Source organism: Triturus cristatus, chromosome 5_1 (genome assembly GCF_964204655.1).
Source record: "Triturus cristatus chromosome 5_1, aTriCri1.1, whole genome shotgun sequence".
Taxonomy (NCBI): domain Eukaryota; kingdom Metazoa; phylum Chordata; class Amphibia; order Caudata; family Salamandridae; genus Triturus; species Triturus cristatus.
The window spans coordinates 188,604,212-189,757,644 of record NC_140587.1 but is presented as its reverse complement, the minus strand read 5'-3'; positions in this window follow the sequence as shown (position 1 = coordinate 189,757,644).

Here is a 1,153,433-nt window from a genome sequence, read left to right as displayed (position 1 = left end):
TTCTTACATACTCTGCAGTGATGAAAACTTTTAATCACTGCAGAGTACGAGCGCCGATTGATATGCAGTGATTTCTAAACTTTAGAAACCACTGCAGAATTTTCTTTTCTGCTGGTGGAGCAGTGAGATTTTAATTGATCAGTAATTTAGAATTACAAACGTAATGCAGAGTTACCAAAATTCCTCTGATTCTGCTTGCGGAAGTCAACATTCCACCCAAGCCTAGTAAACAAGCATAGGGCTGAGACTGCAGCCTGCAGAATGCAGTGATTGAGAAATACAGGATAGGAGTCCTCCGGATTAGTCTTTTCCAAAATGTACCCTAATCCAACATGATACACCTCCAACATTAACCACAGTATGAACTAATGGGAAACTTTTGACCCTGGCAGATAGTCTGCCAGTGGGGTGGAAGCCATGACCTCTGCCACCCTAAGGAAGTACTATACACTGTGGGGCAGATTTATGTTTCCTGGCGCATCCCTGCAATTCAGCAAGGATGCGCCAGGAATGATGCGTCACGCAAGTTTACCCTTGCGCCACACATGATGCGCCGCATTTACAATGCGGCGCATCATGGCGCAGGAATAAACAGATGCGTGACGCATCCGATGGCGTAAGGTTGGCGCAGTGCTTCAGTTGCGTCGCAAGCGCGACGCAACTCCAGCACTGTTCCAACCTACCCTATCCCTAACATGCTGCGTCAAGCCTTACGCCTGCTTCAAGCAGGCGCAGGGTTTTGGCGCATCAGCGTTGGGAAGTGACTCAGTCAAATCTTATATTTTTGACTGAGTCACTTTTCAGGGGCGTTCCTGCGACGGAACGCCCCCCCCTCTGTCGACACGCCCACGTGAAACCTGACGCAGGTTTTACGTGGCGCAAGGCTTTACATCGTGACGCATCTCCATAGATGCGTCACGATGTAAATATGGCGCAACGTGGCGCAGGGTTAACACCGCCGCTGCGTCACAAAAGTGACGCAACGGCGGCGTAAAAGTGGCGCATCTCCAATATAGATCAGCCCCCGTATATGTAGATATTCTTGGTGGGGTTCTCAGGGCTATGATGACTGCTGCTGCTGTGGCAGCTAATTTCAAAGCCGTGAAAGTTTACTGAGCAGGCACCATGTGTAAAGTGCTCACTCAGTGACTATTTTTGCTAAGAGAAAACAGACTCCCAAAGCCAAAGACTGTTGAATGAATGAATGGCGTTTTCTAAAGCGCACAGCTACCTCTGCGTTGGTGTCCCGGCGCTAGCAGAGAAATTACATGTGGGTTGTGTAGGCCATTAAGTCTGCCTGAATAGCCAGGTTTTTAATGCTCTCTGAAATTCTGTTTCTGGTTCCAGCAGGCGCAGGTGGGTTGAGAGGGAATTCCAGAGTGTTGTAGTATGTACCGCAAACAGTTTTTTTCTTAAATAAAAATAAAACTGCCTTAATGTGCAGGTAGTTTACTCTTTGCGAATCAAAGTCATTCCATATTCTCCCTGCCTGTTTTGACTGGCTGCCAGGTCAGTGCTTTACATGGGTGGAGCCAGAAGACACTCTGTCAGTGTAGGCTTTGCCCTTCCCTTGACTCAGTATAGACCAGGAAACAGAGAGCCTGGTGGGACAGGTGCATGCTGATTTACCATGGTTTTCCCACTATGCCAAACTCTAAGTAAGGCTATAAAATCCCTAAAACAGGGCAAACATTGCATACTTGTATTAGAAGGTGAACAGATTGTATCATCAACAAACCTGGCCCATAGTAACCCTCTGACATACTGTACGTTTCCTTGCAGTAGTTTTATGCACAAATGTGGTTTGTAGTGGCTGCAAGTCAACATACTTGTAAAGAAATGCATACTCTGATCAGTAATTTAAAAGCTACATGTTGTGATAAATGTTCTGGCGAACTCATTCTTTGTTTATTAGGATTAATAAACACAATTATGACTCAAATAACTGTTCAGGTTTTCCTCTTTCATTTGTGTTGTGTTTCACTAGTTTATGTGGTGGGATTTGTGAGTGTTGAATATGTTTAAAGTTTATTTGGTGCTCTTTGCAGACTTGCATCCACTTCCATCCTGTAGATTGCCATATTTCAGTTAACCTTTTAGGATATATAAGGCATGCCTGCCCAGGCATTTATACTCTAAAGTAGTTGCCCCCATTGTAAACAAACATAGAAATGCAAATATTTCTAAAAGTCTAAGGGCGTCATGTGTCATTTAGAGTTTGGTGGGACAGGAGCACTGCTATAAATTACTGGAGATCCCACTCCACAGATTCTTGGCTCCCCTGACCATTTATAGGTAAGGTAACCAAATAATGTATTTCCATTGGTGGAGTCTCAACAGTATCTGCCAGCAGAAACCCTTAACATTACAACCCGCCAGCCACCATCAAAGGTTGCTCTTGCTAGACACAGAGGCTAAATTAAAGGTTAAGTGGGAAGAGGTAAGTCTGTCAGTATAGCAGAGTGCTTTACTCCCGCCATACTAAGGGCCTTCTGCCTGCCAAATTTAGAGTCCTGCAGATAACTCCGAATGCTGGCAGGAACTGCTGAAACAAAATGAGAGCTTTAGGATTCCCCAGCCTAGGGTTTTGCATATCCAGAAATGTTCAACTTCTATGAGTATTCTGTAGTATGTTTCTTTATCCTTTTCCTCGCAGAGGACCTTCAACTTGATTCTTGCCAGGGACGTGCTTTATGTGCAGGTACTGTGTGGCCTTGATTACTACGGCCCAGACATATTCTGAATACTTGTTTTTTAGCCTTTGTAACATGTAAGTAACCCCAGGCCGAGTTTGCGTTTGTGCTACGCGAGCCTATGCGAAGCAGCAAAAAACTCCACAACACTATGCGGAGATATGCGAGCATGCGGAGTTGCTTGTTCCGCATGCTCGCGCATGCTCGCGAGATGTTTTTGACGTTCAGCAGCGCAGATTGCATGTTTGGGGGTAAATATTGTGCGAACTTCACCACACAGTCGCCAATGGGCGCGGTCATCTTGTTTTCCTAGTCTTTGCATGGTTCTGGGGCCTGTTTTTCATCCCTCTCTAATCTTTTCAATCCTTTGTTTTTTACACTGTTTTTCTGATCTTTTTTATTTATTATCTATCCCTCTCTCTCCCTAAGTGTATATTTTGTGTTTTATTTCTAATTTTACTGTGTTTTTAACTTTTTTCTACTGGTTTATATTATTTGCTTTTTTGCTTTCTACTTCTTCTCCTGACTTAATTTTTTACTCCTACATTTTCTTTTCTGCCCCCACCCAAACCATGGCAAAGGCTACCTCTAGTAGTAAGGGGAAGGCACCTGCACCCAAGAGCTGCCTTCCTTTCAGCAGACGGCGCCTGGAAGAGGTGCAGCCCCGGCCCTTTTCACTGATGTGGCCACCCTTGTTTTTTTGTACAGCGCCACCTTCCCCGCTCCAGCTACGCTACCCAGGAGCGTCCAGCGCTCCCATAACCAGCTGACTCAGCAGTGGACAGACATCTTGTACCGGGAGCAGGACCGTCTGGGCCTGCTAGGTGTTGAGGTCGTGGGGCTTGGTGAGTAGCTAATTAGAGTAGTATTGTGTGTTCTTTTCTGTGTTAATGTTATTGCCAATATTGTTTTTTCCCAAACATCACAAATGCTGCTGCTTACATGCAGGTAAGTTACGGTTGAAACTCTTATGTGATTGTTATTCTTCTAGATACTAGACAGGTGCTCGCTGCTACTAATCTTACTTGTTTCCAACTTTGCGTTTGCTTGGGCTGATTATACAAGAGAGTTTAGAGAACTTAATTTAGGTACGTTTCGTTTGTCCTCCTGTCACTAAGATAGTGGTGGATTGATAGGTAGTTTAGTTACTTAGTATTGGTTGGTAATTTTGTAGCGGTCCGCATGACGCGTCCTCCATCACGTCATGTGCTGCTGAGTGCTGAATCCAGTCTTTAGTAGAACCTTTTGTAGTTTGTTAATGAGTGAGTAAAATTGCAACTAATTTATCAGCACATCAGCTGCAACCAACCAACAATTTGGTGCATGCAAATTTATGCATGCGTCCATCTATGAATTTTTGAGGACTAAAATAAATGGAAATGCAGACTTAGTGAACAATTGGCCGGTCAAAGGGGGTTGATTCATTGATGATTTCGATTGAGATTGAAACTTAGAAGAAGCACATATATTTTGGGCAATTCATTACTAATGTCTTTGGAATGGGTGGGCTAAGTCAGAAGGTACTGGAATCAGAATGGAAAACTGGATTAATAAATAGACTAGACTGTCCACGATACTACTAGTCGATCAGATTAGATTCGTCAATTTTATTGCAATTCGTGTTTCCAAAAATGTTTTTAGAGCGTTTTAAAAAATATTTTGTTTCACATCAATCATCAGTGTTTGTCTCTCTCTTTATTATATCTTACATTATCAGCACCCAGGGGCAAGAAGACGACGGGGTCTGAGGCGGGAGCTGGAGATGCCTCCCAGTGCCAGGACCGAGGGCTCTGCTGCTGGCCCCAGTATGTCCTTTTGTTGTTAATATTAATAATTATATTTCCCTAACTTTTACTGCACCTTATTTTTCCGAACAATTATTTCCGTTTCTTAATTCTATTTTTTACCAAATATTCTTCGATCTGTTTCTAAATTCTTGTTATCCCTGCCTCTAACTGCCTCTGACTCTGCAGTACTAATGTGAAATTCTTTATTGTATTGTTAGTTAAAACCATCACAATATATGAAGTGTAAACAGCTGATGCACCACGTCTTTGTTCAATTAATTAAAATTTGATTCATTGTTTCTATTTACAACGTTATAGCTCTTAAAAGACAGGGAGGGGCGACTAAATGATGTTATGACCTGTATCACTGTTTCATTAAGTTCTCGAAACAGGTTAAAATATTTATAACTTTGCAGATTAATTGCGGGTCCTTTGAGCCCAGACGTTTTAGTATTGTGGATCTGCAGGTGCGGATGCCTCTTTCATTAAACTATCTCCTCAACAGGTGGCAGCGGTAGGGCCCTAAGGCTGGGCAAATACATATTAAATGTAAAAAATCCTGTAATGGTGACCCACATAGGCTGCATGCTTTTGAGCCCTGGAACTTCCAGCTGGGAAGGTCGGCATTGGAGGGCAATTTCCCCAAGAACTTGGTTTTTAGATGAGGGGAAAAGGCAATGCCCAGGAATGCCGCTGGCTCGGGCTTGGTGTAGGAATGTATACCATCCATGCGTGAGCTCGTCGACTTAACATTACTTTGTCATCCAGGAGTGTGTGCATTTTTGCTGCCTTTTTCATGATTAGCTGGAATGATGTCAAAGGTAATTTCCGGTGCCAGAGGTCTGCCGTCCTGGTTATTTGCAATGAGGAGTCTAAATACTTTGCTTAGTGTGACTTTGGGTCTTTTTGCAAGGCATTCCAGAGTGCATTATTGATTTCAAGAGCACGATTGAGCCAAATTTTATACCAGATTTTGATTGCCTCATACCTTCTATGCAGTTGTTGTTGCTGTAGGCCAAACTCTAGACGTACCTTAGCTGGTGAGGCGTCACGTGGCAGACAAAATACTCTTTTGTACACTCGCGTTTGGATGTTGTCCAGAATTGCTGCGTTGTTTCCATGATGGACGACGCTTCCGTAAGCGATGGTTGGAAGTAATTTTGCTTTGATGACTGCCAGTAATGGAGTGAACAGTGGGCCTTTTTACGATTTAGATAAACTGTAAAAAGTAGAGCGTTACCCTTTTTTTGTATGGTCTCATACTGCGGGGAAAACTAAAACTTTTGATCCAGATATATTCCAAGATATTTGTAGCTGTTAACCACTTCTAACTCTGCGTGTTAATTGTGAATGTCATTTGTTTAAGTGGTCTGTGAGTTATGATCATAACCTTTGTTTTTATTGTATTTATTACCATCAAGTTTGTTTTAGCGAAGTTGGCTAATTCGTGAATTGATCTTTGCAAACCGACTCTCATGTGGCTTAGGAGAACAACATCGTCTGCGTAGGACAGGTGTGTTAATGGCAATGTGCCCAAACGTGGTGGATGTGAGTTGACCCCGTTTAGCCTTGGTGTTAAATCGGCCATAAATAGGACACATCCTTGCTTTTGACCCTCGTTGGTGTAAATATTCCTGGTGAGCCTCTGGCCCTCGGCGATTTTGACCTGCATCCAAGTGTCAGTATAGAGATCCATCATTGGGTTCAGGATTGAATCTGGTATGCCCTGCTGCTTCAATTTGTCCCACAGTGTACATCTGCTGACACGGCCAAATGCCGCCTTTAAATCTACTAAGCATAGATGAAGTACTTGTCGCTGTCGTAGACTTTTGTTGGCAATTAGCCCTAAGGCTAGTGCATTTGAGATTGTGCCAGTGCCCCGCCGAAAGCCCGACTGATTGAGAGGGATTTTTTTGTTCTCGTCGGACCAACTTATCAGGTCTGTTAGGATCAAGGATGCATAATATTTGGCCTCTGCGTCTATTAACGCAATCAGACGATAATTTGCGGGGTCTGTGCACTCTCCTCCCTTATATATTGGATTAATTATTGCACCTCTCCAGCTCTCTGGGATGTGACTGGATGTGCCAATCAGCTTGAACAGATTATGCATCTTGCTCGCCCAATAGTTGGGATCTTGTTTGTAAATTGCCTGTGGTACAACGTTCGGGCCCGGTGCCACATCGAGCTGACTTTTTATTTTAATTTGTAAAATTTCTACTTCAGAGTGGTGAGAGTTTGACTGTGGTTTGTCCTCAGTGTGCTGTGTGCCGTTTCCTGCTACTTTGGTGATTATAGAGGACTTGTCTTTCCTTATACTGTGGTTTTTTGGGGGCATTACTGCTTTTTGCTCTTCCTTTGTAGTGTCAAAGTTAGACCAGCCCACGTTTTTTATTGAAAATGTGGAGATTAGGTTTTGTAGCCAGACTGGCTCGGTGACACAGGTCGTGTTTATGACTTTTGAAGTTCTGTTAATGGAATTCACCTTGTTCCCAAAAAGCTCTAGCGTCTGGTTTCTTTACATTGTGTAGTAACTTTGTCCAAAAGTTATTGCGTAGAGTTTTTTTTTGATCCAGATTTGTTTTTTATATTTGTTCTTTAATAGACGTACTTGCTCCCATGCTATTGATGATGGACTTTGATGATGAGCCATCCTAAGTGCCTTTCTCAGTTGTTTCCTTGAGATTCGTGCAGTTTGACTGAGATGACTGTTGTAATCTGTCCACTTTTTATTTGACTGTTCAGTGGATGCCCCTGCTAGTGGTAGAATTGCCAGGAAGGTAGTCCATGTTCCAATCGTCATGTTGTTTTGTGAGTCGAGGGTCACCATTAGATTTTTTGCCTTTGAGGCTATGTGCAATGGTGTGGTGCTTGTCCACCGCAGACGTTTCAGGTTGATTGTCGACATATACCCCTCCACTACTGGGGCTTCTATGTGTTTGTAAAGTGTCGTTTTAAGTTCAATATGCTGAGCCGAGTGATCACTGTCGGTGGAACATTTGATCTGAAATAATTTTTTATATGCCCTTAGAGCGGGAAGGTTACTATTGTGTAATTCTTTTCTACTTACAAGGAGAGCTTTTCCCTCACTTCCGGTGGCATAAAGCTAGGCGCCATTTTATTTGGTTGGCGCTCTAGTCTCCTGGACCACCGACAGTACTTAAATGCACGCTGCGCCGAAGGCGCGCCTAAGGCAAGCCCGTCTGCGCCCGTCAGCAGCCCGTCGGGAGCCGGGGCCAGTTATGCTGCCCTATTTGGGGTCGCTGATCCTCGCTTCCGGTCTTACCCCAGTGAGTATCTTAAACAGCTGCGCGGGTCGCGCTGTAACTCTCGTTCCTCCCCTAATTTGGGTGGGGCTTTGAATTTTGTGTGTGGGGCATGTGGTTTTCAACTAGATTTGGGTCCTACCACTAGCACTAAATCGCTAACTGCCTCCACTATCTCGGCAGCGCTGCTTAACGTACGCTCTCTGAAAAAGCATCATGCGGAGGTATTCGAGCTTCTTGAGGACAACTCTTTGGACATTTTCTTTGTCACGGAAACTTGGCTCGACGACACCTCCGATCCTATTATACCTCTGGCTATTCCTTTGGGGTATAAAATCTACAGGTCAGATCGGACTACAGGGAGAGGAGGAGGGCTGGCGGTCATCTTTAAAGAGATGTGGGAGGTGGTCGAGTGCTCTCTCAGTAAGTGGGACGGCTGCGAAGTTTTGGATTTTAGCATCCGCTGCTCTGCCCATTTTTCTCTGGGGGGCTCTCTGGTTTACCGCCCGCCAGGTGTGGCTCATACATTCCTTCAGGCCTGTGTGGAGGTGGTTTCTATGAGAGCACTGCATTTTTCCCACTATATGATCCTAGGTGATCTTAACATCCACCTTGACCTTATGAACTCAAGGGACACATGCGAGTTTCTTGATATCTGCCAATCCGCACATCTCTCACAATGGATCAATCAGGCTACCCATCTTGGGGGCCATATTCTTGATCCTATCCTTTCTAATTTTCCTATTTCAATCAAAGCCCCGCTTCCGGTCTCGTGGTCCGACCATTATTTAATTGTTTTTTCATGGGCAGTGTCCTCACCCAGTAATAGACCGAGCATTGGTTTAAAACCAGCGTTTAAGAAGACTGACCCTTTCCTCTATGCCAGGGCGTTGGAGGACAACAGGCCAGTCCTGCCTCAAGACCTAGATCGGTGTCTAGTTGCTTTTTCCAACTGGCTTCTGGGCTCTTTGGCGGCAATTGCCATACCGACCTCGGCCAGACAGTCTCGGGAATCAACCTCCAAACCGTGGTTCTCGGAGGATCTGCGCCATCTTAAGCAGGATTGCAAGAAATTGGAGCGCTCTTGGCGTCTCAGTAACTACTGCTCGGAAGGCGCAGCTCAGGCAGGCTCAGAAGATTTACTATAAAGCTATCTCTTCTGCTAAAAGGGCGTTCTTTGCTACCCGGATTGATCAGGCTCAGAACAATTCCAAGGAAATTTTCTCTATAGTCCAAAGTTTTATGTCCCCGGTTGCGCAGAGCACCATCTTGCCAGCTACGGTGGATTGGTGTGAGACGCTCTCTGCATTCTTTCAGGATAAGATTCTTAAGATACAAAGCTGCTTTTCCCGCTCGGTTGGTGCGGATGGGCCCACCATCTCCCTGGACTCATCGGTTATGGGTCCGGTAGCTCTGCCCCTTAATCACTACCTGTCTAAATTCTCCCCGGTGGATTTGTCCTGCACCCTGAGAATCCTTCAAGGTCTTAAATCCGGTTCCCCGGACGACCCGTGTCCAGCAAGACTTCTGGCCTCTGTGGCTGAGACGGTGAATGGGGAGGTTAATTACATTATTAACCTGTCCTTGCAGGATGCCAGGGTTCCCAGCTGTTGGAAGCAGGCTAAAATTCTTCCTCTATTGAAGAAACCTACTCTTGACCCTTCCACTCCAGGCAATTACAGACCCATTTCTCTCCTACCTGGCTTGTCTAAGGTTTGTGAGAAAATAGTGAATAGACAGCTGTCGGAGTTTGTTGAGAGTGGGGGTCTTCTTCACCCTGCCCAATCTGGCTTCCGCCCCTCCTTTAGCATGGAAGGAGCTCTTGTGGAGGTCTCAGAATCTATCCGAGAGTGTCTTGACGCCGGCAGGAAGGCAGCCTTAGTGCTGCTTGACCTGTCGGCGGCCTTTGAGACTGTCCCCCACTCACTGCTGCTTGACAGACTGACGGAGATCGGGGTGTCTGGCCTGGCCTGGGGCTGGATTAAATCCTTTTTGGATGGCTGGCTCCAGCAAGTCTGGATACCACCGGTGGCCTCATCATCCAGTCAAGTAGGCACGGGGGTCCCTCAGGGTTCCTCCCTTAGCCCCCTCCTGTTTAACATCTATCTCACTCCTCTGTTCTATCTAGCGGAGGGGTTGGGGGCTAAGGTCATTGCTTATGCCGATGACACTCAATGTCTGTTCACTTGGGATAAGCAGGGGTCCTCGGTGGCCCTTGTGCAGAGATGCCTCTCCTCGGTTTTTGCGTGGATGGCTTCGGCTCATCTAAAATGCAACGAGGACAAATCTGAGGTTCTGATGTTCGGCAATTTCCCCTCAGGGTTTAGAGAGTCAATTTGGCCTTCCGAGTTTCCACCACCTGCTTCTAACAGCCAGACCGTGAAGAATCTGGGAGTCTATTTCGATTGTAATCTCTCTTTCTCCAGTCAGGTCAAGCGTCTGTCAGGTTGCTGTTTTGGCCTTCTCAGAGCTCTGAGAAGATTTCTGCCGCTTCTCCCTCAAGCGGCTAGGGAATCGGTGGTTCGGGCGCTTATTTTGTCCCGTTTGGACTACGCAAATGCCCTCTATGCTGGGATCCCAGCTTATGCTCTCAAAAAGCGTCAAGTTACCCAGAATGCGGCTGTTCACTTGCTGGGTGGGCTGGGTCCTAGGCAGAACGTTCATGGCTATCGTCGCTCCCTTCATTGGCTGCCGGTTAAGGCTCGTGTGGCCTTCAAATCCCTCATTGTAGCCCATCGTGCTCTGCATGGGCAAGGTCCCGGTTACCTCCAGAAACGCTTCTCGTTTTACGTGCCGGGCCGATCCTTGAGGTCCTCTTCTCTTAGGCTAATGAAGATTCCTGGTTTTCAGCGTCACCGGTTAGGTGGCGCCTCTCTGGTCGTGGCTGCTGGCCGCGCTTGGAATGCGCTCCCCCTTTCATTACGTTCTGTTGAAGATCTGGAGGCCTTTAAAAAACTTTTAAAAACGCACCTCTTTTCTTAAACTCCACTTTTAATTTGGTTCTCCCTCGACCGCGCCGGGACACTCTTTGAGTATCTGCGCGCGTAATAAATGTACTTAACATAATCCAAAACTGAGCTCGAGCGAGGGCCGTTGTACGTACATGTAGTGGGTCTGTCCTGTTTTATTCTACCATTTAATATATATATACCTAGGTGTTTGAGGTCCGTTACGAGTTGCTGTACTACTTTGTCCTTACGTTTTAGGTTGGGATTGAATTGCGTTTCTACTGCCCAAATTGTGTTTGCTGCAGTGATGTTATCTTCCTCTTCTTGGGTGTACAATAGGTTTGAGTTGAAGTCTCCCGTAAGAATAATTTCCCAAGTTGGCTGTTCAAAGAAAAATTCCACAATAGTGGCAGTGAGTTTTTTAAATAGATCTTTTTTTGTCTTTGATTTTGGTTGTGCGTAGATATTGATTAAGATGATGGTGATTACCCCTGAATGTGGGCCCAGCTCCATTTTTATTATTTGCATAGCAGGTGTGGTTATTGACAGCTGAGTTGCGGAGATTTTTAATGCTGTTGAAATGTAGACGGCGAGGCCACCTTTAGGTCTTCCATATTGTCGCATTCGTATTGCGTTCACGTGGTGAACGATCCTGCCTAGAACCTCTACTGGGGCTGTTAACCATGTTTCTTGGAGCGTGATTATTTCGTAACTGTCCCAGTTCTCCGTAGCCCCTTTTTCCTGTAGGCTTCCCTTCGCTCCTGTGATGTTCCAAGACAGAATTTTAATTGGGGGGGCTCTAATGTGCGTGATGTGCTAGCACGCCATTCTCATACTATTAGTCTGTCTGTAGCTTGCCCAGTTGGCCACTCTTTGGGGCATATTATCAAGACAGGCGATAAAATTATCGTCGCTTTAGCGGCAGAAAACTGCTGCTAAAACGGCGATAATGGGCTTGATAATATGCTCTATGGAATTCTAATTGAAGCCCATGTTATATGTGAAGGACATCTAACCTGAGCTTCAATTGGAATTCCATAGAGCATATTATCAAGCCCGTTATCGCCGTTTTAGCGGCTGTTTTCTGCCGCTAAAGCGGCGATAATTTTATCGCCCGTCTTGATAATATGCCCCCTTATTTTTAAAAAGTTTTAAATCTCAGATTCACCAATAGCTCTAGCCACTGAGTCCAGTCCGTTGGGTTGTCCTCTTCTTAATCTTGAAAGGCTTTTCGACAATTGCCACCAACAAAATGCCAAAACAGATATTTTACTATTTTTGATAGGATAGGACATACTACTACTGTCTACTCTACTCTAGTACCCGATTTGTATTAGTGATGTATGTGGTGTATGTATATATTGTATTAACTATTTTCAATCTTGCTTGTGAAAAAGAATATATGGGGGAGGCGTATATGGCATCTAAAAAATGTGTTATATTTTTTCTAGGCATACTGACCACCAGTGCCGGGGCTAGCGGCGGGGCAGGCGATGCCAGCCAGGAGGGAGCAGCGGATGCGGCAGCTACCACAGGGGTGGGTGAGCCAGCAGCAGTGGTGGGCAGTGGTAAGTTATACTTATATTATTTACTTATTGACAATAGTTACACACTCACTGTAAGGGTCTACACTGTACTGTTGAGAGTGATTAAGTTGTTTTGAACAACGTTTGAAGAAGAAGACACCCTTTACTTAGCATTAGCAGCAGCATTAGCCGCAGGAGTTGAGTAACTAATGGCCTCCTCTGTCTGACTTCAACTCAGCTGGGAAAGTTTTATGGCGAAGACTCAGACGGTCTTGATGGATGGGTTGAACGAAGAGGGAAAGAAGGATGGAAGGAGGTAGAACGGTCGAGATGTAATATATGACTGGCAGAGAAGGATGCGTGGAAGGCATAGGTGGCTGATAGGAATCAGATGCATGGGTGGTTGAAGGATGGGTGGAAGGTGAAAGAAAAGATGCCAGCCTCGGTGGGTGAAACTGTATGGGTGATAGGAAGAATGGTTTCATAAGTCAAACTCAAAGGCAAGCACGGAAGTATGCATGGGTGGTGGTTTAAAAAACAAAACAAATGTATCTTGTTGGTGAAACTAAGGTTTGTTGAGAGATTGGAATAATGATAGACATGTTTACTTTGAATGGATGGATGCCTGGATTATCATTCAATCATCATAGCATAGGTGGAGACTGTCACTGGATGAAGAGTCTTTGAAGAGAATATAAAAGAAAAATAAACCGCGCCAGAGTAGCAAAGCCAAGGAGAATAGCAGATTAGAATGAAAAACAAATAATGCTAGAAGAGCAATGCAATGATTGATAAATGGAAAAATTGTTGGGAAGAGAAACAACAGGACTGTTTTTTTGCAAGGTTTTTGATTCAAGGTTGTATTTTCAGAATGCTCCCTTGACTCACAGTAGTTTGCAAGAACAGCACATATATTGTGTATGTATGTTATCAAGAGCCTCCCTCCGACTCTGAGGCCCACTCCCTGTCGTTTATTTTCGACTGTGTCAGCCTGCCATTGGTGGCCTATTGGCTGCATGGTTACACAATCAATCAAAAGTACCTCATGTCGTCCCATATATAATCAATGATCATTTGGATCAGAAATCATCTGCCTTGTTGTAGTAGTCAGGGTTAAAGTGAAATTGAGCAGTTGCTATTGATGTAACAGAGTATGGCCATAACAGAAAAATAAGATAATTGTGTAGACTACAGCTTCCCCACCTGCAGAGAGGAGTAAATAAAAATAACTTAAGTCTGTGACACAAGTATGTTTGTGTAGGGAGCAAGCTGACTGACCTGGCATGCCTACAACAAGGTTAATTTAGATCAACAAGAGAGAGAAGAAGAAGACTTGTCTACTCCATAGTGCCTAGTAATAGTAATTCCTGAAACTCCCATAAATGTTAGCGGCAGAGGAAGTGGGAGGATACCACAAATGTTATGTACTGTGCTTGCTAGGGCTACTATGCCACTATGTGTTTAATTAATTTTGGGCTACTGTTTTGCTAAGAGTATTGGTTACAATTGTCTTTTTTCTTTCATGATATAGCTACTCCTTCCCAACCTTTAGCACAACCAAACAGGAAGGAGTTGGCAGCCATGGCCCGGCGCCGGAAGCTGGAGGCCATCTGCAAAGAATATCGGTGGCTGCTGGTTCTGGCGGTGGAGGAGACGGCAGCAGCTGCAGCCCACTTCAATGACCCGGGCCCAAGCCAGGCCCCCCAGTGGTACGGTGCCGCTGTCTGGCAGCCGCCCGCAGTGCTTCATTCAACACTGCTGCCCCCCTGTGGATGCAACTGTAAAGCATTCAAGTGCCTCATGCTCCTCTGGGTGGTGTGCCTAAAGGAGCGGATATAGGTCCTGGAGGGTAACAAGCGAGTCCGCCGCTAGAACTCTGTCGCCTTGCCCCTTTTTTAATCTGTTTTTTTGGTGGGTGGGAATTGTGCGATGTGGAAAAGTTGGGGTTTATATTAATTATGGACAATAGAGCAGACATTGGACTCTTTCTTTATCTTTGGACATTGGTTGGGGTTAGGGAGAGGGGTGGGTCAGGTCTTGTGAGATTTTTAATTTAGTTTATTTTGTTAGAAGAATAAATGTATTATATTAAAGTTTAGATATAATGTAAATATTTTGTGGGGGGTACTCTTTTACTTCACACAGTTTCCATTGTTGCTGCAGGGCCGCAGCCAGTTTTTGATTTAAATAATCTGCCGATAGTGTAACACACAAATAGACAGATGTGGTCCCCTCACTTGTGAGTGACTTGACCTACTAGTACTGTCAGTCTCTCTTCCTAGTCTATGCAGTCTGAAACTGGACTTGGAAGGGTGTGAGTGTGTGAATTAATGAATTAATTTCCATATTATTAATTATGCCTCCCCCAAACTTCATCTCTTACCTGCGATTGATGTTTGTTGAAACTTAGGCAAAGCGATGGCTGCATGGTGATGATGGTTTGGGTTCCCAAGATGCCATGGTGGTGGTGGTAGTAGTAGTAGACACTGGCAGTAGCATTTGCAAAAAAGGAAATGAGACAGTAAGTTGCCTGAGGGAGCCTCGGGAAGGAGTAGTAGAACTACAGTACACAAGATGACTGCCAAACAAGAAACTGTGATGATGATAAGCAATGCTAAAGTAAATATAAAATAATGATGGCGGGGATAGCCTAGTACAAGAAACAAACTGTAGTTGACTCGACCTATGAAGTGGATAAGCGTAACCTTTAGTGCTGTAAGGATGATTACTTGATGCAGGCAATTAATGATGATGGATTATGTTCCTCTCGAAAACAAATTGACTAGCAAATACTGAGCATGGGTGGACAAGCAGAAGAAGATCCTCGCCCTGCCTTGAGTTAGTGTTGCTTTCAGCACATCCGCCCCAGCAAGTGTGTAATCAATTATTGGTGTTAATTAATTTAATTTAGTCACACCTCAATACAAATCACACAGCCCGGGGGATGAGGGTTAGGGTTTGATGAATAGTTGAGAAGGGGTATTTGAGGGAAAGGTTTGACAAAGACAAACACTACACATGGATAACACACAATCTTGGCAGATGACCATCATAAATCTGTTAACGGAGAAAAAATAAATGCAAGCATGATGATGACTTTATGGTTCATGATGAGTAGTACTAGACTAGTAGTACAGGGCAGCAGTATATTATTAATTATTATTATTATGCAATTGCCTTGCCTGTCTGCCCCCAGAGAGACCCAAATTACATACATGTTATGTTCTGTTGTACCAGGCTTCTTTTTAAAGCTCCCAAAGAAAACAAAAATAGCTGTAGGGATCAAATATATAAGCAAACATAATAAACAACAACACACATAGTCGTAAAATGATTGAAGAGAAAAAATGAATCAAATGAAATAAAAGAAGACAATACTATAAGTTACAATGTTATGGTCAAATTGGGAGTTGCGTCTCGGCATTCCTCTTGGTTCTCCCTTCCATGAACGCTCCGTCCGTCAACATTGGGTGCCCCTGCCTGCCTGGCAGATGCGGATTGGTAAGGTAAGTATGAGTTGTTTTTCCCAGTATAGCACAGGGTAAAGGCCGGCCTGTAAGTGTAGATGGAAAAACAAACGGGATATTGAAAAATCAAGGAGAAAAGTAAAGGTAAAATGCGTAAATTAAGGAGGAGTGCAACAAGAACACTTTCAGAGGCAGCATGGCTAAATCATGTCTACTCTGTTTCCAGCATTAACCTACAACAACAACAACAACAGGTGCCCACCCAACCTCCACTTAGCTTAGATTTTGAGCCAGACAGCACTGAGCGCTGCACATATATACAGCAACATATCATTTTCCAAATTAAGTAACTAAATCAATGCAAGGCTGTCAGTCATACCACTACACTTGCCTCCACCACTACACAGACATGTAGGTCTGGTGTGGTTGTTGTTGAGTTGTTTACCTTTTAGGCCACTTCATGAAATGCCCGAGTTATTCCATCAATCATCTCTGTTCCTACTGACTGACCGAGTATAGTATGGTCATCATGGTGTCCAACTCTGTAGTGTACCAAGTGAGTCCAGATTCCAGAATCAAAAATGCAATGAATAGGCCTGCAGTAGTACAATTTGGTTATTAAACAACAAGATGGGAAACATTGACTTGAGTCACTTTTTGTGTGTAAATTATAGTAGTACACTTCATGCACAACAACAACACAAACACCAATCACTCAGGGTCAGCGTCCAATGCATGCCATCATTTACCTGTTCTTAAGGGGAAGTCCCGCTTGGCTTAAAGGAGGATAGATATAATTACTAGTCAGGTTCTTTGGAGGGACTCGAGTCTGGACGAGGCAGGCACACATTTCTTGTACTATTCACCATCTAATGTCTGCCTTGAGGGATTTAGGGTGAGTCAGGAGTGGACTGGAGCAGGACTTGGAGGAGTGGACTTACTTCTTTACTGACTGCACATAGTTGCAACTCCAATCCGACAATAAAAGAGTAAGACAGTGGTAATGGATTTTTTGTGATTCGAACCAGAAAGATAGAAACACACACAAATAATATAAGTAAATAAGCAAGAAATAAAGTAACAGGTCAAAAGCCTAGTGCTCAGGGAAGTAGATCTCATCCTCAAACTCTGGTGGTTCACCCAGAAGTATAACATCTAACATACTTCCGTGACCTAAGTCACCCTCATCATCTTCCTGCTTTTCGACTTCAGGCATGGTGTAATCCGGTGGTACAAAGTGCTGATTCATTTTGATCATGGTTAAGCTCTCCACATTTTGGGGTGGGAGACTGGTCCTTCTCAGTGTCAGAACAGCACTAGCAGCCCTGAAAACACGTTCAGAAGAGACACTTGCGACAGGGCAAGCCAGATAGTTTATTACCAGCCTGCTGAGCACTGACCATTGGCGCCTTTTCCCATATCAATACACCAATGGGTTTTAATCAATATAGACCTCTGTTGGGTCATCCAGATAGGCCTGGACCATCTGCTCAATGCTCAGGGCTGCTCCGCTTTGCTCTGCCTTTTTTGCGGTTGCCTCAGCACTGGACCGAACAAGCCCTTGCTGTAGGAACCATTCCTGTGCAGATTTTGGTGGGGCTGATGCTCCTGTTCTTGTTGGTGTTGTTCTTGGTTTTGACTGCTGTGAGCCAACCACACTGCCCTCAGGCTCTGTTGTTGAACTTGACGATGGCTGCCCTGCACAACTTGTAGTGGGCTGCAGTAGCGGGCCTCTAATTCCCAGCACTTCTTTTTCTAAGTGACTGGCTTCCGAAACTATCCAAGTTTTGAACTTGGCTACATCCACTTCCGAAAAAGGAATCAATGTGTGAGTGTTCAGTACTGCTTTGTATTGTGGATCCAGAATTGTGGTAGAAATGTAATGGTTGGATGACACACTGCGTCTTTGCACCCTTGTATTTTCAGATAAGCAAAGGGTTAAGCTCTCCACCAACTCATATGCTTCTTTTTTTTCCTCCACACCTGCGTACATTGCAGACACCCCCTTCAGCTGTTCCTGTAGCATGCGGAACAATGGGATAGCTTGGCCCATAGTACAGTCCTCCTTACTGACTTCATGTGTGAAGAGCTCGAAAGAAAGTAGCATCTCTGTCAGGCATTTAACTAGGCCTCACTCGTCCATATCAATGGTCATGCCTTTCACAGTAGCATCCCCTCTTTGCATGAAATATTAATTGATTGGTCTGTACTGCTAAAACAGATGTTCAAGCATGTAATAATTTGAGTTCCAACATGTTGGCACCTCCTGGATGAGTGCTCTAACTGGCACTCTATGTTCACTTTGAATGATCCTTAGCAGCTTCCAGACTTTAAAAGAATGGCTGAAATGTGTGCAGATTCTTCTGCAGGTGGTCAGTAAGTTGCTGACTTGGTCTTCTATTTTCAGAAAGTCTTGTACAATGATGTTAATGCAGTGTGCCAAACACTGGACCCTGAAATAGTCACCATCGTACATGGCCCTAACTATATTACTGCAATTGTCAGTGGCAACAAAACCAATGTTAAGCCCTCTTGGGCACAGCCATTCAAAGACCTTGCTGTCAAAGTCTTCTAAAATGTTTGCAGCAGTATGAGATTTCTCCATGGCGAACATGGCTACAGTTTTATGTTTCCAAGTGGCATTAAAAATCTCAGGAGTGTCAACAACACCTGCTGCAGATATCTTTTCTCTAACCCCCACAAACGAGATCCAGTGTGCAGTGATGCACATGTAATCAGTGGCTTGGCAACTGGTCCACATGTCTGTTGTCAGATGGATAGTGTGAACAGTACTCTGCTGCAAAGCTTGTCCAAGCAGGTCCAGCACATCGTGATGTAGCACTGGAACAGCAACTCTGGGGAAATAGGATCGGCAGGGAACCTTCCATTTTGGGCAGATGGCTGTCACCAATTCAAAAAAACTCACCCCTTCCACAAAAGAAAACAGGGATGAAGTCCAGCGCTAATATTTTAGCCAACTTCGCATTGTACAAATGTGCCATTGGGTGGTTTGGTTCGTACTGCCCCTCCGACCTAAGCATGCTGAGAATGGTAGCCTGGATTTTTTTCTTTTCTGGTGCCACTGATGCAGGTGACTTATTGACAGATGTTGTTAGCCTTTTCGTTGCGGTACTCTCTTTCCTGGGTCCCCTTGGTCTGACTCTTACTTTTGTGCCACTGAGATGTTGCTGATGAGGATGTGGGCGGTACCACCGCACTGCTTGAGACAAGGCTACTTTGTGTACCCGAAAAAATGTCTTCCTCTTGTTCACCTTTCACCTCTGTCGTATCTTCTTCTAGTTGTTCTTCATCCGCACCAACAGCTATGTGTGCGTTTTTTTGGCTGCTAAAGTGAGCCTCCCACTGGATCGAGTGGTGTTCTTTCAGATGGGTTGTTTGCCCTCAGTACCATAGTTTGCACCAAGTTTAGCCCGACTAACAGCTTATCCACAAACCGAGCATATATCAATGTTCACCTCCTTCGTGCTAACCGAAAAGAAGTCCCAAACTGGCGGGGTCAACTTTCTGGTGCTGCTGCTGGTGCCACTTGCAATACTGGATGAACTGGTAGGTGGGCGTGAGGTTTGACTCTCTGCAGTACCTACTACTGAGGTGGTTCTTGTGGTGGATGTGCGTGGCTGTCGGTGAAATATGGAAGCTGGAGGTGGTGTTGGTGGTATGATCTGTGTTGGTGTCATCCGTGCCACATCCCTCACCACAATTTGGGATGGGGTAATGTCAGTCTTCACTGGGGCGGAAGTAATGGCCATGATGACTGCTTCATCATAATCATCCTCCTCTTCTACATCTACCTCCATAACTCTAAGGTTTTCTGGAACCTTATTTTTACCTAGCCTTGTCTTGTGGCATGTCTCACTCTCAGACTGAGGTGGTGAGATCCAAGTGGCGTCTAGATCATCAGAAGGGGGGGCTTTCAGAAGAAGTTGATGGTCTAGCCCTCTTTTTCCTTGCTGGGGATCTGGAAAACAATGGATCTTCTGAAAGAGTGGCTTGCTCTTCTTCTTACTCTGCAGGAAGCTCGATCTCCTGAACTGCCCCTACTTCGGGAGGAACAACTACTATTGGGGGTGGTTTCGGCTGATGTTGCCCTCTTATCTCAGTTCCCTGCATTGATTGGGTACTACTTTGCGATAACGATAAGTCAATTTCAGCATCACTGCTCGTCGGCGTTGTCGTGATTAGACTGGCTGCCTCTGTGACAGACATGGGTTTGGGCCTAGGTTGGTGGGGTGTATCCACTGATGCGGGGGTGCTGCTCCCAGCTTGCTCCCCGGACACTGCTGCTGCAGGCGCAAGTTTTTGGTTTCCCAAAAAAGTTCTTGGGTGACATATCGTTTTTGGTAAGTGGCAGTGCCTTCTTCCCACTGACAACTTTCTTGGTACTGGACCTGATACCTTTCTTTGGGTCCATCTTGAAGATGTCAGCAGCATGCAGTGGCACAAGTTGAAGAGATGTCTGTGGTTACACATCACGTGATGTCGTGTGCAGCAGGACTTCTGTCTGGCAGCAGAATTGGTGATGTTGTCTCCTCCTCTTTTGTGCACCTAAGACGTGGCGTGCAGTGAGACGTGGCATTCATTGTTGTGGTTCAATTACAGAAACAAATATAAATTTAACTTAGTGTGTGGTTGGTTACACTTGTTAGTGTTATTAATATTATTCAATTTATTACCTCAGTTATTAAAAAAACATAGCCATACAGTGTAGCCATTTGTGAGACTTTGACAACAACAAGGGCTTTCATGGCTGGTGTACTGTAGTGTGCAGTACACTCAGGAAGGATTGGAAAGAAGAAGAAACAAAAATACAAATGTATCGCACCCGGTTTGTCATTGTGCATCACTTGGGATGCAGCATTAAGGGACAATGGATGAAAGCATTAAGCCAAGAGGAACAAAGGAAAGACATGCAGGCCTATGGCAAAACCACCCTAACTACCACCAAAAAATGGCCACCAGCCACATGGTCACTCACAACAACCATAAGCAGGAGGCCTTGAAAACAATGATCTCAAGCAGGCCTATATGTACACAGACTTTATAAAATGGCCCCTGACCACATGGGAAGGCTCAGCCAAGGCAAATGCTGGCCCATGCACTATTACAAAAACACTCCCACACTGGCCAGGTAAAGGAGGCACACTAAACAACACAGTCCAGTCCAGTCCTTTCACTGCCCAAGGCAGAAGGAACCACTGCAGGCCAACACAGCAAAGCAACAAAACAGCAGTACTCCTTCTAGCTCTTCTCCTTGGCAGGTGCCTTGATCCCAGCGAGTTCTAAAGGTCTAGGGTCTGGGCCCCAATATTTATTCCCAGTTTCTCTTTGTTATCTCAGGCAGAGAGTGCCTGTGATCAGTCCAAACCAGTTTGGTCGTCTCTGGCCCAGCTTCCCAGCAGGAGGTAGACACAGCATTGTCCAAGGCAGACCAGGCCCATTTAGGTGCAAGGAAAGTTTCGTCCCACTAATCTAAATGCAGCCCAGGTCTATTCAGCCCAGCCCTGACTCATGCAGGAAAGGCAGGACACACCTTGACCCCCCTAGTGGCTGTCTGAAGAGAATGCACATCCCCAGCCCCTGTCACTCCAAAGACAGACAATCAATCCACAACTCAGCAGAGGAACACAGGATGGCTAAGTAAGAAAATACCTACTTTTCAAAACTGGTATTTTCAAACACAGAACATATAAATCATCTTTACTAACAGACGCATTTCTACATTCTGAGTTCAGGCACACTCAACTCCATTTCTCCATCTTGTCCCAATGGGAAGATATACTCGTAAAATGTTACCAATTATTCCCCATTCTATCCTATGGGACAGATATCCTTTCTCAGTGAAAAATGAGATAGACTGTATTTCGCTATCAGGACACGTCACACACACACCAGTACATGTCCTACCTTTCAAATACACTGCACCCTGCCCAAAGGGATACCTTGGGCCTACCTTAGAGGTGCCTCATATGTAATAATAGTGAAGGTTAGGGCTTGCAAAGTGGGTGGACTTGCCAAGTGGACATGGCAGAAAAACTGCGCACAGACACTGCAGTGGCAGGTCTGAGAACCCTTTGAAGGGCTGCTCGTCTGGGTGGCACAATCAGTGCTGCAGGCCCACTAGCAGCATTTGATCTACAGGCCCTGGCACTCTCAGTGCACTTTATTAGGGAGTTATCAGTAAATCAAATATGCCAATCATGGAAACACCAATCCATATACAATTTACAATAGGAGCACTTGCACTTTAACACTGAAAAGCAGTGAGAAAATGCGTAGATACACTAAACCAGCAAAAACAGAGTTAAAACCACGAGGTCAGAAAGCAAAAAGGCAGGCGTACCACCCTAAACGATGTCTAACACTTATTCACGGGCTGGGGATTCCTAGTGCACATTGATTAGGGTAGGCCAGAACCGGATGATTGCAGAAGGAAGCAGAATAGGTGGGTAAATGCTCCCAACGAAAAGTTATCACTTGTGAAGGGCCTGATTTAGATCTTGGTGGTACTACTTTCGTCCCGCAACGGTGGGGGTTCCATGTACCCCGTCGAGCTGATTACGGTCGGCTCACTGTATATAGATGTTGCGGCAATAGACAGGCCTCCGCCGTGACTGCGGTCTTCTCAGCTGGCTAGCAGTACTTCATCGCCGTCAGGCCAGAGGGTTTGTGTCAAGCCGATTTAGATGTTCCCATTGGGCTGGCGGTGTCCTCACGGAGTGAAGCCATGGTGGTGTGGGGACAGGTTCGTACTTCTCATCATAATCTTACTACAAATATATGTTGTGATTCTGTCAATATGTATCAGTAGGTAATGTGTACTGCCATTTATGTTACATATAGCATTGCACACCAACAACATACATGCACTATTGTATGAACACCCACAGTCACCACAAGCACAACACCCACAACCCCACCACACCAAAAATATTTTTAGGTGTCAATGCAGGTGTGTTCATTTTACCATGATATGTTGTAAGATGAACACTTATGCATGGCATATAAATAATTGCATGTGAGAGCAATATAAAAAGACATGCGGCAATAGCAAATGTTAAAGGCCGATTGATAGGGAGACAAGTAACACAGAAGCCTACCTTAGAATCCTGCAACAACGGGGTTGCTGAGCATAATGGTTAGGTAGCAGCAGCGCAGGAAGGACCTGGCCAATGGGGTTCAAGACAGAATCGGATGTAGGAACCCCAAAAAAGGTACCTTTTCACCACTTTTTTTTACTTTGTTTCTGCCAACCCAAGTTTGGAGGATTTCCCTCCACAGCTGCCTCGACAGACAGGCAAATCATAATCAGTATTCTTAATTTGGACTTCCTCTGACAGCTGTCTATGCCTCTGATGCGGTCGACGCTGGAGCAAGATCCTGGTGGAGGCAGTGGGACACTGACAGTCTTCCCTCAATATACCCGAAAACATCTAAATAGAGCAGGCGGACCGCCAAGTCGGTGGGCAGAATCACAAGCAGGTTAGCACTGGTTAGCAGTGGTAAAGTTCACAGAGTCCTAAAGCCAACAAAAACGAGTTCAGAAAACAAAACAGGAGGGTGAAGGCAAAAAGTTTGGGGTTGACCCTGCAGAAAGGGCAAAGTTTGCATACCTCTTAGGGAAATCTAAACATTTCCATGCTTAAAATTGGGTAGACATCAGCCTCATTAAGAAAACTTCAAAGGTTAAAAAATTGTCTGTGATAAATTAACCACAGTGCAAACTCTGCATGTATATGTTGGGTCAATATTGACGTGAAAACATCTAACTGTTTATTAGAAATGGGGGTCTCTAGTAGTCAATGGTTTGAACCTTTGTCCAAATAGGGACCCTTCCTTCTAGTCAGGGTAAGGGGGAATCCCTTCTAAAATAACCCCTGCTCACTCCCTTGGTATCTTAGCATGAGCAGTCAGGCTTATCTCAGAGGCAATGTGTAAGCATTTGCACATAACACACAGTAATACAGTGAAAACACTACAAAAGAACACCACACCAGCTTTAGAAAAATAACCAATATTTATCTGTGCAAAACAAGACCAAAATGATAAATGTCCAACATACAATGCTCAGCATCTATACTCTTCAAGAATAACCTTAAAAATGCAGTTTCTTAAAGGCGGTAGCTGTGACCAGTGCTACCCCAGTGCTGAAAACAACCAAATCCACCAAGGTCGGTCGACTGCGTAGGTGCGGACCGGTGTCGGTGTCAGAAAACTTGTAAACAGTACCGTTTTGTTCCGGCCGACTGCAGCGGTATGCTCTGGCGGCATCGGTCGTCATGGCTGAGGTGTGAAGTGGAGCAGTGCAAAGTACGGTGACCACAGGTCATGGTGCAAGCAGCGGCTTTGTGGTGGCAGTCATTTTATTGGTGAGACCAAGGTTGTAGTGCGAAATGTGGCGGTGCCCTCTGTGGTGCTGACGGTCATGGTGCAAGCTTCAGTAGCCAACCCGGATCGTTGGTCGATGGGGCTGGCATTGGGCTGCGGTGTGGGACGGGGCTGTACTGCGTGTAGCTTACGAGCGGTACCCCTAGACCACGGTGCAGACCACAGAGGCGATGTCAGCTGGCAAATAATGTTGTCAGTGAGACCAGGGTGGCAGAGTGAAGTGAGACGGCATAGAGTGCGGCACCCACAGGTCACAGTGCAAGCGGCGGCTCGGTGGCGGCAGTGGTCGTTGTCATTGGTGAGACCAGGTTTGCGGTACAAAGTGTGGCAGTGCCCTCTGAGGTGCCTTCAGGTCACGGAACCGCCGGCGCTCTTGTTGGCTGCGTCCGGTTGCGGTTTCCCTCTGTGGCAACTAAGACATGCAGTCCCAGAGGCAGTACCCAGAGGAAAGTGAAGTCTTTGCTGTCCCCGAGACTTCGTGAACAGGAGGCAAGCTCTATATTAAGCCCTTGGAGATGCTCAGCAACAAGTGAAGAAAGTTCAGTCCAGTCCTTTCACTGCCCAAGGCAGAAGGAGCCACTGCAGGCCAACACAGCAAAGCAACAAAACAGCTGTACTCCTTCTAGCTGTTCTCCTTGGCAGGTGCCTTTATCCCAGCGAGTTTTAAAGGTCTAGGGTCTGGACCCCAATATTTATTCCCAGTTTCTCTTTGTTCTCTCAGGCAGAGAGTGCCTGTGATCAGTCCAAACCAGTTTGGTCATCTCTGACCCAGCTTCCCAACAGGAGGTAGAGACAGCATTATCCAAGGCAGACCAGGCCCATTTAGGTGCAAGGAAAATCTCGTCCCACTACTCTAAATGCAGCCCAGATCTATTCAGCCCAACCCTGACTCATCCAGGAAAGGCAGGACACTCCCTGACCCCCCTAGTGGCTGTAGGAAGAGAATGCACATCCCCAGCCCCTGTCACTCCAAAGACAGACAATCAATCCACAACTCAGCAGAGGCACACAGGATGGCTAAGTAAGAAAATACCTACTTTCTAAAAGTGGTATTTTCAAACATAGACCATATAAATCATCTTTACTAACAGACGCATTTCTACATTCTGAGTTCAGGCACACTCAACTCCATTTCTCCATCTTGTCCCAATGGGAAGATATGCTCATAAAATGTTACCAAGTATTCCCCATTCTATCCTATGGGACAGATAGCCTTTCACAGTGAAGAATGAGATCGACTGTATTTCACTATCAGGACACGTCACACACACACACCAGAACATGTCCTACCTTTCAAATACACTACACCCTGCCCAAAGGGATGCCTTGGGCCTACCTTAGATGTGCCTCATATGTAATAATAGGGAAGGTTAGGGCTTGGCAAGTGGGTGGATTTGCCAAGTCGACATGGCAGTAAAAACTGCGCACAGACACTGCAGTGGCAGGTCTGAGAACCCTTTGAAGGGCTGCTTGTCTGGGTGGCACAATCAGTGCTGCAGGCTCACTGGCAGCATTTGATCTACAGGCCCTGGCACTCTCAGTGCACTTTATTAGGGACTGATCAGTAAATCAAATATGCCAATCATGGAAACACCAATCCATATACAATTTACAATAGGAGCACTTGCACTTTAACACTGAAAAGTAGTAAGTGCGCAGAGACACCAAACCAGCAAAAACAGAGTCAAAACCACGAGGTCAGAAAGCAAAAAGGCAGGCAAACCACCCCAAAAGATGTCTAACACTGATTAGGGCAGGCCAAAACCGGATGCTTGCAGAAGGAAGCAGGATAGGTGGGTAAATGTCTATGCTTGTCATCCCACAAAACAAGGTGCATGAAACAGAGACTGTAGCAGATGTGGAGTGATAGCTTCTGGATGGATAGAAATGTGCTGAATTCGAGCATCACATGCATTCATCCAGACTTTCCATAACACAGCCTTTTTTGTATTCACTTACACTAGGCTATTTCACGTTGTAGAAGTTGTTCATGATCACTACACTATAAGAGCTTTAAGTGATACCCTCCAGTGGATGTTAACATAATGTTCAGTGTTAGAACTGTTTATGGCAATTGCACATGTATAGATACAAGGCAATGTGTACTTGCTCCCACGTCTTTAGTCCAAGAACGTGAGTTGAGACATTGACTGTGGATATTGTCTGTTTCTGTTAGCCTTTGTGAAAGTCTTAACATCAAACACTTGTACAGTCATTTTGCTTTGCTCCCTTTTTTGCTGTTAGAGAATAGAAGAAGTATGACCTTAGGAAGCTGTAGGATAAAGTTCCCTAAATTGAGGGCCTAGCACAACATTTTACAATACTTTATTGAGACACTAGAATCCCATCAGAGATGTGCCAAGCACCTTTTAGTCACAGCGCATAGTTACTTATTATCTTTAATGACTGCTATTATCCTTTTAATATCAGTTTCTCTCTTAAGCTGTATGTCAAAGAAGACGATCAGCAAAATGTTAGAGCGTCCCATTGTCATCCACTGTGGGTTGACTCACGTCTGTGTCCCGTCAGCCAGTGACAGGCAATCCTGCTGTTTTGTTCTTTAAAGGTGAAAACAATGACACACTCTTTCTTCCTTGTATTCGTCTCTTGTTATTATTATTATCATTCTTAATAATAGTAATGTGAATATTATCAGCGGTGTTGCTGTTATTGGTACTATTGTGGTTATTTTCATTATTATTAGGGACAGTAGCTTTAGTACTCATTGTAATGCTAGCCGTAGTAGCAGTATTGTGAATATTCTTCTTAGTAGCATTAATATTATTTTTGTTGTTGTTGTTTTAAGTAGTAGCAGTAGTCATAGTAATAGTAGTAGTTGTTGTAGTAATAGTAAGGGTAGTTGTAGTAGTAGTAATTGTAGTAGTAGTAGTAGTTGTAATAGTAGTAGTATTGTGATGAATCGACCATCAAGTCACCTGAAGCTTTCAATTAAAGAGGCTAAAAGTTCCCAATAGAATACTTATAATCCATAGACTTTTCCAAGATCCCCTTAGGACTCTCAAATCCCTTTGACTTTGAAATGGCGCTTGTCTCTTGCTCATCAGCAGATGTTTTCACCTCCCTTATTGCCTTATTCCCCATAAAATCATTGAGGAATTCTGCTGATTGGTACACAGCTTACCATGTACAGCCCCTAGCTGTGTTTTGGCTAGGTTTGTATTAGAGAAATACCTCATACATACATGCATACATACATCATACAATCATTAGCCGTAGTAACCTGTGCAAGTCATTGGAAATGTTCCATTTAATTTTGCCAGTAAGGCAAGGTCTATAGGGGCAAATAGGGGCATGCACATTTTATTAAAGTTTGGTTAAGTTCAGCTGCTGCACCCCCGTTTTATGTGCTATTAAGCACCAAGATCTTGTAAGCCGGTATATTTAGTGATAGCAAACCATACATGCTTCTGTTTTCGGTGGCATCTCACTTTGTGCTTCCTTGAGATGATTTTGTTTAGCATTAGTGAGTGATGATACAATAAGCTGTAAAGTACTAAGGGGCTGATTAGGTGGTGCCGCAACTGCTGGAGATCATGGATCCCACAGTGGTGGCGCGACGATGAGAGGCCCTAATATGCTGGGGGTGCCACTGCAGCACCGTAGAGCATATTAGGAGTTTCCTCACTGCCACAGTTTTCATGGTGGTGAGCTCGCCATGAAAACTGTGGCGGTGAGTAAACAAAGAGGGCCCTACAGAGCCCCCTGTATCCTCAGGGCCATGGAGTGCCTGCAGGGGGGCCCATGTTCAATCAATCAATCAGGTGTCTTGTAAAGCGTGAGTACTCAATTGTAAGGGTCTGAAGGCACTGGGGAAGGGACTGCTGAGTGGTCAAAGGCACTGTGGTTCAGTCGAAGAGCCAGGTCTTGAGGTTCTTCCTGAATTGAGGCAGTGATGGTGATTGCCTGCGGTGGAGAGGTAGGGTTTTCCAGTTATTTGCTGTAAGGTAGGAGAAGGATCTTCCTCCAGCTGTGGTCATGTAGATACGTGGTATGGTGACCAAGGTCAGTTGGGCGGAGGGGAGGTCTCTGGTGGGTGAATGGAATGCGAGGCAGGGTTTGAGGTATGCAGGTCCCATGTCATGAAGGGCTTTGTATGCATGCGTGAGGAGCTTGAAGGTGATTCTTTTGTTGACTAGGAGCCAGTGGAGGGCTCTCAGGTGGCCAGTGATGTAGTTTTGGCGGGGGATGTTGAGGATGAGTCTGGATGTTGTGCTTCCCAGTGTGCATTCATCCCCTTTCCTGTACAGCATGAACTGCACAGATTATCCCCTACAGGAGCGGCCTTTGGCGTTCCCATTGTGGTGCCTTTTTAATGGCCACCGCTGTGGAACCGCCAAAGCACTGCCCGCAAGACACAAGGAAACTCATAATCTGGCGGGTGGTGTCAAGACAGATTTGGTGGTGTGGGAGTGGGGCGCTGGCATGGCAGCCCACTCCCACACCGCCAAAGTCGTAATTAGGCCCTAAATGAGTTAACGTCACCAGAGTATGCCAGTGACTTGCTTTGAAACCAATCATTTTCAAATGAAACCAGCATGAAACCAATCATTCCTCAGTAAGCAGTGCCTGCACATAAGAATATGTTTTTTCATCCTGTGAGATGTGTGTAGTGCTCCAAAGAGTTGGGTCATTTGATCTCTACTGCCATCTACAACATATGCATCGTCTTATTAACTGCACACCTCCATCTGTTTGATGAAAAAGGGAGTCAAGACGCCATGGTTATTCCTACATAAGATTATATGAGGGAAATGACCCAAGACGTCCCAAGACGTTTCCGGGGCTGCGCTCTAGTTGGAAAGAGCACCGCCTGTCACACGCTATTTAAAGGCCATTATGGTCGCGCGCAGCGTACGCGCGCAGCGTCGCGCCGGAGGAGCGCCAGAGGAAAGCCCGTCTGTGCCCGTCCGGGCCAGGACGGGCCAAAGGGCCACCCCCCCTGGCCGTCCACGGGTCTTTTCACCTGCTACCCTTAGATCTCTCCGACCAGGTATAGCCACGCTGGATGGGATAACGTATGCCAGTCTTCGGTCGGAAGCTGTGCTACAGGGAGAGGACATACCTAACTACACTAGCACACAAGGTCTGATAATTGCTACGCTTAACAGACGCTCTTTGCATAAACACCATCTGGAGGTATTTACACTTCTGGGTGAGGGCGAGATAGACATCCTTGCACTCTCAGAAACATGGCTAGGTACCTCATCAACACCGGACATTTTAGCAGCCCTACCTCCAAACTTTGATGTTCTGTGGTATAACCGCCCCAAGGACAGCAGAGGGGGAGGGGTAGCAATTGTGTTCAAGAAGAATCTTAAGGTGACACAGATTATTGCAGAAAACTGTGATTGCGCAGAATTATTAGGGATAAAAATATAATTAAAATCCTCATGCATCCTGCTACTGCTAGTATATCGTCCACCGCAGAGTTCACCAGAATTCAATGATTCTTTTTTTGAACTACTGACAGATCTGGCCTCCAGATATAAGTCCCTTATAGTGGTTGGGGATTTTAACGATCACTGGGACAAGGTCCCTAGGGGGCCCATTGCGGCTGAGTCCGAAACTAACCTCTCCGCTCTCCATCTAAACCAACTTGTAAAGGGCCCCACCCATGTGAAGGGCCACACTCTTGACCTTGTTTGGTGCTCTCTGTCACTGATGAAAATTCTGGAAGTTAGCCCTTGCATCTGGTCAGATCATTATCTGATCAAGTGCTGGGTTTCGGGAGACCCCTTATTAGCGGCCCCTCTACAAATAAGGAGGAAAGTCCGCTCTTGGAAGAAGATTGAGGCTGATTCCTTAGTGTTGACTCTACTCTCCTCCCCCCCTCCTAAGATGAAGCAGGTGAATCTGGACTCATATACTACGACCCTTACGACCTGGATCTGATCTGCTTTAGATAAGCTTGTCCCAGAACGACTGGAGCTCACTCGGAAAAAAAGGAAAGGGTGCTCTCTGGTTTGATGCATCACTTAGAGAAAAGAAGCAAGCTCTCCGTAAGGCGGAGCGAAGGTGGAGACTGAATTATGGGCCAGCAGAGTCACTAACGTATAAATCACTTCTGGCCAGCTATAAACTGGCTATCCTGGCAAGGAAATCCGCCTTCTATGAGAGTCGTATCAGGGAGGCCACAAACAAACAAAGAGAAACCTTTGTGATTCTAAGGGAACTCACGCAGCTAAGTGATAAAAGTCTCGGGTCGGACCAACCCGATTGTGACACCTTTCAAGGCTTCTTCCTTCAGAAGGTACAGGATATCCTGATGGACATTGCCACGCTTTCAGATAGTCCGCCACTGCCACCGTGCCTAGACACCCAGCAGCCAGCTGGGGCTTTGAATAGCTTCCCTGATATTGATGGTAAGCATCTGACAGAACTTGTCAGTTATATCAAATCGGGATCCACTATAGATCCTTGTCCCCCGAAAATCTTTAAACTGGCTCTGCCAGGTATTCAGCCCCAACTGCTGCACCTACTGAATGCCTCTTTAGAAGCGGGCTACCTTCCAGTATCTCTGAAGGAAGCCAGAGTTTCCCCACTTCTGAAGAAAGCGGGTACTGACACTAAGGCATTGAAAAATTATAGGCCCATCTCCCAACTGCCTTTTCTAAGTAAGATCTTGGAAAAACATGTCTTGAACGCCTTGGCCAGCTATCTGGAAGAACACCATCTACTTCATGCCAGGCAGGCGGGCTTCCGGCCACAGCACAGTACAGAACTGGTTATGGCTACGGTCACCGATGAGTTACGAATCAGAGCAGACAACAAACAACCATGTGCTCTGATTCTGCTAGACCTGTCGGCAGCCTTCGATACGGCCAGCCATAACATCTTGCTGGTCCCTTTCGCAAAGCTGGGGATAGCTGGCCAGGCGTTCAAGTGGTTAGAATCCTTCCTATCAGGCGGCACTCAGAGGGTTCAGATGGGGGATCAGTTGTCCGGGATTAAGGATGTGACATGGGGGGTGCCTCAGGGGTCCGCACTATCTCCCTTACTATTCAACATCTACCTGCAACCTCTGATGGAAGAACTCACGCGCAGAAATTGCGAGATCTTTAACTACGCTGATGACACGCAGCTACTGGTGCAGCTGGAAGAAACACAAGAAGCCCAGGAATCAGTAAGGAACTTGCTTAGATTTACGGTCAACTGGATGACCAATAATTTCCTCAAGGTGAACGCTGAGAAAACGGAAGTGTTGGTGCTTACCAACAAGGCCAACCCTTGGGATGATCTGTACTGGCCCCCAGAACTCGGTAAAACTCCCATTCCCGGCACAGTAGTGAAGAGTCTCGGCCTAAAGATCGATGCAGATCTTACCATGGCCCCTCACGTGTCGGCTGTGGTGGGTTCCTGCACGGCCGTGATGCGGCAGTTACGTAAGCTTACCACCATTCTTTCAGCTTCTAAGCTGCAAACTATCGTCTCAGCGACTGTTATCTCGAGGCTTGATTATGGTAATGCTTTGTATCTGGGCTTATCACAGAAGCTGCTGAGGAAACTGCAGGTTGTGCAGAATGACGCAGCCAGGCTGATCTTCTCTCTCCCGAGAAGCTCACATGCAACCATACTTCTTCGTAAGCTGCATTGGCTGCCCGTGAAGTTTAGGGTCCAATTTAAATGTCTCTGCATGGCCCACAAGGTTCTCTTTGGCAACGCCCCAGAGTATATCAAGCAACGCCTGAGGAAGTATGTTCCCAGCAGATCCTTACGATCTGGTTTTGTCTCCAATCTGGCTCAAACCAGATTTATTCTAAAAACCAAAGGAGGCTGTGCTTTCTCAGTACTCATTCCCCAACTTTGGAATGACCTTCCGGCCAGTCTGAAGGAAGACTCACAGTTACTCTCCTTCAGGAAAAAACTGAAGACACACCTTTTTGGAAAGGTAATATCTTCAGTTTAATTGGAGCAGGCAGCGGGCACTGAGGCGTCAGTATGTTTGTGGTTTTTCTGTTGAGCGCTTAGAGACCGGTGGTGATAGGCGCTATATAAGAACCCTATAACATAACATAACATAACATAACATAACATAACATAACATATCTGAATTGCACACAGACCACATTATGTTGCTGCAATATGCAGCTGATTGCAAAACGGCCTTCAAACTTGTAGACAGCCCTAATGAACAATTTCTGAAATCTTAGTGCATTCTTTGGAGTTATGAACAAATAATGGCAGCTAGGGACCCTATTACAACACCAACTGTAGTAATCACAAGGTGGGCAAAGCATATTGTCTACCTCCATAGGCCAGATAACAGATGGCCCAACATTAGAGACATTGATTTATATTAGAGAGGCAACATTAAATGATTACTCGAAGAGAAAGTCAGTCAGTAAGCAAAGCAAAACAGGCAAATCCATTGTCTTTTATTCTTGTACTTCTTCAGGGTACATATAAGCACAGTCAATGCATTTCACCACGTCACGGGCTTACTCAGGGCTACAATATGCAAAGAATGCAGCGATAAGACATATAAAACATGTCTCTAGATACAAATTTACAAAGTAGTGGACTTGATACATTCAATGAAACCAGCAGAAGGTGCACAGTCCGTGGCAGAACAGAATAGCAAAACAATAGTTAATGTAGAGAAATGCAAGAGATCCTACAAATAATTGGGGCAACCCCTCACAGGAGGTAGGAGTCCATCAGCCCACCCTTATTGGCGGAGCATCGTCATCTGGTACTCCTGGGAATCACTGTCTAGGCCCATATACGCAGATCCCCAGGGACTCTGCCCAGGTGCACCGACCAGTGATACCCAGAAAAGGAATAAACTCCTGCCAGGGTGTGTACCCAAGTAGTTGAGGGCTCCAGTGGTGTGCAGTGCAAGAAAGTGAAGTGAAGTTAAAAATGAATACTTGGTCAAAAAATATGTTTAATGTGGATCAACCAAGTTTCATGTCTAAAAGAACCTATAGGCTGTTATATATTTTTTACAGGCTAGTCTTTGGTTCATGTGAGAGTGTGGTCGACATGTTTCAGCCGTTACGGTGACTTAACCCGGCTTTCATCAGGACCGAAAGAAAGAGCTACTGCAAAACTAATTATAGAGTGATAAAACTAACCCCATACACCAAATGTGAGTGTGGGATACCGGTGTGGCGATTGCCACCCTACCACAAAAGGCTCAAACTAGAGCGTAAGAACGATGTCTTCATTCCTAAAAAAGAAAAATATATATGAACCTCATGCATATCAAAACACAACTACTGATTGCCACAAGGCAAAGCTGATTCAGCATCACCCAGGTTAACAACTAAACTCCGAAATGATGTTTTTAAATACTAAATTTGTATAGAAAGTTGAAAAAGACTCACCCAGCTTTGTGTGGGAGAACAGCCTCACCTCACCCGGCTGACTGCTCGGAGAAGGAGGCACCGCTCTGTTTAGATGTGGAGAAAGAAACCAGACAGATTGCCAATGGATACCCATCTGCTCAAAGCTCAACACACATATTTTAAACAAGTTAAAAAGGAACCAAAATTGTTTAAAAAAAGTCCGAGACCTCGTGACCGCCCATATAAGTCTAGTAGTGTTAAGGTGATGTCTCTTTAGAACAACCTATCAGACATCCAGTATGACCAGGGTCAAACATAACTATGGATGATTGTTATTAAGTTGTTGAAAAAGCTGTCAACAGAATTCCAACAACCAATTCTGTATTGGAAAACATAGAACAAGCTGTCTTCCACCTTGCCTATCTGTCGACATCTCTGACTAACTCGCAGGCTGTCTGAGAGGCGTTTGGCAGGACAGAGAGGGTGCTACTTAGTAGCGATCGTGTTAGACGTGCGCGTTCTGAAATTACAATCAGCTGTATGTGCGCGCTTTAAAGAGACAAGTCCAAGACCTCATGACTAGGTCTGTGTAGTTAAGTTGATGTCTCTTAAAAAGAACCTGTCAGGCATCCAGTATGACCAGGGGCAGATATAACCATAAAAGATTGTTGATGGATAAAAGAGAAACCAACCCTGGAATCTGTCACCAGAAATCAACCAACCAGTTCTATGTTAAGGAGTATATCTAACAATGGAATGAGCACAGAGCACACGCAGCCTGCCTCCTCACCTGTCCGTCGATACCTCTGACTGACTCGCAAGCTGTCTAGGAGGTATCGGCAGGAAGGCGAGGCTGCTATTAATAGCGCTCGTGTGAGACGCGTGCGTCTTAAATTGAAATCAGCTGTGTGTTCACTAGCACGGAAGCAGCGTCTATGCACAGTAGAGCGCATGCGCCTAGGGCAAATGCTGATTAAAACGCGCATGCGTTAGTGCCCGACATTACGCCGATGTACCTAGTCAGTCCGAATTAGAGTGTGTTACGAAATAATCAAAACGAGGCGAATCACCACAGGATAAGACCGCCTGCGTTTAAGGTGCGGTGTGGGGTATAAATCGCGCCACTAGTGGGGACCTCGTGTGTCTAACGCGCATGCGTCGGGGAGTAATGGAGTCGGCCCGCGCATGCGCGAGACATCGTAACACCCCGGGGAGATGGAAAGCCCAGTCTTTAGTGCCAAGCAATAGGAGCACTCAAGTATACCTGATCAGTAGTGTTGGACAAGAATAAAGTGATCATGTCGACTGGCGATTTGGTTAGGTGTAAGTTATTCGTTCTTTTGACAATAATAAGTACAAGGAGTGGTTTACCCACCATGACTGTGGGACAGTTGGTAATATATAATCCCCACGAGTTCGAGTGTGTTACGAAATAATCAAAATGAGGCGAGTCACCACAAGAAAAGACCGCCTGCGTTTAAGGTGCGGTGTGGGGTATAAATCGCGCCACTAGTGGGGACCGCGTGTGTCTATCGCGCATGCGTCGGGGAGTAATTGAGTCTTCCCGCGCATGCGTGAGACATCGTAATACTCCGGGAAGATGGGAAGCCCAGTCTTTAGTGCCAATCAATAGGAGCACTTAAGTATAACTGATCAGTGGTGTTGGACAAGAGTAAAGTGATCATGTCAACTGGCAATTTGGTCAGGTGTAGGTTATTCATTCTTTAGACATGAATAAGTTAAGTCCTAGAAAAGGCACAAGGGGTGGTTTACCCACCATGACTGTGGGACAGTTGGTAATGTATAATCCCTACTGAATTACATGTAGTGTCAATGTGCACTAGGCTACAGAACAAAATCTCGTGAAGCTAAACATATCTGCACGCTGTGGGATGTTGTAATGGCATCGGTTCAGTGGACAGATAGCGATGTCTCTAGGGAAAGGTATATCGACTGAATCCTTGGGTGCCCACAATGCTATAAAGGAGCTTATTCCTCCCGCTGAGAGAGGCTACTCGTGATAATAGAGTAACTGAACTAGATCAAACATCAGTGTTTACTAGAATGATTAATACTGAGACAGTCTAACTGATTCAAGTATAGACCGAAGCCCATGGTATGTTGTCGTTCAGTCCTTTGGTGTCAGTCTTCAACTTAAAAATCCATTTTTGTTCTTTGGAAAATAAGAACTGGGAGACGTCCGTTATGTGTTGAGGAATAAACGGGCGTTCGAGTACTAGCCACCTTAAATCCTCAGCCTTGTGTTTTTTGGCTAGGAAATGCTCCGTCATCCGAGTGGATTGTCTCATGCAGCGGATGGTACTTTTGTGCTCGCTAATGCGGAGCTTCACTTTACGTGTGGTGTACCCTATGTAGTGTAGGGTACACGGACACGTGATTCTGTAAATTACGCATTCTGAATTACAGTTCGTGTGGTTGCGTAATATCCAGGGACGTTCTGTGCCTATGTCCACTGAGGTGGTCTTAGTGGTTTGTGGACAGACACTACAAGTTCCGCAGGGAAAGTGGCCACGAACTGGGGGTAGTGACCACAAAGTATTGGTCTCACCTGTGGGATGTGACAGCGGTCTGGTATGGACCAGACTATTGCGCAAACTAGGACCCCTCTTAAAGGCAAATAAGGGAGGCAAAATCTTGCCATCCGCTATGTTCAATATTTGCCAATGTCTCCGTACTGTTTTCTGTATTTGGCTGGACATAGTACAGAAAGTGGTGACAAATGTGAGTCTCTCATTAGTAGTCTTAGGCGCGTCAGTGTCCAGTAGGGCATCACGATTGTTATTTGACGCCCGTTTCCAGGCTTTACGCACCAGACGTTTCGGATATTGCCGTGATTCTAGTTGTCTGGCAAGTGCCTCAGCATGTTTGTCGAACAGTTGTCTGGTCGAGCAGTTCCTGCGAACCCGCAGAAACTGGCCAACTGGAAGGTTCTCTCGGAGTGCCCTCGGATGATGGCTGTTAAAGGACAACAACGAGTTTCTGGACATGGGTTTCTTATATAGTTCAGAACTCAGTGAGTTATCGTGAACAAAGATAGAGATGTCCAGGAAGGCCAAACGATGTTTGTTGTACTCGATGGTGAAGCGCAAATACGCATTCTGTTGGTTTAACCATGAGTGAAAAGCATGAATTTCGTCACCTGTGCCCCGCCAAACCACAAGGATGTCATCTATGTATCTCTTCCACAGCAACAGATGATGACGATACGGGTTGCTGTGGTTGAGTACAAAGTCCTGTTCGAATAGATGGACATAGAGGTTGGCGAGGCTAGGCGCGAAAACACTGCCCATCGAAGTCCCAGATGTCTGGAGGAAGATCTGATCCTCAAACTTGAAGTAGTTCTCCATCATGGCTAGTCTGGCACAATCCATGATGAAAGGCACAGGGGTGATACTGTCCAGAGAACGTGCTTCCAAAAGGCCTCTGATGGCATCGAGGGTCTCTAGCTGGGGAATACACGTATAAAGTGACTCTACGTCCAAACTAGCCAAGAGATCGGTGTCAGAGTTGAACTCTATCTCAGGTAAGAGTCGTAGAACGTCTGCCGTGTCTTTAAGGTAAGTTGGCATCTCACTGACCATAGGTCGTAAAAACACGTCTACGAATTTGGACAGAGGTTCTAGTAATGAACCGATCCCAGAGATAATGGGACGGCCAGGAGGCGGTCGTTGCTGTTTGTGAATTTTGGGGAGGCAGTAAAAGTAGGGCATCACTGGGTTGTTGGTCACCAGGAATTTAGCCTCATGTGAAGTTATCCATCCCTCTGCCTCCCCCTCCTCGACCAGCTGTTTGATCTCTCGGGAGAGTCTAGATGTGGGATCTGACTCTAGGGCCCGGTAGGATTTAGAATCCGATAAGTGTCTAAGGCATTCTGCCCGATAGACGACAGTGTCCTGTAGGACTATCGCCCCGCCTTTGTCTGCCGGTTTGATAGTAATCGACGTGTCTTTGGTAAAGTTCTTGAGGGCAGTCTTTTCTTTCTTAGAGAAGTTACAAAAGGCATGGGGACGGGTGTCGTGCAAAGTCATCAGATCATGAACAACCGCTTTTTCAAAGGTAGAGACTTGTGTGGGGACCTGATGGGGTAGAGGCGTGAAAGTACTTTTAGGACGAAGTCCAGTGTTCACAATATTGGTCTCGTTGTCTAGGGTTGGTGCTATAGGATCTTTTTCTTTAAAAAAGAAATGCAACCGAATCTTCCTAAAAAATTTCTCCATTTCACATCTCAGAGTGAAAGGATCACCTGAGTGTGTGGGAACGAAACCCAAACCCCTGTTTAGGACATTTTGTTCATCGATGGTGAGGATTTTAGAACTGAGATTGACTACAAGGTCATCTACTCGCTGGTCGAGTTCGTTGGTGGTTGTTGATTGCCCCGCCTGCTCCGAGTGTTGGGAAATGTCTGGTCTGGTTGCCAGTGGACCGTTGGGGTTCCTCTCCGTTTGCCTCTGCTGCGTCCCTGTCCCTGTTCTAAAAAAGACTGATTTGGGAAGAATTGCTGCTGAGGTGGATAGGTGTGCATATGTTGTGGAAAGGGGGGTGGTTGGTAACCCCAAGGTGCGGGTGGCCACCATTGACCTTGATTAGGGTAAAAGTTCTGATTACCCCTCCTTCTATTGTATCTCCGGGACTGACCTCTCCCTCTACCTTGTGGGGCTCCTGTAGCACCTGAGTCAGAATCATCAGATCCCCCTTCGGACCCAGACGAAGAATAATTAGATCCGTAGCGTCTCCCCTTGTTGTTAAATGTGGGGGCTACATAGGTATCACTTGTGTTTGTGTATATCTTTTCCCATGAAAACCGGGCCAGATCTTTCTTAAATTTGTCGATCTTATTGATCAAGATGTTATCCCTGTACTCTTTATTTGTTTTGTTTGTCTCATCCATTTGTTTTTTGAAAAGGGCTGCTGTGATGGTGGTTTTAATCTGCCCTTCCAAAGTTTGAATTTCTACGAGAATCGCATCAGCCTGACGTTTCGCCGTGCTAATAATAAGAATTAGCCAGTCACGGGTACAGCGCCAGGCTATAAGTGACCAATCTCGTACAAACTGTTTGTCTGTGAGGAACAATCTTGGAGCGTTCGTCACGATCAGTCCAGTAGGGGCACATTTCCCACGTAGATATTCCGCCATGACAAGGCCATGAACTGCGGTCCGTGATTGACTCTTCCTGAGGTTGAGTAAAGTAGCCCAGTCATCCTTGGGGTTCCCTGTGATCTCCGGCAAGGAGTCTAGGATGCTGGGATTATCAGATAGGATGTTACTTAAGGTCTCATCATCAAAGGCTAGGCCTGCAAAATCAGCCATTATAGAGCAGGAACACGAGGTCAAGAACAAAAGGCGAGCGGTATCAGACTGCTAGAGATTCCTAGAGTCTAAAATTAATAATGACCCGCAGCCGTGGCTGCTCTCAGAACCAAACAACAAATTTAAACGAGGGTCAAAATAAGGGACTTGGTTTAAGGACTGAAACACCTCCAATCCCAAATAGACACAATGAAACCAGCAGAAGGTGCACAGTCCGTGGCAGAACAGAATAGCAAAACAATAGTTAATGTAGAGAAATGCAAGAGATCCTACAAATAATTGGGGCAACCCCTCACAGGAGGTAGGAGTCCATCAGCCCACCCTTATTGGCGGAGCATCGTCATCTGGTACTCCTGGGAATCACTGTCTAGGCCCATATACGCAGATCCCCAGGGACTCTGCCCAGGTGCACCGACCAGTGATACCCAGAAAAGGAATAAACTCCTGCCAGGGTGTGTACCCAAGTAGTTGAGGGCTCCAGTGGTGTGCAGTGCAAGAAAGTGAAGTGAAGTTAAAAATGAATACTTGGTCAAAAAATATGTTTAATGTGGATCAACCAAGTTTCATGTCTAAAAGAACCTATAGTCTGTTATATATTTTTTACAGGCTAGTCTTTGGTTCATGTGAGAGTGTGGTCGACATGTTTCAGCCATTACGGTGACTTAACCCGGCTTTCATCAGGACCGAAAGAAAGAGCTACTGCAAAACTAATTATAGAGTGATAAAACTAACCCCATACACCAAATGTGAGTGTGGGATACCGGTGTGGCGATTGCCACCCTACCACAAAAGGCTCAAACTAGAGCGTAAGAACGATGTCTTCATTCCTAAAAAAGAAAAATATATATGAACCTCATGCATATCAAAACACAACTACTGATTGCCACAAGGCAAAGCTGATTCAGCATCACCCAGGTTAACAACTAAACTCCGAAATGATGTTTTTAAATACTAAATTTGTATAGAAAGTTGAAAAAGACTCACCCAGCTTTGTGTGGGAGAACAGCCTCACCTCACCCGGCTGACTGCTCGGAGAAGGAGGCACCGCTCTGTTTAGATGTGGAGAAAGAAACCAGACAGATTGCCAATGGATACCCATCTGCTCAAAGCTCAACACACATATTTTAAACAAGTTAAAAAGGAACCAAAATTGTTTAAAAAAAGTCCGAGACCTCGTGACCGCCCATATAAGTCTAGTAGTGTTAAGGTGATGTCTCTTTAGAACAACCTATCAGACATCCAGTATGACCAGGGTCAAACATAACTATGGATGATTGTTATTAAGTTGTTGAAAAAGCTGTCAACAGAATTCCAACAACCAATTCTGTATTGGAAAACATAGAACAAGCTGTCTTCCACCTTGCCTATCTGTCGACATCTCTGACTAACTCGCAGGCTGTCTGAGAGGCGTTTGGCAGGACAGAGAGGGTGCTACTTAGTAGCGATCGTGTTAGACGTGCGCGTTCTGAAATTACAATCAGCTGTATGTGCGCGCTTTAAAGAGACAAGTCCAAGACCTCATGACTAGGTCTGTGTAGTTAAGTTGATGTCTCTTAAAAAGAACCTGTCAGGCATCCAGTATGACCAGGGGCAGATATAACCATAAAAGATTGTTGATGGATAAAAGAGAAACCAACCCTGGAATCTGTCACCAGAAATCAACCAACCAGTTCTATGTTAAGGAGTATATCTAACAATGGAATGAGCACAGAGCACACGCAGCCTGCCTCCTCACCTGTCCGTCGATACCTCTGACTGACTCGCAAGCTGTCTAGGAGGTATCGGCAGGAAGGCGAGGCTGCTATTAATAGCGCTCGTGTGAGACGCGTGCGTCTTAAATTGAAATCAGCTGTGTGTTCACTAGCACGGAAGCAGCGTCTATGCACAGGTGAGGAGGCAGGCTGCGTGTGCTCTGTGCTCATTATATCTGCCCCTGGTCATACTGGATGCCTGACAGGTTCTTTTTAAGAGACATCAACTTAACTACACAGACCTAGTCATGAGGTCTTGGACTTGTCTCTTTAAAGCGCGCACATACAGCTGATTGTAATTTCAGAACGCGCACGTCTAACACGATCGCTACTAAGTAGCACCCTCTCTGTCCTGCCAAACGCCTCTCAGACAGCCTGCGAGTTAGTCAGAGATGTCGACAGATAGGCAAGGTGGAAGACAGCTTGTTCTATGTTTTCCAATACAGAATTGGTTGTTGGAATTCTGTTGACAGCTTTTTCAACAACTTAATAACAATCATCCATAGTTATGTTTGACCCTGGTCATACTGGATGTCTGATAGGTTGTTCTAAAGAGACATCACCTTAACACTACTAGACTTATATGGGCGGTCACGAGGTCTCGGACTTTTTTTAAACAATTTTGGTTCCTTTTTAACTTGTTTAAAATATGTGTGTTGAGCTTTGAGCAGATGGGTATCCATTGGCAATCTGTCTGGTTTCTTTCTCCACATCTAAACAGAGCGGTGCCTCCTTCTCCGAGCAGTCAGCCGGGTGAGGTGAGGCTGTTCTCCCACACAAAGCTGGGTGAGTCTTTTTCAACTTTCTATACAAATTTAGTATTTAAAAACATCATTTCGGAGTTTAGTTGTTAACCTGGGTGATGCTGAATCAGCTTTGCCTTGTGGCAATCAGTAGTTGTGTTTTGATATGCATGAGGTTCATATATATTTTTCTTTTTTAGGAATGAAGACATCGTTCTTACGCTCTAGTTTGAGCCTTTTGTGGTAGGGTGGCAATCGCCACACCGGTATCCCACACTCACATTTGGTGTATGGGGTTAGTTTTATCACTCTATAATTAGTTTTGCAGTAGCTCTTTCTTTCGGTCCTGATGAAAGCCGGGTTAAGTCACCGTAACGGCTGAAACATGTCGACCACACTCTCACATGAACCAAAGACTAGCCTGTAAAAAATATATAACAGACTATAGGTTCTTTTAGACATGAAACTTGGTTGATCCACATTAAACATATTTTTTGACCAAGTATTCATTTTTAACTTCACTTCACTTTCTTGCACTGCACACCACTGGAGCCCTCAACTACTTGGGTACACACCCTGGCAGGAGTTTATTCCTTTTCTGGGTATCACTGGTCGGTGCACCTGGGCAGAGTCCCTGGGGATCTGCGTATATGGGCCTAGACAGTGATTCCCAGGAGTACCAGATGACGATGCTCCGCCAATAAGGGTGGGCTGATGGACTCCTACCTCCTGTGAGGGGTTGCCCCAATTATTTGTAGGATCTCTTGCATTTCTCTACATTAACTATTGTTTTGCTATTCTGTTCTGCCACGGACTGTGCACCTTCTGCTGGTTTCATTGTGTCTATTTGGGATTGGAGGTGTTTCAGTCCTTAAACCAAGTCCCTTATTTTGACCCTCGTTTAAATTTGTTGTTTGGTTCTGAGAGCAGCCACGGCTGCGGGTCATTATTAATTTTAGACTCTAGGAATCTCTAGCAGTCTGATACCGCTCGCCTTTTGTTCTTGACCTCGTGTTCCTGCTCTATAATGGCTGATTTTGCAGGCCTAGCCTTTGATGATGAGACCTTAAGTAACATCCTATCTGATAATCCCAGCATCCTAGACTCCTTGCCGGAGATCACAGGGAACCCCAAGGATGACTGGGCTACTTTACTCAACCTCAGGAAGAGTCAATCACGGACCGCAGTTCATGGCCTTGTCATGGCGGAATATCTACGTGGGAAATGTGCCCCTACTGGACTGATCGTGACGAACGCTCCAAGATTGTTCCTCACAGACAAACAGTTTGTACGAGATTGGTCACTTATAGCCTGGCGCTGTACCCGTGACTGGCTAATTCTTATTATTAGCACGGCGAAACGTCAGGCTGATGCGATTCTCGTAGAAATTCAAACTTTGGAAGGGCAGATTAAAACCACCATCACAGCAGCCCTTTTCAAAAAACAAATGGATGAGACAAACAAAACAAATAAAGAGTACAGGGATAACATCTTGATCAATAAGATCGACAAATTTAAGAAAGATCTGGCCCGGTTTTCATGGGAAAAGATATACACATACACAAGTGATACCTATGTAGCCCCCACATTTAACAACAAGGGGAGACGCTACGGATCTAATTATTCTTCGTCTGGGTCCGAAGGGGGATCTGATGATTCTGACTCAGGTGCTACAGGAGCCCCACAAGGTAGAGGGAGAGGTCAGTCCCGGAGATACAATAGAAGGAGGGGTAATCAGAACTTTTACCCTAATCAAGGTCAATGGTGGCCACCCGCACCTTGGGGTTACCAACCACCCCCCTTTCCACAACATATGCACACCTATCCACCTCAGCAGCAATTCTTCCCAAATCAGTCTTTTTTAGAACAGGGACAGGGACGCAGCAGAGGCAAACGGAGAGGAACCCCAACGGTCCACTGGCAACCAGACCAGACATTTCCCAACACTCGGAGCAGGCGGGGCAATCAACAACCACCAACGAACTCGACCAGCGAGTAGATGACCTTGTAGTCAATCTCAGTTCTAAAATCCTCACCATCGATGAACAAAATGTCCTAAACAGGGGTTTGGGTTTCGTTCCCACACACTCAGGTGATCCTTTCACTCTGAGATGTGAAATGGAGAAATTTTTTAGGAAGATTCGGTTGCATTTCTTTTTTAAAGAAAAAGATCCTATAGCACCAACCCTAGACAACGAGACCAATATTGTGAACACTGGACTTCGTCCTAAAAGTACTTTCACGCCTCTACCCCATCAGGTCCCCACACAAGTCTCTACCTTTGAAAAAGCGGTTGTTCATGATCTGATGACTTTGCACGACACCCGTCCCCATGCCTTTTGTAACTTCTCTAAGAAAGAAAAGACTGCCCTCAAGAACTTTACCAAAGACACGTCGATTACTATCAAACCGGCAGACAAAGGCGGGGCGATAGTCCTACAGGACACTGTCGTCTATCGGGCAGAATGCCTTAGACACCTATCGGATTCTAAATCCTACCGGGCCCTAGAGTCAGATCCCACATCTAGACTCTCCCGAGAGATCAAACAGCTGGTCGAGGAGGGGGAGGCAGAGGGATGGATAACTTCACATGAGGCTAAATTCCTGGTGACCAACAACCCAGTGATGCCCTACTTTTACTGCCTCCCCAAAATTCACAAACAGCAACGACCGCCTCCTGGCCGTCCCATTATCTCTGGGATCGGTTCATTACTAGAACCTCTGTCCAAATTCGTAGACGTGTTTTTACGACCTATGGTCAGTGAGATGCCAACTTACCTTAAAGACACGGCAGACGTTCTACGACTCTTACCTGAGATAGAGTTCAACTCTGACACCGATCTCTTGGCTAGTTTGGACGTAGAGTCACTTTATACGTGTATTCCCCAGCTAGAGACCCTCGATGCCATCAGAGGCCTTTTGGAAGCACGTTCTCTGGACAGTATCACCCCTGTGCCTTTCATCATGGATTGTGCCAGACTAGCCATGATGGAGAACTACTTCAAGTTTGAGGATCAGATCTTCCTCCAGACATCTGGGACTTCGATGGGCAGTGTTTTCGCGCCTAGCCTCGCCAACCTCTATGTCCATCTATTCGAACAGGACTTTGTACTCAACCACAGCAACCCGTATCGTCATCATCTGTTGCTGTGGAAGAGATACATAGATGACATCCTTGTGGTTTGGCGGGGCACAGGTGACGAAATTCATGCTTTTCACTCATGGTTAAACCAACAGAATGCGTATTTGCGCTTCACCATCGAGTACAACAAACATCGTTTGGCCTTCCTGGACATCTCTATCTTTGTTCACGATAACTCACTGAGTTCTGAACTATATAAGAAACCCATGTCCAGAAACTCGTTGTTGTCCTTTAACAGCCATCATCCGAGGGCACTCCGAGAGAACCTTCCAGTTGGCCAGTTTCTGCGGGTTCGCAGGAACTGCTCGACCAGACAACTGTTCGACAAACATGCTGAGGCACTTGCCAGACAACTAGAATCACGGCAATATCCGAAACGTCTGGTGCGTAAAGCCTGGAAACGGGCGTCAAATAACAATCGTGATGCCCTACTGGACACTGACGCGCCTAAGACTACTAATGAGAGACTCACATTTGTCACCACTTTCTGTACTATGTCCAGCCAAATACAGAAAACAGTACGGAGACATTGGCAAATATTGAACATAGCGGATGGCAAGATTTTGCCTCCCTTATTTGCCTTTAAGAGGGGTCCTAGTTTGCGCGATAGTCTGGTCCATACCAGACCGCTGTCACATCCCACAGGTGAGACCAATACTTTGTGGTCACTACCCCCAGTTCGTGGCCACTTTCCCTGCGGAACTTGTAGTGTCTGTCCACAAACCACTAAGACCACCTCAGTGGACATAGGCACAGAACGTCCCTGGATATTACGCAACCACACGAACTGTAATTCAGAATGCGTAATTTACAGAATCACGTGTCCGTGTACCCTACACTACATAGGGTACACCACACGTAAAGTGAAGCTCCGCATTAGCGAGCACAAAAGTACCATCCGCTGCATGAGACAATCCACTCGGATGACGGAGCATTTCCTAGCCAAAAAACACAAGGCTGAGGATTTAAGGTGGCTAGTACTCGAACGCCCGTTTATTCCTCAACACATAACGGACGTCTCCCAGTTCTTATTTTCCAAAGAACAAAAATGGATTTTTAAGTTGAAGACTGACACCAAAGGACTGAACGACAACATACCATGGGCTTCGGTCTATACTTGAATCAGTTAGACTGTCTCAGTATTAATCATTCTAGTAAACACTGATGTTTGATCTAGTTCAGTTACTCTATTATCACGAGTAGCCTCTCTCAGCGGGAGGAATAAGCTCCTTTATAGCATTGTGGGCACCCAAGGATTCAGTCGATATACCTTTCCCTAGAGACATCGCTATCTGTCCACTGAACCAATGCCATTACAACATCCCACAGCGTGCAGATATGTTTAGCTTCACGAGATTTTGTTCTGTAGCCTAGTGCACATTGACACTACATGTAATTCAGTAGGGATTATACATTACCAACTGTCCCACAGTCATGGTGGGTAAACCACCCCTTGTGCCTTTTCTAGGACTTAACTTATTCATGTCTAAAGAATGAATAACCTACACCTGACCAAATTGCCAGTTGACATGATCACTTTACTCTTGTCCAACACCACTGATCAGTTATACTTAAGTGCTCCTATTGATTGGCACTAAAGACTGGGCTTCCCATCTTCCCGGAGTATTACGATGTCTCACGCATGCGCGGGAAGACTCCATTACTCCCCGACGCATGCGCGATAGACACACGCGGTCCCCACTAGTGGCGCGATTTATACCCCACACCGCACCTTAAACGCAGGCGGTCTTTTCTTGTGGTGACTCGCCTCGTTTTGATTATTTCGTAACACACTCGAACTCGTGGGGATTATATATTACCAACTGTCCCACAGTCATGGTGGGTAAACCACTCCTTGTACTTATTATTGTCAAAAGAACGAATAACTTACACCTAACCAAATCGCCAGTCGACATGATCACTTTATTCTTGTCCAACACTACTGATCAGGTATACTTGAGTGCTCCTATTGCTTGGCACTAAAGACTGGGCTTTCCATCTCCCCGGGGTGTTACGATGTCTCGCGCATGCGCGGGCCGACTCCATTACTCCCCGACGCATGCGCGTTAGACACACGAGGTCCCCACTAGTGGCGCGATTTATACCCCACACCGCACCTTAAACGCAGGCGGTCTTATCCTGTGGTGATTCGCCTTGTTTTGATTATTTCGTAACACACTCTAATTTGGACTGACTAGGTACATCGGCGTAATGTCGGGCACTAACGCATGCGCGTTTTAATCAGCATTTGCCCTAGGCGCATGCGCTCTACTGTGCATAGACGCTGCTTCCGTGCTAGTGAACACACAGCTGATTTCAATTTAAGACGCACGCGTCTCACACGAGCGCTATTAATAGCAGCCTCGCCTTCCTGCCGATACCTCCTAGACAGCTTGCGAGTCAGTCAGAGGTATCGACGGACAGGTGAGGAGGCAGGCTGCGTGTGCTCTGTGCTCATTCCATTGTTAGATATACTCCTTAACATAGAACTGGTTGGTTGATTTCTGGTGACAGATTCCAGGGTTGGTTTCTCTTTTATCCATCAACAATCTTTTATGGTTATATCTGCCCCTGGTCATACTGGATGCCTGACAGGTTCTTTTTAAGAGACATCAACTTAACTACACAGACCTAGTCATGAGGTCTTGGACTTGTCTCTTTAAAGCGCGCACATACAGCTGATTGTAATTTCAGAACGCGCACATCTAACACGATCGCTACTAAGTAGCACCCTCTCTGTCCTGCCAAACGCCTCTCAGACAGCCTGCGAGTTAGTCAGAGATGTCGACAGATAGGCAAGGTGGAAGACAGCTTGTTCTATGTTTTCCAATACAGAATTGGTTGTTGGAATTCTGTTGACAGCTTTTTCAACAACTTAATAACAATCATCCATAGTTATGTTTGACCCTGGTCATACTGGATGTCTGATAGGTTGTTCTAAAGAGACATCACCTTAACACTACTAGACTTATATGGGCGGTCACGAGGTCTCGGACTTTTTTTAAACAATTTTGGTTCCTTTTTAACTTGTTTAAAATATGTGTGTTGAGCTTTGAGCAGATGGGTATCCATTGGCAATCTGTCTGGTTTCTTTCTCCACATCTAAACAGAGCGGTGCCTCCTTCTCCGAGCAGTCAGCCGGGTGAGGTGAGGCTGTTCTCCCACACAAAGCTGGGTGAGTCTTTTTCAACTTTCTATACAAATTTAGTATTTAAAAACATCATTTCGGAGTTTAGTTGTTAACCTGGGTGATGCTGAATCAGCTTTGCCTTGTGGCAATCAGTAGTTGTGTTTTGATATGCATGAGGTTCATATATATTTTTCTTTTTTAGGAATGAAGACATCGTTCTTACGCTCTAGTTTGAGCCTTTTGTGGTAGGGTGGCAATCGCCACACCGGTATCCCACACTCACATTTGGTGTATGGGGTTAGTTTTATCACTCTATAATTAGTTTTGCAGTAGCTCTTTCTTTCGGTCCTGATGAAAGCCGGGTTAAGTCACCGTAACGGCTGAAACATGTCGACCACACTCTCACATGAACCAAAGACTAGCCTGTAAAAAATATATAACAGACTATAGGTTCTTTTAGACATGAAACTTGGTTGATCCACATTAAACATATTTTTTGACCAAGTATTCATTTTTAACTTCACTTCACTTTCTTGCACTGCACACCACTGGAGCCCTCAACTACTTGGGTACACACCCTGGCAGGAGTTTATTCCTTTTCTGGGTATCACTGGTCGGTGCACCTGGGCAGAGTCCCTGGGGATCTGCGTATATGGGCCTAGACAGTGATTCCCAGGAGTACCAGATGACGATGCTCCGCCAATAAGGGTGGGCTGATGGACTCCTACCTCCTGTGAGGGGTTGCCCCAATTATTTGTAGGATCTCTTGCATTTCTCTACATTAACTATTGTTTTGCTATTCTGTTCTGCCACGGACTGTGCACCTTCTGCTGGTTTCATTGTGTCTATTTGGGATTGGAGGTGTTTCAGTCCTTAAACCAAGTCCCTTATTTTGACCCTCGTTTAAATTTGTTGTTTGACTTGATACATTCACCATTTACACAAAGAGCAACTACAAGACAACATACATTTAAAAAGAAGTACAAACATGTAAAAGGCACATAATCCACAAGGAGCCACTGGATCATAGGTTTTCACTGTGCTAGCTAAGGGAGTCACAATTCACATACATGCATGTACACCATATTGTAAACATTACCAACATTAAGAGACACCTCTTGCGACTATATACAATAAAAAAAAATTGTATGTGCTGAAGACACAAATATATTTTCAAGAGACAAGGGAACCTAATGGATCTGAGAGGGACCTTGGGTAAGACTAATTATAAAGGAACAGTGGTCCATTTCAACACAAGTAAGAAAAACAAATCAACACAGAGATATAATGCTTGCGGGAAAATAACCATTTTATTTTTCATTACAAAGAACATCAAACAACACATAAAAAAGAAAGTGGGGTACTGACAAGCAATGGGGTTTGAGGAACTCAACCAATCAAACATGGCCGAAATACAAGTAATAATGAGGCCAAGGACATAGGGCCAGATGTCCGATGGATTTTTGAATGTGCAAATGGATTTTAGACCAGTTTGCGCATGCAAAAATCCTGTGGGCCATGTACTAACCCTATTTTGCAAGTCGCAAATAATTTGTGACTCGCAAAATAGTGTATAGCAGCTCGCTATTAGGAAGGGGCGTTCCCTTCCTAATAGCGACCCCAACAGCTATGTAAGAATGTTTTGCGACAGCAATTGTGGTTGCAAAACACTTGCAGTTTACTACCCTTCTCAGAAGCACTCGCAAACCGCAAGGGGTCCCCATAGGACCCCTTCCCCTTTGGGAATGCATGCACACATTTTTTTTAAGGGCAGGCAGTGGTCCCAAGGACCAGTACCTGCCCCTAAAAAATGAAAATGAAAAGTTAATTTTCTTTTTAAATGCATCCCGTTTTCCGTTAAGGAAAACAGGATGCATTGGGAAAAAAATGCTTTATTTAAAAGCAGCCCCATACATGGAGGTCTGCTGACCGTAGCAGGCCACCATGCCTGGGAGTGCCCGCCATTCCCAATGGGGTCGCAAATTGCGACAGCCTAATTAATATTCATGAGGCGCTCAATTTGGGGCCCCATTGGGAATCGCCAACAGTGTCTCAGACACTGTTGTACATTGGAAATTGTAAGTCGCAATTTCCAATGGTCATACATCTGGCTCATAGTGAAAGCACCGTTGCACCAACAAACAATGATTATGTTGAACATTTTTGGTGTCAAGGTGCTAGAGTTGACGGTGTTTCGATCCAATAGAAAAAGGTGACGACTTTACTTTCTGTCATCACGGGCTACATACCCATTGCTGCCCCTTGATGATAAGGCATTTTCCTCAGGCCACACATTCATATTTCCTGATGATGATCCCACCACCTTATTCTATGGTATTGAAATGCCATCAACTCTGGTCTGGGGGATGGGAGATTGGAGTCACTACATCTACCATGAGGCCCTGTTGCTTGAACAACAAACAATATGCACTAGTGCTGTTTGCCCATAGTCACTTGTCAGCCATCTTCCAGCTGAAGCTCAGCTCACATGCAGGTAGCCAGTGCTCAAGTCTGGGGGATGGGAGACTGAACATCATATAATATAAACGCATGATGGTGGCCCTTATGATATGATTAGCCTGGTTACTCAATGATAATGTACAGCACACATGTGTGCCAATGCTAAACAAACAACAAAGTTGTGTGTATGCCTCTATTGAACACAACTAGAAATTGGATTTAACATATACACATGCTGCGCCTAAACGCTGTTCTTTGAAAGTCATTTGGAGAAGGCTTGTTGATCCTTCATTACTACAAGAAGCACATTTGCAAAGCAAAATATCTGTCCAGTACACCTTCATGTAAAGGATGTCTCCCAATGTCTAGAAATGAGCCAGACACAAATGGGAGTGCTCTCAATGTAAACCTACACACCTAATGTTCTTCACAGGCCTAAAGTCACTGTGTTAATAATGATGTGAATATATATAACAAACTTACAACAATAACAATTGACTTTTCCTCTGAACAGGTGATCTGGCACAACATCTACCTAGAGTCAAGACACCGCCCAGACTCCATCTCCACCCCATGATCATGCATTCAGTGATGCTGGCTCTCCTGGAAATGTTGATGCTGGTGACTGACCTGGCCTATCCGGTGGACCTAGGCAGACAGTAACATTGAGTCTCCCCTTGCCCACAACCACATCTCGCACCTCAGCTGCAACATCTGTGCTGAACTTTACCACAACAACCAGTGCTCCTAACACAGCTGGCAACATCTCCTGCCTCCTAATCCCACCTCAGGATTTGGAGAATAAGAACCCTGTCACTGAGGACGTTGGAGGCAGTGGGAGGGTGCAGGCTGTGTCAAGAACACAGGCCCGTGGGGGCAGATATGGTGGGAGGGTAACAGTGGTCTGCCTAAGTAAAGCCACTAGTGCTAATGACGCAACGGCCAACCTTGACAGACTCCTGGGTGCTTTTGAGGACAACAAAGCAGTGATGGGCCGGAAAGTAGAGGACCTCTGGGAGATGAAGCAGCTACAGAGGTCCATAGATCAGTGGCTCAACACACACAATGACAGCATTGTTGAGCTATATGAGGTGCTGAGGGAGAACAACAGCACTAAGTCTGTAGGGATTTTCCCCCAACTATGCCTTCCTGTGGTACAATGAAATCTCGCCCTTCAACATCTACGGCAGCCACAGGAAGGGAGGCCCTGATATCCAAGGAAAACTCCAGGAGATTCGGATGGCAAGGAACCAACTACTGTCAGGAAGAGGCGTCGCTCCTGATGTCCCTCTTTGAGTGTCACACCTTCACTTTGTTGACTCTTCAAGTACACATTCCTATTTCTGATGGGAAGGCTCTGGTGGACTTTGGACAAGAGACAATTGGCTACTACTATAATGGTTTCATCCACCAACACTGACTACTACACTTTCTACCTGCACTAATTCTATGTTAAATCCTTTTTTTGTTGCATCACTATGTGCACTGCAATACATTCAAAGTTCACAATTTCACAGGCTCCTGTGGTATCATTGACATCTAGCAAGGTATCGAGTAATTCCCATGTGAAAAACCAAATATAACTATGATCAACGTATGTGAGCATCAACATGTGGATTGTCTACAATGTGCACGAGTATCACAAACATTTCACACAAACACAGACATACAAGTGTATAGTCTCATCCCAAGTTTATTCCTGAGTTCTAGCCTCAGGCTGGCATAATGTGAGAAACAGAACAACAATGATACAACAGTGAAATGGTGAGTCTCAGTCACCACAAAGGTCATGTCCAGACCGGAAATAAATGCTAGGAGGGGATACATCTCACAATGCCAAAGACTTTGGGCACATGCCAATTTTGTCATGTCATCAGCTAGTGACATATTGACTAACTCACAATTGGAATCCCACACCAGAGAGAATACAAACGCCAATATATATTAGAACAGTGTCTCTGCACAGGTCCCTTTCAATCCTGTGTAGCTGCCTCTGGTGAACTGTCACACACAAATGTCAGTGGTCGGACACATGCACTGTGGCTCACAATGATGAGACACATCAACAGCTACATCAAGTACACATACATTGAGGACTTAGTCAGTGTGAAGAGAGACTAGCATGATTTGGCACAATAACAACATTGTATTGGAGCACATGATGGCACACATTTGGCAATAGGACCACCCCGCGATAGGGAAAAGGCAAATAGAGTATCACCAACTTCTATCCTATCACACTGCAAGCAGGTTTGGTAGTGCTTTTGTACACACAAAGAACATGAGTTGGCGAATATCACTAGTGGCATATATTTGGTTGCCCAGTGGGAGACTTTCTGAACTGAGGGACAGTAGGCACTTGATCTCAGAAGTCTACCTGATGGGTGAGCCTTGAAGATAGATAGCTGGGTCCTCTCCCAATCAAAGAATCATGGGTTAGGCAATACATGTGAAAATCAATTATTTTCTGAATTAGTAGCCAATGTAAGGAGTGTAGAAGGGGGCAGAAGCCTCCTGGATGGAAGGTTGCAAATGCGATTGGCTGCGATGTTTTGGACAATTTGTAACTTAGATTACATTTTATTTGCAGAGGCTAATAAGGCAGTGTCATAATTCAGACGGGAGATGACAAGGGCCTGTACCAATGTTTTCCTCATGGAAAGAGGGAGGAAAGGGAAGGCTTTCCTCAGCAGTCATATGGTATGAAGGCAGGTGCCTGTAATGGACAGAACCTGCCAGTGGCATACCGAAAATTGAGGGGGCCTCCCTGTAAAGTATATGGAGGGGCCCCTCTCCAGACTCACTTGGGCCAGGGTACTGTGCTAAGGGGGCCCTTTGGACTTCGGGGGCTGCGGGGGCTGTAGGGGCCTGTGTTACAGCAATGGAAACTGCTCTTTCATAGTGATGGATTGATCGATTCGTACACCTAAGTTTTTAAGCACCTATTGAGGGTTTGGATGGTGCCTAATTTAGAAGGCTACAAAAAGTGGCCAACAAACACAGATGCCTCGACAAAGTACTGTTCAACTGGAAGTTGGCTCTCTGGCCGAACGAAAAGATGTAACCAGTAATGGATCCAAAAGGACAGTGACATTTAGGAACAACAAAATCTTCATATTTCCTGATGTTAGCTGGGCAAAGTAAGACTTGATTACTGAAGGTTAAAAAAGAGTTAGTTATCCCTGAAGTGTACAGCTCTTCTCTGATTTCCTGTGCAGTTTAGAGTAACAACTGACAGTAAGTCAGGCACCTTTACTCAATCTCTGTTGAGTAATCTTTAAAAGATTCTTTGTGGGAGAAGTATGGGGCTTCAGGACTTGGTGTGCATTTCATTTGTTTTGCACTGGCACAATGTCTCACCATACCACAGGCAGAGTTCCATAGCAGCTGCTATGATGCAACTGGTGAAAGCAATTCTGAGATTCTATCAATTCTCATTTCTCTCCAACACCTAGCACCATGCCCAAAGTGAACATTATTTCGAGTTAATTGTCAATTACATTCCTGTCATTATTAGATCAGATTTGAATTTTGTGATGCTGCTTATGGTTATAATCGGCACTCTAAATGATTAAGTCCGTTAACGAATTGGGATTTTTTTTGTATTTGATATTTGTGACGCAATAAAATGACTAGAAATAAGGCATTTCCCCTTCATGCTGGGAGTTGTTTCCAAGTGCTTGAAGGAGGGATGGGCATTTAATAGACTTTCTGCCCAGGACCACCAGGCCAGCTGCCCCCATTTGATGACCCATCAATAACTGACTCCCCTAGAAACACGCAATGTTCACACACATGATATTTTGATATTTCCAAATTTAAAGCTGATGGCGGATCTGCAACAAAGCTGATCTAGCGCGACCCCTAATCAGGAATCAATACTCGATAACATACAAATGACCCATACACATTCACCCAAATCCCTGATGCGCTGGGGGTCAACTTTCAATGACATCAAATGTGTTCCCTTCACGGGTTCATGTTTAACATCTCTAAATACTTAACGAAGCCTTTATATCTCCTCTCTTCCTCTTGGTCAATGGACCGATTAGTTGAGTAGTTGATGGTAATGATAGAAACTAACTAACTATCTAGTTAGCTAAATAATCACAGTTGATCTCAAATTGATGTAAAATATTAATGCTCATTGCATATGGTCACAAAATGCAAACAATAAAATTCACAAAAGGGAGAGAAATCAGCAAATGCAAACAGTGTCATTCTCACCATCAATATACGATATGCACATGAAGGAATGGATAGATTTGAGAGACATAAGTTTCAGCAAAATTATGCAAAACGATATATATATATGACGGAGTGGATAGATGAAGAGACATAAGTTTCAGAGACAAAAAATACATTTGAAAATAATTATGCAAAGTACAAGTTAGGAAACTAATACAAACCCAAAGGATTTGTGAAATACCACCCCCCTGGCCAAGGAGATGGTGGGGGTCCCCTGAAATATAGTCAGAGAACAAAGACTTCAGAACCCAGGAGTGGGACAGGGACAGGAACAGGAACAGGAACAGCTAGGCCTCTCTGCAAACTGATAGACAGTGACCCATCACCCCTCTCTCCTCTGCACTTGATCAGAGCAGAGCCAAGGCTAAATTACACCCCCAAAAGCACCCCATTTATACCCTAAATCCTACATGCCCAACCCACATTAGTTGAAACAATTCACAGGATCTGACTTTCTATTGGAAAGTTTGGGAGGTGGTGTATCACACCATCAGGTTCCTAGTCAAAATTCTGCTTACTCAATGTTCTACATACTTTCTTATTACATCACGTTCAACCTGTACATACAATTTAGTATTCGTTATATTTAATCATTTTCACACTAATTTCTCAGTTACGTTCCCGGTAGAAGTCCTGAGTCCCACGGCCAGTCTCTACTTTTGGCAGGCGAACAATGCACTCTTTGCTGAGCATCCTTGAACTTCTGTCCCTCCTTTGCCGCACTCAGCGCTTCTGTCTGTTTTTGTTAGGCCGCTTTTGCTCACAACTCCAACCCCATATCTATTCGGTCAATTTAAAAGAACTTTCAGGCCCATTCAGTTCAATATGAAATATAAACTTTCATTAATTACATGATAATGCACTTTTCACTGTTTACCACCCACCTTTGCACTATGCCGTTACATGTTTTCCTAGCAGAAGCTGAAAGCAAAAATTGCATTATTTATTATTTTAAAGCAAAATGCAAGATGCGAATAAATGTAAAATGCGGCCTAGTCATGCATTATTTCTTGTTTCTTTTGGAGCGCAATGTAAATATCACTTAGTTCCTTCATGCATTAGTTCATATTAGTGCACACATGCGCAAAGCGGTTTCTCTCGTGTTCGTGTGATTTGTATATTAGTTTTACTGCACACTGTTAGTACGTATTATGGGGTGTTAATCTGAGCAGGTTTCAGTTTTTCGAAAACCCTGCTCCATCAATCCCCCCTCTGATGGCTTACTGGAGCCATCATAAAATACCCACCATACCAAGTGCCATCTTCATCTATCTAAAAGTCAGTGTTCTTTTCTTTTTTTATTATACTTTCGTCTAATTCTTTCATCATGTTTTAGTAGTCTCTTTTCATCTCTTCTAGTTCTATCTCATCTCTTTTTCTCTTTCTTGCTCTTTGTTTGTTCTCTGATTCTGTCGCTTCTTTTCTTCCACATCTACACATACAGCATTTATATATTGTTATTATTACTAAGCCTAAATCCCTAAAAAGCTACTTGCAAAGGTAGAAAACCATCTACTTACAGAAGATAAACTCTTAACAAATATCTCCCAGACACCGTCAGCCTCCAGTGGGGTCAAATCTTCATGTAGTTTCATAATATTCTTAATATATCCCTCAATACTTTTACTTTTGTCAGAGATATAAGTACAGCAGTGTTGGATTTTCAACATGCCACAGACTCCACCCTCTTTTGCCAATAAGGTATCAAGGGCAAGTTGATTTTGCAAAACCATTGATCTGATTGCAACAATTTTGGTATCAATCATCAAGAACCCACCAGCAGTATCTGTTGATAATCTATCAACCACTGTGGACAATTTTCGAATTTTATGTGAATATCAGAACAACTCCAACTAAGGGTATCAGTGCACCAAAAATATCACCTACTATTTTCTGTGAAACTCACTCTCTTGTTACGTGTTAGTCCTTGTATTATTTAATTTAGTCTGTTATTTTCTCTGTCTATGTGGTAGACCTTCGGGGAAACAATTGCAAAATAACAACTGCCATATCAATGTGTAGGCAACCTGTAATTGGCTGTCTTGCCACACACATTATAGACTCCTGGGAAAACAGGTTCAGTTCCACACTTCAATCTCCAACCTCCAGTAATTTGGAAAGTATGCTCACATTCACCAGTACCAATGAAATCATTGTTATAGTTAGTTTTTATTCTAAGCAACCAGATTTTCTCTTTCTGATACCAATCCAGGGACATTGCAATGTATGTCTTGCCTTTCTCATAATTTCCTTCTCTAAATGCCCACAGTAGGACCTGTGACTTCTGTTCAGCAGCTTTTCTTTGGAAACTTTCTCTTCTATGTTAAATAGTTTTTATAAGCATATTCTATATGTAAAGTCTTTGGAATTTTTACTACTTAAAACCTTGTTTAGCTCCTTTATAACAGGTATTTCTGAAAATACTAAATCTATATTAGAATAATGATACTCTAGCTTCCCTGTCACGTAGAAGAGGCTGGTTATGACACTGCATGACACAGCATATGTTAAAGGAAGGTGAAGGTAGGTCACCCCCTCTGAGACAGACGAACGTAATTGCATGCACACATAACAATCACTCACATTCATTGTATTAACATAGTCATACAACAATTTAGCAAAAACATTTAACGAGAAATCACTAATTTTGGAGTCATTCAAAAGAAATTCTTTCTACTAACAAGGTTGCACCTTCATTTTTCACAGTTCTTTTAAGGTGGTTTCAATTTGCTTTCATCAACTTGCTCAGTGTCAAAACTGTCTTTTTCTATACTCGGATCTGAGCTTTCAATTTCCAAGATAACGTAAGTCATTCCGGTGCTGTGTATTTCTTGCTTGGAATTTTTACTCTCCTTGTTTTTTGTACTAATTCCTCTCCTGACTCTTCTTGTTCCGCTTGACTTTAGACCACATTGATTTGCTCCGGTCTTCTCTTTGACTTTCTCCTCACCAGAGTGTATTTCAGTTAGAGAAGTCAACAAATGGTCCAGAGATCCTGGATCCAGCCATAAATCCCTAAAATGCTGGAGAAACAGGGGTCAAGGCTCTGGACTTTTCCAGCCTCATATTGACAGGTTTTTTTTATTTTTTTTATTTCTTTATTGTTCAGTTCATAGCGAATAGCATTTATACATCAATCAATCAAATCATAGATATAAGAATATTACACAGTTGCATGTAATGATACCAAGTATAAATCACATTAAAAAAAAAATGAAAGAAAAAAAACAGGGATAATTGAAAAACAGCTACGTTTCAAGTTGACATCTCCATATATTGTAACATAGGCTGCCAAATTTTAATTCCTAGTTGTTTCTTCCTCAGAGATTTTATGTGATAGAGACTAAATTCAAGATTAAACACATTATAAAACTTAGCACGCCACATTTCATATGATGGTGCCTCTGGTTGCAGCCACATAGAAGCGACCCATAATCGGGCAACAGCCATAGCTATAAATATAAAATATCGAAAAGGATAACAAATCTGCGTGGGTTCAATATCCTCACCCACACCTACTAACATTATCTCTCTAGAAATACAGACGTCGACCCCTGTGGTTTGCGATAGAAATTCTGAGATGCCAGCTAAGAACTGTTTTAAAACTCTACAGTCAAAGAATATATGTACAATATCAGCTTTCTCTGCGTGACATCTAAAACATTTCCCGTCGTGCATCCCACCCCACTTCATCATCTTAACCGGTGTATGGTATAAATTAAACAGAGTTTTATAGTGTTGGGTGCGTAGATTTGCCGTCAATATAACTTTACTTGCCATATCAATTGATGATTGCACATATGAACCAGTATTGCCAAATCTATCCCTCCCCTTTGCATCATGTATCTCATTATCATGCCGCTGATTCGCCAATAGTATGTCATACAGTGCCCCAATCTTGGCTTTTTTAAACAATGCCTCTAATAAGTCATTAGTTGTTATAGACATATATCTGCAATGTTTATTATTAAAGTTGCGAATTTGCAAATATTTGAAAAAGTCATATTTAGATATTTTATATCGTTCCACTAAATCAGAAAAAGGAATCATTATCCCAGCCCTGTAAATATCCCCTAGACGTCGTATCCCCTTGCTCTTCCAAGTAACCATCTTAGTGTCCCAAAACACCAAAGGAAATATTTCAATAGAATTAAAAGGCGTATAGTAGCCTATCTGATTTCTAGATACAATTTTGCGTATCGACTTCCACGCCTTATATGCAGCAGAGACAATTTTAAATCGAGTTCTTTTGAAATAGCTTGGTTCGTAGAACCGAAACAGGGCCTCGCTTGCCTGAGTCCCCAACAACATCTGATATATGTTAGGAGCTTCGAATGGCCTTGCTTCAGCCCCAACCACCAGATACTGCATATTCTGCAAAAAGCAAACTAGATAATAAAAAGCAAAATTCGCCACCCCCCATCCACCACGTGTCAATGGAAGCGTCATATATATTGAAGCACGCCGATTTTTCTTCCATCCCTATATAAACCTATCTGCAATAGACTGAAGCTGAATTAATTGTACTTGTGTCAGCTCTAGCGGTACCGTCCTGAAATAGTACATTACCCGGGGGAGTATACACATTTTTAAAACACTGCATCGCCCTACCATTGATAAATGGAGACACTCTACCTTTTCCAGTTGACTTTTCACAGAAGCAAGTATGTCTGCCCAGTTCACTTCAACTATCTCTTGGAGTGACGTCCTGATCTTTATGCCCAAATATCTTGCTTCGGGTGTGACACGGACACGGCCTACAGTATCCAACCATTCCCAAAAACATTCAGACTTCTTTCTGTATTTTAGGCGGGCTAATTTGTTTAATCACATGAATTCTTTATGGTGTCCCTTTTCTGACTTCAACACGGAAAAGTGTTGGGAATGATCCAGACACCTAGAGGGTATGAGAGGTGGTTATGACCAGAGTATATCCTCCCTACAAATAATTATATTCACAAAAAATACTCCAATTGACCACTCAGTGGTTGGTGGTGCTAGTGAACCCGTAAATGGGGGCCAAAGGAAATGAGGGGAAAGGGAAGTTATGGAGACTCTCTAGTGAAAGGTTGTACCTAACCCAACCATGATTGTGGGAAAAAACTGTTTTTCTTTAAATTACCCTCACACACCCTAGTGGTGTCATGCTTCATCATCGGGTCACCCCGACCCCTAAAAGTCAGGGTGGGCTCAACCACAGTATTGGGAGCTCTTTTAATATACCAAAGGCAGAGGGGGCTTTAAATAAAATACCTCAGGCAGATCCCCGGTTTCCCTTTATTCTTGGGTCTGACTTGGTAATTAAAATATTTAAAATGGGTCTTTGTTGGAGTGTTATGGTCCTAAGACCCTAGTGCCGGCATGTTTCAGTCCGAAGTGGCCGTAAAGGTCCAGGACTTTCTTCAGGGCAAAAATGACCTCCCTATGTGAGTGAGATTACTGGAATGGGAAGCCCCTATCCTGTCAGTAAGGTGGGGGCAGAGTAGCTGAAAGGTGTGTGTCAACTGTCAGGCTCCATCTGAAAAGAGAAATAGGGACAAACACCATGTAAAATATCACGGGCAGAACTACTGCCGTGCTCACTGTCCCTGTGGGGTGTGGTGAAATCCGCAAGGTGAACATGCCTAAATTCATATGCATGCTTCTGTTTAGAGGATTTTCCCCTCAATGTGCCACTCAGATCCAAATCACTGTAACATATTGGTTTGTATGTGACAGGCATTCTGTGGTAGTGGCGAATTTAATCGCATCCTAGCGTTATCAGCGTGAAAGTCTGATCTCTAAAATAGCGTGCACCATGTCTATTCAATCTCAATTGCACCATGTAGCGTAAAAACATCAAATAGATATCAAGTCTTATTGGGAAAATAAACCTGAGTATGAATAAAAATAATAAATATAAAAATAAATATAAAGACAGGCATACATAACAAACACGCACACAAACTCTATAGTCATACTTTACCCAATTCGGGGAGGTTGACCGTTTCACACAGGACCAGAATAACAATGAGGGTGGTCCTGGGGGTGGTTTTGAAAAGAGATAGTGTGTCTGCTTAAAATGCGTAAAGTACTGGTCTGCTATTAGGTCTTAGAGGGATCCCGCATAGTGGGATCAAAAAGAGTGCCAAGGGTCACACATGTGTGTCCAAAAATCATTACAGAAACGAAGAAATATTTAAACGAGAGGGCCCTGCTCGTACGCGCCAGCATTAAGCACTTACCACAATAAGATCAGTCACCCGGCATGCTACCTATTCTGGTTCTGGTCCTCGGCTTTAGCAAACAGAGATGCTGGTGTTGCGTTTAAGTATGGTATAAGCGTGGTAAATTTCGAGCTAGTTGAGACACCGCCCCCGGGCTAAGGGGGAAATGACGTATAGCGTCCTGACGTATTCGGCTTGAGCCGGTATTCTTTGATGGGGATTGTAGTTTACAGAAAGGTTTCAACGGTAGTTCAAAGGTATGGAGTGCTCGTGGTTTGGTACTTGATTCCTTGGGTGCTGGCGGACGTGGTGTTCCTACCGGTGTGCACTCATGATTATAAAATTTGAATATGTAAGGAAAAATGAAAAAACTCAAGTTATCTGTACCTCGACTCCGGGCTCCGGAGCATGTGATGTTTTACGTACCGACATACTCGACATTTTTGAGAACATGATTATGATGGAAGTTGTAGTTTATGAAAATTTGGGTAGTAGTTCACGGGGTGTTTTGTTCATGTAGTGATACTCGAATCGGGTGGGTGCCTGCGGAAATGGAATTTGTTCCTACCGTTCAAACCTTTCTGTAAACTACAATCCCCATCAAAGAATACCGGCTCACGACGCATACATCAGGACGCTATACGTCATTTCCCCCTTAGCCCGGGGGAGGTGTCTCAACTAGCTCGAAATTTACCACGCTTATACCATACTTAAACGCAACACCAGCATCTCTGTTTGCTAAAGCCGAGGACCAGAACCAGAATAGGTAGCATGCCGGGTAACTGATCTTATTGTAGTAAGTGCTTAATGCTGGCGCGTACGCGCAGCGCCCTCTCGTTTAAATATTTCTTCGTTTCTGTAATGATTTTTGGACACACATGGGTGACCATTGGCGCTCTTTTTGATCCCACTATGCGGGATGCCTCTAAGACATAATAGCAGATCAGTACTTTCCGCATTTTAAGCAGACACACTATCTCTTTTCAAAACCACCCCCAGGACCACCCTCATTGTTATTCTGGTCCTGTGTGAAACGGTCAGCCTTCCCGAATTGGGTAAAGTATGACTATAGAGTTTGTGTGCCTGTTTGTTATGTATGCCTGTCTTTATATTTATTTTTATATTTATTATTTTTATTCATACTCACGTTTATTTTCCCAATAAGACTTGATATCTATTTGATGTTTTTACGCTACATGGTGCAATTGAGATTAAATACACATGGTGCACGCTATTTTAGAGATCAGACTTTCACGCTGATAATGCTAGGATGTGATTAAATTCGCCACTTGCACAGAATGCCTGTCACATACAAACCAATATGTTACAGTGATTTGGATCTGAGTGGCACATTGAGGGGAAAATCTTCTAAACAGAAGCATGCATATGAATTTAGGCATGTTCACCTTGCGGATTTCACCACACCACATAGGGGCAGTGAGCACAGCAGTAGTTCTGCCTGTGATATTTTACATGGTGTTTGTCCCTATTTCTCCTTTCAGATGGAGCCTGGCAGTTGACACTAGGCCTGGGCTAAAATTTCGTTCGGTTCGCGGAAATTGCGATAATTTGACATATTCGCGTTCCGGGCGAAGCGCGAAAATGTCAACATTTCCGCATTCCGCAGCTTGGCGATAATTTGTTTCTTGCTCGCGCTGTAAAATAATACATTCTCTTGCGCGCGCGATCGCCTTACCTGAATCCCTGCGTTCGCCGACAAGTTTTCTTGATCCGGTCGCGTTCTCCATGAGATGTTGTATTGTTTTTAGCCATTTGCGCTGTCTCGCAACAGTTCGCGCCCGCAGTGACGTCATGCGTCGCGTGATCACGTCTTTCTTCTCGCGATCATGCACCGCGAGACAACTGAAAACAAGATGGCCGCGCCCGCGAGCAACCACATGGGTAAGTTGGCGAGCCGCAACCATGCAGAAAATCTCGCGAACATGCGGGAAAAAAACTTCCGCATCTTCGCGATATTTCCGCGTGTTTGCGATAATTTTTAACATTTTCGCGATAATTTCCGAAAGCGGATTTCGCAAATTCCGCCCACCCCTAGTTGACACACACCTTTCTTTACACATTTCACGAAGAGCAGCTACTCTACCCCCACCTTACTGACAGGAAAGGGACTTCCCATTCCAGTTATCTCACTCACATAGGGGGGTCATTTTTGCCCTGAATAAAGTCCTGGACCTTTACGGCCCCTTCGGACTGAAACATGTCGGAACTAGGGTCTTAGGACCATAACACTCCAACAAAGACCCATTTTAAATATTTTAATTACCCAGACAGACCCAAGAATAAAGGGAAACCGGGGATCTGCCTGAGGTATTTTATTTAAAACCCCCTCTGCCTTTGGTATATTAAAAGAGCTCCCAAAACTGTGGTTGAGCCCACCCGGTCCCTTTTCTGACTCCTTTTTCTGTTTTGTGTCCTAGGTACTGGACTTCTTGTGTGCAAAATTGTATTTTCTCTGGTGACACTTTGTGTCCTCCTTCTGCCAAATGGTTCAATAAGGTAATTGTGTCTTTCACACATGCCTCTCGTGTCGTTGATGCCACTAACAGGTCATCAATGTATTGAACCAAAACTGAATTTCCTGGCATGACCAAAAGTCTCCAAATATCTTTTCAGAATCAGATTAAAGATTGAAGGACTCTCTGTGTACCCTTGAGGAACTCTGCACCATGCCAAAACACGATCTCCGAACCGGAACACAAAAAGATATTGGTTTTCCGGATGTAAAGGAAACGAGAAAAATGCTTGCCACAAATCAATCACTGTGTACCATTCAGCATCACGGGGAATCTGATAAAGGATTACTGGTGGATTTGGCAGTACTGGATGACAGGGCACTACAATTGTATTTATTTTTCTTAAATCCTGCACTATTCTGTATTTTCCACTGAGCTTCTTAATTCCTATAATAGGCTAATTACAAGGACTGCTCATTATTTCTTTTAGAATTCCCTGGTCAATCATTTGATCAATGACTGGAGTGACTCCTGCAATTACCTCTGGACTCATTTTGTACTGAGGTGTGTTTGGATATATGGCACTCTCTTTCACCATAATCTGAATCGGATATACATTTGTCATTAGGCTAATTTATTTTCCTGTTATATCCCACACATCCGACCTTACTGCACTTTTTAATTCTTCCGGCAAATTCTCTTCTGAGAGAAGTGAAAATAACTCTTCCACTTCTGTCCCTTGCTTCGCTAGCATCATTTTAAATGCAACATCCTCATCAGGTGTTTGCAACACAATACCATCTGGTTTACAGTAGATGGAGCAATTCATTTTGCACAATAAATTTCCACCGAAGAGATTTACTGGACTCGAGTCACTTACCATAAAAGGATGCATGTCTCTGAAATTTCCAATACAAACTTGTATTGGATTTGTGACTGGTGTTCTAATATGCTTATTCAAGACTCCTACAACTCGGATAGTTTCTCCAGAGATGGGTAGGTTTGGAATTTCTGCTGCTCTCATAGTAGAACGGGTAGCACCAGTGTCCGCTAAGAATGTAATATCGTTTCCTTCAACCTTTCTGTCAACAAATGCACCTGACTGATCTTCCGGCAAAGATGCACCAAGTACGCACTCTTCCCCCCCCTCAGGCACCGTCATTGAGATGAGTCTGAATTATTTATTTTATTTATTTATTGCGGATTTATAACGCGCATGGCTGCCATAGCAACAAGGCGTCCCAGCGCAGTACAGGGACCAGAAACGAGAGCCTAAGAAAATCGAGGTAATTAGATGGTAGGAGTGGGAAATAGCCATGTGCTCAAGGCCTTACGAAAAGCCAGGTGGTTAGAAATAGTTCTAAAAGGGGTCGAAAGTGAATTCCACAATTTTGCCGCAAGACAGCGGAACGGGCGCCCCCCTGACCTAGCCCTCCACACTCGAGGAGAACAGACCATAGCTTGATCCGCAGATCGCAACAGGCGCTTGGGTACATAGGCCTCCAACAAATGGAGAAGGCCCGGCGGAGCCTGTCTTGCTAGGATCTTGTGTGAAATGCACAATGCTTTAAATTGTATCCGTTTGTCCACCGGCAACCAATGGAGTTTGGGGAGAACCTGCGCTACTGAGCAGTGCTTGGGTAATGAGACCAGAATCCGTGCTGCCGCATTCTGGACCCTCTGGTGGCACTTCACGCTGGCCCTTGTTGCTTCCAGATATAGGCAGTTGCCATAGTCCAGTCTGGATAAAACAGATGCCTGGACAATAGGCTGGCGCACCGAAGGGGGGAAGAACCCAAGCAAAGGCTTTAAACCCCGCAGGAGTCCGAAACAGACCCCCGCGACAGCTTTTGTTTGTTTCTCAAAGGTCAATCCCCGGTCAAACCATACCCCAAGGTTTTTTACGGTATCCTTAGGGAGTGAATTACTCTCATTGCACTGCAACCAGTTTTGCAGAACGATTTGCACACTTTGATTCCTACCAACTTGATCCCCTCCATGAAATCCAGTGTTCACACTGCACCTCTGCACTTGAGCATTCACATTATTTGGCATGGGAGGTGTGGCTCCTGTAACTGTGGAGTACCTACCTGCTACTGCTGTTTATTCATACCCAGCTCGTTCTGCATCTGTGGATTTAAATTTTGATCTACCCCATTATTCTTTTGTGCAGATCTACACTCGTTCTTCCAATGTCCATACTTTCCGCATGTATGACAAGGAAATTTCTTCCTAGCCTCCTCTTCACTCATTTCACCTCTACCCCCCCTGGGTACTTGACCATTTTGATTCTGACCATTCATCTGATAACCTGTTTGAGAACTATTGTTTGTTTCCTGCTACTCTGCTACCTTTAATTGTGCCCACATCATTTTCTCCTTTAAATATCTCAATTCAATATCGTCACTACAATACTTTGCCTACCTTAAAATTGTGTCAATTGTTTTATTTTGCCAACAAATCAAACGCTGCTGAATCATATTACTAATCTCCGGTTTCAATTCAAACACAAATCGATACACAAAATGTCCCCTATCATTGTCACCAATATTCTCAAACCAGCTGTACTGTTTAAATACCTGCAACAACCTTTGATAGTAAGCATGTACTGACTCTTTTGGTTCTTGGGTTGTTCTGTCAAACTTAACCCAATCTGTTTCCTTAGGGGACATTTTTCCTTTAAAAAATGTGATTACCTGATTATACTTTTTCATCACCTCTTCAGATGGTGCATCTGTTTTAGGATCTCAAGGATATTCTTCTTTTGGCCACTCGACAGTGATCTTACACTCTGTCCACAAATCTGTTGGAACGACCATCTCAAACAAACCATCTAGATTCTTTAGCAAACCCTTTGAAACTTTCACAAACCTTTCTACCTGTTTGTACCACTCAACTGGTTTCTCCCTTAGCATGGGAAAATCATTCATGAAAGATAAGATATCCTGACTTGTCGAAGAAACATGAACGTATCCACCACCTGGAACTTCTCTCATCGGACACACCCTTTCAACTTGTTCTGTCTCTTTTAATGGAAACATAGACTCTCCTTTACCAGTTGCTTCTCCTTTCTTTCTTGTCCATCTACCTTTCCATCGTTCTACATCTCCCAATTTCTTCAAAATGTTCATCAACTCCTTTATCTGCAACCTTATTCCAGATGCATTCAAACTCTCTAAATCTTTATCAGCAATAGCCAATCTGTACGACTTCTGCAACACCTTTGACTTTACTATGTCTATTTCATACTCACTAGCAAACTCTGATATTTTCTCATGAAGGATCCTCGCTCTCCAAGTAATACTTTTACACAAAAACAACAGTTCTTCATCTCAGTAAGTTCCTACTCTGTCTAGACTTATTGTACCAATAATCATCTCTTCCAAATCTACTTTAAATTGGCTTACAGTTATACTGTGTGGTTGAGGTTCTGCTTTACCATTTCCTTTATCCAATAATTTCATTCCTCTGGTGAAGGACCTGCTGAACTCCCTGCCATTGGAGTGACGCGCGACCCTGTTCACCTTGGGTCTATTTGTATACTTCTTTTAGCGGTTTCAGTTATCATCTCACAAACCGGAAGATCTAACAATGTAGTATTCAGAACAGCCTGTCCATCCTTATTCGCTAACGTCACCATTCCACTCCTGACATTACTTCTCGGAACTGCCAACAAATGTACTTTTGATAGATTCTGTTTTTCTCCATACAATGGAACTATGGGACCAATGGTTACCAGTACCGTCAATGCTTCCGCATTCAGACTTGACTGATTTATTTTCTGGACCTGCTCTATTCTTGCTTTATTCAACAAGTTCATTTCATTTTCTCATATCACTCTAGCTATTTCTGTGACTTGTGGAGTTAATGGGATTCCCATTTGTGGTGCACTTGCAGTCACCTCCCCTGAATTTTCATCATATGGCGGAGGTCTTTTGGTCATAATGTCTGCTAACAACTCATCTTAAGAATCGTTCGGATAATCTCTTAAACTTGCAGTCGCTATGTTTTTCTTTTTCTCCTTACATTTACCTGCTGTCTGATCTTCTGCAACTAAAACTGGGTACAAACCTTCTGTTTTCACAGATCTCCTCCATCTTATCCTCCCTTTTCTCAAAAGGATATCCAAATATCATCTTTCTGTATCTTCCGTTACCTCTAAATGTCTCTCTTTCGAATGCCTCAACTTCCCATTCCTCTAATGCCTTGATCCAGCGCAAAGGACAAATTTACATATTCTCCTTAAGTGACAGATTCTTATTCACAAAGGTTCATTCATACATTCATTGGTGGGACCCATAACACCAACACACTATCCATTCACACAAACTTACCCAAATCTGTACACAGGAGAAGGGCTGCTGGACATGTGGGTACCTTAAAATCTATCAGGATACATTTTCTTACTACTTTATATATACATTCTGTTGGAAACGGGTAGCGTGGTGCGGAGCGGGTGGGCCAAACTCTGGAGGAAATGTGCAAAGCATCCACGCAATACACACAGGCTACACACAAGGCACACTACAAAAAGAGACGCTACACAAGTTTGTGTGAAAATAACTTTTGTATTGTCAAAACACAGTATGTTCGGTAATCTCTACACGGCGCCAACTGGCGCTGGGTCAAAAGGTACAGGGGAGAATTATATACAGGGCAGGGCCAATCGGGCCCCTGCCAGAACTATTGCGACCTCCAAATATAACAAAGGTATGTGAGGAATAAAGACACAGTCCCTCAGCCTCAATCCTGCAATAAAGTCAACTCAGGGCATAACCTTAGGCGTTAGTCCGGAGCACCTGTAATAAAAACATCAGGACCTGACCATATCCCTTAACAACTTGAAGGTCCCCTGAGGCAGGAATCAAAGTAGGCAGTTCATTAACACATTACAACCTGGCATGGAATCAAAGCGCAGCACCTGGTGATCCTGGAAAGCGTCAAACACAGCATTTACACAGAACGTGGCACAGGGCAATTCATTAGCGCTTCAAAACATGGCAGTTAACATAGCGCCGCACATAATAACTCATTAGCAGTAAATCTGGCATCTAATTACAGCCCTAGACATGGCATATCATGGCCCGCTAGACAGGGTATTCAAGCACCGCCTTCCACTGGGGCATTAAACAGTCAAGCCGGGATATCACCTCCTGTCAGGTAGGGTCACCCAGTGTCTTCCAACAGAATAGCTTTGGTGTACCTTCTGCCCCCAAAATATCCTGTTGAGGAGGCAAGCACTTAGCCCTTCACAGGGCGCGAGTCAATGGGGCCTGGCTGGTGCAATTTCCCCCCCTCTGGGGTCAATGAGGCCCACCGTCTTGCACACGAGTCGTCCCTGGGACACCGGGGCCTGGTCTACGGTGGAGCCCTCACTCCGGGGGGGGGGCTTCCGAACAATTACGCTGGCTCGTTGCAGCTGCCCGCTGTTAACTGGGGCAGCTGGGAAACACCCACGCTGTTCCGGACACTCCCGGGGTCTCTGGGGGAAGGCCCCACGGGGGCGAGCACCGACACTGTGCCCCGCTACCCCCCTCCTCCTTCTTCAGCAGTCCCCCCACTGAGGCCCTCACTCACCGGCTCCCAGGGCAGGCTTAGGGTGTCTCTTGGGGCAGGCGCAGCACTCGGGGCTCCCCTCTTCTCACGGGGAGTCCCGCCACCATCAGCGCCTCTCTAGACTTCACCCGGGCCACCTCCTGGGAACCGGGACTTCGTATGGAGCCTGCGAGGCTCCGGGCGATGCAGGCTTCACGTGGGGGTCTCCTTCGCTCCCTGAAGCCCCGCTCGACCAGGCAACCCCTTCCTGCTTCGGCTCCGCCCCTGCCCGGCGATCAGCAGACCTTCCGGGTCGCCGCAGGCAGCGCGGCGGCCCTCAACGGCACCTTGGGTCGCGGCGGTGATTTTCGTCAGTTTCTCTTCCTGGCGGGGGCAATACGGGGTAGGCTCCCGTTTTCAGGTGGAGCGCCAATACGGGGTAGGCTCCCGTGGAATCAGCATAATAACCACGGGGTGGGCTCCCGCTGGTATAAATAAAAACACCGCGTTGCGGCACACACACGGGGTGGGCTCCCGATGTTGTAAATATGCGGCGGCGCCACAAAATGCGGGGTAGGCACCCGCTCAGTTACAGGAGCATGCAAAACGCCGCCATTACGCGGGGTGGGCACCCGCTGTCAGGACACAGTACCCAGGCGGCAGAAACACGGGGTGGGCTCCCACTGTTTCAAGACAGCAAAAGGACCGCGATAAACCAGTTCTCCTCTCCTCCCAATGCTATGGGGGCCGTGGATATAGCGCTTCCCAGGCGCTAGGTAGCAGGCAGCTGGGATTCCCACACTCACCAGCAGGGCACAGTCAATTAGAAATGTAGCGCTCACCGGATATAGCGCTCTCCTTCCACAGGCAGCTTGTAAATAGCGCTCTCTCTCCGCAGGGCCGGCAGTCCGGGTTCCACGAGGCGCTTGCTGGCTCCTGTGCCCTTGGTTGAGGGTTTCTCAAGGGGGGGCAAGTTGAGTTGGTGGCTGAAGGCGGACTAATTAGTCTCTGCCCGTCGTCCCTGGGTTCTCCCCTCGCTGGGCCAGATCAGTGGGTTAGTTCAGGATCCCTCACTCACTTAAAAGGCAGCACCTAAGCCCTGTCCCTTTCAGAGGCATAGGTCCCTGACTAAACCCTACCGCCTAAAACTCCTGCGTAGGCTTCTCCAGGTCTGCATTGCCCCAACTATAGCTTTCCCTTGCCCTGGGGACAGTAGAGGGGGGTAGATAGGCTCAGGGCCCAGCACACAGGCCCATGTGGCGGTAACCCCAGGCAGCAGGTCCCCTCTCTCTCACGTCCACCCTCTGACTGAGCACATGGCAGCCCAGCTCCGCCCTTTATACGCCCCTCACCCCACCTTCCAGACAGTGCCAGAAGCTTCTAGAAGCGTCTGGGGAAACTGGTTCTAACTGGCCTAGGGGGAGGGGTAGAGCACCCTGGGTGCCAGGCTTCCCTCCAAAAGCTGGGATTGCTGGGAAATAACCACTAGACTGTTAACCCAGCTCAGTCAAACGGCGCAACCACACAGCTTTGGCATCCATTTTAAGTTACATGTTTAAAATGGGGAAACTCAGTCTGCGTACATTATCGTACAGCATTCAATCTTTGCATTTACACATCATGCGATTTCCCAGAAAAGCGAAAAATTTCGGGGGAAAAGGGCCAAGTCCAACACATTCTATATACACTTTTCACAATCCTGACTTAATCATCAAGGCACTCCACTGTTTGGTCGATGGACTGGTTGATGGTGAATTAGAACCAGCTAACACACAATAAATGTCTAGGAAACATTAATCTCTTCAGTGATTAATTTTAAGAACCACAAACTCTTTCCTCGTTATTTCAATATTATTTATCTAAGATTTAAAACATTTCTTTTAAACATGCATTTATTTACAACAGTTCATTGAATATCAAGCATTTAGAAACTTAATATAAACATACATTTTAGGAAACATTTAGTAAATCATTTAACAAGGAATATGCGACGATAGCTTTAGATCAAATAGGGAGTTATCCGCATTCTCAGGTAAAACTTCCCTAGACAGGCTGTCTGACCCACACCAAGGGATCAAACCGTCAAGCAAAATACAGGATTCAATGCTACAGCTCGGCAAAGTCCATATATCAATCCGCAGTATGGATTAACTCCACACCCAGACTGGTAGCATTGAAATCAAAGAAATTTTAGAAAGTCGGAAATTTTAAAAGATCCATTTTTCCCTCAAGAACTCCTTTTAAAAAATAACCCAAAGACTATCATGACCGCAACTCCCAACACAAACTCTCATACTCCTCCTGAACCAACCCTCAATTCCCGCTCAATTCAGCAAAATCCACACCCGTAATGACAGATGAGGGTTATTATACCCTTTTCGTGTATTACTTCATACAAAATATGGACACTTTAGGGGAAGACCAAATGTTGGTCGCATCTGGTCCAACCTGATGAAACACAGAATGTACCATACCAGCCAGTCCTTTACAATAATCCAAGACGAAGTCATAAAATATAGGCAGCAGTTTGTTGACAGGAATGAAAACATTTCTCATTACTCTGCCCATTATGATCTCCTGGGGGCTCAGACCAGTTTTCCTGTCAGGAATTGATCTAATGCTCATTAAGACAAGAGGCAAGACATCTGGCCATTTGAGACCTGTGGCTAAACACATCGGGCCCGATTCACAGAATTAACTTAAGACAAAATCCTAAACTTACTACTTTTGGTATTCACAGAATGCACTTACTACTTTTGGTATTCACAGAATGGATTTACGACTACTAACTTTACGTCCGCACTCGGGACGGAATTTCTGACCCGGAGGCGGAGCTTCCGGCCCGGAGGCGGAGCTTACGGCCCAGAGGCGGGGCTTCCGGCCCGGAGGTGGGGATTCCGGCCAGTGGCGGAGATTTAGCCATGGCCAAAATCTCCACCTCTGGGCCGGAAGCTCCGCCTCCGGGCCGGAATTTACGGCCCGAGTGCGGTCGTAAAGTTAGTAGTCGTAAATCCATTCTGTGAATACCAAAAGTAGTAAGTGCATTCTGTGAATACCAAAAGCAGTAAGTGCATTCTGTGAATACCAAAATGGTAGTAAGTTTAGGATTTTGTTTTAAGTTAGTTCTGTGAATCGGGCCCATCCTTCCCAATCTGTTATTTATGGTGCCATTCATTTGTTCCACTACGCCAGAAGCCTCTGGTCGGTAGGCACAATGCAATTTTTGTAGTACTTTTAATGCTTCACTAATCAGTTTTATAATTTCATTCTGAAAATGTTTTTTTCTATCTGTTTCAATCGTTACTGGGAAACCAAACCAAGGAATGAACTCTCTCAGTAGGAGTTTTGCTACAGTAACTCCATCATTCCTTCTGGTCGGGTAAGCCTCAACCCAACGAGAAAACAGACAATCACGAGTTCATATCTTAACCTGCTGCATGCGGGCATTTCAATGAAATCAAGCTGCATAAGAGTGAAAGGACCTCTCGCCCGTCCTATGGTTCCCAAGCTCACCACAGTTTTTCTTCCTGGATTAAATTGCTGACATATGAGACATCTCTGGCAAAGGCTCTCAGCTATAAGCCGGAATTTTGCATTATACCAAGTTTGTTTGAAGAGTCTAATCATGGCATCTATTCCAATGTGTGCTTGGCCATGATACATCTGTGGCATGGTAGAGATCATGCTATCAGGCATCACTGGTCTTCCATCTCTGTAAACCCAAACTCTGTGTACCTCCCGTTGTGTACATCCTGATTTTATCCATTGTTTTTTCTCCTTTTCCTCTGCTGATTCCTGTAACTGTCTCACCTCATCCCATGTACTTACTGTGTTAGTAAAAGCAAGGGACATAAATCCATTTCCTTTTCCCTGTTACGATTTAATGAGATCTGATTTCGAGCACAGTATTGGGCTATGTCATTTGCAAATTCATTACCATTACAATCTGTTCCTTTCTTGTGTGCTGCACATTTTATGACAGCTATCTGTTTAGGCAGCTGTATCGCCTCAAGTAACTTGCCAACTATTTCTGCATTTCTAATTGGCGTTCCACTCGACGCCAAGAAACCTCTTTGGGACCAAATCTGCCCAAAGTCATGCACCACACCAAACCCATATTCACTGTCAGTAGTCACAGTGACTCGCAAATTCTTTCTCAACTTGCATGCTCTAATCAGTGCAAACAATTCAGCAACTTGAACAGATGGTACTCCTTTCAAACAAGATGCTTCCAAGACGGTTGCAACAGTGCACACAGCATATGCTGCACTCAAAATTCCTTCTACAGTTCTCAGGCATGACCCGTCTACAAACATCACATAGTCAGACTCTTTCAAAGGCATGTCCTTTATATCAGGACGTGGTTTAGTGCAAAATCAAGCACTTCCAGATAATCATGATCAACGTCATCCTTCACTTCTGCTTTCACACCATTGGGCAGTAACGTTGATTGGTTCACATTAGTGCATCTTACACGATTTACATTTGTAGCACCCAAAATCACCTTTTCATATTTTGTCAGATGACTGTGCATCATGAACTGTGTTTTACTTCTCGTCAAAAGGATTGCCACATCATGTGGGACAAACACCCTCACAGGATATCCCATTACAATTCCTTCTCTTTGCTCTAAGCTCTTACATGTGGCAGCTACTTCTTTCAAACATCCAGGCAATGTTACAGCTACTGGATCTAGTACAGCTGAAAAATAGGCAATTGGTCTTCTCAATCTTCCATGTCTATGCACTAACACAGAAAGAGCACATCCATCTCTCTCACTTCAATAAAGCTCAAATTCTTTTTCATAATCAGGCATTCCAAGGGCCGGTGCTTCACACAGGTTGTCTCTCAATTGTTTAAAAGATTTCATCTCTTCTTTATTCAGCTCAATTGGATCTCTCACATCACCCTTTGTCAAACGCACCAATGGTTTTGCAATCAATGAAAAATTACTAATCCACTGGCGACAGTATCCCACCATTCCAAGAGACATTCTGATTTCTATCTGTGTCATTGGGGCTCTCATTCCTTAAATGATTTTAATTCTATCCAATGTTACTTTTCTCAGGCCTTTTTCAATCTTATTACCTAAGTATTGTACTTCTTTCTGACAAAACTGCAATTTTGATGGTGATACTTTAAGTCCTTCATCTGCCAAATCATTTAACAGTGCAATTGTGTCAACAACACAGGCTTCTCGCGTCTTCGATGCCACTAATCGGTCATCGATATATTGGACTAGCCCTGAACTTTCTGGCATCTTCAAATCTTCCAGTGATTTCTTTAAGATATGACTAAATATTGAAGGGCTTTCTGTATACCCCTGAGGGATACAGCACCATGCCAAAATACGCTCGCCAAACCGGAACGCAAAAATTGGTTGGCTGTCAGGGTGCAATGGAATAGAAAAGAAAGCATGACACAAATCAATGACTGTGTACCATTCTGCATCATGGGGAATTTGATATAGAATTACTGAAGGGTTTGGCACAATGAAACAGCAAGGAACAACATTCTTGTTCACCTTTCTCAAATCCTGCACTGTTCTAAAAGTCACATTTATTTTTTTCAAACCTATGATCTGTCAATTACAGGCACTGCTCAATATTTCTCTTACAATTCCTTGTTCAATCATTCTGTCTATTACAGGTGTTACTCCTGTAATTATCTCTGGTGTCAACTTGTACTGAGGAGCATTCATGTAATTTACTCCTTCTTTTATAGTTATTTTCACAGGATCTACCCTTTTCATTAATCCGACATCTTCTCCTGTGAAATCCCGCGCTTCAGCTTTAACTGTCTCTTTTAATTCCTGAGGTATTCCCTCTGGATCAAATGCAACAAATGCATCAGTAATTTCTGGTTCTAGGTTAGCCATTGTCATTCTATAAAGAAACTTAATTATCTGGAGATTCTAAAGCTATACCATCAGGTGTACAAAAGATGGTGCAATTCATTTTACAAAGTAAGTCCCTTCGTAACAGATTTACAGGACTAGTGTCACTTACTACAAAGCAATGCATGTCAGCAAATTTCCCTATTCTATCCTTTACAGGATCGGTAAGATGGGCTTTTATCTGTTTATTAGAAACTCCAACCCCTTGGATTGTCTCACCAGAAAGAGGATTTTTTTTTACTTCAGCTGACCTAACAGTTGAACGAGTAGTACCAGTATCCACTAGGAAAGTAACATTTACTTCATTCACCTTTCCATCCACAAAGGGTCCCGTTTGGTCTACTTCTAGAGTTGCGCCTAGTACGCACTCCTCTTCCTCTCCTAGGCACCATCAAAAACTCTCCTCTGACTCACTTTCATCGCGTTGCAGCCAATTCTGCGAAATGGCACCAGCGCGCGGTAGCTTTGTTACCTGTTCTTCGTTGTAGAATCCTGTCTCATTACTGTATCTTTAAGGATTTAGGTTCTGTGGAAAAGGTGGCTTTGGCACCTGACACTGTTGGGTAACAACCTGCTGCTGTCGTGGCGGTTGGCAACTCACCTCATTCTGCACCTGTTGATTCAATGATGAATTATCACCATTAGCTTTCGGTGGCAATTTACACTCGGATTTCCAATGCCCTAATTTTCCGCAATTATGACATGGCCACTTCTTTTTAGCTTCATCTATGCTAATCTGCCCTTTTCCCTTTCCAATATTAGGTTTTTGTCTTACTCGCCCTATTCCACTGGTTTGGTCAATTAACTGGGCTTCTTGTCGCTCCGCTACTTTAACCTGTGCCCACATTGCCTTTTAATTCAACTTTCGTTGTTTGGCTTCAACTTCATCACTAAAATATTTTGCATGTCGCAACACTTCATCTATTTTTTTATTTTGCCAATCTACCGTAAGTTGCTTAATCATTTCACTAACTTCAGGCCTTAAACCATAAACAAATCTGTAAACAAAATGACTCAAATCCTTGTCACTTAGGTGCCGATTCTGATCAGTTAAAAAAATTTCCCGTACGACTCATATCCGTATATTTTTACGTACGAATTGTACAAGGCCCGTCCCACCGGTGAAGTACGATTTGTACGTGAAAAAAACATACGAATCGCATCGGGAAAAGGACTACAAGACGTACCCGGACAGTTGTACGTACAAATCGTAAAACTGAAGTCCGAGCGCACAAGTACGATCCGTACCGCCCTACCGAATACACAAGCGTATGTAAAACGTCCCGTACGGAGCAAACTCTGTACCACTCGTATTCCGGGTAAACTTGTGCCCGGGATATGAGTCGTATAGCCCCCCTCCCCCCGCGTATGTCCGCACGTCCCCCCGTATGTCAGCACCGTACCCCCCGTATGTCAGCACCGTACCCCCCCATGTCCGCACTGTACCCCAGCCCCATACTTGTACGCACCGTACCCCAGCACCGTACCCCAGCCCCGTACTTGGGCGCACCGTAACCCAGCACCGTACCCCAGCCCCGTACTCGGACGCACTGTACCCAAGCCCCGTACTTGTACGCACCGTACCCCAGCACCGTACCCCAGCCCCGTACTTGGACGCACCGTACCCCAGCACTGTACCCCAGCCCCGTACTTGGACGCACCGTACCCCAGCTCCGTATTTGGGCGCACCATACCCCAGCACCGTACCCCAGCCCTGTACTTGGACGCACTGTACCCAAGCCCCGTACTGGTACATACTGTACCCCAGCACCGTACCCCAGCCCCGTACTTGTACGCACCGTACCCCAGCACTGCACCCCAGCACCGTACTTGGACGCACCGTACCCAAGCCCCGCACTTGTACGCACCGTACCCCAGCACCGTACCCCAGCCCCGTACTTGGACGCACCGTACCCCAGCACCGTACTTGTACGTACCGTACCCCAGCACCATCCCCCAGCCCTGTACTTGGACACACTGTACTCCAGCACCGTACTTGTACACACCGTACCCCTGAACTGTCCCCTAGCATCGCGTATGTACGGACCTTACAACAACATTGCGTATGCGAGCACGGTACAACAACATCGCGTATGGACGCACCTTACATACGCGAAAATGACTCGTACTGAACCAGGACACTGTAAAACAGCACAAGGAGGGTCAATTCGACTCGCACAACACCACAAAACACGTCTACAGTAGCAAAAACATCAAAATGACTGACCTGGGACATCCAAACAGGTAAACAGAGGCCCCAACTCACAACCACCTCTTATAACATACCCACCAAAATTTCAAACTCAGGCCCACCCACAAATGGACCAATAAAAAGGGCCCACACACACAAACCATGAGCCTTTGCAACAGACTCACTGCTGCTACAGAGCACACCCCAACAACTTCACCCATACACCTTAGCATATACACCTTCACACACACTCCTTCACACAAACCCCCTCTCCACATTCCCACACACACCTTCACATTCACACTCACACACCCACAACCATCCACACCCTCACCCCACACCATGCCCACAGACTAGAATCCAAAGTTCACAAGGGAGGAGCTGGACATCCTTGTCAACGAAGTCATCAGAGTCGAGCCACAGCTGTTTGGAACATTGGTCAGACAGACCAGCATAGCCGAAAAATCACGCCTGTGGCAGTGGATCGTCGATAGGGTGAATGCTGTTGCGCCCATCAGAAGGACCAGGAATGAATGCCTAGCCAGGTGGTACGATCTGCGGAGGGCGGTCAAGAGAAAAATTAATGAAGAGCATGTCCAGACCAACATCACTGGAGGTGGCGCGCCGTACCCCACCACCGTACCCCACCACCATACCCAGCCCCGTACATGTACGCACCGTACCCCACAACCCTACCCCAGCCCCTTACTTGTACGCACCGTACCCCACCACCGGACCCCAGCCATGTACTTGGATGCCCCGTACCCCACCACCATACCCCACCACCGTACCCCAGCCGCGTACTTGGACGCACCGTACCCCACCACCGTACCCCAGCATCCTGTATGTACTAACCGTACAACAACATTGCATATGTGAGCACTGTACAACAACATCGCGTATGTACGCACGTTACATACGCTAAAACGACTCGTACAGAACCAGGAAACAGCAAAACAGCACAAGTAGGGTCAATTCGAATCGCACAACACCACAAAACACATCTACAGTACTAAAAACATCTAAAAGACTGACCTGGCACATCCAAACAGGCTAACAGAGGCCCAAACTCACAACCACCTCTTATAACACACCCACCAAAATGTCAAACCCAGCCACACCCACAAATGGACCAATAAAAAGGGCCCTCACTCACAAACCATGAGCCTTTGCAACAGACCCACTGCTGACAGACACCACACACAAACAACAGCACCCATACACCTTTACTTACACACCATCACACAACCTCCTTCACACATACCCCTTCTACACATTCACACACACACCTACACATTCACACCCACACACCCACAACCATCCACACCCACACCCCACACCATGCCCACAGACAAGAATCCAAAGTTCACAAGGGAGGAGCTGGACATCCTTGTCAACGAAGTCATCAGAGTCAAGCCACAGCTCTTTGGAACATTGGTCAGACAGACCAGCATAGCTGAAAAATCACACCTGTGGCAGAGGATCGTCGATCAGATGAATGCTGTTGCGCCCATCAGAAGGACCAGGAATGAATGCCAAGCCAGGTGGTACGATCTGCGGAGGGCAGTCAAGCGCAAAATGAACGAGGACTACGCCCAGAGCAACATCACTGGAGGTGGGCTGCCCCGCAGACCGGTACATTACCATCCCCGGGAGGAGTAGGTGATGGCCCTGCTTCCGCCAGTGGGAGTACACGGCGTCGAAGGAGTTGCAGATCCCGGTGAGTACACTAACAACTTACGTAACATGGGGGTAATGGCATACACACCCCAACTACACAAAATGCACGCAACTACCCCCAAGCCCCCACCGGACACCACCACACTCAAAAACATTGCTCATACCACTAACATGTGTATGCCCCATCCACAAAGCAAGGCCATGCCATGTCCCAGGCTACACGAAGCACAAACCCAAGACTGGATGTCTGGGATGATGGGAGGGTGGAGCTCACAAAACACATTGTTCAACTCTGAATCAGACACCATTGCCCTCAGCCCATATGGCCCAGGTACATACCCATGCACCATGCTCAATGCACAGGGACTGGCAAAGTACTGACAAGGTAGCTGACACTTGGCCCTGCTGTAGCCAGCACAAGGCCCTCATGTGACCACTGTAAACTCAAACACCAACACCACAAGCTCAGATATCTAGGACAGGAACTCACACTCACTGTCATGCCAGCATGCACCACGAGGGGACAAATACCTCACCTGGGAGACCCACAGCCAAATCACACTACACCCACCAGCAGGCCCTGTCACACACACCCCTTACACAAGCACACACCCCCGGGGCAGCCAATGTATTTACCCACTCTCACAATGGACATGTGACACAACAAGATCAATCCATAGCCAAAGAAGCATCCAAGCCACAAATCTACATGTCAAACACTCAGGAGAACATATCAATCTGTCTCTCGCAACATACCCATCCACAAGTGAACAGTGAGGGGAATGCTAAGCACATACAACTACCTGGAGGAACTGGGCCAACTTGAATATGTATAAAACATGGATGTCGCATGAAACAGCATTAACATTGTCTCTCTCTCACACACAGGGCAACGTCATGGATCTCCCCCCAACAATGGGGGGGAAGAATCACAGTCCCAGGCTCGGGAGGAACCTGATCCCACTGGCAGCGACGTCTCTCAACACTCCGCGGATGACCCCAACCCACCTGGACCCTCTGGTGTCCAAGCCCCTGCAGCACCTGCCTCAGGTACATCTGTGCCAACCACCACCCCCATTCCTGCCACATCCCAGGAGACACCCAGGAGCCCTGCCCGCAGTGAACAACTGAGCCAGTCTGACCTGGAGGGACAAGGTTCGCGGGGCACCCAGGAGGAGGCAGACAACCCCACAACTGGCATCCCTCAGGGGTCCCGTAGACCCAATGTGCCCACAACGGCAGGCCAGGCTCGTGTGGGCAGGGGTGGTGGGAGTGGAGGCAGGCGGAGGCGAGAACCTGACCAGCCAGCTGAATGGACTGGTATGTCACACATACGCAACATCATGGACGCACACCGGCGTGACACCAGGGCCATCAGCCAGGTAGTGGAGACCCTCACAGAGATGAAGAACCAGCAGGCCGAGCAACACGCCAGTCAACAACAACACCAAGGACGGATGGAGGCAAGACTGGCTGAGCTCCTGGCGGTGCAAATGGACATAAGCTGTTCACTCCGTCGGATCGCCGACAACATGGCCAACCCTCCCTGTGCCACCAGGCGAAGACCAACACAAGCCACAGGGAGGGAGGAGGAGGATTCGTCCGAAGGAGCGTCCCAAACATCATCAAGGCCTGCATCTGAGGGTCCCGCGAGGAAGGTGGGTCGTCCACGGAAAAGACTGTGAGAGGCAGCAGACCATCCACATCTCCCAGGTCACCTGGCCTGGCACCTGGCCTTCATGCGCAACAGCAGCACCTCATCCACTGACATTCTCTGCCACATGGACTTGCTGGTCACAGTCTGACCAATGATGACAAACTCTGTGTTCTGGACTCTGATGACTTCAAATGCCAAGGATCCCATCTCCCCCTGTGAACTTTGGATTCTAGGCACACTGTATAGCACCTATTTTTTCCCACAAAACACGCCCCCACCGAGAATAAAACTAAATTTCTTTAATTAGATGTTGCAGTCATTTTGCATGAGTCCGCAACATACGTGTGGGGAAATGTCAAACTATGCCTGAGTGTTGAACTAACTCCAGCCATCCATACCCTGGGATCTGAGTCCGGTACAGGACACAAATGGGTCACAATGTATCATCCAATACAGACATGGAGCACAATACTCACCCGTGATGGCCTCAAGCTGCTGAGGGGGGCTTGCAATACTGTGCGGACAGACCAATTTGGAAGAGTATCATTAAGGCGTAGAGGTCATGGCTCATGTGGAGGTTCCCGGGAGGGAGTCCCAGGTATGTTTGGCCAGGTGGGAGAACTATGTCCTGCATGCCGGAGTTTGGTGGATGTGAAGAATGGTGGCCAGGGCAAGGTTGGATCCATAGTGTTGGCCCAACGGGGTCTTGGATGACAGACGTCCAAGGTTGGTTTTGGGTCTGGGGTTGTGGACTGCCTCCTGAGTGTGGGTGAGGAGTGGGAAGGTCATCCTGCAGCAGACAGTGATCCATTGCAGCTATCTCAGGTGGACGGTGATGTGGCTGGGGCGCGGGATGTTGAAGCTGAGGTGTGCAGATGCACCCTGGATGTGGACAAGTTTTCCGGGAGTTTGGCTGTACTTGCTCCGTGGAGGGCGGGGCTGTAGTTGACACGGCTGGTGTCGTGGACCTGGGGGACGGTCTGTCTTGCCTTGGAGTGGATCTATCTGTGGATCATGTGCATCATGCGGAGGGTGTTGCACCATGAGGTACAGATGCTAATGAGTTGCATGGCAATTGTGAGCGACGAGTCCATGATGCACACCATCTTGTGTGCGTGGCCACTGGGTGCTGGTGCAGTGCCCTGGCGGGTGTGACACAAGGAGTTGACCCAGCTGTAAGGGGACAATCCTCAGATGATTAGCTCAGTCCTGGCCAAGTCCAGCCTCAGGTGGCTGATGTTCAGCCATTCATCAACTGACCTCATGCCTTCTTGAAGGTTGGAACTGGCAATGGCTGTGTCTTTGGTGAGGGTGAGGAGCAGCTGGCTGTCAATGGCATACGAGATGATGATGAGGTTCTGTGCGCATGTGATGGTGGAGAGGGGGGTCATGGACACATTGAATATTGACACGCTGACAGATGAGCCCTGGGCCATGTGCCAGATGACGCCACTGTGCTACATGCTTAAGGCTTGAGTCCCACTCCCATGACCTTGCTGGTGAGCTACTTGGTGATTTCATCCTGGTCCATCCCCTGGATACCAGTGTTGGAGATGTGTGAGCTGACAGTGTGTGAGCACATCGTGTATAATGCTGTGGAGAGGTCAAGGGGGGTGGCCTCACCATTGTTGAGCAGGGCAAAGTTGTCGGTGTTGGTGGCAATGATGACGGTTGCAGTGGGGTGATTACTGTGGAAGATGGTCTTGTGCAGGTTGGCTGGAGCTCTTTGCATGGAGGAAGTTTGTCAGTTGCTCGTTGACTGTCTTCGAGATGACATTTGCTGGCTAGGGAAGCACGGTGATGTTCCTTGAGAGCCTGCGTTCCTGCCGTCCATTGTCTAAGAAGGGCCTGGGTCACTGCATGCCTCTATCTACCATGGAATGTGGTTAACTCCAATGATACATACATGACATGCTGGACGGGGGCTACAAGGATGGGGAATGATGTGGTTGAGATGTTGTGTGGGAAGGGGCCTGATGGAGATCCCCAGGGGATGTTGCACATGAGCTGGGTGTTGTATCTCCTGATGATGGAAGTCCAAAACCTGAGGTGGGTTGGTCCCGCGTATAATAGTGCGTTCTGCCTCTATGTGCCAAGGCTTGCGTGTATGTCCATGAGCTTGCAGTGGTAGAAAGTTGCAAGGGATTGGCTCAGCCTTGCAAGGGTGGGGTGTCTTTTGGATGGAGAGCTGATGTCATTGCACTCACAATGCTGATGAGCTCCTTGATGTTGTGCGTTTTTTTGGCCTCGGCCCCATCTGAAGGATCTCCAATTGTCCTTGCTGATGAAATGGTGATGGCTGTGTGTGCCGTTTTCCCGGGTTGTAAGGCCACTGATGGTTATTTGTGTTGCAAGCTGTGCACAAGAGTCCTGCTAGACGTGTATGAGACCAGTAGGTCTGCCTTGTCCCAGGTGGCTTAATTGTTGATGTGCGTCACAGGAAAGTCAGTCAACGTGGCTAGATTGTTGGATCAGTTGCTGATCCAGTGTGTGAGGTTGCAGGGTGTGGTGGTGGTGTTGGTTCCAGTGTCCCACACAGCATGTCTGTGTTGACTTACATCAAGCATCTTTGGGGGATTGGTAGCGGGGTGTGTGGCAGTGAGTTGCTCGTCGGAGACGTGGATGCTAATGTGGATGGACCAATGATGGATGCTGGTGTGGTTCTTATCCATAGTAGAAAATCAAAAGGAACTAGCCCCACGGTTGAGGGGGTTCTCATCCAGCCAGAAGTTCCTGGCCCACAGCCACATGTATCCTGTGGATGTGAGGGCGTGCGTGAAGATGGACGTGTTGATGGCTTTGCGGAATTGTGGATGTAGGCCTGGAGATCTGTAGATGAGTGTTACTCTGAGGGTTTGCAGGGGGTTTGTCCCAAACCAGATTTGTGACCCTGAGTGCGTACTTGGGAATATCAATTCATCCTCCGGGATTGTTAGTGCCATCCCTGCGGATGCTCTTGTATCCATCTGAGATGGCAATGAAGAAGTTGTGTGCTGAGGATGCTTTTATCCAGGTCACTGTCATGAAGGTGATGTGTGGGCCTGTTGTGTTGAGGAGGTAACAGAGTCCAATGGCGTGCTGTTGGACGGAGCCGGTGTGGAGTAGGAGGGACATGACCTGGTTGGTGTGACAGGGCCTGGAAGGCGGGGCAGCGCTGTGTAGGCAGTTGGACATTGCTTGGAGGGTGGCTGCAACATGAGACTGTTGTGTGATGTGGGTCATGCAAGGACATGAGGGTCGTGCAATGTGCAAATTGCATGCACTGATGTTCCTGCCTTTGGCACCGCGTGGCCGCAACAGTGGCACAGACAAGCTGATGACAGCCTAATGAATGGGTGGAGGGAGGAAGGGAGGAGCATCTTGGAGGCGTGAGGGTTGCAGAATCTGGGAACTTGGTGGGCCCTTGCCGCAGGGGCCGCAGCAGCAGGCGGCATGTACTGGAAACTAGGCTGAAAGTAGCACACAAAGACAAGGATGTCAGAAAGGACAACTGCAATAGGCGTTTGTAAAGGAAGGAGTGTCAGGTTACTCATGGCTCACCCAGAGAAAATGGATGAACAATCACCAAAGATGACTGACACAGGATCAGGAAACAGAAGGCCGAGCTGCGCACAGGAGACATACCCTCAGCAGGCGTTGACGGCCCGTTGGGGGGAGCAACCTTCCCAAATACATACACAACCATGGACTTCATGCACAATAGAGAGTATTAGCCATGAAGAACTGCATGCATGTTGCCGAACTACACATACACTCATATGCACAATGTTTGACAACTATGCCAGAGATGACGCATGGAAAGTGGCAAGAGACCTGCATTGACAGAGATGAGGCTCTTTGGAGGGTGAGGAACACCTTTATTACTCAAACTCACTCTAAGGGAAATGCATCAATATGAACAGACTCACAGGTAATTTGACTGAACATTTGGGACCTACGCTGGACACCCCCTTCACAACACGGATGTTGTAAATCCAAATGAACTGGCACACAAGTTAAGGGGATGAGCCAAACACCTCCTGCTGCACACGGAGAGGCTGCAATTCCCCATTGAGCCTGTTATGGGGATGTCCCACACTATGTCCACCCGTAGCATCCCATATGTTTCAGAGGGAAGTTTTACACACATTGATGCCTTCATCAGAATCCAAAATCATCACAGATGACTGTCACGAAGGGTGACTATCAATTCATGGCAGTCATGCTACATGTTATGTGCCCCATGGTGAGTAGACATGTATGCATGGTAACACAACATGCACAGAAGCAGTCCCCACACATTCCAAACACGTACCACCCCCAAAATGCCTTGCTGCAATCCATACACAAAATGACATTTCCCCATGTCCGTGCATGGAACGCTGATTCAGCACAAGTTGCAATACTCATGAGGAATAGCAGGAGGACAACGATGACACAAGCAGACAACATGCGCAAGAACCTGGGAACCACAGTCAGCTAAAAGATTTTTCTCCGCATACATGGTCATATACTAAACATGAACAATGTTGTTCCCATGCTAATTTAAAAGAAAGTGTCTCTGCATGTGAAATGTGTGGAATGACATCATCACTCGAGTGACACATCAGAACACACATCTAAGTCACTTAGCATACAGTCAGCTGGACACACACATTGCAACACATGCCACCCAAGGCTACAAGCGTGCACACTCAGACTCCGTGACTCACCATTATGAGAAGAAGTTGCGTATGAGCTGACTCTGGATATCCTCCTCCTCCTCCTCACTTGCCTCGTGACCAAGCCCTTCATCCTCTACGGGTGGATGTTCCTGCTCATCCTGCTCCATGAGTGGCACTGCCTTCTCCACTGCCATGTTGTGCAGCATGCAGCACACGAGGAAGATTTTGCAGACCTTCGCCGGTGCATATGGGAGGGTCCCGCATGTCTTGTGAAGGCACCGGAATCGGCTCTTCAGGAGGCCAAACGTCCTCTCAATCACTCGCCCGGTCTGCCCGTGTGCATTATTGTACCGGTGATCTGCAGCTGATCTTGGGTTGCGGAGAGGTGTCATCAGCCATCAGCCATGGCATGTTGGGATAGCCAGAGTCCCCTACATGGAAACATCATGTAAATAAGTGGGTCAGGAGATGCCGTAAGAGCCAAAGATACCGCAACACACAGGACAAACAGGGTATACCCACCAACAAGACATGCTCACTCGTTGTGCAGCCGCAGCATCATTTGTGGCACCCTGCTACGCCTCATGATGTAGGCATCGTGTGCTGACCCTGGAAAACGTACACAGACATGGGAAATCAGCATGTTAGCAAGACACACCACAAGGGCCTTTATAGAGTGGTAATGTTTACGGTTGCGATAGACTACCTCCCGTGCCTGTGGTGGTACCAAAGCCACATGTGTCCCATCAATGACATGGGGCATCCCTCCCAGGGCATAGAAATCACTCTTGACACCTGTCAACTCCTCAGGAGTAGGAAAATGGATGAATTCATCAAGGTGCTCCAACATGGCTGCCAAAACATCACGCAGGACACGGCTGAACATTGTCTGTGACATGCAACCAACATCAGCTATGGTGAATTGAAACGTACCTGTGGCAAAAAAATGTAGGGCTGCCATCACCTTCATCTTGCGGGTCAGCGCAGTAGGATACCTGTGTCGCGGTTGAAGGTGTGGTGGCAGCTTTTCGGTCAATTCCTCAATCAACTGTTAGGTGAATCTGTAACGTCGGATGCAGGCACGTTCCCTCATGGCACCCAAGTCTGGCATTGGTCGGGGGACAGGCGGTGCCCTGCAGAAAATTGTATTGAATAACGAAGATTGAGAGCATAACAACACCAATGTCAATGAACAGAGCACATGCTCAACTGCTACTACACATCTGCTAAATGCAGAGTCTGATGTGTGCAATACATCCAGGACATGTATGCTAGCTTGGTGATACTCCTACGAAAAACCACCTACACCCGTTGATTGGCAAGTCTACATGACATGCCTTGAAACGAGCTGGGGGCCAGTCTGAGTGAACAGCCAGAGACATCACAGGAGTGACATACAGCCACATAGCTGCATTTAAAGGATGTCATCTCATACAGACAGCTGACGGCAAGCTAGACGCACAGGTCACTTGGAATGTCAAATGTACAGATCACACACATTGCGATGAAGGGGTACACTTGAAAACAGAAAACACAGACATTGAGACGACGCAGATATGTCCTGATGTGTAAATATCATGTCCGATGCAAACAGACCCTGCTTACGTGGGAATCCACATGTGGCATGGTGTGCGTAGATGTGTGCCATGCCCATCTCCACACAGACACATGTTGGATGCAGCAACAGCAGATGTAGTTGACGGAACAGTAACACTAAGCTCATGGGAACACATGACACACACATGACATAGTCACATCGGGGCACGCTGATTGTGAAATGTCAGTTGTTAGAGTCCCTGTCCCTGGCATCAGGGGACAGTTGCGGGTGGTGGTGACTGTGCCATACCAGTGATGCTGTGCTTGACACGTTTGTACTACAGGCACACATGTGCAAAGTGTGAAGGGGAAGTGTGCCACGTATTGACCCATCACACATGACATGTGTACACAGGTCATCACACATCAATAGTGCAACTACATGAGGGGACATGTGCAAGATCACTGCCTGACACACCTAGGCCCTGCACATGAAAGTCTGCAATGACTATGACTTGATGTGCAGCCTTGTGCGAGTCGGAGACCTCCATTCCTTTCGTGTGTGCCTCCTATCACCAGTGTAAGCGTGTGAAACGCACCATACACACGCTCTGACACCGACGCCTGACCACCCACATGATGCGTGTCCTGGCGGTGGTGTTCCCTGACCTGGATAGGCAGTTACAGGAGGGACAGCAGCAAGGAGGGGGTAGGTACCTGTCTGTTGTGTTGTGTGTCCCCAGCTTTTGGAAGTGCTCTGTAGCCTGGATACACTGCCAGGGTTTATATGTGCAGTGCATATTCTGTTCCCCAAAGTCAACCGGTACTCTTATTCGTCCCTTCCCCTGCTTGACATGTGTCCCCTGGTCTGTGTGTAATCAGAATTGCACATGGTCATCTAGCCTGCCAGTTGATCCAAGTGCACATTGCTTTCAGCATAATGTCGGAGGGTGGTCTGTGACATGTGTTGTTACCTTGCCTGTGCCCTGTCCTGTTCACTCTGTAGGCCGGGGGTCCATATTTGTTGGCACTGATGATGAGTCTCAACATGGGACTGTGAGGTTTCAAATGAACAACCTTGCAGCATGCATGACCAATGCTGTGGCCTCAGACATGATGTGCATGAGTGGGAGATATGCATAGTGTCAGGACGGTTGCTCATGTTACAGTCAGATCATTCCAGGAACAAGGAGCAGTGTGCCCACTACAGTCCCCTGAGACACCCTTGCCTCGCAATCATGTGTGTCATCCAACACTGTGTCCATTCTCAGTGTGTTCAGCATATGTTTGCCTCTGTGGCATTGTTCCCTGGCCTCATTTGTATTTATCCAAAGTGTGCTACATGTGTCCACTGGACAGGGAGACCCCATTTGGCTTGTGCATATCTCACACTGGGCAGTGCCTGTGTGTCTATTCACAACTATCTGTCGATGGTTGTTTGTCACGAATATGTGTTGGCAGCCTCACAAGGTGATGTGGAGTACATTTGGGAAGTCTTGCTGCACATTTTAGTAAAGCCTGATTAAGAGGTGTCACTTCTTGATCTGTCTCAATCACAATGTCTTAGGTATGGGGGATTTGTGTGGGCGAGGCCTACATGGCCAGACCTTATGTCTCCTTGCCAGGTCTGACCTGTGTGTGATAATTGGCTGGACAGACACTCAACGTGCAGTGTCCCAGTGATGATGTGCAGGGTTTAATGTTTGTGCTTTGCAGCATGTGTCAATTGTTTAGATACATGATTCCTGCTCATTCATGTTTTGCACCAGTGTGTAGTCAAGATGCTACGTAGTTTGGTCTTCGTGTGCTGACATCTGTGTGGACATTCAGGCTTGCCATGGGGGTGTCTCCTCAGTGCAGGTATGCCTTTTTACAACACAATAGCAGGCCCATTAGCTCATGCATTGTCCTGGGTTTGGACATGTCTGCCACTCCACATGATAGGCAGTGGGTCAGATGTGTTGGCAACTGTGTCATCAGGTAACGGATGGCCATGTGACAGCTGACATAATTCAAGTTGTTAGTCACAAGGTATTGTACCTTGGCACTCACAACACTTGTCAACAGGTCTTCATGTTTTTTATGGTTTAGTTTGATGTTTTGTTGTTGAGAACAATAATGTGCCTGCATGACAGATGTCTCCAAAGGAAGTGCACACCAAACCACCTTTACACTTTCAGGGAACACACTGGCACAATTTTAAATAAGGCACTGTTCTAATGAGACTGTTTTTCTGATTATACATATACATGTTCCCCCAGTGTTGTTGAAATTGGGTAGGTCCTTGGTTGTTGGTGATACCAACTTACGAGTGTCAAGTCATCAAGCCCTCCGTGGGCCCATGTATATGTACTTTCTGTAACTACATTTCTTTCTAACAGTGGCTTCTTTAAAGAAGGCTGCCAGATTCTTCAATGACTGGGTAAATGTAGTTTTGTGTGCACCTCCTTGGGAGCCATCTGTTATGAAGGCACGTGTGTTTTCTGTTCACAAAATGGCACATTCCCACATTCTGACCATGTCGATTGTGTCAAGTATTGTGATTCCCAAGGGACAAACTTTTTTTCGTTTTGTGTTCCAAAGTACTTACAGGTCTCAGAGTGTGGGGACACCTTTGGTATTGAGGTGTGTTACTTTGCCTTGGGGGCACCACTACTGTTTCTTTCAGGGTAAACAAGAGGTGGCATGACTTCATTGTATTGCTGTGCTCACCTGTTCCCAGACACTAGCTCCTCAGTGTTTTCTCATTCAAGTTTTGGGCTGGTGTATCCTATTGTTCCTTGTGTCCAAGTGGCATGGTGGGTCTGGTGCAGATCGGGGTGTACAAAATCTCCCTACTTCCACGGATAGAGTAATTTCACAGTTACACGCACATACACTCATCATACACTTGGGCCCATTTTACTAACATACGCTCAAATACTCTACCAGCACTGAACCTGTGGAAAGAAAACTCCTAAACACCCTGCATCTACACTGAGGTCGATAAGACCTAATTGTAACTGTCCTGAGTCATGATCTAAACAATCTATACAACAATAATCAAAATAGAGTACTCAATAATTGACAAGAAATAACCACCGACACTGTATTTAAAATTATGATGCTTTATCTAAAATTAGTCAAAGAAAATCAATCAGAGTAAATCATTTTTCTCATAATTACCTATTCTAGCTAAATGTCAGAATGGGTCAGGACAGGTCTCTCAATAGAAGTCTCCCGAGTCGCCGTCCTCACAGCATAGATCCTCACCAACGCAGGTTTGGGAAGAAGTGGCCTTAGACCCTCTCTAGGCTAACAATATTTATAATAAATTTAACAAAAGAAAGCAACATGAAATGTTTTAGATATCCGCTGAACCGCTGAGCAGAGCGAGCAGGAAAGGATGTAGCATCGCTACATTTGGAAAATCTCCGCTCAGAAAAATCACAAAAATAAAAAGACGGAAGACGGAACTAAAAATTCTAAATGTATCTTTTTCATGTTCATATTTCCTCGGAACCAGCATTATGATCACAAAGTCTATTAGGCTCCTTTGTCCTCCAAGGTTACTCAGATGTATCTGGATGTTCGCCCAGAACTGCTGTCCTCACGGAAAATTTTCAAACCAGGCGAAGACTGTGGTCAGATGACTCTCGACCATGTTCAGCAAGGCCTTCTCATCACAAATCATTCACTCGAGCCCAGGCTGCAAACGGCAGCCATTTTATACTAGGCCAAAACGTACCATCTTAATTAAAAGAGACAAAAACAACGTTACCACAGCATAGTGATTAAACAGTGTTAACCCCACTAATACCCTTATGTGTATGTAATTATCTAGCCTTTGCAACACAGAAAAGCATTAATACATGACAATTCAAAAGCGTTTTGTGCTTTAAAATAAACAGCACACAGCAACGTTTATTTAATAAAACATGCACATTATTAATTTGCCACATGAACGCTTCCCCACGTGTAGTTTTCTCTTATTAGTACGTATTGGTTAGTCAAAACATTTACACAAAACAAATAATTAGTAATTATGAATTAATATTTTTATTATCGACAAATGGACAAACCAGAGCTTAAAAACCCAATAGATTTTCAACAGAAAACTCTGCTCCAGCAGGTCTACCAACTGGAGAGTACAGGGCTTACATACGTGCAGAGTAATCTAGCTGTTACTCATGATGCATTGCCTGATATGCACTGTGACCTATTGTTTTGGTACTCATGTGTCAGAAGTATACAGGTGACTGATGTTTTTCTGTATCTTCACCTTGCCCACAGCATCATCATTGGAAACCGAGGGAGACACCGGCACGGACCTGGAGGAGGGACCCAGCACCAGTGCCACCAGTGCTGGCGAGTCTGCGGGAGCCAGTGGCACGGAGGGCGAGGGGAGTCAGTCAGAGGACCTGTCTGGTGGCGAATCCAACTAGGACGCAGACGGGTCCGAGGCTGACCTCATCGAGGGGGCGGATGCTGCTACAACACCTGGCAGCAGCCCAACATCTGTCCCCACCTCCTCCATTCCCAGCACCGCCCTCCCAGTTGCTCTGGTCCCTTCTGTCGGTGCAGGGCCCCACCATGTCTCCTTCAGGACAGGCACCGCACCCCCTGCCCCTGTCACTCCTGCTGCCCTCAGTGCAGAGTCTGTGGACATACTGCGGCAGTTGCAGGTTGGGCAGGCATCGGTGCTGACTGTCCTCCATGGGCACACCACACTGCTAACACAGATGGTGTCGTTCATGGAGGGCATGTCAGCATCGATGTCTGAACAACGCAGGTTTCTGCGGTCCATGGACTCTTCACTGACGGCAGCAGTGAGTCCCCTGCAGCGCTTCGTCCCCCCCTACCCTAGCCCCATCCACACTTCGCTCTCCCATACCTGTCCCATGCACACCCAGACATTCCCATGCACGTACCTTACCAGACACAGGCAGCACACCACCAAGTAAGGGCAAGCGCACACCTCCTGTCACGCACACTCAGGGGGATGTAGGCACACCCAATGGGTCTGGGGCATAAAGACATGCACGCAGCCACAGTCTGAGTCCGCAGGCCTCACAACCCAGTCCCTCCAAAAGCACTCCCCTTGGCTCCCCTGCCAAACTGACACCCGAAGAGCTGGCCATCACCCACACTGTGACACCACCCCGCAAGCGGGCAAGGAAGTCCCCGGCCAGGGTAGTCAAGTCCCCTCCTGTCTACCCCCTCCCCCACAGGCGCTGCACCCCATCCCTCGCCCACCCCCCCTCAGCCATCCCCCCCTCCGTTGGCCCTGGGGTTTCTTCCAGTGCAGGGCTTACCCTGGACGCCCTGGCAGCAGTGTGAAGCGACGTGCTAACATCCACCTTTGCCGCTGCCCCACCCCCTGTGTTGGAGACTTCCACCCCTGCACCCACCACACCTGCGCTTCCCCCTCCTGTCCCTGCAGTGCCTGGTCCTTCCCCACATGATGCCCCCCCCCCGGTCACCGAACCTGAGGGTTCCAATGTGCAGGCAAGCTAGGGGAGACGCGTGCCGATGTGTCCCCCAAGGACTTCTATTGTGGACTGGCCATTGTATATAGTGTCATTTCATGTTTTTTATTTTATGCTGAATAAAGCATTTACTTTTACTTTGCACACTATTGCATTTCAGGTATTGATGTTGGTGCTGAGGCTCCTTGAGTTGGTGTAGTGGTTCTGAGAAATGTTCTACTCTGATGGTCATGAGGTGGACCATGGTTTCTGCGTGCCATCACAAGGTCTCTGCAAATGATCATTGTTAGTGTGTGTTATTTTGGTTTTGAGACATTGTCCCAAGGAGTGTACCTTCCTCTGTGGCACCTGACATCTTCCCTGCAAAGAGTTGCACAATTGTTGTGCTAACCTGTGTCTACATTTCCTTTGTTGGTGAAGGATCTCTTCAACTATGGTCATGCCTACTCAGCGATGTGTCTGGCTGCATCGTCTGTGCCATCCTTGCTAGTCACTGTACTTGTGTATTGAGTATGTCGAAATGCCTTCATGGAGAAATTCTCCCTTTTCAGCACTATGCATGTGTGTACTCCCGGCCTAGCACACATATGGTACTTTTTCTGCAGGGTATTTGGGCACATGACTCACAATTGTGGGCATTGTATCTGTGGGAACTCCACCCTAGTCCTTCCATGAGAGACAAAATCTTGGTGGCTGGCCCAGCACCTGAACATTCCTATCAGTCCTGGGATGTGCGTGACAGTGTGTGTTCCCTTTGGCTCTCTTAGTTTAGTAGGCAGTGACATGACTATACAGTCTTGTGGCATGATCTCAGTGTGTGTATTGTGCTGCATTCACCAGGGGTGGGTATGCATGTGTTATTTGTCCTCACACCCACATGTGGTGTGTCATGCAGTGGGGGAGTGACATCCATCCTCCTGGGAGTGGGAAACTGCTGTCAGTGATGTGTTGTTATGGCACTATCATCATTGTCCACAGTTAGGAATGCGTGCATACACCCATGGAGTTGTGGTCATCTGATAATTATGTACACCCCCCATGTCTCTGTCCACTGCTGGGAGTCCTCTGCACCCACCCCTCACATGTCTGTCCACTGCTGGGAGTGATATGCACCCACCCCTCATGTTGCAGGCCACTGCTGGGAGTCCTCTGCACCCACCCCACACATATCTATCCACTGCTGGGAGTCCTCTGCACCCACCCCTCACATGTCTGTCCACTGCTGGGACTCCTCTGCACCCACCCCTCACATGTCTGTCCACTGCTGGGAGTGATATGCACCCACCCCTCATGTTGCAGGCCACTGCTGGGGGTCCTCTGCACCCACCCCTCACATGTCTGTCCATTGCTGGGAGTCCTCTGCACCCACCCCTCACATGTCTGTCCACTGCTGGGAGTGATATGCACCCACCCCTCATGTTGCAGGGCACTGCTGGGGGTCCTCTGCACCCACCCCTCACATGTCTGTCCACTGCTGGGAGTGATATGCACCCACCCCTCATGTTGCAGGCCACTGCTGGGGGTCCTCTGCACCCACCCCTCACATGTCTGTCCACTGCTGGGAGTGATATGCACCCACCCCACATATGTCTGTCCACTGCTGGGAGTGCTCTGCACCCACCCCTCACATGTCTGTCCACTGCTGGGAGTGATATGCACCCACCCCTCACATGTCTGTCCACTGCTGGGAGTCCTCTGCACCCACCCCTCACATGTCTGTCCACTGCTGGGAGTGATATGCACCCACCCCTCATGTTGCAAGCCACTGCTGGGGGTCCTCTGCACCCACCCCTCACATGTCTGTCCACTGCTGGGAGTCCTCTGCACCCACCCCTCACATGTCTGTCCACCGCTGGAAGTGATATGCACCCCCCCCTCATGTTGCAGGCCACTGCTGAGGGTCCTCTGCACCCACCCCTCACATGTCTGTACACTGCTGGGAGTGATATCCACCCACCCCTCATATGTCTGTCCACTGCTGGGAGTCCTCTGCACCCACCCCTCACATGTCTGTCCACTGCTGGGAGTGATATGCACCCACCCCTCATGTTGCAGGTCACTGCTGGGGGTCCTCTGCACCCACCCCTCACATGTCTGTCCACTGCTGGGAGTCCTCTGCACCCACCCCTCACATGTCTGTCTACTGCTGGGAGTCCTCTGCACCCACCCCTCACATGTCTGTCCACTGCTGGGAGTCCTCTGCACCCACCCCTCACATGTCTGTCCACTGCTGGGAGTGATATGCACCCACCCCTCATGTTGCAGGGCACTGCTGGGGGTCCTCTGCACCCACCCCTCACCTGTCTGTCCACTGCAGGGAGTGATATGCACCCACCCCTCACATGTCTGTCCACTGCTGGGAGTCCTCTGCACCCACCCCTCACATGTCTGTCCACTGCTGGGAGTGATATGCACCCACCCCTCATGTTGCAGGTCACTGCTGGGGGTCCTCTGCACCCACCCCTCACATGTCTGTCCACTGCTGGGAGTGATATGCACCCACCCCTCATATGTCTGTCCACTGCTGGGAGTCCACTGCACCCACCCCTCACATGTCTGTCCACTGCTGGGAGTGATATGCACCCACCCCTCATATGTCTGTCCACTGCTGGGAGTCCTCTGCACCCACCCCTCACATGCCTGTCCACTGCTGGGAATCCTATGCAGCCACCCACCCACCCACCCCCTTGGTGCAGTACACTGCTGTCCTGGGCCTACACACACACCAATATAGTGGTAAGATGCTGCCCCAGGCCGTAGGCCAACATTCGTGGCGTGTGTACGCCTTGTATCCAAAATGTACTGGTGCCGTAGGGGTACGTGTGATACGGACCGTACCCCCGCATTCATGGGGTGTGTACGGTCCGTACCACCCATACCCCTACGGCACAAATACAATGGTGATAGGGCCCGTACCCACGCTATGTATGCGTGGGTGCGGTCCGTATCACTATAGTAGTGGTGCCGTGGAGGTACACGTGGTACAGCCCGTACACACGCCCTCAGAGCGTGTGTACGGTCCGTACCACACGTACCCCTACTGCACCACTACAATGGTGATACGGACCGTACACACGCTCTGAAGGCGTGTGTACGGTCCGTACCGCGCGTACCCCTACGGCACCACTACAATGGTGATACGGACCGTACACACGCTCTGAGGGTGTGTGTACGGTCCGTACCACGCGTACCCCTACGGCACCAGTACAATGGTGATACGGACCGTACACACGCTCTGAGGGCGTGTGTTCGGTCCGTACCGCGCGTACCCCTATGGCACCAGTACAATGGTGATACGGACCATACACACGCTCTGAGGGTGTGTGTACGGTCCGTACCGCGCGTACCCCTACAGCACCATTACAATGGTGATACGGACCGTACACACGCTCTGGGGGCGTGCGTACGGTCCGTACCACGCATACCCCCACAACACCACTAATATGGTGCTACAGACCGTACCCACGCTATGTATGTGTGTGTACGGTGCGTATCACTATTGTAGTGTTGCCGTAGGGGTAGGCGTACACGTCCACTTCCGTTGTTGCGTGACGCAGGGATTGGTGGACACGCCCCCTGGAGTGACCAGACCCTTGAGGTAATGTATGTCCTCATTATTGTAGGTTTTAATTTGGATAGGGGGTATGTTTCCTGGCCCTCACCCCCCCTTGGCCCCTGGGTGTTGTTCTCACCTTCTGCGGTGTGTGCGTCGGGTTCGGTGCACCAGGTCGTAGGCTAAGAGGGCCGGGATGACACGTAGGATGGGGTCCATGGCTGTCTGTCGCGTACCGGGGCTCCGTTTTCGCGTCGGACTCAGTTTTCCGGCATTTTTTGGCTGCCGTAAAAAAATAGCTGTGCAGAGTGACGTTGGGACTAATCGTACTTGCTGGTCCGTAAAACGCTGCCTGACTCCATGCGGACGTGGCGTACGCGCTGTCCAGGATCAGACTTGTAGGCCTTTTTTAGCCGTACGGTGTTTTGTACGTTTCGTACGGAAATATTATTTCTGTTTGAATCGTACTTGCTGGATTGTACGGTGGATTTCCTGGGTATGAGTCGTATGGAGAATACGCTCCGTACGACTAATCGTACCCGGGTTTTACAGGATCGGAATCGGCACCAAAGTTTTAAACATAAATCAATAATCACCAAACCAATACAATAGAAACCATCACCTCTGCTACAATGAAATACTGATCCAGCTCAAAGGACATATTTACATATTCTCCTTAAGTCACAGATTCTTATTCACAAAAGTTCATTCATACATTCATTGGTGGGGCCCATAACACCAACACACTTCACATTCACACAAACTTACCCAAATCTGTACGCAGGAGAAGTGCTGCTGGACATGTGGGTACCTTAATATCTATCAGGATACATTTTCTTACTACTTTATATATACATTCTATATACACTTTTCAGAATCCTGACTCCACTGTTTGGTCGATGGACCAACTAGTTGGGCTGGTTGATGGTGAATTCGAACCAGCTAACACACAATACAAGTCTAGGAAAAATTAATCTCTTCAGTGATTAAGTTTTAAAACATTTCTTTTAAACATGCATTTATTTACTACAGTTCATAATTTGAAATTTAGATTTATTAATGAATATCAAGCATTTAGAAATTTCATATACACGTACAGTTTAGGAAAAATGTAGTAAATCATTTACCAAGGAATATGCGACGATAGCTTCAGATCAAATAGGGAGTTATCTGCATTCTCAGGTAAAACTTCCCTAGACAGGCTGTCTGACCCACACCAAGGGATCAAACCGTCAAGCAAAATACAGGATACAATGCAACAGCTCGGCAAATCCATATATCAATCCGCAGTATGGATAACTCCACACCCAGACTGGTAGCATTGAAATCAAAGAAATTTTAGAAAGTCGGAAATTTCAAAGACTATCATGACCGCAACTCCCAACACAAACTCTCGAACTCCTCCTGGACCAGCCCTCAATTCCCGCTCAATTCCACAAAATCCACACCCGTAATAACAGATGAAGGGTAATTATACACTTTTTGTGTATTACTTCATCCAAAATATGGCAACTTTAGGGGCAGACCAAAGGTTGTGATTGGACAGTTCGGGGTTATCAATAGTTCATTACACTCTTCCCAGTGCAAACTGGTAAATATATCTTTTCAAGGCAAAAGGGTCCTATTGACAGGTTCATTCTTTGTCACATCCTTGGTTCCTGTCCATTCATCTTCTGGCTTGCGGTCAAGTTCCCAACGTATCGACCTTGGCAGGGAACACGATGTCAGGAGTTAATTTCACCTTGTGATCGCCAGAGCTATCTGGGCATGCTCAGAAATCATTGTCCGCACATGGTGGCATCTGCTTCAGAGAACGCCATCTTGAGTACTGCGGCCTAGTAGGCCCGAATGTTAACTAAGCGAAAATAGACATAACAGCAATAGAAATGAAGGTTCTAATGTTTAAACCCACACTAATCCCACTTCATATTAGTATTGTCCTAGCTGCAGCAACATTTAAAGCGATAATACTTACCATACGATAATGTTAGGCCACAATACAATCACAAAGCAATATAAACCATGCAATTTCACTATTTTAACACAATCTAATGTTAGTTTGCGTACCATTGTTAATTATTTAACTTTGCCTTGCAATTAGCAATTTAGTCCCACGTGTATTTATGTTTATCAAGGTGTAAAGGTTGATTAGTAACACTTCCACTTCAAACATGTTATTTAAATTAATTTTTGAATGATTACTTAATTAATCTCATACAAATTAGAGGAGGTAAACAAAATTTTATTTTACCTGCTTCATCAATAATGCCTCATACTGTCTAAGTCTGGGATTCGGCTCTAGTGAATTCATTCGATTTCTTAAATTTTGCAATATCCTTACATTGAACTAACCATAAAGTGGGAAAGCTATAACACCATCATCCTTTGTATACTCCACCAAATTCTCTAACCAAGTACATGTATGGTATCCTTGCTCCAACATCATAAAAGAAGAAGGGGTTCTTGGAGGTAGAATAAGAATTCCCTCTCTAGTCACAATTGGTTTATCCTTTTTGAAGAAATTCTTTATTTTCCTAAGCAACTTGATTTCTGACTCTTTACGCTAATGTATCACGACAAAACAAGCAAGGAAACCTTTCCGCAATTCTACTTATTCTATTTCTCAGTTCTAGTCCAATACCAGCATGATTCACAACAACCGTCCAATCACGGCTCACTACGTATCTGTTATTTCAACCAATACCAACGCGGCTCACCCCAATCGACCAATCAAAGCTCAGTGCACGCCCGCTGCCTAACCAATCCCAGTGCGGCTTTTTCTGACATTTGTATTACTCCTGCTACTGACCCTCCCTTTACAAAATAATACGGCAATGTTTTTCTAAGTTTTTCTTAAATAAAATTTCTGTAGTTACAACACAAAACAATGCTACATTTTCTGTTCCACTAAATACAGAGATAGATTTCCACTTTCCAAAGAGAAATTCTTTCACTTCAAGTAAAACAACGGCCAGCGCTATTTCATCTATTCAAACAAGCTATAGGTGGACTTAGTACTTCCCTGGGGATGAGGCCAGAGTTTCGGAAGTGGACCCTTTTCTATTTCAGACACTCAACTCTCATACAAAATTGTCCCTAAATATAACAACTACAGCCCTCCACAGCTTCGGTATTATAATAAGAGACAAAGTACTTCCGCAGTGTGATCTCTTTATCTACACTCTTCTTCTGCTTACTTCAGGCTAAATGTTCCATTTTTGGGATTCCTCAGGTAATTCCGTACCTGTCATTCTAAACAACGTAGGACAGAACACTAACCTTTCATGTTAGGAACATATAATTAATAATGAATAATCATTACCAAACTAATCAATAATTAAACTGTCCTCTGCTACCAGAAAACTGATCCAGCGCGATACCTAATCAGGGATCAATACTCGATAACATACAAATGGCCCATACACATTCACCCAAATCCCTGATGCGCTGGGGGTCATGTTTTAATGACATCACATTTGTTCCCTTTACAGGTTCATGTTTAACATCTCTAAATACTTAACTAAGCCTTTATATCAACTCCCTTCTATGTAACTAACTATCTAGCTAGCTAAATAATCACGGACTCTCTGTAAGGTTAATTAAGTTTATCTCAAATTAATGTAAAATATTAATGCTCATTGCATATGGTCACAAAATGCAAACAATGAAATTCACAAAAGGAGGAGAAAACAATCAGCAAATGCAAACAGTGTAATTCTCATCATCAATATACGATATGCACATGAAGGAGCGGATAGATTTAAGAGACATAAGTTTCAGCAAAAATAGGCGAAACAATATATATATGACGGAGTGGATAGGTGAAGACACATATGTTTCACAGACAAAAAATACATTTGCAAATAATTATGCAAAGTACAAGTCAGGAAACTAATACAAACCCCAAGGATCTGTGAAATACTACCCCCCTGGCCAAGGAGATGGTGGGGGTCCCCTGAAATAGTGTCTGGGAACAAAGACTTCGGAACCCAGGAGTGGAACAGGGACAAGAACAGCTAGGCCTCTCTGCAAACCAACGGATAGCGGCGCATCACCCCTCTCTCCTCTGCACTCGATCAGAGCAAAGCCAAGGCTAAACTACACCCCAAAAGGCACCTCAGTTATACTCTAAAACATACATGACCAACCCACATTAGTTGAAACAATTCACAGGATCTGACTTCTATTGGTCAGTTTGGGAGGTGGTGTATCACACCATCAAGTCCCCATTCAAAATTCTGCTCACTCAGTGTTCTACATCCTTTCTCATTACATCACATTCGACCAGCACATACAATTTAGTATTCGTTACATTTCATCATTTTCACACTAATTTCTCAGTCACATCCCCAGTAGAAGTCCCGAGTCACACGGCCAGTCTCTTTTTTTGGCAGGCGAACAATGCTGAGCATCCTTGAACTTCTGTCCCTCCTTTGCAGCACTCAGCGCTTCTGTCTGTCTTTGTTAGGCCACTCTTGCTCACATCTCCAACCCCTCATCTTTTCGGTCAACTTAACAGAACTTTCAGGCCCATTTGGCTCACTATTGCAAATGAAATATAAGCATTCATTAATTACATGATAATGCACTTTTCACTGTTTACCACCCATGTTTGCACTATCCCCTCTTACATGTTTTCCTAGCAGAAGCTTACAGCAAAAACAGCATTATTTATTATTTTAAAGCAAAATGCAAGATGCGAATAAATGTAAAATGCGGCCTAGTCATGCATTATTTCTTGTTTCTTTCAGAGCGCAATGTAAATACGACTTAGTTTTATTATTTGTTGGGGAAGGGGTGTGGGGGGAATTTGCCTGGTTACATATGGAAGCACTCTCCGACTGAATAGGAGACTGATAAACTCAGAACTTGGGACTACCAGATCAGGTCAAGGCTTCAATGTGATGCACTACACTGATCCTGTCACTCATCTGTTGACGCCGTGGAGAGCGGCCCTGTTGTATAACATGTAAAAAGCAATAAAATGTGTTTAAAACAAAAAATGAGGAGAAGGGCTGTACTTCCATCACCTGGTAACGCAATGCACAGAATGATGCCCATAATGACTTGTTGAGTTTATTTTTGATAGCAAGAGATACAATATGTGTGTATAGGAAAATACAAATTAAGTATGGCTGATAGCAGTTCATAGGTGCGGTTCCAGTAGCACTTCGAACCACATGCAAGCATTTGGATTTGCTTATTTCCAAACGTGAATCACCATCATTTTTTATGCCAATAAACACCTCAAAGTCACATATTTATCTCTCTGTCTGCATAACAGCAGCGCTTGTCTGGCACTCAGTTCCTCCCACCTCCTTTTCTCTGTCTCGCCTTTTTCATCACATGCTGTGCTGTCTCAGAAATCAACACTTATCCCATTTTTCGGCTGGCACCTGGGCCACCCTGGAGATGCATGAACAGCATATAGCCCATAAGCCATCTGCCTTTCTTGTCACCTATTGACTCTCTGGTTGCCTTTGAACCCTGTACGGAGCCCCTCTGCCTTTTGGCTAGGTTGTGCAATAGAAATACCACATACACACATACACACAATGGCAAACCCTGTAGCAATGTCGAGGCAGTTATGCTACTATTAGATAGAGGTGGGGAGTCAGGATAGGGGCACACGTTATTTTTATCTATGTGGCATATTGCTTACATTTTCAGCTGCTTTTCTTTTGTGTTGATTTCATCACATATAAATCAGACATGACTCAGTGGATCCTGGAGCTCATTGTTTTCCTTACCGCTGCTTGGCGTTTCAACGCTCTTGAGTATTCCCGGGTCTTGTGAGAGTAGAAACTCTCAGCGGCCATCTTGGAGGAAGCGATATTTAAACCACGCCCCTCCAGTTCTGGAGCCTTCTCTCTGAGGATTCTGGAAGAAGTAATCATTGCAGCCCTCTGCTTCTCCTGGTGAGCTACCAGTGTGTTTGACTTCTAGTTGACGTGTGACTTCAGTCATGGACCAGGCAGTATCCGATAAGTGGATTCCTTGCATAGTGTGCACTGGTCTACTTTAGATTCTTGGATAGTGAGTGAAGCCTTGATTTGGAGAGAACATAATGTAGAACTAATACATATGTTGAATAAGCCATGATGCTTTTATGACTTGTTTCTGTCTAGTGTGTGGGTATTAGAGGTGGGTGAGCCAACAAATTAACAGGAAGGGCCGGGCCAGAGCAGAGCCTTGAAAATGTTTGCTATTTAAATCGAACAACAAACATCATGTAAAATATGAGTCTCTTCTGAATTCAAAAAGTGTGTTTCTTTAACATGTTGATACTTTGACATTAAAATGTTATAATAAAGCCCTGAATTGAGAAGTACTTATTAAAAGTAATAGTTTTTAAACATGAATCATTAGTGGACTACGAGGTAAGTCAATTCTCATGTATACCCTGTAAATTCCCCAGATCCTTATAGAACAACATTATAGTCTATTAAATCAAATACTGTCTCCATGGGGCAGAGTAACGCAAGGCAGCAATTTGGGCTGCCTTCGTTATTCCAGATTTATCAAGCCATGCAGGGCTTGATTTTCGTGTTGCATCTCCCTTGCGCCCCCTTGCATGGTGCAAGGGCGATGCAACACTATGGGCTGTGGTGTTTTTGTCTATTCCTCTCTTTTTAAGAGATGTTTCTCTCCTGACCAGCACAAACCATCATAGGTGTAGTCGGTATCGTTGGAGCAGGCTTCCGATGTGAAGATACACCTTGCAAGCTGGAACAGAGTACACACATAGGGTTGATAACAAACTGATGTTGTTAAAAGTTTCTGTTTCTTACAACATCATTAGAGGGCAGGGTCGAACCGGGACAAAAAACAGCACGGGGCACCAAAATAAAAGTGACCCCCTTTAGCAGACAAAATAGCTTAAAAAGTGGGCCATTTTGGAATTCAGGTCAGTTTTAAACCTGTAAAGACACGCTGCATGGTTATTTTGCAAGGTTTGGGAGACTGAAGCATTTGTGTTTGCCGCAGGCAATGTTTGTGGCACTATCAGGAAAATCCATAGTAAAAAATGGCCAAATTGGCCATAAACCAGGCCCATAAACTGGTAATAACCGGCCCAAACACCGATCTGTCAAACGAGCCCATTGGGCACTGCTGACTGCCCTGTAGGTGCCAGTCTAGACCCCCAGAACTCCAGTAACTACAGGCTCTTTCTAGCTAGACACTGGCACATTCTTTGCTGTTAATGCTAGGTACAGATTTTTGGGAGTGTAAAAAGACCAGGAAGGAATTTTATACTAATATGAGGTTTTTTCTCTGCAGGTGAACTTGCAACCAGTTTCCTTTGAGATTTTTAAATGTTTTTTTATCTGAATTTGTTGTTTGGTCCTCACTCCCTTTCCCAGGAGTCACTCCGGTAGCAGCTGCTACCCAACCGGGGGTGGTGGAGGCTGGGGGTAATTTAAAAAAAAACACTTACCTTAATAACACCGGCTACCCCCTCTCCTCCGTCTTCTCTGCAGCAGGCAGCAGGAACCAGGAAGCAAAGCACACAGCCTCTCAGAGTCCCCTGACTTACCAAAACGCTGCCATACAGCAGTTTTGTGATTGGTCTGAGCGCTGTGGCTTGGCACTCAGACAGGGGCTGGCAGGCTGTGTATGTTCTCCGCCCAGGCTGTAATGCAGCCTGGGTGGTGAACATGTAAAGTGTGCATGACGGTTTGGCCGGCCCAAGATGGCTGACCTAACCATCATGTGCACTTAAGGTGCTGCCACCACTCCTCCCCCTGTGATGAGGCGAGTCCAGCCACGCCCGGCGTCTTCAACTGCAAGCTGATTTAAAAAAAACAAAATGATAATAACAGAATGTTAAGCTGAATACAAAAAACAAAATGATAATAACAGAATGTTAAGCTGAATACAAAAAACAAAATGATAATAACAGAATGTGATCATTTTGTTTTTTTTATTCAGCTTGCAGTTGAAGCAGTGGGGCGACGCTCTGCCGCCTAAGCGGAGGAGCCGCCTCTGCAGCCTTCTGCTGTGCAATCTGACTGCAGTGATGTTTTGATGACCACGGGGGATTGTGAGTCCATGCGGCCCCTGCAACATTCCTACATGTATACCTGAGACACTGTCTGACACTCTTCCCTGGTTGAGACATTATGTGCTACATTCATCATTATATTTCAAACCAAAAGCTAAAATGAGCTATAACACAATATTATCGGTCTTGCAGGCTGCAGCAGGGTTACACTTACAAACCTGATTGCCAGCAGCCTACCAACCACTCACGTGGAACAGCTTTTGTTTTTAGCATTGGCTGCAAATGAGTCATGAAGCAATCATTACTCGTGCTAAACATGTCCATTTCATCTGAAACCTGGAAATGAAATGATGACAGCAAACACATATACTGGTGTAAATGTATAGAATTCTGCCTATTCCTCAATGTCCCTGTGTCAGGGAAAATGTGTTTTTAATATTTTGAAATATATTTTTTGCACCATTATTCCTCACCTTACACTAATTTGAATTACACATGTACATTAGCCAAACGTGACTTACTACAGAGCAAAGTAATAGGTTTCCAATACATAGCTACACTGTATGTGGTCCACCAGATGGGTCCGCCCCTCGAAGTTATGACTGAGGCCCCTATTTACTCCCGCCCGTACAGGTGTCCCTCATCTCAAGAAATGAAGGGCACACACACGCACCCAGCCCATGGTATCTTTAAGGACAGGACTACGATATGGGAGGTGAGCAATCAATTATGGAATAGGCTAGATGAAAGAGTTGGCACAGTGTGAAAGGGTCAATATTCAGACAGTAAAGGATGTAAGACATAGAGTGGAAGTACCCTTCGACACTGGTAAGAGAGTGTGGACTCGCGCAGCGAGAGAGCCAAGGAGCAAACGTTGTGAGAAGAGATTGGGATAAAGTGTCCCTCAGCAAATGAAGGGTCAGGCCACCGAGCAGTTTCAGCTTCAGAGAGGAATTATAAGGGCTTGCATCTCATGCCCAGGTGCACAGGGTGTGAAGGAAAGTTAAGGATCAGTGATACCACAATCACAACATACAGATCCAAAGAGCAACCTTAAGCCGATGTATTCAAGCAGTGCTGCACTGTGCATTCAATGACATCAAGTAATGTACCTCCAAACAGTGCCCGTAGAGACCACAGAGTAGCAGCATGGGCCGCACAGGCACTTCCAGGAATCCTCTCGATCACACCATTTCAGATCCTGTGAGCACGAGTAGCAGGAAGGACTAGATCCTCAATAGCTTCAGGCATTAGAATAGTTTGCATTACTGTCACAGTGACTTTATGGAAATGTTTTGCAACTGGCTCTTATTGATCATCTGAAACATTAGTTTAGCATAATATCTTCTGGCTGGTCAAGAAATCCATAATGTGTGGTGGAATCCTGCATCCTCATCTGGAGAATGGATCTTCAATGTATTCCATGTATGACATTCATGTTCCCATCTTATGTCTCTGCTTGAAGTGTTTCTTTAAAGAAGGTTCCATGCGAGGGTGTTGCTCCTGGGACTGTGGCGTAGGTGCTTCATTAAAGGAAAGCTGAACCTGATAACTTGTTTGTCTCCTATAAGAGCAGGATCCCACACTGGCAACGATTGGAACATCTATGCAAAGCACCTCAATGCTTTTGGCATGGCATCGGATTGATCTGCTAGAGTTGCAAGATACCAACGAGTGACCTGCCCAAACCGATGGAGATTGTACCTGATAAGCTGCCACTCCTCCTCATTTTCAGAGGCGAAGTCCAGGAGAATTCATTACACAGCAGAAAAGCTACATTGATGATGATGCCATCACCCGATGTGCTTGCCATTTGCTGAGTGTTTATTGCCTGGAAGTTACAAATGGCCTAGCACTGCCACCTGTGAGTACATCGCTGATTGCATGCCAGTTGCCTGGTTTGGAGATATCGGGTTGTTGGTTGACTGGGGTGTGACTCCTGGTCAAAAAGCAACTACAATCTTGTCAGGGTAAGGCACAAGCAAACCCAAAATTGGCCTGCGCTCAACCCCCTGGTAGCTTAGTACAGAGCAACACTTCAGACAGTAAAACAGTGAAAACACCACAAAAAGGATCGCACACCATATTAGAACAAGCATTTGCAATGCAATAGGTCTCGCATTTGCGAGAGTTTGAGCTGTTGGCATTGTAAATGACAATGCCTTTTATTTACGTGTTGGTTTTTAAAACATAAATAAAAGCCATTGCCATTTCCAATGCCAATAGCTTAAACTCTCGCAAATGCGATACCTATTGCATTGCAAATGCTTGTTTTAAACGGCAATGACTCCTATTCTTTACCAACCAGTAACAGTCTTAGAAGGGGAGCAGGACGTATCACTTTCTGCTTCTCTAAAGGTTACCGGGCGCTCGTGAGCCCTTCTTAGGAAAGACCTCAGAGAAACTTAACAAGCATTTGCAATGCAATAGGTCTCGCATGTATACGAGTTTGAGCTATTGGCATTGTAAATGACAATGCTTTTTTATTTAAGTTTGGTTTTTTTAAAACATAAATAAAAGGCACTGTCATTTACAATGCCAATAGCTCAAACTCGTATAAATGCGAGACCTATTGCATTGCAAATGCTTTTTTTTGTTTTGATATAGCGCCGTGTAGACCTCAGGTATGTGCTAAAGCACTTTTAAAAAACAGTCAAAACTTTGTGTATCATACATTGAAGCAAATCAAAGCAAAACATACTAAACAGGGAGAACAATGTTTGTAATTATTAAAAACAGCTAATTAACATTTCAATACGGGTCCATTCTTGTACTTGGGGATGTCAAGGAGTGAAACTGTTTGTCCTCTCAAAAGTATGTTTTCTCCTGAGATGCCAGGTTTGTGTGCGAGGTTATTGGGGGGGTGCCCATATGTAAATAACTATGTAGTGCGTAGTGTCTGATCCAGGCTTTCTAGGCACTGTGTGCCTAATAGGGTTAGCCAGTTCAATGAGGTCATGGCCGGTTTGAATAGCCAATGTGCTGGGAAATAAGCGCAACAATCCCCCTACTTGGGCATTATAGTGGGCAGCAGATGTTAAGATCACAGTGGCCGTAACATTCAAAGGCTGGCCCGGAGGAATCTTTTAGCAGCTAGAGTGCTTTGGCAATAACAATTATAGGGCGGCCACGTTCCTCCTCTCAGGATGCTGCGTTCATTGTGGGCCTCATTGTGTGGGAAGAAAGGTGGCCTGGTGTGAACTCCATCCTGTGGGGGGGGGGGGAGGTTACAGTTTACAGTGCCGGCCACACAATGGCCCCAAACATCCGAGGGCCGTGCAGGCCGCGAGCCCTCCTTTGCTCAGCAAGGAGCTGGTAAAAATTAGTACCTGAAAGGTCGGTAGAAAAGGGGAAGATCTGAGGGGTGTGACCTTTCAGTAACTCTGATAAACATGCAGTTGCTAATGTAAGTGATATGCATCGGTATGCATGCGTATGGAAAACAATACATGGCATTCAAGGGGGCATGGGCCACCCGAAACGTGAAGTCTCGAAGGGTTGAATGGCTGGCGCGCCCTCTCGACCAGCAGGTTTCATGATTCTTAATTAAAGACGGACAGTGAAGGGAGACACACTCAACCCCGATGACTCGCTTTCAAAAGCTGCTCACTAGAACAAGCAGGAAGTAGGATAAGGGAGGGGGTGGCAAATGGTGTGCACTTTCGCGGGCGCTTTGATGTTCGCAGTGGCCGCGCGGCTCACTGAGAACATCAAAGCGCCTGTGAAATGTACACGCAGGCTGCCAAATGGTGCGCGCGCCCCCCGGCCCGTAAGCTACTGTGGATAGTGAAGTTTCCAAACATGAAAGAGGGCTTCCCTTGATATGTGGATGTCATGGCTCCGAGAAGCATTGTAGCGCTGCGCAGAAAACGTAAGTTATGTAGCAAAAGCATCTAACGCATAAGAGCTGCAAACATAATTTCTTAGGGGAGGGGGCGAGGCAAAACCACACGACAAGTTAACGAATTGGTAAATTACATGACTCGTCCAGAATCGTCATGGGTCGGTCCGTTGTCAAAGTCGGGATTAGAACCCACGTCTTTAAATTCACAGGTCAGACAGGACATTAGCATTCAAAACCTCTCCGCTTTGTGCGCTGTCTTCATTAAAACACAAACAGGAGACACAACACGTTCTTCAGTCTGTCACGTTTGGGCTGTATAGGAACGCCCCCCGGCCCGTAAGCTACTGTGGATAGTGAAGTTTCCAAACATGAAAGAGGGCTTCCCTTGATACGTGGATGTCATGGCTCCGAGAAGCATTGTAGCGCTGCGCAGAAAACGTAAGTTATGTAGCAAAAGCATCTAACGCATAAGAGCTGCAAACATAATTTCTTAAGGGAGGGAACGAGGCAAAACCACACGACAAGTTGACGAATTGGTAAATTACATGACTCGTCCAGAATCGTCATGGGTCGGTCCGTTGTCAAAGTCGGGATTAGAACCCACGTCTTTAAATTCACAGGTCAGGCAGGATATTAGCATTCAAAACCTCTCCGCTTTGTGCGCTGTCTTCATTAAAACACAAACAGGAGACACAACACGTTCTTCAATCTGTCACGTTTGGGCTGTATAGGAACGTTTATTATTTATTTTACTACAGCCTCGATGCTATGACAAATAAAAAAATAACAACATGCTAACGGCTTTTACTTTCATACCGGAAGGTGAGGAGTGTTTACCCGGGCGGTGGATGCAGAAGTCTAGAAAGCCGCCTAGCAGAAGACGTATTACTATATAACTTTGAGACACAAATGTGTGTGAACGAATGGCTTTGTAAAAGATCTGGTGACATTAATGGGGGGGTGCGGGAGGGGGGCGGAGTGCCGAGGTAGGCTGCCGGGACGGGACACAAGACGGGACTGAGTTAAAAAAACAAGCCGAGGTGACAAGAAGGGCTGGGCGAGAAGGGAGGGGGGAATGCCACCATCAGAGGAGCCTGATTAAAGCTGATGAAAAGGGAGGGGGAGGAGGGAGTGTGAGCAGCAGCTGTGCACGTGCACGCCATCGTGCACTCAAGCTTTAGGCCTGCCAAATCATGTGGGTAGCACTTTTGAAAACCCACTTACAAAATGTCTCAAAGAGACAGCTTGCGCTGTCTCAGCGAGACCTAAAAAGCAGGTTAGGTTTCGGCGGTACAGACAACAGGACAGCCGCCAGGAGTGCAGCAAGGCAGCCTTTATACAGCGACCACAAACACAACAGTGGCAAACATCGGGATTAAGCGCCCAGAGGGAGGTCCAACGTCCTGTCAGCACACAGGACGAAGCTAACTAATTCTGCAGTGATACAGAGAATATCATATGGCATATGAAGAGATATATTATTTATATGCAAGCTCTTCGGGCCGACCTTTACCTCAAGTGCCTGAGTAAAGCGCAGCCAGCACAGGGCTACGGTACACCGCCATATTGGGCTGACGGAGCTCGGGATGTCTAAACCTGCCTTTGTACACACGCGCGCGTGTGAACGCACAAGGACGCATTGCAATCTCTCTCTTCAACGACACGCTTTCTTCCTCTAGAGAGCTTCCGTTCCTGTGTTGAGCAACACCCCTGGCTTTCAGTTTTGTTTATAATCTGTCAAATATTATTTATCGACTGATTTGTGCCCTTAGAGGGTTGCTACTGAAAAAGCACAACCCATGTTATGTTTGCACAATTACATGATGGGTAATGTGAAATTGTTTACAAAACCCTCAATATTTTCATTTTGAAGACGGCTGCATGTCCTTGTCAACACAACAGTAGCTTTATTTTGAAGACAAATGGATTTAATCAAGTGACATCTTCTTGTGAAAGGTAAAATCAACTATGGTGCGTTTTCAGCACTGCGCTTTAGAAATGAAAGGAAGCTATCAAACAATAGATTCATTAACTTATAAATAACAGCACTTTAATTACAAAAAGATCTTGCATACTAGGAAACAAATTAAGTCAACAATGTTACCCAATGCCTACCTCAAACTAGTGACAAAATACGTTTTTTAATACAAACATAGGGGACACTCAGAACAGGTCTTTTGTCTATCACACCTTTTTAGTTCGCTATTATCTTGCATGGGTACCCTAAAAATCTGGCTCTGTTCCCGCCCTACTTTGAACACCTCTCATCTACAAACAAGCGGCACTGAAAGCAATCGCGAAAGTGATCGCTATTGTAAAAAAAAAAACACGCCCGTGAGAGGTGCGCGCGTGCCACAGCGAAACATGTGTTTTCAATTATCGCGCCCGCGTCTGGGCACGATAATTGAAACCACATGGCCTTTTGTGTGCGTAATAGACACCAATAGGCCATGGGCGGAGCAATGCGCCCGCCTTTGGCCTATTGCGTGCCGTCTTTGTGAAAAACACGCACGCAAAGGCCAATCGCGGAAGCCAAAAGGAAAAGCACATGCACAAGTGTGTGCGATTCCAGGCTCTGTTTTGAAACCCCATACAAAAAGGCTCTCGCTGCACGAGCCCTAAACATATTGTAAAATGTAATAAATAAAAAATGACAGAAGCGTCAAAAATCCAATCAGTAGAACCAGAGATATGAATTTTTAAATTATTTAGTAAACATAGTGCCAAAAAGCACAAAGCGCCAACCCGGTATATCTGGTCGCTCTGGGCCGAGTCAAAGTTACACTTTGTGGTCAACCACAACGGATCGCACAATGGATACTAGGGGTGACATATGTATTTAAAAGTGAGGTTTAGCCCTGGCTAAAAACATTACTTGGCCAGGTTGAAATGGCAGTTTCAAAACTGCACACACATGTTCTGCAATGACATGATTAAAGTGCTACTTAAGTGAGTGCTGCAGGCCCACTGATAGCATTTAATATACAGGACCTAGGCACATGTAGTGTCTTTTTTCAAGGGACTTACAAGTAAATAAAATATGCCAGTTAGGTATAAGCCAATATTACTGTGTTTTATGAAAAGAGCAAAATCACTTTAGCACTGGTTTGCAGTGATAAAGTTTGCAGAGTCCTAAGGCCAGCAAAAACAAAGTCAGCAAAATCAGGAGGTTAGGGGAAAATCACACTAAGAATGCCAGGTCTAACACATGCTAGATGAAAGTGGGGAGAATTACCCAACCCCATGGAAATTCTCTTCACTAAGGATGTAGAACCTGGAGAGACCATTAGCAATTACATGGTCTGTTCCAGGACTGTGTTCCACTGTAAAGTCTATTCTCTGTTAGGAGATGGACCACCTCAACCGTCTATGGGAATCTCACCCCTCATCTGCTTTAACCATCAGAGGGGTCTGTGGTCTGTCTGAACGTAAAAGTGAGCACCAAACAGGTATGGTTTCAGCTTTTTCAGTGCCCAGACCACTGCAAAGGTTCCCCTCTCTATTGCACTCCGCCTTTGTTCCCCAGGATCACCTGCACCTCCTACTAAAAGGGGGTACAGGTGATCCAGGCCCTCTTCATTTAGCTATGAGAGCACAAGCCCTATGTCATGCTCTGAGGCATCTGTCCATACAATGAATTCTTTGGAGAAGTCAAGGGCCTTAAGCACAGGTGTTGTGCACTGGGCCTCCTTCAGGGTGTCAAAAGTGCCTCAGTCCAGATTACCTGATGTGGATGCTTCATAGAATTCAGCTCTTTCAAGGGTGCAACAATGGTGCCATAACCCTTGACTAACCTCCTGTAATAACCAGTGAGGCCTAAGAAGGCTTTTACTTCTGTTTGAGTCGTAGTGGGTTCCCAAGCCAAAATGGAAGGGATGCATCTTGCCTCCTCTCACTTGGTGACCCAAGTAGACCAATGAACCCTGCCCTGTCTGGCACGTATTAGCGATAATTGTCAGCAGAGCCGGAAACACTTCTCTGAGGTGGCACAAGTGGTCCTCACAGCTAGAACTGATAACCGCAATGCCGTCTAGAAAGATGAAACTGAGTTTCTCCAACCCAGCCAGAACCTGATTGACCAACCTCTGGAAGGTTGAAGGGGAGTTCTTTAAACCAAAGGACATTACCCGAAACAGGAAGTGCCCTTCTCGGGTTAGAAAATGGAGACCTCTCTTTGGCCTTTTCAGTTAAGGCAATCTGCCAGTACCCAGATGTTAAGTCAAATGTGCTGAGGAAATTGGCAGCTCCCAAACAATCTACGAGCTCATCAGCTCTAGGGATGGGGTGTGCGGCAGTCTTGTTGACTGTGTTAAGCCCCAGCTAATCCACCCAGAACCTAAGTTCTGGGCTGGCACTTGGAGGGGTAGCATTGGGGACTAACACCACTGGACTGCACCAAAGGCTGTTTGAGGGCGCAATAACCCCTAGTTTCAGAATTTTAGAAGGCTCCTCCTTAATGCTGACTCCCGGTAGATTTTACTCTTCACCGGTGTGCTGTCCCTAGGGTTAATATCATGGGTGCACAATGTAGTAGCCCTGGGTTAAGGGAGCATAAAGAGGAAAACTGCCTCAACAACTGGTGGCGGTTTCTGTTGTTTTAGGCTGAGCCTAAGGGAGAGACTGACACCCTCCACTGACCCATCCTGATCCTTGGAAGAAACAAGATCAGGCAGAGGTTCACACTTCTCTTCCACACCATCATCCGTGACCAGGAGCATGGTTAAATCAGACCTCTCAAAGTGGGATTTGATGTGATTGATGTATAAACCCTTGAAGGGTTCCTGGGATTCTTGAGGTCCACAAGGTAGATGACCTCACTCTTGTGCTCTTTCACCTTATATGACCCATACCAATGGTCATGTAGGGCCCTGGGCTTCCGGGCTTCATCACCCACACTTTTTGGCAAGGCTGAACCTCGACCAGAGTGGCCTTCTGGTCAAATCACTGTTTCATGACCTCCTGGCTGGCTTCAAGATTCACCTTAGCTTGCTTCCAGAAGCTCTTTATCTTGGTCTGGAGTGCCAGCCTGTAGCTGACTACATCCAGGGGGGCTATCCTGGGAGTTTGCATCCCACCCCTCCTTGACCAGACTGAGAATTCCTCACACCAGGTGCTCATACAGGAGCTCAAAGTGGCTCAAGCCAACCCACTTCTGAGGCACCTCCCAATACAAAAGCAACAGGCATGGCAAGAGGATGTCTAATTCCACCTCTACGGCTCTAACAGGCCTATGATCATGCCTTTAAGGTTCTTGTTGAACCTTTCAACAGGTCCATTAGCTTGAGGGTGGTAAGTAGAGGAGAATGTGTTGGTTATCATATACTCCTTACACATGACCCTCGTATAGACCAACATGAGGTTGGTGCTACGGTCTGACACCACCTCCTTGGGGAACCCCACACAGGTAAAGATCTTCATCAGTGCCCTGAGCACTGCTGGGGCAGGCAATGTCCTTAAAGGGATAGACCCTAGATAGCGGGTGGCATGGGTCCACCAAGACCAGGATGAACCTGTTGCACATGGCTGTCTGGTGTTCCAGAGACACAACAATGTTGATGCTCACCCTTTCAAAGGGTGTGCCAATGTCAGGGAATGGTTGCAGAGGAGCTTTGCACTTCCCTCCGGGCCTGGCAGGTAAGACCAGACCTGAGGAAAGCATTTGAGGCCAATAAAAGTAGGTGGAAAGGCTATCAAAGTTCTTGTCCTGCCCCAATGACCTGTCAGGAGTACATAATGAGCCAGCTCCAGTAGGAATTCCCTATAGCACTGGGGGACAACCTACACATGTGTCGCCCCAGGCTCAGGACCCTGAAGCTCACTATGCAAGAGTCGATTCTCCCAGTAAAAGCAGGAGATCATCAGAGGTGTCGCCAGCTGCCTGGGATTTATCCTGCTGCCTTAATTCCACGAGAGTAGGGCACTCAATCTGTACCTCGCAGAACTCCTGCTTGGTAGGACCCCCTTCCTAATGCCAGTTGTCCAGCACAGGTATGTTCCCCAGGGCGGCAACATCCCCTCCAGTAGGCTCTGGGGCTTCCCCTCAGGTTCAGCCTCCTCCTGGACTGTGGGAATTTCAGGAGCGGGTTTCTAGCTCTCCATGTCCTTCTTCTTTTTGGAAGGCACCTGGGCCATTCTTCCTGGCACAAGGTCCCCCTGACTACCTACTCAGGTTACCATGGACAATGTGGTCAGGCCTACCCACTCAGGCAACCCTAACATCATGCAAACTGAGATCCACCTCCTTCCAAAATGGTGTTCTTCAGCTCCTTGTCTAGCAGTCAGTCTGCAGGCATGGACAGACTCACATCAGCCCTCAAGGAACCTGAGACCCCCCCGCCCAAATAAAGGGAACCAGAGCCACTGGTTAGTGACTCTCGTGGTTGTCAGCTGGAATATATTAGGGACTGCTGCTTTGAGGTTACTAGATGACATCTGATGGTTCTCATGCTGGCTCCAGTGTCTCTCAGAGTCTCCACGCTTTGCCCATTAATGGTAACCCACTGCCGGTATTTCCTTGTGTTAATAGGCATGTGGATTCTATGCACCATCTCTCCTCACCCAGGGACACTAGGGTAACCGCTAAACTGTACCCCCCCAATAACTGGGACAATTTTCTCCCCACCCCCTACACTAGCCCGCCCCAGTGACTGTCCTCCAGTGGGGTGCTGTTACCACTTGGGACACTTGGCATCCCCGTGAAGTGACCTTCCTGCTGGCACTCATAGCACTTAGGGGGTGCCTTCCCTGATGACTTACTATCAGGGAACACTTTCTTATTCTGCTGTTCAGGTGGGGATTGGGAATCCTGACCCCTAGAGCTTGTTTGAGGACCATTAGAGAACTCCTCATTTCTATGTTTGTCTCCCCATTCCTTCTCCTGGTTGGGACCCTATCCTCCCTTGTGGTGATCTCCCCCAGATACCTTCTTTTGGACCCTGGTGCTGACCTAGCTGTCTGCCACTTTAGCAAGTTTGTTGTGGTCAATGAGCTTACTGTCAATTAAGTGTTGGCACAGATCTGAAAAAACTAAGACTGAACATTTATTCCTTTGCAATCAAATTGTACTGCCCCTGATAATATTTTAGTTCACTGTCCTTCACCCAACCATCCAGTGCCTTGCGAAAGAAATCCACACAATCCACCCAGGTCTGTTGGGCCTGGCTGTCCCTAAGCATTTGCTTGTACTTCTCATGGGTAAGGCTATGCTTTCTGACAAGGGCTTTCTTCATGGAGGGATAGCTCATCCTGTCCCCATTTTCTAGGGCCAGTAGGGTACCCCTCCCTTCGCTAGGAACATGCTTCCAAAGACTATCCTTCCAGCCCTCCTCAGGGATCTTGTGGCCTCAAACCCCTTATCAATGTCATCCCCCACAGGAAAGTCAGGCACCAGATCTTTGGGAATATGGTCCCTCTTGTCTTCAGAGGGCACTGTAAAAATGCTATCAAGAAGGAGGGACTTGTGCGCATAAAGGTCCAGCATACATGCTCCGATTAGCTGATCAAGATCACAGGGGTATGAAGTTCCTAGTAAATACGTTTTGTCTGCTAAGGTCAGTTAAGTTCCACAGAGTCTGTAGGGAGCATTACTCTGTAGGAACCATTGCGCTCACACACCTGGATAGGTGTCATGCTTCATCATTGGGCTTTTGCTCCACATCGGGCAGGCGCTGCAATGCCCGACGGGCACCTTCAATGGGGTTTCTGTGACAAGGTGGACAACTTTTTTCAAGAAAAGGTTGTAAACATCTTCAGAAAATCAATGTAGGTAGGACTGCCACCCAATTGGACGGGAAGCCTCCAACTACCACATCAGTTCAAGCCAGTTTATTGGCTTTTGAGCCCCATTCGATAGAACAACTTACTAAGCTAATTCCATTAATCAAATCCGGTGCACCGCAAGACCCCAGTCCCCCTAAAATAATTCACTAGATCACTGTTCAAATGGCACAAAACATGGGGCAAATCTTTAACAAGATGTTTGCCGAGGTAATCTTCCCATCACAGTGGAAACTGGCCTCTGTCAGCTTCTGCTAAAAAAGGACAACCTGAATGCACCGCACCCAAAAAATATTTCCCTATATCAAGACTACTTTTTGCTGCCAAAGTGGCAGAGAAGGTGATGAACGTACAACTCTCTGAGTACATAGAAGAAAATACTCTTCTGGACGATACACAGCACAGGTTCAGGAAAAACTGGAGTACAGAATCTGCCTTGTTAATAGCCAGGGAAGAAATCTGAAAAACTTTGGACAATGGGGGGACGGTGGGCCTAATCTTGCTGGACCTCTCCGCAGCATTCGATACAGTCAACCATGAGATTCTGGTTGCCCATATGCAGAGCCTAGGTATCAGGGATACTGCCCTAGATCTCCTTCAATCCTTTCTCGCCAACAGACAACAAAGTGTGGTGATGGGTAACATCTCATCAAGGTCTTTCTCCCTGCCATGTGGAGTCCCTAAGGCCTGGGCCCTGAGCCCTACACTCTTCAATCTTTATGTGACAACGCTGGCGACACTCATCAAAAATTCTGGTTTCTCCCTTGCATCATACACTGACGACACTCAAATTGTGGTGTCACTAACAAAATCAGAAACACACTCAAGCTCTCCATTCAAGACCTGCATGAGTAAAGTTAGCAATTGGATGCACAATAATTGTTTGAAACTGAAAGCCACAAAGACTGAGGTGCCATTTTTGGAAATAACCCTACATTCTGGGTGCCCCCCTGGTGGCTGCCTGAGTTGGGTCCACTCCCGGAGCCCATAAACAAACAAACTGAAGTTTAAAGATCAGGTAAACAGAATTACATCTGCCTCTTTTAGCTCTCTGAGGCTGGTAAAAAAGATTTTAAAATCCAACCCTCAGAACTTTTAAAAACTGTGATCACCGCCTTGATACTTTTAAGGATTGACTATTGCAATAGTCTCTACCTTAACCTTGCAATAGATCTCCTGAAAAGGCTCCCAACTCTGCAAAATGCAGGTGCCAGCTCCTCTTAAAAATTCCACAATATGAATTTGCTAGAGGAGCCATCAGGAAACTCCACTGGCTACCAGCTAGACAAAGTTGCAGGTTTAAAGCCTTAGCCTGGCCTGTAAAGCACTGCATGACCAGGGACCATTACGCTTCAAGGAGAAGCTCAGTTTGTACATTCTAGGGAGGACTCTTCACTCTGGCTCTGCCATGAACTTGATGGTCCCCTCATTCAAGAGGAGCACTTGGAGTGGCAAGAGCTTTTTCAGAACCGCTGCAGTGCTCTGGAACAACCTACCATTCACACTAAAAGCCACTCCCTCCCTACTCGCCTTTAGAAAGGCTTTAAAGACTTGGCTCTTCTCGCAAGACTAGCATATACCGAAGTCCAGCAAGTAGCTTCATTTCCAGGTGATCTACACCCATACCCGCCTCTGACTGTGCCAAGATGCCCTCGGAGATGATTTCGCACTCTATAAATCACATTTACATTACATTACATCCATGAAGCAAAAAACAACTCTAATCCACTGCTTGGTGGGTGCAGAGGGAAAGGAAACTCTTGACTTTGAGTTCAGTGAGGAAGATGCAGAAAACTTGAATAACTTTAATATTTGCATAAAATATATTGGTCCTCCAGTACATCCTTAAATTGGTACTGTATTAGAGCACTATTATTGTAGTATGAGGGTTCAACAAAAGCGTGAATGCAAATTTCCTATGCTGTGTTGTGCAAGGGGGGAAACAGTGCAGTAGCTATATTTATTAAAAATGCCTGCTGCAATCCCCTGCACTGGTGCCCTAAAAAGGTTGCCTTTCACAACTAACAGCCTCATACCAAGGTACAGAGGTGAGTGCAGGCTGTCTAGCGTTTGTAGTGAAGTCATACACTTCCAAAATAAAATTGCTATGCCTACATACATTTTTAAACATCCCACACCTCAAATGTGTGCTGTAGTACAGATGCAATCTGTGGGATATAGGGAGAAATTAAAGCAGTTCCCCTTGTCTAACACCTACTTCAAGGAGGCATTATTTTATGACATTAAGTCCGGTCTGCCTAGCTTAGATCATGCCTTGAGTGCAAAACATAAGGGGGCAGATTTATGTTTCCTGGCGCATCCCTGCAAATCAGCAAGGATGCGCCAGGAATGATGCGTCACTCAAGTTTATCCTTGCGCCACACATGATGCGCCGCATTTACAATGCGGCGCATCATGGCGCAGGAATAAACAGATGCGTGACGCATCCGATGGCGTAAGGTTGGCGCAGTGCTTCAGTTGCGTCGCAAGCGCGACGCAACTCCAGCACTGTTCCAACCTACCCTATCCCTAACATGGTGCGTCAAGCCTTACGCCTGCTTCAAGCAGGCGCAGGGTTTTGGCGCATCAGCGTTGGGAAAGTGACTCAGTCAAATCTTATAGATTTGACTGAGTCACTTTTCAGGGGCGTTCCTGCGACGGAACGCCCCCCCCTCTGTCGACACGCCCACGTGAAACCTGACGCAGGTTTTACGTGGCGCAGGGCTTTACATCGTGACGCATCTCCATAGATGCGTCACGATGTAAATATGGCGCAACGTGGCGCAGGGTTAACACCGCCGCTGCGTCACAAAAGTGACGCAACGGCGGCGTAAAAGTGGCGCATCTCCAATATAGATCTGCCCCAAGGTGTTTGCACCGATGTACCCAATGTACACCCTAGGGGGCAGATTTATGTTTCCTGGCGCATCCCTGCAAATCAGCAAGGATGCGCCAGGAATGATGCGTCACGCAAGTTTACCCTTGCGCCACACATGATGCGCCGCATTTACAATGCGGCGCATCATGGCGCAGGAATAAACAGATGCGTGACGCATCCGATGGCGTAAGGTTGGCGCAGTGCTTCAGTTGCGTCGCAAGCGCGACGCAACTCCAGCACTGTTCCAACCTACCCTATCCCTAACATGGTGCGTCAAGCCTTACGCCTGCTTCAAGCAGGCGCAGGGTTTTGGCGCATCAGCGTTGGGAAAGTGACTCAGTCAAATCTTATAGATTTGACTGAGTCACTTTTCAGGGGCGTTCCTGCGACGGAACGCCCCCCCCTCTGTCGACACGCCCACGTGAAACCTGACGCAGGTTTTACGTGGCGCAGGGCTTTACATCGTGACGCATCTCCATAGATGCGTCACGATGTAAATATGGCGCAACGTGGCGCAGGGTTTACACCGCCGCTGCGTCACAAAAGTGACGCAACGGCGGCGTAAAAGTGGCGCATCTCCAATATAGATCTGCCCCTAGGTGACTAGTACTGCAAAGTAGTGCAAAGCACCATTTGCGCTGAGAAAAGTGCACTTTGCCAGTGAAAAATAACTTTTGCACTGGAAAGTAAATACCCCTTGCAAGACTTTGCATTGCTTTACGCCACTTTGCACCAGTGCAAATCTTTAATTAATCTGGGCCGTAGTCTCAATTAACGTGTCTCAGTTAAATACCATGTTGCATGGAACTTGAGAAGAAGCGGCATTAGGCACAAAAAGTGTGCCTCATATCATACCAAAGGAGAATGGTCTTGTAGAAAGGTTTAACCTATGGGACAGGAAAAAGTTAGAAAGAGGAAGTTCAGAAACTGGTGTCAGATTAGAGGTTATTTCCCCATTCCATTCCATAAAATGTTGCCTTTGAATTATTGAGAGGGTGGAAAGCTAACATTCCATGGTTGCCAGAGTGGGTGAAGTTGCAAACAGGCGAGTGGAGGCAGTGGCATATTGAGAGTTCGGAAGAACATCAGCTCAGGAAAATGTCCAAGAGGAAAATGAGATGTGACGTTCCAAAGGCAGTCTGTGAAAGTAAATAACTTGGTTGTGGTGAATACGAATATAAGTAAAGGTGGATGAAAATATTTAAAACCAATGAGAGTAGTGAAACATTTAAAAAGTGCTATCAAGACAGATGAAGGAGAGTCTTGAACATGAACCGGGTCTCCCACTGCTGGTAGTGGATCTTTACATTGCTCAATTTGTGGAAGTCGGGGGTTCCCATTTTTAAATCTCTGTTTGAAGTCCTGCTTTCAACATGGTTCCGAATCGGGCAGTTGCTCCCGCGACTATGTTTACGGAGCTTCGTTAAAGGAAAGCTGAACCTGATAACTTGTATGTCTAAAATTATAGCAGTTCATTAACACACATTGCATCTTCCTTCCTTCTGTGGATCCACCCAAAAAACCGATGACCACTGTTTGGAATGTTTTTAAACAGAATAGTCCATATAATTGTGTTATAATCTACTTGGTTTTACCCTACTCCACCCTCCCCCCCTCCCACGTTCTTCCCTTGGAATGTTCTGACAGTTGGTGAGTCAAGATTCCACAGCTACCTCCAGCTAACTGGAACCTGTTGGTGGTGTGAGACGCATTAAAGATTCCTCTTCACTTACTCAGTGTTACGTCTTTTTAACAAATTACTTATCTTCCACCACAGAAACAGCTATTGTCCCTTTTCTCGTTTTACTACTTTTCAGATTTTGCACATTGAATACCAGTGTAGGAATGTTCCTGTTCTGCTCCAGTGTTGCAGTAGTAATATTGACCTATGCATTGCACTAGCGCTTTACTGCTTGATCTATGCTATGAATCCTTCTATTGAAAGACAACCCAGGGTAGGACAGGCTTTTGTTGTCTCAAGATGGAGTCAAGGCATATGTAGAGCCCACAAGCCCAATACTTGTGCCTCCTCCTGAAAATAATGAGGCATTTTGAATGGAAATGAAGCAGCATAAATTGTTATCAATGGCCCCATCTTACATTTGTGCCATTGTGCCACGCAATTACCAAGGTATTGACAATCGCTTAATGCCCAGCAGTGGAACCAGCGGTGATTTCTATATGCAACAAATATATGATCATGGCATCTCGCTGAAGCCGTTTCTACCCTTATTGCATCAGACAAAGAGAGGCTGATTATGCACAAATGAGTCTTCTGTTGGCGAGCATTGTTCGCTCTACTGAAGGTAAACACTGCGAATGTTTAAATAACCTAGAGCTACCCAATAATGGCGGTCAGCCTGTTATTACTGCTTGATATCATTACTACCACAGCATATGTACTTCAACGCTTCACAAAAGAATCCTCTTAAATGATCCTGAATTTTCAGGGAGCATTTGAATCAGTGGACTGCTGATGAACATCTGAGATGTTGATTCCAAACTCCGACAAACTAAACTTTATAAAGTAAATCTAAATATAAACCTACTGTCAGAGGATATCTCAATAAACAGTATCAAATCTGAAGGTGGGACAGTAATAAAATGCTCTAACTCAAACAAAAGAAATACAAGAAATATCCCAAATAAGCATGCCATAGAGAAAGGAATATTTTTCCTCAGACAAACGATCCGATTGTGGTAGTCTGTTTTGAGTAAACCATGAGCTGAGCCAGAAACTGAGACAGGAGAAGACCGAATGGAACAAGGTAAGTGTGCACAACCAGGACCAAGAACCAAGAAAAAGGTAGGAAGATATGGGCAAGGCAGTTGCAAGTTGGCACTGCTCCTGGACAACACTAATGTAGTTGCAAGTTGGCATTGCTCCTTGACAACCCTAATGTAGTTGCAAGTTGGCATGCTCCTGGACACCGTTGATGCAGTTGCAGGTTAGAATGCTCATGGACAACACTGATGCAGTGGCAGGTTGGCATGCTCGTTGACATCCTTGATGCAGTTGCAGGTTAGAATGCTCATGGACAACACCAGTGCATTTGCAGGTTGGCATGCTGCTGCACATCCCTGATGCAGTTGCAGGTTGGCATACTCTTGGACAACACTGATGCAGTTGCAGGTTGGCATGCTCTTGGACAACACTGATGCAGTTGAAAGTTAGCATCCTCTTGGACAACCCTGATGCAGTTGCAGGTTGGCATGCTCTTGGACAACACTGATGCAGTTGCAGGTTGGCATGCTCTTGGACAACACTGATGCAGTTGAACGTTAGCATGCTCGTTGACACCCTTGATGAAGTTGCAGGTTGGCTTGCTGCTGCACAACACTGATGCAGCTGCAAGTTGCGTGCTCATGGACAACACTGATGCAGGTGCAGGTTGGCATGCTCTTGGCCAACACCGATGCAGTTGCAGTTCGGCATGCTCTTGGACAACACTGATGCATTTGCAGGTTGGCATGCTGCTGCACAGCCCTGATGCATTTGCAGGTTGGCATGCTCTAGGATAACACTGATGCAGTTGCAGTTTGGCATGCTCCTGGACAGCCTTGATGCAGTTACAGGTTAGTATGTTCTTGGACAACACTGATGCAGTTGAAGGTTAGCATGCTGCAGCACAACCCTGATGCAGTTGCAGTTTGGCATGCTCCTGAGCAACACTGATGCAGTTGCAGTTTGGCATGCTCCTGAGCAACACTGATGCAGTTGCAGTTAGGCATGCTCCTGAACAACACTGATGCAGTTGCAGGTTGGTATGCTCCTGGACAGCCTTGATGCAGTTGCAGGTTAGCATGCTCTTGGACAACACTGATGCAGTTGAAGGTTAACATGCTCGTTGACACCCATAATGCAGTTGCAGGTTAGGATGCTGCTGCACAACCCTGATGCAGTTGCAGTTTGGCATGCTCTTAGACAACACTGATGCAGTTTGGCATGCTCTTGGACAACACTGATGCAGTTGCAGGTTAGCATGCTCTCGGACAATCCTGATGCAGTTGCAGTTTGGCATGCTCTTGGACAACACTGATGTAGTTGCAGTTTGGCATGCTCTTGGACAACACTGATGCAGTTGCAGTTTGGCATGCTCATGGACAACACTGATGCAGTTACAGGTTACCACGCTCTTGGACAACCCTGATGCAGCTGCAAGTTGGCATGCTCTTGGACAACACTGATGCAGCTGCAGTTTGGCATGCTCTTGGACAACACTGATGCAGCTGCAAGTTGGCATGCTCATGGACAACACTGATGCAGTTACAGGTTAGCACGCTCTTGGACAACCCTGATGCAGCTGCAAGTTGTCATGCTCATGGACAACACTGAAGCAGTTACAGGTTAGCATGCTCTTGGACAACACTGATGCAGTTACAGGTTAGCACGCTCTTGGACAACACTGATGCAGCTGTAGTTTGGCATGCTCTTGGACAACACTGATGCAGCTGCAAGTTGGAATGCTCATGGACAACACTGGTGCAGTTACAGGTTAGAATGCTCTTGGACAACACTGATGCAGTTGCAGCTTGGCATGTTCCTGGACAGCCTTGATGCAGTTGCAGGTTGGCATGCTCTTGGACAACACTGATGCAGTTGCAGGTTAGCATGCTCTTGGACAACACTGATGCAGTTACAGGTTATCATGCTCTTGGACAACACTGATGCAGTTACAGGTTATCATGCTCTTGGACAACACCGATGCAGATGCAGGTTAGCATACTCTTGGACAACACTGATGCAGTTACAGGTTATCATGCTCTTGGACAACACCGATGCAGATGCAGGTTAGCATGCTCTTGGACAACACTGATGCAGTTACAGGTTATCATGCTCTTGGACAACACTGATGCAGTTGCAGGTTAACATGCTCTTGGACAACACTGATGTAGTTGCAGTTTGGCATGCTCTTGGATAACACTGATGCAGTTGCAGTTTGGCATGCTCTTGGACAACACTGATGCAGCTGCAAGTTGGCATGCTCATGGACAACAGTGATGCAGTTACAGGTTAGCACGCTCTTGGACAACCCTGATGCAGCTGCAAGTTGGCATGCTCATGGACAACACTGAAGCAGTTACAGGTTAGCATGCTCTTGGACAACACTGATGCAGTTACAGCTTAGCACGCTCTTGGACAACCCTGATGCAGCTGCAAGTTGGCATGCTCTTGGACAACCCTGATGCAGCTGCAAGTTGGCATGCTCTTGGACAACACTGATGCAGCTGCAAGTTGGAATGCTCATGGACAACACTGGTGCAGTTACAGGTTAGAATGCTCTTGGACAACACTGATGCAGTTGCAGCTTGGCATGTTCCTGGACAGCCTTGATGCAGTTGCAGGTTGGCATGCTCTTGGACAACACTGATGCAGTTGCAGGTTAGCATGCTCTTGGACAACACTGATGTAGTTACAGGTTATCATGCTCTTGGACAACACTGATGCAGCTGCAGTTTGGCATGCTCTTGAACAACACTGATGCAGTTACAGGTTAGCACGCTCTTGGACAACACTGATGCAGTTACAGGTTATCATGCTCTTGGACAACACTGATGCAGTTACAGGTTATCATGCTCTTGGACAACACTGATGCAGTTGCAGGTTAGCATGCTCTTGGACAACACTGATGCAGTTACATGTTATCATGCTCTTGGACAACACTGATGCAGTTGCAGGTTAGCATGCTCTTGGACAACACTGATGCAGTTGCAGGTTATCATGCTCTTGGACAACACTGATGCAGCTGCAGTTTGGCATGCTCTTGAACAACACTGATGCAGTTACAGGTTAGCACGCTCTTGGACAACACTGATGCAGTTACAGGTTATCATGCTCTTGGACAACACTGATGCAGTTACAGGTTATCATGCTTTTGGACAGCACTGATGCAGCTGCAGTTTGGCATGCTCTTAGACAACACTGATGCAGTTGCACGTTGCCATGCTCCTGGACAGCCTTGATGCAGTTGCAGGTTGGCATGCTCTTGGACAACACTGATGCAGTTGCAGGTTAACATGCTCTTGGACAACACTGATGCAGTTGCAGTTTGGCAGGCCCTTGGACAACACTGATGCAGTTACAGGTTAGCATGCTCTTAGACAACACTGATGCAGTTGCATGTTGGCATGCTCTTTGACAACATTAATGCAGCTGCAAGTTAGCATGCTCTTAGACAACACTGATGCAGTTGCAGGTTGGCATGCTCGTTCAAACCCTTGATGTAGTTACAGGTTGGCATGCTCTTGGACAACACTGATGCAGCTGCAAGTAGGCATGCTCCAGGACAGCCCTAATGCAGGTGCAGGTTAGCATGCTCCTGGACAGCCCTGATGCAGTTGCAGGTTAGCATGCTCATGGACAGCCTTTATGCAGTTCGAATTTTGTAGCAGGTTTGCTAAGCAAGAGTTCATATTTTGTTTACAGGTCATAATTTGGAAACTAGTTCTGCTTAAAACACTTCCCCAATGTTCATACTTTGGAATACAACGCTGAGATCACAAAAATTGAATCAAAAAAGTTGGAACTGTTAGATTACAAAGGCAAACTCTTCATTGTCAAAATTACACTCGGAGGTGTTATAATAGCAGTCAATGCTTCATGCCGTTGCACAGCATGAACTTTCCCATGCAATTTTCGGAATGGACAAGTGCCTACAAAAGGGGGCGCCCAGCACGCTGGCATTAAATGACACAACACACAGATTGTCTATCCTGTAAATCGTAATAATCAGTGATAAATGTAACTTGGTTTTGGCCCCCTTCCAATGAAATATTTATTTTGCATTGCTATAGCTAATAGTGCTTTTAGAGACTTGTGTCATTATGTTCTGCAAATAACATTTCTTAGAAAATGATGCTAAAGCATGAAAGGCTTTTGTATTGGAATCTCACTTAAACACAGCTGGTCTGAGGCCAAAAACCAGAAGCTTGTTTTCCCACAATGGAACTAGGAAAGTATTTGCCAAATGAATGGGTGAAGTATGTGTCTTTAATGTCACTTTAAAAATTTTAAAACCTGCATGATATGGGGTACATTTTCAAATGCATTACTTTTTCACCAACTTGCCTTAGAAACAGCATCTTTCTTTTGGAAAAATCTTTTTTTTAAAGCAGTGCTGAACTGGAGAATTGTGAGGCCCAGTTTAAGATGTGATCATATATCGTTAATACTGATTTCCTGTCATTGATTCGGCCTGCATGATTTCAGATGTTGTGCATATTTTTGGGGAAATTCCTAGTTTTTTGTAACATTTTCTTAATTTTGTGAGTGTTTTGATAAATGACAGTTTCAACCATGAACATCACAACACATTTGGCAGTATTTTCTCCATCCTGTGTGTTGTAAACGTGCCTTTCTTTAGAGTCTTCTGGCATTTTTTGCATTTTTTTACTAATCCCTATTTTGCTGGCTATAGAACTCTGTGCACTTTACCCTTGCTAACCAGTGGTTAAGTGCTTGGCTTTCCTTTCTAAACATGGTAAAATTGGTATACACAAATGACACATTTTATTTACTTATGGAAAGTCCCTAGTATATGGTGCTAATTATACTTTACAAGGCTTGTAAATTAAATCCTACTAGTGGACTGCAGCACTAACTGTACCACTCACTAAAGTAGCACTGCAAAACATTTCAGGTCTGCCTCCACAGCCTGTAGTGCAGTTGTGAACTGCCATTTGGATCTGGCAAAAAAACTCTTTTTCAGGCTTAATTCTTCCTTTTTATTATCTATAGCCCCTAAGGTAGGCCTTGTTGCCCAATATAGCAGGGGCCTGATATTTAAAAGTGGGACATGCAATGCGAATGCATTGAAAAAATCCCATTGTCATTTTTCACTGTGGCAAAGCTGGCTCTCCAGTAGGAAAATACTGAGTCACATAACAAGAACTTATAATTTATGTTTGGGAACATCTACCAAAGTGATTCAAGGGCTCATTGCAATGGATATTTAAAATTCAACCTAATGGTAAAGCTAGATTTTATGTTACTAATAAGAAGAAGACACTTTAGAAATATGTCTCCTTTCTGCCTAAAACCAATAGGTCTTTCTGCCAGTGTCCAATTGTCACTTGACTATTCATGGTTTCCTTGTGTTGAGACGTGTATTGCTCACAGACAGTGGACATAGGGTTCTAGGTTTGGTGAGAGGGTCTCTTCCCTTGAAAGGATGGCCTAGAGGCTGTGCCCAGCTCTTTCCTGAGCTTCAAAGGAGGCCTACTCTGTCACTGGCAGGTGAGGCTCACTCCTCTAGTTCTACCTTCCTTCCGCCTCTCTAATCAGGCTGGTGCCAAACCCAGTGGGATTAGAAGAACTGACAAGAACTGGTTTAGGGGTGGACAAACGATGGCCGTCTACCCACAGGCTGGCACTGGAAATTAACGTAGACCCCACAGTTCTCTCCTCAGAACATTCCTGGACCTATGAAGAAACAGAAGCACTGTCCTGATGAGAACTGAAGGAAGACTGGACCCACTTGCCTTAAACCCAAGACCCCAAACGTGACTCGAGTGGTCAATTGGTGACCTGTTTGAGCTACAGAGACTCAACAAGGTTCCAGAGGCCTTTTTCAGCTGACTGGTCCCAACTGGGCCTGAGCTGGTCAGCTCTGCTGGTCTCTTTGGGAGCGAGTCGTGAGCCCAAGGTCCTTGACCCTTGGTTGTGGTCAGAGTGTACTCCTCCCTGCATAACTGCAAGCTTTACCATATTCGACACCTAGCAGCGCCGCTAACAATCTTCCTTGACAGCTTCACAGGATTTGATGCCGAGCAGCACCCAATTGATCACCCTGTTGTTTGATTGTTAGGTCTCCTCTCTCTTTTTTGCTCATCTGTAAACCACTCTGATACCCTCATGGGTCTTGTTCGCGTTATATAAACCTTTTTAAATAAATACATTGATGGCTTCACTGGACTTGACGCTGAGCAAAACCCGGTTAGCGCGGGTGTAGGAGAGTAGGGTCTGCTTTCTATGTTCACCCCCACTTTTTGCTGTTGCTTTACTGGTTTTCGACTTAGATGTGGCTGTGGGCCTGCTAATCAGACCCACAGCCCTGCTGTTCTCTCTCTAAATTGATACTATGTACTTTAGGTGCATAACCCATTTGGATAGGATCACCTTATTGGCCCCTGTACAGTGTACCTTAGGTACCCAGGGCATAGGTGTACCCTAGGCCTACCAGGGGCTGCAGCATGTATTATGCCACCCCTGGCCTGGCCTTCCATTATGACACAACTGGCTGATCACTCAGCTGGGGCAAGGTCGTGTAATCACTCCTTGCTTAGGTGTAGTATTCCTATACCTAACTTACATATAGACACATGTGTACCTATCAGCCACTCCTATGGCAGGCCTTAACAATCCTGGAGGCAGAGTGCTTGGTAACATGTGAGATGGTGCTCTAGCATGAGCTGAGCCTGTCTGCAGCTTTCGGAACCATGTCCTAATAGCTGTTCTATGATATAGCCTACCATATACTCTTAAAGTGCCTTATAATCTTAAACGGTTATGGTAACTATGGTTTGGCTTTATCAAAACATGTCGTGTAAGGTGTCTAACACTTTGGAATAATACCCCCATCCCATTTCTGGGGATGAGGATATTATCCCTCCCTTCTAGAGGGAGAAGACATGTTGTAACCTACTTACCCGGTTAAAGTTAACCAGAGCCCCAGCATCACAAAATGGATGCTGCTGCCACAGACACGAGTCTGACCTCCTGCTGCTGGGAGTGATCCCGGCAAGGGAGGCTTGGACAATAGGTTTCCTGCCTTGGGAGGTGCGAGCACCACCCCAGACAGGCCTTAGTGTATTGGGGCAGGGAGGGATGAAAAGAATGAGACATGCCTGGGGCACACAAGGTGTCCCGTGCATAGTCCAGTTCAAACCGGTGCTGGGACACTCCAGCCCCAGTCCTGGCGCGAAACTGGACAAAGGGAAGGGGGTGTAACCACCCCCCTCCCAGGTCCCACCCATAAGGCGTGACCTAGCAGGTAACCCAGTCCCCAAGATTAGTATAAGAGTGGTAGCTGGGCCCCAGGAGATTAGATTATCCTGAACCTGCAACTTGAACAGAAACTCTGGACCTTCGACATTCGACGAAAGAAGAAGACTGAAGAATCTCCCTTGTGGCCAAGGAGTGGCTACCCTGTGCAAACAGGCACCATCAAGAGACTACCCTTTGCTTTGCTGAAGTTCTACGAGGGACCGACTGCAGAGCCCGACCAGAGCCTTGACTTCCAGACTTCTCCGACCCTGATCCACATCCACAGCCGAGCTGAGATCCGTGGAGGCGACGAGAGACGTGGGACCGGCTACCTGGGAAAAGTGGCTAGTATCTTCCAGCGCAGCTTCTGAGGCACCCTCGAAGTTGTGCACCGGGGATTGAGAAGCCCCAATCCCAAGCACCATTTGCACCGAAGATCAGCCCCCCACACTCCACGAGTCCTGCGTGGGGCCCTTCTGCATTTTCCTGCTTGCCGCGTCTGTCCGGTTGCTTGCCCGTTGGCTAGTGGCCTTTGTGACGACGCATCCAGAAATCTTCACTGCTGGTTTGGCTCCTCCAGACTGGCTCCCGCTTCCTTGCAAAAGAGAAGCACCCCAGACCTTCCTGGTCTGCACCAGAAGCAAGTCCTCCGTTCTTCGTGGGTTCCGCTTGCCAAGGCTTGGTGAGCCCTAGTCCAACTTCAATGCCGCCGACAGCAAGAGCCTTTGTGGGACAGCTCGCCTCCTGGTCCTGGTCATCCTCGACGTTCCCTGGTCCTCGTGGCTGCAGCGACAAGCTTCACCTTCACCTGCAATCTTCACGACATCGCCTGGTTCCTTCCTGGTTCCACGTGGTCACTGGCTAGTGACCTTGACTCTGTCCCTTCTGCTTGCAGGTCTCCTCTCTTCTTGATCCCAGCCTTGGGATCCACCGGACACTCTTCACTGACTGCCTGTCAGCATCTTTCCTTCAGGCATCCATAGAAGTCCACGACGAAACCCGACGCAAGTTCACACCTATGCACCCGCAGCCTGTGGGCTAGGTAACTTGGGTACTTCGGTGCTCACAAGGGTAGTGTCTATCCTAGGGTCTAGTTTCCGAGTCTCGACTGTCTAGCTGCTTCAGAAGTGTCCTTAAACTGTTAATTTCTAACAACTACTATTTTCTATCGACTTTTACGCATTACGCGTGAGTGTTTCCACTCTGCACCTGAATCCCGTGGGCCTCCCACTTCCTAACTGTTGCTAGTGTAGTGTAGCCCCAGCGATTCCCTAGGCCTAGGCCTATCCTATTTCCGTGACAGTGGTCCTTATACCACTTACTTAGTATATGGTTTGCGTGGCCCCTAGGGCCTAACTGTATTACTTACCTGTGTGACTTAATGTATGCTTAAATAAGACTGTGTTGTACTTACCTCTAATCTCATAAAGAGTGCTGAGGGTTTGACTAGAATAAATACACTTTATTTTATATATATATATCTGTTGTGGTGTCCTTTCATTTGGTATTCAAGGGATTATATATGGTATCACAGCTGGCTTCACATGCCATTCAGAGTTTAGCCTAAGACTGCTCTTGTCCATGCTACCACTAGGATAGCTGGTCTATAAGGTTGACTTTACAACCAATCACCATAAGGGTTGTTTGGACTGATATAAGGTGTACACTAGAACTAGTGACATCATACATCAGGCCAACTTCTCACATTGGTGAGCAGCGGTTGGGATCTGAGCTTGCTGTTGTAATACCATTGTAATCTTGAGATACTAAATTGAAAGATCACACAGATATTGTCTAGGTACATATAACATAGATTATAATACTTAAGTCCAACTGGACTTAGTGGTTGTAGGTTGAAGGGAGTAACACACCCTGACTACAACCACCAGAGAGGTTTAGTAGAAACAACTAGTGTAGGTAGGTGCACACACCACACCCTCACTAGATCATGTCTCTGGGAGGAGATCAAGTAGATGCTCTCTCAGGAGGGGCAGGTCTGAAGAAGACCCCCTCTAGATATGATACCCTAACTTTTCAGGAGATGAGACAATTGTGTACCTCCAGAAAGTTAAAACAGGGTGCAAACCCTACCCTCCTTCAGCTAGTACAACTCCTAGAGGAGTATGATGCTCTTAGAGCCTCACAGGCCAGTACCTTAGGTGCAAAGGAGGGTCTACCCACCACAGATGAGTCAGATGGGACTTCAGATGAAGAGGTAGACAGCCAGGGCCAAGTAGGAAGACTTAGCCAGGCTAACCTAAGCTTACATGGGAGTTTGCATGGGGTCCCCCCATACAGACCCCCAAGTGGGCTTACACAGAGAAGCAGGAGGGACAGATCCCCTTCAAGGGAATCCATCCACTCCCATGTCTCTAGCATCTCTAATGCTTCCTCTCACAGGGGAATGACCTCCCCTGAGAGAAAGGAGCATGAAGCCAGAATGAGGGAAGCTAATCTGAGGATTCAGAGGGAAGAACTTGCCCTTGCCAAGGAGAAGCTTGCTCTGGCTAGAGAACAAAAGTTAAGTGGGTCAGAACCCACTGGTGGCAGCAATATCCCTAAGGATAGAGACAGGCACTATGATAATAGAAACCTGAGCAAGATTGTCCCTCCCTACAAGTGTGGGGATGACATCCACAAATGGATAACTGCTTTGGAGAGAGCTTGCAAAGTACAGCAGGTACCCCAAAGTCAGTGGGCAGCTATATTGGGAAAGAAGGCAGATAGATGGGTCAGGACTAGAGTTAAGCAGAAAAACCAGAACCAGGGCGGTGATCAGAAAAAGGCAGACCAGAAGGGTAATGATCAGAAACAAAAAGACCAGAAGTCTTCACCAGGCCCCCAAAAGGCTCAGGGTGAGGGTGGTCCCAAAAAGGATAAAAAGAAAGATGGCCAAAAGAAACCATGGTGCAACTACTGTAAGTCCAACTCACATTGGTTTAGTGAGTGCACCAAAAAGGATAAGCCCCCAGCCACCATTGCCCCTAAGGCAACTGTACCCCCTAGTCCAGCTGTAAGTGGTGGTTCCCAGCAAAAGGGTGTAGTAGGGTTAACCCTGGGAACAGAGGAGGATTCTGGCCTAGTCAGAATACCTACTCAGGCTGTTCTGATCTGTGATGGGGACTTACCTTTGTCCTCTACTGTAGGCCCCAGTAACCTGGGCAAGTACAGACAGACTCCTTTTATCAACCAAAGAATGGCTCAGGCCTACAGGGACACTGGGGCTAGTGTCACAATGGTGACACCTGCCTTTGTGGACCCTGGACAGATCATACTAGGTGAGAATTACCTAGTGACCAACGCTAGCAATGCCACTACTTCCCATAGTGTGGCTATTGTTAACTTCTCCTGGGGAGGGGTAACTGGCCTCAAGAAAGTTGTTGTTAGTTCAGACCTTCCTGTAGAGTGTTTACTGGGCAATGATCTTGAAACTTCAGTTTGGTCTGAAGTGGAGTATAGGACCCATGCAGAAATGCTGGGGATAGATACACATGTCCTTGCTGTGACCAGGTCACAGGCCAAAAAGTGCACCACTGAACAAGTGCTGGATCCTGAAACTATGGACCAGTCACAACCCAAGAGAAAGAGCAGTAGGGTTAAGGCTGTGCCTTCCCCCCTGCCTCAGGTGGTGGATCAGCCCTCCCAGGAGGATGATTCTGAGAGCCCTGAAGAAACTGTCCTAGAAGAACTTGAACCTGATCAGGTTGAGTCTATTGGGACAGGGGGACCTTCAAGGGCAGATCTGAGGCAGGCTCAATTAGACTGCCCCTCTCTTGAACCCCTCAGACAGCTGGCTGCTGCGGAGGCTGCAGGGAATGCTCAAGGTACCCATAGAGTGTATTGGGATGAAGGGCTACTGTATTCAGAGGCTAGAGACCCCAAGCCTGGTGCATCCAGGAGGTTGGTCATACCACTGAAGTTCAGAGGCTTCCTTCTTACCTTGGCCCATGATATTCCCCTTGCAGGACACTTAGGCCAGAACAAGACTTGGAACAGGCTTGTCCCTCACTTTCACTGGCCCCATATGTCAGAAGATACCAAGGAGTTTTGTCGCTCCTGTGTCACCTGCCAAGACAGTGGCAAATCAGGTGGCACCACAAAGGCCCCCCTCATACCACTACCTGTGGTGGGGGTTCCCTTTGAAAGAGTGGGCATAGATATTGTAGGACCAATGGACCCACAAACAGCATCTGGGCACAGATTCATACTGGTGATAGTGGGCCATGCCACCAGGTATCCAGAAGCTATTCCCCTGAGGACCACAACAGCTCCTGTTGTGGCAAGGGCCCTGCTTGGAGTATTCTCCAGAGTGGGCTTTCCAAAGGAGGTCATTTCTGACAGAGGTGCCAACTTCATGTCAGGATACTTGACTGCAATGTGGAAGGAGTGTGGTGTGAACTACAAGTTCACCACACCCTATCACCCACAGTGCAATGGGCTTGTTGAGAGATTCAACAAGACCCTAAAGGGAATGATAAAAGGTTTACAGCACAAGCTTAGGCGAAGATGGGACATCCTTTTACCCTGCCTTCTGTTTGCTTACAGAGAGGTCCCACAAAAGGGGGTTGGCTACAGCCCTTTTGAGCTTTTGTTTGGGCATCCTGTAAGAGGACCCCTATGTTTAGTGAGGGAAGGATGGGAGAGACCTCTCAGACAACCCAAACTTGACATAGTGGATTATGTACTTGGTCTCCGCTCCAGGATGGCAGAGTATATGAAGAAGGCTTCTAAAAACCTTGAGGCAAGCCAAGAACTCCAAAAAGCTTGGCAGGACCAAAAGGCTGTGCTGACTGTTTACCAGCCAGGGCAGAAAGTGTGGGTGTTGGAGCCAGTGGCCCCAGCAGCACTCCAAGACAAATGGTCTGGACCCCACACTATTGTTGAGAAAAAGGGAGAAGTCACCTACTTGGTGGACCTTGGGACTCCCAGAAGCCCCCACAGGGTGCTTCATGTCAACAGATTGAAGGCATATGTTGACAGGGCAGACATGGGCTTACTCATGGCTACAGATGAGGGGCAGGAGGAAGAGAGTGACCCTCTCCCAGACCTGTTGACTCAGAACCCTGATGATGGCTCAGTTGATGGTGTGGTCTTTTCTGACAGCCTCACTGTCCATCAGCAACAGGACTGCAGACAGGTTCTGCAATCCTACAGACATATGTTCTCTCTGACCCCAAGTCAGACAAACTGGTGCACCCATGAGGTGGACACTGGTGACAGTCTGCCTGTGAAGAGTAAAATCTACAGGCAACCTGACCATGTCAGGGACTGCATAAAAGTTGAGGTACAAAAGATGTTGGAGCTGGGAGTCATTGAACCTTCAAAGAACCCTTGAGCTAGTCCTGTAGTCCTTGTGCCAAAGCCTCACACCCAAGATGGTAAGAGAGAGATGAGGTTTTGCGTGGATTACAGAGGTCTCAATGCTGTCACTAGGACAGATGCCCACCCAATACCTAGGGCAGATGAGCTCATTGACAGACTGGCAGCTGCTAAGTTTTTGAGCACATTTGACCTGACAGCAGGCTACTGGCAAATCAGACTAGCTGAGAATGCAAAGGCCAAAACTGATTTCTCGACCCCAGGAGGACATTATCAATTTGTGGTAATGCCCTTTGGTTTGAAGAATGCACCTGCCACTTTCCAAAGGTTGGTGAATCAAGTCCTTACTGGGTTGGATGATTATTGTGCAGCTTATCTCGATGATATTGCTGTCTTTAGCTCCACCTGGGAGGATCACCTGGTCCACCTGAAGAATGTTTTAGAGGCCCTGCAAAAGGCAGGCCTCACTATCAAGGCCACTAAGTGCCAGATAGGGCAGAGCAAGGTTGTATACCTGGGCCACCTAGTTGGTGGGGGTCAGGTTCAACCACTGGAGAGCAAGATCCAGACCATAAAGGACTGGACTCCTCCAACTACCCAGACTCAGGTCAGAGCTTTCTTGGGCCTGACTGGGTACTACAGAAAGTTTGTTAAGAACTATGGGTCCATTGTGACACCACTTAATGACTTGACCTCCAAGAAGATGCCAAAGAAAGTTCAGTGGACAGTAAGCTGTCAAAAAGCATTTGATGACCTGAAGCAGGCCATGTGCAGTGCACCTATTCTGAAAAGTCCAGACTACTCCAAAGAGTTCATTGTCCAGACAGATGCTTCTGAGTTAGGTGTGGGAGCTGTTCTTTCACAACTGAATGTAGATGGTCAAGACCAGCCCATTGCTTTTATAAGTAGAAGGCTGACCCCTAGAGAGAAACGTTGGTCAGCTATTGAGAGGGAGGCCTTTGCTGTGGTTTGGGCCCTGAAGAAGCTGAGGCCATACTTGTTTGGCACTCACTTCAAGATTCAGACAGACCATAAGCCCCTCTTGTGGCTAAATCAGATGAAGGGTGAAAATCCCAAACTTCTTAGGTGGTCCATTTCCCTACAGGGGATGGACTTCACAGTGGAACATAGACCTGGGACTGACCATGCCAATGCAGATGGACTCTCCAGATATTTCCACTTAGAACATGAAGACTCAACTGGTCAAGGTTAGTTTAATGTCCCTAAGTTTGGGGGGGGGTTGTGTAGGAGAGTAGGGTCTGCTTTCTATGTTCACCCCCACTTTTTGCTTTTGCTTTACTGGTTTTCGACTTAGATGTGGCTGTGGGCCTGCTAATCAGACCCACAGCCCTGCTGTTCTCTCTCTAAATTGATACTATGTACTTTAGGTGCATAACCCATTTGGATAGGATCACCTTATTGGCCCCTGTACAGTGTACCTTAGGTACCCAGGGCATAGGTGTACCCTAGGCCTACCAGGGGCTGCAGCATGTATTATGCCACCCCTAGCCTGGCCTTCCATTATGACACAACTGGCTGATCACTCAGCTGGGGCAAGGTCGTGTAATCACTCCTTGCTTAGGTGTAGTATTCCTATACCTAATTTACATATAGACACATGTGTACCTATCAGCCACTCCTATGGCAGGCCTTAACAATCCTGGAGGCAGAGTGCTTGGTAACATGTGAGATGGTGCTCTAGCATGAGCTGAGCCTGTCTGCAGCTTTCGGAACCATGTCCTTATAGCTTGTCTATGATATAGCCTACCATATACTCTTAAAGTGCCTTATAATCTTAAACGGTTATGGTAACTATGGTTTGGCTTTATCAAAACATGTCGTGTAAGGTGTCTAACACTTTGGAATAATACCCCCATCCCATTTCTGGGGATGAGGATATTATCCCTCCCTTCTAGAGGGAGAAGACATGTTGTAACCTACTTACCCGGTTAAAGTTAACCAGAGCCCCAGCATCACAAAATGGATGCTGCTGCCACAGACACGAGTCTGACCTCCTGCTGCTGGGAGTGATCCCGGCAAGGGAGGCTTGGACAATAGGTTTCCTGCCTTGGGAGGTGATAGCACCACCCCAGACAGGCCTTAGTGTATTGGGGCAGGGAGGGATGAAAAGAATGAGACATGCCTGGGGCACACAAGGTGTCCCGTGCATAGTCCAGTTCAAACCGGTGCTGGGGCACTCCAGCCCCAGTCCTGGCGCGAAACTGGACAAAGGGAAGGGGGTGTAACCACCCCCCTCCCAGGTCCCACCCATTAGGCGTGACCTAGCAGGTAACCCAGCCCCCCAGATTAGTATAAGAGTGGTAGCTGGGCCCCAGGAGATTAGATTATCCTAAACCTGCAACTTGAACAGAAACTCTGGACCTTCGAAATTCAACGAAAGAAGAAGACTGAAGAATCTCCCTTGTGGCCAAGGAGTGGCTACCCTGTGCAAACAGGCACCATCAAGAGACTACCCTTTGCTTTGCTGAAGTTCTACGAGGGACCGACTGTAGAGCCCGACCAGAGCCTTGACTTCCAGACTTCTCCGACCCTGATCCACATCCACAGCCGAGCTGAGATCCGTGGAGGCGACGAGAGATGTGGGACCGGCTACCTGGGAAAAGTGGCTAGTATCTTCCAGCGCAGCTTCTGAGGCACCCTCGAAGTTGTGCACCGGGGATTGAGAAGCCCCAACCCCAAGCACCATCTTCACTGAAGATCAGCCCCCCACACTCCACGAGTCCTGCGTGGGGCCCTTCTGCATTTTCCTGCTTGCCGCGTCTGTCCGGTTGCTTGCCCGTTGGCTAGTGGCCTTTGTGACGACGCATCCAGAAATCTTCACTGCTGGTTTGGCTCCTCCAGACTGGCTCCCGCTTCCTTGCAAAAGAGAAGCACCCCAGACCTTCCTGGTCTGCACCAGAAGCAAGTCCTCCGTTCTTCGTGGGTTCCGCTTGCCAAGGCTTGGTGAGCCCTAGTCCAACTTCGACGCCGCCGACAGCAAGAGCCTTCGTGGGACAGCTCGCCTCCTGGTCCTGGTCATCCTCGACGTTCCCTGGTCCTCGTGGCTGCAGCGACAAGCTTCACCTTCACCTGCAATCTTCACGACATCGCCTGGTTCCTTCCTGGTTCCACGTGGTCACTGGCTAGTGACCTTGACTCTGTCCCTTCTGCTTGCAGGTCTCCTCTCTTCTTGATCCCAGCCTTGGGATCCACCGGACACTCTTCACTGACTGCCTGTCAGCATCTTTCCTTCAGGCATCCATAGAAGTCCACGAAGAAACCCGACGCAAGTTCACACCTATGCACCCGCAGCCTGTGGGCTAGGTAACTTGGGTACTTCGGTGCTCACAAGGGTAGTGACTATCCTAGGGTCTAGTTTCCGAGTCTCGACTCTCTAGCTGCTTCAGAAGTGTCCTTAAACTGTTAATTTCTAACAACTACTATTTTCTATCGACTTTTACACATTACGCGTGAGTGTTTCCACTCTGCACCTGAATCCCGTGGGGCTCCCACTTCCTAACTGTTGCTAGTGTAGTGTAGCCCCAGCGATTCCCTAGGCCTAGGCCTATCCTATTTCCGTGACAGTGGTCCTTATACCACTTACTTAGTATATGGTTTGCGGGGCCCCTAGGGCCTAATTGTATTACTTACCTGTGTGACTTAATGTATGCTTAAATAAGACTGTGTTGTACTTACCTCTAATCTCATAAAGAGTGCTGAGGGTTTGACTAGAATAAATACACTTTATTTTATATATATATATCTGTTGTGGTGTCCTTTCATTTGGTATTCAAGGGATTATATATGGTATCACAGCTGGCTTCACAAGCCATTCAGAGTTTAGCCTAAGACTGCTCTTGTCCATGCTACCACTAGGATAGCTGGTCTATAAGGTTGACTTTACAACCAATCACCATAAGGGTTGTTTGGACTGATATAAGGTGTACACTAGAACTAGTGACATCATACATCAGGCCAACTTCTCACAGCGGGCAAACTTTTTCAACAACTTCGCCTGGCCTAACAATGAGCAGCCACCGATTGACTCTGAGACCTCACACAGTGGCTCCCCATTGTCGTCATGCCATTCTTCGATCTTAGATGCAGCTTTCTCCACAAACGACTCATTAATCACTACTTATCCTCCAGAAACTGTTTTAAAATAGTACCGATATGTTGGAAACCGGCAATAGTGACTCCACTTTTGAAAAAAGCTAATTTGGACCCTTTGTGCCCTAAAAACTATAAACCTATCTCCCTTCTACCCTATCCCGTGAAGATCTTAGAACGTCTGGTCAGCAAAACGCTTTCGTTGTTTCTGGAGAACAACAATAAGCTAGAGGAGGTACAATTTAGCTTCCGGCCAGGACATGGAACCGAGACTGCCCTGGTGACAGCCTTAGATGAACTTCGAATGCGAGCGGATAAGGATCAGTCAGTATCTATTAGGCCTATCCGCCGCATTCGATACAGTGAACCATATAATTCTCCTGGCAAGGTTTAAGTTGGGGTAATGGGATCAGCCTTAAAATGGTTTCAATCTTATCTGTCAAATAGACAACAGGCAGTAGCATTACCCCCATATCAATTAGACTTCACTAACATTCAGCATGGAGTACCTCAGGGATCGACGATTAGTCCAGTATTGTTTAATATCTACATGAGCCCCTTGATTTCGGTCATCAAGTCCCATATTGTCAGCCTGGTGAACTATGTGGATGACACTCAGCTCATCTTGTCACTGGAAGGAGACCAATCATTGTCACTGGAAAATTTCCATAAATGTATGCAGGAGACTGTACGTTTACTTAAAAATAATTCTTTACAATTTAACAGTGATAAGACAGAGATCTTATACTGTGTGACCCAGGAAACCCCACATAAGCTTCCGGCCAATTTTTGGCCAATCCCAGTAGATAAGCCAATGATACCTTCTGAAGCTGTACGTAATTTGGGAGTAATATTTGATGAGAGGTTGAGATTAGAAACTCAGGTTAATAAAACAGTGGCGATGTGTTTATCCCTTATAAGGGTGCTAAGGAAGATCCTTCCAATGCTACCAATCCCAACCAGGGCACAGATAGTGAGAAGTGTTGTTCTGAGCCAACTGGATTATTGCAATGCCCTTCCACTAGAGGCCCCAAAATATCTGATTGAAAGACTTCAGAGATGTCAGACAATTGCAGCCAAATTGGCACTTATGAGACCACGCCGATCCTCAGCCTCCCAGGCCCTCAGTGAGCTTCACTGGCTTCCAGTGTCTCAGAGGATCCAATTTAAATCTCTCTATATTTTTTTTAAAGCCCTACATGGTCTAGTGCCGAAACCATTGCAGAGTAAATTTAAATGATATGTCCCCACCTGAAGCTTGCGATCATCCTTAGCAAAACTTGTAAAGGTGCCCAGGTTTAAGAGAATAAAACTAGGAGGAAGAGCATTCAGTTCTTCAGCCGCTCGAATGTGGAATGCACTACCGCCCAGTCTTAGACAGGTAGAAGATCTGCTGCAGTTTAGAAAGAAACTGAAGACCTGGCTCTATCCTAATGGTGCTGTCTAGGACCCTTGGGTATGATTTCTTCATTGCAACATTTGTGAGTGATTTGAGTTAATGTTCTTCAGCGCCAGAATGCCTGTGTGGGTGCTAATGCGCTTTATATGTTTGTTTAACATTTAACAAGTCAGAAACTAAACATTCCAATAGGATGCACCGGTTCCCTGTATCCGGCCAACGATCCATTGAGAACAGCCTTAACTTTTGACTTTAAATCGGTCTAGCATGGCCAAATACCTGCAGTTGGCGCTTTGTGCTTTTTGGTGCCATTTTTATTTCAAACTTTGGATGTATGTAATTTTATTTTCATTTTATTTATTTAAATTCTTCTCTATTTTTCTAAATTGGTTTAAGATTATTCGTGTGTTGTGTTTTCACTTTAATACTGTTTGAGTACTACATAAATACTTCACACATTACCTCTAAGCTAAGCCTGACTGCTCAGTAACACAGGTTTTGTTTGTGACTTTAGCAGTTGATCCTGTCAAGGACTGTGATGATTAATTGGGGTGGGTTCTCACCCCATTAGCTGAGACTCCAATTGTTTGTACTGTGTTAGAATGATATTTGCACTGCTATTTAGACACCACCTTTTCTTGTTAAAAAACGTTCACTCCAGAAAAGCACTATGAAATGCTCTCTGCACAAAAGCTGAGTGGAAGGCAGCCATTGAACTTAAGACTTAAAAAGAGAAGAATGTCAGTTTGATGAATTCCTAAGGTATGCGCCAACCTACAGGTGGCATTCCAAGGCATCTTGGAATTTTCCAAACAAAATGAAAAAAAAGAAAACAAATGACACTTTAAAGGCAGCTGCCTCTTTAATGCAGGTGCTTAAGGCATGCAGGAGGAGCCTAGGATGGAAGAGACTGGGCCACTGTTTCTGTGGAGAGATACTGAGGGGCAGATGGAGGGTGAGGCAGATACATTGAACTGATGTGCTGCTCGCTTGCAGATGAACTATCTCCAGCTCCATGACGGGGGAGACTTACCAGGAAAGGATACTGTGAAACTATTGTCTTTATCTGCAAAGGGTTGGCAAGCTCCACCTTAAGGCTGCAGGAAAAAGAACATGCAACCCCTCAATAGAATTGCATCTATCTCCAACCTTTATCCTCTACAAGGCCTGCTAAGGGGGCAGTGGATATCCCATAATATGAGTGGCGACATATCTGGTGCTCCAACCTCCATTCTTGCAAACCCTTCTACTCTGCTGCTGAGCAGCACAACACCATGTGGAGCCTGTCCAGAAGGCTAATAGATATATATTCTATTAGGGTAAAAACAAAGGGGCAGAGAACATGTCAAAAGAAGGTTCAGGGTGTTACAGACATCAAAACAATGCAAGCACTTTAATCTCTACTTACACCATAACCAGGTTTCTCTATAGATTCATGCTATAGTGGGTATGTACAAGAGTTTGATTATTTTGCTGCATTGGAGATTAAAATTAATGACCTTTGGATGTATTGTTTGGGGGGAGGAGGGTATGGGAGCTATTACAGTTCTCTTTTCGGATTCTCGATAATAATGCACTGACGGTATCACATAACAGTGCTTCCCACTTTATGTTCCCAAAATTATGTGCCGTGTCCAGGTGTGTAAACAGAAGCATCAACGATTAAAGCTATCTACATTTAAGATGAGGCAGATGCATAATGTATAGAATTTTCACTACGATTGCTTGAGTAACGTTAATGATAGATAATAGGGCTTTTGGGGGCGGCCGACCGCAGGGGTTTTTTGGGCCTTAGTGCCGCCCAGGACCCAATTGGGCTCGTTGGGCTACATTTGGGCTAGGTAAAATAAAACCGGCCATTTTCGGGTGCATTGGGTGTCGCTTGAAGCAGGTGCTGGCGTTTTTCCTGGTAACTAGTTGTTTATATTGTTTACAGGTTAAGTTTAGGTTTGGAAAACGTTACTCCGGGAGCAGGCGGGAAGGGGAAGGTAGCATAGGAAATGTTTCGTTAGATAGTTATCTTAGGAAGTAGGAAGAGGTTACAGGTTTAATGTGGCAGCATGGAAAGATCGAGTTGGGGGTTAAAAATTGTTGCAAAGGAAGGGAAAAGGGGAAACGTTAGGGGTGGGGGTGGGAGGCAAGGTAGGTAGACAAATATTTTGTGAGGTTTCGTTTTGTACAAAGGCCAAGGGAAATGTTTGTTGTAAGGTGCATCTGTCTTCCTTTTCCACACATATAGAGCTTTTTGTGGTCTGGGCTGCGCCCCCCCCCTCCTCCTTTGGCCCAAAACAAGGAATCAGGAGAACTTCACAACATAAATCAAAACAAGTTAGAATATATTAAATGAGGAAGAGCTCAAGGTGAGCCATTAAAGCTGATATTGCATGCCCCATTTCCTGTGTGTCTTTGCGGGCAAATATCATTAACATTGCATTTTCCTTTGTAGCTGATCTCTCAGTCCCAGTCTAGCGCCGGGACACCTCCGTTGGAGGTAGCTGCGCGCTCTATAAATGACAGTAATAAATAATAATAATACAGACCAACATCTTTGCGGTGGTTGTTCTGGTTCCTCTTTACAATACTTCAGTAATTCTGAGCGGAAAAAAAATCAACAAAGTGCCCTAGTGCCCTAGTTAAGGATTGTTAATTATCATCCGGTGGATGAATGAATGCCTCTTGTCTACTTGATTGACAGGGAAACAGGGAAACCAGTACCACGTTGTTCAGTTTGCATCATTAGCTTTAATGAAGATGTGGGACCAAAATCATGCTGATTGTCCGGGGGATAATAGTTCCATCCAGGTCAGCTCACAGCTACAGAAAAAGCAAACAAGCCAACACAATCATAAACCATTTTACAGTATCTTCAATCAGAAGGCATCATCCCTGGAGATTCGGTCTGAGTGTAATAACAGAGATGTAATTGATCCGGCAGCTGCCAATCCGCTCAGAGAGTAAACAGTCTAGTCTTTAGGATGGCGGCCAGCGCTGATCAGCTCCCCGGAGAGGCACGCACCAGGCAGCTAATAAAATGGGCGACAGCGGGAAGAGAGTGTGGAAGCCTGGGCTGGGAAGTGAGCATTTTCAACGGTAAATTAAAAACTTTGCAGAGTCCATCTTTCAATAGTCAGTGAGTGTTAAATACTGGCTGATGGCAAATGAGGCAAAGGGAGTTTGCAATGATTTGGTACAAAAAGAACAGGGTTTTCGTATTAAGGAAGAATTGGCGCTCAGCCTCTTGACGTCAGTGTGTTTCTGATTCAAACAAATTAGTATGGTGCTAACTGGGAAGGGGAACCCCTAATAACCCCTTAATTTGTGCAGGAAACCCTACCACATGACATAGATCGACAATCCCATGCACACATACCGTATTAAAACAAGCAATGCAAATGTATATAAAAAGCAAATTGAGCAAAATCCAACGGAGATATCTTGGTATTCTTTAATTGGTTGTTAACAAAGCAGCCAGCCGACACGTGTTTCATCAGAGAGATAGTGGTCTCTGACTCTTCAGGGAGTACACTGAGCTTGGATCAGACCATACAGCCCTGAAGAGTCAGAGACTACTGTCTCTTTGATGAAACACGTGTCGGCTGGCTGTTTTGTTAACAACCAATTAAAGAATATGAAGATATCTCCGTTGGATTTTGCTCAATTTGCTTTTTATATACATTTGAATTGCTTGTTTTAATACTGTATGTGTGCACGGGATTGTTGATCAGTGTTTGCAATGATGATGGCAGCCAAGCGTGTAGAGCATTCGCCGGAAATGTTTCAGATGACAAGCAACAAGAGACAAATTAGAAAATGATTACCAAGGATTCAACGGAAGTTTTAGAATTGAAATTTGGTTTGTTAACAAGCCTGCATGAAGTTTACAGAAGATGAAAAAAATGGGCAGTATCCTCACACCTATCGAATGCGGTATTAATGGACCGAAAACACAGTGGAAGCAAAATCATGTCAAATGTCTCCAGAGGGAACTATCTGCTAAATAGCCAGGGAGCAAATCTCTTTATAGATGTATTTATCACATAGCTCTTCAAGATAAGTAGGCAATTACTGAGTTTAAATCAAAAACATCAAAAATGTTGGCCAGGAAGTCAAAGAGTTCTCTATATTTCATTGTGTTTAATTTATGAATTACAGATTTGTAGGCTAAGACAAATATTTCAACTGACAGATCTTCATTTTTCTTCCATTCCATAGTCTATTCCGAACCCCCACCCGTGTATGTACGGACCGTACCCCCACCCCACCAGTGCATATACGTGGTTCTTCTTTTTTCCCCTTTGACTTAGAAATAATTTTGTTTTTTAAATCGGAGGATTCTAAGTGGCACATCACATCATCCAAATTTTGGCTTCCGGATCACTGACAGAATATCGAAGGTCAGAATGCCGACCTACAACAATATCGCAGCAAGAATATCGAAGTCAAGAATATCGACATTCTATCTACATTATGGTAAGTACAAAAATATGGAGAAAAAAAATTGTTGTCAACAATATCGTTGTTAAAAATATCGGGTTTTTTTAATGTAAAAAAAAATGAAAATAAAGTAAATTATACATATAATAAAAATAAACATAGTTAAAAATATTTTAAAATGTTTAAAAATTATAAATAAAAAATATATAGGTGCCGATTCCGATCCTGGAAAAATTTTCCCCGTACGAATCGTATCCGGTATTTTTACCGTACGAATCGTACAAGTAGCGTACAAACTGCCAAGTACGATTCGTATGGGAAAATGGGAAATGCGATTCGTATGGGAAAAAGTCCATACGAATCGCATTGGGAAAATTTCCCCACACGGGTCGGAAGATGTGTCCGACACATCCCCGGACGATTTACCCTACGAATCGGAAAAATGAAGTCCGACCGCGCAAGTACGATCACTCCCGTCCTTTCGATTTCACAACTGTATGGAAATAACACCGTACGGACCGAACTCCCATAGCAAGCATGGGGACACGTGCCCGCACACGCGCCGAACACCCCACCACAGACCCCGCATGTACGCGCTAAACGCCCCCCGGCTGCGGATGTACGCGCCGAACCCCCACCCGTGTATGTACGGACCGTACCCCCACCCCACCAGTGTATGTGCGGACCGTACCCCCACCCCACCCCACCCGTGTATGTATGGACCGTACCCCCACCCCACCAGTGCATGTACGTGCCGAACCCCCACCCGTGTATGAACGGCGCGTACCAACACCCCACCAGTGCATGTACGCGCCGAACCCCCACCCGTGTATGTACGACGCGTACCAACACCCCACCAGTGCATGTACGCGCCAAACCTCCACCCGTGTATGTACGGACCGTACCCCCACCCCACCAGTGTATGTACAGACCGTACCCCCACCCCACCAGTGTATGTACAGACCGAACCCCCACCCGTGTATGTACGGACCGTACCCCCACCCCAGCAGTGTATGTACGGACCGTACCCCCACCCAACCAGTGCATGTACGCGCCGAACCCCCACCCGTGTATGTACGGCGCGTACCAACACCCCACCAGTGCATGTATGTGCCCAACCCCCACCCATGTATGTACGGACCGTACCCCCACCCCACCAGTGTATGTACGGACCGAACCCCCACCCGTGTATGTACGGACCATACCCCCACCCCAGCAGTGTATGTACGGCGTGTACCCCCACCCCACCAGTGCATGTATGTGCTGCACCCACCCGTGTATGTACGGCGCATACCAACACCCCACCAGTGCATGTACGCGCCGAACCCCCAACCGTGTATGTACGGACCATACCCCCACCCCATCAGTGTATGTACAGGCCGTACCCCCACCCCACCAGTGCATGTACACGCCGAACCCCCACCCGTGTATGTACGGCGCGTACCAACACCCCACCAGTGTATGTACGGACCGTACCCCCACCCCACCAGTGTATGTACGGACCGTACCCCCACCCCACCCCACCCGTGTATGTACGGACTGTACCCCCACCCCACCAGTGCATGTACGCGCCGAACCCCCACCCGTGTATGTAAGGCGCGTACCAACACCCCACCAGTGCATGTACGCGCCGAACCCCCACCCGTGTATGTACGGCGCGTACCAACACCCCACCAGTGCATGTACACGCCGAACCCCCACCCGTGTATGTACGGCGCGTACCAACACCCCACCAGTGCATGTACACGCCGAACCCCCACCCGTGTATGTACGGACCGTACCCCCACCCCACCAGTGCATGTACGCGCCGAACCCCCACCCGTGTATGTACGGACCATACCCCCACCCCACCCATGTATGTACGGACCCTACACCCAGCCCCCCCTGTATGTACGGTGCGAAACACCACCACCGATGGACGGTGTGGACCAACACCCTGCCCGTGTTCGTACGCACCCTACCCCAGGCCCACACACCAGCACCCTCACCCAACATCAGCCATGTACGAGTCTTACTAAGCCATAGCAAAGGACAGCACTGCACAACAACATGGCCCATGTACGCACCGTACAGACGCTAAAAACACTCCCATTGAACCAGGACAAACCAAAAAAACACAAGGAGAGTCAATTCGAGGCACACAAGACCACAAAACATATCCAACAAGGCCAAATACATCCTATACACTGACCTGCAACTGACAAACAGATAAACAGAGGCCCAAACCACTACCACTCCTTATAACACACCCACCCAAAGTTCAAACACAGCCACACCCACAAATGGACCAATAAAAAGGACCAATACACACAAACCATGATCCTTTGCAACAGATCCACTGCTGTCAGACCCCAGAGACAACGCACTGCACCATACTTCAACCATCAATACACCTTACACTTGCACTCCTTCACACAACCACCATCACAAACACACTCTCATCACATTCACACACACACACCTGCACACCCACAACCATCCACACCCACACCCATCCACACCCCCACCCCCACAACCATCCACACCCACACCCCACACCATGCCCACCAACAAGAATCCAAAGTTCACAAAGGACGAGCTGGAGGTCCTTGTCGACGAAATCATCAGAGTCGAGCCACAGCTCTTTGGAACATTGGTCAGACGGACCAGCATATCAGAAAAAACTGCCATGTGGGAGAGGATAGTCAATTCCGTGAATGCTGTTGGGGCCACCAGAAGGACCAGGCATGAGTGCCAAGCCAGGTGGTACGATCTGCGGAGGACGGTCCGCCGCAAAATGACGTACGAGCACAACCAGGCCAACATCACTGGAAGAGGGCCACCCCGCAGACCGGTACAGTACCATCCCTGGGTGATGGCCACGCTGCCGCCGTTGGTAGTAGATGGACTAGAAGGAGTCCGAGAGCCTGGTGAGTACACAAACAACTCACCTCACATGGGGGGAACGCCATATACAACCCAAATACCAAGCATGCATGGAACCCCCCCAAAGGCAGCACCTGACACAACCACGCTCCAAAAACACACATGCCACTAGCGCCTCCATGCCCCATGCCCCAAGCAAGGCCATGCCAGGTCACAGGCCACACAAAACACCAACACAAGACAGGATGTCCCTGATGCCGGGAGGGTGGGCCTCAAAACTAACATAGAACTCTGAAGCACACAACAATGCCCTCAGCCCATATGGCATAGGGCACAGCCATACAAACAGTGTGTCCCCACACAGTACTGTTTTGCCTGCTAATGGTGGCCGCGTTGCAGGACGACATGGGTATGAAGGCACAATTTGCACATAACAGCAGCGCAGACTCAGACACTCCGCCCAATGGGTGCCGGCAGAGAAGAAACAAACCCACATGAACAAGCCAATGGCCTTTGCAATACCTGCAAACTGTGTGTGCCCAGGAAGCTGTGCTGAGGTGACAGAGGGTGACACACAGAGGGAGGGAGAGGGGCACAGAGAAGGACAGAGACAGAGGTGGACACAGGGAGACAGACAGAGGGAGGGAGGAGGCTGATAGAGGGAGGGAGAAAGGGAGATAGAGGGAGACGGACGGAGGGAGGAGGCTGACAGAGGGAGGGAGAAAGGGAGACGGACAGAGGGAGGAGGCTGATAGAGGGAGGGAGATAGAGGGAGACGGACAGAGGGAGGAGGCTGACAGAGGGAGGGAGAAAGGGAGACGGACAGAGGGAGGAGGCTGACAGAGGGAGGGAGAAAGGGAGACAGAGGGAGCCCAACCACCTGCAGCACCTGCGGCAGGTACAACTGTGCCAAACCCCATTCCTGCCACATCCCAGGAGACACCCAGGAGCCCTGCCCGCACACAACAACACAGCCAGTCTGTCCAGGAGGGACAAGGTTCTCCGGGCACCCAGGAGGAGGCAGGCGACACCGCAAATGCCATCCCTCAGGGGTCCCGGAGACCCGATGTGCCCACAACGGCAGGCCAGGCGCAAGTGGGCAGGGGTGGTGGGAGTGGAGGATGGCAGAGGCGCGAACCTGCCCAGTTGGCTCAGGACCCGGCTATGGGACACGTCAGAAACATCCTGGACGCATACCAGCGTGACTCCAGAGGCATCGCCCAGGTAGTGGGGACCCTCAATGAGATGAAGACCCTGCAGTTGGAGCATCATGCCAGGATGGAGGCAAGACCGGAAGTGCTCCTGGCGGTGCACAGGGACGTGAGCCAATCCCTCCATCAGATCGCCCAAAGCCTGGCAAACCCTCCCTGTGCCACCAGGCGTAGAGCAGCACCAGAAACAGGGAGGGAGGAGGAGGAGGAGTCATCTGATGGAGCGTCCCTTGCATCGTCAAGGCCTGCCTCTGAGGGTCCCCGCAGGAAGGTGGGTCGTCCACGAAAAAGACCGTGAGAGTCAGCGGAACATCACCATCTCCCAGGTCTCCTGGCCTGGCACCTGGCCCTCTGGCCCAACAGCAGCACAGCTCCAAAGGACATTCTCTGCCACATGGCCTTGCTGGTCACTGTCTGACCAATGTTGACAAAGACTGTGGCACAGACTCTGATGACTTTCAATGGCAAGGACACCAACTCCCCCTGTGAACTTTGGATTCTACACTCCCGCCAAGCACCTCTTGTCACCCCCCAAACACGTACCCCAGCACTAATTAAAGTCTTCACGATCACAAGATGATGCCGTCATTTTGCATTATTCCACTACATGTGTGGGTTGTAAAGTCAAACCATGCCTGATTTCTGAAGTAACTCCAAACATCCATACCCTGGGGTCTGAGTCTGGCACAGGACACACATGGGTCACAATGTACCATCCAAGACAGACATGGAGCACCATACTCACCCGTGATGGGCCCAACCAGCTGAGGGGGTGCCCGCACAACTTTGCCTACAGACCTATTTAGAAGAGCAACAGTCATGCACAGAGGTCAGGGATCATGTGGAGTGTCCTGGGGTGGGAGTCCCAGGTATGTGTAGACACGTGGCAGAACCATGCCCTGCATGCTTGAGTCAGGTGGATGTGGAGAATGGTGGGCCAGCCAAGGTTGAATGCATGGAGATGGCACAATTGGGTGTTGGATCACAGTGCCACAAGGTTGTGTTGTGCTTGTGGGCTGCATCCTGAGTGTGTACGTGGATTTAGAAGGTCATCCTGCAGCTGGTAGTGATCCACTCCCCCCATCTCTGTTTGACGCTGATGTGGCCTGGTCGCCGGATGTAGTTGCAGAGCTGTGCAGATGCACCCTGGATGTGGACAAGTATCATGGGATTTCTAACGCACATGAACGTCGAGTGCAGGGTAGGATTAGACACGGATGTCGTAGTTGACCTGGGGGATGGTCTCCCTCTTGCCTTGAAGTGGATGGAACTGGGGATCTAGTGCATAATTCAGAGTGTGCTGCCGCATGAGGCACAGATGCTGCTGATCAGCATAGCACATGTCAGCAAGCAATCCATGATGAACACCAGCTCGTTTGCGTGGACACTGGGTGCCCTTGCTGCAGGGCCTGCAGCAGCATGCGCCATGTCAAGGAAACAATGCCACAAGTAGCACACAAAGACAAGGATCTCAGGAAGGAACTATGCAAAAGGTGTATGTCAAGGAAGGAATGTCTGGTTCAACATGGCACACACACACACAATGGATTCACATGCAGCACAGTGGCCGTCGTGGAGACTGACATGCCACAATACCTACACAGCCATGGACATCATGCACAATACAGAATCTAATCCCTGACAAACAGCTTGCATCTTGCTACTCTACACATAGACTCATATGCACCATCCCTGACAACAATGCCAGACATGCCGCATGCTCAGTGGCAACAGACCACCATTGACAGAGATGAGGCACCTTGGAGGCAGAGGGACACCTTTATTAGTCATGTGTGTCGGAATGCTAATGCAACTCTGTCAACACATACACAGGTCATGTGGATGAACACGTGGGACCAACACTGGCACCCCCCTTACCACCACAGATGCTGGAAATCCATGGCACTGGCACACAAGTGACGGGTTACAGCTAAACAGCCCCTGCTGCTCACGGAGAGCCTGCTATACACCATTGAGCCCCTAATGGGGAATTCACACACCATGTCAACCCGGTGCAACCCGTATGTTTCCGAGGCCAGTGTTACACACATTGATGGATCCATCACAATCCCATTACAGATGACTGTCACCAAGTCTGACCATCAATTCAGGTGAATTCTGCTCCAGGTCATGTGCCCCATGGTGAATCTACATGTATGTAAAGTATCCAAACATGAACAGGAGCAGTGCACACACATTCAAAACAAATACCACTCCCAAAAAGCCATGCAGCATCCCTTACCCGAAGTAGATTTGCGAACTTGTCCGTGCATGTAACGCTGATTCACCACATGTTGCTGTGTTCATGAGGAATAGCAGGAGCACAACAATGCCACCAGCAGACAGCATGCGCAAGTACCTGTGGATGGGAGAGACACCAGAAGTCAGCCAAAAGAAGCAAATCCGCATGCATGTGCATGTACTTGACACGTATTAGGTTGTCAACATGCTAGGTGACAATGATGACTCTGGAAAAACATTCTTCTATTGCACCATCACTCGAGTGACACATCCAAACACACCTCTGACTCACTTGGAAGACATGCAGATGGACACACACATTGCAACACTTGCCACACACAGCCCAATGCATGCACACTCAGACACTGGAACTCACCACTAAGCAAAGAAGTCGCGTATGAGCCGACTCCGCATGTCCTCTACCGCCTCCTCCTCCTCCACATCACTTGCCTCGTGGCCAAGCCCTTCATCCTCCACGGGTGGATGGTCCTGCTCATCTGGATCCAGGATGAGTGGCACAGCTTTCTCCACTGCCATGTCGTGCAGCATGCAGCACACGAGGAATATCTTGCAGATCTTCACCGGTGCATATGGGAGTGCGCCACCGGTCTTGTGGAGGCAGCGGAATCGGCTCTTCAGGAGGCCAAACATCCTCTCTATCACTCGCCTGGTCCGCCCATGGGCGTTGTAGCGGTGATGGGCAGCCGTGCTGAGGTTGGGGAGAGGCGTGATCAGCCATGGCATGTTGGGATAGCCAGCGTCCCCTACATGGAAACATCATGGACAAGAGTGGGTCAGGAGGAGCAGTAAGACAGGAAGATGACGTTAAATACAGGACTGCCAGAGTATACCCACCAACAATACATGCTCGTTCGTTGCGCAGCTGCAGCATCATTTCAGGCACCCTGCTACGCCTCATGATGTACGCATCATGTGCTGATCCTGGAAAACGAGCACAGACATGTGAAATCAGCATGTTGGCAAGACACACCGCAAGGGCATTAATGGAGTGGTAATGCTTGCGGCTACGGAAGGCTACCTCCTGTGCCTGTGGTGGTACCAAAGCCACATGTGTTCCATCTATGGACCCAATGACATGGGGCATCCCTCGCAGGGCATAGAACTCACGCTTGACACCTGTCAACTGCTCAGGAGTTGGGAATTTAATGAACTCATCCAGGTGAACCAACATGGCCTCTAAAAAATCATGCAGCACATGGCTGAACATGGTTTGGGACATGCCACCGACATGGGCAATGGTATGTTGAAAGGTACCCGTGGCCAAGAAATGTAGGGCTGCCATCACCTTCATCTTGGGTGTCAGTGCACCAGGATACCTGTGTAGCGGTTGGAGGAGTGGTGCCAGCCGTGTCGTCAGGTCCTCAATCAAGCGTTGGGGAAGCGGTAGCGGCGTATACAGTCATTTTCCCGCATGTCAGCCAAGTCCGGAATTGGTCGAAGGAGAGGCGGAGCCCTGCAGTGAATTAGAAGGGACAACGAAGAGTGAGTACAGTACACCACCAATGTCAATGTACAGAGCACATGCTCAACTGGCAATACACATATGCCACATACAGAGTCAGGTCTGTATGCCAGGCATGTGACACTCCTACCAAGAGCCAGCTACAAAAACGTTGATTCTCAACCTCAATATGCCATGCCATGAAACTAGCTGTGGGCCAGTGTAAGTGAGCAGGCAGACGCATTACGGGAGTTACAGACATCCAAATATGTGCAGAAGAAGGATGTTTATTGCACAGACAGGTTGCGGAACACTAGAGGCACAGGTCAAATGTTATGGAATAAGGACAGACCACACACATTGCCATGAAGGATTACATGTCAAGACTGATCACACATACATTGAGAGTATGCAGATATGTCCTTGTTTTGGAACTCCGTGTCGATGCATACATACACACCTAACGTCGGATTACACATGTGTACTGGTGTGCATAACAGTGTGCCATGCCCATCTACACACAGACACATGTTGGTTGCAGCTACAGCAGATGCATTTGACCAAACACCTACAGCAAACCTATGGGAACACATGACACACACATGACATAGCTACAGCGTGCAACGCGGGCATTCACTTGTCAGGGGTAACATTCCGTGTACCTGGCATCAGGGGACATTTGCGGGTGTCGGTGACTGTGCCATGCCAGTGACGCATGGCCCACCAAGTCAGTACTCCATGCACACATGTCAAAGGAGTGAGGGGGATGTGTGGCACATGGGGCACCATCACACGTGACATGTGTACACAGCTCATCATATTGTAATTAGCTTCACACCTCAGGAGTATGTTGCCACATCACAGCCTGACCCACCTGTGCCCGACACATGTAGTACTGCACAGACAATGCCTTGATGTCCAGCCTTGGCCATGTATGACAGCTCAATTCATTCCTGTGTGCCGCCTGTCACCACTGTCAGGTGTGAATCCCACCGTACATACGCTCCGAGTGCGTGTGTAGGGTCCCTATCACTATGGTGGTGCTTGCGTATGCGTACGCCATAGTAATACGGACCGTACACGCGTATGTATGGTCCGTATTACTATGGCGTACGCATACGCCAGCATACCCATAGTAATACATGCCGTACACTCGTGTGTAGGGTCCCTATCACTGTGGGTGTGCTGGCGTATGCGTACGTCATAGTAATACGGACCGTACACGCGTATGTATGGTCCGTATTACAAAGACACGCAGCCACAGTGGGAGTCCACATTCATCCAAACCCCCTGCCTCCAAATCCACTCCCCTCAGCTCTCCTGGCCATGATTCAACCAAACAATCCTTCCTGGCCACTCTGTCCCTGAGCCCTAGTGTGACACCACCCCGCAAGTGGTCAAAGGAGTCCACGGTCAGGGTGGTTGAGTCCCCCCCCCCTGTCCACACCCTCCCCCAGTAGCGCTGCGACCCATCCCTCCGCCCCCCCCTCCTTGGGGCCTGTGGTTCTTTCGGGTGCAGGGGGGACGCTGGAGGACCTTGCAAACGTGTGCAGCGCCCTTCTCACATCCACCTTTGGCGCTGCCCCACCCTCTGTGGTGGAGTCCTCCATCCCTGCACCCACAACACCTACCCTTGCCCCTCCTGTCCCTGCGGTGCCTGGTCCTCCCCCCCACATGATGCCCCCCCTTCTGTGGATGAAATGGACATGTGAACTGTGCAGGCAAGCTAGGAGACACACGTCCCGATGTGTACCCCCCCAGGACTTTGATGCTGGCCTGGCCCATGGCCCTTGTCACCAATGGACATTCCGAAAAATTGACTATTTTAATGCTGAATAAAGCTTTTGGTTTATGTTTTGCACACTTATGCTTTCCTGGACTTGCTGTTGGTGGTGCTGCTCCATGGTTTGGGGTGGGGATAATGTGTTCGGTGTCTGGGAAATGTAGTAGTGTGCTGCTCATGGGGTGGACCCTGGTATCTGTGTGCAATCACAAGGTATTTGCAAAATTACTTGGTTCATTTCCAGCTCTTACTGCATGGTGACATTGTCCCAAGGTGTGTTCCTTCCTCTGTGGACCCTGACATCTTCCCTGCAGGGTGTTTCCTAATTGTTGTGCTGAGCTGTGTCTACATTTCCTTGGTGTGTGACAGATCCGTTCAACTTTGCCCATGCATGCTGGGTGAGGTTTCCACCTGCATCATTAGGGCATCCTTGGTGGTCACTGTACTTGAGTATCGAGTATGTTGACGTGACTTCATGTGGACATGTTCCCTTTCACACACTCTGCATGTCTGTACTCCCATCCTCGCACACATGTGTTTCGTGTTCTGCAGGGTCTTGGAGCACCTGACTGACAATTGTGGGTATTGTATCTGTGGGTACTGCACCCTTTGCTTTCCATGGGCACTGCTGGGAGGACTCTGCACCCACCCCTCCTGCGTCTGGGCACTGCTGGGAGTGATAGGCACCCACCCCTCCTATGTCTGGGCACTGCTGGGAGGACTCTGCACCCACCCCTCCTGCGTCTGGGCACTGCTGGGAGGACTCTGCACCCACCCTTCCCATGTCTGGGCACTGCTGGGAGGACTCTGCACCCACCCCTCCTGTGTCTGGGCACTGCTGGGAGGACTCTGCATCCACCCCTCCTGTGTCTGGGCACTGCTGGGAGGACTCTGCACCCACCCTTCCCATGTCTGGGCACTGCTGGGAGTGATAGGCACACACCCCTCCTATGTCTGGGCACTGCTGGGAGGACTCTGCACCCACCCCTCCTGCGTCTGGGCACTGCTGGGAGGACTCTGCACCCACCCTTCCCATGTCTGGGCACTGCTGGGAGGACTCTGCACCCACCCCTCCTGTGTCTGGGCACTGCTGGGAGGACTCTGCACCCACCCCTCCTGTGTCTGTGGGCACTGCTGGGAGGACTCTGCACCCCCCCTCCTGTGTCTGGGCACTGCTGGGAGGACTCTGCACCCACCCCTCCCATGTCTGGGCACTGCTGGGAGTGATAGGCACACACCCCTCCTATGCCTGGGCACTGCCGGGAGGACTCTGCACCCACCCCTCCTGCGTCTGGGCACTGCTGGGAGGACTCTGCACCCACCCCTCCTGTGTCTGGGCACTGCTGGGAGGACTCTGCACCCACCCCTCCTGTGTCTGGGCACTGCTGGGAGGACTCTGCACCCACCCTTCCCATGTCTGGGCACTGCTGGGAGTGATAGGCACACACCCCTCCTATGTCTGGGCACTGCCGGGAGGACTCTGCACCCACCCCCCCTGCGTCTGGGCACTGCTGGGAGGACTCTGCACCCACCCCTCCTGTGTCTGGGCACTGCTGGGAGGACTCTGCACCCACCCCTCCTGTGTCTGGGCACTGCTGGGAGGACTCTGCACCCACCCCTCATGTGTCTGGGCACTGCTGGGAGGACTCTGCACCCACCCCTCCTGTGTCTGGGCACTGCTGGGAGGACTCTGCACCCACCCCTCCCATGTCTGGGCACTGCTGGGAGTGATAGGCACACACCCCTCCTATGATTGGGCACTGCTGGGAGGACTCTGCACCCACCCCTCCTGCGTCTGGGCACTGCTGGGAGGACTCTACACCCACCCTTCCAATGTCTGGGCACTGCTGGGAGGACTCTGCACCCACCCCTCCTGTGTCTGGGCACTGCTGGGAGGACTCTGCACCCACCCCTCCTGTGTCTGAGCACTGCTGGGAGGACTCTGCACCCACCCTTCCCATGTCTGGGCACTGCTGGGAGGACTCTGCACCCACCCCTCCTGTGTCTGGGCACTGCTGGGAGGACTCTGCACCCACCCCTCCTGTGTCTGGGCACTGCTGGGAGGACTCTGCACCCACCCCTCTTGTGTCTGGGCCCAGCTGGGAGGACTCTGCACCCGCCCCTCCTGTGTCTGGGCACTGCTGGGAGGACTCTGCACCCACCCTTCCCATGTCTGGGCACTGCTGGGAGTGATAGGCACCCACCCCTCCTGCGTCTGGGCACTGCTGGGAGGACTCAGCACCCACCCCTCCTGCGTCTGGGCACTGCTGGGAGTGATAGGCACCCACCCCTCCTGTGTCTGGCCATGTACGCTGGGGACATACGCGGGTGGGGGTATGCGCCGTACATATGGGGGTGGGGGTACGCGCCGTACATACACTGGTGGGGTGTGGGTATGCTCCATGCATACACGGGTGGGGTGTTGGTACGCGCCGTACATACGCGGGTGAGGGTACGCGCCGTACATACGGGGGTGGTGGTACGCGCCATGCATACACTGGTGGGGTGTGGGTACGCTCCATGCATACACGGGTGGGGTGTTGGTACGCGCCAGACATACGCGGGTGGGCGTACGCGTCGTACATACGGGGGTGGTGGTACGCGCCGTACATACACTGGTGGGGTGTGGGTACGCTCCATGCATACACGGGTGGGGTGTTGGTACGCACCGTACATACGGGGGTGGGGGTATGCGCCGTACATACACTGGTGGGGTGTGGGTACGCTCCATGCATACACGGGTGGGGTGTTGGTATGCGCCGTACATACGGGGGTGGGGGTACGCGCCGTACATACACTGGTGGGGTGTGGGTACGCTCCATGCATACATGGGTGGGGTGTTGGTACGCGCCATACATACGGGGGTGGGGGTACGCGACGTACATACGGGGGTGGTGGTACGCGCCGTACATACACTGGTGGGGTGTGGGTACGCTCCATGCATACACGGGTGGTGTGTTGGTACGCGCCGTACATACGGGGGTGGGGGTACGCGCCGTACATACACTGGTGGGGTGTGGGTACGCTCCATGCATACACAGGTGGGGTGTTGGTACGTGCCGTACATACACGGGTGGGGGTCCGCACCGTACACAGGCCTTCAGAGCGTGGGTACGAGTCGTACCACGCGTACCCCTACGTCACCCCAACAATGCTGGTACGGCCCGTACCCAGGCCTTTAGTACGTGGGTACGGGCCGTACCGCCATTGTTGGGGTGACGTAGGGAAGGGCGTGGTACGACCCGTACCCATGCTCTTAAGGCGTGGGTACGGTACGTACCGGACTTGTTGTGTTGCTGGTTCGCGTCATCACCCACTTCCGTTGTGGCGGACGCATGCGTTGCTGGACACGCCCCCACCCCCTCGGAGTGACCAGGCCCTGAAGGTCAGGTATGTCCAGGGCATGTGTGATTTGTGACTTGGGAGGGGGTCGTGTGTCCTGCCCCTGCCCCCCCCTTTGCCCCTGGGTGTTGTTCTGACCTTCTGCGGCGTCTGCGTCGGTTCCTGTAGAGCAGGTGGACTGCTATGAGGGCTGGGATGACACGTAGGTTCGGGTCCATGGATGTCCGTCGCGTATAGGTGCTCCTTGTGCGCGTCGTCCTGATTTCCCGGCACTTTTTGGCAGTCGGAAAATATTGTCCGTGCGGGGTGACGTTGGTTCGGATCGTACTTCCTGGTTCGTGGAACGCTGCCTGAAAGCGTCCCGACGTCACGTCGGCGCTTTCCCGGATCACATTTGTATGGATATTTTCGGCGGTCGGTGTTTTGTACGATTCGTACGGAAATACTTTTTCCATACGAATCGTACTTGCTATTTTGTAATGTTTTTTGACCGGGTACGCGTCGGACGGGGAAAATGCTCCGCCCGACGGTTCGTACCCGGTTTCTCCAGGATCGGAATCGGCACCATAATGTATAAATACATTTAATATATAATATATAATATATTCACTTACTTATTAATATGTTTTGTTAAATATTTTAATAACATTATATATTTATTTAAAAAAAAAATTATAAATACATCTATACACATAGACCAATAATATAAATAAAAATAAATAAATATATGTAACAAATTTAAAAAAAATAAGAAATGTCATCTTTTTAAAATTAATTATATACTACATTAGCTAAAATAATACAACAAATATTAGATAGTGGAGGGAATAAAATTACTATTCCAACTCCAAACACTGCAACAGTAGGGTAAATGTTGGATGGCGTAGGAGTTAAAATTACTATTTCCACTCCAATGCATGTGTTAGACCCGGCCCTCGTAACATAGTCAGACCTGACCCCTGCACCTCACACCAGCCCCGAGCCCCTGGCCTGGCCGATCCTTCCCACCAGAACACACACACCCGACCCGGACTTCCCCCGTCCGTAGGCCTTCCTCCTTCGGCCACCCCGGGCCCGCATGCCCACTTCATGCACCAAGATGGCCGCCCGGCCCCAGCGTGACCCTAGCATACAGGCGCCACTCCGGCTGGAGGACATCGCGCTCCCCTTGGGATGAGAAAGGAAGGAGCAGTTTCCATCACACCTCTGCGCTTCCCTGGGAAGGTGGGTTTCGATCGACCCGCCGGCCTCCCTGAGGGCTGGCTCCACGCCTGCTGGGTGTCTGGGGCTCCTCCCGACCCGGCCCTGAAAGGATCAAAGGACAATGGCAGGAAACCCCCAACAAGCGACCCCCAGGTGACAAGACCCCTGCCTGCACAGACTCCGGACATCAAAGAGGAGTCGCCCTATAACAAGGGGTGCCCTGGGACTGTCCGGCAGATTCGCCTTGGGAACACCTGAGCCCTGCTGAGTGACTCGCGGCTCCCTGAAAGATCGTAAGACCTCCGAACTTGTGCTTGAGCCCTGCTGAGTGACTCGCGGCTCCCTGAAGATCGTAAGACCTCCGAACTTGTGCTTGAGCCCTGCTGAGTGACTCGCGGCTCCCTGAAGATCGTAAGACCTCCGAACTTGTGCTTGAGCCCTGCTGAGTGACTCGCGGCTCCCTGAAGATCGTAAGACCTCCGAACTTGTACTCGAGCCTGCTGAGTATCTCGCAGCGCCCCCAGACTCCCTTGGTCCCGCCGGACCCCACGACAACAAGCGTATCCCCCAGCTCGAGGATTGTGAGCTGTGCGCCGGATACGCTCCTGCATTTGATCCATTCCCCCAAAGACTGTCCCGCTACCTCCTAACCCCCCTCCAAGACTTTGTGAGCCCGCGCTCTACTTGTATATATATTGCCTTGCTGATCATAAAGATCTTACCACTCCGATCTGATAAAGATTTGCTCTTAAGAACTCTCGGTGTGGTGTCTCTTTGTCGTGTGGTGCCGAGTGTACGATCCTAGATACGAGATTCCTCCCCTGAGGAGTCTCCCGCCAGTGCCCGGCTACGATACCTCGAGGGTTGGTCTCAGGACAGTCAGGGCCCCCTCCGGGCCCCTCTGAGGTCGCCTTCTAACATTGGTGGCAAGCGACGGGATTCGGGCCCATAATCTAGAGATCGTACCGTGAATGGCTGACGCACTACCGACAAAGATGGCAGAAGGAAACGCCGTGGTTCTCGTAGAAGACGACGCCAGTACCGTGTTCCAGGTGGAACAGCTGGAAGAGTACACTCACAGGGAACTAAAGCAATTCTGTAAGGAACTCAGAATCGCTACCACTGGTCTCAACACCAAAGAAGATATGCAAAAGGCACTGAAAGCTTGGGTGGATTCGGGAGCCCCCCGCCCAGAAGGAGCGGTGGAGCCCCACGACGAAGCAGGACCCTCCCAAGGAGAACGCAGCAGCAACCAGGTGCGAGGCTTCGTACCAGACGGGGGCCTATCCCCGGAGGAACTCGCAGACAGAGAAAAAAGTCGCCATCACGAGCTCGAATTAGCCAAACTCAAAATTGAGGGCGAGTTGAAATTAGCCGAGAAAAAGCTAGCAGTAGAACAGTTGCGAGTGCAAGGAGAACTGGAAGAGAAGAAACTCCAACGAGAACACGAGGGAAGGAGACTTCAACTAGAACATGAACGCAGTTTGAAGGAAATAGAACTGAAAGCAAGAAGCGAAGAAGCGCGGCTCCCGGGGAACCGGGAGGCGGCCGCCCCGACGGAACAGAAGGTCCACATCCCCAAGGATGTGGTCAAGGAATATTACAAGAATGATGACATTCAGCAGTGGTTTCGGGCCTACGAGGTCGCCATGACCTCCTATCGGGTCCCGCAGAAGGATTGGGGGGCTGGGTTATGGGGACGGTTCCTGAGCGAAGGAAGAGACACCCTGCTCGACCTACCCACCTCCATGCAGACCTCATATGAACACATGAAAGCGGCCCTCCTCACAAGGTACGGCCTCACCCCGGAGATGTACCGCCAGCGGTTCCGGGACTGCCGGAAGATCCCGGGTACCACCTGGGTGGAATATGTGAATTTCTTCAGCCGTGCCTTCGATGGGTGGATCAAGGGAAGCAAGGTAACCACCCTGGAAGAACTAACTGACCTTATGTTATGGGAACACCTGGCTGCCAACTGCTTTGTGGAACTACGCCAGCATCTGCTCGACAGCAAGCTCACGGACCCGAGAAAGCTGGCTGTCGAGGCGGATCGCTGGACCAACACCCGGGTACCCCCGAGCCAGTCAGGGACCACCCCGCCAGAGAGGGGGGGGAAACCAGGGAGGGCAGAGAGAGCCCCAGACTAGTCCCCCGAAGTCCCAACCTCCGCCTTTCCCGGCACCCCCACCAGCTGTATCCGGCCCCCCCTGAGACGGGGGCACCGGGTAACCATCACTTGTTTCCGTTGCCAGAAGCCCGGGCATTACGCCAACGACCCTGAATGCCCCATGGCCCCACGCACCAACCAGGCAGCACCACCCGCTCGACAGATAGCCAATGTAGCCCTGGGGGAGGAGGTTGAGGAGGCCGAGGAGTGGGAACCCGCCGCTATGGCCCTAGTGTCCTTAGGAGATAGAGAGATGGTCCCTGGGAGCCTCCTGCCCTCTAACACAAAGAAATATGGGCAGCTCGTCACGATCAATGGCCACCAAGTAGAAGCCCTCCGTGACACCGGGGCCAGCATCACCGGTGTCCTCAGCCATTTAGTCCACGAGGACCAGGTCCTCCCCAACGTATTTTGCCCTGTCATTTCAGCCGACAACACCGAAAGCCTATGTAAGGTAGCCCTGGTGCCTTTCGAGTGGGGAGGGGTGGTCGGTAAACTGAAGGTCGCAGTGAGAACATCCCAGCCCGTCGACTGTCTCCTGGGGAACGACCTGGAAAGTTCCCCCTGGGGGCAAGTTGAGCGCAAGACCCACCTAGGGATGATGGGCCTCCCTGAGTGGGTGTGCGCCACCACTCGATCCATGGCGGCTCGACTGACCCCCCTGAGGGACGTCGATGACGCCCCGACCCCTGAAGATGGGATGGTCCCGGCCGAGGGCCCCCACCGGAAGAGTCACTCGCCAGTGACGAACCGCCGCCTTCCGACTCCACCCCAGACACCGAGTTAGGCGATCTGCCCGAATTAGCACAGTGGCGCCACGAAGGGGGCCCCTCCCGAGAGGAGTTCTGCCGAGAGCAGGCTACCTGTCCCTCCCTTGTCGGGCCCCGGTAACAGGCAGAGGCCCAGGCCGCAGGCGACCAGACGGGGACGCACTGGGTCTATTGGGAGAATGACCTTCTGTACAGCGAACAGAAGTCGGTGGAGCTAGGGTCCGGCCGAGTGCTGGTGGTACCACTACGCTTCCGAGACCTCCTCCTGGGCTTGGCCCACGACGTCCCCCTCGCAGGCCACTTGGGTCAGGACAAAACATACAGTCGCCTCGTGACTCACTTCTACTGGCCCAGAATGAAAGCGGATGTAGAAGCCCACTGCAAGTCCTGTCCCACGTGCCAGGCCAGTGGGAAGAGTGGAGGGAAGCGCAAGGCTCCCCTCCAGCCCTTCCCTGTCGTCAGTACCCCTTTTGAGCGGGTCGGGATCGACATTGTAGGACCTCTGGACCCCCCAACTTCCCAGGGGCACCGGTTCATCCTCGTCCTGGTGGACCATGCCACTCGTTACCCTGAGGCCATCCCCCTGCGCACCGTCACGGCCCCCGTGGTGGGCCGGGCGCTGATGGGGATCTTCTCCCGCATGGGTTTTCCCCGCGAGGTCGTGAGCGATCGCGGTACCAACTTTATCTCCCGATACATGAGGTCCTTATGGCAACAGTGCAGGGTGTCCTACAAGTTCACCACCCCGTACCACCCCCAAGGAAACGGCCTGGTAGAGCGGTTTAACCGGACTCTGAAGGGGATGATCGCGGGCCTGGAAGAGCCCCTCCGGCGTAAGTGGGACCTCCTGCTCCCCTGCCTCCTATTCGCATACCGAGAAGTTCCCCAGAAATCCTTGGGTTTCAGCCCCTTTGAGCTACTCTACGGGCACCCCATCAGGGGGCCCCTCAGCCTGGTCAAAGAAGAGTGGGAGGCGGCGCCCCGAGGCACCCCCCGAGACGTGTTCCGTTACGTCCTGACCCTCCGCAATCAGACTAGGAGGTTCCGGGAAATGGCAGAGGCCAATCTGGAGGCGAGTCAGGAGGAGATGAAGCGCTGGTACGACCAGAATGCCGCGCTAGTCGAGTTTCAGCCAGGCCAGCTGGTGTGGGTCATGGCCCCCGTGAAACCCTGCGCTCTCCAGGATAAATGGACCGGGCCCTTCAAAGTAGTTGAGCGAAAGAGCCCGGTCACGTACTTGGTAGACGTCCAGTCACCCCAGGACCCCCTCCCGGTCCTCCACGTGAACCGCCTCAAGCCCCACTTTGTGCGGACAGAGCTGAGCCTCCTACTGGCCACTGACGACGGGTCCGAAGAAGAGTCGGATCCTCTCCCGGATCTTCTATGCACCAAGGAGAAGGACGGCTCCGTAGAAGGAGTGAACCTCTCCCCGTCTCTCACTCTCCAGCAACGTGAGGATTGCCGCCAGCTCCTAGGGCAGTTTCTGGACCTTTTCTCCCTGGTCCCCAAGGTCACCGACTGGTGTGTCCATGATGTGGATACCGGGGACAGCCCACCAGTGAGACACCGAGCCTACTGAGTCCCCGATCGGGTCCGGTCCTGTATCCAAGCCGAAGTCTCGAAAATGTTGACCCTAGGCGTGATCGAACCCTCAGACAGCCCCTGGGCCAGCCCCGTGGTCCTGGTCCCAAAAGCAGCCGCCCCCGGGGTCGCCCCGGAACTCCGCTTTTGCGTGGACTACCGGGGACTCAATGAGGTCACCCGAGCCGATGCCCACCCCATTCCCCGAGCCGACGAGCTCATTGACCGGCTCGGAGCTGCACGGTTCCTCAGCACCTTCGATCTCACCTGCGGCTACTGGCAAATTGCGCTCACAGAGGGAGCCAAGGAGCGGTCCGCCTTCTCCACCCCGGATGGGCACTATCGCTTTCGCGTAATGCCCTTCGGGATGAAAAATGCCCCGGCCACCTTCCAGCGACTGGTAAATAGAGTCCTGGCCGGGCTGGAAAAATTCAGCGCTGCATATCTCGACGATATCGCAGTTTTTAGTTCCGAATGGAGCGAGCACCTCCAACACCTCCGGAGGGTGCTAACCGGCCTACGCCAGGCGGGCCTCACCGTGAAAGCCAGCAAATGCCAGATTGGGCAAGGTTCGGTAACCTACCTGGGGCACCAGGTCGGAAGCGGGCAGGTCGCCCCTCTACAGCCCAAAATCGACGCCATCTTAGCCTGGGAACCTCCCACTACCCAAACAGAGGTCCGAGCCTTTCTGGGCCTCACGGGCTACTATCGGAGATTCATCCGGAATTACGGCAGCCTGGTCGGTCCCCTCACGGGGCTCACGTCCAAGAAGCAGCCCAAGAAGGTACAGTGGTCCCCTGCCTGCCAAGAGGCGTTCAATGCCCTGAAAACGGCCATGTGTACGGCCCCCGTCCTCCAGGCCCCCGACTACTCCAAAGAGTTTGTGGTACAAACTGATGCCTCCGAGCATGGCATCGGGGCCGTCCTCTCCCAAGTAAATGACCAGGGTCTGGACCAGCCCGTGGCCTTCCTCAGCCGAAGGCTGTTGCCCCGGGAACAGAGATGGAGTACCATCGAGCGCGAGGCGTTCGCAGTAGTCTGGGCCCTCAAGAAACTACGCCCTTACCTGTTCGGCACCCATTTCAGAGTCCAGACCGACCATCGCCCCTTGCGATGGCTCATGCAGATGCGAGGAGAAAACCCCAAGCTTCTGCGGTGGTCAATCTCCCTCCAGGGGATGGATTTCACCGTGGAACATTGCCCTGGTACGGACCACGCCAACGCCGATGGCCTCTCCCGATTCTTCCGCCTCAGCGAAGAGAACCCCCAAGAAGATGGGTAGTTCTCTCCGGCTTTCAGCTGGGGGGGACGCGTGTTAGATCCGGCCCTCGTAACATAGTCAGACCTGACCCCTGCACCTCACACCAGCCCGAGCCCCTGGCCTGGCCGATCCTTCCCACCAGAACACACACACCCGACCCGGACTTCCCCCGTCCGTAGGCCTTCCTCCTTCGGCCACCCCGGGCCCGCGTATCCACTTCATGCACCAAGATGGCCGCCCGGCCCCAGCGCGACCCTAGCCTACAGGCGCCACTCCGGCTGGAGGACATCGCGCTCCCCTTGGGATGAGAAAGGAAGAAGCAGTTTCCATCACACCTCTGCGCTTCCCTGGGAAGGTGGGTTTCGATCGACCCGCCGGCCTCCCCGAGGGCTGGCTCCACGCCTGCTGGGTGTCTGGGGCTCCTCCTGACCCGGCCCTGAAAGGATCAAAGGACAATGGCAGGAAACCCCCAACAAGCGACCCCCAGGTGACAAGACCCCTGCCTGCACAGACTCCGGACATCAAAGAGGAGTCGCCCTATAACAAGGGGTGCCCTGGGACTGTCCGGCAGATTCGCCTTGGAAACACCTGAGCCCTGCTGAGTGACTCGCGGCTCCCTGAAAGATCGTAAGACCTCCGAACTTGTGCTTGAGCCCTGCTGAGTGACTCGCGGCTCCCTGAAGATCGTAAGACCTCCGAACTTGTGCTTGAGCCCTGCTGAGTGACTCGCGGCTCCCTGAAGATCGTAAGACCTCCGAACTTGTGCTTGAGCCCTGCTGAGTGACTCGGGGCTCCCTGAAGATCGTAAGACCTCCGAACTTGTACTCGAGCCTGCTGAGTATCTCGCAGCGCCCCCAGACTCCCTTGGTCCCGCCGGACCCCACGACAACAAGCGTATCTCCCAGCTCGAGGATTGTGAGCTGTGCGCCGGATACGCTCCTGCATTTGATCCATTCCCCCAAAGACTGTCCCGCTACCTCCTAACCCCCCTCCAAGACTTTGTGAGACCGCGCTCTACTTGTATATATATTGCCTTGCTGATCATAAAGATCTTACCACTCCGATCTGACAAAGATTTGCTCTGAAGAACTCTCGGTGTGGTGTCTCTTTGTCGTGTGGTGCCGAGTGTACGATCCTAGATACGAGATTCCTCCCCTGAGGAGTCTCCCGCCAGTGCCCGGCTACGATACCTCGAGGGTTGGTCTCAGGACAGTCAGGGCCCCCTCCGGGCCCCTCTGAGGTCGCCTTCTAACAGCATGCAACAGTAGAGAAGGTGTTGGATAGCATAAGGGCAAAAATCACTATTCCCACTCCAGAGTGTGTAACAGTAGGGAAAGTGTTGGATAGCGTAGGGGTAAAAATTACCATCCCGGCTCCAATGAGTGCAACAGTAGGGAAAGTGTGGGATAGCGTAGATGTAAAAATTACTATTCCCCTTTCGAGAGAGTGCAACAGTAGGGAAAGTGTTGGATACGTAGGGGTAATAATTACTATTCCCACTCCAGAGAGTGCAACAGTAGGGAAAGTGTTGGATAGCGTAGGGTTAAATGTAAATTTTAAATGTAAAAATGTAAATTGATACTTGTATAGCGCACTACTCACCCGCAAGGGTCTCAAGGCGCTTGTACGAATACCGCTGTGGAACCCTTCCTGGCTTTCCCTGTGAGGCGTCCACTCCTGGGCACCCCCAAGGTGGAGGCCAGGCATCCTTAGCGTTGTGGGGGCCGTTGTGGAGATTAAGCAAGCTATTGCCCAGAGTTGCAGAGTGGGACTCCATGATTGGAATGGCACCGAGGCGAGAATTATCAGGTCCGTGGAATTTTGAGCCCAAGACCCGCCAAGGCGGGGAATTGAACCCTGGTCCCGGGCTAGACCTCTGCATCAGGGTCTACCGCTCTAATCATTGAACCACACTTCTCCAAAAATTACTATTCCCACTCCAGTGAGTGCAACAGTAGGGAAAGTGTTGGATAGCACTGGGGTTAAATGAATAATGATTTTATTATTAAATAACAATATATTAATTATCAATACCAATACATAATTTATAAAAATTAATTATCAATTAATAATGGATGAACAATAAATTAATGATAAACACCAATAAATATTAATTAATAAAAATGTATTACCAAATAAAACTTAACAACAAATTAATTTCAATATAAAAAATAATAATTAATAAAAAGTAAATACCAATTAATAATTAATTAGCAATGAACTAATGTTAAATACCAATAAATAATAATTAATAAAAACGAATTACCAATTAATAATTATTGAACAATAAAATATTTTTCAATACCAAAATATCATTATTATTAAAAATCAATTACCAATTAATAATTAATTAACAATAAATTAATTATCAATATCCAACAATAACATTAATAATTACTTAATTAGAATTAAATTACTTCCCACTCTTTTCCACCATAAATGCACAACCCGCTCCAATAATATATGAATACACTTAATATAATTACAAATAAATCAATTGATAAAAAATAATTACCAACTAATGAATAATTATTAACAATTAATAATTATTTAACAATAAATTAATTATCAATACCAATAAATAAAAATACATAATTACAATTAAATTATTTCCCACCCTATTCCCCTATAAACCCACAACTAACTACAGAACTAAAATACAAAATTTAATTAAAAATAATTAATAATTCCTAAAAATTATTAATTAATTTACTATAATTAAATGACTTCCCACCCTATTCCCCTATAACCCCACAACCCGCTACGGTACTAAAACACATAGTTTACTTAAAAAAACATTACTAGCTTCTAAAAATGTTATATATATATTTAAAATCCAGTACTATACCTAACTAAAAAGATATAACACATACATATAAAATCCATAATAAAACACAAACACTAATATAAATATCTATATTAGTAACATTGATATGTTTGCTATCGATATTACTAACTTCGATATTAACAAAAACAATATTTCTTACCTTCAGGTCGATATTCTGGTCGTCGCCATATTCTTGATTTCGATATTCTATCCCTACGATATTTAAAACTCGATATTACTGTAGGTCGATATTTAAAACTCGATATTTAGACTGTGCACCACTTCCAATATTTTCAGCATGACAGTCACTTTGTCTTCTCTCCACTATTTCTGATTCTGAAGATGTACATTGGTATATTTGTCTCCCCTCCCTGCTCCCGTCTCCTACGCACAGTTGAGAAAGACATTAATAATATGATCACCACTTCTGATCCTTCTTGGAGTCTGCTGCTCTTGCCTCTTAAGCACCCTATAAACTCCTATTGCTCCCCAGGTGCCTCTTGAAGAAATAGCTGTGGAGGAAAAGAGACTGGCCTTGAAGGAGGAGAGGGTCAGAACACCTGAAGTCCGATGAAGATGGTGGCAACCAATGGGGAGAAGTCAACAGGAGTCACACACCCCTCACATGGCCAAAAGTATTCTTCCTAGTTTTGTGGTGGCCAACATAAAAATAAATCACATTTTGTGGTTGATTCTATCTTTTGCTGTTGGACAAGGTTCAATCTTCGTGGGTCATGGTCCCCTAAGAATATTTGCCAGAGATGGAATGCACAGTAGCTTGCAGTTCTGCAAGCTAGCTGACTCACATCAATTATTTGGACAGCATATGTCTTTATCTCTGTAAAGTTTATTACAACAATGATTCCTGCGCAGTCATGGTGGGCCACCAACGTAGAGCAACTACGATGGGAGAAATATAGTTGAATAACTTTAGTCATTTTTTATGAGACATTTATCAGCATGTTGGATATTCATCAGTGGGTTTCGCCTGGAGTCAGGAAATCTGGGCATAGCCACAATCCAAGTGTGTTCGAGAGACAGAGCTGGGGAAGCAATTCTGGGGCCTTTGTGAAGGTAAGTTGTGAGTTTCAATAGGTGTTAATACAACAATGTCAGTTTTTTTCTGGGCATTAAAGGAGAGTTTGAAGGCAATAGTAAAAACAAATGATTTTGCATTTGTGGTGAGTTGCAGCATAAATACTTCTATGTTCTTATAGGAGAATCACTCCTGGATTTAGGCTTGTTTTATGCGAGAGGCAAAAAGTGTAATTTCCATCTTGGCAGGGTTTACTTTCAGGTCAGCAGATGAAGCCCATGCATATATGTGGAGAGGCATTCTTGGAAGCATTCAAGGTCCATTTAACACTGTTCACTTTTAGATGCAGTACTGTAGGAAATTGTGTTCCTGGTTGAGAGGGGTGAAACCCTACTCAAGCACCAACCACAATTCTCTGACAGAGTAAAACACAACCAAATCCCAAATAAACTTGTGATTAACCCGTTGGTAGCTTGGCTCAAGAGCAGTCAGGCTTAACTTAGAGGCAATGTGTAAATTATTAATACAGCGCTTCAAACAGTAATAAGGTGAATATGCAGCAAAATAAAAATTCCACACCAATTTAGAAATATGGAGGAAAATGTAATAAATTATTTTCATTCCATTTGCACACAGTCACACATTTATTTTGTTTTCTCTGAGGTGGGCATCACACCTATACCTCATGTACTTGAATGTGTTGTGTCCAATCTTCCAAAAGGTGTTATTTACACCTTTAAAATCCTGCTCTTTGTATCACTCCGAGTGTGAGTTCCACACTTGTTGAGCCGCAATGCGCTCTTCTCGGTGCGCATTGGTGACCAGGAACAGCTGTGTCCTGGAGCTAGGTCTCATCTCCCAACACTCTTACTTTTTCTCCATTTCTCAAGTTGGGAAGTACATCTTGATGACAGGATGGGGTCTAAATAAAGTGAAAGTTCAAGATGACCACCACTGGAGATTCCCTTCCGATGTTACAAGATCTCGGAGGAAGATGTGCTGTTTGTGTGTTCTGTGCTGCGGTTAGTGTTGGGAAGCAGTATGTTAGCAGAGGCCACCCCCACAGGGGGGCCTCGAGGGCCGGCGCCATAATGGTCGCCAGAGCCTGACAAAGAACAAGACTGGTTTGCGCTGCCAGGAAGCGCCGCGCGGAACACCACGCATATACACATGGTGGGCAATGCAAATAATGACAGCTCAGCTTTTCACAAGCCAACAAGCTCAGCTCTGTTTAAAATGGGAGCAAGAAAATCAAGTGACGTGTTAGTAGCGCTCAGTAAACACAAATGGCTGCATTTGTCACGATGATATATAAACATTAGTTTGTAGAACAAAAATAAAGCTCCCCTTTTCCTTCAAAGTCTTTGAAGTACACAGATCACCACAAATTACATTGACAACAGCAGTGGAGGATTGTTTCTGCTGAAGAGCGCTATTACAAGTCCAGGGATGCAAAAAAAAAGGAAATAATAAAAAATTGCTCTTTTTCTGGTCTCAAGGGCATGATGGATACAAAAATCGGGGACTTAGCCCACTTGTTTTTATTTGGCTCGCAAACCACCAAGTCAGAGGCAGCCCTGTATAAGATCAATATGCGGCCAGAAGCACGCGGACTCGCCATGGCAGTAAAGGTGGAACTAGAGGGAGTGACGCGCCCGTGACATACTTAGGTCGCGGGCCAACGAGGGCTGCACACCCTGCCACACTTGAATAAAGGTTATGCGTGACAAATTAACGATACCACAAGTCCATTATAGTTTGCATATTCCTAGAGTAAACGTAGCAACAGACCTGCGCCGGTGGCTTAGTGGACTAATGCGTCTGCTGCTTGGGCCTGAGCTTGATCACAGGTCCAAACCCGGCGGGCCCCCCCTTTCAGCTGCTCACATTGGTGGAGGTCAAAATCAGTACCATTGAGGTGGTAACAATAAACAACTGTTATTCAGCGCCAGGATACCCTTGGGTATTACGTGCACTTTACAAATATATATGCTATTTTTCCTGCGATCCCTGCAGGGCCAACTCGTGATTTTCATCCCTCCAAAGTAGAAAATAAGTCCTGTTGAGTTGCGGGGGGACAAAGTATAACTGTACAAGTTAAAAAAAAAAATTAAATGTTGTAACCACGCCTAAGCTGTGCATGATACATGTTGATGTTGTTTGGTACTGCATGCATTATCACACCTCGATAAGCGGTATCTGACTGTCTCCCAATTTTGATTTCATGTATGACTCTATGGTGAGCGGGGACAGTGCTGGAAGAGGCGGAGAAGGACACAAGCGTGCCATTACATAACGGCAAGGATGGAGCAGAACGCACCATGTAGTTGGGGGAAGGATGCCCCCTTTGGAGCCTACCAGACGTCGGCCTCCCGGAGCCACAGCTAGGATTGGTAATCTAGCACAACAACAACAAACAAAAAAACAATGGCATTGGCGAGCTGCACATAAGGAGCAGCAGGTGGAAACGGAAGACACAGGGAGGAGGAGCCGCAGGAAGACGGAAGTCTTCCTGGCAGTGTGGCGGAAACAAAAGGTGTATTGGTTTGGTTATGGAAACACACCGACAGGTGAGTAGAAGGAGGGCCACTCACTTTGGGATGCCTTACGGCAGGGTGAGTAGGCCTGAAAAGAAGGGGGTAGCAAACAGGGACGGCACTGGCAGCCCAGCCCCCGCCAGATGGCAGGGCACAATGAGACGAGTAGGGTAGCGAGTTGGGGCCTAACTGCGGGGGAATGGCTACCCCTCACACGCAACGGGCGTGGAAAATAACAAAGAACAATCTACGAACTGTCAGGGTGATTTCCGACCCTAGTAAATGCAAATGAGCAAAAGTCAAACAAGTGATTTATGACCAGCCAATGATTTATGGCTGATGATTTATGATGATCATGCTGAATGATTTACTATGACAAAAATAATAACTGTTTGTGACAGAATGATATATGATACCTTGAGGATTTATGACCCATGATTTATGGCTGCTGATTTATGGTGATCAGGCAGGATGATTTATGACAACAAATAAATGATGGCTGATTGTGGCAGAATGATTTATGATACCCCGATGATTTATGACCCGGGGGGTAATGGTGTTCCACGGACAACTGTGTGATACCCAATGTGCAATAACATATGAGGATGATTTGTGACCCCGACCCCAAGAAGGTGTCTGCTGGAGTTGCACATGTATGACTTATGTAATGAGTAATAAAACTGCGGCCAACAATGACCACCAAATACAACGACTATTGGCTGTGTTTAGTAATAAAAATGCACAATTAGGGTACCTTACCTGGAATGGGCACAGTGCAGGCGTTATGGTGGCAGTGCTTAATTTGAGCCGGTATTTTCTGGTGGTCAGCACCAGCGCTTTTCATGAGCACCAGTTATGGACATATTCATTTACGGTGGGAGGGGGGTGGGGGGGCGGGGGGGGGTAATTGATTTGTTCAGAATCACTGGATGTTGAGCTGACCCAGAGACTCAAACATGGTTGCTCAGCTCTGAAGTCGGCAGCTCTGGCCATTACTCCACATCCTCTCCCAACTTTTATGCTTTGTAGTTGGTTATGTTTTAGGTGGTGCTATCAGGAAAAATGGGCTGATGCAAACTGCCTACTGATGAGAACCCCAGCACTTATGTTTTTTATTTACAAATTACCCACTGGTTGGTGGTAAGAGTTCCTTTTTACTCCGTGCTCCACCAGTTTCCTGTTTTTCAGTGCCAGTCGGGACTCTTTCAACCTGCTGCAAAGTCCACAGCCAAACATGGTAAATGTCCGCCACACAGTGCCCTCTGTACCTTTATAACACCCAGGCACCTGCCAATGTTGGACCAACTGACCAGACCTATGTAGTCATGCTTAATGTGGTACCTGCCATGCCTTGCAGCAGATGTGGGCTTCAGAGCCCTGCTCTTTGTCTCCTTCATGTCTTGTTTTCGAGGTTCATTTTCTCAATTGCGACAGGGTTGCCAAACAGGATTAAGCACCATTTGAAGGGTGTCGCTGTAGTAGCATTTTGTAATTTCCTGAATTGCTTGCAGCACATATAGCTATTACACCAACTTCATTGGACAATGTGTTAAAAAACCACTGTTTGCCACCATTTTTCAAAGTTTTCTTGGGCACGGCGAGTGCATATAGCCAAGGCAAAATAAAACTTTCCGAACAAATAAGAAAAATATTGGGATATTTTACTAGTTCCCCTTCAGAACCTTTGGATTTTTTAGCCAATTTATGTAAAAAAAGTGTGCTGTAAAATGCACCATTTGTCCCTATCGTTTCAGCATTTTCTCTACGGGAAACCTCCCCTTTACCTTTCTACAACCAGTAGAGCATTCTCACTTTAGTCGCTGCCTCAAAGAAGGTATTTACTCTCCACCCCTTCAAAAGTTACTAACCACCACTTCTTAATAGAGCGCTTATAAAGGTCAAAAGTGCAGTCTTAAGTGCTATATAAAACAATGTGGTGTGCACTATACTTGAAGAATAGTACATACCCAATTTCATAATGTAATGAAGTACTTCTCGCTCCACAGTCACGTCGTTTTACTGCACTTACAAATGTTTCCCGCGCACCTAAGGTAATATTTATTTGAAATCACAAGCACAACAATCATATTTTTCCATAATTTTAATGCTCGCTAGTAAAACGCTGCCTGAACATAAACAGGCTGTATCCGGGGAAAACAGGTAATGTCAGTTTTACAGGCACGCGGCTCTGGGGGTGCTGTAATTGGTGATAAGATGAACCAGTTTCACATAGAGGCTGTCTTTAGGGCATCATAACATCTTTCTAGCAGTTTCAGCGCAATTGCTCCTCTGCCCGTGTTAAATTTTGCTTACATTTTTATTGTCAAATAAAAAAAATGCTTGAGTGGCAGGTTATGCAAGGTAGATAATGATTTAACCACTGCCTCCAGTACTTTAAGGGATACAGTATATTTTGGAGATTATTAACGGAATTAAGAAAGACATAGGGGCAGATTTATGAGTTCTGGCTCATCTCTGCAAATCAGCAGGGATGTGCCAGAAAAGATGCGACATGCAATTCCCTCCCTGCGCCACCACAAGTGGGTCGCATTTACAATGCGGTGCACCGTGGCGCAAGGATAGGCTGATGCGTGTAGCATCTGATGTCATAAGGGCGGCGCAGTGCCGGAGTCATGTCGCAAGCACGAGGCAACTCCAGCAATGCTCGGGGGCACCCTATGCCTAACATGCTGCGTCACTCCTTACGCCTACTTCAAGCAGGCGCAGGGTTTTGACGCAGCATGGACGAAAAAGTGACTCAGTTAAATCTTGTAGATTTCACTGAGTCACTTTTACGAGGCGTTCCCGCGACAGAACGCTCACCCTGCACAGGAACGCCCACATGAAACCTAACGCAGGTTTCATGTGGCGCGGGGCTCTACAACGTGACACATCTCCCTAGATGCGTCACATTGTAAATAAGGCGCAACGTGGTGCATGGTTTACGCCGCTGCTGCGTCACAGAAGTTCACTTTATATTTCTAAGGATTCCTCAAAGAAATGTCAGAAATGTCAGCAAACATTTTCGGTAAAATTCAAAATAAAACGACCAATTATTTTTCATATATCACAGGTGCTTATTTATCTATAAATCTCACTTTCGACGAGAGAAAAGGTGAACTTAAATCTGTGGATCGCTCTACATAAATTGCACTGGGTGGAACTAGTTTTTGAGTCTGTGATAATTTTCTGCAGAGTTGATATGTGCCCTGTTCACAAGCCATGCATAATTTATTTTACTAATTTGCACCAGCACATTCTGTGCACGTAATACTTTCACAGGTAGTTGAAAATGCCAAATTCTGATTATGCTCAAATACAGTGAACTCGATGAGTTTTCCCACTCAATTTTCACATGCTAGTTGTGAGCATGAGGTGGGAAGTAATGCACAGAACATCTTCACATGTTCATGAGGTGGTGTCAATCAGTTATGAGGGCCACGTTGGGCGGGTGCACTGTTGCTGATGCTCTGTTTTTTCGTGGCCACTACTTCCATTAGTTGTAAAATAGGTTGAAAATGAGGGACCGTGGCACAGCACAATGGCCGCCTAGACGCTCTTTGGAACACTCCCAGCAGCAAGCTAATTATTCAGCGGGATCCTGCTTTTGAGAGGCAGACCTGTTAGAAATTGGATTTCTGGTTGACTAGGGCATGCGCCTAAGCCAGACAGAAACCACCACTCTAGTCAGGACAAGAGAGTTACACACTGACGATTACCCCTGCTCACCCGCTTGGTAGCTTGGCACAGCAGTCAGGCATATCCCAGAGGCAATGTGTAAAGCGTTTGTGCAACACACACACAGCAGCGATAACACTAGGCACACCACAAGAGAAACTCCACACAAGGTTATATAAAAATAGCCTTTGTATTACTCATAAACACATTAGAGCATCAGCACAAATATACACTGTGCCACCTGGCACTAGGTATCACTTTACAGGGGATTATGTACATTACAGGGCCAATTGAGCCACTGTCATCATCATTAAAATACACAAGTAGTGAAACTGAAGAAACAACCAGTCACTACTTGTAAAGGCACTTAGCATAAACACGTTATGCATACATCAGATTAGGCATATATCCTAAATCAGCAGTGCACCATAGTAACACTGGTAAGGTGCACACATCACCTTAGGGCCTTGCGCCCCTCCAGAACACAAGGTGATCTCCAGGCCAACCGGCCCTCCTAGTGGGCCTGTCTTGGGCTGTCCCATAATGCCCTCTGTCCAAAAGTCAGGGTTCTCTGAGCACGTGGCTTTTGTCTGCAACCAGGCTGCCAGTGCAGCAGGCTATAGGCCCCAATGGGCTGGTAGACAAATGGGGGCAAGGGTGCGACTCACCCTTGTCTCTCGGGGACACTAAACAAAGTGCTCCCCTCGTTGCAGCTGTTGGTGCAGCTGTGGAAAGTGCAACAGGCACCAAGTGCCTTGGGAGCCCCCCTCAACGGGACTCCTCCTTGCAGGCACGGTAAGCGGTCATCTGGACTTCTCAGGTGCGACCGGTACCAGCAGGCACCAACAGGGTGCCTTGGGAACCCCCACTCACCGGGGCTCCTCCTTGTGGTAGAATCAGTACCCACAGGACTTTCTCTCTCCTCCTTGGCAACGCGGAGGTCGTCCAGACCGGAGCGAAGTCTCCACCGACCCTGTCTTCAGTTGCGGGTTCTCCGCCTCGGCATGGGGAGTCCCGCCCCCAACCAGGCAATCTTTGCCTGTCTTCCAGTTCTTGCATGGCTTCCTCTTCCGGGGGCTTGATGCCCAGCCCACAACCAGGCTACATACACCTGGCATCCGGCGGCGGCACAAATTTCTCAGGCACCAAGAAAAATGCCCCCTCCTCTTTACAGCCACAATGGGAAGTAACCTGGAGCCCTGCCCCAAACCAGGCAGCAGCCGCCTGGCTTCCTGGACTGTGGCTGTTTTGCCACGGCGCAACAGCACCCACCAGCTACTAAGTCGGAGCCCCCTCCTCGGGCTCCAGGGGACAATGGAGAATGAAGCGCTAGGTCTCTAGGTTAGAGAGGCAGAGCATGTAGGGGCCCCCAGGAGACAGCAGCTGGGTCACACGGCGGTTCCTCCTCGCCCAGCAGTCATTCTGCAACCAAGTAAGTACCAAGCAGGTACTTTACATGTGATCACAGCCTCAATACAGATACCAGTTAGGTACTTTGTTCTGCCCTGGCACAGGGCTTGGAGACCCAGTTTAAACCAGTTCTGGGGGCGGGCACTTAACAAGTGCACAACAGTCCCTTTTGACAGTGTAGGTCCTCGCTCCAGATACCACAGGGGGGCAGAGTCAGCATTGTACAAGGCAGGCACAGATCTATTCAGGGTCAGAGGCTACTCCTCCCACTACTCCAAATGCAGATCAGGCCCATTCAGCCTAGAGCTGACTCACCCAGCCCCTCTGGGGCCACTGCATCTCCCCAGCCCCTGTCACTCCAGAACCAGATATGCAATACACAACAGGCAGACACAAAGACACATAGCACACAGAAATGCCAACTTCTAAAAGTGGCATTTCTAAAATAGTGATAATAAATCTGCGCCCACCATTACGCAGCATTTATTACCACTATTCCAAACATACCAAACTTGATCAAGCTACTCCTCTCAGATCAGGAATTGCCACTGAACCTCTTATCAGGGAATCTCCAATGCATTCCTATGAGAGGGCAGCCTCACAGTAGTGAGAAACCAAATGGCTGTTTGTCACTACCAGGACATGCCACACAGTTAAGGACATGTCCTACCTTTTATTTATTTATTTTATTTATTTATTTACGCAACTTTTATAGCGCGACAAATACCCGAGGGTGTCTCGGCGCTGTGGAGCAACTAAAGTTCATCATCCTACCGTCTTCTCACTGGTTAAACAACCATGTTTTCAAAAGCCTACGGAAACTAATCAGATTCGGAGCGACTTTAATGGCAATTGTCAAGAGGTTCCAAAGTTTTGGAGTGGCCACGAGAAAGCGCCTGTCGCCCCAGGTGACTGATCTCGTACGTACCTACAGCACTCCCTGCCCATAGGGCTAGCTAGGGCCTACCTTTGGGGTGGTGACTGATATGCAGAAAAGGGGAGTCACAGATGTGGCACCCACTCTATGTGCTATGTCACAGTGGTAGTAACCTGCGTGCGCAGGCCTTGCAATGGCAGAGGCCTGAGACAGGTTTGAAAGGCTACTTTAGTGGGTGGCGCAATCAGCGCTGCAAGCCTACCAGTAGCATTTAATTTACTGGCCCCGGGTATGTGAGATACCACTTTACTGGGGACTGATAAGTAAATTAAATACGCCAAACAGGTGTAGACCAGTCTTACCATGTTTATCATAGAGAGCGCATGCACTTTACAATGGTCAGCAGGGATAAAGTGCCCAGAGTCCTAAAACCACCAACACCTGGTCAGAAAAAATACCAGGAGGAAGGCAAAAAGTTCAGGGATGACCCTGCAAAAAGGGCCAAGTCCAACAAGACCCAACCCCTCTCAGCACCCATATTGTGGTACGGCATCCCGAGCTCCATCGGGGGCCAGGATTGAGCTGGATGCTGGGCACTGGGTTGGCTGTCTCTGATTACGGCCTGTGTCTCGCTGTCGGAGTGGCGTACCTGGAAACATGGTGCATGGAAAGCTGTGGGCCAGAGGCCTTTCTGATTGCGGGCAACTGGTGCAGTGCAGGGACCTTGTGGTGAGGAGGGGGTGCACTGGTCAATGGGGTGGGGGGCACTATGCAGACAGCCCGATTGGAGGACCCCGGAGTGCAATCTGGCTTATCACGGAAGGGGCTGCGGACTGTGCCTGCCAGTCTGCCGTGGCATCAGGGGCACGAGCCCACCTCTGATTGAAGCCCCAGGAGGGGTAGGCAATCTATGCTGGACGCTGTGGTGGCCTAGTGAAGTGGTGGGTTCTGCTGCTTTGCTGAGGTACCAGAGGCACAAGTGAAGGGAGAATACCACCTAAGGCGGTAGACCTGTCCATTAGACACTATTGGCCTGGCTGGAGAGGGCTGCTGGTGCTGTGATGGTTCCTGGCCCAATGGGTCCAGCTTGAGAGAGTGGCTAGTTTTTTTGGGCACTACGGGCCCGATTCACAGAACTAACTTAAGACAAAATCCTAAAGTTACTACTTTTGGTATTCACAGAAGTTAGGATTTTGTATTAAGTTTGTCTTAAGTCTGTCTTAAGTCTGTCTTAAGTCTGTCTTAAGTTTGTCTTAAGTTTGTCTTAAGTTTGTCTTAAGTCTGTCTTAAGTCTGTCTTAAGACAAACTTAAGACAAAATCCTAACTTCTGTGAATACCAAAAGTAGTAAGTTTAGGATTTTGTCTTAAGTTAGTTCTGTGAATCGGCCCCTACATTTTGGGGAGTGGCAGCCGGGGTGCTGCAGTGACAATCTGAATCTGAGAGCAGGGCCTGAACTGTGTGTGGTACCTGAGTGCCAATGTTCTTAAGCCTCAGAAGGTGATTAGAATTGGGACCGGGATCCAGGAGCCTGCTGCTGGTGCTGGATGGGGAAGGACAAATGGATCAAGGCGGCGCAGGCAAACAAAATAGACAACTACACACTCCCCCTGCAAACCTGAGTGACCGGGGGGGTAGAGCTGACAACGATAAGAACAGGAAGAGGTGGTGGTGGCCCGACAATGGCAGATCTCCTGGTGGAAATAAAGGGTTCCATGGAGGACATGCTACTCAAAATGATACGGAGGCCATTGAAGTCAACCTACCCCGTGCAGACCTTCGCAACATGCCAGGGAGTGTTGCAGGCACCAAGGAGAATGTCAAGGAGCTACAGCAGGAAGTGGAGGTCCTTAAGAAAATGGTCGATACTCTCCACTCTCAATAGGAAAGAATGGAGAAGCAGGTGGAAAAAACAGAAGGGTGCTCCCCTGAACAATTTGAGGTTTATGGGGTTTCAAGAGTACGCAGGAGGAGGAGGTCCTTAAAAAACACGGTTGATACTCTCCACTCTCAATAGGAAAGAATGGAGGAGCAGATGGGAAAACACAGAAGGGTGCTCCCCTGAACAATTTAAGGTTTGTGGGTTTTCAGAGTTAGCAGGGAGGCAATCCATGGAGGACTGGCTCACAAACACTTTATGACCTCAAAAGCTTTCAAACTCATCCACCATTGAAATATCTGACCGCGCTATGGCTGGGGGCACTTTGTGGGCCACTATTGCTCGCCTCTTCAATTACTGGGATAGTGACGCCATCTTTCAGCATGTCAGAGTACATGGTCCACTTCAATATGACGGGCAGAACATCATGGTTTTTCCTGATTATACTCAGGAAAGATTACATGCTGATAAAAAGAGGCTACGAGACTTGAACCATCACTACAGCTTGATGTTCACGGAAAAATTGCACGTCCAGTACAATGGAAAAGCCTTCTTCTTCACCACTCTGGGAGAAGCTGGTGACTGGGTGGCCATGCTTGGTGGTGTGCCGACCATCCACACCTCAGGTAATAGTCGACCTGGAAGGGGACCTAGCCAGAAATCTGCATGTTTGCAGAAACATTCCATGAGTTCATACACCACGAGCAGAGTTCAACAAGTGGTCAGGATGGTGGTCTGTCCAGATGGAATGCCAGAAGACTCCAACTGTGTACCTGACACCCGGTAATCCTTTCTGCAAAGAAGAGGGGAGCGTGACTCTCTACGTGATAGTACGGACTTAGGGTAACAAAAACAGTCAGAGGGGCATACAGATCTGGGGCAGCGGTTCAACTCCTGTTGCCCTGATCTGGAGAGTTGCTCTCTAGGTACACTGTACTCTGGAGATGCGATGGCTTGCCTGGTTGACCCTGGTTGCAGCACAATTTCCTTAGTGTTGGACCCACTCATTTGCTAACGTATTGACTATTAAAGGACGTGAAGTTTTGTGCCTATGGTAGGAAGGCAAGGTAAAGCATTCTGGAATGAAAAAAAGAAGGGAGAAATGAGGGTCATTTGCTTGAAATGGAGTGCTACTTGAACATATGGCCGGTGGATTTCCGTTGAGGGCTGTGATCCACTGGAGGAGATTTAAGTGCCCATTGGACCTTGCCACTCCTGTGGGATGGTATTTATTTTCTCTGCACGATACACATGGGGAGATTGAGTCTGCGGCATCTATGGGGTGGATGGGGAGGTGGATGCTGCCTAGTGACCTGTTGGTTGTGGGCCCTAGTTGTTTGGGTTTACTGCCCATGGGTGGGGGGAGATGTTGGGGGATTTGTTGCAGTTTGTGGTTGAGTTATGGGGAATGGGATAGCTCTACTGTTTGAAGCCTGGGTACTTCAAGCCTGGATATATGTGGATGCTGGATAAGCAGAAGGTATAACAGGGAATAGGGGTAAGGAGGGTTATGATGCATGATACAGGATGGAACCCAAGAGGAAGTTAATAACGTAGAACATTCTGGCCTGGGTCAGATGACCAAGCACCCTAGAGTGTATTCAAACCTTAGACGATATGGGGCTCTATGGCCTTTCTTCAGGAGACGTATGTGTGGAGGATTGTATTGGACAATTGAGACAGATAAGGAGAGGAAAATTGTTTGCGACCTCTTATTCTGGCAATGCGTGGGGGTACTGATTTGGGTTGCACCAGGGATACTGTTTTGCTCAAAAGGGACAAAAGTGGATATTGAGGGAAGATATGTGGTTCTATTTGGTCCACAGGATGCAAAGGAAGTTTGTTTCTAAATGGCTACGATCCCAATGTGGATGATGCCAGATTTTTCTGGGCTGTAACAGGTGCAGTTGGAGATTACTTGGCGTCTGAGAGCCTGCTTGCTGGAGACCTTAATTGTATGTTAGACGGCAAGATGGATCGTCCTCCACCCTGAACAGATACTAAATTGTCCATGACTGTGGTGGTGCTGCAGGAGGTTATGGGCAGACATGGATTGCATGATGTTTGAAGGGTGCGTCACCTTGGGGACCGGCCCTATTTGTGTTATACCCCAGCTACTGGAACACATAGGATGGATTACTGTTTAATATCTGGTGGTATGGTCCATGATGTGACTGATGTTACGCACCTATCACAATACTTGTTGGACCATTTCCCACTGTTGGTCGCCTACAGTGGGGGTAGGAAACCCCCTAAGGTCCAGCAGTGGAGACTGAGGGTGCAGGCATTGTCAAATCAGGTTTTCGCTCACATGGTTTCCTAGGTGCCGGACCATTATTTTGAGGAAAACTGGAATAGTATGGACTGCAGAGCCAATGTGTGGGACGCCATAAAAGTTGTTTTGCAAGGTGAGTGCATGAAGGCGATGTATGGAGTTAGGCAGCAACTCTTGTGAACTGTATAGGTGCCGGAGAACTTATTGCGTGAATTGGAACGTGCCCTAGTTGAGCACCTGGAACACTTGCAAGAGTGGAAGGAATGCAACAGTGCATTATTGGAGACTTGTGACCAATTAGATACATTTGTTTATGGTACCCACTGGCAAAAGCTCCATGCGGAGAGGGCCAAGCAGGAGAAAAAGGGGCTGATTCACAGAACCAGTCTGAGACAAAACCCTAAACTTACTACTTTTGGTATTCACAGAAGACATTTAGTAGTAGTAAAGTTAGGATTTTGTCTTAAGTTTGACTTAAGTTTGACTTAAGACAGAGTTAAGACAAACTTAAGACAGAATTAAGACAGACTTAAGACAAACTTAAGACAGACTTAGGAAAGACTTAAGACAGACTTAAGACAGACGTGAGACAAAATCCTAACTTTACTACTACTAAATGACTTCTGTGAATACCAAAAGTAGTACGTTTAGGATTTTGTCTCATATTACTTCTGTGAATCGGGCCCGATGTTTTTCACTCTCCTAAAAAATTAGGCTCAGCGTGGTCCCATTATGGGGATAAGAGACGTGCAGGGGAAAGAGGTGCACATGACAGCATGACATCATGGAGGCATTTGCAATGCACTTGAAGGAGGTTTATGCTGCCCCCACCGTGGGTCCTGTGGGGAGGCTGCAGCTTACCTGTCTGCTTTGCCTTTGGCCTGGCTTTCAGAGGAGGGCGAGAAGGAGTTGGATGTCCTTCTCACCAAGGAGAAGGTTATAGCAGCAAAAAGAGCATTGAATACTGTCAAGGTGCCAGGTGGGGATGGCTTTCTGGCTGAGCTTTATTCCTCAAGGGTGGGACCATTTGCAGAACACTTATCACAGGTTTATAATGAAGCCTATACACGCAGGAAGTTGTCTGAGTCTATGAGAGAAGCACTTTTAATAATTGTTGGACCTGGCCCTTTTTGCAGGTTCACCCCTAAACTTTTTGCATTTATCCTAGCCTTTTTCCCTATGTAGTGTTAGTGGATTTAGGCCTCTAGGCACTTTAGCACTGTGTCCCAATGTAAAGTGCGTGCGCTCTAGGTTACCTTTAGTGAGACTGGCCTGCCCTCCCATAGGAATGCATGGGAGATATGTGTGTCCATGGTAATTCCTGGTGTGAGAGGAGTGCAGGGTCAAGTTTAGTATGTTCAAACTTGTGAGAATAAATGCTAAGCAATGGTGTGCGCAGATTTATTGTGACTGGTGGAGAAGTGCAATTTTTAGAAGTTGGCATTTCTGTGTGCTGTGTGTCTGCCTGCCTGATGTGGAGTGCATGTCTGGCTTGTGATTGGCAGGTGCTGGATGGTGTGGGGAATTACAGAAGCCAGGGTGAGTCAGCCCCGTGGTGAATAGAGAGATCTGCATCTAGATGGGAGGGAGGAGTTGCACCTGGGACCTGAATAGGACTGTGCCTTCCCTCCACAATGCTGGCTCCACCCCCTGTGGTGCGTCTGAGCACCTAGCCCCCACCTGACAATGAAGAGAGAGGAGCTGAGCACAACAAAGTGCTCCAAAGCTCCCCCAAACCAGTTGCATCTGGTTTTCCCCCTGGCCCTGCACCTTTGTGACAAAGGAAATCGGTGTATAAGAGAACGGGCTGTGACCCCATGAATGGGGTGCTCTGCTGTGCTGGTCCTGACGCTGGGGGCTGCTGCTGCTGGGCTCCAGGATGAACCGCCACAAGGGACTGCCTCCCTGCTGGAGGGCCCGGTGTGCTGGCCTGCCTGAGCCCAGCCTTGTGCCCCCTGAACTCTGCCTTACTTTGAGAGAGCGCTGGGCAGAGTGCTCCATTCAGGGAAGTCCTGGCTGTGGGCGGGGCTTGGTAACACGCCCCTGGAAGTAGCCAGGCCTCCCGTCAGCTGGGGGAGACCCAGGTCACTGTTGAAGACCGGCAGGAGCCCACCCCGCACTAGCGACCAAAGAAGAATCCAGGCGGGGCTCCTGTGAGGAAGACGGAGCCCCGCGTGGTGAAGTGCCGCATCGCTGCATCAGAAGAGAACGGGAGCCCACCCGCCTCCCGCAGTAGAAAGGAAAAAGTCCCGGGTCCCAGGAGGGGGGCCGGGTGAACAGACGTACTGGCCGGAGTCGGGAAGCAGCCTGTCTCGAGGCGGGGCTCCCGTGACCACAGTGAGAGACCCGTATGCTGCCAATGCTGCCAAGCCTGCCACGGAAACTTCTCTCGGTGAACCGAAGGAGACCGTCTGAAGAGGAGACGGCCCTGGTACAGGAACACTCGAGACAGTCCCGGTGAGTGGGGCTGTAGTGATGTTGTCAGGGAGTGGTTTGAGGCCTATTTTCGGTGCTTGCCCCCCCTCCATTGTGCCGTGATCATTGTTCCCAGAGGAGGGGGGCTTCTCAGGGCACAGTGGTGCCAGCTGCAACGTCTTGGCAGTTCCTTTGGTTATTTCTGAGTCCCGGAGGGGACTCCAACGTGTCAGTACTTTGCTGTCTTCAGTTGCGCCGCCGTAGTGGGCAACTGCAACTTGGGGGCGCATTTTGTTTTCAAGAGTCCCAGTGGGGGACTCACGGCCAGGTGGTGCCAGCACCATTCCCTGTGGAGGCAATATGATTTCCGAGAAGCCCCAGTGAGACCCAGAGCAGGGCCCCCGAGCCCAGCGCCATTCTTACAGTGAGTGCCCACATTTCTGCCTGCACAGCTGCCCAGCAATTAGTGGGCAGCTGCCACATTTAGGCCTGATCTTTTGTGCCTTCTGCTTTTGCTGCGTGCACAGCGAGCCCTGACACTGTTGGACATAGGGCGTTGGAGCCCTGTGAGAGGCCAATTGGCCTGGGGACAGTTTTTCATGTGTTGTGCCCCTGCTTGGGGCACACTGTGTTTGTGATGGTACTTACATGAGGTTTTATACTTAACATGATGCCTAATGTGATTTATGTGTAATGTAGTTATGCCCCTGAGGTTTGGGCAGGATATATTTGATTCCTAATGTGTAGTGTATTTATGCTTAGGATGTTAGGCATAATGGGAGTTATACTACGCTGAGGGTGCCAAGTTCATTTCTTCTACCAGTAGAGACTGGTTGTCATTACTGATTGACTACATTTATTATTTTGTGCTACAGTTAGTATATGTTCTGCATTTGCTAATTTCCCTGTTTTTGACAGTGGCCCAATTGACCCTGTCATGTGTCTATGATCCCCTGTAGATACTGCCCAGTGCAAGTTGGCACAATATATATTATGTGATTATGATCTAATGTGTTTATTATAATACAAAGGCTATTTTTATATATAACCTTGTGTGGAGTTCCTTCTGTGGTGTGCCTGGGGTGTTGTTGCTGTGTGCGTGCGCAAACGTTTTACACATTGCCTCCGGGATAAGCCTGACTGCTCGTGCCAAGCTACCAAGGGGGTGAGCAGGGGTTATCTTTGGCGTGTAATTCCCTTGCCCTGACTAGAGGTGGTGGTTTCTGCCTGGCTTTGGCACAAGCAAGCCTTAGCCAACCAGAAATCCCATTTCTAACAGTAATGCTGCTTAAACCCGATAAAGACAATAAGCAGGTTACAACCTATAGTTGGGCCCAAAGATCCTCCAAGATAGAGTCAAATTCTATGCACCCGCGAGTACCTTAAGATCACGATTCCAGGTACTGGAACAGACTCAACAAGTCAGAAAGTCCAGAGTAGGGGGTCGCTCCTTTTTCCCATCTTGCGGCGACACTCTGGAATGAACTTCCGCTTGATCTTCGGCTCACTGATAACTTTAGGAAAAAAATGAAAATGCATTTGTTCCCCAAAGCTTGATCCGATGCTAGCTCCCCCCTGATGAACTCCTCATTTATGTTTTGCTCTTCTTTAGCGCAGCAATATACTCTGGATGAATGCTCGCGCTCCATAGATAAAAAGTTTTTTTTAAATATATATAGTGCAGTTTCAATGCTAAATGTCAATGTCAAGATCCTTAGCAAGGTCCCGGCATCCAGGTTGCTGGTCTATCTGCCAACAGTGGTGTATTGGGACCAGTGTGGGTTTATACTCTTCGCAACACATTGTGTAACCTTTGTCGTTTATGGTTTGTCTTGCACGCTCCAATCCTGGCAGAGGATATGTATGCTTTGGTACTTCCAGATATTGATCAGGCCTTTGATTCTGTAGCATGAGCGTATCTGTGGCAAGTGCTGAGGACATTGGGTTTCAGGAATTTCTATCTCTGATGGATAAAACTCCTATACGGCGGCCCAATGGCAAGGGAGCGTGTTGGGGGACAGTGACAAGGTGTTTCTTATTATGTAGGGGACCAGGCAGGGCTGCCCCCTATCGCCACTGCTTTTTGCTCTGTCAATGGAACCAATAGCATGCAGGTTGAAGGAGGTGCTGGGGGGTGGTAGTGGGTTTGAACACATATGTGATGTCCTTATTTGCACCAACCTGAATACTCTCTCCCTATTTTATTGGCTGCCCTGTTAGAATTCAGAGAGTTTTCCAGGCTCTGCGTGAACCAAGCAAAGTCTAAGCTCTTCCTGGTGGGTGCTTGGCGGAAGTACCGCTACTGAGACTCCCATGGGAGACAACCATGGAAAGTACCTTGGAATCCGGGTGATGAGGGATACCGTTCTTGTTTCATAGGCAGAATGTGGGTAGGGTGATGGAGGGATTGAAATGTTGGAACACTCTCAGACTATCTCTGATGGGTAAAATAGCCTTGGTCAAGATGATTCTTTTACCTCAGTATTTAAATACTTTCCGGGGAGCACTGTATGATACTCCGAGGCAGACCTTTCTGGAGCTAGACACAATTGTTGTTGAGTTGCTTTGGGACACTAGGAGGAAGGAGGCTGGCCTGGCTACACTCAAGAGTTCGGGGGTCAGGGGAATGGAGATGCCCTGTATGGAGCTTTATTATTTGGCTGCTCAATGCAGTGCATTGGCTGAATGAGAAAGGCAATAGGGAAAAGTGTCTATTGGTACCAACAGAGACAATCTCCCCGCCGCAACTCCTGATGTTGGAAGCGAGTGTTCCTAGCATCGTAGATAGTTGGAGAGGTTTGCCGGGTATTGGAACAAGTAGTTTGGCGGGTGCTGTAGCAGGCTCCCTATGCACGAGACCTGTGCATACGGACTCTGAACCCCTTTGTAAAGATTGCACAGCTGAAGGCTGTGACAATCTGCGGAATTGATATCCCAATGGGGGGTTTGTTGCATTGGCAGATGCAAGGGCCACTTTCCACTTGGGATCGGGCAGTTACTACAATTCACTAAAATAGCGGCCACAGCGAGGGGAATTTGAGCATCCTTTCCGGAGGTTCCCAGGAGTCCATACGCTGGCAGCTTTACTGAATTTGGCGGGTGCAAGATGACCGGTTTCACACATATAGAGGGCCTCGCAGGAGTACTCGCTGACACCCTCCCAAGCGGTGCAGAGTAGTTGGCATGCTACTTTGGGAGAACCCTTAGGAGACTCTGAATGGGCATGAACGGGCTAGGGGGGCCTCTACTACCATTTCAAGCTAATTCAGCATCACTTTGTGCACGAGGTGGATTTATCACCAAAACTGCTTCATAATATTTTCCCTGGGCTGACACTCACCTGCCCTTGCTGTTCCACAAATGGTGAGGGTTTTTGCACATGGTGGGGAGTTGCCCTGTAGTGGAGGGTTATTGGCAAGCAGTGGTACCTAACCTAGAGCGGGCCACGGGTTGGACAATTACCACGGACATCAGACAGTGGCTACTGGGCCTGGTCCGGATTTGCAAAAAGAAGACGCTTTGGTGCAGATTTATAAGCCCCTTGCGCCACTTTCGCAACACTTTTAACATGGGACAAGCGACGCAAAAGTGGCGCAAGGGGCTTGTAAATACGCCCTTTAGTCTGATTTTCTTGTAGCTGGGAATGGTGCTTGCTGAGCTCAGGATTGCCATTAGGTGGGTCTCGCCGAGTCCACGGAGCCTGGCGGACTGGCTCAGGGACATGGCAGAGTGGGCATGGTGAAAGAACAACACATGCGGAAGACACGTGGGGACAATAAACTGGCGGATGATATTAAGCCTGGGCAAAGCACTACGCTATGCTCGCGTAGTTTGCGAAGTTCGCACTACTTCGCACTACGCGAATTGCATGTAGCACAGTGCGAACACGCGTAGCGTAGTGTTGCATAGTGCTGCGGTCATTTTTTGCTTGCTCGCGGTCCTCAACGTCAAGTTGGCGACCGCGAGCAAGCAAAATGACATCCCGGCGAGACTTTTTCCTTGTTCGCGATCAGCAACATCAAGTTGGCGATCGCGAGCATGGAAAATAAACCTCCCGGCGAGATTCCCAATGCGAGGAGGTCAGGTTTCTCATTGCGAGTAGTCGCGTATGCTCGCGACCGCTCGCGATGAGAAACTACCAGTTCGCGTTGAGAAAGCTGCGGCTCGAGTAAAAATCTACTCGAGCAGCAGAAAACTACAGCTCGCACTGTGCAAGATGCCATTTTCAATGATTGCACAGTGCCGGTTGCGTGTCCGCACTGTGCAATCATTGAAAACGACATCTGGCACAGTGCGAACAAGGTACTACGCAGTTCGCGAAGTGCTACGCGTAGCACGCGTAGTGCGAACTGCACTTTGCGTAGCTTCGCGAAGTGCTACTTCGCGAACTACGCCCAGGGTTAGATGATATGCACGCGTAGGCGTTGATGCTGTTAGAGTTGCTTGTGCCACCAGATGCAAAGCCTACGTCAGGGGTACATGGGCAGGGAAATGAATGTATGAGAGGTTTATCTCCACGGGAGTTCAGTGGAATAAGAATGTGGAGTGTGGAGTCGGACGACTTGAAGGTTTGGACGGGATTGCCCATACATAAGTGCCTCTTAATGCAAGGATGATGTTACTAATGTAAGATATACTGTCCTTATTGCTGGTACATTAAGGCAAGGGGCATGGTGGTGGTGGGGGGTGGGATTCATGGGTTGTTCAGCCTGTAATTTATCACGATGTGATTTATGATGGAAATTGGACTTCAAGACTGTGCTAAGTGCCAATAAAACCGTATGCAAAAAAGTGCCGGAAATGAGGGCCTTCATCCCCTTCACCAGGAACCATTGATTCAGGAGCGGAGGGTCGGGAGTGCAGAAGGAGCTGAGTACGACCATTGCATTGTGACAAAGATGGAAACCGAGATTACAAACATCATCCACGCGATTCTTGAAGAGAATTTTAAATAAGAAAAAGTAGACAGCCATATGCACTTTATGGACTAACCGTACAGTCAGTGCCTAAATATAATATATAATATATAATTTACATGATCTTTTAATATTACATATTGTAAATGTTCTCTTTAGAGGTTGTGAAAAGTTCAAGCGTACTCTGGTTCAAATCTATAATTAAAGATCTTATCAGATGTTGATAAATACCATGATAAAGATATTGCTGTTTGTGGACACAATATGGCATAAATGTATTAAATTAATTTGAAAAATGTTACTACTCTTGGATTTTGGAAAGAATACATGTAATCTTTTAATCAGAATATAATGACTTCAGATAGATAGATAGACTGCCAGACAGAGATAGATAGATAGATAGATAGATAGATAGATAAATAGATAGATAGATAGATAGATAGATAGATAGATAGATAGATAGATAGATAGATAGATAGATAGATAGATAGATAGATAGATAGATAGATAGATAGATAGATAGATAGATAGATAGATAGATAGATAGATAGATAGATAGATAGATAGATAGATAGATAGATAGATAGATAGATAGATAGATAGATAGATTACAATACATAACCAAGAAAAACTGTGACATTTGCAAGGTGTGGTAAGAAACACAATCGATACTGGCACAACAGCCATGCAAACCTTACCTCACAATGCAATGCTCATGAAGACACCCTTAGTAAAACAGAAGTAATTACATATGTAGGAAATCATTTTATAGATGAGATTATATATCCGATACCCCTTTGACAGAGATGACTATCAATATAGTATTAATTGGTTTGATCATTTCTATTTATGTGATTACTTACCATTTTAGAATTTGTTTTTTATTGGTATAAATGTAGTGTGGTCATAAGCTTTGCATTTGGTGCTAAGTATGGTTTGCATGGCTTCTTCTATCCATACCATGTGGATTTCATTACTGAATCACCCTTCTTTCGTGTCTACGTCCTTTATCTTGAAGGGATCTAGCCCTCACAATAGTTCCTTTTAAAAGCATTTGCATGTTTAAATAGTTTTCTCTTACTTTAGAAACGTTCAGTTACATAGGTATAACAACATCTGACAAGAACAGGAAGTACTGTATTATTTCCTGTCACCATACTATGTTCCTGGTAAGTGTGTAACTGTAGGCAAGTGTATGATGTATGCAATGTTTGGTAGGAAACTGCTGTGCAAGCCTCTCCTCAGAAAGATGAACTTTTAAACGTATTACTGTGGAGGAAGTCCTTCTGCATGGTGTGGGCTTCCAGCAGTGATAGTAACTTTATTTGAATTGTCTTGCCAGTGTTTGGGCAGACTTGTTAATGCTCTAAGACAATCAAGAGGGTCGAGGCATAGGATGGGGCAGTCTCTATTTTCATAAGACTAAGCCTTATGCTATTAAATGAAGCTTCCACTAGACTAGAATTCAAGTCAAAACTATAAAGGTTTATTCAAAATCAGGATGATTACAGAAGGCTCAAAGTCATTACATAAAGTCTGGCACATCTCCAAAGAACAGCATCTTTTATAGTGGGTTTAGAAACTGAAACTACACACTCATGGACAGATTTATGAAAAGGTCATGCAGTGCAGCACAGCAAGTCACCTTGTTGCACTGTGTTAAAAGAGCAGGAAAATGCAGTATTTTAAGCAATACGGTGCATTTCCGCCTTTTGCACTGCACTAGTGCCCTTTTGGCTGCCTAGTGCCAAAGCAGGAACCTTTATACCATGGTGTGCGGGTGCCTGTGTTGCATGCTGGATTGTTTTGTGCAGGAAGTTACCCCTTCCTGCACAAAACAATCCTGCAAGTAATGCTCATTGAATGCCTCTGTAGCGCAGAGCAATGCAACACAGCATTTTGTGCTGAGTTGCTTTACTTCTGATTTATGGAGCCGTTCGGGGCCACACAAAGTGACCTTGTGAGGCTTCATAAATATAATGTAGGACTTGCCGCGCTCTTGCATCACCTTGCGTGGTGCAAGAGCGATGCAACTCCGCTCGTAAAATGGCTCCCAGTATGGTCGGACAAGACATAATAGAGCTGGATTAACAGCAATACATTCATGGAAATTAATCTTTTTTCAAATACACAATACATCAAATGAGAAACATCTAGTAAATATCTACTTTGCTGAATAATATTAAAGAGGTGCGCAAAGGAAATGAAGGAAATTACATGACATGTATATAATACAGAAATACAGTAGACAGTTCAGCTTATAAATGGTCCCTAGGAAAGACTTGAGCAGAGAATCTTGAATATTACAAAGGCAGGAACATCCTTAGCAGGGCTTCCTGCAGAGGCACCCAAATTGATGCCATTATTTTCTGTACAGTAAACAACACCACAAATGAGCTTCTATTTTTGCTGATTTTTTGGAAATGGAAAAGCTCACAGAGAAACACAGGCACGTGGAGAATGCTCGTTCACATAAAAGAAGAGCCTGATTCACAAAGGGAAACTTGCACTTTTGTGTACATTTACGATTGTTTGCTATTCACAAAGGTATTTTTGAGTTGAATCTTTACAAGTGCCGAGTCTCGGCACATAAAAAGACCTATCTTTTTATGTTCAGAGACTCTGCACTCATAAAGCTACTACTTGTAAATTATTTTGTAAATACCAAACAATCATAAATTTACAAACCGGTTATGGCGTAGTCATGCCGGCTACAGACTACTTATTTTAACATAAGCACATCTAAAAGAGGGGCCGTGGCTACGAAGCCGAAGATGGCGGACGTGCTCTGTTAGAGCTCCGCCACACATCCCCTGAAATCCTGCATAAATCCTGTCCTGCACACCCCTGGGTCTACCGGGCGACTTTGTCATTGTACTGCCGCGATCGGGTCCGGAGGCCTGTGATCTCCAGCCCACTGCTTGATTCGCGCAATAATCACTCCACGCAAGGTAACTTAGCGTAAAAGGCCATTTATTAGGACAGGGTTGGACAACCATACCCAAACATCACACAAACCCCCCAACAATCCCCAACAACATAACTTCTCATTTTCCCATACTCTCCCATACTCCAACGACTCCATCCCACTTCACACAGCAACCTCCTCACTTATCCCATTCGCTTCCTCACTTCTCTTCCAACCTCCTCCATCATCTCCATTCGTCGTAAACTGGTATGACGCACCCCCACCTTTCACCAGTATCCCCCTCCCCGGAAGGGTGAGTATGCCCGTCATGGACTCCTCCCCCCTCCCAAATCCGCTCCAAGCACTCACAACCCGTCCTAAACTGGCACGCTTATAGAACAAAACTTATTATCCCGCAATCAATTCCATCGACTGTAGGGTGGGCGGGTGGCCAAAGCACAACTAACTAACCCACCCTGAGGCACTGGGGAAAGGAAGAGGAAGGACTTCCTCTCCCAGCCCCCTTTAACCTCTCCTAACGACCCCAACCCTTATCCCACCCCTTCCTTCCCTGTCCCTCCCTTGCGCAAAATCCCCGTGGGAAGACTAGTCTGCTGACCTTTCTTACCCCGGGGGCTGCATCGCGCAATAATCACTCCACGCAAGGTAACTTAGCGTAAAAGGCCATTTATTAGGACAGGGTTGGACAACCATACCCAAACATCACACAAACCCCCCAACAATCCCCAACAACATAACTTCTCATTTTCCCATGATCTCCCATACTCCAACTACTCCATCCCACTTCACACAGCAACCTCCTCACTTATCCCATTCGCTTCCTCACTTCTCTTCCAACCTCCTCTATCATCTCCATTCGTCGTAAACTGGTATGACGCACCCTCACCTTTCACCAGTATCCCCCTCCCCGGAAGGGTGAGTATGCCCGTCATGGACTCCTCCCCCCTCCCAAATCCGCCAACCAGGGAACCCACGGAGGGCGGTTACCTGCCCCATCCCTCTCCAGTACACCTTTCGCCCTCACTCTCTCCGACACCAGATAGACTCATTCCACAAACCGCTGATGACATCCCTCAACTCCATCATATAGTACGCATTGCCCATGTGCGAAAGGTGCACTCCATTGTCTCTAAAAAGCAGGGGCTCCTCGAGCCGCAGTCCGTTGTGCGCCAGCACTTTGATCCCAATGTTCTCACAAAACACCCGCATTGCCCTATTCAATTTCCTTCGGGCTCGTTCCACCGCTGCGGGCTTCAATGCCCCCCTCCAGATCCGACGAGGAATGAACTCAGTCCACACAATACAGGCGCCAGCCAGATTGCGCTTCATAGCCTCCAAGTCCCGTTGCATCAAATAAAGCAATGACACCCCCGATTGTCTCACCAGATCATTCTCCCCAAGATGGATGACGAGCAAATCCAGACAGCCTCTCTGCGAAACTTTCTTGGTCAGCCAGGGCAATAGCTCACCCCAGCGCATCCCACTCTTGCCCCACCAATGTACCTCGTGACGGCTGCTTCTCAGGCCCAGGCTACGACCGTACACCTGCCTGTTGGAATATTTGGAGGCCCAATGCACAAACAAATGTCCAACGATCCAGGTAACCGTCTTGGCTCCCGGACCCCCAACACAACCTACGAAGAAAAAATAAATTAGAACACGAAAAGGAAACAGAACGCTCCAACAGCTGTCGCGCCCCCACGCGCCTTGCTGCCCTACTTCCTCCCGTACCGCTCGCAACAGCGCGACTTCCACCTACCAATCCGCCTGATCTTGTCCCAGGACCAACCCAGACGCGCTGCCGCCGTCGCCACGCCGATCCGGAAAGAGTGCGTCCCATACCCCGCTGGTTCCCTACCGAGGCGCCTCAATGCCATGGGCAACACCGCCAGCAGCTGAAACGCCGTGACCCTCTTCCCGGAAGCATGACAAAAAATCTCACCTACACTCCTGTTCACCTGCCCACAAAAACTTCTCCATTCTCGCACCGGACACGCTCCCACCCCTCCCGACTCGCACAACCATACCCATTTTCCTCTTCCAGCCTGGTCTGTTTTGGATCGTCCCAGCCAGATCCCCAGACGCGTCCCATCCAATTGAACGTCCTCAAACCCCCTCCCCGGAGCCCCCCTAGCCCCCAACAACTCCGAAACCCGGAAGGCCCCAAAGAACAGCCACGTCATGCACAACCGAAACAACGCCAACTCAACCACGTCATAACAACAGATACTTATTTTCCGCCTATATGTCCAACAGCAATTCAAAGGTAATAGCCTCACGCACAGCTGCCCCTCAAGCCCCCCCCTCACCCTACCCCAGCCCATCAACATCCTACTCAGCAACTCACTCCTGGCTGGATCAAATCCCAAATAAACCATCCCATAGAAGGAAATCCCCGCCAACTTCCCTGCAATTGTAACCGGTGACATACCCTTGTCCATGCAGTGCAAAACATACCTCATCACACCCTCCTCACAATCCCCTTGAGACATTCGCCAAGCATCCTTCGACCAGCCCAGAAAAGCACCCAACTCCGCCCAAGCCAAACGGTACGCCCGCCTTGTGGACTCTGCAACAGACTTCTCAACCAACTCCACCACTCTCACTCCCCCCAGCTCCAGATACCCTCCGGCACCTTGGTCTTGACAACCTCTGCTCCGGGCGCCAACCTTCTGAAACGCTGCCACTGCGAACGAGACAATGCATCCGCAATGTCATTGTTAGCGCCCGGCACACGCTTTGCGCGAAACAGCACATTGAAACGCAGGCACAGCAGCATGAAACTTCGCAGCAAGCGCAGCACCCGCAGGTCCCTCGCCCTCTGATGATTCACCAGGTCAACCACCGTCCGGTTATCCACATGGAACAGCACCGATCTGTTTTGGAATTCCTGCCCCCACACCTGCAGCGCAACCACGAGCGGAAAGAACTCCAAAAACGCAATACTCCTGCCCTGCGTCAACCAGTGCTCCGGCCACTGCTCCGCACACCACCTCCCGTCCCAGAAAATGCCAAAACCGCGTGCCCCAGCCGCATCCGAAAAGATCTACACCTGCCACACCATGTTGTCATCCGCAAAATCCAATGAGACCCCGTTGAAGTCGCTCAAGAACACTTGCCAGATCCGCAGATCCACCCGCACGCCCATGGAAATCCGCACCCTGTGGTGGGGCAGCACCGACCCCGACATGGCCAGCCCCAGTCGCCTGCAAAACGTCCTGCCAGCCCGCACCACGCGACACGCGAAGTTCAGCAAACCCAACAACCGCTGTACGGACCTCAAATCAATCTTCCACTGCAGCACCACCTGCAACAAAAAGTCCTGCATTTCCTCCGCCTTTTGCCGGGGCAAGCGTGCCACCCACGCGACCGAGTCCAATTCAATCCCCAAAAACGCCAGACAACAGCTAGGCCCAGCCGTCTTCACCGGCGCCAAAGGAACCCCAAAGTCACCCGCCAGCCGCTGAAAATCCCGCAAAGCCTCCCCGCTCTCGCCCGACTGCCCGCGCCCGACGAACAAGAAGTCATCCAAATAGTGGGACACCAGCCGGTGCCCCGAGCCGTCAGTGAAGGCCCATTGCAGGAAGGTACTGAAAATCTCGAACAAAGCCTTGTCCACAAAGATCGCCCCCCCAAACTGCATCCCCAGCAATGAAAAATCCGCCGGGTGAATGGGCAGGAGGCGAAACGCAGACTTGATGTCACACTTAGCTAACTCCGCCCCCCGGCCACACACCCTCACCAGCTCAATCGCATCATCCACCAACGCATACAGTACCCTAAAATCCTCCTCCGCGATGAAATCATTCACCGACAACCCCTCTGGCCACGACAAGTGGTGAATCAAGCAAAACTCCCCCTGGTTCCTTTTTTGGCACCACCCCCAAAGGGGATATGATAAGCTCAGGCATCGGCCACGTGTCAAACGGGCCGGCAATCCTCCCCTCAAGAACCTCCTTCTGCAACTTCGCCTCCACCACCCCCGGCAAATCCTTCGCTGACCTCAAATTCTCTGCCCATCTGCGGTCCCGCGGTCCCTGCTACCCCACCCGAAACCGTTCAGTGAACCCCCAGTAAAGCTTCAACGCCGCTTCCCTATCAGGATAGCGGGAGAGCCAAGGAGCCATGGCCTCCACACTTACCGGCGTAGGAGCCCTTTGGCCCAGCCTGACCCCTGCCTTTGGTAACCCGCCACTGTTCGGAGGGAGTGGCCAGTGTAAAACATTGTGTGACCGGGTGCCGCCCTCCACACTTAGAACACTCGTGCTTGAACTTACACGGGTGGCAGGTGCAGAAACCCTTGTTAAAGTTCCAACAGGCCCCTGTGGTGGCTCCCCCGCTCTTGGCCGACTGTCCTGCTGCGCCTGCAGCAGAAGCCTGTCCTCCTGCACCCCCGATGCCACTTTGTCCTCCCCCCACCCCCGTCGGGGCGGGATGTGACTGAAAAGGCCGATACGACACCGGACGCCCACTAGCCGTATGCGTGGACGCGGTTGATTGCGTCGAAGACATCCACTGTACCCACAACTCCTGTTCTACCTCTCCCCAGGGCTTGTCAGGATTAACACTGATCCGGGCCCTAAACTCCTCATCATAACTGAGCCAGGCGAAACCCCCAAAGTGCATCTGCGCTTTGCGGATGATATCCATGTATTTGAATAACGCAATAGCCCGGTCCTGATGCTTCTCACAATAGATGCTCGCTTAAATCAAAAAGGCCGACGTCCAATTTTCCATATTCACCGGCACCTGCGGCCATCTCGTCAATTCCCACTCCTCCTCCTTAGACCCCTCCTTAGCCTGTATTTCCCTGTGCAACAGCTTGAACACATCCACATACTCATGCTTCCAAATCCGCGCCCTCTTCTTTTCGGACAAATGCGACCCCAAAGGCATCGCCAGGCCCATGTAAGGCAACTTCTTCTTGTGCTTCTCCCCCCCTTCATCTTTCCCATCTTTCTCCCCCTCCTTGTCCGTCTGAACGCCTGCCCCCACGGGCCGCATCCCTCCCCCCCCAGGGCCGCCGCCTTAGCCGGGTCCGTCTGTTTTGCAGACTCTCCCGCCTCCCGCACCGATCCATAACCTACCCCCACAGACCTGCATGACTTCTGTCGCCCCACCTTGTCCCCCTCGTCCCACACCCCCACCATGCGCCCTCACCTGCAATATTGAGTGGCACCTCCTGCGCCAGTCCGCCGAGACCCGGGGCTTTCGTCTTCACCACTGGCGTCTTGCTGCAGCTGGCTTTTTGCGCCTGTAAAACACCAAACTTCCGGGTTGCCGCCTGCCCCTTCACCTCATGCACCTCACGCAGTTCACCTTCCTCCAACTCCTCACTCTCCGACTCATAATCCAGCTCCTCTTCAAAGTCATCCGCACCGAGCCCCATCCGCACCTCACGCACCACTCGTTTCACACCCTTGCCTTCCGCGCCCTGCGCAAACTCATACTCCGGTGCCAACGATGCCCGCTCCCGCGATGGAGGGCAGGCCACCGCGGACCCCCTTGCTGCTTTGCCCCGCCAGCGCCCTGTCCTCTGCCCGTGTCCCCCCCGGCGACACCCCCTCCCTGGCCGCGCACATCTCACCCCACTTGCGCTCCGTCTCCTCGATCAATCTACGCTGTTCCCGGATGCGCTCCTCCAATAACATCCCCTCGCACCTGTCTTGCCACCTGACCTCACCCCTGCCCGCTCCCCTCGACCCGCGGCCACGCCCTGCACCCCAGGAGGGGCCGGGGGCCTCAAGCCCCCCCTCAGACCCCCTCTCAACCTTCGCCGGGCCCTTGCCCTTGCCCCCCCGCCCCCCAACCTTCCCCTTGCCCCCACCCAGGACGTCCGGGGGCTGGTCCCCCCCACCCCCTCCCCCCTGCCGACTCACTGCCAGATAGGTACAGTGTGAAATCCTCCCCCACCGGCTCCTCACTCTCCCCCTCCTGCTCGCTGTCCTCACTGTACTCCACCAGGCCCAAGCCCCTCCCCTGCCCTGGCGCCACTACCCCCCCAGCTCCGCCCGCACCCCTACCGTAGACACCCCCGGGGGACCCCCTGCCCCTGCCTCGCCAGTGCTCCTGCCCCCCCACTCCCCTCCACCCCCACCTCACGAACGACTGTGGCCCCCAGCGCAGGGAAGCTCATACGCCGATCCCCACACTTCCCCCCAGAGCCTGCCCTCTTGGCCCCCCCCCGCGTCGCCACCGCGTGCTTCTTAGGAGGCGGTTTCTCCAGACATGCTGCCACTGCCGCTGCCACCCCCGCGGAAGCCGAGCGTGGCGTCCGGGTCATTCCGACCCACGCCTGTTCCAAAACCCCCGGCCGCAGGAGATCAGCTCTCTCCGCGCGGCCGAGGAGCTGCAGCGCTGCGCGCACCGCAGCGTCGCCCGGTGCCGCCCCGCTCCTACCTCCATCGCCGCTCAACCGCCTCCGCCGAAATGAGCTCCGCCTCCTCCAAAACCCCGACGCTCCCAGGCCGCCACCTGTCACCAGACCAGGCCGCCTCCCGTCCGCCGCTCCGCCGCCCGAAAGGCCCTGACCAATGATCCCAAAGCCCACCTCCCAAAGCACAACTAACTAACCCACCCTGAGGCGCTGGGGAAGAGGAAGAACTTCCTCTCCCAGCCCCCTTTAACCTCTCCTAATGACCCCACCCCTTATCCCACCCCTTCCTTTCCTGTCCCTCCCTTGCACGAAATCCCCGGGGGAAGACTAGTCTGCTGACCTTTCTTCCCCCGGGGGCCGCATTTGACGCTGCGGACAATGTTGGTGTGGCCTTGACCCGTGGGCAGCGGGGAGCCTGTGATCCTACTGGGCCCCAGCGGAATTGCCTCGGTGGACTCCAAGGGCGAAGACTCCGAAGCTCTCCTTACCCCTCCCGGGGCACGGGCGATGTTGCTGATAGACCCTTGCCGCAGCTAGACGGACCCGGGTCCTGGGAGTGATCGCTTGATCTTCTAGGGAGTGCTGGTGGTTTACCCGGGGGCAGACGCTAGCGGCCGGACTCCAGGAGGCAGCAGCGGACGCCGGTTCCGACACCCCATGGACCCCGCAACGTCTTTGTGCCGAGGTAGGAGCCACAATGGGGGAACGGCCCGACGCCCGCGCCCTTGACCGCAGTGCAAAGCACTGACGGCCGTCAATGCCATGCCGAGCGCACTGGAAAGACACTCCTGCGGTGAATAGTGACAGAGGCATGGCCGTGATGCAGATAGACTCTTGAGCCCATTGTACAGTGGAGCAACTTGCCTTTCCCCCCTACCCTCAACAGGTGTGCGAACTCGGTTCCGCATATTGGAACAGGTGGCTCCCCTCGGCTACAGAGGAATAGGCGACCTGGGGAGAGTCACTGGCAGAAAAACAATCGGATGTTGTGATCACACCCTGAGCACTGTTTTAACTGAGGTCCGTCCGCTGTGGACACCCACGGGACTGCTCATTGGGACCTTGGGTGAAGTGATGGTTTGCTGAAAGAGGAGCAGAATCAACAGCTGTAATATATGCAGCAAGACAGAATTAGGTAGCACAGTCGATTACACCCAATATTGCCACCTGACTGCAGTCTTGTGTATTCCTGGGCTAGGGGACGACAGCGGATGCCAGCTACAAACATACGCTTGTCTGGAGAGGAACAAAATGCCTGGTCCACTATACAGTTAACCACAGATCCGCTGTCCTAAAAATGATCAGAATCGTTATATCTTGGAGCCCGACACTTGTACATCACATATATCAGTGAGCTTATAAGCACTAGGTGACCACAATCCACGTGTCATCTTTCCATAAATGTTTCACATGGGCCGCCTCAGATCTGGCACTGGAGGACTGTCAGGCCCGCTACCTCCTGGCGCGTCGTCCACAGACAGTATGTCAAATAAAATAGATGCAGTGTTAGCCGCAGTTGAGAGACTGAGCACCACAATGGAGTAGACGTGAGCCTCACTTGTAAGCAAAATAGACAAAGTAGCATTGGACCTTTTTTTATTTTTGCAGAGATTTTATATAGCGCAAACTTGACCTGAACCCAATCAGGTATCAGAGCGCTTTACATAGCACCAGTTACGTTACATGAGGACACACATTAATTTTTGTTAGGCACGGGGAGATTAAGTGATTTTCCCAGAAGCACAGGATGTTCAGCGTCATTACCGAGACTCGAACCCAGTTCCCCAGGTCCGAGGTCGAACGCCCTAGCCGCTAGGCCAACTCCACTCCTCTTCACCTTAATCTTCTACATGCAGATCACCGGAAAATTACGGATAGAACTTGCACGCTTGAAGCAACAATTGCAGATCTCTCCCCGCAGGCTTTAAATACAGAAAAGAGACTCAAAGACCTCGGGGCATAAGTGAAGAACCTTGAAAGCAGCGCAGCAGACTCAGAAGGCACCTCGAGGCACAATAATATACGTGTTATAGGCCTGCCAGATGGTGAAGAAGGGCGAGACACGATCTTACAGGAGACCAGGAAAATGCAAGGGATCCAAGATGCTAACAGTACAATAATGTTCTTCCTGGACTATACTTCATCGGTCCAGAAACAAAGACACTCTTTCTTGAAGGTGAAGCGCAGGCTCTGTCAACTGGACTTCAAGTACTCTCTGCTATTCCCTGCTCGACTGCGGATCATTGTGAAAAGTAAATCCTATTTTTTGACACTCCTACTGCAGAATGGGAATGGCTGGATACTTTCAATCCTGCTGCAAACACCCTCCCCAACATGACAACAGTGAACCCACACCGAAGTGAGAAAGCAGGATGGTCTAGAGGAGAGAAGAGATGTAGAAATCACTCTTCATCCCAGAAACCTGGCCCCAACTTAGAACAAATGAAGAAGGACCAACGTAATGTACTACAAGCGGCAGCTGGCATTGGTATCTCGCAACCAGACTCCCTTTCGGAATCCAGCCTACCAGGCTGAACTAGTGATGCAGAATCTGCAGACGGAAACATTAATTCCCAGAACTTAGAGCCATTGCCAGAAATTACACCCCAGACAGCGAACAATATAATTTAGTGCATTTTTCATTGTTCAATGGACCTAATTTATTCTGCACCAGTGTCGAATACGCAAGTACGATGGGAAGGTCCATTGATTGTTACATATATCTCCTTCGCTATTATGTCATGCATATTGTGATATATGTACTATAGGCAATGTATAATTAAATAGAATGATTGCAAGCTGTTAATCCACAGATGCATGTCCCTCGGGGTCCCAGGGGTCACTTTTCAACATCAAAAAGGGGGATTGCAACATTAACCTACACACCCACTGAGGCACATCGGCAGGGTAGCTCCACCCCCTCTTGATCGCTTAAGACATGTTTTCCTATTGTAAGATTTGTACGACTGCCTGTTGCATTTTTGCCCTACTTGTATTTGGTATTTTGGTTTTAGTTTGGTTCATTATTCAACTCACATCTGACTGACACATCACTCTAGCCATCTCAATGGGATCTGCCACTTGCTGTACCCCCGGGCCTCCACCCGCCTGATACCAATGATCCCTAAGAAGCTCCCCTTTTCAAGTGTTGGTCAACCTCCATCTGTAACATGACAACCACAAAGATATGTACTTGGAACATGCGACAACCTGATTTACTCCTACCTTAAACGTCACCATGTCCAAATCTCCCTTTTACAAGAAACACACCTAACAAGACGCGAGGTGATAAATTTACAGAGAAGATGGAGGGGTCAAATTTATGCTACTGACTATTCTGCTTTTGCAAGAGGCAGACTAGTTTGGGTGAGACCGGGAACTCCATTTAAAGTGGAGGAGTCCCTCACTGACGCAGACGGACGATATGTTCAGGTAAAGGTTAATCTTAACGGTAACCCTGTCATAATAGCCTCAATTTATGCACCCAACACTGATCAAGCACCATTTTTAGATCACCTATCAGGCAAGCTATCGACCTGGCACGGGACACCGAAGATGTTTGCAGGAGATTATAACTGTCTGCTAGATACATCCCTGGAACATTAATTTCCCCCCTACCTGGGTCACCAACAGTCACGGCTATGAAAGCCCTCAATAGCTGGTCTGCACAATGGCATTTAGCAGACGCCTGGCAGGATAGATACCCCGCCGATCGAGTATACTACTTTTACTCAGGAGCCCACAATTTACACGTCAGACTTGACAGAATAGTGGTGTCAAGGGACCTACTGTCAATCATAACATGGGCATTATATCTTGGAAGAACACACTCTGACCATAATCCACACACCATATCACTGGAATGGGGCAACACCACCCCACCAATCCCTAGTTGGTGTTTACAGCCTGACACATTGGAAGACAGTCCATTCCGAGATTCCTTGGGGGAAGCCGTGTTGAATTATTTTGCTGAAAATTTCGACTCGGCGTCATCAGTTCTGATAGAATGGGACACTTTTAAGACTGTAGTCAAGGGTCATTGTCTAGGTACCCAGCCAGCATCCGCAAGACTCTTGAGTGGGAACTCACTAAAACAGAAAATGATTTAACACGCCTCAAAAACCGACCTGTTGCTGACCCATGGACTGACGCTAGATTACATGAGGCAAGGGCGAAACACGCTCACTTACTGGAGAGACTCCGTTGCCTGAATTACACAGCACACTCAGCTCATACTCACAATTCTGGGGACAAGGCAGGCAGGCTCCTTTCATGGCTTATCAAACACAAAGACGCTACGTCCTCTATCACATGGATTCGCTCCTCACAAATTCAAATTCAAATTTATTTATTTGATTTAGTTCTCTTCTGAGAACAACAAATAGGATGGTTAAAAACGATAAAATAACATTTATAATTAGAAGAATTGTGAACGCTCATCCTAATACAAGTTTATAAAAAGTTTTAAACTTTTAAACAGATTATAACATACATATTCATTGGGAGGTGATTTAAGTATAGAAATCAAACTCTGTACAGTTGTAGAATTACACTTTGTTTGAATTGGTTTTAAAAACCGCTTTCTAGCAACAACTACTGTGTTGTTAGGGCAAACAAACAAAATATGCATCAGATCTTTAACTCCTCCTTTACAGAGGTCACATAAGCTACTGGCATTATTGTTATTTGTCCATTTACAGGTAAAAGATTTGAGAGGGAGGATCCCAAACCGAAGTAAAATCATGCAACACTGGGCGCCGTGTCTTTAAGTAAAAGTAAGATATTGTTGCCTTTGTTTGAATTCAATTGACTCTGCATATACCTTATAACTTTGCAATTTTGTACAATGCTGGAAATCAAGATCATAGCTTATCCTTGGAGTCAAGTGTTTTGAGGGTCCAGGTTTTCAGCAGGTCAACTGTACATTCTGACAACTTTAGTGCAAACACTAAGTTTCGATAAAAATCGTATTTTGAGGATCCTTCATCAAAGATTTCCAATTTTAGTAGAGCTCTTAGAGAACCTTGATCAGCATGTAAGATGTTATACGCCCATCGAATGATGCTAGTGATTCCTCTAGCGTATGTACTAGTTAGAGAAAACTCGAGGCGCAGGGCTTGCACGGGTACAGCTTGAGACATTTTGGTTAATTTCCGAAGAATCTGGCTTTCTTTGAGTTGTATTGGTTGCCAGTGACTTATAGGAATATGCTCAAGAGCGTATGAAAGAACAGGTGGAATCTTGGTACTAAAAACCTGTAAAAGGGATGAAAAGTGTCTATGCCCGGTAGAACAGTATAGTCTTTGAAGCGCCCCAGCATGAACATCAGCTTTGTAGGCCAGGTGCTGCAGATGGGAATCTTTTTTTAATTTTGAGAAAAAATACGACCTAAATAGATGTATTCCTTCACTATTTCTAACGGTCCAGTTATAGTTTACGTTTCTTTGTCTTACTCGAAAAGGAACTATTTTTGTTTTTGTTATGTTGGGGACTAAAAAATTGTGTTCTGCATATAACGTAAGTGCATGCAAGTTCCTTTGGAGGCCGAACGGAGTAAGATCAAGGATAATCACATCATCTGCATACATCAAGGTATGAATTTTATGTAATGATATTTTCGGAGGGAAATTAATTATCTTCATAAAACAATCTGGGAGATCACTAAGGTAGAGGGAAAAAAGTAGGGGAGCTAAAAGACACCCTTAACTTAGGCCATTCGATGTTTTAATTGGGGGTGTGAGTTTTGGAGTGGAGTGACACAATTATATGTAACAGGTTGTCCGGGATCCCCAGTTTTTGTAGCTTACACCATAGTGTTGATCTGTCCACTCTTTCAAATGCTGTTGAAAAATCGACAAAGACAAAGACAGAGTAGACGACCTGTGATTTCGAGACCACATATTTATCAATTATTGTTTGTAACATCGCGATATTATCAGCTACAAAATGTTTTTTGCGAAACCCGGCTTGGTTAAATGGGATTGATCCAGTTGAAAAGGCCCATTCTTTAAGATGGTCTAATACACTAGCCGCGAAGATCTTTCCTGTTGCGTCGAGCAGGGCGATCTGTCGGTAGTTGCCAGGTGAAAATCGGGAGCCCTTCTTATGGATAGGGATAATTATACTTCCTTTCCAAGATTTGGGAATTTCGCCAGTAGCGAAGCTATGGGAAAAGAGGGAGGCTAAAAACAAGCTCCACTCCTTTGGATTCTTTTGGAGCACCTTTATTGGAATTTGATCTGGGCCCATTGCTGCAGATGTTCTTGCATTTCTTATATGAAGTTCAATTTGAAATGGTGAAGGGGCAGCATCATCAAGAGTAATGACTCGTGTCTTGCCTGATGGTCGTGTCCTGATTTCTTTCCTCACGTTTATCTTGTATACATTTGTTAAATACACTTCCCATTCCCTTGGGGGGACTGGTGAGGCTTGTAAATGTTTTTTTGTGCCTGTTTCTTTCGCAATAAGAGTCCAATATTCACGTATGTTTTTTGTTTAGCCGCAATCTGAATGTCCATCCATTTTTTATCCTGTTGCGCTTTTCTTTGCTTTTCTTTCGCCCTCCGTTTGAGATTTATAAGTATTTTAATTTCCTGTTGTCTACTGTAGCAAAAACGTAGGTATTGTGCCCGAATTAATTTCTTAAGTATTATTACATTTTTGTCGAGATTTTTCCTTTTATGATTTCTTAATTCTGAGCTTCGCAGATTAAGGGAATCCTGCAGGAATTTCACGAGTTTCTTTAAAGCGACTTCAAAATTTATTATTGGATCTGTGAGATGTATACTCTCGAGTTTTTGCATAAATGCCTTTGCTATGTTGATGTTGTCGAGTGCTCTCGTATTCCAGGTGAGTCGTCGTCGTACGTGATTCACGAGTAAAAGAGTTTGTGAATACATGTTATAACCCGCAGAGCCGGATTTCACTATTAGGCCAGTTGTAAGATTAAGAATTGCATGGTCGCTTCCCTGATTGAATTTGTTGTTTAAGTGTACTATCTTTCTGAACAAGTGCTGGCTGCATATCATGTAGTCTAATATTGAGGAATTAAATATACCTGTCCTTGTACTTGTTGCCGGTATGTCTCCTTCTGTGTTACAGTTTAAGATAACACCATTGAAAGCTGGTAGCGAGGAGAGTATTAATTTCCCCCGTTTATCTGCTTTGATCCCTGGAGAAAAAATTGGTGTTGAAGTTAACAGGGCCTCATCGTGTAATCCGTATTCCCATTTCTCCAGTAAATCATTGGAAATGTTCCCGTTAAAGTCTCCCATTAGGAAGACTGACGGGAATCCAAAGCTTTCTACCACTTCTTCCAATTCCTCAAATATTTCACACATAAGGAAATCCGACTTGGAGCCAGGTGGAATATATAAATTGAAGATAAGTAAGTCATTTGGGTTATCTGCTAGCTCCTTCCGGCACATAACCTTTATACATTGGCTGTTTGTTGATTTCATGGGGATGATTTCCTGATCCCATGAGAAATCTTCACTTAGAAGTACTGCTAATCCGCCCTTAGGGTGTCCCCGGCTGACTGGTTCCGCTGGGATGTCGTATACAATATATTTGTCTAGATAAAAAGTTGTAGTTGACCATGTTTCCTGGAGTGCCACAATCCCTGGGTCATCTTCATGATCTATGCAAGTTTCTCCTGGGTTTTCCCTGCAATATTCCAGGAGGTAATGTTCAGGCCTTGGTTAAAAAGGGATTATTTTTGCCCTTTGCACCTGTTTTTACCTCCTCCTTAGGGATAGGTTTGTTCCAAATCCTTCTTTCACCATTCCTGATTGATATGGTTAAATTTTCATTTGTAATGTTAATCAAGTCAGTATGACCACTGTGGCCTTGTGGGAGTGAGTGGTTTTTCATATCGTTAATCTCTTTGGGATTGTTCCGATTGTAGAATCCCTTATCATCAACTGCTACGACATCATATCCATTTTTAAATAAAGTTTTTCTTTCCTTTAAAATAATTCCCGGAATCACCGGAGACCACAACTCCACAACGGCCACCGTAATTTTGGACTTTAACGGAAAGACTACTAATTTCATCTCTGCACTTGAAAAGGAGTGTAACACGTGTATCTTTTGAATAAGATTTGTAATTCTCTCCCGATTGAGTGGACCATTCCCCGGTGGGAATAAATCAGTGAACTCCAAAAGATGTGAGTGAGTCTGTTCTTCGTAAGGGGTCCGAGGTTGTTTTGTCGATTGGATGGGTGCTGGATGGGGAAGCTTATTGCAATTTAAGGCATTTGAAAAGCTAACTGCCAGGGGTTTTATAACTTTATTGATCTCTATTGATTGTATATCAATGTGCTCCGCAATGTCCTGATCTGGATTATTTTCCAAAGGTTTTTGCTGTTCTGGTGATTGCAGGTCGGGAGATGAAGATTTTGGAAACTTTAACATTCGTGGTTTTTGTTTCGCAAATCTCCTTATTATTCTTTTCTTCTGCCTTTTCTTTATGTTCTTATTAGTTCTCCTTTCTTTTTTAGATAAAAAGGTATCCGAGGGGAGTGGGGCTGGAGATTCGGACAATTTTCTTCTTTCTTTGATTTCAGATGTCAAAGATGTATTAGTTTGATCGGCTGCGACTTTGGAAATGTTCTGATTAAATATTGGATATTATGAATTGACCTGGTTTGAGACTTTATCGTTATCTGGTTCCTTGAAGAGTTTGTTAAGCGAAAACGTTTGAGTGATCTCCGACTTTTTCTGTGGTAGTTTACGTTTGTTCCTCCCCATTTGAGTTGATGTATGCTTTGTCTTTGGTAATACTTCTTCATTTAAAGGGGTATCTTTGTGATTGGGAAGATTGGCCCCAGTTTTTGCCATTCCTTTTCGAGGTGGTGACTGGCAGATGCATTGCTGTTTCCTTTTTTTATCTACGAGATATTGCAACATACCTATTTGTGTGTCCAACATCTGATCTGAGTTATCCATCATGTTCCCCAAAAGGTTAAGAATTGATTCTAAAAAATTTTGTAGGGAATATAAAGAATTTGATAGTGGTGTATGACCATTTGTAGATTGTAAGTGCATTGTAGAAAGAAATTCTGGTGATAGAGAGAGATTGCCCAGTGAAGTTGATATTTTTTGGGGTGTACTATTAGCAATTGTCAAGTGATCCTTCATCTCTCTAGGCACTTGGTTAAAGAGAGAAACGTTAATGTCAGGTAAAGTAAAATCTGTAGCAGGAATTTGTTGTAAGTTGTGTTCTAAGGAAAATGATGATGTTATTCCCTGCTCCTGCGATACTTCTGTATTTATCAGATCTTGAGCAGTGGAGCTACTGACTTTATTACCCTTGAGGTTTTTTTGATTTTCACTTAAATCAGTCAGGGTCACTTCATTAGTGTTTCCAACGTTCTGTGCACTTCCTTGGTCGTTAGGGTCGTTCCTTTGTTCATTATGAGTTATTTTTGGAAAGAATTCTGTTATTTTTGGGAAGAATTCTGGTATTTCAATAGTCCCCGCCACATATCCTACATGGACCTTCTTGCATGCAATTTTGCGTATGGCTTGCTGTGTTCCGAGTCTTTTCATAAAGATCGTACGAGATCTTAATTTTTTATAAGCCATTGTAGGTTGAGTGATTGAGTGATTGCAATAATTACTTGTGGGGGACCTCAGATACTTAGCAGTCTTTTATAAGCGATCTTTTTACTGATAAAGAGTACAGTGGTTAGAGTAATGATTAAACTTGGTCGAGAAAACCCGGGGGAAGGTAATTGGTGGGTTATAATGACGAGGTGTATTGAGGTGGTAAATACCTTCACCGCTTGCTCACCTGGTTCTTAAGCAGTGCTTTGTACTCAATTGCCACGGGCCTGTCTGGCCGTCCAAAACCTTCCAAAATCAAGTTACCTCAGCAGTCCTCGCTCGGCGTCCTCGCCAACCAAGCCTGCGGCCAGCACGGATAACACCACGGAAACAGCAGCAGCCGGGCTCCAATCAGCACTCTCTCACTGGAGCCCTCCCTGCTGTGCAGTCAATCAGGAAGCTTCACCGAATTTGCTGTGTTGGCCGCCTTCAGCCCTCTGTACCCTACACACCGTCCTCTCTTTCTCCGCCTCCACCGGCGCCTCCTCCGATGCCCTCTGGAACCGACTATCCCAGTCCCAGGGCTGCCTCAACTGCCCCGGCTGCCTCACGAAGCACCAATCACCAGCCAGCCAGCCAGCAAACGGCGACAGCTGTGGCAACCGGCAACCAATAAACAGTTTTGGCCGCAACAAGTGGCCCCGGGCGATTCCAGATATCCTTCGGTAAGTTTTTCTGCGGGTTGGCGGGCTGGGTAGACGGGTTGGGTGGGCGGGCGGGTTCTCGCCGCAGGACACGAAAAACAGCAAAGCACAGCACAAGCTCTCCACACAGCACGAGCTCCTCACAAGGTATAATGTTTTATACGCAATCTATTAATTAAAGAAGTGTTTGCGATTGCAATTACCACCCCACATAGATTGGTGGAAATTGGTGCTCTTTTATGCTCAGAAACCTACCTTTACTTTCTTCCTACGTGTCTTGCTTTATGTCCTTTGCCTACTTTTCTGCTTATCACTTTCATCTAAATCAATAGATATTTATTTTCTATTACTACTCTTCTCCGTTAGCTAAAGAAGAACGATCTTTGCACACCTTGAAGGGCATCAGATTATGGGGCAGATTTACAAGCCCCTTGCGCCACTTTTGCGTAACATTTCCCATGTTAAAAATGACGCAAAAGTGGCGCAAGGGCCTTGTAAATCTGCCCCTTTATCTGCAGAAGGCAACTTGACTTTGCAAATGTGGCTCTCTTTTTGTCTCTTTCAGCTCTATTCATCAGGCCCTTAAACCATCTGAAGCCACTCTTAGCTGGCAGGCACGCTTAGCTATCTCCAAGGCTGATGAAGCATCAGGCAAACCTATACTGCCTTCTATTAAAGGCCATTCAACATGAGGAATCTCTACCTCATGGATGGTAGCTGGTGGAGTATCTTTTTTAGATGTGTGTAAAGCAGCAACTTGAGCTACTAATAATATTTTTTAGAAACATTATTGTCTACAGGTTACCAGCATGGGTAACAAAAATGTGTTTTACAGCTCTGAATACTGTGACAAGTTAATTACAAGATAACTTAACTTAAACCTAAATAAAGAGATATCATCTTTCCGAATCAATCCTATTAAAATTACTTACTGTATCCTCAAGATGTAATGACGGGGACATGGAAGAAGGTAGGGGTGGGCGGAATTTGCGAAATCCGCAAATTATCGCAAAAATGTAAAAAATTATCGCAAACACACGGAAATATCGCGAAGATGCGGAAGTTTTTTCCCCGCATGGTCGCGAGATTTTCTGCATGGTTGCGGCTCGCCAACTTACCCATGTGGTTGCTCGCGGGCGCGGCCATCTTGTTTTCAGTTGTCTCGCGGTGCATGATCGCGAGAAGAAAGACGTGATCGCGTGACGCATGACGTCATTGTGGGCGCGAACTGTCGCGAGACATCGCAAATGGCTAAAAACAATACAACATCTCATGGAGAACGCGACCGGATCAGGAAAACTTGTCGGCAAACGCAGGGATTCAGGTAAGGCGATCGCGCGCGCGCGAGAATGTATTATTTTACAGCGCGAGCAAGAAACAAATTATTGCCAAGCTGCGGAATGTGGAAATTTTGACATTTTCGCGCTTTCCGCGGAAAACGAAAATGTCAAATTATCTCAATTTCCGCGAACGGAAGGAAATTTTAGCCCAGGCCTAGAAGAAGGACAATGAGGATGAGGTAATGTTCTGACTAGTTACCCGTAATCTTCATTACGGTAAATCATATTTTTCTCCATTCTAGGGACCCTTATCTCCCAATTTATTTGGTAATTACTTGCTATTCTAGCAGGGAATCCTGTTCCAGTTAAATGTCATTATACTTATGAAATACGAAGTTTCTATAGAAAAAAATGAAATGTTTCAATATGCAAATGCTTTTAAAGGGACCTGTCATGATGGCTGGAACCCTTCAACTGGTAAGGACTGAAATGGGGATGAGTAGGACTCAGCATATTAAAGATTACCAGTAGGTAATCTGAGCAGTAACTTCTCTTTAACTGTCACTGTTTGTTTTCCTAGTGAATTTTTGAGGTTTTTGACCATTCACCTTATTCAAGAGTTCCCTCCACACAACCCTGAAACTGGCAGTTGACCCCCACTGCTTACCGTCTTGTTCGTGCATAGCAGGGCGTTGGCCAAAGGGACTAGATAGCAGCTAGGCCCTGCTCCCTGTTCGCGGCATGTAAGCCAAGTGCAGCAGTAGTTCACTCAATTTTAAGCTTTCCTTCTTTTCTGGATTCAAGCCAGCAGCCAGACCCTGCGCCTAACCGTCCACAAGAAGCCAACACCATCTGCAAACAGCCTTTGACCATGCACAGAGTACATTGCCATGTGTTCAGGCCCTGCTCTGAACCCACAGCATGCGGGCCACACATGTCCTGTACTCCACATTCAGAAGGTGGCTAACCCTAGATTCGCACATTGTTCACTTGCTGCGTGCAACTGCTTTTTAATGAGAATAATATTTTATTTTCATTTGAATTTTTAATTTAGGGAAAACCTGCAATGTTATTGCAAATTGCGTTGAGATTTTCTGTTTACAAAATGACTGTTTCTAATTGCAATTTTTGTTTTAATTGTAATTTTCACATTTTTAACCAGTAAAGATAAAGATGAAGTTCTATATAGGTCATTTAATACTGTATAACTTTACTTTAAAACCCCCTATGAATTCACTGAAAAAAAACAAAGGTTATAGCGACGTTATAGTGAGTTGTTAAAGTATAATAAAAACTTACATTTAAAAACTTGAAATAACGTCAAAATGTACCAGTTATAGTTTGCTGCGATAACTCGCGATAAGTGGGGGAGTTGCTACTGAGAAGCGCTGGCCCAGGAGGGAGGGGTGGCAGCTGCTTTTGTTACAGGGGGCCGATATTGCAGCAATGCTGCAAAACCGGCCCCCAGTAACAAAATCGGTCTCTACAGGTCAAAAAATAGCCCCCATCCTTCTGGCCCACTAGGAAAATTCCCGGTGCCCACTATGTCGAGTCCTGCCCTGGATGTGGGTGGCAGAGACATGTTTCAAAGGAGGTTGTGGTTTAAAGCCATTGCTTGTTGTAAAAGATCTGTGCGAAAACTCAAAGACTCTGTTGACAATGTACCTTGTGGGATTGACTTCTAACTATTTTCATCATTATGACGGGGACATGGAAGAAGGTAGGGGTGGGCGGAATTTGCGAAATCCGCAAATTATCGCAAAAATGTAAAAAATTATTGCAAACACGCGGAAATATCGCGAAGATGCGGAAGTTTTTTTCCCGCATGTTTATTATTATTATTGACAATACTAATGTGGTTCTTGTTAGTTGTGAGGTTTTGCCTACCAGACAGCACAAGTTATCTGTTTGAAAAAAGGCCTTTTGAGGTCTTACCAAGAACTTGCAGAGGCTTACAACTCACCCATTGTGTACTATTGGATGGATTTATCGTCTCTCTCATTTGCTTGCTTTTTTTAAATGGCTTTCTTTGTCCCAGCATGTCCATCATGTGTTTAAGCATAGGGTCTTTACCATTTCTTTTGTTGGCTGACTTAATTGTTTCACTGCTCACTTTAAAGAACTTTATTTTTCTTTTTGGTTAATCACTCCATGACAGTGCATGTGTTTTCCTGCACTCTTCCTCATGAGCTCCCTCCCAAATTACTGCCCCCATGCTCCAAATTGCTCTCATACATATGTTGTTCACATTCAGATACTTCACTACACTCCCTGTTGCTCTCTTTCTCATGTGCATCTCTCACTGCGTTGCTCACCCTTTTTTCATCTCCCCTCACCCCTGTGTTGCTCTTACTCTCTCTGGCTTGTATGCCTCCCCTGACGATTCATGTTCTTTCCATTATGTGCTGGTGCTGGTACTCTCTTAGTATGGCTTGCATGAATCCAATTAGGCAAGCCTGCACATATCACTGCTGTTGTCGTAACCAATATAACCTGATGTGGTTTTTCCCACCTTGGTGCTAGGCACGACTCTCGAGTGTGATTCTTCACCAACAACCAATCACCGGGATTTAGATCATGTGCGTGATCCGGCTGCCCGGCAACTGCGCCCTCTCCAACCTGATGAGAGATAGAACGCACTAGGTCAGCCAGTTCTTTGCAATAGTCCAATACCAAACCATCAGTTATATTCAACAGTTTGTGTCCTGGTATACATGCCTGCTTCATTGCTCTTCCCATGAGTATTTCATGTGGATTCAATTCTGTATTCTTGTCAGGAATGCTTCTGAGTCCCATCAGAACAAGAGGTAAAGCAACAGGCCACTCCAGTGGAGTGGATCCACATACCTTTGCAAGTCTTGTTTTTATAGTGCCATTTATTTGTTCTACCACTCCAGAAGCCTCTGGGCGATATGCACAGTGCGGTTTTTGTTCAATTTTAAATGCTTCACAGATTAGTTCAAATATTTCATTATCAAAATGAGACCCTCTATCTGATTCCAAAGTTACTGGAAAACCGATCCGTGGTATCAGTTCTCTCAACAATAGTTTGGCAACCGTTCTACTGTCATTTTTTTTCTAGTAGGGTATGCCTCCACCCACCGTTAGAACATACAAACTATAACTAGTATGTACTTCAAACCTCTTCAAGGTGGTAATTGGATAAAATCTATTTGTAGCCTTATAAGTGGGCCTTCTCCCTTTCCAATTTTTCCCATACAGACCACTGTTTGCCTGCCTGGTTTCATTTGTTGACATGTTAATCATCTCTGGCATAGACTCTCTGCTACGTGCCTGAACTTCGGATTGAACCAATCCTGTCTGATCATGGCATCCTTGCCTAAAGGGTGCCTCAGTGATACATCCTAGCCAATTGTGAAAGCATACAGTCTGGCATTACTGGCCTGGTAAATCCATACATCATCTTCTGACCTCTTTTGGCACCTTACTTTCACCCATTCTTCCTTTTCTTTCATTTCCTACCTCATCTTGCAGTTGTCTTACTTCCTCCCATGTTTATGATCCTGAGAGTAACATAAGTTGGCAGCTAATTCTGCTTGTTTTGATTTTCTTGATTTTCTTGTTTACCGCCAATTTATTTCTGGCATAGTATTGGGCATCCTGGTCAGCATACCTATTACCAGCCGACACATAGCCATCTCCTGACTGATGTGACACTTGACCAGGGTCACTTCTTTTGGCAATTGTATTGCTTCAAGCAGTTCTTTTACGAAATGTCCATTTTTAATTGGGGATCATGAAGAAGTCAAGAAATCCCTCTGCATCCAGAGTTGGCCAAAATCATGCACAGCCCCGTGACCATACTGGCTATCAGTAAAAATGGTTACTTTCCAGTTTTCCCCAATTTTGAAAGCTTTATCAATTTGGCTACTTTTGCAGATTTTACTCCTGGCAAATAGGATGCTTCAACTGTTCCAGCCAATGTACAGACAGTGTAAGCAGCACTTAGTCCTCCCTCCTCATGGCGCATACACAAGCCGTCTACCAACAGCTCATGTTCAGCATTCTTCAAAGGCTCTTCCTGTATGTCTGGACGGGGCTTGGTGCAAAGTTCAGTCACATCCAAACAGTCGTGCTCAACTTCATCCCTCACTTCTTCTCCATATACATCTGGTGATAAGGTGGCGGGGCTTAGTACTGTACACCTGACTATTGTCACATTTTCAGCACCTAATATGATACTTAGTCATCCGACTAGGAGTGAGATACTGAGTTTGAGTTCTCGTTAAAAGAATCTCAACTGAATGTGGAACATGCACTTTTACCGGATGTCCCATCACAATTGATTCGCTTTGTTCCAGACTCATTCAGGTTGCAGCTACTGCTTTTACACAGCCAGGGAAAGCTGAGGCTACAGGGTCCAAAGTGGCAGAGAAGTATGCCACTGGACGCCGCATCAAACCATGTCTCTGGGTTTAGACTGAAAGTGCACAACTATTTCTTTCACAACAAAACAGTCCGAATTCTTTCGAGTAATCTGGCATTCCTAAAGCTGGGGCTTCACACAAACACATTCGTGAATTCACAAACGCTCCCATGCTTTCGTCATCCCAATCTATAGGATCTTTTGCTTGCTTCTTGGTCATTTGTATTAGGGGTTTGGCTAGCAGGGAAAACCCTACAATCCACTGCCTACAGTATCCTACAACTCCAAGGAACATTATTATTTCTCTCTGAGTTTGTGGCAATTTCATTTGACTTATTATTTCTATTCTTTCTGGGGTTACTTTCCTTACTCCGCGTTCTATTTGGTAGTCTAGGTATTTGACTCCGGTTCTGCAAAACTGTAATTTTTCTGGGGACACTTTATGTCCACCATCAGCCAAATGATTCACCAAGGCAATTGAATCAGTAACACAGTCATCTCTTGTTTTAGACGCAACTAGTAAGTCGTCAATATACTGCACCAATACCGACTCTCTGGGCAACACTAAGGTTTCTAGCCACTTTTTCAGTATCTGATTGAAAATTGAAGGACTTTCAGTGTACCCTTGAGGAACGTGATTCCAGACTAAAATATGGTCCTCAAATTTAAATGAGAAAAGATATTGGCCGTCTGGGTGTAATGGAATAAAGAAAAAGGCATGGCATAGATCGATTACAGTAAACCATCCTGCCTTCCATGGTATCTGGTACAGTATCACTGCTGGGTTGGGCACTACAGGGCAACAAGGTATAACAATTTTGTTAATCTTTCTTAGGTCTTGAACTATCCTATATTTCCCGCTAGGTTTCTTTATGCCAATTATAGGTGAATTACAGGAACTACTCATTATTTCTTTTAGAATGCCTTGTTCAATCATTTGATCAATTTCTGCTGCAACACCTGCTTTAACTGCTGGACTCATTTTGTATTGTCGTGTATTTGGGTAAACTGCACCTTCCTTCCCAGTTGCCTTTACTAGGTCTACATTTGCCATTAACCCTATTTCTTTTCCTAAAAAATCCCACACATTTGGATTTACTGTCGATTTGACCTCATCTGGTAAATCGACTTCTGTCATCATGGAATACATCTTGTCTACCTCTGTGCCTTGTTTGGCTAACATGATTTAAGGAATCAATCATTTTTATTGGGTGGAAGTTATAGCAAATGGACACAGCTTCCTGCCCATATCCATTGGCCGGCAGAGCGAGTTATAGGCAGCAATAATACACAGCATTGACGCTCACAACCCAGAAGCGCGCCGCGTGTCAAGCAACGCTGCAATGCAGCGGCTTGTATCTTCCAATTGAGAGATAATTAAGAAAGCAAACAGGAAAAGAAATGCCAAAAGATGAACAATACCAACACAAAATCCCTCCCAAACCCTGTGTCCCTCCCCCACTCCTCTCCGCACCAGTTATTGCCTAGCCATGCGCATCAAGGCTGCTTGTCATAGGTCTGAGATAATTTCATGATTATGCTTCTTGTGTCTGGTTTTAGGCTTGCTTCTCTAGTGGGAGTAGTTTAAGAATCTGTAGATATTTAGGACAAGTCACCTGTCTCATGTTCCTTTGCCTTGCCCTCTACGCTAGGAGACATGCGTTCCATAGCTAACAGATGCCACAGGCGAGGAATCCAAAACAGCACATCAGGCGCAGACGTCGTACCCCACTGGGCTAAGATGACCTGTCTGGCCTCCAAGAGTGCCAGTGCTATTTGTCTACCACGTATGGATTTTAACGGGAAGATTTTAGGATGTGAGAGGCCAAGGAGTGTGTATTCTGGGGTGCGGTGCACGGAAATCGCGCATGCAGCGTCAATGTTATCAAGAACCTCTGTCCAGCAGCGTTCCAACTTTGGAAAATGCCAAAACAGGTGAGCCATGGTGCCAGACATCCCACAGCCTCTCCAGCAGAGATCCGATTGGCTTTTGTCCCAACAGTGAATGCGAACTGGGGTGGAATACCAATGTGAAAAAACCTTAAAGGCGGACTCCGCCCCTGCTGTGTTATGTGCAGTGTGGTGTGTTCTGTAAAGGATGTGTTTCCATTCTTTAGGAGTTAGCGGCTGGCCTATTTCTGTTTCCCAGTGTGCATTGCCCAGCAGGACATGCAGTAAGCATAGCACACAGTTCTGATTTGAGCCGGCGGTCATCTCGTTTGCGGAGCAGCCATTTTTCGAACGCTGTGAGGGGCCTAGACATGAGAGGCCATAATACTTCTTGAGCTGCTCGAAGGGGACCACCCCCTCCACATTGAAGAGGGAACCAACCCTTTTACAACCTTCCTCCCGCCACCTCTGGAATACCGCAGATGCCTGCTCAGGTGAAAAATCGGGATTGTCCACAATGGGAGCCATCAGCGAGGGAAAGGAAGTCCAGCCCCTCGCCGTAGCCACCGTGTCCCAGATCTTAAGCATCGGAGAGGTGACTGGGGATAAGTATAGGTCCCAAGCCCTGTGTTTGCGTGGCAACCACAGTTCCCTTCAGATGTTGACACCAGCTACAGACTGGTCAATGAAGTTCCAGTGCTTGCTGGATAATGGTCTGTTCCATTCCACCAAGTATCTGAGGCATACTGCTTGATAGTAGCTCCCAATTAAGGGTAGTCCCACCCCTCCCTGCGATTTCAGACTAGCCATCTGAGTAAGGTAGAGACATGGCTTTTTCCCCTCCCAGACAAACATATTGACAAGTGCCTGCAATTGCTTTAACGCTCTGGGCGGGGGAGACAAAGGGAGCATTTGTAATACGTAGAGGATGCGCGGGAGTATGGTCATTTTCACCGCCGCAAGCCGTGCAAACCACGCTAGCCGCAACCACGACCAGGCATCCAGCGCCTTGGCCGTTTGATCCAGTAACGTTGTGTAGTTGAGCGAAACTGTCCGAGCAATGGTCGGAGCTAATTTAACTCCCAGATATACTATGTCCGTCTATGTCCACTGGAATGGAAACTGTAGCTGCAAACTGTCTACCTCCTCAGAAGGGACTGTCAGATTCAGAATGTTGGATTTGCCCAGGTTAACCTTAAACCCTGAGACATCCCCAAACGAAGAGAATTCAGCGAGCAAAGCGGGCAGGAGTGACTGCGGCTGTGAAAGGGAAAGGATCACATCATTTGCATACAAACTTATTTTATGGGTGTCCGCTCCGAATTTCAAACCCACTATACGCTGGTCATCTCATATGCGCTGGGCGAATGGATCCATGTAAAGCGTAAATAAAAGCGGGAAAAGGGGCACCACTGACGAGTCCCCTGGGAAATGGGAAAGCACACCGATCTGCTACCGATGACCCTCACGTATGCTGTGGGTGCATTGTAGATGCACCGGATCCACTTAATGAAATTCTCCCCGAACCCATAGCTGCGCAGCACCGCGAATAGATAGTCCCATCCCACTCTGTCGAATGCCTTTTCAGCATCTATCAACAACAGGAATGCCTGCCTACCCGATCGCTGTATACTATCAATAAGGTGGAGAAGTCGCTTAGTGTTATCTCCACCTTGCTGCGTTGGTATAAACCCCGATTAGTCAGGGTCGATTAAGTCAGCCATGAGAGGATTCGTGCACGCCGCCAAGATACCTGCGAAGATCTTCGCATCGATATTAAGGAGAGAGATAGGTCTATAAGACCCCCACTCCCCAGGGTCTTTCCCGGGTTTCAGGATGACGGGGATCGCTGCCTCTAACATAGAGGGCGTCACCCCCCAACTCCAAAAAGGAATTGAACAATTTGGTTAAAAAGGGAGCCAGCTCCCTGCAAAAGGTCTTGTAGAAGGATGCTGAGAACCCGTCAGGGCCCGGCGATTTGGACAGTTTCAGTCTAGAGATGGCCGAGATCACCTCCTCTATGCGGATCTCGAAGTCGAGCACCTCTGCTGAAGCTTTAATGAGGGGCATGATTCCACAGGTGCCCAGATATGCGCTGGGGTCATATACCGGCGGGTCTCGCCCGGTGTAGAGACTGTTATAGAAACTACGAAAAATATCTACAATTTGTTCATCTGCACTCTGTTCCACCCCGGCATGGTCTAGCAGTGACTGAACCTGGGTTGCCTGTGTTCTGGCTCTCAGTCTATGGGCTAGCATTTTACAGCACTTATCACTGCTAAGGTAGAATTTGTGTCGGAGGCGCAGAAGAACGTATTCCGCCCTGTCAATTTCAAATTGCTTCAACAGGCGTCTGCAATTCTCCAATTCCCTCCACACCCGTGGTGCACCGATGCTCTTGTGGATTGATTCGAGTTCCCCCACCTCACTCTCGAGTTCCGTGCGTTTCTCCTTACGCAGTTTATTATATGTCGCTTAATTCTACCCTCGTGACAAGTTTCAGGGCCTCCCATACAGCTGAAAGAGACATAGAATCCACGTCATTGTGCGACAGATCGTCTACTATGGTTTGTCTGATGCGCTGCACTGTATCTTCGGAGTGTAAAAGGTTCTCCCTAAGTCGCCAACCAGGGAAAAACGCCTGTGCGTGCTTGGCGGGCATATGGACTCATTTAAGGGTGTGATCGGAGAGGGAGCGAGGCTCTATCATGGCTGTGTGAAGGTGTTGCTGAAGGGAAGTAGAGGCCAGGAAGTGATCTAAGTGTGCAAACGTTTTGTGGGAAGCAGAATAGTAAGTGTAATCGCGCTCTCCTGGGTGTAGCGTACGCCAAACATCGTGCAGACCATTGTCCCTTAACCATTCCCGTCTCGATGGGGTGAATGTCCTGGACTGCTGCATGCGCAGACCTGACCTATCTAGTTCTGTAACCATTACAAGGTTTAGGTCCCCGCCTATCAAAAGTGCAGCGTCTGGAGACGTAAGAACCTCTGCGTGCGCCGTAAGAATTAAGTGTTCCTGTTGCACGTTAGGGGCGTAAAGCGAAGCTATGGTGAAGTGAGACCAGCCCCATTGCACCCTGAGCGCTAATAATCGGCCCTTTATCTCTGCAACCGTGGATACAACTTTACCTGGGAAGTGAGCCCCAAGCAAGATTGCTACGCCATTCTTTTTAGACGGTCCTGCTGACCAAAACTGCTGCGGGAATCACCTATCACGCATGCGCACAGTGTCTTTGGAAAGAAGGTGCGTCTCCTGAAGGAGACATGTCACTTCCAGCATTTTCAAGGAGGGACAATTCTGCTGCTCTTTTCACTGGGTTGTCGAGGCCTCTAACATTGAGGCTAACTACCTTAAGGTCCTTCCCCATTGAGTGAGTGTGATGCAACACCAGCTGGAGGCACCAACCATTCGCCTAGCAGACCCTTGCTGACGGGCTGATGGGCTGACTGGTGCGGAGACCCCAAACGAAAACCCCAAGCAAGCCCAACTCTAAAGGAAAAACTCAGTAACAAAATAGTGAACGAAATCGGAACATGACTAAAGTTTGTCAATATGGATGAAATCCGGGGGATTGTGGCCTGGGGAGCCGCCCAGTCCAGGGCCAACCTGAGACGAATCCACCCGCCCGCGAAAAGGCTGTCAGTCAGTTTCATAGGACAGTCCTCCCTGTCTCCCCAGCACCCATCTGGACGCCCATTTGTGAGCCATCAGTGATATACCTTATGGTGTGGCTGGACCGGCTGATAATTACGACAGAGAGGCGATCACCGCCAAACATTCTTTGTCCCTTGTGGCCTGATCGGGCTTCACAACGGCCTTTGTCTTCCCCACTCGTTGCTACCAAGCTTAACAGCGGGCGTTGGAGTCATTTGACCGCTCTGTTGCAGGTGTACTTTCCAGACCGAGGATTTCCATAGCTTCAGGCAGGGAGCGAATTTGTTGCAGTTTCCCCCGGTGTTTAAAAATAATGCGGAAGGGATGGCCCCACGGGTATGGGATGCCGTGTTCACGTAGGTGAGTGGTCACTGCCTTGAATTCTCGCCGCTTGATAAGCATGGAAGCTGACAGGTCCTGGAATATGGCCGGAGTGTGGCCACGGAACTGTAGGGGTTGGGCCTCTCTAGCTTTTTGAATGATGCGCTATTACAGTTGAAAATCGTGAACACACACGAGTATATCAGGCGGCGGTGCTTTATTACCACGAGGGAGGCCCACTCTATGGACTCGATCCCCAACACCTGCTGAAACAGGGCTCCAACGTAGGCCCTGAGATCATCCCCTTCCTCCTACCATGGTACGCCTCTGATTTGCACGTTGTGCCATCGGGAACTGTTCTCCAGGTCCTCAGCATGGGCCTAAAGATCAAGGTGCTGCTCCTGAAGGCGCAGCATATCTTTTTGCAGTTGATGGAGGTCCTCTTCTCTATTGACATCATGCTCCTCGAGCGTCACCACCCTCTCACCAATTTCATCCACATCACGACGCACCTCTTTTAGGTCTGTCGCGAGCTGGCCCCTGAGCTACTGAATGTCCTCTTTCATGGCAGCAAAAAGTTCTATCAGAAACGCCTTGGTGGCAGGGGAGTCATCACCGTCCATCACTCTGGAATTTTTCTCACCTGGGGTGGTGGATGAGCCTGGCTGCTTCTGGAGTAGTTCTTTCGAAGATTTCTCCCTCTTGGCCCGCGCCGCCGCCATTTTGAGCCCCTCCAGTAGCTGTTTCCAACCTCCAGTACCAACCGCAGTAGCCACTTCCACCAACCAGCCCTAGCCCGAGGGCGGATGGTCTGCCGTCTGCTGTACCTCTGGACTCTCTGTGAGGTAGCGAATGTGTTGGTCAAGCACACCCTGCAGTGGGCCGCCGCAGGTTCCTAGGACAGTAAACGCCACAAGCCTCTGTACCTCTGAGCCCCAGTATGTGTTACGCCAGTCAGCAGGGTCGCTATGATCTCAGGGGCACACGCCAGCAAAATGCCCAAAATGGCAGATCCGTCTCCACTGCGCTCCCATGCGCTTACAACAGACAATAGAGGAGAGTCCACCCCCGTATCACACTCTGCCCGCGACTCAGGGACTGCCAACACCCCGTTGCCAGGCCCAGTTGCCCGGGGCTTAACTTTTAAGGCTGGAGTGGAACGGAGGATAGCGCCAGCCACTCACCAGGCAAGCATTCTTGGTCAATTGGTGAGTTCAGTCTGCTGCTCCGCGCTGGTCAAATTCAGGGGGTCTCCAAGCTCTCTCCACTGTACCGCTCACTGTAGCATCTGCACCAGTGCGGCCGCTTGGCCTCCGGCCCACCACGAAGCACCACAACAGCGATTGATGCAAAATGGCGCCCGTGTTCTGCCTCGGCTCCAGTCACCGCACCTCCCCAGTAGCACTGCCACTCACTGCAGTTCAGCAGGCACATATGCGCAGCTCCGCGCTCGCCGGATCGTCTTCAATGGCCGGGCCGCCGACCACCTTTCCTGGGTTGCGCCAGTCCTGCATGGCCCCGGGCCACTGCTCCGATCTTACGCAGCTCCGCCTAGGCCTTCACCCCGCGGCACGCAGGTGTCTGCTCTCATGATATCGCCAGGCAGGAGACTCACCCCGGGGGCTCAGTACAGTCCTCCGATGCCAACCCGAGCAGAATCTTGGTGCGGGGGGCCCTGGAACAGGTGCTCGCACAATGCTGAAGTTTGGCGGTGCCGGAGGGACACAATTTTGCGTCCTACTGTGCCGCCATCTTGGCCACACCCCTAACATGATTTTATAGACTCTGTCTTCATCTGGGGTTTGAATTGCAACACCGTCTGGTGCGCAAAATATTGCGCAATTCATTTTGCACAGTAGATCTCTTCCTAATAAATTCACAGTACTGGAGTCACACACCATAAATTTGTGCATTTCCCTGAAATTGCCAATGCGTACTTCCATGGATTCTGTAATAGGGGTTCTAATCTGTTTATTGGAAACGCCCACTACTTGGATCGCTTCTCCCGAGAGGGGTAGGTCTGAAATGTCTGCTGTTCTCACAGTAGAACGGGTAGCACCAGTGTCCAACAAAAAGGTAATATATTTTCCTTCTACTTTACCATCAACATATGGACCTCATTGATCTACCGGTAAGGATGCGCCAAGTACTTTTCCTCTCCCCTCAGGCACCGTCATAGGTCACTGTCACCGAAATAAGGATCCTGTAATAGAAATTGTGGTGTTACAGAATTTGTCTTACCACTTCTTCCTTGAAATCCGGTGTCCGTACTGTACTTGGCCTGATTCACAAAATTTGGCATAGGGGCAGGTGGCAACTGACTCTGTAGATTTACAACCGCTGTGGTTGACTCATTATCATCTCATTCTGCGTCTGTGGATTTAAATTTTGATTTGGGCCATTATTATTCTGAAGATTTTTACACTCGTTTTTCCAATGCCCCAATTTTCCGCACCCATGACAAGGACATTTCTTCTTTGCTTCCTCTCATTCGTACCTTTTGTTTCCCCCTATTATTCTCACTGTGACCTTGCCCCTTTCCTTGATTTCCTGTCTGACTGTTTAGTTGGAGTTCCTGCTGTTCCGCTAGCTTTACTTGGGCCCACATCACCTTCTCTTCTAATTTCTTTTGTTTATTGTCAATATCATCTCTGCAATACTTTGCATATTTGAGAATATAGTCTATGGGTCTCGCTTGCCAACACAACATGTGCTGACAAATCATGTCTCCAATTTCTGGTTTCAATCCTGTCACAAATCGATACACAAAATGTCCCATATCTTTATCTCCAATGTTCTCAAAACCACTATACTGTTTAAATACCTGCAGTAAGCATTCATAATAGGTATGTACGGACTTATTTCTATCTATCTTTACCCAATCTGTTTCTTTTGGAGGAATTTTCCCTTTCAAGAAAGTGATTACCTGGTGATCTTTCTTAATTACCTCTTCTGAAGGGGCTCCTGTTTTTGCATCTCTCGGGTATTCATCACTAGGCCAATCAACAGTAATTTTACATTCTGTTCACAAATCAGCAGGTACTACTATGTCAAAAAAAACATCCAAGTCCTTTAACAATACTTTAAAAACCTTCACAAATCTTTCAACTTGCCAATACCATTCAACTGGCTTTTCTCTTAACTTCAGGAAATCATTTGTAAATGATAAAATATCCTGTCGGTTCCATGGAACATGTACATATCCTCCTCCAGGCACCTCTCTCATTGGACATAATCTTTCTACCTTTCCTGTATCTTTCATCAAAAATTCAGAAGTTGTTCGATTGGTGTGTGCATCCTCCCTTTTTCGCATCCATCTAGATTTCCATTTATCCAGGTCACTCCATTTTTGTAAAATGGACATTAGTTCTTTTACCTGTAATTTTCTCCCAGACACATTCATATTTTCCAGGTCCTTATCACTGAATTCTGCTCTGTATGGTTTCTGTAATACTTTGGATTTACCTATTTCAACTCCCATTTCAGAAGCTAGGTCTGTCAATTTCTCATGGAATATTTTTGTATTTCTTGTGATACTTCTGCAAATGAACAGTAACTCTTCTTCATTGTAAGTATTTAACCTGTCTAGTCCCACGTTTCCAGCTATCCTTTCTTGCAATTCCACTTTCAATTTGTAAATATCTAGAATTTTCAATGGCTATCTTGGCATCTCTATTCCCTGTGCCCATATTTCTATTTCTTCTGGGGATACTATTGTGGCACTCTTGAATCCTGTAGATGGTCCTATTTGTACTTCCTTTGAACAACTAGGTGTAACTCTTCTCGGGGTTTCATTTATCTGTCCTCTTATTGGTAAATCCATTAATGATATTACCGAATCACATTCACTGCCTTGTTCATTAATTATTATATTCTCTTTTCTGGGTTCAATTGTAGGTGTGGACATGACTGGTGTTTTGTGACCGATTGTCTTATCTTCATATAATGGGACCACTGGACCTATAGTCACTGGTATAGTCAGTGATTCAGGGTGAGTACTCAATTGGGTTATTTTCTGTATTAATTCTTCTCTATTCTTGTTTATTTCCTCTCTTTCTTGTTCCTGAAGTATCCTTCCATTCATTGGGTCATGTATAACTTGGGGAACTAATGGTGTTCATTAAAATGTCCTCCAAGAAATCATCTTCCGATTCTCTGCTACCTGTCATCGTTAAATGTTTGGTCCTCTCTGTGCACTTGCTTCCTGACTGTTCCTCAGCCATTAATACAGAATATAATCCCACAGCCACCATTGCTTGTCTCCATTGTTTCATCTGATCATCTTGCGATTCACATGGTAGCTTAGGATAAAACCCCCTAAAGCTTCTGCTACTTCTGGATCTATCACGCTCAAATGCTTCAGTCTCCCATTCCTCTAAAGCATCATTTTGGGTTAATCTTGGTCGGGGCTCTAATTCATTCATTCTTAATCTCAGGTTATGTAAAATTCTCCCATTAAATGTACCATGTTCCGGAAAAGCTAGCACTCCATCACTTTTTGTATATTCTATCCAATTATCTAACAATACACAAGTATGATAGCCGCTTTCCATCATCATGTATGATGCTGGCGTTTTCGGGGGAGGGATAAGAATTCCCTCACTAGTCTTAACTGGTTTATCCTTTTTGAAATAATTTATGATTTTCTGCATAAATGTCATCTTTCTTTTTTCTGTGTACATTTTAGGTGTCGATCCTTTTATATATTGTTCTCTGACAAACCCTAAATACCGTCTGTCTGGGCAATTCCCTTTTAATGTTGGATCGTGTCTCCACATACAAAGCCTACTGTCAATTATTATTGTAGCTTCTATTTTACTAGCCAATCAGAGGTTCGTTTTTACTCTGATGCTTGACCAATACCAGCGCGGCTTCTATTATTTTGACCAATCGATTCGATTCCGTGCTATACGTTTAAACAATACTAGCCCGGCTTTTCTGTGACATCAGTTTCACTCCTTACTACTGACCCCTCCTTTACAATTTCACGTCAGTCACACACCCACTGTTCCAACCAATCCCAGCGATTCTCTGTGATGTCAGTGCAGCACCCGCAAGGTACAAGGTAACAGGAAAAACTTATTTTTCTTTAAATTTACATACAGAATATCATTGATTGACAACATAATAAACATTTGAGACTCTGCTCCTCTAAAATCAGAAAGTCAATTTACTTTTACTGCGAGTAAACCTTTCTGCTTACTCTTCACACACTAATAGTAAAACTCTTCCGCTTACTCCTCACTCAAGCGCCGACGAACCTGCTACTCCTTCGGTATTATCCTTTCTAGGTGATATAAGACCAAAGTTTCACCAGCGAACACTTTGCTATCAATCGCTCTCACTTTTACACAAAATAATCCCTAAAGCAGCACTGTCAACCTTGCATAGCCTTACAGTGCTTTCTTTAGCAAACGAGTAACCTTACTGCAGTGTGTTTTCCATTCACCACCCGCTATTCAATATTCCCGGGAATTCCCAGACAACATAAAACAAATACAAAACGGATTTGTTAATACATAGTCAATAATTCAAATTCAAAATTTTCACCTAACTACTTAATAAAATAAACCATAGCTCTGCTACAAGAAAAACGGATCCAGCGAGTTACCAACCTCAGATACTTAACTATCATATACACCTGGGCCCAAAAACCCACACACTCATTCACATAGGCTAGTAGATACCGCTGGGTCAATTTGTTGAACTAATACCTGTAAAATGAATTTATCTAACCGTTTCTTAGCAAACCTTTCTAATCCAATGTACTTTCCTCTGGTCAATGGACCATTTAGTTAACTGAATGGGTAAAGATTACACAGAGTAAACCTTTATTAAATAACCACAGACTCATGTTTATCTAGCAAATTCATGTGAGCCAAGAACCAAAATATAGCATGAACACCGTCTTCTCCAAGGAGAGGAAGGGAATGAAATTCAATTAGAATAATCGTTAAATAAGTTATTACGATGACAGAACCTGAATAGAGAGGAAACAGAGATAGCAGTACAATGACAAACTACACAGAGTTATAGTTACCTAGAATGGTGTGTAAACCAACCCCTTGGCCAAGGAATTGGAAAGGGTGTCCTGGGACAGATCAGGTGACAAAGGCTCAGGACAGGATTCAGGACAGGATAGATGACCTCTTCTAGATATGACGCCGATGTCGCACCCCTCTCTGACACTATCTTCCTCCTCGATTTTTCCGCGATCTTCTTCTGTCATTTGCACATGGCCATGTCTGAACTGGGGTGGCGGAGTGAGCTAAAGAATGATGATAGATTAAACCCAGATCAGTTGACCGGGGGTAAGTGCCTGCAAGGTACAACACTCCATCCATCATCCCCTTTGGTTTTGCTATGGACACAAGAGGGCCGCATTCACATGGCATGAGGCACAAAGGTGCACAAGGGTCGCACCGCCATAAAAAGAGTGATGATGAGGGAACACGTAATATGTTTGACGGGCCGCAGAGCCCTGCCAAGCATATTGCTGGCTCAAGACCGCTGCACCACTTCCAGGGATCTCTGATCCGTAGCAGAAGCGGTGGTCCCAGGGCTACCCGCCCGCCCTGGGCCAAATAGGGCTGTCAGAAGACCGCCATGCCCCCACGAGTCGTAATAAGCCCCACAGTCATGCTTCAAGGGATTTGTGTGATCCTCAGCCACCTTGAGATATTTTGACCAATGTTTTCCACAGCCTTTGAAGGTATGCTGTTTCCATAATTATGTGATTGAAAAGAAGGTTTTCTTAAACCAGTCTTTGATATCTTTAGCACCTAATGCCTGGTCATTCATTTTAACTCTGAGATTAAGCTATATACTAGACTATTGTTTCCAATTATATTAGCGATTGCTGGATGAAACCTATATTCATTGAAAATGTTGAAAAAGTCTCTGCACTGTAACACGATAGATTTCAGGCAGTGAGCCTCAAAGTCAAGCCTGAGATGGGACTGCTGAAGGCATAGGGTGGCATCTGATGGCAGCGTGAACACTAATTGGAGATCACTGAAGTGTCAAGCTCTGATAAAACACTTTCAAAATCCTCTGATGTGCATCGTTCTAAGAATCCTCCACCAGCACAGGCAGGCACAGGCCCATCGCCGTAACGCGTGGCATCCTGGGAAATACATGCAAATTGCTGTGAGTGATCTTCCGCGAGCTTGGCTTTAAGCAAAACACGAAGGTAAAAAGCTCTTCTTAGCTCAGCGAACGAGTAAATCTCCAGACGCTGCTCCGTCCTAACGAGAGCCTCGGCAGCTTCCTTTTCATTAGAGAAGGTTTCCTGCGAGTCACTGCAATCTGCCATTTTGAGTTTGTCTTTCAAAGCGGCAGTAACTTTAATTTCGACCATGAGGGAAAATGTGTAAACTCATTTCTCGTGATCTCAGCATCACAATTAATGCTGTTTATGGTTTTCTCCGAATGACGGACGACCCTTGGCACCCACCTTAAACAGGAAATATCTAATTGAATATTTGAGCATAAGTGCTAGGCTGAACAAACACCATGGAACTGAGCCTTATACATTCTCCAGCAGCCTGGAATGCGCAGCGATTGCACTTGCTTAAATGTATCTACTAGCAGAAATGCAATGCATAACGGATACTAAACTGTTAACTAAATATTGGTCAGACATTGACGCAAACCAGCTTCCCTAAACAGCGGCAGCTGCGATTTCATTGGTGAATAGACCCCAGATCATGAACTGAGGGCCTGCTCGAGTTATGCATAATGGACTACTCCATTTGGCCAGTAAGTGTCGCCTTCCCATTGCATGCATGCAGCTCCTACAGTGCATTGTAATTCATACCTTGATATATACCTAGGATGCGCTTTGTCTGCCCCCTTTGGTCATGATTGGATAGGTTACATGTCCCTTCATTCAATGGCTTTCTGAGCCATCTGTGTGTTTATCCCACCCTGGAGCTTTCAGGTTTCTGCTTCTTGATTGCATCCCTGCAGTGCTGACATCAGGGAAGTATTGTTTCTTTGTGCATGTTTCCCAGGCACTCAATGGGAGACCATGTGTCTGGATTTGTATTCTAGATGCAGTCTGGATCCCCCCATGGGATGCAGCTGACAGTCTCAGTGGCCCATCCTTTCCTATCAAGGTACTTATACCTCAGACAAGAATCAGGTGAAAAATGGGGGGAAACGAATGTCTGCTTTGGAACAATGCACACAGCAGCCTAACCAGTGCTTAATCTATATAATAATATGTTCCAAGACCCGCGTCATCAGGCTACAGTTGCTCACACCACCCATTGTCCTTGTTAGCGCTCCACAGTACCAAACTGCTCACCAGTACTGCTCCACAGCACAGTACCAAACTGCTCACCATCACACTCGTACAAGTGTGACAATACAGACTATTCCAGGCCCCTGTAACTATAAGAATGGCTTCGGTGGCAGATGTTAATCATTTTTAATGTACATTGAATTAATAAACAACTATTGTTGTGCTTGTTTCTAAATTACACAAACAGCAGCACCTTGTGGCACATGGTCATAAGTGCTGGTATTGACAGTTAATTGCCAGTACCGAGCACCTGAAACCACAGGCTCAAATTAAGCACTGAGCCTAACATTGCAACAGAACAACTGGTTGGTAATCTTGACAAAACAAAATACAGTATGAACACTCTAAAAACGCTTTAGCAAAACAAATAGCAGTGCACGACGCATAAATGAATGGTGTTACCTCCTACTCGACTCATGGAGACTGTAGCAAGCCACAGTTCTGCAAGGATACAGGCTCAGGGCGGAAAGTCATGAAGGAGAAGAAAGGAACTTTGTGGAGGTATATAAAAAATGGCGAACAGGCACAATCGAACAACCGCACCTGTCAAAATTCAAGTCTGGGGAAGTGATACTGGTGCAGGAAAACCGGGGAGTGCACCCCTCTCTACACCCTATTTGGAATACCCAAATGCAAAATCAATGATGAAGGAAATCCGCACACACAAACATTTTTATACATCTACTAAGAGTCAATTAAATCACAGTCATTCTTGATGATATGAAGAAATTCTCAGTCGTTGTATTGACGTTTTCTTCCCAATATTGTTCTTTATTGAAAAATGATGATACATCAAACTGATAAAATCCAATAGCCAACTTAGTGGAGGTGATGCAGAAGCAGACTCCAGTGGAGGAACACTGGCAGGGTGCCCAGTGCTTAGGACCTGGGATGCTGGAGAGGTTGCGTCTTCAGGTGTCTGCTCTTGCAGATCATAGAAGGAACAGAATGAAAAAAATTGAGAAAACAAGGCCTGGTAGCGAACTGGTACAGAATCAGGAAGTACACCTCTCATACAAGTGCTTAAATCCACTGTACCTATCAGTAGGCATCACATCTGTTTTTGCTTTTAGTCTCTCCTTAATATTCCTGACAGAATATTCTGCTCTTTCCTATCTCTCTCTAATCTCTTACTGTCAAAACCCAGAGCACTAACCTAGTGCTTCTCCTGTAAGACTGACACAGATTCACAGCAGTTAATAGCTCCTCAGTCCTCTTCCAAACTGACCTGCTATTGAATGCATATATACCCTTTTTGACTAAAGTAAGCATACTGCACAGGCACTCATACATTTCAAATGCCTCTTCATGCTTAGGTGACACAATCGAGAGTATGAAAGCAAATTTTGCTGGCTTGTTTGCAATCTCTGGAGGAAATCTGAAACTCACATCCCAGTCAACCTCGTATATCCCACTCATACTGCTTACGTGCCACTCTATCGTCCCCTTCCTCTACCAACTATGAGTACTACTGCTGCTTGGTACCATGCTCCCTTCTCTCTCTTCCCTCACAGGCCTCTTTCTCCTTCTACCTTCCTTGAGACCTGCTGACCCCCCCACCACCACTGCTGCCACTATTGTCTTTGCCAATGCTTGTAAAATTGCATCTCAAGCACTGGCAGATCTCATAGTGGCCATCTTCAAGCATTATTTTCTACACTTACACCAGTCGGAATTGAAACCGGACAGTCATTCCAGCTGGCTTACGATGGGCTCAAAGAGCCCATCAACCAGTCAGAACCAGCATGTATTCCAAATGGACGTGCTGGTTATGTTAGAACAGTATAACAATATTACGTTACTTATTGTTCTCATAAACGAATGTGTGGAGGTAATGATAGTAGGAGAAAAAAAGGAAGAAGAATGTGGATACAGTCTGGGGAATCCTAAGGATTATTTATTGGTACCCTCACACATCCAAAAGGATGTCATGCTTATCATCCTGCGTGCTCCTCGTAGGGCCAGTGCTGCAATGACCCTAAAGGGTCACAGTAGAATAGAACTGAGGCTATTGCAAGGGCCCAATGTAACCAAATAGCCTATATCAGTGGGTGTGGTCAGGTCGACATGTTTCACACCCAATGGCCCAGCCGGATCCACAGCGTTTTCTCAGGACCTAAAAATGGATCTTTACCCCACACCTAGGAGGTGATATGTAGTGTTAGATACTCCCCTAAAAGAAAATACATTGATCAAAAGTTAAAATGATCATCCAACCCTTTAGATCAATCAATAGATCCACCACAGGTCAAGAGCAAAGGGTAGAGCACAGCTGCTAAGTGGTTTCTGCATGGGGAGCGCTGGAGACCTACCCTCCTCTGATCCACTTGATCAAGGTGAGCAGAGGAGATGGATTACCCAGACTTCGTCAACCTTTTTCTTCCTTTGTTTTTTCTCCTTCTATAGGAACAGCACCTTCTTTTATGAGTACTTTTGGAGCTTAGGTATTGGATGTTTATCTGCTCCCAGTCCCCCTCCTTTTCTTTGTTTAGATACTTATTGTTCTATCCTTCTACATGCAACATGCCGACCAGCTTGAAAGTATACAAAATAACAATCCAAAATGCCTGTCCACCACCATCCATTGGCTTTTACAGTCCTAATACTGTAGTTCTGTAAGCACTGGCAAAGCTAATAGTGGTATTAAACAAAAGCGACACCGTTTGGCTTTATGAATGCTTGTGCATAGAAGCAAGCAGCACCCTCTATAGGCCATCCTGTTAAATGGCTGCATGTGTGTTTGTAGGTATTGCTTTTTATTTAGTGCATGCTCTATCCACATGCTGCCCTCATGTGTTTGCTTATTTCAGCTCATCAAAAGTATTCAATATCTTTTTGCTTGATTCTTTAGTTGTGGCTGGATGGGTCTTCCACAGCCCATGATGCACTGTGACATTAACAAAAACGTTATCTAACTTGCAATGGATGACCAAATGTTCATGTTAGGATTTGACTTAGCTCACAAGAGGCATTCCTATTGTGTTTTTGATTTAGGGCAGAGGCCCTTCTTTTCTGATGTGATAAGCATTTATTGATTCTGCCCAGAAATGAATGCCCACCACACACCTATAGCCACTGAGTAAATCAATGTACAAGGTGAATTTTTCTTTATCATTGAAAAACCCGTGTTTCCTAGTCTCCAATATTTCTGATTTTAATTTTTAGTTTTGCAAAGAGTAAGTGCTCATAGGAGTTCAAAATGTTTTACTGTCATATTCAAGGTGGTAAGGCACAGTCCTTATAGCATGGGACACATATTAGCTGTTTCCTCATGAATACGGAATGCAATAGGACATTATTACAGATGCAAAAGCATAGAATTCAATAAAAGTTTGATCAGTGTTTACTAAAGCATGGGGAAGGGGTATAACTGGCTGTATGACAGAATATCAAGGAAAGTATTATTGGGGACAAAAACAGCGACTTCATATACCTTGCATGTAAAGCTGAAAAGATTGATCACAACAGTTTAGAAGCCCACAATATCATCAGAAATAGTTAAATATATTGAATTTTAACCACTATAGATTATTTGAACTCTAAATATACATGAACTTTAAAAATAATAGAATTCAATGAAATATATGTATTATATAAAAATATATCAAAATATAATTTACAAATGTTAAATCTGACAGCCTTTGTTGTGGTTTTCCCTAAAACCTTTTGCCTTCTACCCTACTGTTTGCTCAAATTTGTTTTTGTTGACTTTAGGACTCTGTGCATGTCAGCACTGCTAACCAGTGTTAAAGTGCTTGTGCTCACTCCTTTAAACATGGTGAAAATTGGCTTATATCTAACTGGCACATTTAATTTACTTGTAAGTCCCTAGAAGAGTGGAACTACATGTACTCAGGGTCTGCAAATGCAATGCTACTAGCGGACCTGCAGCAGTGATTGCGCCACCCACTCAAGCAGCCATTTAAAACATCTCAGGTCTGCCATTGCAGCCTGTGTATAGTTTTAAACTGCCAATTTAACCTAAAAAAATACACCTTTTGCCAAGCCTAAACCTCCCTTTTTAATGTATAAAAGTCACCCCTAAGGTAGACCCTAAACAGCCCATAGGGCATGATGCCTTGTATTTAAAAAGTTAAAAATGCACAGTTAAGTTTTGCATGTCCTGGTAGTGAAAAACTGCAAAATTCTTTTTTCACTACTGTGAGATCTATCTCTCCTATAGGATAACATTGGGTTATCTTATTACATTTATTAAATGCTCACATTTGATTGCCAGCAGGCAGAAATGTCATGTTTGGTCTCAGAAAGATTGCAATTTGAAATCCTCTTTATCATTTCATTATGTTTATTGTTTTATGCAACAAAACATATAGAATAGTTATCATTCGAATAATACCTCTTAATGACTTAAATGTATTCCAATAATTATGTATCTAGGGAATTACTGTGAAAACTCTGAGAAAAAATGACAAAAGATAGGAGAAACATTTTGAAAGGCTTGTTATCGGGCCCTTAGTGTAGATTTCCGTAGGTGATGCCATATACTTTGATTAAAATGATAGTAAAATCCCTGCATGGCTGTGTGGGGGTATATTTATAGTATTGATTAGATTATAGCTTGCTTAAAGTCAATAATAATTTTGGGTGGATGGTACTTGATTGTCTTATGCTTAATGTTGTTTAGCAGTTCCATGTAGGTACTGCTTGTTTGTTTGGAAGTGAAGCATACACAAAGGTATATTAGTTTTTTTTAATTCACCATGTATGGAGTATAGCTGATGGAATGCTTTGGGACACATTTTGAATGTGCCATCCATCATCCATGTTTGACAATGGGCTAGTTTGAGTAAGTTTGTAAGGGTAACAAATGTAATTATATGTTTGTCATTACTGTTTCAGCATATAATAGGAATTGTTCCTCTCTGTGGGTTATGTAAGCTGTGGTGGGATGTGTATATCGCTGTATGTTTTAAGAGCAGGTGGTGTGTCACCGGTGGCCCTTTTAGTTGGTGTTATGAGGCATTTTAAGGTGGGAATTGATAGTAACTGGCTTATTATATGATCTATGATATTGAAACATTTTCATTTGTTTCAATGGTCTTTCTGGACACCAACAGTATTTGTTTTTACAAGATAGCAACCTATGATGATAGACGTGAGCATTTCTGGTAATCAATAACCAGCAAGCTTCTCTGGTGGTGCGCACGTGAGGTGCTATTTTGTTTTTCACATTTTTTATAAATCTTTTGTCCTAGTTTTTGCTAGCCTCAGGACTCTGCGTACCTTACCACTGCTAACCAGTGCTAAAGTGCTTGTGCTCTCTCCTAAAAACTGTTAGATGGCTTGTACCCAATTGCCATATTCCATTTACTAGTAAGTCCCTAGTAAAGTGGTACTACCTGTGCCCGGGGTCTGTAAATTAAATGCTACTAATTGGCCTGCAGCACTGATTGCGCCATCCACTTAAGTAGCACTTTAAACATGTCTCAGGCCTGCCATTGCAGCCTCTGTGTGTGCAGTTTTTAAACTGCCATTACAGAGTGGCAAAGTAAACTTTTTGCCATGCCCAACAGCAGCCTCAGTGATGATGATGGGCTCGCAGCTCCTTGGAACCAATGCATTGCCCTGACAGTGCACTGCATCCCCAATACCAGACTTTGTATCACAAGCCTCATCGATGACATTGCAGGACCTAGCAACCCAGCCTCCATGCATCTTGGATCTGACACATTGCTTCGACTGTACTACACATCTTTTATGCGCATCCTCGCAATGCTCTGCAAACCAGGACTTCAGGGACTTTGTTCAGAGGGCCTAACTGGGACCCTGTAGCCGACCCACACTCCATCACTGTAGGCCAGAACATGTGACTTTGTCCTGGTCTGGCGGGACCAGATACCCAAATATGACTTTGTAGTTTTTGGTGCTATTTTCACAAATATCTTTAATCATGCATTTCTCCAGTTCTGCGGAATGGATTTTGTCATGTTGGTCTTGTTTTATTTTTTTTTAAAGTTCTATTCTTCTAACTTGGTGAGGGATCCTTTTTGTGTGGTGTTGTAACTTTATTACAGTTTGAAGTGTTGCACAAATACTTTACACATTGCCTCTAAGTTAAGCCTGACTGCTGTTTGCCAGGCTACCAGATGGTTGGGCACAGGTTACTTTAGCATTGGCTTGTGCCTCAACCTGACAAGGATTGTCATCTTGGGCTTATTGGTGAAGATCAATCAGGCCATGTACCTTATTTGGAGTAGGTTCCCCACCGTCAGTGGAGAGAGGAATACTGCTGTTAACCTAATTCCCTGATATTATTGAGGCTGCCCGAAGCTTTCATTAAAATTGTTTCTTGGAACGTAGAAGGAATATCCAAGCTTTAGTTGGAAGTTGATATGGATGATTGTATTGAAATGATTGATGTTTGCTTGTTTCAGGAGATGTGAAGCCTAGCCCCCTTCCATCGGAGTGTGTTCACATTCTTCTGTGTGAATGCGATCAAATACGAAAAGGGTAGGCCGTCTGGAAGGTTGTGCATTTGGGTTAAAACAAAGCTGCGGTGTAGAATTTCGCTAGTGCCTGTTGACTATCAAGACATTCTATCAGTTAGGCTGGCGTTTCCATCCGGATTGTCTCTAAAAATGTACAATGTTTATAACAGAGTGGAGGCTTATAGTGAGGAGACTAATGTAATTCATTTATTGGAGAAACACTCTTGGAGAATGTGGGGAAGGACCTGCTCTTTGTAGCAGGAGACCTAAACTCAACTACAGTCATGTAACCGATAATGATATTGCTATGCAAAAGGAATGGAAAGTGCTTTTCTCATAGCTGTTGGAGTGGATTTGCCTATGTGCTCCCCTTTTCAGAAGGCTTAATGATAATGTTCTGGTCCTTGGATAACATTGCTATATATATGATATTTCTGTATGTCTTTTTAACAATATTAGTGTCAAACAATATTTGTTTTAGATATTTTTTTACTTTATAAGTATGGGAAAACAATATTTTTGTAATCAATATTTATGTATCACAAATATGTTATGTTAATAAAACTTATCGAGCGCACGAATACGCGTAGGTGTTTTGGCGCCAAGACAGAGGTAGCCTTAGCTGCAGCAATTAGTTCTGAAAAAGCCATGTTTTTAGGTCCTTTCTGAAGTTGATAAGTGAACCAGCATTTCTAATAGCGAATGGTAACTTATTCCGTAATTTAGCCGTGCCTTACGAGATACTACGGCCTCCCCAGAATAAGGTTCGGATCCTTGGAACTTCCATGAGTCTGGCATCTGAAGAGCGAAGTTGTCTGGCTGGGTGATACCAGGAGAAGAGCTTCTTAATAAACGTTGGTCCGGTGTTGTTCAAGACCTTATAAGCTAAGAATAGCGCCTTGAACTTAATGCGCTATGCCACCGGGAGCCAGTGAAGTCTTCGGATTTCCTTGGTTACTGACTCATAATTATGGATATTTAGTAGAAGTCTTGCCAATCCGTTTTGAATCATCTGGAGCTTTTTTAAATATTGCTTCTGCATATTTAGGTAGAGTCCATTGCAGTAGTCTAACTTAGACTGCACAAGGGTAGTCACAATCGTCCTTTTAGAATTGTCAGGAATATATGGTAAGATCTTCTTCAATTTCTTGATCAGAAAATGGGGGGGTAGATACGATGACATTGGTCTTCTGCGATAAGCTGAGTTAATTATCGATCAGCACCCCCAGGTTTTTTGCCTTCTGGACTAGTTTTGGTAGTTCCCCCATCTCCGCCGGCCACCAAAGGTCATCCCGTTTGGGTTGGAGATTCCCAAAGATTACCACTTCGGTTTTCCTGGAATTGAGCCTGAGACAGTGGTTACCCATCCATCTATTTATTTCCACCATAAAGCTTTGAAACTGCATTGATGAAGAGGCTTGACCTTTATACACTGCCACCACCAACTGGGTGTCATCGGCGTATGACTAAAGACTAAAACCGAAGTGTTGGATCAACGGGGCAAGTTCTGAAACATAAATAGAGACGAAATTGTTTTAAACCTAACTGCGATCGTAGAACGCTTCTGCTGAAGAGTCGGAAGTACGTTGCACTATTTTTAATATAGGGTGGTTGTGGTTGGGTTGGGCTATCTTTTAAGAAATTGTGAAATTGTGATATTCCTGTATTTCTGCAAAGCCCACTCACCCGCACTATAAAATATAAAGTTCAAGCACTCGCCATTTGCGAGATTCACTCACCTTAGAGACACCGTTGGACGCCATTGTTGTTAGCGTTCTAGTAGCCTGCACTATATAAATGCAGGACACGCAAGCGCGCAGCACCATAGAGACGAAATTGTTTTAACCTAACTGCGATCGTAGAACGCTTCTGCTGAAGAGTCGGAAGTACGTTCCACTATTTTTAATATAGGGTGGTTGTGGTTGGGTTGGGCTATCTTTTAAGAAATTGTGAAATTGTGATATTCCTGTATTTCTGCAAAGCCCACTCACCCGCACTATAAAATATAAAGTTCAAGCACTCGCCATTTGCGAGATTCACTCACCTTAGAGACACCGTTGGACGCCAGTGTTGTTAGCGTTCTAGTAGCCTGCACTATATAAATGCAGGACACGCAAGCGCGCAGCACCATAGAGACAAAATTGTTTTAACCTAACTGCGATCGTAGAACGCTTCTGCTGAAGAGTCGGAAGTACGTTGCACTATTTTTAATATAGGGTGGTTGTGGTTGGGTTGGGCTATCTTTTAAGAAATTGTGAAATTGTGATATTCCTGTATTTCTGCAAAGCCCACTCACCCGCACTATAAAATATAAAGTTCAAGCACTCGCCATTTGCGAGATTCACTCACCTTAGAGACACCGTTGGACGCCATTGTTGTTAGCGTTCTAGTAGCCTGCACTATGTAAATGCAGGACACGCAAGCGCGCAACGCGCGCACGCAGCGGGCGCGCCAGCGGCGAGCCGGAGGCGTGCCGGAGGCCAGCCCGTCTGCGCCCGTCCGCGCCTCGGTCGCGCCTTGCGCCAGAAACGCTGTTCAAAATTGCGCCGACAGACTATGCTACTCCAAACATACCCTTCTTAAACTAGGGAACAGGTCACGGGAGGGACAGCGACAGGCATTGTCTTGTGGCTTAATCAACAGCAGGTCACTTATCAAACACCATCAAGATATCTACAACCTGCTGGAAGATTTAGACCTTGACTTGCTGTTCGTTACTGAGACTTGGACTCATGTTGACACCTCAGTAGAACTCGGGCTAGCTTGCCCCACTGGATATAAGATCATCTAAAAACCTTGTGTATCAGGGAGAGGGGGAGGGGTAGGGTTAATCTTTAAGGAACAGTGGGACTGTGCTATGCTACCGATTGAAGCCATAGCAGGCTATGAAATCATGGGCTTCTCTATACAGGAGGCTAAGGAGAGAGTGCTATCGGGTATGGTTTGCTACAGACCTCCGGGTTTGGACGCTAACCACCAGGCACTATTGGACACTATTGTCGCCTTGGCTTCCACACACTCCAGAATGCTGCTCTTGGGAGACTTCAATCTCTGGGAAACAGGGAGCTCTGGAAATCATCTACAAGCCCTGATTTACACCGGTGAGAACTGTGGCCTCCATCAGCTGGTCCAACAACCTACACACGTGGGAGGCCACATACTCGATCTAGTCTTCGCCAAACCCTCTGAAACTGAAGTAATCAGTATTACTCCACTAAACTGGACTGACCACTATTTAATACAGTTCAGGATTAGCATACAAGAGGATAAACGGGCTGTGAACAAACAAGCACGTTTTAGGTGGGGAAGGGACTGGGCTAAACTCTTCAGGAAAGGAGCATCCTCCTTATTCCCACATTCTAACCTGTTTGACCCAAAGGCTACACCGGAAGAAAACTATACTAGTTATAGTACTTCCATCAACTTAGTATTAGAAGGCCATATACCTAAAAAAAACTGAGAATGCGTTGTACTCCTTCGGCCCCCTGGTTCAGTGAGGAGCTAAAAGCGTTACGCCTCGTACGCAGACAGACGGAAAGAAGCTGGCGTAGACAGTACCTGGAAGCAGACAGAACAGCCTTAAAAATTATACAACTCCAGTACAAGGCAGCTATTAGGGAAGCTAAGGCGAAATTTTATTCCAATTCCATTCTGCAGGCACCCAATGGAACTAGGGCACTTTTCAACATCGTTAGAGACCTTAGTAACCCGGGCTGTATGGCCAGTACTATCCAGCCATCACAAAACTTGTGCAACAAAATTGCTACTTTTTTTGTTGAGAAGGTCAATAATATCGTGGGTGGGTTCGATCAGAATGCTATAGAGCCCTCCACGATTAGCGTAGACACCGGAAGAGAAACTACTCTGAGCCATTTTATCCCCCCTACGGAGGATTCTTTCCATGAGATAGCGCGGGAGATTTCATCAGGATCACCCTTGGACCCCCTTCCTCACAAGATCTGGAAGGAGCTCGGACCCGCCCTATTCTCAGATCTGTGGCAAATTTGTTGCCAATCTCTGAGTGAAGGCACTGTACCAAGCAGGTGGAAACAGGCAATGGTCACCCCATTAATGAAAAAACCCTCTCTTGATCCCTCATTGCCAGCTAATTTCCGCCCAATTTCCCTGTTGCCATTTCCAATTAAAATCTTGGAAAAATTAGTCAGCAAATCCCTGTCCAATTTTTTTGAAGAACATCTGATCTTGGACAGGGACCAGTTTGGCTTCCGGCCTGGGCATGGGACGGAAACTGCATTGATTACCGTTCTGGACAAACTTCGAATGCGTGCCGACAGTGGATGTTCCTCTGTGTTGGTACTGTTGGACATGTCGGCAGCATTCGACACGGTTAATCACTCAGTGTTGCTGGCAAGGTTAGAAGATATGGGGGTGACAGGTCGCGCCTTGGAATGGCTACGGTCATATTTGACGGATCGTCAACAGGCAGTGACATTAACGCCTTTTGTTTCCTCCTGGACCCCGGTTCGCCATGGAGTACCCCAGGGCTCAGCTATCAGCCCTATACTCTTCAATGCCTATCTGAGACCCCTGATCCCTCTAATAAAATCTTACGGGATTGAGGTGGTTAACTATGCTGACGACATCCAGCTAATGTTCTCCCTGGAGGGAGAGCATGCAGTGCCCATGAATTCCTTCCAGGCCTGCATGCAAAAAGTCTCAGACTGGCTGAGAGCCAATTAACTGCAGCTGAATGCCGGGAAAACGGAGTTACTGCACTGCTGTGCAGCGAGACTGCCTAAACATCTCTCGGGTGAGTTCCGACTCTTGCCGGAAGACGCCCCGATACTGCCAGTAAAAACAGTCCGTAACCTGGGGGTTATGATGGATGAAGATCTCCAGCTGCAATCCCAGGCGAACAAGACCATAGGCACCTGTATTGCCCTACTAAGAGCTTTGCGTCAAATCCTCCCGCTCCTCCCTATTGAGACTAGATCTCTGGTGGTTCAGAGCGTGATCCTAAGTAGGCTCGATTACTGTAATTCACTGTTCCTGGGTGCCCCTCGGTACACTGTACAGGGACTGCAAAGAATACAGTCCGCCGCAGCCAAACTGGCCTTGGGAAGACAACGTGACTCCTCAACAACACTGGCATTGAGGGACCTTCACTGGCTCCCGATCAATAAAAGGATTGAGTTTAAATCATTGGTCATGGTGTATAGAGCCCTCCATAACATTGGTCCTCCTCCTCTGTGCGACAGATTCTCATGGTACGAACCAAAGAGACTTCTTCGGTCCACCAGCCAAAGTTTGGCAGTGGTTACCAGAGTTAAACACACTAAGACGGGAGGCAGGGCCTTCAGTACGGTGGCAGCCCGCCTTTGGAATCAAATCCCCCAAGATCTACGCCAAGCCAAATCATTGCTGAGTTTTAGGAAGAATCTTAAAACATGGCTCTTTGGCAGAGATTAGAGTGTAACATTCTTGGCACAACGGCAAACGTTCCTACTGTCTCAGGTTTTTTCTATAGTCTCTTAGCGCCAGGATACCCGTAGGGTGACAGAAAGCGCTATAGAAGAACTTTATACAATACAATACAATACAATACAATACAATAAATCTTGAAAAATGCCGGACTGAGCGACAAGCCCTGTGGGACCCCACAAGGAATGACATAGGGTGTTGTGGGCGATATTATGTCAGGGACCCATCACTAGAAAATTTGTGTTAGACAAATGCTACCTGATTGGGATGTATGGGATCAGGTAATAATGCCTCCAATCTGATTGCTAAAATGTTTGCATAGATTTTGGAATTGATATAGATTAGTGAAATTGGTCTACGTTTTTAGGTTATGTACCATCTTACCTTCTTTCGGGAGAACCACTATAATTTGCAGGTCCCCTCACAACTACCATAGTTTGCGCAAAGTGTTGAAAAAGATGTACGAGTGGGAACTGCGAACTATGGCAAAAAGATAAAAAAAATTAAGCCATATATCCATCTAGTCCCAGCGCTTTGTTTATTTTCAGTTTTTTCATAGCCTTCGTTATTTCAACAATAGCAATAGGTGAGATAAGGTTGGTTCTATCTTTATCTGAAATATAAGGCAAGATCTAGTTCTTCTATGAATTTAGAGTATACTTGAATGTCTGTTTTATTAGGATTGTTGTATATTCACTTATAGATCTCCACAAATGTATTGATTATTCTATTAAATCTTATGTGTGTTTCCTTTCACATCTTTGATTGTAGATGTAAAATATTTACTTTGTTTAAATCTTAGCTATGATGCCAACACTTTACGGGCTTTATTATGCCAACGCTTTATGGACTTTATTAGCTTCACAGAGGCTAACACTATTTTGCCTTTCTCAACATTTTCTTATTGTTCAAACATTGTAGGATTAGTGGGTCTTTGGATTGTTTATGTGGAAATTCTAGTCATTCATTTCTTTTTCTGTTAGGAGAAAAGATTAATTTGATTTTTTATTCACTTTTAAGGCTTCCCAATGAGTGAGAGGAGAGGGAAATTCCGTCTTATTTAATTAAAAATCTTCTTTAATGGTAAAGTCAGATTTTAAGTCTCAATTCTGAAAATGCCACTTTTAGAAAGTTGGCATTTTCTTGTCCTAATCATTTGGTGTGTGCAGCCTGTGTCCTGGGTGTAGTTGGCAGGGACGTATTCCTCCCAGAGAAGGAGACAAAGGGAGACCAGGTGTTGGCTGGATGGTAGGGGAGGAGCTGATTACTGCCCCACGTACATTTCAAGCAGCTGCCTCCTGCACACTCACAAATAAATTGACTCCTGGCTTTTGTCATTGTAGACCTCTTAGATCCTGGGTAGAGAAAGGATGGACATTTCCAGAACCAGATGGGGGATAGCCTAGAAGTTTCTGCCACTTCAAAGAAGAGCACCAGGTATAAATACTGGACTCTCAGACCAACTCTTCAGTACACTCCTGGACGTGTGGAGAACCCCAGGAAGGACTGCCTTGTACTTTGGACAACTGCCCTGCTGCTTGAGGCCTGCTTTCAACCACAGAAGAGTGGCCTAGTGCTATCAGAGGACTGCCCTGCTGTTTGTACCCTCAGAGGAGTGTCCTGCTGCTTGAGGCTGTGTTACTGCTTGATCCTAAGTGTCATGTTCTGGCTAAAGGGAGACAACAAGATCCAACAACCTTGAATTTGCATCTTCTGGGCCCTGCCTAATGTGAGCCTTCCCATAAGAAGGTGGCCCACTAGTCCTAGATACTTGAAAGTGGTGCTAAAGGTGCTCAAAAAGTCCAAAATGAAAACTTGGGACTTAAAATATTTTCCATCAAAATTGGCCTGAGAGCAGACTAAGAGACTGGGAACTACATGCTTCCAGATCCGCCTAAGGTGCATTGCTGGTCATTCTGACCTTGGGTTAGCTCTAGCCACATTCTTCACAGTAGCAAATCTTATTCAGTGGCTCCTCTTGGAAAGGGTATCTGGCCTATTGGATCATTCATTGGCTACATCCTGCAGCTTTCTCCCACTGGAAATTTTTGACTTTCAAAATAGCGACAAAGTCTGAACGTAGAAATCTTCACTGGGCATTTGTCCACCGGCTCCCCAAAAATGATGCTTTCTCCTCGGAGACCACAGTTCCTTGGGGCAACTTGCTGGTGTGACGAGCAGAGTGCGACCAATTGTATTTGATTTATTTAAGGCTCCCTTGAGCCAACGGGCTGACGAGCCTTGGACCTGCACCTGCACACCATGAGAGGTACTCTACCTGTTTTAATTACTTTTTGGCAGTCCACGCGGCACCCCTATACACTTACCTGCTCCCTGCTGACGAGAGGCAACTACCTCGAAACACGTGTCCAGGGATGGCTAATGCGACACATACTTTTCTATACACACCGTGACATAGGCGTACTCGCCGTCGCCACTACATAGACCACAGTTCCTTGGGGCAACTTGCTGGTGTGACGAGCAGAGTGCGACCAATTGTATTTGATTTATTTACGGCTCCCTTGAGCCAACGGGCTGACGAGCCTTGGACCTGCACCTGTGCGCCATGAGAGGTACTCTACCTGTTTTAATTACTTTTTGGCAGTCCACGCGGCACCCCTATACACTTACCTGCTCCCTGCTGACGAGAGGCAACTACCTCGAAACACGTGTCCAGGGATGGCTAATGCGACACATACTTTTCTATACACACCGTGGCATAGGCGTACTCGCCGTCGCCACTACATTGACCACAGTTCCTTGGGGCAACTTGCTGGTGTGACGAGCAGAGTGCGACCAATTGTATTTGATTTATTTACGGCTCCCTTGAGCCAAATGGCTGACGAGCCTTGGACCTGCACCTGCGCGCCATGAGAGGTACTCTACCTGTTTTAATGGCTTTTTGGCAGTCCACGCGGCACCCCTATACACTTACCTGCTCCCTGCTGACGAGAGGCAACTACCTCGAAACACGTGTCCAGGGATGGCTAATGCGACACATACTTTTCTATACACACCGTGGCATAGGCGTACTCGCCACTACATTGACCACAGTTCCTTGGGGCAACTTGCTGGTGTGACGAGCAGAGTGCGACCAATTGTATTTGATTTATTCTTCTCGGAGACCACCGGTTGTCTGGCTCTGCTGAATTTTACCTTTTCAGAACTTTTCTTCAAAATGTTGTCAAAGTCCGAAGGTACACGTAGACAGGGCACAATCCACCTCATGTATCCAAACTGTGCTCAACTGTGGTCAGCAATAACTTTAAACTTTGCCCCGGTCTTATGTGACTAGATGCCTGTGGATGGCACTTTGATCTTTTAAGTGCTATTTTGCAAAAGAAAAAAGAAAAATGTATAACTCTGGGTCTACTTTTTAGATTTAATTCCTGCTGATTAGATTTAATTAATTTTGTTGTCAAATTATTTCTAAAATGTCACTCGATTTTTCAAATTTGGTGTGGGATTGGAATTTTTAAACTTTATTACTGTTTGTGCGCTGCATACAGTTTTTAAACATTTCCTCTACTTTAAGACTGATTTCTTTTTTGCCAACCTACTAGAGGGTTAAGATCAGGTTAATTTAGTAACTTTTTGTGGTTCACCCGCACAAGGATTGTGGTTGTTAAATGAAAAGGGTTCATAACCCCCTCAACCAAAAACCCAATTTCCTACAACTAACATACAATAAAATATATACTTTAAAATAATCACAAAAGCAATTATGCTACCTTAAAAAAAAATCCAATTATTTAAACATAAATAATAGTCATTTACTACCAATAATTAATTAGAATTGCAAATACTAAATATTAAAATAGTGACATAGAATAACATCAAAATTAAAAATGTATCAACAATATCTTAGCACAAAAGTAAATAATAAAATTATGCTAACCCAACTTTATAACATCAAACAAAAAGTATGCATTAAAACTATTTTTTTTTAATCAGATGAAAAATTACACTTTGATTGTTCAAATTCACTGCTGCCATCTGGTAAGTGGGTAAGTGTTCAACTTTGGAGGCGCAGATTTACTGTTAGACTTTGGGGAGATCAGATTACTAATCACACTCCAATCTAAGCGAATGGAGGGAAAGCGTAGGATTTTGGAGGAGTCAGATTTACTATTTCCACACCAACATAAGCAGGAGTAGGCAGTATAGGATTTTACAGGGATAAGGTTTACTACTCCAACTCAACTGTAACATATTATATACAACTTTTTAAAAAAAAGAAAATGCTAAATACCTAAAACTTCAAAATACTTACTTTCTATATTATGTCCAAAGAAATTCTTGACATCAGAATATTTTGGCACAGTATTTGTGTATCACAATATTTTCTACATTATATTTTGTCAGAATTGTGCTTTAAAGTGTATGGAAAATTATTTAAACTTGTATGTGGCATAATTGTATGTGGCATGCAAGAATTATATCTTAGATTAATGTGGTTTTCAAGTTTTTGCCTTCTCAACAATAAAGTGGTATGCTTTCTGACCTATTTAAAAATGCACTGGGGTAGACATGAAGTTTGAAAATAGTTTTGAAATGTGAACGTGGGCAGGTGTATGCAAAGTGTTTGAGATGCATGAAACAACCAAGTGTTTTCTCGCTTACAAAATATGATTCATGACATTAATACAGTTTTCAGATGCCCATCAACAAGAAAAAGCAGACATCCTGGTACTACCTCTCCCTTCTATGAAGAATTGAACTATGGTATTTATCCCAAAACACTTGCTTATCAAAATCAAAGCACATGTCCTTTTCCATCTAAATGGTAACTGTAAAAAGATGGATAATTAGTTGAGGAGAATGGTAGTCCACCACAAGTAAAGTAATAATGTCATTATTCTAGTAAATTCAAGTAAAGGTTTGAGTAATTGTTTAGCCCGAGCTCAACTCCTGCTAGCAGACAGGCTTCACTTAAGAAAATGCATAGCCCAATAAGAAGAACCAAAACAGTGCAAAAGTCAAAGACACAACGCAACTCCATTTTATAAAAAGAGAGAAAAATGTGATAACTAAATGACATCAAAATGTCTTAAATTCAAAAAGGGAAATACGAGATATGATTTCTTAAAGTGCTAAATAAAATGTGAACCAAAAAGAGTGCCGACTGAGGTTATCAGGTACACAGCAGAATTAAGAAGTAGAATCAGCCCAAACTGAAATCCCATGTTTTAGAATTTTTACATAAAAGTGATTCAGTCTGGGCCTGTCATATTCAAAGAGGTAGAGAGTTCCACAGCTTAGATGCTAATTAGCTAAAGGCCCTGCCCCTATGTGTTTTCTCTTTACAGTGGGGATACAAGCCAGCATGACCCCCGAGGATCTGAGGCTCCTTGCAGGAGAGTCCAACTTGATAACGGGATGCAGATAGTGAGGACCCTGGTTCGTAAAAGCCCTGCAACAGTAGCACAGGGCTTTGAATGAGATTCTCTTCTTCAATGGTAACCAGTGGAGCTCAGAAAGCACAGTCCCTATGGGGGCCCATCTAGGAAGGTCCAACAGAAGACGGGCCGCAGAATTCTGCACAAGCTGAAGTCTCATCAGCCGTGATTGTGATATCCCCAAGTGCAGAACATTGCAGTAGTCCAGCCTAGATGTAACCAGTGCTTGAACTACTGCTTTTTTTGAAGATTCAGGCAGGAAACAAAGGATGTTTTGAGAGTTTTTTTAAATCATGAAACATTTCACTGCCAGGGCTGTGATCTGGCTATCAAATATAAGCCTCTCATCAAACCTGATGCCTCGGTTCTTAACCTTGTGCTTAGGGAGAGGTAAAGGGCCAAGAGAGTCTGACCATCATGCAGAGGACCCGATTGAGGGTTGTTTGCCTAGAATGACGACCTCTGTTTTGCCTACATTCAGTTTAAGACAGTTAAGATACATCCACAGGGCGACCTCCGACAGACAAGTGCTCAGTGAAGCAGCAGTGCTAACAGAGTTCTGTGACAGGGAGATGATCAGTGGAGTATTATTGGTGTACGTTGTGATGTTAAAGCTCTGTCGCTCATTGATCTCAGCCAGAGGGTGCATACATAAGTTGAATAGGGTTGGGCGAAGAGAGGAGCCCTGAGACAACCCCTGCTGCAGCGGATAAAGCTGAGAACAGAAAGGTTTTTGAGACACCTGAAAGGTGCGTTGATTTAAGTCAATTGCAGTTTTGTGTGGTTCAGATACAGAAATCTGGTTTGACCATGTCAGAAACTCTATCCTCTGGCTTAGGGCCTGATTATGACTATGGTGGTCTATTGGACTACTGTAGTCACAGTGGCGGTCTGTGGACCACCAGACTAGCAGTCCATCCGCCGTATTACAAGTTTGGCAGTTAGACTGCCATGGGACCATTGCAACCGCCAGTGATCCTTGATCCTGTGGTGGTGGTGCAGCAGTCAGAGGCTGCAATAAGCTGGTGGTGCTGTTGTGGCAACGCCAAGCATATTACATGCTGTTGCGTCACACCGCGGTGGCATCCGAAGAATACTGTAGAGTCTTACGGTACGACATATGCCGGCAGGAACCCGAAGGAACTACAACTCCCATGATTCCATGGGTGATTGACGTTGATGACTTACCTACGTTCACGGAAGCTGGGTATATGATTGCTTCAAGGGCACCAGTCGGGTGCTGTTTATTCCCTGACTAGGTGCTGACTTTGTGGGGAGAGAGGTCCGGTTAGGGTGCTTCTTGCACCACCCATTCCATGTCCTTTCGTCTGTTATGTTTGGTATCATTCCGCTATTAGCAGACTATAGCAGAAATTGTTCCCGGCTGCTGTTTCACCCCGTTTTTTGAGCCATAGAACGGGCTCTTACGGGGTTAAACGAGCAGCGTCATTGCATGTATTTCGTCCTACAGGTTTGCCACATGTGAATGTAAACATTGTGCAACAATGCTGACTATTCCTAATAGTAACGGCAACCCGCGTTGGTTACGCGGCTGCCATTACTGTCTGTGCATCCCGACTCATTGTTCTCTCGAGTTGGAGAGTTGGGAGGCCAACTCATGCCGAGAGAGTGTTAACAACAGGCAAAACGCTGGCGCAATATTTTCCATTGATTATAGCTGAGTTAAGCTTTGATTCCCAAGGAGCAAGTGGGTTATCTTATTTCATTTGTGACACGTTGTGCCTTGAGCATTTCTGTGTGAAGACTGCTGCCATTGGATGCTTACTACTTCTGTGTGCTAAGAATACATCGGCCACACCTGACAATACATGTATGCACAACTTGATGTTTATTTGATTCACCTAAGGCCTCCAAGAGGCCTAAACTTTGCATACCTTTGAGTGAAACTTCCTTTGGGCTAACCAACCCATATGCACCCATTTACCCTTGCTGTTGTCTTGGTTTGTTTATTTGTGCGTCCCACTGCAGGTGTTGTTTGAGCCTATGCCGAAGAACAGGTCTGCACCCCTGTTAGCCACTATTTGATTCAATTGGTATGTAACACCTATGTAAAGTCTACCTCTAAATGGAGTATCGGGGGCGTGGCCAAGATGGCGGGGTGAGCGGACGCTTCCTCCCATAGCTCCTCCGGCCCGGCCGAGCTTGAGCCCTTTTCTCCCGCTTTTCTCCCCCCGCTGAGGCTCAGCGCGTGAGAGGAGTGCGGCGGAGCACCTGGCGAGCACGTTGTTGTCGCTTTGGTTCGGATTGCCTCGGGGGAAGTCCCCCAAAAGTCCGATCGAGTTCGAGGAGCGACGGAGGGCCTGGGAGGCGGAGCGCATCGGAGTGCTGTCCGGGCGCCTCGGCTGGGCCTGGTGCTGAAAGCTGCGATCTGGAGGAAGTCTGGCCCGTCGCTCGCCGGAGGGTGAAGGAGCTCTGCGGGCAGGGAACCGGCGGTGCGGAAGACTTAGGACGGGTGCTTTGGCACTCAGACTTGTGTCGGCGGCACTTCGCACTGTGTGGGCCCCTGTCCCTTGGCCGAAGTACGGCGGACTCTCTGTTGGGGCCGGACCATCTGGGCCCTTGCGTGTGATGGATTGAAACCGGCGGTGGAACCTATCTGATTGCTGTGCATTTAGGGGGCCCCGGTGGGGTTGCCGGGCCTGGTCGTTCTGCCCTGCCCCGCCCTGCCGCCATTTTGTCTCCGAGGGATCAGTGGTGTTGGCCTTCACCGGAGCCCTTGCTGGTGGGTGTATGTGACAGTCGCTGCTGCCGGGCTGACTCTCTGAGGGACGTGTGAATGAGGAGCCCCCCACTGTAGCTTCCATTGCTGTCTTGGATGGGCACCCGCGGCTGGCGGTGACCGGACTGGACCGCCATCTTGTTGCCTGTGACGCAGCGATTCAGCTTGCGGGGGGACCCCCACGTCGAGCGCTTGCCAGCGGCTGGGCATCCTTGGGGCAGCTGGACCTGTGCCCACCCACCGACCGCAGAGTTTACGATGACTGGAAGAGGCGGCTCGAAGAAGGGGGACCGCACCCTGCCGGACATGCTTGGCAGGGCCCAGCAACTGCGGGACAGAACACAGCCGTCGCCGGGGTCCTCCCGGGCCTCGGCGGATGTGACTGGGGGGGAGCCACCGGTTACGAGGGCCTTTATGGAAGAACTGTTTAGCTCCCTCAAAGAGGACTTCCAGACACTGAAGCGGGAAGTGGCCAGCGAGGTCCGGGAAGTGCGCAGGGAAGTGGAGGGCCTTGGCGAGCGCGTTGAAACGGTGGAGACGGAGGCCCAACGCCGGGATGAGGAGATAGTCCATCTTCAACAGGACGTTCTCCGCCTCCGGGAGCAGTGTGTTGAGCTCCAGGCCCACTCTGAGGACCTTGAGAACAGGTCACGGAGGAACAACATTCGAGTGCGTGGTGTGCCGTCCGCAGACGAGGGGTCCGATCTGGGGGGCTACCTGCGGGACCTGTTCCGAGAGATCCTGGGGGAAGCTGCGGACTTCCCTATTCGCATTGATAGGGCACATAGGGTTGGCCGGCAGCGCCAGTCATCGGCACCTCCACCGGATATTTTGGCTTTCCTGCCCGACTTCCCGCTGAAGGAACGCATCATGACTGAGGCCCGCAGGAAACAGCCCCTGACTTTCCGGGAGCGGCCGGTGGCGCTTTATCAGGACCTCTCCGCCATCACGCTGCAGAAACGCAGGTCCTTCAGGATTGCCACTGACTTTTTGCGCGAACACGAGACGCCGTACTCTTGGGGACATCCCTTCCGCCTGATCTTCCGGTGGAATGGGGTGCTACATCAGCTACGCTCCTTGCAGGACATTTGTGGGGTCCTGGGGCTTACGGCGGCGGAGGAGGAAGGGGCTACACCGTTGTGGAGGCCCTCGGAGAGACGGAGCCGGCGGAGGTCGGCGAGGCGACGATCGACGGCCAGCGCAGGGCGTCCTGATTCCCCTACCATCAGGGCGGACATGGCCGACGCTTTGAGGGCGGCGGCCAGGGACTCGGCCGGCTCCACCGGCGTGGGCTTGACGGCCTAACACTCACTCCGGGGGAGATGCCTCTAGCTTCTTTAAATGCTGGGTATGGGGCGGAGGGGTCGGGGGGGAGCGGATGGAGGTGAGTGGCTGGATGTCCACTTCGTTTTTTTCCTACGGACTTGCCCATTTTGGGGCTTGACTGGGACAATGGGGTGTTTGAGTTTGCGTTTGGCTAGTTGCCAGGGTTGTGTTTTGGGTGGGTGTAGGGGTTGTTCTGGGGTTGGGGAGGTCCCGTCCGATGTTGTCCATGCCCACGCTTGGTCTGTTTTGGCTTGTCCCGCGCAGCTGCCCCGCGCGCCCCACCCGCTGATCTCATGCCCATTGCACGGCGTTCCTGATCCCCGAGAGGAATGTCGGCCCTAAAGGTAGTGACCCTTAATGTTCAGGGTCTGAATAACCCTGTGAAGCGCAGAGCGATCTTATCGTTGCTGGAGGGGACGCAGGCGGACATTTGCCTCTTGCAGGAGACCCACTTATTGTCCCGGGATTGCCATAGGCTGCGCTCTGCTAAGTTCCCTACCCAGTTCTTCTCTTCGGCAGCGAACAAGACGGCGGGGGTAGCCATCCTTCTAGCGAGCTCCTTTAGGGGGGAGGTTTTGTATAAGTGTGCTGAACAGAAGGGGAGGCTTCTGGCGTATCACATGCGCTTAGGAGGCATAGCGTTTACAGTCGGCTCAGTTTATAGCCCAAATGACCACCAAGAGCGTTTCCTGGACTCTGTGTTGGTGGATGTCACTGCTTCTCCCGACCGCCACGTCATTTTGGGGGGAGACCTTAATATTGTCTTCGATTCTGTGATGGACAGATCGGCGCAGCGCTCCCCGCAGACGGGGGAACTGTCCCAGGCGGTGAAGGCCCGGATTGCGGAAATGGACTTACACGACCTTTGGCGCTCCATGCACCCCACTGATAGGGACTACTCTTACTTTTCGCACGCACACCGAACCTACTCACGGCTGGACTATCTTCTGGTGAGTGGACCGATGCGCGCCGCCGCCACGGCGGCGGACATTGGGGTCCTGACCCTGTCTGACCACTCACCAGTCGCCGGCGTATTCATGTGGCCGGCGGCCTCCCCCTCTAGGGGGGTGTGGCGCCTTCGGGATACCCTTTCACACAAAAAGTCTGTAGTGAAGCGCATTGGGGAGGTCATACAGGACTACCTAACTCACAATAGCAACACCGACACTTCACAGGCGACACAGTGGGCGGCATTGAAGGCAGTCCTCCGGGGGGAATTTATTTCCATCTCCTCAGCCGAAAATAGGGAGCGGCAACGGAAGAGGGACGAGCTGACCGTTCAGGTCCGGGAGCTTGAGCAGGTCCTCCGCCGCACGGGGGCGCCGAGGGTGTGGAGGCAGTTGAAGGCTGCGAGGAAGCTCCTATCGGCACTGGATCTTGATAGGGCGGAGTATGCCGCCTTGCGCTTGAAACATGCCTTCTACACTGGGGGGGACAAATGTGGCAAGCTCCTAGCACACAGGCTCCGGGTCACGCAGCAGCGTAGCGTCGTGAGGGAACTGATGGGTACGGACGGGGTGGTCGTCTCCGGGGACGCAGAGGTAGCGGAATCTTTCCGCGGCTTCTACGAGGCGCTGTATGCTGAGGAGCCCTCCTCGCCGCGGGATACTGAAGGTTATTTGGAGTCAGTGACCCTTCCGGTGCTGGATCCTGTTCAGGCGGACCACCTGGAGCGGGATATCCATGTTGAGGAAGTGATTTCCACTATCGCGCGGCTGAAGCATGGTAAGGCCCCGGGCCCGGACGGGTACACGTCTCTGTTTTACAAGACTTTTTGCACGGCTGTGGCCCCTGTCCTTACTCGGCTATTTAATTCCTTCTCCAAACCGGGAGCCATCCCACCGGATCTCCTGAGGGCGACGGTCTCGGTAATCCCGAAGCCTGGGAAGGACCGGGCCTTCTGCGGTTCGTATCGACCCATCTCGCTTTTAAATGTCGACCTCAAGTTGTACACAGGGATTCTAGCGTCCAGGCTGGGTCCACACCTCCCCGGATTGGTGGAAGCGGACCAGGCTGGCTTTGTACCCGGCAGACAGACGGTTGACAATACCAAGTGGGTGACGCATGTTCTGGAGAAGGCCTCGCGGATCCCGGGGGAGCGGATGTTGCTGTCCGTTGATGCGGAGAAGGCCTTCGACAGAGTTCACTGGCCGTATCTTGAGCTGGTTCTCAAGAAATTGGGAATCGGTGATAAGTTCCGCACTATGGTATTCAACTGTTATAAACATCCTTCAGCGTCGGTGCGGGTCAACGGGTGTAGCTCCGGTGGATTTGCTATCGAACGCGGCACGAGGCAGGGCTGCCCCCTCTCGCCGCTTCTGTTTGCCCTCTACATGGAGCCGTTTGCTCAGAGGATTCGCAACAACCCGGATGCTATTGGGGTCCAGATGGGCCAGTATGTCCACACGGTTAGTCTCTATGCGGACGATGTCCTGTTGACTTTGGACAACCCTAGGAGGTCGCTGCTTGCTTGCCTCCAGGAACTGGACGCCTTTGCACGTGTGGCCGGCTTCAAAATGAATATGAGCAAGTCGGTGGCGTTAGACGTGTCCCTGGCTGCGGACACTAGGAGGGACCTTCAGCGACTTTCCCCCATGCAGTGGTCCTCGTCCACGGTGCCATACCTGGGGATTTTCCTGGCGCCCACATTACCGGAGATGGTTACGGCTAATTATACCTCCCTCAGCAGGAAGATCAAGGAGGAGCTTGGCCGCTGGAGCAAGGGCCTACTGTCCTGGCTGGGGCGAATCGCGGCGGTTAAGATGACGGTGTTGCCCCAGATACTGTATCTTTTCCGGGCCCTACCTCTCCAGCCCCCGGTGGGCTGGATACGACAAACGCAGGCTGACATCTCCCGCTTTGTCTGGCAGGGCCGCAAGCCACGAATGAAGAGGGTTCTCTCCACGCTTGCTCCGGAGGCGGGGGGTCTCGGTATTCCGGACCTCCGTAAGTACTTTCAGGCGGCACAGCTGCGATATCTGGTGGAGTGGAGCAGGTGGGAGTCCGACAAACACTGGCTCTTTCAAGACCAGGCAGTGGCGGGCCGCACCTTACAAGAGGTTCCGTTCCTGCGCCGCGCGCATCGCCCCCCTAACCTTTACGCCTCTCTTGTTACGCGGGTCCCCCTGAGGGTGTGGGATGCAGTCTGTGAGGCTCGGGGCCTCACCACCTTCCCTTCGCCGTTCATGCCCATAGTGGGCAACCCGGACTTCTCCCCAGGGATGGAGCCGGGAGTTTTTTCCCATTGGGTGCAGGCGGGCTGCAGGGTGCTCTTCCAGGTCTATGGACCGGAGCGCGTGATTTCTTTTCAGCAACTTCGCCAGGAATTAGGCCTGACGGAGCTGGACAGATTGCGCTACCTGCAGGTTCGGCATTGGGCCCTCCAGCCCCAGGTGCGTGGCGCCGCTGCTCGTCAAATTACACCGTATGAGAGGTGGCTGGCTACCCGGACCTCCGACGCTAAGCTAATTACCGATCTGTACAAGTACCTACAACCCCCGCCGTTTCACTATTATAACCCGGGGAGGGAGCGCTGGCACAGAGAATTGGGTAGGACACTCAGCCACAAGGAATGGGACAAAATTGCGTATCGGGCGCGGCACTCTGCATATCATACGGGCCTTACGGAGACCTTTACTAAGGTGTCCACTTATTGGTACTACACCCCGGAGAGACTGCATGAAATGCATAGACACACTGACAAGGGGTGCTGGCGGGGCTGCGGGCAGGAGGGTACCCTCTCACACATTCTCTGGGATTGCCCCGTGCTGACCGCCTACTGGAAGGAAGTTTTGGACGAGGTGGATAAGCACTTTGAGATAGAGCTGCCGCGCTTTCCGGCGTATGTCTTGCTGGGCCTCCCCAATGACCTAATGTACCCACTGAAGTCCAGCAGGGGTAGGCAGATCGCGATTGCGCTGGGGTCTGCGGTCCAGAACATCCTTATCCACTGGCGCACCACCACAGTACCCTCCACCACGGGTTGGTTGCATAGGCTTTGGCATGTGCTGGGAATGGAGAAGTTGTCGCTTACGGTGGCGGGGGAGATAGACCAATTTGAAGAGCTGTGGCAACCCTTCCTAGCGCTGCTGTCCACCGAATTCCGGGAGCTCACCTGTCCGAGGTATCTTAGGCTTCTCAGGCTGACGCCGCCGGTGATACCGGCGGACTAGATCACATGTGAGACGGGGTCCTTGGGGGGGGGGTGCGGGGCTTTTTGGGGCGGATAAATCTGGCGCGGGACCATAGGACGGGGGAGTTGGGGTATTGTTTTTTTTTTTTTTTTTTTTTTTCCCTTCCTTTCCTTACTGGGGGGATGGGGGATGGGGGGGGGTGGATTGTGCTTCGTTGAGTTGATGCTGGCTTTCATTGCTCAGATTTGGGGTGTTGGATATGCACGCAGGGACCCCACAGAGTGCATTTCTTGCCTTTCATTTACTATGCTTTCCCTCTGGACCACCGAGCTATCCTTCGCCAACCCTCTTGAGTTGCACCTTTTTCTTTTATTGTATTATATGTACCCTAACCTCTTATCCCCCTCCCCCATGGTCTGTTTTGTTTCAATAAATGGAGTATCATTAATGAGAACAGTTGTTAATTATATTGTTCTGTTCATAGATTATAGTGGATTCATGCCTTAAGGATTGTCCGTCGAGGAATCCGAATTGTTTTTCTTTACAGGTATTATTGCCAAGAGGAGTGTTGAAGAGGTGTTCTTGGGCCTATTGTTTGATATACTGTGTTCTCAACGTTATTGCTCTCGTTGCAGGTCTCCTCCCCGCTGTTCCCACCTTCCCTTCCCCCACTTGATCACTCCATTAAGTCTGTTATATGAATCAGACCATGGGGCTATCAGGAGGTGGACCATAAATAGCAACATACGATCCAGAGGATTCAAGGCCTTGATACAAGTTGTCCTACTGCCACCATTTCCATGGCTAGAGGCTGGTGTTGAGGCAACTCAGGGGGCCCTTTATAGCCCCTTGTTGCCTCTGTGCATGGGGGTGCATGCAGGGGGGCACATGGTTCCCCCCTGTATTTCTGCACCCCCTATTCCTGCATGGGAAGAAATGCATGTTATGGTGCATTTCTTCCCATGCAGGAACGTGCTACTTTGTCCCACAGCAGTGCCTTCAAACTCATAATCCAACGGGTGGTCTGACTACGGGTTTGGTGGGCTTTGTGCGGGGTGCATGCTTGGCAGCCAGCAGGAAGACCGCTAGACTCGTAATCAGGCCTTTTGTCTCTGGAATGGAAGTCAAAAATCCTCAGCGGGGCAGGGCAGTAGGATGTGGCTGAGTAGAGTTCCATTGGGCCAGATAGCTGTCAGACAAGGTTCTAGTGAGGCTGTTGACTTCTGGCAGGAAAGTTGGGAGCAGGAGAAATTCAAAATCCATGTCCAAGGAAGATCAATCGCTGCTGGATAGTTTTGGCGCCTTTGTCAGGTGAAGATTCTATGTTCAGACCCTTTTTTGGTGGTGCTCAGATTCTTCCAGTGAGGTAATGCTGCAAACCAGATACCACCTCCTTGATGTCCTGCTGAAATGGATTTTCTGCTGTGGAAAATCTCAGAATGGGAGCAACCTCTGTTTTTGGCCTAACGGGAAAGCACCTTCAATAGATTGACTTGGCAGGTTTCTTCAGGTCCTCCGAAGATGTTTGGAACCAAAACATGTCTAAGTCACAATGTTAGGAGGAGTACACTTTGACAGAGCTAAGGGTCCCCGTGCCTCAAGAACAGTGCTTGGGGGTCAAAACACACTCAAGCAGGAGCCAGCAGCAGGGTCCTCAGAAGTTCCAGTTGGAATATGTCAGCTGGGCTATCTATCTATCTATCTATCTATCTATCTATCTATCTATCTATCTATCTATCTATCTATCTATCTATCTATCTATCTATCTATCTATCTATCTATCTATCTATCTATCTATCTATCTATCTATCTATCTATCTATCTATCTATCTATCTATCTATCTATATCTATCTATCTATCTAGCCGCAGCCAGCTCCTCGCTGCACATGGCTGCACACGGCCTCCAGCCGTGTGCAGTTGGTTGCAGGCCCTGGCCACTTCGAAATTGCAAAAACCCCAAAACAATTTTCTTCAAATATGGGTCCAGAGTAGGTACCACTGTGATCCCCCACATTGTCCAGAACGGGGTCAGGGTACCCCTACCTTCCCCCTTATACTTAATTTTTTTCATTTTCAGGACACAAGACCAAATACTTATGTTCTAAAATAGCTGCCGCAACATTTCTCTTCATGTTGCAGTCAGCCAATCACATTGCAAGCTCCTGAGGAAGGAAGATGGCAGATGGGGAAAAAAGCCCCATCAGCCAATCAGATCACTCTATTTTTTTATTTTGTGTGACTGCGGGACTCTAGCAAGGCTCTCACGAACCCAACCATCCAGATATACAAAGTTTCTGAACCCTAATTTCCCCAAAATTACTGATCAACAACAAATCACTAACAAGCACGTTTTCTGGACCAAGATCTAGCTGTCTGCCAAATTTGGTGTAATTCCGTTCAGCCAGTTTGGCTGTAACTCTTTCCAAATCTCCCTATGGAAATTGCATGGGGTAATTGCATTTTGAGACTCCCCTCTTTCTTGGCACCTGCTTGATGAATCACCCCAAAATATTTCAGGAAAGCACTGAGAACAAAAGTTTCATGAAGATTCCTCAAATGGCGCCAAAGTTATTAGCAAATCAAAAAAGACATTTCCTATGGAAACATAGTCTTAACTATAACTACAGAGTGGCGAAGAAAAAGGGGGTCCCAAAAGGGGGATTTACAATGTCAATTTCAAAGTAAACTCAGCTCTCCATTTCAGAAAAATGGCTGAAATTAATTATGTCACATTTGGGAAAAAGCTAGCATGGTCTCTGTATTCTGAAAAGGAATTAAAGAAAAAATATGAGAGTGCGTGGTGTGAATACCCTGACCCCAGGGGGCATTAAGAGGGGGGTCTCAACGCGACTCGCCCCTACATGCCCACAAGATGTTGGAGCAGCTATTACAGGACTCAGGGACATGGTCGTATCTGAAATGCATTGTCGTGAATGCTGAGTTTTGCGGTCGCAAGTTACAATATAAATCATTTGTTGTTGGTGACATACGGCTTTTAGGAATGAGGGAGAGTTCTTTGTTATTTTAGCCTGTAAAAAATGTTGACACTCTACTGGGATTTGATAATCCATGTTTACTGTGTGTGAGGTGGTAGGTTAGGTGAGTGGCGCTCCAAGGAAGTCTGCACAAAATTTTAGGTCAAATGAAATCAGGTGAGGCGCACTGGGGCAGGGAAAGACCACCCAACTCCCTAATATGTGGCCAATGACCACAAACAAATTAGAACATCAGACCCATGCACACACTGAAATCAGAGACACAAAATACAATGTAAAATACAATACCCGTCTTCTTCTAAATTTGGTGTCACTTTATTTTCTTAATTCTTTGGGATGGTGTTGTTATACATCCCAGTCTTTCAATCCTAGCCAACACGTGCTTCGTCGCTCACAGGGATGAACCGGCGACTTCTTCAGGGCTATTTCGTCGATATTTGAATCCCTTAGTCCCAGTGATAATTCCAATCCGGAAACGGAGGCTTAAATTCCAATATGTTCTTGTGAGATCGTAATCATAAAAAAAAAGCCAACAGAGAGCATCGAAGTACCTTGATGCTCCTAAATGTTGTGGAACTATAGCGATGTGCCCCGTCCCGCCACGAATTTCATTTGGGATATCGTTCCTCCAAACAAAAAGTAAGTTGAGTGACTCCTTGTTTGGAGGAACGATATCCCAAGCACAATTCTTTTGGTTGTTTTTTATCATTGAGATCTCACAAGAACATATTGGACAACCATCCCAAAGAATATAGAAAATAAAGTGACACCATATTTAGAAGAAGACGACTATTGTATTTCACATTGTATTTTGTATTTAAGATTCCAGCATGTGCATGGGTCTGATGTTCTAATTTGATGAATCATGTTGGAGTGAAGACTGTTTTCGCTCATGATTTTCTCATAGAGGTTATGGAAGGTTCTCCAGAAGCTAAAATGAGAGCACATTTTCTATACGTTCATATTTTCTTCCTTGGACAAGTAAGAAAAAAGTCTGACATTCTGCATGAAACATGTACTTCCAACAGCAGCCTCTCAGTTGATTCCTCAGTGTGCTTCTAAAAGACCCTTTTCCAGAGGCTGAATGGTGTGCTTCATTGATGGTAAATTTACAAATATATAACTGCTAAGTGCTGAAAGGCAAAGACGACTGCCCGTTCATGCCAGAACACTGGCACTATTCAAGGATGTACAATAATCAGGGTCACTGAACTTATGCGATTGTGCAGCTGCAACATTTTTCGCATAATTAGAGATTCGCTGCATATGCCACATAATCCATCATCTGCCACATTACTTGCTGGTGTGAAAAACAAAAAACTGTTTCTACCTCAAACGGTTAAAAACTTACTAAAAATGCTGAAACGTGTTGCCGCGCCGTTGAAGGCCCTTAACAAAGGTTGAATGGTCGGATATCTGTTGCCTATTGTTATATTTGGGAGTTAAACTGGCACAAATGAGTGTGAAAATGAAAAAAGAATTAACTAATTCTGTCAGAAAATGTGCCACATTACGTCGCATAATTTGCCTTTTCTTGCTGCATAAGTTACTCAACCCTGCCACATAATTTGGCACTCATCTGGCACATAATTTCAGTGGCCCTGACACTACTGATACAAATGCCATAGCAATGCTTGCTTAATGGATATTCTTTGGGAAGATAATAAACTGCTGTAAACCACTGCATAGACGACTCCCCTGCAAGTTTGGTGCCGGCTATCTATGTAAGTTTGATAAATTGTTCTGAACCATTGCATAGAAGATTCCTTTGCCTGGTTTGTGTATGGTGTCTTTGTAAACATCATACATTTTGATAAAACCAGTGCATAGAAGTCTCACCTGCAGGGTTTGTGCACAGTGTCTTTTTAAAGATCATAAATTATTTGAGCCACTGCATAGAATACTCCTTGTACAAGATTATTATAAGCCACTGTATAGAAGACACCATGTGCAAGGTGTCTTTGAACACATCATGATTATAAACCTCTGCATAGAAAACTCCTTGCGTAAGGTTTTTTTGTAAACATCATACATTATTATGAGCCACTGCATACAAGACTCCTTATGTAAGATATCTTTGTAAACATCATAAGGTATTATGAAGCACTTCATAGAAGACTCACCTGCAAAGTTGTGTGCATCGTCTTTGTAAGGATCATACATTATTATGAACCATTGCACATAAGACTCCTTATGCAAGGTGTCTTTGTAAACATAAATTATTATGAATAATTGTATACAAGACTCCTTATACAAGGTGTCTTTGTAAACATAAATTATTATGAATCATTGTTTAGAAGACTCCTTATGCAAGGTGTCTTTGTAAACATCATAAATTATTATGAGCCACTGTAAAGAAGTTTCCTCTATAGGGCTTGCGGAAAGTGACTCTGTAAATAGAAATTATTATTAGCCACTGCATAGACAACTCACCTGTAGGGATGTGCATAGGTTTGCAGACTTATCCATTCATGCAGTTCACTCAGCTATTGAAATTTCCCAGTTTGTTTGACTTTGCCCTCAAACAAGAGGGAAAATGTATGCAAATGTCTTCTCCCCAACTTTACCTTTTACTTTTTTTTTTCTATGCACAAAGGCAAACTAAGCCAGGATAATTTTAAATAAACTCACAAAAGTCATGATTATCTGTAGAATATTGAACAGCGTAAAATTATGCAACCTTTTCGAGTTTGTGAAGTGTTGCATGGAACATCGTGAAGCTTGTCAGCAAAATGTTTGTGACTGCGCATGTCCCTGTGTTCAATGCTTCTTTCACTCACATTGGGTTTAAAAATACCTCTGCGGTTCAGCAGTTTGCAATCAAAGCAATCAGAGATCACCCACTGTTCAGAATTTGATACTTGTGGATCACTAAATACTTCTTGTGTGCAGTGCAACAAATTTAGAGTCATTTAATAAATCAGTACATTCTGGGAAGTCTAGCTTTGCTCAGCTGAACAAATTGTGCAAACACATCTGACGAAAATAAATGGTAATATGGAAGCCAGAATTGCAATAATTACATGCTCACTTATTGGCTGATATTCGTGGAACTTGATCAACTTCGTTTTCTAATTAATGACAGTAAAATAACTTGTCTTGGGTAGATTATTATCCAGTCATAATGCCTTTCTAATAGTTGGTTAATGCAGGCAGCATACAATCGGATTGGAGATAAAGTAAAACAAAAACAAAAAAAACACAAAGCAACAGGTCTATCCATCCAGGATCTGGAACAACATCCCCGTATCCTTATGACTGCCCCAGCCCTGCTTCAACTCTGGAAAGACTTGAAGACTCATCTCTTCATAAGTTGGACTGTATCCTTGGGCCTTATTCTGAGTTTGGTGGTGCGGGAGCAGGAATGCTCCGCTCCAGCACTGTCAAACCTGTGTACGAACCACCACCAGATCAGGAGTTTTCTCCCGTCTGTCGGGCTTTTTTTGGAGTTCCCACAGCGTACCTATCAAATAGGCACCGCAATGGGAATTCCAAAATCAGTACCTACACGGAAAAGACAGCCACAGTCCATGCCGTGCAGGCACTGGGGTGAAAGTGCAAAGTGGAGAACATTTTGTGCCCCCCTGTGTGGACAGGGCCCCCTTTGTTTCCTCACCACCACACTTTTCATGTCGGTCACACCAAACCAAGCATATTGCAGACTCAGGACCACCGCGTAACTGACGGGGAACAACGGTTCTCTGTCGGTTGTGGCGTTTGTGGTTGTCCCAGGGTGGCCTGACTGCCCTAGTCATGACAAGGCGGATGGGAGACTGCCACCATGAGTCTGGCAGTCTGTGGACTGCCAGATTCAGTCTCAGGCCCTGAGTCTTTGAGCAGGTACAACACTGGGTTGTCCTTCACAAGGTTTGTGCCACTAAAATACCACATACAAAAAACATGCATTCAACCTTCTGCATGTTTTTTGTAGATCATGATCTGAGTCTGTTGGAAGTGGGATACTTCAGATTTCAAGTTCTTGTGTAAATTCTGTCAAGTTCAATGTTGATCATCAGAGTAGATGTCGCTAGACATTGCCGACTCTTTTGAAGAAGATTGTAGTACTGAATATTGACTTGAAGAATATTGTGGTATAATAATATCAAGCACAGAATATTGAAGGATAACATATCGATAGGTAAGTGCATATAGGGAAGTGCAGATATGCTTTTCCTAACTACATTTCTACATACCTTGAAGATATGTGGATTTAGGAACAGAAAATCTAGACTTACTTAACTGTCAATTTTTTTTTCTTCCGTATTTTGTCCTTGATATTTAGAACCCTAGATATTATGACTTTGATATTTAGTATGCACACCCTCTACAATATTGCAGTTATAAGATAATCAAATATTTAATAGATAAAATGAAGGAACCTTAATTCTTTTAAATTGACTCTTTTGCAAAATTGCCAAGTCTAGACACTTGAAAAAGTCCTTTATTAGAGTGGGAATGTTACTGTGGCATACATGCTTAAACAGTCCAAACATTCGGGTAGTGCCAATAACATTTCTCCATATACTCTTTTTTTCTGGATTCTTAGATAATAGGCAAAAAAACATAGGAAGCATTGTCAATTGGTGTGTTGTATAACTGAGATTGGGAGCATGCTGCTTTTTTAACTTCTTGGATAAATTGGAGGTATCTAGTGACAGATGATATTTGAAGACACAAAAAATTTGAAATACTAAATCCAAAGGTATGTTCCATATGTTAGTAGATGTTTTTAGGGGCGTTTTGTTGTTATATGCCTTTTGGCCACCTTTATCTACACTGGGACAATGCACTTTATGTGGCAAGCTCACTATGGGCCCCATTCTCAGCGGTAAACTCAGACCTGAAGTCCAACTTTAGACCTGAAGTCTAAGGGCCCGATTCACAAAGGTAAACTTAGACATCTTAAAGTTTATGACTGTAGGAATTCACAAAGGACATTTACGAGTACTGCTGGGGAGGAGTTGAGCTCTGCCCTGATAACACTTCAAAGGACCCTGCCTGCACCACACAAAAAGGAACCTGACACAAGGCCTTCCTTTGCATTTGTCCCCCTACAGTTTGGAGCCAAACCTAGGGGAAGTTGAAGAACTGAGCGAAACCAGTTTGGGAGTAGGCCAAGGATACCCCCAACACAAAGGCTGGCACTGGGTATAAATGTGGCACCTTCAGAACCTCTCATCTGAACACTTGTGGACCTATGGAAGATTCAGAAGGACTGCCTTGGTGTTTGAAGGAAGTGACTCCAAGGGTTATTTGGCTGACCTCGTGTTTGAGCCACTGTGGGTATCAGCTCTTGAGCTATCTCCAAGAGATGATCCGCAGATCATTGACCCTTCGCTGGCATCAGAGTATCCCCTGCCTGCCTTCAATCTACAGAAATCTGCACTACAGGTGCAGAAAAGGGGCTCTCCGCAATGGCGAGTGGATTCCTCGTGTCAGCACCAGTCACTGCGTCTACTGCTAATGCGAAGTTCCAATGGCGACCTGCTCTTTGCAGCAAACAGTGACGCTCACATCAACTGGCAACACGAAGCTTCAGCGACGACCACTCCTCGCACTGATATCAACCTGCCAAAGTGAACTTCCAGCCGTGGCCCCTCACGTGGACTTGGACTCTGAGAAGGTTAAAACCTCTAGCGTGACATACCAGGACCCTGAATCTGACCCACACTTCATTGCAGTTGACCTGAACTTGTGACTTTGACCCGGTCCAGTAAGACCAGTTAACTGTGAGTGGTTCTTTTTGCTTCTGGGTTCTATTTTGCCCTGAAATTGTTTTAATTCATTACTCCTGTTTTACTGATTTAATTTTTGTCATTTTGGTTTTTATGTTGTTTATAAAGATGTACTCTATTTTTCTAAGTTGGTTTGAGATTTTACTTGTGTTGTGTTTTCAATTTATTGCTGGTGAGTGCTGCATAAACACTTTACACATTGCCTCTGATGTAAGACTGACTGCTTTTGTGCCAAGCGACCAAAGGGTTAAGCAAAAATGTATTTAGCGAGTTAGTGGCTCACCCTAATAGGGGTTGTGTTTATTTCTTAGGAGAGTCTCTCACCGCCCTTAAACAATAACCCAACTTTTTACAACTAACTATATTTTCAATTACCCCTGATGGAACAATCTTGCCTAGATTGCATTTGACAAGGCAAATCTAAACAAGGAGGAATTAATCCATGGCTTAGAAGTTTAGTAAAATAGTTAACTGGACTTGAGGAGTGTGAGCGATACCTTGATAGGATTTATTGTGAAGCATGCTATACTTTTGGTTGGGTATTCTTCCATTAAGGCTTATCAAGGCTTGTTGTGCAAAGTTGGCCAAAGCCTTACCTATTTTTTATTTTTGCTATTGTACCTTTGGGGTAAAGGTAAAATAATGCACCATGTGCTCTCTTTCACGAAGCATATGGCAGCTTGTAAGAAATGGTTGTTATCATTAGTAAGGTCTTTATACATGAAGAGTCCTGCTGAACCCTTTCATTTCTTATACATGGTGGGCGTGGCTTTCTATAAACGAGGCAGCTTAAATGTTGCCCCATACACACCTGTGTGTGGGCCCGATTCACAGAACTAATTTAAGACAAAATCCTAAACTTACTCCCATTTTGGTATTCCCAGAATGCACTTACTGCTTTTGGTATTCACAGAATGCACTTACTACTTTTGGTATTCACAGAATGCACTTACTACTTTTGATATTCACAGAATGGATTTACGACTACTAACTTTACGTCTGCACTAGGGCCGGAAATTCCGGCCCGGAGGCGGAACTTCCGGCCCAGAGGTGGAGATTTTAGCCATGGCTAAATCTCCGCCACTGGCCGGAATCCCCACCTCCGGGCCGGAAGCTCCGCCTCTGGCCCGGAAGCCCCGCCTCCGGGCCGGAATTTCCGGCCCGAGTGCGGACGTAAAGTTAGTAGTCGTAAATCCATTCTGTGAATACCAAAAGTAGTAAGTGCATTCTGTGAATACCAAAAGTAGTAAGTTTAGGATTTTGTCTTAAGTTAATTCTGTGAATCGGGCCCAGTGTTTCTATGTTTCCCTTTTTCAGGGTCTATCAGACTGTAGTTAACCTGTTGTTTTTTCTTCCTTCTACTGCTTTCATATTTATGTCATGAAATTACTAAGACATTTTATTTCTATTTATTGGGTGACCAACTTGGTGATGCAGTTTGATTGTGTGTTTTGAAAACTGTTCTGGTTAAAGCTGCAAACTATAAATAATAATAAAAATAAAGAGAACTCCTGACGCGTTTATTGTCTAACAAATGTCCGCCAGATAGTTCCCAGCTGGCCTATTTGCACAATGAATTGGGTAATGATAATTAAAATGTCAATCGAGAGGAGCTCTGTTCTGTTTTATACTGCAAATGCGAAAATCACCTTTCAAAGACAAATGAGGACATAATGCTATAATGGGACTTTATCAATGTTGTAATTATGCATTTTTCTGGACAATATGCCCAGTAGTAAGTTTACCTTAATGATTTCACATCAAATTACAGCTTAACGAGTTAGGTTTTCACCTGTTTGATGACATATGTAACAGAATTTTAATGGAAAAATAAATTCCAGCACAAACAAATAAGCGGTGTGTAGTGCCTCAGTTCATTTAGCACGTCTAGAATTAAAGTGACACCATCTTTATTGGGCATACCTTATATAAAACTTGGCCCATGTTGGAAATCGCCATGTTTTCTCATGATAGCATTATAGCAGGCTACCGGAGGCCGATATATAGGCTTGAGCCGCAGGTGAGAGCATGCGAAGAGGGAGAGGATTCTTAAACCAAGCATTGGCAAAGCCTACATATTGCCTATGAGAGAGCTATTGGCTTTGTCAATTTCTTTTAGCTATATTGTACAGCAGTACAGCTGCTGTGAAGCATGGCTAAAAGTTAGGGGGAAAAGCATGAGCACACAGCCTGAGCTGACTGTGAGTGGTGGTGATCTGTGTTCTTAGTATTGGATTATTCTCTGCCTTCACAAAATAAAACGCTTAATTATCTTATATCTAAGCACAAGCTTGTGGTGTTGGCTCTGCATGAAGCCAATGCCAAAAAGCCCATGCAGAGCAGGGAGCACAATCTCGTCTGCATCTTGGTGGCATCTTTAAACCCATTGGTGTGACTTTAGGGCCGCTTTTTGTGGAGGGAAAGTAGGGGGCAAGCAAATCAGGGGGAGACTGTGAGTTGTGGACGGGGCAAGCAACAACAGGAAGGGGTGGACCAGATATGCCCCTCCATGTAGGAGGATGGTAGGGGGGCAAGTGAAGCAACAATGCAGGTGGAGGGAGGAATGTGGGAGGCAAGTAAAATGCAAAAAGCACCTCTATATATGCTATAATGCATGCCTTCCTCTGTGGAGTCATTACACGTTAAAAGGCTGATTTTGGCAAGTTTAAGATGGTCACTTTAGTTCTGAGGTTACTTTTATTCACATGAGGAGGAGATGTGATCTGGCAGTTTGGGCTGGACTGGGGGAGGACCAATGCCTGTTTGCAAAAGGTTTGTTTGTTTCAGAAGTGGCAGATTAGGCAAACACAATTTGTATAAGAATGCATCAATAAGCCATTGCCAAGTCTGAGATTATTTCAAGATCATGCATCACTATTTTTTGTTATTCTGAGTGAGATATCGTAAGTGTGAAGAGCATGCCTAGGTGTGGGTCCTATGCTCAGTGTGCCACAGGAGTTAAGCTGCACTCCAGTAATGAAGGGGTTATTATTCACATATTAGCAAGACTCTATTTCTTTGAAGATGTCAGCATGGCTACCTTCAAGTTTTTTACTATCCAAGATGATGGCGACATCTTAAGGATTTTGGGGGCCCTGGGCCAAACATGTTTTGGGGGCCCCTGTTCAGAACAGCTTTGAATTTATGATCCAATTTGAGCTCCTGTTTCCCATGCAGTTTCCGCTTCCCCAGCTGCATTAGCGATCCAGTTTGCATCATAGGCATTAGCCGACATATTCCCGATGTAAACGGACGCGCGCAGCTGACAGCGGTAGGATTTAGTGTTTCCTGCCCTTAATACTTTTTAAAATGTATATGTGTGGCTGAATTACTCTGTGCTTTTTAACAATTTCTCCTACCTACAGGCACTTGCACTTTACTTGATTCTTCCTGCCTACACCCCCTTAGCTGCTCTGATTCACATCTCGCTTTTCCTCCAATCCTGGTCCACCGCCGCTGATACGCCAATTGTACAGAGGGCTGGGGCTACTATCGGGCTCCTTACTTCTGCCCACGCAGTTTCCGCTTCCTCAGCTGCTTTAGCGATCGAGTTTGCATCATAGGCATTAGCCTATATATTCCCGATGCAAACGGATGTGTACAGCAGACGCGTGCCACTGGCGCGCTGACAGCTCACCAAAGGCGCACCAAAGGCAAGCCCGTCTGCGCCCTGAGGCATCCTGGAGGCGTCCGGCACCGGCCATGCTGCCTAGTTCCCCGCCGGTGAGTTTTTTCTTGTATATTACAATAGGGAAAAACTGCTTAGCCTTAGGCGGCTACCATTTTTTTAGCATTTAGCATTTTTTACCATTTCCTTGTTTTGTATTTGTGTTGAACTTACCCCTGTTTTTAAGTTCTCGCTTGCAGCTCGCGCTCCTTATTCCCCTCACTGCATTTAAAAGAAGGCATTTTTGCCAGAAGCACCACCACTTTGGTGGGTCCGGATCCCGGGGGCGAATTTTGGTGGGCGCCATTTTGGATTGGGGCACTTGATCCGGCGGCCGCCGCCATCTTGGAGCGGACTCGTGCGCTAAGGGCTTATTGGAGCGCCTATTTAAAGTCGCTTTTTCCCGCGCAGCGGGACGCGCAAGTGGACGCTTTCGCTTAGCTTGAGTCGTGCCGGAGTCCTGCCCGTCTGCGTCCTGGAGGCGCCGGGGCGGCGGTGGACTGCGGCCCGGTAAGCCTCGGACGAGGATGATCTGTTACACCTCAGCGACGCTGCGCGCCCTGCAGACTGTTTCTTGTTCTTGTCGCTCTGTTTTCCTGGGCCGTGTCAAGGGTAAACGGCGTTGCCCGGGCTGTGGCTGGTCGCCTGTGTGGACTCCTGTCACCGTCCACCGACCAGCAGTGGCTCGTGTTAAACATCTGTGCCTGCTGCTCAATACGAGGTCAGTAGGTAGCCATGCCCTGTACATTTATGATCTCCTTGTCAGGGAAAATCCATTATGTCTTCTACTGACTGAAACCTGGTTGGGCGAGGCGTCCAATCCGGACATTTTCTCAGCCATTCCTCCGGCGTATAATATCTTCCGGCAGGACAGAGCGAAGGGAAGGGGTGGCGGGGTTGCTGTGGTGGTGAACAAGAGCGTGTCCTGCTCAGTTCTCCCCCTGAATTCCATCGGGGGTTCCGAGTCCCTTGCCTTTACGCTCAGACTGTCCCCGTGCCAAGCTCTGAAGGGGCTGCTGGTATACAGGCCGCCTGGCCCTGTGGGTTCCTTTCTGGATGACCTGCAGATGGCCATTTCCGAACTGGCGCTGTCCACACAGCATTGTGTGGTGGCGGGCGACTTCAATTTCCATCTTGACGTGGCGGACGATTCGGACTCAACTAAATTGCTGGATATCACATCCCCGCTGGGCCTTGTACCTTTTGTGATGGGTCCTACACATGAGAAAGGGCATACCCTGGACCAAGTGTTTTCGTCGGTCCCGATTGTTGATATTGAAACCCTGCCCGTGCTCTGGACGGATCACAGGCTGATTAGGTTCTCCGTGTTGGAGAACGGGCAAACGAACAGCAGCGCCCCCATACTGCCCAGACCAGCTGTGAGAGCGTTGCATAGAGTGACGCCCGATATGCTGGAGCAGGCGCTTGTGGATCATCCATGCCCTTTCTCAGGCGATTTGGAACGGGACACTGAGGCTTTGCAGCTGTGGCTGACTGAAAGGATGAATGATCTTGCCCCAAGGGCGGCCCCCCGGTCCACGGCAATACGGCGATCTGCGCCGTGGTTTACGGAGGCGCTGCGCGTGGCTCGCAGCCAATGTAAGGTTGCTGAGCGAGCCTGGCGCCTTCAGTATGACGGGAAGGCCAAACTCGCCTATAGGCCGGCTGTGAAGGCTTATCACCGGGACATCCTGTGTGCAAAGAAGGAATATCTTGCTAGGAGGATTGAGGCGTCGGTGAACTCCTGTAAGGAGATCTTCACTGTGGTGAAGGAGTTCACGACCCCCAGCTCCAACTTGCCCCTTCCAGTTTCACCTGACTCGTGGGCGTGTGATCTTGCCAGCTTCTTTACAGATAAGATCAAGGCGATTCAGGCCTCCTTCTTGGAGAGGTCGGAGGAGGGGTGTTGCGGCTTCGGGGCGGGACGCGTTCCATCGTCCACGCCTGTTGCTGTGCTGTCGGACTTTCCATCTGTTTCTAGCGATGCGTCCCTGTTGCTGCTGGCCAGCCTTAAATCGGGCTCGCCGCTAGACCCCTGCCCTGCCAAATTTTTGGCCAGGATGGCGGCGATGGTGAACCCACTGGTCAACCCCCTTCTCAATGCCTCCTTGAGGGAGGGGAGTGTCCCACGCACCTGGAAAAGGGCGATGGTGATCCCCCTCCTGAAAAAGCCCGGTTTGGATGCAGAGGTCCTGGCCAACTACAGGCCAATTTCTCTTCTCCTGGCTCTGGCGAAGATCACAGAGAAACATGTGCATGGCATCTTGTCTGGTTTCTTATAAACAAATAATCTACTTCATCCATCCCAATCCGGATTCCGTCCTAATTTAAGTACGGAAACGGCTCTGCTGGAGGTCTCGGAGGTCATTCGCGAGACTTTGGATGTTGGAGGCAAGGCCATGCTTGTCATGTTAGATCTGTCGGCGGCCTTTGACACCGTCCCCCATGTGGCGCTCCTCGCCAGGCTCCATGACATCGGCCTTAGGGGGACGGTGCTCAAATGGTATACATCTTTTCTTGAGGGCCGCCGCCAGACGATCTGGGTTTCCCAGAGCTCCGCTGAGATGCCGCCATTGGGAGTCGGAGTTCCACAGGGTTCTGTGTTGAGCCCGACGTTGTTCAACATCTTCATGTCCCCTCTGGCGCCCTTGGTGGAGGCTTATGGGGCCCAGATCGTGTCATACGCAGATGACACGCAACTCCTCTTCACCTGCGGAAAAGATCAGGCATTTGATGGAGAGAGTATTCGGGGGTGCTTGGGAATGGTCTTCGACTGGTTCCAGCGGAATAGCCTGAAGGCCAATTCCAGCAAGTCGGAGGTTTTATTCTTCGGCTGTGCTACCGACCCGGAGTGGCAGGAATGGTGGCCGTTGGATATGTGTCCTCCTGCACAGTCATCGCTGGTTGCCAAAAACCTGGGAGTCAAGCTGGACAATAAGCTTATGTTGAGAGCGCATGTTCTTGGTCTGGCTGGCACCTGCTTTGGCATTTTGAAGATGCTCCGCAAGTTTCTACCATTGCTCTCTGTGGAGCACAGGCGGATCACTGTGCAAGCTCTTATTGGATCCAGGCTGGATTACGCGAACGCCCTCTTCCTTGGCCTCCCGGATTATTTGGTCCAGCGCCTGCAGGTGGAGCAGAACTCTGCCGCTCGTGCCATTTTTGGCCTTCACAGGGGAGCACGAGTATCCGGGCTGCTGCAGACGCTTCACTGGTTGCCCATCCGGAAGCGGATTATGTTTAAATCCTTGACGCTGATGCATAAAGCACTTTTTGGCTCTGGCGCTAGGTATTTGCAACGGAGGCTGTCTTTTTACCGTCCAGCCCGTTCACTGCGGTCAGAATCTCTTTTCATGGCCGTGGGTCCGCGTGTGAGGAAGGCCCGCACTGGGGGGCGCTCTTTTAGCCTCAAGGCCCCTCAGCTTTGGAATTCGCTTCCGCTGGTTTTACGCAGCACTTCTAATTTGCTTCAGTTTAGGAAGAGCCTGAAGACTTGGCTTTTTAACCTTTAGGTTTTCTTTTCTCCTTTTTTGCCTTGTGGTCTGTTATTGGTCTGTTGTGTTATTTTACACTGAGCTGCATGTGGAAAGTGCCGGGACACTCTTTCTGAGTAGCCGTGCGCTATATAAACACAATATAACATAACATAACATAACATTTTGTCAGTGTACTCCAGCTGATCCGAGCTTGGAGATAGACGTTTGATGCAATAACTGCAACTAGTCTCTCCGCCAGCCCAGGAAACTCGCACCTCAGATCCTCCCACGCAACAATAAGTGTAAAAACAATAAGAAAACAGAGGACTTTAAGGCTACCCTTTTAAATTGTCACTCTATGCAAAAGCATGAACCACACATTTATGACCTACTTTTAGACAAACAGCCTGATCTTTTATTTCTCACTGAGACCTGGCTGTCTGAAAGCTACCAACCCTACTATCACCTCGGCCATCCTTACGGGTTATAAAATCCTTAGGAGGGACCAACCGAGTGGGAAGGGGGGCGGTGCCGCCATAATTTACAATAAAAAACTAGACTGCTCTTCGATCCCGATGGAAAACATCAAGGGTGCAGAGTCCTTAGGGTTCCGTTGTACCTGTTTTTCAGATTAACAGACCTCCCGGTGCAATTAGACATTGTATTACCACGCTTAATACAGCCACCTCCTCCCTGGCCTTAAAATACAACAACTGCCTTATTCTGGGAGATTTCAATATACATATGGACAATGGAAAAGACCCTCAAACAATTTCCTTGTTGGAGACACTGCAGGCCTGCAACATGTTTCCATCTATTCCTTCGGCCACCCATGAGAAGGGCCATACCCCAGACCAAATTTTTCACAACTTTGACATATCAGTAAGCCTACCTCTTCCCATTAGCTTGTCTGACCACCTCCTATTAAAATTCATAATTCCCAACACTGCCACAGCCCCTCGGGCTAATGCAGGGCATAGGGTCCCTAATTCCAGGACGTTCCATAAAATATCCATCCCGATGTTAGCAGACGCCCACGGTCATTTCTCACCGGAGCTGTCTGGCTGCCCCAGCTCAGACGCCCTCTCAATAGATTCATGGCTCCGAACCAACATTGGTGCAGCGGTACTGGTCGTTTTCCGCTCCTCAAAGAGGTTGGCCCCACCAGCTCCATGGTTTAACGATCCCCTCAGATCTAGAAAAAGAAATTGTAGAAAAATGGAACGGAAATGGTGTAAATGCTATCTACCTGAGGACAGGAAGGTGTATAAAGACATCTTATAAGCTCATTACATTCTCGTGAAGGCAGCCAAGAAAAACTTCTTTCAAACCAAGATAGAAAATGCCCAAAATAAGAGTAAGGAAATCTTTAGCATAGTTAAATCCTATACCGCCCCGAAAGCTGTCACAAAGGAAGGGCCATGCACGGAAGAATGGTCTAAGTAAATAGCTCAATTCTTCCACAAAAGATATCTGTGATCCAACAAGCCTTCACTAACATCTCAGAGGAAGAACTGACCTTCTACAGTAATTCTAATAGCAAATTTCACCCCTTGGATCCTCCATCTTTACCTGCTTTCCCTGAGTTTCAGCTTGAAGAGTCACTGACCCTCCTCCAAAGCATTAAGTCTGGCTCTCCTACCAACCCATGTACAGCGAATATCCTGAACCTATTAGCTCCCACCATAAACCCCATGGTAAACCAGCTCTTTAATGCTTCTCTTTCCTCAGGCAAAATGCCGAAATTAGGGAAGAATGCTAAGATTCTTCCACTGATAAAAAAGGCTAACGCCAAACCGACTGACCCTGCCAAATACATGCCAATCTCCCTTCTTCCGGCCCTCTCCAAAGTATTATAGAAGCAGGTAAACAAGGTCCTCCATAAACACATTGAAGATGGGAAGCTCCTTTATGAGTACCAATTCGGTTTTAGGGCTAATTACAGTACGGAGTCCGCTCTGCTGGCAGTGACTGAATTTCTCAAGGCTAAGCTGTACCAGGGAGGCAAGGCTGTTCTGATACTGCTCGATCTGTCGGCGGCCTTCGATATGGTCCCACATGAGAGGCTCCTGGAAAGACTTGCTAACGTCGGCCTGGGGGGACCACCTTAACATGGATGTCATCCTTCTTGGCAAATTGATCTCAGGACATCTGGCTCCCCACTTTCTCATCCTGGGTTCCGGCCATGAATGTAGGTGTCCCTCAGGGCTCCATTCTCAGTCCTACCCTTTTTAATATATATCTATCCCCCCTTGCATTTCTGGTAGAGGAAGAGGGCACCAAAATTGTTTCCTATGCTGATGACACTCAGCTGTATTTTACATGTGAAAAAGGAACCAACTTTGACGGGGCAATGATTAGGTCTTGCCTCACAAAGGTTTTTAACTGGCTGAAGTGCAATCCTGACAAAACTGAAGTTGTTTTCTTTGGTAATCCAGAAACTCCTGACTGGAGCTCTTGGTGGCCAAAAGATCTGCCGCCCCGCCCACGGAAAAGGAGAAAGTTAAAACATAGGAATTGTCATAGACAAGACACTCTTCATGCGCTTTCAAATCCAAAATCTAACTGGCGCCTGCTTTGGCATACGCCGGATGCTAAAAATATTCATGCCACTGTTACCGCTTGAGAGTAGAAAGATCGTGGTGCAGGCTCTGGTGACATCAAAGCTTGAGTATGTCAACAGCTTTTACCTCGGACTTCCCAAATCCTTTATCCAGCGCCTACAAGTGGTACAAAACACGGCGACCAGAGCCATCCTGAGACCTAAACCCAGATCTAGTATGACCCCTATTCTAAAGTGTCTACACTGGCTCCGTATAAAAGAACGGATCGACTTCAAAGCAATGACCATCTTCTTTAAAGCTTTCCACTGCTTAGGAGCCAGCTACCTAAATAAGCGAGTTAATCGCTACACAACATCTAGACCCCTAAGATCTTCTAATGCCAACCTGGCCATCATGCCTAAAACTGGAGGCAGATCCCTCGCCTTTCTAGGTGCAAAATTGTGGAATAGACTTCCTGAGTCTCTGAGACTAACCACAGGTCTACTCTCTTTCAGGAAGAACTTAAAAACCTGGCTTTTTAATAAATGATGGGTCTTTTACGCATGTTTTTCTTCTGCTGTCGCACGCCAAGACACTAGTCTGAGTAGCTGCGCGCTTTATTAAATACACTATTTTGTTTCATTTCATTAGGTCCCTGACAGTGCAAAGGAACACCCGTCCAAATTCTAAGGGCCTTATTTATGAGGCCTTGCTTCACTTTTATGCCGCCAGTGCGTCACTTTTTGTGACGCACCGGTAGCGTACAAAATGTGCCATATTGCGCCCTATTTACAAAGTGACACATCTAGGCAGATGCGTCACTTTGTAAACCCCTGCACCACAATATACCTGCGCCAGGTATAATGTATGCAGGGTTGGTGTTCTCATAGAAGTGGCGCATTGAAATCTATGAGAACTCAGTGCGCCACTTCTTGGACGCCATTGCGTCAGTATCTTACACCTGCCTCACAGCAGGCGTAAGACTGATGCAGGCCCTTTCACATGTAAATATGATGCATCCATCATGTCGCAAGGAGGGCGCACTAAGAAGTGATGCATCCCTGTTTTCACACAGCGATGCATCACTTCTCATAAATAAGGCCCTAAATATGTTTACATCTACTATTCAGGGATAGTTATGTGTGTTTTCAATATTGTAACACAGCAGCAGCTCATAAATAATTTCTGTGACGCCCTCCCATTTCTCACATGTTAAGCCTTATTTTGATCTAAAAGAAACTTTTTTTATGTATATTGCATGAAACCTAAACACAACATTTTCTGCAAAATGGCTGTATTAGACTCTCACACATCAGGTACATAAAAAATAAATTAAAGGAAAACATTATTTAAAACAATCTGTTTAAGAAATATTCAAGGTCCTTGGGGCAAAACTATGGAGAACGAAGCTGACTCTGTCAGGGGGCCCCCTGAAAGGCTGGGGCCCTGGGCCAGAGCCCACTTTGCCCATCCATTAAAACGTCTTTTGATATTTCAAGTTCCCAAACCTGGATGGTGCTAACTTGTTGGTTGTGATGTCATGTACTGCTTCCACCAGACTTAAGGAGGCTTGTCTCTGAGATGGACGCGCGGCAATGCGTTTGTTTCCCTGTTTTTCATAGTGTTTATCACCCACATTAGACTTTTCCCCCCATGTTCTACTTTTCAGCTTGGAATTCTAATTCTGTAGTATCAGTGCTGGGCTCTTTCTCTACTCTGATCCAGGGAGGATTTGGGGCCTTGCTTATCAACTGCAGTAATCGTCATCACCATGAATTAAGACCAAGCAGCCCTTTTGTGCCACTTATGTCTTATTTCTCGTACCCTCGTGAGGACACACTTGACACCTTCTGTGTGTATACTGGTATTGTGTCTACTGGGAAGAGCCTCCCTTTCCTCAGACAATCCAGAAGCAAACTTGAGAGACCTTCACAGTGTCTATTCCTAGACAGGCAATCTCTTGGTATAAGATGCTCCTAAAACTGGGCCATACATTACAATTGCTGCATGTTCTCAGGAACAATGGACAAATTGTGTGATGAGGGAGATGGCACAGATAGTAATAAACGTACATAGCAGAGGCTGCATTACAGAACGTTCCCCGGGGGGAACAATGGGCATTTGCACCTGCTTTGCACACATCGGGGTACTTTGTTATTACAGAAGGGGCTGCAGGGGCTTGTGCAGCCCCTCCTATAATACCGATAATGCTGGCTCACATAAAGCGCCAAGACTATTTTCAGGGGGCGTTCCCTCATTTGCATGGGGCATGCCTCATGCAAATGAGGGAACCCCTTTGCTTCTGCACTCATGCCGTATTACAGACACCGGCGCAGAGACAAAGAAGCTCCCAAGAGTCACACTGACAGTGCGCCACCTAGAAGGTGGCACACTTTGAGTGCGCCTCCTAAGAGCAGTCCTCTGGCGGGGGCAAGGGGAGGACCCCCCAGACATCGTCTTGGAGGCGGGAGCACCAGCCTGCCAGGGGATCTCTAATCCCCTTTAAAAGTGCAGGTGGGTTGTCGCCTGCACTGTGAAAACACAGAGCGGCTGTAAAGCAGCCGCTCCGTGTTGTTCACCAAATGCGCAGCACATAAATCATATTAGGATGCATTTTCATTGTTTGCCCCGGCCGTACCTTTGGAAAAGTGCGCCCGGGGCAAACTATGAAAATGCACCTTGTCTGTAATGCAGACCCTGGTCTATAACGTGCCAGCATGCACAAACCTTAGTCAAACTTAGTTTGGATACATTCTCAGAGTGCAGCTTTTTTACACAATGAGGCACTTTATAGTTGTTGGTCTTTTTGTTCTAAATGATGCATGTGTTCCATTCAAGAAAATATGAAATATCATGCACACTGCTAAATGGAGTACATAAATAGTAGTGACTTACAAGAAGCAGATATTTGGGGCTTTCATAGCACTAAAGAATTCTAAAATAGCCACAGGGCGTTTTTCATTACAACAACCTAATCAGCAGAGGATAATTATAGTCAGGTGTTTGCACAATCAAGTATACTGAAACTTCTGGATGATTGGGAGTGAGAAGTTGAGCAGCGAAATTAGTAAAATCAAAACATCCTCAAACAAAAAGTGGTAGGAAGTAAAAGGAAGCAAATATCAATCGACTGTAAAAGAAAGGAGCGCAAAAAAGCCCTTTTTTAATCCAGACAAATAATATTTTGTTTAACTGGAGGTTAGGATAAGGCTAATGATAAATATTTGATGAGGTTTTAACAAGGCAGTCAGAAGAGGTCACACAAATATGGCAATAATAGAGACACCAACGCAGGAGGCAAATATTAAAGTGATTTTTCCAAAGGATACAAAAGTAAAAGCCAGTATTAGTAATGTGAATTTTGTAGAATTTATTGAAAAATGTAATTTAAGTGCCAACATTACGACTGAGACATCCTTTCACAATACCATATCTGGAAGCACCTTGCTTGAATTATTTATAAGGGACATTTACACAGATTCCTCATACAATTTACAAGCTAGAGAGATGCCTGAAAGGACAGACATTAACAATTAATCTCTTTCGAAATTTCCTTCAGGGATAACCCCGGTTAAGCTTCCGAAATCACAAACCATATGGAGCCTGTACAATAAATTATTATTCTATTGACATCCACTGTCAATTCCATACCATTGCCCCCTTTTTCCTAATCTCTCACTCAACTTGATAAGCAGTGGTGCCAACATGGGGCCAGATGTACGACGTATCTTGCCAAGGACGTGCCTTCCTTATAGCGAGTCGCAGGGGGATGTAAAATTGTTTTGCAACTGGAATTAAACTGAAACGTTTAATTTGTGTACTTGAAATGCATCCCCTTTTCCTTTAAGAAACACAGGCCATCATCGCTGTGTTATTACCCATTCCCAATGGGTTGTAAATTGAGACCTGCCTCATGAATATTGATGACTCAAGTTATTTGCGACCCCATTGGTAATCGCAAAATGTGTCTAAGACCCATTATTATATTTCAGTGTGAGTCGCTAAAATTCGCAAATTGCGAGTCGCAAAAGGAAATGGTCATATATGGGGCCCTTTTTACTGACAGGCAGGTGTCATTCCTTGCATATAATGGCTAAGTAGCTGCAAATTGTTCTGGGTTTTTCGATCCCACACAACATAATGGTGAATCGTTAAAATTCAGCTGGTCAAATATATAATTCGATTACTAGTGTACAGCTCAGAGGAAACACTAGTAAGAATATCGGATGAGAGTATTGGCAAGATACTGCTAATATTATCAAAAATATAGTCACCTGCAACCTACTGAAAGTCAACTAATAGACCTAGGGAGAATGCAGCACATTGGTATTAGAGATTTGAATTTTGCTGGGATTTAAACCATCCTTTATATATACACGAGGATTTTTTTTTTAAAATGCAATAGGAGTGTCATGTTCCACCCTCTTCTGTACTTGGAATTATGAGTCTTTTGATACAAGAGCAGTTACAAGTGCAGTTATATTATTAAACCAGCCATTTATTCTACCAAGATTTGCTTGGCATGCAAATATTTTTAAATTAAGAGATGCAAATCACCCTCATACCAGGTTGACGTTAAACAAGTGTAGACAAGTGGTCTCCTCTTTTGATTTCCAGAAGCAATGGCCCATAAATGTTTCTTTACCAACTAATGGCTTGATCAGTAATGTAAAGAAACCTCCCATAAAAACTGTGAAAAGTTATCTGTTTTAATGTAGGAGACAAATGCACTTCAGTGAACAACTGTGCAACATCTTCCTGGTGCAAGTAACATTTGGCTTGACTTTTTGAGTGTGATTCAATTATCAGTGCATGAAAGCAATACATAATAAATCCAAGATATTTTTGCCCACCTTGTGAACAAGATAACCAATTCAATTCAAGAAAACTTTATTTCGGAGAATCTCCATAAAAGGTACATAAGATGAATATAAAAGCATTTAAAAACCATACTTTAGGTAATTAAAATTAGTAGTAAAAGGGGAAAAAAGAGAATATAACATTGGTGCAGCCGCACAGCTAGATATCTGCTGATACATAAAATCATATGTTATTTAACACAGTGCAAGATGAATCATATTAACATTTTTAAATACCGTTTCCGCTTGTGCCATAAAGCCCCCAGAAATTTGGCCACAGCAAACACAATGTGGACAGCCATTTCACTTTTAAGAATTCTAAAGGCTTCGTGGCACCTGGTGAAGCCCAGATTCCTACAAGCGGGAATGATCCATTTTCTGCGCGCCTCAGTATAGCCCGGACAAAAAAATATAATATGCAGTTCAGTTTCATCGCTTAATCCGCATGCCGGGCAAATACTGGATGTCGACACAGACCAAAGACTAGTAAGTGCACGAATTGGCAAGGACCCGTGCCTCCATTGCAAATAGAGCTTCCTAATTATTACAGGGTAGACATTGTCAAGGGCCATTTCAAAGCTGTAGGTATTCTTAATGTAAAGGAATTGGTGCGTTAGGGACCCTAAAGATTTTATAGGTCGAAGTGTGGGAGCCTTGGAGTTATAATACAATTTGGTTAAAACTTTTTTGGGAAGCCTGGGGCAGGCATCCTGAGGGTCGTTCCAAAGTGCATCTAGACCTAGGCCCACCAGACTGTTCCTTACAAATTTAGGCCAAGCAATGTTCCCCGAGTTTGGAAAGCTAAGGACTTCCTGCAGGCCCTGTCTGTGATGAATCAATTCGGGCACCGCCCACAATCTGCGCCAGTAGATCACAGGGCGAAGTGCCAATTCTTCTCCCAGGGGTCTAATGCCTAGGTCGAGTCTTAGAGGCACTAGGGGTGTACTAGGAGGGAGAGCTACTAGACACCTAAGAAATCTATTCTCCTCTTTTGTCAGACTATCCAAGACTTTATGACCCCATAATTCACTACCATATGTAACAGCTCCTCTGGCTTGCACCCTGTAAATATGGAGTGGTGGGCCTATGGGTTTGAGGGTCGACCTATTCTTCCCTACCATCCTTAGTATCCCACCCACATGTTGCACTAGTTTCATCCTTACTTTCTCCTGGTGCGGACCCCACCCCAATTCCTCATTAAGGGTAACACCAAGGTATTCAAAGGTGTTGACTCGTTCAAGTGTGTTATTCCCTATACGTGGGATGCGGTGAAACCTGGGTGGCGGATTGAAGGCCATAAATTTTGTCTTTAGAGTGTTTATCTCCAATCCGTGCTCTCTGCAAAAGTCCCCGAAACCATCCAGCACACGCTGGTTTCCCATCGGAGACTTGGAGAGAAGGAGGGTATCATCCGCAAACATGATTGCCGGAACCCTTCTTCCCGCCAGCTTTGGGACATCCGAATTTGGGACCCCATTGAGGTGATCAATAACACCGTTGACAAAGAGGCAGAACAGGGTTGGTGCGAGTACGCACCCCTGTCTTACCCCTCTGTCAACGGGAAACTTATTTGACAGAGCACCCTGCCTACCACACCTCACACGAGCATAGGTGTTAGTGTGGAGGCGGATGATAATTGTCAAAAGATCAGCTGGCACCCCAATATTCGCCAGCACTTCCCAGAGCTTGCCGCGTGGAACCAGGTCAAAGGCTGCCCTTAAGTCCACAAATACAGTATAGAGACTGCCACCCTCCAGCTGTATTGTTTTCCAGTATAAAAGGGACAGCCTAAAGACCTGGTCTATGGTGGAGGTCTTCTGACGAAACCCTGCCTGAAGGGGGCTCAGGATGTCCCTCTCTTCGATCCAGTCCAAGAGACGATCCAACAGAAGCCTCGCAAAAAGCTTCTGTGGGACGTCTATCAGACTGATCGGTCTGTAATTGGCAGGGAGCAAAGGTGAGCCCCTTTTAAAGATAGGGACAATCTCCGCTCCGAGCCAAGTTGGAGGAACCGCCATCCCATGGATGATGGCATTGAACAGTACCCAGAGGTAGGGTGCCCAAATTCCAACCTCGTGCTTGAAGAGATCACCTGGGAGCTTGTCAAGACCTGGCGCTTTTCCTGTGGAAAGGCGAGTTATTGCCATTTCCAGTTCCTCCATGTTGAAGTCTTCCATCTCAGAAGGATTATCAATGATTAGGGCAGCTGGGGTCCCGGCCTGGATTCCTATTTGGTCCAGCCCAGCCCTACTATAAAGCAGAGAAAAATGTTCCTCCCATACTTCTGGCGCAATATTTCCTTCTATAGCCGTAACAGGCTCGGCTGAGCCATGTTTGACTATTTGCCAGAATTTCCTTGGGTCTCTAGTTTTAAGTGCAGATGTCATTTCTGCCCAATTCTCCCAGTCCCAGTCGATTTTGGCATTTTCAAGGAGGAGCTTGTAAGCAACCCTCTTTTCCCTAATTACCGAGGGGGCCTCCTTGTTTTTAAATGCCCGAAGAAGGTCTTTCTTAGCTTCCCTGCAGCTGGCATTGAACCATGAGGCTCTTTCTCTCCTCGCTTTCCTATCCCGGACCACAGGGTTCAATACCTCAGCAAGGTTATCGCAAAGGGTCTGGTGAGTGTCCCCGAGGGAGAGGCATCCGTCTGACGAAGGCAATTGAGGGAGGAGGCTTTCCACTTTTTCAAGAGCTGATACCACTAGCTCATAGATGGTCCTTATGCAATTAGGTTTCTCTAGCAGTTTGTCCCACCTTATTCTTCGCCTATTGCTGGATAAGGTAAGACTTGGGGCAGATAATCTATTCCCTGGAGTAGCAACATTAAAAAATCCGTCAGCGGCTAATGAAAGGGTTAGAGCATTGTGGTCGCTGTCTAGCCTGGGGGCTATTTTAAAATCTAGGACCAGTTTCCAGTCCTGAAGTTTGATCATTACATAATCTATCTGGGACTCCTGGCCTAGTCTATTAAAAGTTGGTTGTGGCGGTATGTCCCCCTGGAACCTACCATTGCAAGCTCTAAGTGAGTTTGCCAGGGTCATTGTTATGACTTGGAGTATGAGAGGTGATGATGACCTAACTGGCGGACCCGCAATGCTTGGGATTTCCCAGAGATCATCCTCCTCACTACTAAGCCCGTCTAGGTGGATCGGGAATGGTTCAAACTGGATGTTAAAGTCACCTCCAACCAAGAGTGATTCTGAGCCAGAGAGAGAATCAAGGAATATCAGTAAGTCCTCCATTGTCCTTGAGGTGGCCGCAACTCCGACCGGTCTAGAATATGTATTTACCAGAGTCATGCCCATCCCAGTGGACCAACGTAAGACCACACACAGGATGTCAGATGAGTTTGTTTCTACCATCTCGGCCGTACAGCCTAGATGGGAAGCGATCCATATTGATAAACCGCCAGATGGGCGTCCCTTCCCTCCCCATCTGGCTAGGACGTTAAAAGTTGCAAACCCAGGGTAACAATGGTTTTCTCTGGCCCACGTCTCTTGGAACATGCATATGTCATATTCTTTAATGAAGGTTTCCCATTCACTACTATCCAACTTGTTAGGCAACCCAGCAACGTTCCACGATAGGATTTCCAATGACCTCAGAGCCCTGTCTGTGGTCGTAGCAATCTCATCCGGAGTGCATTGTACCGGCCTTAGAAGGGCACAAACCCCTGTATCATCACGATCCTTGGTTAATAAACCCTGTATCGGATTAATCTGTCTAGACAAACAACCACCCTGTGTCTTTTTCCTCTCCACCCTGAGTACTGGACGGTAGGGATTTATAGCTGACTCTTCTGCAACCAAAGGAGCCTATTCATGGGGCGTTGTATGAGTCTCAGGTGGAGGCGAAGATAGCCCAGGAGTGATAGAGTATTGCGGGCAAGAAATCTGCAATTGAAGATTCGGATTAATGTCCACAGCCTGGTTCACCAAGGAACTAGGCCCATGGTCGGAAAGACCCCTATGTCAGTCGCAATCATCGACTCCTGATAAGGCGCCGAATCTATTTAAGACTTCAAGGGGAGTAAATGGTAGCCTGTGGTTCACCCTCCTTGGGCCATATCTGTGACTCTCATGGGGCACCGTAACCCATTCTGGTACAGTTTCATGAGCCGCAGAGGTAGGTGCAAAGGTATTACAGTATTTGACAGGGGGAGCAGAGAATACAGAAAGTGCGCGGTGTGTCGTCATTTGTGCTGGGGCCCTGGGATATCCATTATATGAGACTAAAGGTCTTGGATAGAAGTATAACAATTCGCGGGGATTTATGGACCCACAGGTGTTACCCAAGGGGTAGTCTAAGATGTGATTAACTGCTCTAGGGTCTCTAAAGTTAATGATTATTACATCCCCTTCGATGTCCTTGCTTCTACGCCCTAACCAAGGAAGTCTCCGGACATGTAATATCTCCCCATTGATGTTAAAAGGGAGGGGTCTGTTTGACATGAGCCAGTGCATGGTTTTATTTTTGAGCTCGTGAAAAGCTTCAGTTTTGCCCTTTTCCAGAGGCGGGACTCTTGTGAGCACTACCACATATGGAACCGCCTCTGGGGGTAGATCGACTTGATGCCTAGGTCGGTCTCTTACCCTAACTAAAGGCTGATTCCCGCCCCTCTCATTTGATGTCGTTTCTATGATAGGGAATGATGTTTCCTTTATTAATTCACCCACTTCGCTTTGTCCGAAACATTGATCGACTATGTTGGAAGAGGACTTGGCCCTAGACTGGCAATTAAGACTAACCATGTCATTTTTCCTAGTGTAAATAGGAGCTAAGGCTGGTACCACAGGGGGGGGGCAGGACTGGTTGTACAGGATCTTTGCGTGCCCCCGGGTTTTTTATAATTGCTGATTCTAGGTCCCCTAGGCGTTGTTCTATATTTTTTAATCTTTCTATAATAGTTAGGATAAATGACCTCATCAATTGCTCGATGCCCTCGAGGTAGGGTGGCATCGGACCTACATTGGGTAGGGGCAGCGGGGGACAAGTCAAATCAGAAGGGGGGGGTGCCAAAGAAATAGGAGATATTATGGCCATGGTGTGTGTTATTGGTAAAGTGGATGATGCCTTTGGCAGAGGTGTAGTTACTGAAGTTTGAGTGGGTCCTTTGCCAAAGTCAGAGTGATAAATCTTGTCCTTTGGTAGATCACCTAGCCTCTTTCTTCTTTTAGAGGGAGGGGGCCTTGAAGCTTTGGGTACCACAACCCTCCCCGCCTTCTTATTGGGGGCCTTAGCCTTAGGTTGAGAAGGAGTAATAATAATGTCAATTTCCTTGATAAGAGTACTGGAAGGGGGCAGATCAGTAGAGCCATGCGGACAGTAAGGTTTGTCAGATGTAGAATCAATGGCTCTAAGCAGCACAGGAACATTATCAATAGCTAATGCCTCCTGCGTAAGGGTAGGAGAACTTAGCTCGATGGGGGTCGGAGGAGACAAATTATCCAATGGTGTCCTATTTTTAATGCACTCTATGGACCGGCGTCGCTCAGCCCTTCGTTCAGCGAGCGTGGTCTCCTTGTCTGTGGGCGCAGCAACCTTTATAAAGTAATCAACCAATGTACCTTTGTTTGTACCACCAGTGGTTGTGGGTGCGTTTGTAGGGACAGTCTCGGCCATGGTTATTGATACAATTATCGCACACACAACTCACGTTTGCTAGAAGGTAAGGGAAATCACCCGGCCCGGTCTCCTCGTGACTCTGAGGGCCTCAGAGGGCCCGCTCTTTGCCCGGTCTTCGCCCCGATCTGCGTCCCGCGCGCGTTCCGCTGGCGCGAAAAGACCGGCAAGGTATTTAAGAGGGGGAGGAGATAAAGGAGGCGGGCCGGGAAGAGGTACCAGGTGTGCAAGAATAATTGCCAGAATGCACCCTGGGCCTCGCAGTCCCGTGTAGTCAGCCTCGGTGGTGGGTCCCTCGGATGTCGATCACGGCGTCCTTTCCGAGCCGGTACCCAAAACCCAGCAGCGTCCCAGCGCTTCGCCTTTAACAGGAATTATCCCACTTTCGAGCGGCCCCCGCGAAGCGGGGGCCGCGAGGAGTCGAGGGAAACAGCAGCGACCTCTCGGTGCAAGAAGCAACGAGCTCCACAATGTCTCAGCGCTTTGTAACGCACGGGGAAGCAATCAATGGAGGCGGGCCGGGAAGAGGTACCAGGTGTGCAAGAATAATTGCCAGAATGCATCCTGGGCCTCGCAGTCCCGTGTAGTCAGCCTCGGTGGTGGGTCCCTCGGATGTCGATCACGGCGTCCTTTCCGAGCGGGTACCAAAAACCCAGCAGCGTCCCAGCGCTTCGCCTTTGACAGGAATTATCCCACTTTCGAGCGGCTCCCGCGAAGCGGGGGCCGCGAGGAGTCGAGGGTAACAGCAGCGACCTCTCGGTGCAAGAAGCCCCACTTTTATCTTGATTTAGTGTCACAGTGGTGCACATGTAAATCTTGAAAGCACCAAAGATTGGATGCATTTTTAAGAGAAGAGTTACACATTTAGGGGGATATGTACAAGAAAGTGGAGGAGAGAGGCGTTAGCCTTCCTGGCTTAACGCCTCTCTCCTCCACTTCTGAAACGCAAGGCTGCACCATATTTACAAGAATGTGGTGCAGCCTTGCATTTCCCCCTGTGGTGGCGCTAAGTTTAGCAACTTAGCGCCAACGCAGGCACCCTTGCACCAGAGTGCAAGGGTGTCTGCGTGCAGGGGAGGATTGTTTATGTGTAGGAAGGTGTCCCTACCTACACATAAACAATCCTAGTAATGCCATTCTGTCACTTTCATGCGTGCTGCTTCATTCAGCACGCAGGAGAGTGACAAAATGGCATTTTCATTTAAAGTTTGTTTTTCTACAGGAAGGGACACCTTCCTGTACATAAACAAACAATGGCATTTTGCATTTCTCCTCATTTTACCATCTTAGGGACAGTTTTTACCTGGTCATAATTTTGGCGCTGCCTCCTATGTACGCCACCCTCGTACATAGGAGGCAGCATCAAAATGAATGGGTGTTGCAGTGGAACGCACACCGCAACACCCACTGCCAACACCTTTAATGCTAACCATAGCATGAAAGGGGGACTTATGTACAAGGCAGCGTTAAGCCACATTAAGTGGCTTAACGCTGCCTTGTACATATGGTGCAGCCCCTATAGGCGAATTTGTGGTGAGGATAGGGCCTTGTACATAAGTCCCTTAGGGCCTTAATGCGACTTTGGCGGTCCTACAGTGGCCGTTCAACACACCGTTTGCTGTAGGTCCGCAGAGCCATAGTGCTGCCGCCTACCAGATTAGGACTTGAATCCTGGTCTGGCGGGCGGTCCTGTGACTGTCTGACAGCGGCGGTCTGTGAGGCTTATGGAAAAGTCTCACATGCAGACCACCGCTGCCAGAGTGGCAACTGCTCCTTCCTGCACGGTGTGACATACGTGCAACCCCATGCAGGAAATTGGGCTGCAAATACGGGGGACACTATATGTGCTCCCCGCATGCCACCCCCAGGCCCACTTCTGGCAGATTGCCATTCCACAACCCTTTGCATGGCAGGTTCATTGCCATGAAAAGGACGGTGAAATGACAACTCGGAATATGCTTGGGGGTGCCTGCTGGGGCACCTCCAGCATATTCCAGCCAGAAAAGAATGCCGGTTGGACCGCTGCAGTGATAATACTAATACTGAGGGCGACCCGCAGTGTGGCACTCGTTGGATCGCCACCATGGCTTAGGCGGTACAATGAACTGCCAAACTCGTAATAAGGCCCTTAGTTTATAAATTAATCCTGACTGAAGGGACTTATGTACTGATCCTCAATGATGAGTGTGCGTGGGCGGAGCTTTCCCGCATCCAAGATGGTGCTTCCCAAGCTCATCATCAAATTCTAAATTACCCAAGCCTGGGCCATAAGACTTCCTAAGCACCAGCAGTAGGTAAACTGGTGAGTAATGAGATCCAGCACAGTGACTCAAAGTGATTGCGTACATGGTGAGGGAGACACCGGGCACAGCAGCAAGCAAGTCAGTACTACTAAATCTCAGGCTTCATGCCATTAGTGGTGTCCACCTTACCTCAGCAGTGCAGAGAAGACCCCCTGGGAGTAAATTGTATCAGTGCAGGGTGCAAGACTGCTGCTACACACTCGACGCCCAGAGAGGTGCTGAATATTTAGAATTGGGTAGGCCTATGAAGAGCGGAGCCTGCCTGTACATCAATGTGGCAACATGCACTGTGCTGCCTTGGCCCATGCAGCAATGCACACCAGACCCTGGAGAGGAGTCTGATCCTCCCTCCATCCACAGACTAATGACCTGCACATTGGAGGGGAAAGTAGCCGAATCCTGGACAGTGAGACTCTAATGGGGGTTGCCGGAACAAATTTTGCTCATAGACCATTTGTTTGAGTGGCTCTCACTATCTTCCTCCACCCTCTAACACTACCACTGCCTCCCTCTTCTCATACTTTGGGCTACTGTGAAGAACACGTAGACGCCTCATCGACAAAACAGAGGAATTGCTGCCTACTTTTGAAGGCAATGAGCAGTGATACAAGTGGTGATCTAAGGCTGCAGAAAATGGGACAGGTAGTATAAGTCCGCAATGTGGCTCTCTCTACTACTTCATTACAGTTACACTTGAATGACCCAGGCTGAGAGGGCGACGACATACCCTGATACAAATAGGAGATGTTCCACTTGATCCAGAAGGAGAGACGTCACATGGAGTACCATTGGTTACCCTTTGCTATTCTCTATCACGAATGCCCAGGTGCAATACTTCACGGCAACATCTTTTCAGAAGTAGTGGCATGAAGGTTGAAACCTCACCTGGGCGAGATCACTGATATCACACTCAAAACCCTTTTGAGATGACTAACCTCAATCAATACAACAATGGACTCAGTCAGCGAAGACACCAAAACTATGAATTGCAAACTTAAATCCTTAGGCACTTTCCAAACATGACTGGCCACGACTGAGAGGAAAAGAGACGCCCTGAAAGACCACATAGACAACCTCAACAGGGACCCAGTCCTCTGGCTGATGGGAGGAAGCTTGGAGACAGAAGATCAAATCTGGAGGAATAACGCCCTCTTCATGGAAGTTTCAGAGGGGTTAGAGGCAAATGAAATGAAAGATGTCTTGGCCTCTTTCCTCCTGGAGCTGACAGACCTCATGCTCGTCTTCCCATTGGAATTCCAACAATCCCATCCACTTGTGAACCGGCTGACACCCCACCAATCATTGCCTACATCCTACACAACATGCCAGAAACTCATCTCAGCAACATAACAGCACAACAGCCCCTTGACTTATAATGATACTAAAATCTAAGTAGCAGCTGATTCTACTCATGATACAATGATCCAGAGAAAACAATTTTTGGAGCTGCGACCATTGCTTCAGAAGTTAGACATTCACTATGACTTACTGCACAAATAAATTGTTGAACTGGAAGACCTGGAACAATTTCTCACATCGCTAAATACCACAAATATGGATACATCAAGATCACATGATGGCACAGGCACATCAACCATGCAAGGGGCCACCAGAAACCTGGACCCGATGGATGCCCTCGATGATCCCGTGTCAGAGATTAGGAACTGTCAAAAAGAAATAGGAAGAAAGAGACAAGAGGGAGTCTTTACTAACAAGCATAGGGATAGAGGTAAATCCCGATCTGCCCTGAAGTTCTGACCAGCTACCCATTGAAGCATATGCCTGACATGGTGGACCAGCTTTAGTAGTCACAAACTGCCTGGTAAGATCTGGTCAATTTGTTATTCATATTGATGTGTTAACAAAACTGTAATAGACTACCTTCCCTGATGGGGAATAAGGAACAATAAGGCACAGTCCAGACGCCTGCCATGACAGAAGTCCCAGTGTATGCCTGTTGTGATTTGGTGGTGCTGATAAAAACAACTCCTAAGGGCTAACATTTACCCTAGTTGATTTGTAGATTCTGAGTGAGTTGGGTGAGAAGAGAAAAACTTGCTCGTTCAAAGAAGTTAATTGTTAGTTTCTTATTAACCTAAGGAGTTATTGAATTAATTGTCCACACTGTACAGTTTTACACTTTGAGCCCGATTGGGATGTTGGGTGTACTGCCACCAACAGGCCTTCGGAGGTGGTCCGCCCGATAGCCAGTATAGCAGTCCGACCGCCGCTTTATGATGTTGTCGGTCGGTGAAAAGTGGTGGGAGGAACCAACAAGCTCAAGGAGACCTTTGGGGAATCAGGACCGTAATCCCTACAATGGGGGTGGTGTCTGTGGCGGCACTGCTGTAGGGATTACGATGTCCCTTTTCCTCTGCCTTTACATGGTGGTCCATCCACCATGTAAAGGCAAACGGAAAGGGACTTTGGAGGCCCCTAGCAGGGCCCTCATTCCGCATGGGCCTGCGCTTTGGGGCCAGATGGGCACATGTGGGACCCCAAACATCGATGCACAGTGTGCCAGGCACCACATGGTGCCTGACGCATGGTGCGTGGATGTTCGCAAAATGCCTTTTTCCATTGTGCCCTGGGGGCCGCAGCACAAGCCACAATGGAAAAAGGGATTTTTCTGACCACCTACAAGGCTGTTGTATTGAAATTTGGCAGGTGGGACTGCCAACTACATGTCAGGTGGTTCCATTCCCACAGTGATGGCCGACATCATAATCAGGCCCTTTCTGTTCTAATCCTTCCGCCTATAGAGAGACTTATTTTAGTGAATTATCCAGATTACTTAACTGTCGGGTCCACTATGGATTGCAACCCCAGATAGTGCCCAAAGTTACACAGACTATAACCGTAACGTGTGTTGGATAGACAGTACCTTACTACTCCTCTGGTTTTGTTATACCCATTTTATACCCCGAACTCAATAATTCACTTACCTTACAGGTAGCTATGGGTCTTTCATCTCCATAGCCATACACTCTCAGCCTAACAATCTCCACATACTATCTCGAATGTGAATGGAATGTCATATTAAAAGGAAGAAGGCACTCATCTACATAGCCCAAAAAATCTCCAATCTAGCAATAATCCAAGAAATACATTTGCGGCAACCAGAGGTAGAAAATTTTAAAAAGCATTGTCTCACTAGTACCAGCAGACAGGGAAGATCCTCAAAGGTACCTGCCACATCAACTTCTCCTAAAAAATGCAGCCTTGCCATTGTATTCAAGAAATAACTCCAGTGTACAGCACTGAAAACATGGAAAGACCCAAGGGGCAGATACGTCTTTGCCAAGATTAGAACCATGGTTGGAATCCATCCATTAGTGTTCTATGCACCCAATTATAATAGGGCTAACTTCTTATTGGCTCTCCCTAGAAATATAACAGAATTTGTACTCACAAAAGTGGTAGTGGGAGGAGACTGGAACCTATCCCTAGACTCTAAGTGAATAGGTTAGATCTACTTGATAAATCTGTGCAGTACTGACAGATAAAATGAAGGACAAAGGCTTAACTGACCTGTTGTACCTAACCTGTCTGAAAGATAGGGAGTATATTTTCTTCTTGTGTGTTTAATGTACAAGATAAAGAATAGACTACTTCCTCCAAAACCCCCAATACTTACAATGTTGATGGACTGAAGAATAGCAGAGGGTGGGATATCAGACCATGCTCCAGTCATATTAGAATTAGAATTAGGCCATGTTGGCCCACCGCTGAACAATGGCATTGGAATATTTCCCACTGTATGCTACTCATGGATAGGCAGCAGCTAACAGCCAATTTGCGTAAATACTTGGGTGAAAATGAGGCTTCGGTCTCTTTGTTCCATGCCTTAAGGAGCAGCATAGTTTTGGCTCCACCCATAGACGTCACAAATACATGACATAAAATGTGCACTTATCACATCTTTCTTGTGTGGCTTAATGGCACTAATGTAAAGTGTTGCACTTGACAATATTATTGAAGTGCATTCACTGTTCAATTAGAGAAATCACATACACTGTGTGCCTTGAATGCATTAAATGATATATTGTATTGTATTGTAATGTAATTGTACTGAAATTGTATTTATATAGGACTTACTACCCCTGATGAGGCATCAAAGTGCTTGTTCGGCGAGCAGCACGCTATACCGGAACCTAAAAAGAATTAGTGGTGAATTGATATAGTGAAATATGAAATTAATTTGAGCGGTGGATAGGTTAGTCTGTTCTTTGGTTTGAGAAGGATAGTAGAGGGATGGAAGAGGAAAAGGTTGGTACTCCTGATGAGGTGTTGAAGCACTTTTTGGTGAGTAGCCTGCTACTCAGGAGCCAGGAAAGGATTAGTGGTAAATTAGTCTAGGGAAGTATGAAATTAATTTGAGTGGTGGACACATTAGTCTGCTATTTGGGTTGAAAAGGATAGTGGAGGAATAGAAGAGGGAAGGGTTTGCATTTAAATAGCGCTTGTTCCCTTGATGAGGTATTGTAGCACCTTTTGGTAGGTAGCAGGCTACTCTGGACCCCAAAAAGGATTAGTGGTGAATTAGTGTATGAAAATATGAGATTAATTTGATTTGAGCGCTGGACATGTTAGTCTCTTATTTGGATAGTAAAAGGAATAGCGGTAGGAGGGGGTTTGGGATGAGTAAAGGGGGAGGTGAAGGGGGAAGAGTCAGAGGGAAGGGTTTAGAGTGGGTGATCTGAATAGTAAAAGAGGTATGAGATGATGTAAGGAGGGGTAGAGGAGGGTAGAGTCTAGAAAGGGTTATTTTGGGGCTCATAATAGTGGTATGGGGTTTGAGATGAATGGGTGAACGGAGGTAGAGGATATATTGAGAGAGGTATAAGTTGAGATATAGGGTAGTACATTGGATATGCTGAATTAGAAGCAAAGTAATACATTTAAAGATACTTAAGTACACAGAAGGTATTTCATATGTACGTGGAAGGTATATGTGTATAAGGAAGGTTAATATATGTACATTAAAGTTGCATTTAATAAAGTCATACTTTCAAGTGTTGCTGTACGTTACATTTATTTATTTTTGTAATTTAATAGTGAAGCAATTGTATATAAATAGTTATGATAAAACATTTGACTTATATACATGTTAAACATAGAATAATGTAACTATAAGTATTATGTACATTTGCTAACAGAACTAACGGATATCTATATTTTTAAAAACATAATTATTATAAACGTTTATACAAAGCAATACACATCTGTAGGCACACATCTATATTTCAAATAAATGCTTATATACAGAGGGATATGCTGTATATTTATGTTTGAGTATGGTGGTTATGTGGGGAATTATTGAGTACTGAAGATAAGGTGGTCATCCGTGGATCTCATGTTTGGAAGTAAAGAGTTCCATAGTTTGGCTGCTTGAACATAGAGGGATGTGCCACCCATGGGTTTTTTTCTTGTACGATGGGATTTTGAGGCGAGGTGCCAATCTAGAGCGGAGGTTCCTTTGTTGAATGTATTTTATGATTTTATTCCTGATGAAGAGCGGTCCTGTTCTATGTATTGCTTTGTGGAGCTAGTGCTTTCCAAACACAGTTTTGTTCCTCATTTGATAAAGAATCTTTTTATATAAAAAAGCTTTGACGTGTTAGACATTATGTTTATAACAACTTGGGTTTCCACATGTGTTAAGAAATCATGTGTACCATGCTGCTATTCTCTTATTTTACATGTCACAATGGGTGTCTGCCAATGGCTTTAGTTGTCTTATACCTATTTTGATACAATTGTGTATCTTATATATTTCTTAGCCCTGAAGAAGTCGCTGTGTACTTAATGGTAGCGACAAAACACGTGTTTTGGCCAGGCTAAGACTCTGTACCAAGGAACGCACAACAAGGACAATAAATCCTGGAACCACACAGAGCAGTGGATAAACAGTGTTTCTTTCCTACACATATTATTGTACTAACTTAAATCTATGCACCACTAACCTGTGCAGGGGACCTTGGAGTTCTTTGTCTGTGGTGTACCACAATCTAGGGAGAGGGTGGTTCTCGCTACCATTTTGCACCGCACTTACACCTACGTTCACCCTATAATATTTGAGCACTGCCTTAGAGTGCTATTACCCCACTAGAACAACCACCAGGTGTGCAGTGTCTTCAGTCAATAGAGGGGGCCAGTACAGGACGCTATGGAGAAGTGTGGCTCACTGGTTAGAGTAGGCAGACCTGGCAACAGAGGTCAGCCCGGGACCAGGGTTCAATTCCCGGCTCGGCTGGGTCTTGAGTCCAAAAATTGTCCATGGACTCGATAATTCTCGCTCCAGTGCATACTCAATTCATGGGTTCACACTCTGCTACTCTGGGCAATAGCTTTCTTAATCTCCACAATGGCCCCTCGCGGCGGGATGCCTGGCTTTCACCTTGTGGATGCCCTGCTGGGTTATCTCACAGGGGAATACCAGGACGGGTTCCCTAAGCAAGCGCTTAGAGACCGGTTGGTGATTTGCGCTATATAAATATCTGCACATTTACATTTACATTTATCCTTTACAACACACACCTGCGTAGGATGAATAGAGATAAGGAAGCTGAGGAACTGTTTAGCAACCTAAGTAAGGGACTTATCACAAATATAGCTACCAATACTGGAAACCCGTTGGCTCATGAGGGTTTGAGAAACAAATTCATCAGGTTGGAGAAACTGAAGAGAAGTGAGTTATCCAAATGGTGGGATGAGGCCACGCTGAAACAATATATCAGACTAGGGAGAATCCCCAGGGTCCTCAGATCGCAAATAATTCTGACTTACGATGATATGGAGGAGGATTTACTAGCAGATTGGGATAGAGAACTGGCAGCCAATTTGAATAAGTTGATTGGTATTCTCATTAAGAACTCTGAGAGAAAAGTCAATAAATACTTACAAGAAATAGATATTCTTGAGAGGGAGATTAGGGATATCAATCTTCCAGAAGCCACTGAAAAGAATTACCCAATACTCAACAAAGTTATCTCTAAGCACCAGACTGATAATAAACAGAGGAAGGCCAAAACGCTAAAGAGAGACAAAGAGGACTGTAGCAGTGGGAGGGTTTTTACCTTCGCTAAGCAATTCGACCATCTACTCCTCAAAAAAACTAATAAAGAGAAAGGAGACAGCTATTTCTATCAGCTCCAGTTCTACCTCACTGGACACGCAAGTTACTAGTGAAAGTGAACAGGAGGGGGCGGGGAGTCGAGAACTTTCTGATAATCCTTTTTTGTGGGAAATACTCAGGATAAAAAAGGGGAATTGGGAGCAAAACCGACATACCATTCCCACTAGTGGACAAGACGAGCAAAGAGAGAGGGGATGGCAAGGAGACAGGATGAGGACAAGGTCTTGGACCAAGACAAAGTAGGTGACCTTACTGTAGTTAACTTCTTGGACATGGACATTAGCCAAGAAATGGTATCTCTTCAAGAAAAAGGATTGAGTTTTTGTCCAACAAATAGAGGAGATATATGTAGGACCAAGGTTGACTTATTTAAATTCATGAGATGCCTCAAACTGAAAAAACATTTTGCACTCTTTCCATGTGGCAATAAAGACGTAAGCACACCACAAATTTCTTGTGTGATGATTTGACTATACAGAATGTGTTGGACACATCCTTGTGACTGTCAAAATCTGAATGTGAGGGGGACCCAGTAACAATTGATAGGTTTCTTAGCGATCTTGATGTCGAAATGGAACCTGAGCATTAGCAGTGGCCTGAAGGTTAAATCTAGATGGACCTCACAGCTGCTGGCTGGCAACAATATTGACATTTTTTACAAACTGGTCATGTCAAATCTGGACAGGCACACTGACTTGCGTTACACTCGGTCAAGGGGGGTAGACAACCTGACCCGTTCAGAACGAAAAGCACTATACACACTTATGGGAAACAACAGCAACATGATATGGGAGGCTGACAAAGGTGGCAATGTGGTGCTCATCAATCAGGCTGACTATGAGGGGGAGATCATCTCACAACTGAATGATGTCAAATGTTACAAGAGTCTCCCTTCCAAACCCATGTGGTCACTCACCGACATGTTTAACTAGAAACTCAAAGGGTGGCACGACCGTTGCCTCCTAGATTATAATGAATACTCTTACCTCAAAGATGACCATCCTAGATACCCATGTTTGTACACACTTCCAAAGATACATAAGAACCTCCCCTTCCCACCAGGCAGATCCAAAGTGTCTGGCATAGGTGGTCCCACAGAAAGACTATCGGAATATATGGATGTCTTTCTACAGCCAATGGTGGTTAATCTGCCCTCCTACATAATGGACACCAAGCATGTACTTAGTATACTTGCTGACATCACGTGGGAAGACACCATGACATTGATGCCCCTGGACGTTAGCGCCCTGTACACGAGCATTCAACACAACTTAGGTCTATTTACACTGGAACGCACACTCAATTCTCACCCGGCCAGCCTCTGGGAACATCCAGGCATTTTCTTAGAAATTACCAATCTAATACTCGAGAACAATATCTTTCTCTTTAAGGATGAGTGATACAAGCAAATACGTGGAGTAGCCATGGGTTCAAAATTCTCCCCATCATATGTGAACCTATTCACGGGGTGGATGGAGGAACAATGGATTTGGGGCACAAAGGGCACTGATTGGAATGACTCGATCCTCTACTTGGGCAGGTATATTGACAACTGCCTCATGATCTGGACGGGGAGTACTGAGAGGTTGTCTAGTTTTCTGACCTACTTGAACAGCAATGATGCTGACATTCGCTTTAACAGCAGTCACAGTAAGCGTTCAATAACTTTTCTTGATGTGGAACTGTTTGTCTCCAACAACAAGATAGAAAGTAGACTATATAGGAAATCGCAATAGCATATTGCATGCCAGGAGTGCATACCCACGATACCAGACTGATGCCATACCTTACAGTGAATTCACACGCGCCAGGCGCAATTGCAGTACAGACTCTGACTTCAAAATATTACTTAAAAGCATGGAGGACAGGTTTAAATGCAGAGGCTACAACCAGCGGACTATTAGCAATGCCACTAAACGAATCTCCAAGATTTACAGACAATATACTTTGCATGACAAAACTAAGAGAGGGTAAATGAACACCATATGAATGATCACGGACTATAATCAGCCGAACACGACACTAACTCGCAGCTTGAAGAGACATTGGTCTCTACTCTGTTCTGACAAAACTCTGGAGCCATTCATCGCCTCCAGGCCAGAAGTGACATACTGTAGGGGCAAAAGTCTCCGGAATCTGTCAAGTCCCAGTTAGCCCAGATTCAGGACAAATGCACCTTGGCTCACACCACACATGTTGGGTTTATTCAAATGTGGACAATGCACTACGTGCAGATGGGCCGCGGACAGGAAGAGGGATTTCATTGACCCAAATGGCCATACCTATAAAATGGACACACACATTAGCTATTACACCAAGTTTGTTATCTATGCGATTGAGTACAAATGCAAATGCTGATACATTGGCAGCACTATCAGGGCACTGAAGGATCGCATTAGGGAGCACATGAGGGCAGTGAAACAGGCTGACACCAGATATCTAGTAACAACACACATAGCTGAATGTCCTGCACAGGACAGCCACAGAGCCTTCTCCTTCTACGGGTTTGATACCGTACCTAGAGATGCTAGGGCAGGCAAGAGAGTTGACACTCAGGAGGAGGGAGACGACTTGGATCATGCGCCTCAAATGCATGGAAGTGGGTCTCAATACCGATCATGAATTGCAGTATTTCCTGGGTGACTGATGTGTATGTTCCCTCATCAGCGTTACAAGCTGTGTGTATTCTGGACATATGATTCTCTTTTTTTACTGTTCTCTTCTCACAACACTTGATCTATACATTGATAAGGATTCTATGTTTGAACCTAGTAAATGAGGTGCGCCTTCTCAGAACTCGATTACGTCTCCAGCATGGGGATAGGACTGTGTCTGTAGGTCCTGTCCCTACTCATGTTTAACTAATTGGGATGTTTTATGCTACAGGCTGCTTTTCCATACTACCACACTGTGTGCCTTTCACATACTTTGCTGGAATTTCCTTTAATTTGGAACACAATGCAAAAAAACATGTCTTGAACATGGCTAAAAGTCAGGTGTGACTGTGTCTTAATGTTGCCACTAGTTTAGGATTTGATACTCCTAGTTTTTTTCTTTCCCCCGTATAGGTATACTTATATTATGGATGACCGGCTTTTACGTAGTCATTATCCTTCACAGCATCTTGGAACAAATTGGTTCATTAATAGACCATACAGTCCAAAGCGATCAAGTTGATTTTTATCAATTCCTTATAATCACTCAGGGATCTAGCTTCTATAACTGTTCACTCTAGTCAGAGTGACAATGAAACACAAGCTCAATATGGCCGCCACCTGATCGAGTAACAGCACCTTGACACGCACAGATGGAGAATAGCTTTCTCTACTGAGAGATACGATAGGTTACCATAGGTGCCCTAATAGAATTCACAAAACGTAATATTCACCCACCACTAAAGACTTCAAATACTTTGGTTAATGGGCAATCGTGTCTAGGTATGCTTGGACAAACATAGGCCAGGTGGGCAGTTCACGATGGCCGACACACCACCTTCATTACAGCCTCCAATTAACAGAGAAACAATTTCATAATTTGTCCTCTCTCCATTTTGCCTATTTTTCCTACTTAAGGAGAGGAGATCATTCAGCTGGTGAACGCCGTCCCTCTCACATGTGGGAGACTTCACCAGCTGCTTCACCGGTAAGACATTCCTTTGAAGGCCCGAACACTTATGACTACAACCCCCTTTTCGATTGGGGGGATCAAGCCGCTCATTGCTATGGAGTACTCCCCACATAGGAGTTTCTCCTCAGTAACTCAACCTATTTGTTCTCGATTCCACTCTAGGATCAGGTGACTAGCACCAAGACAATCAAACCTGGCTCACAGCCATAACCCTACGAATAGGGTCTCACAATAATTAGTAGCTACATATTCTGAATACTCATCTGCATCAAAGAATATAGGTACGTTCAAATAATATTACTATGTTAAAACGTTTTTTGAGCCCTAGTCTCCGTGCCACAATACCAACCTTTGATTATTACTTTGCGCCTTATCCCTGTAGAATCTGTTTCATGAGGAAACTTTAATTAAATGGAATTCTGGTCTCTGGTACCCTTGAGACCATCTACTACCATTTACCTTTGGGACGGAAGTACAACCGACAATTAGGTTGGCTTTATTACTATCCATCCATGCATTATGTGTTTTCATGTCCTGGTTGTATTCTGGAGTACTAATCTCTCCGATTCAACCCTTTTTCCTGCTTTCCTATAGGAACGTAATCATAGGAATTTAGGTAACTCTCCCTTTTTTCTTTTAATACTTGCATGGACTTTGGACTGGGGACATTAAGGGGGGGGATAGGCCCACAAATTCACACTGCACCATGCACAAGTCACTATTTTAAGTAATGAAAGTTACCATGCCGCAGGGCATTAATGACTGTTTAGTTTGTCACAATACCATACAACCACATTAAGGCTGTCATAATGATAAGTTACACAATTTCACTAGCGCTTTCCAAACACAGTTTGTTTTCCTCATTTGAGAAAGAATCTTTTGTATAAAAAATCTTTGACGCGTTAGACATTATGGGGCTGATTCACAGAACTAATCTAAGATAAAATCCGAAATTACTACTTTTGGTATTCACAGAAGGCATTTAGCAGTAGTAAATTTAGGACTCCTAACTTTGCTACTACTAAATGCCTTTAGTGAATACCGAAAGTCATAATGTTAGGATTTTGTCTCAGTTTAGTAGTAGTAAAGTTAGGAGTCCTAAATTTACCACTGCTAAATGCCTAGTGCTTTCCAAACATAGTTTTGTTCCTCATTTGATATAAGAAAGCTTTGACGAGTTAGACATTATGTTTATAACAACTTGGGTTTCCACATGTGTTAAGAAATCATGTGTACCGTGCTGCCTTTCTATTATTTTACATGTCACAATGGGTGTCTGCCAATGGCGTTAATTGTCTTATACCCACTTTGATACAATTGTGTATCCTATATATTTCTTAGCCCTGAAGAAGTCTTTGTGTACTTCATGGCAGTGACGAAATACGTGTTGGCTAGGCTAAGACTCTGTCCCAAAGAAAGCACAACAAGGACAATAAATCCTGGAACCACACAAAGCAGTGGATTAACACTTTCTTTCCTACACTCATTATTGTACTAACTTAAATCTATGTACCACTAGCGTGTGCAGGGGGCCTTGTAGTTAGATGATTTTATATTTTACTCGTCCTAGAAGAGAGAACCAGAAACTCTTCTTTGAGCACCACATTTTTTTATTGATCTTTTGTATTGCTGTGACTGAATTTCTTGTTTGTCTCATACTGGTACACCTAAACTTTTTAGCAGGTTGGGTTTCCCAGTTGTTATTCTGTACCTTTATAGCATGGCGCTAAGATGTGAGTACCTTAACTTGGCTGCTAACTTATAACAAACCTTCTTAACTATAGTTACTGATTCCTGGTCCCTATTGTGTAGCCAGATGGTTTACACTGTTGACTGAAATTGATTGATGTGATGCTAACTCCCATCACCTTCCAGGCGGCAAAGGAAAGATTAATCAGCAGACAAATGGCAAGCAGGTTGGCCCAGAGCGCTGCAACACTTATGAGCTGTAGGTAAGGCCCTGATAGATTTGAAATGATGAGAGATTCTGGTCAGGGGACAAAAGAGATCACAGCAGAAGCAAAAACAGCTGCAACTTGACATTTAAAGATGGACAAAGCAGTATACCATAAGCCCCACCTCCGAGCTATTGCGATGAATTAAAAGAGCAAAGATCGACTTGAACTCCCACTTAATTTCACAAGCGGAATATGCTGTACTGCTCTTAAAGTGGCAGCACTCCGAGCAGAGGAAAAAAAGCCAGCCGGCTGCTGGCAACACAGCTATGCCAACGAGAAGCCCATCTAGCAATAGCTGTTATAAGAGTATCGAAACGCCTCTTAGATACTCACCCGGTAGAGATAGCAGAAATCTTTTCCCATTTCGTAAGTGACCTGTACAGCTCAGAAGCTCGCGAGCATCCCCATAATGAACTGGCAATCTTAGAACAAGTGTACTTTCCCACCCTCCCTGATGAAGGCAAAAGATACATGAAGGAGAAATAACTGAAGACCAGATCCCTGAAGCCATGCCAGACATACCCTATAACAAGGCCACAGGGGACCATAGTTTCTCTACCAAATTATACTGATTAAATAAAGAGATCATGACTCCCCTACTGTATAAAGTTATTTAAGAGGCCGAAAAAACAGGCACATTAGGTGCTGAATATAAAGTGATCCTCACCTTTATTTTAAAAGCAGAAAAAGACCCCAACCAATGACCCAGTTACCGTTCCATATAGTTCATTAATACTGACAGGAAAATACTGTCCAACGTGTCAGCTACCCAGCTGAAAAGAGTTTTAGCAAGCCTTGTCCATGAATTGCAGGTAAGCTTTGTATCCCTCGATCGTCAAGGAACCACATGCGATTACCCACAAATGTCTTATGCAGGTGAGAGCAAACTTAGACAAAAAACTGCTGTCCTTAGATGCTGAAAAGGCATTTGATGGGTCGAATGGTGGTACTTATTGCATACACTAAAGTGAGGAGGGGTGGGCCCAAATTTCCTGGCAAAAGTAAGATGACTGTAGGTCGGTCCAACCATGTAAATAACCTGCAGGGGACATACGTCTCAGATGTTCGCTATCCATATATAGGGACACGGCAAGTGTGTTCAATTTACCTTGACTGCTCAATCAATATCACACCTCATGTCCCAAACTGACGTTTTTTCTGTATTCTCAGACTTCAAAATGAATTTGGAGTAAACGCGAGGCACTCTCCATAACCAAATGCCTGATCAGACATGCAAATAAAGATTATGGCTTTGCTGGGAAGTCCTCCAACTCGACATATCTGGCTGTTCTTGTCAACAGAGGTTTGGAAAACATGGTCACAGATAATTTGGAGCCATTGATGACAAGAACTGACAACAATTTTCTTGCTCCTTTCACTGTTGAAGTGGCTACAAGTGGTGAAAATGGTGTCCTCAGTTCAACAATGTTTTAGAGATGGTACATATAACTAAAGTAGTGCTCGGTATGATTATTAAATGCATCAAAACGTTGCATGAACAGGCGGAAAACCAAGCTGGAATCCTCTTCGCCTTCTAGGCATGTACATCCACTTCCTCACACACCACATGTCACAACTGGTATACTGCAGGTAACGGTTGATAGTGCTGAACAACCAATGTGGGTGCCCACAGCGTGCTCCACTTTAAAAGCACCGCCTGGACTAGGCGCACTTTACAGAAACAAAACATCAGTCACCAACTCATGCTCACCTATTATAAAGGCAATAAGGATTACTTGAAGGGACCCTGATAAACGTTTAGGAATAGATAGTCATATGCACCTTGATGCACCATTATGGTCCAGAGCTGGTGTTATGACAGAAGGTGGAGAGATGGACACAGTGGGACAGCTGTGGGATTGAGATGATAGGTGACCTCAATAAAGGGGAAGCATTCAAGTCATTTGAGACACTCTCGAAAGAGGAAATACGAGGAGAAATAAACATGTTTCTCCTCCTTATGCCTCTTCTGAGGATGCACATCTTTTTGGCGTATTCCCAGGTTTAAAGGGTCTTGTAAATTGAGGACTGAGTCAAAATCCACGGATGTTGCATGCATCACCCATGGGAATGCTTCCCTGGTGCAGAGTAATGCAGTGCAGTGATGTGCGCTGTGTTACATTACTCCAGATTTATGAAACCACGCTGGCCCATGGAAGGTGACGTTGTGTGGCTTCATACATTTTATTTTTCATTTGCGTCATTCTTGCACCACATTGCACGGTGCAGGAGCAACACAAAGGAGCACATAAATATGCCCCTTTGTTTCTGACTTTACACTACCATGATCCCAAACATGGCGACAGTACCAAACACAGCGCAGTTTACGGAATAGACTTGATCCTGACTTCATTATATTGGCCGAGTCACGGATTCATAAATATTTGATAAGTCTAGTGGCACAGTCTCCAATGTTTATCAGATTCTCATTGACAAACTGTACTCGACCACTTCACAATGTGAGGTTAACAGATAATGGCAGGTGAAATTATGAATTGTACAGGTGAGATTGTTCAACTCTTGTGGAATACTATGACCGAGACCTGAGAAAAGCTAGATTAAGGTACTTTAAAGTGCTCAAAGTTGCTACAGGTCTCCATTTAAATGGAGAAAAGCCAGGCTTACACCAGGCAATAACTTCTGCCCCAGAATATTACCTTTTTTCATATACTTTGGTCCTCCACACAACTAGACAGTACTGGCATGATGTGTGGCACACACTGCACAACTCCAGCCTATGACAGTTGGTAGAAACACACAAACTGGCCATCCTGTATGACAAGTCTGACACAGATTATGCCACATCCCAGTGGAGGGGATCAATGTCAACAGCCCTTATGGTGGCAAAAACTGTATACTCATGCACAATCACTGGAGAGCTTAACTTCTTCAGGTTATCTTCATACGATAGATATATTTACAAAATCCAAGACTCCCTATGTTAGATAGTGACTGGGACCCATTTGTACACCTTAGAGACCCATTGAACACTGATCTTTACCACACGTGTTTATAAGATTCCCTCTGCTAAGAGAAGTCCAGATATATGATGGGAAAGTGGGTAACAGTCCCACAAGACATTGCACACACAACGAGTCTCAGAAGACTTTGCACACAACACCACTCTAAGAAGACATTGAGCACATAACCTGCCGGCAAATCGCCTTCCTGTGAGGAGGAAAATTACTGCCTATAGCAGGGTGATCCTTACCTATGTTATTGGGAAGTCCTGAAGCTGTGATATGTTCTTTGATATTTGGTTATCGTACCAGAAATGGCTATAGACTGGTATGGATTTTCTGCTGATCTAATGGACAACCTAGGACTAGAAGTATTGCCAATGAAAAAAAAGATGTAATACTCTCAGGGGCTTATTTATACGACCATTGTGCCACCAGTGCCTCACTTTTCTTTGGTGCACTGGCGGCGCAGTGTGTCAGCCCATACTTACAAGGCCATGTAATGCCACACCTCGTGACTTTTCATGGCCTTGTAAATATGGCCCCTTTTCACGCATTACGCTACGTGAAAGGGGCATTCCAATAGTGTTGCTGTGGGTGTTCCCATGCAACATCCATGGAAGCTGACGCATTCTCAGATTTAAAAGGTTTTGTAAACCTGGTAATGCATCAGATTCCCAGGGGAGGCGTAAGGGAGGCGCAACAAGCAGAAATGTCTTTATTTCTCCTCGTTTTTCCTTTTCTATATGTGCTGCATTCTGCAGCACACATAGAAAGAGGAAAACACCTCTTGTGATTGTTTTTGTGCTGGAAGATGTCCCTTTCTGCACAAAAACAATCACCCCTCCAATGCAGACACCCTTGCACCATGGCTCAAGGGTGTCTGTATAGTTGCATGGCAGCCCATTGTGCACAAGTGCAGGGGAAAAGGACAGAAATGCACCATATCTACCCCTTTCATTTGATGCATAGCAGTGCAGCAGGAACTCTTGCTGCTCTGCCATGCTTCAAAATATTGCAAATGAGACCCTCAGTCTGCAATACCCCATATAGTCATAATGGGATCACTGACTAAATATCGGAAACACAAATATTGCGTGGACAGAATAGTGTGTAAAAAATAATGAGGACCAAAATATCTAAAAGGTAAGTGCAAATAACTATTCTTAACTGCACATCTTGTGCATTGGAGATATATATATGTCATCATGGTACATATATTTGGAGTTATATAAGGTAAATCTTACTTATAGAAACATACCTTCACAATATTTTTGCTATCAATATTTTTTACATTATATTTAGTCCCACGATATTTGTATCTGATATTCTGTCTAAATATCATCATGATCACCTTGTACGTATACTATGGAATGCTCCGCTGTTTACACTATGTTGAAAATTAATAAAGAAATGTACAAAAATGAAGAAAAACCTCAATGACGTTGTCCTAGAGGCATTTAAATACACAATGTAGGAAAAAGAGCATGGGCCGGAAAGGGAATTGGCAATCATGCTCTACAAAGCTACCTGAGTGATGAAATCACTGCCAATGAATCATAACATTAAAGCAAACTAAGTACTACGGACCTTATTTATGAGGCCTTCCGCCCCTGTCGCATCACTTTTTTGTGACACTGTGGCGGCGTAAACAATGCACCACACTGCAGCATATTTACAAAATGAGACATCTAGGCAGATGCGTCACTTTGTAAACCCCTGTACTACATTATACCTGCGTCAGGTATAATATATGCAGGGTGGGCGTTCCACCATAAAAAAGGCTCGTAGAAGTGATGCAGCAAAATCTATGAGAATTGAGTGCGCCAATTCTATGAGTGCACTATGTCAAATCCTTACGCCTGCTTCACAGCAGGCATTCGGCCTGACCACAGGCCCTTTTCAATGGGACTGGCCCAGGTGTAATGACACATTGCTGGAGTTGCATCTGTTTTTCCGACACATCATTACTGCGCCACCAGATATGTCAGGATTCCTGACGTATCGGGTCAACCCTTGTGACATGGAGCACCGTACTGTAAATAGGAGGGCAAGGAGGGCGCAATGAAAAGTGTTGCATCGCTGTTTTCAACCAGCGATGCAACACTTCATAAATTAGACCCTTCGTCAATAGACATTGGGCCATTCACACATAACTTATAGACCTCAACCACACAACTTGATAATAACAGAATGCTATGGGTAGGTTTGTTAGACCAAAGAGGCTTATCAGCAAACAGAGGGGCATATTATCAAGAAACGGCGTTAAAATTATCGCTGCTTTAGCAGCAGAAAACTGCCGCTAAAGCAGCGATAATGGGCTTGATAAAATGCCCTTGAGAATTTCCATAGAAGCCCATGTTCTTGTGTCAACAAGGGCTTCTATTGGAATTCTCTGCGGCATATTATCAAGCCCATTATCGCCGCTTTAGTGGCAGTTTCCTGACGCTAAAGCGGCAATAATTTTAACGCCATGCTTGATAATATGCCCCTTAGTTTTTTTTTGCTTTTCTTATTTTTTTTTATTGTACTTTATTCGAATAACATGATGATTCTCAATATTCAGATTCCTTTTTCGCTCTTTACGTTTTCTATTCTTTTTTTCTTATTATTCTCCTTCATAGGTGTTGAATTCTCTGTTCTTCTTTTTTTTTTCCTGGACGGTTTGTCTGAGACTGGAGTGTCTCTGAAAGAAAGAAACAGGTAGGTCAGTAGTGGTTTCCTTATCTTTTCTTACTTTCCCACTCTCTAGTATTTGTTTCCATCTTTTCGAGTCTCTTATTCAAACCTGAGTGGGGGAAACAATTTAGGAGCATATGCATCAAGCTATTTTGCGATCAAAATCAGTGCGAATCTCAAAAAACAGCTGTTTACGATTGCAAAGTAGCACTATGCAGTGCATCATTGAAAATCGTAAACGTAGATGTAAATGCGCTATTTTTGCGATTCTCAATATTGCGACCATGAAATAGCGATTACCTATTTGCGAATTCCCAAATAGGGATTCGCAAACCAATGCCTCAAACATTTGCAATTTGCGATAATGCTAGAATTCGCAAATTTAGCACATGTAAAATAGCACCAATTCACATCAAGTGTTAACCAACTGAAAACTATTTTCCAGAATGCCTCAGAATGTTTCACAATGGCTGCACTGCTGTCATGACGAGGATACAAACAGCAGCACAGAGAAGAAGGAGTATACAGTAAAGCATTTTTAAATTTGCACATAACATTGTTGGGGCAGACAGAGGAAGAGATTTATGAGAAATATAGGTTTAATTCTACCATGATCTATGATCTGATAGCTGAATTAGATCCACTACTGCAGGGGCAGACTAGCAGAACACGTCATCCCCACCATTGTGCAGGTCCTATGTTCACTGCACCTCCTAGCCTCAGGTAGCTTCCAGGGGGTAATAGCTGAAGCAGGAGGGGTTTTCCAAAGTGCACTATCGCGTTTCTTTAACCTATTCTTGGACGCAATGTTGATGAAGATGCACCACCACATAAGATTTCCCTCTACCCCACAGGAGATGCAGGAAACAAAATTTGACTTTTACCATATAGCCCACATCCCCCACGTAATTGGTTGCAATTATAGGACACATATAGCTATATGTCCCCCCTCAGTGAATGAGTACATTTACAGGAATAGGAAGTCATATCATTCACTGAATATACAAGTTATATGCAATGCAAAGCACGTCATCAAGGACATAGTGGCAAGATTCCTAGGGAGTAAACATGACTCCTACTTAATCACGGCACAGTGGCATACATACACGTCTCCTTGGGTGTGAATTTAGCGAAGGATACCTGCTTCGTACTCATATGTTACTCTCTTATGCTGATTCTCTGGTCAATGTGGGACATAGCAGTAACTAATCTATCGCCTTTTACCCCATAGGTGCTCATTCATCCTGACACCATACCTGAATCCAAGTATACCAAGTGGACTGTGGTTCAATGCAGCACACAGGTCAATGAGCAATGTGATTGAGAGGACCTTTGGCCTACTGAAAAGTCGTTTCCGCTGACTACATAAAACCGGAGAGGCTTTGCAGTACAGGCCAGACACTTGCTGTAAAATTGTTGCCACTTGTGCCATGTTGCATAACATAGCAACTGCTGGAGGCGTATCCCTGGAACTATCGGATGGTGAACCCGACAAAGGCAAGGAGACATCTCAACCACAACAAGCAGCAAGCGTATCGAGTGCAGCAGAAGGAAGACAGTGATGTGCAGAGATAACGCAGAATTATTTCTAAGGTGCCTAATGATAAACCAGACACTACTTTGTTTCTTTGCCATTTGGATTTATTTAAAGAAAAAAACTTCCGTATGTGTTAATGCACAACTGCCAAGCAGAAAATGTCCAATGTGTAAATGTAAACGCAACAAGAAACCTGTGCCATGGTACTTCTACAGCAGTCCTGACAAATATAGATACATATAGATTACAACACCAAAAGCTAATACTGTACACATGTCCACACTATTTTTGGCGGCCACGCACTCCAATTGCTCGTTCTGGGGGCTCTGATGCATCCCTGTTTGAGCACTCTGATGCTGGGGTATTCCGTGTGCTGCGCCTCATGCATTCCGTCACTAGTGCCATGCTGCTACTGCGGCTGGAGGCATCCTCACTTTTCCCTCCACCCATGACACTACTTGGCAGCAAAATAAGTAGTTTGCATTTGCTCCACTGAATTGGTGACTTGTATCAGTCCCCTGGCCACATCACTGCAGCAATGTGTCATTTCTAACTACATGCCGACAGCACATCGGGATAGTTGTGCAGTTAATGTGCTTAGCCGGTTGATGGCCCTTGTGTACCCATCCAAGCGTCCAAGAAATTGCTGGTGTCTTGTGCGATGGGACATCTGGTCTTCTTTCATCACCTGGCATAAGTCCCTGAGTGCTAGTGTCATCTCACCAAAGTGTTGAGCTTTGTGGCTCCCCAAGCTTCTCCCAAGTGTCTCTTTTCTTCCTCCTGATCCTTTCTTGTTACAGAACCTGCAATGTAAACACATGCTTTCAATTCAGGCACACCTTTCATCTCTTGCAAGCAACATGGGAGAGATGAGTGATAGCATCAAAAATCTCACAACAGCTGTGCAGGAAAGCCGCAGGGAAACCAATCAACACTTTGGTGAGATGACACTAGCACTCAGGGACTTATGCCAGGTGATGAAAGAAGACCAGATGTCCCATCGCACAAGACACCATCAATTTCTTGAAAGAATACGTTGCGTCCTGCTTCCACACAAAGGACTGCATAGCCTCTGTAATTTGTCTGGAGCTAGAGCGGAGAGGGATGGGCACATGTGGACTTTGCAGGGAAACCTATAGAAGCTGCACCACCACTTCAAAGGCACAACAGGTTATACATATTTGACCTCAGATACTAACTCTTCAGTACCCTTCTGGACCTGTGGATATTCTGCCAGGAGGAAGGACTACTGTGCTACTGAAGGACAGCCTCTCTGTTGGACTGCTGCCCTGCTGGACTAATTCCTTGCTGGAATGCTACCTTGCTGGACTGCTACCTTGCTGTGCTAATCTTGTGCTGTTGGACTTGGCCCTTTTCACAGGGTCATTCCTGAACGTTTTGGCTTCCTACTAGCCTTTTTTCTGACATGGTGTTGGTGGTTTTAGGACTCTGGGCACGTTAGCACTGCTGTTCAGTGTAAAGTGTGTGTGCTCTCTGTGGTAAATATGATAAAGCTTGGTCTACACATGCTTAGCATATTTAATTTACCTGTCAGTCCCTTGTAAAGTGGTATCTCATATACCCAGGGCTGGTAAATTAAATGCTACTGGTGGGCTTGCAGCGCTGATTGCCCGACCCACCAAAGTAGCCTTTCAAACCTGTCTCAGGCCTCTGCCATTGCAGGGTCTGTGCGCGCAGTGTTACTGACACTGTGACGTGGCACCTAAAGTGTGTGCCATGTCTGTGACCCCCCTTTTACTACATGTTAGTCACCCCTAAGGCAGGCCCTAGCTAGCCCTATGGGCTGGGTGCATTGTAGGTAAAAGGTAGGACATGTACCTTAAGTGTGTGACATGTCCTGGTAGTGACAAATAGCCATTTTCGTTTCTCACTACTGTGAGACTGCCCTCCCATAGGAATGCATTGGGGATTCCCTGATAAGTGTTTCAGTGGTAACTCCTGATATGAGAGGAGCAGCGTGGTCAAGTTTGGTATATTTTGAATAGTGATAATAAATGCTACGCAATGGTGTGTGCAGATTTATTATAACTATTTTAGAAATGGCACTTTTAGAAGTTGCCATTTCTGTGTGCTATGTGTCTGCCTGTCTGATGTGGATTGCAAGATCGCTTTGGAGTGACAGGCGCTGGTGAGGTGTGTGTGGCTCAAGGAAGGGCCGGGTGAGTCAGTACTAGGCTAAATGGGACATCTGCTTTTGGAGTAGTGGGTGGAGTAGTCTCCTGACCCTGAATAGACCTGTGCCTGCCTGTGTGAATGCTGGCTCCGCTCCCTGTGGTGCGTCTGATGACAGAGCCCCCACCGTACAAAGGGGAAGAGGTGCCCTGTAAACAAAGTGCTCCACGCTCCCCAGAACCAGTTAGGACTGGTTCCCCCAAGCCCTGTGCCAGGAAAGACAAAGAAAAATGTTGGTATAAATATTGGGGCTGTGACCCCATGAAAATGTTGTGCTTTGTGCTTCCTTGTGCTGAGGAGACCTGCTGCTGTTGGGCTCCAGGAGGAACCGCCACAAGGGACTGCCTCCCTGCTGGAGGGCCCTGTGAGCTGGCCAGCCTGGGCCCAGCCTTGTGCCCCTAGAACTTTGCCAGCTGTCTGAACTGGGGTGGCAGAGTGGGCTAAAGAACGGTGATGGATCAAACCCAGATCTGTTGACTGGGTGTGAGTGTTTGATTGGTTCTGATGCTCCGTCCATCACCACCCCCTTTTGTACCGAGCTGAGGACTCTAGCGCCTCGTGAGCGCTGAAATGTTGCTCCTGGAAGAGTATTGGAGCTTTGCACCGCGGAGCATTGACCTTTATCGAGGGAATCCTGAAGTGTGGATTCCCCCGCATTGCTGGCTTTTTGTGGGAGCCCACCCCGCATTTATGCTTATTTTATAGTGGGAGCCCACCCCGCGTTTGTGCTCCTTCAGTGGGAGCCCACCCCGCATTTGTCCTCCTTCAGTGGGAGCCCACCCTGTACTTATGCATATTTTATGGTGGGTGCCCACCCCACACTTGTGAGGAAGAGGAATCACCGCCATGGCCCGACCCGAAACGGAGAGGCGCCGCAACGCGACCAGGAAGCCATGCAAGCTGCCTGACTCTGGAAGGGGCCAACAGAAGGAGGCTGCCGAGGCCACCAATGGCAGAGCGGCTGACCGGAAGAACAGGTAAAGGTATGGCCTGTTGCTGAGCAGGGCTCCCGTGAGCTGAGGAGAGTCCCGCGTGTTGCTGTATCGGGTGGCCAACGACAGAGTGGGAGCCTCGCGGGGTCCGGTGGCCACAGGCGTGACTGAGGCACATTGTCAGTGCCTTTCCCCTGCGGTGGCCCAGTAGAAGAAGGGAGGAGTCCTGAGATGCCCCGGTGAGTGGGGGCTGAGCACACAGGCACGTTTAGTTCCAGTACCTCCTACTGTTATTCACAGCTGCAGCTGCACCGAGGAGGCCATTTTCGTGATAGGAGTCCTGGGGTGGGGCCCCAGAGGGACGCTTGTGCCAGTGCTTATTTCTCTTTTGGGCAATCTTATTTTAGAGTCCCAGTGGAGGCTCAGGAGGCACCGCACCAGCACGGGCAGCTGCAAAACAGGGCATTTTTCTTTTTCTGCCTGGATAATAAGGAAGAGGTGAGTTGCACCCCACGCCCACAGCGCATTGCGCACCTTGGTTGCCCTGACATTCTGTCCAAAAGGGCATTTGAGCCCCAGTGAAAGGCTAGTTGGCCTGGGGCCACATTTGATGGAGATACCTAATATGATTGGTGCATACTGTGTTCATGCTAATGCAATGCCTAATGCTATACGGTGTCATGTTGTGTTTTTATTGCCAAATGTGATTTATGCACCCTGATCTGCGCATAATGTGTTTATGCTCGAGAGGCCTATTGCGTAAGGTGTTTATTCTTAGGAGGGTTGTGCCTAATGTGTTTTTATGCCTACAGTGATGCAGACATAGTGCGTTCATGATGCTAGATATAATGCTGAGGTCATTATTGTACCAGTAGTTACTGGTTGTGTTTTATATCTACTACCTGCATTCTGATGGTTCTGACCGTGGCCCGATTGGCCTGGTCCTGTATATAATCCCCTGTGAATATTGCCTAGTGCCTGATGGCACAGTGTATATTATGTGATTATGATTCTAATGTGTTTATGATAGTACAAAGGCTATTTGTCATATAACCTTGTGTGGAGTTTCTTTTGTGGTGTGCTTAGTGTGTTGCTGCTGTGTGTGTGTGTGTTGAGCAAACGCTTTACACAGTGCCCCTGGGATAAGCCTGACTGCTCGTGCCAAGCTACCAAGGGGGTGAGCAGGGGTTATCTTCAGAGTGTAACTACCTTGCCCTGACTAGAGTGGTGATTTCTGCTTGGCTTAGGTGCATGCCCTAGCCAACCAGAAATCCCATTTCTAACAGGTGCCTTCTACCCTTTTGTCTGGGTCAGAAGGACTGGACCTGCATCTCTTGAACCCAGAACCCCAGAGTGACTCTAAGGGCTAGTTGGCTGCCTTCTGATCTGTAGCATGGGGGCACAACAGGCTTCCAACAACCTTGCACCTGGACTCTGCGATCTGTGAATCTGCCGCGCCAAGTGATGCAACCCCAGTTCTCGACCCTTGGATGAGCCTAAGGTAATCTCCCACCTCTGTGTATCCAGCAGGACAGACGCATCTCCACTTGTGCGTTGCGCAACCCAAAGCGGAATCGAAGCACTGCTGCTATTGGCTACTGCATGAGTCAGAACCATAGGCTGTACCTGCATCTCAGCCTGTCAACTCACAGAACCAACACTACATGATGCATCCCCAGTGCTGGCCCCTGCATCCCTCGTCAACTGCAGCTCTAACAACAACAACGGACTCCATATCGCAGCCTCACAGCTCTTCAGAACCAATGCCTCACCCCTACTGCGCAAACATCCTTATGCCGCACTTTTCATGGCAAGGACCCTAGACGACGATGCATGACCTCGCACGCAGCCTCGCTGCATCTTGGAACTGACGCATTGCTCATCTGGTAAATGCATCTTCGACGCGCATCCGTACAATGCTCTGCAAACCAATATTTAAGGTATTTGCTCAGTGGGCCTAACTGGGTCCCTGTAGCTGGCCTATGATCCATCGCAGTCGGCCTGAACTTGTAATTTTGTGCCAGTCAAGCTTGACCAGATATCCACAGTTAGTGCTTTGTGATCTTTGCAGCTATGTTTACTTAAATCTGAGTGTCTCCAGTCTACTGATTGGATTTTTGTCATTTTGGTCTTGTTTTATTTATTAAAAATTACTTTATGTTTCTAAACTGATATGGGATCCATTTGTGCTGTGTTTTCACTGTGTTACTGTTTGAAGTGTTGCACAAGTACTGTACATTTTTCTTCTGAGTTAAGCCTGACTGCTCTGTGCCACGCTACCTAAGGGTTGAGCACAGGTAAATTTGGGGTTTGCTTGTGACTTCACCTTGAGAAGAATTGTGGTTGCTACTTAAGAAGGGTTTCACACCCCTCAATCAGTAGTCCAATTTCTTGCAGGGATACATTGGGGCAACAGGACCAAAACGATTGATATGTATATTCAAATGACATTCAGTGGATAAAAGTTGGTAAAGATGAATGAATCAGAACTTCTGAGCAAATTGTTCTTACTTATGACACTGAGGGGCATATTAACAAGGAACAGGGAAAATTAACGCTAAGGGCACCTAGCGTTAATTTTTTTAACGGCCGCTATTGCTGGATAATATCGTCTGGTTATCGCGTTATTAACAACGCTAACCGCCTAGGCGATGAAAAATCCAGTGATAGCGGCATTTTGGGAGGTTATCGCTGGTAATGCAGCGATAAAACTGCAAGGATAGGGATATCCTTGTTGATAGCCCATGGGGGACTTAGCCATGTAATCCACCTCCCATTGGATTACATGGCTAAGTCTGAAAATTAGCAGACGTAAAAAAGCAGCGTTAACCGTTGTTAGCGCTGCTTTTTTTGTCTCTAACAGGGTTAGCGTGAAGCTTGATAATAGGAGAAATGTCGCTTAGCGACATTTCTCCTATTATTTTGCTCTGGAACGCCCACTTTGGATCTCATTAGAGATGCAAAGGGAAGCGTAGTGAAAAAGGGTGCTAACATGCGATTTTGCATGTTAGCACCCTGTTGTTGATGGGGCGATATTTTTATCTCCGCTTCTTTGGCTTTTAAAGCCAAAAAGGCGTCGATAAAGCCCTTGTTAATATGCCCCAAGTGCTCTCAAACATAGTCAGTACACTTGGACTCATTTACAAATCTCTTTGGCAATTATCAATCATATATTCCAGACTTTCTGTACAGTTTTGAGTATTCCTGAGTAGTGTTACCCTCCTATTTGTTTTGGCTCACTGCTTCTTTTATTCCTGCTTTTGCAAATGGCCTACACATTGTTTGTTTCTGAATATGCTTTCATTGAAAACACTTTTGTACATTACCATGAAAATGTTCCTTTTGCTGTTTCTCTGAATCCTATTGCTGTAACCACTATGTTTAGTGTTCTGTAATTCTTTCTTCAAATGCTTTCTTTATGTATGCTAACAATACACCTTTTACAACACAATAAACTCTGGAAGGATGGAGTCTAGTGCCCCTGTCATTTACTGGCACTCTTCATTACTCCGAGTCCTGGTCTTATTTGATGCAGTCCTCAGTTCCGACCCCCCCACCCCATGGGTGAAGGTTGATTATTTCCAGTTTGCCTGTGTTTTCCAGGTTTCCTTTGCGTGGTATGTTACAGGATGTAACATTATCAGAGCCTCCCTTTTCTGATGGCTCATGTGTAATGAGGCTATCTTAGAAGAACATTTTTGGTTCTGCCAGAGGGGAGAGGTATCTTTAGCATTAGGACTGCATCCAAGACGGATGAGTAGGTTTCATTGAAGAGCTCAGTCAATGTGAACTGCTGCTTTTAGAATTCAGCGGGCCAGGAACACCAGGTTATACCACATCTTCCCCTTCAATCATAAAAACATATTTACCTCATGTGAATAACATTTTACATGAAGAAAGTAAAGATAAGAAGGCAGATTATCATGGAAATCTATTCAAAACACAGGGTTAAGAATGATGGTTAATGATAGAACCCCAGACAGTTTCCTATATAATAATGTCATGCCCTTTAGGCCTGTCCTGTCATGTATGCCCCCTTTTTCATACATTGTCCCATCCACACGACAATAACAGTTCTGAATAGGTGACCCTTTACCTAGTAGTTTGCTCCTGTCTCTTCAACACCAGGCTCTTAGTATTGTATCATAATCCCTGTACCTGATGTACATAAACATGTCCTCAGGCACTGCATAATTATTCTGTATAAGGGTCACCACTTTTGTTTGGAAAAACATTTATGATTGTTTTCAAAACATATCGATTCTAGAAGAAACCCCGGAGTGACCACTCTAGTATGTATGACCCTTATTCCCCCCTGCAAATTAGAGGAGAATTCATTCCATGCTGACATAGGGTCCTGCATGCTGAATCTTCGACACGCAGCGGTCTGACAGCCCTTGTGAGGTCTCATCTTCGGAGCAGAGACGGGGTCCTTCATTCTCCACCATCAGGTGAGGGGGTTGGTTCTTTCCTAGGGGATTCTTGGCTATATACACATATACATGCTACACCTGCATGTCTATGCTAGGTACACTTAGGCAAATTACGGAGGGAGGTCATTATAGGAGTATGCAAGTGCTACTGCCTTATCTGAACTGTATATGTTCATCTTCTTAGCACTATGGTAGAAATGTATCTACTGTTTACTATATTAGTGCTTGTGATTTCTTTCTCCTGATTGGCGCAGCAAATATGTTTTACACAAGACTGACGCTGGACCAATATATACTTATTGAAACGTCCTAACCGCCATCCTGTGTATTTTCTAAGAATAAGCATGCACGAGTGACTGAGCGAGGAGTACTGTACTGTTTTCAACGATCCCTGAGGAATCGGTTTTTCATGTTGAGTGGTTGCCAGAAACTACCTACACCACTGTAAGATACAGGACGTGGTAGTGGTACTGTAGAGCTAGTTGGTCTAATGGCTGACATATCCTGCGGGGGTGTCCGGAATCGGTTTGGACACCAAGCCCTCAGTTTAGGTCATCCAAAATGCGCAGGTCCTGGGAATTCCTAGGAACTACGCGACAATAATAACCAGGAACATAAATTACATTCAGGACTAATAAGTTTGAGACTAATCTGTTATAAATCTCTGAAGCGTACAGGTTGTCTTCTAGCACGCACACTTCTCCTGGTACCACTGTCATCACCACACATCCTCTCAGGTTCATTCCGTGAAGCAGGTTTCTCATTTGAAGATCTAGCTAAGGTGTGACATACTCCCAGCTTCCCACCCTTCAGATACCAGTACATTCTTTTTTACCTCTATAATTTTCTTGAATCCCATACATTTGGACTCCCCCTTAGGACTCCAAGTGGGCCTTTTAACACAAACCAAATCACCATACTCGCTGACGCACACAGTGTCTGTCTGAACTACACTGGCTCCCCATTAAGCACGGAGTCTCCTTCAAAGCTCTCTATTCAGGATACTGAATAGAAGGGGTCCTAGTTACCTTTTTCCCTTGATTAAAGCTTACACCCCTTCTAGAGATCTTAGATCTGGCAAAACAGTTCTGGAAGTGATTCCTAGAGTGCGTCGAACATGACTGGGGGTTGCTCCTTTAGTCTCTGTGCAGCTAAGCTGAGGAACTCGCTGCCACTCAACATGAGACTTGAACCTTTAGAGGAAGGTTCCGACAAAACCTTAAGGCTTGGCTCTTTAGACTAGAGTTGTTAGGAGCACAGGGCCTAACTGCTTCTGACTCTATCTGGCAATACTATGAGGCTACTGCTTAGAGCAGGGACACTCCTTGGGAGTAACCAGCTCTTCTACAAATTCTAAATAAAATAAATAGTGTTTGTCATCAATTCGTTTTTTATACTTGTCTTGATTGGCTATTACTTTGTCAGTCACAATACATTCTCCTCCCTTCCGTGGACACAACCACAGTGGGTTCAATTTAGATTCAGCCAACCTTCCCGTCAGTGATTGGAAAGAAAAATACATCCCTGTAATGCTATTAGGTGCATTCTTATGTGCCCATAGTTTTTCTTGTGGAACGATCTTCAGCGATAATTTATTGTCCAGAGTAGTCTGCACACTAGCCCTCATCATTTGATTAATCGTTTCCACCAGACCATTTGCTTGGGGGGAATAGAGAGCAGTACAGAAATGAGCAATAGACAAATCGCTCAGAAAATCTCTTAATTTTGTGAGGTTTGCTGAACCCTATTGTCTGTCACAATGGTCTTGGGAACCCCTTCAGACACAAAAACATCTCTCACAATTCTAGTACACTTCTGATGGTAACTGAGTGCACACAACACGCCGTGTCCCACTTGGAGGTGTAAGCCACTAAGACAATGACATATTCTTCATTGGGAGGCAACAAATCAAAGGCCTCACCAGATCTAGTCACAAATTGCACCAAGATTCATCTGGAACATGGACATGAGATAGAGGAGCAGTTCCAACCCCTTTAGTTTTATCGTTATCAGCACATTATAACAATCTTTCACAACCTCTTCCACCTGCCTGTCAAGGCCTGGCCACTAATAGCACTCTCTTACACTGGCTTTATTAAGATTCCTGTCCAAATGTCCCTCATAAGCCAGGTTGATAAGCTTTTCAAACAACCCTGCTGGAGGAATTAGTCTATGTCATCTGTAAACCCCACCTCTTGCTATGCTCAGTCCTTCTCTAAAACTCCAGAAAGCTATTTCATTATCTGAAACAGCATTTAAAGTAGGACATCCACCAATGACAAACTCTGACACCAGTTTACGAACTGTATCCTTGTCAGCCTGTAACTCCCACTCTGTCTTATTTAGAGCTGACTCCTTGACCCACAACACAGGAACTTCTACCACTGGAGCCTCAACCCCTTTCAGAGGCAACCTGGAAAGGCATCCACCGAAACATTCCTTTCACCCGGCAAATACTCCACCTGGAAATGGAATTCCATGAGACTCTCAACCCATCTTTTTATTTGGGGAGTGGTGTTCCTCAACATTTCTACACACGACCATCTGCAAAAGAGGCCCATGTTCACTCCTCACAACAAAGAGTAAGCCCCACAGGTAAATCTTAAGATGATTCATGGCCCAAGCACAAACAAGTGCCTAACGTTCCACTGCTGAATATCGCTCCTCAGCACCTTTGAGTGGACTTGAGGCAAATTCCTCAACCCTCTCCTCACTCTCAACCACTTGGGAGAGGATAGCTCCCAGTCCCTTCATACTGGCATCAGTGGGGAGTAAAGTCTCCCTCAGTACATCAATATGGCCCAAAGTGGGAATGTTCCCAAACCTACTCTTTACTTCCATGAAGGATATTTCACATTCTAGAGACCACTCAAAGCTTGCCCTCTTCTTCAAGAGTAACTTCAAAGGCTGCATAACACTTGCAAAATTGAGCTAAACTTTGAGTACTGCTCTACAAATTCAAAGAATGACTTCCCTTTATCCTTGTTACTTGGTGTACGGGCAGCTGTGATGGATTTCGCCAATTCTAATTTTGAACTGATATAACATCCTCTGAGATGGTGTATCCCAAATAGGAAATGGTACCCATCTTGAATCTACATTTCTCCCTTTTGAAAGTGAGACAACTGTTCCTCAGCTGTGTGAGAACCTCCCTCATCGGGCTGGGAAAGGTGCTAGCCGAAGGAGAGACCCCGAGGCCAATTGCTGCTGCGCATGGCCAATGTATAGCAGAGGTCCACAGAGGGCTGGCTGCCTGGGAAGGGACTGGCACACATCCAGCCAAAATAGTTTAAAAAAAATAAACCACGGGCTCCTGTGCTTCGTTAATTATCGGCCCCTGGGTGGGCCAGGTCCCGGGGCCATTTTGGTAATAATTACGGGGGAGGGCAGATGCCCCCACCCGGCTTATTATTTCCCTGAGGACAACCACCTCCCTGCGGGGTTTTAATTTAGAAACGGGGGCCTCTCTGACCATCTAGACAGTGAATTTCTAAGGTTTTTAGGCTTTTATTTCCTAACTATAACATCCCTGTAACTTTATTTGTTTTTTTTGTGAATTTCTAAGGTTTTTTTAAGTGTATGTCCTATCTATAACGTCCCTGTAACCTTTCATTTTTTTAGTGAAAGACCTTCTACCAACCAACCAGACACCTCCAATCTGCTTCCCTTGCAGACACCCCTTGAATCCGCTGAACTAACAGCAGAAGACACTCCTTCTTGCATCTTGTGGCCAAGCCATGGAACTGCCTTCCCTTACACCCCCAGAACCGCACCTTCACTCCAACTTTTCAGGAAGGAGCTCAAAACTAGGCTGTTTGACTGAAAATCCCATCATGCAGCAGCTAATTTGTCAAATACCTCGAGACCCTCAAGAGTGAGTTACCACACTTTATAAATGTTTGATTGACATCTATAACTATGACACCCCTGTAACCTTTGTTTTTTCTTGTTTTTTTTTTAAACATATTTTATTGATTTTATACATCAGTTGCACATGTATGAAAAGGCACCGTATTAACATATTATTTTGGCAGCACATATCGTATGCGTTGTCAACATTTGTACCATAATTCTCAACAATATCCTTGAGAACCTCATAGGGTAAGTCTATGAGTGCAAAACAGTGTGCGAAAATACGACTCATAGGCATCCATCAGAAGTCAGCCAATTTATACTGTTGTAAATTTGTAAAATCAAGTATATACGTCTCGTTATTTTATATCTAACTTATTATAACAAACTCCCCCGACCCATCCCTCCCCTGCATGCTCGGCAAACACTTCCCAATAGTAAAACCTTCACATGGTTATATCATGTATCCGTGTACATAGTTACTCTGCGCATTCTCGCTTTTCCCCCATCCCTTTCTGTAGCAATTACGCTGTCAACGTAACCTTTGGTTTTGTCTGAGAAAAGTCCTTCCACCAACCAACCAGACACCTCTGAACTGCTTCCCTCACAGACACTCCGGTTCCGCTGAACAAACAGCAGAAGATGCTCATTCTCACACCTTGCAGCCAAGGCATGGAACAGCCTTCCCCTACACCCCTGAATCGCACTTTCATTCCAGTTTTTCAGGAAGGAACTCAAAACCTGGCGGTTCGACTGAAAATCCCACCATGCAACTGCTAAATTGTCCAGCGTTTCGAGACCCTCACAGGTGAGTTGCCCTGTTTTATAAATGTTTGATTGATTGACATATACATATATGTCAATAAATCAAGCATTTATAGATGAAGCAGATCGGAGGTGTCTGGTTGGTTGGTGGAAGGTCAGGCATTTGTTGATGTATGCTGGTCCATCGTTGTGCAAAGCCTTGTAGGTGTGGGTCAAAATCTTGAACTTGTATTTCTTCTAGATTGGGAGCCAGTGTTGTTCCTTGAGGTGGGTCATGATGTGGGCCCTTCTGGGGGGGCCAAGGATGAATCTTGCTGCTGAGCTTTGTATGGTCCTTAGTCTCTTGAGGAGGCATGCTACGATTCCTACATAGAGTGTATTTCTGTAGTCCAGTCTGCTGGTGACAAGGGCCTGCGTGACGGCCCTTCTGGTGTTGACTGGGAGCCATCTGAAGATCTTGTGGAGGATGTAAAAGCTGGTGATTGAGACTGCGTTGACTTGTTTCTACATCGAACGCTTGCTATCAATGATGATGCCTAGGTTGCAGGTGTGGTTGCAGGTGTGGTCTTTCGGGCCGGGGGAGGGCCGAGTTCCATGGGCCATCATGCGTTGTACCATGGAGAGGCGTGGTTTGAAAAGATGGGGACTTCCATCTTGTCTGTGTTGAGTTTCAGACGGTTGACTGTCATCGAGTTGGTGATATCCCTCATGCAACAGTGAAATTTAGCTCTGCTGGTGGAGGGGTCCTCGTGTAGTTAGGGGATGAGCTGAGTGTCATTGGCATAAGAGATGATGTTGAGTCTGTGTGATCTATGTCAGCCAGGGGTTCATGTAGATGTTGAAGAGTGTGGGGCTAGGGGACAATCCTTGGGAGACTTCGCAGATGACTTTCTAGGGCTCCAAGGTGAATGGTGGGACACATCCTCTGGATTCTACCAGTGAGGTATGAGGCTATCCATTTGAGGGCATCTCCTTGGATCCCAATGTGATTGTCTGTTGATCAGGATGTGATGGGAAACGGCATCAAATGTGGCTGACAAGCCCAGGAGGAGGAGAGCTTTTGTTTCTCTGCAGTCCAGGAGTGCTCTGATGTTGTTGGTGACTGCGATCAGGGCTGTCTTGGTGCCGTGGTTGGCTCAAAATCGGAATTGGGAGGGGTCCAGGAGGTTGTGGTGTTCTAGGTGTTGAGTGAGTTGCTGGTTGATTGCTTTCTCAAGGACAACTGCAGGGAAGGGGAGCAGAGAGATGGGCCGGTAATTCAAACAGGATGCCCTCCCTCATCCCCCTTTTCTGTGCTCTTTTCCCACACACTAACTTTTGTGCTATTGATTCTAGATTTGTAAAGCTTGACTTATCAGCTCTAAGGGTATCCACGCGCTGGGGGCCAACAGGGGGATTAAGTGAGCTATTGTCCAGAGTCATGTGATGATGAGCTGAGCTGCTGCCGGCGATCGAACCGTGAGCCCCGCGCTCCAGAGTCAGCCACTCAGGCCTCTGTGCCACACCTCTCCCACTAAACTAAAGAGCTTAACAATAATGTCCTACACAAACAGGTAAGGCAGTCCTGCTGCATACAACACTCGGCCATACATCTACATGCGATTACTTTTTTATTGCTTCCTAGATTGGTTGACAGCCCTGTAAAGCAAATACCAGCATCTAAAATATTACTTCACTTCATATTTAAGAAGCATGTTTAAATGTCCTCGGGCAGTTAAAGATTCCCCTCCTCCCACAGTACAAAATACGTTCCCTTTTAAGAGATTCATAACAGAGCCAGTCCTGGAATATTTGATCAATAAAACTGTATCCAGACTGAAGAAGCAAGCTAGATTAAATGACAATACTTTGATTTTAAATCCACTCCGTTTAGACGAAGAAAAAAACGATATATTAATAAAAATCTGCCAGGCATGATAAAGACTGCGGAATGATGACTTAAAGTGGATTTTGCTACTTTAAATGCATAGGTTACACTGGCTTGATGCAGTCTGTAAATAATTCATTAGTTCCTGGGACAGTTTTATTAAGTCGGCGATGGCTGCTATGGAGTCCCAAGCAGCTGTAACTTCTGAGAAGCTTATGGGACCTGGCAGTTCGAATACCGAGGCGGCCCTCTGTTGGAGCGCCGTGCATTTGTGCTCTGAGATTGTTTTGTGTCGCGGTATTGTCTCATATTTCAAGTCTCAGCACATTGGTACAATTCGGTTTTGAGAAGTCCTCCGGTTCTGTCAGTTTTTTGGCAGCCGTCTTGCGGGCACGGAGCCAGCGCTTCGGGATGTCTTCCTCCGGTACAGTCAGCTCGACCGCCTCCGAGGCGGATGCTCGATTGAAATGAAATTTGAATAGACTGAGCCGCCCCCATCTTGTCTTCCGTGCTGCTAGAGCGGGTTTGCTTTCCGATTTACCCAAGTCTGTGATGGGCTGGCGGGAGCTGACTCACTGCACGGCGCAAACTCCCTGTCGCGCGCTTTCTGCCGTCTTTCCGAACGTCATGGGTGACAAATGGGTAGCTTTGATTGGCTGCGCCTGCTTCTTAATTACTGCCAATTAAAACTACTCCCTTATTTGCATGGATAGCTGTTTTCAGATGCAGATTATAATAAATAATGCACAGTTCGTGTGATATAAAGTCCATAACACCACTTACAGGCCGAGGACAAAGGTTTGAACAACTTTCGATCACCTCTCGTGGTAAGTACCTCATAGATCTAGGCACCACACCAGGCCTACGTGAACTACAGAGCTGGGGGATCCCCCCCCCCCCTCCACGCTGGGGGATCCCCCCCCCCTCCACGCCCCTCCCCGTTAAATGTTGATGGGCATTCATCGACCATCCCAAAAGTAAACTCTGAGCGGTTCTTTGGAAGCCAAGATTGACAGCATTACTGTGCTCGACCGGGACTTCTGCGAATGGACCACAAAAAACTGGCCTCGCGAGTCAAAAATGTCTAGAGAACAGTCAAGATGATACACCCCGATGTAAGAGGCCTGAAACTACAAATAAAAGGCTTGGAGACAGCATTGGTGCACTCCTATGGGGCGGAGTGTTCGGAAGGGGCTCAAACCGGAGCAACACCTGGATAGCATGGCTGCCAGAAAAAAACAAGCATTTGCAATGCAATTGGTATCGCCTTTGGAACCTTATATGTATTTAGTTATGCAGCACATTAGCCTGGGTGCTGAAACATCTACTTTTCTTTAACATGGAGGGAAAGTAAGCACGAAACTGCGTGACGTGCCAAGTTTGGGAACACATGGAGAGAAATATTGCCTTTCAGCGGGAAATTGTATACTCCAAAGCTCTGTTTTTAATATAAAATCAGGGCCTTCGGTGGTCATTTCACTGAAAATACAAGATTTGAAAAAATATTATTGTCTTCGGGTGCTCGTGGAAGACAATTTCTATGGACTGGAATCTAGAGAACGCTAAAGTGATTCTGGTATTTAACTGACCTCTGCTGGTTGTTTTCTATCATGAAGGTTAAATAGAGGCAGTTGCCAGATACATTTAAAAAAAATAAAGTCCCTAAGCAGAAAGCAATTCTGGTATCTTATTGACCTCTACTGGTCGTTTTCTATCAAGACAGTTAAATAGAGGCAGTTGAACAGATAAAAATGCCCCTAAGCGGAAGCAGACAAGTCATAGGGCTGATCTCCAGAGCCCACAAAGTACAAACACATATAAGTATATACTAATGTATATACAAGAGGTCTCGAATGCTCGACCTAATCAAAGGTCAATGGCAGGATTGTTCGAGGAGCAGTGGCTCGTTCAGCCTGTTCATGACGGAGCCTACTTGACCCTCTTTACTGTGGAGTGGGCCAACATGTTCCCGGGACTCCCCCCTGCATCTACGGCCCACCCAGACCCATGGTAGCCAGACTGATCAACTTTAGGCAATGAGACCATATCCTGCAGGTCGCCCGGGCACATGCCCTGTGGATAGTGAATGGGAATCTTTATAGGAGAGATGTTCAGCCTATTGATTTGGTAGAATTTTGGTCTTTCCGCCTTACTCTTTAACGCAGATTTGCGGCCAAATTCTGGTCCAGGCTTCTGCACTTGGATAGCACTCCTTTACAGAGAGCCAACTGCCACAGTGTGGGTCAATGAAGGGGTATCCAAATTGTTTACATTTGAAAGGGGGCCAGGCAGGGGTGGCCACTCTATTTCCTTTTATTTCTCCTATGTATAGAGCCTCTTGGATTAGATTCAGTGAGCAACTAGTCAGCTTTGGTGAAGGTACAGATTCTCAACAAGAAAAATATCTCACAATATATGGGTAGCACCCTTCTATACTTGGCAAAACCAGGAGTAACTCTGGGTCCTTTTCTGATGCTGTTTGAGCAATTCGGGAAATACTCCAGATATAAAGTGAACTGGAATAAATCAGTACATTATAAGATTGGGGAGACAGGTCCCTGAAGGATGAGGTGGACAGCCCACTTAGGATGAAGCATGACAGGTTCAAATACCTATGAATATATGTCATACGAACTTGACGGATTCCTGGCAAGGAACAAAGTTAAGCTGCTTTGCAGATATAAAGGGTGGCACTTCCAGAGAGGGGCACTTCCAGATGGTAAAAGCTGCCACTAACATTCATGGGGGCCGGGCATCTATCGCCAAAATTATTTCATTGCCAACTCTACTCTATGTGATGTAGAAAACACCCTTCCCTATTCCAGTAGCTATCTTCTTTGGATTAGAGAGGGCGGTTCATTTGCTACTCTGGTGCAGGGTCGCACCCCCCAGCGTATCGCTCTGTAGAGAAGTGTGGCTCAATGATTAGAGCGGCAAACCCTGATGCAGAGGGCTAGCCCGGGACCAGGGTTCAATTCCCCGCCTCGGCGGGTCTTGGGCTCAAAAATTCCACGGACCTGATAATTCACGCCTCGGTGCCATTCCAATCATGGAGTCCCACTCTGCAACTCTGGGCAATAGCTTGCTTAAACTCCACAACGGCCCCCACAACGCTAAGGATGCCTGGCCTCCACCTTGGGGGTGCCCAGGAGTGGGCGCCTCACAGGGAAAGCCAGGACGGGTTCCACAGCGGTATTAGTACAAGCGCCTTGAGACCCTTGCGGGTGAGTAGTGCACTATACAAGTATCAATTTACATTTACATTACATTTACATAAGCATGAAAACGTCCAATATTTAGGTATTCTTGTTATAACATTAGCAATGAACTCGAAATGCTGATCCTTAACTATCTCATAGAGCTTGTGCGTCAGGTATCAAAAAAAGGGGGCAAAACACAGGGAACATTTTTATGTCTAATACAGGGAACTTTCATCAATACACAGACACAATTTCAATTCATCATTCCTCTGCATTACTATCGTGTGCCACTAACATTCATGGGGGCGGGGCATCTATCGCCAAAATTATTTCATTGCCAACACTGCTCTATTTGATGTAGAAAACACCCTTCCCTATTCCAGTAGCTATCTTCTTTGGATTAGAGAGGGAGGTTCATTTGCTACTTTGCTGCCGGGCCGCACCCCCAGCGTATCGCTCTGTACCCTCCGCAGATTGGTGTATAACAAGAGATAGCTCTTCCACATGTAAGGGCATAATATTTGACTGGTAGAACACACCTGAATGTAAACAACTCAAGTGTCACATCTGTGAGGACCACTGGGCAGAGGGGCAGTCTCCTCTGTTTTCAAAAGTAAAATAAACAACACCCCTGACATTCTTATAGAACTACGCCAACGTTGGGAGTGAGATGTGCGGCCGCTTGAGAGTATAGACTGGAAGAGTGCACTGATGAACCCTCTGAAGGTAGCCATCAGAGCTAGATTTTGCCACATCCAATACTAGGTACTGCTTAGAATGTGATAGAGAGGTCAAAGCAGCACAGAATTGGGAAAATCCAGGCTCCCACTGTAACAATGAAGAAGGTTCATGCTACCATATGATTTGGATTTCTCCTAAAATTTGAAGCATCTAGTGCATGGTAATATAGGAGCTTTGTCTTGTTCTGAATAGTGAAATCCTGCACTGTCACCAGTTTGTGCTATTGGGTGTCCCAGAGTACATCAACCTTCCCCAGAAAAAAATATTCTGGCTCTGGTGGTGGCAAACCAAACATCACACAATTGTGGGGGTCCCCCATGTAACCGACAAAAGACACAAGACTTGCAGGAATGGATATATGTAGCCATAAGTGTTTCCTCAGGCTCTCCTATGGATCCTCTACCTCATAAAATATGGAAAGAACTAGGATCTGAATCTTTCCGGTACTTCGTGTGATTTGCAGCCAATCACTGAGCAGTGGGTTGGTACCGATCTGCTGGAAACAAGCTATAATAACACCTCTTTTGAAAAAAGCTACGCTTGATCCAGCATGTCCGAAAAGCTACAGACCCATTTCTCTTTTACCCTATCCGGTGAAGATCACAGAGCGCCTGGTCAGCATGACTCTTCCCATTAACTGGAGGTTAATAACAAATTGGAAGATGTCCAATTTGGTTTCCATTCAGAACATGGGACAGAGACTGCCTTGGTGACCGTACTGGACGATCTTCGAATGTGAGCAGACAGGGGACAGTCAGCTATATTGATTTTACTGGACCTGTCTGCCGCATTTGATACAGTTAATCACGAGTTTCTCTTTGAAAGGCTGGAGGGAGTTGGGGTGGAGGACACAGCACTGAAGTGGTTTCAATCTTACCTGGCCAATAGACGCCAGGCAGTAGCCCTTCCCCCCTACCAATCAGATTTTACTAATGTCCGGCACAGAGTCCCTCAGGGGTCCGTGATCAGTCCGATATTATTTAATGTCTTCATGAGTCCTCTGATCGATGTCATTAAGTCACATAACATAGATCTTGTGAACTATGCAGATGACACCCAACTTATCTTGTCACTGGAGGGAAAACAATCGATATTTTGGGAAAACTTTCATGCCTGTATGCAGGACACTGCACACTTGGTAAAAAAGAATTCCCTGCAATTTGTGACAATACGGAAATCCTTTGCTGTGCGGTTGGGAAAATTCCACTCTTATTCCCAACTGGCTTCTGGCGAATTCACTGATACCCTCGCAGACGGTGCGTAATTTGGGAGTCAGTTTCAATGATAGACTGAGTCTAGAAGCTCAAATAAATAAGACAGTTGGGAGCTGCTTTGCGGTCATTAGAGTGCTACGGAAGATTGTGCCAATGTTACTTTTAGACTTGGCACCATTGGCGTGAGTCTCCCTTCCACTTTTTGCTGTTGCCTCATCTGTTTTTGTTGGTTTAGATGCTTTGGGCACTTTGCCACTGCTGTTCAGTGCCAAAGTGCAAGTGCTTCCTATTACAAAATAATGTAATGGATTAGTGATTCCATGTTTGGTTATTTGATTTACTTGTCAGACCCTAGCACAGTGCACCATGTGTGCCCAGGGCCTGTACATCAAATGCTGCTGGTGGGTTTGCAGCACTGTTGGCCACCCACAGAAGCAGCTTGTAAAATATGGCTCAGGCCTGCCATTGCAGAGCCTGTGTGCAGTCTGGGACTGCCATGTTGACTCGGTAAGTGCACCCACTTACCAGTCCCTAAACCATCCCTTTTTCTACATGTTAGCCACCCCTAAGGTAGGCACTAGGGCAGGGTGCATTGTATGTGAAAGGTAGGATATGCCCTGATGTTTGTGGCATGTCCTGATAGTGAATTACAGCCAATTTCGTTTTTCACCATTGCAAGGCAACCTGTTCCCATAGGCCAGAATGGGCAGTTTGATTATAACAACTTATAATCCTAATTGACCCAGGGAACATGGTAGAAAAACGAATTTAGTATGCCTGAACTCAGAATGATAAAATACATCATTTAGCGGAAGTGGTTTTAACATGCTGCGTTTGAAAATACCACTTTTAGAAAGTAGGTATTTTCTTGCCTGACCATCCTGCCTGCCTCTGCTAGGTTGTGTATTGCATATCTGGTTTGCGGGTGACATGGGCTGGGGTGGCTCCAGAAGAGAGGGTGAGTCAGCCCTAGGAATAGGCTGAATAGACCTATCTGCATTGGGAGTGGTGGGAGGAGTAGCACCTGGGCCTGAATAGGGCTGTTCCTGCCTTCCACAATGCTGGCTCCAACTCCTGTGGTGCGTCTGATGACCCTGGCCCACACTGACAAAGGAAGAAGTTGTGCACTGGCAGAATGCACCCAGAACTGGTTTGGACTAGGTACAGACACTCTCTGCCTTCAAAGACAAAGGATTTGTGTGTATAAAAAGGAGGACCCACACCCCAGAACTTTAGATCACTTCTGGGAAATCAAGAGGAACCTTTGCCAAGGAGAAGAAACCGGAGAAGCTGAAGGAGGATTACTGCCCCTGTGCTGTTTGCTGTCTGGGGTTGGCCTGCAGTGGTTACTAGTTGCCAAGGAAAGGAGAAAAGGATTTTGCTGTTTGCTTTGTCATCTTGAGGAAGATCTACAAGGGCTTGAACTGAGCTTGTCCCCTGTCTGAAGTATCAGGGACACAAAGACTTTACCACCAGCTCCCCCTGAATTTCCTTGCTGGGAATTCTAACCTAAAGAGAGGTGCCTGCAGCTGTTTAAGACCTCTAGAGACTGTTTCTCACTGGGAGTTGGAAGCATGACGCAACGAGGAGAAGCGTGTTGCCACCGCAGCAATTGCCGTCGCATCACCGAAGAAGCGTGTCGCCACCGCAGCTGTTTGCCGTAGCATCGCAGAGGAAGCGTGTCACATCACCGTAGAACCGTGCCGCTGACGCAGAGGTCACCGTCTCATCACCGGAGAAGCGTGTCGCAGGGCCTGTTGTGGCTCCAAAGCTCACCGATTTCGCCGCACGGCCATCAGGAGTGCATGGATCACAACCAAGTTGTCACAACTCATCAAAGACGCCATTTTGTCGCATCGCACCGGATCGTCACATCACATCGAGGCACCATCTTGTGACATCGCACCGGATCACAGTAAGAAACCGACGCATCATCTCCTTTCCGGTAAGGAACCGACGAACCAACTCCCCTGCGCTGCAGTAAGGAAGCGATGCATCACCTCCCCCAAAGCAAGGAACCGGCGCATCACCTTCCCTGTGACCCTTTTGTTTGTTTTGCGCAACGCATCCAAGGTACTTTGAGAGTAAAGTGTTGCTTTTACCATCTACATTGAACTAAGCTATTTCTACAATTTTAAAGTCTTATTATTGATTACAGTATTGTAGATTTTTGTCTTTTGGTCTTGTGTTAAGTCTAGGAAAGATTACTTATTTTTCTAAACTAGCGTGGTGTCCATTTGTAGTGTTTTCACTTTATTACTGTATATGTTCACAAATGCTTTACACACTGTCTCTGTGTTAAGCCTGTCTGCTCGTGCCAAGCTACCAAGGGGGTGAGCAGGGGTTAATCAGGAGTGTATCCCCCTTTCCCAGACTAGAAGCAAGGGTCCCTATTTGGACAAAGGTGTATACCATTGCCAACTAGAGACCCCCATTTCTAACAGTTACCAACACAGGTTAGAGCGTTGATAGTAAGGAGTATCTTGAGCAAGCTTAATTACTGCCATGCTCTGCTGCTGGAGTCCCCAAGGTATTTGATTGGGAGACTTCAAGGAATCCAGATGACGGCGGCCAAATTAGCTTTCATGAGGTCACGACGCTCATCAGCCTCCCAGGCACTTATGGTGCTTCATTGGCTCCCAGTCTTACAGAGGATACAATTTAATGTATTGTTTTAAAAGCTCTGTCCGGTCTGGGGCCCAAACCGCTGCAGAACAAATTTGAATGGTATGTCCCCACTCGCCGTCTCCGCTCTTCCTCAGCTAAATTGGTGAAAGTCCCCAATTAAAGCGAGAGGAAGAGCTTTTTCCATTGCAGTGGCTCAACTCTGGAATAAACTTCCAATTGACCTTAGACAGATAAAAGACCTGTTGCAGTTTAGGAAGAAAATAAAGACCTTGCTTTATCCCAGGATATAACCTTTAGTCCTCTTTTAGTCCTTGGAACATTGTCTCTCTCACTGCACTTACGATGGTATTCATACGTATCTCAGCGCCAGGATACCCGTTGGGTCACGGTGCACTTTATAAATACTGATAACAATAACAATAACAATAGGTGCTGAAAAAGTGATGCACACAATGAGGATTGCCCACAGTAATTTGAGAAAGTTTGGGGCTGGTGGAAAGGCTTCTCTGGACTGTGACTTGGTGTTGTGGGCTTCCCTACATGCTTGGTGTCAGACAGTTGATTCCCATGGACGCTGTAGGAAGGTAGAATCCTTCTGCGTGGTCACTCCCACTTTTTGCCTGGTGCTAAGCTGTATTTTGACTAGTCTCGCTGGGATTCTTCTAATCAGGACCGAAGTCTATCTACTTTCTCCCTAGTTCTCCATTGTTGTGTTGCGTACTTAGGTACACTCCAGATTTGATACTGGGGTAACCTTATCAGTCCATAGTATATGGTACTAAGGTACCCAGGGCATAGGGACCCCAGAGGTCTCAGATGGGCTGAAGCATGCATTATGCCACCCATAAGAGACTATTCAAAATGGAACTACAAGACTGCCATAGCAACCAGTGTAAGTTGCAGCATGCACAGCTTACTGAAGATATAGGTTTATTATATCTAAGGGTCTCTGCACTTAAAACCTATGAGGCAACCCTATAGCAGGCCTTTGCAATCCTGAAGGCAAGGTATTTGGTTCCCCTGCATGAGCAGGACACCCCTGCACTCAACGGAGTCCATTCTCCTGGGTTGTCAGTGAAGCAGCCATATACTATATAGAGGGGCACCGCATATTCGTGCGATGACCATCTCAAAAACAGCTGCAACAAATCCTATCATGTTTGGTATCAAACATGTTAGAATCATACCCCCACACTATAAACGGTGTGGGAGGTATGATTCCAAGCACTGGAAGGGCCCTCCGTTATGCTCTTAGTGTTCCCGGTACCAGCCTTCTAGTTCCAGACAGCACCAAATGGTTGCTGCTGACCAGAAACACATTTCTGCCCTCTTGCTGCTGAGTCAAGCTCGAGCAGGGGAAGGTAGAACAACAGGTGTGACCACTTCCCAGACAGGATTTATTGTATTTGGGCTGGGCGGATGCGCTTACCAGCGCTTGAAAGTCTGCATGAGGGGCACATTTGATGTCCCTGTGCATAGTCCATTTCAAACCAGTCCTGGGAGTTGTTGGCTCCTGCGCTGGTGTGAAACTGGACAAAGAACATGGGAGTAACCTCCCCCTGTCCAGACTCTTCCCTGGGAGGGTCCCCTGAATCTTCCTAACCCTTTCCCTCGGGTACTTAAGGGCTTACCTGGGTGTAGTGCACTTCTACCATCTGGGCACTCTGAACTTCGCTGGACTTCGTCTCCCTTCCAGTCTGCTGCAATGTCTGTGCCTGTGCATCACACAGGAACCTTCCAAGGCCTGTGAAGCATCAAAGACACCTGAAGTAATCTTCCTTGGAGTGAAGGAGTCACTCCCTTGCATTCGCTGGCACCACAACTAAGTCGACTGCTCTGCAGATCCTGAGCTTCTGCGGACTCCATTGGCTCTGCAACACAGGTGGTGGTTTTCCACAGCTCATGAGGCCTGCCTTGCCCTCTCACCAAGTTTGAGGCCAGGATCCCTTGTGGGGGTTGCAATAACTGAACCCCTGTGAACTGTGGCCAACTTGCAGATAGAAAGGCTTGCTGGCTTCTTTCCAAAAAGATCTTCAGACTCCAAGTAGCGCCATCCTCGAGCACATCCAGTGACTGGAATCTTCAACCACACAGCATTGTGTGCATCGTGGCCTGTATGTTTTGGTGCGCTGCTTGAGGTCCTCTCGTGACTCCAGTACCTCTGCTGTGGGTCCACTTGAGGGTTACACTTGTTACTTTTGCGCTCCTGTGATTGCTCAGGCTGGTCCTGTCTCCCCAGCTTGTCGGTGAGTCTCCTGGACCTTGGTGGTCACAACTTTGCACCTTCTTGACTGCCTGTGTTGGCTGCATTTGCTAAGGCTTGTTGGTGCTGTCGCCGGACACTGACCCCTCAGCACTCAACATACTTCGTGGGACAGCTCGTATCCGGGTCTTGGTCTTTCAACCGCATCGCCTGGTCCCCACAGCTGCAGAGTCAAGTTCATCGTCATCTTCCCTGAAGCACCCAACTTCGGAGGGCATTTGTCTTCCAAGTCTCTTGGTCACACCTGAGTGACATAGACTCTGTACCCTCTGCTTTCAGGTACTCCTCTTCAAGAATCCAGCAGCGGCACTTTCCTGAAGTCCTTCATTGGGGTCCGTCAAGGGTTTCCGACACCAATTCAAACGTATACACCCGGCTTCCATGATGTGTATAACGTGGGTACTAGGGTATCCACGGGTGGGGTGGTTCTCCAATCTTCTGTCTTCCACGGGGTTTCTTCAGGGTCCACTCCGAAGGGTCCCTAATCTTTAAAAATCCAACAGCGACTTGCACGTAGACTTGTACGGAGCACACGGTCGTGTTCACACACTGCACACGCTCTCAGTGGGGTCCCTATCTACTTACCTTGGGTGGTTCTGTGGGTCCCGGCCATTCTACATCCTCTTGAAATCATCTTGACTCGAGTCGTGGTTCTTAGACCTATTCTTAATACATGGTTTGTTCCCCCCTCTCCCCGCTGCGTCCCACTGTAATTTTTGTGCTATTTACTGTGTTACTTTGCTAAAGTATTGTGTGCATTGTGTTTATCTCTGTGTTGGAGATATTGGAACATACTAGAGAGTATTATATAATAAATACATGATTTTATAAAGACTTGGTGTGGGTCTTTCATTTAATCTATACTATAAGATTTTATTCTGGTAAAACAAGCTGCTTTATACTCCTTCAAGACTTAGCCTGAAGGCTGCTCTCCACAGCTATCCCTTGGATAGCTTTCTAAGGTTGTCTGAGACCTCTTAAATCACCATAAGGGTTGTCTGGACTGGTGCAAGGTGCCCACTTACATTAGCAGACCTCATATACCAGGCCAGCCTCTCACAGACACCTCAGCAAGTTACAGCTGAGGTGCATGGTTCCTGCAAGAAAACGTAACTATTATTATTGTGGTCTCTGTCTGTGGTAATTGGGTTTTTGTTATGATTAACCCCACCGGGTCCACCTGGATAAATAGCCCACGGTATTGCTTTATGTATTATACCTCTTGTAAGAAACTGGGTTTTAAGTTGAGGGGGGTGAAAGCACCACAACCACAGTCTTTGTCAGGGTGACCTATACAAGTCACTAATTCAATCTGTTCCTAATGCTCTGGTAACTTGGCACAAATGAAGTCAGGCTTATCTTAGAGGCACTATGTAAAGTATTTATGCAGCACATAAACAGTAATAAAGTGAAAAAACAACAAAAACAAATACTCAAACCAATTTAGAAAAATACGATACATTTTAATAAATAAAATAAGACCATAAGAACAAAAGTACAATATTTTGAACTGCAGATATGCAATTTCAAATTTTAGGTAAGTATAGTGCCTTAAAGCACAAAGCACCACTCATGGTCATCTGGTCGTGCTAGATCAGGGGAAAGGCATACATTTAGGCTAAGCATGATGGACTGTGGGCTGGATAAAGGGACCCGGTTAGTCCAATTGAAAAAGTTACCTTTTCAAAGTCTGGGGTGGAGAGTCCATTTCAGGGTTGAGGAGGCTATGGAAAGAAGGGAGAGAGTTGTGGATGGTCATCGCTGTAGCACAAAGAGCAGGTCCAGCATCATTATCAGTTTAGCATAAAGATCTGATCGAGTATTGAGGGCAGTTGTTGCTGGAGCATTGCATTGGCAGTCACTGTGGCCTGTCCTTGCTCTAGGGCGACATAGAGATCTTGCATTGCCGGTCATAGCTGCCTGTCGCTGTAGTGCAAAGAGCCAAGTACACCTGAGCTTCGTGTTGGCGGTTATTGTGGGCAGCAGAGTCTCAGCTCAAACTGAACCATTCTCAGACTCAAAGATACGAACACGTCAGAACTTCTCCTTTTCTTTAAGAAGGGTGATCTCTGATGCCAGCCAAGGGTCCTCCTTGGGAGGCATATCTTGATGATCAGGGACTCACTCTAGCAGAGACCAGCAGGGCTCAGACAGGCTGATCCAGGTATACTTGCAGCAGGTCAGCTGGGCAGGTGCAGGAATGCCACTGTAGTTTGTTGTGTCCTTGCAGCTCAAAAGAGGAGGTCAGACAACATACCCTTGGAGTCACTCAGGTAAACGTTTGATGAAGGGAGCAGATCCAGGCTTCCTTCTCACAGAGCAGGGCAGGCCTCAAGCAGTAGGACAGTCCTCTGGGGAACAAGGCAGACCTCAAGCTGCAGGGCAGCCCTCTGGGGGAACAATGTAAGCCTCAATCAGCAGGACAATTCTCTGATAGAACCAACACAGTCCTCTGAGGACCAAGACAGGCCTGAGGGTCCAATATTTATAATGGGTGCCAGCCTTTATGTTTGAGGGGGGCACTCTGCCCTTCCTCCACATCTGGTTCTGGAAAGTTCTTATTTTCTCCTGGCATGATTCTAAGAAGTCTGGGGTGGAAATAGGCTGGTGTCATGGTCCTTTATGTGTGCTGGAGGCAAGCCCTTTGAACTGTAAGTGGAGCAGGGTACATCTCCGTCCCCAGCCATCCCAGCAGGACAGCCCATCCTTCTCACACCTAGTTCACTTTTATGTCACTGTCTGGCAGGAATACACAAACCTCTACAGCAGAGCTATTCATAGTCATGTGACCCAGGATACTGGTAGAAAGCACTAATCTTATAGGTTTGCATTGAGAATTCCCTGAAATGTGTTTTAGTAGTAATTTCTGATATGAAAGGAGTAGTGTTGCCATGTTTGGTATGTTTGGAATAGTGGTGATAAATCCTGCTTATTGGTGAAAGTGATTTTTTCATTACTATTTGTGAAATACCACTTTTAGAAGTGGGCATTTCTATGTGCTTATGACTTTTTGTGCCTTGTCAGCCTGACTCCAATCAACATTTGGTTTAGACTGATAGGGGCCTGTTTTGTGCATTCACTCCAAAGCGCCACAAATGGAGCTAAGGTGTGCCCTGTATATCTTGATTGGTCATCTTGAGCTTGAGTGGTGGGGGGAGTTGTCACTTATACCTAAATATGGCTGTGCCTGCCTTTCACAATGCTCTCTCCGCCCCCCTGTAGTGAATCTGTAGCCAGGCTGGGGATTGAATGGGGGTGTTGGGCATTTACTTAAGTTTGTATTGAATTTACCTCCACATCAAAGAAATCATGAGTATAAGTACAGGGGCTCTGACACCATGGTTTTAAACACTGCATGGGACTTGTAACAAGACTCTGCTGGCTCTACAGACTGTATCTTGCCAGAAAGAACTGTTATGCTGCCAGGAGAAAACACAATTGGATTCCCTTGCTTTTTGTGCTGGCCTGTGGGGCTACAGGAAGGATTTTCACTTTGCTTCAAGGACCCTGATGTGCTGGCCTGCTGCTTAAATCCCTCCTTTGTGTCCCCCAGTTGTTCTCCAGGGACTGGGTAGAGTGGCCCATCCCCGTCTTGCTATGAGCATGTAGGAAGCATTCTGGTAGAAAAGTGCGTGTGGAGCACTTTCCCATTCAGATGGGAGCTGCCTAGATCAGCACGTATTGAGTGCTTTTATTGTCCTGGTCATTGTGTGCCAAACAGCGCATGGGGAGCGCTTTCTGACCCAATGCACAATGAGCGCTGTTGGCTTGATCTCCCTAGCACGTGACGGCAAAGCTGCTTTTCGTATCTAGTGCAGCTCACCCCCAGCCAGAGAAGCCATGACAGGACTGAGGATATGGCCCCGTGGGAGTCAGGCCGTCGGCCGGCACTTCAAATTCAGAGCTGCACCAATTTGGGCATACCCGCCTGGAGAATGAGTTAAGTGGATGGCCTTGCTTATCCTTTCACGTTGTGAGGGACCGCAAGAGGCCTCTCTCCTGCATGCGTTCTGGTGTATTTCCTGTGCCTGCAGTAGCTGCACCGTACATTCACGGGCAGCTGCACTTTCTCAGTTCTCACATGCATGGGTTGAAGTGAGGTCTCCCACCATCATCTACTGTGTGTGTGCCCCCTCCCCCCTGTTGTGATATACCTTGGGGCCATTGGTTCTTTCACAGCACTGCAGGGTGAAACCTTGATGGAGGTCCCCGGTCACCAAGAAGAATCCTGAGCAAGAAACACGCTCTAAAATTACCATAGTGCCTGTACCCACTTTAGGAATCAAAGTTACTGCATAACGTGTAAGAGAAACACAGGTGCGCTGTAGCTATGTGATGGCTGCTTCTATAGTGATATGGTGATTTATATATTTATGCGTTTTTCTCCGAACTGCTCCATGTCTGGCCCTGATGTTATGGTGTATGTTGTTTTCCCTTACATTGCCAGAACTTGCATAGCATGCCCAGCATTTACGATTTATGTATGCTATAACTTGTATTTTATGCCCTGATGTTATGACTTATATCATTTTATGCATTGCTATCACAAGATAATGAGTATTGTTTTCGGATCTGCATATTATGAACAGTGATGGTGTTGTTTCTATGACGTGTGCACCATCTAAGTCTTTACTTTATTGCTTAGCTGACAAAGTGATCAAAGTGATTTATGGTTTACGTGATTGTGGTCTATTTGCAATATTCCATATAAGAGATATTTTTATATAATATTGTTTGGAGTCTCTTCTATAATGTATTTTTTGTGTGTGTGTGTTGCACGAATGCTTTACACATTGCCTCTCGGATAAGCCTGACTGCTCGTGCCAAGCTACCAAGGAGGTCAGAGGGTTTATCTTGGGTGTGCAACTCCCTTACCCTGACTAGAGTGGTGGGTTCTGCCTGGCTTAAGTACACACCCTCGCCAACCAGAAACCACATTTCTAACACCTGGTAAAGGTTTATTTTGGAAGGTCGAAATGGCAGTTTAAAACTACACTACATGGTACAATTGTAGGTCTGACACATGTTTTAAAGTGCTACTTTTCAATGAGAGCTGCAGGTCTACAAGCAGCATTTAATTTACAGGGCCTGTGTAAATGTAGTACCATATACTAGGGTTCTATAATTAAATTAAATGTGTCAATCAGGTGTGGGCTATTTGTACCATGTTTTTAGAAGAGAGCAGAAGCACTTTAGCCCTGGTTAGCAGTTGTAAAGTGCACTGAGTCCTACAAGACAACAAAATAGGGTTCAGAATACAGGACAATTGCACTTTGGAAATTGCACTTAGAAAAATGTACCTGTTGTGCAATATTTGTCACAAATCTGACTTTAAAAATGAATTGGATTTGTAATAAATATTTTAAAAAAGCCGAAGAATAAACTTCATTACGGGCCTCTAGGCGGAGAGACATTCATTAACTTTAGTAATGTATCCCAATGCTTTTCTATATGATAGCTCACCGTGCTACTGTGGAAATAGCTATTAGGACATTTCCATTGTAAGGACATGTTTAATATTAAACTTGTACATGTCCTATGTTAGGTGTAGCTCTTTCTGCAGGGTCACCCCCAACCTATTTGCCTTTTTACCTCCACTTTTTGCTGAATTTGTTTTTTGGGGCCTAATGACTTGTGCACGTTACCACTACTAACCAGTGCTTGTGCTCTCTCCTTAAAACATGTTAGATTGATTATTTTATACACAATTGGCATATTTAATTTACTCGTACGTCCATAGTAAAGTGGCACTACCTGTGCCCAGGGCCTTAGGTGCTACTAGTGGGCCTGGAGCACTTCTTGTGCCACACACTTGAATAGCATTTTAAACATGTCCCAGGCCTGCCATTACATCCTGCGTGTTTGTAGGTTTAAATTGCCATTCCATCCAGGCAAAAAAAAAAACTATTGCAGGCACAAACCTTCCTTTTTAATACATATAAGACACCCCTAAGGTAGACCCTGGACAGCCCAGAGGGAAGGGTGCTATGTATTTAAAAGTAGTTTTTCCCTACTGCAAGGCCTACATTTTCCATCGAATAGTATTGGAGTTACCTTATTCCATTGTATAAGTCTAATTTCCAAATTGGAACAGGTGACGAGGTAATGTTTGGCGATCTATGCAATTGTAATGAAGAATCCAAACTTTTGGTGAAGTCGGATTTTAAATTACAATTTAGAAAATACCACTTTTAAAAAGTTCACACATTGTCATAGTTGGATTTTACTCTAACTGATAGTAAGCATGAATTGTTGATTTCAGTTAACATGGATTGCATGCATGAGTTTTTTGCATTTCAGGTGTCATTTTGCAGTGTTAGGTTCACATGGAGGTGTCAAGTTGCATGATTTTTTTAATAATTGTTCACCATTGAAAAGATGCCACTGAGAGTCACGAATGAATGATTCTGGGTAATGTAGTGCATAATTTTTTCCTAGGTAAATTATAGTCAGTGCACATTATAAAGGATGAGTATTTTAGTGTTAAGCAGTTATACATTTTTAACAGGAAGGATTGATGGGTGTTTATTATTATTGTGCATTGTAGTTACCCCTGAAGAAGGAAGTCATCCCAAAATTCATTGGGTTTCAAACAATAATGATGCGTCATGAGGAACTGTGAACCCTCTAGTGCTGCTTAGAGAAAGGCTCACGAGGCACTGTGAAAATATGGATAAAATTGAAGTATGAAAATGGAAAGAGGAAACTTGAAAAATTATTGGATTACACATGGAATACTAGTGGAATAAAATTACAATAAAATGACTGAAATTTTGCATATATAAACATATATGCAAAATTTGGCTGTACATCTTGTTGAGGGACCTAATCGGGCTCCATTGTGGGATATACACTTTCAGAAAGTTGGCATTTTCTTACCTTAGACATTTGGTGCCTGCAGCCTCTCTGGGTAACATCACTGGGTGTAGTTGACAGTTTGGTTTTGTGTGTTCCTCCTAGAGAGCCACACCCAATGGGAAGCTTAGTTTTGACTGGATGGGCCATCAGTGGAAGAAGGGGAGGGTGGAGCTGGACCCAGCCGCACTTACACATGAATACGCTGTGTCTTGTTTCCACACAAAGGTCTGAATACCCCCTGTAGTTAGTCTGTAGCCAGGGCCAGGTAGACAGGGTACCCGTGCACTTCAAAGGCATGCCTCTAGAAGCTTCTCCCCACTTCAAATGCATAACTTTGTATAAATACAGGATCTGAGACACCAACTATTCAGTATAATTCTGGACCTATGGATCCTCTGCCAGGAAGAAAGACTGCTGTGCTGCTGAAAGGACTGTTGATCTGAAGGAACTGCTGTCCTGCTGTCTGCTGCCCTCTTGCTTGGGGAAGGAGAACTGGAAATACAACTTCACCCTTAAGCCCAGGACACCAGAGCGACTCCAAGGGCAAGTCTCCTGGACTCTTGATCTGAGCCTCAGGGACATAAAAGGATCCCCAATATCCTGCACCATCCCCTGGATCCAGCTAAAGTGAGTTTCCTTTGCCTCCAAATAGAGGTCCTGGACTCTTGGCTTGGCTCAGGGAGCTGTATTTAAAGTTTTGGGCTAATCGTGACAGCAAATGGGTCCGTTGGCACAGAGACTTCACCGCTCAAAGCTTCATCAGCCTTACCCCGAACGCTAAGCTCCAGCAATGCTTGTCAACAATGCCTAGCCTGCTATTTGTGCTACACCAACAGCCTCCTGCCATGCTTTTACTTGCCTTTAGGGCAAACTTGAGCAGGCCTAACCAGGTGACTGTAGCCAACCTGCTCCTCATCTTCGTTGTCAGCCTGTAAGTGTGCCTTTGACCAGGTCCAGCACAGCCAGACATCCCTATTTTTCGCTTTGTGCTTTTTGGCACTATTTTCATTAAACCTTAACAAATTCATAACTCAACTGATTGGATTTTTGTGGTTTTGGTCTTGTTTCATTTTTTACATTTTACTCTATTATTTTAACTTGGTTTGAGATCCTTTTTGTGTGGTGTTCTCACTTTATTGTTGTTTCAAGTGTTGCACAAATACTTTACACATTGTCTCTAAGGTAAGCCTGCCAGCTCTGTGTCGACCTACCAGAGGGCTGAGCACTTGTTAATTTAGGGTTGGCTTGTGCTTCACCCTGACAAGGATTGTAGTTGCTGCTTGACCTGGGCTCACATCCCAGTCAACCAAGAACCCAATGTCTTACATCCTGGTTTTACGTATCGTGCTACTTAAGAATGACATTAATATTTAAAACAAGTGTTTAGGCCTGCCTAAAGGATTAATATGATTGGTTGAATTTGCAGTTTAAATCTGCACAACCAGGTTAACTACATTTCTTAGGGTTTGCATGGCATATTATCACTAAGTATAATGATAAGGTGTGATAGCCTACTGCTAATGAGATGTTGGAAATATGTAGTTACCAAATATACCCTTAGAAACAACCAAATAGAATCCATCATTGATTATGCCTCAAGATGTTTCCAGCAGTGGAAGACATAAATGAAACTCAATGGGAAAGATGGTAACATACCTTAAAAGAGTCCTCTAAGACTATAATTAAACTACTTTAGACCAAGCAGAATACAAAATGCACCTACTATAAAAATAAATGGACACAAGTAAACAATCTATTTCAGATCTAAATCTAGAAGAAAGGAGTAAGAAAAACCAAAAACATTTTGAAGATATTCTGTCTAAATGTCGAGAGAAAGTCAAAAACAAGAATATGAGCCAATTTAAATGAGATGAAAGAGATTACCGTACGGGGTGTGTATATTCCTAAACTCATGAATTTGATCAAATAGCAAAAAAAAGAAAAAAAAACAACTATTGTTATCCGCACTAGTGTGACTACGTCAGATGCTGGCAGATCAAAACTGTTGAGGGAAGAGAATTTGTAAGCACAAGTCCAAACTCATATTTTTTGTTGTACTAAAACAGGTGTAACTGACAGACATTACTGTTGTGAGTAGCAAATCACAAGAACGGAATTTAACAAGAGAAGGGTGAAAGAAAGAGGGACAGAAAAGAAGTATTTTAAGAAAACTGAAAGGGAGAGTGAAAACCTGACCACGGACAAGATAATGGTGTAAGGATCAGAAACATTTGTGATCAACATATCATATTGAATATTTTCTGCTGAGAAATGCCTCAATAAAGGGCTTTCCTTTTGCCGTAGCCAACATATTAACAATCTAAGAACCAAAGCTGACACTCCAGCATTTACTCACAAACCTGAATTGAAAAAATATTTTGCCATAGAAATACGTAATGACACTTGCTTAGGGTGAAGCCTGTCATTTCAGAAATGTAAATATATGACTTACTTGTTATGCAATTAGTGGGTAGCATACCAGAAGGAAAATGATGGTAATTGAGAATATTGCAAATGGTTTGATTCAGGGCTCAAAAATATAAAAAATAAATCATTATTCATCCCCTTATTGAAAACAGACACATTTGTGATGTATGATATGAGGTTGTTATTAATAAAAATGAATACCCTTAAATGGTTCAGTTGTGAAACAAATTTTAATACATTGGAAACAGAAGCACTCTGTACATTGAAATATTCTTATCAGAAAAGACAATAATTGAGGCAAAATTGCTGTGATGGATTTTATTGACTATTATAAAGAATCATTAAGGCAGATACATATAACTCTGGACTACGATAAGGTTCCCACAGACACACTACAAGCAATGAATGGTATACTTAATGAAAGACTTAGAATGTATTATTTGGGCAACATTTTTTGAGGTGAAGATGAATACAGATATATTTGTTTCAAATATCCCAAGACCTCAATAATTGTTAACTTCTTTGCAAAGATACTTAAAGGTTGTAGGTTCCCATCATGTAGACCAAGTATCTTGGGAATTGGATCAGGTACTGAAAAAGTGTCAGAATATATTGAAAGTACAACTATCCGCTTTCGTACAGACACTACCATCCACTATTAAAGACACAAATGATATTCTAGGAAACATATGAGATGCCTTATTAAACAGAATGAGAGAGGGAGCACACTTCCTCACATTCCAGCACTCAGTGCGTTCTTGTAAATGTAGTGCAAGATAACACATACTTCAGTAACAGTCTTTAGTTTTCACCCTTGTTTATGCAGCCTGTTTTGTGCATCATGAGAAAACGTGTTTCAGGATTGTTGTCATTCACCATCAGAGAGTGACAAGTTGTTTTGGGGGTGCTGGAAATGCTGCTCACAGTTTTCTCAGGTCTCTGTACCACTCACTGACTGTAGGTGCATCAACCAGTGCTTGTCAGCACATTAGCTCAAGGGAGCCTTATTGTTAAAAATAGGAGGAGGGGAGCACATTGTTTCACATCCCAGCACACAGTGCACCCCAATGCATTTTGGTTAATGAAGTAACAGACTCTAGTTTTTACCCTTGTTGGTGCAGACAGTGCTGTGTATCTCTAGAAACGTGTTTCATGATAATTGTGCTTCATCAGTAGAGAGTAACAAGTTGTTTAGGGGATGCAGGAAATGCTGCTCTCAGTCTTCTCAGGTGTTTGTCCTACTCACTGAGCACAGGTGCATCAAACAGAGGTTGTCAGCTCATTAGCTCAAGGTATAATAAAATTCCATGAATGGGTACCACATTTTGAAAAAGTTGAATGTATAGAGTATATATACAATCATTAAACAAGGCAAGGACATTAAAACCCTGAAAAACATCTTAAACATCAGATCAGCTTGTTATTAGAAACATACTCAAATGATTTTAGACCTCACTGTGTCTCAAGTAACAACTACTTTTTATTAAAATACCGATTGTATCATAGGAAAAGAGGAACCGTGATGAGTTCCAGGTTTGTTCCCACTTATGCAAATATGTTCATGGGCTAGTTTAAGAAGGAGTATGCTTGGAATGATGAATTATATTAGGCATCTAATAAAATAGTTTTTGGGGTCCTCATATTGATGGCATTTTTATGATCTGGAATGGAACCATAAAGGAACTAAATCATTATTACTCTTTTTTTAACAATAACAATCACAATTAATTTTTTAATTAACTTTCTTTATTGAGTTTTAAGCACAAAAATGCAAAGATATATTTAACGAAACATTACCACTTATCAAGTCTGATTTGACAGTTTATCCGCATATTTGTCTATTAAATAACAGTAACCCTGTGTGTGACCCAACCATGTTGCCATTCCTCAACATGATCTCTGTATTCCAGACATAGTTAGATGCCTAAGGGGGTAGAATTCATCCCAAGTGCAAGCCCCATCACCCGTCCGGTCGTGGTGCATCGTCTGTATCCTCAGTGTCAGCGCGCTCCAGAAGATACGTCTGGAGGGGAGACCACATGTCCCGTGGGCGGGAGGAAGGTGGTATAAGTTCAGCATAAGTGTGCAATTTGTCTTGACTATATATAAGATCCTGCAGCCAATCCTTGAATTTGGGCACCCTCCCTCTACTCCATCTACAGGCAACTCATCTCTTGGCCAGCAAGAGTGCTCAGGAGATGTATCTCCGCATGGGGGCGTAACAAGGGGATCTTCTGGGACGTGCAGTCCTATCATTCGGTCAAGGGCTGTCAGTATTTCTGACCAGTATCGTCGGATAGAAGGGCAATCACAGGCTAGATGTCTAAAATCCACCCCCTCACTCCAGCATCAGTCACAGCGATCGGTGTCACGCAGGCGGAGGCACTTCGGTCGTATGGGTGTATAGTAGAGACAATGTAAGTATTTGTAGTGAATAATGCGTAGCCTGCTGCTGGTGGATATTTCCCCGGTCTGTTGGCAGCAGAAGGACCACTGGTTGTCTTTGAAGGGGGAGCGAGTGCTTTGCCTGGCCTCTCCCCTTCCCCGTAGAGGCGGGCCTGATGGTATTTCCCTCTAAACTTGCATTCCCTGTCAGCTGTCTCCTGAAATTCAGTGAGTAGTTCCCTGAGGTGTGCTTGTAACTCTGGGGTGGGTGAGGTTTGCATCTGTGTTTCAGTGGGTTTATGTTCTGTTTCCAGCTTGTGGAGTGTGGAGCGGATATCCCTCAGGATACCTCTGCTTTTGGCAATGTAGATTCCGCGCACCATGACTTTGAAAGCCTCCCATACCATGGAGTATTGAGTGACTGAGGGGGGAAGAAATCGGTGATCTCTTGCTCAAGTTCAGACCTAAATACAGGGTCCAGCAGCACATGCGTGGGTAAGCGCCAGGACAGATGTGGAGATTCTTCATGAGGTGGAGCGAGCGTGAGGAGCACCGGTGAGAGGTCAGAATAGGTGTGCGGAAGGTGGGAAGTGTGGGACAGCCATGGGGTCAGCCCCTTTGAGATGAGCAAACTATCAATTGGGGACCAGCAGGAGTGGGCAGTGGAAAAGCAAGAGCCTTCTCTGTCGTGTGGGTGTAGGCTACGCCAGGCATCTACGAGGCCGTGATCAGTAATAATGTGGTTCAGGGTGCTTTGTGCGCTGGAGTAGTGAAGGGGCTGTGGGTGTGAGCGGTCTAGTGATGGGTCGAGGCTAACATTAAAATTTCCTCCTCATATCACATGTGCCGACCCAGTGTCCAAGATCTTGCCGAAGAGGACTCTGAAGAATTTGGAGTCGTCAGTGTTCGGGCCATAGCAGGAGGTGAACTTTATAGATTGGGTAGCTAATCTTCCCCATATGATGCTGAACCGGCCCTGCCGGTCCGCGTAGGACCCCATGGGGATGTAGGGGAGCTTACACTTAACTAAAATGGCTGTACCTCATGCATAAGTGGAGCGTGAGGAAAAACCTCGGTGAGTTGCCCAGCGGGATGCAAATGAAGTTGGGGGGGAGGGGCCAAGGTGCGTCTCTTGGAGCATAGTGCAGTGTATGTTGTGGCTGTCTAGGTACGCAAGGATTTGACGTCGCTTGCGAGGGTCTCCCAGACCTCTCACTTTCCATGTGACAAGGTTATATCTGGAAGAGCTATGTCGGTTCTCCATGGTTGTATGGCAAACGTGTTGCAATAGGTGCTAGTGGCATATTGAACAGTTTGGTTGCGCGGTTGCGTCTGTACTTGTCAAGTCGTTAGTAAGTGGTAGTGAACGAAACCTCCCTCCTCCCCCCACCCCGTCAGCAGCCCAATCCTGCCGTGAAGGGTCTCCCTCCCTCCCATCCCCAATGTCTCGCGCTCCAGGCTTCCAACGGAGAAGAGTGGATGCGAGGCCATAAACATTCACAACCAAAACAGTGTAGGAATTCCCTGAGAGGGTAGCGGCCAGAGGGAGAACCAGGGGCACCTCGCAACAGCACGGGTGCTCGGGAGGTACTAGTAAAAAGTCTCATCCTGCCAAAAGTTATGTGTCGATGATTTCAGGTGCGGAGGTAGTCGCAGCATCTGCAAAGAAGGCCCCGCAGAGGCCACTCACCAGGTCACAGTGGAAGGCGCTGCATTTCAGGTGGCGACCCTGGAAGGTCAGTGGGGTTAACAGGTATCCAGTGGAAGCCATGCCAGAGACCTCGGGAAGAGGTGTGGTCCTCATTCTGTCTAATGACACCCAACTCCTGTTTACTTGGGCAAATCGGAGTTTTCTACTCTGGAGGTAAAAAACTGCCTGACAGCTGTTCTTCAGTGGCTCTCAGTGGCTCAGCTTAAATGCAATGAAGATAAGTCGGAAATCCTCCTCTATGGGAATTTTCTTCCCCGGTTCAGAGAATCACTTTGGCCGTCCGACTATCCATTTCCATCTTCTCCTGGTCAACCAGTTGAGAACCTGGGTGTTTGGTTTGATGATAATTTACCCTTTGCGACCCAAATTAAGAAGCTGGCTGGGGTATGTTTTGGGATATTAAAGTCCCTTAAGAAATTTCTCCCGTTGCTTCCTAAGGCAGCGAAGGAAATGGTGACCCAGGCATTGATACTGTCACGTATTGACTATGCCAATGCTCTGTACATTGGCCTACTGGACTACGCTCTCAACAAACTGCAGTTGGTCCAGAATGCGGTGGCTAGGCTTCTGTTTAATATTCCAATTAGAAGCAGCATTAGACAACACCTGCGCATACTGCATTGGCTGCCTGTCATTAACCGTGTGAAGTTCAAAGCCTTGGTCGTTGCACACCGTGCTTTGTATGCGTCTGGACCTGCCTATTTAAGATTTAAGGAAGCGCTTCATGTTTAACACTCTAAGAAGACTTTTGAGGTCAGCATCCCAGCTCCTTGCCCGGATACCTTGTGTTCGTCTCCAAAGAATGGGGGGAAGGTCTCTTGCTTTTAGGGTGGCCATAGCCTGGAACTCCCTTCCATATTCTTTGCGTAGCATTCAGGATCTGGGTCAATTTAAAAACATTTTTAATCAATTTATTCCTCTCAGCACCTCAAGGCTCGCGCCAGGACACTCCCTGGAGTATCTGTGCGCGTTATAAACTCCAGTAACATGACATACCATAACATAATGTGCCGCCAGCGTCGGCAGAGTGACTGGAAGGAGAGGCACGATCTGCAGAGCATTTGGGTAGGGATTTTATGAAGTCCTGAACATGCTGGGGATTGGTAAAGAAGTGGTGCTTCCCCTGGTGCGTGACTTTGAAATGTGCAGGAAAGAGCATGGCATAGGCAATGTTCATTTGCTGGAGCTTCTTTTTTGCTGGGAGGAAAATACAATGTGCTTCTTGGATGGCCATGGTGAAGTCAGGGTACAACGAAACTTCTGTACCCTAGAAGACCACCCGTCCTCGCTCTCTGGCAAGCCGCAGCGCTACATCCCAATCCCTGTAGTTGAGTAGCCTCGTGGTGATGGGGCGAGGAGGGTCGCCATGTATCAGGCGGGTGGGGGGCAGCGATCGATGTGCTCCTTTGATGATAAATACCGTCGAGAAGGCCTCTCTTCCGAAGAGCGCAGTAAGCATGTGCTCCACGTACTCTTCCATTTTGCCCGTTGCGGTTGACTCTGGCACCCCTAGTATCCGCCGGTTGTTGCGTCTCGAGCGAGATTCCAAGTCCTCGTTCTTGGCGGCTATGACCTTTAAGATTTTCTCCATGTCTTGTGTTTTTTCCTCGGTCGTGGATGAGGTATCTTCCAGGTGAGGTATGCGGCGCTCTGTTTCTGATGTGTTTCTCGTGCTTTTCGATATTATGCGTGAGCGTGTCCATGTGAGCGTTCATAGTGTCTATTTTGGTCTCTATGGAGGTCAAGCTGGATTGCACCGCAAGAAGGAGTGCTTTCAGGTCCTCCGTGGAAGTGGGATGGTCCGACTTGGTGGTTTCTGTTTACTCGCTGTCTGCGTCAGCTTGTGTCCTCACGGATTTGCGTGCTCCGCAGTTAATTTTAGGCTGTTTTCTGTCAGTTTTTCCCATGTCGGTGATTGCTAATCAGGGGTAGGTGGGCGGTGGGTGCCTCCGCAGTGTCTTCACGCAAAGTGCCCAAGTCCGCAGCTGTGGGAGAGTTTATGTGGGCTGCCTCCTGTGGGTCCGTCCGGCAGGTTATGTACAGCCGTTTGCTGTAAGTGCAGGGGGGCCTGGAGGTGGCACCCACGCAATAAAGTGCAATGTAGGGCTTTGCAGGTGGTGGTGGAAGTGAGGTTGTGAGGTTCAGCGATTATTTGTTAGGGCTGATGGCGGGCACTCCAGTGCTTTACCACTTCTGAGGGTTGGTGGCTGGGAGCACGTGCTTGTGAGGCCACAGATTAGAGATGCCCAGAGGGGAAGGCATGGGTGGCCTCAGCGTCAGGATTGTCAGCCGTGTGAGGTCAGGGCTCGCAGTCGAGAGGGATGGCAGGCAGTCGGCGCAAGCAAGACAGCAGATCGGGTTTCGGCTGGCTGCAGGAGCGTGGAAGGCCAGAGAGATGGGTGCCGCAGGGAGCCAGTAGGCTGCGGTAGGATCCGCAAGTGGAGGGTCCTTAACTGCGGGAGGCTCACGCTAGTTCAGACGAGGCAAAGAAGTCGTGTGGGTAGCAGCGACCTAAGGGTCTCTGGATGGGTGCCACCCCAGTGGGCCGGGTGAAGTCAGCACAGCAGCCTCCCAGCGCTGTGTGACAGAGGAGGCCATGGAATGGCAGCGCTATTGAGTGATCACAGGCAGGTCCCCAGGGGCGAAGCAGCAGCAGCAGAAGCTCCAAGTAGGCTAGGGGCCCCTCTGCGGGAGTCTGTGAAGGGAGCCGATGTAGGCCGGATGCCCAGTGCGGGCGGTGGAGGAGCGGGCCTTCAATAGCAAGTGGGGTGCACTCACCAGGCAGATCCGCACCAGGTCTCTCATCCGACGGAGCAGGTATCACTGGCGGCGGCAGTATGGAGCTGGAAGAGGCACGGGCCCGCAGGGGCAAGGTGGACTGGCGCGGGCCCCCCCCAGCGCAGTGTCAGAGTTTGGATTCACAGGTAGCGGCTCAGATGGTGTAATCCCCTCAAATTAGGCAGCCCACGAGGTCATCAGCAGCAGCAGGTGACAATGCAGGCCCAGGCTGAGCCTCTGATGTCAGTAGCGATGTCTGTGTTCTGAATGGTGGTGGCGGTCGCCATCTTAGGCCACTCAGTCCAGAGCTCGCAAAGGCGCCTTGCAGGGCATACAGGCCTTTTGCAGCAGAGTTTTTGGTAGAGGTGGATAGCGGGTGGGCTCTGCTTCCGCGGCAGCAATGTTTCCGTTGATTTGGGGCAGGTTGAGAGCTGGATATTAAGCGGATGGTGCCCCGAGCTGCAAGAGCCTCACATAAGTGCGACCATCTTGCTTGGCGCCCTGTAGAGCCCCCCACAATCACAATTTTAAGTTATCTCTGGACGTTGCCCTAACTACAATTATTTTTCTGGGCATTTAATTATGTGCTATCAATGAAAGACTACAAAGTAGAATTTATAGAATGGAAACTGCCTGTAATAGTGTTTTTCATGCTAACTTTTGCCACCCAAATTCCCAGATTAAGAATATTCCTTATGAAGAACTATTTAGGACCATGAGATATTGCAGTACCAAGGAAGCATATGAGGTTAAACATGTTTTATCCTGAGAGAAAACTACTTAACATTAAGGAGAGTGCAGACAAAATAGAAATACCAAATCTCTTATGCCTTAAACCTAAAGCACAATCTGTTGCATAAACAGTACATTTTATCACATTTTCTATAGATTATGATAAACTGAATGGCATTTTGTTGTTTTTGTTGCACTTCTTTGTTGAGCTATTGCAATACACCATAGCTAAGCAAGTTTTACAGTAAAAGGAGGCGATCATAGAACAACAAGATACAGTCAGCAGTGATACAATTACAAGAATTAGTGGTGCATTATGTATTATCATCACATTATAATAGAAGAAAGGAGGGCCTTCCAGTGGCCAAAAAGGCAGCAACAACACCCTAGGAGAACCACAGTATTGTTGGGGCACAATCCTCATAGCGACAAAAACAACAAGAAAAGGGCCACAGGAAAGCACTCAATGCCATTTTGAACAAAGATTGTCATTTGTCAAAACTTGATTCTGAAATTATGAAAACCTTTACATGCAGACCTAGGGTAACATATAAGAAAGCAGACTCCTAGTGGCACTATTCAATACGACAGGATGAGAAAAGTTGTCTACCTAAATCACTGAATGACCTCTGGTAAATGTGGAATTTAAGTACACAATAGATAAATGTCATAACTTTTGGAACCATGACAAAAAAAGGATTTGTAATTAAGTGCTTTATAAAATGTAACACTGTTGTGTATATGTGATATACTGCACATGTAGGAAAATGTATGTTGGCTCAAATAAAAAGTACATTGAAATTCAGAGCAGAAGTTCACCTCTTCTGAAGACCCCACTCACCGTGGGATGACTCCTTGTGGCCCTCCGCCCTCGGACCCTCACCCACCCCCACCATCCACGGATGCAACCTCGGAATCATCGTCAACAACAAACTCTTCATGAGACGCCAGGTCAACTCAACTGCCTCCTTCTGTTTCAACACCCTCAGAATGCTCCAGAAAGTCTTCAGCTGTATCCCTACATACACCAGTAGAACCGTTACCCACACCCTCATCACCAGTCGACTCAACGACTCTACAAGAATGCCCTCTACACCGGAACCACCACCCACCTCCTCAATTGCCTCCAAACCATCTAGAACGCGGCTGCGAGAATCATCCTGGACATGCCCAAATGGGCCCACATCACGCCCACCTCTATAGCCTTCACTGGCTCCCCATGAAGAGATGCCAGTTCAAGCTGTTCACTCATGCCTACAGAGCTCTCCACAACACCGGACCAGAATACCTGAAAAACCACCTGACCTTCCACTGGCCAACCAGACACCTGTGGTCTGCCGCCCTTGCCACTGTCCCACTCATCTATCGCACCTGAATCAGAGGTCACTCCTTCTCCCACCTCCCAACCGAAGCCTGGAACGACCTCCCCATCCACCTCCGAACATCAACATCCCTTGCTGAGTTCAGGAGTGGACTCCAGACCTGGCTGTTCGAATAGACTCACATCACGCTAGGTCCTGGATACCCCTCGGGGTGATTAGCATGCTATACAAAACTCTGAGTGATTGATTGATTGATTGATTGATTGATTGATTGAGATGGAAGCAACAGATAAGAGAAACCATAAATAAAGATAATTTATACCCAATCTCTAAACATTTTTGATCCCTATATGAGAGCAATGATGTTGCTAAAAAGAGACTTTCAGGGAACCAACATGTAGTAGCATTAACGTGAAGTATTGAATAACAAAGTATTCAATGAATTGATGATAATGAATCTTAAGATAACAAAGAGAACTCCGCTCAAATAATATTTAGACCTACTTACTAGGGGCCTTGACAGACTCATTAAACCATTACATGTCTCTTTAAATATCATTAATGACTTTGTATATTGGCCCCATTTCTTTTCACCCTCTATATTAACAATTTAGAATGGGTACTAATTGAGGGTGGGGCCGATATGCCGTGGATTAGCAATCGGCCATCTCAGTTTTGCTTTATGCGGACAATGCTGTACTTATTTTCCTGGAACTGCTCTGGGTTTGGATCGTCTGCTTAATTCTTCTGTTTCTTTTATAGACACATGTGACTTAATTATTACTTACGTTATGTTAATAGGACCCCAGACAACTAAGTCAAAATATTCCATATATTATTATTAGTTGGGCTTCATCTTTTCCTTATCTTGTTTCCAATTTGATTAATCTTTGTCATTGTCCTCTCTGTTGTCTGCCTGCAGCATCAATCGCTTCAGTTTTTTATTTTGCTGATAGACTTGGACACAAATCTATCAAGATTCTGCGTGAAGCCTATTTTGGGCTGTGTACTTATATCTTTTATGGTTAGTTTTTATAAACTAAAAAAAATAAGAAAGACAGAATACTGTGGTGCTTGTAATTCTAATGGGAAAGTGAAGTGATTACACCACACAGGTAAGTGTAAGAGCACAAGCTTTATTGACGGTTCGTCTCCACAGCTTCCAGGAACTGACAAGATTATCCTGGGATTCAAACCATAATGTTCTATTGCCATGACAGTGACATCATAGGTAATGCCAGCCACAGACAGAAACAGAGAACTAAAGGAGAAACTACTACAACATCTCCTCTCTCTCGAATGATACACATGGTGATAGAGAAATACAAACACAGCAATGAATGCAAGAAGTACAGAACAAAAAGAACAAGAAAAGATAAGGAAGAAAATGAAAATAAATGGTAAGAAAAATACATTATAATTGATATGAATGAATAAGAATAACAAACTACAGATTTAAGCGATTTGGCGGAACACTCATCCTACTGCTCTTTCGTGGCGAGACATATTTCAAAGAAGTTTCAACCCTAGAAGGTCTCTGCTCCCTCTCTTTAACTGATGATTTTCTCAAACCAGATTGGGGCTGAACGGTATTTTCCAATTCAAGACCAAATTGCATCACAACCTTCAAAGGGATTGTATTATCTCTAGATAGGTTTCACCAATTTTTCCCATTGATTGTTATACCAAAACGTGATGAAGCATCCACCCTAACAGGAGGACCAAACTTTGACAGCCCATTAGGGGCATTATGAGGAGACTTAATTCTCCCCCAATCTCCTACATTAATTGTAGACTTAAGACAATTCTCATCATAAACCACCGGTTGGGGAGGTGCACTACAATAATTTTGAGTAGGACAGGATTGTATGTTTTTTATTTCTTTTGTTTCACGAGATTTTGATAACAAACCCCATTTCTTCATCCAGGCAGGACACATGTGAGTAGTGCAAAAGGACTAGAATCAGTGATGGTGCTTGGAGTAGTGCGATGTGCCCACAACATACTCTGCACAGCCTCTCTAATATCAATGTTAGCTGCAACAGCCCACTGAACACATTCAACCAGAATGTGGTTGTTGCGCTCTATAAAACGATTAGCCTGTGGGTGATATAAAGCCACATGCCGGTGAGAGATCCCAGATTGGTGAAGAAAATCAGACATTTCCTTTGACGTAAACTGTACACCATTGTCGGATACAATCTCTTTGGGAAAACCCTCTCTATCAAAAAGACTTTGGAGAAACTTGATGACTTCTTGTGAGTTGGAATCTGTCATAAAATGAACTTCCCACCTTTTGCTGAAGTAGTCAGCAACAACCAATGCAAACTTGTACTTGTTGGGTAGAACATTGAAGGGTCCCACAAAGTCAAGGGCTAACTTAAACCAGGGACCCTCAGGTGCCTCCACACGCTACATAGGAGGTGAAACAATCTTAATAACTTATTTTTATATTCAGGCTCTCTTGAGCCGGTGGAGTCGACGGACTTTGGTTACGCACCTGCGCGCTACGAGAGGTACTAGACCTGATAACGATTTTAGCAGCTTACACAGCAACCCCACACTCATTTTCCTGCTCCCTGCTGACGAGAGGCAACTACCTCGAAACACGTGTCCAGGGATGGCACACGCCACGCATACTTGCATTCACACTCGAGCATAGGTGTATCCGCCGACGCTGACCTTCAGGGACCATTTTCATTGGGGGAACACGACTGGTAGGTGTAGCAGTGTGCGACCAATTGGGTTTAACTTTATATTCAGGCTCTCTTGAGCCGGTGGAGTCGACGGACTTTGGTTACGCACCTGCGCGCTACGAGAGGTACTAGACCTGATAACGATTTTAGCAGCTTACACAGCAACCCCACACTCATTTTCCTGCTCCCTGCTGACGAGAGGCAACTACCTCGAAACACGTGTCCAGGGATGGCACACGCCACGCATACTTGCATTCACACTCGAGCATAGGTGTATCCGCCGACGCTGACCTTCAGGGACCATTTTCATTGGGGGAACACGACTGGTAGGTGTAGCAGTGTGCGACCAATTGGGTTTAACTTTATATTCAGGCTCTCTTGAGCCGGTGGAGTCGACGGACTTTGGTTACGCACCTGCGCGCTACGAGAGGTACTAGACCTGATAACGATTTTAGCAGCTTACACAGCAACCCCACACTCATTTTCCTGCTCCCTGCTGACGAGAGGCAACTACCTCGAAACACGTGTCCAGGGATGGCACACGCCACGCATACTTGCATTCACACTCGAGCATAGGTGTATCCGCCGACGCTGACCTTCAGGGACCATTTTCATTGGGGGAACACGACTGGTAGGTGTAGCAGTGTGCGACCAATTGGGTTTAACTTTATATTCAGGCTCTCTTGAGCCGGTGGAGTCGACGGACTTTGGTTACGCACCTGCGCGCTACGAGAGGTACTAGACCTGATAACGATTTTAGCAGCTTACACAGCAACCCCACACTCATTTTCCTGCTCCCTGCTGACGAGAGGCAACTACCTCGAAACACGTGTCCAGGGATGGCACACGCCACGCATACTTGCATTCACACTCGAGCATAGGTGTATCCGCCGACGCTGACCTTCAGGGACCATTTTCATTGGGGGAACACGACTGGTAGGTGTAGCAGTGTGCGACCAATTGGGTTTAACTTTATATTCAGGCTCTCTTGAGCCGGTGGAGTCGACGGACTTTGGTTACGCACCTGCGCGCTACGAGAGGTACTAGACCTGATAACGATTTTAGCAGCTTACACAGCAACCCCACACTCATTTTCCTGCTCCCTGCTGACGAGAGGCAACTACCTCGAAACACGTGTCCAGGGATGGCACACGCCACGCATACTTGCATTCACACTCGAGCATAGGTGTATCCGCCGACGCTGACCTTCAGGGACCATTTTCATTGGGGGAACACGACTGGTAGGTGTAGCAGTGTGCGACCAATTGGGTTTAACTTTATATTCAGGCTCTCTTGAGCCGGTGGAGTCGACGGACTTTGGTTACGCACCTGCGCGCTACGAGAGGTACTAGACCTGATAACGATTTTAGCAGCTTACACAGCAACCCCACACTCATTTTCCTGCTCCCTGCTGACGAGAGGCAACTACCTCGAAACACGTGTCCAGGGATGGCACACGCCACGCATACTTGCATTCACACTCGAGCATAGGTGTATCCGCCGACGCTGACCTTCAGGGACCATTTTCATTGGGGGAACACGACTGGTAGGTGTAGCAGTGTGCGACCAATTGGGTTTAACTTTATATTCAGGCTCTCTTGAGCCGGTGGAGTCGACGGACTTTGGTTACGCACCTGCGCGCTACGAGAGGTACTAGACCTGATAACGATTTTAGCAGCTTACACAGCAACCCCACACTCATTTTCCTGCTCCCTGCTGACGAGAGGCAACTACCTCGAAACACGTGTCCAGGGATGGCACACGCCACGCATACTTGCATTCACACTCGAGCATAGGTGTATCCGCCGACGCTGACCTTCAGGGACCATTTTCATTGGGGGAACACGACTGGTAGGTGTAGCAGTGTGCGACCAATTGGGTTTAATCTTAATAACCTTATCACTTGTACAACATGTGACACACCTTTCCACAACGCCATTTATTTGACAGTCCATGGAGGGCCACCAATACACACAGCAAATTATTTTCTTAGTACTGGTCTGGCAAAGATGTCCCTCATGACCATAGTCAATGATGCGACTTCTGAGAGACTCAGGAGGAACAAACTTATCCCCTTGCATGATCATTTCACCATCCTTTGTTGAAGATTGCATTAATCTCTTAGCATGAGCTGAAAGCCATTTTGTACTTGGCAGCCATTTTAGTTAGCTATGTGCGGGACATTTGCTGTTTCCCTCTCCCAGAGTCTTGCACATGCGCAGATGTGCTTAGCTAGTAGAGTGCACCTGTTCCTAGTATAGAACTGTCAGGCTGTTCTAACTGATGTCAGCAACTTATTACTCCTCCTACTTGTTGACTGTGCAGTTTCTGTATGACCATCTATATGCATAACTCTTCTCATGTGTACTTGTACCGCCTTTTTCAGCCCCTGTGTGGGTATAAAAGGACCATGCTTCTTATGTTCAGTGTGCTACTTCACTCAACACCGAAGGGTGCTGTGTGAATGTAGTTCAACCTCATGAGGTTTATTAAACTTTTTATTTTCTATTCCAGTTTCTGTGCCAACTTCTTCCTATTGGTCTGAGGACTCTGTACAGAGAAGGGCGAACCCCTTGCATTGGTAGGCCTAGCTGAGGTCACCATCAACACCTCCAGAGTAAACTCATCAGCAACCTTTGCAAAGAGATGAAGATCACTGTCAAGATGTTTCTCTTTGGGCCAACCTGACACAATAAAGTCTTTCACTTTTTTTAGTAGAATTTCAGATTCCAGCCCACAAAACCAATCGCGCTCAGAAAAACAACCCGCACAACAGGCATCCACTGCAGCAATTAAGCACTCATCTTCATTATTGGCATCACAATAATCTTTCCCTAAGGGTAAAGGAGACCTTGAAAGATAATCAGCCCTCGTGTTTCTCCCACCTGGGATGTGAGCAACCACAAAGCTGTACTGCAGCAAGTTGGAACTCAACCTAGCAATTCTGGGAGTGGGATCTTTTACAATTCTACCCTCAAGAATGGGAATAAGGGGCTAATGATCAGTGAGAAGAGTAAACGTCTTCCCCCACAAAAAACATTTGAACCGCTCAACAGCCCAGCAACATGCAAGTAATTCTCTCTCAATAACTGAGTAGTTTTTTTCACTCGGTCGCAAAGCTCGAGATTCAAATCCTACCGTGTATTCCTTACCCTGTTTGACTTGAGAAATCATTCCCCTGAGACCATCTAAACTGGCATCCACAGACACAGTACATTGAAAAAAAGGATCAAAAGGAGTAAGAATTTCACAAGAACCTAACTCTTTCTTGATCTGCCAAAATTCCTCCTGACAAACATCATTCCAATTAAAAACTGCTTTCCTTTTAAGCAGATCTCTCATATGGACAGTCTTTGCAGCAAAATTGGAGATGAATTTAGTGTAAAATTCGCACAAACCCAAAGAAAAAGAAACTTGTTCTTTTGAGGTAGAACATGGAGCGTTAGAGATAGCTTCAATGAGACCCTTTCTTGGCACAATTCCATCACCAGAAATCCGGTGGCCCAAATACTCTATGGACTCAACACCAAAGAAACACTTGAGTTTGTTAGCCACAATACCTCTACTCTCCAATCTCTCCAAAACTTTTCCAACATTCTTGTCATGCTCATCCTTACTTTTTCCAGCTACCAAAATATCATCTTGAAAAACAACCATATCCGACATACCCTCCAACACCTTTTCCATAATACGCTGGTAAACCGAAGCTGTCGACGCCAGGCCGAACGGCATCCTTCAGAACTGGAAAGTGCCTACAGGTGACACAAAAGCTGTCTGGGGCTTGGAGACTGGATCTAACTCGAATTGATGATACGCCGAGGCTAAATCAATCTTGGAAAAGTATTTTGCACCAGCAAATATGGAAAGAATGACATCACTGCGGGGCAGAAGGTGCGAGTCTATCCAAATCTCCCTATTGAGACTTCGTAAATCAATACATACCCTGAGATTTCCATTTTTTTTTCTTGCGACCACCAAGGGGCTTAACCAGAGAGATGACTCTATAGGTTCAATGACCCCACTTTCACACATTTTCTTAAGTTCAGAAGATAGATCATCTCTGATGCTGAAATGCACATTGCGTAATTTATGTTTGATAGGTGTGGCCCCATTCTTTACTTTAATGTGATGCTTGAAACCTGTAATACTTTCTAAATCGTCTCCAAAAGCTTTAGGGAATTTCTTGGACCAATAAACCAAACTCTCCCCTAGAGGTTGATCACCGACCACCGAAACTTGTTCCAACGTACCAGGCTTGAGAGTAATTCCAAATAACTCCTGGTGATACCAACCAAGAATGTTGAGCCCCATTTTGGCCACATAGATCTTCCCTTGAATGCTTCTCTCCTTAAAAACTAAAGAAGTTTCAAAATATCATGTTAAGTTGATTTTCCTCCCTTCATACGAAACAGGGCTTCTAGCTGGAGGATTGAGAGGTCTGTTTCCCAAAGTACTTTGAAACGATTTCTCAGTTATCATAGTCATCCTTGCACTCGAATCGACCAAAAGTTTCAAACACCTTACATCCACCAAAATATCAACTATAGGGTCCACACAGTCATCAGAATCATCCTTTACGACCACTACAAAATCAGTAAGTGAACTAACAACACACATTTTGGCGAAATGTCCTTGTTTCCCACATTTACGACATGCTGCGCTCTTCGCCAGACATATCCGCGAGTTGCGATAATGTGATGGGAAACCACACTTATTACATAGATTTTTGGTGTACAACCCTTTTTTTATGTTTTGATAGAGACAAATCTAATCCCCTTTTGCTCGGAATTGGATTTAAGTTTGTCTCCTTGTATTTTCTCATAAGTATCTTTTTGATCTTTGACAGCACCCACAACACTCTTTTCAGGTTTGAGCTCTTGCGAGGACTTCTGAGCTAATTCTATACTTTTTACAATGCTAATTGTTTCCTCCAAAGAAGGATTTTTTAAAGTGAGCAATTTTTCTTGGACTTTCTTGTCTCTGCAATGCATAACAATTTTATCTCAAATGAGTTGTGAAGAAAAAGGCTCAAACTCACACTCTGAAGCTAAAATACGTAAAGCTGCTTGCATAGGATACAATGCTTTCATCACTCTCCTGTTCTCGTAAAAAACTTGTGTCTAGAAACAACAAGACTGCTTTCCACATCAAACTGTTTTTCCAACATTCTCACAGCTTGGTCATGAACATTTAACTCTTCCTCTCCCACAACCACAACAAAAGTTGGTAAATGTTCTAAAACAGCTTGACCCTCAAAACTTAGATTGTGCTCTAAAATGAAACGCTTCCTCTCAGCACTAAATCTAGAACGCCCCATTGCACCCAAATATTTTTCAAATGCTCTATACCACACTTTCCATTTGACTCGTGGATCACCTGGAAGCTGTAAAAAAGGGCGGGGGGGCTTGTACATTCTGCATGGTGAACACAATTGAAAATACAGTGAATCCTATGCACTTATACGTGTGAGCAGACCACCTGTGTAAAGTAGAAAAGGTTAAAAATCAAAGTTTAAACAAGGAACCAGCACAAGAATACTGGACCACAACAGCAAAGAGATTAAAAGCTGCTGAAGATGACGATAGCAATGTAGATGGTATCCACGGATAATTACTCGTTCTCTGCTGCAGTACGTAGAGGGTAAGACAGCAGTTGGTTAGAGAAAGTGGTGGCACAATCACTTCCCATTGAAATTGTGCAAGTGTTCTCAGTCGTCAACTGACATAACAAGATATCTATGCCACAAATAAAGTACTAAGATGGCAGAAGACATGCGCTAAAAACTTAAGACAAATCAGCGCTGTAATTGTTGTCTCTTTATGCCCTTACTTGAACTACGAATTGACCTTCAAGTCCGCTACCATCTAGAGACCAATTGGATGGTCGAGGGAAAGAAAAAAAATAAAATAGGAATTACCCTTGATGTACTGAACTGACGCGTGCAACCTCAGTGCTTGAGAAGAAGCAGTAAATGAGTCTCTTTAAGCTCTGCTCAGGTACGCAAAGCCACAGCGCTTGGTGCGCAGCAGTATACGTGTCTCTTCAGATGAGCACACACGCGATGTACTGCTCTCGCGCGACAACACACATAACCAGGACGCAGATGGGAAAGCTTCCCTGTAGCCAGGCAACAGCATACACGTTACTTCTTCCTTGTTTAACGTGTGACGTTCTCCTCCAGTGCGGCGACACGCACAGCTTGGAGAAAATTCCTTGGCCACGCTTTGCTGTAACTAAGCAACCATAGACACGCAAACAGTGCCTTATGATGCGTAGGCTTCAGCTCTGACTCCTACGGGGGATTCCAATGCGTCATCAGTTGAGGATAACCACAGCAAAGGAAAGACCTCTTTCCCAAGAGACTTCAATGGTCAAAGCGCCAGGGTAAAGCAGAATGCGATCAAATTCTCAACTCCCCAGACACCAGAGGAGAACAGCACACGATCGCGCAGACAGCAACTTTTCCTTCCAACACGAAGAGAGACCAGCAACAGCTAATTTACTCAAAAGAGCGCAAGGCACACGGGGTGAACAAGGTTTAAACAGGCTCACCAGACACGAAGTGCCAACAACATAGGAGTGAAAAGCGAAGTATGACGAAGACCAAACCACTTTTCTCTAGATCCTTCACTGGTTATCTTATGGAAAGGCGAAGGCAGATCCAGTTTTCTATGGACTCTTCTCTTCATGTGAGCTTAAAGATGAACTGCTGCAGGATACAGGAGTCTTGAAACACAGAAGACGATCACTGCACACATGGGTGAAGAGAGGAACAGTCACACACGTTGCCAAATTTGAAGTGATTACGCCACACAGGTAAGTGTAAGAGCACAAGCATTATTGACTGGTCGTCTCCACAGCTTCCAGGAACTGACAAGATCATCCTGGGATTCAAACCATAGTGTTCTATTACCATCACAGTGACATCATAGGTAATTCCAGCCATAGACAGAAACAGAGAACTAAAGGAGAAACTACTACTCAAAGTAACTTATTTTTAATGCCCCATCAAAAATAAACAGACGCTCATAATGAGCCTATGGTGTTTGGAGAGTAGGGTGTTGTGTTTCAGAGGTGTTGAGTTCTCACAGATTACGTGGTAACTAGAACGAGATCTTGGGCAGACTACATAAAGAAATTCCTCTTTTATTTCTTCAGAGCATAGCATGCTGTCTTCAAATCTGCATGTTTTTAAGAGTAAGAGAATCCCTTACGAGGCTGTCAAACAATCCAAAACATTTAGAGTAACTTGGACTTAAAGGTCCCCGCAAAAGATGACTGCTTGTTGGACTCCACAAGCTGTTATGTGCAAGATGTTGCAGGTCACACACTGAAAATCTGTACGTGAGTAAGATGGTCTATTCTGCTGAGAGAGGCATTAACAAGTATCAGCAAATGATCCTACCAGGATCTGATGTCAATGGTCACTCAGCCCCATTTTTTCCAATGGCATCTCTCAACATTGAATCCAAGAACCTGAAGATTCTAAGGCATCACTCACAGCCCTGGGCACTTGAATGGTTATGTTGGGACGAGAACTGAAAACTTTCCCTACTAATGATGGAAAGATTACAACAGATAATAAGACTATGCTAAAATCTTCTTTACAAGCAATACCTATAGAATCATTTGCTGTTATGAAGCACAGTGTTCGAGTTATTGGGGGAAATATTATAAAATTGGCTTAGAAAGTGGCAAACAGAGGTTTGAGTCTGGCCATGATGTAGAGTTGTTAAGGACTTCAAGAAGTGTTTTTGTGTCTTCCTTTGGTGGACCAAGAATGGCTAAAGGAAGAAGGGTGTTTCTCAAAAACATAACAGCAAGCATTTGCAATGCAATAGGTCTCGCATTCACGCGTGTTTGAGCTATTGGCATTGTAAATGACAATGCCTTTTATTTATGTTTTGGGTTTTAAAACATAGATTAAAGGCATTGTCATTTACAATACTAATAACTTAAACTCTCAGAAATGCAAGACCTATAGCATTGAAATAAAGAGCCTTCACGACCGCTTGTTAGATTGTAAATATCAGAGGAGGAGACCGGCCTGCGATGTCTTCAAATTATTGATAAATAGTGGAGTGAGCAAGATGTGTAAATTACACAGACACAAAGTGTGAACTGAGAGTTACATATGATCCGAGCTATAAACACTAACAAAGTGCTCCAACATCTTTAGCTCTGTGATTATACTGTTGCAGCTCAGGAGGAAGAGCAGGAGGAGGGGCTAGTTCCTTCCCATTCCGTGAGATGAGTGTGCAGTGTGGCATTGCGATAAGTCATTGTTATTTTTTGCCTAATAAAAAACACTCCAGCTGCAGTAGGGCCCTGGCTTCACCACCTGTGCTTTATGACAGGCATGGAGGAAGGGATGGTCTTGGCTGCAGTTCCGGCCTCGTACAGTGCCCCTGCTATTACTAGTGAGCAAGAGGTGCTGAGGTGGTGGTATTGGTATTGGTGGTGGAGGTAACGGTGATGGTGGTATTGATGGTGGTGTTATTGGTGGTACTGGTGGTGGTGGTATTGGTGGTGGTTGTTTTGGTGGTGCTGGTGTTGGCGGTATTGGTGGTAGTGGCAATGGATGTATTGGTGGAGGTGGTGGTATTGGTGGTGGCGGTATTGGTGGTGGTGGTACTGGTATTGATGGTGGTAATGGTCATTGCACACACGAAACTAAGCAGAAGATTGCCAGAAATGTACATGCACATCCATTGTATCATAAGAATATCTGCATATTTGAAGCAAAGAATATTTTTTGAATATAAGGTGCTCTCAGACAAAAAAAACCTTCATCTGCCTTTGGAAGATACAACAGACCCAAAGGGGAACCAAAAGGGCCCTTTAAAGTCCAAACACTAATAACACATCAGTCGAGGCACACATGTACAAATGTTAGGCTGAGTGAAGATGGTTTCCACTTTGCATTAATATATATTTGAAGTCCACAAAATGCTTCACAGTTTTCTTTCGATTTTATTCTTTATTATTCCTTCTTGTCATGCCCACATGTATGTACAAAAACAGCCGACACGTGTTTCGTCCATAGGGACTTTTTCAAGGCTGTAGACAAATATATACAAATAAACAGTCACAATCTTTAAAAAGAACACATTGACAGGATTTAATAATTAAAAAACATCATTTTCATAACGAACATCAACACATGCTGATGTCAAAACATTGGAACTATGTAGCTATTATTTAAAACATGAAACCAGGACAAGGGGGCTTTTGTCCAGCCATTATTGAAAAGAAAATATCTCAGACAGAAGTGCCTTGTTACTGACCCGTAGTGGACTGATCTAGAGCCACCACCAGAAAACCACAGTGTCTAGCAAAGAGTAGATCCTATTCTGTCCATCATAAAAACCCTCACCAAAAAACCACAATGTGCGAGAAGTAACTCAAACAGACCAGAGAGTCAATGGGGTTAACACATTATTTAGAACGACAGATTATGTCTTTTAAATTAAAACCTTTTTTATTGTTGATAGGTGTATCATGACCTGACGGCTACTCTAAATATGGATAAGAATGAAACTGGGAAATGCGATTACTTTTTCCATAAAGAAAGGATCGATACACACTTCCAAAGGACTTAGTTGTCTATAACTGGGCAATCGACTAAGGATTTTCTTAAAGTTTCGTCTGAATACGATGTAGGTGAGGTATTCTAACTAGAGACTCTCTGGTCTGTTTGAGTTACTTCTCGCACATTGTGGTTTTTTGGTGAGGGTTTTTATGATGGACAGAATAGGATCTACTCTTTGCTAGACCTATGGACGAAACACGTGTCGGCTGCTTTTGTACATTCATGTGGGCATGACAAGAAGGAATAATAAAGAATGAAATCGAAAGAAAACTGTGAAGCATTTTGTGGACTTCAAATATATATTAATTAGGCCTGGGCGGTAAATTCCGTTCCGCTCGCGGAATTTGCGAAATTTCGGTCATTTCGCGTTCCGCGGAGAACCCGAAATAGCCCAAAATTCTGCTTTCCGCGACTTCACGAAATGTTTTCTTGTTCGCGTTCTCAACATGCGTGTTCGCGAGATATTTCTCCCCGAGCACGCAAACAGCAACTGTGAACAGGAAAAAAGCATCGCGAACATGCAATTCCACGTGTTCGCGGAATTTCTGCATGTTCGCGGAGATTTTTTACCGTTTCGCGGAGATTTGCGTAACGCGATTACGCAAATTCCGCCCACCCCTAATATTAATGCAAAGTGGAAACCATCTTCACTCGGCCTAACTTTTGTACATGTGTGCCTCGACTGATGAGTTATTATGGTGGTAATGGTATTGGTGGTGGTGGTATTTGTGGTGGTGGTATTGGTGGTATTGGTGGTGGTATTGGTTATGGTATTGGTGGTGACATTGGTACTGGTAGTGGTGATATTGGTGGTGGTGGTATTAGTGGTGGCGGTGGTATTGGTGGTGGTATTGGTGGTCTTGGTGGTGTTGGAGGTGGTGGTTTTGGTGGTGGTAGTGGTGGAGGTGGTATTGGTGGTGGTATTGGTGGTGGTGGTATTGGTGGTGGTTATATTGGTGGTGGTATTGGTGACATTTGTGGTGATATTGGTGGTGGTGGTATTGGTGGTAGTATTGGTGGTAATGGTATTATTGGTGGTGGTGGTATAGGTGGTGGTGGTATTCGTGGTGGTGGTGTTATTGGTGGTGGTATCGGTTGTGTGGGTATTGTTGGTGGTATTGATGGTGGTGGTATTGGTGGTAGTATTGGTATTTGTACTGGATTGGTGGTGGTGTTATTGGTGGTGGTGGTGGTATTGGGGGTGGTGGTGGTATTGGTGGTGGTATTGGCGGTGGTGGTATTGGTGGTGGTGGTATTGGTGGTTGTGGTGGTATTGGTGGTCGTGGTGGTATTGGTGGTATTGGTGGTGTTATTGGTGGTGGTGGAGGTGGTGGTATTGATGGTGGTGGTGCTATTGGTGGTGGTAGTGGTATTGGTGGTGGTAGTAGTGGTATTGGTGGTGATGATATTGGTGGTGGTGGTGGTAGTATTGGTGGTGGTATTGGTGGTTGTGGTATTGGTGGTGGTGATATTGGTGGTAGCATTGGTGTTGGTATTGGTGGTGGGAGTGGTGGTGGTGTTGGTGGTATTGGTGGTGGTGGTATTAGTGGTGGTGATGATGGTGGCATTGGTGTTGGTGGTGGTATTGGTGGTGGGGGTATTGGTATTGGTGGTGGTGGTATTGGTGGTGTTTTTTGTATTGGCAGTGGTATTGGTGGTAGTTGTACTGGATTGGTGGTATTGGTGGTGGTGGTGGTGGAATTGGTGGTGGTGGTGGTATTGGTGGTCGTGGTGGTATTGGTGGTGTTGGTGGTGGTGGTATCGGTGGTGTTAATGGTGGTGGTGGTGGTGATATTGGTGGTGCTGGTGGTAGTTTTGGTGGTGGTGGTAGTATTGGTAGTTGTATTGGTGGTGGTGGTATTGGTGGTGGGAGTTGTGGTGGTGGTATTGTGAAGAAAGGTACATGTAACTCCACCTGGTGTGGTCTAACGCAGCTTAATCACAGTTTGTCTAAAAATAATGAACACAAGTGTGAGACAAAGACCTTGCATTGGAGTGGCACTTTATTCACTAAGTCATTAACACAGTGACAGAAAAATATTAATCTATTCCTTAGCTTTAGAGAGAGTATCAAGATAATAGTGCATTCAGTCAGAAAAGGCAACACAAAATACTTATCAATGAGCGGGCAGGTGCCTAGAAGGCAATCTTGAAATGAGAAAACTAACCATCCGAGGATTACAATTTAAAGCTACATTAAATGCAATGAATTGGGTGAGGATGAAAAACCTAGCATAGGAGAAGAGGCTAAAAAAGGAAAAATGTTATCTAGATTGGGCTCTACCACCCGAGAGAAGGCGTCGCAAGCACAATGCAGATATACGGCTGGCCGGGAACCCACAGCATGCTAAGTGCTGCAAAAGAGATCTGAGCTCCTACTGGGGTGCAGGCCCTATATACCCGTTCAAGGCAGAATGGTTAACCCGCATTGACGTATGTATTTGAACCACACTGGCGTAGGTGCTCTTGACCGCACGCCTACAGTGGTGTTGCTAAAACCCTGAAATCACAGAAGTGGTGTCCCAGTGGGTCAGGTGTTTGGGCGGGTGGTCAGCAATGCTTGACCGCAACTTATAAACAAATCATATTTTTATCATACATTTCTCGGAACGTGTACATGAAAGCGGAACTTGAAACAGGTTTTGTTGAGGCAAGGTGCTGTCTTTTGGTTACATTTGAGCAAGCTCGGGAAGCTTCATAATATAAAATGAAGCAAACGATATTTGTGAAATGTCGAGAGGGTACCAGCTGGCCCTGTGTGTGGGCGAGATAGGTTTTGCAACTGTGGAAAGTTTCTGCGGTCGCCCAAGCTGCCTCACAGTGTTGGGCACAAGAGAAATGCATGTTTAAAAATATTGGGCCTTGTAGAATTTAGTATTGAGGAGGATAAGAACTGAGGCACTGGCCTTGGGCCTATGTTGATGTGTCAAGGGAGGTGTGAGCCACTATGGCACTAGTGACTGTGTAAGATAAAAATTGTCAAGTTAGCACATTTCCAGGTTGTAATTGGTGGGGCCTATACAGAGGCCTTCATGCTGCATGGGTCGATATTTATTTATTTATATGGTGAAACATGATCCTCCATCATTTCCCTCCTCTTGTTCATTTTTTAACACAATCCTAACTGCATATATAGCTTGTTCTTCATCACGGCCTATGATCCAAAAGGGGTGTCGTTAGCATAGAGGCATGTGTACTCCCTATTTATCTGGGCTCTTAGCTCAACGTATTCCCCATCCGCGTTTTTAACCAGGGTGTCATAAGGAGCTATGGTATAGTCTATCCCTGCTAAAGGTGTACCTGGAGGAAGTGGGGGAGCAATATGTTCTTTTAGTAGTTGATGTCGGGAGGGGTCTGCTACAAACGTGAGCCAGTCGGTGTGAGCTCAACTATCTCTAACATTGCTAATATACTCCTATTCCTTGGTCTACTGACCCTACGTATGGACTTCCTGTAGATCCCTATCAATTGGTGGTGGTGGTATTGGTGGTAGTGGTATTGGTGGTGGTACTGGTGGCGGTGCAATTAGTGGTGGTGGTCGTATTGATTGTGGTATGGGTGTTGGTGAGATTTGTGGTGGTATTGGTGGTGGAATTGGTGGTGGTGGTATTAGTGGTGGTATTGGTTGTGGTATTGGTGGTGGTGGTATTGGTATCGGTGGTATCGGTGGGGGTATTGGCATTAGCGGTTGTATTGGTGATGGTGGTGTTATTGAAGGTGGTGGTGGTATTTTGGTATTGGCGGTGTTGGTATTGGTGGTGGTGGTATTGGTAGTGGTGGTATTGGTGGTGGGGGTGGTATTGGTGGTGGTGGTGGTAATGATATTGGTGGTGGTATTGGTGGTGGTGTTGGTGGTATTGGTGGTGGTGGTATTGCTGGTGGTGGTATTGCTGGTGGTATTGATGGTGGTGGTATTGGTGGTGGTAATGGTGGTGGTGGTGTTGATGGTGGTGGTGTTGCTGGTAGTGGTGGTATTGGTGGTGGTGGTGGTATTGGCGGTGGTGGTGGTATTGGCGGTGATGGGGGTATTAGTGGTGGTGGTAGTGATGGTGCTGGTATTGGTGGTGGTGCTGGTATTGGTGGTGGTATTGGTGGTGGTGTTGTTGTTAATAAAACAGGCTTTTGAAAACAACCCATCAGGTGGCTTTAGTACAGATGACATGTACCACAGATGTGCTGTTGTCAGCTTCAGCCCATTAGCACAGGATTATGTACTACCTGGAATTCACATTTCTTTCGCTAATCATTTCTAAATCCATTTTACTTGAGGGGGGTTGAAACAGGCACAAGACAATGCCGTTTGTGCCGGGTTAAAGTGATTGAAAGCAGTCGCCCTGTTACAGAGCAGCCCTGCTGCTTAAAAAAACACAAGCGGATTCAGCTGAAGCAGCGCATGTCCGGCCGGCAGTAAGAGAAACTCAATAAAGTAAATAGTGCTTACAGACTAAATACCAGGTCCCTTATAACAACCGAAGTAAAGGGCTAGTCACCATGGGAGGGAACGAATGAAGAGAAGGCCATACTAAGGAGGGACTAACAAACCTATTAGCGAATCCGAAGGCAGCATTTACGAAACACAATGACACAAGCCAATGAAAAATATGGGAGAATGGGCGCGGCTTCTCTCCCATGCTCTACTAAAGCAGTCTCGCAGAGTGAGTAGCGCATACGCGCTGCCGCTTAAAAATGACCACTGTTCACAATTAGAAAATAATTTAACCTTTTGGTCATAGATTGTTATCTCAATTTAGCTGAGAGAGAAGCAATAGCCTAGTGCAGTTGACTTTTCAGATATTTTGCATTCTGTCTAAATTGCATTTCATGCACAAAAACACAATTTCTTGGGGGGGGGAGCTGAAAAAGCATACTCAGCATTTACTGTTGTGTTGTGGAGTTGCCACGCATTACAGAACCTATAATAACAAATGTGCGAACAATAGTCAGGGCAGCAGTGCCAGCAACAGTAGGAATATTGCACTTTACAACTTTACCCCTTTCTAACTCTGAGAAAATGTTGGGGGGACAGTGCTGGTAATATTGTATTTGTGAATACACAACCATGTTATAAGGTTTCAGAGTTGATTTTTCAATAACGGAATTGTAAAGAAAATTAAAGAATTCGGACTTTACGATACACAGAGAACAAACGATAAAGCCACAGTAAATCATGAGACCAAACCAAGAAGTATAGAAGCCAGTAAATTACTCTCAAGACTTATGAGCAGAAAAACAGTTTGTGAAGGAGGCTGCTCCATGCTTACGTTGAGATTTAAAGCTATTGACTATTTTTTTACCCGAAGGTAGTCATTGCAGATAAATGTAAATGTATTCTATTGATATAAAGAAGTAGAAAGGCAATACCAATTTACGGTACTCATTAAAACATACCTATAACTAAATTGAATATGGAGCGAGTGCCCAATTCTATACTGGGGTTTTTTCAATTTTCTTGGGTACATCTTTACTCATTTTGGAAAACCAGAGAGTTTCTGGTGCTAGGCCTGGGAACCTGCAATCTTTATGAGTTTCCATGTGCACTGCTCTTAGGGCCTGTTTCACAAAGGTAAACTTACACTTTTGTTTAATTTTACAATTGTTTGCTATTCACAAAGGTGTTTTTATGAATAGTAGATTTACGACTGCAGAGTCTACGCACAGAAAAAAGACAGGACAGTCCTATCTTTTTATGTGCGCAGACTCCGCAGTGGTAAAGATACTACTTGTAGAACAGCTTTGTGAATAGCAAACAATCTTAAACTTACACAGAAGTGTAGGTTTACCTGTGTGAATTAGGACTTAAATCTTTTGTGAATTGCATTTTCGAATGAACAAGCATACACATGAATATTGGCTCTCTGCCGCACCGAATGGTATTTTTTTTCTTCAAGGGGAGAACAATTTTAAGGGTGTTTCTTTCCTCTAGTTTTGTCAGGAATACATTTCCCATCTTTTATAGGATGGGATGAAGTACATTTTCTTACACACATTTTTTTGTGTAAAAAGAGATTTTGTGAATTCCAAATGTGGTTTTACACACAACAAAAATGCAATTTGCCAAACCAACATTTGTAAGCGGTCTTGTTCATCAGGCCCAGTGAAGTTAAAAGAGAATGAAAGGGGCAACACGATAAAACTTAAGGAAATTTAGAATAGAATGAAATTCAAAGTAGGAAGCTGGACAGAATTCAAAAAATGTCATACTTGACAATTTTATTAAAGAACCATTTTAAAATCCGACGGAGCTCCTCTTGATGCCAAGCTGTCAAAGTCTGTCATTTTCCGGATCTTGCATGTATTTTTTTAGTGCTGTGAATCCCAAGGATAGATACAGGCGTTCAGTGTGTCACAGATAGAGAAGATGAGTGGCACATGTTGATTTACAGCCTGGAGATGGAATCAACATATTAATAGCTGTGCAATGTTCACCTTCGCTCTGAGGAGGTCAGCAAAAGGCTTAGCAGATTATGCTGCAGAAACCTTATGAATATTTCAGGCCAAAGTGCAAACGATTTGTATGGAAGTTAAGGATAAATCTCGAAACTGGCATGATTAATATTGATGCAGTGTTAAAATAGTGAATGTGCTCTCTGTTTGGGGAGCCACAGTGGGAGTAAAAGGTGAATACTATTGCTGAAGTTTGCTGGGCATGGTAGACCTGTAACCTTCATGTTTAAAATAGTCACTCTGCCAGAGGTCATTTAAAAATAAGCCTAATGTGAGTCTAAAATAATGACCAAATTACACACATTGCCCTAGTGCTGATAACTTGCACCAAGGAGCTGTTTGTCGCCTTATTTTGCGTTGTAAGAGTGTGCTGTTTATATCCCAAGAGACTCATTTATGAGGCCCCTTGCGCCGAAGGAATGTCACTTTTTGCGATGTTCCGTGGCGCAGGAGCCTGCTCGATACTCACGAGGCAGCGCTAAGCCACGTTTTTAGGCTTAATGTTGCCTCGGAAATATTGTTCCCTTTAACGCAGTTTTCTTTGTTAAAGGGACACGCAATGAATGTTGCTGGGGGCATTCTCAGCAACATCCATGGCCTTTTGTCACTGCCCCAGATTTACGAGAAATCGTAAATCTGAGGCAGCGATAAAAACTTACGCCTCACCAGGAGAAGCGTAAGGGAAGCAGAATGAGGAGAAATATCTTTATTTCTCCTCGTTTTTCCATTATGTATGTGGAAAGAGGAACAAGCCATTTGTGATTGTTTATGTGCATGAAAGTTTCCCTTCCTGCACAAAAATAATCATCCCAGCAAGCGCAGGAACTCTTGCACCATGGCGCAAAGGTGCCTGCTTCGGCACACTGCAGCCCATTGTGCGCTGGCGCAGGGGAAAAGGACAGGAATGCGCCGTATCTGATAGATACGGCACATTTCTGCCCTTTTCTTTTGTCGTAGGGCAGCGCAGCAGGATGGCCTGCCACGCTGCACTACGGCAAAACCTCATAAATGAGGCCCCACGTGTTTTTCAGGAGGTCAGTGCTGTTTTTGCAGCATTGAAAGTCAACATTTGTATTTTGCCCATATTATCCAAAATCTTGGGCAATTTTGAACAGACATTTCTGGATCGCCTTGAATACAATGGTGGCGATGCATTTTGCATTGACGTTTTCAGCACAGTCTACTGATACAAAATGTCATTTTTTACAGGTCTTTCAGTACAAATGTTTCAGTACAATCTAGGTAAATGTTACATTTATGCCAGGAGCAGTGTCAAGAATTTACTGGAGACCATGCATGTTCATAACATGACATTACTCGAGTTAAGAAAATGGAGAATATAAACTAAGGTCATTTGCTGGAAAGATAAAGCTGTAAAGGCTTTTAATATACTTAAATAGAAGTTTAGTCCAGAACCAATATTCTGTCATACTGACACCTCAAAGGTGTTTACTGTGTATACAGAAACCTCTGAAAGAGCATTTGGAACGGTTCTGTTACAAGAGCAAGCGGTTGATGGTCAGCTGCTTGCAATCTCCGATTACTGTATGCAAAATTAAATGTGAAATGAGTGGTAACCCTTGTTACAGCACATATCCCAATTACAAACTGTGCATTAAGCCCCGCACCACCACATACATTTAGGCAGGCACACGTGGCAAAGTATACCTAGACAAAATGGCCACCAAAACTGGAACATGCAGGTGTTTTTGCAATAAGTACAAACATCTGCATGTTATCCCCCATTTGTAGGGCAGTAGTCATACCTGTCATTCTCAGAAGACATTGGGTGCAATAAATATTGTTCCCTTTTCTCTGCTGATCTCTGCCTTTTATTTAATTTAAGTGTTGATAGAACCTGAATGGAAGTCTTCGGATCTTAAAAAAGATGGATTGTACTAAACGAGACATCTCTCGTGGGGTACCAGAAAACCTTGCGAAATTTGAACTGATCTTTGGAATTTATAGTGTTTGTAAAGTCTTCGCTGCAGCAGCAGTCACCAAGCATGGGCATTTTCTTTCTCCTATGGAATTTTATTATCATCTGTAGTCCTGGTTCAAGGATTGGTTGGCATATGACTTATCCAGTTGTTATCTTAAGTTATTACTCCTGGATGATCAGCCTACAATTCCTTTCCAAAAAGTGGTTGAAGGAATTCACTCCTTTTTAACAAAGTTAAGAGGGATCAAGATAGTGCTTAATTTGTAACATAATAAGTGTTGGTGCCCAAAGCACTGCTCAAAAGACAGCGGCCGGTGCTATTAAAATGTCCCTGCTCTGAATACCGAAGATGTGTAGTCCAGAGTTCACCTCCTGCCTCTTTCAAGAACTGACAGACCCTCACTGCTAGTTTATCTCTTCGTCTTGCAGGTTCCTGCTTACTCCCTCTTGATGGTTTTTCTGTATTATCTTCCTTCTTATTTCCTGTTTGTGTGTTTTCCCCTCCATTGCTCTTGTGGAATGACTGATATGGAAAAATTAGTGCTGGTGGGCCCCACCAGCTCAAATAAGCACTGGCTCAAGAACAGATGGCTCTTAAGAAGAATCGGAGGTGAAAAAGGATGCAAGTAACTACAGCAGATGCATGGCCCAGGTTGCAGGCTGGATGCAGAGAAACTGTCTGAAGCTGAACTCGTATAAAACAGAGGTTCTGCTTTTTGGAAAGGATACCTCCTTCTGGGATGCATCCTGGTGGGCCTCAGAGTTAGGCGTCTTACCAAGGCCAGTGCAGAAGGCAAGAAATTTGGGTGTCATTTTTGATACTAGACTATGTTTTTTGGAACAAATCAATGCTGTGACTTCAGCAGTCTTTTTTATGCGGAGGGTACTTAAGAAACCTTTGCCGTTTATTCCGTTTGATGTACAGAAGATGGTGATGATGGCACTCATCTTCTCGAAGATAGACTATTGCAGTGCCCTGTATCTAGAGACCTCTAAATAATTGATTTAAAAAACCTCCAGTCATTGTAAAATGCAGCAGCAAGAACATTATTGAAGGTCCCCCAACTCAGACTAATCTCTCAACTAATGCATGGCCTCCACCGGTTGCCAGTGGAAAAGAGGATTTTATTTAAGGCCCTCTGTATTATCCACAAGGCCCTTAACGGAGCCAGGCCGACTTTATTGTAGGATCGGTTCTCTTGGTCTATACCCTGTAGGAACCTGAGATCGAGCCCTACACATATGATCACTGTCCCAAGAATAATCAAAGCAAAGTGGGGTGGAAGAATGCTCCTGTACCGCGGAGGGAAACTATGGAACACCTTGTCTTTGGCCCTAAGCTCGCAATCCGTCTTGCAACTATACAGAAAGTAGCTGAAGACTTGGTTGTTTTCTCAATAGGCCACTAGCTACATTAGAGGCAGGTACCCTGTTGGCAAGTCTCCTGGTTTTTGATCCGTGCAGCGCTAACAAACCTTCGGGTATTGTGCGCTCTATAAAATTATTTCATTCATTCATTCAAGAAATTGTAACGTTTTCATTTTAAGACACCTTTAGTTTGACCATTTGAAATACATTTCAGGTACAAGCTGTCTTTGTTCCAACTAATGAATTACAACTGGATGTTATAAAAATTGCAGTACTCAGTCAATTCTGCTCATAGCGGTGTGAAGACTATGTTTGATTTGGTTTTCTAATCTTTTTGGTGGCCAACAGTTCATTCTGATGTCCAATAATCTATGTGTGCCCAGCATAAATCATTGCACTCTAAGCCTTTTGGATATTTACAGTGGTTGTCATGGCTCCTGAACCTTTGCATACAATTACTACAGATTTAATAAAAGATCTTCCACCTTCAGCAGTCTATTATGTGATAGTTGTTACTGTAGACTCTTTTTAAAAGATGGTACATATTTCTCCATTATCCAAAGTAACAACAGGCATGAAATGGCCCAATGATTTTTAATTGATATTTTCAGATAGAGGCACTCAAAATCTTTCACATTTTTGGAAAGCTATAGGAAAGGCATTGGGGTTTGAGCAAGACCTTTCCCATCCCCAGTCAACTAGGCAAACAGCGTAACAAAAATAAAGGAAAGTTATGAGCAATATCTGTGGTGCTAGTTTAATGCATCTCAAGATAATTGGGTTCTCTACTTTCCAATTGTAACATGTTTCTATAATAATATATCTCGTAGTGGCGCCAAGGTTTCATCTTTCTTCTGTATACAAGAATTTCATGCAAGAGTTTTTCTATCTTCCTCTATCGGTTTCTTGGCTCCAGCGACTACTGTTTATTTGAATCAGTTATAAAAGCCTTTAACAACAGGTTTGCTATTCAGCATTGGACTATAATGATATAGTATAGACCTGGCACACTGGTGTGGTAAATAATATCTTCTTTACCGGACTGAATTTCATACGGAATCTTAAAATAAAGTAAAATAGCTCAAAATAACAAGAGGCAGAATCCGTGGTATAAGAGGTTTTCTAAATGGGCTTTATTCCATTCAAAATGGCCGACTCGAGTCGCGGCCTTCAGGTTCCGTCACCACGAGGGTTCAGGAAGTGAAGTACAATACTTTATTGACAGACATGCATTTTTATAATAAGTATATTACAATGAAATGAATGTAGAAGGCGTAACATTTGATAAGAAGAGTGACATGACAGGTATGTAATCGAAACTAGGCGTAATAAGGAATAAGAGAAACATGATTGGTTAGGATTATCAGACATAGGTGGATCTATAAGATAATACTTGGCATAGATGCGCGCGCAGCAGCATGACGTGTGATAGACGTGCAATTAGGGGTGAAGGGGACTTGACATTTAGCTCTACATGTGGAGACGAGAAGTCTGGGGGGTCAAGTCAACCTAATCCCAAATCATATCTAACATCCTATGTTTAAAGAACTGTGTTATCCACAAGGAAGGACTCTCGGACAGAATCTAGTCTATACTGACTGTGTGCGTGTACAAGCGTCTAAGTGTCTATATGAGATACAAGGGGCAGAAACTTTCCATGGTAACAGGGCTATGAATTACTTGCATGAAGACAGAGAAGCCGGGCCTTTTGCTTGGTAACTGGAAGAATGTTTACTTAAACTACTAGGCAGGAATGCATCGGCTGAGGGGGAAGCAGATAATTCGAAGGTGAAATACAGCTCTTGGCAGAGAATAGGCTGATGTCAGGCTTCGTGAGCCGCGCAGAGAATGAGACAAAGTTCATGGTCACAGATGCAAGCTCAAGCTGAAGCTGTCAGAGGCAGAGAGCAGGGAAAGGCTTTGAGGACAGAATCGGGCCTACTTGCCTGAACTGTAAAAATGGAGTAACTTAGCCATATAAAGTCGGTGGTCTTTTATACTTAGGAATCGAATATCCAGCCCATTGATGGCGGATCTGACAGAGAACATGTCGACGGTAGACACACATATATTTGCGTCTTAGAAACTGGAACTGGAGGGAACATACATGTACTTGTAACATGCATATAGAACCGTTGGGGTCCAAGATAGGGGACATAACTGATCAGAAAAATCCACATTTCCACATTCCCTCCTTGTCCCCTTCTTGCCCTTCAAGAGACATCAATCTTCATCATTCCATTGATTTGCTCATGGAGCATCATTTCTTCTTCCTTCTTCTTCCGTGATCTTGAATGAAATCTTGGTGGTGGAATACACGATGTGGCACACAGACCACAGATCGCTGGTCCACATTGTAGACATAGACAGCAACTGAATAGTATGAGAAGGCCAATACCTAGGAAGGATAGAACTCTCCATCCCCAGGCTGATATCACACTCCAAAACCACCCGGACCACGTCCAAGTGCCTGGATTCTCGTGTATCTGGCTTACAATCTTATGAAGGCGTGTTATAGCTTTATATACAGATGGCGAATTTTCTGGTATGAATATGCAGCAGCTGGATCCGATGACCCTGCAAGCTCCGCCCCTATCGGCCAGGATGACGTCAAGGACAAGACGATTCTGGAGAACTACAATTCTCATCGCTGATTGTTCCTCTGTCAGATTGCCTAGGGCGGCTATAGTCTCGTTTACTACAGCTTCAAGAGTCTTGGTGAGTCTGCGTATCAGCTTACTATTTGATATAGTACCTATATAAGGAAAGATACCTTTATTGAAATCTACATATTTGTCCCATGCTGTCTCAGTATAATCGACAACTGGGAGATCTCTTCGCTCTCTATTGTGCACTAAATGAACATTTCGATAATAATCAGGGGGAGCTAGGAAAACAGGTGGCAAAAGGAATGCTATGTAACAGGTACCATCCCAATCTAGAGGCAGACGCATATATGCCGTCTGGCCACATATGAAGTAAGAATGGCGAGAAGCTCTAAACGAAGATTTACCTTGATCACTATATTCTACTGTAGTAACACATTTACTATGGCCCATATGTATGGAACCAACTTTTCTTACACATAATTCACCCTTAGCTGGAAATACTGACATAGTGGGCAGAATTAGTTCAACTTCGGTTTTGACATTCAAAATCATAAGATTAGGCGTAAAATTACCTAATTTATACACTTCATTTTCTAAATCAGTTCCTGTTCTACTGGGGTGACCCTCCTTATTAGGGTGACAGACTTTTAATAAAACTAAATTCAGATTTCCCCATATCCAATGTTGTTGATAAACTGCTGTGTCTGGGTCTATGGTATTTAATAAACTAAACCATGCTCCACAGGAGCCATTGTGTGTAAACGGATGTGGAAAGAAAGGCAGAACTCCTTTGTTATTCTGATAGGGAGGAAGTCGGCCACACACCCAACAATTGGTGGCATTACTAGTCTGATGGGAATGGTGTAACATACTAATGAATGTGTTATTGCGCAGCGCAAGTCTATAGGACAACTCATGTGGCGGTAGGTCTCTAAAAGAATGTTCTCCAGTTATATTGAAAGCACGTTTAGAAACAGGATAATACATATGCAACAATATACTTGCAGTAACTATTAAAAAACTCAAGACAAACAAAATTAATAAAGTCACAATACAGTGGCTACGCAGTGATTTACAATAAGCATGTCGTTTCATTATGATTCTGGACTCTACATGATTCAGACCTAAGGGATACATGTCGGGACAGATTCAACCGCTTCACCTTGGAGAGGACTTAAACAATCAAATCGTCCGACAGTTTAGATCTGGACCTGAGTTTCTGTTTATAGAGTTCGGTGCTACTGGCCTCAGCCAAAGGTAGCTTTGAGTCAATGGGGGAAGACACACGGGGAGTACTGTTTGTGTCAGGAGGAAGTCCATGAAATTTTTTTATATGGCTGGAATGCACCCAGCCTTTCCTCCCTTCGATCTTCACAGCTGTTCTGGTCGTCAGCAGGACCAACTTAGGAAGCCTCCACCTTGGCTCCAGTTGGGTTTTCCGATCAAAATTCCTGACGAGAACATAATCGCCGGGAATTACGTCATGAGGTTTCGTCACCTCGGTGTTGTCAGGAAAAGCTGCGACTACCTGTGAACGACAAGATTGTAGTGCAGACATCAAGGAAGCCAGGTAATCTGTCAGCATATTACAGTCAACATCAGTTATTTTACGGGGTATAGGCGTCCCCCACATATTCGGTGGCCTACCAAAGATCACCTCATAAGGCGATAGCCCTGTTCGAGAGTGTGCTACCATCCTCATGTAAAATAGCGCAACTGGTAAGGCTACTATCCAGTCCACACCCTTTTCCTGACATATTTTAGACAATCTGATTTTTAAAAGTTGATTATGTCGTTCCACGAGACCTGCTGCCTCGGGGTGTCGGACACAGTGGAATTTCCACTGATATCCCAACAATAGTGAGACATGTTTCATTAATTCGGATGAGAAAGGCTGACCGTTATCTGAATATACAACACGTGGTAAACCGTACCGTGGGAAGAATTCTCTAACTAGCTGTTTGGCAGTAGTCGGGGCAGTGTAATCTGATACGGGATACACCTCTGTCCAACGGGAGAGAGCGCAGACAACTACGAGAACATATTTGAATCCTCGACAACGTTCCATCTGAATATAATCCATCTGGAGGACTTCAAAAGGATGGTCAGGAGGCTGAAATCCACCCTGCTCTACGGGAACACTCTTTCCTGGATTAAACTGACAACATATCATACAGGTACGAACTTTTTGTTTAGCTGCTGCTCGTAAATGTTTATTGAACCAAATGTGCTGAATGCTGTCTAGCATAGCCTTCTCTCCTAAATGTGCTGGACTGTGAACTGTAGCTATAATGGCTTGAACCATGGAATCAGGGAGAAACCATACAGATTTCTCCTTCGTCATCCATCCTTGATCTGTCTGGATCCCTCCTAGTTCAGTCCACTTCTTTATTTCTTCTGCTGTGGCATGTGTCTGTATGTCAATTACGTCAAGTGCGGGATCCTTAATTGTCATACACTGTGTTGGTGTCTGAACTATTGGCTTTGTCATGTCTAATGTGCGATTCTGAGCAGTCTGTTTAGCTGTTTTGTCAGCTAAATCATTGCCTTGAGAAATGGTATCAGTAACCTTCGTGTGTGCTTTACATTTCATAATCGATATAGCAGTGGGTAGATGTATTGCGTCTAACAAAGCATGAATGAGGGGTCCGTGCTGAATGTGGGCACCATGGGAGGTTAAATAACCTCTCTCTCGCCACAGCACGCCGAAGTCGTGTACAACTCCGAATGCATAACGTGAGTCAGTGTATACATTAACTTTCTTATTTGTGGCTTGAATACAGGCTTGTGTTAGAGCAATAAGTTCTGCTGCTTGGGCTGACAAAGTATCTATACAATTTGTCTCAATAACTTCAGTGTCTGTTGTGACTGCATACGCGGCCACTAAGTCTCCTGTACTTGCTCTCATGCATGATCCGTCTACATACAACGTCAGGTCTGGATCTAACAATGGAACGTCTGTCAAGTCTTGTCTAGGTTTCGTCTTTATTTTAATGATTTCAACACAATCATGAGCTAGTGGGTCTGTTCCAATTACAGGTAATAGTGTAGCAGGATTCAATGTATTACACCGTCGGATCTCTATGTGTGGTTGAAACAATGTCAGTTCATAACCGGTAAGTCTTGCTATGGTCAAGTGTTGTGTTTGTGTTCGGTTCACAAGAACCTCTACTGCATGTGGTACTTGTACTGTCAATGGGTGTCCTAATACTATGGCATCGCTTTGTCTGATAGCTAAGGCTGTCGCTGCCACTGATTTCAGGCATGCAGGCAAAGCCTGAGCTACGGGATCTAATGTACTGGAAAAATAAGCACATGGCTTGCGTGATCCTGCTTGATCCTGAGTGAGTACTGACAAGGCAGTACCTTCGCGTTCTGTAACAAAGAGTGTAAAATGTTTGCTATAACATGGCGTTGCTAAAACAGGTGCTTGACATAAAGCTTCCTTTAGGCTTTCAAAAGCTTGTGTATGTTCCTGAGTCCAAGGGAGAACAGTCGATGTGGCTGCCTCCTGTGTGGTTAACTGAATGAGTGGTTTTGCTAGAAATGCGTACTGAGGGATCCACTGCCTACAATATGAAGTGAGGCCTATGAAAGCCCGCACCTCCTTTTGTGTCTGGGGTATTGACATGTTAGCAATTAACTGGATGCGATCTGGTGTAAGCTGCCTTCCCTCCTTGGACAGCGAGTGACCAAGATAAATAACTCGCTGGACACAGAATTGCAGCTTAGAAGGAGACACCTTGTGCCCCTTGTCGGCTAGAAAATGTAAAACTGTCAGAGAAGCCTTTTCACATTCTGACTCGCTTCTTGCGGTGATCAGCAGATCATCGACATATTGAAGCAGTGCAGTATTGACTGGCATGTGTATACTGTCAAGTTCTCGTTTCAGTGCTTGGCTGTAGATGCTGGGGCTTTCTGTGAATCCTTGGGGAGCGCGTGAGAATTTAAAGCTGCGCCCATTTAAACTGAATCCGAACAAGTATTGGCTTTCCGGATCTATTGGGACGCTAAAGAAGGCATTCTTGAGATCGATTACAGTAAAGAATGTTGCTTCGGAATCAATTGCTGTCAACAATGATGATATATCAGGGACCACAGGGAATTGTGGTACAATGCATTTGTTTAGTTCACGCAAATCAATGACCAATCGGTATACTGGTGGGGCAGTAGGGTCAGTTCGTTTAAGAATCGGAATTATCGGTGAATTACATATATTGGAGTCTGTTTCTATAACTACTCCCTGGGCAATCAGCTCATCAATGATTTTCAGCAAAGCCACTACAGCATCATGCGGTAACTTGTATTGTCGCATTCGTGGTAGTACCACTCCTGCTTTCAATGTAACTCGATAGGGTGTAATGTTCATGCAGCCAACATCCGTAGGGCCTTGTGCCCATAGATGTACTGGTAAAGTCTGTAATCGGGGATCCATGTCTCTAGACACATAGTGACCTTTAAAATCACGTAAAAACAACCTTACTCCTTCCGGAGAGCAACATATTATGGCTCCTAGTGCTTTCAGAGTTTTAATTCCTAACAGATTTTCTGGGCATGACTTAGTAAGCAATAAATCTGTAGTTCGTGTCAAAGGTCCTATCGTAAGTGGTAGAGGCTGTGATACTTCATTAACAATAGGTTTTCCTGAAAAACCAAGGGAAACATTTTGAGAGCCTGAGAGGGGTGCCCCTGGAACTTCACTACGTTTTATTGTTGTTCGACTTGCCCCTGTATCGAGTAAGAATTTTCTATTTTGACCTAATAATTCACTATGTACATAAGGTCCTTCTTGATCTACAGGAATCTCGATGAGCGGTAAGTCAACTTCCCTCTCTAGGCTGGTTCATGCGTAATGCTGATATTCAGGGTATTCATACTGTGCAGTCTGATACATTTGTCGTGTCGTTGTTTGTGTGGCAGTAGCAGGCAACGGTGGTGCAGCTGGCACAAACTGTATGGGTTGCTGTGAGGCTGGCATTGCCTGTTGCTGAACTGGCATGGACTGTCCATGCTGCATAGCTCCTTGTTCATTCTGATCTTGTCTAACTAATCGTGGTCTCTCTTTTGCAATACCTGTAGCTATATTACGTTTCAGGACTGGACAATCATGTACATAATGGCCTAGTTGTTTACAGTAATTGCAGGTTCCTTTTACAGGAGCTGCAGAATCACCAGAATGTGTCACACCCTTTTTGTGACCATCTGCTGGTACTGTCTGAGAAACTAGCATTTTCATTTTTGTATCCTTCATGCGTCTATGCTCATGTTCTTGTTCATCCCTAATTCTATTGTGATGATACTGTAACATTTGTAGCATTTGCGACGGAGTGTTACTTTGCCAGGTACTCTCGAATTTCAATATTCTATTCTTCACTGGAGGCAATGCATTTTCCACCAATTTTGTCACAAATAAATGTGGATATGAGTCACTACTTGCTTTTATACCACTATTTATACCAAAACATTTTTCAAATCGAGCATAATAATCGCTTGTGTCTTCATCTTGCTTTTGTTTGCAGGCTGTGATTGCACCCCAATCTTCCTTTTTTGTAGTTAATAAACGTGGCAGTACCTGTACTAGTAAACCTGGTAACAGTTTAACTTTATCCCCGAGCCCCGAACCTGCAGTTCGGCCCCTTTCTTCCTCTGCTAATGCTGTCCAGTCTATCTTTTGGTCTCCTACTTCCCACTCTTTTTCTTTCAGTTTTTCATAAATGCCAGCAGGCAAAAGCACCTTTAATATCGTCATAATATCAGGAAAGGTGTACTCTCCCATCAGTAACATGTCTTTAATTTCTCGGTGGAAACCCGCTGGGTCCTTGTCGTGACTAGGTACTACTTTCTTCATTTCTAATAATTCCATTTTTGATATGGGTGTGTAAACAAATACACGGTGAAACTCATTGTCTTCGCCTTTTATTGGGTGCACTTCTCGTAAAGGATTTTGTCTATCCATATAGTACGGTGCTCTTTCTCTGCGGGGCAGGGAGAGAGAATCTGGATTTACAAAAAGGACATACTGTTTACGTGACACTAATATCTCTTTAATTAGCTTGTTACTAGAGCCTCTCCATCTGTTCGTGAGTAGTTCCGTTAATATATCAGGTAAAGGACCGGGGTCAGCATGTTGGCTCTTATATAATATGAGGAGTTGCTGAATCATATAGATTCCAGCTAAACGTTGTTCATCTGTACTGAGATTAAAAAACGTGTGTGCTACGGTCTCATCACCGTATTTTTCAGGACTGTCAATCCAGTGAACGGCTGATCTGACTAATTCTTGCTCATCCATGGAATCGAGGAGGTGGTAACCCCTTCGTTCTCGTAGTATCTTATCTGCGGCTTGAAACGAATGTTCAGGAGATTTCAGATTTATTACAGGCGTCGGATACGTTCTGCTATTATTTGGACATACAGAGTGTATGGGATCAGAAAAACATCTAGTATTTTCACAGGATCTTCCTCTGCCTACATAGGCTATGGTCTCTGACTGTCTTGCGGAATTCCCTGATTCGGACACTTCATCCTGCTCAAACTCGTCTGTTCCCAATCTTTCTTCATGAATACGCTCTATTTCTTTACGTATTTTTCGGCACATGGCTATTATACAATTTTGCTTATCGTGTCTCCCTTCTGATATATTCTGACTCCATCTTGTAAGAATAAGCATTGCATTCGGGTCTACCCCCGAACGATCTTGATTTCTGATTACACAGTTTATGAGGAAACGTAACAGTTCCCCCTGTATCTCTACTTTCTGGAATTCCATAGCTCTGTTAATACATCCTGGATCTCGTCCTGTTTGAACAAAATGATATATGTTATCCAGATGTGTAGTCATCCCTGGTAACCTCGCTAAATACTCTGCGGCTCGCCTAATACGTAATGATGCCAGGACCATTTCGTCCTCTTTACCAACCACCGGGTCATATCTGCAATTTACAAGAAGTTCCTTAAGCGTACGTTCACTTACGAATTTAGGTGTACGTGAATGTGCTGACTCTTGAAAGACAAGTTTATTTATTCTAGGTGGTGTGAAGGTATTGCTAGCCCCTCCCGTGGCCCCATCTGGGGCGTCGGGTGTGAATGGGTTCGTTGAACGTGACACAGCAACTATGGGTGTCGATACCCCTGTAGAGTCGACTGCGGAGACAGATGCGGAAACAGATGTGCTTGCCGAAGCTTGTGTTGGGACTTGCTGTTGCACGGGGACAGATACCTGATCCTGACGTTGAACCCCTCCGCCAGACGGTCTATGTGGTGTGGCGTTAGCATACTCGGGAGCTGCGTCATCTAGATATGAGGAAAGAAAAACATCTTCTGCGGTTCTGGGAAGCCCCTTTGGATGTACCTTAATTGGAAATAATGGGGGTGGCAAGTCTTTTGGTATTTCTGTAACAGCTTTAGGTAGTCCTTCGGCGAGAAGGGGATACATACCATTCATAAGAGCATTTCTTTGTCTATTCACTTGTTCTGATTTCACTCGGATACCTTCCTTAATTAATAGATTTTCTTGAACTTTATTTGAACTTTCTTTACTCCTCTCTTCTTGTCTACGTGCTTTTTCTGTTCGTCTATGAGATTCTTTACGCCATAACTCAACAGCGTCTTTCTGTGACTGTCTGACCTTTCTTTTCCATAACTCTTCCTCCACTTTCATGATGCATTCTGCATCCCAGGTTCCCGCTACGGGCCACCTTTGACTTTCCGGCAATCCCTTGGTATAATCTACCCATAGATCAAGAAACAATATGGCATCTAAGCCATGTTTATGGTACATAAAATGCCCTGGAGTGTCCCTAGGAGGAATAGGAACTGCTTCTTCAAGCACCCCTTTTCTGGTAGTAATCTGTCTTAACTTCGAGAAGAGCGGCATATTTACAACTGATCTGATACTTACTCTTGAATTTTCTTAATACGAAAAACACAATAAATGAACAGTGAACAATGAACAGTCATTCATACTACAATATTTTGAACACTTTAAACATTGAACATTAAACATTGTAACAATGATCGACAATGATGACAGCCTGCCTAACTAATCACCACGCTGAATTCTTGACAATAACTGAATACTTCGGAATACTTGATATACTGCTAAACAGTACATATACACTGCTAAACAGTGCAGACCGGATTTGTGTACCCAAATCCGTCTTGACCGGCACAACCTATGTGCGCGTCAACACGCCTCCCCGGCGATGGTACTCACCGAGTAGCTCCTTGAAACGGAAGGCCTCAGAGAATGGACAGGACTCGATAACTGCGGACAGCGGACCCTCTGGACATCGGGATTTCGAAAGACCTGGTGGGCCTCTGTATACCTCGGATCTTGCTCTCTCAGCTAGGCTCTGGTCGGGATACTTCGCACTTCTCACCGCCTCGTCTGGGTTGATCGCAGCCTCAGTCGCCCCCGCTTGACCGGAGGGAGCTTACAGGAAATCCTGCTGGTACGCGTTTATGGTCCGTCCAGCTGTGGCAGGAGACCGGGCCTGCAACGCACCGCCGGCGCGTGAGATGAGAAAGTGTCCCTATTCGGGCGCCATTATGTGGTAAATAATATCTTCTTTACCGGACTGAATTTCATACGGAATCTTAAAATAAAGTAAAATAGCTCAAAATAACAAGAGGCAGAATCCGTGGTATAAGAGGTTTTCTAAATGGGCTTTATTCCATTCAAAATGGCCGACTCGAGTCGCGGCCTTCAGGTTCCGTCACCACGAGGGTTCAGGAAGTGAAGTACAATACTTTATTGACAGACATGCATTTTTATAATAAGTATATTACAATGAAATGAATGTAGAAGGCGTAACATTTGATAAGAAGAGTGACATGACAGGTATGTAATCGAAACTAGGCGTAATAAGGAATAAGAGAAACATGATTGGTTAGGATTATCAGACATAGGTGGATCTATAAGATAATACTTGGCATAGATGCGCGCGCAGCAGCATGACGTGTGATAGACGTGCAATTAGGGGTGAAGGGGACTTGACATTTAGCTCTACATGTGGAGACGAGAAGTCTGGGGGGTCAAGTCAACCTAATCCCAAATCATATCTAACATCCTATGTTTAAAGAACTGTGTTATCCACAAGGAAGGACTCTCGGACAGAATCTAGTCTATACTGACTGTGTGCGTGTACAAGCGTCTAAGTGTCTATATGAGATACAAGGGGCAGAAACTTTCCATGGTAACAGGGCTATGAATTACTTGCATGAAGACAGAGAAGCCGGGCCTTTTGCTTGGTAACTGGAAGAATGTTTACTTAAACTACTAGGCAGGAATGCATCGGCTGAGGGGGAAGCAGATAATTCGAAGGTGAAATACAGCTCTTGGCAGAGAATAGGCTGATGTCAGGCTTCGTGAGCCGCGCAGAGAATGAGACAAAGTTCATGGTCACAGATGCAAGCTCAAACTGAAGCTGTCAGAGGCAGAGAGCAGGGAAAGGCTTTGAGGACAGAATCGGGCCTACTTGCCTGAACTGTAAAAATGGAGTAACTTAGCCATATAAAGTCGGTGGTCTTTTATACTTAGGAATCGAATATCCAGCCCATTGATGGCGGATCTGACAGAGAACATGTCGACGGTAGACACACATATATTTGCGTCTTAGAAACTGGAACTGGAGGGAACATACATGTACTTGTAACATGCATATAGAACCGTTGGGGTCCAAGATAGGGGACATAACTGATCAGAAAAATCCACATTTCCACACTGGAATCAGTACTTTGCACTTTATTGACGTCAAGAGTTTACAGCAATAGGCCACAGGGGATTCCCTGCCTCAGAATCATAACTACATCACTGTCCTCATCCTCTAAGCTGGAGTTGAGTGTGTGTACCGAAGGCACAACTAAATCAGTTGTGACATGCCTCAAAAAAATAAAATGACCATATTAGCAAATGGAGACTTCACCCACATGTAGAAAAAGAACCAAATGCACCTTGCATAGAAGAGTAACTCATTGATTGGTACTAACCAATGAACCATCGGGACCTAAAGTTTCTCTGACCAGGACCAAAGTATCACAAAAAGACATGTTAAAGATTTGAGCAAAACACCATCTGCCAGGGGCAACTGTTCCCCTTCATTATCCATCACACTGAACCTGGACATTGCTCCACCTTGCTTGGTAGTGAAGCCTGGCCTGTGACCCAGCAGCAAGTGTGTAGCCTGAAAGTCATTCTCAACTTCCTTCAGATCCTTTTCCACCTGGAAATGGCCAAAAATTTGCTCAAGCAAAGGGTTGGCATAACCATTTAGAGGATTGAAAGGATAACAGTACACCGCCAAACTTCATGGAAGTGAAGAGAAAGGGGGTTATCAATGAAAAAACATGCTGTCCCCATGGAGAAATAAAAGAAAATGAAAAAGTAAACAACTTTCTTTGCCCAAAGCAGATTTTCACCATGTCTGTAATTACTTTTTGGAGAAATAGTATCTCATAATCTATTACCTCTTAGAGTAAGCCTTTCATGTACTGTATAACTCTAACTGGAAATTAAATGTTATTGTATGGAATAACTGTTACATACTGAAATGTATTCAATCATCAATATGATTCCAGGAGGTAAAATTAGTATATTCCTGGAAATAGTATAGTATATCTAGCAAAGTCTTCTACAGCTCATTAGGTTGTCTTTAGTTTCAGTCTTTTCACCCGGGTGTCCAGGGCTGATATGAAGAATATAATAAAGTCATGAAAGGAGTCATTGTGTACCATGATGAAAATGGTTGAGTTGCTCCTGAACCATTAACTTCTGTTAACTTTTGCGTATATACTACATTTGCAAGTATGTCCTTAAAGAGTACCATTTAAATATAAACATAAGAGACACAGAAGAAATTTAATGCACAGTCTTTTATACATTTTCTATTGTTTTTAGAAAGTGCTTGTGCAACTAAAAGAACTTTTGCTAAAGGGGGAAAGGGAACAGCAAAGTGCTTAAGCAGATTAAAGTGTGAATATTTGACAGAAGAGATGGGTAGTGAACGGTTTATGGAATTTACTGCAGTCTAATTCACATCAATGGAGAAAAGATGATAGATTCCAAAAAGAGGACCTTCCCTCAAGCAACTCATTTCTTTCTTAAAGCCAAAGTTACAATTAAGTGTAGTTGAGTGCTGACAAGCTGTGACTCGATTGTTTAAGTCAGCAATAATCCAAAACCACAGCTTTGATCTAGTGTAAGTTTTCTCATCCTTTTTGTTGATATACTTCCTTAAACATTGTTACAAAAGTCAGTTTGTGAAATGGGCACATCAAAGGCAAGACTGAAGTGATTATCAGAATGGCAGTAGTGACATAATTCTTTGAGGAGAGAGTAATAAAAGGAAGCCTCCTGCACACATCGTTGAATATTGAGGTGTTCTCACACCCTTTCTGCTGCAGCAGACAGCCCATACTTACTCCCCAGGCTTGTCTTGCTTTCCCATAACAATAAGAGTGTCTATAAATATATAGGAAGACAGATAATTGACTATTGAAGGCACACAGAGACCATCTAAGGCACTTGGGGGCATATTATCAAGCACGCCGTTAACATTATTGCCGCTTTAGCTGCAGAAAACTGCAGTTAAAGCGGCGATAATGGGCTTGATAATATGCCCGTGAGAATTCCAATGGAAGCCCGTGTTGACACCAGAACATGGGCTTCTATTGGAATTCTTTGCGGCATATTATCAAGCCTATTATCGCCGCTTTAGCGGCAGTTTTCTGCCGCTAAAGCAGCGATAATTTTAACGCCCTTTCTTGATAATATGCCCCGTAGTTTTTATCAAGATGATTTCTTACCCACGTTCCTCATCAAATCTCTCTCTGGGGACACTCTATCACACCTAACAACCTTTGTCAATGCCTCCCTCACTCAAGGCATTGTCCCAGGAGCTCTCAAGACAGGTCAGATCCTTCTACTCTAAAAGAAACCTACACTAGACCCTGAAGACATCACCATCTACCGGCCTGCCACTCATCTACTATTGATCAGCAAGATCATTAAAGACACAGTCTGTACGAAATTGAGGGATTGGTTGGGGGCTGTGGGTGGAAGCCGAACTCAGACAACAACCAAAATCCTTGTCAGGGTGAACCACAAAAGTCAATAAATTAACCAGGTTTAACTCTCTAGTAGATGGGCACAAAGCAGTAAGGCTTAATGTGGAGGAAATTTATAAAGTATTTTTGCAGCACACAAACAACAATAAATTAAAAAAATACCACACAAGAAAGTTCCTGCACCAATTTAGAAACGTAGAGTAAATTGCAATAAATAAGATGACACCAAAATTAAATCCAATCAGTAGAAGTAGAGTTATGAATTGTTCAAGTTTTAGTGTAAACTAGTGCCTAAAAGAACAACCCATTGTTGGCGCGAGACCTAGGCAAAGTCAAAAGTTAAGGCCAATTACAATAGAGAATGGACCGAATACCTGAGAGGGATTAGTCCCAGTCTCAGCTGGCCTTTGAACTTAGAACATTTTTAAAAGAAAAGGTCCAGGAGAAGCTAGAGTTCAACAGGGCAAGGCAGCTGGTTGTGTCCAAGAGCCACTGGACGAAGTTTTGGTGAAGTCATTGAAGATAGTGGGAATAAGATTTGAGTGGGAAAAGTTGGATTTCAAGGCTGAGGAGTAGGGAAGTCATCATTGTTGATGGGGAGCATGTCATCGTCAAGTCTAATGAAGAATTTTACCTTCAGACTTATACAACGTTTTGCAAGTCAAAAACCTCCAGCGGGACGAAGCTGCAGACTGTAGCCAAACAGAGCTCCATGAAGCGGGATCTCATTGCTGAGAAGTCCATCTGAACAGAATTTACTGATGTAGAGAAGAAATTAGCAGGAGCTACTGCAAAGTCATACTGACCGGTTATACACATTGGGTGTATCAGATAGCAGGTAGGTCCGGTCTTCTCGGTTCTTTTGGCAAATGTTGGTGAAATTTCTTCTGAACCTTTAGAGTTTAGTATGAGCTCCACCTTTAACACCACTTCAACAGATCCAGGGCCTGGGGCGCACCACTTTGGGGGGTTCAGATTCACCTCAGCAGAGGCCATGTGATGGTTCAGGGTCTCTGAAGCTTATGATGTCCCTGTAGCTCACACCGAAGGCTAGCCAATTAGTCCTTGGAGTCACATCTAGTAGTCCTAGCTTCAAGGAGGCGGTTTATTTTCTCCTTTAAGCAGCAAGGCAGGAATTCAAGCAGGAGGGCAGTCCTCTGGTAGCAGAAGGGCAGTCCTCTGGGGGTCCAGGCAGTCCTTCCGAACCCTTTGACAGGTCTAGGAGCATGCTGGAGTGGAGTTCTGAGAGTCAAATAGTTATACCTGATCCCTGCCTTTGATATGGGGGGACATCTTGGGCTTCCCCCACATCTGGTTCTGGAAAGTTCTTTCTTCACCCTGTCGAAGCTCACAGTAGTCTGGGGTGATATAAGACTAGTTCCTTTGTGTGTGCTGGCGGCAGACCACTTTGAAACATAAGTGGAGAAGGGAACAGCTCTACCCTCACCAATCCTGGCAGGATGGCCCATCTTACCTATACCCAGTCCTGTTTGTCTCACTGTCTGGCAGGAACACACAAACCCCAAAAGTAGAGCCATTTAGAGTCATATGACCCAGGACACTGGCAGCAGGTACCAAATTGTGTTAAGGCAAGAAAAAGCCAACGTTCTAAAAGTAGCATTTTCAGAATTGTGATATAAAATCAAACTTTACCATTAAAGATGATTTAAAAATCACAATTCCTTTGAGTCCAAACATGATCTTTCTTCCTGCTCTTGGTCAAAGGTTAGCACTTATTAAGTGTTAAAAGTTGACCTAATGTTATCAGGTGGGAGAGATATGGCTTGTAGTAATGAAAAACAAAGCTAGGAGTTTTTCACTACCAGGACATGTAAAAGTTAAACCAACATGTCCTACGTTTTAAATACAGTGCACCCTGCCCTAAGGGCCATTAGGGCCTACCTTAGGAGTTATTTATATGTATTAAAAAGGAAGGTTTAGGTCTGCAAAAGGTTTATTTTGCCAGGATATAATGAAAGTCTAAAGACTGCACTATAGGCTGCAGTGACATGTCTGTCTGACACAAGTATCAAAGTGGTACTTCAGTGGGTGGCACAATAAGTGCTGCAGGCCCACTAGTAGCATTTCATTTACAGGCCCTGGGTTCATGTAGTACCATTTCATTAGGGACTTACAATTAAATTAAATGTGCCAATCAGGAGTAGGCCTATTTTACCATGTTTAAGGGAGAGAGCACAAGCACTTTAGCACTGTTTATCAGTGGTGATGTGCGCAGAGTCCTAATTCCAACAAAAATGAATCCAGAAAACAGGAGGGATGAAGGCTAAAAGTTTGGAGGAAGACCACACCAAAGATGTCAGGTCTAACATAGTCGATATTCAACTCCAAGATCTTATTAATGCTAACTATCTCCTGCCCGATTACCGGTCTGACTTTAGATCAGAACATTCTGCAGGATGGAGACCAATACCATAATACCGTACGCATCGTAGATGATGCACTCTTGATCACAAATGAAGAAATGAAGATGACCCCTGCCTCTTGTTATTGCTGGGCTTCTCATTTGCCTATGACACAGTCAACCATGCCACCCTTATACGCAACCTCAAATAGGATTCTGCTGCAATTTCCTTCACTGTTTCTCCTCCTGCCTTTCTAACCAAGGCTAATTGTTCTTGTGGACACCTTCTTGTGCCAAAATATCCCTATCACCTGCAGAATCCCCCAGAGTTCCATAATGTCATCTTCAAACTCTACATTGAGCTGCTTGGTGATCTACACACAGACAACATCAATGTTCACCTATATGCTGATGATACACAACTCTACTTTAGAGTTTCACCTGTTTAGACATCCAATGCCTCAAACACTGTCTGCATATCATCCTAAGCTGGATGTTCAGTGCCTACCTGAAGATCATCCCAAGACATATTTCCTTTTATTTGCCAAGAACAACAAACAAGAAACACTAAAAACCTGTCTGTAAAAGAAGACCAATAGGGTATTTTTCTAGGAGTGGTACAAGGGATCATTTAGTCTGGTCCTGATGAAAAGCCTTAGGGGATAGGCTTGAAACATGTAGACCAGGAGACACACACACCCATTACAGTGTATTTCTCCTCCTCCCCCTTCTAATAATGCCAGCTAAAGGATTTAATAAAACTTAGATTCCATGTAGCCAGGTATTTTTTAACTCACATGTCTGACCCTTCCACTCTCATATCACTAATCACCTTATAGTACACACCCTACAAAGTGCTCCCACGTTTCCGTCGGTCGTAGCACGCCCCCCCGTACCGCAGTGGGAAGAATCCAATGATGAAGCATGCAACCAAAGGACATTTTGGTGGGTGAGAGTTATTTTAAGAAAACTTATCATTTTCATTAAATACTACCAAGATCACTGGAAGGATAGTTATTTGAAGTAAGGGTGGACTCTTTTTGGTTATTCATGTACAAATTCGACACCGTCACCGTCACCGTCCCACACGCAGGTCTCCTCTCAAGACTCAGGGAGATTGGTCTGCGAGGGACGGTGCTGGACTGGTTTCAATCTTTTCTTGCCGACCGCCGACAGGTGATCTGGGCTCCGCCGTTCTCGGCCGAAATGCTTTCGCTGGAGGTGGGGGTGCCGCAAGGTTCCATCCTGAGCCCCACCATCTTCAACATATACATGGCCCCTCTAGCGGAGGTAGCGGAGGCGTTTGGGGCCCGGGTCATCTCATACGCTGATGACACCCAGCTCTTGTTCACCTGCAGGAAGGGAGAGGCCTTTAACGGCGGCAGAATCAAGGACTGTCTGAGCGCAGTCTTTGCGTGGTTTCAGCGGCACAGCCTGAAATGCAACTCAGACAAATCTGAGCTGCTCTTTTTCGGCTGTGCCCCTGATCCGGGCTGGAAGACATGGTGGCCCCAGGACATGTCCCCCCCAGAGAAACCATCTTCTCAGGTAAAAAATCTCGGAGTGGTGTTTGACGATGATCTATCTTTCCGTCCACACATCCTGGGATTAGCAGGGAAATGTTTCAGCATCCTCAAGATGCTCAGGAAATTTCTTCCTCTGCTCTCACTGCAGTACCGTAGGAATGTAGTCCAGGCGCTTGTGGGCTCCCGCCTGGACTATGCGAATGCACTCTTTGCAGGCCTACCTAAGTATCTGTTATCCAGACTGCAGATTGTTCAGAATTCGGCGGCCAGAGCCATCTATGGGCTGCCCAGGAGAGCTAGCGCCTCTGCGCTCCTGGCTAGGCTGCACTGGCTCCCAATTTCGGGGAGAATTAGATTTAAGCTCCTCACTCTGGCATTTAAAGCCCTCCATGCGATTGGCCCTAACTATCTGAGGAAGCGTATTGCTTTCTATGTGCCGCGGAGGTTGCTGAGGTCGGCGGACCTGGCTAAAATGGAGGTGCCTGTGGTCAAACGTGTTCGGATGGGAGGTCGTTCCTTCCAATACGTGACAGCCTGCTTTTGGAACGAGCTCCCACTTTCCCTTCGGAAAGCGAACAACCTCCTGGCTTTCAGGAAGGAGTTGAAGACTCTGTTCTTTACCAAGTAACCCGCTGTGACTGTAGTAGGTTGTGCCTTTGGTTTCCTGTTTCTCTGGGCCTCTTTGCTAAAGCGCCGGGACACCCTTTTGGGGTAGCCGTGCGCTCAAAAAGTGCGGCTTAACATAACATAACATAACAAATTCAATAAAGCACCCGCATTGGAAACTTCCAGAATCAGCGTAAGTCATTTTCCTTTTGATGAAATTATAATGTGTGCATGAGCGCGTATTTGTTTGTGTGTGGGCGCGTGTGTGTTTTTCTATTCTCCAGTCTGGTCTTCTAATATGATTATTCTAAAAAAATCTATCCTCAATATCATCTGTATGTATAGGACACAACAAAAAAGCAATACCAACCAATGATAATAATGTTTTTCTACTTACCTTGCCACAGTAAACCTCATAACAACTAACATCAAAAAGTCATAATCAACATATTGAATGATTTACACAATAAATATCCAAACATTTAGGCCTGATAGATTTCCTAATTTGTTCATACCCATATTCAATAGAAGTGAAAAACAAAAGCAGGCTTCACTGGATCGGAGTCACACTCAAGTAAAAGGTAAGTCTTCAAGATAGGTGCAAAACGAATATTCACTTTCAGCCAGCAGGTCAGCCCAGTGATGGAGATCAGTCTGTGGAAGGAACTGATCTGCAATTCGAAGCAACCAGAGGGGGAAAGCAGTGGAGCAAGGAACAAAGAAAGCCAGACTTAGGTGTCAGCCCCGCTTGCTTCATCAAAAGTGTGTGGGGGTGGGTGGTCACTATATTGCATGTGATAATCTGCATGACAATAATAATGTATCTACTACATTGAAAGGTAAGTACATAAGTACTATCCTTAGTTCTACTTATACCTACAACTGTTGGAAAAGAGTCCCTACTGAAGAAAAAGGTTAGCCTTCAAGACTACATCTACACCAGCCTTGTCATATGTTCTGCCTATTGATAATGTATAACCACTCATCACAGTTGATAGGTAGGGTCAGACTGGACAATAGAGAAATCAACCAGTGCCTCATGGGCTGGTCTAACAGGTCAGTGTGTGGTCTAGTTTTTTGGCTCTTTGTGGGCCTGTTTTTTGGTCTGCTGGGCCGGTTGTTGTTGGTGGCTGCCCTAAAATTAAAATAAACATTGCTTGCAGAAAACTCGTATCCATGTCGTCTGCCATACATTTCAAAACACTTATATAAAGTGTCTTCACAAGTTGAAAACTGCCCCAATTTGCAAACATTGCCATGTTTTAGCTATCTAATTCACTAACGGGGGGCCACATTTATTTTGGTACGCAAACCTTTTTTTCTGTCCCACTTTGACCTTGCTGATAGGTGTAGCAAGACAATATCATAAAAGATGGCAAAACAACCCCTGAATGCTCCCTTCCGCCTTTCCAACCATCATCAAACACATGCCCAAAAAGCATTATGGAATTCAAAAGCACAGTGGCGTCTGTAAAGGTAAGATGGATGAAGGATCAGATGTCTGATTATTTGCACATCATGATCACAAATGCTACACAACCGGAGGGATTTGAACCTCCAAAGGCTTTAAAAGATTGGCATTGTTTGATAGACAAGTTTTTTCTGGCCGGATCCGACTGAAAGATCATGGAAAGCTGAAGAGCCGTATGCCTGGGTCTTCCAGACTACTTACAGAACAAGCTTCAGGTGGTCATGAATTCGGCAGCCCAAATTCTCCTTAACCTCCCTCAAAGATCTCATGTAACCCCTCATTTGAGGGCTCTCCACTGGCTTTCAATAAATAAAATAATTAATTTCAGTTCACTAGTCCTGGTCCATAAGCACTGTTCTCCTCTGGTGCTGGCTATCTAAGGGACAGGGTTACATTTTATGCCCCTGCAGGAACCTACATAGGGGCATATCAACAACAACCGGCGATAATTATCTCTAAGCACACTTAGTGCTAGGATAATTATCGCCAGCTAGCGTGAATTTTTATCGCTGAGATAGCGTGCTATTAGCAACGCTTATCTCAATAGCGATAAAAATCCTCACGCTAACAGGCTAACGTGAGATTATCGCTGGAAACCCAGCGATAATCTCACGTTACCTTGTTGATAGGGACAGGCAAACTTAGCCATGATATCCTCCTTCCATAGGATATCATGGCTAAGTCTGAAAAATACCAGACGTAAAAAAGCAGCGTTAACCGCGGTTAGCGCTGCTTTTTTTGTCTCTAACAGGGTTAGCGACATTCTTGATAATAGGAGAAATGTCGCTTAGCGACATTTCTCCTATTATTTTACTCTTGAACGCCCCCTTTGCATCTCATTAGAGATGCAAGGGGAAGTGTAGAGTAAAAGGGTGCTAACATGCAAATTTGCATGTTAGCACCCTGTTGTTGATAGGGCGCTAGTTTTATCTCTCCTTTTTTGGCTTTTAAAGCCAAAAAAGCAGAGATAAAGCCCTTGTTGATATGCCCCTAAATTTGCTGGCAAGGATTCCTAAGGTCTGCCAGGTGAGATTTGGAGGTCAGAATTTGTCCTATCTTGGATGGTTGCAACAAGCTCCCTTTGAGCTACATGCTATGGCTGAGGTACTTACAGTCAAGAAAAAGCCAAAATGTTCTTTGTTCCCACAAGATTAATTCTACAGTCATATATTGCAGGAAGACTCTGAAGATAGTGCCAGGACACTCCATGGAGGATCCATGCTCTTTACAAATCACAATTCAAATCAAGAAGGTTCATCATGGAGAATGAGAATGTTGTCATTGTTGGGTGGGGAGAAAGCAATCTGTGACAGATGTTATGAAAAAGCAGATCTTAAAGCCACATCTTCCAATCTCAACACAGAATGTAAAAAATGTAGCGATGTTTGTGTAGTGCGATTCAAGCTAGGAATCAATGGGGTGCTGAATAGTGGGGAAACAACCAAGGCATAACATTCCATATTATTACATTGTAGCAATTAATAGTAGGCTCCTCATCTTTCTGGACTGCAAGAGGTGCAGACCAAGTTTTGAAGTCCATGTGGATGTTGTTCCACATCTTGGGTGCATGTATAGTAAAGACTTGCCATCTGTTCCTTTCCTTCTTACATCTATATATCTACAGTCTGGTCATGTTGAGGCTCCAGGTGTGGACCTGTCTGCTTAAAGTGGTTGCATTCTCTGTCACATGTATCATATGTTGGTGATGGAAGTGGTCTTCAAGATGACACAGGCATGTAGGGGAAGCAAGTGTATTTACTTCCTATAGAGTTGGGTGATGGGATCTAATTTCTTTAAGCCCTTGATGAGAAGAGCATCAGCTGGTCATTCTGCGGAGCGTTGCCTCCATCCGCGTCAGAGAGGACCAAGTCTTTCACTGTTGTCCTGAAATCAGCAGCTAGATGATAAGATATATCTTTTTTCATGAGGGAGATCTGGTACCATCCTGTCTTTGTTGTCTTGACAATGTGGCCTTTAAAGGAGAAGTCTGTGTCAAAGGGGAATCCAAGTGATTTTGCATTGGCTGACACCAGCTTTTAATGAAGGCTGGCACCCAACGGACCTAATACATATATTTGCTGTAATGTAATTTAGGAAGGCAGATGGTGTGTAATAGGCTGCATGTGTTTCTTTCAACTCTGTTGTGCACAATATTCCTTACACTATATTAACGCTATTAATCTCTATCCTATTTTACATATGGCAAAGATTCGGCCTCAATGGGAGTGCAAGATGCCATATTTGTCCTTTAAAAATAAATAAAATCCACTAGGACTCTTAAGAAAGGCACAGGACCCCCCCCCCCCTATGGATCAAAAGTGGTTATAGCACACTAAAACAAAGCATACCCTTAAAAACGTTCCCGCCTTCAAAGCGCTATGAAGGTCCATGTTCCTACTACTAGCTTTTCTACAGACACAGAAAATGTGCCTGGGTAACTTCGTTGTTGATAATGATAGGTTCTTATTCAGATATTTTCTATGGAATATCAGAGAATGGGAAATGAATATTTTACAAAACTATCTGTTTAGTGACAGAAACTAAGACCCCATGCCAGGAAAATGTGATTAAAAGCTAAGCTAAGAGTTTCAGCAAAGAGTTTATGAGTAGGTAAAACACTTAACTTAAAGTATCTGACTCCAAAAATGTTTTGCACCCATAAACCACTCCTAGGTACATAAACAGTAGCGTCTATTCTTATGAATGATGGATCGTTAGACACACACTCAGGCTCAGATGGCACACTTCAGGACAAGTCACTGGGCCTGTATTACGATAAAGTCGCTGTTTGCACCACAGGTGCGCCGGGTGTAAACTGTGAAAGTACACCCTATTATGGTGAATGGGCTGCCCCAAGGGCAGTCGGAAACTCACATATCCTTGGGGACCACGCATTCAAGTGAAATACGGAACAGCTGCTTTTTTGAAGAGAGATTAGAGATCCCTTTGCAGGTGGGTGCAGTGAGTGACCGCACCTGCCTGCAAGGGGATGTCAGAGGGTGTTCATGGGGCCCCTTTCTCCCTCCATTGGACTGCCCTTAAGAGGCGCACTGAAAGTGCGTCACCTTTTTGTGGCACACTTTCAGTGGTCCTCCTAAAGGCATGTTTGCCACTACACCTATATCCATAACATGGTGCTGTTGCAGATGTAAAGTGATTCCCTCATTTGCATAGTAAGTAAGTAATTTATTTAGAATAGTTACTTAAAACCATTGCTTTACAGAATAGATTAAGAGCAGAGAGTAATAAAAGTACAATTCTAATAGAATCAACAACAAAAAACATTCACATTTCCTAAGTTCGAATGAGCAATAAAGTTTTTAAAAGGATAGTTCAAGGTTGTGTTTGTAAGATATATCTTCTTTCCCGATATTCTCATGAGCTCATGGGGTCAGAAATGTCAATCGACAAAGCAATATTAAATCGATAATACAGGGACCGTTATAGATTGATTTTTGACATCTTTTTTCCCACTGCCTTCATAAATTTTACGAAGCTGCAGTTCAAGCGAGGGTCATGGGGAGAAAAACAAGCGAGAACTGCCTTCCTTCGTGTGCGGATCCCTTGCTGATTGTGTATCAACAAGTGTTTCCGTTCATCACGTAGTTTCTCGCAAGAACATATCAAGTGCAACATATCCTCTTGCCCCAAGCCACATAGCCGACAAAGGGGATCATTTGCATAGGGCCACACCGCCTTGCAAATGCCCTTTTGAGATAGTGCACTATTACAGAAGGAGTCACACAAGCGCCTGGCATTACAGATGGGATGGTAAAGTGCCATGGGGTCCCACAAGGCTGGCGCACATGCTTGTTCTGTCTTGGGGCACTTTCTGTAATACGGCCCCTGGTGGCCAAACAATTTGTAGTTGCAAGAGTAGACTGAGCCAGGCAAATAAGCGGTCCCTTGGCCATATCACAAGGGTTCCACTGCTAATGTGATCAACGTGCACACCGTTGCATTGTGTTGTTTTGCTAACAATAATAATTGCATTTTGTAAGCAATATAGTCACTTTTCAAAGGGCATGAAGAACCCTGACATTTTGTAGTTGAGTAGTGGAAGGCATCACGCTACATAGAAAATATGATTTCTGTGTTGAGAAAAAGAACACAAATGTGTGTGTTCGTATGTATGTTAACCCTAGGTTGCAGATTGTCACTCTGGAAACCATCTGCTGTCACAGGGTTAATCCTAAATGATGGGGAATTTACAAGCAGTGTTTTCCATCCACAGTTTGGTGCTCTTCCATCCGTTGCCCAAGGAACTTTCAGAAAAGACTACGGCCACAGCCTGAGCAATGGATCCTGCCACCAAATGTGCTGGATTCTGCTTGTATAAACATATGCAATATTAACAAGCATCGACAAAGCCAATAGTTATGGTCTTGGTTGCTGACCTTATGGCTTTGCCAAAGCTTATTTTGCGTGTGAATGACTTTTGTATGAAAGCATGAATTGTATGAAAACAAGCAACATTTCAAATCCTAAATTAATCAATCTCTCTCTCTCTCGCTCTCTCTATCAATCTAGCTATCTATCTACTTATCTATCTATCTATCACTCACATTGCAACAATAGCCCCTGGCTCTGAATAGACAACACTGGGGCATATTATCAAGGGCCTTATCTCCGCCTTTTTGGCTTTAAAAGCCAAAAAAGCGGAGATAATGTTTTCGCCCTATTAACAAGGCAGTGCTAACATGCATTAGCGCATGTTAGCAGCCTTGTTACCGACGCCTCGCTTTGTATCTCTAATGAGATGCAAAGTGGGCGTCACTGGGCAGTACAGCCTTGCAAATATCGCTGATGTGCACATCGCGATATAGTCAAGGCTGCCCCAGCATTTAAGCAGACGTTAGTTTTTGGAGAAAACTGCAGTTTTTCGCCTAAAACTAACGTCTGCTAAAATGCAGACTTACCTATCCCTAACATTGGGGTGGATTATGCTGATACGACCACGGGGTCGTATCAGCAAGGTTATCGCTGTTTTGCAGGGAACATCACTGGAAAACCAGCGATGTTCCCTGCAAAACGGCGATTTCCCCACTATCGCTGGAATTTTTATCGCCCTGGAGAAACGCGTTGTTAATAACGCGCTACCAGGACAATAAATTCCAGCGATGGACGGCGATAAATAAAAAAGCGCTAAGCGCGCTTTGCGTGATTTATTGCCGTCCCTAGATAATATGCCCTTAATTTACTAATTCTACGGATGTGAACAATCTGCAGGAGCAGAATGCTCAAGTAAGTGGTGTGTAACCTGAATATTGAGCTCTAAATATCCATGGGACAGATCATAGATGACAAAATATTGAGAGAAAAAAATGACAGGTAAATTAATCTAGATTTTCTATACCAAAGTCCACATATATGTACCTAGGTGGTACACATTTGTTCACGGTAAGTAGATGTGGAGTTAGGTATACAAAGTCTATACTTCCCTATATACACTTACTTTTCGAAATGTTGTCCCTACATATTCTGCCTCCAATATTCCTATATGGCTACATTCTGGGGATTGATATTCAGTAGTACAATCCCCCATGCTCTATATTGTGGTGGGCAGAAGCAAAATGCGAACGACACTAAAGCACACCAGCGTTTGAAGAAGGCTGGCTGAAGGTCCCTGTAAGTAGGCATGTATTTGTCGAACAAAAACAAAAGACCTCGGCCAATGCCACACCTAAAAATTAAATGTCACGCTTTGCTGACATATACATCAATTTATAAGCACAGCTTCAGAATGAAACCATAAGGAATAGATAATAAAAAAACTTGGCAAAGATTCTAAACTAACAGTTATTCCTAACAGTAGCATTAACGGCTTCAAAATGACGCAGGGACATTGCTTACCAAGGAAGGGTAGCACAGAGGTCTCCAAGTCATTTTAAACAATATAAATCCAATTGTGTGCCGTTGAATTATGATGTGCAGCAGATGGTGCGACAAAATAACAGGTTCTGGAGCAGAAGCACAGAAATCCTTATCGCGGAAATGACATCACGGGAACCCCTCAGTATCGAACCGGGCTCATTATGAGCGCGTGCCATCTGCTGCCTTCTTCACAGGGCCCTTTTACAGCCAGCGCACTGGAAACACAAATACATGTCATCTTTGGATTAATGCTTCAGGCGGAATTTTATTTCCTGAAAGGGAGTTTTCGCGTGCCAGTAAACACAAAAGGAGCAGAATGCAGAATTCTGGCAGCGCGTTGTTTGATGGCTCGGATCTCCTGAGAGGAAGGCGCTTCGTGCCCATGAATGCGCATCCGGAAAATCTGGCGCTGCGCTTCGACAGCACGCGCACCACTTCTTAATCATGCCATTTGTTACAGGATGCAATTGTGAGGAGCGTTTGATGAACTCAATGGTTTAAGAGCAGACACGTGCCAATGACCTCGCCTGTTCTGAGCCGCTCTTGAGGCTCACTGCGTTCATGAATCCACCGCCGCGTCTGTGTTTAGCCAAGCAGACAGACACAGGTGTGAATTGCGGCTTTTCCTCTGCTCTTTTCATCCAACAGGGGTCAATAAACAAGTACCACTGATCTGGGTAACGGCAAGCATCTATTGTTACCTGTCACTGAGGAGGAAATTCTGCTGTGTGGCTCTTGTGTGGCTCCAGGGGCATTCAGTGGATGCTGGTCACTAATCTTTGGTGTGCAATGGGATTTACCACTATATTCCTGCCAGACACCTTAGAACAGCCATTGCCTTATCTAAAAGGGTTTACGTTTGTCATTATTTCATCATCTTCAGAATGTATGCATCTTCAGAATGTGTCCATCTTCAGAATGTGTGCACCTTCAGAATGTGTGCACCTTCAGAATGTATGCATCTTCCGAATGTGTGCATCTTCCGAATGTGTGCATCTTCAGAATGTGTGCATCTTCAGAATGTGTCCATGTTCAGAATTTGGGCATCTTTAGAATGTGTCCATCTTCAGAATGTGTGCATCTTCAGAATTTGGGCATCTTTAGAATGTGTCCATCTTCAGAATGTGGGCATCTTCAGAATGTATGCATCTTCAGAATCTGCGCATCTTCAGAATGTGTTATGTGTGCATCTTCAGAATGTGTGCATCTTCAGAATATGTGCATCTTCAGAATGTGTGATGTGTGCATCTTCAGAATGTGTGCATCTTCAGAATGTGCGCATCTTCGGAATCTGCGCATCTTCAGAATGTGAGCATCTTCAGAATGTGTGATGTGTGCATCTTCAGAATGCATGCATCTTCAGAATATGTGCATCTTCGGAATCTGCGCATCTTCACAATGTGAGCATCTTCAGAATGTGTGATGTGTGCATCTTCAGAATGCATGCATCTTCAGAATATGTGCATCTTCGGAATGTGTGCATCTTCAGAATGTGAGCATCTTCAGAATGTGTGATGTGTGCATCTTCAGAATGCATGCATCTTCAGAATATGTGCATCTTGGGAATCTGCGCATCTTCACAATGTGAGCATCTTCAGAATGTGTGATGTGTGCATCTTCAGAATGCATGCATCTTCAGAATATGTGCATCTTCGGAATGTGTGCATCTTCAGAATGTATGCGTCTGTAAAATGTCCCTACCCTTCAGCAGTCTGACTGAATCTTCCATCTCAAGGGCTGCTTTTAATTCCACCATTCTTGTATCCTTACCTCGAGAGTCTGTAAGGCGACTACAAGTTGTCTTGCAATTTTTTCAAAATCTCAAACAAAGTAACAAAAATAAATATAACATTTTGGTGTCTCAGGGTTTGAGGAACAATTGCACGCCAATTGAATAACCAAGTTTACTCTAAATGTGTGTGGGGGGTGTGGCTGGGTTCGATTTTTTTCTTCATTAAGTGGCTCCAGCCCATATAGAGCATTTTGTTTAAACATAGAATAAGGGAGTGTCAGTATGCAAGAGCAGGGATTCAGGCAACACTTTTTACATTTTCTGCAGGCAGTCCCCTCAGAGTGTTGTGTTTGTCTTCAGTCTGGGAAGTGCCATGAATTGCTTGCTGGTGCATGCTTCCTTCCTGTCCCTGACTGCCTCGGTGTGCATCGACAATAGACTAGCTGTCAGAGAGGCCACTAAATATGGACACCACCACACACCACCCACAAGGATGTTACACTAGGGTTAGTCGCATACAAAGCCCAGTGCCAGCTCAGAGATCAGATGCAAAATAATGGTGGATGGAATATGTGACTGTTTTAATCACTTGACAATTTGAATGAAGTGTAGTGAGTCAAGCAGTCAAGGCTTATCAACCAACCAGGTGAGAATTTGGAGCTCAGGCACAGCAGGACATAAGCTCAAATGTTCTTCCATAGCCATGTGTTGAAAACATGGAACCACTCCATGCTCTGTGGGCAGCCCACCAGGCAGGCAGAAGCCCATTCTCTGCACACCGAACAGCAGGCAGCCTGCCATGCTTGGAGATCTCCCCCTGTCTGGTAAGGTCCCTGGCACTTTAGTGCATTCGCCAATGAAGCAGATGCACGGAAAGCTCAGATTAATGCATTCTTAGTATTTTTTTATTTTATTCTGTGTTTATTTCATTTCTCTAACTTCCAATTTGTATAAAGCAAAATACCACAAATCCTGATGCAGCAGGAATATTCTCCCTGCTCTTGGGGAATATTGTTGTTTTCCAACTGCCCTATGCCGTACCTCGCTTTGTCAACTCTGGAAGGGAAAATCAGTGAATTTCTGACCATCACTCTGGGAGCTGTGGTATCCACACGAGGGTTTCTGATGGTGCAGTCATCTGAGATGCTGCAGTCAAAAACCCTCTGGCTCCCCGATCCTCAATGCGCGTGGAAAATGCAAGTTTTGTATTGCTAGAATACCACAACCTATCAAGTTAGCTGTAGTTTGTGTTGCATTTGCCTTAAAATCTCAGTTGCTGCTAATTTAAGGCTGGATAACTCAATGCGGTTTACAGTCAAACCGAGTCTAGTAAATTGTTTTAAAAGCTCAAGGAGCTCTAATTCTCACCTTCCAAAGAAGCCAATGGCCTAAAGTGAAAGCTCAATGTCGCCTGGGGTCCTTCACATAAGTCTCAGTATTGAACAAATGTTTAAGTCCCAGAATATAAAAACTGGCTGGTCTTGGTTGAGAATTTGACTTGTGCATGGGACTTTTTGTGCCAAACGAAGGGGCATATGTAATGCCATGTTCTGCAGTTCTGAAAACGCAGGGTGGCACCCCTGCATTTCCCCTAGCGCTGGCGCCAAATTAAGCTGCCTAGCACCAACACACTAGAAAAACAGAACAAAAAGTTCAAGCTAAGACTTACTCAACCTAATACTTTAATAACTCCTAATAAGAAATGAAACTTAAGAGGAGGGTTTTATAAATTTCCTTATTATTTGACGGAAATGATTTTAATTAATTTCACATTTCAAAATGATTTTGCGCTGAGACATTGCTTCATTGCGCTTAGATCCTATGTACAAAATCTCCAATAACATGTATTACAAAAACACAATAATAATGATCCCCTGGGTGACTGAAACAGACATGCAAACACTCATCAAGCACTCATGGCCATTATACTCATGCATACACCAAAACATACACACACTGTAAAGAGCTGGGTCCTTGTAGCGACCTTTCTTCACTTGTAAATTGATTACATCTTAATTTCAACATCAAGAAACATTCTGTTTTTCCGTTGATACAATGAAATTGACAGATTATTTTGAAATTCACAAGGAAAACAAAAATATCTTGAAAGCGGTGCGACACAAGGACAAAACTGGTCGACGCGTTTCGAACCACTGAATTATGGGTTCTCCTCAGGACCAACCAATTTCTGCAATGAACAATAAAAAAACGTTTTAGGAAATGATACTGTGACTCAGAATTCCTACGAAGCACCATCGAGGCCTCTAATCACCCACCTTGAACTTTGGAAATCTATCTGCCTGAAATGGATCCAAGTAGTTTCCAATGATGATGAACCTAAACAAGAAACCATCTGCATTATAGTTTCCTACTTGTCTATAATAGACTAGACATACAGCACAGGACAAACAACAGACTTTGGATAGAACAATGATACTGGCTGCACTTACTGGATCAGGGGAACGTGTCCTCTTTTCCGGCTATCAGTAATTTGATAATGGCTTTTCTAAAGTGAGGGAAAACGAGCTCCGATTACTAACGTCATGAACCGTTCAAAAAACGAAACAACCGTTATCACAAGCGTTCAAAAACCGAGACCAAACCAGCCTTGTGTAGTGAAAAACTTACTTGTATCAGTTCATAAGTATATTTCAAATGGTTTGCCCGCGCCGGGATCTAAAAATAAACAAAGGGTATAAGTCGTCGCAAATAATACTAAAACTTAAGTCCTCTAAGCTTCCGTGCCCTTAATGTTCATTTGTATATTCACCCGCGAGCTTACCGGGAGTTCACCTTTCGTAGCTCCATGTATGTGTCAATCCATTAGTGAGGTACACATTGCATGATGGGAACTAGTGACGATATGAACTAACTGAAACTACCAGAAGCCCAGAGGTTGCTGGTAGATGTAGTTTGAACTAGGCACCCCTCAAGGTGTATTTTAGAAAACGTGGCCACGATTTAAAAAAACTTGGAAAAATGAATGGTCTAGGCTTCTAAAATGGAAAAGAGTGGTTATCCACAAAACCCGCCAGATGGCTGCTGGGCAATGTGGTTCGAACTTCACTCTCCTGAAGTTATGTGGTTAAATTTACGTGGAAGAAAATATTTGTGCATCAAACGGGGGAAGGCATTCCAAAAGGGGGGGTAAGAGTGGCTGCAAACTAATCAGCAATGTACATGAACTCTAAATAAAGGACTCAGTTGACAAGGAAGCAGTACATGTTTGTAACATTAGACCAGCAGGACGAACAGGAAAGAACAGTGGTGACAACTAGACAATGTAGTTCTCAAATTAAGCAATTGGTCTGAATATCTCCGCTACTTCATTCAGGCCGTTAATTGCCGTGTTGAATTTCATGATTAATAATGCCTCACGTTGGCTTAATTGGACTTCCAAATCGCCTCCACGCGGGTCTCTTTCAATCTTGGACAAAACAGTCCATTTCAAATCCTCCTCCCCGTGTGTATTAGTCACCCAGTGGTTAACTAATGGGGCATTTTCCACTCGTCGTCTAATCCTGGATTTATGCTGGATGATACGTTGTCGGACTTCCTGGGTTGTCTTCCCAATATACAACTTAGGGCAGGGACAAATTATTGCATAGACAACATTCTTTGTTTTGCAATTACTAAATGTGTTATGCTTCCAGTGAGTGGTATTGAAAGAGAAGACATCACCCTCTATGGTCTGCTCACAACTTATGCATGTTCCACATTTGTGGTGACCAACGACTGGCGGTAAATTAAGCATGCTCCTTAATGTCCGCTGTTCTTCTTTTGGTAGGGCAGCACGGACTATGTAGTTGGCTACACTTTTCTCCTTTTTGTAAGCAAACATTGGAGGGGAAGAAAATTCTTCATGGAGGTCCTTAATCAAATGCCAATTGCCTAGGATGAGTTTCCGGAGTTGGTGGCTATTAGGGCAGAACGTTGTTACACAGACTGGTCTGTTGCCCTTATTCCTAGTTTTTTGCTCCAACAATGTCTCTCTTGGTGTCCACCAGGCTCTCTTCAAAGAGTGTTTAAGTAATTTCTTCGGGTATCCCCTCTCAAGAAGACGATCTCTTAATTTGTTGGCATGCATGAAGTATTCCTCTTTTTTGGTACAGTTCCTGCGAATTCGCAAGAACTGACCGTAAGGTAGATTTTGTCTCAGACTGCGAGGGTGGTTGCTCGTATAATGTAGTGCCTTATTCCGGTCTGTCTGTTTTCTAAAAAGTGTAGTTTCAAGCTCTCCATCCGAAGCCACTACCTTAACATCCAGAAATGTAATTGATTCGTTTGACGAAACACTACTAAATTTGATGTCATTAGATCTTCCGTTGAGCCAACCAATAAACTCGTCCAGTGTTTGCTGTGTACCAGTCCAAATTAAGAAAATATCGTCAATATAGCGCATATAGTTGGAAATGTTTGCAACAAATGGGTTGTTGTTGTATATGAAATTGTTTTCATATAGACCCATGAATAGCACAGCCAACTCCGGGGCGAAAGGACATCCCATAGCCACGCCACTTGTTTGGTAAAAAAACTGTGAGTCAAAAGAAAAGTAATTTTTGGATAATGCAAACTTGGCAAGAGACAGAAGAAATTCCGTTGGTACTTGTACCGGTCGCTCTCTTTGACATAAAAACCACTCTAAAGCCTCCAAAGCTTGATCCTGAGGAATTTGGGTGTAGAGTGACACCACGTCCATTGAAACCATCAGTTGTTTGCTTGTGTTGAACTGAACGGATGCTATTCTATTAAGGAATGCAGTGGTGTCTTTCAAATGGGCCGGAACTTGATTGATAAATGGTTTCAGAAAAAAATCAATATATTGAGCCACTGGCTCAATGAGTGATTCACAACCAGATACTATAGGTCGTCCTGGGGGATCAAGTTCATTTTTGTAAAGTTTGGGCAAAGCATAAAAGACCGGTATCCTCGGATTCATATTTTTAAGAAACAGACGTTCCTTGGGGCCCACGAACCCTTGTGAAAAGCCTTCCTCGATAATATGAAAAAGTTGGTCTTGTAGTTCTTTAGTTGGATCTTTCTTAATTTTCCGATAGCAGGTCGGAAAATTAAGAAAGATCCAACTAAAGAACCATTTATCAATCAAGTTCCGGCCCATTTGAAAGACACCACTGCATTCCTTAATAGAATAGCATCCGTTCAGTTCAACACAAGCAAACAACTGATGGTTTCAATGGACGTGGTGTCACTCTACACCCAAATTCCTCAGGATCAAGCTTTGGAGGCTTTAGAGTGGTTTTTATGTCAAAGAGAGCGACCGGTACAAGTACCAACGGAATTTCTTCTGTCTCTTGCCAAGTTTGCATTATCCAAAAATTACTTTTCTTTTGACTCACAGTTTTTTTACCAAACAAGGGGCGTGGCTATGGGATGTCCTTTCGCCCCGGAGTTGGCTGTGCTATTCATGGGTCTATATGAAAACAATTTCATATACAACAACAACCCATTTGTTGCAAACATTTCCAACTATATGCGCTATATTGACGATATTTTCTTAATTTGGACTGGTACACAGCAAACACTGGACGAGTTTATTGGTTGGCTCAACGGAAGATCTAATGACATCAAATTTAGTAGTGTTTCGTCAAACGAATCAATTACATTTCTGGATGTTAAGGTAGTGGCTTCGGATGGAGAGCTTGAAACTACACTTTTTAGAAAACAGACAGACCGGAATAAGGCACTACATTATACGAGCAACCACCCTCGCAGTCTGAGACAAAATCTACCTTACGGTCAGTTCTTGCGAATTCGCAGGAACTGTACCAAAAAAGAGGAATACTTCATGCATGCCAACAAATTAAGAGATCGTCTTCTTGAGAGGGGATACCCGAAGAAATTACTTAAACACTCTTTGAAGAGAGCCTGGTGGACACCAAGAGAGACATTGTTGGAGCAAAAAACTAGGAATAAGGGCAACAGACCAGTCTGTGTAACAACGTTCTGCCCTAATAGCCACCAACTCCGGAAACTCATCCTAGGCAATTGGCATTTGATTAAGGACCTCCATGAAGAATTTTCGTCCCCTCCAATGTTTGCTTACAAAAAGGAGAAAAGTGTAGCCAACTACATAGTCCGTGCTGCCCTACCAAAAGAAGAACAGCGGACATTAAGGAGCATGCTTAATTTACCGCCAGTCGTTGGTCACCACAAATGTGGAACATGCATAAGTTGTGAGCAGACCATAGAGGGTGATGTCTTCTCTTTCAATACCACTCACTGGAAGCATAACACATTTAGTAATTGCAAAACAAAGAATGTTGTCTATGCAATAATTTGTCCCTGCCCTAAGTTGTATATTGGGAAGACAACCCAGGAAGTCCGACAACGTATCATCCAGCATAAATCCAGGATTAGACGACGAGTGGAAAATGCCCCATTAGTTAACCACTGGGTGACTAATACACACGGGGAGGAGGATTTGAAATGGACAGTTTTGTCCAAGATTGAAAGAGACCCGCGTGGAGGCGATTTGGAAGTCCAATTAAGCCAACGTGAGGCATTATTAATCATGAAATTCAACACGGCAATTAACGGCCTGAATGAAGTAGCGGAGATATTCAGACCAATTGCTTAATTTGAGAACTACATTGTCTAGTTGTCACCACTGTTCTTTCCTGTTCGTCCTGCTGGTCTAATGTTACAAACATGTACTGCTTCCTTGTCAACTGAGTCCTTTATTTAGAGTTCATGTACATTGCTGATTAGTTTGCAGCCACTCTTACCCCCCCTTTTGGAATGCCTTCCCCCGTTTGATGCACAAATATTTTCTTCCACGTAAATTTAACCACATAACTTCAGGAGAGTGAAGTTCGAACCACATTGCCCAGCAGCCATCTGGCGGGTTTTGTGGATAACCACTCTTTTCCATTTTAGAAGCCTAGACCATTCAGTTTTCCAAGTTTTTTTAAATCGTGGCCACGTTTTCTAAAATACACCTTGAGGGGTGCCTAGTTCAAACTACATCTACCAGCAACCTCTGGGCTTCTGGTAGTTTCAGTTAGTTCATATCGTCACTAGTTCCCATCATGCAATGTGTACCTCACTAATGGATTGACACATACATGGAGCTACGAAAGGTGAACTCCCGGTAAGCTCGCGGGTGAATATACAAATGAACATTAAGGGCACGGAAGCTTAGAGGACTTAAGTTTTAGTATTATTTGCGACGACTTATACCCTTTGTTTATTTTTAGATCCCGGCGCGGGCAAACCATTTGAAATATACTTATGTACTGATACAAGTAAGTTTTTCACTACACAAGGCTGGTTTGGTCTCGGTTTTTGAACGCTTGTGATAACGGTTGTTTCGTTTTTTGAACGGTTCATGACGTTAGTAATCGGAGCTCGTTTTCCCTCACTTTAGAAAAGCCATTATCAAATTACTGATAGCCGGAAAAGAGGACACGTTCCCCTGATCCAGTAAGTGCAGCCAGTATCATTGTTCTATCCAAAGTCTGTTGTTTGTCCTGTGCTGTATGTCTAGTCTATTATAGACAAGTAGGAAACTATAATGCAGATGGTTTCTTGTTTAGGTTCATCATCATTGGAAACTACTTGGATCCATTTCAGGCAGATAGATTTCCAAAGTTCAAGGTGGGTGATTAGAGGCCTCGATGGTGCTTCGTAGGAATTCTGAGTCACAGTATCATTTCCTAAAACGTTTTTTTATTGTTCATTGCAGAAATTGGTTGGTCCTGAGGAGAACCCATAATTCAGTGGTTCGAAACGCGTCGACCAGTTTTGTCCTTGTGTCGCACCGCTTTCAAGATATTTTTGTTTTCCTTGTGAATTTCAAAATAATCTGTCAATTTCATTGTATCAACGGAAAAACAGAATGTTTCTTGATGTTGAAATTAAGATGTAATCAATTTACAAGTGAAGAAAGGTCGCTACAAGGACCCAGCTCTTTACAGTGTGTGTATGTTTTGGTGTATGCATGAGTATAATGGCCATGAGTGCTTGATGAGTGTTTGCATGTCTGTTTCAGTCACCCAGGGGATCATTATTATTGTGTTTTTGTAATACATGTTATTGGAGATTTTGTACATAGGATCTAAGCGCAATGAAGCAATGTCTCAGCGCAAAATCATTTTGAAATGTGAAATTAATTAAAATCATTTCCGTCAAATAATAAGGAAATTTATAAAACCCTCCTCTTAAGTTTCATTTCTTATTAGGAGGTATTAAAGTATTAGGTTGAGTGAGTCTTAGCTTGAACTTTTTGTTCTGTTTTTCTAGTATTTTGGGCTCAGTTCAGCTGAGTATTTGAGCCAAAACCCGGTTTTGTTTTTTAGCACCAACACAGGCATCCTTTCAAGGGTGCCTGCATTGGAAAGAATGAGCTTGTATCCAGCCCATGCTCCATCGTGATCGGCATGAACGTGTGAATTTGTCCTCGTCCGGCGCCCCAGATATCCCCAGTTGGCGCTTTGTGTTTCTAGGAACTATTTTTACTCAATTCTTCACTTCTACTAATTGGATTTTGTTGTTGTGGCCTCAACTATTTTATTGCATTTTAATCTATTTTTCTAACTGGGTGTGGCATTTGTCTTCTGTTGTGTTTTCACTTTTTTACTGTTTGAAGTGCTGCATGAATATTTTACAGATTGTCTCTAAGTGAAGCCTGACTGTTTTGTGCCAAGCTACCATAGGATTGAGCACAGGTTAATTTGGGGTTTGCTTGTGTTTCACGCTGGCAAGAATAGTGGTTGCAGCTTGAGTAGGGTTTTACCCCCTTCAACCAGCAGCCTAATTTCCTACAGGATCCGATACAATAAAACATCTGCCCATTTTTATTCCACTTGAATCGCAGGATGTGCATTGGTTAATCAGTTTTTACCATTAGTGTTTGCCTTTGCTCACCTTTGTAGCTTGGCACAGCATAAAGCCTGCTGTTGAGCAACAATCAATTATATTCAGAGTACCTTTATATTTAAAACTAATATGGAGCTGAAGGACTGATGCAACCAGACCACAAAATATGACTGGCCATGTTAGAATTTGCTTACTCCACAAAAAGATCCCACAAGATGTTTACCTTGTTTTTTCATCAATAGGGGCCCTGTGTTGTTTTTAGAATTTGAGGGCACTTTGGGTGCAGCATTTCTGGATCATGGTCCAATAACACAACTGTAAGTTTTTTTAAACATTCAGAAGAGTAATCATCATAGTCTCTGCAGATATTGTTAGTATTTGATATTGACTTCAGTAATTGTTACCATGTGCTTTCATTTTGAAGATTTTATATTGGGTACAATCAAGTACAAGACAATCAATCTTCCACTGAAAACAAACATTGCCGCAATAAGGGAAGCTACATACAACACCACTGCACCAAATAGTGAAATCTTCTGATATCACTGAAGGATAGTCAGAGCTTTCAATAGAGGTCTTAATACTGTAATGCAGATCTGTCCATACCCATCAACTGAACACAAGGACTTAGAAAGCGGCTACAGGAGAACGACCATTGACATTTTTCTGGAACAAGCGATCAATATTGTTATTTTTTTGTCCGGCGTCAGCCAAAACTTTTTGATTTAAAAAATACTTAACTAAAGGGCAATCAGGCAGCTGTCTTTATCCATTGGTCTGTTATTGTGTCATTCTTAATTCGCTTCTGCCCACTACAGCATGGGGCACTTTAGAGACTGGTTAACTTTGCTTTGAGTGATTGTATTTTGCTCTTTGGTGTGGCCTTTGTTTATTTGACTGCTGCCATTCAAAAGCATATCAAATTGTGTTCATTTCTTAATTAAGTTATCATTTTTTTAGTATGCATGCAATAAAGTGTATCTATTTCTGCACTCCTGTATATAATGCTGGTATGTATTTTCAAGGAGGACTAAAGTTATATTTGGAAACCCATTTAGTCTGCATATCCTGCCTGCATAGCTTTCTAGTTTGCTTTCAGTGTGTGGTAGGTTATTACATTTGTAAACCAATGCAGTTTGTATACCCTGTGTGCATGGTTTTCTAGTTTGATTCCAGTGCTCTTGTGTGTCCTGCTTTTATACCCATTTATATAGTCTGTTACCAATTTTAACTTTGTAATTTATTCCAATTTCCTGTCCCATCTATCTATTATCCATCTATATATCTATCTATTTTCAAACCTATCTGTCTATCTTTGCAAATCAATGTCTGTCTATCTATCTTTGCAAATCAATCTGTCTGTCTATCTTTGCAAATCAATCAATCAATCAATCTATCTATCTATCTATCTATCTATCTATCTATCTATCTATCTATCTATCTATCTATCTATCTATCTATCTATCTATCTATCTATCTATCTATCTATCTATCTATCTATCTATCTATCTATCTATCTTTTGCAACCCTAGTTATCTCTCAGTCTCTATATATGCAGCCCTATTTATCTTTCTATGCATTTTTCAATCTATGTATCTATCTATCTTTGCAGCACTAGTTATCTTTACAATACTATCTACCTTGCAGCCCTCTCTATGTATCTTTCGTTGCAAGCCTCTCCACTCACCTTTCTTTGAAAGCCTCTCCTTTTTTTTGTAAGAATGTTTTACAAAACAATTACAAAAAACATTTGAAAAGACAAGAGGCTTGCAGCCAACACCAGGCTTCTTTAGGCCTGGTTTTAGCCAAGATCTTTTGATTGTACTACAATTTTGTGCATAACATAGTTACTTATAAGGATTTTCAGCCAGTATTCATCCACTAGTCTGTTGTTGGGTCATTCACATTTTTTCTTCCAACCACTGTAGCATGCGTCATAAGACAATGGGGTAGCTCAATGAGCTACAAGGAGACATCATTTAGAGTAACACCATTGCTGCCCTTTCACAGGGAGCCCATCCACACACAAAGAAGTCCCCTTCAGGGTCAGGGTCTACTAGGCTAATATCTTGTCTGCTTTTTTTAAACCCAAAAATATTTTTGCCTGTAGCCAATTAGTTTTTTGGGGATGGATGATGGCCTGGCTGCTTCCTCAACAATAAGATTTTATGTAAACCATGACAGAAGAAAACAAGACTTGTCAAAGCCAACTAAAGGCTGGACTGCCAAACCTATTGACTTTCCCAGTGCATGTTTAAAATGGTGGTTAAATGTCTGAACTCTCTTTGCTTACGTCATCTGGCGATATTATTAACAAGATCACAGATTTTTTGCTAACTACTGCCATACTCAGCACAACCGAATAAGGAAGGACATTCATATAGCATACAATACAGTAGCAAGTGAAATCAGACATCTATTTTACAAACACATAGGCTGCTAAACACATACTATCAAAATCTCAAACTAAAATAAATATCCCCAACCGATGTTTGAACTTTCACCTAGTTCCATTATGTAGTTCCTGCCTCCAAAAATCCTAGAACTGGATTTAGAGTTTCTCAACCAAATATTATATGTGTGGGAAGTAAGTTTAGCTTGATTTAGGAATTAGAACAGGATAAAGTTTAGTACCAAGAAAGTTATGTGAGGTTAAACATTTGGCAGTGCATATTGTGGAGTCTATTTTGGTAAAACATGTTTTTGCAGTTTATACTTTCAGATGGAAACTATAATGCTACTGCCAGTCTGTAGGCACTGTCCATCACAGTGATGCCTGAGGTGCGGGATTTCAATTGTCTCTTGTCCTTAATGAGTTAAAATGAGTTTCCACCCAGAGAGACATTGGAAGAGGGTTCCAGGGCTGCAGTTACCCACAGCATACCCTCAGCTACCCCAGAGGAGGAGAGTTATTTAATTCTGGATAAGAAGAAGGGGCTCTGCAGAAGGTACTATATTGGCATGCTGATCTGTTGATGCACCTAGATTGAATCCAGGCTTCATTCTGAAGCCAGTGCCACTGTTCCATAGTATTCCCATGGTCAATGCATGTGTTCTGGTCTTATTGAACTAACAGAATACTACGGGCTTCATTTACAAGACAGTGACGCAGCATGGCACTGCAAGCCATTTGGCTACGCCCACGCTGCATCACTTTCAAAGCACAGGGATGCATCCTATTTCCAACAATATGACGGATCCCTGTGCTCTCCACTGTACTGATGCACAATTTGATGCCATGCGCCAATGCAGGCATCATTCACCGTGGCACAGAGGTGTCTGTGTTTTAGGGAAGTATATTTTTGTGCAGGAAGGTAAACTTTCCAGCACATATACGGCAGAATCCATGGGTGTTGCGTGGGAACACCTACAGAAACACCCATGGCAACACCCATGGCATGTCCCTTTTCTACAAAGTGCTGCGTGAAAAGGGGCCGTATTTACAAGGCCAAGAAAAGCCACAAAGGGTGGCTTTACATGACCTTGTAAATATGGAGCACCACACTGCACCGCCAGTGCGTCAAAAAAAGAGACACACTGGTGGCACAAGGGGCTTGTAAATATGCCCCTACATTTGCAAATTCCAGAATAAAACGCACCTCTGTATACCAGCCTAGAATTAATTATAGCCCATATCACCTAGACATACACGGCTAAGCACATACATTTAATGTTTTTATGCCTAACCAGCTATTCTCAATCTTTGCACTCACACATGCCTCAGTGTCACTGTAGGTAGCCAGCTTGGGTCCTAAGTTCACTGACGGCTTTATCAATCCAAATTGTTATTATTTTATCATCTGCATAGTATTCAAAAGTAATCATCTGGGCCCAATTAATAATAAACAATGATCTGAACTAATGCTAAGGACACAAAAGTGTTAAAGCAATAGTCTGGGGAGAGAGATGTAATAATCTAGGGCCCAATTTAGACCTTGGCGGAGAGGGTGTGGTGATGAAGTTCCCTCCCCATCAAGACTATGGTCAGCCTGCCTGATTTAAATGCGGATATACCATAGTTTGACGACAGTGGAGGCTACTATCTCTCTACTGTGGTCAAACTTCTCCAACAGTCCAACAGACCGACAGAATAAAGCCCATCAGAAGTTTGACTATATGTCCGAACACCTAATTTAGAAAGGACAACATATAGCGTTTTTTCACTGCTCATCAACACCAGGAAAAACCTGGAGGTAAGGGGCACTGAAAAGTGCTGAATGGCCTCCTAACCATTGGAGAAAACTCCCATGGTGAGGGGGGCACTGTTTTTTTTTGTCTCCATGATCACAACAGAGCAATACAGCAAAATTACCAAGCATTTTCAGGAACCACTGTGGCGGTGGGAGGTAATCACTTTTTCTTATCCTGACTTCTACAAAACATGTATCTTAAAATAAATCACTAGCAATCCCCTAACATGGAGGCCATTCAAAATGGGTTTTAATTTAGAATAGAGTAACAGTTGCCTTTTAACATGCTCACAACTTGCACACAAACCTCCCAGGCACCTCCATTTGCCTGGACTCGTACTTGCACATATTCCACACATATGGAAAAACAGATCCGGTGGTCGAGCCTTCTCCTACATTGCTCCTAAAGCTTGGTAAGACCTGCGGTTAAACATAAGAGCCTCTTCCTCAATTGTTGAATTCCACAAGAAGCTGGAGACCTGGCTTTTTAAGTAATCTCATCTAGGCTTGGCTAGACTCTCTCATGCTCAACATCAGGATTCCCTCCCGGGTACATACGATAGATAACATAATATAAAATAACATAACAACTGAATTGTTGCCAACATTTTGTATGTGAGTGGCACATGCTTACTAGCCTCAGACCGGATGTAGGTGAAACTAGCCACTGTCAATTTTCATTAGTGACATACCAGATAGTAATGACTCCACTGAAGAGTCATTTTGCAATGCACTGGTTATCTATTTTACACTCTCATGACACCGTGGTGGTGTGGCAAATATCTGATCCAGTACATTGTCTAGAGGAGCAGCACTGGAGGTTAAGAGAATTGCATTTTTTAAAAGGTAATACAGGTTAAAGGTTATTCAGAAAGCCTTAGGCCCCAGCACAAAATACAGACCTGTTGAATCCAGAAGCAAAAAATTGGTTGCCCTCCATAGTCAGATGTGAATCGTTGCAGCGCTACAAGTTACAGGGTAATCCTGTTCACGGACCTCTTTCAATCCTGGGGAAACTTTACATAGCTTTCATTTATGAATGTTATGCCTTGTTGGTCACAGATGCCAGCACTTCATTCTAATCTTACAGTGCCTAATCTGTAAAGTTGATTAACGGATGCCCATCTAACAAAAAACCCTTAAAATATTCTCTAAATAACCTGGAAGAATTCCACCCCATTTGACACAGCAAGGCTTATGTTCAGGTTTTTAGAATCTTCTTGCAACAGAGAGACCATTGCTGGACAAATCCTCTACTGATTTCCAGCTCTTAGTACTAACATTGCTTGAATGTTTCACATGGTTGACAGCGCATTCATCCTGAATGTCCTAGTTGTAGCACTTTGTATCAATAATAAAGTGGTTCTATCAATTTCAAGGCATTAAAAGGATTTGATGAGTCTAAAGTACTTTTTAGGTTTTGCCTCAATGGCACCAGGCAGCAGCCTCTTGAGGTAAAATATATTGTTTCTACCAAAAAATAGAACTTCGCTGTGCCTTTGTTTTCCATTGTTAGAGGAACTAAGGGCCTCATTACGATGGCGGTGGGACTGACACCATCAGGCCGTTGGTGGCAGTCCCACCGCCATTGGCCCCTGCAAGACTGCCCACTGCATTATGATGGAGGGCGGATGGAGGGCGGGTGAGAGACCGACCGCCACACATCCGGCGGGCTCTTTGCATCAGAGGGACTGCAATTCCTACAAAAGTGGCGGTGCCTGCTCAGGCGCTGCCGTTGATATTACAATGTCCCTTTCTGCCGGCCATTTCATGGCAGTTAACGTGCCATGAAAAGGCAGGCGGAAGAGGACTTTGGGTCCCGTAGCATGCCCCCCTTTACCCTGGCCCTCCGATTTGGGCCCTGGGGAGCCCCAATGGTGCATGGTGCCTGCCACATAGTGCAGGGATATGTGCAATGTGTTTAATTTGGACTGCGGCATGTGCTGCAGCATGCAGCACATGCTGCCATACAAAATATACAGATTGCAACTGCCTTAAAGGCGGTCGCATCCTAATCCCGATGGTGGGACCGCAGACAGCTAGTCGGGCAATCCTGTTCCCGACAGGATGGCAGTCAGACGCGCATCTGACCGCCATCATAATCAGGCCCTAAGTACTGCTGTCATACAAGGAAAACATCTTTCCATGCTTTCCAAAGGTAAAAAGTCCCTCTGCAACTCTTTGCTCTATAGGATGGTCCCACGAGTTTTACTTCTCTGACCTCCTTTTAGACCATCAGGTGTGAATGATGGAATTGCAAACGCATGTCTGGGCTCTGCTGAAATGGCAGTAGAGGCAAAGGAATGGCAACCATCAATTATTGCCCCAGACTGGTGTTGGAAACAGAGTGATTGTTGGCAGCATGGCGCAACGAGAATGAGTAGAGTACATCAATTCACTTGACTTCTTTAATGAATCATTTGCTCGCTTAAGCATAGTCAATGCAGTTTACTAGTGAATAGGCATATTTCAGAGTTCCATGGTACCATATTCTCCTACTGTGAAACCCATACTGGTACAGCAAACAGGTACTTTGTGACTTTGATGGGATCACATCTTCAACGCAGAACCCCCAATGTGCTCCTTCCCACTGTGGGCTTGCCAGAGAACACATCTGCTTCACTTCCCTGCACCTTAGTGTCCCTGCTTCACTTCACTTTTGATTTCTCATGTCCACTTTTTATGGTGTACAGCTTGCCATTGCAACCCAAATAAGTCTGTGCTCTAGAAATACCAACACATTATGTAGGCTATGCAGACACAATGGGGGAAATTGACAGATAGTGGAGGACACATTTGTGACCCCCCTTTCAAGGCCTTGTATGTAGGTGTCACGAGGTGCTCAATTATTTCTCCCTTTTCAGAGTTGGCACAAGGACATCACTGAGGGCCCTGTGCGTGCAATGGGACACAGGGGAAGGTTGAGGTTGATGAACCATTCTTTGTCTCTTTATAGCCATGAGGGGCACTAGGAGGTCTTCCCAGGAGGGCCCTCCCATAGTGTGTATGTATGTAAAAGTTTGTTGAATAAGATTAATTAAAATCTTTACAAAAATGACCACCAGTATTAAAATCAAAACAAGCACATGTAATTAATTCAAGATATACAATTCCACTTATAAAATTCGTATTATATTAGTCTTAAAGACAGTCTTACGAGGAGATTGTGTAGTAAGGCCAAGGCGCATCTGCTGGCTTGTAACTATTAATTAAAAGTTCTTTAAAAATATTGTAGTTGTCAGGACTCTTTTAATTAGCTTTAACGTTTAAAAGTTCTCAGCATTATATTAAAAAAACTCCTCATATCGGGCCATTACATCTGTAGAGTTAATAAACAATTATATTTCTCCTTACAAGTATGTATTCTAAGTACTAAAAACACTTGTTTTAAAAGGATGCAAGGAGCAGTTCCAAATTCCTGGCAACATAATAGTAGATGTATGAATGATTCTTTTTTACATGTGCACAATCTGCAATCTGGAGTAATGGTGACTCTGTTGTTCAAATTTGTTCATAGTTCATCAGTAAGTTTCAAGTTTATTTATAATTATGAAACGAGACTCCAAAGAGGTCCACATAAAAACACATACTACTTTATACAGAACCAAATACAGTCCGATACATCAGTACATCAGTAGGTAATGTTAAAAACCCAGCGAGCAATATATTTCTCCTACAGTCCTGACTCAGGGCTTCGTTCAGGTGGTACTGCAGATGCAGGCCATCGAAGGATGAGGAACAGCCACTGGTGGCTTGACTCTAGAGGGCGCCAGGGCATCAACCCACTGCCTCGCTCTCTTCCACTAACTGATTGGCATGTTACCAGTGGCGGCTGACATAGATCAAGAGCAGGGGTGAGGGAGGGTGAGGTGGTTAAAAATAAAGATTTTTTTATCTGATTGTCAAGTCTCTCCTCTGCTGTCCCTCCATCGTTTCTCCTGGCTGGAACAGGGAAGCAGGAAGCACCCGGCTCCCAGGCTCTCCATAGCTAATCACAACATTGCAATACAGCACTGTGATGTGTCTGTGCGCCGTGGTTCAGCGCTCAGCCAGGGAATGGGAGCCTCGGCATGTTCTCCATGCAGGCTGTAATGTCGCCTGCATGGAGAACATGCAAAGTGTGCATGACAAAAGGGCCGGCCAAACTTTCATGAGCACGAAGGGAGTGTAAACCACTTCTCCCCTGCCCTGCTCTGTAAGCAGAGCAGCCGCGCCCGCCCACAAAGCTGTCGCAGCAGGGAAACATAAAATGATAATAACGTTGACCTATTATCATTTTATGTTTCCTTTATTTTACTGCTGCAAAGCAGTGGGGGAGCTCCTCCACCTTAGCGGAGGCGCCGTCACTGCTTGTTAAAGCTTTTGAATGAAAGCAAATGGTCACATGGACCGTTTGTTTGCAGGCAACAGCTGTAAAAAACCTTTACCAGCAGAGGAGGGTTACACTGCTGTATTGCTCATGTATCAGGCAATGGCTGTTACAGCCCTGCTTCACACAGACACAATACCTATCTGACATACTGCACTAGCGTCATGCGGTACAAGCAAGCCAGAGAATGAAACTTCCTCTTACCCAATCAGAAGTCAGAACAGAGAAAAAAAGGTATACCTCCATACCGGTAAGCCTATTCTGGTTTCTGATTGGATATATGCCAGTGTAAATGGCATTGGTGCTCTGCTAGCGTAGCTGGAATAAGAAGACAGAGAAGTCAGGAATCAAACAGCGTGTATACTCATGTCAGAGAGGAGCAGGCAAATTTTGTGTGTCTTTGTGTGTACCAGGGACTGTATGTGTATGTCTGTGTGACTGTCTTTGTTATCTTGAGCACGTGTTTAAATATACAAGTATGTTTGTGTGTGTTCAATTTGAAAACCTGCGAAGTCAGAGGTATTGGGCACAGGGGCTGGGAAGCACAATGTACCACTGTGCCCCACCTTTTCACAAGTTTAGAAGTTGCCACTGAGAACAACCTTGTAAGGTTCACATGAGCATTGCTATTCTTTATCTGTTAAACTAGATCTTTCAGTTACCTGTTTTTTCATTATTGCTTTCAGAGCTGTGTGTGAGATGCCACTTGTTCTAAGCATATCTATATTCATCTCAAAATCGACACTAGCTTAGCTTTGATAAAATATCTTGTCCAGTCATTATTTGGGCTACTAAAAATGTCTTGCAGTACCATTTTTAATGAGCCCTCCTTCGCATGTGCAATCTTGCAGTAGTCCCTGAGAAATCGAGATTTGCCAACTAGGTCTTGTTTTCGTAAGGCGAATTCCAGACGTATCCTTGCACAGCTGACATATTGCGAAAGCTGGAATACTCATGTATAGGCGATGCACTGCATCTTATCTAACAATGCGGACATTATCCCTGGAAAAGCAGAATGGCTGTATGATATGGCTGGTACCAATTTTGCTTTTATTACCCTTATGATAGGTTCGGCAGATGGCTATATAGTTATGAGTTTAAATGACATAGTGCAAATATTAACTTGCTGGCTTTTTTTCCCAGTCATCTCAGGTGAAATTGTGGCTTAGTTGGATAGGTTAGCTATATTCCCAGGTAGTTATAAGCATTGGTGTAATCGATGTACTCTGGGCTGAGTTTCCACACTTTCTTATCTTTCCCCTTCAATTTCACGCATAACATTACTTTTATTTCACTAGAGTTTGCCCACAACTTATTGGGCATGTTGTTTTTATGTATCTCATCCAGAGAATGCTGTAGACCTATTTTTGTGTGACCTAAAATTGCTAAATTATTTGCATATGGTAAGATTGGCAAGTTATATTGCCCTATTCTTAGGGGGAATGAGTTGGCCTTCTTTATTGTGGTCTCTAGATCAGCTGTGTATAGATTGAACAGTGGTGGGGCGAGAATACAGCCCTGTTTCATACCTTTCTTAGTAGTGAGTTTTTTGTGGTCTTGTTTCGTTGACCTAGTTTCATTTGTACCCATAGTAGAATGTTGCATCATAGAGTGCCTGTATGCACTCTGTTGACCCCATGGTTGGTTCCTTCACACCTTTGTGGAACTGTGGTGAAGCCATGCTTCCTACTGTGTTGAGTTGGATACCTCATTGTGACCCAGTGCCTATGCTGAGGATTCCATATGAGCCCTGCCACTGTAAAGACATCATCAAGTAGGTGACTCAAGTTGCCCGACTTCTGTTGTGAGTAACTCACGCAGCCCTGTTATTTACACTTATTGCTGTTTGGTACATGCAGTTATACATTTATAATGAGGAAGGGAAAGCTATAACGACCAGACGCAAAGAGGAAACAGACTGATCAAGTGATTTCCACCACCATGGGACAGCTTAGGATTTCAGCTTGTAGTACCCTACTAAAGGCCCCTTAGCTGTATAAATCTGTGGTGAATTACACACTACCATGTCGGGAGGCTTGCAGCACATCTGAATTGGTCCTTAGCGTGGCTCCCACCCATTGGCTGCTTGTATTTGCTCGCCTCAGAGGTGAAGGCTGTAGGTGGCAATCTCGTGTGAGTGTGGTTTATTATTCCTCATGGGGATATTGAATGATTGTAGTTTTTATAGCAGCTCCTTAATACCACTAATCACTGTGTATTTGTAGTCTACTTGTCTATTTCAAATTTGACGTCAGACTTGACATCCGTTACTCGTCATTTATTACTATAAATGCTTCCCAAGTGAAATCTTTATTGGATCCTAGTTATTCCACCTTTCTTAAAAATCGAAACAGTTGACTTCAAGCGATAAATCTCGTCTCAAATCCTGAGAGGAGTATAATGCCAGAACTTGTCACCACTGGGTCTGCCAGAAATCAGTCACACAAAGCCCTCAAACAATATTAGTTTTGCACCTCAATAGCAACACAAATGTTCTCGCCCCTGCATCTTCCTCCGTAAGTGCACTGACCTCGTCCATCAGACTCCTTCATGGCCAGAGAAGCATGTCAAGCCCACTACTTCCCTCCTCTAACCCACATAGAGCCATGCCAAAACCACTGCACCACCCCGGTGGCCAGAGACGGACCCCTTGATCCTAGGGAAATACACAGCGGTCTAGTCTTATGCTGGCTGCTGGCCTTGGTGAGAGGAAAGGCAGCCCAGAGCATGAGTGAGGAAGGGCACTAACATTTCTCAGGAGTCAGAACGGTTCACTGACATAAAATAAAAACCATAAATATCGTTATACAGAAATATTGGGCCTCATTGCGATGTTGGGCAGAAGGTCATCCTACAGTCCGTCGGTGGCGGTCCGTCCGACATCTGAGGCATCTGTCCGACTGCCATATTACGATACAGGTGGTCCAACCGATGCCTGTGGGGGTACTTCGCTCTGCCTCCGAAAGGCTCCAGGAGTTCGTTGTGGTGGGGGCAGATCGTAATCCCCAAAATGGAGGCGGTACTTGCTCAGGCACCGCCACGGGGATTATGATGCACCTTTCAGACAGTCTTTTCATGACAGTTCTTCCACCATGAAAAGGCTGTGAAACGGGTCATTTTGGGCCCCTGGCAGGGCCCTTGTCCCACGTTACCCTCAGCTATGTGCCCAGGGGTGCACCTGTGGTGTCCCCTAAATATCTATGCATCGTGTGGCAAGTACTGCATGGTGCCTGCTACACGGTGCATGGGTGTTTCAAAAGTGTATTTTTCCTATTGCGGCTTGTGCTGCAGCCCATAGCACAAGCCGCAATAGGTGAAATACACTTTCCAACCACCGTGAAGGCGGACGCATCCAAATCATTCTTGCTGGAGGGCCGACTCCTTGTTGGGCAGTCCCATTTCTACTACAATGCCGGTCGGACACTCGTTTGACTGGCATCATAATTAGGCCCTTTGTGTCGAAAATATCAATCACAAAAATATTTTTTTTCTATACACTTAAAGGTAAGTACAAAATATTAGAAAAACTATATCGTTTGTCACTAAAATTGAAAATATATATAGAAATATATTTTTTAATATATATACTCACTGAGAAAACCATAGGTTTCAGGCACGTTATAGTTAGGAATTAGCATTTAAAAAACCTTAGAAAATCACTGAAAAAAACATAGGTTTCAGGGGCATTATAGTTACCTGGACTTTTCACTCATACAAAACCATTGAAATTCCCCCATTATAGTTAGTTCAGCTAACTATAAATCGTGCGCCCGCAATGCACTGCTGATGACGTCACATATTACATCACTCATGGTCAGTGACATCACTCATGACATCACTCATGACATTTCCAATGACATCACTGATGGCCTTAATCGGCCGCGGGGACCCCAAACCCCGGGACATCGCCTTTTTTTTTTCTAATTCTTTAGGAGGGGGGCTGGGTTGCCCCTCTCCTCAAGCCACTTATGGCTCCGTGGACCCTATCCCCCGGGGCCGGCCTTTGTTTTTTATTATTTTTAAGAAAATATATTTATAGAAACACCTAGGACATGCTGGACAAACCGTACGTACCTATCACCATGACGATTTGCGTGATATTCATTAAAAGGCGACTATGCATACAATGAATCCACGTGGAATGTATTTACACCGCTAGTGAAGCTCTGATGTGTCTGACGCCCTGCCGTGCCTAATCCCGTCACCCCCGCCGGTGGGTACTCTCCAAGTAGACACCCTTGTTGTTTATTTATACAAACATGGGTAGCTATTGACGGGAACATTTAATACACACGCACACCAAGCCATTCAAAGGCGATTTGACAAAAATTCGACAAAAACTATGCAAGAAACCCCCCTCACGGTTAATAAAACACACATCCACCGCCGGATGTTTAATACTTTTTATTTTACTCTCTGGAAAGGAGACGAACCAAACTTGAGAGTCACAGCGCGCTCCTGGCTGAGCCCAATGCTGTGTTACACCCACCAGTGCCCGCCGAGTGCCACACACCTTGGGTTGTATTCCACCAGCTAGTGTGTATGCTATGACACTCTCTAGCCCATGTGCACTGTAACACCACCCCGTGAATATGTCATGCCACACTTGCCTTCGCACGGGTTATATTGCCCCATCTAACGTGCCTTCCTCGATGCCTATGTTATAACGCACAGCGCTATGCCATACATATTACAATCTGTGATCTATATCTTTGTCACAGTGCATATGCAACGTTACACTCCCCAGCACATATTTTATATTACAACTTTAGAGACTAGTGAGGTTACACAACACTGCCCTGTGCATATTACACTCCAAGGTGCATATCGCATAGCACGCGCTAGTGCCTGTGCCATCTCACGCTCTCCAATTAATCTGTCATTGCGCACAATGTATTGCATATTATATTTTATGACCCGGTTCAACTTATATCACACTTTTTGGTGCATAGTTTATACCATACACTATGTCTTTCATTTTCAATCGGGCTCTCAGGACTATATTCTATATAACACTGCGTTCACCTACCCTTTTCACGGGCATTACATTTTGCGATGGGGGGTGGAGGGTCAGGGGGTGTTTTTGCCAAGTGAGCCCGGAGTCACAGTCACAAACATCCTCTTCTTCCTGAATAAAAGTGAGAGTATGCTGCATACTTGTTCATATTTTAAGTAGTTCGCACAGACACACATTTTAAAAACAATAAAGTTCCAAATACCCGCCTTCTCTGAACAGTTAGCTTGCTGTCCCATCCACCTCCTCCCTATCCTCTGTTGTCTGAATCCATGGACTAGCCTCCTCCCTCCAGCCATGCATCGTGTGATGTGCTGCCACTGCCCTCCATTTAGCCTGATGTACCAGTCCACTCCTCCTGCCCTCTATTGCCCAATTCTATGCCCCATCATTGACCTCCTGCTTAGCCTCTGTGCTTAGGTTGCTGCCCCTATTCTCCTTCCCCCTGCCCTCCGATGTCTTTGTGCATGCCCCTGCTTCATCCTTTTTGCCCACCATGTTCCATGGACCTGCCACTCCTATCTACTCTGAGTGTTCTGTTGAGCTGCCACTCCCCTCCCACCTGCCTAGCATTGTCAGATGACTGTAACCTGTCCCTGCCACCTCCACCCTGCCCGTCCACATTCCATGCCCCTATCCCCTTCCTCCTGTCCTCCATGGTCCATTTTACTGCCACACCATTCTGCCCTCCCTGGTCTTTTGTGCTGCAACTGCTCCTCCTGCCTGCCCCGCGTGGTCTGTTGTGAGGCCCCTTCCCCTGAACTCTCTTGTCTGTGCCCAGGTCCTGACCCTCCCTTCTATCGTCCATGGACTTTTGTGCATGTCCCTGCACCCTCCTTCTTGCCCATCATAGCCATTGTGCTGCCACTAACCCTCCTGCTTGCCATGCATGGTCTTCTGTGCTGCCACAGCCCCTCCCACCTTCCCTGTGTGGTCAGCTAGCTGCCCCTGATCCCCTCCCACCTTCCCTCCATGGTCTGTGTGTATGCCATCATAGTCTCACTGTAGCTCTCCATGGTGTGTCTTGCTTCTACTGTCCATCCTGCCTGACCTCCATGGTCATCTTGCTGCTCCTGCCCTGCCCCCTTGCCCCCAGCCCTCTGTTTCCATGTGCAGACCCCTATTCCCTCCCTCCTGGCTTGTCTGTTCCATTGTAATGCCCCTGATCCGTCCCTCCTGCCCTTTACGGTCTGTTATGCTGCAGCTTTCTCTCCTGTCTGTCCATTATGGTCACCTAGCTACCATTGCCTCTTTCCCCTCTGTTCTCTGTTGTCCATGTGCATTGTCCTGTCCCCTCCCTATTGCTTTCTATGGATTGTTGTGCTGCACTCCCCTCCCGCATGCCCTGTGTGGTGTATTGTGCTGCTGCTAACCCTGATGCCTGCCCTGTAGGGTCAGTTTGGTGCACCTCTCCATGTCCCTCCTGTCCTCTGTTATCCGAGTCCATGTCCCTACCCCAATTCCTCCTGCCTTCCATGATCCAATGTACCATACTTGCGAACATTTAGAACTTGGTAAGAGGGAGATTTTGAAAAAAAACTGGGGTATTGATTTTCCCCTTTGAGTTACATTGAAAAAGAGGAGATTGTAGACAGGAGACAGATCATTAAAGCCTATTTGAGTTTAAAAACATTGGACATTTCCTGGCTGAATCGGGTCTGTTGGCATGTATGGTTGTACTACCACTGCCTCTTCCTTCTGCCCACAATGGTCTATTATATTGCCACAGCCTCTCTTGCCAGTCCTGTATTGTTGGTTTGTTGCCCCTGCCCCCGTTTCCACTGCCCTCCATAGTCTGTTGTGCTGCCACTGCCCTTCCTGCCTGCCCAGTGTGGTCAAATTGTTGCCTCTGCACCCTCCTACCTGGCTTCAATTTTCAGATTCCGTGCCCCTGGCCTCTGCCTCTCAACAGTATCCTAATGAACAACTAGATTGCTAACATTCTATATTTATTACAAAAGTGTGGAACGCCTGACGTCATCTTGATGTAATCAAAACTGTAATACCTGGAGCATTTCCTTTAGAAATTACATATATGAGAGGGTCTTATTTGCATCAAAATTATGGTTAGTGTTCTAAAAAACTAAAATGAGGACATATTTTCTGAGTTTTCAAATAGCGACAAAACACTTTTAAATTATTTGTTATCTTTATGGTTTTTTTTCCAGTCGACCACTTGATTAAATGTTGCACATAGGGGAGAGGATGTGGTGTTACTTCCAGAGCTGCAGACTTTGCAACTGGGGAACCAGGTTGGAGTTTCTGCTTCAGCTTGACATTCTGTGATTCTGGTCAAATCACTTAATCTCCCCATGTCTACAACCAAAATGAATTTGTTCTTGTGTGATGTAACCAATGCTCATGTAAAGCACTCCAATACCTGACAAGTCTGCACTATATAAAACTGCAAAAACACAAAAAATAAAAAGTGTTTTGCATACTTCTGTCATTGGGCTACATGTGGGCTACATCTGGGTGATGTTTGTGCTGCATTTGGGCTCTTTTGTCTCTGGTGGCCATCATGGGAGATTTATTTGTTATGAAGTTTCCCAATTTCCTCATTTACTGCAGTCTTCTCAGTAGGAAATACTTTCAGTTTTTTACTTTGGTTCCATCAAGAAGGTATTCAGATATGTCACACATTTGCCATAAATTCTGAATGTTAGCACTCTAGTTGCTCATTAGATCATTGTAGTAAAGCTACTGCTCACCAGGGAAGTCTGCTGCTGGTATTCAAAGTGCATGTTTCAGTCTGCATGTCAGAATGTTTTAATGAAATAAAAGAGGATTTGAGTAGTCAAAATGTGCCCTAATTTTAATTTCTGCAGCACTAATCATAATTTCTATGGCAAAATGAACCCCCTCATTTTGTTCCATTGCAAATTAAATGTTTTAAGTGTTACCACTTTATTCCAATCAAGATGGCTTCAGGTGTGCCATGCTTTTGTCATAAGTAAGACTGTTAGCGCTCTAGTTGTTCTTTAGAACACTCTGGAACATTTTGCCATTGGACTCTACTTGAGCTACATCTGGGTGATATTTGTGCTACATTTGGGCTCTTTTGTCTCTGGTGGCCATCTTGGGAGACTTATTTGTTATGAAGTTTCCTAATTTCCTCATTTACTACAGTCTCCTCTGTAGGAAATACTTTCAGTTTTTTACTTTGGTTCCATCAAGAAGGCATTCTGATGTGTCACACATTTGCCATAAATTCTGAATCTTAGCACTCTAGTTGCTCATTAGATCACTGTAGTAAAGCTACTGCTCACCAGGGAAGTCTGCTGCTGGTATTGAAAGTGCATGTTTCAGTCTGCATGTCAGAATTTTTTAATTAAATAGAAGAGGATTTGAGAAGTCACTCAAAATGTGCCCTAATTTTTCTTTTTGCAGCACTAAACATACTTTCTATGGCAAAGTGAACCCCCTCATTTTGTTCCTTTTTAAATTAAATGTTTTAAGAGTTACCACTTTCTTCCAATCAAGATGGCTTCAGGTGTGCAATACGTTTGTCATTAGATGGACTGTTAGCGCTCTAGTTGTTCTTTAGAACACTCTGGGAAGCTGCAGTAGAACACAAAGGAATCAACTGACAGTCTCTGCCCTTGTTGGATGTACATGTTTTACTGAGAATGTCAGACTTCATTCTAACATGACTGAGAAAGCTAATGTGAATTTACCAAAAAGATGCTCTCAGTTAAGCTTATAGATCACCTTCCAAACCTCTGTGGGAAAAGCATGAGAAAATAGTTTTCTCACAAACATGATTCATGATATCCCAGCAGAAGGCTTTTTCACATGGTAAAATCACCTTAGAACACACCACAATTCCTAAAATGAGTATGGTACCATCAACAAATGATTTCTAATGTAACTAAAGTCTCAAAACCTTCTATTAACTGCAATGCATTTTAATGAGGTGCTGTCATGTATATTGGTCCCAAGATGGCTGCCAACACTTCTTGGATGAAGTGCTGACAGCCAATCAGATCTCACGATGAGATGTGTGGTTAGGCTCCGCCCAGATATATATGTGATTTTACTTTTTATTTTCTCAGGAACTACTGAACGGATTTACACCATTGAACTAAAAGGCACGACTCTGAACCAAGGGCTACCTCTTTGCCAAATTTGGTGTAATTCCATTCAGCAGTTCGGGCTGTAGCTGCGATTAAAGGTTCCTATGGAAAATTGCATGGGGAAAACACGTTTTGGGACCCCCTTTTTTCTCGGCCCCCGCTTGACGAATCACCCTGAGACTTTTAGAATAGGAGCAGACCGGAGCGCCGCACCAGTTTTGAAAATTTTGCAAAGATTTGTCAACCGGCGCCAAAGTTATTCCAAATAGAATGTTGCGGATATTCTATGGATAATAGGTCCTAACTATAACCACCTACTGGCGATATATATATATATATATATTCACTGAAAAAACCATAGGATTCAGGGGCATTATAGTTAGCTGGACTTTTCACTCGTACAAAACCATTGAAATTCCCCCGTTATAGTTAGTTCAGCTAACTATAACTTGCGCGCCCGCAATGCACTGCTGATGACGTCACATATTACATCACCCATGACATGGTCAGTGACATCCCTCATGACATCACTGATGACATCTCAAATGACATCACTGATGACATTATCCAGTGAATGTGTGTTTTTCTGAAAATTACATATGTTTTATATATGTATATCTCAAGGTCGATGGAAGAATAAATGGGTATATAAGTGTCTAATTGGATGATTTGTTTTTGAAAAATTGATTGTATAACTGACTGATTAAGTGTATCTTAGTGTATACATGGCTTAGTGAGTAATGTTTAAATGTGTAAATATCTGTATCAGTCTCTCACTTTGTGTATAAGTGGCTGCATGGGTTGGTGAGTAGCTACATGAGTGTCTATATAGGTTATTAGTTGGTTTTTTGAGTATCAGTATGAGTGTCTGAGTGTCTGTATGGTTCGGTGGGGGTATTACGTAGTGCATAGGTGCATGAATGAGTGACTCACTGTTTGTATGTGTTGTAGACAGCATGTGTGCAGGACTGTATGGGTGGATGAGTGTGTGCATGGGTGTATTAGTGAGTGATAGACTGTCTCAATAGTGTCTTTATGAGTAACTACATATGTTTTAAACTAGTATATGTGACTATTGGTGTATATAAGTGAGTATATGTGAGAGTGAGAGATTGAAAGAGTTCCTGTATGAATAAGTATGTGTTTCTATAAGTGATTGTTTAAAAGACTAAGTATGTGTAAGTTTCTGTAGAAGTAAGTGTGGTGGTGTGTGTATAACTGTATATGCAAGTAAATGGATGTTTGTTTCTTTATTAGCATGAGTGACTATGTGTGTGAGTAACTCTATGGATGAGTGGTGTTGTGTAACAGGATGTATAGGTGTGTGAGTACATATGATGAGTGAGTACATGTATGAGTGACTGTATAGGACTGTTGGTGAATGAGTGGATGTATTGTGTATGTGGATCTTAGAATTACTGAATAGGTTGTTGTAACTGGTATTGGTATGTCCATTGTTTTGAACATTGTAGTTTCTATTTTTGAATGTGTGTATCAAAGGTTATATTAGGGGAAGAGGAGGTCTGCCACTCTATCACAAGGATGATGTCATCAGTGATGTCATTAGTGATGTCATTTGAGATGTCATCAGTGATGTCATGAGTGATGTCACTGACCATGTCATGAGTGATGTAATATGTGACGTCATCAGCAGTGCATTGCAGGCGCGCGAGTTATAGTTAGCTGAACTAACTATAACGGGGGAATTTCAATGGTTTTGTACGAGTGAAAAGTCCAGTTAACTATAACGCCCTTGAAATCTATGGTATTTTCAGTCAATTTCTAAGGTTTTTTAAATGCTAATTCCTAACTATAATGTGCCTGAAATCTATGGTTTTTTCAGTGAATTTCAAAGGTTTTTTAAATGCTAATTTCTAACTATGCCTACAGAGATAGGACATGTGAAGAAAGAAGAAAAAACGCACAGAAAGAAAAAAAAGATACGCAGAAAGAAGCAACAGAAGTCCTCAAAGACGAAGAAAAGTGTAGGAAGAAGGATAACGTGCAGAAAGAACAAACAGAAGAGCAGAAAGAAGCCTTGTTGCAAAATCATCCTGTACCCTCAACTTTTTCAGACGTATACTGGTGGTAACTGAGTCTGACTAACCAGTCCTAGAGCCAGTGCTATGTTAAAAGACACTTAGAATACAGTGAAAACACCTACATACACTAGGGAACACTATGCATTGGGGTCCCCCTGTGATCAGCATGACCTCCTCTGTAAGCCCCTAGTGTATAATAGGGTAGGGGATTAAAACTACCTCTTAAAACACGCCACAGGGCGTGTTTGCACACGTCACCTCAGGCCCCGTCCCCTCACTTCCCCACTGTGTAAACACGCCCTGTGGCCGTTTTAAATTGGGAGATTAAGTCCCCTTGAATCCTGAGGGTCCCTAGGGTCCAACTAGACCACTAGGTACCTCCAGTAAGCGCCACAGAGCTGCGTTGCAGAGAGGTGTAAAAAGGGGCACGGCCTAGACCACCTCTCTGCAACGCAGCGGAGTGGTGCTTACTGGAAGCACCTGGTGGGCTAGTTGGCCCCCAGGGTCCCTCAGGATTGAAGGGGAATTATTTCCCCAACTTAAAACGCGCCACAGGGCTTGTTTGCACACGTTAACTCAGGCCCCATCCCCTCCCTTCACCACTGTGTAAACACGCCCTGTGACCGTTTTTAGTTGGGAGATTAAGTTCATTTGAATCCTGAGGGTCCCTAGGGTCCAACTAGCCCACTAGGTACCTCCAGTATGCGCCACAGAGCCGCATTGCAGAGAGGTGTAAAAAGTGGCACGGCCTGGACCACCTATCTGCAACGCAGCTCAGTGGTGCTTACTGGAAGCACCTGGTGGGCTAGTTAGCCCCCAGGGGCCCTCAGGATTGAAGGGGAATTATTTCCCCAACTTAAAATGCGCCACAGGGCTTGTTTGCACACGTTAACTCAGGCCCGTCCCCTCGCTTCACCACTGTGTAAACACGCCCTGTTGCCGTTTTTAGTTGGGAGATTAAGTTAATTTGAATCCTGAGGGTCCCTAGCGTCCAACTAGCCCACTAGGTACCTCCAGTATGTGCCACAGAGCTGCGTTGCAGAGAGGTGTAAAAAGTGGCACGGCCTGGACCACCTCTCTGCAACGCAGCTCAGTGGCGCTTACTGGAAGCACCTGGTGGGCTAGTTAGCCCCCAGCGGCCTTCAGGATTAAAGGGGAATTATTTCCCCAACTTAAAACGCGCCACAGGGCTTGTTTGCACACGTTAACTCAGGCCCGTCCCCTTCCTTCCCCACTGTGTAAACATGCCATGTGGCCGTTTTTTAAGTTGGGAGATTAAGTCCCCTTGAATCCTGAGGATCCCTAGGGGCAAAATAGCCCACTAGGTACGTCCAGTAAGCGCCATTGCAGAGAGGTGTAAAAAGGGGTAAACGCGCCCTGTGGCCGTTCTAAGTTGAGAGATTAAGTCCCCTTGAATCCTAAGGGTCCCTACCGTCCCACTAGCCCACTAGGTACCTCCAGTATGCGCCACAGAGCTGCGTTGCAGAGAGGTGTAAAAAGTGGCACGGCCTGGACCACCTCTCTGCAACGCAGCTCAGTGGCGCTTACTGGAAGCACCTGGTGGGCTAGTTAGCCCCCAGGGGCCCTCAGGATTGAAGGGGAATTATTTCCCCAACTTAAAATGCGCCACAGGGATTGTTTGCACACGTTAACTCAGGCCCGTCCCCTCGCTTCACCACTGTGTAAACACGCCCTGTGGCCGTTTTTAGTTGGGAGATTAAGTTAATTTGAATCCTGAGGGTCCCTAGCGTCCAACTAGCCCACTAGGTACCTCCAGTATGTGCCACAGAGCTGCGTTGCAGAGAGGTGTAAAAAGTGGCACGGCCTGGACCACCTCTCTGCAACGCAGCTCAGTGGCGCTTACTGGAAGCACCTGGTGGGCTAGTTAGCCCCCAGCGGCCCTCAGGATTAAAGGGGAATTATTTCCCCAACTTAAAACGCGCCACAGGGTTTGTTTGCACACGTTAACTCAGGCCCGTCCCCTTCCTTCCCCACTGTGTAAACATGCCATGTGGCCGTTTTTTAAGTTGGGAGATTAAGTCCCCTTGAATCCTGAGGATCCCTAGGGGCAAAATAGCCCACTAGGTACGTCCAGTAAGCGCCATTGCAGAGAGGTGTAAAAAGGGGTAAACGCGCCCTGTGGCCATTCTAAGTTGAGAGATTAAGTCCCCTTGAATCCTAAGGGTCCCTAGCGTCCAACTAGCCCACTAGGTACCTCCAGTATGCGCCACAGAGCTGCGTTGCAGAGAGGTGTAAAAAGTGGCACGGCCTGGACCACCTCTCTGCAACGCAGAGCAGTGGCACTTACTGGAAGCACCTGGTGGGCTAGTTGGCCCCCAGGGTCCCTCAGGATTGAAAGGGAATTATTTCCCCAACTTAAAACGCGCCACAGGGCGTGTTTGCACACGTCACCTCAGGCCCCGTTCCCTCCCTTCACCACTGTGTAAACGCGCCCTGTGGCCATTCTAAGTTGAGAGATTAAGTCCCCTTGAATCCTAAGGGTCCCTAGCGTCCAACTAGCCCACTAGGTACCTCCAGTATGCGCCACAGAGCTGCGTTGCAGAGAGGTGTAAAAAGTGGCACGGCCTGGACCACCTCTCTGCAACGCAGCTCAGTGGCGCTTACTGGAAGCACCTGGTGGGCTAGTTAGCCCCCAGGGGCCCTCAGGATTGAAGGGGAATTATTTCTCCAACTTAAAACGCGCCATAGGGCGTGTTTGCAGACGTCACCTCAGGCCCCGTCCCCTTCCTTCCCCACTGTGTAAACATGCCATGTGGCCGTTTTTTAAGTTGGGAGATTAAGTCCCCTTGAATCCTGAGGATCCCTAGGGGCAAAATAGCCCACTAGGTACGTCCAGTAAGCGCCAGAGAGCTGCGTTGCAGAGAGGTGGTGCAGGCCGTGCCCCTTTTTACACCTCTCTGCAACGCAGAGCAGTGGCACTTACTGGAAGCACCTGGTGGGCTAGTTGGCCCCCAGGGTCCCTCAGGATTGAAAGGGAATTATTTCCCCAACTTAAAACGCGCCACAGGGCGTGTTTGCACACGTCACCTCAGGCCCCGTCCCCTCCCTTCACCACTGTGTAAACGCTCCCTGTGGCCGTTCTAAGTTGAGAGATTAAGTCCCCTTGAATCCTAAGGGTCCCTAGGGTCAAACTAGCCCACAAGGTACCTCCAGTAAGCGCCAGAGAGCTGCGTTGCCTAGAGGTGTAAAAAGGGGCGTGGCCTCAGAACACCTGTCTGCAACGCAGCTCCCTGGTGCACACTGGAGATACCTGTTGGGCTAGTTGGCCCTCAGGGACCCTCAGTATTGAAGGGGAATTAATTCCCTAACTTACAACTGGCCAGGGGGTGCGTTTGCAGAGTGCTGCAAGGAGGGGGCGTGGCCTCCAGTGCGATGCCGGTCTTTTATTTATTTTATTTTTTTAAGAAGGAGGGCTGTGTGGCCCCCCTTCTTTTTCTAATTTACTGGCCCTGGGGACCCCATCCCCCAGGGCCTGCACCCTAATTTTTTTTGTGGAAAAAAATAAACTTGGCCCTCCCAAGGCCTTAATCGGCCCTGGGGACCCAAACCCCCGGGTGATGGCCTTTTTTTAATTTAAATTCTTTAGGAGGGGGCTGCGTTGCCCCCCTCCTCAGGCCACTTATGGCTTCGGGGACCCCATCCCCCGGGGCCGGCCTTTGTTTTTTATTATTTAAAAAAATATATATTTATAGAAACACCTAGGACATGCTGGACAAACCGTATGTACCTATCACCATGACGATTTCCGTGATATTCATTAAAAGGCGACTATGCATAGAATGAATCCACATGGAATGTATTTACACCGCTAGTGAAGCTCTGACGTGTCTGACGCCCTACCGTGCCTAATCCCGGCGCCCCCGCCGGTGGGTACTCTCCAAGTAGACACCCTTGTCGTTTATTTATACAAACATGGGTAGCTATTGATGGGCACATTTAATATACACGCACACCAAGCTATTCAAAGGGGCTTCGACAAAAATTTGACAAAACTATGCAAGAAACCCCCCTCACGGTTAATAAAAAACACATCCACCGCCGGATGTGTAATACTTTTTATTTTACTCTCTGGAAAGGAGACGAACCTCACTTGAGAGGCACAGCGTGCTCCTGGCTGAGCCCAATGCTGTGTTACACCCACCAGTGCCTGCCGATTGCCTCACACCTCTGTGTTGTATTCCACCAGCTAGTGCGTATGCTATGACACTCTCTAGCCCATGTGCACTGTAACACCACCCCGTGAATATGTCATGCCACACTTGCCTTCGCACGGGTTATATTGCCCCATCTAACGTGCCTTCCTCGATGTGTATGTTATAACGCACAGTGCTATGCCATACATATTACAATCTGGGATCCATATCTTTGTCACAGTGCATATGCAACGTTACACTCCCCAGCACATATTTTATATTACAACTTTAGAGACTAGTTATGTTACACAACACTGCCCTGTGCATATTATACTCCAAGGCGCATATCGCATAGCACGCACTAGTGCCTGTGCTATCTCGCACTCGCCAATGAATCTGTCATTGCACACAATGTATTGCATATTATATTTCACGCCCCGATTCATCTTATATCACACTTTTTGGTGCATAGTTTATACCATATACTACATCTAGTTTTCATTTTCAATCGTGCTCTCAGGACGATGTTCTATATAACACTGCGTCCACCTACCCTTTTAACGGGCATTACATTTTGCGATGGGGGTGGAGGGTCAGCGGGTGTTTCTGCCAAGTGAGCCCGGAGTCACAGTCACAAACGTCCTCTTCTTCCTGAATAAAAAAGAGATTATGCTGCATACTTGTTCATATTTTAAGTAGTTCGCACAGACACACATTTTAAAAACAATAAAGTTTCTAATACCCACCTTCTCTGAACAGTTAGCTTGCTGCCCCATCCACCTCCTCCCTATCCTCTGTTGTCTGAATCCATGGACTAGCCTCCTCCCTCCTGCCATGCATGGTCTGATGTGCTGCCACTGCCCTCCATTTAGCATGATGTACCAGTCCACTCCTCCTGCCCTCCATTGCCCAATTCTATGGCCCATCATTGACCTCCTGCTTAGCCTCTGTGCTTAGCTTGCTGCTCCTATTCTCCTTCCCCCTGCCCTCCGATGTCTTTGTGCATGCCCCTGCTCCATCCTTTTTGCCCACTATGTTCCATGGACCTGCCACTCCTATCTACTCTGAGTGTTCTGTTGAGCTGCCACTCCCCTCCCACCTGCCTAGCATTGTCAGATGACTGTAACCTGTCCCTGCCACCTCCACCCTGCCTGTCCACATGCCATGCCCCTATCCCCTTCCTCCTGTCCTCCATGGTCCATTTTAAATTCTTTTAAATACCTCGTATTGCTTGTACCTTTGTTCATTGCTGCCTCGCCTGTGAGCTGCCCCTGACCCCGTTCCGTCACGGCTGGTGCCGATTGAGCGGAGGGTCGTCGGGGCTAGTACTCACTTCCGGCTGTACCGGATATTGTAGGTTAGCGTTTCAGCAGCGCACGTCCCACACTCCCCCCTCGCTACTTAACCTGACTGAGGGCGCGGACGCGCGCAGCGTTGCTTGATATTCAAGACCAGCTGCGGAAAGCTCTCTTTTTAAAACTGTTGTTCCTGCTTATGACTTTTAAAACTTTGCCTGATGTACTCTTTTAAAATCGCTGGTCTTGCTCATGCTCTTGCTCATGACTTTTAATTTTGCCTGCTTGCACATGTCTTACAAACACTGTATTTGCACATCATTTTAAATTCTTTTAAATACCTCGTATTGCTTGTACCTTTGTTCATTGCTGCCTCGCCTGTGAGCTGCCCCTGACCCCGTTCCGTCACGGCTGGTGCCGATTGAGCGGAGGGTCGTCGGGGCTAGTACTCACTTCCGGCTGTACCGGATATTGTAGGTTAGCGTTTCAGCGGCACACGTCCCACACGCCCCCCTCGCTACTTAACCTGACTGAGGGCGCGGACGCGCGCAGCGGCGCGCCAAAGGCGCGCCAAAGGCAAGCCCGTCTGCGCCCGTCCGCGCCAAGTCCGCTGTATGCTGCCAGTCCCCTTGTGTCTTAACTTGTACTATGTTTCCATATACACGGGAGGGGCTTCTCTCATATCTGGCTCAATCAGCCTGTATGCCTCACCTTTTCTACCCTGGCTTTCCTATGGTGCAATGCCCCCATTGTGGCTTTGTGACTACCGAGACCTCCTCACCCCCGGACAAGTTAACACACCTCAAGGTGTTTAGCCTGAACTGTAGGTCCCTGGTTAGTCACTATGAGGATATTTAGGATGTCCTAGCTGACCAGACCCCTGACATATTGTTTCTTACGGAGACATGTTTAACTAAAGATACTTTAGCCATTCCGACCTTGTCCCTCCCCTCAGGATACTTAATACAGGTCCAGAACAGACCGGTAAAGAGAGGGGCGGGCCTAGCAGTGATTTTTAAATCCTTTTTCCTTTTTCTCCTGCTCGCTCTCCCCGGCCAATATTGCGGACTGTGAGAGCTCTCTTTTCAAGATCAAGATCATGGACACTTTTACTCTAACAGGGCTACTAATTTATCGCCCTCCCGGCCCTGTAAGTTCCTTTCGGGAATCTTTGGTTGCTGCTGTCTCCACTATGGCTCTGAATTCCGCGAACTTTAGCCTATTAGGAGACTTAAACCTTAATTTTGAATGTAGTGATAACCCCACGGTGAGAGGTCTCCTAGATGATTTAGAAGCTTGCCAACTCACACAGCTTGTTAAAGGGCCCTCCCATGTAGCAGGACATTTATTGGACCCAGTGTTTTCAAACATTTCGGCCATTATTGCCTTCCTCCCAAGTCCTCTCAGTTGGACGGACCATTATTTGGTTCATTTTTCTATCAAGGTAGCTGATAATTTTAAAAGACAGTTTCCCCTTCCTATTCCAAGGCGCCCATGGCACAAACTAGACAGTAGTCTGTTTATAGATGACCTGAAAATCACGCGCCCTGTCTGGTCGGCGAATCTGGAGGAAGCAGATGCCGCATATAGAGACTGGATTAATAAATCTCTCGACCAACTGATTCCCGTGACACTGTCCAAGTCCAAACGTGGAGAATCTCACCTCTGGTACTCAGAGACACTTGCTGAACAAAAAAAGCAATGCAAGCTGCTTGAACGCGCTTGGAGAAAATCCTATGACTCCCAAGCCAAAATTAAATTCAGGACTGCAACCAAAACGTATCATACATTAATAAAAAAAGCCAAGGCTAGATATTACACCGACATGATTCTGTCAAGTGTAAATCAATCTAAAACCATATTCTCCATGGTGAAAGACATGACTAAGCTACCAGAAGGCCCCAGTAACATGATTACCTCTAATGCTCATTGTAATGAGATTGCCACTTTTTTTCCCTCAACTGACGCAAGCCCTGATTCTTTCATACCCGAGATCCCACAGGATCTCCCACATTCTCTCTGTATCCTCCCTGCTATTTCAGCGGACCAGATGGATAGGCTGACCGTAAAAATTAAATCTGGTTCCCCGAGGATCCTGTAAAACCCGAAATGGCGCGACTTCATAAGGATCCCATTTTGTTAGAGGGTCAAAATCTGATCAATAAAACTCTGGACTCATCTACAATACCTAGATCCTGGAAGCACGCTAAGGTTGTCCCTCTATTAAAAAAAAACACTTTGGATCCCTCTAAGCCGGAAAATTTCCGACCGATATCTCTGCTACCTTATCTATCCAAGATAGCGGAATCTCATGTAAATTCCATTCTGATTAACTATCTTGAGGTCAATGGAATCTTAGACGACTCCCAAAACGGTTTTCGGGCAAATCATAGTACAGAATCAGCCCTATTAGCCGTTACAGAACAACTGAGGGAGGTACAGGACCAAGGTGGTACAGCTGCACTGGTCCTATTGGACTTAAGCGCAGCTTTCGATACGGTCTCCCATGAGATCCTCTTAAGAAGACTGTGGGAGATCGGGGTCCGAGATGGAGCCCTAGAGTGGTTTGTCTCTTTTTTGACGGACCGCTCCTTCCAGGTCCATGCTCCTCCATATAAATCAGGAAGGTTTCCGCTGCGGTGTGGTGTTCCCCAGGGGTCCGCACTTAGCCCCACTTTATTCAATGTGTACGTCCGCCCCCTGGCCATACTGGCCAGAGCTCATAACATTAAATTAACATCTTATGCGGATGATACACAGTTTATTTTCTCCTTCTCCAGTGATACCAATGCTGACAAAATTAAATTCCAGGAAGATCTATCAGACATTGCTAAGTGGATGACTGATAATCGTCTCCAGCTTAATTCATCCAAGACGGAGGTACTACTGGTTGGAAAAGAGATTAAAAAATGGGATGATCAGTGGTGGCCGCCTACATTGGGCCCTGCACCCACCCCTAAGAAGGAAGTTAAAAACTTGGGTATTATGGTCGATAACCGACTAGATCTTGATTCCCATGCCAAAAAGGTGGGAGGCATGTGCTACGGCCGTCTACGGTCTTTGAGACCCATTTTGGGTTTTTTCGAACCCCAAGTCCGCCAGATAATTATCCAGGCCATGGTGCTGTCGAACATTGACTACTGCAATGCCCTTATGCTGGGCTCCAATCAATCTACGATTTACAGACTGCAAAGAGCTCAGAATGCGGCCGCACGTAGTCTGTTTGGTTTGCCAAAAAACTGTCACATCTCCCCTATCCTTCATCGTCTGCATTGGCTGCCTGTAAAGCAGCGTATTCAATTCAAGGCACTTTGCCTTATTCATAAAATTCTTTATTCCTCAGGCCCCAAAATTCTACATAACCTAAGTGCCCCTTACATCCCCATTCGGGCGCTTCGCTCTGCAGATCTGTTTCTGGCTCACATTCCTAAGATTCGGAGGAGCAGAGCAGGAGGCCGATCCTTCAGATATTTGGCCCCGAAATTGTGGAACACAATCCCGCAAGAAGCCCGTGTTATCATGAATCATTTGTCTTTTAGAAAGAGAATTAAGACTTGGCTATTTACCACTCTATAGGCCAGGTTTTTCTGTGGTTCCTTCCCTGGCCTGGTTGTTGTGTTTTTGGCTCGTCTGCAAGCGCTGGGACGCCCCGTTGCTGGGGTAGCCATGCGCTACATAAGCTACCTTAACATAACATAACACAGTGGTCTTCAATCTGTGGGGCGCGACCCCCAGGGGGGCCGTGGAAGCATGGGAAGGGGGTCGCGCTCTTCATTTGATAAAAGTAAACTTCCCAGACGGTTAATTCCGGGAATTGCCTGTGCTGGGGAATCGTCGTCAGCTAAAGACACCTTTCTACTAGTGTGTTGCTTGGCCTGTGAAAGAAATGCAAATGTGCACAACGAGTTAATCTGCAAATGTAAAGGATTTGCAGATTAACTTGTTGTGAACATTTGCATTTCTTTCAGGCCAGCAGCACCCTGGCAGAAAGGTGTGCTCAGATGTCTGCCTGGCTTTGATTTCTCGGAGAGTGACGTTGCATTCACTTGATCAAATCCCTTGACGTTTTTGAGTGGTAGTGCAATGCGTTCAAGAGGCCGGGAGGGCTCTATGTAGTGAATGTGCAAAAAGGGATTTAAAACAAATAGCACTTGAAATGCGATGGGAAGAGACATTATAGAACGGGACAATATTGAGGTGCAGAGTGCTTAGAAGTGCTTAGAATTTAAATAGAGAAGGGGGTGGGCTTATTTAAGTATCGTTTCTTTAACAGCAAAAAAAAAAGATTTTGTCACAATCCTGGTGTGAGTATCCTGGGGAGGGCAGCAGTGGGGCGAGGGCATCTTCGGGCATATAAAATAGAAACAACTCAGACAGCATTCTTTATAAAGGGGCAAAAACCGCCCATTGCCTGCGTTAGGAACAGCATTTGCCCTCCCTGCCTTTACCATTTGAAATCATTTTATGGTTTGTTGTTAAAAGGGGAAAGTAATGCAACTTGTGAGGGGCTTATCCTGTGGGGGGACTTCTGAAACAATTGCATTTTTAAATGCCCCCCCCCAACACATGCCAGCACACAAAAGAAGGGGTGGGGGGTCATTTTAGATAAGAAATGATGTTACTGCTATCCACTATCTCGGGGTGGATGGTATGCACCATATCAAACAAGGGCTGAACACTGCCTGGGTTAAAAATATCAAAACACACAAGATGATGGACGGAATGTTGCATATTGGCAGAACATTCTGCATTCTGTCCATCAATAGTTCTTTTTGCATTTGTCACCCCGAGTGGGACGGGTATGCTCAGACGTGAGTCCCGTGCTCTCCATGCCACTGGAATCAAGCTATCCTGGCTGAAGAGGGGTGAAACCCTGAAACCGGTCCTAGGATGCTTGTTTCCGGTCCAGGGAGGACCTGGCTTGGCAGTTCGGGCTGGACTGTTCCCATGAGGCACAGGTTCAAGACTGATTGGCATATGGCCAGGTTTAAACTGGGGTGGCATGGTGAGCAAAAGAATGATGGATTTAACCCAGATCTCTTGACTGGGGTTGAATGTTTTGATTTGTTCTGCATTCCGTCCATCAATTGTGTGTCTTTTGGGTTAAAAATATGTCCTTCCACCTAGGAATCTGTGTATATCTCTGTGGGGGTTGGGGTCATGAGAACTGCATCTAAAGTCAGAAAACTAGATGGGCACAGGGCGGCTCTTCACCCATGTCCTCGGAAGAGCATCAATGATGGGGTGAAGTAATGAGCAAATTAACAGAAAAGAAAGAAAACACACATTGTAAAACTCCGGCATATGACCTAGCTTGGAGATCAGGATAGGAGCACCCCAGGAAGCAGAAGCCCTGGTTATGCTCGGAAAAGATTGTCGGCGGTTTTATGGTGGGGAAGAAGCACAAATGTTAATAAAAGAGTAAAATGGGGAGGGTGTCAAAACTGACTATGTAAAGCATTTCTACAAATTGAGCAAACAGGGGATGTTCTTACTTACAGCACCAAGTGCCCAAAATGTGTGTATATATAGATACACATACACACAAATACGTCGTTTAAAATTACCTATTTCCGCCCGAACTGAAGGCGCGGCATCACAAATGGCAAGGGCAATCCAGTTTGATTCTCACGAGGAGATGTGCGTTTTCCAATGAGTGTGTATTGGAGAAGGGATGGGGACAGCCATCCATCCACGGCCCCCACCGCCAAAGACCCCTTTAAGCATAACAAGGCGACGGCATAGCAATGCAGATGTGACTCAGTGCAAGGAACGCAGTTCATGGGCTAAAAAGGGATGTAGTAAACACTTTTTGGGGGTTGGTGATCAAATGTAACCAACATGGGAGGCTAAAGAGAAGGAGAGATTACCTGGGGGAGTCATACTGAAAAGTGGGGGTGGGGGGGCTGTAGAAGACCTGTAAATATACAAAAGTACTGTTGTTTCGACAGTGTGAGGCGATGGGCCAGTTCTGGGATGTAGGCTTCAGGGTTCAAAGGCTCCTCAAGACACAGCACAGGAGCTACATTTTTAAAAATGTCTGGACGCCAACGGAAAGGGCAAATGAATCAAATGTCAAACTGCAGGAAAGGGAATATGGGAGCAGCTCGCTGAGAGGGTGGGGGCGCTGAGGAGAACAAGATAATGGCTGTAACTCTCCGATGATGGCAGGGAGGCAAGGACGTTCCGGGCGGGGGGGCAAAGATACCACAGAACGGTTTGAAACATGGCGGATCTCGCAGTTGGAAGTACCCGAATGGCTCACAGCCTTTCAAGTATGAAATGGAGTTCACACCATGGTGCAAGACGAAGGGGACCCAGATCTCTCACCAAAAAATCAAATACCTACTTTAAACATACCATTTCCTGCATAATGGACTTTGTGAGGGTAGTCCCAGTTCAGAACTACCGTTTATGCCAAGGAGTCCAGAGTGACATGCTGTACATTACGAGCATACACAGCTTTTGCTACCACGGTTAGGTCTCTCAGTGCTTTCACTCCGAGAGCCCTTTTCAGGCATAGAATTCTAGGAAAACATGAGACAACAAAAACAAACAGAAACATTTTGTCCACACATACGTGGCAAAGCACGCACACAATGGAAGGGGGGAGGGAGGGAAATTGAAAGCATGCCGCCATGCGCGAGCGCGTGCACCTTTTGTACACCCATACGCGGCAAGCTGCATACGCGAAGCAGGATTTTCGTTGCTATGACAACGAAAGCTTCGCAAGATGGCGTCGGACTGTCCACAGTCCGTACGGACACACGTATGCTATCTGCTTTGGACAGATGGCGAGAGTAGCCATCTTTGTCCATGCAGACGCGTGCATGTAAGCCCATGGGGTGAATTGATTCCAAAAGGTCCTCTTCATGGCGAGAGCAACGCATGCGCTGCTTTCGCCAGGCGAGACCTAAAAATTGCATTAAATAGGGTCTGAATATTATTATTAAAATCTATGGGCCTCATTTACAATGAAATGGTGTAGGGCCACAGCGATTTTAGCATAATTATAGATTTGCCGCATTTGCCACATGATCCATCATCTGTCGCTTAATCTGCTAATTTTAACAAAAAAAATATTTACTCAAAAGATTCAAAAGTTACTAAAAAGCAGCAACAGGTGTTACCGCTCTGTAGAAGGCCCTTTGTAAAACTGTACCGGTTACCTTTTTGTTGCTTATTGCTATATTTGGGTGTTAAACTGGTACTAATGAGGTGCAACCACAGATTGACTGTTTCTCTGGAGAACATTTATGGTTGTCAATGATAAGGAATACTCGGTTCTAGAAATTTTTGGCAAGAGGGGGTCCTTATGCCTAAAATATTTTGATGGGGGGGTCCCGGCATCAAAAAGTTTGAAGATAACATAACATAACATACTGCCACACCCTTCTGCCCTCCCTGATCTGTTGTGCTGCAACTGCTACTCCTGCCTGCCCCGCGCGGTCTGTTGTGAGGCCCCTTCCCCTGAACTCTCGTCTGTGCCCAGGTCCTGACCCTCCCGTCTATCCTCCATTGTCCTTTGTGCATGCCCCTGCACCCTCCTTCTTGCCCATCATAGCCATTGTGCTACCACTAACCCTCCCGCTTGCCATGCATGGTCTTCTGTGCTGCCATGGCCCCTCCCACCTTCCCTGTGTGGTCAGCTAGCTGCCCCTGACCCCCTCCCACCTTCCCTCCATGGTCTGTGTGTATGCCATCATAGTCTCATTGTTGCTTTCCATGGTGTGTCTTGTTTCTAGTGCCCATCCTGCCTGACCTCCATGGTCATCTTGCTGCTCCTGCCCTGCCCCCTTGCCCCCAACCCTCTGTTTCCATGTGCAGACCCCTAGTCCCTCCCTCCTGGCTTGTCTGTTCCATTGTAATGCCCCTGATCCGTCCCTCCTGCCCTTTATGGTCTGTTATGCTGCAGCTTTCTCTCCTGTCTGTCCATTATGGTCAGCTAGCTACCATTGCCTCTTTCCCATCTGTTCTCTGTTGTCCATGTGCATGGTCCTATCCCCTCCCTATTGCTTTCTATGGATTGTTGTGCTGCACTCCAGTCCCGCATGCCCTGTGTGGTGTATTGTGCTGCTGCAAACCCTGATGCCTGCCCTGTAGGGTCAGTTTGGTGTACCTCTCCATGTCCCTCCTGTCCTCTGTTATCCGAGTCCATGTCCCTACCCCAATTCCTCCTGCTTACCATGATTCAATGTACCATACTTGCGAACATTTTGAACTTGGTAAGAGGGGGGGTAACTGGGGTATTGATTTTCCCCTTTGAGTTACATTGAAAAAGAGGAGATTGTAGACAGGAGACAGATCAAATAAAGCCCATTTGAGCTTAAAAACATTGGACGTTTCCTGGCTGAAACGGGTCTGTTGGCATGTATGGTTGTACTACCACTGCATCTTCCTTCTGCCCACAATGGTCTATTATATTGCCACAGCCTCTCTTGCCAGTCCTGTATTGTTGGTTTGTTGCCCCTGCCCTCCTTTCCACTGCCCTCCATAGTCTGTTGTGCTGCCACTGCCCTTCCTGCCTGCCCAGTGTGGTCAAATTGTTGCCTCTGCACTCTCCTACCTGCCTTCAATTTTCAGAGTCTGTGCCCCTGGCCTCTGCCTCTCAACAGTATCCCAATGAACAACTAGATTGCTAACATTCTATATTTATTACAAAAGTGTGGAACGCCTGACGTCATCTTGATGTAATCAAAACTGTAATACCTAGAGTATTTCCTTTAGAAATTACATATATGAGAGGGTCTTATTTGCATCAAAATTATGGTTAGTGCTCTAAAAAACTAAAATGAGGACATATTTTCTGAGTTTTCAAATAGCGACAAAGAACTTTTAAATTATTTGTAATATTTATGTTTTTTTATCCAGTTGACCACTTGATTAAATGTTGCACCTAGGTGGGAGGATGTGGTGTTACTTCCAGAGCTGCAGACTTTGCAACTGGGGAACCAGGTTGGAGTTTCTGCTTCAGCTCAACATTCTGTGATTGTGGTCAAATCACTTAATCTCCCCATGTCTACAACCAAAATGAATTTGATCTTGTGTGATGTAACCAATGCTCATGTAAAGCATTCCAATACCTGACAAGTCTGCACTATATAAAACTGCAAATACACAAAAAATACGTGTTTTGCACACTTCTGTCATTGGGCTACATGTGGGCTACATCTGGGTGATATTTGTGCTGCATTTAGGCTCTTTTGTGTCTAGTGGCCATCTTGGGAGATTTATTTGTTATGAAGTTTCCTAATTTCCTTATTTACTGCAGTCTCCTCAGTAGGAAATGCTTTCAGTTTTTTACTTTGATTCCATCAAGAAGGTATTCAGATATGTCACACATTTGCCATAAATTCTGAATGTTAGCACTCTAGTTGCTCATTAGATCACTGTAGTAAAGCTACTGCTCACCACGGAAGTCTGCTGCTGGTATTAAAAGTGCATGTTTCAGTCTGCATATCAGAATTTTTTTATGAAATAGAAGAGGATTTGAGAAGTCAAAATGTGCCCTAATTTTTCTTTCTGCAGAACTAATCATAATTTCTATGGCAAAATGAACCCCCTCATTTTGTTCCTTTGTACATTAAATGTTTTAAGTGTTACCACTTTATTCCAATCAAGATGGCTTCAGGTGTGCCATACTTTTGTCATAAGTAAGACTGTTAGCGCTCTAGTTGTTCGTTAGAACACTCTGGGACATTCTGTCATTGGGCTATACTTGGGCTACATCTGGGTGATATTTGGGCTACATTTGGGCTCTTTTGTCTCTGGTGGCCATCTTGGGAGATTTATTTGTTATGAAGTTTCCTAATTACCTCATTTACTGCTGTCTCCTCAGTAGGAAATACTTTTAGTTTTTTACTTGGTTCCATCAAGAAGGCATTCAGATGTGTCACACATTTGCCATAAATTCTGAATGTTAGCACTCTAGTTGGTCATTAGATCACTGTAGTAAAGCTACTGTCACCAGGGAAGTCTGCTGCTGGTATTGAAAGTGCATGTTTCAGTCTGCATGTCAGAATTTGTTTATGACATAGAAGAGGATTTCAGAAGTCAAAATGTGCCCTAATTTTTCTTTCTGCAGCACTAATCATAATTTCTATGGCAAAATGAATCCCCTCATTGTGTTCCTTTGTAAATTAAATGTTTTAAGTGATACCACTTTATTCCATTCAAGATGGCTTCAGGTGTGCCATACTTTTGTCATAAGTAAGACTGTTAGCGCTCTAGTTGTTTGTTAGAACACTCTGGAACATTCTGTCATTGGGCTATACTTGGGCTACATCTGGGTGATATTTGGGCTACATTTGGGCTCTTTTGTCTCTGGTGGCCATTTTGGGAGACTTATGTGTTATGATGTTTCCTAATTTCCTCATTTACTACAGTCTCCTCAGTAGGAAATACTTTCAGTTTTTTACTTTGATTCTATCAAGAAGGCATTCAGATGTGTCACAAATTTGCCATAAATTCAGAATGTTAGCACTCTAGTTGCTTATTAGATCACTGTAGTAAAGCTACTGCTCACCAGGGAAGTCTGCTGCTGGTATTGAAAGTGCATGTTTCAGTCTGCATGTCAGAATTTTTTCATGAAATAGAAGAGGATTTGAGAAGTCACTCAAAATGTGCCCTAATTTTTCTTTCTGCAGCACTAATCATACTTTCTATGGCAAAATGAACCCCCTCATTTTGTTCCTTTTTAAATTAAATGTTTTAAGAATTACCACTTTATTCCAACCAAGATGGCTTCAGGTGTGCCATACATTTGTCATAAGTAGGACTGTTAGCGCTCTAGTTGTTCTTTAGAACACTCTGGGAAGCTGCAGTAGAACACAAAGGAATCAACTGACAGTCTCTGCCCTTGTTGGATGTACATGTTTTACTGAGAATGTCAGACTTCATTCTCACATGACTGAGAAAGATAATGTGAATTTACAGAAAATATGCTCTCAGTTAGCTTATAGATCACCTTCCAAACCTCTGTGGGAAAAGCATGAGAAAATAGTTTTCTGTCAAACATGATTCATGATATCACAGCAGAAGGCTTTTTCACATGGTAAAATCACCTTAGAACACACCACAATTCCTAAAATGAGTATGGTACCATCAACAAATGATTTATAATGTAACTAAAGTTTTAAAACCTTCTATTAACTGCAATGCTTTTTAATGAGGTGCTATCATGTATATTGGTCCCAAGATGGCTGCCAACACTTCTTGGATGAAGTGCTGACAGCCAATCAGATCTCACGATGAGATGTGTGGTTAGGCTCCGCATCATATATGTGATTTTACTTTTGATTTTCTCAGGAACTACTGAACGGATTTACACCATTTAAGCAAAAGGCACATGCCTGACCTGAGGACTACCTCTTTGCCAAATTTCAAGTAATTCTGTTCAGCTGTTCCTTCGACTAAAGGTCCTATGGGAAAATGCATGGGGAAAACGCGTTTTGGGACCCCCCCTTTTTCTCGGCCCCCTCTTGACGAATCACCCCAAGCCTTTCAGGGTAGGAGCTGAACGGAGCGCCCCATTTGTTTTGAAAATTTCACGAGGATTCGTCAACCGGCGCCAAAGTTATTCTAAATAGAATTTTGAGATTTCCTATGGAAACTAGGTTGTAACTATAACTATCTACTGGCGACTGCCAGTAGATAATATATATATATATATATATATATATATATATATATATATATATATATATATATATATATATATATATATATATATATATATATATAGCTAAAAATAGTAAATCTTACATATTTTAACACATTCATTTATATATTGTGAATTAAATATATTTAAATATTATTTAAAAATACATATATAATTATTAAAGCACAAACACACACATATATATGTATGTTTATATACTCATATATAATCTAAAACTATTATAAAAAATATTTATTTCATTTTATATTAGCATTTTCTATTTTTTAATATACTAATATAACAAACATAAATATACATATAAAAAATTACCTACTGGCGGTCGCCAGTAGGTAGTTATAGTTAGGACCCCTTTTCCATAGGAAAACCTCAACATTCTATTTTGAATAACTTTGGCGCCGGTCGATGAATCCTCGCGAATTTCTCAAAATAGGTGGGGCGCTACGCTCCGCTCCTACCCTGAAAGTCTCGGGGGGATTCGTCAAGCGGGGGCTGAGATAAAAGGGGGGTCCCAAAACGCGTTTTTCCCATGCATTTTTCCATAGGACCTTTAGAACGAGCTACAGCCCGAACGGCTGAACAGAATTACTAGAAATTTGGCAGAGAGGTAGTCCCTAGGTCAAGGAAGTGCCTTTTGTAGGTTTGGTGTAAATCTGTTCAGTAGATTCTGAGAAAATAGCCTTTAAATCAATATATATATCTGAGCCCGCTTACGGTACGCTTACCGTACGCTTACCGTAAGCGTACGGTGGCGTGCGCGAGCGCGATTCTGATTGGCTCTTAGATCTTAGTAAACATTCGAATCGGCCGAAACCAGGAAGCGGCGTCCGCCATTTTGTCTCTCGCACTGAGTGTTGTTTATCAAACATGATGGCCAAAAACATGTTACTGGGCTGTTATGACAACTCCCTCCCACATAGTCATGTTGAGGGAGTCCCCAAACATCCCCCAAGAGCAAAAACGGTTTTATTTTTTTTTCGGCAATTTCGCCGAGTACGCTTACCGTACGCTTACCGTAAGCGTACGGTAAAAAAACAAAAAAAAAAAAAAACACTATCCACACTTACCCCACCCCCTGTGCTTTTGGTGGCCGTAGGCCACCAAATGTACAGGGCTTATTAATAGGTAAAAAAAACTAAATTTTGGCAACATGAAATTATAAAATCGAAATAAAAAAAACACTATCCACATTGACCCCACCCCCTGTGCTTTTGGTGGCCGAAGGCCACCAAATGTACAGGGCTTATTAAAGTTGATAAAAACCGTGCACGGAACGAACTGCGTTTAGTGGGCGCGCACGCCTCGAATGGCGTAAAGTAACTTAGCATTTAAAAAACCGTACAAATTCACTGAAAAAACCATAGGTTTCACACAAATTATAGTTAGGAATTAGCATTTAAAAAACCTTGCAAATTCACTGAAAAAACCATAGGTTTCACACATGTTATAGTTAGCGGAAATTTTACTGATAAAAAACCAGTGAAATTGCCCCGTTATAGTTAGTGCTGGCAACTATAACTCACGCGACCGCAATCTTCTGCTGATGACATATGTGTCTTTATGAAAAAAAAATATTTGTAATATATGTATAGCTAAAAATGTATGGAAGAAGACATGGGCAAATAAGTGTCTAAATACAGTATTAGCATCAGCAGAGGATTGCGGTCGCGTGAGTTATAGTTGCCAGCACTAACTATAACGGGGCAATTTCACTGGTTTTTTATCAGTAAAATTTCCGCTAACTATAACATGTGTGAAACCTATGGTTTTTTCAGTGAATATATATATAGATACAAACATACTGAAAAAATGCAAGATGTAACAAATAAACTACAATTTTTTTTTTAATCTTGCCAATTTAATTATACCATAAATTAAAAAATAAATCAAAATACATTGTATTACAAATGTCTTAAAAGGTACGTAAATGTACACGTATAAGAAATATAAAGTTAAATACACAAACACATATTAATAATCTATATTTAAACAATATTAACAAAACTATTAAACTCTAAGAATAATAAATGTTCTATTCCTACTTCAATCCATGCAACAACAGGGAAAGTTTTTGACTCAGGAGGAATTTAATTTACCATTCTCACTCCAGTCTGTGCAACAGTAGGGAAAGCATTGGACTCCAGAGGGGTAAAATTTACTATTCCCACTCCAGTCTTTGCAAGAGTAGGCAAAGTGTTGGACTGCGCGGGATAACGGGATAACATTTACTAAGAGTGGCTTGAATAATGCCCACCCCTTGTAAAATATTGACCCTCTCAAAGTGTGATGTTTCTAGACTACTTGTGGGCATCTAAGGAATGACATCCTGCCCTAATAAAATGTTGGAACTGGCATAGTGACAGTTTTCTCAATATGGTGGTAATTCCTAGCATACAATCAACATCCATTGCATAATGCTTCCTATTTCTGGCATAAGGTCGACCCTCAGTGAAATAGTAGACCGATGGATGCACTCGATCAAGTCTACTGTAACCAATCCAAAGATAATGCAACTGTGTATGTGCTGTCTTGGTGTGTTCACTGTCCACATGCGCACCAATAACAATGTAAGTTTGCTAGCAGCAAGCCTACTAACCAGTCCCAAGATGCACAGATTCAAATAGGTCCATGGGCGAAATCCATTTAACAGTGATTAAACTGGCTGTAATGCTACAAGAGGATACATGTAAACTCGGGCATATGAGCATGTTTCAGCGGTACTAGAATGGACTTTTACGCTTGCAATTCTTAAACACACATTTCATCTCATGCGGTGTGGTGAACTGATTTCCACTACTATGCATTATTAATAAGATTGTATACTGTTGTTGGTTTCAGTTAGTCCTGATGAAAGGTTTTGTTTACCCGAAATGCATTGGGTCATTTGTGATCCCGAATCCCATTGAAGAGAATTGACATATTGCAGAGGATGCATGTTAAAGGAAAGATGATCTTTGCGTTGGATACTATTATATGTTTGGAATGGACAAAATTCAAGCATTAAATCCAAAATTGAGAAAAATTTGATTTTCAGTTAGCTTACTCACTTTTAAATGGATTGAGCCCACCAGTCTCTTTTAATCTGTGTGTTTTGGGACTGTCTATCGGGCTTGCTGTCAGCAAATTCACAAACTTATGTTGACTGTGGCACAATAATACTGACATACTGTAGCAATTCATGCTCTTATTGGCAGAATGATGGTCATTTTGGAATGTTGTGCGTATCCCATGGCATGATGATGTCACATTGCTGGTCATTCTTGGCAAACTGTGTTCATCTATAGCACAATGAAGTGTCTTGCCGCATGTGGTAATTCTTCCCATATTGTTGGCATCCATGGCTGATCATACCCACCCTTGGCATTATTTTAACATTGTGGTGATTCATGGGTATCATGGTACACTGACAGCCACAGTAGCTAATATATCATCACGCACATAAGAGTTTCAGATAATGATATTGTCTGGGGATGCATGGCATGATGATGCCCATCATAGCACAATGCAGGCCCCTGCTTAATGGTGGTAATTCCTTGCCTATTATAAGCAGCCATATAATGATTGTCTCTTGGAATGAATGCAATAATTCTGACTATAGCAGAGTTTAAGCAAGCTCAGAGAAGAGAGGAATTGGTGATTGAAAACATATGAAACATATGTAACCTATACAATAGAGTACATGATTAACCAAATCCCTCATAACACCTAGGATGCATACAACTTTGCTGATACCTTTGTTTTCTTGAGAAAGGATCGTTCAAGGAGAAGCCATTGCATTTGCAAAGGTTTGTTTCATCTTCCACCACTGACTACACTGATAAAACGTGCCCTTTATTTAATTTCATATTTTTCACACACTAGCTCTTGATTTACATTCTGAACCACAGTGCAAGCAACTCGTACTATACATATGATAATTAAATGCATCTCCTCTGTCAGAGGTTAGTGTCCTCCATGTAGAGGCTGTTCTTTGCATGTGATTAAAATTCCCTCATTTAAAGGATCTACATGACGATATGAGCCTTGTGACCAGTATCATCTTTTTCCCAAGGTCATGCAAAATATTTTATAATGGAATATTTTTGCTAGCTACTTAAGACACCTTGAACATCTTTTCAGGATCTTTTCCAAACTAGACAAGAATTTAGTAGTGAGATTGGTTTTGTTCTTCCAAAATATAGCGCCTAGAAGAGGCAGCAGCATTCATTCTCATTTCCAAAATAGCTCTGTTTGAGCTCTGAACAAGTCACACTAAGGTTACTAGATTGAGGACAGTAAATGAGAGATACCTAAAAAGACAAAAGATCTCTTTTTCTGAAACTTTCTTAGAGTAGTATACTATTCCAATTCATTAAAAAACATTTCATAAGGTTCTACACCTTCTCTTTTTACTCACCCCTTTCCACATCGAGCATGAGCTTGCATTTGGTCACCTTCACACAAATTCACATGAAGTCAGTAACTTTAAGAGCTGTACACTCATTGTCAGATTGTGGTTGGGAATATTGACAGGACAGAATATCATTACATCAATATCAAGGGACAAAATATAAAAATATAAGTGCACCTTGGGAGGTAAGGATTTACTACTATTAACTCCACATCTATGTGCATTTATATATATATGTATATAAACAAGGTACATGTTAGAAATTGGGTTGCTGGTTGGACTGTAAGCCCTGGTCAAACAGCAGCCAAAACCCTAGTCAGGATAAGGCATGAGCAAAAACCTAAACTAACCTGTGCTCACCCAATGCCAGCTTGGCACAGAGCAGTCAGGCTTAATTTGAAGGCAATATGTGAAGTATTTGTGCAACACTTCGAACAGTAAAACAGTGAAAACACCACACAACAAGATCCCACAACAGTGTAGAAAAATAGTATTTCAAAGTTTTAAGATGAAATAGTGCCAAAAAGCACAAAGCACCAACAAGGGATGCTGGTCACGCCGGAGCGGGACTAAGTCACAAGTTCAAGCTGACCTGACATGATGGGGGACCTAGTTAGTCCCGCTGAACAAAGTATCTTAAATCTGGACGCGGAGCATTGTGAAGATCTGGGTCGAAGAAGCACTGCGCAGCCGAAGCGATGTGTCAATTCTGAGAGGCGGTGAGGCTGTGATGCGTCAGGGAGGATCCCATCGACGGGGCTTGTGATGTGAAGCCCTGCCATTGGGGGATGCGATGCACAGCTGCCAATGCATGAGTTCCAAAGAACTGCAAGGCTGTGATGCAGAATTTGGTGTCGGCTGCCGTTGACAAGAGATGCGAGGACCTGGGTCTGAGATGCACCGGTTCCAAGCACTGCAAGGCTTTCTGCGCTGGGTCCAATCCATGCAGCGATGCATTGGTTCTGCTCAAGGATGCTCCACACTGCTGAGGAGATGTATTGGTTGGCTCGGGGATGCGCTGCTTAGCAGAGAAGATGCATCAGTCCTGCTGATGAGCATATTTAGGCCCACCTCCAAGGGTCCAGGACAGGGGTGGCATCACTTAGCAGGGTAGACTCACAGATAGCAAAGTCCAGGTGCAGGTGCCAGTAGGTTGGAAAACTGTTATGTTCCTAAGGCTTCAGATAGGAGGTCAGCAAGCTAGCCCTTGAAGTACCTCTGGGTTCAAGAGATGCAGGGCCAGTCCTCCCTCACCCAGGCAAGAGGGTAGCAGGTTAGCCCAGCAAAGTATGATTCCAACAGAGTAGCAGTCCTTTCTGCAGCACAGCTGTCCTCCTTCCTGGCAGAGTATCCACAGGTCAAGATATGTACTGTAATGGTGGTGTCTGAGGTCCTTCTTTTACACACAGTTGGGCCTTTGAAATGTTGAGAAGCATATGGAGGTATTCCTTTGAATTGCACAGATGCACTGCACTTCCAGCTCTTGTTCTAGACTAACTACAGGAGGTATGCAGCCTTTGTGTGGGAACAGGACACACCTAATCAGGTGTAAATGAGGCTGGTCCCAGCTACTCCCTTCCATCCTGTCAGTGATAGCCCACTCAGTCAAACTTAAGCTCCCATTGTGTGTTGCTTTCTAGGAGGAATACACAAAGCCCAACTTCCAACTACACGTAGCCATTTGACCAGAGACAGGTTGCAGGCACCAAATGGTTAAGGCAAGAAAATGCCAATTTTCTAAAATCAGCATTTTTCGAATTGTAATTTAAAATATCATTTACTCATATTAGGAAGGAATTAAAATTAGGATTCCAGAGACACCAAACATGAATCCATTATATCTTCCTATTTGAAAATTACTCTTATAAAACGTTATCCTACGGGAGATAGAAGCTTTGCAGAAGTGAAAAAACGAATTCAAGAGTTTTTCACTACCAGGACATGTAAAACTTAGAAGTGCATGCCCTTCTTTTTAAATACATTGCACCCTGCCCTCTGGGCGGCTGTCCAGGGCCTACTCTAGGGGTGACTTATACGTAATAAAAAGGAAGGTTTGGGCCAGGCAAAAGATTTATCGTGCCAGGCCGACACGCCAGTTTAAAACTGCACATATACAGGGTGTGCAATGGCAGACTTGAGACATGTTTGCAGGCCTACTTCAGTAGGTGACACAATCACTGCGGCAGGCCCACTAGTAGCATTTAATTTACAGGCCTTGGGCACCTATAATGCACTTTACTAGGGACTTATGAGAAAATCAAATGTACCAATTGGGCTTAAGCCAATGTTGTCAAGTTTTAGGGAAAGAACACAAGCACTGCGTCACTGGTTAGCAGTGGTGAAATGTGCAAAAACCTAAGGCCAGCCAAAACGAAGTCAGCAAAACTGGATGTCTGAAGGCCAAACGTTAGGAGGGACTACGCCAAGGATGCCAGGTCTAACAGAAAATACATGTGGCATTAAGTTTAGAAAATGGATAAAATCTTACCCTTCGATATTTTGTCCCTCAATATTGTTGTATCAACATTCTGTCCTGCCGATATACAGAATTCGATATATCCAGCCTCCACCCATTTTCAGGAATCCAAACTGTCTATTTCCATGCAAACATAAGTCTATAAAATGTGACTATGTGTATGCTCGCTGGTGGAAATCCATTGGTTTTGTGTTAGGATTAATGTACAAATCTTTCTTATTCTTTTCCTTTTTTTCACTGTGAAAATAGTTTTAAATGTGGAGAATACAATTCATTAACACTTTTGAAAATTAGGGTTATTTGGTGCATGTGCACACCCAATTTGGAAACTTGCGATGGAATTTGTTATTACCACAAATGCTTGGTGCACAAGTTTACAGTGAAACACTCTTAGGAATGTTTGTGAATATCTATTCTAAGTTCTGACTTTATCAGTGGCACTAAATTCCTCGTTGCCATTCCCTTAACTCTGTAGTTAGAACAATGAAATATCAGTATTTAGTTTTGGAAAATTCCTCAAATCCTTATTCACTGAATTAGGATTTGATGAATTATGACGCAAAATCCAAAATGTTGAGAAAAAAGTGTAATTTCTGACTGCAAAAGTTTTTGTGTATCACAAATCCCTAGAAATAGTTCTGCTACTGAAAAAAACAAGCATTTACAATGCAATAGGTCCCGCAATTGCGAGATTTTGAGCTATTGGCATTGTAAATGGCAATGCCTTTTATAATTTTAAAAGGCACTGTCATTTACAATACCAATAGTTCAAACTTTTGTACCTATTGTAGAAAGCGTTGTCAGTAAAACGGGCGCCGAGCTCACTATTAAAGTAAAAAAAAAGAGAGTGTGGTGTCCCTGAAGAGGGCGCCGCGCTCAGTAGTAAAGTAAAAAAATAAAATAAACAAACAGAGCGTGGTGTCCTTGAAGCGGGCGCTGCGCTTAGTATGCAAGTAAAACAAAAAATTTGAAAAAAGAAACAGAGCTCGGGGTTACTGAAGAGGGCGCGGTGCTCAGTAATAATTTTTTTTTTAAAAACAGAGCATGGTGTCCCTGAAGCAAGCGTCGCGCATAGTATGAAAGTAAAAAAAAAAATGTAAACTGAGCGCTGTGCCTAAAGCGGAAGCCGTGCACAGCATGCAAGTTAGAGCTGCATAGCGCTTTATAAGAAAAGCGGCCGCCATTGTCCGGTGTGGGCGCGCTGCAAATACAAAAAATCAGCCGCTACTGTCCCCATCAGTGTCAATAAACAAAATAGTGCTCACCGACTTATAAAGCAGACCGTGTAACAAGCCAAGTAAAAGGTCAAGTCGTTCTGGGAGGTAACAAATGCAGACAAGGCAGTACCAGGGAGGGGCTAACAAGCCTAATAATAAATCATAAGCCAGCGTTTACAAAGGACAATGACACAAGCCAATTAAAAATATGGGCGGAGAGTGGGCGGGGCTTCCAGTGCATACTTTAATACAGCATGCCTTGCAGAGCGAGCAGTGCATGCTCGCTGCCGCTAGGCTAGACCTGAAATACCAGAGACCCTGTTAAACAATTGCATGCTGCTCCAAACACCCCTAAAAAGCTGTTTAGAAGCATTCCAATATCAACATAAACGAGTATATCTTTATATCTCCCACAACTCTGACCCTCAAGTTATCCTTTCATCCCCCTACCTCCACTGCAATCAGTTTTCATTGCATGTACAACCTCGGAGGAAGCGAACGCATGGGCACTGGTTCTCAACACAAAAGCACCTTAACAGGAAAAAAGTACTAAGGAATGTCTGTCCTAAATAGTACTGATTAGCGGGTGTACTTTTTTGGGCTGTTTTATATAGTATGAACTTAACCCAAAGGTACCGGAGTGATTTACATGAACACCAGTTACATTATACAAGGTCACATTCATTTTTAGGCTCACGGATTTTAAGTGATTTGCCTATAATCACAGGATGCTGAAATGACGCAGAGACTTGAACCTGGAACCCCACTTCCAATGTTGGCAGCTTTGGCCTTAACACCACATCCTCTCCCACAGGTCCCAATGTCAGAAGGGTGGTCGGTCACAGGTTTCTATAATTGGAGCCAGCAGACTGCACCAACAAACATGACGGTTTGCCCTACTTCTTAATAGAGCGAGCGAACTGGGAGTTTGGAAGATGGGCACTCTGCCACTTTTGTGGTGGGTTACCCTGCCCACCAAATTCTAAATAAGACCCTTGGAGTTAGGTTACTAGCAGTACTGGTTCCCAAACACACTAATTCCAAACCTGAGAGCAGAATCCAACTACTTGAACTTCTTGTACACTGGAACTATCATGAAGAATAGTAAACTTGACCAAACTATCACCAATTTTAAATGAACTCATCCCAACCACCCAATATACAGACTATGCTACTCATACATCATTTTGAAATAACAGAAAGGTGACATGCAGCACGCTAGAAAACATCTTAAGCATAATACTTTCTGTACTTGGGTTTTGGAATGTCCTGTTTGAGCAACACACAACATAACACCTTAAACACAACAAAGCATATACATCCAACTCAGTCCAGGTATGGCATAATGCAGCTAACTCTCACATAGCTCACTTAACTACTAACTGCAAAACAGCACCCCAACAAATCATAATAGACATAACATGGTCAACATTAAACACAACCCAAAGACATTATGTATAGTTGGTTAACATGTAGCTCAGAACAGCACGAAACCATCAAGAGCACATCACTCACAAACCTCAAGTAGAAAGCATTAGAAACAAAAACTTGCAAACGCCCAACTCAGCACAGCTACACCATATAACAGCCTACCGCTGTGATCATAACATTTACCGCATGGTATGCTATATCTTAACACCTAGGAGAACCAAGTATACAAAATGCTTAAAATACAAATCAAGCATGACCCAGTTATGTTATATCGTTGGATATGCGGGTACCCAACAGCCCCTATGAGCAAGAAACTTTAACCTCTTCTGTGCCCATGACGAGATAGTCTCGTCATGGAGCACGGTCCCGCTGTGCCCATGACGAGACTATCTCGTCATGAAACCCACCCGCGTGGGAAACGCCCGGCACAGGAGGGGGAAAGGGCGTGGCACCGAAGGGGTTAAGAGAAAGCAAGACCGGAATACCATATTCCGAACACACCACTTTAACCTGAATTAAAGTCTGTTCTGTCACAGGAAACCTAGGAGTTGGAGAAGCACAGGACTGGTGAGAGAGTTAGAAGGCCATAATAAACACTGAAGAATGTGCTCTATACCTGTGTCAATAAAAAAACAACACTATAAAAAAATAACAAAACAGACCAGAGATTCAGGCCCCCACACCGCATGCCTGAGCTATATGGTCTGGGACTACCGAATTTCCCCCTCCCCCCTGTGCACAAAACATTTTTAATGAGGGACATGAGAGGTAATTACTTTTTGGAGGCGGGGGTCGTACAACACCCGGCCGTATTTATTAAAATATGAAAACAAAATTAAAAAATTTTAAATAAACAATCTTTACACAAATTATACGCAGAAACATAACACGACATTTGATTACAATTCATATGCACAGATTTCAGCGTGCTAACCTTAACATATCTCTAATACATAGTTCTCCTATCCGAATCTAACATAATGATCATAATCATACATTAATTACTTTCTGCGTATCCTATTTGGGCCTACGGCAAGGTCACTAACTGGTGTCAGATCCTTATCAATTTAACACGCCCCCCCGTAGGGTTGCGCATGCGCAGAGGGCCCGCTTACCGAGAGGGTACTTCCCCCCCCCCGGTTACCCCCATACGTTCCCTGAACTCCATGCAAATTTGGGGGGTCTTGCACTCTGCGCCATTTAGTGACGTCAATGCCAGTGCGGGGTATCCAACCAGCCTAAAAGAAAGCGTGATTCCCCCTTTCCCCGCACCCATCCAGCCAACCGGATGTACCGCCCCTGGAGTTATAGGAGAGACCCCTTGTCCCTCCCCCTGGGCAACCCCATCCGAGAATGACGCCGCCCCCTAAGGACCTTAAATTTACTGCTCACCAGTCATGACCTTACCGCCTGACCAAGGAATAGCAATAAATACGACGATTGATGACCTGCAAACGGGAAAAAACGCCTAAGGAAGAAAACCACACCGTCAATGTCAATCACCAATAACCACATTGCAACAGGGGATGGAGGGTGGGTAACAAAAGTTGAGCAGCCTCCTAGAGGCTGCGTCCGGAAGGAGGGAGAGCGCGGGACAAAGAGACCGAGCCCCGCGCTCCCCCGCCTTTTATCACAACACTGGGGGCAGGCCCGTTCTAACTGGCCTGTCCCCTGCCCCCCCCCCCCCCTGACCCGGAAGCGCCTTGATCGCTTCCGGGTCAAGGGGGTCACCGTCGCGAGCCAATCCCGGCTGTGGCGCGCCCACCGCGTCATGGTGACGCGGTGGAACGTGCCGGCTGGGTGCACAGGCGAGGGGGGGAGGGGGTCGGTGCCCCGCCATATCTGCGGCGGGGCCGATCCCGGCCCCGCCTTTCTCTATGGTCTGGGACTACCGAATTTCCTCCTCCCCCCTGCGCACAAAACATTTTTAATGAGGGACATGAGAGGTAATTACTTTTTGGAGGCGGGGGTCGTACAACCCCCGGCCGTATTTATTAAAATATGAAAACAAAATTTAAAAATTTGAAATAAACAATCTTTACACAAATTATACGCAGAAACATAACACAACATTTGATTACAATTCATATGCACAGATTTCAGATGGCTAACCTTAACATATCTCTAATACATAGTTCTCCTATCCGAATCTAACATAATGATCATAATCATACATTAATTACTTTCTGCGTATCCTATTTGGGCCTACAGCAAGGTCACTAACTGGTGTCAGATCCTTATCAATTTAACACACACCCCCGTAGGGTTGCGCATGCGCAGAGGGCCCGCTTACCGAGAGGGTACTTCCCCCCCCGGTTACCCCATACGTTCCCTGAACTCCATGCAAATTTGGGGGGTCTTGCACTCTGCGCCATTTAGTGACGTCCATGCCAGTGCGGGGTGGCCAACCAGCCTAAAAGAAAGCGTGACTCCCCCCTTTCCCCGCACCCATCCAGCCAACCGGATGTACCGCCCCTGGAGTTATAGGAGAGACCCCTTGTCCCTCCCCCTGGGCGACCCCATCCGAGAATGACGCAGCCCCCTAAGGACCTTAAATTTACTGCTCACCAGGCATGACCTTACCGCCACAGGCCAGCATAGTTGCCCGACTATCTGGGCCCCTCAACCTGTCCCTCAGAAAGGTCATGCCCCCCCCTTTCAGACCATGTAACCAGGCTATGAAATTCTCTAACAATATGTCATCACCTAGCCTAGTCAAGTGGACCCCATCTTTTAAGAAGCATGGTTCCCCCCTGACACACCCATGTGCAATGCTCTGTAATTTATGAGATCTGAACAATTTCCCTATTTTGTTGTTGACCCTCCTCTCACCGAGTCCCCCGCCCTCCATTTAAATCTGGGTATCATGTGCGACCAACCTATGTAGCAGCCCTGGCACGCCTTGGCTAACCAGCCGATCTCAGAGATTATGTTCTCAAACAAGACCCTCCTGCCTAACGTCACCAAGTCATTGCCCCCCAGATGTAAACTAACGATTGTGGGAGGAGGACTGTGTCTCTTCAACAGATCAGTCATAAAGCCCCTAAACTGACTAAGGCAAAGGCCCCCTTTTCCATGGAAAGATATTGTAAAACCACCCTGCTCTGCTCTTTTCCCGTAGTTACCTGAAAGGAAAAAAGATTTCATACGCCGTACATATGAATGCCCCACAATCCACACATTACGTGTCCCTGTGACCTGTAGATTTGACCGTTGTTGAGGTGAGTCTTGCTGTTGTGACGGTGGCAGTTCCCCCCCTGCGTGACAGGTTTGTGAAACTGTGAAGAAAAATGACAAACAAGGCAGGCATCAGTACACAAACATATCGTGTAATCACAACATGTGCAGCCGCACATAACGCTTATAACTATTGGAAGCCCATCGTCCAATCCTCTGTACATTACTAGAGTGCAACCCCCTAGCCGTTGCCTCAGTGGCAGCCCCTATCCTGAAAGAATGCGTCCCAAAAACCTTTGGATCCATGCCCGCCTTGCTGATTGCCATGCCCAATACCTTTTTAAACTGATAAATGGTCAAGGGGGTACCGTCCGCATGTAATAACAATGTACCGCTTAACGCACTGCTCCTCTGTCTGAGGTAATTTTCAAGGTGCATTACCGGGCAACACGGGTTATTTAAAGCCCTATGAAGTACCACCCCCTCTCCCCGAGCTTCCTGATCGGTTTTTGATTTTCTGATGGTTAGAAGCAAAATGTCACCTTGTATCTTAACGTGTTCAATTGGGAGCCCACCGTGTTCATCCAACCTGTTGCGTGCCACCAATTCACCTACCCTGAATGCCCCGTAAAAGGCCAATGCAAAGGCAGCCCTGAATAATAATGCCTCCCCAATTGAACTGCATATGACGCCCAATGCAGTCAGCAACGCCCTCAGCCGCTCCAACCCTATTGGCTGCCTGGTGTCAGGAGCAACTCCCTGGATGCGTCGCGACCCCTTCAATGCCTTTCTCACAATGAAACTGTTTGTGGGATCTTTTGTGTCTCTGATCTGGGCAAAGAAGGAAACAACCGCTACATGTCGCCTGGCTGCCGCCACAGAGCGCCCCTCCCTATGCAGGTTGTCTAAAAACAAGGGGAATGCACCCGACGTATCCCATCTATCCTCCCAGTCCCGGCCCAAAAAAGTACAGTAAGACCAAAACGCCCCTTCATACGCTTTCCTGGTCCTGGGAGCTAGGCTAGCAGCCACGAGGTTCTGTAGCTGGGGGCACCAATTTGCCAAAGTACTTCGGGAAAATGTGCTGATGTTGTCTCTGCGGATGGTAGATGTTCCCTGAAAACCTGCATCTGGAAGCGAGAGAGTGCGTCAGCAGCATTATTCCGCACCTCGGGGACATATTTAGCCTTAAACTGTATATTCAGCTTCATACATAGCAGCACTATCTCTTTCAACAGGCGAAGAATCATTTTACACCTTGCCGCCTGTTGATTGATGGCTTCCACCACTGTCATGTTATCTGACCAGAAGATTACAGACTGATTCTGAAAATACTGGGGCCACACTGTTAATGCAAACCAAATGGGAAATAGTTCCAAAAAACCTATGTTGGCTGTTAAACCACTCTCGAGCCACCACCCCGGCCACCGCTGGGCCACCCACTTGTTCCCGAGTATGGCACCAAATCCCACACTACCCGCTGCGTCAGTCCATAAACCCAACTCAGCAGAAGTAGTGGGGGGACCGGGCCACACTACTCTGCCATTGAAACCCTCCAGAAATGCGATCCAAATCCGCATGTCCTGACGAACCTCAGATGACAGTCGCGTGTGATGGTGCTTTTCGTGTAAGCCTGTCATGGCCTGTGAGATGGAACAGGAGAATGGTCGAGCCATAGGTATCACCCGTAGCGCAAAATTCAACTGTCCTACAACCTGCTGCAACTGATGTAGGGTTACTTTGTCCTTTGATAAACACTTTTGCAAAGCTGCACGGAATTTCATTATCTTTTGTTCAGGTAACCTAAAACACCCTTGTACTGAATCAACTTCAATTCCTAAAAATTCAATTGTGGTTGTTGGCCCCACTGTCTTCCCCTGAGCCAGGGGGACCCCAAATGTACGCATGAGCACACAGAATTCCTCCAAAGCCACATAACATTCCTGGGAGCCCGCCGATCCCAGAAAGAGAAAGTCATCAAGATAATGCATAACAAAAAGATGTCCTGTCACTTGTCTGAAAACCCATTCCAAAAATGAACTACATTTTTCAAAGTAAGAACAGGAAACCGAACAACCCATGGGCATGCACCTATCCATGTAAAAATTCCCTTGAAATGAAAAACCTAGCAGGTGATGATCTAAAGGATGCACCGGCAACAGTCGGAATGCAGATTCGATATCCGTTTTTGCCAGCAAGGCCCCTGTTCCCAAGACCCTCAACATCTCTACCGCCTGATCAAAGGAAGCATATTTCACACTGCAAAGTTCTTCATTGATGGCGTCATTCAATGACTTGCCTCTAGGAGCTGATAGATTATGAATCAACCTAAACTCCCCTTCTTCCTTTTTTGGTACTACCCCCAGGGGGGAACAGACACAGTTTGGCACAGGAGCGAAATCAAATGGACCCGCTATTCTCCCTAAGCCCAATTCCTTCTTAATTTTTTGCACTACAACCCCTGGGTTTGATCTGACAGACAACTGATTTTTGCACTCCGATGTCCCTTTGTAATCCCCAACTGGTATCCTGAAACCATACAAAAAACCTTCTTGCAGCATCCTAGCTGTGGCATGATCTGGATACCTATTTAACCAGGGATTCATAGCAAAGACATCAATGGGTGAATGCGTTACCTTTTCTCCTTTTTCTTCACTCATGCTTCTTCCCCCCTCTAGTCCCTGAAAAGGCATTCCCTTTCTTAAGGCATTTTGACTCTGGGTGAGAGGGGTGATTACAAATGGAGCATGCGTGCCTGAATTTACAAGTGCCTTGGGCTCTGGTACATGACTTTCTATTAAAATCCCAGCATACTCCTTTACGCCTTCCCCCTTTCTCAGTACCCGGTGCCGAGCCCCCGGTGTGCGCTGGCCGAAAGGGCTGATGTGGCTGCGGAATGTGTGCCTTGCCCCAATTCTGACCTGTACTGCCCGGCTGCCCTGGGCCAAACTGGTCAAACCAAGAGATAGAATCCACCCGTTCCCATGTGAGTGAAGGGTCAAACTCTTTCGCCTTCCTGAAATTCATATCATATTCCTTCCAACCCACGCCACCATATTTATCATGTGTCATTGCCACCCTGCTCTGGTAACATGCCATTTCAACTTGCATATTAGGTGAACGTTCCGCTACTATGGCCATAAACACAGAAAATGCCCTTATCCAATTTGTCAGTGTCTCCTCTACCCTGAATCTTGACATTTCTGCCCGCCACTCACTGGGAAGCATCCAATTCTTCTGCCTCTTAGCATACTCCATTTCCCTGTTGTCCACCAGCAACGAAAACATGTTTACATACGCCCCAGACGAAATCAATTCCTTCACATCTCGCGCTACATGCCGTGCTAAATATTCCTTCCTGGAAGGTAAGACCCCAGCGCCCAACAATGGCAAAGCCAGCTCCTTTCCCGTTGCCCCAACTCCCACTGACTCCGCCGTCTTGCCTTTTCCGCTGTCGCTCTCCTGGAGCACTGGTTGTGTTTGCTTGGCCTTATCCGCGGCCACGCTCTGCTCCCCGCTCGGGGCCGCCATAATCCTTGCCACCATTTGTTGTGCCTCCGCCAGAGGGTCCTCCCCCACCTCTTTGGCGCCCACCGACAGAGGCAACATCCCCCCCTTTCCTAACCATGGAAGAACTGCCGCTATCTGAGAAGCTAATTCCAGCTGCACCTGCCCACCCCCTGCCGGTGCTAATACCGGGGCCGGGGCAATAGGGGTCAAGACCGGAACATTTGGGCATGATGTGGGCAAAACTGGAATGACACCTGGCACTACCGGTTCGACCGCTGGAGGCACCGGAACTGGTGCAGATACTGGCACAACTGACCCTGGAACATTGGGCACTATATCAGGATTTCTTATTGGGATCTCTGGCACTAGTGGAAGCCCAGGAGGACCACCTCCTTCAGGTGTCTCCAAAGGTTGCGCTATTTTTTGGTCCTGATTCTTCCCCTTCTTGTGTCTAACCCGCTTAGGGAGAGCTTCCAATTCCCCCCTCGGTTTTGGTGGCACTATTGTCCACTTGGGCCTGCCGGACGGCCTGCCCTGGTCCTCTACTTTCTGCCTGAGCTCTGCTAGGCTATGTCCCATTTGTTCAACCTTCCCCCATCGCCTATCCATAGTCGCCATCCTGCGCATCATTGCCTCAAGCATATGCTCCATGCGAGAACGCTTAGCTCCCCGCTTACCTGACATGCTATGATAAAAAAGACCCACACACCTATCCCTCAATATTCCAGCCAATACAACTCTACTTGCTCTTTACCTGGGAAAACAAGCAACACAGGCTTAGCGCAATATTACGATCACAGTATTCTATCCTCTGTACATGCCCCCCTAATAATCAAACATGAAGGCCGGTAACACTGTAAGTGCGGAGAAATTTGCGCCAAAATGTACAAAAAACAACTGCAAAATTGTATACCCACAATCACCTCCGTGCACCTCCCCGAACCCCAGGCTCACTTTTTCACAAAATGTGCCCCAAAACCATGTTAATTACGTCCGAGTCCCCGACCTTCACTTCTATGCCCCCAGATGTTAATATGAGGCCCACGAAAATTCAAAAATTTTGGCCTGCACCCACAGGATCAGTAATAATATTGTCAAGAACTTGCGCAGGAAATTAATCTGACCCCCCCTACACAAGCAAAGTTCTTGCCAAAGCGATGTTATCTCAATGTCATCGGATCCCAATACTACACGCAAAATCAGTGGGAACAAAAAGGCCTAAGGAAGGAATTAAATTTGTAACCCTGCGAGTAAGAGTCTCGTACTTTCACCATTGGGCCACAGTGACTCTCGATAATAAAACAGCCTACCATGCAGCGGGTCACACAGTATTGTGCTCCGGTCCGCTCAATCAGCCACCTGCCCCCCCCCCCCTCCCCCTGACCAATACCTTATCGGCACGTGCGCGCGCCTTACACCAAAACCTCACGAGCCTCTCCTGGCAACTCGCGCCGCCGCCCACCGATGCCACACAGTTGCAGGGATTCCGCCGCAATCGACTCTCGATCGCCTCACGCCGCTACCCAGGACGACTTCCCGCACACGGTCACCGTCAGGAACATCCTTCCTTCTGTCCACGAAACCGTCGAGCCGCGACCTCCAAACCTGGAACCTGCAGCAAAAGACAAAAAACATATGTTGAGCAGCCTCCTAGAGGCTGCGCCCGGATGGAGGGAGAGCGCGGGACAAAGAGACCGAGTCCCGCGCTCCCCCGCCTTTTATCACAACACTGGGGGCAGGCCAGTTCTAACTGGCCTGTCCCCTGCCCCGCCCCCGACCCGGAAGCGCCTTGATCGCTTCCGGGTCGAGGGGGTCACCGTCGCGAGCCAATCCCTGTGGCGTGCCTACCGCGTCATGGTGACGCGGTGGAATGCGCCGGCCGGGTGCACAGGCGAGGGGGGGGCAGGGGGTTGGTTCCCCGCCATATCTGCGGCGGGGCCTATCCCGGCCCCGCCTTTCTCTGTGTTTCATTGGAACAAAGAGAGCTTCTTCGGATTCAATAAAACGAAGACCAAGTTTGGGTGATGGGAGGTGCAGATCCCAATTCACCATACATACTCTCTCTTCTCAATCTAGGATTGACTCGATGTAACTCGCCCCGCAAATCAGAATTGTGAGCAAAGGCGTCAACCTGCCACTCTGACTATTTTACAAAGTTCTTACTAAAAAGAAAACCCGAAAAGCCCTAACTATCCTAAAACATGCAGGCAACCTTGGAACGTTGTTTTCGTCACTTAAATGAAGGAAAGGCAATTTTTCGCCAATAGCTCCTCTTAGTTATTTAGTCATCTGGTTCAATATAGTGTCAAATAGCAATTATAAAGAAAGAGGCAGCCTGCACAGACAAAAAGCACATAAATCAAGAGGACAGAATGCATGACATTTGCCAATTCAGAATTCGATAAATTGTTGAGAAAATGATCCATCTTATTTCTTTTGCAACCAGGGAGGCCCTTTAGCGGCACTTGGCTGTCCAAAAAATAACCAACAACTGTTCCAAACACAAACTATTTGGGAAACTTTGTCAATTCCTTATCGAGCACTGTGCTTTTCAAGCAAAAAAGTGAAGTGTGCAGAGAAAGAAGCAGCGATAAAACTTTGTTGTACTATCCAGATTGATTACGTCACACACATGTTGGCCAGAAAACTGTATTACGTATGAGAAGTCAATACTACATTTTTGTTTTAAGATAAAATCCGTCAGCAATCAGGGGAAACGAAAGGCATTGTTGTGGATACAGTAACTCACAAAACCAATGCATAATTCATCTGAAATCCACTTGGTATTGCTAGAAGAGATAGTAAATTTAAATGAGATTTTTTTTTCTAAATGCATATTTTTGGCGTCTATCACATAACAAAAACTATTTGTCATTATCAATTAGTTCAAAAACGGAAATCACAGCTCATTGGTGGAAAAACAAGCTCCCCCCAGCGGTCCGACTGCCTATGGAGGGGTGTGCCAAAAACAGGAAGAACTGATGTACAGCGCCAGGGAATGCCCCCGCAAGCACGCGCACTGACGGGGAGGGGGTGGGAGTTCTCCAGACTGCTAAGGGGAAACGGGGACTTGTGATGTGCTCGCAGTTGTCATTCACCCTTTCTATCTTGCTTAAAGCTTAACATGTATATGGGGCTGGGAAACAGCATTTGCGGTGTGGTTTTCATGTCACATAAAACTAAATAAAGTTTATTATAAAAAACAAGCATTTGCGATGCAATAGGACTCGCATTTTCGCGAGAAGAACCTCGCTAAAGAAAATAGGATTCTCAAGAATTAATTGGCGTCTTAGATCTGCTGCGTGTTTTCAATATTTAGGATTAAGGGCCTGTTTTGGAGTTGTCTGGTAATGGGAAATCATATTATTGATCCAATGGGGAAGCCCGGTGGCAAATCCAGTGCCACGTTTTCCTACGCTATGAAGATAATATGGGTGCAGGAATGCCACTAGTGGACTTGGGAATGCGTTTAGCACTTTCTCCACAAATGTTGTGCTATCGGTCAACTTTAAATCAGGCCTCACAGATGAATACCTCTTCCACTGACTGCACACATTCAGGCACGAGAAAGGGACTGCTCTCCGTGCGCAGAGGAAACGTGTTCTTGGCTAAATAAAACTGAAAAATACATGTTTTTCTGTAAAGACTCATCTAGAAACCCTGCCAGCTCGAGAGAATCGCTGAGATTTGCACCTGTGAAGCAACCTGAAAGACCTTCAAAATTCTTCCAGGAATAGCAGCATGCATCAGCTTGACTGACACATAAAATTATAATTTGCAGAACTGAACGGTCCAGGCAAAAGAGGAGGTTTCCGAGAAAGGCAGCTACGAGGAAAACACAAAAGTACAAGGGATGCCGTACAGCAAAGCAATGTTTTCATCCTCAAACTTTTCTTTTAAGGCTTGAGCAGAAAAGGATTTTAAGCAAAGCAAAGTTCCTATATTAGGACAACACTTCTCAGAGAGATGTGCCAGCTGTTCCATCCTTCCAATTATTACTCTCTCCACAGAAGGTTACTACCATTTTAGGTTTCTGGAGACTGCTAATCCAAGGGACCCCAAATGGAATTCTGTCTCCCCCTAGGGTCGCCTTTGAAGACCAGTGGGAGAGAGTAAACCCTAAACCATGTTAGCAAGGGGTCTCCACCTCAATCTCTTGACTTGGGTAAAGGTAGGGTGCATTATACCTACACTTGTAGAAGTCAATATCAGTACCCCACTGGATCCCGTAGTGTAACCCGAATAACCTGCCACCACTGCAGCTGCCGCTGCCTGCCACCGCATACGGAAGGAGAGGACTACGCCTCCCATACTGCCCTACTGGTCGTCGCGCCCGGAGGCGCATAAAGAGAAGCGCGGCTCCCGCTTCGCGGGAACCGCCCCACTGCCGCTGCCGCTGCCTGCCACCGCATACGGAGGGAGAGGACTACGCCTCCCATACTGCCCTGCTGGTCGGCGTGCCCAGAGGCGCATAAAGAGAAGTGCGGCTCCCGCTTCGCGGGAACCATCACCACTGCCACTGCCGCTGCCTGCCACCGCATACGGAGGGAGTGGACTATGTCTCCCATACTGCCCTGCTGGTCGTCGCGCCTGTAGGCGCATAAAGAGAAGCGCGGCTCCCGCTTCACCGGAACCGCCGCCACTGCCGCTGCCTGCCACCGCATACGGAGGGAGAGGACTATGCCTCCCATACTGCCCTGCTGGTCGTCGCGCCCGGAGGCGCATAAAGAGAAGCGCGGCTCCCGCTACGCAGGACGCGCGCGGGCTCGCGCCGTGCAAAGCCCGGGCACGGGGCGGGCCGTCTGCGGCCGTCCGAGGCCGAAGGAGGCCGGCCTGGGCCTTGTTATTTGGCCTCAGCAGAGGCTGCTATTTTTGACCTGTCCCTCCACCCACGGACATCTGGTGTTAAGGTACTGTGAAGCCGCTTATTGTTTATTGCATTTGCCGTCGATAGGTGGCCACACAATCGTGTAATTGGGCAGCTACATCCTGTGTTGTAAAATGAGCAAATTGAAAGGTGTAGCCGGGACCCTGGACGCATTTATTGTAAGGGCTGAGTCATTTTTATCTCATGAAATCCACCTGACTGAAGAAAGGTTGTCTCTGGACCCTGCCACGCTACAATCTCGTTTGTCGCTGGGTGGTTCTGCTAATGTCAATACAACTTGTCCAAAAATACCAAACACATCACCAAATATATCTACAGCAAGACCTGTCCCTGTTTCCTCTAACCTATCCTTACCATTTGAAGATTCCCCTAATGTGCCCGTTTTAGATGCACCCTGTATTAATACTAGGGGTAATGGCGCTAAAGCACAAAGGAACACTAAATTAAGCGGTCAATCTATTAAGAAAAAGCATGCTGCTTCTGCCAAGTCTAACTCTAAAAACGTCAAAGGCTGCCAATCAGTTGGGAACCCAAACATTGTGGTGGCCACTATTACAAACTCAGTAGCAACCCAGACAGACAGCAATTTTGAACCCATGTGTAATAAGGTTAACACAGGTGCCGCAGGGGGAGCCACACAAACAGGGTTCGCCATGAAAGCCCTAGAGTCTACGTTGGTTTCCCTCAAGGATGCGATTGATAAAAATTTTGAATTGTTTTGGGGGAAATTTATTCAATTGGACGGTATTGTGGATAACTTAAGAGGTGGGAGGTTGAATAAAGTTTATGACGAAGCCGGACGAGGGAACAATATACCATCAGCGGCCAATAAATATGGGCCTGCTATGCAATCGACGGATGTCGCTCTTGCTCCCCAAGTTACATCCTTCGTCACCAATCCTAGTGTTTCCCGTTGTAATCAAAATAACTTACCTGTGCCAAATTCAATCCCTACACAGAGGGGAAGCCTGGGCATACTCCACATGCGTAACCTCAATGAATTCAATGCGACACTAGGCAGTGTGAATTGTAATTTGCCTCAGCAGGGAACTATCGAGGCTGACCAAAATAACGTGGTCATGGACCACCTCAGAGACACACACCTAAGTCCCAATACAGACGTGTGCTGAGCCTGCCACCAGCCTCTAGTCCTTATGTGTTAGTACTGGCTGGTGTTCCTAACCTCGCCGAGGGACAGAGGGAATCTTGGTCAGACCTCCGCAATAAATCTGTAGATTGGCTGCGCAAACACAAAGGTTTCCACCCCTCCTCAATGAATGAAATCATTATGGCAAGGAGAATAGGGTGGGTTGGCCTCTCGGATAAGAACATCAGCGGTGATTGCATTGTCCTTAATTTCTGTAGACCACACACGGTCCGTCACTTACTTAGAACTCAAGAGCAATCCATTTCACAACATACCGATATTTGTGCACTCCCCTTAGGTTATTTTTACAAACCACCAGTTTCTTCGTTTAGAGATGCCCATGTAATACCCTTGGCAGCACATAGGTTTCATGCACTTTCCAACTTGGACGCTCAGGACTGACAACAATTGTTGTCGACTAATCCGCAGGCCCATGTGGGGGATTATTCAGATACTGTACCCCCATCCTCTAATGATGAATTGGTTCCAACTATGGTAAACATGGGAGCTAATTTAAGCATCCTCAGTTGGAACGTGGCGGGGCTTCAATCCAGGCTTGGAGAACAAGACTGGTTGCGTCTAGTAAAGGAACAAGACGTAGTCATGTTCCAGGAGACTTGGGCCACCGAAGATATTCATATTGAAGGGTTTCATTGTTTTAGTATAGTAGCCCCCATCCCCAAATTGGGAAGACCATCTGGGGGACTATTCATTGGGATCAATGTGGCCGCTGGTGGCAGTTTCAAGGTTCTCTCAACTAATAGTAGAAACTATCAAGTCATCTTTTTTAAAAGGAAGGATTGTTTATATTTGGTAAATTTTTATAATAATGACTTTTATTCGGTTCCCAACAGGAACTTCATTGGGCTTTTTGATTTTTTTCTAACCTAGACAGTCAACAAAACAGGGAGGGATCTAGCGGGATTCTCTTGGGAGGAGATTTTAATGCTACAATTAATGGTGTGGCGCATGTCAAGGGTACAAGTAATCCTGGGCCCTCGTCCCGTAGGGGAGTAGAATTGAACTTGCTTCTAAAATCAAACAACTTGACAATGTTATGGATTTGGTGAGCAGCTCTAATACCACTAATAAAAAACTGCCAACATTTAGGAGAAGGGGCTGCTCGTCAACTATTGATTTTATTTTTATTTCTCCCTGCCTTGAAGATCAACTAATGGCCGCTGAAGTAATTGAAACGGATTATGGGGACCATAACCCCATTAAAATAATGTTGAGCTTTGCACCTCGGCCTGTGTTCTCCCTTGAATGTGGAGCAAAAAATCTTATACCCTCGACTGACAATTTGAGATTAGTTTGGAAGGGCGTTGACAGCGGTGAACTTTTTAAAATGATAGTTAGAAGTAATATGCATCTTATTAATTCCTGCTTGTCACCACACATTGCACACTCTGAGGTAGTCCAAGACTCTTCAAAACTGTGCCTAGCTATCAAAACACTCCTGTCGAAACCTGCCTCATTGGCTATAAATAACCCTAAATGGTTCGATCATGAGTGTGCACTGGCTAATAGAAATCTTCGCAGGGCACTGTCATTTAATCCAAGGTGTGCTGCAGACGTACAATCGGCAAGGAGGGAATATAATATTGCAATTCGGAAAAGGAAGGGAATCCTCCTAAACGAACGCTGGGAAACTTTATCCCAGGCTGCAAGTTCAAAAAAGGGCAACATTTTTTGGTCTGCAGTTAGGGAGCTTCGATCGATGGGTCAGCAACTAACTCCTATTAGTTGTAACATATCAAGCGAGACCTGGGGAAATCATTTTTCAAAAATGTATGCCACCCCGCAATCAGAGCTTGACCAACATGATTATGGCCCTTTTACTACTATTGAGCTGACTATCTCTGATATAGAAGAGGCCATCCAACAGAGCATTGGGAACAAAGCACCTGGCCCTGATGGGCTACCAATTGATTTAATAAAATGGAAACCAGACTTTTGGGCACCACTACTTTTAAATGTTTTTAATAGTCTAACACATGCCACGTTACCGGACACATGGGCTAAGAGTATTATAGTCCCAATTTTTAAAAAAGGAGATCGGTCTCAGCCTAGTAATTATAGGCGGATCTCATTAATCGACAATACTTTCAAAATATTAGGAAGAGTTCTGTACAATAAAATCTCAACCTGGGCAGAGGAAAATAACATCTTAGAGCGCTGTCAGCTAGGTTTCCGTAGCAAGGTGGGCACCAATGAGCAATGTCTCAATCTCAACTTGGTTATTGGGAAATACACAATAGCACGGAAATCCCCGGTTTACATGGCCTTTATGGACTTGTCCTCAGCGTTCGACCTCGTTAACAGGTCGAAGCTCTGGGCAATCCTTTTGGCATATGGTTTGGATGAACCTCTGGTACATTTCTTAGCTCATCTCCATAAAGACCTCCAGGCGCAGGTGCGGATTGGCATGAGTGGCGAGGTTTCAGGGATGATTAAGGTAGGAAGGGGGGTCAGACAGGGATGTGGCTTGGCCCCGCTCCTCTTCATCATTTATATTAATCGGCTGAACAACCTGCTCAAAACCTCGACCCATGACGTCCCCATGATTAATGGTAAAACTCTTCCTGTACTATTATACGCAGATGATGCGGTTCTCATAGCCCGCACTCCGAATTCTCTGCGTAGACTAGTACGGACTTTTGTTGAGTACATGGATAGCCTGGATTTATGTGTTAATTTTAACAAATCATTTTTAATGTCCGGTGGTCCTGGGAAGCGACAGTTAAGTTCTATTGCAGTGGGTAGTCAGAAATTGACAAGTACTTGTACATTTCCATATCTTGGTTTGGTCTTTGCTGAGAACGGCTCCTGGACTGAGCATATCGCTCACTCCAGGAGCAAGTTCTCAAAGGTCACCAATTCAATTCTTAGTCTTCCCCGCCCAAAGATCACTGGCGCTATATCAGCCATTTAAACATTTTTTAAACTACAGTGTGTCCCTGTTGCGACTTACGGGGCTGAGATTTGGGGCACTGCAAATTGTCCCGGCATTCAGCAGGAAGAAAATAGGTTTTGTAGGAAACTATTGGGTATCCCAATCTCTACCCCACAATACATCTGCCACAGAGAACTTAATCTTAATTATATATCTGATTTCATACGCGCCCGTCCTGCCCTTTTTTGGCTATCGATATGGAAGAACCAGGCTGCCTCCCTCACCAGAGAGATCATTAATGATTGTCTCTTGTGTGACAAAGGGATGGAAATCCCCTGGCTCAGTGGAGTATACCAAAGCCTGTGCAGCGTCAACAAAGGAATTATTTTCCTAAAACTAAACATAGATGACACTGTGCCAAATAAAGAGCTTAAAGATGCGCTTTACTCTTTATACAATGGAGAAAGGACTGGCCTGGAATCTAAGAAATCTTCTGTTCTCAGATATATGTCCATTGAACAGGACTATCATTCCCTACCTATATATCTCACCCTACACATGAGTCACTGGGAAAGGAGCTTATTATTCCGCCTCAGAGCAGGAACTGTTAGATTTGCACTATGCTTCCCTCTTGGCTATCACCACAATCTCGACCATGTACCATGTCCTTGTGATGGGGTGAGTGGCCAATCAATTTTACACTTTTTATTTTTTTGTAAGTATTATATTAAATATATAAAGTGGTTTTTAAATCCATTTTCAAAAAATAGAAGGCCAATCAGCCTGGATAATGCATATACATGTTTAGTTTCCCTGGCTGACGAAGAGCTGATCCTTTGCACAAGCCCTTTCCTAAGAATTGCCATTAGAGCACGTAAGACCATGCCCGACCCTTGAGCCCCCACCTGACTGACTAATCTTTGTACTATCGTTAGTTGGCATATTGTTTTATTTACAGAAAATTATTTATTTTTTACCAATGAAGTTCCTTTTAATAGTCATCAAATTTATTAATTGTTATAGCTATATTATCATAAATGCTTGATTATTGTGTATTGTCAATTTACCATTTCTGCTATTTATATTTTTCGTTAATATGTTGTGCTTTTATGGGTATTAAGGTACCCGAATAAAGTTTATTGAACTTGAACTTGAACCTGCACTACATAATGACCCCTTCCACGGGCACACAATCGGTCCCATTCAGATGCGTCTCTTCATAAAACCACATCCGTGGCCTGAGCAACTAGCCCGCTCTTAATTGCACTGCCCAGACCATTAATATTCCAAGTAAGCAACCTAAGGGTGTGTCTTCATAATTCAGCCTACTGGATTGCCTCATCCAGGAGAGGGCACGCACCGTGTGGAGGGTGTGTTGGTTGCAAACATGAAAACATACAAACCTCAAAAGTAACCCAAATGCCCTCCTACCCTACCTTACCATGTTGCAGCTTCAAAACTGTACACCAATCCAATGCATGGTATATCTGTCGCCCAACACGCTAAAAAATTCAGAGCAACATCATTTTCAACAGCTGTCCCAACACACCTGTGTAGGCAATAAAGCAACCCGCTGTGACCCTGCGAGCTACCCAGTCTTGTAAGATATTAATCACATCACATCCCCCATCTGGGCTGCTGCCCTGTATAATCCTCATTTGCTCCCGGGGCTATAAGTGTCCCCTCCAGCCCACCACCAATCCAGTTACACAATTTCCTCCAAGGTCATCAGGGTAACCCTTGAGGGGGGTCCAAGTTCACCATCTGTATCGCAGACCAAGTTCTCCGATGATGATCCCCCTTACTCCATCTTCAACACCTACCATCTATTGGTAGTTTCCAGAGATGTCTGACATTGGAGGTTGGCCACCACCCTCTCTCTGACTGTTTGGGCCTGTTCATTTGTTGGAGTGGTTAACGATCCCATCTGTCATGCCTTTCGTCTGCGCTTCCGCACATGCAACCTTGGCATCTGGAACTGCTCTCTCTCTTCCGGTGGTTGGTACCCTTACCACTCCAGCCAGTCCCAGGTGACCTCCGGTGCTGCGAAAAACGGAGTCTCATCCCACTTCACAACTCAAAGCTTTACCGGGGAATAGTAAGGGATACCTGATGCCCAACTTGTGAAGGTATTGTTTAACCACCCAGAAAGATCCCTTTGACATTGGACTACTGTCGTATAGTTGGGGTAAATATTCACTTGCACACCGTCCACCATCCACAGACCATGTGTCCGTGCAGCCTGCAGTATGGGGTACCGGTCCTGAAAGTTTAACAACCTGGCCACCCTAGCCTGTTATGGAGCCCCAGGAAGGGGTGGCTGACTCGGTACCCTAAGTGCCCTCTCCACTGTAAACCATTGCAAGGTTTTCCCCTATATCACCACTGTAGTCCACCATTCCTCCAGATAAAGCTCAGCACTGGGGCCCTCCAGTTTCTCTGGGACCCCCACCACTCGAACATTATTACAGCAGGTGCGACCCTCAAAATATTTCAGTTTGTCCACTAGCTCGGCCACCTTTTGTTTCAGAGGCCGTAGGTGGGAGTTGTTCTCTGTCACCACAGGGCAGACCTGCTTTTGGTCTTTGCTACTCTATCTGCCAATTTTTTGGTGTCGGCCTGAGCACATTGACCTCCTGTGAGACTGAGTCCATTTTAATCTCCAATGCCATTTTTGTCTCCATTTTGGCTGCCAGAATGGTTGACATGTGTGTTTTCGAGGCGTCGGACCACCAGTGGGTACACTCGATCACTGCCTGAGCTACCATGCATGCCGCGTTATTCCCCGCCGACTGGACAACCCTGGGGTGAGCGACTGGGGTGCCAGTATGGGAGTATTGAAATCCAAACACTATGTCCCAAACAATTGTCGCTTAGTAGAGCCCCTGAGGCCTTCTATGCACAACTACAAGCCACTGATTATCAACACTGTAACTCAGCTCTACTCTGTAGAAGACTGCCAAGCACTGAAGTGGGGAAGGGGATGCACCATTCATCCTCAGCCCCCTAATCTCTCCTTTAGGGGGAAGTCGGGCCAGAACACAGGAAAACACTGATATTCACCAGCCGAATAACCAGCAGTTGCTCAGCTTATTTGAATAGGGTTCCAGGCCGCTGCCATATTCTGCAGAATTTCTTTGCCGCACTCTCTCTGGAGATCCCGAGGCCTGGTCTAGGATGTGACACATGCCAGTGCCACTGTGCAGTCACTCCCTGACCCTGTCGACCACAGGCCAGGGCCACTGTAGCGGCTCACGACTGTTGGGGCACTCTGCGGCCCTCCTGATGGCCACACCGCTTCCCCTGTGGTCTCTGATTCACTCATAGAACGGCCACGATCCGCGAGACTCATGGCTGCTCTTGCTGTTTGTGCCTTGCATGTGTCCCACCTCTTGCGGGGCTCTGGGTCCATCAGTCCCGATCGGCAGCCATGCAGGAGGAAACAGACATCCGCCCCCGTTGTGCAGCACCTTTTTGGTCCCCGCAGCTTCCCAAGTGATGGAGCGGAGGGTTATCAGCTAAAGATAGACACAATTCTCATACTCACCTAGGCCCAATAAACATTTATACATAAGCTAGTAAGCACCGCTCGGATCAATTTTTTGTACTAATACCTGCGAATGAATTTACCTCTCCAATTCTTACCAACCCTTTCATTTGCATATAATTTCCTTTGCTCAATTGGCCTAGTTGTTAGCAGTATAGGTGTGATATCATCCAAGTAAATACTTTAAATGACCACTGACTCAACAGAGATTTAAATGTTTCTATAGTAAATTTCATGTGAACCAAGGAATACAAAGTACAGCTCGAACACAGTTTCTTCAAGGAAGGCAAATCAAATTAAGTCAGAAATTTCAGACTTGGGGGCCTATTAGAATTGCAGTCTGAAATTCTTCCCGACCGTCATGGTAGCAGGAAAAGATTGCCCGCAAGGACCGCGGCATAACCGCCAGTCCAGTTAGGATGCTCCGCAGTCGAAATCCAACCACAGCGGTCAGATTCTGGCGATTAACATTGCAGCGGTTGCTGCTGCCAGCAACACCGCCGAGGTGTGAAAAGGAGCATGTCATGCATGTCACTGCACTGCGTGGCAGGCACTGCACAGTGCCTGCCACCTGGTACATGGACATGTAGGGGGGTACCCCTCCAGTGTACCCACACACCCCCCAACACATTGGGGGCCAGCAATGGGCCCCCAGAGACATTCTACGCATGCCTTTCCATGGCGGTTCCACCGCTGCGGAAAGGCTGGCTACCTCCGGCATTATAACCATGCCGGCGGAGCCTCGCCCTGCACCGGCATCATTGTAGCTGTCCAGTTCCACCCGCTAGGTATGCGTGCGGACTGTTACTGGTGGAAAAGTGGCGGGCGGAGATTCTCATCGCCGTGGTCGTCACCGCCATGCTAATGGGACCGGCGGTTTTCAGGTTTGCGATCGAGGGTGGATGTTCGCCGCCGGTCTGGTGGCGGCCATCCGCCCGCCATCCTAATCGACCCCTAATTTACAATAATGACAGTACCTGAAAAGGGAGAAAACAGAGAGAGAAGTACATTGACATACTACACAGAATTATAGTTACCTAGAATGGGGTGGAAACCAACCCCTTGGCCTAGGAGCTGGAAAGGGTCCCCTGGGACAGGTCAGGAGACCAAAGGATTCAGGACAGGATTCAGGACAGGATAGGTGACCTCTTCTAGATCCGACGCCAGCGTCGCACCCCTCTCTCATACTCTCTTCCTCCTCGATTCTTCCACGATCTTCTTCTAGTTGTTTACCTAATTCTCTCCTCGATTCTTCCGCGATGTTCTTCTAATTTAGCTTTGGCTCTAAGTTCTGAAGTTTGGTTCTGCTTAGGATCCGCTCAATTCTCAGACAGCATCTCGGTATTTCAGCATCTCTGCAGCCCGAGCGATCAATCTAACTAACTAACTACCTCAATTATACTCTTCTAATGGTAGACACCACCTCTATATGTTTCAAGTTATTGGAATTCCTAATTCTTACTGGACAAGCAAGGGAGGATGATCATCACACCATGCTAAGTTTTAATATTTTTCTAAAGCTTATTGTTCAGTTTTCCCACCCCTTAATTTACTTTCCCAAGCTTTATTTCCCACCCGTATTCACATCTTAATCAATTTCAATGTATGCGATTTGGTGTAAAATCCTTTCAGTTCACAGGATATCATCCTTGTTCCCAGGACATGTTGCTGTTTTCTTTTGGATGGCATTCAAGGCTTTGCATCGCGATTCTGGCTTGTTACTACTGCCCATGTGAAATAATCACATGGTACACAAGCTTTAGTTCCACTCGGAGGCCCAAATACGAACTAATAGAGAGGTAAAAGAAAAAATGTTAAAATCAAAAATAAATGATTTCACAGTATACCACCTGTCTTTACTCTACTCCCATTATCTTTCACATTAGCGTTTTAGTAAACTTGCATGGTTTAGTTTCAGCAACGCATGCGCATTATCATGTGGATTTCAAGCGGCCATTTTGTAAGCAACTGCGCACCTGCAAATATTTCCCTCAGAGCGATAGTACGTCATACTACGTAGATGCAGTAGATGCATGTACAATGCAGAGTCCCGCGTTTAGCAGCCATCTTTAGTGACACACGGAATACTTGTTAGTAAAACACATAGGCAAGCTTCCCCTAGATTCAAATGTACGAACTTATGGTCCAAATTAGTATTTACAAACACAATTATTATGGAGTTATGAGTTATCTGAGGAATTGCTTTCGAGCAAGTCTCTTTTTATCAAAGCCCTTGCTCCATCAATCCCCCCTCTCTGATGGCATTTAATGCCATTACTAATTTCCCACCACCAAATCAGATGCCAACTTTAACATATCTCATTTCCTTCTTCAATCTTTCCAATTCTTTCTTTTCTGTCTTTTTCGTTATTAAGATGTAAATTATTCATCTTTTTGTATAGATCTCCTTTCGTTTCCTCTAACTGTATCTCATTGTATTTTCTCTTCTTTCCCTTTTCGTCTACTCTATATCTCTTTCTTTTCTTACAAAATTTGAACCATGTTATTATTACTAAAACTAATAGTGTTATTCCCATTATTGGTAGTATTATTTGACCTATAATACTAGTACCTATGTTAGAAAAACAGCCGCATGTGGTTGTAATACTACTTTGTAACTTTTTCCATACACTATCAACTTCCAGTGGTTTCAAGTCTTCCTCCAATTTCGTAATATTTTTAATATATCCTCCAATTTCGACACTTTTGTCAGGTATATAAGTGCAACAATGTTGCGCTTTCAGCATTTTACAGACTCCGCCCTCTTTTGCCAATAATATATCAAGAGCAAGTCGATTTTGAAAAACCATAGATCTAATCGCAACCATTTCTGTATTAATCATCAAGAACCCTCCAGCAGTATCAGTCGATAGACGGTCAACCACTGTAGATAATTGACAAATTCTACGTGAGTTTAGAATTACTCCCACTGAAGGTATCAATGCACTGAATATATCACCTACTATTTCTGAAAAACTACCTTTCTTCATAAGTGTTAGTTCTTTTGCATTTTCATTGCTTTCAGTGATTCTTTTCACATGGTACACTTTTGGGAATACTATTCCAAAATAGTAACTCCCGTACCAATGATCAGGTAGCCTAAAATATGCTTTGTCGCCACATACGTAATAAATTCCAGGAAATACTGGCTCTGTTCCATCTTTTAGTCCCCATCCCCCAATTACTAAAAAATTATGTTTGCATTCAATGGAACCAATAAATACATTGTTATAGTCAGTCTTTAATCTATGGAGGCAGATCTTCCCTTTCTTTTCAAAGTCCAAGGACATAGCAGCATAAGTCTTGCCAGTTGTATACATATTTTCTTTTTTAGCCCACTGAGGTATCTGAGGTTTCGGTTCAGAAGCCCTTCTTTGGAAGTCCTGTCCCCTTTGCTCAACAAAATTCAAAAATATATTTTCTTCTTCACGTAATTTACATGTTAAATTGTGCTTGTGTGCTTCAGCTATATCTATTGTTTTCATAGTTAGAAAATATTCTCCCATAAACTGTGCATCCTTAGTACTAAGAACTGGTTTCATGTTCTCAGGAAAAATGACATCTGCATTAGAATAATAATACTGTAACTTTCCTGTTCTATAAAACAAACTTGCTAAAATGCTACAATAAATACCATAGGTTAAGGGAATATGGTGATATGTTAACATTCTGCTACTGATGCTGGTAATTTCATACACACATAACAATCACTAACTTCCATGGTGTCTACATATTGCACTATTCCCTTTAATGTTAGCTACCCTTTCATGCATGCTTGTGTTATTCTTTTCTTTCGTAACCATTAAATAAGGAATGGCTACTGTTAGTACTAACCAAATTATGAGCACTAAAAATATACTACACATACATATTTTACAACATCTTTGTACACAATTTTGTTTCTGTTTTCCAGCAGCCCTATCATCAGCCATCTTGGGCTAAGAAGATTTCTCTTCTTTAATTCAGATTAATTTTTGAAATATAAATTTCTTGGGGAAATTTCAAGTTGGTCTCACTTCTTCGGCAATCTGTTCTGCATTTATTTCTTCATCACTTTCTTTATTTAAATCAAAATTTTCGAAATCTTCAAGAATTACATAGGTCCATTCAGGACCTTTGAACTTATTGTTCAATACTTTTAATCTTTGACTTTGTAGTTTGGGCTTTTCAGCAGATGTCCCAGACTGACTAGAAATTTTGTTTACTTGGTCAGGTTCTTCATTAACTGTTTTGAAATGATACTTTAACCTTTTCAGAACACTTGGCCAGTTATCACCTCTTCTGACCCTTTTTGCTTGTTCTGCACTGTCACTGTCTTCGAGTGTTCTTTTATTTTCATTAAGTTGTGGCACAATTTGATCGTTTCTGTTCTCAGAAACCCTTTCTGTCTGACCCTGTCCAGTGCTTATTTTTGCAATGTCCTTATCTGCCTGGATGCGTTCTTCTTCATTGACTTGACCCTGTTCAGGTTTTATTTAGATTTTCTCTTCTTCTTCTACCTGAACTTGTTCTTCTTTTCCTGTCTGGTCCTGTTCAGGTCTTACTGCACTTTGGTTTTCTGCAGCCCGAACGTGCTCTTCTAGACCTATCTGTCCCTCCACAGACTCGTGAATGGTTTCTCCACCTCCGTCTGAGTAGATTGTTCTTTCCTTGTCTGTTCCTTCTCAGGTTCTCCAACAATTGTATTTTCAACTTCCTGAGCTTGTTCATCTATACCTATCTGGTCCTCACTTCTCTCCTGTCATTCTAACCTGGTTTGGTTTCTTGTTTTCACAATTACTTCAGGCATGTCAACCACTGGTATCCAGCCATCCTGACTTGTGCTCGGTTGTTCTCGATTAGCTACTTCAGGATCTGATATTCTAGATCCTTCAGCTGTACAACCTTCTGCAGCCTCAACTGCTTGAGTCAGTTGGGGACCTTCTGTGTCAGGTGCTGGTACTCTCTTAGTATGGCTTGCATGAATCCAATTAGGCAAGCCTGCACATTTCACTGCTGTAGTTGTAACCAATATAACCTGATGTGGTTTTCCCCACCTGGGTGCTAGGCACAACTCTCGAGTGTGATCTTTCACCACCACCCAATCACCAGGATTTAGATCATGTGCTTGATTTGGCTGCCTGACAACTGCGCCTTCTCCAACCTGTCAGGAATGCTTCTGAGCCCCATCAGAACAAGAGGTAAAGGATCAGGCCAGTCTAGTGGGGTGGATGCACATACCTTTGCCAGTCTCACTTTTATAGTGCCATTCATTTATTCTACCACTCCAGAATCCTGGGCGGTATGCACAGTGCAGTTTTTATTCAATTTTAAATGCTTCACAGATTAGTCGAATTATTTTATTATTAAAGTGAGACCCTCTATCTGATTCCAAGGTTACTGGAAAACCGAACCGTGGAATCCGTTCTCTCAACAATAGTTTGGCAACTGTTATACTGTCATTTCTTCTAGTAGGGTATGCCTCCACCCACCGTGAGAATAAACAAACTATGACAAGTATGTACTTCAAACCTCTGCAAGGTGGTAATTGAACGAATTCTAATTGTAACATTATAAATGGACCTTCAGCCTTTCCAATTTTCCCTGTACTGACCACTGTCTTTCGACCTGGATTCATTTGTTGACAAATTAAGCATCTCTGACATAGACTCTCTGCTACACTCCTAAACCTTGGGTTAAACCAATCCTGTTTAAAGAGTCTGATCATGGCATCCCTGCCTATCTGGGTGTCTCCGTGATACATCCTAGCAAATTGTGAAAGCATACAATTTGGTATTTGGTATTACTGGCCTGCCATCTAGGTAAACCCACACGTCGTCTTGTGACCTTTTTTCGCATCCTTCTTTCACCCATTCTTCCTTTTCTTTCAACTCTACCTCCTCTTGTAGTTGTCTTACTTTCTCTCATGTTTCTAATCCTGAGAGTAGCATAAGCTGACAGCTGATTCAACTTGTTTCACATTTCTTATTCACTGCCATTTTATATTTGCACAGTGTTGGGCAACCTGGTCAGCATACCTATTACCAGATGTCACATAGTCATTTCCTGACTGATGTGCGGCACACTTGACCACTACCACTTCTTTTGGCAATTGTATTGCTTCAAGCAGTTCTTTTACGAATCTTCCTTTTTTAATTTCGGATCCTGAATAAGTCAAGAAATCCCTCTGCATTCAGAGCTGGCTAAAATCATGCACAACCCCGTAACCATACTGGCTATCAGTAAAAATTGTTACTTTCTAATTTTTCCCAATTTTACATGCTTTAATCCAAAGCCACTAATGTGGCTACTTGTGCAGATTTGACTCCTGGTTAAAGAGGATGCTTTGACTATTCCAGCCAATGTACACACAGCGTAAGCGGCACTTAGTCCTCCCTCCTCATTGTGCATACACGAGCCGTCTACAAATAACTCATGTTCAGCATTCTTCAATGGTTTTTCCTGTATGTCTGGACGGGGTTTGGTGCAAAGTTTAGTCACATCCAAACAGTCGTGCTCGACTTCATCTCTCACCTCTTCTCCATATACATCTGGCAACAAGGTAGCTGGGTTTAGAACAGTGCACCTGACTATCGTCACATTTTCAGCACCTAATATGATTCTTTCATACTTAGTAATCCGACTAGGGGTAAGATACTGAGTTTGGGTTCTCGTCAACAGAATCTCAACTGAATATGGAACATGCACCTTTACCGGATGTCCCATCACAATTGACATGCATTGTACTAGACTTGCGCAGGTTGCAGCTACTGCTTTCAAACAACCAGGTAAAGCTGAGGCTACAGGGTTTAAAGTAGCAGAAAAATATTCCACTGGACGTCGCATCAAACCATGTCTCTGGGTTAAAATTGAAAGTGCACCACTATTCCTTTCACAACAAAACAGTGCAAATTCTTTCGAGTAATCTGGCATACCTAAGGCAGGAGCTTCACACAGACACTTCCGTAATTTTTCAAATGCTTCCATACTTTCATCATCCTATTGGTCATTTGTATTAGGGGTTTGGCTAGCAAAACAAACCCTACAATCCACTGCCTACGGTATCCCCCAACTCCAAGGAACATTCTTATTTTCCTCTGGGTTTCAGGCAATTTAATTTGTCTTATTATTTCTATTCTTTAGGGGGGTCACTTTCCTCATTCCACGTTCTAGTTGATGTCCGAGATATTTGACTCCAGGTCTGCAAAACTGCAATTTTTCAGGGGACACTTTATGTCCGCCATCAGCCAAATGATTTAACAAGGCAATTGAATCAGTTACACAGTTATCTCTTGTTTTTGACACGAACAATAAGTCATCGATATACTGCACAAGGACTGACTTGCTAGGCAGCACTAAAGTTTCAAGACACTTTTTCAAAATTTGGTCAAAAATTGAAGAATTTTCAGTATACCCTTGAGGAACACGATTCCAAACGAAAGTACGATCCTCAAATTTGAAAGAAAACAAATACTGGCTATCAGGATGCAACTGAGAGAAGAAAGCGTGGCTTAAATCAATGACAGTAAACCATCCTGCTTTCAATGGTATTTGGTACAGAATTACTGCTGGGTTAGGCAATACAGGGCAGCATGGTACAATAATCTTGTTGATTTTTCGTAAATCTTGAAACACCCTATATTTCCCATTGGGTTTCTTAATGCCAATTATAGGTGAATTGCATGGACTGCTCATTATTTCTTTTAGAATGCCTTGTTCAACCATTCAATCAATTTCTGCTGCAACACCAGCTTTAACTTCGGGACTCATTTTATATTGTCGAGTGTTTGGATAGACTGCACCTTCCTTCACGGTTACTTTTACTGGATTTACATTTGCCATTAGCTCTACGTCTTTTCCTGAAAATCCCACACATCTGGATTTAATCTCAATTTGACCTAATCTGGTAAATCATCTTTTGTCATCAAAGAATACTTCTCGTCTACCTCTATGCCTTGTTTAGCTAGCATGATTTTATAGACTCCGTCTTCATCTGTGGTTTGAATTGCAACACCGTCCGGTGTGCAAAATATTGTGCAGTTCATTTTGCACAGTAGATCTCTGCCTAATAAATTTACGGGACACACACCACGAATTTGTGCATTTCCCTGAAATTGGCAATGCATAACTCCATTGGTTCTGTAATAGGAGTTCTAATCTGTTTGTTTGAAATGCCCACTACTTGGATTGAACCTCCCGAGAGGGGTAGATTTGGAATGTCTGCTGTTCTCACAGTAGAACGGGTAGCACCAGTGTCCAACAAAAATGTAATATCTTTTCCTTCTACTTTACCATCCATATATGGACCTGATTTATCTACCGGTAAGGATGCGCCAAGTACGCACTCTTCTTCTTCCCCCCTCAGGCACCGTCATTGGTCACTGTCACTGAAATAATTATCCTGTAAAATTACCACTTCCTCCTTGAAATCCGGGGTCCGCACTGTACTTGGCCTGGTTCACAAAATTTGGCATATGGGCAGGTGGCAACTGATTTACAACCTGTTGCGGTTGGCTCATTATTACCTCATTCTGCGTCTGTGGATTGAAATTTTGATTTCGGCCCTTATTATTCAGAATATTTTTACACTAATTTTTCCAATGCCCCAATTTTCCGCACCCATGACAGGGAAACTTTTTCTTTGCCTCCTCTCTACTCATTCTTGCCTTTAGTTTTCTCCCACTATTTTCACCTTGGCCTTTCCCCTTTTCCTTGATATCCTGCCTGACTATTTAGTTGGAGTTCCTGCTGTTCTGCTAGTTTTACTTAGGCCCACATCACTTTCTCTTCTAACTTTGTCCGATATTGTCAATTTCTTCTCCGCAATACTTTGCGTATTTAAGTACATCATCATCACATGATTTGCCAACACAACATGTGTTGGCAAATCATGTCTCCAATTTCTGGGTTTAATCCTGTCACAAATTGATATACAAAATGTCCCATATATTTATATCCGATATTCTCAAATCCGCTATATTGCTTAAACACTTGCAGCAGTCGTTCATAATAAGTATGTATCGACTCATTTCTATCCTGGGTCGTTCTGTCTATTTTTACCCAATCTGTTTCTTTTGGAGGAATTTTCCCTTTCTAGAAAGTGATCGCCGGGTGATATTTCTTCATTACCTCTTCTGAAGGAGCTCCTGTTTTCTCATCTCTCGGGTATTCATCACTAGGGCAATCAACTGTAATTTTACACTCTGTCCACAAATCTGCAGGTACCACTATGTCAAACAGACCATCCAAATCTTTTAGCAAAACCTTTGAAACCTTCACAAATCTCTCAATTTGCCTGTACCATACAACTGGTTTTTCTCTTAGCTTCAGAAAATCATTAGTAAAAGACAAAATATCCTGTCTAGTCCATGGGACATGTACATATCCTCCTCCTGATACTTCTCTCATGGGACATAATCTCCCGACCTTTCCTGTTTCTTTCAACAGATATTCAGAGGTTGTTCTATTTGCCTGTGCTTCTTCCTTTTTCCTCATTCATCAACTTTCCACTTGTCTAGATCACCATATTTTTGCAAAATGGTCATTCATTCTTTAACCTGTAATTTTCTTCCGGACACATTCATATTTTCTTTATCACTGAATTCTGCTCTGTATGGTTTCTTTAATACCTTGGATTTCCCTATCTCGACTCCCATTTCATGGGCTAGATCTGTCAGTTTCTCATGGAATACTTTTGTATTTCTAGTGATACTTCTACAAATGAACAGTAACTCTTCTTCACTGCAAGTATGTAGCCTGTCTAGTCCCACATTTCCAGCTATCATTTATTCCAATTCTACTTTTAATTTGTAAATATCTAAAATCTTCAGTGGCTGTTTTGGCTTGTCTATTCCCTGTGCCCACCTTTCTATTTCTTCTGGTGATACTATTTTGGCACTTTTGACTCCTTTGGAAGTCTCTAGTTGTACTTCCCTTGAACAACTAGGTGTAATTCTTCTCGGGGTTTCGTTTATTTGTCATCTTTTTTTTTTTTTTTTGTAAAATCTGTTTTTATTGTTTTGCAGAGTTTACCATTTACAAACAGGCAGTAGCCAACTATGAACATCACCCACACCACAAAGCATTAGATAAAACAAATGAGCAGTACCGTGAATCAGGAAAGCCCCCCACCCGGCATATAGAGGGGTCATTGACAATGTGGTGACAATACAAACTGCGATACGGTACCCGGTATCGTGCTTTGGTAGTATGGGTCCAGTGGTATGATGCATAGAGTCTAAGCAGTGTCTTCAGGATACGTATTTATACAGATAGTAAGAACAGAACATGAAAGGGCAGAACTTCAGGAGCCCCCAAAAACCAAGAACAGCAGCAAAGTCCGACATGCAAATTTCCATCCCACCGCATTTCCCCAACGCCCCCCACCCTCCCACCCCTGACACCCCCTGGCCGGGCATCACCACATCGACAGCCCGACGCCGCCCACTCCAAGCATCAGGTAGTACACAGCCAACTGCGTGGCGGGCAAATGATCCACATTAGCCTACTCAGCAATCTCCAGTAAGGTCCCACCTCCCGAATGGCATGTCCCTCTGCAGTGTCTCCCCCAAGCTGTGTCAAGGCCTGCAAGAGACCTTTCCATTGTGTTGTGATAGGTGTCTTCCGGAGTCCCAATGTTTTCTCTCTCAGGAGAGCTATGCCTTCCGCCTTGTCCCATGCCTGGAGCGAGTTCCACCAAGCCCGTGCATGCGGTGGGTTGGGCGCCTTCCAGCGTTTAGTGAGGAGCCGCTTAGCCACCACCAGCCCCAAATCGAGGAAGCGGGAGGTGACTTTCATAGATGGCGTTCTGCGGAAGAGATGCAGTAGGTAAACGGGCCACTCAAGTGGTATGGAACGGCCTGTGCATGCATGTAGTGTCCCATGTATCGACTCCCAGTATGGGCGCACTTGCAGCAACTCCACAGCATGTGTAAAAGCCCGACTCCTAGCTCCGCACAACGAGGGCAAACCGCGTCAGTACGATGAAAGTATCTGTTAATCAATTCGGGCGTGAGGTATGCTCTATGAAGTATAAACAATTGCATTTGGCGGAACCACATGTTTTGAGGTATGCGTGTTGGGCTCTGTAGCATCTTGCCCCATTCCTTATCATCCAGTGGCCTCGCTAGGTCCGCCTCCCATTTGCGGCGGAGCGGTTCCAGACTGATCGATGCATGCGTGCGTAGGGAGGCCGCAAACCACTGAATCAAATGTCTGCCCCTTCCCATAACATGGAGATATTGCAGGGTGAGATGTTGGCTCGGTTCCTCCTTCATGTCCCCCCATCTAGCGGTCAATGCCGCGATCAGGGAGCGATATCTAAGGAATTGCCCAGGTGGCAGGCCCACCTCATTGACCAGAGACTCAAACGTTATGAGGGTACCGTCCCTATAAAGGTCACCTAGGGTCCGAATGTCCACTTCGTGCCATTCTGCCAGTGCAGGAGCGGTGAGTGCCCCCAGCTCGCTAGGGGAGCCCTCCAGTGGTATGGCCGGAGCATAGGGCACCAGGGTTCTAGTGAGGTAAAGTCTGCGGCGGTAGCATTTGTAGGCCACTACCATGAGAAGTGATGTTGGCATTGAGGCTCTCGCTGCGGGATGAAATAGTTTGATAATGTCAGCTAGAGAAAGGGGAGGCGCCGTGGTTGCAGTGTCGTCAAGGCCTCTGCCTGCCAGCCAGCGGGCTATCCATTGTAGCTGCGCTGCCAAATAATAATGCTCAAAACACGGCGCAGCCAGACCTCCCTGGTCGGTGGGCAAGTACAGCTTGGGCAGAGCCATCCTATGTCTCGCACTACCCCAGATGAAGTCACGGAGCGACTGCGTGAGTGTGACGAAGATGGCCGCCGGGACATATATTGGCAGATTGGCAAAGTAGTACAGGAGACGGGGGAGGATCACCATCTTGGACAGGGCTACCCTGCCTGTGACCGTGAATGGTAATGTGTTTCAAAAACGCATCGGGGACTTTATCGCTGCTACTGCCCTGCCTAGGCTGCCCTCAATGATATCCGCCGGCTGACGGTATATCTGAATTCCCAAATATCAGAAAGTATCCGCTTTCCACTGCACACGCCTGCCATCCAGAACATAGCCCGGATCCAGGGTGTCCCCGCCGAACGCATAAAGGCAAGACTTGGTGGCATTTACCCTGAGGCATGAGAGAGCGGCGAAGTCGAGCAGCACACGCTATAGATTGGCCGGGATATTACCCACGTCTCTAACGAACACCATGAGATCATCTGCGTATAGCGACACCTGATGTGTTGCGTCCCCTAGGGGGATACCTTCTCCGAATGTCGCACGCAATGTCGCTGCTAGGGGCTCGATTGCTAGCGCGAACAGGAGAGGCGAAAGCGGGCACCTCTGCCTGGTACCTCTACAAATTGGAATTGCTGCAGAGATGTAGGGCCCAGTTTTCACCCTCACTGTGAGTCTCCTGTACAGGAGCGCAACCATCTGTAGAAATCCCGGGCCCAGCTCGTAGCGCGTCAGCACCGCCACAAGATATCTCCATTCTAGACAATCAAAGGCTTTTTCAAGGTCCAGTACGAGACACCCCGCGCTGGGCCACCTTTGTACACCATCCAATGCCACCTGAAAGAACCGCCGCAGGTTCAGTGAGGCACTGCGCTTGGGCACAAAACCGTTCTGGTCACTGTGTACCAGCTTAGGTACTACCGGTGCCAGGTGCTCTGCCAGCACCTTGGCGAGTATTTTATGATCCACGTTAAGCAGAGCCAGGGGCCGGTATGATCCCAGGCTCACGGGATCCCAGTTTGGCTTGAGCTGGGACACCAGGTAGGCCTCGTGCATCGAAGGGGGTAAGACGCGCTCCTCGAGAGCTGCGGAGTGAAGGGCATGCAATTTCGGCACTAGGGACTCTCAATAGGCTTTATAATATTCAGCAGGGAGGCCATTCGGCCCCGGCGCCCTCTCAGTGGCCATGGAGCCGATTGCCTCTCCAATTTCCTCCAGGGTGAGGGGGCCGTCGATCGTCTCTAGATATTCCCTGGGAGCCTTGGGCAGGCATGCAACTTCCTGGAACCTGTTTAGCTCGGGCCCGGAGCAGTGTCTCGCGGAGCGGTACAATTGCGCATAATGGTCGGACATCACCTGATGTATCTTGCGCTGCATGTATACTAGTGACCCCTCTGGCGTGCGTATGGCTCAGATCGGGGCGTGAGCATTTTTCTGCTTGAGCAGCCAAGCCAGCAAGCGACCCGCCTTGTCGGCCTTGGCATGAGTGCGTGCCGTGTAAGCTGCATAATTGTGGCAACGCAGGCGCTCCATGAGGTCTGCATGTTGCGCCCGGAGGCGAGCCAGGTGAGCGGAGTGGCGGCCTCTGCCGACTCCGTCCCTTTCATATTTGAGTAATTGCGATTTGATGCGGGTGAGCGACAGTGGCAGATTTTTACGTATGTTCCAAGTTGCACCAAGGCAGTGGCCCCTTATGGCTGTTTTGTGGGCGTCCCACCCCACCTGTGCGCTACTTGCCGACCCGTAATTTAGTTCAAAATACTCTAGTATAGCCGTCCCCAGGGATGCCCTAAAGTCCGGCTGCTCTAGCGTGGCTGGTTGGAGACGCCCTGTGGGGACAGGGGGACGTCCGGGATCCCAATTCAGCCGCAGCTTCAGGGGATTGTGGTCAGAATGCGTCCGCCCCAGATACTCAGCATTTTCAACCAGCAGGATCAGTGCGTGGGAGCCCACCACCCTGTCTAAACGCACATGGAGGTCGTGGACTGCGGAGTAGTAAGAGTAGATACGAGCATCCGGATGTAGGCTGCACCACATGTCTAGCAGCGCCCAGTGCGAAAGCCAACCCACGAGGGCCTGCGCCGTCGTAACAGCCGGTGTGGTGTGGAGGGGTGGGAAGGACCTATCTACGTGCGTGTCCAGTACCGAATTGAAGTCCCCACCCAACAGCCATGGGAGTCCAGCGTGAGGGACCAACGCCGTAGACAGCTGCGCCAGGAATGAGGGCTGGTCAGTGTTTGGAGCATAAATGGAGCCCAACAGCATTTGCTGACCATTCAGAGTGCCGCGGGCTAAAGTGTACCTGCCTGCAGGGTCTATCTCTGTGCTGGTACAGATGAACGGGGTACCCACTCGCATCGATTAGTGTGCCCCGCGCATGCACTGAGTATGTGGTGCCGAATACCTGGCCTCTCCAACATTTGCGTAATCTGTCAAGTTCCAGTTGTGTCATGTGTGTTTCCTGTAGGAGGGCGATGGCAGCAGAGTGTCTCCGAAGGTACGCAAAGATGGAGTAGCGGCGCGTGGGTGTGTACATGCCACGGATGTTCCATGTAATTATATCTGCGCGTCATCTCAAGCAAACCAACGCAATGGCGGCGCCAGGGCGACCCAGGCCGTGCGAGGAATGGGGACAGGTAGTGTCGTGTCGGTGTGCTGCAACAAAAAGAAAAACTGCAACTGACGAAACAAAAAACGGTGTAACATCGAGGGCAGACATTGCGTGGTGTCCGTCCAGACTTCTATGACTATGAAGTGGCGTAGACTAAGTCAATCGAGTGCCTTTGAGGGTGTGTGCGCCAGCTATGCCACATTATAGCCGTTCCCGCTGCTCCTGCATGTGATGTGCGCCAACAATGTAAACACCAGTGTCACCGTATTGGACCAACTGGCTGTTAGTCAGACTGGCGAGCTAGGGAAGTGTGCCGCTCCATGCGCACAGCCCTGTGAAATAGCGTGTGTGACCCGACTGGCGATTGGCCGGACACCACCTCACTGACACCTTCAAGGCCAAGCAGTGACGCTAATGCAATAGGCCCCCCCCACCCCCAACCATTGGTGCAACACAAAATGAACTGCCAATGATCTGCTTATGTGAGCCGCCCAACATGGTTACCAACATAAGAAATTCCGTTCAGATGATTTCCTCTGCAGTCTGTGGAGTCACAGCCCCAAAGGGGGCTGCATGCGGTAGTCCAAACGTTCCTGGGTGTGTGGGGAGCCGAGGGTGGTGACTGCCTCAAGAGCTTCCAGTCTCTCCCTACGCATGCTTTCTGGATTCGGGGCGTTGGACCCAGGCTGGACATTCCTCATGGACCCGCGTCGGCGACGCCGCCGGGTCCGCCTACCCGATGCGGCATCACCGTCCGGATTCGCAGGCCTCACTCCCGACCACAGTCCCGACTCCTCAAGCCAGTCCCATGTCTCCTCTGGGGAGTCAAAGAAGTGGGTGTTCCCCTTAGTCACCACACATAGGCGGGCTGGAAACAGCAATGAATATGGTAGCTCTAGGGCGCGGAGTTGTCGCTTCACCGCTGTGTAATTGCTCCTGCGTCTTTGCACCCGGGCGGTGTAATCAGGGAAGAACATAACTGAACTGCCGCCTATTTTGAGATCATCCAACTTGCGTATTTCATGGAGGACAACATCACGGTCTCTATAGTTGAGAAGCTTAAAGAGGAATGGACGTGGCCTGGTCCCCGGTTGAGGTTTCTGTGCCGGGAAGCGATGGGCTCTCTCAACCACGAACTGCTGTGACAATTGTCCTGGAGACATGAGATCGCGAAGCCACCGTTCCGTGAACTGCTCCGGGTGTCTACCTTCCTCACCCTCCGGCAAGCCCACCACGCGAACGTTATTGCGATGGGAGCGACCCTCCGCCTCGTCAGCTTTGTCTTCCAGTTCATTAACCCTATCCATTAGGTCTTGTAGCGCTGCGGCATGACTTTACGTGATTGGTTGAAGTTCCTTGATTGTTTGACCTTGCCCGGTGACTTTCTCGACCAGCCTACGATGGTCAGCATGGAGGAGGGTGAAGTCCGAGGTGACCTTGTCGATCCGGGTTTCCAGGGAGGTTCTGCTGTGTTCCAACACAGCACCTATTTGTTCCACTGCTGTAGGGACAGAGTCCATTTTCGCTGCCAGGACCGTTGTCGTTGGCTCCGTTGCTCCACCAGTACTCAGGTCTATACGGTCCAACGTATTCCTACGCAGTGGTCCCTGCTGCATTTTGGCTTTCATTCGACCCTTAATGAGCTGTTGCGACGTGGGCATTCGCAGTTGGACACTGGCCAGCGCAGTATGGCAGCAAGGGGTGATCGACAGAGCGGGCCGCTCCCATGGCGGGTGCACGTGATTATGGTCCGGTGAGGTAAAGCGCAGTGGCTGCATCCCATAGGTTGCGGACAGTGCACAGATGATGCCCAACGAGGGCCCGGGGTGGGCTCTCACTGCAGCCGTCCGGCGAGAGCGGGACAGCCGAACACGACGGCCGCCTGGCCGGGGCGCGCTGTCGACAGGTCAGCCTAGTCAGTGTGCGGGTTCCCAGTACCAGACGACCGTTTCACTGCTGATTGGGCCCGAAGTATGCAGGCCAGGAGGTACTTGCAGACATTGGCGCACCCCTAAGCCGTCCGCTATCTTCTCCGAAGGTGGTCTGCAGGGGCCGCCCCCGCGCGTATGTTTTCTTCACAGGCTCGGTGTCAGGGTGCCACCCGGCCAGGCTCCCGCCAAGACAGGAGTCACCACCGAAGATGACAGGTACCAGGACGCAGCAGGGCAGTCCCAGCAAGGGCCCCCAGAAGGCACAGCTCACCACTGCTCTCACCATAGGCCACCTCCGTTGATGACACAGACCGGGGCATCCTACCGTTTCCGCAGCCACTCCAGGGATGACAGAGAGCGCGTCCGACTCCCGTAATTCCGCCACACCAGGGTTGCGCCCTCACCACATGCGTAGCCCGCCGGGGATGGCTCTGTCAAGGCTTCATGGGGCTCCACTTGCGCCTCCTCAGCGGCCCCCAGCACCAGAGCTCAATGGTTCCACACACCCCAGATCAGGCGGTCCCCGCTCCAGCCGGCTGCCACCCGCAGCAGGGGCAGCGCCACCACACCAGGGCCCCCGCGGGTAGGTAGGACCCCGCCGGGCTTAGAGTCTCCGCTGCCCGTGTGTACCCGGGATGTTGCAGGGGTTCGTCTCTCCCCCGGTTACACCACCAGTACTAAAGAGGGGGGGCCCCCTCGCGGCCCGATGCACACCGCCGACTGGAGCGACCCCACCCCACCACTCACTCAGGGCTGCCCAGGACTGCACTGAGGTCTGACCTCATACCGCTGCCTTCAGTCGCGGTAGTCAAGCACTGGCGGCCATCTTCTTCAGCAGGACTCCGTATGTGGGTTAACAGACAGGCAGGGTGTCGCCAGTCCGCGCCGCCACCATCTCATGCCCTGTCAGGCATAGCGCCTCCGCCACCCGGCAGCACTCGGGGCAGCACAGGAGTCGATCACGCTCACCTCCCCTGTCGCTCGCAGCCCGGGGGCTCTCTGCTGTATCTGCTGCGAATTCTCAGATCACACTCCGCCTCAGGTCGTGTCGCACGCAGGCAGTGCAGCATGGACCGAACCGCACCAGGGCACCTCTGACAGACGGCCTGCCTGGTGCAACTCGGGCCCAAAGTCCGCCTCTGCTGCCGGTTACTGTAACGGAGCGCGGGGCCCATTTTGTGATGAGGGGACACCGCGCACGAGCAGAAAGTCAACAGGAGCTCGCAGGCACCACCGCCCCCACCATGGCACCGGCGGACCAGGAGGCACAGCACACAGCCCGTTCGGCGCGGGAGAACTTCCGACAAAGGCTCTCCACTGGTAGGTGCGTGTTTGTCGGCGCAATCAGGAGAAATTGCCAGGATTAGGGGATTGACAGCTCCGGCTTCACGAGTCCACGTCCGCCATGTTGGCTGGCAAGCCACACCTCCGTTTATATGTCTTCTTATTGGTAAATCCATTCATGATATCACTGACTCACATTCACTGCCTTGGTCAGCAACTATTATTTTCTTCTTTCTGGGTTCAATTACTGGTGTGGACATTACCGGAGGTTTGGGGCTGATCACCTTATCCCCATACAATGGAACAACCGGACCTATAGTCGCTGGTATGGTTAATGCTTCGGGATGGGTATTCAATTGGGTTATTTTCTGTATTAATTTTTCTCTGTTCTTATTTATTTTCTCTCTTTCTTTTTCCTGAAGTGCCCTTCCATTCGTTGGGTCATGTATAACTTGTGGAGCCAATGGCATTCCCAAAACCAGGGCACTAGGAATAGTTCTAATGGCTTCATCATGATATGGCGGAGGGTTTTTCATTAAAATATCCTCCATAAAATTATCTTCTGATTCTCCACTACCTGTCATCGTTAAATGTTTTGTTTTCTCTGTGCTCTTGCCTCCTAACTGTTCCTCAGTCATCAGTACAGGATATAATCCTTCAGCCACCATCGCTTGTCTCCATTGTTTCATCTGACTATCTCGTGTTTCACGCTTCAGTCTAGGATAAAATCCACTAAGGTTTCTGTTACTTCTGGACCTATCGCGCTCAAATGCTTCAGTTAACCACTCTTCTAATGCCTCATACTGAGTTAATCTAGGTCTGGGTTCTAATTCATTCTTTCTCAAACTCAGATTATGTACTATTCTTCGATTAAACGTACCATTTTCTTGGAAAGCTAGCACTCCATCACTTTTCGTATATTATATCCAATTTTCTAACCATACACAGGTATGATAGCCTCTTTCCATCATCATATATGATGCGGGCGTTTTCGGGGAGGGATACGAATTCCCTCTCTAGTCCTAATGGGTTTATCCTTCTTAAAATAATTTTAAATTTTCTGCATAAATGTCATTTTCCTCTTTTCTCTGTACATTTTTATTGTCGATCCTTTTATATACTAGTCTCTGGCAAATCCTAAATACCTTCTGTCTGGGCGATTCCCTATTAGAGTTGGATCGTGTCTCCACATGCAAAATCCACTATCAATTATTATTATGGCTTCTATTTTCCAAACTAATTAAATGTTCGCTTTTACTTTAATAATTGACCAATACCTGCGCGGCTTCTATTCTTCCAACCAATCACATTCCGTCTCACGCTATGCGTATAGCCAATACTAGTGCGGCTTTTTCTGGCATCAGTATCACTCCTTACTACTGACCCCTCCTTTACAAATTTCGCGTCAGTCACACGCCCGCTGTTCCAACCAATCCCACGCGGCCCTATGTGACGTCAGTTCAGCACTCGCAACTGACCCCTCCTTTACAAGGTAACACAAATGACTTCTTTTCTTACAATTTTCTTGCAAATTCATTAAATGACAACATAAAAACATTCGCCAATCTGAAAATCGATTTACATTTGCTGCGAGTAAAACTATTCCGCTTACTCTTCACACACTACGAGTAAAACCTTCCGCTTACTGTTCTCTCAAGCATCGATAAACCTGCTACTCCTTCGGAATTACCCTTTCTAGGTAATATTAGACCAAAGTTTCACCAACCAACTTCTATGCTATCAATCAGGTTCACAGTTATACAAATTAATTCCTAACTCAGAACTGCCAGCCCTGCATAGGTTTTCAGCGCTACCTTTAGCAAACGAGCAACCTCACTGCAGTGTTGCTTCCATTTAATACCCCTAGTCATTATTCCCGAGAATTTCTAGACAACATAGAACAAGATACAAAACGGGTGTGTTAATACATTAGAATCAAATCTCAATATTTACACCTAACTTAACTAGAACTAACCATCCTCTGCTACCAGAAAAACTGATGGAGCGGAGGGTTACCATATAAAGATACACACAATTCTCATACTCAACTGGGCCCAAAAACATTCATACATAAGCACCGCTCAGATCAATTTATTGTACTAATACCTACAAATGAATTTACCTCACCAATTCCTACCAATTCCTACCAACCCTTTTATCTGTATATAATTTCCTCTGCTCAATGGACCTAGTTGTTAGCTGTATAGGTGTAATATCATCCAAGTAAATACTTGAAATGACCACTGACACAACAGAGATTTAAATGTTTATATAGTAAATTTCATGTGAACCAAGGAATACAAAGTACAGCTTGAATACCGTTTCTTCAAGGAAGGAAAATCAAATTAAGTCAGAAATTTCAGACTAAGTTATAATAATGACAGTACCAGAAAAGGGAGAAAACAGAGAGAGCGGTATATTGACATACTACACAGAATAATAGTTACCTAGAATGGTGTGGAAACCAACCCCTTGGCCAAGGAGCTGGAAAGGGTCCCCTGGGACAGGTCAGGAGACCAAAGGATTCAGAACAGGATTCAGGACAGGATAGGTGACCTCTTCTAGATCCGACACCTGCGTCACACCGCTCTCTGACACTCTGATACTCTCTTCCTCCTCGATTCTTCCGCAATCTTCTTCTAGTTCTTTACCTAATTCCCTCCTTGATTCATCCGCGATGTTCTTCTAATTTAGCTTTGGCTCTAAGTTCTGAAGTTCAGTTCTGCTTAGGATCTGCTCAATTCTCGGACAGCATCTCGGTCTTTCAGCATCTCTGCAGCACGAGCGATCAATCTAACTAGCTAACTACCTCAATTATACTCTCCTAATGGTAGACACCACCTCTAAATATTTCAAGTTCATGGAATTCCTAATTCTGATTGGACAAGCAAAGGGAGATGATCATCACACCATGCTAAGTTTTAATAATTTTCTAAAGCTTATCGTTCAATGTTCCCACCCCTTAATTTACTTTCCCAAGCTTTATTTCCCACCTGTATTCACATCTTAATCAATACAATGTATGCAATTTTGTGTAAAATCCTTTCCGTTCACAGGACATCATGCTTGTTCCCAGGACATGTTGCTGTTTTCTTTTGGATGGCATTCAAGGCTTTGCATCGCGATTCCTGGCTTGTTACTACTGCGCATGTGAAAAAAAATCTTTTGCATTAGCGTTTTAGTAAACTTGCATGGTTTAGTTTCGGCAAAGCATGCGCATTATCATGTGGGTTTCAAGCGGCCATTTTGTAAGCAACTGCGCAGCTGCAAAGATTTCCCTCCAAGCGATAGTACGTCATACTACATAGATGCAGTAGACACATGCGCAATGCAGAGTCCCGCGTTTAGCAGCCATTTTTAGTGACACACGGATTACTTGTTAGCAAAACACTTAGGCAAGCTTCCCCTAGATTCAAATATACGAACTTATGGTGCGAATTAGTATTTACCAACGCAATTATTACGGAGTTACGAGTTATTTTTAAAAATTGCTTCCAAGCAAGTCTCTTTTTATACGAGTCCTTGCTCCATCACAAGTCAGCAGCGTGGATGGGCGCTACAGTGAGGTAAGATATCCGCCACCGCTCCCAGGCCGTGCCCAGTTGCTGTTGCACCTCACACAACACCAGCTCCTACTACTCATGACCCACCCACTGGGCTTCCAGGTAGCCCCCGGGCTTGCTACACATCCTGCATGCTGTCAGGGGCCCCTTGGGTTGAATCACCACTTGTCTCAAAGTCTGGAGGAGCAGGAACTTATCGTTCCAAAACAGATAGTCTCCGTTTTTGTTGCCTGGGCTTCCATGGTCAAAGTATCTGCAAGCCACGTCCCTAAGCTTTTCATGACAGATTTCGGGTTTGGCGGGGGACCCAGACCCTGTTGGATGTTGGAGTTATTACCAAGAAACATTAATTCTGTTTATTAGCCATTAAGTTTCTAGCAGGATGTATTCATCCAGCTGGCTTCCTGCCCAGACAGTATCCAAGATTAGATATTAAAGTAGCCGAGTCTGGGGCAAGAGAAAGCAGCATCTGCGTTACATATGTCAGTGGATGGTTCAGTTACATAGGAAATCCTAGTAGGCCCCATCAGGGACTTAGCAATTATAAACATTTCCCTGGGGCAATTCACAGTAATGTTGATTTTAGTTTCAAAAAGGGAAGCCTGGGCTTGCCAAATTTCAGTGTGGTAGTTCCTTACTTTCTCCCGGTACAATAGCTTTTCATTTTCACCAGAATCCTTCCTCCATTCCCTTTCTGCACTGTTACACTCTTTCTTTAGAGTTCTGGAAGGGCCGAGAGTACCATGGAGATGATTTATTTTTAGATTTTTGGATTATGATCTTTTTGGGAATAGTTTGATCTAAATATTCTATCAATCAATCTGTAATCACATTATTCACAATGAGAGAATTTAAACAAGGGGAAGATAAACGTAAAATGTTTCTCCAGCTATCCCGATTCTCCAGTGTTTAACTTCTTTCCGTCTCTGCGGAGGGATAGGTTGGTGTTTCTGGGAACGATGAAATGAATTGACCAGAAAGACCTGGGGAACTATAAACTAATATCCCTGCAAATGTAGATGTGCAAGACATTGAAATAGAGAACTCAAGACTTTCACACTCTGGGATTGCAGAAGGGCCTGTTAGACAGATAACGCTAGCCTTCAAAATGATAGCCAGACCTACACCTTTTCTTAATTTCTCTATCCTTAAGTATTATATAATAATTTGGGGAACAGGCTTGAACAATGTTGGACCCGATCCCCCATGAAGTCAGATCTCCTTCAGAAAAAGTACATCTGGGTTAGCATTCTCTAAAACAGAAAATATATTGAGCGAATGACATGGGAGAGACCTGCAGTTCAGCAAATACATATTTTCTACCAATTTTAGTAAACATTTACTGGCGGGAACTTCTACTGACAAAATGTAATCACAGTGCTTACATATGTTGTCCCCGTAAGACAAATTAATTCCGTGACTACAGCCCTCTCTTGCGGCTCCTCTTCACTTCATCAAAGAGTCTTGGGAAGACACTCTTATATTTGGGGATGATGAGGCAGGGTCCCTGGCTCCTTGTTCCGTTCGGGCATGGACAGGCGCAGATGGGCTTGCCTTTAGCGTGCCTTTGCCACTGTAAAATACCTTTTTACGATGTACAAAAGCCCTTGTACAAGTCAGAAAAATCTTTCCGACTAGTAAAATGGCTTTTGCGACCCTTTAAATATGAGTCAAAGGTAAAGATCAATGGCTTGTGACTGTGGTTGCATTACATTGATCAGTTACCGACCCTGAAGTTGTTGTGGTAACTGATTCGCAAAGGCACAGGGGACACCTACCCACCAACAGAGGGTATTGTGTGTGACCCAGTTTAGCTTCATTTGGCACTCAACCCTAGTACAAACTCCATTGCATACATCTTTGAATTTCAAGATTCAGGGGAACATATTCAGTCTTCTTGGTGGTGTGAGGGCGGGGGTGGTTCCATTCAATGTTAGCGTTTTGGCACATTAAGCATGACGTCCTTCATCAGGGAAAGTTATAACAGTTATCCAGCCTTACTTGCAAAATCTTTAGAGAGGCCCTAGCAGCCCTATGCCCTCAAATGTCATTCCTAGAACAAGTGAAGGAATCTTTCATCACTCTAGCCGAAAACATCCCATGTTCTCTGACAGTAAGCCACACATCAGCAAGACTAGGAATGCTATGGATAAGAATGAGTGGGAATTGTTCAGGGTGGCCTAAGGGCAACCAGAGGTTACTGGGCTCCATTACTTTCACTTGAAGTCTTTATTCTATTAAACCAACATGGTGGACTAAGCACAACATCTGTAGGACTAAACCAGAATAGTGTGTCAGAGTCATAGCCTCATCAGGGATTGATTTGGACTAAAAACTCAGAAATCACCAGACACAGTCATAACAGTGTTACCAATTCTGGCTTTAGCTTGAAAACGTATTTCATTCACACACAACCAGAAACTACACTTAAAATTAGGAATATACTAACTGAAAACCAGACCTCTCTAATCTCACCTAAACTAGAGTTCTAGGGAAAAATGCATTTGAAGTACACCCAATGCAAATGCCCCTTCCTGTTGTATTTATTTACTAGGTTTAAACACTGCAAAAGCCCCTAACAGCTGTATATGTCACAGAGTTCACACCATTTTAAAAACCTTTCCTACTGTATTTGTGAAAGGGATTACACAATGCACAAGCCCCTTCCTATTTGGTTTGACAATAAATTCAATAGACTGGTTGCAACCCGAAGCTTTGAGGCTCACTGATGCGGTGGGATACTCTGGTGGATCTTGCACCGCACCGCCTCTCCTGCATAGGCAGGCTCTGGTGACGCTTCATAAATGGCCCTTCTGGTCCCTGGTCATTCTTGCCATTGCCCAACCTGATATCTCACTACCACCCAAATAGGACAGAAGAGCACACCCACATTTTGGCACTGATACTCCAGGCATGTGAACAGGAGTGTCACAGGTGACAACAGCAATCATGGGAGCCAATTTGGAGCCTAAAGATGAACCTCGGTGCCCCCACACTGCAATGCTTGGACAGGTAGGTTTGCGCGGTTTAAAAGAGGAATTTCTCGAAGCCATCAATCACAGTTATGATTTTTCCACCACAGTAGAGTTCAAAGGTGCATTTCTGAAAAAAACACTTGTAGTCCTCTTGTTCCCTCGCCCATGGGTGCATGCAGTCCTGGGGAGAAAGAGATCAAAGAAAACCTCACACAAACAGGAACTTCAGGAGCTGATAACTCCACAACTGCTGCATGGATTTTATTGTGTTTTGCAGCGGTAAGTTCTATTTTACCACATATAGCTGACCCGCTGATACACCTTCAGACAAGAAGAGTGGATCAATATGAATTGGAGGTCCAGTTGGGGGCAACTAAGGGTACACTAAAGGTCAGAACAAGGGTCCCACATCACAGGTACAAAAGGCCACCAATCCTTCCCCAGGGTCTCAGTGCTGAAGATCCGGGGTTGAGCCCTGTGTCTCTGTTACTGGGACAATGCAAACGTCACATAGCTCCCCAAAGCACGTGGGAAAATGCAGTCCTCATACAGCTTTCCAGGGGTCCTCAAAATCGGGACTGTTCACTACATTCAAGGCGGTCTTTCATCTGTGGAGTGCAGTCCAGTAAAACCTTCTCCTTAATAGAGGTCGGTCTTTCTTCGAGCAGTCCAACAGAACTGTCAGCAGCAATCTGGACTGGCGTTTCCCACTGCAAGTAGGTGGTGTCTTGTCTGGAAAGCGTTGCAGAGTTCACAGCGGCTTTCACAGGTGCTCAGCCACCAACCATGCAGTGCTTGCACTTTCCAGCAACCAGGTGCAAAGACTCCTCTGGGTTGCCAGTATTCAACCACAGGTTGATTCCAAAGTTTCCTCTTTTCCAGGATTCAGCCCAGCAGGTTTATACACAAAACTGCAGCAGTCTCTGGTTTCCATCTCCTCTCTCTCCTTGTGCCAAAGGTTTACAAGGATAGTGAGGACAGTAACCACTGGTGGAATCCGTACCCTATCGCGTTCCACCATCTCATGCCTCAGGCTACGTTCTACAATAACAGGGTCCATGCTGGCTGTCCTCCTGGGTCCGTCCACTGGCTGTCCAACAGGGAGGTAGTAAAGTTGAATTCTATTTAGGTTGTAGCCTAGCTCACCACTAGCTATGTCTCTCAGAAGAATGTATTTCATGATTTCTACCTGCTGTACATTTTCTCCACAATTTTACTTCGTATTCTACTTTGATGTGTAAATGTTATCCACATTCTACAGTATTGGCATCCTGCATCTCAATACTCAGTAGGAACTCATTTCCATATTCGTTTTTTGAAATGCGTGATTATTTCCCTTGGGATGTGAATTATGACTCAATGACTCTTGTGCAGTATAAAGGCTGAGATGGGCCATTAAAATGGCACTAAAATCTAGGATTATTCTTTAAAAGCGAAAACAGTGCATGCTTCACTCATTAGTTCTACATTTTACCCTTTGAATTAAAAGGTTCTGATGAAGGATGGTAGGAGGTATAAAGGTTCAGAAACATTGAACACTAGTGTCTTTGAAAAGATTGAAACGTCAAAAGAATTGTAAAGCAATATGAAGATATTACTATTGGTAAGATATCACTGGTTATGGCCTTTGTTTTCTTGTATAATTATATCTAGTTATCTGTGCTAGGTATTGCATAGCGTTAGTGCACTGAAAGTCGCTTATCTTTGTTTTATGTATATGCCCATGATGTTTTTTTAATTTTAAAAAGTTATTTAAGATATGTTTATATGAACTGGAATATTATACTACATTAATATTCTTGGTTCCATACAAGGTAGTATGCATACTTCAATGAACTGTAGTTATCTCTAGATTAATTTCAAAGAGGATGACGTAAACTTTTCATTTGTCTGCTTACATTCCCTCCCATTGTATTACATATAATAAAATATTTCAGTGCACATTTCTCATTTATAAACTTATGTTGCATTTAGTGGTAGTTGCACATGTTTAACATACATCATTTGCTTTATGATACTTTGATAACATATCAGTTATTCATATATGTTTTCATATGATTTATAAGGGCTTATAGACTCAAGTGAAGGTGCAACAAGTTTAATAAGTTATTTCTTGCATTTTACATTATTCATTGCAAGTCTTGCAATTTCAAAATGATGAAAACGTGCATTTAAGTTAATACAGACAAGTATGAGGCAGAGAGGAGAATCTTCGACTTCATGGGAGACTTGGTCCATGCAAGCAGAGCTGAAAAATCCGTGGCGAAGGCCCCCAGCATGATTCTGATTAGCTTGCTGGAAGGCAATAACTAAAAGCAAAGGCATAGAGCAATTTTCTTGAAGCATAGAATACACAGATCTGATGTTCGGCTAAGGACTGAGAGAGGCCACCTTTAGAAACACAGACCAGCACTTTTGCTGAGACAGCTTAGGTAAGGGTTTGGATGCAGGGGTGAGAGAACAAAGACTTGTTTCATCATTCCATTAAATTAACTTTTGAAACAATATTCCAATTCTTTTAAAATTTCTGTGTATTATTTGTTTTTTTGCTACTTCGTTGTTTGTTTTTATAGTTACATGTCTCCACAATATTTCCACTACATTAGGACAGTGATTTAAATAAAGCCCTAAAATATATGATTTAGATTCTTGAGTGAGTGGCCCTTCATGGTGAATGAAGTGCCAGAAGTCCCTACCAACTAGTTTTCCAGTAAGGTTCTAAGGACTGATGGTTACCTAGAATGCAGCAACCCAGATCATGTGCAGGTAGTTTGGGGGTTACAGGCCCCAGGCTCCCTGTTTCATGTTGGTAATTAGTCATTATGAAGTATCAGCTTCGTCATAGGGTCTAGAGAACCTAAAACTGGGCTGTATTTTGGAAGGACTTACAGAAACACCATCAAGGATATACATTTGTTCTCGTTTTAGGTTTTCGGTCACATTGGACTTTTGATAATTGATTTGATTTATTCAGATGTGTTTCAGTTGTAAATGTTTCTATATTTATTTTGAGATGCTGCATATGGTGAAGCATCTATGGAATAAGGATTATTCCACCTGGGCATCCATAAGGAGTTACACACTCTTTTAGTTGCAGTATATCCCATTGTGTGTGTGTGTGTGTAAACCATACATGCCCAATGTTTCATTTATACCTGGGATTCCTTTTAAAGGGTCCTGCACACATTAAATTTCCCAATGACCAAGGTACCTGTGCATAGTTGCATAACAAGGCACAAGAGTTTATTTTAACCCACAAGGGCATGTATGGTCTTTATCTAGTTCCCCATGTCATCAAAGTGGATGATGCTTTGGCACAAGGATTCATTTTCCCCAACTGCTTTTGTTTAGTGACTGTTTCTTCATTATTGTGCATATTAGTTAGTTAGGCAATACTTTATTCAATAAAAAATATATAATCATAATAGTAAAACATATTACAATAAAAGTAATTTAAAAAAGCTCCAACTTACGGCATTTCATGACAGAGTTTAAAAAGGAGCAGACAGCACAGCAAACAACAACCCTTATTTAGCAACTGTAAAAAGCACAAAGCGTGTCTACATTGGATAATATTATACCTTTTCAGCAGTGAAATTAAAAAAACATTTTGAATAAATACAGTAAAATTTACAATCAAAAGCAAAATGCACAAGTGTCTGGTCAGAACGATGGTCACAGGGACAGACACATATCTTAGAGGGGTCTTAATAAGCCAAAGGAAACCATATTTGAGATCGTATGACCCCAGTCCGAAAACAAGTTGAAACTGCTTTTAATAATTTGGGGTCAATTTTTAAACTCGTCCGTAGTGTAGCATATGTCCCAACAGAGGGTTTCAGTGGGGGGGGGGAGCTGGCCTTGCTTGAAGATGGCAGTGCTTTAGGCGAGCTCCTTCGGCCACCACCCGATAAACAACATTATCCTGCACCAAATGCCCTAATTAAACCCAAGAGGTGCTGACCTGTGCCTTGCAGGGGACTGTGCATCCGGAGCTGACTCCAGAAGCCAATCGTTCCCTGTGAATGAGGCAGGCGCGGCAGGGCAGCCTAGACGGAAGTGATGCGGCCTGTGCACAAGAGGAAGGGGGGATGTCCTACAGACGCTGCGGGAGGCTGTCGGCTGCTGGCTGATTCAGTGACGGCGAGCTCCCTGTGGTGCAGCTCGGCTCACACGTAGCTGAAGTATTGAACCAGAGAACAAACAATGGTGGAGGGGCTGTGGCCGGCCTGTAGGAGTGGCAGGTGGGGCCTGCGTGCCTGCGGCAGCGGCCTGGTGAGTGGGCCGGGCTGCGGTGGATTGCGACGCGGTCTGGCTGGGGGGCTCTCTCGCAGAACTGGGGGCGCGGTCGAGGCGTGCGGCCTAGAAGATAAACTGCTCTGGCCCCGTGTGGCAGCGCGTGAGGGCCCCTGTTGGGGATTGAGCTGGAGCTGTGTTGATCCCGAGTCACGACACGCACGGGCAATCTGCCAGAGCCATGAAGGTCTGCATGAGGCCTTGGGTGGAGTGAAGTACATACTGGGACATTGGCTGAGAGCCTGGTGACACAAAGTGTTACAGGGGCACATTTTGAATTGTACTATAGCCACTAGAGTGTACTGTAACACCATACCTCCACCCCAAACCCCGAAACAGGCATTGGCTGCCACAAATCAGCTCCTGTGAAGTGAGATCCTAAGGAGCCACGTCACCATATACTGTTGCCTACTACCACACCTGCGCAGCTGCACGAGGGGTTGGGGGAAGTTGCAGTGTGCCATGTCGAATTGTCAGCACTATGGGAAAGGCAGTCAAGATGCAATCGAAACTGCAGTTTGATCACCAGGGGACCGGGGGCAGTCAAATACCTGATCAGGAGGGCCCAGAGGAGCCGGCCATGGCAACAGAGACAGGTGGAGATCTACCGCAAATCCTGACAGTCATGCAGACCACGCTAACCACCATTGATGGTAAGATCGATGCCCTGACATACCGGGGGGACTGCTGTCGGAAGAATGGACAAGCATGCGGAGCGCCTGGATGTGGTGAAACGCAGAGTGTCAGACACTAAAGACGCTCAGAACAATATGGAGGAGACTCAACGCAAGTTCGAAAAGGCCCTGGCGGGGTCACAAACCAAGGCGGAGGACCTCGAGGCGCAACAACATCCGGGTGCTGGGAGTAGCAGAGACCACGAATACTGAAAATATATAGCGCTTCGTCGAAAAGCTGCTATTTGACCTGCTGGGCGCTTAGAGCTTCTCCAATATATTTGTGATAGAGAGAGCACATAGATCGCTAGCATCTCGGCCACTACCAAGAGCAAGACCTCGGCCCATCATTGCAAGGCTCTTGAACTATAGAGATAGAGACACTGTGCTGCTCTGGGCCAGAGAGTTGGGGAATCTCCAATATGAAGGTATGACGGTCTCTACCTATCCAGACTTTACTTCACAAGTCCAGGAAGTGCGAAAAAGTTCCTCCCAATTAAAAAAAAAGCTACAGGACATGAAAGTGGCCTATGCAATGCTATATCCCGCCAGGCTAAAAGTCACTATTGACGACAGCATCACGATCTTCGGGGACCCCAAGGAAGCACAACAGTTTCTGCTGGGCAGGGCCAAAGCAAATGGCCAGCGGAAAACACCCGAAGGCATAGAGGATGATTCAGAACACACCTCGGGCCTGGACGATCCAAGTTAAGACAATGAGCCACGGCAGGGCCTAAATAATTGTCTGCTTCTCCATCTTATAGCAGCAGACCTGTACCAGCAAGTATATATATATATATGTACTTTCTAGAGGGGAGGGATGCAAATCTTTGGTCGTGCCACTGCTTCAGCCCTGGGGAAGAAAAGATAAATATGTATTACATGGGAACACAGGCAGAGGGTGCATTTAAGATGTTTTTAGGCCCCCCCCACTGAGTAATAACGCGGGGGTGTACAGCGGTCCACTACCGCCCCTATGTGTGTGTCACAACTTGTACTTAAGAGGGTGGGGGGGTGGATGGAGTTCTGGGTGCAGACTTAAGGGAGGGGATGTCTCCAATGCAGTTAGGGTGTCAGAGTGAGAGGTGGAAGAGAAAGGGTATGATATGGTTGGCGGGCAGCTAGGGTGCTTAAAGAAGTTATGGAGGAGCAACATCTAATCGGGATCTGGAGGTTAAGACACCTGGGGAGACAGGAAGGCACATGCATTTCTGCCACACACAATACATGGTCCAGAATAGACTTCTGGTTGACTTCACAGGAGATCAGTACACGGACGCACAGTGTCAAACACCTGCCTAAGACACTGTAAGATCACGCCCCAGTCCACGTGGTGCTGGCCCCCCACACACACCCCCAGACAATACACATGGCGCTTTCCAGAAGCTGCATTGTTAGACCAGGTTTTTAATGCTGAGGCGCGGCTAGCCATCACAGAATACTTTGAACACAATGTCCACGTTATGGGAGGCCTTTAAGGTGACAGTGCGAGGAGTATGCATAACTAAACAAAATGGCGTACTGCGAGACATCCAGCAGCAACTTACTAAGTTAGAACAAATTATCCGGTCAATGGAGAAGGCACACGTGCGGACATTGAATGTTGCTCTACTGGCCACAATCAGGGAGAAAATGACCGAATACCACACAGTCGCAGAGAGTGAGGTAAAATTCCTGTCCCTTAGGCATACAGCGCGGAGGGTATGGGGAAGAGGGCTATTTAGGGACACACTTGCAGTGCGGCTACAAAATAGATCTTCGAAGGCCAGGTACATCAGGCAACGCTTAGCTGTTACATATTTACCTACAATCGGGTAAAGATTCAGGCAATGCTTCAAAGTGCCTAGATTTTCACAAAATCCTCATTGGTAGGAAATAACGATTTTATTCTTCGATGCCCATTCACTAATCCTATTAAAGATAACCCTACCCAGGACTTTCATGTTTGAATCAAAGAGAGAAATAGGTCTATAGTAGCTAGGGTGCTACCGGTACCCTTTTTCAATAATAGGTACAATGGTTGCAGATGACCAGGAACATGGTATGCGGTTAACATAAATCTTGTTGAAAACATTAGTAAGTAGCAGTGCCCATAGATTAATGTTACTCTTAAAAAGATGGAAACAGCTGGGACAACGTGGGTAGAGCCACATGTGTTGGTCCAACACAAGCGCAACCTTGCTTGCCAGAACCACGCATCTGCCTTAACCACGCATATGCTGTCTAGTGTTTTGAGGATGGGCAGGGAGAAGAGGAGGAAGTGTCTGAACAGGAAGCTCCAGACATTGGATAGGTAAGTGGTGCTGGGTCTAGGTTTGTGGGTAGTTTTTAGGGGTGGGGTTACATTTAGGGCTTATGGCGGGGGGTTGTGGTACTTTTGGGAAGGTGCAGGGTTTTAGGACTCAGGGCGGGGGAGGGAGTGGGGTTGGGGTAGATTTAAGCGTTGGGTTTGGGGGCAGTTTTTAGGAGTTCGGGCAGTTTTAGGGCTCAGTGTGAGGGGGGTTGGGTGCTTTTTTTTAAATGGGGCAAGGTTCTAGGCCTCAGGGCAGTGTAAGGGGTTGCAGTAGTTTTATGGACTGTGCAGGGGAAGGTTTCAGGGCTCTGGGCAGGGGGTGTTGTGGTCAGGGTAGTTTATGGTACGGGGCAGGGTTTTAGGCAGGGCAGGGGAGGGGAAGGGGTAGTTTTAAGGGTAGGGTAAGCTTTAGGCCTCAAGGCCAGGGTGCGAGGTATGGGAATATAATTTAAGGGCTTAGGGTGGGGAGGGGGGTCAGGGAAGGGGCTATCTTAATCAACCATACCCCTTAGCAATCATGCCTATACAATGAAATTTAGTGGTAAAGGCATGCGTGGTAAAGGAATGCATGGTTAAGATGCATTTGTGGTTCGGACTGCATTGTAAAGGCGTGCGTGGTTTAACCATACATGCCTCTGTCATACAACCTTAAAACGATCCGTGGGCACCCCATGTGGCCCAGGCACCTTGTCTGAAAGACTCTCCTGCAATGCACAAAAACCTTGTGTAGTTCAATAATCAAGCTGGGGTCCGAATCAGTTTGAGCAACAATCTGAAAACCAATGACGGAACAAGGTGACGAGTGATAAATCAGGAAAAAATAAGCAACGCACTGTGCTGATGTTATGTCTATGCTGATCCTAGATACATTAACATCACCAGCTATAACAGCACTAGCAGTACTCCAAAATTATTTGATATTGTTAGGCTCAAAAACAATCTTTATAGAGTCCCATTTTTGTTTGCAAAAGAAATTGTTCCTATTCTTAAAGGCCTTCTTATTTAAAGCATGATAGGCTGAGATCACTGCTACATCCCTGGGTTAGGTTTTGAAAGCTATCCACAGGTGCACTCAGGGGGTCTCCAACAAGTAGCTCGAGAGCTATTGTAGCACTCCTGCTACCTCTGACTAGCTCACCTGTGTGCAGCCCATCTTATTAAATTAGAAAGCTTTTGACTGGTTTAATTATTATGCATATGACAAAATTGAAATTATACATCACTAATAATGTTAGTAGCTCTCAATGCGTTTCATTGAACATAATTAGCTCTCAGTACAGAAAAGGTTGGAGACCCCTTCTAGCCGCAGAGAATGGGGCATCAAACCACTTAGGGGCCAAATGGGAAGGGCTGTGTACTGGTTTAAGCAGAAATCATTTGATTTTGCAACATGTATCTACAAAAGACTTTACTATAAGGTCCCAGCTTATATATGCAGACGGCACATATCAAAAAATGCAAGGTGGCATTGAATAAGGGATTTTAAAAGACCACAAGGGTCATCAACTCTGTCCTTTGATAAGTGACAAAGGTTGGCTAAAGGGGGGAGGATCACAGCTGTAAGAGTGTTGTGATCGCTATAAGATTTGTCAATAGTTTCACGGAATACAAGATAAAATAAAAGACTTTGCGAAAAAAAGATGTAGTCAATCACCGACTTCTTGCACTCTGGGATCACAGGGATCCATAGTTGAACTATCAGTCGACTGTGGCCAAAGCTGATTAAAATGGAAACCTCTGCCTGCAGCTTTGAGCTAAAATCTCCACAGAGAACTAGATTTGACCTGCTTGAGGTCGAACCATTGGAATTATACAGTTCATCAACAAATTCAAGTAGGAGACGTTAGAATATGAAAAATCATCATTCCATAAATGAACGAGAAAAAAGCAGGCAAGAACCTGCATCAAGTTTGACCAAGAACCCCTGAAAAAACTGTTGCTTTTAACGGCAGCATGAACTATGTGGCAAAACCACCCTTAGCCCCCCCAGGTGAGGTAATGGCCCAGAAGGAATGACGATCAAAGCCATCACTTAATAAATTAGAAACAGGCCAGGGTTCTTGAAGCAAGAAAATATCAAATTGTCCAATAAATGCAAGCCATTCTGCGGAGTTCGTTTGAGCTTTTAATCCAGATATGTTGCGGTTAATATTACTTAGAGTAGGGGTGAGATCAACAGCAGGGGACTAGCTTCAGGGGTGTGTGTGCAGTATTCTACCGCCCCCCCCCCGATACATGTATTCTCTACTGAATCGTTAGGTACAGGTGCTTTCAGTCGGGTATGGTGATATAGGATTTTTAAATGCATATAAGGGCAAAAACACACATACACACACACTCTCTCCTCTCTGTTTTAAAGTTCCTAAAACTGTTGGTTATTTTACAACATATTGTCTTTTAAGCAACCCTAACAATCTGCACTGCTATCCCTTCTTACTGCTGCTTAAGACCACCCCCCCCCTGTTTCTCTACTAATGTATTTTACCATGTTATGCCAGCCTGATTTTTGGGACATTTGAAGCTCACACCTCCTCAATCTTACTGACCAAGCCAGCCCCTGCTCAACAGTTTGCAGAAAGAATGGCCAAGCTCTCTCTCAGGCGCAGAAACATTACTGGCCTTGAGTGTAACTACAGAGCAGAGATGAATAGACGTCCTAGCGGGTGGATGGAGGTAGCTACAGGTGGCACATGACTTGGTCAGTCTGAGTTTACTAAGCTCATCAAAGGAATACATTTGTTTCGTTGGTCAAAATCAATTCATTAGAGCAAACCAACTCTCTGGCCAGCTACTGAGGAATAAAGGTGGAACTTGCTGGGGTTCCATCTTCAATGCGTGTGATTTTGGTAGAGTTTGAAGTGGGAAGAGTCATTGCATAACAGGTATAATTGGCTGCATAATGCCTTGCAGGAGATGGAGCCGAGCATAGGCAAGAGGCAGGCAGGCAAGCATGGTCCCAGTTTGGGCCCTGAGTTTACTTCGCCCACCATTTGTACGATCCTTAGCAGTAACATCCCCCCTTACACCAAGCTCGGACAGCTTGAAGTCAATCTTCTCTCATCTAGCCTTCAGCATAAGTAAGAGCTCTTTAAGTACTGAGCAGATTCTGGAGCATAAACCATCCACCAAGCGAACCTCATGTAAGGGAGGACTAAACTGGTTAGCACTTGAAATCTTGGCATAGGGGCTACTTTTCCCTTACGTTTGCCATAGGCTCGATAAGTGACGACTCAGAATTAGGCATTGCATCAGGTGGAAAGCAACATTGCCTGATATCACTGTCAGGCCCTATATAATTGGAGGCTATAAATTGAAGTGGGGAGACAAGGATGAAACGTTACCATCAATTTAAAGCCTTCATTCCTTGAGCGCTATTTCCTTTGAGATTACCCCAACCGCAAGTGCAAGGACAGTAGCAAAAGTAGTGCCCTAGGCAGGCGCTTGCACGCAGCCGGTGGATCTGCTTTTACCCATTTGAAAAGCGAACATGACTTTGTGGTGAGGGCGAAAAAGGAGAGGCCCGGCCCAACCAAACTCGTCCAGGTTTGGAAGGGCACAGACAGACACAGGTGGGCAAAGATGAGTCCGTCTCACATGGATCCCACGCCGCAGGATTTAAAGAGTGATTATAGGCAGGGCCACTGGAATTATGCAGCAGGAGAGAGCCAAATTATGTGACAGAATTGAGTCAATAATCCAGCAAGAAAAAAAGGCAAATTCTGCGGCATAATGCGGCTCATTTTATATTAGTATTACTTCATTATTTCATCAATTTGTTTTATGTTTGAAAATCTTTAGTAGCATTTAATAGAGTACAAACATACCAGCAATATATAGAAGAAACAACCATAGATAAGATAAATGAATAAGCTGATATCTGTAAAAGAAGCATAAAGGCATTTTTCGGGATTTTACATATGAGGGAAGGAAAAGAAGGAGGGGAAGGGGAAGCAGTGGGAGGGGGAGGAGGAGGGGAGGGAATACTAACATTATGAAATAGAAAAATAAGCAGAAGAAGGCATACTAGATTACATATCATACATAAGCAAAAATGGTTTGTCAAGTAAGTCAAAATGTATAGCAATTCAACAGGGTAAATATGGATAAACAGAGATGATATCATTCAAGGAGGTATAAAATTGTCAGAGGTCAAGTGCGAGACATTCTCTAGTACACTTCTGTCCAAATAGGTGGTAAGAGGCAACCAGAACAGATCCCTATTAAATACTGGCTTACACGAGGAGGCGAAAGCAACATCCAGTCTGTGGAATTGACAGAGAGTGTTCCACCAATGTTGTATGGACAGTTTTGTGAGGGATTTCCAGTTGAAAGAGATGTGCTGAAAAGCCAGAGCAAGCATGAGATCAAAAAGACCATGAGTATGTGGGGTAAGCTCTACAGAGTCATAAAGACTACCAGCAAAGAGGAGTGGAATAGAATAAGGAATGGAGATAATGAACAGATGAGAAATGTATGACCAGACTTTCTCCCAAAAATTAGAAACCGAAGGGCAGAGGAAGAGAAGATGAAGGAGGTCAGCATTTGAAGAGCCACAAGCCCAACATTTAGAGTCAGTAGAAGAAGAAAAACGAGCTAAAGAAACAGGGGAAGATAAAGTCTGTGGTAAAGAAAAAATATAGATTGTGTAGGAGAGTCAGAGCGAGAAAACTTTAAGGATCTGGTCCAGAGTTTGTCCCAAAAGACTATAGACCATCCGCATCCTAGATCCAATTGCCAAGAGAGTTCAAGTTTAGATTTCACACGATTTGAATTGGGGGCTAAAAATAATTTGTATAAACGAGAGGCTTTGGGTAAAGTACGGAGTATTTTAAGGAGAGAGTTTTGGGTATCAGATGAGGGTGAGGAGGGAAGAGAATAGTAAGTGTCAGTGATGATTGCCATAAGTGTAGTGAACTGTTGAAGAAAGGAGCGAGGGCAATGGAATAGGGATTGAAATTGGGGATAGGAGCAAGGAGAGACACCGTCGAAAAGATGATTAACCCATATAATACCTTTTAATCTCCATGCCTTCCACAAAATAAGCCTGTAATTTAAGAGGATAAGTGAGTTATGCTAAATATGGGATTCTAAGAAAGATTCACGAGAAATGACAATAGGGCGGCCAAAAGGTTTCAATAAGGAACAGGTATATCTAAATAAACGAAGAGAGGTTTGAGAGGTTTTGGTAGAAAAACGAATGACTTCATTTAAAGAATGGGGTAGTAATAAGACTTGTTCAATGAGGAGCCAAAGAGGAGTAAAGGGGGAGGGGTCCGATATAAGCCATTTTGAGGCTTGGCGAAGGGAGAAGGATTTATGATAAAGACGAAAATTCAGGAAGTTCACACCGCCAATAGACTTAGGCTTGCGAAGAGAGGATAAAGCAATTCTGGGTTTTTTATTCTTCCAGAGAAATCTAGAAAGGCATGAGTCAATACGTTTGAAATAGAGAGCAGAAATGTGAACAGGAAGCATGGAGAGGATTTAAATTGAAATCGGAGCAATCATAATTTTAATCGAATCTAAAAGACCCCACCAAGAAAGAAAAAGAGGGTTCCAAGAAGATGTTAGTTTCTCAATACGAAATAAGGCTGCAGACATATTTAATTTGATGGAAGAAGTGATGGAATTGGAAAACCAAATACCTAGGTATTTAATTTTTTAACTATTCCACGCAAATCCAGTGGAAGAGAAGGAGTGGGGAAGACAGAATTTTGTAATAGGAAGAATTTCAGTCTTGTCCGAGTTAATTTTATAACTGGAAACCTGTGAAAAGAATTCGAATTCAGACATTAAAGGAGGAATAGAGGTTTCAGGAGAAGAAATAAATAAAAGAATATCGTCTACCTACGCAGAGAGCTTCAACTGATGATCACCGTAAGGAAAACCGGAAATGGAATCATTGTTACGAATAGAAGTCAAAAAGGGTTCATGGGCTAAGATGAAAAGAAGAGGGGATAAAGGACAGCCTTGTCGAACGCCACGTTGAAGAGGAAAATTGGAAGAAACACAACCATTAACTAAGACCAAGGCTTTCGGAGCAGAGTATAGTAAGGAAATGAGTGATATGAATTAAGGACCAAAACCATGCCCGTGTAACGATGCAAACAAAAAAGACCAATCAAATCTATCAAAAGCTTTCTCTGCGTCGACTGAGATAGCGGCCAAAGAAGAGGAGAGGGAGGGAGCTTTATTTAAGACATTGAGAAAAAGACGAGAATTGTCGGAATTTAGTCTACCTTTAACAAAACCACATTGCTCTTTACCAATAAAATGGGGCATAAGGGGGTCTAAACGTAATGCAAGCATCTTAGCAAATAACTTATAATCAACATTAACAAGGGAGATTGGGCGGTAATTTTTTACAGAATTGAGAGTCACGAGCATCTTTAGGAATGAGGCAAATGGTGACTTCCTGAAAGGTGCCTTCCGTCTTACCAGTTGAATAAAATGAATGAAAGAGCGTTAAAAGTTTGAGGAGCAGTAGTTCAGAAAAATGTAAATAAAATTCAACAGAAAAACCATCTGGGCCTGGCGATTTCCCTTTAGTAAGGGTACTTAAAGCGGTGGAAAGTTCCTTAAGTGAAAGATCTTTTTCAAGATCAAGAAGATTGAGATGGGAGGTAGAAGGAGTGGGGAGTTTATCGAGATAAGTCTGAATGAGAGTAGAGGAAGGGGGCGATTCTGGTGTATAGAGATTTTGGTAAAACAGTTTACATTCATCAAGAATATCCTGATCTTTATACTGAAGGAAATTATTAGAGGAATAAATAGGGTCTATAAGCGTATGTTCTGTACGGGATTTGAGATAATTTGCTAAGAGTTTCCCTGCCTTGTTACGACCACCATAGTAACGAGCGCTACTGAAGAGGAGCACTGATGATGCATTGTCAGTAGTAGATTTGTTGAACTCAATCTTTGCTCATATCAACTCAGGTGAAATAGAGTTTCTTGAGGAAGTATACAATTCATGCTCCAAATGCTTAATATGTGCTAAAGTAGATTTCTGCTTTTGAAGAAAACATTTCTTTTTCTTAGAGACAAAATCTTAGAGACAAAATTATTGCCGTAGCCTTAAAGGAATCACATATGATATGGGGGGAGGAATCAGAGTCGCAATTGAGCTCCAAGAATTCCTTAGCAAAAGAGCTAAAGAAGGAGGAGAAAAGAGGGTCGGTAAGTAGGAAATTTTTAAAACGCCATCGAGAGGATTTTGGATGGGAAGGAAGTAAGAGAAGGTCTGTAACAATTGGGGCATGATCAGAGATAACTATGGGTTCAATAGAAGAAGACAATAAATTTTGACATAAGGATTGAGAAAGAAAGATATAGTCTAGGCGAGAGAGAGATGCATGAGGAGGAGAGAAGAAAGAGTAATCAAGAGTGTCAGGGTGAGAAAGCCTCCAAGAGTCCATGAGATGTGTCTGAGAGATGGTATCTAGAAATTGTTTGTGAGTCTTATGCAGAGTGAAACGAACTGTGGATTTGCGGTCATGAAACAGATCAACAATTTGGTTGCAGTCACCACCTAGAATGAAGAAATCATCTCGAAATTGAGTACATTTTTGCGTAATCAAAGGCCAAAAAGTGCAATCAGGCTGTGTAGGACCATACATATTGAAAACGGTTAAAGGAACAGAATTAATTGATAACTTTGCTAGAACCCATCTATCTTCCGTGTCATTTTCTTGTGATAACATTTTCAATTTTTTATGACATAGAATGATAACACCATTTTTTTTATTGGTAGATGGAGAGAATAAGACCGTACCCACCCAGCTTCTTTTTAACTTAAGAGATTCAGTTTCTGTAAGATGCATTTCCTGCAAAAGAACTATATCGGGATTATACGAAGCAAGGTGGGAAAGGATTCTCTGTCTTTTAATAGGATTGATAAAACCCTTTACAGTCCAGGAAATACCTCTGATTGTAAAAACATTAAAAATTGAAAAGACTTATACAAAACCAAGTATGCGATAGTATATAGAGAAAGAGGAAAAACCAATGAAGAAATGAGGAAGAGAGATAGAATCAGTAAATGGTAGAAGAGAAGGAAGCAGATACCAGTAAGAAAAGAAAAATAAGGAAAGGATAAAAGGGAAACAGTCAGCTGAGACAGCAGATAGGAGAATAGTATGATTATAAGAGAGTAAGAGGGAAAGGAAAAAGGAGGGAAAGGAAAAGACAATGGAAGAAGAAGAAGAGACAGTACATATCCAAAAAGGATGACTGATAAGACATAGCTAAGGGGATCACAGGGAGAAACATCAGGGCAAGGACGACGCATGACAAGATGGATCACCTAAACCAAAGACATCCGAACCGCATCAGGACGGGGGAGGAAAAAGGTAAGGACCTTACGGGTTACGGAGACAAATAAATCTATATGGAATGGAAAAGAAATAATTAACGTTGAGATGAAATGAAGAAAAAGACATGCAATAAAAATATAAATACCTAATATCATTTAGCATAAATACATTTTCAGAGAGAAGAAACAAGCCGCATAATAAACAAGTCTAAGAACAATAATAAGGAAAAATTGAAAACAAAACTATGCCATGACTGTAGAATGGCTAGTGAGTTAGAAGAGGAAGAATGTCAGAAAGTCAACCATTGGAAGGACCAGCTGTATCCATGACAGTTGCAGTATGAAAGTGGATGAATTTCTTAAGATCCGCTGGGTCTTGGAAAGTCCAAGTCTGATTTTGGTATATTACCTTGAAGATGCATGGGTGGAAAAGACCATAACGAGCACCAAGGGATCGCAGAGGTGGTCGAAGATTAAGGAATTCCTTTTATCTTGATGCCGTGGCATTAGATACGTCTTGAGAAATGAATACCCTCTGGCCAAGCCAAGAAAGCTGTTGTTTGGCTCTAGCTGCCGAGAGAACTGAAAGCAAGTCAGTAAACTTCAAAAAGAGAATAATGACTCCTCTTGGCTTTGTGGGAGTCGTAGAGCTGGAGAGACGTGGGCCCAGTCTATGAGCTCTCTGAATATTGAGAGATGTAGAGGGAGGCATATCCAGGAGCTTCGGTAAGAAGGAGGAAAAGAAGGCAACAGGATCCTCACCCTCAAGGGTTTCAGGAAGACCATAAATACGTAGATTGTTCCTTCTGTTCCTATTTTCCAAATCCTCTATATGTAGCCGAAGGTCACAAACCTCTTGCTCTAAGTAAGAGAGTCTCTGAGATGTATCATGCACTATGTTGAGTTGCTGCTCTACCGAGGATACTCTGTTCTCCATTGTAGACCACTTCTCCTCCAAGAGTTGCATTTTACTATTGGTTTCCTCTACAAAAGGATGGAGAGCTCGAATTTCGTCCAGTAATATTTCTAAAGATATAGAAGAAGGCGATGATTTGTCAGGAGATGGAGGGTCTTGCTTCAGACGCTTGGATGATGATAAAGGTGGTGAGGGTTTTGTGACATTCGAGTGTGATGAAGTAGAGCGGTTAGAGGAAACGCCCGCCATCTCTTCTGCGTTATGAGGTGAAATATTTGCTGAAGAAGAAGTTGGTGTTGGCAAAGTAGGATGAAGTTTAGGTAGAAATACAAATTGTGGTTTACGTAACTTTCCCATATATAGATGATATGTTAGCAGCACGTAAAAAGCAGTACGTAAGTCAAAAGGCAATTGTAGGCTGTAATCCTCGCAGAAGGCAAACAAAAACAGGCAATTGAGAAAACAAAAAGCTTCCAATACAATTAAAAGCAATGATATCAAGTGAAAATGCTTTTATGATACTTCATCAGGAGAGGTATCAATGTGAAAATGAAAAAGGTGAGGTGGGAACAAAAAATTAATGATGACCAGCTATGTGAAGCGGCTGGAGAATTATTTGCTCCAAGGGAAAAGCTGCCGTCATCATAGAGAAAGCATCTCCAACTGTGATGCTGTTTGAATGACGAAAGACTGACATATCCTGGATTATATTGAAGAAAAGCCGATTTTTGACAAGCATTAATGTGAAGATATCCATGAGAGAACTCCTTAAAAATGGTGCATTGTGTAATTCAAAAGAGACATTTACCAAAATTACACATTTAAAATAGAGCTGGGTTAAATGGGACTTTGAAATTGAAAAAGTACCCATAACAGTAGGCATGTACAGTATAAAATTATTAGGAAAAGCAGCAGCATGTCACCAGTATGCATTGTTTTGTGAGAAAAAGCCTCCAGTGCGTGAAGGAACCTCATAAATCAGCTGCAGAGCGTGAATGATCCTTAATGTGCATCAGCGCGGCGCAGCGCACAAAATGGCGGGCGCTCTGAGGAGATTATGTCAGCGGTATAACGAGGGCCAATTTGCGCTCCGCAGGGAATAAAAATGCTCACCGGGTGCGCATCATGTTCCCACACCAGTAAATAGCGGCGGTCTGGCAGAAGGGCACAGAAGCAGGTACCCGTGTTCAGGAATACGTCCCGGTGCGGCGGAGCTCCCGGCTCAGGTGGCCATCTCCATCGGCCTCGAAGCCACGCCCCCCCATTTCATCAATTTTTTAACTTGGTAATACTGTCTGGGCATTGGTTGCATCTCATTTGTACATGTTTCTTACTAAAATATAGCAATAAGCAACAGAAAGGTGACCAGTCCAGCTTTGCAAAGAACCTTCCACTGCACAGCAACACGTGTTGCTGTATTTTTAGCAACTTTTGATCAGTTTTAGTTAGAAACAATTTTTTGTTGTTAAAATCTACAGATCATGTGACAGATGATGGATTAGGTGGCAAATGCAGCACATCTATAAGTATGTGAAAATTGCCGCAGCCACACAATCACATAATTCCATTGGCCCTGATTATAAGCTCCCACACTGCACTAATCAAATGGGCCCCTCCTACTTTGGCCAATGGAATTCTGGACTGCATAGTCCATGCCCACCGACAGTCCGCAAGCAGTGTTCTGCACCGTGGCTTCAAAGAATGATTATAAGCACCCACACAGCTCTAATCAAACAGGCCATGCCTCCTCAGGGAATGTATGATGTTACAACGCATAAATTTACAACGCATGCCTTTACAACACAGTTTTTACATCGCAACATCCTTTACAATGCATACATTTACATTGCATGCCACTACAATGAAGTTTTTTTAAACTACATTTACAACGCATTCCATTACATTGCATTATACCTTTAAAACGCATACCATTACAACGCATACCAACACATTGCATTTAAAGTAAGTGTTGGACAGTGTAGGGGTAAAAATTACTATTCTAACTCCAGGGGGTGCAACAGTAGGGTAAGTGTTGGATAATGTAGGGGTAAAAATTACTATTCTAACTCCAGGGGGTGCAACAGTAGGGTAAGTGTTGGATAGTGTAGGGGTAAAAATTACTATTCTAACTACAGGGGGTGCAACAGTGGGGTAAGTGTTGGATAATGTAGGGGTAAAAATGATTATTATAACTCCAGGGGGTGCAACAGTAGGGTAAGTGTTGGATAGTGTAGGGGTACTATGCGTTGTAATGGTATGCGTTGTAATGACATGCAATGTAATGCTTGCGTTGTAGTGACATGCGTTGTAGTGTCATGCGTGGTAGTGACATGCTCTGTAAAGGATATTGCAAAGTAATGACTGCGTTGTAAATGTAGTGCGATGTAATGACTGCGCTGTAAAGATTATTTCCCCTCCTCAGGCCAATAGAATTCTGGACTCTGTAGTCCGTGCCCTCCAACAGTCAGCTAGCAACATCTTGCTGAGTCCTTATTTACAAAACCTTTTCTGAGCATAGTTTCCTGGTATATGGTCATGCTTACTCACAGAACCAGGAGCAGTAAGTCACACCTCACACTAGAGTAAGGCTCGGCTCCTCCAAAAATTCTTTGTGGCATCATTTCTCTAGAAAATCTTTGCATCCCAGCTTCGCCTTTAAGATAGGCCCCTCCAAACCACAGCTTATCCCTTACAGCGTTAGTAAAAGTAGGACAGAAGCAGGGTGTTGCAAGGGTATTTGCCCTTTCTCAGCATAAACAGCACTTTGCGCCACTTTGCATCAAGAGGGCCTTACTTAAGTGTTACTTAGGAAGATCAGTACAAGCACCTACAGATTTTAGGGTGCAGCCCGACTTAGTCAAAGAGCTAAACTGGGCTTTGTGTCACAAAACAATGCTTCCCTGAAGCTAGCACTAATGAGGAGAAATGTATTTATGTATATTGGATGTCTATAGCAAGAACCTAAACCAAAGGCAGCAGTGCACTGTACTTGGTCAAACACAAGCATAAAGTCAAGGAGTAAGAGGAGATCGCACTGGGTTAGTGAAGGTTAATAGTCTGATCTCCCATTGGAAGGCTTGGAGCAGCTCCCACAATGCTCAGGTAATTGAGATAAATGCAAGGAATAGAAGGAATGCTCATTGATGTCCAAAGAGTTGTGTCTATGCTTGTGGCCCATTCCCTGTGCGTTTGCCAGTAGTAGAGTTTGTGAAGGACCAGTCGCTGTGTCCTGCGTGCAGTTCGTAGAATGTCTGATTCCTTTTATTTTATTGACCCCTGACAAAAGCCCGGAATGCATTGGGTGATAGTATATGAGGCCAACCACAATGAATTGTTAATCTCTACGTGCCACTGATAAGGCCTGGATGGGCATGCCAGCGGCAATTGAAAGAAATGTGGAATAACGCTGCCTTTCAAGTGAATGGATAAAATAATGGATGAAGCTGAAAACACAGATAAAGACATGGATTAAATTCAGATTAATGGACAAACATTGGTTTATTGTAAAGATAAAGACACTGCGTCTGATTGGCACGCGAGGACGTGCCATACATATAGTGCTGCATGCAATACCCGCACACAACGATCCTTTTTACCATCTGGGGCATAATGCAGGTCCCCGCTGGCCCCGCGGTATGCGGCGGGGGCTTCCACATCATTCGCCTCAAATGGGCCCCCCTTGGGCTGGCCGGCTGCAAACAAATACAACACTCAGAAGAAGCTAGGCAGTTAGGGAATGGGTAATGGGGGCCCCTCGCCTTGCCTTGCAGAGGGCACCCTGAGATTTTGTAACACCAATGTGTACCACGTACACAGCTGACACGTCACCTCTGCATGCTTATTTGTTCTCTTGATTTTGTGTCATAACCTGTTTGCACAGGAATCACACATACTTGAGCAGCCTGCACAGCTGGGCCCTGAATTCCCACCTTGATTATCCACATTATATGAATCAATGGAGAGATTACGATTTGAAGAAGTCAGAGGGGAGCTCCAAGACAAAGGTTAACAGCAGAAGAGATCATTACTCACATCTCACATTATTATCACCGGCCTGACTCACATCAGATCAGCAGCAGTAAATGCCACTGAACTCCACGGTGTAAAAAACAACAGGCCCAAGACAGCAGCTCTGTCACAGTAATTGGGATGGATGACACACCAAGAGCTCACTTTCTGAATCTTTAACTTAAAATATGAGCAGAGAAAACAGGCCAGGGTTAGAGTGACACAGGTTTTTATCTGCTTTATTATATGTTTCTAGCTTACAGTTCAGCAGAGAGGCGTGTTTCACCTAAAGAAATACATACCCTTATTTTACATTATAGACTCTATGAACAATATAACATAAGGTGAGCAATGGAAGTGCTAATTTAAGACAAGTTTCTGCTTGGTATCTTAAATGCTTGGAGCAATGCTATTTTACTGTATTAAACTGTGGCGAATGACTTTATAGACGTGCTTCTTTTGCCTTGAAATTTGGCTGTATTTTTGACATAATTAAAGTACATACTATATCACAGTAACATACACAAAGCAGAAGAATAACACAATTATATAACATACAACAAAGCAGATATAAAATGAACACGACAAGACACGACAACCACACTAAACCACATCATCAATTTGCAGTAATGCGGCACAAAAACACAACAGCACACAAACGCCACAACAAATCACCATGACCAAAAAAGTCACACAACAAATATTAACAACCTTGTCAACTAAAGAAATAATCTGGTTCATTATACAGTGGTAAAGTGTTAGGAGCAAGCGCTACTGTAACTTACCATCAAGTTACATGTGCAAGCAGAGGGATATTTGTAAATGGTCACAAAGAAACCAATTTGTGGTTGTTCTAACATTCCCACTGGACAGCTCAATTTTCTGATTTTCCAATACGTTAATCAAACGTACCGACTTTGCAGACATTTCCGCATTTGTAAGTGGAAGAAGCAATTGGAAATTTACACAAACTACAATTAGGTGAATTCGATTCTGGGAAGTTGGAACATAAAATTAACTTTCTGTGGTCCTAAGTTACGTTTTTCCACAAAATATTTAGAATCGGTTTACCAGAAAAGAACATGGAGAGGCATATTTACAAGCCCCTATCGCCACCACAACGTCCAGGACGTTGCGGTGGTGATTGGGGCTTCACCTTATTTACAAGGCCATGTTAAGCCACTTAATGTGGCTTAAACACAGCCTTGTAAATAAGGCATTGTTTCATGCTATACTTAGCATGAAAGGGGAGGGCAGTGGGTGTTGCTGTGGGCACCACTGCAACACCCATTGATTTTGAAGCTGCCCCATACTTACAAGGGCAGCACAAATAAGGGGCAGCGCCAAAATTAAGACCAGGGAAAACCTGGTCTTACCCTGGCGCAACAAGGAGAAATGTTTCATTTCTGCTCGTTTTTGCTGTTTTCATGGGTGCTACGTTGTGCAGCACCCATGAAAACAGCAAAACGCCAATGATTCTTTATGTGCAGGAAGGTGCCCCTTCCTACACATAACAATCATTACACAGCACACATAGACGTTACAGAACGCCATATAAAGACTGTTTATGTGCAGGAAGGGACACCCTCAACCCAGGTAATAGTGCAAGGGTGCCTGCGATGGCGCTAGGCAGCTAAATTTAGCACTGGCACGGGAAAAACGCAGGGCTGCACCATAAATTTGTAAATATGGTGCAACCCTGCGTTTCTAAAGTGATGGAGCGTGTCATTACCCTTTTTGGCTTAACAACACGTTTTGCCACTTTCTTGAAAATATGCCCCAGAATATTTTTTTTTCAGAAACCTTGGTATTTCATATAGATGAGAAAAATACTCACATCAAATGCCACAGTGTAATAGATATTATATTGGTTACTTAATAAGAATTTTAATATAAATAGGTTCTCAGTCGTCCCAGTAGATGAAATGAATCAGTTCCAATTTATGTTTGGCATTCAGTTTAAATCTTTGAAAAAAATCAATCAAAATGTGGTAGCGCTCCAAATGAATCACTCTAGAGAAATATTATAAGAAGAATTATTGTCTGGACAAATCATTGTCAAACCACTGTCTGGATATTTCCACTTCAATACTGAAACATGGGCCAATAATTTCATTATCAAGCTCTGATTTATCACAAAATATTACAAGCTAACTAATTCAGACAGCGAATAAAATGATAAGGACACTATGGAGTTGCATAGTCAGTAATGTAATCCTTACAACTCCAAAACATTAAAAATATTGGAAAATTAGTTTTCAGGGTTATGGTTTGCCCTGCAGAAGGCTGAGAAAATAGCTAAAAAGCACGGGCCCGATTCACAGAACTAACTTAAGACAAAATCCTAAACTTACTACTTTTGGTATTCACAGAAGTTAGGATTTTGTCTTAAGACAAACTTAAGACTGACTTAAGACAGACTTAAGACAGACTTAAGACAAAATCCTAACTTCTGTGAATACCAAAAGTAGTAAGTTTAGGATTTAGTCTTAAGTTAGTTCCGTGAATCGGCCCCTACATTTGTACAAAAAACGGGAAAAAGTGCAGTTCACAAAGTGTTTTTTTTTCTCTAAAAAATAAAACCACAAAAGGTATATTGTTGTAGGATCCCCCACTTCCTAGCTTTCATGATTTGCACCTAAGTTTTTGCAGTTTAGCAATTTTCGAAATGATGGTCAATGTTTCCCATTTTTGTGGTTCCTACGTAATTGTAAGTAGTGAGAAAACAAGGTGTGAAACCAATGGGTGACTCAGAATTTTATATTTCTTCAAAGCTAGAGACATTTCTGAATTGTGAAAGGGGTTCTTGATGTTGATCAACCAAAGATTTACCAAATAAACGTATTGTTAAAATAAAACAAATAGTGAAAATATGTAGACGAAATAAAAATATGGGTCAATGTTTTCATTTGCATGTTTGGGCACTATAGGCCGATCCACAAACGTAATGTACCACTATGCTCACCTGACTCTTCTACTCACACATAAATTTAGTTTTTGTAAGCTGTCTAAAAACATGCATGCCCAGAGTCATCAACTGAGCCTCAGTTTACAGTGAAATCTTTTGTGTAACATCTGTGCCTTATTCTCTACAGAAAAATCTAATAAATAAAAATTGATATAGAGGAAAGCTATGCAATTTTTCAAATGTAACCAATAATATGGGTTTGGGGTGCGTGGCTTGGCCGCGAGCGAAGATGGCGGTATCTTAGCTAAGCTCCGCTCGTTGAGGGATCTAAACCCTTAATCCATTTATTATCCAACCTCCTGAAACAAGCACTGTGGGTGGCAACATCGGGGCAGGGGAAAGAACATACTGGCTGCCGCTCGGCACAGCAGATCGCCCCGTTAATGGAAGGAACTGACCTGACTGGATGAGTACATCGGAGGAGTGATGGCGGAGCTGGGCCACAGCACGGCTCCAACATTGGCCGAGGTTTGTCATGACAGATGGCGCAGGATCCCAAGAGCCAGGCAATTGGTGATGGAAAACTACCTCTGGGGCCCCGGGGCATAGCACAGCAGGATAGAGTGCGGCGGGGTGAGCTCGCGACCACCCAAGCACATGCCATAGGCCGCGTTGGCTTGGGCAGGCATCGTGATGGTGAAGGGAGCCACTTTCGAGTGACAGGCTCGGCGGAGGCCTGGTTGAGCAGCAAAACGGACACCAGCGAGGGGCCGTCACTACGACTGTAAAATGTGGCTGAGCCAGCGGTGCAGCTACTTGTGAGATTAGGCCCTGGGGTTTGAGCAGCAGAGAGGCCTGAAGGTACTGGCAGGCCCACGCTCTAAGCAAACAGTGATAGAAGCGGACAGCCACAGTGGGGCGGAGGCGTGGTCCAGCCCTACTGAGGCCCGAATAGAAACCGGACCTGTAAATGAGTGCAATGAGGGATACACCAGAGAGATAAAGAAAGGGAGCAAGTGCTATGGGCGCAGTAAGGGGCCAGACGAGGCGGACTATGTCCGCTCCGAGAATGTTACGGGGAGGGCCTGAGCCACAGCAGCAGCAGGCGAAGGGGCCTGATGGAGCAGCTGACGCACATCCTTCCCCCCAAGAAATTGTCTGAATAGGCGGCGGGCGGCCCACGCTGTACTGAGAGGTACCAACGGTCACCTCTCAGAATCCAAACAGGGAGCTGGACGTTCCCCAGGGATATCTGTTGGCAGGATGGGTAAGCTTAAAGGCCTAGGAGTATCTCAAACCAAAAAGATGGACAATCACGCAGTCCCAAAGCCCCCCATTGTGTCAGAGGAAGAGGAAGAGGAAGCAGCTGAAATGGAGAGACCGGCACCCCCGTAAACCGAGACACCCCTCCGCCGGCCGAGGCGAAAGTACATATCCCCAAGGATGTCGTCAAAGAGTACTACAAGAACGATGACATCCAACAATGGTTCAAGGCCTACGAAGTAGCCATGACCGCCCATCGGGTACCCGGAAAAGATTGGGGTGCTGGCCTATGGGGACGGTTCCTCAGCGAAGGCAGAGACACCCTGCTACAGCTCCCAGACGTAGTGATGACCTCTTATGACCATATGAAGGAGGCCCTACTCACCCGCTATGGTCTCACCTCAGAGATGTACCGCCAGCGCTTCCGGGACTGCAAGAAGCTCCCCGGTACCACCTGGGTGAAATACGTAGACTTTTTTAGCAGAGCCCTGGAAGGTTGGATCAAGGGCAGCAAGGTCACCTCCTACGAACAACTATTCGACCTCATGGTATGGGAGCACCTCTCCAACAACTGCTTCATCGAGCTGAGACAGCACCTCCTTGACAGCAAGCCGACCGAGCCGCGGAAGCTCACCGCCGAGGCCGAACGATGGGTGAACACCCGGGTCCCTCGGAACTCGATGGGGGAGTACCAACGGAACACCACGGGGCCCACGGAGGAGGGGGATCGAACAGGAACAGAGACTTTCCAGCGGGGCCACCACGGAGTCCTCCCCGGGGACCACCCTTGAACCGCACGTCCCCGTCCCTCGCCCGAAGAGGGGCCCCCCCAGCCCTACCAGGGCCTCGACCGACGGTAACGTGCTACAACTGCCAACAGCCAGGGCACTATGCCAGTAACCCTACCTGCCCCATGAACCGACGAGCGGGGACCACCGGGCCACCCACCCGCCAGTTGGCGGCCACTGCCCTGGGGGAAGGGGGAGAAGAGGAAGAGAACTACGATGCCGGGCCAACCGAGTGGGAACCCGCCGCCATGACCTTGGTGTGCCTGGGGAGCCGGGAAATGGTACCCCGGGCTCCCATCCCGGGCAACACCCAGAAGTACCAACAGTGGGTCACCATTAATGGACGCCGGGCCGAAGCCCTCCGAGACACCGGAGCCAGCGTGACAGCCGTCCGCTGCCACTTGGTGACCCCTGAACAGATCTTGCCTAATGTACTGTGCCCCGTCCGGTCGGCAGACAACACCGAGAGCTTGTGCTAGATGGCCCGGATCCCCTTCGAGTGGGGGGGAGTGTCGGGCATGCTGAAGGTAACCGTCCGCGGCGACGACCCCGTGGACTGCCTCCTCGGGAACGACCTGGAAAGTTCCCCCTGGGCCCACGTCGAGCGCCGAGAGCATCTGGGGATGCTGGGACTGCCCGAATGGGTCTGCGCAACCACCCGGTCCACGACCGCCGGGGCCATCCGACCGAGCATAGATGCTCCCCCCGAAGAGCCGGAGTGGCCCGAGCCACCACCTCCCTCCATCGGAGAAGAAGCCGACGCCGAGGCCGGGCCGCCAGAACTCGCCCCGGACGAGGTCGCCGTGCTCGCCCAATGGCGCCAAGAAGGTGGCCCCACAAGGGAGCAGTTCCGCCAAGAACAGAAGGCCTGCCCCTCCCTCGAAAGGACCCGACAGCAAGCAGCCACCCAGGCCGCCGGAGACCAGACGGGGACCAACTGGGTCTATTGGGACAATGACCTCCTCTACAGTGAGCAGAAGACCACAGAATTGGGGGCCAGCCGCGTGCTGGTGGTCCCCCTCAGATTCCGGGACTTCCTCCTCAATCTGGCGCATGATGTGCCCCTTGCCGGGCACCTGGGGCAGGACAAAACATACAGCCGCCTGGTGACTCACTTCTACTGGCCCCGAATGCGGAAGGACGTGGACAATCATTGACGAACCTGCCAGACCTGCCAAGCCAGCGGGAAGAGCGGGGGAAGGGTCAAAGCCCCTCTCCAGCCCTTTCCAATAGTAAACACCCCGTTCGAGCGAGTGGGGATCGACATCGTGGGGCCCCTGGACCCCCGAACCTCCCAAGGACATCGCTTCATCCTCGTCCTGGACGATCATGCCACCCGATACCCCGAGGCCATCCCTCTCCGAACAGTGACGGCCCCCGTGGTGGGCCGGGCCTTGATGGGAATCTTCTCCAGAGTAGGTTTCCCCCGGAAGGTTGTGAGCGACCGAGGCACCAACTTTATCTCGAAGTATATGCGGTACCGGTGGCAACAATGCGGGGTCACCTACAAGTTCACCACCCCGTACCACCCCCAGGGGAACGGACTAGTCGAACGATTTAACCGGACGTTCAAAAGAATGATCAAAGGCCTGGAGGAGCCCCTGAGACGCAAATAGGACGTCCTGCTGCCCTGCCTCCTGTTTGCCTATCGGGAGGTCCCGCAAAAGTCTCTGGGGTTCAGCCCCTTCGAACTCTTGTACGGACACCCTGTCCGAGGCCCTCTCAGCCTGGTCAAGGAAGGCTGGGAGACCACCATCCAAGATGCTCCCCCCGACGTCTACCGGTACCTCCTGACCCTGCGAAACCAAACCCGGAAATTCAGGGAACTGGCCGAAGCCAACCTCGAGGCCAGCCAGGAGGAAATGAAACGCTGGTATGACCAGAACGCCTCCTCCATCGAGTTCGAGCCAGGCCAGCAGGTCTGGGTCATGTCGCCCGTCGACCCCTGTGCCCTCCAAGACAAGTGGACCGGGCCCTTCAAGGTGGTCGAGAAGAAGAGCCCCGTCACTTACCTGGTCGACCTGGAGTCCCCCAGGAACCCCCTCCGGGTCCTCCACGCCAACAGGCTCAAACCCCACTTTGCCCGAACAGAACTTAGCCTGTTGATGGCTACGGACGATGGGGCCGAGGACGGCTCCGAGCCCCTACCCGACCTCCTGAAAACCTCCGAAAAGGACGGCTCCGTGGAGGGAGTCATCCTCTCCGCCACCCTGACTCCAGATCAGCGCCGAGATTGTCACGGACTGCTGCATCGCTTCGCTGCTCTCTTCTCCCTCACTCCCGGAGTCACCCGATGGTGCGTCCACGACGTCGACACCGGGGACAGCCCCACGTGCGACACCGAGCCTACCGGGTCCCCGAGCGAGTGCGGGCCTGCATCCACGCCGAGGTCACCAAGATGTTGGCCCTGGGGGTCATCAAACCCTCCAACAGTCCCTGGGCCAGCCCTGTGGTCCTAGTGCAGAAAGCTGCCGCCCCCGGCACCACCCCGGAGCTCCGGTTTTGCGTGGACTATCGGGGATTGAATGCCGTCACCAAAACCGATGCCCATCCCATTCCTCGGGCAGATGAACTGATCGACCGCCTAGGAGCAGCCCGCTACCTTAGCACCTTCGACCTCACCGCCGGATACTGGCAGATCGGGCTCACCCCCGGCGCCCAAGAGCGTTCCGCTTTCTCCACCCCGATGGCCATTACCACTTCTGCGTGATGCCCTTCGGCATGAAGAATGCCCCGGCGACCTTCCAGAGACTGGTAAATAAGGTACTGGCCGGCCTAGAAGCGTTCAGCGCCGCCTACCTGGACGATATTGCGGTGTTCAGCAGCCACTGGGCCGAGCACCTGAGGCACCTCGGGGAGGTCCTGACTGCCCTCCAAAGGGCCGGACTTACCGTAAAAGCCAGCAAGTGTCAGATAGGCCAAGGATCAGTAACCTATCTGGGACATCAAGTGGGGAGCGGCCGTGTGGCTCCCCTCCAGCCAAAGATCGACGCCATCGTGGCCTGGGAGCCCCCAACCACCCAAACCGCTGTAAGGGCCTTCCTGGGACTCACGGGCTATTACAGGCGGTTTATTCAGAACTATGGAAGCATTGTGGGCCCCCTCACGGAGCTCACATCAAGGAAACAGCCCAAGAAGGTGCACTGGACGCCCCGCTGTCAGGCGGCCTTCGAGACCCTCAAGACAGCGATGTGTACCGCTCCCGTGCTACAAGCCCCCGACTACAGCAAGGAGTTTGTGGTGCAGACGGATGCCTCGGAGTACGGAATCGGGGCTGTCTTATCCCAAGTGAACTCTGAGGGGGTTGACCAGCCGGTGGCCTTCATCAGCCGGCGCCTGCTGCCCCGGGAGCAGAGATGGAGCACCATTGAACGGGAGGCCTTCGCCGTGGTGTGGGCCCTCAAGAAGCTCCGGCCCTACCTCTTTGGCACCCACTTTCGGGTCCAAACCGACCACCGACCCTTGCGGTGGTTAATGCAGATGAGAGGCGAGAACCCGAAGTTGTTGCGATGGTCCATCTCTCTGCAGGGGATGGACTTCACTGTAGACCATCGGCCCGGCAACGACCATGCCAACGCCGACGGCCTGTCCTGCTTCTTCCGCCTCGGCGAGGAGAACCCCCAAGACGATGGGTGACTCTCCCTGCCTTCAGCTGGGGGGGACGCCTGTTGGACCCGGCCTCGAGGCGTGGTCCCGAACCCTCCTACCCAACCCGACGGGGGCAGCCCCCACCCTTCAGGGTCCCCCTGGATTGTACCCCGCTACCCGCACCAGCCTTCGCGACGCGGCCCGCCCCGGCCTCTGTCCCAGCGAAGCCCCGACATAGGAGCGCCAAGACCTGACCAAGGGGGGTCGAGTGGCCACTCCACAGATCCCGGAGGAGGAGAGTTTCGATGGGGCCCCCAGCCGTCCCCCGACGCCTGGCTCCGATCGCCCTCCGGCCTCCCTAGGCACTGGCTCCACCCCCCGCTGGGTGTCTGGACTCTCTCATCCCGGCCCCTCCGACCCCCCCAGGCGCGAGGGTCCGGACATCAAAGGGCTCCAGCCCTATATCTGGGGCAGCCCAAAACCAGGACGGCAGTTGTATCCTGGAGTCAAGAGCCCTGCTGATCGGATCGCGGCTGACCCTACGGAGAGAGACTCATTACCTGGAACTTGGAACTCGGAGCCCTGCTGACTGCGTCGCGGCTCCCCCCTTGCTGAGAAGAAAACCCTCATGGAACATCGGAGCCCTGCTGACCTCGTCGCGGCTCGACCTCGTGGAAGTAACCATCGGAGCCCTGCTGACCTCGTCGCGGCTCGACCTCGCGGAAGTAACCATCGGAGCCCTGCTGACCTCGTCGCGGCTCGACCTCGCAGAAGTAACCATCGGAGCCCTGCTGACATCGTCGCGGCTCGACCTCGCAGAAGTACCCCTCTGAGCCCTGCTGACCTCGTCGCGGCTCGACCTCATCGAGGCAATCCCCCGAGCCCTGCGGACGACGTCCCCGCTCCCGGAAACCCCCCAGCTCGAGGATTGAGAGCTGGGCGCAGGGTGTTCCCGTACCAGGCTGGTACTGAGACTGTCCCGCTACCCCATCCCTACAAGACTTTGAGACTCTTTTGGATCCCTCGATCCACCTGTAAATATTACCACAGAAATCTGCCTTGATTACCGATAAAGACTTATGAGAATTGATACCCTGGTTGTGTCCCTTTGTGGTGGTGGGGTTGCTTGGCTGGTACGATCATAGGAGAAGGACCTCGCCCAGGAGGCTTCTCAGCGGCGCTCGGCTACTCGCCTACGGAACGGTGGCTCTCGGGGTGGTCAGTCCGACACCATCTGACTCCCCGGAGGGCGCCCTTCTAACACAATCCATCTATCAGGCAATGACCAGCAGAAATGGCTGATCTATAAATGTTTATTGCCCTACAAGACAAACCTGACTCAAATAATTCTGTTAGGTAATTTGTTACATGGACTACATCAGTTGAAATGGAATTGATACCCCATTGAACACACCAACAAATACATTTATTCCATGCCAGTCTATATGCTTTTCTCGTGCCAGGTGCTCATGACTCAGATATGAGTCTAAAAGCACCTGGCGAAAGGCCAGGGATTTCCCATTGTCTCCGGAAATCTTCCATTCCATCAGTGTGAGGGAGCCTTCTTCTATCAGAGGATGGATCTCTCCTCGAGGGCCTAGGACTAGGGTCTTGAAATGCGGTATTAGTAAGGGGAAATCTATTGACATTTCCAGAATTACAGGGAACCACGCCTGGGATCTCCAAATTGTAATGAGTTACCACTACTACTGTTTCCTTGAATCTGCGTGGTTGTAGGAGGAACCTGGGAAGCATAACAAATGGAGGGGAGGCATACGGCCTTAGACCTCTCCAGTCTTGAAGGAAGGCGTCCTCCCCAGCTGCTTGAGGGTCTGACTTCCAGCTGAAAAACTGTGTCAGTTGGGTATTCAATCTGTCTGCAAAGAGGTCTATGCTGAAAGGACCCCATATGTGTTGGATGTGTAGGAATAGCTCCCTGTTCAGTCTCCAGTTGCTGGAGTCTCTGAAGTCCTTGGGGTCTGCTACTCCATTGCTCAAACCAGGAATGTGTTGAACTACAACTGAAATTCCTTTGATCAAACAATAACCCCAAAAGTCCTTTGCTAGGGCCGCTAAATCTTTGGAATGTGGTCTTCCCATCTTGCTCATATTTTGGACTGCTGAAATGTTGTCCATGCAAAGCATTACACAAAATGTCATCTTTTTGTGAGTGAAACTGTGGACTGCAAATGAGCACGCTAAGAGTTCCAAGCAGTTGATGTGCATGTTCCTCTCTTGGTGTGACCAACGTTCCCCTGTGGAATAACTTCCGCATCTCGCTCCCCAACTCTCTAGGCTTGCATCTGAATCTATAACCAATTCGGGTTCCTCCCCGAAGATTGCCCTCCTGTTCCACACTTGAGTGTTCTTGAGCCACCATTCTAATTACTCCCTTGAGTCCTGATCTATGGATAAGGTTTGAGAGTAAGATTGGTTTATGCGAAGGTATCTCTTTTTTAGTCTTTGGAGGGCTCGATAGTAGAATGGGCCCGGGAATATGGCTTGGATGGTTGAGGATAAGAGACCCAGGATTCTTGCTAAACACTTTACAGTAATAATATTTTCTGATAAAACCTTTTCTATTTCTCTCGCAATTTTTTAGCTTTTCTTTGGATAAGCGTAGCTCTGTGTGCATTGTGTCTACGATGAAGTCCAGGAACTGAGTATCTTGTGCCGGAGTTAGACATTACTTTTTTAGGTGTATTACAAGATCGCTATTCCCCCCTGAGTGTGCAGGGATACAATGGCCTTGGATTGACCCATTATTAGGATGTCGTCTAAGTAAATAATTAGCCTTACTCCTTTTGCCCTGAGCCAGGCCACTACCGGAGGGAGTACCTTTGTGAAGCACCAAGGTGCTAAGGATAGTCCGAATGGGAGACTAGCAAATTCCCAGGCTTTGTTTAGCCATGTGAAGCGAAGGTATTTTTGATGTGGAGGCCAGATGGGGATAGTAAGGTAAGCGTCTTTGAGGTCTAGTCTCGTTAACCAGTCCCCTTTCCTTAGGATGTCTCTTAATAGGTATATTCCCTCCATTTTGAAATGACGATAGACCACCCATTCATTTAAGTCTTTGAGATTTATGACTGGTCTAATTTCTTTGTTCTTTTTCTCCAATAGGAATATGTTGCTGATAAAGCCAACCCCTGGATCGGTTGCCTCTCTGATGGCACCTTTGGCCGATAGGTCTTGTACCTCTTTTGTTACTAATTTTGAGTGTTCTTGGGAAAAACTGATTTCCCTTGAAATTTTGTCTTGAAAGGGGATATCTGTGAATTCTATTCGGTATCCCCTGACTGTTTGTAGAAACCAAGGATCTTGAGTCACAAGGTTCCAATCTCTACAAAATTGGGCTAGTCTTCCTCCCACCTTTATAGGGGAATCTGAAAGGTCTTTCAGATGACCTACCTGATGAAAAGTTTCTTTGTCTCCTGTCACCTCTGGAGTTCCGGAAGCGGCCTCTCTGCCTTTAGGGATAGGTGTTGGAATATGAGCCATAGGATGGTTGAAAGGACCTATTGCCTAGTGGAATGTAGGGTCTTGAGGAAGATATACCTCGGCTGGGGAACCGACCCCTTGCAAAAACTCTATCGTTGAACACCTTTCTTATTTCTTATCTCCTTTATGAATTCATCTCCAAAATGTTGGTCCTGGGAAGACGGTCCTCCTTCTTTAGTGGCTAGTTCAATTAATTTGGGGTCCAGTTTGAAGAGGATGCTCTTCCGTCTTTCATTTGAAAGAGCCGTATTTGCATTGCCAAGGAGGCAAACAGCTCTCTGAGCCCACTCTCGAAATTCTTTTGGGTCAACCTGAGTATCGTTCAGGTAAGCCGTCTTGGCCATCTCAAAGATTTTGGTGAGGGGACCAGTAATGTCAAGGAGTCTGTCCTGGCAGGACTTCAAGATTCTATCCAGGCCTCTTCTAGGGTCTTTGCCTCCCTTGTTGATGAATGACACGACCTTTGGGTCGAGTTCGGGTGTTTTGGTTATCTTATCGGGAAGTGATGGCCGAGGGCATTCAGACTGTAAACGAGATCTTACGCCTTTAGGGATCTCTCTTCTCAACCAGAAGGTGATGTATTTAGCCACATGTAGGGAGGAGGTCCATTCGGGTGACAGGGGATGTTTTATCAGGAGGGGGTCAAACATATTGTCCCCAAGTGGGTCAAGGATCCCCATCTTAGACCCAGAGGCTAATGATGCCTCATCAAATGTCCCTTTTTTAGTTGTGGGCGTGTCTTCATAAACAGAGTCGAAGTCTGAAGAACAAGACAAATCTAGTTCTGGCTCATAAGTCTGGTCCTCATCAGACTCACTGTGTATAGGGACAACCGGGCTGTCATGCCCATCCACAGTGTCGAACACATTGAGTCCATCACCAGCGTCATCCGGTAGACCCTCAATGACCCCTTAGCTTTCTTGGATTTTTTTATAAGGGTGGTCACCCGATGGCCTTTTTTATGGTGTTTATCAGACCAGGAGGAGCATCCGGGTTGGTCAATTGGTTGGTTATTTGAAAGGGTGTCTAATTTTTTCATTGATGGTGTCATCCAACGACCCCATCAATTTTTCTATAGTCCTACTGACGAATTCCTCCAATTTGCCCTCAACTAAAGAGTCTGACTGTTGATCAGACATTTTTTTTAAATGTTTAAATATAGCTAAAAAGGAATAAATATATGAAAAAACTAGCTATATAAAAAAAAATATATGAGGTTGTGAATGTCTATTTAGTAGGGTTATGTTAAAATTTGTCCAATAGGGGGGGCAGTTGAAGTAAAAAATTATGCTCTGCGTTGAAACTGTCGATCTGAATTGAAATCAACGGTCTTATGATGTGAAGAAGGTGTGAGGAAGGGTCTTTCCTCTAACATTTCAAAACGTGGCTTTATTTCCTTGCTTGGTAATTACGGTGAAAGATGCCGGTGGGGGCGCGATATGAGAAGCTGGTGGGACGTGTTATGAGAAGCGGCCGCCCAGTACCAGAAAGAGACAAGGGTTAAGAGGTCTCAGGGAATGTAACTAATGCGGTAAGTGTTAGAAATGGGATTTCTGGTTGGCTAGGGCTTGCGCCAAAGCCAGACAGAAACCACCACTCTAGTCAGGGCTGGGGAGTTACACGCCAAAGATAACCCCTGCTCACCCCCTTGGTAGCTTGGCACGAGCAGACAGGCTTATCCCTGAGGCGATGTGTAAAGCGTTTGCGCGCGCACCCAGCAACAACACCCAAGGCCCACCACAAAGGAAACTCCACACAAGGTATTCTATAAAAATAACCTTTGTATTATACACAACACATTAGATAAAAACACACACTCTACAATGTGCCAACAGGCACGGGCAGAATTTACAAGGGATTATATATACAGGGGACAGGGCCACATGGACCACTGTCAGGAATTAGCACTCTTTAGAAATAGCATTTAGAACGTAGGAATAATATTTTAGAACATAGCACATACAATCACTGTAGCACTAAAAATAGAACATATAGCACACAACCAGTAACTACTGGTATCAGAACGTACCACCTACGCAACCCTAACCACCTTTAGGAATACCACGCAGGGAACTAGGACCTCACTAGTACCACCTGTACTAGGGGAAAAACAACCACCTAAGTATCACAATGCCTGTAGGGGTCTGAACACATAAACACATGATGCATAACATTCAGAGGTGTAAAGCAAAGCACATGACGCAAGAACTCACATAAGCCACTACCTGTGGCAGTCCCAGGCCAACTGGCCGTGAAGGGGCAAGGGCGCCCTGTGTCCAAATGTTAGGGCAAGGCTGCGCAAGCTGCGCCAGCCAAAACACAGAGGCTACAACCTAAACGTAGCAGTTGCCCACTAAGTGCTGGGCAACTGGAGAAATGCTGGGGCCAACGTTGGAGCCTCCCAGGGCTCTGAAACAAATGAAATGACCCCTAGAGCCTCGCAGGCTCTAAATAATAATGTGCCCCTTTGTTGGAGCCTCACGGGCTCTAGAAAAAGGTGGGGGCGACGTTGGAGCGGCCCGCTGCCTCCCGGGGCCGCTCTGCTGGCTAAGAAATGCCCCCGTAGCGTTGGAGCCTTCACGGCTCTGAACCAAATGGCCCCCGTTCCGTGGAGTCCTCCTCAGGGACTCGAGGAGAGAGATGCCCTCGCTGGGGCGGCCCGAGAACTGCGCTGTTCAGTGCCTTCACTGGCACTTAACCGAGGACCAATAACTGCCCCCTAGCGCTGGCACAGGTAGGTGGGGGCCCCCTCTCTGGGGACCTTCTAACCGCGATCACCCCCGACGTTGGAGTCCCGCTCGGGGGACTCGTGAGCCTCGCAGGCTCTTACAGTACTTGGGGAGGCTAACCCGGCTCCCCCTTCAGCCCCCACTCACCAGGACTTCGATGGGCTGCTCCGACGGGCTGCTCCGGTCAGGCGATGGGGACAGCTGCAAGGGAACACGCAGCGCTCCCACCTCCTCTGTGGCTGTGGGGCTCTCCCGGCACACGGGAGCCCCGCGTACTCGCAGACTTCCTGGTTCCCGTCTTCCGCCCAGTGCAGGAGCGCGGGGTAGGCTCCCGTCGCTTCCTGCTTTGAAGTCCCGCCTACGTCCCGACGGAGGTCGCCTGACTTCCGGGGACGGACCGGGCCGCAGCGGTGATCCTTCTTCGGTGGTTGCAATACGGGGTAGGCTCCCGTTCCGTTGAGACATATAGCGGGGTGGGCTCCCGCCAACGACCCCGGCAATGTCCCTGGCAGGGTGGGCACCTGCCAGGGGAATTCAGAAGCTGAAAAGACGGGGCAAACGCCGGGTGGGCACCGGTTTCCAGAATAAAGCGCTCCTAGCGCTACGGCCAACGTAAAAGCGCTCTAGAAGCGCTGGGGGCACCAAATAAAGCGCTCCTAGCGCTGAGGCAAGTAGAAGCGCTTCCAGGCGCTTTGGGGACACAAATAAAGCGCTTCCAGCGCTGTAGGATGAAAAGCACCACAAAGTCCAGCAAAGTTCTTCCCTGCATGCAGCAGGGTAGGGGTGGGGGGCAAGGCTGGGCCCAGAGCCAGCGCACTGGGCCTCCAGGCAGGGAGGTAGTCCAAGTGGCGGTCCTCTGGTCCAGCAGCAGCAGTAGCCCCCCCCTCAGGTAAGATCCTGGCAGAGAACAGATTCTGTGGGGACACAGCCCCATTTTTATACAGGCAAACCCTTTGTTCTGGGTTCAGGGTGAGGGGGAAAACCAGTCGCAGCTGGTTGGGGAGCACCCTTGATGTGCTCAGCCCCTCACTCTATTCACTGGCAGGGCTAGGGTCGTCAGTCGCACCACAGGGGGCGGGGCCAGCATTGTGTTTGGAAAACCCTGTCCTATTCAGGACCCAGGTGGACTCCTCCCACCCATCTAGCTGCTGATCTCCCCATTCACCACTGGGTGACTCATCCTGACACTGGGGAATCCCTAGCCCGTCACATGACACGACCAGCCAATCACGCGACAGACACACTGCACACAGAAGTGCCCACTTCTAGAAGTGGCACTTCCACACTAGGTACATGCACGCCGCACACATCATCGCGCAGCATTCACTCCCACGAGTCCGCACATACCAAACTCGGGCCTGCACACCCCACGCATCAGGAACTACTAGGGACACATACATTCCCCATGCATTCCTATGGGAGGGCAGGCCTATCTCACCACATGCACTCAGAGCACGCACGCACTTTACCCTGGGACCCAGGGAAAGTGCGCAGAGACCAAACAATCACCATACCAAGTCACCAATAAAAAGCCAAAAAGTCCAGGGGTGAACCTGCCAGAAGGGCCAAGTCCAACAGTAAGTAGTGAGCGCTTTAGCTTTGTTTTATTTAAATTAAAAGAAGGATTGGCTTGCGTACGCGTCGGCAGCTTGGAGCCAGTCGCGTGAGCCGTAACGAGGCAGGAAGCAGCACACGCGGGGCCACGCTCATACGAGCGAGACCCCAGCGCGACATTAGAAACCCGGGTGATCGGTGGTAACGGGTCCAGAAATTAAAAACAGTAAACAGCGGGAAAAAGGGTATGAATAAAGTGATGGAGGTGAATCCTTGGAGCAGGGATGAGAAAACACGAGGTGCAAAGGTGTTAAGAGCTATAATTAATTAAATCAGCCCATTGAAGGTGCACATTAGTAAAAGTATAGTGCACATGAAATAGTAAGACTTAAAGTCATATATTAACAAATGTAGCTTACAGTAAAAGCACCTATAAAACTTAAAGTCATATATAAACAAACACAGCTTACAGTAAAAGCACTTATAAGGGTAATAATATAAGGAAGGAAGATGGCTGCCTGTAGCTGGACTTTATAGATGATTAGACTGTTCTCAAAGTTCTAAATTCTTGTTAATTGTTGCTGCTGTGAGCTGGCAGTAAAGGAGATTGCATAAAAAGGGATTGCATAATATTGGCCTTTGTGTCGTGCCATAAAAACTCATTATTATATAAGAAAATAATAAATAATGCACAGGACGAACGAGGCCCATTGAGGGCAACGTGGGAGAGAGTCCTGGTCCCGCTTGAGGATGAAGATTGGGTGGAGGGTGGAGGCGATACAAAGCCCAAGGTGGCGATACGCTCTAGGTTCCGATTAATCCTGTTAAAGATTCCTCCTCGGGTGTATTATCCCAGTCTGGTTCTACATCGGCTAGGGCGTAGTGAAGATACACTCCGCCAAAGAGGATGCAGACTAGAAGGGACATTCTAGTATCTGTTATGGGAGTGCCCAGTGTTACAGTCATATTGGTGGAGGGTAGAGGAGGTGATAGCCACAGTAGTAGGGGTAGAGGTGCCAGTAGAGGCTAAATGGTTCCTATTAATGATCCCTGGAGAGGAAGGTTGGCAAGACACGTAAGACAGTGGTTGGAGCTGGCAACGGAGCGACCATCAATAGAGGAATGGAAAGTCAATTTGGCTGGTGCTGACAGGCAGAACACATGATATACAAGAGTAGAGGGTGCCCCAGGAAATGGGAGAAGATATGGGGGGCTTGGCAGGCGTATCGGGATTTATAGACGGTGTAACTGCAGACCTAGATTTGTTATTGCACTGTGGAGTTGATCTTGAGCATGACTATTCACCAGTTATATGGAAAGATAATTCAATGTAAAAGTTCCTTGGCTGTACTGTTCACTGAGAAAGTATAGATAATAAGATTTCTAAAAAAAAAGAAAAAAGTATATGGGTTTAGCGATAGGGTTACTTCCACCAGTTGAGATTTTGGATTGCATAATCCCAAGCAATTTTGACGAAATTTATTTAAATGTCCTTTTTATTTACTATGGCTATTACTAGGACACCACACATAGATAGAAATTCAATAGATTCCCTTATGATGTCCCCTACATATTACTGAACCATGTGGCAGGCATCGCATGGTGCCTGCCATGTATTGCAGAGATATGTCAGGTGTACCCTTTTTGCATTGCGGCGTGTGCTGCAGCCAGCAGCACCTGCCGTAATACAAAACATTGGCATTTTGACCGCCTTGGTGGCGTTTGCATCGCAATGCCTCTGTCGGGACCGCCGACAGCTGTCGGGGGGTCCCGTTTCCGATAGGGCGTCCCCCCGCCATCCTAATCAGCCCCATAATCATGTCAAGAGTATAACGGGATAGACTATTGCAGATAAGAATATGACCTTTTGAAGTTTTTCTTAATATTGTTATTAAAAATATTGTTTAATATTGTTGTTATGTATGTCATTGTTTTAGTATATGTTTTTATTGTTATAAAAAATCTTTGTAATTTAAAAATGGGATTTTAGGTCTGTAGGGGACTGGGTTAGGTGTAATTTTATTTTTGATTTTTTAAATGTGTTTTTGTGACAAATTGAGATGTTTAGTCTTATTTCTAGAAATTAAACTGATATTTTAAATTATTGTTCAAAATTCAATTTTATCTAAATTGAAAAATCTATAATAATGTGCAAAGGTACTTCAGATAGTCTGAAAATTAGATATATTTTTAAATAATATTTAATACTATGTATGTAGATATAACTGTGTGTTTATAAATGTACTTTTTATAAGTAAAAATATGTTAATTGTATTTTTTAAGATTTTAATAGATTAGTTCATGTATTTTAATTTTTTAGGGTTTTATTAAAAATGAAAACCCTATTTCTAAAATAAAAATAGTTACAAAGGGCATTTAAATGTAAATATTTAGTTTACAGTTAATTAGTAACATAGTTTTAATGTATATGTAATCATGTTTTACTTTTCATTAGTAACACATATTTATGTTTTATTGTACTTGATTTTTGAGTTATTTTTATATATTTTAATGTAATGATAGCTATTGCATTTTAAAATAGTTTTTTTTTATAACCAATTTTATTGAAATGTAAACGGCAAGACACATAACTTCCAGAATCAGAATTTGCACACAGGCACTGACAATTGCAGGGATTGACATTAAAATAATTAAGCTGCATAGAGTTACGATAGCCCATAATAATTGTACCATTTCCCCCATACTGTTTTTCCTGCTGCGCACACCAGTCTACCCCTTTATGACAACTCCTGATGGTCGGTAGCAAGCACTGCATCCCTCTTAATGACCAGGCATTCCACCCCCAGAAAGGCCCGCTCCCCCCGTAAGCCCCAAAGATCTCCAACAGCCCAACCAGTACATTACGAGGAGTGAGATCTACTAGGCGATCCAGGACAGATGACAGATCCTGACCCACTCCCTCCCACTAGGGTCTCAGCGCTGGGTAACCCCATGCCATATGGAAAAAGTCAGCTGCTGGATGCGCGCACTGCACGCATGTGGTCAGGGTGACAGGAGAGACGCGCTGCAGGTGCCGGGGTGGAGATAAGTGGTGTCAAGATAGTTGAATTGAACCATTCTCAGTCTCGCTGAAATTGCCAACTCCAGAGGTGCTATGCAAGCTTACCTCCATTTGTCTTCTTCCAGATCCCCAACCCACGCCTCCTATCACCGCCTAGCCCATTTGAGACCATCTAGGGCATGAATAACCAGCGAGCAATAGATCCTTGAGATAGCTCCTTAACCCAAATGCCCAAATAAAATCTTCGCCTCCAGCAGACTGTATCCAGGTAGTGCTGAGTTTGGGAGATCCTGGGTGTGCAAACCATGGCGTAATTGGAGATACCAAAAAAGATTAGTATTGGAAAGGGAGAACTGAGACCTCAAATCCTGGAAGTCTTGAGGCAGCCCCCTCTAAAGACATTTCCCAGGTAGGAGATCCCTATTTTATCCCAGGGGGAAGCCCTCCACGCAGAGAGCTGGCCCAGCCATGTGCCTCCCCCCAAGGGAGTCAGCTTGGTGAGCCGACGGTCCCAGCCAATAAGTCTAAGGGACACTCGCGTACATGTGGGCAGTGTAGTGGGCTGATACGCCCCATATAGACTCAGTGAATAAATCTCTAGGTGGTAGGCCGGGTCATCCCATCCCCTGGTGAACCACTCTTTAATTGGTACAAGGTGGGCTGCGAGGTTGTAAAGGTATTTATCCGATAGGCCTCCATAGAAAGTAGAATTGCAGTGTTTGGAACGCCACTCTCTGACTGCCCCCTGACCACACAAAATTAGTGATTTTGGCGTTCAGGAACTCAAACCATGTGCATGAGATGGAGTGGTGGTAATTACCTCGTACAAATAAGTAACACGGTAGGCACGCCATCTTAAATAGGGCGGTACGCCTCATTGAGTTCAGTGGAAGAGTCGCCCACCAGCTAGGCTCACGATTGGTTCATCTCCTGGAAATTAAGATTCCACGCCAGGTCTGGGAAGGGGGACATGTGAATCAATAGATATTTAAAGGATTTTGCCAGATAGGGATGTTTGGGTACCAAATCCATCCCTGAGCATCCTTCCCTCATTTCCACCAGGAAAGACTTGCCTTCATTAATCTTAAGGCCAGATGCATCGCCATACTACTGAAGGAGGGTCAGACAACGGGGTCTAGAGCGCTGTGGATTTTGCAAGAATACAAAAATGTAATCCACGTATAATGCAATGCAGTCCTCAAATCCCCTCCCCCGTTTCCAGTCGCAGATCTGGGCATCACAACGGATGAGCCGTGCCAAGAGTTCTATCGCCAGAGTGAATAGCAATGGAGAAAGCCAACAACCCTGGCATGTTCTGCGTTCAATGGGAATAGGGAAGACAGGACACTGTTTAGCTATACACGGTTGGTTGGGGCACTGTAGAGAAGATGCACCATACGGCAAAACACCACCCCCAGTCCAGCCCGCTGGACAACCCCGTCCAGAAAGTCCCATGACACTGTATCAAAAGCCTTAGTAAAGTCAGCTAGCAGGAGAGCCAGAGAACACTTGGCGTCTTGTGACTGAGAAAGCCCGGCTTGTACCCTCCTGATACAGTGGCATGTGCTGCGGTTCGGTATCAATCCACATTGATCTGGGTTGATTAGATGTGGAATGGCACGTGCTAGCCACATTGTCAGGACTTTTGCATAGATCTTGATTTCAGTATTGATGAGGGTGATTGGGTGGTAGGTCGAACACTGTTTGCAGGGAAGGCCCTCCTTGGTGAGGACTGCAATTGTGGCGCAGTCATACTCGGGTGGAAAGGACCCACACCTCACCGCAGCGGTATATAAATTCAAGAGGTGGGGGCATAGGATGTCTCGGAATTGTTTATAGTATTCAACGGGGTACCTGTAAGGACTGGCTGTTTTACTGGATTGCAGCGCCGTCACCGCCGCCTGCACCTCCTCAAGTTGCATTTCCTGATCCAGTTCCTGAGCCAAGGCCTCCTGTATGGATGGCAGCAGTATGTTCCTCATGAGTGGGTCCGCTACCTCGGCGGATGGAGTTGTGTGCTGGGAGTACAACCTCCGTTGGAATTCGGCAAAGGCCTGGGCTATGGCAGATGATTACTCTTGGAGATTCCCCGATGAGCCCCGGATCACCGGTACCACCCAATGCCGTGGGTTGCCAGTCAATATAGCAATTTGCCTGATTTGTCAATGGACGCATATACATTCTGTGTGGGGGCCGGCCAGCACTGCTTGGCCTCATCAAGAGAGACCTGATGCAGTTCACAGTTCAGTGTGAGCTATAGTCAGTGAGCAGTGGATGTCCTTGGTTTTGCGATGGCGCTGGTCGGACTCAGAGCACAGTATGCGGCCCTCTAGCTCTGTTGTTCGCAGGAGGCGCTGGGCACGAGCTCGGCAGACGTACCCCTTGAGCTGGCCACGCAACGAGGGCTTACTGGCTGCCCACAGCGTTGCTGCAGAGGAAACTGAGCCTACATTAAGCTTAAAAATGCCTCTAGTTCTTCTTCCACAAATGCCGTACACTCTGCGCTGAATCTCCAAGCCGGGCGTAAAGCCACTGGTTGGAGCCGCCAGGACAGCAGAAGCGGAGCGTGGTCAGAAATACCGCGTGGTAAAATATGTACGGACTGGACCGACAAGAGGTCCAATACCAAGAGCTACAGCAAATCTATGTGGGAGTCCACGCTATGCGCCGCCGAGCGATGTGTGTAAGCACATAGGGTCGGTTGCCAGGAGCGCCATGCATCGGGCCAACAGAATCAGCCCAAGAATCGTGACAAGCCGATCGGGTGCACTTGCCAGAGCTCGAGGTAGTTGAGGCGTCCAGATCTGGATCGGGGACATCATTAATGTCACCTCCAACCACCGTCACCCCCTGAGGAAGAGTCACCAGAAAGGACCGCAGGGCCTGGAGAGATGTTTGTAAGAGGGCAGTGGGGATTCAGCACGATATGAAATTGTAGTGTCTCTTGTCCATTCGCCCCTCAACACCTTACAATTCTAAGAGTCCATATGTTGCCCAGTGACCGCCAGCGGGAAAAGTCTTGTGAATCAGAATGGCGACCCCTCTCGAGCCGCGGGCAAAGCCAGAGTGATGGACCCTGTCGTAACCAAAGCGGCCTAGGAAAGCACAGCACGTACCCAATAAATTAGTCTGCTCTAGGAGAATGACCACTGTCTGTGATGCCTGATATACTGCTGGACTGCAGAGCGCTTGATCTGGTCCAGCAGTCCATTATTGTTCCATGAGAGAACTGTTACTCTAGGTGGGTCCATGGCCTGCACGGGAAACAGCAGTTAAATCATACAGGGGGGGGGGCAGGACACAATATGCCAATCCAGGAGCCTGCCATGTGAAGTCATGCAAGTTCGAAAGCAATAGTGGTTTTGTCTGCCATGTACAACCTGTGAGGAAAGAAAAACACCCCCACCCCACACTTCACCCCAGGAATCAACTGTCACCCTTGAAGAAATATCCACAACAAGTTGACTCAAAGAGAGCGTTTGTAGCCAAGATGGGCCCGTATAGAAGGATGTGGAGCCTGACAACATAGACCATCATGAGTATGGACCAAAAACCAGTCACAGGGTGCACACGGGGGGACATCTGCTGGGGCAATCTGAGAGGTTCAAGCACCCGAGTCCCACAAGGGGGACATGGGACCCTCGGCAACCCCACTCAGTTCCTTTCCGACACCTCCCAAATCGAAGGAATGGATAAGGTTAGAGAGAGTAACATTAACCAGTCAAGGCGGTGTAACATGCTCGAAGGGGATATGCAAGCCAGTGTCTGTGGACTGGAAGATCGCGGGGTGTCTGACCAGCTGTCGGTCAATGACGGTGAGACCGGGAGCGAGGCAGCCTCCACTGGATCTAAGTCAACCCCTGCTTTGGTCATATCCCGCTCAGCCTGGGACCTCTGGGAGTGGAAGCGATACCCCTTCCACCGACAACAAGGATAAGCTGAGGCGTGCTCCGCTGAATCATCAGAGTGGAGCCACCTGGGGGAGAGCCACTGCAGCAGCCGCCTCTCCATCGCCCATTCCCAGGCTTGGTCCGATGTGTCAAAGAAGAAGGTACTCGATTGAACGATGACTTTGAGGCGAGCCAGGAAGAGAAATATGTAACATAGGTTAAGCACCCAGAGATTTTTTCTTCACTTCAGCAAAGGATCGTCAGAGTCGCTGTACAACTCTGAAGTTGGGGAACTGCAGGTCTGAGCGAACAGGGGCCTCCTGCAGTATGATGTCCCAGTCCCTGAAATTAAGAAGCCGTAGGATCACAGGTCGGGGGCTTCAAGAGGGGTCTTCGCAGCCTATTCAATAACAAAAAGGTGGAGAGCTTGTCTCTGGGGACCCACGATTTGAACCAGTCCTCCAGGGCCCCAGCTAGACCCTGTTGCCAATGGACTCCATAAGGCCAACAAGTCTGAGATTGTTTCTCCGTGATCTGTTCTCGGTATCCTCGGCACGGTCTGTGAGTGATGACAGGGAGGCAGCTATTTTAGACATCTGGGATTTAAGAGACGGAATCTCGTTTTCAGCATTGGACACTCGGGCCTCGACCTCTGTCGTTCTGTCCACCACGTTGCGCAGATCTTGGCACAGCAGAGAGAGGTCCACCCACAGACTATCAACCTTAGTTTCATTGGCCTCCCTTGATTCCTTAATGGCCTTAATGATCACCCCTAGGTCCACTGATCCCTGCTGGGTTGATCGAGGAGCACAGCCCAACAGCTCATCTTCATCTTCCCTGGGGTCAGGTGGCAGGACAGTATACTGGTTCATCTTGGTTTGGGCTAGGGTGGTCTGTGGTGGCACTTTCCCTCGTCCCATCTTCCAGAAGGACCATTGGGACGGCAGTCTGCCAGTGAGCAAAGGAAGTCTGCCACTGACCCCGGTGGGGGCCCTTGGCAGCACACAGAGACACCACAGCTCATGCCACGATCCTCTTGCTAGGTGGGGGCTCACCGAGCCCTGGGGAAAAGACCGGGCTGCCGGGCCCATGGTATTTGCAAATCAGGTGACCATGCAGAATGATACAAGGGCTACAGGGAGGCCTCATCCAAAGATACTCGACCTGCCCACCAGCCGCTGAGGAGTCATGTTGCCCCCCTGCACCGAAATGGGGGTCTCCATGCCCCAATCAGGCTTCACTCCAGAATCACACCTCACTGTGAGCAGCAGTATCTCCCCTGAGGCCTAGGGCCCCCCGTCCATTGTCACGAGCCCGAGTGGACTGCCCTTGAGGCCCCAACAGCTGCTGGGACTCCAGTACTCAGTGTTGTGATTCCAGGTCAGGTAGGCCCTCCACCGATCCTCCGGTGTTAGGATTATTGCCAGTGACCACGCCGCAGGCTTATCTGCAACCCTCTCAGTTCAGGCTTGAAGTGGGGTGGCGTCAGCTGGGCCTGTCCATCAATGAAACACCACAAATCCCACTTCCAGTCACCGCCTAACTCCCAGCATAGACCCTGTCACTTCGCCCGTACCTGTGTTCCGTCTTCTCCAGTATCTTCCAGTGCTCCCTCCAGGCAATGAGCAGGCATGGACCACTTGTGCCTCTGCTGGGCCTGCACAGAGAAGATCTCTTGGTGGATCCCCGCGGGTAAGGGCCGAATGGGTCGCCTGCCTCCTTACCAGTCCCTCCACCACAGTGCAACCCCGCACAGAGCGCTCATAAGGAGATGTGGAGTGTGGGGGTGAGGCCTCCGGTATGTGGGGAGGGCCCACTCCTCCTCACTGGCACGGGGCCTCCAACGGTGCCAGGCACATTTGCAAGGCTGTCTCCTCCTACAGCCACAGCCAGAGTCAATGAGGGGCAGTCCAGCCGCTGGCCGCCTTTGCCGGTGAATGGGGCGATCCCACCGCAGAGCTAACTTTGCTTCTGCCCTTTCTTCATGTTGTTGCTGTACACAGGAGATAGGAGGCTTTCCGGCTCACAGTAGATGGGAGCCCGCGGCCCCAGGCAACCCGGATGCCCACCAGCAGATGGCCGTCCCCTTGAGTGATCCACGGCTTAGTGGACATCAGCTGGCATACAGCTGGACAGGAACAGCTCCGCCGTGCACAGGAGGAACCAGGCAGGGTCTAGGGGGTACAGTAGCAAGCCCCCATACCCCGATCACCAGTATCATGGCTGTTGTCAGGCAGGATGAAGACAAAGGTAGTCAGGTGACGGGAGCTACTCTAGGGCTAGACGACATCTAAAATAAGTTCTTTTTTTAATTTGTAGTTGTCATAGCAAATCTGATAACACCAAAGACCAACACTTTCTCTAATGTGGTTATGTTTGTACTGAGAATAGTAATTCTCCCCTCCCCACAAACCAAGGCGTTCCCCAAAGTGACTAACTTTGAATAAGAAATAGTAAATTTGACATCTCCGTAGTCTAAAACTTTCTCAAGTATGACCCACACTTCCCCAAAGTCCAAACTTTCCCCAGTGTTTAGAGTGGGAATAGTAAATCTGGACTCCCCTAGGTTCAACAGTTTCCCTTATGTGACCCAGGGCCTGATTTAGATCTCGGTGAATGGGTTACTCCGTTACAATGGTGACGGTTATCCCATCTGCCAAAATATAAATCAGATTGGATATAATAGGGTTCATATTTCAGTGGATGGGATATCCGGGTCTCAGTCTGGATGACAAATAGGTAACCACACTGCAACAAAGTCCAAGACTTTACCCAGTGTGGCTATGTTTGTAGTGGGAATAGTAAACCTGATCTTCCCAAAATCCAACATTTTCCCCAATGTGGTTATGATTCAAGTTGTAATAGTACATCTGACCTCCACAAAGTCAAACACTTTCCCCAATGTGGCTACACTTGGAGTGTGAGAAGTAAATCTGCCCTTCCCACAGTTCCATATTTTCCCCATGTGGCCAAGTTTGGAGTTGGAATAGTACATCCGATCTTTCCATAGTCCAAAACTATCTCCAATTTGGCTATGTTTAGAGAGAGAGAATAGTACATTTGCCCTCCCCAAAGTACAACACTTTCACCAATGGGGCTGGTTTTGAGTGGGAATAATAAATATGACCTCCCCAAAGTACAACGGTTTTCCCAATGTGGCTACATTCAGAGTTAGAATAGTAAATTAACTTCGCTAAGTCCAAAACCTTCCTAATTGTGACTAGATTTGGAGTGAAAATATTACGTTTGACTTTCAAAACGTTCAATAGTTTCCTTAATGTGGTTAGGTTTGGAGGAGGAACAGTAAGCCTGACCTCCCAAAGTCCACCACTTTCCCCAATGTGGCTACATTTGGAGTTGGAATGGTAAATCAGTCCTGCTACAATACACCCATATTTGTAATTTTGTAGTCTGCATACTTATTGCATTTTGTGGTATTCATTTTTTTTAATTTACTTAACTCTTTTTAATTAGTTACATTTTGCAATTATTAGTTATTATAATTTATACACAGTTTGTAATTTCAGCTTTTTTTATGACACTTTTTTATTAAAATATTAAAATAATCACACCAACTTTTTTGTAACCTAATTTTTATTAACCCAACATAGTATTTTGCTTTTATTATAAAATAAATGAAATTTTCCATCTAATAGACTTTGAGTGTAAATAAAGATTTTTAAAGGCTAGTGTAGGATTTATTTAAACGTAGTTTACAAAAACTTGCAATATGAAAGCAATATTTTCATATTTCTTCACACTTTTGTATATATTCAAAAGTACTGTAAACAATCTGTTAAACATTTATTTTTCAGTTATTAATGTATACAATTTATTTTGTATGTTCTAAGTTTAATAAACAAAAAAATGCATTGTAACATTTTCCATGTTTTATATTTATTTGCACACATCCATCATATATATTGTTTGACCTGCCAGACCTGGAGTGGTCTTCCCCCAAATAGTTTGCCTTCCTCTTCCATTTTTGCTAATCTCGTTTTTGTTGGCTTTTAGGGCTGTGGTGAACAGAGGCTCATCCCTCCCCACCCGCCTCCGCCTGACCCAAGACCACCTCGCCTTCAGGAAGCAACTCAAGACCTGGCTGTTCGAGCAGTAGCGGACCCCGCTTCCCCAAGCGCCTTGAGACCCTCCGGGTGAGTAGCGCGCTATACAAATGCTTGATTGATTGATTGATTGATCCCATTGGTGAGTGCGGAGAGTGCACAAATAGTGTTTGTTTTAGGCTGTTCAGGATGGGATCTGACTACGGCTTTAAGTGGGATGAAAAAACTGGTGGGTCTCTCAAAGGGGTGTAGCTGATATAATTAAGGGTGGGGCTTAAAATATTCATGCTAAAAATATGTGCTCAGTATAATATGCCTACCGACCGGTATTTTGCTGCTTCTGTTATTGCTTCCACATATATATACAACTACATTACACCTACAACAATCCAGCAATATTGGCTTTGTCAAAGGTTGTTAGTTGGAAAATATACATATACTACATGCATACATACAACTATGGCTTCTTTGTATATAATATTGAGAATGCTTTAGTTCGTGTGCAAGAGGTTGTGGCCTAATGGCCAGAGCTGCCAACTTTGGAGCTGAGGAAGCAGGTTTGAGTCTCAGCGTTGGCTCAACATGCTGTGTTTCTGGGCAAATCACTTAATCGCCCGTGCCCACCAATAAATAAATGAATATGTCTTTGTTGGTGCTCATGTAAAGCACTTGGGGGCAGATTTACAAGCCCCTCACAACACTTTTACGCTGCAGTTGCGTCACTTTTGTGACGCAACGGCGTCGTAAACAATGCGCCATGTTGCGATACATTTACAACGTGACACATTTAGGGAGATGTGTCTCGTTGTAAAACCCTGCTTCACATTATACCTGTGTCAGGTATAATGTACGCAGGGTGGCCGTTACGATGGAAGAAAGCCTCGTAAAAGTGACGCAGTGAAATCTACAAGCGTTCACTGCGTCACTTCTACGACGCCCCTGCATCAAAACCTTATGCCTGCTTGAAGCAGGAGTAAGGAGTGACGCAGCACAATAGGAATAGGCATTACCAAGCATTGCTGGAGTTGCGTCGTGCTTGCGACAAAACTCTAGCAATGCGTTACCTTTACGCCAACAGATGTGTGACGCATCTGGCAAGCCTTGTGCCACAGTGCTCGGCATTGTAAATGCGACGCATCCATGGTGGCACAAGGTTTTTTTTGCGTGACGCTATTAAACCGGTGCATCTCTGCTAAAATGCACAGATGCGTCAGTTTCTTGTAAATCTGCCCCTTCGAGTTTTGCAATATAGAAATGCAAAAAAACTTAAAGTTACATCAACAACAGTGAACTGCGGCAGAGTTAAGATTTCTTTCCATTCTGAGAGTGAGGACGAAAAGGGAGCGGCCGATAGGGACCTGTCACAACACCAGTTTAAGAACTGCCAGTGCTCGTCACCGGCATGACCCGGCCCACTTAAAGCCTTGATTCTGACTGTGGTTGGTTGCAATGCATTACAGCTACCGAGCCGTAGTACAGTTAAAACTGCTTAGATTGTGAAGACCTGTAAATCTATGGGTAGGAATGCGTAAAGGTTGTAGCTGTAGCCTGTCGACGTTTGTTTGACAAAAAAGACACAATTATGGTTGTCTTCTCCATACACTCCTGCATGTGGTACTCACGGGCATGTGTGCATGTCAGGCAGTAATGGGTGCAGTGATCAGACATGCGGTTGTAAGCACTACAAGGGAACGAGTCCATAACGTTACTAATTGGCGCAGTAAATAGCACGCCTCACTGTGCACGGATTTGGCAAATGCGCCATACTAAAGCAAATCACCGCTGCTATAGCACGCCATGTGTATGTGGTGGTATCTATGGCGCGATAATCATTGCATTGCGATATATACCGGGCTTCAGTTAAGGGAGTAGAATACCGTGACAGGCAGGCAGGGCCGGCTTCAGCACTGGTGGCGCCCTGTGCGACAATGTTTGTTGGCACCCTCCCCTCCAATGACCACCTCTGCCATGCATTCCCTCACCACCACCAATTGACAGCGCCCCTCAAGTCTCCATAACCACTGTCTCTTAGATTCATTTAGTTTTATAGCGCCTCTCATATCAGTTTAAGATGTCAAAACACTTTACATCACACACACATTGCACAGAGACAATCATGTGTGTAAATTAATATATAGGAAATGTTACATAAGACAGAGGCCTACAAGGCGTAGGAGTCACATGTCAGCCATATTGGTAGGCAGCATAGTTTAAGAGTCCTTGGACTGGCAAAGCACAAATTCAGAATTTAAAACGTAACACCATTGTTAGGGGTTTTATTTGTTAATAAGAATTGATTTCTACACAAATGAACCCCTTTTGCAATATTAGGACAAACAAAAACTGCGCAAAAAATGTATAGTTCTAATATTTTCCTTGCAGTTTGCATGCAGCTCTTTGATGGCAGTTAATAGCTCACTGCTCTATATTAGGATATTAATTTATAAACTGGCAACAAAAGAATCTCTGACAAAAGCGGTAACCCATTGACCTATTTATATTATATGCACTTTGTGATGTGAATGGGACACGTTCTTTGCAGCAGGCGTATTAACCCTCTGTGCTGTGATGAGTCAAAACTTTCACTAGACAAAGCTCCGGTCTCTCTCTAGGAAGAACATTAAACAACTGAGTTGTCATTTTTATTGATACCTGACAATTGCTGGGACAATCTAAACGGCATCAGGTGCTATTAAAAGTATGACATGGTGCCCCCACCCCAAGTCAGCGCACAGTGAGGTGGCACTGATCGCACCTCCCTAGAGCCGGTCCTGCAGGCACGATTTATGGTAGTGCGTAATCACTTTAAATGCACTGCATACCCATACATCGGTACGGCGTCAGACTAGGGGTGGGCGGAATTTGCGAAATTCACTTTCGCAAATTATCGCGAAAATGTTAAAAATCTCCGAAAACACGCGGAAATATCGCGAAGATGCGGAAGTTTTTTTCCCGCCCGTTCGTGGTATTTTCTGAGTGGTCGCGGCTCGCCAACTTACCCATGCGGTTGCTCGCGGGCGCGGCCATCTTGTTTTCACTTGTCTCGCGGTGCATGATCGCGAGAAGAAAGACGTGATCGCGCGACGCATGACGTTACTGCGGGCGCGAACTGTCGCGAGACAGCGCAAATGGCTACCAACAATCCAACATCTCGTGGAGAACGCGACCGGATCGGGAAAACTTGTCGGCGAACGCGGGGATTCAGGTAAGGCGATCGCGCGCACGCAAGAATGTATTATTTTACAGCGCGAGCAAGAAACAAATTATCGCTAAGCTGCGGAATGCGGAAATTTTGACATTTTCACGCTTTCCGCGGAACGCGAAAATGCCAAATTATCGCAATTTCCACGAACGGAACAGAATTTTGGACCAGGCCTACGTCAGACACGGCACAATGTTATGTTTCCAATTCGGGAGACTCGTCCACACTCAGGGTTGTCGGCCAGTTTTGCATGACTTTTCTGGTCATTTGTACAACTAACACGAAGAGACGTTTATTATCCAGATCAAATTTCTAAATGTTTCTCTGTAGATTGGTTAGACAGTGGAGTAATTTACTGTGTTCCTACTAAGATTTATAGCAAGGTAAGCTCAGTTACATGGTGCTTAATTTGAGCCAGTGGTTTCCAGTGCTCAGCACTGGCACTTAATCATGAACAACAGCGCTTTTCATGAGCACCAGTTAAGGACACATTCTTTTACGGGGAGATTAAACTGATTTGCACAAAATCATAGGATGTTGAGCTGACGCTGAGACTCGAACATGGTTCTCCAGTTCCGAAGTCGGAAGTTCTGGCCTTTATGCCACATCCTTGCCGCACTTTCATGGTTAGTAGTTGGTTCTGATTTAGGCGGCACTAAAAGGAGAAATGGGCGGGTGCAAGCTGCCTCCTGACGAGAGCCCGGCACTTATATTTTTTTATTAATTACCCAATGGTTCAGTATAGAATCTATTGTGGGCACAGCAAATTGATTACAACCGGACCCAAACGGATCTTCCCTGCCGGTATCCTGGGAGCAGCAGAGCCTCGAGAGAACGCGTACCCGCCAGCCTGAGCACGGAGAGCGCTGCTCCGGCAGAGTGGGGAGGCCTAAGCCGCCGCAGCCTTCGGTGACCAGAAACTTTCGGCCGCACTCTAGAAAACTTTATTCCGCCGGGAAGATTAAGTGTGCCCAGAATCAAAGGAAACCTGCTGAAAACCCACCGGAAACTGCGGATATCCGAGCGGGAGTCTAACGAAGGGTCGAGACACGGGGGAGCCCAAGTGGAGCGTGAGGAGATTAGCGGCAACCAGCTGAGAGTGCGGAGACCAGCTGAGAGAGAGTCCGGCCACAGGTGAGAGCTGCAACGAGAGCTGAAACAAGAGTGGCGTCTCTGTGCGAAAGCGAGGAGAGAGACACCCTGGGGGGGGGGGGGCAACCTAGGAGTCAGGCTTTCTTCTTTGGTTTCAGCCCTCAGCCTCTAATACAGCTCCCAGAACACGGGTCCCACGGCTTTAAAGGCGGGCCGTGGTGAAAGCTAAAATAACTAGAGATCAATGCCTAGAGGCACCCCTCTCCACATTAAATTTATTATTTATCCACCATTTTCCTCCATTGCCATTTCAAAGGACGACCCTGTGCCATAGCAGCAGCATCAACCCTACAATTAGCAGCGCCGGCCAGGGGGCGAATATTCCGTCAGGAGTGCCAACCAAATAAATCTGCTAGAGTGCTTACCTAGAAGAGTCATCGCGTCTGCCAGTTTGGTTGCTGCACGGGGGACTACAGAGACCAGCAGCACCAGCGCCGGTACAGAGCACCAGGAGGCGCATAAAAGTGCGTCCGGCGTCCCGCAGCGTGGGAAGAGTCACTGTAAATAGATTTAGCTGCTTGGATGGAGTAGATTGAGTAAAGGGAAACTCCTCCATTATTAAGGTACAAATCTGTCCACCCAAACAGAAACCCTGAGCCAGGTTAGTGATATAGGACCATGTATCCCGTGCGGGGAGGATCCAACCTGTGGGAGCATAAGCGGCTCCCCTGGTTGTACCCTCGTAGGCGGTGATACGGTTCGGGGGGATAACCCTAATTTTTGTTTACCCACGGACCATATTTTAAGGATGCAAGCAGAAAGATAGAGGCTATATGCCAAGTACCCCCCCAAGTGCCTGATACACCGAATCCCCCTATTTGTTCGAAATCAAGGGTTCTATCATGGAACATTGCAGGCCTAAATATAAGTTAGATGATCCTAACTGGGGTTCTTTTATTAGTGAATTTGAGATCTGCATGTTTCAGGAAACATGGGCTAGAGGGGAGGTCCTCAAGTTGGGTTTTGCCACCTTTAGTATCCCGGCAACATCTGGGGGTAAAGGGAGACCTTCTGGAGGCCTTAGCACATGGGTGGGAGTTCATTTAGGATGTACGGCCAAGCAAATCGACACAGGATCGAATGACATACTATGTGTTATACTGCAGATCCCTTTAAAGATTTCCATTGCACTTTTAAATGTATATTCTAGACCGACGGTCCTGGGAAAGGTGTCTGTTACACTGGAAGAACTAACTACGTTCTTAGGTATCATTGTTGAAAATCATATGGTGATCGTGGGAGGGGACTTCAATTGTCGGTTCGAGCCACTAGAGGGAATGCCCCTGGACAGCCTATATGACGAGGATAATTTTTGGGCAATCCCGGAGACTAGATGTCTACCAGTTAAAAAATGGTCACCTCTGGTGATTCAGATGAACTGCCTTGTTTTGAATCACTCCCTTAGAGCTTGTAATGGTAGAACCTTGTCTGAAACTTCAAGTAGCTATACCTTCCACAGAAATGACTGTGGTTCTCTGCTAGACTACATTTTAATTGACTCCAAATCCTGGGATAGGTTAATTGATTTCAGGGTGGTACCACGGATAGATAGCGACCATCATGCACTAGTACTAAAACTAAAGGAGTTTAATCCTGGTAACGTCCCTAGTTCAGATAACTCTATTGATGCCAGATTGACACTTTCCAATTGTAGGCGAAGAGTGCGATGGACCGATTTCAGTCAATCGCAAGATAAATTGAGCACTTTATATGAAGCCCTGGTCCCGGTACTCCTGACGGCATCCAACTTAACAATCCATAAAGGAGCAGGTATAGATCTTGACTTGGTCACAACAAACCATGCTAGATTAGGAGAAGTCACATTGGACTTCTTCTACCCCAAAAAAAAAAATCAGCCTAGCAGGATGCTCCCCCACCCTTGGTATAATGATTAATGCCGCAAAGCCAAAAGATCGCAGGTAGCATCCGTCAAGGCTAATGATCGCCTGCAAATTAAATCTGCCAGGACGGCATATACAGCGGCTATTTCTGAAGCTAAAAAAGGGTGGGAAAAGGATACGTGGGATGCTCTCAGAAGCGCCTTGGGGGCCAGGGACATGAGGACCTTTTGGAAAGTTGTCAACACTGGTAGTACTGTGCTGAATCACTGTAGACCCAAATTTGGATGAAGAAGTCTGGCGGGAACATTTTGAATCTCTCTACTCCAGGGAAGATACATTGATTGATGAGCTATCTGAGGGATGCCCCGGGGGATTGACCATTCCTCCAAATTGAGGGAAACAAAAGAACCCTATGACGATAGCTCTAGTATGAGTATAAGTCTAAATGAAATCAAGGGAGCTTTAGCTAAAATTGCCCTAGGAAAAGCACCCGGCCTAGACAAAATCCCTGGGGATCTTTTTCGTTGTGAACCAATTGTCTGGGCTCCATATCTTTGGGTGCTATTTAACGCCATACTCCAGGGCATGAAGCTTCCCCCCAGTTGGGTTGGAGCGGAAATAATCCCCATCTATAAAAAAGGCTCACCGCTTTTACCAACCAATTATAGGCCAATTAGCCTGATAGATATTACGCAAAAAATCTTGGACCAAATTCTCAGGCTTCAATTGCTACATTGGAAGACCGTGTGTTTAGAGGGTGGCAGCCTCTATTTAATATTTGTAGACTTGAGGTCAGCCTTTGATTTGGTCCCAAGGGAAAAACTTTGGACAGTCATCCATGAGATGGGGATTCCAACATATCTTACCCATCTCATTAAGCGGCTGTACGAGGATAACTTTGCCCAAATCAGGTTTGGCAAGGACGCAAAGTTAACTGCACCCATCCCGATCAAACGCGGTGTTCGCCAGGGCTGTGTGCTCGCCCACACTCTCTTTAGTCTTTACATCAATGGCTTGATAGATTATTTATGAGTCGAGAAAGACCTCGATGCACCCAAATTAGCCTCCCGGAAAATCCCAGCAATGATGTTTGCCGATGATACTTTACTAATATCCAAATCACCTATGGGGATCCAGAGGGTACTCAATAAATTTGACGCATTCTGTAGTGAAAGAGGATTAGAAATCAATCTACAGAAAACCAAATTTATGGCGTTTAACAGTCCTAAAAGCACAAGAGCACACCCCTCCTTAAATGGCCAACCCCTTGAAAGAGTTTCCTCTTTTGACTATCTCGGCATTACAATCACAGAAACTATGGATTGGGGGGCACAAATCAAAAAATCATCATTAAAATTATAACAATCATCGGGTGGCATTATGAAGGTCTTTTGTAAGTCTAGCCAGAAACCAGTGAGCCCAGCCATTGAAATATATAAGGCCCAGGCCCGGGGAGGGGCGTTATACGGTGCAGAACTCTGGGGTTACACAAGACCAGAGAACCTAACGCAGGCAGAGAACAACTTCCTGAGACAGCTGTTAAAGCTCCCACGGAGCACACCGTTAATTCCGCTCCGATTAGACCTGGGCCTTATGGCAATTGCTGATGTAACCAATTTTAAACCCTTATTGTACTGGCGTCGCCTGTGGGTCACCCCAGAACTCTTATCATATAGGGAGGAAATAAGAGAAGTAATGAACCTAAGGGGGGCTGAAAACTCCCATGGCTCGCGTACATAAAGCATGTGCTGGTCAGTGTGGGGCTGGGGAAACTTTGGGCCGATCCTGAGTCTGCCTGCTCCTCACTCCCCAGGAAATCATTAAAGGCCCATTACGAAGAGTACAAAATGGCACAGCTTCATAGTTGCCCCCGAGTAGGCAAGGTAACCTCAGCCTTTTTAGATATCAAAGATAGGTTTAGCTTTGAGCCGGCCCTAGATGACATCAAGCCGGCAGTTGCTAGAAAGCTCTACCTCCAGTTTAGGCATGGGGTTCTGCCTCTCTGTTGTTTTACATACAACTGGGGGGGTTTGCAAGTTTTTAGGTGCCCGGCATGCGATTGTCCAGAAGAATCAGTACTTCACGTGTTTTTTAGCTGTCCTGGCTACTACAAGGCAAGAAAACGATGGCTGGTCCAAATCTATAGGAACCTTGGTACTACACGTTGCTCTGAGGCTTTCAGGATACTGAAAAATGATTGCAGTATCCTGATTGTTTACTCAGTGGCAGGTTTCCTATTTTCCATGTAGTGTACACGTAGGATATTCATAAAAACACCCCTAAAATAGAGCCAGGATGTGTTTTTCTCGTCAGTGTTAAAATTAGGCCCTGTTTTTAATATGATTAGATTATATTGAGCATGTTCATTGACCCATTAATCATGCTATAGGGAAATTGTAATTTATCAATCTACTCCTGCAATTATTATAGAAGAGAAAAAATTATGTGCAGAAGTAGCCAGCATTGTAGGGGGCTCTTAGTGCTGGGACCCATCATCTGTAGTAAAGAATATTGGTCATCTTTTTTTAGAAATTCTTTTAAAGTAAATTACTTATTTATTTGCATTATGCACTTTCCCATGGTGAATCCTTGTTCCTTGCCTTGAATAACCCTCTGGGATCCTCGCTCCTTTTTGTCCTCCCTTCGTGAATCTATAAGAATTGTAGGTATTTTTTAACTGAGCATGGAATCCATTCACTTCACATGTGTGCCAATAGTGTTCATAATTTTTTTTCTTTTTTCTTTTTCTTTTTTTTCTTCTTTTAATCATATGTAATTGATTTTTGATGTATCTTTTTATGTATCAATGTGTATTGTATCTGTACTTTTGAGGTCATATTGACCGAAATAAAGTTTTTTTTAATTGAATTGAATTGAATTGATTACACATCATGTAGTTTGGGCCTCAGGTTTTCTCTCATAGGTGGCATATTTTATTGAAGACTAGTCCTGATGTTAACCTGCAAATAACCAAAGGGTCGAAATGTCGACATTAGATCCCCTGGTCATTGTTTGATTGAATTGGTGTTTAATAGGACTGTGATTCTAAACAGGGTTATATTTGTCTATTTGAAGACTGAGGATTAATACCCAATGTTGCCTTTTGATTTTAATTGTATATAATCACTTCACTGGGATATATGTCCGTCCTTCACCTATGTGATGCTTTGAAATATACATAAAGATTGCAAACAGTACTCTGAAGGTCTGCATATTTTATTAATTACAAAATAGAGAATTCCTATATTTTAAGCCTCTGAGAGGGCATGAGTCACACTGGAATCAGTGGCTCTATTGACAGGAAGCTATACTTCCCATTTAGAGTGGGCACTCCCCGCTGGGAGCAGTAAACCTGAGGTGGTCTGTCGGGGCCACTGACATGTCTAGCCTGTACTTCCTCACTGGAAAGTGTTGTGCATGTTTTCTTTACATGCCCAGTGTATGCCCGACCCCGCAGAATCTGGTTAGCTCCCACCCGCAGGCGCATACACCAGCATAGCCATTCAGCCGCTCTTCGTATTTCGAGGTCGGACTGCAGCCTATGCTTTGCCATACCAGTACTCAAGTTCCAGGGGCTATGTGGATACTTCGCAGAAGGGTACTCTCCCCCTTAATTTCATGCTGCTCACAGTATTCCATCTCTGTTTCTATTAAATTGTACTTCTACTACTTTTAGTAACCCTTTTTGTTGTATATTTTTATTCTGTATATGCTTCTCGACATTTTAAAGTTGTTATTGTACTATTCTGGTAGCTATCTACAAGACCCATGATTGTTTGATGATGAATCGTACAGTTTAATCTATGTATGTGCTATTTTATTTGCACTTTTATTGCCCTGGAGGCCGAAATAAAGTTATATGATGATGATGATGATGAATAGTTTGCTTCAAGCAAGTACCTCAAATTGAGTTAATGCAGGTACCAATATTGAAAAAGAGTTCCACAGGATTATTGTGTTCATTCGCCTAGGTATACCAAGGTGCCTGTGGAATTACTGGGTTGGTCTTTGTGATTATACTTATCCAGCAGGCCTGCAGCACTTATTGTGCCATCCTCTCAAGGAGCCCTTTCAACATGTCTCAGGTCTGCAATTGCAGCCTATGGGTGCAGTTTTAAACTGCCAATTTGATCTGGTAAGATAACCACTTGCTAGGGCCAAACCTCCCTTTTTAATGCATATACTTCATCCCTAGGGTAGGCCTTACATAGTTCAGTGGTCAGGGTTCAGTGAAAAAAAAGTTTGACGTGTAGTTTCAAGTTTTACAAGTCTTGGCAGTGAAAAACTCCTCAATTTTGTTTTTCACTACTCTGAGGCCTACCTCTCCCATAGAAAGGCGTTGGCAGAATGGGCTACTCTGGCTTAATGAGGGGGAGGAGCTGTCACCTACCACAAATGCACATCACAAAACCCTTGTCTGGGCACACTCACAAAGGGTTTGACACTAGTCTTTTGTGACCCCACACAAGTTGGGGTCAGGGCAGGGAGGCAGGAAATTCCAGACACCTCTAGGTGTGGAACCCTCCAGAACCTATGTTGCGTGGATTCTGCACATACACAGATCTATGCACAGGAAAACAGGACCTCGGTGTGTAGGAGCTACGCCTTCCTACCGCCTCAGTGCCCAAAATCCCAGAACCGACTAGCTATAGTGTCTCATTCGTTCTCCTACATAATCACAAAGCTACAAATGATAAGACGACCCAGAACACAACACTCCCGACTCTCTCAGGAATCGCGGTAGCAAGACATACCCTTTCGCTCACTCACTCGTACTTGTCCACAACAAGATTAGACAGAGTCACTGCTATAGTTAAACATTTTTATTTTTAACTATAGTGCTCTATAATGCAGTATGGAGCCACTACCAGCAAGATCTCTGGGCTTTGTCAGCAGACCCCCATACCTTTGTGTCTAGATGATAGTTTTACATCATAGGAATTGCACAGCTTTTCTCCCTGGAAAGGTCCCTCTCCAAGTGTGTGTGAAACCAACATGCTATTCCACAATATCAAAGCACGGGTTTCCAGCTGCTGCAGCTGTGTAGCATGTTTTGTCTAAGTGCTATGGACTGACCAGAACAGAAAAACAAGGGGAATTGTTTATCGACCTTGCACATCGTGTTCAGACTAAACTCCAGGAATAGGCATGGAACGCAGAAAGCAGACAGTTCTCACGTGAAAGACACAAACAGAATCTTGCAAAATAAAGTAATGTAGTAATGTGTGCAAAAGCAGAATTATGGCAGCAGAGCTCATGCCAACTTAGCAATGTCGACAATGACCCCAACTGCCATACGACACCTTCTCCTGCTTCAAAGTTGGCACCAAGCATCAAAATTGGACTCTTACACCCAGCACTTCAGTACACCTCTGGACCTTGAGTAGGCTTAATCCCCCTCAACCAGTAACCCAATTTCCAACATATATGTAAGCAGACCAGCATGACAAAGAGAGGTTAAAAAATCAAACAATGAGGAAATAAAATGCAGACAAATTGACTTAAAGAAAGACATGCATCGCATTGGAAACAATGGAACAAATAATACATATATAGATATAGTTTCGAAGGGGATGTATGTGTTTATTTAAGTCAATTTCCCAGCATTTTATTTCCCCTTTGTTTGATTTATTTTCCCTTTGTATGGTTTGTTTTTCCTTTTTCTGATTTGTTTGTGGTCATGGTTTCCTATTCCTGTTCTCCAGTTCAGGTATGAGTGATTTACAATTATTTGCTACGGGTTTAGGGTTATTTTCGTATATTATTTGTTAGTGTCATTTGTACGAGATATTTTAGTTTTGTGGGGTAGGACTTATATTAGTTTTTTAATGCTTTACGTATTTTCTGTGTGTTTTATATGAATGTATAAGTGTTTTAATGAATTTCACTAATGCTGTGTTTAATATGTGTGGTACCCAGGGCTTTAAGTGGGCCGTCCTCTTCCGGTTCTTAGACGCCGCAGTAATTAAAACTGGACCTTGAAATGAGTTTCTGTCGTGCCCTATATTCATCTTCCTAGCTTTACAGAAAAAAGATGATTGATTTATGAATGACTGTAAAACTTAATGAGTTAATCCGTGTCAGTGATGAAGTTCCTGTGCACATTTCCCATATTTTACTTAATCTTCCATTCCATAGGAATGTTTTTTCTAAGATATTCTGGTCTGCATTTTTTTCATGCAGCTTATTACTCTTGTACAGTGTGCACTGTGAACTGAATGCACTCATTTGACTGCTGGTTGTGGGTGCATGTTTATAATTGGCTATGACTGAGACATCAGCAGCTAAGGCTAAAGGTAGTGCAAGTTTCTAATAGTGTTTATCAGTGGGTCATAAAGGTGGTCGGAATACATGCTCCGCCAATCCTTGGTCTCTCTGCAGAACGCACAGAACAGTAGCCTCTTATGCCAATTGTAATTGTGATTCTGTGCAAAAGCGTGTACCAGAGGACAAAAGTAAAAGAAAATGCAGTGCGCATAAATTAGAGGGTGTTGTGTATAGTGAAGGAGATGAAAGGAATTATATGATGGAGAGGATGAAAAGAGGGCGTTGAAGAGAAATTCTTCCCTGTTGTGCCACTGTTATTGTGCCCAAATGTGTCTTGCTCTAATTCCACCACTGTTACAATTTTTCTCATGCCTGCCTGTTCCTTTCACCGCTGCTTCCCCTGTGGCCCCTCCCCCCTGAAATTTCCCCCCGGAATTCCCACGTTCCCGCCTCCCAGCCTCTCCTCCCTCCCACCTCCCCTACTTAATGTCAGCCGCTGCGGGGTTACGCAGCGGATTCGCGCAGCCAGTGCGCCAACGGTGCGCCAAAGGCAAGCCCGTCTGTGCCCATCAGGAACCCTGGACCTTCCACTACCCATCGCTACAACACCACCACCCTCCTCGCACTCAACCCTGGAAGACTTAGAGAATGCCAACAGGCCTCGCCGAACATGACTCATGGCCAGTTCTCCTGCCTCCACTGCCGCCAGACCCTCACCGCCACCACGGCCTCCAACACCGCCGACGCCAGCACCGGCAACACCCTAAAATGCATCCTCCTTAACATGCGCTCTGTACACAAACACACCATGGAAATCTGGAACCTACTCGACTCTCTCTCTCACCCGACATCGCCTTCTTCACGGAGACCTGACCCAACGTATCCTTTCCCCCGACATCAGCACCGCCATCCCAGACGGATACAAGATCCAGAGGAAAGACCACCCCAGCCGCCCACAAGAGCACCCTCCGCCTCACCACCTCCAGTGAAACCTTCCCCTCCGCCGAACACCTGAACTTCCAGATCCAGACCATCCCCAAAGCCACAGTCCAAGGAACCCTCATCTACAGACCCCCCGGCCCCCGAACACCCTTCGCCACCCCCATCACCGACTTCATCGCACCCCACGCCATCTCCTCAACAAACTACATACTCATTGGAGACCTGAACTTCCACCTTGACAACCCCAGCGACCCCAACTCCACTATCCTTTGTGACAACCTCGCCAGCATCGGACTTAAACAACTCGTCAACACACCGACCCACAAAGCAGGACACACCCTCGACCCCATCTTCGTGGCAGGAAACAGCATCCAATTCAGCCACACAACGCAGCCGCCATGGACTGACCACCACTGCGTACACTTCGTCATCAACAAATCCAAAGCACCCAAACCAGCCCCACGCCCACCACAAAGGAACTGGAGCAAGGTTACCGACGAGCGACTTAACTCCACCCTCACCCGAGACAACCAAATCTGGGCACCCAACGCAAACAACGCAAATGACGCAGCCAGAGAACTGCATACCTGGATTTTGAACTGCGCAGATGAGCTCGCCCTGCTACGCAACCCTGGCAGGCAACGCCCCAGGAAAGCTGCCTGAGTCACCACCGCTCTCCAAGAAGCCAGACGCACCTGCAGACACCTGGAGAAGAACTGGAGTAATACCAAGACAACCGAAAACCACACCACCTACTAGGACACCATGATGGACTACCACAACCAGATCAGAGCCACCAAGAGGAACTTCATCCACAACAAAATTCTGGCCAACTCCACCAGCTCCATGGAACTTTTCAATGTCATTCAAGAATTCACTAACCCACGCAGCTAAGCCACAGATATTACCCCATCCCAAGACCTCTGCGACAACCTTAGAACCTATTTCCACCTCAAGATCAAAAACCTCTACGACAACTTCATCGACCATCCACCAGGCGCCACAGATGGCCTCCCGCCCCCCAAAAACACCAGCCAGCCCACCATCTCCAACTGGACACCGATCTCGGCCGAATACACCGCCTCGTCCATGAAAAGCATCCACTCGGGGGCCCCCACCGACCCCTGCCCCCCTCACATATACCACAGAGCTGCAGCCGCCATCGCACCCGAACTACAACACACCATCAACTCCACCTTCAAAACAGGCACCTTCTCAGAAGACTGAAAACGTGCAGAAGTCAGACCCCTGCTCAAGAAGCTCACAGCTGACCCCACCAAACTCAAGAACTATCGGCCGATCTCACTCCTACCCTTCGCAGCCAAAGTTGCAGAGAAAACAGTCAACAGGAAACTGACACGATTTATTGAAGAGAATGCCGTCCTTGACCCGTCCCAATCCGGATTCCGAAGCAACCACAGCACAGAGACGGCTCTACTCGCTGCCACAGATGACATCCGCACCCTCCTGGACCAAGGCCACTCCACAGCCCTCATCCTACTTGACCTATCAGTGGCCTTTGACACCGTCTCCCACCACACACTAGTCACCAGACCACATGATGCAGGCATACAAGGAACAGCCCTGGACTGGATCCGATCATTCCTCACCGGAAGGATCAGACTCCCACCCTTCCTCTCCAACCCCACGAAAATCACCTGCAGAGTCCCATAGGGTTCATCGATGAGCCCCACCCTCTTTAACATCTACATGGCCCCCCTCGCAGCCATCGTCCGACAACACGGCCTCAACATTGTATCCTACGCTGACGACACCCAGCTCATCCTCTCCCTCACCAAAGACCCCACCACTGCCAAACTCAACTTCCAGAAAGGAATGCAAGACGTCGCAGTCTGGGGGACCAACAGGTGCCTGAAGCTCAACGTAGAGAAGACAGTAGTCCTCGTCCCCGGTACCACCCCTTCTGCATGGAACACAACCTGGTGGCCAGCCGCCCTCGGAAGCCTACCTACCCCCTCAGACCACACCAAGAACCTCAGCATCATACTCGACCATGAACCGACAGGTCAACGCAGTCACCTCCAGCTGCCTCAACACCATCCGCATCCTCCGCAAGACCTTAAAGTGGATCCCCCTGAGTCAAGGAAGACAGTCACCCATGCATTCATCACCAGCAGACTGGACTATGGAAATGCACTCTACGCCGGCATCAACAAGTCCCCACTCCGCAAACTCCAGACAATACAGAACACCGCCGCCAGACTTGTCCTCAGCATCCCTGACACAAACACATCAGCCAACACCTACGAAGTCTCCACTAGCTCCCCGTGGAGAAAATAGTCACTTTCAAAATCCTCCCTCATGCCTACTAATGCCTACACAACAACGGACCCAAATACCTCAACACCAGAATCAACTTCCACGTACCCAAAAGAAACCTCCAATCTTCCAAACTCGCACTGGCCAAAACCCTGCACATTCACAGAGCCAGAGCAGGCAGAAGATCCTTCTCTCACACTGCAGCCAAGACCTGGAATGAGCTACCAGCAGACATCAGATGCGCCCCCTTCCCGAACACCTTCAGGAAGACCCTCAAGACCTGGCTCTTCGACTAAACAGATCTGCGGACCCCCTCTCAGCGCCTTGAGACCCTCACGAGTGAGTAGCAAGCTTACAATTCCCTGATTGATTGATATTTTCAGAATTAAAATATTTTTAATTCTAATTATTCACATCAAAATCATTGTTATTGATCCTTTATCTGATACTGATAATAAGCATTGGTGAAGCCAGTAGTTCTGGCTTGTTTTAGGTGTATATCTGTAATGCTGTGAAAGGTATGGATAATATAACAGAAAGATCACAGAGAAGCATCAAAATACTGAGGTGACACACTATGGGAAGTAAAGGATTTTAATTGAGCTTTTTTAAGTCGCGCCTTTTTATAAATATTCTCAGTATGCTTCTTAGACCACTCTTCTTTCAGATACAACTCACAGGCCCAGGAAATGGAGCAATGGGGATTTGTTAATGTGTCCTACATGGACAACACACAATTAATGTCAGCTTTTTAACAACTGAATGATACCATGGTAGAAAGCTTTCAGGGATGCCTTACTCCTGTCACAAGCTGGATGCACAGTACCTGTCTCAAGTTGAATTCTGACAAATCTGAATTTCTGGTCTTGGGTGATACTTCCCTGTTGAACTTTAGGAGACTATGGCCTACTCAGTTGGGGGAGCCCAGTACCCCAGGTATGGTGGCCAAAAACTTGGGGACCTAGTGCGGACCATTGCAGACACCTTTTTACGGTCTTCAAATTGTTATAAAAAATCCATCAAATTTCTTCTCTTTCACTCTCAGAAAGACATTGTTCATGCCCTTATAATCGCCAGATTAGATTATGTCAATGTGTTATCTACGAGGCACCTGTTGAGCAGCTAAAAAGGCTCAACAAGTGCAAAACATGGCAGTGCACCTAATCCTGAACATTCCCAAAAGACTGTTCATTCGTTGGGGACTGAAGCAATTGCATTGGCTTTCTCTTAGAGTTATGTTTAAAGCTGTTATGATGAACTATTGGACATTGCGCAAAAAAGGGCCCTTTGATTTTCAGGAAAAGGTAAAAAAAATACCCCTGGCAGAATACCTTGGGGCAGATTTATGTTCGACTTGCGCCTCATTTACGCCGCCGTTGCGTCACTTTTGTGACGCAGCAGCGGCGCAAATCCTGCGCCATCGTGCGGGGTATTTACAACGTGACGCATCTGGGAGATGCGTCACGTTGTAAAGCCCTGCGCCAGAAGTAGGCGTTCCAGGGCAGGTGGGGGCGTTCCGGCGCAGGAACGCCTCCTAAAAGTGGCTGAGTGAAATCTACAAGATTTCACTCAGTCACTTTTTGGCCCATGCTGCGTCAAAACCCTGCGCCTGCTTGAAGCAGGCGTAAGGATTGACGCAGTATTCACAAGATAGGGCCCCCCAGAGCATTGCTGGAGCTGCGTCGCGCTTGCGACGCAACTCCAGCAATGCGCCACTTTTACGGCACAGATGCGTCACGCATCTGTGCCGTTTTTGCCCCATGGTGCGCCGCATTATAAATGCGGCGCATCCATGGTGGCGGAGCTGTGGCGCATAATAACTGGCGCATCCCTGCTGATATGCAGGGATGCGTCAGTTATTATAAATATGCCCCCTTGTTCTTAAAACCAGGGCTTCTTATATATTCCAATTGTTGGCAAAGCTAGAACTGGGGGAAGATCTTTTTCCCTCTGTGCAGCAATGTTGTGGAATACCATGCCAGAGTACCTGTGGGAGACTGCAGTGGAATCTGCTTCAAAGCCAGGCTGAAGACCTTCCTCTTTAGAAACGTGTTGTTAGGCTCCCTCACTCCTGTTAGGTTAGCACCAGGACATTCCTTGGAAGCAAATGTTCACACTCAATGAATTATTTTTTCATTCATTTTCAATCATATGCTTTGTAAATGTTTTTTGTGAGGGTTTTGTTTATATGTTTTTGCTTTACAGGTTATCATTTTGGATAGCAGAGGTTAGTTTGAATTTGGGTGTACTTCTTTTTAAGAAACATACTTAAAAAACAGAATTACTTCTTTTTCTTTGGAGTGCTTATTAAATATTAAATATTCTAGGGGATTTTGCATGGATTTCCTGGATTAATAAAGTCGTATTGGATGTTTTATTTTTTGCAATTGATTTTTTGCATTTTTTGGCATCTTTTTCATGAATATGTTTTTTAGAAACTGCTTTTTTGGTTCATGATTTCATTTGTTAGGACTTCAGCAACAGAGTTGTAAGTGTTGTTTTTGATTAGTTATTAATATCATTGAGTGAGAAATGTTGACTTGTTCATGTTATTTATGTTATTTTATTATATCATTCTATGCTTGAATATTATGTTAGGATGTTTGTACAGGTCAGAATTATTTGCTTTTTAAGTCTTTGTTGCTTTCTATATTTACTTCTTTGTAAATATAAATTATTGCACTCCCTAACCAATAGGGTAAATATACCTGGGCCACCCTTGCCCACTTCTCCAGTAGTTCCTTACTGCAAACAGGCCCAAAATACCACATGCCATGTCATAGTCAAGCTGGCAAAATCTTTGACTAAACTAAACTTGGGCTGTGAGGGCCGTGTGGGTGGGAGTGTTATAGGGAAATCACCAGCATCCAACCTCATCTAACACTAACATCCAGTGTGAAGCAGATACTGTACCCACAGCAAACCCAGAGAATAGGGGACTGATAGGACAAAAGCAGGGTCCTTCAGCAACCAGACAGGGGATCCACAAGAATTATCTTTCCATCCTGTTCTCCCTCTTTCAAGTGTGGCCCAAGTGTTAAATGTGGCTCAAAAAACCCATGAAGCAGGATTAGACAATGTGATGTCACTGGATACCCACTGCCCCCTTTCTGAACATTTTGCGGAATTCATGAGGGTCATACTGTCCTTTGACCCTGGGAGGCATTTCACACCTCTTTTACACCTATTCCTGGGCTTGAGCACAGGGTGGCAGAGGTTTACGCTAATTAACCTTCTGACAGTTCGGGTAGGTAAAAAGTAACTTTGTAAAAGTCAGGTATCCTTAACAATTAATACAATTCTGACTTTACCATTGAATTTGATTTTTAAGACCAATTAACAGTAGTGGTTTAATTATTTTTCTAGTTGGCTCCATTTCGGAGATAAAGCATTAATATTTTAATCTCTACTCTGATTTTATACATAAGACATTTAGGCCTCTCACAGTAAAAATGGTTTTCATAGCCCCTTAACTGTAGTGCGATGCTAACATAACTTTTCTACATGTTACACGTTTAACTACCATGCACCCAGCCTTATGGGGTACAAGAACTACTTATGGATGACTTACTAATATTGAAAAGAAGTTTTTACCTATCAAAAAGGGTTGTTTTAACAGGTTCCATTGCAGCTTTTATACTGCAGCAGTCAGGCTTCACGGGTAGTACTTAATCCATGTTTTCTTTTGCCACATTAGTGTATGGTATAATAAGTGCAGCAATCCACAGGTGGCACTTAACTTTTCATGTGAAGTGTGTGTTTTGGTATCATATACTTTGACCTTACAGAAAAGTTAAATAACACCATCAGGGAGTAGCCGATTCCTCCTTGTTTTAGGAGTTTGAGTACATGCACTAGGCACTGGACATCAGTGCTGAGTGTGCATAGTCTAAAAACAAGCAATAAAATAGGGTCCAGCAAAAGACAAAAAATCAGAGCTGGCCACACAGAAAAGGCAGATATAATATAACATGTATCTTTAAGGTATGTAGATAGGAATTAAAAATAAGATCCTAAACTTACTTAAATAAACCTACCGTCACAATATTCTGGTAGTGAATATTTTTTGCCACAACATTTTGCCTTGTCGATATTTTGTCCTTGATATTCTGGCATACTACCACCGGTACAGATTAATTTAGGCCCATACACTTCATTGTGGATGTAGGCATTTCTTACCTGTTTTAAATATAATAGTTAGTAAGTAATTTACTGAAAAGTAATTGTACATCTGTGGGACCATCACCACTGCATTAATTTTATTCTAGAATACAAATATGCAGGAGAGGTCATGTTAACCTGTAACCCGCATTAATTATCCTCCAGCCTATAAATATACTAGTTGATGGTGTAGGGGATCATTTCTCCTGCAGGAATAAAACAGATCTGTATTTCACAACCGTCCTTTTGAAGTTTATCTTCGGGTATCAGATGTACAAGCACAGATTCCAGTGGTTTACATGTGTGTACCTGAGCTCTTAGACTGCAGAAATGACATACAGGTCTAAGGCATCATCCCTCTGCGCTATTTATGCTCTTCCTGTAACATATTCAGTAATTTTCATTACCTGAACCTAGTCACACATTAAACATTTTGATACATTTATTTGATTAATGCTAAACAATACAATTCATCAAAATATATCACATTCTTAAAAATGTAACATTTTAATTTAGGAAGAACATTTCTCCTCTAATCACGCGTAAATGCATCATCAGCTGAACAGAATCATGGTTCGACCTAGGTTGTAGGGCATTCTCCTTGTCTTCAGGTTCTTCTGATCTTTTTAATAAGCCTTCTGGGCTGTGCATGGCATAGTCTGCCATTTGCTACCAAGAAAGGGGTATTCACCGGGCCCGATTCACAGAAATAATCTAAGACAAAATCCTAAATTTACTACTTTTGGTATTCACAGAAGACATTTAGTAGTAGTAAAGTTAGGATTTTGTCTTAAGTCTGTCTTAAGTCTGTCTTAAGTCTGTCTTAAGTCTGTCCTAAGTTTGTCTTAAGTCAGTCTTAAGTCAAACTTAAGTCTGTCTTAATTCAAACTTAAGTCAAATTTAAGACAAAATCCTAACTTTACTACTACTTCTGTGAATACCAAAATTAGTAAGTTTAGGATTTTGTCTCAGATTACTTCTGTGAATCAGCCCCTCAGTTCATATCTGCTTACCAGAGAATGTTTTCTGGAGCACCCTGTCAATGACAATTTGAATTCCTTTGTGACTCACTGGATCCTGAAGGAATCACCTTGCTACACCCTCTAAGCAGGCATTAGTAACAATTGGGGGAATTGCATCATTATTCAGAAATATTTGACCTTAGATGCAAAGGGTCAATTCACAATAATTTACAAGGTGGACACCGGGTGCTCGCTCAGTGAGAGACCCCCAAGGGGAAAGTTCTCCTCTTTTTTTTTTTTTTGTCCTCATTTATGCGATCTTAATAGGTGAAGTGCAATCAGGTCCTCTTGAGTATAGGCGCCCTTGTAGTAGAATTTGAGGCCTTACTTCAATACCACCGATTTCATAGACCAAAGGTTTTGGGACCTGCAACTATGAGCCAACGGTTTGATCGCGGTGTTAAATCATTGGACAACCCTTCCTACCCTACCATCTGAGATTATCCCATAGCTCCCAATGCACGGTGCGTTTGCATACTCCTCTAGATTTATCCAAAGACCTAAATTTGTGTACCGACCCCACCATTCGTGAATCATTGGAGGGACGGGGAGTATCCATTTTAAACAAATTTCACGTCTTGCTATCAATATGAGTACAAATAAAAGATGTTTCTGATTTTTTGTTAAATTAATTTTACCACATTCTAGAATACCCAAAATACCAAATATAACAGAGAAAGGTCTTACCTTAAAGGCCAGATTTAAACATTTACCAATAAGCTTGCCTACTTCATTCCAGAACTGGCCAAGTTGAGGACAAGAGTAAAACATGTGGATATCGTTTGCTTCTTCCTCACCGCATTTTGGGCATTTTTTCTTTAGCTGGATACTCATTTTGGAAAGCTTTCCCGGGGTCCAATACGACCTATGTAAGGTGAACAAATGATTTTTCCTCAATGGTGCAGAAATAGTAGTATACCACAAGTGAGTAAAAGATACTTGCCAAGCCTGTTGTAGGTTTTCAGCCGGATAGATCTTCTTCCATTTGTAATCTGGAAAATCGTAATCCGATTCTTGCTTCTCTACCAGGGACCAGTACCACTTCGCGACTTCTTTCTTTCCCGGGGATTTATGAAGATTATCACTTGTAATTGTAGAGTGTTCTGGTCCGATGACTTGCGATTTAACCCAGTTGGTCAATTGATAGAATTTGAACCTCGAGATTCCATTCATAGTTATCATCGCCAGATCTTCCCATGATTTTAGCATACCGTTTTCTAAGAGATCACCCCATACTGTTATTCCGGATCTTTTCAGTGGAAGAGCTAAAGAGTCTTGCAAACATTCCGGAGTACCGGGAGAATTCCATATTGGAGCTTGTGAACTGTAATATGGGTAGTTCCCGATTTTCCTTATGTCGGACCAGGTTTTGCATGCTGCTCGTAGTACCTTTAATTTTATTTTTTTGAAGAATCTGGGATGACCGAATTTGTACAAACAGTTAGTATGGTTGGTGATTGCTTTCCAGTATAGATGATACGAGGCGTGGTCTAAAAAGAGATGTCATGTTTTTAAAGTGAAAATCCCTATAATACATCAAGAGATCTGGACTAGCTATCCCACCTCGATGTTTTTTTTGACTCAGATTTTTCCAGGCTATCCTAGATGTTTTAGATGCCCAGATAAAGGAGTTAATCTCGCTTTGGGTCTTCTTTATTTGCAGTGTGTTGAACTCCAAGGGAATCGCGTTGAAAACAAAGGTAAACTTAGGCAGAATAGTCATTTTTACTACGTTGACTCTCCCTATAAAGGACAGAGATAAGCATGACCATGAATTAAAAAGTCTCCTCATTTCTCTAGTTTTTATCATCAAGTTCCCTTGGGCAATTTCGTCGATATTTTCTCGAATTTGTATCCCTAGATATCGAATTTCCCTCTTAGAGTCGTATTGAGAGGAGGGTACATTCCACTGCATGATCTCTGTCTTTTGTTGATTTATTTTGTACCCAGAGATCTCCCCAAATCTTGTCAGCATATCATTCATAATGATAGATGTCTCTGTTAACTTATTTGAATAGACCATCAGGTCATCAGCAAATAGTGCCACTCTCTTCTCCCAGTTGTTGAATCTAAATGAGGTAAGATCGTTAGAGGCTCGAATCATGTTGGCCAGGGGCTCTATATATAAATTAAAGAGTAAGGGGGAAAGCGGACACCCCTGTCTAGTGCCCCTCTTGATTAGAACACTATTAGTTGTGGCACCATTTACCAATATTTTCCCAGTCGGGCCGCATAAATATTAGCTATCGCCTTAGCAAAATGGTGACCTAGGTTATAGTATGTGATAACTTGGTGTAAGTATAACCAGTTAACTTGGTCAAAGGCCTTGGCCGCATCGTAGGTAAATATTGCTAAAGGTACCTTCTCATGAGTTGCTATATCAATAGCTCCTATCAGCTGGTGCGTTAGGTCGTGTAAGTGTCTCACTCTAACAAAACCCTTTTGATCTTCATGTATTAATTTGTTAGAGAGGGATCCAAGTCTTTTGGCCAATATCTGACTGTACACTTTATAATCGGAATTAAGAAGCGAGATTGGTCTGTACGACTCACAATAGGTAGGATCTTTCCCTGGTTTTAGGATCAAGCTAATTGTGGCTTCATTCCAAGATTTAGGGATTGGATACTCCTCGAGGAAAATAGTATTAAATAGATTAGTCAGTACAGGGGCTAATAGTTCTTTTAAAACGAGATATAGTTCATTAGGGAGAGCATCTGGGCCTGCCGCTTTGTTTCTCTTAAGGTTATTCAAAACATCTAGTACCTCTTTTTGAGTGATTTGATCGTTCAAAATACAACAGGAAACACTATCGAGTTTAGGAGTTAAAGATTTGTTCAAGTAAGCTTCAATGGATTCTAGTCGAGGTATCAAGTCCTCCCCATATAGAGTCTGGAAAAAAGACTCAAAAGCCTCTTCTATACCTGCTTTGTCCTCCAACAGAAAAGTGCTGTTTTCTTTATGGATAGCATTTATTTTGTTTCTATTGGAGTCGGACTTAAGCTTCCAAGCTAAGAGCCTCTCACAGTTCTCTCCCCATTCATAATTGGCTAGAGAGCTAGCTTGCCATCTTTCTCTTATCCTTGTTTCTAAGAACACTGACAGTTCTTGTTTCTTTGTGAAACTCTCATTTGTTAGTTTTTTTTTGTCTTCTTCTGATGTTGCGCCGTCTATTTGTATCTGTAGTTCTAATAATTTCGATTCCAACCTCCTAATTTCAGAGTTCTTAATTTTATTTTTACCCGCGGCTATGTTGATTATTGTCCCTCTAATAACCGCTTTATAGGCCTCCCAGACTGTAATGTATGAAACTTCTCCCCCACTATTGTCCTTAAAATAATTTTCGGTTGTTATTCTCAAACTTTCAATGACCTTTGGATCTATTAGAAGAGATCGATCGAGTGACCACCGCCTTTCACTCTTGAGTAGCCCACTATCTATATTTAATTGTACTGAAGAGTGGTCAGATAAGTGTGCAGGGTTATGTCGCACTAGATTAACTCTATTGCTTAGAGCTTTATCGATCAGAAAAAAATCTATTCTAGAGGTATATCCGTATTTGTAGTTCTTATAGGTATATTTATTTATTTGGTTACCCCTAGTTCTCCATATGTCAATTAAGCTCAGATCTTTCATTAGTGTGGACAAACATTGCCGCATTTTAGGTAGGTTGTAAATTTTACTGGGGGGGTGTCTATCCATTTTTGGGTCTAAGAGGATATTAAAGTCTCCTCCCAAAACAATAGGTGTGCGTAACATTATCAATTGAGCATACAAAGAGGACAAGGGCTCGGGGTCGTCCGTGTTGGGACCATAGTAGCCCACAATAGACATTGCACAATCTTGGAATTTAATATTGGCTATGGCCCATCTACCTCTTGTGTCTGCCTTCTGCGTGACCAAAGTGCAGTGTGGAGATTTACACAAAATGATTGAAACCCCCTTAATATTGCACGTTTGAGATACTCGAAAATCTTCTGTCTCCGACCCTTCATTCTTAGACCATTCACATTCCATGTTAATATCTTCAACTCACATCCTGATTGCCATGCAATTTACATATCGGACAAGTATTTTTTTTATCTTTTCTCCCCTATGCTCCCCACCAAAAAGTGATTTAAGTAAAGAAAAAAAGCAAAGTCTGTGCCCCCCCTGGAGAACCCCCCCACTGTCATGGGCAATCTTAGTTGCCCTGTTTGAGAACCGCAACCGAGGCCTTGTGTTACAGTTTGGCTCAAGAGTTAAGTCTTTCTACTGGATCTCATGCGTTCTAGGAACAATTCCACTTCCTGTGGATCTCGTATGTTATATGTTTTATTACACCACATTATGCGAAGGAGTGCTGGAAATTTCATTTGCACCGTGGCACCCTCTGCCCTTATATCCTGCATGAATTTCCCCAAAGCCCATTGCCTATCAGACGTGGCCTTGGAGATGTCAGAGCGAATTTTATAATTATAGCCATCCTTGGACAGGACACCTGGTCCTACAGAGTCTGGAACTCTGAAGCTGTGCAGTCTTTCTCCTCACTCCTTCTGCCTTCAATCTTCTGACTCCCAACAGAGAGTCAATCACACACAACATTCCAAGATTACTCTGACTTTCCACCCAACTAGATTGCACCCATTTAAATGATGACTGAAGTGCCCTGCACAATAACAATGGCACACTCACACTGCAAGTTAGTTTACTATAAAACACACACCCATGTCAGCATAGCTGAATAGGAGGAAGAAGTGTATATCTACAAAGACAAATCTTTGGTCAGTAATCCCTTTCTCAGGTGAACCTGCAGAAACCAGCACTTTATAAAGTGCCTCCATTTCACATTCATATGAGTTTCAACAGGAAATGTGATGATGAATCCTTGCCTCTCAGAAGGTGGCAAACCGTCCAGTGAAACAAGGATAGCAGAGAACTAGAAAATAACACTTTAATGCCAGCTGAGGCAAAACTTCCAAACAAATATTCATCGAAACCAATCTCCAGCACCCACAGGATTGAATGATAAAGATTCAATGAACATACAAATCCAAGCCATTTAATGGTGCATGCCATTAAATTCAGTAAGCGCATGAAGAAAGACTAAACAGAACACACAACACCTAATACGGAGAAGTCACGCTTGCCAACACTGATTGAAAGGAGTTTTGGCTTTCTTGTCCTGTTCAATTCATCTGGGTAGCCAAGATGCTCAAATCAACACTGCCAGGGGAAAAATAAATTATGATGATAATATCTCAATGCTGCTCTGGCAGTGTTTGCCACTTATATGCCCCACACACACTAAAGTTAAAGGTTCCTTAGCAGTGTCTAATGCTCTCTTAGAGTGTGAACGCAGTTTCATGGCTTTGGAATGGTCAACTTACCATTATAGCTAAGGATTCTAGTTGGCAAACAGATGTTTTTTGTCTTTTTGAAATAAAGGCAGTGTTTGGATGCAGACCACTCCCCATGCTGCTGCATATTCCTCGACCCCTAGTCACTGAATCCAATATTTAGCCAATCGCAAACAGAGGGAATTGCCACGTCAAACACATCAGAAAGATGAAAGAAAATACACATTGGCCTAAATTAAGTGGACAACTAAAAGTTGATCACACATAGTTCCAGAATTCCTTAAACCCTGAAGCTGCTAAATCCGTGGAACCTTGCAACAATAGGCTCGATTCACAAAGGTAAACTTAGACCTGAAGTCTAAGTTTAGATCTGAAGTCTAACTTTAGACTTCAGGTCTTAAAGTTAGACTTCAGGTCCTAAAGTTAGACTTCAGGTCTAAAGTTAGACTTCAAAGTTAGATTGCAAAAAGAGAAAAAGGAAAAAACATAACAGCATTTGCATGCAGAATGTTGAGCGAGGCCACATATAATTACAATCTGAATAAAAAGGAGTCACATATTTTGGGGGAGAAGGGATGGGGTGTTTTAGGCCATATGTCTGGGGAACACGGTTTGACATTTTTATTGATCATGATCAGCTTGTTGGCAAATGTACCATGACATTTACTAGTCCAGCAATATGCTAAAATGATGGCTTTTCGTGGCAGCTGTGAGTGAAGTTGATTAGGGTATTGTGTTGTGCCCAGAGTGGCCAAGTGACGGGAAATGGTCTGACAGAATAGGTGCAAGATGACAAGTTCAGTCGTTAATAAGTATAGAGTAAAGGGTTGGCCCAAGAAAGATTTTTTGTTACACAACTAAAAAATGTGTTACAATGTATGGTCAGAATAATCATAGAGTAAAGGGATAGTACTGAAAACAACAAATGAGTGTTTTCAAGTGATTTCACGAGTAAGCTGGTACATAATTAATAAGCGTGTCATTGCAGGTTGTCCACCATGAAAGCTAGAGCTGACATGTGCTGGGCCTGATAGAAATTGGCAGGTATGTGAGGACTGGTACCTGCATGCTTGCAGTGCTACAAGTGTCATTGTTAAAGAGTTCTCATTGGAGCCCATTGATGTTCTGCACAAACTATAGCATATGGTGTAATAAACATTTTCCTATCCACACAGTATATTGAGCTGCACTCTAAAGTATGATATTCACATGATTCAATATTTTTCCAAGTAACCCGTAGTGAATTTGTTAGAAGACATAAGGGTTGTGCACTTGATTAAGTCAATGCAAGGCATGTTTATGAGAGAGGGTTGTCCAGAAAAAGTGCCTAGAGTACTGCATTAACTCATCCAAGGCAGGACATGTTAGTGGAGTGTTTTAGCCGGTTCCTGGAGGGGAGTCTTGAATTGGCTATTTGTGGTTATCTTTGCTGAAGGGCTGAACGTGAAGGACATTTTGTGGCGGTATAGGACTTCTCTGCATTGAACCACTGTAGTGCCTCCTCTCCGTTGCTCTAAAAAAAGGCATACATACAAGTTTGTTCCCCTCTTAGATTAGATGAAGTGGACCAAAGTTGGTGGAAAGAGTAGGTCTATATAGAAAGTTTATCAACCGCAATCATAAGTGGAATGAAATTTCACCTGAGAGCACTGGTACTTGTTTTAAGGAGGAAACTATTTGGATATGTACCACTACATCCAACAATAAATCCTTGAAAAAGGAAATCTTCTTTTACTGTCCAAAAGTATGTTTTAAAAACATGAGGTAACACCGTGATTTGGAAGGGGATGAAAATGGAACACAACAATGTGTCCACCATTGTGTCAGTGCAAAAGATGAGAGTAATAAAGACAGCTTTTCAATTAAAACAGTTCTTAAACACTTTGGAAAAACATGCATGTTAAGAGTAGGCTTAGGAAATAGGCGGTGTTTGTGAAAAATCAGGGTGCTAAATTGCTGTTGAGGAATATGATCTATTTTCTTTGATGTGGAAAGGGTGATATGTCACATGTTGGGCTATAATGTTGCAACATGTTATTGATTTCTAAGCATTGTCTTTGATATTCAAATGTGGATATCCATTGTGGTAGCTACTGCTGTGCCTAACACTGTGGGTGTATATTGCTTAATATTAATAAAGTTTATTATTACTTCCACCTGAAGTCTATTCTCTCACTTGAGTTGGGCAGCCAGTGTCAGTGATGTTACTGTCTGGGTCCTTTGAGCTCTGATGCCTCATGTAAATGGGAAGAACGAGGTTTCAAGTGGTATACATATTTTCTCCATCACCTTGCATCTCTCTATTCTGATTTTCCCTCTCAGACTCATGGCGTTCCCTTGAGATCCACTATTTCACCAGGTTTATTCATTGATTCTGTTTAGCCTCCAGATCAAAGTCTGCAGTCCAATGGCTTCCTATTCTAAAGGTACGCTGATGACAGAAGAAATTGGTATGCTGATGGCAGATTCTTCCCAAATGGGATGGGTGGGCAACTGGGTGACACAGACAGTAGGCTGGAGCTATGTATGAGGCGATTCAAGGACTAGACGGTTGGCACAAATTAAATTCTTCAAAGGCCAACTTAGAGTTTTAAACAGTACCGCCTCTCTTTGCACTACCTTTGGGCCAGCTATGAATGGAACAAATCCTGATCCTTTCTAAGAGCCCTTCATTTGACTTTCAGATCAAGGCAATAAGAAACACAATTTTCACCTTTTTATTGCGGATAATCTTACTTCTTCTGATGAATTCTGATTAGACAGAAACTTTTATAGACGTTGTAGGTACCTGGACTGATCACACCAACTGTTTAGGTTGTGCTACCCCATGCACCTTTTGGCTGGGCTTGGGCTCATGCACTTCCACCATTCTCTGATCCCTTGGTCTCTCTGTTCTAATCCTCCTCAATAATTGTTCCTGTTGTCTCTTAGTTAAGAAAGCCCTGGAAAGGAGGGGCCACTTACAGTTCTGACAGTCCACTTAGCTTTCCTAGGAGCAGTGGCGTGAGAATAGCCCCCGCAGCCCACATGGTGCGGGGGACCCCGAGCTTCTAGGGGCCCCTTACGGCATGCTGCACGGACTGCAGGAATCTGTCCTGAGAGATACTGACTGGGTCTCAGGATTTGTTATGCCACAGCCCAGTAAACTGCGGAGGTGACACTTCTGCTAGTAGCTTCAGCACTGGTAGCTGATGTCATGTCCAGTGGGTGTTAGAGGAGGTAAAAGTAAACTAAAAATATGCTTTCATGATCCGCATGATTTGATGTTTCCCTGTTTGTCAGGACCAAGGGAAAATACAGTACTTTTTTGTTCGACAGATCAGTGTATAAAATGCATATGGCTACCTGTGGGAAAGAAAGCTACTGGTTAGCAAGTTGCTCAAGGCATTCTTTGCAATTTCTCGTCAAATAAATCTAAGACTAAAATTAAACTTTCACAAAAACTGTTTTGCAGTTCATTTTCTGGAATTTTCTCCCTGCATAATTAATCCCGCTATTACCAATGAATTAGTATAAATGCATGAAAGGTTTGAGCTCATGCAAATGCATAGGCAGTGGTGGCTTTAAGCAGTGAGGGTTGTCTAAGCCGAGGCTCACAACAAAATCCCAGCAAGGGAAGCACTTTCCCGATAAAGCAGTCACTGGCGTTGTCCTCTCCCAGCACACTTAAGGGTTAACTAAGGATAAGCGACCCGCGTCTCCTCAGCAAGTTTCCCCTCCGCGCCCAGATGTTACTAGACCTGGGCTCACATGTATCAAAGTATTTTGTATTCACAAACCATGCAAATCACTAAATTCACACATTTGCAAATGTAAAAATGGCCTTTCTGAATGTATGAAGAGATTTGGGATTCACAGTTTTTAGTGATTACCTAAATTGCGAATGCAAATAGTGAATCACAATTTGCTATTCCCTAATGCACACGAGAGAAACCTTTCCTAAGTGCAAACTGTGCATTTAGGGAAAAGCTTCTACCATCGATTGGAATTTGATGGTAGACCTGCGCAATTATGGAAAATGCAAACAAAAGCAAGTAAGGCACACACATGTCCCTAGGGCATGTGTGTGCCTTACATGTTCATTTTTTTTTTAGGGTAGCTTTAGGGGGGCCTTTAACCCCCTTGCACCATTGCCTTTGCATGAACTAATTTACAATTACCAATGAGGTATTCGCAATTAGGTAATGCAATACCATTTGCACCTATGGGTCTTAAGGCCCATAGAAACGAATGGAGTCGCAATTACAAATAGCGATTCCCTAATTACGTTTGTGATTTTTAAGAACTCGCTATTAGGGAATTGCTATTTTCTGTTAGTTTTGTTATATTTTATTTAGGGATTACTTATTTGCGATTCGGTAAAAATTGCTAATAGGTAATCACAAATTCTGAGTTTCAAACATGTATCCTTGGTGGGACAGAGAGCGCACGCGCGGATGAGGATGGGCCAGTATGGCTATTTATGTCTAAATGCAAAGAATTAATAATTACACTTTAACGGATAGAACACATGGAGTGAAAATAACTAAACAATACCAGCTCTGCCCCGCAGACTAATGCACACCTGCTCAGAGAGCTTGTTAAATGCTGCTGGGTCTGTGAAAAGAAGCACTAAGAAATCTCCATAGAAATTGTATTTTTATTATGATTTGCATTACTTGGAAACATAGATTTGAAATAAGGAGATACAAATAGAATAAGCTTCATTAAGTATACTGTTGCACCTGTGTTGATCATCTGTGTATTCAATGCATCACAGTGGGTTACACTGAGAAAAGAGAGGCTTCCAATAGAGAGGGGAAAACAGTTTCAACAAAGTAGTTATAAAAATATACCTGATGAAGTCAGGTAGTAAAAAGTACAACAACGCCTCACCACAGGTGAGGTCTATGCAAAATTAAAATTTCACAGTAAGTCAGAATGTGCACAGTGCAGAAAAGCCTTTGCCATCACCCCACACTACTTGAAGATGGAGACATAACCATATGTACAGAGAAATAACATTTGTATATAGATGATTTCATAAACCTGTGACAACTTTGAGTCACAAACATCCTGATAACTAGCCGTGGCACAGCCAGTAGGTCTGGATTCACTTTAAAACTGGAGGCAAAACCAGATGTACAGATATGTATCCATGCTATAATGCCACAATGCCCTAGGGAAGAATGCGAGTGATTGTGATTGAGACACTTTGAAGACCACCACTTCTTCCACAGAGCTCAGGAATGTTGAATTAAGTCTCATATTTTCTGAATTTAAATATTTTCAATTCTAATTATTCACAACAAAATCATTGTTATTGCTCCTTTATCTGATATTGCTAAGAAGCATTGGCAAAGCCAGTTGGTCTCACTTGTTTTAGGTGGGTATCTGTAATGATGTGATAGGTATGGATAAAATAAAGGAAAGGTCACAGAGAAGCGTCAAGATAGAGGTCAAGAGGCACACTATAGGATCTAAAGGATTTTCCTTTATCTTTTTTAAGTCACACCTCTATATACTTAGGGACTTCCTCTTGGATTCTCAGTTATGCTTCTTTGGCCACGCCTCTTTTAGAGACCGCTCCCTTTTTTTTCCACTTAAAGCTCTGGGTAGTCCGCAGGGTTTAACTCTTAGCCCCACATTGTTAAACATCTATATGGCCCCGTAAGCCCAGAAAGTGAAGCCATGGGGATTCAATATTGTGTCCTATATGGACAACACACAATTCATGTTAATTTTTTCAACAACTGGATGATACCATGATAGGAAACTTTCAGCGACGCCCTACTGCTGTCGCAAGCTGGATGTACGACAGCATTCTCAAGTTGAATTCTGATATATCTGAGATTCTAGTTTTTGGTGAAACTTCCCCGTTGGACTTTGGGAGACTATAGCCTACTCAGTTGGGGGAGCCCAGTACCCCAGCTCCAGGGGACAAAAACTTGGGGATCAAATTTGATAATGACATAATTTAAGCCGCAAGTGCAGACTAGTGCAGCAACCTGGTTTTTGGTCCTCAAATCATTAAAAAAGACCATTACATTTCTTCTGGTTCATACCCAGAAATACATTGTTCATGCCCCTATTATTGAAAGATTAGAATATGTCAATGTATCATATCTGGGGATGCTTCCTGAGCTGCTAAAAAGGCCCCAAAGAGTGCAGAATGTGGCAGAGTGCCTAATCTTGAACATTCCCAAAAATACTGTTCATCTGTTGGGGACTGAAGCAACTGCATTGAATTCCTCTCAAGCAAAGAGTTAAGTTTAAAGTTCTGAGGATTACATTTTTAAATTGCGCAAAAAGTGCGGGATACTTCGGTGGAATCTGAATTAAAGCCGGCTTAAAGACCTTCCTCTTTGGAGACATGTAGTCAGGCTCCCTCACTTCTGTTAGCTTAGAACCATGAGACTCCTTGGAAGTAACTGCTTATGCTCAATAAATTCTTTTTTCATTCATATGGTTTGAAAATATTTTTTTGTGTGGGTTGGTTTATATGATTTTGCTTTACAGGTTATCAAATCGGATAGCAAAGGTTAGTTTTAACCTGGGTGTACTCCTTTTTAAGAAAAATATTTAATAAACAGAATTACATTTTTCTTTTTCTTTTGTAGTGCTAATTAAATCTAAAATATGTTGTGGGTGGTGGGTGAGATGGATTTTCTGGCTTAATAAAGTTGTATTGGATGTTTTATTTGTTGTAATTAATTTTGTGCATTCTTTGGCATCTTTTTAATTAACATGTATTTTAGGAACTGCTTCTTTGGTTCATGATTTCATCTACTAAGATTTCAGCAACAGAATTGTAAGTGTAAGTGAAATTTTATTTTAGTTACTTATATAATTGGGTGAGAAATGTTGACTTGTTCATGTTATTTATGTTATTTTATTATGTAATTCTATGTGTGAATACTATGTTAGGGTGTCTGTACAGATCAGAATTATTTGGTTTTTAAGACTTTATTGCTATTTATACTTATTTATTTGTTAATATGCAGTATTGCACTCTCTAACCGATGGGGAAAAGGTTCCTGGAGCCAACCTTGCCCACTTCTCCAGTTGTTCCTTACTGCAAACAAACCAAAAATACCACGTGCCAGGTCATTTTCAAGATGGCAAAATCTTTAACTCAACTAAACTTGGGCTGTGAAGGTTGTGTGTGTGTGTTTGTGTTTGGTAGTGCTGATCCAGCATAAGACTGGGAAAATGGGAAACAACATATACCGATATCTTCCCTGCGTCACAGACCCGTCATCACGCACACTCATTCATACATGCATTTATTGGTGGGACCCATAACACCAATTCACACACGTCACCATTCACGAGTCTACACTCACAGGAGGGATGAGTAATTCAAGCGCTGGAGATGTGGGGGGAACACCTTATAACCTATAGGGAGAGAAGAATTATTTTACAAAATATACATTAGCATTCGTCGCCTATAGATCCCTATTCTCAAACATCAAGGCACTCCACCCACTTGGTCGGCGGACCAATTAGTTAGATGGGTTGATGGTGATATAGAACCAGCTAAAACACATTTTAAGAATCAGAATCCTTATTACTCTAAATGAAACACCACAAACTCATATTTTCTTGTTAATCAATATTTGTTTATCTAAATTTTCATAATGATTTATATTTGCATTTGTCTCATCAAAGTTTAGAATTTCTAGATCATTTCAAGTAAGTCACAGAACATCATATTTACCTAATCTGGCTATTTGGGATCCTCTAATCCATTGGCTCTGCATAATCAAATTTGTCGTAAATTGTCCGAATAAAGCAGGACAAAGCTCAATGTTCAAAGTCCTCTGCTCAGCACGCTACAGTCCCCAATTTTATCAAAGGACCAGAAATCGTGCAAGCATCTATCATTGCCCGTGGATTTGGAAACATTTTTGTAGTCATCAAGCGATCGGGCAGCATCTGACCATCAGGAAAGGCGTCGCATCACAAGCATACCTCCTCTCTATTCCATTACCCTTTTTATAATAAAATCAGGTTAAGAAGATACATTTTTAGGACAAGAACAGTGGTGATTGGCTGGTTGGGATCGTCCGATTCTTATTCCCAGATTCTCAGTACAGTTCGAGGGGTGAGGTCACTAGTCCGCTCTTGTATCGGCTTGTTCTGGTTTACTGTAAGGTTGATTGTTCCCTTATCTTGGCTGACCACCAAATTGTTATCCTTGACCAGGAACATGATGAGCAAAGGTCGCTAAGAAGTTCACGATACTGTTCGTACATGCGCAGGTGACTCCACGCTTCACGAGACGGTGGCCACTTCTGGGTACGGTGACAGCGGCCATTTTGGATTAGGCCCAGATGACAACAACAAACACAAAAGAATAATTAATATATATAAATAATGATTATAATGTTAACCCCTTACTAATCCCTTTATGTGTTTGTATTTATCCAGCATATGGCGACATTTAAAGCAATCCTATTCACCTTTTCGATCCTCCACGAAGGTGCAAACGTTACAAAAGCAACATAAAGCATGCAATATTCTATTACCACATATACTATTTATTAATATGCATACAGATTTTAGTTATAAGAGTTATCTAGCCATGCAAATAGCAAATCCCATGTGTAGTTTATGTTTTTATAATGTTGATTAGTATACATGCAACACTCGTTTAATAATATTATAGTAAATAGATTATATAATTAGTATTTTCATGCAAGAATAGAGGAGGTATACAACATTTTGCACTACCTGATCCATCAATCCCCCTTTGGTGATTATATCACCACAATACCTACAATTTTGTAATTTTTTTATAAAAAGTAATGAATTCAAGAATTCTTCAGTTTGTTAGTTCACATTTCTGTCTCACCTATCTCTTCTTCTCTTGCTTTTCTATACATACTATCTTTCATTTCTTCTAATTCTACTTCTTCAAATTCTCTTTCTTGTCTTTTATTCTCTCTCTTTTCAAAGTTTCTCTTTTTAAGTTTTTCTGCATTTTCTTTCTTTTACAACATAAAAATCCTAGTCTTAAAATTAATACTAAAAATATTACACATGTTAAAGGAAATAGGATTTTACCTATAAATGTACTACCTAATTTTCGTAGGAAATCTTTAATAGAGGATACATTTCTTTCCAATCTTTTCCCAAACACCTTCAACCTCCAGTGGTACAATTTCTTCATGCAAATCAGTTATATTTTTATTGTACGTCTTTAGATCTTGACTTTCGTCAGGAATGTAAGTACAACAATGTTGAACTTTCAGCATTCCACAGACTCCACCCTCTTTTGCCAAAATTATATCAAGGGCAAGCCGATTTTGCATTACCATGGCACGCATGGCAACCATTTCTGTATTTACCAATAAGAATCCTCCGGCGGTGCTTGTTGACAAGCGATCCACTACTGTTGATAATTTTCTAATTTTGTGTGCATTCAGAGATATTCCCACTGCTGGTATCAATGCTCCAAATATGTCTCCTACAATTTCTGACCAAGATTCTCTTTTTCTACGTGCTAGTTGACTACCTAACTCATGTGCACCATCTCTTCCTCTTCCCACATGGAATATCTTTGGGAAAACCAGGCCTATATAACATGTGCCATACTAATGGTCTGGCAAACGATAATATGCTTTGTTCCCGCAGATAAAATATAATCCAGGAAAAACTGGATAATTTCCTCCTTTAAATCCCCATCCACCCATGATTCGATATTTATCATGGCAATCACTCGTACCTACAAAATAATTATCATAGGCAGTTTGAATCCTTCTAATACACAACTTCCCTTTCTGAGGCCAATCTAAAGCCATCGTTGGACTAGCTCTCCTTTCAAATGTTTCTCTTTTTCAGCATCCCAGACTGTCTTTTCTTCTTTTCCCTCAGGTACTTTCTTTTGCATTTTCAATCTCCTTTCTTCAACCATATCCAAGAAAACTGTATCCTCCTTCTTTAAGCTGCAGGTTAGATTATTTCCAAATATGGACTCTAATGTTAGTTCTTTAGTTTCTAAGAAAAATTCACCTAACACTCTTGCAGGTTTGACTTTATTCAACTTGTTAATTACAGGTACTTGTGAAAATATGTTATCTACATCTGAAAAATAATATTCTAATTTCCCTATTTTGTAAAACAAACTTGCTATTACACTACATGTTATTCCATATGTTACTGGGAGGTGATGATATGTCACTCCCTCAGACACAGATGCAGGTAATTGCATGCAGACATAGCAGTCCCTCACGTCCATCGTCTTGTCATATTCGCATAGTAATTTTGAAAATACATTGTTAGAGAAATCATTTATAGACTTGTCTTTATGTAAATAATTTCTATCTATTTTAGTTGGATATACTTTCTGAATCTTTTCTACTTTAGTTTTATTTTCACTATGTCCTTCTATTGTTTCTAGTGTAACTTTAAATGAAATCATTAAAGCCAACGCACTCCATAGAAGCATTAGTAGACCTGTACAACAACAACACATTTTAAACCATCTTCTAAGAAATACACATTTAGGTTTTCTACTTTCGGTGTTTGCCATTTTGATAAATGATCAGTGTCTTTTGACTTAGCCTCTTCTACTTCACAACTAGTTTTGTCTAACCCAAGGCTCTAAGCACCTACTTGGTTCAATCAGTTATGTCTTTTCCAGTAAATTATTGTCTTTCCACTGGAATCACTTTTGGTCTTTTCAGTTTGGCATTTGATCGTCTTTTACTTTTCTTTCATAATCTTGATACAGAACTTCCAGAACATCCGTCTCTTCTCCAATATCGGACCAGATAACTCTCAGGATTTCTGATTCTTCGTCTTCCTCAACCACTTCTGGTACAGTCACCTCTGGATTCTCTTGGCTATCCGCCTCTTCTTTTATTTCAGGCAGTGCCACATATGACCATTCCAGCGGCTTATACTTCTGGTTAGGTTTTCTCGTTCTCTTATTTTCCTCTGCTGTGGTTTTTTATCGTCTTTCAATTTTTCTTGACTTCATTCACTTGTTCAGCTCTAGATGAATTCACTCGAATGTCAATCTGTATCTCAATCTCTTTATTTTGTTTGGCCAAATTTCATCTCTTGCTGATCTTTTCAATTTATTTCCCTTTTTATTTTTCTCAGTTCTCCATGCTCTCTTTCTGAAGATTCGACCTTCTGGTACTTCTTCATCACTGTCCTCTGATTCTGTTTCAACTTGACTTTTACTTTCAACTGTTTTTCTTTCCACCACTTCTTTTATTTTCCCTACTTCTGTGCCTCCTTGTTGTTCTTCCATACAATCTTCCTGCTGACTAACCGTCCCTTCCTCCAACTGGGTGTTTGAATTCCCTACAACTCCTCGGGGATCTTCCTCAAAAATCTTTCCCTCGCTTTCTGTATCTGGCACCTGACCATCTGCTTTTGTAACTTCAGGTGGAATGTCTCTCAACTTTCCATCAGGAACTTCCTTATCGAAAATTTCTTTAATTGTCTCTTCACTGATTTTCTCTTTTCCCGTATGTACCTGTACTTGTTCAGTCTCTGATTCTGAGCTGGTGTCAGAAATCTGCAACTTCCTCCCCAAGGGAATGTTCTCTGGGGCAAAGGTCAAATTTGGTCCTGACTCCCCCATTTCAGATTTTGTCTTGTTCTGGTGTCCTCAGTATCAGATTCAGAACTTGTTTCTGATTCTTCAAAGCACTCTCCTTCCTTGATATCCACTGGGTTTGGAATTCGTAAGGTATGACTAGCATGAATCCAGTTCTTTACTCCTGCACACTACACAGCTGTTGTCGTAGTTAAAATCACTTGTCGTGGTTTTCCCCAACGTGGGACCTTACAGTTCCTTCTTCTGTGCACTTTAATTCTCACCCAGTCACCCGGGCTTAGATCATGAACTGGCTTCTTTTCAAGGGTGGTGGCATCCAATCCAACCTGATGAAACACAGAATGAATGGAGTCAGCCAACCCCTTACAGTAATCCAACTCCAAGTCATCAGAGATAGGCAACAGTTTGTTGACTGGTATGAATACATGCCTCATTGCTCTCCCCATCACAATTTCATGGGTACTCAAACCTGTGTTCCTATCTGGAATTGATCTAATAGTCATGAGTACCAGAGGCAAGACATCAGGCCATTTCAAACCTGTGGCTAAACACATTTTTCCTAATCTATGTTTAATAGTGCCATTTACTTGTTCCATCACACCAGAAGCCTCTGGGCGAAAGGCACAATTCAGTTGTTGTTGTACATTCAATGCCTCACAAATTAGCTTCATGATTTCATTATGGAAATGTTTTCCTCTGTCTAACTCAATTGTGACTGGAAACCCGAATCTAGGGATGAACTCCCTCAATAGTAATTTGGCTACTGTAATTCCATCACTTCTTCTTGTGGGATATGCTTCTACCCATCTAGTAAACACGCAGACCATCACTAAAACGTACCTCAACCTGTTACAGGGGGGCATCTCAATGAAGTCAATTTGCATTCTGGTGAAAGGCCCTCCTTCTCGACCTATCGTTCCTAGACTTACCACTGTTTTTCTTCCAGGATTGAACTGTTGACATATAAGGCATCTTTGACAAAGGCTCTCAGCTACAAGTCTGAATTTTGCATTATACCATGTCTGTTTAAACAATCTAAGCATTGCATCTCTCCCTACATGTGCTTGTCCATGATACATCCGTGTCATGGCAGACACCATGCTATCAGGCATAACTGGTCTTCCATCCCGATAAACCCACACATGATCTGTTTCCCTTGGTGCACATCCTGCCTACCCATTGTCTCATTTCCTCACCTCCTGCTTCTTCCTGTAACTGCCTCACTTCTTCCCATGTATTCACAATGTTAGTAAACAGCAAGGGACATGAATTCATTTCCTTTTCTTTTGCCCAATTCACAGAATTCTGATTTAGTGCACAATATTGAGCCATATTGTTAGCGTACTGGTTTCCAGCTGACATATAATCTCCAGTCTTTGTATGTGCAGCACATTTCACAACGGCTAATTGTTTAGGCAGCTGTATCGCCTCAAGCAATTTCCCAACCACTTCCGCATTCCTTATAGGGGTTCCACTTGAAGTCAAAAACCCTCTTTGGGACCAAAGCCATATTGACTATCGGTTATCACAGTCACTCTTACATTCTTTCCCAACTTGCATGCTCTGGTTAACGCAAACAGTTCAGCAACCTGGGCTGATTTTACTCCTTTTAGGTAAGGTGCTTCCATTACCGCTGCTACTGTGCATACTGCATATGCTGCACTCAAAATCCCTTTGTCTGTTCTCAAGCATGACCCATCCACAAACATCACATAGTCACACTCTGTTAAAGGTACATCTTTTATATCAGGACGTGATTTGGTACAGAAATCAAATACATCCAAACAGTCATGATCCACATCGTTGTTAAAAGGATTGCCACATCATGAGGTACAAACACTCGCACAGGATATCCCATCACAATTCCTTCGCTCTGTTCCAGACTCTTACAAGTGGCTGCTACAGCTTTCAAACAACCAGGCAATGCTATAGCTACAGGGTCGAGTATAGCTGAAAAATGTGCAATTGGTCTTCTCAGTTTTCCATGTTTCTGTATTAATACAGAAAGTGCACATCCATTCCTTTCGCTGCAGTATAGTTCAAACTCCTTCTCATAGTCAGGCATACCAAGTGCTGGTGCCTCACACAAACTGTCTCTCAATTGTTTAAAGGCTGTCAACTCTTCCTTATTTAATTCAATGGGGTCTTTCACATCACTTCTCGTCAGGTGTACCAAAGGTTTTGCGATCAGGGAAAAGTTACTTATCCACTGACGACAATATCCAACCATTCCAAGAAACATTCTCACTTCTCTTTGCGTCATTGGGGCTCTCATTTCTTTTATTATCTTGATTCTATCTGCAGTTATTTTTCTCAGTCCTTTTTCAATTTTGTGGCCTAAATATTGTACTTCTTTCTGACAGAATTGTAATTTCGATGGGGATACTTTAAGTCCTCCATCTGCCAGATGATTTAGCAGTGCTATGGTATCCACTACACAAGCTTCTCGAGTTTTTGACGCCACAAGTAGGTTGTCAATGTACTGTACCAGTACTGAGCTCTCGGACATCTCTAGATCTTCTAAGGACTTTTTCAATATCTGGTTAAATATTGAGGGGCACTCTGTATAGCCCCATGGGATTCGGCACCATGGCAAAATACGTTCGCCAAACCGGAACGCAAAAATCTGCTGACTGTCATGATGCAATGGAATGGAAAAGAAAGCATGACCCAGGTCAATTACTGTGTACCATTCTGCATCATGAGGAATCTGATACAAAATCACAGATGGATTTGGTACAATAGGACAACATGACACAACAATTTTGTTTATTTTTCTCAAGTCTTGCACTATTCTAAATGTTACATTAGGCTTTTTCAGACCCATAACTGGTGAATTACATGGACTACTCATTATTTCTCTCAAAATACCTTGTTTAATAATTTTCTCTATTATAGGAGTGACTCCTTCAATTATTTCGGGTGTCAATTTGCACTGAGAAATATTTGGGTAAGTTATTCCTTCCTTTACAGTCACTTTTACAGGATCTACATTTTTCATTAATCCCACATCTTCTCCTGTGAAATCCCAGACTTCCGCTTTTACTGTCTTTTTCAGTTCTTTTGGTAGTTCTTCATGGTTAAATACAGCAAATGCCTCAGTAATCCCTTAATACGTACATACATTGTTAAGTTAGCATAACCACGTTAGATGTTAGAAAGCCATCTTGCTGCTTATGCGCACGACACTGCGTTCACATGTTATTGCTTAAACAAACTGCTGACTCGAGCTTTGCCTCACACGAGAGCAATCTGTTGTTACCATCCAGAGCTCTGCGCAGCGACCTTGGTCTGTACATGATGTGACAAACAGTCTGGGTTGTTAGACAATGCATGTTTTCCACTCTAGGTTGATCGACCCACTATTTAGCCATAACACACAGGCAGCTGCAAAATACCTGAAAGTTGGTGCTTTTAATATTACAGCCCTCATGTTTAATATTCAGACCGAAGACGAGCCTTCCTGCGAGAAGGCTCCTGATGCTCCTGTGATGTGATTTCACTAAGCTGATCTTTGAGGTATGGGGTCCCCTATTCAAGCCTAAGAGACCTTCTATTAGCATAATAATAATATTAGCTTCTTAGTAAAGGGAAGGTGGTAGTATCCACTGTCATTATAACATGATCACCCCTTTTATATTCTATGGTATTGTAACGATGCTGATGGTTTTGATTTTAATCATTTGTCTGCTTGTATTAGCCAAAGTACTGCATCTTAGGACACGTGGTCTATAAAAATAAACTCTTTTTATTTTCACCGTGTCTCTGTTGATTCTTGTTGTGGACTGATGTGAGAATAATATACGAACAGGTATTTCCGATTCCCACCATTCCTGAGAGTATACTGAGTCGCTTGTTCTGGGTTGTCTTTTCATTGGGATCGCCGAGCTAAATCTCGGATAACGAATGGGACACTTATGCTAGCCGGATACTGGGTTCTGGGTTCTGAGATGAGTTTCTGGTACACCACAATTCACTGAGGTCCTGGGGTTCTACGCATAGTTCTGTATATAAGCAGAATCCCTGCAACATGGCGCACCTAACGTTTGGTCTATGAGTTGAAACGCCTTAGTAGTGCTTATATTAGTCCACAACACCCTCATTCTTGTTTCCGGATAACAAGTCTGACGGATTTAAACCTACCTATTTCTGTTGATATAGGTTTCTTCAAGCTTGATCATTAAAAAGGTTATTGAACCCTTGTGCTACTGAATACTTCAAGTGTAGCTTGTCCTTATGGCGGTAGATATTGCGGCGCATAGCCGTGCAGCTCTGAAACGTCATTTGATGCAGTATGGGGTGCCGGACACTGGTATGAACGTCATCTTTGTGGTGGGAGCCGATGCGGCTCATCCCTATGAGTTGTTCTACTCTTGGGTGACGATTCCGGCGGTGAGTGCGGATGATAATACTTTTCATTCTTACACTGCCACTGCCGTGCCAGCGAACTATACACCGTATAGGACACAGGAAATACCAATATCTGCTTGGCAGCATCATATTTGGTTTAATGGCGCCCTTCCCCATGTGGTTATACCGCCGAGAATGGGCCCTTTATCAATTGCAGGGGCCACTTGGCCGGTACTAGCCGGATTTACGCCTCATCCCCGTTACCTCACGGTGACGGTGGCTGAGTTGCGTGTACTACACACTGCCCTTATTACGGTATATAGGGCGTTAGTGCAGTACGTGTCGCGCAATATGCAGGCGGGGGCACCTGCTGTTGCGGGACAGCCTACTGACCACCACGCGGTAGTCATTAGTCCTGTTATGTTTAATTCTGTTATGGGCAAGCGCCCCCAAACTAGCTATGATTTCCCCTTTTGGCTTGCTGAAAAATTTGACCAGATAGAAGCGGTATACCCGAATACATCTCCTGTGGAGAAACACAGGATCCTCACCATTAGTTTGCCTAAAGACTTGGTCCCCAACGTAGATGATTGTGTTAACTGGGGTAAGGTCTTTGCAGCGACGTACGCGCAGTGCTTTGGCACTCCGTCTATGTTGCAGCTGCCCTCCGTTATTAAACGTGTTCAAGAGAACCACGGTGCGGAGTCTGCGATAGAATTAGGGATGCGGCTCCTCGGACAGTTTGACCTGGTGGCTACCATGATAATGGGTAACCTTAAGGGTGATGCTTTGCAATTCCAGGTTCGTAATGAACTGAAGAAAGTTGCTGAGGAGGATAAGCCGCAGGAATTTGCGAAAATAATCTCAGGTGCATACAGAGATTTAGGTCGTAGCTCTTTAGGAGTTAAGCCTGTGATCAAAACTCCCGATATTAAGCAGCAGGGTAAGGCGGAAGCCTCTGGTAAGGATGACCGGCCAAGCTTTCCAAAACAAAATTGGCGGTCTAAACAACAGGGAAAGCAGCAGCAGAAACAGGGCTCTCGGCCTGCCTCTCCCGTTCAGTCAAGTGGTGAACGCACTTATGATCTGCGAGATCATGCTACTATTAAGTCTCCTGATAGATTTCAGGTTTCTGAACAACGTTCTCCTCGTTCTTCACAGGAAACATCGGCTTCACAGTCCGGTGGCGGAGGCGGTGGCAAAGGTCGGGGTGCACCACAAACACGTGACCAGCCCCGACAGACTGAGTGTAAAGGCAAGCAGGACGAATTTGCACGACAAAGACCCCCGTTTCAGAAGAAGAAAGTGGCGGCTCGGACGGCAAGGTATGCCTCAGATAGTGCGGACACAGCTTCGGAACCGGACATGGGCGCTGATGCTACTGGACAGCGCAGCGGAAATTACCATAGTCCGTCAAGCTCTGCGTCCATTTCTGGCGGCGACAGCAACTGATATATTGGTTACTGTTGAGACAGCTGACACCAGAGTGGCACCCCCTGACAGACTTTATGAAATAGTCTTATTGATTGAGGGTGACATACAACGAACAATAAAGGGGATTTTTTGGGATAATCTGACTACCACCTATGATATCCTCCTAGCGGAGGCAGATTGGCCCCCAGCTTTCATTTTAGAAGCTCCTAGAGGGGAGGAGGTGATCCTCCCGTCCTTTGCGCACACGGTGCCTAAGGACCAGGCTGAAGTGTACGCTGAGGAGTGGGCGCTGGCGCTTGCGCCGGCGGTATATCGTACTCAGGTGGGATGGGAGCGGTTGTCCCCCTGCCATGAGATTCCATTGCGGTCTATGCCCCAGCCTCAACCCCAATATCCCATGCGTCGTGAAGCTAGGCCACACGTCGCGGCGATCCTTGAACAATTGGAATATCAGGGTATGTATTAATGTATTAAATTCTTATTGAGCGCAGCTGTCACCCCAAGGGTATCCTGGCGCTGGACCATAGGTGAGTCATCAGGTCTAATACCTGTGTTATTGAAACTTGTGTGTCCCCTATGAATAACCCTTTATTCACTGTAACGAAGCCTGACGGCCCGTACCGTTTAGTTTTGGATTACCGGCACCTAAATTCCCATTGCCGGACCTGCGCGGTACAAAATACACACAGCTCGGCTCTTGTCGACAGTCTCGTGCGTAAACGATTTAAAACGACACTTGACATTTCCAATGGCTTTTTTAGCCACAACCTGTCCACACTGAGTAGCCAGTGGACGGCGTTTACATCGGGCGGCAAACAAAAACAGTTTACGAGATTGGCCATGGGCTACAAAAACAGCCCTGGCGTCTTTTCCGCTCGCGTGGTCTCTCTCTTAGAGAGAATAGACCCCGATGCATACTCCTATGTTGACGATATCTATCTCACGGATGATGAGCTAATGCCACATCTGTCTCGAGTCGACAATATTATTGTGAGTTTTGCAGACTATGGCTACAAATTTAATTTTTCGAAGTCTCACATCGCGGAATATACAGTGTTGTTTTTGGGCTACGAGCTCAACAATGAGGGTAAGGGATTAGCTCCTCACTTTCTGGAGAAGTGCACATGCTTGCGCGCTCCTACAACGCTGAAAAAATTACAATCTCCTCTGGGCTTTCTGAATTTCGGACGTACGTATATTCCTGATTATGCCCAGCGTATCAAACCGCTTTATGCCTTGGTACAACCTTTCTTTTCGACGTCTAGCTGGCAGCTAGAACACTCTGCTATTCTACAGTCTTTACAGGCTGATCTTCTTGCTTCACAATACTTGCTGACGCGTGATAACCGCACTAACCTGGTAATAAGAATAGTACCAGGCGCCGTGGGTTTCACGTATTTAACGTTTAATGAGGGCGATACAGTCCCCATTGCGTATAAATCACACTTGTACACCTCTGCTGAATTACGTTTTTCCACGGTCGAGAAAGTTCTGACTGCTGTACAGATGGCGATCCTTAAAGAACGCGCACTGTCGCATGGGAAACAGATTCTGGTTGTAACACCGTATCCTGCCCTAGAGGCAGTGACTAAAGCAAGTGTACCAAATTCTAAAGCTTTGCATCCACGGTGGATACAATGGGCCACAACTCTGACGTCGCCAGATGTCACTTATATCTTTGACGCCTCATTACAGACTCAAGAGTACTTGCAGTATGAATTCGTTCATCCGGCTCCTCTGTCTTTGCGCCCGCTCGAAGAATACCATTGTGTCATATACACTGACGGCTCGGCGCAGCCCGCGATCGGATCAAAGCACGCTTATTCTGCGGCTTGCGCAATTGTCGTAGGTACATTCGTAAATGGTGAATTCCAATCTGATGCAGTGCATACGCAGTCATTGGGTGATTGTACCGCGCAGTTGGCGGAGCTTCGGGCTCTGGTGCTTGCACTGGAGTTTGCTGGTCCCCATGTCACGACTTTAATAGTTAGTGACTCTTTTTATTGTGTCCAGTCATACAATGACAACTTACACTTCTGGTCTCAGAATGATTATCGAGACACCAAAGGTAGCACAATTAAGCATAAACTGCTTTGGGTTCGAGTGGCAGACTTTAAAGAACGTCTCCCACTCGTGAATGTTATTCACACTCTTGGTCACCAACGACTTGGTGTCCATGCTGTCGGTAACAGCTTGGCTGACGAGGCAGCAAAAACAGCAGTGGCAACATACTTAGTGGCAGCAGTTACAAGATCCAAAAGTAAGATTGATGATGACATCTTGGCAGCTATTGCTGCTACAGAGAAGGGAAGTGATTACCCGAAGGGTTTTCCTTCTCGTTATTTTTATCATTTAAGTCCTGATAACGTCCCGTTAGTGAGGATTAACGACGTTGGTGACAGAATTATTCCCAATGCGGACTGCAGACCAGCACTGATTCTAGCTGCACACGAGGGGTTGGCGTCAGCCCACGCCGGTGTGTCCGCTACTATATCTCTGTTACAACAACGTTACTGGTGGTTTGGTTTATATAAACAAGCGCGCGCTTATGTTCTTGATTGTGACATTTGCCAACAGATTAAACCTTCTACTGTTGCGCGTCCACCACAAACACAGTTGTATATATCTAATAAGCCATTTGGTTGTGTTTATTTAGATCACTGCGGTCCTTTTTCTTCTGATACTGCGTACAAGTATATCTTGGTTGCAGTGGATTCGTGCACACGTTTTCTCTGGGTATGGCCTCAAAGGAGTGCTGACTCACGGACTGTCATCAGGGATTTGCGTGTCTTTGTGGGAACTTTTGCGTGTGGTACCTTCCATTCTGATCAGGGCCCTGCGTTCGCCTCTAAGGCTTACAAGGAGGCTATGAGAAATTTGGGGGTCCTAGTCATATTTTCGTCCCCCTACCGACCTGAGGGTAATAGTGTGGTGGAGCGAATGAACCGTGACTTAAAGCAATCATTGACAGCACGTGTTTTAGGCACAGGCCGGAACTGGCTAGCCCATTTGTATAACGTCCAACGTGCACTTAATAATCTCCCTAGAAGGTCTCTGGGTGGGCGGACCCCATACATGATGCTCTTCGGAATCAGAATGTTTGTTCCAGACCTTGATGGTCTAGACATGGCGGCGTCGACCGCACCCTTTGACGTAGATGATCACTGTGCTGTTTTGCAGACTCTACAAGAAGCCAGAGACACTCTTTCGAAGGAACACTTGCCCTCCACGTCTGAAGCTGAGGTTCAGATTCCGGTAGTCGGCTGGCTACCCCGAGTTGGAGACCTGGTCCGTGAGAAGGTGGAGAACAAGAAGGAGTTCGGCCCCTCTTATCGTGCACCAGTTCCAGTGCTTGGAGTGCAGGGTACAAGAACAGTCATTTTACCTCCACTTCCTGGTCGAAAGGACAACAGGTACATCTCTATTGACAATGTCAAACTTCAGCGAGTGGCCGATACTTCTTAGCCTGACTCCAGCAGTTTCATGCCAGACGATGCAAAGAAATTCAATGTTGGTCTGATGTTGCCATCGAGATGCAGTCAGTTACTGATCCCCTGTTAATACCACCGGCTGGTGGTCTGCCCGACGAGACTGAGTATGCTTATCCTACAAATGGTCACTCGCCTGTTTTACAATCTACGGCGCTTGACCAGTCCCGTTTCTCCTTTGACACTAATGCATTGCCCTCCACTCCCCCTTCGAACATTGCTGTTTTTGCTAGTTGGTTTAAAAGACATTTTTTGGTTACCCCTTGGACATACATCTGGCTATTGCTTTTCAGTATTTTTTTGTTTATGTCCATTGGATTTGTAATAGTGTTTTTCCGTCTGGTGGATGGCCACTAGAGAGATCAACAATTAGATTTATCGATGGAACTTTGGCCCCCCACTCCTCGTCCCACATCATGAAAAGAGACCAGACTTTTGTGAATATTACTGCCTGGCCAGTTTTGGATGGAATCGCGTGGGATGCTGTTAAATTCCAAATTCATGGACCCACAGAGGTCATCAATGTACCTAATGTGTTTCGTGTTTCTATGGGTGATGTAGTTAAACAGAACATACGTTCTGATGATTGGGATGTACACGCCATTGAAGCACTGTTTTCAGATTTGAAATATTATGCCGCTTTTGATGCTGAAGATTTATATGAAAATGCGGCTAACTATGCGGAACAGTATTGTTTTCAGCACTATGGCAATCACTTCCTGCATAAAGCGAATACATTTAGAAATTTTGTAAATTTTACCCAATGGGAACACTGTCCCGCCCCCTCTTTCGGCAGTTCACCTACATTAGTTGATAAGTATACTTATTTTACTGATTTCAGTGTCTCCGACCCGGCATCCTTTTATTTTAAAGTTATGCCTGAGTCTGCCTCGAAGGTTAGACTGACACACACCAAATTACTTTATTCTAAATCCTTTATGGATGAGTTGTCAATCAAAGGTTATGATCTATGGAAGGCTACTATTGATCTTAAGTCGGTTTGGGGTTCCAAACCGTGGCAGGTTCAGGGAACTGAAGCTTTACACCGTGCCTGTCTCGTACCAAATCATATGTTGTTTTTAAATTCAACCATCTTCCAAACCACCTGTTTCGGATTGGCCACTTCTAAAAAACTAAATTCGCCTTCTGTGCCGGATCTGGGTGCTTACCCCAATTGGGATAACCACACAAATCTGTCCCTTCCTGCTTTGCAGTCATTAGTTTCTAATACATCTTTCAATATTTCGAAATTTAGTAGTGAAGGATGGTTAATTTGGCAAAGCAGTTCTGATACCTGTCAACGTCGTTTTCTAGGGCTGAAACCAGGGTATACTCAGGAACGCGTAGACCCTCGATTTGAGTCGTCACATACAGTAACTACATACTCTGTAGGGAAATTATGTCAGTCCTGGCTGCGACATTCCACCTTGGCATCTGTCAAAGTTCATTTATCAAAATTACATGACAAAATAGATTTGAATGATTTTGTTAAAGGTCCTGTGGGTGGCAGATCCAAAAGGTGCGCGTATGCTATTTACAACGAAGTATGGAAATTGTCGCAAATTGAGGCAGCTTCACGATTGAGAGCTATTGATCAGGCTAATATGGAAAAAGTATTAGCAGTTATTGATAACAGCATTAGTACTCTTTCTTCTCGAATTTATACATTAGATAATATTGTTTCTTCAATTGTTGATATTGTGCATGATGATATGTCGGTATTGTATCATGGTCAAAACCAGTTGCGTTCTGTTATGCAGTTTGCATGGACATTACAAACGTTAAAGGCAGGGAAGGTCCCCTGGGACTATCTGAATACAACATCATTATTTCTTCCCTTTAACCTTACTGACAAACAGCAGTTCATGTCCATGAAAGATGCTTCATATTCCTTGTTACATATTGAAAAGTTGGAGCCGTTACCTTTCTCTGTGGCGTAATTGGATTCAGCAGTGTGGTTATTACATGGGTTGATAACTCTACCGTTCGCCCTTTTTAAGTTTACATCTTGTATGAAACACTATGCTCTGGGTAGATATGAACAGCTGGGTACCGCTTTCATACATGAGGTCTGGTCCCTCCCTTTTACGTATAGATGTACAAGAGACGGTACTGAGGTTTATCTGAAGGGTGAGGAATGTACAACGACACCTGATCATTCTGTAGTATGTAGGCACATTCAGTTGCACGGTGCTTGTAATGTACACGCCCCGAATTTGGCCTGCGTCCTCAAAGGTATCCCGGTACCAGTGATTACACCATCTTTCACGCTGCTTGCAAACGGTAGTTATTTGATTTTGAATAATGAAGCTTGCTGCGGGATGTTAGTGGGAATCCCATAAATAGTAACTGTATCACAGAGAGTTGTCTGCTGCAATAATGTTCTGTTTCCTCCCCCGCATGGGCGGCTGGATGTTTCCATCTGGCCTTCGATTCCAACCTTGAAAGCAGAGTTCAACAAGATGAGCAGAATAAGAGCTCTTTTGTCCCAAAAGGAGGTGCCATTGACTTCCTCCCGAGAAACATTTGTCCTTCAGGTAGCAAATACACGCACTGAGGTACAGGCGCTTTTGAATACTGACCTCCCCCTACATTTTGGTACTTTGATCCAAACAATTTTCAATGCCTCGTCCACAACCGGCCTGGCTCATTTTTTTAAACTTGTGGGCTCAGGCCTCGTGACCTCTTTCCAAACTATTTTTGGTGTGATTCCGGCATTTTTTCATTCGCTATTCTCGAGCGTCTTTGGAGGTGTCCCGTTGATTCTGGCGCTAGTGGCAGGTGTGCTACTTTTACTTTTCATACTACGGAATGGCTGCTCTTTCTGTGCCACACGACAGCCTGTCCCGTCTGCAGCTTCTTCGTGACAGGATGCTTGAATACTATGGCGTCCTGCCATTGGCGACTTTGAGCCTGGCATATGGATTATCCTTCCGGTATTCCTACTTCACCTGCGTGCAACCTGTCTTTCACTGCCTAGATTGTCCCTTTGAATGGCCTCTGGATTTGTGCTTAACCAACACGGTGTCTCCGGACCCGGATTATGATCGACTGATGAGGCCCTTAGTGTCTCACGAGTTCGCCTGTTCTGGTGTTCGGATTATGGCCTGTGGTGCGGCGCATGGAATCCTGGGTAATTGGGACATCGCAAGGGCGGCATATGACTTCTTGGATATGAGTTATTTGGAAGTACACGCTGGTTGCCCTCTGATGGTGCTAGAGGCTCCGCTAATGGAAGAACATGTATGTTCCTTTTCTTTGATTAACTGGATGGCTGAAACCTTCAGTGGCCGTGCCAACGATTTTCTGCTGGAAGCAGTGGCCACGTATGCTGCATATACGTTCATGGATTGAGTGAACTGTCGTCCACTATGTTTTCCTCACGTGTCTTGAACAGTCCCTGCGCCTCTGCACTTCTGCCCGGTGAGGCGTTTTTTCATTTTTTCACCCCCCACTGCACGTTTGAGGTTTTTTGTTTTTTCTTTCCACTTTTGGTTTTTTCATTCTCGGACTTTGCCTGAACTGAAACTTGTTTTTTGAATTGAATACGCCTTGTTCTGCTCTGTCGCACTTGAACTCTGCGTTCTCTCTTTTCTTGCATACTAAGTAGTGCTTCGATCAAGGGGGCATGTAGTAAGGACTCCCTTAATACGTACATACATTGTTAAGTTAGCATAACCACGTTAGATGTTAGAAAGCCATCTTGCTGCTTTTGCGCACGACACTGCGTTCACATGTTATTGCTTAAACAAACTGCTGACTCGAGCTTTGCCTCACACGAGAGCAATCTGTTGTTACCATCCAGAGCTCTGCGCAGTGACCTTGGTCTGTACATGATGTGACAAACAGTCTGGGTTGTTAGACAATGCATGTTTTCCACTCTAGGTTGATCGACCCACTATTTAGCCATAACACACAGGCAGCTGCAAAATACCTGAAAGTTGGTGCTTTTAATATTACAGCCCTCATGTTTAATATTCAGACCGAAGACGAGCCTTCCTGCGAGAAGACTCCTGATGCTCCTGTGATGTGATTTCACTAAGCTGATCTTTGAGGTATGGGGTCCCCTATTCAAGCCTAAGAGACCTTCTATTAGCATAATAATAATATTAGCTTCTTAGTAAAGGGAAGGTGGTAGTATCCACTGTCATTATAACATGATCACCCCTTTTATATTCTATGGTATTGTAACGATGCTGATGGTTTTGATTTTAATCATTTGTCTGCTTGTATTAGCCAAAGTACTGCATCTTAGGACACGTGGTCTATAAAAATAAACTCTTTTTATTTTCACCGTGTCTCTGTTGATTCTTGTTGTGGACTGATGTGAGAATAATATACGAACAGGTATTTCCGATTCCCACCATTCCTGAGAGTATACTGAGTCGCTTGTTCTGGGTTGTCTTTTCATTGGGATCGCCGAGCTAAATCTCGGATAACGAATGGGACACTTATGCTAGCCGGATACTGGGTTCTGGGTTCTGAGATGAGTTTCTGGTACACCACAATTCACTGAGGTCCTGGGGTTCTACGCATAGTTCTGTATATAAGCAGAATCCCTGCAACACCATAGTCATTTTATACAGTACATCTTCATCAGGGGTCTCAAATGCTATACCATCAGGAGTGCAAAATATGGTGCAATTCATTTTGCACAGTAAATATCTTCCTAACAAATTTACAGGGCTGGAATCACACACGACAAAGCAGTGCATTTCAGAAAATGTCCCTATGTTAACTTTTACTAGTGAGATATGTTTTAATCTGTCTGTTGGATACTCCAACTACTTGGATTGTTTCGTCCGAGATAGGAAGATTTTTAACATCAGTTGACCTGACAGTTGAACGAGTAGCACCAGTATCTACTAGGAAAGTAATATTTTCATAATTTACCTTTCCAGCCACAAAAGGACCTGTCTGGTCCACTTCTAGATTTGTGCCAAGTACGCACTCTTCTTCCTCAACCGGCACCGTCAATAGGTTTCTTCTGACTCATCTCATCACGTTGTAACCAATACTGAGAAACTGCACTAGTGCGCGGCATCTTAGTTACCTGTTCTTCGCTGTAGAATCCTGTCTCATTACTGTATTTCTGAGGATTTAAGCTCGGTGGAAAAGGCAGTTTTGGCGCCTGATTCGGTTGGGCAACAACCTGCTGCTGTCGCTGTGGTTGACAACTCACCTCTTTCTGCACCTGTGAATTCAATGATGCATTATCACCATTAGCACTCGGGGGAAATTTACACTCGGTTTTCCAATGCCCTATTCTTCCGCAATTATGACATGGCCATTTCTTTTTGGCTTCTTCTATATTAAACTGTCCCTTTCCTTTTCCAACATTAAATTTAGGTTTCATACTTGCACCATTTGCTTGTTCAATCAATTGAGCTTCCTGTCTTTCTGCCACTTTTACCTGTGCCCACATAGCCTTTTCTTTTAACTTACGCTGTTTGGCTTCAATTTCATCACTAAAGTATTTTGCATGTCTCAGTACTTCATCTATTTCCTTATTTTGCCAGTCCACTGTATGCTATTTAATCATTTCACTTATTTCTGGACGCAGCCCATATACAAATCGGTATACAAAGTGACTTAAATCTTTTTCACTCAAATTTTCAACACCACTAAACTGCTTAAAGGCGAGTTTTAACCTTTCATAATAAGCATGTATCGATTCTTTAGCTTCCTGATGAGCTCGGTCAATTTTTACCAAAATCAGTCTCCTTGGGATGTTTTTCAGAAAGGTAATTACCTGTTCATATTTTTTCATTACTTCAGGATCAGGGGCACCAGTTTTTTGCTCTCTAGGCTATTCTTCTGTAGGCCAGCTAATCATAATTTTACATTCTGTCCATAAATCAGCTGGTACTATTATGTCAAAAAGACTATTTAAATCAATCCATAAAACTTTTGATAATTTTACAAACCTATCTACCTGCCTATACCACTCGACTGGCTTTTCGCGTAGTCGAGAAAAATCATTGGTAAATGACAAACTATCTTGTCTAGTCCAAGTGACATGTACATATCCTCCGCCTGGAATTTCTCTCATGGGACATTCTGTTACTTCCTTTTCCTTTTCTCTCACTGGGAAAGCTACAAACATTTTGTCTGAGACATCATCTCGTTTTCGAAACCACCTACTTTTCCATTTGTCCACATCTCCCCATTTTCTTAACGAAATGATTATGTCTTTAATCTGAGTTGTTCTTCCTTCAGTATTCAGGTTTTCAATATCTTTTTCAGAAAAATATACTCGGTATGGTTTTTGTAGAGCCTTTACTCTTTCAAAGTCTATACCCTTTTCATTTGCCACTTCTTCTAGTCTTTTGTGTAGATTCCTTGCTCTCCAGGTTATACTTTTGCATAAAAATAATAGCTCTTCATCTTGATACGCTTTTAACTTCTCTGTGTGAATAGTCCCTACTATTAATTCTTCTAAAACAATCTTCAGCTTGGCCACATCTATAGATTGGGATTCTGTATCTTTCCGCTGTAAACTCCTCAACTATTCACTTAATTCTTCTGAAGTAGGTCCTACGGGATTTTTCTCACTACTTGGTTGTTCTGAACTCTTTGGTGATCCTGGGACTGATTCTGTCGTCATTATTATTCTATCCACTAAACTTTGATTTACTGTCAAATTCCTAGGCGTACTTTGTTCTGAAATGCCTGCTGTTTGTCTCCATGGGTTCTCATCTGAATTTTTTTCTGGCCTCCTGGTCTGTTTTTTACTGTTATAAGGAATCGTCAGACAATGCTCACTATCCATCTGTTTATCAAAAATAGGCATTACAGGTCCTATAGTTACAGGAACGGTTACGGCTTCCAAATTTTTGGTCAATTCCCTAATCTTTTCAGTTAATTCTAAAGTGGTTTTCGCTAGTTCAGCTGAATTTTCATTACCTGTTTTACCATGTTGTTCTTTCTCAAATTTTATATTTCGTGAAGGCTCTCTCATGGGGGCACTTGGTGTCAATAATGTGGAATCTGATTGATATGGGGGTGGATTTTTATAAAACATGTCATCAAGAACATCATCCTCCGATTCATGCACACCATACCCTCCTGACTCTATATTATTTCTCTTTTCCATACATTTTCTACTGCTAATCTCTTTTGCACTTCTCACAGGAAACAAACCCTCAGTCATATTCGCGCTTCGCCATCTCCTCATTCTATCATCATGATTCTCCTGTCCATATAAATCTACCAAACATATATTTGTACCTTCCGCCACTCCTCTGCCGTTCTCTGTCATGCATCTCTTCTTCCCATTCTGTCAATGCTTCAAATGGTGTTGGTCTAGGTCTCGGTTCTAGATTCATCATTCTCTCTCTCAAATTTCTCAAAACCGCTAAATTAAATGAACCATGTTCCAGAAATGCTAAGACTCCATCATCTTTTGTATACTTTGCCCAATTGTCCAACCAAATACATGTATGATATCCGTATTTCGCAACCATAAAGGATGCGGGCGATTTTGGTGGGGAAAGCAACTGTCCCTCTCTAGTCACAATTGGTTTGTCCTTTTTATATAGCTCTTTATTTTTCCGAACCAGGACTTTTTCTGGTGGATCGTAATACATGATTTTTTTTTTCTTCCGCGTATCGCTTGATTTTCCCTACGACTATTCTGTTGTTATTCTCCAATCGCAGCGCGACTCACACTAACGCACCAATCAGGAGCGTTTATGTCACTTCTGTAATTCTCCAATATCAGTGTGACTCACACTAATGCACCAATCAAGAGCGTCTACGTCACCCTGTAATTCTCCACTCTCAGTGTGGCATACACTAACGCCAGTGCTTGAAATGAAAAAATAGAAGTGCAGGTACTCTGTAACAGAGTACCTGCTTGTTTCTGAGAAGTGCCGGTACTTTCCTATTGAAGGTATGGCATTTCCCTTGACAAGTGCCGGTACTCTCCCTGTCAAAATAAAAAAGTGCCGGTACTCCGTACCTGACAGTACCGGCCCATTTAAAGCACTGACTAATGCACCAATCAGGAGTGTCTATGTCTCTTACTGACTGATCAATTGCAGCGCGGTCTTTCTGACGTCAGCGTTTCTCGCTACTCCTGCTCCTGCTAACCCCTCCTTTACAAAATTTATTGGCAAACGTTTTACATTCACTTTTTTCTAAAATTCTGTTAGTAACAACATAAAAACAACCACCATTATCTGTTTAGCTAAGAAAGAATAGTTGATGACCTTTCTTATAAGAATTCCGTCTTTCCAGTGAGCAGCGAACAATCTGCCCTACTACGGAATCGTTACTTCCGTTGATAAAGTAGCACTTCCCTCTACCTTACCCTTCTAACAAGCATTAGCTAACTGTTTCTCTAGAATTTAGACACCTAGTTGGAGACGCTCTGCTCCTGAGAAATAAAACCAGAGTTTCACAATTAACCTGAATGCTATTTCATTCACGCACTTTCATACGGAAAATGTAGTTCATTCACACAGAATTCTGTCTTTCCCGAGGACAGTGAAAAGTCTGCCATACTACAAAATTATTACACTCGTTAATAAAGTAGCACTTCCCTCTACTTTATCCTTCTAGCAAGCTTAGGGAACACCTATTACCTTTCCAGTGATAAGCGAATCAGAGTGCCTTTTGGACTCCTGGTACCTAAGACCAAAATGTCACAGGTGACCTTCGCTATCATACATTTCTCTCATACAGAAAATGTCCCTAGCAGTAACACACGACGATGTTACCAAATCGAACCCAGACAATGCGTCGTGCAACTCCAATCGTCACACGTTTCCCCCGTGTACCTACAGGGCAATAATAATTCCGTCTTTCTCGAGAGCAGCGAACAGTCTGCCCTACTACGGAACCGTTACAAACGTCCGACTTCCTACATCCCAGAAGCCGTCAAGCAACATAGAACTCAACGCAACTCAACATAGAGTATTAATACATAAACCAATTCTTATCCACAATCAATAATCAATAAGCAATTTACAAGCAATAATCACCAAACCAATACAATAATAACCATCATACTGCTACCAGAAAAACTGATCCAGCACAAGACTGGGAAAATGGGAAACAACATATATCGATATCCTCCCTGCGTCGCAGACCCGTCGTCACGCACACTCATTCATACATGCATTCATTGGTGGGGCCCATAACACCAACTCACACACGTCACCATTCACGAGTCTACACACACAGGAGGGATGAGTAATTCAAGCGCTGGACATGTGGGGGGAACACCTTATAACCTATAGGGAGAGAAGAATTATTTTACAAAATATACATTAGCATTCATCGCCTATAGATCCCTATTCTCAAACATCAAGGCACTCCACCCACTTGGTCGGCGGACCAATTAGTTGGATTGGTTGATGGTGATTTAGAACCAACTAAAAACACATTTTAAGAATCAGAATCCTTATTACTCTTAATGAAACACCACAAACTCATATTTTCTTGTTAATCAATATTTGTTTATCTAAATTTTCATAATGATTTATATTTGCATTTGTCTCATCAAAGTTTACAATTTCTAGATCATTTCAAGTAAATCACAGAATATCATATTTACCTAATCTGGTTATTTGGGATCCTCTAATTCATTGGCTCTGCATAATCAAATTTGTCATAAATTGTCCGAATAAAGCAGGCCAAAGCTCAATGTTCAAAGTCCTCTGCTCCGCACACTACAGTCACCAATTTTATCAAAGGACCAGAAATCGTGCAAGCATCTATCATAGCCCGTGGATTTGGAAAAAAAGTTGATAGTCATCAAGCGATCGGGCAGCATCTGACCCTCAGGAATCGTGTCGCATCACAAGCATACATCCTCTCTATTCTATTACCCTTTTTATAATAAAATCAGGTTAAGAAGATACATTTTTAGGACAAGAACAGTGGTGATTGGCTGGTTGGGATCGTCCGATTCTTATTCCCAGATTCTCAGTACAGTTCAAGGGGTGAGGTCACTAGTCCGCTCTTGTATCGGCTTGTTCCGGTTTACTGTAAGGTTGATTGTTCCCTTATCTTGGCTGACCACCAAATTGTTATCCTTGACCAGGAACATGAGGAGCAAAGGTCACTAAGAAGTTCACGATACTGTTCGTACATACGCAGTTGACTCCACGCTTCACGAGACGGTGGCCACTTCTGGGTACGGTGACAGCGGCCATTTTGGATTAGGCCCAGATGTCAATTTAAGCGAAACAAACACAAATGAATAATTAATATATAGAAATAATGATTCTAATGTTAACCCCTTACTAATCCCTTTATGTGTTTGTATTTATTTAGCATATGGCGACATTTAAAGCAATCATATTCACCTTTTCGATCCTCCACGAAGGTGCAAACGTTACAAAAGCAACATAAAGCATGCAATATTCTATTACCACATCTACTATTTATTAATATGCGTACAGATTTTAGTTATGAGTTATTTAGCCATGCAAATAGCAAATCCCATGTGTAGTTTATGTTTTTATAATGTTGAATAGTATACATGCAACACTCGTTTAATAATATTATAGTTAATAGATTATATAATTAGTATTTTCATGCAAGAATAGAGGAGATATACAAAATTTTGCACTACCTGCTCCATCAGTGCAATAGGGAAATCACCAGAATCCAGCCTCATCTAACACTAAAATCCAGTTTGAAGAAGGTACTTGACCCACAACAAACCCAGAGACGGGGCTCTGAGTTTCAACAGAAAATATGATGTTGGTCAAACCTTCCAGTGAAACAAGGATAGCAGAGAAATAGCTCATCAATGGTAGCAGGGATGAAACCTTCAAACATATATTCATTGAAACCACCATCCACAGGACTGAATGATGCAGATTCAATGAACATACAAATTCAACCAATAAATAGTGCATGCCATGCCATTATCTTCAATAAGTGTATGAAGAAAGACTCAACAGAGCAACAGAGTTGTGAGCACACAACATGTAATACTTAGAATTCAAACGCTTTCAAACACTGATTGAAAGGAGTTTTGTCTTTCTTTCCCTGTTAAAGCCAACGGGGTGGCCAAGATGCTCAAATCAACACTGCCAGGAAAAAAACAAATAATGATGATAATCTTCCAATGCTGCTCTGACAATGTTTGCCATTTATATGCCCCACACAAGCTAAAGTTAAAGGATCCATAACAGTGTCTGATGCTCTCTTGGAGCATGAATGCCAAGTACCACAAGGGTTTTGTGGAAAAGGAATGGCCAACTTACCATTGCTTAGCTATGGATTCTATTTGGAAAACAGATTCTTATTGTCTTTTCGAGATAAGGGAAATGTTTGCATGCTGACCATTGCCCATGCTGCTGTATAGCCTTCTACCCGTAGTTCCTGTATCAGAAATTTAGCCAATCCCAAACAGAGGGAATCGCCACAGTCAAACACATTAGAAAGATGAAAGAAAAATACACATTGGCCTAAATTTAAGTGGACAACTAAAGGCTGATCAGATTTAACTCCAGGATTCCTTACTGATACAACCGGGCAGACAATCTTCTCAGTGGGCCTATAGACAAAGACTAGGAGCTCCTTGCTGTCTCACACAAGTATAATCTCATTTTTCTCTGAGTTAAACTTCCTAAAAATGATTGCCCATCCACATATTGAAAATGGGTCCACTTATGAGTACTAATAATTGGCTGTGCATTATTAGTACTGTCATTTGACATCATTTTTCTTTCATTTGATATCCTTTATAGCATGAAGGGAGCATTTCAATTTTTGAGGAAGGCATTTGGGTTTGCGTTGGCTTCAACAATTTTTTAACATGTAATGCATGGGTTGTTACATGAAGTGCCTGATAAATCATTTTTGCTGGCAGAAATATCAATTTTTGGAAGAACTATGAAGCACATAACAAGTTACTGTACAGAGGTGGTTTAGTTTTGATGGTGGCTGAATTGAAAGTACCTAAAGATAAGTATACGTTTGAGCTGTATAACTACAGTGCTGGTTCATTCTATATCTTACAAGGTGGTTAAGTCTTAGTTAAAGTTAGTTGAGGCAATGTAGTTGGCCTCCTGTTCTAAAAATAAGGATCTGCAGTCAGTCCTGGTTCTAGCAGAGTACTACTTGAAATTCGGAAGACACTTCTGATGTGTTGCCAAAATTCCGAGAGACTTGTTGAAAAACGTGATCAAATATGAAATATAGATAGAAGAGTGTGAAAAGGCTTGGAGAAATTAATACAGTCATCGCAAACATACCCCCCTGAAGCTGCTAAATCCGGGCAATATAGCAGCAATAGGCCTGATTCACAAAGGTAAACGTAGACCTGAAGTCTATGCACCGTCGGAACAACACTTTTTGTGATGTTCCCTGGCGCAGGAACCTGCTCCATATTTAGGAAGCAGCACTAAGCCACTCTTTTTGGCTTAATGCTACCTCGAAAATATTGCCCCCTTTAACATAGTTTTCTGTGTTAAAGGGGCGTGCAATGGGTGTTGCTGGGGCCATTCCCAGCAACATCCATGCCATTTTGACACTGCACCAGATTTACGAGAAATCGTAAACCTGAGGCAGCGCCAAAAACGTACGCGTCCCGTAAGGGAGGCAAAACGAGGAGAAATATCTTTATTTCTACTCGTTTTTCCTTTTTCTATGTGTGCTTCAGGACAAGCACAAAGAAAAAGAAAAAGAAAAATGCCTCTTGTGAATGTTTTTGTGCAGGAAAGTTTCCCTTCCTGCACAAAAACAATCATCCCCTCAACGCAGGCATCCTTGCATCATGGTACAAAGGTGCCTGTGTTGACGCACAGCAGCCTATTGTGCGCCGGCGCAGGGGAAAAGGACAGAAATGAGCCGTATCTCATAGATACAGTGCATTCCTGCCTTTTTTTTTGCCATAGGGCATCGCAGCAGGAAGGCCTGTGGCCCTGTCCTACGGCCAAACCTCATAAATGAGGCCCTAAGTTTAGACTTGAAGTCTAACACTAGACCTGAAGTATAACTTTAGACTTCAGGTCAAAAGTTAGACTTCAGGTCTAAAGTTAGACTTCAAAGTTGGCCCAAGATAGGTTTTTTGTTACACAAAACAAAAATGTGGTATAATGTATGGTGAGAATAATCATAGAGTAATGGGATAGTATGGAAAAGGACTAATAAGTGTTTTCAAGTGTTTTCCAGATGAAGCTGGTACATAATTAATAAGCGTGTCATTGCAGGTTGTCCACCATGAAAGCTAGAGCTGACATTTGATGAGCCTGGAAGATATTGGCAGGTATGTGAGGGACTGGTGCCGGTATGCTTCCAGTGATACAAGTGAAGTTGTTTAAGAGTCCTTATTGGAGCCCATTGATTTCTGCACAAACCATGGCAAATGATGGATTAAACATTGCCTATCCATACAGCAGCTTGAGCTGTACTCCAAAGTATGATATACTCTTGACTCAATATTTTTCCAAGTAACCCGTAGTGAAGTTGTTAGAAAACATTAGGGTTGTGCACTTGATCAATTCTATGAAAGGCATGTTTATGAGAGAGGGTTGTCCAGAAAAAGTGCTTAATGTACTGCATTACCCCATCGAAGGCAGGACAGGTTAGTTAAGTGTTTTAGTCGGTTCCTTAAGGGGTGTCTTGAATTGGCTATTTCTGGTTATCTGGGCTGAAGGGCTGAACGTGAAGGACTTTTTGTGGAGTCATATGACTTCTCTGAATTGAGCCACTGGAGTGCCTGCTCTCTGTTGCTGTAAAAAAGGCATACATACAAGTTTGTGTCCCTCTTAGATTAGGTAAAGGGGACCAGAGTTGGTGGAAAGACTAGGTCTGTATAGAAAGTTTATCAACCGCAATCATAAGTGGCATGACAATTAGCCTGAGGGCAGTAGTATGTGTTTTAAGGAGGAGACTTTTTGAATATGTACCACCACATCCAACTATAAATCCTTGGAAAAGGAAATCTTCCTTTACTGTCCTAAAATGTTTTATAAAAACATGAGGTAAGAGTGATTTGGAAGGGGATGAAAATGTAATACAATGATGTGTCCATCCTTGTGCCAGTGCAAAGATTAGAGTAATAAAGACAGCTTTTTAAAGGAAAACAGTCCTCAAACACTTAGGAGAAACATGCATGTTAAGAGTAAGCCTAGGGAATAGTCAGAGTTTGAGTGTGAATAATCTGATTGCTAAATTGCTCTTGTGGAATATGATCTATTTTCTTTGATGTGCAAAGGGTGATATGTCACATGTTGGACAATAATGTTGCAACATGTTATTGATTTCTACGCATTGTCTTTGATATTCCCTGCTTCATGTTTCATGTGACATCAAACGTGGATATCCATGTGGTAGCTACTGCTGTGCCTGACACTGTGGGGGCTCTTTATTGCTTAATATGAATAAAGTTCATTATTACTTTCACCTGAATATGTCTGGTTGGCGTTTTCCAGGGGGATTGTTGGAGAGTGATATTGTCTGCGCCTCTAAAATGTATGATCCAGTTGATCCAGCAATTGAATGAGGCCTTGTATGTATCTTTCCAATTGTTCAAGACAATTTTTATTGCGGAAGTGAATAAGAGATCCAATAGTGCGCAGTCTGATTGGTTTACTATGTCGGTGTTAAGGAAGCCAGCAATTAGGGAGGCCATTTCTTTTTTAAATCGGCAGCCGAATAGGTTGGATAAAAACGTGAATACCTTGTCCCAGAAAACTATTAGTGCTTTGCAATAAAGAATGAGATGAGCTAAGTCACCTACTTCTTCCTTAAAGCTCCAGCAGATCGGGTGTGGTCAGAGATGTTTATTTATTTATTTATAGAGCGCAGCATTCATCCCAAGGGATATCAAGGCGCTGATAGCGAAAAAGAGGGCTAAGCTACTGGTGAAGGGAGAACAAGTGGATATTAGTTTTTAGGGAACAGGTGGGTTTTCAGTTTTTTCCGGAACAGCAAGTAGTTGGTTGTGAGCCGTAAGTCTAAGGGGAGTTAATTCCATTTCCTAGCTGCCAGATATGAGAAGGAGTGCCCTCCAGTCCTCACTTTCTTGATGCGCTTTGTTCTGGCTAGTGCTTGATGTAGTGACCGTAGGCTCCTTGTGGGGACATAGAACTCAATTTTCCCCTGAAGTATTTTAGGGCCACTTCGATACAGTACTTTGTGTGCGTGACTGAGCAGTTTAAATACTGCTCTTTGACGCATAGGTAACCAGTGCAGATTTTTCATGCACATCGATGCAGAGCTTAGTCTGCTTTTGTTGGAAACTAGTTTGGCAGCAGCGTTTTGAAGCACCTGTAGCTGCGTGAAGAGGAGCTCGGTCATGCCCACGAAGAAGGCGTTTCCATAGTCAAGTTGACTTATGAGCAGGGCTTGCGTGACTGTTCTTCTGCAGTCCAACGGGATCCAGGGGAAGAGTCTATTTAACAGTTTCAGGGTGGCAAACCCCTTACCACAAAGGGCCCGCACATGGTCCTTCATGGATAAAGTACCATCAATAAGGATGCCCAGGTTTCTTGCGCATTGCTTAGGGATTGGAGCGGCACCAAGTGTTTGTGGCCACCATGTGGCGTCCCAAATTAACTTGGCCCCTCCAAAGAGCAGGATTTCTGATTTTCCTGCATTTAATTTCAGACAATGCTCCTGCATCCATTGTGCCATCTCTGAAAAACAGTTGTGTAACTTTATTTTGGTAACTTCAGGTCTTTCCTCAAGGGCCACCATCAGCTGTGTGTCGTCTGCATAGGAGCAAATGCCAATTCCCCACTTTCTACTGATTTTCGCCAGAGATGAAACATAGGCGTTGAATAAAGTGGGGCTTAGTGATGACCCCTGAAGAACACCACAGCTGATGGCGCTAGATTTAGATTGGAAATGACCTAGTTGAACTGTTTGTGTTCGGTTGCTAAAAAACGAACTGAGCCATTTCAGAGCTTTAGAGTGGATTCCCTTTTCATGAAGGGTTTCCAGCATTCTATTATGAGAGACTGTGTCGAACGCTGCCGACAGGTCTAAAAGTGTCAGAGCTACGGCTCCTCCCTGGTCAGTGCAAGATCTGATGTTATCCAGTACTGCCAGTAGTGTTGCCTCCGTGCTGTTGGTCGCCCTGAAACCAGTCTGAGAAGGATCTAATAGGTCGTTGGTTTCTAGGTAGTTTGATAGATAGTTGTGAATGTAATCGCGCTGGAGTCCAGTAAGCATTGTGGATAAGCCAAAGTTTGATTTGGGATAAAACAGGGGAGATTTTGTTATTAGAACATTGGAATGTGGAGCACTCCATTGTAGACAATGGAGTGCTCCATGCTTCTATGGGCCGGTAAAGGCCCGCAGAGCAACATTCCAATGTTTTACAAAAGCCTCTCGAAGCTCGAGGGGATTTAAATCCCCTCGAGCTTCGAGAAGCCTTTGTTTAATTTATTAGAACATTCTGCCCTCTAGTGGCAGAATTTTCTAATAGCCTTATAGCCCTTCGTAGCAGGGCTATACCGCTATTAAAGTCCCGCTGCTTTTGTTAAAGTCCCTCGCCTTCAGCTCGGGCCTTTAACGCTGCAGCGGGCCTTTAATAGCCGGTATAGCCCGCTACGGCGGGCTATAAGGCTATATTGGTAACCGACTTCCATATTTGGGTCCACTGCTCTTCAGACAAGGGGCTAGAAGAATGTTGTTCCCAGAACGTGATTAGATTACTTTTTAAGCTTGATGATATAAGTTGTAGGAGTTTGTAGATGTGGGAGACTTGATGACCCAGCTTGTTAATCTTAGAGATGAAGTTAAGTAGTGATGGGGTAGGTTTAAGTATCTTAGATTTCGATAAGGCCGCTTTGATTTTAAGAAAGGTAAAGAATTTCATATTATCGAAACCATAGGTACTTTGGATTTCTGTAAACCTTAAAAGATATGATGCATGTTCCAGTTGATGGGGGAAGGAGATGCCCCTACTTATCCAAGACTTGAAGTGTGAGGGTTTACCTTTGTATTTAATGTTCTGATGTCGCCCTGGAAAACGCCAACCAGACATATCTGGGACAGACTAGATAACTACTTCGCCACAAACAAACCTCCCTGACATGCTCATAGACACACTCTTTCTTAGTGTATCCCCTTCACAATACTTCCATTACACTTACTTACACAAGTTGGTGATTCCATCTCCTTCGTCTTGCTACGTGTCATGAGGAACTAATGTTTATCTTAGTTTATACTTGGGAAAGCCCTGAGTACAGGCTCTGACTTATTTCTACCCCTCTTTATTTCCGTATGTAGAATCGAATCTTAACAAGCATACATATCCTCAGGCCACTTATTGTTATTATTGTTATTGTTATTTTGTATTATTTTTCTTTGCTTTGTAGTAGTATCATATGTTTACTGATCTGCATTGAAGTTACCTTTCTGTACTTCACAATGGTTATGACCTTATTTCCAATTATAAGCAAATCTGTATCTTATATGTTATTTTCTTTTTGTACAATGCTTACTTTTAATAAAAAAACGTTTGAAATAAAAAAAAGAAAATACTTTCACCTAAAGTCTATTCTCTCACTTGAGTTGGGCAGCCAATGTCAGTGATGTTACTCTCTGGGTTCTCTGAGCGCTGATACCTCAAGCAAATGGCTAGAAGTATGAGGTTTCAAGTGGTATACGTATTTTCTCCATCACCTTGCATCTTTCTATTCTGATTTTCCCTCTCAGACTCATGGCGTTCCCTTGAGATCCACTATTTCACCAGGTCTATTCATTGATTCTGTTTAGTCTCCAGATCAAAATCTGCAGTCCAATGGCTTCCTATTTTAAAGGTACGCTGATGGCAGAACAAATTGGTATGCTGATGGCAGATACTTCTCCAGCGGGATGGGTGGGCAACTGGGTGACACGGACAGTAGACTATGGAGCTATGAATGAGGCAATTCGAGGACTAGATGGTTGGCACAAATTAAATTCTTTGAAGGTAAACTTAGAGTTTAAGACTGTACCTCCTCTGGTGCACTACCCTTGGGCCAATTATGAATAAAACAAATCCTGATCCTTTGTAAGAGCCCTTCATTTGACTTTCAGATCAAGGCAATAAGAAACACTTACCATTTTCACCTTTTTATTGAGGATAATCTTACTTCCTCTCATGAATTTGGATCAGACAGAAACGTTTATAGACGTTGTAGGTACCTGGACTGATCACACCAGGTCGTGCTACCCCATGCACCTTTTGGCTGGGCTTGGGCTCATGCACTTCCACCATTCTCTGATCCCTTGGTCTCTCTGTTCTAATCCTCCTCAATAATTGTTCCTGTTGTCTCTTCGTTAAGAAAACCCTTGAAAGGGGTGGTCACTTACAGTTCTTGCTCTAACACTCTGGAAGGACACCTGACAGTCCACTTAGCTTTCCTAGGAGCAGTGGTGTAACAATAGCCCCTGCAGCTTCTGTCGTGAAGGGGGGGGGCAAGCTCCTAGGGGCCCCCTTCTGGCACTCAGCACTGGCTGCAGGCCCCCGCCCTGAGAGATTCTGACTGGGTCTGGAGCGTGGGGGTCCCCTCCATGCACTCTGCAGGGAGGCTACCCTCAGGTTTCATTAAACCACAGCATAGGAGACCGAAGACGTGACACTTCTGCTAGAAGCTTCAGCACTGGTAGCTGACGTCATGTCCAGTGAGTATTAGAGGATGTAAAAGTAAGCTAAAAATATGCTTTCATCATCAGCATTATCTGATGTTTCCTTTTATGTCTGGACCAAGGGAAAATACAGTATTTTTCTGTTTGACAGAATAGTGCATATAATTTATATGGCTACCTGTGGGAAAGAACGCTAATGGTTAGCAAGTTGCTCAAGGCATTCTATCCAATTTTTAGTCAAAGAAGTTTTAGACTAAAGTTACACTTTCACAAAAACTGTTTTGCAGTTCATTTTCTGGAATTTTCTCCCTGCATAATTAATCCCGCTATTACCAATGAATTAGTATAAATGCATGAAAGGTTTGAGCTCATGCAAATGCACAGGCAGTGGAGGCTTTAAGCCGCGAATCTTGTCTAAGCCGAGACTCACAACAAAGTCCCACAGAGGGAAGCAATTTCCCAATAAAGCAGTCACTGACGTTGTCCTCTCCCAGCACACATAAGGGTTAACTAAGGATAAGCGACCCGTGTCTCCTCAGCAAGTTTCCCCTCCGCGCCCAGATGTTACAAGACTTGGCGCCACATGTATTAAAGTATTTTGTATTCACAAACGATGTAAATCACTAAATTCACCTGTTTGCGAATGCAAAATGGCCTTTCTGAATGTAAGAAAAGCTGTGGGACTCGCAATTTAGGTGATCGCAATTTTTAGCGATTACCATTTGCGAATGCAAATAGTGAATTGCAATTTGCGATTCCCTAATGCACACAAGAGAAGCCTTTCCTAAATGCGAACTGTGCATTTAGGAAACACTTTTACCATTGATTTCAATTTGATGGTAGACATGTGCAATTTTGGAAAATGCAAAATAAATGCATTTTCCAATATGTTGTGTGGCACACCCATGTCCCTAGGGCATGTGTGAGCCTTACATGTGCACTTTTAGTTTTTTATGGGCACTTCAGGGGGCCTTAAGGATCCGTGCACCCATGCTTTTGCATTGCCTAATTTGCAATTACCAATTAATTAATTGCATTTAAGGTAAGGCAAGACCATTCGCACCTCTCGGTCTTATGGCCCATAAGAACAAATGGAGTCGCAATTATAAATAGTGATTCCCTAATTGCATTTGTGATTTTTAAGAAATCTCTATTAGGCATTCGCTATTTCCTGTCTATTTTGTTACATCACATTTAGCGCTTACCTATTTGCGATTCGGTAAAAATCGCTAATAAGTAATCGCAAATTGTGTGTTTCATATATCTGCCCCTTGATGGGACAGAGAGCGCATACGTCGATTAGGATTGAACAGACTGGCTATTTATGTCTAAATACAAAGAATTAATAATTACTCTTAAATGGAGGCAAAACCAGACATGCAGATATTTATCCAAGCTATATTACCACAATGCCCTTGGGGGTTTCAGTTGCACCTTACAAATAACCCATAACACATTAAATCCAGACCTATTGGCTTTGCCAATGCATGTGGTCCTGGTTGTGGTGGCGGCGGCACTGTTGTGGGGTGATATTATGGTGTTGTACAGGAGAAGTGTGGCCTGGGTGATCTGTGGTCTTGTTGGTATGTGATGTTTGAGCTATGTGGTCTTGGTGGTGTGCAACCTTGGAGGTATTGGTGGTGTTGGTGATATTGGTGTTGATGGTATTGGATGTTGAATTGGTGGCATTTGTATATCTTCAGGGTGTGGAAGCAGGATGCGGTTAATTTGTTGACTTTTGCAGTCATGTTTAATTTGCTGTTAATGATGATGCAGAGGTTCCTGGCGTGGGTGTGTGGCCAAAGTCAGCCAGCCAACAGTTGGAGTCCCATGATGAGGTGTTCTTGCCAAAGATCACTACTTCTGTCTTGTAGGTGTTGAGCTTGAGACAGTCGGCTTTCATCCAGTTAATGACTTTAGTCATGCAGGTGGTGAAATTATTTCTTGTGTTAGGCATCGTGTCCAAGAGGGAGAGTATGAGTTGCGTATCAGGGTAGAAGAGGATGTTGATGTCATGTGCATGAATGATGTTAGCCAGATGGATATGGTATGATTTGAAGCGGGTGGGTCTGAGCGATGAATCTTGGAGCAATTGAGTTTGCGGTCTTCTAATGAAACACGTGCCAGACTAACAGCTTGTGTTCTGCCCATTAAGAAGGAGCAGATCCACAAGAGAGCAAGTCCCTGGATGCCAAACTCATGCAGGTGCCTGATGAGGATGGGGCGTGAGACCGAGTCAAATGCTGCATAGAGTTCCAGGAGAATGAGGGTTGCCATGTCTCCTCTGTCAAGGATCAAAGAGATGTCATCTGTGGCAGCAATGAGTGCGGTTTCAGTACTGTGGTTGGGACTGAATGCAGACTGCATGGCATTGAGGGACTGGTGGTTGCTGAGATGGTGTTGAGGTATCAGTTGATTAGTTTCTGTAAGACCTTGGCCAGGAATGGCCGGAAGGAGATGGGACTATAGTTGGAGGGTGTAGCTGGGTTAGCAGTTGGTTGTTTGAGCAAGGGCATGACTGTGACATGTGTCTAGGTGTCTAGAATGTGACTTTGTTGATGAAGCCATTGAGGATGAATGTTAGTGCTGCACTGATTGGTAGAAGTCCTATGTTGAAGATGTGTGGGTGCAAGGGTCAGATGGGGCCCTCGAGTGGATGGTCTTCATGGTAGTGGTGGCAGCAGCTATTTAGAATGTGGTGATGGCGGGCAACAAGGCCAAGTGTTATTCTTCAGCCGTGATGGGAAGTTGAGTTGCGATATTGATGGGTTCTGGTTGAGGGTTGAAGTTTCCTTATATGGAGATAGTTTTGCCTCAGAAGAATTCTGAGAGCTTGTTGCAAGCGTCTTGCGCCAGAGGTGATGTTGCTAGAAGCAGCAGGAGGTGCAATTTAATCTTTTATGATGACAAAGACTTCCTTGCTCTTGTTTGTAGACAACCTTTCTGCTGTTTGTGCTGATGTTGATGAGGTCTGGGAGGGCTGTTTGCTTAGTGTTTCAATTCAATCAAGCTTTATTCGACAAATGAGTCATAAAAGCACATTACAATCATAGTATAAAACAATTAAAAAGTATCTAAAAATTTTAAAATTACAATTAAATCTCTAAACAACCATACGTCGATTAGGATTGAACAGACTGGCTATTTATGTCTACATACAAAGAATTAATAATTACTCTTAAATGGATAGAACGCATGGAGTGAACATAATGCAACAATACCACCTCTGCCCCGCAGACTAATGCACACCTGCTCAGAGAGCATGTTGAATGCTGCTGCGTCTGTGAAAAGAAACATTAAAAACTCCCTATTACGATTTGTATTACTTGGAAACATAGATTTGAAATAAGGACATGAAAATAAAATAAGCTTCATTAAGTATACTATTGCACCTGTGTTGATCATCTTTGTATTCAATGCATCACAGTGGGTTACACTGAGAAAAAAGAGGCTTCCAATAGAGAGAGGAAAACAGTATCAACAGTGTAGTTACACAAATATACCTGATGAAGTAAGGTAGTAAAAAGAACTAAAACAATACCTTGACACAGGTGAGGTCTATGCAAAATTAAAATTGCACAGTATGTCATAATGTGTATTGTGCAGAAACACCTATGCCATCACCCCACCCTACTTGAAGATGGAGACATAACCATATGTACAGAGAAATACATTATTATATAGATGATTTCATAAACCTGTGAAAACATTCACACACATCTTCGTAACTAGCCGTGGCACAGCCATTAGGTCAGGGTTCACTTTCAAAATGGAGGCAAAACCAGACATGCAGATATTTATCCAAGCTATATTACCACAATGCCCTTGGGGGTTTCAGTTGCACCTTACAAATAACCCATAACACATTAAATCCAGACCTATTGGCTTTGCCAATGCATGTGGTCCTGGTTGTGGTGGCGGCGGCACTGTTGTGGGGTGATATTATGGTGTTGTACAGGAGAAGTGTGGCCTGGGTGATCTGTGGTCTTGTTGGTATGTGATGTTTGAGCTATGTGGTCTTGGTGGTGTGCAACCTTGGAGGTATTGGTGGTGTTGGTGATATTGGTGTTGATGGTATTGGATGTTGAATTGGTGGCATTTGTATATCTTCAGGGTGTGGAAGCAGGATGCGGTTAATTTGTTGACTTTTGCAGTCATGTTTAATTTGCTGTTAATGATGATGCAGAGGTTCCTGGCGTGGGTGTGTGGCCAAAGTCAGCCAGCCAACAGTTGGAGTCCCATGATGAGGTGTTCTTGCCAAAGATCACTACTTCTGTCTTGTAGGTGTTGAGCTTGAGACAGTCGGCTTTCATCCAGTTAATGACTTTAGTCATGCAGGTGGTGAAATTATTTCTTGTGTTGGGCATCGTGTCCAAGAGGGAGAGTATGAGTTGCGTATCAGGGTAGAAGAGGATGTTGATGTCATGTGCACGAATGATGTTAGCCAGATGGATATGGTATGATTTGAAGCGGGTGGGTCTGAGCGATGAATCTTGGAGCAATTGAGTTTGCGGTCTTCTAATGAAACACGTGCCAGACTAACAGCTTGTGTTCTGCCCATTAAGAAGGAGCAGATCCACAAGAGAGCAAGTCCCTGGATGCCAAACTCATGCAGGTGCCTGATGAGGATGGGGCGTGAGACCGAGTCAAATGCTGCATAGAGTTCCAGGAGAATGAGGGTTGCCATGTCTCCTCTGTCAAGGATCAAAGAGATGTCATCTGTGGCAGCAATGAGTGCGGTTTCAGTACTGTAGTTGGGACTGAATGCAGACTGCATGGCATTGAGGGACTGGTGGTTGCTGAGATGGTGTTGAGGTATCAGTTGATTAGTTTCTGTAAGACCTTGGCCAGGAATGGCCGGAAGCAGATGGGACTATAGTTGGAGAGTTTAGCTGGGTTAGCAGTTGGTTGTTTGAGCAAGGGCATGACTGTGACATGTGTCTAGGTGTCTAGAATGTGACTTTGTTGATGAAGCCATTGAGGATGAATGTTAGTGCTGCACTGATTGGTAGAAGTCCTATGTTGAAGATGTGTGGGTGCAAGGGTCAGATGGGGCCCTCGAGTGGATCGTCTTCATGGTAGTGGTGGCAGCAGCTATTTAGAATGTGGTGATGGCGGGCAACAAGGCCAAGTGTTATTCTTCAGCCGTGATGGGAAGTTGAGTTGCGATATTGATGGGTTCTGGTTGAGGGTTGAAGTTTCCTTATATGGAGATAGTTTTGCCTCAGAAGAATTCTGAGAGCTTGTTGCAAGCGTCTTGCGCCAGAGGTGATGTTGCTAGAAGCAGCAGGAGGTGCAATTTAATCTTTTATGATGACAAAGACTTCCTTGCTCTTGTTTGTAGACAACCTTTCTGCTGTTTGTGCTGATGTTGATGAGGTCTGGGAGGGCTGTTTGCTTAGTGTTTCAATTCAATCAAGCTTTATTCGACAAATGAGTCATAAAAGCACATTACAATCATAGTATAAAACAATTAATAAATTATCTAAAAATTTTAAAATTACAATTAAATCTCTAAACAACCATCGAATACAGTACTTAAGAAGCTTTAAGCCAATCTAGAACCAAATCATTTTGATTTTTTGTCAGCTTGGCGCAACTCAAGGGGCATACTATTTTGATTACCAAACGAGATTAACTACATCTGATAAATGCTACTGAATATGAGTGTATTAAGGACAATTTACATCATAACTCAGGGCTTTTGATCGTATGCACCAAGCCCACCCCAAAAACTTGGCCACAGCTATACAAATGGGGGGAGCAGAATCTGTGCACAAGATACGCAGAGCTATAGCGTATCTCCTAATGCCCAAGAGTCTGCAAATACGCTTTATCCAGATTTTTCGGGGTACTACATACATGGGACAAAAAAATAGTACATGTCCTACTGTTTCACATACATCTACGCATCTATAGCACTTATCAGTTTTGCTGTGTCGACCCCCCCATCTGGAGGTAAATTCCGCAATGGGTAGAGTACCCACCCTTAGTTGGAAATACAGTTTACGGTCGGAGGTTTTTTCAATTAAATCCCAATACCTCTCTAAAGATGGACAAACTTTTAGGTCGAGGAAACGACATGTTAGATGGGTAGAAAGGCCTTGTGTGGTTTCTACCTTAAATACCCATTCCCAATATATTATTTTCAACTTTTCCTTTGTAGGGAAAACAGCATTTAATGGGTCGTTCCAAAGATCGACCAGGCCTATGTTACCAAGAAGAGATTTGATCCCCCGCAACCAATGTATTTTGTGAAACAAATCTGATTTTATAACATCCATGCCACTCCTATAGTGGTTAAGTTCTCCTGTGCACCACAGCTGACGCCAATAAAGTATTGGGTGAAGCTTCGCAAGATATTCGAGTGGCTTTTTGCCAAGATCCAGTAATAGGGGTCGCAACGGCGTGCTTGAGGGGAGATTTGTAATCTTGCGTAAAAACGCATTCTCGAGCACTATCAGGCTGCTCAAATTTCCGAATCCCCAGAGCTCAGCCCCATATAAGCATGAACTCAGAACCTTCATCCCATAGACTTCCAGTACTGGGGAGATCGGTTTTGTAAATGAGGCTTTAAATCTGGAGAGGAGAGCACCTGATTTTTGTTTATGTATTAATGCGGCTCGATCTAATTGGCAACCCCATCGCATGCCTTTCTGTAAAGTAATACCCAAATATGTAAATGAAGTAACCTGCTCGAGGGGTGAGTTATTCATGTAGACCCTCCCCTTGCATAATTTATGTTCATTAAAGGACATTAACTTAGTTTTTTCAGTGTTAACTTCCAAACCCCTAGCTTTACAGAACTCCTCAAAAGACCCAAGTGCCTTTTGTAAACCGCTTGGGGTCTTGGAGACAATCAGTGTGTCATCCGCGAACATGAGGATAGGGACACGTGACCCTGCCAATGCCGGCGCATCGGTGGGGGGCAGCGAGAGGAAGTCGGCCGCCCCGTTGACAAAGAGCGAGAACAGGGTCGGCGCCAAGACGCATCCCTGCCGCACGCCCCTGCCAACCGGAAAGTCCTCCGTCACCTCTCCCACACCCCCCCACCGGACCCGAGCGACATTACCCTCATGTAAGCGGATGACTAGGGAAAGAAGTTCAGGTGCAATTCCCATTTCTCTCAAGACCCGCCAAAGCTTTCTTCGTGGGACTAAATCAAAAGCTGCTTTTAGATCGACTAACACCGCATATAAGGCACCCTTTCCTAGGACCACCGTCTTCCAATACAAAGTGACAAAGCGGAAAACTTGGTCAATTGTACTGGTCCCCCGTTGGAACCCAGCCTGCATTAGGCTTAGGATTTCCCGGTCTTCTATCCATGTTAAGATCTCGTGTAAAAACAGACGACCAATGATCTTCTGTATCGAGTCTATTAGGCTGATTGGTCTGTAGTTACCATCTACAGACTTATCGCCCTTTTTGAATACCGGGACAATTTCAGCTCCCTTCCACGAGGAGGGGATATCGGCTCCCTGGGCGATTGCATTAGCAAGACGTGAAATATAACTACACCAAAGGTGTCTATCACTGGTAAACACATCTACTGGGATTCCGTCCATGCCAGGTGCTCTACCCCCAGACACTGTGTCTAGGGCCCTTTCTACATCTACTGGTAAGAATATTGCCTTATAGTAATATACATGGCAAAAAGTATCGCTGGGATTTTCTTCACAGGTTGCTGCATACTGTGGTTTAAAGTGGTCAACCCACGCACTCTGAGCCACGTTGTTCTGTGGACACTCTGGGACACCACCCCTATCCCGTTTATATATGTCCCAGAATATCTTACCATTCTTACGTTTGCAAGCATCTAGGAGATCCTTCCACTTGTCATTGTCCCACATTTTCTTTGCCTCTATCATTGTCTTCCTATAATGTAGCCTGGCAGACCTTACCAGTGTTGAATCTTTCGTCTTGAGGGCACTGCCAAGTTTAGCCCGGGCTTTCCTGCAGTCAAAATTGTACCATTCCTCGTTATTGTAATGCTTGGTGTTTCTTTTAGAGATAGGTTTAAAAAAATATTTTTTGAGACCCTCAAAAAGCCTGTTATGAACATCCACCACAACCTGGCAGGAGTTCAAACCATCTACAGCTGAACCAGGTACTTGTATTGCACCGGTTACTTCATCTTTAATGGCGGACATAATTTTTGGGTCTCCCACAATCCTACCCCACTTTAGATGGCGCATGTTATTAGATACAATTTGATCGGGCTCCAAATCACCTTGCTGGGATACTAAGTTCCCGGATAGGGACAAGTTGAAGACCGAAGCAAGTGGGTGATGATCACTCTTGGTTCGATTAATGACCTTCATATCTCCAAGATGGGACCAAAGCTTCACATGAACAAGCAAGTAGTCTATTCGACTCGCCCTGCAGCCATTATCAAAGGTGTTCTTTCCTAATTTATCTGACACACTTCGCCCGTTGGCTGCCCTCAAATGATTGCCTATACACAATCGTTTTAACTGGATAGCTGCCTCCGTCCACCTTTTCACGGGAGCAATCTCGAGGGTTGGGATACCCCATCTAGCATCCTCCTCGGTTGTAAACTGTGATATATCATGGCCCAAAGGCTCAAAGGAGGTATTAAAATCACCTGCTACTAAGGGTAAGGTGTTCAAGGGCAAAGAGCCCAATAAGTCTTCCAGTTCCTTTACAACCACAGATTTTTTGCCCCCCGGTAAGCCTCGTGCATACAGATTAAAAACTTCTAATTTAATCCTGGTCTGAGAGATAATCCTTATTGATAATATGTTATCGCTAATTCTTGAACCTTGGTTTACTTGGCACCCCAAATCCTGCCTTATCCATATAGTTAACCCACCAGATGGGAGGCCTCTTGCACTTTTTAAAGCAGGGACATAAAAATTGAGGTAGCCATTACAGAACTCAGGATCTTCTGATCAGGTCTCTTGGAAGAGACATACATCAAATTTTGTGATAAATCCCATCCATTCAGAAGAGGCAATCTTAGGACCTAGGCCTGCAATGTTCCAGGATATTATAGACAGTGGTCCGTTCTCTCTGTGTTTTCCCACTTTAATGTCTAAACTCAGTAATGGAGCGCTCAAACCATCCCTCTCTGAGTGGACCAATTTATCCTTAAAGATAGTGCCCATGCTGGATTTGGCACCGTGTTCGTTACCTCCTCCAGCACCGCTTGGAGGGTGCAGTGGACACCCCGCCTCTTTCACCGAGATTGGTGGTCTTACCACTCCTATCAGAGTCGGGTCGGTTGTTGTTAACCCAACTAGCGGACTTAGTTCACTACCAGGTTTAACAACCACTGCTACATTTAGTTGGTCTTCACCTTTCTCAGAGAGGTTTTGCGCTAGATCGATTGTTATATTCCTAGCTCCAGAGTGGGCTGGCCGTCAATCACAATCTTCCAGCCCAGAGGACCTACCATCCCATTATATGAATTGGACCCTCTGTTATTCCTGGCACAATTATCAAAACCTCTGTATACTCGATCGCCTGGTGCGGGCTGTTGATGTACACAATAGAAAAAGGATAAAGGTAAGGAAAGGATAGTAGTACATGGGTTTATCTTCTGCCAATTACAAATGTGTTCCACTGCCTTCTTGTCTCTAAAATTGATTATTATACAATCTCCCACTATTGATTTGTTTTTGGGATCAACCCAATCTACTCGCCTTGCAAACAAAATTTCTGCTGAGACATGCTGGGGTAAGGGACGATTTGAGTTAAGCCAAAAAATACACTTATTCTTCAGTTCCCTAAAGTCCTCCCTTTTATCTGAGCCCAACGGTGTAACCCCTGCCAGTATCACCAAATAGGGTGCGGACTCAGGTGGGAGGTGTATGCTTAGGGATTTTCTTGCTACTGAGGTGCTGGAAGCTTCCCTCCCCGATTGCACAGCTAGTGGACATTCATTAGCTGTTACCCTCCCCGCACTCACTATGTTACATGCAAGATTCTTTGTGGTGACCCGGGTTTCCTGCCCCAATATTGGGGAGCTGACTTGGACTACAGTGGAAGTTGGAGCGACATTTGCATTAATAATGCATTTATCGGACGATGTACCAGACGTCTGACAATTACTTACAATCTTTGAGCGAGTCTGTGCTGATGCGTGTGACAGCTCCAAGCATGCCAATCTGTTTTCTATTACATCTAATCTGTCGTAGATTGGGAGGCATGTTTTATAAAAGATTGATTCTATCTTTGCCCAAAAGTCATTTCCCAGGTCTGTCGGCAGCTCTTTTAATGGAATCGAAGGAGGGGATGTTGTTCCGTTTCCAGGGCCGGGAATAGCTATTCCCGTAGGGGCAGGAGTCATCACACTTACATTTACAGGATTAGTTCTCCTTGCCTTTGGATTTTTTCCTCCATTAGCCGTTTCCCCACGTTTCCTTTTAGGTCTCTGGCTCTTCAGGTTCCCACTATTGTTTAAGGTTTTCTCCTTAACATTAGTAGCAGATCGCGTCTTTACGCTCTGGGTCTCATCAATGGTTTGGATGGAGTTTGTTTGCTTTGCTTTTAGTCTTGTATTGAGATTAATTCCTTCAGATTCTGGCAGGCAGTGAGTGGGCCCTTCATGCAAAGGAGGACTGGTTGCTACCTCTCGTTCTACAAGACTTGCTTCATTATTATTATTTCTCGGTGTTTGATAGTGCACCGGGGAACGAACATAAGCCAGTGGACCCAGAGAAGAACGTTTATCAGTTAAAGTTTCCAAGGACAAACGTTTCTCAGTTTGAACAATTTCCTTTTCCAAAATGGACGAAACCCTCACCAGAAATTGATCTAGTGTCCCAACTATGGATTTTCGACCTCTATCTGGAGCTGACGTCATAGTACTTTTTGGAAGTGCTGCCTACTTCTGTTCCTTTGTGTTAGCCGTATACAATACTGCCGAATTTTGGTGCAACAGGTAGCAGATTTATTAGTACTGACTTTTTCAGTCGATGTAAGAGAGACGTCCCGTCCCGTCCTCAATCGGTCTCTAACGGGCTCAAACAGGCCTGCCCTTGGCCCGGGCTTCGCCCGGCGCACGTCCGCGCGCCGGAAGTATTGATGCACTATATACGCGCCGGCAGGAAAGACAGGTCAGGTGAGGCTCCCCAGGCCCCCTGGTACGTGTAGTTCTTCCCCAGCTGCTGCTCCGATAATCGCCGACACTCTTTGTCCAGTGAAGCGGCTCCCGCACCAGCGGGAGCGGTGAGGCGCTAAATACGCGCCGGCAGGAAAGACAGGTCAGGTGAGGCTCCCCAGGCCCCCTGGTACGTGTAGTTCTTCCCCAGCTGCTGCTCCGATAATCGCCGACACTCTTTGTCCAGCGAAGCGGCTTAGTGTTTCATATCTGCTGGTAGTAGCATCCTTTAGGCTGGATATGAAAATCCATTTCAAGTTGCTTGCAGTGATGTTTTATTAGCTTGAGTTCTTCTGTGTACCAGCTGCAGCATGCAGGTATTGGCGGTAATGGTATTAATTAGCCTATGCCTGCTTTTCTCTCTACCCCACAATACAGCTCGGGTTGGGGAGATGTCAATGTGCATGACTTTCCGGCCAAACCGTCATGCGCACTTTCCTTTTTTTGTTTTAAAACATTTTTTTTTAATTAATATTCCACAAAAAAAAAATAGATAGCAAATAACAAACCATTAAAAATAAAAACATACCATGCAAATACAAATACAGAAAAAAAAATTCCCCTCCATATAACGCTCATCACAAATAGCGAAACAGCAAAGAGTTAATTAATCAGTGAAATAATCCTTTAACGGGCGCCAAATAGCAAGGCCAAATTTCCTTTTACGTGGACATACTAGTTTCCAAATTATACAAATTAAATAATTTTGATCGCCACAGATCAAAGCTTGGCGCCTGAGGTTGCAGCCAGGCTGTAGCTATTGATAATCGTGTTACTGCTGCTATAATGAAGAGAAAGTAACGAAATTCAAAAAGAGGTTGCCCATAAGTAAAATCCCCCCCTATCCCTAATAAGATCATACTCGGGGACAGTGAGATAGGTCTGCCAAGAACATAAAGCAAAAACTTCTAATTTGATTGAAAAGAGGTAGCAAAGAAGAACAGGAAAAAAAAACATGTACTATATCGGCATTACATGCTCTGCAGCGAAAACATTCCCCAGAATTAGAAAATTGAGAAGAACTGCCCCATTTCATCCTCACCGCAGGAGTGCGGTATAAATGAAAGATAGTTTTATAATGTTGAGCCTTGAGTGAGGCAGAATGGAAAACCATATGGGCAATCTTAATAGAATCTTTGATATTAATAGATGAAGATGAGAGCCGGCATCTCCACTTCTCATTTGTTTTGTCGAGATCGTCTGATCTGAATTCTAACAGCACCAGATAAATTGATCCTATTCGTAATTGAGATCTGACAACATCAACGATGCGAATAGAGGTAAGTTGAACAGTATGTTTATAAAGAAAATCACGAATCTGGAGAAATTTAAAAAAATTGATTATTGGATAAATCAAATTTCTGTCTAAGTGCATCAAAAGAGAGACAGACACCCTCCTCTGAAATAAAATCCCCTAGACATGTGATCCCTTTAGAATACCAGTATCGCATAACTGAATCGCCAAAAATGGGGGGTAGAAGGTGTGATGCAGTAAGAGGAGTATATACTGTGTATTTAGGAATATTGCACATTTTTTTAACAGTTTTCCAAACAGTAAAAGCGGAAATAATAATTTTAAACCGAGTACGTTTATAGTAACTACCATCAATCGTGGATATCAGGCAGTTTTTAGCAACCGTGCCAAGCGCAATTTGGTAGATTGATGGAGCTTCTGCCAGATTACCAACTTCCTCACCCGTAAGAAGAATACGCATATTGAGGAGTAAGAACGAGATCTGATATAGTGCAAAATCCGGGATACCCCACCCTCCTCGTGCAGAAGGTAACGTCATCAAACGTGAAGCTCTGCGAATCTTCCCCGGGGCCCAAAGATATTTTTCGCATACTGACTGAAGTTGGCGAATCTGAAGTTTAGGAACCAAAAGAGGGACAGCTCGAAAAAAATAAAGTACTCTAGGTAAAATAATCATTTTTAACAAATTAGATCTACCAACAAGAGTGAGATGAAGACTCTGCCAAGAGTCCAACGTAGATTTGGTTTTATCCAAAATATCCTTCCAATTAACCGTAATCACATCATCCAGATTAGGTCTGATCTTGATGCCTAAATAAATCACTTCCTCCACTATCCTGGGATCCGATACTATAGCTCGGTCCGTACATAAGCATTGTGTCATGGCAGTGTTGAGCTTATACCCAGAATATCTGCCAAAACACTCCGCTAGATGTTCTATGGCGGGCAAGGCGATGTTTAAATCTGACGTAACCACAGCTATGTCGTCCGCATAGGTGAGAACGCTATACTGCGTGTCCTGAGCAATAAAAGGGGGAATTTGTGAGTTAAGATCTAGCATTTTAATAAATGGATTAATATAAAATGCAAAAAGAAGTGGGGAGCAGGGACAGCCTTGGCGGGTCCCCCTACTAATCTGAACCTCCTCTGATTTAATGCCCATTGCACATATCTTAGCCGTAGGGGCCTGATAGAAAACCTGAAGGGCACGGATAAAGCCAGAACCAAACCCCGACCGTGCCATTATCTCCCATAGGAAGCCCCATGAAACCCGGTCAAATGCCTTCTCGGCGTCGAGCAGGACGAGACCCAGGAACCTGGACTCGACCTGCGCGACGTCGAGATGAGCAATGACCCTGTTAATATGGTCAACTGTGCCCCGGCCTGGTACAAAGCCATGCTGCTGCGGCGATACCAGTCCAGCCACGAACGGGGCCATTCGATTTGCCAAAAGTTTGGCATACAATTTGCCATCACAATTGACCAGGGAAATTGGACGATAAGATCCTGGTTGATCGGGAGGCTTTCCCTTCTTGGGAAATATAACTACATGTGCTTCATCCCATGAGCGGGGGGAGAATCCCATCCTAGCTGCCTGAAAAGTATTCAACAGATCCTCACGGAGTTCCGAAAAAAAGACCTTATAAATCTCCGTCGGGAGAGAATCTGGTCCAGCCGCCTTGCCAGAAGGTAATTTAAAAAGTGCTTGTTCAATTTCTTTACTAGAAAATGGCATATCTAATCTCTCCGCGTCTACAGGATCGAGCTTTTCCCATTCTAATGCAGGTAGCCCAAGATCAAGAGGAAGATCTCCAATATCCGGCTGGCTATATAAATCAGAATAAAAATGCTGGAATACTTTCATAATAGCCTGAGGCTCATAGATTAGTATATTTTGATCGTTATAGATAGAATTAATTTTTACTGCTTCATTTTTCGTGCGTATTCTTTGGGCTAAATATCTCCCTGATGATTCCCCAAACTCATACAGTTGCCTCCTATAGAGATGATGTTTAAGCGCAATCTCCTGGGCCCATACACGATTAATATTTGCATTACAACATGCTAATTTATCAAGACTATCCTTAGGATCAGCCGCTGCCCGGAGTTGAACTGAAAGATCTAATTCAGCATTCCTCAATTGGGTAAGCAGTTGTAGCATATTCTGCTTACGTAATTTTTGTGCATGAAGACCATAACTAAGAACCTCCCCCCTAAAGCATGCCTTAAAAGAATCCCAGACTACCGCAGGGTCAGCTGTGCCACGGTTAAGTTGAAAAAAGTTTGGGATCCATTTTTTCATGTGACTCAGAAAAAGAGTATCAAACAAAAGTTTCCTATCAAAAGAAAAAGCCTTAATATATCTGGGAATAACAACATTCGAAAGAGAGATAACTACAGGAGCATGATCCGATAATAGTCTAGGGAAAATTTGGATTTGGCTACAGAAGGCCCAGGCTACAGGAATAAGAAAAGAATCCACTCGAAATAATTTATTGTGAGGTGAGGAAAAAAACGTATATCCCGGAACTTGTGGATATACGGAATTCCAGACATCTGCCAACCCATGATCACCCATCAAATTCTTTAATGCCTGCAAAACCTTAGGCTTATGGTCCCTATATACCTGAGAAGAGGAACTCGCCCAGTCACCATCCAAATGAATATTAAGATCTCCGCAAAATATTAACGGTGAGGGCCATAGAGCGAGTTCCCCATTCTGGTAATCAAAAACATTTACATCATCCAAGTTAGACCCATACACGGTACACAAAGTAAACCGTATCTCTCCCACTAAGCATTCAAGAATTATCCAGCGACCAGGTATGTCTACCAGAGAGCGCTCTGACTTAACTAAAGAGGGTCGTGCTAATATAGCAACTCCCCTCGTCGTATCCAATTGTTTAGAGGCAGCCAGAGTAACATATCCTAAGTCAGCTAGCTTTTGCCTGTGGGACCAAGAGATATGTGTTTCCTGAATGCACATAATATCAGGATTAATAATTCTTAATTCAGCCTGCATCTTTTTACGTTTATCGTAATTATTGAGGCCACAAACATTATACGTACCGATTTTTAACTTCAAATTAGCCATTACCTTCGTATATTGAAATACCACCAGAGAGAAACTCAATCATAAGTGCAACAGATATTAAACAAAAACAAACCAACACTAAAAAAAAAAGTGGAAGATATAAATCTAAAATCAATTTGTGGAACATAGTTCTTTTTTAATACCCCCTCAATCCCACCCCTTTCTCTTCCCACATCCTCACCCTGCCCGACCTCCCTTCGCCCTCCCAGCTCCCACCCACCAAACCCTCCCATTATTGAGGCAATAGGACCTAGGTCCCTGTCGATGGGAAGCTGGTGACGCTCACCCGCGGCACCCCCCCTTAGAAAAAACAATAAAAACAAATCATAAACTAATCAATTAATCAACGTATGCCACGCCACCTTCAGTGACCGGGCCCCATTGAATGTAAATATTCTTTAGCCTGGATTTCAGAAGAAAAAAACTTATTCTGACCCTGGTACACAACCTTTAGCTTTGCAGGATTAAGTAAGAACGCCTGCCCCCCCCTTAGCTTGAAAGAGAGGTATCAGCTGCCGAAACTGCCATCTGCGCACAACTGTTTCATGGTCGTCAGGTCTAACGAAAAAATTGCCCCCTTTGGCAAATCTCTTCTGATTCGGTCTTGCCAAATCATAAACAGCCTCTTGCGCGAGAAAGTTATTAATTGAAATCAGGATGGCACGAGAATGAGCAGGTTCATGTCCAAGACGGGTAGCTTGCTGCTTGCTGTGAAAAGGAAATCGATGGGCTCTCTGTAGTTCGATCTCCCAGTCCCATTGAGAAAGTTCCGGGAAGACCTCTAAAAATAGCTGGATAATAAATTGCCTCGTATCAGCCCCCTCTGCCCCCTCTGGAATGCCCAAGACTCGTAAGTTGTTACGCCTCATCCGATTTTCAAGTTCAGACAGCTTCCAGGTGGCATCATCTTTCTGTATCTTTAATTCATCAACCACTCCTTTCTGTGTCGTTAACTCATCCTCCAAGATAGATATACGAGTTTCTGTCTCGCTCACTCGAGTGCCAATCTTGGCGCTTGTCTTATTTATATGTCTAATGGCGTTTTGTAATTTGCGACAAGCCCCTTGTGTTCTGACATTCTCAAGTCTGGTCTCGGCCCTGTGTGACAACATCGAATCATAGATCATCTCCAGCGTGATTGGTTTCAGAGGATCGGAAGAGCTGGCTGAGGCTATGGCAAAAATCCCTTGTCCCTCATCATTACCGGGGACAGATGGCTGGGCAGTAGAAAGTGAGTAATCCCAAGCCAGATTCTCCACCTGAGGGTCATAGATGTTATCAGGTAGAATGGAGCCCAAAGGAATCGCCTGTCTACTCAAGGTCTTACTTTTCCGAATTGTACCGCCTGGGGGAGCCGGATTCATATATCCACCCGATGCACAGTCATCGATCTCTCCTTGACTGGCTGTCCCGGCCTCATACTCGGCCCAGTCCCGGTTGGTTGTGTCATCATCATCACCTGAAGTCGTGGATGCATCTGACAGGGAAAAGAAATTATCTAGCGGGTCATTATCCGGGTTGGACCCAGCCCTACCACAAGCGCCGTCCCCCTGGAAAAGCCCAATCTCCAGAATATCTCCCGAGGCCTCTACCGACCTGTTAGAGAGAACCTCAGGTCCCAGAATGCACCCTGAAGAACCAGCCAGGTCTGCTTGAGAACCAACAACCAAATCGGTAACTGCTGATTGAGTCACAACATTTTTACCCCCACGCTCTTGGCCGTGGGGAATCGTTACAGATAGATCAACCAGTTTATGCCCTTCCGATGGAGAGTTCAGGACAGAGTCCGAGGCTTGCAACATCCCGGTATCACCAGATTTAGATACAGTCTGTGGCTTACCTTCAACTGAGCGTTTCACAAACAACGGTGCTGTATGTCTTATCGTGGCCGTTACTGCAGAAGCAGAAGGGATCTTACCCGCAGAAATCTTCTCTCTAGGCGCAGAACCAGTGACAGCGCCAGGACCAATATCCGCGGGGGCTACCTTCACCAATCCCCCCTGCTGTAGACTCTGCACCCGTTGCTAGCTGACCGCTGCGGAGTTTGGAGCTCCTTGCTGAGGTCTTGACGGCCGGCTTAGACGGCATTCTACCGGCAGGCAGAGAGGATTTACCGGTGGTCGAAAAAGTGGAAAAAAAGAAACGCTGAGCTCCACAGCAAAGAGCACCGAGACACCAAGAGCCTCTGCGCGTCACGGTCAAGAAGGACGCCGCTGTGAGTACTATCATCGCCGGGATCTTCCAACAGCAAATTCCGCTTTCGGCTTTCGGTGCAGTTATTAACAGCTTTTCTCGAATACCGCAGCCTCAAAGTCTAATCAAAAATCGTGGCATACGAAAAGGGGCAATCATCCGCAGTGAGCGTTCAAGTCCAGCTCACTCGGCCATGGCGTCGGTCCCAATTTCTCACACCCACCAATGTCAGCCAAACAGTGTCAAAGCTAAGCTAAGATGGTGAATCTGGGGACGAGGGAAAACAAAATAAGGAAAGAGATAAGGGAAGACATAACATCAACATGCATGAGGTAAGGATATTTTTGTTGGATGGTCCATATGTGACTCCTGTAGTAAAGATAAGGTTATATGTATTACCATGAACATGTAGGAGGAATTTAACACTGAGGCCCATTTAATGATGCAATGGGATAGCTACCTGTAGAATTCCCTCTTCCACCTAGGTATACCGACAAATAGCAAACAGGGTCAGTGGTATATATCTATATAGAAGAGATATGAAATTTTGAGCTACTACTTAGGACTACAAAAGACAGTAATCAAAAAGGTGTGCATAATACTAACCTAAAAGAGGTTCATAGTGAAATCGAAGTAGGCCCCAACTTATTCATATCCAAATAAACCAGAAGAAAAACAAAAAACATATTCTCCCAGAAAGGATAATAAATAATACAAAAATGTGCTGCATAATTACTAAGAATATAATTCAGTCCCTTCAATTTCAGGACACCAATATATAATGTCAGCAAGGGAAGAGAATCTCCATGTACTAAGTCCCATGTTTAATTAAAGCAAAGAATATTAAAATGTTACCACTTAGAAGATCGTGGATTCTTTGTGAGCAATTTAATGTTTTTTTACAAAAAAACGCCGTAATAGGGAAGACTTTGAAGGCCTCCGTGGCGTCGGATGAGCCGCTGTGTTATGGAAGACTTTGAAGGCACATGTGGCGTCGGACAACGACCGTGATATGGAGATCTTTAAAGACCCCGGTGGCGTTGGACGTGTAGTGTCCTGCGGGACACGTTCTAGTGTTCCGCAGGAAGCTTTAGTCCCAGCCACTCCCTTGAGGGCTGGACACAAATGCACCCCCACACCCATCCGTCACAGGTGTCACGAGTGACGTGGCCCCGCCAATAAAAGAGCCCGGGTGCACGTGCTCGAGGCCAGTTACTGCTACACATCTCCTGGTGTCTGTGTCTATCCTTTACGTAATGTGGGCCTGAGGCCCAACACAACGGGACGCACCGCCAAAATATGGAAGACGTTGAAGGCCCCTGCGGTGCCAGACGCACAGCTGAAATATTGAAGACTTTGAAGGCCCATGCAGCGTCAGGCAAATTCATTAAAAAGGAACAGGATACCGGCGAGAGAACTCCACCGGACGTCGGAGCCACCAGAAGGAAGACAGGTAAGTGCAGAGAGGCAGGACGGGAGACATGCACTAACTAGTATGCCAAGTGCTCTTCCATCCTTCTCAGCCTCTTTTGTTCCTGGCTCGCTCCACCCCCGCACACACGCGCTCAGGAGCGGAGCAAGCCCGACAGTACCTACTAACCAGCACACCACAAGTGGGCTGCTTTAGCCTATTACAGTCCCCAAAGCTATAAAAGTAGCTTGGGCGGTTGTTTTTAATGCAAACTAAAAAATAAACAATTGCTGTTCTGCTCATCTCTAATTATGCAAACAGCACCACCATGTGGCAGCTTTCATAAGTGCCAGTGTCGTCAATTAGGTGCCGGTGCTGACAATTAAGTGTTGGTGCCGAGCACCGGAAAATACTGGCTCAAATTATGCACTGAGAGTTCAAACATTTTGAAATATGTTTAAATGCACATCAAGAAGTCAATGGATGCTAAATTTGATGGCTTGGAATTTCAAAGTCATTCAAATCACCAGATTCTGATTTGGAGGTGGGCATACATTATGTACATTAATCAGCGAAGTACAAATCTAATTTATATATTCCTGTCCTTGGAATCTGTCTTTCAGTATTTTTGGAGCTGATTAGTATTTTTCAATAAATTGGCTCCACTTCATATCAGTGGTGCTGGATCAAAGCAGTTTTTATAAGCTGTTCTGCGGGAGGCACCGTTAGGTATAATTTGCCCTTTACAGGTCTTCTTTTGTCTGCTGGTTATGTAACAAATGTGAATGATTTTGTTCTTGCTCATGATTCAACCAGTAAAGTGCTCCTATTAATTTGGGTGACTTGATGTTATGCTAGCAACTATTAACATGATTGCAATGTAACTTATGATTATTCTCTTGTACGGCCCAGTCAATTTTTCTATTCCATAGCCATTACTGCTGAGCTCCTTTTAGCATCTATTTCTTCTTGTACTAATCCATTCTTTGTTGCATCAATAGTTTTGTGCTTTATGGTAGAGTGGTTCAAATTCACTACCACTTATCTATGGAGGCAATGTGTTATTAAATGCTTCTGTTCAAAAATGGGTTACTCAGAATGTTTATGAAAGCACAGGAAAAACGCAGAAAATATACCTTCGGTTCTGATGTTTTCAAGCTGTGTAAAAACAAACCTAGCTACCTTATTCCAGATAGAGTCAAAAATCGAATATTTTACCTTAACAGCACTGTAGGGGTAAAAGTTAGAGTCCATTAGGAAAGAAGTCTGCTCTGAGGTGCAAAATGTAACATACAAAAAACGGATTTGCAAATTGTTAGACCTGACACCCTTGGCTGTACCTGAGAGGTTTTGCTTTCACCTCTCCTGTTTTGCTGAATCTGTTTTTGTTGCCTTTAGGACATGTCCACATTACCACTGCTAACCAGTGCTAACATATGTGTGTGTTCCCCCTAAAACATGGTACAAAATAGGTTACATCTGATGTACTTGTAGATCCCTAGTTAGTAAAGTGGTACTACATGTACCCAGGGCCTGTAAAGTAAATGCTACCTGCAGTACTCTCTATGCCACCCACTGAAGTAACCTTTAAAAACCTACCCCTAGCTTGCCACTGCAGCCTCTAGTGCAGCTTTAAACTGCCATTCTGAACAGGAAACGTAATCCTTTTGCAAGGCCTAAACCTTCCTTTCAAATGCATATACATCACCCCTAAGGTAGGACAGCCCATAGGGCAGGATGCAGTGTATTAAAAAAGTAAGGTGTTTAAGTTTTGCATGTCATAGTAATGAAAAACCTGTAAATGCTTTTCACTGCTGTTAGGCCTATCTATCCACTGGATAACATTGGGTTTCCTTACTGAATTTAATAAGTTCTTACTTTTGATTGGGAACAGATAGGAATATCAAGTTTGGACTCAAATGAATTGTACTTTAAAACTCTCCTTAATTGTCAAGTGGATTTTAAGTCACAATTCTGAAAATGCCACCTTTAAAATGTTGACATTTATTGTCCCAACCATGTGGCTCCTGCTGCCTGTGTCCTGCTTCACATGACTACAAATAGCTTAGCAGATGGCCTTTGCGCATTCCTCCCATACAGTGAGACAAACAGGGGCTAAGTGTTGGCAGGGTGGACCATCCTGCCAAGATGGAGAGGGCGGAGCAGTTCTCTCCTCCAACTTACATTTTAAACGGCTGCCTTCAGCACACGAACAAAGGAACTTTACACCAACCTTTTGTCACTCTAGACTACTTGAGCCTTGGCAGGAGAACGAAGGAACGAACTTTCCAGAACCAGATGTGGGGGTACTACAGGGAATCCCCCACATCCAAGGCTCGCACCAGTTATAAATATTGGACCTCCTAAGCCACTCAGATAACTTCTGGGCCTGTTGAAGACTCAAAAGGGCTGCTCTCCTGCGGGAAGGACTGTCATGCTACTGGAAGGACTGCCCTGCTGCCTGAAGAAGGAAGACTGGACTTTTTCCTTGAACCCAGGGCCACCCTGAAATCCTGAATCCTGAAGTCTTGGGTTCTTTGCAACGCTAATGGGTCCATTTGCACTGAGACTCTACTGCCTGCACTAAGCTCCATTGCATTGATTCAGCGACCCCGAGCAAGGTGAGGTCTGAACTTTGTGCTACAGCAACGACAGCCTGCGGTGACCCACAACACAAAGCTCCAGCAATGACCATCTGCGATTCCCAAACAGAGTTTCGTGCTACAGCTACGACCGTCCACAGCGCCCAGCCGTCTCTTCACGCTACAGTCATGACCATCCGTGACGCTCTCCCTGCTTCTTGAGGCCTCCACTGCAAACTGGACTCTTCGTGCCAGACTTTGCAAAAGTATCTTTTTCAGCTGAACTAACCTGGCCGCTGTATTTGACCAGTGCTTCATTACGGTCAGATTGTTTTTTCAGACTTTCTCACTGTCTAGCATGACCAGATGACCACGAGTGGTGGTTTTAGGCACTATACTTACCTACAATTTTGAAAACTGCATGTATCCGGTTCTACTGATTGGATTTGTGTCATTCTGGTATCATTTTATTTAATAGAATGTATTTGAATGTTCGAAATTCATTGGTGTGGGATTTTTCTTGTGTAATGTTTCACTTTATTTCTGTTTGTGTGCTGCATAAATAATTTACACATTGCTTCTATGTTAACCCTGACTTCTTTAGTGCCAAACTGCTAGAGGGTTAAGCACAGGTTAATTTAGTGAAATTTGGGGAAACAACCTTTACAACGCAGTCATTACATCGCACTACATTTACAATGCAGTCATTACATCGCAACATCCTTTGCAACGCATGTCACTACAACGTAGCCATTACATTGCATGTCACTACAACGCATGACACTACAATGCATGTCACTACAATGCAGGCATTACATCGCATGTCATTACAATGCATACCATTACAACGCATAGTGCCCCTACACTATCCAACACTTACCCTACTGTTGCACCCCCTGGAGTTAGAATAGTAATTTTTACCCCTACACTATACAACACTTACCCTACTGTTGCACCCCCTGGAGTTAGAATAGTAATTTTTACCCCTACACTATCCAACACTCACATTAACCCCTTGCATGCTCATGACGGAACCACTCCATCATGAGCCACGGGCGCGCTGTGCTCATGACGGAGTGGTTCCGTCATGCTGCGGCCATTGGCGGCCACTCCGCCCACGCGGCGCTGTTTCCCCGCCTGTGCTGGCGATCAGCGCAAGTGGGTGGAGTCATGATGGAACCACGCCGTCATGAGCACAGCTCGCCCGTGACTCATGACGGCGTGGTTCCGTCATGAGCATAGCGGCGCCGCGCTCACCCCAAACCCCCCCAGCGCTACGGCGGAATTCGCGCCGCAGCGACGGGGTTAAATGCAATATAATGGTATGCGTTTTAATGGTATGTGTTGTAAAGGTATGATGCGACGTAATGGAATGTGTTGTAAGTGTTTTTGAAAAAATGTGTTGAAGTGGCATGCGATGTAAATGTGTGTGTTGTAAAGGATGTTGCGATGTAAAAACTGCACTGTAAAGGCATGCGTTGTAAATGTATGCTTTGTAACGTCATACATTCGAAATTTGTGGTTCACCCTCATAAGGATTGTGGTTGTTGCCTGACTAGAATTTTCACCCCCATAAAGTAACCACCCAATTCCTTATACATTGTTCTCAGTGAAGAGATCCAATACTGGTGTTTGTGCAGTGCCATTCAGTGGTTTAGATTAACACTACAAATCCATATACATAATCTGACATTAGATTGTATGTCTTTTTTTAATTCTCCTTAATTAACCTCTTTTACTTTTTCGAAATTCACTTCCATTCCACCTGACCGTAGGCAAATTTACTCTAGCTGCAAGCATAAGGTTTGAGCAAACCAACCTGGAGAGCTGCATTGTGGCTGAGCTTGCTGAACTCAAGGAATTCTGCAGGGAGTAGTTGCTTCCTGTAACCAATGGCTCCATGAAGAAGGAGCACTAGTCTAGAAGGCCCTCAGCGCTTGGGAGGAGGTCTGCCAGTTACACGCCACATCTCAAGAGGAGAATGTGGGTGTGGACTTTGAGAAAGAGGAGATGGAAGACCCCTGATAAAGGTCTCAGAATAGAGAAGAGGCCCCACAGGAGTAAGGTCCCATGCCAGATCAAGGGCAGGCAGCAGCATTTCCTCCTGCAACCTGTCCCCTGAGGAACTGGTAGACGAAAAACAGAAAGGGAGATCAGGCTGCAGATGGTCGAACTGAAAATGGATGAGGCAGCTGCTGAAAGGGCTGCTGAGGAGTTGACGACTGAAGCTGACAGAGCCTTGGCAGAAAGGAAACACATATTGTCTCATGAAGTGAAATCTTAAGGAGTTGAAACCTCAAAGCCAAACAAAACACAGGAACAATGGCGCAGCGAACCCGCAATGTCCAATGGGGAAAAGAGAGGCACGTTCCTAAAGACTTGGTGGCCAGCTATATGGTGGGGTGTGACATTGACAAATGTTTTTCAGCTTATGAGGTAGCCCTAAGGATGCATTGGGTCCCTTAAGAGGATGGGGTGGATCTCCGAAAACACATTCTCACTGTGTGGAGGGATACTCTGTTGATACTATAGGTAGATGACGAGATGAAGTATGCCCTTACAACAGCCATTCTTGTCACCAGGTTTGGGCTCACCCCAGATAAATACTGGATGAGGTTTAGGGACAGACACAAGCCATCATGCCAGTGTTGGGTGGATTTCATTGATTACTCTAGCAAGGCACTGAATGATTTTTTTTTGTTGCATACTTATACAGCGCAAACTCGACCCAAAGGTTTTTGAGCGCTTTACATGAGCACCGTATTTACATTACATATTCAGGCATGAGGAGATTAAGTGATTTGCCCAGAATCACAGGATGTGGACGCGACCTCGAGGCTCGAACTCTGGTTTCCAGCACCAAAGTCGGCAGCCTAGCCGACGGACCACATCCTCTGCCTGATTGGATGAAGGGCAGCTAAATGAGTGGTTATGAAGGGCGGCTGAATGATACATCTTTGAGACAGCATGTATTCAATACTTGCTTTACACAGCTGCACAAAAACCCGATTGATAGCAAGCTTACTTCACCCCAAGAGCATGCAAAGGAGGTACCTCTGGGTCAGCACCAAGGTGTCCAAGAACACAAATGGAGGGATCAGCATAAGGGTGGACAGGGTCTCCACCAGTACAAAAGAGGGGGCAAACACAGATAAAATATCTGACTACTCAAAGGCCCCCAAAAGAGTTTCCAGGGAAAGGATTCCCAGCCCAATTTTGACCAGGAGAAGGGTGGGTTCCATGGGAAGAAGCCTCCAGGTCACTTCACCCCAACATGCTTTGAGTGTCAAAGGGTGACCCCCCAACTGCCAGAAAAGGCAGCAGTCCCAAACTATTTTGAAGGTCAGTGAAATGGCTATTGTAGTGCTCTGGGAGGAGGTAGTCCCCGTTAATACAGGAGGTAGTGCAGAGGTCACCTTTGTGTTCTTGGGAGACAGAGATATGGTACCCAAGTCTCATATGCTCAATAATAGTAAGGAGTATAGGCAGTGGGCCACCATCAATGGGCAGAGGGTGGAGGCTCTGAGAGACATCGGAGCCAGAATGACTACTATAAGGTGTCATCTGGTGCCCTCAGAGAAGGCTTACCAATCTAGCCCACCAGGTGGTTACTGCTGATAACCACAAGAGTCACTACCAAGTGGCTCCGGTCCCCTTGAATGGGAGGGGGAAGTATCACGTTCCTTGAAGGTAGCTGTGACACCAGCCATACCCATGGACTGTCTGATGAGTTATGATTTGGAGCATACTATCTAGAAGGCAGTGGAGTTTCAGTCACATTTATCAATGCTAGAGTTGCATGAGTGTGTGTGCTTGACCACACTGTCCATGGGCTCCTGAGAGAAATATTTCATGTTTCTGGAGATCAATGGCCCAGGCATCTGCCGAGAAGAGGAGGGGCAAGGGGCAGCGGAAACCTCCCCAGAGATTCCCATGGTCTGGGAGGAAGCAGAAACTGACAGGGATGTTTCATAACCTCTAGGGGAAGACATTGTCGCCATGGGAGACCTATCTGAACTGCCTGGTTAGCAAACTAAAGGAGGCTCCTTCCAGGCAGAGTTCTGCCAAGTGCAGAAGGAGTGCCCCAATCTCAAAGGTTTTCACCTCAGGCCAAAGCCTAGGCAAATGGATACTCCTCTGGTGATCACCTCATCTACTGTGAGACTGGTCTCCTGTATAGCGAGTTGAAGGTTTCTGATCTTGTGGTAACCCATGTATTGTGGTACCCCAGGACTACTGGGTCTTCCTATTGGAACTGGCTCATAATATCTGGGGGAGACCAAGACCTTTGAAAGGCTGGTCACCTACTTTTATTGGCCCCGGATGAGAATTACCTCAAATGCATTATGTAGGTCCTATATGCAAGACCAGTGGGAAGACAGGGAAAAGCAGAAGTCTCCCCTGGTTCCCCTTCTTGTGTTTGGCGCCTCCCTTGAAAGAGTGGTTATTGATATTTTGGGGGCTCGGGACACCATAAGGAAAACAGGTTTATCCTTGGTCGACCATGCCTCCCGGCACCCAGAAGACATCTTTCTGAGAACAGTGACTGTGCCCACCAAGGCCAGGGAACTGATGGGGATCTTTACTTGAGTGGGTTTACCCAAGGAGGTGGAGTCTGAACGAGGCACCAACTTTATGTCTTCATACATGAAGTTGATGTGGGATGAGTGTGGAGTAACCTATAAGTTCTCAACACCCTATCATCCCCAAACCAATGAGCATGTCGAGAGATTCAACAAGACCCTGAAAGGCATGCTCATGGGCCGATTAGTGACCTTGAGGTTGAAGTGGGAAGCCCTTCTTCTATGACTGTTGTTTGCCCACAGGGAGGTGCCTCAAAATGGAGCTGGTTTAGCCCCTTCAAGCTTCTGTATGGCGATCCTGTTAGAAGGCCTCTCTGACTTGTGAAGTTGGGGTGCGAGCAAGCTCCCATGAGCTCCCCCAATATGTAGTCCGCTACATGTTGGCTCTAAGATTTGTGATGAAGTGGCCCAGGAAGCTTACCACTGAGAACTGAGTAGCCAGCCAGGAAGTCCTGAATCTCTGGCATGGCCACAAGGTCACTCTGGTTGAGTTTCAACCTAGTTGGAAGGTGTGGTAAATGGACCCAGTGGAATCCCGGGCCTGGTATGACCGGTTCACTGGACCATATGAGGTAAAGGAGTGCAAGAGAGTGATCACCTACCTGGTGGACCTCCAGATCCATATGAATCCTTTAAGGGTTCTGGACATTAACCACCTCAAACCACACTTTGAGAGCACGGAGGTCAATATGCTCTTGGCGACAGATGGAGCGAGGTTGATGAGAGTGACCCTCTGCTGGTTTACTTCTCCTCAAAAGAGCACAATGAAGGTGGAGTGATCTTCTCCTCCTCTCTGACCGCCCCCAACAGGAGACAGACTGCTGCCAGCTGTTGGAGCAGTTCTCCCTATTCTCATAAACTCCTGTGCTCCTCCACTGGTGTATCCATGACATTGATGCAGGGGACAGTATGCCTGTGACAAATAAGATAGGCTATAGACAAAGTGAGAGTTGGCATCAGGGAAGAAGTGTCCAAGATGCTGAAGCTGTGGGTGATTGAGCACTCCAACAGCCCTTTGTCTAGCCTAGTGGCGTTGGTGCCCAAGGCTGCCCCACCAGGAACAAAATTCTGGTTCTGTGTAGATTATAGAGGGCTCTTTTCAGTCACCAAGACTGATGCACACCCCAACCCACCTCTGGTGAGCTCATAGATTGATTGGGAGCTGCCAAATTCCTGAGTACCTTTGATTTGACATCAGGGTACTGTCATATTGCCTTAACCAAGGGGGCCAAGGAGAGCTCTGCATTCTCCAATCCAAAGGGCCACTTCCAGTTCAGTGTGATGCCCTTTGGGTTAAAGAATGTCCCTGCTGTCTTCCAGAGGCTGGTAAACTGGGTCCTGGCGGGGCTGGAGGAATTCAGAGCCACCTATGTGCGTAAAATTGCAGTTTTTAGCTATCTCTGGGAGGAGCACCTGAACCAACTATGGTTTGTGCTTGAAGCCCTGCAGAAGGCAAGCCTCACTATTAAGGCCAGTAACTGCCAGATAAGACAGGGTTCCATGGTCTACCTGGGTCACCAAGTTGGTGGATGCGAAGATCAGCCCCTTCAACCAAACATTCAAATGATCCTGGATTGGGAATCACTCAAGACCCAGACAGAACGGAGGGCCTTCCTGGGCACCCTAGCTAGTACAGGAGATTTGTCAAGGGTAATGGCACAATTTTTGCCCCCCTCACCAAACTGACTTCTTAAAAGTAGCCCAAAAGGGGGATCTGGACAGATGTGTGCCACAAAGCATTCAACACCTAAAAGGAGGCTATGTGCACACCTTCAGTGCCCAAGGCTCTGGACATCTTTACAGAATTCATTGTTTAAACATACGCCTCAGAGCATGGCTTAGGGGCTGTGCTCTCACAGCTAAATGAAGAGGGGCTAGACTAACCTGTAGCCTTCATCAGCAGAAGGCTACTTCCTATGGAACAGAGTTGGAGTGCCATGGAAAGGAAAGCCGTAGCAGTGGTCTGGGCACTGAAACGTTGAGACCGGGGCTCACTCAGGGTTCAGACAGACCACAGAGCCCTCAAGGGGCTCATGCAAATTAGGGGTCAGAATGCCAAACTATTGAGGTGGTACATCTCCTGACAGGCCCACCCTGGGACTGACCACTCTAATGTTATTGGTCTTTCCAGGTTCTTTCACCTTGGAGATAAGAGCTCCCATGAGGATGGCTAGTTCTCCCCACTTTCACCTGAGGTGGACACATATAAGACCTGAAACGCTTGGGTGGTAGTCCCCTAGACTGTTTGCCTTCATACCTCTTGTTTTGCTAATTTCGTTTATGTTAGCTTTAGGATTCTGTCCACTTTTCCTCTCCTAATCAGTGCTAAAATGCATGTATGCTCTCCATAAAAACATGGTGAAATTGGCTTACACCAGACAACCATGGTAAAATTGGCTTACACCAGATCGGCATATTTAATTTACATGTAAATCCCTAGTAAAGTGGTACTACATGTACCCAGGGACAGTAAATTAACTGCAACTAGTGGCCCTCCACCACTCATTGTGCCACCCACCAAAGTAGCCTTTTAAAACTTTTGTCTACCACTATAGCCTGTAGTTCACTTTTAAACTGCCATTTTGGCTTGGGGGAATGAACCTTACATGTTAATATATATGTCACCCCTAAGGTAGAACCTAAATAGCCCATAGGGCAGGGAACAGAGCATTTAAGATGTAGGATACATATTTTTAAGTTTTACATGTCCTGGCAGTGGAAAACTACAAAATGTGTTTTTCGGTACTGTGGGGCCTATCTCTCTGCTCCAATTAGGTAACTTTGGTGCACCTTATTACATTTAATAAGTGCTTACATTTAGTTGGGAACAAATAGGAATATCAAGTTTGGACTTAAATGAATTCTTTATTGGTAAAGTCAGATTTTAAGTCACAATTACAAAAATGCAATTCAAGAAAGTTGGCAGTTTCTTTTTTTTAAAAAAAATATTTTTATTAAGTTTAAAACACATCGAGTAGAAACGGTCACCATTATTAATTAATACATTCGTTGTTAGAAGGACATGCGGGGCAATATCACTTTGCATAATAAATATAAGAATAGTACAGTGAGGACCATTACAACAACGCACAGTCTTGAAAGCCCTCCCACCCCTCAGGAACGGTCCCTCACTGCGGGCCCACATCCAGAGTTTAATTCGCTCAAGTCCGGATCTGAGTCCTCGGGTGATGGGGCGCATATGTTGTCCCGAAACGTGTTCCATTTTCCCCATACACGCAACCATTTTCGGGGACATCACCTATTAATAAAGACCACCCTTTCCGCAACCATGGCGCTGTCCAGATCGCGACACCACTGCTGGTGGGAGGGGATCGTGGGTGCACCCCAGTGTAGTGCAATATTTCTCTTAGCAAAAGTGAAACTAAGGGTCACCCAGTTTTGTTCTGCGTGGTTAAGATCCGTGGGTTCCCACACGTTGAGCAAGCATCTCCGTGACTCAGGGGGGACCTCGACTTAACATACCTGGGTGATCGTGGCCAGAATTGCCCTCCAATATTGGGTGATGCGGGGACAGTCCCATATAGTGTGGTGGAAGGTACCTAGAAAACCACAGCCCCGCAGGCAGAATGGCGTATCCGCCCCTCCTATTTTGTGTAATGTGGTTTGCGTGAAGTATGTTCTGTGCAGTATTTTAAGTTGCACAAGTTTTAGTCGGGGGGACGCCAGTGCCTCCTGCCAGTCCTGTTCGTCCATATCTCCCACTTCTGCCTCTCATTTCGTCTTTAGTGTAGTTGTGGGATCTTTCTGATTGTTGACCAACTTACGATACGTTACTGATATAGCCTTTTTGGTCAGGGGGTCAGTCAGAAGCCTGTCCTCAAGTGGGGAGGACTCCGGGAGATCAGTTCCTAGAGGAATGGCCTTTGTTAGCGCATGTTTAATTTGCATAAAGCGAAAGCGTTCCGTCTCTGCCATCTGATATGTGGCCTGTAGCTGCGCAAAGGAGACCATCTCGCCCTTCTTCCACAGGTCTCGGACCCTGGAAATGCCTATGAGATCCCATTTTGTAAAAATTTACTCATACGCAGCCTGCCAAACCTGGGTGAGTCCCACATCGGCGTATACTGAGTGATCACCCCTTCCCATCCCAAAGCACGTTGTGCTGCAAACCATACCTGCACGGAGTGTGCCGTAGGGCCGACCAATCTAGTTTTCTGTGATTTGTCATATAGTGCGTGAAGGATTCCGTCCGTGCCTAGAATGTGCCTGTCCATGCATAAGGCCGGTTCGTCCTGCTGGGTGTGTAGCCACTGGTTGACCACAATGAGTTGGGAGGCCCAGTAATATAACCGAACATTGGGTAGAGCAATGCCGCCATTGTACCAGCTGCGCATGAGTTTACACAGAGCTATGCGGTGAGGCTTACCTTCCCACAGGAGGTGGCCCACCTCCGCCTCAATGGACTTAAAATAGGAGGGTGGAACTGGCATGGGCGTGTTTTGCAGTGCATATTAAAAACGAGGGAGAGCCATTATTTTAAACAATGCTGCTCTCCCCAGCAGTGTCAACGGAAGCGCATGCCAGCTTTTGACATCGCTTTTGAGCCTCCGCAGGGGTGGGAGTAAGTTGCGTTCGATAAAGTATTCTGGGTTTAGTGTGAAACATCTCAGCACCGCAAAAAGAAACGGCCATTCTACTCGGTCAAAGGCCATACTGGCATCTAGGGAGAGGATGACCGCCTCTTCATGAATAGAGGGCACGCTAGCCAGTATACCATGCAGACGTCGAAGATTCATTGCAGTGTTTCTGCCGGGCATAAAGCCGGATTGATCAGGGTGTATAAGTGCTGCTAGATGGGGCTGTAGTCTAGCTGCCAGCGCCTTTGCCAGTGTTTTCGCTTCAGCGTTAATGAGGGAAATCGGTCGATAAGAGGAACACTCCCGGGGGGAGTTTGCCTGGTTTGGGTATTGTTATCAGTGTTGCCACCCTCTGATCCCGTGGCAGTATCCCTTCTGTAAGGCTGGCCTGGTATATTTTAAGTAGAGGAGGCACAATTGTGTCTGCTTCCCTTTTAAAAAGTTCTACTGGGACACCATTGGGCCCCAGTGCCTTCCCTGATTGGAGTCCTTTAATGTCTGTCGTGATCTCCACCCCCATGAGGTCTGCGTCTAATAGTTGTGTGTCATGTGGTGTCAGTCGCGGAAGTTTCAGGTCATTGAGGAACTCTAAGTTCTCCTCAATCGTTGCGGTAGCCACTGGAGTATATACTGTTTCGTAGTAGTTTGCAAATGCCTCAATAATGACATTAGGGTGCGTCGTAGTCTCCCCAGTGGGCAGTGTAAGATCTGCCACCCATATATTGGCCCTCTACTTTTCATCCAACCAAGCCAGTAATTTGCCGGCCTTGTAGTGCCACTTCATAGACCGGGTGTTGTGTTTTGGTTATGCGTGCCCTTGCTGCCTCCCAAACATGATACCTGTATGCCTGTTTGGCCAAATTAAGTGTGTGGGTGGTCGTGTCGTTAGGGTCTCTGGTATGTTCACCCTCTGCTCGGTCTACCGCCTCCTCCAGCTCAATGACTTGACGTGTCATGTCTCGTTTGTGGGCGGAGATCACAGAGATGGCTTGACCGCGTATGACCGTCTTGTAGGTTTCCCAAAGTACAATTGGAGATGCCACTGATTGCGTGTTTTCCTGAAAGTATTATTTTGAGGTCTTATGTATGGCTTTCCTAACGCAAGGGACTTTGAGGTGTCCTGGGTGAATGGGGAAAACATGTCTCCGGCCTGTGCGGTGTGAGGTAAATGTTAGTAGTGTTGGCGAATGATCCGATATGCCTCTAGGGAGGTGCCTGACTTCGTGCATTTTGTCAGCGCCCATAGGAGAGGTGAAAAAGAAATCGATACGGGAAAGACTTTTATGTGCACCAGAGAAGTGTTTATACTGACGGTCCGTGGGGTGACGCATGCGCCATACGTCCAATAGCCCCAATGCGTCAATGAACCCCGAAGAGGCGATGTACTCATTCCCTGACTTTGCGGAGGGTGTCTGTCCCAGTCGTCGTTCATAGTGGAGTTGAAATTGCCCCCTTTTATGAGTTCCCCTGGGGGCAGGTCCAGCAGAAACCCGCCCAGGGCCGGGAGGGCAAGCGTGTGTAATGCTGGAGGGATGTACACCGAGACAAAGTTAAAGACGCGCCCCTCCCATTGGCAAGAGGCCGTAGCAAAACGCTCCTGAGCATCTGTCCACGTCCCGGTTGCCACCATCGGAAAGCTTTTCCGGATCAGGATCCCCACCCCTCTGGAACCAGATGTGAATTCAGAGTGGGACACCATCTTGAAACCCCATCTGTCCAACGCTTTGACAGCCGTACCGTCAGGTGGGTTTCTTGTAGGAGGGTGATCGACGGGGCATGCCGTTTGAGGTACTGTAGCACTAGCCCCCTCTTTATCTTGTTACCCAGACCGTTCACGTTCCAGGTTATCACTGCAAAGGGAGAGCCCAATGCCTGTGCACTATCCAGTTGTGCGCGTGAGTCCTCCATTGTGGTGCTCTTGGAGTGTGTGAACAGTTATAAAAAGTTGGCAGTTTCATGCCCTAATGATTTGGCACCCGCTACCTGTGTCCTGGGTCACATGACTGACTAGCTTAACAGTTGGCCTGTGTATTCCTCTTACCCAGGATGGTGGGGGCAGAGCTATTTCCTGTTCCACTTACATTACAAAGGGCTATCTTAAGCACACTCACAAAGGAACTACACCATCAGTCTTTTGCCACCCTATACTACATGGAGCCTTGGAAGGGGAAAGGGAGGAACTTTCCTGAAAGAGGTATGAATATTGGAACTCCTAAGCCACCCATTAGAATCAAATCACTTCTGGACCCGTAGATGACTCAGAATGAGGGCTGCTCTGCTGCCTTGCTGCTGGAGGGACTGCCCTACTACCGGAAGGACCGTCCTGCATGAGGAAAGATGACTGCACCTGCTTCTTAAACCTACGTCACCAGAAAGACTCCAGGGACTAGTCGGCTGGCCTTCTTTTCTGGGCTACAGTGACACAAGCTCCAGAGGCTGACCTGCTGCAACTGTGCCTGCCTAGGTCTGCAACTGGACCTGCCTGAGCCCTGCTGGGCTCTACTAGAATGAGCTTATGATCGCCAAAAGGTGCCTCTCCGGGTCCTGGACCCTTGGTCGGCATAACAGTGCACTACTCTGGAAATAAAGGTGAAATATGGATGTTTTGGGCTCTTCGTGACTGGGAACAGGCCCTTTTGTGCTGAAACTTTGCCACCCATGACGACTGTCAACGCGTACCTCCAGTGAACCCGACTCTACGCACTACAGTGAATGGGCCGATGACCCAAAATTCAAGATCTTCATGATCAATCAATCAATCGTGCTTGTTAAGCACGACTACTCACCTGTAAGGGTCTCAAGGTGCTGGGGTGGGGGCGGTGCAGGTTCCTGTCCATCAAGGAGGGGGTCTGTCGAAGAGCCAGGTTTTGAGATTCCTTGCGAAGATGGGGAGCGATGTTGTCTGTCTGAGGTGGAGTGGAAGGGCGCTCCAGGCTTTGGCCACGAGGAAGGAGAAGGAGCGGGTCCCGATCTGGTCTTTCTAGTGTGGGGAACCACAGCATAGGAGAGCTGGTCTAATCATAGGGTTCTTTGGGGTGCGTGGAATTTGAGTCGGCTGTTTAGAGATGCTTGTCCGGTGTCGTGGAGGGCCTTGTGTGCGTGGGTGAGCACCTTGAAGGTGACTCTAGCCTAGATGGGGAGCCAGTGGAGTGTGTGCAGGTGCTGGGAGATGTGGCAGTGTCTTGGCAGTTTGAGGACCAGTCTTGCAGCAGCGTTCTGGATGTTCTGTAGCTTGCGGGTGAGGTTTTTGTTTGTTCCGGCATAGAGTGCGTTGCTGTAGTCGAGTCTACTGGTGACCAGGGTGTAAGTGATTGTCTTTATGTGTTTGAGGGGGATCCATTTGAAGATCTTACATAGGAAGTGGAGGGTGTGGAAGCAGGAGGACAAGACGGAGTTGATGTGGTGGTCCATCTTGAGCTCAGAGTCCAGGATGATTCCCAGGTTGCGTGCATGGTCCGTGGGGTAGGCGGGCTTCCGAAGGCGGGTGGCCACCAAGTGTTGTTCCAGGCATCGGGGTTTGGGCCCATGAGGAGTACTTCTGTTTTGTTGGTGTGTAGTTTTAGGCAGCGGTTTTTCATACATTTAGCAATGGCTTCCATGCTTTCTCGAAAGTTGTGTCTGGCGGTGTTGGGTTCGTGGATAGGGAGAGGATGAGTTGGGTGTCGTCTGCATATGACACAATGTTGAGTCTGTAGGTTCTGACGATGGGGCGAGTGGAGCCTTGTTGACGTTGAAGAGCGTAGGGCTGAGGGAGGATCCCTGGGGGACTCCACAGGTGGTTGGTGTAGGGTCCGAGAGGAAAGGGGGAGGCTGACCCACTGCGTTCTGCCAGAGAGGAAAGAACAGATCCAGTCGAGGGCATTGTCCTGGATCCCTGCATCGTGGCATCTACGTATTAGGGTGCGGTGCGAGACTGTGTTGAATGCCACTGAGAGGTCCAGGAGGATGAGGGCTACTGTTTCTCCTTTGTCCAGTAGGGTGCGGATGTCGGCGGCGAGGAGTGCGGTTTCCGTACTGTGATTTTTTCTGAAGCTGGATTGGGAGGAGTCGAGGATGTGGCGAGTTGGCTGTTTATGGCTTTCTCAATGACTTTCGCTTTGAACGGGAGCAGGGGGATGGGTCTGTAGTTTTTGAGGTTGGTGGGGTCAGCCGAGGGTTTCTTCAGGAGAAGGTTGATCTCGGCGTGCTTCCAGTCGTCGGGAAACGAGGCGGTCGCCAGGGAGTGGTTGATGATGTGGCGGAGCATGGGTGCGATGGTGTCGGCAGCTCTGTTGAAGATGTGGTGGGGGCAGGGGTCCCTGGGGGCCCCGGAGTGGATTGACTTCATAGTCTTCAGTGTGTCTTCGGTGGTAAGGGCTATCCAGTTTTCAATCTCTGGCTTTAGGGTGTCGGGGTTGGTTGGGGAGGGTTCCGTGTGTTGGTTGTCTTTGTCAAATTTGTCATAGATGCTCTTGATTTTGTGGTGGAAGAAGGTGCTGAGTTTGTCGCAGAGGTCTTGTGAGTGGGGATGTCAGTAGACTCGCTGGTGGGTTGGGCGAACTCCTTGATGATGTTGAAGAGTTCTTTGCTGTTGTGCACGTGTTTGGAGATTCTGTCTTCAATCGCTTTTTTCCTTGTTTTCCTGATGAGTTGGTGGTGGATCTGAACTTGTGGGCTTCTGTGAATTTGGTGTTCCTCCAGGACTTTTCGAGATGGTGGCAAGTGCGTCTGGAGTCTCAAAGTTCAGTGGTGAACCATCTGACTTTCTTGGCATGGTTGTTGTTGTTTTTCTTGAGGGGGGCTATGGTGTTGGCGCTGTTGGAGATCCATCTGTGCAGGGTTAGGGCTGTGGTGTTGGGGTCGTCATTTTCCACGATGGTTGGGGTAGAGTTGCTGAGTGAGGAGGTGAGCTGGTCGTCTGTGATTCTGGTCCAGTTTATATGTGGTAGCAGGAGCTGGTATCTGTGGATGGTTGGTGTTCTGAAGGTGAAGTGGACACATCGATGGTCAGTTCATGGGAGTTCGGAGGTGTGGCTGAGGGTGATGGAGGTTCCTGTTGTGAAGAGGGGGTCGAGGGTCTGTCCTGCTGAGTGTGTGGGTTCGGTCACAATCTGGCGGAGTCCGATGTTGTTGAGGTTGTCTAGGAGGGATGGGGTGTTGGGGTACAGTTGGTTGTCGAGGTGGAAGTTGAGGTCTCCCAGCAGGGTGTAGTTGGTGGATGCGATAGCATGTGGGGAGATGATGTCTGTGATGGAGTTGGAGAAAGGTCCGTGGGGTCCAGGGGGTGGGTAGATGAGGATTCCTCAGAGGGTGGTGGTAGGGCTGGCCAGTATCTTGAAGTGAAGGTGTTCCATCAGGTCTTTGGGCTCGTCTGGGGGTGTGGTCAGGCTGAGGGTGGAATTGTGGACGATGGCCATTCCGCCTCCCGGGTGGGTGGGACGGTCCTTCCTAGAAATTTTGTATTCTTGGGCAATGGCGATGGGGATGTCCGGTCTTGAGGTGGTGTGGGTCCAGGTTTCAGTGAAGAATGATACGTCCGGGGGTGGTGCTGTTGAGGAGGTCCCAGATTTCGTTTGCATGTTTGTGGAGGGATCGGACGTTGAGGAGGATGCATTGCAGGGTCTTTGGTTCGGTTGTGTTCTTGTGGGCGGGTTGTGCTGGGTCTGTATTTTTGGCAGTGCGGTAGGTGGGCCGGCAGCGGTGACAGCTGAAGGGTCCGTGGGTGTCTGCCTGTGATGCTAGTTTGCAGTTGCTGTTGCGGCCTGGGTTGAGTTTGCGGCGTGCCGCTGGGTCATAGAGTTGGCGGTGCGGAGGTCCAAGGTTCCTGGCAAGTTTACCAATATCAATTGCAGGGGACAGGAGAAACGCTGCTAAGGCAATCCGGCACAGAGAGCGGGTCGAGAGTGGTCTCGAACTCTGTTCTCCTGGGTCAGGAGGCGGTGGTGGCCAGACAGAGCTGCGTGGAGGGAGGGCGGTTCCCAGGCCAGGAGGTCAGTGCACTCGCTCGCTGTGGTGACCACCAATGTGAAATTCTAGCTACGACTGTCTGTGACACCTGGCCTGCTCTTTATGTCACAGCAATGACCATCAGTGATGTTCTCTCCCTGCTCCTCGCGTCCTCCTCCACTGCAATATGGAACTGGACTCTTCGCATCCAACTTTGAGAAGGTAACATGATACTGTATATGCTCCATCGCGATTGGCCAGAATTTGTAACCAGTGCCTACAGTTGGCACTTTGTGATTTTTAGTGCTATACTTACCTAAAACTTTGAAAATGCATATCTCCAGTTCCACTGAATGGATGTTTTTCATTCTGGCAACATTTTATTTATTAAAAATACTTTATAAGGATTGACATGGGATTTTTTTGTGAAGTGTTTATTAGTGTTTGTGTGATTCATAAATACTTTGCACATTGCCTCCAAGTTAAGCTTGACTTCGTTTGTGCCAAGCTCCAAGACGGTTAAGCAGAGGCTAATTTAGTGACTGTTGTAGCTCATTCTGACAAGGATAGTGGGTTTTCACCCCCTCAACCAATAACCCAATTTCTTACACTAGTGATCTTAAAAAGAAATTTTTTTTGTGATACATCCACATTGTCATTTTCACTCCGATTAAACAGCATGTGACATCAAATGGCCATGCACATGAATTGCACAGGAAAATAAGCATTTGCTCACAAGCAGGACCGCAAGTCCCAGGTGAGAGCTTGGTAATCGACAAATGCCATGAGAAAAACAATTTACTTCTGCCATTACAGATTTTCACATCAGCAGGAGGGAGGGAACGTCCTGTGCCAGGAAGTAATTTATAGTATCTCATCTTGCATATAGCATAATGTTTCTATAGTGCGCAGAACAGCGTCGCATCACTTGAAACTGCTCTGAACGATTATGTGCCGATTTGCACATTTGGTTGGAAAATCAATCTGTTGAAGTATGGCTTACTTAGGAAGTGTTGATTGTAATGCGTGGGGTCGAAGGAACAAAACAGGTCCTTAAATTGTTGACACCCAAAATATACCTCACTCGGTTTGTCCACAGTTTATTGGACTGGAAACGGTGTTAAATCTCAATTTCATGAGGTAATGTGTTCCCTTGTTAAAGTACCTCTTCAAACATCAATTAGCAGAGTAAAACAGTTCATGAAGTAATGGGGTCCTCTCAATAACTGAGCTGTAGATCAAAGAAAGGTTATAGGGTTTAATTACGAAAAATCAAAATATGCAGTACAGAGCGAATGTCATGACGGCTCTTAGATGCAAAGCTATAGAGAGTATGTAAAATCAAAAATGATTATACGTGACAATGGGCAGCAAAATTATAAGAATATCCAGCTTCATCCATAGCAGCATGCAAAAGTCTTTGAACTCACCTCCAAATAGAGGAGGTTTTATGCACAATCCTCACATAAAATTACTAGAAATTCTGCAAACTCATTGCGATGTGAGCAAAAGTATAATTTCTTTAGCAAATCAGAACAGAAGAATAGCATAAGTCATTATTTTACAAGAGCACCAACCCAATTCTAAATATTTGTTAAACATCCTCTGTGCTAATGTCATCCATAGATGTTCGAATAAATATGAAACATTAAAAAATAAGACTTTCTCACAGTAAATGGAACCAGTGATAAAATAAATGAGTGAGATACTTGTTGTAGTCTTATATCTTACAACCATAGCAAGTTCAACAGTAGCAAAGAACTGCTGCAGTTCTTTGCAAAAGTCTTTGGACTCACACCCAAATAGAGGAGGTTTTAGGCACAATCCTCACATAAAATTACTAGAAATTCTGCAAACCTATTGCGGTGTGAGCAAAAGTATCCTTTCTTTAGCAAATCAGAACTTAAGAAAAGCATACGTCATTATCTTACAAGAGCACCCACCCAATTCTAAATATTTGTTAACCATCCTCTGTGCTATTGTCGTCCAGAGGTGTTCAAACAAATATGACACATTAAAAAATAAGACTTTCTCACAGTAAATGGAACCAGTGATAAAATAAATGAGTGAGATACTTGTTGTAGTCTTATATCTTACAACCATAGCAAGTTCAACAGTAGCAAAGAACTGCTGCAGTTCTTTGCAAAAGTCTTTGGACTCACACCCAAATAGAGGAGGTTTTAGGCACAATCCTCACATAAAATTACTAGAAATTCTGCAAACCTATTGCGGTGTGAGCAAAAGTATCCTTTCTTTAGCAAATCAGAACTTAAGAAAAGCATACGTCATTATCTTACAAGAGCACCCACCCAATTCTAAATATTTGTTAACCATCCTCTGTGCTATTGTCGTCCAGAGGTGTTCAAACAAATATGAAACATTAAAAAATAAGACTTTTTCATGGTAAATGGAACCAGTGAAAAAGGAAATGAGTTAGATACTTGTTGCAGTCTTACATCTTACAACCACAGCAAGTTCAACAGTAGCAAAGAATTGCTGCAGTGGAAATAAACCATTTTATCATTCAGCTTAACTGTGTGCTCTGTGAATCCTGTAGGGAGAGGATGTGTGCAGGAGAGGGAAACAGAAGTGAGTGGCAGGGATGGCATCCATCTTGTTTAAAATGAAGATTTATACAGACATGTGGCCTAGTTATGAGAAATTCATTTTAATTGCAATTATATTTATTCTGTTTATATATACAGGACAATGTGTAAAATTGCATATTATATATCATAATTAGTATGCAAAAATATAAAAAAGAAAAAAAGACAATACCACAATAATCTTTCCTCTGATTATTTTATAATCACTAAAACAATAAATAAAATGTTATTCATCACAAATTCATTCAGTCTTGAACTGTCCTTCGCCATCTTTATTGGTTGTAGGCACGATCTTTGATATTCTCCATTTCATAATTGTCAGACTGCTTCCTCTATATTAATCTCTCTTTATTCTTGTATTCATGAGTTTTAATCAGATACCCAAAAAATGTGAAGAAAAGAAATAGAATTCCATAAATAATTATAATTATTGCAGGGGTTGGTATAATACGTAAGGTTCCCCACCAAAATTATCAATCCATTCACCAATCTCACCAACATTTCCCCATCTCACCAACACAGGAACATATTGCTTCCTACAAGCCATGCTGTTCTAAAGATTTGCGCTCACAAGAAATATTAGTCAAGTTTGTCATATGAGTAAATAATAGTACTGGTATCAGGAATGAAAGTGCAGCATCTCTTAAGCTTTAGCACTTTGCAAACACTGTCTTCATTCGCATTAAGGATATCTTCTGCTAAGCGTTTTTGCATCACCATTGCTTTAATAGCAATTGGTTCTGAATTAATTTGAGTTAGTGCCTCAGCTATACATAAAGAAAGTCTACCCACCAATGAATATACAGGTCTAATTTTCACATATTTCATTGCCACAGGTATAGGAGGAATAATATCACGTTCTCTGACCAGATTTCTACCTAATAACAGATGGTAGATGATGGATACGCCGTCCGGCGCCCCCGAAGCGCTACCCTAATTAGCGTACCCTGTTCACTGGCAGCGGAGCAGCGATGACATGCGTACCCTACCAGGGACGGGTACGTCCAAAACGTGCAGAAAGGCCTTGCTAGGGGCACATTGTGTTGCATACTGGACGTACCCCGACACACAGCGGCTCTACGGACGTTGCGCTGGGGAGTTGGATGCGCCCCGAGTGGCCCACACATGGACTCGAATTGCGAAGCTGCAGATTGGATCTGCCGGACTTAAGCGTTAGCTTCTATGTCTCAGTGAGCTATACCGACACACTGCTGTCGCGCTCCGGCCTGCACTGCGAGAATGAAGCTGACGCTGAGCTGACCAGAGGCCCTTCCGCTTGAGGTTAACCGCGATGACCCGCACAACTCTAGACAGGGGCCTGGGTGGCGACCGCGGTGGCTGCGATGCGGGCTGGTATATAGCGCCATCTTTGTTGCTGACACTACGAATAAGGTACACCACAACAAAATACCAAAAAACACAAAATAGACCTGCCGATTAATCAAACTACACATCTACTGCCTGTACTAATGCCAACGTGTATAACGCCGCCGGACCCCCGGGTTGCCGGCTGAATGGCTGTGTCATACTGACTGGAGGCATATACCTATTGTCTAATTGACTTGCCACTTTGGATGGTGCATGTACGCTATGGGATAATGACATTGTGAACAATAAAGGTTTTTAAAAAAAAAAAATAGGAGGAATAATATCACCTTATATGCCTAGAACTATCTGTCCACATCCTTATTTCATTCTCCTCAGACCAATGGCTTCATCCATTTCACTCCTATAATACATTTTAGGAAACATGGAAGCAGGGCCAACCCAGTTATGAGGCAAATTAAAATAGGAAATCTTACCACACACATAGTGCATTTCTCTCAGAATCGGCTATCCACCAACCAAATAATCACTACTTACTCCTTTCACACTACCTCTCTTCCATATATTCGTACTTGCCACCTTGAAGAGGTTCGAAGCACCATACGCATCTCACCTCTTCTGTCTTGTTCTATTCTCAATTTACGATGTAAATTTGACAATCTAAATTCTTCCTTATCTTTAATTTGTTATCTTATGGCAGTTTCTTCTCTCCAAACTGACAATTTTTACTCTCATTGCATTCTAGAATAGATTCATGCTTTTTCTTCACTCAACCCACACAGATACCTACATTTACTAGTTTTAGTTTCATGCTTATTTTGCACAATCATTTCTAAAAAGTTACTATACTTAAAACCATTTTTAGATTCTTCATTCTTTGAAATAGGCAAATCCTCTAAAGACACATTGAAATCTGGCAAGTAAGGTGAAAAAATTAATTATTGTTAAATATACTAACAAACCCTGTGCATGATAATCCATAAGAACTGTGTATACCTAACATCCTCACCTACAGAAAAATAAAGGAAAGTAGAAATAAAACAATGATTAAACTCCATAGTATCAGAATACTCCTGTATCATTTTAGTATAAATGTTATAATGAAATCCACTAACTAAACTTTCTCTTTTTTCAATGTGTTATATTTCACTTCATTATATACTGTTATTAATTAAATTTGTGTGGAGACATTTCCCACTGTAGTTAGTAAGCACAACAACAGACTAACTAAAACTATTACAATTATTAATAAAACAATCAGACCAATACATGTGCAGCATTTGCTGCATTCCATTCACTATTAAGACTAAAAGATTGATGGTGAAGCTCAAAATTCAAATGTTATCAGAAATGTTATTTTAAATATTTCAAAACAATAATGAAAACAAACCTTCAAAATAATATATTTTTAAAACATTTTTCAGTTCATAGTCTCAATTATTTTTCCTCCATTTATTTCACTTGAAAATCCAGTCTCTAATGTCTTTTAAAACCTTTCAAGGTGGATCTTCTTGTGGTTCACTTCAAAACTCATTTTAAAACTATATTGGCAATGATTTCTTGGGCTGCAGATCTGACTCTGATTCTTCTTCCTCTGACTCTGTAGCTAGATATACCTATTCAGGTGATGCATACTTTCTATTTGGTGTTCTCTTTCTAGTTAGTCTTTAGCAACAGGTGAATCACTTTCACTATTTCTTGGGTCTAGTTATTTTCAAACTTTCACTGGTTGGCTTTAGGCTTTCTTGTTTCTCTGAATGACAATGCTTTTTTTTGCAGGTTCTTTTCAATGACTTATTTCCTTCTGTCCTCTCTCTTTCACTTGTGTCTCCACTCACTGATGAACTTGAATATTGATCAGTTTTGATCGCATGATTCACTGTTGTGAGAAATTGGGTTGTTGGTTAAGGGGGTGAAAAGCTACTAAAGCAACAGTCACAATCTCTGTAAGGGTGAACCACAAAAAGTCACTAAATTAATCTGTGCTTAACACTCCAGTAACTTAGCACTTAAGGAGTCAGGCTTAACTTAGCGGCAATGTGTAAACTAATTTATGCAGCACTCAAACAGTAATAAAGTAAAAACACAATCCAAGACAAACCCTGCACAATTTTTAAGAAAGAATACATTTTAATAAATTGACACCAAAACAAAAAAAAGTCGAAACTGGATTCATGAATTTCTAAAGTTTAAGGTGAAAAATGGTGCCTGAAGAGATCAAAGTGCCAACACAGACATCTAGTTGCGCAAGTTCTGGGCAAATGCAAAAATGATGTCTCATCGTAATGGAGCAAAGTTCAGATATACAAAGTGGATTGGGCTCAGTCTCCACTTAACTTCGGACTTAGAAGAAAGTTTGAAAAAAATGTCTGAAAAAATCAAGTTCATTGGGTGTCCGAGGAGGCGTCATCATCATTGCGTAGCCACTGAATGAAGTTGCAGTGAATATTTCTATATTCAGGATTATTTGCTATTTGGAATTCGAAAATCTCCAGTGAGACAAAACTGCAGGCTGTAGCTAATGAGGACTCCTGGGGGCTGGATACTCCTCTCATGAAGAGCCACTGAACTGAATTTGGTGCTGCGAAGAAGAATGTTGTGGGAACTACTGTGAAGTCAGGCTGACCAACGATGCACCTCAGGTGGATTGGTGAACAGTAGGTACCAGTCTCCTCTCGATTCTCATAGCACTTTTGTGACAGAAAATATTTTACATCACAAGTTCTGCATTCGAGCTATCTAGACACCTTTAACACCACATCTGAGGGTCCAAAGCCAGAGGGGCACCACATAGCGGGTCTGAACATACCAGGTGCTTGTTTAAGAAACTTTGAACCTTTTATGTCCCTGAGGCTCTGATCAGGAGGTGAGCCAACTAGCTCTTGGAGTCACTCTGGTAGCCCTGGGTTTATGCAGGAAAGTAGGTCTCAAGCAGCATGGCAGTCTTCTGAGTGCACAAGGCAGGCCACAAACAGCAGGCAACAGACAGCAGGGCAGTCCTCTGAGAGTCCTTCCATAGATTAAGAAGTAAACTGACAAGTGGGTCTGAGGGTCCTAGTTGTATATCTGGTTACAGCTTTAAAGTGAAAGAGACTTCTGGAGTTTACCTCCAGAAGTGTGTGGAATGTATTGCCTCCCCCTGACCTGGTCCCAAAATGTCTGGGGCACAATAGGCTACCATGGAGTTCTTAGAGTGTGTGCTGAGGCAGTGTCTTTGTCATGCAAGTTGTGCACCACCCCCTGCATATCTTACTGGTAAGCCACCCGAGGGCCGCCGAGTAATTGTAGTAGTGTTAACTCTTTGAAGCAGATTATTACATGAGCACCTGCTCATTTCTTCCTCCTTCACTGCAGTTTTGTTCCTAGGCATAATCCAATATATATATATAAGCGTACAGTGGCAGCTGACGCTCAGTTCCTTAAAGAACTGTATGATTAGGTAATTATATTCCTCCATGAGTAGCATGCCAACCCTGCATGCATTGCCCATTTGATTAAGGCTCACTCTACAACCTATCTTCCATGAGTGGCATGCTAACCTTGCATGCCTAACCCATTCATTAGGGCTCACTCCAAAAGCAATTCATGTCCCTTTTAGTTAATCGCTGCCCCTCTATTGTTTTTCTGTTATTTTCTGTTTCACATAGGATGCCCCATTATTGTCAGTCCTGATGAGACTCCTACATCCAGTTGTGGGTGGATACAACATCAACAGAATAAAGACACAAACTTGCTTATTTCCTACAAACTGTTGACATTATTTAGCAAACTGAGAAGGTGTCTGTTGCTTAACAACAGCTTTCGTTCTTTCTGTATATATAATGTTTTTGTGTTTGGTTTTTGTTTGTGTTGTGTTGTGATCCTTAGTACTTGTGGTTTAATTATATGTATCTCTATGCACACAAGATCTATCAATGACGTCAATTGGGGTTCAAGGTTAACCATGAATTACACTTAAATAACAATAGAAAAATCACTTAATGCCTTTCATGTTCATTGTCATTATGTTTTGGTTATTTTGTGTACGTGACTTGTCTGTGCCAGTGTTTGATTAAGTTTGGTGAGTGTATTTTACAAACGTTTTTTTCAAATGTTTTAAAATTTCTACTTAATATACTGTACTGTATGGTTCCCTGCGAGAACCACTGTAGCTCTTAAGAAGAGCAGGCCCACCAGTAGCATTTAATGTGTCGACACTGGGTACATGGTGTACCACTTTATATAGCAGTGGTAACCTGCACAGTCTGAAAAGCAACAAAAGTAAATTCAGCAAAACAGGAGGGGAGAAGGTAAAAAAGTTGGGGGGGAAACGCCCTAAGGCTTACAGGTCTAACACCTGTGAACTGTGTTCTTCCTCTGGTGGTGTTTGTGCCTCGAATTTCCGACTGTAGTCTTTCATGGTTTAGATCAGAAACGATTTTTTCCGGCTGCCTCTCATGCTTTAGACTGACTTAACAACAGCTATTTACTCTGATCCCCACTTTGAAACGGGCAGCAGAACCACTGGTAGAGGTACCGAAATCTTCACCAAAACGTTCACTTTCACTGATCTGGACTTTTATGACTTAATTATAGTCACCACTTTAAAAAGTGTCACCCCCGTTTGGCTCCACACGGTGAACCTGAGCTTGACTGTGAGAATCAGTGGTTGTTTCCCCACTTCCTCTGCTTCCTTCACTCTTCCTGTGAGCGGAGTGAATCTACTGCGGGGTTCTGGCACTTTTCACCCAAGTGTCTGTCGTTAACATCACTTTATAGGGTCCACGCCTGCACTCCTCAAGACAATTGTTCCTCACATGTTTTAAGACCACTATCCAGTCTCCGGGGTTCAATCAGGGTTCATAGTATCTCCTTTATTGCTTCTGTTGCACATTCACCTGATGATAGACAGACTCCTCTGGGCAAGCAGAAGGAAGGGTAGGTTACCGCATTACACACAGCGATGCCGCAGCACTGTCTCTCTCCTCTGCTCTGACCCATGGTGCACAATATTCCCATTTGAAGGGTTGGATGTTGAGACCCCAATTCGGTCAATTGATAAGTAGGTACCTGTGTAACTTACCTCCATCTTTTTGGTAATTCCTGGATACCATAACACCCCCCCCCCCCCCACTTAACCCTGACTAAGGGTAGGGATTCTCACCTTCTGGTCCTGATGAAATGCAATGGATCCCTCGTGGACCTCTGAGGCATGAAACATGTCGAGCTATGCACATTGATAGATTGCCTTTCTTCATAACTAGAAGTAAACATTCTGCACACACCTTTTATCTTTACCCAGGGACATTGTATTAAATATAACTTTGCGGTACCCTTTAGGTACTTTTATTTCACCATTTCACTTATCTCCCACACACCTGCTCTCACTATCATGGCTTGTTTTATTAAAATAATTCCGCTAAAGAGTCCTCTTATGGGGCCCGTGGTTTATTGCAGCACTGACCCCACGAGGAGCTAAATCCGATGAGGAAGCATGCCACCCTCACTAGTGTGTGAGGGCACTAATTCCTAATAAGAAAGACCCCACTCTACCACATATTTAACCTGAAATACAGTACCAGAGGAACAGATAACTCGTTATTATTTCCATAGTTGTTCTTGGGAGCAAGGGTTCGGGACCTTTTATTAGCTCCATGTCCCCTCTCTTGTTGTTATTGATGGTAGACAGACTTTATCATATCAGTCAGACATTTGCAGTAATCTAGCACAATGTTATCAGTTATTGAAACTAATTCAATTGAAGGTATAAGCCAGTCTCACGGCTCTGCCCAAGATCACCTCATGAGGTGATAGACCAGTCTTTTTGTGTGAGGTGCATCTGATGCTCATCAAATAAAGAGGAAGAATATCAGGCCTTTAAAACCAGTAGAATCACATAAATTGACCACATTGTTCTTTAGACTTTCATTCCTCCTCTCAAGCACACTAGACGATTGAGGGCGATAACTACAACCTCTGATTAATTTAGAAGGTAGTGCAAATTATTTGCAAAATTCATTTTTTAAAGTGTGAGCCATGATCCCTCTCAATAGAAGAAAGCAAACCAAAATGTGGAATCAACTCCCTTGACAGAAATTTTGCAACTATAAAGCTATTAGATCTCCAAATGGGATAGGCCTCAACTCATTTAGAAAACCAGCAGACAATGACCAAGATATATTTCAAGTCATTGCAAACTAGCATCCCTACAACGTCTGCTAGGAGTTTGTGAATGGGCCTTCTGATGTGTTCATATGAATCATTACAGCCAATATTATTTCCCTGCCACACCAAACATCTGGAACACAGGCTTTCAGCAATATTTAAAAAACAAATTGTCTTCCTAATTTTCCTGAATGTGTGACTCAGTGTGCCATGAGACTGACTATGGAAATACCTTGCAATAGGATATAGCATGGCATCAGGAAGAATGCATGTGTTTTCTTGATGATTGTCCTTGCAACCCAATTTTTTACATCTCCTTTTTTTATCTTAGCATCCTCTTGAAGTTCCCTCAACTTGCTCAAAGAAGGCTGAATTGAACTAAAAAAAAGTTCACATTTTCAGCATTTTGTATATGCTGTTCCATCTTCAAGTGCACAATATCTGGCTACCTGATCAGCAAAGTTATTTCCAAAAGTAACTCGCAATTTACCGCCCTCTTCAAGAAGGTGGTAATGCAGTTGCAAATGGTAAGGGGTACCCAGGGACCCCTTCCCCTTTGCAAATGAAGGGGAAAATATTTTTTAGGTGTAGGCAGTGGTCCTAGGGACCATTACCTGCCCTTAAAAATTGAAACAAAAATGTTTCTTTTTTTAAAATTTTTAAATGCATCCCGTTATCCTTAAAGGAAAACAGGCTGCATTTTAAAAAAAAAATGATTTATTGAAAAGCAGTCCCAGACATGGAGGTCTGCTGAGCCCAGCAGGCCACCATCCCTGGGAGGGCCAGCTATTCCCAATGGGGTCGCAAATTGCGATTGCCTCATTAATATTCATGAGGCTCACATTTTGAGACCCCATTGGGAATCGTAATCAGTGTCTCTGACACTGTTGTACATTGGAAATTGTGAGTCGCAGCTGTTTCTGAAAGCTGGGAAGACAGTGATTTTAGCACCACAAATCCTTTGCTGCTACCATTTGCAGGGAAAGTAACAGACACTTTCTTCTGCAGCACTATTGTCCCATTCTTCCCCCCCCGCAGATTTAGCTGTATTTTGCCTAATTTCACAGCCCCCCCCCCCTCCCCCCGGGAATCCACAAGCCCTGGGTACCTTTAGGATCCTCAGGATGTTGGAAGGAAAGGATGCAAATTTGGAGTGCATACCTTATCTGGACAAAAAGTTATGGGGGGGCTAAGCACAAACTACCCCAAACAACCTGAAAAATGGTGTGACAGGCCTGGCAGCGAAAGGGTTAAATTGGTGGAACCTATTTTGCAACAGGAGCCAAAACAGGAATTACGCTAGAACTCAGGTCCGTAACTGTAGACAAATTAGGCTCAGAAATTAAGTTTATAAAAGAGTCAATAGCAGTGTCAGTAATTTCAGCAAGACTTATAGGCAACCATGTGAATCTCTTGAGCAAAGTAATCGACAACTGATAATTATATTCCTTTTACTGCTCTCTTTCTTGCTCTTTGTATGCTTTAACCCACTCAAGCACATCTATTGGACTCCTAATGTCGCATTCAAACAAAAAGAGAATTCCTGTGCCAGGACATCAGGGGTTATTTTCTGGTGAAAGGTATTTATTTCTCACATGTTGACTGTAAAGACGCATGTTTATCACAGATAGCAATGATATTTCTCTTCAGTGAGGAAAGGTGGTCTAGCAAGTTCTCCATCTCAATGTCTCCCATTGGAGATTTATATAGTTTCTGTATGACTGTATTTATTCCAGGTCTGTGTAGCTTCTTTGAAGACTGTAGGAGAGTGTGAGTGATTCTGTGGATAAAGACAATACTTGTAACAGGAGTAGTAACACTGTGGCTAGGGTTCCATTCACCCTGAAATCCTAGTGTCCCAGTGTAAAATGATTTGGAAGTTTGTTTCAGTGTGTAAGCCTCTGCATACTGAACACTGAAATATTGTTTCTCTGTAACTCCACCACACTTGTAAATAGTAGGAATGGTGGTCACAGGGCTAATGCGATGCAAGACATGCACAAGTTGTACTTTCTAGAAGGTTCAATACAGTGACTGGTGGAAACAAAGCTTGTTGACTATGGGTTGCATTATTTTATTCAGAATAATCAGAAACAGCATGTGAGAACAGTAATTTGGTTATGATAACAGCACATATAACCAAACATTCTCTTCTTGCATTTCTCTTGCAGACTATGATTCAGGATGGGGATTGCATACTGAATCAATAGGTATCATAGAAGGGTCAGGGATAAACAAAGCACTATATTCTTCATGAAGAAATTAATTTTCTCTCAAGAGGCTCTCTTTAAATCCATAAGTTTTGCAAGCTGCTTGCTAAGAAGCTATGTGTCCAGATATGATCTTTTTCTTTTTATCCCAAAATATCGTAGGGGCATATCAGCAAGGCGAGGCTATAGAATTATCGCCGCTTTTGGGCCGTTTTCGGCCGAAAAGCGGCAATAATTTTATCGCCTAATTAGCAAGCTCACGCTAACGCGTGAAAACTTGTGTTAGCGTAGGAATTCCTAACGCCCAGCTTTGCATCTCTAATGAGATGCAAAGTGGGCGTTCCTGACCTGACATGACAGGAGAAATGTCGCTAAGCGACATTTCTCCTATCATCAAGCCCCACGCTATGAAGCATAGCGGCAAGAAAAGTAGCGATAACCCCTGTTATCGCTACTTTCCTTACGCCTGCTTCAGGACTGACTTAGCCATGATATCCTATGGAAGGTGGATATCATGGCTAAGTTTGTGGGGCCCTATCAACAAGCTAACGCCACATTGCGGGAGATTATCGCTGGGTTTCCAGTGATAATCTCACATTAGGCAGTTAGCGTGAGGATTTTTATCGCTTTTGAGATAAACGTTGCTAATAGCACGCTATCTCAGCGATAAAAATCCACGCTAGCCGGCGATAATTATCCTAGCGCTAAGTGCGCTTAGCGATAATTATCGGCGGTGGTTGCTGATATGCCCCGTAGTTCTAACTATGCTAAGCATTGCACCAAAAATCTGATTTGTGTGTGCCGCTTCAATCTGTCAAGGATGCGAAGACAGGGATAGGGATTCCAGAGGTAACACTTAGCAAGATGACAGGACAAGATAAATGCCAGACTTCTCAGAGTATAACTGTGGTCACAGAACTACAAAGGACAGGAGAAATACAAAAATATGGAACTCTGGGATATATACCAATGGGCACTGGAATAAGTAATACCCCTGTTGGCACATGGGATACGCACAGGAATTCAGTAGGCCTGGCAGTAATTTCAGTAATTCTGCATTACACTATATTACCGATAATCAGCAATTACTAATGTTTGCGTAATCAAAAGTAATTGGGGGAAAACAATTCCTACCAGAAGAGCACATTTAGCGAACATGAATGCTAGCTATTCGTGTTCTGCTACATTTAACACTGTTTCTTTGCCTCTTTCTGCTAGTTTCTGACCTTTGTTCTGCCTCTTTCGGCTAGTTTCTGACCTTTATTATGCATCTTACTGCTTGTTTCATACCTTTAATTTTCCCCTTTCTGCTCATTTCTGACCATTATTTTGTCTCTTTCTACTCTTTTGTGACCTTTATTTTGCCTCTTTCTGCTCATTTCAGACTTTTATTTTGCCTACTTCTGCTCGTTTCTGACCTTTATTCTGACGTCACATCCACAGCTCCCAGATACCCCTAGGGGTGACAGTGCTGCGCTATACAAATGCTGGGTGATTGAAAGTCAACATAAATCGTTAATCTCTAATGGATAGCAAATAATTCAATCAATAATTCGAAAAACTTCTCTAAAAAAGTAGTTTTGTTATTTTACCCCTACATTTTATCAATCTGTTGTTAATATAATTATATATATATAAAAAGTTATTTTTGCCCCCATAGTTATTCTAATTCCCAGCAATATCTCAGACAGAAACTGTCCTTGGATACAAGGAATTTGGCAGCATTATTATCAGACCTTCCATCGATATCTCAGTGGTGATTACTAATAAGCTCAAAAATACAACTTCTGTTCAAGGGAGTTATTGGTCAACAGAAGGGGGAAACTGTTACTCACCATTGGGCATTTCATCAAGGCCAGGCGATAAAATTATCGCCGCTTTAGCGTCCATTTTCGGATGGAAAGCGGCGTTAATTTTATCGCCTTATCAGCAAGGTCACGCTATCGCGTGAATCCTTGCCTTATCGCCCTTTCCCCCAAAGCCCATCTTCGCATCTCTAATGAGATGCAAAGTGGGCGTTCCCCCCAAGATAATGGGAGAAATGTAGCTAAGCGACATTTCTCCTATTATCTAGCCACACGCTAACCTGCAGAGCGACAAGAAAAGTAGCAATTCCTTACGCCTGCTTTTCAACTGACTTAGCCATGATATCCTATGGAAGGTGGATATCATGGCTAAGTCTGCCTTGCCCTATCAGCAAGCTTTCGCCAAATGTTGTGCGATTATCGCTGGATTTCCAGCGATAATCACGCAGTTGGCAGCTTGCGCGTTGAATTTTATCGCTTTGGAGATAAGCGTTGCTGATAGCATGCTATCTCCGCGATAAAATTCAGCATTGGCCGGCGATAATTATCCCAGCGCTAAGAGCGCTGAGCGATAATTATCGCCTGGCCTTGATGATATGCCCCCATTGTTTTTTAAAACAGATTAGGCACCAGTAAGTAAGGTACCAACACCTGGGTGGGAGCATTAAATTAACTACCCTCTGTTATTCAATGGTGAGGCTCATAGTTATTTGAAAATATTTCACAACAAGCCAGTGCCCCTAGAAAGTCTGTAGGTTGAAGCAATATCAGTGAAATGCAAATCATACCTGACTTATAATGAATCGTTCCCAGCTCAATAGGCTAATCAAAGTGCTATGTCATATTAGAATCTGGACATTGCTTCCGAATGCCTGAGAGGTGTAAGTAGTGAAAAACACTTATGTATTAGGAATAGGAATGGTCATGAAAGTTGCTGATTTAAGAACAACAACCCAATGTCCTGCACAGTTGTGCAATCTTTTCACACTGCAGATTCTTGTTTGACAACCACATGTGAAAGGTTAGACCAGAGCTCGGATAATACCAGTTGAATTATTTGCCAATCAGCTGTGAGTGTTAACTAGTGTTGCTACCACCTTTCACAACACCTTCTCATACACTACACCAGTCAAACTCACATGTTACAACTATGTGGATGACACCCAAATTATTTTAAAATTGGATGGCCTGGAAGACCTCTACTATTTAAAAATGTGATAACTGCCTTTGTGCCATGAACACATGGATGATAACCATATACAGCTCAATACCACAAAGGCAGAGATTATGATCTGCGGGCAATGGCAAAAATACCAGTCTGCCACCATATAGCTTTAGAAACATGAAGCCCCTCCAGCAATATCAAGAGAAATCAGAATCCTCGGGGTAACCATTGATTCTGACATATACTTGTTACCCACCTTGGCAATGACACACAGAGTGACTTCTACACTATGAAAACACTATGCTGCATCTTGCCATACCTTGGATTCTAACAGAAACTGCAAGCCATCCTTATATCCATAATCTCCAAGCTTGACTATGTCAACAGCCTATACCTTGGTGCACTCACATTCATCATACGCAAAATGCAGCTCATCCAAAATGCTGCTGCAAGAGGTCTTCTCCACCTTCACCCAAGAGAACACATGACTCCAGTTTTACAACCTGACTACCTATTGCTAGAAGAGGAAAGTTGAAGGCACTTTCCATTGTCCACAGAGCCTCTGCAGGAAAAAGGACCGCTATACCTACAAGCTAAATTCAAGCAATACAAAAACAAAAGCAGGACACTTATCTACAAGCTCGCACCACTTATCATCCTACCACCTTACCATAAGAAATCTGTAGGGGGCACTGCTTTTTTCAGTATATGCCGCCAAGCTCTGGAACTCACCACCAGACAGCATTCATGCTGATTTACACTACAGAGGACAGTTGAAAAAATGGCTATTTCCAGGACAACTTCACCAGCCCATATCCCAACAACAGAATCTGGAAAGACAGCCACACCCTTAAACTCAATCTTCAATTTATAATCCACTGATGGGTAACAACTCAAACAGGAACTACTTTTGATTGGCAGGTTAGTTAAGAATGACTGACCTAAAGCTTGCCGGGGTAAAATATAGGCAAATAATTTCATATATAACGTTATGGCCCACACTAATGCTAATACCATAACACTCAGCGGCCAGCAGCCAACTGTACCTTACACCGCTTACATTCATATAAGACATAACTGCTACAAGGGTTGTCCATCACCAGTACTGTGCAGCCAATGAACCAGCCATATAAAAAAATTTACCAGGCATGGGTTAACAGAAGAGATCTGTAACACACTACTGGTCAATCGAAGAACTTTAATCTACTCCATCACTGCAGATCTCAAATATCTATACAATATTGCTGCTTATTTACATCTCACAATGACACTCAAATATGGGATGATTGTAACAATTCCTATCCCAGAGGTGTCTTCTTTTCTCTCCCCCTCAACCATTCTGGCACAGGCCCACAACTATACACAGCATTTCGGAGTGGCCAACTAATAGCAGGAACCAGCTAGGTAGCCTATAATCGTGAGATTTACCATAAAGAGACCTATAGAGCTGTTAAAAATTGCCAGCAATTTGAAAAACCATCTACTGCACATCTGTATCTCTCACACAACTCATCATCCACCACACTACTATGCGCTGTGCCCCATAACATGATGTTATGGTATGCCATAGGGGTTTCATAGAGCACACTTATATCCAAAAGGCGTCTTGGTGCCAGTAACTATAAAAAACCTGAGCCCATAAGCGGAACTATGAGGTGAGAAATATATTGGTTAAACACCTATAGAATACAAGACTAAACTGTGAGTTTAAATAGACAGGTTTTTAAGTCCTTCCGGAACTTTAGAAGATTGGGTTGGGATCTCCACAGTCAGGAAGCATGCTCCACCATTTAGAAGCAGTATATGAATATTACCTCCACCCTGCTTCACTAAACAGTCACACGTAAGATAGCAGCTTTCAGAGAATGAGAAGGTCCACTATTTGAGCTGCTGTTAGGTTGAACCAGATTTCAATTAGGAAGAGCATGTCCAGATCATGCGCTAGGATCACATTTGCTATGTCAGTTGCATGTTTTGCAGCAAATCCGCAAGTGTGCAGCATGCGTTTCAGGTTTATAACTTTTTTCTGAGTTAAGGCAGTGGACATTGTGTTTGTTGCAAGCGGGATCAGGTTGTTGTGATTAATTTGTAAGGGGTTGCATCCCCTCATTTTGTAGCTGGTAGTCTGTATGACCAATATGTTGAATGTTGTGTCAGGAGAAGTTTTCTAAGTGCCCTGATATTAGCAGAGTCTTTATCTATTCTGAGAGGTGATTGTTCGGTCTTCTCGGCCGGTGAATCTTGTTGTCTCAGGGAGTTGTGAGTCTGTTGTTATAGATAACATTTCTGCTAGAAGGGGAGTCAGTGGACTTAGTAGTTTGTGTGTACACCTTCTCTAGGGTGAATAGAAGATGACGTCCTTCTTGACCCATTCTATGTCTTCCCTGTGGAGATGCAAGTTGTCGTTGATTTGGATTATGGAAAGTGTGTTGGACACTGACTCCATACAGAAGCGTTCTGTTTAAATGTTTGCGGACTTTCATGGCCAATCTGTGTTTTTGAATTTGTGGTATTCTTCCCTCTGTGGAGCTTGCAAGTCCTATATCCAGCTTTTTCAGTTAGAGCTGTCCTGTTGGATCTGCTTGGAATCTCAGACTCATAGGTGACAATATGGGGTGATGTTGTTTGAGGGACTGCCCTGTGATTGGTTGTGAGACTGGAAGATCTCTTCCCTGTATTTGTGGGGGTCCTGCCTGACTCTTAGTAGCGTGTAGTCATTGTCAGTGGGGGGTTTTGTCATGGCTAGATTGGGTGTGGTGCTCTGAGGTTGTTCATCTGCAACAAATTTGGTGGGATCTGGGTTGAAAGCGATTACTCGAGTGCTCGAGGCCGTGTTGTGAGAAGTCCCTGAGGCGGGGTAAGACTGTAAGACTGTAGCATAGAGACTGTTGGTCAGTTCAAGTTCACCCTATCTGGTGGTTGGTTTTGTAATTTTGTTACATGGATATCCTTGGTTTTGGGTCTCTTGGTTGAGTTTTTTGTTTTTTTTATGTGGATAAGTGGTTCTTCCTTCTCTATAGTTGTGGGTGTGTCTGAGATTCAGATCTCCCTGTTAGCTAGAATGTTGATTCAGTGAGGCTTTTCAATAGGTTGCATGTACACAGGTGCGGTGCGTCCATTGGGGCATTGGGGTGTAGCTCCCCCGCCCGCAGCTCCCTCTGCGTCTTTGAACTTAAGTAAACTGAATCAATTTACTTAAGTTCAAAGACGCCGAGGGAGGACTGACAATCGTGTCAGTCAGCATGACGCCGGACCGCCCACCCCCTTCAGAGTCTGAAGGGAGTGGGCGGTCCGGCGTCATGTTGACTGACATGATTGTCAGACGGACCAGGGGCAACAGGCAGCAGCACAAGTGCGCATGAGTGGGGAAGGTCAGCGAATTTCGCGCCGTGCCCAGTCATGCGCACTAGTGTCTGCTTTGGCTGGCGCATGCCGATTAGGAAAGTGAGGGTTGAGCAAAGGCTCAAATCTCGGTCTCCTAATGGGCAGGCGGGCGAGTAGTAACCATGCCCTAAGCCAATCTTGGCGCTGCTGGCAGCGCCAGTATTGGCAGAGACTGAGGGACTGTAGGCGCCAACGGGAGTTATGTTTGCACATGAGCTGTCCTTGCTCATGACCCCACCGATGGAGAATATGTGCATACCGGACTGTATTTTTACAGGGGAGTAAGATGTGCTGCTATGCGGTGTGCAGGTGGAATTCGTAAAATCGACGTGTAGCTTTTGCCAGTCCAGAGAGTACAAAGAAGGTAGGGGCGGGGTCAAATTTAATTTTAACCGATTTGTGGGAAATAAGTTAGTCATTATGGCTGGAATGTTTGTAAAACACAGGGAGCGAGATATTTTTGTTAAATACTGTATTATGATTTGGAAATCTAATGATTGTTTATGCAAGCTCACAGCATGTTCTCACAATCTTTGCCATTTTTAACTACCAGTTAGTCATTATGTGCGGTCGTTGCAGCCAGGTGGTGGGCGCTGCCACTCATTTTTAGGAACTGGAACTTCGTTTTTCTCAAACTTTGCCCGAGATCTAAACAAAGAAAAGCAAAAAAGGGATAAAGAAGGAGGAAGGGAAAAACGGGACATCAGCAACAAAGGGAGAAGGCAGGGCCGGCCGAAGAAGAACCTGCTAGAGTGAGGGAAAGACACAGAAGAGAAGTCAAGTTATAGCAAAAATTCCTTTATAGATGTTAGAGTAAATGGTTTTTAGTGTCGCAATTTTGTATTTTAAACAAATGTATTTGAACGGTTTTATTGGTATGCAATGGTTTTGATTAACAACTATGCAATTTCCTACATTAGTCAAAAGCAATCTAGGCGTGTTCTGTTTGGAATGAATCTGGGCTGGGCACATACGCAGCATAAGTGCACTCAGTAATCATGAAAGAATGCTACCCTGCATGGTTTGCAACAAAGGCTGTTTTGTTATTATTTCATCCTCAACAAATATGAAACCGCAAAGGACAGCTTTTAAAAGAAGCATGTTTAAGTCAATAAAAAGGAAACAGGAATAAGCATTAAAATTGTATTCCGTATGGGAAAAACACACAGCTATGCATTTCATATTAGAATATAATAAATATAAGTAGGTGTTCAAAGAAAAAGGCAGCTAGCGCCCCTAGTTGAAGACTGTTAGGCTGAGTTACAAACATTTTTATCAAAGTAGGAAGTCCAATGAATAGTAGGTGTGTGCATAAAATGAGACACAAGTACTGCAAATAAACTTTACTGGGCAAGGAAGAGTATGGTTGTGGAAGAAAGACACATGAGGGGGAATCAAGGTGAGTGAGCCTTGGAATGCAGCAGCCTTGGCAATCGACAGATAGCACTGGAAAGGAACTTCTATGTACAACCTTGGCCCTGAAGTTATGTATTGTTCATTTTTTTTTTTTTTTTTTTTTACTGATTAAGCTCTGCCTAGGTGCTGTTAGGTGGTTGAAAGTCCGATAATGCACTGGTGAAGCAGGAGGCTGTTCAAAGTGGGGGTTTCCAGCCTGGTGACCTTCACTCTGATCCCAGATCTGTGAGTTTGTTCCCATCATTTAGTGTCATTGCCTGACTTCTGCCAGTGTTTGATAGCTTTTGGTCTAGTGTTTTTTCTATGTTCACCAGTTTGTGCCTTTATAAGACGTTTCTTACTCTCGCTGTCATTCTCAAAGTGTTGATATCTCTGTAGTGAAGGCTGATTTTCGGACTTACTGTAGGCCCACTCAAATATCTGCTATGAGGAGTACCTGTTATTTTAGCTATTGTATTTCTGTGTTAGAGTGTGATGTGCATGCCAGTATCTTTAGTTTGCTTGATGGCTTTCTCAATCCGTGTTTTTGGTGCTAAGGTTAGGGTACATAGGTCATTCAGTATTCAAGAGAAGTTAATTTGAACATCTCTGTAAGCCTGGTCATGGAACTCTTCCAAGCACACAACTTAAGTCTCCTACTGCAACCATATTCTCCCCTGAGAATTTAAATATTGTGCCCCCTCCCCCGTTTTCCTGAGCCATTTTCCTCAACCATCAAAGTACTTGAGACCTCTTACTCCTCCTTAGTACTATTCCATTCTCATTTAACTCATTTTACTACTATGATCTCTCTAATCACTTTCTAGAGATTCTTCCCGCCTCAATCTCCCATTATACTCATTCCAAACCTCATCTTACTACTAGGATCTCCCAATAAGCACTTTATGGACTCTTTCCTCTTCTATCTACCCATTATCCTTTGTAAACCAACTAACAGACTCACATGTCCACCGCTCAAATTAACTCGAATTTTACTATACCAACCCACTGCTAATCCCTTTTGGGTACCAGAGTAGCGTGCTGCTCGCCGAAAACCGATTTGTCACCTCGTCAGTGGTAGTAAGTGCTTTATAAATACCATTGCAGTATCATCATATGACCTCCAGGGCCTCCACTCTACTTTCATATTGCGACCTTTTGTCCTTGTCCTTGAGGCTCCTACACCAATGGTCTCCTATACTGGCCTCTTATTTCTGAGCCCAGTACTTCAGGTAAATATCTTAACCCCTTACTCCTGAGCCCACCTGCCTCAATCTCATATTGTGTTCCATGATTTCTAAAAGTGTAACCCTTTGCTCCTGCTCTGCACCCTCCAATCTGTTATTATGAACTCTTACTCCTGAGCCCAGCCCTTGAATCCGATACCACCACCTTCCTTCTGAACCTCTGCACCACCAGTTCCTTATCCTGACCTTCTTTACATACAATCACTCTTGGAACTGATGATAGTTTGAGGGGAGGCAGTGGCCTGTATCTGTTAAGCACAGTGGCTTCCGAAAGTCTTGAAAATGCACCATTTGCCCACTCATTTTTCAAATTTTTCTTCAGGGGAGAACCCCGCCGAACCCCTCATAGGTCGTTCAGATCGCTCGCGATGCTCGCTCGCAGCGTTATGCTCCACCACTACTTTTACACCCACCACTTTCAAATGTCACCAGCCGCCCCTGCATGTACAACAATGGGGTTACTATCACCTTCTCTTTGTCAGGGGGATGTTTCTTGGGCACTGACCCAATCGCTGTAGTTAAGTAGTTGCTTCTCAGGCTGATAGTTCTGTATGTGGAGGGGCTTGTTGTATTCTCTGTGAAGCTGTGTCGACTACAGGGCTGTTTGTAGAAGAATCTATTCGGAGTATCTGTGAAGCTATGTCGACTGCCGAGCTAAGATTGCGGTTGCGTTAAGTTATGCGGGCGGTATTAATAGGTGTAAGGTAATGGTTAGAGGTAGGAGTATGAGGCGGGTAACTAGGAAGTTCTGATGGGCCTGCAATTTGCCTTTTCAGGTTGCTAAAAGTGAGTCAAACGCTTGTAGATTATTGTCCGCTGCTTGGATAAGGATGTTGCCATTTCTAAAAATTGAGACAGTAGCCTTTGCTTTGATTAAGGGGGCGAGTAATGTTGTGAGTTTGAGACCATAGGGCATGTTCTGTTTGTCATTAACTGCTTTGAGGGAGTAAAACACATTCCACCATTTGGTAGCGAGTCTCATCGGTCTTAATGGCTCCTTTTGAGAAGCAAAAATAGTCTGATATGAGAGTTTCAGGGTTGCTCCTTGGAATATTGTGTTTGAATATTTTTGCTCCATTTTTGGATAAGTTGGTAGGGTAGCTAATTCTGAGATTTAATTCCTGTGAGGGACAGTGTGGGAGCAATTTGCATTATTGACGCCCACCATTTTTCTTTCTCAGTGGGCCAGTGCTAGTTTCCTTCAATTCGTAAAAAAAAGGACCAGACCTTAATAGGCAGCAATGAGATCACTGGTGCCACATCAGTGGAGTCACCCTCTTCCCGGAAAGTTAAGTGTCTATTCACAGCAGATGGCCGACAAGTGGGAAGAGCTCTGTGGAACAGACCTCCATTTCATTTAGTTTGATAACACCTAAAGATATGATATTTGCACTCATCAACTACCTCAAACAGTGTCCGAAGTGAGCGCGAACAATTCGGAACTGTGTTCCACAGGTTTTGTTGTCAAATGGTCACCCAACTTTTTGAAAGCATTTCCACAGTTCCAAAATGTCACTTTGCTATTCAGGCATGCTTCTTTCTTGTTACTTACTGTGGAAAATGAATGAGAGGCATCTATCTCTTTTGACCAACCTCTTCTCACTTAGCATCTACCTTGGCAGTCCCCCACCACCCAGGCATCTTTAGGACAGTGTTTTGGGCGTTACAACCCCCTAATAAATGTATTTTCTCTTAAATAGTTGGGTACAGATGCTTTCAGTCAGGTATGGTGAGGTATCTGTCAGATTTCACCAGGAATTTTCACACACACAGAGGCAAAAAAGCATGCACACTATCTCCCTCTGACAGCCTTAAAAAATATTGGCTATTTTACAAAATATTGTGTTTTCTCTCACTTAGTACCCCTACCAATCTGAATTCGTCTCCCTTTCCACCGCCCCCTAAGCCCCTCTCATGCACCCTGCTTTTCATATAATGTATTGTAATGTTATATGCCTCCATGATTGCTGGTAAAACTGAAGTTCACACCCCTGCTACCCCCCCAATCTTACTGACCAAGCTACACCCCTGCCACCCCCTTGCATGTCATGATCCCTCTTTTGTTTTATTTGGACCTCTGCTATGCAACATGATAGCCTTGGAAATATTTTGATTGACATCATGGTGTATGGTCAGCATTAACCTGGGCAGCTTCGATACCACCATCTTGCATGGCACCATATGTGCACCATATACTTGTGAAGCGGCGGAGGCAAATATTGCATTATCACTTGATGGACCTCCGGCTTGCTCCACGTTGACTGTTATTTGGCGAGTATTGTATCCCACCAAGAAGCAAAATACTGTCTGGCTGGAAAATATTTCTTTTAGAAGGGCAACAATGAGTTTTACAATTCGACGAGCGCTATCTAATTTAAAAAAGGCTGTTAAGTTGTCTCTTGACAGTAAAATATTTATAGCCCAGGAAAGCGGAGCATCAGCGGCGTTATTAATGTCTGGAAGAAACTGGATAGATTGATGCAGGGGGGACGCCGTGGTGCTGGGAGGCGGATCATGTGCTTATTTCTGTCTTAAAAGTACTTTAGAATGTCTGGAACAAAAAAAGAAAACTTTGCAGAAGACTAGCTTGATCACACAGAGCATACACACTAATCAATGATTCCCCACCATTGACACACATCTTTCCAGGGGAACCTTCAAGACCACGGTATCATTCCGACACTCAAAGCAGACCCTTGAATGCCTCTCCTCCCTCACGCTTCCTATAACACAACATGTGTATTTGTAAAGCGCACATTCACCCGTGGGCATCTTGGCACTGACTAACAGATGCTTATTTTTACCCAACTCAGTGGTGCTCATTTTACGGACCTCAGACGGATGAAAGGCTGAGTGGACCCGCCGGGATTTGAACCTGTGACTATGAGGTCGAACACAGACCCCTGCAGTGGATGCATTAGTCCACTGAGCCACCAGACCCTCTAAGGTGGTACCAGATCTATCTCTAGTGAATGCAAAGCTCCATACATGTCCACGCATGTTACTCAAGTGTACCTGCCAAGCAATAACCAGCAGGATTCCATGCACCCATTGTGCGGACACTGATCAACTCTAGCACTTAGAAGGGACCGATTGTGGGCATGGGGGTGCCTTATATTGCAACTAAATAAATAAATACAGAGAAGTGCAGAAATGCACACGTACTGGGTTGAACGGCTACTCGAAGGGTGCACACAACACATATTTGCACATATGCCAAATGGACAAAAAGGTGTATTAGTAAAGTATACTACCCATTAGGTTGACTGATTCAAAACACACGTTAAGTTGATTAGAGGAACCTGCAAGTATGCCAGAATCCCACACAAAATGCCGAAGCCAAGTTCACTAGTTGTTCAAAATGCGATATTGTTACATTACCAATTGAATTTACAAACGCTATGCAGACTACAGCACTGTATGTTCCACGTGCAAGGCTGCGTCATCTACGGAACAATGAAACACTAGGGAACGGTACACAAAGAACATGGACAAAAATATGCAACATGGGTGACTGAACTAGTGATCTCATGAAGACTGCAGAACGGAAGAACACTAGAGGAAGCTGCTCAAAGAACATGAACATCAACTGAAACCTGGGAAACTGAAACAATGACGTCATGAAGACTACTGAAGCGATGGATGGAATGCTTGAATTATTCTCAGCCACTGGTAATTCCTCAGGGCGCATCCTAGTCCATCGTTATTTTGCACACCATTCCCCTTCAGTTTAGAAACAGCCATATGCCAATCAGTCTTGACCCTGCTCCACTGTGAGAAGTCCAGCCCAAACTGCCAGGCCTGGTCCTCCCTAAACTGGAACACAAACAACCCAGGACATGTTTTGTCCTAGTCGGGGCCTATCACCCAGGTGCAAGCTTGGTTCCAGTGACAGAATGTGCACGCAGTTGCTATTACAGTCCCAAAACATGCAATGGTTCTCAAAAGCAGATTTCTGTTGTTTTCAGTTTTTGAGATTGCTCCTTCCTATCTATTGAATGATCCTCTCCTTAGAGTCCATCCGCTACATGCCTTAATGCCTATTAGGGCCTGATTACAACTTTAGCGGTGGGGTGCCGGGTCCACCCCGCTGGCGCACCGCTAAAGCAGTAGTCAGACAGCCCGCCAGATTATGTGTGTAATTCGTGTCTGGCACGCTTTTGTTTTGGCATTTGCACAGCAGTTCCCTGAAAATGGGCTACACGATAGAAACGCCCAAAACAGCCGTGCACGGCATGGAATGAAAAGTGCAGGGACTGGGGTGCATGCACACAGGGGGACACATGTTGTGCCCCCTGTGTACAGCCACATGCAGAGGAGGCAAAAGGGGCCTGCGGGCCACCTTTATCTACGCCATGGTGTTTATGGAGTAAGAACCTCCATGACACCGCCGGCGGAGAGGAAACTGGTACCATGCTTGGTGGGACCGCAGCTGTCCCACCAAGCATATTACAGCCTCCAGCCCGCCGCAGCGGGTCTGTGGCGGTCTGACTGCTCGTGTCGTATTAGGGTGATCGGGAGACCTCCACTACTGCGCTACCACAAGTCTGCAGTCCGTGGACAGCTGGACTCATAATCAGCCCCTAAGTGCAGTCTACTCTGTCAAATACCTGTCCACCTTACTCTCTATTATATTTCAGTAACCGAACCATACTTCTCCTTGCACATCACAAACACGCCTTCTGGGTAACCATTCCTTGCAAGTTCACCTTTTCTCCCCTGTATACTTTTCAGTTTGACTAACTGCTCTTCACAAATCACAAATTATCCAACCTTCTCTAGCCTCTCTTCAGCCCACTTTCATCTTGCATGGACCCTCACTAACAATTTGACCTAGATCCACTATCCTGTTCCACCACAAGGAACATGATGAAATGCCTCTCACAACTTCCCAGGAGCACAAATCTCCCCTAATAACCAACAATATACAACAATACTGTTGGACCCGGCCTCGTGGCGTGGTCTTAACCCTCTTGGATTGTGCTCGTCCCCCGCACCGGCCTACACGGGCCGCCCTCTCAGGCCGCCCGGGACCCCTCCTCCCTTCGAGGCCCCCTTTGGATTGTACCCGTTTTCCTACACCCGCCTCAGCGGCCCCCTTTTCCAGGCCGCACAGGGACCCCTCATCCCTTCGGGGTCCCCACCATGCTTGCTCCACGCACCAGCCCACGCAGCCCGGCTCCCTCCGGCCTCAGCCCCGGTGAAGCCCCGACATCGAGGCACCAAGATCTGGCCAGGGGGCACCGCATGGCCACTTCACCACTCCCGGAGGAGGAGAGTTTCGATGGGATCCCCACCGCCCCTCAACACCTAGGTGCGATCGTCCTCCCCGGGCCTGGCGCCTCTCCCACTGGGCGTCTGGCCTCTCCCAGCCCGGCCTCTCCGACCCCCCAGGCGCAAGGGTCCGGACATCAAAGGGCTCCAGACCTATATCTGGGGCAACCCCGCAATGGGACAGTAGTCGTATCCCGGAGTCAAGAGCCCTGCTGATGGAATCGCGGCTGACCCAACGGAGAAGAACTCTTGCTGACACTACCACGAGCCCTGCTGACTGCGTCGCGGCTCCACCTTATTGAGACAAGGAACCTCACGGAACATCGGAGCCCTGCTGATGCTGTCGCGGCCCAACCTCGCTGAAACTTCCACCAGAGCCCTGCTGACGTCATCGCGGCTCGAGCTGAACTGAACCACCTTAAGAGCCCTGCTGACCTAGTCGCGGCTCAAGCTTCACGAACTGATCGCCAGAGCCCTGCGGACGCCGTCGCGGCTCGACCACTCCGAGACCCGGAGTCCATCCAGCTTGAGGATCAAGAACTGGGCCTAAGGTACCCTCGTACCCAGCTGCTACTAAAGACTGTCCCGCTACCCCGTCCCGACCAAAGACTTTGAGACTCTTGCGGATCCCTCGATCCCCCCTTGTATATATCGATCACCGTAACTTCCTAAATGCTGATAAAGAATTGCTCGTCTTGATAAACATCCTCGAGTCCTGTGTGGTGGTGTTACTTTGCTAGTACGGTATAGGAGAAGGACCTCTCCTAGGAGGCTTCTCAGCAGCGCTCGGCTACTTCGTACAGTGTGGAGGCCCCCCTGGGTGGTCTCTCTGACCCCCCCGAGGTCCGCCTTCCAACATTTGGTAGCCAGCGACGGGATCCGAGCCGAACGCAGATCGTACAAGCAAGTAACCCACTCGCTATCCATCCAGACGAACGGAGACCATGAGCAACCAGGAAACCACCGCGACCATGGAGTTCCAACCAGAACAATTGGGAGAGTACACGCACAAAGAGTTAAAACAGTTCTGCAAGGACAAGGGCATTGCGACCAACGGCCTAGGTACCAAGGAAGAGATGCAGAAAGCCCTGAGAACCTGGATAGAGTCCGAGGCGGGTCCCGCCCGGAATGAAGGTCCCCTGCCCCTGAATGCAGCCACGCAAACCAGCACCAACCCCAGCGAACGGAGGGAGAAACAGCCTGGAAACCGGCCTCTCCGCGGAAGAAATACGAGAGCGGGAGAAGGTCCGGACCCATGAGCTAGAGCTCGCACGACTTCGGCTGGACGGCGAACTCCTGCTGGCCGAAAAGAAATTGGCCAGGGAACAGCTACGGCTACAAGAGGAGATAGAGGAGAAGAAGCGGCATCGAGAGCTGGAGGAGAAAAGGCTGACCCTCGAACACGAGCGGGGCCTCAAAGAACTTGAGCTCAAGGCCCAGAAGGGGGAGACCGGCACCCCCAGCAATAGAGACGCTCTGCCGCCCACCGAAGCCAAGGTCCATATTCCCAAAGATGTCGTCAAGGAGTACTATAAAAACGACGACATCCAGCAGTGGTTTAAGGCGTATGAGGTGGCCATGACCTCCCATCGGGTACCCCGGAAGGATTGGGGTGCCGGCCTATGGGGTCGGTTCCTTAGCGAGGGCCGAGACACCCTACTCCAGCTCCCGGAAGAGGTGATGACCTCGTACGACCATATGAAGGAGGCCCTGCTCACCCGCTATGGACTAACCGCGGAAATGTACCGCCAGCGTTTCAGAGACTGCAAGAAAATCCCCGGTACCACGTGGGTAGAGTACGTTGACTTTTTCAGCAGGGCCCTGGAAGGTTGGATCAAGGGGAGCAAGGTCACCACCTACGGGCAGCTGGTCGACCTCATTATATGGGAACACCTCTCCAACAACTGCTTTGTGGAGCTAAGACAACACCTCCTCGACAGCAAGATGACCGAGCCGCGGAAGCTCGCCGCCGAGGCCGATCGATGGGTCAACACCCGAGTCCCCCGGAGCTCGATGGGGGAGTACCAGCGAAACCCCACCGGACCCCCCTGCCAGCGCGGCGGGGGAGGAGGGTCGAACAAGAATCGAGACATCCCAGCCGGGCCGCCCCAGAGTCCGCCTCGGGGGCCGCCTCAGCAACACACCTCCCCGAACCTAGCCCGAAGAGGGACGACGCCAGCCAAAACCGGACCACGGCCCACGATAACCTGCTACGGCTGCCAACAACCAGGACACTATGCCAGCGACCCTGCCTGCCCCCGGAACCGACGAAGTGGGACCAGCGGGCCCCCGCCCCGACAACTAGCGGCTGCCGCCCTGGGAGAAGGGGAAGAAGAGGAAGAACCCCTCGACGGGGGGTCCACTGAGTGGGAGCCGGCGGCCATGTCCCTGGTCTGCCTGGGCAGCCGAGAAATGGTGCCCCAAACACCCATCCCAAGCAACACCCAGAAGTACCAACAGTGGGTCACTATCAATGGACGACGGGCCGAAGCCCTCCGTGACACCGGAGCCAGTGTCACCGCTGTCCGCTGCCACCTGGTGGCCCCCGAACAGATCCTGCCGAATGTGCTATGCCCCGTCCGGACGGCCGACAACAGCGAGAGCATGTGCCAGATGGCCCAGATTCCCTTCGAATGGGGAGGGGTGACGGGCATGCTGAAGGTGACTGTCCGCGACGACGCTCCGGTGGACTGCCTCCTGGGCAACGACCTCGAGAGTTCCCCCTGGGCTCAAGTGGAGCGGCGAGAGCATCTCCGAATGCTAGGACTACCCGAATGGGCCTGCGCCACCACCCGGTCCATGGCCGCCCAGGCCCCCCGTTCGTCCATGGCCGCCGACACCGTCGAGCCCGAGGGGCCCGTGCCACCACCTGCCTCCAGCGAGGAAGAAGCGGACACCGATGCCAGATCCACGGTGCCCCCCCGGACGAGATCGCCTCTCTTGGCACACTCCCGGAGCTTGCCCAATGGCGCCACGACGGGGGCCCCACCAGAGAACAGTTCTTGCAGGAACAGAAGACCTGCCCCTCCCTTGAAGGAGTCCGGCAGCAAGCGGCCTCGCAGGCCAACGGTGACCAGACCGGAACCCACTGGGTCTATTGGGCCGAAGGGCTACTGTACAGCGAGCAGAAGATTGCAGAACTGGGGGCCAGTCGAGTGCTGGTGGTCCCCCTCCGATTCCGGGAGTTCCTCCTTAACCTGGCACATGATGTGCCCCTCGCCGGGCACCTGGGGCAGGACAAAACCTACAGCCGCCTGGTGACCCACTTCTACTGGCCCCGAATGTGGAAGGACGTGGACAACCACTGCCGGTCCTGCCAGACCTGCCAAGCCAGCGGCAAGACGGGGGGACGGGTCAAAGCCCCTCTCCAGCCCTTCCCAGCAGTCAACACCCCGTTCGAACGGGTCGGAATAGACATCGTAGGGCCCCTGGACCCCCGGACCGCCCTGGGTCACCGCTTCATCCTGGTCCTCGTAGACCACGCAAACAGGTACCCTGAGGCCATCCCGCTTCGAACTGTGACAGCCCCCGTAGTGGGCCCGGCCTTAATGGGGATCTTCTCGAGAGTGGGGTTCCCCCGAGAAGTGGTGAGCGACCGAGGTACGAACTTCATCTCTAAATACATGCGGTCCCTGTGGCAGCAGTGCGCGGTCACGTACAAGTTCACCACCCCATACCACCCTCAGGGGAACGGACTGGTCGAGCGGTTCAACAGAACCTTAAAAGGCATGATCAAGGGCCTGGAAGAACCCCTACGGCGGAGATGGGATGTCCTGCTGCCGTGCCTCCTGTTTGCCTATCGGGAGGTCCCGCAGAAGTCCCTGGGATTCAGCCCTTTCGAATTGTTGTACGGGCATCCAGTCCGAGGACCCCTCAGCCTGGTCAAGGAGGGCTGGGAGACGAAGCCCCGAGATGCCCCTCCCGACGTCTACAGATACCTCCTGACCCTACGAAACCAGACACGAAGGTGCCGAGCCCTGGCCGATGCCAACCTCGAGGCCAGCCAAGAGGACATGAAAAGATGGTACGATCAAAACGCCTCTACCATCGAGTTTGAGCCGGGCCAGCAAGTCTGGGTCATGTCACCGGTTGACCCCTGCGCCCTCCAGGACAATTGGACCGGGCCCTTCAAGGTGGTGGAAAAGAAGAGCCCTGTCACCTACCTGATCGACATGGAGTCTCCCCGGAACCCCCTCCGGGTTCTACACGCTAACCGGCTCAAACCCCACTTTGCCCGGACCGAACTAAGCCTGCTGCTAGCGACCGACGACGGGGGCGAAGGCGACTCCGAGCCCCTACCTGACCTCCTGCGGACCAGCGACCACGACGGGACCATCGAAGGCGTCCAACTCGCCTCCTCCCTGACCCCGGAACAGCACCACGACTGTCAGCAACTGTTGAAGCCCTTTGCGTCCCTCTTCTCCCTCACTCCGGGGGTGACTCCATGGTGTGTCCACGACGTCGACACTGGGAACAGTCCCCCCGTACGACACAGAGCCTACAGAGTACCCGACCGGGTGCGGGCCTGCATCCAGGCTGAGGTGGCGAAGATGCTGGCCCTCGGGGTCATCGAGCCCTCCGACAGCCCGTGGGCCAGTCCCGTCGTCCTGGTGCCAAAGGCCGCCGCGCCAGGCACCCCCCCGGAGCTACGATTTTGTGTGGACTACCGGGCCCTGAACGCTGTTACCAAGACCGATGCCCATCCTCTTCCCCGGGCCGACGAGCTCATCGACCGCTTAGGGGCAGCCCGCTACCTGAGCACTTTTGACCTCACCGCCGGGTACTGGCAGATCCAGCTCACCCCCGGTGCCCAAGCGAGATCCGCTTTCTCCACTCCTGATGGGCACTACCACTTTCGGGTGATGCCCTTTGGCATGAAGAACGCCCCGGCCACCTTCCAGAGACTAGTGAACAAGGTCCTGGCCGGGCTAGAGGCCTTCAGCGCGGCTTATTTGGATGACATTGCCGTATACAGCAGCCACTGGGCTAAGCACCTGGGGCACCTCAAAGCAGTCCTGGCCGCCCTCCAAAGGGCCGGGCTCATGATCAAGGCCAGCAAATGCCAGATAGGCCAAGGATCGGTGACCTATCTAGGCCATCAAGTAGGGAGCGGTCAGGTGGCTCCCCTCCAACCGAAAGTTGATGCCATCCAGGCGTGGGAACCCCCCACCACCCAGACAGCTGTCCGGGCCTTCCTGGGCCTCACCGGGTACTACCGGCGATTCATCAGAAACTATGGGAGCATTGTCGGCCCCCTCACAGAGCTCACGTCAAAAAAGCAGCCCAAGAAGGTACACTGGACCCCCCGCTGCCAGACGGCCTTCGAGACTCTCAAAACGGCGATGTGCACTGCCCCTGTGCTACAGGCCCCTGACTACAGCAAGGAGTTCGTGGTGCAGACGGACGCCTCTGAATATGGAATTGGGGCCGTCCTGCCCCAGGTAGATTCGGAGGGACTCGACAGACCCGTGGCCTTCATCAGCCGACGGCTGCTGCCCCGGGAGCAGCGGTGGAGCACCATCGAGCGGGAGGCCTTCGCTGTAGTGTGGGCCCTCAAAAAGCTCCGGCCCTATCTCTTCGGCACCCACTTCCGGGTCCAGACCGACCACCGGCCCTTGCGGTGGTTAATGCAAATGAGGGGCGAGAACCCCAAGCTGCTGCGATGGTCCATCTCGCTGCAAGGGATGGACTTCTCTGTTGAACACCGGCCCGGCAATGACCACGCCAACGCTGACGGCCTGTCCCGCTTCTTCCGCCTCGACGAGGAGAACCCCCAAGGAAATGGGTGACTCTCCCTGCCTTCGGCTGGGGGGACGCCTGTTGGACCCGGCCTCGTGGCGTGGTCTTAACCCTCTTGGATTGTGCTCGTCCCCCGCACTGGCCTACACGGGCCGCCCTCTCAGGCCGCCCGGGACCCCTCCTCCCTTCGAGGCCCCCTTTGGATTGTACCCGTTTTCCTACACCCGCCTCAGCAGCCCCCTTTTCCAGGCCGCACAGGGACCCCTCATCCCTTCAGGGTCCCCCCCATGCTTGCTCCACGCACCAGCCCACGCAGCCCGGCTCCCTCCGGCCTCGGCCCCGGCGAAGCGCCGACATCGAGGCACCAAGATCTGGCCAGGGGGCACCGCATGGCCACTTCACCACTCCCGGAGGAGGAGAGTTTCGATGGGACCCCCACTGCCCCTCAACACCTAGGTGCGATCGTTCTCCGGGCTCCCCGGGCCTGGCGCCTCTCCCGCTGGGTGTCTGGCCTCTCCCAGCCCGGCCTCTCCGCCCCCCCAGGCGCAAGGGTCCGGACATCAAAGGGCTCCAGACCTATATCTGGGGCAACCCCGCAATGGGACAGTAGTTGTATCCCGGAGTCAAGAGCCCTGCTGATGGAATCGCAGCTGACCCGACGGAGAAGAACTCTTGCTGACACTACCACGAGCCCTGCTGACTGCGTCGCGGCTCCACCTTATTGAGACAAGGAACCTCACGGAACATCGGAGCCCTGCTGACGCTGTCGCGGCCCAACCTCGCTGAAACTTCCACCAGAGCCCTGCTGACGTCGTCGCGGCTCGAGCTGAATTGAACCATCTTAAGAGCCCTGCTGACCTAGTCGCGGCTCAAGCTCCACGAACTGATCGCCAGAGCCCTGCGGACGCCGTCGCGGCTCGACCACTCCGAGACCCGGAGTCCCTCCAGCTTGAGGATCAAGAACTGGGCCTAAGGTACCCTCGTACCCAGCTGCTACTAAAGACTGTCCCGCTACCCCGTCCCGACCAAAGACTTTGAGACTCTTGCGGATCCCTCGATCCCCCCTTGTATATATCGATCACCGTAACTTCCTAAATGCTGATAAAGAATTGCTCGTCTTGATAAACATCCTCGAGTCCTGTGTGGTGGTGTTACTGTGCTAGTACGGTATAGGAGAAGGACCTCTCCTAGGAGGCTTCTCAGCAGCGCTCGGCTACTTCGTACAGTGTGGGGGCCCCCCTGGGTGGTCTCTCCGACCCCCCCGAGGTCCGCCTTCCAACAAATACCTTTTAACCATTGGACTAACCACTAATTTTAGGTTAAGGAGTAGCGTGCTACTCGGCATTAGGCGCTTCAACACCTTGTCCGGAGTATTATGCACTCTATAAATCAATTCCAATACAACACACTTCGTAAGAAAGGTTTATTCTCCTTCACATTGCTTTGCCCCTTTAAACAGTGAAGGATTAGGGAATGTGCAGTACAACAAGCACTCAGAAGGCTGTCATGTTACTGCTGTCATTTTAGTGGAATACAGATGCAGCCTTTTTTTAACATAAGGTATTTCAGAATAGATATCAACACCTTTTATGTTAGCACAGACAATGTTTTTGTCTTCCAAGAAAAGCAGCTTGAATAGCCTGAAGGGTCACTGTGTCTCATTTCGGATGTCATTCCTGTTCCTTTGATCAGTTTGCAGAAGGGCAAGCAAACTACAGTCTGTCACTGCAACAGCAATATATTCAATGGATGTAGCTCTACAATTCCTTTTGGCCAAATGAAGTACAGAGAATATTGGTTGCTGATGCATGGAGAGTCTTCGCTGCCGTGGAATATATTGTCCAGTAATGGTTGTGAAAGAAAAGGAACAGGGCTTCTTTTATGATTCAGTTTTTTAGACGTGACTGATTTTGATCCAGCTTCTGCTCAGTTCTAGTATGAGGTCATTCTACTTGTGGTTGTGGTACACCAAGATTGAAGGGGAAGTCGCCCAACAATTTTTTCCAAGAAAACAATATCCAATATATTAAAAATGTAGTCACTTTATTGGCTGTTGATAGGTCTCTAAATCTGTAAATAAGCAATATTGTTGGTTGAGTGAAATAGATACCGCTACTTGAGGGCATACTTTCCCTTTTATACACCATCAGCATTGCAGTTGAAGCATCCACGAAGGAGAGAATGAACTAGTGGCCTGCTTTATTAGAGAAGTTCTTTGAAATTTGCCTGGTACCTGGTGATGGCCTGAAGAGACAGGAGCATGTTTTACCAGCCCAAAAAAACATTCCATTTTCTGCTGTAAAAATTGGTCTATGGTTTACAATAACCTGGCTGACACTCAAATGTTTACTCCTCCTGCTACATATATTGCTTTCTGTGTTCCCAGAAGGAAAATATGTCCCAAAGAACAACACGCTATTTTATATTTTTAAAATGTGTTCCTTAAGGTATTTACAAGTATTCCATCAACATATAATAGAATGGAAAATCACTAACTTTAGGAATGGTCACATTTTTGCCTTCATTTTTCAATGATCCAATCACTTACCTTTAATCTTCATCACTCTAGGTTAATGTCGCCCTCCTTCTAGTCCTTACTTTTCTAAGCTATTTTTTTAAAAGAAGAAATACTATAGTAGGAAAAAGAACTCTTTTTGGAGCCTTTAGATCTAGTTCTTTTAGCTAGTTTATCTGCAACGATTTTTTCTTTAGATGCAAAATTGTATGCCTAGGAGATCAGAAGTAGGGACATAAATTATTTCTCCTCCTTATCTGAAAATTCTATCTGATCAAAGTGTTTAGAGACATAGTCCTGGTTTCATTTCTAAGATTCCTGCTCTTTTTATAGTACTCAGGGTCTCACTTTACAATTTATTTTCCAACCCTTCAATTGATAGGGAGACCGCTCTTCACACTATAGATGTTTGTAGACTATAATTGATTTATTTACAACATACTTTGGGGCAGATCTATGTCGGAGATGCGCCACTTTTACGCCGCCGTTGCGTCACTTTTGTGACGCAGCGGCGGTGTAAACCCTGCGCCACGTTGCGCCATATTTACATCGTGACGCATCTATGGAGATGCGTCACGATGTAAAGCCCTGCGCCACGTAAAACCTGCGTCAGGTTTCACGTGGGCGTGTCGACATAGGGGGGGGCGTTCCGTCGCAGGAACGCCCCTGAAAAGTGACTCAGTCAAATCTATAAGATTTGACTGAGTCACTTTCCCAACGCTGATGCGCCAAAACCCTGCGCCTGCTTGAAGCAGGCGTAAGGCTTGACGCACCATGTTAGGGATAGGGTTGGTTGGAACAGTGCTGGAGTTGCGTCGCGCTTGCGACGCAACTGAAGCACTGCGCCAACCTTACGCCATTGGATGCGTCACGCATCTGTTTATTCCTGCGCCATGATGCGCCGCATTATAAATGCGGCGCATCATGTGTGGCGCAAGTGTAAACTTGCGTGACGCATCATTCCTGGCGCATCCTTGCTGATTTGCAGGGATGCGCCAGGCAACATAAATCTGCCCCTTTATATTTTAAGAGTTCACAGTTTCTATTTGTAACTATCAGTCCAGTAAGGAAAGGTGTACAAGCATGTTTCTCTATAGATATTGTGGCCAGAGAAGCTAGGAGTTTCTCTACAAGAACCATAGAGGAGCATATTGGTTGTCTCAAAATATTTTTGTGCGTTGTTAGAACTTTGGTTTCTGGTTGACTGGGATGTAAGTCTTGGTCAAACAGCAACCACAATCCTAGTCAGGAGAAGGTACAAGCAAACCCCAAATTAACCTGTGCTCACCCCCGGTAGCTTGACACAAAGCAGTTAGGATTAACGTAGAGGCAGTGTGTAAAGTATTTGTGCAACACCCCAAAGAGTAAAACAGTGAAAACACAACACAAAAGGATTCCACACAAGGTTAGAAAACTAGACCTTAATTTTGTAAAAAAAACAAGAACAAATGACACAAATGTGAATTTTTAAAGAACAAACTGCAACATGCCACCGAAAAGCATAAAGTGCCAATCGCGGCTATCTGGTTGTGCTGGACCAGGTCAAATTCAAAGGTTTAGGCCGACCACAATGGAGAGCAGGTCAATACAGTCCCAGATTAGTCCAGCTCAAGTTTTAACTTCTCAAATTCTGCACAAAGAGACTCATTCCCGGGGTAGAAGTTCGCCGGGGCAAGGAGAGTCTCGCTGCGATGGGCGTCAGGGCACGAAGAGCCGATCAGGCATCGTGGACGGCTGGGCTGGAGCCTACTGGTGGCAATCCATGTGGGCGGATGATGCTTGTTGTGAGAAGAATGCAAAAACAACAGTTGATGGACAGAATGCAGAACAATGTCATACATTCACCCCAATACAGAGATCTGGGCCTAAATCCATCGTTTTTTTGCTCACCATGCCATTCCAGTTTGAACCCAGCCATATGCAAATCAGTCTTGACCCTGTGCCTCATGGGTACAGTGCAGCCCGAACTGCCAAGCCAGGTCCTCCCTGGACTGGAAACAAGCATCCTATGACCGGTTTCGGGGTTTCACCCCTCTTCAGACAGGATAGCTTGATTCCAGTGGCATGGAGAGCAAGGGACCCACGTCTGGGCATACCCTTCCCACTCGGGGTGACAAATGCAAAAACAACAGTTGATGGACAGAATGCAGAACAATGTCATACATTCACCCCAGTACAGAGATCTGGGCCTAAATCCATCGTTTTTTTGCTTACCATGCCGTTCCAGTTTGAACCCAGCCATATGCAAATCAGTCTTGACCCTGTGATTCATGGGTACAGTCCCGCCCGAACTGCCAAGCCAGGTCCTCCCTGGACTGGAAACAATCATCCTAGGACCGGTTTCAGGGTGTCACCCCTCTTCAGCCAGGATAGGTTGATTCCAGTGGCATGGGGTGGCGTGGTGAGCAAAATAACGATGGATTAAACCCAGATCTGTGACTGGGGGTGAATGTTTTGCCAATGTGCAACATTCCGTCCATCATCTTCTGTGTTTTGCTGTTCGCCCTATGTGGGAAGGGACGTGGGTCCCGTGCTCACTGCGCCACTGGAGTCAAGCTATCCTGGCTGAAGAGGGGTGAAACCCCGAAACCGGTCCTAGGATTCTTGATTTCAGTCCAGGGAAGACATGGCTTGGCAGTTCGGGCTGGACTGTTCCCATGAGGCACAGGGTCAAGACTGATTTGCATATGGCCATGTCTGAACTGGGGTGGCATGGTGAGCAAAATAACGATCTGTGACTGGGGGTGAATGTTTTGCCAATGTGCAACATTTTGTCCATCATCTTCTGTGTTTCGCTGTTGTGAGAAGAGACAAAATTGCAGCAGCTTCCCTGATTTCCGGTGCAAGCGGCGTGGTTCCAGTGCAAATGGGCTCGTTCGCAGTCTCGAAGAGCCCAAAAGCTTGACTTTAAGAGCTTAAGAACCACACCAAGGACCCAGGACCATAGAGGTGCCTCTTGCAGGTCAGGATCAGGAAGATCAGGAGGATTAGGAGGCTAACAGACTAGCCCTTTGAGTTACTCTGAGATCCTAGTTTCAAGATGGATTGCAGGTCTAGTTCTTCCTCCCCAGGCAGAACAAGGCAGCAGCTTTTCAGAGTGGCAGTCCATTGAGCAGTATAGCAGTCTTTCTTCCTGGTGGAGTATCCACAGGTTCAGAAGTGTACTACAGTGGTGGTGTCTAAAGGCCAGGACTTACACCCAGTGGTGCCTTTGAAGTGGGGGAGATTTCAAAGACATGCCTTTGAAATCCACAGATGGCCTCCCTTCCTACCCTGCCTCCAGACGTACCACCCGGGGGTATGCAGCCCTGTGTTTATTGACAGGACGCAGCCTAGTCGGGTGTAAGTAAGGCTGGCTCCAGCTCCTCCCTCCCATCCTGCCAGAGATGGCGCATTGAGACACACCTAAGCTCCCATTGTGTGTAGCTGTCTAGGAGGAATACACAAAGCCCAAATGCCAAAAACACCCTGTCATGTGGTCAGAGACAGGCTGCAGGCACCAAATGGTTAAAGAAGGAAAATGGCAACTTTCTAACAGTATTCAACAATACAGGGCACACCTCTCGTGCTCATCGCTGTCGCTCTGCGAAAAGTGGGATTCATCCCCCAGAATAGCCAATTCTTCCCAGTGCTCTTCAATAAACCTTTGATGCCATTCATTAATCTGATTCCTTTTTAACTTGTCCTTGTCCATTTCATCACTGCAGAGATGGTATAGTTGCACCTGCATATTTTATTCAACTTTTCAATCTCCAGCTGTATGCCTGTTCGGGCTTTGTACAACGGCACGTTTTATACAGGTGAATCAATTATGGAGTAAATACGATGTATGCAGACCCAATGCATTTCGAGCCATTGAGGCTCTTCGTCAGGGGATTCTATAACAGAATGAAAGAAATAGCTCAGCTGACCTATCCATGTAAACATAATATAAAATGACACAAAAGTGAAGCAGCAGCAATATAACTCTTGTTATCTCAATACACTAACCCCAATGCCCTTCCCGTAACCCAGAACACACTACTGTGCTAAATTTTGTGTGCCAATCCTCACCCTCCCAAACCCAAACAGCCAAAATGACTTGTGATCCAAACTAACCACTGATGCAAATCGGTAATACGAGAATGACCGTGCAAATTAAAACTGGTCATCCCATTTATAAACCCTTCCATTTCAAAAACTCGCATGATTTCACCCTGCTGTTCGTAACCTCTCACTCTCTCACCCTTGCTCTCCATATCTCTTACTTGTTGTTGAAACCAACACCTCATAAACGCCGCCATCAGCGGCCCCTGCTGTTCTCCATCATTCTATGACTCTGGCCGGGCCTCCAACTATATCCTCCCACGGACCTAAAATAACTATGATGCGCTTATACCCCGTGACTAATTCCCGCATTAAATGTGCTCTTTGTTCCCACTGACCCTAATAGAAACCTGCAACTACCACAATACACTTTACATGCCCCACCCTGCTTAACCAAAACCACTCCCTCGTGTTCCCTACCGTCCTAATCTCGTAATAAACTATTACCAAAATACAGTCTACACTGCACAAAAAAAAATAGAATGAAAAGAAATAAATTGTGTGTTAAGTGATTCAAAACTTAATGCAAAACGTAATGTCCATTACAACGTCCAAAACATTAAACAAGTTAAACAAAATTAAACATCATAAATTAAATGAATTACATATTCACAGAAACCAAACATGAATTTTGAATAAAAACGAACTCCGAACTTCAGTTGTCCTTTAAAATGTTCAATGATGTTACATGAACTCCACTCCATGTTTTGACCTTCTCCGAGGTGATAAACTCGTTGATTAGTATTCAAATTTCTTAAACTTTGATCCATCGATGGGGTGCAGACTCCACTGAGGCGATAACTAGGCCTGGGCTAAAATTTCGTTCCGTTTGCGGAAATTGCGATAATGTGACATTTTCGCGTTCCGCGGAGAGCGCGAAAATGTAAAAATTTCCGCTTTCCGCAGCTTGCCGATAATTTGTTTCTTGCTCGCGCTGTAAAATAATACATTCTCGCGCGCGCGCGATCGCCTTACCTGAATCCCTGCGTTCGCTGACAAGTTTTCTTGATCCGGTCGCGTTCTCCATGAGATGTTGTATTGTTTTTAGCCATTTGCGCTGTCTCGCGACAGATCGCGCCCGCAGTGACGTCATGCGTCGCGCGATCACGTCTTTCTTCTCGCGATCATGCACCGCGAGACAACTCAAAACAAGATGGCCGCGCCCGCGAGCAACCAGATGGGTAAGTTGGCGACCCGCAACCATGCAGAAAATCTCGCGAACACGCGGGAAAAAAACTTCCGCATCTTCGCGATATTTCCGCTTGTTTGCGATAATTTTAAACATTTTCGCGATAATTTGCGAAAGTGGATTTCGCAAATTCCGCCCACCCCTAGCGATAACATGCAAAAGCCAAACAAATTCGAATGTGAGTGCACTCTTCCCCTTAACTTTGAAACATTTCTTAAAAACTTATTTTGTAGGTGCGTGCGATCTGAAGTCGTGGAACGCCCCTTACCACAGCCTTCTGAAAGTGGCATTTTCAGAACTGCAATATAAAATCCAACGTCACCTTAAATTTGGATTTTAAATTGTGATTCCAGAGACACCAGACTTGAAGGGTTCATCTGATCCCAATAGTAAATTACACTTATAAAATGTAATAATGTAATCCCAATGTTATGCTATGGGAGAGATAGGCCTTGCAGTCGTGAAAAACAACTTTGAGAGTTTTTCACTACCGGGACAAGTAAAACTTAAAGGTACATGTCCTGCCTTTTAAAAATATTGCAACCCACCCTCTGAGTTGTGCGGGGTCTACCCTAGGGGTGACTTATATAGATAAAAATAAAAAGTTTGGACTTGGGAAAAGTTTTTTTTTGCCAGGTGGACATGGCAGCGTAACTGAACAAACACAGGCTCTAGTAATGGCAGGCCTGGGACATGGTTAAAAGGGCTACTTAAGCAGGTGGCACAATCATTGCCACAGGCCAACTAGTAGCATTTAATTTACTGGTCACAGCCACAGGTAGTACCACTTTACTAAGACCCTACAAGTAAATTGAAGATGCCAATTTGGTATAAGCCAATCTTCATGTTTTAAGGAGAGAGCATAAGCACTTTAGCACTTGTTAGCAGTGGTCATATGTCCCAAGGCCAGCAAAAACATGATCATCAAAACAGGCGGTCTTAACACAAAAGGTTAGGGGAAACCACGTCAAGGATACCTGGTCTAAGTCCTCTCATCTATTTTCTTTATGAAAATCACCTGCTTGGCCCGCAAATGACGGCTTTTATCTGTGTTAATTAAAATATATGTGCCTTTTTTTTAAAAAAAATAGTCTGACTCTGACATCAAAGCGATTCTCTTTATAACATCAGAACTATGGGTTACCACCTTAGCTATCCACTGAAGTGAATAATTGGATAATATTAAACAACTGATAATTTCTGAAGTACATTAATTCTATATACAAATATTAGCTTGCCATTTTCATTATGCCAGTTCGGTGCCTCATCATGTGGAAGTCATTGCCATGATGTGCTCAGATATCACATCATACCTCAGTCAATGCACTCATTTGAGACCATTGTGGAATATGCATATTAATAAATCATAATTACTCAAATACTAGCCAATACTTATGTGCCTGCCCAAACTGCTGTTTTCTTCCACCAGGCATTTCTCCTGTGATCTGGATCCATTGGGGCCAGTTTTTAAGGTAGAGGCTCACTGCTTGTGCCTCTGCCACTTTCTCCAGCTTCCCTGTTATTACAGCAGGCACGTTGGTGGGGGGGGGGGTGCTTCTGGAGAGAGAGGACAGAGAGCAAGAGGACAGAGAGAGATAGAGAGATGAGAGAGGAGGAAGGAATCAAGGCTGGTTTGAAAATTTTTGCAAGGGCTGATTTTGGTTCCCTGTCCAGCCTTGATGACGTGCCACAGATGCTAGTCTCCAGTCAATATCGATCTATGCCACAGTTATTCCTCATATATCACTCAGTGCTCATCGGTGATGTGCCTCCAGCAACCCATATACCAGTGACTGCCGATGATGTGGCTCATGGAATCCCATAAGCCTGTCAATGCATATGATGTGCACCAGGTACCTACATTTGCAAGCCAAAAGCCATGATGTGAAGCAAAGAGGTTCTGACAAATATTGGCCAGGTCCAAAATACCCTCAGAGGGTCCTGTTTCGGCTTGTATAGACCTTGCTAAGTTTTTACCTGTGACGTTGATGCACAGTTAACAAAATATGAGTAAATGTTACTCTGTTGATGTAAGCCTTGTGTAAACCTGGTGGCCCATCTGACAGGAAATCGGGCAGGCAGATTGAGAGTTTTGCAGAGAGATTACTCCATCCCTTCATCTCTTTCTACTTAATTAAATAGAGTTACTGGATGCCCCACTGATGAAACAGGAGTTAGGAAAGCAAAAATATATATATATCCAGGGGAAGACATCTGGGACAGATGGGTTACCAGCTGAACATTGATATTCTAGAAACAACAGTAGTTGACTTGTATTTGGCAGCTGGTGTCAAGGGAAAGCTCCCCTCAACCACTAGTGGTGTTTAGTGTGTCCCTCCCAAAGCCAAGCAAATAGTCACATGATGTAACTTCTTACAGACCCTATCCATGTTAAACACAGATTACAAGATCTATTTTTAAGGTTATTACCAACTAAATGCACACTTTGCTGCCTTATGTCATATGTGTAGATCAGAGCGGATGTCTGCCGGGATGGAATGCATCTCATAACATTTGATGTTTCTTTCATGTTGTCAATGGAACACCTGATTCAGATGTTGAACCTTGACTGTCAACATCATAAACAAGGCTTAACCCCTTAAGTGCCCCTGTCGGCCAACGGCCGTTGCGAGCCCTACCTCCGTAGTGCTGCGCACGTCCGTTGGCCGACGGGCCCTGCGCACTGATTAAAAGTGCCGCACCGCGGTGGAGTTCAAACAGCGGTTAAGAGCAACTCTTAGTTGAAGACATTATTTCCACTCTCTCCCCATGATGATAATGTCATATGCTTGGTAAATCAAAGAAATGGGTGAAAAACAAGGTATGGGAAGGGAGAGAAACAGATTTTAGCAGGCGACCCGCTAAGAGCTTTGTGTAGAAGAATAAACTGACCGGTTCTCAAGAGCAGTGAGAACAGGCAATCTATAGCAAGAAGGAGAGTTATGTTTTGCTGTGTTGAGTTCTGTTATGTATTTTATCTTACCTGGATTTGTCTAGGGCGGCTAATCACCTCTGAAGGTATCCAGGCAATGGAGTTGTCATGTAGGAGTAAGGTTGGAGTTGTTGGAACTTTGCCTCAGTCATTTAATCAAGAGGCAAGTCTTCAGCTTCTTGCGGAATTCAAGAAGTGAGGAGGAGTCTCTGAAGTGCTGCAGGAGGTCATTCAAGGTTTTGAGTGCATTGCAGGCAAATGCTATACCTTCCGTTCTGTTTTTGTGGATGCAGGGATGTTTGCGAGTGAGAGTGAGCACAGGTGTATGGTGAGTTTTTTAAAAGTGGGGATGGTTGTTCACGTATGCTGGTCCGATTTTGTGTAGTGCCTTGCATGCATGTGTGAGGAGTTTGAATTGTCTGTGTTTGTGAATGGGGAGCCAGTGCAGCTCTCTGAGGCATAGTGCAATGTGGGTGCGTTATGGGAGGTCAAGGATTAGTCTTGCTGTTGTGTCCTGGATGGTCTTGAGCCAGTGGAGGGGATGGGTGGAGATCCTGGCATACATTGTGATGCCTTAGGCTATTCTGCTTGTGGTGAGGGCTTTTGTGATGGTGCGTCTGCTTTTACTGGGGTTGCCATTTGAAAATCCTGTGAAGCATGTAGAAAATATGGAAACAGGAAGAACTGACCACATTGACCTGTGTTGTCTTGTTGGGCCTGTCATCCAAAATTATGCCAAGGTTCCTGGTGTGGTTAGTAGAAGTGGGTCTGACCTCTCATGACCAGCAGGTGGAGTCACAGGAAGAGTTCTGATTCACGAAAAACAGGTCTTTCGCCTTGTCAGAATTGAGTGTCAGGCAGTAAGCTCTCATTCAGTCTTCTACATTGATCATGCATTTTGAGAAGTTGGTTTTGGTAGTGGTGGACTTATCTGCCAGAGAAAGGATGAGCTGGGTGTCATTGGTGTAGGATAAGATGGCAATGCCATGAAATCTGATGATGTAGTGAGCAAATGTAGATTTTTGAGCAGGCTTGGGCTAAATGATGAACCCTGCAGATCAGGTTTTTGAGTTCCGATGGGTAGGGTGGTAGTCTAACTCGCTGTGTTCTTCCTGCAATGAAGTAGCTTATCCAGTTGAGGGCTGGTCCTTGAATGTCTTTGTCATGCAGTCTTCTGATGAGGGTGTGGAGGGAGACTATGTCAAAGGTAGCGGAGAGGTCGAGTAGGATGAGGGCTGCGGTTTCTCCACTGTCCACTATTGAGTGGAATTTGTCTGTGGCTGTGATGAGTGCCAAGTCGGTGCTATGGTTGCTCCAGAAACCTAATAGGGAGTAGTCCAGTAAGTCGTGGAGTTCAAGATGGTCGATGAGTTGTTTGTTGATGGCCTTCTCCACCACTTTGGCTGGGTATGAGAGCAGATGGGTAAGAAGTTGCTCAGTGCACTGGGGTTGGCTAATGTTTTTTTTTAGGAGGGCATTGACTGCTACATGTTTCCAGTCTTCTAGGAGGTTTGCAGATTTCATGGAGATGTTGATAATGTGAGAGAGGATGTTGCTGACTGGTTGTCCTCTCGTGTTGTATATGTGGTGAGAGCATGTGTCAATTGGGGTCTCTGAGAATACTGTTTTCATAATTGCTATGGTGTCTTCTTTGGTGAGTGCTTTCCAAATGGTCAGGTGTTTGTCTTGGTTGGTGTTGGTCTGGTTGGAGCTGAGATCTCTGAGGTCTGATTGCTGTTCAATGTTACAGTAAATCTTTTCTATTTTCATATCAAAGAAGTTGGATGATATGTTTTTTCAGAGTTCATATGATGGTGTGATTGTGTTTGCTGCAGCCTCAGGGGGGTGAATTCTTTAAAAGTCAAGAAGATCTCCTTGCATCTGTCAGAGCTCACCTCTATACATTCGGATAGTACCCTTCTTTTGGTATCTGTCAGGAGTTGGTAGAGCCGGAGTGCAACCTTGTAGTTGGTCTGGTGGCAGCAGCGTGATTGTTGTGATTGTTTCTTGAGTATCCCCTTAGGGACATAGTGTTCTCTATCGAATCTTCAGCTGTGCATTCTGGAATGTTGACAGATGAGAGCTGATGACCGACCTGAACAGACTTGTTGTTATGATTTCCAATACAACACACTGGGACCCAAAGAAGCACATTTTCGACCGGCTGCTTTGGTTCTACAGCATTGGTTTTGAGCCACAGAGTATTGTTAGTGGTATCCTTTATTTCCAGATGTGAAGGTCAGGTCAGTGTCGCACATTTGACTTACATTGGTTTACGCTGAGGGAGGAGTAGTTTATTTTGGCAGTTCAACTGCCGTTCTTGTGCGTTTGAGGTCTCCTTTGATGTCAGCTCCAGCCTGGGTGCTGCGTCAGCTGAGGCACAGCCGATCTGACTTCCCAGCAGTTCTGGTGCGCCTGCAGCCTTTGTGACTTCAGCTGCTGTCCCTGGTTTCTAAGTCATTTGGTGTGCTGCCCTTCCTACGTCATCCCGTTGCGTCCTCCGCCATCTTGGGTGTAGCACTTCCTTCAATATCTTAATGCTACGGTCCAGTTCTACAAGAGGGCGTGTTCATTTTTTCAAGTCAGCATTCTTCCAATAGAGCCTACCATCGTCATTTTCTGCTGCACGGCTCCGCTGATTGGCACAGCAGTTGTCCGGGTGCCAGTTGTTTTGATCCTCTCCGCACGAAAAGCACATGCATTTCTTCTAGCAGTACTTTCTGTGTCATTTCCTGGTGAACTGCTTCGCTGATTGGCACATCATTTCTCTGGGTACCATTTATTCGAGCTTCACACGCTGACAGGTACTGTTTGGTGTCTCCATATGCTTGTCAGAAGTTTCCACAATGGCAAGCACAGCTTTTGTACGTATTTCAGTTTAAAAAAAATATATTGTTGGGCTATGCACTTGTTTCAGAGTCTGTCTGTCTACACACTGCCTAGCTACCTACGCTGCTTTGTTCTTCCAGGGTTTTTTGAGGTGAGAGACTATTGGGTTGTGTTCTATGTATTTCCACGCATTAGGGTCTTCTTCTTGTAGGTAGTCATTGTTTCTTCTGCTCAATTCTACATTTTATTCATTTTATTCATTGTGCATTAGACAGGGCCAATGGCATCTGGTAATTTATGGAACCTCACTCCTCCACAGTCTTTTCTTCCTGCTGTTGGTGAGGCTGTGCTTAAGTGGAAGGAATGGAGAGAGTACTTTACAAATTACATTTTCACATTTGAGGATGATAAAGAAGATTTCACTGCTGAAAAGAAACGTTTACACTGTCTTGGCACTGGTGTATTAAAGGTTTACAGTGGAATTAAAGGACAATCTTTTGTTACAGGTGGACACAATGCAATTATCCAGGAAGAAGAAACCAGTTTGTGAAATGTCTAAGGGAGGTATTGATATTTCTATTCTGGCTGATTCTGGCTTACCCTACACCATTGTAAATAAACAAGTCTGGGATGTGAAATTTGCACCAGTTTTGGGTGAGCAGTTAGGAACCTTAGACATTACCATCAAAACCTTCACGGGTGATCCCATAGATGGTTGTGGGTTCAGGAAGCTTATATTCAATTTCAAGGACAGAGAATCTTTAGGCAAGCTGTCTATTTCAAAACAGGTTCTTCCATATTAGGATGGGTGACCAAGGCAGTCTAGGCAATAATTTATACCCCAATAGCCCTGATCCAGTTCTCATAGCCCAGCCTGAAGAAGAATTTGGCAAGCATGTTTTAGAAAAATGTCCAAAAGTATTTTTGGGGGATATTGGCAAACTGAATGGTTTCAAACACAAAATCTGTGTCAAACAGCAGGCCATACCTACAGTCCATAAAGTTAGGAACATTCCTTTTGCCATAAAAAACGAAGTCAAGGTACAGTTGGAGAAGTTGCTTGAAGAGGGAGTGATAGAGCATGTGGAGCCTTCTGAATGGGTGGCTCTCTTGGTCGTGGCTAGGAGGCCTAATGGCTCATTGAGGTTGTGCATAGACCTGCACGATCTCAACAACTACATTTTAGTGGATCAATCCCCTTTGCCATGAATCAGTGAGATGCTGGCCCTTACTAAAGGTATCAAATGGTTTTCTACTATTGACCTCGAGGTGGCTTACCACGAAGTTCCCCTACATCCTGTTAGCAGAAGCATAACCACATTCATTACACCATTTTGGTATTGCAGATTCAAAAGTGTACCATTTGGTCTTGCCTCTGCTGCAGCCATGTTTCAGAGGTTAATGGATGACATTTTCAAGGAAGTTGAGGATATAATTTTGTTTCAGGATGACATTTTGGTTATGGGCAAAACCAGGGATGATCAAGATAATAAGTGATTACAAGTACTAAGCATACTTGAGACCAAGGCTTTCACTTCTGAACACAGTAAGTTCAGATTTGCATGTAAGGAGGTCACATATTTGGGTCATGTAGTTACTGGGAAAGGAATTATGCCTAAAAATGAGTTACTTGATGCAATAAGGAATGCACCAGAGCCTAAGAACCGGGACGAACTACGTTCTTTTCTTACCCTCATTGAGTTCTATGCCAAGTTCATAAAAAAATGTGTGCAGAACTTATGACATGATACAACTACTAAAGGTTAAGAACAGATTTGTTTGGTTGGACACCGGCCACAATGCATTTTGTTGCCTGAAACATGATTTATGTGTTGCTCCCCCATTACAAGGGCTTCATCTTGCTTTATCTAATATTGCCACCACAGATGCAAGTGGTAAGGGTCTGGGGGCTGGTCTTACCCAGAAGCATTAGCAAGGCAAGGAGTATACAATTGCATTTGCTTCCCGCTTTTTGACGCCAACTGAAGAAAGATATTCAGTCGTAGAGCGGGAAGCCTTGGCATACGCTTGGGGGTTAGAATACTTCTGACAGCATGTTTGGGGTAGTAAAGTCACATTGTGAAGCAATCACAAACCTTTTACAATCATTTTAACTACTAAGGGGCTTTATGCCGCATTACTGAGACTTGCATGCATGTCTGTTCGGTTGTTTGATTTAAATTACGAAGTACAATACGTACCTGGTGTCTAATATGTGGTTGCTGATTACCTTAGTCGCATGCCTGTGCTTCTGAATGATACCAGAAACATCTCTGAGGAGGATGTCTGTGTGGCAAACATACACAAAGAGTTGCATGGTATTCCCATGGATGAGTGGAAAGTGGAGCAGTGTAATGACACATTATTAAGTAAGGTTCTCGAAATGGTTGCAGGTGGTCGGCCAGTAAAGTGCTCCGTTCCAAAGTAATTATTCACCTTTTGGGCGGTGGAACATAAATTGACTGAGGAAGATGGTTTGTTAACAAGGAGTGCTAGGGTTATTCCCCCTTCCAAGTTGAGGATTAGAATACTGGAGATGAGGCACAAAGGGCATTTGGGTATAAGTAAAACGAAATTTAAAGTAAAGTGTTGGTATTGGTGGCCTGGGATGAACATCGAAATAGAAAGGACAGTCAGAGACTGCTTATTTTGGGAGAATTCTGACAAAACTTATCACGATCAGACCCCCTCTTCAGCCCATTGCTTGTCCTAATATGCCTTGGGAGAGGGTGGGTGTGGATATAATCAGTAGTGGCCTGCATTCCTCGTGGGTAAGGGGGTAGGCGAACTGGGCAGCGCAGGCTGCATTAAAAAAAAAAAAAACACTTACCTTGCCGCCGCTGTTGGCTCCGCGTCTTCTCTCCTGCTTGCCTGTGTCGACTCCAGGTCGGAACGGGAAGCAGGCAGTCAGGTTCCCAGCCCTAAGCTAATCACAACGCTACAATGCAGCATTGTGATTGGTCTGATTGCGGTGACATGGCTCTCAGGGGTGGGTATTTTCTCCATGCAGGCTGCATTAAAGCCTGGATGGGGAAGAGCATGAGGGCCGACCAAGCAGTCATTGCACATAGGAGTGTTCTACCACTCCTCCCCTGCTCTGCAGCCCCCTGTCCCCTCACACACTCTGTCACAGCAGGAGGACAAAATAAAAATGATAATAACATTCTGTTATAATCATTTTATTTTTTCCTTTCTTTTGCTACTTCCTGGCAGTAGGACGACGCTCCTCCGCCTTAGCGGAGAAGCCACAACTAGACATAATGAGCCCCATTTAGGAACTTGATGAACAAGTGTTTGTCATAGCTCCGATTGATCATTTTTTGAAGTGGCCGGAAAGAGGTCTAGTGCAGAAAGCGTATTCCAGCAGTGTTGTTAATTTTTTGGATGACATATTCATCAGAGGGGGATTACCCAAGTGCATTGTTAGTGACAACGGACCACAGTTCACTTCTGACATTTTTAGAGCTTATCCACGAAGGAAGGAGATCGTGCACAAAAAGACAACTGTCTATCATTCCGCAGGTAATGGTGCTGTGGAACTGTTTAACCGTATCATTAAGGGAATGGTCCAACTTGCTAGCAACAACAACCTAGCTTGGAGATCCGAGATTTATAGAACCTTGTGGGCGTATCACATCATGTCGTATAACAGCACTAGCCACTTGATCTCATGAGGGGTAGAAAACCCATGTCAACGGACAATGTTGGTTGGCAGCAGCCAGAAGAGTTAATTAGTTGGCGGTGGATGTTAAGAGTAATTAGCAAGTCTGTTCAACTAAAGGCTGGAGATGTAGTAAGAGTTAAGAAAAGTGGCCATATAAGCAAAGGTCAAAACAGATTTTCCCAACCCCTTAGTTAGCAAGGTAATTTTTAATTCAGCTTTGCTGAGTGATGGCAGAGTGTGGCACCTCTCTGCGATGGCTTTGTGGAAGCGTAAGGAGGGTGCTGAATCTTCTGCAAATGGTGTTGGAATGACTGCACGTAAAGGTGATTGGTGGTTGAAGATGATGGTGAGCAGTCCTGCGAACAAGATATTGCTGTCAGCCACGAATCTCATTGTGATCCAGATATTTTTACCACAGCAGAGGAAGGGGTTGCAACCAGTACCAGAACCAGTAGAACGGGTTGTCCTGTAGTGACACCTAAGAAACTAACAGACCATGTCTGTGATGAGTTACTGTGTGAATATTACCCGGTACACCTCAGTTCTTTTCTTTCCTATGTCCTTTGAGGTTTGCTTTATCCTCTGCCAGGGTTTCTACACATTAACAAAGGAAGAAAATGTAAACCTTTACTGTAATTATTGCATGTACATCCACGCAGTATTAATGGTGTTACACACCATGATTGGTTTGTTTTTATTGTTTTTTTCTTAGTGGATTCATTCCTAGTGATGCTATGATTTATTTAATATTTTACCTTTTCTGTAAATTGTTTATTTAGCCATGTACATTGTATAGCAATATTTTATTTATTTGTGATTGTTTTGTAAGGGGGAAGATGTTTTTTGTTTGGGTGTCCTCTTAGGGAGAATGTAGCTCTTGTTCTCTATCGAGTCATCAACTGTGCATTCTGGAATGTTGACATATGACAACTGGTAACCCACCTGAACAGACTCATAGTGACTACCTCTTGGCTTGCCCTTTACTAGTTTGAGTTGGATGTTTATAATAAGGATGCACTGTATCCAATTGAAAAGAAGAAAGGTGGGGCATTTAGAGGGGATATAAAATAAGAGGTGTTGCATCCTAGAGGCACCAAGCCCTAAGGTAAGAGATAAGAGAAAGTAGTAGAGGTGATAGTACTTTTATTAAGAAAACTGCAAAGAAACAATAAGAGATTCTCTTACTCTTTCTCTTCCATTCCCCGAAACAGAGTGAACAGGGTGTAGTTGCCTCCTCTATAGGAAGGTTATGACCAAGATAAGGCGCACATGGGTCTTATGACATAACTTTTCATATGCCACGGTTAGTAAAATGAGTAGAAAAAAGAAATTATTCAAGTATGGATGTTTGAGTATGAGATGCAAGTACATAAAATAGGGATGAAGTGGGGTAATATTCAATATAAGGGAGTGGCACCCTTTTTCTTCCTCTCTAAATTGAAATATAGTGCATATAGATATGGTATTCTCTAGAGGGACGAGTGGGCCCCTATAGGGTATGCAATTCGAACACTTGTCTACACAGGGCACAGGGATAACTGGAATATGATAATAACTATATATGTGATGTGATAATATATATTGTCTGAGACTTGGCTGATACCTATCTTTACTCATGTAGATAAAACATTTAAAACGTGAAGAGATTTGATCCTCTAAAATATTTGTCCTGAAGAAGGTGGTCCTTTTAAACAAGCTCCAATACCACCGAAATGCGTCGACGCATTCTCCTACAAAGAATCCAAAAAAAAAAAGGGACATTTGGATAATAATAATATTTTTTACCAAAATACCTTTTTGTATAATGTATTATGTTTGGATCACATATGGCTACAACAGAATATGATAACAGCACTTTATGGGTCTCCGTCTTTTTGAAAATGTGTTTTTAATGTATAAATGTTTTTATAAAAAGTACTGTATTGGTTCTTTCAAAGTGTATGTATTGTCTCATGTTTATCCTCTCAGATATTCATGAAGTTTTTTAACATGTGTATGGATTGAAGCACATTTTGCTTCTTTTATATATAAATAAAATTGTGCTAGCACTATATTTCCGCTTGGGGTTTAATTTTATGCCACACGACGTGAGTTTATTAAGGATCAATAATTATGATTTTGTAATTGTGGGTATAGAGCCATTTGAGTGTGTGAAAAAGGATTTGAGTGTATGTGATTCTATTTCCAGGGGATATTTTCTTTGCTTACTGGCTATAATAAAGATGCTGCATACTTTGGAGGTGTTTGGATTCATCTTTGGGGTGGTTGGCTCTCCATTTTCTGTCTAACTGTTTGCAGTGGTGTTTAGATTCCCGGAGGTCGTCTGTATACCAGATAGCTTGTTTGTTGGTTCTTCTTTGTCTGTTGCTTTTGAGGGGTGGGTGTAAGGGTGTCTGCACAGTTATTGATCCATTCATTAAAATTGATGATGTCCTTGCTGAGGTTGTTAGTGGTGTTGGGGTGGGTTATTTTCTTAGTGTTGAGCAAACACAAATTGCCACACTTACCTGCCAAGATAGAGTCTGCAACTGTAGCTAGTCCCCCTGCAAGCTGGAATCAGCTAGAGAATCAAATAGAACAGAACAGGAAGGTGAGTTGTAGATGTAAACTCAGAACTAGAGTACTGCTAGTGAGTTTTTCTTGAGGTTTGAAAAGCCAGGGTAGAGGGAATAGAACTCTAAATGCAGAAACATCACAGTCATATCCCTCAAACACACCCTGTAGCACATGCCCTATAAATACCTATATGTTTTCATTACATTTCATTTTTTGTACTCCTTTCATATAGATGATTTTTCAAGTTGATAGGGTGCTTTGACTGGGGCAATGCACTGGACAAGTCTCTCAACGCAACCCTACTATACATATGGGTGTATTCTTGTGCTAACAATGCAGTACCACATGATAAGGGGTTTCTATCGCTTGGTTTGTTAAACCATAACACTATTGGGTATATTTACTAGGACATTGTCGGAGCGCGACGTTAAGCCAAGAATGCTAACGGCGTACTCCAACAGTTTCCAAAGGCAGAGATGCACCGTATTCACAAGAATACTGTGCACTCCGCCTTTCCCTTAGCACTGGTGCTAAATGTAGCTGCCTAGAACCAACGCAGGCACTATTGCACCATTGTGCAAGGGTGCCTGTGTTGCAGGGAAAGATTGTATATGTGAAGAAAGGCATCATTAATGGCGTTTTGTAACCTCTATGTGTGCTGCAGAATTTTTTTAATGATTGTTTATGTGCAGGAAGGGACACCTTCCTGTGTGTATTTTGCTTTCACGCTGTTAGAAATTAGGGTCTCTAGTTGGTAGTGGGGTGTCCAAGTAGGGACCCATCCTTCTAGTCAGGATAATGGAGTTACACACCCAGATGACCCTTGTTAACCCATTTTGGTAGCTTGCACGACCAGTCGGGCTTATCCCAGAGGCAATGTGTACAGTATTTGTACCACACACACAGTAACACAGCGAAAAACGGACACTATAGCAGTTTAGAAAAAGTATTTGATGGCCCGAAACCTTGAACATGAGGCAAGCACACACGAGCCCCTGGAGAACCTTGGAAAGGCAGGATTCTGAAAGCAAAGTCCAGTTCTTTCACTGCCCACAGACAGAAGCAGCAACTATGGGCCAATCTATCAAAGCAGCACACAGCAAAGGGGCAGTACTCCTCCTGACAGCTCTTCAGCTCTTCTCCTTGGCAGAGTCCTCAGTCCACTAGTATCCTAAAAATGTGGGGTTACAGGTACAATCCTTATACCCTTTTTGGACTTTGAAGTAGGTGTACTTCAGAGGAAGGTATTGGTTGTCCACAAGATCCTGCCTTGCCCTGCTCTGGCTCCAGACACACTACAGGAGGATGGAGACAACATTGTGTGAGGAAAGGCACAGCCCTATTAAGGTGTCAGTGACAATTTCTCCCACCACTCTAGCTCAGTAAGACCAATCAGCCTGGTGATGGGACATCAAGAAATGCAGGGCACACCTCAGCTACCTCTGTGTGACTATCTAGAGTGATTACACAAACAGCCCCTGTCAGTCGAAAACCAGACATTAATTCCATAGGCAGGCAGAGACTCAAAATAGTAAATCAAGAAAATGCCGTCTTTCTAAAAGTGCCATTTTCAAACACAGAATTTAAAAACCAACTTCACTAACAGATTTACCGTACATTCTAAGTTCAGGGAGCCCAAACTCCAAATCTCGATCTCTTCCCAATTGAAAGTTACACTTGTAAGATGTTACAATGCGACTCCCAATGATACCCTATAGAAAAGATACTCTGTGCAATAGTGAAAATGAAATTGGCAGTATTTAACTATCAGGACATGTAAAACACACCAGTACATGTTAGCTAATTGAGCTTATCTCTGGCCATACAAATAAACTAGCGACAAATTGGCACAGTTCCAAGTAATATTTTGGCGCCTAGAGGCAATTCAGTTTAAGTTTTGTGCAAATGGTCAGTTTTGCAGCTCTTTTGGTGGAACATGCAAATACAGTCTGAATCTGTGAGGGGCTGACTCAGCATGTAATCTTTCAGAGGTGAATAAAGAAGATGTGCTCGAGCTGGATACATAAAACTTAACATTTCTGTGCAACAAAGAAGCTGGAAATAGAGTGTTTTATATGGGTGAAATAAGAGTTCAACACACAGCAGGGTAGTTTGATTGGTTTATTGGGGGCCTCAAGCAGTCACAGAACCGCGGGCGACAGCTTTGTTAATCTTTGCTGTGCTCGCCACTGACAGAGCAGACAAGGGGCACCAACCTCGTCCATTCCAGACCCCTCAGTGCTGCTTGACCTGGCCGAACAGCTGTGTAGCCACATGCCTGATGCGGGGGTCCCACAGTCCTGTTCGACCGAGCACACCTTAGTACAATAAAGTCAATATGAGAGCGTGGGGGGTCGGGGAGGGGGAGGGTTGAGGAAAGACATGTCTGAAAAGTTGGTCTTTCACATTCAGCTAACTGCATGTAAACTAACGCCGCTTGTATATTATAATGAAAGATAAATGCAAGTATAGTAACTCAATGGAACATGCGCTATAACATTATGAAGACTCATAGGTTAATGCTATCACTGCAGATGTCCGAGTGTGTGTCACAAAGAGAAACAGGGTAATACTGACTTGTGTATTTGTATTGCCTTCAAAGACTTATTGTTTAATATCATGGGGCCCCAATTGTTTTACAGGTCTGTCATTCTTGAAAGGGGCAGTGCATTAGTGACTTTTCATTTTGTGGGTTTTGCAGCAGTTTCAAAATGTTTTTAGAGCTTCTCATTGCTCAAAGTGATATCATGTCTGTTATTTATCTATTTCCATGGACTTCATTGCTTGGGTTTACATGAGAAAAAGTGCCACTTTAAGTGTCACTTCACATATTTAGTTGTTTAATGTCACTCATAAGTCCACTGAAACACATATGAAGTCTGAAAACTTGGCAGCTCTGTGAGTCGGCTACCGTGACTGAGTAACTATCATAATTTATTAGCAGGCAGCTGAGATTATCCGCACTGGGGCTCTAAACATCCTAATTGGTACAGTCCGGTCCTACAGCGCCATTCCATTCCTGGCGCTCTGCAGCAGTTTTAAGATCTTCTTCCTTAGAGCTTCTCGTTGCTCAAATGGATGTAATTTTTGATATTTATATGTTTCCCCCGTTATCATTGCTTGATTTTACTCGTGAGTAAGTGTCACTCATAGTCGTTGAATGTCACTCATAATTACACTGAAATTATAATGTCACACATAAGCAATCTGAGACCTTGGCAGCTATGTCTCCACTTGTACCGTTGCGCGTTCTTCCTGAAAAGGCCCGATGTTCTGACATTATCTTTCACTGCAGTACATTTTTATGCTCTATAATGGCTCTGTTTACATGAACTGTTAACCCCTTCAGTGCCACGCCCTTTCCCCGCCCTGTGCCGGCCGTTGCATTAGCGGGCGGGGTTCATGATGAGATAGTCTCGTCATGGGCACAGCGCAACCGCGGCCCATGACGAGACCATCTCATCATGGGCACTGAAGAGGTTAAACAAACAACTATGGTGTGGCAGCAATTCTCCCAAATGCTGTTTACTTTTCCATTTAGACTGAATGCTGAAAAACAATCAAGCCTCCGTTCACCCATATATGACACAGAACATAATCCTATTTTTTTTAATTCCAAGACTGCCATTGCCTCCCTGAAGCTTTATTTTCTCCTTCAATGGAATCCGTACTTCAGTAACCATTTGCCTTTGAATTCCACGTGGCCAGCAGGCACTGCAGAGAGCTGGAGTTGATGAATGACCCGCAACATCCGCGAGCTAGATGAGCATTGGCTGGCCTTTCAGTAAACCCAGACTTGAAATGGAAATGGAAGACGGACTGACACAGAATGAGCCTTCAAGCTATTCTGAGGGAGATAAATCCAGTTAGTGGACGTGCTTTGTCAAACGATCTACTTTCAGTAGCAGGAGGAGTGCGGTGTGGGGCGAGTAAATATAATTCACTCAAACCGCGCGGACAATGTCCGTTTACACGCCTCGGACAGTTAAAAAGGCTAAGCTCGGCAACAGACACTTATTAGTTTCAGAACCACAATTTCATACTGACGCTGTTTATTGTCAAAATATATAATCCGTGCTTGCAAAACGTTCCAGGGATTAGATTATTGCAGGCCAAACATTGTGTTATTTCATTATGTCGATAATGCGTAGAAAGTCCCACAGCTCGTCGGAGCATTCATTATAATAAAACATTTTCAGACGGACAGTATTATGCAGGAAGGGGAGGAGAATGTCTGGGTGAACCACGAGAGGAAGAAAAGGGTTTAAAAAAAAAAAAAAAAAATCCGGCCTATGTAGAGGGATTCTCGGAAGCCTGGCATGCATCTTTCATGAACAGGGAAAAGCCCTGCTGTTGTGCTGTTCTTCCGCATGCATAATTTTACATAACTTTGCTTTTTGACCAGCGGGACTCCTAAGTATGCACATATGGATGGGCAAAGCTTTTCATACCAGGGTTTTGTAGTCACTTGAGCAGACCACACTATAAAGGATGCTGCGTGCCCAAAGGAAATTAACGGTTCCTGTTAAGGCTTTCTGCATGCTTTGAAAATGTCCCCTTGACCATGCAGCATTAGATTATTGAATGCTTCATACCTGCCAACTCGAGAAAAAATCTTACCATTTGAGGAGGGGGCGGCGCCTCTTGAAAAGAGGTACCCAAGAGGCACTTTTGCACCCACCCTGTCCCCAAACCCCCCTAATGGAGGTCCTCAGTTTTAAGCTGGTTCGATGCCTGGAAAAGGAGGTTGAAATCCACTATTTACCGTGGTTTTCAGCTCGTTTTCCCTGCCACCGTGTGATATCGGCCCTTCATCGGGTGACCGTGTGACGGGAGCCGATGTGAGTTCACAGGTCTGATGTTTATTTGTGCACTTTATTTCAGAGCAGTCATTTTTTAAAGTTGTTTTCAGCCACAAGGGCCCAGATTCTGAAACAAATCACTGAATGCAGCGCAGCAGCAAAAAGTGCTGCGCTGCGGTGAGTGACAAGGAAAGGCATGAGATATGGCTCTCTCCTCCACTCTCCCTAGCGCCAGCGCAGCTTTTAGCTGCTGTGCACCAGGGACAAAGCTTAACGTCATGGTGCTAGGTTGATTGCCTGAGTCTACCAAAGGTTTTGTACAGGATGGCTAACCTCGTGTACAAAATACTGTGGTTAGACAAGTTTCAAACCGTTTTCTAATTTGTGTGTGTGCTGTACAGTCCACCATACATGAATTGTCAGAAAAGCAAGGATAAATGAAAACATTTCTCCTTTTAACACCTGCTTTTGAGCTGCATTAATTTTTAGCAAAAAACCCTGACTACAAATATTAGTAGATAGGGTTCAGCATCAAAAAGCATGGGTGGTTGCATGAGAATACCCATGTACCACCCATGTAATGCCCCCTTGATGCAAAGTAATGTAAAGCAGCATTTTGTGCTGCTTTATGCTACATTTCCATACAAACCAAATACCAATTTGTGTTGGTTTGTTAATCGGCAAAAATGTTTAGCATCGGCTTAGGGTTAATGCTAACCCAATGCTAAATCTTAAATCTTGGCCTAAATTTCAAACATGAAATAGTCAGTTGTGTTGTATTGTTTCTCTTTCCTAAGTTATGTTGTGGCCTCTAGCCAATCTCAAGCCAGCAAGTAACGTTGCACTAAAAACCTAGTAAATGAAGGAAGTCTGGTCAACAGAGCAATCCACAAATACTGAAGACACAGTGATGTTGATTTCCATTCCTTCTAGGGGCTGTCTGTAATGTGGAGTAGTGTTGGGGCGGGCACACACATGGACAGTCACACTTTGTCACTTACAAATATACTTACACCAACGATTGACAAGTTCATACACATGCACAGACCCATTCACAGCATCCACACACAAATACAAAAACATTCGTACATACACACATGCACGCTCCCTACATTAAAAAATAAGCTTATCAGGCCAGTGGTGATTTTGAGTAGCAGGAGGGAAACCTCAGTGGTTCCTTGAGGTTTTGGGTAGGATCCTGTCACGACTTCTCATTGGCTGACCTTGTCATGGGTCAGCCAATGAAAGGAAGACCTTCTGTAACTCCTCACATAGTGGGATGGGGTCAGTGAGACTTGCTGATTCCACCCCACTCTGTGACAAGTACTCACTGATGGGCAATCGGCCCTAGACACTTCAGAGCTTAAAACTGAAGCGCCCAGCGCTGAGTCTATCTGTGAGGTGCCTCCTCATCATGAAGGATGAGACATCTCAACTCTTTGCCGACTAAGCAGGTTGTGCCCACAGGGCTGTGAAATCCTCAGCCCGGCAAAGCTTGGCTCAGGCAGCCAGGCCCCTGTGCATTTAGCGCATGTACAGAACCTGCCTGTGTGACCCAAAACATGAAGAGTATCTGCCAGGCTGAGCTTTATTCAGCCTCACATACTCTCTTCATGTGTTGGAAAAAGGTAGGGCCCTGTCCACCCTTAATGAAGCACCGCACTTGCAAACGTTCATACCATAAAACAATTTGGAAGCAATGATGTTATGTTGCCAGAATGTGTTAAGCGCATGTACACCAATCGGTTTCATGGTGCTGAGGCATAAGCGTACTTCCCAAAACAGACTACTGAGAAAAGATGCTTTAGTTATATGCTTCTCGGAATAGCTATGTAGCATACTATGTTATTAACTTGAAATTCCAATGGCCCTGCTCTTCTCCAACTCCCTCTTCAATTCTAATACCCTAAGTTCAAACGTGGTTAAAAGCTTAGGCTGATAGAGTCTGGCAGAAGGGACACACTTGGCTGATAAAGGATATCTCATCCACTGTGTTACAGTAGACAGTGCATAGCACAACAGAAATTATTAGCCGTCGGGCAGCAAACAGGATACATATATTATTTATCACAGAGTATCCCATTCGCCAAACTCTAAATTCGGCCTGTTTAGTCCCACGGTCCACCCAGGCCTCCAGCACAATAATTCTCAAGAAATACCTTCATTTGGCAGTGGGGAAAAGTAGTCCCCAGGGAGATAAGTTATAGGGCTAGGTAGAGGTTTCGCTCTGGAATGGTTGGGTGTTACAGCTCGTGTACTACTCTTTTGCTTCTTGGTAACAACATTGATTAATGAGAAGAAAAATATTGGGACCATTAAACCGTGATGACATATGACTTTACTTGGGCATTGAAATGTGGCACAGACATCAAATACTAAGATAGAATTTACATGTTTTAGGTAGTCTGGACAGAAAGACAGAAATCTGAAGTGTAGCACTAGAAAGTGACTGAGCACTGGGAAACACACTTTGTCTTCAGTTTGTGCATTGCAGACTTAGTTCCGCTGTGCCACTGTGCCGCAGTTCCGCAGAAGTCGCGCATGATTTCACTGCTTGCACTCACTGCAGCAGCTGCACCAGATTACACCATGCTGCAATTATAGGTCATGAGGTGCTGAGGGCAGGGATTGGACTCTGGAGGTTATGGACAGGATATCTGCCTCTCTGAACCAATACAGTGTTCTAAAAAAGAAAGCAAGGTGACTTACTGCTTGTCCCTGCCCACACTCAGACTTCTCCCTTTCCCTGAACTGCCTGCACCTCTAACGATGTCCCTGTAGTGACAGCACAGCTGGTGGTATCTGCACCTGGTGAAAAATATAATGCACCCATTTTAGATACCAGATAGTCACTTTAGTATTAGTTTTTCACACTATACAACAGAAACACCTCACTTCAGTTAGCTTAGCTATCTATCAGTATCTTCTTGAATAGAAAGTAATCAATTTAAGAGGTTTGTGTTATTGCATAACAACATTTTAAAAACCAGGTAGCCATTAAGTCAACCAAAAATATTCTCTCCTAATGTAGGGTGATGAATCAGGATTATGATTCAGAAATAAGGGAAGGGTATAAGGTAAGGCTATGAATGGATAAGTAGTAGAAGGGAATGCAAAAGACATATGACATTGATTGATTTTGATATTGATTGTGGTATTGCATTGCAGCTATGCTGCACTGTCATGGGAACTGCTGGTATAAGGTTATCACAAGGGGAGAAAAAGGCAAACCTACTAGCCTCCAAAAAAGAACTAAATAACCACACAAGAAGTACGTTGACTAATAAGAGTACAGACTCTCAACCCTGTTTAAGATCAGGAGCTACCTGCTACTGGTCGCATAAGACCCTTCAAAACAAGGAGGCCATCCTTAATAGAAGAGGATGCCTCACACACTTTATTGTGTAATGCTTCATCATAGGGATCCTCTCCCCACCCTGGTAAGAAGGTGCTACCAGGGCAGACTCAACCTCCACAAAGACTGTGTGATAAGAGGGAGTTCTTACATAAAACTTACAGGAAAAGCTGGGATCCAGATCAATTAAAAATACCTTAAGGTTCCTCTGTTGTCACCATTATTAGTGAGGACCTTAGGTAAACTAGAAGCAAAATCAGTGATGGACCTTTAGAGAATGATGACTCAAGTTCATTGTATTAGTTGCCAACATGTTTCTGCCCATGTTGTATGGCCTAATCGGTCTGGGGCATTCATCAGGGTATAAATGGACCCCTATCTATACATTCGTGGGTGTCCACAACTATTTCACAAAGTCCAGTGAAGAGCTAAAGTACCGAAGTATAAAAACCCAAGTGTGTCATACCTGGGAAACTAACGTCCATTCTTCATCAATTACCTGTATCAGGGAAATAGAAAGGGAGAAAAATAGAGAAGGACAAATCTCATCCATATTCCATTTGTCACATCAATGTCGGGAAATTCTATCTAGTGACCGCATGGAATCATATCTAGGCCACCTTGTACTTGCTAAACGCCCTACCCAAGATGCGTAGCTAGTCTGTGTCACCAGTGGTTCATGCGTGTAGGTAGTTCATGTTGTGAAGGCGAAACAGGAGGAGGACAGATAGAGGACAGGCTAGGAAAAATATATACAGGGAAAATGAGACAATAATAAAATAAGTACAGAAGAGTTGGGATTGGGATTAGGGAAGAGCAGATGGGGTTGGATTGGGGTGGAAGAGGAAAAAGGCTGCAAGCAATGAGAGAGGAACAGAAGCAAGCAAAACAAATGGACAAGCCCTTGTGCACTGTGTAGTGCTGTTTACGCTGATATTTCAGCGGGGAACCCGCTACTGGCCTGCGAAAGCAGCGTGAATGGTCAGGCTAGCATTTTTATGTCTGTTAGCAGAATCTCGCTGAGTTTTTTTGTAACTCTGTCAAATTCTGAAGAGCGAAACTCCACGAGATCTACCAAGGGCTAATTTTCACCCAACAATCACTGAGATACTTAAACTTTGCTTCCTACTATCCCCTACAAATTCTACAGATTGTTGAACATTTCTCTGTGACATTCAGGTCTAATTAAAATCTTGCTAATAGTCTTCATTCACTGAACATTTGACATTGATCTGGAAACATTCCCTTTCACTGAGCTCGTACCCTCTGACATCACTGCCTCTTCTATAAACATGCCACACCAATTTCGTCTTGATCATCCATCACTCCTGGACTTCATTGACAACAACATTATATCTGTCCATTGAATTAAGGGGTTATTGACTACCACGTGTATAAGTAAAAGAAATAGACAGTTTCCAACTTTGTATTTTGCACCTTGACTCTCGCATTTTACTTCTTAACTAACATGTTCAGCAATATTTATTGGACTAACTGTATAGTGATAGCTGGATCTTCTTATTTAATATGTTATGCTCAGTAGCAGTAAGCTTCAAAGAGCAACAAAAACACACAAAACAATTCTCAGCCAAATTCCTGACATTTCCATTGTCAGAATCTTTGTCCACACATGACACCGCGTGTCTCGAGTACTGTTTTCCATGTTCTTCCCAAAGTCTCATACTATAAAAACGCCCATCAAAGAGGTATCATCAAGATATTGTCACTGCCTCACAATAGATCCCACCTACTTGATCTTCCGAAAACCTGCTAAAGAAAGCAATCTACCCATTTTCAACAACCCATCAGTAACTATCAAAGTCAGTTGTCCCTCAGGGATGCCATCACTTTGGTGCCCAAAGTAGCTCCGTGCCAAATATAAAGCCCTGGATGACACTCTCTGACACACTTCACTATTTTCCCCCAGTGAAGGTCAAATGCTGGTCATCTTCTGGAATTGTGATACTCTTTAGCAAAAAAGTTTGACACCTGCTAAGACCCAATACTTCAATCGAAGAATATGCCAGTTGAACACTACAGTGTGCATACTTTATGCAAAGCTCTCGTGACCTCATCTAAGACCTGACTATCAGTCTTATTGACTCCTCTATCTAAGAACTGCTCCAAAAAGGCTACAACACACTTCCTTGCCAAAAAGAGTGCAATGATGGACAAGAGACTTTAAGGCCACCTACCTTGACTTCACAGAAAGTAAGGAGTTGCCTAACCTGACTCATCCTTTAAGTAGTAAACTGCCGAATGTTGAAATGTCGACTACCAAATAATTGTGACATAGAAATATTGTGCCAAAAAAGTAGATAATAAAAAATTACATTACTCTAGAAAGTAAATAACAAATATATCAGAAAAATAATGTCAGTACAATGAAGGTAAGGTCAAATTATCGAATACAATAATATTGGTTACAGACTTAAGCATCTTTAATAAATCAATTGGTTTAATCATAGCATAATATTAAAAAAATATAGTGTACAAAAGTAGCAAAACGTTTTTAAATGTAAAATGAATTTCATTTAATAAAATATATATTCATTCATTGATGAAATTTTATTTAATGTAAAAGTGTGTAATATTTTCCAAACATTTCCATGCCATAAAAAGCATTTTCTAAAAGAGTAAGCAATCTATAGCAAACAAACTGAATCCATTATATTTTAGTTTTGTAAAACAATATTAATAAATATTAAAATGGTGCCAGCTTCTTTTTAAAAAATTGTTACTTTTAAATACAATATATTTTCAATTAACATTTTCACAAAATATATAAATGTATTAAAATATCATTGCAAAACATTATTAAACATATATAATTTGTTGTATAAAAATAATGTGATAATAAAACAATGTGTTATTTTATAATAAATGTATAATTTTGAATGCAAACATGTTAAAATTGTTTAACAGTTACACTCAGCATTTGGGAATAAATTTAAAAATTTAAAATACAAAAAAGTTTCAAAATGAAAGTTTTCTAATTTAATACAGTAATTCAAATTCAATATAAATATTTTAAAACAAAATGTTTGAAAATTCGTTTTTACTACTTTAACTGAAAAGCCAGTAAGATTTTAGAAATAACCCTATTTTTAAACTTAATTACGAGGTCGGGCGAGCTTGCGTCGGCCCAACTCCGTAGCGGCTGAAACTGCACGACCGTAGGTCGGAGTTTCCGACCTCACAATCTGAATGGGACTGCCCATGGGGCAGTGGGAAACATGCATTTTGCTATGGCAGAATGTGCGGCGGCTGGAAAAGGCCCGCAGTACAAGTTGCCATAGCAAAATGGATGTTTAGGTCCCATAGCAGAAGGCCAGGGGGAAAGGGGCCATGCTAGGAGCCCCAAAAGTCACTTCCCACTTGCCATTTCATGGTCGGCGGATCGCCATGATAGGGCAGGCGGAAAGTACCTTCATAGTCCCGACAGCGGAGCCAAGCCTGGCTCTGCCATCATTAGGGGATTATAGTGCCTTCCGACGCATGAAGCACATCAGAATTCTCCCGCAGATTTCAGTCCGATGACCGTCATCCTAATATGGCGGTTGGACTGAAACATATGATGTCTGGCGGAAAGCCTATGAAAGCTGGTCGGAGGCTTTCCGCCCAACATCGTAATGAGGCCTATAGCTGTTAAACTGTCTCCTCTTCCACAACACTGGCTAAATCACATAAATAAAGGAGTATATTTTCCTATTATAACACCAATCAGGAAAACACTTGGTAAAGTGCATGTATTGAAAGTAGTACAATTTACTATTCTAATTCCAATAAAATAAAACATTGAGGAAAGTGCATAAATGGAGATGGGGTAAATTTGCTATTTTAATCGAACCCTACAAATACAGGGGAAGGTGCATTTATTGGGAGGGAGTAGGAGGGTCAAATGAGCTATTCTTATTTCGATCCCACACACATTAACCTCTGCATTCCCTTTAATACTGCACCACATTTATATTTTATAAGAATATTTGTGAAGTTAGTTTACTTCCTATATAAATTTATTTTAAAAATATCCAAAAGATCCAATAATGTACAAAAATATTAAATTAATTAATAAACTCCAGTATTTTATTTCATATTTTATAAATAATGGAAGGAATTGATATTATTTGTTACATTGAAATGTTAAAATTAATAGTGTTAAGCTAATTAAAAATATTTTAGAAAATAAAATACTACCCATTTAGACCCACAAGATTCCAACAATTCATTAAATTAAAGAAATTAATAAAATAATAACAAGAATAAAAAAACAGCAACAAAAAATATGAATGTAATAAAGGACAATGAAAACAAAAAAAAACGACATACTAGAATTTCTATATATTTCTTTATACATAATGCCCTGAAAACAACTAAAAAATGAATGTAAAAATGTTCTTTAGGTAGTATAAACAACTAAGTAAAAGCATATTTGTAAACACGTTGATAACAAGAACACACATAGCACTGTACATAAGAAGTGCATTATATGCCATGATATTTTAATACACTACGGGGTCGGATCACACAGTTATTTACATCTATGTCTCAACATAGATTTACTACTTATTGAAATTCGCAAAACATTTCAGAAATGTGTCCTGACAGCTATGTCAGGCACAGGATTTCATGCATATTCTTATGAAGCTATGTGACTTTCTAATTGGGATCCCATTCCACTGTATGTAGCACTCTATATCGAGAACTCCACACAGAGATAATTGAATCACCAGTCCAAATGCCCAGCCTCTATTCTGCCTTCTCCAAGATCTCTCACCTCTCTTTACCAATCTACACCTCATGAACGTTATTTAGGGGTCGCAGCTGGGACCCTTGGCTTTCTCCCTTGGGACCCTTGGGACTGCCTATGCAACCACTGGCCTCAGGGGTGGATACATCAGCACCAGAACCACAGTGGCAGGTTGTCCTTATGTCAGTTTTTTTCTTACACTAATAGTGGATAATATAAATATATACACCTAGTGGAATTGTGGAAATTTAGCTTGCAAACTGAACATTATCTGCGCCATCTTGCCTCTCCCCAGCGCCACGCACAGCGAGCACACGGCAGCCATTTTAGGCACCCCACTCTCTTCCCCCCGCTCATTATCGATCGTCAGCGCGTCCCCCTGGCGCTGCAAGCATCCCCTGCGCGCCAGCCACCCCCGCTCTCTCATACATGGGCCATAAACCCCCTCATTCTGCGCGACCCTGCCATGGAACCACATCCCACGCCTGACCGACATCCCATACATGGTCATGCCTCTCTTTGATAACCCCCTTCCTCTGCGCCCCATTGTCCGAACCGATCCCAGGCCATCACCTAGCCCTGCGGATGCAGTTTATTGCCCCTACTGTAAGGGAAACACCCCACATCAAAGGGATTACAGTGGATCAAAGCCCCTACCCCCTGAGACCCGGCCGGTTGCACACATCCCCGGGAATTGGCGGAATGTCCAGCTGCGTGATAGCCATCTCCTACTGTAGATGGGGTGGGGACTTCCACTGTAGAGATGTGTGGGAACGAGTTTGAAGTGGGGATTCCGAAGACGTTCTTTTATACATCAAAGTAATCTCAAGAATGTGCCATGTACAATAACCCTGCAATAAAGTCATAAACGTGTGTATAAGAGACCAGGTCTCAGAGATGCAGTTAGAGCACCTCGTGACGATACCTTGCTGTCTGATCTGATGTGTTCTGCTCCGACGGAATAAAACTTTGTTTCCTGCCTTCCAGTCTCCGGCGCCTGCCTCTTTCATTGGTAAATTATCGAGTGGTATGAGAGGCGATTACCGCCGGGCAATACTTGAAAGGTTATCGACTGACACTGCCTCTACCATTTAACAATTGGCGTCCCAAGCGTGGGGCCCATCAGCGACACGTGGATCCAGTGGGAGAGGTCCTGACGACAGAGTGAACGACTGCGACGATCGGGAGAGCTCCTGCCCGATAGACCCTCGTCTGGCAGCTGATCATCCGAACTTCACTGGTTCCGAGCAGACCTCTCTCGAGTGATCTACGGTCCTGACTGGGAACCATCAGGAGTGCCGCGGCAAATACGGAGAGTAGAGGACGATCGGGCGCTGGAGGCGGAAGACGAGAAACTGTCCACGCGGTCCGGGTAAGGTCGTGAAACACGACACATTGCGAAATAATTGATTGATTGTTTTTGAAATACTAGTATTGCTCATTGATTGTTCTCTTTGAGATATTCGCTGTCTACAAACGGGGAGGAGTAGAAACTCTCTCTCTCCCTTTGCAGATAGTGAAGGGTAGGTAACGCAGACTTTTGTCCCCGTTGTAACCCGTCGTGCCTATCTTTATCTCCCCATTGATTGATTGATTGATTGTCCGAACACTAGTTGTTCGATATTGGTTCTTTGGAGGTATTCTCTGCTTACAAATAACGAGGAATAGAGATATTCTGTCTAGTCTTTGCAAGCAGTGAAAAGATAGGTAGTGCTGACTTTTGTCCCCGTTGAAACCCGTCATGCCTATCTTCTCCCCACTGATTGGTAGTTGGTTCTGCCCGGACCGCTTATTAGAGGTGGACCATCCGGCTCCTCTGGAAGGCACCCCTAATAAGGACATGTTCACTAAAATACAAACTAATCGCCGTAGTTTATAGCAAGCTATGGCATAAAATATACAAAGGGGGACCCCGAGAGTCAGTGGCCACTGGTAGGATCCTTTTTGACCCTACAAAACTAAAGTAATGCTAGGAAATAGTCCTTTGTGGGATAAATGGAACTAAGGGAAGGAGCCAAGCTCACGGTCGAGACGGCCACGAGGTAGCCCGACTCCATCGCTCTCGCTACCTAAACATGTCTGCCCTACTACCCACCCCACCCAATAAGCATGACCAAATCCTGCACAAACGGAAGCCTGCTGATACCCACCATCGACGTCACCGAACTAGGGATAGATCGCGCACAATTGGGCTATGTTATTTTTCCGATTACGCAGTAGCATCCTTGTGCTCGTCGCCAGATTGCAAATATGTACAAACACTCCAACGAAGTAGTATAGTTATAACATTTAATAACTTATAGGTATAACAAACACACCAACAGGGTAAACAGGTTAAAACACGTTTTAAACAACTATTTACATGACAGTCTGCTGCGACCTGCATCCCAAAGCATCCACGTCCACGTGACACCGTCCTCGCCTCTCCTTCCTCGAAGTTGCAACATTGGCCTGTTTTGGGCGGTCCTTTTAGTCGGTTTTGGGCTATAAAAGCCATGCAAAAATCCATTGACATCAGTGGCGGACGACTATGTGAATAGGCCGGAGGCTGCACGAAGCGCCGAAGCTCTGGCAGCGCCAAGGCGGGGTCTGCCATGCTGGGCGGATCCTCCCATTCTCTTCTTCTTTCTTCAATAACGGAGGGTGCCCTGGCCGGGGGAAGCGCCGCGGACAGGCCTCCCCCACCTCCCCAGGTGGAGGCTCGCCAGCAGATGAGGGCACCCCAACCGTCTCTTTTCACCGGCCAGCCAAGTTGGTGCCCCCTGCGCTCGACCGCCGGACGGCCACCCAAGCACGGGTTCACCAGGATCGCCACTAGCGCCCGACGCGAGGAGTGGGCCCCCGCAGCCAAGTAATCGGGGACCCACCCCGGTGGCGATACCATCCAAACTGCTGTTGTTGCTGCTACTGGAATCACCCCGGTGGCGATACCATCCGAACTTCTGCTGTCGCTGCTACTGGGCCCACCCGGTGGCTGTACCGAAGAGCCGCTACTGCTGCTGCCTTTGGACTCCGGCGGTCGGTTCTTCGGATCCAGGCCTAGCCCTCCGTGAGGCGATTCTGGACTCGAAAGCTTGTCTGCTTGGGCGTGGGCCCCACCCTTGACAAAACGCTCCCCTCAGCTTTGCAGAATCTGCTGGAGTCATTGGCACTCGACTCCCGTGGACTTCCGGGAAGGACAAACCGCCGCCATTGTTCTTTGCACCGGACGGCAGCCACCTTGCCTCTGCTTGGTGCAGTGAGAAAGACTGATTCAAGCCGTCGGCGGAAGAAACCGCCTGCTGCCCCGCCCCAAGAACGGACCACGGCATGGCTACAAGATCACGGTGACGCCATGCTGACGCAAAGCTGACGCTAACGAAAGTTCTCGAACTACCGAAAGGAATTCTGGTCCAACAGCTAATTCATGGAAAGACTTAGACTGTACGCTGGCCCGACCTCGCCCCAAAATGGCGCCGATGTAGGAGAGGCCTACAACTCCTTGTGGCGTTCCAGTCACGTGGCATTTTGTGTTAAAAAGAGATATGTATGCGATGCTTCCACACATGATGGTCGGGGGGGGGGGGGACCGATTTTATGCTAAAATAGTGTTGCTCATGATACTCGACGCCTCTCACGCCGTGGCCGGCCTATAGCGGTTGTAGGCCCGTATTTGTATACTGACATTGTTTTAAATAAAGGGCTTCTTAAAAGGAATTACGGAATCAATGTCATGACAAATCATCTAAGTTGGCAAAGGTTTTTCTTTTGAATAAATGATTGTTACTCCCAAGCAAAAGAATACAGATAATGCAGACCCCATTTGCCTGAATCTTTTTGATTAACGGAATTTGTACCCATCACACCTGTCCTTTTCCAAGAGTTGTCAAATCGATGGTCAACTATAGCTTAAGGTGTAGGCCGAACGCAAGGTATGATATCTTGCACCATAATATACGACCGATTGAGAAAGGCATGCACGACCAGGGAACCCGAATTTAGGAGATGAATGAAATAGAGCATCTTTGCCTCGGACAAAAAGAATAATAGGTCTGTGGTATTACCCACTCCTGCGGCTAGCCTGGTACGTGGTAAGTAGAACTTTTTCGTGTCTACGCGCGCTAAGGTACTTTGAATACTGCACATCCCCTCCCCTCTTTTCTCCCCTCTATAGGTCACGACGAAGTTCCGACTGAAGAATGGAGTGGACATGGACCGCACCGTGTTCGATATCAGGAAAAACATAGACAAACGTTGTGGGGTAGTGCGTAAAGTGCAGACCACCATTGGGAACATGAAAAACTGTATGATATGACTGTGCGTGTGTGCTACGATTACACGGTATGACTGTGTATGCATTTCATGCTTGGGTCACTTGAAGAGAGCGTCACCGTATGATTGAAGTGCTCGTCCATCGATCAAAGGGAGGAGAGTAAAAGGTCCAACACCCCCCCAAGATAAACTACAATATACTGAAAATACGCAGCATGCTTAGGAAAGAGGACAGGAAAGGAGAGGTCCCCATACTCAGCGTAGCCCTGAGTCTCCGTCTTAAGTTTCTGCGCTTGATGCATGTACTGTCACACCCTATCCGGTATTTGTGTGTACGTGATCACCGAATTTATGTCTTTTTCCCGCTTGTGTTTTCTTACATAGAACCGACCCATGCTACTCCATGTTGTGTGCGCACCAAGTGGCCTATTATCGTACCCATGTCTCTCTCTCTCTCTCGTTTTGTGTCGTACATATGCCAAATAGCCTACTTGATGCACACGTCTCACTCTCACTCTCTCCCTCTCTCTCTCTCTCTCTCTCTCTCTCTCTCACTCTCTCCCTCTCTCTCACTCTCTCCCTCTCTCTCTCTCTCTCTCTCTCTCTCACTCACTCTCTCCCTCTCTCTCTCTCTCTCTCTCTCTCTCACACTCTCTCTCTCTCTCTCTCTCTCTCTCTCTCTCTCTCTCACTCTCTCTCTCTCCCCCCTCTCTAAAGGCTTTCTTGCCCTCTTTCTTTTTGAAATAAATTAATGACACATACCTCTTCGGTAAGTGTATAATTGGCCTAAAAACACGGTGGTGTTCAAACAAATTGACAGAAACAAAACGACCATACTTTACCACGTTACTACCTCTCCTTTCTGCAAATGTTGAGCTTAATTGGCTGAAAAAGAAAGGACAGGTAAGACGACTGATGTCTCCCAATCTGGCCCTCATCACGGGGACTATATGTCAGTGGTTTTTGTCTTTAGAGCTTCAACAACACCACCTCCACCGCCCAGAATTGCCCCCGCCCAATTACCCCGAAATAGAATGTCTAAAGCACCCCGTTCTCCCAAAATAACCTCAGCCCTATACTAGCCGCCTCAGAGTATTTCGAGCGAAACAGCTGATGACCTTATTCTCTAATATTACATCGCCTAAACTGATAAAGGGTTACCTATTGTCTCCAGCAAAAATAATGCTTAGCTTATGTTCCTCCCCGAAATGGATACTCGTGAACACGTGACAGTAGCACCTCGCACTTTTTCTTAAACTTAGCAGTCCTCAGAGGAAAATGTGTATTAACAAAATTGTGTTAAGATGAACGAGTCTCTACCGGAGAAGCCGGTTCGAATTTTTACTAGACCAGAAGGTTGACAGATGTCAGGCTTCCTGCAACGATTATAGGGCGCAGGAATCGACACCTAGAAGGCCAGACAATGGACAGGGACACCCACAGAAACCTGCACCACAGCAATGATTAATAGATTAGTAGCACGCACACTAACATCAGAGTTAATAGACACCAATCATACAGCAACCAATACAAGCATTTCCGCAACTACTCGGTGGTTGGGAGAGAGGATGAAGTATGTAAATGTCTTCCCTGCCAACTCTCTAAGATTTTTGTTTCTTGCACCCATTCGAAGATAACCTGCGGCCATCGGAGGAGAGGGGTAGGACGTGACGCACAGCCTGGCTGCGGACCATGGAACATCTATGGCATCGACCAAGGGGGAAACATCGAAGCAAAAAGGGCGGGAGACGAGGCACCATTATCAGGATGATAAGCGATGGAACGAAGGGCTATATCAAGGCCCCCTGCTCACTGACCATCGTGCCTGAAGTCGCAACCCGTCGGGCCCGATTGATGGGCCCAGTACTGGAAGATTCTGCTCTCCTTGGTCCGCATTTTGATCCGATCCCACTCCACCCCCTCTTCCCTCGGCATCCCGAAGCACGTCACACCCTTCTCTCTCTCTCTCTCTCTCACTCTTTTATATGGATTATGAATTTGACTTAACTACAGAAGAACGAAAAGCAGGTACCCTGTCTCAAAGTATCTATGATGAACTGTGTTAAGGAACAGGACTGTGATCAGAGAACAGCGAATGATCACACCCTGCCACGTGAGAAATTGGATTTGAGCTGGACCTTAGCTCCACCGCCGGTGCTCAACAGTGCCAACGAAAGAAGAACAACAATAAGAGCTTACCAGTGATGGCTCTTCATAATAGGACACTGGAAAGAAGAACCCATGTTAAAGTTGAAAAATCCTCTCCCAACCACCATTTTATATTAACTATCTTCCTATCGAGTTTTCATGATGTTGCATCAGTCACTTCCGACTGCACACTGAGAAGTTTAGAAAATCTAACTTTGTATAATGACATTCATACAACACCAGCCATGCACACGACTATACTGACTATCTTTTTGATCCACACGAAGTCTGGGCCTTATGTAATGTACGAAATATCCCTTGCTTTGCCAGAAATTTTTTTTTTGCTTTACAGTATCCTATTTGTGCTCAAACAAGCTCACTTCTTCCTACCCCTGGGCCTGACATGCGGCGCAGCTGATGTAACTTTGTATGTACTACCTCCTCGCCTACTTTATCACCTGTATGTAACTATGTACAAATGTGTCAGATTACTCCTGCCTGCCCTAAAAAAACTCTGTATCTTTAAGGAATGTACGAAAAACATTTAACGATATTATAGCTGAAGGTTAACGAAGGTAAACGTCGGCCAGGCAAGCTGGCGAGATATGTTAAAAGGGAGGACTGTGGAAATTTAGCTTGCAAACTGAACATTATCTGCGCCATCTTGCCTCTCCCCAGCGCCACGCACAGCGAGCACACGGCAGCCATTTTAGGCACCCCACTCTCTTCCCCCCGCTCATTATCGATCGTCAGCGCGTCCCCCTGGCGCTGCAAGCATCCCCTGCACGCCAGCCACCCCCGCTCTCTCATACACAGGCCATAAACCCCCTCATTCTGCGCGACCCTGCCATGGAACCACATCCCACGCCTGACCGACATCCCATACATGGTCATGCCTCTCTTTGATAACCCCCTTCCTCTGCGCCCCATTGTCCGAACCGATCCCAGGCCATCACCTAGCCCTGCGGATGCAGTTTATTGCCCCTACTGTAAGGGAAACACCCCACATCAAAGGGATTACAGTGGATCAAAGCCCCTACCCCCTGAGACCCGGCCGGTTGCACACATCCCCGGGAATTGGCGGAATGTCCAGCTGCGTGATAGCCATCTCCTACTGTAGATGGGGTGGGGACTTCCACTGTAGAGATGTGTGGGAACGAGTTTGAAGTGGGGATTCCGAAGACGTTCTTTTATACATCAAAGTAATCTCAAGAATGTGCCATGTACAATAACCCTGCAATAAAGTCATAAACGTGTGTATAAGAGACCAGGTCTCAGAGATGCAGTTAGAGCACCTCGTGACGATACCTTGTTGTCTGATCTGATGTGTTCTGCTCCGACGGAATAAAACTTTGTTTCCTGCCTTCCAGTCTCCGGCGCCTGCCTCTTTCATTGGTAAATTATCGAGTGGTATGAGAGGCGATTACCGCCGGGCAATACTTGAAAGGTTATCGACTGACACTGCCTCTACCATTTAACAGAATAAACATGCGCATAATGACTAGAGAGGGTGACCCGAGCACTCGGGTATGTCCCTACGGTACAGTGGCCCAGACACCTCATGGCCGTTACTGCATTGCCATGCAGTTGATTTGAGTGGAGGAGAAATATGCCTAAAGGAACTCAACAGATCTTCTCTAGATTCAGCCATGTAATGTAAGAGAGATGTCCACTGATACTTTATTTGTTTTTAATATCACACCCGCATGGCAAGGGCTATTGTGTCCCTTGTACGTATGCTCCGTTGGCCCACTGACATCCTGGCAGGCTGCGGCCCTCATTGGGTACATGTCCCAGGCTGATGTTTATTTTGGTACAGAAGTTGTGCGTGAAAACCTACTTTCCCCATTATTTTGGTATCACGATCTCAAGTATCGCACTGCAACATTGTAACTTGAGAATGGGTTCGCACATGAAGTTATAGGCATGACGCATACTTGCATACTAGTAACAATGGGGCAGATGTACAAGGCACTTGCGACACCTTTGCGCCGCCGCTGAGTCACATCTGTGATGCAGTGGCGGCATAAAGCAAGCGTCGTGCTGCGACGGATCTACAACGTGACGCATCTAGGGAGATGCGTCACGCCTTAAACCCCTACGCCACATTATACCTACGTTAGGTATAATATGGGCGTACAGTCGCAGTGTGGGCAGTCCGTCACAGGAAAGCCTCCGTAAAGTGCCTGAGTGAAATGTACAAGATTTCACTCGGTCACTTTTCCGACGCTGCTGCTTCAAAACCTTGCGCCTGCTTGAAGCAGGAGTAAGGCGTGACGCAGCATGTTAGAGATAGGCCGGGTTGGAACAGTGCTGGATTTGCATCGCAACACAACTCTAGCACTGTGCCAAACTTACGCCGGCAGATACGACACACATCTGCCTATCCGTGCACCACGGCGCACCGCATTGTAAATGCAGCGCATCCGTGGTGGCGCACGGGTAGTTTTGCGTGTTGCAAGTTTTCTGGCGCATCCCTGCTGATTTGCAGAGATGCGCCAGACCTTGTAAATCTGCCCCAAAGTGTGGACTATCTATGATAAAGATGATTGTTTTATATGTGTTCCTGCCTATGTACTCATGACCATGATTTGGTGTGGTACCGCACTTTAACTCTGAAACTTGACAATGTGTTATTGGGTTTTCTCATAGAGTTCTGGCATGTCTTATGCACAAATATTTGGAATAATGTATGAACTATCATTATAAGAGGAGTGTCAATTCAGCCGCTTTCTATGTTCACTAATGTGCCTATTTACTGGTGTTGTGAATGCAAATCCGTACCCATGGCCAAGGCGTGCAGGATGCCAAAACGCATTGTGTTTGTTTGTGGTGAAACTGTGCACCAATAATCTATGGAATAAAACAACCATGCTGGACACTACGTTTGCACTGGAGTTTGGGTCTCCGTTTTCGTTGATTGGAGTTTTTCAAGTATAGAGTTATAGATATAGATTAATATATAGATATTTAGAAAATATTTCACTATTAGTGTAATAAACAAATGGAGTCAAATTTGCTAGAATATGACCTTCCCTGGAAGTATTTAAAAATGCTTTTCAATGTATGTTGCGTGCCTGCTTGTGTGTGAGAGCATGTTTATGTGTGATAGAATGTATTAAGTGTGTATGAGTGTGTATGTGTAAGCACATGTGTGTGAATGAAAGTAAAGGTCAAAGGGCATGGATGTCATTTCTGCTACTGCTGGCATTTTGTTGAATTGATGTGTGCTACACCTGCAGGCCTAGTATGAGCGTACCCTCATTCATTATAAGCACATTTAAGCGATCTTGGGGCACATGTATCAAGCTATTTTGCGATCGCAAACAGTGCGTACCGCAAAAAAGGCTGTTTGTGATCGTAAAATAGCCCTAAGCACTGCATCAACCAAAATTACAGATTATCTTACATATTCGCAATCTTTGCGATAATATATTTTGCGATTCCCAAATAGCGATTCTGTATTAGCGAATCTCTATTGGGAATCGCAAATCAATGCATAAAAATTCTTAAGTTGCGAATAAGTGGGGAATCACAATTTTGCACTCGCAAAATACCACAAAATCAAATCAGGTGAAAACAATCAAATCAGGTGAAAACAATCAAATCAGGTGGGAAACATTGGTAAAGTATTTAAACAGGCCAAGAAGGTCTCAGAATGTTTCACAATGGCAGAGCTCTACGTCATGGCAAGGAGGATGAGGCTACGAGCAGCAGCACAGAGAACAAGGAGGATAAAAGAGCGCATTTTTACAGTGCGCGTTACTTTGTTGGGGGAGACTGAGGATGAGATCTATGACAAGTATAGGTTGAGTGCAGACATGATCTATGATCTGATTGCTGAACTAGATCCCCTACTGCAGTGTAAGACTAGCAGGACACATGCCATGTGCAGGTCTTATGTTCCCTGCACCTCCTAGCATCAGGTATCTTCCAGCGTGTAGTAGCTGCAGCTTGAGGTGTGCCACTAGGTGCCCTTTCATGCTTTTTCAATTCTTTTATTGGCGCAATGTTGAGCGGGATACACCACCACATTTGCTTTCCATCAACCCCACAGGATTTGCAGCAAACAAAATTAGATTTCTATCAGGTAGCCCAATTTCCCCACGTAATTGGTTGCATTGATGAGACGCATGTAGCCATTTGTCTCCCCTCAGTGAATGAGTACATTCATTGGAACAAAAATCTTACCATTCACTGAATATCCAAGTCGTCTGCAATTCCAGAAACATCATAACTGACAAAGTGGCTCAATTCCCTGGCAGTGCACATGACTCATACATATTCAGACACAGTGGCATACACACTCGTCTCCTTGGGGGTAAATTCGGCCAAGGATACCTGCTTGGTAAACACATGTTTCAATGTTTTGCATAATGTGGGTAATGGCGATACATAGTAGTGAGTAATCTGTTGCTTTCTCTCCTCCAGGTGACAGCACATACGCTATGCGCTCTTACATCCTGACGCCATACCTCAAACCAAGTACCAAAAGTGAGCAGTGTTACAATGCAGCGTACATCTCCACCTGCAACGTTATAGAGTGCACCTTTGGCCTATTAAAAAGTAGGTTGCGCAGGCTCCACAAGACTGGCGGTGCATTGCAGTACCCACCGGATACCTGCTGCAAAATTGTGGCCACATGTGCAACATCGTGACTAGGAGAGGCATACCCCTGGAACTGTCTGACAGCGAGCCTGTGGAAGACAACCAGCCAGGACAACAACCACAAGCAGCAGCTGGGCCATGCATTGCAGAGGGGGAGACAGAGACATGCAAAAATAATTCAGCATTATTTTTAAGGTGGGTAATGATGAGACAAGACACTGCATAGTGTAACTGTAGTGGATGTTTATTACGAAGAAAATGTGGTAGTGTTAATGCACACATACTAGGTGCAAACTAGCATTGTGACTGTAAAAAGTAGACAACATGACATTGGCATGGAACTTGTATGTCAGCCCTGACAAATGGCATGATACGGGTTACCTCACCAGATTGGAGTTTGTCTCTCAAGGCCACACTACTTTTTGTGGCCACACACTCCCAAACGCCTTTCTGTGGGCTCTGTCACATCCCTTGTGGAGCCTTCTGATGCAGTGGTGCTCCTAGTATTGCGCCTTCTGCATGTGGTCACTGGTGCCGAGAGACTACTGAGGCTGGAGGCCTCCTCACTCTCCCCTCCACCCAGTACATTGCTGCCCCCACCTGGACCAGTCTGTAATAGCTCCACAGCATTGGTGACCTGTATGAGTCCCCTGGTCACATCCCTACAGCAATTGGTCATTTCCACCTGCATGCCAACCGCGATAGTTTTAGTGTAGTTATTTAAGCGCCCTAAGAATTGATGATGCATTTTGCGTTGGGACACCTGGTCTTCCTGCATCACCTTGCATAGCTCATGTATGGCTTCATTTGTCTGTCAATGTCCTTCCATCACTGCTGTAGTGAGCTCCTTCATGCTGTCCCTCATGTCTGCTATGTTTGTAGCTATTGTACCAAGTTGTGCCTGCATTAAACGCATGTTCTCGCATTGCAGGCGCTGCAGCCTCAACATTTGGCTCTCCAGCCCACCCCAGACATTGGGAATATCATCTTCTGCAGCTCCCATCTGACTGAGCCTTGACTGCGCCTCCGGTTATGGACATTGTTGCGGCGCACCTGTTATTGTGTGGTGTGGGGTTATGCCCAGCCTGGCATGTCTGTCGGCAGTGCTTAATTTGTAAAATATTAATTGCCAGGGCTCTGACCAGGAGGCCACTGCAGCTTGCACCACCCATCGCCCCTGTCATCTCTGCCAAAACAACTACTAACCATCTCTCTTGCATGTTAATGCGACAGTTCAGATAATTCCAGATCCCCAAAGCTAAATGAATAGCTGGGGAGGCAGGTGTTAGTAATTTTATAATGTATATTGTTTTCCTAAATAACTGTGATACTGCTCATCTCTAAATTACATGAGCAGCGCCACCTTGTGGCAGACTGTCCTAAGTGTGGTGTTGACAATTAGGTGCCGGTGCCGAGCACCGGAAACCAATTAAGTGCCGGTGCTCAGCACCGGAAAGCTTCGGCTCAAATTAAGCACTGTCTGTCGGTCAAGTTTGCTCTCCTCCTCTACTTTAAAGGCAGGTAGTGATGCCACTGTGGTCCTGCATTTTGTGGGTGCAGGTATCGGGGTTCCTGGGGCCACTTGTGTCTTCTCTCCTGACTGTGCCTGAGTCTCTAGGGTGTCATGGCCTTCACTTTCCTCTGACTCCTGCGCAGCTGCATCTGTGATGTTAGTTTTGTTTTTTGGACATGTATGTCACATTGTGCATAGTTTTGTTTCATTGAATTATATAATAACACACTGTGTCTAGATGTTTCACTTGCTTGTTGTACTTGAAAGCAACAATGCTGTTTTGCTCCCTACTTGCCTCTCCTATTGGAGTTGCTGTCTCCTAATCCCATAATGCATTTGTGTGTAGCACGTAAAATGAGGACTGGAGTATGATTTGCAACACTAAGCCTAATCTGACTTGAGGGGTTGTTTGTTAGATTTAGTATTAAATGGTCATTTACATGCATCTTACCTGGTGAAGTACTGGCCTTTGCAGAGGTGTCTATCTCCCTCACTCCAACTACAGCTTCAGGCTAAGGTGTTGACCCCACGAGGTCCTCCAGGGGTGTATTTGCAGTTTTGGTCAAAGGTCCTTCTCCAGTCTTCCTGGCCTCCGCAAGCCTGGCAGCAACCCTTTCCTTGGCACGGCTCCGCGGGTCATACCAGCGCTTGCAAATATCTTCTATCATGCGCTGTGTGACCCCCCCACTGTGTTTACTCTGGATTGTATTCCAAGACAGATTTTGCGTTTCTCTGACTCAGGGACCTGGAGGGACTGCTTCCCAAACTTATCATGCCTCTTAATAACTTCCTCAATGAGGACTTCAAGCTCCTTCTCACTGAACTTCAGCTTCCTCTTGCGCTGTGCTGAGATCTTCTCAGTTGCTCCAGAAGCCATGCTGATGTCCTTCCACAGGTTTAAATCTTCCAAAATTGTTCCTTATGCTGTGCCTCTGCAGTCTGCCTCCTCCTCTGTCTCTCTCAGTGCAAAGGTTTCAGCATGAGCTGCATCACTTCCTGCTTGTGATGTCATCATACTGCATCGGAAATACGGAATCTCTATTTGCGATTCGGTAATGGCCAATCGCAAAAAGTGATTGAGATTTTTACTGATTCACTAAAATGCAGCGATTTTCTTGCTACATTGCTCTTTGCGATTACGAAATAGTGATTCTTTAAAAAATCGCTATTTAGGAATCGCAAAATGCAACTTTGATGCATGTGCCCACTTGTTCTCCCAGCAAACTGGCCATCTTGTGGTCCAGTAACATGAAAATCATTACCTCCAACGTTCTGTTCCAAGCTCTTCCTGACCTTGACCAAACTCAAATTTTCTGCCGTTCAGAAAACTTGGAATTCATGTACACAGTGGGAGAAACTACAATATTAAATCAGCAGCCTCTCTAAACAAAATATTTTTCTTTCATGAGAAAAACTTAACTTCTGAAATTTCAGTGAAGAGCACCGAAAACCTCCCTATTGGCTGTAGACTGTTTTATACATTAAATAGTTCTTACAATGCTTTTCCAGGGAACAAGAGATGCCTATTTCTAAGGTCTCATATATGACACTTCAACTGAACTTCCAATAACTACCTACTGCTCCATTGGCAGCTCTTCTGTGTAATTTCATCACAACAACTTTGCTACAACCTAATGTCACACTTCACCGTCAAAATTGATTTTAAAGTGTATCACAAGCAACAAAATCCTACATTCAACCACCAAATGTGGAGTAGTTACAGCCTATCTACTACCTTAATTTCAAGATGTAGAAGTGTTGAACATCATAAACACGCTGCACCCAATGCACTCACAACTGACATCATCAACCTGTGCCACTGTTGACCTTGGTTCTCTGTAAAACTATAGACTAATCTCCTTTACTTTACGAGGATCCTCGAGGTTGTAATATTTTTCCAATTCTCTACCTGCTTGGACAAGAAGAACTTCATCAGTGACTGCCATCTAAGGATCCTCTCACAACATGTGACATAAACTGTATATTTGAACATCAACTTGTCATCTGGACAAGGCATGTGGTCTGATTCTCTTTGACCTCTTTGAGATGTCCAATAAAGTTGACCGTAAAATACTCTAAGTCCATCTCTCAACATACAGTGGAGTTGTATTTGCAGCCCTAAACATTTTCCCACTTTTCATCTTTGTTAATTCTAACCAGGTAAAGCTGGTCCTCTTCCTGTCCAGTCTAATGACTCTTCCCAATTTGTTCCACATGGTTGTTTTTGTCACCAACCCTGTTTGACGCCTGGATTGTACCCCTGTCATACATCTAGACTGCTACAACCTGGGCCATGCAGGACACATATGTACATAAGAATAACCAATCAGCATACCAACAAGTTCTGGAAATGCTATGGGACTTGAGTGGTCTTATATATTTTGCAAACTTTCTCTGGCATTTTTCCTTTGGCGTGGTAGGGTTTAAAAATACTAATGGGTCTGTGGTGTCTCAGGGCTTCTCTCTGGGGTTTGAGGCACTTTTCTATGTCATCTAGGGTTGTCAGTGTCTTAGAGGGTCTGTGGTAGATGCATGTTTGAGTCTGCTTCCTTTCTGTATCTGGCCATGAGGCTATCATTACTATATTTGTCTAAGTTTGGGTAGTTAGGAGATCGGCAGACTTATAAAAGGTTGGAAAGGCAGTCTTCCTAAACTACATACATTTAGAAATAATTATTAAATAAGTCTACAGTGTATTATTGTTAGATTTGGGGGTCTCTAGTTGGCAGAGGTAGGTACCTTTGTCCAAGTAGGCCCCCTTGCGTCTAGTCAGGGTAAGGGGGTACACTCCTAAAATAACCCCTGCTCACACCCTTGGTAGCTTGGCATGAGCAGACAGGCTTATCTCAGAGGCAGTGTGTAAAGCATTTGTGAACACATACAGTAACCAAGTGACAACACTACAGATGGACACCACACAAGTTTTACATAAAAAATAAGTATTTTTTATATAGACTTATCACAAGACCACAAACGACAAAAATCCACAATACTGTACTTAAAATGGTAGAATTCGCTTAGTTCTCTTTAGATGTTAAAATGCGACACTTTGAGTTCAATGTACCTTAAGATGCGTAACGCAATACAACGAAAGTGTTACAGGGAAGGTGATGCGTCGGTTCCTTACAAGCAAGAACGGTGATGCGTCGGGTCCCTACTGCTGCGTAGGGGATGCATCGGTTCTTCTCTGCGAGGGGAGGTGATGCGTCGGTTTCTTACTGCGCTTCCGTGGCGATGCGGCCCGTAACGCCGTGATGCAATGCAGATCCAGTTCAAAGAAACAAAGATGGCGTCTTTTCTTGATGCGACACGATGCGTACCGCGAGAGGCCCTGCGACACGCTTCCCGGTGATGCAGCGGTGTCTGATGCGACATCGATCCTTCTCTCTGGTGATGCGAGCTGCTTCGGCAACGATGCGAGCCGATACAGGCCCTGCGACACGCTTTCCGGCGATGCGGCGGCCTCTGATGCGATGTCGATCCTCTTCTCCGGCGATGCGAGGTGCTTCGGGGACCCTGCGATGACTCAACGGTTCTTCTGGGCCGCGACAGTCCCTGCGACATGCTTCCCAGTGATGTGATGACGTCGATCCTCTTCTACGGTGATGCGAGGCGCTTTCTCGTTGTGAAGTTACAGCAGCAGTGCGGGGACACGCTTCTTGCTCGTGAGTCACGCTTCCAGCTCCTTGCAACACGCAGTCCCTCCGAAAGACTCGCAAAGCAGCAGGCACTTCCAAAGAACTCTTAGGGAGGTGGGTGAAGTCTGTTGTCCCTGAGACTTCAGCAGGAGACAAGCCACAAGTTGAATAAAGTATTCACAAAGTTCCTTTTCTCCTCTCTTTGGCAGTCAGGCAACCACTGCAGGCCAATCCCTCAAGCTTAGGAATAGTCTCTCCTCAGTCTCTCTGGTTCCTCTCCTCAGCAAAGGTTTCTTCTTGTTTCCCAAAGTGATCTAAGGTTCTGGGGTCTGGGTCCCCCTTTTTATGCACAGTTTCTCTTTGTTCTCTGAAGCCAGAGAGGCCTTTGCCTAGTCCAAACCAGTTCTGGTCAGTCCTGGAGCACTCTGTTTACATGACTCCTTCTTTCCTTTCACAGTGCAGGGCAGGGACATCAGACGCACCTCAGGAGGTGGAGGGAAGGCACAGCCCTATTCAGGTCCCAGGTGCAACTCCTCCCACCCATCTACATGCAGATCTCTCTAGCCCTGTGCTGACTCGCCCTGTCTCCTGGAATCCCCCAGCCCCTGTCACTCAAACTCCAGACAAGGAATACACAACCTAGCAGAGGCAGGCTTGGATAGTTAGGCAAGAAAATACATACTTTCTAAAAGTGGTATTTTCCAACACAGAATGTTAAAACCAACTTCACTAAAATATGTATTTTATCACTCTGAGTTCAGGCATACTAAACTCGAATTTCTACCTAGTTCCCTGCGTCATTTAGGATTATAAGATGTAATAATCAAACTGCCCATTCTGGCCTAAGGGGAACAGGTAGTCTTGCAATAGTGAAAAACGTATGTAATTCACTATTAGGACATGCCCCACACACCAGGGCATGTCCTACCTTATACTTACAATGCACCCTGTCCTTGGGCCTACCATAGGGGTGTCTGATATGAATAAAAGGGACGGTTTAGGGACTGGCAAGTGGGTGCACTTGCCCAGTCAGCATGGCAGTACCAGACTGCACACAGGCTCTGCAATGGCAAGCCTTAGACACACTTTACAGGCTGCTTCTGTGGGTGGCACAACCAGTGCTGCAAGCCCACCAGCAGCATTTGGTTTATAAGCCCTGGGCATACTCAGTGCACTGTACTAGGGTCTGACAAGTAAATCAAACCAGCCAATCATGGAGTCACTAATCCATACTTCAATTTATAATAGGGAGAGCATATGCACTTTAGCACTGGTCAGCAGTGGTAATAGTGCCTAGAGTCATAAAACCAACAAAAACAGGTCAGACAAAATACAGGAGGAAGGCAAAAAGTTCAGGGATGACCCTGAAAAAAGGACCAAGTCCAACAATTATTTACTTCAATAGCAATTTCAAATTCTGAATGACTGCCTTCTTTCTTATTTTTAGTTAGTTTCAGGTAGATCATAAAGGAGGCCATTCCCTGAATCTCCTGAGTCTTGCCTTGCAATTTACTTACTTCAATAGGGACCAACGGAAATTTAGAGCAGCCAAGAATGTATTCTGTGTCACGTCCAAAATGTTCACCATCAAGTAAGTATGGCTGGGACACACACTTTGTGATCTTTGGTAGAGGTTCATAATTTGACCCATTACTTCTGGCAAGCAATATTTAGGAACTGATGTACCAGCTGTACCATCATTATTTGTCCTTGGGGAAACATACCCTTCTTGGTGGAGTGATGGAGGAAACAGTAGCAGAAGCAGAAGAGGAAACTATATGTTCAGTAGCTGAGAAGACGCTTGAGTCTCCTCCTCAGTTATGCCGCCATCTTTACCATCTTCTCTAATACCATTGTCAGGTGATGGCGACATGGACTGAGTCCTTCCATGCCAATGGAGACACAAAAAAGGAAACCATCATTAAAGTCCAATTGCAAGGACCACCAATAGTGATATTAAACAATAATTTACGTACAATGATAATGATGATAAGTTTAGTTTGTTGGCCTTCTATTTTTATGATTATATGAAATCCTGTGCTGGGCAATGTTAGCAGCCTCGAAGGGATGAGCAGTGCGTCTATGAAACAATTCTGTCACTCTGCTACTGATCTGCACTGACTATATGCCTGCCTTTTAAGAAGTAAGTCACTAAGTTCAACATGTGGATTCTGTGAATTCATGCAAAGATTGTACATGAAAAAGAAAAATTGCCACTGACTGGAGGCGATTCCTCTTCATTTACCTCCCCATGAAGCATTAGGAACACTGGCACCACACTGACAGCACAACAGCAGCCATCACTATCAGAATGTACCGGCAGTCAAGACAGCAGCAGCTCAATTACAGGATTCCCTACCTTCATAATCACATCTCATCAGTGAAAGCCCCAAAAAATAAACTCTGTTTGGCAATGGTTTTCAGCAGTGACTCTCAACAACCTCTAAATCTCAATGGTAATTACCAACAAGCATTTTCAATGCAATAGGTCTTGCATTTGTAAGAGTGTAAGCTATTGGCATTGTAAATGAATATTTCTTTTATTTATATGTTTTCAAAACCAACACTCATAAAAAAAGGCATTGGTATTTATAATGCCAATAGCTCAAACTCTCGCAAATGCAAAGGCACTTTAATGGTGGCCGTGCCCCTTTATTTAGAAGCTGCTCGCTGTATTCCGGTTACAGTGAGCAGAGTCTAAAGAAAGGGGTGTGGCCAACATTAAAGTGAAAGCGCAGTATGGGGTGCTTTCATCTAAAAATTACAAATAAATAAACAAAGGATCTGTAGCGCGGCCGCTAAAGGTAAAGCAGACCGCGCTGGAAAATTAAATAAATAAAAAAGCACGTCCACTATACTTAATGTGGACCGAGCTGCAAATTAAATAAATAAACGCAGCCACTATAGTTAAACGTGACCGCACTGCAAATTAAATACATAAATAAGCGCGGCCACTATAGCTAAAGTGGACCCGCAGCCATTACTATTAATAAAAATATAAAAGTGGGCGGCGTGCTGCCTTGTAGGTGAAGGACTGGGCTATTCTAAGGCCCAGCGGTGCCAGGGGACAACACCTGAAACCTTTGTGGGTTACCTGTTCTGGCGTACAAAACACAGAGACACGGGACACTTCCTGCGGCGTCAAAGATCAGCATTTATTCACTGCAGGGATACAGAAATCGCAAGAAGTACACAACGTGTAGGTTCTGAGAGACTGCTTCGAATTGCACAAGTGGATCGCTCCTTTTATTCACATTTTCGTCATTGCTCAGCATGGCGAACAAAAGGTTACAGCTTAGCTCCCATAATAAACTTCAAAAAGGTCGCATTCATGTTTTCAGAAACCCGAAACATAATTACAGCAGCATTGCCGGTTCCCAACTGTAAAAGCACATTAAGCACATTCCATTCTGACCGTAACGAATTAGAGGAAGGGACAGAAACAGATGCAAAGGAAAAAGATATGGATGTACAACAGTTTAGAAAACAGTGTAGAGAGCAATAACGGAAACTTGATTGCAGGATCAAAGGACTCGTGCCTAATGTATGCACGACTGAAACAATAAACGGCATGGCAAGATGAGCCTTAAGCGGGGCCATCTGCCTTTGCCGTGTCGGCCCCCTCACCATAAAAGACACCTTCAAAGGAACATGTGTCCTCCACGAAAGCTTGGGAATCCCAGGGTCACGAAGCGGACAGTGTCCGTTCGCTGGCTACTTGAGGGCAAGAGACAAAATGGACGTCGTATCTAAAATGGAACCCAAGGGTTCAGATGGACATACCCAAGAATGAGACGAACCATACATAGTAGCGTAGCGAAAACGCGTACACCCACTAAACTCGTCATTTGCGGTTCGTAGATACCAAACTCGTCCATGTTCGAACATACCCAAAATGTCAGTCAGATTCTCACGGAACCTCAGACGCTCCTTTTGCCCTCATGTAGGCAAGCACTAGTCAAGATCAGAATCGATTTCGATATTCATCAAATCGTTCAGTTGCTGCTGGAACATCATTCTATTCATCAACGCCTCTTTGGTAACTGATGGCCGTCTTATACACGTTGTAGCACAGAGGCCACATAAGGCCGGACCACACTGTACGCAAAGACAACACGTGAACAGAAACATTACAACAACCCCCATGATCATCAGAATCTTCCAACCCCAAGTTGATATCAGGGCCCAAAACCATCCTAGAAGCGTCCAATTACCCTCGTCCACGTGTATGGACTCGGAGATCTTATGCAACTTCGAGATGGCTTGGTAAACAGTTGGAGCGTTGTCAGGAATGAAAATGCAACAGCTCGAATGGATTACTTTGCACACACCACCTCTATCTGCAAGAACAACATCTAGAACCATACGGTTCTGCAACGTCATAAGTCTATCCACCTGAAGTTCCGCTGTTAAATTACCAAGAGCACTCGCAGTTATGTTAGCAGTCAATTCTACCACACGGGTCAGCTGTCTCAGGTTCCTACTATTAACCATAGGTCCCCAAAACGGCAAGAAACCCTTAAAGAAGTCTCCTGCTTCTTGACCCGCAGTGTCTTCTTTGCTGACAACGCCTCTCACAACTCTAGTTTTATGATAGCCGGAAGCAACTGTAAAAGTCGGTGGCAATATAACAGGTTCCCGAGAATTCACGGGGCAACCATGTATATGCACGCTCATAACATGCGAAATAGGTACCCTTGGCAGTCAGGGAAACAGGGGAAGAGAGCATCGGTAGAACGTACGTGTCAGTACAAGCACTGTCCCCAAGCTGGGCTCTCGGATTTCGACCAAGACCTTTCAAGCAGAAGTTACCGAGGTGGGGTACAATCCATATTGGAGACGAGCTCTTGAGCTGTCTATCACCCACTGACATACTATACTCAGCCTCACTCAGATCTTTATATGCTTGTATCTCTGCATCTGGAATAAGCGACACATCAAAAATATCTCGATCGAGATCAGCAATCGCTATCGCCAAAGGCTTGTGGTGCGGACCAGGACCAAAGTTCGCGGAACGTGGCTCTCGACTGGGGTAGGAATCTAGTGCACTACGGAACATAGTTTGGAATGCTCGAGCTGACCCCTGGAAACTATAAGGAAGCACCAAATACGGAATACCTCTATCCATGGTATGTGGCATTAACCCACACACCCAACAGTTGGTAGTATTCATCACCAACTGATGCTGATGTAAGAGTTGAACAAAGGAGTTATTCATGAATTCCGCACGTCTAACCTGCTCATGTTGGGGCAGAGGATGAAAGGAATGTGGAGAAACAGTAGTAATGGAACTTAGTTTAGGAGAAAAGGTAGGTGAAACAGAAGGCAATAACGACTGTATCCCAAAATACACTCCGCCCACCAATAGCATAGAAACAGTCAGAAACAGTAGAAATACCTGAAACAAAAAACATTTTGTTCGTACAATCTTATGCAATTTTGATCTTTGCGCCGACATCCTTTCTACTTCCAACAGCTTAGAGAACGCCATCCTCTAAAAACCATCCGTACGTTCTTGACGCACTTCGTTCTGAGTAGCAATTATCAATCCCCAGGAGTTCACAGGAATCGACAAAAGTTAACTGACCTAGTATCAGGAACCTGCTAAACAGAAGGAAGTACCCGCACGCCCTACGGTTAACCCAGATGATAGGTTTTCTTAAACAAACATCCAACTTAATAAAAATCTCTTAGCTGTAAAAAAATGCACGTAGAAGGAAACTCAAAAATCAGCAAAGGATGCAATGGTTCTTAATGTTCGTGGCAACAGTAAAGGAAAATATAGAAAAAATTATTAGTCTTTGTCATGTGAACGAAGAAAATATCGACATCTTCCAGGTCGAGTCTGCTCTTCAAATAATTGTTCAGCTGGTGAAACAATGTTCAATCGATCAGATGACAATTCAGACCTCGAGTTCTCCAAAACTGACGACTCAACAGATGTGTCCGGCTGCAATGAATTGTCTACTACAGGTTGAGCATCGCTAAACGGCACGTAACGTAGAGGAGTCTCAGTTTCCGCTGTCGCAATACCAGTTTTCACCCAATTATCTGTTGGTGAAGGGATCGAAACCTTTTTGGTATGGGTGGCATGCACCCAGTTCTTTCTGCCTTCCAACCGAACTGCAGTCCTTGTTGCCAGCAGCACCTGAAAAGGGCCCACAAATCTCGGCTCCAGATTGCGTTTTCTGCCAAAATTACGGGTAACAACCCAGTCACCCGGTTGGAGCCGATGTCCAGGACCCTCTGTCTGTGCCGGCAAAGCTTCAAAGACCTGTTGATGAATTAACCTCAGTTTAGCAGTCAGATCATGAAGATAATCAATTAACATTGGATACTCAAGGCTATCAAAGGCCTTAGGCCTCGGGACTCCCCAAATGTTTGCAGGGCGGCCGAACACAATCTCATATGGGCTAAGCCCTACTCGAGAGTGCACAGTCGCCCTGGTTGACAAGAGAGCCAGAGGCAAAGCATCAGGCCATGACAAACCAGTTGTAGCTTGTATTTTTGCAAGTTTCAGTTTCAGAGTACCATTGTACCCTTCAACCAAACCCGCTGCCTGAGGATGATTGGCGCTGTGGAATGTCTGTCGAATTCCAAGGCCCTTACACACACTCTGCGTCACACTTCCCACAAACTCACTTCCATTATCTGACCACACAATCCGTGACATTCCATACCGAGGAAAGTATTCCTTCAGTAGGACTTTCGCTGTGGACAAGGCAGTATTATCCTTGAGAGGATAGGCCTCTATCCATCTGGAGAACGCACAAACCACAACCAAAACATACTTCAGATTATTGCATCTCTCCATATGGATGAAGTCCAGTTGGATAACCTCAAAGGGACATGTAGGAGGGGCAAAATGGCCAGGTGGAGTGGGAGTGCCCTTGCCAGGATTGTACATCAAACACACCATACAATTCTTAACCACTCTCTCAGCACATTTAGCGATACCATCATTCTTCCATACAGGAGACAATAGCTTACGTATACCTTTCGCGCTAATATGCGACAAGCCGTGAGCCATAGTCACAACGGCTAGCACATATGCATCCGGTAACATCCACCTCTGACATTCTGACAAGTCAACCCAACATCCATAGGTATCTAACTTTCCCGTACTTTCTTTCCACTTGGTCTTTTCAGTTTTAGTGGCCTCGTTCTAAATTGCTTTCACGCTCTCAACAGTGTCTTCACACATACCAGTCTCCGTCGGCCACCGCACTGAACTCGTAACATACATTCGGGACGCAAGATTCCTTGCCGTTTCCTTAGCAATCTCATCCGCAAATGCATTACCACGACCAACATCATCCGTAACCTTTCGATGCGCACTACATTTAATGATCGCCACCTGTTTAGGCAATGTAAGTGCATCCAAAAGATCATTCACAAGCTGTCCGTGTTGGATCTTCGTACCATGCGATGTCATAAATCCTCTCTCTCTCCACAATCGGCCAAAGCTATGTGCAACACCAAACGCATACTGACTGTCAGTAAACACATTCACTCGCTTTCCTTTAGACAAGACACACGCTCTCGTTAACGCAATCAACTCTGCCGCCTGCGCTGAATTCTGACTCAATCTCGCAGTTTCCACAACCGTACTCAACGTCACCACAGCATACGCAGTCGTCACATCACCATTCGGCAACTTAAAACATGAACCATCAACATACAAAGTGCCATCGGGGTCTATCAATGGAGTGTTTTTCAGGTCCACACGACCCTTCGTTTCTTCTTCAGTTCGTAAATAACAATCATGTGGTGATACATCATTTGATTCCACATTAATCGGCAACAATGTCGCCGGATTCAGCACATTACAACGCTTAATCTGTATATGACTTGCCAAAAGTGTTAACTCGTAACCGGACAACCTTGCACTCGTCAGATGTTGAGTTTTTGTACGATTCAGGAGAGTGTCAACTGCATGCGGAACCATCACTGTAAGCATATTATCCATGACCAGACCTGCGGATTGTCGAATAGACACCGCAGCTGCCGCTGTCGCCCTCAAGCAACTTGGCAACGCTCTAGCTACCGGGTCTAAAGTCGAGGAAAAATACGCACATGGACGCTGCTTACCACCAAATTGTTGCGTCAAAACACTCAACACACAACCTTCTCTCTCGTGAACGTATAGTGTAAATGGGTTACTGTAATCAGGAGTACCTAACACAGGAGCCGAACACAACGCGTCACGCAGTTCAGAAAAACTTTTCTGACATTCTTCCGTCCATGGCAAAGGAGTCGAAACATCCTTGCATGTGAGAGCTATCAATGGCTTCGCTAACAGTGAAAAGTTTGGGATCCACTGTCTGCAGTATGACGTGATACCTAAAAAGGCACGCACATCTCTCTGAGTTGTTGGCACCGTCATTCGAGCAATCGCTGCAATTCTTTCTGGGGTCAACCTTCTTCCCTCCTTTGACAATAAGTGACCGAGATAGGTTACTTCTTGACAACAATATTGCAATTTAGAGGGTGACACCTTGTGATGTAAGTCACATAGATGCTGTAACAGTGATACTGTAGCAGTTTTGCAAATCTGTTCAGTGTCAGCAGCTACCAACAGATCGTCAACATACTGAATCAAGGCCGCACCAGTCGGTAACACAAACGCATCAAGTTGGCTCTTAAGCGCTTGACTATAGATCGATGGACTCTCACAGTAGCCCTGAGGTGCACGTTTAAACCTGAAACTGCGACCACCTAACGAGAAACCAAATAGATCTCTGCTTTCCTCAGCAATTGGAATGCTAAAGAAGGCATTCTTCAAATCGATTACCGAGAACCATGATGCAGAAGCTGGAATCAGAGTCAGCAAAGCAGTAATGTCGGGCACTACGGGGAACTGTGGAATCACAATTTTATTCACGTTTCGTAAATCAATGACGAAACGATACACAGGAGGCTTAGATGGATCAGTTCGTTTCAAAATAGGTAACACAGGACTATTACACACATTACCCCGAGTTTCTTCGATGACATCCTTATCGATCAAATCGTAAATGATCGCTAATAGTGCTCGCTCTCCATCAAGAGAGATACGATACTGGGGAATGCGTGGTAAGCGCACATTTGGTTTCAATTGAACAACATAAGGCGGTATATCCAACAGGCCCACGTCGTTGGGACCCGTCGCCCACAAAGACTTAGGAAGAGAACTCAATTCCGGTGGGAGCTTACCAGTCGACAAATACATAGGAGAGATCACTTTCTGACCCAACGTAAGCTCCACTCCCGCAGGAGAACAGTACAAAGTCGCATATAACCGCTTCAACAAATCCAGGCCCAAAAGATTCTCACCACAACCAGTAGTCAAAAGCAAAGGAGCTTCTAACTCACGAGACCCAATTGTAAGGGGCAACGGGCTAGAAACTGGATTGCTAACGGGGGCACCAGAGAATCCAACGGAAACATTCGTTAAGCCAGACAAAGGCGCGCCAGGGAGTTTCGAATGCATGATGGAGCTTTTCGCTGCACCAGTATCCAACAGAAAAGGCTCAACTACGCCCATTGTGGCAACTGTAACGTAAGGCCCTCTCTGATCAACCGGAACCGATACCACTCCCTTTCTTTGTCTATGGCTGTCCTAATAATGACCGTCAGCAGCAACATCATGCTCGACATAATAGTCGTCCACATGATACTGTGCAGATCTACCAACCGATAAATCGCGCCGATCAAAGCAATTTTGCGTGTCTGCTGAAGTGGCAAGACGCTCATTCTGATTCTGAGTAACACCGCGACCTCTACCACGTGATGCTTGTTGAGGACCACTACGACCTCCTCGTGCCGAAACACCATTGTTTCGGTCACGCAAAACTGGACAATTAAACTTCAGATGACCCTCACCCCTACAATATGCGCATTGATTATACCCCAACATAGTTCGCGGTGTAGAGGAGTCGGTACGCGACTGCGACCTAGAAAACTGCGACTGTAATCGATTTTGCTGTTGCAAGTTATTTTGATTCGAGCGCGGGGAATACGCTTGCTGCAATAAGACCTTAGTTTTAAGATCCTTCGTTTTCTTATCTGCACGTTAGCTTTCTTCTTTCTCTCTATTTTCGTAGTATTGGGCCGTAGCTAATATTTGAGCAGTGGTAGAAACAGCCCACGAACTTTCAGAATTCTTCAATTTGTTGCTTAGTTCAGGCAGCAGATTCGATACAAATTTATCAACAAACAGTCGCTGACCTCCCTCAGTGCTCATATCCTGACCACTGTGATCAATGAATGCCTCCTCAAATCTCGTAAAGAAATCGGAGACACTCTCGTCCTTCTTTTGTTTGCACGCGGACAGTTTATCCCAGTTAACTCTTATTGCTGGCATAAGTGTCTTCATAAGTGTAATTATCCTCTGGGGCAGATTCTCAATGAGCTGTTCAGGTTTAGCCCCACCAACTTGCCGTGCGTCAGCCGCAGCAAGAGCAGCCCAATCACCGCCTAACTCGGCTACGTGATTCTCTTGGCGGATTTTCGCCCAAATCGGTTGAGGTACTACATTACCGAACAACATGTCGATATCGGCAAGGTTCATAATAGTAGCATCCACTAGTTGGGATAACTCCTTATAATAACCTGCCGGATTTTTGCGGGGGTCAGGCAAAGTTTGCTTCACCTGCAAAACTTCTGATCGCTTCCAGGGGAGGTGTATCCAAACTCTCTGAATGTGTGGTGGAATAGCAGGGTTAGCAGCAGCATCACCTGGCATCCACACTGGGGGAACTTCCCGCATAGGGTACTGACCAGATTGTGCCATCCGCTTCTCAGCTTCGTCCTTAAACAATGCTCGAGGTGATACCGTAGATCGAAAAGATAACAAACGCTCTAAAGCATGTCGGACATTACTACCCACAATCATACCACTCGAAAAGTGATTCTGAAGTTCAGTAATCTCGGGCGGTACATTGTCTACCGCATCAGTATCCCACTTTTCTCGCAAAGATTTACACATTTCCTCGTACACAAATCTTTGTGTGGGCTCATTAAACTGAGAAAATGTCTCGAAGACTATACGCGAAGTGTACTTCGCTGGATAACTAATCCATTTACGCGCCAGTTTTACCAACGACTCACGTTCTCTACCATCAGGAATTTGGCTACGCCTCTGAGAGACATCAGAAAGATCGGACCCAAGTATCGGCCCAAAAAGCGGAGAATAGAGATTAGCGACAGCATTAATATGCGACTACGAACAGAACGGGAAGAAGAAGGAAGCTCAGGAGTAACTACATCAGGGGTAACCGTAGAACTAGTAGAAGTAGTCGAGATAGCAGGAGTAGTGGTAACAATAGGCTGAAGAGGTACAGGCAAAGGAGCAATAGGGAAAAGAGCGGGGAGCGGAGGATGAACAATTTGCGGCACAAGAGGATTCGGAAGAACAGGAGGAACAACAGGCTGTCCAGCAGCCGCCAAGACAGCAGGTTGGGGAGCAGGAGGAATCACAGGACCCACAGTATCTGGTGCATAGGGAGGTGGTGATTTCAATAGATAAGACAATAAGGAATCCTCGACCGTTTCTTCTCCCGTCTTATCAGGACTAGACGGTAAAACCGGATAACATTTATCCACCGCCATATGATGCAATCTAGCAGAAACTTCCTGCTCCTTCTCATCCTTGTCTCGCTGATACTGTTCTGCATTTCGCATCACCGCAATAACACCTTCTCTCTTATTTTTCTTAGACTGTTTAATTTCTTTCTGCTTGGCCTCTTTACGCCATAACCGAAAGGAATCAAACATGGCTGGCCTAGCCTTCTTTTTAAACAATTTAATTTCAAGATTATCCAATATTGCAGTTTCGAAACTACCATGTGGTGGCCAACTAAGAACACCATCATTTTTAGTATATCGAATCCAATATTCATTATATACGATAGGACCTACTCCATGGCGACTATAGAGCTCATAAATTGGAGTTCCAACTGGAGGTATCGGACATGAATCCTCTAGTCGGGAATCCGTGCTGCAACATTTAAAGAACCCAAACAAAGTACTACGGCCAGGCATCTTGCACACTAACCGAGTTTACAAACTTCAAGGGCTATCGAATTACGATGTCCTCGCAAAAAAATGCAAGACCCTCGGTTTTTGGCAATTGCAATTGTCAAATAAAACCCAACAACTAAGAACCAATGACTAAGAACCACAAATGCAATGGAACCATGCAAACAACCAAGTCTACTTTGGGAGCGACCCACAAATACTTAACTGAAAGAGCAATGGCGTCACCAGGAAGGCCCGTCTATCGTCTCGCCGTACAAAGGACTACGCCAGGCGCCAAAACAGGTCGACAGTCAGGGCATCAGTCCGTCGCAGCCGTCAGGAGGCGGGAATCTTCGCGGGAAAAGTCTTCGGGCCACTTATTTCGACAACTGGATCGATGAAGCGGGGTGCACCTTCCCTCGGAAATTTCACACGAAGTTCCTCACGATCGTCGGGCTTTGGACCGGTACCGCTGATGTTGCCCCACGTTGGGCGCCAACTGAAGGACTGGGCTATTTTAAGGCCCAGCGGTGCCAGGGGACAACACCTGAAACCTTTGTGGGTTACCTGTTCCGGCGTACAAAACACAGAGACACGGGACACTTCCTGCGGCGTCAAAGATCAGCATTTATTCACTGCAGGGATACAGAAATCGCAAGAAGTAAACAACGTGTAGGTTCTGAGAGACTGCTTCGAATTGCACAAGTGGATCGCTCCTTTTATACACATTTTTGTCATTGCTCAGCATGGCGAACAAAAGGTTACAGCTTAGCTCCCATAATAAACTTCAAAAAGGTCGCATTCATGTTTTCAGAAACCCGAAACATAATTACAGCAGCATTGCCGGTTCCCAACTGTAAAAGCACATTAAGCACATTCCATTCTGACCGTAACGAATTAGAGGAAGGGACAGAAACAGATGCAAAGGAAAAAGATATGGATGTACAACAGTTTAGAAAACAGTGTAGAGAGCAATAACGGAAACTTGATTGCAGGATCAAAGGACTCGTGCCCAATGTATGCACGACTGAAACAATAAACGGCATGGCAAGATGAGCCTTAAGCGGGGCCATCTGCCTTTTCCGTGTCGGCCCCCTCACCATAAAAGACACCTTCAAAGGAACATGTGTCCTCCACGAAAGCTTGGGAATCCCAGGGTCACGAAGCGGACAGTGTCCGTTCGCTGGCTACTTGAGGGCAAGAGACAAAATGGACGTCGTATCTAAAATGGAACCCAAGGGTTCAGAAGGACATACCCAAGAATGAGACAAACCATACATAGTAGCGTAGCGAAAACGCGTACACCCACTAAACTCGTCATTTGCGGTTCATAGATACCAAACTCGTCCATGTTCGAACATACCCAAAATATCAGTCAGATTCTCACGGAACCTCATAGGAAAGCACGTCGTGGGTTATTGAAGAAAATAGTGCTCACAGACTAGATAAACCAGACCGGGTAACACAACAAATAAAAGGTCCAGTCCTCATGGGAGGTTGCAAAACCACTGGTAGTAGATACCATTACCAAATACTGGGGTATTAGTGGCCCCACCCATCCATTAAATAAGGATTTACCCAACAGCTGATGAAAATAGAACTCTTTAAACCAATGTAGGATGATGGGGCTCCGGAGAGGTGTGGTTGGAATTAAGTGACATTTAAATCAGACAGGCACCCCAGAACATAGAATTGCTGCAGACCGTTGATTTTGAATCTCAGGCAGGCATGTGTGTTGTTGTTTAGCAGTGTAAATACACAGAAGTGGTATATTTAAGAACTCGGTGTCCAGGTGACCGAGGACCCATGCAGCCTTGGCAGCGTCAGCAACCGTGCATAAAAAAGATTTCAAACAGGAAGCCATTCCATTCCAACTGACTTTATTTCGGTCTGTAAGACCTTAAAAAGTGCACGATACAAACAATAATACAACAAATACATGGGAAAAGCCAATGTATGGAAATAAAATGAGAACAAAACTCAGTTAAAAACTCGAGTAAAATTCATCATGACAGAAGATTAGTAGATTTAAGATGCTACTAGTCAGCGACCACCAATTACCCCTTGTCAAGTTAGTAGCTTCAAATTTCCATTGTTCAAAGATGTTGATATTTAAAATATAAAATGTTGGAAACTGGTTAAAAGTAAATTGAAAGAATAAAATGTAGGAAGCAAATGTGATGGGAAACAACCCGTCCAGTCCTCAGGATCTATTTATCTTTTGAGATAAATCTGGAAACCACTATGATAAATAAAAACTAAATAATCATGTTTTCAGTGAGATGTTCTGCTATATCAATCATGACTTTATTATGATTTGCACTTTTCTCAAACAGACCACTATATGGATATAAATTATGAGTGTAGTATGAATGAGTTATGAATGGGTGTAGTTAGGATGTTGTTCTAAGTATGGTCTCTGTAAGACTAGATTTATAATGTTTTTTAAAAGTCGAAATGGTACTATGAATTTTTTAATAAATTGTTTTTGTATTTTTCTAAACACTAGTTTCACTATTTTTATTGTTGACATGTTCTGAGATTTTCATTGTTTTGAAGTTGCCCTAGATTATTTACAATATGTATTTCCCTGTCTAGGTGAACTTCACATTAGTACCAGGGGGCCCCTTTTCTTTGCAAGCAAACTTTCAGATGCCCACCCTGAGAAAATTAAAACCCTTCCTCCCAGTAAATGACTTCAAACTGGCAGTCTAAGCACTAGTAATTCCCAGACTAGAATATGGTAGTGCAACTCTCTGTGAACTCCCTAGATCGACAACTGCCCCGCTAAGAGCATCACTCAACTCAGCGGCCAGTCTCATCACAGGCTCCAAAAGACATTCACACACTTCCCCCGGCAACAAAGCGCTCGACTGGCTACCCTTAGAAGCAAGAATTCAACTGAAAATCGCTGGCATGACGCACAAAGTCCTACCCCGAGGTACCTGGCCCAGAAACTGGAGCTCTCGTGTGGAAACAGATCCTCCAGTAGCGCCAACAACTTTCTTTTGAAGCCTCAAAGATTTGCCAAGATGAAAACATATAATCATGTCTTCTCTGGAATTGCGCCAAGGATTTGGAATGCACTACCCCCAGAAAGAAGACTCAACCCATCAACTGCCTCCTTCAAAAAAGAAGTTAAATCTCTTCTCATGACGAAATTCACTTGAACATTATTTCGGACTCGTAGAACAACCAGCTGCAACATAAGTCTTGATCTCGAAATACTATGTTGATATCGGCACACTGGTCTCCGTTGCCACAGGCTCACAATTGCCTGGTTCTAATTTTTTACAGCTAATATGCAACAGTCATTTGATTTTACAGTATATAAAAACACGATCCCTAGCCATATCTTTGGGCAAGTATGCGTTGTGGAAAGTCCCAGCGATGAACATAATCACCTAAAAGCAACATATTTGGTATGTTGAGTTGACCACCTTATTTCATGGACCAAATCTAAATGCGGAACATGCCAAAAGAAATGCGCACATTTGCGTTTTAGAAAACGCCTACCTTCCCCTTTGTTGCTAAGGGGAAAAACGTTAATTAAATATTATCCCCAAATAACTGCTTCTCAGGTTACACGTATGGAGAAAAATACAAAATGGAATGCTTAACTGCAAAATGGCTCTTGTTTGCGCTCCCTCTAAAAACCCAACCACCTTAGGTGATAAAAGTACAGTAACTACAGAGAATTTAGCTAAAAGTTGGTGGCCTGAACAAAACAAAACAAAAACTTAACATCAAGATTCTTCGTAATATTAAGATTTTTTTTAAAATCTTGAAGGTTACGAAAATTAAGTATAGATGTACAAAAATGCCTATCTTCAAATAACGGAAAAACTGCACAAAAGTACATAACTTGTCAAATCACTTTTTGCTATGAATGTTCTTCAGTTGGTTTATAATCTGACCTTATCTTGCTCGTTCTAAAATGGGGCTAGAGCGCAAGTTAACTGAACACTGACGCATCACGAGTTAACTAGTTATGGACACACTGACTACACGAACATCCCATGTGAATCCCAAACAATCTCCCTCCCCCTCGCCCCCAAAGTTCAGCTTGCTACCAAGATTGCCACAGACAGGAAATAGCTTATCAACTACAACAACACAGTACGAATTTGTAAAGGTAACCTGAGTTCTGGGAGGCGACCCAATGACATCCAGACAGTCTCCATTTCATAGCTTCTAGGTAGGTCACCTCTTTCCCCCACCAATCTACCTACAGAAACAAAAGAGGGCTGGTGTAGCCAGATAAAAATAAATAATTTTGTACACCCTGGAATAGAGTGCATTCAACATTTTTTGATGTAAAGGTTACTTTACAAAAGAAAACCAGTGTTACAACAGTGGAAATACTTTGTGCCATTGAAAACCAACACCACACACTGTGGACTGTAGTAAATAAAAAACGACAAATACGCGTTTGATAGGCTTTATTAACAGATTAAATACCCCTCACATTTTAAAACTGTGTATTCTTTAGATGCGCTGGGAATAGAGAAGCATCTGCATACAAGACGGGTACGCGATGACAGCAGCAGCCCCGGAAACCCCGCGTTTATGAATGAATGAAACTCATCAAGAGGCAGCAGTGGATCAGGGGTAGGGGGTTTAAGATAAGGGGCAGTGACTCCACTAAGGAAGGAGAGGTTCTTAGACGTGAGTGCTCAGCAAAAAGTACAAACCAATGTACCATGCCCTCCCCAAGAGTCCCACACTTCACAAGATACCTGTTGACAGCTGCCAGACATGTGTTAAAGAATTACTACATAGGTGCTGGGGGATTTTACCTTGGTGTACAAGAACAGGATATCAACAGGTGGAGGCTAACCGCGTGGACAAGACCACAGGACCTTTTAAAATGGAAGGTGACACGGAACTGCCCGGAAGGGACAGACAACTGAAGCAAAAGGGAACATCTTGAAAAACAAAACAAAATAGTTGCTTTTACGGGGTCCACATTCCTTCAAAGGACCCAGATAACAGAAGTACACAGGCAAGGATGGGGTGTGAATCACACTTTGGTGACCCCAAACTATACCTTTTGCTATTGAGATGGACTGTAAAACTACAGCTCACAAAATGAGGGGAGGGGCACCTTCCTTCGGCTGTCAGAAGAAGGGGGTGGACACAAAGCAAGTTGGCCACCAGAACCATATCAAAAGCCATGTTACTTAATGAAAGCCACAGTAAAACCCACCTCAGTGGCTAAAGGGGTGTATCCCTGTATTCTTATGTTACTACCTGTCATGCTACCCCAGGGCCGCGCACAAGACAAGAATAGAGCGCCATGTTATTTGGCCCTACGGACCTGCAGGAGGGGAGGGCTTGTTAGATAAAATAACATTCTTTTAATATACAAACCTTGGTGATGTGAGCTTCAAAAAGAGCGCCGATATCCCTGGCAAAGGGCAGATTCTCTTCTGCCAGGAGGGTCAGCATGTTGATGTGCAGCTTGCTGTTGAAGGTCATGAAGTTCCGGCATGCATCCTCGTCCTCCATCTTTTCAGTCGGGTCAATGCTGGTCCTTCTAGAAAAGCCGCTAAATGACCCTAGGCTCTGCCCACATAGTGACAGTCCTGCGGATAGCACAACCTTCCTATCCCCTACTGCATTGCGGGCTACAGTCGGAAATTCCACTTTCCCCCGCACTGCCTAGACAATGCCACCAGCGAAACAAAGGTGCACTGGAGTGGAATCCTGTTTGTACCCCAGGGGACCGTAGAGTGTATACTGAGCAGGAGCACTCTAGTGGGTCCCTGCTTGAGCTCCGGTGGCACTTTAAAGTGCACGCTCCATCGGAGCAGAGGCATGCACAAACACACCTAACATCACCCTGTCTCCACAGCGCTGAACCCTACAGCAATTGGGAACAGCTGTAGGGAAGCATGCTGATCACATAAAAGGCACAATTGTGAAACAAGAAACCACAGTCACAAGATTTACAGGCCTGTTTTCCCTTGCACTCCAAATGAAAAGACAGGGGGAGCAGCTGTGCATAAGGAAAGCCTTCCCATGCCACAGTGCAGGAGCAGAAGACACGAAGCCAGGGAGCGGGATGGACAGCAGGGGAGGCAGCAGTAACACAACTGTGGTTTTAAGAGGGGCGGGAGGAAGAATGCTATATTTAAATGTAAGCAGCTGGGGCACTGAAGCTGAATACAGACAAACAGTAACAGATCAGGTAACCAATAAAAAAATAGTCCCCCAGAGAACAGATACAGAAACATAGCGGAATGAGACAGTACTAAGTCCCTGCTCTGTGGGAGGAACAGAAGAGAGAAATAAGGGACAAAGAGGCAGGACTGACCATTAGCAAGCAGGGATTGTTGAAGGACACTGACATTGACAAATGAGAATCAATGTCAAGAAAGGGGATGAACTTGATGCCCACAGACCGATTACAGCAGGTTTTGAAGGGACAGCGGCGTTGTCTAGTTTGACCTAAAAATGACTGCAGAGAAGGTGGTGCATTTATAGTCATTAAGATTTTGGCAAGGGCCAATGGGATTTCCTGATCACTGATTACCGTTAGGGAAACCATAGATATGATTTTTTTAAATCACATTTCTTTATTAACATTTAGATATAACCAGTCAACAAGCAGAAACTGCTGGATGTAGCAATAGCCTCATAATAGTCTGAACAAGGCTATGGGCATTGTAATCAAGATAGGTAAAAGAATAAAGACAAAGGGCCAGATACATCAAAGGGTTTTGCCCATTCTATGTCTATGGGAAAATGTGTTCATGCATATGGCCCAAAGGCAAAACCAAAACCCAAACCAAAGAAAACAAACGGTAATCAGTGAACAGGAAATCACAATATTCATTACATATGCATACCATAGTGTTGTTTAACAGGGTATGAAATCTAAACAGTTTTGATCCCAAGGGTCCCTAGGAAGCGACAGTAAAACTAACTAGATGGGAAGGGTAAGGGCTGGATCACTTTTCATGAATCCTTCCTGGTAGGCTCTTGCGGAAGAGTCTATGGGGAATAGGTGTAAACAGAATGGAAGGAGGAGGAAAAGGAGGGTATTAAGAGGGTTTCGGCCACTGGGGCTTGGATATACATTTTTAAAGTTTGAATGATATTTTAGTGGCAAAATGCACCAACCGCAGGCATCCGGACATATGGGACCAGGTCATAAGTAAGGTTTAAGGCTGAGAGCGGAGGAGCGATAGTTGTGTAGGAGGCCCATGTTGGTCCCAGTCAAAGTGTTACCTTCTGACACAGAAATTTTCTGAGAAGAAAGATCCTCAGCATGACAAGGCAGCAGGCTAGATTGGCTGAGGTCTCCTAGAAGCTGTTGAGAAAGGTGGGCAAAGCTTAACGTAGGAAAAGTCTGGAGGTCACGCCCAAAAAGCTGTAATTGTTGATTGGATGCCTCTCGATGTCGGGTCTGGTGAAAACTCCTTGCTTTGAACTATATTCCTTCAGCAGGGCAAGAATGCACACTGTAGCTTGAGAGAGTCCAACGTCATTGGATGCCAGTCAGCTTCACGCCCAGATAATTGGATTTGCTGCTGTGGAGAAGAACTTAGCGGGAGATGACACGAAGTCAAGCCCACTGGTTTTAGGTTTAGACAGGAAGAGTACACTTAACACTTATCTGAGGTCCCCAGGACCTAAGAGGGTCAGCGCTCACTCCAGTACATGCCACCAGCAGGGTCCAGGGTATGTCCAGCTGGAACTGGCCAGCTGGGTTTACCAGGAAAGTGGGATTCTTGTAGCTTTTGTATCCCTGAAGCTTAACAGGAGGTCAGACCTGGAAATAAGTGGGAGCAGTTCCAAGTCTTAGGGTTCTTCTCATAGGTCACAACAACAAGTACAGTCCTTATTCTGTCTTTCACAAGTCCAGTAGTGTTCTGAAGAAGTTGCCTCGGGGTTCCATATTTCTGCACGACACCTAGCTGTGGTTGACTTGTGGCTCCACCTTTACTAATACAGAAAATGATCCCGGGGTAACCTTAACCACTACTGCAGCAGTTCCTGTGTGCCTTACTGCAATCTGCCCAAGTGTACCCCTCTAAACCTGAATCTAACATGGTAGAACCTTTATTCCCTTGTGCTGAGCTTCTGTGCCTATCCTCGAGGTGTGAACAGAGAAATGAGCACAAACTCTAGACCTATTCTGAGAGCAGCTCCTCTGAGGGCCTCAGCTTCATCCTTAGTAACATAATTGCCAGTTACCTTCCCACCAAATCTTCAAAAGGGTTACCAAATGCCGATTTCCTCCTCACTCCTTCGGTCTCAGGAATTGAGTCCACACTGGCTCAGTGCCTATAGAGTGAATAAGGACATTTTGTTGAAGTTCAACTTATGTGCTGCACAATATAAATATTTTCTTTTTATACTTGGATAAAGTGTTCAGATTCCTATGAAAATTCTGGAATTGGAATTGTTACTGTGGCCTTCATTAATAGTTATTCATAATAACATCCATTTTATCATTTTCTTTTCTCGACAACTTATCAATGAACTAAATTGATCAGCCGTCAGGGCCAAAAACCTTGTCTTGTTTCAAGGTTTTGATGGCCTGTAATTTGTATTGGGTCATAATATATTTTTCAACAATATTATAGTTAGCTTCTTGTAACTTGGATTTAAATATGTTGGGGAAGAAATCATTAAGAATTAGATTAGAGAGATTAATGGCTACCAAGTAATATGCTTGATAATTTTTCAAATGAAGAGGAAATGTCAGAGTTAGAAAGAAATATGGAGATTTTTATTTCATTAATAATTTTACCTATTTCCTTACATTCAGTTTCAATTTTCAAATAATTTGCTAGCATTTTACCTGATTTCTTTAGGCTACTTTGTATTTATCTTTCAGACACAAGGACACATTACAAGCTTCAGAAGGGGAAATTTTATTTATTTCCATGTTATTCTTGATTAGTTCATTTACATCAGAATTTTATTTTGAAGTACGGTATTGATTTTCAAGAGTTTTGATTTTACTGAGAAGAGAGATACACTCAGTATTCTTTTTCTTCAGTGCAACATATGACCTAATAAAATATGCTTTGAAGGTGTCAGTTATTTGTGATAAAAATATCTTAATATTTGTTCAAATGAAAATAATAATCTGTAAAACAGTTATATTTAGTAATAAAGTCCTTGTAACAAAAAAAATAATTATTGAAACGTCATTGATTGGTTTTAGTGGTGTCTTAATGTGTATTAAGGGAGGAAATGAAAGGCATGTGATCAGATGTAACAACGGATCCCATATGTGTACATTTTGAGCAATGTAAGAGTGGAGATGAAACAAAAATATAATCTATTCTGCTTAGAGACCCATGAGAAGAGGAAAAAGGGAGTATTCCAAAGAGTCTACTTATATGAAGGCCATGAGCCACATAATGAATAACATGTAATACTTGCCTAAAAGAGTTTATGCAACTTACCTAGTTTAAATTTAAACTGCAATTTACAATCCATAAATGGGTCATGTATTTCATTAAAATCTCCTTTAAAAATAATATTGGGGTTTGAAAGTTAGGTTAATTTTACTTTAATTGAATTCCAAACAGGATGTCAGATTTTCCTGGGCCACATTCATTAAACAAAAAAAGTTTGACATTGATCAGAGTCCATCGACCCTCATTGTCACGTTCCTGTGAAAGTATTACAGGTATCAATGACTTATGAAATAAGATAGACCCCAAAACGTTTCCCAACAGCAGGAAAAAAAACATTTCCCACCCAATAGTTCCTAAGTTTCTGAGATTCAACATAATTACAGTGTGTTTTATATAGAATTTGATTTTAGTATTTAGATTAGAAAGATGAGACAATACCTTTTGATGCTTGACAGGGTTGCCCAATCTACAGACATTCCGTGAGACAATGTTAATCATGGGGACAAGACACAAATGAGGGTGTAACACAGGGCATTACAAACTGCAAACACAATAACAAACAATAAAAGGTGACAACCAATGGATAAAATAAGAAGCAAATAGAGATTAAATCATCATCATAATCAAATGTTCTTTATTGAGTTATTTTAAAACCATAAAAGATACAAAAAATAAAAGGGGACATATAGTGCAATAGAAACTTTGACACAAGACTGCTGGTTCAAATTCAGATAATTGTTTAACCATTTCGTGATCTATCTAAGCACGGGGCATAATTCTAGTAAGTAAGAGATATAGCCTGTCCCTAGTTCTTCATGAAAGGTATTGGAGTGCGCTGATTGAGGCAGGCAAAGTAAGCGCCTCATAAATCTGATTTTAGAGATCTGTAACTCAGTAGTCCCTTTATACCCCCAAATATCACTCCCAGAGCTCGCCATGGGGATACATTTTGATTGCTAAATCTTTAGCAAGGCTTGGATTGGCTGTGCACCCAGCCGAGAGGCAAATTCAAATACGGAAGCAATCGCTCTGCCCATGGAGTTCCATTTCATTCTGACAAGGGGAGCCCAGGATCCCTAGCCATCAAATTTTACACCAAGGTATGAGATTGCATTAACTCTAATGATAACTGTACCTTCTAAGATGCATTACTTGGGACCCCTTCCCCTTGAGCCCAAAATCATTATGTGGGATTTACTGTAATTGGTTCTCAATTCCAGATCATTCATAAAGCTGGCAAATGCTTTTAAAAGATGCTCTAATGCTACTGCGGTTCTCGCTATCAGTCTTGCATCATCAGCATATAGGAGAGCTGGGATAAAATACTGTCCTGCATGAGAGATGTCCCTACAGGCCGCATACAGGGTTGGGTCCAAGTTGTTAATGTAGAGCATAAACAGCAAAGGGGCCAAAATACATCCCTGATGGACCCCTCTTTGGACGCTAAATGAATGTGTTAACTGGCCCCTCTGGTTCTATCTGACTGCAGCAGTCAGATCCCTGTGCAACTCATTTAGGAAATTCACAGTTTCCCTGTCAATACCCAAATTATTGAGGGCCAGCCACAGCTTGCTCCTATTGACTCTGTCAAAAGTTGATGTGAGGTCAATGAAAGCAAGGTGTATTGTGTATTTGTGTATTTTCAAATAATCAATTCTAGTTTCCGACATTGGTCAAAGGTTGCCCTTTCCAGACCGAAACCCATATTGCAGGTCAAAAAAATCTTCCCCTCCGTCCAAGTAATTAGTCTGCTAAGTTTGGCCTGCCCTATGACTTTCATGACCGAATCTATGAGAGAAATGGGTCTGTAACAGTGTGGGTCATCTGTCTGACCCAGTTGCGTGGCTGCGGGGGTCGTCTGGGTGTCAAAAGTCCAAGCTACACCACTGCTCTAACCTTTTTTGAACTTGGGGATAGTAATGCACGTTGACCAAGAAGGGGGAAAGCCTACCTCGCAAATAGCATTTAAACATTAGCTAAGGGGCTACTGGGTCCATCTTAAATAGTTCTGCTGGGAACCATCCAGTCCTGGGGCTTCATTTTTGGGAATAAGTGTGTATATCATGAGACTTAAGCCCCAGTTTAGATTAAATCAATCAATCAATAAATCAGGATTTATAAAGTGTGGCTAATCACCTTCAAGGTTATCCAGGTCCTAGGACCTCGCTGGGCTCAGTTGAAAAGCCAGGTCTTGAGTCCCTTTCTGAATTCCGGGAAAGAGGGCAATGTTCGTAGGTGAAGGGAAAGGTAATTCCAGGACTTGGCAGCGAGGTAGAAGGACAATCCTCCAGTGTAGCTTTGGTGGATGTGTGGAGAGTGCTCGAAGGAGGTGAAACACAAGAGTCTGGAGGGTTGGTGGAAGTTCTGGCAGTGGTTTATGTATGATAGTCCCTAGTCATGGAGGGCTATGTTGGCATGTGTCAGTATCTTGAATTGACATCTTTTCTTGATGAGGAGCCAGTGAAGGATCCTGAGGTGGAGGGTGATTCCATTTGGGGAGGTTGAGGATGAGTCTGGCAGCTGAGTTCTGAATCATTTGGAGTCTCTTCAGGAGTTGGGTGGTGATTCCGGCATAGAGCATGTTGTCAAAGATCAGTCGGCGGGTGACTAGAGCTTAAGTGACGGTCTTTCCGGTGCTGGCAGGAGTGATCTGAAGATCTTTAATAGCATGTGGAGGGTGTGGAAGCAGGGAGAACAAACTGTGTTGATTTGGTGTTTCATGGTGAGTTTGCTATCCAGGATGATGCCGAGGTTATGAGCCTGGTGTTTCATTATGGGTTTGGGTCCGAGTTCGACTAGCCACAAGGTGTCGTACCATAGGGCAGTGTTGTTCCCAAAGATCAGCACTTCCATCTTGTCCATGTTAAGTTTCAGGCAATTGGCTTTCATCCAGTTGGCAACACTCGTCATGCAGTTGTGGAAGTTAGTTCTGGTGGTGGTCTTCAGAAAGCGAGAGAATGAGCTGGGTGTCATCAGCATAGGATATGATGTTGAGTTGGTGGGTTCTGACAATGTCGACCAGGGGCATCATGTTCATGTTGAATAGGGTGGAGCTAAGGGATGAAGCTTGAGGGATGCCGCAGATGATGCTCTTAGCTTCAGATGTAAAGGGTGGCAGGTGGGTTCTCAGGGTGCATCCTGTGAGGAAGGATGGAATCCACTTGAGGGCTTTCTCTGGATCCCAACGTGGTGGATCCTCTTGATGAGGGTGTGGCGAGACACTGTATCGAACACGGCTGAGAGGTTGAGGAGGATCAGAACAGCTATTTCACCCTAGTCGAGGAGGCTTCTGATGTTATCAGTGGCAGCGACCAGGGCGGTCTTGGTGCTGTGGTTGCTACAGAAACTGTATTGAGAAGTGTCTAGCAGGTTGTTTCTCTCCAGGTGAGGTGAGGTTCCCTGTTGGTTGGATGGTTCTAAAATATATACCAGTTGCACTCCTTTTTCAACATCAAAGTCATAAATTTAAATATGTTAACATGGGTAACCAGATTATCTGAAATCCATTTTCAAAGGATCTTTAAAAACACTGAGAAGCCTACATAATCTTACTAGGGCATTCAGCACTCAAAGAGTAGCCATCAAATCCTCTTCATGGGCTGCCACAAATTTCAACAGTTTGAATCTATACTCATTTTACGTAAAAGACTAAAAACTTTCCATTTTAAAAGCCAACTAAACTAATGGTACTCATTCACTAAAAGAGGACGACTCCCTTATGAACTTCTTCCATCTGTCACCTCTGCTTTCTAATTCCTTCCACTCTCTTTGTTTTTATTTTACCTCCAATACCTTCAATTAGCCTACACTTCTTTACTTTACTTGCATCCTACATTCCACCATGTCCCACCCAAACTGTCCTTGCCTTTCCTGGTTCCTACTCTTTTACAGCTACTAACCTCATTTACAGCTACTAACCTCCCCATGTGAAAGCATTTTGTGCCTTGTAAAGTGCAAGATAGTACAAAACAAATGTTACAGTACAATAGAACTAAGTGCTCAGACCTTCAAGGGTTTTGGCTGCCCCCTCACCCCCAATCTCCCCCTTGTAGAACACTAAGACAGATTTGTTCTTACATCAATCTTCTTACAGGTCTTTTGTCAATATAGCTAAACATGAGGCTTTCTTTCATAGAGGATGGTGCCTTTCAATATACATTTTTGTACATCTTTATTACAAGTGGAACTTTTAATATCATTCTAACATAATTGCGCATTATCTAGAACTTCTCTCAAAAGAGCAGCAGTAGAAAGAGGGCTTAGATTCCGCTGCTGCTCCCTACAGTTCCTGCACTCCACTTTAGGCAGTCTCTCTGGGAGGATTGGGCATTGACCCGCAGGGAGGTTTATGTAGGAAAAAACAGTGAGAGTAACAATCCTGTAGCCGTTTCCCATTCATGTCATGCATTCCAGGAACGGTTCTACAGCTGCCAATAACAGATGCTGGCTCTGACTGGCCAGCTGTGCTAAATTACCCACCTCCTTGTTCCAGTTGTGCGTATTTTCCTTTTACCTTAATTTCCTAGAGTTTCCTCCCTGCTTTTAGTTGTGATTTTGAGGATTTCATCACATATGCAAGACGCTCATGTGACACATGTACATGTTTAAAATGCAACTGTTGCCTTTGATGGGCATTTCATTGAGTGGCTCATCAAATGCTCATCCGAGGTTCATCCAATGGTCATCTGATGCTCATCGAATGCACTGCTTCCATGCCAAGTCAAGTCAAAAGATCTTTATTTCGGCCATTAAGACCTTAAAAGCACAAATAAAATACAACACAATTCATTCATCCAGTTCTAATAAAACTTTCATTACTCTAAATACAAATTGCTCAAAAAAAGTGCATGTGCATTACAATATTATTTCATAAATTTCCGATAAAAATAGAAGTTCAGGTCAGGAGAAATAAAAGGGTACAAGATGCAACTTGCACATTTTTAAAACATTACAAAATATCAGTTAAAAAGCACCAAGTCCAATAATGCAATAATATGACCAAATCATGTGGGACCCAACTTTAAAATAGCTAGACCTATGCACCACATGGAAAATAAAAAACGTGAAATTGAATAAGCAATAGGCATGCTAATATTTCAATATCCTAAAAACCTGTATACAGTGCTTAGTTCCGAGGTTTCTGCATAGCTGCAATAACCATCGGTGACTCGCCTTTTTGTACCCTTGACAAAAGAATAATACATGATATTCAGTCTCAGTTGCATTAATACACACCGGACATCCCAACGTGAGTGTACCCACCCATTTGTTTGTGAAAGCACATAACGGAAGTACCCCATGCCTGAACTGCAGATATAGCTTTCTGGCAAGGGCTAGCTGGATATCATCAAGGGCGGGCTCTAATCTGTATTGATTTTTTATCTCTAAAAACACTGCAGTCAGTGAGCCGGTCGCAGAGCTCCCTTGCATTCAGGCGAGTTTGTACTCCCTGTAACACTCTAACAAAACCTTCCTGGATGTTATCGGACAATTTTCTTCTGCATTGATCCACAGATCACTCCTTCCTATGGCCACCAAGAAATTCTTAATAAAGGCCAGCCATGGGATTTTGCTAACACCCTGTAGATTCAACACTTCACTCAACTCTTCTCTGTACGCAGCCAATTCTGGGATTCTCCATAAGCGTTGCCAGAACAGGAGAGGCCTAAGAGCAGCATCCTCTGCAATTGGTCTGACCACATGGTCCATGCGAAGCGGTAGGAGCCGGCGGCTTTTGTGGAGACCCAGTAATTGCCTGGCAAAAGAGTTCTCAATTTTTGTTAAAGAGTCAGGTGGCCGGTGGCCCCATAGAGGGCCGCGCCTCTGGTTTGTGCTTTATAGATTTTCACCACCGGTCCATCAGATTTGTGAATGCAATTCCTTTGTACCTTTGCCAACCCCCCTGTAGTCTGACTCTTCTTTAAGCTTGCCTTCTTAATTTATGCACCCCAGTCCATTTTGTTAGTGAGCGCAATTCACAGATATTCAAAAACAGTCACTCGCTCTAGTGGTTTCCCATCTAGACGGGGATTTGATCGAACACTATTGCCTGAATTGAATACCATATATTTGTTTTTCTGCAAATTGATCTCTAACCCCTATTTTTGCAGAAAAGATGGAAAATGTCAAAGGTCCTCTGAATTCCCACAGGTGACTGTTAGAACTGGGGGTCTCTTGTTGGCTGAGGTAGGTACCGTAGCCCAAATAGGGACCCTTGCTTCTAAGTCAGGGAAAGGAAGGACACCTTCTCAGATAGCCCCTGCTCACCCCCTCGGTAGCTTGGCACGAGCAGCCAGGCTTATCTCCAAGGCAAATGTGTAAAGTATTTTTAACCACGCTCTCAGTAACCCAGTGATAACACCACAAATGGACTCCACACGTGTTTCATAAAAGAAACAATTATATGTTTATAAAAACACGATGAGACCACAGATAAATATCCAACATATGCATATTTGTAATATTTCACCTTGCCGGTTATTAGGCCAGCAAGCTCCTGTAGGTTCTTGCAGTATTAATGAGCAATTCTTGATGATCCAATGCAGTCCTAATGCAGTTCGTACTGCAAGAATCAGGCACTTCGTAATGTAAAAATAATGCATTTCGTAATGCAACAATCAGGCAGTTCGTAATGCCAAAATAATGCAATTCGGAATGCAACAATCAGGCAGTTCCTTATCCAAAAATAATGCAATTCGTAATGCAACAATCAGGCAGTTCGTAATGTCAAAATAATGTAATGCGTGATGCAACAATCAGGCAGTTCGTAATGCAAAAATAATGCAATGCGTAATGCAACAATCAGGCAGTTCATAATGACAAAGTAATGTACTCTGGCACTGACAGCGGTGCTCTGGACGGTCTCTATGCCACTCTTACTGACTCGCGGTCAGCTACTGCCAAAATATGCCCCCAACATGGGTATTATGGAAAACAAAGTGCAGCTCCACACTTTGGCCCCGGTACTGCCACTCCTTGGCAAGTATGGGCCGCGATACCAGCTTGAGCAGAGGCTCGTGCTGCAAAGATGGGAAAGGCCGAGAGTGTTTCTCTCGTAGCCCGCACCCCGCCCCAGGTGGCGACACACGCACGCACGCACGCTTGCAGAGCGTTACCTTGGGAGTACAATCTCACTCTCCTCTCCTTTCCCCGTGGCTTGGGCCTCCGATGCGACTTCGTTGATCTTGGGCAGTGGAACTCGGACCCCCGACAGTGATGGTTTGAGGTCTCTCCTTGGCAGAGGCAGGCTCAGGACAGAGGCGGTGAATTCTCACAGCTCCTCTGTGGATGCCAGTCTGGTCCGATGGCAATGACGATCGCAGCGCTTCTGGTCACGCTGTCGATTAAAGCAGAGAACAAGACTGCTCCGGGACACTCAGTCATGGGGCAATTTCCCACGAAGGTCTCAGACTGCAACAGGGCACACACACACAGCGTCACTGAGACTCACTTGAGCTCCAAGTACACACAATCACAGGGCAATCCTCACGAAGTACTCAGGCTGCACGAAGCACAAGCACACAGCTTCGCTGAGACTCACATGGACTCCGGGTGTGCACAATCACAGGACCATCCTCACAAAGGTCTCAGGCTGCACGAAGCACACGCACACAGCGTCACTGAGACTCTCTTGGACTTTGGGTGCACACGATCACGGGGCAGTTCTTATGAAGGTCTCAGGCTGCAAAAGGGAGCCAGCTCTCCTCGGGCCCTTGGGGACATGTTACTTCAGGACACAGCACACAGCAAAGTCCCTTAACTTCTTGGTTAAATCAGAAAACTGCAGGCCAGCCCCAGAACACACAGCAAGGGTCAGTCTTTTCCTTCAGTCTCTTCAGCTGTTTCTTCCTTGGCAGAGGTTCCTCTTGACCACAAAATAGTTTCAATCATTTTTCAGTCTTGATCAGTCCAATGTTCAGGGGTTTCAGCTCTCATAGTTATACCCCTAAATGTCTTTGAAGTCTTTGTTTTCAGGGGGGCAGTGATCCCTGTCCAAACCAGTTCTGGGTGTCTCTATGCCAGTGACACCTTCTTCCGTTGATGGTTACTTCAGGACACAGCACACAGCAAAGTCCTTTCAAGCAGGGGGACACAGCACACAGCAAAGTCCCTTAGCCTCTCCTTGGTTAAATCCGCAAACTGCAGGCCAGCCCCAGAACACACAGCAAGGGTCAGTCCTTTCCTCAGTCTCTTCAGCTGTTTGTTCCTCTGCAGAGGTTCCTCTTGACCACGAAGTAGTTTCAATCCTTTTTCAGTCTTGATCAGTCCAGCGTTCAGGGGTTTCAGCTCTCATAGTTATACCCCTAAATGTCTTTGATGTATTTGTGTTCAAGGGGCACTGACCCCTGTCCAAACTAGTTCTGGTTTTCTCTCTGCGAGTGACACCTTCTTCCTTTGATAGTGGGGGTCTGGATCCTCAATCACTCAGCAGGAGATGGAGCCATTGTTTTATGACAGAAACCCAGGCCTCTTCACCTCCAGGGGCTACTCTTCCCCCTACACTCTAGGTGCAGGTCAGCCTGTTGCTGTCTCACCTCCTCCCCTGGGTCAAGACATTTCCCAGATCCTATCACATTCAAATCCAGACAGTCAATTCACAACCAGGCAGAGACAGACAGAATTGTTAGAACAAAAAAAAGAAACAGCCACTCCTAAAAGCGTGGTTTCTAAACACACAATTCAAAAACCACCTTCACAAAAATATGTGTTATTAAATTGTGAGTTCAGGCAAACTAAACTTCACCTCTCCATCTTAAGCCTATGGGAAGATAGGCTGGAAACATATTGCACAGCCTCCCCCATTCTGTCCTATGGGCAAGATGGCCTTGCAACAGTGAAAAACTAAATGGAGAGTATTTCACTGACAGGACATTGTACACACCTTAGTACATGTCTTACCTTTCACAGACACTGCACCCTGCCTAGTGGGGTACCCTGGACCTTCCATAGGGGTGTCTGATGTGCATGGAAAGGGAAGGGTAAGGCCTGGCAAGTGGATGCACTTGTCAGGACAACATGGCAGTTAGCAAATTGCGCGCAGGCACTGCAGTGGCAGGCCTGAGTTCTCTCTTTAGGGTTACTTGTGTGGGTGGCACAATTAGTGCTGCAGACCCACTAGTAGCATTTGCATTACCAGCCCTGTCACACAGAGTGCACTTTACTAGGGACTTTACTAGTAAGGCAAACATACCAATCATGGACAACCAATTACCATTACACTTTACACAGGGAGCACTTGCACTTTGACACTGATCAGCTGTGGCAAAGTGTCTAAGTTGACAACACCAGGTCAGTTAAAGGGTCTAGGGGGAAGGCAAAAAGTTTAGGGAACTTTAGCCAAAAGGTGCCAAGTCCAACAGTGACTTTGACAGCAGGAGGGTATCATCGGCGTACACCTCTATCCATGGGTATGGAATGAGTGAGCTCACCATTTTTACCATACCTAATTTGGGCAAGGTGCGTTCATGAAGTCGTTTCAGCTGGAGACAGAGGTACGGAGGGGCCCCAAGGTTCAAAAAGATGGCCCACAATTTGTACCTGGGCACCAAATCAAATGCTGATTTTAAGTCCACAAAGATCAGATGGAGGCTGCCACCCTCTATGCACACTGTCTTCCAATATAATAGTAGTAACCAGAAGATTTGATATATTGTGGACATCCTGGCTCGAAATCCAGCTTGAAAAGGGTTAAGAATTGTATACTCCTCCATCCAACTCTGAAGTCGCCCCAGCAGCACTCGGGCATATATCTTTTGACTGACATCTATGAGGCTGATGGGACGATAATTAACAGCGAGGAGTGGTGAACCTTTTTATAGATCGGTATGATTTTCGCCCCCACCCAAGTAGAAGGGATCGTTATTCCCTGCAGGATGGCATTGAACAGAATCCACAGGTACGGAGCCCAAATAGTGGGTTCATTGCAGACGAGATCACCAGGGATCTTATCTAACCCTGGAGCTTTGGATGGAGCTACCTGCTCAGAGCATCAGTTATCTCCTTGAGGGAAATTGCAGGAGCATCAGAACAAATCAACTGGATGGGGGGGACACTCATTTCTGGCTTTCCCTGCATCACCCTCTACCCTTACATAGGGTGCATGTAGCAAAATGTTAGGTATGAGGTAGAAACAGCCTTAGCACAGGCTTAACACATACCCCTGTTGCACCTAAGGCCCCCAGCATTTCAGGGGGCACCTAGCCCTTTTAGGAGCCACCCTTCAGTTCACGGCCAAGGAATATCTATGTGCTAAGGGTGACTAAGGAACCCCTCCTCACATTCCGCAGGAAAGGCCCAGCATTTTGCGTGCCACAAATGAGTCTTCATTTTTTTAAACACAAAAATGAAACAAAAACCAACCAAAAAAAAGACAGAATATGTCCAGAAAGGGGGTCTTGGTCAGTTTAATTTTGGTTGATCCTGCAAAAGAGATATTTCCTGTTGAAGGTATGGCAGATGATTCAGATAGTGTCCTATGATTTTGCTGGGGGAGGAGCTCTAGGCGCACTGTTTGTTTTCTTATGTATTGTCCACTCACACTTTAGCTCACCCCATGGGACAGCACAGTCATGAGACAGTGCCGGCAGGAAAGCACTTGGACCACTCATACTGAAGATGGTGGTGTAGACAGGCAAGCGCTTAGCTGGCTGGGAGCAAGATGCAAAAACAAATGGGAGCAAAGATAATGGCAAACTAAGTTAAAGAGGAAAATCGTGTCATCTATGTTAGCTACAATATCACCATGGTGAGGGGACTCCCACATGATAAAGGAGGACTCGCCAGTTGGGCTATTTCATCTTTTGCTGTTCCTTGCCCTGAGTCCTGTCAGCTGAGTGCTCATCTGCTCCGCCACAACTTGCACTTGCATCGGTGTTATGGCAGCCAATAGCAGCAGCTGTGCATGTGTAGTCCATGTTAACTTGTATGCTATGATATGCTAGGCATGGATACCCGAACGGGCTTCCCAATGCTGAAGTCATATCCCTTCTATCGCAAGCTTCGTAGGGTTTCACTCAGAAGAGGTGTATTTTGAGAAGCTTACTGAATTTGGTTTCTTCATTGGTCAATCCAAAGGAAAGAGGAAGAGAGTTCCTAGATAGGCAAAAGAGTGCCCCTCCCCCGCTTCTTGCTTTCTTGATTCTAGGTACCAAGAAAAGCCTCCAGCCTACAGAGCCCAGTGATCTTTTGGGGGTGTAAGCAGTTAGCAACCTGGTGATTAGAGGGGGTCTTTTGTTGTACATCATGTTATGCGCCAGACAGAGGAACTGGAATTTAATTATTTTGTGAACAGGTAGCCAATGCAAGGTTGTTAGGGGAGAAGATATCGGATTACGCTTAGGAATGTTCAACAGGGTGCACGCTGCAGTGTTCAGTACTATCTGTAAATGCTTGACCACATACTGAGGGCTCCCTAAAAAGGCTGAAGTGCTATAATCAAGACAGCACAAGATAAAGCCTTGGACATTGGTTCTTCGACTGGCAGGGGGAAGCCAACTCAAGATCTTCCTTATGGCACTGAGAAGGCCCAAACTTGAGGCAGCAAGTTTCCTTGCTTAACTGCCGATCCAGACAAATAGACTTTTTGTTTAAGTTTTGGGAGGGGAAAGTTCACCTAGATAGTTGGGCCACTGAAGTTCAGATTAGACAGTAGAGGAATTACCAACTGCCAAAACCTCTGTTTAATATCCATTACGTTTAAAATTACAGCTGAACTTCCAGCCAATAACATCTCTTAGACGGGCATTAAGTTTGGTGAGAAGGTCTTCTCTATCTGATGTTGAGGAGAAGATGATTTGAGTACCATCAGCATATAATACTGTGGAGAAGCCATGCCTCATTATAATGTCTGCCAAGGGCTGCACATAGACGTTAACCCCTTGCATGCGTCGGACGGCCCCCGGCCATCCGACGTCACAGTGGGCGTGTGCGTTGGACGGCCGGGAGCCGTCCGATCTGCGCACGTGTGGAATTTTCCCGCACCGCGGGGAAATTCCGGCCACGCCCAAAGGGTTAAACAGGGTAGGACTTAATGATAACACCTTTTTCAGGGAAAAGGTGTCAGGGCAAAATGAATCCTCACTCCTTTGGAAACTTCTGTTACTTAAAAATTAGGTTAGCCATTTGAGGGCTATGCCATTAATTCCTACTTCTTCCATTCTTTTAAGGAGAGCTGGATGGGATACCCTGTCAAACAAGGTGCATAGGTCTAATAAGATGACCGCCGCTGTCCTACAGGAATCTAAAATTAATTTGAGCTCTTCTGTCACTGCCAACAATGCTGTTTCCATGCTGTTTCCTGCTCAGAAACCTATTTGCATTGGATTTAAGAGTCCCTGGTACTCTAAGAATGTGGAAAGCTTTTTATTCACACGTTTGTCTACAATTTTACTAATACAAGGAAGAAGAGAGATAAAGGATCCAGGGTCGTTTTTAGGTTGAGCATTCATGACCTCTTGTATATACTTTAGTATATACTTATATGTCTTTGTACTTTGTGGGCTCTGAAGATCAGCCCTAGGACGTGTCTGCTTCTGCTGAGGGACTTTTTTTCTGTTCAACTGCCTCTATTTAACTGTCTTGATAGAAAACGGCCAGCAGAGGTCAGTAAAATACCAGAATTGCTTTCTGCTGAGGGACTTTATTTTTTTTATTTTTTGGCAACTGCCTCTATTTAACTTTCGTGATAGAAAACGACCAGCAGAGGTCTGTAAAAAACCAGAATCACATTAGCATTCTCTAGATTCCAGTCCATAGAAATTGTCTTCCACAAGCACCCGTAGACAATATTTTTTTCAAATCTTGTTTTTTCAGTGATATGACCACCGAAGGCCCTGCTTTTATTTTAAAAACAGAGCTTTGAACTATACCATTTCCCCCTGAAAGGCAATATTTCGCTCCATGTGTTCCCATACCTGGCGCGTCATGCAGTTTGGTGCTTACTTTCTCTCCATGTTAAAGAACAGTAGATGTTTACGGACCCAGGCTAATGTGCTGCACAGCTAAACACATATAAGGTCCCAAAGGCGAGACCGAACACATTGCAAACGCTTGTTTTCAGAAGTGGCATCCACATGGCCCTTTCCCATGCCGGGGGCACTTCACCTGTCTCAAGATAGTAATTGAAGGCCTCATTTACAAGGAACTGACGCATCTGCATAGATACGTCAGTTTCCTTGCACCAGCGCCAAATGTCCTTGCGCCACCATGGATGCACTGTGTTTACAATACAGTGCTCCATGGTGCTAGGATTAATAGATGCGTCAGAAATTCTGACACATCTGTTGGCACAAAAGTGATGCATTGCTGGAGTTGCTCATGAAAGTGACGCAACTCCCGCACTGTGCCACAACAGACAAGTGAGTCCCATTCAAAAAACCCTGCGTCATTCCTTATGCCTGGTCTTAGCTAGTGTAGGAATTTTGACGCAGTGAAAGCATAGAGTGATGCAGTGAAAGGTTGTAAATTTCACTGCGTCAGTTCTACAAAGCTTTATGTGTGGGAACACCCACCCTACATACATTACACCTGACTCAGGTATTATGTGGCTCAGCGCTTTACAATGTGACACATCTCCATAGATGCGTCACGTTGTAAATGGGCTGCAACGTGGTGCATTCTTTACGCCACTGCTGCGTCACGAAAAGGGACACAACAGCAGCACAAAAGTGTCGCAAGAGGCTTGTAAATCTGCCCCTAAGTATTTTGGCCATGATGGCGGAAATGAAATTCCTGCCTTTAAAAGGATATTAGGAGGTTTGAAGTCTAGAGGAGATCCTGATTTAATTGTAGTCTGAAGACTTATGTTGTTGTCTGTTTTGATTTTGGTGAAGGATGAAAGAATTTCCTTTCTATGTGTCTGGAGCGTCAGAGTGGAGTTGGGGATTAGGGTCACACCCTTGGGCATGAAAGCATAGATGTTAGTGACTTTTTCTTGAAAGTAGCTTGCGAGCATATTACATCTGGCTTCATAGGCCATTTGTCCTGCTGAGGTGTAGGTGACTTTGATAGAGCGCCATGAGGTTTTGAAAATTGTAGGGGTGCATCATAATCACATATAGTTCACATCCACATATATATTTTATGTTGTATTAACAGACAATCATTAGAGAAGTAAATGTAATACTAAATATTGTGAATGTAATGTTAGGAATGTAATTCGTTTTAGTCGAAAGGGTAAAATGACTTTTAAAATGCAACCGCCTATTGCAAAGCGTCCAACAAATTAATTCATGAGCAGTGTAATGCATTAGATTTAAACGTGCACGATATTAAAGGCGGCACATGTAGGAATGATTACTTATATATTGAATGTAATGAAATATAGTGCTTGTAGATGCAACGTTTATTAATGTGTGTTTTGATGTATAGAGGCCTAACTAAATGTCTATGTTTTACTATGAGAGGCCTATTCGCATTTCTTATGTTAGCTGAATTGTGTAGGCCAAGATGTACTTTCTCTGGGAAGGCTCTCATTTGGAGGTAGTGAGCGAATTTCATGTACAGGGAAGGATTTTCTATTCTCAGGCTTCTGTTGCAGGTGCATGAACATCATCCTCGTTAGCTAAGACAAACCTGTTTTTTTAGGAGTTAGGTATGGAGGAGCGTTTGCTACAAGTGTCTCCAGGAATGCAGATAATGAGAAGCCGATACTTTCGGTGCTGAGGGAGCCTGGGACTCAAGGACGTTTCAACCTTAACTGTACGATGTACAGGTTTCAATGGAAAATTACCTCCAGAAGATGTTCAGCCAGAAGAAGTGTAACGAAGGCGTGTCCTCCATGTTGTGCATTTTGTATTAGGGACAGTGCCCCGAGGGAAGAGAGTCAGAAGAGAAGGAGCAGATGAGGGTAGAGGGAATACATTGAGGAAGGAGACTTAGAACAAGTTTGGTAGCTTTGGCTACTGACCCTTCAACGTGAGTGTACTTCGTAGGAAGCCTTCATGCGCTGACACCTTTCCTTGCTTTGTTTGGGAGATGCTAAGTAGGGATGTCACTTTAGTGGTAGAGTAGGGACAGACTAATCCATTTTTGTAGGTATGCATGAAGACTGATTTAGATATTGGAGCAGTTATCTTTGTTTGATATTTTTAGAGATCATCATTCTTTTTATGCTTCATCGAATTAGGTTGTTGCATAGGTTAAATTTTGTATTAGTGCCCATGTACTTTCTTAACCTCGTCATGAGGTGCTTGTAAGTCCAGTTATTTTTGGCTTTGTAATAAACCCCCTAAAACTTAACTCTGAGTTAGTGATTCATTAGCGTTGGAATTGTTTGGTTACTGATCTTGTTTGGATGGGTTGGTTCTCTCCCCTTAATACTCCACAGCAGGTAAAAAAATCCAGTCGGCCGAGGATTCTTAAGAGATGGTAAGATAAGATAAGAATCCGGCGTTATCAGTTGGTAGCAGAGTAGGATGGTTATCTCTGTAGTAAGGGGAGATCTAGTTTAGGGTAAGTCGCTATTGAGTCCCCATAGAGCCCCATAGAGCCCAAGTGATGGTGATCTAGTGGATCCAGTGGATCCAGTGGATCATGAGCGGAGGTCGACGGCGTTGATGGAAGCTGACGGAGAGTAACGGTGTGGCGGAAGCAGCAGTTCGTGGGAGAGTGAGTATGAACAGGGTTGTGTGTCTGTTAGATTGCCGGGTTGTGTTGATTGTGTGATGTCTTGCGGAGTTGGTGTGAGAGTCGAGTGATTGTGGTTTCGGACTGTGAGCGCGCGCGGTCCATGAGATTTGATTTTGATATCCCGGGATAAGAGATTGTGGTGTAGAAGACACCCAGAGTTCAAATTGTCTGACCAGTGACTGTGGGATAAGAATCCGGCGTTATCAACTTCATAAACTTAATGCCACTTTGTAAATATGGTGCTGGGCATTGTGTCACCAGAGCGTCAAACAAGTAACACTCCGGTGGCGCAGTCCCCTTGTAACTATGCCCCAAGGTCTCCCTTACTGAGGAAACACCCACATAATTCGTAACAACATTCGCATAAAAAATACACTGATCCTGCCCTTCTAGATCCACATTTCATTTATGTACCTTTTTTGCTTCTAAGTATGTCTCCTGCATGCAAAAAGAAAATGGCTTGATGTATTATTTTTGTAAATGTGCATCAAATTGGAACTGAGTTTAATTCATAGAGTTTTCTTTTTAGCCCAAATACTGCTTGATCCCGAATGCCAATTCTATAATAATATTGTTCATTTTCTAATTCTTCCAGTGTTTTTGCCAAGATTTGAGGTCGTGGCATACAGACCATATGAGAAGCTCGCAGCAAACGGCTAACTCGCTGAGTTACCGTGCCCCCTCACATCTTGCAAAGCAGCGCAGGTAGTTCCTTAGATAAAGAGACATTCTCACTTTTGGGCATATAAATATGGACATTATTAACATTAAACATCTGTCTAGCAAAATGCACGTCCTTGCATGCTGGGTGAGCGAGCCTTGCACAATGGCAGCTGCTCGAACACCTGTGTGCTTTTTAAGGCTGTGCGTGTGCATATAATGAAATATTCGAGCAGCAGCGAGGCTTAGAAATATTTCTTTTTTAGGCGCTCGACGGGTGCTGTCATGCTTTATGATGTGGCGACAACTCCATATCAAAAATGCTTCCTTGCGTTTACCTGTTCCTAATACATTATTCTGTAAATAAAAGCGCTCTGTTGCCTCATCTGTCAGGCAGGCGATCGCATCGCTCGCGCCCATGGCTCTCCCAGCGAGGCCATGGCTGCCTGGCAATCAGCGCCTGAAGATGAGCGCGCGCCAAGAGCAAAGCGCCCAGACACGTGCTGCAGGCCCATGCGCGGCAGGCATGTTTATTCTCAAAATAAATGCATGTCAACAGGAAATTTGCTTCTGATGTTTACTGCAGAATTTCTAATGCCAAGGACCGTGAATATATTTTTAGTGTTTGCCGGTGACTGGGCCACCACCCTTCATCAGTCTGAAGAAGACATTCAAGGTCATTCAAATACTACAGACCTCATTTCAAGCCGCTGTAAATCTATGTGCAAATACACCCGCTAATTACTTTTGTGCTATCTATCAAGAGCTCTCTTCACCGGATTCACTTAGCTATGATAAACGCGGGAAATCGCTCGTTCATTTCAGCTACCTTCACTTACAAAATATGCTTTTCAGGAATTCTGTTGACCTTTCAAGGCCCTTGCACTTTGCTCTTTTGATGGTGGGAGTTATTTAAGAGGGTGACCGTCACAGAAAATACGGTGGAATTTACCATCTCTGGCATTAGGCAAGACCCTTTGGTTTTAATACAATTATGTATATGCTTATAGGGGTACTGAGCCAGTCCTCTTCACCCATTGGGTTTTAGCTATGCCATTCACTTTTTACTTACGGCAAATACAGCATAGGGCAAGTCCGCCTAAGCCATTTGCTATCATCACTGTGACTGGCCGCTTTTTGCTCTTTCACAAGGAGCACACCAGCACGCAAAGTAGTTCCCCCCAGGAATTACTATGGCAATGTGTGCTTTTTGAGACCAATACAATGTTCTGTTTTTAGCCAATCCTTTTTTTAGGTCTCGCTAGCTTTGCAGCTCCGTGTAAGCTCCGCCCACTCTCCTCCCATCTTTTGTATTGGCTTAGGTCCTAAATGCAGCCTTCCCATTGGTTTTAGGCTAGTTAGTCCCTCCTCCTGACGGACATGTCGTCATTTGTGTCCTTCCATGGCTAATGGCCCCTTTACTGTCAACACTATTTGGTTCCCATGCCTCCCCCATACCATCCAGCAGTTCTTGACTTCTCCGCCCACCACCACCCCCCACACTCCCGTTCGTGCCTTTTTGCCCACCTGTCCTCCCTTTTTAAATGCAATAGGACTCAAGTAAATGCGAGTTCTATTGCATTGCAAATGCTTGTTTTTAAAGTAGTGCCTTACATAGTACGCATGCGCGCCAAAAGTGCAACTTTCGATGCTGCCGTTACACTTGCGATCGCTTGTTTATTCATTAGTTAACAAATAGTCCCCTTTCTATGTCCATGGCCTTGTTTCTCATCGCTTGCTTCCAGATACACTGCGCAGAGTTGAAGACGAACTTCGCGGTCGCTGATTCTCATCGGGAAACGGCCATTACAACGCGGCCGTTTCCACGCATTACCATAACCACGCATGCATTACAACGCATGCGTGTTTACAACGAAAAGCCTTTACCATGCATACCTTTACTAGGAAATACGTAGTAAAGGCATGTGTGCTATAGTTTTTTTTTAAAAATGGGGGTTTGGGGAGATCTCACCCCCACAAAAAAAAGCGTGGGATAAAAAAAGGGGGATTGGGGGGGCACCCCCCCAAAAAAAGAAAACAAAAACGCACCTGTTTCCGAAGTATAAAGAAAAAGACCTGGAGGCAATCGGCGTCGTAAGAGGAAACGGAAAAACACTTCTGCTTTCTCTTAACGATGTACAATGTCACCACTGAAGATCAAGGAGAGGAAAGGTAAGGAGGAATGAGGGGGTGGTGTCGCGGAGGGGTAAATATAAGAGGTACATTTTTAGGGTGAATATCCTTTAATATGAAAATGCCATTTACATGCATAGTTTAACAACGAAAATCGTTGTAAAAGTATGTGTTTAAAAGGAATTTTCGTGGTAAAGGATATGCGTGGTGATGGCATTCGCGTTGTAACGCATGCGTGGTAAAGGCATGCGTTACAACGGAATGCGTTGTAAAGTCATACAACCATTCTGGCCAGTATCTGACTGTCTTTCAGCCTATATTGACCCCTCACCCCTGTGTACCAACCAACCTATGCTTACTCTGCAACACAATTGCTAAAGTCATAAAGATGCTAACAACTTCTTTAAATGTAGGCTGAATTCTGGGAATTTCTTGAGGGTAAATAATAAAAAACAAAACACACTAATTGGTCACATTTATAGCATATTTCAAAAGATGGAATATGTTGGGTTCAACACGTAGAGTAGGCCTGTCCCTGCCGCGGTATTTGGGGTCTCAATAAAATAACAAATAACAAGCAGTTAAGGAAAAAAGGTGCGCTGTCAGTACCCTTGTAAAACAACAAACAGACTCTTGCTTACTGACCACCTTCCCTCGCAAAGCTGCAACCTGTCCCAAAGGTATGCAGAGGAAAGTTTCTCTTGCGCACACACTTTTATCTCCCATGCACTCTTTTTATCTCTCCTCCATCTTACACACACTCTATCTCTCTCCTTCCGGTACAGAGCCACTGCCAGTTTCTTGCTCGCTTGAGGTGCAAGTTGTGTTTCAGCATCAAAAGCCTGTCTTTTCTCTCTAGGATGTAGATTCCTCTTTGAACTACAGGTTATCTTTTAGGAGCAAAGCTCATGTTCTCTCTCAGAGGTGCAAGCCACAGGCTCCCTCTTTTGCCTCTCTGAAATGCTGGCGTCTCTGGGCTGCAAGATACAGGTCTCCCTCACTGAACTGCAGGGCACTTGTTCTCTCTCTAAAGTTTGACCTGTCTCTTAGGGCACACTCTTCATCTATATTGTGTGTGACGCATTCCACAAAACATTTGCGGGTACAGGATCCATGCTTCCTATGTGATGTGCAAGTGCCACATGCTTACTTCAAATGCAGGCAACAGGCTTCTTCTCTGAGTTGTAATCTCCCTCACTGAAGTTCTGGGTGTAGAATCCCTCTCTGATGTGCAGGGTGCATGCCATGTCTCTAAGGTGCAGAAGCCTTCTACCCAGGGACAGGCTGCCCCTCCTTCTTTAAGGTGCAGGATTCAGACTCACTCTGATGTTCAGACTGACTCTTGTCCAGGCGCATGCTCGCTAGCAAAGGGGCAATTGGTATCTGTGGTGCAGGGCACATTACCTCTCTCTGAGATGCAAGCTTCTGACAGTGCTGGTTACGGGTGTTACAGGTCGTATTAAACACCTAAAAGCTAAGAATCATGTGGGGCGGTTGAAGACTACCTCAATAAAAACATTTACATATGTTACGTACGCTCTGCACAATGAGACCCTTTCCCCAGCACGGGTACAACTTGCTTAGTCGCTGTTGTGTGAGTATCACAGCTCAACATTGTATAATAATGGACTTCCTTTGCCATGTCCGGGTTAAAATGTTTAAAGTCCCCAAGCCCTAGCTGTGTGAGTCTGCAAGGAAAGCAGTCCTCTCATCAGAACATGCACATCCGCTTCAGCCTCCATCACCAGTAAAACAAGCATATACAAAGTTAGAGCTTGCCTATTTGAGATCTGTTGGCTTTGTCGATATATTTTTTAGTGATGTTGTACAGCAGGGCATCTGCTGTCCAACATGGATGAAAGTAAAAAAAAAAGTGTTATAGCGTACTCAACACTGGCCGTATCATATCGCATTTTTTTACTTTTCGCCATGCTGCACAGGTCTGCACAATTCTATGTACATGATATGTACAAGATAGCAAAAAACTGACAGAGCCAAGAAGCTCTACTATTTGGCTTCCTCAGTCTTTTCAAAGATCCGTTGGCTCTGCCAATGCTTCTTCTTTTTTACCTCCTGTTAGAACTGGGGGTCTCTAGCTGGCAGAGGTAAGTACCTTTATCCAAATAGGGACCCTTGCTTCTAGTCAGGCTAAGGGGGATACACACTGTTGATAACCCCTGCTCATCCCCTTGGTAGCTTGGCACGAGCAGACAGGCTTATCCCTAAGGTAATGTGAAAGTATTTGTACCAACACTCACAGTTACACAGTGAAACACCACAAATGGACGCCTCACAAGTTATTTATACAAATATAAACCTCTTTATCTGATTAGGCGGACTCAAAACGACATAAAACCAACAGACAAAAAAATAGTTTCTCTCTAGCAATGTTTCTTTGGTAAAGGTTAACTTTTAGCAAGGTTCTTTGGTAATTATTTTAGCCCCAAAAACGTGGGCTCAACAGTTCAATTCTTAAAGGAAAACGGATGCAGAGATTATCCCTCTTGATTATCTCAAGACAGTAGCGCTGATCCCTTTGCGAGCGCCGTAAACTGTCCGGTTCGTGAGTCACGGACTTCCCCCCTCTTTGCAGGCCCCGGTACCGCAGCTCGTAGTAAAAAATTCTGCACTTTATAAAACAAAAGGACGCTGTCCTTCAACGTTGCCCTCGCTGCACTTTGTAAAAACGAAAGGACGCTGTCCTTCAATGTTGCCTGTCTTTAACAATGCCCCCGCTGCACTCGCAGCACAGAGAAGGAGGCACTTTCCACCCACAGCGCACCCGCACAGTCACAGGCAGCCCCGCCAGTTCCCCACCTGCTCCTGGCCTCGCACAGACAACGGCGCGGCCGAGCGTATTACCTGGGGCTGCTCTCGCGATGATGGTTCTCTACAGATGATCCTCCGGCGGGAGTCCTTCTTAACCGGCGGTGTTGCGCTGGCCGGGACGGGCCTTCCTTCCTGCGGGGGGAACAACCTTTACAACGCAACTTTTACAATGCACTACACTTACAACGCATTTTTTACAACGCACAATCCATTACAACGCATGACATTACAACGCATGACACTACAACGCATTTTTAAAAACTACCTTTACAACGCATTCCATTACAACGCATACTACCATTACAACGCATACCATTACGACGCATAATATAGTAATTTTTACCCCTATACTATCCAACACTTACCCTACTATTGCACCCCCTGGAGTTAGAATAGTAATTTTTACCCCTATACTATCCAACACTTACCCTACTGTTGCACCCCCTGGAGTTAGAATAGTAATTTTTACCCCTATACTATCCAACACTTTCCCTACTGTTGCACCCCCTGGAGTTAGAATAGTAATTTTTACCCCTATACTATCCAACACTTACCCTACTGTTGCACCCCCTGGAGTTAGAATAGTATTTTTTACCCCTATACTATCCAACACTTACCCTACTGTTGCACCCCCTGGAGTTAGAATAGTAATTTTTACCCCTATACTATCCAACACTTACCCTACTGTTGCACCCCCTGGAGTTAGAATAGTAATTTTTACCCCTATACTATCCAACACTTACCCTACTGTTGCACCCCCTGGAGTTAGAATAGTAATTTTTAACCCTATACTATCCAACACTTACCCTACTGTTGCACCCCCTGGAGTTAGAATAGTAATTTTTACCCCTATACTATCTAATACTTACCTTAAATGCAATTTAATATTATGCGTTGTAATGGTATGTGTTGTAAAGATAGTATGCGTTGTAATGGAAATGCGTTGTAAAGGTAGTTTTTAAAAATGCGTTGTAGTGTCCTGCGTTGTAATGTCATGCGTTGTAATGGATTGTGCGTTGTAAAAAATGTGTTGTAAGTGCATGCGTTGTAAAAGTGTGCGTTGTAACGACATACATCCTTCCTGCGGCCTTCCTGCTTCCCATAGCGGTGACGTCGGCGCAGGCGTCCTGGTTGCAAGGCAACTCTCTGGCTTCGCTCTCGCTGCAACGCGGCTACTCTTTACAGCAAACCCGGCCCCAGGCAGTCGGCGGTAAATGCAGGCAAAGTGCTCTCTCGGCTCCCGGGCCGGAGGCGGTGATTGTGGCCCCTTTTGAAGGTCTTGGGTAGTGCACTGTCACGCACTCTCGAGCGCTGAGATGATCCCTTGATGGACTCACGCTGGAGGCAAGACAGACCTCGCGATGAGCACCCGCTGTGTGCCGACCAGCACACCGAGTCAATAAAGCATGGGCAGGCAGTGTAGAGTTCACGAGGCCACAGTCTAGGTGCGGAGACACGCACACAGTGCTGGCGGGATGGTTTTCTTCCCAGAAACTTTTGTATCCCTGAGTTTTCAACAGGAGGCCAGCTCTTCTCAGGCCCTTGGTGATAGTTATACTTCAGAGGGGACAAAGCAGACAGCACAGCTCCTCTTCAAGCAAGGGGGACACAGCACACATCAGAAAGTCCATTAGTCCTCTTCCTTAGCAACAACAGCAACTGCAGGTCAGCTCCCAGACACACAGCAATGGCAGCACTTTTCCTCAGTCTTCTTCAGCTGTTCTTCTTTGGCTGGGATTCCTTCTTGATCACAAAGGTTCCTAGTCTAAAGTTTAGGAGTTTCAGCTCAGATATTTATACCCCAAAAGTCTTTGTTCTTCATGTGTGAGGGGTCCTGGACCCAGTCCAAACCAGTTCTGGGTGCACTCTGCCAGTGCACATCTTCTTCCTTTGTGAGTGTGGGCCAGGGCCATCAGACGCACCGCAGGTTGTAGAGCCAGCATTGTGGAAGGCAGGCACAGCCCTATTCAGACCCAGGTTCCACTCCTCCCACCATTCTACATGCAGATAGGTCTATTCAGCCTAGTGCTGACTCACACAGCCTCCTGGAGCCACCCCAGCCCCTGTCACTCACAAACCAGACAGTCAATCCACAAACAGACAGAGGCACACAGAAAGGATGAACAAGAAAATAGGCACTTTCTAAAAGTGCCTTTTCCAAACTTAGAATTTAAAAACCATCCACCCTGAAATATGTGTTATTAAATTCTGAGTTCAGGGATACCAGATTCCAACTATCTTGCTGCTATGGGAAGATATGCAGGTAAACCTGTTACACAGCATTCCCCATTCTATCTATTGAAGTGTGGCTCAATGGTTAGAGCGGCAGACCCTGATGCAGAGATCTGGCCTGGGACCAGGGTTCAATTCCCGCCTCGGCGGGTCTTGGGCTCAATTTCCTCGGACCTGACAATTCTTGCCTCGGTGCCTACTCTAATCATGGGTCCCACTCTGCAACTCTGGGCAATAGCTTGCTTAATCTCCACAACGGCCCCAACAGCGCTGGGGATGCCTGGCTTCACCTTGGGGGTGCCCAGGAGTGGACATTTCACAGGGAAAGCCAGGAAGGGTTCCACAGCGGTATGAGTACAAGCGCCAAGACGCCCCGTCTCTGGGGCAGCAGTGCGCTATACAAGTACAAAATTTCATCCTATGGTCAAGATAGCCTTTCAATAGTGAAAAAAGAAATTGGCAGTATTTCACTATCAGGACATGTTACTCACACTAGTACATGTCCTACCTTTCACATACACTGCACCCTGCCCAGGGGGGTACCTTGGGCCTACCATAGGGGTGTCCAATGTGTAAGAAAAGGGAAGGGTCAGGCCTAGCAAGTGTGTACACTGGCCAGGACAACATGGCAGTTCACAGACTGCGCACAGGCACTGCGGTGGCAGGCCTGAGACACCATTTTAGGGCTACTCATGTGGGTGGCACAATCAGTGCTGCAGGCCCATTAGTAGCATTTGAATCACCAGCCCTGGCACACTCAGTGCACTTTACTAGGGAACAACTGGTAAAACAAATATGCCAATCATGGATAACCAATCACAATAATAATTTAACCAGGGAGCACTTGCACTTTGGCACTGATCAGCAGTGGCAAAGTGCCCAAAGCATCTAAACCAGCAAAACGAAATCCATCACAGTGTCAAAAATACAGGAGGTAGAGGTGAAAAGTCAGGGGAAACCACGCCAAGGATGCCAGGTCTAACACATGTCCCCTCCAGCTGAAAAGTGGGGAGAACTACCCACCCTCTTGGGAGTTCTCATCACTAAGGCGGAAAAAACTGGACAGACCATCACATTGGCGTGTTCTGTACCAGGGCGGTGTTCCACCGTAAAGTCCATTCCCTGTAGGGAGATGGACCACCTCAACAGTTTTGGGTTCAACTTCTCACCCCTCATCTGCATTAACCATCTGAGGGCCCTGTGGTCTGTCTGATCCCGGAAGTGAGTCCCAAAAAAGTAGGGCCTTAGCTTCTTCTGTGCCCAGACCACCGCAGAATCTTCCCTTTCAATTGCACTCCACCTCAGTTCCCTGGGAAGTAGCCTCCTACTAATGAACGCTACAGGTTGGTCCAAGTCCTCATCGTTCAATTGTGAGAATTCTGCTCCCATTCCATGCTCTGAATCTGTCTGCACCACAAACTCTTTGTAGAAATCAGTGGCCTTGAGCACAGGTGCCATGCACATGGCAGCTTTCAGGGCATCAAACGCAGTCTGGCAGGCATCGGTCCAGATCACCTTCCTGGGCTGCTTCCTTCAAGTCTTCTCTGTCAAGGGGGCAACAATGGTGCCATATCCCTTGACAAATCGGCGATAATACTCGGTGAGTCCTAGAAAGGCTCTCACCTCTGTCTGGGTCGTGGGGGCTCCCAAGCCAGAATGGTATCAATCTTCGCTTGGAGGGGCGCCACCTGGCCGCTACCTACCTGGTGTCCCAAGTACACCACAGATCCCTGCCCTACCTAGCACTTACTGGCATTGATAGTGAGACCTGCCCTTTTCAGAGCCTTCAACACTTCGCAGAGGTGTTGAAAATATTGTTCCCAACTGGAGCTGAACACAGCAGTGTCATCCAGGTATGCGGCGCTGAATTCCTCCAGCCCGGACAGTACCAGGCTGACCAGTCTCTGGAAAGTGGCAGGGGTGTTCTTCAATCCAAAAGGGCATGACACGGAACTGGAAGTGCCCCTCTGGCATTGAAAATGCTGACCCCTCCTTGGCCCCCTCAGTTATGGCAATCTGTCAGTACCCAGATGGTAAATCAAACGAAATGAGGTACTGGGCAGCTCCCAACAGATCCACGAGCTCATCAGCCCTGGGGATGGGGTGTGCGTCAGTTTTGGTGACCGTATTGAGCCCACGGTAGTCCACACAAAACTTGATTTCTGGGGTGGCACCGGGTGCAGCAGCATTTGGTACTAAGACCACTGGGCTAGCCCACGGGCTGCTTGAGGGCTCAATTACCACTAGCGCCAACATCTTGGAAACTGCTACCTTGATGCTGGCCCTGACTCTGTCAGCTACCCTGTAAAATTTCTGTTTCACCGGGAGACTGTCCTCAGTGTCCACATCATGGACGCACCAATTGGTGATTCCTGGTGTCAGGGAGAACAGGGAGGTGAACTGAACCAACACATGGCGGCAGTCCCTCTGCTGTTCTGGGGTCAGTGTGGGAGAGTGGTTTATCCCATCCACTGACCCATCCTGCTCCTTTGCTGACAGGAGGTCAGGAAGAGGGTCACTTTCTTCCTCCATTCCATCATCTGTAGCAAGGAGCATTGTCAGATCAGACCTCTCAAAGTGGGGTTTGAGGCGGTTCACATGTAGGACCCTCAAGGGGTTCTGGGAGACTGCAAGTCAACCAGATAGGTTACATCGCTGTTGCACTCCATCTATGGCCCAGTCCACTTGTCTTGGAGCGCGCAAGGCTTCACTGGTGCCATCACCCACACCTTCTGCCCAGGTTGAAATTCGACCAGAGTGGCATTATGGTTGTACCATCTTTTAATTTCTTCCAGGCTAGCTTCTAGGTTCGCCTGAGCGAGTTTCCTGAAGCGTTGAGTCTGGTTGCGGAAGGCCAGCACATAGCTGAACACATCCTGGGGGGTACTACCAGGGGATTTCTCCAAACCCTCCTTCAACAGACTGAGAGGTCCTCTAACAGGGCGACCATACAGGAGTTCAAAGGGACTGATTCCTAAGGACTTCTGAGGCACCTCCCTATAGGCAAACAACAGGCATGGTAAAAAGACATCCCATTTCGTCTCATGGGCTCTGCAAGGCCCATTATCATGCCTTTCAGGGTTCGGTTGAATCTCTCAACCAACCCATTCCCTTGAGGATGGTAAGGAGTGGTAAACTTGTAAGTTATCCCTTACTCCTCCCACAAAGACTTCATGTACTTAGAGATTAAGTTGGTACCCTAGTCGGAGACCACCTCTCTGGAGAACCCCACATGGGAAAAGATCGCCATCAATGCACGTCTATTGGTTGTGGGGTTATGAAGAATCACTTGGCGACGAACTTCCATTTAACATAACTTAGGATACACAAACATAATGTATTTGTGAACATACTGTCACAAAACCCCACTTTTTTGGTGCCTTGCACAGAATATTTTCCTAGCCCCTAGGGGCATCAGCATTGCTTTGCCCACTAAGGATAGTAGTAAATCAGATGCTTGGGCTGTACTGATAGGAATATTGGGTGTTAGAAATTCGATCTACATGCCACAGAAACTTTTGCAGGGCATAGCTGATGGAGCCTTCCCCACAAACCCTGGAACTAAACTGTAGAAACATTCAGCTGAACACAACGCTTTGCCTTGAAACATTTGCATGCTTTAGTACTGTGGTCTTCAAACTTGGGGGCTGGCCTCAATTGATGGTGGGTGGGGGGCAGGCTCTGGCTTAAAGAAGCATTATTATGCTGATAACAGTACTTTGTTTTCAGCAGAAAGAAATAAGCAGCAGTAATCCACTCTGTAATGGGCCATTATAAGCGTCTTTTGTCATTTATATCCTGGCTGGGAGAAGGTGTCAAAAGGAAAGTGACTCCAAACATTCTTCAAAACCCCCACCCCATTTCTTATAATCATACTGTGGATACTTTTACACATTAGAAAAGGCCTCCCTGACCAGAATAGTATGTTTGGCAATCACGTATTTGATTGCATTTGTAAAATACTAACAGAAAGTAACTGCAATTTTTTAATAAGTCTAGACACTGGGGTGCACGGCATTAAAAGGTTTGAAGACCACTGCTTTAGTACCTGCTACATTCCACACCACATTAGGACAGAAGCAAGAGCTTTAGCGAGGTCATTCCTTGGTAACTTTTATATTTTGTCGCTGTTAATGTTGATCCTTCAGTATGGAGCAGAACACATGAGGCAGCTTTGCTCACACATACATAAAGGATTGTTCTGCCTGAACAAAGCAAGAACTTTTAAACACTCATTCTAGGGCCAAGTAAACGCTTATACTAAGTAAACAAAAAAGCCTATGTCAATACATGTGAAGGTCTGTAACAAATATCAACAAACGACATATATGAAAGCTACCTGCACATCTTAATACATATATTGCCAGATATACATGGTACAACCTTTACCTGTCGCCACACCTCCAGACACCCTTCTCTCCTGAAGACCACTGCAAGAGAAGATACCTCCTCCCTCACACTTACATCACAAACTAATATAATGTCATGCCAATCTGTATAGTGAGTAGCAATTACCATGGCACTTATAAGCCCTCCTCTCAGACAAGATTGTGTTCAAGTGACGTCAGTCTAATCCTTTGCCAAACTCTTTGGGGACGTTCACTGTACATTGAAGGCAATGCCCTGAGAACCTGAGCCCTGATGATCGATACCCACACAACGCAATCCCTTAGATTTGTAACAATCTTTTGTTCCTTACCTAGTCAACAAGGATAAATCTGATGTAGCTCACCTTTTCATTGAACATGTTCCATCAGAGCCTTCGTGCAGTAAAGTAATTCAGCCAGGATTGCTTTCAAACTCTTGGGCCCCACCAGTGAATCTGGTCTTCTAGCAATGCCTCCTTCCTCGGACACTTTCCACCAAAACATCTGTAGTTTCCTGCAGTGCTCCTCTGTCTAACTTCCTGTGGCCATTCTTCAGCGATGCACTGTTTTACTTCCTGAAATCCCTTCTCCAGCCACAGCCAGATACCCATTCTCTTAAAATGGCTGCCCCTCACTCTCATGGCCACTGTGCATTTATCATCCATCTCCTCAGGCTCACTAGTGGTATCTGAGACAAAAAAATCAGCATTTACATCCTGACACCGTGGACAGATTTCAGTGGTGTAGCACAAAATGATGCCCCCCCCTGCAGAATGTGATGAAGGGCCTCTAAAGTCCCCCATATCTCACATATATTCACTGTACCAAGGCTGAGTGGGCCCATCCTCGAAGGGTTTCATATCAATGGTATGTTGATGTGGTAGCTCCCACATCTACCCCCTCACTGCAAAGACCTGTAACTTCTTGCCTCTGCATCTCAGGCAATCACCGTTAGGAAGCTCAGTAAAACAAGTGCAAGTAAGTTTACATTTTAATGATGGCAACAGATGCAGTACAGTCAGCCAGAGCATGACTTCCCGTTTCCAAGACACAAAGCCTGCCTTTGTGTTGTACACGCTCTCTCCACATACATAAAGTGCTAGTTGTAACCTCCACAAAAGTGTGCATGGACTGCCCCCATAAAATATGTTTCATGCTTCACCCAAACAAACATTCATGACATGATTTGTTTAAACAAATGAGTCCCTTGCACTTGCATGATTGCTGTGGTGACATAACCACACTGCTGGTTATTCACCATACCTGTGAAAGGAGGGCATGTCTAGAGTTATTCCCAAATGATTTGGCAAGACCAGTGAAATTTTAATCCAGTACCCATTGTGGCTTACGTGCCACAGGGAGTCACTTAGGGGCTCACTTATGAGAGCTCTGCATCAAGTTTGCACCACATAGTGGGGTACATGCATGACTCAGGGTTCTCATTTCGATATATAAAGCCATGCAGAGCCACCCTGGGTGGCTTTGAGTGGTATCATAATTCATGACTGAGTAAGGCAATGCAGCACAAATTGATGCTTTGCCTTACTCTGTGCCAAGGAGGCATTCCATGGTGGGTTTTCCCATGCAACACCCATGGAATTTGACACTGGACCAGATTAACAAAGTGATGTAAGCATGGGGAAGCACAAACTCCATACACCTCCCGAGGTTAGGCGTAACAAGTGAAATATGCTTATTTCTCCTTGTTTTTCCTGTTTCAATGTGTGATGCGTTCTTCAGCACACATAGAGAGAGGAAAACGCCTCGTAGGATTGTTTTTGTGCAGGAGGGTGCCATTTCCTGCACAAAAACAATCCTGCCTGCAATGGAGGCACCCTCGCACCATGGTGCAAATGTGCCTAAGTTGGCGCTAGGCTGCCGAAACGGTGCCATCACAGAGAGAAGGGACAGGAGGGCACCATAGTGCTTAAATATGGTCTATTCCCAGCCTTTCACTTTGCGTACGGCAGTGCAGCAAGGTGACATGCTGCACTGCCCTACAACACAGGGGACGATTCCAATCCTGGAAAAGGGCTGTACAATTCATTGTATGGAGCGTTTTTTCCGTACAACTCGTACCCGGTAAACTTTTCTTACAATCTAGGAAGTACGATTCGTACAGAAAGTCTCTTTCCATACAAATCGTACAAAAGACCATACAGCTAAAATAAACCAACGATTCTGATCCGGAACAGCTTGCACGCGACGTCTGTATGTATTTAAGCAGCGGTTTCCAGCCCAGCAAGTACGATTCATCCCTATGGCACTCCGTACGGCTCTTTTCTTACGGGAGCCAAAAACAGCTGTAAAAGCAGAGTCCCCAGGGGTACGAGTCGTACAGGCATACACCCCCGTGCGTTGTGTATGTACGGTGCATACCCCAACATCGCGTATGTACTGTGCGTACCCCAACATCGCGTACCCCAACATCTCATACCCCAACATTGCGTATGTACGCACCGTACATACGCAATGTTGGGGTACACGATGTTGGGGTATGCGATGTTGGGGTACGTGAAGTTGGGGTACGCGATGTTGGGGGTACGCAAAGTACATATGCGATGTTGGGGGTACGCACAGTACATACACGATGTTGGGGTACGCACCGTACATACACAACGGACGGGGGTGTATGCCTGTACGACTCGTACCCCTGTACGACTCGCACCCCGGGAACAACTTTTCCCGGGATACGAGTCGTACAAAGTTCGCTTCGTAGCGGGTAATGGCATTCCCCATGTACGGGACGTTTTCTGTACAAATCGTAAATTGGAAAGCCGGTCCGAATCGTACTAGTACGGTTGGACTGCATTTTTACAATTTGTACGGAAAAGTGTCCGGGTCCTTCTGGTACAACTTTTCCCGATCCGATTTGTAAGAAATCCCTTTTAGGACGAATGCCCTCACTCACCAAAGGTGACATGCTTCATCATTTGGGCTTTCTCCTCCCAGTGGAAAATCCTAGTCCCACTGAGTGAGTGAGGGCATTCGTCCTAAAAGGGATTTCTTCCCCTATTAGTTTTCTATTTAAGAGACACTTCTATTACTCTCCTTTTTTTCTCTAGTATCTTTTCTTTTGCTGCTTTGTTGCATTACTTCAAAGATGTATCAGACCTAAGAAATCTATTGTGTTGATAATATATTGTGTTAGGGGTATTATTTCTTGTAGGTCTCTAAAAATATTCATACCCTTGGACCCCCTTCTTTTTAAGGATTTGGTGTGTTCTGAGTAATAATATAAAAACATGATTAATACTACTACTAATAATTTAGAAATAATATAGAAATAATTACTACTACTACTAATAATAATAATAGTACAAATAAATATATAATGATTACTACTGATACTACTACTAATATTAAAAATAATAATGGGAAGAATAAGTAACACTACTACTACTAATAATACTAATAAAAATATAGGACAAATAATGAATACTACTACTACTAATTAAAAAGAAATAAATAATGCATAAATAACTACTACTACTACTACTAATAATAATATAATAATACATCAAATAAATGTTAGGATGACCATCGTAACTATGAGGTGCTTGCGCACCTATTAGCAGATGAGATTCCTACTGGTACTTACAAGAGCAGCTAAATACCAGGTTCAGGCAACTAAGGGATGCAACAAAACACCGTGCAATACAGTGCACAACACATTCAGCAACAGGGCAGCCAGGGACAGCTTGAGTGAAAGATAAATCAGTGCGTTCAGTTCCATTTCGGAATAAATGAATTGAGCCACATTCTAATGAGACAGTCTTTGGCAAGCAACCAAGATTTGTTTCTGCATGAAAACAACCAAGATCAAATCAATGCCACCACATGTATTTCTATAACCCCTTTTTGGAAAAAGGAACTCCTTCTTGTGCCAGTAGTTTGAGATCATTAATTTTGAATGCAGTAAAAGTGTGTTGTGAAATGCCAGGATCCATTGTACTGAAAGCTATGCCATCACTTCGTCAATAAATGCCATTCTGCATGAGGAGTGCAAAGGGAGTGTTTCATCCTGGAGCCCACTCTCTCTCTCCTTGCCAAAAACACAAGAATGCTGAGTGCTCGAAATATGAATCAATCTTAAATCAAACCATAGCAGTGAAACATACAGACCCTCCTTCACCTTTGTAAGGATTTATTTTTGAAAAAGTGGGATTGACTGATAGATAACAGGGCATATCGCAAACCTAATTAAATATATAGAGATAATTTAACTTTAAAAGGTAACACAATATAGACTCTGATAAACATGCATTTTTTCAACATGAATCCACAAAACGTACTGGCCATGGGTTTAGTCAAAAGACATTAAAATGATGGAAATGTTGTTCTTTACTTTCTTCTATCCTTGTTTCCTTTCTCACACTAAAGACATTTTTTGGTTATGGTTTATCCCTGCTAAAACGTCCCAAATGTAATGTTGTTTTGCAAAATTTGGTCCGATTATTCCCTATTTCTAACTGCAATTGTCATATGCTGTGCTGTATATTGAAAATTCAATAAAAAATGTTTTTAAAAAGTTGAAAAGTAGACAGGAGAGTATTTGCAAAACTATCAGATGAGGCCAAACAGTCATGCACTTCGCAAATCTGTCATGAAAGAAACCTTTTAGCTCATTCCCTGGGATGCTCAGGGTGCCTCAGCCTATCAGATTGCTCAGAAAGAAATGTATATCGATTTATCAGGCCATCGTTTGCATCTCTAGCAAACGTTAGCCATCTTTTCAGAGAGAAAGAGGTATAGTAGAGCAGGTGATTACAGAGCTGGCTGTTGTGTGGCAATAGCATTACTGAGCATGCGGCGGGTAAATAATGCTGGCTATTAGTCCTTATCCTATTGCTACACAATTCCTCTCAGCTTCCATTTTATGTCTGGACAAATACAGAGTGTCACTGAGTGGCTCAACAGCCAGAAGTCTAAATCCTGACTAGGTTAATTCAGCTTTTCACCATAATGAAGTGAATTCTTCTTCTTTTTCTGCTTCCTCTCACACCTCTAAAATATGTTGCAAACAATCATCTAAGCTTGTTATACATGCAAGAGAATGTAAAAAAATTTTAGTTTTCAATTATTGGTCTAAGTAGACTTCTTTTAGTGTACGACATTATGGGCCAGAAGTATGTGTGAACTTGTCACAAATTGTGCATCAGCTGTTTGCGCCCAGTATTTTATTTTGCGAACCAACCTTTGAATTAATAGGTTAGTTCATAAAATAAGGAATTGCAAGAGGCAGCAGATCAACACACCTAATTCTTATACATTAGGCAGGTAACAATTTGCGACCCTCTGTGATTGGCTACACTCAGATTTATGGTGGCCTGCAAGGGACAGCAGACCACCATCCCTGTGATTGCATTCGAAAACTGATTTTGAAAAAGTTTACAGTTGGAAAACTTTAGTGGGAGCTGGCAGTCGTCCCCTGGACTGCTGCCTTCTCCCTTTGAAGCTGCCACTCTGATTACCCATTTGTAAATCAGTTACCACACAAACTTGGTAGTCAAAAACTAATCAATGGTTTAAGACTGATATTACAATAGCAAACAATTGATACATAGGATTACCGGCATGCAATTTGGAGGGAACAATCCTTACACACCCCATCAAAATTGTGAATCGGTAATTATCTGTAAATCAATTTTGAGATTCAAAAAAACGTTTCTGAATCGCAAAATGTGGTTAGTACAAATGTAAAGGTTTTTGGAAGTTGAAAACACTTTATGTTACTGAATTAGAGGGTTTGTAGTCACAAAACCCATTTGTACATTGGACCATATCTCCATAGCCATGACTGGTGCAGAAAACCTGCCTTTTCTCTGTGGTCTCCCTGGATTGTATTGCCTTTTTGCTTAACCCTTTTTTTACTGGCTGTAGAACTCTGTGCACTTTACCCATCCTAATGAGTAATAAGATGCATATGCTCCCCTTTTAACATGGTTGAATTGACATTACCCTAATTGGCCTATTTAACCTATCTATAAGTCCCTAGCAAACATGGCCTCAGGCTTACCATTGTAGCCTGACTGAATCTTTTTAAAAACTGCAATTCGACATATCAAAATAAACAGATCTAAATCTTTCTTTAAAATAACAATAAGTAATGCCTAAGTACTCCTAATAGCCTGTAAGGCAGGTTACATTATATTTAAAAGAAGGACATTTATAAATTCAATGTTTCACATGTCCTTAGAGTGTCTAGCTTCCAGGCCCTAATTTCACATAAGCAAGGCTAGCTTTTCCACAGAGAAACAATGGGAACAAAATTACATTTAATAATGCTATCTTTGGCTGGGAAACATACAGAAATGTAATTCTTGGAATTTCCGCATAATGTGTTAAACGTCCAATTAACTAGTAAATTCGGATTTTTAATAAATATATAGAAAAAGGTACTTCATGTCGTTCTTAAGATTTGGGACTTCCATTTTTGATACTAAGAGGCTGATTTATATGTTGGAGGTAAGGGTACTCCTTTGCAATGGTGAGGGACAGAATGGTCCATCCGCCCTTATTTAATGCTGGTGGAGCATAGGCTTGACTACGGTGGTAACTACTCCAACTGGCTATGTGTCTACCCACCTAATCAGGATGGTCAGACATATAGCCTCTTTTTTACTGTCCGTCACTGACAGGACAGTAAAATGCAAATAATCCCCCCTTCACCATAGGGGATGACTACTATGGCGAGGGGAGTGCTACTTTTTATTTATTTTCAAAAAGAAAATCCCACTTAGGGATCTTGTTTTTGAAAATAAAAAAGAAAATCGGTGCCAGGCTGCATCATGCTGATGCAGCCCTGCACCAAAAGTAGAAATGCATTTGCAGGAACCCCCATGATAGTGGTTCCTGTCAATGCATTATAAATGACCACCTACTTGGTGCTCATCTACAAATTTGGCAAACGGTGCCTCCACCATGGGTGTGGAGTAAGTTACTCCATCCCCCTGGTGGAATGACAATCGTCCACCAAATTGTAAACTAGGCTATACGTTCCAAGACTCCTAAGTCACGGTCTACCATGACCAGTTGACTGTGGTTTAGGCTTAATCCTTTTTGGTACTATTTTTATTTCAAACTTTAAAAATTCATAACTTAGGTTCCTCTTATTGGATTTTGTTTTGTGTCAATATATTAAATTTAACTCCATGGTTCTAAATCCGATTGGGATATTTCTTGCGTTGTGTTATGACTTTCTTACTGCTTTGGTACTGTATAAATACATACACTTTACATATAAGTTAAGCCAGTCTGCTCTGCGACATAGCTACCATGGGGTGGAGATCGGTTTAATTTAGTGACTTTAGTAAGTCACCCTGGCAAGGATTGTGTTTATTACTTAAAGTGGGTCATCACCTCCCTTAACTAATAAAACAATCTCTTACAACTAGCACGGCTAAGTTGATCTAGTAATTATTCCATAAGAAAATAAAGAATCATGGCAATCACGTCTCAAAACATTAGTTCCTGTCAGAAAAATCCTCCTTGGAGCGCTTGTTCACTTGTTTGTTAACCATTGTAAATACTACTATTTCTAGCAAAAAGGTATTGCCCATAAACATCATGCCCCTGTAAGAGTTACAGATCAGACTCAAAGAGCTAGAGCCCAATTCACAGAAGTCAGAAACTAGGACATTTCTCGCCTAACGTTACTCTTATGATTAGTACTATGAAGTCTGAAGCAAAGTTAAGAACTTTAAAGAAGTCCAGTACTCGAGGAAATCTATGCCCGGCAAATCTGGAGCACTTACACGTCCTAAAATCCTGCATGCAGAATTTACATGACTTTTCTGGATGTGGAAACATGACAAAATGTGCTTTCTCTGGCTTATTATACTTTCCCACAGGAAATAATGGGTTCGCCCCTATGATCTAGTGTCCGTATATCCCATTGAGTATTCTCTCCATTCCTACCCATTTAAACACACTTAGTAATCCCATTGACAAGAAGTGATCTTGTGTGGGTGCAAGGTTGAACTAACTCTGTAAGGTGCATGCTCACACCCAATGTGCTTTGGGTGTTGCATGTATGTTGTGGTACTTATAAAATACAAACCTAGCTGAAAAGCAACAGAGCACTGGAGGGAGGGCGAGAGCCTGTGATAATATCCAGGCTCATTTATAATGAGGCAGGGGGGTCCACCTCCTTTTTCAGGTGGGCCGAACTAGAAAAGCCCCAAAAGCTGCCCCTTCTGTATGACGAAGGCATCTCACTGCAGTAGATCTACCTTTATGAGCCACTCATCAAGGAATCAAGGATCGCAGCCTGCAAGACACATGTGTCCTGTTTTTCCACACTATCCACATTACCCTCTTGCCTCATGCTATTGGCTATTTGGTGCCTCATTCCGTCTTTCAGAAAGGCCTCCTCTTGGCATAGAGGGACTTTCATAAATCGGAAAAGGAAGCTCAGTCGTCAGGCCATATATCACATTCAGTTCTTCATGTCCCTCTGTGCATTTGATATGGAAAGTCACCCTTATTGTTACGACTTTCCCAGCAATAGTAGGCATTGATATGATAAACTGCATATGTGCTTGCAGCACATGCAAACATCATTTGTTAATGGCTGTGTTTACATATATTGGCACAATAAAGTCAGATTTATCGTCTTTGCCAGTTCTGGCTCCTTCATATTTTGTAGCGTTTACGTAACACTGTAGCCTTCCTGCTGAACACAAGGAGCCAATCAGATTCCTCGAGTGAGAAGGTACTGAGAAAGGATAAAAGAGGTAAGTTGGGGGCATATCAACAAGGGCTTTATCTCTGCTTTTTTGGCTTTAAAAGCCAAAAAAGAAGAGATAAAACTAGCTCCCTATCAACAACAGGGTGCTAACATGCAAATTTGCATGTTAGCACCCTTTTACTCTACGCTTCCCCTTGCATCTCTAATGAGATGCATAGGGGGCGTTAAAATAATAGGAGAAATGTCACTAAGCGACATTTCTCCTATTATCAAGAATGTCGTTAACCCTGTTAGAGACAAAAAAAGCAGCGCTAACCGCGGTTAACGCTGCTTTTTTACGTCTGGTATTTTTCAGACTTAGCCATGGTATCCAATGGAAGGTGGATATCATGGCTAAGTTTGCCTGTCCCTATCAACAAGGTAACGTGAGATTATCGCTGGGTTTCCAGCGATAATCTCACGTTAGCCTGTTAGCATGAGGATTTTTATCGCTATTGAGATAAGCGTTGCTAATAGCACGCTATCTCAGCGATAAAAATTCACGCTAGCCGGCGATAATTATCCGAGCGCTAAGTGCGCTTAGAGATAATTATCGCCGGTTGTTGTTGATATGCCCCTTGGTGCGTAGAAATGGGTGTTTGTAGAAGAGAATGGACTGGTGGACTCCTCTCTTGGAGAGAAGACATGATAGGATTGAAGGCGAGTTTGAATATATCTGAGTTACTTGTTTCATGTCCTGTGGGCATTTTTGGTGTGTTTTGTGGTACAGATGCGCCCCCCCCCCAATAATGATCAGAACCAACCACTATTCCATTACTCCACCATAAAAATGACGGCATTGAATGGTTTGCTGTGAGCGTACAAGTAAATCCCAATATCTAACAGTGATCAATAACACTGAGCTAACCATTAACCTTGGGTTTCAATGCAGCGTGCTGCCGGCGTAAAGCACTTCAGCGCCTTGTATGGGGTAGCACACACTATATAAATGCAATTACAATTAAAATTACAATAGGGTGCCACCAGCCTGGAGGAGAGTCAAAACGTATGGGCGGAGAGGTTTGGAAAGCACAGTTTCCTTTTCATTGTGCTTTTCGTCACTGGTACACAATGGTGCGGCTTTGACAAACTGGTTAAGCGTAAAGACACAGGGAGTCTTGCTTTTCTTCCCAACTCATTTTTTTCTTGCTTGGAACCTATTTCTCAAATACCTTTGCACATCCAGGGCCAACTCAGGTCACAATGACTTTTTTCTTTGATTGTGGAAAATTGACCAGACTACACAATTATTCATCTGCAAAGGAAATGTACCTGTATAATATCACCTCAATATGCTAGAATATCCACAATGACAAGTCTATGTGCAGTAGAGGGGTTGTAGGCATTCCTGGCAGGGCTTGCCTACATAAAGTGCTTTGTGGATATTCACCAACTATTTGCAGGAAGATTTTCTGTGAAGAACAAGATTAGGTCATTGCATATTGTGAATAGGGAGAGAGCACAATCAAACCTCATGAAGGTGAATAGAAAGAACTTTTTCCTCACAACATATTTTCCATATGGAGAATTCAAAAACGTAAAATGTGCTAATGCATTTTCATATGCAGAATCGTACACTTGTTAGCATTCTGCATTCAGAAATATTCATGCCTTAGAACAGTCCTTCAGAAGTACAAATTGCAAAGACATCTTAAAATTGCTCCTATTGTAGCCATAATCCTAGTATATCTGACTTTGTGAACCAGAAACTCATTATCCCGGCACAGATCTTACTCAGCCCTGGTTTCCTTACTTTTTTCACTCTACAATACTCACATCTCCAATATTCACTTTTCCAAAATCATCTTTTCATTCCTGATTGCCCCACGATTGTCTTTACCTACCTAAAGTTTGTTGCTTTATCCCTCATTGCATCACTCTTTTCAGTCATGATCTATGTATGAAATTGGGTAACTGCTTGAGGGGAGTGAAACCCTAGTCAAGAAGAAGCAACAATGCTTGTCAGGGTTAGGAACAAGCAAACCCCTAATTAACCTGTGCTTGTTCCTCTCAACTTAGAGGCAATGTGTAAGGTATTTATGCAGCACTTCAAACAGTAATAAAGTAAAAACACAACACAAGAACAAGCCAACAAATTAGAAAAATGGTGTACATTTTAATAGTAAATCAAGACCAAAATGACAAAAATACAATCAGTAGAACCAGAAATATGCCATTTTAAAGATTTAAGTGAAAATAATGCTAAAAAGCACAAAGCGCCAACTGTGGATATCTGATCGCGCTAGACCTGGGCACAGTCACAAGTTCATGCTAACCGCGATAGAGTGCGGGCCAGATAAAGGGACCCAGTTAGGCCTACTGAACATGAGTGCCTTAATTCCTGGTTGCAGAGCATTGCAAAGTCCCGCGTCGAGTATGAGTTGTGTAGCGGCGATTCCTAGCAGATGTGGAGCTGCAGTAAAAGGTCCTACGTCATCATCGAGTATGCCGTCGATAAGAGGCTTGTTGTTAGAAAGTCATCCTTTTGCCCTGTTCACCCCCATTTTGTGGTGAATGATACTGGAGGTAACTGACTCTGACTGTAACCTGGGTTCTGCTAACCAGGCCCAGGTCCAGTGTTATGTTTAAAAGGGTACATGTAATAGGGTAAACTTACAATTGGCAATGACAGACCCTATAAATCCCTAGGAAATAATAGGGCCAGGGGGAGCAATAAGTGATGATGACGATGAAACACATTTGTAAAGCGCACAGATGCTCCTAGGAGTGTCCCGGTTCAAATCCAAGAGCAAGCCAAATTACAAAGTGAATAGCCAAGTTTTCAATCCCTTCCTGAAGACAGGTTCCGAAATTTCCTGCCTCAGATGCATCGGAAGAGAGTTCCATGCAGATGGCCCTTACAAAGAAAAGGAGCGCCCATCAATGCTTGACAGTCTCACTCTCAGCACTCTGGCAAAAACCAGATGTGAAGACCGAAGGCTCCTGGCAAAATTGTGGAAAAGAATTTGGGAAGCCAAATAGCCTAGACCAATATTGCGGAGAGCACGAAAAATCAGCACCAAGGTTTGGAAGCCAGTGCAAAGATGAAAGATGACTTGATATCCTCGCTGCCTTTGGTAGATTCAGTAAGAGGTGCACCGCAGCGTTTTGCACCACTTGCAGTCTATGGATAGCATATTCTGGCAGGCCATAGTACAAGTCACTAGCATAATCGAGGCAAGATGTTATAAGAACCTGGGTAATGTTTTTCATGGCAGAAAAAGATAGAAAAACCTGAAACTTTTTCAGCGTCTTTAATATGCCAAACCACATACCAGTCACTGTGCTAATTTGGGGTAAGAAAAACAGGCACCTGTCAAAGTTAACTCCTAGGTTCCTGGCTGTGTCTGTAAAAGACACAGGTGGAACAAAGCCATCTGGACATCAAGCAGACCAGCGGAGGGCGGCGAAGTTCTAAAAAAAGAGAATTTCGGTTTTGTCAGCATTGTACATCAACTGTGTCTGTTGTAGCCAGGCAATTACTGCTATAAGGCAAGATTAAATAGAGATAAAAGCCAGATCCTCCCGCTCCTTAAAGGAGAAGAGAATCTGTGCGTCATCTGTATATGACACAATCTTAGCACCAAATGACTGGAGCAAGTGGAGTAAGGTAAGCATTAAACAATGCAGGGCTAAAGGCAGAGCCCTGCAGGACCCCAACTGAAATACTCCTATTGCCAGAGGTCTCTATTGTCTAAAAAGGAAGATAACCAATTATGGGCAAGACTCTTCACTCCAATCCTCGTGAGATGGTCTAGGGAGAAGGAATGAGGTACCGTATCAAAGGCAGCAGACAGGTCTAACAAGATCAGCACTGCCTGGCCTTGACATTCAATGTGCTTTTGATTTCCTTAGCCTAGTAAGGCTGTCTTGGTGCTTAAGTTCTTCTAAAAGCCTGACTGACTCAGATGTAGAAGCTTATTCATCTCCAGATAAGAAGAGATCTGCCTGCTCACTGATTTCTTCAATATCTTGGAGACTGCAGAAAGCAAGGAGATGGGCCTAAAGTTGCTGGGCAACTTAGGGTCAGCCGAAGGCTTCTTCAGCAACGGGAGAATTTTAGCCTGTTTCCACTAACCCTGGGCGTAGTGGGGCTATGCGGAGCATCACGGAGTGTGCCCAAATCTACGTGCACCCGCACGCTCCACGTAGCCCCATTACGCGCCGCCCGCCTCCTTCGCGCCCTCATTTTAAAATTACTTAGAACCTTAAAAATAAAGAAAATTACTTACCTGAGCTGCGGCGTCCCGGGGCTCCATCTTCCTGCTTCCTCGATGGATTCTTCCTCAAAAATGCGCTTGCGCGGGTGCCCGCGCATGCGCACTTCTCCCGAGAAATGTACGTCCCTAGTATGTAATAGGGCATGTAAATTTAGAGGCCTAGCGGATTTCCTGCACTTGCATGTGTGCACTGCTGAGTGCCTTCTTTCATTTTAAAGGCAGCCTGGCTTTGTAGACTGTCTTTAAAATAAATTGTGTGCAAATTCAATTTTGGTGGTATGGACACTTTAAAAGTGATAATCTACCTTAGTTTTGTATATCAGGTACCCCCAAAGTCTTCCCTAGGTGTTCTATGGGCGGGGGAACATGTAACTATGAGCAGATGGCAGGCTTAGGACATGAATTTGCATAGGTCAGGGAGAGGAAAGCTAATGGAAATGATCCACACCGTAGGTTGGTTTAGCCGGCTCTTACTTCTCTGGAGAGAAATCATCCATGTTGGATTTTGGAAATGTAGTGCTCTGTGGGACAAGAAGATACCACACTTTGGAGTAAGTTGTCATGTTTTTGGGTGGCACCTAGCATCTCATTGGACAGAGGTGCCCCCCTGCTTGTCGGCCCAGAACACTGAATAAATATGTGAGAGATGCATAGTCTCTCAGATCTGCTGCCTAAAACTACAAGTAGAAGAAGGACTGCTTTGCTGGAATCTGGATCTGCACCCAAAGGCCTGCACTCTGAATGACTGCACCTGCTGCACAATCTGGTACCAAAGCCCTGGGGACAGTACCATGCTTCAAGAAGGACTAAGGAGTAGACTCTCTGGATGCTACAGTTTAACAGAGCCCACCTGCAAAATCTCCACCAAGAGTCCCGATCCTGGAGTACATCCATTGGACTTTTAAGGATTTGGTCACAAGCATTATGAGGATAGTAGTCCAGACATCCTAGAGACCATCTAGGAAATTCCACACCTTTGGATTGGTGTTTTGGACACTTGGAACCTACAAGAATACCTTCAAGAAGCACCTCCTAAAGTGTATAGAACTTTAGAGAACTTTTGTGAAAAAGCTCCATGAGGTGACTGAACCAATGTCGAGAGTCAAGCCGACCACCTTCAACCACGCCATGACCAGGATTTCAGGTTCGTCCCACTGAAAGCTCCGTAGCACCAGACTCCGAGGATTTGACCGGGACCTCGCAGAAAGTCAAGCCAGCGAACCCTCACTGAATCTGCCCTGCTATGGAGGGTCAAGCGACGTCAGAAGAAAAGGCTCCAATAAAGTTTCTAAGGGCCATATGTAGGTAGGGACACATTTACCACTTCATAAATACCGAATTTTACCGATTCGGTATTTATGAAGTGGTAAATGATATGTAGGTAATTGGTCGGTAAATATTACCGATTCGGAATAATTCGGTAATTACCGAATCGGTATTTACCGATTCGGTAATGAGGCATACCTTCCCATTGATGGGAAGGTATGCCTCATTACCGAATCGGTAAATACCGATTCGGTAATGGGGGGAACACATGCAAGGGTGGCAGGGTGTCACATTGACACCCTGTTGCACCCCTGAAACGGCCATGTGTGCACATGTGGCACACATACATGCCCGAAGGGCATGTATGTCTGCCACATTGCACACTTGTAGGCGCTATAAAATGCATTTCACCATCCATACTTTATTTACCACCAACTATTAGTTGGTGGTAAATACCGACTCCAAACATCACCCACACACTCCCCCTACATCTCATTTCTGTATTCGGAATTTACCGAATCGTTAAAATTACCGAATCGGTAATTTTACCGATTCGGTAACTTCCGAATACAGAAATTGTCCCCCTACATACCAAAAGCCAAAATACCGGTCGGTAACGGTATAATTACCGAAAATCGGCCGTTACCGACCGGTATTTGGCTTCCTACATGAGGCCCTAAGTGTGAAGGTAAAATTTTGACCGGGGCCAACTGCTTAGTGTATTCGACCAGGGATCCATCGCTGTCGGCCTCAAACTATGACGTTGTCCCGGCCAAACACAACTATATCTCCAAGAGTGACGCTTTATGTTTTTAAGCACTGTAAAGTGGTTAATCTTTCAAAACTCATATCTCCGGTTACCTACATTGGATTTTTGTAGTTTTGTTGTCTATTTGTTCATAAAAATATTAGCGGAGAGCCACGCCAAGGATGCCAGGTCGAACGATCTTGCTGCCTCCTTTTCAACTGCCCATCTCTTTCTACGCATCAAACCCTTAGCCTTGCGTGCTTCAATATTTTAGCTCACCCAAGTACCTTCCAGTCTTTCCTTCAGAGGCCTGTACGCCATCCCACTTTATTAACCCCTTGGCTGCGGCGGGAATTCCGCCGCAGCGGTGGGGGGGGTTTGGGGGCAGCGCGGTGGCGCTGTGCTCATGACGGAGCCACTCCGTCATGAGCCACGGTTGAGCTGTGCTCATGACGGAGTGGTTCCGTCATGACTCCGCCCACTGCGCTAATCGCTCGCACAGGCGGGGAATCAGCGCAGCGTGGGCGGAGCGGCGGCCAATGGCCGCAGCATGACGGAACCACTCCGTCATGAGCACACGGCACCCGTGGCTCATGACGGAGTGGTTCCGTCATGACCCCTTCACGGAGACGCGGAGATTATCGAGCGGCCATATTGAGTGTGTATTGGGGTGGACTGTGACGCCTGGCGGCGCCATTTTGGAGGCTTGACGTTCAAGTCGTCATAAGGACGCTAGACGTCTACATAAGGGGGTCATGCTTACGCGCAGCGGTATCGCGCAGCGGGGTCGCCGGACTGACGCCGGAGTTACGCCTGAGTTCAGCCCGTCTGCGCCCGTCCGCGCTGAGGACGTGCTGCAGGGCGGGCTGGACTCAACGGGTCAGGTAAAGTTCGCGTATTCACATTTTGATATGCGTGCTCTGAAACCTCGGCCTGAGCCCTGTCATCACCGATTTTCGCCTAATGGTATTCGACATGCCATAGCATGTCACTCGTGTAAGGTATGTCTGAAATTCTGCCGCCCCAACTATGAGGTTAACCATATCCCTCGCACCTCGCCAAATACACTACCATTGGGTAGTGGGTTTCTAATTAATGCAAGATCCCTAATTAAAAATAACGTTGCTTTTCATGACTTCGTGACTGCTAGGGATCCCTCTTGGGTGTTTGTCACCGAAACATGGGCCTCGGACTCTTCGGGCCATGATCTGTTGTTGGCAATTCCTGATGGTTATGCTTTCCAGAGACTGGATAGAACTAGATGTAGAGGGGGTGGGCTGGCCATTCTCTACAAAAACTCACTTACCTGTAATATAAAGGCCTTATCCGAGTCCTTGGATTCCTTTGAAGCTTTATATTTTTCTATTTCTTGTTCTGCGTCGGTCTCCTTTACTGGCATCCTCATATATAGGCCTCCGGGACCTAGATCCAATTTCAGTAATGAGTTGCTCAGGATCTTAGAACCTTACTTTGGCAGGCCCTCTTTTACCATACTCGGGGACCTGAATTTTCATCTTGAGGATAAGGGCTGTAATGATACTCACGCCTTGCTGGATTCGCTTAACGCATGTGGCTTCTCCCAAATGGTCAGTAGCCCTACTCATCAGGCCGGTCATATTCTTGATGGAGTATTTACCAGTGATCTGAGACTGTCGGTCGATCTACCTATTCGCCTGGCCTGGTCTGATCATCTGGCAGTACCCCTGGAGTTGAAAGCCCCTCTAGCATGTGTAGCTTTACGGAATACCTGTAACAAACAACTTAAAAGGAATTTCAAGAATATTACCAATGAATCCCTCTCTCCTTTTATAAGGGTTGGGCCGCCTTCCTCTTGTGGGGAAGCTGAGGAAGCTGCACAAGTACTTGCTAACTCTATTTCTAGAGCAGTAGAAGCATTGGCACCTGCTTCTTTCCGGTACATAGCAAGGCGCAGCCCCTCCGCCCCCTGGTACACTGACACACTAAGACTCCTGAGGCAGTCCTGTAGGAGGCAGGAGAGAAGATGGCGAAAGACATGGGATCCTTCTGAAGGCGAGGCTCATAAGCGTTTGCTACGAGATTATAAGGCTAGGCTAATAAGTGAAAAGCAGGAGTTTTTCACCAACCTCTCTGCCTCCCTTACTTCATCTAGGGAGCTTTTTAAAATTGTGGACTCCCTTTGTTCTCTACAAATGCCTGATCCGGTAGTTGGATCTCAGGAGCTCTGTAATAACATCTCAGACTTCTTTCATAATAAAATTGAGGACATATTCACTGCCCTGGAAGCCCAGAGGAGCACTTTGGGTCTCCAACCTCCTTCGGCCCATTTAAGCTCTGAAGCCTGGACGAGAGATCCTTCTAAGACTCTCTCCTGTTTTCCGCTACTATCCTCTGAGGAGATGGATCTTCTCTTAAATAGAATAAAATCGGCCTCTCCTTTGGATCCCTGTCCTTTGAAAGTGCTGAAAGCATGTAAGGATACCTTAGCACCCCCTTTGATGGAGGTGATGAATAGGGCGTTAACACAGGGAGTCTTTCCGGCGGTTTGGAAAAAGGCAATTGTGAAGCCCTTGCTTAAAAAGCCCACCCTGGATCCGGAAACGCTTAAGAACTTTCGTCCGATATCTTTGCTTCCAGCACCGGCGAAAATGCTAGAACTCCATCTTAATTTGCATTTGTCGGCCTTTCTAGATCTTTCTGGATATCTGGATGACTCCCAGCATGGCTTTAGGAGGTGTCACAGCACTGAGTCAGCACTCACTATGGTGACGGACTATATTCGAGGAAAGGTGGATCAGGGTCAGACCACTCTTTTGGTCCTCTTAGACCTCACTGCAGCATTTGATACTCTTTCTCCCTCGACGTTAACATCTCGTCTGAGGGAGTTAGGAGTGACGGGTACTGCCTTGAGTCTTTTGTCCTCCTTCTTAGAGCAAAGAGAACAAAGGGTTAAGCTCGGCGAGTTTCTCTCCCCTGCTAAAGCCTTGCAATGCGGGGTCCCACAGGGTTCGGCTCTTAGCCCGACCCTGTTTAATATCTATATAGCCCCTCTGGCAAGGCTTGTGAAATCGCAGGGGATGGAGGTTGTGTCATACGCCGATGACACCCAAATTATGGTGTCCCTGACCCACTCGAAGAATATCTCAGCGTTCAACTTTAGGAGCTGCATGCAGGCAGTCTCCGAATGGATGATTTTAAACTCTCTGAAGTTGAACGGTGATAAGACCGAAGTCCTGATTTTTGGGAACAATCAGGATTGTTGGTCTGATGAGTGGTGGCCCCCTTCTCTGGGTTCTTGTCCTATTCCATCTCAGTCCGCCAGGAACCTGGGCGTCATATTTGACACTTCACTGTCAATGACCCTCCAGGTTAACAGAACGGTTTCTACTTGCTGGGGGATCATTAAGATTCTGAGGAGAATTGTTCACTATCTCTCTCCTCAATCACGTATGCAGATTGTGGTGGCATTGGTTGGATCAAGACTAGATTACTGCAACTCCTTATATGCTGAAATTAATAGGGGCTTGATCCATCGCCTTCAGGTGATACAAAATGCGGCAGCGCGATTTGTTCTATCTGCTCCTGCTGCATCTTTGGCCACTTTAGCCAGGAAAAGCCTCCACTGGCTCCCCATCCAATACAGGATTTCTTTTAAACTTCTGACTCTGGTTTTTGGAGCCTTAAGGGCAGATCCTCCTAATGCTCTGGGCTCTCTCTTGACTTGCTACGCTCCTAGCAGGGCTCTTCGTTCTGCAAATATGCACTTGTTAGTAATTCCTCGTTTTAAGAAAGTTAGATGGGGAAGTAGGGCTTTTTCTGTTGTGGCCCCACGGCTGTGGAATGCTCTCCCCTTTGATATCAAGGTTCAACCCTCTGTGACCATGTTCAAAAAAGCACTCAAAACCTGGTATTTCTCTAAGGCCTACCAGTAAGCAACTGTGACTGAAGATCCTATATTTGGTTAGGCGCCTTGACGCCCATTGGGCTAAGTTGCGCGTTATAAATTAATTTTCATTTCATTTTCATTTCATTTCATTTCATTTCATGAGCGGGGAAGGGGTTAAACTCAATTGTGAAATAATTCACGGAGCAAGCTTTCTGTTCACATTAGAGGTGAGCTAACTTATCTTCACTTAATAGATTATTGAAGGCCAGCTTCCTTGGATACTCTCACCAGCCTTGACTTCCTCTTAGGGCCTTATTCGGGCCATTCTGGGGATGCTGGTAACCGCCCCTTCAGAATTATGAGATCCAGGGGACCAGTACACATCTGGCGGATTTCACTGGGATACTTAGGGGAAGAGGGGGAATTACCTAGGGAATCTGGTGTGGTATTCTTGCTTCACTAGGTAATTCCTCATTTAAGTGGGTACTTTCAGGATATACCTGGTAAGCCCCAGGTATTCCACTACCCCTGGCTGGATTTGATACAGGTAAATAACGCGGGGGGGGGGGGGGCAGAGGGCGATACGGGGGCTGGAATAAACAGCTGGGCACTCATAATTAGACCAATGATCAACTGACTGAATGCTGTTTGTAATGTTTTGCTTATGTGCTCAATGTGTGCACTTCTTTTTACATACTCAGCACTATGGGTAAAATTGCTATAATAAATAGCAAACAAAGCAACGCACGTCTGACGTCATGCATTTGTGAATTAACGCCTTTATATTCTGCTCAGTGAAGTAAGGAGTTCATATTACTAGCGTGAGTAATCTCAGAATTAAATTGATTTCTTTAAAATAATTTCTTGGTAGGAAAATAAAGCCACACATTTTAGAAATGTGTTCCTTCTGCATGGCGCATTTCTGTGGCACGCGCATGGAAAGGGAAATGTTTGCCACGCAAAGAAACAGCATGAAACAAGCAAAACTACTGAAGTCAGCACAACCGATTGCGGCTGGGCCAAAAAAGTCTCTAGGATGCTACACATTGAAGTAGTTAAAACGCACAGCTATCTGGGGCTGCCGGATTTGCTGACACCAATCTACCGAGCCATGTGGGCTAGAGAGAGACCCCGCGAAAGAAAGTGGCTTAATGCGTTTTGGAATTATATTGCCTCGACTAGCAGGGGCTTGAAGCCCTGTGAAAGAATGATGCTGACTTCAGCGCTTTTAAGTGCTAGCTTTGTGCATTAGAGGCGGCAGATGCTAATGAAATAGCGCGGGAATCCGAAAGCTCTTTGTGCGAAAGGCGAAAATCCCATCGCCCGGCTTTTGCATTAAAGCGCAGCCGGCAAATTGAAGCCGTAAAGGCGCCGCTGATTACGCAGCGAGGCCGGCGCAGGTAGACTGCATTCAAAGGCGTCCTTTCCAGAGGTCGTATGCAGATGTTTACACGTTCAGCAGACGCGCCTGGCCTCAGCAGCAGGAGGCCCTCAGCAAACACACGCACAAGGGCAGGGGACAGTTATCGAAGATTCACGGTGACTCCAGTCACCCTACAATCCAAAAAAGTCACATTCATGATTATAATAAAGTCACTAGTGTCAGAATAAAATACCAGAGCCTAGGCACGGATGCATGCATGCTGACAGGTCGCTCATGGCCCAGCCTGATAGGTCACTCTCCACTTCCTGACAATTCTGAGCCCGCCTACCAAGACAATTTACTGGACACCAGATGTGTCCATCGTAGATACAGGGGAACCGTTCCACGTCAGGTTTTCAGAGGAACCAATGGCCTGTTTCCATTTACATCTACTGGGGCTATGCACAAACTGCATTTTGTAGTACATTAAGCAGTAGTATGAGAAAATGCTGTTCACAAAACTATGGGTGGAGACCTCTACATCTCCTATCTTTTCAATATGGAGATGTCCACCCAACTTCAGAGATCTCTACGGATGTATCCCTATGTTTCAATAGTTAATTTGGAAGGGAATGGGGGTGGGTCAGGAAAATAGGAAATACTTACTACTAACAGGGAAGGGTTTAGGGTGGGGTAAGAAGGGGTTAAGGAGGGGTGAAGTGAGGGGCCTGCACCCACCCACACAAGAGTATGTACATTGTCCTTCTGAAGCTACAACAGGCAACAAAGACCCAAACAGTTCCAATTGTACTCCATCTCACACATAGAGTAAGTCCTACACCTCACATGAACAACCAGGGAAGAGGCTGGATAGAGCTGCTGTCTTTGAACCTGTGGTACTTGGTTCGAGTGCGGCATCGGACCCATATCCTGTGATTCTGGGCAAATCACTTAATTTTTCGGGTGCCTAAAAAATCGAATGTGTGCTTATGTAAAGTAACTGATACTCATGTAAAGAGATCCAATACCTTCAGGTCGAGTTTGCAATGGGAAACGGCCTTTACAATGTGGGTTGAGCCACACATGCCGTTTCCCTGCAAGTAGAACCACACATACCTTAACCACACATATGCCTTAACCATTCATATGCGTGCGCGGTCTAGATGCACAGATGGGCACAGATGGGTCAGCACAGGAAGAGGAATCTCCGGTATGCAGTCTGGTAAGTGGGCAGAGTGACAGGCCATTTAGCAGCACAGCAGTCCTTCTTCCTGGAAGAATATCCTCAGGTCCAGAAGTAATCTCAGTTGGTGGTGTCAGGAGTCGAGTACCTATACCCAGTTGTGCCTTTGAAGTGGAGGAGACTTCAATGAGGGGATTTTTAAGTGCACAGGGTCTCTGCCTTCCTGCTGTGACTCCAGACTCACTACAGGGGAGTATGCAGCCCTTTGTGTGGGGTCATAACCCAGCACATTCAGGTGTAAGTGTCATTAAGTGTTAACTCTTTCCTCTCATCCAGCCCATGATGTCCCATCAGGATGTGGATGGCCCATCAGTCACACCTAAGCTCCCTTTGTGGGTGGCTGCCCGGAGGGAATGCACAAAGCCCAGCTGTCACCCACCCCAGATGTGTATTCAGAAACTAGCAGAAAGCACCAAATGGTAAAAGTAAGAAAATACCAACTTCCTAAAAGGGGCATTTTCAGAATTACACAATTTAAAATCTGGCTTGACCATAAGTTAGGATTTTAAATTGTGATTCCAGAGACACCAAACTTAGGGGTCCCATCTCTTCCCAATTGTAAATTACACTTCTAAGATGTAATAAGGTAATCCCAATATTAACCTATGGGAGAGTTAGGCCTTCAATAGTGGAAAACAAATTTAAGAGTTTTTCAATACTAGGACATGTCCTACTTTTAAAATTCACTGCACCCTGCCATTGGGCTGCCCAGGGCCTACCTTAAATGCATAAAACAAGGTTTGGGCGCGTTAACTTGCCAGGTCAACGCGGCAGTTTAAAACTGGACACATAGGCTCAGCAGTGGCAGGCCTAAGACATATTTAAAGGGCTACTGTTAAGCTCTCCTGTGGTCATGAAGTCACAACACCAGGTAAGTTTAAGTGAATTTATTAGATACAAGTAACACCTTCCCGAAAGGATCAGTTTCTCTCTCAGTGTTCACCCTCCATCTGTCAACCACTCGAGTTCTACTGCCAACTCATTCTCTTATCATGTATTCCCTTCTGGAAGGTTGAAACACATGCCAACCTGACTGGCACAGAACATCATAACAGATCCCCCTTACACTGACAACATAAATTATATGATTTGAACTAATTTAGGGATCCACAAATATGGTCCCAGGAAATTACAAATATGAAGAAAAATACAGCAAAATAAGTTAAAATATGGTTAACAAGTGGTAAAGTAATTCAGAAACATTTAACACTTTGCACATGTGAAAGTGTACACAAAATAAAATCCTATAATACAAATCCTGCAACCACCACTCAATTATTCCCAAACTCATAATATTTCCACCAGCCCGGTCTGTGTCAGATCTTACTTTGCACCCACATACTGGTAAAGCTCTGCTGTTTTTGCTCACTGATGAATCATAGTTGGGATCATCAGTGGTTAGTGGAGGATTGTCTCTGGAGTTCTTTTCCCATTTTGCCAATATGGCAATGCTCCAGACATCACCGTTATCAAATTCCACCACATTCTTCCTCACCCTTCTGATGACAAAGGGTCCCATGAAGTTCAAAAACCCTTTCTTAACAAACCTTGGTTTCTTAAACAAGGCTAATTCACCAACAATCCAAGGTACAGGTTTCACACACTTCCACTGATCACACCTTAACCATATCTGCTTTGGTAACTCTTTCTAAAGGTCTTACCTTGAGCTTTGCAGTTGCTTAGATATGCTTCATCATACAGTCATCCCAAATCATGTTTACAATCATTCATCCAAGCAGGATTAACCTTAATATTTCCCACTCCTTACCTCACCCAGATAAAAGGAGATTTAAGAGTCACTTAGTTGGGAGTATTGCAGTGCGCCAACTACAATTCATCCAAAACTTTAGCCAAAGGCATCATAAAATCTATTGCTTTTTGCACACTTGACCTAATCAAGCTGTTCATAAGTTCTGCCAAGCCATTGTCATATAATTAATATAGTGCCATTTTGGTGATGTGCAATGGATAGGCCCTCTAAAATTCTTGCATCTCTTGGGATATCAGTTGAACTCTGTTATTAGGCACTATGTAACTAGGTATACCTTCCTAGTGAATTCTTCCTTTAAAAATTCTACCACTACTCTGGTATCCAAAGATTTCACACATTAAGGGGCCGATTCCGATCCTGTATTTTTTTTTCCCGTCCGACTCGTATCAGTAAATTTTTCCATTACAAATCGTACAAGTCCCGTCCGACCCGTGAAGTACGATTCGTACGGGAAAAATACAACTTTTCCCAATCCGATTTGTACGGATAGGCCCGATCCTTACAAATCGAATCGGGAAAAGTTGTACCAGACGGACCCGGACAACTTTCCGTACAAATTGTAAAAATGCAGTCCAACCGTACTAGTACGATCCGGACCGGCTTTCCGATTTACGATTTGTACAGAAAACGTCCCGTACACGGGGAATGCCATTACCCGCTATGAAGCGAACTTTGTACGACTCGTAACCCGGGAAAAGTTGTTCCCGGGGTGCGAGTCATACAGGGGTACGAGTCGTACAGGCATACACCCCTGTGCGTTGTGTATGTACGGTGCGTACCCCAACATCGCGTATGTACTGTGCGTACCCCAACATCGCGTACCCCAACATTGCGTACCCCAACATCGCGTATGTACGGTGCGTACATACGCAATGTTGGGGTATGCGATGTTGGGGTACGCGATGTTGGGGGTATGCACAGTACATACGCGATGTTGGGGTATGCGATGTTGGGGTACGCGATGTTGGGGTACGCGATGTTGTGGGTACGCACAGTACATACGCGATGTTGGGGGTACGCACAGTACATACGCAATGTTGGGGTATGCACCGTACATACACAACGCACGGGGGTATATGCCTGTACGACTCGTACCCCTGGGGACTCTGCTTTTACAGCTGGTTTTGGCTCCCGTAAGAAAAGAGCCGTACGGAGTGCCGTAGGGACGAATCGTACTTGCTGGGCTGGAAACCACTGCTTAAGTACATACAGACGTCGCATGCAAGCTGTCCCGGATCAGCATCGTTGGTTTATTGTAGCTGTATGGTCTTTTGTACGATTTGTATGGAAAGAGGCTTTCTGTACGAATCGTACTTCCTAGGTTGTAAGAAAAGTTTACCGGGTACGAGTTGTACGGGAAAAACGCTCCATACAACGATTTGTACAGCCTTTTTCCAGGATTGGAATTGGCCCCTTAGTGTCAACTCATTTGAACATATACTCCACCAATAGAATGACATTGTGTTCATTCTCGGGAAAAAGATTAACAGAACCATCAAAATCCAACCCTAGTTTTTTCCAAGGTTCCCTTTGAATAGTAACTGGTGAAAAAGGTGTATTACCGACTATCTTACTCTTGTCATTCTTGGCACATGCGTCATAGTCCTTAACTACTCCTTCCACTTGTCGGTCTAATCCGGGTCACCACTAGTTCCCTCCCAATTCGTATGCCCACCATGGTGTAAGGCAACCCTGAGTCTGTTAATACAACTATTTATTTGCTATTTAAGGTGATGGTACACTCCGGTATGCAATGGGATCTCCATCTATATCATTTGGGTTTGATTCAACACTCAGTATCAGCCTGTTTAACTCATCAGGCACTGAGTCAACTCCCTGGACCTTCTCACCTTTACAAACTCTGGTATAAATGCCCCTCTTCCCACACTTACTGCATATAGAGTTTTTTTGCTTAACATTGGGGGCTATTTGCAGCATGACCAGGGAAAACATTTGAATTTGGTGTTCTTGCTGTCACTGTTACTCAACAATTGTCTCTCATCTGAGTAGACTTTGGAAACCAGAGCAACCTGGCTAGACCTACTACTGGTTGGTTCTGCTGCTGGATTAGTGCATACAGAGGATGGAACATCATGCATCTCCTACACCCAGGAACTGGTGTTCTCCTTCCCTTCTTCTATAGAAATTGCTTCTCTTAGTAAAGGATTTTTCATCAACAACTTTTTTTTAACTCTCACATTGTTCGCACAATGCACCAGCTGGTCCCTAATTGGAGAATCAGCCAGGAGAATAAATTCACAAGTGCATACCAACGTCCTTAAGCATGCAACATAGTTTCCCTAACTTTCATTCTTTCCTTACACTCTCACAAAGAATTAGTGATGTTCTAAAACCACATTGATCCTTTCTACAAAGTGTTTCTCCAACATAAGTACAGACATTTTATATACATCTCTAGCATCACCTTCCGCATTTCCTATAGGTATTGTCTCCAAACTGCCATATATGTTCCACCCGTCTACACCCAAGTTGTGCAAAAGTACACCTTGTTTCCTTGCTGCCGAACATTTTTCACCCCCAATTACTATTAGGTATGAATCTAACAATGTTTTCCATTATATTTAAAAATTAAAGGATGAGAGGTATAACTAGATAATATAGTTGGTTTTCCCACACACTTACAGTAAGTACCAATGGCACCAAGTATAACATTGTTAATTCCATGCACACATGGCTATATAGCAAGAAGAAACAGCTGTCAAAAGTACCTGGCAATCCAGAGTTGATTAGTAATTGGAATGTCCCACATCACTGTTCTTAACCAGAGTTTCACTGGCACTTTTGCCAGAACCACCATGCATTATTCCCTGAGATCCAGTCTTAATATTATTTACCGTTCTGAAACATCCACTCTTCCAAGATGGCCCCCCGCATTGGACCACCCATTATAGTCCTTCAGTCATGTTTTACTTCGCCATAACTGTTGGGCGTTCACACCGCCTTCCATTGACAGCAATGGCAGTGGACCGGGACGCAAGCTTAAGAATATACAACTTAATCAAAGTAAGACTTATGCATGATTGCAGTTTCAGTCTTATAGGTGTATAATTTCTTTATTGAACTTCTCAGGAAATTGTCACTGTAGCACTATGTGAATTGAGTACACTACTTTATTGTAACTTTCACCGTGCATGTTTAATGACTTTTATACTGTACATATCTTTAATGCTTTCTCCAATTGAGTTTCTCATAACTTTGAAACTTGTTGAGCAAGGAATTTCGTTTAAATATGGACACTTGCCAGTCATGCTTCATAAAGCTTAGCGACGGACGCACTGTTTCTACAGTTTCTTTTCACACACTGTATGCATGGTTCGTACTACCAATCCCGCATGGACCTTGGTCGCTTTGTTTGTCTTCTATTTTAATTTTAACATTGAAGGTGTGAGCACCATCCACAAGATGCATAATCTCATCACACACAAAGCGCATTTCTCATCACTAAATCCCCACCTGTCTCTTGATATACCGCAGATGCGAATGTCAACAAATTGCCACTATTCCTGGAAGCATGCAGAAGTCCCACTCCTGCTCAAGAAGCCCACAGCTGACCCCATCAACCTCAAGAACTATCGGCCCATCTCGCTCCTCCCCTTTGCAGCCAAAGTTGCAGAGAAAACAGTCAACAGGAAACTGACACGGTTCATTGAAGAGAACGCCGTCCTCAACCAGTCCCAATCCGGATTCCGAAGCAACCACAGCACAGAGACCGCCCTACTCGCCACCACATATGACATCCACACCCTCCCGGCCCGAGGCCACTCCGCAGCCCTCATCCTACTCGACCTATCAGCGGCCTTCAACACCATCTCCCACCGCACACTAGTCGCCAGACTACATGATGCAGGTATACAAGGAACAGCCCTGGACTGGATCCGATCATTCCTCACCAGAATCGGACTCCCACATTTCCTCTCCGACCCCATGAAAATCACCTGCGGAGTCCCACAGGGTTCATCACTGAGCCCCACCCTCTTCAACATCTACATGGCCCCCCTCGCAGCCATCGTCCGACATCACGGCCTCAACATTGTATCCTACGCCGACGACACCCAGCTCATCCTCTCCCTCACCAAAGACCCCACCACTGCCAAAGTCAACTTCAGAAAGGAATGCAAGATGTCGCAGTCTGGATGACCAACAGCTGCCTGAAGCTCAATGCCAATAAGACAGAAGTCCTCGTCCTCGTTACCACCCCTTCTGCATGGGACAGCACCTGGTGACCGACAGCCCTCGGAAGCCCACCTACACCCTCAGACCATGCCAAGAACCTCAGCATTGTACTCGACTCATCACTCACCATGAACTGACAGGTCACCGTCGTCGCCTCCAGCTGCTTTAACACCCTCCGCATCCTCCTCAAGACCTTTAAGTGGATCCCCCCTGAGTCAAGGAAGACCGTCACCCACGCACTTATCACCAGCAGACTGGACAATGGAAATGCACTCTACGCCGGCATCAACATGTTCCTACTCAGCAAACTCCAGACAATAAAGAACACCGCCGCCAGACTCGTCCTCTGCATCCCCCGACACGAACACATCAGCCAAAACCTACAAAGTCTACCCTGGCTCCCTGTGGAGAAGAGAGTCACTTTCAAAATCCTCACTCATGCCTACAAATGCCTATACAACAACGGACCCAAATACCTCAACGACAGAATCAATTTCCACGTACCCAAAAGAAACCTCCGATCTTCCAATCTTGCACTGGCCAAAACCCAGCGCATCCACAGAGCCAGAGCAGGCGGAAGATCCTTCTCTCACATTGCAACCAAGACCTGGAACGAGATACCGGAAGACATCAGACGCGACCCCTCCCTGAACACCTTCAGGAAGATCCTCAAGATCTGGCTCTTCGGCTAAACAGATCTGCGAACCCCCCCTCAGTGCCTTGAGACCCTCACGGGTGAGTAGCGCGCTTACAATTCCCTGATTGATTGATTGATTGATTGACTGTATTAGTTTGGTTTACACCATGCAACAGGACATTATTTCCCTTAATGATTTTAACTGAGTTTTACCGCATGTCACTGAGTAATATCTGGTCACGGACATTCTTTGTTAACCCATGACAGTTTGTTTCTCACTTCATATCACTGAATTATCTTTCCAGAATTGAAATTTCCCCTGAAGAAGGGCTATTCCACTTGGAAATGCATTGGCATTATTTAACCAGATGATTTGTTCCATTGATTTGTCCACCAATTATCTTGTCTATGAAAAGTTACCACATCAAGAATGTGAATATACATGAATGTATACATTCGTGAGTGAATAGAAATGAGCAAGATAATCAAATCGAGTCAAAGTGGATTTTGACTAAGATTGAAAAACTGAATACCTTTCCCAAATGGAACCCAGCAGTGCAACTAGGAGACACTTCCTTATGGTGAAACGCTATTTCCTAATAGAGTTGAAACACCTCCCATCAAGCTCCCTACCATTTTCTTAGTTATATTTCCAAATAAGCACAGCATCACATTCCGTATGACATTTGCAGATCTACCCCAATTGCTTTCTAAGAGAATTCATCCCTGGCGGTATTGCATTGCAGCGTGGATCATTGTCACACAATCCTGAAAGGCGTCGCTTCTACAAAAAGCGGAGACTGAATAAAAAATGGCGCACTTAGGTTTGCATGATGTGTCCGATCCCAGATGGCAGGTCTAAGCTCAATGACACACTTACACAAGATGGAGTCTTATTGCCAGTGTGACGTGCCCAATGCAAAAAGGTGTTGGTTCTCTTCACATTATGTTTCAGTGCAGTGATGCACTGAAGATGGTGCCCTGAAGATTTCGTGGTGTGCCCAACTTTAAATGGTACCCTTCCTGCTCACATCAGAATGACATCGCTTCTGAAATGTTGCCACAGTAACATTTGAAATGGTGCCGCTCCTCCTCTTATCCTATTTAGTTTTTAAAAAAAATATCTTTATTGCATTTTTTAATTTTTCAAACATACAGAGGTCGTTCAGAATTGTATTTATACATATTTGGACATACATTGCGAGAGAGTACATGCAGCTGGGGTTCATAATATAATTACATCTGTGGGACATGTATATACGTTTCTGTGTTTGTTGTATTAAAGTGAACAATTGTACACCATGTCTTTCTTGTTCTATGTCACTTCTTTCCTTTTTAACAAATAATGGCGCCAGTGAGGCACACAATCGAACCAAGCACGGCTGCGTCCAGTTGCCACGTGTAATGCACAGTTGTATGTCACTTGGGGGCGATGCATATATGGTCACCTCTGTATACAACCAGGGGGTCTGCATGTTTAATAACTTTTATACTGTACATATCTTTAATGCTTTCTCCAATTGAGTTTCTCATAACTTTGAAACTTGTTGAGCAAGGAATTTCGTTTAAATATGGACACTTGCCAGGCATGCTTCATAAAGCTTAGCGACGGACGCACTGTTTCTACAGTTTCTTTTCACACACTGTATGCATGGTTCGTACTACCAATCCCGCATGGACCTTGGTCACTTTGTTTGTCTTCTATTTTAATTTTAACATTGAAGGTGTGAGCACCATCCACAAGATGCATAATCTCATCACACACAAAGCGCATTTCTCATCACTAAATCACCACCTGTCTCTTGATATACCGCAGATGCGAATGTAAACAAATTGCCACTATTCCTGGAAGCGTGCCGAAGTCAGACTCCTGCTCAAGAAGCCCACAGCTGACCCCATCAACCTCAAGAACTATCGGCCCATCTCGCTCCTCCCCTTCGCAGCCAAAGTTGCAGAGAAAACAGTCAACAGGAAACTGACACGATTCATTGAAGAGAACGCCGTCCTCAACCAGTCCCAATCCGGATTCCGAAGCAACCACAGCACAGAGACCGCCTTACTCGCCGCCACATATGACATCCACACCCTCCTGGCCCAAGGCCACTCCGCAGCCCTCATCCTACTCGACCTATCAGCGGCCTTCAACACCGTCTCCCACCGCACACTAGTTGCCAGACTACACGATGCAGGTATACAAGGAGCAGCCCTGGACTGGATCCGATCATTCCTCACCAGAATCGGACTCCCACCCTTCCTCTCCGACCCCATGAAAATCACCTGCGGAGTTCCACAGGGTTCATCACTGAGCCCCACCCTCTTCAACATCTACATGGACCCCTCGCAGCTATCGTCCGACAACACGGCCTCAACATCGTATCCTATGCCGACGACACCCAGCTCATCCTCTCCCTCACCAAAGACCCCACCACTGCCAAAGTCAACTTCAGAAAGGAATGCAAGACGTCGCAGTCTGGATGACCAATAGCTGCCTGAAGCTCAATGCCAATAAGACAGAAGTCCTCGTCCTCGTTACCACCCCTTCTGCATGGGACAGCACCTGGTGACCAACAGCCCTCGGAAGCCCACCTACACCCTCAGACCATGCCAAGAACCTCAGCATCGTACTCGACTCATCACTCACCATGAACTGACAGGTCACCGTCGTCGCCTCCAGCTGCTTTAACACCCTCCGCCTCCTCCTCAAGACCTTCAAGTGGATCCCCCCTGAGTCAAGGAAGACAGTCACCCACGCACTTATCACCAGCAGACTGGACAATGGAAATGCACTCTACGCCAGCATCAACAAGTTCCTACTCAGCAAACTCTAGACAATAAAGAACACCGCCGCCAGACTCGTCCTCTGCATCCCCCGACACGAACACATCAGCCAACACCTACAAAGTCTACCCTGGCTCCCTGTGGAGAAAAGAGTCACTTTCAAAATCCTCACTCATGCCTACAAATGCCTATACAACAACGGACCCAAATACCTCAACGACAGAATCAATTTCCACGTACCCAAAAGAAACCTCCGATCTTCCAATCTTGCACTGGCCAAAACCCAGCGCATCCACAGAGCCAGAGCAGGCGGAAGATCCTTCTCTCACATTGCAGCCAAGACCTGGAACGAGCTACCGGAAGACATCAGACGCGACCCCTCCCTGAACACCTTCAGGAAGATCCTCAAGATCTGGCTCTTCGGCTTAACAGATCTGCGAACCCCCCCTCAGTGCCTTGAGACCCTCATGGGTGAGTAGCGCGCTTACAATTCCCTGATTGATTGATTGATTGATTGACTGTATTAGTTTGATTTACACCATGTAACAGAACATTATTTCCCTTAATGATTTTAACTGAGTTTTACCGCATGTCACTGAGTAATATCTGGTCACGGACATTCTTGTTAACCCATGACAGTTTGTTTCTCATTTCATATCACTGAATTATCTTTCCAGAATTGAACTTTCCCCCGAAGAAGGGCTATTCCACTTGGAAATGCATTGGCATTATTTAACCAGATGATTTGTTCCATTGATTTGTCCACCAATTATCTTGTCTATGAAAAGTTACCACATCAAGAATGTGAATATACATGAATGTATACATTCGTGAGTGAATAGAAATGAGCATGATAATCAAATCGAGTCAAACTGGATTTTGACTAAGATTGAAAAACTGAATACCTTTCCCAAATGGAACCCAGCAGTGCAACTAGGAGACACTTCCCTATGGTGAAACGCTATTTCCTAATAGAGTTGAAACACCTCCCATCAAGCTCCCTACCATTTTCTTAGTTATATTTCCAAATAAGCACAGCATCACATTCCGTATGACATTTGCAGATCTGCCCCAATTGCTTTCTAAGAGAATTCATCCCTGGCGGTATTGCATTGCAGCGTGGATCATTGTCACACAATCCTGAAAGGCGTCGCTTCTACAAAAAGTGGAGACTGAATAAAAAATGGCGCACCTAGGTTTGCATGATGTGTCCAATCCCAGATGGCAGGTCTAAGCGCAATGACACGCTTGACACAAGATGGAGTCTTATTGCCAGTGTGACGTGCCCAATGCAAAAAGGTGTTGGTCCTCTTCACATTATGTTTCAGTGCAGTGATCCACTGAAGATGGTGCCCTGAAGATTTCGTGGTGTGCCCAACTTTAAATGGTACCCTTCCTGCTCACATCAGAATTACATCGCTTCTGAAATGTTGCCACAGCAACATTTGAAATGGTGCCGCTCCTCCTCTCATCCTATTTGGTTAAAAAAAATATATATCTTTATTGCATTTTTTAATTTTTCAAACATACAGAGGTCGTTCAGAATTGTATTGATACATATATGGACATACATTGCGAGAGAGTACATGCAGCTGGGGTTCATAATACAATTACATCTGTGGGACATGTATATACGTTTCTGTGTTTGTTGTATTAAAGTGAACAATTGTACACCATGTCTTTCTTGTTCTATGTCACTTTTTAACAAATAATGGCGCCAGTGAGGCACAAAATCGCACCAAGCACGGCTGCGTCCAGTTGCCACGTGTAATGCACAGTTGTATGTCGCTTGGGGGCGATGCATATATGGTCACCTCTGTATACAACCAGGGGGTCTGCGAGGTATCCTAATAAGATATATATATTTTTAATCAATGAAGCTAGTAACTTTCTAAAACTGCCATCACGAACTTATCACAGCTGGGCCTGGGTATGTGCGTCTTGTACATGTGGAATCTGGTAGCTCGCTGGGGTGGCACGCCGGCTCGTGCAGGCAGCAGGGAACCGGGTTCTCTAGGTGTGCAGTTAATGTCCTAAGTGTGCATGCGGCGGTAGATTCAGGTCATCCGTGTGCTTCGTCATGGGTCATGACTGAGGCACGCGGTGACGTGTGCCTATATGTTCGGGGCTCCGCTGCTCACGTTAGCTTCCTGCGAGGCGGCGATGTTGTCTTTACTGCACCCTTGTGTGAATGCTGTAAGGATGGTGTCCCAGTATTGCGTGATCGGGTACTTGTGTAGTCCCGCAGTGTCCTCCCTATGTACTGTTGTACTTTCTGCTTGTGCCCACACCGTGAGGGATTTTTCCCAAATTACTATTACTAGGGGGGGGGCATTGTGTTTCCATCTCTTTGTGATTAGGCGCTTCACCACTATCAGTCCCAGGTCTCTAAATCTGGGGGTAACTCTATCCTTTTTGGATCTGGCATATAGGCCCAGTATGCAGACCTCCCAGGTGTGCGGCAGTGGCACATCAGTACAGCTCGTGAGTGCTGTTGTAACTGTGTGCCAATAGACTTGAAGGGAGGTACAGGACCACAGCATGTGTAAAAGGTCTGCAATTATTTGTTGACATCGCGGGCTTGCGGAGGTGGTGATGTTGAAATAGGTATGCCCTCTGTGTTATGTATGTTTGTATGAGGTTACATTTTGAGCTCCTTGGTATGTATGAGGAGCTGGCAAGGATTGTGCTCCATTCCTTCTCTGTCCATGGTTGTCCTCTATCTGATTCCCAACGTGTACGAAGACTCAACATGGGCTTCAGTGTATGTGTAAGCAGAGCTTCCACCAACCAGTATACTATGTGTGAACCTGCACCCATAATGTGCACATACTGCAGCAGCAGGTGTGTTGTCGGTTCAGTCGTTATGTCCCCCATGCTGCTGATAGGGATTTCGTAATAGAATTATGTAGAATAAATTGTCCTGCTGGTAAGTCATAGTCCGCTGTCAGTGCCTCGAAAGAGAGCAGGGACCCGTCTGCATAGAGGTCGTCCAGTGTATCTAGGCCCGCTGCATGCCAGCGTGTTAGAGTTCCATCTGAAGTGCCTGCCCTCCCTCTGGGCGTCCCTGTGAGTGGCAACAGTGGGGCGCAGGGGGTCACATTCCGGGTGAGGTGCAGGCTTCTCTTCTAACACCTATGTGCAAGCTCCAGATGTATCTGGGATCGGCGTGGGAGTCGAGCGATGGGGTGGAACAAGTGGTAGATCTGAGATTGTGTCCATGGCTGTTGCATGGTTGCCATGTCCTCTGATCCCTTGTCACTCAGCCATTTCTTCACCCATTTTAGCTGGGCCGCCAAGTAGTACAGTTCCATGTTAGGGACCACGAGCCCTCTTTGGCTGGTGTGGGCGTATAGTTTCCACAATGGGACCAGCGGCCTGCCCTTGTTCCAGATTAAGTCACGGAACAGACGTTCCAATTTACGGAAGATTTTGGCCGGGACATAGATCGGGAGGTTTGAGAAGTAGTATAGTAATTTTGGTAGGATTATCATCTTTATCAGTGTGATTCGGCTCATGACATTCAATGGAAGTGTCTTCCAAAAGTGCATTTGGGCCCTGACAGCAGAGAGGGCCCTGGTTAGGTCTCCTTCTAGTATGTCGGTGGGCGATCGATACATTAAGACGCCAAGATAACGGAACGTGGTGGGGAACCAAGTAAGAGTGGAGTCATTTATAAACACGTTCATCTCCACCGTGTTATGGCTAAAGGGGTAAACTCCCGATTTTACCCAGTTCACTCGGAATCCCGACACTTTCTCAAAGTCCCTGAGCGTGTCCGCTATTGTCATGGTGATATCATGCAGGTCTCGTACGTACAACAGCAGGTCGTCTGCATATAAAGAGACGGCATGCATCCCATCACCCAATCGTATGCCCCACTCATCTCCATCCTTGCGAAGCAGCATCGCTAATGGCTCCATGGCTAGGAGAAAAGTAATGGGGACAGGGGGCATCCTTGACGCTTGCCTCTTTTCACCTGGATGGGATCCGAAATGAGCTGCCCTGTCCGAACTCTAACAATGGGGCGTTGGTATAGCAATTGGATCATACTCATGTAGTGGTCCCTCAACTCGTATTTGCGTAATACCGCTGCCAGGTAAGGCCATTCCAGGGAGTCAAAGGCCTTCTCCAGGTCTAGCACTAGGTAGCCAGATCACGGCCATCTGTGCAGCGCATAATTCTGTACCCTGAAGAACCTGCGTATATTGAGTGAGGTGCTTCTGGTGGGGATGAAATCATTTTGGTCAGTGTGTACCAGTGTTTTTACCAACGGGGCTAAGTGCTTAGCTAGTATTGACGCAAAAATGTTATAATCGGTGTTTAAGAGGGCTAGTGGGCGATAAGAACCTAGGGACTCGGGGTTTCTACCAGATTTGAGGAGAGAGATCAGCAGTGCTTCATTTTGCGTGTCAGTGTGTGTGGAGTCATCTACAGCAGTCTCATACATCTTTAGCAGCTGCAGTGCTAGTACGTGCGCGTATGCCGTGTAAAATTCTCTCGGTAGGCCATCAGGCCCCAGTGCCTTACCGTTAGACAACGAGAATATGCTTTCCCGGACTTCCCCTAGGAGGATTGGGTCATTCGATTCCGCTCTCTGATCACGCGTAGGATGTGTTCATTAGCTAGGAACAAAGCAAACAAGGACTCATTTACTGTATTTTGTTCCTTTTTATATTTCTATAAATGCTTTGCAGGACAAACACATACACACTGTAGTGTCAAATTTCCTCTGGTATGAGATACCGCTATATTTTTAAATCAATCCCAAGCCAGCACCCACTTGCACGCACTGTTATGAAGCACCTTCAATCCTATAGGCTATCCATTGCTTCGTCAGCGGCGGCTCCGTCATACACGTGAGCACGTCATGCGTTGATTCACGCTAATCGGTAGCACCTCTTTAAATAACCCGTAAATGACAGTCTCGCCCAAGACTGTCTGCATGAAGGACATACATTATGTGAGTCGACTGGTGAATGACTTGGTTTAAACTTTCATACTTAGTCAAAGCACTCAGCACAGATAGATTCCTATTTCTGCCATTGTAAAAGGATGAGCGCTTCACTATTGATTGCCCAGTCAATTGATATCCTTGAACCTCGTGTTTACTTAGGCGATACGCAATGGTTACTAACACCTCCTGTCATTTAATTACTTTGCACTCAGTAGAGATAGATTCATAATTCTGCTTTTCCCAGCTAATTGATATTCTTGAACCACGTGTTTACCCCGGCGATACGCGATGGCGCCTAGCACCGTCTTATTTCTTTCCCCGTGAATATGACGGCTGGCTAACCCTCATGTATTTTAATTAGTCATGTATTGTAAACCCAGGCAGAACGCGAATATCGCTAGCACTGTTACAATCAGTGGTGCACCTTCTTTAGACATATCGCATATTGATGTAAACACCGCCATCGCGGATGAATACCCCTTCATTCATTGTTCTTTAATTTCAGAAATCGCACGCCCCAAATAAACAAAAGGGCTAATCACTCTCCAGCCTTCATTTGCAAATCAATTCAAGACCACACTGGTATTCGATTCACATCAGGTAAGACCTGATTGTGTGTCATAAACTTTTACATCCATGACCATAGGATGTTTTATATGGGGTGACTATTCCTTCGCCACTAATTTTAGATACTCTTCGGACTCGGGAAGAAGAGCACATCTGAGAATTCCAGATTTCAGATTTTGGTGAGTTTCTCACCAATGGTGACACAATCAATTTACACCATACCAGTACTGACATGATTTCCTTACTTTCAGGCTGTCCACATTTACCCTATAGCCTTGAAGAAGACCCGCCATGACACCCATGAAATAACCTGTCATCAGGGTAGAAACGTCGGCGTTACTAACTTGTGGGCTCAGTAATATCGAGTCTCTGGATTTTGAATATAATGCATTCTGGCGCACTACCAGAGACATTGATTATTTATGTACTGACCCCCTTCACAAACAATTCTGAATCTCTTTTGTAAATATTTGTACATATTTTATCTGAATTTGTATCTACTGCATCCACTTCACAACAGTCACTGAGCACTTATTTCACTGCACTATTTGTCACTGTTTTTGTTGACAGCCTTAGAAATTTAGTTTAAATAAATATTCTGATTGAACACGGTATACACGAAGTGGTTTTCGCATGTGTTCCTATTGATTACTGTTGAAAATAATATAATTCTGTGAAGAAATCGGTTTCACAACCTACAGAACCACTGTAGCTTTATTGTTTCATACCCAGGTTCTGAGGGACACAGGGTTTCCCCATTGTTTTTGTAATCACGCGTAGGATGTGGCAAGGTGATCTCCTCGAGGTAGATCTGCAGATCCGTTGAGGTAACTTGCACATGGGAATTGTATAATTCAATAAAGTGTGCCGTGAACTTGCGATGTATGTCTCGCAGTGTGTATACTGTAACACCTTGTGTAGTGCGTACTGATGCCACTGGGGACGTCGTCTCGTCTTGGCGTATCAGCCATGTTAGTAGTGTTCCTGCTTTGTCCCCCATGTGGTGTGTCCGTGCTGAATGTGCTGCATAATTAAGGCATCGGAGCTGTTCTAGTAATCAATGCGTGTTCCTTCCTGTTCCGTGTAAGCTGTCTAGTGGATCCCTCAGCTGCTTCCCGCTCACTGGGTGCCAGTTTCCTCTCTATTGTGGTGAGATCTTTCTCTAACTGTGCGCGCATACCTGTTTGTGTTCCCAAACAGTGCCCCCTTGAGGGCGTTCCACTCTAGAAGTGGCAACGAGGCTGTGCCTTCTTTTTGTCAAAGTATTGTGCTATGGTGGTTGCCAATAAGTCACAGAATGGCGCGTCAAAAAGAGTGTCGGGCTGAAGGCGCCAGATAGGGATCGGCGGCGCATCGCCTTCCCACTCTAGTTCCAGCACGTGTGGGTTGTGGTCCGAGTACGTCCGCCCCAAGTAATGCGACCCAGAAACACATGACAATAGGTCACTGGACTTAATGAATCGATCTAAGTGCACATGGAGACCATGGGTGACCGAGTAATAGGAATACGTTCTGTCCTGCGGATTTCTATGCCTCCATGCGTCTGTCAGGTGCCACTGCATCGCCCAGTTATTTAACGCTTTCATTGCAACGTGTGTGGCTGTGCCAGGCAGGGGGGAGGAGCGGTCTAATTATATGTCTAGGACGCTATTGTAGTCGCCTCCTAACTCCATGGGGGTCTTATGCCGTGCAGCCAACTAGTGGTCAGAGTTTGGCACGTACAATGATGCAATAACCACTGGCCTACCGTCCAGTGTGTCTTTCGCTATTACATATCTGCCCTCTGCGTCTATTAAGGAGTCCATGACCCGGAAGGGAGTCCAGGCCTCACCCGTCACAAAACTCCTCTAGCATACGTTGAGTAGCCTGTAGCATATAGTTGCCCCCTCCACCTCCTGTGTAGCTGTGTCACCTCTGATTTAGGCAAGTGCGTCTCCTGGAGGAGTTCTATTTGTATGTGGAGTCGTTTGAGGTATGAATAAATGAGATACCTACAAGATCGACTGTGTATGCCTCTCACATTCAAGGTGACTAACCTAATTGGCGCCATGGTGCATGAGTAACACTATTGCACAAGGCCGCGTCGGGCCGATGGCCGCGGAGAGTTGAAGCACTGTGATTGGGAATGGTTTCAGATGTTTGTACCCCCTTTGAGCTAGTACCCTGGTTACCATACCCCAGCATGTAGATAATAGCATAACAATCACAAACTGTATACAAAAATACCAAAATGGCGAGTGTGCAATAGGCAATCATCCAAACAATAAGTAGAAGTAACATTTAACTAATGTCTAGGGGGGACTATTGTACGCAGCAATCTACAAGGTTTGAAACAACAGGGTTTGCGCCCCGGCAGCTCCCCATCTTCAGCCAGGCGTGCGCGGGCCAGGGCCGTGGCTTGAGCGTCAGATATGATGTTCCCGTCAGGGAGAGAAGGAGAAGCCCCCACTTGTTAATACTGGGAGTCGTTTTGGCTATGGCTCCCGCCACCCACTTACATCCAGATCCCTGGCTTTAATTCAGCATTTCTATCATTTAGAGCTAACAATTGAGCCATGTGATCTAACCGCATGTCTATAATACTTGCGTGCATGACGTCTCAGTCCCGTGTGTGCCAGGTAGGAAATACAAAGAACAGGAGTCTAGACAATGTCATTAGAGGTCTGTGGGGTGATCTGAGGTAGTTCACATGAGTCTTGTGAGGCCTGAAAACTGTCCTAGAGTCCGTTGGCACTGGCCAGTCCTTGCTGATCAGAAGCCGAGTCAGCCTCTTCATCGTGTGTCCTACTGATAGCTGCAACCGCCTGGAGGGCCTGGTGCTGGCCACTTAGTATCAGCTCCGGTACTGGTCCGAGGGTTTGAGAGACCGAGGGCCGTGTTCTTTTCTTCACCCTGCGACAACGGCGTGGGGACATGGTGTGGAGAGATGGCGCGGGTCACCTTTCTCATTCCGGTGATCTGGGCCCTGCTGCCAGTGGAGTTCTATGTGTCCAGCCAGTCCTCTTCCCCTTCTGAGGTGTTAAAGAAGTGAGTCTTTCCGTTTGCAACTACCCTTAGCTTTGCCAGAAACAGCAGAGAGTATTTAAGATTGTATTGCCGGAGCCACCTTTTCACTGCCATGTACGAGTATCGTTGTTTCTGTACTTTGAGTGTGTAGTCTGGGAAGTACATGATTTTGTGATTGTCCACCTGTATTTCCCGCTGCTTCCTAGTTTCCTGGAGTATGGTGTCTCTGTCTCTATAGTTCAATAGCAGATTAGGAGCGGTCTTGGATTGGAGCCCAGAGACAGGGGCCCTTTCAATGACAAAATGGGGAGAGAGGGCCTTCCCAGGCAGCAGCGTGCAGAGCCAGTGTTCGGTATAGGCCACGGGGTCCTTGCCCTCTGCCCCCTCCGGCAGGCCCACCACGCGGACGTTGTTTGGCCGAGCACAGACTTCGGCGTTCTCAGCCCTGTCTTCCAAAAACTCCACAAGATTTAGGAGGCCCTGGATGTTCTTCTCCGCCGTGTCCACCTGTGTGGAGCAATGGTAGTTTCTACAGTGGTGGTTCGGTCCGTGAGTTTTCGGAGATCTGCATGGAGCACAGTGAGGTCGATGGCCACTTTGTCTATCTTGCTCTCCAGGGAGGTGCGGATCTGGTTCATTGTTTCCCCCAGCTACTCTACCGCTGCCAGCACTGCATCCAGTTTACTGAACATCGGATCAGCTGTTCCTGTTTCTGCCTTTCTGTTTGGGCTCAGGTCTGAGGGGGTGGGGCTGCTGTGCCCCAACACCGGATCCGCAAGCGGCCTCCATGCGACATGGGCCTCGGGGTGTCCGCGTAAGAGGTCCGGCGGCAGGCGGGGAACTGCCGCTGCTTTCGCGGTCGATCGGTTGTTGGGGCAGCCGAGCTGGTCCTGAAGGTGGTGCACGTGGGCAAAGGCTGCTGCTTCAATTACTATAGGTCCTCTTGGCATTGCGATTCACTCCATGCAGGTGGGATCTCACAGACCTTGGGGTGGTGGGCCAAAGGGTCTGTCAACGTTCGGCTGGGTCTATCTTCGTAACTCTGTGTTGCTCTCCCACGTTTCCATTGCGCCAGCGTCCACCGCCGGATGCCCACTTTGCTTTTTCTACAGGGCCTCTACACTACGTGTCCGGTTATGCTCAACGCTGCCCCCTGTGTCCCTTCCAACGGCCTCGCAGAATGGGTTGTGGATAAAGAGGGGGGTGCGATTCACCAGGGTTGTGCAGCCCAGATGCAGTTAGGAGCAGGAGCGCGGGGCCGTGGCTCGGCAGCGAGCGTGAGCCTGTGAGGGCATCTACGTGCTGCGGGGGGGCCTGCGCCGCAGTAGCACCATACCTCAGGGAGCCCCCACGTCTTCCAGCAGGTCAGTCTTGGTCAGTCCCAGCATCAGCAGGAGAATGCAGCGTCCCCGCCTCAAGCTCAGCCGCGACCCGTGGAGGGAGTTCCGTGGGGCGGTAAGGCAGGGCGGGGGAGGGGCAGGGAGGGGGGTTCTAAAAACCGGAATATGGATAATTACAGGTAAGTAAACAATTAAATAAATAAAACGAATTTCGTAGCGCGCGTGCTCCGGCCCATTTGAGTATCTCGCAATTATCTACTGGAACCCACTCTGGTCAGATGGACCTTTTTTCTTCCCCAATAGCGTGGAGGGAAAAACACACAATTATCAATTACTGTCCGCAATTTGCCATAATCAAGGACTCGAGACTTAATCTCTTGGCTCTCTGGTTTTTGTTATCAGCATGAAGATTTGCAGATACAAAGTCCTCAATACGAGGCACAACAAGTACATAGGCACTAACACAAAAGCTACTCTACGGAGAATCCGCATACGGCTAAAAATAACTAAAAGTACAATCTCTAAAAGCATGAGGTAGAACACCACCAAGCAAATGTCGATACTAGGGACACTGAACCATACCATCTCTGTCCCTACTCTGCACTAGATGACATCCCTACTTAGCAATCCCTTGAGACCCTCATCGAATAAAAGGTGTCAGAGTGAAACTTCATAAGAAGACTTCACTTAGAGAGCTGGTCTAAGTTGCCCCCTCTATCTCTTCGCCTAGCCTTCCTCTGCTCAGGGCTGCTCTGATCTGCCTCCACCCTCGGGGCGCTGTCCCTAATACAGAACCCCAAATCCCAGAACACGCCCTTTGCGCCTCCTCTTCTCCGGGGTCGTCTTTCAGTAAATTTCCACAGAGCGCTGTCCAGTTCCATCGTCCATCGCTTGGCCTTGAGTCCCAGACGCCATCCGCACTAGGAGTTACGATTGGCACATTCCAATACACTCCCATGTCTGGCTTTTACTACATAAGTCAATTTGTGAACAAAGAGCTTCTCTACTAACGAGCAACTGTCCTTGCACCTGGGGTGAGATCATGCAAAGCAGACATTCTTCACATCTTTTAAGTTGCAATTTACTACAGCCTAAAACCTCTACTGGAATAAATCCTTTTTGGCCTATTGCCCTTGGCTAACATAAGAAAATACCAGGCCTTTCGCCTCAACGATATATGCGAATTCTGGCCACTACTTCGGTTACACAAGCAGGTTTCAATCACAGTATTGACATTTACGTCTTTCTTTCATGTGTGGTCAAGCTAAACAAACTACAGACACGAAGTCTAGGGTGCACATTTCTAACACCACATTACATTTCACATAAACTGAACTCTATACATTTCTCCAATACGTTTACAATGGGCTTGTACATAGCTAGCACTTCTATTAAAATCGATATAGGTTATACAATTCGTAATACATTGCACACAAGATACCTGGATACACATTTGATTATATGCGGGTGCCGACTAACAGTGAGTATAATGCACCCCTACAATTTTCAAACTTTTAAGCGCTACATCAGTTCCCCCCTTTGATGACATCCGTCATCACACCATTACATTTCTCTTCTTTAGAACTGATTTAAACCACGCTAGTCATAACCTTGCCATGTCGAACTCCCTCTAGTTTCTTAAGACTCTCATATTGCTGCTCCTGGAGCTTCGCCATCCTTTTCTCGTTTGCCTTAAGAGCCCTCTCAACCTTGCCTCCTTGATACCACTTCCATGCCTTCACGCATCCCCACAAACAAATCACGCAAACCACAGCAATGATAATTGGCTTCAACACTGATCCCAGAAATCCTCTTCCCAAATTCGCAAACCAGGTTCCCTCTCTTCCAAAGCCTAATCCAATCTTCTCCCACACATTCTCCTCCGTCAAATCCATAATCTCCTTGTGAATAGTCGTGATGTTATCTATGTACTTCCCTATCTCCTTCGTGTTGTCTGGAATATATGTGCAGCATTCCTGAACCTTCAATAATTTGCAGACTCCGCCCTCTTTGGCTAATAACACATCTAAAGCAAGGCGATTCTGCATAACCATATTCCGTATCGACAACATCTCTCCAGCCACCAACAACAAAGATCTCGCCGTGTTCATAGACAACTCATCAACCACAGTCGCCAACCTCCTGATCTTCACATCATTCAACACCACACCCATACTAGGTATCATTGCTCCGTATATATCCCCAATCACTGCACCAGCGTTCGTAGCCCTACGTTTCCTGGACTGTCGCTTCGTCTCTAACAACTCCAAGTCCTCGGTGTGATAGATCTTCGGGAATATAATGGCCAAATAGCATATGCCATACCAATTCGCAGGTAGCCTGACATAAGCATTCTTCCCACATACATAATATACTGTCGGAATTACCTCTACTGGACCTACCATAAAATTCTTAGCAGAAGCTTCCACTGTGAAGGTCTGAGAACAAGTGCTATGTCCTACTGCGACCTTATCCGTATCGGATTGAGGCCGCCCAATACACAAATTCCCTCTCTGTACCTCATCTAACGCTATTGGTCCATAACTTCCCTTGGATCTGTGAGCCCTCTCCTCGTCTGTCCAATCTACTGGACTATCTCCGGTGTGTCGTGTCTGGGTCAACTTTCTGTATCTGTCCTCTACCTGATCTATGAATTTCTTCTCTATCTCAGATAACGCACATGTCAGGTTATTCCTGTGAGCATGCGCCGTATCCAACTTCATAGTCGGTCTGAAATACTTCAGGAGTCTGTCCTCTTTCTTGCTAGAATCATATTTGTTCAAATGCTTGATTGCTGGAACTTCAGGAAGTACCGTGTCAAAATTTGAAAAGAAATACTCGAACTGTCTCCTGTCATAAAATAAACTGAGCAATAAACTACAAGAAATCCCATAAGTCAATGGGAGATGATGATACTTGATACCCTCATCCACTGAAGCAGGCAACTGCATACACACATAGCAATCCTTCACATCCATCGCATCAACATACTCATACAGCAACCTTGCATACGCATTAAGCTTGAAATCACCCTTGGACAAATCCATGTGGAGTCTGTGATCATCCCTCATCTTCGATATTTCCTGTTCTCTGATACTGACACCACTCTGCCCTGGGGTAATAGGTGTGGGTGCTCCCTGAACCTTCCCCTCTTGCCTGTGAGCCACCATGTATGAACTTATCACTACCGCAAATATGGTGACTATCACAACTCCTACCAACGTGCCTACTATCAATTTAGCCCTACGATGTGGGTTTGCAGGATCTGCCATCTTCGGAATGTACTCAGCGTCCAATACAGTCTCTGAAAGGGTATGTCTCTTTCTCATCAGTGTCTCTTTCGTGAACTTTAGGCAAACCTCCCTAACTTTTCTTCGTTCTATAACGGAAAAATCCCTAAATTTGTTCTTCTTCCGCTCGGATCTAGGTTATCTTCTTCTCTGCTTGCAACCTTCTCAAATCAATCTAACATAAGCGCTGGTCCCAACAGCTCCAAGACTCCCTGCAATATTTCGAGCTTAAGAATGATCAGTTCTTGTGGATCTGGCACAGTCGTGAACGTCGGGAACTCCAAATTGTCCAAGATCATACCTCGAATGACACTCAGGAATGGCGGACTCGGAATATGAATCGTCAAAATTCCTTCGATCTCCAATCCCGGAACCTTCAGCAACACTTCCACCCTCTGGAGCGGGACACTGTTGACCAATGTCATCGACCTCAACCTTCCCGTGCTCGGTAACCCTGGCATCAGTCACTTGATATGCCCACTCTGGTGAAGCGTACTTCCGACTTGGCACTCGAGTTCTCTTGGATCTTCTCACACCACCTTGAGGATTCTCCTCGTCACCTGATTCTTCTTCTGGTTCCTCCGAAACTGGTGCAAGATCTGTGTCCGGAGCCAACCTCAGGTTTACCCGGTTCTGTCTTGCGGGCCAAACCCTTTCTGCTTCGGTGGCACCTCCGGTCTTCTCCCCGATGCCCTGTGCACTGACTTCCTCTTCTTCGCCCGAACTCGATTCTGTACTACCCACTGCACCTCTTGCTATTTCGCCGGTTTCTGGGTCAGTACTTCTTTCACGTTCTTCCTCAACTCGATTCAGTGCACCATCAGCCGCTTCAGCAACCCTTACAGCTTGACTGGCCCTCTCAGGAGGCTCTGTCGGCTCACTGGGATCTTGGTTCTCGAGAGGGGCTGTATCTTCCAAGGGTGCTGGAACTCTACGGGTATGAGAAGCATGCACCCAGTTCGGTAAACCTCCACACTTGACAGCGGTGTTCGTGACAAGGATCACTTGGAAAGGGCCGCGCCACCTAGCATCCAAACAACTCTTCCTCACGTGCTTTCGGACTAGGACCCAATCGCCTGGGTCCAAGTCGTGGCACCGGTCACTCGCAGCTGGAACCGTTGCTGTCTGCACCTGCTGAGACACAGAACGGACCACGTCAGCAAGGCCTTTACAATAGTCCAGGATCATATCATCAGTGATATTTATCAGAGCAGTAGCAGGTATTGCAGGCAAACGCATCGCTCTTCTCATGAGGATTTCATGGGGTGACAACCCAGTCCTTCTATCAGGCACACTTCGGAGGCTCATAAGGACCAAAGGTAATGCGTCAGGCCATTTCAGAGACGTAGACGAACACACTTTCGCCATCCGAGCCTTCAGAGTTCCATTCACCTGCTCCACTATCCCTGAAGCTTCTGGTCTATAGCTACAGTGTAACTTCTGATCTATATTCAAAGCAGCACAAAGCAACTTCATAACTTCGCTGTGGAAATGAGTTCCTCTGTCCGATTCAAAGGACGTCGGGAACCCGTACCTTGGAATGAGTTCTCTCAATAATAGTTTCGCTACTGTGAGTGTGTCACATCTGCGTGTAGGGTACGCCTCCACCCACCTGGAAAAGACACATACTATCACTAATATGTACCTCAACCCATTACACTTCGGCATTTCGACAAAATCCAACTGCATCCTATTGAAAGGTCCCCCTGACCTCCCTATGTGGCTCAACGTCACAGCAGTTCTTTTCCCTACATTCATCTGTTGACAAGTGATACACCTCTGGCACACAGTTTCAGCCACTGCACGAAACTTCGGGTTGTACCAAGTCTGACGAAACACTCTCATCATGGCATCCCTACCCAGATGTACAGCACCATGTATCAACCTCGCCATGGGATTCAACAAACTTTCCGGCAACACTGCTCGTCCATCATTTGAAACCCATATATCCACATCTCCCTTCTCACATCCAGCTCGTATCCAACTGTCACGTTCCTGATCCGAGACCCCTTCCTGAAGCTGTTTCAGTTCCTCCCATGAGTCGGCCATTGCTAACATCTGACCGTACACCACCTCCTCCCCAGTTTCCTCAACGTGGGTCTCAGTGAAGTTGCATCCCTGTTCTGCACAAAATCGGGCTACTTCATCAGCGTAGTTATTTCCCAACGAGACGAAATCATTTCCCTTTGTGTGGGCAGCACATTTAACAACAGCAATTTCATCAGGACCTTGCAATGCCTTTAACAATTTCCGCACATGATCACCATTTCTTATAGGAGAACCTGAAGACGTCATAAACCCTCTCTGGGACCATAGCTGTCCGAAGTCATGAACCACACCAAACCCATACTGGCTGTCCGTGTAAATAGTTACACGGATCTTGTCGGCTGCCAAACAGGCACGAGTCAAAGCAATGAGCTCAGCCACCTGTGCGGAGTGTACTCCTTCCAAACAAGCGGCTTCAACCACACCCGTGATGGTGCATACAGCAAACGCTGCTCTCAGTCGACCGACACTGTCTCTTAAACATGAACCATCTACAAAGAAAATCTCATCTGACACTGGGAGCGGTTCATCGACAATGTCGGGTCTCGGTTTGGTGCATAGTTCAGTCACATCGAGACAATCATGGTCCTCACAATCTTCATTATCATCTATAAATGGAATAGGTAACAATGTAGCAGGATTTAAAACAGCACACCTCTTCAATGTCACATTGTCGGCTGCAAGGATAACTTGCTCATAACGAGTCAGCCTATTATTCGTGAGGTGCTGTGTTTTAGTCCTGGTCATCAACAATTCAACAGAATGTGGCACATGTACAGTAAGAGGATGACCCATCACAATGCTCTCACATCTCTCGATGCTGACACCTGTTGCCGCAACGGATCTGAGACATCCGGGCAACGCAGAAGCTACTGGGTCTAAAGTAGCTGAGAAATAAGCAACTGGTCTACGGACACCTCCATGATTCTGGGTTAACACTGCTAATGCGCAACCTTCTCTTTCGCAGCAGAACAATGCAAATGCCTTGTTGTAATCCGGCATTCCCAACGCAGGAGCGCTACATAAGGCTTCTCTCAGCCTCAGAAATGATTTCAAACAGTCGTCGTCCCATGGTACCGGATCACTTACATCCTTTCGCGTCAGCCGCTGTAAAGGCTTCGCTTCAAAGGAAAAGTTTGGGATCCACTGGCGGCAATAACCCACCATTCCCAAAAACATTCTAACTTCCCTCTGCGTCGATGGGACTGGCATTCTCAGAATCGCATCAATGCGATCTGGAGACACCTTCCTTTTACCCTTCTCAATTCTGTGCCCCAAATACTGTACCTCAGGTAAACAGTATTGCAGCTTGTTTGGAGACACCTTGTGACCGTTCTCTCCCAGGAAATTCAACAACGCAATGGTATCGACCCTGCAAGCGTCTTCTGTCTCTGACGCAACAAGCAGGTCGTCAATGTATTGCACCAAAACAGAGTTTTTCGGCAACACAAGACCTTCAAGATTCTTCTTTAAGAGCTGATTAAAAATTGACGGGCTCTCCGTATACCCCTGTGGGATACGACACCACGTTAATATACGATTCTCTAGCCTAAATGCAAAAAGAAATCTACTCTCTTCATGTAGGGGAATCGAAAAGAATGCCTGACACAAGTCAATCACTGTGAACCATCCAGCTTCGCATGGGATCTGGAACAGTATCACAGATGGATTCGGTACCACTGGACAACATGGAACAACTATGTCGTTTATTTTCCGCAGGTCTTGCACTATCCTAAACTTCCCGCTTGGTTTCTGCAGTCCCATAATGGGTGAGTTGCATGGACTACCCATGATCTCCACCAGAATTCCCTGCCTAATCATAGACTCGATCACAGGTTTGATCCCTGCAATTGTTTCAGGCGACAGTTTATATTGGGGTGTTCTCGGGAATTCCGCGTTCGGCTTAACCTGTATTCTCACTGGTTCCACTCCCCTGACTAAGCCGATCTCCTCTCCGCTTAGATCCCACACATCGGTCGATACAGACTCCCTCAAATCCTGTGGAAGCTCCTCCACTGTCAAAGCCGGGTACATTTCCACGCACACCCGCTGATTTGCAACCTTAAAGGTCGCGTCATCATCCCTTGTCTGTACCTCTACTCCTTTCGGGGTACAGTAGATTGTGCAATTTAGCTTACACAATAAGTCTCTTCCCAACAAACAAACAGGACTAGAGTCACACACCACGAACTGATGACGATCCCTAAAGTTTCCTATCCTGACTGGAATCGGTTCCGTTAAGGGGCTCACTAGCCTCTTGTTCGCCACTCCAACCACTTGTATGCATTCCCCCGAAAGGGCTACCCCCGGAATTACTGCTGATCTTATAGTTGACCTGGTAGCCCCCGTATCCACCAAAAAGGTGGTAGGGTGTCCATCGAGTTCTGCTTCCACAAAGGGTCCTCTTTGATCTACCTCTAGTATGGCCCTAAGTATGCAATCATCGTCCTGACCTAGACTTAACTGCGCCAGCAAATCTGCATCCCTCTCCTCTCCCACTTCGAACATGGGCATCTGCAAATAAGTCCGAGCTCCCTGCTGTATGTTCTGCATCCTGGGTGGCTGGGGAACCTGCACCTGCGAGACGCCGGTCCCCCCTTGCATCATTCTCGGTACAGTCACCGTCTGTACCTGCTCCGCCCCAGGGACCTGACCCATTCCTCCCTCCATCTGCGGCTGATTATAGGGGTTCAAGGGACACTCGCGCCTCCAGTGTCCCACCTGGTGACACTGGTGACAGGCAGTCGTCTTTTTCAAGATCGCTACATCTATGCCTGTCCTAGGGTCAACGGGCCTCGGCCTTCCCTGACCCTGCATATTCTGATTCCCTGTCTGATAATTTCCCTGTCTCCGCACCACTGGACCCCCATTCGGCGGTCCCTGAGCAGCTTGCATCTGAATGAGCAATAGGTTATCCTTCATCTTCTTGTGCTTAGACTCAATCTCATCCGTGCAGTACCTGGCGTACCGCAAGATCTCATCCACAGGCTTATTCTGCCAACAAATCAAATGCTGCTGTATCATGAGACTAACCTCGGGCTTCAAACCCAGCACGAACTTAGACACAAACTGTCCCATGTCCTTCGTTTCCAGCTCATCTAGGCCACTGTACTGCTTAAAAGCCTTCAAAAGTCTCTCATAAAATTCATGTACTGTCTCCTTTGGCTCCTGCACTGTCCTATCTATCTTCACCCAATCGATGTCTTGGGGTGAAACCTTCGATTTCAACCAGGTAATTACCTTATCGTACAGCCTCATTACCACGGGCGACGGACCATTTGTAACTATGTTCCTATCAGGCTCATAGTCCGGCCAATCAACAGCAATTTTACATGCGTTCCACAAATCTCCCGGAACCACAATATCGAATAAGGTGTTCAGATCTATCCACAACACCTTCGAAATTTTAACGAAACGCTCAACTTGCTTGTACCACTCTGCAGGCTTCTCCCTGAGCCTGGGAAAATCATTCGTAAATGATGCCAAATCCCCCCTGCTCCATGGCACATGCACATATCCTCCATTCGCCACCTCTCTCAAGGGAAGGATCTTTACCTCCTGCAAATCTCCTTCAGAGCTCCCTCCTTTCGCTCCTCTAGAATTCTTTTTCCTAGCCCATTTCTCTTGCCATTTATCAAGCATCAGCCATATTCTCATAGCTACAATCAGTTCCCTAGTATGTGACCTTAGACCAACCACTCTTTTCTCTTCCAATTCCCGCTCGGTACAATGCATCCTATGGCTCCCTTGCAATGCTCTAGTCTTGGATAGATCCACCCCATATTCTCTAGCCAAACCCGCCAGTTTCTCATGTGCCGCTCGTGCTTTCCGAGTCACATCTTTTGCTACAAAAAGCAATTCATCCGGAGTATATGCCACTACTCTCTCAAGAGGTAGATTCCCATATATTATTTCATCCGCCTCTGCTTTAAGTCTTACTACATCTATCATTCCTGCCTTCAAGGCCCCTTTCAACACCTGACAACTCGCTCCACGTCCCTCATCATACTCGCATTCCGGCTCCTGCTCTCTCCTTTCTTCTGGTAGTTCTATGGGAGCAGAATGGCTCGTAAAGGCAACTGGGGTTGTCCCCGCTCGGCCCATATTCCAGCTCATTTGCTTCTTTGGCGGTACCCATGACCCTGAATCTGATCTTGACTCCATCAGAGTCCTCGGCCTCACCGGTCTCTCGTCCTCTTCGCCCCTAGATGTGTCTGACACCGCTGCTAATGGTGTACTCCATTGTACAGGGCTTGGAGGTCGGGCCGTTGCCCCTTCCAACTCACTTTCCCCGCTTTCTCTCCTCGTTCTTTCTGCCACTCGTTCTGACCTCTCTCTTTCCTCTGATTCCGGACTGTATATCGACACAATCGGTCCAATGGTGACCGGTACCCTTAAGGCATCCGGTAACCTCATCTCTCGTCCAATCCTTCCACTGGTCTCCGACTGACCCTGTGAACTCGCTGTTTCAAACGAAACCAACCCTTCCACTCGGGTCTCAGGCTGGATTGTTACCCTCCTAGAGTCTCCCCTCTCACCCCACCTATCATCCTCTTCATCTGGATTATAAGGGGGTGGTCTCTCGTCTAGCAATCTTTGCAATACCCCATCATCAGAATCACTATCTTCCTCTTTCTGTGCTTTCCCATACCTTATCCCAGTCTCCTCCATTAGCGCGGGATACAGTTTCGCTTCCTCAATTGTCTGCACTCTCCATCTTTTCTCCGCTGCGTCCCACTTGGCATCCTGAAATGCCCTAATCGACTTCCTCATTCTCTCCTGACTTCTTCCCTTTTCCTTATCATGCGCTGCTCTTATCCACGCATGTAATGCTTCGAACTGTGCTGGTCTTGGCAAGGGTTTTAAGGACCCCATCACCGTCTTCAGTTGGTACAGCACTGCTAGTCTAAATGAGCCGTACCTCGGGAAAGCTAATTCCCCTTCACCTTGTGTCACCTTGTGCCAATTCTCAATCCAAACTATAGTATGTAACCCCACGTTCTGTGCCATGTAATGTGCCGGGGTATCCTCGGGAGGGGCTTCTTCTCCCCCACGAACAACCACATGCTTATCGCCTCTACACAACTCTCGCAAAGCCCTAAGGCACTTCATAATGAGCAAATTCGATCTCGCGCTCTATTTACTTCTTGTTCTCGAATCCTCCAATAACAGCGCGACTCACACCAACCGGCCTATCACAGCGCGACACTCTCTGACGTCACCTTCCTTCGCTCGCAGCAGTTCCCTTCTCCAAAACTCGTTTCACGCTTGCTCACGTCCCATTCGCACACTGAAATAACTAATTAAGTTACTTCTCTGGCTGTCCGTCCACAGCCTCTGACTGTTCGTCCACAGTCTCTCGACCTTGTTGACCTCAATTGGCGCCCGTCTGCCCCCGTCCGGCCAGACAGATCGCCTCTGATAGGTTACTAACACTCCGATCTGCACACCACAACCCACGACCAGCGTTAAGTTGCCATACACACACGCATTCGCTCCCCCTATCTCGGTCCAGGTGATCGATGGTACCTCACGATCTCCTTTGGGTGGTCAACAAAATCTATCTCAGGTGTCTTCTACACCACAATTCCCGGGCTGCGCGCGCTCACAGCCTGATCTCACAATCACACGACATACACAACAACTCCGCAAGACATCACACAACAAATCAACACCGCAATCTACAACATCTCATTTTCATACTCACTCCTGGAACTGCTGCTTTCGGCCGTGCTGCTACTCGCCGTCGATGCTCATCTGCTGCCGTCTGCCGCTCGCCATCTGATGATTCAGCATCACTTATCGTCTCTTGGGCCTCAAGGGTCACTTATCCTTATCTAATCTTCCCTCGCTATCAGTAAGAAACCATCCTCGTTTGCTACCAACTGCTCCGGCCCATTTGAGTATCTCGCAATTATCTACTGGAACCCACTCTGGTCAGATGGACCTTTTTTCTTGCCCAATAGCGTGGAGGGAAAAACACACAATTATCAATTACTGTCCGCAATTTGCCATAATCAAGGACTCGAGACTTAATCTCTTGGCTCTCTGGTTTTTATTATCAGCATGAAGATTTGCAGATACAAAGTCCTCAATACGAGGCACAACAAGTACATAGGCACTAACACAAAAGCTACTCTACGGAGAATCCGCATACGGCTAATAATAACTAAAAGTACAATCTCTAAAAGCATGAGGTAGAACACCACCAAGCAAATGTCGATACTAGGGACACTGAACCATACCATCTCTGTCCCTACTCTGCACTAGATGACATCCCTACTTAGCAATCCCTTGAGACCCTCATCGAATAAAAGGTGTCAGAGTGAAACTTCATAAGAAGACTTCACTTAGAGAGCTGGTCTAAGTTGCCCCCTCTATCTCTTCGCCTAGCCTTCCTCTGCTCAGGGCTGCTCTGATCTGCCTCCACCCTCGGGGCGCTGTCCCTAATACAGAACCCCAAATCCCAGAACACGCCCTTTGCGCCTCCTCTTCTCCGGGGTCGTCTTTCAGTAAATTTCCACAGAGCGCTGTCCAGTTCCATCGTCCATCGCTTGGCCTTGAGTCCCAGACGCCATCCGCACTAGGAGTTACGATTGGCACATTCCAATACACTCCCATGTCTGGCTTTTACTACATAAGTCAATTTGTGAACAAAGAGCTTCTCTACTAACGAGCAACTGTCCTTGCACCTGGGGTGAGATCATGCAAAGCAGACATTCTTCACATCTTTTAAGTTGCAATTTACTACAGCCTAAAACCTCTACTGGAATAAATCCTTTTTGGCCTATTGCCCTTGGCTAACATAAGAAAATACCAGGCCTTTCGCCTCAACGATATATGCGAATTCTGGCCACTACTTCGGTTACACAAGCAGGTTTCAATCACAGTATTGACATTTACGTCTTTCTTTCATGTGTGGTCAAGCTAAACAAACTACAGACACGAAGTCTAGGGTGCACATTTCTAACACCACATTACATTTCACATAAACTGAACTCTATACATTTCTCCAATACGTTTACAATGGGCTTGTACATAGCTAGCACTTCTATTAAAATCGATATAGGTTATACAATTCGTAATACATTGCACACAAGATACCTGGATACACATTTGATTATATGCGGGTGCCGACTAACAGTGAGTATAATGCACCCCTACAATTTTCAAACTTTTAAGCGCTACATCACGCGCTACCTCGCATTTTGCGATGCAGCGTGCGCTACGAAATTTGTTTTATTTATTTAATTGTTTACTTACCTGCAATTATCCATATTCCGGTCTTTAGAACCCCCCCACCCTGCCCCTCCCCCGCCCCGCCTTACCGCCCCACAGAACTCCCTCCACGGGCCGCGGCTGGACAAGCTGCGCCATGATCCGAGGCCTGGTGGGCGGGGCTTGCCCACAGCCTGCCGTACAGATTATCCCCGGGATGATGGCGACCTGTTGCAGATTTCTTCCCCTGATACCGCCGCTCGTTTCACCAGAGTATCAGGCCAGCTCCCAGTGTGTTCAAGTAAGCACTCAGCCCTGGCGGATACTTGCAATCGAAGATATGCGGCCAGAGAGGGGTGCCTCCAATGCAGCTCTACTCGAGCACGTCCGTTTCCATTGCTGGCGTACACTTGTAAATAAAGGGACCCCCTCTGAAGGCGTATAAGGTCTAGGAGTAAGAGGGGAAAGCTAAACAACTAAATAAAGAACAACTCCTCTCAGACCTATATTACTTTTACCTAGGAATATATCTACGCATGGGTTAATCACTACTTATAATGCATACATAGTTTACACAATTAGATACATAAGTACATAGTCTTTTTGTTTTTTATAAAAATATTATTTTTATTTTATTTGTTGATTTCCAATTGATGTCATTATATGACTGTTATAAATCAGTCTCCATTGCTGGCGTAGCTACGCCCCCTCCTCTCGTCCTATTGACGTCATTTGTCTAGCATTGCCAAGTCAACCTTCAATCAGGCCTGCTTGCCGCGTCACCTTCAAATGCCAGCCCCATCGGGTACAGAAAGCTGCCAACAATGCCTTCCAAATGAAACATTGAAACCTCCCTTCGGTAATCTTTAAAATAGCCTAGGCGGTGCCCAAACCAGTATTTATTCATGGGTCCGACTGGCAAGGATAAAAACTGGGCGAAATGGGCTAGTTGGAGTCATTATCACTCCATGGCCCTGAAGTGTGATCAACTAGTTTCTGGCACTTACCCCAATCCAATAGCTTTTGTCAGGATCAGTATTTCCATATTAATACACTTTTGGGTAAGTGTGGCTGGCTGTTTATTTGATCATTCATACCATGGCACACACATACACAGTACACTATCGTAATTAGCTTTCTTGGGAGTGGGTCCGCTTATTTAGTGGACAACTGGTGCCCCACAGAGATCTCTGGAAGGAAGTGTGCCCAATAGTCACACAGTCATCATGGGTACCCACTTGCCCCAAGACCTATTTACCGCCTCCGAAACCTGCATTTGCGCATCAGAAAATAAATTAATTAAATAAACATTTACAAAAAGTGTTCTCAAATGACTCAGGACTATTGAAATCTAAGAATATTCACAACCTGGAACTTGCATAGGTGTGTCTCAGTGGAAAAAACTGTTCCATTTAAGGTTCTATCTTTTATTCTCTGAATAAAAACTACTTTTGCCAATGGAGAATTGCCTCCCTCCATCTCCTCACATATTAGAAAAGGTTTTTTTTGTATACCGTCTGCCCGTAGGTAAAAGATTATACTCAGTGTCTCCTGGGGATAAAAAGGTGATCCCCTACAGTACCAGCCTTCCAGTATCTAAACCCTTATTTGTGGGTATTTTACTGAGGATAACATCCTCCAGGTATGACCTACATAATTTGTCGATAGTAAAAGAATATTACAGCCAGCAATAGAGGGTGCAGTAATATTGCATCACCTCCAAGCAGGGACATAAAGGATACACTCTGCTCTTTTCATGAAAGAATTGCCTGTCTTCCTTCATTTCATCTGTACAATGTTTGGCCTAGAGGGCATCCAAAGGACAAAGCTCAATGCCTGGCTCTGCATGAGGGATTTGAGTGTATGAAACCACATCAAAATGTTTTATTTATTTATGCATATATTTATTCATTTCTTTGTTTATATATGCATTTTCTAAACCAGTGAACGTCATCGTATGATAACTTTGGACATGTATTCAGTTATTTCCCATTGCTTGTTTAAACGTGCAGCACCTACAGTAAAGTATTCAGTTTAGTACAAGTGCATTTCCTTCGGGGCTGGGCTGGAGATGACGCGCTGCTTCTAAATGCATGGAATGCATGTATCCATTTTACCTTCTTTTGCACTTCTTATAATGGTTTTCATGAGCCTCCGAGCTTGTCCACCTTGCCCAACAATTTAATATCCAGGAGCTTGGACTCAGTGCAGCTTGCCATTATTCCCGTGGCAGTACCTGATGGAGCAGACATCATGGTTTATTGATCTAGCATAGCAGTCCAACAGGTGACTGGCTAGTGATGGATTAGCATCTGATCAGTGGAACTAGATATAACTCAGGTACAAAATCATTGGGTCTTTTCGTCAGTCAAGTAAATAAAGGGATCGCCAAACATCTGTGATTGATGTGCTTGCTGGACAGAAGTGTTCAGTGCTGCTAAAACAGCATCAAAAGAAGACAACTCAGAGCTACAGGAGATGTTAAGGGAGCTGACTCCAAATCTAAAAAGAAGGAAGAATATGTATTGTCCATCTGTGCGGACCCATCCTTTATGACCGTTTGAGTGGCTGGCTGTCACCTGCAGAGACTCTCTCTGTACAAGTGTAAACATACATGTGGGACGGGAGAGCACCATGGGATGGTCAGCAGTGATCCAGCTGCTGGGGGTGGCAAGGAAGCACATGTAGGTGCCAGATGCCTCTAGTAGTCACTCTCAATAATGATTTTTAGGTGATGCTCTAGAACAACATCAACTGCAGAACTATATGGTCCAGGTGTGATAAAGACATCACTTGAGCTCACTTATGTACCAGGCTTTGTGGACGCCTTCATCAGCGATGAACCTATGGGAGTTAGTGGCTCCCTCCTAGCCGGTATCCTATAGAGAGGGTCTTTAGTGCATCTGGGTCCACTGCCAATAACAAACAAGCAGATTTGGTGAGGGTGCATACATAACGATAAGCCTATGCATTATCACACTTTGATTTTCATCTTCCTGTACCTCTCTGTATCTCAAAAGTGTTGAATCAAGGGGGTGACCGTAAACGACACAGTGAAAAGGATTCGCCTCTTCGGGTGGAGTTTTAACCTTTAAAATCAAAATGAAAAGAACTCTGACTTTTCTCCAATATTGCAAAACATTCAGATTCTTCTGTCTGATGATTTGAAGATGACAAACAGGTAGCAACCTATACCCTCATCTTCTGCACCTAAATTATATGCTACAAAGTTTTTCCTCTTGCATGTATATTAATCCTGAAAAATGGATGAAGCAAGTAAGAGCTAAAATATTTATGGAGGTGTTTTCTTCATGCAGACATGCCTCGTTTGTTTACTCCATGCTATGCTTATTTGTTTTTTTATGCCAACTTGTTAAGGGGTCCTATACTCAAAGTTCACATGGAAAAGGCTATGGCCGGACATGGATGATTCGATGGCCTGGGTACATTGAACCTTAGTCATGAAGGTACAATTAGGAGTTATTTATCCAGGCTGAAGTGGCTTTGTTGCCCTTGCCAAGCACTGTACTTCTGCAACGTCTCTCTTATTCTGCAGCTTTACTTCATCATTCTCAATGAGGTATATACAGTGGTGGCTGCTTATGAATAGTACTGGGGGGGGGTGGAAATCCGGGGGCGAGAGGGGATTAGAAAAAAAATGCAAATTGACCTACCTCCTGCTGCTTCTACTCCGTCCTTCTTCTGTCGATGAAGCACACAGGCTTCCAGAATCCCCTAGCCAATCACGACGCTGCTGTCACCAGCATGACAGCAGCTTTTTGATAGGTCTGAGCGCCCTGGTTAGGTGCTCAGACAGGGAGTGGAAGCCTCTGCATGTTCTCCACCCAGGCTATGCAATATAGCCGGGTGGAGAAATGCTAAATGCGCATGACTGTTTGGCCGGCCCAAGACTGCCAGCGTAACCCTCATGCGCACTTAGAAAGTATCTATCACTCCCCCTCCTGCTGGTTATGACGTCAGCCCAGCCCTACCTGCACCTAAAATGCAACTGAACTGAGCCAATGCAGAAAAATAAAATGATAATAACATTGTGCTATTATCATTTTATTTTTCGTTTTTCTCTGACCTGCCGCTGGGTATATACCTAGCGCCTAAGTCAAGGCAATAAGGGACCCATCCCCACTTCTATGATTAAATCTTAACACAGTGCTGTGCTATGGACTACAGGCACAGGGGGGGTCACAAACAAAAGGTTAAATCAACCTGAGTGTCCTATTAAATTACATTTCTATGTGTGCATGATGGATATGGACATCAAACATTACCCAATGTAAAATATACATATTTATATCAAAGTTAGCTCCCAGAAAGGCTTTCCACCTCAATCATCTATGTGTAAAGCAATCTAATTTTACTGACCTGGCCCAAACATTTGCACATATCATGTCGATTTTGAGAGATTGTGTAACATGTAGCATTTCATATCAAACTCTTATGACGTGTTTTATAATACAAATGTCAAACATAAGTTAATTATATAGTCCACTGTGAAACAGTCTTACTCCCAGGTGATATCTATCTATCCTCCTGTGGTTAGCATGTCACTCATATCCTACGCTCATTACATGTCTGAATGAACAATAAATGACCTGTGCAGCATCCAAACAGAGGGCATCTTCTAGAGTTTGGTGGACTTGGAAACAAGCTGCAAATCGGCAGTCTTTCAGTACTGCCAAACCTGCTGTTCCCCTGGCTCGTTTAGAGGTGAGGGTACCAGCACATGTCTGAATTGGAACCTCATTGTCTCTGCCTTTAGATATCTACCTGCCCTGTGGACGATGGGCTGGTGAGTCACAGCGGCCCTATTTAGGGCTGATCTTGTGCTGCTGAGTCTTCCTAGTTGAGGTTGCCTTGTGAGGCATGTATTCAGGAAAGGACAGAATTTTCGCACATGAATGAATGATGAATCAATCAATGAGGGGTTTAAAAGTGCTGCTACCCACCCCTCAGGGCCCCAAGGTGCGGGGTGGGGCTGCTGATCCGTCTGGATGCTGGGGTTCAGTCAAAGAGCCAGGTCTTGAGATCCTTCCTGAATTTGTCGTACTTTGCAATTTGGGACCGCGTAGGAGACAGGGCCCTACCCCTGTCTATCCCGGTATTAGCGAACCGCGAATGGTTAATGCGGTATGTACAAGTGCTTTGTGTAACGTTCTAGCTATGAATGCACTGTGTATACGTTATTATACATCACTACGTGGGTTCCATCTTAGAGCGGTGGCCATCTTATGGTTGCCCTCACATAGGCTACATAGCATGGAGCAAATACGAGCCTTTTAGAGCACATGTGCTTTCCTTTGACTTTTCTGTGACCTGGGCAGCTTGGCTCCGCTGCCCCAGGTCAGTCCGGTCTCACGAGTTCCCCGTCCTCTGGCCACCTGTGATTAGCATCAGGGCTTGACAAACCATAAAGCCTTTACATTAAACACGAGCCTCCAGCTAATCTCTTTCACACCTGACTGTTCCTGCTTTATGGCTTGTTTTCCAAATAGGAGATGCTCATGTTTATTGGGGCCTACCGATATCTGATGTGGGATCTGAGCCTTGCTGGGTAAATAATTGCGGGCTAGCTTAACTGGAATGTGGGATGGTCATCATGACTCTGCCTTTTCGTTTGTAATGTATACATGTAATGGCCATATCGTAAACCAAGGAATGTATGCCTGAAGCAGGATATTTTGTATTTAAGGAGAAGCCCGTTTCTGTGATGTTTTAGCAGTCTCCTGAGAACATACACGCTGTTGTACTTCTAGGATACCTGTAATTGGTCTGCAGCCAATAAACTGATCTTTGACTTCACCCAGAAGACTCTGTGTTTCTGTAGGTCTGAAACAGGAAGAACCCCGAAGTCATAGGGTGTGTTCCCCTGCACCGCTGGGCTTAAAATACCCAGTACTTTAGTTGGCGCCCAACGTGGGGCGATTTCAGCGGTACCGGTACAAGCCAGAGGTTCGTGAGGAGCTTTGTGTGGAAATTCTGGAGGAAGGCCGCCACTTCATCGACCCCTGCATGTCGACGTGGTCCAAAAGTCTTTTCTGCGAGGTTCTCCGCGTCCCGACGGCTACGAAGGACTGCTGCCCTGATTAATCGCCCTGTTTTGGACCCTTGACGATTTTTTGGTAGAGCGAAACAATCGAGAGAGTGACGCCATCGATCATCAATATTCAGTTAAGTATAAGTGGAGCGTCTCCCAGTTTGAATTTGGTATCCTTCGGGATCATTTTGATTTGGTGCTTGCAAGTCCCAAAGCCAGAGGACTCGTGTATTCACGAGACTATCGTATTCGATAATCCTTTGACGTTTGAAACTAGACTAGTGAGCGAAGATGCCTGGTGCTAGTGTATTTGGTAATTGGTTTTGTTTAAGTTGTAGAAGGGATTTCCAGTTGGAGGATTCATGTCCGGTTCCTCCAATTGGAACTCCAACTTATGAGCTTTATGTAAAACATGGCGTGGGCCCCATTGCATATAATGAAGTATGGATCCGATACACCAGAAAGGACGGTGTTTTAAAATGGCCCCAAAATGGTAGTTTCGATACAGATATCTTAGATAATTTGGAAGTTAAATTGTTTAAAAAGAAAGCCCGGCCGGCGATGTTTGATTCTTTCCGCCTATGGCGAAAGGAAGCCAAACAGAAGGAAATTAAGCTAGCGAAAAAGAATAAGAAAGAAAGAGGTATGTCAGTGATGCAAGCAGCTGTACAATTTAAAGATAATGAGGAGAAACAAATAAATGAGCAATTACATAGACAGCGCAAACTAGGGATTGATAAATGTTACCCTGTTTTGTCACCCCTTGTGCAAGATGAGACAAAAGAGAAGGAGAAAGATTCCCTAATGTCCCATTTGCTAAGTTCGCCACCCCCGTATGCGCAAAATGCTACCGCGCCTCCACAGCTTATAAATGCGCAGCCTCCAGTAAATATGCCGCAAGCCTTCCCGCAGCCGCCAGCTCCTCCTCAGCTGGCTCCTACTCCTGCAGTGCAGCCCTCTCAAGGGCCGCCAGTTTTGTTACCTGTTACCCCCGCGCTTCCTGCGACTTTGTCTAGCACGCCAGCGGCTTCCCCTGGCGCTCCTTCTTACACTACCCAGGTACCTGTATCTGAATCTGTTTTTCTTCCCTCTGTCTATCCCCCCGTTTTTGCCTCAACTTCTCATTCAGCACGGCAACGTAACGTAATGTAGTTACTAGTCTAATGTCGCCTCTCTTTGGGTCATCTAGTGCGACTCCTGCCTTACAGCGTAAGCAATTGCGCAGTCAGCTGCCTGGTCCCGACGAGAAAGAGGTGTTAGATCATCTGGCGCGTAGGTGGATTGGTTGCCCTTCACTCTATGATGTGGAATCAGTTGTTAACGTTTTTCACCAATGGGATGCCCCAAAACAGAGGTATGTATTTGATAAGATGTGTGAATTCCTCTGTGAGGAATTGGAGGATAATCGTGCAAACCCAAACCCACAGGAATTGTGTCGAGTGCGATTTGATTTTGAAACAGGTATAATTGTGGGCCCCAAGGTAGATAAAGCAGTTGCGACTTTACTGTCTCTCAGAAATGGGGATTGTCAGCAATCATTGTTCGAACAGGAATTCCCTGTGGGGAAGAAGGGAAAAGCGCGACAATACCCTATGAGAGAAGTCCCTCCGGTATGGAAAGAAGCCGTTGCGGCTAATGCCGCTCAAGGTATTGCTGCTGCTCCAGCACATTTTCAGCGTGTTTGGGTGCATGTCCCTTGGAAGCGTTCTGAGGTGTTAGCACTTAAGCAGACATTGCCTGACCCCCGTAAAAACCCTACCGGTTATTATAAGGAGTTATCACGAGCTGCAGAATCATGTGTAATGAATTTGGCTGACATAGACATGCTGTTTGGGAATGTGGTTCCACAGCCTTTATGGGGATCCATTCGTAATATAGATCACGCTGCAGAATTGGGTAACACATGGGCTAATATCATTGCTGCAGATGCTGGCCAAGTTGGTGGCGCAAAACCTGACCCTTTAGTAGCAGAACTCCCTGGTAGAATTATCACCTACATGAAAACTATAATGCCTGCGATGCGCGTAAATTGGGATAAACTATCCGCATGTAAGCAGAAGAAGGATGAGACAGTGTCTGATTTTTTCACCAGGTTTGAAGAAACGTTTATCGACCTCAGTGGTCAAGACATGAGTACTGAAGGTGGCCAACGGTTATTTGTTGATAAATTTGTGCAGAATCTACTTCCCGAGTTGTGTAAAAAATTAAAAGACTCAGAAAGTTCTTGGGCTGTTACCTCTTCAGCGCAAATACTGGCTACTGCACAGTATTATGAAAATAGAGACAAAGATGAGAAGGATAGAACAGATAAGAAAACGAAAGAACTAAAAACAAAGGTCCTTTTACAGCAGGCCTATCCGCCACGTGGAGGACAGAATAATTATAGGCAAACACAAGGTGTCTATCACCAGCCCCAACAGTTTCAGAATAATCAGCAAATGAATGGGTATTATCAACCACGAATCCCTGTAGGTCCCAACCAATGTTCATATTGCAAAGAGGAAGGTCATTTTAAATATAGCTGCCCTAAATTAATGCAGCGTAACAGTAATGCGTATGGCGCAAGAGGTAGAGGTGGTCAGCAAGCTCCTAGAGGCAGAGGGCGTGGAAATGTTCTCCAGAACGCGCGTCCTCTTCCGCCTCAAAATACCATAAATAGCTTTTATCAGCAGGCCAACGCGACTGGTAATACAGCTCAGTACTACAATAATGATTATTATGCAGAAGACGACAATGTAGAGGATAATGATTACTAGGACAGCCGTAGACAGAGAGAGGGTGTTGTTTCAGTGCCAGTGGATCAGAGCGGACCTTATGTTAAAGTAACTACAGCAAATGTAATGGAGCCCTTTCTGCTAGACACTGGTGCTGCAAAGAGTTCAATCATGCATTCAAAACTCCCTGGCGCGCCTTTGTCTGGCGTAATGAATGTTTCAGTAGGTTTTTCTGGCGCCCCAGTTAGGAACCCGATTTCTAGTCCTATGTCTCTTTCTGTTGGACCTTGTGAGCTAAAAGCACCTCTCATCCTAACAACAGGTTGTGGTGAGAATTTGTTAGGATTAGATTTGCTAAAAAGATTGCATGCCACGCTGTATTGTTCTCCCTCAGGAGTACAACTTACATTAGGTAAGAAAGTGATTTCCCCAATGTATTTGTCTAAAAATGCAATGCCACCTGAATTGTCATCCCTTCCGGATGTCCTTTGGGCTATTGGTCCCAATGATGTGGGTCTCTTGGAAATACCGCCATATGTGGTAACTTTAAAGGCCAATGTCAGATTGCCACGTATTCCCCAGTATAAGATCTCCAATGAAGGTCAGAAAGCGTTGTTAGAAATTGTCAGTGATTTGATTAAAAAGGGTGTGATTGAAGAGACAAGAGGCAACGTTTGCAATAGTCCAGTTATACCTGTCTTAAAAAGAACGGACCCTTCACAGCCACCTGTTTACAGATTTGTGATTGATCTTAGAGAGGTTAATAAGATTGTTGTGCCACCGTTTCCAGTTGTCCCTGATATAACTGCCTTGTTAACTATGATTCCAGCCTCCGCTGCATGGTTCTCAGTGATCGATTTAAAGAATGCTTTCTTTAGCATCCCAATTGCAGAGGAGAGCAGAGACATTTTTGGCTTTAGTTTAGGAGGTCGCAGCGTCCGCTTTAAAAGCGCTCCTCAGGGCTACTGCGAAAGCCCATCAATATACAGCCAAGCTTTGAAAGCGCAGCTTGATGCACTTGTTTTACCTAGTGGCGCTATCCTCATTCAGTACGTTGACGATTTACTAATCGCCGCGGATACTGAAAAGATTTGCAAAGAAGCTACATTGTCATTGTTGCGTCATTTGTCTGCCTTTCATCACAAAGTGTCTCTCTCAAAATTGCAATATTGTCGACAAGAAGTGACCTACTTAGGTCATCTCTTATCGAAGGAGGGAAGGAAACTGACCCCAGAAAGAATTCAAGCCATTGCACAGTTGAGTGTGCCAAGAACACAGAGAGAAGTGCGTGCTTTCTTGGGCATTACTTCATACTGTAGGCATTGGATTCCTAATTTTTCCTTGTTGGCAAAACCTTTGTTAGCATTAACATGCAAAGACACACCGAATCCTATCGCATGGTCTGAAGAGTGTCAGAAAAGTTTTTGGGAATTGCGTAATGCATTATGTTCAGCTCCTGTGTTGGGTACCCCTGACTACAGCAAGCCTTTTACATTGTATGTTCACGAGAAAGATGGTTGCGCGTTATCAGTGTTAACACAGCCTTTTGGCGACAGACCGCGTCCATGCGCATATTTTTCATCAACCTTGGACCCTGTAGCGAGGGCATTGCCAAGTTGTCTGAGAGCCACAGCTGCCGCAGCTATGTCTATTCGACAGTCTGCTGGCCTAGTAATGGATAATACATTGATTGTTATGGTTCCACATGCTGTGGACACATTGTTAAACAGGACCAAGACGCAGCACTTAACTAGTGCGCGATTATCTGGATATGAGCTGACACTGTTAGCAAATCACATACACATAAAGAGATGCAACACGTTGAATCCAGCTACATTATTGCCAATTCCAGCAGATCTAGATGAGATTGAGCAACATGATTGTCTGTTCAGAACAGAAGAAGAGACGAAAGGGAGAGTAGATCTCAAAGATACTCCCCTGACTGAGTGTGATGGTACCTTATGGGTTGATGGTTCGTGTTTCAAGCTCCCGAATGGTGATACGACTGCTGCATATGCTGTTACTACTTTGCACACGATTGTGGAAACTGCACGTGTGACACAAAATTCGGCTCAAGCAGCAGAATTGATTGCCCTTACGAGAGCATGCGTGCTGTCTGAAGGAATGAGAGTGAACATATATACGGACATCCAGTACGCCTTTGGCGTGGCCCACAGTTTTGGGCGATTATGGAAGGAACGTGGGTTCCTGACTTCGCATGGAGCTAAGATTCAGAATGGCAAGTTGGTGAATGATCTCCTTGAGTCACTGACCCTACCGTTGCAAGTTGCGATTATGAAATGCAGTGCGCACAAGAAAATCACTGATGATGTTGGTCGTGGTAATGCGTTTGCTGATGAAGTCGCGAAAGAAACAGCAAAAGATGTAAAGACTCGAATGTATGTTGCAGGCCCTGCAAGATGGGTTAGTGATGTTGGAATGTGTGAAAACACAATAGAAAGTGTAAAGTCCCTTCAAGCTGAAGCCACAGAGAAAGAGTTGAGCAAGTGGAGAGAAAGAATGGGTAAGTTGGATGAGAATGGTTGTTGGGTTGATTTGTCAGAACATCGGCGATGGTTGTTACCTGATGCATATGTGCTTCCAGTAGTTACTATGGCACGTGGAATGGCACATATCAGTATGAAAGGAATTTGTAAGTTATTGGCTCCAGTATGGCAGAATGCTGGAATTCCCAAGTGTGCAGAGAATGTGGTCAAGAATTGTATGGTATGTTTGAAGTACAACCCTGGTAGGGGAACCCCAACTCCAGCTGGTCATTTTGCGCCTCCATCATACCCATTTGAAGTTTTGCAGCTAGATTTTATTCACATGGAAAGGTGCAACAACCTGAAATATGTATTGGTGGTTGTTTGCGCTTTTTCAAAATGGATAGAGGCATATCCCCTAAAAGATAACACTGCCCTATCCACAGCCAAAGCCCTTGTGAAAGAATTTTTTCCCAGGTTTGGAATGCCAAGAATGGTGTGGAGTGATAATGGAAGTGAGTTTGTGGGTAAAGTGATGAAGAATGTGTGTGAGGGACTAGGTATAAAGCAAAAGTTCCACGCTGCAAATCACCCCCAATCAGCTGGATTAGTAGAGCGCTACAACGGCGCTCTAAAACTTAAATTGGCCAAAATCCAGGCGAGCACCGGTCTTAAATGGCCTGACGCTCTGCCTTTAGCACTCCTATCCACAAGAATGACCATACACTCACGAGTGGGACTTAGTCCTTATGAGGTAGTTTTTGGCCACCCGGCCAATGTATGGGGTGTGCCAAGACCTACGAAATTCAGTGAAATCGAGCATCCAGTACTGCTTGATTACTTGTATGATTTGACGGTTAAACTGAGTGTTTTACACCAACAGGTGCATGATACTCTCCCCCCGGCCTCTGAGGCTCCAGGACACCCTATCGACCCTGGCACGTGGGTCTTGGTGAAAAATTTTCAGCGCAAGAGCAACGATGAGCCCCGCTGGATTGGCCCTCACCTCGTACTACTGTCTACAAGATCAGCTGTTCGAGTAAAGGGGACGAAGAACTGGATCCACGGCGCCCACGTGAAGAGGATCCCTTTGCCTCTGCCGTATGACCAGTGGGTCCAGGAGGGTATCGCAGACTCTGAAACAGACACTGTACCTCGTTTTGTGCCGTTCAGTGATGCACACATAAAAGGCACAACTTCAGCACAGGAAAGTGACGATATTTTGCAAGAAGCTGTGCCACCGTCAATTCGATTGGACACTACCGAGCCTGAACTCTTGTTTCAAGATCAAACAGTACCTGGCCGTCTCCACTACAATCTGAGACCAAGGCCTATGGACAAATAAATATTCTTTTCCTCACCTTTTTGTTTTTGATACAATAGCTCTCCCATCTGAAGGACTTTCTTGATTTTTGTATTTCGAACCACCATCCGGGTTCAGCCGCAGGGTCGCGGTGCCAAGACTTTGGGGTACAGGCCGGAGACGTTAGGTCAACGGTTCTGGTTGGTCTAGGGCGTTCCCTGAACTGACAGGCGTACTCCTTAGCAGAAGAAACTCACCCGCCGCGAGCGGCACGATTAGAGGATGGAGTTTTTTAAGATGGAGAGACCCGCGAAATGAACTTTAAAGCAAGAATATGTAATATAATGAAAAGCAAACGTTTTGTGTTTTTATGCATGTTTATACTATGTAGTATGGTAGTGTTTACTGTAGGATTTGTATTCTTCTCCTCTCAAGAGCCCATTGCACCCACTGTACAGCTTATACTTCCTCCTACTGTCTCCTCACACTCTTTTCACCCTCTGCCTGAACACGAACAAGCTAGACGGTCTGAATCTGTAAACAACTCGTTTATTCAGCTCCTGCACCAGCACCAGCACCAACTAGTCATGAATACAACCAATTGCTGGGTGTGTGGTTTAATGCCACATACCATTAATAAGGGTATTCCCTATCTAGTGCTGCCGTTTAGTTACAATGGATCGTCATGGGCATTCCAGGCCATGTTTCTCTTTGCATTAGATGCCTACTCCCCGCGACAACCGCGTTCCATCAGACCTAGCACCAATAACAAAGCTTTAATGAAAGGAGTTGCCGATATGAGCAGAGATATCGATGCATACTCATCTATTCCCAAAGAAGAATTGAGAGCTTATGTAGGGTGGAACGCGACGGGGTATAGTATTAGTCTGGGTGAAAGACAGCGAAAAATCACATCCCCAATCTAGGGCGTACCCCACATAGGTCGGTTCTGTTTGCAAGGTAATGGTCAGAATCCTAGAGCTCAACTGGGAAGAAGTGACTGTACTGAAACGTACACTTTTCCGTCACAGTTTTCCCCTGCGTTTTTGGCTGCCAAGGGTACATATTTTATCTGCAATGACCGAGCATATACATGGTTGCCCCCTGATTTCTTGGGCACATGTTATATTGCAAATCTGCTACCGCCAACATTCACTGCTGCCTCCGACTATCACAAGACCAGAGTTGTGAGAGGCGTGATTAGTAAGGAGGATACTGCCGGTCAGGAAGCGGGAGACTTCTTTTTGGGTTTCCTGCAATTTTGGGGACCTATGGTTAATAGTAGGAACCTGAGACAGCTGACTTGTGTGGTTGAATCCACTGTTAATGTTACGGCTGGTGCCCTTGGTAATTTGACAGCTGAGCTCCAAGCGGATCGCCTCATGACTTTGCAGAACCGCATGGTTCTAGATGTTATACTTGCAGACCGCGGTGGGGTATGTAAGGTTATCCAATCTAGTTGTTGCATTTTCATACCAGATAACGGTTCTGGGAACTGATATCTGCCTGGGGTTGGAAAGTTCTGATGGTCATTGGAATGATTTTAGCCATCCTTTTCCTGTTCTGTCTGTGCATACAGTGTGCTCCTGCGATATGTGGCCTCTGTGCTACATTATGTGTAAGGAAACCTGTATCGAGGGACGAGCTAAGTAATAGGATGATGCTACAGCAACATCTCCATGACTTCGTGAACATTGACCTAGACTCGGATTGAAATGAGTATAGTTATTGCCTATGTAAGGGCAAAAGGAGGGTCTGTCGTACTTTGCAATTTGGGACCGCGTGGGAGACAGGGCCCTACCCCTGTCTATCCCGGTATTAGCGAACCGCAAATGGTTAATGCGGTATGTACATGTGCTTTGTGTGACGTTCTAGCTATGAATGCACTGTGTATACGTTATTATACATCACTACGTGGGTTCCATCTTAGAGCGGTGGCCATCTTATGGTTGCCCTCACATAGGCTACATAGCATGGAGCAAATACGAGCCTTTTAGAGCACATGTGCTTTCCTTTGACTTTTCTGTGACCTGGGCAGCTTGGCTCCGCTGCCCCAGGTCAGTCCGGTCTCACGAGTTCCCCGTCCTCTGGCCACCTGTGATTAGCATCAGGGCTTGACACACCATAAAGCCTTTACATTAAACACGAGCCTCCAGCTAATCTCTTTCACACCTGACTGTTCCTGCTTTATGGCTTGTTTTCCAAACAGGAGATGCTCATGTTTATTGGGGCCTATCGATATCTGATATGGGATCTGAGCCTTGCTGGGTAAATAATTGCGGGCTGGCTTAACTGGAATGTGGGATGGTCATCATGACTCTGCCTTTTCGTTTGTAATGTATACATGTAATGGCCATATCGTAAACCAAGGAATGTATGCCTGAAGCAGGATATTTTGTATTTAAGGAGAAGCCCGTTTCTGTGATTTTTTAGCAGTCTCCTGAGAACATACACGCTGTTGTACTTCTAGGATACCTGTAATTGGTCTGCAGCCAATAAACTGATCTTTGACTTCACCCAGAAGACTCTGTGTTTCTGTAGGTCTGAAACAGGAAGAACCCCGAAGTCATAGGGTGTGTTACCCTGCACCGCTGGGCTTAAAATACCCAGTACTTCAAATTGGGTCAGCGACGTGGATTGCCTGAGGTGGAGAGGCAGCATGGGAGGATCTTCCTCTGAATCTGGTCTTATGGATCCGTGGTACGATGGCCAGGGCCAGCTGGGCAGAGCAGAGGTGTCTGGCGGGTACGTGGAATGAGAGGCGGTGCTCTAGATATGCTGGTCCTGCATCGTAGAGGGTTTTGTAGGCATGTGTGAGAGGCTTGAAAGTGATTATTTTGTTGACTGGAAGCCAATGGAGATCTTGAACGTGTTTGGTGATGTGGCTGCAGTGGGGGATGTTGAGCACCAGTCTGGCTATGGTGTTTTTGAACGCTCTGTAGTTTCCTGAGGAGTTTCTGGGTGACACCGGCGTTGCCATAGTTGTGTCTGCTGCTGATGAGTGCGTGAGTGACTGTCTTTCTGGATTTGGTGGGGATCCATCTGAATGTCTTTCGAAGAAAACTCCCTGCACATCAGAGACATTTTGTTTTTGTTTTTTTACAAACAAGCCTTCCACTTAGGAGGTTGTTTCTAAAATAAAAGAGAATACAAAGCATGCAGCAACATTCAGGTTTACTGAAAGAACATCTGTCACACTGAAGGATGCTATTTTGAAAAGAGATTCTTGCTAAGATGGGGGGCTTTCTGAATAGGGTGGGTGGTCCTATGCTGGGGATCAGAGGAGGAGTTTCAATTTAGCCGGTGGACCCTCCAAACTGCCTGTTTAGTGCTAAACTAATTGTCATCTTCAGTAAGTTTAAAGGTGGTAATTACCACCTTTAAGCTTACTGAATATGACAATTAGTTCAGCACTACTACAGCATCATCTCTAGAATCACAAACTCTTGTTAGTTCTATATCTATACTATATATACCTAAAAAGTGTATATTATTCCATGCTTAATGATTTGTCTTAATTTGAAAGAGGAAACATCTGGTGCAATATTATCTGTCTATGATCTGTTTTGTGCTGGCAGAACCCCTGACACGGTTATATTTCTCCTCGTTTTGAATATTGCACCACTTGGCTGTCACACACAGCTTTCAGTCAGTAGCAGCCTCTGTACATACATAACAACAGCAATACCATCGTGGGAGTTAATTATTTATAATTGTGGTAGTACTTGTTAACCTGGTGTTGAAACATGGCTGACCAAAGAGCAGTCCCTACAATTACAAAGAGAAGACAGAATGACAGCTCACATGCTTTCACGCCTGTTGGAAATGACCATCTTTTGAGGGGTATTTCTCCAAATTGTTGCCTTCTTTAGCTGAACTAGTTTTTGTTCGCCACAAGGCTTTGCACACTTTACTTCTACTAACAGTGGTAAAGTGTTTGAGCTATCCCTTTCAAATATGGTAAAATTGATATAGACCTCATTGGATTACTTAATTTACTTATCAGTCCCTAGTATATGGTATTGCTTGTCTCCATGGGCTGTAAATTAAATACTACCGGTGGACTGCAACACTCATTAACCACCCACTAAAGCAGCCTTGTAAAACATGTTTCAGGCCTGCCCATTCAGCCTGTGGGTGCAGTTTTAGGCTGCCATTTTGACCTGGCAAAAAAAAAACTTTTGTAGGCCCTAAATTTTCATAGGGCAGGGTGCCGGGAATTTGAAAAGTAAGGCCTGTCTATTTAATGCTTGACATGTCCTGGAAGTGAAAGCCCCCAAAAGTATTTTTCACTGTGGCAAGACTGACCTCCCATAGACTAAGAATGGTTTACATTATTACATTTAATAAGGGCTAAACTCAGTTTGGCACCAGCTGAAACTTCTTCCGCTCATTTTAATTGTAATTTAAAATCCCATTAAATGGTAAAGTCAGATTTTAAATATAGATTTTGGAAATGGCAGTTTTAGAAAGTTGACATTTTTCTGTCTAAGCCAAAAGTGCCTTTCTAAAAGTGTCCAGGGTCTCCTGACTGCTGATGGCTTCCCTACTGGGAAATGTGTATTGGGACCAGACGGCGAACACAGGACCTGGATGTAGAGGGAGAAGGTCTTCCTGAAGAGGTGGCTGGGGGGAGCTGTGTCCCTGCCCTGATTGCACTTCACCCAAACATTTCTGGCTTCAGAAGAAGCCTACCCTGTCACTGGCAGATGCAGGTCACATCTGGGCTTGTCTGCCTTTTGTTTCATTAGCCAAGTTGGAGCCATACCCAGAGGAAAGGGAAGAAATGAGCAGAACCAGTTTAGGATAATACAAAGATTAGGGTTGTTCCCTGCGCACAGGCTGGCACTGGGCATAAAAGTGGCTTCACCAGAACCTGAAATCAAAACAATCATGGACCTTTGAAAACTCAGAAGCACTGCCCTGTTGTCTGAAGGTGGAAGATTGGACCTGCTTGCCTTGAGCCCAGGACCCAAGAAGTGATTCCCAGGTTCAGTGGTTGACCTGCTGTTTGACTTGCAGGGAAACAACAAGCTTCCAGAGACCTTTTCTGCTTTCCAGCTGACTATATTCAAATGGACCTCACCTGGTCCACTCTGATGTCCTCTTTGGGAGTAAATCATCCTGACCCCCAAGTGCCATCCTCAAGATCTTGGACCCTTAGCACTGCGCAGCACCGGATTGGTGGCTTCAATGGATCTGATTCAGAGCCTCACATAGCAGCATCACGCTGTCTCTCCACCAAGTACACATAGGACAAAAGGCACAACTCCCTTTGAGCCAAACCTTTTCCTGTAACCGTCCCGCCCTCCATCGTGGTTAGCCTAAACTTGTGACTTTGTCCCAGTATGGTGCAACCAGAAATCCGCAGCTGGCACCTCTCTTCTTTTGGCACTATTTTTACCTAAAATCTTGAGAATGTATAACTCCCGTTCTACTGATTGGATTTTTGTCTTTTCGTTGTCATTTTATTTATAAAAATGTAGTATGTTATTCGGAATAGGTGTGGGATTTTTCTTGTGTTGTGTTTTTACTTTATTACGGTTTGAGTACTGCTTACATACTTTACACATTGTTCTAAGTTAAGCCATACTGCTCTTGTAAAAAGCTACCCCAGTGTAAAGCACAGATTTATTTAGTGATTTTTGTGGTTCACCCTAACAAGGATAGCGATTATACATGATGTGGAGTCTCACCCCCTTCAACCTATATTCCAATTTCTTACAGCATGCATTAGAGCTATACCAGAAGGTGGTGGAAATTAGCATATGTAAATTATTCTTGATTAGATTTAAAAGGATTAAAAACAATACAGAGAAGATTAAAACGCATATATCTGCCTTCAGAAACGATATGACTGCAATCACCATGAAAATGTCAAACATGGAAAATAAGGTTAAAGAAAACCACTTGACAGATCTATGCTTCTGATTGTATCTCTCTTACAGAGATCTTTACATGAAATAAAAAACAGAAATAGTGAAAATAATCTCATAATGTTTGGTTTGAAGAAGTTGGTAGAAGAAACGGATTAAACAGCATTTATTGTGAAGTTTGATCTGGGCTTTTTAAATCTAATGTTTTTTAGATCATTTTATGTGATTAAAGGCCATCATTCCCTTCTAATCCAAATCAAAATGTATTAAAAGCTTCTCAAATAATTCAAACAGTTCTATACTTTGAACAAGTAACACTCAAATGTCCCTCCTTACCTGCTTTTGGGTCATAAAAGTTTATTTTTCAGGATTTTGTTGAAAATAGGATTCAATATCTATAAGAAATTCTAGACTATTGAATTCAGACTAAACGCTTTAAACAACAAGTACTGCAACTATTATCCAGCAGTTATGAAGATTCCTTTCAAAGGTGATAAGAAATATTTTTGTCTTCCAGAAGATCTGTCTACACAGCTATTTCATAATCCAGTTCAAAAGGAATTACTGTTATAAGTGTTTGAAGTTGTGAAATGGAGTATGCACCTTTTATCTTAATGTGTTTGATACTTAACAGGGTTAGAATAGGAGTTGGGATAGTTTAGGAAACATTGCTGAGCCGTCCGGTATGTTGCACTCATCGGTAAATTATATGGGGAAATGTGGCTATTTATCCATGTATATAGCTGTCTACTTTTGTCTTTTCCCTTTTTTATGTCTCATAATGATATGATTTTGTTCTTCACTATTTAATTCAGTGAGCTTTGTCTTTATTGTTACATTAAATAGGTAGGATTTTACTCTGTATAAAAAAAACACGGATAAATTAAATGCTTAAAACGTTACATGCCTTAATGGTAAATGTCTGTACCATTCTGCTAAGAAATTTTAGATGTCTTATTATTTTAAGACACTAAAATGTAATATAGGTTTATAACAACAAAATGAATGTTATGCTATTTTGACCCAATTGACTTAACAGTGCTACTTTAGTTATATCGCTTCTCAAGCTTTTGGGAGTAGCGACGTACTTTAAAAGGTCATTAAATTTAGTTATACTATACCATAATTCTGACATAGAGGGTAGATGGGTTAGAGTTAGAGTTAATGTTGGTAATTTAAAGTTTATTGTTTTAAATATTTACGGTCCAGCTATGGAATCTTAGTGCATTCAATGATCCAATTGTATATAGTATGTCAAGATTTACCTTCAGATAACTTAAATGTCAGAAGGTCCTGCATTATCTATCTATCTATCTATCTATCTATCTATCTATCTATCTATCTATCTATCTATCTATCTATCTATCTATCTATCTATCTATCTATCTATCTATCTATCTATCTATCTATCTATCTATCTATCTATCTATCTATCTATCTATCTATCTATCTATCTATCTATCTATCTATCTATCTATCTATCTATCTATCTATCTATCTATCTATCTATCTATCTATCTACATTTATCTATCATTAGAGAGCCTTTCCAGTAGTACTACTTCACATACTCACAAATTGCATTCACTTATCTATTGCCTGAGATCTCTGCTTATGTCCAAAGAACTCCACATGTGGAGGTTTCTATTTTTGGTGTAAATGTGGGAAGGAGAAGGGGGAGTGGTAGGAAAATCGGGAGTATCTATTACTAAATGTGTGCAGTTAAGGTGTAAATATGGGACATGAACATTCTAAAAAACACTCATAGAAGAGTAAGACGATTGCTATTCACAAATGTCATACCTACATCTACTCCAGAAGTAATACTGATAAGGCTGGGGTAAATCTACAAGAACCTCTGAGAAATTGGGTTGTTGGCTGGGAGGGGAGGGGGGAGAGGGGGTGAACTCTGTTCAAGCAACAGTTCCAATCCCTTTCAGGGAGAACAACAAAAATCACTAAACTAATCTGTGCTTAACCCTTGGGTAGCTTGGCACAAAAGCAGTCAAGCTTAACTTTGAGGCAATGTGTAAAGCATTTATGCAACACACAAAAAAAGTAATAAAATGAAAATACAACACAACAGAAATCAAGCCCTAATTTCGAAAAATAGTGCGAATTTTGATGAAATGTTTGACACCAAAACGACAAAAATCAAATCAGTAGAACCGGATATATGAATTTCTAAGGTTTCTAGAAAAACTGATGCCTAAAAGAGCAAAGTGTCAACAGAGGACATCTAGTTGCGCATGACCGGGTTAAAGTCGAAATATATGGCCAACCGCGATGGAGCGCTGGTCGGATACAAGAAGTGGATTGGTCCCTGTCAGCAGTTACCTTCAGACTTAGAAGAAATTCTGTAAAAAACTGTTATGAGAAGGTAAAGTTCAGCAGAGCAAGGCTACAGGTGGTGCCCGAGGAGGGACTGTCGCCATCAGGAATATGCTGATCAAGGTTGTTGTGAAGATTTTTATGTTCGGACGTAGTCCATTTTTGAAAGTCAAAAATCTCCAGCGGGACGAGGCAGAAGGCCGTAGTCTAAGAGAATTCCAAGAGGCCGGATACGCCTTTGGCAAAGGACCTCCTAATACTATTTGCTTCTGTGAAGAAAATAGTAGTGGGAGCTTTCTCAAAGTCACTCCGACCTGCGATGCACCTAGGGTAGATAGATGAGCAGGTTGATTATAGTCTTCTCCCACTTCTCAGAGCAGCTTTTAGCCAAACTATTTTTAAGTCCCAAATTTTGGATTCTTACTATCGGGGCACATTTAGCACCACCACCTAGGGGTCCAAGACTGGAGAGGCACCACTTGATGTGTCACGACTCCCTCAGGCTGGTTCCAGGTGTGGGTTGAAGATGATGGGAGCTTGTTATGTCCCTGTGACTCTGAGCAGGAGGCCAGAAAACTAGCCCTTGGTGGCTGATAGTCATGGGTTCAACTGATGAAGCAGTGCTGAAGCAGCAGGCTAAGCCTCTGAGGGTAGCAAATCGCTCATTCCAGGTGCAGCAAAACAGTCCTTTGGAGTACACAGAGGCCACAGCAGCAGGCAGTTCTATCACTTTCACAGGTCCAGAAAGTGAACTGAATAGTGGGTCTGAGCGTCATATTTTTATACCTGGTGCCTTCTTTGAAGAAGTAAAAGTTTCTAGAGGTTTCTCTTTGAAGTGTTTGGAATTTCCTAACTACCCTGCTCTGGCTACAAGCTGGCTGCAAGGACAATCCAGCAGTGATGAGCCCTTTGTGTGAAGGTAGAGAACAGCCTATTCAGTTGCAAGTAGGGCTGTGCCCAGCTCCGCCCCTCCAACCTACAGGCAGATGACCCATTCAGGCACACCTAATCCCTCTAGTGTGACTGTCTGTGAGGAATTCACAAAGTCTAACTGCCAACTTCAACCAGTCATGTGACCTAGGACAGGCTGCAGGCACCAAACAGTAAAGGAGCAGGAAAGTGCTATCTTTCTAAAAGTGGCATTAACAAACTGTAATTTAAAATCTGACTTTACCATTAAAGAGGATTTTTAATTACAATTTCATAGATGCCACACATTAAATGCTATCTGTTGGAACTGGAACTGGTACTCTCTGGTTGGCTGAGGCAGTGTGCAAGCAAGGAAGAACCTACCATTCATGTCAGGGTTAGGTTATTACACTCACTGTATAACCTGCGCTCACCCTTGGGTAGCATGGCACTGAGCAGTCAGCCTTAACACTGGCAATGTGTAAATCATTGGCACAGCACTCTCACACAATAAATACACTGAGCATCACAAAAGAGTCTTCACACGAGATGCATGAAAATGAGGATTGTATTCAACACACACATTAAGACAATATGAACATCATGTATTTATGGGCATAAAGGCCTAGGCGTAGTTCGCAGAGTTTTGCTACGCGGAACTCCGCGAAGTTACAAAAAACTCAGTGATGTTCCGCGAGTGGCAGAGTGCAGTGTGAACTGCAGTTTGTGCTGGTATTCCTGCCGCTCGGGTAGAAATTCTACCCGAGCGGCAGCTTGCGCACGCGAACGTACCGTTCGCGATCACAAACTTACCGGCCCAATCGCGAGCAGGGAAAAAACTCAGCTGCACATCAAGAAGCGGAGGTTTCTGCTCTCTGCGAGCTCCGCGGAGTGCGGAGTGCAGAAAACTCCAGGAACGGAGAGAAGTTCACTGCCCAGGCCTAGCATACTAGACCCAACTGTGTTAAAATGACATCAGTACTATTCACACTTGGGAAAAATCCTATTTTCCCGCAGCACCCTTACATGGTGTGATACGTTGTCAGAACTAAACCCACCCTGGCAAATAACATGATTCAAATCCACACATTTCCAGTGTGCACCCCGGGTCACAACAATATCAGGAATGTGTACACACAGGAATCATTGACACTTTTCAGCAGCACCGTGGGCCAAGGCTGCACTGGTAAAACCAATGTCAAAATTAAGTATTTATTAGGTAATTAAACAAATAATTAAAACAACACTAATGTGCAGTGCAACAAATAGCAGGCAGTTCTTATGTAGTACACTCTCTCACACACACACGAACTAGGCACCGCAACGCCGTGCAACTGATATTCGACAACTCAGTTGATAATATCAATGCAGACCCCATGGCACAATTCCTCCCACACATCTCAGTTACTCCCCCCACTACTCTGCCCAAGATACCCCACCCGTTACTATACTGGTTTAAGGTTGGAGTCACACTTAGTCGGGGCCCAGGGGAGATGGCTAGAGTAACTATCAGGGTAACCAGGCAACAGTCAACAAATGGGCGGTTGGCCATCACTCTGGAAGTTCACCTACTTTATGCAGAGCAGAAAAGGACTAAAGGCTGTCCCAGTTCAATCAAGCGGTCTCTCATTTCACCAGCCCAGTTCTGCAAAGCAAAAGGGTTCATGGAATCTCTCGACCCGCTTCCAATCACTCTTGGAAGTGTTCCTCTGCCCAGTCCCTTACTCTCACCACCCAGTCCTGATTTGGGCACTACTAGCTGGCAAACATGAAGTCATTGGGCCGGGTGAGGAGAGGGCAGTTGATTTGGCACACTGAGAGCAAGACGGAACACTTGGTGAATATGTGGATGCAGCTGTCCCCGCACCCCATGATAAATGATACACAACGTCTGGTGCGCGTTGATCTGAGTCGCACCGGGCAATCTGGTCACAATGAACCAAAAGTTGAGTTCACCATACCTTCCTGAAAATGAGGTACAACGTCTGGTGCGCGATAATCCAAGTCACACCAGGCAATCCAGTGCCAATCAACCCAAGGTTGGGTTTGCCGTACCTCCCTGGAAATGAGGTACAACGTCTGGTGCGTGATAATCCAACTCACACCAGGCAATCCAGTGCCAATCAACCCATGGTCGGGTTTGCCGTACCTCCCTGGAAATGAGGCATAACGTCAGGTGTGCGATGATACGAGTTGCACCAGACCATCCGGTTCCAATTAACCCACAGTCCTATTCGGCGTGCCTCACTGGAAATGAGGCACAACATTGGGTGCTTGATGGTACGAGTTGCACAAGACAATTCGGTTGCAATCAACCCTCAGTCTGGTTCAAAATGCCTCCCGGGAATGAGGCACAACGTCTGGTGCGCAATGATACGAGTGGCACCAGACAATCCGGTTACAATCAACCTACAGTCGGGTTCACTGTACCACCCTGGAAATGAGGCACAGTGTCTGGTGCACGGTGATATGAGCCACAACAGAGAATCCGGTTATAATGAACCTACATTTGGGTTTTTCGTACCTCCCTGAAATGAGGCACAATGTCTGGTGCAGTGATACGAGTTGCACCAGACAATCTGGTCCCACACACACACAGTCTCAAGTTCAGTAGTACAGCACGAGGTAGATTGAAGCACTACTACATATGCGCCTTTCCTCAAGGAGGGTTGCAACCTGTGAATCGGACACTGCATTGAATGAGCATGCAGTCAGAATGTCACACGAGAGAGATGCGGCACAGACAACAAAAGGGGCCATATTGAGTCCCGCAACCAGTGAATCTGCTCACCACCAATGAGATGTTTGTAAATGCTCAGGCCCTACGATCTAGGGGCACACTCCTTAGATGCATGCCCGATTTGGGGGCTCTGCAGAATGCAATCCGGTCTCCAGGCACAATACTTAGTTCCACGCTCACCTAGCACTGCAGTCAGGATCCAGCAGATGAAGTAGATACTTGAGAGGGCACCGCTGTCCAGGTGAAACACGTAGACAGTGTAGGTCCCTCACCGGAGGTCTTTGATGTCCCTGATACTTCCACAAAGAACAGTGGGAAAGCCAACAAGCACTTGGGGAGCACCCTTCAGGGTGCCACACAGCAGCAGGTAGTCAGCCCAGGCCAACCACTATTCAGGCACGGTGCACAGTCCCTTCCAATGACAGTCTCCTCCTTGTGCACAACAGAGTCCTGTGGCAATGTGCACCACGTAGTCCAGGATGTCTAGCCCCACATCCCCACAAGTGTATCTTTGCCCTGCTGAAGTATGTCACCAGTAGTGCCTTTGAAGTAGGGTGTGGGTCAGTCAGAGGGTTCCCTTTGAACCACACATCTCCCCTAAATTTCATTCCTGTCTGCCATGAGTTCTTGGAATGCAGATAGTAATCTTTAGTGGGGCTATGATCTGTCTTCCTAGAGGCCAAGTGTCAAAACCTATCCCCCCAATCTGTCCAGCCAAGTCCTCAAATGACAGAGGTCTGTTGTTCCAGTTGCATGCCCAGTGTTTATGGCTGTCTCTGGGAAATACACAGATGTGTTCCCCCAGCCTCCAGTGTGGACTGGAGTCAACTTACAGGGCACACAAAAGATTTTAGTGCAGAGAAATACCCTCTTTGTAGAAGCAGCATTTCTAGGCTATTAATGACAAATCCACCCTTACCACAAGGGTGGGTTTGTCATTGTAAATTCACCACTGCAACTTAAAGTAATATCAGCCATTCTGCCATGTTAACCTATGGGAAGAGTAGACCTTATAAGTTTTGAAAACACACATGGGGGTTCTTCACTACCTGGGCAGGGAACACATGGGTATTTGTCCTGCTTTTTCTCCTACATCTTGCTCCACCCCCCAGGGCTCACCGAAGGAGCGCTTTAGTGTTAGTAAAGGGTACCCTCAGCATTGGCCAATGATTTAGAAAGGCCAGCATGAGCATAAGTGCAAAAGCATACACTCAGACCTAGAATGGCTTGAGACATGTTTAAAAACACCATGAGGCTACTCCCTGCTGTGAGCTAAAACTGTAGTTTAAAATGTATTCAGCAATCCCTCATGTTAACAAATGGGAAGAGCAGATCTCCTAGGAAGGGAAAACCCACATGGGGATTATTCACTACATGGGCAGGGAACACACATGTTTATCTGCCTTGCCTTTCCCGTACCACTTGCCCCACCCCTTAGGGTTTTTCCTAGTTGTAGTGAACAGCCCACTCAGCATTGGTTAATGGTTTAGAAATGCAAACCTGAGCATAAGTGTAAATGTGCACACCCAAACTTGCAATGACAGGCTTAAGACATGTTTGAAAGTCTACTCTTATGGGTGGCACATTCATTGCTGCAGCCCACTAGTAGCCAGTGCAGTACCTTCGCTGGGTATGTGGTATACCTCTTATAAGACTACTCCCAGGTACAACACCTAAACCAATCAGGCAAACACCACTTCCTAGCATGTGTAGCAAGGGTGTGCGTGCTTTCACACTGCATTACAGTGGGAAAGTGCCCAGAGTGCTAAGGTCATGAAAAGATATTCAGCAAACACCAGGAGGAAAAATAGAAAATGGTTTTAAGGAAATCCTGTAAGAAGGGTCATGCCCAATATTGTCTGTCCCCAATCAAAAGTTAGCACTTATTAAATGTAATAAAGCAACCCAATGTTATCCTATGGAAAAGGTAAGCCTCCTAGTAGGGAAAAACAAATGTAGGAGTTTTTCACTACTACTTTTTCACTACTAGGACATGTAACAATTATAAGTACATATCCAACCTTATAATTACAATGCACCCTGCCCTAAGGGCTGCTTAGGGCCTATCTTAGGGGTGACTAATAGCAATAAAAGGGGAGTGTAAGGCTTGGCAAGAGGGTTTTATTGTCAACTCAAATTGGCAGTATAAAACTGCATTCAGGATGCAATGGCAGGCCTGGGGTTGGTTTGAAGGGGCTACTTAAGTGGGTGACACACGACGTGCTGTAGACCCACTATTAGGATTTAACTTAAAGGCCCTGGGTATATGGTCTACCACTCACTATGGGACTTAGAAGTAAATTAAATATGCCTATCAGGTGTAAGCCAATGTTATCATGTTTTAGGGAGTGAGCACAAGCCCTTTAGCACTAGTTAGCAGTGATAAAGTGCACAGAGACCTAAGGGCAATGAAAACGAATTCAGCAAAACGTAAAGGTGAAAGGCAAAGGGTTTAGGGGTGACCCTGCAGAGAAGGCCAGGTCCACAAGCCTCAGACATGACCAATCAAGTCTACTTTTATAGAAATCAGTGAAGGCATGGAATAACACTAACACAACATAAGGAAAATATTTTTATGTTTCTGAGGAACAATTTTAGAGGAAGACAGAGAGGATTTAGAGGCAGAAGTTCAACATCATGGGTATTTACAGGGAAGCATTCATTACTAGATACCACTTTACACCTTATGTGATTATTGACATGGCAAACAGATTGAAAACAGAAGCTCAATTCACCTACAGGCCATACTATCTGAACTCCATTTTGTGACCACTTGATCTTTCCAGAGAGTCAGTAGGAGTGCTAGGGGCATCTCACAGATAAAGCAACGATGCTGCTTATGACAGGTATTGTTGCTGAGTGCAACAGTTTATCACCATGCCTCCGTCACTGGTGGAAAGAAAACAGTAGCAAAGGTATTTTGTGCCATTGCCCCTTTAACTCAATTGCACACATAACATGTCAGCCTCCCCACCACAGGGAACATCATTTCCTCAATAGACATCATTGCTAGGCCTGGGCGAAGCACTACGCTACGCTCGCGAAGTTTGCGAAGTTCGCGCTACTTCGCACTACGCGAACTGCACGTAGCACAGTGCGAACACGCGTAGCGTAGTGTTGCGTAGTGCTGCGGTAATTTTTTGCTTGCTCGCGGTCCTCAACTTCAAGTTGGCGACCGCGAGCAAGCAAAATGACATCCCGGCGAGACTTTTTCCTTGTTCGCGATCGCGAGCATGGAAAATAAACCTCCCGGCGAGATTCCCAACGCGAGGAGGTCAGGTTTCTCATTGCGAGGGGTCGCGTATGCTCGCGACCGCTTGCGATGAGAAACTACCAGTTCGCGTTGAGAAAGCTGCCGCTCGAGTAAAAATCTACTCGAGCAGCAGAAAACTGCAGCTCGCACTGTGCAAGATGCCATTTTCAATGATTGCACAGTGCCGGTTGCTTGTCCGCACTGTGCAATCATTGAAAACAACATCTTGCACAGTGCGAACATGTTACTACGCAGTTCGCGAAGTGCTACGCGTAGCTCGCGTAGTGCGAACTTCACTTTGCGTAGCTTCGCGAAGTGCTACTTCGCGAACTACGCCCACCCTTAATCATTGCACTCTGTCAACATGCGAGCTGTCTGTGATGACCAGAGCTTCTTTACGGATTTGTATGCTGCCTTTTCAGGGTAAACATATCAATCAATTTAATCAACTCAGATTTGTAGAGTGTGACTAATCACCCATGAGGGTATCCAGGTGCTGAGTTCTAGCTGTGATCAGTCGATTAGGGGGAAGGAGCATCCTCCACTGTTGCTTCGGCAGATGCTTGGAGTGTGAGTGAGGGCGAGGAAGGTGGAGCGCAGGTGTCTGGAGGGTTGGTGGAAGTTCAGGTGGTGGTTAATGTATGCTGGGCCCATTTAAGGAGGTAGATGATGAGTCTGGTGGCTGAGTTCTGTATCGTCTGGAGTCTCTTCAGGAGTTAGGTGGTGAGTCCTGTGGAGCGCGTGTTGCCGTAGTCCAGCCGGCTGGTGACTAGGGCTTGAGTGATGGCTTTCCTGGTGTAGAAAAGGAGTAATTTGAAGATCTTTTGGAGCATGCAGAGGGTGTAGAAGCAGGCGGAGGATACTGTGTAGATCTGGCATTTCATGGTGAGTTTGCTGTCCAGGATGATGCCGAGGTTGTGGGAGTGGTCTGTCAATGCGTATCCGAGTTTGGAGGACCACCAGGTATCGTTCCATGGGGAGGTGTTCTTCCCAAAAATCAGCACTTCCATCTTGTCTGTGTTGAACTTCAGGCATTCAATCTTCGTCCAGTCATACCACAGGTCTTGCTTGTTAATTGGCTTTGCTGGTGATTTTGGGTACAAGTGCCTGCTAGATAAGTAGTACTAACTCACACTGGGATTGCATCTATACCTAAAGAATGGCATAACAAACATAGTCACCTAGAACTTATTTACATCACAATACACACCCGTACTAATGATATTTTATGTATGCATGTGCAGACTTTGTAAAATACCACAGTATAACAAATATTACATGTCATTTTACAGGTGATACCGGATTTGCACTCTCCCCCATCTCCTCACCCACTTCCGATGGCCAACCACACAGCCTCAACAGAGGTATAATAGGGCACATGGATATGCAAGCTATCATTAAATGCAGTTTTGGTATCCTCAAGTTGCACCTCAGATGTATTCACCATATGGAGGTTTGCTTCATTTCTCTAGAGAAGTAGTGTGAAAGTTCATTGAATTACAATGCGTGTTCACAACATTGCTATGCAACCAAACTTACATGTAAAACTTACACTTGAATTGTGACTCCATCCAGCTTTCCAGGGATGGGACACAGAACAGAGTCTGCAGGTGCATGACCAATTAGCAGTCTTATGTTTCACGTGTCATGGTAATTTGATTGCTGCAACACAGTTGATGGACAGTGGTGAGTTAATGATGAATCATGGACTGCGACACCATCCACATGTACCTTCCTGAGACACCACCATTGCAAAATCATGGTGGCATATCCAAACTACTCAGATGAATGCATCCACTAACACTTCTTTCACTCCCTCATTTCGTTATGTGTTACATTTTATGATTATATACATCATTTTGCACTAAAAAGATAGCACTAAAGACACACGTACTGCAAACGACAGTTGCTTGTGTTGTGGCCATTCATGTTGTTTCCATGCTATGATTATGTGATTTAGCTAAATGGCATGAATTCAGGAATTTTGAGTGATGAGTGTAACACAAAATTATGGGATTAATGCCAGCATAATTGAAATCTCACCTGGGCCTAGTTACCATTTGGGAGATTATTGAAGGAAGATTGTTGAATGGGGAAGAAGTCTTCCTCGTCAGGGGTTTCTTCACCCTCAAAATATGAAGATAAAACCAGAAATGCATTTGTATTGAAAGGTGGAAAAGGAGAGGCAGCTGGGCAAACTGTAGGTTGAGATATGAGTTGAAAGGAATCTTGAATAACCGGTGTCGTCTTCCATGGATTACTAGCTGTTGACTGAAAACCTGCAATCCATTGGAGCTATCTCTGTCTCTTTTGAGATGTTATCCTGGGTGGAACAATCTTCTCCTCCCCCTCCCATTGAGCAGAGCAAGCCGCACATATGGAAGCTCGGAAGAGAATAGGGTTCTCTCCCGGGAGTGCATGCTGTACTCCGCTTGAGGTTGGTAAGGCATCAATACCCGGCTCATCATCTCTTAGAGCTAAAAACAAAGGTCACTATAATTAATAACTCTAACAAAATAAATTTTGCCTATTACTACAACTTGGAAATTGGTCTTTATTTGAGACTAATAGATAACACATTATCATATATAGATGATAAATTACAATATTCTACATTGTTTCTTAGTGGTGATTTTAAGTGCAAAAACGTAGTATTAAATACAATCTTCCCTTCTTTTGCCACAGATGTCTTCTTTGTGGAGAGACCCTTGAACCTAGAAGAAGATAGTGAACATGTGTCCCTAGATACAGCAGCTGTTAAAAAAACACAAATCAGTGTATGGAAGTGTTAATGAGGTTAATAGGGATTTTTACACTCATTTTCTCTAGGCAGTAAAGACTTTCATAGCTATATTAAATATTCTAATAAGAGAGAGACATTGTTCAGTGGACAGAAATTTGGTAGAAATAACAAAGGGTAAAATATGTTAGAAATGCATGTAGAAAGTAATGCATGTATCTATGCTACAGTCTTACTGACCAAAGGATGGTGGAGGGCGGAATTGTTGCTTGTAGGAAGTCCTCTGGTGTCTGATGGTTGGGACTTTAAGAGAATATTGAAGATGTAAGGGTTCAAAGAAATAATATGTGTACAAAAATAAAGATGACTGTCATTCATGTGGCATAAAGATGAACATAAAGATCTCCAATCAAAGCAAGTGTGAAACGTGTGTGGTGCACTCTAAATGCAGCGCCTGGCCTTGGGCCTGTCCCTGTGCTGAGTCGCATTTCCACCCAAAACCACTTGCACATGGCCATCAGCTGTGTGATGTTGTCTCTGGGCCCTATTCGGCACTTAGGGCTACATGTATTAACATTTGTAACAGCGATTACCTAATTGCAATTTTCAGCGAATCTCAATTAGGTAATCGCTATTACAAATGTATGAATCTAATAGAGTTTCATTTAGCGATTATTAGGGGGTCTCAAATCGACCTACCTCATTAGCATTAATGAGTTAGATCGCAATTTGCGACCGCCTAGGAATCGCTAAAATCACGTGCATGGTGAGCTGCTGGGGTCAGCAGACCACCAAGTCCTTGACTGCTTTTAAATAAAGAAATCTTTTTTTCAAATGCAGCCCGTTTTACTTGAAGGAGAGCGGTTTGCGTTTAAAAAACCAAAATGAAAAGTTTTCTTTTCATTTGTTAAGAGCAGGCAGTGATCCATGAGACTACTACCTGCTCTTAAAAAACGTTTTTACTACCATTCCCAAAAGGGAAGGAGTCCCTTGGGGACTCCATCCCATTTGCGAATGGGTTACCACCAACTTGAAGCTGGTGGTAAATTGTGAATGCTTTGCAACTGCATTCACAGTCACAAAACATTCACACATACCGCTGCAATTGGCTATTTGGCAGAGACGGCCTAAATACGCCTCTTCCAAATACTGAATCGCAAACCATTTTGCGATTCGGTAGCAGGTTACTGAATCGCAAAAAAGGGTTTGATACATGTAGAAAGCCTTTTTTGCATTCGCAAATGGGCCGTTTCTGCGAATCAGCCCATTTGCGAACACAAAATTAGTTGATACATGTGGCCGCTAGCCCTTTATATCTCAAAGAAATTGTGTATGGCCTTCAACCTTGAGCAGTGGCTTCTAGGCTCATAGATTGGCCAAAACCAGAAATTGTGTATGGCCTTCAACCTTGAGCAGTGGTTTCTAGGCTCATAGATTGGCCAAAAGCAGGCCAAAACTCAGCACCCATGCCACTCAAACCAGCTGCCTAAGGCCTACAGTAATGCGCTCTGTTGTCACAGAGCCTGACTTAATGCTTGGTCCTGAGACCAGCTCCAATTCCAACCAAACAAGGTTTGCACCTGCTTTGGCCATGTACAGTGACCTGTGGATGCTACATCTAGCCCCTGTGCCACTGAAACAAGCTGTGCATGCTTTTGGCTAAGCACATTGATCGATTAGAAGGCTAGCCCTACACCCAGGTCCTACACTAAGCTGCCATCCCAATATAATATTTATATTTCCTTAAGACATCTTCTCTGCTTTTAATGTTCTGCCAAAATATTTCATGCCCAATGGCATGTCACAAAATGTTCAATATGATGAATATTGAAACATAAATCATCTCAAATATACTCTTTTCAATTCTAAAAGAAACTTTCTACAGACGCACTCATTTTCAGGGATCAGGACACTTTTTTCATCATGTGACTTTTAATCAGATAAAAGAAGGAGGAAGTGAAATAGAGGAAAACTGCAACAAAGGAAGAAATTGACAAAGGAAAAGAACCTGCAACAGTGAGATAAAATGATGGCAAGTCCGGCATGGTGGAGGAAAGAGGCATGAGGTGGAATCAAAAAGAGGCAGCCTTGGTAATAGGCAATACCGGCGGTGAGCTCCTAGGAAACACTTTCTGCCCATGCATATATTTCTGTAAAGGCTTGGATAATTTTAATGATGATGGATCTTCTATGAGGATATGCTTCCTTATGATACTTTCAAGCATTTTGTGATTATGCACACAGCTTATCATTTGCTGATCTGCTTTGCAAACACCCCTTTTCTCTGTAACAGTTCCCACCTCATATGAATGCACCCTCATCATGTGCAGATTTGAGAAATTCTGCTTAAAACCTCTCTTTTGGAACTGTTCTGCCTTAATAGCATTCCTTTTATAAACCCTGATCCCACGTACTTTCCCTTTTAATCTTCAAGTACTACCCAGATGGCATAGTATTGTTCAAAGGTTTAAAATAGCATCTGCTGGCATGTGAGCAAACCTTTGTGTGCAGCAGGATTTACATAATAAACTGGTCTGCTTGCTCCCACCACTGTGCTGAGCTCTGGCATTACCCTGTAATTTGTGTGCTTGCATGGCTGAAAATAAACATTTGAAACAAAAATGTCTCAAAGGATCTATCTTTCGCCTTTGTTTTAATTTAGCTCTGAATCATCCATGCTATTTAGACTCTGTGTTGCTCCTCCTCGACCAGACCTTCACTCTAGAGGCATATTCTGAATTGGTCTTGGGATCTGGGTGCAAGAAATATGGTCAACAAAATGAGAAGGGCATGTTTATCAGTATGTCATCTGTCACTGGAATAAAAATGTTTCTGCACACAATGCAACTGATGATGCTCTACCACAAAAGCTGCCAATAGCACCAGTTTGGGAGGAAGCTGATGCACTGCTCTCTATTAAAGTGTAAACACAGGAGTGTTGCCTTTTTTTAGCCTTTTGGGCTTTTTCTGTATAAATATGCAAAGCTTGACGTTAATCTTCACACTAAATTCAAGAAAATCTTCAAAGGAAAATCTTCAGGACCAATTCGTATCATGAGTCAGTAAGTTTAGCTGAAAGCTGGACAATGAAGGGTTTAGTACATATTTGGTCAGTTTGATAGCCTTCTACACAACCACTCTGATTGTGCACTACAGTGAGGCAAATATGATTGGCTGTGGCTGGCACAATAGGCCTTTACACTGAAATAGATCAACTCACCCAGGTAGGTGAATACAAGGGAATATGGACAAAATAGGAGGTTAGATGTCGAAAACATTGTGCTTTCATTAAATGTCTTGACTTTGGTTTTTTAAACTATAATATGGGTACTCATTAAATAAAGAAAATATCCAGTGTATACTCATAGTCAATTTTACTTCAACTGGATCCTACATCTGTCTAGAAAAATATCTTATGACGAGCTACCACTTTATGGTTGAGCAGATTCTGGTGGTATGTTCAGGGGCATTGCTTCAGGGGGGTGGGGGGGTTTAGGGTGTTACACCCTCTTTAAAAAATATATTCTGTAGTAAATAGTTGGGTACAAGGGTTTTAATCGGGTATAGGGTGGGCGGAATTTGCGAAATTCACTTTCGCAAATTATCGCGAAAATGTTAAAAATCTCCGCAAACACGCGGAAATATCGCGAAGATGCGGAAGTTTTTTCCCGCCTGTTCGCGGTATTTTCTGCATGGTCGCGGCTCGCTAACTTACCCATGCGGTTGCTCACGGGCGCGGCCATCTTGTTTTCACTTGTCTCGCAGTGCATGATCGCGAGAAGAAAGACGTGATCGCGCGACGAATGACGTTACTGCGGGCGCGAACTGTCGCGAGACAGCGCAAATGGCTACCAACAATCCAACATCTCATGGAGAATGCGACCGGATCGGGAAAACTTGTCGACTAACGCGGGGATTCAGGTCAGGCGATCGCGCGCACGCGAGAATGTATTATTTTACAACGCGAGCAAGCAAAAAATTTCTGGTAAAATGCGGATTGCGGAAATTTTGACATTTTCGCGCTCTCCGCGGAACGCGAAAATGTCAAGTTATCGCAATTTCCACGAGCGGAACGGAATTTTAGCCCAGGCCTAGTATGATGAAGAGTGTGTCGGATTTCACCTGGGATGTTCAGATGGGAAACAGCGTTTACAATGCTGTTTCCACAACGCATGCCTTCACAACGCAGTCGTTAGAACGACCGCTTTGTTACCACGCGTGTCATTACATCGCAAGTCGTATCTACGACTTGCTTTAGGGGGCGTGTGCAACACCATGAAATGTGTTGGATTTTAAATCCAACACCTTCCTTGCTGTTGCACAAACTGGAATAGGAATAGTAATTAATAATATTCCTGAGTACAGAGCGCCCCCTACAGCAAGTCATTGATACGACTTGGGATGTAATGTCATGCGCGGTAACAACTCTGTTGTTGTAACGACCGTGTTGTAAACGCATGCGTTGCAACATCATATATTCGTTCAGATGCCCACACTGACACAAAAACAGACAGAGATACACTCTCTAGGTCTCTGTTTTGAAGGCCTTATAAATGTTGATTAGTTTGACAAATCAGTTTTAATTGCCCTTAATAACCCACCCTCCTCTCTTCTTTTGCTTCCCCTTAAGCCACCTTGTCTCCAATCTTATTGACCAAGCTATGCCCCTGGGTTTTTCCCAACTCGGATGAGAGAAGACACTAGTGATGAAGACTGCCATCTGGTAGATCTCGAATCAGGGACTGAACGTCCCTAGGCCCTCGCACCTTGCACATCTAACTGTGAGGATGTGAGAAGGCTGTACGTGGGTAACCCCCCTTCTCTCTCTCTTGGTGTTGAGTCAATAGACTGACACACCAGGTAAAACATTGGACAAGTCTTTCAGTTTAGGTAGCTTCAAGGTCATCCGGAGTGATGTGCACTGGTGCTGAGAATCATACTATGCAGCTTTTACAAGTGGAATTTCTATGACTTTCTTCTAAGGTGTTCAGAACGGAAACTATCGGTTTCCTTATTCTGTTAAGCATAGAAATAAACCAGCACAACCCTAATTCTGTGCACAAAATAGATCTTTTTCACCACAGATTCTGCGACAGTCACAAAGGTAAAAGTTCACTTCCTGCCCTAATCCTGTCCCACTGAACAACAATGGAAAGATTCCTCTCCTCCAGCTCCTTTCCAGAACCCCTTGAAGAAGGTTCAAGCAATTGAATAACCCAAAAAGGGCTCTCCAGACCATGCTTTCTAAAATGCTGCCACTCACCTGGGAGCCTCCTGCTCCTGGAGCAATAACTATCAAGTTTTGCCTCCACTTCTCATCCAAAACGTTCTTGATGGCTGTAGTTTTGTGATTTTGCTTCACACAATTGGCACAATTTCCTTCGTAATTGTCATTGAACTGTTGCCCCTTTGCAAAGCATGTCAAATTATTGCATTGTCATCGAATTATCTGCAATCATCAGTACAATGACCAAATAACTGTGCTGCAGAATTCACATTTCTGAACAGCCATGCAAGTGGGTTCAAGATTACGACCATACAAGAAGGAACATCAATCACAAGAAAGGTCAGCTTTTTTCATGATGTTGAATAGAGTCCCCTGCAGCTGTTTAAAGGGGCCCAGCAGGCAGTGGTACTAGGACCACGTTGCATCGCAGCACTCATTAGCACCTGCAATGTACCACAGGCGATCTTAATCTTCCCTATTCAATGCTATTATCTGTACTCTGCAAGCCCTTGGCAGAACTAATCTGCAGGATTTACTCAACTGGCTCTGCTTAACAACATTAAGACACAGTGACTGCTGGTTAAGAGCCAACCTAACTCATCCCAGTCTTCACAGACCCCATGAATTAGCGCCCAAGCACACAGCCTTGGCATGCGTTGTGACCCCCATGTACGGTCTCCACCTTAATGAATCAATCACCAAAAGTGTTCGGGACTGAGGTGGGTGCGGGGTGTAATACTCCAAACCTGTTGATTTTGAGTTAAATTAGAGGAAGGAAAGGCTGGTGGTGGACACAGAATGTCACAGAATGTTGACACAACTTTGTGGAAGGTCTCACATCTGTGGAAAGTGCATTATCTGCTGGTGCCCAACAATTAAACCACAATTCCAAGCAATCCTTTGACTCTCACAAGGTTGAGAGATGGCATATTTTTATCCCATTTGCTTTGCCACTTTCTACTATTGACCAACATATGCGTATTCTGTGTTTAGAGTTAGATGCAGTTGGGGCTGGGGGCCATCAACTTGGGAGGAGGGAGGAAGACTGCATTGCTTCCGTTGGCTCAAGAGAACAGGGTGAGTGTTTTCTGACATTTTATCTGCTGAGCAGAGGTAGACCCATTCACATTTTTAACATCAAACCCCCTCTTTTGACTTCACTCATAGTAGGGCCCTTGATAGCAAATGATGTGTGTGCCATCAGCTCCATCATCCAGTGCAAATTCTAAATGTTCTCCTGAGGCTGTCGACACTAAGAATAATAGAATGTATTATAGGCAAAAGAACACTTATGAGATGTGTTATACAAAATGTTTATCCACTGCAAAGAATCTGCTCAACAGTTATACTCATTTCTAAAAATGGTCCGTCAACTCCTTGTGAAAGCCATGTGTGCCACCTGTGCTAGTCAACCAACTAATCATGTTACACAGCGGCGTCTCCTCCACTAAAAAGAAGGAGCATCGCCCCACACAAAATATAAAATAACACCAGGTTATTATCATTTTATTTTTCCGTACTGGCTCTGTTTAGGTGCGGGTGGGGTTGTGCTGCCCACAGAGCAGGGGGAGGACAGGTGGGCACTTTCTAAGTGTGCATGACGGTTTGGCCGGCCATCTTAGGCCAGCCAAACCGTCATGCACACTTATCATGCTCTCCACTTAGCTGTATTGCAGGGCTGGGTGGAGAACATGCGCAGCCATTTTGGGAGTAATTTTAATATGCCAAAGCACGTTCCTGTCAGTTTATTAATCTGACTGCTAAAACATAGCTTTTCATCAAACTAGATCCTGAGGTTCTTGACCGGAAGGCCCCATGGGGAAGGCATGGGGGACTCATCCGGCCAGAAGTTGTGCCAATGCAGAGGGGGAAATTTACAGAAGAATAACATTTCTGTTTTGTCCTCGTTGCATTTAAGCTGGGTGGTGGTGAGCCAGTTTAACACTGCTGTAAGACAGATTTTGACATGGGAAGATGATGACTCGTGTTTCTTCCAGGTGAACAGAAGCTAAGTGTCGTCAGCATATGCAACAACTTTAGCGCCCAAGTCTTCTGACCATCCTGATGAGGGGTGACATGTAAACGTTGAGCAGCAGCATGTTCAAAACTGACCCCTGGGGAACCCCAGTCCAAAGGTTCTGGGTAGTTGACGTGAAGGGAGGGATCCAGACTTGCTGTGTTCCGCCTTCCAGAAAAGAATTCGGCCAATTTCTGGCAGAACCAGTAATGTCAAGCTCCTAAAGGTGGGCTAGGAGTAGCAAGTGAGACCCAGTATCAAAAGCGGCCGACAGGTCCAACAGGACCAGAGCTGCTCTGCCCCCAGTATCTAATGTTCCACGTATGGCCTCAGCAATTTCCACCAGTGCCGATTCCATACTGTAGGAGGCTCTGAAACCCGATTGAGCAGGGTGAAGGAAGCCATGCTGTTCCACAAATGCGGTCAGTTGTTTATTGACCACTTTCTCACAGACCTTAGCCACTGCAGGGAGCAATGAGATAGGGTAGTAGCTGGCAGGGAGATTGGGATCGAGGGATGCCTTTTTAAGAAGGGAAATAATCATCGCATGTTCTAGGAAGGAGGAACGGTGGCCGATGCCAATGAGGCATTAATCAACTGATTCAGGTGGGGGTTGATCTCTGCCGCTGCGCTAGCCAATAGTTTGGCATGGTAAGGGTCGTTTGGGGAACCCGATTTGAGAGTAGACAGGGTGGCCAAGGAATCCGTCAGTGAGATGGAATCAAAGGTAGAAAATGTAGCCTTGGGGGGTGAGGGTGCTTGTTGGCAAGATGTCACAACAGCTGCCTTGTTCCATTCACCACAGTGTGATTGCAGTGACCGAACCGTATTGATAAAGAAATTCGAGAGTTCCTCACACCATGAGAGGGATTGTGTATGGTTGTTAAAAGGCCTTAGGTTTTGCATAACTTTGCACCATATTAAAAAGTTATTTGGTATTATTGCCCAATAGAGAAATGCATTAAGCATAGTGGGAGTGTTTAGCTTGCACAATAGCGGCATAATAGGACTTTTGGGCGGTTTGAGGTAGGCTTTAGCCTCAATGCTATAATCCTTTTTCTATTTCCGTTCCAACCTCTTACGTTGCTGTTTCTGCATTTTTAAAGAAGTTTAGAGAGGGACACGTTACGGCGTCTGGGCCCTGGTTGCGGGGTGAGGCGCACCATCACCTTCTTAATCCAGTTATTGAAGTTCCCACGTGCCGAATTAAGGACATAAGCTAACTCAGGCTGAGATTCCTCAAGAACTTGACTGATCCGGGGTGGCATTAGCCAATTATTCTCTGCCTAGCCAGATGAGACTTGTTAGGGGTCTGCCACGAGAAATGAATCAGGTAATGGTAAGACCACATTACCGGCCAAGGGGCAGCCACCAAGAGTGAAAAGCTGGAACAAATAAAGTCCAGAATGTGGCCCCCACCATGTGTGGGGGATGTTACACATTGTTGTAATTGGGCCACCTCCAACGAGGCCAGAAGGTGACAAGTGTCCCCCACCCCCGTGTTATCGACATGTATGTTAAAATCTCCAAGAAGCATAAAGTGTGAGTAGCGGAGTGCAGTAGGCAAGATCCACTCGTTAAGTGAATTAAGAAAATAGCCCATGGGACCCGTGGGTCTGTATAACAGAATACCCCCTAGGGAGTAAGGAGGAGAGACTTTTAGGCAAAAATCCAGAGCTTCAATGTCCAGTGTATCCTCGAGTTCATTGCACTGGCATTCCCATTCTTCCCTCACCACCACTCCTGCACCACCCCCTCGCCCAGATTTGCCATCTGCTCTCATGATTTTAAACCCCTTTGGGATGACCATCTCTATCACAGGGCTGGAGAGTGACATTAGCCAGATTTCAGTAAGGGAGAGCAGAGCTAAGGGCTCGTCGGTGAGCAGATCAAACATGTACTTCATATTCACACCACTCTCCCCTCTACAACCTGCTCCCCAGGACCACAACACATGTTCCTACAGTCTCCCGGTCACCCCCACTTGCACCTTGCACGCTTGGCAATAATTAATAGATTTATTTTCGCAAATATAAATGTTTACCATTCACTCACCAGGAAGCATGGTACAGATTCCAGGAGCACTGTATGATGCACTCACACTACCCAAGTGTTAAGAGTGCTTTACACTGTCCCATGAATGCCACTGTAACAGAGTGAGCTGCCGCTATGAAAGAGCACTGTAGGCCTGGCATAATTCCTCTGCCAAACACTATCAGGTTTATGCTTGGAACACATGGTTAAATGGCAACCACTTGAACCCATGAACCTGCTTTCCACTGGTTATTTCATCACTTGGTCCCTCCCGCCTTACCTCCTCCCCCCCCCCCCACACACACTTATTTGAGCAATTTTGGGGAGAAAACCCTTTGCAAGCCATCACCCTAGTAAGATATAAATTGAATACTACAAACAAATCGTGAGTCCTCTGATGTTTTTTTTTTACAATCCTCACTACTCTTTCCACAATCTGTAACTTTGGTGCAACTGCTGATGAAATGGTCCAGGGCTAATTTGTTATCGAAGTCAATAGCAAAAAACATCCAAGTGTGTCGGTGGGTCTTGGGAGATCCCACATTAGCTGATCTAATCAGATAGTACATAATGAGAGACTTCGGTTAAGGAAGTTAATGAGGAAAGGAATGAAAGAAAGTGTGAAAAAGGGTATTTAGTGAATGGTAAAACACTAAATAATAAACCCTAAAAGAAAAAAAGAGAAAATCTAAAATATTGTGTTATATTTGCGTGAGGACTTCACATCTTACTTCACTCAAAGGTCTTTAAATCCAGAGAAATAGTGTAACTAATGTGGTAGAAAATGACTTGTTGCCAACGCCTGTAAGGTAGGAGAAAGGTATAGAAAAATGAAGGGCCTCATTTATGAAAAGTGACGCATCACTGCGTGAAAACAGTGATGCGTCACTTTTCACTGTGCCCTCCCTGCGACTCCAGTGATGCGTCATATTTACAGTATGACACATCATGTTGCAAGGAGTCACAGATACGTCAGTATTTCTGACGTATCTGTAGGCGTAAAAGTGACGCATTGCTGGAGTGTGTCACAAAAGTGACGCAACTCCAGCAATGTGTCCTTTCACATGGGGCAAGCCCCATGTGATAGGGCCTGCGTCAGTCTTACGCCTGCTGTGAGGCAGGCGTAAGATATTGACGCATTTGCACCCTAGAAGTGGCGCAGTGAAATCTCGTAGATTTCACTGCGTCACTTCTACGATGCTTACTTACGTGGGAACGCCCACCCTGCATACATTATACCTGACGCAGGTATAATGTAGCGCAGGGGTTTGCAAAGTGACGCATCTAGGTAGATGCGTAACTTTGTAAATATGGCGCATCATGGCGCATGTTTTACGCCACTGGTGCGTCACAAAAAGTGACGCACCGGTGGCGCAAAAGTGACGCAGGGGCTCATAAATGAGCCCCGAAGAGTCTAATATTTGGAACTAAGATCCCAACCTTTAAAACATGTTCCTTGCTGTGAGTAGTGTTAACAAGCACAAAGATGACGATGGGGGTACAGTAACTCCTATGTATGTTTTTCTACATATACAGGGTACATGCACCTTTATAAACGTGTCAAGTTGATAGGAAATAAAGTTGAATGATTACAATAACCTGATATTACAGCAGTTTTTTAAAGGGATGAATATTGATTTTATGGACTATTTGGCGGATATTCTGGTAGTAGTCTGGTATTTAAAGGAAAATCTACTTGAATAAATAGCTATGTGCAGTAGAAAAGGGTGTGTGTCTGGAGATTTCAAAGGCTCCTTAAAATTGTACCTAACACCTGTGCACATGGTCCTGTCCTATTAAAGGACCCTGCTACGAGCAACAGAGTCTTCAATTATTTTCATAGTGTGTTAAACTAAAAAATAGACAAGTTACTTGGTTTTGTATACAACAAAAAAAGCTAAACGTATGAGGGGGTCTCATCAATGCATTTAAAAAGATGTATATGTTGAAATACACGGTACAGCAAGGGTTAATGGAACAAGTGAATATTCTGAATTCGTTTTCCCTACTGTGCTCTCAAAAGCAAGAAGTGGCACACTCAGGCTGTGTGTTCCCATGTAGCCACTCATGGATGTTGGTGCACTCCCTGGTTTACTAAAGGAAGGTGTCAACATTCTAGGCCTTCAGCAGTGAAAGAGAAATATCTTTATTTTCCCTTTCAACTTCCTCTCATGCTGCGAGGAAAAAGCCTCTAAGGATTGTTTTTTGTACAGGAAGGTCCCTTCCTGCACAAAAACAAGCCAGCCCTTAACACATCTGTGGCTGCCTAGCACCAACTGCAAGGGTGCCTTGCGTTGGTGCTAGGCAGACGGAAAAGCACCAGCACTGGGATAGACCTGAAGAATGCCATATCTTTGTAAATATTGGTGCTCTTCACCTCTCTCACATTTACACAATGCAACGCAGCGCAGCAACTTGCTTGGCTGTACTGTGTGGCGTGACGTGTTCAGTAAATCTGCCCCAAGGTGTTTTCTTTCCTTCTTGGTGCTTCTATATTTTCCAAGCATGGTTTAAAAGCTGCCTATGATCAGATTGAACTTTCATGTGAGCCCAAAACTCTCACAGCATGCATCACCCATCCTGGACCCTGAGTTCCAAAGAGTGTTTTTCAGAGTGGCAGCTGGCATGTTTTCCAGAGGGCATCCTTTCACTGCTTCAATTGAAGCAAGTTAAGTGCATCCAAGACAACAGTCTCCTTCCAAAGTGCTTCAAGAAGTCTGTTCTCAGTTGGCTCAAAATGCGTTGGTTCTTTGCACAAATGTATGTATATATAAATTATTTATAAAGCGCAAATCTAGCCAAAGGGCAGTGGAGCACTGTAAAGGGTCAAACACAAGGATATAGTCAAGTGCCTGGAGAGGTAGAGGGCTTCAGTGTACAGAATCATACTGTAACTAAAGTATGAGGTTGTGCTCTTTAAAGATGTGTACCTTGAACTCTTTCCTAAATTGGAGCTGGGTCGGTCAGTCGTGATGGATACAGGGATGCTGGTCCAGATCTTCAGTCCATGGTTGGAAAAGGGTTGTTTCCTTAGCTTTTCTCTTTTTTTATACTTTGTCTCAGTCTGATCATGTTGGGTCTAGGTGTGCCCAGAGTCAGCAGAAATGTTGACCTTACCAGCAATACAAGACAGGTGGTTGTGATGGGTTTGTAAATAATGCAGCCTGTTTTGGAGATTCTCTGGGCTGGCAAAGGGCAAGGAAATGGGAGCCAGTGGCCCTCCAACGGGATGAGGGCAATGTGACTATTTTACAATGCATAAGATGCCAGTATGGAGCCTGAGAGGCCATGGAGTGGGGCATTTCCACTATCAGCACAAGAGTAAAGGGCTCAAATGACTGTTATAAAGTTGCTTTCTGGCAGCGGCGACCGCTCCATTAGAACGGAGGAGCACCGCCCCCGCCACTACCAGTACATAAAACGATAATAAAACAGGTTTTGAACCCTTTTATTATCATTTTATTTTAATCTCCTGGACCCGCCCCAGGACTCTGACGAGTCTCGGAGGCGATTCTAGGGGATGACACTGCTGGTGGGGGAGTGGTGAGCACTCCCTTCACTGTGCATGAGGTATTTGTCCGGCAATCTCAGGCTGGCCAAATCCCTGATGCGCAGAGAAGCTTTCTCCAGCCTCAAATGCGTTGCTGCGGCTGGAGAGAGCAGGCACAGGCTCCCAGTCTGCATGGGAGCGCAAGTTGTCGACACAGACCAATCCTGAAGCTGCTCTCATGCAAGAGCAGCTTCAGGATTGGCAACAGGAAAGACTGGGAGCCTGTGCCCAGCCCCAGAAGCAGGAAGAGCCGATGAGCGAGAGGTGACGGCGGCAGTGTTAAGGTAAGTTTTTTTTTTTTTTGTACCCAAGCCCTCCCCACATCTGGACCGGCCTGCCCCGCACTTTGGCAGGGGACAGACTGCTACTGCTTTCTGGGAGGAATGGTTTCACTTTCGTTAGTAGACAGCTGGTATGAGGGCATCTTTTTTGCTGGGCAGGGTTTTCCTAGAGGGTGAGATTGGTGTCAAGGATGTATACATGTGACCTGGTACAGGGTGAACATTGAGGTTCGAAGGTGTTATGATTCATGCCATTAAGGCAGGTTTAGACTAATTCTTGCTTGTTGTTTTTGGCGAATGACAGAAATCCTGTTTTGGTGGTTTTGGGCTTCTGGTAGGGGCTGGATATTCATATCAGGCAGTGCTTGAGCTGTTGGATATTTGGAGTGGAGGAGACTTTCACATAGAATTGTGTACTGTCAGCATATTGGTGAATGTTGGGGCTGTTATTGGTGAGTAGAGCCTGAAGGAAGTCAATCAGGGCTGGCGCTAGGCATGGGCACTGTGGGTGGCTGCCCAGGGCCTCAAATTCAGCCCACCAGCATGGGGCCTGGCAACAGTGCAGCGCACAACCGGTCCTCTTGCACCCCTACCCATCCAACTGAAAGAAAGGTGTCTCCTTGCAACTGGGGATGGTGAGGGGAGGCCTATGGGAGGGAGAAACTGAATTTTGTTCCAGTGCAAGAATACACATTTTGCCTCCAATTAGGCCTCCTGCCCAGCTGCCCATTCAGAGACACTGCGGGACTCCTTTTGTCCAGCACTTTAGTGCCCCCATGGTTTTAACTTTCAGCCCACAAACAATTCTCACACCTTCAGCTTATAGAAGCTGTAAAAGAGGTCCTTGCAGGTGGTTGCGAGTAGGAGCTGCGGCCCAGGAGGAGTCTACACAAAGCAGATTCCGGAGCCCTGAATGTGTCATTTATGTAAATAGAGGGACCTCACACATTCTCCAAAAATCCAAGATAGCAGCATCTCTAGCTTCATCAAAGTGCAAGAATAAATAGGGCATTCAAATGGCATGAGGGCAGAAATATGAAACACATAAGATGAAGATATATATGGTAGCATTTAAAGTTGATTAAAGTGCAATGTGCAAAGATGAGTAGGCAGCAATATAGAGTACCAGTGACATATATAACAAAAATAGCGTCTAGCCTTCATCAAAGTGCAATGTGCAAAAGATAATTAGGCCATTGGGATCAAAGTGCATTGTACAAAGATGGGCAGGCAGCAGTATATAGCACCAGCGATAAATAGCTTCTAGCCTTCATAAAATGCAATGTGCCAAAGAAAAATAGGCCCTTGGGATCATGCGTGGAGATAAATATGAGACAAAATACATAGTAAAATGATACACTGTATACAAATGCTATTGAATGAATTTGAAATAGACACTTATCATTGAAGACTCCCATTCTTGCTATTGTTTCCACTGGGGACAGAGAAAAGGGCACTATTGTTCTACGCAAATGTGAACCACAAGACCAATTATTCTATATCTAAGGATTCTCCTGTCAATCTATATCTAAGGATTCTACTGTTACTGAATTGCATGCCACATTTAATGCCATATTATATCGGGAGAAGGAGGAGACGGAGAGGGGGAGCATTATCCAGATATACAACCCTTAATTATGTTCAGAAGTCCTACCCAAAACCTCAGTCCAGATGTACAGATAGTTCAGCGTCTGCATTCAGACCCCATGGGCTTACAGTACCCATGGAGAGTATCCATCTTGATTCTGCCCTCCGTAATTCTATCTCCCTGTCACCTCCTCTTGGATTTGCAAAACTCTGTTGGATTCCATAGTATACAAATTTACCAAAGTCACCATTGTGATGCTCCCAGGTGTGTTTTGAAATTACATATGCATAGTCTTTCTTTATGATAGCTAAAATGTGCTGTAGAATTCGTAGTTTACGTTTGTTGATCATACTTCCTATGTACGGCATGCCACATTCGCATTCTAATACATACACAACATGGGTACTCACACAAAGAATGTGTTCCCTGATCTTTTTCACTTTGCCATCAATCAGTTTCACTTCAGTTCGATTGTCACCCCATTTACAGGCTTTGGACTTGGTACACTTATGAAATCCAGTTTTTTTAGGAAGTGTCCAGCCACTGATTTTTTGCTGTTGTGGCATAAATCTTTGAACCAGAAGGTCCCCAAGAGGATGCATCCTGCGGTAAGTTATACTTGGATGACTTTGTATGATTTCCTTCAGATCATCATCTTGCTTCAAGATCTTCCAATTATCCTTGATTAATTTCTTCACTTCCTTTTCAGATTTACTAAAGTCTATAATGTATCTCATTTTGCATTCCCCCTCACTCTCCACCAAATTTCTCTTCTTTGGCAATAAAATATTGCTTCTATTCTTTTGTTTTGCTCTTCTTATATATATCAACATTAACAATAAAGGGAATGTGGGGTAAAGCACTTGGAAGGGCAAAGACTGAAGCTCAGTAAGTTCCTCGCCCACGATTGCTGTTGCAAATAGTGACTGCAAATACCCACTCACATATAAGATATACATGCAAAGGTAGGGTCTGTGAAGCTGGTTCATATGGCAATGTTGTACGTGTAACTCAAAGACCATAGTCACAGTAAACAGGAAACACCACCTAGGATGTCAGCTCTGCCCACGGATCCTGGCAATCAAACAGGAACACTCAATGCAGTAACAGCAAGGGTGTAGAACAAAATACACAGCCACAATAGACAAGGAGCTAGCAAGGAGTGCTTAACAGGAAAAAGGGAAACAAGGGTACACTTGGCAGAAAGCAAATAATAAACATACAGGGAAACTAGAAACAAGATAGTCAAACAGGAAGACAGCAAACTAGGAACTGAAACAGAGATAATGTGAAGAAAAGCAGGAACTGAGACGAAGGAAATACAGGAGAGCAGATTTAATGGTGCATTAGGTTGTACTAACACAGGAATCAATGAATAGCTAAGGATCAGGAGTCAAGGTAGCACTGAAGACAGTGCTAATTCAGGAACAAGGAATGCTCTAGCTCAGGAACAGGAATCAAGGTAACACTACAGGCAGTTGCTAATTCAGAAACAATGATAGGTTTGGCTCAGGAATCAAGGAAACACTGAAGGCAGTCCCAGTTGAGGAACAAGGAATAGCTACTGCTCAGGAATCAAGAGAACACTGCAAGCAGTGCTAATCAGGAAGAAGGAATAGCTGCAACTCAGGAACAGGAACAAGGAATAACTATAGCTCAGAAATCAAGGAATAGCAAAAGCTATGGAAACAAGGAAATCAAAAGTTCAGGACACAAGGATTGGTCTCAGCAGAACACTGATACAATGACCAACACTGGACTGAAAGGTGCTGGGACTCAAAAGAGCTCACAGTCATCACATACATTAGGTGTGAGCAGGCTAGCAGCCGCCAGCCACAAGTAAACTGAATTCCTCCACCCATCCTTTGCCTGTAGAGGTGGAGACGAAGCAGTGAGCAGGGAATTCCAGGTAATAGAGTTTCAGGCATGAGCAGGTTGGCTTCCACAAGACCCAGCATGGATTGGAAATGGATGGCAATTTCCAAGTAGCGTCCAAATGGCTGGAAGTCAGTATATGAATGAAGGTGAGGGTCCGGAAGCATATTAGACCACTGGAAAGTCTCCATCGTGGTGGGCCTGGGAGCGCAGGGAGCAAATCGTGACAAGAGCGTACAGAGTCCTAAGGCCAGCAGAAATTAAGTCAGCAAAAACAGGGGGATTGAAGGTAAAAAGTTGGGGAAAACCACACCAAGGATGCCAGGTCCAACATGTGTGCTTCCTCAAAGCGCTCTCCAGAGAGGTTCTCTCACTCCTACTCACCATTGTCAAATCCTCCCTCACTCAAACATTTTCTAAGGAGATCTCAAGACAGGTCATATCTCCAACTCCTAAACCTACATTATATCCTGATGAGCTTAACAACAAACAGTCCATCACTCTCCCAACCTTTATTGATCAGATCATCAAAAAGCAGTTTATGCTTAATTCCCAGATCAAATCAGTGTCAACAATCTTTTGCATGGCTACCAATCTTGCTTTAGGTTATGCTGCAGGACAGAGACAACTACCTTACAAATCAGAAATGGCACACTCCTGACCACAGATCTAGATGAACATGGCCTCTTGTTAATGCTGGACCTCTCAATCCTCTTTGACTGCATCAACCATCACACTCTCACCAACACACCTGAAATCTTGAATAGGATTCAATGGCAACATCTTCACTGATTCTCAGCCTACCTTTCCAATCAACACCAGTTTGTTCTCATGAGAACCAATGGTTCCCAGAAGATACTTGTGACCTGAGGAATCCCCATTGGTTCCATCCTGTCCTCCCTCATTTTCACCCTCTCTATAAGGATAGGAAAGAGGGATTTTTTTGCTTTTCACAGGGTAAATGGCTGAGGTCCAAATGCATTTAAAATTTTGGGATGAAACAATACATGCAAATTCAATTGTGTAAGGGAAATCTAAAAAAATCTAAATTTTGTGTATGGAAAATATATTATGAATTTGTTGAACGATTGCATTCCCCAAAGGCTTTTACACAAAAAGGGTACTTTACCATTGATTACCTTAATGTTATTGCTTGTTTCACATTCTTTACCTTTTACACTCTCCCTGCCTCATACAAAGAACATATCTATGGCGTCACCAATGATATAATGTGTAAAGTAAAAAGACAAGAAAAGATTCATTGTTGCATACACTGATGCGGGTGTTTGCTATATACTTTACAGGGTGCTCTTGCATGTTTTTATTAATAAAGCTTTTGTTTGGTCTGGGTGGGGCTCTCCCCCTTTAAATAGTATACTCTAGACGATGTCTCTATGGCCCTGTCAAAGGCTACGGCTGAAACACGTAGGCCATTTCACCTTGGTGCGATGTATTACCCAATAAATTAATATTTTGAGCAATTACCTGGTTGGTGGTGCCATCTCCTTCTGTGCACGTAGCGGATGCTGTATGAGGGAGCACCGACTGCTGCAGAAAGAATTGATTATATACATATATATATATCAGCCACGGCCCGTGGAGGGAGTTCCGTGGGGCGGTAAGGCGGGGCGGGGGAGGGGCAAGGTGGGGGGTACTAAAAACCAGAATATGGATAATTACAGGTAAGTAAACTATTAAATAAATAAAACGAATTTCGTAGCGCGCGCTGCATCGCAAAATGCAATATTGATTTAATTACCGCCCCACGGAACTCCCTCCACGGGCCGCGGCTGATATATATATATATATATATATATATATATATATATATATATATATTAGAAACACACTCCTCAACACTCAAAGAATGACGACGCCATGTCTTGACAATTCATTTAGATTTTATTCGTCGGTTGATCGGACGCGTTTCGCCTGAACCCGCAGGCTTGCTCACCAACATTGTTATGTCAAAAAACACCATTTTTTATATGCTGTGCATGTGATTTATCACGTGTGAAACTACTACTGCAGTAAGTTGGAAAACAGACTCGTAGTTTGTAAGCTCAATCTGTTTACAAACTTCCGTAATATGTGATACAAATAAATTGTTAAAGCAATATCGCAAACAAATCGTATAATGCAAACAATTACATTCTCATACCAAAATACAGGTGTGTGCTACCGGCCCGCAATTATTCGAGCCTTCCAAAAGTACACGTATTGCCTCCACCTTTTGCGCTTTCCGGATGAATCAACATTTGTCATCCGGTATTTACAGGTTCATCCCAAGACAATGTGCACTAATCAAGGTTATCTCAGATCACACGTACTACCTCATTACTGCACAGCACACCTGGACTTCCCAATCCTATATGTATAACACTGCTTCCTGACCTCATCCTGTTCCTTCCCCCCCTAAAGGTTCATCCCAAGACAAAGTGCACCAATTGAGGTTATCTCAGGACTCACGTACTACCTCAATACTGCACAGCACACTTGGACCTCCAAACTTATATGTATAACACTGCTCTATTATATGACTCTTGCAAAAAACTGCTGTGGTTCAACCCAAGACAACGTGCACTAATCGAGGCTATCTCGGGACTCATGTACTACCTCAATACTGCACAGCACACTTGGCCTTCCTTACCAATATGTATAACAAGATAACAGAGTCTATTATATGACTCTTGCGAAAAACTGCTGTAAAGCGCTCCGATAACCCCGGGTCCGGCCAGCGCTAAATACAACTCCTTAAATAAATAAATAAATAAACCTACTGGTGATCACCAGTAGGTAGTTATAGTTAGGACATATTTTCCATAGGAAAAGTGTTTTTTGTTTTCCCAATAACTTTGGAGCCGGTTGACTAATCTTCGCGAACTGTTCAAAACTAGTGATCAGCTCCGGTCAGCTCCTGTCTTGAAAGTTTCGGGGTGATTCGCTAAGCGGGGGCTGAGAAAAATGGGGGGTCCTAAAACACATTTTTCCCATGTTACTTTCCATAGGAAACTTTAGACAAAGCTACAGCCTGAACTGCTGAACGGAATTACACCAAATTTAGCAAAAATTTAGCCCTTGGTTCAGAAAGAGTCCTTTTTGTTAAATGGTGTAAATCCGTTCAGTAGTTGCTGCGAAATCTAAAAAAGAAAAAGTTTCAATATCTATAGCAGCAGTGGATTTGCGAACCCTCCCGACCAGGAGGTTCACTGTGATTGGCTGCCAACACACCAAACCAGGAAGTGTTGGCAGCCATCTCACAAGAAAACAGTAGAAAAAACATTAAAAAACAAGAAAAGGGGGCAGGGTAGAAACACCCTGACCCCCTAGGCCTGCTCAGTGGGTCACACAAGGACATCAGTAGAAATCGCAATGGGGTTGCGAATCCCGCAGAAATTATAAAAAAAAAATACAAAGCGCAGGCTCCGGCACTTAGTTTAAAAAAAGCCCCCAGGTGGGCCAGGTCCCGGGGGCACTGGCAATTCATTAGCGGGGGCCCGCGGTGGCCCCTGCAGCCTCGGGGATCGTCACCTCCCCTGGGCTGTGAACAAAAAATGCGTGGGGGCTCCCAATCCCCCCCACGCTGCCCTGGGGACTGCCACCTCCCCTGGGCTCTTTTTAAAACAAATAAAAAAGAACCTGTGTGGGGGGCTCAAGCCCCCCCACATGCCCCGGGGACCACCAGGGCACTAAAAATGTAAATGCAGAGGTCCGTTACAGACCCCCGAGCCCCGGGGACCACCACCTCCCATGGGCTTTGCACACATTGAGAGGGGTGCCACATGGTCCCCCTCCTGGAGCCCTCCATGGCCTTGGGGACCACCACCCCACAGGGCCGGCTCTTGCAGTGTCCACGTTTGCTATGAAACCGGTCCTAGTTTGCTATGAAACTGGTCCTAGGATGCTTGTTTCCGGTCCAGGAAGGACCTGGCTTGGCAGTTCAGGCTGGACTGTTCCCATGAGGCACAGGGTCAAGACTGATTTGCATATGGCCAGGTCTAAACTGGGGTGGCATGGTGAGCAAAAGAATGATGGATTTAACCCAGATCTCTTGACTGGAGGTGAATGTTTTGATTTGTTCTGCATTCCGTCCATCAATTGTGTGTCTTCTGTTTGCTATGGCAGGGTGTGCTTCCGCCCTGCCATAGCAAACACTGGTTTGAATTTTGGAAGCGAGAGCAGGTTTCCTGCTCTTGCTTCCAAAATCCAAACCAGATTGCTTTTCCACAAGGGGAGCTGCATGTCAGCAGCTCTCTGTGTGGAAAAGCAATGCCTCAGGATTCAAGGGGACTTAGTCCCCCAACTTAAAATGCGCCACGCGCGTGTTTGCACAGTTGTGAAGGCAGGGGGCGGGTCCTGAAGCGACAAGTGTGCAAACGCACTACGTAGCACGTTTTAAGTTGGGAGAATAAGTCCCCTTGAATCCTGAGGGTCCCTCGGGGCGAACTAGCCCACCAGGTACCTCCAGTAAGCGCAACAGAGTTGTGTTGCAGAGAGGTGTAAAAAGGGGTGTGTCCTCAGACCACCTCTCTGCAACGCAGTTCTGTGGCACTTACTTGAGGTACCTGGTGGGCTAGTTGGCACCAGGGACCCTCAGGATTCAAGGGAACTTAATCACCGAACTTAAAATGCACCACAGGGTGCGTTTGCATGCTTGTCACATCAGGCACCACCCCCTCCCTTCACCACTGCGCAAACTGGCCCTCTGGTGCATTGTAAATTGGGGGATTAAGTCCCCATGAATCCTGAGGTCCCTGGGGGCGAACTAGCCCACCAGGTACCTCCAGTAAGTGCCACAGAGCTGCGTTGCAGAGAGGTGTAAAAAGGGGCGTGGCCTTGGACCACCTCTCTGAAAAGCAGCTCTGTGCTGCCTACTGGAGGTACCTGGTGGGCTAGTAGGCCCCCAGGGACCCTCAGGATTCAAGGGGACTTAATCCCCCAATTTAGAACATGCTAGGGGGCACGTTTGCACAGTGGTGCAGGGAGGGGGCGGGGCCTGTTTAAAAAGTTAGCAATCCTGCTGTGTGGGACTTACTTGTGGTGATAAAAGGGATAGTTGGTTTCCCAAGGTTGATATTGGGGGCTAACTACTACTCCTATTACCTCCAGTTAATCCCACACAGTGGGATTGCTAAGAGGTGTTTCAAAGGCCATGCTCACCTTTCTCCACCACTCTGGAAACGCGACTGGTATGTTATAGTTAGAAATTAGCATTTAAAAAACCTTTGAAATTCACTGAAAAAACCATAGGTTTAAGAGAGGTTATAGTTAGAAATTAGCATTTAAAAAAACATTGAAATTCACTGAAAAAACCATAGATTTCAGGCACGTTATAATTCGAAATTAGCATTTATAAAACCTTTGAAATTCAGTGAAAAAAATATAGGTTTCAGGGACGTTATAGTTAATTGGACATTTTACTTGTACAAAACCAGAGAAATTCAGCTGTTATAGTTAGTTCAGCTAACTATAACTCGTTCCCCCACAATTCACTTCTGATGACATCACATATTACATCATTCATGACATGGTCAGTGACATCACTGATGGCATCATTGATGACATCTCAAATGACATCACTGATGACATCATCCACATGATAATCTGATGCACCTCCTCACACTCTGACATAACCTTTGATACACCCACTGTAAAATAAAGACTACCATTTTCGAAGCCATCGACACACCAATACCAGTTACTACATACACATTCACTGATTTCTAGGTCTACACACACATCCACTCATTCACCCATACAATAACTCATAAATGCAGTCACTTATCAATACAACACTATCATATGTACTCATACACCTATACAGACACTCACACACTGCCACTCATCCATGGGGTTACTCACATACCTAGTCAGTCGTGCAAAGAATAAATCACACTCCCATTTACTCACCTATACAGTTATACACACACCACCTCACTTATTAATTTGGATACTAACACATACTTAGTCTCTTATATAATCACTGATACAAGAACACACTCATCCATACAGCCACTCTCACAATCACTGACTCTCACGTGTAGTCATTTATATACTCCAACTCTCACATACACTGCCTTTTACATATGTAGCTACTTGGACATGTACCACTGAGACATCCATTCACTCATCAACACATCCATACACACACTCACCCACCCATACAGCTGTTTCCACATGCATTCTTAAACCCATACACCCAGTGAATCAACCACACACACATCTATGCACAGAGTCACACACCTGTCATCCACCCACACACACACTCTGTCTCCCATACAAATACTCAGGCAACCAATCTATAACCCATATAGACACTCATGTAGCTACTGACCAACCCATGCAACAGCTTATACTACAACAGACAGACTGATACAGACATTCACACAGTTTAGTCACTAACCCATGCATTCAGTAAGACACATTTAATCACTCACGTATACAGTCAGTCAAACACCTACTAAATCCTCCATCCAGACACTTACACACACACTCATTCTTCAATACACCTTGGCATATATATCGTTATATATATATAAAACATATTTTAACTTTATAGAAACACACAGTCACTAGATGATGTCATCAGTGATGTCATTTGGGATGTCATCAGTGATGCCATCAGTGATGTCATTTGGGATGTCATCAGTGATGCCATCAGTGATGTCACTGACCATGTCATAAATGATGTAATAAGTGACATCATCTAGCAGTGCATTGCGGGGGCACGAGTTATAGTTAGCTGAACTAACTATAACAGCTGAATTTCTCTGGTTTTGTATAAGTGAAATGTCCAACTAACTATAACGTCCCTGAAACCTATGGTTTTTTCAGTGAATTTATATATATATATATATATATTCACTGAAAAAACCATAGGTTCAGGGGTGTTATAGTTAGCTGGACTTTTCACTTGTACAAAACCATTGAAATTCCCTCGTTATAGTTAGTTCAGCAAACTATAACTCGCGCCCCCGCAATGCACTGCTGATGACGTCACATATTACATCACTCATGACATGGTCAGTGACATCACTCATGACATAACTGATGACATCTCAAATGACATCACTGATGACATCACTGATGACATCATCCAGTGAATGTCTGTTTTTCTGAAAATTAAATATGTTTTATATATGTATATCTGAAGGTCGATGGAAGAATAAATGGGTATATAAGTGTCTAAATGGATGATTTGTTTTTGAAAAATTGATTGTGTAACTGACTGATTAAGTGTATCATAGTGAATACATGGCTTAGTGAGTAATGTTTAAATATGTAAATATCTGTCTCAGTCTCTCACTTTGTGTATAAGTGGCTGCATGGGCTGGTGAGTAGCTACATGGGTGTCTATATAGGTTATTATTTGTTTTTTTGAGTATCAGTCTGAGTGTCTGCATGGTTTGGTGGGGGGTATTACGTAGTGCATAGGTGCATGAATGAGTGACTCACTGTTTGTATGTGTTGAAGACAGCATGTGTGCAGGACTGTATGGGTGGATGAGTGTGTGTATGGGTGTGTTAGTGAGTGAATGACTGTCTCAATAGTGTCTTTATGAGTAACTACATATGTTTTACACTAGTATATGTGACTATTGGTGTATATAAGTGAGTATATGTGAGAGTGAGAGATTGAAAGAGTTCCTGTATGAATAAGTATGTGTTTCTATAAGTGATTGTTTAAAAGACTAAGTATGTGTAAGTTTCCGTAGAAGTAAGTGTGGTGGTGTGTGTATAACTGTATATGCAAGTAAATGTATGTTTGATTCTTTATTAGCATGAGTGACTATGTGTGTGAGTAACTCTATGGATGAGTGGCATTGTGTAACAGGATGTATAGGTGTATGAGTACATATGATGAGTGAGTACATGTATGAGTGACTGTATAGGACTGTTGGTGAATGAGTGGATGTGTATGTGGATCTTAGAATTACTGAAGAGGTTGTTGTAAGTGGTATTGGTATGTCCATTGTTTTGAAAATTTTAGTCTGTTTTTGAATGTGTGTATTAAAGGTTATATTAGGGTGAGAGGAGGTCTGCCACTCTATCACAAGGATGATGTCATCAGTGATGTCATCAGTGATGTCATTTGAGATGTCATCAGTGATGTCATGAGTGATGTCACTGACCATGTCATGAGTGATGTAATATGTGACGTCATCAGCAGTGCATTGCGGGCGTGCAAGTTATAGTTAGCTGAACTAACTATCACGGGGGAATTTCAATGGTTTTGTACAAGTGAAAAGTCCAGCTAACTATAACAACCCTGAAACCTGTGGTTTTTTCAGTGAATTTCTGAGGTTTTTTAAATGCTAATTCCTAACTATAACGTGCCTGAAACCTATGGTTTTTTCTGTGAATTTCAAAGGTTTTTTAAATGCTAATTTCTAACTATGCCTACAGAGATAGGACATGTGAAGAAAGAAGAAAAAATGCACAGAAAGAAAAAAAAGGAGTGCAGAAAGAAGCAACAGAAGTCCTCAAAGACGAAGAAAAGTGCAGGAAGAAGGATAACGTGCAGAAAGAACAAAAAGAAGAGCAGAAAGAATCCTTGTTGCAAAATCATCCTGTACCCTCAATTTTTTCAGACGGATACTGGTGGTAACTGAGTCTGACTAACCAGTCCTAGAGCCAGTGCTATGTTAAAAGACACTTAGAATACAGTGAAAACACCTACATACACTAGGGAACATTATGCATGACCTCCTCTGTAAGCCCCTAGTATATAATAGGGCAGGGGGATTAAAACTACCTCTTAAAACAGGCCACAGGGCGTTTTTGCACACGTTAACTCAGGCCCCGTCCCCTCCCTTCACCACTGTGTAAACACGCCCTGTGTCTGTTTTTAGTTGGGAGATTAAGTTCATTTGAATCCTGAGGGTCCCTAGGGTCCAACTAGCCCACTAGGTACCTCCAGTAAGTGCCACAGAGATGTGTTGCAGAGAGGTGTAAAAAGTGGCACAGCCTGGACCACCTCTCTGCAATGCAGCTCAGTGGCGCTTACTGGAAGCACTTGGTGGGCTAGTTAGCCCCCAGGGGCCCTCAGTATTGAAGGGAAATTATATCCCCAATTTAAAACGTGCCATAGTGCGTGTTTGCACACGTCACCTCAGGCCCCGTCCCCTCCCTTCACCACTGTGTAAACGCGCCCTGTGGCTGTTCTAAGTTGAGAGATTAAGTCTCCTTGAATCCTAAGGGTCCCTAGGGTCAAACTAGACCACTAGGTACCTCCAGTAAGCGCCACAGAGCTGCGTTGCAAAGAGAGGTGTAAAAAGGGGCTTGGCCTCAGAACACCTGTCTGCAGCGCAGCTCCCTGGCGCATACTGGAGATGCCTGTTGGGCTAGTTGGCCCTCAGGGACCCTCAGTATTGAAGAGGAATTAATTCCCCAACTTACAACTCGCCAGGGGGCGCGTTTGCAGAGTGCTGCATGGAGGGAGCGTGGCCTCCGGCACGATGCCAGTCTTTTATTTATTTTAATTTTTTATGAATGGGGGCTGTGTGGTTCCCCTTCTTATTCTAATTTATTGGCCCTGATGACCCCATCCCCCAGGGCCTGTCTCCTAATTATATGTTTTTGACCCAATCCCCAGGGCCGGCCACTGTTTTTTATTATTTTAAAAATATATATATTTATAGACACACCTAAGACATGCTGGACAAACCGTACGTACCTATCACCATGAGGATTTGAGTGATATTCATTAAAAGGCGACTATGCATACAATGAATCCACGTGGAATGTATTTACACCACTAGTGAAGCTCTGACATGTCTGATGCCCTACCGTGCCTAATCCCGGTAGACACCCTTGTCGTTTCTTTATACAAACATGGGTAGCTATTGACGGGCACATTTAATACACATGCACACCAAGCCATTCAAAGGGGATTCGACAAAAATTCGACCAAAACTATGTAAGAAACCCCCCTCACGGTTAATAAAACACACATCCACTGCCGGATGTGTAATTCTTTTTATTTTACTCTCTGGAAAGGGGACGAACATCACTTGAGAGTCACAGCGCGCTCCTGGCAGAGCCCAATGTTGTGTTACACCCACCATTGCCTGCCGAGTGCCACACACCTCTGTGTTGTATTCCACCAGCTAGTGCATATGCTATGACACTCTCTAGCCCATGTGCACTGTAACATCACCCCGTGAATATGTCATGCCACACTTGTCTTCGCACGGGTTATATTGCCCCATCTAACGTGCCTTCCTCGATGCCTATGTTATAACGCACAGTGCTATGCCATACATATTACAATCTGGGATCCATATCTTTGTCACAGTGCATATACAACGTTACACTCCCCAGCACATATTTTATATTACAACTTTAGAGACTAGTTAGGTTACACAACACTGCCCTGTGCATATTACACTCCAAGGCACACATCCCATAGCACGAGCTAGAGCCTGTGCTATCTCGCGCTCTCCAATGAATCTGTCATTGCGCACAATGTATTGCATATTATATTTCACGCCCGGTTCATCTTATATCACACTTTTTGGTGCATAGTTTATACCATACAGTATATCTAGTTTTCATTTTCAATCGTGCTCTCAGGACTATGTTCTATATAACACTGTGTTCACCAACCCTTTTCACGGGCATTACATTTTGCGATAGGGGGTGGAGGGTCAGGGGGTGTTTCTGCCAAGTGAGCCCGGAGTCACAGTCACAAACGTCCTCTTCTTCCTGAATAAAAGTGAGATTATGCTGCATACTTGTTCATATTTTAAGTAGTTCGCACAGACACACGTTTTAAAAACAATAAAGTTCCTAATACCCGCCTTCTCTGAACAATTAGCTTGCTGCCCCATCCCCCTCCTCCCTATCCTCTGTTGTGTGAATCCATGGACTAGCCTCCTCCCTCCTGCCATGCATGGTCTGATGTGCTGCCACTGCCCTCAATTTAGTATGATGTACCAGTCCCCTCCTCCTGCCCTCCATTGCCCAATTCTATGCCTCATCATTGACCTCCTGCTCAAACTCTGTGCTTAGCTTGCTGCCCCTATTCTCCTTACCCCTGCCCTTCGATGTCTTTATGCATGCCCCTGCTCCATCCTTTTTGCCCACCATGTTCCATTGACCTGCCACTCCTATCTACTCTGAGTGTTCTGTTGAGCTGCCACTCCCCTTCCACCTGCCTAGCATTGTCAGATGACTGTAACATGTCCCTGCGACCTCCACCCTGCCTGTCCACATGCAATGCCCCTATCCTCTTCCTCCTGTCCTACATGGTCCATTGTACTGCCACACCCTTCTGCCCTCCCTGGTCTGTTGTGCTGCAACTGCTCCTCCTGCCTGCCCCGTGCGGTCTGTTGTGAGGCCCCTTCCCCTGAACTTTCTTGTCTGTGCACAGGTCCTGACCCTCCCTTCTATCCTCCATCGTCCTTTGTGCATGCCCCTGCACCCTCCTTCTTGCCCATCATAGCCATTGTGCTGCCACTAACCCTCCCACTTGCCATGCATGGTCTTCTGTGCTACCATGGCCCCTCCCACCTTCCCTGTGTGGTCAGTTAGCTGCCCCTGACCCCCTCCCACCTTCCCTCCATGGTCTGTGTGTATGCCATCACAGTCTCACTGTTGCTCTTCATGGTGTGTCTTACTTCTAGTGCCCATCCTGCCTGACCTCCATGGCTATCTTGCTGCTCCTGCCCTGCCCCTTGCCCCCAGCCCTCTGTTTACATGTGCAGACCCCTACTCCCTCCCTCCTGGCTCGTCTGTTCCATTGTAATGCCCCTGATCCGTCCCTCCTGCCCTTTATGGTCTGTTATGCTGCAGCTTTCTCTCCTGTCTGTCCATTATGGTCAGCTAGCCACCATTGCCTCTTGCCCCTCTGTTCTCTGTTGTCCATGTGCATGGTCCTGTCCCCTCCCTCTTGCTTTCTATGGATTGTTGTGCTGCACTCCCGTCCCGCACGCCCTGTGTGGTGTATTGTGCTGCTGCAAACCCTGATGCCTGCCCTGCAGGGTCAGTTTGGTGCACCTCTCCATGTCCCTCCTGTCCTCTGTTATCCAAGTCCATGTCCCTACCCCATTTCCTTCCATGATCCAATGTACCAAATTTTGAAAAAAAACTGATTTTCCCCTTTGAGTTACATTGAAAAAGAGGAGATTGTAGACAGGAGACAGATCAAATAAAGCCCATTTGAGCTTAAAAACATTGGACGTTTCCTGGCTGAATCGGGTCTGTTGGCATGTATGGTTGTACTACCATTGCCTCTTCCTTCTGCCCACAATGGTCTATTACATTGCCACAGCCTCTCTTGCAAGTCCTGTATTGTTGGTTTGTTGCCCCTGCCCCCCTTTCCACTGCCCTCCATAGTCTGTTGTGCTGCCACGGCCCTTCCTGCCTGCTCAGTGTGGTCAAATTGTTGCCTTTAAACCCTCCTACCTGCCTTCAATTTTTTAGAGTCCGTGCCCCTGGCCTCTCCCTCTCAACAGTATCCTAATGAATAACTAGATTGCTAACATTCTATATTTATTACAAAAGTGTGGAACGCCTGACGTCATCTTGATGTAATCAAAACTGTAATACCGAGAGCATTTCCTTTAGAAATTACACATATGAGAGGGTCTTATTGGCATCAAAATTATGGTTAGTGCTCTAAAAGACTAAAATAAGGACATATTTTCTGAGTTTTCAAATAGCGACAAAGCACTTTTAAATTATTTGTTATCTTTATGTTTTTTTATCCAGTTGACCACTTGATTAAATGTTGCACTTAGGGGAGAGGATGTGGTGTTACTTCCAGAACTGCAGACTTTGCAACTGGGGAACCAGGTTGGAGTTTCTGCTTCAGCTCGACATTCTGTGATTCTGGTCAAATCACTTAGTCTCCCCATGTCGACAACCAAAATGAATTTGTTCTTGTGTGATGTAACCAATGCTCATGTAAAGCACTCCAATACCTGACAAGTCTGCACTATATAACACTGCAAAAACACAAAATAATAAGTGTTTTGCACACTTCTGTCATTGGGCTATATTTGGGCTACATCTGGGTGATTTTGGGCTACATTTGGGCTCTTTTGTCTCCGGTGGCCATCTTGGGAGATTTATTTGTTATGAAGTTTCCTAATTTCCTCATGTACTGCAGTCTCCTCAGAAGGAAATGCTTTCAGTTTTTAACTTTGATTCCATCATGAATGTATTCAGATATGTCACACATTTGCCATAAATTCTGAAAGTTAGCAGTCTAGTTGCTCTTTAGATTACTGTAGTAAAACTACTGTTTACCATGGAAGTCTGCTACTGGTATTAAAAGTGCATGTTTCAGTCTGCATGTCAGAATTTTTAAATGAAATAGAAGAGGATTTGAGAAGTCACTCAAAATGTGCCCTCATTTTCTTTCTTCAGCATTAATCATAATTTCTATGGCAAAATGATTCCCCTCATTGTGTTCCTTTTTAAATTAAATGTTTTAAGTGTTACCAGTTTATTCCAATCAAGATGGCTTCAGGTGTGACATACTTTTGTCATAATGAAGACAGTAAGCGATCTAGTTGTTTTTAAGAACACTCTGGGACATTCTGTCATTGGGCTATACTTGGGCTACATCTGGGTGATATTTGGGCTACATTTGGGCTCTTTTGTCTCTGGTGGCCATCTTGGGAGACTTATTTGTTATGAAGTTTCCTAATTTCCTCATTTACTGCAGTCTCCTCAGTAGGAAATACTTTCAGTTTTTTTACTTTGATTCCATCAAGAAGGCATTCAGATGTGTCACACATTTGCCATAAATTCAAAATGTTAGCACTCTTTTTGCTCATTAGATCACTGTAGTAAAGCTACTGCTCACCAGGGAAAACTGCTGCTGGTATTTAAAGTGCATGTTTCAGTCTGCATGTCAGAATTTTTTAAAGAAATAAAAGAGGATTTCAGAAGTCAAAATGTGCCCTAGTTTTTCTTTCTGCAGCACTAATCATACTTGTTATGGAAAAATGAACCCCCTCATGTTGTTCCTTTTTAAATTAAATGTTTTAAGAGTTACCACTTTAATCCAAGCAAGATGGCTTCAGGTGTGCCATACGTTTATCATAAGTAGGACTGTTAGCGCTCTAGTTGTTCTTTGGAACACTCTGGGAAGCTGCAGTAGAACACAAAGGAATCAACTGACAGTCTCTGCCCTTGTTGGATGTACATGTTTTACTGAGAATGTCAGACTTCATTCTCACATGATTGAGAAAGATAATGTGAATTTACAGAAAATAAGCTCTCAGTTTAGCTTATAGATCACCTTCCAAACCTCTGTGGGAAAAGCATGAGAAAATATTTTTCTCTCAATCATGATATCCCAGCAGAAGGCTTTTTCACATGGTGAAATCACCTTAGAACATACCACAATTCCTAAAATGAGTATGGTACCATCAACAAATGATTTATAATGTATCTAAAGTCTTAAAACCTTCTATTAACTGCAATGCTTTTTAATGAGGTGCTATCATGTATATTGGTCCCAAGATGGCTGCCAACACTTCTTGTATGAAGTGCTGACAGCCAATCAGATCTCAGGATGAGATGTGTGGTTAGGCTCCGCCCACATATATATATGATTTTACTTTTGATTTTCTCAGGAACTACTGAACAGATTGACACGAGACCTGCAAAAGGCACTTCCCTGAGCTGAGGACTACCTCTCTGCCAAATTTCAAGTAATTCTGTTCAGCCGTTCGGGCTGTACCTTGGACTAAAGGTCCCTATGGAAAATTGCATGGGGAAAATGCGTTTTGAGACCCCCCTTTTTTCTCAGCCCCCGCTTGACGAATCCCCCCAAGACTTTCAGGGTAGGAGCGGAGCTGAGCGCCCCACCTATTTTGAAAATTTCGTGAGGATTCGTCAACCGGCGCCAAAGTTATTCCAAATAGAATGTTGCGGATTTCCTATGGAAACACGGTCCTAACTATAACTATCTACTGGCGACCGCCAGTAGATAATATATATATGTATATATCTTGCACGCTCGTTTTGGGTGTAGTTATTCTGAATGCTAAATTGCCTCTTGAGTGACTATCCTTCCTGAGTCTTAGCCATCTTGTTCCCTTGTGCAGGCTTTCCCTACGGATCCCTTTTCTACTCTGACTTCCTGTGTGGCCCTGGGCAGCACTATACTCCTCTTTCTTCTTACGTTTTCTACCCAGTCACCAGTCCTTGCCCAAGTCCCTGATTGTGTCCCAGACATAGTCCTGGACTATCCCAGACGTATTCCTGGACAGTCCCAGACATAGTCCTGGACAGTCCCTGACAACTCTACCACTGCTAACCAGTTCTAAAGTGCGTGTGATCTCTCCCTAAAACATGGTAAGACTGGCTTCCATCCAATTGGCAAATTTTATTTACTTGATAGTCCTTACCTGTACCCATGGCCTGTAAATTAAATGCTACTAGTGGGCCTGCAGCACTGATTGTGCCGTCCACTTAAGCTACCCTTTAAATATGGCTCAGGCCTGCCATTTCAGTCTTAGTGTGCCATTTTAAACTGCCATTTTGACCTGGCAAAATACATCTTTTGCTAGGTGTAAAGCGTCCTTTTTAATACGTGTAAGTCACCCTGAGGGTAGGCCATAAAGAGCACAGAGGCAGGGTGCAGTATATTGAAAAAGTTGGTTATGTATTTTTGACTTTTACATGTCCTGGTAGGCCTACATCTCCCATAGGGTAACATTGGGTTACCCTAATATATTTAACAAGTGATAACTTTCAACTAGAAGCAGGTAGGTAAGTCAAGTTTGGTCTCTGAAGAATTGGAATTTAAAACCCTCCTTAATGGTAAGATTGGATTTTAACTCACAATTCTGAAAATTCCACTTTAGGGAAGTTGGCAATTTCTTGTTCAAAGCATTTGGTGTCTGTATCCTGTATCCTGGGTCACGTGACTAGGTGTAGCTGGCAGTTGATCTTTGTGTATTACTCCCAGACAGTGAGATAAAGGAGAAATAAGTGTTGCCAAGATTGGCCATCTCTGTCTGGATGAGGGAGAGGTGCTGTCACTTACCACACTTGCACATCTCAAAGACTCTGCCTCAGCACGCTCACAAAGGGTTTCACACTAGTAGGGGTCAGGGCAGGGAGGAATGAAACTCCAAACATGTTTATAGGGGGAGTACTCTAGAGGCTTCACACACTTCAATGTGGACACAAGGTGTAAGTAGTGGACCCTCAGACCCAACTCATGAATACACTTCTGGATCTGTGGAAGACTCAGAAGAAGGACTGCTGTCCGGCTCTGCTGTCCTGATACGCTGCTACCCTGTTACCTTGCTGTCTAAGTTACAAGGACTAGACCTGCATCTTGAACCCTGGACCACCAGAGTGACTCTGGAGCAAGTTGGCTGGCCTCTTGAAAAAGGCCTTAGGGACAGAAAACGCTCCAATCATCAATGCTTCAAGCACCTGAACTCTGCCTGCTGTGAGTTCCATCCCCCCCCCCCCCCACGTGGTGCTCCTCCAGTCATGGACCCTTGGAAGTGGGGCTTAAGGTGCTCTGCCAGCTCAACTGTGGTCTCTGCCAAAATCAATGCAGAATGGCACAAACCAGATGCAGATATTTATCGGAAGTGACATGCCTCAATGCAAGCCTGCATCGCAGCCCTCACAACTATCCTATGGACTGCTGCTGCATGATGCAATGCTCCACAACCGGGATTTAAGGTACATTTCTCTGTGGGACTAACTTGGTCCCTGTATCCAGCCAGCGCTCCATTACCTTCAGCCTGAGCTTGTAACTTTATCCCAGTCCGGCGTGACCATATAAACAATGTTGGCGCTTTGTGCTGTTAAGCACTATTTTGACCTAAAGATTTAAAATTGAATGTCTCTGGTTCTACTGACTGGATTTTTGTTGTTGTCAAATAATTTATTAAATTCACTCTATTTTTTCTAAATTCATGTAAGATTTTTCTTGTGTTGTGTTTTCACTTTATTGCTGTTTGTGTGCTGTACAAATACTTTACACACCGCTTCTAAGTTAAGCCTGACTGCTTTTATGCAAAGCTACCAGAGAGTTAAGCACAGGTCAATTTAGTGACTTTTGTGGTTCGCACAGACAGGGATTGTGGCTGTTGCTTGAGCAGGGTTGACCACCCACTCAACCAACAATACATTTCTCAACTGGTGCTCTGGTGCAACATTTGAAAAATATGTCCTGCTTACCCAGGAACTCAAAGCTCGCCTCTTCTACAATATAATTATAATGAACCAATGAATTACTCATCTGCCAGCTGCTTTTCTCGTGTCTCCTCCTTCCACACCTCCATAAAACACTGTAGTCTCTTCTGTTGTGTTCAGGGCAGATGTTGGAGTTCTGTCTCAATTGCTCCAAAAAGGAAGAGAGAATTGCCTCCCTGTGAAGGCCTCAGTTGTCTCTGCAATTGACAAAACATACCCTTTTACCCTTCCTTTGTGCGCTGCATGCCCCCTAGAACGCAATTACCCCACAACCCAAATTTCATAGAGTAAACCATAAATAACACAAATCAAAAATAGAACAAACAAGGGCACTTAAATTAAAACGAGCACAAAAAAGTCAAAGCTATCAACACTATGCCAACACTTAATACATGACACTATAACTCTAAAAAACAGTTAAATATAAAAAGAACACTAAAAACGTAAAACTATCAAACAACCCCACAAAAGAAAAATATATCGAGTTACTAAAAAAAAAATCAAAAAGACTTACCTGTTTTACCAAATAAAAGCCATACAATACAGCCCAGAACAAGACTTTCACAACAAAACAAGCTTCATACTCACAAAAAAAACAATCATTTTCAATGCAATAGCGCTCGCATTTGTTAAAGTTAGAGCTGTTGGCGTTGAAAAAGAGAATGTTTTTACTTCTACTTTTTTATACCAATGGCAATAGCGCTATGCAAATATGATTAATTAACTGTTGATAGAAAAAAAGCAAGTAAAAAACATTGTCATTTTCACACTGAGAGACTGTGGTGGGAGAGCAGCAGTATGCGTGGGAGGGATGCAGATCTTGAAAAAATGTTCATAAAGACACACTCAAACTTAATTAAGTATGCACTTTACTAATAAACTTGAATGAATGTCATCCATGCTTTCACGTATTTAATATTATTTTTACATTGATGTCTATTTTCGACACTGATTCCTAGGATGGGGGTGGGGGTGGGTGTGGTCAACCAGATTACCTTTTTGGTGCTACTTAGAAGGCCAGGTGGGGTCTAATGCAGGAGCAAAATACTTACGCAAGAATAGTTTCTTGTCTGGAACTGGCACTTGAAAGGCAAGCGTGTCTGTATAGGAGGAGGGGTTGGGGACACAGGTGGCCACTGTCACGCACTTCCTCCATGACTAGCAGTGCACCAGGAAAAACGATTAATCACCATACCACCCCCAAACCAAACGTGGGAAACAGACACGTTTAGCATCCCTAGTAGCAATGACGTCAGAAAACAGCGTCAGATCATATGGTACCTCAGACTAATGTAGCAAGGCACTTATTCATCACCTTTAGCTACCCTTTTAAGGCACTTATGTTTATAAAGCTCTTCCTAACGAACAGTATTAAAACAGGGACGCAAGAGCGTGACAGTTATAGAAGTTATATTCTACAAGGTGAAATGCCTATTTAGTGTTTCAACGGGGAGGCATTTTTCTTTTGAATTGCAACGCATTTTGCAGCTGTCAAAAGACAATGCTCTTAGTGACTGCCAAAAGTGGAAATGTGGGAATATAGCATACGTTCCATTTCATGTAGGCATGTTAGATTTCTGCATCTCTAGCAAACATTAGTAATGTTGCTCTGCAAAATGCACAATAGCGCTCACATATTTTGTGGTGGGAAAGATGCTCTAAAATACTATACTCCCATTTCCTTTGTCGTCACTAGTTTGCTTACTGTTTCACAGCCCTCCTTTTCCCGCCTTTGTTATTGTTGCCACCCTGAGGGGAAATAAGCCAGACTGACACTTTCACTTCTTGGAACGTCACAAGGCACCCTCAGGATGGGAGTGCTTGTCTCCTATCACTATTTTGATTGTGGCAAGCATGGAAAGAGAAGGCAAACTATTGCCGGCTTTCGCAAAAAAGAACTGCAGCTGAAGTCTATGCCACTTTAACATGTCTCACGACTGCCCTGCTCTCAACCCTCGGTGCTTTCTCCACTTTGGAATAGGGTCCCTGCTGGCAGACACTCCAGGCTCCCAGACACACACAGACATAGACAACGGACAACAACATAAGAGCTGGAGCGTCGTAGATACTAAAGAAAGCAAGTTTGTCGTCCACGGTAGGGTTCCACATAGTTCAGGTTTTGCAGTCAAAACACGAGAAAAAAATGTACACTACATTTGGGACCACGGCCTCTAGGCGTACGTAACACAAGTGTATGCTTAGTATGTAGGAGGTGCGCTGACATTATGTAAATGTTTTTATTTAACAAAGAAGGAGGCCTTCCAGTGACCCCATGCTCGAGAAACTTCACCAGAACGCATACCTCATTCGCTACTCCCGCAAAGACAGGGTACCTTGCACTCTGTACATCGTGCAGTGACAGGGCAGGCGCTGCCACCACCGAGTCCTGCAGGGTTACACAATACTACAGCCTGTGTTTCACTTTCATCTACATCCTGGAAGTGCCGATGTCGCGCAACAAACACTCCGCATCCCGGAGGCAGCGTAAACCGCCTGCTCTCTCTATTGTGCCGCTCGCTCGAGGAGCCACACTGTGACCCGCCCACAGCATGATCCACAACACTCCCCCTCTGCGCTGCACCCTCCAGCACAGGATTGTGCAAAAAGAAGAATGCTTACAGTTAGAATTCCTTGAGTGCGGACTCGAGTTAAACAAGCACACACCTTTAAAATGAAGCACGGTGTGCTGCGCTGTGTAGTGTACCCACATGGCGATCCTCCAGATGCTGCGGGTGGGGGTGAACGGGGATGCAGGGGAGAGAGGGGCAAGAGAGCATGGACAGCGGGAGGGGGAAAGCATTGTGAGTGGTGCGGACAGGGCAGTAACAGAGGGCCTGGGGGCTGCGGCTCGGATGTGGTGGGGTCTGCAGGCGCTCAGCGCACTCGGGGCAGCAGATGTCCACGCAGCTCTCTGTGATCCCTATGCGAGACCTACAAAACAACAAAGTAGTCCCTACATCAAAAGATATCGCCCTGCAGTGTACGTCTACTGTAGTTGGTCGATGCTGCTTCCTGCAGAAACGAAAGAAAACGGAAGTGACGGCTGGGACCACTAGCCAACAATGAGCGAGGTAAGAAAAGCAATGCCAGATTGGAACAATGGCAAGCGAAAAAACAAAAAGAAATGCAATGGGTGGAGTTTCGCTGGTATTACGAATTACTTAATGCCTCGTAGAGGCAGCGCGTGTGCTGCCTGTGCGAGACCTAAAAATGGGGAAAACTATGACAGAATAATTTTCCCTGAACAAGAAAGACATCGAAGTAAGCAGTGCCAGTGCCTATAAGGAAATAAACAAGAAGCCAAATGTAACCTTAGTATTTTTAAAAAGAAAGTTCTGCACCACCATAAGTCAAATCTAGCCCGTTCTAGGAAAGAATCACTGAGTGACGGGGCATGAATTACATTCCTGTACTACGTCCTCACAACAATCGTGAACTCATGCATCCTCTGTCGATCTAGAAGCCACTTGAATCCTTCCTATAAGTAAGCAGAAGTTTGTGGGTCACTTATTGAAATAATGACTGGCCGCATTGTAGAGAATTATATCACAATTTGCCAAATACGTCAGTTTCTGCAAAAATGTAAGGATCATTGTATCAAATTATCCCACGTAAATTGGCCTACACAGTTACATACGTACACGCATTATTGTAATACCACTTGCAGACTACTTGGTTTTTGATTGTTGTTGTGCAGAATAACCTTGAAAGCTTTTATCTGAATTTCCAGGAAGAAGAAGCTTGTTTTATTTTTCTGTCCCTCAGTTGATTGCCTTTCAATTTATACTTAATCACACATTTATCTATCATCTGATTGTGTGCTTCTGCTGGCCATTCTGTTTATTTCCTTGTGAAGAGACATTTTAAACGACCAAAGTACCATTTCCCTGACAAATAGCGACCAAAGCATCTGCTTGCGCAAGCAAAAGCATCGCTGTAACGACAATCCGCAGCAACTTAGCGTTTCTGTAAATGGGGAACAGATGCACTGATGCAGCGCTGCTAAAACCCCTTTCTTTGTTTTTATTTTAAATAAATATTGCACAACACAGAAATAGAATATAGAGATCTTCTTTATTGGGTGGGTTAGGTGGTCCGTCTGCCTATAGGATGCACTAAGAAATTGAGGTCTCAAAACAAGGAAAACGTTTAACCCATCCCTGAATTAATTCAATGAGGAAGACAAAGAGTTTTCAATAACAAGCCATAGCCAAGACAGCCTGTTCAATGAATGAATGAATGAATAATACATCTTTTATATCACGATCTACAAAAAAAGCCTGACGACGGAAAAAAACCTGTTGTTCCACTTTAATTTTCTGGGCAAATATATTGTTATTATAAAAGACTCGGGGGCTTATTTACAAGCCCCTTGTGCCGCAGGTACATCACATTTTCCCATGATCACCACTGCCGATTCTCCTTCAGCGACAAAAATCCTGCAACCACCAACCAGCCTCCAACAACCCAGCAAAGGCTGCAGATCCACTGGGCCGTTCTCAATGTCAGATCCCTCTGCAAGCACGGCACGGAGGTTTGGGACACCATAACCGCCCCCGCTCCTGACGTGCAGGTCATCACCGAGACCTGGCTCATCCTCTCGTCTGCATCTGACATTGCCACTGTCATGCCCGCGGATCCAAAATGATGCACCACGACTGCCCCAAAAGACCCGGCGGAGGCTTTGCCATCATCTACAAAGACTCAGTTGACTGCATCGTCCTGGACGGCAACGCCACTCCGATCATGGAACACCTCAAGTTCCAAATCAGACCCGACGTCAACACCACCCTCAGGGGAACCCTTGCCTACAGACCACCAGGCTCCCTCGCCAGCTTCTGCAACACTATCACTGACTTCATACCTCCACTAGCAATAGACCACTACATATTCCTGGAACACTTTTTCACCTCAAAGACCCCGCCGATCCCAACACTTCCTCGCTTCTTGAAAACGTGAGCATCATCGGCCTCACTCAGCTGGTCACCACCCCCACACACATCGCAGGACGCAACCCTGGATCCCATCTTCTCCAACAATGGCCGCTCCAAGTTTTGCCACACCACTGAACTGACGTGGACCAACCACAGCACAGTTCACTTCTCCATTGACTGCCCTGTGGAAGCCCCCGTGAGGCACTCCTCTGCTCCCTGACGCAACTGGAGAAGAGTCACCAAACCCCTCTGGACAGCCGCCCTAAATGAAACTAGATCATCTGCCAGGGCCCCCACGAGCTCAAAATCCAGAACTTCGTCAACTGGCTCGCCTTAGCTGCTGACAACATTGCCCCTCAGCAGAACACTCCCAGTGGAAGAACCACCAAGCAAGCCAGTGGGTTCACTCCCGAACTTCTGACCATTAAACGGCAAAGCAAGAAACTCGAAATACTCTGGCGCACCGACAAGACCCCCACAAACCGCAACTCCTTCAAGACCGCCCACAACAAATACCAACGATGGCTCTAGGAAACCAAGAAAGAAGCCCTCACTACCTGCCTTGAAGCGCGTGCAAACCACACCAAGGTACTCTTCAGCATTGTCCTGAAGTTCGCCTATTCCCTGTGAGTAATTCTTGACTTGAACTCCCCACGCTCTGCTCCCGGTTTGCAGCCCCCTCCCTGTATTTTGCACACAGTGGGGGGGGCCGCTTCGGGTCCACGGAAGCAGGTGAGGTGCAGAGTGGCTGTTCCTCCCTGCGGCGGTGCGGAGGCCGTGCAAAGTGTGTGGAGCCCGTGTGGAGCCAGAACTGCCCAGAACTGCTCCAGGGGCAGTGAGAGATTACAGCCAGGAGCGAGTCCCCTGCAGCAGGCAGGCATCATTGTGACAGCAATTAAAGTGGCAGGCAGCAAGCGGTAAGTGGAAAGCTGCAGCACGTGGGAAAGACTCGGCTAATACCAAATTAAGAACAGGTGCGGCCGGCGCCGCCTGCTTTCCTTGCTCGCTTACCCTGCTTGCCCACCCAAAACTCACCCTTCAGTTGCCCCTCAGCTGCCCTCTTGCTACATCACGCGGCTATGGAAGAAAGGAGTGAAGAGAGAAAAAGAAAATTAACTAACCTCACGCCGCAGGGAGTGACCAAAAACCGTGCCTTCCTCTGAAGGCTTCATCCCAGTAAATTCAACTACATTAAGGACCCCATTTTTCAATCACCGTTAAGCAAACTCAGTTTAGCTCGTCGCATTGTTCAGTGTCTAGTGCTCAGAGTCCCGGCCCAGACTCAGCGACCTGCTTAACTGTTTACCGTGGCTGGTTAGACTCTACAGTCCGTTTAGAGTGTTGGCCCAATAAACTCGGTAAAAACCAGAAATGCGGTTAGGGAAAATAAGAGGAGGGGACAAGAAAGATGAACACTTGCAAGACACAGCCCCAGCCAAAAATGGAAAAGATGAGGACAAGGAAGAAGCCCTGACTAATATCACAGCCCAAAAGCGTAACCCTTCTGATATGTCCTCGGTAAATCTTGGCACACGAAACATAGAGGGCATAGAAGTAACAGAAGCAATAGAAGCAGGAGGAGCAAGAGAAGCACGGCATGAATGCAGACCAATAATAGATCTACCATGTTCCATGGCAAAAGTCTTGGAAACAACAGAAACAACAGAAACAACCTCCACAGAGGCAGTCCCACAAGCTAGTGCGTCGATAATAAGAAGGCATACCGCAGAAACCTTAATAGGCATAATTCCCGCCCGAATAGCAGCAAACGGGCATTGATAACGGACTTCTTAAAGGTTGCTACTAAAACAACGGAGGAAATCCGGAGTCGTCATGTCACAAAAGCAACCAACCCTACTAATTTAATCAACAACGACAAAGCCTTCCAAAATAAAAAAGATTTAAACCCCACCCCACCAGGGGACAGAAACACAACAAACAGTGAGGTAGAATGGAAACAAAAGAAAGACCTCCGGTACGCGGGGTTGGGTATCTCGGGTGACGAAAATCAAGAAAATCAGAGCCTCCAACTACTATCTCCTAAAACATTCTGCCCCCTGGAGATCCATCAAAGGAAAAATCCCCAGGTAACTGAGGTTCTAATCCATCACCATCAGTCTCACACGGATTTGCCTTACCAGTCTCAAGAACACCAATCTCCACCCGGACACAGTGGTCATAATGGCATAGTGCTCAAGTTTATCACACTAAAAGTAACCCAGCATATCAGTATAATAAAATCACTTCTATTCCCGTGGGCACGCTCGATCCACTGAAGGGGGGCTACCACCCCACCAGTCAGGGGCTATCCAACTCAAGTTTCGACACCCAAGCTCACTCTGATTCACCTTTCCACATGCTGGAAATAGTAGAACACCTTCGGCAGGATAAACAAAACAATGCACTGAACCGCCATCTAAATCATCCAGGATCAGTCTCCAAGACATTATTTAATCAAAACAAGGCATCACCCATCAGGTCCTCAGGTCGTTTGAGCGAACCACTCCCAGGGCAACCGCCCCACTCGGACCACTGTGCCAACTCATCTTCATTAACACCTACCGTTTGGCCTCACCTGCTAAGTACAATGGATACAATCAGCAAAGTAATGATCCTTCATGCAGATTAACTGGACACTCAAGTAGACCTCCTAAATATCCTTGCAATTCACGTTCAGGGGGTCGAACAAAAGCTGCATAGCTTCAATGAGATGAAACTGAAGGTACAGCGAGACCGGGAAACTTATTTTCAAATGTGCCACTGTCATTGTACCCGAATAATCGATAAACTAGCCTCTGTTCCAACTATACTTACCGAACTTCTGGGTACAACAAGGGAAGTCGCAATCAAGCCCGCAACATTAACCAAGAAAGAAAAAGCAATAATATTAGAGAAAGGAAACACAGCCTCAAAGGATATCGATTTGGAATGTCCCAATTCCTCTGTGGGACAAAAAAGTAGCGAAACAGAGTCAAGACCCATACCGACTAAACTTACCAAGCCAATATCACCTACACTCACGCCATCAAGTGTTCCCGACAACCTAGGCACCCAGGATCTCCCATTCCAAGATCTATGCAACAAATCGTTTGAAAGACAGCTAAAATTCCCCAAGATTTTATCAAAGCGGGAGCGTAAACGACTGAGAAATTCCAGAAAGCGCAAACAAACAAGCCAGATACAAGACCCATCCCTGGCAACATCAATTCAAAACAACACTTCAAGAAGACAACGTAATCCATACCAGCATGGAAGTAGTAACCCTTAAGGAGCAATCGATTCCTCCCCCTAATCTGCCCGTCATGTCCAATACTTTAAACCACAATACAAGGGAGTCGCCCCCACCAGAAAAAATATGCAGCTTATTCAAACCCAGAGCTGGGAAGGAAAAACATAATTCAAAAACTCAGGCTACACAATTATCAGCGAGATGCTCCAAGTCAGCAGCAAGGAAAACAAACCAGGGTGCGTCTACCTCGGCTGAAGAAATCGGTACAGACGTAAGGCGACCTATGGAAATAAATAGGGGAGGCGCAAACCACCCACAAAAAAACACTCCGGAACCCCGAGATTCATCTCAGACCTTCCGAGAGCCAATAGAGGTGAAATACACAGAAAGGACCTTAGATAATGAATTGGAGTACGATCCCCCAGTGAACAACAACGTGGTTTTTGATCCACAATATGTTTCAAGGGGAACGCATGACATACTAAATAGAAATGTCTTGCTTAAATTATTTCAAGCTCTTCCATCTCTAAGCCACATCAACACCAATGATATTGAAAGTATTGAATTTAATCAAAACCTGAGTCTCACTGGTCAAGAAGCTACAATAGCCACATTTACCAACAACATGCACATGGACCAGATTTGGCAGCAGAGGGACACGTTTGCCAAATGGGAAATTGAGAAAAAGATAATCCCCCCTTGTTACCCCAGCCCACTACAACCAACTTCTTACACCACGAGTCTTCTAAAAGGGGCAAAAGGCCCGGATCACCTCAGTCAAACAAGGCATAAAGTGTACCCGGCCAGGAAAATTACTATCACTTTTGACTACCCTGAAGCCGGCAAGTGTTTGACCCCTTGGGACTTAAACACAGAAGGCACATCCTTGGGAATGGCATGAATAACCTCACCAATAGTTCCACACTTACACCAAGGTTGTAACATCTGTTCCTGGAACGTGCATGGCCTCCACTCAAAATTAGAAGACCCCGATTTCATGGACTTTATCACACAATACAACATTCTCATTTTTCAAGAATCCTGGCAGACAACCTCATCCCCAATAATCGGTTTTAAGGAATTCCTGAACCCAGCCAAGAGAGCCACAAAATACGGAAGAGCAAAAAGGGGTCTCTCTATCTTTCTTTCAACAGAGATTCCATGGCACGCTTCCACCATAGATTTAGATTGCTCCTGGATATTGTGCGTCAAAATAGACATCCCGGAGTCCTACACCCTGCTCATACTCAACATCTACATTCACCCCGCATCCAAACTAAAGAAGTCACGAATCGAACAATTAATCACATCATTAAAAACATTAAAACTAGCCTATCCAGATGCCAAACCATCCTGTCGGGCGATTTTAACATGAATCTATAACACGCCAGGTGTAAGGGTAAAACGGAGCCCACACTAGCCCTTAACCGACAGGACACTCCTGGTAAGAAATGCGCAGCCCACTTGAAAGACCTCTCAATGTGCATACTTAATGGTCAAGGCTCGACCGATCGGCCCGCAGCATACACCAGGGTTACACAAAAAACACGCTCTACTATTGTTTATACCTTCACGGATCACGACCTCCTCCCGTACATTGCGAACTTTCAGATAAAAGACAGGGCGGATAGTGACCACCAGCCGCAATCTTTTACTTTATTAAAATCTTTCACAACCTCAGAGAAAGCAAAGGCGCTATCATCTTTACCACAATGCTATAACCTAAAACGCCTCTGCTGGAATAAGGATAACATTGAGGAGATCACAAGTACCTATACCAGTCTTTTGGAAAGATCCAACTCTGAAACACTGACCATAAAAGCTTGGGTGTCCTTTACTTATGAAATTAATAAGAAATTCTCAAAAAACGCCCATGTCTGCAAAGCAGGAAACGTAAAAGGGGCCGCCTGGTTCAACAATAACGCGAGGAAACAAAAACAACAACTAAATAAATACCTCAAGCAACTACGATCTCGGGGACCAGAATGCCACCAGGAACTCCTGCTTCTAATTTCTAAAACAAGAAAACAGTTAAAAAAGGACATAAAACTCACCAAAAAAAGTATCAAGAACACATTTGGGCAAAACTCCATTATGCTTGCAAATTGGGGGACTCCAGGCTCTTTTGGGAACAAATCAACCAACTAACCAATGGCCGGAATCAACATCACGATTCGGATATACTGGAGGCCACATGGAGAGCTCACATCGAACTCCTATATAATGAAACTACACCTCTATCAGCCCCAAACTGTGAATCATCAACTGGGAAGGAGGCTGGAGGTCGAGATAAAGTCAATGATGCCAAGAAACATGAATTCCTTGAGGATTTAGTGTTGTTTTCAGAAACCCAAGTGCTAAAAACTATAAAAAATTAAAAATCCGAGGGAGCACCAGGTCCGAACGGACTACCAAATGCCCTGTTTCGGCATGACCCCGCATTCTGGTCCCAAGTTCTGACCCCTCTTTTTTCCAAAGTTACAGCTGACAGTTTGATCCCTGAGTCCTGGAGAGGAAGCATTCTTAATCCAATCTATAAGGTGGGTTCCCGTTCGGATCCCTCTAACTACAGATTGATTGCGCTGATAGACGTAGAGGCGAAAATTTACGCATCTAATCTCCTGGTAGAGTTAGAGACTTAGGTCAGTCAAATAAACCTAATACCTCCTACGCAAACTGGATTTCAGGCGGGGAAGGGCACCCTAACGAAAATCTCTGCGGTCACTCTTTTAGCCAATCAAGCCTTTGCAAAATTGGTCCGTGTTGCCTCCTACAAATATCTAGGCTTCTTGCTAGACTGCAAGCTCAACTTGAAGCAACACGTGGAACAAGGATGAACAAAAGCAAAACAATTGTTATTCGCCTTCAAAATCCTGAAGAAAAAGCTCATAGGTTGCTCCACCGGTCATCTGCTACAAGTGATCACCGCAAAATTCCTACCCTCCATCTCGTATGGCTCAGATATCCTGAATACTAAAGATGCTACAACATTAAATACAGCACAATCTACATTCTTCAAAAGACTGTTCTCAATACCGTTACACATCTCACAAGAACAAATCCGTTTAGAATTTGGACTAAAAAATCAGATCATGGCCAGACAAGGTGCCTTAGTAAAGTATTACTGGAGGATGAGGGAGGCAGAAGATAACACTCTAGCCCACCGTTGTTGGGTTGAGCTTAAAAGTCAAGCAAGACAAGCTAACTCGACCACGACAATCCTGCAGGAATCTTTGTTGGCATTACAACTAGAGGAGGTCTGGTCAAAACCAGTAACGTATTCTGGACTCAAAAGCGTGGTGAACACCGCAATCAAGCGGATCTCTTTGTTAACTGATAAAATGATTTTTGCAAAAAAACATCATGCCTGGGCTGTGACACAGGCCTATCAGAGGCTAAAGCCGCAACAGTATTTGATTGAACACCTTTCCTACCAAAAAAAGCATTACCTGATGTTGCTACGACTGGGATCATTCCCCTCAAAGGATTAGACCCCTAAATGGAAATTCACATGGCCATCAAAGGAATGCCGCCTCTGTTGTCAAGAGGAGGAGTCACTACTACATTTATTATGTACATGCCCTTTTTTACTGGACACGCAAATCCATTCTTCGGGAGATTTTAAGGAATGAACAGATTAGAACATGTAGAGCTGCGGTCATCAGGTATCTTGGAGGGCTTTCGATTCCTCTCTCCTGTAGCGCCATAAAATTCTGGAAAATAGCAGCAAAGGAACTGGAAAAATGGAATCAAGCCAAGCAGCTAACAAATAACCTGCTGGCTGACTTTTTTTTTTTAAATGCATCGTTCTACTTGCCAGCTTTTTAACTGTGGTCACGACTCTAAGGCCTTCTTTTCTCTCTTATGTTTTTTTTTTTTTAAATGCTCATTGAATGTTTTGCGTTTTATGATGGTTTGCCATCCTTTTACGATTTTTAAAGAATCAATAAAAGTCTTTTTTGACTTGGCCTGTCCCTCCGCCACTGGACTGTCTGTCCTTCAAAAGCACTCTGCGACACTCTGGCAGACTTCTTCCACCGCAAGATCGCTAACATCCACTCCAACTTCGACCCTAGCCTGCCAATCTCTCCCACACCCTTACCTCCAGAGACACAACCCTCCACCAAATAACTGAATGGAAGCACCTCTCACCAGAAGACACCATCTCCATCATGAACTCCATCCACTCCGGGTCCCCCTCAGACCCCTGCCTTCACTACATCTTCAAACTAGGAAGCGAAGCCAACGGGTACATCTCCATCACCACAGCCACCATACCCAACACTTGGAAGCACGCCACATTCAAATCCCTCCTGAAGAAACTCTTGGCCAACCCCAACATACTAAAAAGCTACCGACCCATCTCCCGCATCCCCTTCCCTGCCAAAGTCTTGGAGAAGGCCATTACGAACTTTCTTGAAGAGAACAACTTGCTTGACACCTCCCAGTCAGAGTTCTGACCAAACAACCGCATAAGACCGCCCTGATCGTAGCCACGGACGACATTAGACTCCTCCTTGACCACCACTTCCTGGACCTCTTGGCAGCCTTCGACATGGTCTCCCACCACACCCTCATCACCCGACTCCATCACATAGGCATTCAAGGCAAGGCTCTCAACATGATCTCCTCCTTCCTCTGTCGACGAGCTCAGAGCATACACCTCCCACCCTTCACCTTCATACCCTAAGACATCATATTCAGCGTCCAAGGGCTCCTCCTTCCGGCCCACCTTCTTCAACACCTAAATTACACCTGTGGCCAACATTGCCCGCACCCACGGAATCAACATTGTCTCCTACACCGATGAGACCCAGCTTGTTCTATCCTTCTCAGAAGACCCTAACACCACAAGACTCAACTTCCAAACCCACATGACTAAAATCTTCATCTAGATGAATGACAACTGCTTGAAAATCAACTCTGACAAGACTGACATCCTCATCTTGGGAAACAAGCCCTCCCCCTGAGACGATACCTGGTGGCCCTCCACACTTAGTCCATCACCCACCCCGTCAGATCACGAGTGCAACCTCAGAATCATCTTGGACACCCATCTCACCATGAAACAACAGATCAACACCATCTCCTCTGCCTGCTTTCCCACCCTCTGCATGCTCCGCAAGATCTTCCATTCGATCCCCACCTGTACGGGAAAGACAGTTACCCAGGCCCTCATTTCCAGCCGACTCGACTACAGGAACGTCCTGTACGCTGGCACCACCAAACAGCTCCTCAACTGCATCCAAACCATCCAGAATTCAGTGGCAAGACTCATCCTTGACCTTCCCAGAAGAGCAAGCATCACCCCCCCACCTCAAGACCCTCCACTGGCTATCCGTCCATAAGAGATGCCTTTTCAAACTCCTCACACATGCCTACAACGCTCTCCACAAGACCACACCTACCTACATCAACGACCACCTGACCTTCTACCAACTCACCAGACAACTCCCCTCCACCATCCTTGAATTATCCCACGTCCATGGCATTCGTCACAGCCATTGACGTGGCCCCTGCTTCTCCTACCTCGTCGCCAAGTCCTGGAACGACCTCCACCTCCACACTGCCCCCTCTTTGAAGGAGTTTAGGAAGCAGCTGAAGACCTGGCTTTTCGACCATCCTCCTCCCTCTGACCGAGGATCGCTCAACCTCACAGCGCCTGGAAACCCACATGGGTGATAAGCTGTGCTCTACAAGTCCCGCTGATAATAAAAGTGATGCACCAGCAGCACAAGGGGCTTGTAAATACGCCCATCGGGGTTCAGCTAAGAAATGATTTGCACACGCATGTCGAAAGTGTGTAAAGATTGAATCATGAGTGCAAATTCATGTTTGAAATTCACAAACTTGCATTTGCACTCATGCATGATATTAACCCACTGTTGTGGTGTAATATTTTACATACACAAAACACACAAGGGCCCTCTGGATATGTCACTAGAAAGAAAAAGGTAAGAGAGGCTGACTAAGAAGAAGACATCCCTTTAAAGGACGGTTTCCCTCACTTACCAAAGGTGGCATGCTTCATCATAGGGAATGCACCTCACACCATGAAATGTAGTCATGGTGTGGGCTACAACCCCCTTGCTGCAAGGGAGGAGCTCAGGAGTGTTCTGTTTTCAGAGGGGTTCTCACTAAGACCCAATGTGAGCTGGAAGAGTGTTGTGAGGAAGGTGAATTAAAACTAGCTACAAGGTTTACCGCATACTTTTATTCTGGCTGCCTTGTGCTAGGGTTAAAAACAGCACGGAGAACAATAGATATGAAAGGAACCATTAGATCAAGTCATCCTCAACTTAGATCAACATTTTTCAGCCTATGACCTTGGAAGTGTTGGGGCTTTCTTCAGGATCATGAGTGAGCTACTGCTATTATAGTGATATCTAAAATTAGTGAAAAGAACAATGGTAAACGTTCCGGTAAATTGTATTTGATACTAGACCAGTGATCCAGGGGTTGCAAGTTGATGGATTCACAGGTGGTACCTGCAGATGTAAAGCACAGCGCCCCAGCTGTCCTCAGCACAAATGCTTAAGGTGCATACACATCTCCAACCATCCTGTTCGGGTGGAGATCTCTCACACCGCCGGGAGGACAGGAAGTTCCATTTTACATATCCAATCCCAGGGCAGTGGCATGGGTATTTCAGGGAAGTAATATTTTACATATCCAGTCCCAGGGCAGTGGCGTGGGTATTTCTGGGAAGAATACTCTAATCTGGAAGATTCTGCACACTGACAAGTTCTCAAGTTTTTAGGTATTTGCGTACATTTTCTAGCACCCATTCCCATACAATTTCCGGGATCGAAATCAGAAGAGGGCATCCTCAACCTTAGTGGGCTTGACAGCGAAGTACTTTCTGCACAGGGAAAAATATTTTTACCTAAACTTCTAAGGCATTTTGTGCAAATTTCTGTACCATCATGCATGTGGGAGTGCATTCCCATCAAGACAACCTTCCCAGGAGCACTCCTGGAAACCTGCACCCAAATGACGGAGTGAAGCTACGGGTGGACGTTCCCATTTTTCAAGACTCAGACCGTACTATATTCTCTTCATTTGAATTCCTATCCTTCCCTCTTTCAATACAACTCTCCACATTGTCCTTACTCTATTCTTCTTCTTGCACCTATCCACATTTCTGCCTCCATACCTCTTTCCAAAAGCCCAAACTCTCACTCAATACCACCAGTGGTATTTCTTCCCCTTTACTCAATGTCTCATTTCTTGTCCTTCCACACCCCTTGTTTACCTCTCCTTTCCCACTATTAAACATAACACTTTAACTGGCTTAACCAGTTCACTGGTGCTTTGTTCCTAAGCTAAAGAAATACTTTAACCATAGCTCCCCTGAAGATCAAACTCCCCCTAGTGATGGGGATGAATCTTATAAGATCTACATTGCATCTTAGGAAAGAAGACATTCGGTGAAAAGTAAAAAGCATGCCCTCTGACTCAGTGTTACATCATCCACTATCACCAGCAATAAGGGTTCCTGATTGTCTCTTTGCTTGATGATGTCTGACTGTGTAGAAACACTTTTGTGACATCATTGACTCTTTAAACTGGACTCAGACACAGACTCTTCTAAAAATCACTCTACTGCAGAAACTTCATTGCAATAAAGAGAACTATTATGAGAAGTGACAAACAAAAATCTTTGGCTTTGTAGATCTACACCTAACCCTTTATTTTATGAATAGTTACATTCATTATTTGAGGATTATTTTCCACCAAACCATCAACATTTTCAATCATAACCTAAATATCTTAGCCATCCCTAATGACATTGATCCCATTCCCATCATCTCAGTCCACAGGGCTTTGCATTCCTCTTATGCTTTGAGAAATAATGAGTGTCGAGAGGCAAAGATGGCGAGCAGTCACCTGTGTGAGCGCTCTAACCCGGTCGACCCCCCTGTTATGTTTGATATAGTTGGTATCAGTCGATCCCGCCTATGGCTCTAGAATAACCCGATATGATCTGGGCCATCTACAGCCCTTAATTTGATCAATACTTGGTTCCACTATCCCGACTCACCTGGTGCATCCCCCGTGGTCTCCATTCCACACATGGCACGTCCAGGTGCAGTGTAGCCTTCTCCGAAGTCCTGATGCTGCAGAAGACCACGAGAGGAGCTAAGGTTCGCGGTGCAGTAGATCCTTCCGGGTTGGCGATGGAATACTGCGTATCTGAATGGCAGCTGCAGGCAATGATGATCAAGCCTGCGAGAAAAAAACAATGCTCGGGACCCTTCAAGAAACCCACTTCAGTGTTTTTTCTTTCCCTAAAAAAAAAAAAAGAGTCAACCAACCATGATGATGGATAGTGTGGTCACTGATGATGTTGCTGACAGTCTTGAGGAACTGCTGTGAGCGGAGGTTGGTGCGACTGTGCAGAACACTGAGGAGAGCCGATCTAATGGGGAGAACCTGAATTTGAAAACAGTCTCTGAGCATGTCGCACCACCGGAGGGGGTTATATGGGGGCCTCTGGCAGTGCGGTCCTGGGGTCTACACTTGTCCCTTTAACAATGCTGGGCAGTAATCTAACTGGAGAGCAATCAGTGGCCCCCCGACAAAGGTCATATCCTTAACAGTAGCATCTACAAAGGAGGCTGAAGAAGCCAAAGACGTGGGGTCACAAAGGCCAGAGTTGGGCAGAGCATGGTGTCAGTCCTGATAAGACAGATTCAGGGGAGAACATTTTCACCCTTTCAGATCCACCCAACTCTTCTAGTGACAAGAGTTCCTATGTCTCTAAGCAGCGCTCAGGGGGAGAGTTAGTGAATGGAGTGAGTCGAGTAGCCTACATCTGGAGGAAGAGGACATTGGCAGTATAAATACAGAATCAGGCACTGTACGGAAAAAGATAGAATTATTTGATGCAGTAGAACAAAGAGAAGCTGCAACTGCAGTGGCACTATCATGGGATTATTGATTTTCTCCTGTACTCTGGGTGGGCAAAGCTCTATCTTTCGAGTTGCCAAGTCGCGTTCAGAATTTGCTGAGAGGATTAGTGAAACTGAGAACCGATACGCTAAGGTCCCAGAAGGATGACATGCAATGGAAGCTCAAGGATTTGGAGAACTGGCTATGGCTAAATAACCTCAAAGTCCTTGGTATACCTGAGATAGTGGAAGAATCCAATGTCCAGAAATGTATTGTCAAACTCTTTACAGAAGCATTCCCCGAGCTTACACAATGGTCCTAAGATCTGGAAGTCCAGTTTGGTATGGGCGGACATTTCGGGTTGTGGGGGGGATGATCGGGGCGGTTAAGGGGCTTTTCATCACATCGGACCCGTGGGTCCCATTGCCTCGAAGGTTGGGTTGGAAGCGGGCCCCCTCAAGGGGCTGCTGGACAGGGTGGGTCAAGTGGGGGGCACTGTGAGGGTGGTGCTGGCGGAGCAGGGGTAGGGAAGAGGAGAGGAGAGGTTCTCGGGGGGGGGGGGGAATAAGTCAAGTTGTGGTAACTTGGGAGCAAGATGGCTATTTCCGGGCTCTTACATTAGTTATGTCAAATACATCAGTAGGGAGTGCCTACGCTTTGTTAAATTGGATATGGAGTGATGTCTGTTAATGTTTGTGGTCTTAATAATAGGGCCAAAAGACAAAGAGCTGCTCAGGAGTTAAGAGTAATGCAACCTGATGTGGTGTATGTCCAAGAGGCTCATATCCCTCGGGGGACATGCAAATTGATATCGGAGTTGGGCTATACTTTATTCGCTTGCACACAGCAGGGCACTACAACCCGAGGTGTGGCTATCCTTGTAAAGCAAACATACGTACTACCAGCAAAACACTTGCTGATTAAGTATGGTCGCTGGGTGATCGTGGAATGTGCTGTCAGCCATATTAAATTTGTAATATGTTCAGTCTACGGATCTAACACTGATGAAGCACAGATCCTAGAATTCCTCAACATGGAACTGGCATCCTGGCCAATGCCATTGGTTTTATGTGGGGATTTTAATATTCATCTAGACAGTTCTGTTGCATGACTAGGTGGCGCCTGGTGCACTGTAAGGAAATCTAAGATATTTAAGGCTTTACAGTGGCTTATATCTGATCATAGTTTAATAGATGTTTTGTTAATATCAAGGCATTCAGATCCTGGCTTTAAATACTATTCCTGTTCACATAATAAACTTGTTAGACTTGGCTATTTTTTTGTATCTAGGACATATGCAGCAGAGGTTAACGTACAGATTTTTCCTAGAATATCGTTGGATCTTTCCGCCTCAAGGGTCTTTTTCTTTTAACAGGAAACTCTTGCTTGATGCCTCGTTTGTTAGTCATATTTGGCAGTGGATAGAACAATTCCTGGACATCAATCGTAATACTGCTGCTTGTGCTGTGGTATGGGATGCCCTAAAGGCAAGACTCCGGGGGGAAGCTCTCAGTTTTGGTCTGCATATGAAGAGACAGCATAAGCTCTCGATGCAGGCTTATATCATGATCTCAGGAAGGCTGAGCTGAATTTAGCACAACATTTGCAGCGGAATTTAGAAACTACTTCAGCACAATCCAAAGTTGCCCGCTGTAGGGCCAGAATTAACCTGCACTGGTCCAAGGAGAATGCTAGTAAATATTATTGTATAAAAGTGAATGTTACGAATATGGTGAGCCTACAGGTAAATGCTTCACAAAACAGATTAGGTGTAAGGAGACCAAGCGCAAGATCATCTCCATTGAAGATCCTTTAGGTAGGCTGGTTGAGACACCCTATGAGATTCTTACAGTGTTCAGGGCATTTTTGAAGATTTGGATACAGCGGGCACAAACAACAACATAAATAATGTCAACATGGGGCACGTGGCATTGATATACGGTCTGCCCTTTAGGAGTCTTAGTAGCGAGGGCTGAGAGCATTTGGATGAACCTATTGCACTTGATGAGCTTGTGGAGGCTATTAACTCATTAGCTATTGGTAAGGCCGCTGGCCCCAAAAAGCTGCCTTTAGAATTTTGCAAAACCTTCTTTCAAGAGTTAAAAATAGACATGTTGATAACTTTTTGGGAAGCACAGAAGGGGCATGCTCCAGCTTCTTGGGACTCCGCGAATATAGTTATTTAACAAAAAAAATGATAAACTTTCTACATTACCATCCAGAACAGCGCAGCCAGGCTCGTCCTTGGAACCCCACGGCATGAGCACATGTCCCAGCACCTACAAAACCTCCCCTTCAAGAAGAGAGTGACCTTCAAGCTACTCACTCACACCTACAAATCCCTCCACAACATCAGACCCAAATACCTCAACAAAAGAGTCTCCTTCCACGTACCTAAAAGGAACCTCCGCTCCGCCGACCTCGCCCTGGTAGAGACCCCACCAATCCGAAGAACCAAAGCAGGCAGAAGAGCCTTCTCCTACATCACAGCAAAGACCTGGAACGAGCTTCCAGTCAGCATCAGACGCCCCCCCCCACCCTGCACACCTTCAGGAAGTGCCTCAAGACCTGGCTCTTCGACTGATCCACAGCTGCAACCCCCAGCGCTTTGAGACCCTCTTGGGTGAGTAGCGCGCTTTATAAACCCCTGATTGATTGATTGAGGGTCTTATAGACCTATTTCTTTCTTTCTTTCTTTATTTGAAGTTTTGTATAGCGCGAACATGACCCGAGCGGGTATCAGAGCGCTTTATATGGCAGAGGACATAGATCGAGAGGTGTGGGCGACATTTAAGGCAGTATACACCAGTAACAACAGTGAAAAAGTGGTTATACTGGTCCGTGACAGTGGCCAGATAGCAATCGCGACAAGATACATAAGGAATAACAGTGGAAAGGTGGCGCGCGACAAGGGTCCGTAGCAAAGGCCAGGAGGTGACTAGGACAGTTTAAAACAGGCAGATCGCCAAAAGGGGCAATGCTTCTAGGTCAGTGTATTGTTCATCAGTAGAGCTTTCACTTCCCTCTTGAAGGCAAGGGTTGAGGGAATTAGTATGTAAGGAGTTCCATATTCTCGGGGCAACGCCAGAGAAAGTGCGTTTGTAGGTTTTCAGTTTTTTTTATTTCTGGCGCTTCCAGATAGCTCGAGCCTATTCTTCAGGTAGATAAGGGTATTGAAGTGTAGTGCTCTATGTGTCATACAAGCAATTTTTAACTGGATCCTTGCCTCAAATGGGAGCCAGTTGAGAGCTTTCAGGTCAGGAGAGATGTGGTTGGATTTCTTGGAGCCAGTGACAAGTCCAGTCGCCGCATTGAGAGATGCCCTGAGTGGGGCTAGACTGAGTTTCGCGAGACCGCATAGAGTAGCACTGCCGTATTCAAGCTGGGAGATGACTAGTGCTTGCACCGCTGATTTGAAGTCTTCTTGTGGGAGGTAAGGTTTAAGTTTTCGAAGTATGCTCAATTGAAAGTTCGCTCCTTTGGTAGATGCTCTAATATGGTCTTGCATGTTTAGGTTCTTGTCTTGAACAACTCCCAGTGATTTAGTGGAGTCAATGATGTGTGGTGTGCAGTTGAGCGCGGTGAGGTTTGTTAGGAATTGCCCCGCAATGGGGGATTGCCTAGTTGGTGCAATGAGGAAGAATTCAGTTTTAAGGGCGTTAAGTTTGAGGTGGTTGGAGGTAAGCCAGTTAAAGGTTTTGTGCAGGGTTCCGTTGAGTGACTGGATGTCTTCAGGAGAAGATAGTTTCATATACAGTTGGGTATCATCCGCATACATGTGATATTGGATGTTGGAATCTTTGGGGATTACAGTCAGAGGTTCAATGAAAAGGTTGAAGAGCGTGGGGCAGAGATAGGACCCTTGAGTGACACCCAGAGTACAGGGACTGGATTTGGATAGAGTTTTGACTCTTTGTGATCTGTCGTTGAGAAAAGAGGCAGACCATTTTAGGACAATGCCAGAGAGCCCCATCCTACATTCCAAGAGGTTAAGGTTGCCATTTTTGACTGTGTCGAATGCAGATGAGAGATCGAGTAGGCAGGCTTTATTCTGATCAAGCAAAGAGAGGGCATCGTCCACTATATGCATGATGGCCGTCTCAGTGCTGTGCCCAGCGCGGAAGCCCGATTAGAATTGGTTGAGGAGTTGGAATTGCTCAATGTGTTTGCGCAGTTGTTCATGTACACATTTCTCGAGGAGTTTTGCTAGGGTAGGAATGTTTGTGATTGGTCGATAGTTATTCAGGTCTTCCGGGTCAGCTGTGGGTTTTTTAAGAATAGGGAGAACTAGACCTGCCTTCAGGCAGTGTGGAATTTCCCATTGGAGAAACGAAGCGTTGATGATTTTGGAGCAGAGCGGGACCAGTGTTCCTACCATTTCTTTGAAGAAGTTGGGGGTCATTGAAGTAATTGGAGGGTTTCAGGGTCGATAGTCTGCTGAGGATGGTAGCATCATTGACGGGCGTGAATTGGATCCAAGAAGCATTGTTTTTGGGGGAGGGATAGCACGAAGTACGAGGGTGAGCAGGTGATGAGGATTTAGGCGATGGTGAGAGTTTGATTAGAGCCGATTTGAGGTAAGATTCAATCTTATTCGCCTTTTCGAGGAAGAAGTCAGCAACGGCATCAAATCTCTGCTGATGGCAGGAGATTTGAGGTGATTGGCCAGAAGTGTTATTAGCTTGAGACTTAATCAACTCAAAGAGTCTTTTCGGGCGACTTTTGGCTTTATCCAGTTGAGATTTGAAGAAGGTTGCTTTTGCCGTTCTGATGAGTTTATTGTATGTGTTCCTTTTTAGTCTAAGAGTTTTTAGTAGATCCGTGGATGGAGCTGTTCTCCAGGCACGTTCTGCTAGTCTAAGGCTACGTCTGCCCGAATTTAGGCTGTCATTGAACCAGGGTTTGTAGTTTTTGATGGGCTTTCTTTTTAGTTGAAGGGGGCAGTTGCATTCAGGGAAGAGAGCATGGTGTTGTTATAGTGATCAGTGAGGTGGTGAACGTTGGCCATGTTTACAGGGGGCAGTAGGGAGGTAGTGCAGTGCGATATGAGCTCATTGATGTTGGGATTATGAAGGGATCTTTTCCAATGTTTTTGTTTTAGTGGTTGAGATCTATTTGAGTTCCAGCTTTCAAGGATACGGAAGGTGATATAGTGATGGTCTGACCAGTCACAGGGAAGAATAGAATCGAGTTGGATGGAGCTTGGATTAGCGATGATTAGATCGAGGGTCGTGCCTAGGTTGTGCGCGGGACTGTCACAGTATTGGGTCAGGAAGAGATCATTAAGGAAGTTTTTGAGAGTATTAGCCGCCTGATCAAGTGGGTCATTCCAATGGAGGTTGAAGTCTCCAAGGAAGATCTGGGGGCAGTGACTGTGATGATACACAAAGACCCTGGCTATGCACCTAGTTAGTGTTATTACCACTCTGGTCTCGTCCCAGCAAAATGGTTTTATCCCTGGAAGAGGCACGATCAATCATAATAGTAGGGTAGTCACCTTGTTATATCTGGCTAATGTACATCAAACTCGGTTTGGAATGTTGCTTCTTCACACTGGAAAGGCGTTTCACCGTGTCTCTTGGGAGTTTTTGTGGGCAATCATGCGCTGGCAAGGCTTTGGGCCCGGTTTTATCAATGCAATAAGGGCCATGTATAGATCACCTTCTGCCCGAATCTGTACAATGGGGTTAGAATCAGAGCCAGTACCTATCTCCAGAGGGACTAGACAAGGCTGCCCATGTTCCCCTTTATTGTTCGCTTTGTATATAAAAACATACTTGACCATTCTGCAATGTAGCTGGAATATTAAATTGTTCAGCATGGACAGGAAGAGTACAGGGTATTAGCCTATGTTGATGATGTTGCTATTGTCTCTCCAGAACCAGCAGCGGCAATACAAGAAATTGAGCAATTGGCTCATCAATTCGGGCAGTTCTATAGCTATGAATTAAATACTATAGTACTATTAAGTACTGTTACTGCCCCTACATCTACGTGACAATGATTTGCCTTTTGCCTTATGTCAATTTGACCTTTTAACCAGGGAGGCATTTCTCTGATACCCTGATGAAAGCCATGTACCTTGTTAGGCGTTAGAGTAGGGCTGAAACATGTTGGGCAAAAAACAAGGGTCATAGGACCAAAATAGTCCACATTATCTGTGAGTTATATTTTTAGTCTCCCCACCAGCTCCACTAATAAAGGGATACCTGGGAGAAGGAGAGGGATTTTAATATCTAGATAAGCCCCCTGGCCACCCTTCTATTTAGAGCTCCCTGAAATACGGTCGAGCCCACCCTGACCTGTAGGAGTCAGGGTGAACCCGATGATGAAGCATGACACCAGTAGGGTGTATGAGGGTTATATATAATAATTATTTTTCCTTCCCCACACAAGTCATAAGGGAGCTAGCATACCCACAAGGGGTGACCAATCAACCTTTTACACCATGTCTAGTATATTATATGCAAATAAACCCCGTGAACCTCGGTGGGATAATTTTTCGTTATAATGATAAATAAAATACAGCCAAAACCCAGATTATCTGCACTAATCAAGCTCTTTTTAATGACCCTAGGATTACAGAGGAAGTAATTTATATCGGCATCAAAATCAGAACGTGCTTTGACAAATTGGCAGCTGTCCATTTGGGCCCTAGGCTGACTAAAATAAAAAGTGAGCTCGACGGAATTGAGTGCTTACACCAGTCATTGGTCGGAAGGTGTAATATTTTAAAAATTAATGTATTATTTATTTATTTATTTATTTATTTGAGGTTTAATAGAGTGTGAACATGACCCGTTAAGATAGCAGAGCGCTTTACAGGGATAGCACGTTACGTACAGGTTAGGCACAGGCAAAACACAAGGATGGAGAATAGGTAATTGACTACATTAGGACAAAGGCAGAGTTATATACAATAATCAGTACACTACCATAATGAGCAGAGCGACAAGTCAGCGATAAAAGAGAAAACCAGCAATTGTATAAGAGATATGATAGCAAAAAGGCAGAGAGAACCAGCAGAACATTTGAAGCAGTGAGAATTGGTACACAGAAAGGGCCAATCAGTACGGAAAATTATGCACAGAAACAAAAGCCATGACAAAAGGCGGTATGCGCGACAAGGAGAGTTATTGGAGGAATTTGCTCATTAGGAAGGTTTTCGCTTGTTATTTGAAGATTGACAGAGAAGGTATTCTTTTGATGGAGGATGGTAGCGAGTTCCAGATTCTTGGTGCAGCCCCAGAGAACACTCGGTTATATGTTTTTACCTTGCGGAAGCGGGGTGGCTGGAGCACACGGTCTCTGGGGGACCGAGTGTTTCTGAGTCCTCCAGATACCACGATTTTCTGGGTGAGATATGCCGGGGAATTTGTTTACAGGGCTTTGTGTCTGATACAGTCGAGCTTGAGCTGGATTCTGGCTTCAAGAGGAAGCCAGTTCAAGGCCTTCAGATGTGGTGAAATGTGGTCAAACTGTTTTGAGCTTGATAAGAGTCTAGCTGCTGCGTTGAAGCAAGCTTTTAGAGGGGCCGTGGAAGTCTTTGGTAGGCCAGATAGGGTAGAGCAGCCGTATTCAATTCTGGAGATAACTAACGCCTGAACTGCAGTTTTTAGGTCCGCAGTTTCAAGGAAGGGTTTTAGTCTTTTCAAGTAGCTCAGATGGAACCTGGCAGTTTTGGCCATCGAGTTGATGTGTTCATGCATATTCAGGTTGCTGTCCAAGGTTATACCGAGGGATTTAGCAGAATCCACTATGGTCGGTGTGCAGTTAAGAGCTGTGATCGAGTTGATCCATTCCAGGATGTCATTGAAGTTTTTAGGGGGGGAGGTGAGAAGAAACTCCGTTTTTTTGGCATTCAGTTTGAGCTGGTTGTTGGCGAGCCTTTGAACAGTCAGTTTCAGGGCGTCATTCAGATGGGTAATCTCCTCCAGGGAAGAGGTTTTGATGTAGATCTGACTGTCATCGGCGTACATGTGGAAGGAGATGTTGGCTGTATGAAGAATTTCAGCTAATGGTTCAAGGTAGAGATTGAAGAGGGTACGGGACAGAGTAGAGCCTTGAGGGACACCGATTGATATCGGGGAGGGCGCAGATAGGTTGCTGTTGACTAAGAATCTCTGGGTGCGGTTCTGGAGGAAGGAACCAAACCATTTGATGATGGTACCTCTTAGACCCATCCTGTGTTCGAGGCACTCAAGATGTTTCTCGTGTTGAATGCCGAGGAAAGATCCAGAAGGATCAAGAGACAGGTTTTGCCTTGGTGAATGGCTTGGAGAGCATCATCTACGATGTGAAGAATAGGTTTCAGTGCTATGCCCAGGTCAGAACCCCAATTGGAATTCGCCAAGCAAGTTGAAATTAGCGATATGTTGGCTGAGTTGTTGCTGCACACATTTCTCCAACGCTTTTGTAAGAAGAGGAATATTGGAAAATTGTCTGAAGCTCTCTGGAATTGCCGGATTCAGCTTGGTTTTTTTTAGGATGGGGATGACTTGCCCGGTTTTCAGGGAGTCAAGTATGGACCCTTGAAGAAGGGAAGCGTTGATAATTGTCGTCCAAATGGGAACGATGAGTAGGTAGGTCGCTGCCAAGCAGTTAGCGGGGAGAGGGTCATTGAAGTGGGTATTTGGTTTTAAGGAGGATAGAATTTTCGAGATGGAATGGTCATCATATAGATCGAAACTGGACCAGTGAGCTTTGTTTTTGGGAGTTGCCCGGGGGGAAAGAGAGGAGAGATGGTGGTCCTGGTAGGAGGAGGAGGGACTTTTGAGGTGTCATTAAGTTTGTTACCTAGAGATTAGGGGGGTAGATAGATTTGGGGGGGGTGTAGGTCATACTCGCAGCGAGCAGTCAGCTTTTCGAGGTCAAGGTTCTTAGTGTCTCTAAGCCAGCATTTCGGTTTAACAGGTTGTCCAGGTCTTTTCATGCGGTAGTTAGGTATTAGGAAGGTGATGGCATGGTGGTCTGACCAGTCGCATGGATCTATTGAATTCAGCCTGACCGCCGATGCCTTAGCGATGATCCAATCCAACGTGGCACCTTTTGAGTGGGTTGGAAGTGTGCAGCCCTGAGGGAGTGATTGGTCAGCGAGGAAGTCTTTGACAGCGTTGACCTGGGAGTCATTGGGGTCATTCCAGTGCTCAGAAAAGTCACTGAGGAAAAGGGAATAGGAGTGGGGGGAGACCTTAGTGGTGATGATTTCCATGAGGAGATCCAGGAAGGTGTTTTTCTTGCCTGGGTGAGTGGTAGAATATGTGCAATTTGCATAATTGACTAGTGTTGTTACAAATGGAGAGAGCAAGATATTCGCAGGCGTCTGTGGGGTTAGCATGGATTTTTGTGACAACGAGGTCTGAGCGGTAGATGTCTATCCAGTCTAACAATATTATAATTTGGTGGGACCAGTAAATCAAGGTAAGGAGATGAGGATTCATTGAGCCAAGACTGGGTTAGGATAGCTACATCAGTTTTATGGCTTAGGATGAGGGCGGCGATGTCAGAGGCGTGTCTCGCAGCTGAACGGCAGTTAAGAAGGAGGCCAGAGAATAGAGCATTGGGACAAATGTTGTGAGAAGGGGAGGATAGGGGTACTTGTGTTAAATTGTTGCTGTTTACTCCTCTATTGTGGAGACATGATGATCTATTGGTGTTGATTGAGACAGTGGGAATCAGGTAACCGACTTTCTTGTCAGGAGGGTGGAGGGCTCTGGGGGAGGTCATGTAGGATGAGAGGAGGGCTATGGTTTCCTCCTCCGAGAGGTAGTTGGGATGTTTGCGAGGGTGAAGGTGTCTGCTGGCCAGCGGCATGGGTTGGAGGGTGGGTTTGGTAAGCAGGGGAAGGACTGAGCTAAGGGAGGGTTTGATGGTGGCGATAGATTGTTCAGTGAGTAGAAAGATGTTCTTCAAATCTTCTAAGGATTTCTGGATTCTCTGTGCTATGATGGATGCTCTGGTGTTCAGGGTTTCAAAGTCTAAAGGTGTAGGTAGCACTTGTGGACAAGGGACCCGAGGGTCAGGACAGGGTCTGGCTGCATGAGTGGGAGGCCAGGCGGGGGAGCTCAACCCCCCTAAGGCTTGGTTACTGGGAGGAGAGGAGAGAGGAGGGCTATGCAAGCTCAGTGGGGTGGTTCTGGGTCTGTTGAGGGGAAAGTTAGGTGAACAGAGGGAGAGGTGATTCTTAGTTACTAAGCGAGAAGGTAAGGAGCGAGGATATGAAGCGGGGGCGGTGGAGATGACTGATTGACAGATGCTAGAGGTCTGGGGGAGTGGAGGGAGGTTCTCTAACAGCACTAGGGGAGATATTGTGTCTGGATTTGATCTGATAGAGGAACACAATGGGAAGCACATTGGGAAGATTAGCGCCAACCCGACTTATGGGAGGGAAAGAGAGGGTGGAGGGGAGAGTGGCAGCGCCATTAGTAGGTCTAGATGGGAGGCCCTTACCCTTGGATTTAGAGTGGAGTGAACCGGCGCTGCAACGGGGGTCGGCGGGTGACGGCAGACCCAGTGGGTGCGTGGAGGAATGAAGTACTTGTTTCTTGAGGATGGAGAAGAAGTCAGCGAATTTATTGAGATCCATGTCTGGTGCTAGGATCATGACGATTCCATTTTTGTAAAAGGTAATAGTAAGGCGGGCTTTAAGGTTTTGGGAAGGCAAGATCGTGAGTTTGGCACCATAAGGAATGTTCCTGGAATTGAGTACGCTAAGTAGGTTAAATATGGTTGTGCGCCATAGTGCTGTTTTCCTGGTATAGAAAATAAGGTCATTGGTGGTGATGCCCCTGTCGGAGTTGAAGTACAGGTCTGAGATCAGAGTCTCAGGGTGTCTTCTCAGGAGGGAATGTTTCAAGGATTTAGCAGCAGACTTGGAAAGGTTGGGAGGGTAAGCGATTGTGAAAAAGTTGCATCCTGTTGCAATCAGGTCAGACCGAGCCATCATGGGCAGATGGGCTGGTAGGCGCTCAGGGAGGGCCAAGTGATTGCTGAAGCAATGAGCAATACCTAATCGTAGAGCGGGCAGTACCGGGAGAGGATTTGAGCGCAGGTAATGCCAAGGGGCTGCAACCCAGGAGGGGGTAAACGAGTTAGGTTCGCCAGGGAGGGGCAAGTAGGGGTTCCTGGGGTAGAGCAGAAGGATGCTGGATGGGGCCCCCGGACAACTTGGGAGGGAGGGGAGGGCACTCACAGACACAACCCAAGGCTCGGTGGCATGCGGTGGGAACAGGTCACGATACAGGTAGGGCCACCAGGAGGACGTAGGGTACTGAGAATAGTTGTAGCCGGCCAAAGCCATAGCCCAACAAAGAAAGCTTCCACTGAGGTGTTGCCATAGCTTGTGTGATGCGGAGGTCTGGCCATGCTCGGGGCTGAGGGAGGTAGATCAGGCACACCAGAGGTCAGCTGATGTGAGGCAACAGGGATCCCCACAGTACAGTAGTGGAGAGAGGTTCAGAATTTAAGTTAGTTTACGTGATGTTGGTTAAAGGTGCAGGCATAGCGTATGTACAGGTTTACTCGGACAATGATTAAGGTGGTCAGCAAGGGGCAGCGGGAGATGGGGAGCAAAAAGCACAAGCATACGGCCATGTTCCGAGTAATGTAGAAGGAAATTGAGTAGCATCCCTTTGAGGTAGACTGCAGGGCCACAAAGGAAACCAAGCGGCAGCAGGCGCCCCTGGTGTATCGGTGGCCACATATAAAAAATACAGAAGAGGGACCCTGATGGAATTAATTAGGTGAGGAAGTAGCCAGGGAAATAATAACTATCAAAGAACAACAAGACTTCCTTCACATGTATAATTCAATATTAGGCAATAAGTCCAAAATGTTACTCACAGCCCAAGAGTATACTAAAAACTAGATTGATTTATTTCAAATAATGTCATTTTCATAGTATTCAATTTGTATCTTTTCCTTTTTTTTAAATATAGTGCAAAATAGGTAACAAAGGTAAAATACAATACATCCTAACCCAGCACAACGCGTAATTACAAAGTGGAGGATGAAAAAAACATGAAGGGATCAAAGTCTACAAAGAAAAAACCATAAAGACAATTTTACAGAACATTAAGTGACAAGACATCATACATTGCACATAAACAATTACACAAAAAACACAGAAAAAGCGCCGACCCGCGTTTCGGAGATCTCAAAAGACTCAAAAGGCTCCTTCTTCAGGGCGCATCATATTGGATTTTCCTTAGAAACATATCAATTATACAGATTCAGGTGTCATTCAGTTATGGTGCCGGGTTTCAATCACAATTAAAAACTGTTGGTTTTTAGAGGGATCCAAAGCTGGATTTGGAGCCCTGGGTGAATAGCCAATAGGTAACTTCTATGGGTCAATCAAATGTAAAGGGTGGCGTACTGAACAAAAAGTATGGATAAATGTTCAGATAGGATCCAGGTGGTCAAAAATATGTAGACAAATACCCAGTATTAAATAAAATAAATAAGGACAGTAAAGTTAAGGACAATAAAAGTGTCGAAAAGAAGATATTGGGCACAGGGGTCAATGTAGTGGAATACAAGACTGAAGGCCAAAACTGAAGATAAATATAACCCCGGGTACTGGGTATTTGCCCCCCCAGGGGACATCTTAGCCTACCTCCAAGATTATGAACTGAAGGAGGCGATCTTATGTAAAGCAAGGGAGAAAAACCCCATTAACTTTCAGAAACCAATCAGTGACGCTATACCAGGACCTTGCGGCGTCCACACTACAGACGAGGTGCACCTTTCAGCCACCGCCTGCATTTTCGCGCATTAAAGGCATAGCTTACGCCTGGGGACACCCCTTTTGACAAATTTTTTGCTGGGATGGATGCCTACTTCAGATGGTCTCCTATGAAGAGACATGTAGGGTCCTGGGTCTGGACTTAGCAGCGGATGAGCGAATAGAGCAGGCCTCTCGACGCAACACCTCGGAGCAGGTGCGCTGGCGCACTAGGTGCCCTAGATCCAAAATCACCAAGCCTGATCCAGACAACATAGCTAAGGGCCAGCAAGAAGCGGTGGAGGCACTACCTAAGGTTTTGTCACAGTCGGACCCTTCTTGAGGCAGTTGGGTGAATCACATTGACTGCTTCCTGGGTGCGGCCAGGCGGGGGAGCAGGGAGTAAGGCCACGCAGACACCCCAAGATGAAACAATCAACCATGGACTGTGAATTTCGTATACTTTTCAATTTAACTTTTCTCTTGTTTAAAATGTGTTTATTGTTTGTGAGTTGGTATTTACGGGGCACATACCTTACATCATTGCACTCACGTCTTCACAACCATGAGCTTTCCCTGGTCGGCGGGGGAATAGGCACTCCGGTTCAGCGAATAGCACGACCTGGCAATCACAAGGCAACTTCCCATAGCACATATAGCGAAGGGTAACCCTATGAATGTTGTAACACTAAATGTTAAGGGCCTCAATACTCCAGTGAAAAGGAGAGCTGTCCTATCCTATCTAGAGAGCACCATAGCTAATATGTCTCTTACAGGAGACTCTTCTCCTACCACAATATTATCACAGGTTTAGATCATGATCCTTCCACACACAGCACTTTTCGTCCACCTGCACCAAAACAGCTGTGGTGGCTTTCTTGGCCTCCCCTACCTCTAAAGGCTCCATAGGAGACAAAGTTGCTGAAATAAGGGGACGATTGGTAGCATTTTGGGTGATGGTGGGCACATGGCCCGGGGTTGTAGCCTCTCTATACGCGCCAAATGAGGGTCAGGAGACGTTCATTCACACGGCCCTAGCGGAGACGTTGGCTGCACAAGACAGGAATGTTCTTGTGGGGGGGAGACTTTAATTTGGTCCACAACAAAGACCTTGATAGATACGCATCCAGATTCGGACATTCCGGGTCCCTCCCCCCTGGGGGTTGCAGGGTTCTTAGAGACTTGGGGTTTAGCAATAGTTAGAAAACTCGACACCCCAGCTTTGCGCATACTCTTATTACTCGCACTCTCATAAGACATATGCTAGATTGGATCTCTTTTTAGGTACAGCTGAACTATTACACCTTACGTCCTCTGTTGAGATCCTCTGTTGAGATCCTCCCAGCTGCTTTGTAAGATCGCTCAGTGGATCTAAGTCTCCAATCCCCTATGGCTTTTCCCCCTATTTTATAAAATATTCTGTACGAAATTGGCCCCCATCCTAACTCGGTTATTCAACAGTTTTTCGTCCTCTGGCGGTATCTCCCCCCAACATGCTCACCGCCACCATCTCTGTTATTCCCAAACCTGACATGGACAGGCAGCTCTGCGGGTCATACCGCCCCATCTCACTCCTTAATGTAGATCTTAAACTATTTACTAGCATCCTTGCCTCACGGTTAGGACCCCAACTCCCTTTTATTATACACCCGGATCAATCCGGCTTCATCCCCCAGCACCAAACCAGTGACAATACAAAAAGGGTGTTGCACCTAATTGAGACAGCCTCCAGAATTCCCAATCCTTATATGCTTCTTGGGGTCGATGCCGAGAAAGCTTTTGACAGATTTCACTGGCCTTTTCTCGAGCGAGTGCTGGTCCACTTCGGGATCCCTGATAGATTCCGCACCTGGGTCCTGAATTGCTACCACTCCCTCTCAGCATCAGTGAGGGTAAATGGGCTCTTATCCACACCATTCCCTATTTGTAGAGGGACCCGTCAAGGTTGCCCGATGTCCCCACTATTATTTGCTCTATTCATGGAGCCATTTGCATAGGGGGTCCGTGACACCGTTGAGATACGAAGAACAGTTTTTGGGGGGGAAGAACATAAAATTAACCTCTACACGAATGATATTCTGGTGTCCCTGGTTGATCCGCTGGTCTCTCTCCCCGCCTTCCTAGCTGAGATGGAGGAGTTTGGCACCGTGCCCGGTTTCAAAATCAATCTGTCCAAGTCACAGACTCTGAGCCTTTTGCTACCCCCGGACACAAATGATATTTTATCAAAATCATTTTCAATCTCCTGGGAGCTGGACGCTTTACTTTATCTGGGCGTGCGTATCGCACACTCTCTCCAAAATACCTCCTTCATTAATTATCATGCCTTGCTTAAGCGAGTCAAAGCAGAACTAGGGCAGTGGTCGCTTTATCCGATCTCCTGGCTGGAGAAGATGACTATACTAGCTCAGATACTATATGTTTTTCAGGCACTTCCTCTGGCTCGCCCAGTGGGAATGATTAACAATTTATAATCAGAATTACATTGCTTCATTTTGGCTGGGATGAAACCAAGGAAGAAGAAAGAGCAGAGCTACCTCCTCACTTCCATGGGCGGTCTCGGACTGCAGAATCTCCAACTCTACTACCAAGCCTCACAAATGAGATACCTGGTTGAATGGAATAAGGCAGAGTCCAAGTGGTGGTGGTTCTTCCAGGATAGAGCGGTGGCCGGAACCTCACTTTGGAAGATTCCCTTCCTAAAGAAAGTGCATAGACCCAGAAGTCTCTACTTGTCCCCGATCACTAAGCCTACTATGGCGGCATGGGACTGTTGCGGGGTCTGCCACGGCCAAACTTCTTTCCCAGCTCCCATATCACCCCTATTTGACAACACTTACTTCACTCAAGGGATGCCACCTGGAGCATTTCCCAAATGGAGGCAGTCTAGTTGTCGCTCAATGGGCCACATGATTGATAGAGACGGGATAATACCTTTCCCACAATTGCAATCTGACTTTTTCCTGGGAGGGTCAGAACGACTACAGTATTTGCAGCTCAGACACTGGCTGTCCACCCAGACAATAGAGCTAATACACAACGGCATCTTACAGCATATGAGAAATGGCTGGTTACAAACACATCTATTAAAGGCCTGATCTCTACACTCCACACTCTTCTAGTGCAGCGCTCAGCTCATAAATACAAAACCAATCAAGTCAGGTGGGAGGGAGAAGTAGGGAGGACCTTAACGCACAAAGAATGGGAAAGTATCTACTATAGATCCTGCCACACAGCCCGACACAGAGCCCTGACTGAAACACTGACGAAAATAACATTGTACTGGTATCTTACCCCAGAACGATTACACAAGTTGGACCCAACTAAGAGCCCGTATTGCTGGAGGGGTTGCCAGGAGACTAGTCCATTTATTATGGGAATGCCCCCAGATTAGCAACTATTGGTCACAAATTATAGACGAGATTGACCAACATTTTGAGATGCAGCTCCCAAGGTTCTCTACTTACATCTTATTGGGTTTACCTAATCCTCTGACATACCCTCTGAAATCGTTGAAAGGCAGGCAGATGGATAGCATCGCACTGGGGGCTGCTCTGCAGAATGTCCTCTTCCACTGGGGCTCTACACACACCTCAACCCACTTAGGCTGGCTCCATCACCTCTGGTTTGTCCTTGGGATGGAGAAGCTCTCACACGCCTCTAACACAAGAGAGAAATCTCTCTGGAGGCTGTTCATTTCCCCTTTTATCTCGGGAGTTCCAAGAGTTGACGTGCCCCCCCTAACTACAGGACTGCATCAACCACCATGACATCAGACGAACATGGACAGTAGGCACTGAAGAACGCCATATGACATAGAAGAGGTACGGGAAAGGGAGGGGTTTCCAGTTTCTGTTTATTTTGTTATTTAAATTGTTGCGATTTTACAAAGCTGCCTTTGTACGGAATGAGCATTGATTTGTATCCCTGTCTTACATTATTACAAAATACCAATAAAACATTTGAACCATAAAGTGGGAGAGACTTCGAAGAAGGGCATTTGAAGTGCACAGAGTTCCTCCCTTCTTGCCCTGGCTCAAGGAGGGTATGTAGCCTTTTGTGTTGGGACAGAACACAGACTATTCAGGTGTAAGTATGAGACTGTTCCCAGCTCCTCCCTCCCATCCTCCCACGATGGCCCATCAAGTAACACCTAAGCTCCATTTTGAGTGGCTGTCTCAGGGGAATACACAAATTGCAGCTGTCACCGTCCCCAGACTTGGATCAAAGACAGGCTACAGGCACACTGGGCTAAGAGCAGAAAAATGTCATCTCTCTAAAAGTTCAAAACACTTGCAATGTCATGACGCTCCAATTCCAATCGCACAGCCGAAAGCAATAATAGCACAATTCCTCTTGTATTTTTATCCATGTTTATTCCAGTTTATCCTTAATTGACCAGATTTCATTTCACAATACACGATTAAACTGATAAAAGTCCCAATCAAAATGAAACTATTATGCCCATCCGGGCCTTTTACTGCTTCACGTAGGTACATACAATTCATGTTAGGCAGCTCTGATTTTAAAAGTGGCATTTTCAAAATTGTAATGAAAAAAATAGATTTTGCCATTAAAGAGGATGTATCATTACAATTCCAGTGGTACCAAACATAACAGACCCACCGCCTCTCAGTTAGGAATTAAGTAATAAGGAATCCTTAATGTTATCATATGAGAGGGGTAGGCCTCACAGTTGTGAAAAACGAGTTTGGGAGTTTTTCACTACCAGGACTTGTAAAACTTAAGTGTGATTGTCCTACTTTTTACTTACACAGCACTCAAACCTTATGGGTTACCCTGAGCCTACCTTAGGGGTGACTTATATGTAATAAGAAAGGGGTGTTTCAAACTTGGTAAGAGGTTTTAAATGCCAAGTCAACATGGCAATGGCAGGCTGGGAACACGTTTTAGAGGGATACGTAGAAGGGTGGCACAACAAGAGCTGCAGAACCACTAGAAGTATTTAATTTACAGACCTTGGATAAATGGTATACCACTTTAAAAGGGTCTTATAAGTAAATTAAGTATGCCAGATAGGTATATGCCTAGCCAAGCATGTTTACACATGCACAAGCACTTTAGCACTGGTTAGCAGTGGTAACAGCCACCTAAAATAAATTCAGCAAAATTGGAGGCAAGCAGAAAAAAGGTTTAGGGGAAGACCACCCTAAGGCTAACAGGTAGGTAATGGTAAAGGGAGGTAAGGGTAATTTTAGGGTTTAGAGATTAGTAGAGGTAAAAGGAAATCATGGTTATTTTAAGGTATAGGGGTGAGAAGAGTTAAAGGGAGGTGTGGGTAAATTTAAGGTTCTGGGAGTGTAAAGGGGGTTTTCCCCTCCAAAAACAACATAAGCACACAGCCACACACACACATATGCTTGGTAAAAATCCACAATGTAATATAATATAATCCATCGCATTGTAAACATCAGCACATTGTGTTATATGAGTGGGAAAGGCATGCACAGTAATGGCATGAGTTTTAATGTCTAATAAAATAAACATTGTTTAGAGATAGCTGACACAGTTATCAAGACCTTGACCTTCTGATAAAAATTTAATTTCATAAACTATCATTCCTCCTGATTTCTTTATCGTGGACCAGACAGAGTAATAAGAGTTGTTGGAGGAGTAGCCGTGATACGCATAAACGTTCAATAATGCAAACATATTTCTAACCAAATCTTACTCCTACTTCCAATACTTGGTAAAGTTGATGAAATCTAGGCATTCACAAGCTACTGGAATCAGCATTATATACCACCCTCCCAGGGACATGTCCATCAGTGTGGAAGAATATATTAAACATATTACCGCTGAGTTTATTATGTCCACAAACAACATTCTGTTGATTAATCTCACATACACCACGGTGACTCCAATGACTCTGTAATATCCCAACTATCTTTCCTGCTAAATAAAGAGTAGGGTACACACTGCAACAAACCCATCCAAGATAAGAATTTACTCTGGATCTAATCATGTCCATCAATTAATTTACGCATTTGTTTATTGATTCATGTTACATACGAAAGGGATTATTTATTGGGGTGGATGGTAGTCTGACACAAGTGATAATGACACTCTTCTTGTTAAGTCTAGTAAGGGTTTCAGTAATTTAAAACTGAGCTTAACTCCAGACAGCTATGGCACAGAGCAGAAAGGCATAACTTAGGAAAATGTGTAAAGCATTTAGAAATACCAAAACAGTTAAAAAGTCAAAAATATAACAGAGGAAAATCACTGTACAATAAATAAAAACAGAGAATATTTTAATAAACAAAATTACATGATAACTATAAAAACCCAATAAGGGGAATTGGAGATATGAATTTTTAAAGTTAAAAAAAATATTTCACCAAAAAGCATCAAGCTACAACCATGACCATCTGGTTTTGCTTGACCAGTGCCTAGGTGTGTGTTAGGGCCAACTGAGATGAAGTGTGAATTAGATGAAGAGACCAGGATTGTTTTGGTTGGAAGTTTTGCCCTCTACTTTAGTTTCTGCAATAAAAGTCAACAATCCTCATCTATGCAAGGCTATGGCTGAAATGGATTCTGCGAGTTCGGATAGCCATCGAATGAAGCCCTGGTAAAGCCATCGACTTGTAGTGGGAAAGCTCTGAGTGGGAGAAATTGAAAATTCACGCCAAAGGGAGGACCCTTGCTGCCGGATACTTTCGATGCCTTCGTCCGGTACTTTTGTGCTACTTTTTAAATACAGTGCACCATGCCCTAGGCTATGAGCCTTTAGGGCCTACCTTAAAGGGTAACTTATATGCATTGAAATTGAAAAGGAAGGTTTAGGCCTTGCAAAAGGTTTATTTTGCCAGGTTGTGATGGTAGTTTAAAACTGCACTACAGGCTGCAGTGGCAGACCGCACACAGGTTTTAAAAGGCTACTTTAATGGGTGGCACAATGAGTGCTGCCGGCCCACTAGTAGCTTTTTATTTAGAGGCTCTGGTTACATGTAGTACCCATTACTAGGGACTTATGAGTAAAATAAATTAACTAATTAGTTGTAAGCCTATTGTGCCATGTTTTTGGAAGAGTTCTTAAACCTATCAAGGGTTTATTCAGTAAGGCTAGGCCATATATACTATGTAAATCAACAGACAAATGCCAGTACTGATAATCTTTCAATCAATCATTCATCCTAAAGATCACACACTTGAATTACTATGATCCTTTAAATTTATTCAGACCATCTTTTTCAATTTTCAAGTTGTTTTGTAAAACATTATTTTTATCAATACTCATAGCTTTTTACACATTTCATCAAAATCAATGACCTTACAATACACAGAGACAGACTTTACTTACAAAACATGCAGCACTGAACAATACTTGGTAAAGTTGATGAAATCTAGGCATTCACAAGCTACTGGAATCAGCATTATATACCACCCTCCCAGGGACATGTCCATCAGTGTGGAAGAATATATTAAACATATTACCGCTGAGTTTATTATGTCCACAAACAACATTCTGTTGATTAATCTCACATACACCACGGTGACTCCAATGACTCTGTAATATCCCAACTATCTTTCCTGCTAAATAAAGAGTAGGGTACACACTGCAACAAACCCATCCAAGATAAGAATTTACTCTGGATCTAATCATGTCCATCAATTAATTTACGCATTTGTTTATTGATTCATGTTACATACGAAAGGGATTATTTATTGGGGTGGATGGTAGTCTGACACAAGTGATAATGACACTCTTCTTGTTAAGTCTAGTAAGGGTTTCAGTAATTTAAAACTGAGCTTAACTCCAGACAGCTATGGCACAGAGCAGAAAGGCATAACTTAGGAAAATGTGTAAAGCATTTAGAAATACCAAAACAGTTAAAAAGTCAAAAATATAACAGAGGAAAATCACTGTACAATAAATAAAAACAGAGAATATTTTAATAAACAAAATTACATGATAACTATAAAAACCCAATAAGGGGAATTGGAGATATGAATTTTTAAAGTTAAAAAAAATATTTCACCAAAAAGCATCAAGCTACAACCATGACCATCTGGTTTTGCTTGACCAGTGCCTAGGTGTGTGTTAGGGCCAACTGAGATGAAGTGTGAATTAGATGAAGAGACCAGGATTGTTTTGGTTGGAAGTTTTGCCCTCTACTTTAGTTTCTGCAATAAAAGTCAACAATCCTCATCTATGCAAGGCTATGGCTGAAATGGATTCTGCGAGTTCGGATAGCCATCGAATGAAGCCCTGGTAAAGCCATCGACTTGTAGTGGGAAAGCTCTGAGTGGGAGAAATTGAAAATTCACGCCAAAGGGAGGACCCTTGCTGCCGGATACTTTCGATGCCTTCGTCCGGTAAAGATTTCTACCTTTGGACCTAATCACTTTTTTTGGAGCTTGGATTCCTCCAGAGAGGCAGGGCTGAAATCTGTAGCCAGACAGTACTCCTCGAGGACTCATCTAGTCCCGCTATGTCTCAGTGTCTGGGAGGAATAAACAAAGGCAAACTGACAAGCTATTTACAGTCATGTGACCCAGGACACAGGCAGCAGGTAGCAAATGAATAGGACAAGACTATGCCAACTTTCTAAAAGTAGCATTTTCAGAACTGTGATTTAAAATCTGACTTTACCATTTTACATTGCAATTCATTAGAGTGTCACTAATTGTAGTAAAGTAACCAAGTGGTATCCTAAGGAAGAGATATGCCTTGCAATAGGGAAAAATGACTTTAGGAGTTTTAATTACCAGGACATGGAAAACTTAAACCCACATGTGCTACTTTTTAAATACAGTGCACCATGCCCTAGGCTATGAGCCTTTAGGGCCTACCTTAAAGGGTAACTTATATGCATTGAAATTGAAAAGGAAGGTTTAGGCCTTGCAAAAGGTTTATTTTGCCAGGTTGTGATGGTAGTTTAAAACTGCACTACAGGCTGCAGTGGCAGACCGCACACAGGTTTTAAAAGGCTACTTTAATGGGTGGCACAATGAGTGCTGCCGGCCCACTAATAGCTTTTTATTTAGAGGCTCTGGTTACATGTAGTACCCATTACTAGGGACTTATGAGTAAAATAAATTAACTAATTAGTTGTAAGCCTATTGTGCCATGTTTTTGGAAGAGTTCTTAAACCTATCAAGGGTTTATTCAGTAAGGCTAGGCCATATATACTATGTAAATCAACAGACAAATGCCAGTACTGATAATCTTTCAATCAATCATTCATCCTAAAGATCACACACTTGAATTACTATGATCCTTTAAATTTATTCAGACCATCTTTTTCAATTTTCAAGTTGTTTTGTAAAACATTATTTTTATCAATACTCATAGCTTTTTACACATTTCATCAAAATCAATGACCTTACAATACACAGAGACAGACTTTACTTACAAAACATGCAGCACTGAACAAATCACAATTACAATAAACATTACAATAGGAACAAAAAACACAACCAATACTCTGTTTTACCTCTTTGGTTCTGTAAAAATACAGATTTAGATGGAACCATACAGAAATTATACTTGTCAACCTTGTAAAGTGCAATCAACAAAAAATATATTAGACGTTTTCTCTCTTTTACAGGGACATACCATTCCATAAGATGGGCAGTGGATGGAGGCTCATAGGCCATGTTGGCGCTGTTAGATTTATCTGCAGCATTCGAAACGGTGTCTCACCCAATCCTATTAGATCGACTAAAGGACATAGGCATCCAGGGAACAGTTATGAATTGGTTATCATCCTTTCTTATGTGACTGTAATCAACAGGTCTTGACTCACCCCTTAACCTCACCCGCCAAACCTCTTAAATGGGGAGTACCTCAGGGCTCAGCCCTGAGCCCGCTCCTCTTTAATGTCTATTTAACACCCTTGGCGGAGCTTATCTCCAAAACAGGGATTAAAGTAACATCATACGTGGATGACACTCATTTACTGTTCACCTTTAGGGATGTGTCAGTCTCCACCTTTGACCCTCTAAAAGAATGCGTCAAAAACATCGTGGACTGGGTGACCCACAATTTTTTAAAACCTAAAGCGGACAAGACCGAGTTCTTGTTTTTTAAGCAACCCTCTCCTCCCCGTCTCATGCATGGTGGTCTTCGGAACTGGGCAATGCTCCCACTCCAAAGGACTCGTCAAAAATTGAGGTGTGAGATGGGAGAAAGATTTGTGCCTCTCAGCTCATGTTCAAACTGTCTCAGCGGTTTGCTTTGGCAAAATTAAAACTATTAGGAAATTTATTAATTTCCTGCCTTTTGCAACCCACAAAACCGTGGTCCATGCTATGATCACCTCTCACCTTGATTACGCGAATGGCCTGTATATAGGCCTTCTGCTTGGCTTGATCCACAGACTCCAGATTGTTCAAAATGCCGCTGCCCGTCTGGTCTGTGGCTTCCCGCTTCGACACCACATTTCTCCTTACCTTAGGCAACTACATTGGCTGCCAATAGCCAAACGGATTGAATTCCAGGCCCTGACGTTTGCCTTTCACGCAGATAAAGGAAAAGGGCCGATATATTTGAGGAGGAGATTCCGACCCTATCAACAAACCAGATCTTTAAGGTCTAACAACAAATGTTTTCTTTTCATACCCTGTTTTGCGGAAGCTAGAATGGGAGGCAGAACATTCGAGGTGGGTACCACCAAATGGTGGAACAACCTCCCTCTGCACCTTCACACGATGCAGTCCGAACAGGAGTTCAGAAAGTCCCTGAAAACCTGGCTTTTTAGTCGGCATGACTAGTTCTGCGCGGCCCCTTATCCTGCCTACTGTCTGTAATAGCGCTGGGACACCCCATTTGGGGTAGCTGCGCGCTCTCCAAATACCTTTATTTATTTATATATCACCAAACAGCGCACTCAAAAATAGATTCATTCATATACTACTTATGAGTCTCTACGGTTTAATTCCACCAGAACTACAGTGGTAGATTTTGCACAAAACACTTGTTTGGATAAAGAAAAACTGTCAACTCGTTTCAAACCCATTCAGGTGTCTTTAAGGATTCTCCTCAGGACTCAGAACAAAAAGTGTTTTTTTTTTCTCCAAAGGTATTTACTCCACTTCCTGTATGACCTCTCCTTTGCAGAATTATCAGTCATTCAGTTTCTCTGTGGCGATCTTTATTCCTATATTTGTTTCTTGAATCCAATTCACCTTGTTAACTGTCAAGTTGCTCGTTAGCAGCTGAGCAGCACCAGTCTGTCTCTGTCTGTCTGTCTACAAAATGTTTTTGGAAGAGAGCACAAGCACTGTAGCACTGGTTACCAGTGGCAAAGTGCACGAAGTCCTACAACCAACAAAAAGGAATTCAGCACAACAGGCGAGGTTAGGGCAGAAAGGTTGGGGTGACCCTGCAGAGAGAGCCAATTCCAAAACATGCAACGTAAAAATCAGATATTCTGAAGAATGTACTTCCCCCTGCAGCTGTAGCCTGCCCATTGATAGCTCAGTATTCTCTGGCAGATACTCCACACAGTTCTAAAGAATAACTAGTGGGTTTACATTCTTTGCACTTGGCAAATACAAGTGCATCTGAACATAATGTTGCTGAATCCAAGGGTTTCCTATCGAGGAGACAACAGTAAGTTAACAAAATTAGTGGTTTCATTTTTTTTCATAGATATTATGGTTAGTGTTGTAGAAAGATAAAATGAGGGTACATTTTCTCTCACAAATATGTTTCCCATCTATGTCACAAAAACTCGCCAAAAGCCCCGCACCCTTTCTCCACTACTCTGCAAACGTGCATCCTGCCACTCTCTTAGTTGGGGGATGACGTCTCCTTCGCTCCTGAGGGTCCTTAGGGGTCAACAACCCACCTTTTACCTATAGTAAGCCCCACACAGTTGGAGTGCTGAGAGGTGGTCGGAGGCCACGGCCCTTTTTCCACACTCTGAAAATGCACCTCTCGGCGCACTGCTGGTGGGGGGATGAGGTCCCCATGCGTCCTGAGGGCCTCAGGACTAAAGTGAACTTCATCCCTAAAATAGTAGTGTGCCAGGAGGCACGTGTGCAGAGGTGGAGAAAGGGTGCATGACCTCTGACTACCTCTCAGCAATACCACTGTGTCGGGGGAACAACCTTTACAACGCAACTATTACAACGCACTACACTTACAACGCAATTTTTACAACGCAACATCCACTACAACGCATTCCATTACATCGCATGACACTACAACGCATTTTTAAAAACTACCTTTACAACGCATTCCATTACATCGCATACTACCTTTACAACGCATACCATTACAACGCATAATATTACATTAAAACCCCTACACTATCCAACACTTACCCTACTGTTGCACCCCCTGGAGTTAGAATAGTAATTTTTACCCCTATACTATCCAACACTTACCCTACTGTTGCACCCCCTGGAGTTAGAATAGTAATTTTTAACCCCTATACTATCCAACACTTACCCTACTGTTGCACCCCCTGGAGTTAGAATAGTAATTTTTACCCCTATACTATCCAACACTTACCCTACTGTTGCACCCCCTGGAGTTAGAATAGTAATTTTTACCCCTATACTATCCAACACTTACCCTACTGTTGCACCCCCTGGAGTAAGAATAGTAATTTTTACCCCTATACTATCCAACACTTACCCTACTGTTGCACCCCCTGGAGTTAGAATAGTAATTTTTACCCCTATACTATCCAACACTTACCCTACTGTTGCACCCCCTGGAGTTAGAATAGTAATTTTGACCCCTATACTATCCAACACTTTCCCTACTGTTGCACCCCCTGGAGTTAGAATAGTAATTTTTACCCCCATACTATCCAACACTTACCCTACTGTTGCACCCCCTGGAGTTAGAATAGTAATTTTTACCCCTATACTATCCAACACTTACCCTACTGGTGCACCCCCTGGAGTAAGAATAGTAATTTTTACCCCTATACTATCCAATACTTACCCTACTGTTGCACCCCCTGGAGTAAGAATAGTAATTTTTACCCCTATACTATCCAATACTTACCTTAAATGCAATGTAATATTATGCGTTGTAATGGTATGCGTTGTAAAGGTAGTATGCGATGTAATGGAATGCGTTGTAAAGGTAGTTTTTAAAAATGCGTTGTAGTGTAATGTGATGTAATGGAATGCGTTGTAGTGGATGTTGCGTTGTAAAAATTGCGTTGTAAGTGCATGTGTTGGAAAAGTATGCGTTGTAACGTCATAGATCCCTGTGTCGGGCTTACTGGAGGTAACAGGGGGGCTAGTTGGGCCCTAAGGACCCTCAGCAGCGTAGGGACTTCATCCACCAGCCAAAAACGCACCAGGAAGCGCATTTGCAGAGTGGTGGAGAAAGGGGGCATGGCCTGCTATCAGAACTCAGCAATTCTGCTGTGGGGGGCTTACTGTAGGTAATAGGAGGGGTGGTTGCCCCCCAAGGACATCCTTGGGGACTAACTAGCCCTCCTGTCACCTCCAGTAAGTCCCACACATCGGGATTACTAAGAGGTCTTCAGGGGCCATGCCCTCTTTCTGCACCACTCTGCAAACACGTCTCCTGGCACACTACTGGTTAGGGGATAAAGTCCACTTTACTCCTGAGGGACCTTGGGGGCCAAGAAGCCCTCCTTATACTTCCTGTAAGTCCTACGCAATGGAATTCCTGAGAGCTGGTCAGAGGCCCAGCCGCCTTTCTCCACCACTCTGCAAACGTGAATGCTAGTTAAACAAGCATTTGCAATGCAATAGGTCTCGCATTATTAAAGTTTGAGCTATTGGCATTGCTAAATAAGGCTTGGTAGTGCGACACACTAGCGGCCTCTGTGGATGAACTCTTGCTGCTTCGTAGGAAAGGTACGGATGTAAAGGTGGTATGGTTTGTTAGGTATGGTAGGTAAAGTAGTTTAAGTACTGCAGGTATAGCAGATAGATATTTTAGTACGGTACGTTAGATATAGTAGCTATGTATGGCAGGTATATAGGCCTGGGCGTAGTTCGCGAAGTAGTACTTCGCGAAGCTACGCAAAGTGAAGTTCGCACTACGCGAGCTACGCGTAGCACTTCGCGAACTGCGTAGTACCTTGTTCGCACTGTGCCAGATGTCGTTTTCAATGATTGCACAGTGCGGACAAGCAACCGGCACTGTGCAATCATTGAAAATGGCATCTTGCACAGTGCGAGCTGTAGTTTTCTGCTGCTCGAGTAGATTTTTACTCGAGCTTCAGCTTTCTCAAAGCGAACTGGTAGTTTCTCATTGCGAGCGGTCGCGAGAAACCTGACCTCCTCGCGTTGGGAATCTCGCCGGGAGGTTTATTTTCCATGCTCGCGATCGCCAACTTGAAGTTGCTGATCGCGAACAAGGAAAAAGTCTCGCCGGGATGTCATTTTGCTTGCTCGCGGTCGCCAACTTAACGTTGAGGACCGCGAGCAAGCAAAAAATGACCGCAGCACTACGCAACACTACGCTACGCGTGTTCGCACTGTGCTACGTGCAGTTCGCGTAGTGCGAAGTAGCGCGAACTTCGCAAACTACGCGAGCGTAGCGTAGTGCTTTGCCCAGGCTTAATAACTACGTAAGTATGGTGCAAAGGTTTAGTAAGTATTATAAATTAGGTATATTAGGTTCAGTTTGGTAGGTAGGTTAGACAGTTTAGATTAGGTATGATAGGTATATACAGAAGGGTTGGCAGGTCAGTTACGGTTAGGTTAAATATGGTAAGTGTTGTTAGTAGGATTGGTCAGGTATGGTAGGTAGGCTTGCTATGATATGTGTGTTAGCTCTGTGTTTAGATTAGGTATGATAGGTATATACAGAAGGGTTGGCAGGTCAGTTACGGTTAGGTTAAATATGGTAAGTGTTGTTAGTAGGATTGGTCAGGTATGGTAGGTAGGCTTGCTATGGTATGTGTGTTAGCTCTATCATGGTAGGGTAGTAGGACATAATACCAGTTTTGTCTGATAATTATATTTGTGTGCTATTAGCACATTTTCTAGGCGTTTTCTTCACAAATTGTAACAACGTTTTTGAGAAGCAGAAATCCATTCTTTTATACTTTAATTTTTGTTTAATTTTTAAGATAGGCTCAGATTTTTATTTTATGAACGAAAAACAGCAAATCTAACAACACTGTATCATGACAATTTGGTAAAACGAATTATTGCTCAAGTCTGAATAGTGGATACCACTGTGCTCTTATCTACTGGAAGGCTAAAGCATCCAAACAACAGGCAGTAAAGCCTTAAATCAGCGATAAAATAGTCATTGTGCCAGCAAATTATGTACATTAAAGAATACACACTGGAGACTCAGTCTCAACCAACAAATCAGCTTGTGTTTGCAGTTTAACAGGACTATTGACAACCATCCTCAAAATGTTATAGCTTTGAAGGATAACCAATGCAAGCAATAGAAGACCATTAAAAACACATCATGATAGTCAATGTTGGAAGACGGATGACGTTAAGTCCACTTTCTGATGCATACATGCCAACAGACCCGATTCAGACGCGAGACTAACGGTTTATAAAGTCAAAAATGCCTTTCTTTTTGCTGTCTGAGTCCTAAAATTGCCTCTGTTTCAATGTAAGTCAATGGGGAAAATAAATGACACCACTAATTTTTCCCACAATCTCCCTCTTTACTGTTTTGAAATGTTACCATGATGTATACTGACAAACTAACCATAACAAAATTCTGTCTTGAGGTAACACCAAGTGACCTGGGCTTTTGAGGGCTGGCTACCCTCTAATCTTCGTCCTCCATCTAGGATCACCATCTGCCTAGTTTTCTACCGGTCCCACTCGTATTTCAATATCCTGATCTCATACATGCCAACATTTTAAAGCATGACAGTGGGAGATTTTCCCACTGACTTCTATTGAAGCAGAGGCAAATTCAGGAGGGAGCCAGCTATAATAAGGCCATTTTTGGCTTAAAACATCGGGGGCTATTGGCATGTATGTGGATGGTACAAAAATAAGTAAAGTAACCTAAAGACAGCATTTTAAGCCCTTATCTGCACATACATGAAATAGCAAATAGAAACAGAAAGCCCTTTTGATTGTGTTTTAGAACAGCGTTAAGGTGGCTGACTAACACACCAAAGGCAGAAAAGTGCTGTTACAAATGAACACAAACGATTTTCTTTAAAGACCTATTTAGTGTCAATTCTGGGGCTTAGCCGACTCTTAAAATAACAACAAATGGCTGTTATTTTATGTCTTGGAAAAGTGGCAAACGTATACCCCCATGAGGAACCCTTGTGGCTGCGCGCGCCCGATACGAAGCAGATCCCAAGTAGATCTTAGAGTGAGGCTAAGAAGAATCTCATTGGAGTGGAAAAAGTGTGGTGCTCACCGCTCTGTTCAGTCTGGCAGGGCAGAAAGATGCCGCTCTCCTCGGACTCAATCGCCTCATCTCTGTCGCCGTGCACTGATTCCGTTTGGACTCGACAGTTCGATGTGTCCTCGTTTTCAAGGGGGTGAACCTCTGGGCACTTGGCGTTCACCTCTTTAGGCACACCCCCTTTACCCATCACAAACTCACTCCTATGCCAGACTCGAAGTCTAGCTGTGGGAGCGACTGGGAAAGAAAGACCGAATCCGTTTCAGTCGAGGAAGGCGACTCGGAGCTCAGCGACTTCCTTGTTTATCACTACAGATCACTGTGAAACTGAAAGCACTGGGAGCTTCGCGCTGCTGGGAAATCAGGCAGGGGTGGGCAAGCCAACGGATTAATTGGCAGTGACGAGCAAAGGGTTGGCTCAAGCTCTGAATGCCTGTGCACGAGCCCTGAACTGATGATATTTACCTACGTGCCAATATCCCGATTCAGACTGGAGTCTCCTGGTCTTTGGAGCCAAATTCGGGTTTATTTTGGTGGTCTCTTCACTGAACTAGGAGAGTCTCCAGGGTTGGATTGGGATTAGAAAGCGGACCAGGCACGATTAAAAATAATAACGGAGAATGCATTTTTAGTACGAAACCCGTGAGTGGTTCGCACGCGCCACTGCGAGCCATGTGCTTTCAATTATCGTGCCGTGTCTGGGCACGATAATTGAAACCACATGGCCTATTGGTGTCTAATGCGCGCACCAAGCACGTAATAGACACCAATAGGCCATGGGCGGAGCAATGTGCCCGCCTTTGGACAATTGCGTGCAGTCTTTTATAAAAAGACGCATGCAAAGGCCAATCGGGTAGCACAAAAGTAAAAACACACGCACAAGCGTGTACAATTCCAGGCTCCGTTTCGGAACCCCGGACAAAAGGACTCTCGCTGCGCGAATAGTGCGGTGCAATGCATCGCTAGGCGGGAGACCTAAAAAACCTTAGAAATTCACACAAAAAACAAGGATTACAGGGACGTTATAGTTAGCGAATAGAATTTTTTTTAAACGTAGACATTCACTAAAAAAAATAAAGGTTACATGGACGTTATAGTTAGCAAATAGGATTAGAAAACCCTTCGAAATTTCCCCAAAAAACTAAATTTACAGGTATGTTATAGTTAGCAAATAGAATTTAAAATACCTTATAAATTCACTAAAAAAAATAAAGGTTACAGGGACGTTATAGTTAGGCTGACATTTCATTTGTACAAAACCAAAGGAATTCAGCTGTTATAGTTAGCTGAGTTAACTATAACGTGCACCCCCACAATGCACTGCTTATAACCTCACATAATACATCACTCATGCCATGGTCAGTGACGTCACTGATGACATCTCAAATTACATCACTGATGACATCAGTGATGACATCATCCACATCATCTATGATGCACCCACCCACAACCCTATAGAATTGACATATCCACTCATATAGCTATTACATGGAAGCTCAAGATGTGTGTTTCTGAAGTAAAGAAAACATTTGTTTTTTATGAAAGCCCTCACCCACCAACCTAGTTGGTGGCATGCTTCATCATCGGGTCCCACCCGGTGGCACCAAGTGTGCCCCGGGTGTGCTTCAATGCCTTTTAACAGCAGAGCGGGAATTGATTGGTGAGTGTGCAGTGATAGTGTGTGAGTATAGGTTAAAAAACTGTCCTAGGGACCCTCTACCCACAAGGGTTATTTCATTGATGGGCCCTTGGCAGTATTAAAAACAAGGCGGTGGATGTGAGTGGAGGTGACTATGGTCTCCCACATCCAAGGTGGTCAAGATGTTTCAGCCAGGCCTCCTATTGATCTGGGTTTCGTCAGGACCTCTATGTGAAAAAGTTCTTAAAAGGTGGTCTATAGAGTGTATGCGACCAGGTATGTGACGCACTCACTAAGGTGCGATATGGGTAAGAGGAGTATTTCCTCTAACGGTTTTGTATTCTGATATTTTAGAGAAAAACCTCATGAGTTCCGGGAGGGGGTCCGGCTTTTAGTCACACATTCGTTAAAGCTCGAGACTCGTGTATTGACCTACTTGGCCTGCATCGGAACTTCGTTGACACACTGAGTGAGACACCCATAGAACTAATCACACACCTAGACACTCACCCATACTGTCAATCATACAGGTATGTACTAACCCAAACAGTTACATACACATACACTTACTTAATTATGCAAATATTAACACATATTCATTCACCTATGCAGTCACTGACAGAAGCATGTACTCATCTATATAGCCACTCTCACATTCACTCACTCATGCATACAGTCACTCATATACCTAGTCACTCACCTCTACTGCCTTTCACACACACAGTTACTGACACATACAGACACTCACTCACCCATACAGCTTCACACCCACACACTCACTACCCCATACAGGCAGTCACACACCTCCTCACCCACACACACAGACACCCTTAGAGATTATTAACCAATCAATCACCCATATAGCCATTCACGTACCTACTAACAAACTCATACACCCACTTAGACATCAACTGACTGACAGATACATTCACACAAGTCACTCATCCATACATTCACTCAGACACCTAATCACTCACTTATACAGTCAGTCACGCACCCTCTCAGTCATCCAAATAGTCACTCATACACCCATTAATACACCAGTACACCAGTAATTTGTTTTATTTATTTATTTAGTTACTCAACTCCGTTCAGCCTTAATCCGGAGTTTACTACCCCCCACCCTGCCCCTCCCCCACCCCACCCCACCGCCCCGCAGCACTCCTTCCAGGAGCTGCTACTGCTAGGTATATATATTTAACACTCATAAAGTTTTTAAAAACACTCACAGTCATTTGATGATGGCATCAGTGATGTCATCTGTGATGTCATCAGTGATGTCACTGACAATGTCATGAGTGATGTAATATGTGAGGTCATAAGCAGTGCATTGTGGGGGAGCAAGTTATATTTAACTCAGCTAACTAAAACGGCTGAATTCTTCTGGTTTTGTACAAGTGAAATGTTAGCCTAACTATAACGTCCCTGTAAACTTTGTTTTTTTTAGTCAATTTCTAAGGTTTTTTTAAATCCTATTTGGTAACTGTAACCTCCTTGTAACCTTTGCTTTTTTTGTGTGAAAAAATATCTATATATCTATATATACATACATATATATATAAATATATATATATGTAGTAATACACATTTAAAAATAAAAAGTTGTCTATAAAACGATGTTGCACTGCAAACCATATAAATTGATGCTTTCAGAGTTAGGTATAATATATTTGAAAATAAGTACCATCATAAATTGAATAGAGAGGCTGCTATTTTAAAACATATTTAAAACTGTCATGGATTACACAAATCAGCAGTTTGAGAAAGGCAGTTGCACTGCCGAAATGCGTCTCTATGTTCCTGTATCTGGGGTACTCAACCCAATAAACAGACTTGCTTCCCAAGAAATCGAGTGCCGGTTTTCATTCGCACAAAGGAGTTTGGAATTATTTTTTATATATATATATATATATATATATATATATATATATATATATATATATATATATATATATATATATATATATATATATATATATATATCTGTATGTATATATATATATATATATATATATATATATATATATATATATATATATATACAGTACAATCCTTCTCGCAGCAACTTCTCCTCTGCACACAAATGGAATATGGACCACGGTTGCGTGCAGCCCAGATTTTATTCAGCTCCTGTAAAGTACAACACCATCAGCATGACGCGTTCCGATCCCCACAGGGATCTTGATCACATATATCTATATAGTAATATGCATTTAAAAATAAAAAGTTGTCTATAAAACAATGTTCCACTGCATACCATATAAATTGATGCTTTCAGAGTTAGGTATAATATATTTGATAATAAGTACCATCATAAATTGAATAGAGAGGCTGCTATTTTAAAACACATTTAAAACTGTCATGGATTACACAATTTTCAGACTCAAAACTATTATATAAATATTCTGCCCTCTTCACAAGAAAATGAATGATTCCAAAGTTGCCTTCTCCAGAAGCATTTAGTGTATAGAAACAACTAGTTCTGTTGGCACAAAGACAAAGCTGAATATATAGTTGATATGTAACTATATTAATAAAGCATCAATCTCTTTAGAAAAAGACAATGCTGAATATACCGCTGATTAGCAACTATATCAATAAGATTTAGAGAAAAAGGACTTGGAGAGAAAAAATGCAAAATCATTAAATGACAAAAACACACATGGGTCTTTCTACGATGTGTTTGTTATATTCAAAGCAATTTTAGCTTGTAATAATTCACAAACTTTACTGATGGGGATTGATTCTTAGGTGCAAAGTGAAAAATGCTTGTACAGTGCATCAAGTGAAAACTATGTGACTAAATATGCAAAACAAATAAAACAGATTAGGCTTCACAAGGTGTATGCATCAGAGTATCAACACCACTTCCACTGGCCTTTCTAGAATAATCTGTTTTTTGAGTCTCATGTGACAGAGAAGGCAGAAGTTTATCTCCTTTTAGATGCCTCCAGGACTATTTTTTTGTACAGGCAAATTAGCTTGACCATCGACATTTCGACCCTCTAAAGTCGTGTTTAGTATGAAACATCAGTGTATGTCTTCTTCAGGAGTGAGTTTTAAGCAACCTGTGTGCTTTCAATGTTTATTCAGACTCAGACCTCAGGTGCATAAATACATGTGTGGTGAATAAAATGAGTTATTAAGGCCTACCTCACCTGGCGTCTTGTGGTGCCTTGAAACAGGTATTTATTAGATTGAATGGGACTTCTCATAAAGTGCCAGGAGAGAACTTGATTCGATTATTAGAAGTCCATGGCTAGAACGCTCATTATGGGGGTAGAGTCCTCTGTGCAGATTGACTTCTGGAAATACCAAACAATATTGATGGGTTATGTAATATAGCGGCAGGTTGCTTACTATTAAGTAGCTTCACTTAGTTTGTACACTCACTCACAGATTGTGTATGGAGCGGTGTGGTAAAACTATCTAATTTCTTCTTTTGTTGGTCTAGAGTAATGAGGAGGCAGAGTTACTATTAGTTCTAAGGAAACCTAAAAAAAAATTACATTTTATTGCCTCCTCTCCAGTACCTCTCTTTGTCCGAGCTGCTACGGCTCACTGGCAGCCCGCTATGTGAGCGGCATCAAAGCTGTGCTAGATAAATATGAAGAAGACGCACGCCACGTTTGTGAGCACAATTCAGCATTGTAGTGTATTTGGCCTCCCAAGATGGTTGACATCGGGAGGTGTTCTATGACTAGGTTGTTCTATGCCCAGAATTCACCCTCTGCAGATCATGTGTGGCAACAAAAATTCCTGAGAAAGATTCTGTGTATTGAGACAGTACACTCCTTACTCATGTCTTCGATTTATATGGGTACAAAGTGTCAACACAGGTTCTCTTTGCACATGTTTTGAAAATATACATTATACGCAAAGTTGTGTGGTGATGGATGCCGGCATTCTTACATTTATTTATTTCTTTTTTAATGCAGGTTTATAAAGCGCAAACTCTATCCGAAGGTATTGGAGCGCTTTACATGAGCACCGGTTCCGTTACACAAGGACACATTCAGGCAAGGGGAGATCAAGTGATTTGCCCAGGATGTGGAGGCGACCCCGAGGCTCGAACCTTCCTTTCTAGCACCAAAGTCCACAGTCTAGCCATCAGACCACATCCTCTCCCCTATTGCAAACGTTTAGCACAGAAACAAATTTTGATACAATTTTTCAACCTTTTAACATAAGAAAAACTTATGACATAATTTGTACACAACTGTTTAAGTCCAAAGTCTTGTGGTGAAGGATGCTGGGCATTCTTACATGGCAAACTTGGAGCACAGAAACGATTTTAGACACAAATGTTCAACCTTTTAGCATACGAAACATAAGAAACACCTACGGCATTGTTAGTACACATATAGATCAATCTAGATGTAGTTCTGTACCAAACCACTAGCACAAAGTATTATACAGTTTAATAGGATGTTGGGCTCAGTGTCCAAACACAGTTTGAATAATATGCCTATCGTACATGCTAAAAATGCAATTGTAATAACCAATTATATAAGAATTATGATACAAGTTCATGTACAACAATGTGAATCCTGTAACTGCTACTTGCAACTTTTACACAGTTATAGTTTACGCAATGTCTCCGGTATGCAAAATGATAAATCCCATTTGTATTGCTTTTTTAATGATGCCTTCATAGTCATGCTTACATGATAAAATGACTTTTCATTATGTCTGGTAAAAAGCGCGTCATTCAGCCATTGCTGAGTAGGACTACTTATTTAGCAATCTCTTCAAATTCATGCCCATGAAATGTTCTACTAGCGCCCCTTGTATTTTGCACCTTACTCATCTACAGTGATGTAGAATTCTTGCTTTTACCTTCTGCCATGGATGTCCCACATACATCTGGTCACACTGACACTTTATTACATAGATTACATCAGTGCTGTTGCAGTTGGTGTGCCTCTTAAGAATGTAGTTACGCCCATTGTGTGTGAGCTCTTTGATCCATATTGTGAGGTCACACGCCTTCCAATTTCCACACTTAAAATGACCTATTATGGGGGTAAATTCCATTGGGCCGACAAGTCAGAAGGGTTTGGTGTTTTTAACAGAGAAGTAACCACATAATCCCTTACACTCTTGCCTTTCTTAAAAGCAAAAGGTGTTTTATTACCTGTGTCCAACCCCAATACCTATTAATGATGTTTTTGTCATTACAACTAGAGCAAAATGTGGTGACACAAGTCATCCGTTGTTCAGCAACATCACCTTTACTCTTAAGCTCAAGTAGGATATTTTGAGGGCAGTACCAGGCCCTTTAATAAGAACATTTCAAGAGACCCATGGGTTAGCCTCTCTTTCATGTGGTCTCTGGAGTAAAAGGTCAGACGAGCGGAAGTAATAATTCTTCTGGGAACAATACCACCTGAGCCGGAGGAATAGTCCATAGGGAAAGTTGTCCCACAAGTTCCAAGGCTGTGTCTGGTCTACCTTAACAATATTTTTCGCTTGGCTGGCTTACAGAACAAAGTTGTGCAACGTTTCTTATACTCGACTTTTATACTGATGTCTAGGTAATTAATTTCCTCTCTGCTGTAGGATATGTGAATGTTATGTTGTGTGATCTGTTGTTTAACCAATCAAAAAAATCTTCAAGACTATGCTCATCTCCTGTACAAATCATCAAAACATCATATGTGTATTCCTTCCATAGTGCAATGCTTTCTAGGAAAGGGTTGTTGTCGGTGTAGATGTGAGTACACTCATATTTGTCCATAAAGAGATTAGAACGATCTGGTGTAAATCCTGCTCCTATTGCAACTCCCTTAGTTTGGAAATAGTAGTTAACTTGGAACGTAAAAAAGATGTTTTAATCATGGATATCTTCAGTATACGTACTAAAAAGTCTGTGGGGGCCTGAATGGGATTGTCTCTTCCATCTAGGACTTACCTAATTACCTCTAGGGCTAATTTTCGGGAGGATGTTTCTGTACAAGGAGGTCCATAGTTGAAAGCAGTTGCCAGGAGGGCATGAATGCATGATTTTCTGTAAGTTTGATGACAGTATTATTTTTGAGTGACTCCATTCCCCTATGCTCTTACTTGCTGATTTTGTATTTATTGTATTCCCTTTTACTGAGCAGCTGCAACACATCTTAGAGGACAACTTGATGGAAAGTTGATACTTTGTAGGACATTACATGAGCAGGTAGCGTAAAAGTAGAGGGGATCCTAAGTCCAGTATCCTCTCTTCTATCATTTTTTGAGGTGGATCTTACTGAAGTAATTCTCTACGTTACTTATCCCAAAAACTGTTTTAGCTCCATTTTGATGTTAAATGTATTAGAAGCTGTGGTTGGGAGAAAAGAGAGGGTGTTGGATAGTATTTCTTATTTTCCTTTTGGAAGTATGTGATCAGAAAGATTAATAATGGGGTTCATTTTGTAAGAAGGTGTTTCCTGCGTTAAACATGTTACTACCTGCAGTATTGCGGCTTCGTGTGTATTTCCCTATGACTCTCTTGTGGAAAGAACCAAACGGTTTTACGGACTCTGCTCCTCCCTCTTTTCCACACCTGGTACTGACCTCTCCCCCGTGTGGTATCCATCGTCCATCTCCTACAAACATCTCTGGTTGTTTGTCCTGGCACCCTTGGCCCTGTTTGTATGTATTTGAACTTGTTCCTGGTTGTTTGTGTTAACGTTGGTGAATACAAAAGAGGCACTTGAAAGGCTAGAGAAAAAGGTCCAAGATTTCAACACAGTCACACAATCTAGAAAATTGGACAAATTGACAAAAGATATAAAATTCTATGACAAAAAATGACATACTCTTACTTACAAGAGGAATATTATAGATAAGATAATCAAGACAGATACACAAGTGGAGGTCGGACATTTCCCTGGAGATACACCACCTTCTTCTCATCTTCGGGAACTATTGGGTCAGAAAGTGAGTAAGCAACCATGGACATTTTTAGGAGATGTACGATGGATACCCCACATGGTGAGCGGTCAGGACCAGGTCTATAACAGAGGGAGGAATCACTGAATATTCCCTCTGCTAACTTTTCTCACAAGACCATAAAATAAATCCTGAAACAAATCATCTTCTATCTTCGGAGCTACCCATACTAATGACTCAATTGCCCTTTATATACTATTCAGTAAGAAATAAAAACCTTGTCAGTTATGGCCCAATCCTGATTTGTTGAGCTGGAGGAACCTGTTGGAGATCTAAAGGAATTGGTCTCCAGAAAAAAAGTCAAAGAAAGGAAAATAGAAAAGGGGAAAAGTAAAAAAAATTAGAATAATGTAAAAAAGGAGACAGGTAATATTCAATGTGACAGAGGTAGTTCCCATGAATCAAAAAGAGGGAACATCCCCTTAATCCTTCCTAACAAAAGTAGATTAGTCTTAATAGCTAGCGATCTGTCTTTAAATGTTGACCAAAGAATAACTAGGGAACCACCACAAAACATTTCGCTTTGAAGTACATAAGGTCCATGTATTTCTGGTCTGAAACTAAACCCTTTAGCAAGTTCATTTAAAAAAAGATGTCTTACCAAATAGAACAAAAAAAAATTTGTCCTCAATAGCAGGAGGAAATGTATTTTCTCAAATGATTGTACCAAAAAAGAAGGCTCATATTAAAAAACACAACTCATCACCCATGCATACTTAAATTCAGAGAATTCCTTCAAAAGTACTAAGATTCATTAAATAGATCAAAACTACTGAATATGTTGCACATGCTCCCCCTGTTGCAATCTAAAGTCACACTATTGCACTCCTGCACTCCAAAGTATGACTTGTTCAGTTATTGTGCACATTAACTTGGAGGGTACGTATATAAAAACACAAGCTTTCAATTGCTGAGGTACAGAACTAAAACAAAAGAACTCTTGGCCCTGGCTGCCAGTCACACTAAACAGAAATAAATCTTCAAATTCGGTGACATAGCCTGTTTAGCAAAAAAAACTCTGTGTTCCTGTCAGGGATAAGTGAAGAAAACATTCAATATTTGAAGAACTCAAAATCCATAATCTATCTCCAAGAAACTCAGGCAATTGATAATTTTACAACTGATCATTTCCATGTATTTCTAGGTATTTTCTAGCCCTACTAGTCAGTCAATGACAGAGCTCGGAAAGGGAGATACAGCTATCAACTGATTTTGATTGGGACACACAATATATTCTGTTCTACAAAAAATACTCTACAGTGTCTTAAAATAAATCTCGCAAATACTAAACGTGATTAGAGAAATTCTTTTCTACTTTTCAAGGTCTATATTCTTGCCAATTCTCCTCTAACTTCGTCATTAGAATTCATCAATTAAATAATGGCTAGAGAAAAGACAACTTGGGGTTTCGTAGTGGGGAATTTCAATGTTAAGGTTTCAAATACAGTGATGCAGGTCTTCAAAAAGCCGCAATTAGAGGAAAGCTAGAACATCCATGAACCACTGTTTCCCAGTAAAAGTAGAGCTGGTAACTGATGGGAGGAATAATATTAACCAGAAGAATTGACTCTGTCAACATGAGCATATTATATGGTCCCTTAAGATTTCCTTAATCAATTATTTTATCACATCATATAGGTCATATGAACTAGCCTCGGAAATAAACATCACATACACCACACTTAGAGATCATGCCTAACTCGGCACTACTTTAGAAATATCTTTTACATCAACTACAGATTGGTCCCTGGAAACTGGCTGGCCAAATGGACTTTCAACTAAAGGTTGCTTCATTGGAATCCTCAAAATATGAATTCCTTTCATGAAGTGGTGGAATACCTTCACACAGATCTATTTGATATTCCATCTATTGATCCAGTTGGCATATTGGAGTTAGATGTAAAATAATTGGTACACAATATAAAAGACCAGAGCATCAACAGAGCATGATCAGTACCAGCTGAAGTGGAGGTACAAATATCTGTGAAAATAAATGAACTCGCCCAAACACAGTTTCAAACTTACTCTATAGAACAAACTAAAAAAATCAACTCTGTTAGGTAAAATCAAAAACGAAATCATGCAACACAATGAAAACATCTAATGGATCTGATTTAGTACAATCTGCATAGACCCTCACAGGGGAAAAAATCAAGATCTTTCTGATAAATTATTGCAATAAATTGTGGATCAAAAGTTGCACTACATTGAGAATCAAAAGTTAAACAGCTACACATGTGATACCAATTGAGATCTGGACTGATTACATTTCCAAACTTTACAAGATGAAGACAGACAACAGTGCCTTTCCTCTTGTTCTACATTCAGTCTCTTACATTTTGCTCCCAAATAGTGTCTAAATTGCTGTTTTCACAAAAGAGCAAGGCTTTCTGCAATAATGAGACCAGAGCAGTCTTTTCATTTCCACTTTAAAAACATGTCCTGCAGCTCAAGCCTAGGTAGGTGATACTCACCCCTTGACTGTGAACAATGCTTAATTTGTTCTGGAAGTTGGAAGTGGATCACACTGGCGCTACTTTTTGAGAGCCCAAACATATTTTTCATCAGCAGACTTTGATTCAGAGCATGAGAGAGACTGGAAGAAAAGGGAGAAAGAAGAAAGAGACAGGTAGTAAAACAGTGACAAAAGGATAAATCAGGGATTAAAAAGTACCTATGGGACTGAGATAACGAGACAGTGTAGGACCATCTTTTCGTAACGTCCCTTTTGATTTTTACCCTACCACATTACTGACTTTAGAACTCTTCTAATCAGAAGTAAAGTGCATGTGCTCCCCCTTTAAACATGGTTAAATCAAATCTATTTCCGATTAATGCCTTTAACTTGCCTGTACGTCCTTAGTGTTTGGTGTATAAAGTCCACCCAGGCTCAGCAGTTAAATGCCACTTATGGACTGCAGCACATATAGTGCCATGCACTACAGTGGCAGTGCAAATATGCCTACAGCCCTGTCCTGCATAGCCTGTCTGCTGTAGTGTAAAACCTTCTTTACAACCTGTCAAAATAATTATTTTTTGAGAGGTAAATATTAGTGAGCCATCCTTTAAAAGCCTTGCAGTCCACAAAACAGGGTGCATGGTATTTAAAAGTTGGACAGGCAAAAGATTAATATTACCCTAATATGTCCCTAGAGTGACAAGGCCCAAAACACTAATTTCACTGTAGCAGACCCAGCAGTCCTACGTAGAAAACCAGTACAGATTAAAATAATAATGCAGCATCTTGGGAATAGGACCAACTAAAAAATAATTTTAAAAAATCAGTATTTTCAACAAAATTCAATTTGATGGTGAAGTCACATTTTTAGCTTTACCCTGCCTGAAGTTCCTGGAGTTTAATTAACATTTAGTATCCAGCAAATCACAGACTGTCCTGAATGGCCTGAATGCGGTGCGAAATTCCTCCCAGGAGCTATACAATAGATTCATTGGAATGAGCAGGGACAGCTCCTATGAGCTCCACAGAATCTTCAGGAAGGGGACTGTGGGCATCCTGCATGACAGGTATATATAACACATATAACACTTTGGAGTACTTGAAAGGGAAACAACAGAATGCCATAACTTACCCCTCTTTGTAGAGTCATCCCCAGACATTTTGCCTTCACTCTCCTGTTTTCTGAACCTGATTTTGTTGGCTGTTAGGGCTCCGCACAGTTTACCATTGCTAACCAGTGCTAAAGTGCTGGTGCTCTCTCTTTCAAACATATTATAAAGAAACAAGGGAACCCAAGTAAGGTCTGCCAGGGACCTTGAGAATTAAGCTATTTTTAATAACAGTGGTCCCTGGAGAAACAACAGTATAAATTGGGGGAAATGAATATAGACCCAGTCAGTACTATATTTGTATAACTTGTCTAGCCGGACAGAGGTCAGATATTTAATATTTTAAATTCAAATAGGAACAATACAGACAAGACAATTTGTAAGTGGGACACAAGCCTGCATCCAACTGAACCAAGAGGGACAAACAATGAAGAAATCAAAAGGCTCAGGCAAAGCTGTAGGTTTGTTAAACACACAATTTTGAATGTAACAAGCAAATTGCAAGAGAACACCTTTACACATTAAATGACAATTTAGAGAAGTGTATAAGGTGTATCGGGCGTAAAGGTGTTCTCTTGCAATTCGTTAGTTACATTGAAAATTGAAAATTGTGACAGCGAGACAAAGAGGAATAAGTGTTGGCTGGATGGGCCATCTCTGGCTCGATTGGGGGATGCTGTCACCTATCACACTTGCACATCACAAATGCTCTGCCTCAGCACTCTCACAAAGGTTTTGACACCAGCCCATTGAGCCCCCAGACAAGCTGGCCTGCCTGAACTTGTGACTTGGTCCCGGATCCTGTGCAACCAGATGAACCCCAGTTGGTACTTTGTGTTTTGAGGCACTGTTTTCACTTAAATTTCTTTAATTGCATATCCACTGTTCTACTGATGTTTTTTTTTTCATTTTGGTCTCAATTAATTCAATAAATTCCACTCTATTTTTCTAAGTTGGTGTGGGATTTGTCTTGTGTTGTTTTTCCAATTTAATACTGTAAGGCTTGCTGCACAAATTCTTTCCTAAATGCCTCTAAGTTAATCCTGACTGCTTTTGTGCCAATCTACTTGAGGGTTAACCACTGGTTAATTTGTGTTTTGCCTGTGTTTCACCCTGACAATAATTAAAGTTGCTGCCTGAGTAGAGCTGCAGCCCCCTCAACCAGTAACCACATTTCCTACATTGAGTATTGCCTGTCTGGGTGCTGTAGGACCCTGACTTTTCCTTACCAGAATGTGCATCCTCATTTGTTGTGAGTCCCGAGCCAGCTTCAAACTGGATTTTAGCGTTGGATGTTGGAGGACGTTGGTGGTTAACATAGTGCACTGCCATATACACCCACAAACCTCAGAGCCTAAGTTTAGACTTTCACATCTTGTAAGGGCACTGGCACACTGCATTTTGGACAAGTTTACAGTAAGGCAAAAGGGAACTATTTAAAAGGGGAAATGGTTGCCCCTGGGAACCTATGCCCCATTGGTTGGGGGGTGTCTAGGACTCCACACAATAGTTGTGGCAGCTAAAAATGTGGCACTCCAAGGCACTCCTGAGAACCTTTCTGTTTGTGACCTGAGTGGAGCCCTAAATGACTTAGCTTGCTTCCTCTTGTATCCAGGACAAAGAAGCAGACTCCAAAGGTACATGGGCTGACCTCCTACAGGAACACAAGTTCACAAGGCCTTTTACCTAAAGTGACAACTGCACTTGGACAGCACTTTGACGTTGACCTCTGTCTGACACCTTGAAAGCCTCTAAGTGACTTCCTCCGGCCCTTGGGGCCTTAAAAGTGTACTCCTGTGATTGTTGCAGCATCAGAAGAAAATCTGGAACCTTTTTTGAAAATTATGACTTCCAGACTTTTCACTGGAGCCAATCCACTCGGTGTATGTGACAAGGGTTCATCAAGATTGACCTCAAATCGCTCTTAGCTAAGGGTCTACCACTGCTATAGACTTTCATTGGCACTTTGTGCTTTTTGGACTCTTTCTACTTAAAAGTTTAAAAATTCTTGTCTCCGTTTTAGTGTAATTTTCTTTATTAAATATTACTGGTTCTGTACTGAATGAATACTTCACACATTGCCATATGTTATGTGGGCTGCTCTGTGCCATAGCTACCAGGGCGTAGAGCTCAGGTTTAGTGACTTTGAGAGTTCATCCTGACAAGAGTTGTGAAAGATGGTTCATGTCCGCTCCTGCAGAAGGAAAGGGGAGGCAAGGATATTACTACAGAGTCCTCTACAGGACCCCAAAAGAGTTTTAAGAGGAGGGAGTCCCATTCCTCTTCTGAGCATAGGAAGGAGGTGTTTGTGGGAAGAAGCCCATGGTGCCATACCACCAGGCCTGGTGTGATGGCTGCCTACAGACAGAGCATAAGAAAGGAGATGCAGAATGTCCCAAGAACCCTCCACTGGCAGGCAGACCCTGGGGATCACTAGTGTAGTGCTGGGAAGGTAGTTATTCCAGTTAGCATCAGGAGTGGACAGAGCTGACCCTAGTGTCCCTGTGTGTAAAATAGATGTTGCCAGTGGTCCACATGCCTGACAATACTGAAATACAGGCAGGAAGTGTAGGGTGGTGGGAATGAGGTGAAATCATGACTAGGCAGCATTGCAGTTCAGCAACCCTCGTTTGACAGTAACCGTGGCAGTGGTGGCTCCCCTGCTATGGCGAAGGAGCGCCGCCCCACTACTTTTAAGCAGTGCGAAGCAGAAACATAAAATGATAATAACTTTGCATTATTATCATTTTATGCTGCTTTGCGGGTGGTAGGTGGGCAGGGCTGCTCTGCTCTTGGAGCAGGGCTGGGGAGGTGTGGTTTGCCTACTCCTAAGTGTGCAATGACTGTTTGGTCGACCCTCTCGGGCTGCTAAAACCAGTCATGTGCATTTTCCCCATTCTCCATGCAGGCTGCATTAAAGCCTGCATGGAGTACATGCCCAGGCCCCCATTCCCTGGTTGAGTGTCGAATCAGGATGCTCAAAAACAAACACAATGCTGTGCTTACCAATCACAATGCTGCATTGCAGCGTTGTGATTGGTCATTGGGGCCTGCTCCCTGTTCCTCGATGCGCACAAGGAGACCAGGAGCAGAAAAGCGGGACTGGCCGGCAACAATGTAGGTTTATCTTTTATTTTTTTCTCCCTATTTCCACCATGTGCGGCCTCCCGTGACCCACCTCCCCACGCGCGATGCTGCAAGCAATCCTTGTCACACTTTTCTTCATCGGAGGAATAAGTCTCCGAGTTTAGTCCCAAAAATTATGAAAACACATTTTGGAAGAGTATAGAACCCCCTAAAAATGCAGCCTTCCTTACCGATGCAATCAGCTTCTGCGGTTATGGTGAAAACAGGTGTCCACTTGAAGAAAACTCAGTTAAATAAACCTTTGTTATAACCTCGCTTTTGGTAGGTCAGTGCATTATTGATATGTTTACTGCAGTGTGTCTTTAGTCAATAGTAGTACACATTCATTGATCAAAACAAGAATGTATTGATCAGCAAATAGCTTCTCGGGAGAGACAGATATTCTCCTAACGCTAATGCCTGCTGCTTGTTGGAAATTACTACATTATTATTACAAGGTCAAGCATGAATGATCAATCTATGTGAGACTGCTCTGCACAGTCAGCAGCCACGCCCAAAACACAGGTTCATCGATGCAAGGTGACAGGCCCATTATAGTCATGATTAACTAGAGCCCTGTATTCTTGACACAAAGCTGATAATCTGTTGCCCAGCAGCGACTCTGGACTCCATCTTAACTTCACCGGTATCACCCCATGACTTTTAATTATGTAAGCAGTATAAATGTGATTTGTAAAATCCAATTCCCATGTACACATTGCTAATTGATACGTTTATTTGCAGCTGGTGGACAACGATGCTCATTTTTGGCCACCAAGAATTTTTTTTCATCATCAGAATTCAACCCAGAGCAATAAGCATAAGCATTGGTAAAGCCAATAGGTTTGGTATTTGTATGGCATGCTGCTGGCTTTGCCAATGTTTGTTTGTGTACTGGGGGATGAGTGCATTGAACAGCATCTGAATATCTGATGGTGATGAAAGCAAAGTAACCGCTTTTTGTAACAACAATTTTTGGCTGTTTTCTTCAGTGCTCACTACCCAGTTTTACTGGACCACTGTCTGTCTGTAAAATAGTCCCTCAAGTACTACAAAAGTGGTGGAAGGACACATTCAAAACGCCAACAGAAAAACGGTGGGACAGACATACTCCTGTGGGTTTAGCCAAGACATGACTGACAATATATCAAGCCAATGCCTGAAGGTTTTGGAGCAATAGTAAACTAATTGCTGATGAATGCTAATTCAACGCCTCTTAAATTAAGTAAAGAATACAAGCAGTATGCTTATCAAAAGTTGCCAAAACACTCTTCTCCAGAAAAGGAGAAAGGTCTAGACTCTAAAATATCCTGTAAAAACAAACATTTATGATATTTTGAGACAGAACTTAATTTGCCTAATAGTCTTCATCCTCACCTAACACTTGCACCCCTACTGACTGGCCCAAGTCCTTTCTGCTCTCCCCTCCCTATTCAACCACCACGCAGTTCTACATTTGGGCCTCAGACTTCTCCGCCTATTTTCCGTCAAAATCAATCTTATGTGAATCATACTTGCCTCACTCCTTAAATGCCCATTTCATGCACTATTCCAGCCAATGCCACTCACTTTCCCAACACTAACTGGTATCACCCACTGCTTCTGCAGAGCTGACCTGAATAAACGTCTATGCCAACCTATGCTCCCTTTGACTGCTTCGGTCCCAAGCTAGGTGAACATTAATCTCTAAGTTCTAGAGCTCTCCCCCTTTAGAGCTTGTTGAGCTATGATGGTTTCAGTTGTAGCTACCATTGACTTCATAATGCTAATTACTATTCACTTCACTAAGAAAGCTATCGTGGACACCTCCTACCACACAAAACTACTTCCCTCTCCATCAAATGCCTTTTTTCTTCAAGACACTCAAATCCCTTGTGTTTATTTGCCTCACCCACTGTTTTAAGAACATAACTTACTGAACCCTTCTGAATCTAGTGTTTGAGCTTCTGCACTCCACCATGGCTGTTCTTTCACTAGGCGTTGTCATGTTGAGATCCTAGGTTAAGTTTATTTGGAGGTAGGCATCTAGATCTGATGTTCTAGTGAGGAAGTGTGTTGTTAGGATGTCACATGAAGCTGTGAATGAGTCACTTCAGTAGTGTTTGGGTTCCTGAATTTGAAGTCGAGGGTTTGTAGCTCAGTTGTTGAGGTAGCTGTTTCAGTGGTGCAAGTCAAGTAGTTGCTTCTCATATTTTTCTAGCTGATTGGTCTATAAAACGTGGTGAATATTTGGAGGTGTGTCTTGCCAGCATCACTACCTGTGACTGATACAGTGTTTTGAAGGCCCTGACATCCATGCTAGTTTATCCATGTCCTCACATTCAATTAATAGTTAATCTGTCCTTGTTAAGTATATATATGATGAAGGTTGAATTTAGTTGAAAAGGACAATTCCATCAGAGGTATCTTATTTCATCTTGACTACTTTCACACTTTACCTATAAATAACTGTTTATGTTGCCATCAGGAATGATGTGTGGGGCCTATTGGACAAGCATGAGCTTTAACTTCTAATTAAGCTGGATTTTTTTACAGCATTTCCTGAATCATTTCTGTTACTTGAGTTTGGTGGTTCAAGATGAAGAAGTTACACTGAAACATTTGACTCTTCTAGAAGGTAGCACATAGTATGATTAACAAGGTCCCTTTACATCCTTCTTGCTGACAGTGGGCTGAGGCATACCGTATGATTCCCATTATTATGTCTTCTGTTCAGTAGTCCTTAGTGGACCTTTGGAGTTAACGGATTATTGATTTCAATGTTTATTCTAATGACAGGATGTTATATTTCCAGCTGGTGTTAATCCAATAATAATTCCTTTAATTTCTTCTCCATCATAGGTGTTGCCAAATATAGGACGGATCCACACAACAGACAGCTGAAAATGGGAAGAGGAAAACACATTTCATGCCCAATAAATTTTTTGAGCCACAGCTGGGTGCCCAGGGCATTCATAATGGGGAAGTCTTGGAAAAAACTGTACACATTCTAGCTGCCATCTCCCTGTGTACCATAATTGCCATTTGTCAGCCTTGTTAGACTCGCCAGCCTTAGGGTGGTCTTCCTTCAACATTTTTGCCGGTCTCATTCTTGCTGGGTTTAGAGCTCTGTGCACTTTATCATTGCTAGCCATGGCTAAAGTGTGTGTGCTCACTTTCTCAAACACGGTAACCTTGGCCTACACCCAATTGCCACATTAGTTTACTTATAGAACTCCAGTAAAGTGGCAATACCGTGCATGAGGAGGAATCCCCCCTCCCCCAAACCAGTAACCCGGTTTCTGTGTCTTCATGCTTAAGAATTTAGCAAGACTGCATGATCAAGAGGGACCCATTGAGAACTTCAAGGAGGCCCCTGTGAAAACTTGACATGGTGGGGATGTCTGAGATCTGATTTTGACCCTTGCTGGTGACTCTCTGTCAGGGTGGCAGAGGTCATCTCCTCTGCCACCACAGCCAGACTACCACCTTCCAAATTACTTGATCATCGGTGGCCCTCCAGTGATCTCTGCGCCTTCATAGGATGTTCATCTCATGGTGACAGATATTTGATGTTCTCAGCCCTAAAGCTTGAATTTCTCTTTAGTGTCTTTATTACTAAATAAGTCCCCATGTGTTTGTTCACGCAGGCTGTGAAAAACGTAGTTGTTCAGATAAAAAGTTTGACTTTATTTTTTTTGTTCAATATTTTGGCTGTGTCCCTGCATGTGCAGCATTAACATGAAATATAATAGTAACAATAATAGCATTGAATAAATTAATGATAATCCATGTTAATAGTGAGTTCACATGTTCATGCGGCTAATAACACTGACAAATATACCACCAGTGGACCGCTCTTGAGGAATGCTGATCCAATTCTCAAACACTGGTACATGCCACGGAATGCCACAATGCCATGTTGGCTCATGTTTACGCATAGCTACAATATCAAATGCACCACTTCTTCCAGTGGAGTAACTAATGCAGCACTGACCTGGCAATGCCACTGAACTGTCAAAGAAGCTAATGATGTTATTTTATTTTAAAAAATGGACTCCAACTGGGCAAACATGGTGGCAGTAGCCTCATCCATCATCACTCTTCCTAAAGCTGACCAGATGTGGCAGGTGAATTCTCTCGGTTCCCAATAAGAAAGCTATTAACTGTTCTTCAGATCATCATCATACCGATCTGTGCAATACCAAGACCTGCCACTATGAGCCTCCCTCATAAACTTGCAATGCATCTGACTCCACAGAAGAGAAATAGGCCTCAGTCACAGTAGAAACTCTGAACGCAGACTGAGAAATTGCATCTACTGTGGAAACAATCAGGAGGATTTTTGAGTTTTGGAGAACTAGCTTTTGGCTGTCAAAGTGGGTGGGATCTGAGGGGCACGACCTGCCCATACTTTTTTAATTGACGGAAAATAGTTCATGGACGTTTATTTCCAACAGTTGAAATGCTTCAGCTCAAATGTTAGAGAGGGAGTCTCCTGTGCTGTGAAATCGGGGGAGGGGACAGCTAAACAAGCTCTCTTGAAAAGGTGCCTGCTTGCCTGATAAATGTGCCCAACTGGTTAACGTGCAAATGTAAAGGGTGCTTGGAAGCCGGTATTGGCTTCAATTGATGGAACCACTTTAAGCTTCCTGATGACACAAATGTATTCTTTTTGAATGGTATTGCAAGAGAGTACCAGCTAAGCTATGAAGTGTCTGCTTTTAAAGGACAGGTAAAAATAATAATTGCAAAAACTACAGTCTGGGTATTACTAAAATCTATATTTTAGCATTTTTTTATCTTGAACCTTTTCGCACATTTTGTAGCAACCTATCTTATTGTGTAATGGAAGTTTAGAATAATGACTTACATACTCATAGTGCTTTCTGTCACAGACTGAGACCTCGTAGCAATAACCATACACAAGTCACTATTCTCCACTGCACCAACCAAGATTCACTTCTCTTGCTCTCTGGTTACACACACAGACCTCTGCAGTGCAATAACTAATAGAGGTTTCTTAAGATACAATAGTGCATTTCCCACTGATTAACTTAACTTGCATTCATTTTTCATTTAAGCTGTGCGTTATTTTATTTGTATTTGCCTGAAGGTCTGAACAAAAAAAGCCATAGAACATAAAGGGCCACATGCTTCAACATAAGGAAATGTGATTCCTAAATAGCGATTTTTAAGGAATCACTATTTAGGAATTGCAATTCATTATGCATGTAGGAATCCCAAAATAAATTGTGATTCCTAAACATTACCTAATGGCGATTCGCAATTTTGTCACTCCATTCATTCCTATGGGTCAGGCCCATAGGAATGAATGGGAATGCATTCGCAAATTGCGATTACCAAATTGGTAATCGCAAATTGCGAATGCAATTCCAAGGGTGCCAGGGGGCCTAAGGCCCCCCTGATTCACCCCCCAAAAAAGGTAAGTATGCACATGTGCAGCACACACATGCCCTAAGGGCATGTATGAACTGTACACCACTTTGAAAAATTTACTTTTGTGCATTTTTCAAAGCATGTGCAAATTACCATCAACTTCAAGTTGATGGTAACAAACGTTTTCTAAATGCACAGTTTGCATTTAGGAAAAGCTTGATGCATCACAATTAGGGAATCGCAAATTGTGATTCCCTAAATGCATTCATAATTTAGGTAATCGCAATAAATTTCGATTACCTAATTTGCAAATTCAAAGCCATAGATGCATCGGAAAAGGCCTTTTTTTCTAGTCGCAAATGGAAAAAAGCTTGATGCATGTGGCACTTAGCTTTTTTAGGCACGCTTTGACTCCGCCCCCTCTCACTCACCCTGCTCCCACTGCAGGCAGCATCAAAATTCCAAATATTTTTTAATGCACCTCAACCACTGGGCTAAGGCCTGGCAAAGAGGTTTCAGTCACTGTATTCTCAGCTGTAAAATGACATGTTCTATACTTGAGTGCCGCACAGCTACCAATTGGTAAGTCTGAACAAGATAACTTGTCAGGAACTCAGTTGTGTGCAAGGAATAATTGGCAACATTTCGAAAATTAATTATCAAACATTCAGCAGGGACTTCCAACTTCGGATTTGTTTGTTGATCCTTTTCAACAGAATGTGTTACTCCCATAAATCAGAACAAATATTGATCTGATTACATGATTTAGGATATAAGTTGAGAGCTTGAAGCAGAGTGCATCTATAACTCAAAAACGCTTAATGATTCTGGCAAAGATTTGATTGCATCTTAATTGCAGTGTTGGTTAAAATTAACAATTCGTTAAACAGATTCATACTTTTTGAGTAAGAAAAGAATAACTTCTTGACTTATGGAAGATTACCTGTTCTATGTGAGTTCGATCCAGGGAAGAAAGTCATCTGAGACTACTACCTCCTACAGTTCTTGGGACGAAAGACTGGCTGGGATGTAATGAAATAGTTTTGAAATAAACCCCTTTGCATAGAAAATGTCACTGGTTCCCTGTGGTGGCTGATCTGTTAATTAGAAAAGGCTCTGTAGATACTGTGGATGCAGAACGTTTAAGGAGTGGATCCCCTTTTCTGTCACAAGAACATGGGAAATGTGTTGGACTAATTAGGAGAAACATTGGCATTTTATTTGGTTCCTCTGGAAAAAAGTAATTTAGGAAAGTTATTTTCCATTTAGGAAGCCATAGGCCATTGATCAGAATTGTCTGTGGCCTTTGGATAGCTGGAAGGTAAATTTCACAGTACATCTGTCACATAAATTCACTCCGAAAGTAGATGTTGCTACTGTGGAGGCCATTTTTTCCTTATTGTTTGGAGATTCATTATCCAATGATACTGCTGGATTTATCAATAAAAGTCCCATCACCACAATATTTTAATTGTTCAAGACCCGAAAAGAAGAATATCATTTGAAGAACTTTTGTGCAGCAATAATGCGATGTTTCTAAACCTGCTGACATGTATTCTCCTGTTTGAAAGTACTCCATCTAGGGCTGCTACCAGTCACTTTCCCAAGATGATTCTATAGCTTTATATGTCTGTATTTTATTAGCAGAAGTGATGCACTGAGTTACATGGTGAAATATAGCAAATGCAGTAGAAAGGGGTGAATTAATGAGTACCTGGTTTACGATGAGTTGGTTATGGATGGAGATGTTGAATTACAAAAAAGTTAAACATATACCAGAGACATGAAAGTGCAAAAGAAAATTACCTACTATTTTCACTTGAAATATATTTTAAATATTGCTCTGTATTGATGTTTTCTTTTATAAGGAGCCCATACACAATTTTTATGGCTGGCTTCCTACATACTGAAGTATACAAAAAAGTGATGAATGGAATACTTGAATAAATTCCTGCCACTGGTAATTACTTGGGCCGCATCCCAGTCCATCGTTATTTTGCACACCAAGCCACCTATTTTTGGACCAAGCCATATGCAAAAAAGTATTGACCTTGCTACAATGAGATAAGTCCAACCTAAAGTGTCAGGCCAGGTCCTCTATAAACCAGCACACAAGCAACCCAAATTCAGTTTTACCCTTGTAAGAGCTCATCAGTCTGGTATAATGAGGTTCCAGTGGCACAGAGTGTATAGGACCCATGTCTCAGCAAACCTGTCTCACTTAGAGCGTGACACGGAGGCATACACAAAAATGATGGATAGAATGCTTCAATTAATCTCGGCCATTGATTATTACTCTGGCCACATCTCAGTCTGATGTTGTTTTGCACATCATTCCACCTCAGATTGGACCCAGCCATATGCAAATCAGTCTTGACCCTTCTCCAGTGGGAACAGCCCTGCCAGGTCCTCTCTGAAGTTAAACACCACCAACTCAAGACCAGATTTGCCCTTGTTAGGGCTCATCAGTCGGGTATTGCTTGGTTCCAATGGCACAGTGTTCACGGGACCCGTATCTGGGCATACCCATCCCACACAGGGCATCACACCCCGGTCTTGGTTTACTTGTGTTCCCATTTGAAGGGAACTTGACCTGGTAGTTCGGGTTGGACTGTTCCTATTCCAGCAAAACCTAGATTGATTTGCATAAGGCTGATCTTTGTCTAGAATGGAACAGGTCTGGATTGTGGCCCAGAGCGAGTGTCAGAGATTATTGCAAGCATTCCTTCTATCACCTTGTTGCTTTTCAATAGATTCTGCACATATAACACAAGTTATAGAAAGGTGTGCGCCACAGTAATCTGTGAGCCAATTTTACGTGCATACATATTACACACTGGAAAGTCGCCACTGTGAAATTCTATTTCCTCTTCATAGGCTCAGGGCATGCTATTGTACTCCGAGTAATTACCTCTTCCAGCCAACAATGCATGTTTTAGCGCAGGAGGTATAATAAGTGGAAGAGCTGAATATAAGTCAAATCTGGATCAGGCAGCCTAAAATACATTTGCAGAAAGTTTTTTTCTGATTTTGAAAATTGAGTAGGAAATTACTTTGGAACAGTAGCAGCTCCTCCGCTATTGTGGAGGAGCGTCACCCCACTGCTTTCAAGTTATTATCATTTTATGTTTGTGCTGCTTGGCGGGTGGGTGGGCGGGGTTGCTCTACTCACGGAGCCGGGCGGGGAGGAGTGGTTTGCCCATGCCTAAGTGCGCAATGACTGTTTGGTCATCTAAGCATAGACTTTTCCTACATGGCAAGGCAACCTTTCCCTGCTATATGTTGCTACAATACATTTAAACTGCAGCCCAACCAGAGCACAGTGGCGCTCCTTGAAGACATATATTTTTGTCATACATGTAGGTGGTGTAAATACACACTGCAGACCACATGATTTAGGCGCATTACAGACATCATTTACAATGGAGCAATTGAAAGTAAAGTAGGCCACACAGTAAGTTAAAATGTCCAGCACATGTATTGAGGGGGAGTGGGGATCACAAGGGCTTTCTAACCATTTAGCAGTGGTATAGCTCATAAGGTACTAAGTCCAGCAAAATTAGTCAGGAAACCGAGGGGTCTATAACTAAAAAAAAAAAGGGAAACATTTGCTTAAAGATGAGTGTCTCGTCCAAATAATGCACACTGAAGAATTCTAAAACCAATCAGAAGGTGAAGACAGGAGGCCTCACAGGCAGTTCTTGCCTTTGCATGCTGGTCCCTCTCAATGGACTTCTCTGTAGCTCCTGAATTTGCACGCCTTCAGGAGCAGCAGAGTATGGCGTGCTGCACAGAGGGTAGACACAAGCCTCGCATTTCGGGGGGTGCACTGCATTAAACACCTGGGTAAAGGCAAGATGAACTAGAAATCTCGTGGACCCCCAGGACTGTCACAGTACTTGGCAATGGTGGGAATGCTTGAAATGTAACTTCTTAGTCCTTGCGAGGCTACTGTGCTGCATAGTTGCTGCAGCCAGGACTTGCTGTTAGAATCCTGGAAACCTTAATGCAGTGAAGTCGACCAAAGACATCATTAAATTCTACTATTAGATATCATATCATACCAGCATATAATTATTGTGATTCAGCAAGAATCATTTGCAGATATCGATAATTGAAAGTAAATTAAAACAAAGGGTTCCAACGCATTATATAATAATAATGAATATTTTTATATCACAAATATCTTGTTACATTGAAACTGCAGAACCGCAGAAAGTCATTTCATAACTCTGAAAGTAGATCTCTTTAGCAAACAGCATACAGAATCTCAAAGTGTGTTTCACAGTTCCTATATCAACTTTAATTGCATTCCAGCTCATAGCAAATATTGATTTTCATCTCAGTGTAGAGAGTCGTCAGCAGGTATATAAAATACAGTATACCACATTAACTTGCATGATCCACATTATTCCCATACTGAAGGTCTCCTCTTGTTTTCAGAGGTCAGTGCTCCTGCAGCTGTGCCAGCAGGCTGTGGGATGATATCCAAGGTCTTTGTTTCTCTCTCTTGTCCCATTCATCGTTTCCCGAGTCTAGCGCTAATCTACAAGGTAGAAGTTAGTGTGAAGATGGCTGTGGGTTAGACAAAGTGTGTGAGATAACATCACTCCTGTTTTTATGCGGATTGCATGGTTAGCACATCTTGACCGTTGACCACCGCAACACAAGCAGCCTATGCGGGTATGTGGACCACACATCTGGAGAGCAACGAAGTAGGCAAGCGACCTGGAATACGATTTTGCATCATTACAAATCAAATCTGGGACTCTTCATGTGCAGGAATAGTGTTCTCTGAAGAGGCAAGTTTTTAGATCTTTTTAGAATAGCAGGAGGATTGGGGGCTGACTTGATATTAACAGGGTTTTTGTTCAAGATACTGGGGGTTCAAATGTAGAAGAACCATCTTCTGGTTTTCTCAGTTTTTACATGTTTTGTTTTTATTCTGAAGATACCTCCCCACAGGCATCCTTGCTTCTTTGTATATTTATGTTATGTTATGTTAATTTAATTTGCATCGCGCACAGATAAACAAAAGTGTCCCGGCACATAGCACAGAGAGGTAGCCATCAGGGATCTATGTAAAGACATTGGGACAACAAGGACAAAAGCCCCTTGCAACCTGTTGGGTTGGTTCATCCCCACAACTTTACAACTCCGCACTGGCCTGGAGGTTATCCAACATTGCTTCCTTTTTGGGCACAGATGGGGCACAGCTCCTGAGATATGGTGCTTATTAGGGCTGCTTTGTACTAAGTTACAGGAGCCAATAATTAATTTTCCCATCTTGTAATCTAAGGAGGGCAACACTTCAGTACATTTATGTTGGCGGGCACCCGTTCGGACCCTTTCGGACCACGCTGCAGTGCTTCTGAACTTGGAACTGCTTGATGCTCATTTCCACAAGGCAAGGATTCAGCATGACTCAGCATGATGCTCTGCTAAAACCTGCCTTGCTGCTGCCCTTGCCTTCAAAGAAACTACGCCCTGCCCCAAACACTGAGAAATGGCGATGCAAAGCACCAAGAAGCTCTGTCTACCCCTATAAAATAATACAGGAGGGCCGAGCAAGAGCCATCGAATTACAAGTGCGGGTGAGCAGAAAGCACTCCCTCTCCCTGTGCCAACATTGTTCTTGCTGCTTTGGTCGTCTTCATGTTAACTCCGACTTGTTCTTTCCTGGTACCCACTAGCCTCAGCTCAGCTTAATGTGGGCACAGGTCAGTCACCAGCTTACAATGTGTCCTCATGCCACACTTGGGGCCCTCTAGCATGTTCCTACCATGCAGGCACCCATCACCCATGTGGCCTGCATGCCAAGCAGATCCAAACAGCTGGATAGGGCCTGTGTGGTCCTGGTACCTGCCCTTGTGCTGGTGGGATCACACCATCATTGCCTCAGAAGGTCAAACTGCAGCATGCCTCCAGTCAGAACCAGCGCCTGACCTCTCTCCCCCCAGCGCATGCGAAGAGCCATCGATGCTGAGTCTCAAGATTTCCAGTTGTCAATTTTTTAAGGTTCTGGCAAACTGTAACCCTAAATCAGGAGATAAGCAAACTTCCTTACCTCTTGACTCTGAACACTGACACATTGACACAGTTGTTGCTAATCCCTTAAATCCCTTTTTCATTATTAGGATGTACTATTTACAAATACGTATCAAATTATTAAGCAAGACAAACCATTTGAGTATATCAGATTGATGAATAGATTCACATTCATGTATATCTCACTCACCCCTAATTCAGTTAGCAATAGGATTAACCCAAAAAGAAAGAAAAAAAAAAATGACAGTGCATGCTTTAATCATAATCACATGTACACATCTCTTCATAACTGTGCAACGGTGCCACAAAAGGAATGATACTTGCCTAGGTTATTAATTCAAGAGTGGTACCAAGATGCACGCTGGCTAGTTTTGAACATTTAAGTGAACTACCCCAAAAATGTGTTTTCTGTAGATTTCTAATAAATAGTTAGGAGCAATTGACACAGGGACAACGACTATACATTTATAAGGTACTAAATTGGGCCTCTTGGTCACATATCCACAAATATGCTGTACTGGGATTTGGTTGAAAGCTAGTAACAGACCTAGATATTAAGAGCAAAAACTCAGTTCTGTACAATCTCAAAATATGTGTTTCCAGTATCCCGGCAGAGACAGCTAGGGCAAACTGCTGATATCGGTATGGGACTTTTGTTTAGTTTGCCTGGGCTAAAGTAAAACCTCAATATTTTAAAAAAAGATAGTGGGATGAAAGTTTGCACTCCTCAAAATGTTTACGTTTGTTAGTGTCTGGTCACCCTTTCCTGTTAGCTGAATGCCGTCTGATCTATCGATTTAGCCCTAAAGGGGTCCCAATTCACTACACCACTGACCAAGTTTGAAATCTTGGCCTTTCCGGGACAATAATTTGTGTGCCATCTTTGCTGAGTGCTCAGTGTCTTCCCCAGGTAGAGTGATGATGGATGCTCTACTGCAGGTAAGCCATACCCACACAGCATTGATCTTGTTGCCTAGTTGAAAACTTTCAACTTTGTAGATTGTACCAAGAATCTCCTTTATGCTTTACTCCTACAGTGATCTTGCATTTCATAAACCATAGTGTGACTGAGAGTTCCAAATGCCTGTAGGTCTCCAGGGAGGGTTCAGTGTGAAAAGGGAAATGTGAGACACTCGTTAAAATGGCCCCCTATTTGCACAAAGAATATGTACTACTTTATTTCGGAATATTTTGGGGATCTTTGAAGTTCAATGAGGCTAGCTTGGCAGGTCCAGTATCGCACCAAGCATTTTCCAAATGATGCTAGTGCCAAAAGCCACTGAGTCAGTTAACCCAGTGCTTAATTTATTTTAAAAAAGGGGTGCGTGGCCAAGCCGTCGACTGTAATGGCCGAGCAGAGTTGAAGCTCCTTTAGTCTTCCCGCGAATCTGGGCCCATAGGGGCAGATACCGCGGCTGCACTGGTGTGTACCAGCCGACTAGCACGCCCAGACGCCCAGACGCCCAGTGGCTGTCGGGGGGTGAGATGTTAAAAACGAGCGCCCGGTGCCGCAGCCTAATCTTGGCCTGTATTGATTTTGTCACAGAGAGGCCGAAGAGCATGCGTGTCCCATCCGCGCCCTGGAGGCAGACCCCATTTATGAAAAAGACCGAGATGTGAGCGGCAGTGGTATACCTGCTGCTCAGCCAGTGTGACCGTGCTGACAGAATGTTGGTGAATGGAGCGTTGGTGAGTGAGAGAGTCAGTTGGTGGATGGGCTGAGCAGCAGGAAGGCTGCCCCTGGCGGGGCTCTGCTTAACATCTTATCCTGAATAAATCTACTTCAACCTTCTGCAACCTGAATTCTTGTCTTTTCATCACAACCATCATAATTACCTCGCCCTCCTGTCATCTCTTATTGCTGCATGCCTCGGTGACAGGCACACCTGTGTAAAGTTCTGCAAACAATTAAGATGTTATCTTGTTTTTTTTCTACGCTATTGTTTCGTGGTTTTTGTGCCATGGATTAGTCTAGAATTTATGTTGCCGCGGTATCTTCTTTCACAATTCGCAATGGATTGTATTTTTACAGAGTAAGGCTCAATGCATGTTTTCAAGTTTGGTTCCCTTACCTGTGCATTTCTTCAATTATTTTTACAGTCAGCAGCTCTACAGTTGTTGTATTGAATTTCCTTCTCTAATTCAGTCATGATGTTTAGTCATGTTTTTTTTTGTACGCAAGTCTCCTGTGCATGGGAATTATCACTTGTCGTTCCACCTTTGTGCAAATCCTTGTGCGTAAGCTCGTTTTTCTTTGTTTTTTCCTTCATTTTATTTTGTTTCCAGTAAGTAGTATGCAATGTTTTCATTACTACGTTTGTGTACTGAATTTTTGTGTAATTACGATTTTTGTATTGTTTTGTGGGGTTGTGTGCTTGTTACTGAATCATACCATTTATCTTCCTGCTGTGAGTCGTGTTGTGTTCTTTGAGGTTTGTTGCCTGAGACGTGAAGATTGTCAGGTCTATGGTTAAAGGTGAAGAGTAGAATTTTTCCTTTTTACTGGTGTTTGGAGTTTGTCAGTGCATTTGTATAGGTTCCGTGTAGAGCCCCTTTCCACACATGCCACCCTAACTTCGGGTTTGGGTGAAGGGCTGAGACTGATCCAGATTTGCATAGAGTGTGCGTTTTTGCTAGTGTGTGCTGTTTACTTTCACTACTTGTTTGGATGTAGCGTTGTGCTAGTGATTAGTGTTCTTTTTTGGGTTCGTGTGGACTTGGATTCCACACTTTCCATCCATGCTTCAGGCTTGGGTGAAGGGCAGCTTTGATGTCGTTTGTTCCGTGTGGGGCGGTCTTCCACACTTTCTTATTGTTTTTTTTTTTAGGTTTTGTTATTGGATTGTTCTCTTCTACACCTTGTGGTTGACACCCTATTTACTTTTCTCATGTTTGCCTAGCCAACTGGCATGTTTTAGGTATTGGGGTTTGTTTTTGGTCTGTGGTGTGATAGTGCTTGGGTTTGTTTTGTTGTGGTACAAAGGGAGATGGTGCATGAGTCTATTCTTCTTATTGCACTTGTGTTTCTTTTTCCTCTCTCTCTATTTTATTTCGTGGGTATGACATTTTCCACCTCTTCTCTTCCTGCTGACATTTCAGATAGTTGCTATGTTGCCTATTTGTGGCAATGGTTCTGATATCATTCTGTTGCATGCGATCGTTCCTATGTCATTCTTTGCTTGCATCAGACTTCATTGTCTTTTCTATTAGAGTTATTTTGTAATCAATATAAAGAAAGGAGGTGTGTTATACCTGCGGCTCAGCCAGTGTGACTGTGGTGACAGAATGTTGGTGAGAATGTGAGTCAGTTGGTAGATGAGCTGTGCAGCAGGAAGGCTGCTCCTGGTGGGGCTCTGCTTAACATCTTATCCTGAATAAATCTACTTGAAGAACCTACATGGATTGGACTATCTTTTCTTTACTACAGGCAGAGCTACCACTGCTACCAAAAGGGCTTGCCTACGTGGAGGATCATTTGATTGGAGGTATCACTGTGTGGCTGGCCGGGATCTGAAGTCAAAGGCGCTGTGGTACAGTGCGGCTCTGGGGGAAGAGTGGAACGGCTGAGAGGTGAGGGCCGCTGGACTGCTGTGGAGTGCTCTGGAGCGGTGGGTACAGTTAAATGAAAATTCAATGGCGCTAGTGCGGCCTGGACTCAGCTCCGGGAGGGCCCCATGGGTATGCTTGGCTTGGGAGTGTTAAGAGAGACTGTTGCGGCCATTGCACTCCCTCCGTGCTAGGGCAAGGGCCATTGTGAGGCCGAAGACATAGACACTTGCATGTCTGGACTGCAGGAAGGACGGCGCGAGGAAGCTGTGCTGGCAGCCGGGCTAGAGAAGGCAAGAGACCAGGGCCCGGCACAGGCGGACGGGCTGTCGGATTTACCTGGCACGGGCTGCTACCAGCTAATATTCGCTGATGGAGCGGGGGTGCTGCTGAGGGCCCTCAACTGAGCTTGCATATCTGGGCAAAGACAGTAGCCCCAAAATTGGCGGTTATCAACGCTGCTGACTTTAGTGCGTCACAATTGGAAGGGTGGGCGGGCCCAGACGTCTCATTGAGAGGAGTGTATGGCTCACAAAGATAAAAAAAAACAAAAAAAACTGCCTTTTGAGGCTATCAAAGAAAAAGCTATGCCAGCTGGCGTGGAGGAGGTTGAGGATACTACTGGGTAGAGAAATAGCGTGGACGAGCCGTGAACCCCTGCTTACAGAACTGTGGAGTGGATTTAAAGCACTAGATGCCACATTTGACGCGCCTGACAAAAGACTGGAAAAAATGCATGAGCGCCTGGCGAGATGACTGGACGTGGCGGTAACCAGAGTGTCAGACCTAGAGGATGGGGCAGCACAAACAGCAAAAAGAGTGGAAAAAATGGAGAAAGCGAGGGGGCAGGAGGAACAATACATGCCTTCTTGGGGTACCGGAATCCACCAACAGCGGCGCATGGACCAGATTGTTGAGAGGCTACTGACGGAACTGTTTTGCTCAGAATCCTTCACATCCACATTTGTCGTTGAGCATGCACATCAGGCGTTAGGGCCACGCCCGGCCAATAATTGCAAGACTGCTGAGCTTCAAAGACCGAGACATCGCCCTGAGACTGGCGAGGGGAAAAGGTCCATTAACTTGCCTCTTCAGTAACTTTATTTTCTGATTTCACCGTACTTGTACTGGAAGCTCGATGAAAATATACAGGGGTGAAAGCAACGCTGTACAATCTTGGATTACGGTCCAGAATGATTTACTCAGCCAGGCTAAGGGTGGATGTCAAAGGGAAAGTGTGCATGTTTGACAATCCCACAGAGGTTCAACATTTTCGCAAAACGTTTGCAGAAGATCAGCAACAAAACCTACAAGGATCACCAGGAGGGTTGCAGCCTGAAATTCACTTGAGTCCCAGTATGGATTTGTTCCCGACGACTGGCTGAATAGCTGGCTGTAAATGGCCTCTGTGCCTGTAAAAAGAAGAACATGACATTCCACATCAGAGCTCATGATGGACAATATTGGGGCATCTGAGATGACGCGCAGAAGTGCAGCTGCTGTAAGAAACAATGTATAAACGTATTCTTCAAGATGCAGGGGCTGACTTGGTGTTGCCACACCCTCAGTGATGTTCACCTTATTGATACTTGTTTGCCTTGTTTGGCATTGGAAGGTTCTACAATTGTTTTGGTTGATGTTATGGGGGTGAGCTAGGCATACAGCCACCCAGCATGGGTGGGGGAGGTGGGGGGAGGGTCCTTGCTAGGAAACAGGATATTTCTTTATCTGCAGTGAAACAGTGGCAAATACCACCCAGTATTAGGGTGGCACCCTCATGCACAATACACAGAGAAGCCGGCTAACATAAAAGCATTTGCTGAGATAGCGTTCATGTCTTGGAACATTAGGGGACTCAACAATTCGAGGAAATGCAGGCAAGTCTTGCAATAGATGTGCAAACATGCCGTGGATGTGGTATTCTTGCAGGAGGCGCACTTGGCACCTACCCGCCAATCCTCATTTGCCTCCACATGGGGTAGCGATAGGTTTTTGCTAACTATAGCTCATACTCTCGTGTGGTGGCCATTCTGATACATAAAACGTTGCCCTTTTGGCATTTAAGTACAGTAACAGATCCAGAAGGACGATATCTATTGGTATCAAGGCAGCTAATGGGACACCGTATATTGCTAATTAATAGATATGCACCCAATGTCGATGACCCTGAATTTTTTCACAATTTGTAGACACAAATCGCATTAATAGACACAGATCATATCTTACTGGGGGAGACCTGAGCATACAGCTGCATCCAGCACTAGATAGCACTGCGAAGATCCCAGTCACTAAACCACAGTCCTGCAAGGTTTTGGCAGAAATGTGCGACCAGTACACACTGCATGATGCGTGGCGCCAACTGCACCCAACTTAACTAGGTTACACACATCATGCGGCTCAGTACAACACATTGACAAGACTAGGTTACTTGCTGTTGTCACGAACACTGACCCCTTGGTTACAGACTGTCAACCATTTACCACGTACGCTATTTGATCATTCTCCTGTGAATTGCTTATGCGTATTCCGGGGCTGGGGGTATTGAGCGACAGTGGCGTTTCCCAGAAATGGCATTGCTGGATGCAGTCTTCAGGGGTGAAATCAGACAAGCGATGAATGAATACTTCGAGAATAATTAGGGGTCAGTCTCGTTGCAGGCCACCCTATGGGAGGCATTTAAAGCCTACATAAGGGGGATATGCATCTCCAAAGGCACAGAGATATTGAAAGATCTATGACCCACTCTTATCAGATTAGAGGGTGAACTCTCACTGTTAGACCAGGATCAGGCTAACAAGGCAAAGCCAGAGTATTTAACTAAAAAAGTGGCCCTTTTGATGGAATATCAGGAATCTGTGGGAGGTACGGGGAGGGTGAAAAACCAAGACGCACTTTAGCACGACTGCTACAGCCACCGCACGGACAGTCATACATTCCTGGCCTACGTAGGCCAAAGGACAAATACATAGCTGACACACCTGGCATTAAACAAGAACTGCTTAGATACTACACAGACATGTACACCACAAGGCACTCAGAAGGCAGTGAAGACGTCACAAACTACCTGGAAAAAATAGCAATGGTATGGCTTACATCGGCACAAAAACAGTTTTTAAGTGAGCCCTTCACTGTGGAGGAGCTCAAACAAGCAATAGAAGCTATGGCTGGAAATAAGGCCCCGGGATCAGATAGGTTCTCAGGAGCCTTCTATAATGCTTATAAAGAGCTATTGGTGTCACGCTTATTGGAAGTGTATGCGGAGGTGTTACAGGAAGGGATCCCCCCCACACTTCAGGGGGCTGAAATTGTTTAATTCTTAAGCCTGGTAAGGATCAATTACAGTGCAGATCCTACAAGCCACTGTCATTTTTATACTTTTACACTGAAATTCCTGCAAAAATGGTAGCGACCAGGCTTGTGCTATTAATAGGGCAAATAATATCATCAGCACAATCTGGGTTTGTCCCACACAGATCCACTGCACTGAACCTCCACACGTTTTTTGCAATCCTGCACAGAATAGCGCCCACAGTACCGGAAGTGGCAACACTGCGGTATGCGGAAAAAGCCTTTGATTTGCTTGAGTGGCCCTTTCTTTGGGCGGAGTTGCATAATTTGGGATGCCCGACGGGGTTTATATTGCTGATCACCCTACTATATACCCATCCCACTGCACACATCAGAGTTAATGGCACAATAACCCGCTCTTTTACTATAACGAGAGGCACTAGGCTAGGGTGCCCGTTGTCACGCTTCTCTTTATCATAGCAATAGACCCCCTAGTGAGACACCTTCAGAAAAATCATCTACATAGAAGGTTGCAGTTTAAGTCAGACCTAGTATTTGTAACATTATATGTGGATGACATCATACTTTACATCAGGCACCCTGCTGAAATCCTACCTCCCTTTATACACGAAATAACGGTTTTCTGAAAATGATCTGGCCTATACATTAAGTGACAGAAGTCAGTTGTTTTCCCTCTGACGGAGGTGCAGGACCGTGAATTCTAAGGATTTCAGCTGAAATGGTGCGACTCAGAGACTCATTACTTAGGGATCACTCTGCACAGGGACAGAGATCAAATACTGAGGTTAAACTATGGCCCAGTCATAGATAAATTGGACACTAAAATAGATTGGCGGATCAGGCTGCCGCTGTCAATGGCAGGACATATAGCCATAATAACAATGGTAGTACTACCACAGCTACTTAATCTTTTTAACAATATCTCCGTTCCCCTCAATTAATGCATTTTTTGCCCAGCTAAGCACGCAGCTGATGAGACTGGTTTGGGGCGGAAGACAGCCGCGAATAGGAGGGGATACACTGCTCCTTCCATATGAAAAAGGGGGTTTGGAGTTCCGAATGTGCAGTTGCATTACCTGGTGGCACAGTGTAGCTATGCATGGCATTGGTATCACCCTGATGCCCAGATTCTGTATGCTAAACCGGAGGAGGATTTGGCAGCCCCTATACTACTGTGGGCGCTATTACCCGCAGGGGTACCACAAGACAAAATAGACATTCAAACAGTGTCCACTAATTGTTGGGCCTGGAGGAAACTGTTATGAGTCACGGGAGGCACAGAATTGTACGCCTCCCAACTCCCTTTGATTGATAACCCATGGTTGCCTATCACATCAGAACCACTAGTTAAGCGCACACTGTGAGAGTATGATTTATGCACATTTGGAGATGCCTTCCCTGGGGGTCACATATATTCACGCACAAAGGACATTCGATTCATAGATGCCCCATACTTAGACCAGTTTGTGTTGGCCAGACTCCAGAATGCACTATGTACTTGCATGCCTACCTACCCACTGGAACCTAACACATCCACGCTGCTTAAAATGCTTATTACAGATAATGAGGAGACAGACTAGTTTCGAAATTATATCATGCGGGTGTGGAATTTATGCCCACACATGATGCCAAAGTGAGAACTGCATGGGAAACAGACCTGGGGCACCCACTTACAGACAAGGTGTGGCAGGAGTGCTGCAAACTCACACGCATGGTGTCCTGCAACCACAGACACAAACTGCTACATTATACATTCCTATGTAGGATTTACATGACACCGTGAAAAGAAGATGGCACGGTTGGTATAGGAGAGCTTCTTTATTCCGTCCGGTAGTACAGATCCCCCGGCAGCAACTGCCGTCCCAGTCTGTTCCACATTCCCTGCACGGAACCTTCATTCCAGGTTCCGTGCAGAGAACCCGAACAGAACACCCGATCAGAACACCCAACACACCCCCCTCCCTTCACAAAAAACACACCAAATTGCATAAAAACAATTACAACCCACATGAAACTGCATTGATCACAAAATACAGAAAATCAAAATCTAACATAGTCCTGTAATTTAACAGGAGATGACCTGGCTCTGGCAGGAAGAAACTTAGTCTTCAAGGGACCCTGTTGGGGAGCAAGGTTGCTTCCCGATGCACGACCCCTAGGAGTATCAATGCTGGAAGGTAGAATTGTACCTTGAGTATTGACACCAAATTTACTTCTCACAAACTCCACTTTGGGCGTAGGCACAACTGAAATAGCAGACTTATTCCAGACCTTGCCATTTTCCAGAACGACTACATGATCTCTCACTTTACTGACCTTAACAGGAGCAGAAAAACGAGAGAAACCCTTACGAACAAACACTGGTTTCTTGATCCTTACCCAATCCCCTTCACACACAGAAGACTGCTTGGAACAATTAGAACCATACCTGGCTTGAGTAGCAGCTCTAACATCCGCCACCACTCCTAACCTTTGTGGATCCACCACCTTCCTTAGCATCCAATCTTTGTTGAGTTTGGAACCCGCAACTCTCCCCCTTAACAAGGAAAATGGAGACATTCCAGTACTACAGTGTGGAGTAGTTCTCATTGCCCACAGCACATCCGAAATCACTACCTTCCAATCAAGACCATTTATGGAGGCCAACTGTAACTGTTCCTTGATGACACGATTAAAACGCTCAACTAACCCATTACTACGTGGATGATAAAGGGAGGTGAGTGTAGGTTTGATCCCATGCCTCCTCAGAAAATCTTGCATTTCAGTAGACACTAACTGAGTACCATTATCCGTTATCAATTCCTCCGGAAATCCCTCCCGAACGAAAACCTCCATCAGAAATTTGATAATGATACCAGAGTTGATTCCATCCACAAACCTAACCTCTGGCCACTTGGACATGTAATCAATTAGAACTAGCACATACTTGGGAGAACCCCCCAAACCACTGAATGGACCAGCCACATCAAAAGCCAATTTAAACCAAGGAGCTTCCTTGACAGGAATGGGACTGACCGAGGACGGGCAAGTTACTTGAGATTTGTCACTCAACACACACGCACCACAATCTCTGACGCAATGTTCAATGGACCTATCAACACCCGGCCACCAAAAATCTTCCCTGACTCTTCGCTTCATTGCTCGAATACCCAAATGGCCTTCATGGGCTAAGTCTAAAACCTTCTTCCGTAATGACAAGGGAACAACCAGCAACCCACCCCTGCGCAAAATCCCATCAACCAGAGACAACTCGTCACTAATCCTCGAATAAGGAATCAGTTCCGAAGGAATAGTAGTACTGTTGGGCCAACCCTGAGTTACAAAATCAATCACCCTGCAAAGCTCAACATCCTCAGAAATGGCCAGTTTCCAATCCCCTTCCGATAAAGCAGCTCCCGTATCAGCTACAGTGCTGACTGCACACACCATTTCCAAAAAATCATTTGCAGGTTCAATGACACTTTCAGAAAGAGGCAACCTAGACAAACAGTCAGCCACACAATTCTTCACACCCGCCACATACTCCAGACGATAATTGAATTCATTTAATCTGTACTGCCACTTGGCAATACGAGGCGTAGCTCTCCCTCCACCACTGGTGGTAAACAGGTCTACCAAAGGCTTGTGGTCAGTCCTGAGAACAAAACCATTACCCCACAGGAAATTCCGAAAATACTGTACACCCCACCATAGTGCTAAGGCTTCCTTTTCAATGGTAGAATAGGTTCCTTCGGCACCACGAAGTGTTCTAGAAGCAAAAGCAATAATCTCTTCCCTATTGTCCGATCTCTTCTGCATTAAAACAGCACCAAGACCAACATTGCTGGCGTCGGTGGTGACAATGCACTGGTCATTGATGTTGAAAAGTTTAAGTGGCTGTGCATGTACTATAGCCTCTTTGAGCAACTTGAAATCAGACGCACATTGATCAGACCACACATACTTCACATTCTTCCTAATAAGGCCACGCAGACATACAGTTCTATCTGAAAAGTTGGGTACAAATTTTGCGTAATACTCAACTAGCCCCAGAAAGGAGCGTAATTGATCCTTGTTCATAGGTTCAGGTGCATCCTTAATGGCATCAAGTAACTTCATTTTTGGTTCTACACCCTTAGCGGAGATATGGTGACCAAGGTAATCTACCCCCTCTTGAAGAAATCTGCATTTGTCTCTTCTTAACGTCAAACCACTAGACTTGACTATTTCTAATACGTGCCTGACCCTAGCATTGTGCTCCTGTATGGTCTTCCTGTGAATAAGAATATCGTCCTGGAAAAACACCACCCCCGCAGTGTTCTTGAACAAGTTTCCCATGAGACGTTGGAACACTGCGGAAGCCGATGCCAACCCAAACGGCATACGTAAATATCGGAAAGCTCCATCAGGAGTCACAAATGACGTAAGATGTCTGGAGTCCTTGCACAGTTCGACTTGGTGGTACGCAGAAGATATATCAAGAGAAGAAAAATACTTGGCACCCTCTAAAGTTGACAACATCTCATTGATGTTGGGTAGAGGTTGGCGATCCACCCAGATACAAGAATTCAGATCGCGCAAGTCCACACACATCCTAAGAGACTTATCGGCTTTGCGCGCTAAAACAATGGGTGACAACCATTCAGACCCTTCAATAGCTTCAATCACCCCCAACGCGCATAACCGTTCTAACTCATGTCTCAATTCACTACGCATACTAAGTGGTACCTTCCGTACCTTGTGCGCCACAGCTCTAGCACCTTCTTTGAGAACAATGCGGTGTTGAAACCCTTTAAGTTTGCCTAACTTTCCATTAAAAACCTCAGGGTAATTTTTGATCCAGTCATTCTCGACGCACACATCAGTCGTGATAGTATGCACCGGAACAACATCCGAAAGACTGGCATAATACTGTCTAGCTTCCCGTTTGGATAGAACCATGTCAGCATGATTTGGATCAAGGATGATTCCAAGTTCCCCTTGTTCATGCCATCCTAGCAAATTCGCACCCTCCTCCACAATGAATACCGTACCAAAAATACAATCACTCTTGAATTCTAAGTTTCCCTTGAATTTGCCTATTACCTTCACTCTTTTGCCACCGTAAGCAAAAATCCTTATACTTGAGTGAGCTACTGGGATGTCGCCCAAACCTTTAAAATCCTTGACATTAATGAGAGTAAAAGGGGACCCGGAATCGGCAAGAAACTTCATGCCTTTGCCATTCACATTTATAGTACACATGGGACTTTTCCTTCTTTGACCCTCTCCAATGGAAGCTATTTCTACTACCCCCTCTTCGTGTATAGATGACGAAGATAGCATTAATAACTCATAACATTCAACATCTTCATACACGCAGTCCTCTTCTATGGCCCTCACAGTACGTGGAACTACTCTGTGGGGTAAAGTTGCTTTGCACATACGTGCTAAGTGTCCCTTCTTCCCACACTTGAAGCAAGTCTGATTGATGGCGTAACAAAACTTTAAATTTCCCAGATGAGAGGTGCTACCGCAACGATAGCATGAAGGATGTTGTTCCACTCTTGTTTTCGGGGAATTAGGCACGGATGGTGTCTGGGAAGCATTGACGTTAGTACCCTTGACTGATTTAACAGGAGCTTTAGTGGTAACCAACTTGATTTCAGATGCAGATGTGGTTTCAGACGCCGATACAGGTGTATTTAACTCCTTCATACAGAGTTGTGAATGTTCAACACTCTTTGCCAAGATAAGAGCAGTCTCAAGGTCAGGATCATCAGAAGATAGAAGTTTCTGTTGAACTTTCTTGTCACATGTGCGTTCAATGAGTTGATCGCAAATTATTTCATCACGAAATTCCCTATAATTACACTTGAGAGCCAAAATTCTGAGAGCAGCAACAAAGTCATCAATAGATTCACCAGGCATCTGTGCACGCTGCAAAAATTTGTGCCGTTCCAGAACAACATTGCGCTTAGGATTAAACCTTTTGTCCAGAGTTTTTACCACGAAGCATAGTCATCAACAATTAGTGAATCACCATCTTCACCTCCGCTGGTGCACGTCCACACCGACTCCAGGGGTAGAGTTTGCAAAAATTGACCTGGCCTCAGCACCAACATTGTACATAAGTAAGGCCTTCTTTTTTTTAGATGTGAAAGTATCACCATCAATTGCTTCCAGATAAGCTTCAAAAGCGGCCTTCCATTGTTGCCATAGCATAGGAGGAGGACCAGGTAACTGTAAAAATGGAGGTGGAGCAGCAATGTTATCCATTGTTAATCTTGCGTGGGTGAGTTGCTGCCACTTAAGATAAACACTATCCTGCAAATGTCACTTTGAAATCTTTCTACTGTTAGTGAAAGTGTCTTTTAAACGTAGGACATCAAAATTGTCTAATTTTACTTAAAAATGCTTTCTTGTGTACATAGCTTTTATTTCCACAGAGTTTTGGATATTTTCCTTTTATATTATTGTATCCGCAATATCCACTGGTAATACTTCGCTCTAGCAAGTCAAACTGAACTTGATAAACAGTAGCGCATGAAATGCCAAAGCGCTGAAATCCTCACACGGCCTTCGACCGAAGCGCATGCTTTAAAAGCGCAACGGTTGCCAAGGTGACCGTAAACAGCAGGAGCAGGGAGAGAAAGGCACGCGATGACGCTTGCGCTGACGCCGCGCATCGATATACGCGCCGAACAACTCACAAGGAAACGGAAAGGAAAGGCAAAAGGACGTCTCACCCCTGAGGATCGCTGGCAGAAAGAACAGCAGGGAAGGATTCCAGATACACCAACATTCAAGCTCCACAAAGTTCAATTCCTTCGTGTCTGCCGCATCGACAGCAATCGAGAAGGGAAAACGGCAGAGCAGGAACACATGGAGGGAAACTGGACACTTGACCAGCCCGTCGCCAATGAAAAGAAGATGGCACAGTTGGTATAGGAGAGCTTCTTTATTCCGTCCGGTAGTACAGATCCCCCGGCAGCAACTGCCGTCCCAGTCTGTTCCACATTCCCTGCACGGAACCTTCATTCCAGGTTCCGTGCAGAGAACCCGAACAGAACACCCGATCAGAACACCCAACACACCGATAATGACATGGACATGCAGTAGGATAGCAGAATATTGGGAATACATTTTCGATGCACTACAGCACATGACCAGTTTATAGATTGGGCTGTCCCCACTCTTAGCACTGTTGGAGTATACTGCAGATATCCCAAAGGCGCACCGCAGGTATGTAGGAATAGTTATGCTTATGGCAAAGAGAGAGCTGGCCATACACCGGGCTCGGAATCACTCCAACAGTTACACAGTGGCTTAAAGGTCTGACGCCCTACAATACTAATAGTGAACTATCTGCATGCCAAATTGCACGTCAAGGCCCAAGGATATTTGGCAACCTATGAGAGACTATTTGCTTAGCAGGGCCAGTGAGGTAGGCATCCAGTAATTGGGGAGGAACACTGGAGCTGGGGCAGAGGAGTGTGTAAATGCAAGGATTGGGTAAAGTAATGTCATGAATAGGTAAATGTACCAGATTGATGTTGATGTTGTGAACACAAAAGAGAGTTGCATTGGTGTTAAGCTTTTGCGTCAAATGAACACACTGCCAAAAAATAGGACCTCTACTGTTGTAAGCATAATGCTACTGAAATCTCTGAAAAAGGGACGATTCGGACTCAGCCCCCAAAGCTATAAGAATGGCTTGGGCGACAGGCAATAGTCATTTTTTATGTATCTTAAATTAATAATTAACCTTTGTTGTGGTCATCTCTAAATTAACCAGAACGCGCAGGTGTTGACAATTAAGTGCTGGTGCCAAGCACCGGAAACCACCAGCTCAAATTAAGCACTGAATCAACCCTGATAGTGTCTGAGTTGCAAGGCAAAATTTGCAAATCATTAGAGACCAGTGCTGGAAAGTTGTGGGAACGAGCAGGATTCCCGTTCCAACAGGTATTATTGCTCGGTAACCCGGTTCTTGGCTGTCCTCAGCAAACGCAGCAGCCTCTCACACAAGCGGTGTGTGGAGCTTGCAGAAGCTGCCTACAGGGGGTTGGTGTGGCTCTTGTCCTCTTTGTGGTGGTTTGCTCAGTTTTTAACTAAAGGTGGTAAGATTGACACAGGATTATTTTCATTTCAATCTGGCTGGGCTGGGCGTTCCACATCTGTATAGTTCTCATGCAAATCCTTTTCAATAGGTTGTCTCTGGGCTTGGCGCGGGTAGGCATTTCACATCTCAAATCCAGATGGAGCAGCGGATTAGAGGTGCGATAAGGCAGTTTATCAATTAATCTGCCAAGTGATAAACTTATGTTTAGAGTAGTTTTATTGTTTTTTTTTACTTTTGGTAGTTTGTATCTGTATTTGCATTTATGTATGTCCTGTATGAATATTTATGTTAAGCACACTGATGTGGTTTGTAAAATGTGGCAAACACAAGTAGACGATGGACGGAGCGCTGAAAGATTTCTGACGCTCACCCCCAGTCACAGATTTGGGTTGAATCCATCATCGACCTTTAGCTCACTTCGCCACCTCAGTTAAGACCCAGCAATGTGCAAATCAGTCTTCACCTGGTGCCTCATGGGAACAGTCCAGCCTGAACGGCCAAGCCAGGTCTTCACTGGACCGGAAACAAGCATTCTGGTACCCGTTTCGGGGTAACACCCCATATCAGCCAGGCTAGCTTGAATACCTCGACTCTACATTCAAATCTGTTCTCTCTCTCTATATATATATACACGCGACCCTTGAGAGGGGTTTTCAAGGTTATAAATGATTGTTTCCGTCTAATTTAATAGCACAGCGAGAATAGTTTAAATCCCTCATAAGCATAAAACACGCCGGTTATAAAAGGCAGAACGCAGAGTTAAAACATCTTGATGTCTACATCATATATGTGAAATGAAAGCATTTTATTCAAATTCACCTGCTAGCATAGAATTCCAAAATAACTCTTAAATTGTCGTATTTTGAGTCTACCAGATCATAGCCTCCTGTCCTCGGGGGGCTTCCTGCAAACAAGATGTGCTTGGTGGAGTTTTTTTTAGCCAATGGTCTCAAATGTGCTTAGCATAATCAACAGCTTCAGTGATTCCAGCATTTAGGCTTTGCTGCCCCCAGCAGTGCTCTGCTCACATTGCATGTTTTGTTTCAGCCGGTGCGCGCCCACACAGGCAATGCTTGAACGTGCTCCGCTCAGAGTGAACCTTTCAGACTCAGCCTCCCAGTCCATGCCAACAGAGGCAGAACACTGACTGAGTGTCCTTTCAGCCTTAGGGAAAGCTTCGCACCAGTCTCTTACCATATCAATCCGGAGATGCATTGCTCTACAAGTTCAACTGGAAATATCGGAGAGTGGCTGAAATAATGTGCATTTGGCACAGGAGAGGTAGCCTCCAGCGCGTGCAAACACTGGGAAGCCGCTCTTGAGCATCCCCTGGTAGTCTACGGACTCTAAACATCTAACAGAATATCTGCAGCATGTAATCAAATGCTGGAGTCTGGAATCGACAACAATAATTCCCTGCCTCTGGGTGACCCCACAGGCCCCACCTCTTTTCACTCTGCACAGTCTGTCAAAGGCTTATTCACTCCTTTTGCTTCTTCTACCACTTCTGTGACCACAATACCCACATCTTCTACTGTCCTCTTCTAATCAATTTCACTTCCTGCTCCTGCATGTGCATTGCGCTGTTTGTCCACCATTTATGGGGTTGACTGCCCATAGACCACTTAAAGCTTCATTCAGCCTAGCGCCAGCAGGAGGCAACAGTCCCCCCCCCACAATAGCATGCATATTCTTACACATAAATAAAACACACCACACAAGTTTTTGGTTGGGTAAACAACTGCTGCAGGTTTATTACATACACCGTTATGTAATATGGTGGGTTATAATACGGGCGATCCAAGGGCAGGCAACCAACTGGGCCGCCTGCCCGCCTGAAGAGCCAAGCAGCACTGGGGCGAACCCCGTCTGTGCTGCCCATTCGGTGATCCTCTTCCCGGATCACGGTCCCTTATTACTCACGCCCCTTTCAGGGCGGAGCGTAGCAAGGCAAGCCCCCGGTTGTTCAGGCCCACAACCGCCCAAAGGACTGACGGGGCGCCGACACGGTTTCCCAGGAACCTCCCATGAGGCTCCTGGGCTCTGGAACCCCCTATGGTGCCGCGCAGAGGTACCCTTCGGTACCCATTTGCTTCCAGATCGCCCTGTAACTCCGCCACAGCTCTGCAGGCGGCCACCGTCGCCGCCAGGGCCCCCCACCAAAGTAGCTATAGTCTTGCCCGCTAGATCGTCTGTCTAGGGCCTCCTGATATCGATGCCCCAACTATCTCCCAATAGCCCTGGCCTATAGCTTGGGTCAGCTAGCGCCTGATGAAACAGATGCTCCATGCCTGTGGAGTTGTGCCAAGCACAAACATCTCATGCCGCAAAGTTCGACTGCGTCACCTGCCTCCGCCCCGTACAGCACAGGACAGTCTCAGGCACCCTGGCTCACAATGCCCATCTATCTGCTGATCACACTGGATGCCGCCCTCTGGCACCGTGTGAGACTGGGCACATGTGTCTCCGATCTCTGGGACAGCACTCACTTGTTAGGAGACCGTTCCTACCGCAATAGCCAGCTAGGCTATTGGGGCGGGAAGGATTGTACCTAACCTAGGCGCCGTTCCTTTACTCGCTAAATCAATGCGCACATGGATGTCCCTAACGGCGTATGGACATTGCGCACGGCTGCACCCCAGCGCAGCCCTGCATCCCCTATTCTTTATGGAAAAATCAACCGCTAGCTCCCTCTGGGAAGTCCCCTAGGCATTCCCGCTTAGAGAATCTGCTGCTTCGATACTGGGCGCACAGTCTGTGATCCAGTGCCTAACCTTAGATGAGGAAGATGCCACCCACCGCCTAGGTCATGGGGATCTAACGGAGCACACCATATCCCCCGGGCGTACCGCTACGTGGGACTGGCTCCACCCAGCTGTGACGCCAGAGACACACCTCTTAAACCTCATTACTCGTTATGCACTTGGCACCCTTCTTGTTGCAGCTTGGTGTATTAGTACAGTGCGCATGCCCACAGGGCACGATGACGCTGCTAGCCAGTGTATGTAACCACTCCATGATACTTATCTATCCTAGCTGGCCTTACTTGGGTTGAGGAGATGCTGGATGCTACCCCAGGACTGAAGACTTAATGCTCCAACCCACTATGATCCCGGAACTTTGGGACAACCCCAGGGTGACCCTGTCTTACCTGGTACATCTACCCCAGCACTCGACTATCAATGTGATAGGGACTCCACCCAAGAGATGCCCCTTCTAATGTCTGGTTCTAGCCCGCAGGAGGCTAACCCGGGGGGGGGGGGGCAGACTAGTCTGCGGAAAAAGGGAGAGAGGAGAGTGCAATTACCCTCCCTTTCCTGAATTTTGGGACGCCAAAAGGTCAAAAATACCCTGTCGCCAAGTGGCACTAACACAGAGTTTACCAAACCTTTCCGCGCCACAGCACACTGGTTAGCTGATAACTACCCCCACCCGCCTGCTGCCCTGGTGGACGCATGGGCGGATATGCCTACTGGAGCTGCCAGATGCAGGCCCTTGGCTTGCGGGGGACTGCCCACCCAGTGTACAAGGTACCTGGTTCTATATGGTACTCGCAGGTGTACCCCATGGAGGTCCTCGTAGCCAATTGCACCGTGCAGTTATCATTTTGTAAGTGCCTCTCTCTGCATTGAAATTTAATGAGTAAGTAAAAATTATAATTTCCCACCATTGAGCAGGAAACCAGAGGCAAGGCAGACTGTTATTTAGTGGCTTCTGGCATTGCCGCTGTGTAACTACTACAAAACCACAATACACCTACAACACGCCAGTACCATTGGCTTTAACAATGCTTGTTAGTTGCATGAGGTAACTGAAGCCAAGATTCTGGCTTCGCTGCGTAGCATATTGATCATACCTCCATTCAGAACTGGTGGGACTGTCACCTTATGTGTTGAACAAGCATGAATTGTCTCCCTACGATGAGTAGTGAGCTTACCCGCAATTGGGACAATTCCCTTAATCAACTTCCGCAACAGCCAGACAGGTCACCAGGCCATGAGCCAGGTATCGAAAGCGGGAGCCCTATGTAAACGGAAAAGCGATGCACAATCCCAGGGTTGGAGACAAAATTGACCTTGTTGTACTCCAAAAGAGGCACATGCGGAGACAAATTAACCATTCTTTGCAAAACAGAGCCTGTCCGTAACTTTTGTCTGTATTGGGACAGAGGATGAACCATAATAATATCACTGATCTAGTCTGAGATGTCTTATACGCTACCTCTGGCATATTTCTCATGATTCGTCTTATCTGACTTACACCAATCACTCATCCTGTGCTTTGTGATCTTGGCCCACTTTGGTGTGAGCAGAGCCCTGTGAAGTATACTTGGCTTCTAGGCCGATAATGCACAAGTGTCAGGTGAGAAAGATGAAACCTTACTTGCCGAGCACCGGCCAAAACCGACAACCATTTTACCATTTGTCATCAGTAGAACATACATCCATAAGACATTGATAAGGGCCACGTGCATAACTCCTGGTGGCCAAAGGACCTTGTTGGCCAAGCAGCTAAATCTTTGCTCAATGCAATAATCGAAACAGGCTTCTCACGGCGCACGCCATCCAGGTGTCAAACAGGACACCGAGGTTTACACCAAATATCCCGACTCCAAAGGAAAGGCACCACAGACCCAACCTCCTGCGCAAGTCACTCACCGAGGCAATGCAGAAGGATCCACCCCTGCACAGCGCCTTCCAAGAATAGCTAGCTCAAGCGCAAGTGGGACCCTTACACTAAGTAACCCCACCCATCAATGGAAATCAACCATGCCCCCTAGCAAAACAGGTAAAGTGTGTGTGAAACCCAGCCATAGCCAGATGAAACCTTGGAAGCCGTTTATCTGTGGCTTTGTAGAGACGTAACCGATAAGACAACCTGTCCCTTCTGTCTGAAACTCGATAATCATTAACAGGATGCCAAGTGACTGAAAAGGAGCATATCAACTGTAACAGCTCCGAGGGTGCAAAGGCTCTTGCTATAAGGGGGGAACCTCAACTAAGGTGCTATCTTTACCTGTCTTCGCATAATCTGCAGTCATGTGACCTAGGCTTGGCTCGATATCATTGACAGAATGCCAAGTGACTTGGAGAAGAGGTCTCAAGCCTTCGTGCCATTAACTTACACTGTCAGTAACCTTCCTCACAGTGGGCATGTAAGAACTGCACTGTCTCACTTAAAGCTGCTCCAGGCAGGTGCATATTTATCGTCCGAGTACAACTATGGGAGACATTTAAATGAATATGAAATGACCTTTATTGCTAGCAAAATCAAACTCTGGAGGCGAGGGAGACATACCGATCCGTAATTACACCGCACAATGCTCCCGCCAAGCCGCAAAACCAAGTAACATCACCCACTAACCCTGACACTTGGGCAAGAGTGGCGATTCAGCTTAATCCAGGGCCTCAAGTCTATAGGAATGGCTTGGGCAGCGCAACGGAATATAGTGTATATTCAATAAATTACTGCCTGCTGCTGTGGTCATCTCTAAATCGACAAACAGCGCTGACTGGTAGCAAGCTGTCACAAGCGCCGGTGTTGACAATTAAGTGAAAGTGCCATGCACCAGGGACCACCCTGTCCGGTCTAGCACAGGTGGACTGTCACTTAGTCAAGCGTGCAGGTCACAGTAGGGTGCCACAGAAGGGTGCCCCAGTCGTGAGTTTCAATACGAGACAAGCAGTAAAACCGGGCGTAACGTAGGCCTACGCGAAGGGGGAAGGTAACTATATCGCCTACCCCCCTTCCAGGGGATACCCATTAAACAATGCTCGCCTCCATAGACGCCCAGTATTGCGCGAAACTAGAATCTGCATATGCTTGCCCTACCTTACCGCAAGGCAGTGCAACAGACAACCTGACACTAGTGCCACTATATGCCTTGACTCCCATTAGGCAGCCACTTCCTTTGCACCATACCTTGCTCCTGCCATGCTGCTCATCCTATTATCACCACCACTACTAACCCTGACCCGTGCAAGCCATTAATTCTTCAGTGAGAGCACAAAACTAACCAACATACCTGCAAAGCTTCACCCTGCGCCGCTAGGGCCATGTGTTCCACACTTACAACATCACTAAACTGATTCTTTTAGATCGAGACAGAACCTCCTATCTGCTAAGTGGTGGAGTCACCTATTATTTCCAGTGATGTTAGTGAGCTGTTGCTGTGTTACTGTGTTAAAATACGTCACCATACCCCGAATTTTGTATGCAAACACATTTAGAAATTGGAAGAGTATTCCCATGCACTGTCAGTAACTTTCCCCAAGATGGGCACGGAAGAGCTGAACTGTTCACATTCAAAGCTGTTCCAAACGGGGGGCCCTGAATACGTCTCTACCAACTACTGCATGTGCTGAGTGCACAAGAGTGCCCTCCTGACCTCAAACCTTCAGAATGCCGAGTTAAACACGCCAGAGAGACGCTCAGCCTGTGTTTCTTCGAGGAAAACTACCCCTTCCCAACCTTCCAATCAGAGGTACCACCATATCGCTGAGAAAACTGACCAGTATGGGCAAATTGACAGCACCACGAGGCCCTGGAAGAAACGATACGGTGTTCATCGGAGGGCTTCCCGATGCATCCGGAGCACAAGAGTTTGATACCCCAGGGGGGAAAAGCACCCTCCGCCGCATGACATTGTATACAATGAAGTACCTGTGTTGGTATGATGTGTTCAATCACAGCGTAACTGGGCACTGGATCTTTGTCTGCCTTCAGGGCTGAACTAAGAATAAATAATTATTTTCGTTCTTAGTAAAGTTTTTTTTTTTTTTTTTCCTTTTCAGCGCAGCTTACCGAGACGTCGGGTAGAAAAGCGCTTTACCTGAGCACAAGTTCCGTCACAAGAGAACACATTCATTTGTAAGGCACTGGGAGATAATGGATTTGACCCAAATCACGATATGTTGAGCGTCGTTGCTGAGACTCAACCCCGGTTCCCCAGCTTCGAGGTCAGACGCTTTAACCGTAAGGCCATGGCCCTGTACATTATATGCTTTGAAAAGCACACCCCTCCGTCCTTGCTCTTGGAAGGTCAGCCCATGTCAACCCTTCATGGAGCATGTGTAATGTACCTCGGCCCAGAGGTCTTGGTGTACTCCGACGATGTAACCGATCCCTGTCTAACTAGAGATGCAAGGTCCCATGTGAACAACGCACTGCCTGCGCCGTGTAGGGACCACAGAGTAATCTCGCTGAGAAGAGACACTAGGGTCTTCCACATTCATGTACTGGTCATCCTTGAACATCACAATTTAAATCCCAGTAAGGACAAGCATGGTAATTTCCTCGTGGGTAAGTGGTGCTTGAAGTGCCTCTAGGTGCAGCGGTCGACGCAAAATGCTTTCCACGTGCGCGGCGGCCGCCAAACCTGCGAAGTAACAACCCCAGTAGTATGCGCGCATTATGGGATACATCAGCGTGTGTGCTGTCTGGGTGCTGGTACTGCAACTGAAACTACCACACTGGGGCAAAGAGGAAAATTCTAGTACTCCAATCTGCCCCCAAGCCCGTGAACCACTCACTTGCGTTCATCCCTTATCAAGAAGCTTTACAGACTTCTACCCCTAAAGACTCTCATGTGAGAGGAGGCTGGGCCAGCCAGGCCCCCCTCATTGTCACAAGACGCTCGGCTGTGTGCTAGGCCCCGGCTCGCGTTTGCTATGCCATGGGATGATGCGGGGGGAGCCGCAGAACCCGCTGCCGAAACCCACCTTCCCCGTGCGCTTGCGGGCTCCTCAGTTCTACATCCTCTGGCTACGAGCCGTAGGAGCGCCAGGGCTAAGCCTCCTGGCTCCCCCCATTGTGACCTCTGACACATTTATCCAGGAGAGGACGCAACACATTTATCCAGGAGAGGACGCGACCCGTGTCAGCGCCATTGGCTAGGTGACGGTGAGGTGGCAGGGGCCTGCCGTTGGCCGGGGGAGGCACACGAGGGGGCGGTGAGCCCTGCACGATACCCGGCCCCGAGCGCGCGCTCAGCAGTGCCAGAGGAGTGCGAGGCCGGGCAAGACCCTGCCTCCCGCCCAGCACGGCAGACCTGGCATGACCAGCTTCCCCTTCCCCGTACTGTTGTTTGGTCGGGGGCGGGTGCAGGCACGGGAGCCCATGCTTGCTTATGCTCTAAATGACCTCACAAAATAATTAACAGTTCAACTTCATCCATTATCAAACTGAAAGAGTCGTGGCGGAGGATCGTCACCCCGCTGCTGAAACGCAGCAGGCAGTAGAAAAATACATTTGCAATAAAACTATTTTATTGTCATTTTATTTTTGACGGCCAATCCGCGAGTCTAGGGCGGGGCAAAGCCATGCTGCATCAGCAGCCGGGGGGCGTGGTGGTAGACACTGAAAGTGTGCATGTCGGTTTGACAGGCAATCCAACAAGCGCACTTGGATATCTCCAGGCTATGCCTTGGAGATATCCCAAGTGCTCACGGCACAGGCTCCCATTCACCATTGGAGCGTGAGACCAGCCCTCTCTGACCAATCCCAGCGCTGCTCTCATGCTGGGAGAAATAGCATGAGAGCAGCTTTGCGATTGCGTAGGGAGTCTGGGAGCCTGTGCTCCTAGTTATTGGAGTGCCAGGAGCAGAGAAGCAGTTAGGCGCAGCGCAGGAGCAGAATATCACTGCGGGCAGCAGCAAAAGGTAAGTGTATTTTTTTTCTTATTAATACTTTTTTTCCCGTGCAGCCCCATCAGGTCAGATTGGCAGCAGCCACCGCTGGAAAGACTTTTAAGGTTGAACGCAATTTGTTCCTGTATACTCATTTCAGACATGACTGTGCCGCCTTTGTCGTCTTGCATGAGCCCAGGAGTACATTCTCCTTGGTTTTACGGAAAGTTGGTGTAACGGTCTACATTTAGATATAAACATAATTCTCTTGTAAACTATTTCTTGAATGGATGTGTTATTTTTTAAATATGTATAAAGTCTTGGGCCAATCGCAGTTCATGAAGAAGAGAGGTGTGGATATTTGGGGCCCAGAGACTAATTTATGGGGGGCCCAGAGACTAATTTATGGCTTGCTATTTCCTTAATTAGGTAATTTTCCAGCACAATAGCTCCTTAATCGGCAATTTCTTGAGACAGCAGAGATGCTGAGTTTTTGGACGGGTATTTTTGGGAATTGTGCTGAAAAGATTTGTAGGTAATGCAATTTGTTTTTGTTAGAAGTGTGGTTCCTGGTTTACTAGGGCATAAGCCCTGTTTACGCAGTAAGCACAATCCTAGTCATTGTAAGGCACACACACACCCTAAATTAACCTGCACACCCTAAACTAACCTTTGCTCACCCAGCGCTAGCTTGGCATAGAGCAGTCAGGCTTAACTTTAGAGACAATGTATTTGTGCAACACTTCAAACAATAAAACAGTGAAACATCACACAAAGAGACGTTGAAGGGACAGCGGGGTCGGAGGAACATGGCGGCCGCTGACTGAACGGCCGCGGGCGCTCCTCTCCGGGCTTCGGGTTCCGGGCTTCTAATGGCTCTTAATGGCGGCATGATTTCAAGGCGAAACTAATTACAAAATCCCCTGCATCAGTCTCTCTAAAACATGGTGTCGTCTTTCACAAACGGGAATTCTTGTAATTGTTTATCGGTACCGGTACCTGTTTTCTTGTTGGCGCCTACGGCTGAAGTGGCCGTAACAGAATCGACGCGTATAGTCTGTCCCCGACCCCCCGGTTTCAGTTCCGGTGTGCGCGGCGGGGTCAGACGACTGGGAAGCTGGGTCGCACCTGAGGTTCTGGTGAGGAGGAGCGAGCATGGAGCAGCTGAACGACCGTCGAGTTGGAGGTGGGGAAATGCGGCGGATGTATTGAGACTGAACGGGCGGCTCCCGCATTGTCGCGCTGCAGTTCAGACGGTGTTCTTGGCCCGGACACTCCATATTTATCCCTGGAGCAGGTAGAGACAGCTGGGATAGGGTGCAGGAAGGGCTGGCAAGGATCCCAGGCTGGGGTGTGCTCGGTGTGCCTGCTGGAAGTTTTATGGCCACATTGCTCGTCGGTGGAAACAGTATCCCCGAGTGTAGAGGTGGCTATTCTGGATTCAACGAAGAATAAATCACCTTTATTTTTCCCCAGCAATAGAAACGGCATATTGGAAACAGCAGAGGGGTCTATTTTAGGTGAAGTTCCTCCCGAATGTATGGAGAGCAGGATTTCTGTGCAAGAGGGTGCCTCTCCCCCTAAACTTACTAGATATTCATTAAGGGCTAGGGTGGCACACTTAGTTACTAATAAGTTGATCACCCATTCGATTATTCCGCAGCGAGTCTCCCCCCCAGTCGCTGGAGTTAACATCTTGACTAGGAAGGGAAAACAGATTAAACAGGAGGGGAGCTTAGGAGCCCCAGCGACATCTGCTTCTTTGTTAGAATCTCAAAGGGGTAAGGCGAAATTAAGGGAAAAGAAATTGGCAGGGACTAAAGTAAGAATTACCCCTTCATTGAAATCCTATTACCAGGTCATGTCTCTGACCTCCACAAAATTGAATCCCGATCTCAACCACAAGTCCCTGTCAGCCCCAAAGAGTCTACTTTGTCCCTTTCGCCTGTCTCCGCTCCTCCGCTCCTCCCTTCCCCCTTCCCCCCTAAAGGGAAGAAAGGGTCAATATTGGAGGTCAACAACAGCAAGCAGAACAGTGTGCAGAGGGATAGCCCCCTCCCAGAGTCAAGAGGTGCAGTAAACTCGGCAGAATGTATTATAAAATCTAATCTGGATTTAGAAGTGCATCCAGCTATTACCCTCGTTAATAGATACTCCATTCTGGACCAGCAGGAAGAGGATGATCAGGGGTTTGACCAGTTACAGGGGAAGCAACAAGTCCAATTCCGGGAGGAAGGGTATGGAATGGATAAGCAAGAATCATCAGAGCTATTAACAGGGGAGCAAAAAAGAGAAAAGGTAAAATGACAGTTGGAGGATCCGAGCAGTTCTACTAGCCAGAACACCAAAGGCTTAACCTCCCTCCCCTCGGAAATTAAGGCCACCTCAATACCAATCTCCCATTCGTTGGCTGATATCCTTTTAGCTCTAAAGGACGAGATGGCAAACAGATTTACAGTTTCCGAGGCAAACCAAGCCGATTTAGCGAACAGGTTCTTGGTTTCCAAGGCAAATCAGGCTGCCATCCGATCCTCCTGTGAGTTGTTGGCCCAGAAATTGGAACTAGTTACCGCAAGGACAGATGCAATTGAGGAGGAAATCCCCAAGAATAAGATCACGATGGAGGCCACCGCGTCGCAACTGGAAAAACTATCAATCAGAACAAAGATGTCAAAGATGATCTTGAGAGGTTGGAGAACCATTCAAGGAGAAATCACTTGAAAATTCTGAACATCCCCGAAGCAATGGAGGGAGATGATATCAAGGGTTTTCTGATCTCCTTATTTAAGCGTACTGTTCTTAAAGACCACCCTGGCATAGATCTAAGCTACGAAATCCAGAGAGTCCATAGAGACCCTTTTAAAAGAAACCCTGGTTGGTTGAAACCCCGGAAAATACTGGTCAACTTCTTATCTTATTCAGTGAAAGAACTGATTTTATCTGCTGCCCTAAAGGAAGGTGCTATCCCCTCTCCTTTCTCAGAACAGTCTCCTTTTTCCTTCTTTATTAGATCGGACATTTCCCACATAACAGCAGAAAGAAAGTGGGAACTAGGTAAAAGACTATCAGAGTTGAATGGGTTGGGGGCGAAGGCTCAACTAAGGTTCCCAGCCACACTGCGTGTTATGTGGAACAACCACCTGCACATGATCCGCTCACCACAAGAAGTTAACACCTTAATTGCAAAAATTCAACATGATAAGCAGGGAGGTCTGTGAGGGGGAAGGGTAGAAGTTTAATATTAATATAATGCCTCGAGTCAAGCCGCCAGTTTATGATTATTTTCACCCGGAAAGGGGAAGAGTCCGAACAGGCATTTGCCTTTTGGGAAGGTAGGGTTTCTCAGGGCGTAAGGGGGTTAGGGGGTCACGAGGGGTTAGGGAGGGAAGGGCGGGAGGGGGGTGGGGGGACACAGGGTGGCAGAAAAAATGTTTAAAACATTTCTCATCTCACTGGTTATTTAGACCAAACTGTAAGTATTATCCGTTAAGCAGGGAAGGGGGGCCGTAAGATTCAATTTATTTCGTGGAATATAAATGGCTTAAGATGTCCTAGAAGACAAAAATTGAACTTTAAATACTTAGAGATGTTACCAGTTCAGGTCTGCTTATTGCAGGAAACCCACCGAAATCAAACAGAATTTAAGAGTATTTTCTCCAAACTCCAGTGGATACAATCCTTTTGCCGCTCCCAACAATCAATAAACTGCCGTGGGGTGGCAATTTTGGTTAAGAGGGGATTTTCCTGTGAAATAAAATCGGTTTTAACAGACTAATCAGGAAGATGGATCATCGCCCAGTTGGATTTTGAAGGGGAAAAGTTGACCTGTTCTTCCTTCTATGGCCCCAACGTGGACGATCCCTCCTTCCTGGCTAAATTACAGGATAATCTTATCTCAGCATCTCCCCCTCTAATTGTGGGAGGCGATTTCAATGTCCGGCTCGACCCGGTCAAAGATAGGTCCAATCAGAGTCATGCCATCGGTTCTTCAAGATCCCGAAGGGTCTTGAAAAACCTCCTATTAAACATCAACTTGGTGGACGTATGGAGAGCTAAGATGGGTAGTGCACAGGGTTTTACTTTTTATAGTAAAAAGTATCATCACTCTGCCAGGATAGATTATGTCCTGATAAATAAAGAGGCCCTCGATAAGATCCTCAATATCTCCATAGTACCAAGTCATCTTTCAGACCATGCTCCATTGCTCCTTCTATACTCCATGAGTAATTCCCGTCCGCAATCAAGATGGACTTTGAATAGAGCATTCTTGTCAGACTCAGGGATTACTCAGGCAATCAATGAGGCCACCATCGAATTTTTTACTTTTAATATAAGCTCCGCCTCAATAGATCAGGTCTGGGATGCATATAAAGCCAATTTGAGAGGGGTGCTGCGTAGTCAAATAAGAATTAAAAATAAAAAAGATCCTTGAATTACAGTCCCTAGAGTCAAGAATATCTGCCCTTGAAAAAGAAAGGAATTTCATTAATCAAGAAAATATCAGGGATTCGGACGAACTAGAAAAGGAACTCGAGAAAGCTAGGCAGAATCTTAGGATCTTTCTAGATGAGAAATGCAAGGCCCAGTGGCAGGTACGGAACATGGAGAATTTCGAATACGGGGAAAGAGCTGGAGCAGTATTGGCCTGGAAAGCAAGGTTGGATTGGGCAAAAAATGATATAAGCTAACCTTTCATAGATAGCGAGGGTACTAAATCAAGTAAGCATGCAGAAATGCAGGAATGTCTTCGGTCCCTCTTTTCAAACCTGTACAGAGAGGACATAACTCCTTCTGCTGAAGCAATTAGCTCATGGTTAAGGGACAAGTCCCTACCCGTGTTAACCGAAGCCGCTAAAGATTAGTTAGAAGCGCCTTTCTCTATTGAGGAGATAGGGGTTCAAATTAAGAGAGCAAAAAATAAAAAAGCGACCGGCCTTGACTCTCTTCCCAATGAAATTTATAAATTGTTAGCAGATGAGCTTTTGCCTATTCTTCACACACTTTTTAATTCAGTTTATAGCACCTCTGGGGTGGTTCCAAGATCTTGGAAAGAGGCCACAATAGTATTAATATTGAAGCCAGGGAAAGACCCCCTGTTGGCAGACTTCTATCGACCAATCTCCCTGCTGAATGCCGATTATAAGATCTTTATGGGCATTCTAGCACGGAGGCTGGCAAAATTGGCGCCAAGCCTAATAGATACCGACCAGAAAGGTTTCATGGTCGGGAGATCCATCCAGAAGCAAACCCAAATTTTGATCGGGAATATTGACTTGGCAGAGATCAGAGGCGATCCCTTAGCGGTAGTGGCCTTAGATGCCGCTAAGGCTTTTGATCGAGTATGTTGGAGATATCTATGGGGGGGCGTTAGAGACTGCAGGTATGGGCCCAATATTTGTGCAGACCCTAAAGAAATGTTATGCTGGGGCGTCTGCGAAAATCTTACTAAATGCTTCCCTGATTCCCAGTTTCGAAATACAGAGAGGAACAAGGCAGGGATGCCCCTTATCCCCGCTTTTATTTAACATATATATTGAACCCTTGCCACAGATGATCAGGCTGGATAACGGCATTAGACCATTTGAATCACAAGATTATCATTGTAAAATTGCACTCTACGCCGATGAGGTTATTATCTACACCAGTGACCCCAACATTGCCATCCCTGGAATTGAGATATTACTACAGGAGTTTGGCTCATTGTCGGGATATCTAGTCAATTCGGCTAAAACCGAAATTATGTGTTGGAATACAACATACAGGGAAGGCCTAGAAAGTGGGGAGTTTAGATATCTCGGGATAAAAATAGTGAAGGATCTGAAGAAAATACCCCTCTTAAACCTGGTCAAAATTGAAAAGGACATAAATTATCTCTTTGCTAGGTGGAAAAACCTCTCTATGACGATCTACGGAAGGGTAAACCTAGTAAAGATGTCGGTCCTCCCTAAACTGAAATATCTTTTTAACACGATCCCTCTCACTTTTCCACAGAAAATCATCAGTAAAATCCAGGGTAAAATTGGAAGCTTTATATGGGGGCAGAAAAGCACAAGACTATCATGGGTAGCAACTAAGAAGAAAGCTCTTGAAGGGCGGCCTGGCCTTACCAGATATTAACTGTTACCTAATCGCATTTCAGTTTAAGGGCATTAGGATGTTATTAACAACTCCAGCGGAGACTAAGTGGGGTAGGCTTTTGGGGGAAATGGTATCAGCAGAGGGGGACAACGGGCAAGGTGGGTTCTTGTATAAATTCGGGGCTCCCAGATTTTTTAAACGTGTGCGCCTCAAGGTCCTAAAAAATGACTTGTCAATCTGGTACAAATTAGGCGAATTTGGGGTATAGGTTATTTTTCCGATTTTGCCCCAATATGGGATTCACCGGGGACCCCAGAATGCTTGAATGACAGCCTAGTGACTCGTATTAGGAAGGTTGGCTTGTGGAAATGGTCGAACCTGGTGGACTTAGATGGGGTACTCCCATGGGAGCTGTTATTGGTCAAGATTGGCCCCACCTTCTCAAGGTTTAAGTACCTCCAGCTAAGATCATGGTATGAGACGGAAGTGGGTGAAATTAAAGGGAATTGGGATCTTGAGCAGTTATTTCAAGATCCGCAACCAAGGAAAAAATAAATATCTCTTTGGTATGCAAGACTGCTTGATGCGGAGGACAGCGAGATCCCGTCCCAATCATTGGTGTGGAACTCCCTTCCCCATGCCCACCCCATAGAAGCTCGATTTGAATCCTCCCTAAAACTACTTTACAGATGTATAAAGCCTGCTAGGCTAAAAAAGAATCACTTTTTTGTGCTAAATTTTACTAAACCCCGGCTAGAATTGCTAAGTTTGCCCCGGTCCCGACTCCACAATGCCCTAGATGTAAAAGCGATAAAGCCGACGATATCCACATGTTCTTCGAATGTATAGAATTATGTTTATTTTGGAAGAATGTGGGGGATACTTTGACAGCTATTTTTGGCATAGATTTGGAAATGGATGTCAATCTTGTGATTTTTGGTTCAAACGATTTTATAAGGGAGGTGCTGTCGCAGTTAGATATGGGATTATTACTATATCTTATTATTTTAGCTAGGAGGGAGGTCTGCTTAAGGTGGAAAGACCCAATCCCCCCAATAGAGAAAACTGGGTAAAAGCCGCGCTGAATATGGCACTTTTGGACCAGGGAGACAGGACAGGAGTACATGAAGACATCTGGTCTCCCCTTTTAGCGTGGGGAGGCCGTCTGCACCTGATTAACTGTTAGATCTATGGTGGTCGAATCCTGGTCCAATGATTACACCTGACCTCAACCACGTGAGGAAGCCCATGGGGGGTATAGATCTATGCAGTGAGCCGAAGGGCGCCCAGGTCCAATTTACTCGGCTTGTAAAATCTGCCTTGGTCTAAGGTGAGATGAGGACAACATTTTTTTTTTTTTACAACAAAAAAACATCACACAACAGGATTCCACACCAGGTTAGAAGTATGGAGTCTGATTAAATAAATAAAACAAGATAAAAACAACACAAATCCACTTAGTAGAACTTGAGATATTGAATTGTAAAGCTTTAAGTGAAAAATAGCGCCAAAAAGCACCCAGCCGCTATTGTGGATATCTGGTCACGCCGGACCAGGACAAAGTCAAAAGTTTAAGTCAAACACGATGGAGCACAGGCCTGCTACAGGAACACAGTTAGGCCCGCGGAACCAAAGTACCTTACATCAAAGATGCGTCACTCAGCAGAGGCAATGCAACTGTTTGGAGATGCGGCAAGGCTGTGGTACGAGGTCCTGATGCTTCGACGTTGAGGAGCCTGTCATCGGGGCTTGCAATGCCAAGGCAGGGGTTGGGGACGCGTGGCACAGCGGTGATGACGTGTTGGTTCCAATGAGCAGTGAAGCTAAGATGCAGAGGTTAGGCGTTATCTTCAAGGCTGCCATTGATGAGGGATGCGCGTAGCTTGTGCCGGGAAAAGCATTATCCAGTGGCGGATCCAAAGGCAATGAGTCAGTCCCAAGATGCAGGATGCAGTGGCAATATGAGTCTTTTGTGACAAGTCGAATCCACGCAATAGTGGTGATGCATCAGTTCTGCTCGAAGTGACGCCGCTCGGCCAAGGAGATGCGTTGCTTCTGCTCTGGGTTGCCTCGCTCAACAGAAGATGCTTTGGTTCTGCTGGTAAGGCACCGTAGGAACACTTCCAGGGGTGGCACCACTTAACAGGGTAGACTCACAGATAGCAGAGTCCAGGTGCAGAAGCAGGTTGGTTGGAAGTCTTTTATGTCCCTGAGACATCAGACCAGCTAGCTCTTGGAGTCAGACTCTGGGTTCCGGGGTCAAGTGGTGCAGGTCCAGTCCTTCTCACCCAGGCTAGAGAGCAGCAGATCAGCACAGCAAAGAAGGAGCCCATCAGAGTGGCAGTTCTTCAGCAGCACAGCAATCCTTATCCCTAGCAGAGTATCCTCAGGACAAGAAGTGCACTGCAGTGGTGGTGTCAGAGGTCCAGTACTTATACCCAGTTGGGCCTTTGAAGTGGGAGAGACTTCAAAGACAGGACTTGGAAGTGCATAGAGGTCCTGTCATAGCTTCAGACTCACTACAGAGGAGTATGCAGCCGTATGTGTGTGGCCAGACACAGTCTATTCACGTGTAAGTGAGTCTAGGTCCAGCTCCTCTCTCCCATCTTGCCTGAATGGCCCATCAAGTCACACCTAAGCTCTCATTGTGTGTGGCTGTCTAGGGGAATACACAAATACCAGCTGTCACCCACATCAGACACGTCATCATAGACAGGCAGCAGGCACCAGCTGGCTAAAGTATGAAAATGCCAACTTTCTAAAGGTTATCAGGTAAAGGTGTCAACAAGAGATTTTACTTCACAAACAATTGTAAATTCATAAATTCTTAGGATGCTGTACTATAGCATCATAGAATAATTTTCATAAACATATATTAACTTTAAACAAAGGAACAAATCTCAACAAATCCGAGTGTATTTTTTCTTTTTGAGTTTATAACCTTATACATGAGATTTCAGGGTACGAATGTTTCTTCAAGTACATTAGTGACAGATGTCTCACTTTCAGATATGACATTTACTTCTAGAAAGCACAAATCCCATTTCTACAGCATAATAAAAACTTGGCCTATACATAGTGCCTAGATCTCATCCACTAACAATTCTTGGACAACAATTAAACAGAAAAAGGGTTGATGCGTCAACGTTTCGATCTTTCTTGTGGTAAATCTGCAAGACCAACTTCAGGACAAAACAATCTTTTGAAGATTAACGACCCTTCTGTAAAGAATATATTTACAGTTAATACATCAACTAATAACTGAACAAATAAAGTCAAGAAGGATATCCACCCGGAGAAAGTGAAGAAACCTTTAAAATGTTTTGTGGACAGACCATATTATATCCACCATATTACATATTAGAGAAAGGGTGAACAGATGCTAAAAGAGAATAAAAAGCAACTTCACCTCAATTAAAAGTGCATTAAGTATCAAATCTTGAAAATCTTACTTGTGGGCAGATCAGTTTGATAAAAATCATAGATCCTGCCAAATACAGATGAGTTAATCTGTAGATACCTACACGTGAAAAATAATTATTGCTCAATTAATGTACATCGAAATACACTAATCTGACTAATTAATAATAAGCATGTCTTCCATATGATGTTTTAATTACAACTGAATACTCATTTAATGGAATCCAAGGAACCTTGATTTCCTCAATATTAGGTAATGTTTAACTAAGAACATCTGAGGACTTCGAAAACATTGTGGCAAATTAACTGTTGTCCCATGTGGTACCAGTTGGCTGTTCCATGGGGCACGGTAGGACCAGTGTGGGCGCGTTATCTTGACGAAAGTGTTACAACAGAAGGCGCCCACCCCAAACAGACTATGTGGCATCTAGCGCTCAAAAACTAGGTTCACAAACTTGGAGATTTTAAAGAGAGGTAGGTACTCTGCACATATTTTCTATGGGACTCTGCACTAACGCTATAGGAGTTTAGGGACACATAGTGTTGGCCCTGAAGAATGCCTGAGACCGTTTGGCTAAAGACTATAGGCAGCAACATGTTGGCATGATGGATTTAACAATTCATTGACGCATCTAGGTCATAATTACCGTATATGTCCCCTGGTAAAAACCTGTTGGTGTTTTTAAACAAGCCTAGGATACCATCTGAATAAAGGATACTTTGTGGTTTATCCTAAGGCTTTTTTAACTTAGAAATTGGATCCAAGTATTTTATCCAGAAAAAATAAGTAATTTCTAAGAAATTCTCAGGATAGACCCCTCCTGAGGCTGAGTCCGACCTGGTAGCACCACCTTACCAGGGTGGGATAAGGTGGCACATGATGAAGCATGTCACGTTACGTGAGTGAGCCTACCTCGTCCAATTCTTGGAATTGCCATTTCTTCTGGAGTTTTAGTAGTAGCAGTAGGTAGCAAGAAAAACATTGGTGCATGTGTGCTTGAAAATAACTGGTTTCAAGCAAGAACAGGGTGTCACGCCAACTTTTGTGTTATGATTCTAGATTAAGGGAAGGCTTGAGTCCAGTAGTGCCCTTTTCTCTCCCCTTTGTGTGTTATGATTGGAGGTATGCACTATTGGTGATTATATTTATTTGAGGGATCAACATTCATATAAAGCAGCACTCTCAGAGAGAATTACATGAGTGGATTTCCGTCCTACTGGGAGAAATTCCGGACAAACTCATTGCATCCAAATTCAGGGCTTTCGAGATAAATTCACAAACATCACAAATCGGTTTCTATGAAGTTGGAGAAGAAAAGGATTTTGATATGCACCAAACTAAATGTGGACCCATTAATGAACTAGACAGCAAAGAAAAATGCCCAAATTCTGCAAAACAGGGCCGTTTTGAACTTGTAAAGGCAGCTGTAAAGGTGTTTTGCAAATTATAGGAAACTGAATGCATGCATATGTGTTTGCTGCAGACAATGCCTGAGGAACTATCAGGGAAATTAACTGTAAAATCAAGCCCAACTTACTATAAAACTAGCCCCAAAACAGTCAAAGAAAGGGTTCACACACTGGCCTGTTAGACCAGCCATCTTGGTACTGCAAGAATGCCTTATGGGCCAGCACAAGCCCGCAAGGCTCGGTTTTAGACACATTTAACAAGATACCTTAGTGAAGGATCTCACTGCTGAAATATGCTGTGATCTACATACCACTAGTTCAGAACCCAGGTTGCAGGGCTAATTATTTCTCCATTTTTACGAGTCAGGTAAATGGTCCACCACTGTATGAGGTGAAATGATATATGTTCCTTCCATTGCTTAGAAATGCTATAAGCAGTTTCTCATAAAGTGTTCCTCTATGCCAGTGATACTAAAAGTACGGCCCGGAGGCCTCATGTGGCCCTCCTGACCTTAACATGCAGCCCCTGGTAGAACAGCAGCACCAGACTGCTGTTAATTTTACAAAGCACTAATACTTGAAAAGATAAAAAATAAATGGGAAGCATTTATTTACAGTCGAACTGAAGTTAAAAAAAAAAGAGGCACTCAAGCTGCCCTGCACCACTTAACTTTAAGTACACTTTACATTTTCAAGACATCTTGCAAAAAAACGTGTACAAATATGGTAAAGACCCTTCAAAATTCAAAAAGTGTATTTCATTAACCTACAGAAGTGTTTCACCTTAGTACATCAGATTATAATAGTGCATTGTGATTTTTTCTTTAAAGTGACAGTTTTCAGACATGAATATGGAACATTCATGCCCACCCCCTCCTCCATGGGTAAAGGGAAATTAAACAATTGCCCAGGATCACACAGTTGGGTCGTGTGGAAGCTAGGATTGATCCCAGGTGCAATTCAACCACTAGATGTACATGTGTCGCTTCCCCTATGCCCACCTTACACCTCCTACGCCCATGCCCCTGACCGCCACTATGTTGACTAGGCCTGGGCTTTGAACTTTGCGGAGTTTTCTGCACTCCGCGGAGCTCGCGGAGTGCAGAAAACTCTGCTTCGCAATGTGCAGCGGAGTTTTTCCCCGCTCGTGATCGCGAACGGTAACTTAGCAATCGCGAACGGTAAGTTCGTGAGCGCAAGCTGCCGCTTGGGTAGAATTTCTTCCTGAGCTGCAGGAATGCCAGCACAAACTGCAGTTCCCACTACACTCCGCCACTCGCGGAATTTCGCGGAGTTTTTTTGTAACTTCGCGGAGTTCCGCCTAGCAAACCTCTGCGAACTACGCCCAGGCCTAATGTTGGCACCAATGCAGCCCTTGGTCACACCACCGATGAACTTTTTTGGACCCTAGGAAAATGTTGGCGAGTACTCAGGGTCTATGCTAATTCCAGATACATTGTGGTAAATGGCTTCAACGTGAGACACAAGACGTCCATGTAGAGTCTGGGTGCACTCCATAACAGTGCAGTGGCTCATTCATTCCAGCCTCAGTTTTAAGGCACCTGCAAAAGTGTCCACGTTCGCTTAAACTAAAAACATTGCATTGGCTGTCACTATACAGGGCCGGACTGAGAACGCAAACTAGCCCTGGCAAAACCAGCCCCCGTAACATAAATGGCCCCCAACGGTCTACCGGTCCAAAACCGGCCCCTACCCTTCCAACCTAACGGAAAAATTCCCAGTGCCAACTAGGGTCAGTACGGCCCAGTCACTGTACCAGGCCTAGAATCACAGTTGAGGTCAAAATCAATGTCAATAAAAAAAGAGGAAAACAGGAGGTGTTAGCTGATTAAAAAAATGAACCTCTTAACACTACACAGAGCACAAACAATGCACTGTGGGGAGTGCATTTAAGGTCTCTGCGTAGACTATTTTCTGAGATATAAGGTGGTGTATTTTCTCTTTGTGGAGCCAGCATGAGTTGTTTTATTTCACCTGGGACTCTTAAATCTCCCCCTGCCCTCCCTTCACGTCAGGTCTTATCATAACGGCCCACACAGGCCCACCGCACCATAGATAACCCCGCGCTCTCATATCATTGTGCTGTGAATGGGAGAAATCAATATGGCCGCCAGCACTTTAATATGAGCACTTACTCAAACATGCGCCTTCATTTGATCCTGGATGTTCGTTAGAAACGTCCTTATTGTCTCAGATAATTGTCTTTTAGAGGACAGGGCCGAGGGAGAGCATGAAAGGAGGAGAAGAGGTAACTGGAGAGAAGATGAAAGGAAGAGGGAAGGGGAAGATGGTTGTAAGAGATAGGAGGCAAGACAGGTTAATAAAAACCGTCCAATAGAAGCACTAAACATGTATGTCATTCCTCACTGAATTCATTTCATTTGTAATCCATGCATAAGCAAAATGAATGAATTTATCCAAAGTTGAGTGTTACAGTGAACATCAAAAAATTATTTTACCATGTGGTAAAAATGCATGTCCCTGTCCCCAAAGCACACACAGGCCCTTATTGCGAGTAAACCGGTTATCCCTGCCTGGTCCCACTGTTTCTTTTTCGAGACTGGGCATTACAAGTAACGAAGATGTTTACAACACTCTTGACTTGTTACCTAGCTCAGACTTAGATAGGGGAAAAAAATCTAATTTTGCAGAGAGAATGAGGCTAAAACACGTTCCGCAGATCTTCGATCAGTACGGTAGAGGCCGGTGTTATAATTGTTTTGGCGATGATGGGGTTTACGACTGTGAAAAGTCTGACAATTGCCAGGGTCACTGGAATAATGTGATTCTGCGCACGTTGTGTTTTTTCGTATAATTATGGATTTGCAGCATAATCTATCATCCTCTCCATATTCTGGGGATTTTACCACAAAAATGTGCTTTTAGCTCAAACGAACAAAAGTTACCAAAAACGGAGCATCGCCAGTGGCTGCGCAGTGGAAGGCCATTCGCAAAGGTTGATTGGACACAGGGCTTTAAGTGGGATAAAAAAGTGTGGGGTCTCTCAAAGGGGCGTGGTCAATGTAATTAAGGGCGTGGCTTAAAAACACCGAAGCTAAAAATCTGTGTTTAGCACAGTGTGCCACCCGACTTGTATTTTGCTGTTCCTGTGATTGCGTCCAGATATATGATACAAGTCACATCATATCGACAAGTCAGGAATATTGGCTTTGTCAATGGTTGTTAGTTGCCTAAGATAAATAAGCAGCAACTATGGCTTGTATATAATATTGAAAAAGCTTCCACTTGAAGCCCTGGAGACACCACGACAATGTTGCTGCTCCTGAGTTTCAAAAAGAGAAGAGAAACCCAGAGAGAAAATGACTCTCTTTAAAGGATTTTCCTTCCTATAAAATGCTCACCTAGCATGACGTCATGCCGTAACTACTCCACTAGGGAGAAGTGAACAGTGTGAGCAGCGCACATCGATGTGCTTGTCACGGCAGTCCGTAAACAAGCATTTACAATGTAATGGTCTCGGCATTGTTAAAGTTAAAGCTATTGGCATTGTTCATGACATTATTTTTGTTGATGTATTTGTTTTTAAAACCTTTAAAGAAACGGCATTGTTATTTACAGTGTCAATAGCTTAATCACTCTCAAATGCGAGACCTATTGCATTTGCACCCACACAGAGCCACACACCCAAAGCCACCCACACACACAGAGCCACCCACACAGAGCCACCCACACAGAGCCACTCACATAGAGCAACCCACACACAAATAGAGCCACCCATAGAGCCACACGCAGCCTTCGAGCCGAGACCTAAAAATGAATGTGTCCTTATGAAATAGTACAACTGGTGCTCTTGTAAAGGACTCCAATACCTTTGGGTTGAAGTTGCTCTGTACAAAACTGCAAAAAATAAACAAAAACGAGGTCCGTTCACTCGAGTAGTCATCAGTACGCGGCCTGCTAGTGCACAATCTATAGTATAGGGGCCATTCGATGAATGACGTCACAGCCACAGTAAGTCTTGCACCCAAGCCAACGTCATCGAAGAAACATTCTAGAAAGCCTGTCGGTGGTGCTTGTTGGAATTGCAGATCCGGGGAACGAGAATTGCCCCTTTAAGTAACAAGGTGGCGTTATTGGGGGCGATGCGGTATATATCCAGCTGCGGGCCCCGCCGGAGCCACCGCCGGCGGCTGATGCTCTGTCAATAAGCGCGTTTTTAATGAGGGAGAGAAATGGCTCGTGACAGGCGGATCACACAACACGGCTTCTCTTAGATCATCCATCAATCCGTCGTAGGGGCCTCGCGCCTCCGTTTGTTGCCGGAATCAAAGCGACTGATAAAACAATGCAAATCGCATTAACATTTTCCGTCGCCGTCCCTGCGGTGAGGGGGAAACACATCTGGCTGACAAATCACATGAGAGCTTGTCGACAAAACAACTCTCGAAGCGAGGAGTGAACAGCCAAGCTCATCTGAAGAGACGAAAACACGGGGGGGCTGGTGTGGGGAATGCATATTCTGTCGAGCTGTCGCCCTCTAAATGTCATCTTTAAATCGAGGGCTTCAACTCGGATTTAAGGCATTGACGGAAGAAGGGTAGATGTTCAAATTCGGAACCACGGGGAGTACTCATTATATGCCTTAACACCGCCCCCACCCTCTCACCATGCCTCGGGTCATCCGCCCGCATCCTTTCTAGTGCGGGGACGCGCTTTCGTTCTCTTGTGTCAGACACGCTCATGTTTTGTGATATTTTTACAACTGAATTACACCCATATCAGTACATTTCTGATATCAGAGCGAAGACGCCGTAAATCCCATCTCTGACGTATGCTCTGGTGATTTACACACTCCTCTGATGACACAATGCCCTGGCTGTTTACATACCTCTTTGGCGTCACAATGCCCTGTGGTTTACACGCTTCTCTGACATCACAATGCCCTGGTTGTTTACATAACCACTTGTCGTCGCAAAGCCTGCTCTGTTGGTTTTCACGCTAGTGTGACGTCACAATGCCCTGGTTGTTTAATAGCCGGTTGGTGTCCTTATGGTTTACACGCTCCTCTGATGTCACAGTGCCCTTATTATTTACATAACCACTTGTCGTCACAAAGCCTGTTCTGTTGGTTCTCACGCTCCTGTGACGTCACAATGCCCTGACTGTGTGTATAACCCTTTGGCGTCACAAAGCCATTGCGGTTTACAAGCTCTTCTAATGCCTCAGTGCCCTTGTTCTTTACGCCTCAATGCCCTTTGAACGGGCTGAAGATCAGGAAACCAGGAGTTGAATCCTCCAAGGAACGAACAACATAAGGGGCCTCTGACGGTAATTACAGTAATCGAAGCTGCCATATATCTTTAACCAATTACCGCGCACAAAAGGCCCCCGGGAGCCCCACGCTTTGCCAGCCTGAGAGGACAGGGGGGAGGAGACCACACAGCAGCCGAACACGGGAGCCGACAGCAGGGGGAGAGGACGCCATTAACACCACCGCCTTTCTCCGAGGTCAAGCAGAAATGCCTCGGAGAAACGCAGTGGCCTTTTCGGATTCGGGGGTGTGTTTTTCTTTCTCTCCTCTTGCCATTGGCTGGAATGTTTACATTCCAGTGGAGAGAAAGAATCGAAAAAACACGCCCCCGAATCCGAAAAAGACGGGGCTTGTTTGGAGAGACAATGCTCTTCTCCAATGGCTGACCAGTATTTTAGAGGCCAGCCAATGGAGAAGAGGTAAAAAAAGGGGCGGGTTAAAGCCCCACTCCAAAACATTAAATCTCGGAGCGAGACTGCGCAAGCGCAGCCTTCGAGCCGAGACCTAAAAAAACGGACCGCCTGTGCCAGGGCACAAAACAGAGCCCGCTAGAGACCCGTTTCGAGGCCCCCTTAAATAAACTGCCGGTGCTCAGACCCGGTGAGACCCGGCCCACTTAAAGCCCTGATTTGACACCTTTCTGTTACTTATTGCTGTATTTGGGTGTTGAACTGGTAGTAAGAGGGAACACTTTTGCACAGATAATGTCACCATGTGTGAAAATTACAACATAATGAGGTCATACAGCACATCACAGAATGTGCTGTATTATGCCGCATAATTTTCGTTTTCTTGCTGCATAATTTACTTAGTCCAGCCACATAATTTCTTCTTCCCCTGCCACATAATTCCAGGGGCTCTGCCAATTGGCTGGATTTTCCACAGTCCTAATTGTGGGTTGGGTGCCTTGGAAACGAGTGCTCTTCTGGAAGTGCAGTAGGGGGGAAGAGTGCCCCTGTGATGGCAAAGTCATCTGTTTTTCTGCATTCACAAATATTGTCAAAATGGTTTCCAAAAGTTATTGATTGTAAACACTTTTGCATACATTACGGATGGGTAAGTGGTGCAATGTGAGTGGGAAAGTGCTTCATACACACGACCATTTTTCAGGGATTTATAGGAACTGAATATCTTCAAAATTAGGAAACAAAAGTGTATTTGCAGGGAACAGTACCCCGATAAATCTGAAGTTTCCCATCCATGAAAAAATCTTCTAGTGTTGGTAATGTTGGGCATAAACCATGCACAGTCCAAACTTCATAAGGCCGGATTTACAGTCATGTATCAATTGAAAAGCCCTGACCTGAGGAGAATGGGTCATGCACACCATTGGAGGGCTGCCCACTGGTAGAGAATCTTCCAACCAAATTTCCTCCAACATGAGAACAGACATATGCCAAAAGTAATTAAAATATACTTTCACACTTACTCGACAAATCACAGTTTCCTCACAACTCTGGGCCTTATTAATGAAGCTCTGCGTCAAATTTACGCCACCGTTGCGTCACTTTTTGTGACGCTGCGGTGGCTTAAATCATGTGCAACGGTGCTCCATATTTACAAAGTGACGCATCTAGGCAGAGCGCCACTTCGTAAGCACCTGCGCTACATTATACCTGCATCGGGTATAATTTAAGCAGCGTGGGCATTTCCCCATGAGAAAGCCTTGTAGAAGTGGCGCATTTTACTCTATAAGATTTCAGTGCACCACTTCTAGGACGTCATTGTGTCAAAATTACGCCTGCCTCAGGGCTGGCGTAAGGGTGATGCAGGCCCTTTCACACGAGGCTTGCCCCTTGTGAAAGGACACACTGCTGGAGTTGCATCTCTTTTGAGACACACCCCAAAAATTGTATTGTATTGTAATTGCATTTATATAGCGCAGACTACCCCTGACGAGGCATCAAAGCGCTGCGTCACTTTTGCACCAACAGATAAGTCAGTAATACTGATGTATCTGAAACTCTTTACAACATGATTGCCGTACTGTAAATACGGCACACCCATGATGTCGCAAGGAGGGCGCACAGAGAAGTGTTGCATCGCTGCTTTGTCGCAGTGATGCGACACATCTCATAAATAAGGCCCTCTAAATCTTGCACAGTTTCCCGGCAGTACATTGTTTACTTTCTGCAATCAAGAAATGAGTAAAGTTACACAAGAGAAGGGTGCCAATTCTTGTTGATGTCTTTCCTGGGCAGTAAATGCTCATAGACCCTAGAATGTGCAAAGTGTTCCCGTTCCCCTGAAAAGTGTTGCAAAGTTTCCAATTTTCACACTTTGCAAAAGGTGGAAAAGTTTTCTGATTACATTTGCCTTCGTCTAATGAAACTTTTTTATGGGTTGCATGATAATTCTTATTGCAAAGCGAGATTATTTTTAACCTATTTCAACTCAGCCACGCGGGAAATGCATGCTGAATTTTATTTTGCAAGTTTACCTATTGGGAGCTTTTCTATGCACAATGGCAATGCACAATGGCACAATGGCAATGCACTGAGAACCTGATGTACAAAGTCCTGGTCGCCTGGCTATCATTGTGTTTGCACAGCAACTGGTTTGTATACCTGGTTTACATTGCGCTACAACTGATATATTAACGTGTTGTAGCAAATAAACTACTTTAAGTTGGATTTACATAAAATAACTCTATTAATATGGTGTAATTCTGTTTGCAAATCCCACTATAAGGGCAGGGAATTAACCTCTTCGCTGCGGCGCAAATTCCGCCGCAGTGTGCTGAACATTCCAATCGTGGGCGTGGTCATGACGGCTCCCGGCCGTCGTGCGCACACGCCCACCGTGACTCATGACGGCCGGGAGCCGTCATGAGCATGGAAGAGGTTAAAGGATTGAGGCCTCCAATGGTCAGGAGAGCAGATCTTCATCCCTACATCCCAACACTCAAAATGAAAACTGTTTACTTTTTTATTGCAAGCCATGTCCCTAAAGAAATAGGGCCTGCAATAAAACAAACAACAACACAAAGTAGTATAGCCGATAGTTTAAGCCTGGGCGTGAAATTCCGCACCGTTCATAGTGTTTGCGGAGTTTTTCCCAATCTGCGTTCCACGTAGAATGAGGAGTGCCGAAAAACTCTGTTCCGCAGAGTGGAGTTCTTTCCCCACTCGCACTTGCCAACATTAAGTTGGCGAGCATGAGCAGGGAGAATCTTACTCCAGACCACCTCCTGGTGAGCTTTATCAATATGGGCGGTCATGGATGGCCGCTACCGCTCGCGTTGAGAGACCTTCTGTTCACGTTGAGGCAGCTGCCACTTGAGTAGAAATCTACTTGAGCAGCAGAAAGGAGCAGAGCCATCTTGCGCTGCGCATGGTGCAATTAGCGCTGATTTTCCAGTGAGGGACAAACACCCGGTGCTACAAATCTGCACGAACAGCGCAACGTAATGCACTCTGCCACTTGCAGAACTCCGCCTAGTGCAGAGGTGTTTTTGGTCACTTCTGAAAGTTCCGCGTGGAGGATCTCTGCGAACTCCACCCAGGCCTGCAATAGTCCTGACTAATATTTTGAGCCCTGATTAAACAAAAACAATTAAAAGGCTGCCACAGTATGAAAAGAAAGCAAAAATGCTGGCTTCACGTATATAATGCATTTGGTAGATACATTTAATTTGTCATGATACAGTACTCTCAGATTCAAAATAGTCCCAGATGCCCCTTCATATGGCGAAGTGACACATAAAACATCCAATAGCATGAGCTACAACTGAAATACTCCTCTGGGTGGCGCCGACACATACTCTATGTATATTTTATAGAAGTAGTAACAATAAGGACGTCAGGCAGCTGTCATCTCAGGCCAGACCTAAAAAAAATCATAATGCTTGGGACAATGCAGGGAGTGCAGTGGACCTCTGTCTGCCCCCTGCTTACCCGCAGCCCACTTTCATGAGGTGTGAGCCGCCCCCCACGGGCAGCAGTCACTTTATGAACTGATACCACCACCATCTGGCGTTGGCAGGCAATTAATGATTTGTGACACAATTGTGGTGAGAAACACTTATTACATTCCATTGCTTAGCTTTAAAAAGTTGGGGCGCCCATTTCATGCCCCTTTTCCCATTGATGCACAATGGATTCCAAAGTGCACACCACACATTTGTGAATCGCAATGTAACTTTAATGCATTGCACCTTTGGATTTTGCAGAAGCAATGCATGTGATTTTGTAAAGTGCAGGCTTTGCAAGCACAAAATCCATTTACACATCAGGCCCAGGTGGATTTCTACAGCGTCTTATTCAGAACCATTTTGTTAACATAAAGTGAGAATATGTGTGGCATAAAGTGTTGCAAGAGGCACAAATTTGATGTGTAAACTTCAAAGCGTAATACTTTCCAACCTAGTCAAAGCTGAAAAGATTTCCATTGACTTTTGCTAAGATTTGGGAAAAAGAAGACGTGCAACATCTCATACCCCTAATTCCTGGCATGGTTGATTGACCCCCGTCGCCCCAACCAATACTTGCAGAAAGGTAGGGGTGCGTTTCTAAAAGCCGACCGAGTGCTCGCCATTTGCATGCATGTTCAGTGCATCCTGGAAGGGCGCTTTGGTTCTAATCTGCTGCCACCTTGGGTGTAATTTATCTGCTGTCCTGGGCCAATTGAAGCAATTAGGGGAGCTATTTCCATATGGCTGACATTCCCCCCGCATCTTCCCCCGTGAAGCACCTTGAAGGCGCGGCGCATCGCCATTCCCAACAGGTATCGCTCTAAGGCCAGATAGCGCGGGGCCGGCGAGTCATTAAGCGCCGCTGATTGAAATATCTCCCTCTGTATACTGATGGAGCGGCCGCCATGGCAACCGGCGAACATCGCATTCACGAGGAACAAAACGGAGTTAGGCTAAGTCACCTCTTGCCATTCTGTGAGCTCCGCGGCGAGCCGGCGCGGACCCTGCCCGCCAGAGGTGCTCTAATTGTGTTAGTGGCGCGCTCTTGATACCTGACAGCTCGCGGGCAGTAAGTCATGAGGAGATTCGGACAGACACCCTCTCCATTCCTGAAGGTACGATGTGAGAACGCGAGGTGCGCTGATCTGAAATCATTATGCACGCCCACTGCAGTGATAACATTATTATGGCAGGCGTTAAGTGCAATAATGCATTTTTATTTGTTCTAGCGGAAGTTCAGGTGTCACTTTGTTAACTGAATTGTGTGCGTTGAATGCGCAGCTCTCAAGAATCCTAAACGTGAGTGGCTTATCTCGGCCTTGGCTCAATAGTCTCTGATTTTGGGCAAATTATTTAATCTCACTGTGGCTACAGAAAAAAAATGTTTGGTTCTCATTCAAAGCACTGTAATGCGCGCTATAAGAACTGCATCAATAAAATAAATGATGCCATTTAGGATTCTTCCTGTGCCCTCTGGGATTTGTAGTCTTGTTGCTAACTGCATGTCTCAGAATGTAAAGAAAACACCTGGCCTGACTGAGGTACTCACGCATGGACCTGCGACATTTGCTGGCTCCGTGGCACGGGGCGGCTCTTCTTCGTTGTGGGTGCCTTGATGTCGCACAGCAGCGGTTTAGGCGAGCGCTTTTTGTAGTTTTCGCTTGCTTTCTTTCTTCTTCACATTGTGCACAGTGTTGAAACGCGTGTACAGTGAGTGGCCAGATGACACTGGCACACTATTTCCATGTGTGTTTATTCAATTGCCTGAATTGTCAGGCTCACGCACTACAGCTCCCAGGATGCACAGCATGTAATATAAAAGGCCAGTCTTAAAACATGGAGTGCTTTTTCATTACAGGAGCCGCCATTAGCAGCGATGGAACATAACAGACCGGTTCAGAGGACAAGTGGGCACTAGGAGGTGTAGGGCCTCATCACTGCTTGGTGGATGCAGATGTCTGCGGATTCGATGCTCGAGGGAACAGAGAGCTGACTGCAAAGGCCTCAAGGGGTGGGGAATGTTCTCTGGCATTGATTGGGATGAAGTCTCGGCCACAGCACGTAGGATGCCCAGGTAGAGTGGCTCATCCAATTCAGGCATTTTCTTTACATTCTGGGACTTGTAGTCCTGGGTGTGCTAATATACAAGTAGAACTACAATGAACTCAATGCAAATAATACACCAGGCCGATATATAGTGCTTTTGTTCTTAATATTAAACGCCTCCCTGGGTCAGCTCAGCAACCTTCCAAAGTGTGAGGTCAATTCCCTGACTTTGGTGGCCACACTGAGTGAATGAAAGGCCATTTTATAGGGCATGTTGCTTTTTTGCATGCTCAGAGGGTCACAATTACAAGAAGAGATAAAAATCAAACAGCGTATCCCAAAAAAGTGTTGTGGTTTACGTACATATGTTGGATTCTGTTACACTGCTCCCTCTATGGGCGTCTACCTATTGTCCCCTGTGACTTCTGTGGGATGTTGGTGCGTCATGGATGGCTCGGTAAGGTTTTAACAAAGAAGTGGCAGCAGTCAGACATTATGAGGGCCCTGTCCCTATTCACGACGAGTAAGTCTATGGAGCTATTGTACCCTCGCACTTCACGCTGGGGTGGTACTGATGCTGCCAATGGATGCAAATCACGCGAGGTATTCATGACTTCCTGCCAAATTAATGATTGATGGTTTGTGTCGCGTCGCTTCCTTGCAAGGATCACCACCACGCAGTGTAAGCACGTATTTCTTTATTGTGTATTATCTGCAGCCAGCATGCTGCGCGTCCTATCTTGTTCCTCGCTTCCTGTACTCTGCCCCTTGGCCTCCCCCTGTCTGGAACTGGTGTCCGGTGACCTGTACTGCCCCTCACCCTCTCCAAGCTCCTAGTGTCCACTCCTCAGGACACTACAGTTTGAACTACCACTTTGTAATGTTGGTATGAAAACAGACGCATGGTTTGCTGTTATTTTATTGAATGATGGCACCTGTCTCATTATTTGCCAACACCTTCTATGCTTCAGTTGTCCAAGATCACAAAATAAACTAACAACACTGCGCCATAACACAATAGTCAACCCCCTTCTTTGTTTCCTCGATGCCCATGTCCCTAATCATGGGCCCATGTTGTTCAGGTGTATTGAAGATCAGTGGGCCGTCATCTGGAGTCTGTGTGCATGAGTGTGAGTTGGACGGCGATGGAAACCCTTCAGTTTCTGGAACAATTGCTACATCTAGTGGAATATGACTGGCCCCTCCTTTGTTGAAGCAAATTCCACCTGTCTGTTTCCCTCCAGTCTCTACCTGTGAAGAAGGCCTCCAATGGTTGAAGTAATTGCCAGCTGACACGAATAAACAGCAGGCTTGCTTTAAAACCAATACATATGTCTTTTGTCACAAGCATGGGGCATGGGAAATAAAGCCCCTCTGACTGCCACCTCCTTCCGACGGCCCTGCTGCAATACTCCAGGATTCTTTCCAATCATATCTATGCTGAGGTTTTTGGCCTGAAAGTTGGCCTGAAAGTTCAGTCCATCTCCCGGTCTCTCTGCAGTGGATGTTCACAGCTTCCCCACTCCAAGCAGAAGTTTTTTGTCCTATAAAAATTTCACAGCCCTAGTTAGCGATATGAGAAATTCAGGGGGAGCATTAAATTCAGCAGCCATGTTATGAACGAGCTTCACTTTGCACTTCGGCTTTCAAAATTGTTCCAAGCGCGATCGTATTATGTTATTGATTTTACCATGAACAGAATAAATAAAATGTGACTAGGCAGGGGAGCCCAGTTTTCTTGTTTGCATGTGAGCCCATAACACCCTCGCTAAACCACTGGTAAGAATTGCTTCCAGTCAGTCAAACCTTTACCTTGTCGTAGGTTGCACCATTCGGCCTTCCTACAAATGTGAAGGGGAGATGTGGATAGCAGTTTAAAAGGGACGGCCAACATTTTGTGTTTCTGATTGCATACTGTACTATCTCCTACAGTGACAGTAGAAGAGACTGTCATTAAGATGCCAAAGGTCTTATTTTATATATAGGGGTGGGTGGATCTCGTGGAATTTTACTCTGTGGAATTCTGCAGAGTTACACAAAAATTCAGCGAGATTCCGCAGAGTTCCGCCAATGGGCCGAAATATTCACGTCATGCTGCGACTTTGCACCAGTAGTATATTCCAAGCTGAAAAATAAGCGTCAATGGCACCACATAGTGTGCAACAGAACATGGCCATTTGAGTTGATTTTGCTGCCGCTCAGTCAGAGAAGCAGCACTCTGACCGTGCCTGCAACTGCCGGCGTTAGTAAATCTCGCTGGCTATCACACTAGGGAATGCTAAATCTCGCTTACGTGCACCCACAATTCTGGAGCCTCCAGGGAGAACAAATTCCGCCATACGATCATAGCTGAATTAGGCCAGAACTCTGCATTGCAAGAGTAATGCAGAGTCCCCAAGTTCCAACAATTCCACGAACAGAATGACATTTTCCACCCGGGCCTAATCATATATATAAATAAATGGCACCTTCTCCCATCACTCTGCGCCAAAGCACACCCTCAACTGGGTATAATAGACCCAGAGTGGGACAGTGCATCATACACTGGTGAATGTGCTGTTTAGAGTGGAGACGCATACTTACACCTGCACTCTGAACAGCACTTTGGTGAAAGCTATACCCGCTATTTAACACTACCAGTCTTCATTTCACTTTCAACAGCGGCCTGGCATAATTTTACAGAGAACCCACCCGCAAATGTGTGCAGTGTGTTTTTGAACTTGCCTACAGGGGTCTCTTGGGGGGGTGATTTGACCCCTGTACTCCCCCATAAGAGTGCATGTGAGTAGGCTCACTGACTGTGCCACCTGTATGAAGTGCACTCCCAACAACTCCTTTGCTTTTGTGCCTGCATCTGTAATACATCAAAGTATACAAAAAAAACGATGGATGGAATGTTTTAATTAATCTCAGCCAGTGGTAATTACTTTGCCGCATGCCAATCAATCGTTCTTTTTCACTCTATGCCACCTCAGTTTGGACCCAGCTATATGCCAATCAGCCTTGACCCTGATTCATGGGGAGCAGTCCAGCCCGAACTGACAAGCCAGGTCCTTCCTGAAGCAAAACACAAGCAGCCTAGGACCGGTTTCGTCCTAGTATTGTGGTCATCAGCCAGGTACAGCTTGGTTCCAGAGACACAGTGGTGCAACCGGTCCTGGGTTGGTTGAGTTCCGGTTCAGTGTCCAGAGAGGAGGCAGATTCAGAAAGAGGGGTACCCTCTTACTTAGCAGGAGGTTTTGTGGAATGCCTCTTTGGGTCCCAGTCCATGACTCCATTAAAGTCTCCAGCTACTCCAAGGTAAGTAAGTAAGTAGAAAATGTATTGTATTTGATTAATTAAAACCATTACAAAAATACATTCTAATAAAACATTTTGAATAATTGACTTTTCGAATGGACTCTGTTAAAATTCTTATGTATCAAAACATGCATGAGTCATTTGAAAATGTAGAGTGTCCATAATTCATTTTGCTTGGAGCCTCTGAAGACTATGCACAGGTTACAGTACCGCTGGTCCTTTGCTTAGAAGCTACTAGAAGCAGGAACTTAACAAGCTTCCCATTTAGTTGTGGGTCCCTTGGGTTAAAGCTTGCAAGTACTGCTTGTCTCCGGGTACGTATGCCTCGTTCATTAAAATGTGTTTTCAAGAAGCCTATCCTTTCCTCTTTTAGCTTGATGCAGGAGCATATTATATGTTCAATGTCCTCTTTCCCAACTCCGCATAGCCGGCATAAGTTCCCATAGTTCTTTCTCAGCCATGGTGGAAGATGAGGTATGGCTGGCAGGATTCCTAACCTGTGTTTTAGAAAGGTTTCTTTAGACTTCGTGGAGTACCCCAGTTCAAAGTATGCCTGTGGCCCAAATGATATGTAGCTGCACAGAGTCATCCATGCATGGCTCCTGTGTGCAAAAGCGGCTTTATGTTCTGTGAGAGACAATAACCTTGTTTACAATGTGCTTAAAGAGCAAGTGCGTTCTAAGAATTTCCCATAGGTCGACTAGTCCAGTGATGGTCAGCGATTCCTCCAAATATGCTTTAGCCGGCGAGGTGGATGTGCTGCACAATTCTTGCCAGAGCTGGTGGTTCAATGTATTCCAGGTGGAGTTCTTGATTTTATGCCAGCACTGGATGTACGAGCCTCGCCTTGCGAGGAGTTGCTTCGTTAGACCAAGCTCAAGCTGAAACTGTGCTGGCGAGGTGTATGGCGGGAGGTTTAGCATTCCTCTGTATGCTTTTGCCAAGGTGGTGTCCAGCAATAAAGCGTCCCTGCCTCTCAGTGCCTCGCTGCCGTATGTAAGTGACAATGGAATTTTTGCTTGCGCAACACGAAGAAGTGGGGCAAATGTTGGTCCTGTCAGTTTTGTTTTAAGTTGCCTCAGCGTTGTCGCAGTCGCCATTCCTTTCCTCTTGATGACCTTAAGCTGATTCGCAAATTGACCCCCCTTGTCAATCATGACACCTAGGTACGTATACACATCGCAGTTCGCAAGTGCAGTTTTTCCAAGCGACCAAAAATGGGACCGTTTTTTCCCATTAATGGTCAAGGTTTTAGTTTTGTCGATGTTAACTTCTAAATAGTTCTCATCAGCATACCCATGCAGTGTGTTGAGGAGCCGTTGTAGACCTACTTGGGTGTGGCTAGTTAGAACAACATCGTCCGCGTAAGACATACTGGAAATGGTATTTCCTCCTATTCGAGGGGCGTGTGCATTGCAGGCAGTGAGGGCGGTTGTCAGGTCTGCTGTGTAAAGGTTAAAAAGAAAGGGTGCGAGGACGCACCCCTGCTTGAGGCCTTTAGTTGTTGGTATGCGCCTCGACAGGTGGGAGCCGTTGCCGAGCTTGACCTGTATCCACGTGTTGGAGTGTACCTCTAATAGGAGATTCAGGAGGGATGTAGGAACCCCCCAGAGAGCCAATTTCCTCCAGAGGTTAGGTCGGTTGACATTATCGAACGCCGCCTTAAAATCCACAAAGCAAAAATTCAGAGTTTGTTTAGCTAAATTTGCTTTGTCGATGAGCAATGACATTGCTAAAAGGTTGGTCGTTGTTCCAGTCTCTCTACAGAACCCTGTTTGGCTAGGGGGAATTATATTTTGCTTTGTTGCCCATTCTTTTAGCTCAGTAAATAGTATTTTGCCTCTACATCCAATAGTGCAATTAAACAATAGTTTTTTGGTAGGGTTTTGTCCCCAGCTTTATAAATTGGTGAGATGATGGAGCCCTTCCATGATGTGGGCAAACACCCGGTCTGCCTAACCGAGCTGAAGATAGGAGCTAGGGTTTCTGACCAATATTCTGGGTCTTGTTTAAAAAGAGCTGGTGGAATCCCATTTGGTCCAGGTGCTCCTTCTTTCCTCCCTCTGGATATTTGTTCCCTAATCATGATGGCATTGATTTCGATTTCCTCGACCTCGTCAGTCATCGCAGTTTGAAATTGGGGTACGGGCTGGACATCCTTGCTGATGTTTAATCCAGATACCTGTTGATTGAAATGATATTCTAAAAAGGCTGTCCAGTTGTTTTCTGTTATGTGTGTTGTTAAACCACCATGTGCCGGTTGTAAGAATTTATTTATCGTTACCCAAAATTGGGCACTGTTATTTCCTTTGGAATCATGATGGAGTTTGGCCCAGAGTTCGTTTTGTTGTGATTTTCTTATATCCCATTTAAGTTTCCTAAATTCGTTCTTGCTCTTGCGGAGCTGTTGGCATAAGACCTTATCCCCCGGGCGTAACCTCAAAGTCATTAGTGATATGTTTATAACTTTTTTAAGGCTTTTCAAGGTCGACCTTTGTGCGCTCGTGGCCTTTCCTGCAACTGTTGCATCGTGGAGCTGGAAGTGTCGAACTACAGATGAGTAGGAGTTTGAAAACATAGCTGTAAAGGTTTCCCATATGAATGTGTGATTTCCCGTAGTGTAGTTAAGCTCATTTAGTTGTTGTTTTGCTGCCAGGAGCGCCTCCCTGGAATTTGCTATAGAGGACATGATTCTTTTAAGGTTTATTGTGTGGCATGCATGCTTTCCAACCAGGTTAGTGATTGATTTATCTGGTAGTGCATCAATTGAGATTTCCTGAGGCCGATGATCACTATCCCCTTTGTCTCCTAGGCAATAGCCTACTATGTGTTGAAAAAATGAGAGAGACGCTAGGGAGTAGTCAATTGTGGAGGTTACATAACCTGAGTGAAATGAGGCGGCCGGTGGAGAGTCATCAACAAATCTGCCATTTAGCACCCTTAGGCCAATGTTCTCCAGGTCTTCTAAAAGCTCTGAGACGCCCTTAGGTGTTCTTCTGTGGACGCTTTGCGATTTTGAGTGGGAATGTTCCAGTAAAAAGACTGGGCTTGAATGTCTTCATTTGGGGTGGTACCTAATATGCGTTGATTAAAGTCACCAGACAAAATGAAGTTTGGAGTAGTATGTGTACTCATCAGTTGATAAAGATGTTCAATCAATATTTTTGAGTCCTGTTGTTTCTTTTTTGGATTTAGGTATATATTGATTAGCAATACCTCCTCCTTTATTACACTGAGATTTAATTGAACCTTTGTGGTGTTTACAGCTGGGAGTAGAGGCAGTAATTCCTGCGCACTAAGGATTTTTGTTATTTTGATGTAAGTAGCCAGGCCGCCTGATGGACTGCCGTAATTACTTTTCCTTAGAGCGGGAGTGTGGAAACAAGTGTATCCCTCTACTTACAGGGGCTCCTCTTGCCATGTTTCCTGCAGTAAGAGGATATCAAAAGTTTTTAAATAATCAAGAAATTCAGCGTCTGCGGCCTTGTTGTTTTGCCCAGTAATATTCCATGAGCAAATCCTCAGGGGTAGTATACCTGAATTTCCACAATGCCTCATTGAGTTTCTCTGTCACTGAGGGTAACCGGATGTGTTAATGGTTCTAGTGATCCGAAGATGAACACAGCCTGCAGCGTTGTTGGCGACTGTGCTCGTTTGTGTGTTCGGTGTCTGTTCTTTTCGTGGTGATCGTCCTTGGGCCCCCCTAAGTACAGACAAAATGTTATCGCTTTTGCGGGTTGTTCCTTCTCTTACTATATCAAGTAAAGGGTATGAGTATGGGTATCCTGTATTGTAGAACACAGTAGATTGTATGCCCCAGGCTTTAAATGTTTCCTGTTCTTCCAGGACTTTATTTGTGATTTGGGTGGTCCTCCAAGTGGCTTTGGTGGATTACATTCCTTGTGCTTTGTCCAGCTTTACGAATTCTATTGAAAGGAGATCAGTAGTAGTTGGTATTGTGCCTAGGAGTTGAAGAATATTCCCTCTGTTCAAGATATCGAAGGGTCCTTTCGATTCATATTCTGGGGTGAAGATAGTAATGGCTGAGTTCCTTGTTTGGTTAGTTAGAGGATTTTTGCAAAGTTTGACCATAAGTGAGTTTCTCTGATGCCGTTTGTGGATTGTTGAATCGGTCCTAATGAAATGTCTGGAATTTGGGGCTCTTGGAACCTTGGGCCTGTGGATCCTTCTAAGCTACGATCTGAATTTAAGGTTCGTGTTACAGAGATACCCAAGTGCCCAATTGTAGCAGTCCTCAGCTCGTGAGGTGCTCCCTGCACTTCATTACAGGCTCTACTTGTATTATTGTTTGTTTGATTTTCTTCCCTTGATACCTTAGTTGAGTCCTGAATAATCCTGTGAGCTGGCAGCTCAATTTGCAGAGTTGGTGTTTTAGGATTGGCGCCCAATAGAAATGGCAAATGCAAGGTTGAAGTTGAGGCCAACTCCTGGTTCGGACTGTTTGTAAGAGGGGGCTCCCTTACCTCATTTGGTTGTGATGTTTGGCTATTAGTGCTGTCGTCCTGTATCAATTTGGCTTTAGTTTTTCTATTGCCTTGGGTGTGGGTTTGACCACTGAGTGATGGCCGGGCTGCTCCAAAAGGTGGTATTTCCACTTGTGTTGCATCCGTGTTTTCCATAGAGTAGATTTCCTTTGGCTGATTGGACCTTCCCTCAACTTCGGGGACGTGTGCTATAGTTGTTTGTGCTTGCGCTTGCTGCAGTGATGTTTCTATTGTAAATAGAGGATACAATTTTTTGAGGCTTGGAGATGGTATTTTATTACGACCTTTTTTCCTAAGTTGACGGAGTCGCTTAACGTTCTGCTTTGGTGTTTGCTCCTTGGATAATTGAGGGGTCCTAGTGGACGGGCTGCCCTCACTACAAATCTGAGGGCTATTGCCACGTTTTTTTTGGGCAACAGGATCCCTATTCACTAACTCATTATGCACTTCTTTATTTGAGTTTGCCTTTGATTCCTCTTGATTTGGGCACTTTGGCAGGCCTTCCTTAAGAGTGGAGATGATTGAGGGGATTGACAATAATATATCAATAATAGGACCACAGCTGCAGTTCAATTTTACTTCCTGCTGTGCTCTGCAAATTAAAAGGTTTAATTGCCCTAGCTTCTTATCTATTCCCCCCACAAAGAGGGCCTGAGTATCTAGTAGTGTCAACTGCAGGTCCATTTTATCTGACTGGTAGTGTAGTAAGTCAACAGTTCGTTGCATTGTATTTAATAAGATGGCCCACATGTTCGATGCCTGTTTCCTACTTTGAATTGGTGAACCTGAGTTCAAAATCAGAGTTAGGGGTTTTTTCGTGAAATTGAGTTGTTAGTCACTGTTTCTTGTTCATTTCCTTGTTTCGCACCTTGATTTAAACTGGTACTAACTGTAGGCGGAAGCTGTTTTTCAGGAGTATCCAATGTGTAGGATGCTATTAGGTCCGCCTAGTGAGGAGAGGGGATCCTGCCCACCTCCCCTGGAAGCCAGGAAATCCAATGAGGTTTCACAGGACTCTTTGGGAGTATCATGGCCGCCCCCTGTTTCGGCGCCTAAAAACATTTGGGCCAGTTTGATAGTCTCTCGACGTAATGGCGGGTCGTAAGGGGATTTGTGAAGGGTCTTTTTGAGGCGAGACTTTGAAAAGGTGATTGGGTTCAGGAGAGCGATTCAATTTATGTCCACTTGAGTCCTCCTGCCCTAAATTTGAGGCCTTGCCATTCTTTGTTGAAGAATCGTGTAAGTTTTGTTCTTCCTTTTGCTTATTGAGGTTGATTGAGTCGGATATAGCGGTGCTGGTTAGGGTGGGGATGGACAAAGATCGACGGATGGCATGCTCCTCCGCACGCGTTTTCACCACCCCCTCTTGAAAGTCAGACAGGCTGCTAGTTTTGTGTTTGCAGAGTTTTTCTGATGTTAGCGGGGGGGGCCATAGGTTGGGCCGCTGGAGTTCCCACTGTAGCTTGTACCATGACTAGTGTGGTTGGTGGTTGTAAGGGGAATAGGGGGAGGAGTGGATCTTGAAGGCCCAGAATTTTGCCGCTGGAGGAAAATATGGACGATGCTGGGTCCTTTAGAAATTGGAATTTTGAGGAGATTTTAGGTTGGTATAGATGAGGTCGGTGACTTCCAGGGTTCTATGCTAGGTTACTGGGGGGTACAAAAGGGGGTGGTGATGGACTGAGCATCAGAACCAATCAAACACTCACACCCAGTCAACAGATCTCGGTTTGATCCATCACCGTTCTTTAGCCCACTCTGCCACCCCAGTTCAGACATGGCCATATGCAAATCAGTCTGACCCTGTGCCTCATGGGAACAGTCCAGCCCAAACTACCAAGCCATGCCTTCCCTGGACCGGAAACAAGCTTCCTAGGACCGGTTTCTGGCATTTCAGCCGTCTTCAGCCAGGCTTGCTTGAATCCAGTGGCAAAGTGAGCAAGGGACTCATGTCTGAGCATACCCTGCCAACTTATGGCGAACAAAGCGGTACAGAAGGTTACTGGGGGCCTCTGCTTCCTCTACTTCCTCCGTGGCTGTTATTAAAATTGTTGTACTTGGTTTTGTTGTTCCATTTTGTTTGGCTTTGCGCACAGCGACCACAGACTGCCTCCTTGTCCTGCCAGACCTCATGGTTGGAATACTCTAGATCCTCCGAAGCTGCCCTGCTTTCTGCCCTACTTTCTCATGCTTGCCCCTTTACCTTGCATTGCGTCGCGAGGGGGCCCTTGCAAAAATGAGTCTGTCAGCTTTCAATAGGAGGGCAGTTAATCAATTCAGTTTAGTTCGGTCTAATTTCTTCAACATTGGGGTTTGATTAGATTTCCAACAGTTGACAGTTTGTCTGCTGTTTATATGCTGTTTGTCCGGTCTCCAGCAGCTCTCGCCGCTCTTTCTGCTACTGCTTTCTGCTACTGCTACTCGACTTGCAAGCACTACCTCAGGCTGGTTGGCAGACAAGTCCGCTCCTGGTTCTGTGTTTTCAGGGTTTGGTGGGGTAGGTCTGGTGGTACCCGGTGGTGTCCAGTAGGTCAGAGTAGATCTGGTACCCGAACAGTCCACCTGCAAGTTCCACCATCTGAGCTGGGCCTGACAGGTGAGGGTAGGCGGAGAATGAGGGACAGAGAGGGCAGAGGGCGAAGGGCAGAGGGCGAAGGGCCTCGCTTGCTCTCACACTCCTCCACTCCCAAACATCCCAAACATCCGGCTGCCTGCTGTGAGGCTTGCTGTGAGGCGAGGGGGGAAGCAGCAGGGCCGCAAGGGTAGCAAGGTGGCAGGTCAGGGCGACAGCGGGCGCCTGGAGTGCCGGAAGTTGAGGAGGACCCCCCAGCGGTGGACGCGAGGAGGTCAGGTCAACCTTGTTGCCCCCTCAACTGCCTTACCGCAGCCATGCCAGCTCTCCTCACTCCACCTCACTTCCAGACTCAGGCTCAGGCTGGGCCGGCAGTTTGGCGGATTGGCTGGGATCCTGTTTCACCCTAGCTCGAGGCACCTCAAGAGCGCCAGGTTTTGCTGAGGTTGCAGATTGGTTTTTTTTGGTGCCGTCTGTGGTCCTCGGCTTGGTCCGCAAGGGGGTCTCGGGGGTCTCAGGGGTCTCAGGCAGGTCACAGGCAGCCCGGCCTCCGACCCGCTGCCTCCCAACTCACTCACGACCCGCAGTTCCACAGTTCCCCAGTTGCAGCACCCCCGCAGCCTCCGCAGCACCTCCGCTTCGCTGCTCACGCTGCTACGGAAACAATCGCCACTCCTCCGGAAGCAAGGGATCACTGCGCGAGGTGCTTCTGTTGCTGTACTGCTACTCCAAAGTGGCACTTCACATATCACAAAACCCATTGATGAAATGAAGGATGTGGAGAACAGGCAGAGTAATCATTTAGACATGTGAGCATGTGACCCTCTAATCTATCCAAGAAAATTGTCTTGAGTAGGGTCATATTAGGTGCATTTGACATGAAACAGGAAACTGCAGCGAATTACAAAAACCACCCTTTGGCAGCCCTTGGAAAAGCCTGTGTGGAACATGTTAGTGAATCTATATCTCATGGACATTCTTAGCCCACATAGGTGTGTCTCCTGGAGTAGGGGTATATCAGGATAATAGTGATTGGTAGTTTTTAAACCTGCTTCCCTCTTAATCTCATTGTTTAGACCATTAAAAGAATTCATAGGGATGTGATGTCACCACCTGCTCATCACTAGGGAAGTTTATCCACAGAGGGGATCTCAATGAGACCCCTAAGTGGGAGTGGCCGATATGAAAGACAAATGCGTCTATGCCTCATGATGAGGAAAAAAGTGGATTTATCAATGAACTCATACCTTTTTTTTCACCCCACACTTTCAACTTGATGTATCTGTCACGTAACCCTAGAGAGCAGTGTGAGCCTTTTGAGAGGTACACCTTGGGCTCGGGTTCATCTATGTGTATTGAGGTCACTGTTCCCTTGATCATAACAGGTAACCAGCCAACCTGAACAGAACGCGGGGTGTCCCAGTTGGTATGCAAACGCAGTAAGCTTGCAAGATTGAGCTAGCATATAGGTTATCAAACCACAAAAGAAACTTTAACAGTGAAAACAGTTATTAGGATCCTGTAAGCACAGCTGGAGAACTATTCGATGAGAGTATGTTGTTGTTAAAAAGAGGAAGAAGACTTTTGTAGACAAAGCAGGCCATTTTGAAAATACTTTGCTCCCCAATGGCAAGCCATTTCATAGTTCTGACAAGGGTATTGTGGGGAAATCTCCAGTTGCTTGCTATGTGGTGTGCATTGGCATGCAGGGCGGCTTTCAATGGACCCAGGTGTATTTTAAGGATTCCTGTAACATTAGCATTCTTGTAGTCAAGCTTAGAGAGGATCAAGAATTGTAGAATATTTTTGAGGTCATTCTCCAGTGTAAATGTTTCCTCTCTCTGATGAACCCAAGATGGATTGACATTTTTAGCAACATTGCTTATGTATTTTTGGAGATTTTGAAGATTCAGGTGTTTGCTTATGATGGAAAACAGCCAAATGAATGACTCTGTGAGTTAAACGCTTTTCACTGCAGCGCGCAATGATCTGCAGGTCGCTGGATTTGATCTAACTCTAGCCCATAACCTGCCGTCCAATCTCCTCCCTGTTTTTTTTGTTCCCCCATGCCCAAATCTCTTTCCCTTCACCAGCATGCCTACACCTAACCTTTAAATTTTGTTTACTGTTCTGTCTACCTCTCTCCTAAATCCTTTGCCCCCTCCTCCTTTCTCTTGCCCAATGAGTTGGGATAGACATGGACGACAAACTACCTCAAAAGCCAAACCTTTTTTGCGTCATTTAAAAAAACAAATCTTTACAAAAATCATATGTTTATAGGAAATATAAGGAGTAATTGTTTCTTTGTTCCCACTTTACTTGGGATGTAACACTGGGACTATGTTTAAATTCGACTGATTTTCATAGAGGAAAAGTTTATCAACATTTTGGGTCATTCAAAAGGAGATTTGACATTTTTTACATATGTCTGAAAAATTGAAATATCAGATCGATAGACATGAGAAAACGATGCCTGATGATCACTACTAGTATTACATCACATTTGCCAGTTTTAGCTGTTTTTTTCATCCTTATCTAGATAGTGTTTTCTTCATTCTACAGTAGTACAACACATGTAATTTGCATTGCCGATATGGTATGTGTTGGAAATTGGGTTACTGGTTGACTGGGGTGTGAGCCCTTGCCAAGCGGCAACCACAATCCTAATCAGGGAAAGGCACAAGCAAACATCAAATTAACCTGTGCTCACACTCCGGTAGCTTGGCACAGAGCCGTCAGGCTTAATTTGAAAGCAATCTGTAGAGTATTTGTGCAACACTTCATAGAGTAAAAACAGTGAAAACACCCCATAAAAAGACCTCACAACAGGTTTAAAACAAATAGAGTAGATTTTAATAAATAAGACATGACCAAAATAACAAAATCCAATCCATGTTCTGCCCTGTCATCCCTGGCTCAAGACTAACTACAGGGGGTAGACAACCCTTTGTGCGGGGACAGAACACAGCCTGTTCAGATGTAAGTAAGTCTGGGTCCAGCTCCTCCCTCCCATCCTGCCAGGATAGCCCACTCAGTCACACCCAAGCTCCCTCCCACTCCGTGTGGCTGTCTAGGGGGAATACACGAAGCCCAACTGCCAACCGCATTCAGTCATGTGACCAGAGACAAGCTACAGACACAAAATGCCTACGGCAATAAAATACCAACTTTCTAAATGTGGCTTTTTCAGAATTTTACTTTGAAATCTGACTTCATCATAAGTTAGGATTTTAAATTTGGATTCCAGAGAAACTGAGCATTTGGAAATTACACTTATAAAATGTAATACGGTAATCCCAATGTTATCTTATTGGAGATATAGGCCTTGCAGTAGTAAGGAACAAAATGTGGAGTTTTTCACTACCATGGCATGCAAAACCTAAAAGTACATGTCCTGCTTCTTAAAAAGCATTGCACCATGCCCTCTTTCCTGTCCAACGCCTAAGCTAGGGTTGACCTATATGTTTTAAAAAGGAAGCGTTGTGCCTGGTAAGAGACTTATCTTGCCAGATCAACATGGCAGTTTAAAACTGCACACACACACTATGCAATGGCAGGTCTGATAAATGTTTTGAGGGCTACGTGGGTGGCATAATCAGTGCTGCAGGCCCACTATTCTCATTTAATTTATAGGCCCTGGGCACCAGTGGTACACTTTACTAGGGACTTATAAGTAAATTAAATATGCCACTTGAGTTTGAGCCAATGTTACCATGTTTTAAGGATAGACCACAAGCACTTTAGCACTGGTTAGCAGTGGTAACATGCACAGTCCTAAAGCCAACACAAATTAAATTCAGCACAAAGGGTAGGAGGAAGGCAAAATGATTGGGGGTGAACCTGCAGAAAGGGCCATCTCCAACAGTATGTTTGTTGGAAGTTTACCACTCAATATTAAATATGGTGTGTGTGTCCCAATGAGATAACGCAGGCCCCTGCAGCACAGGGGGTTCTCAAACTCATCAGGGGACCTACAACCAATCAGGCCCTGCACATGCAACCTGAGATCAATAATACCTGTGACACATGGTCGACTCAGGGCTCCCTCTTCATATTCTGCAGCGGGAACCTATAACTTTGTGTTACACCACTGGCATGTCCATCTCTGTTTTATCTCTTACACTATAATAACTTACACTGTAATTACTTTTGTGTTCTTGTACTGATTCTTGCTCATGTCCAAAGGGTACATTTTAGAATTTATATTGTATCTTTTATGGTTTTTGAAACCAAAATAAAGATTACTTGACATGACTTGAACCTAAGTTAACCCCAATCCACACTCTTGGAAAATAAATCTTTACGATTTCTACCCTATTTGCCGAGGTGAAAACCCTTTCAATTCTCCTGAGTCTCTGTTATATGGCCATTAGGGTCATTGTCGACATTGCTAAGTTAGTCTGAGCTCTGCTGCCATGATGCTGCTTTTGCGCACGTTGCGACATGATTTTATTTTGCAAGACTTTGTTTATGCCTTTCACATGAGAACTGTCTGCTTTTCACGTTTTCTGCTAGTTCCTGTAGTTTAGTCTGAACACGATGTGCAAGGTCGATAAACAATGCCGCTTGTTATTCTGTTCTGGTCAGTCCCTAGCAGCTAGACAAAACATGCTAAACATAGCTGCACTGCTGGAAACTTGTGCTTTGATATTACGGGGATGCATGTTGTTCAAAGACACACTTGGAGAGGGACCTTTCCAGGGAGATGAGCTATCCAGTTCCTATGATGTAAAACTTCCATCTAGACACAAAGGTATGGGGTCTGCTGACAAAGCCCATAGATCTTCCTTTATATAATAAAACTCAACCTTACCAAGGGGAGAGTGGTCAGGCCTTCGAGTCCTTTTCCCACTGTCTGTATATGATGACAACCCCCTTTATATTCTATGGAATTGTAACAATGCTAATTGTTCTGAGTTTATGCATTTCGCTGCTGGTAATGGCTCGTGTACTGCATTATAGAGCATGATAGTTAAAATAAAAATGTTGAACTATACAGTGACTCTGTCAATTCTTATTGTGGATAAGTACGAGTAAGCGAGCGAAAGGGTATGTCTTGCTACTGCAATTCCTGAGAAAGTCGGGAGTGTTGTGTTCTGGGTTGTCTAATCATTTGTAGCTTTGTGATTATGTCGGAGAATGAATGAGACACTATAGCTAGTCAGTTTGGGGATTTTGGGTACTAAGGTGGTAGGAAGGTACAACCCCTATACACGAGGACCTGTGTTCCTACACATAGTTCTGTGTATGTGCAGAATCCTCGCACCACCTCCTGACACTTTTTACTTCATTACTACCACATGTATTTATTGTGGTCAGTGCCTCAGTGTTAAGTTATCTTGATAATGAGGTGAAGGCCAGTCTGACCACATTTAAACATATCTTCCTGGCACTATCATGGCAAACTATTATTTCCTGCAAATCAGGCTCCCCTTATGACCCCTGCCTACCAGCGATCCTTCATGAGGCCATTGCCAACTCATTAATAAAATCTTTAATACCTCTCTAGTTACAGCTGAAGTTCCCTCATTTAGGGAACTGGCAGTGGTGAGGCATCTGGCAGACCCCAGCCCTTTGTCCAACCTTAGACCCATCTCTCTTCTTCCCCTACTGACCAGAATATTGGAGAAAAGTATTAATCCGCACCTCATCACCTTCCTCAAATGTTCCAACTCTCTCCACATATACCAATCGGGCTTTAGGCCTAAACACTCCACCGAAGTGGCCCTACACGAGGTCTCAGAGACCATTAAAATGACAATGGATGCCTGTGATGTGGTATTGATGCTGCTGGACTTATCAGCAGCATTCAATACCATTTCACATGATATCCTTCGCCAGCGAATCCAAGACATTGGGATCTCCCATAAAGCTTTAAAGCTGTCTTAGATCCTTCCTAACAGATAGGAGACAAACTGTGGTCTTAGGAGAATTCTTCTCTAAAGAAAAACTGATCATCAGGGGAGTCCCCAGGGATCATCCCTTAGCCCTGCTCTTTTTAATATTTACAATGCTTCTGTTATTTATCTAATTGACTCCTATGGAAACAAAATCATCTCCTATGGGGATGACTCCCAGTTGATCCTGGACAGAGGGGCAACTGGCCCAGAACTTCATTTCCAAAAGTATCGCTCAGAAGTGGTTTCATGGATGCAAAACAATCACCTTCAGTGCATGTCAGAGAAAACTGATATGCTTCTTTTTGGAAAATCTAACTCTTTATCTCGTATATGCTGGAGGTCAAACAGGCCCCATCCGCCTAACAAATACGGTTAAAGTTGCAAGGAATTTGGGGGTCAAATTTGATACCGAACTATCCTTCCAAACCCAAGTGGCGGGGGTAGCCAGGACGTGCTTAAATCTGATTAAATCACTCAAGAAATTCTTTCATTTTCTGCCCCTGATGGCCAGGAACACTGTAGCATTCACCCTCAATACGTCGAGACTCGACTATTGCACAGGTTAGATGTGGGCTGTGCAAAAAAGTTACTTCATAAACTTCAGATGGTGCAACACACAGCAGCCAGAGTGGCAAAGCTCAGCATCTGCCACATTAAAAAGACTCCACTGGCAACCCATCCATGAAAGAATTCTGTTTATGATACTGTTGTTAGTCTGTAGAGCCTTTAAGGACACAGGTCCTACATTTCTTATAGCCAGGGTCAGCCACTACAAGACCCTGAGAACATCTGCAAATCTGCTGAAGCAACCAGCCTTTAGGTTGTAAACTAAAGGCAGAAAACCTTTTACGGCGTTAGGCACTAAAGCGCGCCAATGTGTCTCCGATTTATACAGAGGCTTTTAAAAAGACTCTGAAGACATGGATTATCCAAGGCTTGGACGCACTATGTTACACCCTCATCTAAATTGTTTCCAATCAGGCCTTGACAGGGTTCACACTGCAGCTTAGTACAGTGCCAGGATGCTCATATCTGAGTGACAGTGCGCTTTAAGAAATCCCTCATTCATTCATTCATTCATTCATTCATTCATTCATGTAAAGCTTGGATGCTGCATACAACATACTAACCAATCATATTTTGCCACTGGTGAACATGTTAATCCACCCACAGCTCTTGGGCCTTGTGGCTAGAACATGCTCAGCCCCACAGGATGATACTGAAAGGTCATTCCACTGAGTATAAACCTCAGTCTGCTGGTGGTATTCGTTGTTGGCATGTATGAGGTGAGTTGCTCTCCGTTCCCGATTGCCAGTGAAGCTTTAAGATTCATGAGCGTTTGTTTGTTGAATGCTATTTTTCGGTTCAAGTATCCCCTTAACATTTCTGATGGACATTCCAATTGACTATTTCCAAATGTTTTTGACTAGATGAACATGCAATATTTTGCCTTCTTAATTCTTTTTATTTCTTTTCCATCTTGTAACTTGTTATTGTCTAATGGTGTCTAGTCGTGTTAATTGGCTTTCTTGTTTAACCAGTACACTGTCTCTTGTGTCTTTCTAGTGGCATTAATAGTACATTGCTGAGAAACTAAGATATTTCAAATTAGCTTAGTAGAAAACATTTCCAACTAACTGATCAACTGGCATTGTCATCAGCCCACAAAATGTTGGAAGAATGCATTTTACCGAGGTGTACATGTCGGGCATTCAGAACCATTCGCACCGTGTTCATGCTTTCATTCTTAAATGTCTAATCTTACCCTTGTTGATATCTGTGTCATTTCCATTATGGACCAGGTATATATAGGTTTATTAATCCCCTAACTCTTCTGTTTCAATCTGTACTGTTATGACTGCTTGCTCATCTATCGTTACCACGAATCACGCTTTTAAATTATTCTCTTTGCAAGTTTGCTAAAGTTGCCTTTCCAATACGATTTCACAAGATGGATGACTTATAATGGCACATCATTTGCTAGACACCAGGATGAATAACTACCCTTCAGCTGCCTTTGTTGTCACATTATTGAACTAGGCTTGAAAAGAAAACAATTTTCATCTTGATAAAGGTCATTATAAAGAGATTCCAGCATAATAGCCGCACATTGGGAAGTTCAATCTATTACAAACCTGTTGATAGTGCACCTGCTCAGAATCCCAAAATGTCTTATTTGTTTTCTGGCGTTCCAACTGCCAGGTATGTGTTCGTCTTTTGGTTTTGAATATTGTTTTAAAATGCAATGTGTATTCATCTTAGCTAAACATCATAAGCATTTAGAAAACAAACACATTTGAATAACACCTGGTGACATTTTCTTTACGCTAAACTTCAGTGAGGACTCTCTTTGTGAATGAGAAATTAAGGTCGTCCTCAGTGCTTAATTTATAAAATAATAAACGCCAGGGCCCTGACCAGGAGGCCACTGGAGCTTGCACCACCCATCGCCCCTGTCATTGATGCCAAAACAACTATTAACCATCTTTCTCACCTGCAAGTGCGACAGATCAGGTTTTTCGAGGTCCCCAAACCTAGAGGGATGGCTGGGGAGGCAGATATTAGTAATTTTTAATGTATATTGTATTCATAAACAACCGTTGTTCTGATCATCTCTAAATTAGATGAGCAGCGCCACCATGTGTCAGACTGTCCTAGGTGCAGTGTTGACAATTAAGTGAAGGTGACCAGCACAGGAAACTTACTACTGGTGCTGAGAACCAGAAACCACTGGCTCAAATTAAGCACTGGTGTCATTGTACTCTGCCTACCCCATGACCAGCCCCTTTCAAACTTCCCTTTTCACTCCCTCCTAAACAGCTACAATATTCCCTTGTGAAAGATAACAGAATGTCATCAACAAACGTATGCCCCCCACCGAGACCAACCACCATTGCAACTTCTGATTCACTCCTTTGTAAGAGCCAATAGAATGGCTTACAGGACATGAAAGAAAAGTGGTCAGGAAATGTCTCATCCCTCCATGACCAACAGCAAGGTCACTGCTCTCATTTATACCCAATACAGTTGAAGACCGCCCTCTTCTCAGGAACAACATGATCAGAAAATAATACATTTTAAATGTTACAACGCGAACAGGTTCATAGAGCTGACTAAATTTCATACAATTATTTGTAAACCTGAATATCACATTTGAGGCTCTTTGGTGCACAGGCAGGAAAGAGAAAACATGAGTATATGCACTGCCCCTCAGCACACCGCATGCAGGAAAATAAACAAATTGAAAACAGGGCTAGGCCTTGTGTAAACAACTTTAGTATTTCATTCTTTTTCAATAGTACAAAACTTTTATTTGTGACTCCCCAGTGTTAATTAAAGCAAAAATAATTAGCGACCATCAGTTGGATGGTTTGAACAGCTGGCCTCCTATTTTCAAAATAAAATTTCAATCATTTAAGCAGGTCTTACCTCTGGCACTCGGTCAGGAGAGGGTTTGAGGGACACACTGCACTCAAGTGTGGACTGCAGTGCAGTCCACACTCTCAGCCTTCCACCACATTCCCTTGGAGGGCTCACTAGCAGCCAACTGTAGCCTTAAATCAGGATCTCCTACAGATCCTTGCCCTCCCAACTTGTTAGCGCTAGCAGCGACTAGATCAACCCACTGGCTATCAAGGTGTTCAATGCTTCGCTGTCTGTGGCTACAGTACCCCTTTTCTAGAAACAGGGAAAATTCTACTCCCGCCAAAAAAACGTGGCTGACCCCAGAAAGCAATCTAATTACAGACCATTATCTGTGCTGCCAGCTGTGGCAAAAGTGCTGGAAAAGTTCATAAATCCAGTATCTGGAAGACAATAACCTGCTTCATCCTAGCCACTCTTGCTTCAGACCAAATTTTAGTATGGAGACTGAGTTAATGGATGTCACCGAATACATCATCGGTACCCTGGATGCTTATGGGAACGCAGGGCTGATTACGCTAGATCTGTCAGCGGCCTTCAACACGGTCCCCCACTCCAAGCTTTTAGCACGTCTTTAATCTATCAGAGTAGCAGGAAAGGCCTTGGACTGGCTTGCATCCTTCTTAAGTGACCGAGGACGGGAGGTATGGGTGCCTCATTTTTCTTCAAAGTTCCTGAACTGAAAGTGGGGGTGCCTCAGGGCTTTGCCTTGAGCCCCACACTTTTTGATGTTTTTCTCACCCCACTAGGTCATCTTAGTTGGAAAGGTCTGGATATTTCTAACAGAGGAGCTCCAAACTTTATGTGGCATTATGACCTCATTGATAGCAGGTCTAATGTCATGTCTGCCCAACCCGCCCCACCTTATGTTGTCCCGTCTGTTAGTTCATCTGACATCCATGTTTCCTTTCTACCCCATGGCTTCTCCTTTCCGTGGGATATCTGTCCTGCCATGGCCAGCCTCTTTGAAAGAGGACTTTACATTCCTTTGGTGAAGAGTGAGCAAGGATGGCCAAGATCTCTTACCACCAAGCCAGGAACATGACTAGAACACCTCATCTGGCTTACGGGAAAAACTTTATTATTGTTTAGGATAGTGGATTTTGTTTCAGAACTATTAATATATTATTATTCTATACCAGCCGTGCTACCTACCCGCACCTTCTTCTCTGGGACCCTGGCCACAGTTGAGCTTAGTACTGTGTGTTGAATACAATCTTTATTTACATTCACCATATGTGAAGTCACTGTTGTGATGCTCAGTGTAATTATTGTGTGAGAGTGCTGTGCTAATGCTTTACACATTGCCTGACTGCTCAGTGGCAAGCTACCCAAGGGTGAGCACAGGTTATACAGTGAGTGTAATCACCTACCCCTTTTCAGTTCAAAAGATTTTTATTAGACAAATAAAGGTGTTGATACATAAGAAAACCTAAAACATAACAGCAATATGAGAGGTGGAATAGAACATGACTGTGGAAATAAACATGAGATTAAGAGATAACAAATAATTGAGGCTATATAACAGAAAGCAGTACTGGAAATAATATGCAGTAAAATGGGTTGTAAAAAATGCAAAGGAACAAAAAGGCCAATCAAGGAGGCTTAGAGACCTCCTGCTGAAAGGGAGGCAAATGAGATGAGCGCTTAGCACAGATATCAAGGTACAGGGTCACAGGAAGCCAAAGATCATGTCGCTTTTTGGCCAGATTAAGGGGGTGAACAAAGACCGTGTCCAGCCTGTGATTCTGACATACATTGTACCACCATGCTCTAAAAGAAATATTAGCAAAATTGTTCCAATTAACAGTAATTTGCTGGAATGCAACAGCTAATAACAAGTCAACAATTTGTATATTAAAATCAATATCTGCCCAACAGGGAGAGAGACTCCCTAAAAAAATATTAACAAAGGAGAAGGGAAATGCAGTATGAAATATGGCATTAATTTGGGCCCAAACTTGTTTCCAAAAATTGTGCGTAGCAGTACAGGAAAAAAGCATGTGAAAAAGAGTAGCCTTAGGTGTCGAGCAAGACCAACAAAGGTCAGGGATTAAAGGAAACCTCTTATTCAACATATGGGGTGAAAAGAGACGTCTGTTATAGATAAAAAAAAGGGTTTGTGTGAGAGAGGCAGCCCTAGACGACTTGCGAAGCTTGGTCCACATTTTATCCCAAAGAGAGGTGGGCCAAGAGATGTCAAAATCAGACTCCCATTGTTCCTCTACCGTGGATTTTGGTCTAGGTGTGAGAATCTTGTGAAATGAGTGGTAAATTGAGGAGGCTGTGGGATGAGAACGCAGCAAGGAATGGAGGCGCAGAGTAGGATTGGGAGGGTCAGGTTGGGTGGGAGAGTTAGAGAATTGGGTATAGGTGGACATAACTGCGTTCTTAAGTGTGAGATACTTACGGGCAAAGGAGTGAGGGAGATTGAAATTTTGGCTAAGAACGGAGGAAGGTAAGAAATCGGAGCCAGAAAAGAGATGGGACACCCAGATCAAACCCTTTTGTCTCCAAGATTTCCAATAAAAGGGCTTGTGGTTAATGAGGATACTATTATTATACCAAATGGTGGAATTGAGGAATTCGGCTACAGAGGAAGGAGGGCTTGGGGAAGTGGAAAGAAGAAGTTTGGTAGTGAACTTATGAATGGGAGTGGAAATAAACTGGGGCTTACGGGAAAATGAGAGATATTCAGCGAAAGTAAAGGGGGATAAAGAAAGACGTTCAGTGACAAGCCATAAGGGGGAAGATTCAGCATGGTCTTGCAACCAAAGGGAAGCTTGTCGCAAAAGGAATGCTTTATGATAAGTGGGAAAATCTGGAAAGTTGACCCCACCCTCTGACTTGGGAAGTCGTAATCTGAACAAGGACATACACGCTTTTTTGCCGGACCAGAGGAAAGAAGAGAGAATAGTATTGATTTTCCTAAAAAATTTAGTTGGAATAGGAACTGGAATATTAGAGCTAGTGTAAAGAACTATTGGGGAGAGCATCATTTTAATCGTGTCGAGGCGACCCCACCAGGAAAGGTAAAGCAGGTGCCATCTAGAAGTGAGGTCGGACAGTTTCTGGGTACACTTATTAAGGCATAACGAGACAGTATCGGGAAGGGAGGGGGTAATGTACAAACCCAGATATTTGATATGTGAGTGACTCCAAGTAAAGTTGGACGCAGCAAAATCAGGTTTGAAGGTAAATTTTGTAAGGGGTAGAATTTCACATTTGTCATTGTTCAACTTATAACCAGAAATTTGGGAGTATTCATGAACTTCAGTTAGAAATGCGGGAATAGAAATGGCAGGATTGGACATAAAGAGCAGGATATCATCTGCATAAGCAGCAAGTTTGATGTTTGTTTGGGAGATTTGGAAACCATGCAAATTAGGATTTTGGCGGAGTTTTGAGAGAAAGGGTTCTAACGCCAGATTAAAAAGGAAGGGGGAAAGGGGACAACCCTGACGAACTCCTCTACCTAAGTTGAAGAAAGAAGAGACTAGGCCATTAGCACAAACCGCCGCTCTAGGACTGGAATACAGGAAAGAAACAAAGGAAATAAAATTAGGACCAAACCCAAACCATCTGAGGGCGGAAAAAAGGAAAGTCCACTCTACTCTATCAAACACTTTTTCTGCGTCCAAAGCAATTGCCGCTAGTGAATCCTGGAACCGTGAGGAATTGGACAGGACATTGAACAGAAGTCTAGTATTATCTGTGATGAAACAACCCTTAACAAATCCAGATTGTTCCGGGCCCAACAATTCAGGAAGAAAGGGGTGTAATCTCATGGCAAGGGATTTAGCATATATCTTGTAATCAATGTTAACCAAGGAGATTGGTCTATAGTTCTTGCAATGCTGGGTGTCTTTCCCTTCTTTGGGTATAATACATATGTGGGCGTCTGAGAATGTGCCAGAGGAAGTGCCACTAAGTATGAAAGAATCAATAAGAGAATGCAATCTGGGTAATAGTAATTTAGAAAAGTGCAGATAAAATTCAACTGTAAATCCGTCCGGACACGGGTCTTTGTCCTTCTTGAGTGACTGAAGTGCAGTGTGTAGTTCGGAACTAGAAATGGGCAGTTCAAGAATGGATAAATCAACAGGAAAATTGGGAGGTGCCTGAATGCTGGAAAAAAAGGTAGCGAGGGATTGGGCAGTAGGGTGAGTTTCAGAAGAATAAAGCGTGGAGTAAAAACGGGAAAATTCCTCTAAAATATCAACATCCGTGTGCTTTAAAACAGAATTAACATCATAAACAGACTCAATGTTCAATTTATTTTGCTTGACTTTTAAATAATTGGCTAAAACCTTCCCCGCTTTGTTCTTACCCCCATAACATTTTGAACTAGATTTCAACAAATATAACGAAGCATCATCAGTGGATTGTTTGTTAAATTGCATCTTAGCTTCAATAAGAGTAGTCAAACTTGCCTGCGAATGGGAAGTATAAAAAGAATGCTCCAGTTTTTTAATCGTGAGGAGAAGGTCACTAGCACGTTTGCGAGCAATCTTACGTTTTCTAGCCACATGATTAATGATGAAACCCCTGGCTGCAGCCTTATAAGCGTCCCAAATAGCGTGCTTGGGCAAAGTGGGTGTGTCATTAATGGCAAAAAATTCTGTAGTAAATTCAACAAAGGAGGTGGTAAATTTGGGGTGAAGAAGTAAAGTATCATTAAAACGCCATCGTTTTGGCCCAGTGGACTTGAGTAAGACATCGATGTTAACCAATACAGGGGCGTGATCAGAGAACAAGATGGGGCCAATATCGGCGTGAGTGAGGGACTGAGAGATATGATGGGAAAGAAAGATGTAATCAATGCGGGACTGTGATGGGGAGTAAAAGGTAAACTCTTTAGTAGTAGGGTTACATAAACGCCAGGCATCAATGAGTTTGTGTTGGGATATTGCTTGAACAAAAAGTTTATTAGACTTATTAGGGATATACGATGCTTTGGAATGTCTATCTAAAAAGGGATCAAGGGGTAGATTGCAATCTCCTGCAATAATAAAATTATCATCAACGGTATTCAATAATACGAGAGGCCATTGTGCGCCAAAAGGCGGGGTCACCGCCAGTAGGTGCGTAAATGTTGAGAAGGGAGATGGGAATACCTTTCGAGGAAAGTTTGACATACAACCATCCACCTTCGGGGTCCGACTCAGAAGTCAAGAGCGAGTGAGAAAGAGATTTGCGAACTAACACAACCACACCATTTCTCTTACCATCACCAGGAGCAGAGAGCACATCACCTACCCATCCCCTCTTGAGCTTAGCAGCTTCAATATCAGACAAATGGGTTTCTTGCAAGAAGGCAATGTCTACATTCAACTTGGCTAGATGAGAAAGAATTTTTTGCCTCTTAATGGGAGAATGAAGACCTTTAACGTTCCAAGAAACAATACGTACTGACATTAAGGATTATTAAAAAAGTAATGCAAAGAAAAAGTAAAACATCGAAAGAAAGCCTCGCGGGAAATAAGAACGTAGGAAAAAGAAAGAAGGAAATAAGAATAGAGAAGAAATAAAGTGGACAAGAGAAAGAGGAGTAAAAGAAGACTAAGCGATTTCATAAAGATAGAAAAAGGCCGAAGTGTTACTGAGATCGGTGAAAAGATATAATGAAGTCCAGAGATATTGGTAAGTAAGGTCCAATGAAAGAGAAAAAAGAACATGCGCAAAAAGACCAATGAACAAGCAAAACAAAAGAGGAGAAGGCCAAAGGGAGAAAAACGTAAATATGAGTCTGAGGAGAAGTGAAATAACAGGGAGATAAAATATGTAAAGAGAAAGAAGCATGACCAAGGGAACCAATAAGCGGTGAGGAGAAAGAAGGAGAGAAAGAGAGAAGAAGAAAAAGGCTGCGAAAAGGGTACTGACACCAATAAACCTGAAAGTATGAAGGGAGAGATCAAAGTAAGGAGAAACAAAACAAGGACAGACATGTCAAAAAAGGGATGAGGAATACTTACAAAGGGTAACTTAGGGAAGGCACGATCAGGAACAGGGACAAGCAAGGACGTACGTGGAGGCGGGGGGAGGGAGGTAGGGCCAACTGGAGAAGGCAGGACACTCGGGGTCAATGAGGCGTCCAACCAGAGAAACAGGACGGAACGCGGTACATTGATCTGTGAAGGAAGAAAGGTAACAAGGTTAGGCGACGGCAAACGACAAGGGCACAAGACAAGCAATGAATAGGACAAACCAAGGAACCACAACGTCAATAACAAATGCTACAATGGAAAGCATAAACTCGTCAAGAGAACATGCAAGTTTAAGAAAAGTTGAAATAGAAAAATCAGCAGACATAAGAAACTGGAGCAACATAATACAACTTCAGAAAAAGTCATGGTGGGAGAGAAGAGGAAGGGCCAGAAAGCTCCATATCAGCCTGGCCGCAGGAATTCAGGAAACTCCGAAGTCGCGTAGGCTCCTCATATGTCGTAGTCTTATTATTGTAGGTGACTTTGAATAAGCAAGGGTGGAAAAAACCGTATCTGGCACCAATGGAGCGAAGGTCAGGTCTCATGTCCAAGAAGGCCTTACGATGATTCGCAGTGGCTCTGGCGTAATCCTGCGCAAAGAAGAAAGTAGAACCCGACCATGTGCGACGAGGAGAAGCTCTGGCTGCTGAAAGAACTTTCAGCAGATCTGTGTATTCCAGAAAGTACATTATTACACCTCTGGGCTTCGCTGGCGTGGATAGAGAGGAGGAAGCTCGTCCAAGCCTGTGGGCACGTTGGATATTGAGTGGGGTATCCTCAGGCAAGTGTAAGAGCTTAGGAAGAAAAGACTTGAAAAAATTGATGGGATCACTCCCCTCGCAGCCTTCCACCAGGCTGTAAAGGCGAAGATTGTTGCGTCTGTTTCGATTTTCCAGGTCCTCCACCTGCTTCTGGAGAGAGGAGATCTGCGCATGCATATGGGTTACCTTGGCTGCAGAGTCCTGAAGAGAGGAGACATCACGTTCCACCGATGACATTCTTTCATCCATCAAAGCCCAATTGTCAGTAAGAATCTGCAACTTAGCATTGGTTTCTTCCATGAAGGGGCGCAAGGCCCGTATCTCTTCATGGAGTAACTCCATCGAAATGGTCGAAGAGGACTTAGGAGGCGAAGGTGGATCTTTTTTTAACCTCTTAGGCGTCATTTTTACTGAAGACTGTGAAGAAGCTTCCATGTTCGGCGTTGTCCCACTGGTAGGGAGAGGCTGAGAAGCTTCTAAATGAGCCAGTTCCGTGAAAAGCTTGGAGTTTTTAATATAATTGCGCTTTTGGACCTTGCTGGAACAATCAGCCATCAACGCGCCTGTGAAGTGCAGGCTCACTGAGAACACACTGCCAGACTAGAGACGAAAACAGGCACAAAGAGCCAGGAGACGCAGATTGAGGTCTTAAAATTTGATTTGAGGAGAGCAAAAAAAAAAAAAAATCAATTAAGTCCATGAAAAAGCCATATTAATTAATAAAAAGTCACCTAGAGATGCAGGTCTATATCATCTGTGCCACTAGGAGTGCTGGGACATTGCAGGTCCAACGAAGCAGCCAGGAATCCAATGCGCGATGAAACGCGCTGCTGAGGGGATCTCGGGCAAACAAAATGGCGGTCGCGGCCGATGCAGAGCCGCGACCGGGATTCAAAAGGGCAGCAGAATTGAAAGTAAATCCGCCGCAGTGTCAGAAGGGGGGTCAGGACACTCCTGGCACCTTCCGTCAGCGAAGGCTTCCCTCCATTGTTCGCATGAGAAGCGCGAACCGCCGATGAGCTCTGGTGCGGACGGAGCTCCTACGCCGACGCCGCCATCCTCCTCGGGTGCTTAGCCACGCCCCCGTAATCACCTACCCCTGATGAGAGTGGTAGGTTCTGTCTGGCCAGGACCTCAGCCAACCAGAAAGGGCGAGTTCCAACAGCTGCTGTCTTTGAGTTTTTTTTTTTCTAACAACAGTCTAATGTACACCACGATATTCATGGAAAGAGTACTACTCTCCACGTGATAGCTCTTACACTTAGATGGCTCCCTCAGATGATTGACAGGCAGACCCTGCCTTGGATAACATTATAAAATGTTACCAAGACAAGAATTAAGAATCAATAAAAAAAATAATAGTTAATATTGTATAGAATACCTGTCAGCTAATCTCAACTATCCTACGCCCAGAGGTTGGAGATAGAAAGCCCTCCCCCTTATACTAGGCCAATACCGGCCAGAGTCAAACTTAGTCAGGGTCCCAGGGAAGAAGGTGGGGGTAGGTAGCAGGGCTTATTAGACGACAGTCAACAAATGAGGGCTTGGACACCACTCAGGAAGTTCACCCATGGTATGCGGAGCAGAAGCAAGCTGAGGGCAAAAGTCGTTCAATCAAAAGGTTCCAAAATTTGCCTTCCGGCAACAGTCCAGTTCTGTGAAGCAAGGGGTTTTGGGGTCATGCAGTCTCTTGATCTGCTTCCGATCACACTCAGAAGCATTCCTAAGCCCAGTCAATCAATCCGGGCAATACTACCTGTCAACACAAAGTCATCGGGTGGAATGAAGCAAGGGCAGTTGATCTGCCGCACTGAGGGTACAAAAGGAACAATTGATGGAATGGGGGTGAAGCAGGGAGCCTCTTGGAAGAAGGAGGCATCCCGTCAGACACACGTCAATCAAAGTAGCACCCAGTCGATCCGGGAACAACGGAACATGAATCCACTCCTGTGTATTGCCCTGGAAATGAGGCACAACGTCTGATGCGCATTGATACGAGTCGCACCAGACAGTTCCGGTCACACACAATAAAGAGTCGCAAATTTCGTACCTCCCTGTAAATGAGGTACAAAGCCTGGTGCGCGTTGAGATGGGTCGCACCATACAATAGCAGTCACACACAACAAGGAGTTGCAAATTCCTTACCTCCCTGGAAATGAGGCACAATGCCTGGTGTGCACTGATACGGGTCGCACCAGACAATACTGGTCACACACAGAGGCGCAAGTTCAGCAGTGGCGCACAAGGTAGAATGGGGCACAACTACGGGTACACCCTCCTTCCGAGGGTCACAACCTGTGAATATGACACCAAACGCAATGAGCATGCAGTCAGCGTGCCGCATCAGAGAGATGCAGCACGATCGACGAAGCGGGTCACACTGGGTCCCACAACCGGTGAACACGCTCACCACCAATGGGACACTTATGCATGTTCACTCCCCAACTATGCAGGGGCCCCACTCCTTGAATGCGGGCAATACTTTTGGGGCACCGCACATGGCAATCAGGATCTTCAGGCACAATACTTAGTTCCACGCTCACGTCGCATTATCAGTTGGGATCCAGCAGATGATGTGGGCAATTAAGAGGGCACCCCTCTCCAGGTGTCACACATAGACGATATGGGTCCCTCGCTAGTGGTCTTTGATGTCCCTGAGACCTCCACAAGAGAACAAGGGGCAAGTCAACAAGCCAATGTATAGCACACTTAAGGGTGCCACACAGCCGTAGGTAGTCAGCCCAGGCCAGCCACTACTTAGGAATGGTGCACGGTCCCTTACAAGGGCTGTAAACCTCCTTGTGCACAACAGATTCCTCTGGAAGTGTGCACCATGCAGTTCCAGTATGTCTGGTCCCAAGTGCCCATAAGTGTATCTCTGCCCTGCTGAAGTATGGCACTAGTAGTTATACTGTCTTGTGCCTTTGAAGTAGGGGGCAGTTCAGATGGCTCCCTTTGAAACACACGTCTCCACTACATTTCAGTTCTGTCTGCCATGAGGCCATGGAATGCAGATCTTAATCTTTAGTGGGGCCATGATCTGGCTTCCCGGAGGCCAAGTGTCAAAACCTCTTCCTCCAATCTACCCAGCCAGGCCCTCAAATGACAGAGGTCTGTCGTTCCAGTTGCATGGCCAATGTTTTATAGCTGTCGCTGGGGAGTTCACAGATGTGCTCCCCCAGCCTCCAGTGCGGATTAGAGTCAAAATAAAAGGCAAACAATGAGTTTTAGAGCAGAGAAATGCCCCCTTTCTAGAAGTGGCAGTTCAAAGCTAATAATGGCAAATCCAAAGGCAGGAAACATTTTGAGGCTGCTCCACTGCAAGCCGCTATTGCAGTTTGGAGTAATCTCAGCCATTTCCCCGTGTTAGGTAGTGGAAACACTCATGGCTATTCTTCAGTACATGGGCAGAGAACATACGTGTACCCGCCCTGCCTTCCACCTACTACTTGTTCACAACCCTCAAGACTTATCCTAGGGGTGCTCTAGGGATAGATAAAACGCCCCCTCAGGAGTGTCGAGATGCTTAAAAAGGCCGACCTGAATGCAAGCGCAAGTGCACACACACAGGGCTGCATTGGCAGGCTTGAGACATGTTTAAAAACATCAGGTAAGCACCACTTCCTAACGTGTGTAGGAAGGGCGTGCGCACTTTAACACTTCATTTACAGTGGGAAAGTGGCCCGAGTCCTAAGGCCACTAAAAGAGAATCAGCAAAACCCTGGTGTGGTCCCATGGGAAGAGCAGACCTCCTAGGTAGGGAAAGCCCAGATGGGGGTTCTTCGCTGCCTGGGCATGGAACACACGTGTACCCGCCCTGCATTTCCCCTACCACTTGCCCCACCCCTCAGGGCTTACCCTAGGAGTGTCCTAGTGGTAGTGAACGGCCCACTAAGCAGTGGCTAATGGTTTAGAAATACCAACCTGAGCATAAGTGCAATGCGCACACCCAGGCTTGCAATGGCTGGCTTGAGACACGTTTGAAAGGCTATTCTTGTGGGTAGCACAATCAGTGCAGCAGCCCACTAGCAGCCAGTGCAGTGCCTACCCTTGGTATGTGGTATACCTCTTTACAGGGTACTCCCAGGTACAGCACCTAAGCTAATCAGCTAAACACCACTTCCTACATGTGTAGGAAGGGCGTGCACACTTTCACACTGCATTACAGTTGGAAAGTGCCTAGAGTCCTAAAACCACGAAAAGAGAATCAACAAAAACTAGGGGGAAAAAATAAAATCTTTTAGGGAAATCCCCTAAGGAGGACCATGTCTAACATGGCCCCCTCCTAGTCTAAATCCAGGGTAGTTTAAACATCCCCTTGATAAACTTCCCTGCTCTAGGCCACAGTGGGAAAATGCCCGGCGTCCTAAAGCCATGAAATGAGAATCAGCAAAAACCAGGAGGAAAAAAAGCAAAACGTTTTAAGGAAAGCCTCTAAGAAGGGCCATGTCCAACAGCAGCATTACACCATGCCAACCCCACCACATGCATAGCCTTTCGACATGGTCGGCGACCTGACACTCATGGAGAGGGGTGCCGTCTGGGCCGTTGTTGGGGGGAGAATTGGCAACACAAAGCTGCTGTTCTCCTGTGAAAAGGAAGGAGAGATTGCAGGAAAATATATTACATCTTGCCTAGCAGCTGTATTTCGTTGGATGACCATCAATCAACTAAAGAGTAACACAGACATATTCTTCTGTCATAATCCCCGGTAGATCTCCTGGCCTGAATGCGCCAACCTTGCAGGTCACCAGGGAGGAGTAGTCAAGAACTTGGGTGTCAAATTTGACAGCCATCCATCTTTTTATCCACAAATTAATTCTGTGGGAGGCGCTTGCTTTGGTCTGCTGTGCAATCTAAAGAAGTTCATGCACTTCCTCTCATTTTCTGCTAGAAAGTCAGTCGTCCAAGCACTCATTACATTGATGTCAGATTAAGCAAATGCCCTGTGTCTGGAACTACCTGGCCAATAGACTGCAAGTGGTCCAGAACACAGTAGCCTGTATTCTTTACAACCTCTCTCCAAGAAAGCATGTGTCCCCTCACCTTCGCACACTCCACTGGCTTCCAATAAGGAAAACAATCATGTTTAAAGCACCGGTCTCAGTTAGGGCCTCTGGAATTATGTGGCAAAGGAGGACAAAATTATGCATCAGGGTTGACTTAATTATGCAGCAAGGAAAGGCAAGTTGTTTGGCATAATGCAGCACATTTTGTTATAGTATTTTCTCATAATTTTGTCCTTTTTACATCTGATTACCGTGTCTGAGAAAATAGTTTACCTTCATTAGTACCAATTTTACCCCCAAATACAGCAATTAGCAACTGAAAGATGCCCAATCAACCTTTACGAACAGCCTTCCGGTGTGCAAGAACCAGAGTCACCATGTTTTTAATAACTTTTGATCCGTTTAAGCTAAAAACAAGGTGTTTCTTGTTAAAATCTGTAGATGCAGCTGATGGTAGATTATGTGGCAAATCAATAGTTATGTGAAAATCATCGCAGAATCCCAGTAGTCCTGGTCCTAGTCTACAAAGCGCTCCATCACACAGGTGCTGGCTACCTAAGGTCAAGAATTAGCTTTTACATCACCGCTAGAAACTTGCAATCAGGGGCCTCAGCTGCTGCTCAGCAGGGCTGATTGGAGGGGAGGGGCCTAGGGGCATCGAGCAGCTTGATAAGACACGCTGGAGCGGACGCGCAGCGATTACAGAACGCGCTAGCCCAGGCAGTGTCAGGATTGTTTGCACTCGTTTTAGCCGCTATTTTTTAACCTGTTGCTTTTAAACTTTGCTTTTAAAAGTCTGCTTTTAAACTGTGTTACCTGCTGTGAATTGGCAAACCTCCTGTGCTAATTAGTCCCCTACCTCCTCCCCGCTTTCCCCACGAGTCTCAGGGGCCTCAGCTGCTGCTCAGCAGGGCTGATTGGAGGGGAGGGGCCTAGGGGCATCGAGCAGCTTGATAAGACACGCTGGAGCGGACGCGCAGCGGACGCGCGCAGCGGGCGCGCCGCTGGCGCGCCGAAGGCGCGCCAAAGGCAAGCCCGTCTGCGCCCGTCCGCGCCCGAAAGGGCCCGGGGACCATAAACTCTGCCCGTGCTTACAAGTACTCGCACAATGAGCTTCTAAGTTTAGGCGTTAACGCACACCCACTAACTTCAGAAACTTTGCTTGCCCTCCAGAGAGAAGGTATTTTCAACTTACAAGTGAAGGGGACTGGCTGTGCGTCTCCCCCGCGCAATCCGGACCTTGCCCACTCAAAACACCTTATCCCCATGAAACTCGTCTCCCTCAATACAAGATCACTCCATAAACATGCCCCTGAAATTTTCACCCTCCTACAAGAGGATGCCCCTGACGCTCTCGCCCTGACCGAAACGTGGCTCGATGAGGAATCAGAACCCACGCTAATCGCATCCCTACCTCCAGGCTATGATGCCTTTTGGCATAATAGGTCAGCAGGGAGGCGTGGCGGTGGGGTTGCCCTTATCTTTAAAGATCATCTGACAATTGAGAAGCTGTCTGGGGAAAACTTGGAGGCAGCAGACATACTGGTCACCAAGGTCTGCAACAACGCCTCTAACATTGTTATCGTAACGGTTTACCGCCCACCTAACTGCTCACCCTCTTTTGTCGATCTCCTCACTGATTGTATTACCAACCTTCGTTCACGGTTCCAACAAATGGTGATTGTAGGTGACTTCAACTATCACTGGGATCAGATACCCAGAGGGGGACAGGCTCTACTTATTGAGACAATGCTTACCTCCCTCGGATTCACCCAGTTGGTGTCAGGCCCCACCCATGAGAAAGGTCATACCCTCGACCTGGCATGGACCACTTCCCCCTCCGTGAACTTAATAAATATCATCCCCTGCGGGTGGTCTGATCACTTCTCTATTAACCTTCTACTCCCCCCGATTAAACACAACCCCAGTCCTCCCCCTTCCTGGAAGGTAGTGAGAAGCTGGAACAATATCTCCGGTCCTACCCTCGAGAGTACTCTTCGGAGTAATCCTGTCAAGAGGCCTATTACATTGGACTTGGAAAAATGGACAGATTCCATCAATAACCATCTTACCTCTGCCATAAATACACTGGCCCCAATTAAAAGGAAAAAAACCGGAAATAAGGGCAAAGGCTCCCCTTGGTTTTCAAACGAACTTCGAGTCCTGAAAAGCACACTTCGCCAATTTGAAAGACGCTGGCGCAAAGCCTATGATCTACAAACTTATGTAGAATATAAGGCAAAACTCGCCGTCTACAAAAAGACCTTGTTAAGCTACAAGGCCAAACATTACGAGAACAAGATTCAGCTGGCCACCAATAAACAAAAAGAAACATTTAATATCCTCAAAGAGCTAAGTCAAATACAGGTGCCAGTCGCCCCTTCCAGCAAGGAATTATGTAACAAATTTCTATCCTTCTTCTCAGATAAAGTCCAAGATATTCTGACGGACATTAACAACTCCCCTTTTAAACTCCCCCTTAATATGAGGGTGGAGCCAAAAGAGAAAGGTACTGAGCTAATATCCTGTTTCCAGCCCCTGGACTTGGAGACACTGCGAAGTATTGTGACCAAAGTAAAATCCGGCTCACCATTAGACCCTTGCCCTCCAAAGATTTTCAAGCTGGCCTTTCCAGCTATCGAGGAGGAAATCCTAGCCCTGATGAACTCCTCGCTGGATTCAGGAAGTGTCCCACCCCAATTCAAAGAAGCCAGAGTTATTCCCCTTCTTAAAAAGCCTGGGGCTGATGTTTCCAACTTAAAAAACTTCAGACCCATATCTCAGCTGCCCTTCCTAGCCAAAATATTGGAGAAATATGTCCTCCGAACTCTCTCCAAATTCATGGAATCCTACAATCTATTTGAGGACAGGCAAGCCGGCTTTAGGGCTCATCATAGTACAGAACTGGTGATGGTGTCTGTTCTAGATGAAATTAGGACCAAAGCAGACAACAAAAAACCTTGCGTCCTAATCCTTCTTGCCCTGTCGGCAGCGTTCGACACGGTCAATCATGCTCTACTCTTAGATAGAATCAGAGACTCTGGCATTGGAGGGTCGATCCTTCGCTGGATCGAATCATTCTTGTCAGATCGCACCCTGAAAATACAGATGGGGGATCTGACGTCAGAGAGGGGATCCATTCCTTGCGGTGTTCCCCAAGGGTCAGCTCTATCTCCCCTTCTGTTTAACATCTACCTGGGTCCTCTGATCAGGAAGCTTGCCAAACTGGACTACCAAGTCTTCAACTATGCGGATGACACACAAATCATCATCCAAATAGATAACAGTACGCAGGCACACGATAGGGTACAAGATATCCTGAGATTTGTGGTCAGGTGGATGACCTCTAACTCACTTAAGATCAACCCCGACAAAACTGAGGTGTTAGCAGTCACAAACAACAGCAACCCTTGGAACTCCCAGTTCTGGCCCGACGAACTGGGGACAATCCCAGCCCCAGCCACAATGGTAAAAAGTCTGGGAATAAAAATCGATGCGAAGCTCTCCTTGTCAAATCAGATCACCTCCGTCTTCGGGACTTGTGTGGGCCTTCTCAGGCGACTAAGAAAACTCTCCCCCATCCTCTCTTTCTCAACAATGAGAACCGTAGTTTCCGCCCTGATCTTGGCCCGGATCGACTATGGTAATGCACTATATATCGGCCTTCCCTCCACACTACTGCACAGATTGCAGGTGGTTATGAACGATGCAGCCAGATTGATCTTTAAACTACCCAGACACACTCACGCTTCCCCCTTACTACAACAACTTCATTGGCTGCCCATCAAGCAGAGGGCCAAATTTAAAGGCCTCTGCATCACACATAAGGCCTTGTTTGGGCAAGCCCCCAAATATATCAAAGACCGTCTGACAATATATACCCCCGGTCGCACTCTCAGGTCCTCCACGGAGGGTCTACTAAAATGCCCACGTTTCCACTACTCCAAAACAGGGGGGCGAGCTTTTTCCACTCTTATGCCCCAAATTTGGAACAAACTACCAAGCGACTTGCGCTCTGAAAGCAGCCTCCTGCCTTTCAGGAGGAAACTGAAAACCCTCTTATTCACGGAGGCTTGGGCCTAGTGCCCATGCTACAATACTTTCATCTCCTGGCACTTTCGTTGTTCTGTTCACAGCGCTTAGAGACCTGTCGGTATTAAGCGCTCTACAAATTCAAGTTAACATAACATAACATAACATAACATCAGCCAACAGCATCCGGGCCAGGATTCCTAAGATTCGCCATGCCAGAGCTGGGGGGCAGGCTTCTCTTATCTGGGGCCGTCCACATGGAACAAGCTCCCTCTTGAGTTACGCTCGTGGGCCTCTATCTCCCTTTTCGAAAGAAGGTTCAAAACATGGCTTTTCACAGAAGAATAGAAGCCTTGTCAAATCATGAAATGCTGCCGGTGAGCAGAGTGCCGCGGCACTCGTGGAGTAGACGTGCGCTATATAAATCTCATTTCATTCATTCATTCATTCAATTATATGTGGAATTTACTTCCACACTCTGACAGAGGTGATTTCTTTCAACAGCCTTTGTAAGCTGCCTTCCAACCTGTTGCTCGAATCCAACATCACCCAGCCCACCACCCCTCTGATAATAAAAGTTGATAGATAGACTTATGCTTCGATGTATGACCAGTTTACAGGAGGATAACCGTATAGCGCACCAAAAAGAAAGTCTGAAGGCGGAGCCAGGAGGGTGAACCTGTGGAGGAGGAGTGATGCTTTCAGCAAATATCTAGGAGACCCAGCAGCTGTTCTGTCGTAGATGAAGAATGCAGCCCGGAGTCTTCTCAAGGTAGGAAATGTAGATTTATTGTCAGGAACAGCTTAACAAACACTTGATCTCCTGACCAGACCAACAACTGACAAACAAGGAATCTACAGGCTATAACGTGCTAGAATACTCACAGGTATTCTGGAAGGGAAGGAAAAGGAAGGACACAAAGAAAGCCATGTTGAGGAAGTATAAATATACAACATGTTCCTCAGGTGATGTTTCATATGTGTGATGGTATATCTGACCTGAGCAGGGTAGAGGTGGGGGTTTTGGTTGGTCGCTACAGATAGTCCGGTGACATTGTAGAGAAGGGATGAGTCCTCCGAGTGACAAACTAACCAGGTACAAAAGGATGATGCCAGAGGTAAAAGACAAGGGCCTTCAGATGTTTCAGGCCTCTACAGACCACTGGCTCTGGGTGTGGAGGACAAGGAGAGGGTATTTGGTGACTGGAAACCATGTGGCCTCTGTCAAAATATAGGGAGGGGGTGTATTTATCCATATCCGGGGCCCCCTGTATGGGAACTGCAGTGCATAGTGGACGGCGGTGGGCACTGGTTTAGCTTGAGGCACGCCCTCTGAGAGCATTGTTTTGCAGAGTCAACAGCTCCCAATGCTCTGGAGTGAGCTAACAGGGTCTTGATACTCACCAATGTGACGCATCGCAGTGCTTGCACTTCACGCCACGCGGAAGGCACCTCCAAGTCTGCTTGTGCGTTCCAAGAGCTGGATTGCTCAGTTTCAATCCCTGCTCTGTTTTGTGTGAGAGCGGATTCATTGGATGATGTCGGCCCTGACCGAAGAGTTGGTGGAGGTCGCACTTTACTTCAAGCATGGGCCATATCTTTATGAGGCAGGGAAGAAGAGCGGGAACCGCTGCGGTGTGCTGTATTGGTGTTCAGTCTCCTCCAATGGGCCTCTGGGGCACCTCTTCTGCCTCCAAGAGGGTGGGTCCCAGTGTCCCAGTCACAGCTCTGGGTAACCACCTCCAGTGTAATTCCAACTGTACCATTTGTCAATGGGTGCCGGGCAGCTTCCTGCACTCCTCGGCAGCCTCAGTATAGGGATCACTCGGGGAGGTGCCGGAGCAGAGAAGGTCTGTAGGGTGGGTGGGAGTCTCGCTGTTAGAAGGTGATCCTGATGAAAATCAATAAAACTATTTTCTAAAAACAAAACAAATATAACAAAAGAAATACAAACTCGATCTGGCTATGCTAGAAGTACAAAGAAGCAAGTTAATACCAATGACAAAAGTCTACTTTAGAGGTCAACTTAATATTTAGGAGTAGCGTTTTCTTGAGAGTAGAAAGACAGCATATGGTGTTCAGGGAACTATTTATCCATTCTTACCTTCCTGACCTTCCTACCTTCCTGACCTTTTCCTTTGTCCTGGACTCCAGATGTGGCCCTCCTGAACCTTCTGCTCAAAGACATTTGGGGTTTCATGTAGAATTTGGCAGAAGGGATAATTCATCACAAACGTTGTGGATGTCCTGTCCGCCCTAATACGAGTGTTGGACTCTATTTACATTATTGTGTTTGTATCAAAGGGGCTGTGTTCATATTGATCATTTTATTTACTGGTGTGTATCAGACTCAACAGCGCAGCAAGCATGTGTTTGTCACCGGCACCAGCCATATATCCATGTTCATCTATACTTTTCATTAAATGAAGAGCGTTGCCTAATATGTTGTGTTTATAACTACTAGGAGGGGGAAGCATTGGCAAAGTCAATATGACTGCCTTCGCCTGTAAAGAAGAGACCCCGTTGGCTTTACCAGTGCTTTTTTTTGTGTTGAACATTTTTATTGAATTTTACAATGAAAATACATCAAGAGAACAATGATAAGGAGGCAGTAACAAATTGTGAATAAATAAATGAGAAATTCTATAAAAATAAAAAGTAATGATAAATACATGACAGTTGATGATGAATAAAAGCATATAAATATGGAGGATATAAATAGACATGGTGTGAATAAATAGTTAAATAATTGAATAGATAGAGAAATAGTGAAAAAGCAGAGAAGGAGAAGATAAAAGTAAGGGGAGGGGAGGAGAATGCAAGAAGGGTAATAATTAATGGATATGTAAATGGCATAAATAAGAAATTGAAATAGCATATATTAATAATTGATTAAATATAAATAGATCAAATATAAATATGAGTCAGTGACTGTAAATGAGATCATCATAATAATGATAGAGAAAGGTGTTGTCATAGGAAAAAACTCACATTGCAAAAAGTTTAAGACAAAGTAGATTTGGAAGAGAATAGTAAAATAGTGTAAGTAAGAAAAAAGGAGAGAAGAATAAAATATGCTTTTAAATGTCCTTCGACAGTGCTAATCCTGCGGCAACATATCGCTGCCTTTGCTTTGTGTCTGTACAGTCGTTGATCCAAATGGCTCCTGGCCCAGTAGAGAGTCAAGCTTGCATGGCTCCCGGCAGGTTGAGATAAACTTCTGTTACTCATGTGATGAATTAATATAGAAGAAATGGCCTGCTGCTGTATATCTGAGAATGCCTCCTGGTTTCGAGGTGCTGCTAGTATTGAGAATGACTCCAGCATGTCTGTGGATAATGCAACAGCAGCAAGTTCACCCTTCACAAATGTTCTTTCTCACTTAGAGCTGCAATAAAACGGACATCAACTGGGCCTTCACCACTACCGGTTTACACTCAATAAAACCCTATCATAAGGAATCATGTACTGCAAACAACCATCCCCTCGCAGCTCACACAACAACACACCTCTGCAATCAGACACAGAGTTCTGCCTGTAACCACTGCGGGCACTCCAGTTAGCATTGCATATTGTTTACGCTGCAGCGTTAGTCACCCTGCGCCCCAGCCGTGTGTGCGCCTGTAGAATTATTGCTCATTTACATATAGGAAGCCCCCAGCACGCATGTCATTTGCTGCGGCTCATTGTTGTCAGACTGCGGACCATTCTCTCTCCTGCAAATGATTCCCTCCGTGGCGTTATTAACGCGGGTGACGTGACAGCACTCACGTGAAGCTGCTCAGAGTATCTATAGAATTACACTGAGCGCCTCTACTTGCATTTGTGCTAATCAAAGCGCTTGTCGAGCTGTGCAGAATGCCCCTGAATCACGGCCACCAGCTGGTTATCTTTATGCATTCAGCCCTTCGAAAGCCGAGAGAGGAGCGGCAGGATGTTAATCCCAGGGAGCTGGTGCCGGAAATGAAACTGGGACGCGGAAAACGTTTCTAGCTAATTTCCCGGGGCCTCGTGCGTCTTAACGAGTGAATCCTTATCCTTAGCGCTTCATTTTGGCGGCGCGCACACACACGCACACTAGTACACTAGTACACAAACTGCTGCATGCACACGTGCAGGCAGGGGCACTCAAGAAGACATACGCACACGTATACGTGCATGCACACACATGGGATCACACTTCGCAGAAGCTTGCTGTCTATAAAGACATATACTCGCATACACACACGTGCATGTTTGGTGTTGTGGGCCCAGCTATTAAAGCAGAGACACAACACAGTTGTAAGCTACTGGTAACTGGCCTCGAGCATGTGCACCCGGGCCCGTTTACTAGCAGGGTCACGTCACTTGTGACGCCTGTGATGTATAGGTGTGGGGTGCATGTGTGCCTACTACCACGAGAGAGTGGCTGACTGTCTGCTGAGACATTAGAACTTGTGTAGCACGACACTACATACCGCCCAAACTTTATTCAAAATAAACAAAGTTCAACCTCTGGAAACAAATTATTCACATAGGACACCACGCAGTCTTTTGGTCCAGAGAGGCAGTCCGCGGGACAATAGTGGACAGGAGCAGCTGAGAGTGCTCGAGCATCTCAGCACATGTCCATAATTTAATCAAAGTCTACTGGGCATCAGCACTCTATTTTGTATGGGTGCACTATATTCATGATTGATACGCACCTTCGAATATTCCTATTGTTTGCAGTGATTTATGATTATTAACATGTATTCAGTAGATTTATTCAACATTAATTATAGTGAAATGTTATATAAGGACTATATATGTATTGCTATGCCTGCATATATTGAAAGCAGGACAGTCTTCTAATCACACAATGGAACGGTGTCTAATTTAAGTTGCCCGAGTTTCAAGGCCTACGACTGTAATTATTTTGCACCTCTTTGGCTTCTCGAGAAATAAATAATGAAATGTATGTTGTTTTCAAGAAATAGCAGTGTTCTCATCCTATTTATTTATTTATTTATTTCTGGCGATTTTTAGAGCGCGCAAATACCCTGGGGTGTCTCGGCGCTGTAGTTGCAGAACTCTCCGGAGGAGGGGGGGGAGATTAGGCAGGGAACAACCATGTCTTTAGTTGCTTTCTGAAGTTAAGAAGGGTCGGAGCGATCTTAATGTTTAGAGGAAGTGCGTTCCACATTTTGGCGTGGCAACAGCAAAGCGTTTGTCGCCCCAGTTGGCCCTTCTTGTACGGGGGACCATGAGTAGGTGCGCTGAGGATGACCGCAGAGTTCTAGTATGTTCAAGCGGTCGGAAGGCTTTTCTTAAGAATAAGGGTCCTTGATCGTGAATGGCCTTATATGCAATGCATAAAGCCTTAAACTTGATGCGGCTCCTCACCGGTAGCCAATGTAATTGTCTGATGTAGGGGGAAACTGATGCAAATCTCGGGATAGATAGCAGTGTTCTAGCGGCAGCGTTCTGGACAGTTTGCAGTTTATTAAGAACCTTTTGTTGTGTATTGAGTAACAATGCATTGCAGTAATCAGTTTTAGAGAATACTAGTGTACTGACCAAGGTTTTACCTGCATGTGACGGAAGGTATGGGATTAGTTTTTTTATCCTTTTTAGTACGTGGAAGGAAGAAGAAACCACAGCATTGACATGTTGCTGGAATGTCAATTTGTTATCGAAGATAACGCCCAAGTTGCGTACCTTCGTCACAGGTTCTGGCGGTTGTCCCATCTGGTGAGGCCACCATTGAGGGGACCAGGTGGGTTGAAGCCTGCCGAATGTCATCACTTCTGTCTTATCAGAGTTGAGTTTAAGACAGTTGGATGACATCCAGGAGCTTATTGCCTTCATTCCCATTTGGAAATTGGCTGCTACTGAGATTCCGTCATTATGTATCGATAACACCAATTGGGTATCGTCAGCATAGGTAGTAAGGGAGATTCCACAGGATTTTATGACCCTCGCCAGGTCCGACACATAGATATTAAATAGTGTCGGACTTAGCGAGGATCCCTGTGGTACTCCACATGGCAAGGAGAAGGTCTGGGATGTGAAATTGCCTAGTTTCACTGTTTGTGGACGGTTCGACAGGAATGAGGCCAGGAGGTTTTTTGCTTTGCATGTGATTCCTATGGCTTCGGCACGGTCGATCAAGGTGGCGTGGTCGACCGTGTTGAAGGCCGCAGATAAGTCCAGGAGTACTAGAACTGCGGCTCCTCCATTATCCATTGTGGACCTAATCTCATCTGCTGCTTTCAACAGTGCCGTCTCTGTTCCGTGGCCCTGTCGAAACCCAAATTGGGTGTCATCTAGTAGATTATTGTGATGAATGTAATTTGACAGCTGGATATTCATGATCTTTTCAAAGATCTTTGCAGGGAATGGGAGGCAGGCAATAGGCCTATAACTAGCAGGAAGGAGAGGGTCTAGACTAGGTTTTTTAAGCAGCGGTTTGATTATTGCTTTTTTCCACTGCGGGGGGTATACACCGGATTCAAACATTGCATTGCAGATGGTGGTTAGGGGAGGGGCAATAACCTCCGAAATGAGGTTGAGGATGTTTGGAGGGCAAGGGTCCAAAGGTGAGCCGGATTTGGTTCGAGCGATCAGTGGTTGAATAAATTCACAGGAGGTAGGTTCAAAACCTGCGAATGAAGGGCCAGTGTCAGCTGTGGAATGAGAGGGAATGGTCGCTACCTCAGGTGTAAATGTGTTAAAGATAGCTCTAACCTTGTCCTCGAAAAAATTGGCTAATGTATCAGAAAGGGCTTGAGACCCTTCTGACTGAGGAACAGATGGATTGGACAGGTAGGTTACTACTTGAAATAGTTTCCCTGAGGAGTTTTTCGCCTCATTAATTTGGCTTGTATAGTATGTAGTTTTTTCTGTTTTTATGAGTTTTTTATAGTTAGTGAGAGCGCTTTTGTAACTAATCTTGTCAGATGTGTTAAAGTTGCGGCGCCACTGCCGTTCAAGGTTTCTGCAGTATTGACGCTGAAGTCTGAGCGGCTCAGAGAACCAGGGGGCTGATGGACGATTTCTAGTGCGGTGGGAGGTTTTAGGAGGTGCTAATTTGTTGCAGGCTTCGATCAGAATCTCCGTATAAGTGTCTGACGCTGCTATGGGATCATGCTCATTAAGTGATGGACTATCCTGAATCATCTGAGTGAGACGTTCAAGATTTAAGTTCTTCCAGTCTCTGAATGTAGTAGAGTGGGAAAGAGACAGCCGAGGGGACGTGGGTTTAGTAGGGATAGAGAAGCATATAGCAGAATGATCAGTCCAGATTAGAGGAATGACCTCTGTGATGGAGATTTCGGGATAGTTGGTGAATACTCCATCCAACGTATGGCCTGCTTTGTGCGTGGGTTTTTTAACAATTTGTGTGAGACCGGCAGTCTCTAAGTCTCCAAGTAACATTTTAGTGTCAGGGTCTTCTGAAACTTCGAGGTGAAAGTTAAAATCACCTAGAATGGTGAACTGTGGTGCTCCAATAGATGTCTCGATTATGTGATCCAGGCGTACTAGAAATTTGGCTCTGGATCCTGGCGGGCGGTAAATCAACATACCTTTAAATGTTGCTTTACTGGATAGGCCTATTGAGAAGAGGAGGGCCTCGCATTCAGGATAGGTTGTATCTGTAGTAGATATTTTAAGGTGATCTTTGTATATGATTGCGACTCCTCCACCCTTCCTTATAGGTCTGTCTAGTTTACACACACAGTAGTTGTCTGGTGTGGCGTCTCTGAAATCAGGGCCAGAGGCCTCGTCTCCCCAAGTTTCAGTGATAAATAGAATATCTATCTGTTGCGAGTCTATGAACTCAGCGATTTCAAATTTATGTTTTGGTAGGGATCTTGCATTGATAAGGGCTGCTGTTACAAGAGGGGGAGGTATAGGGGGAGAGATGGGTGGCGTCTCAGTGCAAGTGGGACACTTGAGTGGTCCGAACCTAGGATCGTTGTAGTTAAAGTTTGGTAATGAATGAGGGTACCTGGTTGTTTGTTTGATGCTGAGGAGTTGATCCAGAGTGTAAGTTATTGGTAAGGTGCTGGTTGCGGGATAAGGAGATGAAGGATCAGGGGGGGTGGCCCTTAGCCCGGTCTCGGCGCGGACGAGCGCAGACGAGCTTGCCTTATGCGCGCCTTCGGCGCGCATTCGTCGCGCCCGCTGCGCTCGTCCGCTGCGCTTCCTGTGCAGACACATTCTTATGGACTAAAAAGCCAGGGGGTGTGGCCTCGGAGTGGGCGTGTCCTGCTCCGGGCGGGGGGAAATGGTCTTTTCCTAAGCGAGGTACTTGTGGTCTTCCCAGCGCTCGTTTTAGGCAATAAACAAGTGCCTGCACACAGTAATCGTGTGCAGGGATCAGGGGGAGAGTGAAGTTAAAAACATGAAATTTTCGATTTTAAAAGCAAAAGCAAAACAAACGTCTCCCGGCTGTGCCTCAGGAGGTAAACAACTAACAAGCGCCCAGCGCGACGGCGCGCTATTTATGCAATGTTCTAGGGGGCGTGGCCTCGGAGTGGGCGTGTCCTGCTCCGGGCGGGGGGAAATGGTCTTTTCCTAAGCGAGGTACTTGTGGTCTTCCCAGCGCTCGTTTTAGGCAATAAACAAGTGCCTGCACACAGTAATCGTGTGCAGGGATCAGGGGGAGAGTGAAGTTAAAAACATGAAATTTTCGATTTTAAAAGCAAAAGCAAAACAAACGTCTCCCGGCTGTGCCTCAGGAGGTAAACAACTAACAAGCGCCCAGCGCGACGGCGCGCTATTTATGCAATGTTCTAGGGGGCGTGGCCTCGGAGTGGGCGTGTCCTGCTCCGGGCGGGGGGAAATGGTCTTTTCCTAAGCGAGGTACTTGTGGTCTTCCCAGCGCTCGTTTTAGGCAATAAACAAGTGCCTGCACACAGTAATCGTGTGCAGGGATCAGGGGGAGAGTGAAGTTAAAAACATGAAATTTTCGATTTTAAAAGCAAAAGCAAAACAAACGTCTCCCGGCTGTGCCTCAGGAGGTAAACAACTAACAAGCGCCCAGCGCGACGGCGCACTATTTATGCAATGTTCTAGGGGGCGTGGCCTCGGAGTGGGCGTGTCCTGCTCCGGGCGGGGGGAAATGGTCTTTTCCTAAGCGAGGTACTTGTGGTCTTCCCAGCGCTCGTTTTAGGCAATAAACAAGTGCCTGCACACAGTAATCGTGTGCAGGGATCAGGGGGAGAGTGAAGTTAAAAACATGAAATTTTCGATTTTAAAAGCAAAAGCAAAACAAACGTCTCCCGGCTGTGCCTCAGGAGGTAAACAACTAACAAGCGCCCAGCGCGACGGCGCGCTATTTATGCAATGTTCTAGGGGGCGTGGCCTCGGAGTGGGCATGTCCTGCTCCGGGCGGGGGGAAATGGTCTTTTCCTAAGCGAGGTACTTGTGGTCTTCCCAGCGCTCGTTTTAGGCAATAAACAAGTGCCTGCACACAGTAATCGTGTGCAGGGATCAGGGGGAGAGTGAAGTTAAAAACATGAAATTTTCGATTTTAAAAGCAAAAGCAAAACAAACGTCTCCCGGCTGTGCCTCAGGAGGTAAACAACTAACAAGCGCCCAGCGCGACGGTGCGCTATTTATGCAATGTTCTAGGGGGCGTGGCCTCGGAGTGGGCGTGTCCTGCTCCGGGCGGGGGGAAATGGTCTTTTCCTAAGCGAGGTACTTGTGGTCTTCCCAGCGCTCGTTTTAGGCAATAAACAAGTGCCTGCACACAGTAATCGTGTGCAGGGATCAGGGGGAGAGTGAAGTTAAAAACATGAAATTTTCGATTTTAAAAGCAAAAGCAAAACAAACGTCTCCCGGCTGTGCCTCAGGAGGTAAACAACTACTGCAGGTATCGGAATGCCAACTCATTATTTTCAGATTGGAAAAGATACAAGGAATGCTTTGAAGACAGTTGGAGGCGAGAAGGGAGCACGACTTTCGTGTCTGGCTGGCCTGGGAGCCAAGGTCGACTTGGTGAACAAAGAACATTAATTTAACAGATCATGAACCTCCCCACATACAAAAAGTTGCAATGGAAAGTTTTACCAGGATGTCTTAGCAAAATCGAATTATATTATATGATGCGCAGGGACAGAGACCCCAGACTTCTGCTAGCTTTCGGAAAGAAAGGAGCATCTTAGAACTAGCTCCTAGCCTTAAGCATTTTAACCCATTTCTCAGGAAGTCAACACGTGCGGACACCTTTGGGAATAGATGGGAGGATAGTTAGGTAGCATGTCCTTTTAGTATAGTGTAGGGACAGATTTGTTTTATTTCTCATGAAAAGAGATTTAGACTCAGCTTCCATCCTGTTATGTATCTTGATTCTTGAATTTACAATTGCATTCATGTTATGCAGTATTACTTATATTGATTTTTCTATACCTATATATGCTAATTTTACGATGTGTATATATCCTATTATTCTTGGCCTTATAATAAATTGACAAACCCTAAGTCGAAGTCTGTGGTACTTTCAGGTATGATATTGACACCTTGTCATGAAGTGTTTCTTCCCCTCCAACACTTTTAGTAGGTAAATAAAAGATCATTGGCCCTAAATGCAAGGAAGAAGACAAGGGTTCAATTTAGCGTAATCAGGTAGATGGAGTCCGGATTCCCTGGCAGCCTCTCCGTCAGATCGATGTCCTCCTACGCGCGGATGGATGAACTAGCGTGCGCTGGCGGTGATGCTGTTGGTGTCTGTGAACTGAACTACGGTGCATCAGGAGCGTTGGTGGAGTCCTGCTGCAGAGTCTTCGCTTGAGGTGTCTGGGCACAGCGATGACCAATCTGCCAGGACTGGAATGGTGTCGATGATGTTCACGTCGTTATCCTCTGAGGCCGCGGTGCCTACCGGCACCTTGTCAGTGGAGCCGCTTCCCGACCATCTCTTGTGCGAAGATCCCTGGGTGCAGGAATGTTCTTGATGCCCTTGTGCGGGCCTGCCACAATACTGTGTGAACTGTGCAGGGCCCCTTATGGGCCGCCTGGGGGCCACTGCAGGAACACTGACCAGATACGATGACGTTCTTCGGGCAACTGTGTGACTTATTGGTCGGTGGGCTTGCCAACAGGACACAGGGGCACATGGGCTGTCACATAGCCCCTGGACAGTTGGTCTCTCATTTTAATGGGGGTGCCTCGGTCTCTTGGTTCTTCTGCAGGTGCAAGGCTCCACCCCGGTGACGATGTCGCTCCTTGTTTGGCTGGGGTGATGAACATGGCAGTGATATCGGTCTGCCTTGGTGGCTGTCTGGTGTCTCCGGATGTGCTCTTGTCTTGTGGTGGTGTGAGTCCTCGTTCTTCTCCCCTCGGTCTCGCCACTGCACCTGTGGTCATCCAGTCCTTCATGGTGATGGGATTGTCACCCTTCTTTGGGCGGACCTCTTGCCGGTCCTATCCCTTTCTCTGGGGTCTCCGCGGTGCACCTCTACCAGGATGGCAGGTCGCCTTCTTCACTTGAGGGGGTCGTGCTTGCGCCTCGAGCCTGTACCGTTATGGCACCTGCTCCTTCTTCCGTTCAGGCATGCTTGGCGGGGTCAGTTACATCTTGATGTGCTCCTTGCTTGCAGTGCGATATGGCGTCTGGCCACGTGTCCCATGCCATTGGAGCACATGTTGTGGTGGCAGCTTGCCACAGGAAGTGTGAGACTCTCCTCTTGCCTGTCTTGCACCACTGGTGACTCCGTCTTGAGGCAGTGTGAGGGAGGACACTCTGTGCTGTCTTTGGCCCACTGCGGGGCTTCGCTGGTGCAATGGATGTGTAGAGACTCTCCCTGCTACCCTCAGCATTGCTTCTTCTCTCTGGGAGGTCTCTCTCTCCTGGGCACCTGCCCGTGCTGTCAGGCTCTCTGGCGTAGTATTCTATGCATCTCTGACCTCGTGCGCTCACTCCTCTTCGCGAGTGCCCTCTTCAGGTGCTTAGTGTCCATTGTCTAGCTTGCAGTGGTCTCTGTTCACCACTGGGGCATGTGGCGCAATTTCTTCATTTGCATTGGCATCAGAGGGCCACTGGGGGGCATGCACGCACTGCTCACATTATTCTTACGGTTTTTGTGGGGCTTGCTTGGTGCCATGCAGTCCAATGACGTTTGCTGGACCTTGCTTGGCCATTTGTCTTTCTGGCATTCAGGCCCTGCTAGGACTTTCCTCCCCCCTTTTCTCCTGGGAATGCTGCTTTGTTGGCTTTTCTGCTTTGCGCTACTTAAATGCTTTTTACTTGCTTATTCTCCTAGCAGCTTTATTGGTGGGTGTTGTTTTGGAATACTTGGGCCTCTATGCTGGTGTTCTTTAGAATTCAAGTTCATTCCTGGCAGAAGCATCGGTCTTGCACTAACTTTTCCCTGCTGCTGCTCCTGCCGCTGCTGTCAATTTCAGGCACCCACTGTGCTTACTCCCTCCATTGTGCTTTGTGACTGCAGGTACTTGCTGTGAACCTGCCTTCAATTCCTGTTCCTTTTGTGATTGGGTGAGGACAGTTGCAGCAGCAAAGCCGCTTCTGGCTGTGGCTGCAGATGGATACCGGTGGGTGTCCTGTGCACCTGCACTTGTCTCGGTCTTTTCCCTCTTCCTTGTGGGTGACAGCAGTAAATGTAAATGTGCAGATATTTATATAGCGCAAATCACCAACCGGTCTCTAAGCGCTTGCTTAGGGAACCCGTCCTGGTATTCCCCTGCGAGATAACCCAGCAGGGCATCCACAAGGTGAAAGCCAGGTATTCCGCCGCGAGGGGCCATTGTGGAGATTAAGCAAGCTATTGCCCAGAGTCGCAGAGTGTGAACCCATGAATCGAGTATGCACTGGAGCGAGAATTATCGAGTCCATTGACAATTTATGGACTCAAGACCCAGCCGAGCCGGGAATTGAACCCTGGTCCCGGGCTGACCTCTGCTTCCAGGTCTGCCTACTCTAACCAGTGAGCCACACTTCTCCACAGCAGTGCTGTGTGCATGCTCCTGTAGACAGCAGCTGCTGTTGTGGGCTCTGTGTGGTTGGGCGCAGTGGCGGGAAGCGCCCTCCTATTTCCTGTGCGTGTGGGGGCACCAGGGCTCTTCCTCAAGTAGGCAGCAGTGTAGCATGGCTTTAGAGAATTTCACTGCTGGGTGCAGCTTACTGGGCAGTCGTCGGGTGGCGCTGCAGACCACGCCTTTCTTTGCTTTATTCACTGCAGCAGAGGCTGTCACGTAATGCTGGCCAGGCAGCAGGACTACTTTGTGCCCGGCAGGAATGATCATTTGAATCACACAGCGGTCACCTCTAGCAGGCCAGGCCACAGGAACTCTCTTCCACTAGTGACTATGACTGTTGGCATTGAAGGCCTCGTTGCAGGTCGCTCTGCATATGCTGCTTCTGGTGAGGTCATGGGGGTGCTTCACAAGTGTGATAAAAGCAGCGCGTGAGGCAATAGTTATTCTTCTTCCTGCAGTGGTGGAAGGTGGCCACCAGGCGGTGTGCTGTTCAATCCCAGCCCCGTCTTTGCTTACAGTGTGCCTAATTGCTGCAATCCAGGGCACGAGAAGGGAGGCTACTGCCAGTGTCCCTGTTGTGGGCATCAAGATGAGGTGACTGGGAGCACAACAAGCTCATTACACATGCCGGGTATGCGTGGTAGCTTTATCTTTGCCAAAATATGTTATGTCGGCGCTTTGCACCACTTACATCTCAGGATGCGGTGCAAGCGAGCTACCACTAGGTGAAGCTGTCGCCACCGCTGTGCAAAGGCTGTCAAGTTTCCTTGATGTCACAGGCCCCGCGGGGGCTGAAGACGAAGGTGCAGGGGTATGCAAATGCAGGTGCAACTTCGGTCCTGCACTGCAGAGCAGACAGACAGCAGGGTACCATGGCAGGATGCCTCTCTCTGATTACTGTGCATATTCACATTCACCCCGTTGTGCTCTACAGAAGCCAGCTGTGCTGCGATGAGGCTGCAGTCAGAGGCATTCAGTGCAGGGGATGGCTGTCTCAAGCCATGTAGCTCTGCCCTGTGAGTGGGTACCATTCTCCAGTCAAAAGCTCTTGACTCCCATTTGTGGATTCCCCCTTTGGGAACTGGGTTGCAGGGTGCTCTTGCTTTGCAGGCTCTATGCACATGGCTGTAGAGGGTGATTTTGATACAGCTTGTAGCCATGTTGGACCGTGCTCTGCTCACCTGCAGGCACTGCGGCGTTGCACTGTTGGTGTAGACATTTCGCCCGTGTGGGCACTGGAGGAGCATAGGGGGTGGGAGTCCTTGTCCCTTGCAGGGAGGGTCGGCATCATCGGGGCTCCTCAAACACAATGTGTGCTGCAACACTTGTCCCCCTTTCACAGCTCTCGGTAGATCTTGCGCTGGTAGCAGGGGTGCCCTAGATGTGGGCTTTACTGTCCACCTTGAAGAGGAACGAAGTAGCATCCAGCACACACATGGGAATCGACCCGCTCGTCGCCACTGCGGTGTTGCTGGCCCTAGGACCACATGCTACTAAAGCAGTGACACAGACACAGTTGTAAGGTACTGGTAACTGGCCTGGAGCATGTGCACCTGGGCCCTTTTATTAGTAGGGTCACGTCACTCGTGACGTCTGTGATGGATGGCTTTGGGGTAGGCCTGGGCCAAAATTCCGTTCCGTTCGCGGAAGTTGCGATATTTTGGCATTCTCGCGTTCCGCGGAAAGCGCGAAAATGTCAAAATTTCCGCATTCCGCAGCTTAGCGATAATTTTTTTCTTGCTCGCGCTGTAAAACAATACATTCTCGCGCGCGCGCGATCGCCTTACCTGAATCCCTGCGTTCTCCGACAAGTTTTCTTGACCCGGTCGCGTTCTCCACGAGATGTTGGATTTTGGTAGCCATTTTGCGCTGTCTCGCGAGAGTTCGCGGCCGCATTCAAGTCATTTTTCACGCGATCACGTCATTTGTCGCGCGATCAGGTATTTCTTCTCGCGATCATGCACCGCGCGAGTATGAGAAGATTGAGATCTCGAACATGTCATTCTACATCGCGAGCCAGAGAATGAGGACGCGGGCACATGAAATCGAACGCGAACAGGAGAAAGAGACCGCGAACACGTCATATCCAACGCGACAGGGACAAAGAAGAGAACGCGATCATATCGTTTTCGACACGCCGGCGGAAGTAATGTGAAGCTGGAGAACTCAACAATGTAAAATTTACAATTTGGAGAGGAATATCGGCTCTAGCAGCATGAAACCATCTGCAAATACTGATTTTGGATGAAAAGAACTCCTTACATTCACATTTGGCTTTCCTTTTTTGTGCAAGGACTCCAGGAGTCATTTTTTTTTTACAAAGTGGAGAGAGGGAGGAAGTGACACAGATTCTCCAACTTCCTGTTCCTGTCCAGCAGGCTCCTCCCAGTGCTTTGTCCATCTCCTGCTCATTCTGCCTTTGGATTTGGAGCTGGAAAGATCTCTCTTTTTGTCTGCTGCATCATTGCAATTGGATTTCAGGATTTTTGGAATAGGATATTTTACAAGTAAGTGGTTGTTGTGTTTGATTGTGGGCATTGCAGTTGTTGTGTAACTACAATTTATTTTTGATAATTAATTATCATCATTCCTTTTTTTTTTTTTTAATTTATTTTAATTTTGTGGGTTGTAGTAGTAGGCCCGAGCTAGCCATGGGCATGGCCTCATGGGTGTGTGTGTGCATGATGAAGCAACTGTTCCTTTTGTTTTTTGAATATATTTCATTTTCAATCACATTTAGGGCATGGATGGCATTGGATTGAGTTGGGGAAGTGTGTATTTTGGGGTGGCCTTGCTGATGTTGTTGGGGCTCTCCATGTGGCTGGTGGCCATTTTGAGGCCTAGGCCTGCAAGCTTGCCTGCCCTTGTCTGCCAGCAGGCCTGCTTTCATCCACTGCTACCAGAGCAGGTAGCCACAGCTTTAGTAATCTACTGTTTTCTGTGTGTTCTGTTGATTTTAGACATCATTTTGGGCATGGATGGCATTGGATTGAGTTGAGGAAGTGTGTATTTTGGGGTGGCCTTGCTGATGTTGTTGGGGCTCGCCATGTGGCTGGTGGCCATTTTGAGGCCTAGGCCTGCAAGCTTGCCTGGCCTTGTCTGCCAGCAGGCCTGCTTTCATCCACTGCTACCAGAGCAGGTAGCCACAGCTTTAGTAATCTACTGTTTTCTGTGTGTTCTGTTGATTTTAGACATCATTTTGGGCATGGATGGCATTGGATTGAGTTGGGGAAGTGTGTATTTTGGGGTGGCCTTGCTGATGTTGTTGGGGCTCTCCATGTGGCTGGTGGCCATTTTGAGGCCTAGGCCTGCAAGCTTGCCTGGCCTTGTCTGCCAGCAGGCCTGCTTTCATCCACTGCTACCAGAGCAGGTAGCCACAGCTTTAGTAATCTACTGTTTTCTGTGTGTTCTGTTGATTTTAGACATCATTTTGGGCATGGATGGCATTGGATTGAGTTGGGGAAGTGTGTATTTTGGGGTGGCCTTGCTGATGTTGTTGGGGCTCGCCATGTGGCTGGTGGCCATTTTGAGGCCTAGGCCTGCAAGCTTGCCTGGCCTTGTCTGCCAGCAGGCCTGCTTTCATCCACTGCTACCAGAGCAGGTAGCCACAGCTTTAGTAATCTACTGTTTTCTGTGTGTTCTGTTGATTTTAGACATCATTTTGGGCATGGATGCCATTGGATTGAGTTGGGGAAGTGTGTATTTTGGGGTGGCCTTGCTGATGTTGTTGGGGCTCTCCATGTGGCTGGTGGCCATTTTGAGGCCTAGGCCTGCAAGCTTGCCTGCCCTTGTCTGCCAGCAGGCCTGCTTTCATCCACTGCTACCAGAGCAGGTAGCCACAGCTTTAGTAATCTACTGTTTTCTGTGTGTTCTGTTGATTTTAGACATCATTTTGGGCATGGATGGCATTGGATTGAGTTGGGGAAGTGTGTATTTTGGGGTGGCCTTGCTGATGTTGTTGGGGCTCGCCATGTGGCTGGTGGCCATTTTGAGGCCTAGGCCTGCAAGCTTGCCTGGCCTTGTCTGCCAGCAGGCCTGCTTTCATCCACTGCTACCAGAGCAGGTAGCCACAGCTTTAGTAATCTACTGTTTTCTGTGTGTTCTGTTGATTTTAGACATCATTTTGGGCATGGATGCCATTGGATTGAGTTGGGGAAGTGTGTATTTTGGGGTGGCCTTGCTGATGTTGTTGGGGCTCTCCATGTGGCTGGTGGCCATTTTGAGGCCTAGGCCTGCAAGCTTGCCTGCCCTTGTCTGCCAGCAGGCCTGCTTTCATCCACTGCTACCAGAGCAGGTAGCCACAGCTTTAGTAATCTACTGTTTTCTGTGTGTTCTGTTGATTTTAGACATCATTTTGGGCATGGATGGCATTGGATTGAGTTGGGGAAGTGTGTATTTTGGGGTGGCCTTGCTGATGTTGTTGGGGCTCGCCATGTGGCTGGTGGCCATTTTGAGGCCTAGGCCTGCAAGCTTGCCTGGCCTTGTCTGCCAGCAGGCCTGCTTTCATCCACTGCTACCAGAGCAGGTAGCCACAGCTTTAGTAATCTACTGTTTTCTGTGTGTTCTGTTGATTTTAGACATCATTTTGGGCATGGATGGCATTGGATTGAGTTGGGGAAGTGTGTATTTTGGGGTGGCCTTGCTGATGTTGTTGGGGCGCGCCATGTGGCTGGTGGCCATTTTGAGGCCTAGGCCTGCAAGCTTGCCTGGCCTTGTCTGCCAGCAGGCCTGCTTTCATCCACTGCTACCAGAGCAGGTAGCCACAGCTTTAGTAATCTACTGTTTTCTGTGTGTTCTGTTGATTTTAGACATCATTTTGGGCATGGATGGCATTGGATTGAGTTGGGGAAGTGTGTATTTTGGGGTGGCCTTGCTGTTGTTGTTGGGGCTCTCCATGTGGCTGGTGGCCATTTTGAGGCCTAGGCCTGCAAGCTTGCCTGGCCTTGTCTGCCAGCAGGCCTGCTTTCATCCACTGCTACCAGAGCAGGTAGCCACAGCTTTATTGATCAAGTGTTTTCTATGTGATCTGTTGAATTTTTAGACATCACCTTCCTGAGAGTGTAGTGTGGCTGTACACAGTACTAGTAGTATAACATAGCTCTAGTTAAAAAAAATTCATAAATGGCTAGACTATCTTTTGTTTGCACTAGTACAGTACTATGTAACTGAACCACAAAAACAAATGCAACATTTCACTGATGTTCTTCTCCTGTCTTCTTTGCTTTTAGGTGCACAAAAGACAGAGTAGGAGGTGTCATCGGCATCACCTGGCTACCCGTTGTACTGCCAGCCAGACAGAAGTCCTGCTGCGCATCACGCCCACGTGTGACCAGAACTTGTTGTGCATCTGCCTCCTGCCTGACGTCGGAATAAGATGGCCCCAAAGAAAGGTACCAGGTCCAGTACCAAGAAAGTTGCTGGTGAGAAGAAGGAACAGAAAAAGGAAGTGCCATTAACCACGACTGGTGGTGTGCCGGCCAAGGTTTTTTTTGGCACCAAAGCGTTGTCCGGGAACCAAGCTGGGAGCAGCACAGCGGTCCAGCAACCCCACCAACCTAGGCCCAAGGGCTTTACTGTCGCAGAGGTAGCCAGTCTACTAACGGGCAGCGATGTTGAAGAAATGTCATTACCGCAAAGTAGTACACAATCAAGTTCAACGCAGGCGCAAACTCAGCAGATCAGTGTGCAGCCGCCGCAACAAGAACAGCAGCAGCAGCCGGCGCAACCAGAACAGCAGCAGCAGCCGGCGCAACCAGAACAGCAGCAGCAGCCGGCGCAACCAGAACAGCAGCAGCAGCCGGCGCAACCAGAACAGCAGCAGCAGCCGGCGCAACCAGAACAGCAGCATCAGCCGGCGCAACCAGAACAGCAGCAGCAGCCGGCGCAACCAGAACAGCAGCAGCCGCCGCAACCAGACCAGCAGCAGCAGCCGCCGCAACCAGAACAGCAGCAGCAGCCGCCGCAACCAGAACAGCAGCAGCCGCCACAACAGCCCACCATAGTAGTTGTTGCTCCTGACGTAGGGGCATTTCAGGAAATCGAGCTTCCTGCAGACAAAGCGGAGCGAAGTCAAACCACTGTTTCAGAACATCTATTGTCTTCCAGACCACCAGCAAGGAAAAGGAGGCTTAGTCCATCATCTTCTTCTTCAAGCCCCGCTTCTGATGATCGTGATGACACTTGGGTCCCACCAGCTCGGTCTGAGAGTTAAGTACGCCACAAGACATTGCTTCTGAAAAGGAAGGTCCCAGAAAAACTTAGAGTTATGGAGGTAGATGTAGAAGAGGGGGGTGATGATGTTGATGAAGACGAGCCAGTCATCACGCACATTACTCCCGCCCCAAAGGGATTGGAGACCGACATTCTAACCCTATCCAGAAAGGCTGCTACTGAGTGGGATGCAGCACGGATCTCACCAACACAGGTTACACCACCACTACCTCCAGCTGCCATATTTTCCAAGGCCCGGCAGGGACCTACATCCAGCTCAACCACCTCAGTAGGAAGTGGTAGTAAAAGTCACAGTGTAGGTGGACAGGGTCACATATTTTCAAGGACCCCCTCAAGTTCATCTGGTGTTGAAAGTGGCACATCCAGCAGTGCCAGAAAGTTCTCCTCCCCAGTTTGGGACTTCTTTTCTGTTAGCGCCAAGGAGGAGAACATTGCTATATGCGCAATTTGTCGGCAAGGTGTTCGGTGTGGTAAGCTTGGTACAAACTATGGTACCGGAGGACAAGCAAGTCATCTCAGAATACACCACACTATTGTGTGGGAGGATCACCTACTTAAGTTAAAAGAAAGTAGGAAAACTAAACCCTTTGAAGTTGGTCAGGAATCAGGGAGCGATATTATTGTGGTGGCAGGTGAAGAACAGGGAGGCATTTCTAGCCCTGTCTCCAGTAGTGCAGTCACTGCAGTGGTAACGCCCACATCCTCCTCAGTAACATCAGAGTGGCACCGCAGTAAGAGCCATACTCAGAGTGTGGGTGAGACACCAAGGCGACCGGCGGCGAGTACCTCAATGAGACAATCTGTGTCGTTGAGCCTTAGTGGGTTAATGGCACCACTAAGGAAAGTAAGCCAGCCTACCATTGACAGCATGTTTAGGTTGGAGGGGCAGTTCCAACGCAACCACCCAACGGCACGATTGTACAATGCGAAGCTGGCTAAAATGTTAGCGCTGGACCTTCTTCCTTTTTCATTTGTGGAAGGGGTGGGTTTCCTTGAATTTGTGTCTGCCATCTGCCCGAAATGGAAAGTTCCAAGCCGGTCCTATTTCGCAAGAATTGCTGTTCCGGCACTACATCATGATGTGCTGGAATTGGTTGGACAAGCTTTGCAGAAGAGTGCTGTGCACAATATCCACCTGACAACAGACATGTGGACCAGTTGCCAAGCCACAGATTACATGTGTATCACTGCACACTGGATCTCTTTTGTGGGGGTTAAAGATCAACTATCTGCACGAGGTGTTGTTGACACAGCTGCGATTTTTGAAGGTACTCGGAAACATGCAACTGTAGCCATGTTCGCCATGGAGAAATCTCATACGGCTGAAAACATTTTAGAAGAGTTTCGCACCAAGGTTTTGGAATGGCTGCAGCCCAGAGGGCTTGGTATTGGTTTTGTTGCCACAGACAATGGCAGTAATGTACTTAAGGCCATGGAACTTGGTTCCTATTTCAGGGTTCCGTGTTTGGCACACTGCATAAACATTATAGTGCAAGACTTTCTGAAAAAAGAACCCATAGTAAGCAATTTACTGTCCATCTGCCGAAGAATATGCACTCATTTCAGCCATTCTTTTAAAGCTCGGAAGCAGCTGAGGATCCTCCAACGTGAGCGTAGGGTGCCAGTCAAGGCACTCATCCAGGAGGTGGCAACACGTTGGAACTCAACGTATTACATGCTTGATCGTCTGTACGAACAGCACAGGTCACTCAATGATTATGTCTGGTACAGAAGCAGTGATGCTAGTGTTAAAGGCATGACCCTTCAGAGGGAGCAATGGACCCTAATTCAATGCCTGACTGAGATGCTGTCTCCTTTTGAGGTCTTCACACGTGAAGTCAGCAAGGAGGACTGTACAATGGGCCAAGCGATCCCATTGTTGCAAATGCTAGAGCATGAGCTGAATAATGTGTCTGAATCCTACAAAGGTGTAGAGGACAGAAGGCAAGCCCATGACTTGGTGGAGAGCTTATCCAGGCGCTTATCAGAAAATGTAAGGATACAAAATAAAATTTTGTCACAAGACCATTACATTTGTGCCACAATTCTGGATCCACGTGCAAAATTAGGACTATTCCTTTCTTTTTCCGACACTGATGTTGCCCGCTACAAAAGTTGTATAGCTGAAGCAGCCATCAAGTTTGAAAACGAAGGGCTGCTAATTAAAAGCCCGCCACATCAACCCACAACAAGTACTGATACTGAAGCAGGCCATGCAGAATCAAGTGCAACTTCGTCGGCTGAGGGCAGTGCGGTTGGCTCACAATCGCAACACTCACCATCACCATCGACTACAAAAACAATAACTGGATCATTCAGCCGAGTACAATCATTATCAGATTGGTATGTAAAGATGGGCCGTAAGCACAGTGCTGATGCACAGAAAAAACAGCACAAAAGCTTACCAGCAGCAACCCTGAACATTGAGCGGATGGTCCAGGCCTATCTGGACGACCCAACAGAGGTGTACGTTGATCAAAACCCAGTGCAGTATTGGTATAGGAAAAGGTCTGAATGGCCACAGCTCAGCAGGCTGGCAATAAGCTATCTGGCTTGCCCTGTCGCAAGTGTCTCTTCCGAACGTGTTTTCAGTGCTGCTGGTTCCATTGTAACCTTGAGAAGGACCAGTCTATCTCCCAAAAACGTGGAGAGGTTAACAATGATCAAAATGAATCAGCACTTCATACAACCGAATTACACAATGCATGAATCAACAGAGGAAGATGAGGACAGCGGCTCAGGTGACGGAAGTATTGTGTCAGATGATTACCTACTACTGGACGATCCCCCAGAGTTTGAGGACGAGCTATACTTCCCTGACAATTAGGCTCGCACTTACTGTCTTCCTCCCTTTTTTCCCCCTTTGTTTGTGTCTGTTGTTCCGGTTATAAACTTGTGAATCGCAACCAATGCATTATCACCGTCTTCTAATCTTCTAATTTAAGATACAAGTTTCAGGTGTCTGCCATTTGACACTACAGCCCTCAGAATCCAGCTCCTCCGCTCGATCATACTGCATCTCCTGGTCAATTCCATTTCCCTCATGAATGATGATTGGATGATGGTAACAACAAATTCAAACTTTCCTCGTCCTTCCAAAACAAGTGGACCATGAATCTGATGACTTCTATAGCTATCCTCCTTCAGAGCCGAGAGAGACTGGCCATTAACTGAAAATAAGATGCAACAGGTAATGATTGATGCCATGCATTGTCCGCAGAAAAGCAGACTGAGTGATGTAGATTTTGTTGTGTGTGTTGCGCATGAATGAATTGATGTAATTGTGCACTGCCAATAATCAACTTTCTACAGAACACACTAGTAATTACTAATTTTCCTCTTCTGGCAAACAAGAAATGTGTACTTCTCTCCTGCATCTTGGTGATACATTGCTTTTAATTCAATACAGGAAGGGCACTCACTCAATCTGCGCAATGCAAATGACTGTGACTTAACAGCACCGTCCATCATGATGATGGCGAAAGAGACGGCCTGCAGCGTTAACGAGATGAGATGCAACAGGTAATGATTGATGCCATGCATTGGCCGCAGAATAGCAGACTGAATGATGTAGATTTTGTGGTGTGTTTCGCATGAATTGATGTAATTGTGCACTGCCACTAATCAACTTTCTACAGAACACACTAGTAATTACTAATTTTCCTCTTCTGGCAAACAAGAAATGTGTACTTCTCCTGCATCTTGGTGATACATTGCTTTTAATTCAATACAGGAAGGGGACTCACTCAATCTGCTGCGCAATGCAAATGACTGTGACTTAAACAGCACCGTCCGTCATGATGATGGCGAAAGAGACGGCCCGTTAACTTAAGATGAGAAGTAACAGGTAATAAATGATGATAATTAATGGCATGCATTGGACACCTGACTCTGAGCTATTGATCTTTGTGTTTGCGTTGTTTGTTGTGCACAAAGTGAATGATGTCAAAGTGTACTAGTGTTAATCTATCTTTCTGTACACAATAAAGAATGACTCAAGTCAGTAATATTTATATTTCTACTCTTGTTGTGTTCTAAAAATTACACTTGTACTGCAGGCCGATCTTCAGTCAGTAGAAGTATCAGAGCTGATGATGAAGTCAGGAGGATGTTTCATGAGTGGCATAAAACGGAAAAGCCTAAAGGTAAACACGTGAACCACAACCACAGCACACCCAAATGTCTGTGTAGAAGTTGAATAGAGTGTAGCGGTGGGATGACTGCAGTGCATTGATTTTACTAACTTTAACTGTAAAATGCTATGTCTGGAATGGATAATGTGCTTTGCGTTTGTCCAACTCTTTGAGAGAAAAAAAAAAAGGACTCTAAAGTGTTAACGTAGGATGTGCTAATGGTAAGCACTGTGGGCCTGATCTCTCCTGTTACTGTTGAAGGTCTATGCTGGAAACAGACTACAGTAGAGATGATGCATATGCATACATGCCACCTCGGAAAGTGTTCTTGTTGCACTACACCATCACTTGTGCATTTGTTTTCACTTTCTTTCTGAATATCCCCTTTGGTTTTCAATCTAAAATTACAGGCCGGGCCTTGTCCAAAACTTTGTAAAACATTACAATGCATATTAATTACCTTACCAATCAATCACCTTTTTATTCCAGCCGGGCAGTGGCGAGTGGTGAGGCGACACACCCAAGATTGATGGACGAGAGGAGCAAGAGGAATGCCGAGATGCAAAAAACCAGTCCACATTTTTGACCAGGATAACACAGTAACAGTATCCACTTTTCACTTCTTTTAAATAATTTGATTAATATCTTGTATACATTCTTTACAACAGTGTGTTCTTGGAGTTGTTATTATCAATCATCATTACGTTTGCTCTGTGTTTACGATTCTTCACTACCAATATTTAAAATTTCTATTTGCTATCTGTTAAAGTTTTAAGGCCGGAACAGAACAAGAAATAGAAGTGTATGTAATCCGGGTCTCATCATGCATGCATTTCCTTTTTTATACCTTAACATATGGAATGGATATGGTATGGTAGTCTTCAATGATTGTCGTTTGTTTGTCTATGTATGCATACTGTTTTTCTATGTCAAACCTTTCCCAAAATCCCCCTTCCCATCCAATCAACGGACCCTAACCCTCTTCCCCCGGGCTGTGTGACTTATTGTCGAGGTGTAACTAAATTAAATGTACACCAATACTTAATCACACACTTGCTGGGGCGGATGTGGTGAAAGCAACACTACTTCAATTTCAATGCAGAGCGATGATCTTCTTCTGCTTGCCCACCCATGAGTAGGATATTTCACAGGTTATTTTATTTAACAAAGGAACATATACCTCAGCATGAATTGCCGGCATTGATTTGATTTGTTTGTTGTCATTCCTCATATACAGCACTAACTGTTAGACTGTAGGCATAGCCAAGTCGACAAAACTATAGTTTGTAACTCTGTCTAGTAGGCTATCCTCATAATATCCAGCATTCATTTTTTTTGTCAAATATTTGAGCATATAATTGTTGCTCGGTAAATTCTGTGATGTACTTCATTCAACTACTCCTCTAACAGTCTCTCAAAGGCGATTGACTATCTCCTTTTCTTTTTTTGGAAATGCTGCTACCCTGCCAGTGTATACTACTACTATACTACCACCACCACCCCAATCATGGCATGTATGAAAAAGGAAACCATCTTCACCATGCAGCCAGTGCTGTGCCACAGTTGGACATAAACATCAAGCACCGGTAAGAGAGAAGTTTGGGGGAGGCAGAATCAATAATGGACATGTTGTCAATGATGTCAGTTTCAAACACCACTCCAAAGAATGCATAGTAGGACCAGTCAATGAGTGAGGTGTGTCGCATCTATCTGTTTGTGTCTTATACAGTCAGCAAATTATTGAAATCAAACACACGCTATGGGCGGCCATGCACCAGCAAAGAAACAGTGTGATGTAAAACAGTTACCCCACCTACAAAACATTAACAACATTGCATGTAACATAGAAAAATATATTTAATTGACCCTAACAAATAAACTAAACCCACAAAAGCTGACCCACCCCCCTCCCTAACCCCAACGACTGTCCATAGAAATAGAGAACGCCCAAACGAGTGAGGAAACAAACAGGAATTAAAAAAGGGGCAGTGACAGGGACTAACTGGTGGGGCGGGACTGGAGGAGGACACGAATCTGGTCCTCTAAATGGGCGACGCGGCGTCTAAGGCCGCGGCAGTTGCAACCACAGTGGGGGGGGGCACCGGAGATGGCACGGTGGCGGCGGGCAGCCGCCAGACGGTGGCGCCGTACCGCTGGAGGGCGGTGGCTGGGGCCCGGGGCACTGGAGGAGGCTTCAATTGCTGCTGCACTCTCCTCCTCCTCCTCGGCTAGGACCACCAGCCGCCGGTATTCCTGCTGGATTGCCTCCAGCTTCCGGCGCCGTGCCTTGGCGGCCAACTCCTTCCGGTTGATTTTCGGAGTAGCTGTGTATCAAAAAGAAAAAAACAAGACAATTGTAAAATATAGTCTTAATAAAACAGTAGGACAAGGTAATTATTTATACACATAGTGGCATGGTAGAGTAGCACTATAAAATAAAGCACAGTAGTACATAACATTTTAAATGTCGCCCGTCCTTCTTCCTTCCACCTGTCTTACACTTTTTAGTTGAACAGTGCACCAGGTGCTCTTCTCCATAAAACTTTCAAAGCGGAGTTGAAATCAGATAGATGAGGCCATTGGTTACTCAATACTCTGGCTCCTAGTCCTATACCAATTAAAGGGAATTCTAGTCTTCTAGTTCACTCTTCAAACGTCCCCAAGAACTCATACTTACTTACGACATCGGATAGCGGGCGGACTTTGTCCGCCCGCCATCCGACTGCTAAAAAGGGTGGGGGTCCCGTGGGGACAATTAATTAGGATGATGCGCCCGGCACAGTGACGCTGAAAGCAATGCTAAAATGTTGTGCTGCTTTTCCAAGCACAACATGACGGGCCTCGCACGGAGCCTGTCACGTTTTGCTTTGAAAGTCGGGGGGTACCATAGCATCGGTAGGTACCCTCCATGGGGGCCCCCAAGCATACTCTGCAATGTGTGCATGCCTTTCCGTGGCGGACGGTAATGCCGCCACGCAAAGGCATTCCAAAATGCAGATTATATGGCTGCCGGTGTGGTGAGAGAGACACCACCGCCATATTGAACCCTTTTCCGCCTAGACATGTCTGAATATTTTCTACAGGGATGGCGGGAGGTTTGCCCCTGCTGTGACGGCAGTGAATTCCAGCCAGCCCGGCGGGGGCAATACGCCCACCATCCTAATGGGGCCCTAATTCACAACTTTACAGTATACATATACATACAGTACACCTTTGCAGTGAGTGTGCTGTCAAGTTCAACAATAGTTAAAGATTATGAATCTAACTTACCACCGCCTGCCACTGGTGCTGCCACTCCCCCTCCGTTGCTATCTGCAACTGCCGCATCCTCGCCCTCTGCGTCGCCTTCGCTGGCCCCAGCAATGGTGGTCGGTAGTGCGCCTAGAAAACATTACACATTTATTAGGCAACATATACACCTCCCCCCTATTGATCAGTAGCAAGGTTGAAAAATGAGTTAATACTAACATAAATCACTAGTACAAATCAGGTAGTAGTAGAGTAGACACTAAGTTATATGATCATTGTAGCATTTGCTTGATTAGCCCTAGCCATGCACATGTGACGTTACCTTTACCTTGCAGCTTCTTAAGACACCTTTGAGCCCACATGACCTGCCTCACACTGCTACTGTCTAGTCTACGCGCTGCGTACAGGCGGTCAACAAACATTAACAAGCCACTTTTTTAGGAAGAACTGGTGTACTACTGTTACTGTTAGTCCATATTGCTTATCCATAGATGCTACACTTTTTGGCACGGCTGAGAAATGCTTGCAAGTTGCAATATACTAACGCACACCATTTCCTTTTTTCGCATTACAGACGCAAGATTCGCTTCTACGAACCAGAGCTTCTGAACGATGCACCAACTACCAGTACTAGGTTCTTCTGAGGTGAGGGGTCCCTTCACTCACATCTTCATTTATAAATGTATATAAACTAAATTGCTATGGGATGGTGGTGCTGCCTTCCACCACTTCAGTTATCATGATTTAATTCCCAACTGTATTAGTGTAACAATGTATTTTGTTTTAATGTTATTGATTTGCCGGTTGGTGCTGCTAAGATAACAGTGTACAGACCTTCTCAAATTGAAATAAAAATTTTAAACTTACATAGACTTTGTGGTATTTGGTGTGGAGTGGACTAACTTACACGATTGAGCAAATTAAAGTAAGGGTGTGCATGTGAATTGCTTCCACGACAGAGGTTGGGTGTGTTAATGTTCTGGGTTGTCTACTTGTTGGTTGTCTTGGGGGGAGGGTTCCGAGACCTAATAGGTATGACAAGACAGTACTATAGTCAAGCAGTGGAATTGTGGTGGGTGCGGAATTTCTGATTGAGGTGTGCAAGGAAGGTCCAACCTACCATCACCAACATCCTATTTTCTGGTGCAAATGTATGTGCAAGATCCCTACAACAGTTGTATGTCCTATAGGGTATCCTATCAAAATATTAAGAAATCTGGTAGGGCTGTTGCTGTGAATTTTCAAAGCCTAAACATCAACAAGAGTAAAAAGTAGTACAAGACAACGACCCAACGGATTGTACGAGCTACTGGTGAATATGAGTTTTATATTACAACCTTTCACAAAGAGTGGCACTGGGCAAGACTAGCTACTACAGTACAGACAGACAGACTGATAGTATGTAGTAGTACTCAGTCATCATAGCGGAGGCAGGGATAAGCTTTTTGAAACCGTACAGATCGAAGGATAATTGGTGGTAAAAAATAGCATTTGGAAACACACTATAGTTCGGGAGAAATGGGGCAGTAAAAGTTATGGAATAAGAAATATTATTAAAAACAAGAAGACTTACTGGGGCCAGCAGAGGAGCCCTCAGCGGTGTCCTCCTCGTGGTGTTCCTGTCCCGCCGACTGCCCAGTCCCTGCCCGTCTGCCCCTGGGTGCTGATGAACAGGAAAGATATAAGAAAGACAAACATTGATGGATGGTGTCAACTTAAGCAAATACAATTTTTTTCAACAACGGTCAAAAAACACTAATGTAAACAATTGCAATAACTACATTGACCGATCTCATCTGGTCAACATGTAATATCGGGGGATTCGCAGTTCGACTACTTAAGTTACTATTTATCAACAGTAATCCATTCTTCCATTCTGATTCCAGAAAACTAAGTTACAAGTAAGCCTAAGTATTAGTACAACCTACCACCCAACCTAGCCCACCTATTCCAGGCATGCCAATTGTACATTAAGTATGCATTTCGACTGTATTCCTCAACAATGTGTATGATCCAATCATGGAGGACACATTAACATGACTACATTTTTTGTATATACACAATTTTGGTTTGATTGATGCTCATCTGCTACTGCTAAGTAACTGCAAAGCCTACCTCCACTCATTGAACAAACTAGAAAGGTTCTAAAGACTGGCGTACTAGCAGCACGTCACGTAACTGAGTGAGGGGGCATCACGCATACCACTAACCAATTAGAAGCTCATACAAAGTACCTAAACCTATGTATCAATCCGCCCCTATCTATTAGTGACAGGACAAAGTAAGGAGTGGACATGAGTCACTGTAGCATTACGTAACTTAATTTCTCTAAAATAAACTCGTAAAGAATCACGCTAAGCAAGCGCAAACGCAAAGCTGCAAACAAGTAAGATTAGTAGTAGCGCAGAAGAGCACCTGTGTCATAATCACAGAAGACTTTTAAACATTATTAACCTGGAATGTATTGCAAGCAGCAACATTCTATCTGGTTGGAAGGAAAAAAAGATATTCGCAATATATAACATAGAGCAGAAGAACAGACACAAAGTTGTAATAATTAAATAGGTACTCACCAAGCCCCGGGACCTCCACTCCTAGCAGGTCCAGCAGGTCCTGCTCACGGTCCAGGATGTCGGACCACCGGTGCGTCAGCTGTGCCTGGGTGCGCCGGACCCCAGAGATGCGAGACACTGCCCGGCGCACCTTCCCCCACCGCTGCCGACGCTCCCGGAGGCCGTACCCGGACCCAGGCCTGCCACCTGCTGCCAGGGTTGAGGGGAGGTGGCGCTGCACAAAGAAAATTAGTGCAGCCAACTCCGCCTCCCCAAATAAGGCCCGTGCATGCACCCCTTGTGGGCGCCGCCTTCCGCAAGGAAGGCGGTCGCGGCTCTGGCTGCGCCGGCGAACAGCCCTGCCCTTGGACATGGTTCTGGGGACGGGGCGGGAAAGAAAAGGTAAAATAAATAAAGGAGTAAAGGAAATAAATAGCAGGCAATACAAAGAGAAAAAGTAGCTAAAAAACAAAAAAAAAGGTACACAAAAACCAAAAATATAGAGGCAGGAAAATAGTTAGAGAAATAATAAGTAATAAAGATCCGAAAAAAGTGGCTATAAACAAAGGATTGAAAAGATTTAGGGAGGATTGAAAATCAGGCCCCAGAACCATGCAATAGAGTGGAAAACAAGATGGCCGCGCCCGTTGCGACCACGTGCGCAAGTTCGCGCGATATTTTCTCCCTGAGCAAGCAAAAAGCAACGCGATCAAGTAAAAGCGATCGCGAACAGGAAATATCAACCGCGAACATGCATTGCGCGACCCGGAACAGGAAGTAAACAACGCCAGAGGGCGGGACAAGTGAAAACAAGATGGCCGCGCCCATGAGCGACCGCATGGGTAAGTTGGCGACCCGCGAACACGCAAAAAATACCGCGAACAGGCGGCAAAAAACTTCCGCATCTTCGCGATATTTCCGGCGTGTTTGCGGAGATTTTCTGCAATCTCGCGATAATTTGCGGAGGTTAATTCCGCAAATTCCGCCCACCCCTACTGTGGGGTGCATGTGTGTCCATGCCAAAGAGGGAGTGGCTGACCAACTAAGTGTCTGCTGAGATACTAGAACGTGTCCAGCACATCACTACAGCATGCACACATGCGGGAACACACGTCGCGGAAGCCTGCTCTTTATAAAGACAGGCTCTCACATACGCACACATATATGTACGTGCACACAAATGTGCAAACACACTTACTTTGCAGGAGTCTACCCTTGTTAAAGACAACTGAGTACTGGTTTTGCAAGATGATGCATGTCCATATGTAATTATTAGATGCAGTGTCACATTAAAGTTCATCAATCTGTGACGATGCTTCAACTGCTAAATACAATGCACACAATGAGCTGGTTTGAAAGCATGCTTCAACACCACACAACATAGTTATTAGGAGTTTTTTTGGGATTAGTGCCGGTTACGGGGACTAGTGCTCTTTATTCAAACTCCAGCTTGCAGAATAGTCTCTTCAAGGAAGAACAGTAAACAACTGAAGTCTTCAAACTGATCACTTTCTGATAGTGTGGAAAAGTCCACAACTTCACTTTAGAATAGTTCAGGGTTCAGTCACACTCCAGCTAAAACATGATTAGCCACAAGATATGTATGAATTCCAGTAAAAAAGAAATGTATTACATGCAAGTGGCTATGGAAGGTGTAGGTGGGATCCTGTGGAGGCAGGGCAAAAGAAAGACTGGCCAAAAAGACATGACATTGGAGTGTGGGACAGTGAGGACACAGTTTTGATGTGAATTGTGGCTGAACTCCCAAAAATGCCAAACTATCTGACCTAGGTCACTATTGGAATTTTGACAAGAGCAGTGGGGCCTTTGTGATAGAAAATGCATGGGTATATGTGCAACAATTAGCCAAAGTGACAACGTTTATAAGTTATGAACTTAAAAGATACAAACTGAGCAAGTTAACAAGCAATGGCAAAGACAATCAGTCTCCTGAAATAATCAGGTGCAGAGCTTTTGCCTTTGCTTTAGCATTGCACAATGTAAAATAAAAACAAATCATCCTACGTGGCTGCTGGTGCGTTGGCATCAATGTACACACAAAGGTGGCTATCTTGGCTGCTTTTTTAAAACATGTATGAGGAAAACCATTCAAAGATGGCTAGGTGTGCATCCATGCATGCAAATAAGAGGGGCAAAGGTAACTATGGATAGGTAGGGGGTGATTGTAAGTAGAAAGGGAGAGGTGGTGGTGGCGGCAAATAATGGGGGGACAGGCAGATGGGGGGAAAGCAAGGTAAAATGCACTTATATAGAGTAATAAAACACAAATTAAAAAATAGTTCCCTGGCGTACGCAGTTGAACTAATTCAACCAATTGTAAAGCTTCAAGGCTCTAGGTGTGGGTGAAAACAAAAATACAAAGGAAAGCCAATAAATCAGGAGCAGTGCACTAAGCTAGAAAAGAAAGCCATCCAATTACGAGGAACGGTTGACCCAAAGCCCACTCTCTGTATATATCTCTGTATATATTGCACACAAAATTTCTTCCAATATTAGATTGCAAAAGCTGTCTGCATGCCGGACCCAAAATCAATTGTTTTAAAAAAAAAGTAAACTTTTTTTTTTTAAAGTGTATATAGGACAAACAGTTTTAAAGATGATGCCCATAGGAAAACAATAGAAGAGTGTAATTAATGTTGTCTTATAAGAAATGGGGAAAAAAGCCGCCGAAACGGAGTGCTCGCTAGGAAACATACCATTAGAGAAAATGCGGCCATACTCTCACTGGAAGCACGTATGGCTTTTGATACGGTAGAGTGGCCCTATATGATCGCGGTCCTTGAGCGTATGGGACTGGGAGCAGCCTAATTGGAATGGGTCAAACTTCTATATGCTGAACCACTCGCTCAGGTAATAGTGCATGGGCATGTGTCCAAAATATTCATGCTGCGCCACGGGACAAGAGAGGCCCCCTAATGTTCGCCTTAGTCCTAGAGCCAATTGCATGTTGGTTACGTCAGGATCCATTGATAGGGGGACTGAAAGGGGCTAATGAATGGAAAGATAGAATCTCGCTTTATGCGGACGATATCTTATTGTATGTAGCCTCCCCAAAAGCCTCAATTAATAGAATACTCCAGATCTGTTCTAACCATGGGTATATTATAAACTAGACAAAATCAGTTCTACATATGCTCCATGGGCCGGCGCCGACCCCTCCAGCAAACTGTGAGATAACGGTCGCTGAGGATGGGTTCCGATACCTAGCTATATACATAGCTGCCGATCCACTGCTTAACCACAAACAAAATATTTTGGGCCCCCTAGCTCGACTGCAGAGTGACGTTCGTCACTGGCAGACGCTCCCGGTTTCATTGCTGATAAGTGCTGCGCTATATAAAATTATGGCTCTGCCCTGACTCCTATATGCGCTGCAGAACACTCCATATAGAGTCTATGAATCATATTTTAAATCAATCGAGGAGGAGGTTAGGTACCTGCTGTGGGACGGGAACCTGCCACGCATTGCGGGGCCCAAGTTGGTGCGTGGGTGGTACGATAGTGGAATTGCCCTACCAGACATCCGTAGCTATGACTGGGCGGTCCACCTCTCAATCATAAACAAATGGGTATGTGGTGAGCAGCAGGACCCAGCATGTCAGATGGACAAGTGGCTGACGGACCAGGGAGGGTATAGAGAAGCTCTTTACACTAAGCCAAATAGGCAGCAGCTCACTGGCCCCACTGCGCTAACGATTGCTATATGGCACACCGCCACTAAAAAACTCGGATGGGGTAATAAACTGATGTGTATGACGCCCCTATGGCATTCAGAAAAGCTAGGCAACTTCAGCAATTGTAGAGCTTTCAACAAATGGGATACCATTGGTATATCACAGGTCGGAGATTTAGTAAAGAAAGGCAAATTACTGACATTTTCAGAATTACAAAAAGAATATAAGCTAGCAATCAGCAAGACCTTTCGATACCTACAGATACAACATGCCTTACTGGAGGCAACCAAAGGTATAGATGAGATCCCAGAGGCCACCCCACTCGAGGATAGATTAGCAGAAGAAATGGAAAAAAATGTGACTTCCCTGCATTGATGAGGACATAGATCCCCTTTGACTTGAAGAGAAGTCATCAGCATAGAATTCTCAGGTGCCCAGAAGTGGTGGAAGCCTGAGTATTCCCATAGCTTTGCTTGTAGGACAAAAAGAAAATATTGTGTACACGGTCCCCCTGGCTATTCTTCCGAGCAGGCAACCACTATGTAGTTGTAACCGAATTTAGAGTAGAGAGCAGTGGTACGTGTAAAGGGACATGTGGTGAAGTGCAAGGACTGGGACCTGTAGCTCAGCTGGCTTATGCATTAAAGTTGTGTAAGATTAAGCACAAGAAGGCATAGTGTTGGGACAATGGTCCTGTGAGAATGAGGCAAGTAGTTGGGTCGGCGGTAAAACAGGACAGTTCTTTTCAGTAATCAGGCCAGTGATCTACACTTTACTGGAACTAGCTCATTACAATGACACACCCACACCACGCATGCTGAATAACCAGATATGGAAAAATGTGCCGGTGCTAGGCTGATTGCAAGCTTCCTTATTCCTGATCCACCAATGTTGTTCAAGCAGCCATGGCCCATCCAGGGCTGGATTGGGTGGGGGGGATTCGAATAGAAAAACACAAGGGAAAATTAAATAAATAAATAATTGTTCCTCCTCGTCATCTGTCGATATCCACCCCGCCCCACCACTCTTACCCGCACGGGACGCGGCTGTGTTCAAGGTACTGTGTGATTCGCACATGATCAGTGGCTGTTACACCAATGTTTAGTTCATATTAATTTGATGCAGTACATTGCTGGTTGGCTGGATAAGACAACTTGTACTGCATTGCAAGTGTAAAAGGATGTAATTATCTGTGTACTCAAGGAGCCTTGGGACCTGTGTGATGCTGAGCTCTCCCAATGACCATTGTTGCTTCATTGAATCTTCTCACAGAAACAAAAGTCTTTCAAAATGTACTCAGAAGTAGATGGTGATTTCTTTTTTCTACGTCTCAGTATTTTCTTCAGCCTCATGGAAAGCTTTTTATGGGTCCCGCAAACTCAATACCTCCATAGGGGTTTCCACACAGACAGGTGTCTTATCAGAATGATTATTATTGACAATTTGAAAGGAAAATGGTTGCTCCTTTAATTAAAGGACATGTGATTGAGGTTGGTCTTAAGAGGGCACAGTCACTGAAAATGTCTAAATACTGGTTACTCAGAGAAAAATGGAGGGACATTAACAAAGATGGATTTCCTGGCAATGAAAGAAAAAGAAAAGCAGAATGCAACCTCTTACAATATCACATTCCACTAAACTCTTTCTAGACAGTCAGAAATTTAAAAATCCACTCTGAAGCCCTGCCACATCTGTGCCTTATCAAAGATGATAAACACTATACCATATTTAACATATCAGCAAGGTTCCTGACAAAGGAGGATTTCTTGGGTAGCAAATATGTAGGTCTATATCTTTGAAAAAGATGGTGAACCCTCACAATGGTGTTTTTAACATGCAATAAAGAAGAATCTGAGCAAGACGATGACACCTCAGACTTTTCCACCAGCTATTCCGTGCATTCCTTTGGAAACAACAGCCTGGTCAGCTCCTGAGAACGAAGATGAACTCCTTCCTATTTCTTGAAAGATGCTATGGATGGGAGTGACTTCTAACGGAGGTCAATATGATTTAAACTGAATGAAGCTGACAGAGATCAAATGCAAGGGCTTTTCACAGTGATTCAAAAACACCACTTGGAAAATTCAGAAAATAAACTCACTAGGAAATGTATTCCCTCTTCTCCCAAATTAAATGGATTTACAGTGTAAACTTCCTGCTACACAGAGATCTTCCTCCGCTTTGGGGGCCTCATTTACGAGGTTTTGGTGCAATGCAGCACCACAAGGAATCTTGCTGTGCTGCCATGAGTCAAAGGACAAGGGCAGTAATGTGTAGCATCTATGAGGTACAGCGCATCCCTGTCCATTTCCCCAGTGCTGGTGCACAATGGGCTGCCATGCGCTAGCACAGGTACCCTTGCGCAATGGTGCAAGGTTTCTTGTATTGCAGGGATGATTGTTTTTTTGCAGGACGGGACACCTTGCTGTACACAAGAGGTGTTTTCCTCTTTCTATGTGGGCTGCAGAATGCAGCACACATAGAAAAAAAGAAAAACGAGGAGAAATAAAGGTACTTCTCCTTGTTGCACCTCCCTTACGCCACCCCTGGAGAGGCGTAGGAATCGGACGCATTCCCAGATTTACGAAACCTTGTAAGTATCGGAATGCACCAGAATCCATGAGTGTTACATGTGAACACCCACAGCTATGCCCATGAAATGCCCCTTCCAAGCAGAGTAATTTATGAAAGGGGCCTTATTTACAAGGCCATGAAAAGCCACGCAAAGTGGCTTTGCGTGGCCTTGTAGATATGGGCCTGCAGCCTGCAATGCATCAATAAAAGTGACTAACCGGCCGCGCAAGCCACTTGTAAATATGCCCTGGGATGTCTAAGAAACTCTTACACTGGAGCTGGGATAATATTGCTGCATTTGTGGACTCAAGAAAGCCAGTTACCATGTACATATTTCTACTGAGCATCAATTGTTAACATGTTTAAAGAATGGTGTCAGACGTGTGGATCCTCTGCCGGGATGTGGCGGCTCTGTTGCTGCTCCGTCTCACCCACCTTGCTCTCAAGGGTTCACCATCTAAACCAAACACCCAAAGTCACACTGGCATAGAGGACTAAGACAAGAAATGTGCTAAGTGGAATCACCAAATGAACAAGGAAATGGAACATTAAGTCGAGCCTAGCTTTACAGTGTATGCGCTGCTCACTTTGCGAGGCATGCTGTGTTAGGGTATGTTTTAGAAGTGGTGTGGAAGCCCCGCTCATATTTTTCATTGGCTGGCATCATCGTCCATGATAAATTCTGGCTTCCGATTGATAATGAGGCTTCTTAGTCCCTTCTTGTTACCGGCCTGTCTCCTTTTGGGACCGCCCACCAGGACTGGATCTTTGACTTGCGGCGCTACACTGCCTCCTTCATTAGTCCGTAAGCACTATATTTTTTTCACAATGGCGACAGCTTGTCTGATATTTGTATTCGGGGTTTTAGCAAGCGGCTGTAGAGCCTGAGAACCAGGTCAGCAGAGCCGTTGTAGAGCCAGAGAACCAGGTCAGCAGAGCAGTTGTAGAGCCAGAGAACCAGGTCAGCAGAGCTGCTCTAGAGCCAGAGAACCAGGTCAGCAGAACAAATGTAGAATAACAGAACCAGGTCAGCAGAGCTGCTGTAGAACCAGAGAACCAGGTCAGCAGAGATGCTCTAGATCCAGAGAACCAGTTCATCAGAACTGCTGTAGAGCCACAGAAGTAGGTCAGCAGAGCCGCTCTAGAGCCAGAGAACCAGGTCAGCAGAGCTGCTCTAGAGCCCGAGAACCAGGTCAGCAGAGCTGCTCTAGAGCCAGAGAACCAGGTTAGCAGAGCTGCTGTAGAGCCAGAGAACCAGGTCAGCAGAGCTGCTGTAGAGCCAGAGAACCATGTCAGCAGAGCCGCTCTAGAGCCAGAGAACCAGGTCAGCAGAGTTGCTGTAGAGCCAGAGAACCAGGTCAGCAGAGCTGCTGTAGAGCCAGAGAACCAGGTCAGCAGAGCTGCTCTAGAGCCAGAGAACCAGGTCAGCAGAGCCGCTCTAAAGTCAGAGAACCAGGTCAGCAGAGCCACTGTAGAGCCAGAGAACCAGGTCAGCGGAGCCGCTGTAGAGCCAGAGAACCAGATGCAGAACTGCCCTAGAGCCAGAGAACCAGGTCAGCAGAGTCGTTGTAGAGCCAGAGAACCGGGTCACCAGAGCCGTTCTAGAGCCAGAGAGCCCGGTCAGCAGAGCAACTCTAGAGCCAGAGAAACCAGGTTAGTAGAGATGCTCTAGAGCCAGAGAACCAGGTCAGCAGAGCCATTGCAGAGCCAGAGAACCAGGTCAGCAGAGCTGCTGTAGAACCAGAGAACCAGGTCAGCAGAGATGCTGTAGAGTTAGAGAACCAGGTCAGCAGAGCTGTCGTAGAGCCATAGAACCAGAGAACCAGGTCAGCAGAGTTGCCCTAAAGCAAGAGAACCAGGTCAGCAGAGCAGCTGTAGAGCCTGAGAACCAGGTCAGCAGATGTGCCATAGATGAGGGTTCTTACAAGTAGAAGCCACTCTTTTGCTGACAGTTTTTTTCTCAACCTCCAGAACTACCATCCATCCTGCCTCTTATATGCGGAGCTTTCACGTTGTGCTCTCAGTTGACCACACGGTGCAAATTAGCACTTAAGAAAAATCTAGATAATTTGAATAAAAAAGCTTTTTTACAATCCATTTTGCATCCGATTCAGTGTGGTTCTCTATTGAAGGGTAATCACAGAATAACCGTTACTCAACCACACCTCATGGTTCAGTTTGGAAAGCAACTATTAGCCACAGTCCTTTTTAGGTGTCCTACTAATAAACGGACCCAGGGTTATCAGAGGGTTTGTCCTCCCTTTATTTTAATCCAGGACTTAAACTTTATGTTGTATCTTGCATCATTTAGCATTATTTAGCAGCGATTGTTTAAAATAATATCACAGAAATGTTTTAAATCGTGTTAAAAATATAGACATTATTTCTGTCCATGCAATATGAAATTCTGTTTATAAATGATTTTCATCTTGTGAAGGAAATGGGTTCCCACAGAAAATAACACCCCCGAACAAATGTCTTCCAATCACGTTTAGCTGGTTAATGTTAGGGCGACTGTTACTCTGTGAACGAGGAGGACCGAATGATAAGGCAGGGTTGACTAAAGAATGCAGTAATAAAAGCAAACTGCACAGCAATTATGCATAACCTCTTTGCTTTGAAAAACAGCTCTGCAGAACAGTACAGTACATTTTGTATCTATTGCATATTTTTCTCATAGAAGCAACTTCGGTATTCACAACACAGGACCCTAAAAATAGATGCAAATTATTTGTGATTCCCCTAAAGTCTGACTGCCCTGTTGAAATAACTGCATGTTTGAGAACACTGTGATCTGAAGAGGAATATTGTTTAATACAGAAATAAAATGTAATGATATGAGGAAGCATTCTACCACCATCTTTAATATGCATTTGCTTTTATTTCCTCTTGCAGAAAAAACACTTACCTCACTCAAACCAATTGAGCAATGTAGACAATCTGGGCTACATTCTCACGTAATTAGTGCAATCAACAGGTGAAGATGACCTGTTAAGATTTGTCAACTGTCTGGCATGGCTTTGCACCCATTTCGTACAATTTTAGGGGCATATTATCAAGCCCGGCGATAAAATTATCGCCGCTTTAGCGGCAGAAAACTGCCGCTAAGGCGGCGATAATGGGCTTGATAATATGTTCTATGGAATTCCAATTGAAGCCCATGTTAGATGTCCTTCACATTTAACATGGGCTTCAATTGGAATTCCATAGAGCATATTATCAAGCCCATTATCGCCGCTTTAGCGGCAATTTTCTGCCGCTAAAGCGGCGATAATTTTATCGCCTGGCTTGATAATATGCCCCTTAATGTCTCCATTTTTTTGTTGTTAAAATCTTCGTATTTTGCAGCACATGGAGGACTGTGTCTGAGAGCTCGGCAAATTCATATATATGCGGTAACATAATGTTTTTATTTGTAAAGCACACGTTCCCCACTTTCCCCACGACGGGTATCTTGGCACTGAATAACACATGTCCCAACTCAGTGGTACTCATTTTAGCAACCTCAGAAGGATGAAAGACTGAGTGGACCCACCGGGATTTGAACCATGACCATGAGTTCAAAGACGGGCACCTACAGTGGTCGCATTAGTCCACTAAGCCACCGGACCCAGCTGCCATCACTGCAGTTTTCTGTGTCACAGCGGCGTGTGATGAGTGATGCTGTGGCGTTCCCATACAAAACCCATTGCTTTTTGACACTGCTCCAGATTAACAAGGATCTGCAGATTACAAGGATCTGTAAATCAGAGCCAGCGCCAAAAATTTACGCATACCCAGAGGAGGCTTAAGGGCATCATAGCGAGGAGAAATACTTTTATTTCTCCACGTTTTGTGCTCTTTCTATGTGTGATGCATTCTGGAGAACACATAGAAGGAGCAAAGTGTCACTGATGATTGTTTTTGTGCAGGATGGTGCCCCTTCCTGCACAACAGCAATCATCCCTGCCGTGCAGGCCTCCTTGACCCATGATGCTAGGGTGCCCGCGCTGGTGCTAGGCTGCTTTTTTTGTCCTGGCCCAGGAGTGAGTACAAGAATGTGCCATATTGTTGTAATAGGGCACATTCCATCACTTTAAAAATGACGCAGACTGATATTTTATTTTATCAACAGCAATGGCAATTGTAGTAAGTCTACAATAATTTTTGTACTGGGAACTAAGGACCCCATTGTAGCACTTGAATCTCCGAGTAGGGAAGCAGAGCAGTACAATGCCAACTAAGGACAGCTGGTTTGGGCTAGTAAACACAGCTCACTGATAACCACCAAATAATTGTCCAGAGAGTGTTTTTGCTTTTAACAGTGAAAAGTACTGTTGTTAAAATCTACTAAATAACACACATTAAAACAAAGTTCCTTTGGTGACACCCTCATATCATATTACACCCCTAGTGGACACTGACCCCTATAATCACAATACCTCCACCTGCACCAGATGTAAAATCACAATGTAAGGGGTTGTTGTTGTCATTTAGGCAGCTCTACTGGCTTTCTCAGTGTGTCACCACATCAATAAAAGTAACCTTTAGTCATAAATTAACATTGCGCCACAATTAATATTAATGGAAACAGTACCAAAATTCAAAAGCCTGCATGATGGTGAAAAACATTGCATTATCAACATCAACAATAAAGCACTTACAATTCAAAACATCTGTTTCTGAGTCTTCCTTTTACAGTAACTACACTGTTAGTGCAGTTACAGGACCAACACCAAGTGGTCCCCGTACTCCAGAGTCCAAGAACAAAAAAGCCCCATGTTGGACTTGGGCCTTTCTGCAGGGTCATACCTAGACTGTTTGAATCCATTTTTGCTGATTGAGTTTTGTTGGCCTTAGGACTTTGTGCACTTTACCACTGCTAACCAGTGCTATAGTGCTATCTCCTTAAAACATGGTAGAATTGGCTTATGCCAAATTGGCATATCTAGTTAACTTGTAAATCCCTCGTAAAGTGGCACTACCTATGGCCAGGGCCTGTAAATTAAATGCTACTAGTGGTCCTGCAGGGCTGATTGTGCCATCCACTTAAGTAGTTCTTTTAGGAAGTCTCCTGCCATTTCGACCTGGGAAAATAACCCCTTTGCCAGGCCCAAACCTTCTTTTTTGATATATATAAGTCACCAGTAAGGTATGTCCTGGATAGCCCCAAGGGCAGGGTGCAGCCTCTTTAAAAAGTTGGACATGTACTTTTTGGCTTTACATGTCCTGGTAGTTAAAAAATCTTACATTTGTGTTTCACTACTGCAAGGATAACATTGGAGTTACCTTATTACATTTTATAAGTGAAATTTCCAAATGGGAAGAGATCCGCAGTTCATGTTTAATGTCTCTAGAATCACAATCTTAAATCCTAACTTATGGTGCAGTCATATTTTAAATTACAGTTCTGAAAATAAATTGAATGAGAGGCAATATAATAACACCAATGAGTCCGGTACAATACCAAACAAATCAAATATACATATTTAGTATCTTTCGTCTTTTATTTTTCTTGTAGAACTTCGTAAAAACAACCAGCCAACGCGTTTCGCCCAAACATGGGCTTCTTCAGGGCTGTAATAACATACAATACAAAACCACTTTTAAAAACAAACAGTGCAAAAAAAAAGGAGAACACAAAATCGTTCTTTGAGAGCAATAGTACATAGACGATAAACTAAAAAGAAGAATTAGCGAAAGACCCAAAACGTGTGATGTAAAGTGAGAAGGCTTGAGCTGAGATTTTACACCCGTGAGAAAGAAAGAAAACGAATACTAAAATTGTTAGAGATCCTGGACAAATCCTATACTCATACCCTTTTGGTAAACCTTAACAGTCACTGTATTTGCGTTGAAGTCGTGGCTATCTTGGACTTAGACCTTTTTTCTCGTCTCTCTTTCTCTTTTTTATCCTGATTGATGGTTTTCTTTCTTTTTTTAACTTTTTTTGCTCCTACTCGACTCTATTTACTCATCACTTTATTACTTTTTTATCGCTTTGATCCAGGATCTCTAACAATTTTGGTATTCGTTTTCTTTCTTTCTCACGGGTGTAAAATCTCAGCTCAAGCCTTCTCACTTTACATCACACGTTTTGGGTCTTTCGCGAATTCTTTTTAGTTTATCGTCTATGTACTATTGCTCTCAAAGAACGATTTTGTGTTCTCCTTTTTGTTTGCACTGTTTGTTTTTAAAAATGGTTTTGTATTGTATGTTATTACAGCCCTGAAGAAGCCCATGTTTGGGCGAAACGCGTTGGCTGGTTGTTTTTACGAAGTTCTACAAGAAAAATAAAAGACGAAAGATACTAAATATGTATATGTGATTTGTTTGGTATTGTACCGGACTCATTGGTGTTATTATATTGCCTCTCATTCAATTCATTTTCAAGCACTTATTCACGTTCTAAAAGCAGCAGAACGTTTGAGGTGGTCAATATAGCATACAGCTAGTGACTGATTCTGGTGGTGCAGTCTCCTCTGACCCGGCTGCTTCCCTTTCCTCTTGTTCAGTTCTGAAAATACCACTTTTAAAAAGTTTCAAAAATGACAATTGATGGACAGAATGCAGAACAATGTCATACATTCACCCCAGTAAAGAGATATGGGCCTAAATCCATGGTTTGTTGCTCACCATGCCATTCCAGTTTGAACCCAGCCATATGCAAATGAGTCTTGAGTCTTGACCCTGCGCCCAATAGGAACAGCCCAGTCCGAACTGCTAGGCCAGGTCCTCCCTGGACTGGAAACTAGTATCCTGGGACCGGTTTCGGGGTTTCACCCCTCTTCAGCCAGGATAGCTTGATTCCAGTGGCATGGAGAGCACGGGACCCACGTCTGGGCATACCTGTCCCACTCGGGGTGACAAATGCAAAAAACAACAGTTGATGGACAGAATGCAGAACAGTGTCATGCATTCACCCCAGTACAGAGATCTGGGCCTTAATACATCGTTTTTTTGCTCACCATGCCATTCCAGTTTGAACCCAGCCATATGCAAATCAGTCTTGACCCTGTGCCCAATGGGAACAGTCCAGGTACTCCCTGTACTGGAAACAAGCATTTATAAAGTTGACATTTACTTGCCTTATCCATTTGGTGCCTACAGCCCGTCTCTGAGTCACATGCCTAGGTGTAGTTGACAGTTGGGCTTTGTGTATTCCTCCTAGACAGTCCCACATAATGGGAGATTAGGTGTAACAAGATGGGTAATCACTGGCAGGATGGGGAGGGTCTGGGCACAGCCTCACTTACCCTTGAATACACTGTGTCCTGCCACCACACACAGGGCTGCCTACACCTGTAATTAGTCTGAAGCAAGGGTGAGGAAGGCAGGACATCTGCGCACTTCAAAGGCATGCATCTAGAAGTTTCTCCCCACTTCAAAGACACACCTGTGTATACAAGCAGGACCTTAAACACCAACTCTTCAGTACACTTCTGGACCTATGGATACTCTATAAGGAAGAAGGACTGCAGTGCTGCTATAAGGACTACCACTCTGCTGGACTGCTGCTCTAAAGGAATTATTTTCGGCTGTGGTAACGTGTTGCCTGCTGCCCTCTTGCCTGGAGAAGAAGAACTGGACCTGCAACTTCATCTTGAACCCAGACCTCAGAGTGACTCAAAGGGCTAGTCTGCTGACATGCTGATCTGAGCCTCAAGGACATAAAAGGCCCCCCAACTAGCTCCTGGACCCAGTTGCAGTGAGTTCCTGACTCCCCAGTGGTGATCCTCAGGTCCTGGACCCTTGGTGTGGCTCAGAACTCTTTAAATCAAGCTTTTCGGATCTTCGCGATAGCAGACTGGCCTGTTTCCACTGAAACCATAGTACTGGCAACAAAACCACTACCAGCCTGTATCTTTGCACAGCAGCATTGACAGCCCACAGGGCACAACTTTCGCAACACTCCGGCCCGCTCATCCGCAACGTCCGGCCTGCTCTAAACACTTCACCGACTGCCACCTGCAAAGCTCTCTTTTCTCCTTGCGACCCACTCAAACGTTAACAGGACTCTTGGCAAAAAACTTGAGAAGGAAAAACTTCAGCGGGGATAATTTGGGACTGTATCTGACCCACGCTTCATCACAATTGGCCTGAACTTTTAACTTTGACCCTTGTCCAGATAGCCATGATAGCCATGATTGGCGTTCTGTGCTTTTAGGCACTATTTTGCAGTTTATTCTTTAAAAATTCATAACTCTGGTTCTACTGATTGGATTTTTGTTGTTTTTGTCTTGTTTTATTTATTAAACTAAGCTCTACATGATCTTTTTGTGTGGTGCAGTCACTGCTTTACTGTTTCAAGTGTTCTAGAAAAACTTTACACACTGCCTCTAAGTTAAGCCTGACTGATCTGCGCCAACCTACCAAAGGGTTGAGCAGATGTTAATTTGGGGTTTCCTTATGCCTTGCACTGACTATTTTGTGATTGCTGCTTGACCAGAGCTCACACCCCAGTCAATCAGTAACCCAGTTTCTAACACTCCAGCTTCAGAAATGCTTAAACTAAGGTAAACCACCCCTGGGGTCAGGGATTCCGTCATCTGGGAGAGGTAGGGTTAGTTTTTGAAAACCTTCTCAGGGTAAGGTGTTGTACACCTGGTTTCCCTCTCATATTTGATAGAAAGCATTTGTGCCAGCAAAATCAAGACTAAGCAAATTCCGACACCCCCGCTAAGCATTATGAGAAGCTTCTCGCCCCAGGAATGAATATAGATTGAGTGACTTGTTTACTCTCCTTTGTTTTGTAGCAGCCTTACAGCATTGTTTATTTTCTTCTTTTTTTTGTTACCGCAGGGCACAGCTCCTGCCGGCTCCCTGCATGTACACTTCCTTCTTTCTAATCCTGCCACGTTGGCAGCATGCACTTCTGATGCTCCGCCAACAGGCAGGAGGGGTGCACTTAGCCTCAGCACAGACGGAGCTCAGACATGGTTTTTTTCTACTTTTCTCCTCATTGTGATGGGGGGCATAGGAGTCACTGGGACTTCTGTTAATCCACCAACCCATAGGGAAAGGGGGCTCTATCAGCATATTGGTGTTTGGGAAGGGGGTCCACGCACACCTTGTCCCTGTGAAATAAATAAAGGTGAGTGTTAGACTTGGGGGTCTCTAGATGGCACAGGTATGCACTTGTGACAAATAGGGACCCTCACCTCTAGTCAGGGTAAAGGGATACACTCCTAAAATAACCCCTGCTCACCCCCTTGGTAGCTTGTCACGAGCAGACAGGCTTATCGCAGAGGCAGTGTGTAAAGCATTTGTGAACACATACAGTAATCAAGTGACAACACTACAGATGGACACCACACAGGTTTTATATCAAAAATAAGTATTCTTTATATAGGTTTACCACAAGACCATAAAAGACAAAAATCCACAATGCTGTTACTTTAAGATGGTAGAATTTAGCTTAGTTCTCTTTAGTTCTTAAATGCGACACTTTAAGTCAATGTACCTTTTAGATGCGACACGCAGGGCAACGAAAGTGTTGCAACGATGTTGATGCGATGAAAGTTTGGTGCAATGAAATAAAGACGTGAAGATATTCCAGATGCGGCACGCTTCTCCGATGTTGCGAGAAGATTTGATTCGATGCGTGAGGTGCAGCGGCGACACCACTCTACGCGATGCGACGACAGCGGCTTTGGCGACGACACTCTTCTCCGACGTTGCGAGACGCTTCCGCTCGATGCGACAACTGCAGCGGCGACACACTTTACACGATGCGATGACAACAGCTCTGACGGCGGCACTCTTCTCCGTGGATGCGAGGTGCTTTTCTTGATGCGGTGCAATGCGTCAGCTATGATGGCTGCGATGGAGACACGCTTCTTCCTCGATGCAAGACTCTTCTCTTGATGCGGTGCAATGCATCAGCTACGATGGCTGCAATGGCGACATGCTTCTTCGGCGTTGCGAGACACTTCCTCGAAGATGCGAGATGCTTCCGCACGATGCGACAACTGCAGCAGCGTCACCCCTTTACGTGATGCGACGACAGCAGCTCCGACAGCGGCATGCTTCTCCTTCTTGAGTCGCGCTTCCAGCTCCTTGCGACGCGCAGTCCCTCAGAAGGCCCCAAAACAGCAGCAGGCACTCCCGAAGAACCCTGGGGAGCTGGTGGTTGAAGTCTGTTGTTCCTGAGACTTCAGCAGGAGGCAAGCTCTTTTCCAAGCCCTTGGAGATCCTTCACAAGTTAAGCAGAAGTACACACAAAGTTCCTTTCTCCTCTCTTTGGCAGTAGGCAACCCCTGCAGGTCAATCCCCCAGTTTCAGGGATAGTCTCTCCTCAGTTTCTTCTTGGTTCCTCTCCTCAGGAGAGGTTTCTTCTTGTTTTACCAAAATGATCTAACTTCTTGGGATCAGGGTCCCAATACTTGTACCCCAAAATCCTTTGTCCTCTGAGGGCAGAGGGGCCTTTGCCTTGTTCAAACCGGTTCTGGTCAGTCCTGGAGCACTTTGTTTACCTGGCTCCTTCTTTTCTTTCAGAGTGCAAAACAGAGACATCGGACGCACCACAGGAGGTGGAGCCAGCATTGTGGAGGGAAGGCACAGCCCTATTCAGGTCCCAGGTGCAACTCCTCCCACCCATCTAGATGCAGATCTCTCTATTCACCACTGGGCCACCTCACCCTGTCTCCTGGAATTCCCAAGCCCTGTCACTCAAATGTCAGACAAAGAATACACAGCCTAGCAGAGGTAGGTTTGAATGGTTAGACAAGAAAATGCCTCCTTTCTAAAAGTGGCATTTTCAAACACAGAATGTTAAAACCAACTTCACTAAAAGATGTATTTTATCATTCTGAGTTCAGGCATACTAAATTCGAATTTCTACCACGTTCCCTGAGTCAGTTAGGGTTATAAGATGTAAGAATCAAACTGCCCATTCTGGCCTACGGAGAACAGGTAGCCTTGCAATAGTGAAAAACTAACATCAGCAAAAACACATGAGGCAACAGCAAAAAATGGAAGGGAGACCCACGCTAAGGTGCCAGGTCTAACACGTGTCCCCTCCAGCTGAAATGTGGGGAGAACTACCCAACCTCCTGGGAGTTCTCATCACTAAGGCGGAAAAATCTGGACAGACCATCAGCATTCGCGTGTTCTGTACCAGGGAGGTGTTCCACCGTGAAATCCATCCCCTGTAGGGAAATGGACCACCTCAATAGCACTCCACCTCTGTTCCCGTGGAAGTAACCTCCTAATGATGAAGGCTATGGGTTGATCTAGGCCCTCATTCATCTGTGCCAGAACAGCCCCCACACCATGCTCTGAAGCGTCTGTTTGTACTATGAACTCTCTGGAGAAGTTGGGTGCCAACAGCACGGGCACCATGCACATAGCATTTTTTAGGGCCTCAAAAGCTTTCTGACAGGTGTCAGTCCAAATCACTCTCTTTGGCTGCTTCCTGGAAGTCAGCGCTGTCAAGGGTGCAACAATGTTGCCATACCCCTTGACAAACCTCCTGTAGTAACCCATGAGTCCTAAGAAGGCTCTCACCTCTGTCTGGGTTTTTGGCAGCTCCCTAGCCAGGATGGCTTCAATCTTGGGCTGCAGGGACGCCACCTGGCCGCTCCCCACTTGGTGTCCCAAGTACACCACGGAACCCTGCAATTACTCGCCTTGATCGTGAGGCCTGCCTTCCGCAGCGCCATCAATACTTCCCAGAGGTGGCGCAGATGTTCTTCCCAACTGGCGCTGAACACTGCGATGTCATCCAGGTAGGCGGCACTGAACGAGTCCAGTCCAGCCAATACCTGGTCGACCAACCTCTGAAAGGTGGCAGGGGCATTCTTCATCCCAAAGGGCATAACCCGGAACTGGTAGTGCCCATCTGGTGTGGAGAATGCTGACCTCTCTTTTGCCCCATTGGTCAAGGCGATCTGCCAGTACCCAGACGTTAAGTCAAACGTGCTGAGGTACCGTGCAGCCCCTAGCCGATCTATGAGCTCATCAGCTCTGGGGATGGGGTGTCCTTCAGTCCTGGTGACTGAATTGAGCCCTCGGTAGTCCACACAGAACCGGAGTTCTGGTGTGGCACCCGGTGCGGCAGTCTTAGAGACTAAGACAACTGGGCTGGCCCAAGGACTGCTAGAGGACTCAATCACCCCTAACACAAACATCTTGGAGACCTCCTCCTTGATGCAAGCTCTCACCCTGTCAGTCACCCTGTAGGATTTGTGCCTCACAGGTGTACAATCCCCAGTGTCCACATCATGGACATACCAATCAGTGACACCGGGAACCAGGGACAACAGATCAGAAAACTGTCCCAGCAACTGGCGGAAGTCATTCTGTTGCTCAGGGGTCAGGGTGCAAGAGAGGTTGACACCATCCACTGACCCATCTTGCTCTGTCGCCGACAGGAGGTCTGGAAGAGGCTCGGTCTCCTCCTCGTTTCCACCATCTGTCGCTAAGAGCATGCCCACTTGGGACCTCTCCAAGTGGGGCTTCAGGCGGTTGACATGCAGGACCCTCAAGGGGTTCCTGGGAGGCAGCAAGTCCACTAAGTAGGTAACCAGACTTTTGCGCTCCACAACCTCAAATGGTCCGGTCCACTTATCCTGGAGCGTGCAGGGCTCCACTGGGGCCATGACGCACACCTTCTGACCAGGCTGAAGCTCTACCAGAGTGGCATTCGGGTCGTACCACCGCTTCACCCCCTCCTGGCTGGCTTCCAGATTCGCCTCAGTGAGTTGCCTGAAACGCCGAGTTTGGTTCCTAAAGGCCAACATGTAGCTATATACATCCTGGGGAGGTTTCCTGGGAGATTGCTCCCAGCCTTCTTTAACCAAACTTAGAGATCCTCTCACTGGGTGTCCATAGAGAAGCTCAAAGGGACTGCACCCTAGAGATTTTTGTGGCACCTTACGGTGTGCAAAAAGCAGGCATGGTAAGAGGACGTCCCACTTATGCTTCATGTCAATACCCACCCGTTCAAAGGGGGTGCTGACTACAGGGAATGGTTGGAGAGGAGCTTTGCACTTCCTTCCACTCTTTCCACTTGCCTGGCAAGTCAGACATGTCCTGCAGTGAGTGTCTGAACTCCTGCGCATTTGGGGCCAATAAAAGTGGGTGACAAGCCTTTCAAAGGTCTTGTCTTGCCCCAAATGTCCTGCCAATGGAACATCATGAGCCAGCCCCAGTAGGAAGGCTCTGAAGCGCTGGGGTACCACCAACACACGGGCTGACCCAGGCTCAGCAACCTTAGGCTCTGTATACAGGAGGTCATTCTCCCAGTAGATCCAATGTTACCCAGACTGATCACCTGCTGCCTAGTCTGCCGCAGACCCACAAGAGAAGGGCATTCTTTCTGCTCCTTGCAGAATTCCTCCCTGGAGGGTCCTCCTTCTTGCTGCCAATGGGTCAGCTCAGGCAGGTCCCCCAGTTCGGCTTCCTGTTCCCCTGTAGGCTTCAGGGCATCCCCCTCAGGGTGTGCTCCCTCATGGACCGTGGGAACTTTGGGGGCCGGTTTCCCGCACCCCCTGCCTCTACTCTTGACGGCAGGTACCTGGGCCTCCCTCTCAGGCCCCAGGTCCTCTTGAGCACCTTTACTCGCTGCCATTGACCGGGTGGTCACACACGCCCAGTCAGGCAAACCCAACATTTCTAAATGAGCACTCCGCTCCACCTTCGCCCAAGGGGAGCTCTCCAAATCGTTCCCTAACAAACAGTCAACAGGCATGGCGGGCCTCACAGCTACCTGAAGAGTACCAGAGACCCCCCCCCCCCACTCAAAGGGAACCTGAGCCACCTCGCAGTGACTCTCTGTGTTGTCATAGGCAACAACTGGGTAGAATGCACCAGGGACAACCTGCTCTTGAGACACCAGGTGACACTTGACAGCTGTCACACTGTCTCCTGTATCTCTAAGAGCCTCCACTCTATGGCCATTGATGTTCACCCACTGCCTGTATTTGTTTAGTGTTATCAGGCAGCTGGGTCATGGGGACCACCTCACAGTCTCCTAAAGAGACAAGGGACATCTCTGCGGGACCCCACCAACCTTGGGCACCCATCTCCTCACCCACGGCTACACTAGCCATCTGCCGGGGGGCTGCACCAGGGGGTGCTGGTTTTCCAAACAGGCGACACTTGGGATCATTGGCACAATGACCCAGCTCTCCACATTTGAAGCATTTCGGGGGCCCTCTTTGAACAGGTGGACCTGTCGGGGCCCCTGACGATTTCTGGGGGGGAGGCTGAGAACCTTTCCCTTGGTTCCCCTGGGGATTACTTTGGGGCCTTCTATAGAACTCCCTCTGTTTACCCTTGCCCCCCCACTCTTCTGCTGGTGACCCTGCCCACTCTTGGCTGAGTCTCCCACGTGACGCTTGTGGACCCTGGTACTGACCCAGCAGTCCCCCTCCTCAGCAAGATTCCTAGGATTAGTCAGCCTACTATCAATCTGGTGCTGGCGTAGCTCAGGAAAACAGTTACTTGACAAGTGCTCCCATGCAATTAAATCAAGAAGTCCCTGAAAATCATTAACTTTGCTACCCTTGACCCAATCATCCAATGCTCTGCAGAAAAAAGTGACATATTGAACATAGGTACTGTTCTCTATCTTCGTGCAACCCCTGAACATCTGTCTGTACATTTCAGAAGTTAACCCATATCTAGACATTAATGCATCTTTCATGTGGGGATAGGAATTATAGACATCAGAAGGCAAGTCTAGCAGTGTGTCCCACCCCTCACTAAGGAACCGCCCCCACAACCCCGCTCCCCAATCCTTCTCAGGGACCCGGTGGGAAGACATGGCTACCTCATAGGCCTTGAACCACTGCCCAAAATCATCATTTTTAAAAAATTCCTTCACCACATCTTTAGGGATGTACACTCTAGATTCCACAGGCATTGACAGTGTGCTGCCACAAGAGGGAGCAATATCTAAGCTCTTGGCCTTCAACTCCAACTCCCTCAAAATGTTTTCATGTTCAAACTGCATTTTCTTCTCTTCTAGGGCTAACTTTCTACTTTGCATTTTAAATTCTAACTGCCCACTTAACTTGAGCTTGGTCAGCTCCATTTCGTGCATCCTACACTCTTTTCTATCTGCCAATTCTTCTGGGGAAGACTCTTAACAGAAAGACTGCTACCGATAGGGGAATGGGTTCTCCTTCCTCTTGGACCCACTGACCCTTCCAGCTGCTCCTCTGCATTATTATCATCAGTAGCATTCCTTGCTTCTACCCAGGCCCTCAGCGCCTTGTAGAACTCTGCCTTATTATTTCTACATCCATTAGTGGAAACATTAAATTTCTTGCAGAAGAACTTCAGCTTCTGTACTTTGTAGCTTTCCAGTTTCTCTTCTTCCCACTCCCACTCATTATCAACAGATACTACAGATTCTGCTCTCTTCATCATGATCAAACGTGGCAGTTCTCAAAAATAGAAAGACCCAAAAAGAAATCTACCAACAAGTATGTGGTTGCATCTTGGTCTGCACTCACTAGTAGTGTTCACCAATCACTGTACATGAGTCACAAATGCAAGTCCAGAATCCTCACCGCTGACCACCAATGTTAGACTTGTGGGTCTTTAGTTGGCACAGGTATGCACTTGTGACAAATAGGGACCCTCTCCTCTAGTCAGGGTAAAGGGGTACACTGCAAAAAAATATCCCCTGCTCACCCCCTTGGTAGCTTGGCACGAGCAGACAGGCTTATCTCAGAGGCAGTGTGTAAAGCATTTGTGAACACATACAGTAATCAAGTGACAACACTAGAGATGGACACCACACAGGTTTTATATAAAAAATAAGTATTCTTTATATAGGTTTACCATAAGACCATAAACGACAAAAATCCACAATACTGTTACTTTAAGATGATAGAATTTAGCTTAGTTCTATTTAGTTCTTAAATGCGACACTTTAAGTCAATATACCTTTTAGATGTGACACGCAGGGCAACAAAAGTGTTGCAACGATGTTGATGCGATTAAAGTTTGGTGCAAAGAAATAAAGACGTGAAGCTCTTCCAGATGCGGCATGCTTCTCCGATGTTGCGAGAAGACTCGTTTCGATGCGTCAGCTGCAGCGGCGACACCACTCTACGCCATGCGATAACAGCTGCTTTGGCTGCGATACTCTTCTCCGACGTTGCGAGACGCTTCCGCTCGATGCAACAACTGCAGCGGCGACACACTTTACGTGATGCGACGACAACAGCTCCGACGGTGGCACGCCTCTCCGTGGATGCGAGGCGCTTTTCTTGATGCGGTGCAATGTGTCAGCTACGATGGCTGTGATGGCGACACTCTTATTCCTCGATGCAAGACTATTCTCTTGATGCGGTGCAATGCGTCAGCTACGATGGCTGCAATGGCGACACGCTTCTTCGGCGTTGCGAGACACTTCTTCGAAGATGTGAGATGCTTCCGCTCGATGCGACAACTGCAGCGGCGTCTCCCCTTTACACGATGCGACAACAGCAGCTCCGACGGTGGAACGCTTCTCCTTCTTTTTTTTTTTTTTCTTTTTTTTATTAGCATTTTAAATGTATACAAGTCAAGCATAACCATAACATTTTTGTCACAGTACAACAACATCCGTCATCCTTTTACATTCCTAATCAAAGTCCCTCCATACCCTCCGTGCATCACTGCAGTTAGTATTAGCACTTAGTTCACTGGATGCAGCTGTAAGTATTGGGTCAGGTATTTCCAATAGTCTCTTGGTTTCGACCTGGTTGGAAGTTCTTCTTCATATGCCTGTAGAGTATCCTTACAATACGTTGAGTCAGAGATCCAGTCTTTGATTTTTGGAATCTTCCTGCCATTCCAACATAGCGATACCCTCCGTTTGGCCAGGAGCAACAAAATCACACAGAATTTGCGCTTTTGGGCCCTCACCCCAGGTAGTAGACCCAGCAAACATATGCGAATAGTGCAACCCACCTCGCTGCCCACCATAGCCCCCAACATCTGCGTTACTTGTGACCAGTATTCCATAATCGCCCTACAAGACCATGCTAGGTGGACAAAGTCCGCCCCCTCTTTTTTGCAGCGTCCACATCTAGAATCCGAGGGTAGTCCATATCTGTGTAGCCTGGCAGGTGTGTAATATGTCTGGTGTAGGTACTTGAAGTGGAGAATACGTTGATTGCCATTAGGTGTTAGCATTCCAGTCAGTGCACAAGCTATAGCCCATTCTTCCCCAGTCAATTGTACATCTAGGCAGTTATTCCATTTCTCCATTGTTTTATGTGTGTTTGCCTCTATATCGCTTTGTAGTTTAGTATAAAGCGTGGATACCAAGTTCTTAGCCGTAGGCGTGGTGATTATCCACTGCAAAGCGGACAGCACCGGTGGTTCGGCCGGGTAAGTTGGATAGAGTCTTTTCATGGCATTTTGTATTCTGTGATAATTAAATTGAAACAATAATGTCTTATTACTTATGAAGGTCAGAGTGTCCAGCGTTCTAAAACTCCCATCCGCATAGAGATCCTCCATGGTGTCGATACCCACCTGTCGCAACAATCCTACCCCCACTTCTTCCTGGGTGACCGAGATCTCTGGATGCCAGTGGAGCCGAAGTGCCGAGGCGTATAGTGGCAATTTGTTAGCCTTCCTACCCATAATATGCCAAGCCTTATTCGTGGTATCTATCGTGTTAATGTCACGTTTATGCAGTGGAGGCCTACGATGGGTTATAAAAGCGTCTAGTGGGATCGGCAGAGCATCACCCTCCTCAATTGCAGCATGTGTGAGGTATGGGACTTTGTGATACCAAAAATGCGCATATTGCGCTTGCGCGCAAAGGTAATAAAGCAAAAAATCGGGAACTCCGAACCCTCCCAGGCAGTAAGGCAACGTAAGTGTCTGTAATTCAATCCTGGCCAGTTTACCCGCCCATATTAGCTGAAGGACCATCGATGTAATTCGACGAAAAACCTCTGCCGGGGGCTGGATGGGTATGTTATTGAAAAGGTATAGTAGCTTAGGCAATACCACCATTTTCACGATAGCGATGCGGTCCGCCAGAGACAGCGGCAGTTGAATCCATCTCCGCACTTTCCCTTCCAGTGCATCTATTGCCCTCCCATAGTTAGTCCTAATAACGATTTCAGGGTCGCGGTGATACCACACACCCAAGTATTTTACTGGTTCTGTCTTCCATTCCAAGGGATACTCCGTGGGGTGCGGTTGTGTGCTGTCCGTCAAGGGAATAATCAGGGACTTGGCCCAGTTGATATTTACACCTGAGTGGTGTGCAAATTTAATATATTCCCTCAGTAAAGGGTTCAGATTTTCCCCTGGGTCCCTCACATATAGCAACATATCATTTGCATACAATGAAATGTGCAGTGGCCTCTGCGGAAATTGTAGGGCCGAGTAATGATGTCCCTGCCAAATTTTACATGCTAGCGGCTCAAGCGCCAGTGCAAATAATAGCGGGGACAGTGGGCACCCCTGTCTAGTCCCCCTACGAATATCAATGGGCTCTGAGATATATTTATTCACCCGGACTCGTGCCACCGGCACATCATATAATAGTTGTATCCATTGGAGAAACATGGGTGGAAATCCCATCCTCCGTAGTACTGGATTTAGATATGTCCACTCTAGCGAGTCAAAGGCCTTGGCCGCATCTAGGAATACCGCCACAGCCTTGGTCGTGGGTGTCAGATAGTGCGACAGTGCAAATAGAGTCCGTGTGTTGTGTGCAGTTGAGCGCGAGGGGATGAACCCGGACTGATCAGGTAAGATCAATTTAGTCATTAAGGGGTTCAGTCGAGCAGCCAGCAGCTTGGCCAGTATCTTATTGTCCACATTTATAAGAGACAAGGGTCTGTACGAGTCACATTTATCTGGTTCTTTGTGCGGTTTGAGTAGCACCAGTAACAGCGCTTCACGTAAAGTCGGAGGTAGGCTTTGCTGTTCATGGGCCGTGCCATACATCTCCACCAGGCGAGGGGATAGCTGATCCACAAAAGCCTTGTAAAATTTGCACGTGAATCCATCTGGGCCCGGAGCTTTACCATTGGACAATGATCTAAGCACCTCCGTGACTTCTTCCACCGTGATAGGTAGAGACAGATATTCCCGATGCGTGTCTGACAGCCATGCTATCGCCACATCATCTAGATACTCCATTATTTCGGCCGATGTTGCCGTAGGTCTGGAAGCATAAACTGCTCCATATGCTGTCACGAACTCGCTTAAAATGTCCTGCGCGCCATACCGCTGTTCCCCCTTATTATTGCGAACCATTTGGATATTCTGCGGTGCGTGACCTTCACATATTCTAGACGCCAAGAACCTGCCCGATCTGCCCCCCTCCCCATAGGCCCTCGCTACCTGTCTCTTTGCTGTATATTTGAGTTCATCTTCCGCATAATTTTGGTATTCGGATAATATAGTTCTAATGTCTCCTAATATTTTGGCATCTTGTGTTCTCTCGTATTCCCCCTCCAGAATTCGCAGCTTGTCTTCCCGCACCTTTCAGTTGCTGCCTTATGTCCTTTAGAATACCGGCATTCGTGCTAATACAGATGCCTCGAATCGTTGCTTTAAAAGCATCCCACAGCACACCTGTATCCTTCATAGTTGGCGCATTGTGATCAAAATATTCCTGTATCGCCTGCCCAATAGTGTCGACATATATGGGATCTAGTAGTGCTTTTGCGTTAAATCTCCAACTGAAGGGAGGCGGTGCATAGTGCGGGATTTCCAGTGAGAGGAATACTGGGTTATGATCAGACAGCGTTCTGGGTAAGTGTTTAACCTCTCATGCCCATAATGTAATATCCCCCGACACTAACCAGTAATCGATGCGGGACCAGCTACCATGTGCTGCCGATGCATGTGTGGCCTCTCTCCCCTCTGGATTTCTACTTCTCCAAATATCAGTCAGTCCTCTATCCACCATTATGTCCTTTAATATAAGTAACGCCCGTCGGTGTGGCTCAATCGTCGCCCCAGATCTGTCCAAATCATCACATAAGGTGATATTAAAGTCTCCTCCCCATATCAAGTGCGTAGCTTGCAAATCCCTTAGTTTACCCCACAATGAATGACAGAATTGCGGGTCATCCACATTTGGCCCGTATGTGTTCAAGATGGCCAGTCTCTGCCCCCGCAGTATCCCTGTGATAATGACAAATCGCCCCAATTTATCCGCCACAGTATTCTCAATCGTATACTGCAGTCCCTTTTTAATCAGTATTACCACCCCTCTTGCATATGATGAGTACGAAGAGTGATGCACCGTCTCAGCCCACCTGCGCCCAATACTAGATTGAGCAGTCGGTGCACAGTGTGTCTCCTGTATTAGTGCAATGTCTATGTGCAGTCTATCCAAATAGGCTAATGTCTGCCTGATTTTTTTGGGGTTATTAAGCCCCCGTACGTTCCACGTTATCAAGTTGAGGTACCTAGCCCCTATTCGTGCATCCGCCATTTTCCATTAGTGATAGCAAAGCATAACCTATACAAATATTAGTTAGTGCATTCCAATGAAATGTAAAGCATAAAGAGACCTCATTGTTTTACAGCATAGGTATGTGGATTTCAGCGAGGCTTCTCATGCACTGCGACCAACAAAACAACTTCCCAATCCATTCCCTCCGCCCCCCACCCACTTCAGCAGCCCAATTATGCCAAAGACATACCCCACCAAAGAAAACTAGCATAAATTAACTGAGTTTGGGGATCACCCGCTTTGGGGGACCACCCAGTGCACACATCTCCATCCAACTAAATGGATGTGGACAGGTATACAATAGAATTTTGAGACAAAGAATTACCATAACAGTACAGTCAGCTTACTGTCGTACAGCATATCAGTCCGTGACCACATTGCCCAACACATCCAATCAACCCGCAGTAGAGCACAGCTGCTTTCAGGTGGGCAGGGTTTCAACCTCCCCAACAACAAACCTGCAGCCAAACCTGTGACGCCACAAATACAAGGGGATCATTGCCCATGAGCCGAACCCGACCCCCATCAACCCCATCTGTCCCAGCGGCTCTCAATCCCTCAGTTTCATTCCTTCCACAAAGAGGTCAACAGTGCGGTCCTGAGATGTTAGTTCGGTACCACCCTTATCAATCATTAACAACAACGATCTCAGCCTCATCTGGACTACACGCACTGTGCAGTACCATAGTTCAGCAGACCGTGCGTGAAGGCATCATAGTTCATAACGCTTGTACTTACAGTCTCCATCAGACTAGAGTAGTCTCTCATTCAGCGCAAGGTGCTGAGGCCCTCTCTCAGTGGTCTTGGCACTGCCTCGTGTACGTTACCTCAGCATGTGCATTTGCCCCGCCAGCCTCTCACGCCCTGTTGTGCAGCTTCCAAATTCTCCTCTTCTTCTGCCTGCTAGTCCGTTTCGTGATTCTGGTTGGTTCTCTGCCGTTCCTTGCGTTTGGCACCAATTTTTGGGATGAATTCTAGTGCCGGCTTAGGTATGTGAAAGAGTGTCGCTCGGCCCTCATGCGTCACTTGAAGCCTGGCCGGATATAGCATGGCATAATCAATGCCAAGGTCGCGTAGTTTTTTCTTAACCGGATTGAATTCTTTCCACGCTAGCTGGACCGCGACTGTGAAGTCCGGATAGAATTCCAGCATATTGCCTGTGCGTGATCTGCCGCTTTTCTCGCGCTAGCCGTAATATAACATCCCGGTCTCTATAGTTAAGGACTCTGGCAACTATAGGACGTGGGGGCGCTCCAGGTTTCGGCCGCGGTGCAAGGAACCGATGCGCTCTCTCAATCAAGAACATCGGGGAGAGGTGTTCCGTGCCAAAGACGCTGCGAATCAACTCCTCCACATACGTTTCCATCCGTCCAACATTGGTGGATTCCGGAACCCCGGTAATTCTTACGCTATTTCGCCGCGACCTCGCCTCCAAATCCTCCGCCTTATTTTTTAGCACGTCCAGCAGCTGCTCCACCTCGTGTGAGACATCCTCCACCGCTCCAATGCGATTTTCCGCCTTCACCCGTCTCTCCCCATGCCCATCCAGCTTGGCCGCCATGTTGTCAACGCGCAACGTGATAGTATCCAGCTTGCCATTGATGTCCTATAGGCTCTGCTGGATGGCCTGCAGCACTCCTTCCATACCCGTGGATACCACCTCTCCAGCATCAAGGGCAGCGTCTGATAGCGGTGTGGCGCTCCTCGCCTGTCGTTTAGATTCAAATGGGAGTTTGGATTGGGTTTTATCTGGTTTCCCCAAGTCCTGATCCCCCACAGTCAGATGCCAGGAAAAGTCAAATTGCGAAGTTCCCGGGGTGAGGTGTCGCAATCCTCCGTCTTCAAGCGCAATGGACCCAGGCAGATCAGTACACAGATCTCCAATATTCGTGCAGCGCTTCGGGCGTCCGCACCCGCACCACCGCACTGTGTGGAGCCCCCGCGCTTCCAGCCACTTTCAGCCACGTGTGCTTCAATGTCGGCAGTGTCTCGCAGCGCTCACCAGTCGCATCCGCGATCAGGGAGGTCGTCCATCAAGCGTGCAGTTCAATGCAAGAGAGCCAGCAGTCCAGGCGATCACCAGTCACCACTCGCTTTTTGGGGGCAGTAAATAAATGCAAGAGCCAGCCCGATCCTCCCACATTCGATAGCGGCCGTTAATGTAGGCGCAGCGAGCCAGATCGCCGCCCACCATCTCCTCCCGTGCAGAGGCGTTAGTCAGGGCCAGATACCCTCACATCACACTCGCAGCAGTCCTGTCTCCCCGCACCCATGGCAGTTAGCCTTCATTCCCCCGACATCTTATCTGGTAAACGGACCCTCTGGGGCAGCCGAAGACATGTCTTCTAAACAGGCATCACTCTCCCTCGCCGCATGAGTTTATGCAGTGTTTGGCAGGCTCGTATGCTGTATTGGCATCGTTGTTGGTCGGCATCTCATTCCGCACCTCAGCACACTCTCACCCGGAGCGAACAGCGGATCCGGACGCAGCCGCCATTTCGCGCCTCTCTGTGCACCATTGTGATGTCCGCCATAGAGCCCTCAGAACAGGAGCACGATCCCAGTGCCCAGAGGCTCCGGCAGTTCCTCAAGCACAAGGGCACCAGATCGTCCCGCAGCGGTAGCTCCGCCGTCCCCTCGCCCCAGAAGTCTCCGCTCGCTCAGGGCAGCGCCATCTTGTTGTCCGTTAGCCGCGTCTATGGCGAGTCGCTAAACATCGCGTTTTAAGGTCTAGAATGCCGTTATTCTTTCCTCCGCACCAGCCCTGTGTGGACGCTTGTGTCCGGTCACCCAAACAGCTGCTCTCCGCTATCGTACAGCTCGTTTCATGCTTGTTTTTGCCGTTTTTTCGTCCCTGTCCGGCGGAGCTGTCTTACAAGGCAGCCATTCCGCTGTGCGCCCTCTAGCGCCCCCCCACGCTTCTCCTTCTTGAGTCGCACTTCCAGCTCCTTGCGACACACAGTCCCTCAGAAGGCCCAAAACAGAAGCAGGCACTTCCAAAGAACTCTGGGGAGCTGGTGGTTGAAGTCTGTTGTCCCTGAGACTTCAGCAGGAGGCAAGCTCTTTTCCAAGCCCTTGGAGATCTTTCACAAGTTGAGCAAAAGTACACACAAAGTTCCTTTCTCCTCTCTTTGGCAGTAGGCTACCCCTGCAGGCCAATCCCCCAGTTTCAGGGATAGTCTCTCCTCAGTTTCTTCTTGGTTCCTCTCCTCAGCAGAGGTTTCTTCTTGTTTTCCCAAAGTGATCTAACTTCTTGGGATCAGGGTCCCAATACTTATACCCCCAAATCCTTTGTCCTCTGAGAGCAGAGGGGACTTTGCCTTGTTCGAACCAGTTCTGGTCAGTCCTGGAGCACTTTGTTTACCTGAATCCTTCTTTCCTTTCAGAGTGCAGGGCAGAGACATCAGACACACCACAGGAGGTGGAGCCAGCATTGTGGAGGGAAGGCACAACCCTATTCAGGTCCCAGGTGTAACTCCTCCCACCCATTTAGATGCAGAAAAGGGAAGGTTTAGGAACTGGCAAGTGGGTGCACTTGCCCAGTCAGCATGACAGTACCAGACAGCACGCAGGTTCTGTCACGGCAGACCTTAGACACACTTTTACAGGCTGCTTCTGTGGGTGGCACAACCAGTGCTGCAAGCCCACCAGCAGCATTTGGATTTACAAGCCCTGGGCACTCCTGGTGCACTGTACTAGGGTCTGACAGGTAAACCAAACCAACCAATCATGGAATCACAAATTCATACATCAATTTACAATAGGGAGCACTTGCATTGTGGCACTGGACAGCAGTGGCACAGTGCCCTGAGCAACTAACACCAGCAAAAACACATGAGGCAACAGCAAAAAATGGAAGGGAGACCCACGCCAAGGTGCTAGGTCTAACAGTGAGCCAACCCTAAGAGGATTGAATCTCCCTAGGAGAGCATTACGAATTTGCATCATGCAGTGCCACACACTTCTTTCGCTAACGGGTCCCCTGGAGGACAAGGCTGTATCTTAGGCCCATTAGGGCTAATTTTCTCAAAAGAGATGTACCTTTGCTCTAGGTCGTGAGCTCTAGCCACCAGAATCATCAACTTCAGGCCTTATGGTCTCTAAAGGTGATTGTCATGTGGAGCTTAATATTTAAATTTACCTGCTCCAGTACCCTCCTTTGCCTGCCTCCTGGTGCCATTCCCCTGCATGTGGGGGTATCTTGCACAACCCGTCTGCAGCCAACAAGCAGCACACCCTCTCTCCATACTCCTTCCCAGGTCTCACAGCTTCCTGGCTACTTGCATAGTACCTGGGTATCAGCGGAACCAAGTGCCCGCCTGCTGAGGCTCCAGGGAACCCATCCAGGATCCCCCAGTAGGTCCATTCTCCCAACTGTTCCCCAGGAGGCAAATGAGGGCCATTGTCACTGGCCCTAGAGAGACCCATCCTAGCCCTTGGGGGTCACTTGGAGTAAAATTCCCCAGAGTTCATCCTTGTAGGGCATCAGGTGGCTTCTCCCTCTGGCTGGGCATCATTTTGCTGTAGTCACTTCTAGGTTGTGTGTCTTCTAATTTGTCTCTACCTTGTGCAGGGCTTGTAAGTGTGGGTGGAAAGTTCTAGAAGCCACCTCGGCCAGTCCTAGCATGCTGCACCATCACTCCTCCCCTGTACCAACCCTACTGCACAGCATTATTGAACAATGCAATATGGTGATTTCAAGATGTCTGTGGAAAGAGATATCCTGAGAACCTTCAGCTCCGCCCCTAGAAAACATAGCTGTCTGATCCCCCGTCCTACAAAAACCTCAAAGGGTAGCCCGTCCTGTGTTGGCTCCAGAGTTCTGACCCTCCTCCTTTGTTCCTGTGGACCTGTGCTGTCCCAGTCCATGTGCACCGTGACAAGCTAATTAACATGCAAATCTTCTTCCAACCCCTTCCTTTCCCAGGAACTGGGCCAAGCACTGTTAATTGCTTTATTGATCCCTCCACCGGGGAGCAGAATAATGACCTTGGCCCAGGGGTGGGGACAAAGGCGTTGAATCTGAATCTGAGTCTGAGCTGAGCCAGGGAAGTAGGACACATATTAAAGTGCCTTATAGAAAGTACATAGGATACTAGGGGCTGTAAATCTACACCCTGTTGCATTTTTACCCCAAGAGTGGTACCATGCAGGACCCTGTAGGCCTAATTTGAGCAAAATTATACTTGAGTGAGGATTTCATCTATAATGTGTAATGTAGTGTAAGATATCCCTAAGCTTCAGTAAGCACTATAGATCTACACTATGAATGCCCACTTTGATTATAAGGCCTACTGCAGGTCAGTACAAATCCTTGAAGAGTCCTGTCTGTAACAGGCTACCTGTACGCTGATATCTGGCTACACTATACTTATTTATTTATTTGGTGTTTTATAGCGCGAACATGACCTTAATAGGGTATCAGAGCGCTTTACATTTACATATCATTCCACTTAGAACAACACGAACGATATTCAGTTTCAGTAATTCTAATCAGTATACAGCAAGTTACTAGAAACAGAAATACTACAAAGTCATAAATTAATTGTACATTGAAATGTGAGAGAAACATTTGTGCTTGACATTCATATTTACAAAACCAGACTGATATTAGTGGTCGATGTGTGGTAGTGTGTGGTTTGAACAAGAACGTCCTCTGGAGTTATGGAAGGAATTTGCTCATAAAAAAGGATTTGGCTGCATGTTTAAAAGCAACGATGGACGAGATTTTTCTAATGTTAGAGGGGAAAGCGTTCCAAATTTTTGGTGCTGGGCCAGAGAATGCTCGGTCATAAGTTCTTTTCTTTCGGAAGAGGGCCGGTTTCAGTAATAGATCTCCATGACTCTGGGGAACCCGGCAACCTCCTGATAGAGTGATTTTCTGGGCTAGGGCTAGCCGCTATTGAAGAAACCATCACTGGATCCGGCAGTATTAAAACATTTTAGACCAATCTCTCTCTTGCCGGCTCCAGATAAAATGCTTGAGATGCATCTAAATCAGTGTCTTTCGGCATTTTTGGAGTCTTCTGGTTTTCTGGACCAAACTCAACATGGGTTTAGAAAACTACATAGCACGGAATCTGCACTCACTGTTGTGTCCAATAACATCAGGATTAATGTAGATAAAGGCCTGACCACAATACTGGTTTTACTGGATCTGACCGCTGCATTCGACACCCTCTCTCCCTCGGTCCTAACATCTCGACTTAGGGAGATGGGTGTAGAGGGGTCCGCTCTTAACCTGTTATCCTCCTTCCTAGACCGCAGAGAGCAGAGGGTCAAAATGGATAATTACCTCTCCCCTGTAAAGTCTATGCAATGTGGAGTGCCACAAGGGTCGGCTTTAAGTCCGACCCTTTTCAACATCTATGTGGCCCCACTTGCGAGACTAGTAAGATCCCAGGGGATGGAGGTGGTATCGTATGCAGACGACACGCAGATCATGGTGTCTGTGTCACAGTCTATTAGCATCTCGGCAGCTGGTTTCAGGAGCTGCATGCAATTGATTGCCGACTGGATGACCCTTAACTCTTTGAGGTTGAATGGCGACAAGACGGAGGTCCTGATCTTTGGAAAGGATAGAGATGCCTGGTCGAATGAATGGTGGCCGCCTTCATTGGGGACGTGCCCAACCCCTTCTCAGTCTGCTAAAAACTTGGGGGTCATTTTTGACACTGAATTGGCTATGAATCTGCAGATAAATAGAACTGTTGCTACCTGCTGGGGAGTCTTAAAAATCCTCCGTAGAATAGTTCACTACTTATCCCCACAAGCAAGAAAACAAACAGCCGTTGCACTGATCGGGTCTCGCTTAGATTATTGTAACGCACTATATACTCAGATCAACAAGGGATTGCTGCTGCGTTTACAAGTAACACAGAATGCAGCAGCAAGATTTGTCCTTGACCTTCCTATCTCAGCCTCCGTCACTCTGGCTAGGAAGAATCTTCATTGGTTGCCCATTGAACATCGTATTTCTTTTAAAATTGTTTGTTTAGTCCACAAGGCACTTATGGCAGGACCGACTGATGGATTGGGATCTCTGCTGTCTAGATATGTCCCTGGCAGATGTCTTAGATCTGCTCAACAGAATCTTCTTGTTATCCCCCCTATCAAGAAGACAAGATGGGGAGCAAGAGCCTTTGCATCGAGTGCTCCGCGTTTGTGGAACGCACTCCCCGCTGAGCTCAAGGCTATTTCATCTTTGCCCCTTTTTAAGGGAGCCCTTAAGACCTGGTTCTTTAAGAAAGCATATCACTAACATTGCAGGACTATTCTAGCTATTATTTTAGGCGCCTTGATGCCCTTTGGGCTAAGTTTCTGCGCGTTATAAATTTATTTCATTCATTCATTCATTCATTCATTCAGGTACCTTGGTGTATTGTAGTGTATCGCCTTGTGAGTGATACATGCCATTTTTAGTTGTATTCTTGCTTCGTAGGGCATCCAGTTGAGCGCTTTCAGATGAGGGGTGATGTGGTTGAACTTTCTGGATCCAGTTATAAGTCTTGTGGCCGCATTGAGACGAGACATGCTTTTAGTGGTGCTGTTGAAATCTTAGGAAGACCGGCTAGTGTTGTACATCCGTACTTGATCCTTGATATGACTAGTGCCTGGACTGCTGTTTTAAGGTCTGAGTTATTTATGAAAGGTTTCAGTTTTCTGAGGTAGCTTAAATGGAAGCAGGCATTTTTTGACATCTTGTTAATATGTGCAAGCATGTTCAGGTTTTTATCTAGCATAATGCCCAGGGATTTCGTTGAATCTACAATCCTCGGAATACAGTTTGTAGTGCTTTTCTGGGGGGAAATCAGAAGGAATTCAGTTTTCTGTGGGTTAAGCTTGAGGTGCTTACTAGTTAGCCAATGGACGGTTTTCTTTAGTGCCTGGTTCATGATACCTATCTCTTCTATCGATGTGATCTTGATGTAACGATTTGTATCATCAGCGTACATATGGAAGGAGATGTTTGTTTGCTGTAAGATTTCTGTGAGTGGCTCTACGTACAAATTGAATAGAGCAGGGGATAGGGTTGAGCCCTGTGGTACTCCAATAAAATTTCTTGATGAAGCAGACAATATTTGGTTCACTATGAAGTTTTGCAATCTGTTTTCTAAGAACGAGCTAAACCACTTTAGGACTGTAACCTCTAAGCTCATTCTTTTTTTCAGGCGGTCTAGTATTTTGGTATGGTTCCAGTGTCGAATGCCGATGAAAGGTCAAGCAGGATTAGGAGACAAGTTTAATTGCGGTTGAGGGCAAGTGGAGCATCGTCTACGATGTGCAGAATTGCTCTTTCAGTGCTATGGTTTGGTCTGAATCCTGATTGGCAGTCATTCAGCAGTGTGAATTCAGAGATGTGTTGGCTCAGTTATTGTTGTACACATTCTTCCAGGACTTTGGCTGGCATGTTACTGGTCTAAAGTTGTTCAGGTCTGCGGGGCTCTCTGTTGTTTTTTTCAAGATTGGAGTGACTTGCCCTGTTTTTAGGCAGTCCGGTAGTGAGCCTTGCGATAGCGAAGTGTTAATAATCTTCGTCCATGAGGGGATAAGCAGATGGTTTATTGTAGACCAACAATTTGCAGGTAGAGGATCCTTGAAGTGATTGTTTGGTTTTATGGTCGAGTTAATCTTTGCAATATATGTGTCAATGACAGGCTTGAATTCTGACCATCCGGCATTATTTTTAGGCATTTCCAGCGCTGGATAATATTGAGCCTTGCCTGGGGTGTTCATTTTGATTGAAGGCCAGTTCGCTGCTTTTTTGAGCTCCACCTCCATCAATATAGCTTTAGCTGTAAAGTAGGAGGAGAATTCTTTGCTGTTTAGGTTGGATTTTATAGCTGTAGGTGCAGATTTGACCGTTTTATTGGATAGATCTTTTAGTATTTCGAATAGTTTCCTCAGTCTGTTTTATGCATTATCCAGTTCTTTTCTAAAGAAGTCTTTTTTTGATGGTAGTCTCACATGTCCAGCCCGCACATGTGGATGTATGGTGTTTCACATATAACAAGTCCAGAGCCTCTTACCTATCTCAAAGCAGAAGCCTTAAAAGGAGGACACTGGCGGTTAGCACTCTCAGTCCATTTGCTGTGAATTTACAATGAATGAGACTCAGATGATGAGACTCGCTCATAGACTAAAAACAGAGGTGTCAAATGCAAAAAAAGCCAAGGGGGCCAAATGGGCCAAATGGGCCAAATGGGCAGAACATATCTGCTACAATAACCTTAGATGTTCTGCCATTTGTGACCATTTTGCTCACTGGTACTGTTGAAAAGATGGCTTTGTGAGATAATGGTGCTGCAGCATCTGTGACCACAGACATTCTGAGCTCAATGAGCACAGTTGTATTGAGTAACACAGCCTTGCTATAAATACTGTCCTCTAAATCATAAGGTGATAATTAAATGAATTATCAACATGGTACCAGTGAGACCTGCAATATTCTAAATTAGTGTATTTTTTTTGTATCCCTCCTTGGAATTTATGCATTTGTATCTCTTTTTATGAGAAATCATAGCTGTCAACATTTATTAACCTTAAATTAGGTTCACTGGCAAATGCTGGTCCGACTTGAAGTTTCCATTAGAATGCATTGAACTGAAGGAGTAACCTAGAGGGTCAAATAGCTGCGAAGTGGCCCTCAGTTGCAGTTGGTTTTGTCTTCAATAGAAATTTGCATTTTGAAACATGTAATTTCAATTTTAAAGCTGTATGTATAGGCTCTAAAACCCCATCATGCAAAATATTGCTGTCTAAAAAAATATAACCAGATTGGCAGATGGCCTAGGGTAACTTTATAGATATTGGATGCTGATTCAGTGGAAAGTGGTGTAGGGACTTTTTCCCACCTGAGCCTCAAACACCAACAGGCAAGTGGGATCCAAATATTCTCCCATAAATAGTGGGAGGTTACATTGGGCTGTTGAAAACATAGGACTGGAGCCCTTTGTGGAGCTAAAAAAGAACCCTGCAGTGCTGCGTACAGAAGACGCTCATGTTATGGTTCTTATTATGTTGCAGCTGCCACTAAATTTCCTTCTTCATTATTTTGGGGCTTGGAGCTCAGGGTTGTCTGGTGTGGACCCTTTTTTTATTCTGTAGGGACAAGGTTGGGCGTGCAGGGGATGGTGGTACCAGAATCGGGTTGCTGGCCAGGACAGGGCTGTTCTGTACTGTGGGTCGAAGGCTAGCGTCCTCTAAGCCAAAGTTGAGTGGTCACTGAAGGCCCAGGGTTGTGGAATGTTTTCAGATTTGGGTAGCAGAGACTTCAGATTCAGGCCTGGCTGTAGGAAACTTTAGGGCCAGTATTTTACTGCAGGGGCCTTTGGGACTGGGAATGGGCTAAAGGGGGCAGTGAGCCATGATCTGGGCTGTAGTGGACAGTAGGGACCATCTGTTGCGTGCTGGGGACTGTGGGGATCAGTTCTCAGGTGGAGGGGAGGCATGTTACTGTTACCACCACCCTAAATAACATTGCAATCACCACAGCAGAATATGAGTAGGTGACCAGTCGTATTGCAATTGTAAATGTAATTACATTTATATAGCGCTTCCTACCCCTGACGAGGCGTTGAAGCGCTTTATAGTGAGTAGCACTCTACTCCAGAACCCATTGGTTCCAGTGGGTAAATGTTGGTTATTGTGATGAGTCGTGCATTCAAAAAAAATATTTCATGCATCTACTCCTGGTACTTTGTGATACATTAAAATAATAGCAGTTAGGTGTGATCATTAGAGGGAGCTATGTGGTTTGCAGGCGAATAGTTGGTGAGATAGATAGGCTGGCGGAAATTAGGTAATGCTAGGTTGCAGGGATAGGGTTTTAAAGCAAAAGTTGTGATCTATGAAATGAGATGTCAGCCTTTAGCAGAATTACAATGAGAGAGATTAAGGCAGACAGACTTTTGAATGAGAGGAGGCTATGGAAATTATTAGAAGGCATGCAGAGCAAAGAAGGTAAGAAGAGACTCACTGAAGAAAGAAAGGAGAGGAATAAAGCCAAAAAGAATCAAGAGGAATTAAGTCAAGTTCACTTTTTTTGGGGGCAAGGTTTTAGGAGTATAGTGGAAGGCGGCTTTCTGAGGTACCAAGCAATCTTAAGATGTAAGCTGTAGAAAGCAATCAGAGGATGTAAGCTGTAAAAAGAAAACATTATACATAGTGCTTCATAAAACATGCGAGTTTGAGTGTACACAAAGCACATCACTTTGACATCAATAGTTTAGCCTGGTGTGAGCCAATCCTAGGACAGCCCTTTTAAACATAGTGCAGAGTATGCCAACCTTCATACAGGGTCTGTACGCTGAACAAGATGAGTAGGCACAGAAAAAATTAAAGGTCTTATTTAATGATCTTCCCTCACTTTTTTGTTTTAAAGGTTTTTTTGATAATTTATTTATTTGTTCACTCAATAAAATGAGTTATTTGATATTGGCTAAGAGTATTTTGTCAATGCGCAGTCAGGTATTACACTTGTTTTGTTACTTACTCCAATTTTAGGTTGTCTCTACTGCACAGCAGAGTAACCACTGATATGAAATGTACTTACAGCTAGCATCCCATGTGTATGTTGTGCTTATCTGTGTATGTGACACAACAAGTATACAAAACAGTGATGGATGGAATGCTTGAATTAATCTCAGCCACTGGTAATCACTCAGGCTGAATCCCAATCCACTGTTATTTTGCACACCATGCCACCTCAGTTTGGACCCATCTATGTGCAAATCAGTCTTGACCCTGCTGCAATAGGAACAGTCCAACCCGAACTGCAAAGCCAGGTCCTCCCAGAACCGGAACTCATGCAACCCATGACCGGTTTCACCCTATTTATGGGCTCATCAGCCTTTTAAATCTTGGTTCCAGTGACATAGAGTGGACGGGACCCAGGTCTGGGCATGCACCGTCCCACTTACGGCGACACAATAAGTATACAAAACAGTGATGAATGGAATGCATGAATTATTCTCAGCCACTGGTAATCACTCGGGCTGCATCCCGATCCATCATTATTTTGCCCACCATGCCACCTCAGTTTGGACCTAGCTATATGCAAATCAGTCTTGACCCTGCTCCAATAGGAACACTTGATGCCCTAAGTGGGTCCCGGACTGACTGTGCCACTGGAACCAAGCTATACCCAGCTGAAAAGCCCTTAACAAGGGTGAAACTGGTCGTGGATTGCTTGTGTTCTGATTCTGGTTCTGGGAGGATCTGGCCTTGTTCTGGCAGTTCGAACTGGACTGTTCCCATGAAGAACAGGGTCAAGACTGATTTATAGTGCATAGATTTAAACAGTTTTGGAGTGACCGATGTCTCATCTTATCGAAGAAATTGAAGTAATTTATACTTTGACCTTGCCCTGAACAAGTCCCTTGAGGTTGGGACGAACGTGTAAGGTTATACCTTGTTATTTATGTGCACTGTTTTGAAGAATCGTGAATAAAAGAAAAGAATAAGGATACAAACTTTTCTAAAGAAGGAAGTTGTTGAGTTGTCTTCTGTATAAAATAAATTTCTACTTTGTCTTCCCGAATATGCATTTTGCGTTATAAGATAAAAGTTTTTGATAAATATAAGTGCCGTAGGGAATTATATTTCGAGGAGATCATAACAATGTGTAATGCATCATTGACCGAGACATTGTCACAGTCACATAGGGGCAATTTTGAATCCTTAAAACAACCATGTTTAAAAATAACTAAACGCAGAAATAGATTCAACCTAAAATAATTCAATTCACTTATCTTTATTGCATGATTGACTACATTAAGAATCGGCCAGTGCAAAATACGCACGAATTACAGTAAGATTAATTAAAAAATCATTTTCATTCATTCATTCATTTCAAGCTTTATTGCGGTTATATTTACCATAAAAGCACATATAAATACACAAAACAACAGATCAAGCAATCCATTTCATACATATAATCTCAGATTATTACTTAATTGTTAGACATTTGTTCCTTTAAAAGTTTTAAATATTTCCAGAATTCTAAAATTATGTAACAATAATATTCTAAAAAAAAAAAAAATTCTGCTCTCTCAAAGTTCATTTTGTTTGATCTTAGATTAAAGCAACATTGTTAATCAGGTTCCTTCGTGATATCCACATTAAATGTAGATATTTAGCTACTGCAAAGACAATCACTGGGTCGGTGTCTGTTTTTAGTATCCTAAAAGAGGCCAGATATTGCTTTATGCCCAAGTTTTTACACAGCTGGATTATCCAATTCTTCCTAATGTAAGCATAAGCTGGACAGAAAAGGATAACATGAACAGAGGTTTCATCCTCTATGCGGCAACCAGGGCAGGGGCGTACTACTCCCCCTTTCCACCTATCAATGTTGCGAAAAAGGGGCAATGTGCCGTATCGAAATTGTAAATAAAGCTTCTTTGCTAGGGTTGGTTGTATTAAATCAATCGCAGACTCAAAGCTATAAAAGGACTTAACATCCCAAAAAATATCAGTTAAGCTTGAGGTTTTTACTGAGCGAAAGAGATTCCTTAAGTTGGTTTCTTTAACAGCACTTGTCATAGTTTTCTTAGAGATAGCTGGGCAGGAAACTTCAGGGTTTAACCAGAGTTCCTCAAATCCGGTCAATGTAAGTGACTGTTTGACGAATGCTAGCCAAGGAATCCTACCAGAACCAATTGAAGCCATGACAACTTTGAGCTCCTCCTTATAGTTCACCAGCTCAGGAATGCTCCACAGACGCTTCCAATAGAGTATAGGTCGAACGGCAATAACGTCTGCAATTGGGCAAATATTTAGATCAAATCTTAGCGGGACTAAAGGAGTGCTTTTTGGCAGATCCAGTAGTTGTCTTATAAAATTGTTTTCAGTTATTGATAGGTTGCTTACTAGTGTGTGTCCCCAGAGTTCTGCCCCACACAGGGATGATGCCCTTGCTTGAACTTTAAAGATTTCAAGTGGGGCACTAATTATTTTGAGGGTGCAGCTCTTCTGAACTTTTAGGATTCCCCCTGCTGCTTGAGTTAGTCTTAGGTTGGCCTTAGCCACTTGTGGACCCCATCCCATTTTGTCATTCAGGGTCAGACCCAAATATTCAAAGGTTGGGACCCTTTCAAGGGGTCTGCCATCCATCATTGGATGGGGGCAGTTAACAGTATTTGCGTTAAAAACCATGTACTTAGTCTTATTTATGTTAACCACCAGATTCCTTTTGGTACAAAATTTGGAGAATTGATCTAACACGCACTGCATCCCCATTGGGGATTTTGAAAGCAGAAGCGTGTCATCCGCAAACATTAAGGCGGGAAATCTTCGGGCACCCAATTTGGGGGAGTCAATATCATTTTTGGCTAAGAGATCTTCGATAAGCCCGTTGAGAAAAAGAGAGAATAGAGTCGGGGCAAGGACACAGCCCTGCCTGACACCTTTCTCGATCGGGAAGGCTCCAGTTAACTGGCCTTGTTTACCAAAGCGTACTCTCGCAAAAGTGCCTTCGTGTAAGATTTTGAGCTGGTGGCATAAATATGGTGGAACCCCCATAGTTAGCAGGATGGTCCATAGTTGTTTCCTATCCACCATATCAAATGCAGATTTTAAATCGACGAATGTGAGATAAAGACTACCCCCTTCCAGGACCACGTGCTTCCAGTATAGCACTTGCAACCGGAATAGTTGGTTAATTGTTGATGTTTTCGCCCTGAATCCCGCCTGGAGCGGCGTCAATATGTTGTTATCACTAGACCAGGTCTCCAAGCGTTGTAACAATACCCTGGCGTAAATTTTTTGTGTGACATCAATAAGGCTAATCGGCCTGTAATTAGAAGGTTGGAGCGGAGAGCCCTTCTTGTGAATTGGGATAATCTCCGCCCCAAGCCAGGTACTTGGCAATGGTAACCCCTGCAATATCGCATTAAATAATACCAAAAGATAAGGGCCCCAGACTTTGGTTCATCTCTAAATATATCACCTGGGATTCTATCAAGTCCCGGTGCTTTATTAGGCTGGATCCTTAAAATGGCCGACTTTACTTCCTCCAGTGTGAATAATTGCACTGGCCATGTAGGATTCAGGGCCAAAAGGCTCTGAGAGGCTTCACTAGTACATGAACGAGAGAGAGAATAAAGATCTTTAAAATAAGTGGACCAAGCTTCCTCAGATATATTTGGGACAATTGCAGATCTTCCTTCTGATTTCCCAGTATGGACAAGGTTCCAAAAGGTCCTTGAATCCTTTGCCACAAGTGCAGATGAAATAGCAACCCAACGGTCAGCCTCCCATTCAGATTTTGCACTATTTAGCATTTTCTTGTCTTGCTTCAATAATGCAATGCCTATTGCCTTGGCTTATAGCCAGTAATAGTGCAGAATTTGCGTCCCTACATCCTCTATTAAACCATGGATTATCACCATGGCATAATTTAGATTTAACAGAACCTTCTTTATAAAAGGTGTCCTTTAATAAAGTGACCATTTCACTATGGATATCGGAAATTACAATCATATCAGTGGTAAGGGGATAGATGAGGGCAGAATTTGCCCTTTCGAGCAGGGGGATTATATTTCTATATAGATTTGACATTGTTTCAGTAGAAGATTTCGCGGCCGCCCATCGAATTCTTCTCCCACCTTGCTCTAGTCTTCAGTCACAGCTGGGGGTACTTGTTATGGCGATGTCCCCACTGGTTAGTTGGAAATCCATCTCAATTATCAAGGGATTGTGGTCACTTTTGGTACGCGAAGGGACGGTAAAGTCTAAAATTTTTGGCCAGGATGCTAAACTCACCAAAAAATAGTCTATCACTAACGTATGCCCCATGCCGTTATAGGTGTATTGAGCAGGGGTATCACTCTTAAAGCGACCGTTGCAGGCTCTGAGGGAGAATGTATAAGTGAGGGAGGTCAGCTGAAGAACTAGGGCTGACCAATTTTTTGCGGGATAGGCGATTGGGGGTGAGACTGACCATATTTCATCTTCAGCCTTGGTGATTGGAGGGACCCCATGTAATGGTTCAAAATGGCAGTTGAAGTCACCTCCAATCAACAACACTACGTCACCCCCCAACGTGTGCAGTAGGGCGGTTAGCATATCCAAGATGTTACATGTTCCACCGGGTTTTACTGGCCGCGAATAGATGTTAATCAAAGCCAGCTTAGGTGTTTTTTTATGAGACATCAGGATGCACGTAAGATCAGGGCTATTTGTCTCTAGTCTTTTCAACGTGAATCCAAGGTGGATGCCTACCCAAATACACAACCCCCTTGAAGGTCTGCCTCTTGCGCCTTTTACTGCGGGTTCCGCAAAAGTTACATACCCTACTCTATGGGTGGGACCTGCCACCCATGTTTCCTGAAATAAACAAATCCCATGGGAATCCACAAATGTGCACCAGTCCAGAATATCTAGATTAGATACAAGGCCCGCTATGTTCCAGGATAAAAATTTTAAGGACCCTTTTGTTGTTGACTGCTCATTTCCCAGACTACCCTCATGACAGGACCCGGCAAAGCCATGGGTCCCAGAGCCAGCTAACTGATAGTCTGTATGTACATAAACAGACTGGGATTGTGGCACCGAGGTACAATTTACAATCATAGAGGTGGATAAATCATCCCCTGGCTCCCCAACTATTATATGGAGCTTTTCCTTGGGCGTCAATCCAACCTCTGTGAGGGGCAAAGATTTAGTTACGGCTTTTGCCACCTCCAGATGCTTCTTCCTAGTAATCTTCAAAACTCCATCCTTTTTGGAGGTATCTGTTTGATAGGCCAGAAAATGGCTAGGTGGCACAGGGAGTCAATCTACTTGATCAAGCAAGCTGTATCTATTGCTTAGTGGGACTCCCATCAATTCTCCCCTGGGTTGGCCGCCCCTACTTCTAAATACATGGTGCCAAGGGTCCTCTTGTTGTGGCCTCAAATCAAGCCTCCCGTAATCGGGAAGGGAATGAACATGATCTATTGAATAAAAATAGTCTAACCTCCGTGGTTTAATCATTGTATTAGAACTTATCTGTTGCCAACTACATATATGGTCAACTGCCCTATGGTCCTCAAAGTTGATGATTACACAATCTCCTCCCACATTTTTAGATCTGCAACCCACCCACCCCACCCTTCTAACAAACAGAATTTTGCTATGGATGGATCTAGGCAAGGGCCTGTGAGTGTTCAACCAATGCATAGTCTTGTTTTTGAGTTCCTCGTATGATTCCGTTTTATTACTCGGCAGCTCAGGTACCTCCGTTAAAATAGCCACATATGGGGTGCAATCCGGAGGTAGATTAATGCATGGTAAATCTTGGACGATGATTTTTTCTGCGAGGTGGTTTGGAAGCTCCTTCCCTGAAGTAGCAATATTTGCAGAATTTACCGATTGCAAGGGTTGCGAGGGTTGTACCTTATCCACGGGAATTGAGTTATTTTTTGGACCAATAGTACAAGAACCCGGGGTTGATCCCTGTATAGTAGTCATTGGAGGTTGATCATTTGCAGTGGTGTGTATTAACTTGTGTTGTAGGTGTGGGGCGTTGGCTGATAAAGCTAGGGTTTTAACTTGGGCTTGAATAGCAAGAAAATCTTTCCTAAGACCCATGCTTTCCACAAGCAGAGCCTCCATTTTCCCAAGTCTTTCATCTAGATGTTTCAGCTTTTGCTCCACAGGCTGAATAAGAGAAGATAAAACCAAACTCAGTTTTCCCACCAGTAGATCTAGATCCAGGGAGCATGTATTTGTGGGTAGTCTACCATTCTTAACAGGACTGTCTATTAAGGTCTCAAGGGAGCAAGACTCCGAAAGAACCATAGTCCGAGGTGGCAATTTACTAGTGGGTTTAGACTGTTTCGGTTTTCTACCCCGTGACGTAGTATCAGCCTTCCTCTTCTTTGGAATAGCACCCTCCTTGGGTCTTGACTCCTTATGATTGTTTAGACTCGGATCGTTTGGGGCCACAATTATGTTAGTGGGCTGACCACATGTTGGTTGCGTTAGGCCATCCACCTGGGTGCCAGTGCTGGTCCCAGTATTATGCGAATTGAATGAGAAGTCCACAATAGCTAAATTTGGCTGAGTGGAAACTGGTGAACTTACATGAGCAGCAGGGCCCAGGGAGGATCTTCTTAGGAAGACCGGATCTTGGGACATACGGCGTTGCGTCATTTCAATTTCACGTTCCAACACCGATGATGCCCTCGTTATAAATTGGTCTAATGTCCCAGCTACCATCCCTATAGGTGTGGCTTTCGCGCCCCTTCTAGCAGGCATTTATGTCAAATGCTAAAAGTGAATAGATGTAGTACGAGTACTTACAATTTACAGAAGCTGTTAGAGGGCTGGCCCTGCCCGGCCTCGGACGGCCTCGGACGGCCACACAGACGGTCCCGCCCTTGTCCCGGGCTTCGCCCGGCGCGTCCCGCGACGCGGGCCTCAGCTGGTCTGATGGGCGCCTCCTGGCGCTGGCGCTGCGTTCAATGAGTGCGCCGCCGCTAGTGCTACCGGGAAATGGAGTCCCGGGGCGGCGACGCTGATTCTGGCACCCTTTGACTCTTGGCGGTGGCGGTAGTAGCGTGGACCGATTTTGTGCAGGCTGTGCAGGTAGGTTTCTCTGCTCCCCCCCAAAAAAATCATTTAAAAATGCAAGTATTCATACTGTTGTGAAGTAAAGTAAAACATATGAAATTTAATTAATGTGCATGGTTTAAGATACAATATATGAGCCTAAAAAGTGATGAATTAGCGGTTGTTAAACAAGATCGATTCCCAGCTCTCCATACCCTGAAACTCATGACAGATCTACAATAGTGGCGCGGGTTGTCCTCGTATGAAAAATTTGGAACAGTACTTAATAGTTAGGCTAGTTCTACATTTTGGTTGTGGCCTTCTGTAATCGATTTGTCAATTAGCAGTTAGATTTAACATGATTTTCGCTATACTTGTGAATCGAACAAGTCTGCATGCTAACTGAATGTCACTTCCATCAAGACTGACTTTTAATGCTTGCCTGCGTGTTCGCATCAGTCTTTGGTTCCAGAGTGGTTTTAGTAATAGCCTATGCTCTTTGTCTAAACCCTTGCAGCTACACAGTATATGGAAGACGTCCTCTTTAAAATCACCACAGGTTTTCCAGTTCGGTATTGTTCCTGGACGTTCCCAAGGTGGGAGGTGCTGATTTGCTGATAAGACTCCCATCCTCAATTTCAAGTAGGATTCCTTCACTTTCCTTGAGAACCCTGTTCCCAAGTAAACTTGTGGCGAATACCTTGTATAACTCTGGATTATGAACCACCCGGAAGCCCTCTTAGTCAATGTAGCCTTGTCTTCTTCCAGAGATAGTAGCTTTACTGATTTATCAACAAGCTTCTTAAAAATGTTGTGGGGCCCATTAATTTCCCAAAGGTCTTGTAGGGCAAGAGAGCTTATTGCCGTTTGGAGGTAGACCATTGCAGGGCTGTCCTTGCACCTTTCCAGCTCTTTCCATAGATATAAGTTCAGAGAACCTGGCTCTTCTCCCTTTATTTTGAGCCAGCATTTGGTGTAGGCGCCCTTGCGTGCTTCTTGCTGTTTTTCAAGGCCAAACTCCAGCCTTAATTTTGCTGGCGAGGTGTACTGTGGGAGGTTAAATATTATTCGTACTGTTTTTGTCACTACTTTGTCCAAGATTGTCTAGTCTCTCCCTCTCATACTTTCGCTGCCATAACTGAAAGTTGGTAGCAGTTTTGCTCGAAGCACTTCTAGTAGAGGCGTTAGATTTGGACCCGTTATTTTTTGCTTGATGTTTTTTAGTGCAACTGCCAGTGTGATCCCTCTTGTTCTAATCAATGCTTTTTGTTGCCCAAACGACCCCTTTTTATCAAAGAGATTATGCCTAGGTATTTGTATTCAATAACCACCTCCAGCTGTTGACCTTGCAGTCCCCATCAAAGTTGGTATTTTTTATCCTTTTCGTGGAGTATCATCACTTTTGATTTATTTTTCTAAGTTTATCGATAACCTATTCTTATCTGAGAAACTGCTTGCGGCGCATATAAGATGTTGCAAGCTGACTGGGGTTCTGCTAATCAGTATTAAATCGTCCGCATACAGTAGGTTTGAGAGATTTAAACCTCCCAAATTGGGGGCATGATGGTTGCAGTTGACAAGCTCTGCTGAAAGATCTGGGAGAAAGAGGTTGAACAGGGTCGGGGCAAGAACACATCCCAGTTTCAGCCCCTTTGTAGTCATTATTTTCCTTAATTGACAGTTGCCTGATCCTAGTTTTATTTGAATCCATGTCTCGGAATGAAGTAAAATTAGCTGATTCAAGAGTTTCGGATCTATATCCCAGCCGGATAATTTGGCCCAAAGTTTCTCCCTGTCTATGCTATCGAAGGCGGACGTATAATCGATAAAACAAAAGAATAGTGGCTTTTTGATTTTTATAGTGGCATCCATTAAAAATGAAAGAGCAAGGATGATTGTCGCTGTCCCCATACTTTTTGGAAGCCGGTCTGATTGATGGGAATTAAGCCTTTCGTTGATGCCCATTCAGTGAGTTTGTCCAATAAGAGACCTGCAAAGTATTTAGCAGCTATATCAATTAGTGCTGTAAGCCTGTTGTTCTTTGCTTGATTTCTGCTGCCTTTTTTATAAATAGGAGAAATAATTTATCCCTTCCAGGAATCTGGAATTTTTTCTACTCTCAGGATATTTTTAAAGAGGGGCCTTAGTTGCTCTGCCCAGTAATTTGGGTCCTATAGAATTGGTGGTATTCCGTTGGGCTCGGGGACCCTGTCTTTCCTGCCTTTCATGATTCGGTTCTTAATCTGTTTTGTTGTGCCTGGAAAATGGGTCTCCACAACTGGATGCTTTTGGGCTTGTGGACTTTGTTGGGAGACCTCGATGTCTTTGGTAATTTCGTCGGTTTTGTTAAACTGATGCAACAAGTGCTTTGCCCAGGTTTCCTCTGGTGTATATGAGTTAATTTCGTGAGCCCTTGGATTGGCTAAATTATTCACTGTGTGCCAGAATCTGGTGCTGTTGTTAGTTTTTGCGTTGTATAATAATTTGGCTCATATCTTCTCTTCAAATTCCTGTTTCGCTTGCCAAATGATTTTATTCTTACTGCACTTTAGCTTCACTCAGTTCTATCTGTATGCTAATGTCCGGGCCCTTCTGGCGCAGTATGCAAATTTTTCTGTTAATGTTCCTTTTTATTTGCCTTAATTTGCGGCTTTGGCTTGTTGAAAAATATATTCTTTGATTGTTTTTATGCCTGCTGGATGTTTCTTTCCCGCCCTTAATGATACATGTTACCTATGTTGGGCTTGGTTTAGAGTTAGCTAAACTGAAGTTTTTTAAGAAATTCTCACAGGCATTAATGCCATTGCCGTCTTGCAGTCTGTAGACTTGCCAGCAAATGTTTTTCCTGGTCGTTCGTTTTGCATCTAATTCTCTTAAAATGTAATGTTACTGTTGAGTTTTGTGCTTCTGTTGGGAAGGGTAATGCTCTTCCCTGAGCAATAAGTGTGATCTCTTGTGGCAGATGGTCACTGAACTCTAGCATTCCGATCTCAAAATCACTGACTGATTTAAAAAGTGAAAGAGATGGGAAAGTATAGTCTATTGTTGTGCTCACCGTTGAGTTGTGATAAGTAGCTGATTTGGGCGGTCTCCATGATATCTACCGTTTCATGCTATCAAACCCAGACTTCTTCGTTCCACCAGTAAATCTTTAGATACCTTGGTTTGTCTGCCCTACTTGCTTTCTTCCTGGGGTGGGCTCCCCCATTCTTCTAGTAGATCTTTTGCCAGCTGGTCGTTGCCAGCATTCCCCGAAAGGAACAAGTTGAAGTCTCCTGAGACAATGAAGTTCGATGTCGCCTCTTCAGTAATAAGCCTCGTCAGTTCTGACACTAGAGATTTTGCGCCAGTTTTTTTCCCACTTGGGTGTAGATAAATGCTTACCACTATTAACTGTTGTTTTTTTTTACGGAGCCTACTACCTCCATCTGTATTGCGTTGATTCCATTGTTTGATATGTTCTTCATCGATAATTCTTTGGCTGTGGTAACGGTTTTTATTGAGGCATATGTGGTAAGCCCTCCTTTCAGGTGTCCGAACTTCGAGCTTCTGCTAGCTGGAAGACGATATGACTTATAGCCTTGTAGATGGAACGGCTCTGCCAGCCAAGTTTCTTGAAGTAGGATTAAATCAGACTGCTGGAAGTACATCTATGTCCATGGTTTTAGATCCTACGCCGTTTATGTTCCAGGAGCAAAGTTTTAGCTGTGGAACCTTATTGTGTTGTTCTGGGATCTGTCATGGGCCTAGGTGTCCTTTGTTGATGGCTTTAGCTACCCAGGACCAGTCTTTTGATGTATCCTTCTCACAATTGTCCCAAACAATCGGGTTGTCTCTGTCCGTGGCTTCTACAGTGATGTTTTGCGCACCTTTCAGCATAGATTTCGTAGGCCCACCAGACCTTATTCTTCTTGAAAAGTTTTCGTTGTGTTCTTGTGATTTCGAAGTAATGGCTCCAATGTTGTGAAGGAGTTTTGTACAGATCCACCATGCTTCTAGTTTATGATCCTCCTTTAAAATCTTCTCCACTATTTCACATGTAGTCCAAGTAGTTTATGTTATTTCTTGCTCCGACAGGTGTTTAAATCGTTCAAATTCTACGGATTCCAGATCTTGCGTAACAATGCCAGCTAGGTTACTGATGGAGGTGAACAATTGAAGAATGTTGCTTCTATTTAAACGTCTCCCCAACCTTTTGATTTGAACTCTGGGATAAATAAGATAGTTTATGAGTCCTTCCGCCAAAAGGTGTTCTGAGATGGTTTAATTCTTAACTCTATTTCACTCCTCTGCAGATTTCCGGGAGGTTGGGTGTCGTTGCTTGCCTGATTTGCTATGTCCTCTTTAAGGTATATGTCTGCACCTTCTGCCAGTGTTTTGAACGCTTTTACTGCTGCGGGTCATGGGTGTCAGTTTTCCTGGTAATTAACTTTTCTGTGCCCTCTGCAGCTTGGGCTATAGGGCTTTTGATTGTTGAGAGTTTGTTTTCTGTCAAGGTTTTATTTCCGGCGTCTCCGTTGAAGGTGGTTTTCCCCATTTTTCTCTTTTCCGCTATGCTTAAGTTGGATACTATCGGGTCTATGGTCTGTAGGGTCTCGCTTTCCCGCAGATCAGACTTATTTTCACACAAGGATGACTTCTCTACATCTTCGGATCCCCTTGGGAAAGGTTTGTTATTGGTCATCAGCTTCTCTTGCAAACTTGGTGTATCATTGATTTCTCTTTGTTCTGTTAGGGGTCCCCTGTAGGCTTTTACTCGCAAGTTGGAAGAAGGATTTTATGGAGGTGGTTTTGTTCCTCCCTTTTCTCCTCATTTTGCATCGTTGTTTCAATGTTTGCCTTTTATAAAACTGTGTGTCCCCTTCATCAGGATTACTGAATTGCTCAGCTGGATGCTGCTCTTCTTGTTGACATTTGTCGAGGAGCCCTTTTTGCTCGGGCCCCTCGAACGGGCACCCCCTAAAGCTGCCTTGATCCTGAGATGATTCTTGTTGTGCTGGTCCATAAATGACTCCTAGTCCAGTTTTTGATTCTTTACTTTATTTGGTGGATGGTTTAGACACATCTTTTCTTTCCATTTTTAATTTGACCTGGGTCGATGCCTCTTTTGTTAGGTTGCGGTGAGGTTCCCTTTCTGGTGGGCTACCTTCTCCTTCTCTTTTGCCCTCTTCTTCTCTTTTGCCCTCTTCTTTTTGACATCCGTTGATTTTGATGTTATTTGCCTTCTTTATATCGGTTAGGAGATCTGGCAAGTTTGTCGATAATTGAATAGCAAGCACAGCTTGGAGGGCTTATAGCCGTTTCAGATTGGACTCTCTTAATCAGATTGTTCAATTCCAAGAGTTTATTGTCGATACTTGTGACATGCGTGGCTAAACAGTTGTATTGTATTGTATATGGGCTTATATAGCGCACTATCACCCTACGGGTATCCTGCCGCTCTGACAAAACAGTTGGTAAATTATGCCGAGAGGAGTATGCAGCGACGGAGGCGATCAGGCTACTGGGAAGAGCCAGGTCTTAAGACTCTTTCTAAATTCCATTAAGGAGTCAAGCTGTCTGATCCTTGGAGGGAGCTCGTTCCACAACCGAGCACCTGCCACACTAAATGCCCTCCCACCCATCCTGACACGTTTGAATCTGGGTTGTGCCAGTAGATTGGCGTTAGAGGAACGCAGCTGTCTCGGGGGAGATAACGTGAAAATCTCTCCTGCAGGGGAATCGGGCCCATCCCGTGTGCTGCTTTGTGGATCAGGCAGAGAGATTTAAAAAGGATCCTTTCTCTGACTGGCAGCCAGTGGAGTTCACGCAGAGCCTGAGTGGAAGAGGAATCGCGTTTGCGGTTTAGCGCCAACTTTGCTGCAGCCGACTGAACTCTCTGTAATCCCAGCAAAATATACTGGGGGGCGCCCAGATACAGAGAGTTACAGTAGTCCAATCTGCTGAGTACTGTGCTCCTTACAATCAAGGCACGCATCTCCCCTGGCAAGAACGGAAGAATCCTGCGGAGTACTCGTATTAGTCCGAAGCACACACTGGCTGTCTTGTTCGCCTGCGAGTTCAATTGCAGATTATTGTCGAACAAGACGCCGAGATTACGGATGGTGTTTGCTGGAACCAGCGGAGCCTCATCTGGAGCAAGCCTAAACTCCAACTGCAGACGGTGAGTCTGGTATAATGGTGAATAAAACAGCACCTCAGTCTTGTCTTCATTAAACTGCAGGGAGTTACGCCGCAGCCAATCTGTTGTCAGACTCATGCAGTTTTGAAATCGCTCCAGAGACACCGCCTGTTTTCCTTCCATCGAAAATACCAATTGTGTGTCATCAGCATAGTTTACCAGCTCAAAACCAAACGCCTTAATAATTGCAAATAATGGTTGCAAGTAAATGTTAAAGAGAATGGGGCTGATGCTGGAACCCTGTGGTACTCCGTAGGCTACGAGGGACAGTTGAGAAGAGTTAACTGGATATCCATCTTGTTGGAGTGATATTCCATAGCGTTTGTTGATAGTTGCATGGTCTTTAATCCCATAACTTGTTCTCTTCTGTTGGGGAGTCCTCGGTCTCTTCCTTAGGGACGATCCCTGCGTCTTGATATTTTATGTCGCCTTTTCCCAAGGAGTATGTGGTGACCTCCAAGGAGTCTGTGGTAAAATAAGTCAATAAGCGTCGCTCATGATGTGTCATATTCCAAGTCAAATAGGGTTCTAAATTACTAACAGTTTTCACTAAGATCGCATGTTGGACTGACAGTTTCAATATTGCAGAGTCCTCCCAGTCCACCGCCATCTTGCCCATAAATGCAGCTGCAACCCATTTGTGATCAGAGCTAACTATGCTGCTTGGTATCATTTAGCAGACTTTAATATATTTAGGTATTTAATGGTTTTTGTCGAGCTTTACATGCTGCATTTCAACTCTTCTTTAAGCGCTCTGGGAGGTATATAGATGCGACTGATCGGAACAGTCAGCTACTGTGACAGACAATTGGAACGGCCTGCAGTCCTGTGCTTTAATTTTTACACTGTTTTGATTAAACCAACTGAGCAGGAGTGAGCACTTGAGGCGAACAAACAGAAGGGCACATGGAATAGAAAACAATACAAATCATGAAAGGCGTGTGCAAAGTGAGTAAGGTTACAGATCTGGGTCACACTAGAAATGGAACCAAAGTAAGCGAAAGCAAGAGAGGATCTTGCAATGTGCATCAAGGAAAGGGAACACAAGAACTAGGAGCCAACACAAGAAAATAAGTATAAATATGATCAACGTTCTAACTTGCATTAGAAACTCACTCCACTTCAACACCACAATGCAACTGCCTTGACTGACTGTAAATCAGAAAATTATGTGTAATATTAGCTATTCTGGCAAAAGAGGAATAGTGTGGTTCTAATCACATAGCTTGTAAGTTATAAGAATATACATATGGGGTTGAATAGAAAAGTAATTGTTTATGGGTGGAGTATTCCCTGCCCTGATTCACCCACTGCTAGTGAATCCAGAATAATTCTGACTTTTATTTTGGCCAGGGTGTCACAAAATCTACATGTGGGTAGAGGAATAGGCATGTGCCAGAATCTCACCAATTGTCCGCAGGAGCGACAGTAAGTCATGATGCTAGCTCCCAACTTCGCCCTCGACCAAGGCAACCCAACAATAATCAAAGTCTACTCCAATCGAAGGGGAGGAGGGGAAAGGAAGAGACAAAGCAATTGTGCCACAGAGACTGTGCTGTAGTGTAAATGTCTACCCAGGCCAGCTAAAGGTTCTTCCTACATGATATAAAAGAGAAGGAGTAATATACTGTTAAACCCTATAAGTGTGTCTTAAGGTAACTCTAATTTAGATATCACAATATACATTAACAACTCCCCTTTTCCATTTACTGGGAAGAAGAAAGTGTAGCTACTGCTGAATGTGTCGGTATAAAAACAGAAAGAGAGTATTTGTAGATGTAATAGTAACAAATGACTTTAGGACATATTCTTTGTATTCTTACACATACCTTAGAATTTACTGTTCTTATCATATAGAAGGGTCAAGGAACAAAAACAATTCTGACAAATGAAAGAGAAGAAAACACATACAAAATATATACAACGTGCAACATGTATGATTTTCTAGTCCTAAGCCTAAATCCAAAAACTAAAATATGGAGCTTAAAAAATAGTGGAAACAAAACTGTAAGACTATATTGTAGTTTCAGTAACAAGTAGTTTCAATACATTGTTTTTTCTTTTCTGTCCATAGGTATGGTCATCACAAGAAAGCAGTTTATATATGAGATTCCAAAAAGCAAAATGCACTATCAGATAAGTGTCACTGGTAGAAAGATATAGCATGTGAGTGTGCAGCATGCGTTAACCAATCTTCAGAACGCTGATTCTTTAAATGAATAATCTTCTCCTTTGTTTTGCAAATATCCCTGGTTTCCGAGAGAGAATCCTGAATGGAGCAGAAGTCCCCGAGACCAGATCTGACGAGGCAAACCCAACACAAGAAGACCGAAAGAGGATCTGGACAGGAGAGCTGCTGAGAAATCCACAGAGACGTAAAGAAAACCCGGAAGCAAAGGTGAGTGACCTGACTGCAGGAAGCTGCAGGCCCAAAACAGCTAAAACACCAAGCACCTTCCTGTCCATCCATGCCTGCTTTATTCCCTGTGTGATCCGCCCTTGCCACATCCGGAATACGGATCATGACAGGCGAGACAACATGCCCCTGCCAACGTAAGGTTCAGGACCAGTCCTGTGACCCAAAAGGGTACACCCAGCATGTCATCATAGGAGAAAGAAGACTACTGTCCCTGTCCCGGGGGTTAGCAGCTGAAGCGCAGTGTACCATTGCATGTGAATCCTGAGTGTGACCAAATTTGTTTTATCTACGCAGAAGATTTAGGATGAAGCCAGCTTCCCCATACAGTGGAAGTATACCACCTTCATTTCTGTGGCTAGAGGGTGGAGATCCGGCCATTGAAGTGAAGAGGATGGAGATCGGGCTACCTTTAGAAATTCAATGAAGACTTTGTTAGCAAAGGACTGATTACTAGTTCTTCCTCAGCACTGCCATTTGGCTGATCATAGGGGTGGGCCTGTAGTTTCTATTAAATCAGATGGCAAAGTTTATATGTCAGGGCTACCCTTTTGCCTGTCCCCAGTTACTGTTCAGGAAGGCTGATGACAGACAGAAGCAGAAACCCCATATTTCATTGTCCCCATATTGTGGGTGTTCCAGCTTGTAGCCAGCCACAGTGGTACCTGCTGAGCGACGCATCATGTTAGACAGAGGCTGTGCAAGGAGAGCAGTTTGAGAAGGAACTTGTAAGAGAACCACCCTAGATCAGTTTTGAGTAATGAGACAAGGGATCTGCATCCCCTGCCTAGAAAATGTAGATATATATAAGTGGGACCCAAACTACCCCACTTGGTTCTAGGTCCAAGTTCTTCATGACTAAGGAAGGTGACTAGTAGTCAGGCAGACACTACTTCTTATCACACAGCAGCCCTTCAAGTTCCTTTTGGAGCACTCCCTTCCTTGGCCATGAAGAACTTAAGGAACACGCAGAGAAAGCAGCACAACCTCACTCACTTGTGTGGGTGGGGCAAGGGCCTGTGACTGGGAAGAGCCCAAAACATAGGGAATAAGAATTCTAAGCGCTACATTTAAAAAAAATATATGTTTTCAGCTAATTCTGCATTGGACACCCACACAACTGAGGTATCATTTTACTCGGGACACTAAGGATAACGCTGTGGGGTAGGACATTGGTGCCGGCACGGTGATTCCACACAAAAATATGTGGAAAATTTGTTTTTTTCAGCTAAATTTGAGGTTTGCATGGCATTCTGGGTAGGAAAACGTTGGGAGATCCACACAAGCCATACCTCATTGGACTCCCCCGGGTGTCTAGTTTTCAGAAATGTTTGGGTTTGATACTTTCCCAAGATGGCCGCTTAGCCCAGGGCCAAAACCCCAGGTGCCCCCCCCAAACCAGGTGGTTTTGTTATAGGTAATTTTGAAGTCTCCACAGTACGATTTGAGCCATTTCCTGTTGCAGCCACTATGCCTACCAACACAAGTGAGGTACCATTTTTATCGAGAGACCTGGGGAAACGCTGGGTGGGAGGACATTTGTGGATCCACACAGATTCCAGAACTTTCCCACACAGAAATATGAGAAAAAAGTGATTTTTTTCTGCAAAATGTGAGGTTTGCAGGGGATTCTGGGTAGAAGAATGATGGGAGACCCACTCAAGCCATACCTCGCTGGACTTCCTGGGGTGTCTGGTTTTCAGAAATGTGTGGGTTTGGTAGGTTTCCCTAGAACCCCCTTGCAAAACCAGGTTGGTTTGTGATAGGTAATTTTGATGTCGCCTTAGTAGATTGGGCCGTTCCCTGCCATGGGTACTTGGCCCACCCACACAAGTTCAGTACCATTTCTATTGGGATACTTGGGGAAATGCTGGGAGGTTGGAAATTTGTTGTTACTTTCTGCAGCGTGAAAATGTGCGCACAATAATGCAAGGAAAATGAGACAGTCACATTTTGAGGTTTGCAGGACATTGTGGGTAAGATAAGCTTGTGAGCTGTAAAGCCACGTCAAGGCCCCAACCACTTTACAGGCCATTCACACACCTTTCATAGGTGATACACACAAGACCATTCACACCACCAGGCATGAAACCAACACATTACAACATTCACAAAAAGCAACAAGGTACATCCTGCTTGAGAAACATTTCTGCACAACCACCTATTCCTCAAGCACACATACCTACCGGTTGGATTTGGCATGAGGTTGAGTGATGGTTCAGTACATACAGTTGTTTTAACCAGAGATTTCACAAAAATTAAATGCACTGTTAATAATTGAAAGAACGAGAAACTGAGCCATTGACTCACAGCTCGTGAGCTGTAAAGCTACAACAATGCACCAACCTCTTTACAGGCCATTCATACACCTTTCATACGTGTGACACCTACAAATCTAAAAAATATTAACCAAATTTTGCCCCTTTGGAAGCAACCATGTCGCTTCCATTACACACAAAACAAAATCCCTGGTGCCTAGTGGGGTGTCTGCCCCCCCTCCTGGGGGCAGAAAGGCCAAAATAAACGGACCGGGGGGGGCCCAGAACACATACAAAAAATAATTCTGCCCTTGGAAGCGACCCTTACCCAAGGGGTCACTTCCATTTTAATTTTAAATAAGTCCCTGGTGTCTAGGGGGATTTTCTGCCCCCCTCCCCGGGGGCAGCAAAAAGGCCAAATAAACATGCTGATACACATACAAAAGAATCTCCCCTGGAAGCGACCCTTGCCGAAGGGGTCGCTTCCATTTTAATTATTTACAAATCCCTGGCTCTAGTCGGCTTTTCTGCACCCTTCCCCACCCCCCTCAGACAGAAACGCCAAAAAATGCAGGCGATCTGTCCCCGAGGAGGGGGGCAGAAAAGTCTTAAAAAGAATATGGCCCATAACGGAGTGACCCTTGCCCAAGGGGTCGCTTCCATTTACATTTTAACACACTCCCTGGTGTCTAGTGGGGTTTTCTGCCCCCCCGGGGGCAGAAAGGCCAAATAAACCTGCTGATCTTCCCCCGGGGGGGCAGAATACACTTTAAAAATATATATCTCCCCTGGATGCGACCCTTGCGCAAGGGGTCGCTTCCATTTTAAATATTTACAAACCCCTGCTCTAGTGGACTTTTCTGCCCCCCCTGGGGCCAGAAACACAAAAAAATAGGATGATCTGTCCCCAGGGGGGAGCAGAAAAGTCTTTAAATCATTTTGCCCAAGGAAGCGACCCTTGCCCAAGGGGTCACATCCTTTAAATAAAAAAAACATCCCCGGTGTCTAGTGGGGGCATTTCTGCTGCACGATCGCGAGGCTGTGTGCGATCGTGCAGGAATGCCATGCATTGAGACATCAGGGGAGAGGAAAAACTATTTCCTCTCACCCGATGCCTCAATTTACTACAAATTCTCCCACCCCAGCCAACCAGAGCAGCAAAACCTGACCCTTCCTCCCTGGACGCCTGGGAGCAAATGGCTTCCAGCGCATACGAGGCTTCCTGATGACATCGGCACACGCTGTGTGCACGCCGACCGTGGTTCATGACGGAACCGCTCCGTCATGATCATTCAAGGGGTTAAATGTGTATAGGAGGAAGCACCAAAAGAGAACTTTAATCACACATATAATCATTAGGGTATACCGGAAGATGGCGTCCTCTTCTAGGTCTCACTTCCCTCCGAACAGGGACAGAAAGTTCAACGTTAGTGGAATCATCTTACCACCCTGGGTAACACCAGGAACGCCAGAAGAAGCATGTGCAGGATTGGTAAGTGTACTGTCAGACTTTGACATGAAAACATTGTTAGCATCTAGATCATGGCGTTTGATGACAGCATTATCAATACCATTGCCCTTTTGATAATGAGCAACGTGTCTGTAGTTCCATTTATCACCAGTGTCCAGAACAGCAGCATGAGGTAAGGTGCGTGCCACTTTGTAGGGCTCCAGGAACTTGGATAAACCTGCAATAGATCTTCCACTACGTAGTTTAACCCTGTCACCAGGACAGATGCGTCTGCCGATCTTACCCGTAGTTCACAAAGTTGTGGAAGAAGAACTGGGAGAGGTGCTTTTAAACACAAGATCCTTCAACCAAGTAGGAACTAGTTTGACTAGTTTGGGTTTGGCAATCTCCCATGCATCATTTCAAAAGGTGTCTTATCAGTCACACCATGCAAACTAGAGCGGTAAGCCCACAACATTTCAGAGACTAATAAGTTAACTTCGCTCCCACAAGACATGGCCATTTGAATAGTAGCTTTGATCAAACAGTTTGCTCTCTGGACCATACAATTGCCCTGTGGGTTATAGAGTGAAGTACGGTTGTGCTTGATACCATACGTGTAAAGAAAAACTCGCATTTTCATAGAATTAAGTTGGGTGCCATTGTCAGTAATCAAAACACAGGGTAGGCCCTCCTCACTCCAAATCTCTTTCAAAGTGTTGATCGTGGCTTTCGTTGTGATTTCTTTGATGAACTTCACTATCAAACATTTAGTGTAAACATCAATCACTAACATGGAAAACTTACAATGACTCTTATTTCATTCATAGGACTAATGAAATCCAAGCAGATGGTATGCCAAGGTTGTCCAGGGTCTGCAATCTGTCCCATGACTGATTACACCCCCACTCTCAAACGCTTTTCACTTTCCTTGCATATTTCACACTTCTCCACCCAAACATCCACATCAGCATCCATTCCAGGCCACCACCAAATCACCCACAAACTTTTTTTTGTTCTGGTTTGGCCGAGATGCCCCTCATGTGCCAATTTGATAAGTTTGTTTCTTAATCCTAAAGGAGGAACAAATAATTCTCCTCTCATAATTATTAGATCACCGCACACAGACAAGTCTTCCAATATTTTGACAAAGGGTCTAATAGAGGGAGAGACAGAACTTTCTCTCCTACTACCCTGCAAAATCAAACGTTTAAGTTCAAGTATGGAGTTATCAGAAGACATTTCTTTAACCCATTCACTCTCAGTGATGGCTTGAGCTTCAATCACACTCAACACATCTTGTATGGAAGCTACAACTCCTTCTGCCTCCTTTGCTAAGACAGATGAACTATCAACACCTTCCCTTTCAAGAGAAAGCCTTGACAAGCAATCAGCTTGAATGTTTCTCCAACCTTGTATGTACTCAACTTTGTAACAATATTCTTGCAGGCGAGAAGACGATCTAGCCAGCCTTGCAGAGCATTTGATGGTTCCATCTGGTAAAAACACTTTAATCAAGGGTTTGTGATCGGATCTTAATTTAAATTTCGAACCCCATAAATCAATTCTGAAATATTCACAACCCCAAGCTGCTGCTAAAGTCTCACGTTCGATGACTGAGTAATTCCTTTCAGAATTAGTCTGTGTACTGGATGCGAGTGCCACAGTCCTTTCACCTCCATAATGAACCTGAGACAGTATGGTGCATACACCTGTGGCACTGGCATCGACGGTGAGCATGGATTCAACTTGGTATCAAAAGTGGTGAGCATGCCTGCCTCTCTTTTCTCTTCTTTTGTTTATTGTTATAAGGATTGTGGATGTGTTTTAATCACAACTTTATTATTTTCCTCTTTACGGTGGAGTGTGGAGCACTGTGCCTAGTGCGTTCCACATTCCACTTACTGTTTATTCCTTTCAGTCCATGTTACAAAATTCTCTCTATGTTAATATTCCCTTTAATTAATTCTGACACATCATCTTTCTTTTGGCTTTCTTCCATCTTCTATTTGCAAATTTTTTCACCTTAACTCCGTCGCTCTCATTTATTGTAATGGCCCTTTCAACGTGTTTTTCCTATTTTCGCTCCTTCTCACAGTTTCTTTATCCTATTCATTACCTTCAATTTGTACTCCTCTCTCTTTTTAATGTTTTCTCCTCTCCATCACTTGAGAGACTCCTCTAATCCGTGTTCCTCTCACTCACTCCCATTACTCCTTGGATTTTTCCTTTCTTCCTTTCTTGAATTCATTTTTATTTCTCAGTGTACAAGATAATTCATGTTGGGCATTGTGGTTCTGTGTAAACCATTATAAACCAGGACTACAACTCCCAGAAGGCAAGGAAGATCCAAGCCAGCATTAACTACTAATACATGGAATGGGAATTATGAGTGATCTGGTCTGACAGATTTGATTTGTAACATGCAAGAAGTTTTATGTTGGTAAGGTGAATGTTGTCTTACAAACATGTCAAAGGCTAGAGCCTTAGACGTTCCCAGCCTTTGATCATGGTGTTTTGTCCCATATTAATTAAGTTACTTCTGTATATCAAGAGATTGCTTTAGCTAGAAAGAGCTTTAGTTAAGTTTTCTCCAGAGGAAGTCATTAAAATTCAAGCATTAAACCTAATGAAAATTTTTGGAAAGTCTTCTTACTTCCATGTCTAAAATCTGGGGAGTAATTGCATGCTCCTCTTTGAACTCATCTTCATTCTCCAACTAGCAAACATGATGACTTGAATTTAGATAATTTGCACTTAAATCCATTCCATTCCCACCCATTCCATTAATATTAATTTTCTGTTTATGTCAATGGTATCACTACAAGTGTCAGAAGGCCACAAAAAGTCTTGGTGACCTACTGCATAGATAAGGGAATCTTGAGAATTCTCTTGGCAATACTTGGCTGTGGTGGTATATGATAAAATGTACCTTTTTGGTTTGTAGCAGCTATTGAAATTTGTGGCAGTTTCAATCGGGCAGAGGGGTTTCAAGGTCGATTCAGGGTAAAAAATGGAAGGAAAAACCTATATATGATGTCATTGAGGGTGTCATTTGAGATGTCATAAGTAGGGGTGGGCGGAATTTGCGTAATCGCGTTACGCAAATCTCCGCGAAACGGTAAAAAATCTCCGCGAACACGCAGAAATTCCGCGAACACGCGGAATTGCTTGTTCGCGATGCTTTTTTCCTGTTCACAGTTGCTGTTTGTGTGTTCGGGGAGAAATATCTCGCGAACACGCATTTTGAGAACGCGAACAAGAAAAAATTTCGCTAAGTCGCGGAAAGCAGAATTTTGGGCAATTTCGCGTTCTCCGCGTAACGCGAAATTGCCAAAATTCCGCAAATTCCGCGAGCGGAACGGAATTTACCGCCCAGGCCTAGTCATAAGTGATGGCTTCTATTACGTCATTTAATATGTTATGAGTGATGTAATATGTGATGTCCTAAAAGTGGAAGACTAGGTTGCAAGTTGTAGCTCGTTTACCAAAACCTAACTGGGCAAGTTTCGGATTTTAAAGTATTCTAACCATAATTGTTTTTCGGAAGAAAGAAAAAAAACAATATATATATATATATATATATATATATATATATATATATATATATATATATATATATATATTCACTGAAAAAAACAAAGGTTTCAGGGGTGTTATAGTTAGGAATTGGCATCAGCAGTGCATTGCGGGGGCGCGAGTTATAGTTAGCTGAACTAACTATAACAGGAGAATTTCTAGGGTTTTGTACGAGGGAAATGTCCAGCTAACTATAACACCCCTGAAACCTTTGGTTTTTTCAGTGAATTTCTAAGGTTTTTTAAATGCCAATTCCTAACTATAGCGCCCCTGAAACCTTTGGTTTTTTCAGTGAATTTCAAAGGTTTTTTAAATGCCAATTCCTAACTATAACGTGCATGAAACCTATGGTTTTTTCAGTGAATTTCAAAGGTTTTTTAAATGCTAATTCCTATCTATAACTTATCTCTGAAGATATCATGAAAAGCATTCTTTTTAAAAGTAGGGTGCATATTAGTTTTGTGGAAAAGCATCTTTTTGATTGGTTAAGAAAAACCAGTTTCAACGTGGAGTACATATCATAGGATAAAATTTGCTCAGCTCAACCACACCTGCTACTTGCATTTGGGAGGCACTGTTCGAACTTAAAACAATCGTCAACTTTTAACCTGCACGTGTCGTTAAATGTTCAAGAAAATTTTACAAAAAAATATCGTAAAGTTTTTAAAAATTGATGAACTTTTAACCTGCACGTATTGTAGAATGTTCTAGAAAGTGTGTTGATAGAATACGTTGCACTTCTGACTTCTATGTGTTGTTGAATATTAAAAAAAAGGTTCATATGGAAAATTATAAAGAAACCAATAGAGAAGTTTTGAACTCTAAAAGAATCAAGGAACTATTCTAATTTATTCTTTACATGTATTTATCTGTGCAGCAACAAAATTATAGACACAACAGCACTAGGAAGAGGAAGAAGCAGGGAGTGGGGGGAGGGGGGGAGATGGGCAGAATGGCACACATGCACAATTAAGTACAACATACATATAGACTAACAATGGCCAAAATGAAACACACCAACAAGGAGCACAAGTCACACAACCCGCCAACATCACACCACTGAACGAGCATAGAAGTGAATATCACGCTGCATTCATACAGGATGTGTACAAAGGCCAGTCGTGGGTGTTGTGGGATGTCTGCAACCGTGGTCATCATGGATGAGATGCCCAGCATGTGGCACATGGTCAAGTTCACTGTGTGTTATGTTGCCAAACGGCTGCTCCTCCCTCCCAGGAGCCCCCACACTTTTGTACGGTGCGCTGTTGTATCTCGTGCACTCGTACAGCACACCATTGTAATTACCTATTTGCGCATGTCCTGCTACATTCCAACTACAACATCACAGTGCCGTTTGGAGGTGGTGCATGCCAGTTTACAACATCAACTGCTGCAGCTCTTGTCGCAGGCCACACCAGAACACAGAGACACACTTACCGCACTTCCTGTACACGGACATGTCCGAGACACCCCGTTCCCCTTGCCGGATAGGCACACCCCTACACTGACCTGTGAACCCCAGACCAGCACACGCCAGTTGTGCATGCAGGAGGATGCGTGCGTAGCTACACATCCAGGCTCACTGCCAACGCTGAGGTGACAGCACACTGTGATGTTTCAGGGCTCGTGCCTATCATGCTAACACAATGACCACAGGGACACACTTACTAAGATGTGGGTTTGGGGGGCATTGGCGGTCCTGGAGTTGTTGAGATGAGTCTTCTGTCCCTCATGGGTATCCCTGTATCATGCTCATTGACTCTATGGTACCTGTGGGTGTTCTGGTGTGGCTCTTGACTGTGTTCCCTTTCATGGTGCAGGTAGTTGTCCTGCTTAACACTAGCAGAAAACCATTACAAAAAATGGGGTAACCCAAAAAGGTCAAGGACCTGGGTGCAATGTAGTAAGAGCTACCAAAATAGATTACATGTAGCTCAGAATATGTGAATGATATCACTAAGTTAGGAACTACTGCCTACCTTGATTTATGGTCCAGGACCATTGTTTTTCGTACTAACACCAGCAGAAAGCAGGTGTAAAATCCCTGGTGCTAACGTGTCTTATCGCCGGAATTTGTTTCGCATTGCAATTGGCGTGAAAGTTGTGATGTGATTTTTTTTGTGTGCACAACAATATACGAACTGAGCAGCGTATCTCATCAAGATCCAGCACCTGACGCACTATTCCCAATCAATATAAATACAATGAGATTTCTTAATAGATTTTGTGTGTACACTGTAACTGCAGCCAATACCTCAGTGCAATTCAATACAGGATTTTAGTATTTAGAATAAATCGGAAAGGTGCACCTCGTGTCTTATTGCACGGGAACGGCTACTCTCCATTTCATTATCAGCACTTTAACGGAAGTAAAGTTGAGATAAATCTAACACACTATTCAGAAGTTAGTGCAAACTGCAGATATCACCAGTATTCCAGCGATAAGTCCCCCAAAATGTAACACCATGGTGGATTCCATCAAATAACAGTAATAAGAACAAGAAAGAGTCACACAGCAGTTAAGAGAACAACCAAAAACGTTATTAATTTTTTTTTCAAACTTTATTTTTTATAATAATAAATATATAAACGAAAAACTATTTTCAAACTTTATTTTTTTATTAACATATATATGAACAATAAACTAATAAACAAAATGTAACAACAATAATAAAAAACAACAAGGCGGAACACTTCTGTGGGGACAATGGATGTTGACGACAGACCTGGAAAATAAGAAAGATTGTTAAAAAAAAAAAACATGGTATTCTCAACAAAATACCACAAGAAACAAATCACAGATATATAAAATGCATACAGCTAACAAAATGTTATAAGTTTAACTTACAAAAACTGTAAATGTTGCCGCTTTAAAATATTTACCGAATCTGAAGAAAATGTTTTGCAGAAGGCACCACACAAACAACGTTTTTCTTCAGTGGTGAGGAAATTTTTTACTTTTTCCAAGGAGCAAACAAAGACCAATGCCACCTTCGTCACTCGCAAGATTTGCCAAAGAGTTCTGTTACGAGGAGATCCTAACAAAAAATACTTGTGCGGCACAGCAAGTATGATGAAACACCTAAGGACCCTTCATCCAAAAAATCTTGCACGAGAATAGTGCAAACAGATGAGAAACACTCCTGTTCTGTATCTGTAAAAAAGAATCACAAATAAATGTATATTAATAACTTTCAAATTTATACTATTCCATTACTGTACAAACACATTTTATATAAAAACTGATTATGAAACTATAGCCCTGAACCACAAGTGTGACGATCATTAAAACACAAAAAAAAAGAGAACACAAAGAGAGCGAGGAAAAACGAGGTAACTTGTCCCCTTCCCCAAAGAACTTTAGAAAAAGAAAATGGACAAGTTTTTGGTGATTTCAAGCAGGCGTTGTGCGCTATCACCTTATTGGAAACTTAAGGAATGCACAACTGTTGTAGAAAAACCCCTCACCCACCTACCTAGTAGGTGGCATGCTTCATCATTGGGGCCCAGCTGGATTGCCTAGTACACTCCAGCTGTGCTACGACGCCTGAGTTACAGCGGAGCAGGATTGATGAAGTTGAGCAGAGAGTGACATACTATGTGAGGTGTGGCTATAGGTTAAAAATGTCTCTGAGAGATACCCTTTTGAGAAAAATGTATTAGAAGGGTCCCAGGACAAATGTTAAAAATTATGCAAACAGTTGTGCATTCCTTAAGTTTCCAATAAGATCATTAAAACACTACATGCATAGTGCATACTACTTTGAAGCAGTTCATGGCCTAAAGCCTACCTCACTAAAACACTACATGCTAACTGACTAAATGATTACAGTAGTATAAGGAGACACACTTGGTGACTCACAGGGTGTTTGCTAGAAGAGTATGAATACTAACTAGGGAATAGAAGGTGTGAAACACAACTGTGTAGGTGATTAGAGGACTGCATCCATACTGCATAGGCATTTAAAACAGTCCATGTGCTAAGGCCTGGCTCACTGCATGACTACTTGGGTACTGACTGAATGATTATCATACAGCAAGGAAAGTGCCTAGGTGAATTTATAAGTGCTAGGCTTTTCGCACAGAGAATAGATTAGTACTTGGTACTGAATGGGTCACTAGAGGAGTGCAAAGGCAGTGACAAGTGCTGGACTGTATGGATACTGACTAGGAAATTGAAAGTGTGAAAGACAAGTGTCTAGGTGGTTAGAAGACTGCATGCATAGTGCATAGGGGTTTGAAGCAGTCCATGTGCTAAGGCCTGGCTCAGTGTATGAATACTTAAAAACTGACTGAATGATTAGAGTACTGCAAAGATAGTATCTTGGTGAATTTATAAGTGTTTGGGTTTTAGCACAGTGAATGGATTAGTACATGGTGCTGAATGGGTCACTAGAGGACTGCAAAGAGAGTCACAGGGTATTTCCTGGAAGTGTATGGATACTGACTAGGGAATTGAAGGTGTGAAAGACAATTGTGTAGGTGGTTAGAGGACTGCATACATAGAGGATAAGGGTTTGGAACAGTCCATATACTAAGGCCTGGGTCACTGGATGAGTACTTGGGTACTGACTGAATGATTAGAGTACTGCAAGGAGAGTGCCTGGGTGAATTTATTAGGATTTGGCGCTGTGAATGGATTAGTACATGATGCTGAATGGGTCACTAGAGGAGTACAACGGCAGTGACAGGGTGTTTGCTGGAAGTGAACGGATACTGACTGGGGAATTGAAGCTGTGAAAGACAAGTGTGTAGGTGGTTAGAGGACTGCATGCATAGTGGATATGGGTTTGATGTAGTCCATGTGCTAAGAACTGGCTCAGTGCATGAATACTTAGGCAGTGAATGAATCATTAGAGTACTGGAAAGAGAGTGTCTAGGTGAATTGAGTTTTGGCACAGTCAATGGATTAGTACATGCTGTTGAATGGGTCTCTAGAGGACTGCAAAGGAAGTGACAGGATGTTTCCTGGAAGTGTATGGATACTTACTAGGGAATTGAAGGTGTAAAAGACAAGTGTATAGTATGTCAGAACACTTTTATTTGAAGCAATCTATTTGGTACTGACTAAATAATCAGACTACTTCTAGGACAGTGCTTAGGTAAAACTTTTAAATTTTCAGTTCTGCCACAGTGAACAGAATAGTACATGGTACTGCACCTTAGTGTCAAACCCTGACTCATTTTATCAATGCATAAGCAAAGACTAGCTTCTAATGCTACTAAAACTTGACAACATGAGAGGTTTTAAATTAGTTATCTGTCAGCAAATACACGATGTTACCAAATGCTTCTCTTACAGTGGTTCTCAAATGCACACAGACTCACAGTGTAATTCTAGACAACAACCACTATACCTAGGAGTTTAACAAAAATCATTCACTACTGTGGAAGTGGTAAGCGAACTGCACACAATCTTCATATTTCATGACTGCACTTTTGTGTCAATGCCTGACTCATATAATGAAAGCATAAGCCATAACTGTCTTCTAATTAGGGGTGGGCGGAATTTGCGGAATTAACTTCCGCAAATTATCGCGAGAATGTAGAAAATCTCCGCAAACACGCCGGAAATATCGCGAAGACGCGGAAGTTTTTTTGCCGCCTGTTCGCGGTATTTTTTGCGTGTTCGCGGGTCGCCAACTTACCCATGCGATTGCTCACGGGCGCGGCCATCTTGTTTTCACTTGTCCCGCCCTCTGGTGTTGTTTACTTCCTGTTCCGGGTCGCGCAATGCATGTTCGCGGTCGATATTTCCTGTTCGCGATCGCTTTTACTTGATCGCGTTGCTTTTTGCTTGCTCAGGGAGAAAATATCGCGCGAACTTGCGCACGTGGTCGCAATGGGCGCGGCCATCTTGTTTTCCACTCTATTGCATGGTTCTGGGGCCTGATTTTCAATCCTCCCTAAATCTTTTCAATCCTTTGTTTATAGCCACTTTTTTTGGATCTTTATTACTTATTATTTCTCTAACTATTTTCCTGCCTCTATATTTTTGGTTTTTGTCTACTTTTTTTTTGTTTTTTAGCTACTTTTTCTCTTTGTATTGCCCGCTATTTATTTCCTTTACTCCTTTATTTATTTTACCTTTTCTTTCCCGCCCCGTCCCCAGAACCATGTCCAAGGGCAGGGCTGTTCGCCGGCGCAGCCAGAGCCGCGACCGCCTTCCTTGCGGAAGGCGGCACCCACAAGGGGTGCATGCACGGGCCTTATTTGGGGAGGCGGAGTTGGCTGCACTAATTTTCTTTGTGCAGCGCCACCTCCCCTCCACCCTGGCAGCAGGTGGCAGGCCTGGGTCCGGGTACGGCCTCCGGGAGCGTCGGCAGCGGTGGGGGCAGGTGCGCCGGGCAGTGTCGCGCATCTCTGGGGTCCGGCGCACCCAGGCACAGCTGACGCACCGGTGGTATGACATCCTGGACCGTGAGCAGGACCTGCTGGACCTGCTAGGAGTGGAGGTCCCGGGGCTTGGTGAGTACCTATTTAATTATTACAACTTTGTGTCTGTTCTTCTGCTCTATGTTATATATTGCGAATATCTTTTTTTCCTTCCAACCAGCTAGAATGTTGCTGCTTGCAATACATTCCAGGTTAATAACGTTTAAAAGTCTTCTGTGATTATGACACAGGTGCTCTTCTGCGCTACTACTAATCTTACTTGTTTGCAGCTTTGCATTTGCGCTTGCTTAGCGTGATTCTTTACGAGTTTATTTTAGAGAAATTAAGTTACGTAATGCTACAGTGACTCACGTCCACTCCTTACTTTGTCCTGTCACTAATAGATAGGGGCGGATTGATACATAGGTTTAGGTACTTTGTATGAGCTTCTAATTGGTTAGTGGTATGCGTGATGCCCCCCTCACTCAGTTACGTGACGTGCTGCTAGTACGGCAGTCTTTAGAACCTTTCTAGTTTGTTCAATGAGTGGAGGTAGGCTTTGCAGTTACTTAGCAGTAGCAGATCAGCATCAATCAAACCAAAATTTGGTGTATACAAAAAATGTAGTCATGTTCATGTGTCCTCCATGATTGGATCATACACATTTTTGAGGAATACAGTGGAAATGCATACTTAATGTACAATTGGCATGCCTGGAATAGGTGGGCTAGGTTGGGTGGTACGTTGTACTAATACTTAGGCTTACTTGTAACTTAGTTTTCTGGAATCAGAATGGAAGAATGGATTACTGTTGATAAATAGTAACTTAAGTAGTCGAACTGCGAATCCCCCGATATTACATGTTGACCAGATGAGATCGGTCAATGTAGTTATTGCAATTGTTTACATAAGTGTTTTTTGACCGTTGTTGAAAAATATTGTATTTGCTTGACACCATCCATCAATGTTTGTCTCTTTCTTATATCTTTCCTGTTCATCAGCACCCAGGGGCAGACGGGCAGGGACTGGGCAGTCGGCGAGACAGGAACACCACCAGGAGGACACCGCTGAGGGCTCCTCTGCTGGCCCCAGTAAGTCTTCTTGTTTTTAATAATATTTCTTATTCCATAACTTTTACTGCCCCATTTCTCCCGAACTATAGTGTGTTTCCAAATGCTATTTTTTTACCACCAATTATCCTTCGATCTGTACGGTTTCAAAAAGCTTATCCCTGCCTCCGCTATGATGACTGAGTACTACTACATACTATCAGTTTGTCTGTCTGTACTGTAGTAGCTAGTCTTGCCCAGTTGGCCAGTGCCACTCTTTGTGAAAGGTTGTAATATAAAACTCATATTCACCAGTAGCTCGTACAATCCGTTGGGTCGTTGTCTTGTACTACTTTACTCTTATTGATGTTTAGGCTTTGAAAATTCACAGCAACAACAGCCCTACCAGATTTCTTAATATTTTGATATGATACCCTATAGGACATACCACTGTTGTAAGGATCTTGCACATACATTTGCACCAGAAAATAGGATGTTGGTGATGGTAGGTTGGACCTTCCTTGCACACCTCAATCAGAAATTCCACACCCACCACAATTCCACTGCTTGACTATAGTACTGTCTTGTCATACCTATTAGGTCTCGGAACTCTCCCCCCAAGATAACCAACAAGTAGACAACCCAGAACATAACACACCCAACCTCTGTCGTGGAAGCAATTCACATGCACACCCTTACTTTAATTTGCTCACTCGTGTAAGTTAGTCCACTCCACACCAAATACCACAAAGTCTATGTAAGTTTAAAAATTTTATTTCAATTTGAGAAGGTCTGTACACTGTTTTCTTAGCAGCACCAACCGGCAAATCAATAACATTAAAACAATATACATTGTTACACTTATACAGTTGGGAATTAAATCATGATAACTGAAGTGGTGGAAGGCAGCACCACCATCCCATAGCAATTTAGTTTATATACATTTATAAATGAAGATGTGAGTGAAGGGACCCCTCACCTCAGAAGAACCTAGTACTGGTAGTTGGTGCATCGTTCAGAAGCTCTGGTTCGTAGAAGGGAATCTTGCGTCTGTAATGCGAAAAAAGAAATGGTGTGCGTTAGTATATTGCAACTTGCGAGCATTTCTCAGCCGTGCCAAAAAGTGTAGCATCTATGGATAAGCAATATGGACTAACAGTAACAGTAGTACACCAGTTCTTCCTAAAAAAGTGGCTTGTTAATGTTTGTTGACCGCTTGTACGCAGCGCGTAGACTAGACAGTAGCAGTGTGAGGCAGGTCATGTGGGCTCAAAGGTGTCTTAAGAAGCTGCAAGGTAAAGGTAACGTCACATGTGCATGGCTAGGGCTAATCAAGCAAATGCTACAATGATCATATAACTTAGTGTCTACTCTACTACTACCTGATTTGTACTAGTGATGTATGTTAGTATTAACTCATTTTTCAACCTTGCTACTGATCAATAGGGGGGAGGTGTATATGTCGCCTAATAAATGTGTAATGTTTTCTAGGCGCACTACCGACCACCATTGCTGGGGCCAGCGAAGGCGACGCCGAGGGCGAGGATGCGGCAGTTGCAGATAGCAACGGAGGGGGAGTGGCAGCACCAGTGGCAGGCGGTGGTAAGTTAGATTCATAATCTTTAACTATTGTTGAACTTGACAGCACACTCACTGCAAAGGTGTACTGTATGTATATGTATACTGTACAGTTGTGAATTAGGGCCCCATTAGGATGGTGGGCGTATTGCCCCCGCCGGGCTGGCTGGAATTCACTGCCGTCACAGTAGGGGCAAACCTCCCGCCATCCCTGTAGAAAATATTCAGACATGTCCAGGCGGAAAAGGGTTCAATATGGCGGTGGTGTCTCTCTCACCACACCGGCAGCCATATAATCTGCATTTTGGAATGCCTTTGCGTGGCGGCATTGCCGTCCGCCACGGAAAGGCATGCACACATTGCAGAGTATGCTTGGGGGCCCCCATGGAGGGTACCTACCGATGCTATGGTACCCCCCCGACTTTCAAAGCAAAACGTGACAGGCTCCGTGCGAGGCCCGTCATGTTGTGCTTGGAAAAGCAGCACAACATTTTAGCATTGCTTTCAGCAAAGCCAACCAGAATTTAAATTTAAAAAGACAGGGTGCGCCCGCCACTGTGCCGGGCGCATCATCCTAATTAATTGTCCCCACGGGACCCCCACCCTTTTTAGCAGTCGGATGGCGGGCGGACAAAGTCCGCCCGCTATCCGATGTCGTAAGTAAGTATGAGTTCTTGGGGACGTTTGAAGAGTGAACTAGAAGACTAGAATTCCCTTTAATTGGTATAGGACTAGGAGCCGGAGTATTGAGTAACCAATGTCCTCATCTATCTGATTTCAACTCCGCTTTGAAAGTTTTATGGAGAAGAGCACCTGGTGCACTGTTCAACTAAAAAGTGTAAGACAGGTGGAAGGAAGAAGGACGGGCGACATTTAAAATGTTATGTACTACTGTACTTTATTTTATAGTGCTACTCTACCATGCCACTATGTGTATAAATAATTACCTTGTCCTACTGTTTTATTAAGACTATATTTTACAATTGTCTTGTTTTTTTCTTTTTGATACACAGCAACTCCGAAAGTCAACCGTAAGGAGTTGGCCGCCAAGGCACGGCGCCGGAAGCTGGAGGCAATCCAGCAGGAATACCGGCGGCTGGTGGTCCTAGCCGAGGAGGAGGAGGAGGCTGCTGCAGCTGTTGAAGGCTCCTCCAGTGCCCCGGGCCCCAGCCACTGCCCTCCAGCGGTACGGCGCCACCGCCGGATGGCTGCCCGCCGCCACCGTGTCATCTCCGGTGCCCCCCCCCCACTGTGGCTGCAACTGCCGCGGCCTTAGACGCCGCGTCGCCCATTTAGAGGACCAGATGCGTGTCCTCCTCCAGTCCCGCCCCACCAGTTAGTCCCTGTCACTGCCCCTTTTTTAATTCCTGTTCGTTCTTCACTCGTTTTGGCGTTCTCTACTTCTATGGACAGTCGTTGGGGTTAGGGAGGTGGGTGGGTCAGCTTTTGTGGGTTTAGTTTATTTGTTAGGGTCAATTAAATATATTTTTCTATGTTACATGCAATGTTGTTAATGTTTTGTAGGTGGGGTAACTGTTTTACATCACACTGTTTCTTTGCTGGTGCATGGCCGCCCATAGCGTGTGTTTGATTTCAATAATTTGCTGACTGTATAAGACACAAACAGATAGATGCGACACACCTCACTCATTGACTGGTCCTACTATGCATTCTTTGGAGTGGTGTTTGAAACTGAAATCATTGACAACATGTCCATTATTGATTCTGCCTCCCCCAAACTTCTCTCTTACCGGTGCTTGATGTTTATGTCCAACTGTGGCACAGCACTGGCTGCATGGTGAAGATGGTTTCCTTTTTCATACATGCCATGATTGGGGTGGTGGTGGTAGTATAGTACTAGTAGTATACACTGGCAGGGTGGCAGCATTTCCAAAAAAAGAAAAGGAGATAGTCAATCGCCTTTGAGAGACTGTTAGAGGAGTAGTTGAATGAAGTACATCACAGAATTTACCGAGCAACAATTATATGCTCAAATATTTGTCAAAAAAACTGAATGCTGGTTATTATGAGGATAGCCTACTAGACAGAGTTACAAACTATAGTTTTGTCGACTTGACTATGCCTACAGTCTAACAGTTAGTGCTGTATATGAGGAATGACAACAAACAAATCCAATCAATGCCGGCAATTCATGCTGAGGTATATGTTCCTTTGTTAAATAAAATAACCTCTGAAATATCCTACTCATGGGTGGGCAAGCAGAAGAAGATCATCGCTCTGCATTGAAATTGAAGTAGTGTTGCTTTCACCACATCCGCCCCAGCAAGTGTGTGATTAAGTATTGGTGTACATTTAATTTAGTTACACCTCGACAATAAGTCACACAGCCCGGGGGAAGAGGGTTAGGGTCCGTTGATTGAATGGGAAGGGGGATTTTGGGAAAGGTTTGACATAGAAAAACAGTATGCATACATAGACTAACAAACGACAATCATTGAAGACTACCATACCATATCCATTCCATATGTTAAGGTATAAAAAGGAAATGCATGCATGATGAGACCCGGATTACATACACTTCTATTTCTTGTTCTGTTCCGGCCCTAATACTTTAACAGATAGCAAATAGAAATTTTAAATATTGGTAGTGAAGAATCGTAAACACAGAGCAAACGTAATGATGATTGATAATAACAACTCCAAGAACACACTGTTGTAAAGAATGTATACAAGATATTAATCAAATTATTTAAAAGAAGTGAAAAGTGGATACTGTTACTGTCTTATCCTGGTCAAAAATGTGGACTGGTTTTTTGCATCTCGGCATTCCTCTTGCTCCTCTCGTCCATCAATCTTGGGTGTGTCGCCTCACCACTCGCCACTGCCCGGCTGGAATAAAAAGGTGATTGATTGGTAAGGTAATTAATATGCATTGTAATGTTTTACAAAGTTTTGGACAAGGCCCGGCCTGTAATTTTAGATTGAAAACCAAAGGGGATATTCAGAAAGAAAGTGAAAACAAATGCACAAGTGATGGTGTAGTGCAACAAGAACACTTTCCGAGGTGGCATGTATGCATATGCATCATCTCTACTGTAGTCTGTTTCCAGCATAGACCTTCAACAGTAACAGGAGAGATCAGGCCCACAGTGCTTACCATTAGCACATCCTACGTTAACACTTTAGAGTCCTTTTTTGTTCTCTCAAAGAGTTGGACAAACGCAAAGCACATTATCCATTCCAGACATAGCATTTTACAGTTAAAGATAGTAAAATCAATGCACTGCAGTCATCCCACCGCTACACTCTATTCAACTTCTACACAGACATTTGGGTGTGCTGTGGTTGTTGTTTACGTGTTTACCTTTAGGCTTTTCCGTTTTATGCCACTCATGAAACATCCTCCTGACTTCATCATCAGCTCTGATACTTCTACTGACTGAAGATCGGCCTGCAGTACAAGTGTAATTTTTATAACACAACAAGAGTAGAAATATAAATATTACTGACTTCAGTCATTCTTTATTGTGTACAGAAAGATAGATTACCACTAGTACACTTTGACATCACTTTGTGCACAACAAACAACGCAAACACAAAGACCAATAGCTCAGAGTCAGGTGTCCAATGCATGCCATTAATTATCATCATTTATTACCTGTTCCTTCTCATCTTAAGTTAACGGGCCGTCTCTTTCGCCATCATCATGACGGACGGTGCTGTTAAGTCACAGTCATTTGCATTGCGCAGATTGAGTGAGTCCCCTTCCTGTATTGAATTAAAAGCAATGTATCACCAAGATGCAGGAGAAGTACACATTTCTTGTTTGCCAGAAGGGGAAAATTAGTAATTACTAGTGTGTTCTGTAGAAAGTTGATTAGTGGCAGTGCACAATTACATCAATTCATGCGCAACACACACCACAAAATCTACATCATTCAGTCTGCTATTCTGCGGCCAATGCATGGCATCAATCATTACCTGTTGCATCTCATCTCGTTAACGCTGCAGGCCGTCTCTTTCGCCATCATGATGGACGGTGCTTTTAAGTCACAGTCATTTGCATTGCGCAGATTGAGTGAGTCCCCTTCCTGTATTGAATTAAAAGCAATGTATCACCAAGATGCAGGAGAAGTACACATTTCTTGTTTGCCAGAAGGGGAAAATTAGTAATTACTAGTGTGTTCTGTAGAAAGTTGATTAGTGGCAGTACACAATTACATCAATTCATGCGCAACACACACCACAAAATCTACATCATTCAGTCTGCTATTCTGCGGCCAATGCATGGCATCAATCATTACCTGTTGCATATCATCTCGTTAACGCTGCAGGCCGTCTCTTTCGCCATCATGATGTACGGTGCTGTTAAGTCACAGTCATTTGCATTGCGCAGATTGAGTGAGTCGCCTTCCTGTATTGAATTAAAAGCAATGTATCACCAAGATGCAGGAGAAGTACACATTTCTTGTTTGCCAGAAGGGGAAAATTAGTAATTACTAGTGTGTTCTGTAGAAAGTTGATTAGTGGCAGTGCACAATTACATCAATTCATGCGCAACACACACCACAAAATCTACATCATTCAGTCTGCCATTTTGCGGCCAATGCATGGCATCAATCATTACCTGTTGCATCTCATCTCGTTAACGCTGCAGGCCGTCTCTTTCGCCATCATCATGATGGACGGTGCTGTTAAGTCACAGTCATTTGCATTGCGCAGATTGAGTGAGTCCCCTTCCTGTATTGAATTAAAAGCAATGTATCACCAAGATGCAGGAGAAGTACACATTTCTTGTTTGCCAGAAGGGGAAAATTAGTGTGTTCTGTAGAATGTTGATTAGTGGCAGTGCACAATTACATCAATTCATTCATGCGCAACACACACAACAAAATCTACATCATTCAGTCTGCTATTCTGCGGCCAATGCATGGCATCAATCATTACCTGTTGCACCTTATTTTCAGTTAATGGCCAGTCTCTCTCGGCTCTGAAGGAGGATAGCTATAGAAGTCATCAGATTCATGGTCCACTTGTTTTGGAAGGACGAGGAAAGTTTGAATTTGTTGTTACCATCATCCAATCATCATTCATGAGGGAAATGGAATTGACCAGGAGATGCAGTATGATCGAGCGGAGGAGCTGGATTCTGAGGACTGTAGTGTCAAATGGCAGACACCTGAAACTTGTATCTTAAATTAGAAGATTAGAAGACGGTGATAATGCATTGGTTGCGATTCACAAGTTTATAACCGGAACAACAGACACAAACAAAGGGGGAAAAAAGGGAGGAAGACAGTAAGTGCGAGCCTAATTGTCAGGGAAGTATAGCTCGTCCTCAAACTCTGGGGGATCTTCCAGTAGTAGGTAATCATCTGACAGAATACTTCCGTCACCTGAGCCGCTGTCCTCATCTTCCTCTGTTGATTCATGCATTGTGTAATTCGGTGGTATGAAGTGCTGATTCATTTTGATCATTGTTAACCTCTCCACGTTTTTGGGAGATAGACTGGTCCTTCTCAAGGTTACAATGGAACCAGCAGCACTGAAAACACGTTCGGAAGAGACACTTGCGACAGGGCAAGCCAGATAGCTTATCGCCAGCCTGCTGAGCTGTGGCCATTCAGACCTTTTCCTATACCAATACTGCACTGGGTTTTGATCAACGTACACCTCTGTTGGGTCGTCCAGATAGGCCTGGACCATCCGCTCAATGTTCAGGGTTGCTGCTGGTAAGCTTTTGTGCTGTTTTTTCTGTGCATCAGCACTGTGCTTACGGCCCAGCTTTACATACAATAATCTGATAATGATTGTACTCGGCTGAATGATCCAGTTATTGTTTTTGTAGTCGATGGTGATGGTGAGTGTTGCGATTGTGAGCCAACCGCACTGCCCTCAGCCGACGAAGTTGCACTTGATTCTGCATGGCCTGCTTCAGTATCAGTACTTGTTGTGGGTTGATGTGGCGGGCTTTTAATTAGCAGCCCTTCGTTTTCAAACTTGATGGCTGCTTCAGCTATACAACTTTTGTAGCGGGCAACATCAGTGTCGGAAAAAGAAAGGAATAGTCCTAATTTTGCACGTGGATCCAGAATTGTGGCACAAATGTAATGTTCTTGTGACACAATTTTATTTTGTATCCTTACATTTTCTGATAAGCGCCTGGATAAGCTCTCCACCAAGTCATGGGCTTGCCTTCTGTCCTCTACACCTTTGTAGGATTCAGACACATTATTCAGCTCATGCTCTAGCATTTGCAACAATGGGATAGCTTGGCCCATTGTACAGTCCTCCTTGCTGACTTCACGTGTGAAGACCTCAAAAGGAGACAGCATCTCAGTCAGGCATTGAATTAGGGTCCATTGCTCCCTCTGAAGGGTCATGCCTTTAACACTAGCATCACTGCTTCTGTACCAGACATAATCATTGAGTGACCTCTGCTGTTCGCACAGACGATCAAGCATGTAATACGTTGAGTTCCAACGTGTTGCCACCTCCTGGATGAGTGCCTTGACTGGCATCCTACGCTCACGTTGGAGGATCCTCAGCTGCTTCCGAGCTTTAAAAGAATGGCTGAAATGAGTGCATATTCTTCGGCAGATGGACAGTAAATTGCTTACTATGGGTTATTTTTTCAGAAAGTCTTGCACTATAATGTTTATGCAGTGTGCCAAACACGGAACCCTGAAATAGGAACCAAGTTCCATGGCCTTAAGTACATTACTGCCATTGTCTGTGGCACCAAACCAATACCAAGCCCTCTGGGCCGCAGCCATTCCAAAACCTTGGTGCGAAACTCTTCTAAAATGTTTTCAGCCGTATGAGATTTCTCCATGGCGAACATGGCTACAGTTGCATGTTTCCGAGTACCTTCAAAAATCGCAGCTGTGTCAACAACACCTCGTGCAGATAGTTGATCTTTAACCCCCACAAAAGAGATCCAGTGTGCAGTGATGCACATGTAATCTGTGGCTTGGCAACTGGTCCACATGTCTGTTGTCAGGTGGATATTGTGCACAGCACTCTGCTGCAAACCGTGACCAACCAATTCCAGCACATCATGATGTAGTGCCGGAACAGCAATTCTTGCGAAATAGGACCGGCTGGGAACTTTCCATTTCGGGCAGATGGCAGACACAAATTCAAGGAAACCCACCCCTTCCACAAATGAAAAAGGAAGAAGGTCCAGCGCTAACATTTTAGCCAGCTTCGCATTGTACAATCGTGCCGTTGGGTGGTTGCGTTGGAACTGCCCCTCCAACCTAAACATGCTGTCAATGGTAGGCTGGCTTACTTTCCTTAGTGGTGCCATTAACCCACTAAGGCTCAACGACACAGATTGTCTCATTGAGGTACTCGCCGGTCGCCTTGGTGTCTCACCCACACTCTGAGTATTGCTCTTACTGCGGTGCCATTCTGATGTTACTGAGGAGGATGTGGGCGTTACCACTGCAGTGACTGCACTACTGGAGACAGGGCTAGAAATGCCTCCCTGTTCTTCACCTGCCACCACAATAATATCGCTCCCTGATTCCTGACCAACTTCAAAGGGTTTAGTTTTCCTACTTTCTTTTAACTTAAGTAGGTGATCCTCCCACACAATAGTGTGGTGTATTCTGAGATGACTTGCTTGTCCTCCGGTACCATAGTTTGTACCAAGCTTACCACGCCGAACACCTTGCCGACAAATTGCGCATATAGCAACGTTCTCCTCCTTGGCGCTAACAGAAAAGAAGTCCCAAACTGGGGAGGAGAACTTTCTGGCACTGCTGGATGTGCCACTTTCAACACCAGATGAACTTGAGGGGGTGCTTGAAAATATGTGACCCTGTCCACCTACACTGTGACTTTTACTACCACTTCCTACTGAGATGGTTGAGCTGGATGTAGGTCCCTGCCGGGCCTTGGAAAATATGGCAGCTAGAGGTAGTGGTGGTGTAACCTGTGTTGGTGAGATCCGTGCTACATCCCGCTCAGTAGCAGCCTTTCTGGATAGGGTGAGAATGTCGGTCTCCAATTCCTTTGGGGCGGGAGTAATGTGCGTGATGACTGGCTCGTCTTCATCAACATCATCACCCCCCTCTTCTACATCTACCTCCATAACTCTAAGTTTTTCTGGGACCTTCCTTTTCAGAAGCAATGTCTTGTGGCGTACTTCACTCTCAGACCGAGCTGGTGGGACCCAAGTGTCATCACGATCATCAGAAGCGGGGCTTGAAGAAGAAGATGATGGACTAAGCCTCCTTTTCCTTGCTGGTGGTCTGGAAGACAATAGATGTTCTGAAACAGTGGTTTGACTTCGCTCCGCTTTGTCTGCAGGAAGCTCGATTTCCTGAAATGCCCCTACGTCAGGAGCAACAACTACTATGGTGGGCTGTTGCGGCGGCTGCTGCTGTTCTGGTTGCGGCGGCTGCTGCTGTTCTGGTTGCGGCGGCTGCTGCTGTTCTGGTTGCGGCGGCTGCTGCTGCTGCTGTTCTTGTTGCGGCGGCTGCTGCTGCTGCTCTTGTTGCGGCGGCTGCTGCTGCTGCTCTTGTTGCGGCGGCTGCTGCTCTTGTTGCGGCGGCTGCTGTTCTTGTTGCGGCGGCTGCTGCTGTTCTTGTTGCGGCGGCTGCTGCTACTGTTCTTGTTGCGGCGGCTGCTCCTGCTGTTCTTGTTGCGGCGGCTGCTGCTGTTCTTGTTGCGGCGGCTTGACACTGATATGCTGAGTTTGCGCCTGCGTTGAACTTGATTGTGTACTACTTTGCGGTAATGACATTTCTTCAACATCGCTGCCCGTTAGTAGACTGGCT